Here is a 1,122,225-nt window from a genome sequence, read left to right as displayed (position 1 = left end):
GTAATGTTATTCAAATTCCTATTGTTCAAGGTATGGGTTTTACTACTGCTATTTACTATGGTACTTTAGTTCCTCAATTAAATACACTTATTGGTTTCCAAACTTTAGTTGAAGAAACTTCATCGGAATTAGGGGCTAATTTATCAAAGTATCGTGTAACTTTGTATAACGGTGTTGAATGGCTTATTTATGTTACCACTCCAGTTGCTACTGATTATCAACTTAATGTTGTAACTAATTTCGTCATCGAAGGTCTTAATATGGATGGTCTCGTTATCCAAGTAGCCATTGCACCTACAGATCCCGCCGCAGAGGCACTTCTTGATCTGTCAGCTGGTACTTATACTACTGACGCAACTGTTGGAGGTTCTGTCGATTGTGAACAAAATGCTACCTATCTGTTCGACTACGCTACTGCTGGCTCTTCTAAAGCTAATGTTCCAATCGTCTATGCTTTGCCACATCATATCCTGTCCTTATCTCCACAGACAGCAGGTAATGCTATGAATATGTACCTTTCATCATCTTCAGAAGGTCAAATGCAAGCTTTTTTTACTAATCAATTAATTTTACAAGAATCATTAGAAGTAGTCTCTACTATAGGATGGTTTCCATGGTCAACATATGGTATTCAATATGGTTTAACCCCTGAGAGACTTCAATTGATTGCTTCAGTTGCCAACCATGAATTATCAGTTGATATTGCTGGCACTGTTGCTGGTGCTGATTCAAATTATTATTCTGGAAAGATCCTTGATAAATATGCTTATATATTATTAGTTGTAAGCGAAGTTCTTCAAGATGCTAATGTTACTGCTCAACTTTTAGATGATTTGAAAACAGCTTTTCAACCATTCCTCGAAAATACTCAATTTGATCCATTGATGTACGATACAAGATATCTTGGAGTTACTGCCACTGCTAATAATGAGGGTGATACTGGTGCTGATTTTGGATCTGGTTACTATAATGATCATCATTTCCATTATGGTTACTTTGTACATGCAGCTGCTGTTGTTGGTTACATTGACCAACAAAACGGAGGTACATGGGCAGAAGATAATAAAGATTGGGTTAATTCATTAATCAGAGATGTTGCCAATCCATCCGCTGAAGATACTTATTTCCCGATTTCGAGAATGTTTGAATGGTATGGTGGTCATTCTTGGGCTGCGGGTTTATTCGAAAGTGGTGATGGTAAAAATGAAGAATCAAGTTCTGAAGATTTTAACTTTTCTTATGGTATGAAAATGTGGGCCAATGTCGTAGGTGATGAATCTATGGAAGCAAGAGCCAATTTAATGTTAGCTATCACTTCTAGAGCCATGAATGACTATTATTATTATCAAGATGATAACACTGTCGAACCTATTGAAATCATTCCAAATAAGGTTTCAGGTATTATCTTTGAAAATAAAATTGATTATACCACTTATTTCGGAAGTCCAGATACAAATCCAGAATATGTTCACGGTATTCATATGTTACCTATTACTCCAGTTTCATCATTTGTTAGACTACCAGTATTTGTTCAACAAGAATGGGAAGAACAAATTTCGACCTTCATTGATAATGTTGACAGTGGATGGACTGGAATCCTATATCTCAACCAAGGTCTATATGATCCCAACTCATCTTGGGGTTTCTTTTCTTCTGATAACTGGTCTGATACTTACTTAGACGATGGACAAAGTAGAACATGGAGTTTGACTTTTACTGGAGCCTTTGCTACTGTCATCCACAAGTAAAAGATCCTGTAATATATGTATATTAGATTTCTCTTTTTATCCCCTTATATACTAAAATAAAAATAGACGAATATTAGTTGATCCGATTTCAACTGTAAAATTAATCTTGCCTTATAGAGACTTGTCTGTCTCTTGCGATAGTAATTCAATTTTGGCTGCTATATTTTTAAGATTTTAACATCCGCGAATTTTCAACAAACAAAAAAATCATGATAGTTTGAAAATGGAGACGTTACCAAACTTTCAAATCAGATATACGACTTCTTCTTATTGTTCAAAGTTTATATAATGTTTTCATTTGCAAAGAAGTTGGTGGATAGATTAGATGGTTCAGCATCAGATTCTAAGGCTGCTGATTCATATTTTAAAAGTGCACTTCAATTGAATAATAATGGTTATGGTTTGAGAGTAGTTCAAGTTGTTCCACATTCAGTTGCCCATCAACATGGATTTGAAGCTTGGTTCGATTATATTGTTCGTATAAACAATCATGAGTTGCCTATGCTTAATCCATCCTTATCTACTTATAGTTATAATATCAATGAAGATGGTAGTATAAGTTATGGTGGTGGTGCAACTCAAGGTCAAGTTGGAGCCATCAATTATGATTTATTATTACAAGAAATCAAAACTATCTTCAATACTGAAAAACAACTTGTATTAGACGTGTGGAGTGCTAAAGGTGGTATTATAAGGCAAATTGTTTTACCACTTACAGATTTCAAAGAATCAACCAATGTTTATGATGAAAATACCATCAAATTATTCGATAATAATTTTTCAGCTTTAGGATTAACTCTCGAATCCCAACATTTAACTACATCAACATATGTATGGAGGATATTAACTACTCATCAAGGATCACCTGCTTTTTCATCTCAATTGATACCTCATTCTGATTATATTATTGGTTGTGATTCAGCATTTCCAAATGATACTGATGGAAAGGGTCTACTTGCTCAAGGTGGTGAAGCTTTACTTTCTAGAACTGTTGTCAATTATTACAATCAGCATTATTCATCAGCTCAAGAGGATAATGTTCCAATTACTTTATATGTTTATAATCATGATTATGATATATTAAGGCCAGTTACAGTTAATCTTACCAGATCTTGGGGTACTGGACAAAATAAAGGTATATTAGGATGTGATGTAGGATATGGTTTACTTCATAGAATCCCTGAAGTTATTGGTAAATTTGATAAAGTTTCCATAGTTGATGATTTATTATTTGAATCAAGTCAAACTTTTGGTTATGAAATACCTTCTTCAACCCCAACTCCTAATCCAATTGATTCAGAAAAAGTAGTAAATCCAATTGCTCCTCCTCCAATTTCAGCTTCCATACCACATCGTCCAGCTGCTGCTCCTAAGAAAAAGAAGCATGTTGTTGCTGCTGCTGATGCTCTTGGTGGTCTTAATGATTACATGAATGAGGAACTTGCTAAATCAAAAGAATTAGATACAAGTCTTCCAGCTTCTCTGGGTCATGGAACACCTCCACCACCACCACCACCTACAGCTTCAAAATAAGTAACGTAAATAGTATTATATATCAATAAAGACATTTTATATTATAAATCATAAAAGAAATTGAAAACTTATAACAATATTAAAAATAGTAAAAATATAAGCAGCCCACTGCCGGAATCGAACCGGCGATCGCTCCATTACGAGTGGAGCGCCTTACCACTTGGCCAAGCGGGCACTAAAATCACAAAATTTTGAAAAACTGCTTTTTTGTATTGATTTTATCACGTGTGTTAAATATCACGTGGTCGTTTTTCAAATTCAATCATAAATTGTCTGAAATTAGACTGTTTTGATGAAAGTTAAGATTAAACGGTAGACATAATATCATAATAACCTCCGAAAGACTTTTTAAATGATTCACTAAAAATTGAGCTACATAATTGAACAATTGTAAAGGTATCAATTTTGACATAAATTTGCTTAATTTCTTGGATATTTAAGAATTGATAAAGTATCGACCACTGTAATTGAATATTACAATTTAAAAATTTGATAATGTTATTATATGAAAGTTATTTATATACTTCAATTGCAATATTACACTATTAGAAACTTTTCTTTATATATCATTCATGGTTGTTAATTCAAAGTTGTTACAAGTGGTAGCGCACATTGTTGCAAACTTGACGATCTTGTTCCGTGATTAAGAATTAAGGTACAAACACGCCTTTTACATTTTTAGTTTTTACTGTGGATCAAAAATATTTACCATTTTTAAAATTAGTCAGAGTTTAAACAAAGATAACAATTTTAATTTACTTAGCATTTACGAATTTAGTTATTCATTTCTTGGACTTTATATATGTCTAAATCATTGCAAATTATTCCTATATCATGTCTGAACCAGTAAAGAAGCTCACGTTTAGAGAGCAGATGAAAGGATTTCCTGCTTGGCAAATATTTGTTATCAGTATTATTAGATTTGCTGAACCTGTTGCATTTACATCATTATTTCCTTATGTTTATTTCATGATTCGAGATTTTGGTATTGCCAAAAACAAGGCTGATATCGCTACTTATTCAGGGTATTTATCAGCTTCATTTGCATTTTTTCAATTTTTATGTTGTGTTCAATGGGGGAGAGCTTCTGATAGAGTAGGTAGAAAGAAGATTTTATTATTGGGGTTATTAGGTACTGCATCATCCATGGTTCTTTTTGGATTTTCTGCTAATTTTTATATAGCCATGCTTGCAAGATCAAGTATGGGAGTATTAAATGGGAATATTGCAGTGTTAAGAACTGCCATTGGAGAAATTGCAACTGAAAGAAGGCATCAAGCTATGGCATTTTCAACTTTACCATTACTTTGGAATATAGGTGCTGTGGTTGGACCTATGATTGGTGGTTCTAAATACTTAACCAGACCTAAGAATTCAGTTAGTTCAGATGCCATTTTCACTGGTGATGATAGTTCTTATGAAAAATTTATTACTAAATTTCCATACGCGTTATCAAATATAGTGGTTGCTTTATTCTTATTATTTAGTTTCCTGGTGGGAATCTTATTCTTAGAAGAATCACATCCAAGATTTAAAAATAAAAGAGATAGAGGACTTGAAATCGGTGATTCTATTAGAAGATTCTTTGGTTTTGATATACCACCAAGACCTTGGCAAAAGGCCAGTATCAAGAGTAGTAGTAAGAAATCAGTGGTTAGAAAGCCAAAGACTCCAAGTCCAGAAGCTCAACCTGAAGATCTTGCTATTGATAGTGATGATGAAATTACTCCATTTAATCAACCCCAACAATTATATGCATCTACCAATCAAGATAATGAAGAAGGAGTTGGAAGTGATACTGATTCGATTGAATCAATTAATGGTATTATGTCAAGACGTATGTCAGCTGCATTAGTTAGAAGATACTCTTCTAATCAACTTGGACCTGTTATCTCATCTAATTTCGAAACTGAATCCATCATAACAACTAATATCGAACAAGGATTCAATAAAGAAATATTCACCGCTCCTGTGGTTCAAACTATTATTGCCAATTTCTTAACTTCATTTCATAATATTGTTTATTCTGAATTCTTACCTGTTTTATTAGCTGGTGACTTATTAGTCGATGAAATTAAATTCCCTTTCACTTTGAAAGGTGGATTTGGGTTTGAATCAAGTACCATCGGTATGTTATTATCTACTACAGGATTAATAGGTGGATTGGGAATCTTGTTTATTTTCCCTATTATTGATAGAAATTTCAAGACTATTAATGCTTATAGAGCTTCTGCATTAATTTTCCCCTTCAGTTATGCAGTTTTACCGTATTTAGTATTCACATTACATGAATATAATCCAAATTTCCCTAAGGGATTAACCAAGAAATTGTTATATGTTTTATGTTGTTGTAATTCATTTTCAGGTTCTGTGGGATTTCCTAACATTTTAATCTTAATCCATAGATCATCTCCTGCCAAACATCGTGCTTTTATAAATGGTCTGGCTTTAAGTTTATCATCATTAGCAAGATTTATTGGACCAATTCTTTTTGGATATATTATGTCTACCACAGATAAGTATTCCATTGGTGAAGTTGCATGGTTTCTGCTTTCATTCTTATCAATATGTTGTGTTATCCAAGCTTTCTTTATGAAAGATTATGAAGAAGATTTAAAAGATGATGAGAATGATGCATGAATGAAATCTTTCTTTCTTTCCTCACTATATACTATTTTTTTGCATTAAGACAATATTTTTTGTTTTTTCTCTTTCATATAAATCGTAATCTCTCTTTTATTTTAAGTTAGCACATTATTTTAATATACTAATATCATACCCTATTTACCATATCAAACATAACATCTGAATGACATCAGACGACGTAGAGGTAGAGTCCGTACTAACATCGATGGGGATGTTCATCATTGATGAGAATTTATATCCCGTCTCTTGGAATCGACCATCAGAATATGATATCTTAGGAGGTGGAGGACCATATGCCATAGTTGGTGGTAGAATTGCAGCAGGTGAAAAGGAAGGAAAGAGAATAACTGGGATCATTGATAAAGGGAGAGACTTCCCTCAATCAGTAGGTGATCAATTGGATGCATGGGATACAGGCATAATCTACCGTGAAGATAACAATCGATTAACTACTCGAGGTCAAAATATTTATGATGAGAATGATATTCGAGATTTCAAATATAAGAATGATAAGAAACGAATTGAAGTGGATGATATTTTGAATTATGATAAATTGAAATCATCCAGAAGTTTCCATTTGATTTGTTCAATTGATAGATGTCATACTATTATTGATAAATTGAATCAACATTTAAATCATCAGCCAATATATATTTATGAACCATTACCTGATGATTGTAAACATGAAAACTTGATGAAATTAACTCAATTACTTCCAAAGATAGACATATTCACTCCTAATCTTGATGAAGCTTGTGAATTAGTGGGGATCAACAAGAAGGCCAATGAACTTATTGATAATCTGTATCTCAAAGACATAACTCAAAAGTTTAATCAGTACCTTAGATTAGCCAACTCAGGTACAGTGTTACGATGTGGTCCATTAGGATGTTTTATTGAAACCATAGATAAACAAACTTACAACCTCCCAGCATACCATCTTGATCAAACCAAAGTTATAGACGTGACAGGTGGTGGGAATTCATTCTGTGGAGGATTCGTAACTTCATATATTTTAACTCACGGTGATTGGTTGATGTCGGGGATTTTAGGAAATCTTGTGAGCGGATGTGTGATTGAAAGATTAGGTGCTCCTATTAAGGCCACTGATAAAGAAGAATGGAATGGGGTTAGTTTGAAAACTAGATTTGATAATTACGTTAATCAGAATCAAAAGTTACTTACACATTATAAGTTAGACAAGTCCAAACTTAATTGGATATGATAGAGTATAGGTAGAAAGTAATAAATATCTATTAATATGTAATCTTAATTAAAAGAGAACTAAATTTATATAGACTATGCAAAAATTAGGGGGGTATAAAATTAAAATTATGGTTTTTCTTCATTATTTGAAATGAATGTAGTGGCAGCCGAATCACCGGGAGATGTTCCCTCCTCAGAGCCGCTACTAATTTTGTTGGCATTATTGTTTTTATTGTCATTATGGTCATTAGTTGTGATTTGAGCTGTTATATCAGAAAGATCAACATTCTTCTCATTATCATTTTCATCGTCAATGTCTTCCGTCTTGTTGGTAGCGGTGATTTCCCCTTCCTCTTCTTGTTCTTCCACTTCATCATTTATAGCAATGATAGGACGACTATTTTGACTTGTATTAGGGGCATTATCTTCATGATATAATTTCCGTAAGATTTCTTTATCATCAGTCCAACTTCTAAGTCGTTTACCATAAATATATAAAGGTATAGCAAATAAACTTAAGAATAGTTGGACTGATCCATAAGTTAAGAATGCAGTTCTTTCCCCTCTTGAATGAATGAAATCATTATTAAATAACGAGAATATAAACCCCATTAAATTCTTTAAGAAATTGAATGAAACTAATGATTCTGCAGCAAACATTTTGTAAGAATCCACCGTGAAAGTAATGGCGGTAGTACTAGCCATCGAAGAACCAAATCCAACACATCCAAAGAATATGACAGGAGCAATCCATGCATCTTTATTTTGAGATGACCATCCGAATCCCATAAGACCGAAGGATATGAAAAATGTTGATGGGATAATCATTAATAATCTGAATTCAGGTTCATAAACTCCATGATTCTTCGATACTAAATATCTACTCAATCTATCACTTATCAAACCAGCTGACAATGATCCAAGAATCCCACCTACGAAAGGTGATACATAGAATAAACCAACTGTTTGTTGATCATAATCATACCCTGAACCCATGAAAATATCAGAAATAGTTTCAGAAATGACAATTAACCATACCACCGCAAAACAATATACGAATGATCCGAATAATACTGATGGATAGGTATATAAGAAGAATGGACGAAGACATACCATCCACCAACTATCAAGAGTATGTCTACCTGAATAAAGAGCCATATCTTTAATGAATGATCTACGAGGAGTATCTGAATTAATATGATTTGGGATGGTTTCATCGGGATTGTCTATTCCTACTGGATTGTGTTGATTAGTGATATTGGTGGTATTATAAATTGATGATGAAAGACTTTCAATATCCACCACATCAAATTGTGATGGCCTATGTAAGGCAAAAGCATTTGGACGTTCTTCAGGGGGATGATAAGTTTTAACTTTTCTAGCTGCTTCTGATTCTTCTTGAGATCTTTTATTAGGGGTTGGATTTCTATCCCAGAAAGTATCTGGGACAAATAAAAAGGTTAAGATTAGATTTATCCCTAAGAAAATACTTAAGATCCAAAATAACCAATGTCTATTTAAATTTTGAAAGATTAAACCTGATAATAATGGAATGATATTCTTACCACCTAATAATAACATGGTATAAATCCCAACTCTATAAGCTCTTTCATGAGCGAAATAAATTTCAGCAATAGTTGAACTTGGTAAACATTCAGTTGGAGATGCACCTAAACCGATTATAACTCTTGCACCCATTAAACTTCCGAATGAATTAGCATTTGCTGCCCATATTGATCCAACTAAAAATAAAGTAATTCCACCTAAATAAACTAAACGTTTACCATAAAGAACGGCAGTTGGAGATGCAAACACCGATCCAAATCCTAATGATAACATGAATCCACCAACCAAATAAGAAATTGTAGCCAAAGGACGATTAAACTCAACCACTAATGAATTCATACCTGCGGCTAAGATTGGAGTTTGACCACCTCCAATGAATGATTGGAAACCAATTAATAATAAACATAAATCTCTTTTCAAGATGGGCCAATTCAATGGATCATTCGGACTATCATGAGGCTGAGGATTTAAAATAATACCATTGATAGATCGTTTGATAGATAAGGATGAGTGTACAGATGATATTCCATCATCATTATCACTGACGTTGCCACTATTTATATTTTCTTCAGGATTAGCATCATCCATCATAATGATGGTACCAGTTACTTCACGTACATTAGGTTGTTGAATACCTAAATGAGACGGGAGCTTTGCCATGATACAAGTAGTATATGATGATATGATATGAGATGACTTCACAGATAAGTGATTTGATTGTATATGTTGTGATTTGAGAATGATCTACTGATATATATAAAGAAATTTAAGGTTGATTTTATATTACGTATTCACATCGCTTTGTTTTTGATTTCGGATTATCTTTTTTTTTTTGTTAGGCTTAGCTTTTGTGGTAAGTTGTCTTAATTAGGAAAGAGATGAACAGTTTAAATTTAGAATGATAATTGTATAGTAAACAAATAAATAAATAAACAATAACCAAGACAATTTCATGTTACAATGACATCGAAGACGATGACCATTACCCATGACCACCACGATCCATTTGTTATTTGTTTATGTATTTTTACTAGTCTTATGCTATCTTTTTACGCTGTTGCATAGTACTTCGTTACAAACCACGAAATGTTTTAGTCTGAGCAAGTTTTATATGTGGGGTAAGGTAAGACAAATGTATTATGACAATATTTAATGATTCAACTCCTTCGTACAGATTTTGTAACTTTGTCATTACACAGCATTATGCTTATCTCTACAAGTTGAGATATCTTACGTCATACTTGCTTGTTGTTGTTATTGTAGATTTGACACACTTCTGATCGTCGTGATTTACCGCGTCGGTAAAGGTTTGGTCGATTGAAATTTGTGTGTGGTGAAGGATTTATTTCATGTATAGTGGTTTAAATATAATTGATTATCACTTGTTTTTCTTATTTACAATTATAATTGTACTTAACACAACATAAATAGTACGATTATATTCATCGCTTATAGAAGAGTCAGCTCATACTATATATATAGTTTAGTTACCATACTAAACTTACGTCTACCCAATTCAGTAATTGTACGCGAAAGTTCACCGCCTGCCTAAATAAAGAATTACCAATTGATGCAAAAAAATAGGGAGTACTCTAACTTAAACTATCACCAGTTTAGGTAAGAAACGACATAGCAATGTCAATGAAGTAGCAACTATGGGGGGTCGCATCCATTAATCAAATCGCATCCATCCAACCTCACCCATCGCATAATTTCAAACCCCTCTGAAGTTCCAACCATAATAATGGATAATTAGCGGACCGCCCCACTAATTTAAGATAAACGCGACATGCGCTTAAAATCGTTGAAAAATTTCCTTATCAGTTTATCGGCTCACAGCATAATTTAGGGGGAGAGGCAAGTACATTATGATATAAACGACAGGGTAAGGCGGTATCAGGTAGCCGCTAACTATTAAAGTATATATTCATATAAATATGCAGACTCATCCCATTTTTTTCTAATTTATCGTTTGTTGAGTCAATTGAGTCATTTTGAATAACTAATATATATATTTGAACATGACTGTTGAAGATCAAAAATCATATGTTTTCCAAGCTAAAATCGATGAACAATTACCTAATGTGTTGAGTGGTAATGGGATTAAAATCCAAGTCGAGAAAGATGGTAAAGTAACTGAATTAATTGATGCCATGACTGGTGCTGCTGTTGGTGCTTTAGGATGGGGAGATCCTGAAGTTCATAAAATTATGAGTGAAGCTGCTACTGTTACCAGTTATTCCTATCCTGCTTATATTGGTAATAAACATGCTGAAGCTTTAGCTAAATTTTATATTGATAATTCTCCAAAAGGAGCCTTTGCTGGTGCTTTATGGTGTGGATCTGGATCTGAATCAAATGAAAATGCTTTAAAACTTGTTAGACAATATCATTTAGAAAAGGGTAATATTAAGAAAACTAAATTTATTTCAAGAACTACCTCATATCATGGATTTACAATTGGTGCTTTATCAATTTCTTCTAATACAAGAGCTAAGAATTTTAAAGATATTTTATTACCTGAATCTCAATGTTTAAAAATGCCAGTTTGTTATGAATATAGAAATAAAAAGAAAACTGAATCAACTGCTGAATATGTCCAAAGATTATTAGATAATTTAGAAGAAATGATTTTGGCTGAAGATCCAGATACTATTGCTGCTGTTATTGTTGAAACTTTACCTGGTTCATCATTAGGTACAGCTCCACCTCCAGCAGGATATTTACCAGGGATTAGAGCTTTATGTAATAAATATGATGTTTTATTCATGTTAGATGAAGTTATGTGTGGTACTGGTAGATGTAATCCAAATGGAGGATTAAATTGTTGGGAAAATTTCTTAACTGTTGAACAAGGTCCAGATATTCAAACTGTTGGAAAGACTTTAGGTTCAGGATATGTTTCAATTGCTGGGATTTTAATCTCACCAAAAGTTAGAAATACATTTTTAAAGGGTTCAGGTAAAGTGTTTGGAGCTCATACTTATTCCGGTCATGCTTTTAACTGTTTAGTAGCATTAAAAGTTCAAGAAAGAATTAAAGAATTAAAATTAACTTCAAATATTTTTAAAATGGGTAATCTTTTAGGTGAAAAATTAACTGAATCATTAAAGGATTCTCCATTAGTCGGTGATGTTAGAGGTATTGGTGGATTTTGGTCAGTTGAATTAGTTAAGAATAAAGATACCAAAGAATCATTCCCCTTACCATTAGATGTTTGTCATCATTTACAAGATATCTGTTTTGATAATGGATTAACTGTTATGGGTAATCAATGTTGTAATGTTGATTCAGGTGATCATGTATCATTAGCTCCATCCTTCATTATAACCGAAGAGAATGTCGAACAAATTGTTCAAATCTTTACTAAATCAGTTAATGATTTACAAAAGGAATTAATTGCTTCTGGAGATTTTTAGATACTTATCTCTTTATCTTACCCTTTTGTTACCTTATTTATATGTTTTTTTGTAGACCAATTATTAATGAATGAAATAGAATATTGAATATTTATTACAATACCAATGTAGTCTATACATACCACTAGTTATATCATACGGTCCCTTGACTGTAACGTTGTAAAGTAAAGATATCTAATCAAATCAAATCAGATATTTATAAATTTTTCACTTCAAACCATTTTTTCCTCTTTTAACAATTTATAAATTAGACGCGTTAAAAATTAAATCAATTTTTTTTTTTTGGTTGAGAAGTTGACCACACAGAAAATGAAATCTCCAAAAAGCAAAAAAATCTAAAGGAAGAAGGTTCTTTTTTATAGTTAATATATCATCAATCCTTTCCCCTATCATTGACTTCTTTGGTGTTCATCATGACTACAACTGAGCCAAGAGTCTATAGGGCGACCTATTCAAGCGTATGTTTTTTTAATCATTTGATGGGATATTGGATGAGATAGTGGCGGAAGTTCAAAGTTGGACCAATCCAATTAAAGGTGAGATCTCACTCCCCCCCTCCCTCACTAATCCCTTTCATTCTTGATCTCAACTGGTCCAATGGCCAGATCTGGATCTATTCAGAGTTAAACATCAATGTTATGACGCGTCATATGATACTAACTATCTTAATTATGATTATAGACTGAGGTATTTGAATGTAATATGAATGATTCCCCTATTATGAGGAGATGTAAAGATAATTGGGTTAATGCCACTCAAATTTTAAAATGTTGTAATTTCCCTAAAGCTAAAAGAACTAAGATTTTAGAAAAGGGCGTACAACAGGGTCAACATGAAAAAGTTCAAGGTGGATTTGGTAGATTTCAAGGAACTTGGATTCCATTGGAAGATGCTCAAAAATTAGCCCGAAATTATGGCGTAACTCAAGATGCTGCTCCAGTTTTATTTCTTGATTTTTCAGATCCAAACTTACATATTCCTGAAAAGGCAAAACCTTTACCTAAAGAGCCATCTCTGATTAAAAGGAAATATACTAAAAGACCAAAGAATCCTGATGAAGATCAATCTCCAAAGAAATATAAAACGGGTAAAAAAGCAGCTGCTCAGGCAGCAGCTGCTGCTGCCGCAGCAGTAACACCATCCATCAATGGAGGTATTCCATCTTCTCAAGGTTCTTTACCTCCTAATTCTCAAGATTCTTATGGTCTGATTTCAAGATCTAATTCTTATATTCCTTCAAGTCAATCTCAAAATGGTAATGGTATTCAATTACCACCAACATTTTCTCAAGCATCTCAACAACCACCAGTGTCAATGCCTATTAATGGATCTATGCCAATCAATTATAATACCTATAATACTCAGAATGAATATCAAAATCATCAATTACAATTACAACGTATACAGCAACAACAACAATATCAAATCCAACAACAACAGCAACAACAACAACAACAACTTCAATTACAACTACAACAACAGCAACAGCAACAACAACAAAAGTTTTATCAAACTGGAGTTCATCAACAAATGGTACGAACTTTCCAACAAAGTAAATCATTATCACAATCTACTAATGATACAAATTGGTCACAGGATGACAATTTGAATAATCATAATCATAAAGATAGTGATACATCAGTTACATCTAATGAAGATTCTAAAATTAATGATATTACTCAAAGTCCAAAATCATTATCAGAAGATAGTTATTCATCATTATTATTAAAATTCTTTAGTGAAGATAATTCGGAAATCCCTTATTTCCTTCATAATCCTCCCTTTGATTTTAATATTAATGAACCTATAGATGACGAAGGTCATACTCCCTTACATTGGGCTGCATCGATTGGGAATTATCAAATGATTCATTTATTACTTTCAAAAGGGGCAAGTCCACTTGTTGTAAATAATTTTGGTTTAAATCCATTATCTAAATTAATCTCATTTAATAATTGTTATGAATTAAAAAATTTCCCCAAAGTTTTAGATGATCTCGATTTATGTTTGATTAATACTGATATAAATGGTAGAACTCCCTTACATTATTTATGTCAATTTGTTAAAGTTAAAACCAAATATGAAAGTTTAAGATATTATTTAAACATTATTTTGAATAAATTATCCGATTTATCCAATCAAAGTTTAAATAAACAAGTTAATCTATTAAGAAATGTATTAGATCATCAAGATGTTAATGGTGATACTTGTTGTCATTTAGCTGCTAAATCAAATTCTCCTAAGATTTTAAAAACTTTATTACAATATGGTGCAAGAGATGATCTTGAAAATATTCATAAAGAAACTACAAGAACTTTAATAATGCAACATAATATAATTCCAAATTATGTTAGTATACCTCATAATCCACTTGCATTTAATTATTCTCCGCCATCAGGACCACCACCTCCTGTTCCTGTTCCAATTACTCATATTCAACAAAAACCTCAGCCTATACCTCAAACTCAACCAGCTCAACCACAACAGCCATATTTGGTGATGGCTACCCCAGTTCAACCACTGGTATCTACTTCTGAAACTCCTGATACCCAAAGAACCACCATTCAAGAATTAGATGAAGATGATGATGATCGTTCTGATAGAGTTGATAGAAGTCATCTTGATGCCTTAATTAAATCTGAAGATAATAAAGAAAATATATTCATGGAACATAATACCAATTCCAATTTCCATAAGAATATGTCAACTCCAAGAGCTCATGCTATGTCACCTCATTTACATCAACCATTAGCTGTTATATCCGAAAGAACAGTTGAAAGTACCCCTATAAGTAATGATACTAAGAAAAGTGCTTTCAATAGTAATATTAACAATAATCAATTCCATCATGCTCATCAACCAAACCCACCTAAATTAAATGATGATGGGGAAATCATTGAAAATGATGAAGATTCACAAGTTAAAGATGATAAATTACTGATGATTGATTTATCAACTATGATTTCTGGAATGATTAATGCTCTTTCTACATCTTATAAATCAGAAATAACGAAATTAGATACTGAAAAAGAACAATTACAAAAGAGTCTTAACGATAAAGAACATACCAATGAGCATACCTTTAATGTATTTGTTCAAATGTTATCTAAATCAGGAGTTGAACAATTTAATACTATTGAAGAGGGTGAAAAGCTTTTACTTAATGAAATAGCGAATTCAACTTCAAAAGTTGAAAAGCAACAAAGTGTTTTATTGAGACGATTAGAACGTGATCAAGCTTTTCATTTAGCCAGTTTAGTTGAAGAACAAGAATTGAAATATATGGATAAGGAAGGTAACAAGGATAATAATAGTACGGCTGATTCTGAGGATGTTGATTTAATAAATGAAGATAAAATCGATTATGCCTTAGAGCTTAGTCAATTACAAACTGAACGAGTTAAATTAATTCAAAAATTAGCTATTAATGTAACGAATTATGGGATCGATGAAAAAATGTATAAATATAGAAAATTAATTAGTCTGAGTTGTGGATTAAAAGTTGAAGATATCGATAGTTTGATCGATGGCATAGAGGAATCTTTAGTTGAAAATCTTTAGCTAAATTGATTTCTAGTATTTTTTATTTAGTTATAAAAATGTATAAATTTCATTGATAATGCACTTTTAAGTATGTAAAAATGTAGAAAATTGGTATCGCGACTTGGTACGAGCAAAAATCATTTTTTTGTGGTGATTTTTAAAATTTCAATTTACTGTAAACATCTTGAAGTAATATAATAAACATCAACCATTAAATCATGTCAAAGGCTTCATTCAAAAGACAAAAGGTAGTGGCCAACAAACCTTACGAGCCATTAATACCACCTACCAAATATGATCCTTCCCCTGCAACGTTGAAGAATTTCCCATCATCAATTGTCAATGGTGTAACTAGTGAGGGTGGATTGTTTTCATTAACTTTCAAAGCTGTTACAGCTGCTTCATACATAGAGAATGCCGATCTTATACGTAAATCCTTGTTTGATTCCAGTGATTTGGATCTTTCTCAAATAACAGATAAGGAATTTGAAGGTGAGAAGAAATTACAAACATTAAAGGAAGAAGTTTCTCAATTGAAGTCAGAGTCAACTTTAAAATCAAAGATAACGGAAGAATCCCCATTGAAAGATAAATTACAACAAGACTTAGAATCAGGAGAAAATCTTACAGCTATAGGGAAACAATTAATAGAAGATTATCATATTGCAAATCCAAATAAATCTCTTGTATTCAGTGTTAAGGCATATAATGATGTTTATGATTTGAAAATACCTGATTTAAAAGTTGATAAATTCGAAGATGTTAAAGATGTTGATCTTAAACCATATCAAAAGGAATCAACAGCAGTTGTTGAGACTGTCAGTGAACCAGTTGTTGAACCAGTAGTTGAGCCATCTGTCGAACAAGTTGCCGAACCAGTCATTGAAGCAGTTCATGCACCAGTTGCTGCATCTATTAGTGAGCCAACCGTCGAGCCAGTAGTTGAACCAATTGCCGAAACAGTTGTTGAAACAGTTGTTGAAACAATCATAGAGCCAGTTGTCGAACCAGTAGTGGTGCCAGTCGCAGCGCCATTTAATGAGCCAGTCGCTGAACCAGACACTCAAACATCAACCATACATCCAACTACAGAGCAGGAGACAACCATCACAGAAGCTACTGAATCTCAAGATATAGTCACTGAAGCACTTGCCGTTTCTCAAACTTTTAACGAATCATAAATAGAATGTATATTGTTTATAAATCTGTATTTTTATATATAAGAAAAAAAGTTACTCATAACATTGTAATATTTTCATGCATTGCCTCCAATAACAACACTTTTAATAGTCATATATTCATCCATACCATATTTTGAACCTTCTCTACCGAAACCGGATTCCTTGATTCCTCCAAATGGTAAAGCAGCTTCCGAAATAAGACCAGTATTAACACCCAACATACCAACGTTTATTTCTTCAGCGAATTTAAATAAGTTACTAATATCTTTGGTATAGAAATATCCTGCTAAACCAACAGAAGTATCATTGACAAATTGAATGAGTTCATCGTCATTCTTGTATTTGATCAATCCTGCAACTGGACCAAAGGTTTCCTCATTTGCAATATGCATATCTTGAGTCACTCCTCCAAGAACAGTTAATTCATGGAAATATTGTCCAATATCAGGACGAGCTTCACCACCAGTTAAAACAGTTGCCCCTTTAGAAACAGCATCCTTAACATGATCTTGTACCTTTTTTAAGGATCTTCCGTGAATTAATGGACCATGAGTAGTTTCTGGGTCTAAACCATTACCTAATTTAACTACTTTCTTAACTTTTGCAACAAAATTTTCCACAAATTCATCATAAACTGATTCATGAATATAAAATCTATTAGCACAAACACAAGTTTGACCACTTGATCTGAATTTAGCAGCAAATGCCCCTTCAACAGCTTTATCAATATCAGCATCTGCAAACACGATAAATGGTGCGTTCCCACCTAATTCAAAACTTAATTTTTTAAGAGTTGAAGAAGATTGATTCATCAATAATTTACCAACTCCAGTTGAACCAGTGAATGAAATTTTATTAATAAGTGGATGTTCACACATTAATTTCCCAATTTCAGGGGTACGGTCTGTAGGTAAGATATTAACTACACCTGGTGGGAAGCCTGCTTCTTGAATCAAATGAGCCAATGCTAATGATGCTAATGGAGTTTCAGGGGGTGGTTTAATAACAGCCGTACAACCAGCAGCAATGGCAGCTGCTAACTTTCTAGTGATCATAGCAAGGGGAAAATTCCATGGAGTTAAAATTCCACATACTCCGACAGGTTGTTTTATAGATAAGATTCTACTTCCTGGAATACCGGAAGGAATGATATCTCCATGAATTCTTGGAGCTTCTTCAGCAAACCATTGACAGAAAGATGCCCCATATTTAACTTCTCCTAAAGCATCAGCTAAAGGCTTACCATTTTCAAGTACAATTATCTTAGCTAAATCTTGTTGATTTTCAATAAGTAAATCATATAATTTACGGAGTAAATCTGATCTATATCTGGGAGTGGTCTTTTTAAAGTCCTTAAAAGCAGTAGTAGCAATTGTAACTGCATTATTGAAATCTTCACTAGTGGCAGATATCACTTCAGCTATCAATTCCCCATCATTACCTGCCAATGCTGGATTTTTCACTGTAAAAGTTTTGTTATCCCCACTTTTTTCCCATTTACCATTGACATATGATTTAGTCTGGAGTAAATCTTTATTATTGAATTGGGAAAGAATTGATTTTGACGAAACCATAGTGAATCGACGTATATTGGTTATAGAACCACGTAGAAGCATTTTGAATGAAAATTTGCTGTGGTTTAGTATATATATATGATTCAAGATAGTATTATGTATTTACCATTTGCTTTTTTTTCAGTACTGAGAACAATAACTATCACGGAATTCTGTGAGCAAGATAGAGAATGGGGGTACAAGGCGTATATATATACAATATAAATCGGATTCTATTGGACCATTTGTATTGGAAGTATCTATAGCTATATAAATCGTGATTGAACAATGAAACCGGCTTACACGGCAATTGATAGTTACGGTTTATGACTAAGGTGAAGTAGTTAGTTTCTTTATCTTTCTCTCTATAACTTTGTCAGGACTCAAAGCAGATTTACATCTTTTATCAATTTCTTTACTTTCTTCAGAAGTTGGCTTCTCTTGTTTGGAAATCCTTATACATTTTCTAATGGTTCTTACCAATATTTCATACTGGTTTCTTTCTGATTTTATTTGATCATCAATTTCATTATTATCATCATTAGTAGGTTCTTCATTTTCGTCTCCTATTTCTTCATGGTCATTATGAACTGCTGAAGTTGTTAAGAACTTCTTTTTTAAATATCTATCTGTTACTCTTCTATTAACATCATACATTGCTGCAAGTGCAATCTGAGGAGGTGTAAATAAGAAGGCTACATCACTTAGTATAGCATTTTCATTTAACCATATTTTTGCTTTATCATATAATGCACCTAAAGTATCGACTGACACATCATACATTAATGGAGATGGATGTAATAGAACAGCTTGAAAATCAAGAAAGAATCCATATAAGGGACGGAATGCATGATGAACTAATAAAGTGAATTTCAAACTTTGTAAGATTTTAAATTCTAAATCAAGAATATCAGATGGCTTTACATCTTTTAATCTCTGTACAAATGATTCAATGGATATAAAATAATTTTCCAGTTTAGCAGCTAAAAACACACTAGTATACATGATATTCTTAGGATGATATTCCATCATGGAATTGATAAGATAAAACTTTTTAAATAATGAAATGGCAGTTAATTTAACTTGAGTTGGCATTCTGAAATAATCAGTGGTTTGTACTATATTTTGACAATAGAATTGAATGAATTTTGATTCTTCTTCATAAGTTAATAGCGTTATTAAAGTTTGAGGATTCAATTCATCATCTTTATATCTTTCAAACAATTCTGGATTTTCACTTTTACTCTTATTAAATGCTTGATTAAATCTTTCTTGAGCAAGTAATTGACCTGTTTTATTTGCCTTTTGTTTAGCTTTGTCTAATGATTCTTGAGTAAATGACCATAATTCAAATTGAGTAGATCGCCTATAAAGATCATCATTGGATATAGTGACTCTCTTAGGAACTGGTTCCTCAACTTCCTTCTCTTGTTCCGTCATAGAGATAATAATGATGTTGTATCTGAAATAATATTCAAATTTGATTCAAGCATATCTGAAAACACGAAAAAAAAAGTTCACTTTAAAATTTGTATGTGACTGCATATAAAAGAGATGTAACGTAACAGAGTCCATTATTCTATAAGATCAGAAGGCATAACAACTATTACTATAGCTCTTATAACTGTAAGATAAAATAGATAACTGGAGGTTCTAATAGGATATAATACTACCCATTTTGGAATTACAAAGTCATTACTAATGTCACACGACTAGAATCGTAATTGACAGACATCTAAACTGAATGAAGAGGGGTTTTTACCGTTGATTATGTAAATTTAAATATAGAAATTAACATGAAGTAATCAAACAAATCAATTACGGCAATTGACAGATTTGAACTAACGTAATTGAAAATAGTATAACAATAGGGGTGTCATATTTTCAATTTAAGTCAAATTGAATCCATTTTAGGTAATGTTTATCGCAGCACGTAATTAGTTTTCCGTTTTTGCGATAAGGTACAATTATTGATAATGAAAAATTATCTTAGCCGCCCATTATTCGTAAGTTTCAAAGGAGCCATTGTCCTTTTTATCCCCCGAGGAATTTTTCACTATGGCATCCAATGGCATCTATGTCTATTGATATCCCTGATCTACCTATAAATAGTCTCTGATTTTCCCTTAATAGTTTGTAATCTACCTCTTGCTTGTAATCACTAACCCCATTTTCGCAGTACCTTTATCATAATGAAGTATTTATCATTATTTTATTTTACAACTTTAGCTGCTTCCCTTCGGATCAGTCCTGAAATCAAAAGATCTGTTCTGGAAGTATTAGCTGATGAACAAAATCTTAATGATACCACTTATAATTTCGTTCAAATTGATTCAGGTGAACTTTTCCCTATGTCATTATGTAAAGGTATAACCTTAGAAGAGGCTACTATTGATCAATTACAAGATTATTTATCGCAAGGTATTTTAACCAGTGTTGATTTATTACAATGTTATCTTGATAGATATTTCCAAATCAATGATTTCGTCAATGGAGTCCTTCAATTAAATCCGGATATGTTCGCTATTGCTACTCAATTGGATCAAGAAAGAAGTCAAGGTATAGTTCGTAGTCCCTTACATGGTATTCCATTTATGGTGAAAGATAATTATGGAACCAAAGATAAAATGCAAACCACTTGTGGTTCAAATGCTTTATTAGGATCAGTTGTCCCTCGTGATGCTCATGTGGTTCATAAATTAAGAGAAGCGGGTGCTTTATTATATGGCCATGCCACCCTTTCTGAATGGGCAGATATGAGATCAAATGATTATAGTGAGGGTTATTCTGCTACTGGGGGTCAAGCAAGATGTCCTTACAATTTAACTCTTAATGGTGGTGGTAGTTCAACTGGTTCAGCAGGTTCAGTAGCTTCAAATTTAATCATGTTTGCTATGGGTACTGAAACTGATGGTAGTATTATTAATCCAGCTGGAAATAATGCTTTAGTGGGATTAAAACCTACTATTGGATTAACTTCCAGAAATGGTGTTATTCCAGAATCAGAACATCAAGATACGACCGGTCCATTAGCTAGAACCGTCAGAGATGCTACTTATGTTTTACAACAAATTTACGGAGTTGATCCATTAGATAATTATACCTATGCTCAAATTGGTAATACACCAGAAGATGGAGATTATGTTAAATATGTATCTAATAAGACCGCTTTAAAAGGGGCGAGATTTGGTTTACCATGGGCTAAATTATGGTCTTTGGCTGATCCAGAACAAATTGATGGTTTGTTGACCACCATTAAAGCTATCGAAGATGCTGGAGCTACAGTTTATAATAATACTAATTTTCTTAATTTGGATGTTATTTCATCTGACGGTTGGAATTGGGATTTTGGACCTGTAAATGAATCAGAATATACTATCGTTAAAGTTGACTTTTATAATAACATTGCTACTTATCTTGAAGGATTAGAAAATACTAATATTAGAAGTTTACAAGATTTAGTTGATTATAATTATGCCAATGATGGTACTGAAGGTGGTAGTCCTGATGTGGTTCCTGCTTTTGCTTCAGGTCAAGATGGATTTTTAGCATCTTTAGAATGGGGTGGAGTTATGAATGAAACTTATTATCAAGCTATTGAATTCGTTCATAAAAGTTCAAGGGAAGAAGGTATTGATTATGCTTTAAATTATACTGATCCTACCACTGGTGAAAATTTCCAATTAGATGGTTTATTAGTTCCATCAGGACATAGTATAACTTATCAACAAGCTGCTAGAGCTGCATACCCGATGATCACTATTCCAGTGAATGAAACATCTGTAGGATTACCATACGGTATTGGTATTATGAATACAGCATGGTCTGAACCTCAATTAATTAAATATGGTTCAGCTATTGAAGATCTTATAAAGGGTAGAACCACCCCTACATTCAAAGATTATTTAGCTAAGAATATTCCTGTTATTTAAATATGCTATGTAGGAGGAGTAGTTGCGTTATTAACTACTTTGATTTAAAAAATATATATATATAATATTTATATAATTTGACGTTAATAAAAATTGGTAAATTGAAATTTAAAAATAACCAGTATCTTTTTTACCTTATAAGGGGGTAGATGACGAGGGGGGAAGTATTGAGGGGATTAAACTATAAGTCAAGGTTACCAACTGGTTGATCTTCATCTTCATCATCACTTGATAAACTACCTACATCACTAAGTTCATCGTCTTGATCATCTTCATCGTCTAATTCTTCATCTTGATCATCTTCCAATCTGACATTGGTGGCATACTGCCTTACAAATTGTTTAACCATTTCATTATATTTATTTTCATCCTTTTGCATAAGATTTGAAGCTTCAGTATTTAATGGATCACCCGGGTTGGCATATCTTAATAAATGAGGAAGGAAATTTTCAAAGATATTTAATAACCCAAACATAGGAGACCAAGTTTGATTAATCACATCAAGACATACTGAACCTGAGCCTTCATCGATATTAGGATGATAGATTTTATTACTGAATCCAATAGATGGAGATTTTATAGGGTATTGATCAGGTAATTCGACTCTTACTATCCAAGTACCCCCTTCATAAGGAGTATCAACAGGACCATGGAAAAGCACTTCAAACTTCTGGATAGAATCGTTTACCAACGTCACGTCATGGTCACTCATCATGAGTTCCATTACATCCTTCTCGATTCTTCTTTTTGGAGAACTCATCCTTTCTTACTAATAGGGGGGGCAGGGTGAGGGGTGAGAATGAGATAATGATTAGTAGTTACGCTTGCTTTTTAAATATGATAATAATAGGAATAACTTTTCTTAATGCAAATATAAGCTAATCAAATTGGTGATAATGGTAGCTATGTCTATAATTGTAGTATAATGGTAGAAAATAAGGTAAAAATCTGAATGGTTAAAATGAAATTGAAAATAGATCATAACTTCAACTCTTATCATCAAGTGACACTAAAAATAAATTTTGTAAGGTGATTGACTGACCCTCACTCACACTTTTTTTGTGTTATCCCAAAATTCGGATATCATCGTCATTACGGAGGTCGTCTCCACACTATTATTTATTATTAACATATATTAAAATTGATTAAGACTATATAGATGGTTTGGATGGATACATTTAATCATATCCTCCCATGGTTGGTTTATTCCCCTTTTTAATAATTTCAAAAATGAAATCTTGGTTCCAAATCACTTCATCATCTTCATAAATAAAGCTTTGACCTGAATATTGACCTCGAACTAAAAATCCACTGGGGACTTGATCATGAGGTAAAATTGCTTCATGAACATAATCTTCATCGATATTAACATCAGCATCGTCATGCATTGGTACTTTTCTATCTCTAACTGTGAATCCTCTTTTCTTAACGATCTGATGAAATGATGTCTTCTTCAATGGTCTCTTTTTCACTTTATATTTGATAGTGATATTATAATTGGCTCCTTCAGGAATAAGAAAATGAACTCGATTAGGTAATTGCTCGTCATCCCTACGATAAACTAATGGTGATTCTTCATGACCGTCAACATTAACTATGAATTGTTCTATATCAAGTAAGTCGCACGAAAATTCAGCTTGTCTTTCTTCAATTGATCTTTCTGACATGTTTGTGATTATTAAATATTGTTGGTTGGTACGACACCTTTATTCACATTCATCAGACAACAACACCACTATTTATATTATTCCATAAAAGAATAGCATAAATATCTATAAATAGGTAGATCAGACTTGATCTCCACCAAAATTTGACCATAGTACTAGTAGCCTTATTGTTTGTTGTGTCTATTTAGCAACTAAAATATTTCCCATCTTTTTGCATGTGAGAGTTAATTATAATATACTGTCGTATACTTTATACACGTAAATCATAAAAACAGATGATGCCTTATTGCGACTCATAAATGAATTTAATATATTGTAAACATTCATTTTGTTGGACTTATGGAATAATCTTTGATATTCTATTCGTTTAATTATACTATTTGTCCATATGTTCCATTTTCAATTTCATGTCTAACCTTTTCAACTATTTCTCGTTTATTATCATCCAATGATTTAATTTCATCTTCAGTTAAATGACTGACATCTTTTAAAAGTTGAACATGAGCAGGTGAAAGTTCATTTAAATCGGGTTGTCTTTTATTAAGAGTTAATTCAATTAATTCATTATTTGAAGTATTTGAAAGTAAAGTTAATTCAACTAATGCATGAGCTAATTGAGGAAATTTCTCTAATAATAATCGAGTTAAATTTGGATTCTCTTTACTCATCTTTTGAATTTCTCTTAATAATTGCATCCCTGATATTTGATCAATATTTGCCACTAAATTAGCAATTGTAGTTTGAACATTTTCATTGGGATGAATTTGAACTCCTAATGGTAAAATTGGTAATCGATCATTAGTAGCTTCTCCATCAGTTATAAATGAACATTTTAAAAATCTACCATTAGGCAAAGTCATATAATTCAAATTCCTTACTGCTGATGCTGCAGTTTCATTGTCTCCATAATTGATTATAGCGTACCCTTTTGATTTACCGGTCAATTCATCAAAGAGTAATTTCAAATCCAATACTGGTCCCACTGATTTGGCGATTTCCAACACCTGATCTTCAGTATAATCAAATGGAAACTTACCAATACTCACACTAGTGCTCTTACTATCCATTATATGACTTGATTAACTTATATTGATGATATTATACCCTTGTTGTCGATAAATGAAAATTATATACTTCAAGTTTGGCAGCACAACGAAAATTTGCTTAACATTTTTTTTTAACCAGTCCTGAGACCAAACTAAAAATAAAAAAAAAACAGCAAAAAAAAAAATTGTAATCAGAAGACCTTATCAATTTTTTAGTTATCTATCACATCTTTGAAAATGGACACCAAGGAGATCAAATCCGCCATCTCTAATCTTGAGAAGTCATCAGATGACGTGACAGTGTTGAAATTATTGAATATTTTGAATGATGGGGTAAAACCTTCTGAAAAGCTCTTGAGAGAGACTAAAGTTGGTGTCGCCGTTAATAAATTTAGATCACATAGTAATTCTGAAATAACGTCTCTTGTAAAGAAAATGATTAAGAACTGGAGAGAGTCAGTTCAAAATGAAAAGAATAGCAAGAAGAAACCAACTCCAACCACCGATGCAACCGTTAAAAGCTCATCTATTCCTTCTACCACCGATAAACCTAATAATGCTGCTGGTTCAACTGAAAGTAAATTTCATAAAGGTCCAAGAGATCCAAAGACTGATGGTGTTAAAACTTCCTTATATGAAAATCCTACTAGAAATGCATCTGTTAGTGCCTTATATACTGCATTGGCTATTGAACGTGATGATTCATCTTCTCATATATTAACAGTTGCAACTGAAATAGAGAGTGAAGTATTTAAGAGTCAATATCTGCAAGTTAATGATACTTATAGAAACAAATTAAGATCATTTACAATGAATCTTAGAAATAAGAAGAATCCAGAATTAAGAGATAGATTATTAACTAGAGCTATTTTGCCAAATCATTTTATTAAAATGAGTCCAAATGAAATGGCCCCTGAAGGTTTAAAGAAAGAAATTGAAAAAATGCATAAACAAAATTTATTTGATGCTCAAGGTGCTACAGAAAAGAGAGCTGTTACTGATAGATTTACATGTGGGAAATGTAAACATAAGAAAGTTAGTTATTATCAAATGCAAACTAGATCAGCAGATGAACCTTTAACTACTTTCTGTACTTGTGAAAATTGTGGTAATAGATGGAAATTCTCTTGAAGTTATTGTTGTTTTGTTGTTTATAGAATTTATACACTTTTACATATCTTTACTTCTATACTCATTCTACTCACCCCTTTCCAATGCTGTATTATATATCATATTATTATAATTATTTTTGTTATTGTAATTTACATATTTATTTTTATTGTACTTATATGTTCTATATATATAAAAAAAAAGCTTAAAGACTCTTGGTTAAAAATGAGATTAAATCAACTTTAGTAACGATTTGAACTGGTTTTAATTCTGCATCTGTAATAATGGCATTTGAATGAGTTTCAAAGAATTTATTTAATAAACTTAAAGTGGTATTTAAAGTTATTGGTTCATATTGTTTTTTAGCAAAACCTGATTCTTTAGTAATGGTGAATGATTTTTCAAAATCAGCTAATCTTCTAAAATCAATGATAATAGAACTAATTGAATTGGTTAATTGAACTTTCTTAGTTGATAATGATTTTAAAATCTTTGATAAAGTAATTATACCAATTAATTTTCCAGAATTGTTTAATACTGGTAATTGATCAAATGCATTGGCTTGTAATAATTCAAAAGTTTTTCCAACAGTATCAGAAGTAGTAACAGTAACAACTGGAGCCTTACCAGCAACTAAATCTTTAACAGTCTTAGTTTGTAAGATATCATCGGTCTTAGTAGCACTTGAAGATTCTTCAACTTCAAATCCATTAGTTTTCATCCATTCATCATCAGCGAATTTAGATAAATAAGATCTAATGGAATCAGGGAAAACAACAACGACAACGTCATCTTCAGTTAAATCTTTGGCAACTTGTAAAGCAGCTTGTAAAGCAGAACCGGATGATCCACCAACTAAGATACCTTCTTCTCTAATAATTCTTCTAGCTAATTTAAAAGAATCAGAATCATCAGTTTTAATCCAATCATCAACATATTTTCTATTTAAAACATCAGGAATGAAATCATAACCAATACCTTCAACTAAATAACCTTCAGTACTGGTATTTAAAGCTTCAGGTTGAGCTAAGATGGAACCTTTTGGATCAGCACCAGTAACTTTAATATGAGGATTTTTTTCTTTTAAATATCTTGAAATACCAGAAATAGTACCACCAGTACCAGCACCAGCAATAAGATGAGTAACTTTACCATTAGTTTGTTCCCAAATTTCAAACCCAGTACCATAATAATGAGCATTTGGATTAGCTTCATTTGAATATTGATCTAAAATAACTGAATTTGGAATTTCCTTTTCTAATTTCTTAGCAACTCCAATATGAGATTCAGGAGCATCCCAAGCAGCTTCAGTAGGAGTTCTAATAATTTCAGCTCCTAAAGCCTTTAATACAGACACTTTTTCATTAGACATCTTTTCTGGTAAAGTAATAATAGTTCTATAACCTCTAACAGCACCCACAAGAGCTAAACCAATACCAGTATTACCTGAAGTTGGTTCAATTAAAGTATAACCAGGTTTAATTCTACCTGTTTTTTCAGCTTCCAATACCATATTCTTAGCGATTCTATCTTTAATAGAACCCCCAGCATTGAATAATTCAACTTTAGCATAAACCTTGGCTTTGATGCCGTATGATTGAGGAATCTTATTTAATTTAATTAATGGCGTGTTACCAATGAGATCAAGAACATCATTGTATAAAGGAGGAGGAACAGCACTAGACATCTTTGATACTATCAGATTATAATCAATCGAAGCAAACAGCTACAGAACTAGAAAAGAACTGGAGATGATAATTCAAGAAATTTTTAAATTTAAATTTAACTTTTGAAATCGTTTTGGTGCAAAAGTTTTTTGTGGTTTCATAGTGAGAGAAGAGGTTATACGCCGTTTAAAAAAAAGGACACTGAAAATGTGTGGCTCTGAATGGGATGAGTTATATACAGTCCATGTCTAATTAATTATATAATTACTATTAAATATTAAGTATTTTACATTTAACCACATCAAGATCATCACCAGGTACACCCTTAGTGAAATCAAATACAGATAGGATTCCTTTCCTATCGACAGCAAAGATTTTCCCTCCATCAGGAGAAAATTTGATCGATGCAGCTTCGGTGAATCGTTCAGCATTGGAAACTTCACCTAATAATACAACCACATTCTTATTAGTGGCTAAACTTGTAGTAGAATTGAATCGTAATCCGGGGGTAGATACCAAGAATAATCGTCCTGATTTATCAAGGAAGACGATTCCATCACCTCTTGGAGACATGGCAAAACTATAGATTGATGATCCTATTTCAGGAAATTTAGTGACAGTTTCTGATGATTTAATTTCATCATCTTCACCTCCTACACTAGTTATACTAGTTTGACTATCTGATACAGATCGATTTCGATTGGAATCTATTAAGGCTCCATCCAATCTTACTATCATTGGAGGTCTACTCTTTAATGAACAGGACGATAAAATGATAGTATTAGAATGTAAACTACCAAATTGTACATCAGTTACTCCTTCATTAGTCATCATTAAATCATTGTCATTTTCTCTTTGTTCTTCATCTTCACCATCATTCTCACCTCCACGATGTCTTCGATTTGATTTATAACTTTGATCAGACCAAATTAATCTTGGCTTTCTATAATTTTCCGAAGAATCATTAGGTCCTCCTGTCATATTTCTCAATCTTATAATTAAATATCTTGATTCCCAAGCTGTACAACATAATAAATGAGTTGATGTAGCATTGAAATTTAATAATTTAATTGGATCACGATAAGGAATGGTAATGGTTATAGGCTCAACTGAATGTAAATATCCATCATCAGATGCATGCAATCGATGTAAAACGATAAAAGGTTGTTCTTTACTTGAAAGTCTTTCCTTAGCAGTTATAGCACACGCCAAAAGTTTATCATTAGGGGAGATTGATACACAACGTATAGGGAAATTAGTAACATATGTATAAATAGGTTGACCAAATGTATAAGGTGACATTCTATTAAGATTAAATAATCTCATTACACCTTTTGTACCGGAGATGAATAAATAATTTTTTGATAATTTACAATAAAGATGATCCCATTGTTGTAATCTCTTTTTTAAATCTGAATCATTAGAAGATTCAGAATTAAAATCATTTTTAATAACAATTTCTTTAATGGCAGAACTCGTCGATGGGAAAGTATTTAAATTATTAATATTTTCACCATATTCTCCTGTCAGTTTCCCACAACATATCATTTGCGGTTTGATTGATGCAGTATCAGTCTCACTCAAAGGGACAATATATTCATATAATTCCCATCTCTTCTCTGATATCAATACAAACCGGGTCACTTCATTACCCAATGCGAAATCGAAATAAGTATATATATCACTCCCTATAAATCGAGCTGATTTCTTCATGATTGAATTTGATTTAAATGATAAATTACTCATAGAAAACTTAAGTTGTTGAGTTGGGAATGTAGATGATTTACGATAGAATGGGAAGCATTTACTGAAGTTATATTCTTTTTCTTCACTTAAACCCTTTAATAAATTCTTTTCAAATTCTAAACTTTGATTCTTTAAACTATCTGTAGGATCAACTTTTAAATGAGGAGCATTATGACTAGGCAGGATTGAGGTGGAGTTTTGATACAGATTCAATGATGATGAACCTATTTCATGTTTTTCAGGATTGGTTGTACCATTACCTTTATTTCGAATACTTATAGGTTGAACTTTAGAATTATTTGGTGATGTAGATGGTGGTGGTTCAATATGAACATATTCTTCTTCTTTAGCAAACTTATAAAATAAACTTATTAAATCCATGGAATCTTGGGATTGGAATTGTGAGCCTTCATTAAAAGTATCGAGTGTACCAGCCTTAATACTCTTTTTAGAAGATGATCTCCTCCTTCTACTATTTGCCATAAGCAGAGGAGGAGCGGTGATGTTATTGTTTGAAGTTGTAGGTGTAGGAATTGACACAGCAGCCAATTGAGTATTCAACTGTTGGATAATCTTATATAGATCTCTTAAAGGTTTGATTTCAGAAAGGATTGATACATTTTCTTTACCACAATTTGGACAACTTGATCCTGTTCCAAACCAAGATTCAGATATTAAACAACCGCATGTTAACATAGATGTATCTGACACTATCACCAGTTGACCAGCAGGATCTCCTGGTAGCCTTAGCAACAGCTCCAAACTGGAGATCTTTATCTTATCCATGTGATTGTTATGTTGTCTATTATGTTCAAAGCTAAACAAGGAGTAAAAAGATCGGTTATCGGTATGATAAATTTGTTATCAATGGGAACGGCAAGTTAGACAGACAGACAGAAAAAAATAAATTTGTGTCAATTTTTTTTATTTAACCATAAGCGCAATTTTTATGTAAAAACAATTTAAAAACACTTTATATATGTATATATACATTACATATCCTAGATATATAGTATTGGAGAGGGGAGGTAAGGTCATCTATTTATCATCATCATTAGAAGTAAGATTGATGGAATTACCATTGTAAGTATCATCTTTCTTATCTCTTGAATCAGATGTTGTATGTTGTTCATCATGGATGGTTTGTACTCTACTAATGGTATGTAAACTTCCCAACTGAACAGGCGATGATGCTCTACTAGGGTAATTTGAAGGATTGGTAGATTCAATAGTACCAACTGTAGGTGATTCAAGCATAGGAGAGTGAGCTGGTGGGGGATCATGAAAATTTATTAATGAAGCAGATGAAGCTCTATTATCATCAATTGAAACAATATTAGGCCTGGAACCACTATTAATATCATTGGAATACCCAGAAGTATTACTTCTACTTCTTGAAGAACCATCTGGATTTTCAAAACTATTTTCATGAGAAAGTTCATGTTGATTATCAACACCATAATCGAAAAATGAATATAAAGCATGTCCAACTCTACCTATGGTTCCACCTATTCTACTTATTACACTATTGGAAGTCTTAGAATCAGGATAAGCCTTTGAATACTTATCATCATAAACAGGCTTTAAAATAAGGGCCGATCTTGGACAAAGTTCTAAATCTAATAATGATATAAATTCTTGTTCATCAGTATAAGTAATTCTTGGTAATACAGGACGATGGAAGACATAATTTGTTGGTTGAGGATATGATGAAGTGGCAAATGATGGCATTGAGTTTGAAGGAGGTATAATTTCGATTTCTTGATCTAACCAATTTCTCACATCATTTAAAGTTTGAGTATGTTTAAAATCATGCCTTATAGAATTACCATCAAATAATTTAATTGATAAAGTACATTCATCAGAATGAGTATGTTGAGTAGTTTGTGTACCGTTAGTAGTAGGTGATGAACTTTGATCTTTATATGAAGCCTGTTCTGCCGCTTTTTTGATTTCACGTTCTTTTTGATCAGCTTTTAAAAGAGCTCTTAAACGGCTTCTTTCTTCATTTTGTTTCTTTTTGGCCAAGGCCACTTTCTTTTTATGTTCTCTTAAACTCTCTTCTCTTTTAGGATCGAGTTTATGTTCTTGAGTTGTCAGTACGGGATGTTCTTCAGTTTCAACGCGTGTATTGGTGGCTTGACTATCAACTTGTTCAAGGGGGACGGGAGTCGAGGAAGATGATGGTTGATTATCAACCACGGGTGGGGAATTGGTTGATGGTGGTAAACTAGTATCATTTGGGGTGGTATTAACGATCTTATTTATTCTTTCATCAAAAGTATCGAGTTCCGCCTCAAAAGTTATCACATCTAATAATTTGCCCTTATCAACGATATAAAAGCTAGGAAGAATCAAATCAGAAAAGATTTGTTTGAAATATCCAAACTCAACTGTATCATCAATCAATTTAAGTAAGATGAAATGTGATTTTAATTGGTGTATATTCGATTCATTAATGAATTTATTTTCAAATTCAATCGATTCATTATCAGATTCGCCTTTAGATAACAACACAAATAAGGGTTTATTCTGGGAAGCAGTGGCCTGCACTGCCTGTTGTACCGAAGTGCCAAAGTTACTCTCTACCAATAGTGACATCTACTTTCCAGCCTTTGTCTAAACTAACACTTAACTTGATAAAATGATTAACTTATGGTCTAAAAAAGAACTTATTCATAATTATAGCAATTTTAGAAATTATAATTAAATTCCAAAAACAGACTAAAAAAATAAAAAAATGTGTGCTGTTTAATTTATTTTTCGTTTCTGTACTTTTCCACAGTGCGGGATTTCAAATGTTAAGCTTTTTGCCAGCTAGATCAAATAATCTTATCTACAAGAAGAAGAAGAAGAAGAAGGATAGTATGAGGCGGTTGTTTATTTAAAGGTTAGAACGTATTCTTAGGATCATATATATCAAGCATCGATTCAAGTTGTTGTAATCCAGTATGGGAATGGTCCTGTAATCTCTTCATATCATGTTCAAATTGATATTGTTGCAATGATTGATATTTGCCATGTAACGAATCATATTCAGTAGTAACGAATTCAGCATATTTATTAATCTCATTGATTTGTTGGGTTTGCTTATGGGATTGCAATTTCAAATATTTATTTTCAAATCGAAGTTGATTAAGTTCTCTCTCTAAGAAATTGATTGTATTCGAATACTTACCCATTTCTTTTTGTAATGAATTAGACGTTTCTGACTCAAACTCAAACTGTTGTAATCGAGCCGTCAATGATTCAACTTCGAGTTTTAATAAATCAATCGCATCTTGATCTAATTTCTTCATCTCTTCCCAATCAATTGGTATACTAGCTAATTTAATCTTATTAGCTCTGGCAGCTGTCTTGATTGATTTAACTTGATTGGCATAGTTTAGGGTTTGATAAGTTTCTTCAAAATCAATTGGTGAAACACAGAAGATCATATAACTTTTGGAATTACCCGCAAGATTCTCCTTTAATATATATGTCAATACTGAATCTCTATAAGGAACAACTCCATGATTGGTCTCTGATGAAAGGATGTTAATACAACGACCTAATACAGTTAAGGATTTATTGATTTGGGACCCTTCTTTTATTCTATCTTGTTGTCCGAAAACTTTAGTCTTGGATAATCTTTCTGATCCCGCAAGATCAACAAGTTTAATATTGGAAATCATTTCTTCTTCAGCTTCTCCAATCTCAGATTCAGAATCTTCAGATGATCCAAATTTAGTTTGTTTTAAAGTTATAGTAATAATAGCATGCGATCTCGAACTCTTATCATTCATAGAAGTAGCAGCTGTAGATCTAGCAAGATTACCATTCTCTAAATGTCTTGTAAAATCATCATAATTATGTAAAGTAGATTCCACTACATTTTCAATATAAGGACCCAGAACAGGATGTTCTCTAACTCTTAATTTCGGTTTATTACTGTTGCTCTTTCCAATATTATCCACATCAAGTAAATCCTTCACTTGTTCATTATATATTTCCACATATGACATTTTAACTTCACAATTAATCTTTTCCGATACCAATACTTCACGTTGACGCATAATATCTCTAACTATTCTAGGCACCAATCCTAATTCTTCAAGTTCAGGTTCTCCCATCATAGTATAAGTCTTACCTGAACTAGTTTGACCATAAGCTAACAAACAAACATTATATCCTTGAAATACATGATCAACCAATTGAGGACCAGTCTTTTGATAGAATTGTTTATTATCACAATAATGATCATCATGTCTATTATATGACCAGATGGTTTCATCAAAATAATACAGTTTATATTCTTCTCCTGGGGAATTTGATCGATTGAGAGTCTTATTCTTTTGTGAATGATAAGTGGAATCTTCTGGAATCCGTAGTATAACTCGTTTTGATTCTTCTGGTGGCATAGTAATTAAACTATCAATCACAGCTTGATCTTGATTGGCTTCCAATTCTCTTCGTAAAAGTGGCCTCACTCTCACCAATACCTTAATATTATTACCAGCCCCTGAATCAGAGCCATCATCACTTTCAATGCCCATGGTTGTTATCCGTTTAAGAAGTTGTTTCTATTGAAGTTGATTTGTTTTGATCTAAATCTGAAAATGTAAACAAACAAAATATATTTTTGCGGTGCTGCTGCAGCTATCGCTCCTCTTCTCACAAAATAAATTTTTGGTACTGAAAGATGTAGTGAAGAGGTTAGAGGTTTAAGCAGTGAAGAGACAACATGGAATCAAAGTCTAAGTTCCTAGTATTAAACCCATCACCAGAAGGGTTGGACAAAGTATTGGGAAAAGCAAATCTTCAGCAGAGTAAGAATGGTCCATTTGAAGCGGTGTTTTTACTTGGAGATGTGCTTAGTGAACTGATTGAAAAATTACCAACTACTAAATTATCTGTTCAAACATACTTTTCAGAAGGAGTAAATGGAAGAAGTAATGCTTTAGAACCATTTAATGGCGATTCAGTATTAAATGACGTTGATCAAAATTTAACTTTCTTGAATTCAAAAGTCAATATCTTCAAAATATCATCAGGATTCAATATCATGGTAGTATCTGGTAAGGCAGAACAAGACGAAGAAGAGGAAATCATGAATATAATCAGAGAGAATAAACTTCCTATAGATATACTATTAACTAATCATTGGCCATTATCTATAGCGAACCAACAGAAATTACATCTCGTGGGTAATAAGATCATAGATGTGATAGTTAAGGCTGTGAAGCCGAGATATCTTTTTGCAGTAGGTCACGATAAGGGCAAATTCTTCGAAAATAAGCCATTTGCATGGAGTTCTGGGGAAATTACGAGATTTATCAGCTTGGGAGAAGAAGGTTCAGGTGAGAGATGGTTTTACGCATTCTCAATTTCAAACAAGATTACTCCTGAAGATATACCATTACAAGAAAATCCATTTGAAGTAGTAGAAACACATCTTGTAACCAGCAAAAGACCAATTGAAGAGACAGACAAAGTAGTAGAAGTCAAGAAACCAAAGATTGTATCCCCAGATGAATGTTTCTTTTGTTTATCCAATCCTAAAACGGAAACTCATATGATCATATCCATTGGTACTCAAACATATTTAACAACCGCCAAGGGCCCATTAACAAGACCGAATCGATACTTACCCTTCTCAGGTCATATCATCATCATACCTATAGAACATATACCGACTATCAGACTGAAATATCCTAACGTGATCGAATCACCTATTTACCAAGAAGTAGAACAATATTATACAACTTTAGTGAAAACTTTTAGTAAACAAAATGACTTTTATAAATTGATTTCATTTGAAGTTAATAGACTTGCTAATGTTCATCAAGGTATTCAATTAATTCCAGTTCCAGGAAATTTACTTGAAAAATTCCCCAGGTCTCTTGAATCAAGAGTTACTATTAATAATGAAAAGCACGAGGGCCGTCAACCGCTTGAATTCAAGAAATTTACCGATAGTAAAGATCCTGCCTTAGTTGAAATTATAAATACTCTGGATCATATAATATTCACATTATTCATTAGTGAGAGCGAAAGAGAGATTTATATATGTGCATTGTCCGGCGGGGATAAATCAGTTGATTTTCAATTCCCAAGAAGAGTTATGGCTCATCTATTAAATTTACCAAGAAGAGTTTATTGGGATCAATGTAAACAATCAAAAGTTGAGGAATCAAAAGATTGTGAAGAATTCAAAAAATACTATCATGATTATGATTTTACTTTATAAATAGTCTATTAATACATAATTTTATATATACAGAATAATATTAAATTTTAAGGTTTTCCAAGTCTATATTACATTTTTCACACCCACAATCAAAGAACCACTCCTTTAATTCTTTTCTTCTAGCTTCGACATCTTCATCTAGAAACCTTCCATAATCAATACAGATTTCTTCTCCAGGGAGGATGTCTCGCTTAGTAACAAATTCCAACGTATTCTTTATTCTCTTTTTGATCAAGTTTGGATCACATGAATGATTGAAGTATGAAGCAGAGGGATAAACTCCAAAACCAAAGAACTCACGATCTTCAGTCGTTGATGATGTCTCGGACCATATTCCAAATGCATTAGTTAAATTCCGTCCAATGATTTCTCTTACTGCCTGAGGATTTATAAATGGTTGTAATTCAGGTAATGAGGTTGCTTTGATGAATTTATAAATATTGATATATGAATATATAAGATAAGGGAATTTAAGAACTTTTTCAAGTTCACTTGATTGTAATATATCAAATAATTCTATTTCACGTTGCTTTAATTCATTAGAAGAGTTCACTTCATGTAGGAAAGTATTGGTAGATTGAATATTTTCAGTTTGTACCTTATACATTTGAAATAAGACTCCCACTACGTACTTAATTTCCAAGTACTCACTATCATCGATTCTCGGTATCATGTTAGCTCTTTTTGAAGGTTTCATTGATTGCAAACTTTTCTCCCATTTTAACACGTCCTCCCATTCTTGGGATATTAATAAGCTGAGATCTTCATCTTTTAAAGGTTCTCTCTTCTCTACTTCTGGTTTATTCGATCCTGTCAACGCATGCTTTTCAATTAATAATAAACTCTCTTGATATACTTCATTTGTATCTTCCTCTATAAATTTTTGCTGACATATTTCTGAACAAAAGAATATTGAACATAAATCCTTTCCAAATTTTTTTGAAATCTTGAATTTTAAAATCTTTCCATCAAAATAATCATAACAATAATGACAACACTCCTTTTTGAAGGGCCGAACAATAGTCGAACTTATGGATTGATTGCAAGCTAGTATTAAGGTATCCTTTGGAATCGTTGTATATGCATAACATCCTCTACCTCCATATTTCGTTTTTTCAACTTTAAAAAATGGAGAAATTTTATTTAGTATGACTTCAGGATCTTGCTGATCCGGCTTTTGTATCGGGTTTGAATCAACTGAATCTTCTGATTCTGATACCAGACTCAGTTGTTCACTAGTTGTCATGTTGTTCTGATATGATTCTTTATCAGCCTTTGGTACCCGTGCCCTGTGCTAGTACATAATTTTATCTCTTCACACAAATCCATCTCGCGCAACTTGCAACAAAAACGGAAAAAAGAAATCATTTAAAGTTTTTACAGCCAATTTTAACAATGACAGGTATATAACCAACGATAGGATGTCCAATTCATTCAGAACAACTACAATAACAATATCGGTGATTCATTAAAAATTATCCGTAATATTAAAACTATACAAGAATAGATATACAATTTGTTTTGATTAGAATAACCAACCAATACATTTATCATAGAACCAAGCTTTATCGAATGTCTTACCTTCAGCTTGTTTAATGGCTTGCTTTTCAGCATCTTCAGCGGCATATCTTTCAGCTTCTTCGTCAATGACATCTTTGAAAGTTACTAAATCAACTTCCGAAGATGGGATAATTGAAGTTTTGAAATAAAATTTATAACCAAAATACATGATGAGGAATACTGGTAAAACAATATAACCAGTAATGAATGATTTATAAGTGAATGGTTTTCCAAGGAATACAGTAAAGTTCTTAAGGAAGATAACTAACACACAAACAGTCAAAGCGAAATATGAACCATAAGGTTGTAAAGGAGATTTATAGGCTAAATCTCTAGTTCTATCAATACCTTGAGCTTTACAAGCAGCCATAAATCTAATATGAATGACTAAAATACATGACCAAGCAATTAAACCAGTTAAACTGACCACGTTAACAAAATAAGTGAAGACTTGAGCGGCACTACTTGAAACTGTCATATATGCTAATAAAGTGAAAGCAAAATTTAAAGCAATACCGTAATATGGAACACCTCTTTTACTAGTCTTAGTGAAAATCTTTGGTGCGTAACCAGCAACGGCTAAAGAATAGACAGTTCTTGAACAAACGTACATATCAGAATTAGCAGCTGAAAGAACGAATAATAAGATACAGCCATTAATGACGTGATCTAAACCATTAATTCTAGCGTTTTTGATAGCAATAACGAAAGGAGATGCACTTGCTGAATTACCTGAGGCAGTTAATAATAATGGATCAGTAGCAGAAACACACATACCAAGGAATAAAATAGATAAGATGTAAAACACAAGAATACGGTAGAAAGTTAATTTAATAGCTTTTGGAATGGATCTTCTTGGATTTCTGGTTTCAGAAAATGTAATACCAACTAATTCAGTACCTAAATAAGCGAAAACAGCAGTAATTAAGACTGAAATGAATGACACAAATTTACCTAATGAACCTTCAATTAATAAATCTTTGGAAGAATCTTTATATTCTAAGAAAGCACCTGGATCTTTCCAGAATCTAAAACCTAATCTTTCATGAGTTGGACCACCACCTAAAGCAATAATAAACATAAGAATAATAACCCCTAAACATGTTATCACTTTTAAAGCAGATAAATAAAATTCAATTTCCCCGAAAAACCTAATACCTAAAAGATTAATAGCTAAGATAATAGCTAAAAAGATTGTAATCCAGACCCCTGGATTTAAAGTTTCTTTACTCACCCAATATTGCACTGTTAATGAACCTGCAACCAATTGATTAGCTGGTAAAATTAAATATTTAAATAAATAGACGTAACCACAAGCAAAGCCAAGAGCATCATCGACATATCTTTGAGCGTAATTAGCGAACCCATTCAATGGGACGAAAGTAGCAACTTCACCTAACCCACTCATAACCATAAAAACTACCATACCAATGAAGGCATAAGCTATAAAAATAGCCCCAGGCCCAGCTTGTTTTAAAGCAGACCCAGTACCAATAAGTAAACCAGTACCCAAAGCACCACCAATGGCAATCATAGTAGTATGACGGGAATCAAGACCTTTTCTAAGTTGATGACCTTCCTTTTGATTTATGCATGATGGATTTGATTTAGCCACGTAAAGATCATAATCTTCCGTATGTCTACTGATGACAGAAGCTAAATCATTTTCTGAAGAATTGCTTTTGCTATTACTGCTTTTTTCTAAGTCTATTCCAAATACCATGTTGAATTGTATGATTATAGGAAAGATATATTATGAAATATGATATATAAAGCCGTAAGAAGAAAATTCAATCAAAACTATAAAATTGTAAAACTAAGGGGAATGAAGAGGTATTTAAATAATAAATAAATAAATATAGATAACCCTTTTATTGATGGGGAAAATCGCAAAACTTTGGGATTTGAATCTAAACCATGATACGAAGGGAAAGAATAATAACAAGTCAAGCTAGTAAAAAAAATTAAGTACAAAATAAAATTATTTAGGTTAAGGTTGGGTATAACAATAACATTAATCAAAGAAGGGTAATCTACTCCGGTGAGAGAGAAACACGAGAGACAAGAAACACCATACATGATAAAAATATCTTGTGTAATTAAAAAAGTGAGATATCCGTATGACAATTCTATATGGCTTATTGTTTATATCAATGTCATCTCACATATAAATCAAAATTTCTTATTATTGCAAAAATTTTGGTATGGTCGCTTTTTTTGGTCTCAGCAGATAAAAATGAATTTGGGGCCAAGAAATTTTAGCTGCTTTTTTACCTCTTTAAAGTTTTGTGACCTTATAGCAATTGCCTATTAGAAATCTCGACCAAATCGCCGTAACATATAACAGTAAATAACGACGATAAGTGAAATTTTGATTCGACTTAAACTAATGATCAGCCATTAAACGAGTTATCAATATAAATTGGTAGAGATTTTAAGAAGTTAATAGGTGTCTTTCTTCTTTTTTTTTTTTTGGCTAGGGAGAGAACATGTTAAGTTTTATTTTATTTAGCGTAATTGTGTTCATTTTATTTTTTTGGGTATCAGCCGCCTGCTTGTTACCACAATTTTTTAAGCAACATCAGTGCAAGGAACTATTCCATACTTCCAACCCTGGCAATTGTGGCTATACCAGGACAAGAGCCTAGTGTTATTATCAATTTTACTTTACTTTCGCTATTCGTTATCATTATCACTTAAATAATTCTTATCTCTATTACCAAATGTCTCCAATGAATGATCACTAAAAACTCTTGGAACTGGTTAAAATAATAAAATTTGTAAGTCCTCATGAGCATTTTTTTCTTGTCAAATTTTAGTGAGCAAGTGATCATCTGGCGGGTTATTCGAGTTTTACAGACCCCCGGGAAGGTACTGCACAAATATTTATTATTACCATTTCTTCATTGTATTGCCTGCATTCATCGCCTTTCAAACTTGTTCCAAAATAGGCTGAATTTTCCCCTTAGTATAAGTCCTAAACCCCACCACTGCAAAGAAAACACCTTTCACAATTTTGTTTCACTATATTGCCTTATTATTAAAGCTATTGTTTCATATTTAATGTTTGATATAATTATTATATCTAAGGCAAATCCATGGTCTAAATAATATAATCATTAAGCGTTAAAGTTCATTCACTATATAAATCGCTGATCTTCTGTTGTTTTCTACATTAAAGTTATAACTTCAAGATAAAAAAATATAATTTGCTCTTAAGCTTGTCAGACAAAATCGTTTTATTTCATTCTTTATTTCATCATAGCAGAACCCTTATCTTTTACGATGTTATCTTTGACTAAAACCACCACCACAATCTCCTTATCAGTACTATCTCTATTTTAAAAATGCACTTATCCATTCATTGTTTAGAATAGATCAAGTGGTGTGGTGGTATAAAAACTCATATCTCATCTTTTCCTCCCTGTGTATCAAAGTTCCTGTCTGGAACAATTATTTTTATTTTTTTAGCGACAAACAAATTCTTTTTTTTTGAATTTCTTTTTCTTTTAAAAAATTATTTTTTTTTGCAATTTTTTGGGGTTACATTTTTCCATGCGGCGAAAACTTAATAAATGATTTGATTTTACAATTAGCAGGTTTAATAGACAACAAACTAACCCTTAACCATTACACAAGAGGTTACAAGACCATATGCCAATCATTTAGACTATTGGTATGCTTATTTTTATACTTTTCACTTATAATTATTATTCGTTTATTTAGAATTATGTGGGGTAAAAAATCAGTCAATCTATCTATATTTTGATTTAACTTTCGAACTCATCAGTAAAACTATAAATATTTTTCAATCTAATTGAAACAAAAATCTGCTATGGCATACCATATCTTAAATACTATACCGGTCTTTCTGACATGATTACTTTCGTATTCAAGTTCTATCACTTCTTCGTCATCAATTTCTTGTTTCCCAGTAGTTAAATCAACTTCGTCATCAGTTCTAATTTTAGTTCGTTTAAGCACTTTCCAGAACACATATAAACATATAAAGAACACAGGTGCAAAATAGGATGTGAAAAGATTTGCCACATTAAATTGACCTGGGAAAAAGATCCAGAACCCATTGAAGATCAATACAATCACATTAATAAAAAATCCAAAATAAGCTAATGGCATGATAAACTTGGTTGCTCTAAAATAAGGATATGAATCACTGTTAATATCAATGCCTTGAGCTTTTAACCCTCTTCTAAATTTAAAATATGACAACCACATACATATATAAGCACATAATAAACCAGTAGTTGCCAAATTAATAAACCAATTGAATACGACGGCCGTTGAATTTGAGATACTTAAAAAGGCTAAACATGAAATTAGTGAAGTTAGAACGACACAATAAATAGGACAACCATTTTTTAAACATCTTGAAAAAACTCTTGGTAAATAGCCTGCTAAGGCAGCACTATAGGCTGTTCTAGTGGAACCATAAAAAAATGCATTACCACATGAAAATACTGAACTCATAATTAATGCATTAACTAAGGAATCTAATCCATGTACACCAACTTCTTTAATACCAATAACCCAAGGAGATGCAGCGGCACCAACTGAACCATTAACTGCAGCAGCCAATAAAGTTGGATTTATAGATGAACATAAAGTATTCATAAAGAAAATACCACCAAAATAAAATAAATAAATTCTAATATAAGCTCTTCTAGATGCAAGGGCCACATTTTTACGAGGATTTCTCATTTCACCAGACACTAAAGCTAACAAATCCGGTCCACCACATGAAAAAGCAGCATAAATTAAAACATTCCACCATCCAAGAAATTTCCCAGTAGAACCTTTTACTAAATAAGCTCTAGCTAATCCTCCTTCTTTCCAATGTTGAAATCCATAAGCGTTATGTTGAGGATTACCTCCACACATTGATATTAATGCAAAAAGCATTAAACCAACAATTAATAATACTTTTAACATGGAACTGAAAAATTCAATTTCACCATACCAATTCACACCATAAATATTAAAAAAGAAGTAACAAACCAAGCATACCGTTATAAAAATCCCGGGATTATATTTATCACCAGTCCAAAATTTAACTGTGGATGAAAAAGCAGTAGCTTCTAAACAAATAAACATACATGATGCATATAAATAAATCAAAGTAACAGCAAATCCAAGAGCTGGATCGACAAATCTAGCTGAAAAATGTAGAAAGCTACCTTTAATAGGTAAATAAGAGCACATTTCTCCAATACATTGCATTAAAACCCAGATTACCAATACAGCCCAAAATATAAATCCAGTTAAAAGTGATAATGATCCTGAAGTCATTAATGGAGACGAAAGACCAATGAATAAACCAGATCCGATCGATTGTCCAATAATCATTAATGAAACATGTCTTGACGATAATTTTCTCTTGGTTTCTCCATATTTGGCTATATCTAATTTATCATTGAAATCCTTATATCCAGATGCTATAACATGATCTTCAATTGAACCTACTTGAGCAACATCTATAATTGATGAATCATATTTCTTATCTAACGACATGGTTAGTTATTATTGTGAATTGTAGATATTATTGTGTAAGTTTTGATAATGTGGTTTTATTGAAATAAATTGTCGTCTTTATATAAACTTTTCAAATTCTTATCAAGTAATTGATTACAATCAATGGTATAAAGAAATAAGCGGTCTACCCCAAAGGAGAATAAGTAAAGGATAAAAAGACCAAGAAGTGTCAATTCAACTCAAAATAATGAAAACGAAGATTTCTTCTTTGCGGGCCATAAATCGACCTAAACTATAAATGAGATCAGCTATCTATAATGAGCAAATATTAAACCTTATCGAAAACAATGAAAAAGCATTTTGACATAGGACAAATAATGAAAAATTGGATTTGAAAAACCTATTTCTTTTGAAAGTGAAATACTGCAAGTCCGGAATCCGCTTCCAGAATAGGGAAGTATTTTCTTATCGCTGAGAAAAATAAACTAAAAACAATAATAAGAAAAAAAAATATTTTTATGATAAAAGCCTTAACGGCTTGGAATGTTTGATAGAGTAAATCATTTAGTTGGATCAAAAGTGACACCTTTAAAGAGGAAAGTGCTCAATGTGTCACATCCGCTAAGATAGTGAATAGGTTGAATAGAAGGATATATCGTCACTAATTAGAATATTGGCGATGACTGTACTAAATGAACCTATGGGATTTCAGGAATTTAGTGTTAATATGTCGGCATTTGCCTCTTTTTGACTTTAAATTTTAGATTTGCAAGTAATAGAGGAGAAATGACAAGGAGTTTGTCAATTCGTGAGCTAACAAAAACAATTTACTTTAGTTATATGTCTACTATAGTTTGCTGTCCCCTGAATTTGTTGGTTTCGCTACACATACTAATTAATGTGTTATAAATAATTATAGGAATGTGTCTGTCTATCTATCTTAGTCAATTTTTATTTTTTGCGCATGCCATAAAAAAAAGTTATCTACGTAAATCGTTTTTAAGACCTCAATGATGTATGAACACACGACGTATAACTCATTGGTTAAACTGTCTAAGTTTTATCAGTTCTGAGGCTATTAATTAATGTGCTTTATAAAGCAGTGTGTAGTTTCCCTTTGTATATAAAAGTTGAACGTTCGTTTTAAGTTTCGCAACTTTACCATTTTGCGCTTATAAAACCATAATGACTAGATAGATTGCTGAAGGTTGTTAAAGCATATGAATCACTTTCAATGCTAATGCCTGAACTAATGACCTGAGCAGTATAATGTCAGCTCGAGACGAAACTTTTGGACAAGAATTATTATTATTGAATCTTAATTAAGGAATTGAGATAGATAATATTTACGATTGTCAAAATTGAAAAGATTTTTCCGTCCTCATATTGGAAGTGAATTCCGCGTTCATATAATTATCTTACTAAAAATCCGTTTAAGTATACATATTTATTCCACTAATTGAAATATTGAATTCCGCCTCCAATGGTTTTAGTACTATTTTTGGTTCAATGGCGGAATTACATCTTAGCAAAGATAAATTACAATTTCAGTGTTTATATTTGTGGGGATTGTTAATTTAATCTAAGAAAGTTAACTTAATTTTAAAAACTATATATCAATTCAACTTTAATTACCATTTTTCTTAATAGATTCAATACTTACACCAGCCATCAATTCACCTAAATCAGTTGAATATTCTAAGATTTTAAGTGGATCTTCAAAATTGGTAGTTGCATTAACAATGGCTTTAGCTAATTTTTCAGGATTTTTAGATTTAAAAATACCAGAACCAACAAATACACCATCACAACCTAATTGCATTAATAAAGCTGCATCAGCTGGAGTTGCAACACCACCAGCTGCGAAATTGACAACGGGTAATTTTTTCAATTCAATAACTTGTTTTAATAATGAAACAGGGATTCTTAATTCTTTAGCAAATGATTCAAGTTGAGCATCGGTTTTTAAATCATTAATGGCATATTGAATTTGAGATTTTATCTTTTTAATATGTTTAACAGCTTCTGAAACATCACCAGTACCAGCTTCACCTTTAGTTCTAATCATAGCAGCACCTTCATGAATTCTTCTTAAGGCTTCACCTAAATCTTTAGCACCACATACAAATGGGACTTTGAAATCAGTTTTGGTAATATGATCAGACCAATCAGCAGGAGTTAACACTTCACTTTCATCAATATAATCAATTTCTAAAGCTTCTAAAATTTGAGCTTCAACAGTATGACCAATTCTAACTTTTGCCATAACTGGGATTGAAACAGCTGCCATGATTTCTTTAATCATTTTTGGATCTGACATTCTACAAACATTACCAGAAGCTCTCATATCAGCAGGAATCTTTTCTAATGCCATTACAGCACAAGCTCCAGCTCTTTCAGCTATAATGGCTTGTTCAGCAGTAACGACATCCATTATAACCCCACCCTTTAACATTTGGGCTAACCCAGTTTTGATTTTGAAGTCTGACATGATAATATATATGTGTTTGTTGTATATTGATAATGTCTATTTCAAACAATTGAATATAAAGAATAAATATTATTACTTTTCAATTTGAAAAATTTCCAAATCGTATTTTTAAATCAGTATATAAAGGAACAAAAGAAAATTAGTGGTTAGTCATAAGCATAGGCTGAAAGTAGAAAGAAACGACGACGACGACGACGACATTATGAGAAACATATAAAAGATATATTTTATCCGGATGACGAATTCCTTGTTTTACTGGTAACTCTAATCCAAAATAATAATCAAAGCCTACAATTGTGATAATTCATTTTTGACTTCGAATGGGAATAGAAAATAAAAATATGGGGCAGACAGAAAAGAAAAGAGTCGCAGTTAAACTGTTATAGACGCCGACAATAATTGTTTTTTCTACTGGGCAAAAATTTGGTAGTGAGTGGTTGTAATAGGTGACGACTAGTTTAATTTAAAAAGTCTTGGAACTGTTGCTTATTTTTCATCAGTTTATTTAAGATTAACTATTTTTCACTGTATACGTATTAGATCCTCGATTAAAGTATATGGTTAAGTATTTATGAGTTAACTACGTTAATTATAATTAACGAGGACATTTAACTTGAATTATACAATTAGACCATGATTATGTCATAAAGAAAGAAAAAAACAGTGCACTAAAATGAATCATCATTGTCCCTTGTTATCCGCTAAGAACCGTAGTTTAATTTTTTTTAGTGGGGAATGTTTTATTGCTCACTGGGAACCAGTCCTGCTTTTACTGAGATCAACCAGAGTCAAAAACCAAACCAAAGAAAAAAGACAGTTACCACATAAAAGTGTCGGACACTTTACATCAGACATTTTTTATTTTTCAAATGACAATTCATCATGAGTAATATTAAGCGCTTATCTATTTACAAAAAAAGCATCGTCGTTTGAGTATTTAAAACTCCACAATTTCTTTTTCTTTCATTATATTCATTTATAAACCATTCATAATGACAATAACTAAGGAGATCGTAGTGGGAGCTCTTGCTTTACAAGGAGCATTCAAGGAACATTTAGATTATTTTCAAAAAGTAATCGAATTGCATCCTCAACAGTATAACCATTATAGCTTTAAATTCGTCGAAGTTAGAACAGAATCAGAATTAAATAATTGTCATGCATTAGTTATCCCAGGTGGAGAAAGTACGGCAATTTCTCTTATTGCTGAAAGAACTCATATGTTACAACCATTATTGGATTTTATAAAGGATGAATCTAAATCAGTATGGGGTACTTGTGCTGGATTAATCTTTTTAGCTAAACAATTGAAAAATGGGAAAGTAAATCAAAAATTATTAGGTGGTTTAAATGTTCAAGTTGTAAGAAATGCATTTGGTAGACAAGTTAATTCATTTGAATCAAAATTGGATTTTAGTTCTTTTATTAAAGATTGTAATGATTTCCCAGCTGTTTTCATTAGAGCTCCCGTCATAGATAAATTATTAACCGGCGATGTAAATGAAAAAGATGAAGAAGAAGATCCAAATATAATCAAATCATTAAATAACTATAATAATAAAGCATCACTTGAAGTATTATATACTTTAGATAATTTCGACAATAATAATAATCATTTAATCGTGGCAGTAAGACAAGGTAATAAATTAGGTACATCGTTTCATCCTGAATTAGCCACTGAAGATTATAGATTTCATAAATGGTTTATAGATGAATTTGTATTATCAAAGTAAATGTTAAATATGTATATATAAGTTTATAGATGCAAATAAATAAAATTGATCTCATATTTTTTGCGTACTTTTCTTATTTAGGAAAATCTTCCTTCTCAAAAATTTAATTTTTGTTAACAAAAGCGGTTTATCAAAAAATGATGATAAAAATTGAAAAAGGCAGCCAAAGGGTTTTATCAACTATAAATCAATCAATTGTATCATATACACCAATCAATACCATCAATATATCAAGCCAATCATCACAGGAATTGGTCAAATAAAAACTTCACCTTCTTCAATTGTAGATGACACAACCCATATAGACTTTAATATTAACAATCACATAAATCATGCAACATCCCCGAATATTCAATTCACAGTCGAATCCACGATCGAAGAACCAACCATCAACCAATCTAACCAATACGCAACAAGGATCACCCTCGATTCTGTCACCACCTGCTTCAATCATGAATCCACCTTTAAGTAGAGCTCAACAAATGAGTGCCAATCAAGCAAGCTTAACTATTGGATCATCTGCTTCAATCATTTCTGGAACTGGTTCAACTACTATTTCTTCACCTTCAAACTTTATGAATCGAAATATTGGAAGCACAATAACTATAGGAAGGAAGGATAATTCAAATCAACATGATATTCATAGAACTCCAAATCTTAGTATGCGAACAAGTTTACCTTTGAACCATTCAATATCAGCTTTAAATATAAATAGTGGAAATAATTCGGTAAAGGATGAACCAATAGTTGCCCAGAATAGAGATCCAATACAATTAACTGTATGGTTTCATGAACTTAGATCATCAGAAGAAGATGTTATCATCGACTCAAATGCTCTCCCTGGTGGAGTTAGAAATGGTCAACTTTATGAATTACAACTGTTGGAATCTGAAAGTTCAAAGAAATTATTATTCATCATTAATAATAGAAATTTAAGAGATAGACCTGAAGAAAGTACATCTACCAATAGCAATAATAACACTGGATCATCATTACTCAATCAACTTGATTCTCCCCAATTAGAACCAGTCAATTTAAAATCAAAATTACAGATCTCATTGATATCATCTTTACAAAGATTAATGGATTTACCTCCTAGAAGTTTAGTTCAAATCAAACAAATATTAGACCCTAAATTAGCTGAAGTCGATTCAGTTGAAATATTCATTAAAGATGTAAACTTATCTCGTGATTCAATGTGGAATTTCTCATCAACTTTAGTTAATACTTGTACATATGTTGATAAACGATTAATCTTTTTACAAAATCGTTGTGGGACAGTTAAAGCCATATATAAACGCGGTAAACGAATATTCTCAGGATATATCACTGAATCAACCAAGATTATATTCCGTTCAGAAAGTGCTAAATTAACTTTATTAGTTCAATTATCACGAGAAATGTGGGATTTTGAAGAGAATGGTGAAATCATCTTTCATAAACTTGTTAATAATTTATTTCCCAAGATTTTCAAACGTTGGAGAGATAAACAAACACATCATTCCATTACCATTGTATTATTTACAAGTGTTGATTTAACTGATATACCGTGGATGACATTAAATCAAGGTGAAAGACCGAACAACAGAAGAGATTATTATAGAGTAGTGGTTGATCAAGTTAATCTCACCCAATGGGATAAAATCATGGCTAATTTAAGATTAGAGTTTGCTAATTTTAAACGAGATATAATGTTAGAACAATCAGATAATCTGGGTTATATCTTAGAAGGTGAACCATTGCCTTCCGTCAAGGGGAATTTACTTGAAGCTATAAATTTAGCAACTTCCATGAGTTGTAGTAGGTTTGTTAATACTGATTTAAAACATTCTTTGAACCATTTAATGGTAGTTACACCGGGTACAGGATTATTTGATGTTGATTATCAACTCTTGGTTGAAACTTCTAAAAAGCTCTCAAGCATAGATAGTGGATTGGATATTATTTGTTTAAGTCAACCACCATTACATATTGTTCCATTATTTAGATATAATAAAAATGGAGCAATTGGTCATTGTGTACCAACCTGGTGTGATATTTCATTCTTTAAAGATTCAAATCGAATTTCAAATCAATGGATGCCAAGATGTAAGATTTATGAATTACAAATGATGGGAGTTATGGAAAATAATAGAAATGATGTTAGAATAGAAAGATTTCAAACTTCAACCACTGCTTCAAAGACATTATTAGAAATTATGGATGATTATGATAACAATGCATTCCAAAAGATAAATCGACAAAGGTTATTAGATAGTGATAATCTTTCCAATTTTGAAATTAAAAATAAATCAAAGATTGATAAGGTTAAAAAGCCACGAATCACTCCCTTAAAGAATGCTCAGGCAACATTATCGTTGATCTTTAATGCTAGGACCACGTTGTTGCCCACCACACAAGCTTCTTCTTCGACCATATCTTCAGCATTGGGTACAGTAACTCATACCAGTAATGAAACATCGGCTCTTTCTAAATTGTATACTATAAATAAGAACGTGGATGATAGAACTATAGCACCACCTTCAAGAAGTATTACCCCTATATCAGCTACAATTAGAAGCTTTGATAGTTTTGGTGGTTCCAAAGAATCAAAAGCCAGACCGATTATGATAGAGAAAGATAGTCATAGACATTCAACCACATCCTCCATTAAAAACAAACATCATAAACAACCGAAGAGACGTAGTCAAAGTAAAGGCTCAAATGGTAATTTAAGCTCTTCTCAAGAGTTAGAAAAGGCAACTGATTTATTCTGGACAGAAATTTCTAATCCATCAAAGGATTTAAATGCTGAAACTATTATTCATGCTAAAGTTAGTAGATGGTCCAATGTATTTCCAACTCAAGTTAAACGGAAAATCATTAAATGGAAATCATTTGGATCTCCAGCTGCTTTACCAATCACTACTCTTTTATTCCCTACTGCTAATCAGTTAGAAACGGAATATACTTTCCAAATTTACTCCGTCATGTTGAATGATGAGAATTATTTGGAATTAAGAACAACCCATGAATTAATGAGAGAAATGATTCAATTACGTTTATTACTTGGATTCCAGATTTGTTTTGGTGATGTGGTAAAGAAAGTTGAAGCAGAAAGAAAAACTGGGGGTAGTGCTGAAAGTTTAATCAAATACTTCCCTGCTCACGGTGATAGTCTTGGAGCTCGAATCTATATGAGTTTAGAGAATGAAATTCATCGAATTCATTGTGATTATAATGGAAATCTAAATGTTCAACTTTATAGACGTACTGAAAATACAGAAGAGAACAATAAAATCCATTTAGGTCCTAATAGAGTCACTCCATACTTCCCATTAATCAGAACAAGATACGTGGATGAGTATTCAAATGCTAGGATGGATTGTATCAATCTGAAACCACAAACTTATAATTGGAATCAATTTGATCAATTCTTGGCAGGATTTGAAGATGCCATGCCGGAATCAAATAAAGAATTCTTCAAGATGAAGTTCGTTATCATGCCCGCTCCTATTTCCAAGAATTCATTTTTTATAAGTAATGAAAGCCTTAGTGATGAAGAAATTCGGGTGGAAGGACTTCGTAAATTGATTGCTTTAATTGAAAAGGGTAGATATATTAAACGGGAAGACCAGATCAAGAAAAAGAAACAACAAGAACCGATACCGGAGGTTGTTTTCTATACCGGTAACTTATATGATTTCCTTAATGAAGAAGCTGAGAATCATGATATAACTGGAAATCAACCACCGTTAATGATTCCTGAAAATATGAGATTTAATAAGAGTATTAAGCTTTCTGATTTAGCCCAAGAATTACAAAGTCCAACTGGTTTGAAATTAGTAGATAGAACTTGGCATTTCAAACAACATTTGCATTGTTTCTTAGGAACTGAAATTGTATCTTGGTTATTAGAATGTTTTGAAGATATCGATACTAGAGAAGAAGCAACTGCTTATGGACAAAGTTTGATGAATAAGAAATTATTCAAGCATGTTGAACTGAGACATGGACTTTTAGATGGTTATTACTTTTATGAATTTGAAGATGAATTCATTGATAAAACTTATAAAGAATCTCAAACAGCAGGTTCAGGTTGGTTTGCTAAGAAAGTAATACCTACCCCTGCTGCTGTTCCAGAAAGAAACAATAGTGGTTCAAACACTCCAATACCAGGTACTCCAACCTATACTAGGAACAATTCCGATGCAGAATCTACTTCATCACCTAATGTTCCGGAAAATCTTGATTTAAGAGTTGTGACTTCTAGTAATTTGGTAGCGAATGAATCTTCTGAAGTTTCCTCTATGAGTGGATCTTTAACTCATGGTAAAAAGAGAAAGAAGTTTATTTTAAGTAAGTCTATCAAATTTAATGTTGATCCTTTGAATAAATCATATAGACCTGAAATTATTACGGTCCATTATGATAGGGTTCATAATCCTGAACATTGTTATCATATAAGATTACAATGGTTAAATGCATCTAGTAAATTTATTGATGAGACTATTACTACATGGTCAAGATTATGTGATAGACATGGTCTAAAATTGGTTGAAACTCCATGGAAGGAACTTTGTACCATTCCTCAAATAAATCCATTCCATTCATTTGTAGAAATGAAATTTGTGATAAATCCATGGTTAGATGATGAATTCATTGATCCAAGAATCATTAAGATTAATAAATTTTATTATCATTTCTATTTCTTAAAGAAATGTGAATTTTTATTAGATAATAGAGCTTCATTATTTTTCCAAAGAGAAAATATTGATATTTCATATAGTTGGGGTAAACCAACTTTCCAATATGCTCAATATATTCATAAAACAGGTAGTTATATTGTCGAATTAAGAGATAATGGAGATTTCTTTGTGGCTCCTAATAATATTCATGTGATTAGAAACAATACTAATTTAAGTAATTTACCAGATAATGATAAATCAAACAATTTAGATTCTCAAACCATCATGTTGAATTTCAGATCAGCGTGTCAAGATGTTGAGTTCTTAAAGTCTTTGTTTAGAGAAGCAAAAGAAGTTTGGAGAGAAGAATTCCTGGCCGAAGTATTACCAGCCGATCTTAATGAAATTTAAATAAACAGGGTCTTTATGTATTATTATATAAATATAAAAGTTGTATAAGTTATAGACGTTTTTTCTAATGATATAATTAATTGGCGATTCTCTCAGCAATCTTAATAGTATCGGCAAGAACACCATGAGCAGTAATTTCAGCACCGGCACCAGCACCTTGAATAATTAATGGATTAACGTATCTTTCAGTTTTAATGGAGACAACATTATCACTACCTTTTAAAGAAGCAAAAGGATGATCGAAAGCATACTTACCAATACCAACTGATACTTTATTAGATTTTAAATCAACTTGACCAACAAATCTTAAAACTTTACCTTCAGCAAAGGCTTCATCTTTAACTTTTTGAATATCATCATCATATAAAGGTAATTTTTCTAAGAATTCAGCTGCACTTTGAATACCTTCTAATTGTTTTGGAATTAAAGAATCAACTGGGAAAGAAGTTGGAGATTGAACTTCAAGACCTGAGATTCTAGCTAAGATAGTAACTTTTCTAGCTACATCTAACCCATTTAAATCATCTCTTGGATCAGGTTCAGTATAACCGAGTTTTTTAGCAACTTTAACCACATCTGAAAATTTAACATCTGATTTTTCAGTAGTGGAGAATTCATTAAAGATATAAGATAAAGTACCAGAAAAGATTCCTTCAATTTTTTCAACTTTATCACCAGTAGTGATTAAATCTCTTAATGGACCTATAAGAGGTAAAGCAGCACCCACAGTAGCTTCATGATAAACTAACCCAGCGTGAGGTAATTCAGCATTAGAGAAGATTTCCTTCCAAACTGATAAATCTGAGGAAAAGGCCTTTTTATTTGGAGTTGCAATCGAAATACCTTCTTTAATAAAAGTTGGATAATAATCAGCTATGGCAACACTTGAGGTATTATCAACTAAAATGGATGGTTTAGAACCAGCTTTTAAGAATTTAACTAATTCATCAAGGGATAATGTGGCTTGAGTAGCAGCAGTACTCCAATTCGATAAATCAACTGGTTCATATGATTTGGAATATAATGCTTCAGTTGAAGTCTTGGCTAAATATACCACATTGTATTTAATGGATGATTTTAAATTCTTCAATTGTCCAAGGAATGCACCTCCAACAACACCAGATCCAATGATGGCGACGTTAACTGACTTGGTCATCTTATATACTAGTTAATCTATGATTGATTTCATAAAATGTTGAAAAGTTTTGACTCATAAATCGCTGTCTTTTTTTTTTCAGTTGTGGAGTTTGCTTCTACACATTTTTTTGGTGATACCTGTACCGGAGAGATCAAAAAATTTTAAGTGCTGCAAATTAACATTAGCAAACTCTTTTTGCATTATCTATTTAAATCTATAAAATTAAAGATAATCCTATAATGAATGCCATGATGGTTATTATAAATGATATACTACCAGTCGTGGATACTGCGATACTAGCGGAAGGATCTGTATCAGTTCCATTGACTATATAAGTAAAATTATCCAATGGTTGGGGCATAAGATCAAATTCAACTAATCTTTGAAAATCCCATTCTATGGTAGTTTCTGTTTTAAAACACCAAAATATCCATCCATTACTATATCTATTATATTGATCGATTTGCATTTCTATAAATTTCCTCGTATTAACTTTTTGACGATCAGTCCATTTTGCATAATTATTAATTTGAGCACAACTACCAATTTTAGTCATATTATAAGGAGGTTGACCCGCATATCTTGAACCTAATCCAACCCCATTTAACCATGGTGTACAATCTGTTAAAGCTGCTGACCATTCACCAACTACTGCAGGATGACTGGTTAATTCATTATCTATGGATTGAGCATAATTTTTAATATTTTCTAAATGAACAGTTATATTTGAATCAACCACTGAACCAAAAACTTCATAATGATGATGATCAATAAGAATATTATAAAGTTCAATTCCAGTTTGATTACTTGCTTTAGTTTGATTTTGAAATTGACTTGAGTTGGTATATATTGATCCACTATCCATAAAATAATCATAATAACCAATTGGTTGAAATCCATCTTGAAATACAATGGTATTATTTAAAGTTTGAATTTCTCTTGCATCAACATAAGTTTGTTTATAAAATTGAAGTAATTTCGTCATATTTAATGAAGGAGTATAAGGTTCATTTACAACTTCAATACCAAGAATAGTATCATTATATTCAAGAGCATAATCACCGGTACCATATTTATCATAAATTTCATTTAAAACTTGATAAGTAACATTAAGATATTCTGTTTTATTAAACCAACCAGGATATCCAATATCTCTAAAGCCTGAATTATCAAACCCATTTTGAGATCCTGGTGTACCATGTAAATCAATCCAAACTTTTAAATCATTATTTTTTGCCCATTCTAAAGCTTTATCTAAATAATCTTGAGCTCCCATAACATAAGGATCATCATCTAATTTTTGAAATGCCCAATATCCAATTGGGATTCTTACCATATTTAATCCATATTGTTTAATCAATTCGAAATCAGTTTCATTATAAAATGTATCCCAATGTTGAGTTAATCTAATTAAAGCTTCATCTTCTCCAAGATATTGACAATAATGATATTCATCCACAGGTATATCAGCTGCCGTAGTATTTGAAGTTGAATTAAACGCTAAGAATAACGAAGGTGTGATATAAGGTTCCAATACTAACCATCCTCCCAAAGCTATACCTTTATATTGAAAATTATTTGAATTATATTGGGATTGAATAATCAGATTGTTGCTGTATATAGCCGCCCTTATACAATTGATATAAAACGATAATATAACCACTAAACGAAAGAATAGAAAGACCAAGTTCATATTATCTTCATCAATTATATCTGTTCAATTGATTTTAGAACATACAACTTCTAATAGCATCCAATAAACAAGTTGGTTGATTGATAGAATTAAGGTGTGTTGTCAAAAAATTGTTTTGATTTTGAGGTTGGTTAAAATTTTTTGGTACCTTAAAATTATTTATGCGAGCAATTTATATATAGTTAATAGTTATTTATATACTGAAAGTGGACGAATTGGATTCTAATTATATAGAAAGAAAGTGTATTAAATATTATGTACAATAAAAAGGGTTAAAAGGGCTTTTTTCAAATGATTTCAAAACGTGGAATGGTGATATTAATAGTAACAGTAGATATCATTAAACGTAACATGAGTGACAAATCTAATCTAAATCAGCTTCAGATGGTTTAGATTCTGGAACAGCAGAAGCAGAATCAGAGCCTAAGATATTGGCCACAGATGCTGGAGGATTAATAGAAATCATCATTACCACAAGTTCATAAACATCTTCTGGAACTGATCTTTGATAAATACCTAATATATCAGTAGGATTTGGATAAACAGCTAAAGCTTTATAGAAACAAAGAGCAGCTTCAATCTTGGTGGCTTCTTTAATGGCCAATTGTTCACCTAAAGCAACTTGTTGCATGAAGAAAGATTCCTTTTCTTCAATTTCAGTTGGTAATGGATTTGATGCTAAATCTTCTTCAAGAGCCTTTTTAACAGCATCAACTTTTAATTGTTTACCTTGTTCAGCTAATTGTTCTGATTTTTTCTTTTGAGCATTAGCCTTCTTCCTTAATGATTTTCTAAATTCAGCTGAATTTCTTCTTTGATAATCAAAATATACAGCATATCCGACAACTGCTGTAGCAATGACGGCGGTGATGGTGAAGGCTCTACTACTCATGACAACTTTTTTTTATAATTTCTTCTATGAATTCTATACTTGTGAATAAATGGATACAATCTTTTTGAATAGTTATACCACCACTTTAATTAAAAGAACCTTATTGAATTATAAAATGAATTATACTAGTTAATTATATAGCTATAGCTTTCAATAAGTTGTAACTCTCTTTTGATCCCGGTGAAAAAATTTCAACCCAAAAAAAAAATAGCAAAATAACATCATGTGATATTTGATCACATGAGAAGTCATGTTACTTTAATCATGTGATATATTATTCTCAATTAATTTGATTGGGCAAAAAGCCCAAAGCAAAAGAAAAATTATTATGTTTGTAAAAACCTACTATAGTGAAGGTTTTCAAGTTGATTTCAATACAAAGATAGATATTCATTGAGTAAAGATCATGTCTGAGCCAGTTGAAGTGACTGAGTCAGCAGTTTCATATCCTGATTCAACCCATAAATGGCCAACTCCATTCGTTAACTTAGCCAATGCCAGTGCTTATCCTCCTTGGAAACCAATAGATACAAAGAAAGAAACTCTTCAAATATTTAAATTTGGTTTCTATTCCACGGTTGGTGCTTATGCTTGGTTATATTTATGGAAAAGAACCACCTTCAAAATCGAATTACCTTTAACGGTAGTGGGTTTTTTCACTGTTACAACTGCTGCAAGAGGTATAGTTACAAATTTAAGAGAAACCAATGATGGTTGGAATACTTTCTGGGCTATTGGTGCAGGTAACTTGGCTTGTTTAACCGTTGGTTTCAAATCAATGCCACCTAAACATAAGATTCTATCTGGTTTCGGTGGAGCTGCTTTAGCTGCTTTACTTGATCATGCTCGTTGGGCTCAATCTCCAAGTTCTGCAGGTCAAGATTTTAAATTCTTAGAAGCTAATACTGATACTGAAGTTGAAAAACAACAATTTTGGGATGTTTGGAAGAGAAGACCTTTGTCACAAACTGTGGAAAGTTTAGGAGTTGGTCGTGGTATCTTTAAACCATGAGATCAATTACAAAATCATACCATACCATACATAAATTTATCATTCCTTCATCATCATCATAATGTTGTCCATGTCACCCATGTCCAATTTATTCATTCATACATTATTACTTTCTTCATTTTTACATTATTATACATATATAGCATTGAGTATTCTTTTTTTTTATTTGTTTATTATTAACATTATTTATATAAACTTCTACAAATAAATAAAAAATTTTAACAAATTACAATGAAACAGGATAAAACAAACAAAATCAAAATCTATGTACAGAAAAAACAGAATAAATGAATTGAATTGAATTGAAAATGAAACAGAACAGAATGAACTACTTTTAAACCATTTTATAAGGATAATCTAAAGCTTTATTTTTCTTTAATTTCCATAATTTCTTCTTTCTCTTTGTAACAATATGTTCAGCAAATACATCATCACAATATTTCTTTTTAAATTCTCTAATAAAAGTTGGATCCCATAATTCACTTGCAATACCTAAATCTTTACAACATCTCATTAAGGCATTACTCTTACATCCTTCCAAGGCAGTGGTGATTTTCTCTTCTCCTCCAAAATAATCTTGTTCACCTCTGGCCACACTAACTAATCTACCATGACAAATTAAAGCATATTCTCGACTGATTTGTTTTGGAGTCACAAGAGTTTCAGTACGTGGAGCTAAACCCCAACCTCCTGGTCCAAATGCTCGATTCAAAACTCGTCTATATTTAATTTCCGGTAAATAAATTAATCCATCAGGAGTAATTTCAACATCTTCAACAGGTAAGGGAGCTAATAACACATCGGCCACATCACGAGGGAATGGATTGGAACCTAATCCAAAGAATGAATCAGACCAATCGATAGGTCCATCGTTTGGATTAGCATTTGAAATTACGGTAGGACCATCATGTAAGGAAAGTGGAGATGAACTTGGTTCATCAATAGCATCAAATCCTTCATCTTCCATTAAACCAACATCTTCACTACCACTTGACTCTTTAGCTACTGATGTAGTTGATTTTGAATAGGATGGTCTGGATGTAGCTGTGGTAGTTCTAGGTTTGGCAGTAGTAGTGGCACCAACCTTAACGTATTTTGGAGACGCGACAGAAGCATAATAACGAGGTGATATCCTTAAAGAATTAATCACTTCAAACCTCTGTCTCGCTAATATATTGTTCATATATCTCAATGACATCCTGATTAATGTATTGTATGTATATGAGTTGTAGATATTCAAAGTTGTTACTGGTAATTCAAATTTAACTTATCACTTTATAATTTTTGCTTGTCCCTCCCCCTCGCGGCTGGTTTAAATTTTCGTTAAACATCGCTACCAGATATCTATATGAAAGAAGAGAGCAAGTTATCTACAAGCCAAAAGATAATTAAATGATATATATAATTACAATGCAACTAGGATAACAAGTGGGTGGGCCTATTAATATACATAATTTTGGGGGCTGGAGGCTGGGGGTATTAACTTTTTGATTTTCATGGCATTGCTTCTATAATTCCTGCAAGTTTTACTTTATCTGATTCTCCTAATTCTTCTTGCGGTTCTCCATCAGATTCTTCACCTTCGCTTTGCTGTTGGGTTTCTTCAATAGGTTGAGCTTGTTTTTGAGAATCAACTTCTTCAACAGACTCTGGTTCAGCTGGTTGTGCTTGGGGTGGAGGTGGTGAAACATGGATAACATCAATATCTTCATCCACATGTTCAGCTTTATATTTGGTTGATAAAAGTTCCTTATGTTTAAATCTATCAAAATATTCAAAATCATATAATGATTTTCTTAACGGCTTCCCCATTTTAAATTTTGATGTTAAATCATGATAAGCTTTATTATTAGTGAAATCTTGCAAGGAATATCTTAAACTATAATCTAACATTAATTGTTTTTCAATCTCATGGAAATTAGTTAATTTATGAGTTAAATAATATTCAATTAAAATTTGATCATTCCTTTCTAATAACTTTAACTTATCTTTAAGTTTTAATCTTCTGATTAATTTCGAAAATTCTTGAACTTTAACTTTACCCTTTTTATCAAGAATAACTTCTTGTTTTGTCTTTTTACTAAATAATGGTAACAAATATTTTTCATGAATCCATAATCTTAATATGGGGACATAATAATAACCTTGGTAATGGAAGGCAGTGGTACCATGAGAATATTCGTGATTCAACATAGCCATGATATCATTAGGAACATAAACTGGAACTCCACCAATCATAGAATATCTTAATGGATTTATTTTTTCGAATGTTGACCAATGTTTTCTTCTATCCATATATAATTCCACTGATTCACCTTTTAAATTCTTATGTCTTATATAACTATCATATTCAGGAGGGGGGATTTCATTGTTCTTACCAATACCTGTTATATCGATATAAGTACCAGTATCAATGTCAATAAATCGGGCATCAATATGATTATCTTTAACAGCTTGATCACGATGATGAATAAAACTTGAACAATCAATGAAAAATTTCCCAAATCCTTCATTGACATCTTCAATGACTAAAGTTTGATTATAGTTCTTCGATAATCGATTTAATTCACTCGTTGGCATTTGAATATCAATATCAACATCAAAAGGAAACATTAATCCATCCCAATACCAACTTAATAAAGGACCATGAGCAATCCAACTTATGATCGCTTTTTCAGCAGCAAACTTAAACCAATTTCTTAATAACCGATCTAATATAATTTGTTCTCTGATTTCCAATTGATTAGCAGTCCAACTTTCATCTTTGATGTATCTTAAAGCCCCATTGAAAAATCTCCATTCATAATGCCAACCTGCATCTTGATTATTTTTATTCTTCAATAATGTACTTAATTTATAATAGGTTGGTTCTTCGTCATTTGGAATCAGATTGGCATATTTCAACCCTTGATAATGATTTAATTCATGTCTAGTCAAGGAGTTTTCTTTCAAAATTTGATGATCGAATTTTAATTCATTGGTATAACTTAATTGTAATTTTTCTAATCTATCTTCGTATTCATCGATTTGTTGATCTATTTGTTCTTGTTTATAATTGAATGATTCATGATTTAAAAAGATCTCTCGACTTGAATTTGATGATGATTCATCTTTAATATATTTTCTCATACCATATATATCATCATTAGAATCTAATGGTCTTGGAGGGATGTTGTTGATCAATGAATTGAATTCATCTAAAGGATTTAAATGAATTTGATTTATATTCTCGATGTTATTGAAATCAATCTTCTTTCTTTTTAAATATTCTTTAAGCATATCAGTATGATGAATTCTCTTTGAATCGGGTAATATTTGTGCTTCATAAGTTCCTGATTTAGATAAGAATATAATATTTAAAGGATTATGTTGGAACACTAATAAATGAGCTTTACCTTGCATCATAACTTGTTCATGAGGTGCTTTATTCATAGGACTTGTCTTGACTAAGAATCCTGGTAACATTTCTTTAGGTAATGGTAATTTTGAAATTTCTTCATCACTAGCATCCATCAAGTTTTGACAGAAATGAGGATATTTGGTTGGTTTATTGATTTTGGATTGTAACCACGTACAATCTAATCTTTCATCATATGGCTTGGCTAATTCTGAATTTAACATGGTTAAGTCTACCCAATCTGACCAGCTGAAAGGTAATTGAACCAAATTATCATTTGATTTTAAATTTTGAGGGTTTTTAATTGATATTTGTGATCTTAAACTTTCTAAATATAATGATAAAGTAAATCTTGGATCATAAAATAATTGAGGACTATTTACCCAAGTGGTAGGATGATTTTCGGTAGGGGGCAAGAAATGATTTGGATCTATGATTACTTCATGATGGGTGTGAAGAGTATCAGCTAACCAGTAAGGATGGTTTGAGTCATTAATATCGTTATTGTCTATAGTTTTTGATATATTATTTAATAAGTAACTTATCTTTTGTAGTGGTGATGATAATTTATTATAATCGACATTATCAGGATAACTGACTTGATCATCAGTTTTATAGTTTATAGATGATGAATGGATGAGAGCTTTTATCCTCAACCTAGTTTCTTGGACTGAATAGACCCGTATAAAGTATAATACATTTATGATTAAAGCAAAAGCAAAAGCATATCTTATCAATCTATGATACCTTACCTTTTCTATCATGATAAATACAGGGTGTATATGTGAACAGTCGTCTTAAGTTATGCTTATCCTTAGATAGAAGATAACTTAATCGTCAAGATGAGATGCTTCAATGTTTATATGACTTTGATCTGCTCGGAAAGAATGGTAAAACTGGTTGTCAATGAACCAAATAATGAAAAAAAGTAAACTACCTATAACAACCCCCTTTAAAACTACCGGCAGTGTAACAAATGATATGATCTATGGAAGAATGGTTTAAATGCCTACCAACTTGACACTAGATCTCAGGTACGTTCAGATCTGTGCCTCTATACCAGTTTTGTACACAGAACTATAAAATTAGTGGTGGTTATAAAAATTTTATTATGGTTATTATATACCGGATTTGAAGTACAATTTCCGAACCGGTTACCGACTGTCGCTAATTTCATTATCTATGACATCACACATAGTGAAAATTTTTACTGCTAACAATGGCCAATCAATGGGAGCATATATGTAAGGACATTTGATTTTATTGAACTGATATGTATTCATATAAGTTAAGTAATACTTGTCATTATATATTCAGCATTAGAAGAGATGGTTAAAAAGTAAATGGTAATGGTAGTTGCAACTCCAAAGAGATTTGACAAAGTTTATATTATGCTTCCACAGTGACTTCATATCATTAGAAACTAATTAATTTGCATAAACACCCATATAATTACACTTTGTTCTTTTTGTACGGCTCGGTTCTGCGTTGCTCCGCCCGTTACGCCGTTCGCCCATTTATTATAACTTGGTTATATATTAACTATATGTATACTTACCCCTCCTTACAAGTATGTTAAACCGTATCGAACGTTCAGCTGATGCTGCTATGGAACTTGGTATATATAATGATATCCCCTGTCTCTTTAAATTTTTGTATGTAAAATGGTTTGTAGCCACAAAAGAGCAACACAGCAGAGCCGCAAAAAAATCAGATTGCAAACTGTAATCAACTTTTAATATGATGATGCCTTGGTCTATCAATATTCTCATAATTAAACAAAGCACGTCTTAATGGTGTTTGGAACTTGAAGTTCGATGTGAAGCGATGATATTCTTCATTGTTTGTTATCTCACTATTAGATTTTTGATCTTTAATTTGATCTATTCTGAAATTATCAGTATTAAAAGTAACCACATTAAATAAATAACTTAATTCTTGATGATGTAATTCTGTAACTTGTTTGGTTAAATAATATTCCAATAAGACGTTCTCGTCACTTTCTAATAACTTCAAGATCTTTTCATCATCAAAGTTATTCTTAAGATATTTGATAAACTTTTCAATATTAACATCTCCTTTATGATTTATTTGTTTGGCTAATGCTTTGGTCTTATACGTCTTATCTCCTTTTACTTTCTTAACTTTCTCATCCTTTTGATAAGTGAACTTTTTAGTTTCTTCTTTAGTAAATAATGGTAAAAGTTTATCCTTATGAATCCATAAATGTAAAGCATCAATATAGAAATATCCATCATATTCATAACTATCCATACCAACTTGATATTCATCTTCAAGGATATCAATTACTTTATTGGGGATATAAGTTGGTACACCACTAATCATAGAAAGTCTTAAGGGTATTAATTCATCATAAGAGTAGAAATGTAAATTACGACAATTATAAATCGGTAATTTATTCAATTCTTGTTTGGATAATTCTGGAGATTTTCCATCATTATTTTCGGGTTCAGGTTGAGGTTGAACTTGCTTCTGTTTAAATGCTTCTATTATATCATTATATTTTTTGGGTTTCTTTTCTTCACTGGTACTTACACCAGTAATATCTATGAAAGAACCTGTATCAATATCAATGAATCTGGCATCAATATGATTCTCCTTATATGATTTACCACGATGATGAATGAAATGAGAACAATCAATTAAATATTTCCCAAATCCTTCTGTAACATCTTCTACTATTAAAGTTTGATTATAATTTTTGGAAAATCGGATTAATTCTTGCATTGGCATTTGAATATCAATATCTTCATCAAAGGGGAACATTAATCCATCCCAATACCAACTTAATAATGGACCATGAGCAATCCAACTTACAATTCCCTTTTCATTAGCAAATCTAAACCAATTTCTTAGCATTCGATCAAGCAAAACTGTTTCACGGATAAGTAATTCTTGTTGATTCCAATCTTGTTTAAGATATCTTAAGGCACCATTAAAGAACTTCCATTCATAATGCCATCCTGCATCATGATCATTTTCTTCATTCCCAAAGTTTAGTCTTGCCATTCTGAAATAAGTTTCTTCTTTCTTAGGGACGAAATTAGTTGAATATTTTAATCCATCATAATAGATCTTTTCTTTCCGGGATAATTTTAATTTTTCAATTTCTTCAAGATCAAAGATTAATTCATTACTGGTTAAATCAAATAATTTATTTAATCTCTTTTCGTAAGCTTCAATTTGTTGGTTAACATCTTCAAAACCATATTGGAAAGCAGTTTCTGGAATATGTAGTTCTCGAGATACGGATGGATTAGTAGGATTCATTGCAGTTAACATTCCATATATATCCTCTTCGTGAACAATAACCTTAGGCTTAACCAGTTTCAATAAATCATTAAATTCTTCCACTGGATCCAAAGTTAATTTCGATTGTTGTTCAACATTATGAGATTGCAAAAAGTTATTATACATTTCACCATCAACTATTCTTTGTTTAGTTTCAGAAAGTTTAACTTCATAAACTCCTCCATTTTTATTTAAAAATATAAGATTTAAAGGATTTGCAGCATAAGTTAATAAATGAGATTTCCCTTCTAACATTCGAACTTCGTTTGAAGCTTTATTAGCAGGGGATTTCTTTATAGAAAATCCAGGTATGAATTTAGTAGATGGTAATTGCATTTCAGCAAGATCTTGTTGAGTAATGTCTTCATTATTAAGACAATAATTTGGGTCTCTAGCTGGTATATGATGGACTGCTTTCATATATTGACAATTCTTTCGATGTGATTCATCAGATTTAGTTAATTCTTCATTCAACATGGTTAAATCAACCCAATCACTCCAATGGAATGGTAATACTATCGAGTGTTGATCTTCTTGTGGTTGTTGATTCTGTACTTGAGATTGTCTTTTTATTTCATCAATGTAAACTGATAGAGTGAATCTTGGATCATAGAATAATGCAGGATTATCAATCCATTTATTTTGTAAGAAATCGTCAGGACTAATTTCTAATTGATAATCAGTTAATTGAGTATGAGCTAACCAATATTTTTCATTATTGGTGGCCACTTCATTAAGTTTGAATTTGATTTTATTCTCGGTATTTAAATCGGTATATTCCATACCAGTTGGTACATCATATAGTTTATGAGAAGCACCTATATCCTCGAGAAGATGGTTGTCATTCTTACCGGTAGTTTTGGGTATAAAATTAGAATTACTACTGGAAGTTTTTGATTTTGGTAAATATGCAGATGATGATGATGATGGTGGTTTATAAGGAGTATGATGAAAGAAAGATTTCCTTCGAACTTGATCTCTTTTAGACAATAGCATAGTGAAGACGAACACATTCATCAACGCTATGACTAGTATCGACACTTTTATATACCTTGAAGTGAAAGGGCGCGTGAATCGGAATCCCATAGTTGATGATTATATGTTTGAAATTAGGGGGTAATATAACACAAATGAATCAATAAATAACGATTAAATCAGATTCAATGTTTAATGGTAGTTGGAACTGATTCCAATAATGAAACGAAAAGGGTAGTTACTGTTGTTGATGAAATTTATTTACAACTTTGATGTCTTAGATAAAAAAAATAAAGCCTTGTCTTGGAAAGGACTGATCGGTTTTTTTTCTTCTGAACCCGTTAACGAATGTAGCGATATAACTGCAACCAGTTACACCTTATTATCTAATTGGTATCAACCTATAAGTTAACTATCAACAAATTGAATAAACCAAGTTTAGAATTTACAGTCGATCCAGGGGGAAAAGAGGAGGGAAAACCTAAAAAAACATCAAAAGTTAAGAAACAGAGTTTTGTGGTCGTGAGATCTAGAGACATAAATAAGAGTTTCGGTCGTGGAGTTGAGTTCCGGTCCCTGAAACGAAATTAAATATGCTTAATTAGGAAAGTTATCTCACGACTCTCGTACAAAATGCCCTACCATTTTTCGCTTTCTTTATTATCAGATAACAACCATCTAATTTAAGATTGATTGTTAATTATTAGGGTTATTTTAATATATCCTTTACTTCTTATCTTTTGATTTACGAATTTGTTGATAATTATTATTTTTATTTTATTCATTTTAACCGGTGATATATTACTTTACTCCACCTTCTCATTATTTTAGTATCTGATAAAGATGAACAAACTCCATGTGTAAATAAGGTCAAGCAAGGCTATGTTTTAGAGGCTTTTAAAAAATCAAAACAAGGCTAATTTTAACAACCAGAAAATATTTTTAGAAGTATACTTGATAACAAAATCAAATAAATATCACTATAAATAGACCAAAGAATGTAACTAATATTGACTAAAGAATGAAATTTGTTCAACCAAGGCTCTTTCTTTAGCATATTTAACTATCGGATCTGAAACATCGCCTCGATTAGCAAAACTATGACTTACCCCAGAGTATAAATTAATTTGAAATCGAGCTCCTAATTTAATTAATTCAGCTTCAGTTTGATGTCTTAATTCGACTGTAAAGATCGGATCAATTTCAGCGGCAGATATGATAATCGGTTTAGCAATGGCTTTAACTTCTTCAATTGATACAAATGATGGATGAGCTATAGCTCCCGCATCTAATGGACCATCTTTTGTTAAATTTTGAACAAGATATTTTGCTCCAAAACAATACCCAATAGCACCAAAGAATTTGGGTTTCAAATCCTTTTTAATCGAACTTAAGAATGGATCAACTATAGGAGCTGTAACTTCTGCACTATGTTTACTTAACCATTCTGATAAATCCCCCTTAATAGGATCATTTAAAATAATATCAGGAATTAAAACTTGATATTTATAATTAGATAATTCATCAGCAATTAATTTCCCATTAATATTATTATGACCCATAATATCAGTTAAAATGACAATAATACGATCATTACCATGCTCTTGTCCAACTTGATAAGTATCTAATCCAAATATAGTTTGATTTTTTCCTTTTGGTGTACCCTCGTGTAATGAACCCTTAGTACAACATTCACCTGGAGGATTTGAAGCCATTGTTTATGAATAGTTTGAATTATGATTTATTTACTTAATCAATTAACTTAACGTTCTATTGATATAAATTGAAAGTTACATACTTTTTATATAAATTTGCAATAAATTGAAGGGCAAATGAAGACCGTTCTCCTCATTGTCTGTGAAAAAATATATTCCATTTGTGGCTAAAAAGAACTTCGTAAATATTTGCACTATAAAAATCAAAAATCACGTGCATACAATCATGTGATACTGACAGTCTTGCACCGAGCGAGCATATTTTTTAAAATGTAAAGAAGCCTGGCTAGCTCAATGGCTAGAGCGTTTGACTTTTAAGAAGATCCTCGCATCAATACTTAAGAGGCATCAAAAGGCTGCGGGTTCGAGTCCCGCGTCGGGCTTTCTTTTCTTTTTTTTTCCATTTCCAATTTTTCATTAAATGACAACAATCATAATGATGTGTCCTAATTTTTGCATTAATTGAACTTATGATACAGAGTTAAACTACAATTGGATGATTGATTAAAGTAAATGTACATTTGATTTATAATAAAAACATATAATTAAAAACAATTGATATAATATAATAAGCTTCAACGTATTATCAAAATCTTTCAAACAAAACTGGTTTATCAAAAACCGTGTCATTATTAAAAGATATGAAATTTTTCCATCAATTGGGAATGAATTAAGCTATTGGTTGATATTTTAAAACATTAAACATCCCGAATGATGTAATAAAGGTTAAGTTTATCTCGTTAAAATGATATATAAAGCATGAATTATACCTGGAATATAACCTAAAATCGTTAAAATGATATTAAGGAAGAAAGCACCTGAACATCCAACTTTAAAGAAAACACCTAAAGGTGGTAAAATCACAGCAATTATAATTTCAATAATATCAGCACAAACAGCCATTGTAGTAGTAGTAATAAAGTAATTCGAATAAGTGAAATAAGATTTCTAAAGAGCTCTATAAGATTTTGTATGAAGCAACTGAAGTTTAAAAGAAAACTAAAACTAAGAAAAAACAGAAGAGATATATTTTAAACTAAAACAATTGTTTGAGGATAATGGTAACCTTTTATAGTAATCTGTGTAATTACTATTGTTGTTGTTTATTGTATGATTTACTAATGCTTAGATGAAATGAAATTTTAGCAATATATAAAAAAAAATAAATGACATCTCCTCCTCCTCCTCTCACCTCACTTCACATTCTCAATGTGTCACTAAGTGTCTGCCTTGCGACTATATTTTTCAAACGTTCCAGGTACATCTAATTAATGATGTAATTTCTTAATATAGAAGTAATTGGACCTGGCCCCCTTCTTTTCATATAATAGAATAATATATATGTTTCGAACAGCTTTGTTATGTATAAAACTACATAACTAAAATGTATCTACTTAAAGGAATAAACGGAGTTCGGTAAACCTCATCGCTCCCTCTCTCTCTCTCAGTGTGCACCTCCACACCCACTCCACACAGAGAGCAGAGCAACTTTTCTTTTTTTGCTTTTTTAATCTTATCAAAATTTCAAAATAAGCATCATCTGTTGATAGATTCAATCGTAAACTCTAAACCCTTTTAAGAGTTACATGTTATATATTATTAAACAAAGCAGTTTAATTCATGGTAGTAGAACTGATCATCTAAAAATCATTTGCCATAATGAATTATTATTAGTACTTAACATGGCGATATTCGGTTTTGTAAATAGTTATGAGGGGGTCTTAAAACAGACATGTGCTAACCTTCCTAATATGGTAAAAACGTAAAGTTTATATAGCAATCGTTGATCTACTATCATTCATTTTACATTCTCTTACGATAATAATTATTAAAAATAATTTGATTAAACTGACAGTTGCATATTATAATTCTTCATTATATACTTCATCAAATCAATTGAAGAGGTTGTCCCACTTCAAAATTGATTTCTTTTTAAAATCTATGTCGCATGAGTTTGTCGCATTAATTAGTTTTGTCGAAAATACATTTTCGACATACCCACATATACCCGTACTCTTAGTAAATTAAAGTACTAAATGAAAATTTTCCAGTTTTTTTTTTTTTTATCTATGATTCATCAAAAGTGAGAGAGAACACAATTTATGACAGTCAAAGGGTAGTAACCAATTAGTCCATTCTATAAACCCATCAATAACATCACAACATGTCTGATATCCAATTAGATATATTAAAGGCAGTTGATCTCAGTAATGGTGTTGTCGCCAATACTTTGAATGATTCCATCTTATCAAAATATGATGCTGCAACTTTACATTCAAATTTAACTTCATTATGGTCTAAAGATATGATTGTTTTCTCTAAGATTGAACTTGATCATTGGATTTTAACTGATGAAGCTAAAAGTTATATCACAAATGGTGCCACTCCAGAAATTCAAGTGGTTGATTTAGTCTTAAAATCATTAAGTAATTTAAGTATTTCTGATTTAAATTCAAATTTAGGTCCATCAATTGGTCCAGTTGGTCAAGGTAAAGCATTTAAAAATAAATGGTTAGGTAAAGATGGTGATAAATTAGTTGCCAAAGTTGATCAATTACCTCAAGATACTGTTTTAGATGAATTAAAACTTATTGAATCAACTGGTTCATTAGATGATAAAAAGGAATTAACTGAATTAAAAAAGAGAAAATTAATTAATTTAACTAAAATTATTGGTTATAAAATTGAAAAGGGAGTAAAATTCAGTTTAGAAATAGCTACTTTAGAAACTGATATAACTTCAGATATGATAACAAAAGATACTTGGAAAGATGCTCAATTTAAACCATATAATTTTAATTCTGAAGGGGTTTATCCATCATCAGGTGCTTTACATCCGTTAAATAAAGTTAGAGAAGAATTTAGACAAATTTTCTTCTCCATGGGTTTTACTGAAATGCCATCAAATCAATATGTTGAAACTGGTTTCTGGAATTTCGATACTTTATTCGTTCCTCAACAACATCCTGCTAGAGATTTACAAGATACTTTTTATTTAAAAGATCCAAAAGTAGCTAAAAAACCAGAAGATGAACAATATTGGAATAATATTAAACAAGTTCATCAAGATGGTAAATTTGGTTCTATTGGTTATAGATATCCTTGGAAAGCTGATGAATCATTAAGAATGGTTTTAAGAACTCATACTACTGCCATTTCTTCAAATATGTTATTTCAATTAGCCAAAGATCCAAAACCAACCAGATTATTTTCTATTGATAGAGTCTTTAGAAATGAAGCAGTCGATGCTACTCATTTAGCTGAATTCCATCAAATTGAAGGGGTTATTGCTGGTTATGATATCACTTTAGGTGATTTAATTGGTTTCATGGATGATTTCTTTGGTAAAATGGGAGTTGATAATTTAAGATTTAAATCAGCTTATAATCCATATACTGAACCATCTTTAGAAATCTTTGCTTATCATAAAGGGTTAGGTAAATGGGTTGAAATTGGTAATTCTGGTATGTTTAGACCAGAAATGTTGGAATCAATGGGTTTACCAAAGAATTTAAGAGTTTTAGGTTGGGGTCTTTCCTTAGAAAGACCAACTATGATCAAATATGGTGTTTCTAATATTAGAGAATTATTAGGTCATAAAGTTTCATTAGATTTTATTGAATCAAATCCTGCTGCTAGATTAGATGAAGATTTAGTTGGTTAATCAAATGAAAGATAAACCATAGAATGATATAGATATATCCCGCATATAGATACGTAACCCATAATATACAATGTAATAATGAAAATGTGTTGTTAAAATGTATTGTTAAGTAATTTGGTGATACCGCACCAGAAGCGTAGGGGAAGAAAAATTCAAAATCACGAAAATGGTAATCTCAACAGAAACGAAAAATTTCAGTGTTCGATAATTATCATAAGCAGTACACATTCAATTGTATACTACAATCGTTATTAAAACCATACAACGAATACCATGTCGGAGACAAAGGTAAAACAAGAAACTTCACCTGATATACCGGCTGATAAATCGAAGGATGATTCATCAAAGGCTACAGAATCACAATCAACGACAAAAACAACAACCACAAGTACAAATGATACATCAGCAACAGAATCAGAACCTAAATTCGAATGTAAGTGGTCAGAATGCACTTCTGAACCCTTCTTATCTTTATCCAGTTTGGTATCACATTTAAATTCAAATCATTTGAATGCTACTCATGTCACAAACTCAGCACCAGCAGTACGACACACTTGTCTTTGGGAATCCTGTCCAAGATATGGAATGGATCAACCTTCAAGGTTTGCCCTTATATCACATTGTAGAACTCACACAGGTGAAAAACCATATTTCTGTCCTGTTCCTGAATGTGAGAAACATTTTACCAGATCAGATGCATTAGCCAAGCATGTTAAAGCAGTTCATGATTTACATTCATTAAAGGATTCATTAAAGGAGTTCAATGAAAAGATTAGATCGAAAGAAATACTGCATTTGACTCATCCAATCAACGAAGAAGAGTTTCTTAAGTTGATTGAAGAAGATTATGATTTAAAAAATCCATGGTGGTTTTCAAATAGCTTTTTAAGTACTTTAAGGGGAATTTCTACACCAAGTAATGGTGAATCATTAGATGAACATATACATAAACGATTGAAATTGAAAACATTATATGATTTGCCATATGATTTCAAACAGCATAAAGTTGCTGTATTAAGATATAAGAAACATTTACAAGAAGCAAATAAGAAAGGTTCAAACGATGTATTGATAAACGATAAGGATGAAAATAATCAAGAATTGAATTTAATAGAAAAACTGCAAAAGCATGATAAGCTGAAAACTGAATTTGAAAATGCCGATCCTATTCATAATTCATTATCTACGGCTTCTAAAGAATTGAAAGGGACATATGAAAAAACCATTGGAGATGTGAATATAGATAACGTCAAAAAATTAGATGATTTAAAACAATTATACGAGAAATTAGCTAACAAGTTGCATACAGCCAATAAAATTAATGAAATTTTAAGTAAGAATTTATCACAAGAAATCAAACAAAAAAGAAAGTTATGGTTAATTAATCAGCATTTAATCGATTCAAACTTAGAAATCGGATTACCACCTGAAAGAACAGATGTACCCCAAAGAGTTATGAAAGATGAGATTGATGATGAGTTGTTACGTGAACCATAGGAAAAAGAATTGGTGGTGAAGTAGATCAAAAAGCAATTACATGAAATTTCTATAAAAGATTGAACTTGTCATCGTTACATTGAGACTGTATAGTTAAGGACCCACAATCTAATAAATAAAAACTTAATTCACTACCATAAATATATTGTATCAGTATTTGTAGAATGCTCCTTGGCGATAAATGTCATTAGCACGTCATAATCTTTGATTTTAACAATGTAACCTGTAACCACGATCCTCACTCGCTCGATTTCGATAATGAACTTCAAAAACGGAGGGTGGATGAGTCGATGTCCACGTATATGTATAGAGATAATGTCTATTTTTATACATAAAGAATTGCGCTGCTTAAATGCCGGTGATTATACACTATAGCTATTTTTTTCTATCGCAGTAATTTCCCAATTGGGAATAATTCAATCATTTTGTAACCCAATCTCTTCTTTACAATTGATATTGTTATGATCTTCATGGAAACAGATTGCTCATCGACGTTTGAAATGAAATGGATGATCACCCTTAACTATGTGCGTGGATGGCTGAAGTTAAGATAGTTGAGAAGTAAGTACATGGGTTGGAATCAAAACAGTTTATGTGGAGATGACGATAACCAAAATAAAGAAAATCCCACCGAGATTATTCCCTAATTTTTTGGAACTATACTTTGAAATTAGATTTATACTTTTAAGCAAGTGAATAAATCACTAACAGATACAATAGAACAAGGAAGGTTACACAACCGTCCATTAGTCTAACATTATTATGGTTAATTTCAATTTCAAGGGCCCATGATCGTGATAATATGGATTCGTTTAATCTCCACTTTTAAAATTAACTCTCAAAAGAGCTAACTGAAAAAAAAATATATGAGGGGAGAAAGGTTATTACAAAGTTTTTAGAAAGTAATTAAATAAGTTAAATTAACCATAATTCATATGATTATGACCATTATTGATATGAATTGGTCTGTTCAGGATTATTTTTTATATCGTAGTTGTTCTAGGTAACAAAAATTTTCAAAGTTTTCAAATTTAACTTTCATTGCTTTCAATTTTTTCTTCGATTTTAATGAAATGGAAATATGATCCTATACATCTGAAAAATGGAGATATGGCTTTTCGTAAGGCACCAATAGATTCATATCGAATAATTTAATGTAAACTGTAAAAATAATCAGTCGATAAGTCAAACGGAAGGAAGTGAGTTCAAGTACTCACAAGTAAGATTTTGTACGATATTTTTCAACCGTTAGCTTAAAATAGGGAGATTGAGAAACATAACAGGTGGGGGAACAGATAAAGAGGAGGATAGATGAGGAGCAGCACTAATCATAAATTGACGATTTACCGTTATAAATGTTTGAAAAGTTTGATCCACAGATATTAAATCCTAAAAAATAATTCTTATAATCCTTGAATTTTATGGCCACTTATGTAAAAGAAAAAGGAGTAAATGAAATTTCGGTAAAGAAAGCACAGTATAGTGTTAGTTAGTATCAAAAAACCTAGTACTCCTTTTTTTATTGTGGTGAAAAATTTCTGCACAGTAATAATTCTTTAATCATAATTTAACCCTTTTAAGAAAAAAACCACTAGCTAGAACATAGGATTAGTTATTGATTAATGGGACCTAGAAACACAGCTGTTTAATTATGGAATATATTTTTATAGTAATTATTATAATTATTCGTAATATCATTATTCTCGTCAATTGTAATTATCATTGCTAACCATATTGTAATTCTTAATGATAATTGTATTTTGACTTTCTTTTATTAACTAACCAAGAAGGTTTTGCGGTGGTATCCGAAATGGGGATGGAGTTGATATGTGACAATGAAATAGTACCATTACTATCCTCGTCAAATTCATATCCTTAGGGGGGTTTAACTGAAAAGGTCTTGACAATGTATTTTGTACCACTTTGAAAAAAAAAAATAAACCAAAAAAAAGAAAGACTTCGTTAACTTTTAACTTTTCACACTTTACCTCCCCAATTAGATACTATTATCCACATTAATTTTATATGTAATTTAGAATTTATTTAATTTTTTGCTAATTAAGCTAAATTGTAAATTTCTGTTAAAAAGGAAATCAAAATTTTGTAATCAGGTAATTATAAATAAGTCAATTTATCCCTAATTCAATTGTAATTGTATGATTCTTAACCTATTTTGTTAATTGTCTCTTAAGTTTCCTTTTTAACAATCCAATTGAGATACATATTAATCTGAGACATTCATTCATTTGACTGTCAATTATATGTATTTCTTATTAATTAAAAGTAGAAAGATACAACAGACATCATTAAACAAGAATATTACCACCTTACTGATTGAAGTGATAATCGGGATTTGAAAGAAATATCTTTGTTTTAGAATTATTTTTGCAATTGGTACATTCTAAGCTGTTTCTGTAATTCAGAGTTATTAATATGAATCTAGAAGAACTGTTGGCTTATATTGAATCATTTAATAAATTCAATGAAAATATTAGATTCCTTCATATTAATGATAACGATAATGATAATAATGACTATAACACAAAACTGTTGAATCCAAGAATGAAGCATTCTTTGAAGAAGCAAATGACATTAGCATCTCCATTGCAAGAATGTGAGGATTCATTTCCAGTTTTAGATGCTCAAATTGATCCCATTCAACAAGATCAACAACAGCAACAACATTCCCAAATTCTTATATTTAATGATGTTGAAGGTGGTGTTAACTACTTTTATGAAGATGAAGATAATGAACAACAAGAAAATCCTGAAATTGAAGATATTTCCCCTATTTCAATCGCTAGCTTAGATGGAAAGATTAGAAGGAAACGTCTGAATAGTGTACAACATTCGATCAATCATTCCAGAAATAATACCATAGAAAAATATAGAATAAGTAAATCATCCAATACATCCCCTACCATTAAGTTACCTCTTAAACCAGAAATCAAAATAGCAACAATTGAAAACTACGCTCAACATTTGGTCCATGAGAAAGGATCATCTTCTTCGAATAACGTTGGCAATCCGTTTTATAAACCAAAGTATAAGTCTACTACTTCCATTCCAAACATGGTGAACTACTCTCAATTGGCTGCCAACAATGAAGTGGCTGATTCTGAATCCTTGTCAAACACTAAGCGAGCTGACTCCTTAGTCGATCAATCATTCAAATTCAACTTCTAACTTGTCTACGGTTATGATCCATTGTGTTGTGTGTTGCCTTTTGATTATGTTGCAATTTTTATTTTTTCGTTTTTTTGGTTGTCTTATTTTGGTGATACTTTTTTTTTCTTTGCTGTGAGTTTTCTTCTTAACTATTTAAACTACTTATTTATTCTTTCCAACTATTCCATTATCATGCTTGATATTTCAGTTCTACATTAATGACACTTACGATAACTTTTTATGACACATTACCTTGTGTATATGATTGTGTATTTATATAGAAATTGTTTATTTTTCTTAAATAATGCATATATTTTCATACGTCTCCTATCAATGGTTTTAATGCCAAAGGTAATAACTCAGCAGCATCTCCTTTAAAACCCCAAGTATCTGCCACTTTACCTTGGAGAATATCATCTTCTATATCAGTATTGAATATGGCAACTTTACCTCCTTTTAATTTGATTCTATCTACATAACTATTGGCAGGATAAACGGTACCACTTGTTCCTATAACTAAGATTAAATCAACTGAATTTCCAGATTCAATAAAATTATCAATCTTAGTTAATAATTGTAATGGTAATGATTCACCAAACCATACGACACCAGGTCGTAACAATGTACCATCATCACATACTGGACATTGAGGTAATTCCTTCTCTGATAATTGTTTAACAGGTAAAAATTGAGGTGAAACATTTACATTTTCATCTATACCATCTATAGGTCGTTTTCGATTTTGTTTATCATATTCATATTCTGTATCTTGTAATGCTTTTGTTAAGGGATTTTTGAAATTATCATAATCAATGAAATTGCAGATGAATCCTGTACATTTTAGATTAAATAATGATCCATGTATTTCAAGTAATGTCTCTCGTTTATGATTACTTCGTGTCAGTAAGCCATCCACATTTTGTGTTATAGTGATATATTCAACTCCTTCTAATTGTGATAGTTTACTTAAGGCATAATGACCACGATTTGGTTTTGCTTTCAAAGCTCCATATCGTCTCCATGAATAAAACTGCCATACTAATCCAGGATCAATATAAAATGCATCCGGTGTAGCTAAATCAATCATATTAAAATTCTTCCATAAACCTTGTGATCCTTGATAGGTAGGTAATCCTGACGATACTGATAATCCAGCACCCACCAATGCAACTATCTTCTTAGACTTAACAAGATGCTCCTGAAACTCTAGCAATTGTTTACTCATATCCCCACCATTGACTTGACTTGATTTACGAAGATAATAATAATTAATATAAAAATGGTTTGTTGCTCTTTTTCACATTTGGGATTATTTTTTTTTTGTCTTTACTCCAGATTTATTTTGATCGTATAAAAAAAAAGAACATATACATTTTTTATAATACAAAACTACTATACAAAAAGAAAACATAAATCTATAGCTATAAATAGTTGTTTAGTCTTGGAAGTTCTAACTGGACTTTGCTTTTGCTGCTTGTTGTTTTAATTTGAACGCAGCATATTTGGCAGAATGGCCAAACTCTATAGCAGAGTTAGTTATGATTCTATTTCCACCAAGTGCAATTGGTGGAGCTCTGTAAAATACAACACCTGTGCTAACATTACCGTCTTTATCAACTTTTCTTCTCTTGTTTACAGTATCACTGATATCATTTAATTTGATATCATCTGATGAATATGAAAGCACACCACCTGCTAAAAGAGTGGAATATGTTGATGTAGAGGTATGATACGTAACACCAGCTGGTGCAGCCAAGGTGACAGCGGTTGGAGTTGGAACTCTTCCATATATCTGTTGATGTTGTTGTTGTTGCAATTGTTGTAATTGTTGTTCTTGTAATTGTTTGGCTTGCGATTCTTGGATTTGAACTTGTAACAGTTTATAAGTACCTGGAAGTTGTTGAGTTAAAATTACTGCTGGCTTTTCTTCAAAATGTGATACTGGTGGATCAGTTAATGAACTAGTATAAACAGTATGAGTAATACCACCTCCACCTTTTAATTGTGAGATTGGTGTGAATAAGAATGCTCTACGACCACTATTAATGTCATTTTGTTCAACAACAGGTACAACATTAGGACTGGTAGTATATTGACCTAAATCATCATCTTTAATAGGAGCTGTTATATAAACCAGACCTACCAATGGAGGAGAATTAGCTTGGCCTGGAGTAGCATCAGGTATAGCCATGCCTAAATAAGCATCCTTAGGTAATAATGCTCGAATAGGTGATTCATATTTGATTAATTTACGATTTTCATTCAATGGTATTATAGGTTGTTCTGGATTGTCTCTAACTTCATCTGGTAAACATGCTTTCCAAGTTCTGATACGATTAAAAACATGAGTAGATTCATTGTATCTAAATTCACAAATAAACCATGGGGCGGATTCAGGTATAACACCAGCAGGTAAATCACCCTTTTGATATCTAGTTAAAAATATAACGTAACATGGTCCAACAATTTCACTAACGATATGATCACGATATTGACCAGTTTTACATACTTCATTCATAAAGAATAATCTATCCACACCATGACAAGTTTGTTCTGGACGATAATACCAACAAGCATTAAAGTATCTTGTACCATCTTTAGTAGACCACATACGGAATACTTGACCAACAGTTGGTTTATCCGGATCAGCCGGATTGGAAATTAATACCCAATCACCAATCTTATAAGAATAACCATTTACTTCAATAGAATCTAATGGGAATCTAACTATACCGTCATTACCAGATGTACTTGATATAATTAAATCTTGATCACTCTTACTAATTTCTTGTTGAATAATAGTTTGAGCTTCTTTATTAAAGTTTTGAAAATCAATGAATTCTTCACTATAAGGATCCTGTTGATAATATAATTGAGCATTGGAAAACATGATATCTAAATCATGAATGAATTGTTCAACATTAGTATATTTTCTTGTTCTAACTTTAATTCTAATTTCATTCAAACTAATTGGGTTTGGAACTCGTTCATAATAATCAGAATTAGATTTCATATCAGGTAATCTTTCAAAATGTTGAGTTAATGATCTACCTTCATTATTTGGATCTCTTAATTTTTTAAAACTCTTTAAAATCAACTTTATTCTAGTTTCAAATGGTTTATCAATGATTGGTGGACGACCTCTTCTAATACCACTTTCGGCATTCTTAGGAGGTGGCGGAGACACAGCATGGCTTATATGAGATACTGGCATTGGTGGAGGAGGGGCATAGATTGGAGTACTTATATTTTGATGATTATTAATGGGGAAATATGGTTCGGATTGTGGTGTAAGACTTGTTTCCACCGTAAATTCTCGTTCAGGAGCCGATTCACTATACGTAATCTCATCCACAATGGCTTCATCTTTTCCATCTGGTAAATCACCTAAATGGGGATATGTTAAGTTTCTACTATTTGGGATAGCCTTATCTGATTTCAATTTAGGAAGTACCATTGTTAAGATATATTGCTTTAAAATTAATGCATGTTTGTAAACCTTTGATTCTCTCACATTATACAATCTAGCATTCCATGAAATGACAGCCAAATCATCAATAAACTGTTGAGCATTGTCATATTTAGCGTTCTTGATCTTTCTTCCCACTGCATGTAATGAAAGTGGATTCTTCACCACCTTATAATAATCAGTTCCAGTACGAAGTGGCAAGGTATGGAAAGTCACTGATATCAGCAGTCCATTATCATTGATGGTATAAAGCTTATCGTATAACGAGGTTAGCCTGGTTCCTAACTTCTTCTTTTCCCTATCTGACATCCTTCCGTTTGTCGTTTGACGATGATTGATTGCAAAACAACTTTCAAGTTTGATCACTTCCACGAAATTGTTTATGTTTTTTTTTCTTCCCTTCAATTCCCTCCAATTCAAAATTTTGATACTTTGAAATTTTTGAACGCGCAAGATTGCCAGACACGACTATTCTACTACAACTTTTTGAAGTAACAGGTAAACCAAATTGTGAATTCATTAATTTTTAGCATAGTAATAAGGTATAGAATTATATATGTTTATATATAGGGAAATAAATAGAAAACGGGTAACGTGAAGAAGAATGAAAAGTAAAAATGATACATTGGAAATGAAAATCTAAAGATTTTTATAGCTTTTGTTTTTGATGAATTTGTATGAGTTTGTGTATGAGTGAAATTGACTAACTTACTTAGGCAGCTGGGTTACCATAAATACCCCAATGTTGTTCAACATTTTGTGGACCAGGTTCTTTCCAATAATCATTATATAAGGTAAATGCAATAACTTGACTTGATAACACACTCATAATACTTTGAAGGGCAGATGTTTGATTTGGAATTGAAGGAACACCATCAGTACCAAAAGTATCACCTTGTGTGGGCCAACCAGTTTCAGTGATTAAAACTGATTTTCCATTATTACAAACACTTTCTAAATTAGCAATTTGGGCTTGTAACCAAGGACCAGAATTTCCTGGTTCAACCCCTCCATCCCAATATGGATGACAATTTACGGCAAGATAATCTGAATATTGACATAATGATGGATTGCTTACAACTGCAACTAATGTATCAACCGAAACGACATATCCAGTATATTGAGAAGCATTGGCTTGAAGCCAACTTCTAGCTGCAGCAACAGCAACTTGAATTTGAGCTGGAGTAGCTGTACCCGAGTTAACTTGTTCATTACCAATGGAAATTGTATGAACAATACTCCAACCTCTTGAAGTGGTACCAACAGATTGTTGAATAACCTCTAAACCACTAGTAACTGAAGCATCATCAATATCCCAAATACCTAAGAAAAGTTGTTGATGAGATTGTAATGCAGCTATAACATTTTGAATACCTGAACAATCAGTAGCATATAATCTAATAAGATCAAAATTACTTAATTGATCAATATCATAAGCAACTTGGGCAGCAGTTTTACAAGCATTAGCTTCAGTATATGGTGAATAAGTAATTCCTTTTGCTGATTGAGCTGCTTTGATACTAGGTGCATAAGCAGCATTACTACCAGTACCAGATGAAACAAGTGGATTTGAAGCAGAAACTGAAGATGTAACAGGTAAACTTGATTGGACACTTGAACCTGCAAGGCCTGCCGAGACACTTGGTGCAACCAATGGAGCTGCTGCTGCTGCTACAGAACTTGAACCAGAACCTGAAGAATCACCAAATAAGAAATCAAAAAGATTTTCACTACTGTAAGTTGATGTTGTTAATGTTGTTGGTGCATAAGTTGGAGATACTGCTGCAACTGGAGTTGAGACAACTGGAACAGCTGCTGCAGCTGGAGTGGAAACAGGAGTTGTAACAGCAGTTGTTGAGGTAGTATCATCATCGTCCAAAGTACCAAAGAATGCACTAAATGCTGATGAAATTGCTTTACCAACACTACTTAATAATCCACCAGAACTTGAAGTTGTCGTAGCAGGTGCTGCTGCTGCTGCTGTGGTTACGGCTGCTGGTGCCACTGCTGCTGGTGATACTACTGGTGCAGCTACTGCAGCGGCGACTGATATTGTTGGAACTGCGGCAGCAACTGGTGCTTGGGTAGTTGTTGGTACTGCTGCTGCTGCAGGGACGACTGGAGTGATTGCAACTGCTGCTGCTGTGGTTGCAGGACCTATTGCTGCAGGAGCTGGTGGTGGAACTGGAATTGCAGTTGTTGTTGGTAATGCTGCTGCGGTTGCTGGAGCTTGAACATTAATAGTTGAATATAAGGTGACGTAACCTCTCTTCTTTATCGGTGCTGGAGCTCCTGATACTATAATTCCAGTGAATATGAAAAGAAGTAAATAGTTCAAGATGTACATTTTAATAATGTTGAAGTATGATTTTAATTATTATTGATTTCAAGGAATGATGATATACTATTTTTTTTTAATTTTGAAAGATCCTGGGATGATGATGAACTTTTAAAAGACAAGTAGAAAGGAATGGAATGATTTTAGTGATATTTTCACACTTATATTGATAAACCGACAGCAGATAATTGATATTTATAATGGACAAGATAGAAAAAAAAGTGGTCGATATGGGTTTGAAGTAGTTTTCATGATATATATATGAGGACAGCTCGATATATCATAACTTTTGGAAGGTAAACCTCTAAGTATTTCAAAAATTTGTCTGGAGTTCATAAGAAATTCAATTAGATTTCCTAATTAGGCCACATTTTAGATTTGCAACTCTTGTGCTTGTGCACGACCGCAAAAATACTTTCCTAATCGGGTAATTATCTTTTTGTCATACAGTGAGATTTCTATGGAGTTAGATTAATGTATGTAAACCTGTTATTCTTATTTTGGAATAAACCAATGAAGCTTAACCGAAGCTCAGGTGGGGTTTCGATAGTTTAAAATACCAATTTAGTATATAATAGTTTGATATTCTGGGCTTAGATGAATTTCTTGCTATTAAATTGAAGAGCAAAAACTTAGTTTTACCACTTTAAGTGATTGGAACGAGGTTTCACTTGGTAGTTGGGAGGTAGAGTCTCAACCAAGATATAAGGCTTATAGTAAAATTGCTCTTATTCTTAGTAGGGCTATGTTGGTTTTGAATTTGCTTTTGACATATGTGGGAACTTCAATAAATATTGGGGTATGCATTTAGCTTAAAAAAGAAATTGTGATATGAACCTAAAAATTGACACTTAGTAAAGACCAATCATCGTCATCGTCATATGCGAGGTAGATCTAACTACTGCATGTGTCTAGTTGGAGTTCATATCCACATTATCTAACATACGGGTACTTGATCCATACAAAAACCCTTAAGCGGACTCAACAAAAAGTTTTTACGATAATATGTTACATATATTTTTTGCTTTTATAAATAGTTGATGTCTATGTATCGGGAACTAATATACAATAGATGAAACTTCCGAAATCATTCATCATTTGATTTTTTAACCGAAAAACTTATAGATCAAATAAAATATTCCTATCATAAATATTAAACTGAACCAAAACAACCATTTATCTTGTCTTGCTCTCTTTTCTATGCTTCTTATAGTTCCTTGACTGACACCCAAAGTAATCAAACTTTCTTCAAACTTGGCTTGCACTTTTCTTAAAGTTTCGTTTTGTTCAACTATATCTTCAAATGCTTGTTGACCCATTTCCAAAATATGATCCAATTGTTGAGTCCCTCTACCCAAGGATAAACGTTCATTGTATAATCCTTCTTGATATGATAATGTCTGTTGTTGTTGTTGTTGTTGGTTATTTGAATCATATGGATTTTCAGAATTATGATTACTATCACTGATATGAGTATGTCTTCTCCCTAATAATTCTTGTTTATTGTTTTCTTGAACAATTGAATCTCTTTGCAGCTTCAAACTATCAAACTTAGTAACAAACTCCAGTAAGTCTTGACTGAATTTCTCTATTCTACTTTCATGTTTGGCATTCGTGGTAGAATTTGGATCCTTGTCTATTAATTCTTTATATTCCTTGATAGTTTTTCTAAATGCAGTGATAGATGTGGTGATTGCTCCTTGTAAAGACAATGGAGAAGTGGATAAATTCTTCTCAAACTCTAATAAGTCTCTTGAGATCGTTTGAGTTTGTTTCAAACCATGATTATATATCGAATTCATTACCTTTGCTCTATGGTCTATAATCAACACGTCACCTTAATGATCAAAAAAGATTTTGTTTACGCTTAATGCTATACATTTTTTTTTCCCTTGACGTGTTAGGAGATTTGTTAATTTCACAATATACGCGGCAATGCATAGAAATTCGTATAATATAATATAACAAAGCTAAGCAGAGTAAATCAATGACCATTGAATGGTTATACTAGAACTACATAACTAAGGTTGCAATAAGGCTATTTAATTGTTTTCATAACACATGACATATATATAAATATTAAACATAAATGGTTGATTGTTTAACCAAAAAATCTAATGAATGCTAATAATAAAGCAAATGTACCAGATGAAACCCCAATTAACCATTGCATAACTTGAGTCTTTACTGATTTAATTTGCATTTGCATATTAGCAATCTCTTCATCAATTCTAGTATAAGTATCTTCGATTTTCAGTTCATGAATAGAACTTTCTTCTCTTATTCTTCCCTTTTCTAAATTCAAATCCAATCTTACACCTGCTTGATTCTTTGTAATTTCTTCTTTTAATCGATTCCTTAAATTAGTTAAATCAGTTCTTAATTTCTCTTGTTCTTTCTTTAAATCAGTTAATTCAGATTTATCCATAGTTTGAAGTTCTCCCTTTAATTTAGCAAAATCAACTTTTTGTTGATATGCAGTTGACGATAAAACTTCCTTAGTAACTAAATTCCTAGTTATAGAATATATCCCATCATTTATAGCTTTATTGACAATATTAACTGCAGTCTCTGCCTCTTGTTTAGTAAATCCTCCCTTTTGTTCTAATGATTGAACAAACTTTTTAGTATCGAATTTGGTTATGGACGTTAGACTTCTAATATGATTGTTATTATGTGATACAATACATTGATTTATCAATCTAGCTCTACCACTAGGTATTATAATACTTTTGAACATAGTGGTTTGGTAATTATGATGATGTGATTGGTTTGATAGTGATATTCAAAACTGTTTTGAACTTTTTTTGATTGCATTTACAACCAACCACAAAAAAAAAAAGTTTTTTGGAGGTCATTTCTACAAATCATTTACAATCCTATATCAATAGGTTGTTATCAACTAATCATTATCCATCATGATGTTGAATCGATTGATCATCAGATCAAATGGTATACTAAGAACAAATGCCGTTTGTTCATTAAGAGGTGGATTAATTGGGTATCGATCCTATTCCAACATAGAAGACTTCAATAAGAAGAAGACTCATTACACATATGGTGCTAATTTTGAAAGTCTAGAAGATTTAGAAAAGGAAATAAATCCTCAAGATCAATCGACCCAAAAGATACATCAAAAGATTCAAGATCAAATGGAACAAGAACAACAAGCCAAAATGACTTCATTTGTGAATAATCATCCAAAGTTAATTAACTTAGAACCAGGAAGTCCTCAATATAAAGAACAATTATATTTTGTTCAACTTGAATATGAAAAGTCTCAAAGGAAGCAACGTAAGAGATTTGAGTTCTATGAACGTTTGAGAGCCATGGGAGTTGGTATTCTTGCCCTTGTGGCTATAATTGGTACTCATTATGTGTATATGCATTATCCATATTTAAAAACGAAGGCTCTTGCTAATATTAATTATAAAATTGATGAAGATAAGGCTCCTGATTTAAGTGATCCAAATAAGAATACCAAAAATAATGAATATCTCATTAATAAATTAAATGAAGAATTAACTTCATTTACAGATTTAAAGAATTCAGAAGAAGTGGCAGGTTTATACGTATTTGGGCAATCAAATAATCAAAAATTACCTATGAGATTTGACTTTTTCAATCAAATGCTTATTAAAGATGTCAAACTCTTGAATGATTATTTAGTGGTGGTTAATGAAAAGGGACAAGTTTATGAATATTATAAGGGATTAAAAGTTCCAAAATTAATAAATTTACCATATAAAATCGATAAAGTTGAAGTGTCAAACAACGTGCTATACTTTAAAACCAATAAAGGTGAAATAATTTATATACCAAGAAGAGGAAGTAAACCAGATTCTGATTTCCAAGGTACTACAAGAAGAAATTGGATAGGAATATCTCAAGATCAAACATATGCTAAATTAAATATTGGTGAGTCAATTGATCAATTTTCAACTGGTGAAAATCATATTTTATTATTAGGTAAATCTGGTAAACTTTATATTGCCAATACATCTCAAAATCCTATTAATAAAGGACAATATGGTATACCTGATTATTCACCCTTTTCAAAAGATGTTAAAATACCCACAAATGAACCATTTGAAATGACTTTATTAAATAATGAAATCTATCAAGATAACCAAGGAAACAAATCATTAATATCAAGAAGATTTAAAACCATTGCTAGTGGTAAATATCATAATATTGTGGTTGATACATCAGGTAATGTTTGGACATGGGGGAAGAATAATTATGGAGAATGTGGTATTAATATGAATTATAATACAGACCTTCAACCTATTCCAAAGAAGATTTTACAACTTGATGATTATAAGAGAATTTGTCGTAATGCGTTACCAAGTATTGCTGGTGGATTAACAAGTGCTGATTTCAATGTTAAGAAAGTATTTGCATCTGATGATTCATCATATGTTCAACTTGAATATAATAATGACCAAGATATTTTATTAAGTTTTGGTAATGGATTAAAAGGTCAATTAGGTAATAATCGTTATTTACACGTTTGTTCATCACCACAGATTATTAAATCATTAATAAATTTAACTGAATTTAATGAGAGTTTAAATAAAGTTGAAACCATTGGGATTAAAGATGTGAATGTGGGGAATAATCATTTATTTATTACTTTGAATAACTCAGGTAAATTTAAAGATGTTTTAGTAGTTGGTGATAATGAATCTGGACAATTTGGTAATGGTAAAGTAGTTAGAAGTTCAAAACCAGTTCAAATTCCAAAATTAATTGAACCAAAAGATTTACTTGATAGTAAAAGTTCAAAAAATTCATCATCTAAATTATCCAAGAAAATAAATGATGCTAATAATAGTAGATTACAATTATTAGATGATCATAAATTAATTAATAATTCAATTATTGAACAAGTTATAGTTGCAGGAGAGAATGGTTCAGCTATATTTTATAAACGTAAATAGAGGACTTTTTATATATATAAATGGTTAAAAATGTACATATTTAATATTTTTTTAATTTAAAAACCGTTTTGTCGTATGTTAATTTCTTTAAAATTCTATAATTTATATCCCTAAGAAAGAAACCTAAGTCTTTATTAAAAAAGAGACAAATTTTAAATAAGATAAAATAACCTATAAAGTAAATTATTTATAAAAAAAACCTAATAAGTTTCTGGAGCGTCTAATTTAAAGATTTCAGTTAAGATTTTAATGGTATCAGCTGGAGAGTTAACGGCATGACCGATAGTTCTTGGATCAGAATAAATTTCATAATCATTACCACCTTTATAAGATTTATCACCAAAGAAATGAATATGTTCGAATTTTTCTTCTTCAACATGTTGTAAACAATAAGTTTTATCCCAACCGGTTGGGAAAACATCAAAAGAGATTTGACCACCAATTGAGTAAGTTAAACCATAATCAGCAAAGTTTTCTCTTAAAGCATTAACTAAAGTTTCTCTAATTTTATGAATTTTATCATAAGCTTCAAAATCATTTCTTTCTTGAGTTGAAGCATTTCTACCAACTGGTGAAACATTAATCATACCATTTCTGAATTCAATAAAAGTACCTCTTCTAATTGGAATATCAATTTCAGATAAATGTTTTAAAATAAATTTAACTAGTTTATTATATCTTTCATCACCAATATAATTAATGAATGATTGACTAGCTAATTCTTTACCTTTTTTATAAGCAGTTAAACCATTTTCAGAAAAACAATAATCAAAATCTTCTAAAACATTTGGACCTAATTGTTCAACTTGTTTACTTAAATCAGAACCACCAACGAAACCAACCACAACTTTTCTTCTTAATTTTTCTAAAGTTTGTTTCATTTCTTCAGAAATAGCTAATCTAGCTGGAGTTAAAGTACCATCAACATCGAATAAGACTAAAGTCTTTGGATCTTCTTTTTCAGGGAATGAAGTCATGTTTGAATTTGAAATTGTTTGAAACTATATATACTTTAAATCAATTGACTTAAGGTCAAAGAAGAAGAAACCAGAAGAAAGGAATTGAAACTGGAATTGAAATTGAATATATATATTAAAAAAAAGTTGGAAAAAGTTGGACAACACATTAAAATAACACGTACTGTATATAGGCGTACTCATTGTTATGGGCTATACGCGTGGCTGGATTTTTGATGTTTTAGTTTAACATTGGCATCACCCACACTGTCATTTCAGTATTATTAATTAGATCTGTAGTTGATGTATGTGTAGGTATAGGTGGATATAACATGTGTTATTTAACTTCATAGTGTTTTTGTTTTGCTGAAAAAAGGAATGATAATTCTCGAGGAGTCGTGATTATTATTTTGAACTATTAGCCTTGCTTATGAGGTACCTGTATCACTTGCATTTACGATGATTAAGTTATATCAAAGTTGTTCAACTGATAGGATCTGACATATCAGTGTTGAAATAACTGTAGAATTCAATCATATATAATACATAATCACTTTCATTTTAACGATGTTAAATTCACAGAAAAGTTGCAAAAAAACATCGCCAAAATGAGGCAAAAAAAAGTATTTAGGAAACAATCTGATGATAACCTTAAAACTATGATTTCATGACAATGTAGTAAAATTATTCCATTGTAAGCCATATTCCTTACAATACAGATAGTCTACACTAATCAACTACATTCTACAATTTTAATAAAAACTTTAAAGATGGGATTTCTCCATTAACTTATATAAAGGGATATATATATAATTATATATAGTATTCAAACTATTATTGAAACAAAACTTAATTAATAATTAAACATTAAATCAGATTGATTTAAGCTTCATATTGAAAGTTTGGGAATTGTTTCAAGTTTTCTTCTAAATTACCTTTTTTAGTTAAGAATTTAACATAAGCACCATCATCTTTAACTTCACCATTGTTCTTTTTGATAACATAATCGGCTCTATCTAATGGAGTGAAACCCCATTTTTTAGAAATAATGATTCTTTGTTGACCAGGGAACTTATATCTAGCTCTTCTTAAACCTTCAATAACAACATCTTTGTTGGAATCTTTAGTTCTAGCAGACATAATAATTTGACCAATAGAAACTCTGGCAGCTAAACCATGAGGTTTACCCCAAGCACCTCTCATACCTTGTTGTAATCTATCGGCACCGGCACATGACAACATCTTGTTAATACGTAAAACGTGGAAAGGATGAACTCTAACTCTTAAATGGAAAGAATCTCTACCAGAAACTTTGGTAATATATTTATTGGCACAAATACGAGCAGCTTCTAAAGCTTCAGATGATAATTGTTCTAATTCATTAGAAACTAAATGAATACATAATGGGAATTCATCAACAGGAGCCTTCTTTCTACCTAAATCATAGATTCTAATTTTAGCATCTGGAACAGCTCTATTATATCTGGATTTTGGATATGGCTTGTTCTTACAGTATCTGTAACATCTAGCTGGTCTTCTAGCCATTTTGTCTAAAGAATTAAGTTAGTAATTATGGTCTTGGATGAATAAAGAACAAAGTTTATGATTTTATTATGGAGATTGTTTTTTTTTTTTGATTATTAATAGATTTCCTCGAGATTTGAATATGGATGGAACTTATGGAATATTCAACTTATGATGATACTTGATTCGATTGATCGATAGGAATGGGTCACTCTCTTGACTATTTATATAATTTCTTACTTGCAGTTCTTTGGCCACCCAGTTTTTTAACAAATGATATAATGATTACAAATCAAAATTTCAATACAATAATTGATGATGATACAGTTTCACTTGGAACAATTCTCAAAAGATGATGATGAATGATACTAACAATCTGTCTCTATAATCGACTTCAACACTTGTTTCTCTAATACCAATATTAGTACATACCTAAGTTATCAGTTAGTTGATAGTAATTAAAAGAACTTATAGTTAAAATCTATGAGTCAAATTTTTTTTTTACCATTTTTTTCCCTTTGGTTCCTTCCTGAGGAAAAGTACTGCATATAGATAGTTAACTATGAAGCTTTACTTTAATTAGTAATATCCAAAACTTTCGTTACCCGCACAACAGAAAAAATGGGAATGGAAAATTTAAAAGATCCATACTGCAATACTCAAGTTGAATCACCTGATCAAATGTGACTGGTTTTTGAGAAGTCATGTGCCGATGGGCAGCTGACCAACGCAGCTGACAAATGTCAGGTGACTTACATTTTTGTTAGTACCATGCTTGAACTATTGCAGTAAGGATGTTATTGCTAGATCAAAAGAAGGGAAAGTAGAAGGAGGAAAAAAAAATTCTTAAAACTCATCTCTGAAATATATATATAGTTATAATATAGTTTATACAGTTTATAAAACAACAACAACCACACAACATGGGTAGATATAGTGTTAAAAGATATAAGACCAAGAGAAGAACTAGAGATATCGACTTAATCTATGATGATCTTTCATCCAAAGAAAGTATCGTTAAATTAAAGAATCAACCTATTGATGAAGATAAAACTGGGTTAGCCCAATATTATTGTATACCATGTGCTAAATACTTTGAAAATCAAATCACATTAGATAAACATACTAAAGCCAAGAAACATAAGAGAAGATTAAAGGACTTGAGTGTCAAACCATATACTAATTTAGAAGCTGAAGCTGCATCTGGAGTTAATATGAATAAATTTTTACAATCAGTTGAACAATATAAACAATTGGAACAATTAAAAAAGGAAAATAATAATGAATTCGATCAATTAATTAATCAAAAGAAAGATAATTTGGATGCCATAATAACAGGGGTACCATCTGAAGAATTCCAAAAGCAACAAGAAGAACAAGCTCATCAAAAAGTGATTGTTCAAGATTCTGAAATGGCTTAGTTCGGTTGATTTCTGCATTTAATTATTGTATATTAGCTTTTATTTTATTTCATTTCATTTTATTTCCTTCATTCGTTCCTTATTTATTTTACTTTACGTTATCCATATATATTTCATGATATGCATTAAGATCTCTATTTTTTTTTTGATTTGGCTTTTTATTTTTTATATTTTTTTCTTTTTGATAGATATAATAACTGACAATATAGTTTAATATGTCATGATGAATTAATAAATGTTAGTTTTACTTTTCAAAAGTTTATCTGTAGTTCGTATTAGATTGATAAATTTGCAATCACTAATTGAGGTTAATCTTAGATTTGTATTGATTTCCCGTTATGGCAACATTTCGCATTTTTATCTCTCTCTCTCTCCACTAAATAAAAATAAACACTGTCAATTCATCATCATCATCATCAGTAAGATATCAAATCATAACTAATCATAGTCTAGACATAGAGAGTGATACCAACAATGAGACTAAGGTTAAAATCAAAGACAGGGATTAAGACTATAGTGGTCGATGACCACTTATCATTTAAACAATTTATAAATGATGGTGAATACTTTAATGATTTGAAATCATCATCATCAGATGAGATTGTGGCGATTAAACGAGGATTCCCCCCTGTTTCCATATCTTTACATGATATAGCTGATAATGAAACCATCACTGATAAGGGAATTAAAGCTGGTGATCAACTTATTATAGAATTTGGTCGAGGTGTTACTGGTGGAAGTGATGGTGATGTTGTTAACAGTGAGAAATTGCCACAGACTGTTTCACCGCAACCATCCCTGATATCATCCATCCCAACTTCAGACAAAGCTAGTACCGCTAAAGAAGATGACATACCATCAGTATACATCCCTGATTTAAAGAAATACCTCATTTTAAGAAACATACCGGATGATAATTCATGTTTATTCAATTCGATATCATATGCATTAAGTGGATATGACTCTTATGAAACGATAAGTCCACCACTGGAATTAAGAAAAGTAATAGTTCAATATATTCAGAATGATCCTCTTTTATATAATGAAGTTATATTAGGACGACCAGTGGAAGAATATTGTCAATGGATATTAAAGAAGGATTCATGGGGTGGAGCTATTGAATTAGGGATATTGGCTAATTGGTTTAATATTAGAATTGATTGTTTAGATATCGAACTGGGGAAATTCATTCAATTCAAGAATGAAGATAGTGATATTCCGATTGATAAATTCATTATATTGATTTATAGTGGGATCCATTATGATTTATTAGCATTAAATCCAATAAAGAGTACTCTAAGTAAGGATAAAGCTGATGATATAACTCAATTTGAAATCAATCCTACTACTGAATCAATCATACTTGAACAAAGTTGTCAAACTTTATGTCATCTTTTACAAACTGAAAATTATGCTACAAATACTACCACATTTAGAGTTAGATGTCTTGATTGTTATAAGATATTAGTAGGAGAAATGGGAGCCACAAAACATGCCAATACTTATGGACATTTCCGATTTGGGGAAGTCAAATAAACTAGTTAGACCTTAAGCAGAATAAAATTGTAATATATGTTAACAGTAGTAGTTATGTTACACCTAATTGTAGTTATTTAGACTGCAAACAGTGGACGTGTACCATTCCCAAAAAACTGGACGTGCCAAAAAAAAAAAAAAGCAGAAAAAAAAGAAAAAGAAATTTGTCGTTGGAAAGCGCTGGTTAACTATGAGAGAGAGAGCGTAGTGAGTGACATAGCGGCGGTTTACGTCTTGATGTAAAAAAAGTCGATTTGGAAGAAACTATCAGAAGAAGAAGAAGAACAAGGACAATTAACCCTGACAATCTATTCAACACATTCCAATTATTAACTTAGATTGGAACTCATTGCTGTTCATCCCACCTGCTAGATTGTTAATTCATCCATCACATCACATCTCATCTCATCATCACTACTTTCTCAATCCATCATACTGATTTGTTGAGTTGTAAAAAAGGTTAAAGACAGTTCCAGATCAATTTATTTACAACCAGATCTTTCACCATATCCTAGTTTTTCTATTTTATATTCAGTTATAAAGTATCATCTTATCAAGAGCTCATTTGTCTACTTGAATCCTTCATCCACTTAGTTTGTTACCTAAACTAACTTTATTTATTCTAAAATGTCGAAAACTACCGAATTTTTTTGTATGTATCAAATATTTATATGCTTTTTGTATTAACGAAATGTGCCATTATTTACTAACTATCATTTATAGGCCGTTTACCCAAATCTATTGATTTAACTCAAGATTTAGACGATATCACTCCATTACCAAAAGCTAATGAAGAATGTCGTGCTGCATTATATTCTTCCAATGGGAAATATTTTGCTTATACTCAACCAAATGATGTTATAATATTAAATACCGAATCCAAAGCCAACGTTTTCTTTAAAATCGATTTAAAAGAAGTATTTGATATTTATTTTTCACCTCAAGGATCTTTCTTATGTTTATGGTGTAAACCAATTTTAACTGATAAAGAAAGTGGAATTTGGAATAATAATTTAAAGATTTTTAGTTTAAAAACAAAATCAATTATAATTGAATGGTCTCAAAAGAATCAAAGTGGTTGGAAACCTCAATTCACTGCTGATGAAAAAATCATTGCTAAAAGCTTTTCAAATAATAAAGAAATTCATTTTTATGCTATTGGTGAAGGTGATGCTACTATTAATGTTAATCAACCAACTTTTAAATATAAAGTTGAAGATTCCAAGATTCCTTATCAAAGTTTTCAAATTTCTCCTGGTTTAAATCCATCCGTAGCTATTTTTATTCCGGAAAAGAATGGTAAACCAGCTAATGTATTAATTTATAATATTCCAAATTTTCAACAACCAATTTGTTCTAAGAATTTCTTTAAAGCTGAAAGATGTCAATTAAAATGGAATTCATTAGGAACAGCTTTGTTAGCTTTAGCTTCAACTGATCATGATTCAACTAATAAATCTTATTATGGTGAAACTAATTTATATCTTTTAGGTATAGCTGGATCATATGATTCAAGAATTGATTTAAAACGTGAAGGTCCAATTCATGATATAACTTGGTCACCATCAGCTCGTGAATTTGCCGTTAGTTATGGTTATATGCCATCTGAAACTACATTTTTTGATTCAAGAGGTAATGCTATTCATTCTTTACCAACTGCTCCAAGAAATACTATTTTATATTCACCTCATGCCAGATTTGTATTAGTGGCAGGATTTGGAAATTTACAAGGTACAGTTGATGTTTATGATCGTCAAAATAAATTTTCAAAAGTTGTTACATTTGAAGCTGCTAATACATCAGTTTGTGAATGGTCACCATGTGGGAGATTTATTTTAACTGCTACAACAGCTCCAAGATTAAGAGTTGATAATGGATGTAAGATTTGGCATGCCAGTGGGAAATTAATTTATTTAAAAGAATATCAAGAATTATATCTGATTGGTTGGAAACCTCAAGATATAACTCAATTCCCTGCTTTAAAACAATTAGAACCTTGTCCACCAGCTCATGAATCAACTAATGAATATTTAGCTAAACGTGCTTTGGCAACTGCTACTGCTGCCACTAAACCAGCAGGTGCTTATCGTCCTCCACATGCTAGAAATTCAGCTGCATCTTCATCATCAACTTCATTATATCAAAAGGAATTATTACAAAAGGGTATATCACCAGTAAGTTCAACTGTTCCTATCCCACAACCTCAAAAGAATGGTATTAATCCTTCAAGTGGTAGAAGTAGAGTTGTACCTGGAGCTGCTCCAATTGAAGTTAAAGAAAGTAAAAGTGCTATTAAGAATAGAAAAAAGAGAGAAGCTAAGAAATTATCATCATCAACTTCAGGATCATCAATTGCATCTCAACTTGATGAATCCAATTCTCAAACTTCAACTGCCCCAACTACTCCAACTCCATCAACTCCAGTTGTTATTGAAGTTGCTAGTGTTGTTGGAGGAGTTATTTCATTAGAAGAAAAGAAAATTAGATCTTTATTAAAGAAATTAAGAGCGATTGAACAATTAAAAATGAAACAAGCTACTGGTGAAGCCTTAGAAGATACTCAAGTGAGTAAAATTAAGAAAGAAGATGATATTAGAAAAGAATTGAATGCATTAGGATGGAATGAATAGATAATTTGTTGTTTCGCTTTGTATTCTTAGTATTCTTTCTTTCTTTCTTTATTTCTAATTGGGTTTTGATCTTGTAATTCTAGTTTTCCCCCATTTTTTAGTTTAGTTTACTTATATATATATAGTTATACATTATGCATACTTTCATTTTTTTAGTATAGTTCTTTGACAGATATAGATTACATTTTTTTTTCTCACGGTACAATATAATAAACAAAAAGTATATAATCATATTAATAATTTCTATTTATTTGTAACGTTGTAGTAGTAGTGATTGTTATAAATCGGTATGATTATCAGTATGAAAGGATGTGTGGATGAGTAAAAGGGTACAAAATGTATCAAAACAGAATTACCTAATTAGGAACTGTAATTAATGAAACACACAAAGAGATGAAAAAAAAAAAAGAAATTTTAACCTTCTTGATCTATTCGATGAGTGTGTCAGTGTGTGTGAGTGAGTGAATGGATGGATGGAACAAACAAACAAACAGATACTTGCTGTTCCTTACTTATTAATTTCATGACAAGAAGTGTAGAGAATAGAAAAGAGGCAAATGATATGTTAAGACACCTCAAATTAGGATATACTATATATAATAATGTAAGGAGAGACATTTGGTATCCAAGTAGAGATTAGATACACCTGCACTGTGTGCAGGAAATAAACAATGAATAGGAAAAAAATGATATCGCGTTTTTAATGGTGGATAATATTCGGATCATCTGGGAAGGAAGACATTGATTGATTGTAATGGTTAGATTGATTGATTAATTAAGGTAGATTGATCCTATTACAGCAATTAACCATAAGATAGAGAAACAATTTAAAATAATAGAATGTGATGGAATAAAGTCATAGCAAACAAAAGCCTATAAACTTAAAAAACGTAAGCCAACAGTCAAGACCCTTATAATCAAATTGAGAAAGGTAAAGTATACGTAAGATTAGGTTGTCAAGTAATAAATTGTACTATACATATAATACGAATGTGATATTTATAGGAGAAGTAGAAGTAGAAGTAGAAGTAGAAGTAGAAGTAGAAGTAAATACACTATTTCATTTCATATCAATTTCAGATTCATATTGTAGAGTTCAATTAATTAATTAATTAATTACTATAAATAAACTTCACCAAATTTAATTTAATTTCTTTTTTTGGTTTGTTCATTTTCGCGTCAATTGTTTTTTTTTTTTTTTTTTTCGTGTTTTTTTTTTAGTGTTGTTCGACTAACAAATTTTATTGAGTTTGAACACGACTAAGTAAACTGATTTTTATATAGTACAAATCTAATAGTGACAATTTTATATATTCAAAACTTTTCCCTTCCATTAAATTTGATTTTCAATATTCTTTTATCCTTTTCCTTCCTTCCTTATCATTGATTTGTATCATTAATCATTCGTTTTTTTATATCTATAAATCTTATTCTTATCATTAGAAGACATCATTAATCAAGGTATGTATACTTTATCCATCAATCAATCCCAATTTAAAATGAATATCAATCAAAGTAGATAACGATTTAGAATCAGAGTAAAAAGGCAGCCAATGAATTTTTAAAGCGTGGGATCAAATCAAATCAAATCAAATCAATCAATCAATCAATCAGTTTAGTTTTTTCAATCAATCAATTAGAGAAATCATTACATTGTAATCTGTATCATGACCATCAAGATCAATCAAATATCATATACCACTACATATACACTATGATGTTGACGATGTTGTTGTTGTTGTTTGTATCAATGAGAGAGTCAGATGTGAAATACCGGTGTGCATATAATTTCCCACTCACTAAAATTTCTCCCAAAAATTTAAGGGGGCACAGAATTTTTGTCCCTATTGTTTGATCCGATCAAATCCTCCCTCCCTCTCTCCCACCACACACTTACACATCTTCTCATCCCATTCTATCCCGATAACTTACACATCATAAGTGTCATCATCATCAATATCATTATCATTATCAAGTTACTCATCATATATATAATAATACAATAGTTTTAAAATTCATCTCCCTACAAATTACCCTATAATCCCAACTAAGTAAATCAAAATCCATTTTAAGATTACATCAAAATTTTAATTCCCAGGCGATTATTGCTTCTTCGTTTTTCCCTTTAAGATTTATTTATTTTTGTGTGTCCAATTTTAGAAAACAACAACAAAAAAAAAAGAAATTTTGAATCCCACTTTGTCGCTCCTTAAAAATTCTGGCTGTGCTCTCTGTCTCTCTGTCTGTGTCGCACACTACTGATCTCACTAAAATCTCATCTATTGCTCCCTATCATATCAAATCATATCATCACAATCATAATAATCGTACAATCAATTATAGTCTTGGAGTATCCACTCACTTTAGTCAAACAATTAAGGTTCCCATCACTATCATCATCGATACCATAAGCAATAACTTATAATCTTCTTTTCTTTTCTTTTCTTTTCTTTTCTTTTTATTCTAATTCTATCTCCTATACCTTCTGATTCTACAACCTCCCTAATTTCACACTTTCTTTCTTTTTTTAGAACTGCTCCAATTTTATTTTTTATTACCCTTCCCAAATCGAATTATTCATTACTGAAATAGTCCAAAAAGTCAAATTTTTTTTCAGCTCGAGTTTTTTTAGTCCTGAAATATCACAAAATCAACCCAATTTTTTTTTTTTTTACAAAAGTCGGTGGGTGGTGGTGTTTTATAACAATCATACTCATTCCCTTTCCATTCATTAAAAAAGTTTCAGAAGTTATAATATATCATAAAATTTTGGTGAAACCTTTTTTTTTATTTCTTTCTTTCCTTTGTTCCTTCTTTGTTTCTTACTAACCAAACAGCTTTCTATTCTAACTCTTGAATCTTCCCTTTAAGAAAGAATAAGAACCTTGCTACATTGGATCAAAGTACAACAAAAAATATCCCTGATTTCCCTTACATTCGTTTAATAAAAAATAAAAATACTAAAAAAAATAAATAAAACCAAGACAAGACATTAACAATCGTTTAACGCTTATAGACTGATATTCATTTTATTTCATCTTATCTCATTTTCCAGTTTTACTAACTTTTAATTAAGATGTCGTATAACGATAACAATAATTATTATGATCCTAATCAACAAGCTGGAGGAGTTCCTCAAGGTCCTCCAGCTGATGGTTATTATCAACAACAACCTTATGATGATCCAAATCAACCTCAACAAGAGTATTATAATCCAAATGCTCAATACTATCAACAACCTTATGATATGGATGGTTATCAAGAAGGAGGACAATATGAAGTTCCAAATCAACAAATTCCTCAACAAGGTTATAATGATCAATTTTCTGAATTTAGTCAAACTCCAGGTACTCCAGGTTATGATCAATATGGTACTCAATATACTCCATCACAAATTAGTTATGGAGGTGATCCAAGATCTTCAGGTGCTTCAACTCCAATTTATGGAGGTCAAGGTCAAGGTTATGAATCTGCTCAATTTCAAATGGCTTCAAATTTACCTTATCCTGCTTGGTCTGCTGATCCTCAAGCTCCTGTTAAAGTTGAACATATTGAAGATATATTTATTGATTTAACTAATAAATTTGGGTTTCAAAGAGATTCCATGAGAAATATGTTTGATTATTTCATGACTCTTTTAGATTCAAGATCTTCTCGTATGACTCCTGCTCATGCTTTATTAAGTTTACATGCTGATTATATTGGTGGTGATAATGCTAATTATAGAAAATGGTTTTTCGCTTCTCAACAAGATTTAGATGATTCTATTGGGTTTGCTAATATGAAAATGGGTAAAGTTGGTAGAAAAGCTAGAAAAGCTTCTAAAAAATCTAAAAAAGTTAAAAAGGCTGTGGCTGAACTTGGTGATGATATTGATCCAGAAGCTTTAGCTAATGAATTAGAAGGTGATTTTTCTTTAGAAGCTGCTGAAATTAGATGGAAAGCTAAAATGAATGCTTTATCACCTGAAGAAAGAGTTCGTGATATTGCTCTTTATTTATTATTATGGGGTGAAGCTAATCAAGTTCGTTTTACTCCAGAAACTTTATGTTATATTTATAAAACTGCTTTTGATTATTTACAATCTCCAGCTTGTCAACAAAGAACTGAAGCTGTACCAGAAGGAGATTATTTACAAAGAGTTATTACTCCTTTATATAGATTCCTTAGATCTCAAGTTTATGAAATTTATGAAGGTAAATTCGTTAAACGTGAAAAAGATCATAATAATATCATTGGTTATGATGATGTTAATCAATTATTTTGGTATCCTGAAGGTATTTCAAGAATTATCTTTAATGATGGTTCAAGATTAGTTGATATTCCCAAAGAAGAACGTTATTTAAAATTAGGTGAAGTTGAATGGACGAATGTTTTCTTTAAAACTTATAAAGAAATTAGAACTTGGTTACATTTTGTTACTAATTTTAATAGAATTTGGATTATTCATGGTACTGTTTACTGGATGTATGTGTCTTATAATGCTCCAACTTTATATACTTTACATTATGAACAAACTGTTAATCAACAACCAACTGCTTCTTCAAGATGGGCTGCCGCTTCTATTGGTGGATCTTTAGCTACTTTAATTCAAATCTTTGCTACTTTATTCGAATGGATGTTCGTTCCAAGAGAATGGGCTGGTGCTCAACATTTATCTCGTCGTTTAGTATTTTTACTCCTTATCTTTCTCCTTAATGCCGCTCCTCCTGTCTATACCTTTTATTGGGCTGGTTTAGCTGCTGTTTCAAAATCAGCTTATATCGTTTCAATTGTTGGTTTCTTTATTGCTATTGCTACTTTGTTCTTCTTTGCTATTATGCCGTTAGGTGGTTTATTCACTTCTTACATGAATAAAAGATCAAGAAGATATTTAGCATCTCAAGCTTTTACCGCTAATTTTGTTAAATTAAAGGGTTTAGATATGTGGATGTCATATTTATTATGGCTTTGTGTTTTCATTGCTAAATTATCCGAATCTTATTTCTTTTTGATTTTATCCATTAGAGATCCAATTAGAATTTTATCAACTACTACCATGAGATGTGTTGGTGAAGTTTGGTTTGGAGTTAGATTATGTCAACATCAAGCTCAAATCGTTTTAGGTTTAATGTTCCTTGTTGATTTATTATTATTCTTCTTGGATACGTATATGTGGTATATTCTTTGTAACTGTATTTTCTCCATTGGTAGATCATTCTACTTGGGTATTTCTATTTTAACTCCATGGAGAAATATTTTTACCAGATTACCAAAGAGAATTTATTCTAAGATTTTAGCCACTACTGAAATGGAAGTTAAATATAAACCAAAGGTTTTAATTTCTCAAATTTGGAATGCTATTGTTATTTCCATGTACAGAGAACATTTATTAGCCATTGATCACGTTCAAAAATTATTATATCATCAAGTTCCATCTGAAGTTGAAGGTAAGAGAACTTTAAGAGCTCCAACTTTCTTCATTAGTCAAGATGATAATAATTTTGAAACTGAATTTTTCCCAAGTAACTCTGAAGCCGAAAGAAGAATCTCTTTCTTTGCTCAATCTTTAGCTACTCCAATCCCAGAACCATTACCTGTTGATAACATGCCAACTTTCACTGTTTTCACTCCTCATTATTCCGAAAAGATTTTATTATCCTTGAAAGAAATTATTAGAGAAGATGATGAACATTCCAAGGTTACTTTATTAGAATACTTGAAACAATTACATCCTGTTGAATGGGATTGTTTTGTTAAGGATACTAAGATTTTAGCTGAAGAAACTGCTGCTTATGAAAATGGTGGGGATTCTGAAAAGTTATCTGAAGATGGATTAAAATCTAAAATTGATGATTTACCATTCTACTGTGTTGGTTTCAAATCTTCTGCTCCAGAATATACTTTAAGAACTAGAATTTGGGCTTCTTTAAGATCCCAAACTTTATACCGTACTGTTTCCGGTTTTATGAATTACGCCAGAGCTATTAAATTATTATACAGAGTTGAAAACCCTGAATTAGTTCAATATTTTGGTGGTGACCCAGAAGGTTTAGAATTAGCTTTAGAAAAGATGGCAAGAAGAAAGTTCAGATTCTTAGTTTCTATGCAAAGAAAAACTAAATTTAAGGAAGATGAAAAGGAAAATGCTGAATTCTTATTACGTGCTTACCCAGATTTACAAATTGCTTATTTAGATGAAGAAGCTGCCTTAAATGAAGGTGAAGATGCTAGAATTTATTCTGCTGTTGTTGATGGTCATTGTGAAATGTTAGAAAATGGTGAACGTAAACCAAAATTCAGAGTTCAATTATCAGGTAATCCAATCTTAGGTGATGGTAAATCTGATAATCAAAATCATGCTGTTATTTTCCATAGAGGTGAATATATTCAATTAATTGATGCTAATCAAGATAATTATTTGGAAGAATGTTTAAAGATTAGATCTGTTTTAGCTGAATTTGAAGAATTAAACCTTGATTTCGTTAATCCTTATGAACCAGACTTGAAGAACAACCATAATAAAGATAAGAGGGACCCTGTTGCCTTCTTAGGTGCTAGAGAATATATTTTCTCTGAAAACTCTGGTGTTTTAGGTGATGTCGCTGCTGGTAAAGAACAAACTTTCGGTACTTTATTCGCCAGAACTTTAGCTCAAGTTGGTGGTAAGTTACATTATGGTCATCCTGATTTCTTAAATGCTACTTTTATGTTAACTAGAGGTGGTGTTTCCAAAGCTCAAAAAGGGTTACATTTGAATGAAGATATTTATGCTGGTATGACTGCTATGTTAAGAGGTGGTAAGATTAAGCATTGTGAATATTATCAATGTGGTAAAGGTAGAGATATGGGTTTTGGATCTATTTTAAATTTCACTACTAAGATTGGTGCCGGTATGGGAGAACAAATGTTATCAAGAGAATATTATTATTTATCTACTCAATTACCATTAGATCGTTTCTTGTCATTCTACTATGGTCATCCAGGTTTCCATATTAATAATTTATTCATTCAATTTTCTTTACAAGTTTTCATTTTAGTCTTGGCCAATTTAACGTCATTAGCTCATGAATCTATTATCTGTTTTTATAACAAGAATTCTCCAATTACTGATGTTTTATTCCCATTCGGTTGTTACAATTTAAGTCCAGCTGTTGATTGGGTTAGACGTTATACATTATCTATTTTCATTGTTTTCTTTATTTCTTTCATTCCATTAGTGGTTCAAGAATTAATTGAAAGAGGGGTTTGGAAAGCATTCCAAAGATTTATTCGTCATTTTGCTTCCATGTCTCCAATGTTTGAAGTTTTCGTTGCCCAAATTTATGCTTCATCAATTTATACTGATTTAACTGTTGGTGGTGCTAGATATATTTCAACTGGTAGAGGTTTTGCTACTTCAAGAATTCCATTCTCCATTTTATATTCCAGATTTGCTGATTCATCTATTTATATGGGTGCAAGATTAATGTTGATTTTATTATTTGGATCAGTTGCTAAATGGCAAGCTCCATTATTATGGTTCTGGGCTTCATTATCTTCATTAATGTTCTCACCATTTATTTTCAACCCTCATCAATTTGCTTGGGATGATTTCTTTGTTGATTATCGTGATTTCATAATCTGGTTATCCAGAGGTAATACTAAATGGTACAGAAATTCATGGATTGGTTATATCAGATTATCAAGATCTAGAATTACAGGTTTCAAACGTAAGTTGATTGGTAATAACGAAGCTGAACAAAACGCTGGTGATGCTTCAAGGGCTCACAGATCAAATGTTTTCTTTGCTGATTTCCTTCCATGTCTTTTCTATACTGCTGGTCTTTTTGTCGCCTTTACTTTTATTAATGCTCAAACTGGTGTTACTCAATATAGTTATGAAATCAATGGTTCATCTGATCCAATTGAAGTTAATTCTACCTTAAGAGTTGTTATTTGTGCCTTGGCTCCTGTTGTTATCAATATGGGTGTCTTAGGTTTCTGTTTCGCCTTGGGTTGTTGTGCAGGTCCAATGTTAGGATTATGTTGTAAGAAGACTGGTTCAGTTCTTGCTGGTGTTGCTCATGGTGTTTCTGTTATTATCAATTTAGTTTTCTTTATTGTTATGTGGGTCTTAGAAGGTTTTGTCTTTGCTAGAATGTTATTAGGTATTGCCACTATGATTTATATTCAAAGATTATTATTTAAATTCTTGACTTTAGCTTTCTTAACTAGAGAATTTAAGAATGATAGAGCCAATTCTGCTTTCTGGAATGGTAAATGGTATGGTACTGGTATGGGTTATATGGCTCTTACGCAACCAGCTCGTGAATTCTGTGCTAAGATTATTGAAATGTCACATTTTGCTGGTGATTTCGTATTGGCTCATATTATTTTATTCTGTCAATTACCAATTTTATGTATTCCATTAGTTGATAGATGGCATACAACCATGTTATTCTGGTTAAAACCATCCAGATTAATTAGACAACCAATTTTCACTGTTAAGAAGACCAAATTAAGAAAGAGAATTGTGAGAAGATATTGTACTTTATACTTTTTCATTTTAGTTGTCTTTGTTATTCTTATTGCTGCTCCAGCTGTTGCATCATCTCATGTTCCAAGTGATTTAGGTATGTCATTAGGTGCTCCATTCCAAGGATTATTCCAACCAAGACATGTTAGTAACAATGATACTGGTCCAAATAGACCATCTCATTACACTTGGTCATTCCAATCTACTCGTGGTGGATCTACCAAAGCTTACACCACCAAAGCATTTTAAGGATAATCAATTATTATTTTTGATTAGAAACTTTTGATACTTTTTTTTAAAAACTCACTCCACACACTCATTTTCATTGTTTGTATTTTGTACATTATTATATATACATCTATATCTTTTTTTATTATTATGTCTCTCACTTGTTTTTTCTACTATTATTATTATTAAAGATTAGTTTTTATTACAGTTATTCTTGAAATAAAGGTTTATTATATATCTATCTATCTATCTATCTATCTAACTAACCACTTGTATGACGAGTAGATTAAACATAATGATCGTCCCATACAAATGTTTAAAACACGGCGTGTTTTTGCGTTCAAATTTCTTTTTCTGTGAAGAACAACAAATCACACCGAAAAAAAAAAAATAAATTACGAGAGAGAGAGATACAAAAAACACGTACCCTCAAATTGAAATTGAGATTATCACCAGGAACTAGAATAGAACTCTTTCAATCGAAGTCACTGATAGTATACATCAAGAGACAATGGCAGTATTTATAAAGACACTGAATGTTCCTACATCCACTAGAGCTCTAGTTGGACTTTTATTGGCAGTTTCAGCCATTATTTTTGCCTTGAAATTCCAACAATTACGAGTCGCTATTCAACAAGGTATAAGTATTTCATTTGGAGAACTTTACGTACCATATCTACAATTGATTCCAAGATCTACTGTCTATTACCCTTGGGTTATTGTTACATCCATCTTTGCTGAAGTATCTATTCTTTCGTTTGGATTTTCCATCTTGGTTCTTTCTATTTCCACTAGATATGTAGAAAAGTTTTGGGGTTGGAAAGAAGTGGTTAAATTTGTTTTAATCATTGGATTTATTACTAATTTCATTACTGTTATCTTTGCTATCATTAGTAATATTGCTAGAAATGATGTGGAAGGAATGGATTTACCATTAGGAGGAGGTATTTCCTATTATTTTGGATTTTTAGTTGTTTTTAAGCAATTAATTCCTGAACATAATATTGTATTATTTCAAGGTTTAGTTAACGTTAGAGTTAAACATTTACCATTTGCATTATTATCATTGGTTATTGTTTGGTCACTTTTAATTTCTCGTTCATTATATCCTGCTATTCCATCATTAGGAAGTTTCATTACATCTTATACTTATTTAAGATTCTTCCAATCATTTTTAACTGATCCTTTATTACCAATTACCACTGCCAATGGAGATAATTCAAATTCTTCCTTAATAACTGGTGATGCTTCCGATACTTTCCAATTAGTTGAATTCTTCCCATCCATTACTAAACCTTATTTATCCATTGTATTTGATAGAATTTATGAAATTAGTGTATTATTAGGATTAATTACTCCTTTTAATGATGAATCAGTGGAACAAAGTAATCTCAGAGCTCAAAAGAGACAAGAACAAGCCAATCAATCACAAAAGAGTGTGGCCAACTCTGTAGCTGAAAGAAGAAGACAAGTAGCGTTACAAGTGATTGAAGATAGAATCAATAAGGAATCAACTGCTTAAGCTTTAAGGTGTTAAGGTTTTCCTGAAAATATCTTATTGTTTAGTTTCCATTCCATCCCATTCCATTCAATTCAAGATTGTACTTTATAGCCTATATTTATATGTATAAAACATCCCATTTCTTTATAAATATTTATTGTAGTTTTGATTGTTATGTTTAAGGACCATTCTTACACAAAATAAAAAATGTGTTGATACCAATTTTTTAGTGAGAGGAAAAAAAATGGAAAGCCAAAAATCTGGAACTGACCAGATGAACACATCCAGGAGTAATTACATAGTTAGATCCCATATCTTATTCAATTCATTCTACGGAAACATTATATACCCTTTATAGACATACTGGGCTAGTCATTCACCAAGATCAATTGTTACTTTGAAGTCAAGAGTAGGAGTTTGACCGTTAGACTGGCAGTATACACAAATCGATCGAATCAACTTAAATCACACACATATCATATCATTTTGAAACAGTATAATGTTTGGAGTATCAGGTGGACCTGAATTCAAACCTCGATATAACAAATCAAAGAATGGGTTCTTACCTCTTCCTGCCACTTTTAATAGAATTCGAACCTTTCCTCGAAAGAATTTCCTTGGATTAATAGTGGTTATAATATTCTTTTGGTTCTTTCTTAATCCATTTCATTTCATAGGTAGTTTGTTCACTGGAGGTGAATTCACTCATTATCCACCTCCATATCCATTAACAAGTACTCAAACCATAGTTACCAATTCAAAATATATATATCCTCCCATTGAACAAGCACCTTTATTAAGAGAATTAACGGTTCATAAATTAGTTAAAGAATCTAGAATTAGAGATGCAAATTTCCCTGAAATTGAAAAAAATGTTATCACTTCATTAAATGCTTTTGATGATCCTGATCCAATTGTTCAAAAACAAAAAGAAGCTGAAGAAAATGCTATTTCAAATTTATCAGTTGCTAAAAATACATTTAAAAATCATGATAAAGTTGTATTTAAACCAGGTAAAAATCAAAATTATCCTGATATTATTGTGGTCACTGCCGTTGATTTTGAAAAATATACTCTTGATGGTTTAACTAAAATCGTTCAAAATAGAGTTGATTATGCTCATAATCAAGGTTATGGTGTTTATATTAGATGGTATCAAGAATTTTTACCAATCTTAAATTCTCTTACTTATTTACAATTAAAAGAAAAAGCTAAATGGGTTAGAATTTATTGTTTACGTGCTGCTATGTTTTCATTTCCTGAAGCTAAATGGTTTTGGTATATTGATCAAGATGGTTTAATTATGGATTTATCAGTTGATTTAGAAGAATATATTTTAAATCGTGATTCTTTAGAACCTTTAATGTTAAGAGAACAAGCAATAATTCCTCCAAATGGGGCTATAAGAACTTATAAAAATGCCAAAGCTGAGAATATGAGATTAATTATAACTCAATCAGATTCAAAAGTTGAAACTCAATCTTTAATTGTAAAAAGTGATCCTATTGGTAAATCAATTTTAGAAATTTGGGGTAATCCTTTATTCCTTAATTATCCAAATTTCCCATATGGACCAGATTCTGCATTAACTCATATTTTACAATGGCATCCTTATGTATTAAGTAAAACTACTATTATAAAATCAAGACTTCTATCATCACGTCATGCGGAAAAGAATACTCCAGATAATGCAAAAACCAATACTCAAAATTACTTCGATGGTGATTTTATAGTTACTTGGGCTGATTGTGAATCTCCTGGTAGATGTGAAAAAGTCTTGGATAAATATCATCAAAAACTTAAAGATTCTCTGACTAAAGCAACTTAAATAGACAATTTTCTCTTTTCAAACATTCATTCATTAATTTCATATAGGTCTATATATATATAACATGTTTATTACTATTACATATGTAACACGATCATTGTATCCTATTAAAAGTCATTCAATGATAGATTCCCAAATGATTCAAGTAATCTAGAATCATCAATAATTGGCTCACCAACTTCCTTATCTTGTAATTTTATCTTTCTAGCCGATTCCCAGATTTTAAATATATTCTCCATTAATTTAATCGATTCATTACTATGAACATTCACAGTGGGGATAAGCTTATCAATATTAAAGAATATTGAAAAATAGGCCAATTCACGATATGATGAATGTTCACTATATGGTACTGAATAAATTCGATATAATGATTCATCAGGTTTACCCTTTTTAATCAGATTTGAAACTTGAGGTAATATATCATCTAAATATGAAAATGAAGGACAAGTTTGCATAACTTCCATTAATTGGGATAAGTTATTACAATTAGGATCGATATCGATTACTCCATCTTCGGGAACTTCTTCTTCTAAATTATCATATAATGAAAGATTATTCGAAGTATACATTGACAGGAAACTCCAACCCGTAGGTCTTAATCCAACACATCGTTCAAATGATTCAAAATAATGATTATGATTGAAATAATTGGTTAATTCACTTATAGATCCCACAATTCTCATAGGAACTAAATGAATCATACATTCGGACTCATTATCGATGGAACCTAAATCATGATCCAGTAATACCAGATTTAAATAATCATCCTCGTATGTTCTCAACACGGCTGATTTATTCTCTCGACTATTGATATTCAGAGCATATATTTGACAATTCAATCGTTTCAGAATGGCAATAGCTAATTTCTCCTTCCCTATCACATATGTTCCTACTAAAATCAAATATTTCTTCTTCTTAGTCTTAATACTGGCCTTTAAAAAATCAGTAATTCGAGATTGTTTAAGCGTTCCAAACCATGATGAATCATCTTGATGAATTAAACTATGAAATAAATCGGCCACTGTTTCACATACTAATTCTTGCTTAGGGAAATTATACTTTGGTGACATATAAGTGGTGTCAAGATAAACTCTATCTAAGGTGAGATCACCATTAATACTATATGGTTTCAAAATAGGATGATCTAGAATATCCATATTTACACGGAAATCCCCACAATGTAAAATTCTATAATATTTATCCGTTAGTGATATAGATTCAAATAGGAATATGGCAGCTCCTGGACAATGGTTGGCTGTTATGGGAGTAACGTAGATACCAGGACTAACATCATTAGATTCATAACCTCCCACATGAATATCTTTAACGAATGAATGGATTAAATATCGTTTATCTATTTCTAGTTCTTGAATAAATCTTTGATCTATACTAAAATACAATGTCAATAATTTTGATGTTATAGGAGTACAATAAATGATTTTTCTGTATTTGGAATCATCATCATAATCAGTATTATCTTTAAATACTCTTTCATAACTCCATTTTTTTGATATACCACCATAATGATCAGAATGGAAATGGGTTAAGAAGTATTTATCTATGATATCATCAGGAGAAAAGTTGAATGCATCAACTGAAACTTCATAGAATTTGTTATCATTGTCAATAGGGAATCTCATCCTCTTTAGTATAGGAATAGTTTTCTTTGCTTTTGAAGTTGGTATGGTAGTTGGTGGTTTTATGACTTTTTCTTGACCTGGTTCAAGTTTGGGTTTCGATATTGAATTGACATAACGTGTTTTTTCTTTATCTATTATCAGTTCTTCCTTTTTAACTTTTCTTTTCTTATTATTGTTAACCTTGATAGTTTCAATTTGAGATGGTGATGGATCTATAATCGTATCTACGCGTGTAAGACATGATTCAACATGTACTGATCTCGCGTCTATAGTGAATATGGATAGATTTGCAGAACATATGGGACATAGCACAGTTTCATCAACATATTCTTCAAACTTTAGACGTATCTTCTCATCTTTTATGACTATGTCTTCACCTTCAGATGTGAGATCAACTATAGTATCGATTCTTTCTATCAGAGTACTGGAAGCTTTAGTATATTCTAAGATTGATCGTTGTTTCTTAATAGGGGTATTTACCTCCACCGACTTTTGAGATGACCTAGACATTACCTCCTTTCAATACCACCTCCCAGACAAGTTATATGTAGCTCATCAGTTCAGACGTGATGATGATGATCTTGTACTTAGATATTGCCTCTACAGAGAGATTATTATTTTTGCGACCTGAAGCAAAAACAAAAAAAAAATAATTAGGCAGCCAAAAAATTGAAAGAAATTGGCAGCACTTGGTAATACAAACCATCATTATCACATTACAACACTAGAAATCCAATGGGACTACTATCAATCATCAAGAAACAGAAGATCAAAGACAATGAGATTAGAGTATTGATACTAGGGCTTGATAATTCTGGTAAAACCACCATTATTAAGAATATGTTACAAGAAGATATCAATACTATATCTCCTACTATGGGATTTCAAATCAATACATTAGTATATGGTGATCATACCTTGAATATATGGGATATTGGAGGTCAAACCACACTTCGAAGTTTCTGGGGGAACTATTTTGATAAGACCAATGTAGTGGTTTGGGTTGTGGATTGTGTTAGTTTAGAAAGATTGAATGAATCATATAATGAATTACGAGAAAAAGTGATATTACAAGATCGATTGACGGGAATTTATTTAACTATAGTTATTAATAAGATTGATCTTATTAGTAACAAGGAAGAATTATCCCATATCAAACAGACTGTAATAGAATTACTTGATTTAGAATCTCAAATACCTCAATCAGACAAATGGCATGTACAATTAGTTAGTGGTAAATCTGGTGAAGGATTAGACGAAGTCTTAGAATGGATAACGTCTCGAAGTTATTAGCATAAATTACATACATACATACATACAACCCTCTCTCATCGACTAATGTCTTAACGAATACGACGTTTAAATATATATATTCTTTCTAATTGTAACATCTTCAGACACACGATATATATTTAAGCTTAGCTATTTAACCAGCAATTTCTATATAAATTAATCTTTCTTAACCGGATATCCTAGAAATATATCTGATATGAAGGGTGTTTTACAATTTTACAGTTTACGCGCTTTTTTTTAATTTAAAACATTTAAGACGCGCTTTTAATTGAGAGCCATTTCCTAATTGAGCAAAATTGGTGCATATATGGACTCCTTTTTGCAGATCTAGTTCATCAATGGTCAATAAAGAAGATTTATAAATTATTTGCATCTTAGAAGTCAGGTTAACTTAAGCTTTGGTTTGTGTTAATGTGGTGGTTAGGTATATTTTGAATTTTTAATAGTCTGTCTTCCTACCTTCCTTTTCTCCTCATCTTTACTGTTCTTTTTCATTAATACCATTACATCTCTCCTTCCTCCTTTATTTCTGAATTCATTCATTCATAGTTGGTTCAGATGACGGTTGATATTCACCACCAACAACAGTATCCTCAACAGTATCATCATCCTTCAATGACTCCATCTGTGACAGTTTCAACTTCAGCTCCAAATATCGTGGCCGAAAGTATTCTTCTAGAATTACAATCAAGTGAAAATGAAGCTAATGAACATTTAATTGAAATATTGGGTCTTATTAAACCATCAAGATCTTCAGCTTCACTGATATCATCTATCGTTAGAGGTTTATTCACTAAGAATTCAAAATTATTAGCTTTGTTATTTGCCAAGTTACAAGGGATTAAGAATAGAGAAACCGATGTTAAGGAAGCTTATAAGTCATTTGTCAATGACTTTGTTCTTTGGATGGATAATGATGGAATAATCTTATTTGAAAAATATTCTAATCTCATTTCCATTGGGGATGAAAATATTAATCTTAATAAGAATGCATTCTCAAGACCAATCATAAATCTTAAGAATTACATAAATTTCATCGATAAAAGTGTTGGTATCTTAAGAAATCCATTCGTATTGGAAAAACTTCATAATGTGAAAGTTAGATTAGTAGACATTGTCAATTCCTTTGATAATACCAATAATACTAAAGAATTAAATGAATTCAGTTTTGATAATATTCAAATCTTTGGTTCTAACGTGAACAATGGCAAACAAAGAAAATCTTCCAAACATCAAGATAAAGTATCAAGTTTTTTTCATATTGATCAAATCGTTGATCGTACTTTCAATGAAGATATCTTTCTTTCAGGAGAAAACATTCCGGTGGAATTGGTGCTCTTAAACGTGACAAACAACCCATCTAATAGATTCAATGCTTTGGCTATAATATCAATCGATTGTAAAGTTAGATCACTTATGTATCCTCCTTTCAGAGTTAATGAACTTTCCATGTATTCCAAAGGTGATACAATCATCTTAAAATCAATTGACTTTTTAGTATCAGGTACTAATGATGCTAAGATAACATTAAAGTTCAAGAATAATGAAGTACTTGAAAGATGGACTCAACATTTATTAACTATATTCCCATTCCAAGAAGAAAATTCACCAGTATCAGATACATTCTTAATCTCATCAGAAGTAGAACCACCAAAAATGAGTGGTCTTGGTATTGATTATTTCTCCGATTCAGAAAGAAAGCAATCAATCGATTCTTCAAATAATGTTCATATGCCAAAACCTCAATTTAAGGAAGTTTATTCCCCTGATTCCATTTCAAGTGATGAATCACCAATTTCACAGTTAATTAAAAACTCAAAATCATCTGCCGTTGATGATTTTAAAGATATGGCTCCACCTCAATTTATAAATACCAGAAGAAAGTTCTCCAATTCATCCATTGGTTCATCTGTATCCATCGAATCATGTGGTTCACAACATAATGAAAGATCGTTACAAGTCATTAATAAAGCTTTATCCAATGGTTCTTCCAAATTCAAAGCCATTGAAGTAGAAGATGGTAACCATGTGAAAGAAATTAAAAGATCAACCCTCTCTCTTTCTTCTTCCGAAAGTGACTTTCAACAAAGACCAATATCATCTCATGCTGAAATTCAAGGTCTTGGTGCACCAAACTCATTCAAACTTGATCATAACATAAATGAAAGTAAGACATCAATTGTAGAGTATGCTCCAATGGTTGATAATAGATTTGCATCGGTTCCAAATTTATCAGAATCAAAACAAGACAACAAAATGTATCAATTATCGACTGGATCAGCAATTGATATTTCCAATTTTGGTAAAAATCATCAACCAAGCTTCTTATCGGATGATACATTGGTAAATAATGGGTCTTCAAATGGAAAAAAGAAATCTTTATTCAGCATTTTCAAAAAATCATCAAAACCAAAGGATAAATCAGTAGATGGTTTCCAAATGGTTGAACGACCAGCTCTTAATCTTTCTGATCATCAAATTAAAACTGTGGAAGAAAGTGTCGAACCAGTTCAACAGCCAAAGAAGAATGATATCAATAAAAAGAAGTTAGAAATCAACACTAATATAAAACCTGAAACAATCGAAGATGGTCCATATTCAGCCATGTCAGAAAACAACGACGAGTCAGTTGCAAAACCATCAACCATCCCAGCTGCCTTTGCATTGCCATCATCCACTTCAATGTATTTCTTCAAACCATTTGCCAATGCTTCAACCGCCAGTTTGACTCAATCCAATAATGATTCACAAACTAATCTCAATATTCCTGAAGAAGATTTGAAGATCCCACAAGATTTGAAAGATATTATTAATAATGATGAATCTATTGATTTCTACCTTAGTAATAATTCACCAAAGACCATGATTATTTCCAAATGGAAAGAAAAATATGGAAAATGGGAAATGATTACAACTAGTGAAAAGATCTTTGCTAAGATTGTGGTTAATTATATTCTTAATAAAAGTTGGTTGATATTTTTTAAAGAAGAGTATGATCAAACTTATGATGAAGAAATTGATAAACCAATACTTTTGTTAGATATTGTCAATAATCAAACTACCGCTAGACAATCAGCTTTAGATTTACAAATAAGTGCCATTAACTCTATTACATCAGAAAAGATGAATATAATGGTTAGATGTAAAAGTGGATCTTTAGCAGGTAGCATAAAGGAAAGTGTTGAAAATGTATTGGGTGTCTTAAATGGTAAAGGAAATGAATCATTAAGAAATTCAAAACAGACTTATTCCGATTCTACTATCACCTCGTCTATTATGGATAGTAGAGATAAACCAAGTAATTCTTCTACCTTGACAAGTTTAAATACTATCTCAAACTCACCTTATAATTCTAAGTCAGCAAAGGAAGTTAATGAACAAAAGTCAACTTCTTTAAGTTCAGAAAGGTTGACATCTCATACAGTTTTAAACAATCCTGAAAATTCAAGATTGATAGTGTTATATCTGATGACAGTAAGATTACAAAAGCAATTAGAGGCATATGAAAAGAAAAACATCCCATCATCTTGGAAGATCCTTTCTATGTACTCTTTAAGTATCTTTGTGATATCAGATAATTTCACCAATAAAAACTACTACAACTTGGTTCTTGAAAGTCATGAAAATCAAGGTTCAGATGAAGCATTCAATTGGCTCATTTCTGAAGATGATAAATATACCAAATTAGAGAGAATCGGAAGAGCTGGTTTATTAGTGAAAATGAGTGATTCTGATATCTTTATGATTGAATGTAGAGGAAAGAAGGAATTAAAGCAATTGTTTGAGAAATTTGCTTTATAGTTGGTATTGTTAGGAGGTTTGTTTGTCGTTATTTTGCTGTTTTTTCTTATTTGTACTTTTGTTAATTATCGTTTCTTGTAATATTATAGTGTATCCAAATTAATATAAAATTAATATAAAATTTTAAAACTAAAGTTCTTAGCGCTACCAAAACTTTTGCAGCACTGAAAAAAAATCAAAATAAATTGTTTAGAAAAATGATTATCAAAAAGTTATAACACTATTATTCATATAAACCACATAACAAAATGGGTAAAATCAACATCCATAGGATTTCATATATCTTTATATGGATAAGTTTTATATGTCCTATTTACTCAAAGCCAATTCCAGACTTAAATTCAAAATATCAAAGTTTGGCAGTCAACACGCCCAGTATTGAAGTAGTGGGAAATAAATTATTCAATTCAGCTTCAGGTCAACAGTTCTTTATAAAGGGGATTGCATATCAAAGAACTCCTCAACCAGGTGACACTTACAATGGTCCATTGGAACCATACATGGACCCGTTGGCTGATCCATTAAGTTGTATGAGAGATATTCAGTATTTCAAAGCATTAGGAGTTAATGCAGTTAGAGTTTATCAAATCAATCCAATACTTAACCATGATGAGTGTATGAATTCTCTTTCAGATGCTGGTATTTATGTGATTGCTGATTTATCGGAACCTCAAAACTCAATTATTAGAAATTATCCATCTTGGGATACTACACTTTATGATAGATATTCAAGTGTGATTGATTCATTAGTAAAGTATCCAAATACTTTAGCATTTATTGCTGGTAATGAAGTTGCAAATAGTTTAGAAACTTCTAATACAGCTCCTTTTATTAAAGCATCTATAAGAGATATGAAATCATATATTTCGAGTAAAAATTATAGAAAAATTCCTGTGGGTTATGCTTCAAATGATGATGCTGGAATTAGACAAGATTTATCTTATTATCTTACCTGTCATAACTCACCTTCCGATACTTCAAATGCAGAATTCATTGGTTTAAATATTTATGAATGGTGTGGATATTCTACTTATGCAACATCTGGTTATAGAGAATTAACTTACGAATTTATGAATTATTCAGTACCAGTGGTGATGACTGAGTATGGTTGTAATGCAGTTAGACCAAGACCATTTACTGAAGTTGAAGCTATATATGGTAGTACAATGACCCAGGTTTGGTCAGGTGGTGTTGCTTATGAATATTTTGAAGAAGTTAATAATTATGGAGTTGTTCAAGAAAATACTGATGGTTCTATTTCCCAATTAGAAGATTTCAGCTTTTTAGCAAACAGATTAAATTCAGTGAATCCAATTGGAGTAACAAAAGATAGTGTTAAAAATGATCCAATGACTTATTTTGAATGTAAACATCCTTCACCAGCCTTTATGGCATCCAAAACTCTTCCACCTACTCCTGATAAAGGTAAATGTGCTTGTATGCAAGAATCGCTTACCTGTATTGTTAATCCATATGTTACTGTTAATGAAGGAGCTTTATTCCTGCAAGTTTGTGGTCAAGTAGATTGTACTGAAATAATTAATGATGGATATACAGGAGTTTATGGTAAATTTTCAGATTGTACATCAACTCAAAAGTTGTCATATGTTATTAATAAGTATTATGATAATAATAATAGAAATCCTGAATCATGTAATTTTGCTGGTAATGCCTTATTACTCAAAAATAGTACTGGTAATGTGGAAAACTTAACTACTTCAGATGGAAGAAGATGTCAAGATTTAATTTATGGAACTCTGCTCAATATGACATTTGGAGGAATAGTGGTTAAAGAACCAATCTTTAAGAATAAAACGCATTTTCCTGAAAGTACCACTTTAGAAGAAGAAGATCAACAACATCACAATAATCGTAACCCCAGTGGAAGAAGAAATTATACCTATGGTGGATATGACACACTGGCAGCTGCAACAATTGTTGATCAGTTATCTCAATTTGTAGTTGGGGTTATGGCTTCTATTGCAGGAGCAGTATTAGTTCTATAGATTACAACCTACAATACAGTTTTAAAAATTTAAATAAATATTAAACGTAATCATTAAAATCGTTAGATATATTTAACTGCTTTTGTATGTTTAGATGTTTTGTTTTGTTTAAAACTTTGATATTTTAAAATATTGTAAGATTTTTTGGCTTTTTTGAATTGATTTGGAATAGAATGGATCAATTATCCTTTTTTGGACCCCATTTAAGACCTAAGAAACCTGAATTATTACTTATTGGAGGAACATAATTTTTATGTTGGAATTTAGGTTCAATAATATATATTCTTTTACCACCTTGAACTTCTAAAGCAATATAAGCGAATTCAGAACTCCAAAATGAAGTATCAATTTGTTCTAAAGTAACTCTACCATGTTTACCACTATCTGATTCGACATGGAAATGCATGACAAGACGATCTTTACCATCTTGACCTTTAGTTCTTATACTTTGAACCGGTCTATTTCTAACCCATCTATCACCTGCCACTTCACCATAAGCTTTTAATCTTTGACCCTTTTTGAAATTTAACATGGTTTGAGCTAATTCATTCTTTTCAACTAATTTCACGGCTTTATTGAAAGTTCGAGTATCACCTGAAGGTAAGAATAATTCAGATAATATTAAATAAACCACCAATAAAGCTATACAAGTGCCTCCTAAGACTATTAACGATGATAATGAAAATGTGAATGCTCTTGAGGCCTTATTAAGAATGACTTTACCCTTGGCGTTTTTATCATGGTTTGGTTTACCATCTTGTTTAGGTGGTGGAGGAGGAGGAGCTGTCTTGGTGGAGTATCTGTGGTTTATGGTAAGGGATGAATATGGTTTGAATTGAGGCTGGAGATTATTAGATTGGTATGCATTGATAAACCGGATTGATGATCTAGGAGAAAGGGTGGTTATAGATCTTAAGGCTAATATAGATTGAATGGGTAATTTGGAATGTAAAGGAGTATAAAAGGTTAACTTTGAAGTCAACCCAACTAACTTAACCAAACTCATAATGGTTGATGTTTGTGGAATGAATGTAAATTGATATTTATTATGTTCAAGTAAGTTGGTTATCTGTATTTTTAAACATTCGATGATTTTTTTCCATTTAGTATTTTTTTTATTTGTGGGTCAGTGAGGCACAAAAATTTTGCGGAGTTCAAAAATAATTTGCAATCGATTTTATTTGAAGATGGTTTAATTAGTTTTATTTGAAACTGATATTTTATCAAAGTAATCAAGTAAATAATGTAGAGTTTGAAGAATTATTGACTGGAGTATGAATTATGGATTCTATTTAAATTATACACTTGTTAGTTGACTGTCAACGGTAAATAGTAGTAATTTTAATCATGGTAAGGAATGTTACTCTATAGTTAATTCATACCACTTTTAAAGGTCAATTAGTCTTTCAACATCTCTAAATTCAACTTCAAGTTACTGACTTCAACCTTACTTAATAATTCACCCTAATAATTCATTTTCTTACATTGAACTGTAACTTATATAACAACTCCACCTTCATATTTTTACCACTCTTAGACAAATTTAAAGCAAAGGTATTTAAGATAAACGATATTACCCATATTTAATTAAATTAAAAAGTTATGCATTGATAAAATCAACCAACTTCACATGGTAGCGCCCCAAAAATTAACTATGAGAGTTTGCCTGTACACGACAAAGCTACGAAATTTTCGGTTTATGAACAAGCCCTTGTGGCCTAATTGGTTAAGGTGTTATCCTCCGGAGATAATGATTGCGGGTTCGAGTCCCGCCTCGGGCTTACTGTTCATTTTCTTAACATGTTTTTGCGATTATTGAATGAAATGATGAATTTTGTTTTTGCAATTCTTGTTAATCCTAATTTTTTTTTAGTTATAGTGTTGTTAATGAGTGGAGTGATCAGTTCAGTAGATAGTATCATCTTGCAATATATTTATAATAACATTATCTTGCTTTTTATTTTTGGTAAATGTATAGTATATCCAATTAGTTGACCTCATTTAGATATTACAACTGTTTGATTTACTATGATAAGAATAGATCACATGACTTCCTCTGCGGTTAGGGTTTCTGACCTGGTTTTAGTAACTAGTACACGACCACATACAAAATTTTTTTAAGTGAGAGAGGAATTTTTTTTTTCGTTGTTAAAGCTCAGTTGACAATACGCAGGCAGAGAGGGATTCTGAGTGGAACCAAACAATTTTCACTTTACAAAAAATTTTAATATTATAATATTTAACCAAATTCAAGTTATAGATTTTAATCTTTTTGTGATTTTGAATACTAGCATCGTTAAAAATGGCCAAAATCAGTCAAGGTAAATATCATATTCGTATCAGTTGAGTTATAAACTTGTTGAAAAGAATGAATGGAATAAATGGGAAATGTGGTTGAACTAGTGAAATGAAATTTTTATGAAATAGAAGAGAAGACATCAAAGACTAAGTCATTATTAGAGTCTATCAAGATTGAATTGTAGAATAATCATCATATTTGAAAAGACCGACCTTTAAAGTCATAGTTGAAGTGAAATACTCAACAGAATCATTCAAGTTAAAGTCATCACCAAAGAAAAGTCATACAGACATTGTTCCAACCACCACCAACAACCATAAGAAAAATCACATCCACTGCATCTAACCAATCATCATAATGGCATATCCCATAACTATCCCCAAACACTATTGAACTAACGAACCACCTGTTTTATTTCCAAATTCTATTAACATATATAATTCAACTAAACTAACTCATAAAAAGAATCTTTTTTATACTAACATAATACATCTTTCTAGACGTTTCATCTTCCCGTTCAAAAGCTAGAAAAGCTTACTTCACTGCTTCTTCTGCTGAAAGAAGACCTTTATTATCAGCTCCTTTATCCAAGGAATTAAGAGCTCAATATAACATTAAATCTTTACCAATTAGAAAAGAAGATCAAGTTACCGTTGTTAGAGGTTCTAAAAAAGGTTCTGAAGGTAAAATTAGTTCAGTTTATAGATTAAAATTTGCTGTTCAAGTTGAAAAATTACAAAAGGAAAAATCAAATGGTGCTTCTGTTCCAATTAATCTTCATCCATCTAAAGTTGTTATCACTAAATTACATTTAGATAAAGATAGAAAGGCTTTAATTGAAAGAAAAGGTGGTAAACTCGAATAAATCAATTAAATCAAAAAAATTCATTCCATTCACACTTCATTACAATATAAACCTAATCAATCAACCAACAACTAACTTCATAATTTTAATTATATACATATATATATATATTTAGGATAATAAACATATCCAAAACATTATTATACTCGATTTTAAGATGTACAAGAGATGAAACATGTTGCTAACCATGTGAATCTCCATCAGTCTCTATACTATATACGTTTACTATATAAAATGACCAAATTAAGTAGAGATTAGTACTGAAATTGTAGTAGTTAAAGTTTCCAGTAGTTAAGAAAAAAACGCTGTTAAGGGAGAGAGCGGGTGAGATTTGTATTTCCGGGGTATAGAACAAAAAATGTTAATTAAAATTGAACAACACAAATAGATTACACTATTGGTGATAACTCATTTGGTAGAACCACAACAACATATAAGGATTGACAAGGTAGTATCAAATCAAATCAAATCAATCATGTCAACCACATCAGCCATTGATTCAGACGATGAAGGAGGCGAACTCTTTAATGGTTTTGGTTCTGCTCCTATGTCAAGAAGTACATCTCAAAAACGTACTTCTAAACGATGGTCATTTCATAATAATACCAGACCAAACTTACAAGATATGCCATCAGCTGCATCCATAGCTCGAAGATTAAGTGATATAACTGGTGAAGATGGGGTTCATGAAGAAATGTCAGTATCAGTCTTGGGTGGAGGTCAACTTTATTCTACTGAATCAGGTCGGTTATTTCATGCTGGGAAAATCATCATTTCATTAGCTGGATTACCAGGGAGAGGTAAAACTCATTTATCAGTATCATTAACAAGATATTTAAGATGGTTAGGAGTTAAAACTCATCTGTTTCATCTTGGTAATTATAGAAGAGCAAGTGCTGAAGATGATATTACTCATGATTTATTTGTTCCATCTCCAAATAGTAAAAAAGCTAATGATATTCGAAATAAAATTGTTAATGAATGTTTAAGTGATATTTTAAATTTCTTTAAAAATGATAAAGGTCAAGTAGCAATTTATGATGCTGTAAATGCTTTACCAGAATATAGACTTGAATTACATCAAAGATTTAAAGAATTAAATATTCAAGTATTATTTATTGAAAGTTTGGTTACTGATGATTCAATTATTATGAAAAATATGGAAGAAGCTGCAAGATCATCCCCTGATTATTTATCTTGGGATTATCAAAAAGCATATAAAGATTATAGTGAAAGAATTAAAACTTTAACTCCTTATTATAAAGAAATGGGTGCAGAAAAAGAATCTGAATTATCATATATTAAATTCATAAATTTTGGAGAAAGAATTGAATTACATAATTCAAATTATGGTTATTTAATTAATAAAGTTGTATTTTATTTAATGAATTCTAGAATTAAACTGGGATCAGTATTTTTTGCTAGATGTTATAAAAATTCATTAGAATATACTCAAGATCCACCTTTAGATGAAGAAGGTTTAAAATATTCTCGAGATTTAGCCGCTACATTATTTGATCATTTAAAATCTCAAGGTAAACATTATATTAAAGAATTAGATGAAATAAAAGAACGATTAAGACCTTTAGCTCCTGCAAGAACTCTTTCAGTTGAAGAAAGACATCCTGCTGCTGGAGTTGATGGAGTTGATATTAATTCATTAGTAGTTTGGACATCAGTTAAACAAAGAACAGTTGAAACTACCAAATTCTTTGCTGAAAGAAATGTTAAAATAAGACATCGAATTCAATTATCTCAAAAAAATCCTGGTATAGTTGGAGGATTATCGGAAGAAGAAATTGAACAAAAATTCCCTAATGAATATGATCATTATCAAAGAGATCCTTATCATTATCGATTCTCGAGATCAGAATCTTATCATGATTTAGCCATAAAGATCGAACCTCTAATCTTAGAAATGGAAAGAATGAGTGGAGATATATTAATCATTGCTGATGATACGATTTTAAAAGTATTTTATGGCTATTTAATGTCTTGTTCATGTTATGATATTCCATATTTAAATTTCCTGACTGATGAAATCATAGAAGTTAAATTTAATGCATATTCAAATAGTGCCACTAGAATCCCAATCACTTCTCATGAAAAGTAGTAGTTGATTTGGGGTTAATTACTTTATTATCTATTTATTGACTATTATATATATATTATTATTACTTAAATTATCGAAAATTGTAGCACGTGACTTTTTTTTGCTTCCCTTCAAAAGATTGATTTGATGGGATCTTTCATCAGATATGGACCATCCATGAACTTACTTCAACAAACAATAAACGAGTTAAAGGGATTATAAAATAATGAGTTCACTTATACCGAAAGCTACATATTCAGCTCCTGATTTAGATGAATCAAAAATATTCACTCCTGGAGATGGAATTCATACTACTGATGGTCAAACTACTCAAATTTCAGATATAGTGATCAATGCTGGGGGTGAAGATAGAGATAAACCAACTGAAGCTAAGGATACTCCATTAGGTCATTTAAGAGCTGAATTGACTACTTTACAAGATCAAATCAATATCTTTCTTACCGAACGTATGAAACAAGAAAAGAATAAACAAAGTGAACAAGAAGAAGCTGATATTGAAAGACGTATATTGGATGATGGGGTTGATGAAGATGATAGTGATTGATTTTGGTAAAAAAGGGTGAATCATAGGAAGTAGCAATCTTACTACTACAGATATAGAAATAGAAATCATTACTGTTTATTTTATGAGTTATGATATTATGCATTATATATAAATATTAATCTAACAAAAGGATATTGTACATAAGTTTTGACATGAAAAGGTGAGTTCTATTGTATTTACTTACCTCTTATTACCTACTATTTGATTCATACTTTGAGCAGTTTTCTCTAACGTAGTCTCCAAGTAATTTCTCTTAATATTTAAACTCTTTTTAGATTCATTGAATTCTTTTTCATCATCAGCAAGACCACCTAAATAATCCTTAGCATCAATGGCCAAGAATGCCTTTCCAACTCCTTGCCATACGGTTTCATCATCACTACATTGTTTCTTTAATGATGCTCTGGTCTTTGATATTAAATGTAAATTGGTATCAACTCGATCTAATTGAAGATAACACATTTGTAATTCGGCTCTGGATTTATTTAATTGATTGTCCATCTCAATCAATAGCTTCTGTAACGCCTGTTGATCCATGGTTGTAGTATGTGTATATGTAGTACGTTTATGAGTATTGGATGTATAGAATTGATAGTAATTAGATTGATTGATTGATTGATCTTTTAAATTCTCAAGATTTTTGTCGATACCACAAAAAATGAAAAATTATAATTTTTCAAAATCATGTAAATAACCTATCAAATTGATCAAACAGATACACTACAACTTAATATGCTTAGGGTGGCTACTAGAAACTCTTCTAGAGTGATATTTCAACGTTCAGTGAATATAACCATCAGATTACAATCTAACTTTTTCAGCACTAGTATTATAAAATCAGCTAGAGAAGGTACTCTTAATTCATTTATTCCTGATGTTAAACCTTTAGGTCAAGATAATACTATAGAATCCAATGTTCCAAGTGAAACTAATCGATTATCTAGAACCTTAACTAAATTCTGGGAAAAAGTTCATGTTAAATATGATGATAAATTACATCAATATGATGTTCAATTAGATGGTAAGACTTTAAAAACTCCATTAGGATTTCCATTATCGTTACCGGAATCAAAGAGACATTTGGCTAATTTAATAGCTCATGAATGGGCCAATTTACCTGATTTGAAAGTTAAGACTCACTCCTTACCATTAACATCTATTGCTGCTCGTTCGATTGATTTAACCATGATAAATAATCAAGATTCAGTTAATAATGAAATGATTGCAAAAGTTGGAAATTTAGAGGATATAAAACTTAATTTATTAAGATATTTTGATACTGATACTTGTCTTATTTTCACTACTCATGATGAATATAAAGGTACCTTAAGAAAAAAGCAAGATGAATTATATTTACCATTAATTAAAGAATATGAAGATTTCTTTACCGTTTATGCTAAAAGAGAAGGTAATTTATTACCTTCTGATGATAGTAAGATTGAATTGGAATATTTGGATTGTATAACCGATGGATTAAGAGGTAATAAACAATCAATAACTACTCAAAATGTGGTATTACATTGGTTAAATAACTTACCAATCTATGATTTAATTGCATTGGAAAGAGCTATTTTAACTTCAAAATCATTTTTATGTGGTATAACTTTATTAAGGTCAAATGTAACGGATAAACATAATTTACAACACTTATATCAAGTCAATAGATCTAATCCTGATGATTATTATCATAAATCAATCGATGAAATCATAGAATTAGGTAATTTAGAAACCATTTATCAAACTGCTGAATGGGGTGAAGTTGAAGATACCCATGATGTTGATAAGGTGGATTGGATTAGAAATTTAACCAGTGCAGCCATCCTCTGTCATTAGATCTTATACATCCTCTTACTCTCTACACTCTACACTCTTGTACATATCATAATATACACTTACCATTTGATAGATAGATAGTATCACATACCATAGACGCGTTTGGATCTAAATTTCCTCTAACTAAAATCGATTGTGGGAGGAGGAAAAGGGAAAAAAATGTGAGAATTAAAAATGGCAGCAATTTGATGATAGTTTAACTTTACAACCCATATCTATTCCATCAATTCATCACTGTTATCATCCTCATCATATCCTTTTAAAGGAGCAGACGTTCGTCCCAAACAAACTATTCATCGCCCTTTCGGTTCATATATTCCCCTTTTTCTTTTTTCTTCTTGTATTATTATTGTTTCATTTGGTTTAATATTGTTGGTTACAATCTTGTGAGTTTTATCGTTTACAACTATCTATCTATCCATCTATATATATGTATCTACAATGGAATCACCACCCCTCACGTCAAGTCAGAATAATACCATTGACGAGAGTTCAGATCAAATCTTGGTTCCAGTGGTAGGACTCACTCCTAGGCGGGTCAAAGTTTATTTATTACAAGGTGAAGATTGGTTAGATAATGGAACAGGATATTGTGTTGGAGAAATCGATGAAACTTCTAAATCACCTTATTTCTTAGTACGGAATGAAAAGGATCCTCAAGATATCATCTTAAAATCATTCTTGGAAGGTTCAATTCAATATCAGCGACAACAAGAGACTTTAATTGTTTGGACTGATCTTAATGGTAAAGATCTTGCCTTATCATTTCAAGAAATTGAAGGATGTGCTGATCTATGTGAATTCATTATTAAAGTACAACAAGAACTGTATAGTCCTGATATATCATTATATTATGTCATACCGAGCCTTACTGAAGGTGAAGATATAACTGAATTAATCACAGGTCCAGTAATATATCCTATTGAACCAACTACTACAAATCTTGAATCAATATTAGAAAATCTAAATCAAAGTTCAAGTTATCAATTCAAACGATTTAAAATCCTGAAATATATCATTGATAATGATTATTTTTCAAAATTAGTTACAGCATTTGAAGAATCAGAATTATCAAAAAATCTAATTAATCTATATACATTAAGTGAAATCATTAAAACTTTAATCTTATATAATGAAACTACATTGATTGAAGATTTATTATCATCAGATGAAAAAATATTTGCCTTATCAGGTATACTTGAATATGATCCAGAATATCCCAATTTTAAAGCTTGTCATCGAGAGTTTTTAAAGAATAAATCATTTAAAACCATTATACCAGTTGATAAATTAAAAATATTCAAAAAGGATTTCCATCTAAACTATTTAAAAGATGTGGTATTAGCTCGATTTCTTGATGATCAAACATTTAACTTATTATCGTCTTTGATTTATATAAATCAAGTTGAAGTTATCAATTATCTTAAGGATGCCAGTATCTTGGAAACCTTATTTAAAATATATAATGAAGATGATGAAATAAATCTAAAACGTGATGGTGTGAGAATGTTACATCAATATGTCCTTATTGCAAAGGGCTTACAAACTTTCCAACGACTGGAGTTCTTTTCTATGTTAGTTAAAAGTGGACTATTCAAAATGATTAGTTTTGCTTTGAAAGATCTGGAAAATAGTATCAGAGTTCTAGGTACGGAATTGATTGTCATTATTATAGAACAAGATGTTTCGTTAGTGAATTCAGTTGATAATGAAGAAAATATTGATAATTCAGATCCACCAGCTGGAAATCATATCATTAATGAAGAAGAGAAATCAATTGTTGCTACAAATGATACAAAACGACTTAAATTAAAATTATCAGATGATATGACTTTAATTACTATATTAACTAAGTTATTAGTAGAAGATAAAAATCCCGGATTAAAAGTTCAAGCCTTTGAAGCATTAAGAATTTTATTAGATGCTAATATTGCAAGTAATAATGAACTTGATATCAATGATCCATCAAAATTACAACCCATTCCTTCATCATTACCACCACCAGCATCAACTAATCCCATTCACAATAATAATAATAATAATAATCACATACCAACTGACAACGATGATGAAGAAGAAAATACTAACGGAATCATTGAACCCGATGATTTTAAAGATATTAATATTAAGAATTATTTCAAAGCATTTTATTCTGAGGTTGCACCTAAATTATTTCATAATTTAATTGAATTAGCTTCAATGTCAGACGATGCTATTGATTCCAATGTTATAGAAAGTATCAGAAGTAATCAATTATTATATCAACATTTATGTGAATTAATTTCTTTCTGTACTAAAGAACATGAAAGCCATATATCACGACCATTTTTCCTTGAAAGTAATATTTTATTAGGACTTGGGAAATTAATAAAAATCAATGTTAAAACGATTTTAAAATTAAGTGCTATAAGATGTTTAAAAAGTTTAATCTTATTGAATGATAATTTTTATACTCGATATATTATTAATAATCAAATTTTACATTATTTTTTTGATTATTTTGAAAAGATTGCTGATCAAAATAATTTAGCTAATTCAACATGTTTAGATTTCATTGAATTAATTCTTAAAAATTGTGATGAATCAATAACTATTAAGAGACAAAATTATAAATTATTAGCCAGTTATATTTATAATGATTTTAAAGAATTTTGTGGAACAAAAATCAATCATGTTAGTACTGGAAGAGAATTAATTGATTTAGTTGAAAATGGATTTTATGATGATTGTAATTCATCAAGTATGGTTAATGGTACTGAAAATACTACTAAAAATGATGATATGAGTTTTGGATCTGATGAAGAATTTTTAAATAGTCATAATGCTTCAACTCCAATTAATGAAGAAGATAATGATATGATTGATCTGGAAGAAAGTGTGCTTGATAAACATACTCCAACTGATATATTTGAGCATACTGTTGTTAATGGAGAAAAGCGACCTCGAGAAGATGAAGAAGAGGATGATGAATCAGATTCTGAAGTTGAAGTAGATCAAGATCAAGAACAAGTTATCGGGAATGGCAAGTTCAAATCTGAAACTGAAGAGGTTATAACATCATCAGATGAAAGTTCAGACATTAATTCCCATAAAGGAAAGAATGGAGTAACGATCTTGACTACCACTCATAAAAATCATGATAATAATAATAATAATAACACTAGTAATGGTGGTGATGAAGTAGAAGTAAAGAAATCAAAGTCTAATGGAGTTCAAAAGAGATTTTCTTCAGCTAGTAAAAAGATTGCTTTAAGCTTAAGAAATAAAAACAATTGAATACGATAATAATAATATATAGTGTTTTTTTCAAATAGTTAGTATATAATAAAGACTTGATGAATATGAAGTAAATGAAAAATGATGTTTTCTTATGTTAAATTTAAGAAAGTTAATGTAAAGTAGTTTGCAACCGTCATGTCAAAATAAAAAAGAACGCCATACTCCGGAAATCGAAATCCTCGGTAATATACAAAATTGTCTGGAGAGACAGGGAAAAAAAATTGTGGGGTTTTATCAGCAGCCAAAGTTTTATGAATGAAGAATAATTAAATCATTCTTTCATTCAAATCAATTGCTTCTTCTGTATTATAAACAACAACAAGTATGAGTTTAGATCAAACATTCATAACGAATTCAAGTTGGAAACCAGATTTATTTAAGGGGAAAGTTGTGTTTGTTACTGGGGGAGCAGGAACCATTTGTCGAGTTCAAACAGAAGCATTAGTATTATTAGGAGCTAATGCTGCTATTGTAGGTAGAAATAAAGAAAAGACAGATGCTGCTGCTATAGAGATTTCTAAACTTAGAAAAGATGCTAAAGTGATATCATGTCCCAATACCGACGTAAGAAAAGTTCAATCTATAGTTGAAGCAGTTAATAAAACTATTAAAGAATTAGGTAGAATTGATTTTGTTATAGCAGGAGCAGCAGGGAATTTTTTGGCTGATTTCAATCATTTATCATCCAATGCATTTAAATCAGTTGTTGATATTGATTTATTAGGATCTTTTAATACTGTTAAAGCCACATTTGTTGAATTAAGAAAAAATAAAGGTGCTATATTATTTGTTAGTGCTACATTACATTATTATGGAGTTCCATTTCAAATCCATGTGGGAGCAGCTAAAGCTGGGGTTGATGCGTTATCCAATGCATTAGCGGTTGAATTGGGTCCTATTGGAATTAGAAGTAATGTGATTGCCCCTGGATTAGTAGATGGTACTGAAGGGATGGATCGATTACTTACCACCAGTAAATCAAATGCCCAAACTAAGATACCATTGCAAAGATTAGCTACTACAAGAGATATAGCAGAAGCCACTGTGTTTTTGTTTTCTCCTGCTGCATCATATATAACAGGTACCGTTCAAGTGGTTGATGGAGCAGCCTGGCATTTAGGGAGTACTAAAAAGGATGAATATCCAGTATTAATCAAACAAAAGAATGAAGAAACCGTTACCAAGTTATAGTCCAGATAGTATTACTTACTGATTGATTGATTGATCAGTCTTCTTACTCCATACATCTTGTAATGAATAGACATGAATCGTAATCATAATTTGTAGTTCAGTTCAGTTCAGTTCATTTTGGCTGTAAATAAATAAATAAAATTTAAAAAATGACGCGTTGTTCTTTCTTTCTGTTTGGAGTGTCACCCAAAATTAAAGTGAGATTTTTTTTCATGATGAAGCAGAACAGAAGAAAAAAAATGAGATCTTATCAGCACTACGACGAAAGCCTTTTACCAACCAAGATAAAGTTATCTTTTCAACCAATAGTATCAGGGCTGAATCGAATCTCTATTGGAAGTTAGCAAGACAGACAGATAGCAGCACCAACACCAACACCAACATTTGATTTCATCCTTACATTCCTTTGTTAAAAAGTTATAGATAGATATCCTCATTCATTTCATTTCATTCATTCATTCATTATGTCACTTGATCCAGAAACTCGTAGGAAACTTTTATTATTACAAAAGACAGGCGAAAATAAGAAATGTGCTGATTGCTCAGCTCCTAATCCTCAATGGGCTTCTCCAAAGTTTGGGATTTTCATTTGTTTGGAATGTGCTGGGATTCATAGAGGTTTAGGTGTTCATATTTCATTTGTAAGATCAATTACAATGGATCAATTTAAACCTGAAGAAACTTTAAGAATGGAAAAAGGGGGTAATCAAAAGATTAAAGAATATTTCATTAAAAATGGTGTTGATATAACTTTACCTGCTAAATTAAAATATGATAATTATGTTGCTGAAGATTATAAAGAATTATTAACGGCTGAAATTGAAGGTAAAGAATTTATTGCAAAAGATCATACTGGAAAGACTTTACCAACAGCTGCATCAATCCTTTCCAATCAATCATCTCATAACAATTCAACTTCAAATATAAATCAAGATCCAATTCAATCTCGTAGAAATACTCCAACTTTATCCAATGATCGATTAAAAAATGAAGCTTATTTCGCTGATTTAGGGAATAAAAATGAAACAAGATCAGAAAATTTACCTCCATCTCAAGGAGGGAAATATACCGGATTTGGTAATACTCCAGCTCCAACTACTGCCAATGGTAATTCTTCATTAAGTGGATTTACTTTAGATAAATTACAAACTGATCCATTAGGAACTTTTACTAAAGGTTGGGGATTATTTTCTTCATCAGTTGCCAAATCAGTTAATGAAGTTAATGAAAGTGTAATTAAACCAGGTATTTCTCAATTACAACAAAGTGAATTTGGTAATGAAGCCAAAAGAGCCATGGCTCAATTTGGCCAAAAAATGCAAGAAACTGGTAAATATGGTCAAGAAACGTTTACTACATTCACTGGTGATGTTCAAGATAAAGGTCTTAATAAAACTTTAGATCAAAATTTTGGAAAATTATTTGGAAATTTAAATATTGTTGGATCATCTCAACAAGATGAAGTTCCATCTGCATTTGGCCTTTCAAGACCTCAAGAAAAGACTAGTTTAGGTGGTTTCAGTGGTGGATCTACTGCTACTGCTGCTTCTAAAAAGCATGATGAGGAAGAAGATAAATGGGATGACTTTTAGATTGCTGAGTCTGATTCTCTTGTATAGTTACTTTTAATCTTTGTTTTTTTTTACTTTGTTTCTTTTACTTTTTATGTTTGTTATATTTAAATATTTTTGGTTTTGATGCATTCAAATTTTCTATATAAATATTTACTTCTACCTCCTTACTTCTTTCATACCTTCCTTGCAATTTTCTTTATTAATAATAAATATACACTTATAAATCTATGTTGTTTTTTTAATCATTTTTAATTCCTTTAACTTGATTTGATAATTTTACATATGTATTATATTCATCTTCAAAACTTTGATAACAATGAAAATAACTATCCTTGACATAGAAATAATGAACTATAGGCCAATTCAATACCCAATCCACTAATCCAATATCTCTTGCCATTGATGTCGCTATGAAATAAAATAATCCTAATGTAGATCCAAGAGTTACTCCCACAATAACTTGAGGAATAGTATGATATAAAAGATAAACTCTTGAAAATGGCACTAACAAACATCCCACAAATAAAACCACGGCCCCAACCCCCTTTTGAAATTTCGATAAATGTTTGATTTTAAATAAGATAATACAAATGAAATAAGCGGTAAAGAATCCCATGAATTGAGAATGAGCAGATGGCATACCATAAGTTAAACTATAAGATCCCGATGCAAAATCCTTATGAAACTCAGGTCGTGGTTGTTTCATAATCCGTTTCACAATCTTATTCAAGATCTCACCAATTAAATGACCTCCAACCACTATAACTGGTTCAATTTCTCGAGTTATTAAAAACCAGGCGGTATAAAATACCATCACATAAATAGGTAATAATGATAGATGAACTGATATATATGATATTATATCATTGGGATCGTATAACACATAGGTGTGATCGAACGGTATAGGGTCATACTCTGCACCACTAGGAATGAATGCTGACATATCTCTTCAATGACCTTAACGTTAGATCAATCGACTGTTCTATCTGCCTGGTCTGAGGTGGTCTTTCAAATTTAACCGCTAATTTGTTCAAACAGAAGATGAAAAAAAAAAAAAAGATTGAACGCGAAAAATTTCACGCTACAGATATTTAAAACTTTTGCAATCTAAATGATAATGATATGTGTATATTGACTTAAAATAGTAATAATAATATAGAGGATTATGGGGATGAATATGAGAGTGAGAAAGGGAGGATGAGAGGACATTATAGAGGACGTGAAAATAGAGACATGAGAGTTTTATGTATGTAAAAAGGATTCTAGAGATGTAGTAATGTATATACAGATATAGTATATATGAGAGTTATATATAAGAGATGAAATGATGAAGGGTGGGGGGAGGGAAATGACTTAGAGTATTAAAAATTAGAGTTAAGGGAGTTAGAGGAAAGTGGAATTCCAATACTAAAAAATATCAAACAACAACCATGGAATAAAAGTGGAAAATCAAACTAATAATAATAAATAAATAAAAATATGTGTGAGAGAATGAAATATAATAAGATATGAAAAACAAAAAAAAAACAGAGAGAAGAGAAGAGAAAAGATGCTGATTTGTATGTATGGAGATGAAGTTGATCATGGAAATTGATATAGTGTGATTAACCTTGAAGAGAGATTTGTCTCTTTTGTTGATCTCTAGCCCATCTGGCTGCTTCCTTGGTTTTATGATCAAAATTAGGATTAGATCTGGTCTTTTTAATAAGATCAGTCACCCAAGGTTGAGTATAAACATCTTTGAATTCACCATTTGGAAACATAGCAGCAATATCACCTAATAATCCAGTAGCTGATCGACAAACTGATTCAATGGTTAATAAAGTATAATCAACACTAATTCTTTGAATAAAGGAAAATATAGATCCAATATGAGGATATATGAATTGAGGTTCACCATTTAACCCTCCAACTATACCAACATAACAATCCAATACTGCTTCTTTAACACTAACCACATATTCTAAAGCTTCAATTGATCCATTTTCAGGTTCAAGTTGAGAAGCTAATTCACAAATTTGAATAACTAAACTGGTATAAACATTGAAATTATTTCCAATAGCAGCAGCAACATCTCCAAAACATGATAAGATTAATGGACGTAATTCTTTTCTAACTTCAGCATTATTTAAATTAGATCCTAAAATAGTCATTAATCCTTCTAAATATGGTACAATTTGAACTCCTAATGATTGAGCTAAATCTGCCACAATACCAATAGCAGCATTACAAATAGTTGAATCAGTATTTTGTAAAGCTTTACTTAAATATGGTAAAAATGCATCCATATATTTAACAAATTCACCTCCAATTGATCCTGCCACAGTAGCAATAGCAAATAAAATATCTTCTTCAATTAATGAATTTGCTTCTTGAGCAGCTAATAATTTTAAAAACATTGATAATAAACTATCAGAAACAGAAGTAACATCTTGACCTAATCTACCTATTATTTTAGTTAATAAGTTTAAGATATTACTTTGTAATTCTTCAAGATTACCTCTATCTTCATTAGAAGAAATTTGTGATTGCATAGATATAGTAGCTTCAAGTCTGGTTAAAGCATCATTAGCAATACTTTGAACAATAGGAATAGTATCATTGGCACTATAAGAAACAATAGTTGAAAGAGTTTCAAAAGCTGAAGTTCTTGAACTAAATTCATTATCTTCTCTATTAGTTAATTGCATTAATATTGGAACAATATTTGGATAATATTGAGACATAAAACTAGTTGCACTTTTATCAGAATCAACACATAATTGTTCCCAAATATTAATTAAAGTCCAACAACAATTAGTTGAAACTTTTGGATGATCTTGTAATCCACTAACTAATGCTTCTAAAAGTGTAGGTAATTGAGTATTAACATCAATTGAATCAATTAATAAATCAGTAATTCTACCTAAACACCAAGCCACAGTTTCTTTAACTTGTAAGGATGAATCACCAATTAATAATAAGATAGGTTCTAAAGCTTGAGCTACAACCGTTCTTAATTGATCATGTTCTGGGCCATCTAAAATAGAACCAAAAGCCATAACAGCAGCTTCTCTTTCTCTCCAATTTTCAGAACCAATATTGGCCGATACAAATTGTAAAGTTGGATCAGTAACATAATTTTGAACATTATTAGCAAATAAGGCTAAACAAGAACCAGCAGCCATAGCTACTGACCAATCATCATCTTCTGGATCTTCATGTTGTCTAGTTAATAAGGTTAATAAAGTTGGTAAAACATCTTGAAGAGCAACCAAAGCAAAATTAAAAGTAATTAAATCAGCTGAATTTGCGGCTTCAACTGAATCAAGACCAGCATCCTGTCTTGCCATTGCTGATTCAATTTCATCTTCACAAACAGTTGACCAAAATTCAACCGCCATACATGCTACTCTTTCATCATTACTTTGCATACCTGATACAGTCAAGCCATATAAAGCTTTTTCCATATAAAGAGACATATATCGATAATAAGTTGCCATTATTCTTGAAAGACAACCAAAAGCACTTGCTTGTAATTCGGGATCATCAGCTTGAGTAGCTTCACAAACCACTTGCATAATATAATTTCTTTCACCTTCATTTTCAAAATTATTTTTAATAAAAGCTAAAGAATTAACTAAAGCATTTAAAGCAGTTAATCTAACCACTTTAGGTTCTGAACTTTGAACCCCTTGAACAATAGCAATTAAAATCCCACTTGCTTGAGCAATGATAGCAGGATTAAGAGGATCAGCACTTTCACAAATATAACCAATAGCCAAATGACTTGCCTTTTTAACATTAGTTTTATTTTCAGCTTTAGTATTGTTTATTATAGTTGGAATTAATTCTGACCATTCATTTCTAGGTAATTCAATATCAGCAATAGCAGCTACTAATTGAGCAGCTGATGATGCTACTTTTTCATCTTCAGTTTCTAAAGCTTGAATGGCTTTTGATTTAATCCCTGATTTATAATCAACTGATAAATTAATCCAACGAGCTTGTTGAGCTAATTTTGTTTTGGTATCTTTAGAAGTTAATTGATTCTTTAAAAAAAGACCAGCTAACATTCTAACTTCAGTTTTAGCCTCTTCATTGATTAAAGCATCGATTAAAAGGGTGACAAAGTCTTCGAAATAGTTATTGGCAGCTTCATTTAATTGTAATTCTGCTTCTGTTCTTTTATTAGGATCACGATTGAACAAAGCATGTTCTAAAACTTCAAGAATATTCATTATGGATAGGAGAGGGGGTATGATGATATATGATTGTCTTGATACGATGAGGTAATGATCGATGAAGGGATATAAATAAATGAAATTAACAAATAAATAAAATAAAATAATATAAAAATCACTTTAATTAAGCAAGGAAAACGGACTCTTTTTTTAGAATTATACGTGATTAATCAATCAACAACTGAATAGATAAACGTGAGATAGATGTCTTGAGTGGATGGAGGAGTAGGTGTAATGATCGATATAGCAAAACGACGATATGATTCCTCCTTGTCTTGATGGATTTGTATCAGTTGGCTAGTAGTTAATCTAATATGGTCTATGATTCCCACAAAAGTTTGGTTGACAAGATGATATGGACTGGATCAGTTGAGTAAAACACTAAAACACGATTGGGATGTACGTGATGATTGGTGTGATCGTCGTGGGTGGTGTACGTCGTTGATGTTGCTGTCTTCGTCGTCGCCGTCGTAAGGTCTTCTTGTCCTGTTGTTCAAAAGTCTGTGAGAGAGAGATGAAATCAGATTTTGAGATTTTAATTTTAATTTTTTTTTCTTCTTTTGATTTCTGAGAAAAGAAAAAATTTAGCTGTTGACTTTGGGAGAGTGTGTATTTATCAAATTGATAATAATAGTCTATAAATTCCTATTTAGTAGCTGGATGGATGGGATAGATGGAAGTTTACCAATAGTAGGTATGAACATTATGGGTTATGTATGTCATTGAATGGGTTACTCTATACTGTCATATGTTAGTACCTTCATTCAATGGTCAATTACTTACGTTTAACTACAAGTTATCACCAATATGGATCACTGTTATCCTACATCAATATCTATAAAACTAATAAATCATCTCTTTTTAATAATATGATAGATTATATATTTACACATAGATATATAAAAGTCTTTCTTTCTTTCTTGATCAACTTCTTTGTTCCACATATGAATGAAGATCAGTCAATGTCTCATCTTTAGTAATGGTTGAATGTCTTGTAGTATCACCATCATTTTCACCATCATCATCATTGGTAGTTTCATTATTAGATTTCGGTTTTTCAACTGATTCTAGTCTTTTCATTAATGCTCTTTCTTTAAGTTTTAATTCAGCGGCTTTCTTTTCTAATAATGCTGCTCTATGAGCTAATTCTTTGGCACTAGCCATTTCCATTTCTTCAAGTTTTTGTTGTCTTTCTAAAATTCTTTCATGTCTTATAACATAAGGTACAGTTTCTGAAATTTGACGTAATTGATTACGTTGAGGGGCAATTGAAAGTCTTTTGAATTGTCCATTGGTTGGAATAAGATTTCTGGGTGGTGGTATATTATCTTTTCCATGATCAAATGATATGGTTGAAGTTGATGATGTAAAGGATCCATTATCTTTAGTTTTAGAAGTTCCATTAAAATCTTCATCATCATCATCATCATCTAATAATAAAGTATTTTTCTTTCTTGAAATTGAACTATTAGATGCAAGTGATTCATCATCGCCATTATGACTAGTACTATTGGTAATTGAACTTCCAAGAGTAGTATTAAGATTTGTAAGTTGAGCTAAATTAGATAATGATGGAACACTATTAGCTCCAAATTCATTATGATGTTCAACTGTATCATGGAATTCACTATCATCATATTCATCATCATTATGATTATTTGAACCACCATTATTATTACCTCCAGTAACTTTAGTTAATCTTTCAGTTCTATAAGTTTCATATAAGAAATCATGAGTTAAATCTTTAAAATCTTGTAAATGAGATCCTAATAATACTGATTTTAAAATAGGGAAATCACTATATTGAGTATCATTTATATCAATTAAACCCCAAGGTAATTGTCTACCTCTAATTAAATTAGTTTGACCATTGGTTGGATCTTTAACTTCAAATTCTTCTTCAGAAGTTATAATGGCAAATGGTTGTAAAGCAGCTAAATATTTACATTCTTGAATTAATTCATAATCTTCATCTTCATCAAATTCATGTAATATACTATCAAATTGAAAAATTGGCACATTGAATTTTTCAATATCAATTTTAATTTGAGTTTTAAAATGTTTTAATTCAGTTTCAGTGAATGTATCAGCTCTACCTATAACAGGGATAATATTAACATATTTTGATAATCTTTTCATACATTGAATATCAATCTCTCTTAATCCATGACCAGTTGGTGTTATGAAATATAATAAAGCATGAACTCTGGTATCTATGAATCTTGGATTTCTTTTAATTCTAGTTTCTTCAGCTAAAACCAAATCAAATTGTTGTTTTAAATAATTTTCAATTTCAAGAAAACATAATTCATTATTTAAATTTTCTCCAAACCCTGGAGTATCAATAATTGATAATAATAATTTTAAATTTTCATCATCAATTAATTCAACTTTTGTTTCAGTTAATGCAATACCAGGTTCTTCATTGGAAGTTCTAGCATTGAATTCTTGTCTAGTTAATATAGAAGTATTTGGTAAGGCAACTGATTTAGCAGATGTGAAAGTTAAAGTTTTAGTATCAGTATCACTAGCATTTTCAAAACGATGACTCAAGACTTTTTTATTTAAAAGACTATTAATAAAAGTAGTTTTACCATTACCCAGTTCACCAACCACCATAAAAGTGAATTTTACCCCTTTTTTGGCATCTTTTCTATAGTTGATCATAGGAGAGTTACTGATCATCGAAGGACTCTCGTAAGTATACAGTTGATCCATGATAAGTTATGATTTTTTGTAAATGTGTGTGTAATATATGATATATGATATATGATTATGAATTTTAATGCTCGTCAAAACTGTTAACGTGTAATGAAAGGTAATGAATGAGATGAAAGCCAACGGATGGATATGTATTTATATGAATCTACCTTCACAGCTGCAAGTTCAATCTATGGTTATATATCTGTTTCAATTCTAATTGATAACACCCTGTTTGCTAAACCTCCTTATTGTTTTCTTCTTTCAACGTTTGGGTTTCAGTGTTGATTCAGAATTGATTTTTGGGTTTATACTCATTTACAGAACAAGAAAAAATAAATCCTGAGTTGTATGCAGGATGACACGTTACAAGTCAGAATTGAGAGTAAAATGTCGGATAAGGAGAAAAGAAAGAGACATTACAGTTGATACGACATTGTCTGATAAATTGTTAAATAAAGGTAATCAGGCTATTTTCACTATAGGTAACTTTAGTGATACATGTTAAGGTGAAACTTTATCTTATAAGAAGACTTTGAAAGATTCAATTGATGGGATAGTTCAAGGTATACTTTATTAGATAACTCAAAAATGATTCGATCCACTTTTAAAACTCTATCAGCTAAAGCTGCTTCTCAATTAGATCAAGAATTAATGTCAACTGGAGCATTTTCTATAGATCAATTAATGGAATTGGCCGGTTTGGCTGTGGCTCAAGCTGTTTATAAACAATATCCTCCAACTTCAACTTCATCATCATCATCATCTCAAAAAGTATTGGTTTTAGTGGGTCCAGGTAATAATGGTGGGGATGGTCTTGTTGCTGCAAGACATTTAAAATTATGGGGTGGATATGATCCTATATTATATTATCCTAAAAAATCATCTAAAAATCAATTATATACTAATTTATTAACTCAATTAGTTGATTTAGAAGTTCCTGAAATATCAACCGTAGATGAAGTCAAACATCTACTTTCTGTATCAAATAATGTAAAATTAATCATTGATGCTTTATTTGGTTTCTCATTTAAACCTCCTATTAGAGAACCATTCCTTGAATTAATCACTTATTTGTCAGAAAATCATACTACTATCGTTCCAATAGTATCCATTGATATACCTTCTGGTTGGGATGTTGATAATGGTCCAGGTGAAATAGATATTAATCCGACAATGCTTATAAGTCTTACCGCTCCAAAACCGTGTGCTGCAAAATTCATCGAATCTTCTTCTCCTGATAAATCTCATTATCTTGGTGGAAGATTTATAAATCAAAAGATTGCTAAAAAATATGATATTGAAGATTTAATTCAAAAGTACAAAGACGATCAATTGATTGTAAAGTTATGATTTCTATTTATGACCTACCCATATATATCTATATCTATATCTATTTATATATATAATTTAATTTAATGTAATTTCATGCCCTATTTATTATCTAATCTAATAATGTCCTCCCCGTTTACCAAATCTATTCTCTCTTTCACTTGGAACTCGGGGTAAATTCTTACCATTAACGATTTCCTTCCTTTTTTCATTCATTACGAATTGATGAATATGACTCTTTATAACATCTTGTTTGCTGGAAACATTTCGAGGTTTAGGTTTAATCTCTAATTGACTGGTTTGATATCTTGCATTAGGAATAATTTGTTCACTCATGATTCTTCTTGGTTGAAAATCATCTTTTGGAAGTGGAGTAGGTATAGATGTTGATCCTGATGCTAATCGATGAACTTTCTTATGACCCATGGATGGAAATCGGGATAATTTATATTGCTTTGGTCCATCTAAACTATAACTGAATGGCCTTTGTCTAACATAAGCTTTGATTTCTGCTTTAGGATCGTCTTTGAATGAGACACTACTATGAATTGTAGGTTGAGAATTACTTATAGCTGGAGTCATGGTAGTTCCATACTTCTGTGGTCTTGATTTAGGAATTCGTAATTGGGGGGTATATATTGGTTTCTTAGGTAATTCCTTTTGTGGCATTGGAGGTGGAAATGAATCTATAATTGGAGTAGGAGGTGTATATGGAGTAGTGGAAGTATTATATGATATAGTTGGAGTAATGATAGGAACTGTATGAGGTGGTGGTGGAGGTGGGATTTCAAAATCTCCATTTCTAATATGAGATAAATCTGAAAATAAACTATCAACGAAACTCCCTATTTCATCATGACTTGAAAGACCAATATCAGATATTGGACTTGAATAAATATTGTCTAAATCAAAATTACGAGATAATATAGATGATTTATCAGATGTAACAGTTGGGGAAGAATATCCATGAACCACATCTAAAATACTCTTTGCTATGATACTTTCCGAATTTGATCCATGAGATAAATTTGAAGAATGGGATGAATAAATACTGCTTGCAGGATTGGAAAACACACTTGATTCATCACCTTCATCGTTTGTTCTCATAAATCTAGGTGGCTGTTTAAATTGAATAGAGTTTTCTTCTTCGATCTCACCTTCTTCAGATTCAGACTCAGAACCAGAGTCGTATGATTGTAATATCGAATTATAATTGTAATTTGGATATTCTTGTGCATATGGATTACTCATTGAAATAGATCTTCTTTCTTCTCTTCCAATTGGTTTAGGGGGAACTTGGGGTAATTCTTTAACTACATCAACGTGATTGGTTTGATTAACATTGATAATAGGCATACTGGTAACTCTTTTCTTATGTAATGATCTTGATCTCTTCTTTAAAAATTGTTTGATCTTCCCCGTTTGTCTATTAAACACAGGGATTTCTTCAGGAATATCACTTATATTATGATTTCCAGGTCTATAACTTTCCACAATATGAGCTAAATCGGATGCAAAAGTGATAGCTGGGATATCTGGAGGTAAGTCTGACGATTTCAACGTCTGTTTTGACGAATTATCATGTCTCATATTGATCTGTTAAACTAATTCCTTCTATGACTATAGCAATTTCTTCTATGTTCTTGTTTCGTTTATAATTTGTGGTATTTTCCATACATTATATAATTATCAATTATTGTTCTCTGCCATATTAAAAGCTAATTTTTTACAGTAATTGTGTTTTTTGCGGAGGTGCTGCTTTAGGAAAAAAAAATGGCTGGTAAATTAAAAAAAGGAATACGACGCTGGTAACAACCAAATCAGTTAAGGACAGGTTCACAACTCACCAGGAATATTACTTTTGCAATTTCAGAGGTGATGGAGTTGCATGGAGAGGATCATGGTTTGTTTTATGAAGTTAGGGAAAAGCTTTGGAATGGGTCGATTAATATAACGATTAGATTACACGTTGATGATACGGTAAAGGAATTTCTTCTATCAATTCATCGAAATTCATATTTTGCGTTATATTTCGAATCAATTGTGAGTTATTTCAAACTATTCATACCGTCGATATATAATAAGCCTGTATGGTTGGAATATGATGGTCAACCTATAAAATGGAATGTACCTGTGGGTGTACTCTATGATTACTTGTATCTACCATCAGTAATTATCGCACGAGCTAATGACACCACAACCACCCAAATTAAGAATTCATGGGTACTTGAGTTGAAATATGATAAATATCCCTCTGGAGAGATTATTCCTTTCATTTATCAAAACGATGACTTGTCTATAAATTATAAACGAATGCTTAATGAAGTGATTGTTAATCAATTAAAACAATCATGTTACGTTTTGAATTCAAGCTCAAAACCAATCATGGGATTAAGTGAATCAGATTCAAATCATTTATGGTATGGGATTGAAACTCATAATTGGATGACTTTCAATGCTATCAATTCAAAAATCATACCAACTTTCGATGCGTTTAGAATCCCTATCCGAATATATGTTTCTGGAGAAGTTACCGTAATTCAAAATCCTATTTCTCCAACTAAAGGTGATTCACCTACCACTCTTAATGATGTTCTTGACCATAATGTACCTCACCTTCAAGTTTCAACTAATTCCAATACTGTATACATCCATGGCATTGATGCCACGCCATTATTAAACGAATCTATTCTACAGGTTTGGAATACTTTCAAGCATTTAGATAACTTCTTGTATATTATAATAATAAAAGTTTAACTCAAGCTTGGAATACAGCTTGCAACCAATTTCTATACATCTTTAATTGTTTCTTTCTATTTACTAATAATCTTCTATCTGTAGCAATCTTTTCTTCTTTAAATCTTTCACCAAAAATTTCTCTTAATTCTTCTTCTGTAAAGAAATAAACTCTGGTACCATCACCTCTTATATAAAAGTTATCTTCTAGAAGTCTTTCTTTTTTGAATCTGACTTGAGCTAAATCATATCTTCCATAATCTCTGAATAATATCTTACCTCCTGGTTTCAAAACTTTTGCCAAATTATTTACAGCATGTTTCCACTCATCTGGATGTAACGCCAGGAAAACGAAAATCATAATGACGATATCTACACTATTTTCTTCTAAATCTTCCGGTATTATACCATCTGGATTAGCTAAATCCCATACGGATGAATATGCAACTCCCTTTTCATGATTTATGGTGAATTCTTCATTGGAACGAACTAAATCAACTGCAACTTTCAGATAATCACATCCAAAAATTTTAAGATTTGGATTCTTATTTTGACTTAAAACTGGGAAAAATGTATTACCTGCTCCACATCCTATTTCTAAAATAGTTGCCTTTTCACTATAATCTTCACTTGTAACTTCATATAACAGTGGGAACTCTATCTTCAACCAATTTCTATCTTTAAAAAAGTTTTCTTGATTATGTTTGTAGAATATATCCCAGTATTTAGCAGGGTTAGAATTATATAATTTTTTATCAAAATCTTTAACTGGATTATCATATTGTTTTGAAATCTTTTCTTGAGCATCTAATATCTGTTCTTCACCCCATTCTACACGGTCCCATGCATTGTGACTGAAGACATCATCATCCTTTTCTAACAATCTCTGCCCGAATGTGAACGGAGTATCTTTCCATACTCTACTATCTAAAGGTGGTTTTGATTCCTTGGTTGATACACTATCCTCTGACACACTTAAGTTCGCCACTGCAATCTCTATTGATTCTTCTATTGTCATTTTAGTTGATGTCTATACTCTGTTTTACCTCTACTCTAAATTACTGTAAAAAAAATTTTAGCAAAAAAAAAAAAGAAACGAAATGAGATCAAAAGAAATCTTAATGTACAGGAACATACAATTAACAGATAAGGCTGCTAAAAACTCCCATCGAGGTTTATTTTGGGTTGTTTTTAATATTATTATACATTATTAATCTAATTCCTAATTAAATCAAATAAAAATCATTATTTACGTACTTCTATATGTATTTATTCCATAAAATGTTTATCTCCATTTAACTCTATTAATCTTGCAGCAGCTTGTTCACTGGTTAAATCTCTTTGTGGTTCTCCTAACATTTCAAAACCAACACAGAATTTCTTAACCGTAGCTGATCTTAATAAAGGTGGATAGAAATGCATGTGGAACCATGAAGCGTTCTTTTCTTCTTCGGAACATTTTAATGGAGCTTGATGAATACCCATCGAATATGGGAATGAGGTATTGAAAAGATTATCATACTTGGTAGTTAATTTCTTTAAAATCGAGGCTAAATCAGTCTTGTGCTTTTCATTAAAATCAGCAGTGGATGTTAAATGCTCTTTGGACATCACTAAAGTTTCAAAGGGCCATAAAGCCCAATATGGAACCACAACAATGAAGGAATCATTTTCAAGAACAACTCTTTCTTTTTCTTCTAATTCAAGTTTAATATAATCACCAAGTAAATGAGAATGATACTTTCTATGATAGTTTCCCATGTTTTCTAATTCATGATCAACTTCAGTAGGCACGACATCCAAACACCAAGCTTGACCATGAGGATGGGGATTTGAACAACCCATAGCAAAACCTTTATTTTCAAAAATTTGTAAATATTTATATGGAGCATCACCACTTAAGGCTTCTGTTTGTAAATCATTATACAACTTTTGCCAAGTGTTAACTACCTTTACTAACTCTTTTATAGTCATTATAGGTATAGTTAAGTTATGGTTTGGACTGAAACATATAACGAAACATTTACCCTTAACACCTTCAGTTTTAAGTAATCTTCCCTTTAATGTATCACTTTCTTCTTCTTCAGTATAATCAGGTTGGTCTAACTTCACAGCTGGATAATCATTAGTGAATATAAAAGTAGAATCAAATTTAGGATTAACATCACCAGTAGCTCTGATATTTCCTGGACATAAATAACATTTAGGATCATAGTCTGGTAAATTCGTCTTCTTGACTTCTTCACGAGCACCTTGCCAAGGTCTTTTTGCTCGATGAGGAGAGCATAAGACGTAAGTATTGGTTAATGGGTTGTGACGACGATGTGAATGATTAGTAAAATCAAATTGTTGTGTCATTCTTATATATGTCGGAGACGATGTTATGGGATTTAGCAAATGTTCCATACCATTCATTTTGGAGTTTGTAACTGGGATTATGACTTCTTTTTATAGTAAATTATGGTATAAATTCAAAAATTCAAAAACTGACCGAACTTCTTTGGTTTTATCTGTTTTCATCAAAACTTCGAAATATTTTCTGTAACGTTGTAATATTTAAAGGTCGTGTGGAGTCGCATTTCGAATTTTTGTCCGATCTGCACCCCATAACTTCAAAAAATGTCTGAAATTTGGTATGAATTAACCCGACACTATGATCAGACAATGAAATGGTTTAACTTATTACATCCGTTTCAAACATGCTTTGGGGATGAGGTTATTCCGAATCTTAACTATTGACACATAACATCGATAACTAATTTGATTATGTATGGGGAAACGTATGTAACGTTGTAGTTTTTTTCGTCACGCAAATTAATTATAATCATCATCATAATCTTTTTGAAAGCATCTTATTTAAATACTTATTGATTCCGAAATTTTGTTTTCTTTAAGACAGTTTCCAGTATATTTATAATTTAACACAAACAAAAATCTTGAGTATGACAAAAGTTTATACTAAGTGTATCCTAGTTACCGGAGGTGCTGGTTTCATCGGTTCAAACTTTTTGAATCACTTTGTTAAGAACTATCCAAACTACTACTTCATTTGTATAGACAAGTTAAGTTATTCAAGTGATAACTCAACCAAGAATATTATTGATATCACAGATGCAGAGAATTTTAAATTCATAAAACTTGACTTGGCGGAATCGTATCTCGACTTATTTCAATTGTTGGTCACTGACTATGAAATCTATCAGATAACTGATATAATCAACTTTGCAGCCGAATCTTGTGTGGATAAATCATTCGAGTCACCATTGTATTTTACTAAGAACAATATTTTAAGTACCCAAAATTTATTGGAATGCTATAGATTGCTAAAGAAATCTCGGCCTGAAGTTAATATAAACTTTTTACATATATCGACTGATGAAGTATATGGAGATTCTGACATTGATGTCAATGAACAAGGCATTTTAAATCCTACAAATCCTTATTCTGCAAGTAAAGCTGCAGTCGACCTCATCATTAACTCGTATAGATATTCATACAAACTTCCAATTTGCATTATCAGACCGAACAATATTTACGGTCCATATCAATATCCTGAGAAAATTATATCGAGAACTTTGCACTGTTTAAAACATGGCAAAAAGATACCAATACATGGGAGTGGCTCGAACAAGAGGAGATATCTCCATGTAAAGGACTTCTTAAATGGGTTACAATTAATTTGGGAAAACGGTAATCTAGATGATTCATATAATATTGGAAATGATTTTGAAATCAGCAACTACGCTGTGATTAAATTGATTGGAGAATTATTTTTTGGGAATAAATCTGAAATTGATGATAAAGTGGTATTTGTGAATGATAGGGAATATAATGATTTACAATACTCCATCAACGATGACAAGATTAAACAGTTGGGCTGGAAGCCAGAAATAGACTTTAGAAGTGGGATAAAGGACTTAATAGATAATTATTATCCCTATTTATAATGTGTATATATTAAATGTATTATATAATTTCCTTAACTTTCATATCAAATAAACTACTCTTAATCGGCATATCCAATGAATAAAATGGATCTTTCATCACGTAATCAGAATAAACAATATATAAATGCTTGAAGACTTCATTGGCTTGATCATATTGCTTGCTAAGTTCTCCTCTATTTGTCAACTCTCGATTTATTTGTTGTAGATTGTGTACCACTGGATTTGGTGAAGTTACTAGGATAAACTTGATACCAGTTAATGTTTGAAATATGTAAAGGTTGAAAAGATCAGTCTCTATACTCTGTAAACCTGACTTGTTACTATTAGCATCTTGTACTTTACCTGTAGATAGTATCGCTGCATTTTTATTGCTATGGGATTCTGTTGGATTTGTTGTATCTCGTCCATTTAAAGCTGGTGTCAATCTTGAAGCAATAGCATGAACACCATGAAGCGTACCAGCTAGCACTAAATAATCATTAGCCGTCAATCGATTAAGACCAGGATTGACGTCATTTTGATATATGAGACCACCAGCCTTATTTAAAATATAAATTGAATAAACCTTCATCGTTATGCTGTGGTAAAAACAAAGATAATGCAATTGATATCATTAAATATTTTGATTTAGTTTTGATTTCTAAACTCTCAAAAATAATAAAAAAAAAAGTGCTTCCCCACCAGGAGTCGAACCTGGAATCTTCTGGTTCCAGAAGTGGATACTAAATCGTAGCCAGACGCCTTGACCATTGGGCCATGAGGAACGAAGCAACAACCGAAAAAGTTGTTGTGAAAACTATAAAGTGTCTATATCACATGACAATTAGCACGTTTATTTGCGGATTTTAACCTAATTTGGAAGTCATTCCGTGGAAAAAATGAAAAATTAGACTAAATTGGGAAACATATCTTCATCGATGGTGTTAATCTAGTCAAAAATTTACTAGTATTTGCCTATTTACTTATGAGGTAAACCTTGGAGTGAACTAATTGTTAACTCAGACAGTTATAATTTAGTCTCGCTGTACATAAACTCTTGGTTAATTCAATTAAACAAAGCATATATTACAAATTTCGCAAATATTTGCAGCAATTATTCTATTACTCTACTTAAATTATCAAATCATAAAGTATCTTTTATTATTAGCTATATAAATGTCTTTAAATTTTTTAAACCTTAGATAAGTCATATTGGATTATACTTCCGTATACTTCACCTTTCTTTAAAATAACTTGAGGAGCCCATTTTTCATTATGGATAGCATCGACAAATCTACCTGGTTCAACACAGAAACCACTTCTAGCAACGAATCCTTTAGTGTCGACACCAACACCGGTATAGAATTGATAAGTTGGTTCAGTAGTTGAGACAACAAACTTAGTATGAGATCTTGGATGAGTAGCTTCAAAGACTTTCTTTAATTCAAATTTTCTAGTATCAATGGCATCAGCATCATTATCAATCACAAAACAATAATCATAGAAAGTTGCTTCACTTAAAGTAATTGGTTTGTTGGCATCAACTCTATCATGCTTGACGACATTACCAGTTGGTAATAAAGTCTTGGCATCAACTTCTAAGTAATTATCGTAACTTAACTTAACAACAGTATCATCAGTAGTAGCATCACCTGAAAGATTGAAGTAAGAATGGTTGGTGATATTAATAATAGTAGCATCAACTTTATCATTGATTAATTGAGCTTCATATTCAATCTTAATAGATTTATTATCAATATAGTATCTAACAATGTTTTCAACATCACCTGGGAAGTTATTTTTTCCATCTGGATCAATTAATTTGTATTCAACAATAAAAACATCTTTTTCTTTCTTAACAATTGGACCTAAGAAATTTTCTTTATCATAACCAACAAGACCACCATGTAAAGTGTTGTTATTTTCATTCTTTGGTAAATGATAAGTCTTACCGTTTAATTCAAATTCAGCGTTGGCAATTCTATTAGCAACACGACCAACGGTTGTTCCAAAGAATGGATTTGATTTTAATAAGTAGTCATCACCATTATCATAAGCATTAACAATGTGATCACCATCAAAGTTAATATCTTGAATCAAAGCACCACGGTTAGCTAAGGAGACAGATAATTCACCATTAACAAATGTTTGTAATCTATTACCGTAGTTACCATCACTTTCGAAAGTCTTTGATGAATAACCTTCAACATTGAAACCATGAGGATTAGCAGTAGTCCATTTCCATAAATCTTCACAAGCTTGTTCAATGCCTAATTCGGCTTTCCAGCCTAATTCCTTATTGGCTCTAGCTGGGTTAGCAGTTAAATCAAGAACATCACCAGCTCTTCTACCGACAACTTCATAAGGTAATTTCTTACCAACAGCTTTACTGAACGCATTATAAACATCGAAGACAGTAGAACCTTTACCAGTACCTAAGTTCCATTCTCTATATAAACCACCTTCGTTAATTTTATGTAAATAGTCTAAGGCAGCAATATGACCCTTAGCTAAATCAACAACATGGATATAATCTCTAATCGGAGTTCCATCATGACTCTTGTAATCACTACCAAAGATTGATAATTTTTCTCTTCTACCAATAGCAACTTGAGCTAAGTAAGGTAATAAGTTATTTGGGATTCCAGAAGGATCTTCACCAATTAAACCTGATGGATGTGCCCCGATTGGATTGAAATATCTTAAAACTGCGACTTTCCATTTTTCGGATTCACTGGAATGAACATCTTTTAGGATGTTTTCGATAACAAATTTAGTATTACCATATGGATTAGTTGGATCCATTGGACATTCTTCTGGAATTGGAATATATCTATCATCACCAAATCTAGTAACATCACCATAAACAGTTGCAGAAGAACTGAAAACAATTGAGTTAACATCGTTTTCCTTTAAAACTTTTAATAAGTTGACAGTACCAGTAACATTATTGTCATAATAATCTAATGGGATCTTAGTTGATTCACCAACGGCCTTTAAAGCAGCGAAATGAATAACACCTTTGATCTTGTAAGCTTTGAACACTTTAGATAACTTTTCATAGTCTCTGATATCAACATTGAAGAAAGGAATTGATTGTTTGACGATAAATTCAACTCTGGCAATTGCTTCATAACTGGAGTTGACTAAATTGTCAACTACAACAACTTTATGACCATTGTTGATTAATTCGATAACGGTATGGGAACCAATATAACCAGCACCACCAGTGACGAGGATATATTCAGACATGATTATTTGATAGTAAGTTTATTTGAATCAGAAAGAAAGAAACAAGTTATGAATAATTTTTTTTTCAAATTTGGCCTGGGGTTAATTCAACACATATATAAATTACCTCCACTCCTATTTACGCTTCGAGCTGCTCTCCGGACTTGGCTTGGAAATTTATATGTAACGTTACAGAAAAAAATTGACATTTAGATTGGGGGACGACCCCAGATCGTGAGATACCGGGGAAACGTGTTTGCAGCTTCGTTTATTTCATCATCTCTAAAAAAATGTCTGATTATCAAAACATTGACAGAAGAGCTTTTAATCGTAATTATGTGTTCTTTGAAACGGAATAAAAGGTACATCAGGAGAGCCACCTTGGAAGAAAGGAAGAGAATAGTCTAACGATATTGTTAACGCTTGAAACTCTTTTTCAAGCTTGAAGTAACTTCGAAGTAGCTTCCTATTGAGCAGATTGCTTACAAACAACCACCAGATCTGTAGCAGAAGTAACGCCATTTTAACCTATATCATTTAATAATATCGAGTAACTATTGTAAATACCTCAAACATTGCTCATGATTGCTTGAATTATCCCTTAATGACTAACCAGCTTGCTCCAAAAGTCATTCAAAATGAATACCGATGAAATACCAGACATTTCGTTATACCGTTTGGGGAAATACCATAAGAAAGCCCTCAAACCATTACACTTTATAATGTTCGGTAAAACCAAAACTAAAAAGTTTATCCATCGAATTACACCCCATGTTTATATCTTATCATGCAGACATTTTTTAAAATTTTTTAAAAATGTTTAATTTTAATTTTTCCGGCGAAAAAAGAGTGTAACGTTACAGTATTTTGCAAGACTTCAAATTGACCGAACGAAAATTTAAAAATCTCCACATATATATATGAAAGAAAATAACAAACTACATTTCCATCCATTATTCTTTTCATATTTTGTTAGAAAAAGAGTCTTTTTGAAAGCTTGCTGTCTTCCGTTTATTCACTTATATATTTTTTCGAAAAGATGACGTCGTTAGTCCCCACGTTTAAGGATCTTTCATTTTCATCTAATCCTCAACTTCATGAATCTAGAATTATCAATTTAGTTAAAACGTTTAAATCGAATTTCAATGATGACCCTGAATTCATAAGCAGATCTCCCGGTAGAGTTAATTTAATGGGTGATCATATTGATTATAATTTTTTCCCGGTATTACCTATGGCTATTGATGTTGATGTTATTGGTGTTGGAAAATCATATTCTGATTCTCGTGATATTAAATTAATCAATACTGATGATTCATTTGAACCTGAAACATTTGAATTACCTGCCGATGGAAGTGTCATTGCTATCAATTCCGGTGATTCATTCTCTTGGGCTAGTTATTTCAAATGTGCTGTTATTGTCGCTCATAATTATATCTTAGATAATCATCCTGAATTATTGGACCATGGTAAGAAACCATTGAAAGGGTTGAAAGTTGCATTTAACGGTACAGTTCCAACTGGAGGTGGGTTAAGTTCATCAGCTGCATTCTGTGTAGCTTCAACATTAGCTGTTTTGGCTGCTAATGATGTTCCTCATATTTCCAAAAGTGATTTAACTAAAATCACAGTAGTTAGTGAACATTATGTTGGTGTTAATACTGGTGGTATGGATCAATGTGCTTCAATTTATGGTGAAGCCTCTAAAGCATTATTAGTTAAATTCAAACCTAAATTAATGGGAGTTCCATTTAAATTCCCATCTATTTCCAAGGATGAAGAATTAGCATTCTTAATCACTAATAGTTTACAAAAGAGTAATAAACATGAAACTGCTCCCATTCATTATAATTTAAGAGTGGTTGAAATGGGAATTGGAGCTGATTTATTAGCTCATAAATTTGGCCTTGACTTACCTAAGGATTCTAATATTAAAAGTGGAAGTTTAAGAGGATTTTTAGATTCTTATTATACTCAAATTTTACATGAACAACCATGGGATGGAAATGATGTTGAAGTTGGTATTGAAAGATTACAATATTTATTGACCTTGATTGAAAAAGATGATATATTTAATGATGAAGAAAAAATTGGATTTTCAGTTAAACATGCTAGTGAAAGATTAGAAATTTCAGAATCAAAATTTGAAGAAACTTATTTAACTAAAGTACCAGTTAGATTTGATAATTTAAAATTATATCAAAGAGTTAAACATGTTTATGCTGAAAGTTTAAAAGTTTTACAATGTTTAAAATTATTAGAAGAAACCAATTCATCGAATGATGGATTAAAATTCTTAAAAGGATTTGGAGAAATCATGAATGAATCTCAAATATCATTAGATTTATTAAACAATTCTTCAAATGCCAAATTAAATGAAATTTGTTCAATTGCTTTAGCTCATGGATCATATGGTTCTAGAATCACTGGTGCAGGTTGGGGAGGATCTATAGTTCATTTAACTACTACGAAAAAGTTACCTGGATTGGTTAAAGCTTTAACTGATAAGTATTATAAGGTTGAATTTCCTGAAATTACATCGGAGGAGTTAAGAGAAGCCATAGTTGATAGTAAACCTGCTTCTGGAAGTTGCTATATTGAAATCAATAAAGAATGGTTGTAATGAATTAATGAATGACATTGCATTTTATGAATTGCACATGAAAAGTTAGTTTTAATAAGAAAGTAAAGTAAAGTAAATAAAGAATGTTTGTACATTTATTATGTAAATAATTAAACGATAAATATACCTAAAGTAGAAGTGAAATGTAAACCATGAATGAAATTGACTAACTACTGCAATCGCCAACCAAAGGTGGTATATCGGGGATCACCAGTCGTTAGAATTATACGACGATAGTAAACTATAATTGAAGAGAAGAGGATAGACAGAAAGAAAGAGGTAGCTATGTCGGACTTGCATGTGAAAATGAATCAGTAAGTAAAGGTGTTAGAGTTTTTGAGTGGCTAGTTATGAATCAGGAGTTTATTCACGAATAGGACTTAGGAGATTGTTTTCGTACCTAAACCTTTTCACAACACAATGGAATGAATAAATGGTTTATAGATGTGCCTGGACTAGCCTGTCTCTTTCCCCCTCTTTTAGTGCCCCTCGTTATGTTGCGAAAATAAAAAATACAAACTAAAAATAAATTAAAATTAATTAAACATTAAATATTTAGGGTGACAAGTGTCACTAAGTAGTCTATGCCTAAACTGAAATTTAGGGAGAAAAATATTTGGGTGCATACCGAGAAAATACGCTAAGAAATGATGGCAAATTTTATTTTGATAGTGAGTGCGTGTCACTAAGAAAGGAAAACACCAAGTGTAGTAAGTTATTGCAAAAAATAGTTAACAAGAAGATTAAGAGAGGCCAAGATAAGAACAAAGGTGGGAAATATATGGGTAATCCAATGAGGAGAGAGTAATGGTGAATGTATTTAGTTTACTTAGCTTGTATATGACTTGAATTCAGTAGCATCTTAGATCATTTAAGGTGAAATCCCATATTCATTATCAGGTTTTAGCTAGCGGTATTTTTGTTGTTGTTAAATTTTACTGAGGTTCACTTGCATGTGAAAAGAAAGAAATGAATTTACTGAGACAGCAGCATCAGCAGCAGCGCAGCGTAAAAAAAAAAGGTTTCGAAAAAAAAACTTTTTTTTGGTTTTTGCCCTGATGGGAAGAGCTAAAGATAAAGTTTATGAAAAGAGAAAGTTAGCAACCAAAAAAAAAGTCAAAGTTAGGAATAAACTGTATAGATTAGTTACCTCCTTCTCTTGCATATCTGAGTGGGTTAGAATATCTGGATGAGGAAGGTAAAGTAAACTAAGGTAAAGAGAGGCGAAGGCTGAAATGAGTAACCATAATGATAATGATTAATTATTTCTTAATTAATAATAGTCATAATAATAAATTTTCAGTAAATGTAAAAATACATCATAAGGGACAATCTCTAATAATAAAGCAGGAGAAAAACCAGAAAAATATCGATGAGATCAACAATGGTATATATATTATTGACCATATACTATGGTACCAGCCTTGTTTAATGAATGATTAGGAATTATAATTACTTATTGAACTGAAATAGAGCCAAGAAGTTAAGCATTATCTCTGAAAGAAGGTCAGCTGACTGGAAAATTAATGATAAAACCAAAAAAAAGAAGGCGCGTAAATTGTCGATCTTTGTGAAAGAGGTCATGGAGATTAAAGTCCTTTCCGGATTCTAGCGAAAGCTTGACAAAACAAAAGGGTCGTGTAGATCTCTCATTATACCCAAAACCAAAAACAAAAATAAAAAAAATAAAAAAAAAAAAAGATTTTTATGAACTGATCTCAATTCAATTTTATCACACCATATGACTGACACATAAGTGTTTTAAGCTGGTGGGGGTTTTGATTAAAATATTTGTTGTTTATTTGTTTTTAATCATAATCATTTGATTGACTCGTCTTAATGCATAATATGAGACATCTTTAAAAAGAAGCCGAACTGTGTGCAGGAAGGGCGGTCGATATAGTTACACAATCATTATTACTATGAATAGTAACCTTCACTAATCACTTACGAGGTTAACTCTCTCCTCAATCGATTACTTCACTATTGATGTCACTATTAACCAGGCTATACCAACCGTATGATTTGAAACCTATTTGCGTTTCAAATATGATGTTTCAATTACTACGTATAATAATAATAATAATCAAAAGGATTGACGATGGTGTCAATCAAATAGTAATCAAAAGGTAGAAGTACAAGCACTGTGATTTCATCTATTCACCCTCATGACTTTATAAGATGGTTGATGATATTTTTTATGAACGAGTGAGATGGATTTATGTGCCATGTCATTTTTTTTTGTCTCTCCTAAGCTGTTTCTTCCCTAAAACTTCCATATTGCGCAGCCGCTTCCTCACTAAAAAAAAAAAAAAAAAAAAGAATTAATAAAAAATTAATAAAAATAAAATAAAAAAATAAAAAAAAAATAAAAAAAATAAAAAAAATAAAAAAAATAAAAAATAAAATCGTTTAATCATCATTACGTGCTTTTTTTTCTGGGTATGGCTATAATGTTTTTTACCACCAGGCTATTTCAGGAATCAGACCTTAAACAAATTATAAAAGCATGTGTATTTCCTACTTTGATTTCGATAATGTTTTATCTATATTCAATTCCTTATTTACTCCATCAGCATTCACAAAGCATTTATACTTGTATTACCAATCATACAATTACCAATTACGATAAACTACTACTATTATTATCACAACGACTACTACTATTTTAACTACTATACCTAGCATACTGCATATTATCATATCCTCACAAAAATGACATTAAATATTTTACCTTTACTAGACGCCACTACTACATCTATACCTCAATCATATGTATCTCCCAAACCAATACCTACCAATCCAAATCTGATTCTCTTAAATGGATTCATGATGAATGGAAACTTAAAATTTGTTAAGAAAATCGGTGCCGGTACTTATGGATTAATTTATCTTGTTCAAGATATAACTACTGGAAAACAATTTGCTGCAAAAATGTTATTAAAAGATCCTCCCTTAAAGCATGCCTCACCTAAAGATGCTGGCGAAAATAAAAAGTATATTCAAAGAAAGATCTTTGAATATTTTGCATCTCATCCAAGAGCTGTTGCTAATGAAATTGATTTAAATTTAATTAAAAATGATGGTTTACATTGTCCATTCTTAAGAGAAATCGCTTTACATTTAAAAGTTCATCAACATCCAAATATCATTACTATTCATAAAGTTTTAAATCTTGATAATTTAGCCATTATTATTCTTATGGATTATTTCGAACAAGGAGATTTATTTAATAATATCATTGATAATGAAATCTTTCAAAGACATCAACCTGAACATTTAAAACAATTATTAATGAAAAATGTTATGTTACAATTAATTGAAGCCATTGAATATTGTGATCAAAATGGTATTTATCATTGTGATTTAAAACCAGAAAATATCATGATTAATTATAATCCAAATTATAAAAGAAAATCTCTTAATTCCATTGTTGATTATAATGAAATTCATATTGTTTTAATTGATTTTGGTTTAGCTATGGATTCAAATTTAATTTGTTGTAATGCTTGTCGTGGTTCATCATTTTATATGGCTCCTGAAAGAACTACCAATTATAATACCAACAATGTCATCAGATCCTTAGTTGATATGAAACAATATCATTCTATTGAAATTAATAATACAACTGTTACTCCATCAAATTCAAAATTCTTCCCAACATTAGCAGGAGATATTTGGTCATTAGGAGTATTATTTATAAATATTTCATGTTCAAGAAATCCATGGCCAATTGCATCATTTAAAGATCAACAAAGTAATAATGATGTTTTCAAAAGTTATATTTTAAACAATAATAAAAACATTTTAAGTTCAATCTTACCAATCTCATCATCATATAATAGATTATTAGATAAAATTTTCCAATTAAATCCAAATGATAGAATTGCATTACCAAGTTTATATAAAGAAATCATCAAATGTGATTTCTTCAAAGATCATCATCAATCAAAATCAAAGAAAGAAGAACAAGTTAGTTCCAATCCTCAACTTAATACTCCTCCAGATACTCATACCACCAATTCATTCATCGATGTTGAAGAAGAAGAAGAAGAAGACGAAGATGAAGATGAAAGTGATTACAGTGACGAGGACATGGAAGATGAAGTCAAAGAATATCATTCCGCTCGTGAAGAATATACTTATGAGAAAAATAATAAAACCAACAATAACAATAACAATACTAAATCAAGTCCAAAACAAGTGTTTGCTATGGAAACTCCAGCAAATAGCGTGGAAGATTATGATAAAAAGAATTTCATTGTTACTTATCATTAGATGATTACGATTACGATTACGATTACGAATTACTACTACACTTTATGACACACATTACGACTATTACTTTTTGGGTATATTATTATTTTTCAATTCTTCATTCATTTGGTTTCAATAAAAATTAAAAGCAAAACTAAAAGCAAAAGCAAAAAGAACCAACAAGGTTTATGATCCTCTTTTTACTCCTATGATTTATGATTATCATGATTTATTTATTTTATGTCCTTTATTTCTTTCTCCTTTATACACATTCCGTTACTTTTTACATACATTATAGTTTCGAATTTTTCTTAGTAATGAACATTCACGAATTAGATATAGAACAAACTAATAACTCGTAATAAGAATCACTACTTCTTTATTACGTGCATGTAGATTGTAGTTAATGACGTCTTGTAATATTTGATAATCAGACATAATAGATGATGATATCAAGTCAAACTAAGATAATAAAGTGACGATATCAGCAGGGTCATCATGCTAATTTCCCAATTGGGAATTTTCGCGCTTTTTCAAAAAATAAAAAAAATAAAAAAAAAAGATTTTTAATTTTTTTTATTTTTTTTTTGTTTCAGTTCCGGAAAGCTCCTCGTAATCGTGTGATTTCCTGCTAACAACTTCCGAAACTATAACATGATGTCTCTTTTATTTTTATTATGACAATGATCCATCGAATGGTGTGTGATTCATCGAATGGTGTGTGGGAGGGAGAGAGTCATGGCGAGAAGGGTTGAGCCCATTAAAATGGATGCAAAAATCTATTTTGAACTTTATTTCAGATCCTTCACTTCCCTTTGACTCCCCCCCACCCATCTGTTATATTCTATTCCATCCTAGTCCCGAAATAATATTCTCTAATGGGTTTGTATATATTATTATTATTAATAATATATTAATCATAATATGTCAATAAGATGAATCATACATTTCAATAATGACTAAACTATTTATCCTATTTATCCTAGGTGTTCATTACGAACTAATTGATACTTTTCTTTTCTGCATTACACCTCGATCTTGAAACTTTTGAAGCGATGGATATATGTATCATATCTGGTTATTTCTATTATTAGCTTAACTATGGAAAAGCTTATCAATGACTTTATTTGATATGTAAGGAGTAAAGTACTTGTTGTCTCATAATCTTTGATATGATTATTATTAATTTATTATTAGAAGTCTTTTCTTTTTTTGGTTTTGGATAAAGTCTATTTTTTAAACAGTGATACACTAGTTGTTTATTTGTGCCAAGTATTGATGATGCTTATTTCTTTGTTGTCTATGTCCCCAGATCTACAGTTTTGGTTTCAAATCTAGTTCGTAGTTTAGTGCTACCATTATATTATTAATGAACATTAATTAATCGATGCTATTACTTGCAGAACGGGGTTATCATTGATACATTACCTAAACAGAAGAAAAGAAAAGATATATGCTCTTGTGTAGCATTATTATCTGTCATCTACCTTCTACTTTCCTTATTACATCCCGCATTTCATATTTCCCATCTACAACTATGTTATTATCTATAATCTAATCCCTATACTAGGTATCTACTAGTTAATTATAAAAGCTTCTATACGATTCCATGGATTATCATTTTTTTGAGGGGTCGTGTCCCATGACTGAAAAGTTGTTGATTTCCAAAAAAAAAAAATGTTAAGCAGGCCAAATTTAGAGATAATCGTAAATCAAATATATTTGTTAAAGGAAATTACAGCTTTTTTTCAATTTCTTTCAATTCAAGCTAGTCTTTCAATATATTAGATACCTAATTGATATAACAATCTATTGTTAGCATCATGTCTGATATAGTAGATAACCCGCTTATTCAAGGAGCCGAATTATTGGTTCCAAAATCTTGGTTTCTAAGACCATACGTGTGGCCATTTGCCATTATTTATCCAATATGTTTTCAAATCTATACTCAACATTATGATACTTATGTGGTGGGTCCAGAATGGACATTTGTATATCTGATTGCCATTCTTTCCCTTAATATGTTGTTCTGGTTAATGCCTCATTGGAATATTGAAATTGATTCAAAATTCAATTATAGTAAGGTTAATACTATCGATGAAGCAAGTTATATTAAAATTACTCCTGCTCCAAATTCAGGAGTTGGTGAAACTTGTAAAATCGTTCGTGAAACTTTCCATGATGGTGAAAAACAAACTAGTTTCTTATATCAAAAGAGAAGACATATTTATCATGATTCAATTGCAAAATTCTCTCCACCTCAATTTAAATTTGATGAATTACCAGAATTATCGTATTTTCAAAATTCAAAAGGTTTAAAAGGTGATTTGGAAAAATATTCAAGAAATTATGGTGATAATAAATTCGATATTCCAATCCCAACTTTCTTAGAATTATTTAAAGAACATGCCGTGGCTCCATTTTTCGTTTTTCAAATCTTTTGTGTTGCTCTTTGGTGTATGGATGAACAATGGTATTATTCATTATTCTCCTTATTCATGTTAGTATCATTTGAAATGACTACCGTGTTCCAAAGAAGAACTACTATGGCTGAATTCCAAACTATGGGTATTAAACCTTATGAAATTTATGTTTATAGAGATTTAAAATGGAAACAATTACAAACTACTGAATTATTACCAGGAGATTTAGTATCTGTTACTAGAACTCTGGAAGATAGTGCTTTACCATGTGATTTATTATTAATTGATGGTACTGCTATTGTTAACGAAGCTATGTTATCTGGTGAATCAACTCCATTATTAAAAGAATCTATCAAATTAAGACCTGCTGAAGAAAATTTACAACCAGAAGGATTTGATAAAAACTCAATTTTACATGGTGGTACTATGGCTTTACAAGTTAGTAAACCAGAAAATCCAATCATTGCTAATGCTCCAGATGGTGGTGCTTTAGCTTATGTTATTAAAACTGGGTTTGAAACTTCTCAAGGTTCATTGGTTCGTATGATGATTTTCTCAAGTGAAAGAGTTTCTGTTGGTAACAAAGAAGCTTTCTTATTTATCTTGTTCTTATTACAATTCGCTATTGCTGCTTCTTGGTACGTTTGGGTTGAAGGTACTAAAATGGGTAGAGTTCAAGCTAAATTAATCTTGGATTGTATTCTTATTATTACTTCTGTGGTTCCACCTGAATTACCAATGGAATTAACTATGGCTGTTAATTCATCGTTAACTGCTTTACAAAAATTCTATATTTATTGTACTGAACCATTTAGAATTCCATTGGCTGGTAGAATTGATGTTTGTTGTTTTGATAAAACTGGTACTTTAACTGCTGAAGATTTAGTATTTGAAGGTTTAGCTGGTTTCAAACTTGATGAAGTTCATCATTTATTTAAATGTGAAGAAGCTCCTGCTACTACTTCTTATATTTTAGGTTCTGCTCATGCTTTAGTTCAATTAGATGATGGTGAAGTTGTAGGTGATCCAATGGAACAAGCTACTTTAAGTGCTGCTCATTGGAAAGTTGGTAAAAATGATACTGTTGAAAGAGAAGTTGAAAATGGTAAAGTTGAAAAGATTAAAATCTTACGTCGTTTCCAATTTTCTTCAGCTTTAAAAAGATCCGCTGCTATTACTTCCCTTAATGTCCTTCCTGGTAAGAATTTTGTCGCTGTTAAAGGTGCTCCAGAAACTATTCGTACCATGGTTATTGATGCTCCTGAAAATTATGAAGAAATTTATAAATCATTTACTAGAGCTGGTTCTCGTGTTTTAGCTTTGGCTTATAAATATTTAGATGCTAATGTTGTTGTTAATAAAGTTAAAAGAGAAGAAGTTGAATCAAAATTACATTTTGGTGGGTTTATTGTTTTCCATTGTCCTTTGAAATCTGATGCTGTTGAAACTATTAAAATGTTAAATGAATCTTCTCATAGAAGTGTTATGATTACTGGTGATAATCCTTTAACTGCTTGTCATGTCGCTAAAGAAGTTGCTATTACTACTAAAGATGTTTTAATTTTAGATGCTCCTGAAGAACATCATCAAATTGGTGAAGAAGATAATTTAGTATGGAGAAATGTTGATGAAACCATTATTATTCCATATAAATCATCTGATGATATTGATCTTGGCTTATTTAAAAAATTCGATGTTTGTATTACTGGTTATGCTTTGAATTATTTAGCTGATCATCATCAAATTTTAGATTTATTAAAACATACTTGGGTTTATGCTAGAGTTTCTCCAAATCAAAAGGAATTCATTTTAACTTCCTTAAAAGAAGCTGGTTATAGTACTTTAATGTGTGGTGATGGTACCAATGATGTTGGTGCTTTGAAACAAGCTCATATTGGTATTGCTTTATTAAATGGTACTGAAGATGGTTTAAAGAAAATTGCTGAAAATAGAAGAAATGAACTTCTTCAAAAGACTTATAGTAAACAAGTTGAACTTATGGCTAAATGGGGTCAACCTCCTCCACCTGTTCCTATTACGATTGCTCATTTATATCCTCCTGGTCGTTCAAATCCAAAATATTTAGAAGCTTTACAAAAGAAAGGTACTACTATTACTCCAGAAATTAGAAAAGCTGTTCATGCCGCTAATCAAATCGACATTCCAATTAAAACTAAGTCTGGCTCTGGTAAAGGTGGTCCTGGTCTTGCTGATGCTTTATTAGGTGCTTTAGATGGTGAAATTGGTGAAGATGAAGCTCCAGTGTTAAAATTAGGTGATGCTTCAGTGGCTGCTCCATTTACTTCTAAATTAGCTAATGTTTCTGCTGTTACTAATATTATTCGTCAAGGTCGTTGTGCTTTAGTTTCAACTATTCAAATGTATAAGATTTTAGCTTTGAATTGTTTGATTTCTGCTTATTCTCTTTCTGTGTTATATTTAGCTGGTATTAAATTTGGTGATGCTCAAGCTACTGTTTCAGGTATTTTATTATCTGTTTGTTTCTTATCTATTTCAAGAGGTAAACCAATTGAAAAATTATCTAAGGAAAGACCTCAAGATGGTATTTTTAATAAATATATTATGGGATCAATTCTTGGACAATTTTTCATTCATATTGTTACTTTGATTTATATTACTCGTGAAATTTATATTTTAGAACCAAGAGAACCAAAAGTTGATTTAGAAAAGGAATTTTCTCCATCTTTATTAAACACTGCTATGTTCTTATTACAATTAGCTCAACAAGTTTCTACCTTTGCTGTTAATTATACTGGATTACCATTCAAGGAAAGTATTACTTCCAATAAAGGTATGTATTATGGTTTATTAGGTGTTGCTGGTTTAGCTCTTTCCGGATCTACTGAATTCATGCCAGAAATCAATGAAGCTATGCAATTCGTTCCAATGAGTTATGATTTCAAATTTAAATTAACCGGAAGTATTTTGGTTGATTTAAGTTTTACTTGGATTATCGAAGTTGTATTGAAATATTTCTTCATGAATTCTGCCCCTGCTGATATTGCCATCAGAGATGATGAAGAAGAAACAATTGAAGAAAAATCAACTTAAACAGTAAGCACACTTTTCCCATTTTGACTTTTAATAGAAGGGTATATTTATATATATATATTCTACACAATCTAATATATCGAAAGATTAAAACTTATATACATTAATAAACGAGTTCGTTATAAAATAATACATTATTGATTTATCAATTGTAAATCACTATTTCTATTTAAATTGGAAACTTTTAATACCGAAAGACCATTACGGTTGACGATAGAGAATTTATTCTTTGATAATTTTTGTTCCATAACGCGAAGAATATCCAATATTTCATCGATATCAAGAGGATAATCGGAACTGTCCTTGACCGTTTGACAAAGCTTGGAAACTGAGAATAATTTAAATGGTTCTGATTCTAGTTTCTCAGTAAATAATTGGAATATGACTTCATATATTGAAGCTGATTTCTGAGTCAAATAATTGTCATAATTTGATTGAGCATCTTCAAATGGATTCTTGATTTCATTACGAAGTTTTTCTTTTAATCTTATTCTTTCAATCAAGGTTAAACCATTATTGTTGAGTTGTTCTTTCAATGCATCCTTTTGTTTGAATTGGAACTTTGCTGCCTCATTCTTTAGTTCCTTTAATAAGTTTCTTTTAACGGGTGAGTTCGAATTTGATCGTGGAAGTTTAGACACTTTAGTAGGCAGTGGAGAACTGGTTGACGATGACCTTGTTGTCTTATCGTCAAGTTTATCATTGAAGTCTAAGATCTCTTTCATCGAAGTAATGGTCAACTCCTTCACTTCTTGGTTATTTTGTATCCATGAACCAATACTTTCATTAAATTGAATCTTCCTCTTATCCATCAAAGAATTTTTTGAACCTAATGGAAACGAAATATAAATGTTTGAACTGTCGAAAGGATTATTCCCAGCATCATAAATATGATAAAAACACGGATTAATCAGATATATCACTTGAATGTCTAGTATTTTAATCTTCATCTGAGCTAAACTTGAAGCTGAATCGAGGATCTCAGTAATTAATGGATCGGTAGAATGTGATGCATAATGAAGAGACAAAGCATTATCAATAGTGCTTGCTTTCTTCTGCAAGTCTGCAAATATGCCTCGTCGTATCACGGGATGTACTGGAAATGTTCTATGATTATTATTAACCATCTCTATCTATACTCCTCGAAGATACTTTTACTTCAAAATAGTTTAAACTTGATCTGGTTTATAAAATGACATTTTAAAAATTGACGCGTTTATACGATTTAAAAAAAAATTAGTTTGCATCCTTTTATGTGCAGTCTCGGACATATTTATGCGCTTATTGATCAGGGAGAGAGAGAGCAGAGATATCAATTTAGAGTTATAAAGAGAATTATAACTTCTTTCCCTTTTTACTATATTTATTGAATGAATGGAATCTAGCAAGAGAGAAGATCATCTAAAGAAGGGGTCTAATGTTTCCCCCTATGAATCTTTACTAGCTGGTTCCATTTCTGGAGCAGTAGCAAGGTACGTTTAATTTGTTTTTTGTATTGATCTGTTTTAAGAGCAATTTTACTGACAGAGATATAATTTAGAGGTGTAACAGCCCCATTAGATACCATAAAGATACGGCTTCAATTACAGAGGAAAACATATAAGGAAAGCATGGGAGTATTCACAGTAACTAAGAACCTTCTTAGGAATGAAGGCGTGGTGGCTCTTTGGAAAGGTAATGTACCAGCAGAGATTTTATATATATTGTATGGAGGAGTTCAATTTACTTCATATTCAATGTTGTCTACGGCTTTGAATGATTTCACTTCTAGTAAAAAAATAAGTCTAAGCTCTTCTAGTCATTCATTGGTGGTTGGATTTGGTGCTGGTATAGTGAGTACATTTTTCACATATCCTTTTGATTTACTAAGAACTCGTTTAGCAGCAAATTCAGATAAAAAGCTTTTATCAATGACATCAACATTCAAACAAATATTGAAAACCGATGGAATAATGGGTTGCTTTACAGGTATCAAACCTGCTACTTTGTCTGTAGCATCAACTACTGCAGTCATGTTTTGGTCATATGAGTTAGCTCGAGATTTTGCAAACAATTATCAAGGTATTCCCTTTGTAGAAGGAATTTGTGGTTTAGTTGCAGGAGCTACTTCAAAAGGTGTTACCTTTCCTTTAGACACGTTACGTAAGAGAACCCAAATGTATACTGTTATGTATGGTTCAAAACCGGTGAGTGCTGTTAAATTATTTGTATCTATATTAAGGAATGAAGGGTTATATGGTCTTTATAAAGGATTTGGTATTAGTTTACTAAAGACGGCGCCAACAAGTGCTGTTACATTATTCATGTATGAATACTCCCTTAACTATATAACATCATTCAATAAGAAATTTTCATAGAACTAATGTATGTATATATATTCTAGACACTTTTATACCTTTAATAAGTAGTCATCATCTTCTTCTTCACTACTATGAGCAGACATAGCATCATCTCTAAGACCCAGCAAATTATCAAAACTAAGTACCAATTTAACTAATGGATCATCTTCACCTTCAATGCCTCTAAATATTTCATCCTGATCATCGTTATAGTTTTTCGTGATCAGATCAGGCAGAATATACTCTCTATCATTATCATCTACATCAGAATCATAATGTCTATCTGTATTTTCCGATTCATTGGTGTGAGTTTGACTACCATTCGGGAATTTTATACTTGATATATCCCTTGAATGAGCATATAAAGATTGTGAATTTGCCAATAAATTCTGTACTCTAGACGGTACTTTGATTATAGGACTATTGACACGTTTGGCTTTTATTTCATTCTTTTTAGGTTCGGGAGGTATGACAATCGGCACAGGAACACTTTCTTCTTCAACTTCTTTCCTTAATTGGTTCTTTATATACATGGGAAGATTTTCTCCAAATAAAGAACCCCTTCGTAATTTCTTATCATTAGGCAAAGTTTGTTTGATTCGGTTTTGTTTATCAACATCATCATTTGAAGGTTGATCTATTATCACTTTAGGTGCTGAAGATGTACGAGAAGGCTTTCCATTTTGTCCCAGAAATCCAAATCCAAGCTTTTTCAGAACATTCCTAAGTCTATTGTTAATCAATGGATGTTGTATACCAGTCTCTTTTACTCCAATTTCTGCCTTGGTTACCGCGTTGACATATGTTGTACTTATCACAGCTGGCTTTATAAGATTTGAGTCTCTATTATTTCCTTCGAAAGTGTGTAGTAATGAATTCGGACCTGGATGCATTAAATCTAATGACATCCTTCTTTGAGTTTTAGTCATTTTCGGCATCTCTGATCTAACCTTTAAATCAATGGAGTTATTTACTACTACCACTGGCTTCGTATTCTTATTGACTTTTTCGACTTGATTATCAGGTATTGGGGGTGAAATTTCTAATTTGAAGGATTCCAAGTCGAGAGATGATATTATCCCCGCTACCTCTTTATAAAGGGGATTCTTTTTATCTTTCCAATCACTTGTTACTTGCCTTATATCGAATTCATTATTATGGAAGTAGTCATATCTTTGATCGTATAATTCATCAACTTTTAACTTAAGGAAATCAATATCTGGAAATTCGAGGATCCTCAGGAGATAAGTCCAATCTATTTTCTGATAGAATTGAGTCACGTCTATAACTGCATTGCTATACTCTTCGACGTATTTCGCTAGTCGTATATCTTTAGCTTTGGTCCACTCCAACTTTAAAGCCAGTTAGTATATATTGTTCTAGAAAATGAATAACAATCAAGACCTAAAAATAAATATTAACATACATTATGAACATCATCTTTATGTTCTAATTCATTCATCAACCTATCGGTTCCAATGATTGACATTACTTTGGATAAGATTAACATATACTTCACTTTAGGTTACTCTTACTGTTATCGTATTTTATCGCAAGACCATAGAAATAATATGCAGGACGCAAAAATTGAGAATTCATTTTTTTTACCAATTGCACCTTTAATTTACAATTATAGTTGAATTTAAACCATTAAATTGATTCAATTTATATCTATTATTTAAGGTTATATTGAAATTAAAAAAAGAATGGACGAGTCAGGAGTCGAACCCGAGACCTTTCGCATGCTAAGCGAACGCGCTACCAACTACGCCACACGCCCTGAGAAATTTACAGAGAAAATGGTCCCTAGCAGGATCGAACTGCTGATCTTGGCGTTATTAGCACCACGCCTTAACCAACTGGGCCAAGGGACCATTTCTTGACAAAAAATTCGCCCGGTTTGTGGTAGAGAAATCATGTCACATGATCGATCCGGCATATAAAAATTTTCTGATTATATGAAAAACTCATCTCGTTAAGTAGAAGTTGATTTAAAGAAGGTAGATGTATTATTGAATTCTAAGTTAACCAATAATGAAGCTTTTGGTATCGTCCGATGATAATGGACAAGTGAAAGAAGTCATATTCAATAGAGGAACTGATACTTCGAAGAAAGATGGTCAACAACCTATATCAATTAAGAATTTCTGTACCGAACCAAAGGTTATTTCTAAATCTCGTTTAATAAATTTTTCAGATAAATATCTTGTAGCTGCCAAATTAGGAGGTAGTTTGAATATTTATGAATTACCTGATGAAGAAATTGAAATGGAAGATGAAGAAAAGTACAAATTGTTACATCTGTATAATCTTGAAGTAGAGAAAGGTGATGTTCCAATTGCTTTAATTGCTAACGATGAGTTAGAAAGTATAATAGTTGCATATGAATCAAGTAAAGTGTTTATAATAAACTTAAGTAATGAAGACTTTAATGTTGATCCAATCTTAATAAATCTTGATATAAACAAACCAATAGCTGCCTTTGTTGAAAATCCTTATGAGCATGGTACTTTTGCATATGGTGGGAAAGAAGTTGATGTTAAAATCATTCGTTTGTTTGAAAAAAATGTTAATCATGAAATATTTTCCAAGAAAGATTATAAGAAAAGCTTCATTCCAAAAGAATTATTCAAAGCTAAGAATGCTAAAAATGATCATTTAGATTTAAGACCACAAATTTGGATAAGTCAAATATTATTTTTCAAAGATCAACCTACAAATGGCTACAAATTCATTACTGCTACCAGATACGGACAAATACGTTTATATGATACAACACATGGAAGAAGACCAATCAAAGATTTTAAATTATGCGACAAACCAATAATCACCTTATCATTTGTGAATGAAAACGAATCAGAAATAATAGTCACCGATACTCATAACTTAATTGCCAAACATTCCTTAACTTTGGTAGATGAAAACGCACATAAAACTATATCTGCATCTGCTGGTGTGATCATTAAGCCAGTTGCTAAACTTTTAGGTAAATTCTCTGAAGGAGGAAATACAGGTGCTACTTTTGGAGTTGCATCAAATGGAGAAATTTTAGTTACCGGTGGTTTAGACAGATATGTGAGAGTTTTCGATATTGAGTCTAGAGAACTCTTAGGAAAAGTATATCTTGGAGTAGAAATCTCATCCATCCTTATTGTAGATGATGAAGATGAAATTGAGGAAGCCGATATTGTCAATGAAGCACCAATAATTCAAAAGAGAAAGAGAAGAGATATTGCTACTGAAGCAAAAGAAGAAAGTGATGAAGAGGACTTATGGAATGAGTTAGAGATAAACGAGAAGAAGTCTACCAAAAAGCAAAAAACTGTATAATTATTTATAGATTATAATACATAACGAATTACTAATTGTTATTACTTACCTGAAGCATTTTGTGCAACGTTTTCTTCTTCGATTACTCTGTTGCCGGATCTGTTACTTGTATTTATCACACTCATGCATTTCCACTCATTTAGATAATTACATTTCCAAAGTCTGATATTACCATCATCTCCAGCTGATGATAGAATTGTACCCGTCAAATTCCAATTCACCTTCCATACTTCCAGCTTATGATCATTCAACTTAGCTAATGTCTCTATCTTCAACTCTCCACTTTGCAGCTCAGTTGCCTTGAAAATTCGTACATAACCATCTTTACAACCAGTCGCTATGAGATGATAATTTCTTCCCATAGATGGAGCCCAACTAACAGCTCTGATTAAACCATTATGTTCTGGAAGATTACATAATTTGATATATTTGCTTTTGGAGTTTGAATCTGTATCCATTTCTTCTTTGATGTCATTTGATTGATTATTTGATGGAGATGTACCATATATAAAACCCTGGTCCAAAGCAACCACTATAAACTTTTCCGTTTTTGAAAATTTTGCAGGACACCATTCAATACAGAAACTACTCTGTAAACTTTTAGCTGGCAATTGCATACTTAATATAGGTAATTCTGTAGTTAGTGCCCAATTCGTTAAATCGCTAGGTTCTAATGACTCATATATTCTGAATATACCATCCGATCCTACACATCCCAACTTTAAACCCATATGATTGGGAGCAAATGCAACGTCGTAAATTGGACCATATGATTCTATGGCCAAAGTAGCTAGTTTAATCCAACGTCTACCTGATCCATGTAATTCATCTGATTGTTCTTGCCATACCTTTACGGTACGATCATATGAGCAAGAAGCTAATATTTTAGAACTTGAGAATTCAGGATGAGCCCATGAAAGTTTGACTATCAGTGAATCATGGCCTTTCCACAGGTCATTCAATACCCAAGATGAATTGGAGGAGTCTAAGTCAAATACTTTAATATGTTGATCAGAAGAAGCTGTTGCTATATGTTTCCCATAAAAGTCATACTTAACATCATGTATCAATTCTTCGTGGCCAGTGACAAATGGCTTCATTTCAATTATATCTCAAATATATTCCTACCAACTGTTTGTATATAAGTTTGCAGCAAAAGCAATGGCCAGATTAGAAATTGACTTCGTCTTCTTAATTGTTTTTCCCAATTGATAGTCAAATAAAGAGAATTGTTATATGCAGTCATTTGGTGATACTTTCAATTAGCGGATTTTTTGTTTATCTAAATTTTTCAGCGCATTCTATTTATTTGCAACGTGTAGGTCACCACTACAGTACAAGATGTATCTGAGAATAATCAGGTTAAGTGTGTTGGTGGTTTCATTGTCACTAATAACAGTGAACAATCCACTTCAAACACTGATAGCGTTTGCTGGGATTGGATATGTCGTGACTTATACTTTAATACCTAGGTTGACTAAAAGCTTCATTAGAGTTGGTCTTAAAGGTAAGGATCTTTCTAAACCTCCACCAGTTTATGAAATTGCCGAATCAATGGGAGCAGTATCTGCAATCACATATTTGTTTTTGATGTTTGGACTTATCCCATTTATTTTCTTCAAGTATTTGGTATCTTTCACATCATTATCAAATGATGAAAGCATTTCAGATAATTATGCAACACAATATCAATCATTAGCTAATAATCGTTTATTTCCTCATAATAAGTTAGCTGAATACTTGAGTGCTGTTTTGTCTTTACAAAGTACTACCATGCTTGGTTTCCTTGATGATTTGTTTGATATTAAGTGGCGTCATAAGTTTTTCCTTCCAGCAGTGGCGTCCTTACCATTGTTAATTGTTTATTATGTTGATTTTAGTGTGACATCCGTTGTTGTACCAAAATTCATCACAAACATAGCTGGAGGAGAGGAATTATTGCAATTATTAAATCAATTGATCATAGTAGGGAATTACATTGTTAGCAAAGTATCCGGTTTAAGTTTTGGTACGCTTAACGACTATGTAGTAACAGAAGATTCTCCAAAACTTCTTGATTTAGGAGTATTTTACTATGGCTACTTAGCTTCTGTGTCTATTTTCACTCCAAACTCGATCAATATTTTGGCTGGTGTTAATGGTTTAGAAGTTGGTCAATCGGTCGTTCTTGGAATTATTTTCCTTGCTAACGATTTCTGTTATCTCTTCTCTTCAAATGTACCACAAGCTGCTTATGATTCACATTTGTTTTCAGTAATATTCATAATTCCATTCATGGGTGTTTCTTTAGCTTTATTACAATACAATTGGTTTCCTGCAAAAGTCTTTGTTGGTGATACTTATTGTTACTTTAGTGGTATGTTATTTGCTATTGTCGGTATTCTTGGACATTTTTCAAAAACACTTCTTTTGTTTCTTTTACCACAAATAGTTAACTTCATTTACTCGGTCCCACAGTTATTTGGAATAGTTCCATGTCCTCGTCATAGACTTCCGAAATTTAACATAAAAGATGGTTTAATGTATCCTAGTTATGGTCAATTACAAGAGTCAAATTCAGTTGGTAAGAATCTAGTAAAGTTTCTTGCTACTTTTGGTTTAATAAGTACTAGAAGAGATGAAAAAACTAATGAAATAACCGAATTTTCAAACATGACTATCATAAATTTAGTTTTGGTTTGGTTTGGTCCACTCCGTGAGGATACTTTATGTACTGTATTATTAGCTATTCAACTATTCGTTGGATTGTTTATGATAGGAATAAGGCATACAGTGGGACCTTGGTTATTTGGATACGATAATCTTAGTTGGGGAGTAAGTTGAATAGTTTATAGATCATAAATGTATTATATAACTATTTTCCTGCACATAAATATACAGCCTATTTTGGGACTTGTTGAAATTACCTAAAAGTAGGAACGAGATCATTTGAACAGTTGTAAATTATATCTCTTTAATATTAAATCAATTGATCTAATATCAAGCAAACAAATATGCCACCGCCACCCCCTCCTCCTCCACCGCCACCACCTCCAGTACTTGGTGGTAATTTACCTCCTGGTCCACCAGCGGTGATGCCAATGGGTAGAGACGCATTATTAGGAGACATCAGAAAAGGAGCTAGATTAAAGAAAGCTGTCACTGTTGATAAATCAAAACCCATGCTTGAAAGTAAACCTGGAGCTATTTCAGCTGGTCCACTGCATAATTCATCTTCAAGCAGCAGTTCTGCCCCTCCAATTCCTACAGGTGCTCCACAATTAGGTGATATATTTGCCGGAGGAATTCCAAAACTAAAGCACAGGGACAACAGATCTTCAATTGTCCCTCCTTCAGCTCCAAAGATTCCCATGCAAACAAATCCAAGCAGTAGTCGAGATAATGGAATACCTAATATCCCCAACTCTAGGCCCGCAAAAAGAAATAGTTTAACTTCAGCACCTCCACAACCTCCTGCTCCTTCAATCCCACCACCATTGCCATTTTCTGCACCACCTATTCCAGGATCATTACCACAATCTATACCAAAGCTACCACCAAGTAGACCAAGAAAATCTTCACATATGAAATCCAGTTCCATAAATTCTACAAATTCATTTGAAGCACCAGCAGCACCATCTGCTCCTCCTCCTCCTCCTTTACCAGCAGGACCACCACCAATACCAACTGGATTTCCTCCAAGCTTGCCAAATGCATCTGTTCCACCGCCTCCACCACCTCCACCAGCATTATTTGCTCCTCCTGCTCCATCGGCTCCTCCACCACCACCGATGCCACCAATTTTGTCCGGTGGTCCATCAATACCTAAGCCTTCATCTTCTAATCAGTCGCAGAACTCTTTACCTGCTGCACCTCTAGGGCAACTTCCATTCTTGGCTGAAATAAATGCCAAAAGAGATAATAAAAATGTGGTAGATTCTATTCCACAATCCAAGACCCCAAGTCACTCAGCTCCCCTGGTACCTTCGTCATTCCCACCGCCTCCACCACTGATTCCTAGAAGCTTGCCACCATCTATTCCAACTATACCTCCACCAAAAGATTCTACGAGTCTTCCACCAGCTCCTCCACCAGCTCCCCCTCCACCACCAGCATTTGCACCATCAGCGCCTGCTCCTCCTCCTCCTGCACCTCCACCACCGTCTTTTGCTCCACCTGCTCCAGCAGCTCCTCCACCTCCACCCTCATTTGCTTCTACAGCCCCTTCAAAGAGTACTTCATCTCCAAGTCCTGCAGCTGGAGGTTTACCTTTCCTTGCGCAGATAAATGCTAAAAGAAGTGATAGTTTCGTTGTTGAAGGATCTAATGGTCATTCTACAAGTGGTTCTAGTACGAAGACTAATTCAGCACCACAAGTACCGCATATCCTTCCACCTAAAAGAGAAACTTCGTTTAATCCACCAATTCCATCAGCCCCACCACCTATTCCGGCAATTTCCAATTCATATTCCAGTCAACCACCACCTCCACCAAGTGTCTTATCTCTTCCACCGCCTCCTCCTCCAGCACCGCCTTCTTCGCTTCCACCGCCTCCAACTGCCACTGCTCCTCACATCCCAAGCTCTCCAGCACCACCGCCTCCCCCACCACCACCATCTTCTTCATCTTCTATAAAGAGGCCACCACCCCCACCAGCTCCTCCTTCAAGTTCCTCTTCAGGAAGTCGTGTTTCTAGTTTAGATCACCAGCAAAATGCAGGACAATCATTAAGAAAAATTTCAGCAAGTGCATATACTATATCATCCTCTCAACAGAGAAATGGAAATCAAAATGGTGAAACTAGTAAAAAGATCGTCATCGAAGACTCAAGATTCAAGTTTGTGAATGCTGATGCCTTACCTAACCCAAGAAAATTTGGTGAAAAAGGAAACGCCTCCAAGTTATATCCAAGTGGAAGAGGTTCATCTGTGCCGTTAGATTTAAGTGCTTTCAGCTAAAATGTTGGGATATTAAAATGTCGTTTATATTACTAAAAAATCTATATGTACAAAATATTACGTTTTAAAATAAGATTCTATTGAATCACTCTATTTCGTTAGGTGACCATACTTGTAGAATATTATCGTAGAAAGAACAGGTCGCTATGGTATTTGTTTTCTCTGCCCAATCACCCCCATAACACATACTAGAGTGGTCTCCTTTGAAGTATCTTGAAACTTCAAATCCATTATCAGCAAGGGGATTTATTACTCTAGCACCGTCATACATGCAACACGCTAGTACTCGCTCATCGCCTTCAATTGGACTTGGGATCAATCTCCATACACCACCACCCAAATTTTCTTGCTTGAGTATTTTCGGTATGTATCCAGGTATTAATGATGGATTTGATTTGTCCATCAAACGAAGATCAAATATCCTAAGGTTATCATCATATGAACCAGACCATAATTGATGAGGATTAGCATTGTTCCATGAGGTTCCTGATGGTAAAATAGATACTACACCAGCATCATGATGACGAGAAGTGGTAGACCAAATCTTATCCATTGTTCTCAAATCATGGGCTATTAATTTCGCATCATCACCTCCAGTGTATACAACATTTGATAATTCTCCTAGTTCACCAAAATTACCTGTCCAACATTCTAATTCATGGGTAGTAAATAAAGTCTCGTTGGTCTTTGAGTATAAATCCACGATTGACAGTTCACCAGAAGTTGAAGTTGCTAATAGGATGTTTGGACTAGTAATTGAAAATACTATGGAAGTAACCAAATACTCACGTTCAAATATTTGCATTATTTCTTTTATTTCTAATGACTTATTTTCTTGGTCGTACTTCCAAACCATTATTTCACCAGTTGAATGTGCTGAAATAAGCATTGAATCATCTTGAGGGTTGAATTTAATGTCTAAAATGGCACTAGCGGTAGGTTCTTTGGAAATAAATGATAATTGACCATCGTCATTTTTATATATATCAAGAGATCCATGACGACTGCCATCATCTTCCAACTTGTAAGTACCCAAAATTAAGATTGTATTATCATTAGGCACATATCTCAAACAACATGGTGGCAATTCAGTCTTTGTAACACCTAGTCTTTTACTAATCAAAGTCTCTGACATATCATACCAACTACTTCATAAAGACATAGAGCATAATATCTCTTCTTCTCGATATTATCACAGTGAATAATTTTATATACAGGCGATGGAAAATATCGAGCAATTGATTTTCTGGAGATATTATTGAAAATCGTATATAATTGAGTCAACCTTCTTCTTAAACTACTTTATAAGTGTATTAGCAATATGGGTCTTTGGGCCAGATGGAATGCATTGCCAGTGACAGCTAGGTACTATGTTGGATTTTCATTTTTGATTTTCGCTGGTATTGGTGAATATGTTACATCCAGAGTTGATCAAGAAGTTGACAATAGAAAGAAGATATTGAAAGAACTTCAACAAGAATCAGAACAACAAAAGTAGAATACGGAAGTGTGTTGAGTCAAGACAAATATATCACCCAATAATACTCAAATTGAAGTCAGGGACTTCTACTCAATTAGAGTTGAGATCAATTTTAGAACTTGTACATAGCGGAATACATAATTAAATAAATTTCATTACTTTAAAATACAATTTATTAAAATCAAACAAACATAACTATAATTATTAAATAGAGAATCTAGCAATACAAAAACATAAAAAGCAGACTATGATTTTCTTCTAAATTGGAAAGCGCTCTTGACAAAATTAAGTCAAGAATCACTTAAGTAAACCTTTCTTAACATATTCTTTTCTAATAGAAGAAATGAATTCTAAGAATTTGGCAGGGTTGGAATCAATACCTCTAGTGTAAACGAATCTTGAAGCTAAATGAGTAGCAAATAAGGCTCTTAAATAAGCTTCTGGAACTCTGGTTAAAACACTATCAATACCAATAACACTTAATAATAATGGTGGTAAGGAATCAAGTAAAACGGCATTTCTGAAATCAATATCATCATTCCATAATTCCTTGGAATTGGCTAATTCATCACCTAATCTATTAATACTAACTGATAAGTTATCTGATAATTCGGTGAAGGAAGTACCAGTTTCTTCGTGTAATTTCCATAAAGCTTCGAATTCATCTTCAGCGTTAGCAACAACGACTCTTTGGACTTCTTTGACGTAATCTTGGTAGAATTTTGGTTTTTCATGAGTGGTGGAATCAACACACATGTTAGCTAAGAAACCATGATCATCGAAAGCTAAAGCGGCCAATACTTCTAATGAAGAAGAAGTAACACCACCTTTATTAGTTGAAGCATCTTTGAAAATAACAATACCAGCCTTTTCTAAAATAAGTTTGGCAGATTGAGTGATGAATAAATTAGCACCTTCAACGAAATATGGAACCACTGATTTACCAGTCTTTTCATCAATTAATTCTTGAACATTATGAGTATCAATAGCAGCTGGTCTACCACCACATGGGACAAACAAATCAACACCATCTGGGAATTGTTCCTTTAATTTCAAATGGAAAGTATTTCTGAAAGCAACCCCATTGTCAACAATTTGACCGTGAGGTAATTTAATATCAGCATCATCGACCAATACAACATAACCATCTTTAGATAATTTAGATTTATCGAAATGATCAATCATCTTTCTAGCCTTGGCTAATCTGATTAATTCATCTTTATCAAGACCATTTGGATCAGCAATAACACCGGAACCATCAACGATACCAACATAGTTTTCACCTCTTGATAATAAGATTTCATTACTACCAAGATCACCATCTGGACCACCAGTTTGGAATTTTCTGATTTTAGAATCATCAAGACCTAATTTTTCATAAATCTTATTAACATAAGCTCTAACTGATAAAGTGGTCATACCATATTCATCATGAGGAATACCACCGATTTGAGGACTTTTACCAGTTAAGAAAGATCTCCACCATGGAGCACCTCTATCTCTAGCATGTAAAGTAGCCCAATCAGTATAACCAGCAGTACCTTCGTCAGGACCAAGGAATAAAATTTCTGGTTTATTATATAAATCAACATAAGAATCCTTAACACCTGGAATATGTTGTTTTAATAATAAATCAATTAAAGAATCAACATATTTTTCAAAACAAGCTTGAGGTCTTTCTTGAGCAGCACCATGATCTAATAAAATGACACCTTTAGAACCACCTTCTGGAATATCTTTATTTTTTCTTTGTTGAGTATTGGCTAAATTATAATTTTCATCGAATAAGTTTCTTAAATTAACATTATAGGCATCTTCATTTCTTGATCTAACAATTCTAATACCACCTCTGGCAATATCTCTGAATCTGATATGGAAACCTCTGAAATCATTACCGACGACAAAGAACATACCGAATGGCTTTTCAGGATATTCTGAACTTGGTAAGAAAGATGGATCTAATCTGAAAGAAAGAGCAACTTTAGTTGAAGTATAAAAGTTAGTCTTTAAGATAGATTTATTGAACACGTATAAAGCTCTTAAAACAATGGCATGATGTTCGTTTTGAGAACATTCACGATTTAATAAATGTTCAAATTCTTCTTCAGTACCAACTGGGGTAATTTGAGAAAGTCTTTGATAAGATAAAGTCTTTTCCATTGATGAACGGATATAATGAACATCAGCAAATTGACGATATAATTTTCTAACAATATCAGATCTTGAATCGAAAACTTCTTGAATATAATTTTGAGTATAAGTTTCAGCTCTTAATCTTCTCTTTAAACTTCCTAAAACTTCAGCATGTTGAATTGATTTTGAAGGATCTAATAAAGAAGCTAATTTATTATATTCTGGACCTAATCTGTTTAAGAAATGAGTTACAAAGATAACCCCTGATTGAGCATAAACCGATTCTTGTAAGGATAATTCACCTTTAACAAATCTATGATGGAAGAAATTATGAGGAATACAATATAATAATGAAGCTTCCTTAATAACTTGATAAATGGATAAATCAACTGGAGATTTCTTTTGTTTTGAAGTAACATACATGGAAATGATAGTAATACCATTAGCAAATTGTTCAATATATTTACGAGTAGTTTGTAATTTATAATAATTGGCTAAATCACTTAAAGCAGAACTATATCTTGCTGAAGTTTTTTGTCTGAAACCAATAACCACTCTATATTCTTCGGAATCTTCAATTGGGAAATGTCTAATGACTGGACCAGTAGTAGTAATAACATTTTTAACGATATCAGAATATAATTGTTTAGTATTTGGAGAAGCAATTTTTAAAAAGGTACTATCACCAATTTTATTTAAATCAGTTTCATCTTTTGAAATATTTTCAAATTCATATTGATTTTTATAAACGAAATAACAGTTAAACCATTGATTTGAGATTTTATTATTCTTTTGATAAACCCCAGCTAATATTGGATCAGTTTTATAACTTAAAGGAGCACTGAAGAATTCAGCTCTATAACTGGAGGAAAGATTTGATGGATCAATATATTTATCATCGATTCTTTCTTCAAATCTATTTCTTGATTTGGTTGAAGCAGATGAACTAATGGCATTTGAAGTTTCAAAGAAAACAGCATGATCTTCAGCTTCTCTTTTATATTGAATCAAAGCATCATCTTTAGTTTCATCAAATTCATTGGAAAAAGCTTGAACTTTACAAGAATATAAAGAATGAATATGATTGGCGATACCATTGGCGGATTCTCTGGCAAAGAAAACATCATCAATTCCTAATGATTCATAAAACCATCTTGCTTCTGATTCAATTAATGATTCTGGAATAAACCCAGTACTATCCAATATATCCAAGACTTGTTCATATTGATCTTTTTTACCTGAGAATGGACTATTGATATAACCTGGTTTAACACTGACGACAGAAGAAGAATTAGAAACAGTTCTTTCTAATGACAAGTTTTGAATTTCTGGTTCAGACATGATTGTTGATGTTATCGATTCGATTATGATGATTCAATTGAATAACACGACTGATCGATGAAAGAAGTAACCGTTGATTAAAAATTGTTATCTGGTTGGATTTCAATTTTATATATGAATTTTGCCGTGTCTTTTCTGAATTAGCAGCAGCAGCAGCTCAGCTCCTATTTCTAAAAAAAAAAACAATAACAAAAACAACAAAAAATATTTGTTAGCAGTAATTAGCAGCAAGAAGTTGGGAGTGGAGTTGTAGTAATGACACCAATTTTTAAAATAGTAGCAATACCAAAACCAAAAATATGTTATTCACGTTGTAGGATGAATTCAATTCAATTAGAAAAGTATCTACAAATTCCCAATTATGGAGACAAGAATAGTTATATTTATAGTAATTTACAAGTGTTTTAATTCAGGCGGAGAGGTTATGACGGAGTTTTACGTACCAGACAATTTTTGTTGAATTATGGAGAATTAATAAATTTAAACCGCCATACAGTTCATTCATGACACATATACATCGATTGCCTTTTGGGGAACATATTTACAATTTTTAATGGTTATTAACGATGTTAATATGATGACCCCAATAGTGTTATATATTTCAGTTTAAAATAGCTCAATTCGTCCCCTCCTCCACAACTCGTTGATGGGTTAAGTGCCGTGTGGTCATCGCTCGCACATCCGACTCGGTATTGTACGTGTTCACGTGCACGATCTCCCGTATCTCGTATGTTCTATGCAGAATTTATTTTAATGGTTCTGTTCTCACTGCAAATTTTAGCGAGCACTTTTCAATTGCCATCACTCCCTTCGATAGCCGTCATTCATTTGATTTTTGACATGACATTTAAATTTTTAGTAACAGAATCCACAACATCCACTAAATAAATCACCAAGTTTTTGAAACGGCCCCAAACTGACTCGGGATAATCTATCACTAATTACATTGAAATTTATAGTATCCAAATTTTCACCTATTCTTATTCCATCTTTATTATCTTGTTTTCATTTACGGTTTCGATTGATCAACTATCCCATCCGACTTACGGGTTCCTACCATCCAAAAAAGAAATTTAAAAATTGTCCATTTATTTTTTTCTTCGCAAAAGTTAGGACCAGACAAAAATAAACTTAAAAAAATAAGACAAAAATAAAAATGCCGCTAAGGTTTACTGTAAAACTGAAAATTTTTGCCTCATCTAACTACAAGACGCCAGCCAGTTTTTGACATTTTTTTTTTCAACATTTTCTATTAAACTGTGGGGCTTTGCCCTTGTGTTTACTCCTATTTATTCCATGTTGGCGTTTACCATGCTAAGGTCTGTTATGTTATGCTATTTAAAGAAGTATTTCTTATTCTCCATTTGTCCATTGCATTTGATCATTTGATCATCTGCCCCTCACCTCCTGGTTAAATTTTTTCACTAAATTTCTTTTTTTACGGTACTTTTTTTTTTCAATGACTTTTTCCCCAGATTTTCTTTCCCATTTTGTCTGAAGAAATTTTTCAGTTTTGTAATTTTTACCAAACCTGGGCTAACTTGTATATTTGTGTAAATAGTAGTTGTAAGAGAGGGTTTAAACCTTATTTTGAGTAAACGTCCTTCATTTCGTTCACTTTCAAAAAGTGGGGTGTGGGTGGGACTCAGTTGGGGTTTGTCAATAAAATGTCAGATCTTCATCCCCCTCCGTATTGGGCCGTCAACTTTCTGATCTAGACCTCAACAGTTTATCTACTTGGACTAATATGGATTTTGTTTATTTTTGCAATTTGAAAAAATATTCATTATTCTATTGCCTTGAGGTTTTTAAAATGGAGGTGTAGACTCCACAACCAAAGCTAAAACTGAAACTAAAACTAAAACTAAAACCACCACCACCACCGCTTGCATAAACGGAAAGGTTGCAACTTTTATTAAATTTCTTTTTTTTTTTGTTTTCGATTATTTTTTTTCTTCTTACCTCGCATAGTCTAGACCATTTTTATAATTCTATAGTTGCAAATGTATTTTTTTTTGGTTTAATACTAAGTAAATGCTACAATATAAATTTGTTTTAAAGAAATAGTCTATATCATTAAAGTATAAATAAATAAATAATTAAAAGAATTTTAAACACAAGAGACGAAGTGAAGAAATAAAAGAAAAAACCATAATAAAATAAAAAGAATAACGAAGTGAAGAAATTGTAGTTTTAGATTAATATCCCTTAGAACATTAAAATTAAGAAAGTAATTAAAACGACAACAAAAGTTGGTGTAGATTTAATAGATGCAGAACCTTCATAAGTGAAGATTGGAGAGTTTGAAGCACTAGCTTCAGAAGAAGTAGATGCAGATGTAAATGATGATGTTGGATCAGAATCGACAATAGAAGCAGCTAATGATGAAGATGAACCTTGAGCAACAGTAGATAAGGTGGTTGAGGAGAATGTTGATGAAGAAACATTAGATGGATCTTCATTGTCACTGTTGGAACTCTTTGAACCATTGTTGGTTGAAGAAGTTTCAGTGGCAATGGATGAAGTGGTAGCTGAAATAGTTGATTCAGAAACAGATGGATCTAAAGAAACTGATGGATCTGAGGATTCACTTGAAGTAGTTGAATCATTGTTAGAAACACCAGCAGCAGAAGTAGAACTGTAAGTAACAGTAGATAAAGTTGTTGCAGATGAATATTCATTGGAACTGGTAGTTGGATCAACTAATGAAGTTGTAACATCAATCAATGAAGATGATGAAGTAGAAGTTGAATCAGCAACTGAACTAGAACTTGAATCTTCAACTGAGCTTGAACTAGATGAAGCTTCAGAAGATGAAGAACCTGAGGTGCTAGCAACAACGACTGAAGTTGATTCAGTAGAACTGGAAGATTCAATGACTGAACTGGTAGAAGATTCAAAGATACTGTAAGTATCACCGAGGGAAGTTGAAAATGATAAAGATGATGAACTACTTGGGACAGTGGCAAGTAAGGTGGAAACTGGATCAGAACTGGTTAAGGTTGAAGATTCATATGATCTGGATGAGTTAGAATAGTATGAATACACAATAGCACTGTGTGACAGACTTGAACTAGAAGCGACATAAGCAGAAATTAAACTTGATTCAGATGAAGTAACACTAGAACTAGATTCAATTGATGAAGTAATAGCGGAACTAGATTCGATTGAAGAAGCAACAGATGAACTGGATTCAGACGAAGAAGTAACAACAGATGAACTGGATTCAGATGAAGAAGCAACAGTAGAACTAGATTCAGATGAAGAGGCAACAGTAGAACTAGACTCAGTTGAAGAAGCAACAGATGAACTGGATTCAGATGAAGAAGTAACAACAGATGAACTAGATTCAGATGAAGAGGCAACAGTAGAACTGGACTCAGTTGAAGAAGCAACAGATGAACTGGATTCAGATGAAGAAGTAACAACAGATGAACTAGATTCAGTTGAAGAACTTGAACTGATTACTTCGCTGGATGATAAGACTGAAGAATCACTTGAAGAAGCGGTGGAAGCAGTTTCGGGATAAACTGAATCAGAAGCAGCCAATGAATAACTCGATGAAGAAGCAGATGATGTTTGATCACTAGAAGATCTAGTGTTGGAGACTGTTGAAGTTGAAACAGCGAAAGAAGATTGACTTGAAGTAACATCTGATTCAACACTCGAAGTAGCTGAAGTGGATGAACTATTAGATGAAATACTTGGTTCGTCAGCATAACTAATAATGGAAGTAGTGGTGTATAAACTACCTTCTGAATTAGTAGTAACAATAACCACACCGACATCGGTTGGATCAACACCATCAATAGTAGTTGGAATATAAACAGTGTAAGTAGTGTATGGATCAAATGAAGAACTTGAAACAGATGAAGAACTTTCTGGATTCTCGACAACTACAGTATTATTACCATATACTGAATCACTTTCGGTTACAGTGGTAGTAAAAGAACCAGTCCAAGATGTAGTAATCATTGTGGTTGGATTAACTGGAGTTTGAACAATAACAGTGTTGTCACCGTAAACTGAGTCAGTGACAGTAGTACTGGTAGTATAAGTACCGGTCCATGGAGTAGTGATAGTAGTAGTTGGGTTAACTGGAGTTTGAACAATAACAGTGTTGTCACCATATACTGGATCAGTGACAGTAGTACTGGTAGTATAAGTACCGGTCCATGGAGTAGTGATAGTAGTAGTTGGGTTAACTGGAGTTTGAACAATAACAGTGTTGTCACCGTAAACTGAGTCAGTGACAGTAGTACTGGTAGTATAAGTACCGGTCCATGGAGTAGTGATAGTAGTAGTTGGATTAACTGGAGTTTGAACAATAACAGTATTGTCACCATAAACGGAATCAGTAACAGTAGTGGTGGTGATGAATGATCCATCCCATGATGTGGTGATAGTAGTAGTTGGATTAACTGGAGTTTGAACAATAACAGTGTTGTCACCATATACTGGATCAGTGACAGTAGTACTGGTAGTATAAGTACCGGTCCATGGAGTAGTGATAGTAGTAGTTGGGTTAACTGGAGTTTGAACAATAACAGTGTTGTCACCGTAAACTGAGTCAGTGACAGTAGTACTGGTAATATAAGTACCGGTCCATGGAGTAGTGATAGTAGTAGTTGGATTAACTGGAGTTTGAACAATAACAGTATTGTCACCATAAACGGAATCAGTAACAGTAGTGGTGGTGATGAATGATCCATCCCATGATGTGGTGATAGTAGTAGTTGGATTAACTGGAGTTTGAACAATAACAGTGTTGTCACCATAAACGGAATCAGTAACAGTAGTGGTGGTGGTGAATGATCCATCCCATGATGTGGTGATAGTAGTAGTTGGATTAACTGGAGTTTGAACAATAACAGTATTGTCACCATAAACGGAATCAGTGACAGTAGTACTGGTAGTATAAGTACCGGTCCATGGAGTAGTGATAGTAGTAGTTGGGTTAACTGGAGTTTGAACAATAACAGTATTGTCACCATAAACTGAGTCAGTAACAGTAGTGGTGGTGGTGAATGATCCATCCCATGATGTGGTGATAGTAGTAGTTGGATTAACTGGAGTTTGAACAATAACAGTGTTGTCACCGTAAACTGAGTCAGTGACAGTAGTACTGGTAATATAAGTACCGGTCCATGGAGTAGTGATAGTAGTAGTTGGGTTAACTGGAGTTTGAACAATAACAGTGTTGTCACCGTAAACTGAGTCAGTGACAGTAGTACTGGTAGTATAAGTACCGGTCCATGGAGTAGTGATAGTAGTAGTTGGGTTAACTGGAGTTTGAACAATAACAGTATTGTCACCATAAACTGAGTCAGTAACAGTAGTGGTGGTGGTGAATGATCCATCCCATGATGTGGTGATAGTAGTAGTTGGATTAACTGGAGTTTGAACAATAACAGTGTTGTCACCGTAAACTGAGTCAGTGACAGTAGTACTGGTAGTATAAGTACCGGTCCATGGAGTAGTGATAGTAGTAGTTGGATTAACTGGAGTTTGAACAATAACAGTGTTGTCACCATAAACGGAATCAGTAACAGTAGTGGTGGTGGTGAATGATCCATCCCATGATGTGGTGATAGTAGTAGTTGGATTAACTGGAGTTTGAACAATAACAGTGTTGTCACCGTAAACTGAGTCAGTGACAGTAGTACTGGTAGTATAAGTACCGGTCCATGGAGTAGTGATAGTAGTAGTTGGGTTAACTGGAGTTTGAACAATAACAGTGTTGTCACCGTAAACTGAGTCAGTGACAGTAGTACTGGTAGTATAAGTACCGGTCCATGGAGTAGTGATAGTAGTAGTTGGGTTAACTGGAGTTTGAACAATAACAGTGTTGTCACCATAAACGGAATCAGTAACAGTAGTGGTGGTGGTGAATGATCCATCCCATGATGTGGTGATAGTAGTAGTTGGATTAACTGGAGTTTGAACAATAACAGTGTTGTCACCATAAACGGAATCAGTAACAGTAGTGGTGGTGGTGAATGATCCATCCCATGATGTGGTGATAGTAGTAGTTGGATTAACTGGAGTTTGAACAATAACAGTGTTGTCACCATATACTGGATCAGTGACAGTAGTACTGGTAGTATAAGTACCGGTCCATGGAGTAGTGATAGTAGTAGTTGGGTTAACTGGAGTTTGAACAATAACAGTGTTGTCACCGTAAACTGAGTCAGTGACAGTAGTACTGGTAGTATAAGTACCGGTCCATGGAGTAGTGATAGTAGTAGTTGGATTAACTGGAGTTTGAACAATAACAGTGTTGTCACCATAAACGGAATCAGTAACAGTAGTGGTGGTGGTGAATGATCCATCCCATGATGTGGTGATAGTAGTAGTTGGATTAACTGGAGTTTGAACAATAACAGTGTTGTCACCGTAAACTGAGTCAGTGACAGTAGTACTGGTAGTATAAGTACCGGTCCATGGAGTAGTGATAGTAGTAGTTGGGTTAACTGGAGTTTGAACAATAACAGTGTTGTCACCGTAAACTGAGTCAGTGACAGTAGTACTGGTAGTATAAGTACCGGTCCATGGAGTAGTGATAGTAGTAGTTGGGTTAACTGGAGTTTGAACAATAACAGTGTTGTCACCATAAACGGAATCAGTAACAGTAGTGGTGGTGGTGAATGATCCATCCCATGATGTGGTGATAGTAGTAGTTGGATTAACTGGAGTTTGAACAATAACAGTGTTGTCACCATAAACTGAGTCAGTAACAGTAGTGGTGGTGGTGAATGATCCATCCCATGATGTGGTGATAGTAGTAGTTGGGTTAACTGGAGTTTGAACAATAACAGTATTGTCACCATAAACGGAATCAGTAACAGTAGTGGTGGTGATGAATGATCCATCCCATGATGTGGTGATAGTAGTAGTTGGATTAACTGGAGTTTGAACAATAACAGTGTTGTCACCATAAACGGAATCAGTAACAGTAGTGGTGGTGGTGAATGATCCATCCCATGATGTGGTGATAGTAGTAGTTGGATTAACTGGAGTTTGAACAATAACAGTGTTGTCACCGTAAACTGAGTCAGTGACAGTAGTACTGGTAGTATAAGTACCGGTCCATGGAGTAGTGATAGTAGTAGTTGGATTAACTGGAGTTTGAACAATAACAGTGTTGTCACCGTAAACTGAGTCAGTGACAGTAGTACTGGTAGTATAAGTACCGGTCCATGGAGTAGTGATAGTAGTAGTTGGGTTAACTGGAGTTTGAACAATAACAGTGTTGTCACCATAAACGGAATCAGTAATAGTAGTGGTGGTGGTGAATGATCCATCCCATGATGTGGTGATAGTAGTAGTTGGGTTAACTGGAGTTTGAACAATAACAGTATTGTCACCATAAACGGAATCAGTAACAGTAGTGGTGGTGATGAATGATCCATCCCATGATGTGGTGATAGTAGTAGTTGGGTTAACTGGAGTTTGAACAATAACAGTATTGTCACCATAAACGGAATCAGTAACAGTAGTGGTGGTGATGAATGATCCATCCCATGATGTGGTGATAGTAGTAGTTGGATTAACTGGAGTTTGAACAATAACAGTGTTGTCACCGTAAACTGGATCAGTAACAGTAGTGGTGGTAGTATAAGTACCGGTCCATGGAGTAGTGATAGTAGTAGTTGGATTAACTGGAGTTTCAATGAGAACAATATCAATTTGATTTGGACCGTTGTAAATAGTCACTGTTTCATCAAATGTACCAGTCCATTGTGTGGTTTCGGTAGTAGTTGGGTTTGGTGGCATAAAAACAACAACACTATCAGTCAGAAAAGGACCATTTGTTATTGTGGTTGTTGATACCGCGGTGACACTTCCAAATTCGGTAGTCGTAATGGTCGGATTAAAAGGAATTTCTACAATGACTGTAGCAGTATTTCCTTCAGCAGCAGAAATAGTAGAAGTAGCTAATTCGGATCCAGTAGTGATAGTTGTAGTTATAGTTGGAATTGGAACTTGAACTTCAATGGTTATAGTATTACCAGCAGCAGTATTAAAAGGTAAAGTGGTAACTTGAGTAGTGGCACCAGCGTAAGTTGAAGTGGTGATAATAACCACATTACCGTTACCACTTACACCAGAATCTTCATAATTACCCCAAGAGATCGTGAGACCATTATTAGTAGAAGATCTGGATCCGACACAAGTGTAGGTATTTGTATAGGTTGCATCAACATCACCACCAGTTGGATTAAGTAAAGCATCAATATAAGGTCTGTAGCCTGCAGGAATATTTTTATAAGTAACAGTTAAACTACTAGTACTACAAGAAGTAGTAAATGATGGCATAGCATCAGCAGTTTCTGGCAAGTACCAAGCATTAAATGAATTACTCATGTAATTATGAAAGGAAGTACAATCAATTGCAGCGTTAGAAACTTCAATACCTAACGTACCTGAAGTATAACCAGTGGAACATTCACCAGCTTCAACAAAATGTAATTGTCTGCTAATTGAAGGAACAAGTCTATTTAAGAAAACAATGTCACTTGCAGAATATTGTGGAATTGGAGGACCAGCATCAAAAGTAGCGGTTGTATCAAGGTAGTTTTCACCATCCAAAAATGAGACAGTATTAACACCACTGGTGAAACATTGTGAATCTTGTAAATCGGATGCATAAGCTGAACCACCGACATTAAAAGTAAATGGAAAAGAAATTGTTCCAGTAGCATAAGTACTGGAAACAACATTGCTAGCTACAGTACATTGCAATTCTGAATAAGAAAGAATAATGTCACCTTCATTAAAGGTACAGGTAGCAAAGACTTCAGAGTTAACTTGAAGACTAATAGTGGTATCATCAGTAGTAAATTTGAATACACAAGGCATTGTTAAGGTGAAAGTATCACCGGCATTTACTAAGGAACCATCAATGATCCAAGACATAGTTGCGTCCCAACTTGGGTTTAAAGGATATGTTGCAGTATAATCGGCAGCATTTTCATATGTAAGTGAATTGAACTCAGTAAAAATACCAGACACCTGAGCACTTGAAGATAATTTAGCTAAAGCTAAGACAAATATAAATAGTATAAACATTGTTAGTGTTGTATGAAATTGATATGCAGATAATTAAACTAGAAAAGAATTTTATAAAAATTCATAAGCTAAGTGGGTACTTCGAATTATTTATATAAAATTAAAGGACTATACCTAGAAAGGTACCTTTTTGCCAATTGCAAAAGGTAATTCAAAAAAAAATTTCATCTAATTTATCACGATAATTATAAGTTTAATTAGGTTGAAAATATTACCAAATTAGCTTTGAAACAGGCAATCACTGCAAAATTTGTGATCCTAAACCAAAATATTTTTTTTGCTGCACTAATAAAACTTTTCACTTAACAAAATTTATGTAATGTATCAGCGCGGTCTCTATCCTCGCGATCTAATTACGTTCATGATCTGCGCGATGCTGCATGGATTGGCAAAATGGTAACTTTTCATTCTGGGGATGCAGTGAAAAATTAATCATCACTTTTCTCCTTCAACCACTAATTAAAGAGATCTACACATTAACTAACTAGAAAATATAAAGTAATTTTTAGTAACTATTTCCTCCGTGAATTACCAGGGGGGAATCGGAGGATAGTATTCGTTGTAATAATGTAGGCTGCTAACATTATACTTATTATCATGCAATCCATGTGAATAAAGTATCAACCGCAGCATCAAACATCATACAGTTATGGATGCAACAATATCTCCGATCATACGAAGTGTCAGAATAAAATTATTCTTAACTAAGATAAAAGATAGATTTATTGATTGGTAGACTTTTTAGTAATTAAAAGAAGCCAAAGGTTACTTCTCGATTAGGGCGGCGTAGAATTAGCGACTGCAAACTTGATGCCACAAAATAAATTATTTTTTGAAAATGAAAAGCTTTACGCTCTTTGGGTCGTATTTGTGAAACTTAAAACGCAAGAGAATTGGATCAAATAGGAAATTGACATACATAAGAGTGAAAAATAATATGCACCAACCTCCCCGAGTAGGTTTAGTATTGTAGACGAAGCTTCGTTTGCAAGAGATTTATAGTGGTTAAAATTGGTTTACTGTACTGAAAAATTCGCCTGGCCCCATCTAATGCAGACATGTTCTACTTCTATGCACTTGTTTATTAATGGTCATAGATAAGGAGATTAGAAACATTACTAATTTGACAAAATAAATAACCTTGCTAGGCCATATGTCAGAAAACAAAAGAAATAAATCAGACCATTTAGTCAACCGTTATTTTACTTTCGATGTCATCTTGACTTGAAACGAGCCGGTAGAGTAGCTAGCGAAAAAAATAACGTTTAAAAGGAAAGGTATCCATAACTATTATGAAATTGGGAGCCATATATATATTGGGCTTGCATTTACGCCCCACCGTAAAATCCGTACTCACAAAAAAAATTGAGTATATGTGCCTAACTTTTTATGTTAACAGATTACGCTATGACCCCACTTTTAACTAATTGAGGGTGAGGGGTTACTGATTTTAGCTCTCTCTTGTTAATAGTGCGACAGATTATACTGTTTATAATTATTCACTAAAAGTTAGTAGAGGTTAATTATATTTTCTAATTAGACTTAGTTATAGGCTGTTGCAGGACCAAACAATCTCTTAAAAAGAAGACAAATCCTAACCAAGCAAAGTCGTGGTTATGAAAATGAAAAGGAAATCAGAACAATGGTCGGCCCCTTAACTGTTACTAGAAACCTGAATAGAAGTTTCTAGGAATCGTAACCTCTACTCCTTGTTGTACCCTTTGTTGATGAAAAAAAGGTTCAGACTCCTGTTTCTGATTTTGGCGAGCGAAAGAGAAAGATGGAAAAGAAAAAATTTTCTCATTTACGATTTTGTGTACCTTCACTACGAGAGAACAGTAAAAGAGAATGCTTTTACGTATTTTCTTATATGCAAGCTAGCGATGGATTCTGGTCATGGAACGAACTTTTTAGATTCATATATATATATATATTTCAAAATACCAATTACAGAGAAGGCACTATAAACATAATTTCAATTCAAGGCTTTTTGCTATGGTTACGATACTATAATTCAAAAATTTTAAAGTTATTTTTGAATCTTATTTAAGCTTTTTAGTCAGATTAATTTTTTAAGGCGATGGTTAGCTTGTTTGACCTTTCATCTCTGCATGCGAAACAAACGTTAATTCTCATAATCATTTTTTTTGATTCAGTTAAGAACCTTACTTTCTGTTTGGTTTATTTAGTCTATATTCATATGCTTATCTCCAGTTCAAATTACAAAGTACTTTAGCTTGCTTCGCGTTTTGGAACTACTTTACGCTCTCCATACCGTAGAAGGACAGATTCGAAGTTTACTTGCATTTATTATGTCAATCAGTAGCACGAATATGCATGGAAACGCTAAGCAATGTACTTTCACGCTCGCCGATCCTTTTTGTGGTCATCCTAGGCTAAATTGAAAAGGAGGCATTTGGGCATATTTCCCTAATTGTTTCGGTTTCTCACTTTTTAGCCTAAATTATATTCTGATGCAATGGCTGTAGGCGGTTAACCTAGGTTATTCAAACTTTACGTAGAGCAAAAGCCTTCATGTTCGGATATGCAAATGTTTGCATCACATAATTTCATTGTAGGGCTCTTCCCGAAGGTTTTCCTTAAAGTCTCTTGCATGAAAGCTCATTTGTAGTAATAGTAGTAGTCATCTATTTATAAAACTATTAATAACTATAATTACTACAGTACACATTATCATTATGATTATTAGCAATAAGTCGTGATCACTTTTCATGCAGTAACTATTATTATAATAAAAAGTCTAATTATTGACAATCATATCAAATTAAACCATTATATTTGCCTAATGCTTGCATATGAGATCTCTCCCGGGCCAGGTTTTCCTAGTTATACCTTTTCAAACCTAATTTCATCTTTACAGAAACACATCTTTTTACAATTCTAGTCAATATCAGACCATTTTGAGTAATATGGATTTAACTTTGTTTGACCTTCTTGTACAATTATACTTTCTTAACCGTTATCCTACAGATGAAATATTCATAGCTCATATAATTACAGCAAGAAATTTCTAATTACCAAAATAAATTTAATTAACTCGTCAACCAACCAAATTACTATGATGAGATGAAAATAAATTATTTTATTAGCTTTAGCGAATAAATTTAATTTTAACGATTAGAATTGTTTTCTGTCACTTCAAATCAATATCCCGGCTAAATCCCCGTGTTAAACAGTTAAAAAATGTTACATCCTTGGGTATTTGAATAGAAATTTATTTGACAAATGGAAATGTGAACTTGTTTTAGCGAATAGAATTTTACTAGCGAACAAAACAGTTCTGTTCCGGTTAAGGATAAAAAGTCCCGGTAATTTCAAAAGATTCACTATGTAGACTCCTTTAAGTTAAATTGGTAAAAAATAATAATAATATTCTAATCTGGAAGCTCAATGGAAACGCAGAGATCTAATAAAAGAGTTTGGGGTATGCATTGATTTGTTTCCTTAAAGGAATATAATTGGCTGAAAGAGAAAAGATCTACCAATAAACTTAGGCTAGAATCAAATACATGCATCCCCTTGAAAACAACCAAATTGACTCCGATAAATAGCCAATAAAAGTATCAATAACAATCGACTCTTATTAAAAAATATTTATATTAAATTGATTATGTTACAATATAAGTTTATGTACCACAAACCCATGCATATCACACCAAATTAGTAATACTCTCTAAATAGCATTGAACATTTAGCCTACGATTGAAACGAGATGTAGGATACCAGCCTAAGGCGGAGTACAGCTTCCAAACTGTTCACGAATAGCCATATTAGTTAATTAATAAATTCAAACCCACATTCATAAGCAAAAGAAATTATTATTTAATTGATATTTTAAACCAAATTGGTAGTGATACTGGTTGCATCTGCAGTCAAACCAACGACAATCCAATAAGATTGGTTAGACGTTATGTAGTATACATAACAACAAATGTAACCATTGAGCATTAATCATAATAACCTATTCACTAGCACGATTAGCAACCAATTGATATTGTTAAATTAAACCAAATTGGTATTGACTCCGATTATATCTGCAGTTCTACCAACAATGATCGAATAGGATTAATAAAGATTCACTATTATGTATTCCAAACAAAATCGGGATGAATGTAACCAGGAGGTATTACTCGAATTCACCCCCTTGACAACACGATTATTCTTGAATTGATATTTTTATCTTTAACAAATTGGGAATGAAAATGATTGCATCTGCAGTTCTACCGACCATGGTGAAACGTTCCTAAAATAGTTTCACCATTATTTATTTCACAAAATAGGAGTATAAATGTATCAGATGATTATTAGTCATATCCACGAACTTCATAACCATGTAGTTCATATTTTTAAGGCAATCCAAATTGGTTATGAGATTGGATTGAATGCATCTGCAGCGGGTTTACCAACCATGATCAAACAACATTGATACAGATTCCCCATTATGGATTCTCCTAATTGCCTCAGCCAAAATTCTGGAAATATCCAAAACTTCAAAATTATCGGGACCTATAATCGATACATGTTCCAGTTGTGGGACAGAATTAGTTGTAATAACTTTGTCAATATCAGATTTTAAAACTCTATTAATTGCATCCCCACTGAAAACCGCATGTGTGACCAAAGCATAAACATATTTTGCTCCTTGATCCTTTAATAATTTAGCTGCTCTTGTAATAGTGTAGGAAGTATCCACTAAGTCATCAATTAAAACACATACTTTATCTTTAACATCTCCAACCAACATTGTTGTAGCCACCATATTAGTGGTGTTCATGCTAATAGAGTTCAAGAGATTGACTGAACTAGAAGAACTTGAAGCTGCCGTTGAAGGAGGATTCTTGGCGACTTTAGCTCTTCTCTCTTTATGAATTAAAGCGAATGAACAACCTAAAGAATCCGCGATTGAAGTTGCTCTTTTAGCACCACCACTATCAGGAGAAACAATGACACAATCTTGATAGTTTGGAATATAATCTTTGATATAATGCTTTAATAATGGTCTTGAATATAAATTATCAACTGGTATGTTGAAGAAACCTTGAAATTGAGGATCATGTAAATCCATAGTTATTAATCTATCAGCACCAGCCGTTGTCAACAAATTAGCAATTAATGTACCATTTTGAGCAACCCATTGCTTATATCCATTATCACTCTTACTAGAAACATCAACAGAAGTGATATTTGTGGAGGCTGAATTAGTCACCAACGATTTTGCAGTATAAGGTACTGGATGTCTTAAACTATTGTGAGTTGCCTTTTCTAATAATCCTTCACGAGATGAATTAGCACCTGTAGCGAATGAATCATTGAAGTAGCTACTACCTCTTGATAATGGTCTTGGGGTGCTTGGTGCACTTTCAAATGTATACAGCTCCTTTTTGGTTGATATAGAGGGAGCACCAGTTAAATTAGCAGCGTGGGGTGCGTCTGGTTGACGAGAATAAGGGAATAATGGTAACACAGCTGTAACTCTGGTTGCACTAGCAATCTTACAAGCAGATATCATGATCAATAATTCAATAAAGTTATCATTAACTTCACCGCAACCAGATTGAACAATGTACACATCTTTCTCTCTGACTGAATCTATGACTTCGATACTCGTTTCTCCATTAGAAAACTTCTTTGAAGAGACCCTTCCTTGATCTATAGTTAAGTTTCTGCAAATTTGTTTAGTAAGATGAGGGTGTGAAGAACCACCTAAAACGATCAAATCTCTCATTGTGCTTCAATTGACTTGTTGATCTATATGTATGAGCCTTTGAATCTCTGAATTGAATGATTGAATTATGGTTTAAATCGCATCGCTGAATTTTTTAATACCAAAAAAAAAATGAACTTTTTACACGTTTTTTTACTATAGAAAAATTTTGTTAGACACGATTGGTGGAGTAATAGGCGATTACAAGTGGTTAGATAAAGCATGTTTATCGATAATATACAATAGAATATGGTAATCTCTATAACGTAATATATAGTATAATTAAAAACGAACTTCATAAGATCCAGCTTGAGTACAGTATTTAACCCATTTGACCGTTTTATAATTTGCTTTCTCTTGAACTTTTAAGAATTTGACAGTTAAGCCTGAACTTGAAAACATTTCAATCTTAAAGTCAAGGGTTATTGGTGGCTTGACCCAATTGAATAAAGATGAAGATGAGCTTGGTAATTCTATTTCAGCTGTTAAGATATGTTCTTGTTCTCCAAAATATTTATTGAATTTCCAGATTATCAAATTATCTTCAAGACTTAACTTTGATTTTCCAGAAGAATTGGTAATATTCGAATTTATAACTCCACTTGGCACTGGGATCTTCAATACTAAATTGGTTGCTGGTAACTTTGATGAATATAATGATTTAACTCTGATTTTATAGTTTAATTTCAGATTTCCAATCTCTGTTATTTGAGGATACACTTGAAAAGGTAAGTTTATATTCAGACGACAGTGATAATTCATCAATTGGAATTCTCCATCCGGTGGTATAAAGTGAATGGATCTATCTTGATCGAATTTAGTTAATTCCACACATTGATGAAATTTACTATCTTCTAAAATAACACTATTACCATTGCTATCTTCATCGTATTTATCTTCATTAAAGGAATTCAATAATATACTGTTATCACCAAATCCGAATTTACAATTTGGCATACCTGTTAAATGAGTTTTCATATTGATTGTACCATCGATGTATGCCCTCAAGATTTGACCATCGGTGTTCATCAATATATTTAACTTCTCATCAACATTTAGGAATATTTCATTTCTTCTATATTTAATAGTGTCATCTCTCCAAGTCACTTTCAGTCTAGTTGAAACAGTAGGAATACTCAATGCTGATGATTTTCTTTTTGTAAGTGATGGTAATTTTAAATTGAATGTACTTTCAGGACTTGTGGTCACATTTTGTTTTAAATTGGCTAGATCTAAACTAGTTGGATATCCGAATTCAATCACTTCATCTAACAATTCATTGACCGTTACGAAATTATTGATTAATGCCTCGTCATTAAGCTTAAATGATGAATTTCCAAATAAGACCACTTTCAATAAACTTTCAAGTTTATAAAGAAATTCAAACACAACAGAACAATCTTGATTGGATCTAGTAACAGCACAAATCCACAATTTATTAGATTTGATATAAATGAACGAAGTTGAACCCAATGTCAACACTGGTGATTTGTTATAATTATTCGAAGTTGATGCTGATGATTTCGATTGGGAGTTGGTTAACGTAATAACTTGAATACGGAACACATCGGAAATATTCCTTTTCACTCCTTCTTTGTACAACTTCGACACTAGTATGTCTCCCTTGTTATCATATATGAACAATGCTGAGATCATGGTGTCTAACTCAATTGATAAACAACAATGGTTAGTCCGGCCCTTTATTTCCAACGATCAAAAAAAAAAAAGTATCGCGAAATTTTATGACGTGGATTGTTAAGAGATACTAAATATAGGTGTAATTTCATGTATAGACTAAATTGCGAAATAAGTACCCTATATAAAAGCTAATTTTGTAGGCCTTTTAATTCAATGGCTGTCTTTTTATTATGCTGGTTTTTTCTACGATGATTTGCTCTTGAAGCTTTATTTTGTTCATTTCTAGCATTCGTACGTTTGGAAGGAGTTGCATTACCAGGTTCTGGTGTTTGATTATTCTGTTGATTATTATTGTTATCATTATTGATATTGACCTTGATATTAGCGACTGGTTTATTTGGATTCTCAAAGAAGAATATATCATCCAAAATCTTGAATCGATGTGGAGATCTTAATAATACTTTATACCAACCTTCAATTTGTTCATCTGTCCATTTTGTACGTGTTTTAAGCTCTTGTCTCTCAGGTTTCCCTCTAGTTGCTTTATTGAACAATTGTTCTCCTTTTGCTTTAAGCTTACCGAATAAGAACAATTCATTACCATCAACTTTCAGTTGAGGTGCTGGAGTATTAGACCTGGATTCAATTCCAGTAGTGATCTCTTGATCATCATAAGTATCATCTGGTTCATCTTCATCTTCATCATACAACAATTTCAAAGAAGATATTAATAAATTATTCTTATCTAATTTCACCAGCTTACGTTGTTTCTTACCTACAATAACAGTCGTATCTGAAAAATCGAGTTTTGAAATTTTATCATCATCATATTTTGAACGATGAGTAATCGTATCAGTCGAAGGTTGCTTAGATGGTTTCTTTTTGATTGGTTCCTCTTTTTTATCAATAATCGATGGATCTTCCAACAATAAATTAGTCAATGCTTCCACATTCTGATCATGATCGATTAATAATGACTTAGCTCTTACTTGACTTAACTTTGGGAATAAATCAATAAGTGTGAAAATATCATCTTCATTGACATCAACATCAGCATTTGGATCTTCACTCTTGAACCTAATATTATTTAATAAGGGTAACTTTTGAGATAAGTTTGGGAAATAGTCTAAAATTTGATCGGAGATTAATATGGAACCAAACAATGGATTATTCTTTAAACTCTGTATGGAATTGATGGATAATTGATCTTTAACTAAAGTTGTTAATTGATTTATATTGATTGATAATATCGAAATAATCATTAAATCCTTCGATATATCTTTATAAATAGTTGAGAATAAATTTTCCAATAGCTTAATCCAATAAGAATTAACAAATGATGCAGTGAATGAATTGACATTATTTTTAGGTTTCACTCTTGATGACTTTATACCTTCAGTACTATCAATACTGAACTTTGTAACTTTAGTTAATTGAGGATCTAATAACATGATGAAAATTTCTTGATCAAGGTTTGAAAATTCATTATTTAAAATTTTAAAATGAAGATAATTTTGTAACTTTGAAATGATTGAATCATAATTTAATAAAGTTTTAACAACAGATCCATTGTTCTTGATGTATATCGATACGAAATTCCAAATCATTTCTCCATCATCATCTTTATCTTCAATAAATCTTAATATTCCAAATGACTTTAAAAATTGAAATATATAAGTTCTTAAAATTGAAGTATTTGTCTTAATATCAGGGTTAATAGCACCAAGGGAAAAGATTCGTGATGACTCTAATGAAGTCTCATGAAGATATACTTTCAAAAACCTAATCAATTGTTGAAATGATTTAAAGGTTAATATCTTAACATCATTCTGTAAAAGGTACTTGATTAACTTAATATATGCTTCCAAAAGATGAACCCAAATCACAGGATCTTTATCAATGAGCGACGATCGTAACTTGAACGGTGGATAATGTGGTATAGGTATGTATACCTGACTATTGATTGGCAGCTCCATTGAAGTATAACTGATCTAGTCTAATGATATAACTAAACTAAGCGTATAATTATGATTCATAATACAATTTAGTTTGTGCTACCAAAGAAAGAGATTTTTTTTCATTTTCCTGCACATTGCTTTTTACACAATCAGAGTTACAACTTGATATTTATATCTATTATAATATTCCCATCGTTATGCATTTATAATATATAATAGTAATAATAAAAACAATCAAAGTAAAAGATAAAACTAGAAATTAAAAAACTATCAAACATTAAAATGAGTTAAAGTTACACTGTGTCTATTTAAGACTCTCTTTCAAGTAATCCATCATTACTTGTACTTTGAAGCAATTGATCATTACTTGAACTTTGGAATAAGTGACCATCACTCTTACCTTGCTTTAATTCAATATCTTCAATGAATTCTTGATTTACTTTGGAAATGTCAACGTTATAATGAACGTGATCGACATAAGTATTACCTCTTGAATCAGTATGACTGATTTTATTAATTTCAGAGTAATCAGGACATAATTCAGGACCTTTTCTACCAATAACATACCATGGTAAATTAAAGATTTCTTCCATTGATTCCAAAGATCTACCAGCAACTTCTGGAAGGAAAAACCAACACCAAAATAATCCAATAACCATTATACCAACAAAGAAATAAAATACTCCATAATTAGTCATAGCAAGAATCATAACTGGTAAAGCTTTCGAATTACCATATTGATTAGCAAAATGTAAGACCATAACTAAAGATTGAGCGAAAGATCTGATTTTTAAGGGGAATAATTCTGAACCTAATAAATATTGAATATTATTCCAACCAAAAGTCCAACCAGTACCAGAAAGGAAAATAGCAGCAAGAGCACCTTTAGCAGCAGCCTTTTGAGATGAAGTTAAAACAGCTGTTGCATTTGAAGCTTCTGGAACAATGGTCATGAAAATTGCAAAATATAAAATAGTGAATAATTGTAAAGTAAGACCAATATAAAGAGCTTTTCTTCTACCGAGGAAATCAATAAAGAAGAAAGCTGAAATATAAGCTGAAACGAATTTGACAACTCCTAAAATAGCCGACATTTTTAATTGATCAGTTCCAACCACACCTGCAAAACTAAATAATTGAGATGCATAAATAGTAACAGCATTAGCACCAGACCATTGACCTAAGATTTGAGCCATGGCACAAAGAACAAAGAATCTATATCTTAAAGATTTAACCATGATAATATCTTTCAATTTACGGAAAACATTATAACCATGAGTAGCTTCTCTTTCAGCTAAGACTTGTTCATTAATATCACTAATTTCAGCCACAATATAAGGATGATCAGGAGGTAAATGTCTTAATTTTGATAATTTTTCCACTGCTTCCTCAGCTCTATTAACTTTTAATAACCATCTTGGAGATTCAATAAGAAATAAAAAGGAAAGAATAAATATTAAACCAGCTAATATAATCTTTAAACTTATAGTGATTCTCCATTGTCTATCTGAATCATTTGGAACAGTAAGAACACAACCATAATTAACAAAATAACCCAACATAATACCGAAATAAACGGCACCGGAAAAGATTGAAACACAAAGACCTCTAATTCTACTTGGAGCAATTTCTGACATACTTGGACCAATAGTTGTAGTTTGACCGATAGCTAACCCTTCAAGTAATCTACCAGCATATAATTGACCCACTGAAGATGAAGAGATTTGAATAGCAGCAGCCACAACCCATAAAATACAAACTGCTTGTAAAGCTCTAACTCTACCTAATTTATCAACGGTATACATAGCAAGAATACTTCCCCCGATAGAACCTAATTGAACCATAGAAGTGATATTTGATTTTAAATCAGCAAGTTGATTTGGAGTTTTTGTAGGATCATTAAGACCAAACCTAGTTTGAAATGAAGGTAAACTAATATTTCCTGAAATATTACCTTCATCGAACCCTCTTGCAGCACCACATAACCCATAAACAAATACGGCTAAATAAAGTGTCATATTATAAATTTCAGGAGGAGAATCATCATGACCAATTTGCCATTTAAATTTCTTCTTTTGTTGAGGTTGATGATAATTTTCTTGAATTTGAACAACCTTTTCTGGATCAGATACAATCGATTGATTATCCTTTTCCTTTTCTTTCTTTTCTAACATATTGATCGGTTACCGTTGATTAGATTTATCTGATAAGGGGGGAGTTTTTTAACCAAGAAAAAATAAAAAAAATGTTAGCGAAACAGCAAATGTGAATATGTCAAAAAAAAGGGTAGATGATATTCCTTTTGATAATAAGATAAGAAAAAAATAAAACAAGAATTGTATAAACCAAATCAAGAAAAATTTTAATTGGAAACTATAATTATATTTATATATGAAAAAATGATATAGAGATGGGATAAGATTTGAGATAAAAAGTTACTGCAAAAGATACTAACAACTACGTTTGTCATAAAACCACTTTTTAAAATCGTCATTAATGAATGTGGGGAACAAGGGAAAAGGACCGGTATAACTACAGTTTTTGAGACATAAAACTAACCTACCTCTGTCTATAATATACTATACTATGCTATACTATAGTGGATTATTCTTTCATTAGGGTTTAATTCCATTCCATGTTGTTTCTTTTTTTTTTTTTATGGCAACAGTTCCACAAACTCATTCACTCCGGGGACAAATACAAAATAAATTTTTTAACTGTAATAGGGAACAATTCAAAAGTGGGGGAAACTTTATTTGTTAATAGAGGCAAGAAAAAATTTGTTGAACTATTTTTTTTAAGCTTTTTGGAGTAAGATTTGAAAGGTTTGATATTTGAAGTGGAATGTGTTAAGCATGAAGGCGGAGAGTCAAGTCAAGTACATTGTCTGGTATTACACAGTTAATTGTAGTTGATTTCTGAGTTGTGGATAAACTACGGGCTTCTCCATCGGTTTTTCTTTTGCATATTCTGTTATACTTCCCCTAGTTATTGTAATAATTATAGTTTCAAATTTAGGTTGGGGTTAATTTGCACCAACCTTAAACCTGGAGGTGACTATATGAGATAGGTCATTTGTTAATTGTAATGATTTACTTCAGATCGATCAAACAGTAACAACCCTAATGAGTTGGTGCGATATAATAGAAGCTTACAAGTGGGGTAATTATAAGGTGAGGCTTTACACTAAAAATTTAATTCCTATTTTATCCTGAATTGCGCATGTCTTCATTTCAAGTGTTAACTATAGCCCTAATCATTTATCTCGTTTAGAATTCAAACAAACAATTTTGTAAATCAAATTTGATTAACAGTAGATGGATGGATAGATCACTAGTATAAGGGTTCTTACCCTCATCTGTTTATCGTTATGTTACAACGACTTTAAATGAAATTAATATAATAAGGTTCTCTAACGAAGTTTAAAGATGTTCGTTCTTTCAGATTATTTTATTAGAAATTAAATTAAAACAAAGTAGACTTTTCCTTGGCATATTCCATATAACTTTCTTGCTATAATTATCTATTGTCTCCTTTAAATTTTGAATAGTAATTCGACAATTGTTACTGGGTTAAATTCTGTCTCCCTAGCTTTTTTTTTTTTCTGTTGTCATTAGAGAGAAAGCTGCATCCCCCACCGGAGTGTATGTAGTACACAAAAGAAACAAAAAAAAAGCAATAAGTTTTTGCGTCCAATTTTGCGTTATAATTAAGTGATTGAAGAGGGCTTTTTAAAAAAAGTAAAACTTTATTTACTATTGATTTAGGTTAGGAACTTTGATTATAGTTTACCCATTTTAATATATATATATATGAATATATATACCCCACTTATATGCCCCACTAGTTCCGATTTAATCCCAATGGTTTATTCTTCCCCACTCTGCAGAACCCGGAACATTATATTTTGCAATAATGTTTTCTAAAAAGTGAAGTTTGGTCCAATAAGATAATGATATGGTTCGTTATATGACCTGCTTCAATGACCGTAAAAAGTCCGATATTATTTTTTTATATCTATGGAACGATAATATTTATGTAATTGTAATTTAAACTATTCAGAAGGGACGAACAAGAGTAATCAATTTAACGATAAGGTGGAACCTTTTACTCTATCTCATACTCTCTATCAGGTGAAAAAAATTCAACAAAAAAAAAGCAGTAGAAAACTTGTAAAGTGGAGATGAGGCAGTGTAGTACTCTACTTAATCGTTGCTTGAACTTTAAAGTTAGGGGTAAAACTGGAGTAAATATTCATATTTACTCGACTTCATCGAAATCATAATTGGATTTATCATATAATTAACCTTTGCCTTTTGATTAGCATTCCACTTACAGAAATCACAGTAGATTAGAATTCTTGTTTGATATGGAACCCCTCAAGATAACTACTCTACGTTTTCATTCATTTCTACATCGGTCAACAGATTAGATTTTACCCCACGTACGTATGTAGGTACTTACATCCATTGTTCTAAAAACTTCTCCCGATATTAACTCTCTCAAACTTTAGTTTTGAGGTTTTTTTAAATCGGGTTGGGAAATCAGTATAAAAGTTGCAAATAATACATATGTTTGTAGTAGATTTAAAAGAAAGTCCGAGACATGATGAGTTAAAATTAAAATTGCAGCCACCCCCCCTATCCCATATTAATTTGGTAATTGCTGGTTGTTTTTATTTCTTGTTGCTTCTCCTCTTTTCTATTTCAACTTGTAATATGAAAATATAACATTAACAAGTTGTAATAGGTCATAGTGATATCCTCTCTATTTGTAATTTTTATGATTTTACTCGTTTATGTCTTCATATCATATAATGGTTATGTCAAGATTCTGGTCATGTGATTAAACATGTGATATGTTTTTGGACAAAATAAAACTTCACGACAAAAGAGTTGTTCCTCCGTTCTTTCATTCCCCACGTGTGAAACTGTGTGAGTTTATTTATCTCACACGCGTATTAAATCAATTACTGCAATCAATTATCAAAAGTTGAAATTCAGTTTATACGAACCAGAGACGAAGAATAATTCTCGATGGATAAATGTATAAATAAAAAGGATCTAACTGTACACTTGCTTACTTAGTTAACACACGTTAGATATGTATGTATGTATTGTTTATAGTATTGAAAACGAATGTTTATTTATCGCGTTAAATTTTAAATTTGGCGATTTTATACAGTACATCTGCAATTAATTAACCCTTATAAATATCATCAAATACCATCACTATAAAGATGCTACTTATCATCACTTACAGTATCAAACATTAGTATAGTATAACTTTAATTAAACCAAGCAATGAAATAATGCAATGTTATGTTACGTACTGTGATTTTGCACCTGTTCCTCTTCGTTCCTCCCCCTCCTGTCAACATAAACAAAGATTTACTACTATAATTAGAAATCATATACATGAAATGATAACTAACTTTTTCTTGGTTATGTTAGTTAATATTATACTGTTAGCACATATTAACATAGTAAACTTAACCGATTTCATTGTCGTCTGTTTGTCTGTCTGTTTGTTTGTTTGTTTATTATGAAAAAAAACCTTATCATTGCTAATAAGGGGCTTGTAAATCTTAAAATATTCACCTCCATAAATTGATTCTATTTTAACCTTGTTTAAGCGATATTGATTTGACGTGTTGATCATTCCTCACTAATCATTCTAACTACTACTACCACTGCAAAATAATTAAGATATTAGTGGACAGATTTTATAAACTTAACGTTAATTTGCAGTTTTGTGTAGGCCATTAAAAAATAATTATCTCGCAAGGAGTGTGTGCAATCATAAATTTATCACCACCTCCCTCCCACCACCAACCCAACCCTATCTTAAAAACTGACGGTCAACCACCACATTCCTTTTGTAATCAATCTTCATATTCGTTTCAAGCATTCGTTCATCCTTATAGATTATCCTCATCCTTGCCATTGTTCTAACCATCCATCCATCTACAATGTTCCGGTTTGGTAGATCACCTTCTATATCAAAAAGACCCATCTTTACCACACGATATTTCTCAAGTTTCCCCTTATTAATATGTATTGTTATTATCATTATTTTAGTAATCAATTTGTTTATTACTAAACTTGACAATCAAAAAAGTCTAGGTTATCATGTCATAGGTAATAAAGACTATAAGAAAGAAATTGATAAGATGGAATCAATGGAATATACTCAAAGATTACTTTCTGAAATTAAATCTACCAAAGAAGAAGAATTAATTAAATCTTTAAAAGAAGATTTAGAAACTAAACATAAAGATCAATTATTAGTTGATATTAAAACTGAATTGAATAAGAAGTATAAAAATAAATTATTATCATCTTTAAAACAACAAATGAATGAACAATTTACTCAAGAATTCACTGATCAAGCTGAATTCACTTATTCAATCTTTGAATCATTACAAAAGAAATTTTATCGAGAAAATTATAAAACTTTAAAAGAATTCACGGTATTAACTTTATTCAAAGATTTAAATTTACCTGAAATTGAATTACCAGAGAATTTTAATGCCAAATTAAATGAAAAAATGTCTTCCATGTTAAATAAAAATTCATTTTATAAATATCTTATTCAAGATGTTTTATTAAAAAATATTAAATTTGATGATTTAGAAGCATTTAAAAAATCAACTTCATCAACTTTAAAACCTCAATTAATAAATTCAGGTGAAAGTTATACTAAACAAGATTTAAATGTGGTGAAAATCTCTGATAAGAATTTAGTGGCTTTTAAAACTTCATTTGAAAAAGTTTTAAAATCAATTAAACGATTAGCTAATCCTCCCTTACAATTTATAAATGATTCAGGAATTGTAATATTTTTTGATGATTATGATTCAAATACTTTAAATCAAAAAGTTTCGATGCTTTTATTACAAATTTTACAATTAAAAAATCTTGGAAGTTCATTACCAATTGAAATCATCTTTACGAAAAATTATTCATTTTTAAAACCATTAATTTCATTCTTTAATATTCATTTTAAAACTTCAATTTCAACGATTGTTATTGATGAAATTATAAATTTAAAAGATTTGGAATTACCAACTAATTTCCCTCATAAATTATTAAGTTTATTAGTATCATCATTTAATAATATTATATTTTTGGATATTGGTGTAGTACCAATAAAAAATGTCGATGCTTTATTATATAGTGAACCATATTTTTCTCATAAATTTTTAATTTGGCCTCATGAAAAATATCAAAGACAAATTTCACCTATATTTTGGGAAGATTTATTAGAAATTATCCCAGGTGAACAAATTAGAAGAGATGGAATAACCAATAAACAACAAAGTTTAAATGATCAAGATGAATCAAGTTATTATGATTTATCAAATTTACCTGATCAATTAAGTACTGATTCTTCATTTATGGTATTTTCAAAACAAGAACATTTTAAATCATTATTATTATCAATTTATTTCAATTTACTTGGAAATGATGTGGTTTATCCTTTACTTTATCAAGGTATATCCGGAGGTGATCGTGAAACGTTTATCCCTGCTTTGCATGTCTTAAATGAACGTTATTATCAAGTTAAACAAGAATCATTAATTCTACATAAATTTGATAGTGAAGAATTACCAATGGCAAATTTACAAACTGATCCAAGAGATGTAATTAATTATATGAAAAGTTGGAAACATTTCTTAATTCATAAAGCAAAATTAGATACAAGATTAAATCCATTTGAACAATCTGAATTTACCGAGAAATTAATTGAAGAATTTCATGAATATAAAAAGAAATTAATTGGTGAAGAATTTGAAGATAGTGATGGTGAAAAGAAAACTTTTTATGCAGAAACTCAATTCCCAAAACCTTCAGTATTAACTTTCAATTTCAGAAGTAATTATCAACCGTTATTAACTGAAGAACCTAAAAAATTATCAAGAGTAATTCAAGTCCCCGATGCTGAACTTCGTGCTCGTTTATTAGGTGGTGTAGGTGGAGCTGGTGGTAAAACATTAATCACATCTACATCAGGTTCAAAAATCGATTATGAATTAAGATTTCAATTCTTATTAACTTGGTTATATTGTGAAAGTAAATTACTGACCATAACGGCATTTTGGAATGATGAATCAATAAATCTTTCTCAAGAATCAATTTGTAAACATCATCTGTCCTTAGTTGAATTCTTAAAGGAAGATACAAAAGATCTTGATTATAATATTTTAAATTTCTTAAAGAAAGATTATGATAAAGTTGGTGGATTCAATGATAATGAAGAAACCATAGATAAAGTGATTGGAGATCTTGAAGAAGAAGCAGAAATGAAAAAGGAAGTTGTTGGAAAGGGAATTAAAGCTGAATTTGATATTAATGAAAAATCAATTCCAAAGAAGAAAGTTGCTAATGCTAATGCTAATGCTAATAAATTAGTAAAGAATGAAGCTGAGTTTATTGCAGCTCCAGCCAATCCATTAATAAAAAATAATCCATAATAATCCATAATTAGACTCATATATATATATACAACAATTTCTTTTCTTTTCTGGTTATATTCATATCTAACCCCCTCATACATAGTTCATGCTTTCATAATTTGTGTTTTATAATGTACATTAATAAACGAAATTGCAAAATTGCTGCAATTTTTCCTTGTAGGCAAAGAAAAAGAAAATACGAGCACTAAAAGTGAGCGTACAAAATTACTTGTCAAGTTTTCTTTTCTTGGAGATTTACCGCCTCGATTTTATCCTAGATGATCAAAAGTTATAAAGCAGGGATTTGTAAGAATTGATAGTATTTGAAATTTGTAACTATATTGATCAATTTATTATACTAGTTCTAAAAACGTTCATTTAATGAATTTATTGTGAAATATATTTTAGAAATTGTCAAGGAAGTTCACCAAATTTGACTGAACCTAAATTTATGAAAAATCATCAAAATTCAAAGATTTAACTAGATAAGTATATATTTTCATCTATTATAAATCAGATTCAAGAAGTTAAACTTCACTATAATAATAATTGATTAAGTTATAATCATTTTAAAAATTTTAAACGTGAAATTTATCACGTGAGTGTATGAGTTTATGGGAAATATCTCATATATTTTTTCAAGAAAACAAGCGCCGTGGCGCAGTGGAAGCGCGCAGGGCTCATAACTCTGATGTCCCTCGATCGAAACGAGGCGGCGCTAATTTCTTGTTTTCATTTTTTTTGAATTTCTTGATTTTTTTTGCAATTATAATTAAAACTTTCATTAACTACTTCTAATAATATATATATATCTATTTTCTGTATCAATTGTATATATAATAATGTTTTTGTGTTTAACGTTCATCCCAAAACTTTCTCAATAATTCACCGGCTGATCTATAATCAAGAATATCTTGTACGGTTAATACAGGATATTGTCTACCCTGATTTAATTTCTCTTGATTAATTTCACCCAATTTAACTAAACCAGAAAGATATTCTTGAGCATCAACGACACCAATAGTATGATAGGCTCTTGTTATTCCCTTTTCATTCAATCTATTCGTTATCCATTGTTTTTGGTCTGTTCTTGATGGTAAGGCAATCTTTCCTGAAAGATATCTTGAAACAGTAATAGCTTGATATTCAAATACCCTGAATGAAATCCCATCAATAGGAACTCCGACAAATGTGATCAAAGGTTCATTGATTAAAAACGTATGTTGATAGGCATGAGGGATGATTCTACCATCTTCGACAATTTGATTATTGGTTAATCGATTTAAAAATGGGAATGAAAATTCATATCCTGTAGCATAAATTATATGATCAGGATTGATTAATTCACTATCATCATCAAATAAAACTTTAAATCCAGAATTATCAGGTAAGATTACATATTCTTTAATGATTGGCTTGGTAATGATATTGGCCTTTTTGGATAATTTTTTGGTATTTTCAAGATTTCGAATCGATTGATATACTTCAATAGCTTCATCAGCAATAAATTTAGATAAATCAGCTCCTGAAGCTCTTGAACCAATAATTAATACTTTCTCATCTTTATATGGTTTTGGATCAAGATAAAATTTAGCATGTTGAATTACTTTTGGAAATTGTTCTTGTAAAATATTTAACCCCTTGACATATGGTATAAATGGAACATGATAATGACCGGTAGCGATAATAACAGAATCAAATTCTTCTTGATACCAAATATCTTGATCTTGATTTAAATTTGATCTAATGGTTAATCTAAATTTATAAGGGATTTGTTTATGTTCACTTGGAATACGTTCAACATCTTCAATAGTTGAATTTGTAAATAATTGAACTTTATCATTTGATAAATTTCTTGAAATATATTTATCAATATATTTTTGAACAATTAAACCATCAACATATTTTCTTTGTTCGGGATCTTCAACTCCAGGAACTTCCCAACGATTGGTATCACTATAAGTCATCATTTTTTCAATAATATTGGTTTTAATATTTGCATAACTTGGAGTTTCTTCAAATCTTTCTTGAGTAGTTTTATTGGTAATGATGAATTTTTCTGATTTTGATGAAGAAGATTTTGAATGGAAGGGATTAACTAATTGAGGATCAGTTACAATACTAGTTAAACCTGATTTTATAATTTGATTTGGAGTTTCAATAGTTTTTTCATCTAATGCCCAAACTCCACCTAAAACTTTTCTTCTTTCAAATAACGTGATTTTTGAAAAATTAGATGGTTTCTCTTTTAATAAACTATCCAAAGCTATAGCACCAGAAGCACCACCTCCAATAATAGCTATGGTTGATATTTGATCTGATGATAATTGAATAGGATCATCATAATTATCAAGATGTTCTAATGCAATAGATGGCATGGTTTTGATAAGATTAGTTTTTATGAAAAGAGAAGTTTTGATAATGAAGGGAAATAAAATTAATTATTCAAACTAATTAACTAACTTTTCATTATATATTTATAGTGGTTGAGGGTTGAATCATATTGTATTAATAATTGATAATCCCTTTTACACCACACAAAATTTCGCAATGGTTGGAGAAATAAAATTTAAAAGCGGAATCAAAAAAAAAGAAGAATTATTGCAGCCACAGTTTATTTTATTTTGCGAATGAACCGATCGTATCCAGTACTGATCTCGTTAACAAAGGGAGGATATAAATAGATAACTAGTAGGTTAAATTATAATTGAATGAACTGAGGGTTATGACTAATATAGTATATGAACTTATGCAATCAAGGGGGTGTTGTATGTATAGTACACAGTCTAGGTTAAACTTGATAAAATCAAATCGAAAGATAAGGTTGTTTGTCGCTAATACCACTTTTTCACTGTCCCCCAAATTAAGTAATTAAGTAATTGTGGTGGTTGCAGAATATAACTTAGTTTAAATAATAGTGGATGAAAGATCAGGAATAATAGGAATTAAATCCGAAATTGATAGTTTAAGGAAGTCAAAAGTCATATGACTTGATGGGTTTACATAACCATTTACAGGTTAACAAGCGCATACATTGTTAACAGAGTGAAATAAATTAATGTTAAATTAGATCAATGAATATTAATTTTAAGAATATATATTACTAACAAATATTACTCAGAATAGAAAGTTAGTATAGTTTATAATGATATAAATAAATTAATAATATAAAAATTTAATTGGGATAGTTTATTCAAATTGATGACATTTTTTGAACCGTTTACATGATGAAAAAAATAAGCAGCAAACCACCAAGTTTTCAGAGTGGAAACTTATTTTTCAGTTTAGATTGTACAGATGATTAACAGTTGCAGACAATATTGATAAAAACATATGGATATAGCTTAACTGTATCTATTCTTGCCAAGAGATTAGATGTCGTTGTTGTTGTTGTGTAAGTGAATGTGTGTAGATAAGCTTATTGTGTATGACTTTGTTGTAGATAAGAATGGTAGCTCTCTCTCATCTGTCAAAGTATGACAAAATACTGTCAATAATACCATAGTAAATCTTCTTTTAATAATGAACAGGATATGATACAACGTGTATTCTTCTTCTTAGTTCTACTTATATTTTGCAACCAACTCACAACAAACGTTAAATAACTAGTACTAGTAAATAGGAATAAACGTCCATACCTCAATAATAAATCTAATTTAAGTTAACTCCCACGTGCATACTAAATTAAATATACGACAGACAGTAAAAAGAAATAAATAGAAATAAATAGAAATAAATAGAAATTAACATGCAGTACCCAGCACCAGTAGTTAAAAATTAACTATGGCAAGGACTTTGACAGAAGTAAGATGATCATCATCAACATTGGAAAATTTAATTATTCAATTCTTATACTTTCTTCTTCCTCTTGTTCTTGTTCTTCATTGTATTGATAGATTCATAGATCATAGACAATCATTTACTAAGATACTCAATCATGGTTCAACAAAGAAAACTCGATCTTAATACTCCATTGGATAGTAATACTAACCCAACTTTAGAAAAAGTTCCTTTAACACCTGATTTAATCGAAGCTGCTTTGGTATTACATGGTGATTACTATAGTCAATCTCAAACCAATTTGAATAAATATATATTTTGGCATCCAATTCCATTATCCATCTATTCCATTGTGTTTCCTATTGTTATTTGTTATCAATTATGGGATTTTATCATTATTTCTGATTCAGTATTTGAATTTCTTAGTTTCTTTGGTAGAACTAAAGATATCTATTTTGGATTAATTGCAGTTTCCCCAGCTATTATTATTGTATTTGGTGTAATTGGTTTGATTGCTTATTTACTTTCCGATGATATTAAAACTGTTTGTGATAATTTACCAAGACAACAATATGCTAAACAAATCTTTGGCTTTGATATTAAATTATTTTCATGGTTAGATCCAACCGTAAATAAAGCTGAAGATGATATTGAATTATTAGAAAAGGGGAACAATACTCAATTTATAATTTATCGTGAATCCCCAATTGCAGTATGTTCATTAAATCCTGATTATGAACATTCCACCAAGGAACAATTTATCATAAATCTTACTGGATTACAAGTTAGAAGAGTTTTTCAAAAAGTTGATTTTGAAGATTTATTATTAGATTGGGCTATTACAAGATCAAGAGAATTATTTCAAATTTACGCTAGAGATCAAAAACTTAAAAATTATGAAGAAAATGTTAAAATCATTATAAATACAAAAGCATATGTGTTTAATAATAATCAATTAGAAATCTTATCTAAAAAGGGATTTGTGGAAACTTCTCAATCCATTGAATTAAATCCTTTTGTCCCAAGTAAATATAATACCATTACCACTTTTCTTCATACTAAGTTAAATATTGGAATTAAAACTTTATCATTAACCATTGTTCCAACTAAAGAAGATGAAGAATTAATCAAAGATTCAATTAAACCAGTTACAACTACCACTACTACTGGTAGAGCAAGCACTAGAAAGAGAAAGTAAACGAATTAAACATATTCTTTTGGATAATATTATAATACATTAAAAAAACATCATATATATAAGGGTGCATAATAAGAAAAAAAAAAAGTCAATCAATACTATATAGGTAAATTAATAATAAAAATGTAATAATTTATTCTTTTTGTAAAACTTCAATCTAATAAACCAGTAACTTTTGCTTTCTTTTTTTGTTTTTGAACTCTATAAATTATAAACACACACCATGACAATAATATAAAAAGGATTAAATAAACTCCATATTTAATCAGAGTTAATATATTATTAATGGAACGTTTTATAAAAGTTGCATCTTCATCACCATATTTTTCTAATCTTAATTTCCGTTCTCTTTCTTTAATTCTCTTTTCAGCATTTCTTAATCTTTGTAATGATCTTCTCTTTTGATTTATACTTGGACGATTCTTTCGATTATTATGTCTTGAACCATCATCTTTATCATCTAAACCTTTGGCATTTTTAACATCTTCTTGAATTTGTTTAACTTCATTTTCAAATTCATTTTGTTCTGATAATAAATTAGATAATTCTTCAATTGATCCCACAAATGATCCATCAGGTTTATATAAAGCAAAGATTTTATTTTCAAGTATATCAACATTTTCATATAATTGACCTGTTTCAGCGGTTAATCCAAGATATTTTACTGGGGGTAAAATAACATCAGTTAAGGTAACACAATTAGTCCAATCTTCATGAATACCATTATAATTAACATCAATAGATAAATAACCATCTTTAATATAAATAATTCTCATTTTAGTTTCTTTACCAGGAGGATTATAAATATTTTTGGTAGTACATCCTGCTAATCTTGTATCATATCCATCACTACCTTTATCATATTTTGTTTTACCATCACCTAACATAAGATTTATAAAGGGGAAATTACCTCGTTTACCATTTTTATAAGTATCAATCATAATACCTAAACCATTAAAGAAATTCTTAGCTCCAAATACTTCCCCAATTTCAGATTTTTGATCTAAAAACCAAATAGCTAAACCATCACCAATTAATCCAATTGCTTTTTCACCATGAATATGGAAAGTTAATTCCATTTCAAATGATTCCGCTTGAATAGGTAAATCAGCAAACATATTACCTGATTGATGAGGATTGGCACTAGTTAATCTAATATATTCATTATTTTTAACCATAGTATTACCATTTAAATCCCAATTTTTAATATGAAAACTTGAAGGTTCTAAATATGGAGTTGATAAACTTTGAGCGGTTAATTCTACTTTCTTTAATAAAGTGATTTCTTCATCTTTATTTTGTAAGATTGAATTCAATTCTTCAGGGGAATAAGAATCAGTTTCATCATTTGAAAATGTGATATAGGATGGAAATATATAAAATATCAATCCTAATCCTAATAAAAGAAGGATAAGTTGGAGAGGACGAGACCTTTTGATAGAGGTCAAGAGTCCCATGATACACAGACAGACACGATATTATCCTTTTAAGCCAAACGAATGGATATTATAGAAAAGAACAAGGTGAAACTATATTTATAAAGTTAATATTTAAAATCACAGAACTGAAAATTTCGACCACGTATATTATTTGATGCGAAAAAAGACGAAGGACAAAATCATGGAGAGAGACACTGATGAGAGAACAAACAATAGTTAAGGAAACCTTAGATCGGCATTTAAAGAATTTTACTGTAACAATATGACGTTTTATTTAATATAGGATGAAATTATGATCTACTAACTATTATTGGTCTTCGATGGCTGTGTTCAGTTCATTTCATTTCTCTACAACGTAACCATTCTGTTTTGTCATTAAAAAATTAAAATTCATTATTTCGAATAAATACCTATGTACATGTATCCACCTTCTATATATTACTCTAGAAAGGAAAAGTACTTGTTTACCTACCTTCCAAATACAACAGTTCTAGCAGCTTCCCAAAGAGTTTCCTTTCTCTCTCCCTTAATACTACTCAATAAACGATCATAATATATAGGATTACCCTTTGGCTTCAATAATTTATCATCTAATTTATAATAATTCTTATACTTATCATTAACCAAATCTCTTAATGAATCATATTGTAATCTTAAATCTTTTTCACTTATATCTATCACATTATTATGATCAAGATCTTTACTATTAAGATTTTGAAATCGTTGTAATTGAACTTCTTTAAATGACGAATAATAATTCAATCTATCCTTAGGCAACGTTCTTAATAATGATATTATCTTATCCGTCAATTCCTTCTTACTAGACATTATACCTGATTTCTATTGATTATATGTTTACTGTTTAAACCCTTTAATTCTAAATGGTCTATCTGTCTTCCGTTAAAATCGATGTTTAAAATTTTCGAATACAATTTTTTTTTTCTTTGACCAATACGACACTGTATACAGGAACAAATGCCATCACGTGCAAACGCATACAAGAACTCCGATACCCAAATTTTTATTTAAACCCAAATTTTACTAATATTTAAGTAAAGTGAAATCTCCTCTATTTCATCTTAATTTCTTTGTATTTACTAGTTGATAGGGTTAGAATTAATATCAATTGCATAGAAATCAGGATACTTTAAAAAAATATGACAACAGCTAAAGTTTGTACTCCAAGAGTTATATTTGTTCGTCATGGACAAACTGAATGGTCGAAATCAGGTCAACATACTTCAACTACTGATTTAGAATTAACTCCCTTTGGAGTTAAACAAATGAGAAATACCGGGAAACATTTGATTGGGAAATCTTCTTTCCAATTGATTAAACCAGGTGATATCACTCATATTATCGTTAGTCCAAGAACTAGAGCTCAACAAACAGTTCAATTATTAACTGAAGATTTAGATGATATTCAAAAAGCAAGAATACCCATTATAATAGATGAAGATATTAGAGAATGGGAATATGGAGATTATGAAGGTATGAAAACTAAAGAAATTAGAGATTTAAGAAAAAAAAGAGGGGTTGATGGTCCTGATCATGATTGGGATATTTGGGGTGATGGTTGTGAAAATGGTGAAGATTATAAACAAGTTACAGAAAGAGTTGATAGAGTTATTGAAAAAATTAAAGTTATCCATCGTAAATCAATTCGTGAAAATACTACAAGTGATATCTTAGTAGTTGCTCATGGTCATATTTTAAGATGTTTTGCAGCAAGATGGGTAAATAGAGAAATTAATTGTAATCCATCATTTATGGTGGATGCAGGTGGGGTTGGTGTATTAAGTTATCAACATCATAATTGTAATGAACCTGCTTTATTCTTAGCTGGTGCCTTTGTGGTACCGGTTGAAGAAGAAGGTGCCGACTTATAAGTCAATACAAAGACAGTGATTAATTATTTACCCTTTTTATATTACCTAATTAATGCTTTTATATAATTGTTTTATTTTTCTTTTCTATAAATGATTTAGTAAAAAGTGGTGGATGCAAAAGTTGGATTTAAATCAGCTTTTAATGATAATTTATTATATTTTTCAGCAATATCAATACATTGTAATAATTCATTCCAAAATTTATTCACATTAATATTCTGACCAATATAAATTCCATCTTCTGTATCTGATGATTCATCTTCATCAATTATAGATTCACCTTGATGGTCACCATCTGTTATCACTCTTAATTTCTTTCTAATGTATTGATAATTATAATCTTCATTCTCATTCTCCGTATCTAAGAATGGTAATATCGAAAATAATGCTACTGGATCATGAATTGGTGGTCCTTCAGTTATACCATACTTAATCTTATAAGATTCACTAAAGAAATTCAATATATTGTAAAAGATTTTCCTAAATTTTGAATTCTTAGAAGTTAAACTTTTATTAAAGATTTTATTTCGAATTTCCTTAGTAGCTATCACTTTATGAGTTAAATTCAATGGTGCTAAATTAATCTTTACCCCGGTTAAACTCAACACATTATCAGCAGCATCAGGATCAGCAAAAAAATTGAATTCAGCATATGGTGTCACATTCCCAATATTTAACCCTCCTCCCATGATTGATATTAAATTGACCTTTGAAGTTAATTCAGGGTATGTAGTGAATAATTTCGATACATTAGTTAAAGGACCTGTACAGATCAAACATAATTTATGGTTATAATTCAATATAGCTTGTTTCATAGCTTGTAAATAATTAACATCATAACATAATTGATTGATAGTATCTTTAGGGAATTTAACACCCCCGATCCCATTAGATCCATGTATTTGAGGAGCGAAATGTGATGGTTTAATCAATGGTGTTTCTGAACCTTGATATACTTTAATATGATAAACATTTAAAATATCTAATAATGCAAGTGTATTATGAGTTGTCATTGATAATGGGGCATTACCATGAACGGTTGATATTCCTATTAAATTGAAATTTTGATTGAAGGTAGATAAAAGTATAGCAAACACATCATCATTACCTGGATCACAATCTAGCCAAATTGGTATTTTCTCAGTAACTGTCATGGTTAGGAAATGGTTTAGTTGTATTTGCGCTTTGTTTGATTTTGATTTTGATTTTGCGTTTTGGCGGCTAAAGTTTTCTATAAGCGATATGAATAGTTATGTGATGGTTGAAAGTGGTAAAACCTTGTTAGATGCTAAAGCGAAAGTATCTATAACTTGAAAGTTATCGTCAGTTCAAATCCCAACAAACTTATATCATGGAATTATAATTCTTATTTATAATAGTTAATTATGCTTTTGTAATTCAATTTCTCGGGGAAATAAAATATTCTTGCAAAATTTGCCGTTTAGGGAAACACCCATACATCACCCTCCCCCACCACTACCACCACCACAGTCACTAAAAACAAATTATTTTTAGCGTCACTCACTAAAAGATTCCGCTAAAAAGAGTTATTTTTAGTGGAGACAGCATGCCCCTCATGCCCCACTAAAAATGTGTCATGACCATGATTTAGTGAGATAGACTGGTGATTTGATCATTTATTATTATTATTATTATTATTATTATAAGATTCATAATTTATATTAATACAGATAAATAATAATTAGACATACTGTACGGGACGGTAATAGACGGATAAAAATACATACATATATAACAGAGTTTCATAAATAAAAATTAAAGTTCTAGTATTGTGCTTTTGTTTTCTATGACTCCACTTTAACTACTTGAGGTTCAGTTATAGGAATCATAGCTTCAGGAGGAATGATTGATGATGGTTGTGGTGGTACGGGATTTACTGTTTCATTTAACGGTACTTTTTCTTCAACTTGTTCTGTAGTTTCACCTAATGATTCATTCTTTTGACCTTGGAAATTATCGATCACTTTTGAAGCTTCCATTCCAATTTTATCAATAACATCAACTGCCCAAATCACATCTAAATGAGAATAATCGGCGATTTTAAATATGAATAAATTCTCTCCTTCTTTTAAATTAGGTTCATAATGTCTTAAATGGGCAATTAATCTATCACCATCTACCATATCATCAGTTTCACCTGTAAATAATATCATGGGTGGGATTGTACAATTTTCATCGAACCAAGTTTCACAAAATGGTAAATAAGAATTCTCTTTTTTAGGTTCATTATTGATTTTGTAGTTATCTCCATTTTTATATGCTTTTTTCGATAATAATTGATTTGAAAAACTGGGTCCTATAAAGGAAGATAAGTACCATGCCATTAAATCTGACGAAATATAAACCACATTAAATAACATTAAACATTGCCAAACTTTTTTATCTTTATCCCAATGTTTTGAATTCCATCCAAATAAATAATTAAAGACATAATATGATAATAGGTAATAAATTTTATAAGTTGATAATATTGATCTTAAAGCATTTAAATATCGTATGAATGAACATGATCCAAAGATTAATAAATATGATACATGACTTAAAGAATATATGAATTTTAAGAACCCAGCTTTAAGAAAGATTTCACCAGGGAAACATGCTGGAGCGATAGGAATAAAGAATTCAATTAAATGATGATATTTATTTAAATTACCATTTTTTAATAATAAGAATGATTGACAACCACCTTGCAGATGCCCCACTAAGATTAATTTGGAATGATTTGGTTTATGAATCAATACATTTTCAATAGTAGATGGTAAATCATAATAAGCTAATGATCTTATATCCCAATTCCAAAATTGTTCATTATTGAATAAATTTTTAAAATATTTATGTTTTGGTTCAAAATATGATCGATTATTACCTAACCAAACATCATAACCCAATTCAACAAAATGAAAAGGTAAGGAGTTATAACCTGATGTGAAGAATGCTCCTGATGATGACATTAATCCATGTTGGAATAGTATAGGTTTTTTAAGATCTCTTTGAGCATTGGTTTCCTTTGGATTAATCAATCGATGTAAAGTTAATACATACCCATCTTCAGTCGTGATGGTATATTCTTCTAAATCAAGATTCAATTGTAAAGCATAATATCTTACATCATTAACAATTTTCATTGATTTTATATCAGGGTAAGCTTTTCTAGGTATATAACCATTTTTTGAATTAGCATTATAATCAACTACTTCATGTTTATAATGACCACGTAATTTTTCAAAAAAATGATGAAAGATTGAACCTGTAACCAAGATATTAACAAACAACATCGATCCAAAGAAGGATATGATGATAATGATATATTTTAGAACTGCATTATGTTTTTTAATTTTTTCATTGGGGGTTAATTCTTCATACATTTGATGAGAAGAAGATGATGAATGAATAGGTGGGGGAGGGTGATAAGAGAAAGTATATGAGTGGTAAAGAACGAGATCTAATGGAATTCACAGTGTCTAATGCATTGAACCAACACAATTGATGATGATTGAAGGTCGATGAAGATGGTTGTTGATTGTTGTTGCTATTTTTTAGTATTATTTTTTATGTTATTTTTAGTATGTGTGTTATTTTTTTTTCTTTTCTTCCTTTTACAGTATAGAAATAATTTACGAGACAGATCTTTACAGTTTTTAAAAATTGTCTGTTATCCGTTCCGTTTAAATTTTTTAGTTTCTTCTTGGCTTAATAATGTGAAGATGACGATCAACTATGATCCGATTAAGTTACCTTTATAGTTGTCGTATGGATTATATGAACCCATTAGGAATAAATTAAGTATTTACAATTCATATATCCAGTTTCTCCGATAAATTATGTCACAATAACATTAAACAATAACATTAATTCAGCATTCATTTTCTCTGTATTGTTTAATTGCTTTGAAAGAAGAAGAACATTTTTTGTGTACAGGACCACAAAACTAAAATCAAATCACATGACTTAAATTTTAGTAGTACTGTATGAGTTAATGCTATTTTGCAGCAATATACATTGTCTCTATTTGTAGGTCAATCAGGATAGAGTGGATAAAACTAGAACTAATATACAAGTCATAATTATGATGGTTAGTAGAATTTGCTTTTAATTGCATATCATTGCAAATTCAAAAGAATAATTAATATTTAGTATACCTTCTTCATCTTAAACCTAGGGTATTCTATTGAGACTATTGAAAATATCTAACATCAGCCTAACCAATGGTCAAGCAAGAGACTAATATGGATTGTCTAGAGAAAACTAATTCAAACAAGAATCAGGTGTACCATGATATCAACTTACAACCTAGAGATGGGATCATTGGAAGTAAAGATTACTTTTGTGATGAATGTACTCATAGTGTAATTAGTCAATTTATTATATTGATAACTTTATTTATATTGATTTCAAATATTTTCATCACTTTTATCGTCTTGTTATTTTATATCCTTATAAAAGCATGGGATTCCGTCCATATAAATTGAATTTATAGGTTAATTTAAACAGAGTTAAATATAAGTAGTCTTTTAAATATATTATAGTTTTGTAGATAAAATTCACAAGACCTCAAATGCTCTTATATGCATCTTCCTTAAGCTTCAATTCAAGTTTAATATATAATTGACTTTGAATTTCTTTATTCCAATCTAGAATTGTATAGCTTTAAACACAACACTATGCTTACAATGTGTTCTGATTCTACTAGAGATAGAAATCTTGGCTCTGAATTCATTATGTTGGATGTACAGAAAGCCGATGAAGAAAAATCTAACCAGGATTCATCTTCGATACAATCCAAATCAGAAAGTAAATCAACAATAAATGATTTAATCAAATTACTAAAAGCACTTCAAAACATTAAACTTGACATGTCATTAATTAAAACAAAGCTTAAGGTTTCTTCAAGGAATAAAAATAACTCAATTGATCATATTATTTGTCAAAATTGTCAAGTTAGAAATGATTCATTACTAGACATCCTTGCTGGTCTAATTTTGCTAGTTTTAATGAATATTGTCTTATTATTTCTTCAAAAGGTAGTTGTCGAATATATTTTTAAAAACAAGTAGGACTAGAGTTAAGAACTTGTCATAGTGACAGAACTTTATGGCGAATGGATGGGTTAATGAATTTTACTCGCACAAGCATGATATTACATATTAGTACCTCCTTTTCATATTACACTTAGTTGAATTTATTATAGTTTATCAAATAAATATGAATTCTTTTTCTTTCCTTGTAATCATTTTCTAATAGTTTTTATAAATTTACTTCATCTTAATGGAAAATGGGTAAAAACAACACATCAAATAGTTCAAAACTACCAATTGATTCTAAAATTAATATTGAGGAAGATCAAATCAAAATGACAATATCCAAACTCCAAGAAGAAATTCTTAACATAAGTAATGATCTTGATATGGTTAAAGATGAACTTAATAGTCATGATAATCCTATTATTAACTATAGTGCTTTTATTCCAAGATTTTGGGATCCATGGAACTTAATTGCATTAATGGCATTAATAATAGCATTGTTCTTCTTATATCCTACAGCTTTATTCAACCGTATTATTGTATTAGAAATTATTCTGGAATTGCATCGTTTGAATTGTCAGTATTTCATCCAGTGTAATTAGTTTGAGTGGTAGCGTTCACGAAAGTAAATGATTATTGAAAACACGATAAAGAATACAGAACACATTGAATGAATCACCAATATATGCATTGTTGCAAATAAGAAAGTGCTGAAATGCAAGTTTCAATGATGACGATAATGAATGCTAAATCAAATAACATACGCTTCACTGTAAATCTAAAGCTAATGAAGTGTCCAAACTTTATTACATTAATTTCTCATTATCACCTAAATCAACTAAATTGGTTTATTTTATATCTATCTTATATAGATCCAATGATTTGTAAACAAAATATAAAATTTATACTATTTATCAATGCCAGAAGATACTCAATACTGCTAACAGAATTTTTAAACAACTCTTCATTTATTTTGAGAATGAATTCATCTCTCTAACAAGGGAACTGAATTCCTGACATCCAAGAGGAAATTCTCTGAACAAGCAATAATTGAACCTATGATGTTCTTAAACATCATCTATAACCAAATTCTACTCTGTTGTTCCAATATTCCATAATATCATCAATACTAATACAGTGACGTCGGATGTGATGTTTGAACATCAACTAACTCGTGAGTGAAATAGAAAGATAAATAATGGTCACAAGAGTACATAATAAAACGATTCAGGAGTATTCGACGAACAGCAAATCTACTAGATATTAAAGCTGTGAATCATACAAAGAATCAAACTTCTTTGTAATAGTCACAACTAAATATCAGTGAAACCTCTTATAAATAATCAAAATAAACATAACTAAAAATGGTACAACCTTTAAAACCAAGTCTTTAATCTTTGAAGGGTCAGAAATTCTCTAAAGCATCTGTCAATAAGTAACAAGAAAGTTTGCGCCAGATACCTTCACCAGTAAAACCCAAAATTAATATAATACTAATTCATTTTCTCTTCAAACGTTCTTCTTCATTCAAAAAAGAATATGAAAAATCATAATAGGAATCTAAATAAATAGACTCAACCATCATAATTTCTCTCTCTTTCAAACAAATACAAAACAAAAGGGAAGGGAATTGTCGTGGTAAAACGCGAGACTTCATCATATTAGTATAAAAACTATGGAAGGTCATACAAAGATTTTAAAAAGAATCTTAAACTAAAATTAAAAATTTTCTTTAATCAATGGGTTGGTTAATTTTATAGTACTCTAAGAAAAAAAAAAAAATCCAAAAATCCGGGTAAATTAAAAAAGAGGAAAATCCTGCATATTATAGATAATATTTTGCCCTACCTCATCTAAAGAAATTTTTATTTAGCTGAATGGAATCAATTTGCAATCTATAATTTAACATCAATAATAGAAGGATTACAAACATGGCAGTGGTAAAAAGGAAGGCTGACAGTAAACTGCCAAAGGGTAAAAAGGTGACAAAACGTCAAGACACTTCAAAAGAGTCAAATGATAAATTGTTAACCATAGATTCAATCCAAAAGTATGGAAATGAAGTTATAGATTCATCAAAATATAATAATCTTGTCATATTATTAGAACAATATCAATTCCTTAATGATAAATTAGTTAATTCTAAAGATGTTGAAATTGAAAAATTAGGTCGTCAACTTTCATTAACCTTGTTCAAGAGTTTCCAACATTTATTAAAGAATGATAAATTAATCTTAAAGAAACATTTCGAAGATAATCTGAAGTTAATTATCAAATGGTTATTAAACAAGTATGATTCCTTTAAGGATATAATATTCAACTTGATTGAAATTAAGTTATCTTCTCATTTCCAATCTATTCAATTAGATTTATTAGAGATCAGTCTTAATTTAATCAAATTAGAAAGCAAATACTTAAAATCATCTTCTAATGACTTATATTTTCCAATCACAACTTATTCAAAGTTAATAAATAGTTTATTGTTGACTCAAAGTGGTGAAATCTTAACTGATGGATCAAATAATAGTTTCATAGTGTTAGAATTCTTAAAGTTCTTCACTACAAATTGGGATTTACAATTTTATTTCTTTAATAATTTATCAGAAACTTTACAAGAGTGGAAATCATCTAAGGATACTAATGAATTAAGATTAGTCTTTTCCAATTTCTTTACTATCATAAGGAACCCATTATTATATACCAATGATTTTACCCCTGAAGATTTATCAACTTGGATTGAATCAAAATTACCTTCCATAGCATATAAACCATCAACTTTCAAATCTCAATATCAAAAATCAATCTTATTAATCTTATCATATCCTTTATTAACATCACAATACAAATCTATATTATTAATCTTACATAAGAGAATCATTCCAAATATGGCTCAACCTCAAAATATAATGGATTTCTTAACTGATTGTTATAATATTAATGATGATTTAATTATCCCTATCTTAACTTTAAATTCATTATATGAGTTAATCAAAAAATATAATCTTGAATATCCTGAATTTTATACTAAATTATATTCATTATTAACTCCAGAATTATTATATACTCATTATAGATCCAGATTCTTTAGATTATGTGATCTTTTCCTTTCATCTACACATTTATCAGCTAATTTAGTTGCATCATTCATTAAAAAATTAGCCAGATTATCTATGGCTTCAACTGCATCTGGTAATGTTATCGTCATACCTTTCACATATAATTTATTAAAGAGACATCCTACATGTATGATCATGTTGCATAATACTGAAGTTGCTAATAGTGATAAAGAATATAAAGATCCTTTCAATAATAATGAGAAGGATCCTTTAAAGACTAATGCTATTGAATCATCACTTTGGGAATTAGAAGTTTTAATGTCCCATTATCATCCAAATATTGCCACTTTAGCCAAAATCTTTGGTGAACCATTCAGAAAACATTCTTATAATTTAGAAGATTTCTTAGATTGGAGTTATATCAGTTTATTAGATAATGAAAAGACAAGAAGATACAAGACTACAGTTGCATTAGAATTTGAAGAATTTTCCAACCTTTTCGAAATCGGTAAACAAGATGATTCTTCAAATGATGAAATAACAAACGTTTACGCTAAAGGTTGGACTTTATAAAACATAGAACTATTTATAAATAGATATAGCTTAATGAATTACATACATTTATCATTCTTTGTAGATTGCAACCATATATAGTTTACCTCTTTTCTAATTAAGCTCGGTCGTGTCCTCATTCCAAAAACATCAAAATTAATCCCAATTGGGAAAATTAATTGAACGCGTCTTTTTTCAATATCTTTTTTTTTGCCAACTCCTTCTTGTTGTAAAAATAAAAAAAAAGACGAATTGAAAACTTTCATTAAACCATAGTTTCCTTTACTTGAATTCAACAATTGATCAGATCAAAACAGTCATATACAACTATCAAGATGGATGAGTCACAATTCATTGATCAACCTGTTGATGCTATCTTTGGGGATAGAGTGAGAAGATTCCAAGAGTTCTTGGATAGAGTTGATTCTGATGGTTCAACTTATAGAACTGTCATTAAAGAAATGTTAAAGAAAAGCAAATATCGTTTAAGTGTAACCATTGATGACGTTAGAGACTTTGATAAAGAATTCTGGTTAGGATTATTAAACTCTCCTGCTGAATATTTACCAGCTTGTGAAAGAGCTTTAAGAGATACTGTTCTTACGATTTATGATCCTTCCGATCCAGAAATTGAAGAATACGACCCAAATCAACAATTTTATTTATCATTTAAAGGTTCATTTGGTGATCATCATGTCAGTGCAAGATCAATCAATTCCAATCATCTTTCTAAATTGATTTCTATTGAAGGTATTGTAACTAGAGCTTCCTTAGTTCGTCCAAAGATTATTAGATCTGTTCACTATGCTGAAGAAACAAGTAGATTCCATGCCAGAGAATATAGAGATCAAACCACATCTTTCGATCCAATTTCAACTCCAGCAGTATATCCAACTGAAGATGCTGATGGTCATAAATTATCCACCGAATATGGTTATTCAACTTATAGAGATCATCAAAAAATTTCAGTTCAAGAAATGCCAGAAACTGCTCCAGCAGGTCAATTACCAAGATCTGTAGATGTTATCTTAGATGATGATTTAGTCGATTTAACCAAACCTGGTGATCGTATTCAAATTGTTGGTGTTTATCGTGCCCTTGGTGGTGGTGCCAACAACAACTCCTCATTCAGAACTGTTATCTTAGCTAATTCTGTATATCCATTACATGCCAGATCTACTGGGGTTGCAGCTAATGAAAAATTAACTGATCAAGATATTAGAAATATTAATAAATTATCCAAGGAAAAGAAAATTTTTGAAATTTTAGCTACTTCATTAGCTCCTTCAATTTATGGTTTTGATTATATTAAAAAAGCAGTCTTATTAATGTTGTTAGGTGGGGTTGAAAAGAATTTAGATAATGGTACTCATTTAAGAGGGGATATTAATATTTTAATGGTTGGGGATCCATCTACTGCTAAATCTCAAATGTTAAGATTTGTTTTAAATACTGCTTCATTAGCCATTGCAACCACTGGTAGAGGTTCTTCAGGTGTTGGTTTAACTGCAGCTGTTACCACTGATAAAGAAACTGGTGAAAGAAGATTAGAAGCCGGTGCTATGGTTTTAGCTGATAGAGGGATTGTGTGTATTGATGAATTCGATAAAATGTCCGATATCGATCGTGTGGCTATTCATGAAGTTATGGAACAACAAACTGTTACTATTGCTAAAGCTGGTATTCACACTTCATTAAATGCTCGTTGTTCAGTTATTGCAGCTGCCAATCCAGTGTTTGGTCAATATGATGTTCATAAAGATCCTCATAAGAATATTGCCTTACCAGATTCATTATTATCACGTTTCGATTTATTATTCGTGGTTACTGATGATGTTCAACCAACAAGAGATAGAATTATTTCAGAACATGTTTTAAGAATGCATAGATTTATACCACCAGGTTTATTAGAAGGTGAACCAATTCGTGAAAAGTCAACCTTATCATTAGCAGTTGGTGATGAATTAGCTCTTGAACAAGAAGAAAAAGAACAACCGATTTTTGAAAAATTCAATTCATTATTACATACTGGTGTCAATGTATCAAGATCATCAAAGAAATCTCCAACTATTTTATCAATCCCATTCTTAAAGAAATATATCCAATATTCAAAGCAAAGAATAAAGCCAGTCTTAACTCAACGTGCTTCAGACTATATTGTATCTACTTACTCATCATTAAGAAATGATTTAATCGATAATAATCAAAGACATACTGCTCCAATCACTGCTAGAACTTTAGAAACTTTAATTCGTTTGTCTACTGCTCATGCCAAAGTTAGACTTTCCAAGACTATTGATATTAAGGATGCTAAAATTGCTGAAGAATTATTAAGATTCGCTTTATTCAAAGAAATTACAAGAAAATCAAAAGCTAAGAAACAAAAGACTGTTCTTGATTCAGAATCAGAACCAGAATCATCAGAAGATGAATCAGAGGATGAAGCACCAGTAAGACCAAGTACCACAAGAACCAGATTGAGAGCACAAGCTAGAGCTTCTGTCCAAGAAAGAACTCCATCACTTACCCCACCACCAACAGAAGATTACACAGGAAACGAAAACCAAGAAAATGAAGAAAATGTCGAACATGATCTTGATAACTTACGTATTTCTAATGATATTCAACCATTAGCTGAAACTACTGCTCATGGAAACGCTGGTTCTGATAGTGGTATAAACTCCGGTAGATATGCTGCGTTTGTTACTACTATGTCAAGAATTATCAGATCTCCATTATTTGATAATGAAGATAGTGCAGCTCCAGTCGAAAGTGTAGTTGAAGCTATTAATTCCGAATTACCACAAGAAGAAGTCTTCTCTGAAGCTGAAATCAGTGCTGCTTTAGAGCAAATGGTTCAAGAAAACAAGATTTTCTCTGGTGAAGGTAAGATTTACAAAATTTAAGTTTGATTTTGGGTTCGATAATGTTTCATGTAATATTAATATTGTATATTTTTTTTTAGTTCTTCCTAATATGTATACTTTTCTCTTCATAATTTGATATTTTAGATTGTTTATGTTAATAATAAATCAATGATTAATACAAGGTTGCAAATCTTTTTTGGAATCAAAGAATCTGATTTCTCGTATTGTTTTGTGCTCATTTTTGTGTGTATTTATTTTTTCAGTTTAGTTTTATAAATGTTTCAAAGATGCTTTGGATAAGTTAATTGACACAGATATGAATTGATTATGAGTAGGGAAGAAAATAATAAGAATAATAAGAGAGATCGAATAAAAGGAGAAGAAGATAACGAAAATGTGGAGATAAGTGATAATGATGAAATTGAAGGAGAAGATTCGACCCCCAGAGGTATAAAGCGTGAAATGAGTGATGATGATCTAAATGATTCAAAGAGAAGGCGAAGTGAATACGAAGAGAAAGGTTCACATACTGCTGTGATAGAGTCAATAGGTGAATATGTGCTGGATGATTCAAGAACCGAAGAAATAGTGGATGGAGAAAGAACAGATATAAAGGAGGAGTCAGAATCAATAAAAGATGACGAGAATGAAGTTGTACTGGATAATTCACAAACTGCAGAAGTTAGCCAAGTTAAACTGGAATCAGATCAAGAGTCAGAGTCAGATTCAGATTCAGATTCAGATTCATCTTCAGGTGAAGATGATGACAATATACTGGATAATTTAAAAACTGAGGAAGTTGCTGGGAATGAAACTAATGGAGATGAAGAAATAGTACCAGTAAAGGTCGAAGAGGAAGAAGGATGGAGTACAAACAAACGTAAAAAGAATAAGAAGTCACGAAATAGAAAAAACAAAAACGAAGCTGTTGATGGGGAAGAATTATTAATGCATACTTATCATACTTTACCAAGAAATTGTAAGAAATTCTGGGGTAGAAGGTATAAGTTATTTAGTAGATTTGATGATGGTATTTATATGACATCAGAATTATGGTATTCAGTTACTCCAGAATCAATTGCACAATTCAGTGCCAGTCTTATCAAATATCTTTTACCAGACTGTAACAATATACTAGATGTTTGTTGTGGTGGGGGTGGTAATACAATTCAATTCGCATATTTATTTGATAATGTTGGAGGTATAGATATCAAAGACATAAATGTTCAATGTACGGTTCATAATGCAGAAGTTTATGAGGTTGCAGATAGAATATGGACTCATGTTGGTGATTGGAATGAAATGAGTGCAGAGGGAGATGATGAATCAGTTTCAACGTCCTGGATTCCTGAACATTTAAGAAAACTGGAAGATATCGATACAACATTTGATATGATATTCTGCTCACCTCCATGGGGTGGTACATCATATAATAGAGGATCAAATGAATTCGACTTATATCAAATGGAACCATTTGCCATAGATAAACTTCTTGAACTGATGTTACAATATACTCAAAATATAGCATTATTTTTACCAAAGAGTCTGAATTTAGATCAATTGCGGGAAGTGACGAAGAGGTACTTTGGTACAGAAGCTTGTTGTCGAATCATATATATAAAGTCTTCAGGTTATAGAGTGGGGATATTAGCTATGTTTGGAAAGGATTTACCAACCAACTATATTGATTATGACGAATTTTTCAGAACTGAAATGGGATATGAGCCTGAAGTAGAAGGTAATAATAACGATGATTATAATGGTGCATATAGATATTCAGATTATGATGAGAATGAAAGACGATATTCGTCTGATTCATATGATTCATATAATGATGAAAATCCACAGTATGAAGGTAATAAAAGACAAGATGAAAGAGAAGAAGATCATTCGGATGCTTATTATTCAGATAATGGTGAATATCGCTCTCCATATCCAGAAGATATGGATCAACAACAAGGCGAACAAGGAGAATATTATTCTGATGAAGCGGGTACATATTATTCTGATGATAGAAGGTCATATGATTCGAATGAATATGATGATTATCCACAAAGTGGCGATGAGAAGGGTTCTTACCATGAAGGAGACGACAATCAACGGTATGATGAACAACATGATTATTATTCCGAAAGAGAAGGACAAGAGGAGACCAATGAGAATCAATGGGATTCAAGATCAAGATCTGGATCATATTCCTCAGGATATTATTCTGATAATAATGATAGAGTACAATCTGAAGGTGTAGAATATGCATCTCAGGAGAATAATCCTCCACAATCACAAGAATACGAACAGTATGACGATGAAGGGGAAATAGGATACGATCATCAACATTCTAGTGAGGACCTTAATCATAGTACTTATTCAAACGCCAATGCCAAACCAGACCCCGAACAAATACAACAAGAAGAAAATTATTCCGAGGAACAACAAAGTCCGTATCTGGATGACATAGATCAAGAACAACCACAATCTGATGAAATGGGAAATGATTCCGATCTTCAAGATCAATCTGATCAAGAACAAGGTTACTCTGATCAACCCAGTCCACAAAGTGTTCAATACGACTCATCTGTAGCTGATGATGACGATGGTGATGGTAATAATTCTGATTGATAATAGTTAATTGTATATATAATATATAATAATGATACCATAATATTATATACAGGAATCAAGAATTTGTCTGTTACTCCTCCTTCTCCCTCTAAAAAAAGTCTCCTTTTTAAAAAAATGTTTCGTTGTTTACATTTTGATGGTTCCTATCCGACATTTTGCAATCAAAGTGATGGATACATTAAGTGATAAGCATCATACATCATCAAAACTATCCACTTTAGCTTCCCGTACAATGTTATCAGGCTCACATCAATCCTCAAATAGAAATACCGACGATGGTAGTTTTGGTCATCATGCTGTTGAACGATTGGAGGATGCTCTACTGAAATTAGAAAATGAAAAAGTGAATGCTTTATCAGATGAAGTTGCTTATTTAAGACAATTGATAGAGTTTCAAAACAATAAGATCGAGAGATTGACTACTATTATCACTGATTATTTTGGTAATAAGAATCAAGAGTCTATTCTTAACTCATTACTGAATGTTCAAGATAATGTATTGGACCATGATCATGATCAAGTTAATGAAGTTCAAGAACAAGTTCGTAATCAAGTCGATCAACAAGTGTTATCATCCCATCAAGATATTGGTCAACTGGCTTTAGATGGTAATATGGATCCTCAATTACAACAAGTTGCCGCTGCTGCCGCAGCAGTACAAGCTCATGAACAAGCACAACAACAAGCGCATGTTGAACATCAAGAAAAGACTAAGAAACAACATAAACGTAAACATGATATAACATCTGATCAAGCTGGGAATAATTCTGATATTTCGAGATCATCAAGTAAGAGACCTAATATAGTGGTTGATTTCTTACAAAATCCCGCATCAGTTAAAGAAATATATGAAGAATTTACTAAAGGATTCCGAGGTCAACCACCATTGAAAGATATGGATGTAAAGTATGGAAAACATGAATGGAGAGGAGATTCAAGATCGAAAGAATCAAAGAGATTTCAAAGAAGAAAGAAGTTATGTGATGCCATTGATCGTGGAAGTATTAAATACGGTAAACAATCTGATGAAATCATCAGTTATATTGAAGAATTCAGAGGTGAAAAGTCTTTGACATGGGTTATGAATGGTAACTTACCTAGTGATTTACTTTCATGAAGAGTCAGACTTCAATTCTATCTGTTTACGTATTGTTGTTGCGTTTTTTTTTTAATAATTTTGATTTAGTGTTATAACTTTTTTGTATATTAGCTTACCGAGCCGGCTCCTATGACTGAACTAATTCGATCAATTCACCTGTTTTTTTCTTCATTACTTTTTCTAAAATCTATTCCACTATGTATAACTATGAATTACTTCAATCAAATACCATTATAATGTTTTAAAATTCATAATTGTTTGTAGTATACTGCTCGCACGTGAACTCATCACCATACTCCTTATGAATTACCTCATACTAAAATTTGTGAATGACCGCAAAACATGAGTGAGTGAGAGAAGAAAAAATTCTCGAATATTCGGCGGTTGCGATTTCCGGGTAAATTTAATTCAATGACAAAAAAAATTTCTCATATTAACCAAAAAAAAAAAGAAGTTAAACTGGCGACGAATTCGATTTTTCAACTTTCAACTTTCAATTACTTTGAATTAGATTTATATAGATTAAAACTTTCATTGTTAAGTCATTGATAGGAAAATGTTGTCTGCTAGAAATTCAGTTAAAAACGTCACTCGTGGTTTCCCAGCCTTTGCTCGTGCCAACTCAACTGCTGCCCCAGGTGGTCCAGTTATTGGTATTGATTTAGGTACCACTAATTCAGCTGTTGCCATCATGGAAGGTAAAGTTCCAAAAATTATTGAAAACTCTGAAGGTGGTAGAACTACTCCATCCATTGTTGCCTTCACCAAAGAAGGTGAAAGATTAGTTGGTATTCCAGCTAAACGTCAAGCTGTTGTCAATCCTGAAAATACTTTATTTGCTACCAAGAGATTAATCGGTCGTCGTTACGAAGATAAAGAAGTTCAAAGAGATATTAAACAAGTTCCTTACCACATTGTTAAACATGAAAATGGTGATGCTTGGATTGAAGCCAGAGGTGAAAAATACTCTCCACAACAAATTGGTGGTTTCATTTTAAATAAAATGAAAGAAACTGCTGAAGCCAATCTTGGTAAAACCGTTAAAAATGCCGTTGTTACTTGTCCAGCTTATTTCAATGATGCTCAAAGACAAGCTACCAAAGATGCCGGTAAGATTGTTGGGTTAAACGTTTTAAGAGTTGTTAACGAACCAACTGCTGCTGCTTTAGCTTATGGTTTAGAAAAGAATGATGGTGAAGTCGTTGCTGTCTTCGATTTAGGTGGTGGTACTTTCGATATCTCTATCTTAGATATCGGTGCCGGTGTTTTCGAAGTTAAATCTACCAATGGTGATACCCATTTAGGTGGTGAAGATTTCGATATTGCCGTCGTTAGAAACATTGTTGAAACTTTCAAAAAAGAATCTGGTATTGATTTAGAAAAAGATAGAATGGCCATTCAAAGAATCAGAGAAGCCGCTGAAAAAGCCAAGATTGAATTATCATCTACCGTTTCCACTGAAATTAACTTACCTTTCATCACTGCTGATGCTTCAGGTCCAAAACATATCAACCAAAAGATTTCAAGATCTCAATTTGAAAACTTAGTTGATCCATTAATCAAGAGAACCGTTGATCCATGTAAGAAAGCCTTAAAGGATGCCGGTTTAGCCACTTCTGATATCTCTGAAGTTATCTTAGTTGGTGGTATGTCAAGAATGCCAAAGGTTATTGAAACCGTTAAATCTATTTTCGGTAAAGAACCATCTAAAGCTGTTAACCCAGATGAAGCTGTTGCTATGGGTGCTGCCATTCAAGGTGGTATCTTAGCCGGTGAAGTTACTGATGTTGTCTTATTAGATGTTACTCCATTATCTTTAGGTATTGAAACTATGGGTGGTGTTTTTGCTAGATTAATCTCAAGAAATACTACTATTCCAGCCAAGAAATCTCAAATTTTCTCCACTGCTTCTGCTGGTCAAACTTCTGTTGAAATCAGAGTTTTCCAAGGTGAAAGAGAATTAACTAGAGATAACAAATTAATTGGTAACTTTACCTTATCTGGTATTCCACCAGCTCCAAAGGGTGTTCCACAAATTAAAGTTACCTTTGATATTGATACCGATGGTATTATCAAGGTTTCTGCCCGTGATAAGGCTTCTAACAAGGATGCTTCTATTACCGTTGCTGGTTCATCTGGTTTATCTGACGCTGAAATTGAAAAGATGGTCAATGATGCTGAAAAATTCGCTGAATCTGATAAAGCTAGAAGAGAAGCTATTGAAAACGCCAACAGAGCTGATCAATTATGTAATGATACTGAAAACTCATTAAACGAATTCAAAGATAAAGTTGAAACCGCCGATGCTGATAAAGTCAGAGAACAAATTGCTTCCTTAAGAGAAATTGTTCTTAAAGCTCAAGCTGGTGAAGAAGTTGACCCAGCTGAATTAAAGACCAAGACTGAAGAATTACAAAACGAATCCTTAAAAGTTTTTGAAAAATTATACAAGAACAACGAAGGAAGTAGTGAATCTTCATCTGAAGAACCAAAGAACTAAGTATGATTAAAATCATTTAAACTTTTTCTTATTTTTCATTTTAACTATGTCTTCAAAAAAGAAGATGAACATATCAAGGACAAAATTTTAACTTTTGTTCTTCACTAATATTGATTGAAGCTTACTTTTTCATATTGTATTTATTTGTTGTATATAATGGAGCTTCATTTTAGTTTAGTCCGTATACTTATCTTTATTTTTTTTACTTGTATATATAAATTTCTCATAATGAATGTTCCCCTTTTATTAATTATATCATTATAAATAGTCTATGTAGTTCTATAATCATTTAAATCATTTAGATTGTGTTGAAAGCCACTAGATCTCTTGATGGCTAATTGTGGTTGCATAGTTGGTTGCGTATGTATTCTTCTTTGATCAAGAACGTTAAGATTACCCTTTGTATTTCTCTTAGTTTGTGTTCCATATCTTTGAACAAGAACTTCAGATCTAACACTATCGATAACAGATGGTGGTTGATTAGTATTGGTTGATCCAGAATATACTGAATTGGATTGATACAGATCACTATCAGAATCATATTCTAACATATCACCTAAGATTGATCTTCTATTCAAGTAATGGTTCTTGAAATTTTCTTCTTCAGTTGTATTCATGTCTTCTTCAGATGCAATAGATTGTAATTCACTTGGTGTGTCCAGGATTGTAGAAGCTTTGACACTAGAGTATACTCCATATTCACTTTGAATAACTTCACTGACCGAACCTCGTTGAGTAGTTGCTTTTTCATCAGTGATTTCTTGTGGAAGATGTTGTTGCTGTTGTTCATTATCAGCCACATAATTATGATACAAACTTATCTCTTGTCTCAATAATATTCTCTTACTTATTACATTTCTTAAGTAGGTTCTCCATAAGTTAGGTACATCCATACCTTGGAATTTTGAATAATCCAAACTTTGTTCATTACTTAAATGTGGAGGTGGAAGTGGTGCAACACTTTCACTTTCACTTGCAGCATCTTCACCATCACCAACGTTTCTCATAAGCTGATTATCAATTTCATTTTGGAATTCAGGTAATTGAATCTTATCATCAGGAGGCAGGTACTCTGCTAATGGATTTCTTTGATATTGAATGGTTTGTGATCTAGGTAATAAATCATCTACGTACTGAGCCTGTTGTTCATCGATATATGCTGATAAATGACTTAATTTCCCATCTTGTGGATTTGGTTGTGGTTGATTTGAAATATAAACATTTTCAGATGGAGCTCCTGCTAAAAACTTCAATTTATCATCTAATGATTGTACTCTTTCAGCTTCATTACCATCACCTAAGTTTGGATTATTCAATGGTGCAGAGATTGATTTGATTCTATTGTTTGCAGTGATATTTCTAATACTAACGTTTCTTGGATTTTCTCTAAATTTTCTCTTTAAAGTCTTTGTCTTTTGTCTCTTCATTGAACTTGATCTACCGAATCTCTTTGTCGAAGCTTTGAAATTTTTGAACTTTATGAAATTTAACTTCTTTATTAACTTTGCAAATCTAAGCTTAAGTCTATAAAGTAGCCCACCTTCTTTTCTTTTTATTGCATTGTGTCTTGTTAATGTTGATGTGTTGGATAATGCTGCATAAAGTGCATCATCATCGAGATTGGTATTTGCTCTATTAAATCTTAATTTTGATTTTGGTTTAGACTTGGACTTGGATTTTCTTTTATGTAATTGTATATCACTTTGTTCAGGTCTGGTTGAGAAAATCGTGGCCTGTGATCCGTTATAGTGAGACTGTGAATCAGTGAAGTCCTTGGATAAGCTCACTGAAGTGATCGGTTTTAACTTGGAATTATTATTAAATGATTTTTGATATCCCACATCATCACTATTCACAGAAGGAGTTCCATCACTTAAGTTATCCAACCTTTGGGCAATATATGGAACTTGTTGATCTATGATAAATTGAGAAAATCTTTTTGGAACTTGATTAAATAAAGAATCATCATTTGATGGATACTTTTTGATATGCATATTATTTTCAGGTTCATTTTTAATAATGGTTGGTGCTCGACTTGAATTAGGTAACTTGTCTACTGAGTTGTCAGGTTGTTGTTTCTTAGGTGTTGATATATGTTGAGTATTGGGATATTTAGGACCTTCATCACTATTGAACCTGTTCAATAAACTGAATGTGTCCATGGAATTATTATTATGATTAGTGTTGTCAAATATCAAAGCATATGGAAATGAAATGGGATTCGAGGTGGTTGAGACAGATTCAACTTCTAGATTATGTAAAGTTTCAGAATTTGAACCTTGAGGAGGTTTGTCAATGGTTGTTTTACTCATGTTTAAACTCATGACTAAGCTTGAATCAGTATCAGATCCAGTGGTTGATCCTAGCAAGTGTTGTGAGGAATGTGAAGTATTATGAGGATACAACTGTGAGGCAATCGTAGATCGAGGAGGACTTGGTTTAAAAGGTGGAAGTGGAGGAGGTTGTGGTTTCACTGTCAACATACTTCGATGCTGATTTGGATATTTATTTATTAACATTTGTGGAATTAGATATGATCAATAGTTCGTTTCAGGAGTAGAGTTGTGTAAGGTAAAGTAACTTTTCAGAAGAATGTGAAATATAGATTTAAACAAATTCCAACTTGAAATCATGATATGAGGCTATATAATCTATTGCACAAAGTAATCGTGTTTGGATACCAAGCCTGATCCATTGATCTCAGGAGTATACACTGGGCTGGCTAGAAAAATCGCATTGTTCAAGATATTTTTTTGCAGCTTTTAACCAGCCATTTATTTTTGTTTTTCACGTTGCACCCTCAAATTTCTGCACTGAACCCTGTGAGAAATATATATCGAATTGACTACATATTATTACTACCATACTACAGTTTAATAAAGTTAAGATTTTATTTTTAGTATATTAAATGGAATTCAAATGATGATATAATGGTATATAAGCAATTTTTATAGCAATAAATGACACACTTACCTTTCATAGAATCGTTCGGATTCTAAAATAGTAAAAGGATTACGAAAGCGAAAAGCAAGTATATATAAAAAAAAACGATGAAAATGAATAAAAAACGTAAGGATAAAGCAATTTTTTTGATTTTTTGATTGTTAAAAAAGAAGTGAAACCGAATTATTGATAAAATTATACCTATTTAGCAGCAGCTAAACCAACAGCATCTTTCTTTAAATCGTAAATGGAATAATATCTTCTTAAGAAAGCATCACCAACAATAGCTAAATCACCAATTGGTTTTGGGAAATCCATTGGGGTGAAAACTGAAATACATGAACCACCAACTTCTAAGATATAGTCACTAGCAGCTAAAGTAAAGTTATAACCGGCAAAGTTTAAGGTTAAATCTGGTAAAGTTTCCTTCTTTTCACATTCAATTTGGTATTGACCAGACCAAGATTTAGTAGCACCAATCTTAGCATTAATGATTTCGGCTAATGAAGATGGTAAAGTAATTAATGAAGTACCAGTATCAATAGCAGCACCAGTGTTCTTTAATTCAGCAAATTCATCACCTAAACCAATACCTTCGAATGAAACTTCCCAATAAGCCTTTCTTCTAACTGGTAACCAAGTGATTTTACCAGTAAAAGCACTGGCATCATAACCACCAAAGGTGGCTAAACCACCATCATTTTCATCTTTTTCAGTATCACCTAAGTAGAAAGCAAATTGAGGGTAATCTAATAAACCTTGATTAATGGCATTATAAATTGGTGGAATAATCTTATTAACTGAAATAGTATCATAAGCTAAACCTAAAATACCATCGAATTTACCAAATGCAAATGCTAAACCTGGTTCAGAAGTAGCTTCAGCAAAATCTTGTTTTGGAATAACTAAATCACCAATCTTTAAAGTATCTTGAGAAACATAACCTTCCATAGAACCACTACCATATTGAATGGAGAATTCAGAACCATTAGCTTTATAAGTTGAAGATGAGTCATGATCATATTTAGCATGTAAGAAACAAGCCAAAGAGGAACAATCTTGAGATGGAACCCATAAGTTAGAAGAACCAGTATCTAAGATAACTTTAAAAGGTTGAGGAGGAGAACCTAATTCAATTTCAGTGAAATATTGAGCATTTAAATAATTGGTTAAAGGAACATCATGACCACTTTTTTGAACAAATGGAACTTGAGCTTCATTTGCAGGATTAGAACCACCTAAGATAACTTGATTGGTTGGATTACCGTTAGCAGCATTAAATAAATTCAAATACTTGTTGGATAAAGCATTAGTATATTCACTAAAAGTGTTTGCATCTAAAGTATCTTCTAGTGGAACTCTCTTTAATGAAGCTGAATGTTTACCGGCGTCAACTGGTAATGCAAGTAAAGCAGTGGCAATGGTAGTTAAAAGTGATAAGGAGAACTTCATGACTAATTAGGAATGATGTAAAGTATAAGTATGAGTAATGATTATATTATCGGTCTATCTAAGCTTTATCGTCTGAGAAGGCGGGGGGGGCAAGGGCGGATAAAGGATGGAGTAAAAGGAAATGAATAAAAAGGATATTCGATGAATTGATGCAATGATGGATTGTTTGGATAGAGGATAGTATTTATATGATTGACTCAAGTAACTAACTAGAGAAGAAGTAGAAATGAAGAAGAAGAAGATGGAAATAGTTGTAATTACAAAAGAGCAATTTGTGGTAACAAAGATTGTTCAGCCTTTTTTTTCACCTACACACTATCCTGATGAAGTCACCATAGTTAAAGGATACTCCTAAAATAGTGGCAATTTAATGAGATTTCTTGTATACAGGTCGAGGTTCTCAAAATGGATGACTTGTTTACTAATTAGGAAGTGAGTTTACAGGTTATCACTTTCCAGACAAAAAATATTTGATTTACTACTAGCAAGTTTTGCATGTTACCCAAGAATTCTTGAGCTGGGGATGTTCCAAATGTAGTAGATGAAATATGAATATGGTGGTGAGTTCAACTATGGCGATAAAAAACTGCAAAATTATGATATCAACAAATTATCGAGATATTTATGTATGAAGTCGAGTATTAGTTGCATAGAAACATATTGTAATGGTGCTTTATTTCAATAGCTTGTGATGTAATATAAGGTGAATGTTGTCTTGTGATGAGAATCTGGTCACGAGGACAAAATGTCGCACCTCTTCAATCAGTATGTCGCTAGTTGGATACAAAAATAAGCTTGTCGGGATTTCAACTTTATCGCTAAAGTTGCAATGATTGTCAATGGCGAGCTTCACTGCAACAATTCTTATTTTAGTAAAGATTAGAATCATTCAATCAATGTCACAATAACTGTTTCTAGTTTCTCATAAAATAAAACTGCAATATCCCGTGGAATTTATCGGTATATATAAATAGGTTGTGAATTGCGCTTCAATATAATTACCCGCTCTTTACTACTTCAACTACTCCACTTTTCTCTTTTAATACCATGCCTTCAAAATTAAGGCTTTCATCGTGACTTGATTCTCGGGAAATGCTGAATTTTCCACGATTATGATTTCATTTTTGAAAATACTCTGAGGGAACGGCTCCCCGAATATGTATCGTAAAATGCATTATGCACTTGGATGCCAAAGGGCCTTTGTCTAAGAATTTTGAAGTTGTGCAAATTGCGAAGATATTTACTGATTCTATCTTAACTGAGGATTTTGTGATATTTTTCAAACTCTAAACTTAGACCCCACTCAATTATTAGCTAACAAGATAAGTGAGATTTATACTATGTTCATGTATAATATTGTTATATATCGTAAGAGGAATCAAAACTTATGGTATGATAAATAAATTAACGATTAAATAAAAATTAACGGCTATATGATATTCATACATTAAAGTAAAATAAATATAGAAATTAACTATAGAAAAATTTTTGCAGCAAAAAGGCAAAGATAAACACAATAAAGAATTGAACTAGATGATCAACATCCAGTGGAATAATTGAAATTAAAAGTAAAACAACAAGAAGATCATGGGAAGTGACCAATTCTTGGACCAAAGTAACCATCTGGAGCAGTAGCTGGATCAACAACAAATTGACGACCATATCCAGCATCAATACCCGAAAATGAAACGATATTACCCCACCAGTTTATATCAACCTCCTTATACTGAACAGCAAAGAATTGGATAAGTCCAGAGAAAGCAATACCTGCATGAACACCAGAAATCAAAATATAATTATACTTCTGCCACCAAGCTGGATACCTATTCTTAGCATACCACATAAAACCAATGGATAAGTAAAGACTACCCCAATAATATGTTAAATTATAAGGAGCATAAATAAGGAATCCACCAATAACAAGTGTTGGTTCGAAGTACTTCGTAAGCTTTTTTGGCCCGAATTTTTTGAAAATAAGACATGGAATTGCTAACAAGAAACCAATTAGGAAACAATATTGCAAAATTGGATATAATCCGTTGAAGACTCTCTTTGGTCCAATGACACCCCACAAGATCGAAGCACTGTAAAATGTTCTTGCCCCTGGGCAAGTAAATTTTTGCGTGTTATGAGGATCACAATAATTCTTGATACTTGAAATAGCAAAATTAAGAACTCCTAATTGTACAAAAGATGTTATGAAAACCGAAATAATCTGTGCTCTGAATAAAGCTCTTGGAGGAATCTTAACATAATGAGCCATCTTTTGATCAGTAATATAATTTTGAGCTTGCCCATCAATATTATAACCAAATGCTTTGATGAAGTTCAAAGCTAAACCATTACCTGGAAGAGCGTAACCAACAATTAATTCGACTAAAACATTAAGACCAAAAGAGAAACCAGTTCTGGCATAGACAGCAGTGATTGGAATTAAAAATATGAAATTAATACCAAGGGCGAAGAAGAGACCCCAGACAGGTGTTTCAGCAGGATAGATCTCAACACAAATAATAGCTAAAACAAGTGAAATAATTAAAATAACTATGAATGCCCAATCAGGAACTTCTGGATAGGCTGTCATCATAGTGGTATGAGGATCAGTAAAGCCTTCAAAAGTAGACTTTCTGTAATTCACAATTCCAGAATATACACCTTTAAGGGCTTTCACAGTAGCTTTATAGTTTTTTCCAAGTTCATACACCACAGCGAAAGGGTAAATAGCAAAAAAAAGCACCATAAAGTACCAAATTGGCTGCACTATAGAATGGTGGACCAATTTGTTGATACTTTGCTTCGTCAAGTAATCCATTTTCATTCAAAATGGCTGTAACAGAATATGGCTCACCAGTATTGGTAAATAAACCATTTGAATTAAGTGGTAAATATCCAGTCCATTTATAATTTGACCAGTAAACAGCAACAATACAGAAAAACGCAATTCCGGCACCAACAAAGAAGTTGATTTGATTGTATAATGGCACTATCATACCAGAGTTATTATCAAATACATTCCAATCAAATGATGCAATTGGATTTAAACCCAAACCACTAATACTACCTGTAATCATAGCAAGATTGAAATTATCTGGGGCGATCCAGGTCATCCAATTAAAATATGAAATTGCTTGGAAAAGGTAGTTTGGAATCCAGAAATATATAAACATAGCTGCAAAACTGATAAAGAAAAAATAATATTTGGAAATAGTCCAACCGTTAATATTCTCTCTCTTTTCTGGTTGCATCAAAGCTTTGTTTAAAGCAATGGTAGGTAATAATGTAGGCCAAATGGCTTCTACTGGATATACTGCAAATTTTCTCATAACACCAGCTAAACCAAAACCTAAGAAATTGTTGGATAAAATTAATAATGTTTCATAACCAAAATCAACCCATGTATTATCATAAAATACAGACATTTTTTGAACATGGATATTATATGATACGTAACTAACACCCCCAGACACAGAATAAAACAAAGTAGCTAAAAACTGTTCCTTATGGGACCATGGGCCAGGATTTAAATCAACAGTATATTTCCAGACGGTAAATTTCCATTTTGGCAAGATCTTGGCTAATAAAATACCAGTTGGATAAAGAAGGATTTGAACAACAGAAGCAGGAAGAGAGATACTTGGTTGTCTTTCTGAAAAGAATTGATTTATAAAAGCACCAGCACAAGTCCAAATAATACCTGCAATATAGACTCTAACAGTTTCAACTGGAATAGAAGGATCATCGTATGGATCAGTAACAGATCTAACTTCAGGATAAGGGGAATGATAGGCAATCAAAGCTGCTTCTAATCTAGTTTGCAAATCCAAATCAACTATTTCATGATAATCACCATCATATTTTGTTTCTTGAATTGGGCTGTCAAATGAAGAAGTAGAAGCATCCTTTTTCTCTTCCTTAATCGAATAAGACAACTTTTCTTTAATATCAGTAGAAGGTAAACTTGAAGTACTTGCTAAAGAAACCAAATTCTCTAACAAATCCAAATCAGGTGTTGGAATGTTAATATCATCTTCATGTTCAATGAGTGCTTCTTTCAAGATTTGGATTGCTTCTTCAAAATTTAAAGCCTCAATTTTTTCAATCATAAACGTTGCTTGAATTGGCAAGTTTTCTAAAGATAACAAGTGATTGAAATGTAAACGTCTTAAAATAAACCATTTTTGGTCACTAGTCAAAGTCGTTCCCACATCTCCTATTGAAATAGGATTAGAGGCAATAGCTCTCAAATCAATTTCATGATCTTCAAGGGCCAAGTGACTTCCAACACTTGTAATACTAGTTATGGCATTAACTTTTTCCGAGTCAGTCATCTTGATATAACTTTTGAATGAACCAGTTTTGTTGTATTACTACAATAATAAAGTATGATCAACTAAAAGATGTGAAATTTTGTCCGTATTTAAATATTTTGACAATTGCAGCCACTTCTTCCATCCGACATGACAAAACTAAAGTTAGAGCCATTCAATGACAACATTCAATTATAATTTAAATTATTTTCTATGGAAAAGATAGCGATAGACAAGTTACATGATTTTAGATAAGGAGGTCCATAAATTGATTTACCACAGTAACCATACAGTTTGTATGATAATTTTTAAATTTTTAGCTGCAAGACAATAAAACGGAAGAGCGCCTTAAGAAAATAAAAAATAAAACTTTATTTTATTACGTCACATGTAATAGAAAAAGCCGACTGGTAACGAATTGCGTTTTTTTAAAGCCAGTTCCACACATACCAAAGTAATCCAAATTTATTATTTGGCTTAGGGTTCGAATTATTCTAACGCCTACCTGTCAGGGCATGATCTAAATTAGTCTGTTAATTTTCTTAGTCAATAGAATGTTTCGACGGTCAATGATAAATACCAAGTCTCAAGATAAATTGAAATTGACAGGAATGGACCTGACATTGAAATCGATAAATTATTCTTGTTTATGTTCATTAGCTTTTGTCAAATTTCTTGTCAGTCTATCTTTGAAAAATAAAAAAGTGTAATATTTTGTCAAAGAATTTGCCAAGCTTCAAAAATCTTTACCAAAACTCTTTCACTGTATCGGGGAAAAAGCTTTATGCATTAAATATACAATCGTTCCGTTCATAAATATAAAAATTCGGTTAAGGCCCCAAAATGTTTAATTAAATTAAATGGCAAATCCTATCCTCTTTCATATCAAATTTAAAGTTTCGCAATAATTTTATTTAGAGTAAATTTCGCCAAGAGTGAAACTTGGGTGTATAAATTCATTCCTGCCTAAGTGCCATACGGCTCAAATTTATGATTATATTCAATTGTGGTGTTTATGGTTATATACTTATCATCTTTTTAGGTTATGTGATATATCTTGAATGTAATCGTATCTTTATCTTCATCCACTGAAGTAAGAAATTATTTGCCAATTTAAGTAAGGGTGGAACACAAAACAGCAGCCGCGACCACAACTAAAAATGAATTGGTTCTTCAATTTTTATTTTGATAACCCCAAACTGGCTGAATGTAGAACCCCCAAATTTTTATCCAACTGATAACCGCCTCTTGCAAATTAAACGAGTGGAGCCATAATCAAAAAAGTTAAATCACCAGCTAATGGAAAGGCTCTTAACACTTTGCGGTTTGAGACTCTGCTGCGATAGTTGGTCTCTTATCTAACTACTTGATAACTCAAATCAATTTTGGGGTAGGAGAAGTCATAACTGGGTCAGAGTCAGAAAACTGATAAGTGTTCTTAACGTATCACAGTATCAATACCTAACATTTAACCATTCAAACCATTGTAGAACTGTAACACAAGTTCAATAATGGATGGTACGGATTCGAGAGGTTTACGACATAATTTTAGCTACAAGATCCATACCTCAATTACATCGTAATTTTCATCAAGTTCCCGAGGAACAATACCAAATGCAGAATGCTGTGAAAATATTCATTTTAATCAAATCTTAAGAGCTGAGTTCTGTTGTTTGCAAGCGCATACGTTGGTGTTTATATTTCAAATTCACTTCAGAGATGATCGGATTAGGATGGATAAGGTCTACAGTGGATAATTATTATCCTAACAAACCTATTAAATTCATTTCTAGACTGAAAAATCAAGATCAAACAGCGAATACATCCACCTTACCAGAAATTTTACAATCAGCGGTACCAGAATTATATCAAGATAACTACTTTTACATTAATCCATTATTATCAACTGGTCATTTTCAAACTGCATATACTGCCATCAATAATTTTGAGCATATAGATCATGTCCATTATAAGCGTCGAATCTTGCCCATTGAAAATAAAACTTACAGAGTTGAAGAAGATGATATCAAATATGATCGTTGGGAAGGAAGTTCAACTGTTGCCCTTGATTATGTTGTTCCAGAGTCATTAACAGATCCTGATCATTTGAATTTCAGACCTTCATCACAAACCCATGATTTACCTCCCAGAACAGAATATCTTGATCCAGCAAAAGAATTGGATTTGATTAAGGATGATTCGAAACCATTATTAATTGCTCTTCATGGATTATCAGGGGGATCCTACGAAGCTTACATCAGAGCAGTATTATATAAGATCACTTCTGCTCCATATGACTTTGATGCTGTTGTGTTGAATTCTCGAGGCTGTGCTAATCATACTATTACATCCCCTCAATTATATAATGGTTTATGGACAAATGATTTAAGATATCTTATAAACGAGCATATAAAACCAAAATTCCCAAATAAGAGAATCTATTTAATTGGATTTTCATTAGGAGGAGCTATTTTAGCTAACTACTTAGGCCAAGAAGGTTCAAATGTTTATCCTATGATCAAAGGTAGTTGTATAGTTGGTACCCCATGGGATTTCCCTGATAGTGCTATACACTTGAGAGAAAGTTTAATCGGTCATAATGTTTATTCACCTACCATGTGTCAGAATTTATTAAAGTTATTGAATACTCATTATGAAAATGAAGGATTCTTAAAACATGATAAATTCATTAATGATTATAAGATGGATCCAAGTAAGTTCAAAGCTGTTAAATACTTGAAAGATTTTGATGATTTATTTACTTCAAAATTATTTGGATTTAACAGTGCTGATGAATATTATCGTCATGCTTCTCCTGTACAACGATTATTAAAAGTTAGAGTCCCAACTGTTATTTTATCCTCAAAGGATGATCCAATCACAGGATTCAGAACTTTACCCATCAATGAAGTTAAATTAAATCCTTATACCACCTTAGTCACAACTACTACTGGTGGTCATCTTGGTTGGTTTACTGTATCTGGTAAAAGATGGTATCCGGAACCGATTGCGAAATTGTTACTGGAATTAGATCAAAACTGGCAAGTTGGAGAAGTTGAAGATGAATTAGATTTACCTGTTGATATAGATAAGTCTTGGAAACATGATAGATTGGTCTATGGCATGTTGTAAATAAAATTTATAGTTGTATTTAATAATATATTAATCATTTAATTCAAAAAAGGAATAGTTGTGGTATTGAAAAAAATGTACAGTGCAATCGCTCACTTAAATTTTGTGTACCACAAACGCAATCATAAAATACAAACCACTAGGGAGACCATAAAACCTTCTCCAAGCAACACAGCTAGTATCAGAATGACACAACAGATACGGCAAACAGATCAATCGAATGGTCCACAGACACAGGGAGTAGCAACCAATGGCGCACATAACCACAACCACAGCCACAACTCCAATGTCAATGCTAGAAAGAATCCAGTCTATACCCCATCATTGAAATGGGTTCAACAAATTAGAGCCTTACCATCCAAACCCAATGATAGTTTACAATTAGAGTTTGTCATCGATAATCTTGATAATTCAAGGAAGTTGATTGGGCATATTAATGATTTTACGAATAATGTGGAAGAGTTTACCGATATTGTGGATGAGAGAATTAATGGTGGATTATTGCAATTGAATCAGGTTAAGTTTGAATTGGATTGGTTACAATGAGTTTTGTTATATAGATGTATAATATGTATTAATAAATGTATAGGAATAAATATACCTAGTTTCTATCACCCAGAACTAAATATAGAAGAAAAACCCAAAAATTGTCATTAAAAGAACAAATCATAAGTGAAATAAAATATAGTAATAAAATGCAAAAAATGTATTGATTAATTATGAGGTTTTTGATAAGTCTTCATTATCATTGATTTTACCTTCATAATCATCATCATCAGTGATGATGAATTCTTGAAGTGAGATTGATTCTGAGCTATCAAGATTTTGGTATTTACCTGATTCAAGATCATTATTGTTATGTTTAGCTTCTGAATGATCATCTTTATCATCTGGTTTATATCTAATGATGATAAAAGCATTGGTAATGATTAATATTATACCCAATAAACTTAATACACCGGGTAAATGACCCCAAATGGTTAAATCCCAAATTAATGCGAAACACATATTTGTATAACTCATTAAAGAAGCCTTAGCAGCTTTAACTCTTTGAACACCAGCAGTTAAAGAGAATTGCATAAAGAAACCCGAAAATCCAATCAAACAGAATAAAAGCCATTGATAACCATTAGAAGGTAATACAAATTGTAAACCTGGAATGATTAAAATAGCAACAAATGAAATGATACAACAAGTTAATGCGAAATAACTTACTGATAATAATGGATGAGCTTGCTTACCAATTTTTCTAAGAACAATGTATACGGAAGAGGCACCACAAACACCGATTAAACCAACTGCAGTAGCTAATAATCTTTTTTCTGTTGATGATGATTCAATCGATTCATCGATAGAAGTTTCTGTATCTGATTCACTTCCAAAGATGAAATGTGGTTTAGCAATTAAAATAACTCCGCCTAATGAAACTATTGAACATATAGCTTCTAAAAGTGAATATTTTTCATGTAACATTGCCCATGCTAAGAATGCAGTAACCATTGGAATTAAGAATGTGATGGCAACTGCATCACTTAATGATAAATATTGTAATGAGAAATAAAGTCCAAACACTCCGAAGAATCCAACAAATCCTCTAAGAGCTAATAATTTTCTTAAATTTCTTGGACCAAATGGAGCATCAGGAACTGATTTGGTAATGTACATATATAACAAACAACAGATATAAGTGATGAACATTCTTACTAATAAGATCTGCAAAGGATGGATAGGAACATTGAAATCTTTATCGGTGACCAATAATTTACAAGTGGTTACCATAATGGAGTTGAAAAATTGAGATAAGATAAGTAAAGATATACCCACGTTTGGTGCGATATAACTGGTATAGATAGTATCTACAAAGATAAATCTAAGTTTACCTATGATGCTATTACCATTACTGGCATTATTGTTGGTGTTGTTGATGTTGGTATTATCATGAGGAAGATCAAAATCTAACGAATCGACTGAAGTTCGATTATCCGTCGGTGAAGATCGCAGAGGGGTAGTGGTAGTATTAGGATTTGACATCAAGTTTTAGTTTGGTTAGTTGATTAGAAAGTGAGTACTGTACTAGATCAATGATATCAATTAATGGACCAAATGAATAAAAGTGAATATATAAATAGTTAATTGTAATTATCAAATTGTGGAAAGAAATGATCAAATCAGGAATAATTTTTATGCTCCAGAGATTACTTCAAAATGTATGATGGCAGCAACAGCAGCAGCAGAACCCAAGAAAAAAGAAAAAAAGAAATTTCGAAACGGATAAGAAAAAAAAATTATATTACGCTTTGCCTCCTTTTCTATTATGGTAAAATTGATAGTCAATAACTATCTGAGTGAATTATGATTAGAGGGATAACAAAGTTTATAAAACACGTCTACATTGACAAGAACGTGTATTACTCCACTTCACGAAAAATATCTCTTAGTATCATAATAGACTTATGTTATCGTTATCAATATTCAAAAGTGGTATGAGGAGAGATAGAGGCTTATATACCGTAATTCGTAACGAAGTAGAAATTAACCAATAAATCTGCAACCCACCAAGTAGTTATATCACTAATTTATTGATATGGATGGTTGACGTAAAGCCTAAGTTTTTAGCTTAATATTTAGCGTAGTAGAAGAATCGGTGTATGGGGAAAAATATTTAGTTGCAAATCCCCCTGGAAAAAATGACGCAGAATTGAAAACATCGGTACTAAGTTATCACCAACTATCATTTATCACAATAGCCTCTATGTAGATCTTTTTTTTCATGTAGATAAACACATTTGAATGGTATTTGATATTAAGAATTGCGTTTAAGTGAATGTACATATTATAATCCATCAATTAAGAAATTGGCCGAACCTGCAGCCTAATGGAGTGCTTAATAACATGACAGAACAGAATGAAGTATTTGAGCGGGGGTAAACATTACACAATGAGCTATAAAAAGTATAAATGTGTTCTGACCAGAGTATTTTACCATATCCTTCATTCTTTTTAGTGCCGTGCGATTCACCTTCATAGATTCAAGCTTTTAACTATATGCAATGTAACTTTAAAAATACGATTCACATCCTTGTTGGATTAATCCATTGAGTGGTTCATTTTGTTCAGTTGTTCATGGTATAAACTTACTCTTCCTGAAAAGACATGTTACGATCCTCACAGACTTTAGAGAGAACCAATGCAACCAAGTATATCATTGATAAGAGATAATGAGTTTTAGTAATACTAGTATTTTAGTTGATCTGATTTCTTGGCAACTAGTTATTTGATTTCTGAACTATGCCGACCAACTTTTATTCAGGAGTTCATTTATCAGTGGTTGTCATCATAGGGACATTAATCACTATTACTTTTACTCAGAATAACTACAACTCAAACAAAACTATTATAAGCTAAACATGGAGAATTGAAATTAAAATGTTAACTATAAAACAATAATAAATTAATAAATAGAAGTAAAAGTAAAGTACATGAATGTCAGAAAGGGGAAAGGCGATCATTATCATAATATGACACAGCATGAATTTTTGGGTTTAGTTTGAACTAATAGACTAGTTCTAATAGCATATTCAAAGATATCATCCACCCCTTCACCTGTCAAAGCACTGCTTTCTAAATAAGTTTTAGCCCCAATCTGTTGAGCAACTTGAGCTCCTCTTTCAGTTTGAACGAAATTAATTTGATCTTTTAAATTTAATCTTAAATCTTTCTTTAACCCAATTAAAATATATGGAGTATTAGGACAATATTTTTTAACTTCTTCAATCCATTTTGTTCGAGCAGTTTCTAATGAATCTGGGGTATCTAAAGCAAATCCAATCAATACCACATGACTATTTCTATAACTTAAAGGTCGCAATCTTTCATATTCTTCTTGACCAGCTGTATCCCATAATGCAACTTGAACCATTTTACTATCGATTCGACAATCTGTGACATAATTTTCAAATACAGTAGGATGATATTCAGTGGGGAATTCTCCTAATGTAAATACATATAATAAGGATGTTTTACCAATGGCACCATCACCCACGATGATTAATTTTCGACTTACTACTGGTGATTCAGCAGTCATGGTTTTGTTGTGGCTGGGTTGCACTTGATGGTGATGCTGATTAGATGATGAGTTTTATTATATACAAAAATTGTTTTGGATGTGAACCTTTATTAATATGATGATGAGCTAGTTCTATTATATAAACAACTCAACGAACCATTGAACGATTCGTTATGTGTAAACTGTAATAATCTGAAAATATTATTGGTGACTCAATATATAAACATACGACTCAAACACACACACACAGCAATAGAAGTATTATATTCAGATCTTGCTGATTTGAATCTCTATATCTATTTCTTCAAATCCAAGATACACACATATAACCAAATATTTATACCGCAGTCGTATCTATCGTACATATAGATACTTCCACACAGACACACTTTCTTTTAATATCTCCTGTTTCACCAAGTTACCACTGCCTGCCCAAAATCTAAAAAAAATAGGCCAAAAAATAAATGTCTGAGTCAACCCAGCAAAAAAAAAAAAGTCATTAGTTTTTAAGCAGGGCTCAGCTAAAAATAAACTTTATTTACACTAAAAAGATGTTATGAGTTATGAGTTATTTTTGCTATTGTTTGAAATTGTTAGCAATAAATTTTATAAATCCTTTAATCTTAATAGTTGGATTCAGGTTTGATACGATTCAACACCATCACCATAAGAGCAAAATAGACATTTTGGAATGTTTTATAGTGCTTTTTCCTTCTTTTTTTGACACATTTTTCATCTCTGACCTGTATGGTTACGTTTTTGTCTGTCTGATTTATTTTTATTGTTCTCGGCTTAAAAATGTCTGTCAGATGGAATCTAGATTTAGCTTTCAATTAACTATGTATGTGTGAACATATATTATTATAACTTAGATATATAAGCAAGGATTAAATACAATATAAAAAAGAGATGTAATAGCAAAGAAGAAGAGAATTCATTAGTTCCAGAAACCACGACTAGTCTGAGTCTGAGAATTAACACCATTAAGATTACCAGTATTATTGGTAGGATTGATATTTCCATTTCCTGTTCCATTACCAGTACCCCAATCAGAACCATATGGATTCATGGTCATGTTAGTTGGATTATTAATTTGATTGAAACCGGGCAATTGAAAACTATTTCTAACACCATTTGTTAATCCTGGCGGTGGACTAGTAGTTGACATTTGATTCAATGGTGGAGATGGCAACGGTTTCACTTGAACATGAGTTACATTTCCAAAATCATCTCGAACAAAATCAAATTGATAATTTCTATTAACAATATTATTCGCATGTAAAGCATTCAAAAATTGACTAATAGATAAAGTTGTACTATTAATCAACAAACTTTTAACATTCAAATAAATATCATTAATGGAAGCAAATCCAAATTCTAATTTATTGGTAGTTTTTAATAGTTGAAAGTTTTCAAATGCCAACTTCTGAATCAATTCATTATCAAAAATAGTATTTGTAGCAGGAATAGAAGTAGTAGGTATAGTCGTAGCTCCATTATTACTCAACATTGAAGGAGTATTACCCCAAAAGCCATTCGTAGTAGTAGTAGTGGTGTTTGTAGGACCATTGACACTATTATTTAATGGATTCCAAATCGAATTATTTCTGGAAGTAGCTGAACTACTGTTATTGCTTGGAATCGAAACCCCAACATTTGTTGGTATAGAACCAGATAAATGACCAGTTAATAAACTATTAGTGGTAGTAGGACTAACCCAATTCTTATTAACTGCTGCTGTATTTGTAGCAGTATTAACTGAATTATTAATCACCTGAGGACCATTTATATTAAGATTCTCTACGCCTGCAGGGATAGCAAAATCATTGAACGGACTAAAAGTGTTAGCAGCACCAAACTGATTTGTATTTGAAAATTGTTGTCCAACAATACTACCACCAACATTACCTATATTACTGATGTTAGTGGTTGAATTGAGTCTAGATTTACTTCCCCAAGGAGATGGAGCACTAGATCCAAGACCAGAGCCATTATTACCATTCAAATTAATGTTATTTACATTACCAATTTGAGGCTGCGTAGCAAGTGGACCACCGACAGTTGTTGCAGATGAATATAAGAAACTATTACGAGTGATAGGTGATGTATTAGGATTCATTAATAAATTGGAGGTGGTGTTAGGTAATAAACTAACTGGAGAAGGTGACTGTGTTTTAAGAAAGGTAGAAGGATCTATTCCATTAGCATGGTATAATTGCTCTAATAATGGATTTCGAATTGGTGAAGTAGTTGCTGTTGTTGCAGTAATGAGATTAGCTTGTCTTACTCTTTCTTCTTCCTCTGACATTAATCTTTGTTGCTCTTCTTCTTGCTGTTTGATCAATAATTCTTGTTGTTCCTTTTCCCGAGATTCTTGTTCTATTCTTTCTTGTTCTTCCTTCCGTTTCAAAAGTATTTCCTCCTTTTTCTTATCCTCCTTCTGTTTCTTTTCTAGTTCTCTCATGATACGTTCTTCTTCCATTTTCTTCTTTCTTTCCTCTTTCAATTTCTTAGCCTCTTCTTCTTTCTTCTGCTGGGCCTCTACCTTTTTCCTATGTTCTTCTTCCTTTCTCAATTTTTCTTCAGCTTTCTTTCGTTTTTCTTCTTCACGTTTAAGTTTCAATTCTTCCTTTTTCTTCATCTGTTCAGCCTTTAATTTATCCTTTTTCTCTTTTAATTCTTCTTCCTTTGCCTTTTCTTCTTCTTCTTTCTTCTTACGCTCTTCTTCTTTAGCCAATTGCTGTTGCTTCTTCTTTTCTTTAGCCTTTTCCTTTTGCTTTAACTTCTTAAGGATACGTTCTTTCTTTAAATTTTCTTCCTCCTCTAATTCTTCGATCAATTTCTGGGTACGATCTTCAGATAATTTTTCCTTGTAAGCAGTCTTTAACCTCTCTTGAAATAACTTAATGACTTGAATCAAGAACAAACGACGAGCTTCTTGCATTTTTTCTTCTTCTGAAATTTCACTTTCAGTATCACTTGCACTTTCATCAAGTTCGTCACCATCTTCATCGTCGTATTCTTCATCATCTTCGTCATCTTCTTCTTCATCGTCATCTTCATCTTCAAGGTCAAACTCATCATCATAATCTTCGTCATCGACGTCGTTCCAAGCGGTGTTATCCTTATGGCTATGACTATGGCTATGACTATGACTATGACTATGACTATGAATACTATTTGGAGCAGGTTTAATATCATCTTTCAATAAATCTTCTCTGATAGCTTTGGATTCAGAAAGTGATTCCATCATATCAATAAATGAATGGCCATCGTTTTTCAACAAATCTTCCGCAAAATTAGATAAACCTTCAGTTAATTGATCGCTAAACTTATTAGCCAATAACTTTTGAGTTCCAGAATCGAGTGAGCCATTAGGTGATGAAATAGCAGTAATTGCTGTATTAGAAAATAATTTTCCCATATTTTGCAAAAATGCCATACCCTTTTCTAACTGAGCTTGATCAGTCTTATGTAAGTCTCGAATAATTTCTCTCAACGATCCTGCTTTTTCTAACAACTGTATTTGATTTAGATTGTTACCATTGTTGTTATTGCTATTATTCTCGATTATTGAATTTGAAGCTTGTTTCATTTTATCAAAATCAAGACTTTCTAAAGCTTCGAATAATTTTGGATCTAGAAGCTTATGAAATATTTGTTGTTCACTAGTTAATTCAGCTTGATTCTTCTTAGCATCTTCAATAAATTTCTCAATTTCGTGTCTTATATGCTCAGGAGTTTGAGTTTGAAGCTTTTGCTTGTCAACTATAGGTTCTATCTTTGGACGGGGTATTTCTTCAACCTTTTCATGAATTATTTGCTGTTGTTGAAGTTGAGGTTCAACTTTAGGTTGTACTTTAACATTAGATTCTTGTATGGTGTTATGTTGATGTTGATGTTCTTGTTGAAGTTGGTGGTTTTGGGTTTGTTTCATTCGATGTTGTCGTTTCTGTAGCTTATGCTCTTCTTCAAGCATATGGAAACCACCAAACAAAAGACCTGGTAATGCATTCAAATCATTAATATCTTTGATTTCATGGATGAAAGATATGATATCATCGAAGTGGGTGTCATAGATAGTTTCCAATTCATCTTCAATAATATTATTTCGTCTACCACAATATTTACAAGGACAATTATTTATATTATTATTGGAGTTAGATAAACCGGTTGACAATGAATTAGTAGGATTGTTAGATGATTGGGTATTATTACCATGAGTTGATTGATTTGCCAATGATCTTGCTTCACTCTTAAAAGTAGCTAGGATAGATTCTTTATCAATCTTAACCAACTTCTTCTTTTGATCTTCATCTAATGTTTCCCAAAACAATTTCAAACTCTCCTGTTCTTCAATACTTGAACTGTTCCATATATTGGCTGATGCAGGCTGATGATTATGATAATGCTGATTGTTAGCACCATGTGTAGATGAGGTTTCTGAATATTCATCGTCTAAACTTTCAACTATTACATCACCATTGGGACCCTGTTTAATCACTCTTGATTTTGGGTATTCTTCATTCGGATCATTAATGGTGGCCTGTACATTAGCTGTAGATAACTTAGATTTACTCTTACTCTTCTTCTTCTTCTTCTTCTTATTACCGTTATTTACAACTTCATTGGGAGGTGTATTTGTTGCGTTTGATTCAGATGATTTCTCATAATCAAAATGAATATCATTACCCAGTATATATCGTGATGCCGGTTCCATAATAACTATGTACTGCTGATGATGATGCCGATGATGTTTGAATCAATTTGTTATGTATCAGATAGATGGTGTTAATTTGGTTTTGTATTTGCGGTTCTTGTTGCTTTCTTCAAAAGTATAATTCAAGATATATGGTTAGAAATTCCTCACTTGATCCTAAATTATATGATATTATCCATCCAAATAACGTTTAACTTGATCTGTACAATGATTTTATTATTAATGGCAGCCTTTTTAACTGAATACTCTATATTGAGTTTACAGCAAAAAACAAAAAATTTTTTTTGTATGGTAGTAGTTAGACGTTTGGTTTTTGCACACACTTGGTTAAAATTATCACCATTTTCTTGGACTATATGTTGGTTATAGGTTCACGCTATTTATCCATTAGAATACACGTAAACATAGATGATACTTGCTCAATGGACTGCATGAACCAGTAATAAGACGGTTAGATGGTTCCTAACAGTGTTTGTTCCAAGTCCGACACCCCATCTTGCTTGACGAACTGCATATAACTCTATTTCCCGATTTGCCGACTAAAGCAGAAGATTAAAATGTATATTAATCAAGAGAGTCTTAGATAACTATATAAAAAAAAGGTATAATCGATGTCAGAAATCGATGTCAGTAGATATAGATCTACTCCATCATGATTTGTTTCAAAAGCTTACTTTTCAGCAAGTTTCTTTTTTAATTCTTGATTTTCAGTAACAACCGCTTCGACTAAAGTGGTCAATTTATCAATCTTTGAATATAATTCATAGAATTCCCATTTTATACCTAAACGACTAGCTTCTTCAACAGGTTTGATTGCTTTATTAATATCATCATCAAACTTTTTGTAATCAATTCTAAATTCTGGATCTTGATCTTCACCTTCTCTTTGAATTCTTAAATCTTGACTAACTTCTTGATTTCTTTCTTGGATAGTATCAAATTCAGTCGAGAATCCATCAGTTAAGTCCCATTCAGCATCATATTCATTAGCATCATCAGCTAATCCTTTATATCTGTTATATTCAATTCTGTTGGCATTAGCTAATTCATCCAGAGTAATATAAGCTAATAATGGAGCATAGATAATCAACATTATAAAATAATTTAAGGTCTTGAATGTGCTTCTTGGTAATATCCAACCTAAGGGAGTAATCAAAAACTCGATTAAATTAAAAGGTGGAACATAAAGATTTGCATCTGGAGCTCTGATATATCTTAATGTCTTTTGAGCAACTAAAGCAAAATATTCATCAGTTGCATTTTCAACAATAGCAGCATATGCAGTTGAATATAAAGCAATCAAAATATTCATCAAGATAACTGTTAAAACAAATGAGTATACGTAATAAAGAACAGATGCATACGGAGGAACTAATTTTTCAACATCTTCAAAGCTTGATTCACCAATAATAGCTTTGACTAATGAAATTAAAATACGAAGAGTTGCTTCACTTTTACCATCAGAAGCATCTAAACCAAGGAAACCTTGTAAAAATCCAATAATAACCACGAATAACAACACAAAGAAATAGATTGATTCTTTCATCATAGTTTTAATAACAACAATCATAGCCCCAACAAATTGTTGAGCATCTAAGAATAATAATAATCTTGACCACATGAATGGAGCAGCACAGGAAAGGATTCTAAATGCGATTTCATCATATCTTTCTTTACTTGGTGCTGTAGTGTTTACACTGGCAATTCTGAACCCAATGGAAGTGAAAATAATGGTATACATGACATCATTGAAGGCATTCCAAAAGCCTAAATAGTAATATCCAACATGATAGAATTTAACAAGTTCATCTAAAACTGAACCTAAAGTTACCAAAAAGAACAATACTTCTGGAATATCGAAATGATCAGTTGTATTTTGATGGCCATTTAAAATTATAGTAAATAAAATTAAATAACCGATACTAACAAGGATTTCTAAAATATTTTGGTATAAAGGAGTTTTAACTCTTTCTGGATCAAAATGAGTTCTAATTAAATGTGATGCAGCACCTTTATACATGACATAAGCATGTGGGTCGGTAGATGATTGAATAATCCAACCTCTCCAAAGCCATTTAATACAACGTTGATAACCAGCTGCACCAATGACAGTGGTACTGTGCATGTCAACAGCTAATTCTAAAGCACTAACTGGAGTAGCATCAATACCATTTAAATTGATGGAATATCTATGAGTTAATAATCCAAGAAAGAGATATTCATCATTATCACAGGAGTCAATCACTTTAGCGGCTAAAATCTCAGAAGTCTTGGCTCTGAGTAAGAACAATGCATTATCACTTAATTCAAATTCAGCTAATTGCCAATACCAGCCGCAGACTCGAAGTAAACAAAACACGAGGGTAGCACGATATTTATGTGACGTGGTACCTGTTTTACCATTACCTTTCCCACCAGCAGCTTCATATACTAAATCAATGATGTTGGCATTAAGAATAGGCGAGTTAGATGAAGTGATATCTTCTTCATCAAATACAATTGGAACAACTTTATCAATTAACTTCTTTAAATTCAAACAAATTCTTAAAGTTTGTCTTGGATTAGGACAAAAAGTGTCAAAGATAGGGGATTCACTATCATTAGTGCCCTCTGCTAACAATGGAGCACTTTGTTCCAAATCAAGAGTAGCGTCTGTCATGATATACCAGCAATTGAGTAGTCTAGATAAACAGTTTCGTTAATAAAGTTGTTATTTTAGGAGTGGATCTTGGTTGGAATTTCATAAATTTGACATATCATCTCCTTTTTTCCCTACGCGTAAATACGTCAGTGAGAATGTAATTTCATCTCCATTGTTTATTCCTTATTGGATATATTAACCATACAGGATTGGACACCTACATCTCCTTGTATCGTCAAAGATTAATAAGAAAATAATGGAAATGATATTTCTCTAAAGTTTGCGATGTAGACGTTTGAACTTGTCAATTGCTTGTTATATTGCTATTTAGCCTCTCGCTGAAGCCAAATTAGAAACGAACACAAAAATATTGTGTACCTTAAAAATGATAGGGCCCTCGAGACTCTTTTAGTTCGCCATCTTCCATCGACAAATGCTGAACTACAAGAGTTCATTTCCCATACGGCCAATTAAAAAAGAAGAAAGACAAATTGGAAAGAATATCTAAAATTTCTGTTAATGAATTAACGTTTAAGAATATGATAATTTTGGGCCATAAGCACATAATTAGGGTATATATTAAAAGGGAATCTCATTTTAGGTTATTAGTTGGTTGAACGTTATAACTATGTTGATTTTTAAAACCCACCAATTACAAGGGAGCTACGTTTAGCCGTAGCATATTTCTAGGTATAATTTCTTATCTTCTCTCCACACTAACCTTAAATATTTTAAAGTTTTGTGTAACAGTAGGCAAATAACACCACTGCAAAAATTCAAAAATTGCGCTTTTTTACAGTCAGGTTTGGAGATATATAACAACTAATGTTTCCATTTTATTAGTTCTATTCTTAAATTAATTTACCAGTCATAAAATGTTGAATGTAAGTAATATATTGCCAATACAGTTACAAACAATCTTTTACTAACATCCTAGTTTTTTAATCTTTTCCAGCCTGATTGGAAATCAGTTTCTATTGCTTTCCTCTCTGCAAAATTTATGTTTGAGTCGTATTTGAAATTGAGACAACATAATATATTATCCCGTACAGTGGCACCCAGTTCATCCAATGAAGAATTAGATCAAGAGAGCTTCGAAAAGAGACAAGAATATTCTCGTGTTAAGTCTAAATATAAGTTAATTGCAGATACTTTGAAGTATTTTAGAGATTTATTTATCATTCAATCAAACTTAAATTCCATTATTTGGACAGTTAGTGGTGGTATATTAACAAATTCAAATTTCTTACCACAAACTGAGCTAAGTCAGTCTTTAATATTTTGCACTGTTTCCAAAATATTATTATTTACCTGGAAGTTACCATTTGATCTCTATTACAACTTTGTTATCGAAGAAGAATTTAACTTCAATAAGAGCACAGTTCCTGATTTACTAATAAGTTCTTTTATTCAAGAATTTGTTCAATGGGTCATTGATTTAACTATTATTTCATCTTTTATTAAACTTATTCAATATTTTGGTAGAATTCCAATCTTTCATTTAACAGCAGTCGTATGGTTGGTTTTTACTATGGGCTTTGCTATATACCCAAGGATTATTTTGCCTCTATTGTTAAAGGTTAATCCATTACCAGAAGGCGAATTGAGAAGTAAAATTGAAAAATTGGCGGAAGATAAATCTTTTCGTCTTAACAAAATTTCAGCTATCGATGGTTCATCATCAACTGCTCATACTAATGCATTAGCAGCAGGCTCACCTTGGAGTGGAACCATTGCTATATATGATAATTTTTCAGATCATCTTTCAATCGATGAAGTTGTCTCCGTGGCAGCTCATGAATTAGGACATTTGAAATTATTCCACCTTGAACAACAAAGTATATACCTCAGTATTATAGTCGGTTCTAAGCTATTGTTCATCTCGAAATTCATTGAAAATAAAAGTTTATATGAACAATTCGGATTACCAGGAGGCACAACTCCTTTTTTAATTGGATACTTGATAGCTCAAGATATATATATTCCATTAGAAGTGCTTGGAACTTTTATTGATAATTATTTAAAAAGAAAAATTGAAACTGATGCTGATTATTATTCTGCAATTGATTGCGGATTCAAAGAAACAACAGCATCAGCATTATCCAAACATCTTAAAATGAACTTATCAACTGTTTCTCTGGATTGGCTTTATTCACTTTATTTCGAGACACATCCAAGTGCTATAACAAGATTAGAAGCACTTAATGTGGCCATAAGAAAGCATTCTTAGAATCGGCAACATAAGTAAATTATTTCTGTTAGAAACATTAACAGAAGTTTATAGAAATATTTAGAAATCCATAGTCTCAATCGAAAATAGCTAATCTTTATCAACAAAAGTTGACCATCGAAATATACTTGTAATACTAAAATATTTGAATGTTAAGTAGGAATGCGCTTTTGGAAATTGTGTCAACCTCTGTGGATGTCAATTCAATTGCCACATATATGTTATAATTCGAAAGCGATCATAGAAACAGTTCAGAATTGACTTATGGAGTAAAATTCCAGAGCCATGTTTTTGAAAGGCAATTGGATGTGATGTAACTAAGTAAAAGTATTTAAGGTTTATTTTAAATATCTTGGCAAGCTATAGTACAGTAATGGGAGTAAGATTCCACGCGCAAATTTGGTTCAGGTACGTAAGCCACTTCTCTCCTTGGCTCTATGGTGTATAGAAGAAGTTCTTATTTATTGTAAGTTTTCTATTACTTTATTAATTGTGATTTATCTACATTCAGTATTGAAATCAGTAGAATAGTTACCTTATCTATCGCTTCTTATTCTGGTTCTTGGGACTACTGTAGTTGCATTAAACTGATCACTTATTGCGAAGTGTATTGAAAACAACAGTTTATACGAACAATTTGGATTTGCAGAAGGGCTAACTCCTTTATTGATGGGGTATTTTATATCTCAGGATATCCTAATTCCAATTCTGTCGTTAACAACATTTCTTCATAATTACGTGAAAAGAAAACTAGAAACTGATGCAGATTATTATTCTGCAATTGAATGTGGAGTCAAAGAAACAACCAAATCAGGATTAAGTGCTCTCTTCAAAGAGAATTCTTCACCAGTAGCTAACTGATTGGCTTTAATCACTTTATTACAATATACATCCACCCTCGCAAGAAAGATTAGAAGCTATCCAAATAGCCATTGAAAAAAATACATAGAATTTATATTAGAAAATGTAAAATGTTTTGTATAAGTTTATTTATGTCGAAAATTAAGTCGAAAATCAAATCAGAATAAATGACAAAATAGGATGTACTTTGTGACATAACTTTAAAATTTCCAAAAACGACAGGCCAAAAAAATAATAAAAGTAAAAAGAAAAAAATAATTGAGATTTCTTGACTGACTTGTTGCATAGCTGGCTTTTACAATCAAATTAGGTTGTTTGATATACGATCATATAGTATGAGGATAGATAACTGAAATTTACTATTTCAAATGAGAGCAAGTGGTGATAGATGTTGTGGATAACTAGCTAAGTCTATTATTTATTTATTTACATAGAAATGGTAGATAACGTAGATGCTGAATAAGATGAAGACAAATTGCGCTTTAATGAATGATAAGAATTTGAAAATAAGCTACCGAAACAATTTACTGAAACATAAAACGTCATTTAATCAATAGAATTAGTTTATTGTAAATTTCTAACGAAAACAATTTACGTTCTAGCCTTTGCAGAAATAGGACATCCCTTACCATTGTTAAAAATTAACTCTTCATTGTTTGTGCGGGAAACAAGAGAGGGGACCCTAGCGACTATTACTATACAAATTTTCTTTTTCCCTCCTCTCTACCCTGTAGTTAATTTTGTGTCTTTTGCAAAAAAAATATTTGGAAACAGCGCTATCAAATAACTAAAAAGCATATGAAGAATTAATTAGTCAAAATTATTTTTTTGATAATTTTACTGGCTTTTTTTAATAACTAACTCCACTTATTTGAGATTATTTAGTTGATGTAAATAATACCAAATTTAACAACTCATAAAAACTATTAAATTTTTGATACGTTACTAAAACCTTTCATTTTTGAAAACGCTAAATATTAGCTGTGTGAATCCAACTTTAAAGAATCATACCACAAAATGAGTAGCAGGAGACGACAACAATCTTTCGTCAAAGAAACTAATAGTCATTTTAGTCAACCACATAATGAACTATTAGGATCTCCGTTCCATTCTCATTCAGATCGTTCGTCAAATTATTCTTCTAGTCCAAATCCTAATGATGTCAAATTAAACCATCTGCCTCGATTATCACTTCATAGTCCTAGAGTATCTAGATTCCCCTTATACAGAGAAGAACAAAAAGTTGAAAGATTACCAAGTCCGACGTTGGACTTTGTGGATACTGTAACTGATATCAATAATAACTTATCTAATGAAAATTTAAGCTTGGAAGATAAAGAATCTCAAGAAACTCAATATTCATTATTTCTTTCTCAACCATCCTCATTATCCATCCCACCTATTCGAAATGTAGATCAAGCATCACAACTATCGTCTCCATCATATATCTCAAATTCAACGAACAACTCATATAAATCTTCTGGTCAAACATATAATGGGAAAATTAGGACTCCACCAACAACATATCCAAAAACATTTTCATCTCCTAATAGCTCTGAAAGAAGTATATCTGATGAAAGTTATCATTCCATTCAGGAAAGTTTTAAAGTAACCAACGAAAGAATTGTCGCTGTTTCTCCAACCCAACCGCCTCGTATGATTGAAACTCCGTTAAAAGCTGTAGAATTTAGTCCAGCTGATACTATAGTTCCTAAAGCAACTCCAGAACTTAGTCCAGGCTTTAATTTAGCTACTATACAAGTTCCAAAACTTAGATCAGCTGCTCAAATATCTCATAATCAAAGTCCCCAACTTAGTTCAACTGTTAGTATAACTCCCAAACAAGTTCCACAACTTAGTCCAGCTATTAGTTACAGTCCTAGTCTTTCGGTAACACCATCTTCAAACACTTCCATAACTACACCAAAGTTTCTTCAAGAATTGCATCTAAGGAGAGTATCAAAAATAGATTTAGAAGACTCTCAGTATATCTTTCAAATTCAAATTCAAATGAAACTAGTCCAGTTGCAAGCAATGATGATTATTCTCCTTCAGTTAAAACATTATCTAGAAGAAATTCCCTTACATCATTAATAAGAAAGAAATCAATTACTTCATCAATAAAAAGTCCCGTCGTTGATGACATTCCCAAGACTTCGTATTATGAGACTGCAGCATTTGATATCGATAGTTATAATAATAATACTTATTCACTTTCATCACCATCCCCTGATAGTGACATCAGTTCCTCGCCTAAATTTTGGAAGTACCATGTTTTCCAGCAAGGTAAAGAGTTTTATGTGACAACTAATCCAACCATGAAACATGCCTATTGTTTACAAGGACCCAGTTATTTTATCGAAATCACCTATCCTGAAAAATATAAGAAACCTACAGCAAGTGGGGGATTCACATTAACTTTCAAATCACTTGAAGATATTGGAACTAATAAAGCACCAAGGATGGTAATTACTAAACGTGATGATCTTGAAGGTGGACATTATACTATTTCAATCCCCCTTCTTAATAAAGCTATAGTATCTCCTAATAAGAAATCGCCATTTGGACCAAGTATTTTCAATGGATTAGCATTACCTAAGCAAGTTGATAGTCAATTGTCTGATCAAGATCCTAATTTTATAAACTATGAATTAAAAGATATAATGAATGATAGATGGAATATAGGATCAATTCCAAAAATTGATAAATATAATTCTCATGCCCATAAATTTATCTATTTCCATCAGAACTATATTGAGAAATCAAATCATAATACTTATAACTTTGGCAATTCACCATCATCAGGATCTAAGATCCCACCAGTGATAGCTGTATTCAGACCTAACAGAAGAAGAGTCAACATCATAAATACCGTAAGTAGGGCCAAATTGAAATCAAAGATTGATAGTTTAATTAAACAACAACAAAATGTCCAAGCTCTTATTAGAGATCAAAATTCAAATGTTCATACTACCAATTATTATTCATGTGAAGACGGATTATACAATCGTAAGAATCCAACGGATGATCAACCAGACGATTCTAAATTAGGTTGGATTACAATATATGAAGATAATGAGTTATTGAGAGGAGGAAAGCAGAGAAAGGATTCGTTTGATTTAGTTCTAGGATTGTTATTAGCTGTAGCTTATGAGAATAGCTTGTCGTAGATTAGATTTAGATGCAATTAGACGCAATTATACAATAGACTGTGATTATCCTCTTTTTTGTTTGTGAGATTTGTTTTTCTGTAGTAAAAATTATGGCAGCCAAAGGTATATATGGTGACAACAACAGTAATCAATCAAATAATGATATCAAAACTATTGTTGATCATCTATTGCTTAGCAGTATTTGTTAATGCAGCCCCCAATCAATCAAGAATTTGCAATAGAGATATTCATATTCCATTTACAGGGTATAAGATTGAGAATCAGATTGATTTGAAGGGATTCTCAAATAATTACCATCTCATTTATTGTAATGATAATGTTTTAATATATGATTTAAATTTGAATAGTTCAATTCCATGGGCTCAATCTTTGAATTTCACTAATACTGTCAATAGTGGAAAGATGAATCGACTTGCATTGGCAAGAAGGAAATCGTTTGCATTGAGAAAAGTCCCTGTTTTCTTGCCTAATACATTAGTTGGAGGTTTGTTTTATGAAGATGATAAAGTTGCCAGAATCTCTAATACAGATGTCAATATATCAATCTTTCAACAACCTCTTAAATCGATTCCATTGGTGGCTGATAATTTATTAGATTATTGGCTAGAAGTGGATGTTAAACTTGATACCATTCTCCATATACCTGTTTTAAGTACACCAGGAATCGGGAGTAGAAGATATAATGCCGAGTTCATGAACTACAAGTATGATGAATGGTCAAAATATATATCTGCAAGTGAAAGTTATTCATTCGATTATGATTCAAGATTATGGGTTAGAAAATCTTTAGATAAAGCTTTGAAACTGATTGGCGCTTATTCCATACTTTTACCAAGATATTTACAAACAAAGTTTAATAATAGTTCAGAAGGTGGGGATGACAATGGAAGTTATATCCTTTGTAAATTAATATTCATTTCTAAACTTATTCCAAAATTTCTGTTTAGTCGTTTACTAGTTAAAGTTGATAAAATTTTAGGTAATAGTTAAAAAGAAGAGAAAAAAATATGGTAGCGTGTATTGTAAAGTATATAAACTTAATAGTTGGGCGCAAAAATATTTTTAAATTTAGATCTTCTTTCTTTTACTTTTTTACATCTCTACATTCATAACTACATTTACATTTGCAACCCATAATCGTTATGACTGCTGCTACTTCTAAAACTTACGGCAATGTTACTGCCACTGAAGAATATACTGAATTACCTGCTCAGGCATTACTCGCCCGTTTATCAAATCGTCCTGCCTTAGCCGCTTTCAATGGTTTATTATCATCTTTTCCAATGATTAAGGTCTTCTCTGGTAATGCTGTTCCTATTATGGTTCATAGAAATAAACAGAGACAAGAATTGTTAGAGAGCCAATTACTGAAGCTTTGAGCTGAAGCTCATCTATTCTTTTATTTTATTATTATCATTTTTATATTTCCCTTTTTCTTGATTATTATCTTTGATAATTTAATTCATTCTTCTTTTTAACGGTTTTTTTTTGTTATGACTTATGGTCTTATTTTATTATCTGTTTTCTTTTCTTGGTTTGGTTTATTAAATGCTGGTGTTATTTTGTTGTTTATGATACAAAGATAAGTTGAGTTATTTCCTTTCTTTATCTTACTTTTGTTTTTTTGGTGCTATCACCAATATCTTTTTATTGTTTTGTTTTAATTTATTCTCTAATATAAAATTTTTCTATTGTAAAGAATAATTCGTAGTAAATTCATAACAGTCATAATATTATATACATTAATTGAAATCGTCATTATATTTCGACTTGTTTTCTTCTTGTTGTTCTTGTTCCTCTCTTATCTTAGCTAACATTTCGTGAAATTTATCATCCTCTTCCAAGTCAGATAAATCATAAATTATATCGGCATCATCAACAGACTTGTTTGATACGATCGTTGTTTCCTTTTTAATAATAACAGGTGCTGGATCATTATTTTCGATCTGAATTATTTCTCTATCACTTACATTTTCCTCTCCACTGTTTGGTTCATCTGCACTGGACTCATTAAAGCTATGGTGTAAATATTGGAAGAATTTATTACTCAACGTAGCAATTCTAGGTAAAACTCTAAACTCAATTAGTTTACTCTCATTTGATTTCAATGCTGTTATTAATTTATCTTCTTTAACCTTAGGTTTGACAACTTTTGCAACATTCAAGTGCTTGATTGGAGTAGATACCTTCGCTAAATTACTATCTATAGGTGTAAGTGAACGTTTCATGCTCATATCAGGATTGGTTTTTCTTGTTAATCCCACTTTACGTCGTCTTGTAGTAGTGTTTAACATATTTGGATCTAGTTTCAATAAAGCAATCGGTATATTTTCATTTATCTTGATTGCATTAGGTTTAGTTTGAGCCTTTTTAGGAAATGATTTGGAAACATCTCTCTCTGATACGGACAATTTCTCCACGACTTCAACCAAGAGACGTTTAGTAGGGAGTTGGAACTGGTTTTTGACGCGTAAATACTTTTCATGTATTATAGAATTTGATTTGGATGGTATGAAATCGTTTGCAATTATATTATCATCTGAATTTGAAACTTCTAGTTTTCCATTTAATTCATAAAATCGTAGAACTCCATCGTTCCACTTTTTATCTTTTTGATTGATCCTATCGGAAAATAAGACCGAGTATTCATGTACTATAGAATGCTCTAGTGGATTAAATGACATGGTTAGCCATCTGAAGATCTATAATTGTTCGTGTTTACCACATTTGCATCTTTTTGTTTTTAATTTTTCCTCTAATTGAGATCTACACTAACTTCATTTTTCAACGTTAATAAAAATATCTATTCCTATGTGCGATAGTGTTATTTAAATATATATATACAGATAATTACAAGATTGTTATTTATGCTTTATAGAATGGGAAACCAACTGAACTTAAAAGTGTTCTTGCTTGATCATCAGTTCTGGCAGTGGTCTTAAAAGTAATATGGAGACCAGTTAAGTTAGGAAATAATTCTTGGAAAGCTTCAATTTCTGGAAAGTTTTTCACATCTTCTGGATCTAAACCAAATGTTATATTACCACTTCTATCACCTGAACTAAGTTTTATACCTTTGAAAGTTCTGATTCTTGGTAATACTAATTCTGATAAAGTGGTAATGAATTGGGACATATCAACACCAGTTAATTCAACTTTGGCACCACATGGTTTACCAGCTCTCATCTTCCATGGCAATATATTTGCTTTAGCGTAGATTTGCTTAGCCTTAACGTTGGTTATTTGTGAAAGAAGTAATCTACTTGAAATGTTTAAGTATGAATCTTCTAATGCATGTTTGTTGAATATTTGAACTACCACCAGTTCTAATTGAGGGATGTTCTTAAAATTGATTGGATTTATATCTCTAGTTTGACGAGTTGTTCCCACTGGTTTCTTTTGAGGACGATACATCTTATATGGAGAATCTTCACCCCAACTTCTCTTTTTATTACCGGAGATTTTTTGTGCATCATGTTTATAGAAATGTAACATCAAGTCTGATTGAATAGTATTGTGATAATGATCGAGTAATCTATCTTGATCTATTTCAGTTGGCTTGTAACCAACTGCTAGTATATCATCTTTTGGAACCAATAAACTTTGGTAATTGGGCTTTAAAGCTGCCTTTTCAATCTTAACCAAATGATGGACTGGTTTAACTGTTGAATATCCTGCTCTACTCAAACTCGAAGAGTTAGAGAAAGCACGAGTAAATGTCCTAGATACACTCATCTTTCCTCAATATTGTTAAGCCTATAGTATAGTGTATAGATTTAGTTCATGATATTTGAAGTCTGAAAAATTTAAAATTTTTAATTTGTGAGATCAGAATTAAATTTACCCGCACATATGTGTATAACTGAGTATCTCAAACTATAGTGTAAAAAAATCATATAGAGATAGTTAGACAGAAGATCTAGTAAACAGTAACCTTCTAAAGAATAAATTGGAGATAAGTAATGAGGTTCGGACTTCCAGCTGATTATGAGTTGGTGGTAGACACTCAACTTGCTCAATTGCCAGATAGCGTTGACAGAAATGACAATTTAGCACCACAGAGTTTAATAAATATTATAGACTCTATCCCTGTTCGAAATAAAGTACCTGACAAATTTAGAGATATGATTTCGTCAATAGACAGATATTCAAGAGAGAGTAGACTGAGGAAACTCAATGAGGTTAGTGAAAAAGTACTGGCATTCAACAATGACCTCCATAGTCATACCGCTTTAATACAAAATGTCATATCAGATCTTACTACTGAGTTCAACAATAAATTACAACTTCAAAATTCTGAAGTTCAAAAGATCATACATGAGGAAAAGGAGAGAATAAGACTATTGAAAGAGTTAGAAATCAAGAAGGAACAGGAGAGACTACGTAAAATTGAAGAAGAAAGGTTACGAAAACTTGAAGAAGAAAGAATAAGACAAGAAAAGGAAAGGCTACGAAAGGAAGAAGAAGAACGAGCCAGAAAACTAGCTGAAGAAAAGAAGAAAGCTTTGGAAGAAGAGAAACAAAAAGCACTAGAACTCGAGAAGAAGCAAAAAGAAGAACAGGCTAAACGAGTAAAGTTAGCTAAAGAAGAAGAGGAAAAGAAGAAATTACAGGCTGCTACCCTTGCAGATGCATCAAAAGTTGAAAATCAGTTCTTGAAGTATAAAGCAGATATCGCAAGTATCAAGAAAGATGTTGTAGGTAAGCTTGATGAAAACAAAGATTTAAAGAAGAGTGTCAATCAAATCAAGAGAAAAATAAATCCTAAATTCGGTCAATTATCTAATTCCAGAAGACAATTACAAAAGATCAGTCAAGAAGTCATTGAATTAGTAAAGTTAACTCAGCAATCACCATTGGCATACAAGTTTATATTAAATTTTATTGCAAAAGCTGTAGTAGATCAAGCAGAAACAGAAGTCATTGTCAAACCAACAGCTGCTTTGCCTTTAGCACACTTATCAAGAGCCTTGTTGCAAGCTTATCCAGAATTCGAATACTTTTTGAATGCCAGATTTGTTAAAAAATGTCCCTTTATTATAGGTTACTCGTGTTCAATTGATTCTGAACAAGGAAGAACGAGGATGGGTTGGAAAAGAAGAGACGGTAAGTGGGAAGATGAAGTGAAGTACGATGAAAGAGTATCGGGTATTTGTACTGTGTGGGCAGCTATGGCTAGATTGGATGGGTATGCTCCAGTCCAATTATACAGTGTTGAAGCATCCTGGACCTTTTTGGCTCGCTCCATTAACCTCAAACCCGAGTTAATAACTAATACTCAATTCTCCGTGGTAAGTAACTGGTGGGAAGCAGCTGCAAAACAATTCTTACCTAAGTTTGGGAAGCAAGGAGTCAAGATTATGACTGTTTTGGTGAGAGAATGGCCGTTGTCTGTGGCTAATAGAAAATATCCGGCAGCTGCCAGGCTTTTAATCTTCGGTGAAGATTGGATGGTTAATAATAAAATCGATGCATTAAAAGAAATGGAGCCATAATTTTTGTATAGTAGGTATTTAGTTATTTACATATATTATAAATATAAATTTAATTCTTACATTAACTATATAATTACACTTGTTTATTCATCATCACTATCTGAGTCTCCCGAGTCAGCATAATTTACTTCTTTCTTTTCACGATTACTCTTCCTTGATGGGGCTAAGCTCTCTAACTTTTCCTTTCTTTCCTTTCTAACTGTTTGATTGGATCTCTTAGTAACCTTAGCAATTTTGGTTCTCAGCTTGGAGTCTTTGCCTTCTTTTGACTTTGAGTCGTTGTCAATAAGCTTTCTCTTTCCACTGGATCCAAATAATTTCTTCTTTATAGGTCCACGTAATGCAACTTGAACCCTTTCTGAAATAAACACCCTAGTTATAACCTTTTGAACTTCAACAACACTTGACATTGGAGCATAAATATCAGTAGGAAGTTTGAGTTTCCCTGGCCATGTTTGAGTTGGCCAATTCTTTTGATCAGCGTATTCTTTGATTATGAACTGAGCTAATTCGGCAACACGATAGAGATTTATTGCTTCTTTTGGGATATCATCTCCATCATACGCATTGTAATCTATTGTTGCATCCCTGTGTTGTTTGGCACGACTAGCAAAATAATAAAGCAATGATATATTTTCTGATTTTGCAACCAACGATACGAAAAAAGTTATAAATTTTGTAGCATATGTGAAAGCTGCAATTTCCTTTTCTTCGTTTGTTGGGAGATCACTCGCTAACAACGAAAGGAATTGTTCATGATGAGCTAATATATGTATGATTCTCACAAGACATTTCTCAAACTTAATAGAACCTTTCGATTCTTGTCTTTTAAGCAATGAAAGTACCCACATAGTAGCACTGTTCTTAAGCTCGTTAGTTGGCTCTAATGCTGAAAAGAATATCACAGCAAGGAACTTTTCTGAAATTAATTCACTAGCAAGTTTCTTTTGTAAACTACTCATAAATCGAGATCTGACCTCTAAATTGGAGTCTGTAAGCAAAAATGTTAATCTTCTGATAGTATTAGAAGAAATCATTTCACTATAAATAGGATGTTGAGCCAACTTTAAGAGATATAAACTTGCAACCAAACGCAACTTCAGCTTGTAAAGCTCTGGTGTTGGATAGTTTTCTGAATTCTTGTTGACAATTTCTCCACCATTTCCTATAAATGACATCAATAATTTAAGGACTGGTTGTGCTGTGGTTAGAATCTCTTCCTTCTGTGAATCAATATCAATATCTTTATCCAAGCCTCGTAATCTGTTAACAAACAATCTCAAGGCAAGCAACTTTTCATACAAGGTAGAGTGTGATTTGTGCTTTGTGTCTAACACATCGTCAGCTAACCATGAGCCTTCATTCTTAATTGCATCTTCTTCAAGCACTCTATTTTTTAAGAATACTTCTTGAATAATCAAAGTCGTCAACTCACCTGCCTTGTCTTGGACTAGTATTGGCTCCACGAGGAACAATTCGGCCAACGCAGATAAATGAGTTGCGAAATTTTCATGCTTCAAATCTAATGGATACACCTTATCAAGAACCAGCGAGCAGTACAACTCCTTATCCTTACTTAAGCCCAAAATTTCTATACTATATTTGGCTTCTAGAGGAGTACCAGTACTTGCCAAGTTCTTCAATGTGTCAATAAAGCTTTCCTCTTGTGGGTAAATGTCAGGGAACTTTTTAATGAAGTGATATAAAGTTCGCAAACTATAAGCTTTACCACTTTCACCATCGTTATTTGTAATCAATTGAATTAAAGCGTTAAAATGATTTTTGAATACTTCGGGAACAGTTGTTGAAATTTCTTCAAGCAATTTGTTAGCTGTCACATTTAATGGATGATTTATATCTTTAGAATAATTAATTAATTCAACAATGTTGGATTTATTGTATAACAAAATCGACGATCTCATTAATAGTAATTTTATATTTGTCACCATATCACTAGTAGTAATATTATTTCTATCCCCATCTATTCTAATATTCTTAGAATCACTTAACTTTGAAAGAAGTTCTTTTATTGAGTTCCTTACTGTTTGGATATCGGAGTTTGGTGATATACAGACTTTTAATAAATGAAAAAATCTACCCTTATTCAATTTGTAAAATCTTTCAAGAACGGCGTAAGTATTTAAGCCTTCAGGGAATGAAACACAAATCCACTTTATGATCTTATCCAATTTACCCATAAGTACTGTTTTATCGTTATTCTTATCTTCACCTAAGTTTTCTTTGTCTTCTAAGGTACTAGATAATTGGTTGTATTTTTGACTCGTTTCGATAAAAGTCTCAATAACCTTGGAAACTTGCTGTTGTCTTCTATTCATAGCTAAGAAAGATTGCTTACCCTTATCATCCAAACTCTTATAAAGCAGAACAATTCTGTCAACTAATTTAACTGTATTGGTTTCATTAATAGGAATAAGTTTCTCAAACAAAATTAAATCCACAGAAGCCGTTATGTTCACATCATTAATGTAAACAAGGGATAATATCTGATTAGGTATACCTTCTGATATCAATAATTGCAATTCATTACTTTCATCTTCTTGGTGATTTCCAAAGTTAACGATCTTTCCAGAGTTAGTAGCACCGAGATATTTATCGTATAAGGAAGCCAATATTCTAATAGAAAGATTTCTGGTTTTCAATTGCTTTTCTCTGGTTAATTGGAATAAGGTTTGTAAAATGGTTTTATTACAAACTCTGTTGGTAAAATTCTCAAATGAGACTTTATCAATACATGCACAAGCAGATTCACGTACTTTTTCATCAGTATCTAATAAACATTTGTGCAAGCAACTTGTTAAAGCCGTATTCACTTCTGTAGTGAATGTTCCCGTAGAATTGAGAATGGCTGGAAGTTGACTGACCCACTTGTCTCTTACAGAAGGTGAAACATCAGTAGTTCTTTTTAACCAATTTGTCCAAGTTTCTCTATGTGTTATAACAAAATTCACGAATGAACTTGATTCTTTGGTATCGCTACCTAACATTTGACCAATAGTTTCAGTAGCCAACGATCTTATATTTTCATCATCTGTCTTCAACTCATCATCTATTAAACCCATGGCTGAACTTAAGAGACTGGGTATATGTTTCCATATTTGAACTGAAAGCTTATGGATCTTATTTAACTTTTCAGTAGAACTACTTATCAAGTCCGTCACACTTTCTGATTGTTTTGCATTATCATATAAGATTTCTGAGAAATATTGTGCAACTTGTCTCGATAATCTATCTATATTATTTTCACATATTTGAATTGAAAAATTTAATCCACTATTAGTAGTAATTGATTTTATACCACTTGATTCAACATCAGCAAAGAACTTATTTAAAATCATGACAAGGACCTTGGTTGGAATGGTTTCCGATTCAGCGATAACCTCTGAAAGTATATCACAAGCTAATGGTTCAAGCCTTGATGGTATATCTTTGGTTGATAAAGTATAAAAGGTTTCAAAAACTGATTCAATCAAGTCTTCTGAATTAGGCAAATCAGTAATTAATATAACTGATCTCACTTCAGCCAATCTCTTTAATATATAAGCCTGTTGTTGGAAATAAGGGTTTTCTTGTTCAGATAATCTTTTGAATTGTTTGAAAAATGATTTAAAAATATCAGTCAATTGAGCTGCAGTGAATGGGGCATTAGGAGCATTTATTCTTAAGATATCAGCTATGGCACAGCAAGTGAATGCTTGAACTCCAACATTAGTATGATATAAAAGTTTCTTATTTGTTAAGTCAGCCAGTAACTGTTGGAAACTTGATACATCTTTATCTTGATCAATTCCTGATAATTCATCACTTAAAACTTGTAATCTATTCAACAATTCCTTAGTTGCGATGGGATCTTTGGCTGTTGATATGATTGGCTTGTTGAATTGAAGGTCTGTCTTGGACAGCCTGCTGCTGGAACGAGCCATGTTTATTCACGGTTAAAATATGATATCTATATCAGTAATAAACCGTATTTATGTTTACAGACCGTTATATATTTTTGTTTAAGACGCGTTATTACTGAGTCTGCAAAACTGCAAATCTGAAATTGAAAAATGCAAAATTTCTGATTTACAGTTTTCAAATTGTTTACAGGTTTGTTTAACCATACAGTTCCATACTTTAATTTTTCAGCAAAGGATTTTAGAGCCATACGATACAAGCAAAGGTAGTTAACAAGGACAATGTCGACTACAACAGATTTAAAATATGAAGTAATTGATCACTTCAAAGTTAAAGAGATCATAAATACAAGACTCTTATTCAAATTACCATTATCATATGCCGATCCAAGCAATGAAACCAAGATATCAGTGGTTGTAAATGTGACCCAAAAGTTTGATGAAACCATTCATAAGGATACCGAATTGCTTAACACAAAGCTTGTCCTTCCGGAAACACCTAAGTTAATATCATATATTCAAGGTGGACCTGGTTTCCCATGTGGTGTTCCATTAACTAATTCTGGTTATACTAAAGTTTTAATTGATAAGGGGTATCAAATAGTGTATCTTGATCAAAGAGGTACTGGGTTAAGTACAGCTTTAGAAAGAAGAACATTTGAGCATTTGGTTCCTAAAAAGGATGGAGAAGATGAAGCTACCCATGTTCAAAGACAATTGGACTTTATCCTTAATTTCAGAGCCGATTCCATTGTGGAAGATTATGAAAGAGTTAGACGTAGTTTAATTGGTGATGAAAAATGGACCCTTCTAGGCCAATCGTATGGAGGTTTTACTAGTTTCACTTATGTGTCCAAATATCCAAATTCATTAAAGGAAGTGTTGGTTACTGGTGGAGTTCCTCCAATTAACTTTAACCCTGATGATGTATACCATGCTACTTATGAAAGAACTAAAGAAAGAAATATTCATTACTTTAACAAGTATCCTCAAGATAAGCAAAGAATGCAAAACATTTTAGGTTATTTACAAAATAATGATGTCAAATTACCTAATGGAGGTACATTATCCGTTGAAAGATTCCAACAATTAGGTTTATCGTTTGGAGGTACAGGAGGTACAGATAATGTTCATCAATTAGTTGTTAAATTTGACTATGATTTAAAATTATTCGGATTTCCTACTTTCCAAATTCTTAACACTATTCAAAATGAATATAGTTTCGACACCAATATCATCTATGCTTTATTCCAAGAATCGATTTATTGTGATGCAAACAATGTGAATTTGAAATCAAGTGATTGGAGTGCCGACAGATTAAGATACTTACCAGCCAATGATATTTTTGTTTACAATAGTAATAAGGAAGTGACTTATTTCACCGGTGAGATGGTTTACAAATCAATGTTTGAGGATTACGTTGAGCTTCAACCATTTAAGAAATTAGGCTATGCTTTACATGCTAATAAAAAATGGTCCAAGTTATACGATACTAAAGTCTTGCACGAAACAAAAGTCCCTATTGTAGCTGCAACGTATGTATATGATCAGTATGTTGACTTTGATCTTACTAGAAAAGTGAAAGAAAATGTATTTAAAGGTAATGGAAATCTTAAACAATTCATTACTAGTGAATTCTTCCATAATGGTGTCAGAGCAGGAGCTGAAAAAGTTCTTGGATCATTATTTGATCTTTTAGATTGTGAAATTGATTAGAAGAATACTTTATACATTATAAAGTATATATGTGTATATATGTATGTTATCTATGAAATTAAGAGAAATAATTACTTGGAATGAACCCTATTCTTTGATTAGTCTTGGAGATTGTAGATCCAATCAACCAATTGGTATTGGATTCATTATATAATGTATCGATTTGTTGGAAATCAAACACAACTTCAACTTGATCACCCTTTTTAAATGATAAGTCACCTGGCTCAACTCCATCATAATCATATAAGGCAGTTACTAACCGACGATCCTTTTGAGGTGTATTAGTGAGCTTTGTAAAGAATTCATTAATTTGTAATAATTTATAACTGACAGATGATGTTTTATTAAACACGACTGAATTGATGGCAGAAGTTGAATTATTAATGAAATCATTCTTGAGTGAACTGGTGATGGGAGCAAACTTGATATCATTCTTTGATGAATTATAAGCCTTACGTAAATTCTTATTAACTAAATCAGGAGCCAGATTATGTAATATGAAATCACTAGAAACAGACTCTACTGAAATATCTGATTTTATAGAAGACATATCATCAGCATCACCTTCATCATCATCGATTGATTCTTCGGAATAAGAGTTATTATAACTCACAGGGGTATATGGTGGAGGAACTGGGGCAGATGGTTTAATAGATTGGTGTAAGATTGGAGTAGGAGGAAGGATCTTTAAAGTTTCAGCTGTATTACTTCTTGGTGGTAAAGGAGGTAAATTAGGATTAACTATTGGTTTAGGAACTTTAACATCTACAGATGACACCAATTTTGATGGGAAATAAGTTTCTGATCTATACATATTTGAATCTTCAAATTTGATATAAGAAGTTAAAGGATCAGCTTCAAGAGTGTCATTAAAAGTACCATTGACATGATCTTTCAGTTTATGTTCATGTTTTCTTTCAGTCACTGTTTTTGACATTTTATTCCATATTTTATTTGACATTGTAGTTTTATCTTTATCTTCAATTTCAGTATCTAATAATTCTGGTTTCTTTTCGAATATAACCGTGATGAAAGATTCAATTTGAAGTCTAGTTGGAGTGATAGCTTTTTCCCATTCATCCTCTATAGTTTCAAAACTTTGAATATGATCTTCTTCACCTTCTCCTGCTTCAGATGATAAATAACCATGGAACATAGCAAAATATTTGATGGAATTTTTTATCTCTTCATAAGTAGTAATTTGTTGATGTAAGATAATCTGAGTGATAGTTTCAATGAATTCATCTAAAAAGGATATAACATGAGGCAAGATTGATTTCAATTTCTCATTCAACTTGTTGTACTCTGCATTTAAATCCTTTATATCTTTTTCATACTTCTTTAACTTTTCAGTTTCTTTATCGTCTAAAGGAGTATTCTTTTTGGATAATTTATTGATTTTCTTATCAGTTTCATGATATGCACGTTGTTTCTTATTTCTTTTTCTAATAAGTTTCAAAGTCTCAGTTAAGTACCCATTCATTTCACTAACTCTTAAATGAATCGATTCTGTATGTAATTCCCATGATCTTGATACTTTCCATTTAAGTCGTTCAATGGTTGATAAATAGTTAAATAATTCATGATTAACACTTTCTATAACAATATCCTTTTCTTTAGGATGAACCATAGGTATTACTTGAGTTGCTTGGAACTTATCAAAGTCATTATAATAATCTTCAATACCTTTAAAATGTAATGAATCCTTACCGATTAATGAAATAAACCGATGAACAATGGCTATATTCAACTTGAACAACCTGGAATAATGAGTTTTGAATTGACGACTAGTTTGATGATCAATATATTTAAGTCCTCCAATAGCCTTTTCAATATCATATTTATAATGTTTGATTAAATCGTCATCCACGTCATAATCCTTATGTTGGAATGTCAAAGTATCCTTCAAATTTGTACTATGATCCACTATAGATGTCCCGAATGAGACTATACCAGTTTTCAATTTGTTAACTGACATCTTGACATCAATCTACTGAATCAATTGACAATATAAAATGAGTTATAAATGGAATAAAAGTTCAAATATGATACTATTCGTTTAAATTGAAATGTGTCAAATTAGCTCATAGGTTTTAGTTTTTTTAGTGGTGGTCCCCTACCTTCCCTCCTCTCTCCGTCTTTTAAGGAAAGTACGGGAAAAAAATCACTTCGGTCAGCAGCCATGTATGGGGGCTAAGCAAAAATATCACTTTAAGTTTATGTTGTTTCTATAGTTGATATCGGAGTTCAGTGTACAATACCAGAGACTAACCTGTTTTGCTTCAGATATTATAATGGTAATTAGATATAGTACACAATGGTTTATAACAATCAGGTACCTGTTAATTGTTATCGGTTAACTTTCCCTGTAAGTTCGTATTACCGACTGACACCACTTTTGTGAGACAGATTTTAAGTCACGGGGAAGGTCACGGGGCTCGTTATATACAGAAATACACCATTCATAATTACTATCTTATTAGGTCAAATTTCAAAGTATATCAATATATATAGGGTATGATAAGATTCTTCTCTATGGCACATGTACATAAGTACTTTTATTAGAAATTCGCCTATAATAACTTTGCGCTTACACTCTATTTCAGAGGATCTCATAACCCCCTTAAAAATTCGGAGTGACATAATTTAATATCAATTATAAATAGTATGGTAAGTTAATTAACTAAAGATCTACTAATTCGATCTCACGACTTTATAGATAAAGTATAATGCCGATATAAAATAAAGGCTGAGATTAAGGAAAGGTTGTTGATTTAGTTTTACCGAATAACCATTATTACAATACCCTTGCTCTACTAAGAAAATATGTCTAGTTACCACTAAAAGAATAACAATGATGACCTATAATGATTGCTGCTCATTTCAAGTTAATCCTATTTTTAAATGTCCTATTCTTAAATTGCTGCAATTTTAGTCCGATGACTTAACTAAACATAAAGTGTGTGTATATAAAGCATGCCACTTTTTTTAATTTATGTTTAGGGGGAAGAGAGGAAGGAAGGTATATAAACTACGTTATATTTCTCCACTTTTCAAAAGTGTCGATTAATTCTTTTATTAAAAATAACTTATTAATAATAACCTTTTTCAATTATTTATAGATAAAGGATATATTATATCAAAAATTTTCAAAAGGAACTAAACTCAATTATGCCAAATCGTCAACCTCATAAATTGTTTTATAAAGGTAAAGACACTGATTTCGTAATTTTTGTTGAAGATCCTGACTTGCTTGCAAAATATAGGAAAAATGATACTACCATTCCTTTAATTGATCTCGTATCAATTTTTAAAATCTTTACCAATAGACTGGCTGGTGCCAATGGAGTATTGGATGAAGCTTCCAAATCAGAATTATCCAATGAATTTGGGTCTTCTCAAGTTGATTCAGCTATAAAGGCTATTTTATTACATGGATCTGATAAACAAGGAGCTGGTATGGCTAAAGCATTCAATAGTAAAAATGATTCAATGGGTGGTGGTGCTTCAGGTAATTGAAATCTTACAATTGATTTTATATATTTTACATAAAAATTAAATACTATTTAATCCTCTTTTGAGTAGATGATTTCCAAAATTCATATAAGTTACTTGACAGTTTAAAATTCAGTTTAATTGAATGTTTAAATCTTGTAGATGATTGACTAAAACTCTTCTTAAGTGAATGTGTCAATATAATTACATTTTCAACCACCTCTTCACTAATAGTTAATAATGGAATCTCTCTTGTACTCCAAAATGATTTGAATGTCTTCTCAATATAATTCCTCTTATTAAAATCATCGTGTGACATTAAATTAACATAACCATATTCATTATCATTCTTTTTATTTTGATACATTGGAAGTTCAAAAACTTTGGATTCATTAAAATAACATAAATTTGATGATTTGGATGACATATAATTCAATGATACATTATATGGTATAATTAAATTTGGAAATTTACATAAGCTTGTAATTTCAATATTTGAAAAATCCATTCTATAGGGACCATTTATCACATTTATATGGGTATCAAGATAATTATTCCATACATAAAATTCTTGTTCAGTATTCATTGCAAATAATAATTCATATTGACAATAATTATCTTCAAATAATATTTTAATACAATATGGATGATTAAAATAAAGACCACCATCACTATCTCTAATATTTTTTATTAATTGACTCTTACTTAATGGAATTATGAACTTAATATCACATTTGAGTTTGGAATTTTCAACTGCTTCAACTAACAATAAATGACTTTTATAAAGTATAGTAGCAAAGATACCTTGTTTTATTGATTTGGTTTCAATCCAAATACAGTTAGTACAACCAATTAAAAATGGGTTGCCAAAATACTCCAGATTTAAATTATTCTCTGTTATTACATTCCGAAAATCTATAACATCATTTAATGAAGTGACCAGTGAATCTATTTGGCAGTTTTTGCAGTTATTATTTATCCAATTTAAGTTATAATTAAGTATATTAATATATTTCACTAATTTGAATGATTGACTCTTATTAATTGCCTCTAAAATCAATTTATATTTCCCCATTCTGGCAGTTGGTCTTTGAATTAATGATGGAAATGATAAGTCCAAATGTCTGGATCTTGGTTGACTTGCTTCAAGATATAATTCCCATCCTTTTAACCATTTAAAGTTCCATGGTAATCTACTCATATTCTTAGGTTTATTTTTAGTTTCAAGACATGGATGAGGTTGACCAAGTAATTGCAAAACATTTTCATAAACGTTACAATACTCCTGATAAATATATATCAGATATTCCAGTTTTGTAAGATCATAAGCAATCTTTTCCACTAACGTTTCAATCTGATGTTGTTGATTTAATTGAGAATAGTCATTGATGATATCATATAATATTTGAGTATGTATTTGAATTAATTCTCTTAAAAATAGATTCATTAATGATAAAGGGACGGGTATTTCTGAATTATTATTAAATAAATATGGTTCGATATAATAGTTGATAAGTATTTTTAGACAATTGATATAATACTCTTCTGTTTCCACAAGCTCCTCTATGTTCTTCTTAACTGTAAAATTTGATTTAGTCATGATCTTTGATATTGGAGAAAAAGTAATTCTAGGAAAGGGAGACTTTAGTTCTAGTATTCCACTACCACTACTCATACTTAAGATATTGGCAGATAAAGTTGAACTAGTTAAAGCCGTATTTAATTGTTGTTGTAATGATGAGGGGGAATTATTAAGGGTATTTGCACTATTCGCCTTGAATGATTCTGTTGCCACTACTTCGTCACTTCTGTTCTCCATAAGCAATGATAGGTCCAATTCAAACCTTTTGGGTTGTCGTAAAGTGTTTGACCTATTAAGTTTTGTCTCAAATAATCCATGTAGAAAACTGTCAAAGCTCTCTTCAGTTTCACATTTTGTTAATACCTCAGGACTAAAATCGTTATCAACATCATTTATTATCTTTCCATCATTGAACTGAAACGTTTCTATACTATCTTGAAGACTATCCATTTGTTAATAGTAGGGCGGCATCGTCTTAAGTTAAAATAGTAATGAGGATTTTGCATCCACAAGTGGCATAAATAACCAACGCTGATCTTTTTTCAGTATGTATCGCGCTAACAAAAATAAAAATCTCTTCCCAAAAATAGATAGACCTATGACTCTTTGACTTCTTTCACAGGCAATTAATAGATGAGTTCAAGAGCTTTAAAGAGATTAGAAAAGCAGAAGCAGGAAGCTTTGTTGAAAGAAGAACCAGTAGAGGAAGAAGAAGAGGAGGCAGTTGTCCCTGTTGCAAAGCCAAAATTCAATGCATTTGCTCTTCTAAATGATCTGGATTCAGAAGATGAACAAGAAGAGACTGAGACAGTTGAAAGGGTTGAGGTTAAACAAACAATCCCTGAGGATGACGTTGAAGACAGTATAGAAGAAGCGACTCCTCCTCCGCCAGTTATAAGTTCAACTAAGAAGAAATCTAAATCTAAGAAGAAGAAAAATAAGAAGAAGACTCCAGTGCCAAGTGAAGAACCAGAACAAGAGAATCATGACGATATAGATCAAATCCTTGCTGAGTTAAAGCTACAGGATAAGTTACAAACACCTGATGAGAGTGTTAATGAAACTTTGGGTGAAGACGTTTATGATTTTGAAATTGAATTGGATGAGCATTCAGACTCGACACCAATACTTCATTATGACTCAAACTTCAAATATTTTACTACATCTAAATTAAAGTCATCATTACGTTTATTATCAATCAAGAACATCAAGAATCTCGATTCTGATCAGGAATTCAAAACATTATTTGGTAATTTATCACTGGAGACGATTGATGATGCCAATAGTACAACTGCATTGGCCATTTCGCCGGAGGTTTTACAACAATTCAAGAAGATAGCAAGATTAACAAGAGGTTGGGGTGGTAATGATCGTCGTGGTATTCCGGGTACAACTCGTAAGCTTTTAATCTCCAAGATTAGAGATGATTATTTACCCACTAGTCAGAAACCAATGCTGATGGAAGAAATTAATGAAACGGATATTTATGATTATTTTGAGTACAAAGAAGACACAGCTGAACCAGCAGAGTTGGAATTAAAAATCAAAAGAGAGTTGGATCTTGGAATACGATACTTTAAATTTAGTAAAGTTTCTACAATCAATGAAAGAGTTGCTAATACAAGGTTCTATGCATCGGTAGTTATAACCCCAGATCATGAATCTTTGATGCAGTTATTGCAGCAATATCCTTATCATGCAGAAACCCTTCTTCAAGTGGCGATGGTTTTATTACGTCAAGGTGAACATAAATCGACAAGTAATGCATTGATTGAAAAAGCTCTTTTTGTGTTTGACAGATCATTCCAAAAGAGATTCCATGAATTATTATCGGCCGGGAATTCAGAGCTTATAAGATTACCGTATGAATGCTTTTTAAATCGTCAATTTTATTTATGTATCTTCAGATATATTTCTGCATTGGGTGAAAGATCAGCATTTTTCACAGCTTTATCATTCTGTAAGTTATTGTTATCATTATCTCCAGCAGAAGATCCTTTGGGAGTAAGATATTTCATCGATCACTACGCAATTTTAAGTCAAGAATATAAATATTTGATATCATTGTCAATATCGCCATTAGCAACCACCTATAATCAATGGATGACTCCAGGTATTGCATTTTCAACGGCGTTAGCTTATTTATATTTGGAAGATGAAGCTGGAGCTAAGGAACAATTGAAACTAGCATATAAGAGACATCCACTTACTGCATTCAAATTAATAGAAATTATCGGTTTAAGCGATCCATTACCAATCAAAGAAAGTGACATATCTGTTACTCCTCAAGATTTACTTAGTTCCGAGACTTATTTGGTAAGAGCACCATTATTATGGAGTGACCCTCATAAGAAATTATTTTTGCAACAAGAGCTTGTTAAATTATTTCAAACAGTACCTATTAAAAAGACCGAATCAAAAGGTATTGCTGATTCTATATACTCCATATTGGGATTTAAAAAGCATGAAGAAACTAAAGATATTCCTTTCAATTTAATAAGATTTGCTATTCTTTCAGGAGAAAGTAAGCTTATGGGTAAGTTACCAGAAGCTGTATGGTCCAGAGAAGATACCTTTGAATATGATGCTTTACCACCTAAGAAGAATACTATTGATTATGATGTTCATAGAGGAATTGTTGAAAATCAAAGACCCATAATAGATTCATTATTGGATTATGTGGACCAAGGTCTTTTAGGAACAATAATCCAGAACAGAACTTCAGAGAATGATTTTGACGATTTGTTAAGACAATTGCAAAATGAAGCAGATGATGAAGCTAATAATGATAATTAGAGAATATAATTAGCGCATATCGTATAGTTTTAAAACCATAATCACAAACAACGCGAAATAAATTTTTTTTATTCTAAAAAAAGGGTACGACCATTTTGGTTACACGTAGAATTATCCAATAACGGTATAATCCATTCAATTGGAAGCAACAAGACATCATGATAGCTATAGACTTCAGTTTCCAGGAGTGGCAATGGCAGTATCAGATCTCTACTACATTTTTCATCTGTGTGATAGTTCCAGCTGTCTATTATGTTCATGCAAAGTATATTTCCAATAGTCCCAATAACTACAACAAACTAGAAGAACCACTTAAATTGGACATTCCTATTCCTCAAGAAGCTAAAGCTCATTGGAAAGGAAAGAGATTATATCCTCCAAATTTAAGTATCAGAGTCCCCAATGAACCAAACAAAATCCAAAGTTATTGTCCTGCTACTGGACAATCTTTGGGAACATTCTTGACAACTTCCAAAGAAGAAATGAATCAACAAGTTTTGAAAGCTAAAAAGGCGCAACAACTCTGGAAGAAGTCACCATTTACCTTGAGAAGAAAGTTTTTAAAGACATTATCTCGTTATATCCTTGAGAATCAAGAAGATATTGCAAGAATTGCTTGTAGAGATAGTGGTAAAACCAAGTTAGATGCTCTGATGGGTGAGATCATGGTTACTCTTGAAAAGTTAAACTGGATTATAGCTCATGGTGAAAGAGCATTAAGACCATCTCAACGTCCTGGGCCTTCTAATTTATTGATAGGTTTAATGAAAAACGGTGAAGTTAGATATGAACCATTAGGTGTGGTTGCTGCATTGGTGTCTTGGAATTACCCATTCCATAATCTTATGGGTCCTATAATTGCTTCTATTTTTACTGGTAACGCTATCATTGTGAAATGTTCTGAACAAGTCATCTGGTCTTCAAAATGGTTTGTGGATTTGATAAGATTAGTGTTGAAATCATTAGAAATTGATGAAGATTTAGTTCAACTATGTTGTTGTTTTCCTGAAGATGCTGATTATTTTACTTCACATCCAGGTATATCACATATAACATTCATTGGTTCTAAACCAGTTGCTCATAAAGTGGTGGAAAGTGCTGCCAAGGAGTTGACTCCATGCGTAGTTGAATTAGGAGGTAAAGATTCTGTCTTGGTTTTGGAGGATGTTAAAGATTTCCAAGCATTGTCATCTGTCATATTAAGAGGAACCTTTCAAAGTGCAGGTCAAAACTGTATCGGTATAGAAAGGGTTATCTGTTTACCTAAAGCATATGAAAAGTTGGTTGAAATATTTACCGATAGAATTGAAGATTTCAGAATAGGATCTGATATTGATCAATTAGATGAAATAGATATGGGAGCCATGATATCTGATAACAGGTTCCAAAGCTTTGAAGAATTGATTGAAGATGCAGTCTCAAAGGGAGCCAAGTTAATACATGGTGGTAAACCATTCCAGCATCCAAATTATCCTCAAGGTCATTATTTCGAACCAACATTATTGATTGATGTTGAACCACATATGAGAATATTCCAAGAAGAAGTCTTCGGACCTATATTGACCATGATCAAGGCAACTGATGTTGATAATGCTATTGCATTGGCCAATTCTACCGAATATGGTTTAGGAAATTCAGTGTTTGGTTCTAAATTTAATCAATTGAACGATATTGCTAATAGGTTAGAAAGTGGTAATGTTGCAATTAACGATTTCGCTACATTTTACGTTGCGCAATTGCCTTTTGGTGGGGTCAAGAAATCAGGATATGGTAAATTTGGTGGTGAAGAAGGGCTTACTGGGTTATGTATGGCTAAATCAGTGGTGATGGATAAACCATTATTGAGATTATTAGGTATAGCTACTGCAATTCCTCCACCTATAGATTACCCAATTAAAGATGATAAAAAAGCCTGGAGATTCATAAAGAGCTTGAATACTGCAGGTTATGATAACAGAATCTGGGAAGTTATCAAAGCATTTGAGAAATTGGCAAAATCATAAATAATAATCATATTACATCTGTACTATAGCTTAATTATACCCAAAACTACATCAATACTAACCACAAAACTCTTAAAAAATGTTGTATATAAAAATATAAAAAATTAAATATAGAAGTAACATGCAAATGCATCGATAATCTAACTATATCTTCGAAGTGAATACCTCATCAATTCTTGTAATGAGCTATGATTGACAAATGAAATTAACGTTAAAAGTTCAAACAAATTATGCAGCGTTGATATGTAACTCTGGAGTTGGCTTCACAGTAGCATCGACCAATAAGGTGACGACTGAAGTTTTCTTTTCAGTGTACTTGGCTCTAATATCATTCAATTCATTTTCAACTTGAGCATCGGCTTCTTTATCAATGGATTCGTTCAAACCAGCATGTTTCTTTTCGTAATCTTGTAATTCGGTTTCCTTTTGCTTTTTGTATTCATCAATTTCAGATTGAGCATCAGCCTTGGCAGTCTTTAAACGGTTAGTTCTATATTTTCTGGCTTCATTGACAATTTCAGCTGCCTCCTTTTCAGTTCTTAACAACGATTGAATTCCTGACGACATCTTTAAATTAGTTATGGTCTTTAAATATATCTTCCACTATCAATCTCAACCATTAAATCTTTAATTAATTCAACCCGTTTTTCTATCTCAAAATTATTGTGTTGAGTGCACGACTTTTGATGGGCGGCGGGCTACGACAAAACTACAAATGAATGCTTAAAAAAATAAAATGCTATTCTATTAAAATTAATACTAATTATACAACTTTTCCAAGTGACCATTATTTAGTTTTCGTAATAACCATCTGAGATGAATCTTAACATATACTCGTCTATGTGACCAATACCATCCTCGTAATCAAGATCTATAACTTCACCAGCAGTACCATTTGGAGCTGGTGTTTGTGCTGGAGTACCAGTTGCAGTAGCAGTTTTACTGTCTTCTGCGAAATCTTCTTCATCAACCGCAACTTCTTTCATAGCTTCATTTGCAGCAGCACGATCATCTTCATCTTCTGCTTGGGCAAAAGCATTACCCATATTTGCATCTCCTGTAAAATCAACTGTTCTGTCAGGGATAATATCTGCAATATTTGCATCTTCCACTAAGTCTCTAACTGAGAACTTACCAAAATAATCAGTCGTGAACTCCCCTTCTTGAATAACAACATTATCTAATTGTCTCTTTTGATTAGCTTTTTTCAATATATTGGATTCAATAGTATATTCTGATACGAAACGGTATATATGAACATCTCTAATTTGTCCAATACGATGACAACGATCTTGACATTGTTTATCCATAGCTGGATTCCAATCAGAATCGTAAAAGATAACCGTATCTGCTCCAGTCAAATTGATACCCAAACCACCTGATCTGGTAGATAAAATGAATACCGGGATTTTAGGATCACGATTAAATCTTTCCGTTAAAAGTTGACGATCTTCAATCTTCGTAGCACCATCTAATCTCATATATCTATAACCATGAATATTTAAAAATTGTTCCAAGATATCCAACACTTTCGTCATTTGGGTGAAAATTAAAGCTCTATGTCCTTGAGATGTAAGCTCTTGTAAAAGAGTGGCAAGCTTTTGTAACTTACCACAATCATATTGTAACAATGATTTATCAGGGAATGCAATCGACAATTTAACTTGGGATTTATGGAATGGATTATCTATCTTGTTGACTGCGACTTCATTCATAACTCTTCTCTGAGTTGAAATAGGTATCAAGTAATCTTTCATATCCAACGTAACAACTGGTGGAGTCAAGACTGAATATTTCTCTATTACATCATTCATACTTTCAACCCTTCTATCAATTGTATAAAGGAAGTCATTATACATATCTGAATTTTCAGTTTTCTTCTCTGTACAACTCTTCAACATTTTTAGTAATGAGTTACCATACATTGGCTTCCTACTACATCTGAGATCATTCAAATATTTAGCATGTTGAATCCTATCAAAGAAACTATTTTGTGTTTCCGATTTCAAGTATTGATAATATTCCAAATAATCAGTTAAATCTGGGTTTGTGTGACTCGTTCCATTCGATCCTTCGGGAATCTTATTCCCAAGAACTTGTTTAGATCTTAAATTGTAAGCACTTTGGGAGACAAAGTAATTCAAATCATCACAACTTGTAATATCAAGATTCAAAACTTGAAAGTTAACTTTATTTTCTTCATTCACTATCGATAACTCTTTCCTTATAGTGCTTTCTGTTGTAACATACGTGTTACAAATTGATTTAGGCATACTGAATGAAGTCACTATAGGACGTACCTCGAATAAATCAGGATGATTACAAACTTTCCTTAGTTGCATTAAACAATTAATAATGGATAAGAAATTACCAGATGCCAAAGTTTCTTTGGTCTTTGCCCTAGACATGAAATCATCATATAAATATCTTTGTCTTTTGGATAAACGACAATATACAATATGCTCATACTTTCCAGGCATTTGCTTTTCAACATCCTTCTTTAAACGACGTAATAAATATGGACGTAAAACTTGATGTAATCTTGCCACGGTATTTTTGGTTTCTTCATCCATACCTTTAGTAGTGCTTTCATTCTCATCAATTAAATCAGAGTTATTAGCGGCTGAAGTTTGTTCCATGATTCTATCCACTGGCTTTCCGAACCACTGTTGGAAATCCTCTAGGTTTGCAAACCCATCCGGCATAGCTTGATTAACTTTTGAAGAAGGCATCAAGAAATATAACAATGACCATAACTCCATAAGATTATTTTGTAAGGGAGTACCAGTTAATAATAATCTATTTTCTGTATTAAAATTCAAAAGTGCTTTCCAACGAGTGGATCTGAAATTTTTGATATTATGTGCTTCATCCAATATCATATATCTCCATCTACGTCTTTTAAACGATTGTTGATCTTGAACAACTAATTGATATGATGTAATACAAACATGGAAAGCATCAGGTAAATTCCACCCTTTTCTCTTTTGTGCTCTTTGTTGAGGTGATCCATAATATGTCATGACTTTAAACCCAGGAGCAAACTTCTTAAATTCCATTTCCCAATTAAGCATAACTGAAGTAGGTACAATAATTAAATGTGGTCCCCATATTTGATGTTCACATGCTAAATAAGCAAGCAATGAAATGGTTTGAATTGTTTTACCTAAACCCATTTCATCGGCTAAGATACCATTAGTATCATTGTTATACAAACTGGCTAACCAATTTAAACCTTGTTTTTGATATGGTCTTAAAGTTCCTCTTAACAAAGAAGGTATACGAACATTCTTAACTGTTGTATCGTTGACAATTTCATCTTCTAGTTCATCATCTTTTGCTTTTTTAGCATGACCGTTAGTGTGTAATTCGCCATCTGAAGAAGTCATCAGATCATCAGCATCAGAATTACTAGCTTCACTATAAGGATTTTCATCTTCTTCTGATGATGAATCGTCGCCACCTCCATATAAAGCAGACAATCCAGAATTACCATTGAGTTTAAGAGGAGCTGTTTCAACTTCACTTTCCATCTCTTCGTCAGAATCTTCATTATCAGAACTTTCCATTTCAGAATCTGAATCAATACTTGACACGGAAGCAGTATCAATAATTGACTCTGGCTCTTCTTCTTGTAATTTTGAAATTAATGCTTTTTGTTCATCGGTGTAATCTTCACTTTGAGGAGTGGCAGTACCATTTACTTCCACATTACCGTATAATGATGCAAGACCTTTGGAAACATCAATATCTTCATCTTCTTCCTCATCCTCGTCTTTAGATACTTCAGATTCAGATACCAAATCCACTGATTCAGCAGAAGGTTCAACAGAAGTCTCTAATGTAGAGTACTTTCTTCTGAGTTCGTCAACTGATAAATTCAAATCACCATCTTCTGGATTCTCGACCTTATTGTCTTCAGCACCGCTAGCAGCTTCATCATCTGAACTTGAAAGAAAATTGTCTGAATCATCTTCATCTTTATTATTAACATCAATATCACTTTCAACATCTTCTGTTGCTTCTCGTGAAGATTTATTTAATTGTGCTTCAAGTAATTGAGTTGAATGTTCCAACATTTGACTTAAATGTTCTCTACCTTTAATCTTTTTAAGTTCTTCTTCTTGTTCACGTTGAAGATAAGCATATACTTTATAAGCTTGAGTCCATCTTCTTTTAACTGCTTGAATAGCCAATCTACTTATTCTTCTCAAATTTTGGTCTCTTTCACGAGCGAGTCTTTCCTTCTCACCTGCCTTTTTCTTGAAATGTTGTTCAATCATTTGTGCAACTCTTCTCGTTCTTAATTGATGTTGTTTTCTCATTTGATGATGTACTTTGGAGAAAGCAAGTCCTTGATTTAAGAAATGATCTTGATGAGTAAGATTATTACTTGTACCTTGAATCTTTGGTGTCACCATAGCATTATTTCTGAATGGGTCTGAAGTTTGACGAATTGATACTTGCGGTAATACAACTTTCCTTCTTTCTATTTTATCTCCATTCAATTCCAATGTTTTATCTAGGGTTACTTTCTTATATATAGATCTGAACAAAGCTTGTTGTTGACTCATTATATTGTTATATTCTTCTTCGGTATAGTTATAATCAAGAGTCACAGACTCATCAATGATAGCATTCATATAGTTCTTATTTAAGAATGTTCGTAATTGTAAGGTTATATCATCACCTGAAGTTAATTGATTATTTTCGATACTGATTTTAAAAGGTTTTGGATTTGCTTCCATATCCACTACACCTTCATGATTTCCTTCTTGCATTCCATCGCTACTGGGTCTCCAAGATGTGACATGAGATGGATGAGTGATTAAACGAGGAGGTAATGAAAATTTAATTGCTTTAAGTTTATATTTTGAATTGGATTGATCATCTTCCGATTCACTATCTTGATCATGTTTAATATGTTGTGATGATTTAGAAGTCTGTTTATATTTTTCTTCAACTTTCGGACTTTTACTAGTGGATGCTTTTTCAGATTGATTCTTACCTTTAGCATGAACGTCTGGTTTTAAGGTGGCAAATGATATCAATTCCTTTTCTAATTCCTCACTCCGTTTAAGAACTGAATTTCGAAATGGAAATTTCTTTAATAACTTTTCATCACGTTCGGCAATGACTTTTCTTTGTAATCGTAAAGGTAAACTATTTAATTTCTCATTGGTTTCGATTTCCTTATCCCAGATAAGGTTATATTTATCATCTTTTAAGAAATTTTCAAATGGTTCTGATAAATGATTATTTTGGAAAGGTTTAGAAAACTCTCTTGGATCCCAATATGCAATCGATTTATACTCTTCCAATTGAAACAATTCATTAACTGCTAGATTAAACTTCATGATGATGTTCGCTAGTTTTTCTTCCTTAGTGTCGACAGTTTCTTTACGCGATGATGATGGTATTGGTGGTTCCGTTATTGTATTTGTGGTTGTAACTTTTCGTTTCTTATGTTCCACTATAGTTGGAGTTGGTTGTTGTTCTTGTTTCCTTTTATGATTTTGGTCGGATGACTGCTGACTTATTCTCAGCAGTGTCCGCCTTCTACCTCCATTATATGACATTATGATACTATATACAAGGCCATATGATCGTAGTAGATCTATAAAGTTTGATTGATTGTTATTTGATTTACGTGAATTCTAACTATGTATTTATCAGTTAGAAAAACCTTTTTTTTTTTAACGCTCTTGCTCGCTCTCTTTGACGTGAAGAATTTCTCCTCAGTAAATTTACGGTATCGCTAAATATTACAATGATTATGATAATTAACGTTAAAATATATGTATAATTAGTAATGTACTTAAGGTTTATATAAATAAAGAATGAAGATAAAATGAATATAAATATTGAATTGAGTTTTGGTTCTTTAATCATGAAAGAAATTCCCTCATAATCAATTCACTTTATTTATTGTTATAATACTTTTAAATGATGAAATAAAATATGTTTATGCTTTGATAAAATCAGAATTTTCTTCTACGTAAGTCTTCTTATTAGCAGCAGTATCATTATCATTTGGTAAGAACCCTAATTCTTCTTCTGCAGTTTTATCAGCATTGACACGATAAAAGAAATCATCTTCTTCACCACCAGAACCTAAACTTGCAGCTAAACCATTGGATGGGAATGATCTTGGCATGGCTGGTTTTGGAGGATTTAATTCAAAATACCAAACAGCAGTTCCTAAACCAAAAATAAGGGAAAAGAAAATGAAATTATGTTTTAATGCAGTTTTATCAGATACGAAATCATAGACATCAGGGGACCACATATCATATAAATCATCATCGATATTCAATGGTTCACCTTTGTTTCTTCTATTCTGTTGATCGTCATATTTGATATATGGATCTCTATTTTGAGCAAATTCTGGTTTAGGATTAGGATAATCACCTATTTCAGGTTGTTGTGGATCGGTTAAGGTAATAACTCTACCGTTGGTATGGTCTGTGATGGTGGTTTTAGTTGTTAAACTTCTGTGTATGTTTCTGGAAAGGGCACTAGTCCTCTTTAATGCCAACCTTGATAACATGATCTTCTATAATTCAATTCTTATAAGGTGTTGAATGAATGATATCAATACATATATATATCTACAGTTCAACTATTTTTTTTTTCGCTTTGTATAGTCAGTTTGTTTGTGAACCAATAAAATTTAATGAGAAAAAAATCAGATCTTTTGGACTGCATATAATCGATTAACAAACAAGGTGGAAGACCTTTTACATACCGATTAATAACTACATTGATATCTAATTAAAACTAGTTTATTATAAATATATAAAATGTACATATAGACGTGTAGAGTAATCATCCTTTTGTAAAAGGAACCAATCTCTTCTTTTAAAAATAAAGTGTATGCGTGGGAGTGAAGAAGGAAGGTAGGAAGGAAGGGAATGAGTGAAAGGAAATTGAAAATGAATCATGTAAGCTATTTTGTATACAGTTGATTTCCAATGACCTCCTTATATATGAAATATGAATAGTAGGATGAATATATCATATGAAACTATGATATCTGGTTAATTGATGCAATGAATAATTCTCTAAAGTTACTTATTTTGATTTGGTTTGGGGTTCACCGAATTTCAAATCCTTTAATGGTGATTTTTCACTATCAGCAAACTCTACTAAACCACCAAAGGCTTCAGTATTATCACTCAAGTATCTAGTAACATATCCAACTCCAAAATATATAGGCACAAATGCAATCAATACACTGGCATTACGATAATTCCAATATTCATGAACTGGTGGAGGATTTATATTGAAGTTATATTTGTTATTGAAAGCTTTAGGAGCAGTGGTTTCTGCTGCAGTATGTTGCAATCTTTTGAAAGCTATTCTACTAACACCTCTGGATAACATGACTAATGACTGATAGATATATAATGATGATAATTTGATCAATATAAACATACTGATTTAAGTTAAGTGAGGAAATTTTTGTATATGTTTAGTGAAAAAGAAAAATAGATTTTTGCACGACCTTTCTCAGGCTAACTAAAATTCATACACTATAAATTAGATTCAATTTTGGCAGCCAATTTTATATTGTTTGAATTATATCACAATCAGGTAATGACAGTTAAGAATAAGTCATATTTAGCGGTCTCCTACTGTAGGGATCAAGGATTCAAGAATAATTTGATTTCAGAAAGACCAGATATGAATAGTTTTGATGAAATTTCGTCATTTAATAACAACTTATTTACACAAACAAATATAATTATTCCAATCCATTTAAACAAACTTGTTAAAATTGGAAGAGATCAATCGCAATGCAATCTAATTCTTAGTGATAGTCTAGTATCACTGGTTCATGGATTGATCTGGTCAATTAAATTCGATTCTGACACCCCTTCAAATGTGTACCTTTTAGATAAGTCTAGAAATGGAATTTTTGTTAATGATATATTGGTTGGAAAGGGTAAAACAATCATGCTTATGAATAATGATTTCATTGAAATCAAGTTTGTATTAGGATTCAAATATATTACCGATAAGAAATCAATGATTAATCAAAAGGAACTTCTTAGAGAATGGTCAATTTCAGATAATTTACTTGGATTTGGATCGTTTGGTAAGGTTTATACTGCTTTCAATAAGTCATCTAACAAGTACTATGCAGTTAAATTGATTAATAAAGATTGTGAGTTTTATAAAAAGGAAGCTCAAATTTTATTGAAGATTAATCATGTAAGTAATACCAACGCAACGAAAGTTTCATAGCATCAACAACAACTAACAATGTGACAGAATCACATTATTCAAGTCCATGAAGCTCTTATGTCAAATAACTCACTCTACATATTTCAAGATTTGATTTGTGGTGGTGATTTATTCTCCTATTTAGTTCAAGGAGATATAATGAAAGGAGTACCAGAAGTAGAAGCTATCCTTATTATATTCCAAATCCTTAAAGCTTTAGATTATCTCCACAACACATTGAATATCATTCATCGTGATTTAAAATTAGATAATATCTTATTAGAAGCTCCAATACCTTACACTCGTATCTATGTATGTGATTTTGGTATTGCTAAGAAATTAAACCATATTAGTCAAAGATCAACCACCGTAGTAGGTACTGTCGAATATAGTGCTCCTGAAGTCTTCCCTAGCATATTTAGGAGAGATGGTTACACATACAAGTGTGATATGTGGTCGTTAGGTGTGATGTGTCATATTTTATTATCAGGAGTATCACCATTTTATTCCGATACTGGTAGCAAAAAAATGATCGAAAAAGCTAGAATTGGATTAATTAATTATGAGATTGATCAGTTTAAACTGGTATCTGCAAGAGCTAAGAATTTCATCTCAGGATTGATTCAATTAGATGCCAATCAAAGATTAAGTGTTAATGATTGTTTCAATCATAAATGGATCTTGTTAAATAAAGATTTATTAGATCGTGCGTATGAAGAAAAAGTGTTAGGAAATAAATAGTTGTAAAATGCGATTTGTGAATAATTTTTATAAATAATATATATCACCACTTAACCTTTGCAACATATAAATATATACCCCACCATAACGTCATGTCATCCAGTTATAGACCAAGAGGAGGGTTCAGCCAAAGAGGTAGGCCGAGACAATTAGGTCTGCCTGGTCCCAGTTATAGAAATAATCAAACCAGTACATATAAACCATCTTCATCATCACCATCACCACAATCACAACTGAGTACTTACAGACCTCAAGGTAATAGGAATGGATACCATCAACAATATAATAATAGATCGAATAATAATTATAGTAATTATAATAGCTCAAACAATAATAACAGTTCAAATAACAATCAAGAGCCACAACATCTGTTATGGATGGGAGATCTTGATCCTCAATGGGATGAAACAACCATATTGGAGATATGGAAAGCTGTGGATGAACAACCAACATCGGTTAAGATAAAACAAGATAAACTCAGTCAGAAGCCAATGTATTGTTTTGTTTCCTTCGCTACTCAACAAGAAGTTGAAAAAGCAATTAATAGAAATGGACTTCCAATCCCAGGTACAACAAAATCATTCAAATTGAATCGTGCAAGTGGATCCACCAATGTCCAAAGTAACAGTCTGGTGATTAAGAGAACCGGTACTGTTGTTACTCCAAGAAATGAATTTTCCATATTTATTGGTGATATAGATCAAAGTGTTACGGAAAAGGATTTATTTGACATATTTAATGATAAATATCCTAAACAGATTATACAAGTTAGAATCATGGTTGATCTTGTTACTAGAATATCAAAAGGATTTGGATTTGCAAGGTTTATCAATCTGGAAGTTATGGAAAAAGCATTATCAGAATTGAATGGTACAGTTGTTGGAGGTAGGGCCTTGAGACTAGGTCAAGCTGCTAACTCAACTATTTCTGCTACACCTACAGCTGAAATTAAAACAGCTCCTGGTATAAAAATAAATCATCATCCACAGTCTCAACCCCCATTAAATCAATTCACTGATCCTGATAATACTACAGTTATCGTGAAAGGTTTAGATTCAAAATTCACTGAAAATGAAGTTGTACAATATTTTATTTCTTATGGAGATATCATCAGTTTCAAAATGTCTGATGATCTTGCGAGTGCTACAATAGAATACTATTTACGTTCTTCAGCTGAATCGGCATTGCTATTATTAAATGGCTTACTTATAAAAAACCGCAGATTAACTGTGAATTGGGGTAATAAGGAAAAATCATACAAGAAGCGTAAATTTGCTCCACTTGTTTATAACTCATTCGGTGCCACTCCAATTAGATTTGATAAGACTAAGAAGGAAAAAGTCGAAGCATCCATGTCCAGATCTTCAAAATCCACAGTTAATGATTTGAATAGTATATATACAACAAAGAAACTAGCACGGGATGCCATACTTAATGAATAGAAGTCTATGCATGATCAGTTTCTAGTGATCCTGGGCAGAAATCATCAAGATCTTTGTCATCTTTATAACTACAACCACAATACCAGCAATAGTTATGATTAGTCCTCAAGTAATGAATTAATTTTAATAATTTATCATCATAATCATCGTAGTCTTCGATTTTCTCTTTTAAGATGAATTTCTGAACGTATTCTCTCCAAAGTAGGTTAACATTATCAATGATGTGATCTTGATGAAATTTATCAGCTTCTCCACTCAATTCAAAACATAGTTTCATAATACTATTCACTTGCTTTTTATTCTTATTAGTCAATCGATTATCAATTCTATCCTTTGTATATATGGAGTAATCCTTATCTGTTAATATGATCTTCTTGGGAGCTCCTAGACCCATGTTATCAGTTTTAACTTCAATACTAATTGGCTCTAATAAGGCTGTAGAATTTTCTTTCCCAAGAGAAGTTCCTATAGTATACCCCATTTTTTCCATAATTGAAAGTCCAATTGATTTAGAACTAGACTTATTCTGGTTTATGATTGATGTTTTTAGCGAAGGTTGAACTATTTCTTCTTTGATTAAGGAATCATCATCAAATGGATATTTCATATAATCATCGTTAGAACGACTCTGTACATTTTCCAACTCTAATTTACTTTCATCAGGTGGTTTGAATGATCGTTTCGGGATAGGTTTTAGAATTGGTTCCAGTTCAGACTCTGACGAACTCTCAAATACATTGTTTCTCTGTCTTTTCATGAATCTATCCCCTATATAGAGTTTAAATATACGCTTGTTGAAACCAGAAAAATGCAACTTAAAAAAATAAATAAAATGGTTTTGCGAATTCGAATATCAACACTGTTTATCTACCATATCAGTACAACAATGATACCACAACGAAAGGTAGATTCTTCTTTAAAGTCTCCAGTATCTAGAATCAGTTCTGGTACTAGATTAAACCAATTGAATCATAATCATGGATCGTACAGTCCACTTGCATCAACGCCAAATCCACATATTTCATCATTAAATCCAGCTAGAAACCTTCCGGTTGATTCATCCAATTATAAAAGTAAGATAAAGACCAAAGCAGAGCTTGATAGGTTTGAAAAACTACCTATAGTACAGTTAGTATCAACGTTTGAACAGACATTAAATGCTATTTCTAATGATATTTCCTTGTTTAAAGAAACTGAATTACCCATTGATGTCGAGAAAATCATTAAGATAAACGACGACTTACATAATAAGATAGAGGAGTTAGCATCTCATCGGGATCTTGGAAAACAAGTACTGAAGTTAACTCTGGAGAATCAGAGTTTGGATTCAAAAGCAAAATATATCCTTAAAGAGTTGATAGCATATAGAAGTGAATTAAAAAGTTTACCAAGATTACCAAGTAAGAGAAGTAAAGAAGTAGCTCCAACCATTCAAGTCGAGGAGATATTGAAATATGGAATGAAATTAGCCAAATTCACAAAGGCTCCAGCTACTATGTCCAATGCTCCGTATCAAATACATCCGAATAATTATGTGTGGCCAGCGGAAGATGCATTAAGAAGAGGAATGTTGGCAGCAAGTTCATTACAACCAGAAGCTATAATACGAAATGAACTAGGATTAGACGATGAAGAAGTGAAAGTGACAGCAACAAATACAGAAAAAGTTCAAACTTCAGTGGAAGAAACTAGAAGAGGATCATTTGGAGATTATGGCAGTGGTCAAGATAAGAAAAGGAAAACTGGTGGAGCTGTACAAAGTTCAGATCTCAATTTGGATCTCTTTGATTCAGATGAAGAATTCTCTGATTAATTTAGGAATAAATACTATGTACATTTTATATATATATATTCTATTAAGGTTTTTCTTTTTATATATACGATTATTCTGAATGATTACCAAATAATTCGCTTGGATGTTTAAAAGTTCCCTTAGCTGATTCACCTCCTAATACACAATCCAATTCTAATTGATGAGAATATAACTCGCCACTTTCAAGGTGATCTTTAACTAAACCAGCTAAACCATTGATAAATACTTCATTACCATTTAACGATTCAATTCTTTTTATTTTTTGAGGATTCTTACATTCGTCAATCAATTCTATATCAAGTTCATGTAAAGTTTCAATATGATCAGATGTGAATGCTACTGGAACAAGGATGATTCCTTTAATATCATCATTAGTATCCAACTTTTTGACGATTGTACTGGTTTGACCACCTAACCAAGGTTTTGGACCAACTTGAGATTGCCATACTAAACGATATGGATGCTTGAAGTTTAATTTCTCCATTACAGCATAGACAGTACTTGCCACTTCTGCAGGATATGAATCACCTTTATTAACAATATCCATAGGTAAAGAATGGGCTGAAAATAAGATGGTAACTTTATTTCTATCTTCTTGAGGGAATTCATGAAGTTTTTCTTGGATCAACTCACTGAATGCTTGAATTAATCCATTATTCTTTGGCCATCTATCTATAAAAGACCAATTGATGGAACGATTTGGATCTAATTCCAATGTTTTTCTATATAATTCATTCATGGAAGAACCAGTGGTGGAGTATGAAAATTGAGGGTATTGAGAAAAAGCCACTGCTCTTTTAATCTTATCATCTAACATTTGCTTCAAAGTGGTTTCAGTTAATGGATTAGCATATCTGAATGCCACATATGGTTTATGAGGTGCTGTGTCAGGACTTGTTTTATCAAGAATTTCACATACTTTTTTACATTGATATTCAGACCAATATTTGATAGGTGAACCTCCTCCTATTTCTTGATAATGTTTTTCAATCTTAGGAGTTCTTCGCTTTGCTATGAACTTAGCTAAGATATTTTGAAATCTTCCAAAGGGTATAAGATCACCATCTGAAAATAATCTGAAAAGGAAATCATAGGTTTCCTTGACGGTGGATGGTCCACCCATATTCATGAAAACCACACCAGTAGGACTGCGTGTGGTTTGGGAGTATAATCGCCTGGTCCAAAACATGTTGATACCACTAATCCTTTTCTATATAACCCACCTGTTAAAACCAAAATTTAAAGCAATCTATTTCAAATTTATAACATCTGATTTGTTCAGATGCATTTTTGTTCAATTCGCAGTTTTTTTCCATATTAAGTATTTTAATGGTAGCGGTGATTACATGGAGTGAGGTGGGGGGAATACGTCATGAAAAATTCTAGACTTTATAAATTATGAATAATCCGACACTCCTGATAAGTCACAATTAAACTGTATTTTTATATCAAATTATATAATAATATATGTATGTATGTATATAAAACTTAATCACTTAAATGTAGTCTTCTCCATTACCACGCAATCTTAATCTTTCTTGGCTGTTGGCTTAGTCAGCCTTGTGTTTATAAACTCTTGTTTACGAGAGGTTAAAATTTGATTGATTTCAGTCGTAAAATTATTATAAGCATCTTTTAATCCTTCGAAATCATCTTCTTTAATAGATCCTCTACGACCTCTGAATGATGTCCAGGCTTGTCTAAGATCGTTTATATCTTGATTAACTTCCTTCTTATCTACTGTTTGTAAATAATCAATGGGTGGTAAACCAAGAGTTGGAATATTATCAGCTGATTCCTTTTCTAATAATGTTTCAACGGCATTATTAACAATCTCAGCTTCTTCTGGTGCAAGCTTATTCTTGTATTTTTCACTATCTTGGAATGATTTACAATAACCAACCACTTGTTTTTTATAAGGTCCATTAAACAAAAAGATCACTATTAAGGAAATTATTGGAACATAGAAATAACATGTGCTCCAAATTTGAATTGATTTAGGGAATTCTAATAAAACAAATGGTTGAGCAAGAAATCCAAATGTTAATTGAGTGACAAAGTAACATACAATATCATAATAAATCTTATTTGATTTTGGTGTCTTACCATCTGCTTTTAAGAATATTGGTCTTAAATTACGTCTGAAAATTTTTCCGACAGTTTGAAGAATAGCTCCTAATACAAAAGTTATATAATAACCTGGTCTAGTACCATGCCAGAATGCACTGGTGACAAATGTGAATAAAGTACTTTTAAATCCTGGTTTCTTTCCCTTTCTAGCCACTCTCAAATAAACATAATTTTTTAACCATTTATTGGTATTCATATTCCAAGCTTCTAAAGAAGTATGCATATTTTGACTGGTTTCAAAAATAAATGGATCAATATTTTGAACACGATCCCATTTGAAACTATCAGTGACTGGATCATATCCATTATATCCCAATCCACATAAGATACACGCACCTTCAGCAATCAACCAAATGGTGTAATATCTCAATCTTTGAGTAAAACTTAGAATCCACAAATAAAAAATACGATATATAAAGTTATGTTCATTCACAAATGCAGGTGATAAAGCATATTGAATTGTAATATACTTAGGAGCATGAACAAGTAAGGTTGCACAGAATGCCCCTTGAAGAGTCTTTGATAATGCTTGTCTACCACTTCTTGGAATTTTTCTCTTTCTTTTACCTGGTCTTTTATCTTCTGGTACATCATCAAAAAGAGTGGAGTGAAGAAATCTATCATAAGCAGCATAATCAAATGAAGGTCCAGTCAATAACGAAGCATAAAAGAATACATATCCAATGTATGGTAATATATTTGGATGCTTCTTGATGGCCCTCGATTTATTATATGCATTCAATTCTCCAACAGGTTGACGTCCATCATAAACACTCCATCCAAAAGCTGTAAGTTTCAAGACCAACACCATTTGAGCTCCAGACATATCAATCTTAGTTTTATCATAAACACTGAAGAATTGAGTCATAAGATGATTGTAAGCTAAATGTGACATCAAAAATAAAAAGTTGATCCAAGGCATTGCAGGAGTTCTAACATATCTAGTAATGAAATAACATCCCGCAGCAGAGAACAGCAATGTCATGATACCATGGTATATCCCAAGCACACCAAACACATAGAAGGCAGATACACCAACATTATATAGATTCTTCAATGTATAGTTTTCATCAGGTAACCTCTTAAAGATGAAACTAAATGGGAACGACAAAAGCGTACAAAACAACACTTTCAAACTGGCATCGTCCACCCCCAACAATACCAGTACTCTATCTATAAACGCCTGAACAATTGCTAATGTCATCTGTATATTGAATGGTTGATGGTAACTTTTGTAATTGGGTATTCACGTGTGGTAAATTATTGTATTGTAAAATTTTTGTTCTTCCACTTGTTTAAATTTGTTTTGGGTCCCCCGCGTCTCACGTAAAAGCTATGACGAAATGAAATTCTTTAAACTTTATTAATAATCAAGTCGTATAAATTTTTGATCTACTCTATCTAAGATTAGGTTTGTATACGTAAATATGTTTCTATATATTCTAGGTTCTTGCCAGAACCAATTTGAAACCTTCATCCAATGCAGCAGTAATGGCTTCATTTTTGTAAGGTATCGTAGATAATACAAATGCAACATCATTCCATTGTGTTTCAGTTTGACATTTAGTAAGTCTCACTAATAATTTATCTGATAATTGTTTCTGTTGTTTTTCTTTATCAATAAATGAAAGTAAGAATTTTAAGATTCTCTTCATTGAATCCTTGGTTAAAGTATCATCATTCGACAATCCACTGAAAATATCAATAAATCCATTATAAATAGCATTATCTTTAGTTGCTAACTCAGCAAAAAATAATTTACACATATCACTAATACCTTGATCTGGATTTTCAAGACATTTTGCCATAGATGATAATTGACCTTTAACTTTAACTTGACCAGCTAAAATCAAGAATGTAATAGTCATAAGACACGTCCTTTGAACCATCATACTTTCGTCAGTAAGACGACGATAAATGAAATCAGTACTTTCATCAACAATATTATTGAAACAAACAGCCATATCACCTAAGGCTAATACACAGTTACATCTTATAATTGGATCTTCAGACTTTTCCATGATCGTTATTAACAAAGGCAAGTTTTGTTCACAGTATACAGATGAAACACACATGAACTTGGCCATACATAAAACGGCTGAACGCTGTAGTATACTATTGTTATAATTATGATTATTGGCACAAATTTCTTTTACAAGTGGACCAAATCTAGCAAGTAGAGATCCTTCTCCATAGAGTAATTCCCTTTCTTTAACATGACTTACAGCATCAGTAAAGTCGTCTTCAGAAGTACCACCAATCATCTCCAACTCATCCGCATTATCTTCATCATCTTTGGAGTTCGATTTCTTGGTTTCAGCATCGTGCTTTTTCTTTTTAAACTTACCTTCAAGTTTTTCAAGATGAACGATAGTTTTAATGGCAATATGACCAACTATAAATAATAATTGAGATAATGATGTAGCTTGGTTTTCATTTTCCAAAGAATTATTAAAGACCGCAATAGCTTTTTCTTTTATAAGTTCTGAACAAATTGTTTCTGGCTTAGATGACACTTGATATAAAGCCGCTATACCTTGTTCAGCAACAGCAAACCATTCAGGTACTTCGCTATACCTTAAGAGAACAGATATCAATTTGTCATGAAATTCATCTTCTCTTGATATCAGTTTCAGTTGATCGGAAGGTACTAATCTTTGAAGAGCAATACACGTGTATTTAGCTAAGGTAAGGTCATTCTTACCCTCATCCCCAAGACCAATGCTAAGCAATGAATCAAGACCCTTAAGAGCAACTGAATGGTCAGCCGCAGCAAGCATTCCCAATATTATAATGGAACCTAATCTTTGCTTAGTCTGAGATTCATCAACAAGTGATTCAGTATTATACACTTGCCATAAGACTTTAACAACATCTTGGTTAATTAAATCTTGTTCATACATCATACCCAAAAGCTTCTCCAAGGAAGCTAAATCAGCTAATGAAGCCTTTAGAGTTAATCCAATTAAATTCTTAGAAATAATTATAGTTTGCTCCAAACGAGAAATATCCTTAGGGGCTGTTAAAAATAAATTGGTATAACAATCAATTAAATGAGATGGAACAGATTTACCTTCATCTGACGACCCTTTCAGCCAAACTAAATGAAGCATCCTTCTTATACCTTCTTCAGATGTTTCTACACCATACGCATCCGCAAGTACCAAAAAATCCATGGAATCAATTGCTTCATTTCTGTTTTTGGAGAATAAAAGTTTAGAAACAATCTGAGTACCTATTTGGACTGCTTCAATGAAATCAACTGCGTCTTTGAAATAATTGGCTTTAAGTTTAGCACGAAATAAAACTGTAGTATCTGGGAGGTTATGTTCTTGTTCTTCCATAGCAGCTTGTAATTCCTCTTCATCGACATCATCGTAATCATTAACATCATCATCATCTTCTTCATCTTCTCCTTCATCTACATTCTCTTTGTCAACGTTACCATCTTCAAGCTCCTCATCATTATCATTAACCTCTTTAGAACTATTTTCATTATCATTATCTTCTTCTTCTAGTTCCATTGCATCCTCGTTTTCATTTTCAACACCCTGAACTATAGGCTTTCTTTTCTTTTTCTTTGGAGACAATGGTAAATATTTCAACAATTCTGCTTCTGATTCATCTAAACTTTTCTTCCACAATGAATATGATAATCTAGAACCATTTGCTGCAGTAAATTGATGGGTTAAGATCAATTTGGACATAAACTTAATGGTATTACGACGAACCAAGGTACTTCTATCATCTAAAGATCTAACAGCAATAGCAATCATTTTTTGTCTTCTAGCTGACATCCTTATGTTTAATGCTAATACCTTAGTCAAAGCTTGAAAAGCTTTGGTTCTAACATATGGATTTTGATCTAAAACTCTTGCTTGTAATAAATCCAACAAACCTTCAACACCATTGTTAGCATGTTCATCGATTTCTTCATCTGCTTTATTTTTAAGTATATCAACTACGATATTACCACAAGTTTCAACAACAGAACATCTAAGCGATTGATTACTATTATCCAAAAGTTGAGCAATGTAAGACATCTGTTTCAATATTAATCTTGGACTAAGTTCAGAAAGTCTAATAAGAAATTCTGAAACTGTTTTAGGACCATTTGTGTCATTTGAGTTAAACAGGGTTTGGGATATTTCTCTTAATACTTCCTCAGTTAAGAGTAAGTAGTCGTATTCTGTTGCCACTATATGAAGCAATTCTGCCATATATATTGGTAAATGGATATAATATGTCAAACATTGGATAATATTATGTTGTATGATGGTAGCATGACCATGATTTCTTACTGCGATGGCAATAGTTTTAAATATAAGTAATTTAATTGAAGTAACTTTCATTCTATCTGGACTTTCCATTAAATTCATGATTGGACGAGTGAATAATTCAACAAACAGATCACGTTCAGGAGACGTTATAAATATCTTAGAGAGATCTATCTTTAATACTGACACTATGGATGTTAAACAATCTTCAACTTGAACACAATTTGATTTCCATCTTAAGGCCATTTCAGGATTTCTGAACTTTCCATTAGATTTTGTAAATTCCTCTTTACCTAGATGTTTAGCCAATACAAATACAAGATATCCATATCTTTCAAGAGTGCCTTTGTAAAATTCCAAGTTATCAACATAATCTCCACTCTCTATTATACCACTATAAAGATGCCCAATAGAGTTGAATGAAGACGTCAATAAGTAGGCCAACTGCTTTTGATGATTTCCTTCTAGATGTTTGAATCCATGAACTAATTCAACCAAGTCTTCGAATAACTCAGGATTAAGGTTGATTGAATCAGGGTTATCTGCCAACAAGTTAGTCACACCTTCCAACTTGGAATCTATATCGGACACATCTAATTCGTAGTCTTTATCAATGTCAAACGCATTGAAATACGTCGATAAGTTGAAATCCATGATAATAATGTTTCTATACAATTAACATCGATTGATATGCTGTTGCCAATGTTTATTTACATTTCATTTGATCTGTTTTGATTTTTTTTTGTTTTGATTTTTTGCAGTGGGAGTATAGCGCGTACAAATTAAATTTTGTATGTAAGTAAATATGTATGTATGTGAAATTTTACTATATAATTATACAATTAATCCTTTAGTTTAGCATACGCTTTCACTATGGCTTTATCGGTACCCATTCTTTCATCTTCAATGGCACCTAATAAATCTTTCATGGTGACTGAGTTACCTGATCTGATTTCTCTAAATCTTAAACCGTTTTCTCCTCTGATGGCTATTATTGAACTTTTCTTACTCTTTTCATCAGTACCTTTGGCAGCTTCTGCTCCGGCTCCATTGGCAGATGTCATCCATGAATACTTTTTTCTACCTGTGTTAGACATCATTGCAGCAGTAGCATTGGCAGCTCTATGTAAAGTTTCTTCTGCTCCTGCCTTACCATCACCACCTAATCCATCATTTGATGGATCACTCTTTTCAAGACCTAACATTATACGTTTTTGGACTCTTCTCTCTTCGAGCTCTTTTTGCCCCACTGCTATATTTCTTAATTCTTTTGATAATTCAGATCTAGAATTGGCATTGGCAGTCGATCCTTTTTTGTTAGCCTTTACATTTAAATTGGGTATACCTCGTCTACGATGACGAGATAATATAATTGTCTTTTGAATTATGTTTGACATCCATGATTCACATGCTGCAGATACTAACTCTAATAAATCAGCCTCTTGAAGGAAATTCTGTTGGATACCGTTGTTTGTGGCAACTTTATTAATAAAAGCAGCAAGATGATAATTATTAAGAAATGGTGGTGGTTTGGAAGCCTTTATAATTTGTTTCAAATCTTTAGATATATCTTCTTTTCTATTTTGTTGTTGTTGTAATAATAATTCTTCTTCTTGTTGAATATTAATACCTGCTGCTGCAAGCGCATCATTTAATCTAGCAGGATCATTTTGAAGTTTATTTGGCTGATTTGGACCTTGGTTTGGTGGTGCTTGGGCAGGTATTTGTAATTCTGATTGAGTAGTAACAGGAGCTAGATCTTGTGATTGTGATGGAGTTATGCTTTGTGATGGTTGTGGTTGTTGTTGTTGAACTGTTGAATTCAAAGTTGAAGGTGTAGCTTGAGTGACTGTTTGTAACTGTTGCGCTATTGATGATTCTGCACCTCCACCTAATACGTTACTTTGAAGTATCTTCTCAGGCAAATCTGAAAACTCCTCATTTACCTTATTAGCATCGTTGATTGCAGTAAGGTTTGATATGACACTTTTGTCTTCAGAAGTAGCCATGAAACCAGGTTCAGAAAAGATATCATCCAATTCATCCTCTAGCTTCAACTTTTTGGGCTCTGAATCCACTGACGTACCAGCATCAGGTCCTCTCTTTAGAGGATTAATTGGTTCTGTAGACATCCCTACTATACAATTGATTAATAATGTATTCAATGTTACCTATTTCTATATCTCTGTTTCTTTTCTGTAATTAAAGCGACGAAAAAATGGTCATGTGACCAAAATAAATTCAATTTTTTTTTCAGAAGAGGGAAGAGCTTTAATGCAAAATTATAGATTTAAGAATAAAAAATTATGCAAACCATCTTACAATTATAGAAAGACTTCATACCGCAAGAAAATGTCAAGTAAAGGAGGTATAGTTACCTTTGAAGGTCATAGAAACTTCAGATTACGTTTAATAATATCTACTTTAGCAGGAAAACCTATTAAAATCAATAAAATCAGATCCAATGATGTTAATCCAGGTTTAAAAGATCACGAAGTATCATTCTTAAGATTACTTGAATCTGTCACTAATGGTTCTCACATTGAAATTTCATATACTGGTACTACTATTATATTTAGACCAGGTATAATAATAGGTGGTGAAATTACCCACAACTGTCCAAACACCAAGACAGTTGGTTACTTTATTGAACCAATGTTATACTTGGCTCCATTTTCCAAGAACAAGTTTTCCATAATATTTAAAGGAATAACTACAAGTGAAAGATCCAAAGATGCAACTCCAGAATCTATCAAATGGGGTTTAATACCACTTATGGAAAAATTCGGAGTAAGAGAAGTTTCACTTTATATATTGAAAAGAGGTTCTGCCCCAATTGGTGGTGGTGAAGTTCATTTATTATGTAACTCACTTATTCCTCAACCTTTAACCATCCATGCATTAGATGTTCCTAAGTTTTCAGCTATCAGAGGGGTTTCTTACAGTACAAGAGTATCCCCATCAATGGTAAATAGAATGATAGATGGTGCAAGAAATGTTTTAAGACCAACTGGTGTTGAAGTTAATATAACAGCAGATGTATGGAGAGGTGAAAATTCAGGTAAATCACCTGGATTTGGTATATGTTTGGTGGCTGAACTGAAAAAAGGCTGGAGAATAGTTGCTGAAGGTGTTGGTGCTGCAGGTGGATTACCAGAAGATATTGGTGAAACCGTTGCTTATCAACTTCTTGAAGAAATAAGCAGAAGTGGTATTGTGGGTATGAGTCAATTACAATTGGTCTTAATCTACATGACTATTGGAAAGGAAGATGTAGGTAGATTTAAAATTGCCAATTCACAAATTGATGAAGAATTTATATGGCTCCTTAGAGATATTAAAGAATTATTTGGTACAGAAGTATTTATAAAAGAAGAAGATGAAAATTATTCACTTCTTTCAGTTAAGGGTATTGGATTTACTAGTGTATCCAAAAAGATAGCATAATTAGAATAGCGTTATATTAATATACATTAAAAAAGCATTATATAATAGTGTATTGTATGTTTACCAGAACGAACACCAACCTATATAATGTTGACAAAGATTTTCAACACTAGTAGCTTGTTGAATCAACTTATCTACTTGTGTAGGGACATCTAATCCTCTCAATCTCTTAATATCATTACCTGTTAATTTATCAGTAATTCTCTTTAACACCAAAGCAGCACGAGCATTTCTGATTTCTAACTCGTTCTGTTTGGTTAATCTTGCAGCTTCTTGTTCGTCAATTTGACCTCTTCTTAATAATTCAACTGTATTAACTTGTGGAACCTTTATACCAGTAGCTTCGGCAACAGCTTTGGTAGGGAATTCGAAACCCCAATTAATCAAAGGATCATAAGCAAATGCTTCTAAAATAGCCATCAAAGATTCTTTATTGTCTCTTAATACTCTCATAACATGCTCACATGTGATTCTAAATGATCCTTCGATACCACTAACTTCCATGGCATAATTTAACATACGTGTTAATCTGAATGGAACTTTTTCTGGATACTTTTCTCTAAGAATAGCAGCTTCAAAACAATCGCCAAAATCAATATGAACAACTTTACCTGTGATTCTATCTAACATTAAATTCGAAGGATGTCTATCACCTAATCCTAGGATATAACCAACCATAGACATTACAGCCAATGAACGAGTATAAGTTGTACGACGATCTAACCAAGCTTCAGAAGATTTAGATTTCAACCATAAAACTTTATATAAATCTTGACCTCTTGTGTTGTCTAAAGCACCAGTGAAAACTTCAACTTTTTGTAATAATGTTAAACTATCATAATCAGGTGCCATTTGTAACATGATGCGATGTTCAATATTCAAAAGAATTTTTCTTGATTCCCTATATTCTCTAATTAAAACGTGGAAAGTATCACTATTTGGTACCCAACTCAATAAACCAACTTTTGGTGATAAGGGAATAGCCTGATATTGTTGTATATCTAAATGTCTTTTGAAACATTCGGGATCATTGACTAACAATGTATTGACTAATCCAAACAACTGCATGACTAAATTATCTTGTCTTATATCTTCATGTCCTTTCAAGGCATATTGATAGTCTTTACCATCACTGCCTTTACAAGAAAGCTTTCTGGGTCTTTGTTTGGATGAAATGACTGAAAAGGTTGGATCAAATCTCTTAATACGAATAATAGGCTTTCCTGCATGGTAAGTACCAGGAACTGCTAATTCCATATCCTTAGCCTCCTCCAACTTTGGTGAAACAAATTGTAATTCCAAGCTCTGTAACTGTGGTAACTGTCTACTGATTCTTCGGAAAACGTTATAATAGATATCCCAAGCTTGATTCAAATTGGTTATATCTTTTGTTCGACGGAAATTCAACACCCATTCGTAAGCATCTGCTAATTCTCTACCAAACGCGGTTGCAAATGCTGATTCTCTCATAGTTTCTGGCCCTTTAGTAAGCATTTGATGTAATGGCTCTAACACTTCAAACATCTTTTCAGTGTTATGTTCACCAAAGAAAAGACGTGAAGCATCCTCCAAACCTTCATACCATTGTTCATGCCATAAGACAGCAACACGGATAAGTTCATGACTAACTAATTCAGCTTGGTCAACTAAACTAGATGAATGAACTCTCATTTTTTCAATGATTGATTCAGCTGCTCTCTTTCTGTTTACAGATTCAGATGTTACAGCAACTGCCAATGGATAAACAAGAGCTTGAGGATGTGCTCTACCAAGATCAGTTAATAAACCGAACAATGACCTACTAACAATTTGATTAGGTTGATGAATTCTGGAAATTAATTGCGGAATTACCTCTAACCAATTATCTATCTTCACCATATTGAAACCTTCAGTCATGGCCTGTGCTGCTTCTGGAATACCACCGAATTTAAACCAGAGGGTAAGTAATCTCAACATATCTTGAAGTGAATTTGAATTCGATAATGCTATTGAGTGGAAGAAACCTTTAATTGATGGAATTACATGCCTTTGAACGGCTTCTAATGGAATCATATTAGAATCAGCCTTGTTAGCTCCCGCAGCTTCATTATTAGTATAAAAGGATATAACTTCAAAATTAGTTAAGGCCCAATTATGCCATGCTTTATACCATTTATTGTCAAAGTGGGTTGCCAATAAGTAAGCCCCTAAGATTATTTCTGAAGTTTCAGTACGCCAATTTGGATTCAAAGCGATTTGCCATTCACCTTGTTTAAGGAAACATCTGGCCAATAATTTAGTATATTCTTCAACATGCTTTGGACCTTCCGATGGTAATGGTTGAGTTATTAAATCATTAGGATTCAATCCTAAGTCTTGTGACATTCTTGTAGTGAAATCAACTAAATGTCTCAAAGCCTCTTTTTCTTCCCCTTTAGCCCACATATATTTCAATTGAGCATATACCACTTGTGGTGGAGCACGAGAAGGATTGTCATGAGACCCTCCTTCAAGAAGAGAGTTCAACGATTTTTCAGCTAAGTTTAATCTTCCAGATTTACGACACAAGTTAGCGAATTTAATCCACATGTCCATATCTTGTTTTGGTTTAATGACCAATGCTCTAACTTTCAACATTCTCTGCCAAATATCAACATTTCTTTGACAACCTAATAAACGTGTATTCCAGGTCTTTCTCATAATACTTCTCTTTTCTGAACCTTGAGGTAACATCTTATATTTGATTATTTCTTCTAATTCAGCCAACATTTGAACTCTAACCACCACACCATAAGCTCTGGTATAACTTTCACTGACTAAGGCTGTGATTTCTGTAACTAATAAATCTCTTGCTTTCAAAATATGACTTGAAGCATCATCAAAATTATTACGATGTAAACTTAAAATGGCGTTAAAGAATGCTTTATCGGGAGATTCGGATTTCATAACTTTAATACAAGAATCCATTCTATCCCATTGACCCAAACCCCACGAAGCAGCAGCAGCTAATGGAGCAACACTTCTTTTAATTTCACTCGAAGAAGTGTCCCATTTACTTCTAGCTAACTCTGATAATTGCTCCCATTCACCTAGGGCGTGTAAACATCTCATTTTACCCATTGTTATTTCCATATTATTAGGTTCATGTTTTTCACGATCGTTATATGCTTTCAAAGCATCATCCCATCTTTGTAATTTTTCATACCATGTTTCCTTAAGCTGAAGATCATGATGTAACTGAGCATGCTTTAAAATACCAATTGCAGCATCTGATTGTTGTAATTGGTTGTTGATACTAATTAATGATTCAATAGTTGGGGTATTTGGTTCTTCATAGAATTCCAATTCCTTGTAATGTAATGCTTTGGCAAAAGCGTGACAACGTTGAGCATATTGTCCTAAAGTTGTGATTGCTATTGGAAGGGGCTTATCATCATGCTCCATGAACTCAACCAAGTTCAACAAAATCTGATGAATTTCAGGTGGATTATTAGGTGATGATAAAGCCACGCAGAATGATTGAACTAACTCCTCTTGATGTTGAGAGTAAAGCTCACTCCAACAACTGGCGAAACTGGCATTGAACAAATCTTTAGCAAGAGCATAATAATCGGAAGCTAAACCAGCACAAGCCCTTATAGCATGAGATGGACTCTGTTTAAGTAATTCTTTACTTAACCTATTAATCCATTCTTGCCAATCTTCCTTCGTACGACATTGGCTACAATCCCAAGCTATCTTTAAAGCACCCTGGTTCACAGGAAGCTTCTTTGATGGTACATCTACTATTCCGTTATGAGTTTGAGTATCATATTCTTTATAAATGTCCAAATGTGTTGGAAGTGGATCTCCGCTGATTAATTTGCTGATCAACTGTTCAAACCTAGGAGCATGTATTTTTTGAGCAATTATGATTTTCTTAATAGGTGGGATGAAGACGCTGAATTCTGTACCTAATTGAACCAAAAGACAACTTAAAGTGTTAATGGCGGCTATTTTCAATTCATCATTACCTTGTCTCAACACCCTTAATAATGGATGTATGATACGCGAGGCCATATCATTTAAAACCACATTTCTTGATAATCTACCAATGGTTTCAATAGCAGCTTTTCTTAGCAGTAAAGGACCAAATTCAAACATTTTAACTATGCTAGGCACAATAATGTGAACATATTCTTCTATATTACTACCAAACACCACAAAACTTTTAAGAACATGTAATGTAGGTTCTCTTTTTGGTGACTTATCTTCCTCAAAAACGTCTAACAATAAAGTTAAAATATCTGACAAATGCATTTTAAATTCACCTTCTAATGCTCTTGAAATTGCTTCTATCAAATTAATAATGATGACTTGCATATTACTGAAAAACTTTGCAATTACATCAAATATATCCGAAAGGAATGGTCTTATATGTTGTTTTACAATAAGAATTAACTGAGCAAGTTGTTGAAAATAAAACTTAAGCATTGATTGTTGGCAGTTATTGTTCATGACGTGAATGATACCAGGTATAATTTGAGGAAGAAATGAAACACATCTTAAACCTAAAGTTTGGAACATGTACATTATAGCCTGTATGACTTTTGAATGATGGGAATTCAAAGACGGATCTTTAAGAATTCTCATAAGATGTGTAATAGCAACAGTTGGATAATACTCTTCATTTGAAGGGGACATACCTTGCATTAACAAAGCAACATCAATTGGAGGAGCATTTTGTTCAACTGGACCCTGTTCAACCTCACGATGTTTGTAAGGATCTAAAGCACCTAAAATACCTAATAATCTTACAGTCTCACGTCTAATTTGAGGAGAGGATTCCAGTTTTAAAATACCAACCAACATTCCCAATAAATGTGGATAATCCAACAATGGTTGGATAACATAACCAGATGAACTTGCTAATTGTCCAAGAGTCTTAAGAGCAGCATCTCTTTTATAAAATGACGATTGATCTTGAAATGTATCCAAGATAAGTGGCATAAGATCAGGAATGAAAGGCTTTAAATCTTCACCTCCAACAACAGCTAGTTCACCGAGACAATTTATAGCACTGGATGCAACAGAAGAAGAACTGAGATCTTTTGCTTTTGGTAACAACACCTCAACAATTGGCTTGACATATGGTCTTGTTAACTCTTTTGAATTACTAATTAACAATGATAATAAAATTGCACTCTCTTCCTTCTTCCTCGTAGTAGTAGAATACTCCAATCTAGTTAATAATTGAATCAAGGTCTTCCTTAAGGATGGGACAATATATGCTGGATTAATAGATGATAATCTACCCAAAATTCTGATAGCTGTCTTTCTAACTGCGAAAACTTCATCATTAAGAGCAATGAATAATAAACGAACATTATCAGCTTGGGAAAGTTGAGGATCAAAGTTCCCGGCATTAGCAAGGCATAAAAGACCTTCAAGTCTAATTTCTGGATTAGGATCAGTGATTGAGATTGAAAGTAATTTGTCTAATACTTCGTTAACAGCATTCAAGGCATTAACACTTGTTTGTTGACATATTGGATCTTTGATAAATATTTGACAGGATGTGATCGTTGCTGTTTGACGAACCTTGGCATTAGAGTGTTCCAAATATGAAATTGTGCAATATCTTACAAATTCATTTAACTGATAATTTTCAAATTTAAAGAATGCAAGCATTTCCAATGCTTGAATCAAAATTGCACTATCATAATTTTCGTAAGTCTCTGTATTCAGAAGAACATGACTTGGTGTGTGACCCGTTTCACGAGATATTATGCCCAATCTATGATCACGAGCTAAGTCTTCGTTCATTTTTATAGTACCATATGGAGATCCAGGTGGTTGAAATGGTTTTCCTGATAACACCAAACTTAATAAATTTAAAAGCTTCATATTGATTAAACCAGTTAAACTAGGAATATTGATGATCAAGATTTGTAAAACATCTTGCATAGGCTTTGATAAAGAACAGTTTGTGAACATCATATCCAAAATATCACGTTGTAAATGCTTTGTAAGCGCCGGGCCCACTGCTATAGATAACTTACCAATACAATCAAAGATAGCTGATTCTGTTCTTGTGGCGGCATCATTGACAGAAAGACCTTCTCTAATATTATCCAAAATAGCATCCAAATATGTGGCGATTTGTTGACCTATTTCCAAGGCAATTAAACCTATACTTCTAAAGATGGCACTTTTATCAGCTGGATTCTTATATTTCTTTAATTGGGGTAAGAAGTAAAATAATGTTTTATGCAAATACTTTTCGACAAACAATTCTGGATTCACCTTACATAACAATGGAAATATATTGGTTAATTCTTGTCTTATGATTGAAAGTTTATGATTCTTAAATGCATAAGCATTTTCATAGATTTGTTCAAATTTGGAGATTATGTAAGGATCTTTTGAATACCTAATAAGTTCTCTGTATACTAATAAAGAACCATGAATGCTTTCTGGTGGTCCATTTTCATCTTCGGAGAGAATCTTCGATACCAGGTCTATCATTTTTTTGATCCAATAATTACGGGCATTAGTATCTCTATGATATATTATTTCCATACATTTATGAAGCGCTATTGCTGCATCTTCTCTGATGATTAACTTGTGATCTCTAAGGGGAGTCCATAAATGTTCTAAGATTTGATTGATGAAATTATATAAAAGTGCTGGAGCGTTTTCAGCTAATGAGGTAATGATTAATATTGATGCATGTCTTCTGTTTTCATTTTTATTATCATTTTCTAACCATTCAATGGCTCGACTGGCTTCATGATCAACAAATTCAACAGTTAAAGTACCACCAGGAGTGGCTAATTTACCTAAAGCTTTAGTGGCTTGTCTCATGACAACTGGATCGTTTGAGACTATAATGGACCCTAAATAATTTGAAAATCTAGCTGTCTTCGTAGCATTTTCTTCACCAACACCAGAATCAAAATCAATTAACTCGCTAAGGGCGGCAATACCACCTAATTTCTCAGATGTTTCCTTCCCATTGATTAATTCAAAAATTGTCTTATTTATTTCATTGTTATATCTGTTGAATTGTTCTGGCGATAAATCTCTGGCTATGGTCTCGAGATAGTTCCTAAGCTCTTGAGCATACCGATTTCTCTCATCTTCTTTATTTGACTTCAAGCCATTGAATATCTGAGTTAGAGCAAACCCGTCTACCACCTGAAGTTGTGATGTCGACATTGTTTGGCTCTTTAGATAATTACCAATGATCCTATCAAAAATTGGAAAATATAAGCCTATAAATGATATACTGATATACTTTGAGTATGTTTTGAAAAATTGGTCAATGTGCACTACTCCTTATAATTTCCCTATTTTTAACAAATCGTATAATATAGTATATATTTTTTAATTATCTTTTAACTATCCTAATCTATATAATTATGGTACAGAGAATAAGGAGAAATTTCTAACAATGCTTGGACCATATTCATCATAGTCACTTTTAGTGTAACAGTAACTTTTGAATTCAGCTGTTTGAGCTAATAAAGATCCACCAAACCAAACTGCGTATCTTTGTTTCTTATGGGAAATGACTTGAACATCTACACCAGTACTTTGGGCACCACTTGATCTTTCACTTCTTTGAATTCTTTCGTTAACAAGACCTTTCAAATCTCTTTGTAATCTCTTTCCGAAATCTTTGAACATAGTAGAACCTCCAGATAAGACAATGTTTTTATATAACTTCTTACGAACATCAATTGGAGAAGCTTGAATCACTAAATCAACTACAGTTGGTAATGGAGTCAAGTAATCTGAAGAACAGATTTCTGGATTGAAGAAAATTTCAGGTGCTAAAAATCTTTCATAACCAACATCAACAGTTGCCTTTCTTTCAGCATATTCCACTATATATTGAGCAAATTTCTCTTGAGGATATTGATCGAATTTGTTGAATTCTTGTACTATGTCAGGACAAACATAACAGAATTGTTGTTTGATTTTTTCAGCAGTTTGTAAACTAGTATCAGCTTCACCACGATCTCTTAACAATTGTTGAATGAATAAAGTAATATCTCTACCAGCTAATGGTATATTTTTAATAGCAGTACCTATAACATAACCTTCAGCAACAGGAATAACATGGGTTACCCCATCACCTGAATCAATAACTGTACCACTCAATGATCTATCTTGAACTTTTGGAGAAGTCCATGAGGCAGCTAATGCTAAAACAGCTTGAACAGCAATATATAAACCTGCACAATTGAACGATTCAAACATAATTTCGGCAGTACTTTCTCTATTTTCAGGAGGATTTAAAGGAGGTTCAGTTAATAAGAAATAATGATCTTCTGGTTCACATCTTAAATATTTAAAGATTGAACTTTCCCAGAATCTTTCCATATGATCCCAATCTTCAATTTGACCATGTTTTATAGGATAAGATAATCCATAACTTGGACCATTAGCAGCTTCGAGTGCTTCATCACCTATGAAGAAATCCAAATCTTCAAGACCTCTTTTGGATGATAAAGCAGTACTTCTTCCCCCTCTAGTAGCTTTTGAGGCAGTGGAAGTTGCAATTGCAGTTGGAAACACATAGGAAGGAGAATCATTACCTGCGAAACCCAATTTAGTTAAACCAGTACCATTGTCCATGACAACGGCAGGTGTACCCATACTAGCCATGATGAATGATGATTGATGATGATTAGTGTTAATTGATAACGGCAATTGATAATTGAATTCGGCAACAAAGGTTCACTCAGTCTCCTTTTTGATAAATTCACTCCTTTACTTTCTCGCTCTCTCAAAGGGAAATCGATCTCTACATAATGAACTATTTTTGTGATTGGTACACGACTCAAGTCAACTTCTATTAAACTTATAAATATATATACAAACTTATCCTAATATTCATCTTTACCACTAATAATAACATCATTAATCTTTAAGATCATCCTGGTTAATTGAGTGGCTAATAATAATTGTTGTTTTTTACCAATTAATGGATCTATAACAAAAAGTTCTTTCATATCATTGGTACCTTTTCCAAGACAATCAACTCCAAGGTGAGAAGAGTTTTCATTGACTTGTTTAGCTTTTAATGCTGATAAGGTTTCAATTGGATCTAAACCCGAGTTTTCAGCTAAAGTCATTGGAATGGTATCTAAGGCAGCAGCGAAAGCTCTGAATGCATATTGATCAATCCCCTTTTGTTTGTCAGCAGCATCTGTCACAGCTAATGAACAAGTTAATTCAGCTGCACCACCACCATAAACAACTCTACTATCTCTGATTAAATTACGTACCACACAAATAGAATCATGTAAAGCTCTAATACCTTCAGCAGCAATCATTTCATTGGAACCTCTTATGAAACACGTAACAGCTTTAGTGTTTGAACAATCTTCTATGACTAACATACGATCTCTAGTAGTACCGAATTCTAATTCTCTTATAACACCAGCAGTACCTAATTTATCAGCAGTTAAATCTTCGAATCTTGGAACAATACGACCATTAGTAGCAATGGCTAATAATTCTAATTCAGAACCACCAATCCATCTGATAGCATTTAAACCATTTGCTAAAAGTAAATGATTGGCTTCATCATCAAAACCCCATTGACAAGCAACAACATTAGCTCCTGAAGCTTTTACTAAATCTATCATTTCTTGAAACTTCTTTTGTTCATATTCTTGTAATACTTTGAATTCTTCAACAGTTGAAATATCTAATTTATGTTTAGTTTTTGGCTTTGGAGGTTCAAATGGACAAGTTAATATAGCTATTTTACAATCTTTAACAATTTTTGGCATTTGAGGATGGGAGAAATCTTTATCTAATAACACACCTCTGATTAAAGAAGAATCTTCAATTGGACCACCAACTTTCTTTTCCATTTTGATTAATTCAAAATCAACATCTTTTCTTTCAAAATCTGCTACAGCTAATACTGCATCAACAGCCATTTGAGCAAAATGATCATGAGCTTTAGAAACCACTTTTGAACCTAATGAAGTCTTGGCAGCTTTTAAAAGATTGGTATCTTTTGATTCACTACTTATACTAATAGTATCAGCAATTGAATCTAAATGTTCAACAGCAATTTTACAAGCTTCATCAAAACCATTAGCAATTTTAATAGGATGAATCCCTTTCTCTATAAGTTCCAAGGCTTGATCTAATAAAGCACCTGCAATAACAACAACACCAGTAGTACCATCACCAATTTCATCATCTTGAGATCTTGATAATTCAACTAATAATTTAGCAATTTCATTATCTAAATCCATTTGAGTTAAAATAGTAGCACCATCATTAGTAATGGTGATATCACCATCTTGACTAATCAATATCTTATCCAACCCTCTTGGACCCAATGATGTCTTTACAATTGATGCTACTGATCTAGCAGCTAAAATATGAGATTTGGTGGCTTCTATACCATGTTTTCTTTGCTTTTTACCTTGATCTCTGACGATAATAAACGGTCTACCCATTTCATCCTGGGCCACAATGGCATTCGATAAATCAGGAACTTGTTGTGCCATTCTGATATATGTATAGTATTAATAAATCACAAATCACACACGTCTTTGCATTCCTATGTCGATTATATTTTCAGTATTTTTTTCCTTCCTTCGTTAGAAATCAAAAAATCAACACGGTCAAAAATTTTTTACTGTTCAAGTTTGTCATTTTTTTGCTTGATCTTTTGTCGCAAAATTTTGAATTTCATGAATTTTATGACATAGTTATGTCATAAAACTAGCAATTGAATTTACATCAGTTTAAATCACTAAAAGTTGGTAATAACTTGAAGAAAGACATTTATGAGCAACTGATGGTAACCTATTGGATCAGCTAAGAATCTAAAGTTACATATTTATAATGTTCAAGTGTAACATTAATAAGCCGTACGTGGACTAGACTAGATTTAATGGCATCATTATCAGATGATGCATACGAAGCCTAAAAAAAAAAAAAAAAAATTTTTAGATGTTAAAAAGCCGATAGTTGTAAAATTTTATTTTCAACCTTTATTACTTCTTTACTTTTTGGAAGAGCAACTACTATATAATACTTAAGATGACTGAAGAAATCAATATCGATACTGCCACTTTAGAAGAATTAAGAGATATCTTAATAAATAAAACTGGTGATGTTAAATTAGCTAACAGATTCAGAGCTTTATTCAATTTAAAGAGTATTGGTGGGGAATTAGATGAAAAATCAAAAGCTGATACTGCTGTTGATTATATATCTGAAGCCTTTGGTGACAGTTCTGAATTATTAAAACATGAAGTTGCTTATGTTTTAGGTCAAACTAAAAACTTGCATGCTGTTACTTCTTTAAGAGATGTCTTGATATCTCAATCTCAACAATGTATGGTAAGACACGAGGCTGCTGAAGCTTTAGGTGCTTTAGGTGATGTTGATTCTTTACCATTATTAGAAGAATATTTCAAAAATGATCCTCAAATCGAAATCAGACAAACATGTGAATTAGCCATTGAAAGAATAAAATGGGAAAATTCAGAAAAGGCAAAATCAGAAACTTTAGAAAAATCTGCCTTTTCTTCAATCGATCCAGCTCCTCCTTTGGCCACTGATGTTGAATCCAAAATAGATAAATTACAAACCATCTTAAATGATCAAGATAAACCATTATTCGAAAGATATAGAGCTATGTTCAGATTAAGAGATTTAGGAACTGATGAAGCTTGTTTAGCTTTAGCTAGTGGATTTGCTGATCCATCAGCTTTATTCAAACATGAAATCGCTTATGTTTTCGGTCAATTATGTAACCCAGTTACTGTTCCATCTTTAATCAAAGTATTAAAGGATGAATCTGAAGCTGGTATGGTTAGACATGAGGCTGCTGAAGCTTTAGGTTCAATTGCAACTGATGAAGTCTTGCCAGTTTTACAACAATACCTGACTGATAAAGAACAAGTGGTTAGAGAATCCGCTATTGTTGCTTTAGACATGTATGAATATGAAAACTCCAATGAAATGGAATACGCTGCCATTAAAACTAATTAGATTTGACTATTTTATTTTTCATCTATTGTATATTACTACTTCTTTTACCCTACATTTTAAATCAAAAACTAAAGTGTCAATTTTACTCTATTATTCGTTATTTATTATATATATACAATATATGCAAAAGGCTAATATACATGGTTTTTTGATTTTGCTGGATTTGATAATTTGAATGTAGATGAGATCAATTATTGGTTCTAAAACGGTATCCACATGAAGTACAAGTATAAAATACTGTAGCACCTTCATCGGCGGATCTTAATTGTAAAGTATGATATTGCATTTCTTCATTACCACATTTTGGACATTTTTCTTTAATAGTAGCACCATCGTCTAATTCATCTTTCTTCAATGAAGTCTTCACTACTGATCTTTTTAATTTTAAACTTGAAGGAAAAGCATCTTCAGCTGATGTAGTGACGACTTCTAAATTTGCAAAGTCTGCTTTATTATATGATGCAGAACATAATCCACATTTGAATTCTGCACTTGAAGTAGCAGCATCCAATAGATTACCACAGTATGTGCAGAATATCAAGGACCCAACGACGGACATTATGGTTTTGTTGTATTATTGTATGTCGATGTGATGTAGAGATGAAGTAGGTTTAAATTTCAATAATTTTTTTTTCAGTTTTACAGAAAATAAAAAAAAAAATTACAGTGATGATGAAGAAAGAAGATGCGAAAAATAAATTTTATTTGTCGGGGAAGAATCTATTTAATTAAGTTGTTTACAATTTCACTGATTTCACCAGAAAGGACCGTTCCTACACCTGACTCTACAAATTTCATAGGCATAGTTGAAGATGGGCCATTACCACCTCTGATTAACTTGAAATTATTCGGATATTGGGCTATTAACTCTTCATTTGGCCATCTTAAAACCCCTGGTGTATTCAAACCAACTCCTAATTCAAGAATAACAGCTTTAGCATCTTCCTCTTGAATTTTATTAAGGAATTCATAGTATCCGCATTTACCTTTTTGAAAAGGTTTATCATTGAAGTAATCACCCCCTCTCAAGCAAAGGATCATTTCAGCCCCACAATTATCACAATGTGGGATGTATGATTCATCTGGTAATAAGTTAGTGACGGGATTAATGAATGGTAAAGTCCTTTCAACAATAGGTCCGAATCTAGTATACGAATCTGGAGTACACTTCTTCAGACATTGAATCCAATCATAAGAACCTTGAGGGTTGAAGATTCTATGAGGATAAAAATCATTCTTAAAGAAAAATCCATCAGCATTACTTGTGGCAATGAAATATCCTTTGAAATTGGTAGTTAAATTAAGTAATTGTTGGTATGTTTTAGTCTTGGGGAATTTCATAAGGAATACATAATGATGGAAATAATAACTCCATGATATTAAGTGATTAGGCCAAGTATGACCAATCGTACCATAAATAGTTGAAAGATCATATTTTTTGAAATTTGAGTAATAATGGTCAAATAATTCTTGTGATGTATAGTCTAAACCTACACTAGCTGATAATCCTGCTCCTGCGCTTATAATAAGGTATTGAGATTCATTTAACCATTTCTTTGCAACTTGATAGTTTAAACTGGAGGTGATAACTTTGGGTTGGATTGGAATTAGTTGGGGTAATTTTAAACTATCAATTTTATCAGTATATAATTGTAAATCATCATCTGTGAAAACATTGAATATGACCTCTGAAATGGAGCTATAATGACCTTTGAAATATTCCTTAATACTATCTACTGCAATACCACAAGCTATATCGGGTGGGAAAGAAAATAATCCAGTTGAGATACAACACAAGGCAATTGTTTTATTTTGATTATCAGTGTCAACTTTCTCTAACTCCTTCAAACAAGAGACATAACAACTTTTTAATTCATTTCTTTCATATCCAGTTGGCTTAGAACCAGGTTGAAGCTGTGGACCTACAGTATGAATGACATAAGGAGCATACAAATTAAACCCTGGCGTAATCTTGGCCCTACCAACTGGTTCATCAACATAATTTTGCTTTCCCATAAGTTGATTACATGCATCTCTTAAATCGGGACCAGCTACTGAATGAATCACATTATCGATACATCTGTGAGATGGTTGGAAACAACCTAGCATTTGAGCATTTGCCGCATTGACAATGGCAGTGACGTTTGTAAGAGTGGTGATATCTCCTTTCCTAACTGAGATCTTCTTATCTTTATAAAGTTCAAATTTGGGAGTGATGGAAGTTATATCAGTTGAAGATTTTGAATTTAATTGGAATTTAAGAATTTTATAAATCTCATCATGTATATCAGTTGGTAATTTAGTTATAGGATCTCTTATACATAATAAAGCTCGGAATAATTCAAATTGATAACTTACTTCGGTATCCTTCAACCAACTTGCGGTATACTTTTTAAATTGTTTATTATTTGATTCTTTAATTAAGTACACTATAACATTGATTAATGAAGTCATTTTGATAAATAGTATTTCATAAATTCACTCTTCAAAGTTATATTTCGACAAGACATTTGAAATTATAAATACTGCAAAAACAAAAGTTTAGGTTAAACCTCAATTACAGATCGCTTACGCAAAACATCGCTACCATAAAATTTAAAAATTAGTAATATTAGTAAATCCTGTATATAACGATCGTAAATGCTACCTAAATCTAATCTACTATTTAAAGGAATTCTTTAGCAGCATCATTATTAACTACATCTTTTTCATAATCAGGTCTTAAAGCTTCATAACCTGAAATAGTTCTACCAAAGGTAATACCACCTAATCTTGATACTGGCTTGAGTTTAGCAATATCAACAATATTTAATTGATCATTAACAACATCATCTCTAACATGGAAATTTATACCTTCAACTAATACTAAAGTACCACTAGCTTTGCCTGGAACTGCTTTTGATTGAAATTCTTCAATTTTATATAATTTAGCTTCTATAGAAAATGCAGATTCACCCACATGAGGAGGTTTGACTTTTTCAGATGGTAATGGAGTTAAACCTGATAATTTAAATTCATCAATTCCAAATGGAGAATTTGTAGAACAAAAATTAGCAGCTTCAATAAACCATTCACTTATAATATTAATTACCACTTCTTCAGTTTCAAGAATATTACGTAAACTATCTTTTGGATTTGCTTTATTACATGAGAAACCAATAGCAAAGATTGGAGGATCATGATTAACTAAATTAAAAAATGAAAATGGAGCTAAATTAGTTACACCATCTTTACTTATAGTTGAAAGAAATCCAATTGGTCTTGGAGTAATGGCACCAATTAATAATTTATAATTATCGACTGGATTTCTATTTTCACCATAAGGATCAATGGTGATTTTTTTATGTTCAGACCAAGTTGGATCATTTGCACCAGATCCAATTTTCCAATCTTTATTTGGGATTTGAGTATATTTCCAATTTAAATCATCATCAAATGGAGGTCTTGAATTTTCAACTTTTTTAAAATCAGGATGAGGATTTCTTTTAACTTGAGATTCTAAACCAAATCTTTTTGGTGGTTCTTCTATAGTTGAATTGGCTGTCATTTTGGTAAGATTTGATAAACGACGAATGGTGGTTACGACGAACAACGACGAACGATAAGGATGAAAGATATGATTAATTGACAATGTGTACAAGAATAAAACAAATCAATGAATTGAAATGAAATCAGTATACGTGAAGTGTAGAAAGAACTAAAAGAGATTGATGATGATTTATATATGATTTATCAATTATGGAAAAGCCATAGTGAATTTTTAGCTTAATAATATTTAGTAAATTAATTAAAGATTACCCACTCGCACATACGCGCACTTAACAAAGGGTTAAAGAGAGATATTGTTAGTTAGATTTACTTAGAGACTGCACTCAGTTCAAATGGCAAGTTAAGATATGATTTACCGAATTATAGCGATGGATGGGTAAACCCGCAATAGATTATCGATGAGGATTTGAAGGTATTACTAAACTATTTAACCGATTGATAAACGTTCTAGAGACCGGCAAAGTTAATTGCCCCAACCCTCAAAATTATTGTAGTGAGATTATATGCAGTAAATGTTAGAAAAGTAACTGTGGGTAGCAATGGGAAGTGTTTAGCAATTCGAAATCCATCAATTAATCTAGGCCCCCCTCCCCCACCATCACCATTATTATAACTACTACACTATAAATATAATAGCAAGTTTAACGTCTTTAGCCTAAACGATCATTTCTTTTAGTTAGTTAAATAGATATATGTCAATTATGTCAATTGAACAGCTCTTACTTTTTACTATAAATATAAGTACAACTATGTCTCCTATATCATTCTGGTTAATCACAAGGCGGATTCTCTCTACTTCTCTCCCTCATTCTTACTGGTGCTTACTCCTCCCTCACTAAATTCACAAAATTTCTTTTGTTTTTTTTTCTGTTGAGCAGTTTGAATTTTTTTGTCAATTTCTGAACTACCTCCACCAAAAATTTGAGTCATAAGAGACTAAGTCAAAAAAAGAAATTAATCGCTATAGTTTCAAATAGTGTCAACTTCAATCGTTTTACCCCCATCCCCATCTTATACTATATTCATAACAGTATTACTTATTCCTCCATATCACCTTTACATATATAATATATCCCCAACCCCATCATGGTTAAGAAAATATTGTTGATTAATGGTCCAAATTTAAATTTATTAGGTACCAGAGAACCTGAAAAGTATGGAACTACTTCATTAAAAGATATTGAACAAGCAGGTATAAATCAAGCTGAAGCCAAAGAAGATGGCTCCGAATTATTAGCATTCCAAAGCAATACTGAAGGGTTTATCATTGATCGAATCCATCAAGCAAGACAAGAAGGTGTAGGATTCATAGTTATAAATGCTGGTGCTTATACTCATACTTCGGTGGGTATAAGAGATGCCTTATTAGGTACTGCAATTCCTTATATCGAAGTTCACATAACAAACGTTCATCAAAGAGAACCTTTCAGACATCAATCTTATTTAAGTGATAAAGCAGTGGCTGTGATTTGTGGTTTAGGTGTTTATGGTTATACCTCAGCTATAGAATATGCTTTAAATTATTAATCCTCCATCAAAAATGAAGAAGAAGAAAATAGTTCAACCATTGTTCAATATAACCCTGTTATGATTTTCATAATTTCTAAAATGTTTTTTTATGTTTTAGTATATTAAACTTATTTAGTTTGTTTTATGTGTATAGAAATGCTATTCATCACTCGTAAACTAAAACTGTGCTACCATTTTATTTTTTAGTACGCCGCAGAGACAATTAAAAAAAAAACCAGTAATAATAAAAATATTAAAATATTAATAATTTTAGTGAAAGCATTAATAATAAGGAAGCACCGGTGGTAGATCTATAATAGATATGTCTACATGTATATAATCTTAGTAAAATAAAAGTAAGACCATATTAATGGATATACTAATCATTCACCTTAGACCAATTAACTAACAACCTAGAACTAAACTACAATATGGAGTACCCCACAAGTCAAACTCTGTTGTTATCGGAAAACCATTTTGGTGCGGAAAAATATTTAACCTCTCCCTCTGAAATATCAATGGTTTTAGAATAAGACCACCTATTTTTATAAGAAATATATAAATACAGTATCATGGTTCTTCAAGTTGATCTAATTTGAATGATTTTTTTACTGTAACCAACCCTATTTTATAATTAAAGTCATAATATCATCATGCCTTCTAAATCTAATGGACCAAAATTCGTTAATGGTCAGTTGCAAATTCTTGATATGAGTGATGAAACCATCACTGAAAACACCATTGCCGTTAATTCTCAACATAAAGATCAAAGACTCTTGTATGTAATGGAACGATTAGTTCAACATTTACATGATTTTGCTCGTGAAGTAAGATTAAGTACCGAAGAATGGGAAGCTGCCATTCAATTCCTTACCGAAACTGGTAAAATGTGTTCTGATATAAGACAAGAATTTGTTTTACTTTCTGATACTATGGGATTTTCTGTTTTGGTTGATGGTATTTCTCATCCCAAACCTGATACTGCTACCATTGGTACATTATTAGGACCATTCCATACTCATGATGCCGAAGAACATGAACATGGTACTTCGATAAGTTCAGAAGGTAAAGGTGAACCATTATTAATTGAAGGGTTAATCACGGATACAAATGGAAATCCCTTAGCTGATACTAAAATTGATTTATGGCATTGTGATGAAAATGGATTTTATGATACTCAATATGCTGATCGTGATGGAGCTGATATGAGAGGAGTTGTTCATTCAAAATCAGATGGTTCATTTGTTATAAAGGCTACAAGACCCGTCGCTTATCCTATTCCTCATGATGGTCCCGTAGGTAAATTATTACAAAAGCTTAATAGACATCCATATAGACCTGCTCATATTCATTTTATTATTGAGAAACCAGGTTATGATAAATTAATTACTGCATTATATCATAAGGGGGATAAATATGAAACTTCAGATGCCGTATTTGGAGTTAAATCTCCCTTATTATTTGAATTAGATAAATTAGGAGAAGAGAAGGCTAAGAAATATGGTATGAAAGCTGATGATTGGTATTTACATTGGCATTTTAAAATTGTTACTGATGAAGAATCAAAAGAATTAAAAATTTCGAGAAATAAAGAAGCTTTGAAAAAACTCGGTAGATCTGAATTAACTCTTAATGAAGATGGTCTTCCTGTTGCTGCTCTTGATTAGAATGAACCCCTAATAGTTTGTATATGATGTAAATTTGCTTAGTAAATACATGAATGTTTATAATTACTAAATTCATTACTGTACGTAAACCAAATTTGTAAATAAGTTACTAATTTTGATCTAAACTAGTCGGGACGATTTCCCGGTAAGATCAGATTGTCCTGATTACAAAAACTTATTTTGTGGAGTACGTACAGGGAGAACGGAATGGAGGGGGAGAGAAAATAAATTAAGGACCAAAAAAAAAAGGTCCATTACTGAGGAAAGCATTTTACCGCGTAAGTTTTAGTAAGTTCGCATAATCCATTATCCGTGTGAAATATTACCGATATAATGATTTATATAAAAGATCAAGGTAAGGCTGGGTATATGTTTGAATTGACGGGTATTATGAATTAGTTCTATATATTCGTAAACGATGATAGTTCTTAGAAGACTTCAATTGGCATCAAATGCTTTCAAAGTATCAGTTCGATACAGTTCAAAAGTAGTTCAAAGTACGGATGAGGCATTGGAAGGTATCACTGGAAATATCACATTATTATCGGGGGGATTTGGATTAAGTGGTGTACCAGATACTATCATAAATGCTATGAAAGAAAAACCAGAGATCAATAATATCACTGCCGTTTCCAATAATGCCGGATTAGATGGTCGAGGATTATCTCAATTATTAGTTACAGGACAAATTACCAAGATGATTTCTTCATATATTGGAGGTAATAGAACATTTGAAAAAATGTATTTAACAGGTCAGATTGATTTAGAATTAACTCCTCAAGGTAATCTTGCTGAACGTGTTAGAGCTGGTGCAGCTGGTATACCTGCATTTTATACTCCAACTGGGGTTGGTACTTGGTTAGAAGAAGGGAAATTACCCGTTAGATATAATGAAACTGGTGATAAAGTTTTAAAAACGAGTATTCCTCGAGAAGTTAGGGAATTTAATGGTAAGAAATATTTATTAGAACCTGCTATTTTTGGAGATGTGGCTATTGTTAAAGCTTTTAAAGCTGATACATTAGGAAATTGTTGGTTTAGAGGGGCATCAAGAAATTTTAATTCTGCCTTTGGTAGAAATGCGAAATTAACTATTGTTGAAGCTGAACATATTGTTCAACCAGGAGAAATTCAACCTGAAGATGTTCATTTACCTTCACTTTATGTTCATAGAATTATTCAATCTACTACACCAAAAGATATTGAAATTTTCAAATATTCTGAAGAAAAACTGGATCAAAATACAACCCAATCTGATGCTGATAAAAAGAGAGAAAAAATAGTTAGAAGAGCAGCTCAAGAATTTAAAGATGGATCTATTGCAAATTTAGGAATTGGTATTCCAACTTTAGTACCTAATTATTTACCTGAATCGATAAATGTTACATTACAATCTGAAAATGGGATTTTAGGATTAGGGCCATATCCAAAAAAGGGGGAAGAAGATGCTGATTTAATCAATGCAGGAAAGGAAACAGTAACTCTTAAACCAGGTGCATCATTATTTGGATCTGATGAATCGTTTGCTATGATTCGTGGGGGTAAGATTGATCTTACTATCTTAGGTGGATTACAAGTTTCAAATAAAGGAGATTTAGCTAATTGGGGATTACCTGGTAGAGTTAAAGGAATGGGAGGAGCTATGGATTTAGTAAGTAATCCAAAGAATACTCGAGTGGTGGTTATTATGGAACATGTTGATAAAAAGGGTAGATCTAAAATCTTGGAAGAATGTGTATTCCCATTAACTGGTCAAAGATGTGTATCCCGAATCATTACTGATTTAGCTGTATTTGATATTATTGATGAGAAATTGATCCTTATTGAATTTGATCCATCCACCACTTTACAAGAAATCAAAGAAAAAACAGATGCAAAATTCGAAGTATCTGATAATTTAAAGCCTATATCGATTTAGATTTTTAATTACCCAACAATCAATTACTCATAAAAGAAGCAAACCTTTTTATATTCACACTTATTAATCTTAGTAATTGTATTTTATAGTTAAATATCAATTTTGCATGCATATAACCTTTACTGACAAATTTTGCGACAATTTAAAAAATTCCCGCTAAAGGGGTACCCCACATAAAAAAAAAAAATTAATTAGTGAGAATTAAATTTTTCTTTGACAGTGACTTTTCTGACAAGGAAACCGCAAGGGGGGGATAATTATTTACCCGCCTGGTATACCGTAAATTACACATACATATAGATCTTTTCTTAACTATGATAGACACAATCAAAATACTGTTGGGAAGGTTTAATCACAAAATTTTACCGTTATTATTTGAGCGGGTTAAAACTATTATATAGTTGGGCTTAAGTACTTTCCCGCACCTTTCATGATACTTCTTCCTACCACTTTCTTTGCTTTGACTCAATATTGTTCCTAATTATAATTATCATAAACCTTTTGGTCTAACTGTCAACTATAGCAACAAGCAAGTATATTCATAGAGGAAAACACTAGTAATAGTCATCATGAGTGATTCATCGACTCCTGCCATAAAGAAAAGAAGAATCAAACAAGCTTGTGACTTCTGTCGATCCAAGAAAGCAAAATGTGATGGTCAAACTCCTGCTTGTTCTACTTGTGTGAGCAATCACGAGACTTGTACATATACTCAATCATCAAAGAGACGTGGCTTACCCACTGGTTATACTCATGATCTTGAAAAGAAAGTAATACTATTCCAAGGGTTAATCACTAGTCTTATCACTGATTTACCTGAAGTTGGGAAAGTGATTGAAACAAAATTAATTAATACCTTGACAGAATCAATGGAATCAGTGAAATTTATAGAAAATATCAATAATTTACAAGTGTTATGGGATAGTCATACTATATCATCCCTATTGGATCAATTCATTATTGAAAATAATTCAGTCGTTCATGATGCAAAACGTTCAACTTCAGGATTAATGTCATTATCAAATATGCAACAACTGATATCACAAGTTCTGGAAACTGGTACGATTGAAGTACAACAACCTTTGACAAGAATGGTTCATAATCTGCATTTATTCCCTGGTTCAAATGGTGAAAGAGTGGAAGATTATAATTTAATCAATGATCCTGCATTCTTCTTAAATGATGACATATTCCAATTCATATCGGATGAATTAGAAGGTAATTCGGAAAATTGGGAACCTGTCGCTTTACAATATCATGGTTTATCATCTATAATATCAGGTTTCACTACAAAAGCAATCCTGCAATATAATAATCGATTATTAATTGATCAAAAGAATCCATTCCGAGTAGGGTCTATATTTAATGTATCATCATCAGCTATAAATGCATCAATTTCAAATACCATCAAATTACCAATGGAGATTTTTCAATTTCCCGAAAGTTTAAGAAGTATAGTGGATTGTTATTTTCAAATTTATCATCCTTGGTTGCCTATGTTAGATAGAATTTCAATTATACGACAAATTCATCATCTTCAATCATTTCATGGTACGGCTGATAAATCAAAATTACAAGCTTCAGATTGTAATTTAATTGCCTTGGTGTGGGCTATCTTAGCCTTAGGAAAATTAAGTTCATCAAGTTCAGCTTCAAATACTATAAATAATAATAAATTAACTGCATCATATGCTAAGAATGCTATAATGGCATTAGAAAATTCATTCACTACAACCATAGAAACTATCCAAGCCATGGTTTTATTAGGATTATATTATTATCAACTTGGACAATGGGATTATTCATGGGTTTTGATTTCATCAGGTTCACGTATGGCCATTGATGTTAGATTAATGACACCAGCTTCTGAAACTGGTGATTCTAAAAAGAGTAGTAAACCTACTTCAACTCTAGATAAAATTAATCGGGAAAGAACTTGGGCATCGGTTTATATCATTAATACTATGTTAGCATCAAGAATGGGAAGATCTCCGGTGGTTAGATCGATGGATTGGCCTGTACCTCAAATAAATAGTGATGGTTGGGAAGAATGGGAATCTTGGAAATGTTATCATTCACCAGAAAGTATTCATTTGGATAGTGGAAGATTCCTCCTGACATTTAATGAAGCCATTAAAGTGGTTTCTTTTTTAAATACTGCTTTAACTTGTACCATAGATACTAGTAAGGGGATGCTTGCTGAAGATAGTGAAATTAAAGAAGAAGAACATTGTGACGAAGAACTTCGTGAAGATAGTAAACGCACATTATCATATTTCAAACATAAATTGGATTCATGGGCATCGGATCTTCCATCATATTGTCAACTTGATAAATATGAAAATCCAAGTTCTGTTCCTCCCACAGTGGCATTTTTACATCTTATTCGAGATTTAACGTGGTGTGTTTTGGCAGCTAGATTAAGTGGATTGAAAAGTTCTTCGGAGGGTGATACAGTTAAAGATCGTATTATACGCTCACGTAATAGACAATATACTAAAGCTATTTTATCAATTAAAAAGCTCATCAATGTTAATTCATTAAAGAATTTAAAATATTATCCTTTTATTGATTATTGTATACTCATGGCATTCAATTTCCCTAATATGATGATGTTTGAAGGTGAAAATCCTAATGATATTAAGAGTAGTCATTGTGAAGATTTTAGAAGCTTTTTAGTCAATGCTGCTTTAACTTCAGTTCCATGTAGAATATCATGGGAAATCTATAAAGTTATGCATAATATTGTGGATGATTTATTAACCACTATGACTAATGAAGCTATCAAGAGAAAAGATCCTGAGAATGGTAAACTGGGATCATTCCGATATCTTATGAATGTTAGCAGTAGTAATAATGATGCAACATCTCCATTTTCAGGCATGTTCCCTCATATTAAGCAATCACCAAGTTCAAATCATACCCTTGTTAATTTATTAAATACTCCTTCCACAGTTGAGAACAAAGATACTGTGAGCAGTGATACATCTAAATTATCAGATTTACAAACCTCTAAAGGTTGGGGCGAAGGGAATGGATCTTCAACAAGTCATGATTTCGGACCATTATTTGGGAGTTATACAGGTTTAAATACTTTGGATGATTCAACTAGTGCAGCTGGATCTTCAACTAAACTTGTGACGACGGCAAATCAAAATCAAAATCCACCACGGGAAGAATTAGATCTTTTCATGTTAGATACTGATTTTGCTAGAAATGATAGTAGATTAGATAAATTCATGAAGAATTTAGGATATATTCATAATGACGCTCAAGATAAGAATAAAATTGGGGATAAGAATAAGGTTATAAACCGTCATCCTTCAGCTCATCAACAAGATGTGGAAATTAAAGTTCATAATGGTAATGATGATATTGATAATATTGGATTACATGAATACTTACAAAAGATGGCGGGTAAAAACAATCAAAAGACATAGAATCAGAAAATAGTTAGATAGTTAATTAATTAATTTCTTATAGATTTATTGTAATAATATTAATAATATCTAAACATAAAAGCACACACATATTGATGAATATATACAGAATAGAAATAGAGAAACAAATAGACAAATTAACCGAATAATCCATCTTCCATGGCATTTGGAACTGGTTTATCACCATAAGCACCTAACCAACTTATTGGACGTGTCCATTCGGTTATAGGAGGTAAATCTAATACATCAAGAGTTTTAGCAGCGAGAGTTTCACCATCATGGAAATTATCTCCTTCATAAACAAAACTAACCAATACACTTGTATCTACTTTTGGAGAGGATGTTGACAGTTGAAGAGCTCCTAATAACGAACGGACGTAAGATGAATGTTCATAAATAATATTTTGTAAGGATATCTGCTTTGGTTGATCTAAATTCAATGATTCTAAAGATTGACTTAATAAATCATCACTCGTATACACCACAATTGACTTGTCGATGGCATTTTCAACTAATCCAGCATCTGATGAATCCAATACTATCACTTTGGAGAAATTTGATTCTATTATAAAAGGTAAAATGATATCATTGACATAAGTATTAATATAACTTGGTATAATAGGTGATCTTTGCTGTATGACAGTTAAATGATACTTTTCATTATAGTACACTTCAATTGCGTTTGATACACCCACTACTGGTTCATTAACAGGATGATCGATCGGTGAAGCAAAGGGATAAAGATAACTATCTTCCAAACTAGCAATCTTTTTAAAATCTAGGCTATGAATCAATAAATCCACCGAGAATTGAGGAATATTCCCAATTGAAATGGAAGGGATGATGAATTTTGAACCAGTCAAATCAGGTGTAGGCACACCGTATATTCTATTGAAAGTACTCTTAGCAAGTACCATTATCAATTCTAGTGTTAAAGTTGCTGAAGTAAGTATCTAAATAAGGGAGGCAATTGAAATAGTTGTAATTTTCAGTTTGCCGCATTTTTTGGCTTGTTCTATTTTTCAAATGCGGATCCCACTGCCATCGTAAACATCGCAAAGCTTATCTAAATAATATTTATTTATGTACTGAAATAAACGTCTATTAAAATTACTCTATAAATTGAATTAAAAACTAGGATAAGTAAAGCAAACAAAGTAGAATTGAAAAAAGTAGCAAATAATTATAAAACACACTAAAATGAAGAATTGAAAGAAAAAAAGAAAAAAAGTATTGAAATTGAAGATATCAGGGATATTTACCAACCTGAATCATTGAAGTTATTGAGTAAACCATTAGCACCAACATTGGCATTTGAATTTGAATTTGAATTTGAATCGCGTGATTGCGGATTTGTAGATGGTAAGGTATTGAAAGTTGAACTAGTAAGGAAATTAGACGTATCTTTTAAAACATTAGCTGGGATAATATTAGGACCACCATTAAGTAATGATTGACCTGAAAATATATTAGTACCAAGGTTGTTCATAGGTCCCCCGATTTTGAAATCACTCAATGCAGCAGAGGCTGAAGAGGAACTTAAATTGAAGAGGTTCTTGTTAGAACTCTCTAAGATATGAGCAGGAGTTAATGTAGCAGGAGTATTCCCAATGGGAGGCATTAATGAAGAAGTGGTGGTAGCAATATTAGTAGTTGAATTGTTCATAAATGATGAATTTCCCGACGGTGATAATGGAAGTTTATTCTGAATCGAATTAAACGAGGGTAATTGTTGATTTTGATTTTGAATTTGCAGCAGAACTTGACTTGGGAATACAAAATTAACAGGATGAGAATTATTAAAGTTATTTCCAATATTTATAACTGGTAAATGTAGATTATCAATTGATGTAGCTCCATTGCTAGTATTGGCTGTAGAGTACTCATTATCAGAATCGTTCAACAATGGTGATAATGGAATCAAATTAGGATTATTGGTATTGGAAGTATTAAGCCAACTACTTAAGATTGATTTCTTTTGTTGTTGTTGCTTTTGACGAGGTGATTGTACATTTCTCTTTCTGGTTGGTTTCTCTACTTTAGTTGGTTTAGGTAAAATGGTTAAATTACCACTGGAATTGAATAATTCTTTATTGCTTAATAGTAATAAATCTTTATGATCAAGAAGTAATTGTTGAGTGAATGTATCCAATACAGATGATTTGTCTTCTTCTTTAATCAAGTTATTCTTGTAAATATTCTTGGAAATCAATTGATTAACTTCATTTCGTAAATATTGAACCACTTGTTCTGGATTAAACTTTGATGATTCATTATTATTATTACTATTATTATTCCCATGATATGATCTTTGTTGCTTTGGCAGAGATTGAGGCCTGGTATGAAATGTGGAATTCGATGAATCCACAGGAGAATGATTACTAGATAAAACCACTGAACTTACACTTGAAGTTGTACTTTCCATTAAATTTCCAAATACATCAGCTGTAGACCCTGATTTACTTGAATCATGAGATGATGCTAATATAGCGGTTTCTTCAGTAAAGGAACCATCCATATTAGTTGAATGACTATTACTACCATCAATTATACTATTGATATTAATATTGTTGTTATGAGTATGATTATTATGATTGCCCTTGTTTGATTTATGATTTGATTTAATAGTATGATTTTTAGAATTAACATTAGTATTGGATCCAGGATTTGAAATCTCCGCTGGAATATAAACATCATGATTATGATAATCATTCATGATAACCAAACTCCAGAATTTATTTTTGAATGAATAATTGGCTCTAATTTTGAATGGACAAGTAGTTTGACGTCTTGGAGGTACTCGTGGGTCTCCATTTTTAGATCCAACCACTTCTCTTGACCCATTTCGACATTTGAACACAACTTTCAAAGAATCAGATCGATAGATCACGACCTCTATCCCCTTTTTATCCAACAAGGTCTTATGTAGCCAAGGTTTTATTTCACTTTTATCAGTAAATTTTTCGTCTTCAAGTCTTAAATCATGCAACGAACATCGTTGAAGTTGATTTGAACCAGACATATTAAAGAAGACGGGTTAAGGAATAATGGATATTCTATTCCGCTCTAATGCGAGCTCCTCTTTTGACAACAGATCAGCAAGTGAAATGAATAGATGAAATGTGGTTTATAATTAACTCTTGATAGTATAAATTCTATATCAAAATTATCAAAAAATTTGTATTATTGTCATTTTAAGATGCTGCTGCTACAGTGGGCCGGTTAACAAAAAAAATCCCCCACGCGAACAACACATAGTTAAAATGCTTAACTACAAATAGTTATCATAACCTTATAGTGACAATAGATGGGTTGGATATCAGATTATAACCTAGGTAGGACGCAACTACTACTACTACTACAACTACAATATGATACTAAAGTTTATCTTCTTTTATATGTGATATTAAAAAGGAAACGTATATATACAGGAGGTTAACATGAATGAATATTAACTATAATAACAATGAATGAATTATGATTAATATCAAAAGTCAATATGATAATGAAATGGAGATGATATGTAATTAAATGGGAAAATTGAAATTGAAATTGAAATTGAATTTGAATCTAACATCTATTCTAAAGAAACTTTACCACCTAAACCTTCTAAGGTAGCTTTAATTTTATCAGCATCTTCTTTAGCAACATTTTCTTTTAATACTTTTGGAGCAGATTCTACAAATTTCTTAGCATCAACTAAGGATAATCCTAATAAACCTTTAACTTCTTTAATGATCTTTGGTTTTGATTTTGGATCGAATGATTCTAATTTAATTGAAAATATGGTTTTTTCTTCCACAACTTCTTTAACTTCTTCTTCAACTGGAGCAGCTGGAGCAGCTGGAGCAGCTCCTCCAGATGGTAAGGAGATATCTGGGATATTCAATCTTTCCTTTAATTCAGTCACTAAAGCTGAAGTTTCCAATAAAGTTAATTTTGAAATTTGATCAACAATAGTTGAAATCTTTGGATCAACTGGGGCAGCAGCTTCACTACTAGCACTAGAATTATAACGAACAGCCACGGTTGGGACAATTCTTCTGGTGGACAACCTTAATGCTGGTCTGATTGCTTGACGTAACACTGACATTATGACTATTATTATTATATCTCAAACTAATACGAATATATAAAAGATCCTTATACGATATCGTTCATAATTGAAAAAAGAGAAAAATTTCTATTCGAAAAAATTTCTTTGGTACAACTAACTTTTTTGAACAGTGGCACACGACTCTGAAAAACTGAAAATGAATGAAAAAAAAATGGCGACCAAATATCAAATATGTATAATCTAGATAGTGTTAGTAAGCTCTCCAACGAACTCATCCTCCCCATCACATAACATCACTTAATATATCATCATGGCTTCATTTAGGTTCTGTGCTGAATGCAATAATATGTTGTATCCTAAGGAAGACAAGGATGGACAAAGACTTCTTTATTCATGTCGTAATTGTGGGTATACTGAATTAGCTGAGAATCCAAAAGTGTATAGACATGAATTAATTACTAATATTGGGGAAACTGCTGGTGTGGTACAAGATATTGGAAGTGATCCTACTTTACCTCGTTCTAATAAGGAATGTCCAAAATGTAACGATAAAGATTGTGTGTTTTTCCAATCCCAACAAAGAAGAAAAGATACTTCTATGATTTTGTTTTATGTTTGTTTGAATTGTAAGAATGTATTCCGAGCTTAAAAGATCAAAATGGTTAAATCAGTGGTTGTTGTATGTTGTTAAGGAAAGTTCCCATAGAGTGAGGTAGACTTTAGTGTCATCCTAGTTGTCATAATTTTGTATTATAGTGTTTATTATCCCCCCCTCCCCCCTCATAAGTTTACGTTTCCTATTCGTCATTATTTTTGTTTATAAAGTTTTTCATTTCTTGGTTTTATACATTTTTGACAAATATAGTCAAATGTATATCTATTAGTTATTCAAAATAAAAAGTTTTAATAATATACATTTTATATTTTATATTTTGAAGGTATTGATATGGGGCAGTAAATCGTATTTATATTTAAAAAATGTAAAAAGTAAAAGTAAAAGTATAAAGCATTTAAAAGAAAACGTTAAAAGTAAATTGAAAAAATTGGCAAGTACAAAACTAATATATAATAATAATAGGGAGGGAGGGAGATAACATTAATAAAAAAAAGAATAATAAAGAACTGGAACCATAGACTCCTTTAATGTTTAATAAATGGGATGGAGGAAGAATCAAAGTAAAAATCAAAATCAAAATCAAGATAAAAACGTTAAAAATAATAAAAATAAAAATGAAAAGACAATTCGATTGATCTAGAAATCTCCGAAAAATTCAGCATAAGGATCTTCACCAGTAGATCCATAATCCAATTGTTCTTCAGGATAATGATCGAAAAGCGAACTATCACCCACCCCAGCCGTAATAGGAGGTTCATAAGGAGTTTCGATATCTTTAGCAAGTAATTTTTCCCATACCACTTCCAGGAACCATGGATGATTTCTAATATCAGCAGGACCATTCATTAAATTACCTAATCTACGAGTTAAATCTGCCGTTATTAATTTTGATAATAAATCAATTACATCTTGACTGAAAAAACTTGGATAATGGATTTTACCCGATAAGATTTTTTCATAAGTTTTCATAGGAGTTGAATCATAAAATGGAGTATAACCAGCTAACATTTCAAAAATCAATACACCAAGGGACCACCAATCAACTGATTTATTATAAGGTTTTGTAGTAATAACTTCAGGAGCAATATAATCAGGAGTACCACATAAAGTCCAAGTAACTGTATTAACTTCTTTAGCAAATCCAAAATCAGTGATTTTAATATGACCATTTCTATCTAATAAGATATTTTCTGGTTTTAAATCACGATAAATAATATCATGACTATGTAAATATTCTAATGCTAAAGTAACTTCAGCAGCATAAAATTTAGCTACTGGATTTGGGAATCTTTGCGATTTTCTTAAAAGTGAAAATAATTCACCTCCTTCAATATAATCCATAACCATAAAAAGATTTTTTGTATCTTGAGATGTACCCCACATTCTAATTAAAAATGGATGTTCAACCAATTTTAACATTCGACGTTCATCATTAGTATGTTCAACTTGTTTCATTTTAACCACTTGATGTTTCTTTAATACTTTTATAGCATAATATCTTCCATTATGAACTGAACGAACTAAATGAACTCTACCAAATGATCCTGTACCTAAAGTTCTCATAATACTAAAATCAGTTAAAGAATACTTCCCTTTTGAAACGGTTGAACGTTGAGGTAAAAGTGATCTTCGAATGGCTTCCGAAGTTCCAACTGATGAAGTATTATGCGAGCTATGATGAGAAGAGTCAGTGGTGGTGGTTGCTGGTTGGGTTGTATGAGATGAAGTAAAGAAATCCATATTTGATTTATTGGTAGATGATGATGAAGATGCAATGGTTGTTGAAGTTAAATCTTGAATACTATTATTTTCACTATTATTATTACTACTGTTATTCAGTCTTGTTATATGAAGTTTTTTAAAAATATTGGTAGAAGGCATCAAAATATCATATAAAGTAAAATAATCAAGAACAACAACGAATATAAATCAAAACAAGATAAAAAAATGATGTAAAGAGGTATATTCTTAATAAAGTAAAGAAGGAAGGAAGGAAGGAAGGAAGGAAGGTCAGTGTTTGGGAATCAATTGACTATGATGGGAAGGATGTGGAGTCAATTGGTTAGTGATGAAGGACTTGATTGGTAATCTTCTGCTTCGATGCTTTAGGGGTTGATTGATTGCTTAATTAATCGATTGAATGATTGATGAAAGTGAGATGTCTACTTTTTTTTATATGATCAATTGAAATGATGAATGGGATACCGTCAATTAGAGTTTAATGAATGAAGGTAGAATTGAATTGAATTGAATTGAACTAAAGGTTGAATATGAATCAACGATAAAATAATGAATGAATAGAAGGAAAAATTGTCAATTTGAAATTGAGAAATTGAGCTTTTAGTCTGTTTCACGTTTTGATTATTTGTTCGTTGAGGATGCGATTTCCCCAAATGTAGAATGGATTAGGGAGAGTGACAGATGGATGGATGAATTGAATAGTGCTAGACTATTAAGAATGATGTCAATGATATAATTGAAAGTCAATTGAATTGAACGGCCTAAGAATGGATATCTAGAATTCAAAGAGATATCAATTCTTATGAACTTTTACTATTTAATTCTAAGGGGGTGGGTGGGAGACACTCAGCGAACAAAGAGAGACACTACTAACAAATAGTGAGAGAATTGATGATGGATGAGGACATTTTTTGAGGTCCTGCATAGACTATGGACAGTGACAGAGAGAGAAGATGATCATAGAAGGAGAACAAATTATTACATAGAATGTAGTACAATCATAATGATATATAAAAAGGAATTACAAAGAAGAATTGGAAAGGCTTGAAGAGAATAGAATAGAATATATCATCACATCCCATCAATTGATAATTGATATTAGATGGTTTATCTCTATGGTTAATAGTTGCTAATACATACAAATTGGACAATTTTTATGGAAAAAGGGAGTGTGTGAAGGATCAAAAATAGATAAACCAAAAGAGAACAAACATTCATCCATCTAGGGGTGGAGGGGAGGAAATGTCCATTTATATCATACACTAGTTCATGATAACCAGTACTTGTTAAATAATCACTTGTTAATTGATCAAAGGATGTATATGTTATTCTCTTTGTGATACTTCTGTTAATCAACATCAGTATCATTATTACCATATCTCTCATACTATGTGTCTAATCTGTGTCTGTTTCTCTATATGGAAGAGTTCCCTGTTTTGTAACATTAAAACTGTAAAATATGAAATATTTTACAGTTTGGATATGTCAAATATAATTTACAGTTTTCTTGTTTTTCATATTTACAGGTTATGTTTTTTTCCTATTAAAAATAATTACAGCACACATACCTTCATTACTTGTAAGTTGAAAGTATCAATCAAACAGGATAATTTTAAACAAATTGATCATAATCAGGAGGATTATAAAGATAAGATAACGTAATCATCCAAAGGTTATATTAACAGAGATTTCATAGTTTAAGAATAAGCTTCTTTTCTTTTAATATCAGTATAAAAAGAGAGAAGAGTCTTAATTGTAGAGGTATAGTATTGCAAAAAAAGCTAAAATGGACCCTAAGACAAAACGATTAATAAATTTGATAAAATAATTAAAAGTGATTAGACATTAATTGATGGATATTAACTTATAATAGAATTAAACTAACATATAGTATCTACATGGTGATGAGAGATTGATTAAAAATAACTATTCAATTGATGGACTAACCAAAAAGTTTACCGAGTTTACCGATCTCTCATAGTTAAAAAAGTCCTCAATTTTTTTATTTTGTGTAATTTTGTAGGGGCGGGACGGAAATGGTAAATAAACAATAAAGAACCTTTTTTAAGCCTATTTATTTAATAGATAAAATAATAACAAAACGATGTTGATCATCTCGGTCAAGACAAGTCAAGTCATGGCATGGCATGGCATGGCATGGCTATGTCGTATGTAAGCATGTATATGATATACTATGAACCAACGATGAAGGCTATGATACCATGAAACAACATACTTAACTTAATTAGAAGTATAGTCTAGTTAAATGATGATCGTAATTTACTGTGCATTGTCTTTCTTTTTTTCTTTTTTTTTAGAGCCTAAATGCGAATCAAAAGTCGGATTTTATTCCTTAAATGAAAAAATGTGAAAAAAAATGTCTCTCTTTAAATTTCTCTCTCTCTTTCCTTAGCGCTGCCTGGCTGTCTGTCTGTAAGCTGTGCTGTGTGCTGTGCTGTGCTACTGTGTCATAGTGTACTGTACTGTGTTCCGTTAATTACTAAAAATTATTATTATCGTAATTTAATTTAACTATATTTTTACAACACATTCTTTCTTCTTGTTTAAACCTATCTAATCAATCCATTAATCATACCATCCATCCCTCATCCCATCCTAGATAGATAGTACTGGTACTACTATAACTAACTAACTAACTACTGTTACTAATTTACTGCTATAAAATCATCTCATCCATACATAGTAGTAGTCAATTTATTCATCCCTCTAGATTGTGTTCATCCATCCATTGACAACAGATCTTAAATCATCATCATCATCAGTCCAATCCATTACCATTCCATCTACACTCATTGCCTAACTCATTTCATTTCACTTCATCTTTTAACTTTGCTTATTTCCTTCTATCTAGTCATTACTAATAGTTACAGTATCTCCCACTTGACTTTTTTTATCATTCCCCCATAGATTATAGACACATCCCATTTTTTGCATCATCAATCCAACATATTCATCATCCATATCAAAATAATAACTCCTTTAATCATGTCAAATTCAGATTCAATAACTCCTCCTGCAAGAGATGAATTAAAAGTTGATAATTTATCAAATTCTTCTTATAAATTAGATAATGATGGTTCAAGTCCAATTAGAGTAAATGAAAATGATCAAATTTCTTCTTCAAATGCAAATCTGTCAACTACAAAACAAGATGATTCTAATAAAAAATATACTTATCAAGATTTAATCTCAAGTCATCCTCCTGATTTAAAATCAAGATTTCAATTATTCTTCTATAATAAAGGTCTTGGGAAAAGACCTCCTTATTTACAAGAAATTTATGATAATACTCCTCGTAATATTTATGTAAATTATGATTTACCTCCCAATATGCAAACTCATAATGGTATACCCATTGTTACATATCCAAGAAATAAAATTAGAACAACAAAATATACTCCCCTTTCATTCTTACCCAAAAATATCTTATTTCAATTTACAAATATTGCTAATTTTTATTTCTTAGTCATTGCTATTTTAGGAGCTTTTCAAATCTTTGGAGTTCCATCTCCTGGTTTAGCTGCTACACCTTTGATTGTTATTGTTTGTATAACTGCAGTTAAAGATGCCTTTGAAGATAGTAGTAGAGGAAGTAGTGATATGGAATTAAATAATTCTCCCATTCATTTATTAACTGGTTTACATAATCCAAATGTGTTAACTGATTATGTGGGTCCATGGAGAAGATTTAAGAAATTTTGTAGTCGAATTTTATTAAAATTTTATCGTGGTTTAAAAACAGTTATGATTATGATATTTGCTTCAAGAAAGAAGAAACAAGAAATCATTCGTCAAAATAAACAAATTGAACAAAATGAATTACATCGAGTTTCAACCATTGTTAGTGAATTTTCCCTTAATTCAAATGTTGAAAGTCTCCCACCTGATGAACCAATTCAAAATAGAAAATCAACTTCATCTCGTAAAGCTAGAAAATCTCATACTGGTGCTCATAGACAAACTGTGGCTGGAGCAAATACCCTTTTAAATCCTGTATTACAAACCTCAAATGAATCTAATTCTTCAACTTGTTTTAAAAATAGAAGATGGAAAGATGTTAGTGTTGGTAATATGATTAGAGTTCGTGCTAATGAAGAAATCCCTGCTGATATTATCATCCTTTCAACATCTGATACTGAAGGTAATTGTTATATTGAAACTAAAAATTTAGATGGTGAAACCAATTTAAAATTAAAAACTTCAATTCATGCTGGTGGTTCTCATAATTTAAAACATGCTGATGATTTAGGTAATACGAAATTTTGGGTTGAATGTGATGCTCCAAATAGTAATCTTTATGCTTTTAGAGGTACCATTCATTATGAAAATTATGATGAAAATCATACTTTAATTAATCCTGATGAAAAGGAAGCTCTTTCAAATGATAATGTATTATTAAGAGGTTGTACTTTAAGAAATACAAAATGGGTTATTGGTTTGGTTATTTATACTGGTTCAGAAACTAAAATCATGCTTAATTCAGGTATAACTCCAACTAAATCATCAAAAATTGCTCATGAATTGAATTTATCAGTTATTATTAATTTCATCGTGTTATTTGTCCTTTGTTTTGTTTCAGGTTTAATCAATGGTTTATTCTATACTAAAACCAATGTATCAAGATTATATTTCGAATTCCAAGCTTATGGTTCAACTCCTGCTATCAATGGGGTTATTGGTTTTGTTGTGTCCCTTATCATTTATCAAGCTTTAGTTCCTATTTCATTATATATCTCGGTGGAAATTATTAAAACTTTACAAGCATTCTTTATCTTTTCAGATCGAAAAATGTATTATGAAAAATTGGATTTCCCATGTACGCCAAAAACTTGGAATATTTCGGATGATTTAGGACAAATTGAATATATCTTTAGTGATAAAACTGGTACTTTGACTCAAAACGTTATGGAATTTAAAAAATGTACCATTAATGGTAAATCTTATGGTTTAGCTTATACTGAAGCTAAACAAGGATTAGATAAACGTGCCGGTTTGGATGTGATTACTGAAACTGAGAAATGGAAACGTATCATTGGTAATGATAAACAATCTATGATTGAAGAATTAACTAAATTTTCCATTAATGATCAATTAAGAGAAGAAAATGTTACTTTTGTATCAAGTGATTATGTTAAAGATACCATGTCAAATATTGATCGTAAACAAAAGAATGCTAATGAAGAATTTATGTTGGCTTTAGCTTTATGTCATACTGTGGTTACTGAAGAAAATGAAGAAGATCCAGAATTAAGAGATTTTAAAGCTGAATCCCCCGATGAAGCGGCCTTAGTATCTGTGGCTCGTGATTTAGGTATTGTGTTTAAAGAAAGATTAAGAAAAAGATTGATTTTGAAAATTTATGGTGATTCTCAAGAATATGAATTATTAGATATTATCCCTTTCACATCTGCAAGGAAGAGAATGTCATGTGTGATTAAAACTCCTCAAGGTAAAATCTTATTAATCACAAAGGGGGCCGATAATGTTATTTTCCAAAGATTAGATCCAAAATCTAATTCCAATGATGTTATTTCAAAAACTGCTTTACATTTAGAAGATTTCGCTAAAGAAGGGTTAAGAACCTTATGTATTGCTCAAAAGGAATTAGATCCAAGTTTTTATAATAGTTGGACTCAACGTTATAAAGATGCTTGTGCCTCGATTGATGATTCTCGTGATGAACTTATCGATAAATTAGATGATGAAATCGAAGGTGATTTGATTTTATTAGGTGGTACTGCCATTGAAGATCGTTTACAAGCTGGTGTTCCTGATTCCATTGCTATTTTGGCTCAAGCTGGTATTAAATTATGGGTTTTAACTGGTGATAGAATTGAAACTGCTATTAATATTGGATTTTCTTGTAATTTATTAGAAAATGAAATGAAATTATTAGTAGTTAGACCTGAAACTGAAGAACAACAAAATGATGTTGAATATGTTGATCAATTAATTACTAATTACTTACAAGAATATTTCGGATTATTAAAAGAAAAGAATGATGTGGCTGAAATTGATCGTTTAATTAAAGAGGCTAAATTAGATCATAGTGCTCCCTCACCTAATTTTGCCCTTATTATTGATGGAGCTGCTTTAAGTTTGGTTTTCCAAGATTTAACTAGTCACGCCAATCCATCGGTTACTAAATTAAGACAAAAATTCCTTTTATTAGGTAAACAATGTAAATCTGTTATTTGTTGTCGTGTTTCTCCATCTCAAAAGGCTGAAGTGGTTAAGACTGTTAAAACAAATCTTGGAGTTATGACCTTAGCCATTGGTGATGGTGCTAATGATGTGGCCATGATTCAAGCTGCCAATGTTGGTGTTGGTATTGCCGGTGAAGAAGGTAGACAAGCTGTTATGTCTTCTGATTATGCCATTGGCCAATTTAGATTCTTGGCTCGTCTTTTATTAGTTCATGGTAGATGGTCTTATAAAAGATTAGCTGAAATGATTCCATGTTTCTTTTATAAAAATGTGGTTTTCACGATTACACTTTTCTGGTTTGGTATCTATAATAATTTCGATGGATCTTATCTTTTCGAATATACCTATTTAATGTTTTATAATTTAGCCTTCACATCATTATCAGTCATTGTGTTGGCCGTGTTGGATCAAGATGTTTCAGATACTGTTTCCTTATTGGTTCCTCAATTATACAGATCTGGTATATTAGGAGTTGAATGGTCTCAATATAAATTCATTTGGTACATGGTTGATGGTCTTTATCAATCTGTCATATCATTCTATTTCCCATATTTGTTGTATTATATTGGATTCCAAAATCCTCAAGGTATGACCATTGATCATAGATTCTGGATTGGTGTGGTTTCAGTATGTCTTTCTGTGACAGCTTGTAACTTCTATATTCTTTTACAACAGAAGAGATGGGATTGGTTATCACTTTTAATCTATGCTATTTCGATTTTATTAGTTTATTTCTGGACTGGAGCTTGGAGTGCCGTTTTATTTTCAGCTCAAGAATTCTATAGAGCTGGAGCTCAAGTTTTCGGTACTTTAGGTTGTTGGTGTTGTATTTTCATTGGAGTTCTTTTATGTGTACTTCCAAGATTTATATTTGATTTCTTAAAGAGAAACTTTCACCCTCGTGATATTGATATTATTAGAGAAAGAGTAAGAATGGGTGAATATGATGATTATCCTCAAGGTTACGATCCAACTGATTATGAAGACGTGGAAAGACATAGACTTTTATCTGAAATTATGGATAAAGATCCTGAATTACTTGTTGAATTAGAAAAGGAAGCTCATCCCGAAGTTCCAAGACTCGATTCATTTAATATGAATAATAGTAATAATAATGAACATCATATTAATTTCAGTTCGGAAGCTGATCAAGTACCAAGTAGTCCAACTGATTCACCAAATAATAATCCAATTGCAAAGACTTTCAATACTATCAAGAGAAGAGCTACATTGAAGAGAAAGAACACTATTGGTTCGGGTTCAAGATCAAGAAGTCAAACTATCAATGAACAATTCAGACATCCAATTGATATTAATCAATTAAGATTACAAATGATTCAAAGAGGTGAATATAAAACATCCAGAAATTCATTAGAAAGAGTTGATACCACTCATGAAGTTCCTGGATTAAGTCAAGCTGAAAGTTTGATAAGATTGCATACTAGAAATAGTATAAATTTAAGTTAAATAAACTACAAAAAACCATATAAAAAACATACATCATCATCATCAAACTATGATACGTTACATTCATAGTATTATTTCTGCGTTACGATGAGACTTTGGCTCTCATCATTTTTTCTTATTCCTGTTATAGATACCTTAAAGTATCTCCCATGTGTATATTTATAAAATTATATTTGTTATCAAAAAAAATTATTGTACTTTTAATATAAAAACATTATAATAAATTTAAAGCTTGTAAAAAAAATTTGTATTATCTCTGTCACGTGATCTATTTTGCCGTTTTTTTTTGTTATTTCTAAATTGAACTTTTTTTTCAGAATCATATTGGGTCAATATCTATAGTTAACCCTAAATAGAAACTGATTAAGTTCGTGTATTGATAATTGTTATTTGGTGAATAATGTTTACATTTTCATTGATAACGCCACCAGATGGTGAACTATCTTTCAGAGCTGGGATTTTATCATTCGACAATGAATTCAAAATCTTAGCAGATCCATCTTGGAATGGTAAAGATCCTAATGCAGTGTTATTCATTGAACAAACATTAGGTGATATCAATGCTATCATATTATCTCATTCAACTCCAGAATTCATCAGTGGTTACGTGTTGTTATGTATCAAATTCCCTAATTTAATGGCCACCATTCCTGTATATTCAACTTTACCAGTTAATCAATTAGGGCGAATATCAACAGTAGAATATTATAGAGCAAATGGTATATTAGGTCCTTTAAAAGATGCCTTATTAGAAATTCAAGATGTGGATGAATTGTTCGATAAGGTTAATGTGTTGAAATATTTACAATCAACTACATTATTCGATGGGAAGATAGTATTGACAGCTTATAATGCTGGTCATACATTAGGAGGAACATTTTGGCTTATAACTAAACGAATTGATAAAATCATATACGCTCCAGCTTGGAATCATTCTAAGGATTCATTTTTAAATAGTGCTGCATTCTTATCAGCTTCTAATGGTAGTCCCGTGTCACTGTTGTTACGTCCAACAGCATTCATTACAGGTACTGATATAGGTTCAACCATGTCCCACAAAAGGCGAACAGATAAATTCTTAGAATTAGTTGATGCTACGTTAGCTAATGGTGGTGCTGTGGTTATACCTACTTCGCTTTCTGGTAGATTCTTGGAAGTATTTCATTTAATCGATGAGCATTTACAAGGGGCCCCTATTCCAGTTTATTTCTTGTCATATTCAGGCACTAAGATCTTATCATATGCATCTAATTTGGTAGATTGGATGGTGCCAGCTATATCAAAAGATTGGGATGATGGAGAAAAGTCCCAGCATTCGAGTAATATGCCATTTGATCCTTCTAAAGTAGATTTATTAATAGACCCTCAAGAGTTAATTCAATTAGTTGGTCCAAAGATTGTCTTCTGTTCTGGTATTGATCTTAGAAATGGTGATTTATCATCTGAAGCTTTCCAATATTTGTGTCAGGATGAAAAGAATACTATATTACTTACTGAAAAATCCCTGTTTGCTTCTGACAAGACATTGAATTCACTGTTATATAAAGAGTGGTATGCCTTAACCAAAAATAAATTAGGTGGAAGAGTAGAAGATGGTGTTGCTGTACCTTTAGAGACTGTATTTTCAATTGATGACTGGACCAAGGAAGAACCCATGATTGGAGGAGACTTGACTGAATTTCAAGAAAAGATTAATGAACATAGAAAGGAAAAATTACTTGCAAAAGTAAGAGATAAAAAGAATCAAAATTTATTAAATTCTGATCTCGTTGATGCTGAAGATTCATCTGACGATGAAGAAGATGAAGTAGAAGCAGCCAATTCCTCAGATGAAGAAAAAGATTTAGACTCTGAAGAAAAATCACTTGCATCTGCATCAAATGGTACTGTCGTTGGTGTTAAAACTATAGATGAATTAGCAGCACATGAAGCATTTTTAACAGACTATATAAAAGAAAGCTTAGAAGATAATAAACCAATAGATTTAAGAATCACTCATAGATTGAAGCCTCGTCAAGCAATGTTTCCATACTTTCCAAATTCACATAAACAAAAATTTGATGATTATGGTGAAATAATTGATATCAAAGACTTTCAAAAGCTGGATGAGATCTCCAATACAAAGATTATCATGGAAGGTAAAAAGAAATTTGAACAGAACGAGAAACGTGATAGAGGTAAGAATAATGATAGGAATGGAAATAAACAAAAGAAAGATAAAGTCAATAAATTAACTCCTCAAGAACAATTGAATAATGAAATTTTCCAAAAGTATTTAGATACATTGCATGGTCCAAAGAAGAGAGTTAAGTTGGGTGCTAGTGCTTCAGCATATGCTGCTCAAGTACAACAGTTAAGAGTAAGGTGTGTATTATCTTTTATTGATTTATCAGGTTTAGTTGATCTTCGTTCATTAGGTATAATCGTTTCTTCATTAAAGCCATATAATTTATTATTAATTCCTGATTTCACAAATAATAACCCAGATGATAATGAATCTAATGGATTACAACTTGCACAATCATACTTCATTAATCAACAGACAGAACAGAAATTAGAAGAGAACAAGAAAAGCTTATTTTCTTCATCAAGATATCTTTCCTTGGCCAGTATAAGAAGTGGTCTCTCAAGTGTATCAAGTTATGGATCTAACAATAAAATGCAAGTATCACCTGCATTGATTAACCAAACAGCCAAAATAGGTGGTGATGCAGACGCAGGAAGTATTGGTTTAAGTAATTTTGAAATTAATCTTGATGATAGTATTATTGAAGGATTGAATTGGCAATCAATTGGAGGCAGTTATAAGGTGGCCCAAGTATATGGTGAGTTAGAAATCCATAATCAAGAACTGGAAGAAGTTGAAAACAAGAAGAGAACAGTCAGTGACGTTATAAATTCATCTACTCAATTTACTTTGAAAAAGGTTAAACAAGAAGATTTTATTAAACAACAACTCTTGTTGGCTGATAAAGTTGAGGATACTACATTAAATTCAGTTAGTTCAAATGGTCCAAGTTTGGCTATTGGTAATATTAGACTTCCTGATTTAAAGAAAAAATTGCAGGGACTTAATCTTAATGCTGAATTTAAGAGTGAGGGTACATTAGTAGTAAATGATTCTATAGCCATTAGAAAAGTGGCATACGGTTCTATCGACGGAGATGACACAGGAGATATCATAATAGACGGTAATATTGGTCCATTGTATTATAAAGTAAAGAATTCTATTAAAGAAATGTTAGCATATGTATAGAATGGTTATATCTGTATATAATATATATATATTTATTAAATTAACAATTTTTTAATATTTTGAACGGCAGTCACTTATTTTATAACGTTTAATAACTAGCTAGATTAATTTGGTTCTTACGGGTCTAGTTTTCGTGGCTTTTATACCTTTGGCATTGTTTAAATTCTTTCTCTGTTCAAATCTAGTAAAGCTAATTTCAATGTCAGTTGAGCCTCTGCAGTAATTTCACCAGCATATTTTAAAATAATCATCATCATAAACATTGGAATAGAGATATTTTCCTTGAGGGAATCGCAGCATATTATTTGACAGCTGATTCCTGTCATCGGCCTCGATATATTGGCATTTTCCAAGGGTATGTTGTCAAGGACAACACCAACACAAAATTCTGAATCTGCTAGAATAAAACAACCACTATTGCAAGCCAATGCCAGCAAGAATCCTCGCAGAAATAATTCCACAAATGACCAACTGTCAACATTACTTTCGTCTTCTGAATAGAGAAAGCTTTCAAATTGTTCTCTCACATGATGACATTGTAGTTCTATTGGAACTTTTATTTCGTTTCTAAGTAAGACTGTAATATCAGGCAGGACTTTTGCATACCTATCACCTGCTTTAAGTATCTCGGTTGTTAGTTTGATTTCAATATCAATGTCTAAGTTGAAAAATAATGCTTTTACGGCATCTAAAATCAGAGACATATAATAATCCAAAAATGATTTACGGGTATCGTATTTCAATTCGGGTGTTGGGTTCTGGTATCTTCCCGAAGGGACAACTTCGGGAATGAAATTAAACATTGTCAAGTTCTCTTGAACAATATTCATCTTATTTCTAAAAGGATTAGGATAGTAATATCCAAAAAAACCAAAAAACCTATTGAAGTCATTGAACTCTTGTGGCTCTTCGTCTTGTACTACTGTCGAACTTTCAAATCTTACGGGAGAACGATAAGCTTTCATTGTCAAACTGTAATTCTTAAATCCTACAATATCACTTTCCTCTATACCATTTTCTAAGCATCCGTCGGATAAAAGTATTCTAAGCTCTCCCTCATAACGATGGGCAATTATTAGATCTTGAATTGAAAAGTCATCTATGAAATGTGAATTAAGAGCTTTGTAGGCTATAATTAGTATTTGTTTGCAATTCTCTCTATCTTTTTCAAACAAGAACTTTTCCACATCATCTCCTGGAATGATTCCCAGTTCATAATATTCAATAAAGGACTCTAATTTCTGCATCCTTTGAAAATATTCTTTCCCTACTTCTTTATCTTCGACCACGGTAAATAAATTTATGGTTTTACTTCTGTTTTCTTTAAAGAACTTAAGAAACTGATTGCTATTAAGCACATCACTAAGTAGATTCATGGTACTGATTAGCTTTAAGATACTTTTTGGTTAGTCCATCAATTGAATAGTTATTTTTAATCAATCTCTCATCACCATGTAAGATATATTAATCATAGAATTTTTGCACTTAGTAAAAACAATCAAATTAAGAAATTATAAATGGTAGCATCGAAAAGCTTTTTCAAACTTGGTAGCATTGGTCGTGTACAATTCAAATATTGTTTCTCTCTGGTTCAAAAAGCTGTAACCAATAAGCGCGACGAAATAATTAATACAAAAAAATTTAAGTTCCATTCAGATATTGAAGTTAAAGATACTGTTAGAGTCAATTATCATCTAATATAATAAACAGAAGATGCAACCATACTCAAGATCTGGTGGTACTAGAAAATGTTTTTATGAATTCCAAACTTTAGTAGCTTGTTATACCTCCGCAGACACTACTACCAAGAAGGAATGTACTCCAGTGTTCGATGATTACTTTGAATGCTTACATGGTTATAAAGAAAGAGAAAGAACTAGAATAATGGCACAACAATTGAAAGATAACGAAATATCTGGAAAAGGTGTTGTTGCTAAGGATTTATATAAATCTGCTGGTGCAGTTTACGAAAGCTTAGACTTAGTTAAGAAATAATTCATTATATCAAAGCAAACTAAACATCATTCTTTCTATCTTCAACAATCCATAGAATATTAACATACTTATATTCAATTAAAACAACCTAGTCATATTCAAACTTACTTCACATCATGGCCTTCAGTGATACATAAATCATTGTCTGGTCTTCCTTTTTTCATTGTAAAATAGTCCTTATTTTTTGAAATGGTTATTTATTCCCTTAAATTTAAGTCATTTCCTATTAGTTTATATTCCAATAAATGCATAATTCATATTAGATCTTTATTCATGTTGTAAAATAGATCTAAAGGTGTCAGTCTTAGCTGCTGAAAACAATTTTGATCATATCTCTCAAAATTTATACCCACTCTTCCTCAATCCTGGCCAATGAATACTTTATGTAGTCAAGTATCTTTCATTAAGGTCATTATCTAACAATATTGGTTAATGGAGTCTACATCGTTGTCGGTATTTTTTTGAAACGTGAGTTTTGGCACGTGAGATGACCATTTTGTGGATAAGTGGAAAAATTTAAAATTTATAAAATCGCCTTTATGGCCAAGTTGGTAAGGCACCTCACTAGTAATGAGGAGATCGTCAGTTCGACTCTGGCTGAAGGCATTATTTTTTTTGAATTTGTTATAATCGATATCGACTTAACTATTCAATGCCATTAATTCTTAATTTTTTAGAATCATTGTTGAATAAGTTGGTAAAGTGAACAGGAAGTAATTATCTGTTTTTGGTAGCGCCTAAATTTTTTGCGATACTCTAATGAGATAGCGAAATATAAAAACAAATTTATTTCAAGAGGAGTTTTTCAAAACTGTTTCTTTAGATAATAACTTAGCTTTCAAAGTCAGCAATGGAAGACCCTGAAGTTGCTCAAGTCACCAGTGAGCAGATTCTAAAGGGTGCTTTTGAAATCAGAGAGAAAAAACTAGAAGTTCCTCAGCAGACTATACAAGATCTCGATGAATTAAGATCATTTCAATTAAAGAAAAGAAAAGAATATGAACAACAATTAAATAAGAATAGACTTAACTTCGGGCAGTGGTTGAGATATGCCCGATGGGAGATAAATCATAATCATGATTTCCCTCGAGCAAGATCGATCTTTGAAAGAGCTCTTGATGTGAATGTTCAACATATACCATTTTGGATTCAATATATTCAAATGGAACTATCACATAAAAATATTAATCATGCCAGAAATTTACTTGATAGAGCTACAACTACATTACCAAGAGTCAATAAGTTTTGGTTTTTATATGTTCAAACTGAAGAAACCTTAAAGAATTATAAAATGGTACGAATTGTATTTGAGAGATGGTTACAATGGCATCCCGACTCATCGGCTTGGGATACCTATATTTCATTTGAAAGAAGATATGATGAGTACGACAACGTACGAAGCATTTTTTCAAGATACGTTTATGAACATGCATCAGGTGATACATGGTTGAAATGGATTGAATTTGAATTGTATGAGACTAGTGATAATGCTAAAGTGAATAATATACGGCGAGCTTTTGAGATTGCAGCGGACACAATGTTAGCCAGTAAGACACTTAAAAATGATGACAAACTTCCCCTTATCATATCACAATGGGCAGAATGGGAAATATCAGTCAAAGAATATGAAAGAGCAAGAGCCATATATAGTACATTACTTGATGCATCAAAAATTGACTTGTCTGAAATACAACGTAATAAGATTTATAGTAATTTCTCAGACTTTGAAAAAAATTATGGAAATAAAGATACTATCGAATCTAGTATAATACGAAAACGAATGGCTGGATATGAACAAGATTTAAAAGACGATCCTTCTGATAGTGATACCTGGTGGACTTATTTAAACTTGCTAAGTGAGAATAATGTCAATAATTCTGTCTTAAAGGACAATTTTGAGAAATCAATTTCAACTCCTCCATCCGAAAAGGTAAAGTCTATTCATTGGCGAAGATATATCTATTTGTGGATAAGATATGCATTATGGGAAGAATTCAATTGCAATAATGTTGACGAAGCAAGACTAATTTGGAATCGTTGTCTCAAAATCATACCTCATACCGAGTTTACCTTTGGAAAAATATGGAAATACTATGCTGAATTTGAATTGAGGAATGATGAAAAGGAAGGTTTATCGAAAGCAAGAAAGATTCTTGGTAGAGCAATTGGCCAAAGTAGTTCAAAAAAAGCAAAGAAGAGTCTCTTTGTTTATTATATTGCCTTGGAAACGAAGTTAGGGGAATGGGACCGTGTAAGGAAATTATATGAAAAGTGGCTTGAGACTACAACCTTGAGCAAAGATAAATCTAATTCAATTCCTGTCTTGTTAAAATATGTTGAGTTCGAAACTGGTTTGAACGAAAGTGATCGATTGATATCTATTTATAATGCTGCTTTGAAATTATCAGAAAATGAAAATATTGCTAGTAAGTTCCTTCCTACAGAAACATTATGGATTTCATTTATACAATATTATCAAGATGAAATGAAGTATGATGAAGCTAGACAATTATATCGTAAATTGATAGACAAAACTAGTAATCCAAGAGTATGGATATCACTTGCTATATTTGAATCATCTATTCCAACCGATTCACAATTCAAAGAATTCAATGAAAGTAATGAAGAAGAATTTGAATTTAGTATCACTGATTCACATAGAGAAAATACTAGATCAGTTTTCAAAGAAGCTGATAAATTCTATAAAGGCACTGATTCAAGTGAAGATAGGTTGGTCATATTGGAAGCGTGGAAAGAATATGAAATTGAGCATGGTTCAAAAGAAAGTCAATCTGAGGTTGAATCTAAATTTCCAACCCTTGTTAAAAGAAGAAGAAAAGTTGATAATTTTGAAGAAGAGTATATTGAATATATCTTTCCTCAAGATAAAGAAGGTATATCTACAAAGCCCGGAATTAATAAGTTTTTGGAAAGTGCAAAGAAATGGTCAGCTTTGGGCAAATAGTAAATGTAACGATATGTATGTATTAATATTAATATATCTGTATATTATAGGATTTGACTGTAAATGATGAATCTTTTAAAAAGCAACACTCCTGTAATCAATCAATTGAATTTGTAACAGACCAATTCATGGACCAATTACCATAATCTAACAACCACCTCTTAAAGTTAACACCAAATGCAAAGATGAACCAGCTTGAATACCAGATTCCGCCACTGTCTTTTCATCATCTAATTGTGTACCATTGAAAATGAAACGCTGTTGTGCTGGTGGTATACCTTCTTTTTCTTCCATCATTTCTTTAATACGAATGATCTTATCAGTTGGTTCAATATCAACCAAGATATCTCTACCTGTTAATGTTTTGACTTTGACTTGCATTGTATAATGTGATGATCAATAATAAGAAAGTATCAATGATTTGGAATCAAATTTATTTTGTCAGTATAAAATTAAATCTCAATCGAAAATTTATATTTTTTTTTTTGATAAAGTCACTAGAGCTCTAGAAGTAGATGTTAACGATAAATGTTGCCTACACCAAATGTTAAGAATGTGGATTATGAAAGGGTGTATGAACCAGCAGAAGATTCCTTTCTATTATTAGATTGTTTAGAGGAGGAATGTGAATTTATTCAATCAAGATTTAAGGATATTATACCGATGGTTACTGAAATAGGTGGTGGATCAGGAATTGTAACTACATTTCTTTATAAAAATATATTACCTAAAGCCATATTCATAGCGACTGATATCAATCCTCATGCATGTGAAGCAATTGTTAATACTGTCAAATTGAATAAAGGTGACAATAATACCCTAAAAATACCGAATTTGGTAGATAGTTGTCAAATGAATTTAACTAGTGCTATAAAGTCTGAAACCATTGATTTATTAGTGTTTAATCCACCTTATGTTCCAGCTACTGAAGTTCCAGACATACCAAATGATCCAGAAGATGATACATGGTTGGATTTGGCATTATTAGGAGGAGAAGATGGAATGGTTACTACATGGAAATTATTAGATGATTTGGATACTATTTTAAGTCCCACTAAAGGTGTTGCCTATATTCTTTTCTGTGCCAGAAACAATCCAGATAAAGTGGCAGAAATCATGAGATCAAGAGGTTGGAATGTTGAAACGGTCATCTTAAGGAAAGCAGGTTGGGAAGTTTTAAGTATCTTAAAGTTCACTAGAGTATAGATATTGTAAATAGATAGTATTTAATAGAATTGGTGTACACTATAATTAGTTAGTTAGCGGGAGGGTGTGCGTATAAATTTGTCGCAAAATTTTTTTTTGTAACGAGTAACCAAAAGATAACTTTGAAACAAAAGGGATTTTTACCACATTTTGATAATTCATATCTATCACTTTTCATCATTGAAACCTAACCAGATAATTCAATCAATCAGTAACGATGGTAGAAGGTATCCCTAAAGGTAGAAAAGCACTTGCCAAAAGTATCTCGAGTCAGAAATTGACTACAACGAAATGGGCGGATGCTCCTGATAAAACCAAGACTCTTGGTAACAATACTTTAAGTACCATTATTTCTGGTCATTTAACACCAGAACAGATTGATGCTTATCAAGAATATTTCAGAATTGAAGAGATTTCAGATATACTTAGAAAGGCACATGAATCTCATGAACCAATTCTTAGTTTCTTAAGTTCTAATGATGAAACTAAAAATCCAACTTATGAAAGAGAGCCATCACCACCACCAAAGTTTGATAAAGAAGGTAAAAGAATAAATACAAGAGAACAAAGAACAAAACTTCAACTTGAGAAGGAAAGACATTTCTTAGTAGAAGTTGCTGCTGGTAGTATTAAGAATTATGTTGCTCCTCCAGGTTATGTCAAACCAGTTAAAACCTTTGAAAAATTATATATTCCAGTTAAAGATTATCCCGAAATTAATTTCGTTGGTCTTTTATTAGGTCCAAGAGGTAAAACCTTAAAAACATTACAAGAAGATAGTGGTGCTAGATTACAAATTAGAGGTAAAGGATCTGTGAAATCAGGTAGATCAGCTAATCCTGGTGAAGATGATGATCAAGCAGATGATGACTTACATGTTCTTATAACTTCTGATACTCAACTGAAAATTGCCAAGGCTATTAAATTAACTAATGAAGTTCTTGATAAAGCTATTTCATCTCCAATTGGTCAAAATGATTTAAAGAGAGATCAATTAAGAGAATTGGCTGTTTTAAATGGTACATTAAGAGAAACAAAGCCATTCAATCCTGATAACAACAGTCAAGGAAGACCAAGAAGAAATGATAGTCAACAAATTGTTTGTAAGATTTGTCAAAGACCAGGTCATCTTTCTAAGGATTGCAAACAAGGTCAAGGTCAAAGTCAAACCAGAGAACCAATTCAACGTAAACGTCCAACTGAATCTCGTGCTCATCAAGAAGTCATTCCTCCTTTCAAAAGAGGTAGAGCACCTACTAAAGGACCAGCTCCAATGGCTCCACCACCACCTCCTCCTGCTGCTCAAGCTCTGGCTCCTCCTCCACCACCACCACCAATTTCCACAAGGCCATCTTATGCTCGTGGTCCACCACCACCTCCTCCTCCTCCAATTTGAGTTTGAGTTTGAGTGGAGTGTATTATCTATAGGTTATGATAAATATGTAGCTTAGTTCTTATCTTATGTGTATATTTAGAGCAAATAAAATGCAATTATAATGTCAATTCTTGTTAAATCTTGAAATAAGTTGCGAATTTGTATCGAATTTTTGCCAATTTTAATTCTTCAAAATGATACCACAATTTTAACGAAAATGAAATAACTTCTTCATAAAATCAAGAATTAATCATTAGACAATGCTGTAACAAAGTTTGAAAGGTTTTGATAAACAATAAAGGGTGTTTTGATCAATTTGAAAAATTTGAAACGTGAATTTTATCATGTGATAAAGACCGCGGAACAATTGTTGGCAAATTTGGAAATCACGAATAAGCTCGTATGGCGCAGTGGTAGCGCAGCAGATTGCAAATCTGTTGGTCCTTAGTTCGATCCTGAGTGCGAGCTTATTTCTTTTTTTCCATTTTTTTTTGTTGCAAATAATGGATAATTCTCTTTTACATGGCTTCGAGAACTTATAAACCAAATGAATATATTATTAAAAGCTATATGAAAATATATAAATTAAAGAAAATGAAATAAACTTATACATAAGTAAAGAAAAAGTTTAATGGCTAGCAGCACCTCCAGCACCATAAATCAATTCAAGATCCATGGAATATTTGGACATCTTTCTTAAACGAGCACCATATTTATAGAATAAGAAGGGAACTGGAAGCATTGCAGCTGAAAGACAACCAATTAAAGTTGCAGCCCATTTAATTTTCATATTATCAAACATTTGTTTAGCGAATAATGGGAAAGCAGCACCGAAAGCAGATCTTAAAAATGTATTACCAGCAATGGCAGAAGCAGCGTAGATCAAGTAACAATCAATGATATAATTAAGACATGGTAAAAAGATTAAAATCAAACCCATTCCAACTGGAAAAGCACCAAGAGTTGGAACAATCCAATGAACTTTAGTGCCAAAACCTCCACTCCAACCTAACCAAAAGATACCAACCACAAAAAGTACAGCACCAGCCATCATTGATACAAGTCTTTCTTCTGGTACTGGAATTCCTCTATTTTTATCCATAATTTTATTAAATCTAACTTCAAAAGCAATTGAAACTAAACCACCAACTAAAGTACCAAGAAACATAGAAAGATAAGGTAATTCAGCATTACCTGGTTTCCAAAGATAAGTTCCTTCAAAGATTAAAGGAATGGCAGTCAAGAATAAATATAACATACCATAAATAAAAGCATTATAAAGAGTAACCAAGAAAAGAATTGGTTCAGTGAATAACATAATGATAGGTCTTGTTAAATTCTTTTCACAAATTTCTTTAAGTGATAATTTGAATTCATCATGAGGAGCATAAATACCCCAATTACCAGTTCTTCTTCTTAATTTTTCAGCTTTTTCAGATAAAATTAATGCATGATAAGTTTCTTTCAAAAAGAAAACAGTTAATACAAGAGATGCAGATGCAATTATGGCAATAAAATAACCTGTCCATCTCCATCCAAGACTTGTATTTCTAACGGTATAACCACCTAAGATTGGTGCAATCATTGGACCACCAAAAAGAGCCATAGCAAAAATAGAAATTGCAGGACCTCTTTGTTTAGTATTGAAGATATCAGCAAGAATAGCTGGTGCCACCACTAAAGGTGCAGCTCCCACAAATCCAGCAAAGAAACGACAAAGCATAATAGTTTGAATATCTTTAGCAGTAGCAACCCCAAAACAAAAACAAACATAACCAATAGATGAAATTATAAGAGGAAGTCTTCTACCATATAATTCGGATAAAGGACCCCAAATAATTGGACCTGATGCAAAACCAAACACAAAAAGGGAAGTAGTTAAACTTGCAACTGTCCATCCAATATGATAAATTTCCATCAAGTCTAATTGAGCTTGAGAGAAAAGGGCAGAACCAACAGCAATTGAGAATGCTGAAAAACAAGCAATACAACAAATTATGAATTTCTCTGCAGAAGACCAATTTTGAGGATGAGTTGGATCATCAGGACCATCAAACTGAACTTGGTATGCAGTCCTATCAGCTATTAAAGGAGGAGGATAATCTCTACCCCCACCCATTTTAGGCATTGGTTCATTACTTTTTTGAGCATCAGAATAAAACAGTTCACTACCAGTTATTCTTCTACTTAAAGTTCTGGAAATTTGAGCATTTGATTCCAAACGGGACAATTCATCACCCATATCTTCACTTGAATCATTTAATTTGGCACCGCTATAAGCGTTAGCTTCGAAATCATCTTGATATGTTTCATTGTTACTGTTTATGTCTGTACTTTCATTTTTATCAGAAAGTTTTTCAGCTATTGGTTTATCATAATCAGAAGATTTAAGTTCAGTAATTGGATTTGCATCAACTGGTAAATCTGATTCTACCTCTGGATTTGGTGTTGACATTACAATTGAGATGGTAGTTCACTAGGACCAACTATAAAAAGAAGTCTGCTGTAATTGAAGTATATCCTGAAACCTTAGAAGAGATTAAAAGAGGACATTCAACCTTTTTATAGTTGGGAATAAAGTTTCATAACGGGCTTCATAATGGCGTTAAAGAAACTTGTAACACCCGAAGTGATTCTTATTTCCAGTTATATCATCTGAAATGTTATACCGATCCACAAAAATAAAAATAAACTCTAAATTAAAGTTAAAGGAACAACAAAATAAAAAATAAAAAATATTAATCAAAAGGAGTATGAAACTTTTCGATTGAAGTGATCAGCCATAATATTGAATCGAAGAGTATTGAAGTAACGAAGAATGGCATGACGTGGGGGGTAATGAAAACATGTTTGTAATGAATTATTATTTAAGGGTTTCGTGAGAGAGATTATAACATTCTAACTTGAACTAGACTCAATGTAATTCATAGTATTGACAACACATCAAACTACGTGAATCTACCTAACAGTCTTAAGCTGTTGAAGTCAAATTAAAATAATCTAATCTATGTCAGATAAAAATAGCTTAAATCATACAAATTTGCAAAAAAAAATGAGAGCAGATTGCACTTCATAAGGAGATTTTTGAATTGCGAAAAAAATATCATAATTACAGCAACAAACCGTGAGAGTGGTAGTGTACGGTTAGTGATTGCTCGGTTAATTCATTCCCTTTTCATGGCCGACAATGAATCAAACACTCATACCACTTTAAAATTTATTTTCAGATAGTGGTCATCCGGCTATAACAATGATATATTTTCACACACTCACAGTTACGAGTCCTTACACCTGGAAATGTGTCATTTCTATGTTACTTAATTTAGTTAAACATTAAAATTAAAAAGAAATGATCTTTCTATTTGGGGGGAATATTATCCTCGGCACTGATACTTTTCTTTCATTAATCTTCGTTGTTCTTTCTTCTTAGTTATATTTTTTAACAAATTTTCTTAGCTGAACGACAATAATCCGGTTTAATGTTTTATTATTATTATATGTTTCGGGGATTAATATGTATTCATTCAAACCCCCCTACTCCGAACCCAACATATTTTTCGTATTACAGATGGCTTTTTGTTTATGCTTAAATTATTCTTTAAACGGCTAACGCATAATCAATATAGTTCCATGCCGCTACAGCGGCTACTCAAACACGTGATCAAATTTGATATTTTTTGAGGTATGGATGTGATTATGCCAAAAACAAAAGTATCTACCAGATAATATGAATAAAGGCTAGATAATAATAGGATAGATAGTTAAGCTAAGCTTTCAAATACCAACAACTGAATATAAGCATATAATAATATGGAAACTTCAGATGGATTCATACCCATTGTTTCCATTTTCTATGCTGTATTCCATCCTACAGAAGGTACGAAGATAGTACATCAAGTTCCTGAACATTCCATATCTTCAATCCATAGAAAATCTCCCAAGAGTTATACTGGTAATAAAGATGCCCATAATGCATTGGGGAATGGCATCAACAATCAGCGTAATGATAATGATGATAATAAAGACGATGACGATAAGGATGGACAAGATGATGACATTAATCATATGACAGATGAAGATCAATCGATATCATTATTCAATTTTGATACAGTTAAGAATTACGTTATACCTAAACCTCAACTATGCAACAAGCTAATCAGTTTTAAAATCAATAAATTCAAAGTAGTAGGATATCCTGTCAATATTGAAAATCCAGAATACTCCCGTAATTCATTCAATTTTAACTTTTGTTTTGTATTTCCTTATGATTTAGGTGATGTAACACCTTATGAATCTGCTATTCAAAGAATGGGTAAAATGTTTAAAGTTTTAGAAGAACAAAGTTTCATATTAAGTAAATTAGATAAAGATAATTCATTTTTTAAGAAGAATAACGTTAACAATGGTACTAATATTAGCGCTAGTGTAAGTGCTAGTAATAATAATAAAATCAATATTGGAATAGATTTGAATTCCTATCATACTTCATCAACATCAAATCAAAACCCAACAACCACTCCACCAGTCTCACAGCATCCTAATTCAGTTATAAATACACCAGGACATTCAAGAGCTAAAAAGATTTCCCTTTCATCGATTGAATCATTGATTAATCAATTATATCAAGATTTGAATAATTATTCTGAATGTTGTATACCTTTGGATAGTTCAAATTCAGTTGACATTAAATTATTCCCTATCTTACCACCACCAGTGAATATAAAAGCCTATCAAGTCCCGATTGCCACCGTGAAGTTAAATTCTTTAGTTGATGTTAATTGGGATCCAACCATGATTAAAATCTTACCTTATATAAATGGAATCAATTCAGTTAAAAAGATAAGTGAATTGGCTAATGCAAATTATATGTTAACTAAACAATGTATTCAACATCTTATGCATTATAAATGTATTGATATTATTGATATTTTCCAATTTAGTAATATTTATGCTCCCACTAATCATATTGGGAATTTCTTACGATATGGAGGTAAAATGGCAGAAGATTGTCAATCATATGTGATAACAAGTGATGTTGATATTGATTCACCAAATTATACTCCCATTAATAATAATTCTCCTTATAATACATTGACTCCTAACAATGCATCATCAGTTTTGAATAGACCCACACCAATCTTGACTAATAATGGTTCCATATCACCATTTTCAAGACATCTGCCATTATTATCTCGATCTCCTCGTTCTTTAGCAATGTTGAATGGAATCAGTGGAGAAGAAAGTTCGAGTAGTGGTGGTGCAGCAACTGCAGGATCCGCGGTGGGAGGCATCAATGGTTCAGCCACGAGAATAACAGTTGATATAAAAGTACCTTCTAAGGCTAAGTTATTTTATCTTTATCGTTCATTGAATCAAGGACAAACGGTTAAAGAATGGTATGTTCAACATCGAAAATTATTAGTTAATATTGATGTACGAAGATTTATAAATTTCGGAGTAATAAGAGGAATCATATATCGAGTTCATTCATTTCCTATTATGAATTCATTCACGAGATTACTTGAATCGAATGAATATGAGAAGTATTCGAAGTTTGTTGATTTAGTTAAGAAAAAGAATGAAGGTGATAGGAAAGGAAATGGTAATAATAGCAGTAGTAATACTCGAACTCCAAAGATTATAAATGATAAGGATTCAAGATTGCTTAAAACCAGAGTTAATGAACAGACTTTGAAAACCACTAAATCAGGTAGAAAAGTAAGTTTTAATAGATCAGTGGGGAGACGACCTCATTCTTTACTTCCTGATATTATAAGTGAAAGTGATAAAGATGATGATAATTATTCCGATACTGAGAAATCGAGAAGACGGAAGAAGACGAATGGAGATAGAAGAAGAAGATCAACTTCATCATTAAAGAAGAATCAATTAGATATGAGAGAAGATGATAATGAGAATGCCTTAGATATATCAGACGACGAAGAAGAATATGAAGGTAGTAATGGACAAATATCAGAACAGGGCACGACTATAGATGGATTAGATGATTCTATCCTGGATCGAAATTCTGGTTCAGATCGAGATGAAGAGGAAGGAAATGATGATGATGATGATGATGATGATGAATATGATGATAATGATTCTGATGAAGAGGAAGAATTAGATTCTGATGAACTTGAAGAAGAGAAGAATATGATTAATCTTATTAAGTTATTAAAGGGATATCAAAACTTTGATTCTATCAATACTGAATTACAAACCTCCCGACAAGATATTGAAAGTTTAATTGATAGTTTAGGATCATATAGTGTTGTAAATAGTTAATATATGGTACCGTCCTTCAGATCCGGGTAACACACCCAATATAGCATAATAATTCGCGTCATGGATGTTCTGTTAGTTTTGTGTATTTGTTTATGTTCCTTTACGTTTTTTGTTGTTTTGATTTTTATTTTAGTTTTATTTTTTCTCTCTTTTTTACAGTTTTTTCTTTCACAAGTATAAACAAATAAATTTTACAATTTGCAAATTTATAAACAACTATCAATTTCCTTTTGGTTAAGTTTATTTATTTTTGGTGTAAAATATCTTCAATTGAATAAATAAAACATCGTCTATTATCATGTCAGGTAAAGGAAAAGTTCATGGTGGTAAAGGTAAATCATCTGAAGCCTCAAAATCAACCACTTCTCATTCTGCTAGAGCTGGATTACAATTCCCAGTTGGTAGAGTTAAAAGATATTTAAAGAAACAAGCTCAAAATAAAATCAGAGTTGGTTCAAAATCTGCCATTTATTTAACTGCCGTATTGGAATATTTAACTGCTGAAGTTTTAGAATTAGCTGGTAATGCTGCCAAAGATTTAAAAGTTAAAAGAATCACTCCAAGACATTTACAATTAGCCATCAGAGGGGATGAAGAATTAGATAATTTAATTAAAGCAACCATCGCTTATGGTGGTGTCTTACCTCATATTAATAAAGCTTTATTATTGAAAGTTGAAAAGAAGAAACAAAAATAATCTCATCCATCCTTCATTGATTTAATCCCAAATATTAAGCATACAATTTTGTTGTCTTCATTATAATTGTATCATATTAGTCATTTTTTTGTTGTTGTTGTTGATTTGCATTCAATTGGCATTACTTAAAACTTAATTAATCAATTGATTGATTGATGATTGTATTTCAAATTGCTTGTGTTTGAGTTCTTTTAAACTTAATCTTTGTTGTTTTCTATTTTGTATTCTTTTGTTTATTTTTACTATTATTATTATTCTTTTCCATTCTTGTTGTCTTTATTTGTACTATATTTTTATTTTGTTAATTTAGTTATCTTTCTAAATATAAGAGTTTTATAATCCATATATTAAATGATGTGGTTTTGTAATGATGTAATGTGTATGTGTGTATTTTATGTACATGATGATTCGATATTATAATTTATATATACAAGTTAATAATGAATGCGAATAAATGATTAATAGGGAATGTGAAGTAAACTGTTCTCTAATTGGTCACCACAGTGGTTGAACTTGTTATGGTGCTCTGATTTGTCTTTAAACTTGATGAATCTGTTTTCTCAGGTGTTTCTGTTGATGATTTTGATCCTATTTTGATGTATTTTGGTTTATACTCTTCTGGCATTTTATAATCATCTAATTTAATATTAATTTCTCCTAATTTAGACTTAAGATATTCAATCTCACTCTGTAAGACATTAATATCATCAGCAATGGCATCTCTTTCATCACTGGCTTTCTTTCTACTTCTATAACTCTCATAAAATATAAGAGATCCTGCCACACTAAATATAAAGAATTCAGATAAGAAATTAGCTCCATTTTCAACAGCTTTTGTATCATTCAAAGGTCTAATCTTAATTCTCTTTTCCCCTAACAATGACATTCTTAAGGTTAAATCTGTAGTATGAACAGTTTGAGCTATACCAATACATGCTCTTTTAAAAAATTCATGTTCTTTGGCTTGAGTTTTTAATGCGGTGGCAATTGGTTTGGCAACTGTTCGAACTAATAATGACGTTAATTTTAATGCAATACCACTCATATTATAACTGATATCATGGGACTAATAAGGTAAGATGATATGTGATACTGTGACTTTGAATGGATTTAATAGAGTGAATAGTTGATGATTTGTTGTGATTTTTACTATTTCTAAGGGATACACTATTGATGATATTAATGAAGTTGTAATCAGTTAGATTTTATAACAAATTTCAAATTAAATTAACAAAAATTAATGAATGGAATCAGTAGTATATGATTATAGTGTTTAAATGTAAATTATTGATTGAATAATGATGTATTGAGCCAGTTCAAATTAAGCTATATATTTTACAATCATTCAAATTGATTTTGGATTGACTGAATTTTTGATTTTTCCTCCTTTCAATTTTGGTGACAATCCATTTTCTTTCACTATTAAAACTCTCCCCCCCCCACTAAAAAATCTTAAATATCAGTACTTTAAAGTTAGTAAAATTGTATAAGTTACCATGTCTTAGAAGAAACTTCTACAGAATCAAAAATTGTACTTTGATGGTCATTTGGAATGGATAAGCTAAATCTAATGAATTTGTAAATAAGTTCCAATAGCAACTGTCATAGAATAACGATCTCTTCTTTCTCAGCCACTTGAAAATTTAATCGCCCCTACGGCAATTGCCTATGTGGATACAATATCTAGAAGCTATTGTCACACTACAATATTCTTCATTCCCTTAACAGCTTTCCTAAGCATCGTATCTGGTAACTAATAACGCAAATAATTAATAAGAATTGATATTTAAAAGTAGTAATTTGTCATGGTGATTACACAAAGTAATCTCTACCATCAACTGCAACGGCTCTAAAGTGAAAAACTTTACCGCCTAATATTCCTCGATACGCAGTAATTTAAGAATGACAAGAAATTTTTAACTTCTTGATTATACATTGTACTTAATTATCCTATCCTATCATTATTGGATTTTCCGATATCATTGATCGAGAGTATTTGTAAGCATTGATAACGTTAATTACGACGATTTGAAGAAAAATAGATAGTCGAGGTTATAGAATAGGAAGATCTATTGGGGATTAAAAGATTTACGCAGCAATGAATGAAATCTCTAATGAGAAAAATATTTTTTTTTTGACTCTTTCCCCATTAATTAAAAATTTCAGTTCGCTGCGTAATATAGCGGATTCTACGCCCAAGTTCCGTATACTTTTTTAGCTGACAAGGGGCTAGAAAATGAGAGGCCGACGACCTAGCATGATTGGTGAAATTCTAGAAGACTTATTATACCATATACACTATAAGGAGTTCTCTAACAGTTTAGCGAATGATATTCAGTATTGATAGATAGAAACGCAGGAGCTCCGCGGAGTAAACATTCCAGCTAAGAAATATTTCAGTAAATGCAATTTTAATCGTAAATTGAAAATGCTATCTATTACGACTTATAGTTACTTTAAGTAGATTTTGCGGTTATCATTTTTGAAGGGAAAATATTTGTGGTGGCGGGGAGAATAGGTGCAGGTGCCCACGGTGTCTAGCATTCTTTGAGAAAAATACCGTAAGGATGAACTAAATAATTACCTAGTTTCTAATTACATCTATAGCCCTACTGATAAGAAAACTAAAAATGGATGAATTTTAGTTACTGTTTCATCAAAAATAGTAAGTGGGGCCTTCCAAAAATAAAAAAAGCGACTCTGAATTAGGAAACCTAATTATCTAAAGGGGCTTAATGCGTTATTAATGGCGGATAGGATATCTTTGTGTTATTTGATATCTAACAATGCTCATACGAGAAATGATGAGATGGGCTTGTTTGAATATACTATCTATTTTTTGATTCATATTGTTATAATTATTGCCTCACCATCGGCTGCATTAGATACTTTAGGTTTTTGAAGTTAGTCTTCTCTTAAATTTTTCAAAAATTCCCCCAATTCCCGTTCGTTTAAATAGAGTTGGATTCCTCGAAACTTTTCAAATATACCCTTAATTGTAATTGTTATTTCTTTTTTTTTGTTCTTGTATCTGAACTAGTTTAATCATTAATACTTTCGTTTCAATAACATAATGGTTAGTTTAAAATTATCAGTCTTAGCAACTGCTTTATTAAGTAGTGTCGCAAATGCTAAAAAAGTCTTCATTGATAATGATGGTATCACTCCACCAAATATTCTTTTCCCATTAATGGGAGGTTGGGAAATTGTCGGTGTTTCAACTTCTTTTGGTTCTTCATCAAATGTTGATTCTGCCGGTACTGGTTACGAAACCTTACAACAATATAATTTATCATCATGTATTCCACATTATCTTGGTGCTCAAGGTCCATTATTAAGAACTCAAGATACTTTCAACATTTGGCAATCATTATTTGGTGAATTAGTTTGGCAAGGTGCTTTTGCTCCAGATTATGTCAATGAATTTTCTTGGAGTAACATAACTTATAATGAAACTTTACCAGGTGCCGTAGCCTTAATTAATGCCGTTCAACAATATAAAGATACTGATCCAGTTGTTATTTATGCTGCTGGTATGATGACCACTGTTGCTCAAGCTCTTTCTCTTTACCCAACTTTAGCTGAAGATGCTGGTGGTTTATATATTATGGGTGGTTACTTCGATACTCAATATACCGCTGGTACTGGTACTTCAATTGTTAACGATATCAACACTGATATTAATTTAATTCAAGATCCAGAAGCTGCTCAAATGGTTTTAACTGCTAACTGGTCCTCTATTGTTATTGGTTCCAATGTCACTAACTATTTAGTCCCATCCCAAGACTTATACGATCAAATCATTGAAAGAGCTGGTGGTTTAGATGTCATTCAAAACACCACTTATTTAGCACCATTATTAGATATTCTTTACACTGGTAATTTCACTGAAAATGAAATTATTTCACAAGATCAAGATACTTTACCATTCTGGGATCAAGTTGTTTCTGGTTACTTAGCATTCCCAGACTTAGTTACCAGTACCACTAATTTCTCAGTTGCTGTTGATACTCAATTTTATTCTCCATTCTATGGTGCTTTAAGAATCTGGGGTGCTCAATTTGCTCCAACCGGTCAAATTACTGGTAATGCTACCGTCGTTAATACCATTGATGATGAAGCATTCTATAATTATTTAATTGAAGCTTACTTCTACGATTGGAGACAATATTGTGAAACTGGTGGTCCAGTTGAATTAGAAGGTTTCAGTTAAATTAATTGAATCTGTCTAAAACTCTAAATTTTCATTCTTTTACGTTACACACTCTTTTTGATACCATAAAAAAGTATTTTTTCGGTTAGACGCTTTTCATTTTTTTTGCAGTCAAAATAAATATATAGAAGTAATATTTTTAACTTATTCCAAGACGTAGAAATTACCTGCCAATGTTTGTACTGAAATGTCTTGCATTCGAAAGCCATCTAAAATAGGTTAAACCAAATGCCTAATTATGTTTATTCTGTTTTATTCGATACCATTTGAATTTGTGATATGAGACTAACAAGGTTTAAAGCGATTGCCAAGAAATGATTTTTATAATTCCCACCAATTACAGACTATTTATGTAAATAGATGAATTAGATAAACTTATGACGTACATATGTATAACAATTTTTATTTAACTTAGAGCTAAGCCATATTTTTAGAAGCGAACTATACACGTTAGAGTGAAACTTGTTTAAATACTTTATACTTGTAAACGAAAGAGCGAAACCCGCACATCTTATTTTTATTTAAACCCTATAGAATTTCTTTCCATTAGATTTATTAAATGTATATACCAATACAAAGACCATGTTATTCATATTACATTTAATATTATTTTACAATATTTTAGTAGAAGCTACTTCTACAAGCCATTGCGATCCGTTTCGAAAATTGGATTCAGGAGCATTCGTAAATGGAACTTGTTATAATCAATTATTTCAAGGAAATCCAGACGATTATTCATTCGAACTTTATTTGTATCACGGTACTATTGTGAACGATTTCCGTGACTTTGTATTGTTGGTGGGTAAGAAGACAGCTGGCGAAGCTCTTGATATTAGACCTGATTATTATGAAAGATTATATGATTTAGTGTTTGATAATAGTACTAGACTTCCAGAAGAATATCTATTTAAACAGAATGAGAATGATGATATAAATTTAGTCAGTTGGGTGAAACATCTGAAAGATCAATATGAAGGAACTCTCAATGAGCATGAAAACAAAATTCATGCCCTGAGTTATGGTATTAAGACTGATGCACCAGAATGGGCCGACAACATGTGGGAAATTATGGGAAGTGGTTCTTTTATTTCTACACAGGTTTCTTCAATAGCAGCAAACTATTTTAAATCAATTGAAGCTCAATGGCATTGTCGAGCAGCTTTCATTATCACAAATGAAAAATTTAATGCAATAAATAATTTACAAACTAAAACTACCCCTAGACTTTTGTTAACTATTTTACCAAATAGTAAGATTGGTGATTGTAAAACAGCTACTAGTGAAAGTACAATATTAAGTGCTTTGATAGATTTATTTAAAATTGTTTCTACTAAAGCTATAAATACATTTTGTTTAAGTATCACTGGTGATGATGGTTGGTTTGGTTCAAATAATTGGTTTGGTCAGTTAAAGTTCTTTAATTTAGATAGACAATTGAGTTATTCAAGCATAAAGTGTTAGATTTATAAATGAGATAATGACTTAAAATTTATAGTGTTAAGAAAAATACAAAAGATTTATCAACAAATTTATCATAAAATTGATATGAAAAGCAGCAAATATCGTTATTATCGACTAATTTCAAGTATTTCAGTAGATGTACAGTTCATTTTTTTAAATATTTACCATATAAATAGTACAAAGAAAGTATAACAACAACGATTTGGTATAGAAAAAGAGACTGGTATTACCTTTGGCCACTTAGAAATATGGGTATACCAACTATTTGGTTGCAATTATTTCACAAATTAGAGGAAAAAAAAGGTGTTGTATGCAGGAAAACGTAATAAATTTCACGTGAAATATACAGATTATCACTGACCAGCGAAATTTCTTGTTTATAAAATAGTCCGATATAGTGTAACGGCTAGCACGGTTCGCTTTCACCGAGCAGACCCGGGTTCGACTCCCGGTATCGGAATATTATTTTTTTTTCATTTTTTATCTTTGACAATTTTATAATATGTTTTTATAATCAAAATTTAGAGGATTTAAGTGATTTTGATCTGTTTACCTTAGATCTGTAAACAACTCTGTTGTTAAAGTCCGAAAGAATGGGTGTCTGCGAAAATGTCAACTCTAACTTACCCAATTAGCAGCTAGTTAAATATTTAAATACTTCACTATAACATCCTATAAACATTGATATACAATTATCAAATATCAAGCCATTAATTTATAACAAACTGTATTAACTACCATCACCACCACCACCACCACTTCCTCCTCCTTTCAACCTTTCCAAGATTGTCTGAAGTAAAAGCAAAGAAAATAAAAAAATAGGCTGATCTCATAAATCTCGGAGTTTTTTTTTCTCTGTCTGTCTCAACAAATAATCGACCCCACATTTTTTTTAATTAGGGGAAAATACAAGCAGCTCTAATCTCAATTGTATAAATTATCAACTTCAACAACAGGTGTTCTTTTCTTTTTCTAGGTTGAATGTATCACAGATAGTAATTATGACTTACCGTACGTTTGAGAATGAAGAGAAATTACCTCGTTTGCCAGTTCCATCGTTAGCTTCTACGATTCAACAATTGTTAACTGCTCTTAAACCTTTATCGAGTCAAGATGAATTTAGTGAAATCTTAGAGGAATCATCAGATTTCATATCAAATGATACTATCAATCTTATTCAAGCTCATTTAGTTGCAGCTTCAGAAGATCCATCTCAGAACTGTTACCTTTCTACTGTCAATGATGAAACTGCTCCTGCTATTTATGGTGAATTAAGAGGTGATATTTTACCTAGGAATCCGTATTTGATTCTTGAAGAAGATCCATATTCAAAGACTTTAACTCCTCCTAATCAATCCGAAAGAGCCGCTAATTTAATCAATTCATCATTGAAATTCATTGTCAGTCTTCGTAATGAAACTTTAAAACCAGATGTAACTCCAAAAAATCATACTCCATTAACTATGTCTGGTTATAAGAATTTATTTGGTTCTACTAGAGTTCCAGCTACTTCAAGAGATTCAAACCATCATAACATCGGTATTAAGAAATGTGTCGATATTAATGATTCAAGACATATCATTGTTATTAGTAATAATCAATTCTATTCATTAGAAGTGATTACTCCATATAGTGAAGAAGATTATGAAAAACATCAAACAAAACATAGAATTTGGTTTAGTGATCATGAATTATCCCTTATTTTACAGCAAATCATCGATTCACTGAGTAAAATTGATCAAATTGAATCTATTAATAACTCAATTGGTTCAGTTACCACTCAAACTTTAAAACATTGGAGACATGCAAGATTAGAATTAATTAAATCTAATAAGGAAAATTTAGATTTAATCGATAATGCTTTATTCGTAGTGGTATTAGATTCCAAGAATTCTCCTGTCACTGATCAAGAAAAGACTCAAGTTATTTCTCATGGTACATCTGTCTTATCTGAAAGTAATGTTCAAATTGGTTCTTGTACTTCAAGATGGTATGATAAACTTCAATTAATCATTACAAAAAATTCAGTGGCAGGTATTGTATGGGAATCATTTTCAATGGATAGTACTGCTATTCTTAGATTCATTTCTGATATTTATACTGATTCCGTTTTAAAATTAGCTAAGAATATTAATGGTCAAGAATATACTTTATTTGATAATAAAGTCTCATTTATTTCTTCAGATGGTAATATTTCAAAACCTGATACAACAAAATTAATCTTTAATAAGACTCATGAATTACAAAATTTCATTCATTTATCAGAAACGAGATTAGCAGATTTGATAAATCAACATGAATACAAGACTTTAAATATTAAATTAGATGCTCATCTTATCAAAAAGTTTACTATTTCGATTGATTCAATCTTACAAATTTCTTTACAAATCACAAATTATTCCTTATATGGTAGAATGGTTAATACTTTAGAACCAATCACCACTAGAAAATTCAGAGATTCAAGAACAGAATTAATCCCAATTCAAAATGAATCGATTGCAAGTTTAGTTAAATTATTTATCACTAATGCCAGTCCTCTGGATAAATGGGATCAATTCAAAAAATGTTGTGAAATGCATACCAAACAATATCATGATGCTATGATTGGGAAAGGGTTCGAAAGACATTTCATGTCATTAGTGCAAGTTATTAAGAGACAACTGGCGGTTGATTATTTGAATAAGTTAAATAAACATTTAAAACCATTACCCGATTTCAGCAAAACTAATTTTGATATTCCTTTATTATCAAATCCTATGATTGAGAAATTGATTGTACCAGAATTATTAATTTCCAATTGTGGTAATCCTGCATTACTGTTGTTTGGTATTCCACCTGCTAGTGATAGAGGGTTTGGTGTGGGGTATATCATTCATTCAGATAAAGTTAGTATTACAATTTGTTCGAAATTCAGACAAACTGAAAGATTCTTAGATACTTTCCATCGTGTAATCACTGATTTAAAGAATATGTTAAAGGCAAGATCCAATTTCTTAGTTAATATAAGTGATTCAGAAAATAGAAAGTTAGAATTACAAAGATTAAGAATTGAACAAGAATTGAAGAATATCGAACATGACTTACCATCCAAGAGACATCCAATTGAATTAACAATTGATAAAGACTTTGAACCAATTCCTTTTGAAAGTGTCAAAGTTACTAGTGAAGTTATGACCAAAGAAAAACGTTCTAATTCATCAGAAAGTGATGAATCTGATGATTTTGAATTATTAGGTGGATATGGATACTTTGATTATGGTGATTTAGATTTGAGATCTGATGAATTATCGAGAAATGAATCATTATTGAATAGTCATTCTAATTTGAGTTCAGCTTTAACTTCAAGACATCATTCTCATACTAATTTACATAAATTAACAGTATTAGCAGAAGCAAACGATATTAAAGACAAACAAACTCTTTCAGAAAGAATTAGAGATAAATTATCTCACAGTAACGATACCTTACCTTCTGTTACTGTGAATTCAGACAAAGAAGATGTGATTGAAGAATCAAGTGCTTCTTCACCTACGGCTAAAACTAAAAGTAATGTTGGAAGACAAGTTGATATTTCGAAATTCAGCTGAATTCGCTATCTGTCTCTTACTCAACTATTTATTTATTATCTATTTATTACCTATTTATTTATATATATCTTTGTATTGATTTATATACTTCATTCTTTTTATTTTATAAATGGTTGGTTGCAAATTGTAGTGTACTATTGTCAAATATCAACAAGTGCATTTTTTTTTCGGAACCGATTAGTGATAATACAAAATTTGTTAGTAATTGCTAATCAAGTCTTAATAGAACAAGCAAAATGATACCAGGTCATGGCTTAAGTCTATTGTCGAAGACTATCATCAAGGTCGGTGGGAGAGATGCTTCCAAGTTTTTAAATGGTCTAGTGACATCAAGGTTTTTACCTAATGTGGTGAAGAAGAAACAACATACCATAAGTGAAAATGAGAATAGACATGAAGAGCTTACTAAAATCATTAATCCAGAGCAGAATTGGGGGCTTATGCATGAAGATATATACGATCCAGATAATCATATCTCGATTGGTAGAGATGGGATCAATTCGATGTTTCTTAACTCAAAGGGAAGAGTAGTGACAGATTGTTTTATTTATGCATATCCATTTCACAACCATAATGATCTTAATCCAAAAGAATTTGAAAAGCCGAGATACTTGATTGAAACAGATTCAAAGAATATAGATGAATTAAAAAGTTTATTGAAGATACATAAGTTGAGTGCCAAAGTGAAGATACGAAAAGAGGAACCAACCTATTCTTATTATTACTATCATGATAGTTATGAATTCGATACATTCTTGGAAGTGTTACAAAATGAATATTTACAAGCTCCAGATCCTGTAAATGCATTGAACAATTCTAATTCATTTATTAAAAGCGAATTGTTATTCAACAGTAAGATTGCTGATCGGATTCTTGGGTTTTCCATAGATAATAGGATTCCAAACTTTGGGATAAAGTTTGTGACTGACAAACCAATATCTGACAAAGAAGTTGACGATGATGCTGCTATTCCTTTAAGTGAAGTCTTTTCTCCTAGCTTCAAACAACAATTTCCTATTAATATAACTACTGAGGATGCCATCACTCGAAGAAGATTTGCTAATGGATTATTTGAGACAAACGATGCTACATCAGGAACATCATTATTGCCATTCGAAATCAACTTAGATTTCACTAATGGGTTATCTTTGGATAAAGGTTGTTATGTGGGTCAAGAATTAACTATCAGAACCTACAATAATGGGGTCATCAGAAAAAGAGTAGTACCAGTTCAATTTTCCAAATCAGATCCAGAAAGCGTTGAACGATTAAACAGTTCAGAAACGATTAATTTTGACGCTAAAGATCCTGTTATCGAAGATATCAAATTTATAAGTCAATCGAATGCCTTTAAGATCGATGTAACACCTTTGGAAGAAGAAAAACCCGAAATAACCCAAGAAGAAACAACAACAACAGATTCACCTTTTGCCAAATCGAGTAACATAACTCGTAGAAGAAAGAGTTCAAGTGGTAAGATTCTATCCATAAAAGACAATGTAGGATTCATCTTAATCAACTTATCAGATCTTGAGAAAACTAATATGTTCAAGTTACAATTACCATGCTTACAACATGGTGAAAAAGTCATAGCCTTGAAAGCCTTCGTACCAGATTGGTGGATGTAATTACGATATTTCCTTATATAAAAATCTTGTAAATATACGAAAAATATAATTAAATGCGTTGCGCGACACATAAATGAAAATAAATTTTCAAAAGCAGAGTTACGAACCCCACATAGTTATTCTTTAGTATCAACGAACCAACAGTTACAGAATTAAAAATGGCAGAAAACATACCAGTTGCAGACTATCTTGACATATTAAGTAAGGCAACTTTTACTTTAAAATCCTTCTTATCCCATCATCCGGCTCTTGCTCAACCTAGAGTATTGATCATTTGTGGATCAGGTTTAGGAGGTATAGCTGATATTTTAGAATCTACAGCTTCAATCAGTTACACTGACATTCCAGGGTTTAAAACCTCAACTGTACCTGGACATGCTGGTAAACTTCTTTTCGGACTTATTGGTAAGAATAAGGTTCCAGTGATGTGTATGGTGGGTCGTTTACATTTTTATGAAGGATATTCATTCCAAGAGACAACGTTTCCAGTGCGTTTGGCTAAGAAATTAGATGTTTCAACTGTTATTGTAACAAATGCTGCAGGAGGTGTCAACCCTGAGTATAAGCCTGGAGATTTAATGCTTATTAGTGATCATATCAATTTCCCAGGATTAGCTGGTTATCATCCATTAAGAGGTCCTAATATTGAAGAATTTGGTCCAAGATTTCAACCACTTTCCGATGCTTATGATTTTGAATTAAGAAAGTTATTTTATACTGCCGCCAAAAAAGACCTTAAGATCAGTCGTAACATCTTTGAAGGAACTTATTTCTTTGCTGCAGGTCCTACTTTTGAAAGTAGAGCAGAAGTTCGTATGATAAGAACTTTAGGTGGTGATGCTGTTGGAATGTCAACAGTTCCAGAAGTTATTATTGCTCGTCATTCAGGTCTTAAAGTATTAGCCTTATCTTTAATTACAAATGCAGGTGTTGGAGACAAACCACCATATGCAACTGAAGTTGATGTCAAACCATTAGATGAAGGTATGGCAAGTCATGATGAGGTTTTACAAGCTGCAGATGAAGCATCTAAAGATGTCCAAAGAATTATAGAAGCTACAGTAAACGAATTATAATAAAAAGCGATTTTAGATTTTAGACTTCGAATTAGAATACAAATAACGTTACATAAATTATTGATCTACTTCTCCAGCAGATTCCCATTTTCCTTGTAAATTTTCTTTCCATAAACTTACTTTGTTATCACCACCGGAAACAGCTAATATGTTTCCTGATAATGACCATGAACATCTCCAACATACATCAGGGAATTTTTCGTCTGTCAAAAGTTGCTTTTTCCATTGACCACTTTTATCTTGAGTCCAGATTAAAACAGTACCATCTTGAGAAGCAGTAGCAATATATGAACGAACTAAAATAGATGGAGACCAAGCTACATCACGGACCCAATCAGTATGACCTTCTAATCTTGCTTCTTCAACATAAGTATTATGAGTTGGATCGTATTTCCAAATCTTAGCTAAGTTATCGGAACCACAAGTAACAAATCTACGTTGTTGCTTTAATGAAGCAGCATCTTTACTGCTGGTAGAAGTGGTAGTTATAGGGGCCCAAGAAGCTGAATTCACACCTATGACATGTGCATCAAAAATAACATGTGAAGTAGTACCATCATCATTGAAATCAACAACTGATACTTTACCATCTGAAGAAGTACATAATAAAATTGCCCCTAATTCATGTGGAGCCCATGATACTGAATTTACACTTGCCTGATGAACACTATGTTCAGCAATTATAGACCATTGTTGAGTTTCTGGTTGTTCTTTCCAAATGAGAGCTTTACCATCAAATGAACAAGAAGCTAAGATCGAACCGAATTTTGGATGAGCCCAAGCTACTTGCCATACTGGACCTTCATGACCAGTTAAAGTTGTTGATAATTTATAGTTTTCTGTGCCTTCAATTTCAAATATCTTTATAGTTTTATCGGATGAACTTGTGGCCAATCTTTTACCGTAGTAATCTAAAACGGCATCATGAATTATATCATCATGAGCATTACCAATTGTCACCATTGTTGTTCTATTCTATTAGGATTGTACAATGGTTGTTGATAGATATGAGATCGTTCATAAACAACAAAATGTGAAAATTAAACATTTGTGAGCGATAGACGTGTTAAAAGAACAACGAAAAAATTTACCCGGAACGATCATACTATTTATTGATCCACAGTAACACCACCACCAATAATAGATTCATATCAATCGAATTGCAACCAATATGGATAGATCGATAGATGAAGTGCTGGCCATTTCATCATTAGTGCGGTCTCTCGTCCAACAATTAGCTGAATCGAACGATAATATTGCTAAATTAGAGAGCATAGCTAAGGCATTTGTACCCCAGGATGAATACGAGCAGTTGATACAGCCACCATTATCTGATTCAAAGACAGATTCAAAGAATAAAGAGACAAAGAAGGTTCCAATAGAGGAGGAAGAAGCTTATGTGATACAGAAGTTGGAACAGGAAAGAATGGAACTTGTGTTGGAATTACAAAAGGAAGACTTCTTAAAAGAGAAGTTAGTAGAGGTGTTGACTCAAAATGAAGATTTAGTGGAAACAGTGAAGGAATATCTTGAATCTAAAGATTCAATTCAGAAAGAAGAAGAAGATTATGTGAAGAATCGATTTGAAAACTATTCTGAAAGGGTTCTTCAACCTACCATTGATCGTTTAGATTCACAATTATTTGATTTGCATAGAGGAGTTCATAAAATACAGGGAATACTAACGAAGCTAAGTGAAGATAGTTCACAAAATAATCAATTGCTACATTCAAAGGAATATCAAGATCAATTAAATACATTAGTGGAATCTATAAACCATATATACGATAACACTTAATAAACGATCCTTAATTAATAGATCCATTAGATGAACCAGTCAGACCTGATCGTATGGTATCCATAGACGCAACACTGTCTCGAGATGGTTCTTGTCCTATATAATTATAGGCTTGCTTAATAAGACTTCTGTTTGGATCAAGTTTTACCCATTGTTCTCTTATTCTATTAAGATTCATCTTACCTCTATCAAATTTAAAGAATTGTGAGACATAAATCATCAAATCGAATAAGAACATAACTATTAACCGGAATAATCTTTGATGCATAGGTAAATTGGAGATACTTTCAACATCTTCTACTTCAACCTCACCTCCTAGCTTTATGATGATGTTGTTTCTTTCTTCAATATTTGGAAAAGCCAATTTGAATCTATTCAGATGAATTACATTTTCAACCATATTAGATAATTTTGATCGGCACTCTTCATTTAGTTTAATTTCAAATAATGTACAATTTTCTTCCAATTCATTGATTCTTCTAACCACTATTCTAGTTTCATAACGTAATCTATCAATCGAACTGGTTAAATCTTTGACACTATATCTAAGATGACCAACTAAATCTTCATCTATAATTTTAGTCTTACTATTATTCATTTGACTTTGAATGTTATTTAATTTAAGTAACTCTAAATTCAATACATTGTATGCTCTGTCAATAGAATCCTTGGAATATAAAAATGAAAGCTCTGGTGGACATGTATCTTCAGTGTAAAGTTTCTTAAGATTATCATATTTAACCAATTTATCAAGATTGCTTAAGTATTTGTCACTAAATGTAAGCGGACTAGTAACATTTACATCTGGAACCGGTATTTCTATAGCAGAAAGACTAAGACTTCTTTGTCTGCTGTATGAACTCTCAATTGTTAATGCACTATAAGCATTCTCCGGCTTAGTGTATTCAACCTTTTTGATATCATTTAAATCATTTGGATTTAATGGATACGAACTTCTTCTGAAAAGAATACGACGAACTCTTTCAGATTTTTCATCCTTGACAACTTTACAAGTCTCATCATTCTTAGTATATCCATTCTTCCCAAGATTACCATTAAGACTACTTTCGACATCAAAACTTGAAGAAGTGTCGTTCGAAATTTGCAATAAGGAATCAACAATTGAATTGGACACATTATGGAATCCATCACTATTAGGTTTATCACTATGATTATTTGAATCAAGATAATTATAAGCTTGGACTTGATCTCTTTTATTGTATGGTAATAATATTCCTCTAGTATTTTGTAAACCCATTCTCATTCTATTTAAACCACGAGAGTATCTTGAAATATCGGTTATTGAACCATTATTAGTCCCTTCCGCAGAATGGATATGAAGGACCTTATCTTTAAGACTTATAAATTGATATTGCCTACTCGTTATGCTGTCTGTTAGATTACTCTTAATGTTATGGCTATGATGATGATGATGACTGTGATGGTGATGACGCATACCATTTTCAGATATGGAGTTAGTTGAGTCATGACTATTAGACGATCCAGTTGATTGAGAACCCATGATATTGGTAGATGTATTTCCATAACCATGAAATAAACGAACTAAGGTTTTTCCTGATATGTAATTAGTGACAAGTTCATTCAAGTCTAAAGTTTCAACTTCTGATGGAGTAATATCTGCTAATTTTCTAATTCTACTATTTCCTGCTGCTTCATCAAAATCTCTACCTCCTGCTATTCTATCTTGTACTGTATTTTTAACCACATTGGTTAATTTCTTTAATTCCATACCATAATGACTTTTATTCTTACGAGGTTGTTGACTTGGACTTGAAAGCATAGTTGATTGAGATGTGGCAATGCTGTATCTTGGATTTATGGGGGTTGAGGCTGAAATTGTGGTAGTTAAAGTATGACCATCTTCATCATCGTCTTCATCATCATCACCAAAGTAATAAAATTTATTACTTTTTTCAGTGGAGTATTTTGAAGTTGTAACTGAAAATAAACGATGTAAAGTTTCTGGATCCAATTTACGTTTTTTATCTAATCTATATTGTCTTTGAAATTGTCCTATTGATAACATGAAATTTTCAAAATCAAAGAAATCCTTTGGAACATCACAACCTCCAACCAATTGTAGTCTTAATTTAACACTTAAAGTTAAACTTATAATGGCTGCTGCTGTAGATGATGGTAATATACCACGTTTTGAGAAATTAGGTTTGGTATTAAAGTGAGGTAAACCTATTATATTCCACCAACTCTTGATGGCTTCTTCTGTTCTGTTACATAATAAACCATCACAATATTTTGCATCTAATAGATCGAAATAAAATAAACTTATTTGAATGATATTGACGAATTCTCGAATGGCAAACTTAATGGGTATATTACCATTATAAATCTTATACATATGTCTAAATTTATCTTCATTTGCATCAGAAACTTTTGGGGTAATTAAAGATAAAGATCTACCAGTACATCTTAATTTTTTTAAATTTGAATTGATGGTAAAGTCATCAAATATAGTTTTGGTAAAACCAAGGGGTAGTGGGATTAAATTAAGATGGGAAGGTAATGATGATAAATCAGTTACGAAACAGACTTCATTAACGGGGAAATCAGTTAAACTTGATGTTAAAGTTGCTGTATCATTTACAACTTGAGTAGTATTACCATTATTATCTTCATCCATACGTTTAATTTTGGCATGATTAAGCATAAGTTCATTTAAATATTCTTGGAAACGTAACGGATAAAACTTTGATTGTTTCTTTAGTATAGTGAATCGAATAACAGGGATTTTAGATGATAAATTCCCGGTAAATGTAGCTATTAAAGTACCTATTTTTCGATCGTTGACCCATTGTTCTACCAAGTAAGTATCAAACCCACCTATTGTTGATTCTTCAATGATATGGAATTCACCTGATGAATCGAAATCCTTTTGAAAATATTCCACTGCCTTAATATCCGATATAATATAAGTAATAAATTCTTGTGGTTTTGCTATACTAACAGATTTTTTAGTGGAAGTTGAGGATATGGTACTCGACCTTCTAGTCGAGTTTGAATTAGGAACATCAGGATTCAATAGATGGGCACCAGGAGCTAGCAGTATAGATAAAGCTGCCATGTATGTACACGATTAGTAGTAAGGTGCGGTTTCCGTCAACTAATTAAAGACACGAGTGACTCACACAAATAAACTGATTAACCTTAACACAACTAAAGTTTGATTCGATTTTGAAAAGATTCCAGATTGCAAATTAGGATTCTGATTTGACTATGAAGATAGATAACTTGGTTTGGTTTGCAATAACTAATGATCTATTATTAATTGATTTTTTTGACATATTTCAGGTTTGTTACTCCGCCATTGCGTGGTAGAAATTTATTTACAGGTAAAAGTTCGTTAACTAGGGGACCCACACCACTGCATGCAGGAGAACACATATAATTGTGAGCTATAACCAAATAAGTAATAGCACCGAATAGTTGCAAAAATTAATGGTAATTTAATCATTTAATAAAACAAGATAAAGCATAATGATAAGAAATCACCGATTATGGACGAGTTTATTAATTATTGACAGATTAGAGAACAAACCCTAAAGTAATCGATGCCTAAATACAATCTCCACCTACTATATCAAATAAATAATATCCCCAATCAATCAGGTTGTTCTTTTTGATTAAACGATATCTTGCATAATGAGAAGAACTAATTGGAACAACGTTGGAAACTATTGGACTGGGCCATAAAGTCGGCCCGCCGATCAGCTACTTCCTCGGCTCAGATATAAGGATCAAGTAATTAATCAATCAGCTTATGAGAAAAAAAATAACTCTTCTTATCAATTAAATTATTTGCTTGAGGAGAAAATGTGGTAAATTTAGAACTGTTAGTTTGATCTTTTAATAGAAATATTTAACAGATAGAATAGAGGAGTCAGAATCTAAAAATATCCAAAAAATAATTTGAAATAGAAATTATAAAAAAAAATACAATATCAAATCGAAGAAAGCTTCTCGTAAAACGGCTTGCCTCCTTAACTTAACTAGACCTTAAACATCATAAATTATTTGACTCGAAGTCAGATCGTGATGGAGAATAAAGTTATAGCGCCGTAAACTATGTTTAATTTGGCACATTTTTGATTGTGATAGGTGATTTCGGTGAACCGGGCCTGATTGTCAATCCATTAATAACAGGTTTATGATTTTTGACGCGCAAAATTGTCTTTGGGGTGTGTAAGTTTTGATAAGAAAAATGGTGCATAATTAAAATTGAGCTTTCACAATATTTTTTTCAAACCTGTAATATCAGGATTCGGGGACTTTTTTCATTCCCATTAGCCCTTTCATGTTTAAATCGTTATAGATTCGATTGCCGTAATTGAATTCCTTTTAAGATTAACCAGTTGTAATTATATTTCTTTAATTTAACTTAAATTAGATATGCGTTGCAGATACAATTCCGTTGTAATAGACAGTCCTATTGAGGATAAGATAATCAATATGTGACTAGTGTTTTGTCAACCAACTTAAAACTTAAACGGCACAAGTGGTTAAAATTACTGTTGTCAGTTTAAATAAAATGGTGAATCCTTAGCTAAAGCCGTACAGATTAAGAGTCAAAAGATATTTTCTCTTCCCCCTTTTTCCTGACATGGTTATAATATTCACCTTACTTTAATCAGAACTGCATCCTTGTATTCATTTACTTTCTTATCTAAATAATATCCATAAGTCAACCTGTTAAGATCTTAATAATTCTCTCGATAGTCTCATAACTATAGCTCAATTTGATGTTTATGCTGATTTCTTTAATGCAAAGTAATTTTAAAGCGGAATTTTGCTCTTATCTTTTCTTTTTTTGAATTATTATTTTTTATCAGGAAAAGTTTTGCGTTATGAGCCTTACCTCACGACAGTTACAAAAAACTTCTCACAGTTACCGTTTTGCATTGCTTGATTGTTCGCTTGATTATGGGGGATTGATAAATTGCTAACACGACTTCGACTGCAAGATCTTTGATGCTTAATTTCTATTGAAGTAATAAATAATGATGTAAAAATTGTATTTAAATAACTTGCGATATCCCTACTTCTTCTTCTTCTTATTGTTCGTTTATTAATCAAAGTTTATTAGTTTCCCTATTAAGTAGAATTCAAGTTAAGGATGAGTGAAGTAGAAACTAAGAAGCAACAAGGTATTATTCTTGAAGAAGAAGAAATTAACCAAGATTCTTCAAGTTCTCTTGAAAATAACCAAGGTGGAGAGGTATCATTATGGAGAAGATTCCTTAATATTGTCGAACTTGAAGAACCAAAAGGTTTAACTGCCTCACAAATGTTTTTATATAATTATGATTTAAGGCCAGTTGAAACTGCAAGAAGACAATGGTCATGGTATAATTATGTTTTCTTTTGGGTTGCTGATTCTTTTAATATTAATACTTGGCAAATTGCAGCCACTGGTATTCAACAAGGTGGTATGAATTGGTGGCAAACTTGGCTTTCAGTTTGGGTCGGTTATGCATTATGTGGTATATTTGTTAGTATCGGTGCTAGAACTGGTATAATGTATCATATTTCTTTCCCTATTGTTACAAGATCCTCATTTGGATTATTTGGTTCTCTTTGGCCCATTTTTAATCGTGTGTTTATGTCAGCAGTATGGTATGGGGTTCAAACTTCAGTAGCTGCTCCTTGTGTGTCAGTAATGTTAAGAAGTATTTTCGGAAAGAATTTAGATGTAACTATGCCAAATCATATTTCTGATCCTACTATTACAACCTTTGGATTCTTAAGTTTATTCTTATTTTGGTTGTTTTCATTACCATTCCTTTGGTTCCCACCTCATAAAATCAGACATTTATTCACCTTTAAAGCTTATGTTACTCCTGTAGCTGGTATTGGATTTTTAGTTTGGGCTTTAGTTAAGGCTGGTGGTGTTGGCCCTGTGATCCATCAAAAGTCTACGGTAGAAGGAAATGAATTAGCTTGGGCATTTATTGAATCAACCATGAATTCTTTAGCTAATTTTGCTACTTTAATTGTTAATGCTCCAGATTATGCTCGTTTCTCAAACACTGGTTCATTCGGAATGAAATATTTAGTTTATACTCTCTCCATTCCATTTTGTTTTTCATTAACTTCATTAATTGGTATTTTAGTGACTTCTGCTGCTCAAGTCATCTACGATGAAGCTTATTGGTCACCATTAGATGTGTTAGGTAGATTCTTAGATGATTATACTTCAGGTAATAGAGCCGGTGTATTCTTTATCGGTTTAGCATTTGCTATTGCTCAATTAGGTACAAATATTTCTGCTAATTCTTTGTCATTCGGTACTGATGTTTCAGCTTTATTACCAAGATTCTTAAATATTAGAAGAGGTTCTTATATTTGTGCTGCTTTAGCATTATGTATTTGTCCTTGGAGATTAACTACATCATCATCAAAATTCACTACTTATTTATCGGCTTATTCAGTTTTCCTTTCTTCAATTGCTGGTGTTATTGCTTGCGATTACTTCTATATTAGAAGAGGTTATCTTAAATTGACTCACTTATATTCATTATTCAGACCAGAAGACCCTTCACAAGATTCACTTTACAGATACAATAAATTGGGAATTAATTGGAGAGCATATGTGGCTTACATTGCTGGTATTTTACCTAACATTGTCGGATTTGTGGGTGCCACAGGAACTCATAATGTTTCATTAGGAGCTACTGAAATTTATAGATTAAATTTCTTTATGGGATTCTTTTCAGCGTGGATTGTTTACGCAGTTTTGAATTATATAAGTCCTGTTGAAACAGGTATGCCAGCTTTGAAACCATTTGAAAAAGGATGGTATGAAGAATTGCAAGACGTTGATGATTTTGAAGCTGAATTACAAGGTCAAGTGGTGCATGGTATTGACAGTGATAATTATGAAGCTCATTCAACTGGATTTGAAGATAAGAAATCATTCGTATGAGTTTAAATTGAGATTAAGTTTGTTTTTCTGTTTGTTTGTTATGCTTGTTTTTAGTTTATTTTAATTCGACCTTTACTTCTTTTATAGTTATATTGTTTTCAAATTCCTTTCCATTTTATCTGGTTACAAATATATATTGGTTTATTCTTATAAGTGATAAAATTTGTAAATTCCTCAGTATTAAATTTCTCTCTCCACAGTTTTTTTTGCAGCACTTTAGGGAGAAGACGGAAAAAGAAAAATTTAAACGGTTCTTCACTGGACCGTTAGAACAAATAAAAAAAGAAAGAAAAAAAAATAGCAATAACAGAAGAGTAGAGTAGAATCAATCGAAATCGATGATATGATTTTGACAAAGATAAAGATACGAAATGTATCACATATCCCACTTTATCAGATCAGATTGTTAAGTCAATCATCAATATTATTTCAATACCAATTACCATCAGATTATAAACCCCAGAAGAAACAAATCAAATCAATTTCATTAAAGCGAGGATGGAGAATTTGGAAACAATCATTGAAAGCTGATAGATTGCAACAATTACAAGATGAATTGGTGGATTTGATGATCAATAAGAATGATCCTTTGAATGCCAATATTAAACGAGAAAATGCTGTCGTGAAACTCAACAATGAAGGTCAAGATCATATTAATGAGATTAATTTTGAAATCATTAATCATGAATCATACCCTATGAAACATATTGTATTCATTCATGGATATGGAGCATCACTTGGATGTTTTGCTCGGAATTTCCAATTGATTAATAAATTCCAAAACAAGTCCAAATATAATTATAAAGTTCATTTCTTAGATAATATAACGTTTGGATTATCATCAAATCCTCAGATAAAATCAACTAAAGTCAAAGGTATCAATAATTGGATAATTCCAAAATGTCCTGACATAAAGGTAAAACAAGGAGAGGATGAGAAATTGTATCACAAGTATTATAAGTTGGTTGAACAATATAAAATCAATGGTCCTGAGTTTGAAAATTATCAAACCACATTTAAACCCATTTTATCAGAATTAGAAGATTTCTATACTTCAGCCATTGATAATTGGAGAATTAGTCAAGGGATCGATCAAATTGATTATCTTGTGGGTCATTCATTTGGAGGATATTGGTCTGGATCATATTCCTTAAGATATCCGACTAAATTAAAGAATTTGATATTGTTATCCCCAGTCGGAGTTGAAAGACATGTTCATGCCGTTACTAATGATTTGATTGATTCAAATCAACCTGAACAAACTTTCAAACCTACTATTAATCCTGTATCATATAATTTCTTAACTCGATTACCGATTTTATCAGCTAAACATACATTTGAATGGTATTATAAAACGCCATTTTTACCAAGAGTATTAAAATATTTGGGACCAATTGGAGTTCAAATTTATTTTCAAATGTGGTTAAGTAAATTATTTAAGATTAATAAAATTATTAATAAATTTGGTGGACCTGAAAAATTATTTTCCAATAATAATGATTTAGTATATGGACGTAAGAAAGAATGTTTTTTAATTATAGAATATCTTTATAATTCAATTACTAGAGGGTCAAATAGTGATATTTATATTAAGAATCTTTTAACTCCAGCAACGGTTAGTAAGTATCCATTATATGATAAGTTTGAAAATTTCCTTATTAAAGATGGTAAACAATTTGATTTTAATGTTAGTATTGTATATGGCCAATATGATTTTATGAATAGTGAAGCAGGTCAGAAATTAGTGGAGATGATAAGATATGAGAATGGAGAGAAAAGTGATGTCAAATTCTTTAAGATTGCCGAAGGAGGTCATAATTTATATATAGATAATCCGTTTGACACCAATCAGTTGATCCATGATATAGTAGAAGGAGAAACGGAAATCCATGAAAGGGTGTCCGAAGTGTATAGACGCTAGGATTTTTGGTAATTATTTATTTTATTTTATTTTATTTATTTTAGAGACTGAATATAGAACACGTATAGAATACCGATAACAATAAGATTGTGTAGTACTGGTTTCATAGAATACGAAAAGATAAGTACTACCTTCCAAAAATCTCGTACGTAATTTGCAGCCTTAAGGCGCCGTCGCCCAAAATTATTTTCTTAAATTTGTTGGCGCTTGACGCCTCGAGACAAAAAAAAAATACTGAAGAAAAAAAAAATCAAGATAACCATTTTTTATAAAAAGTCTTACCATCCCAAGATTGACTTTATGTAAAGTATAAATAAGAGAGATTTGCACAGGCTGAAAGAGAACAGGGTGGAAGGAAGGCGAACAATAACGAGATCAATGTAGAATCTTTCCCACAATAAACAAACATCATAAAATTTGATGTCTATCCGTTGTATAGAAGAAAAAAAGACATAACAGCAAACATTACGCCTTGAAATATCTTATGAACAGAAATGAAATAAGCAAGCTATCATTGTCATAATAATAATATTAATAATAATAACTAAAACACACGCTTAAAGGGCCCAATCCAAAACATTGCATTGCTGAAATGTAAGTAATATAGTGAAAAATAATAATGAATTTTGCCTAATTGAGTTAAATTGACAAACAGGTTAATTAATTAATTAGTGGGGCCGCTCTAACCAACAATGAGAATTGAAAAATTAATATTACCACATATCTTTATACAAACAAACAAACTCAAACCCTTGTAGAATATTGATCGAAAGGTTTACATACCACATAGCATACAGGTATAGCTAAAATAAAAGGAGGTAATTTTTAACCTATTAATCAAGATTTTCCATTGTTTTAATGAAATGGCTCGTTGATTTACAAGACTATGACACTTACACAAAATAAACCTTAACACAATGGAGGCATAAGATTACAGGGGAATAACTTGAATTTTTACTAAATTAGTTAAAATTATTTTAAATATTCAAAGTAACATATACTAACCTTGACACATAAAACCAAAGAAATAAACTTTTATTATGGTTGGAATTTTAGGGACACAAGAAAACATATACCGGTATTTTGGGGGGTTGAGGAGCATTGTAGTGGGTTGAATCTTAGAAATGGGTTGATATCATTTGCTTGGAAACGATTCCTAATCCTCCATAAGCACTGATAAGCCTGCATTCAAGAAAAAGGTTTGTACCCTTAAATTGTACATAAATCAAATTAATTAATCCAACTAACAATAAGATGCAATTCATGTCAATGTCTACAATAATATATATATATATAGGTTCAGATCAACAAATTGTTTGAAATTGAAATTCAATATAACATTCCATACTTCTTCTTCTTCTTGTTGTTGTTGTTCTTATTCGTCAACTACTTCTACACAACAACATATTTGATTCTTCCTATTATATCAATTGACAATCGATCCGTTAGCCGTTAAGAAAATTTTCAATAAGGCTCTTTTCAATTTATCGTCAAATTAATTTCACAAAAGAAATTTTTTATTTTTTGAAATTAAAAATTTTTTTTTTTTTGATTTAATTTTTTTAATTATTTTCTTTTAGCCAAACTGGTGAAGAACGTATTTATTTATTTATTTATAATAAGACTTGTTTCTTCTTCCTGTTTTTGTTCATTCCAGTGGTGTTTAGTTCAATCAGTTCATTCATTCATCATCTCAGAACCAATCATCGTCCAATCGAGTTCATCGTTGACGTGAGACCCCTTTATCTCCCCTATCATCTTCATTTCCTAATCAGTGACAAGAAAAAATCGCTAGCATTGCATTCTTACTACACAAAATTAATATACGCAAACCAACAGAAAGTATAAATAGTTTGACAACATACACATAGTCCGTATCTCAAACCTAATCAAGTCATAGCATCATCTCCACAGTATGACCATGAGTTCTGATAAAGTGCCATCCACTTCATCTCATGATTTGGAAGATGGTACCCTGCTGATCCATCCATCAATTGGTACCGGGATCAGTTCTCAAAGATCTGGATCTGGGTCCGAATCAGGTTCAGAATATTCAGTTTATTCTGATGAAGAATCAGTAAGAGATTATCGTCCATCTACTTTAATTCATAATTTCGTGGAATCTTTCAAACCATTTGATTATTCCATCTTACCTCCTATTTATAATATCGAATCTCAACAACAAGAAGAATCTAATAATTTAGTCAATACATCTAGTTTTGTATCTCATAAATCAACCAATTTACATCCTTATAATCCTCAATTTGATTTCTCCCATTTCACAGAATTAGAAAGAGCCGCTTTAGTCACAGCCACTAGTCCTTTATCAAAACATCTTAAAACAAGACATTTAAGTTTGATTTCTTTAGGGGCCGCCATTGGGTCCGGGTTATTCATTGCTTCAGCTCAATCATTAAGTCATGCTGGTCCATTGGGTTTATTATTAATCTGGTTTATAGTGGGTGGTATCACTTTCATGACCATGTCAAGTTTATCGGAATTAGCCACCGCATTCCCAGTATCAGGAGCATTTGTTACTTTCACCACTTTATTCGTTGATTCATCTTTAGGTTTCGCCATTGCTTGGAATTATGCCTTACAATGGTTAGTCACCTTACCATTAGAATTAGTTGCAGCATCAATGTGTATTCAATATTGGGATGATTCTATAAATCCTTGTGTTTGGGTTACTATTTTCTATTTTGTTATTGTTGTGATTAATCTTTTCGGTGTAAGAGGTTATGGTGAAGCAGAATCATTTTTCAGTCTTGTTAAAATCGTGGCTGTTATTGGATTTAATATCTTATCTATCATCATTGTCGCTGGTGGTGTTCCAGGTCAACCATATATTGGAGGAAAATATTGGCATAAACCAGAAGGTGGATTATTCAATACTGTTGAACCATTCAAACAATGTTGTTATATCATTGCCAATGCATCATTTGCTTATGCTGGTACTGAAATTTTTGCTCTTGCTGCTGTAGAATCAAAATCTCCTAGAAAATCAATTAATAGAGCAAGATTACAAATTTTCTATCGTATTCTTATCTTTTATTTTGTATCGATTGTTATGATTGGTTTATTAGTTCCATATACTTCGGCAGCATTAATTGGAGACAATTCCAAAGCTAATAATATTGGGGTTGATATTAATACTTCTCCATTTGTGATTGCTATTAGAAATGCTGAAATTAAAGTGTTGCCATCAATTATGAATGCTGTTATTATTATTACTGTATTTTCAGTTGGTAATGCTTCAGTTTATGGATCATCAAGAACCATGTGTGCCTTAGGTGCTTTAAGACAAGGACCTCCAATGTTAAATTATATTGATAGAATGGGTAGACCGATTGTCGCCTTAGGAGTTCAATTTTTATTTGGATTATTGGCTTATCTTGTTGCTTTACCAGGTGCAAGCGCCACTATGGATGTTTTCACTTGGTTATTATCATTAAGTGGATTAAGTGTTCTTTTCACTTATTTAGCTATTAATATTTGTCATTTAAGATTCAGAGCTGCTTTAAATTATCAAGCTCGTATTCCTCAAGATGAATTAGTTTATACTTCAAGTCCTATATTTTCTTGGATTTCAATTGTGGGAATCATAACTTTATTAGGATTACAATTTTGGGCTGCCCTTTTCCCACCAGGTGAACATGGAGCTGATGCAAAGACATTTTTCACGTTTTATTTGAATTTACCAATGTTGGTATTCTGTTATATCCTGCATAAGCTTTATAATTGGTGGTTTAAAGGTATCCCATTAACTAAATTTTATTTAACTGCCAAAGAAATTGATATTGATACAGGTAGAAGAGATATTAATTTAGAGATTTTAAAACAAGAAATCGCTGAAGAAAGATTCAACATGAAATCTAAACCATTATATTATAGAATCTATAAAATCTTCTGTTAGTACCAAAAACCACCTTTTCATTCATTAATTCATTTATTCTTTTCATATTACTTTCTTTCTTTATTTCTAGACGTTATTTTCATTCTTTTCTTTTTTATAATTCATTTTGGGGAAGTTTAACTTTTATTTTATAGGCATTTGTATTAATAAAACAATCTATTCTACATAATCAAGATTAAATCAGTCCGTAGTAGTAAAGAAGATATAAAATGTGGAGTTCAAAAGTTAATCTCTAGCGCAAAACTTGACACAAAATCAGCGAGATCTGGGAAAAACTGTCAAAAATGTCCTCGACTTAAAAAAAAAGTGGGTTGATGTTTTTTATGATCATTGAAATTGAATAATTCGTACAACTACACGATACATGACATGATAACTGTTGAATATTTCCGATATTGCTAATATATGAGTCACATTCCCTCATCTATAAACTACCATCATATAGAAATGTATCTTATATGAAAGATCAGTACAACAGAGAGTATTTAATGATGAAAGACGATAGATATTACTAATAGAAAAGATCTAAATGATTGACAGTGATTAAAGTTTCGGAATTGGGCATTTATAGAGCGAAGATAGTCTCCACTCCGAATGTTTTGAACCGATATTTTGGATTCGGAAATGTATACCTAATTTAGATCTATTTAAAAATATGAAGTGGTATTTATTTATTTTTAGTCACAAAGATAGACGAGAGAGAGATAAACAGAGCCATTCGCTTTAAAATATTTATCATATAGGAGCCTCCCCTCAATATTTTGTTTCAGAATAGATTCACAACTGAGATATTTATTTTATCATAGATAAGGAAATACTATTGTATACATGCTTTATAGTACGTTGGTTTAGTTGCTAGCAAAGCAAATGAAATATTCAATATAAACAAATATAGCGCTATTGAGCGTTTAAAATAACTCAATTACCAAATTAGGCCAACTTGCGCGTTTTAGCTGGCTTGAATCCACCACACATTTTTTTCACAGCCAACTTGAGTGAATTTTTTTTTGAGTAGAACCATATCTACATATTTGAAATCATACGTCAACAGGCTCAGGTTAGAGTTAAACAGTTAATTGTTAGATAGTTTGATATGATATCATAAGTTTTCAAAGTTTTGGGCTTAGTTGAGTTATTATTCAAACTACACTATTATTACAACTTGAGGTATTTTGTAATCTATGAAATATGCATTTCTTTTTAAAATTTATAATAATCTATATAGTAAAACAGAAAAAGTTATAGCAAAGTAAAGTATAAAACTTGAACATCCGAAAAAAAGCAACCCTAAACACCTGAAGAAAACCCTCCACCCAATAATAAATAAATAATAATGATCATTAACTTGAACCGTAATTCGATTCTTTGTTAAAAGTCCTGCTTTTAACATGGTATAATTTTTATAGCAGTTACAGTAATCTTTAATTTGGGGAGATACTGAATAACCATTTTCTATAATTTGATTGAATTAATTCATTATTATAATTTATGGAATCTTCTTGTTGAGGATAATTGGATGATTCATTAGTAGCTTCGACGCATTTATGATGCACTTCAGATGTTTTCATCTTGCAGATACAACATTCATATAACCAACCGCTTTGACCACTAGTTCTAATAGTTGAATTAAATTCTTCATCAGAATCTTCTTCAGCGTAATAATTATAATACTGTGGTTGATGATGATAATTGCTATTAATGTATTTATATGGGGCTAATAATGGAGAGTCTGGAATTGAAGTCAGTATACTACTGATATCTTCATCTTCATCGTTTATATTGAATTCAAAGATATCATTATCATTGTAGGTTGAATCGTCGTAACTTTCATTACCTGAAAATACGGAATCATAAACTGTGGTTCCACTAGTAAAAGTTGACATTTTTGTATGTGTATGTATATATATGTATTTATTTCTTGTATAGTTTTATTGTTGTTTGTGGTATTATTGTATAACTTATGACTTAAGTTAGATAAGTAAAACTTGTTTAGTATGAGTTGATAGGATCTAAAAGGAAATCAAATAAAATGAAAAATGATAAAATCTGAAATAACCACCTTTATTTATATATTTAAAATTTTGCAATTGTGTAACTTAGTCATAACCATAAAAAAAAGTGACTCTAACAGTTGTGGTGGATGCATTTTTTTCTTTTTTTCCATTCTGTGGTGGTGGTGGTGGTGGTGCGTCGTAGCGGTGTAGCGGTGGTGGTGGTTCCTTCCTTTCCTCCCAGTGGTTACAGTCGCAGTATGTCGCTATTTCAAAAAAGTATTATTTTCTCGGTAGATGTGGCAACTCTACAATAAAAAAATGACAACAGAAAATTACTCGAACGCACGTGACTTCTCCATACTTCGGAATTTGAAGTTTATGTCATGTCATATTTCTACCATATACAAGGCTTTAGTCTAGTCATCGCCATTTAACACAGTTTGAAGCTTCCATCATAAGCGATTTGTTGATTTCAAAGTCCTGTAGTGCATTTTAAAAAAATATGTGGAGAACGATTGAATTATTTAAACCCGGTAACCCATTTTCCAAATCCAATTCCCATCTCGATCTTGCCTTTTCACGTTTTTTTTAGATTTTACAACCAATGTATATCTATTTACTACATTTATCTTTTCCGTTTCGTCTTCTACATTTTTGTTCATTATTGCTTGCTTTCATCATTTTACTCTTTTTACTTTTATAATCCACAGTCGTATTTGCAACAATCATTTACCTGACTTTTGTTGGTCTGCTAATGGTCATTTTATTGTTACATTCTGACTCATAGTAATAATATGCTCATTATTACATCTTTTAAGTGCATATCATTTATATTAGTAGTTATTACTATAATATGTTAGGGTTTATCTTTGTAACACGGTATCTGACTCATTATAGTAGTTACGTAACTACTATAGTATTTCGGAATTGCATGACCGAGAAAAGTGGTTACACGTGATCAAAATTCATTGAATCTAAATGTTACCACTATCGTTTAAATAATGGTTGCTGGGGATTTTGCAAAAATCTTGAATAAGAAGTAACGACTGCAACAAGCTCATCTTAACTTAATTACAAATCAAACCTTTATTTCATTGTCAAAACTCAAATGGTTATTAATGTTTACTTTTCGAAAATAATTGGAGACAATATAAGTTTAGAAATTAGAGAGTTTCGACTGAGTAGTTATCTGTTTTCGTTTTGGTGATCATACTTCTTCATTCGGACACTTTTTGAAGCACTCATTTAGATGTTGAGTTAATTGTCTTAACTACATTTGATTAAAGTTCTTCTAGTTTTAATTTACAACTTTGAATTGTGAGCGCAATATCGTTTATTTTTTTTTTGAGTGTGAACATTTGATCTGTCAAAACCACAATTACAGACAAGAAATATATATGTGTCATAGATTTAGAATCATCCATCTTTGTCACAATCTTATAAGATCACATACACATATACTATACATTCATATCTCTCATGACAATATATTCGTTCCACATCTTTGATAGACATTGCAATTGTATTTACAATCGAGAGTATTCTCATTCATCATCAGATAACAACAACAATAGTACCACGGTAGGAATAGTGAATAAGAACAATGATTCAAATGGATCCAAGTTATTATTCGGTATCTTATACTCACTTAAATCAATGTCATCCAAATTAATCGATGAAGAAACATCTCCTATTCCAAATGCATTGAAATCATTCACATTAGGAAAATTCAGAATTCATTATTTCGAGTCTCTCACAAATCTAAAATTTATCCTTATCACAGATATCAATATAGATAATTTACAGCATATACTTTGGGAATTATATTCCAATTATTACATTAAGAATTGTATTCAAAACTCTTTAAGTCCTATTGAATTCAAAATCCTGGATGATTTAAAAGAAAATGAATTGACGGGTAAAATCAATAATCATAATTTCATACATCAAACAGATCAATTCCTACAATCTTTAAGTGTATTTAATTAGGATAGCATAGAAAAGCATAGCCGCATACACAGTCACCCATCGTCATATAGTTATAATTGTCATAGTCATTTGTAATATACATTATTTTTAGATATAGTATCACATTTGTAAACGATACAAAGAGAAAAGCTAACCGGAGCACCGGTTTCAATAACGGAAGTATGGATGTTTCTAGAATGCGTGGATTTTTACCCTTTCAGTTAACGGGACGCCGTGTCAGAACCGCAAAAAGCAAAACATCCAAACATTTTTTGGCCGAACCATTATCAAAATTTGCAATAAGATTGTGATGATATAAACCTTATATAAATAACAGCAAAGTACCTAATGTAAATTGTTGTTATATTTTTTATTTGTTATTTACTTTCATTTAATCTCTATTTATTTCCATTTCATACTTATTTTAATTTAAATTTTCACATATTCACAAACAAAATGGATCCACGTCCCAAAATTTTCAAATCATTACTTCATGAAATTTCACTAGTACTGCTTGTATGTCTTGCTCAATTTTTAACCCAGGGTGGTATAACCATGTGTTTAAGTACCATGAATATAATCATAGATACATTCGAAACAGATGAACCTTCACTAAAGGTTTGGTTCATGAGTTCATTTGCATTAACTATAGGTACTTTTATATTGATCAGTGGGAAATTAGGTGATTTGATAGGATTCAAAACCATGTTCATAACAGGATGGATATGGACATGTATTTGGTCTTTAATTACTGGATTATCTATATTCACCAAGTCAATAGTTTTCTTCATTGTATGTCGTGCTTTCCAAGGTATTGGGTTTGCCATGTTATTACCTTGTGGTATTGGTATCTTGGGAAATATTTATCCTCAAAATAATTCAAGAAAGAATTTAATGTTTGGTTTAGTTGGTGCTAATGGTCCTAGTGGTGCCATGATAGGTGCTTTAATTGGAGCTGCTATAGCTCAAACTTGGTGGTGGCCTTGGTTATTCTGGTTATTGAGCATCTTCTGTGCCATATTGGGAGTTTGTCTGATCTTTGTTATCCCAAACAATATTAATTCAGAAACGTATACTGTTAAACAAATTATTGAGAAATTTGATTTCTTAGGCTCTTTCATTGGTATAACTGGATTAATCTTATTAAATTTTGTTTTAATCCAAGGTCCAATAACTGGCTGGTCATCAATTTATATTATTGTTTTACTAGTCTTGAGTATTTTTTTAATAATAGCCTTTTTCATTCTTGAATTGAACTTCATAAAATATCCATTATTACCAAGATCAATATTTACTATCAAAATTGGGTTAATCTTATCATGCATTTCATTCGGTTGGGGTTCATTTGGGGTCTGGCAATACTATTACTGGAGTATAATTCTTAATTTCAGAAATTATACTCCAATAGAAGGAAGTTTAACTTATACTCCATTCTTAGTATTTGGAATATTAGCTTCAATGATAGTATCCATTATAATTTCAAGAATCAGACCCTCATTAATCATATCATTCGCTTCAATTTGTTTTATGGTAGGTTGTGCAATGTTATCAATCATGCCAATCCATCAATCATACTTTGGAATTGCCATGGGTCAAATGTTTATTTTATGTTGGGCCATGGATATGAGTTTCCCTGCTGCTTCTATTATTTTATCAGATTATTTACCTATAAAACATCAAGGTATGGCAGGGTCATTAGTAACAACTGTGATAAATTATTCCGTTTCATTATACTTGGGATTTTCCAATACGGTTCAAATAGAAGTATTGAATAAAAATGGTAATGATGTGATTGATAGTTATAGAAAAGCTATATATTTCGGTATTGGAGTTGCTGGATTAGGTGTATTACTGTCATTTGTTTTGGTTTATTTACAGAAAAATGATGATGTTGGAACTCTTACACAGAAAGATGTCGAATTAGAGATATATAGTACTGTTTCAAATGAAAAAGATAAAGAGTAATCAAACACATAGCATAATTTATAGATTTTAATAGACACTTCATTTTTTAATTTTGCAATCTCTTTATATTTTGTGTGCAGGTCTGATGTTTTGATAATTTTCAAATTTGATTTGTTTACAAAACCAACTTAACAAAAATTACCAGCAGTAACATCAATCAATTGGTGTCCATACAAGTATCTAGTTGAGATATTATATCACGAAGAGGTCATTCAGATTGTCAGAATTAAGGAAAGATTGCTATAAGGATTTCAAATTTTGTTGTTTTCATTTTTTTTGCTCAAGTTTCAACATTGTTTCACCATCATGAATAGTCCTCGTCATGAAGATGATTCCTTATTTATACCCAAAAAAAGAATATTGGGAGCTTCCCAGATAAACAATCGAATAAAGAAATTAAAGCCTTCTGAATCATTAGAATTCGATATGGTAAGAATACCTAGTGGTAATGAATCCATGTCTCATCCTCCAAGTAGAATACCATCTCTAAATGGTTCTAACAACGATGATCAAAATATTCAACTAGACCATAGGTTAAGCAATATTCCAAAACCTAAGCTTCCTATAAAAGCAATCACCAGTGAAGTTAGATCATCACCATCATACAACTTAGGTTCCATACAGACTCTTCTAAATAAAAGAGGACCAGTTTTAAAACCAACATCATATCATAGTAATAAATCTAATAATCATACCAATCTTATCCTTAATCCAATTTTCAACATTGAATATTATAATGATCAAGAACATCAGTTAGAACAACAACTTAATTCGAAGCTTGAAGAATTTAGAAGAATAGATAATGAAGTTAGTGAATTAAGACGAGAAAATCATAAATTTAAAAAGAGATTTGAAGAATTGACTACTAAATTAATGGAAAAGAGTAGGCGGTTGATCAATTTGGAAGAGAGTATTACATCCAATGTTTCTAATCAAGAGAAATTGGTCAATATTGATATTCAAGGATTTCAAAGTAAATTAAACAATGAATTGAATGAAATTGAGTTTAGTTTAAAGAATGAATTGAAACAAAGTTATTTATTTAAAGATGAAGAGATTGAACAGAAAATTCTTGAGTTAGAAGAGCAAGTAGAAGAAGGAGAGAAAGAATTGGGCGATTTGAAATCATCCAAGTTGAATTTAATTACTCAAGAGTCTGAGCAATTAGAAAATGAATTATCTTTAACTCTTACAACAAAGCAAACAGAATTGGATGAATTATTAAAAAAAGTCACATCGATCAATGAAGAAGTAGCTGTCTTAGATGAACAACTATCAAATATCAAACAACGTATAATATTAAGTAATGATGAGAATATCAAACTTGAACAAAACATAGTGAAGATAGAATCAAATATGAATAATTTCAATGATACAAAACGAGAACTATTAAGACAGATCAGTACATTAGATCAAGAACTTTCAGAAATCAAACAACAAGATGCAACTTGGGAATCTACTTTAAAGAATTCCTCTAAAGAATTTGAAATGTATAATCAAAAATTTATTAAATTTGAAAACCAAAGAAGAATCATGGAAAATTCAATCATGAATTATGAGAATAAACTCAGAGTGTATATCAAGACATCCATACCGGCTCAATCTGATAACAGTTTAAGCTTTAATAACAAACAATACCAATTCAATAAGTTATTTACCGCAAATGAATCTACTAAAAGCATAATGGATGAATGTGCTTTATTCATACAATCCAGCTTAAAACCATCCACCATCAATCTCTGCACAATATTAAGTGGGAATAACGATGAACAATTTGTATCTGCAGCTATTTCACATTCATATCAAAATTTATTAAGCACATTCAAAATGCAACCACCATCTTCTCACGTCAGTTTCAGTTTTAAAAGCATAGGGATTAAACATCATCAGATATTTGATTTACTAAACTCTGATGTTGAACTCAGCCAAGAAGATATTGATACTTCCTCATGGGGATTCCCCTTAGTTCCTTCTCAACCAATGATACTCGATCCTAACGATGAAGATTCCAAGAGACAATTTGATCAAATCATGAATCTGATAATCCATACTGCAGAAGAAATGATTCAAGTTCATGTCATAACTATCAATACCAATCATGCGAATTTAATAATCGAGAATAATTTAATCTTTGTTGATATAACGAAATTAAATGATGATGAACAATTCAAACTGATGAATAAATTCACAATACTGAATTTCACTAGTAATTTCCATGATAAAGTGTTTCAATATGTTCGTAATCAATGTACTAGTCTATGCATCTCCAATCTAGTTGAGAATGATGATGAACAATTATCGCAATGGTTGAATACTTTACAAACTTTGAATAAACTTGATCAACCTAAGAAATAGAAATTTAAAATTTATGTCATCATTTATATTTGTACGGGGATGGGGTATATGTAATATATATATAAAATTATGTAAGATAATACAGCATTAAAATAATAAATAGAGAGACCTATTTATGATCAGTAAAGATGGCATTGTAGTAGTACTGATAACGAAGACGAAAACGCAAGCGTGAACGAAACCTTGAAAATTGAAAAAATAGCAGTAATAAAAACAAAAAAAATAGATTTTTTTTAAAGAATTGAATAATATTATTACATTGATGTAATAAGATCATGTAAAACCCATTTTAATTCATCGGAAGTACCGATATGAGCATCGAATCTAGGTAAAGTAGAAGCAACAGCTTGAACAGGTGGTGAGTTTGCATTGACATTATTATTAGTGTTTGGACTTGTTGCACTTGTAGTTGTGTTACTAGCATTACTCTTTATAGATGGATCTGATGCGTCTTCCTTTTTAACATCATCATTTTCTTTAGTTGAATCATCTTTAGCTTTATCACCACCAGTTGAAGGTACCGAATTTGAATTTTCAGTTTTGATTCCATCAGGTTTAGAAGTTCCATTAGCGATATTTACTGACGATGAAGCAGCGGCGGCGGCGGCGGCAGCGGCAGCAGCCTTAGCAGCAGTACTTGATGCCACTGGTACTGTATCAAGGAATGAACGAGGAGGTAATTCATAATCCAAAGAATTGGCATTAACCATATCATCATTTTCAAGCATTACATTTGATAAACGAAGTTTTGGACCATTTGGTTCTATCAAATGAGGAAACATTTCAAGGGTATCATATAAATTCTCAATATTTAACGTAATATCCTTTGATGAAGATGATTTAGTTGAAGAACTGGAAGCAACAACAGATGAGGATGATAAAGATGATGCAGTTGGACCATCTAATTCGTCGATTTTTCTCTTTTTCGATTCCAAACCTTCTTTTGCTTCATTAAGAGAATTATTAATCTCAATAATATAATCATTACTAGTATATTTTGTTTTTCTATATTTTGCCACATCAATGGCACTTTCAAGAATATTTTTAAGATGAGAATTTAATCCTAACATTAAAACTTCCAAAACTTGAGGATTAATCCCACCGGTTAAACCATATTCTCTCATAGTCATAAGAATTCTCTTTGATAAATTATCTAAATCAGGTAATTCATAATTTTCCAGAGCAATGGGAGTATTTATTCCATTTACCACATCTTGTTGCCATTGAACTAAATTATTCACTTGTAATTGTTGTTCATCTTTATCTTGAATCATAGGGATTTTAGGTAATAAGGAATGTCTGGTTAAAGTTATACCGGCAGTAATTTTCCCCTTTTTACCACCATCTCTAGTTATACTTTTAATTCTTCTTCTTTCTCGAATTGGTAAACTCATAATATTTGATTTTACTTTTTCATATTGAGATGATTTTACTTTTGATGATTTTGCTGATTTTTTATTCCAGAATGAAGCAAATTCATTATGAAAATCCAATTGACCATCTTTTAAAGAATTTGCAAAATTTAATAATAATAATTTATTATGATATTTAATTAATCCACCATCTTTTAATAAAGGAGTTATAATGGTTACTAATTCAACTCTGGATAGTTTCCCAATTAAGAAAAGAGCCAAAGTTTCATGATATTTTTCCCAATCATTACCTAATTTATTTTGGAATTCTCGAATCAATTTTTCTAATTCCAGTCGTTTATTAGTTCTTAAACTTCTTGATTGTGGAGGTGGAGGTGGTTGAAGGGATGCATTGTTATTGTTGGTAGTTGGGGATGCTATATGAGATGGATCATTATGATCATTATGATTATGATTAATATTATTATTATTATTAGAATTAAGATTATTTAACTTTTTAAGATTAGTAGTGGAAGCAGTTTCATTCAAAGGAGATGAAGTGAGGGGTTGAGAAGTTGGATACGACGTCGTCGTCTGAGATGTCATAAGTGTCAGATTTGAAAGAATTCTCTCTATAAGTATAAGGATGAACCAGAAATTAGCAGTCTAATTTTGCAATTGTTTTGAAAATGAGAAAATGGTTGGGGACAGAAAAAGTCAGTGAGCAGTAAAAGGCTATCAAGGGTAGCTGAATTTAGCAGGGAGAAAACAGGGGGAAAAACAGGCAATCACGTTGTAATTGCACGATATATGGGTATTTTGATGGTCTATGAATCTATAGGGATGATCTGATTGATTGATCGATGATTATTGAGATGGATGGAATCAATTGAAATTGAATTAATTTAAGTATAATATTTTAACCCTGAACTTTTTGTTTTCTGTTTCCATTTATTTTTTTTTCGTTGTCAGATTTTTAATAGTAAGTCAGGAGTGCATATAGTATGATTAGAAGAGACATTTAATTTGGTGATTCTCCAAAATGTCTCATTCCCGATCAACGACATTACATGACAAATGATTAGACATCAAAACGGCAGTTATAAGTTGAGTTAAACAAGAGTTAAGTTGATTAAAATGGTCATGAAAGGAAGGAGATAAATGACATTCATCCTTACGTCCATTAATTTATTTTATTTTATTTTATGTTATGTTATGACAAATTGAATAAAAGTCGACTTAAGATATGGCTCAGATATCCATGACAGTCCGACAAGTGGCGATTATTTTTAATCATATCTAACAAAGTATTTCTATTATTCTATTATAATTGAACTCTATAAAAAAGAAATTATTCAACTTGGAGAGGGATGATTAATTCGGATATGGCTGGGAGACAGCCGTATCTCCACCCCAATCCAAATTCGTAAACAAAAGGAAAAGTCAAAATAGCAAAGTGATCATAATCAATCGTAACGAGACTCCGCTTTTTTAGATAGAATTTGTCAATGGATGTATAACTATTGAAGCGTAAAGGGTTACCATTATAGAACAGAGTATATGAAATGGAAAATACTTCGGCCTTAACCCGATAAAAAAAAAAACAATTTGAGAAATTAAACCCGCGCCAGGGTTATATACAGGAGATCACATATATTAATAAACACAAACTATGGGAATAGGATTTGGCCGGTGGTTTGTACCCAAAGGGGAAGACATCGCCGAGCGGTTACCAAATTAAGTAACGGTCAAATTGAATTGCTTTTTGATGAAGGGCTTTAACCAAATTGATCTCATAATAATTCACTCACCACTGTTAAACTCTATTTATTTTATAGGGAAGAGTCATTTAGGAAAAAGGTGGGTTAATAAGCAAGTTGTTCGGTAACTCATTTTTGCTAACTCCATCTCATTACTTTCCTTCCATTAATTCATATATAAACAGTAAACATTTCCCCACTAATATATTTTATTTATTCATTTTTCATTATTCATTTTTTAAATTTATCATCATCAACAATCAACAACAATCAACATCAACAATCATAATGTCAGACGGTACTAGAGATATCTCAGATAAACAATCTCTCGCAGATGATGAATTCAATGATAGAGATTCAACCTCTCATCAAAATATTAGTGATGAAGATGAATTACATGTTCGTGAATTCAACGGACAACAAGATACCGCTGCTGAACCAGAAACCCATAATCAATCATTATCAAGAACTAATAGTATACTTCAAAGAGTTCAAACTGGTTATTCATTCTTTAATGAAAAATTACAATCTCAACGTAAATCAGTAGCTGTTAAAATTGCTATTATTTATTTAGTTATGTCAATTGGGGTATTAGGGATTTTTTCCATCTATTGGGGTTCAATGTATGGTAGATTTGATAGAATTAAAAATTTAACTATGTTGGTAGTTATAGAAGATACTGAAGTTAATGATATCCCACCTATTTTTGGTCAACAAATGGAAGCAATCTTAGCAACCGGTGAAGCTAAATATTTTGGTGATTGGCATATTTATAATACTAGTACTTTTACAGAAAAATTCGGTACTGAAAGAAGTGTTGAAGCTGAAATTCAAAGACAAATTCATCATCAAAATTATTGGTCTTCAATCTATGTTAAACCAAATGCAACTTATAATTTCTATCAATCTTTAATTAATGGTGATACTAGTTATAATGCTACCAATAATACCATTGTTTCAATTTATGAAACAGGTAGAGATTTCATTAATATGAATTCTTGGGTATTACCTTCAGTAGAAGGAATTGAATTTTATTGGTTGGATTTACAATCAAATGCAACTTTACCATTAATTGATATCATTCAAGCTGGTGAACATGCCAATGTTTTTAATAATCCTTCAACTTTAGCTGTATTAGGTCAATCCATTGGATTTGGTTATTTCGATCAAAGACCTTGGACTGATCCTGTCTTAGTGGCTCCATCTCAAGTTGGGTTAATTTATATGATCATTGTTACATTTTTCCAATTCAATTTCTTTGTCGATGTTCATAAAGAAGTAGCTCAAGCTGGTTTAAAGAAAACTCATTTCATGGCTTATAGAATCCTTGCATCCATCATTTCATTCTTTGTTATAAGTTTAGTTTATTCATTAGTCACATTAGCCATGCAAGTTGATTTCACAAAAGCATTTGGTAGAGCTGGTTTCATGGTTTATTGGATGGTTTCATTCTTAACTATGTGGGCCGTGGGTACTGCTAATGAAATCGCCGGTATGCTTTTAATTATTTATTATCCCCCATTATTAGGGTTCTGGATGTTATTCTGGGTTATTATTAATATTTCTCCAACTTTTACTCCATTAGCTTTATCACCAAAATTCTTTAGATATGGTTATGCCTTACCAATTCATAATTCTTATGAAGCTACCAAAGTTATTTTCTTTGATACTTGGAGAGGTCAATTAGGTAGAAATATTGGTATTTTGGTGATTTGGGGAGTAGTTTTAACAGCAATTTTACCATTTGTGGTTAAATTCTTTGGTAAAAAAATGGGTGAAAAGGCAAGAGCTGCAGCTCAAGAACAAATGAAATTAATGGCTGCTAAAAAGGCTCAAGAAGAAGAAATTCAATTTGAAAAGAATAAAACTGAAGCTTAGATATTATCCTTTTTCATCATCATCATTTTGGTTTGTTTTATTTTATTTTTTGGGGGGGCGTAGTAGCATTGTTTTAATCGTTTGTGTATATAATAAGGATCCTGTTTATACAGATTTTATTTAAATATTTTAATAAAATAGACTTAATTTTTTATTTTGAAGTAATGAAATTGATTGTAAAGAAGTAAAAAATATAAAATTATGGCATAATAAAATACAAAAAATAAAATATATAGAAAAAAGAATGAAAAAGACTTTTTTTTATTTTATTACTGTTTATATCTAGTTTCAAATTCATCACCAGATACATCTTCTTCTTCATTAGCATGACTTTTAAATGCACTTCTAATTTGACTTATAATAAATCCATCATCTTTAGATTCAGTAGATGCTCTAGATGCAACTGGAGTTATAATATCTAATTCATCTTTAACATTTAAGGCGAAATTTGTCGTCAGTTTATCTCTTAATCTATTATGATTACCTTGATCATCTTCACTAATATCAAGGGATCCAACCGTAAGATTTAAAAGAGATTTACCCGATCTCTTTCTAAATAATGCCCCCGGGAATGGTCCCGCTTTAGGTAAGTATCTCGAAACATCATCATCATCGCCAATACTACGAACATCTTGAGTATCATGTAATAGAACTGATGAACGACCTGCAAATGGTGAACGAGGTGATTTTGGAGTTTTAGGAATTCTACATGAAAGACCATTATCATGAATCCATTTAGCAACCACAGCAGTCCAACCACATTGATGAGATGCACCTAAACCTCTACCAGTATCAGCATCGAAATATTCATAAAATGGAACATAATCTTTAAATAATGGATCTTTATTTAATAAATCATTATCACCATTACAAGCTCTATTACCTTCATCATCAGGAATGAATAAATGCATTAAACGGTGTTGAATTTCTTGAGCACATTGAGCTAAATTTAAGAAATCTCCTGAACCTTTAGGACATTCAACTTTAACATCAGGTCCATAATATAAATAAAATCGTTGTAAAGCTTCCACTAACAAGAAATTAGTTGGGAACCAAATTGGACCTCTCCAATTTGAATTACCTCCAAACATACCTGAATCAGATTCACCTGGTAAATATTCAACCACAAATTTCTCACCATTAACATCCATTTCAAAAGGATGATCCTTATGATATTTTGATAAGGATCTAATACCATATGGTGATAAAAATTCATCTTCATTAAGCATTCTATCAAGAATAGCTAATAATCTATCTTTATCAACCAATGCTAATAATAAACGTTCACCAACCCCTCTAGTTTCCATAGATGCAATGTTTCTTTCTGCTACTGATTTTCTCAGATTAATAAACCAATCCAATCTCTTTTTAAAAGCAGGGAATTTTTCTAAAGCTTCAGGTTCTAAAGTTAAAGAAGCATATAAAGGAATTAAACCCACTAATGATCTAACTGGTAAAGATTGAGTATTATGATCACCATATCTAATAGCATCATAATAAAATTTATCTTTTTCATCCCATAACGTAGCTTGAGGTTGATCTGAATCAGGATCTTTATGAGACATAGCATCAGCAATTAAAATAAAATGTTCAAAGAATTTAGATGCAATATTTTGATAAACTGGTCTTGTCTTTGATAATTCCAAAGCAATATTTAACATTTGTAATGAAAAAAATGCCATCCAACCTGTTGAATCAGCTTGTTCTAAATTACCTCCAGTTGGTAAACTTTCTGATCTATTAAAAACACCAATATTATCTAAACCAAGGAACCCACCCGAGAAAACATTATTACCATCAGCATCTTTTCTATTAACCCACCAAGCAAAATTTAAAGTTAATTTATGGAACACACGTTCTAAGAAATCAATATCTTCAACTCCATACATTTTTCTTTCAATTTTAAAGATTCTATAAGCTGACCATGCATGAACTGGAGGATTCACATCACCGAAATTCCATTCATAAGCAGGAATTTGACCATTTGGATGCATATACCATTCTCTAGTTAATAGATCAATTTGATTTTTAGCAAATTCAGGATCAATCATAGCAAATGGTATACAATGGAAAGCAGTATCCCAAGCAGCGAAAAATGGATATTCCCATTTATCAGGTAAAGATAAGACATCATCAATATACATATGCTGCCAATCTTTATTTCTACCATTAGCACGATTAATCGGAGGTTTTGGTGTATTTGGATCACCTCTTGACCAATAATTATGAACAAAATGATAAAATTGTTTAGTCCATAATAAACCAGCAAAAGCTTGTCTTTGAACTTGTCTTAATTCATCAGACATTGGAATTGGAGATACTTTCCAATAAAATGCATCAGCTTCATCTTGTCTTCTAACGAAAATTTCATCCAATTCACGTTCATCAATCTCATCTCTTGTTTTACTTAATCTATATCTGATAGTAACATAATCACCAGGTGGAACTCCACCTTGTTGATCAAAAATAAATTCAGCACAAGCTTTTGTACCTGTTCCTTCTGGATTAACGGCTGTTTTATCACCATCAACCACATAATCATGGAAAGCATCTTTGACATGTTTATGCTTATTTGGTTGACCATATAATCTTTCAGTATTAGTTTCATTTTCAGTAAATAATAAGATTGGTTCTACATCAGGTGAATCATCATCAATCCCAGGAGCAGGAGCAAATGTAAGATAACGTTTACCAAATTTTTCATGTTCAATTTCAATAGTATAATCATCAACTTTAGTTAATTTTGGTTTTACTTGTTCTGATTCCTCTGTACCCCAAGCCCAAGTATTTCTTAATAATAAATGAGGTAAAATATGTAAAGGAGCAACTTCTTCACCTCTATTATAAGCCGTAATTCTAAAATTCAATTCTTCCATTTCTTCATCTCCTTTAGCCATTTCAAATACGACATCGAAATATTTATTATCATCAAATAAACCAGTTTCATAAATTTCATATTCATCTTCTAATCTTGAACGTTTACTATTTACATCAACCAATTCTTTATAAGGAAACTTACCTTGAGGATATTTATATAAATATTTCATATAAGAATGAGATGGAGTATTATCAAGATACCAATATAATTCTTTAACATCTTCACCATGATTACCTTGAGAATTAGTGACCCCAAATAATTTTTCTTTCAAGATATCATCATTACCATTCCAAAGGGCCATTGATAAACAAATCAATTGACGACGATCTGATACTCCTGCTAAACCATCTTCACCCCAACGATAAGTTCTTGATCTTGAATGTTCAAAGGGAAAGTCGGACCACGCATCTCCATCAGGACTATAATCTTCACGAACAGTAGCCCATTGACGTTCACCAAGATAAGGACCCCAAGTTCTAACTCTTTTAACCTTTAATCTGGCTTCTTCCTTAGTTGTCTTACCAATCATAGAAGTGAATGTTAACGAGAACGATAGATTTATGAATCAATTGAATCTGTCAAGAATAAAAAGAAGAAGTAAATAGTTAATTTTAATTTTGATTTACAGTGTGAAATTGATATTATTTTTGCCCAGGAATAATTTTCGTTTACGCCGCGAAGGGGAGAGCTGATTCTTCTGAACATAGCACAGAAATCGGGGCAGAGGGTTATTTATTTATAATTAACTGGTTAGAACTAAACACAATTGTGGATGTTTAAACACGAACAGAATCTCGCTACAACCGGGTAGTAAATAAATCATTATAATTGCTGACCCTATCCTATCCTATCCTATCCATCGTGTCTTTTAATTAATTTGATCTAGGGAGGGAATAGCCAAGATTTTAAAAAATCCCTTTTGATTTTGTTTGATTGCTATCAGAATTTTTAGATACCACAAAATAAGGAGAGAAAATGGTACAAAACACACGACCTTCACTTGCAGCATCAATCATATGGAGAACAGTGGTTAATTTGCAGTTATATATATATATATTATATATTTGCTATTGTTATTATCTATAAACAAATTAACGACCAAAATATTTCTTCTCAAATGGACGTACTAAATTATAACCTATAAATGCAAACACAATATTTAATTCAAAGGAAATATCTCCTCCGTAATCACCTAATTTTCTGGCAATTATCCCCACATACCATGTTTGATCCATACATAATACAGTTGAAACAACTCCAAAACAAAAGGCCACAACTCCTGCAATTCCAATTGGTAACGTTTGTCTATCATTGAAATTACTAACATCATACCCTTTAAATCCTTTTCTGTATATGAAATGTTCAGTTAATGAGATACCAAGATAAATTGAAACATTATAACTTATAATAGATAAGAAATTTGACATAGCAGCTGCAAATACATAATAGGCAGGAATTGATAATCCTAAACTTAAGAAATTTCCTAAAATACACCATACTAATCTTGGTATTTTAGCTAATTTAGACCACATACATTGAATTGAAACTGATAATGAATAAGATCCAGGTAAATTATTAGCTATACCAGATAACGCCAATAAAACCACTACAACTCTATAACCTTGATTTGTATTATTCCCACATAATATTTCATATACTAATCCCCCAACTGAACCAGATTCAAATGCTTCATTATAAGCATCATTAGTAAAAGTACCCATGGCAACTGCTGCCCCTAAAATAGCAGCAAAAATAGTGGGAGTTGAAACTCCAATAACCATAGCAGTACCAACTTTCCAAGCTGGAGTATTATGAGGCATATAAACAGTATAATCAGCAGCAGAAGGAGCCCAACCGGCAGCGAAACCAAAAATAGTTGAAATAAAAGTTAATACATTCCCTGCTTTGGTAGCTGATGAACCTTCCATTGTACCCCAAGTAAATGAATGAGATTGAGCAAATTTAACAATTAAAATAATATAAATAGCAAAATTTGGAATCCAACTATATCTTTCATAAAGATGAACGGTTTTATAACCAAACACAGCTAATATACAAGTAATAATGACAAATATAAGACATCCAGCCCAAGCTGGTAATGGACCTATTGCCGTTAAAAGTTGAACACAAGGAATCACATTAATTGCATTCCAACCAATACATGAAATAACATTAAATAAAGCAAATATTCTTCCCATAATATTCCCCGTGAAATATCTTGACATAATTTGTTGTCTTAATCCAAATCTCATTCCAAATGCGCAATAGAATCCCACTGGTAAAGCACCAATTATAGACCATATAACAATGACTATAACTGAAGTTTTGAAATCAAGGCCAAATACAGTGGGACCTAATGCACCAGTTGATAAGGCTGATATAGCTAAATTTGGAGATAAGAACATAAATAAAGGTGATAATAAACTATTATCTACTCTTTTAGTTTCGGGAACTCTTTGAACACCTCTAATTTCAGCATTAAATCTAAGACCTATTTTATCAATGAAATTATTAGGTTCTTCATCATTAAATTCATCTTCATCTTCATAGAATAATTCTGATTCATTAGTGGAGTTCACTTGATCTGAGTTGATGACTTTTTCATCCTCATGTTGAGTTTTCGACATCTTGATTCAGTGGTTATTAGTTGAATAATAGTAGTTATTGAATCGAAATTATAAAGAGAAAGAGAAAGAGAAAAAGAGAGGATCAAATATATTTTACAAAAGAGAAAAGTTTTTCAAAATTGGTTCATTCAAGGGATCAATGAAAAATCTTAACAATCAGTTGGGGATATCTCCATTCAATAACTGATAAGAATCAGGACAATAGACAATTTTTTTTAATGTATAATTGAACCTCGAACGGCTCTTAAACTTTTGCAGTGAAAGATAGTTTTTTGCCTTAGCGGAATGAATTTTTAGGAAATTTTGTGCGGCCCCAAAAAGGAACAGCGCAAATCTGTAGTAACGTGAAGTATTATTGTTAACTAGAAATTTGTATTATATCAAATATTTATAAGTTATTATTTACCAGGGTTAATATAAGTAAAGTAGGAAATGTCTACTATCAATGAAGAGCCAATGAAAGTAGTATTTCATCTAATAGTCGTAAAGTTAATAAGTAAATCTAGATAAACAATCAAGTGATTTGGGAAGGTAGTATATTGATGATAAATAACCCGCTCTTGTCCGATAACTTTGTGTAATTAGCATTAATTAATTTCAAATTGAATGTTTAATGTTCAAATAGAGGTTTATACAATTCTGATGTCCCTTAAATACGTCAGGTAAGCCTCGATTATAGTAGGATTAAAGGGTTATATCATACGAAAGGATCAGCGCTATCATCTTTACATTTAAAGGGTAACTTAAGGTACTTACTATAATATTGCAGTCAATATGACAGAAAGTTATAGGGTTACAATAATAATGATTACTGTTTTGGGTGCACACGATACTTGCCCATACAAAGCGGCACACTATTTGACCAAAGGAGTATCAGAATTGCCTAGTAAGAGATATAACTATCAGACATTGAAGCAAGTGATGGACCACGTAATCTGCTACTAATGATGATCGGCCACATAAAGGGCAGAAAGATACTTCCAACATTTCAGATTTAGGGAAGGTATAATAAATTGTCTTTGTGGTGGGCACCCACAAAAAAGACGATGTCTGAACTCAAAATCAGACATGTCTGATGTGATTTTTGGATTAATTATGAAATGTTTAATTATAATTAAACTAAATTAATCAGATTAATATTCAGCTAATTCTGAGTATAATTTATATGGATAGTTTATTCATAATTGGTATAAATAATAGTATTTTATAGCTCTTTTAACAATTTGTGTTGCGGCGTGGATCACCCTCTTTTTTTGACCCTTTTTTTCTTTCTAAAACGACAAAAAAAAAGTGTGACAATTTACAACTCACAAAGACTGAGCTTTAACAAGCTATATGTGCTACACACTAATACTACATCATCATCAACTATATATAATACATTAATCAATATGGCAGATTTATTCGCTAATTACGAATCAGACTTCCAATTTGCATTACAAGAAGCCAAGTCTAAGTTAGATCAGGTTTCTACGGTTCAAGGAGGTATGTATAAAGTTCAACCTAACCCCAGTGGCACAAAGGATTATATCAACTACTAACACTTTTTATAGATGAAAGAAAGATATACTTAAAGGCAGTTGAAAATGCCATAGATGAAGGTATGGAAATGTTAGATCAAATGAGTATTGAAGTACAGAATTTACCAAACAATCAACGATCATCATTTAATGCTAAAATACGTCAATATAAAACTCAAGTTGATGATAGTAAATCGAGATTGAATTTGATTTTAGATGATGAAGATAAACGTCAATTGTTTGGATCAAGATATTCTGATAATGGAGATGGAGAATTTGGTGATTCAGTTCATGATCAACAACGTAAACAATTACTTAATAATAATTCATCATTAGATAGATCAAGTCAAAGATTAAAAGATAGTCAAAGAATCGCTTTAGAAACTGAAGGAATTGGTGGTAATATTCTTAATGATTTAAGAGCTCAACGTGAACAAATCGAAGGTTCAAGATCAACTCTTCTGACTGCTGATAGTTATGTTGATAAATCAATTCGAACTTTAAAATCAATGAGTCGAAGATTGGTAGCTAATAAATTTATAAGTTATGCTATCATTGGAGTATTGATTGTATTGATTTTCTTAGTTCTTGCCAGTAAATTCTGGTAAGGTCTTCCTCCTTCTTATTCTCCCTGTCATATTAAAGTTTACTACATCATCATTGTTTCAATTCTCTCTATAAAAGGTACAGTCTGACAGTCAATTCATCCTATCACTCACCCACACCCTCAACTTTATTCTCTCTTCTATATATAATCTATATATGCTACTAGAATGAGAAGTAATGTCTATCAGACTTGTCTAATAAATGTACGGTTTTTATCTTAATTAACTCCATATAACAAATAGTTCGGTCCGACGGTTTCATATCCCGCCGTCTTTTTTAAGCTCTATATCCATTCCTGTATATAACCTTGATGATGAATAGAGTCAAAACTCTGTCTGAAAAAAAAAAAAAAAGAAAAGAGAAACATGGTCGGAATTGGAATGGCAATTGATAACTTAAATTATTATCATTTATCAATATCACTTTTGTTGTATATAGATCCTTATTATTCCAATTTAGTATAGGGTTGGCATATACTAATTCATTATAGACTTCTTTATCATCATAGCCAACCTTTATTTATTCAACCACTAGGCTTTATCTTTCATTTCCTATCATTTTTTCTTCAATTGTCATTTATATCATAACTTTTTACTTTCAAAACATGTTTTCGAGGTTTATCGCTAGATCATCTATGATCAAGACTATCATACCTTATGGTTCATCTATATCGAATACTATTAAACCATCATTGATCAGATTCACTCCTCCTCATCAATCTTTATCAACCATAAGATCATTCCATCAATCATTAACCAATCATCATGGTCATCTTCATAAACCAAATCCAGGAGAAGAGCTTCATATAACATTCATAACCAAAGACGGCCAGCAGATCACTTATGAAGTTGCCGAAGGTGATAATGTCTTGGATATAGCCCAAGCTCATAATTTAGATATGGAAGGAGCATGTGGAGGTTCATGTGCATGTTCAACTTGTCATATTATTGTTGATCCTGAATTTTATGATGAAATTCCTGAACCTGATGATGATGAAAATGATATGTTGGATTTAGCATTTGGATTAACTGAAACTTCAAGATTAGGATGTCAAGTTAAAATGAGAAAGGAATTAGATGGTATAAGAGTTGCTTTACCAGCTATGACTCGTAATTTACAATCCAAAGATTTTAATAATTGAATTAATAATTGACTTGTATGTATATAAATATGTCCTGTAAATATAAAAAATTATCCCTTTATATATCATCATCATCGTCGTCATCATCGAGGTATAAATTAGACAGTTTCCAATTATCATCAATTCTCTTTTCAACCCCAATAGCATTAGGTAAGATATTTAACGAATACTTTGACCCAAATCGATCTTCGGAACCTGGCTTAGCAAATAATGATGATAAGCTACCTGAAAATCCTTCATTGATATATGATAATGATTTCAGATTATTTTTAAGAAGGGGATTATCGAAAATATCTAATTCTTCAAGTTGAGAAGATACACCTTTTTGACCTGAGAATCCTAAATTAGATGCTGAAATTGATTTAAGTGAATTATGATTTATTGATATTCTTCGTATTTTGGGCTGAGAACCAGCTGGAAATGTGATTTTAAATGATATAAGACTATTTGAATTGATGATTAATGTTTGTAAATTCTCATTAAATTTTCCATCAAACTGACACATATTATTATGAGATATATCGATATATTTCAAGTGAGGAAAACTTGTAAATGATTTCAATGAAATCGATCCAATATCATTATCCTTTAATTTTAAGATTTGTAGAGTTGTTGGAATGACTGAATTGTCAAATTCTTGAATATAATTTGATGAAAGATCTAATACTTTTAATTTTGACTCCTTCGCAAAACGAATTTCAAAATCTCTTAAATCATTCCCAGCAATACTTAATTCTTGAATACTAGCTTGAAATTTACATTGAATACTCCGAAGTTGGTTCCTGTCTAAATTCAAGATTCGAAGTTTAGTCGGGAAATCCATATAATCAATCCCTTTAATCTGATTACTATCAAGATACAACACTTGTAACTCCATCAAGTCATACCTATCATTAGTCAGAAGATGAATATTGGATCTAAGACGATTCTCTGTTAAATGTAATGTGTGTAATCCCTTTGGAAGAAGATGAGACGGCGTGATCCTCCGTATTGAATTACACCCTAATCCTAAATCTTTTAAATTTAAAGGGAATTCAACATCTTCAATACTGGTGATTTTATTAACTTCTAATGAAAGAGTTTCAATTGAATCAGGGAAATCCATATATTCTAATTCTTTGTGAATCCCAGTATTTGACATTTTCAAATATAATAATTGATTAAATCGTTTGAAATAGGGTATACATCTACGCCAATGAATATTATTATCTGCAAGGTTTAATTTACGTAAAGTGGATGGAATCTGAGTGATGGAATTTATGAATGTAAGATCAGTTAGACTATTATTTGCGATATTTAATTCAAGTAAAGTCTTAGGGTAAACCATGGTTGATATGATATTGGGATCGAATTTAGTTAATTTGATAACTTTTAATTGAGTCAGTCCAAGATTAAGGGGATTCATTATATCATAATGATTTCCTGTTAATGATAAAGTATGTAGATTAGGTGATTTATCAAGTAAATCCTGAGTAAATTTGAATGAGTTATATACAAGATCTTCCATATAAAGACTTTGTAAATTTTGAATCAGTTTATAATTGAATAACGTGGCCACATTTGAAAGTTGTAAAGTTTTTAAAATGTTTGAAAGGTCAGATGTAGTGGCTGAAGACATTTCAATTCCATTTCCGGCAAGACTTAAATGATCAATGAAAGTAAATGATTGAAGGTTCAATTTAATTCCTTTGAATTTTTCCTTTGAATTAATATCAATTTTCAAATCAAAACCGGTTGAATGGAAGTAGGATTCAGATTGAGTGACACTTAATTGACAATTATCTAGCCATAGTCTTATTAAATGAGGGAATTTTGAAATATCAATAGTGAACTTTTGTTTATAGTTATAAATCAATAATGAGATTAAACTTGGTAATGATTGTAATTGTTGGATTAATTTAGATGAATTGAATATATATTCTATATCGGGATCGAATTCTAATTCTAGATTATACTTAAATTCAGATGATAAGTTCGGTAAAAGATCTAATAATTCGATTAAATCGGTTAATTGCCAAATATAGTAACTTATAGTAATTGATTCTGTAGTGGGTATGAATGATTCAAATCGATGTAAGACTTTAACAGCTGTTTCAACATTATCAGCGATGTATTGATAGTTTGATTTATCTTCATAAGTAGGAGTTAATTTATACATATGTTGAAATGAAAAATAATTCAATCGATTATTAAAGCTTAATTTTGATTGAGATATGAAATGTCCTATAGCTTGATATATACTTTTATTAATGGTGAGGATATCTTCATCTTCGATGAATCCAGACAATCCATCAAGATTGAGATAATTGATGATTTTGAAGATCAATTCATTTGGTAAAGTGTCTAGTTTAAATCGATGTTGATGAAGGATATTCGCGTTTGATACTGCGCCATTATGACTCGTATTAGAAGTAGTAGATGAAGATGAAGATGATATGGTTGACAGTTCACTCAGAAAAGAAGACTCCAGACTCATTGATTTCAATTTCACGTTGACTAGCTAGCCCGTGGTGATGATGATGGTGGTGGTGCTGCTGTTGCCAAGTAATTGCTTAAACAACTGAATAAACAAAAGTGGAACTATTGATCAAATTGATAAAAAAAAACTTTAAACAGTTTGAAAAAAAATGGTGTCATGTATATAACTCGGTCTTTGAATTATATGCAGGTGGACCATCTATGAATGTCGTAGTAAAATCTTAACGGATACAAATGTCGTTCTAATCCCCTCCTCAGAGTTAAAGTCAGATTAGATAAGAACAGTAAGTTCTGACAGAAAAAATATTATTTTTAGGGAGACTGATAGGGAGAAGGTGGAAGGAGAAGGTTTAAAGATGGGCAGAAAGTTATAAAGGGAATGTTAATGTTGATGATAATAATGATAGGTAACACTATGAATATTACCATCAACCAATTATATTGGATAATTACCGACGATTTACATAAATAAACTCTCCCTAATCTCACACTAATCTCCTCCATGTGTGGTCCTTTTAGCTCCCTAAAAATTGCAATTATTTTAAAGTCGCGTCTCGCAAAACCCACAGGGCCCTCCCTCTCCCTCTACATTAATTTGGTTATATATAGATGATATTATTAGAGTTGATCAGCTTATAGTATCATATTAAGTAGGTATAGAATGAAGTAGTTAACCCAGTGCTACCTAACAATAGTAATAATAATAAATAAACTAATGGATATACACCATAAAACTTCAATTTACACAACCTTACGTGGATATCAATCAATCAAATACACACACAATTATTTTAAAATCTACTCAACATTTAACTATGTTGAGTTATCTGATTTCCTTTTTAATTATTATTTCTACTTCCCTCTTCCTTCATCTTCTTCCTTTATTCATTCTTCTTAATTCATTCCTTAACTTCATACCGTCAACCTATTCCCAAGTTGTAATAGCTTATCTGTTCCTGCTCCCCCCTCATACCGTTGTTATCTCTCATAAAAATATTTATTTGTGACTCAAATTTCTGGTAATACGCAGTACATCCGCTCCCCACCTCACCCCCCCAAAAGAAATAAATAAATAAACAGGGAAAGTAAAGTAAAGTAAACCAAAACAACTTATTTATTTTGGCAGCATCCATCCATAACAACTTGTTCAAACCATATCAATCAATCAATCTATTACAACTTCAATAAGACCTTAACTAAATCAATCAATCATCCATTGTCATATTATCTGATATGATAATGCCTGAATCCAATATCAATCCAACTAATACCACCACGTCTACTAACACCACAACTACAAATGATCAAATTAAATTAACTAAACTTCATACTAATCCTAAAAAGGGATACAAGTTAGGTAGTGCCTCAGCTACTTGGAAAAAGATAAAATCAGCTACATCAACCAGCAGTACCAATTCTATCCCTGTTAGTTCAAGTGCAAGTAGTGGTGATGATGCAGTTGAAGAGGGTTTAGAAGATTTATCATTAGGTGGAGGCGTATCAACCTTGATTGAATATGGATCTCATGGTCAAATCCTTATGGTTTATCCTGAATCTTCAGTATTAGAAATATGGGATTGGAAATCAATTGATCATCAAAATGGTCAAAATACTTCAAAAATTGTTGATACTGATACGTTACATTTGAATTATCAACTTAAAATCGCCAAGCAATATGAAAGTTCTAATGAATCAATTAAGTTCTTTAATATCATTAATGAACAATCTACTTTTTATAATCTTATCGTTGTTAAGAAACAAGGTGATAAATCAAATTTAGAATTACATAAAGTAACCCTTGAATATGGATCCACTACAATAATTCAATCCATCACTTTACCATTTATATTTGGAAATCCAACTCATATCAAAACTTCCAATAAATTCATCATTATAGGGGATAATGAAGGATTATTATTGATTTATAAATTTGATCTTGATCATAGTGAAATCTTATTTGGTAATGTGAATGCTTCATTATATTCAATTAAGAAATCTTCATGTCAACCGATCTTAAGTAAATTTAATATCATTAATAAGTTCCCTAATGATGACATCTTATTACAAACAAGTTTAAGTTCTGATGGTATACCGATCTTTGATATTATTGATAATTGGTTGGTTTATTCTCCATCAACGTTTGAATATAAACATTTATTAGCTATGGGAAGTAATAATAATAATTCAGCAGCTACTAGCACTGCCACCAATACCACTCCAAATAATGTTATGAATGATACGTTTATAATTAATGATGCATCGTATGATGAATTAGATCCGATCATAACTAATTTCAATACCCCGAATAATACAAATTTGAATTTAAGTTTAAATTTACAAGATTCAACAGGGTTTACCCCCGTGAAATTACCAGCTTCAGGTCCATTATTAAACAAGGTATTATCAAGTTTATCAAATAGTGCTCTTGATGGATTATTTAAATTATCTGAATTATCATCAATGAAAGTGAAATCATTAATAAGTACCGACTCACCAACCAATCCCACCAGTAATAATACCCCATCTACTACTACCGCTACCATGATGGAAACTCCCACTTTAAATTCGATTGGGAAATCAATTGGGAAATTATTATATTCCACGGCATCAACCACAGCTCATACACTTTCAAGCACAATGAAGAAAACATGGGAAGATGGATATAATAATCGAATCATTAAAATCCTTGATTTATCAAATGATAAAGTATTAGGTATTTTCAAACCACCAGGAGGAGTATCGAAATTATCCCTCTCTCCCTATGATTTACAATTGATCTCAGTCAATATGAGAGGAGATTCACTTTATATGTGGGATTTATATCGATTATCATATGAGATATCCTTAATTGGGAAATTCCAACGGGGTAAAACCTCTGCAATCATTTCCGAAATCTTTTGGTTTATGAATAATAATTATAATCATAAGGATGATTTAGTGTATGGGAATAATTCAGGATTTGGATGTATTAATAAAGATTCAGGACTGATTCATTGGTTTAATATAAATTATTTAAGTGGGACATTGAATAATAATCATAATTATCCTAATAGTTTAAAAATGAAAAAGAAAAAGAAGAAGAGAGTGAGTTCAGGAAGTAGTACTAGTTCCAATATTAAAGTGAAAGGAGGAAATGGTGGTGAGATTAGTCTGGTTAATGGTGGTAATGGTGGTGGAGGAGGAGGTCAATTTCTTGATTCATGGATTTTATCATCATTCAAAGCTAAACGATTCATTCCATTACCTAATATTTCCAATGATGAATCAGGAGAATATATCAATCAATTGGCCATTTTATCCAAGGATAATGAATTAAAATTAATCTCTCCTTTGAATGGAAATCATGTATTTAAATATGAATTACCCACTCAACCCGTGAATGCCAATGTGATACCGAGTTTGATCCCCCAAGATGCTCAAGATGAAGATATTATATCTAATGTGAGATTAATTAATCCTCTTTCACAAGCTGAGATTGAAACTTGTGCGCCATTTTTGAATTTAATAAATAATAAAAACATTGAATTTGCAATTTATGATTTCCCCACCAATGAACACGAACAAGACGAACATGATCAAGGAGATCAATTTTATGATTATTTTAAAGAATTTGGAAATGAAATTCCTCAAAGAGTGATCCCCATCAAGAGAAATTACGGTTATAGTTCAAAAATCAAATTGAATCCTCAGAGTAGCAGTAGTGTTTCATCAACTGGTACCACTAGTCCCATCACTACTGCTTCGGGAAGTAATGGAGATGAAGGATTATTGAATTTACTGATTGATACTGGATTAATCGAGAGATGAAATTTATGATAAGATTATTTTATTTATTTATATTATTTATTTATATATTTTTTATTTATTTTTGTATGATTTTTTTTTTATTATTTTATTTATATGGGATTTGATATTTAGTTTGATTATTTTTTAGAAATAAAGGTTTTATAATATATATACACAAATACGATTGACAACTACTCAATACTAATAAATATGTGTATATTAAAAGGTATGTAAAGGGAGCAGTTAAAGGTTTTGTATGTATGTATGGATGTATAAAATACAAGATCAATAAATGATGTAATGTAATGAGATTATCGTGTGTTGTCATGAGTGAGAGAGTGAGAGTATGAGTTTATAAGGTGGGATACTCCACAAGGGAATTAACGGCGGAGTGATGATGAGTGATGATGACTAGGTACCTGTGGGATAACCTAGTGTTTATGAATAGTAATTATAAAAGCAGGAATTGAGATTGTGATAACAAAAGTAATAATAATAATAATAACCTAATAATAAGTCAAGAACTGAAAGTAGAGACGAGGAGGGATGGAGGGAGGGACGGACGGATGGACAAGTAGGAAAGGTATTGCAAGAAGGTGAAGATGAAGGTAAGTGATGTACAAAATGGGATGGATTTGATGTTGGACTAGCACTACTGATGGAAATTTGATGGATCTGTTATGACCAAATTGTGGGTATGACTTCGTTGTTAACTTTCACTGATAACGCTGATTACTCCGTTATCACGAGATTAAACAACTCTTATCAAAGGGGTTCAACCTTCTTCTTCGATTTAACGTCATGTCATAAATTAAAAGAATAATCTAATTAATTCTAAAACCCCACCTCCAATAACTAAAAATAATAAAATAATTAACCAAGTTCTACTAACTGGTATTTCAGATTTTTGATTTTTTGATTTCAAGACAGATTGAGGTTTACCTTGTTTATTAACATTCTTCTTAGCAAACTTTGAATTAGCAGCTTTTTGTTGTTGAGTTTGTAATGCCTAGAGCCCATAGCAGTTAGTATATAAGTTAAAATCAAATGTGATGGTGGTGCTGTCAAAAAGTGAAAGCCCGAGAAAAAAGGGTACTTACCATTTTAGTTGTTGTTGTATAATAATTATAAGGAGGATGAAAAGGGATATGAAGTTAAGGAGAAATGAAATGAAGTAGTGAATGAAGGTCTAGTGACTATGATATGGGAAATGAATCGAAGATACTATAAGTAAGTAGAATGATCTAAAAGAGAATGGTGGTGGATGTATTTCTTGGAAACAAAGTGAGAGAGAGTTTTAGTGATTTTTATTTACGCTTTTTTTTTTTTCATTTCATTTCATTTACGTGTCTACAAACTTTCTGATCAACAACAAAGAAGAGACGTAATAAAAAAATATTAATGACAAAATAAAAAATGAAAAATAAGAGTCACATGACGTGAAGTCATGTGAGTAATTCCAGTGGCATGGATGGTATAATATGGTGAATCACACAGTTAATATGCAGGAAATTATCTCATAATAAGAATTAACCATAAAGTATGTAAATGATTATCTTATTTTTTAAACGTTTAATTATACATGAATAATAGGAGATGACAACAGAAGAGGAGACATCATAAGATAAATATTTATAATTATTTACTAACTGATCCTCCTCATTGGAGGAGTTATCTTCTTTATTTTGCTTTTTAAAATCGGTTAGTTTAGCGTGGGGTAAAATAAAAAATAAATACTGAAATGTCATCCTGCACATAACCAATCGGTCAAAGACACAATCCCTCGGGAAGGAATGGTATATATCTACTATTCTAGGTATATCTCCAGTCAACCGATCCATTCTAACACCGATTATGATTGTTTGGATAAGTTAGAATAGTATAGATAAGTTTATAATTATCATGAATTGTTAAACAGATTGTCCTTTCTTTTCTTTTCATTTCTTTTTCTTATATCAATGAAAAAAAAGAAACCATAAAAAAAAGCGGATTTCTCCTTAATCGACCTCAGCGAAGTAACGGATTAGTATACACTGTAGAATTCAACTTTATAGTTAACTCTAAAACCAACAAGATTATGTCAAATAAGATATAAACAATCAAAGGTATGATTAGATCAAATTAATTAACCCGTTCCCATTCATCAACTTTAATCCAAATCATAATGTCTGATGAACGAATTATTTATTTTAATAATTCCCCTCCCCCACCATACCCACACCGACCAAATTTCCGTTAAAATAAATATATTTTTCGTCCACTAAACCACCACCCACCACCACTAAAAACAGGGAAACCCCACTAAAATTTTACAACCGAATTTACGAACCTCGGTATTTCTAAGCAAAACTTATAAATAACTGATTAAATTTCTTTCAAATTTGATTCAGCTTTTTCATACTACTTTTCTCAGATTGATTTTAAAACTGTGTCTTAACTATTATCAGGTAAGGTTGAAAGAATATTGATTTGGATTACGGTTACGGTTATCGCATTTAGTAAATAATTTTTCCATTTTTCACCAACTCCGTTCTCCTTATCTTCAATTATCATCATCATCATCAATCATGGCTACTCAACATTCACTTTTTAATGAAAGTCCAGACCATATCAATGCTTTACTTGAACTGAATACTCCAATTGCTCCATCTGCTTTATCTAATGCAGTAGCTGTTCCAAATTCTAAACAAGATGGTTATTCTGCCATTTATAGAAATGCTTATAGTCCTGATAAATTATTAACTATACCTCATCCTTCCTTAGATACATTATATCGCTTATTCGATCATACTTCCACTATCAATGCTCAATTTGATTGTTATGGTACAAGATATAAAATCCCATCCACTGGGAAATTTGGTCCTTATACTTGGCAATCATATCAAACTATAAATCAAAGAAGAACAAATTTTGGTTCAGGATTATTTTTCGTCTTACAAAATAATCAATTCAAATCAACCATTGATGATAATTTGGATTTATCTTATAATCCTCATCAAAATCAACCTCAATCTTCATTCATTGTATCATTATTCTCTTCTAATAGAGCTGAATGGGGAATTGCTGATTTAGCATGTATAACTTATTCCTTAACTAATACTGCTCTTTATGATAGTTTAGGTCCTGAAACTTCAAAATATATTTTGAATTTAACTAAATCTCCTATTGTGATTGCTTCCAAAGATAAAATTGAAAATTTAGTTAAATTAAAATCAACTTATGGTGAAGAATTAAATAATTTAATTGTTTTAGTATCAATGGATCCATTAGATCGGGAAAATACTAATGATTTAAATTTAATTGAATTTGCTAAATCTCATCAAATTTCATTATATGATTTTAATCAAATTGAAAAATTAGGTGAAATTAATCCATTAGAACATATCCCTCCAACTGCTGATTCAATCTATACTATCTCTTTCACATCAGGTACTACTGGTGCTAATCCAAAGGGGGTAGTTTTAGAACATAGACAAGGGGTTTCAGCTGTAACTTTTTGTGTGGCCAATGTTAAACCTATAAAACGAGCTGTTACATATGCATTTTTACCATTGGCTCATATTTATGAAAGAATGAATTTACAATATGCCATGTTTCAAGGTGCTTCAATTGGATTTCCTCAATCTCCTTCTGCATTAACTTTATTAGATGATGTTAAAGTATTAAGACCTCATTATTTATCCTTGGTTCCTCGTGTTTATACTAAATTAGAAGCCGCTTTGAAATCTCAAACCATTAATAATTATGATAAACCAGTATTACAAAAGATTTTCTCGGGTATTATCGCTAAGAAAATCGAATGGCAATCAGCTCATGATGGAGCTGAAGGGAAACATATTGTTTATGATCAATTCTTACAAATACTTCGTAAGAAATTAGGATTTGATAGAGTGGTATCTTTCAATTGTGGTTCTGCTCCAATTTCTCCTGAAACCATCAAATTCTTAAAGGCAACTTTAAATACTGGTATGTCTCAAGGTTATGGATTAACTGAATCATTTGCTGGTGTTTGTGTAGCTCAAAAATTCGAAAAAGATCCGGGTTCATGTGGGGCTATTGCTATAACTTGTGAAATGAGATTACGTGAATTACCCACCATGAATTATTTATCAACTGATGAAGGAGGTCCAAGAGGTGAATTATTATTAAGAGGTCCACAAATATTCACTGAATATTATAAAAATCCAGAAGAAACCGCAAAGGCTCTTGATAAAGATGGTTGGTTTGCTACTGGTGATGTGGCTAGAGTCGACGCTAATAATGGTAATCGATTATATATTATTGATAGAGTGAAGAATTTCTTTAAATTGGCTCAAGGAGAATATATCACTCCTGAAAAAATTGAAAATACTTATTTATCTAAATTCCCTGTCATTTCTCAATTATATATTCATGGTGATTCCTTAAAGACTTATTTAGTCGGTATTGTCGGATTAGATCCAATGACGGTTAATCAATATATTTGGAAAAGATTTAGAGATAAATTATCATCTCAAGAAGAAATCATTGAATTCTTTAAAAATCCTGACCATAAATTAGCTTTAATTGAAGACATGAATAAAGCTGTGGATCAAGAAGGGTTATTATTAGGATTTGAAAAAGTTCATAATATTTATGTTACTTTTGAACCATTGAAATTAGAAGATAATGTCATAACTCCAACTTTAAAGATTAAAAGACCCATGGCTTCTAAATTCTTCAAATCTATTCATGATGAATTATACGAAGAAGGGTCATTAATTAGAAAAGTTGATACTAAATTATAACCCCATAGTTTAGTCATAAATAGGATTTATTTAATTTATAAACTTATATATAATACCTTATACACTTTTTTTTAGTCAAATGGTTTTTTTTTTCTTTAAATGTACTTGTAAGGATTTAAAATTCCATTTGGATCGTAATGTTTCTTAATATCTTTAAATAATTTAATTTCAATATCAGATTTGGAATAACTTATATAATTCTTCTTTTGGAATCCTAACCCATGTTCAGCAGAGATAGATCCTTTTTTAGATGATACCCATTCATAAACAAATGGTTCTAATACTTTTTCAACTGCTTTAGAATATTGTCTTACAGCCACATTTAAATGTAAATTCCCATCTCCAATATGTCCATATCCAACCGCTTTCACAACTGGTTTAGAAGCATCTTCAAAATCAACTATACCAGCTGCTTCTAATCTTTCATTAGCAGCTTCAACTAATCCATAAAGATCCTTTAATGGAATGGAAACATCATATTTATACACTCCACCATTCATTTGTGAAGCTTCAGGGATATTTTCACGCCAATTCCATAAATTCTTTAATTGAGTTTCATCTTGGGCGATGATACCATCTTCAACTAATCCATTTTCCATAGCGGTTCCTAAGAAAGTTTCTAATTTTTCATCATCATGATCTTTATTAGATCCTGAAGTTTCAATTAAGACATAAAATGGATATTCAGCACTTTCAATTGGATGATCTGATTTTAAATATTGTCCTACTAATCTTTGAGAATTTAAATCCATGAATTCAAAAGCAGATAAAATCTCACTTAATTCTTTTCTAGCATCATTAAAGACTTGTTGAACAGCTTCATAGGAGGATACACCTAAGAAAGCCACATTAAAAGCTTGTGGTCTAGCAGGACATAAAATTGATACCCCAGTAATAACTCCAATTGAACCTTCACTTCCAATAAATAAATGTTTTAAATCGTAACCAGTATTATCTTTTCTTAAAGAATCCATCGAATTATAAATAGTACCATCTGGTAAAACAGCTTCTAATCCTAATACTGATCCATGTAATGAACCATATCTTAATAATCTTAAACCACCAGCATTAGTAGCCACCACACCACCTACATGACAAGAACCTTTGGCACCTAAATCAAGAGGGAATATATATCCTTGATCAGCTAAATATTGATCAGCAGTTTCTAAAATGACACCGGCATCACATTTTAAAATCCCACTTACTGAATCAAACGATCTGATTTTATTTATGGATGATAATGATAAGATGATTTCATCAAATACTGGAATAGAACCTCCTACTAAACCAGTATTACCACCTTGAGGTACAACAGCTAATTTCTTATCATTACAATATTTCAAAATTTGACTTACTTGTTCAGTAGTTTTGGGTTTTAATAATAATTTCGATTGACCACGATATTTTCTCATCCAATCTTCATTATAAAATAAAAGATCATCTTCATTTTCAATAATAGAATCATTTAAAATTGATTTGAAATATTGAATATCTTCAGCATCTAAGGCTTTGAATCTTTCATCACGTTGAACTTTATCAGCATAAGTTTCAGCCGTTAATGGAACAGTACTACTACTTGAATAAGATCTGATATATTGATTTTTGACTCGTATTTTAGATTCATTATGGTTGTTTAAAGTGGTAGATAAGTATCTTACCGAGGAAGATAATATAGGTTTAGAACATTTAGCAATTGTTCTTCTACCAACAGAACTTATAACTGATCTAGATGCTCCAATCATCTTGTAATAGTCAGTATTAGCGATATAACCTTTGAATCTAGATTAGATGATTAATTTTAATTTTTCATCTCTCCATATTTTTTTTTTTGACTCACCTTACACGTGATTTGGGGTAATAAGCAAATTAAGTGAATCAGATTTGCAATAGGAAAGGAATGTTTAATGAACATCATTTGATTGAGGTTGACAGGGGATTGATCTGAATAATCGTTCTTAGTCCATTGATGTAAAGTTTTTAGGTTTAGGTTCATTCCATCAATGTTTGGGTAGATCAATTTTTTGAGGGATCGGAAGATGGCTTTACTTTTCCAATTAGAGATGGATAAGGTTATAGATATCTGTCTAAAACACACAAGTGACGATCAAGGAGATGAGATTATTGAAATCTAGAGTAATAAGCTCTATATACATTCTACAATGATTTTTAAATCAATCAATTAATAAATATAATAAATGTAATATTAAACAAATGATGTTAAAAATATATGATCCAGTATACGCCCCTAACAGTGTCCTAGTTAGTATTAAAAAGACTAAATTGAATTGATTATATAGTTAGTAGTTTTCTCTTCCTCGTTTTATATAACAAGCTTTGTAATCAACAGTGCTAAGGAAATTGATGAAAAGAAGCAGGAATAGCGAAGTACGTTTAGTCTGATATTTATAGTTTTTGACCCAACCCCCTAACTCTCACACACACACAAATTAAGAAATGGTTCAGATTTTGCGATTGGGGGAGTGATCTCACACATTTTACAAAAAGACTTCATTGTATATAACTATATGAGAAACAATGTCATTTAGGTTTGTAGATGGTCCTATTATTCATGATAGCACAAGAAGCACTTAAGATCAAACAGGCTGGTTCAAATCATGGTTTGAACATTCGTGAAGATAAGCGCTTAATCATTACAATTCTACAAATTATTTTAATTATAAAATATAACATGGGTATAATATAGCAACAAACCAATTAATACGTTTCACTAACCAGCCTATAATTTCTGTTATTATCTAAAGCTAAATAATTAAAGCAGTAAGTAGAGCAATCATCTGTCGATACAGGTTGAACCAAAAGATTCGACATAGAAAAAGAGAGAAGAAGTTGTAATTAAAGATTTAAAAATTTAATTTGTAATATAGATTTTGTCATATTTATCACCAATTTAATATTTTTACAAATCTACAAGAAGAATCAAGAAGATCCTTTAAACAACTGATAAATAAATATATAATGTATATTGTTTAATTAGTGCTAAATTAGATAAAAGATTTCATAGTTATGGTTAGTATCCTGTAAGCCTAAATAGATTAATTAAAATGTTAACAATAAAAGTAGAAAAGGAATTACCCTTACTTTTGAAAAATTGTATACAACTATTCTTTGATTTTCTAAATCAAAATTGAATAAAGGAATGTGGTAGTTTATCCTAGTATTTATAGTTTTTGGAACTCACTGACCATGCCACAGGAAAAAAGCTCCAACGTTAAATATTGAAACATATAACATTTATCAATAAAGTCTTTATTAGTACAGGATATTCATAAGGTTGCAATGTATAGAACTAGTAGAAGTAAGAAAATGAATTGATTACTCTACATTGAAATTGAATTAATAAAATATAATAAATATATATTGTTGTTGTTGAACATACGGTATTTTAAGTGTTGCTAGATATAACACAACTAGTGTTCTTAGTCTAAATAGTTAAATAGTTGACCTAAATAAATTTCATGAAAGGTTAGTACTTTATTATTATAGTAGATTTAAATTAAGAGACCTCTAAAAAGGATATGAAGAATTGAGTGGGAATTTATAGTTTTTTGAAATTAAATTAACCATATTAAAAAATAACACACATTTATGGTCCTTGTTTCAGATTTCGTTTTATCAAAGAAATGATACATAACCAAAATTGAAAATATTGACTTATGATCAATCAATTCTATAAACCCAAGTAGAATTACATGTCTACAATAGGTTAATGAAATAATTAAATATAAAAACCATGTATATTATAGTTGCAGGAACTTAGACATTTACTTATGTTCCAATCCAACGGAGGTGTTTGCACTATAATAGAGTAAGTAGGTTTTCTAAATAGTTATTAAGACGAATCTTAATTGGTTAGAAATAGATGTCATTCGTATAAAAACAACATATCATATGATAAGTGGACAAAAACCCATTTAGAAATAACAATGCTGAAGATTTAAACTAATTAAGAATGTAATGGAATAAAAATAATAATCAGACTTTTCGTGTGGTATTTATAGTTTTTAAAAATATTTGCAGCATCCCCTCACCAATAAAATTTTATTAGTGAGAAAAGGGGTGAACTCTGATAAATTACCAATCAACACAATATAATGAACCAACATCATGATACAAGTAGTTAATCACAATTTGTAAGTTATATGTATTGTGAATCAGTCAATAGATAATGTAAATATTCATTGAGCATAATGTTAGATATTCAAGGAAATCTTGCATATCATGATGAACAATATTAAACGTTAATAGAGTTGATTAAAATTTACAAGTCTACAATGAGGTTTGAATTAATAAATATAATATAAATTTAATACGAACTATAGATTTCAACTATCCATGTATTTAAACGAGATACCTGCTTACCTGCTGTTGTTAGTATGTGACCTATGGAATTAAATTATTGTTGTAGAAACTCCTATACGTATTATGTCAATCTTTAAGTTGCATAGTCTTGAAAGGAAAAGTAATAGAAAGAATTAATCAAAATATTTTATTAGGATTTTATATATTATTTATAGTAAATGTCCACACAAGTAGAAGTAGCTTATATAAATTTAAGATCAAAATTCAAATATTTTGAAAGATGGATGGATGGTTTATTAGAGATTCTACAATTCTACATTGGGTTTAAAGCAGTTAAGAATATAAATAATTATAAATTCGAATATCAATATTAACTTCATTTATTCCTCCAAAATTATCAAAGATATCTTTATCTTTATCTTTTAAGTTAGTATTATATAAATATGTATCCTAAATAGATTGAATTGTTTGTATTACTCGGCATAATTATCTTCTTCGTAACCGTATCAGGACTACTGAAAGAAATGACTTTAGTGAATACAAACAAACTATTCACAAGCAATTAGACATTCTCTATTTATAGTTTTTTAAATTAATTGCAGCACGCACCCACACACAATTAAATTGGTATAGAAATGAGATCCTATGGACTTTTATTCTATGATTATACCTAAGCTATTGATGCTTGAGTTGGCCAAAGTAATATTGAGCTTTGAATTATGATGGAGGTTATGTCTATATTAAAAGTTAACCACGATAATGATCTATCGTTAGCTAGCCTACAAATCTACAATGAATTTTTTAAATTAATAAATATAATAAATATATATTAAACTCCTAGGACATCATACTATTCTCATTCGGAATGTACATCAATGAAATAAGGGCGTACAAAACTTCTTTTATGTTAGTAATTTATCTAAATAAAAACTAAAATCGTAAGTATATATAGCTATTTATATATAGTTAAACTAATATTGTGAACATAGATTTTAAAAAGGGTTTGGAAATGTGGTTCCATGATATATTTATAGTCTTTTTTGATAAGTATTTATTTACATTCTCGTCATTAAGGGATATTTTCAGTTATTGTAAAGTATTGTATAACCATTGTCTGTACATAAAAATTTATCTAGTTTAACTTGATTAAAGCGATATAACTACAATTCTACATAATAGATAAAAAGATAATCATATAATCATATATTAAGTATATATATCCGACACAGAACCATCCGCTTTGCGGCTATCTTCATATTGATGTTCACAATAAGTTTTGCCTAGCTAATTAGTATTAATTAAAAACCCTAGATATTAATAATGTTAGATTATTGAAGGAATAAAACAAAAATTGGATGTTTAAAAATTATGCGTACTTTCTCAAACTATTTATAGTTTTTTAAATTATTTGCAGCACAAAAAAAATAATGGGAAAAGAGGAGGGAGTAATTAGTCTTGAAAGAAATACTAAATAGGTTCTATCTATTGATTATTCTACAATAAAAAGACATTGTTATTAATCTAAACGTTGAGAAGTATATAATATATATCAATCATTTAAATTTCATTATAACTATAATTGTTAGTATTTATATCCTAGATAACAAGTTTTATGTCGATAAGTGTAATTTAACCTTGATTAAATTCACTTATTATCAGCGACATTGAATCAGTTGGTCTATTAAAGTAATTGTAAGATAGTAGATCATATTTTCACCGTTATTTTCAGAGTAATAAACTCTACACAAAGTATAAAATAGTAAAATAAATAAACAAAATTAAATGTATTTAACAGATAGTGTATGTAATCTGTAACTGTACTAGAGGAGGTAGATTATTCTTATTCACTTTTTTTGGTGAGTACGTCATATGATACCTAAATAGACTTATTATTGTAAGTTGAAAATGCATTATGAGCTTCGAGTTTGTTCAAAAGAGACACCCAAGTAAAAGAAAGTATTGGACTGAAAGAATTTTTCAAGCAATTTACCATATTTATATACTTTGAAATTTTGTCAGATCTTAAAATATATAATTGGTATCTATTACGAAACGTTTTCATTGATTATGGGCTTATTATGAGACCAACCAAGTCAAGAGTAAACCATCAATATCAAGTTATATATAGTATAAGCATCAAGAGTTCCTCTCTACATTCTACAGTTAGTATCAAATATATATATAAAACTTTTTATTAAATTATAAAATGTGTGAAGGAATCAATAAACTCCATATCATGCTCTAGCTAAAGGAATGATTGATAACCAAATAGTAACTTATTTCATTTGAACAGAACTTACAAAATGCTTAGGATCCCTATTCTCAGACGAATAAACACTTGACCTAAATCTGTTAGTAGTTGAACTATAAGAAAAACTGTTAAGTAAAAATTATTCTGTATTCAACTATTAAAACATTTCATAGTTAATTGATCATTTCATAAAATGTTATAAAACAAAATGCGTATTTGACTTCATATTTATAGTTTTTTAAATTATTTGCAGCACGTACAACTAAGAAATAATTGTTCATATTACAATTTGGTCACCAGAACCAGAGTGTTTAGTGGTAATAATGTGCTTAAATTTATAATTATACAATATGTAACACTAATTAAATATATATAATTCGTCTATTCAATAAAATATCCAAAAAAGAATGAAATACTTAACTATAATATGCATGCCTAACTCACCTAAAAATTAGTGAAGAATGTGTGCTAGATAAAGAGTCGAATTAGTCAGTAATGTAAATATGCTTTAAACAAGCACAATCTAAATAGAATAGGAGTTATCTCAACACGAAATAGTCAGTTAGATAAAGAATGTTTCTTAAAATTTTAATTTATTCAAATATTTTTGAGACAAATTTATAACATCCCTCTTTTATAAGAAACATAATTTTTTTTACACAGCTTTTACCATAATAACTACAATATTGAAATAATCAGATAAATAAACAAGTAAACATATACATTTCTATCCTACACAACCACCCTATGCCATGGCTTTCCAATCATTGTAAATATTCTTGGATTCACGATATTTAATATCTAAAAGTTGTTATTATTGAACCTAAATAGAAAATATAAGTAAGTAAATTCGAATACAGCAACAAAGTAATCATATTATTCTCATTCTTTTTATCAATAAGGATATAGTTCAAAAACATATGGTATTAATTTGAATATTGACAATTTGGCTCATATTTATAGTCTTTTTTGATTTGTGGTTTTCAATATTTGCAACAAATTTTTGGCTGTTTCAGATTATGCGGATTTGTTGATGATGTATCTAATACAATACATTATGAATTAACTTGAAACCAGTCTATATAGCAAGATGAGTATATAGTAAGAGATATGAATGAACTGTTTGTTTTATCTTAACTTTGGTAGAAATTTATCCTGTTGATGAGTTTTTATTACTCTATCGAGATTAGTCTTAATAAACCATATAAAGTATTAAGCTTACAACTTACACAGTTAGAAACTTTACATAAAGAAAACAAGAGATACACTAAGAAATATCACAACATATAAAAGAACATAGTAATAATAATGTGTTTAAAATTATAAATCTACAATACGTCCATGTAATAATATATATAATATGTTTATTAATAAATGTTGAGTATCTTCATGGATAATTATAAGAAAGTTTTAACTGAGGTAAAATCATGCTGCCGTTTCCTATTAACAAAAGATACATCCTTTTTATCTATAAGTTAGTAAAGCAATTGTCCGAAATAAATGGTAATAATCCTTAAAGCTGGATAGCTATAGGATAACTAACTGAAATCAAAGTGGTGTTTTCAAAACTTAATGCTTGGATTGATAATTTTTATTTAAGGAAATCCAAATGTGTAAAACTTTACTTTTTTGATCGCTTTGTGGAGATCAAGGGATATTTTTATGAATTTGTGTAAATTTAATACCTATCATATTAGTGATAGATTTAAGTACTATATGGTTAAACTATCATCGATCATCATAGAATCTAATTAATAGTTAATAAATTCACAAATTTACAATTCTACAAAACTAAAATAAATAACTAATAATTAAAATTATATATTAATTGCATTTGTACGCTGTCATAGGAAACTGATAAAAGAAAGTTTTGCCCAAAACCAGTAACAAACATTAGCAAACTATAAATATATTCTAAATCCTAAATAAATTCAATAATGTTAGTATGGTAAAAATAACCTAATTAGTAAAGACTTCAATCCTAAATAGATCATACAAAGAAGAGTCAAGATAAACTACCAAGTTAACTTTTCGATCTTTATTTCTTGATTTGAAAGGCAATAGAATTTCTATACGCTTTTCAAATGCCTTATACCATTTATCTTATTTCGTTTATAAAAATTAATTACCGCAAATACAAGAAAAAAATGCAAAAAAAAGTGTAAAGAAAAAACTGCGCCTGAATTGATATATATAAACTCTTACTATACTACTATTATCCCTTTTTTAACATTGTTACAACGATTGATTCTGATAATTTAGAATAAGGATCAAGAACATGAGATATTTTATTGTAAATAAACTATAAGCTTCCGTGTGTCACATTGAAGAAACAAGGAGGAATTATTCGAGGGCATAGAGATAAAGTTGCAGCCATAGCCTGAGCCAAGAAAACAAAAATATAAAAAAAACCATTGTGGAGATCAAGTTGTAATGAAGAATTTAATTAACTACATGAAAAGAGTTTTTGCCTTGTTGTCGTACCCTTGCTACTCAGCCAAATAATCAAATTAAACATGGAAAAGAAGAAATAGAATTAATTGACGGAAACGCGCTCTAAACGCATTTCCAGATTAGGCAAATTGCGAGATCACAAAATTTTGACTTCAAAGATGATGAGCATTAAAAGCCACCAAGTAATTTAACCTTAATGTGTGGTATCTAATTGATGAGAGAATATACAATAGGATAAAATAATTTTACTTGACTGTTAGATCATATAATCTCTATAATAATTAAACTCATGATGGTAATATATTATGATCATTTGATGATGATAAAAAAAATTTCTTTTTTAAAATTAAATTAAATTAAAAAAAAAAGAAACGGAATAACGCAAAAAAAGGTACGCCTTAAGGACGAGACATTTCACGACGCGCGACATTTATGATAAGTTGATTGGCGTGGTTACTACTGGACAAAACGGATCATACAAGGTCAGGGAAGAATAATGATAAATAATGACCCAAACTTTATCTGAATTAAGTAATCGTCATGTGAATAAGTAAATAAATCAAAACGTATATATCGTAATATAAATATAAGCAAAATAAATGGAGAATAAAGCTTTTTTGAAACTAAGGAATCATACGGAATATAATTGGGGGAGAGAAATAGAGAGAGCAAACTTAATACTAGTAATAAGGAATGAACTAACTAAATAAGAGTACAAAATAGAAATTGATAAAACGCGGAATTACTGTATCTAATATAACTTAGTGGTAGTATCTATCTATCTATCTATCTATTCATCCATTCTAATGAACGGCTCATAATGGTACAAAAGGTTAACCCATCCACAGTAACTCTCTGTTGTCTGCCATGAAAGATGGGATATATGGCCTGCATATAAAAGATTAGCATAGCCCTGATTTTAATTCTTTTTTTTTTTTTTCTTTTCTTCATTTTTTTTGTGGTTATTTTTGAGGTGAGTTTTAGATTTTATTATATATATATTAATGGAGCCTGAGCCTGATAATTGTATAGTTACAAATTGAAAAGAGTGACTTAGCAATCTGAATTTTTTAGTTAGCATAGCTCAGCTTAGTTCAGGTCAGCTTAATTGTTTAGTTTTATTCAGGGTGTAATCATTCATCTTTTGTGTATTAACTGTATTGTTGGCTTAATCATTTTTTTTTAACAGCCAAAGCCTTCAATTCACGAGATATTCATTCAAGTTTAATCTATAAACGATAATATACCAATAGTTGGTTATACTTTTATACTTCCGGCATTTATCCGTTATTAGAGAATAAACCAATAATACCACCATCATTCTTCATAGTAACCATCATATATATATATATGAAATCAGTATTTGTTCTGACCTTGTCCTTCCAAATTTAGAGCCGTTCTAATTTCATTTCATTTCAGTTGAATATTTTACACTAAATAAATATTAACTACTATCATCATCATCATCATCTTTATTTGCATTTGATAACTTTATCGCCTCCTTCTTCCTTTTTCATTCCATTATAAATTTTATCATCTTTCCTCATTTCAATTTTCATTCCATCTTTTGAACACATATACTATATCATGGCTCCATTAACACCTGCTGATAAAATTGGCAACTCAAACTTTTTATCTCCTAATAGTATCCTCAATAGTCGAGTGAATGACGATGATGAAGATCCAGGATCTATTTCAGATGCTGCTAGTGTAAATTCAACTACACCTTTAAATAACGAAGACATTACTGAAGATGCCATCCAATTATCAACTTCAAATGATCCATCATCTCCCATTCATAAATTAACTACCAGATTAACCATCTCATCCAAATACGATACACCATTAATAACCCCAGAAGAGTTAACCACTTTACATGATCCAAAATCTTTAAAGACTTTATATGAGTTAGGTGGATTCGATAAATTAACTCATCTTTTACATACCGATATACGACACGGTTTAAATGATCATGATCATCAAGATTTCCAATCCAGAATCCATAATTTTGGTGCCAATAGATTACCTGTGAAAGCTCAACGTTCATTTCTTCGATTATGTTTCGAAGCTTTAAAAGATAAAGTTTTGATTTTATTATCCATCGCTGCCGTGGTTTCATTGGCTTTAGGGCTTTATGAAACTTTTGGTGAAGGAACAGAATACGACGATGAAGGTAAGGCTTTACCTAAAGTTGATTGGGTTGAAGGGGTTGCTATTTTAGTAGCTGTTTTCATTGTGGTTGTTGTAGGTGCTGGGAATGATTATCAAAAGGAACGTCAATTTGCTCGTTTAAATGCTAAAAAGGAAGATCGTGAATTAATCGTGCTTAGAGATGGTCAACAAAAATTAATCTCAATTTATGATTTATTAGTAGGAGATATTATTAATTTACAAACTGGGGATGTTGTTCCTGGTGATGCTATTTTATTCCAAGGTGAAGTTGAATGTGATGAATCAGCTTTAACTGGTGAATCAGAATCCATTAATAAAGTCCCCGTCAATGATGCTATGAACATTTATGAAAATTATTTACCTACCAATGAAGATTTAGGTTCCTCCACTATTAAATTCCGTGATCCATATTTAATTTCTGGTGCTAAGGTATTAAGTGGATTAGGTAATGCCGTTGTTACTGCCGTTGGGGTTAATTCCATTCATGGTAGAACCATGTTAAGTTTAAGACATGAGGCTGAAACTACTCCTTTACAAGAAAGATTAGATAATTTAGCTGAAGGTATTTCCAAATATGGGTTCTTAGCTGCCTTATTATTATTCGTCATTTTATTCATTAGATTCTGTATTAATATTACTGGTGATCATAAAAATAGTAACTTAATCCCTACTGAAAAAGCCAAAAACTTCATTAATATTTTAATTACCGCCGTTACTATCGTCGTGGTGGCTGTACCTGAAGGTTTACCATTAGCTGTTACTTTAGCCTTAGCTTTTGCCACTACTAGAATGGCTCAAAATGGTAATTTAGTCAGAGTGTTAAAATCTTGTGAAACTATGGGTGGAGCTACTGCTATTTGTTCTGATAAAACTGGTACTTTAACTGAAAATAAAATGAGAATCGTAAAAGGGTTTTTCGGATTAGATTCTGAATCAAATACTCCTTTTGAATTCGATGATTCTTCTAATGGAGATGGGCCAAAATCAACTCAAATCATTAATCAATTATCTGATGATTTAAAAGTATTTGTGTGTACTAATATTTCTTTAAATTCAACTGCGTTTGAAAATGGGGATTATGATCCAAAACAAGCTGAATTAGCTAAACAAAGACCTCCAAAAAAGACATTCTTTCAAACTTTATTCACATCAAGTAAATCTCATGAAGATCAAATTAAAATGGGTCAAGTATCTGAACCTTATTTAGGTAATAAGACTGAATCAGCATTATTAATATTAGCCGCTGACAAATTCAATCTTTTTAATAAAATGAATTTAGAACAACATCGTCAACAATCTCAACCTGATATAGTTCAAGTCATTCCCTTTGAAAGTTCAAGAAAATGGGCTGGTGTTGTAATGAAAATCAATAACGGATATAGATTATATGTTAAAGGTGCTGCTGAAATCGTATTTAAAAATTGTGGATTTGAATATAACAATACTGGTGAATTAATCAAATTAGATAGAAAATTACGTGATCTTTCCTTACATAAAATTGATGAATATGCCAATGATGCCTTAAGAGCTATTGCTTTAGGTCATCGTGATTTCGTTAATATTTCACAGTGGCCACCTGCTGAATTCATTGATCCAAATCATGATAATGAAGCTGATGCAAACCTTTTAGTTAATGTTAGTGCTACTGCTTCTTCTACCAAACCATTAACTCTTGATGCTTTAGTTGGTATTCAAGATCCATTAAAGGATGGCGTGGCCGAAGCTGTGTTAAAATGTAAATTAGCTGGTGTTACGGTTAGAATGGTTACTGGTGATAATTTAATCACTGCTAAAGCTATTTCTAAAGGATGTAATATTTTAACTTCTGAAGATTTATCAAATGAATATGCTTTTATGGAAGGTCCTGAATTCAGAAAATTATCTCCAGCAGAGAGAACTAGAATCGTACCTGAATTAAAAGTCCTTGCAAGATCATCTCCAGAAGATAAACGTATTTTAGTTGATACTTTACGTAAAGCCGGTGAAGTCGTTGCTGTTACTGGTGATGGTACTAATGATGCTCCAGCTTTGAAATTAGCCGATGTTGGTTTCTCTATGGGTATTGCTGGTACTGAAGTTGCCAGAGAAGCATCTGATATTATTTTAATGACAGATGATTTTACTGATATTGTTCAAGCCATCAAATGGGGTAGAACTGTAGCTACTTCAATTAAGAAATTCATTCAATTTCAATTAACTGTTAATATCACTGCCTGTGTTCTTACTTTCGTATCAGCTGTGGCCTCCTCAAACAATCAATCCGTCTTAACAGCTGTTCAATTGTTATGGGTTAATTTAATTATGGATACTTTAGCTGCATTAGCTTTAGCTACTGATAAACCAGATGAATCATTATTAAACAGAAGACCAGCAGGTAGAACAGCTCCTTTGATTTCCACATCGATGTGGAAAATGATTATGGGTCAGGCTCTTACTCAATTAATTATTACTTTCACCTTACATTTTGCTGGTCGTCAAATCTTTTATGGAGCAGGTGCCGTCCTTGATAGTCATGCCAATAAACAATTAGATGCTATGACATTTAACACTTTTGTGTGGTTACAATTTTGGAAATTATTCGTTACTAGAAAATTAGATGAAGCTGATGAAGTCACTACTGTTAGAGGTAGAATGACACGTGAAAATTTAGATTTCTTCCAACATTTGTTCAGAAATTGGTATTTTGTTGTCATTGCCGCTATCATTGGTGGTTGTCAAATCTTGATTATGTTTGTTGGTGGTGCTTCGTTCAGTATTGTTAGACAAACTGGTCCACAATGGGCAACTGCAATGATTTGTGGATTTATTAGTATTCCAGCTGGTCTTCTTATTAGATTGATTCCAAATTGGTGGGTTGAAAAGATTTTCCCTACCAAGGCGTTCTTTACATTTTTATATTATGTCGGATTTGGATGGTTAAGTGCTAAAAAGAGAGCTGCTCGTAGAGGAGATTTAGAAAAACATAGTGATGACGAAGAAGAAGTTGAAGAACATAGCTTAAAACAAATCAATTAGATTCCTTTTATATATTATTTATTGTATTATATTTATTTGTATTTAGACAAAACAAAAGTATTGATGAATTCAATCCACTTTGTAGAATCATACTAACCTTTACAAAAGAGAACAAATTATGGGTTGGATCTCTAGATCTGTATGGGGCTCACCTCTAATTTTGTCGTTTTTTTGCAGTTTATTAAGAGTTCCAAACCACACTTTCCTAATTGGGACTGGTGACAAATTAAACCAAAGAAAAAAAGTAGAACCAGAAAATAAAAAGGCAAATCAAACAGGAAAATTTTTCAATTACGACAACTTCATATCACACCATATCAAAGGCACAAGTTAGTAGTATGGGTATCACATCCGAGTTAGAGGCTAATAGAGTCCAAGAATTAGACGAACTTCTTACTATTTTGAAACCTCGATTATTAGAATATATCTCGAAATCCGATCCCAACTCATCTAATTATCAACTGGATTCATTAGGGAATTATCAAGAACCCCAATTTTTAAAAACTCAGTTTTTTAAATATACTGAAGATGAATTGACCAAACCGGTGGCTAATACCGATGAATTGTTTGCTGTTATTGATAAAGTATTGCAATATTCCGTTAATACTTGGAATCCGGGGTTTATGGATAAATTATATGCGTCAAATAATCCTATTGGGGTGATATCTGATATTTTATTATCAGTTCTTAATACTAATAGTCATGTTTATACTGTATCACCTGTTTTATCAGTGATTGAGAATTATATCGGTAGAAAATATGCATCTTTATTTTTCACTAATAATAAAACTACATGTGGTGGATTAACCTTTTCAGGAGGTTCATGGTCAAATATTACTTCATTACAAATGGCTAGAAGTTTGAAATTCCCTGATACTAAATTAAAAGGAAATGGTAATTATAAATTCGCCATTTATACTTCTAAGCATTGCCATTATTCAGTAGAAAAGGCTGCAATCTTGTTAGGAATTGGAGCTAATTCCGTATTTAAAGTTGATATTTCAGATGATGGATCAATGAATATTGATTCCTTACAAGAAACCATCAATAGAACCATTAAAGAAGGGTATACTCCGCTTTATATCAATGCTACTGCTGGTACAACTGTTTTTGGATCATATGATCCATTTGAAGCCATTTCCAAGATTGCTCACAAACATAATATTTATTTCCATATTGATGGATCATGGGGTGGAAATGTGATATTCTCTGACGAACATAAATATAAATTAAAAGGATGTGAACATGCTGATTCTATAACCGTTAATCCTCATAAGATGTTAGGTATACCCAATACCTGTTCATTTTTATTGATTCCTCATGTGGGTAATTTCCAAACTGCTATGAGTTTACAAGCTCCATATTTATTCCATGGACGTGAAGATGATGACGATGAGAATTATGATTTAGCAGATGGAACCATGGGATGTGGACGTCGTGCTGATTCATTCAAGTTTTATATGGCTTGGTTATATTATGGATATGAAGGATTTCAAAAAAGAATCAATCATGCTTTTAAGATTGTAGAATATTTCGTTACTCAAATTAAACAAGATTCAAGATTTAAATTGATTATTGATGATCCTCAATGTTTCCAAGTTTGTTTCTATTATAAACCTAAATCATATAAAAGTCATGATAATACTGATATTACTAGATTTATATCGAGAGAATTACATAAATTAGGAAAATATTTAGTTGATTTTTCACCAAATCCAACTGCTAAGCCTAAAGAAAATGAAGAAAGAGGTGAATTTTTCCGAGTTGTGTTTAATTCCCCAATTTTAACCGATAAAATCATTGATGATTTAATTTCAAGTATTATTAAAGTCGGTAAACAATTCGAATTTGAAAATTAAGTTCTGAATTTTTAGTCATGCCAGCCGTTATGAATGAAATCAGTCAAGCGTAGTCGTCGTATCTCATCACCTTATTAGGTATAGAATATTTATTAGACCATAGATAGATAGTACAAAACATTAGATTACAATTAGCCGTTAAATTAATTGATTATTTATTTACAATACATTACATACATTATAATCCATACGACCTAACAATGATGCATTAATCCTATCGAATCGAAATAAACGTAACATAACAATTCAATTCGGATTCCTTCATTATCGACAAAAGATTAAGGACATTCAATTTTCATTGTTTGTGAAATTTGGGAATAATAAGAATATTTTTTAATTGAGGAATCAGAGATAAGAGATAAGCCCGGTTTTATTCATATCGTTCAACCAAAATTACATGATAAAAAATTATGTTTAATGCTGGTCGTTAACTGGCTGCTAAATCGAATCATTAAACCCTCCTTGACCCACCCCTTGATCCAAAGAAATTACTCATCTAAAGCATATTCACTTACATTAGTGATTGAACTTATGATTCAATTATTAGAGTATACGATTATATAGGACAGAGTTTCCATATCGAGTTCAATAAAGGACCATCTCGTAAATTTCCCTATCGTAACCAACCAACCAACCAAATCAAACGAAAATTAGATCTAATTTGGGTTTATTGTAATTAAGTAATTCCCTACTCCTTCCCTCTAACCATAATCCCTCCTGACCGCTCGCTGGTATTGTCGATGTTTTCGCCTATTCAGGTCAATGGACAAAGGACCAAACATTGTATAATTAAGAATAGGTTTTGTGATATTAGAGGGTAATCTATAAAATTATAAAAGGTAAATGAAATGATACCGAATTTAATGTAACATGAAACAGGTTACATTTTTTTCAGTGACATTTTTTTTTTCTGTTTTGACTTACTTAGTACCAATTTTAAATTTTGCAATAATAAATTAAAAGATTGGATCTGTGTTAGCGGTTCATGAAAGATATACCAAGATTGAAAGGTGGAAGGAGTAGGTTATGGATATAACATGGTTTACTTAAAAATTTTTGAATGGAGACGTTGTATTTGAATAAGCGAATTACTAAAAACCGCGTTATTTACGTAGATTAAAGTAGAATATGCAACCATGAATGAGGAAATCTAAGTAGGTTTATAAATGGTCAGTCAGTGAGTAACGAGATAAACGAAATAAGAAACAATGAAAGAGAGGTAGAATCAAAAAGGCTAATGAATGAATCAATGAATGAGGATATTTTTTTGTGGGGAACTGAGCATTAATATAAAAGTTAAAACTTGAGAGTACGAAGAATAAGCTTTTAATAATTGGGGTTTAGTTCATGGTGATTTTTCTTAATTTGTGGAGAGGTGTAGAGTAGAGTAGATGGAACCAGGTTATTAAACATGAGATAATCGATGTTAGTTTGTTTGTTTGTTTATACATTCAATTATGGGGAAGATCATAATTGAGGATAAAGTTACAACGGTACAAAAGATGGAGTGAGCAGACAAAGTTTAAAAATATACGGGTGAGATGATGAGTTTTGGTTAGGAAATAGAACATATATGTAGATCATATGAGATGGTTTTTTATTTTGTTTATTGTCCATAGTGATTAGGTTTGACATGGTAACACTGGAGTAAATAGGATACGTGGACAAGTAATTTGATAGCTGATTTACTATACATAAACTAAAACTATCGTCTAACTAAGACATATGAAAATCTGGAGTGGGAGAGAGTAAATCAATTAATTATAGTTGGGGAATATATTTTAAGATTGAATTTAAATGTATTCAAATAAAATCAAACTCCATTGTAACATTTCAGGACACTTGGAGAAAGATCTGCTAGGTATATACAACTTTAACTATTAGATGTAATTAATATAGTTTAATCCTATATTCACACGATCAGATCTAGTAAAATTATTGAAATAGGGTTCCCGTATAAAACCATTTATTTTTAACAACCCTTTCAAAAAAGTGTAACCTCAATTTTGGTTACATTTAAATTTGGTGAGCTAATTAGAATTAGTAGTGGGGAGTTGTATGCAGGATATTGATTTCTATAGCGGTAGTTTGTTGTTGTAAAGTGGTTAGCGGCGTTTTTTTAGTGATTCCTTTGTTTAATAGGAATTTTAACCCGCAAGCCAATGTACCAACAATTTATTACGATGTAATTTTAATTAATTGAAAATTCTTGAATGAATGATGGTAATGTGGGGTTATGGATGGGGGAATGAATTGGATGAGAAAGGATTGGCTTACAGTATGTAATTATAGAAATAAGATGAGTAAATCAAAATATTGACAGAGGTAACAAAATAAAAATAAAAAATTACCGAAACTAAGAAAGAAGCCGTTTACTAAAGTAAAGAAAATAATAATATAATATAACCAGTAGTTTGTTGATACCGGAGTTTAATTGAATTTAGATAGTTACAGCGAGAATATGATGATTTAAGGGATGAATAGGATAGGATAACAGAGTAAAATAAGGATAATAAGTAGGGATAATATATAACCATATAAAATAAAATGAGTGAGTGAGTTCTTATCTTATCATAAGTTTGAATCCAGTAATTTAACTGGGTACATAATGTGAAGTAACTCTTTACAACAAGCGAAGACGACGACGACGACGACGACGACCACTAGAACTCTACACTGTAAAACTGAAAGACGGCCACAAACCTAAAAAAAGAAATGTTTTTATCATCTCATACAGTATGCAGGATAATTAACTATTAGTTTTTTGTAAATAAATGACCTGCATATATTATAGTTCACAATCTCACATTTGACAACAATGCCAATGCTTAATGAATGATGTCTCTATCATACCATACAACATGGAGGTTTAGACAAGACATAGTATGATTCTGGTGGGTGAGGATGATGATCTGTTGTTGTTTCTAGTAACTACTACTACTGGTAATCCTGGGGTATGGATTGAATGATAGATAGATAGATTGATTTGATTGAATGATTGAATGTTGATTAACTAATGAGGGTTTAGCCTTACGTTGGTTGTAAAAAAAAATATGTTACATTTAACCATTTAAAAATGTAACATTTAAAAATAATGAGGGTTACATTTTTTTAAAAAATTATAACGTCTTGTTAACATTTACTTGATTTAGATTTTCACTTTAGAGGGCTTCTGCTGCTTAATTTGATTGATTATCTCTCAATGTATGATATCAAGATTTAACTTTATTAGTGGGATAACTCATAATTTTGACAGTACATACAACTAACTAAGAGGTTGCTTTTACTCCATACTCTCCATATTTTTATTAAAAAAGCTTACCTCTCTTTTTAAAAAAAATTATTTACTTTATCAATCTTGATATAAATAATCAGTTATCTTCCCAAACTTTTACCAATTCTTTATTTTTGTTTTAATTCCTTTTTATTATCATCACAACTCATCATTACAACTACTAGTATAACTACTACTACAACTACAACTACTACAACTTCTCATTCATCCATCCTTCTTTGCATATCTACTATTACTACTACTTATATTTATCGCATTTAATAATCTCCCTTCAATTCTTTATCTTTCCCATTATTTATTTTAACAAAATCAATTACTATTAATTATTACAACTACAATGTCAAGTACTGATGAAAAGAAATTGGAAATTCATTCCTCCACCGGTGAATCTTCGGGTCTCGAAGAACATATCGCCTTAAAAAGACATACTGAAGAAGAAATTGAATCTTCTGGTTTATGGTATGATAAGAAAAGATCTATTGGTCTTTTCTCCTTCAGATACTCAAGTGCCATGACTCAAATCGTCATGTTAGCCTTTGTTTTATTTATGACTTCTGGTATGTTCAACTCTCTTTCTGGTATTGGAGCTTCTATTTCAGATGTCGCTACTTCAGATAATGCTAATGTTGCCTTATATTCAACTTTTGCTTCGATTGGTTTCTTCGGTGGTACTATTTGTAACACCATTGGTGTTAAACCATCTTTAATCTTTGGTGGTTTCGGTTATGCTTTATATGCTGCTTCTTTATTCGTTTTCAATAGAGTTGAAAATAAAGGGTTCGTTATCTTTGCTGGTGCTTTCTTAGGTCTTTGTGCTGCTGTCTTATGGGCTGCTCAAGGTACCATCATTATGTCTTATCCAACTGAAGATAAAAAAGGTAGAGCCATTATGATTTTCTGGATTATCTTTAATTTAGGTGCTGTTATTGGTGCCATTGTTCCATTAGCTAATAATATTGAAAATCAAAATACTGGTGCTGTTTCAAATGGTACTTTCGTTGCTTTCATTATTTTAATGTGTTTAGGTTCAGTTATTGCTTCATTCATGTTACCAATGGAAAAAGTTTGGAAAACTGATGGTACAAGAGTTATGACTCAAAAACATCCAAATTGGAAAACTGAATTAATTGGTTTATGGAAATTATTAATTAGTGAACCAAAAATCTTATTATTATTCCCAATGTTCTTTGCTTCTAATTGGTTCTATACTTATCAATTTAATGATTTCAATGCTGGTAGATTCAATGTTAGAACCAGATCATTAAACTCTTTATTATATTGGGCTTCTCAAATGGGTGGTTCCGTCGTTATTGGTACTATTTTAGATTTAAAAAGATTTAAAAGATCCACTAGAGCTAGAATTGGTTGGGTTATTGTTTTCGTCTTAGGTATGGGTATCTGGGGTGGAGGTTTAAAATTCGCTTTACAATTCGATAGATGGGATGTTAATGCTGCAAACCCAGATGCTTTAGTTCCAATTGATTATACTCATGGTAATTATATCGGTCCAATGTTCCTTTATATGTTCTATGGTGCCTTTGATGCTATTTTCCAATCTTTTATTTTCTGGACTTTAGGTGCTTTATCAAACAATCCAAAAAAGACTGCTTTATACGCTGGTTTCTATAAAGGTATTCAATCTGCTGGTGCCGCTATCGCTTGGAGATTAGATGCCATTGCTATCCCATACATGGATTTATTCGGTTCAGCTTGGGGTTTAACCAATGGTTCTTTATTAATTGCTGCTCCATTGATTTTATTCAGAATTACTGATACTACTGAAGCTGAAGCTGATGGTATTACTCAAATCATGGAAGATTCAGAATTAACCGTGGTTAAATCTACCACTGATCATGTTGAAGAAGCTTAAGCATCATTATCATTATTATTATTATTATTTTCTTGTTGAAATACTTTGTGATGACTTGTTTTTGATGACTTGTTTTTTGGGTATATCTTTTAATCAATCTTTTTTAAAGCTTTTTCCATGTTTCATGAATGATAGTTTAATTCCAAATCTTTTATCATTATCTACTACTACTACTTACTACTTCCCCGTTTAATATTATTTTTTATTTTGTTATTTTTTTTAGAAGCAAGTTTTCATATTAGAAATATAATCGATACAAATTTAGACATAAACAAAGATCTTGTGTTTTAATCCATATATGTGTTGATGCTTAAAAAAGGGTATAAAAATTGATCAATTCCTAAATTATATACTTCTTTACTTATCTTTTCCTTCTTTCTTTCTTATCTTGTTTAGTTTATCTTATCTTAGTTTGTTGTAACTGTCTCTATTACAATACATTTTTATTATTATCTTTGAACAATTCACTTCAATCTTGTAGTTTAAAAAATCTAAATCATTTCTTACAACTGAAACTGCTACCATGTCAAAATATTAAAGTAATATATAAGCATGTAACCCCACCAAGTTACCCCACTCGAAACCACACAACCCCAGATGACATACGCATAACACCTCTACCTATGCTTAATTAAACTATAACCATGCATATATCCCCATCCAATATTGCATTTATGAGGCATGTGGTGACGTTGTATTTTATGAAACCTAGATTGCTTACCCTTTAGACCGATTTTAAGAAATTTTGACGGCGTATTCTAATTTCTGTAACGTCGCACAAATTGAGGGTCATAAGGCGATTTTACTTACTATATAGGTGGGTGAATTTCTTTTGTTTATATATGTCAGTGTTGTTCCACTCTTATGTGGGGGTTTGGTCTTGTGAGCTATGAATTTTGCCTTTTAGTTACACTCGTACTTTGTTTAAAATGTTCTTTTTTATTTATTCATGTAGGTGTTTGCAATTGGTGTAAGGCTGGAGTTGTGGCATCAAACTCGTTAACGTAATCTTTAATGTCAGATCTTGTTCGTTTAAGGGGAATCTTAATACTTGACATGTGTAATGCGTTTGAAGTCTGTTCATAACCTTATAGATAGACTCCAATTGATAACTGCCATGTCTACGGGGTCCTATATTATATCGTTCTATATATATTCATTTGCAACTGTATGTTAAGTTAGTGGTGATTTATGTGCAGGATCCAAGATGGGTTCTCTATTTGAAAAATAAAAATAACCAAAGCTTTAACCAAATATCAGTAATTACAATCAAATTACAACGAATTACAGAGGGAATAAACAATAATGGTGATAGATAATGATTCCTTATACTTGTATAATCTCACTTTGAAGCATTCTCTGTCGTTTAATCTTTCACTTTTGGGACAATTCTTAGGAGATAAGAAATCACAGGAGATTGTCGTTATATCATCTACTATTCAATTATTGAAACCAGATGTTAATACGGGAAAGATTGAGATTATTAGTACTCAGAATGCTTTAGGTGTGGTTAATTGTATCGATAAATTGAGAATCATAGGGACTCAGAGAGATTTGTTGGTTTTAACTAGTGATTCTGGAAATTTGTCAATCTTGGAATATAAAGATAATAAATTCATATCAAATTATCAAATTGGCATTACCAAATCAGGATTTTCAAGAATTAATCCTGGTGAATATTTACTAGTGGATCCTCAAAATAGATGTATCTTAGTAGGAGCCATTGAAAAGAATAAATTGATCTATAGGATTCAATCCAATGAAGATGGGAAACTTGAATTATCATCTCCATTAGAAGTCAATACCAAACATTTATTAACCGTCAATATGACTGCTCTTGACAGTGAGTACGATAACCCTATATTCGCTGCTATAGAGTGTGATTATGGTGTGTATCAAGATGATGAAGAACTATATGATCCTCAGAGTACACCACTTCAATTAAATTATTATGAATTTGATCAAGGTTTAAATCATATCATAAAACGAAAATCAAAATCATCCATCCCGGCATCGGCATCTCATTTAATCCCACTTCCAGGTCATATAGGTGGTGTTCTCATCTGCTGTGAGAATTACCTCATTTACGATTCACCCAATAAGAATATCGAACGTATATATTTACCCATCCCAATACGACAAACATCAACTACATCCATTATAATCAATCATGTTTTACATCGGTTGAAGAAGAATAATTTCTTTATCTTATTGCAAAGTTCTAATGATGATTTATTCAAATTAACAATGGATTATAATAATGATACCGAAGTGATTGAGAAATTCAATATTTTTTATTTCGATACTATTCCAGCTTCAACATCATTAAATATTCTTAAGAGTGGATTCTTATTCGCTAATGTTCTTAATAATGATAAATTATTTTATCAATTTGAAAAATTAGGTGATGATTCAACCGAAACTATCATATCATCGATAGATTATCCTGATTTAGAATCGATCAACAATATAGATACCGCAAATGTAAGTTTTGAATTGAGAGGGTTGGATAATCTAGCATTGGTGGATGTGATCGACACTTTAAGTCCTATTACTGACAGTTCATTTGTTGAGGTTCATTCTGATACATCTCCTGATCCTATAAAACAATTATTAACTTTATCATCACATTCATATTTAAAGAGTTTGATTCATGGTGTGCCTGTTTCAACCCTTGTTACATCTCCCTTACCAATCATACCTACAGATGTATTCACCACTAAATTGTTTTCAAAATCAACCAATGATGAGTATCTAGTAATAACATCCTCATTATCTTCCAAAACATTGGTATTATCTATTGGAGAAGTGGTTGAAGAAGTTGAAGAATCAGAATTTGTCCTGGATCAAATCACGATCGGAATACAACAGGTTGGTACGTCATCAATAGTACAAATATATTCCAATGGTATTAAACATATCAAACATATCAAAAATGATGATGGGGAAACTATCGACAGGAAAACTACTGACTGGTTCCCACCTGCCGGTATTACAATCTTAAAAGCAAGTAGTAATAATAATCAAGTCATTATTGGACTTTCGAATTCAGAAATAAGATACTTTGAAATAGATCAATCCGATGATCAATTGATTGAATATCAAGATAAAATCGAATTATCAAGTCCTATAACAGCATTAACCATTGCTGATTCAAGAAACGTCAAGAAAAGTTTATTCGCCATTGTAGGTTGTTCAGATGAAACTATTCAAGTCTTATCCTTACAGCCTCATAATTGTCTTGAAATCCTTTCCTTGCAAGCATTATCATCACATAGTACATCACTATTATTAATTCTGGATAAAGATGGTAAATCAACCGTTCATATCGGAATGGATAACGGTTTATACGTCAGAACTGCCCTTGATGAGATTAATGGAGGTTTGTCAGATACCAGAATTAAATATTTGGGTTCCAAACCTGTAAGTTTATCATCAGTTTCATTAGCTACCATCCCGCAAGCGGTATTGGCAGTCTCTTCCAAACCTTGGATATGTTATAATCTTAATGAGAGTTATAAGGTGACGCCATTGTTAGGTACGAAATTATCGAAGGGGGTTTCATTCATTTCAGAAGATATTGGTGGTGAAGGTATCGTTGCTATTGATGGTAATGATTTGATTATTTTCACCATTGGAGAGGAGGATACTGTATTTGATCAAAATCAAGATTTCAATATCAAAAAGTTGAAATTGAGATACACTCCTCGAAAATTAGTGGTTGATAATAGTTCTCTGACTGCCACTAATAAAGTTGTGTACATTGCAGAATCTGATTTTGGAGTTAAGGGTCCATATCCATCATTTCAGTCTACTGAATCAACTAAACAAGAGATTGATGAAGAGTATTTTGATGCATTTGGATATGCTAAAAAGCTAAATTCTTGGGCTACTTGTATTCAAGTTGTAAATATCGTTAATGAAGAAGCTAACGAAATCATCCAATCACTCGAATTTCTTAATGATGAAACAATCTTATCTATGACTAAGATTAAATTTGAATCAACAGGTAGCCATGAACATTTAATTGTGGGAACATCAACCAACCAGAAATTCTTACCCAATTCATGTGATGCAAGTCATTTATACACTTTTAAGATAAACCCCAAGAAACAACTGACTTTAGAATTTATTCATAAGACAGAATTAGATGAACAACCAGTAGCCATAATATCCTTCAAAGGAAAGTTATTAGTCGGAATGGGTAAATATTTACGATTATACGATCTTGGTCAAAAACAATTATTAAGAAAATCTTCTACAAATATATCATACCTCACCAATATCACTAAGTTGGTTTATCAGGGAGGATATAGAATCGTTATTGGGGATGCTCGTAACTCGATCGTGTTTGCCAAATTCGATGATGAAGAAAATATCTTTATTCCATTTGCAGATGATATCGTCAAGAGACAAATCACTTCATTGTCAAAATTAGATTATAATACTGTGATTGGAAGTGATAAATTCGGTAATGTATTCGTATCACGAGTTCCACCTCTTATATCTCAACAATCTGATGAAGATTGGAGTTTAGTCAAACATCAAGATTCCTATTTAAATGGATCAGGATCGAGACTTGATAATATTTGTGAGATTTATTTACATGATATAATTACTTCTTTCCATAAAGGAAGTATCAATATGGGAGGTCAAGAAAGTATTATATATAGTGGATTACAAGGTACTATTGGATTATTATTACCATTAGCTAGTAAACAAGAAGTTGAATTCTTGAATAAGTTGGAATTAACCCTTCGAAAGTATTTTAATGAAGATGATGATAATTTAGGGATTAATTTATTAGGAAGGGATCATTTGAAATTCAGAAGTTATTATAATCCGGTGAAGAACATCATTGATGGAGATTTAATTGAGAAATTCTTTGCTTTACCTCAATCTACTAGGATCAAGCTTTCTCGAGAAGTAGATAGAACTCCAAAGGATATTGAAAAGAAAATCAGTGAATTAAGAAATAGATCAGCATTTTAATCTGTTTATCTCTCTCTCTTACATAGTTTAAATTTTTCAGTTCGGTTTTATATAGAAAATGTATTATTTTTAAAGGTTATAATTAATTGTATATATTTACTTCCATAAAAGGAAAGTTTTGTCATAGAAAAATAGAAATTATCTATCAATACAGTTTTTTAAAAGTTGCTTTAAGAATATGACATATCTTAGAAACCAACAATAACAATCTAACCGTAAAGATAACATTAATGAAATGTACATATGGATGATTCGAATGGAAATAAAAGAATAACAAAAAAAAGGGAGGGATAATATTATACACGATAAAGACGATATAAACAACGATGAATTTTACAACAACAATGTAACAGGCGATTATCAATCAGATGGGATAACAATAATAATACGTGAATGGAATGAAGAATTAAAAAAATAAAATCAAAATCAACTGAAAGCAAGCAACAGCAGCAATATTTATTTTAAATTAATTGATGTTTATGAATTTTCCCTTTTATCACCACCATCATTACTAATTTTATTCTTTAATGGAGAAACTTTATCATTTTCTTCTTTAACCCCATTAGAATTAGAGCTACTATTATTAATACTACTGTTAAGATTAGCATTTGAGTTAGTATGGGCAAGGATTTTTCTATTCAAAGTTGGACTACCTTGATTATTCAGTTCATCACTATTTTTACGTAATGGAGTTTGACCACTTGGAGTACTAAATTGAACAAAATTCCAAAATGCAGGTGATGATTGATTAGTATTTAATCCACCACCATTATTATTACCATTATTGGTATTTCCCATTTTTCCAACTACATTTTGACCACCGACTCCACCACTTTTAGATCCTCTTTCAGGTGTGAAAGCTTCTAGAGGAGTGACTTTCTTAGGACTAGTGAAATTCAAAGCTAAATCATTAGAAGTAGGAGCAGTAGAATTAAGATTACTACCAGTGTTATTTGAACTATCATCTTGGATTGAACTGTTGGTGTAAGAAGTCAAATGGGCAGCCTCAGCTAATTGATATGAATTCAGACGTGAATGCAGCATATGTTGTTGAAGACCGCCTGTGGCAATAGGTTGGTTGGTGGATGCTGGAGGTGGAGGTGGTGGTAAATTATACAAATGAGTTCCAGAAACTTTTGGTAATTTTGGAGTTATATTATTAAGTTCAGAAAGTTGTTTTATAGGGGATGAAAGATCACCTTTAAGTTGGTTATTACCAGGATTAGTGACATTATTTCCTGCGGTAGCTCCATACATTAGTTGAGTTCCATGATTTTGGAATCCATAATTAGTATTTTGTAATTGTTGTTGTTGTTGCTGTTGTTGTTGCGGTATATAAGAATTGGCGGTCGTTAAATATGCTAACGGATTGGATTGCATTGGGTTTGAAGGAATTGAAGGATATGCATGCTGTTGTTGTTGCTGTTGTTGGAGGAGATTTTGTTGAGGTTTAAATTGTTGTTGTTGAAGATGTTGTTGTTGTTGCTGCTGCTGTTGTTGTTGTTGTTGCTGCTGCTGTTGTTGTTGTTGCTGCATTTGTTTTAATTGATTATGATGAAGTTGTTGTTCAATAGAGTTAGTATCATGTTGATAATAAGTTTGAGTTTCAGGTAAGTTCTTATGAGTTGCTAAATGTAAATGTAATTGTCTTGAAACTGAAGAACCTCTTCTATTTTTCAGCATGGAACCATTAGAGAATTTATTTAAAAATTCCTTTTTATAAGATTCACTAATTTGCCATTTCATCCCTTTACCAGGTTCATTTGGTCTTCTTGGGACTTTTTCAAATGCTTTATTTAATGATAAATTATGTCTAATTGAATTTTGCCAACCAGTTTTTGAATATTTATAATAAGCATATCTTGCACTAATCCAATTATAAATTTCGGATAATGACATTACACCATCAAGATTAGATAAAATAGCTTGAGTAATCATGGTGGCATAAGAATAAGGAGGCTTAATATCTTTTGATTCTTCCTTTGATAAATCTTGATCTAAATTACTTTGTAAAGAAGTAGCTGATAAAGAAGATGGAGATTGAGGTAATTGAGCTTTATCAAAGATTTGGAAACTTTTAACTTGATTATTACTAGTAAAGTTAGTAGTTGAAGAAGGTTTTCTTGAATGTTTTAAAGATTGTTCTTTATATTTTAATAAACATTTGGTTAAAATTTTTTGCAGTATATTTGGAGGAGAATCAGGTAAAATAAACATCATTTGAGTTCCACCAATATCTAAAATAGCACCTGAATGTAAAGGATGAGGGTTATTTTCTCCAACGGATAATTTCACACCATCCATTCTTGCCCCATTTCTACCTTTAATGATTAATTCCCAACATCTTGTTTCTAAATTATATACAATATTAGCATGTTGTCTTGAAACCACTTTTGCAGGACCTAAATCAATATCGATTAAACCAAGATTATTTTGATTTTGATTTTGAGTGAGACTTTGAGGTGGAGGATTAGTATCGGTATTTCTACCAATAGAAACATTTAAAGATTTGACATAATAAGTCCAATCTTTCCCAGCTATTTTAGCATAAGCTTGAACTTCAGTAGCCAAGTTTTTATCGTTGGCATAATAAGCTGCCACATTGGTGGCTTCATCAGGAGTTTGTAGAGTTGAAATCACGGCATTTATTAAATCTTGAGCATCATCAAATATTGGAAGTTCATTATCATCTACTTCAGAAATGAGACGTTTCCGCGGAGTTGAAGTAGTTGACATTGTGAAGATGAGATTGAAGTATCTGTGATAGATTTTATGTGATGAATGAGTAGATACTTACTAAATTGTCAAAAAAAATTTCAGCAAAGCAAAATGATTGGATAATATGAAAGATGCTGACTTAGTACGTATAAGAAATGCGACGAATGAATGAAATAAATAAATGAGGTGGATGATGATGATGAGTAGTAGATGGAAGTGATTGATTGATTGATCTGATTGATTGATTGATGGATTGATTAATCTGATTAGGTGATTCTATTGATGTTGATGCTGTAAAAACAGAGTTTGGAACGACGAATTGAGGGTGGGTTAGGATTGAATTGGTTACAAATGCAAGAACGAAATATGGACAGTTTCGTCTGATGGGATGACTGGATGGAATGAGCTACTGGCAGTTGATACTAGCACACGAAGCCCTCTAAACACACGGTATAGATAGTCAGATGGATTGGATTAAACGTATCTGTTGATGGAATTAAATTGACCGCTTTTTTTGTTTACAATTATTTTGTAAATAAATTTTTTTGTGTTTTGTTCAGAGGATGAAAATCAAAACAAAAACAAAAAAAAAAAAAAATTTGTCAGATCACGAACTTTTGAATTTTATTCCTTCTACTTAGTTTAAATTGTATATAGTTAAGATCAGATTTCTACTTTATTCAATCAGGAGTAATGGATGCTTTTTCAGTTTGAACATGTTAGATCTCATACACTCACTTTGATTGATTGATCACAGTTTTTATTACTAATTACTATGATTTCTTAATTGAAATTTGTGTCCTTACACACCACCACAAAAATGTAAACATCAAAAAATGACACTACTAAAAATAGTTATATATATTAAGTATCTACGGCGTTATATACAGGAGATAGTGATCGTTATATAAATAAATCATTATCATAATAATTAATTGGAATTACAAATGATGATTGAGTTATATCAAACCCTCTAGCATCATCTTTCTCTTTTGTAATCACATCTACTAAAAGATCTTCTTCTTCTTCTCTTTTTTTCTTTAATGTATCTTCATTTATAATATCAAATTCATCTTCCTTTTCTTCATATTCAATATTTTCTTCAATTTCCACAAAATCAGGAGCTAATGAACTCCATTTTTGAGGAAATTGAATCGACCAGATATAAATAGCTCCACTATCTAATCCAGTAGATCCAATTGAACATCGACTATAATTCCATTTCACATCCACTAATTCTTCATTACTACCTTCTAATATCTTAATTAATGATCCCATTGACGTTTCCCATACATATAAATCATGCAGAGATTGACCATAAGTTGATGCTACTAAAAATTCAGCATTATGATTAAAAGTAACTGAATTCCATTGTAATTTATTAATCATATCTTGATATTTATGATCTATTTCAAATTCCCATTCATCAGGATCTTCATCATTAATTAAATCAGGTAAATTAATTTGTCGAATAATTCTATCTGATGCATTTATAGCTAATTTTCTTCCATTTGGAGATATAATTAAATTCTTAATATTGGAATTAGTTACTTTTATAGAATGAATTAATTTTAAATTGGAAGTTTTAATAATATTTAACCATCCTTTACTTGTACCAGTAAAGATATATCCTCCATCATTAGGTGTGAAAGTGGTAACTAAAGTCATATGTTTATCATTTTTCTTTCTTCGTTTGATATCTTCTTCATCAGCTTCATTATCTCCTCCTTCAGCTGCCTCTATTTCTTGTTGTTCTGGTAATGGAGTAGTTTGTAATCTTGTTATTTTAATATCATCTTTATCTGTCATATCCACAAATACAGGTGAATCATCAAATAATGAAGCTGTGAATTTAAAATAATCAGTAGGATGGATACTTGTCATCCAAATTGGACCATCAAACTTAACTGATCTTATAACTGGCAGTCCCTCATCATCATCATCATCCACTTCATTATCATCTCTTTCATCATCATCATTTCTATTAATTCTATTTAAATCCCATAATTTGACATACCAATCTTGAGATGATGTAAGAAGATATCGACCACATTTGGACCAATTTATCGATGTAATAGGTCGTATATGACAATCATCATTTAAATGTGCTATAACTCCTCCATTACTAATTAAATCATAAATTATAATTGATCCATCACTTAATCCGGATGCTAAATAATCCCCTTTATGACTGAATTGAATAATTACAGAATGACCATATTGTAAAGTATTAACTAAAGTTTCAGGATATTCCTTCGCCACCGCAAATGGATCTTGTAATGATAAATTCATTGAATCCTTGTTAGATCTTATCTAGAGTCAACTGATAGTTTAAATCTGAAAAACTTCAAATTCAACGCGATAACTTTTTTTTTTTGGGTATTTTTCTGTTAAGGTTATTTTTATACAAAATGTCTTGACTCTAAATTACAACCAGAACTAACACACACACACACACACACAGTAGTAGTAGATGTGGGGGATGGTAAATAGGGTTAATTATTGATTTATAGTGTATGATCTTCAATGAGTGAGAAGTTTGTAAAAGTATCATCAATTTTGTTATATTTTACATCACCATATATTTGGTAGTAGCAAGCAATTCGTTTTGTACCTTTATTTATTTATTTATTTATTTTTATTTACGTGATAATTTTCTAAAACCGATTTCGTTAATTAATTACTTCTTTGTTTCTTTCTTTCCCATTCCATTCCATTTGGTCATATTCATACCATATCTCATTACAATAGAAGTATATCACTATACATTACACTCATTGATAAATCATCTCATACAACTCATAGATCAAACAACCGCTCATTTCATTTCATCCACGTCACACGCTATAGATATATTATCACAAATATTATGCAATTTCTACGATTTCTAATAATCACTTATTTGTTAATCTTATTCAATCCATGTCATGGTTTAATCCACTTCTATTCAGAAGTGGGTAATCGGAAATGCTTCTATAAAGAATTATCTAAAGGTTCATTATTAATTGGAAAATATAAATTAGATATCTTAGATCCCGATACAAATATTTATTATAGTCCAAGAGATAAAGTTAATATTGGCGTTATCATTGATGTAGAAGAAACTTTTGATTCAAACCATAGAGTTGTTCATCAAAGAGGTTCATCAAATGGTCAATTTACTTTTAGTTCTTTAGATTCAGGTGAACATCGAATTTGTATAACTCCAAAAAGTTTTTATGCTAAATCTTGGTATGGCGGTACAAATAAAAAATTACTTCAAAATGAATATACTGAAAAAGATCTGAATTTTAAATCAAGTCGAATTTTAATTGATTTTATAATTGGTGATTCAAATTCAATTGATTCAAGTCATAATAATAAAGTTCAATCATTATCAGATAATGTTAATAAATTAAATGATAAATTATCTGATATAAGAAGAGAACAAAAATTTATAAGAGAAAAGGAAGCTAATTTTAGAGATTTATCAGAAAGAACTTGTGAAACTGTTGTTAGATGGATGGTTATTCAAGTTATATCATTATTAATTACTTGTATATATCAAATGATTTCTTTACTGAAATTCTTTATAAAGCAAAAAGTTGCTTAATCAATTATATAAACCATAGATTTATCATATCATATAGAAGAATTTGTATTATTATTATTTATCTAATATATTTATTATTATTTTATATTATATTATATTATATTATCACTCGTGATAACTTGTTTGTTATTTAAGTTATCTTTGTTGGTTAAAGTTGTCTTCGCCACCTTATATGAGCTAATCTTAAACATTGTCCCATTATGTCATTTTACAGCTTTAAAAACCTTCGCCAAAATTTATTTCTCCACATTATATACACTACTTTTGGAACATACCTAAAAATAGACTTAACTTGTAAAAAGTTCATTTTAATCTGTAAATTGATAGATTTACAGTTTGATTGGGTTTTTACTTTAACCTGTAATTTCTAGTTAATTTTGAAAAGGCAGCCAAAACCTATTTACAGTCAGTCAAATCTTAATTCTGATACTATCGATCAATTTAGATCAAATTATAATAATCAATCGGATCATTAGTGATTGATTGTGGGTAGAAAAGGTTCCATCACTACCATCCCGATGGCTGTAAGTCATGAAATAACCACACCGAATGGTAAAGTTGGTGATGGTAATGGTAGTAGTCTATTTGATCTACCGACTAAAAGCATTAAATCTCCATCATCATCAAGTTTTGAAAATAGTAGTGTGTCATCGATTCAATTGCTGACTCCCATTAAGAGACTACGGTTTGATGATCGATCTCAAACTAAAACTAGTGTGGCTTTAAGACATCATAATCATAATAGTAATCACCCTCAATCCCCAAATCATAATCAATCATATAATTCTTTAGACAGTAGTCTGGTATTACAAAATCAATCGAATATTCATCTAGATGAATCATTAGAAACATCTATCACATCAAATTCATGGTCATCAAACTTCATCACTAAGGACATATTCAAATGGAAAGAAACGTTGACCATTAGTTCCATTATCAATGCTCCAGACTTCATAAATATCAATGGGTCTGTGGTTTGTATTGAACCATCATCGATTTATATCGCGTTGGGAACAAATAAAGGTTGTATTATCATCTTCAATTATCATCAAGGTGTTGAATTCATACTATCTTTCAAAGATGAAAATCAATCATCTAATCAAAATACTGCTGCTACAACGGTTGATCCTATAGTTAGTACCATGGCATTCTCCGCTGATTCAACATTCATAGCGGCAGGTTATACCAATGGACAAATTAAATTATGGGATTTATCATCCAAATCTTCAGAATCACTTCCTGGAAGTATAGAACCTTATTTCACTATTAATCCTATCACATTACAAGAACGATTCACACAAATATCAGAAGGACATTTAAAAAATACTCCTATTACACATATTTCATTCATTGGCGATAAATATTATCAATTGATTTCCAGTGATCTTTCTGGTTTAGTATTCTATCATAATGGGATTAAAAAATTCTTACAAAAATATTTCATATCTCAAAAACTTCTAGGCAATAATGATGCAAATATAAGTGATAATAGTACGTTAATCAATGATTGTCAAGTATTACCCTTGGGAGATTCTAATCAATTGACCGATCAATTGGGTCTTATGGCTGTCATCACGAATAATATCTTAACCATTGTTTCAATATTATCCTTAAATAATCCTCATAATGTTAATCTTATACAACATTTTAAAATCGGGAAATCAAAATATGTCAATAATCTTGATAATGTGATAGGAAGTTTGGATTGGTTCCCCTGTATGAAAGCTGGAGAAGAAGATGGTGATGAGAATAATAATACCATTTTAAATGCTAAACTTGCTTATGCTTGGAATAACGTACTAACGATCTTAGAATTGGATAATCAATCAATCTCAGGAAATATGATAAATGTATTAAAGGAATTGAAAGATAAAGATAAGGGATTACCCAAATTTCATATTTATAAAACAGTGAGATGGTTAACTCCAGATTCCAATGATTCAATCGTATCAGTTAAATGGTTATCATCAAGTATTTTAAACGTATTCGTTAAAAATCATGATCTCGAAACCATCACTATGACTTCGCTTTACTATTCTCCTAATAAAGAACTTATAATCGCTGGTCAAGATAGTATCGCAAATTTAAGTATTACCAATAATTTATTATTTGGTACTACTCATGAAAGAGGTACTACGAGAATTACGAAAACAGCGTTTGAATCATATAACTATTCGATAAAAGTGGTTAAACATAGGATATTGGCTATTTCAGATGATAAAAAAGTCTTCATTGGTAGACTGTCAAATTGGGCAGATACCTTATATGAATTATTATCTCAAAAACAATATTTTCAAGCTTTATCTACTGCTAATGATTATTATCTTTCAACTAATTCTGGTAAATTGGTACTTGTGGGATTACCGGCTGATCCTAATGAAAGAGCCAAAATTATGACAGTTTATTTATTAAAAATTATGCAAGAATCAATTCCTCATATCTTTACGAATCATGATTCTTATGGACAATTGAATACATGTCTTAATATTCTTTCTTACCTTTCAACAAGTGGAAGTAAAGAGGAATCTTCATCATCTTTATCACAAGATTTGATGGATTTAATGGAATCAATATATGAAAATTTTCAAAAGGATGGATTATTCTTTGAAACTTTAAAATCATTTATTTTATTAGGAAGCATTACAACCATCCCTCCTATTGTATTACAGAAGTTAGTGGAGTATTTTGTGGAGAATGATCAAGGTGAATTATTAACTGAAATGCTTTGCTTACTAGATATTCAACTATTGGATATTGATTTAACCATTCAGTTATGTGAAAAGTATAACTTACGTGAATGTCTAATTTATATTTGGAATTTCTTATTAAATGATTATTCAACTCCTTTAATTGATTTTGTTAATGATTTTAATAAAAATCCACAGTTCATAAGGTCAGATGATTATCTTCAAGCTTATACTTATATGTCATATATTCTTACTGGTAGACAATATCCTACTGATAGATTCATAGATTTTAACAAAGAATTGGCAGCTAAAGAAAGTATAACCAATGTTTTATTTTCCATGACTCCTATTGTCATCAATGGCAAGTCTATTCAAACAAAGAATGATAAAACGATATTTCCATATTTGTATTGTTTCTTACGGGCTAATTCATTTGAAATGTTGACGACATTAAATGAATTCTTTGAAGATCGATATTTGAATGATGATGAAAATCGAAAGTTAAATCGTCAATACATTACAGAGGCTTTATTGGATGTATATGAAATTAATCAATTACAATTCACTGATTTTGATCGTTGTCAATTAGCCATATTCATTGGGAGAAATTATCCCAAATATTCTCAATTTATAAGATTATCAGAATCTACTTTGAATCGAATTATCAATGATTTATGCAATAATACTGATCAAGAACTTGTGATTGATTGTGAATTGGCATTACAAAGTTTATTGCCTCATTATGAACCAGAAGATGATGATTATTTATTAGAAAAGTTACATATTGCAAAGTATTATAATGTGTTGTTGAATATTTATAAATCACAAGGTAAATACTCTAAAGTATTAGAGATTTGGCTTGAAAAATTAAGTGATAGAAATGAATTACTTAACGATATTGATAACAATGAGACAGATAATGAATCAATTAATAATATCTTGGAGAATTCGTTCATGCTATCTAAATCAATTACTGATAAATTAAGTTTAGTTCGAGTGATTAGGAATAATTTTGAAACTTTTGCATCCTTAGATTTGCATAGTTTTATCAACCTTTTATCACGATACAATCCCCAATTACATGAAGAAATCTTACTTGTATGTGAGAATGATATATTTGTGTTTAAATATTTGGAAGTTTTATTTCAAACTCTGAATATTATGGAAATATCGCATAATATTAGTAACTTCAATAAATTAATCATTAAATATCTTGAATTGTTATATACCTTCAAAAGATCAACTCAAATCTTTGATTTCTTAGAAGAATGGAAATACGAATTGTTTAAAAACAAATCAGAATTTTATACCATCTTTGAATTAGTCAAGGAGAAAGATTTGATTGAATGTGTGGCAAGTTTAATGTTATTGGAAGACAAGTATCGTGAGTCATTGGACGAATTGTTACGATTCATGAAAACTATGGTTGCAAAGATTGCGAACGAAGATGTGAATGGTCAACAAAAAGAATTGACTAGATTCAGGATAATTTTAAACCATGGTATAAGTATATGTCAAAAACCTCAAACATTTGATATTGAATACGATAATGAATTGAAATTAAATGAAAAAATGTGGTTAGAGCTTATTGAAAATTTAGTGGAATTGGCTAATCTTTCCATGGCTAATCAACTAGTTCATGAGTTTCTTAATAAGTGTATTCATGATGTATTTAGAACCATCAGTGATACTAAATTGAAACAACAAGAGAGATCATTTTTGGTTATATTTAATAAGTTCTTAGCTAATTCATCTGATAAATCAACTTTATCAAATATTAGAGGTATATTACAGGAAGTTTTTATCTCATATTCTTATGAGAGTGAAATGTTAAAGATTTCCTTGTCCATGTTGAATGAAAACATTTATAAAAGTATGAAGCTTATTAAATTGGAGAATTTGAAAGGTTGGGTAATCAAATCGAAGATTTGTTCATCCTGTAGCAAAGTAATGTGGGGGAATAGTTTAAATAATGATATTTTATCAGAACATTATAATGCTTGGGAAGATAAACAACGATCAATATTAATGTTAAGTTCTTCCACCAATGATGATAACCAATATTTCAAGGCGCCTTATGATAAGGAGAAATATCATAATTGTGAGTTGATATTCTTTAAATGTAACCATGGATATCATTCAAAGTGTTTAGATAATCTTGGTGGTAAAGACATTAAGACTTGTGTAATATGTTATACAGATTAGGATAGGATAGGATAGGATAGGAGAATAATAGAAATAATAATAATAATAATAATAAATATGTATATATACAGAGATAGTTGGGTGATTATTTTTCAATTACCGAAATAAGATACGGCTATCAAACCTTGGCGATTGAAATGATTTTCAATTGCATAAAATCGTTCTACCACAGACTACGTAAAAAAAATAAACACTTCTTAAAGGCGTGCGTAATAAGTATCATGTACCAACTTGAAGTTAAAGTTTGAGGCATCTTGTTATTTTAAGGCACCAAGACATGTCATTTCATTAATTGACAACCTTATCACCTTCCAATGTATAAATGTAATACCATGCTCAATGGATTTAACCAATGGATAAATGCAATCAATCCACCTCAAAATACAACGGAGTTCAGTACAATGTCTACTAACGTAGAACAATTCTCATATTATGTCAATCACTGCAGATTTGAAATGAGTCGAATCGATAACGATAAGAATCTAGATTAAACACATATTGCACCGATTGGGAAATGTCAATACCATATTCGGCGACTCTCATAAACAAAGTTACACAAATCAGGAATTAGTTCCGAGCCACACACAAAAATTAAAAAATCAAAAAAAAAAAGTGAGAAGGGGAAAAAACAAACCAAAAATTACCCCTATAACCCACACACCTTAAATACAATTGCAATTATGTTAGGGTTTAGATTTTTAACATTATTCAGGGGATTCAGTGCCGTATCGATACCACATAGACAATGCAATGAAGCATTAATTGTGTTCTCCTTAAATTTTAATTATGATTTTTTACCTTTTTGAACAATTGCTGTTGAAGGAATGGTTGTGGGACCCGGATCCCTCATCAGGACTAAACCGCCTCTCCTCGGTTATTGAATAACGTTATGACAAAGAGGAGTAGATATTACTAGACTTTAATTAAGTCGGCATACTGCAGAAGAAATTATTTGCTCATAGAAAAGATGCAAAGTTAATTATTGCTATCCAATATTAGGCTACTGGCTGATTTCCCTTTACTACATTGAAAATGTTTAGTTAATGTAATATAATGTACCACCCCTTCTAGGAATGGAGGAACTAGAACCTGAACTGGAACTGGAACTAGATCTGTTTCTTTATTGTAAAATAGAAGTGTCTAGAAACGGTAAAAATAATATTCTAAAAGGAATTGAATAATAGAGAATTGAAAAAGCAGTAATAATAGAAGGCATTGTCTAAACAAAAATAATAAAAATAATATTTCTATTAACCCAAAAATAAAAGAATTTAAAACAGATTTCGTAATAATAAAATACAAGAAATAATAGCATTATTTTTATGTAAGTATAGTATAGTAGTCCAGCTACTGTACTAAGCACTTTCTATTCCATATCCCCACTCTCCCTTCTATTCTATATTGGGAGTCATTGTTGTATGTAGTGTATTGTTCTATGTCTAAGTTTGTTATTCTATAATAGGGGGTTGGCGTGTTGTGTATCCATTCGTTTTATTTTTTTTTTTTGCGCAAAAAAAAATTTAAATTAGCTGTATCGAACAGCCTGTAAAACAATATTTATCTTGTAACGGTGTTTGTCGGTATCATCCCCGTTCAAATTCCCCATTCAATTTGTTTATCTTCATTATTATTAATCTTCACTACTTTCAAGATTGAGTTGGCAAGTTTATCAACATTATCTTCTTCAATTGTCTTCTGTACCAATGAATAATTTGCCTTAAGTAATGGAGTGGTAGCAGTAGAATTATTGGTAGTGGATGTAGCTGTAGTAGTTGTAGTAATCACATTAGTTGTAGAAATGGTTGTAAAACTGGTTTCAATATTGGTAGATGTTGGAGTTACTAAATCTGAAGTACCATAAGTATATTCTTGATGATGACGATCTAAGGGGGTTATAGGTTCTGTAGATGATAAAGATGGTCTATTTGAAGATGAGTTAACAATGGGTAAAGGTGGTATCATGATTAATTCATCATCTTGATAATTTGAAATACTTGAAGCTCTTGTTGAAGTTGAAAGTTGATGATGTTGATGATTAATTCTGTTAAGATAAGGTTTGACATTATTATCATTATTATTATTATTATTATTATTGTTATTATTGTTATTTATATTTGTGTTTAAAGAATTGAAATAATCAACTGAAGTTGGAGGTGAGTTTAAAAAGTCGTAAAATTCATTAGTGTGTTCATAATCATAAATCAAGTCATCTTCTTCATCATCGTCATCATTATTGTGGTCGTTAATATCATTAGAGTCATTATTTATATGGTCATTACCATTACCATTGTTAACAAAAAGGAATTCATCTCCTCCATGGGGATCCTCTTCATCCAGATTATAATAATATTTAGAAGAATCACCATTTGAAAATGAAGCGAATTTCGAACCATTAGGAAGGTTTTGTAATTGCTGACTATGAAGATGTTGACTATTTTGACGATGTTGATGGAAATGATTCATAGATTGTAATTTCGAATTATTATTATTAAGTTTATTCAAATTTTGTTTCTTATTATACTTAGATAATAAATTCTGATGTTTATATTTTGACTTAGTAGTAGTGAAGTTGGGTAATGAATTCGATCTTATTCTTAAAGCACTTGAAGATGATTGAATGGTTAATGGAGGTGTGATGGGGAAATATGGATTGGTATTAACTGATAAAGTATTTGCGGTGGTATTATCATATGAAATAGAACTAAAAGTTGCGGTTGACGAAGCCATTGGACTTGAATTGGTGGATTTGGAAAGTGGTGGTTGAGATGGTGATTGGTAATGATTATTGAACTTCATACTGGTTAACAGAGTTGGACTTGAAGGACTAGTATTTGTGTAACTGTCATAAGAATCGAACTTATTTGAAGATGAAGATGTATTAGACAATGGGGTTGAGAATATTTTCAATTTGGATAATAATTTATGAGATCTAATTGAAGTTGAATTATCTTGCTGTTGTTGTTGTTGTTGCTGCTGCTGATGTTGTTGATGTTGTTGTTGGGAATGGTTTGGTAGAAGGGGTAGAAAATGAATACTGCAAATTCATATGATAGTAGGCTTTTTTTTTGCTCTCACCAGACTTTTTTTTTTTTGGTTCTCTGATTTTTTTGGGGGGTGGTAGTGCCAATTGTTATTGTTTATGGTGTGTTGTTGTGAAATTTGTAAATCCCAAACTAAACTCGAAAAGAAAGGTTTTGAACAACGAAACAAATAAAAAAACCAAAACTAATGCCCCAGATATATGAACACCTTTATATGTGGTAAGGTTCTACCTAGTGAATTGTTGTGACAGGTAGAATATGTGATTGGTGATATTTAAAGAATATTTATATGATATATAAATAGCCACCGGTAAACTGTCTTAGAGGGGGAAATAAAATAAAAATAAAATGTACACAAAAGAAAAAAAAGTCTGAAAAAACTGAAAAAAAAAATAAAAATAATAAAAAAAAAAGACAATGACAAAAATCAAAAATTAGAAATTAAAAAAAGACAAAAATTTAAGTTTGACTTTCTTATTTTAAAGAGGTTTTATTTTTTCCTAGTTGTGAAAAATAATAACCTGGTCCTAGGGGTATATGATGTGTATGATGATACCAATGGATGTGAAAACGAAAAGGAAATGAAGGAGGAGTTCACTATGTGTAGTTAAACCAAGTGATAACTAACTTTTTGATTTAATTGAATAGTTTAATTAAGTAAGAAAGAAAGTAAAATCAAATACTATACCAAATATATAAACAAACAAGTAAGTAAATAAATAAATGAATAAACCATATGGAGGATATGTGGTGGTTCATATATAGTTCCATAAGATGGAACCTAACCAAGAAAACTTAATTCAGTTATGTCTAATTCAGTAAATAATTATAATGATTATTATTATTTATCTAGGCAGGCATATGTAGCTGTTGTAAATGTAGAAAATGTTACTAGTAATTGATACGAATGAGTGGTGGTGGGAGGTGGGAAGTGGTTATGGTGCAGGATTTTATTTTTTTGTCTGTCAGTTATCTGTCCTGTCTGTCTGTCTGCTTTTTTTTTGTTGTTCAAATTTTATTTTTTGTCTCATTTTATTTTTTAGCTTTTAGGTTTAATTTTTATTTTTCGAATTATTGTCTTTTTTTTCTTTTCTGTCTGCCTGCTCCCGGTGAGGTGAGGTGAGTGAAATCTCAGGGCTGGCCTCCCCCCCTCCTCTTTTTTCCCCCAGTCTGGAAGAGTCGCCTAAACCAAGCAGACAGGCAGGCAGATGGAAATCCAATTCTCAAGATTTACTTAAATTTACTTTAGTGAGGGATTATGGTACTGTAACAACGATTTAACTAATGCATGGTGAAAGTGGAACGAGTTTGGAGTACCACTTACACTTTTAGTTAGTATTGGCATCTTTTTGTCTAAGCATTTAACTAACTTATTCATGCTCATAGAAGGAAATTAGCGTCTGATTAATAATTTATCATGAGCTCTGATCTCTAAAATTTTATGTCAAACCGTACTCAGTAGGATTTGTTTGCTAGTTTATTGGTTGGTTTAATTTGGTTTGGGTTAGGGTAATAGGGGAAGAAGAATATTCCCTATTTCTACAAACCCACTTCAAATAAATATATATTGCATACATACATATGAATCTAGTATGAAGTCTAATCTGATTTTCACTTACATACATGAAGTACACCAATTCATAATTGGTTGCCTCTTATTCATCCATGCATTGTTCTTATATGTACACACAAATGTATGTATGAACAGAGGTGCATGGAGGCTAAATTCAAGTCGTATTGATACGTTGATTCGGAATGACAATCGCATCAATTCCATCGCATTCCATTCATGTTATATCGTGTCCGATACTGTACTATCGTTGAGCCATACATTTTCATGTCCCCCATATTGATATTCATTTGCAGAAAATGTTATATGTCTCGTTTCAGTAAATGGCACCAAAAATTGCTCTACAAAATAAAATTAAACAAAAAGAAACATTTTAGCGGCCGCCCCAATTTACTCCTATTCTCATAGGATCTTATCACTAAAAAGTGAAAAATTTAATTGAATTGCAATTGGCGGTATGAGGTGATTGATTTTCCCATTCAATGTTCCACTACAATCCTCATATTCATTATCTCTAGTACACAATCGACTCCACTTTCTGTCAAAAACTTACTTCCAGACTGATTTTAACTTCTACTTTTGAGCCCATAACTGCTCATAATCAAGAAATCGTAAAATGTTCTTCTTTTTTTTTATTGTCCTCTTTTTTTTTGTCATTTTTCAATTCTTATAATTTCAAATTTAAACTTTAGAACAATTCATTTCAATCAATTACAATGAGAGAAAAAGCCCATAATTGTTTAAACAATAGGAATCAAGTAAAGAGACGATAACATCTCCATACAACAAAACGGACAAAAGAATCAAATTTAGAAATAATCCCAAATAATATTTATTTCTTCTATAACTGGTGAAGACAATAAAAAGTTTCGTATGCACATAACTGAACTGTCTTCCCCTTTTAAGTAGCAATATAAGTTTACCTTTTCATAAAGTTTAGGGTTAATGGATTTAACAAATTTGTTAAAACACGAATTGCTTGTGATGTTAAAAAATGTTTACCCCTAGATTGATTTATTTCGTTATTTTAAGTTCTTAATCTGGAAATCATTATTTTACACATTCCACATCAGGGTGAAAATATTTTGAACTATTATTAGTACAGTTGGAAGACCTCCAACCATTGGTTAATAATAATAATAAGAATTGCTCTTTTCTATTTAATTTTAATAATTTTAACTTTATTTTATGATACCAACCCATCATACGCTGATATTGTCGGGATATGTAATCAAAAGAGTTGATCTAGACAATTCAAGTGTGTAATCGGCATTCGGTATCATAAGATAGCAAAAATTAGTGTCTGATAATGAATTTTTTTTCTTAGCTATATCAATTACGAAGAAGTACAATTACCAAAAGATCTAATCAATTTTAAGCATAATTAATATTAATTAATTGTATAATATACCTACTTTGTAGCTAATAATCAACCCCTTTTTCCCTTTCTTGTCCCTAAGAAGGGAAAAGAAAAAAAAGAATTCCCCAAAAAATGTCTTTTGTGCTTTGCTCCTGTCCTAATTAGGAAAGTGCCAATTTAAAGGTGTAGATCTTAATTGTCACCCTCCCACCATCATAATCAATAAGCAATGTATAACATCAAAAAATAATTTATCAAAAACCAAACCACTTTTATTAATTTGTGTAATTATTACCTGTGTATACTTCATTGTTATAGATAATATTATTAGATTAACCTTATATCAAACTTATAAAATATTGATATTTGATGAAGAAATCACTATTAAATCCTATTCTAGATCATGTACGTTACTGTTTGAAAATAACTTTGCATGTCGCCAATGTTATTAATTGCCACCAAATAATATCGCATTTATAATATATGAATTAGTAATAATACTCAATGATAACAATGTAACAGTGGTTATTATTATCATCGTTATTGTAATGGTAATGCATGGTATCTCGCCGTAAAGTGAATGTAAGGTCCTCAAGATAGTGTTAAGGTTTATCAATAAAGTTTAATTTTAAAAAGGGTAATATCAAATCCCAGATTGTAATGTTTATTCACCTCCCCCGGATCAATATGCTGTTATGTGGGAGGGAGAGTACTTCTCTATTTTTCAAGTTTTCACAACCAAAATCCTTTTTTCCTTACTGCTGATCATAGTCCCTTAATCTGTTGATAATTAACTTAGCTAATTACACAACGTCAATGCAAACCTAATTCGTATTGACAACTAATGAAATAAGGATCCAAGCATATGAATTACACATTGACAAGTACATTCGCCCTAATTCGTATTGACAACTGAGTTGAGGTTGACGAACAGACAAATATATTTCATGAATTTGACTTTAATGCATTAATAATATTTAACACGAATTGAATTCATAGTATTTGATATTATCAAGCCTACTTTCGTACATGTTTATTACACATTTATTTTCGAATTAAAGAGGTAGTAGAGTAGGATATGTTCGTAAACTTTTGGTGGTCCAAAATTGTAAGAATTAAATCATCCGTCAAAACGGTCAGGTTATTCTTACCAAAACATTCTTTGAAGCCAATTACGAGAATTTTTTCAATCGGTCAAATGAAAACTTGTCCTCTGATGTGTATTTTGACCATCAATGAACACATTGTAAAGAAGGGATGGGTATTAATATACTAATAACTGTGGTATTAACCCGTGTTTGCTTCAATTTAAAATCTAAGATAATTCTTTTATGTTAGATTAACGTAAATTTTGATTCTACACATTAATTTTTGGTTAAAAATTGTCCAAAAAATTACATAAATTTTAAAAATTATCTTATATTTAAGGCAACTATTGATATTCAACCTATATAAAGCATAATTACACGTTTAAGCTTGTTTACCATCACCATACTTTGGAGGGAATTCTCCAATATCAGTACCAGAAGTACTAACACAAGTACACCATTCTTCCTTTGGAGCTTGACTCATGGCATAAGCGATATGTTGACCACATCCGTACCAAGTTTTTCCACCTATAAGATTGTTAGTATTTTATTCATTTAACTGATAACATCAACCAACGTCATTGACACTTGGTCATTTGGATCATCATGATGTTTATTGATAATGAATTCCCAGAAATTTGAATTTGTGTCTTTGTTCGTAGCGTGTGGCCGATCTTCCAATCTCAACTGAGATCTTAGGTTGTATATACATACTGCAAACTTTACAAGTAGCTGATTTACACATGATTTGAAGTTAAATGAACTGATTAATTGACTGATCTATCGATTGAACTAATTGAACTCTGATCAATTGGTAAAAAGGAATTGGAATTTGTAATTTCAAGTTGCCTTTCTCCTCCCTATTTAAGCTTTTTTCTAAACTGATGGAAATTGTGGGATTTGATGGAGAATGAATGAACAAAGATTGTGCTTATATTATATGCAGGAGCATACATTGTTTTTTTGGTCTGTGATCTAAAATGTCTATATACAAAAATATAAATAAATAAATACTGGTTGAATAATATGGTTGAATCAACTTAGTTTGATGATGATTGTTGTTTTGCTTCTTCTTGTGCTTTGGCTTGGGCTGCGGAGTACTTTTCATCTTCTTTTAATTGTTCATCCATATCTAAATTCTCTTGAATATTCCATAATTGAGCATATAACGTATTTGGATTGGCTAATAATTCATAATGACTACCTTCTTCTTGAACAACTCCTTTGTTCAAGACAATGATTTTATCAGCATCAGCAATAGTTCTCAATCTATGAGCAATAGAAACATTGGTAGATCCATGTTGTCTAAATACATTTCTTATGGTTCTTAATAATGCTTGTTCAGTATGAGTATCTAAAGCTGAAGTAGCTTCATCGAAAAACGTAATTGGTGCTTTCTTTAATAATAATCTGGCTATAGCTAATCTCTGCTTTTCACCACCAGAAATCATCATCCCTCTTTCACCAACAATCGTATTCATTCCATCAGGTAAATCTTTGATTAATTTATTCAATTGAACTTGTTTAATCATGGTATCAATTTCATCGTCTTTGGCATCCAATCTTCCATATCTTACATTTTCTCTAATGGTATCATTGAATAAAGGAGTTTCTTGAGGTACAACTCCAATTTGTTTACGTAAGCTTTCTAACCCAACTTTACTAATATCTTGTCCATCAATTAAAATTCTCCCTTTATCAACATCATAAAATCTAAATACTAATCTTAAAATAGTTGATTTCCCACTTCCTGATGGTCCAACAATAGCTACTTTTTGACCGGCCGGAATGGTGAAACTAGCATTTTTCAAAATTGGTCGATCAGGATGATATCCAAATGTGACATTTTCAAATTTAATTTCACCTGGAATTCCAATTGGATTTAATAATAACGGTCTTGCATTAGGAGAATCTTTAATTTTAATCTCATGATTTTGTAATTGAAATAAATTCTCCATATCTAATAATGATTGTTTTAATTCACGATAAACTGAACCTAAGAAATTCAAAGGTACACTCAATTGAAAGACCAATTGATTAATTAAAACCAAATCTCCGACAGATAAGGTCCCACTGGCTACACCTTGACATCCCATATACATCATAGCAGTCAATGCACTGGTGAAGATTAAATTCTGACCCGCATTTAAAAATGCCAATGAAGTAGCAACTTTAATAGATGCATTTTGATATTTAACTAAAGATTCATCATACTTTGACGCTTGATATAATTCATTATTAAAGTATTTCACACTTTCATAATTAATCAATGAATCCAATGCTACTGATGCAGCTTGATTATCAGCATTATTAGCTTGTCTTCTGAATCCAGTTCTCCAACTTGTAGTTCTAATTGTGAATATAGAATATCCAACCATAGTTGCAATGGTAACTGCAGCAAATGATAAACCATAATTATAAGTTAAAATCCCACAAACCACACTAATTTCAAATGTAATAGGAATGATATGAAACACCATAGCACTTAAAACATAACTTATACCTTTTGTACCACGATCAATGGCACGAGTTAACCCCCCAGTTTGAGTAGATAAATGAAATTGTAAATCCATTTTTAAAAGATGTAAAAAGGTATTATATGCTATTCTCTTGATAGCACTTTGTGATACAGATGCAAATACTGCATTTCTTAATTCCCCAAATAATACAGCACCAAATCTTGCACCTCCATAGGCTACAATCAAACTCCCTATCACTGTCCCTACTGTTCCTAAATGATCTGTCCATTCTATGTTCATCTCATCTATAATACTTTTAAAAAAAAATGGTACTTGAACATTTAATAATTTGGACCCTATTAATAAGGATAAAGCTATGACAACTCTAGCTTTGAAACTTGGTTTATCTTTGGGCCAAATCGTCGATAATAACGATGTTAGCATATTCAATTGTGAGGTTGAGATATCTCGACCAAATAATTGGGATGATTTTGGTTTCGTTTCTGGTTCAGTTGGGGGTGTCTCCACTTTTGATGTCACTTGTGGTTTAGATTCATCCCTTTTGGGAGAACTTGTTGTACTAGTGGGGAACTTCAACGAAGTCGTGGTATGGAATGATTTACTAGATGGTGTCTTATCATAGTTTATCAATCTATGGATCTTAGGTATGGTGACAAATGATCTATGGGGTAGAATTGACGTCGTATTATAAATTTCTGGGGAAACTCTCGTGAGTTTATATACCCTTATGATTGTACCTCCACTATTTCTAAACATCAGTGCCTAAGGGCTAAATCATATATCGATGGTACTAATTCTATCAATGGCAGAAACGTATTTCTTTAGGTAAATTGTAAATCAAGTTATCGAGCCAGAAAAGTGAGTGAAGAAAATTGAAAACTGTGGTGTCTCTCTCAACTCGGACTCCGATATCGCCTACACCGTATAATCGATGTCTATACCAATTGAAAAATGAATCCTAGACGAACAACAGAAGTTATTATATCAATTGTTGCATCATATAAACTGGTTTTTAATATATAGAAACAGAATGTTGAGAAAATTTATAATCATTTCCTTCCACAGTGATGTTTAAATATGTTGAATCAGGATAACCAATTATTGAGGACCTTGATGGTTATACTATTATCTACAAGACTTTATAAACAACATAATCCTCTTTCTAGCTTATTTTGTATTTTAATCTAAAAAAAAGTAACGCAATTATTTAAAAAAAACAAACAAACAACAATAAATACAATTTTAACATTAAATTTCAATCAAAGTTTCGGTTGAGGAACAATTTCAAGTTACTGCTTAAGTTCAGAGATTGATTCTCCAATAGCTTTCGAAAGTAAATCGATATGACCAGCTGGAATGGAATATCCCATATGACCAACTCTAAAATATTTACCAGCTAAAGCTTTATGGATACCACCGGCAATGGTAAATCCTTTTTTAGCTAATGATCCAATGAATTCACCTCCATTAACTCCTTCTGGGAAGTAAACTGCAGATAAACCATGAGCAGCAACTTTACGATTGACGGGTAAGATCTTTAAACCTAATTTTTCAAGTTCATCTTTGAATTTAGTTGATGCTTTTTCATGTTGAGCAAATCTTTCGTTTATTCCTTGAGCGAGAATTTGATCAAGAGAAACTTTTAAAGCAGTAATGGTTTGAATAGCTGGAGTAGCGAAATATGCACCACTACCACTTTCATAAGCTTTCATAATTGGAGTCCACCTTTTTAAAGATGCGAAATAAACTGATTCTTTTCTGGCAGTTGCCTTTTCAATGGCTCTGGCTGAAGCAAAAGAAACTGATAAACCAGCTGGAACACCAAGTGCCTTTTGTGATGCAGTTAAAGCATAATCTATACCCCATTTATCAAATTCTAAATCTTCAACAGCAATTGAACAAACACCATCAACCACAATTAAAGTTTCTGGAGAAGCCTTTTTAACCACGGCTGAAACAGCTTCAACATCACTAACAACTGAAGTTGAAGTATCAACATGAGTTATAGTTATAGCGGTATATTTTTCTTTCTTTAATTGTTCTTCAATTTCAGGTAATGGTACAACATCACCAACTTCAGCAGTTAATACATCGACATCAGCACCATAGATTTTTAAAGCATCAGCAAAACCATCTGAAAAAAAACCAGTGGATAAAACTAAAACTTTATCACCTGGGCTAACAAGATTGGCACCAGTGATATCCCAACCTAAAGTACCTGAACCAGCTAAGACATAAGCTTGAGCCTTTGGGTCTTCAGATTTGAAAACTGTTCTTAAATTCTTTAAAACTGATTGAAAAGTACTAACGAATTCAGGAGAAGTATGACCTTGAGAAGGAGTTGACATAGCTTCTAAAACTTCATCTGAGAATTCAATTGGACCTGGAATCAAGGTCAATTTGTGAGCTGATTGCTTTGAAGGAATTTGTAAAGTGGACATTGTTGTAATTGAAGTTGTGAATAATCTAGTGATGGTAAAATGAGGAACTGATGAAAGGACAGAATAGTGTGGTTTTATAAGGATTTGTTTTATAGGATTTAATCTAATCATAAACAAATGCTAAAGTATTATGAATTGGGGGCAGTACAAACGTTCCAACAACAGCAAGGGATATGGTCAGTCAGTTATTCTTCTATGATATAGTTGAAAAGAAGTCAAAAATTCAGTTTTAAAGGTTTTCTGAAAAGTGGGCAACTTTCACATTGCAATTAATTCGTGGGGGAAATTTTGATTAGTTGATTTCCGCGTAACCGAGTTCAAAGTAGAAAAATTTTGCGGTAACGGATTATTCCGCAGTCATTTCTAGTTTGTAACTTCATAACTGCAAATCTTTCATGTTTAAGTATGAACGCTTTGCTACCATATTCTTAATTCATGGTGTAAGATGATATATGTGAATAGACCTGAGTCTATGTGAGTAAATAGTATGTGGAAATGACTGGTTGTAGTATGATTAATCAGTTAACGTAGCAATTCTAATCAAAATCTAATCAAAACTGAGATAAAATTTTTGAATTTTTGTTACAACTATCTTTTTTTTTACAGCCCAATTTTAAAATCATCAAAATCTATTCATAAAACTGGCAACATCAATCCATTGTTCTACATAAATATCGTTAAATGAAGCCAGTCATCAAATGAATCCAATCCTTAGCATCTTATTTATTGATGGTTTACTTCTATCCAAGTATAAATTACTATTTTGGTGTTTATCTGACAGATTGTGGAAATTGGATGTCATGATAAAAGGTAAATCGATTCACAAACAGAATGCCATCAAAAACTATCCATCAAACTTAAGAATTGTTCCAATCAACTACATTTTATCACCCACTATGTTTGCTAAGTCAGATCCAATTACCGCCGGTCGAAGCATCAGTCAATATGATTTTATTATAACTAGTGATCAAAGATTTAAAGCAGTATCTAATTCATATCCAACCATTATATATATCGATAAAGTGAATCTCGACATAGAAACAATATCTCATGGAATATTAACAAACAATCGTTTACATCATCTAAGATTAGTACAATATACTTTAAAACTTTCTTTACAATATTCACAGCCGTTAGTCCTAATGGTATCGACAAAGAAAAAAGATATTCAACAAGATGAAGACGATGATGAGGTTGAAGAAATCGATGATACTCTAAAAGAGTTAATGATAGGTAGAGAACATTTAACTTACGGAGATGAAGAAGTGTTTTTTGATGCTGATACCCCACCACCAAGAGAAGCTATGTCAGCCACGGTTTCTGAATTACAAAATTCAACTTCACAAAATATGTTTGTTGAATCACCTCAAATCAATTCATCATCAAGTTTATCATTAAATTATGCTCAATATCCTCCTATGATGAATTTTCCTAATTCAGCTCCTGTACAAGTTAAAACTCTTCATGACGAACAAGGAAATACTTATGTACTACAATCCAATGGATTTGTAATTCCAGTCTCCAGACCATCACTGATGCAACTTAATCTTACCAATCCTATACTTAAGAAGAAGAAATCAATTAAAAAGAATATGTTTTATCATATGCCCATACCAACTAATAGATATACTCCTACTGAAAAATTAGTTGAATCTCATAATAGAGTATTACAATTAGTTCAATTTGATGAATTTTTAGACCAAACTTCAACTAGTAGATATCGAGATCTAGATACATCTTCATTTATATTACATAGTGCCGGTAATAGTTCTAAAGATACTAGTTCCAAAGGAAGTAGTTCAAAAAATGGTAGTTTTAAAACATATGATACAGCACCCGAAGTGGATAAAGAGAGTAAATCAGATCCATAGTTGGTAGCGTGCGATTTTTTTTTTTTTTTTTCCTTTTAGGTGATGAATCAAAAATTTATTTGCATTTAAAGAAAGGAAGTGTATATATAGAATAGCAACCAAATTTAATATAATATATCATATCATATAATGTCAAGTCAAATACCGTCTCTGATAGGGACAGATGATAGTCCTAGTCAAGAGTTACTTCGACAACAAGATAAATTATCCTTTAATAATGAGATTCAAGAGATTGAACAATCGATAATAAATAGTTCACAAGTTCCAAAGATTGGTAAATCGATCAAAGTTACTAAGAATGATTCGATTAAGAATCGTATTACTCAAATCACAACTGAATTAGAGCAAGGTAATTCTGTATTAGTTACCAGTATGTCCAATAGTATAAATAAAGCCATCAGTATAATAGAGATTGTTAAACAGAAATTAGCTGAGAAACATGAGAATAAAATACAGATTACTCAATTTAATAAGATAACGAGCCATTCCAGTACTATTAATCCTAATTATAAGTATACTGAAAACCCGAAGAATCAAAGAATGATAGCGAATCCATTATTGCAAGAGAGATTAGCTGATAATAAAGATAATAATAATCATGAAATATTAATTCATGAACGTGAAGAGCAAAAGATTATAAAGAGTATCAGAGGATATAAAGTATATCAATTACCAGTGTTGCATAATTTGTTAGTAGTTGGCGATGGTAATCAATACGATTTAACTAATTGGACCATCCAACGAAGTTAGCCTAGTAAATTGTATATATAACTAAAGTCAAAATAAATAAATAAAATAAAACTAATCACGTGCTGTCACACGTGACTTAAAAATTAACCAATTAAAAAACTAATAACCAAAACTGAGTAAGAAGAGACCTCAGACAACAGACAGACCAAAGAGAGAGAAAAAAAAATCGTAAGATTGAAAAAGAAAACTTTTGACTGTAAATATATATTTATAGTTGATATATCTGTAATTTTATTGTTTTCTTTTAAACTAAATTCATATCATATCATATCATATTATATAATTGACTAAACTTCACAATGGCCATTGATCCAGAAACCTTTAAATTCGATACTCCACAATTCGACCCAAGATTCCCATACCAAAACCAAACCAAACATTGTGCTCAATCTTACGTTGATTATCATAAATGTGTTAATGTTAAAGGTGAAGAATTTGAACCATGTCAAATCTTCTTTAAGACTTTCACTTCATTATGTCCACTTGATTGGGTTGAAAAATGGGATGATCAAAGAGCTGCTGGTAAATTCCCAGTTAAGATGGATTAAACAATTCATAAACATTGTAAATTAATTATTCATCATTTTAACTCATCTACTACACACCTATTCATCAATCCATCCATTTATCATCATCACCATCCTCCATTTCATTTTTTATTTCATCCATTCCATTATTCATCAGTAGTAATGGCAATCATATCATTTAACGAGAGAAATGTTTAAATCTAATGATGAATTTGTCCTTTTTGCCAATTCATTCAATTAGTTTATCATTTCTGAAGAATATATCTTTTTATCATTTTCATCTTTATATATATTCACTTAAAGTAAAGAATGATGTTGTTTTTGATTTAATAGCACCATTTCTTATCAAAAAAAAATTTATAACGAATAACAGAATAATCTCCCAAAGAAAGAGCTATACATATAATCTATATGAACAAATACGTTAAATATATATAAATTGTGTTTCTTTTGTTTTATTGTATATACAAGTTGTAATCTAGTAGATGTAAGATGTTACATGAAATCATCTTCAGCCCAATTTTCATTTCTATATTCGTTACTACTTTGATTAACATTATCTTCAGTAAATAAATCAGCATAAGGATCTAATTTATCCTTACGATTCTTTTCATATATTTTATTCAATTGTTCTTGTTCCTTTTCCAATCTTCTTCTTTCATTCTCAATATCCTTTTCAAATGTCACTTGTTGTTGTTTAAACTCATCAATTGATATTTCATATTTGGTTTTATTTAATTTATTTATAATGGCATTTTCTCGTTTAGTGATTTTAAGACGTTTGACTTGTTTAGCGTTCTTGAATGTAACTGTCCCTATATCCATTGAACCATCGGTATGTAAATTATCTACTGGAGTATAAATGACAGTTACATTATTTAATTTATTTCCTTTAATTGAATTGGCTTTAGTTAATTGACAAACTTGTTGTAAGATAGATGGATTGATAACGAATTTATCAAATGATTTGAAATTGATATGTTCATCCTTTGTGATTTGTAAATATAAATGAGCTGATGAATGATTATCTACATGAAACCAGATATTCTTCTTATTTGAATGTTTAATTAATGGATCATTTTCAATTTTATCTTTACCCATATATATGATATATTCTCTAGAGTCAGCATCATCTTCGTCAGCTATATCGGCACCAAAGTCGTTATATTCTTGATTTTCATCATTTTCTTCTGCTTTAGCCTTGAAATAGTATACCATGATTGAAGTTTAGTGTCCTTTGGTTGCCATGCCATTGCAAATACTCTTCTGACAGTCAATTTTTTACAGCATCTATAAAAATGTTAGCATAATTCGATTTACGACCATTATTTTCGAGGGCAGTTTCACCTGATAATGATTACCTATCTTAGTGTCAATCACATGATTTCATACTTAATAATGCCCTCGGAATGGACGCAACTCTCTGGTTGTCAGTTACTCTCACTGACAACATCAACGCCTCAATAGTTAACACCTCCTTTTCAAGCTCCTTTCTCATGTTTTGGTTTACAGTTACGCGATAAAAAAATTTTTGATCGTGAAATTTTGGCTGTAAACAAAAATTACTGTTTTGAGTATAAAAGTGTTTTAGAATCACCAATCAAGTAATTTTTCATACCAACAATATCTATATGCCAACTACTATTCATTCCTTATCTTAGATACTAACTCATCAGTTGGTAGTATCAGTTCTCATTCATTAGCATTTCCAGTCATTCCTTTAAGATTTCCTTGTTCCATTTCCTTTTAAAGTTTTATATATATTAACTACAGCCGTTCCTTTTGTCTTTTACGTTTAATCAATCTATCTACGCAACCACCATCCATATTTATTCATATTATAACTAGTTACAATGATCGATTATGAATCATTGATTGAATTTGAAGAATCTTTAAGTTCATGTTCAGATTATGGAACTACTATCTTACAAAATAACATTGAATTAAAAATTGAATGTTTAAGATACAGTAGTGGATCCTTAACTGATTCTGATTCTGATGGAGATGAAGATTCAGAATCTAATTTTGAATCTGATGAGAAGTTGGAAGATGTCAATGAAGCCCAACAAATCGAAATTAGTGAAGATAAATTCAATCAAATATTCAAAAATTATCATTTTAAAAATGATGAGTTTTCAACTTGTAATAAATGTGGTAGATCTTTAGCTAATGAAGATGATTATCAAAAATGTTGTTTATCCTATATTGAAATAAAACAACAAATAAATTCAAATTTAGAAAAGTCATATTGGATTTCTTTATTGAATAATCCAACTAGAACTATCAATACTTTACCATATTATACTCAATTATTATTTTTACAACAAGGTGGTATACCTAATCAAATTCGATCATTAATTTGGAAGAAATTGTTTTTATTATCCAATAAAAAGATCCCTCAATCGATTAAATATGTATATCAAAACTTTCAACATTCATATAACGTTGAAATTTCCAAACAAATCTCCAAAGATTTAAATCGTACTTTTCCTACTATAAGTTTCTTTAAACAAGAAAAAGTGATTCAAAACTTATCTACTATTTTAAATGTTTATGCCAATTATGATGTTGAATTAGGTTATTGTCAAGGTTTATTATTCTTAGTAGGGGTATTATATCATAATTTTAATCAAAATTCATTATTAACATTCTATTCATTAATTAATATAATGGAAAATGAACCTCAATTGCATAATATATTTTCAACTTTCACTATGGCATCTACGTTAAATAATTGGTATTTGGAATTTCTTAACCTTTTAAAATCAGTTGATTCACAGTTATTCAATCATCTTATTGAATTTGTGGAATTTAAACCATTTCTTTATCAATGGTGGTTATCCTTTATTTCATCCCATTCCCCTGATTCATCCATTATAAATCGTATTATTGATTTCTGTTTAATTCAAGGTTGGAAAATTGGGTTATTCAAAATATCACTTGGATTAATCATAAGTAATAAACCAATCTTAATGAGTTTATCAAAGGGAGAAGAAGAAATCATTTATCAACATTTATTAAATGAAAGTAAATGGAGTAATGTCATAAATAATTTAGATCTATTCTTTGGACAATTATTATTATCTTGGGATGAAGCTTTATTCCTTAATTTTGAAAAACTTGATGATAAACTTCTTGATGATGATGGCTATCATGATGAACATTTCAATCCAATTATTGATAAGTTTAAGAAATTATCATTAAATTTAAGATCATTATCGAACCAAGGGGTTACTTCATTACGTAATCGTTCTAATAGTTCTTCAATCAATACTTTAAATCAATCAACCACTTCAGTGTTTTCTACAACTCACAATCAGAACTCCAATAATTCATCTTCCAAACATGAATTAGAATCAATCTATTCCGATGTAAGTGATGTAAGTAGTAATGAAAATAAATCATTCACAGATTATTTGAAATTGCCCACATTTAAGAAATCACCAACGGCAGATAATGAATCCACTGTATCAGCTGCATCTTCAGCATTGATAGTGGAAAACAATACTTTGAAAGTATTGTTAAAGAAAGCCATGGAATTGATTGATGAGAATCAAGTTGACGGTGCTGATGCCTTAAAGCTGGATATTATGAAAGTTATGTAACGTTGGTTGATTGATTTATTATTTATTTACTTCTCTATTTATTTATTTATTTATTATTTATACTTCTAGTTAGTTAGTTCAAGGATACCAACAATATTAAGTTTAAAAAATACAATTTGCAACCCAACACTTGGTAGCGACCGTCACCACATATAAAAATCCGGGTAACACTTTTGATACTTTTTTTTCTTCTTCCTCCTCCTAACAACTCTCAACAGTGGCCAAAAATACTGAGCTTAAAAAAATTTACAACCAAAATTATCAAGGGCTAGATCAAACTTGCAAGGAATCAATCCAAATCATCCATCATTACAGCATTCTTATACATAGACAGATATATCTAGACTACTGATTAGATCTGATATATCACCCCCACCATTTATATACTTGCATTTAACATTCTATTTCATACTATATCCAGCCCTCTATAACAAGATCCCGCTGGCAGCCAAAAAGGTAGAAATAGTTAATCAATCCATCCATCAATCAATCAATCAATTGAAGTAGCGACTCACGTTCAATAAACCATTCATTTGTTGAAGTAGTAGAAGTGTATTTCCAACCCCACCAAGTAGAAACTTAGTCATAGATCTTTTCCTGGTTATAGGTTGGTTATATAGCTATCAAACACACGATCGTGTCAGACATCAACCTTTCACGCCCAAAGGGCCAACAAGAGTCACAAGAAGTTCAACAACAACAACAGCAACAACAACAGCAACAACAACAAGCGCAAAACAAATCATCATCATTAGTGAAAGCAGAACAAGAATTGACTTATAAAATTGAAGATCCAGAATTAACTAAAGTAATTATAAATCAAATTTCAATTTTATTAACTACTTTAGATAAAGATAACTTATCCAGTCATTTCAATCAAATTAGATACATTTTATCAACTCAAACATCTAATCCAATCGTTATAAATAACTATTTTGAAAAGTTATTTGTTTTCCTTAAATTAGTTAATAAAAATACTGAACCAGAATTAGTACCTATCGAACAATTATTTGCTAAAGAATTAGAATTCATTGCTAAAGATTTAAACTATTTAGAATTATTATTCATTCATTTAACTAAATTATTCCAAGAAACTTCCACTTTCAATCTTTCATTAATTGAATTTATTACCAGATATAACTGTGATTTAATCTTTTCATTTATTCTAATTGTTAAACTTGAATCAAAAGAAGACTCAACTAAAACAAAAACCTTTTTAATAGAAAATCGCTTCAAATTATTAAGTGCTATTAAATCAAAAGATTATCCTGCTAACTTTAATTGGAATTTATTTTTGGACTGCATTTTAAATACTCCTTATTTTCCATTTACGCATAAATTAATTGCTTTAAATTCTTTTAAATTTTTAAAATTAAATATCGAACCAATCGATAAGTTTTATAATAATATCTTAAAAATGTCATTCAAAGACTTATTAGTTGAAATCGGACCTGATAATTTATTAACTGATAAGTTATTACCTTTATTGTTACAATTAAAGCCAAATGACGTCGATCAAAGTATTGCTTTGATTGTATCAGAGATTTTATTTCCTAATTCTCAAGGTGCTGGTTTCTTAAGTCCAAAGAGTGCTCCTGAAGCTGATGCCGATGGTGCTCTCTTACAAACTTGCTTTAAAACTTTAGATCAACAAGCTAATTTTAGAATTAACTGGTATGAAGTCTTTTCAGAAGTTCATAAGAATTTATTTCCTTCGTCTCAAAGAAATATTGCTCCTTTACCTTTAAGTATTCATCAATTATTATCATCATTAGATTTTAAGGAAGGTCCTCTTGATATATTCTTAAATTATGATTGGTGGTTTAATAAAACTTTATTATCTGTATTACAAGCCATGCCCAATCAACAAAATCCTGGTGCTTATGATATCACTTTGTCAAACAACTTGGCTCTTTGTTTACCATTTGAGCAACCCCAACAACCACCAAAGGCAAAAACTATTTTGAAATTTATAAATATTACCAAATTAGAATTACAAGTTATAAAGCAAATCCAACAACAACAGCAACAACAAATATCAGATGGTGAACGCCAATTGAATGCTTTCATAACTCAACGTTTCGAACTTGATTACAGAACGTACCCAGAATATCTTATTGTTGCCGGAATTAGTTTAGCAGAACAAACTCCATTTATCACCGATTTGATTGATAATTCATTTGGAATCCTTATAGAATCTGATAATCCAGCAATCAATGATGTCTTGAATACTGTAAAGGATCAAGGTCCTGATTTTATAATTCAAAGATTTATTAAATTTTATCAAACCAGAAATACCGTTGAAACAGTTGACAAATTGCTTTCTATAGCAGGTAAACTTGGTATTGTTGATCAATTATTAATTACTGTTGGTCAAATTGATCCTAAAATGTCAGCCAAATTCATAGTTGAAAGTTCATTGTATGGAATTGATTTTAAATCATTGATTGAATCTAAAACCAAAGATCCTCAATTGAAACATGAATTTTATCCTGCTTTATTACAAGCGGTCGACGAAAGAGCTCAAAGAGATTATAACGTAATTCAACAAATTCCTCAAGGTTCAGTTTTACTTGGTGATGATCCTATAAACGTTTTAAGATTGCCAGTGGCTAATTATCTTTTAGATAAATTAAAGTCGTCGAATGGATTAGTGGATAGTGATAAATTGAAAAATTTACAATTGTTAGTTTTAACAACTTATCCGAGATTAATCAATTTTGGTAATGGTCACGACGAAGCAATTTTGTCCAATGCCGAAAATTCAATTTGTTTCTTACCAGCAGTTGAACAAGAAATGAAATCATCTTATAAAAAGATGTATAATAAAGAAGTCGAAATTAAAGTCATTGTCGATATGTTAATTGCCATGAAAAATAGTGATGACCCTCATCAACAAGATGTTTTTGCTTGTATGATTCATTCTTTATTGGATGAATATAAATTCTTTGCTGGTTATCCGTTAGCTGCATTAGCATCCACTTCACTTTTATTTGGGGCTTTATTAGAAAAGGAATTAATTCAAGGTACTACTTTGACTGTTGCATTGAATTTTATTTGGGAGTCTTGTAATCAACCGCCTGATTCTCATTTATTCAAATTTGCCGTACAATCATTGTATAATTTCAAATCCAAATTGCATGAATATCCAATTTATTGTAAACATTTATTAGAATGTCGTTCATTAAATCAACATGCTAGAATGTTTCAAATAGTTAAGGATGCTGCAAATGGAATTCCATGTAGTAATCAAAATGCTACTCCAACTCCTGAAGCTACTGGTCCAAAGTATCAATCAATTACTGTTTCAGAAAAATTGGTTGGAACTGTTGAACAAGAAGAACCACCAGCAAATATTTCAGATAGATTATTATTTAGTGTCAACAATATGACTGAAGATAATTTAAGATTAGGTGAAGTCAATGAATTATTAAGAGAGAGTCATTATGCTTGGTTCTCTAACTATATTGTTGTCGACAGAGCGAAAGCTGAACCAAATAATCATGGATTATATGCCAGATTAGTTAAAGCTATTGACGATCCAATTTTTTATGGTTACATTTTAAGTATCACTTTAAGTGAAATTGACCATATAATCAGAAATTTTAGAGATTCAAGACCAGAAAGAAATCAATTGAAGAATTTAGGTGCTTGGTTAGGAAAAATTACTTTAGGTGAAGACAAACCATTAAGAAGAGATCAAATTGCTTTGAAATTCTTATTAGTTGAAGCTTATGATTTTAAAACCTTATCTTTAATTATTCCATTTGTGGCTAAGATTTTAGATCAAGCTCAGTATTCAAAAGTCTTCAGACCTCCTAATCCTTGGGTTTTGGGTATAATTAAGGTGTTGGCTGAACTTTATGAGTATGCCGAGTTAAGTCTTAACTTGAAGTTTGAGATCGAAGTTTTATTGAATTCATTTGATTTAAAAGTTAAAGATATTACACCTTCAACAATCATTAAGGACCATAATCCTGATCCAACTGCTTTAGCTGCTATGTTTGGTATCCATCCTGAAACTGTCAGTTTGACTAATGAAATTACCAGATTAAGTTTGGAACAACAACAACCTGAACTTCAGCCACAATACTTGGGAGGACCACAAAAACTTCCAGGTGTCGGACCTGAACTTGGTCCAGTTGGTCCTAATTTGGGTCAACCACAACTCCAACAACCGCTCCAAGCTCAAGTACAACCTCAACAACCTCAAGAAGGTTTAGACACAAGCTTCAGTAATTTGATTGGTACATCTATATTCATTCAGAATCCAAATTGGAGAAGAGCGTTCCAAGCTTCTTTAACTAGAGCTGTTCGTGAATGTGCAGTTCCTATTTTAACTAGAGTTTCTGAAGCAGTTCTCACTACAACTGAAGCACTTGTTAGAAAAGATTTTGCTATTGAAAAAGATACCATTAAGTTCCGTAATAGTTATCAAAATTTAGCCCAACAATTAGCTCATAGTATGGTGTTATGTAGTGGTAAAAAGGTTTTGTCTGAAAGTATTGAAAGTGCCATGATCCAGCTTTTAGGATCAGTTGAAGAAATTCCATTAGGTGAATTAAATACTGCTATTTTAGAGAATGTTGGTTTATGTGTTGACATCGTTGATAAAATTGCACAAGATAATATTAGTGAATTAATCGATGAAAGAATGAAAATCCATGTTTTATTACGTGAACAACATAACCCTGCTCAACCATTCATTGACGAAGGTGCTTCCGAATATGCTATGAGATTGCCAGATCCATTAGGTTTAAAACCAGAAGGTCTTTCAGCTGCGCAATTACGTATCTATGAAACATTTGGTAACAACCCTAACGTTACTGATGACAATATCATTGCTCCACCAATTGAAACTCAAGTTGTGGCTCCAAGACAACCAATACAACAACAACAACAACCAGAAATTTATGCATCAGACCAGTTATACAACATAATTCAACAACATTCTCAAAAGGCAATTCAATTGGCTACTGAAGCTCAAGAAACTACGATAAGCGAACTTAATCCAAACCATCCAATCATGGTGGCTTTAAGTCAAGTTTTATCACTTGCTCAAAATAATGCTATTAAATACCCTGAATTGTTATTAAAGGTTGCTCAACATGCAGTAAATTATTTATTTACTCAAGGTCACGAGAATCCGTTAGGCACTGAAATTTATGTAGTTATTTTGGATAAATTATGTGAATATTCTCCTTCAACCGCTAAAGATGTTACTTGGTGGTTAGTTCATTCCGAAGATCAACGTAAGTTTAATATGCCAGTTATGCTTTCATTATTAAAGGTTCAATTAGTACTGCCATTAAAATTGGATTCTTCTTTAGGGAAGCTTATTGCAGAATCTGGTAATCCAATTGTGGTTAAATTTGCTGCTAATTTGTTGCTGAGTGTATTTAGTGCATCTGAACCACAACCAATTGCATTAAGATCTGAATTTGCCTATACTTTAGATAGTCTTAGTAAATTTGTATCTGATGATTCAACTGAGGAACTTAGACAAGCTAAGATTGCTAGAGATAATTTATTTGAAGTTTTAGGTAATTTAGCATCTCCAGCCTCTAATCAATTATATTCTCAATTAGGTTACGTCTTTTCAGAGTGGGTTAAACTTTTAACTCATCCAGAGCAATCTGATGATTTACAAGATCAATTTATAGAAGGTTTATTAGCCAATGAGATTTTAACTGATCCTGAATATTTCCAAACTTTCTTCAAATCTGCTGTTGAACTTTCAATTACAGTTTTTGCAACTGAACATGAGATTAGAACCAAGACATTACATGAATCCTATTTAGCTGTAGATTGTTTAGCTATGTTGATTATTAAAATCATTTTAAGATTTGAATCTTCAACTGAAGCAATTAGTTATTTGAAGAAGATTATTCCTATTATATTATCTGCATTAGCTAATGATCATGAAACCGAAGGTTCTAATTGGAATGAAAGAGCTTATTTCAGATTATTTTCATCCATCTTATCATTTTGGAGTGATTCTACTATTGTCGATATTGAATCAGCCAAATTATTGGATGCCACATTTTTAAATTATATGGCAGAAGTTTTAACTTTGGTACAACCTATTATCTTCCCAGCATTTATATTTGCATGGATTACATTAATTAGTCATAGAATGTTATTACCAAGATTATTAGAATTACCTGATAAAGCTGGTTATAATTCAGTGGTTAAATTATTAAGTGCCTTATTGAAATTCCAATCTATTTATTCTAGAGAGGGTAATAATGACGTATTTAATGTGATCTTTAAAGCTATTAATAGAATTTTCATTGGTATTCTACATGATTATCCTGAATTTTTAGTGGAATGTCATTATCAATTGATTACTGCTTTACCAGTTGGATTTATTCAATTAAGAAATATCATATTATCGGCCACTCCATCTCATGTTTCGGTACCGGATCCATTTACTCAAGGATTAAAAGTTGAAAGATTACCCGAAATCAATGAAGCTCCACTTGTATTTTATTCACCATGTGATGATTTAGTCAAAGTACAATTAAAGAAACCAGTGGAAAACTTTTTAAGAATCCCGGCTCCTGCATTAATGAGAACCATTTATAGCGGATTAAAATTAAATCATCCTAAAGAATTGAATGAATTTGGTAAGGATGTTATTCTGTATAATGTTAAATTGATTAATGCTTTAGTTTTACATGTTGGTATTTCAGCTGTTGCTGATAGATTACCTAATAATGTAAGAGGATTCAATGTTAGATCATCTCAAGTAGCATTATTAGTGGATTTAATGAATCAAGGATCACTGGAATTCAAATTCCATCTTATTAATGCCATTGCTAATCAATTACGTTATCCAAATAGTCATACTCATTGGTTTATTGGAATTATTTTACATTTTTTTAGTTCTAATTCGATTTGGGGTTCATCTCAAGCCAAATTAACTGTTCAAGAATTAATTACCAGAGTATTAGTTGAAAGAAGAGTGGTTAATAAACCACATCCATGGGGATTAACCATTGTTTTCACTGAATTGATTAAGAATGGAGATTATGGATTTTTTGATTTACCATTTGTTAAGGATGCATCATCAGAAGTTCAAAATATGTTTGAAGTATTATCTGTTCATGTAAAAGGATCAACTCCAAGTGGAGACAATTAATGATGATCCAATCGCTATGTCATTATTTACGAAACGATACAAAACAAAACAAAACATTTTATAATGTGTGTATATTAGCTTTATAATAGTAATAGTATTAATAATAATAATAAATTGTATATTAGATTAGATCAGATCAGAGTTTTGATTTTGTATACTGTTTTCAATTCTGTCATTACGCACGACTTTTTTAGATTTTTTTTTTTTTCGATTTGTTCGGTGTGGGAGGATTATTTGTAGGTGTTAACAAAATTGGAGACAGAGGGTTATCTAATATTAGACCATCGAACTAGACACTTAATTGTTGATCAATTGGGGAGATAGTATCATATAATCATCCATAGCAAGATCGTAGAGTCGACTTGTGTTATTATTATTGTTCATAGAGATTGATTGATTGATTATTATTACATTTGATCATGTCCCGTATTAAGAGGATCTCCAAAGAATTAGAAGAGTGTCGTCAAGATGTTCAATCAGGGGTAACGTTAGAATTGAATAGTGAAAGTGATTTAACCAACCTAACTGGGTATTTCAAGGGTCCTCCCGGTACTCCCTATCAAGGAGGTGTGTTTCAAGTTGATATTGTTATACCAAAGGAATATCCATTTAAACCTCCACAAATGAAGTTTGCCACAAAGATTTATCATCCCAATATTAGTTCAGTTACAGGAGCCATTTGTTTGGATATTTTAAAGGATGCATGGACTCCTATTTTAACCTTGAAGAGTTCATTAATATCTTTACAATCATTATTACAATCTCCAGAGCCAAATAATCCTCAAGATGCTGAAGTTGCTAAACATTATTTAGCCAATCATAAGGGGTTTGAAGAGACGGCTGCTTATTGGACTAAGCTTTATGCTAGTGATGGTGATAAGTTTGGTTCCGGAGCTAAGAATGATGCTGCATTATATGGAATTGATGAATCAATTGTGGCCCAATTTGAAAATATGGGATTTCCAAGAGATAAAATTATTGAAGTTTTAAGAAGATTAGGAGTAAAGAGTTATAATGGAGTTAGTAATAAAGCTGAATTGGAAAATAAGATCTTGGAAGAATTATTAAAAGAATGTTCTTAGATGATTCCATGAAAGAGATCAGAATATAATAGTTAAATTGGTGCTTGTTGATGCTTATTAGTAAAGTAGCAACATTATCAAATTGTATAGTACATAATCTTTTTGAAATCATATAGTATTAGTTTTCTCCATAGCATATTCTTCTTATATATCATTTATATCTTCCTATCATATTTACCTTATCAACTTATACTGTTATCATCTGTAGTTACTCTATATCTATTTATGGTAATTATAATAAACTTCATTTCCTGCACACAACGGATCAACAAAATTTTCCAAAAATTGGAAAAATTTTTGATTGAGATTAAATTTAGCCAAAAGGTCTCCACATCCATTCAATTAAGCTTGGTATATATCTTTGGTCTAGGGTTAATCTGTCCATTAACTTATAATCATCTTTGATTATGACTACCTCTCCTCCACCTCCACCAGCTGTTGCTGCTGCTTCCACAAAAACCCAAGAGATTGCTGCTGTTTCTACTTTACTGGAAGAACGCGCTTCTACTATCGGTTGGTTCTTCATTTCATCTTATTATAAGTTTTATAATTCTAATATTGAAAACATTTATAAAATATATCACGCTAATGCTTCATTGACTCATGCTAGTTTCCCAACTACTGAAAAAGATGAAGAAAATTCAAATACAGTTCATAAAGCTCAAGGTATTGAATCAATTAAAGGTAGATTTAAGAATGATGCTAAATTAACTTCTCTTAATAATAGAATTGTTATTACTAGTGCTGTATTTGAAATTTCTTTAAATAAGAATATCTTGATTGTTGTATTTGGTGAATGGGCTAGAGATGATTCTCCTTATCATCAATTCACTCAAACTTTTGTTTTAACTCCTGGTAAGACTGAAAATACTTTTGATGTTGCTAATGATATTTTAAAATTTATTGATTTTAATGAATTTAAATATGATGATTCTACTTCTTCAGGTCCAAATTCTGCTTCAACTCTTGTTGAATCATCGATTGAAGAATCTAAAGAAGTTACTGAAGTTAAGAAGGATGAGGTTGAAGCTTCTGAAGAAACTACTGCTGTCACTACTCCAGAAGTTAAGCAAGAAGTTGAAGAACCAGAAGAGGAACAACAAGAAGAAGAACAATCAGCTGTACCAACTCAAGAAGTTGAAGTTGAATCAAAGGATGAAGAAGTTGTTGCTGTTGAAGCAACTGAAGCTGAAGTTCAAGCTGAAGTTGAAACTGAAGAAAAACCACCGGTTTCAAATGAACCTTTATCATGGGCTGCATTAGCTTCTCAATCTGCTCCAAAACCAAAAGCTGTTACTCCAACCACTAAAGCATCTACTGCTACTTCTACTATTTCCTCCACCGCTACTGCTACTGCTGCTGCTTCCACCACTACTGCTAAAAAGACCGTTGTTACTCCAGTTGCTCAAGCAAATGGTAAATTTAAAAAGGAAGAATGGTTCCCAATATATATCCGTGGAGTTTTAGATATTGACGAAAGAAAGTTAAGAGAACATATTTCTCAAACTTTTGGAGAACTTAAATTCTTTAGATTAAGTTCTAATATTGCTCTTTGTGATTTTGTTACAATTGAAGCCCAACAAAAGGCATTAGAAGCTAAAGAAACTGTGATTGAAGGAGTTAAGATTCTGTTAGAACCAAGAGAATCTAAAACAGGAAACAATTTCCATAATGGTAAGAAAGCTAAGGATCAAAAGGATAAGACTGGTTCTTCACCAACTGGTGGTGATTCTAAAAAGAAAAATGATAAGAAAAATAGTAGTAGTAGCACCAACGGTACCAATAATGCTAATAACAACAACAATAACAAGAAAAAAAATGGTAAACCAACTGCCAGAACTGATTAGGGTTAGTTCTATCAGTTAGTTAATTAGTTAGTTAGTTGTCTAGTTTGTATATATGTGTTGCATAACCTTATTTTAATAGATTTAATGAATAATAAATAAATAAATATCAAAGAATGTAAAAAAAAACTGGTACACACACGTCACTCTTTTTTCATAGAAAATTTAAATCAAAAACTAAAGACGTATAGAGATCAAAAAGGTCCATCTAATCAAACAGATCAATTGCAGTGATTAATAGACATCTTGTATAAAACCATGAACTTTCTTCGTAGAAGGAGAAACTCAGAAGATGAAGATGATGAGGATGATAATATCGCTTTAGGAAATACCAATTCGAATATACATAAATCAAGAAAACCTCCAAACACAGCCTTCAGACAACAACGATTGAAAGCATGGCAACCAATCTTAACTCCCAAATCAGTCATACCATTATTATTCATCATAGCTATCATATTCACTCCATTGGGGATTAGTATATTGTATACCACCTATAATGTTGAACTTGTTTCGGTGGACTATTCTAAATGTAATGAATTAGCTACCGATACATTTGCATCGATTCCTTCAAGTTATACTAATTATCATTTCAGAAGTAAGAATACTGATCCTGAATTCCAATGGAAAATCACTAATTCAACTGATTCATTTGGAGATTTGGCTCAAACTTGTCAAATTCAATTCTCATTACCAGTAGATTTGAATCCTCCAATTTTCTTATACTATAAATTAACTAATTTTTATCAAAATCATCGTAAATATGTTAGTTCATATGATATCCAACAATTAAGAGGAAATGCGGTTCCAGCGGGATCCATTACAGATTATTGTAAACCATTATTACATCTTGGTGAAGGAGATGATCAAAAATTGATTTATCCATGTGGATTAATTGCTAATTCTTATTTTAATGATACATTTTCAAGTCCAGTATTATTAAATGCTAAAAATGGAGATAATAATGAAACTTATGAATTAACCAATGTGGGGATTTCTTGGGCTTCTGATATTCAACATAAATTCGCTACTACTAAATATACTCCTGATCAAGTGGTTCCACCTCCAAATTGGTATAAAATGTTTCCGGAAGGTTATAATGAAACCAATATGCCTGATTTACATACTTGGGAACTTTTACAGAATTGGATGAGAACAGCTGGTTTACCTACATTTTATAAACTTTATGGTAAGAATCAAACTGAAGTTTTAACTTCAGGTACTTATGAAATCTCAATTGGTTTAAATTATCCAGTAAGTATATTTGGAGGGACTAAAAGTGTCGTTATCACTACTAATTCTATATTTGGAGGTCGTAATTTAAGTTTAGGAATCATCTATATCATAATTGCCATAATAGCCTTGGTATTAGGAGTTGCATTCCTTATTCAACATTTAATTAAACCAAGAAGAATAGGTGATCATAACTTCCTTCAAGGTAATAATAATGCCTTTGCTGGATCATCTGGAGTCACTAACTTCAGAGATCAATTGTAATTATAAAGAAAATACACCTAACCAGCCAACACATCAAACAACAACAACAACAACAACCAAAAATGTATATTAATCTATAGTTGTATATATCTTTCTAATATAAAACAATTGTATAACCAAATATATCCTGTATATAAAATCATGAGTGGTTGAAGGAAAAAAAAATCTTCCATTGAACAAATTGTAGAAAGATCAAATTTGTATGCTTAAATAATTTATAATTACCCTTTAAAAGATCAAAAATTGGTATAAAGAGATTAGCTAACTAGAAGTGGAGAGTAGAGAATTTGTTTGTGGAGATATTAAGAGGATACATTGTAATAGAACGAAGCTTTTGAATCGTAACTTGATGAATAAAACTATCAGCATAATCCCATAATCCAACCCTCATAAATGAACGTCAATCCACATATTCAGTATTTACAACTGCATCAAATACCACAACAAGGTCAACAGCCAATCAATAACAATGGCCAATCTCCACAGATATCGCAATTGCAATTACAACAACACCAGTTACAGAGACAACAGTTGTTGAATCATCATATACAACAACAACAACAACAACAACAGCAACAGCAGCAACAACAACAACCTCAATCCCAACAACAGCAACAGCTTAGTACTCCTAGTGCTCAACATGTAACTACTAATCCTTTATTAGCTGCCTTGAATGGAGGTAACTCAAATAATCAAAACAATGGTATGGGTCCAAATTCCAATTTAGCTAATAACAATGTAAATCCTGTGTTACAAATGCAATTACACCAACAACAGCAACAGCAGCAACAACTTCAACAACAACAGCAACAACAACAAAGTCTTCAATTCCAACAACAGCTTCAACAACAACAACAGCAACAACAGCAGCAGCAGCAGCAACAACAACAACAATTACAATCCCATCAATTACCACCTCAACATGTCCAAGAACAAACTCCAAAAGTAAGAGAAGTATGGTTTGCCAATTTGGAGATTGAATTTCACGCTTTACGAACTTTCATCAACGATAAATCATCATCTTTATATATTGCTATTCATCAAGAAATCCCAGGGATAGTTGCCAGACCAGTAGGTTCTTTCAAATCTGCCTCTGATTACCATTTTCAAACTTTAAGAACTAATGCTGATTTATTAAATTTAATTCAATTATCATTATGTATAACTAAAATAAGAAATAATGAAGTGTTTGCTACTGTAGTTTGGCAATTCAATTTCTTATATGAACCACAAGAAGAAATGTTTAATGAAGAACATTTAAATATGTTACAACAAACTGCTCAAATTAATTTCCTATTGCATCAAAATAGAGGTATTCCTCATTTTGTATTTTCAGAAATGTTTTACGATAGTGGTTTACTTTTAGATTCAAGTATAAATTGGATAAGTTATCATGCTGGTTACGATTTAGGTTTCTTTGTAAGTTTACTTGCAAATAATAGTCTTCCAATGGATGAACAAGAATTTTATTGGTGGATTTCTAAATTTTTCCCTAATTTTTATGATTTGAAATATATTGGTAGTCAAGTATTAAATAAACCTGCTAATGATGATGCCACCAAAAATAATAATAAACCTTCCATAGAATATTTAGCGGAAGAATTACATTTATTACCAATTTCTCCTGCCGTTCGTCAAAGTTTTGCATGTTCCAATACTCCAACCGTTCATCAACAACAAATGACTTCTACTTTAAATGCATATTTATCTATGGAATGTTTTAAAGAATTGTTAAGACAATCATCTTTCGATCCTGCATTCCTTGCCAGATATAAAGGTTATATTTGGGGTTTGGGCCATTTAAAGGGAAATGATAATGGTAATGCCATTGGTGAAGAGCTTCTTTTAACAAATGGAGGTACTCCTCAACCTTCTACTCCAGGTGGAAGTAATAAAGGTGGCACAGTTCATTTTGGAAGACCACTTTAAGCTTTCTATATATTATTACGACTTCTTTTGTATTTTAATTATTTTTTATTTCCTTTTTAATTATACAGATCTATCCTAAACTACTTTGTAATACAATTTCAATTTAAACAATAAAAAATAAAATCGTTTATAAAATGCTAAATAATATGCCTTATGAAATAAAATGGTTTACCCCTAATATACAAATCATGAATTGAAAAGTAAGAAAAAAGCTATGAGAATGAAATTTAATCTTGAATTCCTTTCCATTCACCTTCTTCAGCTTTAGCTTCATCTTGGACTTTTTTAGTTTCAGATTCAGCATCTTTTTGATATTCAGCTTCGGCAGCTTCAACTTCAGCAGCTTCAGTCTTAGCTCTCTTATTTTCTTTTTCTTCTTCTCTTTCAGCTCTCTTTCTCTTATATCCAGCCTTCTTATCTTCACCTTCTCTTTCTTCTTCATCCTTTGGTGGTGGAACGAACCATGGGATTTTACCTCTATTGAAATCATTCAATACAAGTTTAGAAACACCACTTTCATCAGGTTCACCACCTTTAAGTAATCTACCATGTTTTCTAGCGATTAATTCAATAAATTCTATACTTGCTTGTTCTACTAATTCTGGATTTTCTTCAAAGTTACTCCATCCTTTAATTTCATAAGTTCTTTCTAAATGTTTTCTTTCACATTTTTTTAACATATCAGGAATATATTGTTCAGGATTAGAAACATGTTCAACTCTTACAACCCCTCTGAATAAAATATCTGATTCAGTATCTTTCAGGGATGGTGGCACAATACCTGGACAATCAATCAAAAAGATTCTCTTCATTAAAGTAATATATTGCCAAACTTTAGTTTCACCGGGTATTGGAGCAACAGTACAAACCTTCTTTCTTCTTAATGTATTAATGATTGATGATTTACCAGTATTTGGATAACCAATAAACCCTACTGATATTTGTTTACGATCAGAATGTAATGATGAAAATTGTCTTAATAATTGAATCAATGAACCTTTACCAAATGAATTGGTGATTGAGGCATGAAATGCTAAAGTTGGGAAAGATTTAGATAAATGTTTAACCCATGCAGCCTATTGAGAAATAAAAAGTTAGTATAAAATTGTTGATAAAAACTATGATTGAATTTCATAGGTTGAACAAAAGTTTATGAGTCTAAAATAGCAGCTTAAAGTAAAAAAGTAGAAATAAAACTAAAAAGATGTCGGCTTCTATACTACGAAACAAATCACTAATAAGTGAAGATAATCCTCGATAAGTTTCAACTCAACAAGATTCCGATACTTTTCTAAAGTAGCCAATAAAAACTATCAGCAAAAGTGTGAACGAATCTCTAATCAAAACGATTAGAGAACCATAATCAAAGATTATGGGAACACGGGCGAAAAGTATTAATCTTCCAAAGACGTAACAGGCAACATTGTGAGTATGATTGATATGAATATCAGTCAAGATTGTTCCCCTGACAAAGGTCTTTGGGACCATTAGAAATGAAATGAAAAGAATAAAAAATTTAGAAAAAAGTAATAGACTCCTAAAATTGTTTCAACCTGTTAGAAATATCACAAATAAAAAAATGTGCTAATACGTACTGCTACCCAAGTTGGGACCAAATCACATTTGTTCAACACGTAAATCAAATGTTTATGAGGACATTCATCACGGATATAATTTTCAACTGATTCACATCTTGTTCCTAATGGATCTCTGGCATCCAACACATGAATCACCACATCAGATGAATCAATGACTTTATATAATTCATTCCAAATTCTCTTGGATTGACCTTTATGGAAAATAGCTTCTTTTGCTTCTTGGGTATAATCTTCTTTATCAAGGAAAGAACCACCCATTAAACCTAAAGTGGCATCTAACTCTTGTTTTTCTTCATAAGCAACTCCATCAGTTTCAGTACCTTGAATCAAATCTTCTAAACTTGATGCAGCAGCTCTTGGTTTCTTTCTTTGTTGTTTTGGACCAAAAGTTTGAGAGAATGGTTCAGTTTCAACTATTTTAGCAGTTGGAGATTCAGTTTGATCCTTTTCATCCAATAATGACATTGGAAGTTTATTTCTTCTTAATAAAACTTGATAAGTATCATTTTTTTTATCCCCCATAGCTTCTCTGAAATGAGTTAAAGCATCTTGAGCTATCACTCTAGTATTTCCAAACCATTTTCTATTAGGATCAACACGAGCAGTAGGAGCATCAGTACTTTGTAAATCAGCAGCTCTGATAATCTCACCTTTAGCATTACGAGTAGCTCTACCACTTTTATACATATTCAAATGCTTCACCTTTTTAGCATCTCTATAAAAATTTTCACCCTTGACACGAAGGTTACCATCTCTGGTGTCATTCTCCCTGACTCTTCTTTGTCTTTCCTTCTTTTGAGTACCCATATCTATCTATTATAATATACAATTCACAATTGAAACTGGTGATATCAAAGTAAATAGTGTTGACTGTAAATATTTATATATATATTATTTCTAATATAAGTAAAATTTTATTTGAGAAGACCATCAAGAAAAAAAAAATTATGTCGTGATTTAGGCAATGTCGCAAGAGATCAAAAAGAAAGATAAATGTCGTGCTAATATGCAAACTTCCTCCTCTCCACAATCTTGAAATAGATTTTCAGGGAATCTATAAGAAGGTTAAGGAATATATTATCAGTTATCATCACCATCTTCAACAACAATAGATCATGGGACAATTGGTAAAGGATCAAGGTGAGTTCCTTGACGGATTATCACCTACTCAAGAACATTTCTTAAAGAAATACCTTCTTGAACATCGATTATATGATGAATTACATTCGCTTTCCAAGCCTGAAGCTTGTGAGATGTTAGGTCCACCGTTTAAATTGAAATCATCATCAGAAAAGCTTGATGAATTGCCACTACTTAGCTTCTTCTATAGAGAATTTGGATCCACATTCCCCTTTATTGCTACCAATTCACCAAAGGATCAATTAAGCTTTTGGCAAGATACTGTTCAACCATTTATGGAAAAGTTTAATCAAGAAAACATTAGTAATTCAGATGAAAGATCAAACAGCACTACCAAAAGAAGACAAATCAATCGAAAGATGTTATCTGGTTTATTATTGTTTTATAATTCGACCTTCATTACTAATAAAGATTTGAAATATCAAAGTGATACTCATTTAAAGGCATCTGATACCGGTAAGTTGGATAAATTCCAGAAATCTTCTAATGAAATAGCGATTTCTGTGGCTGGTTTAGACGATTATGAAGACTTCAAATATAATAATGATACTTCGATTAATGTAGTGGCAGTTAGAGATGTTTCTGCTACGGCTGCCCCTGCTTATTCTGCTTGGAATCCATTATCTTATATGTCTTCCACTGAAGTTCAAAGACATAATTTCGAGTTTATTTTACAAGTAACAACTAGAACCTTACATGGTTGTAATTATCAGTATGGGTCTCATTTCATTGTTAGACATTATCATGAATTCAAAATTTTATCAAATGCTTTGAAAAAAGCTTATCCTGGTTTAATGGCCAAACGGTCATTTGAAGTACCTTTAAAGAATAAAGCTGAAGCTGAAGATTATTTTGGAGGTGAATATGAAGCATCAATAGTTTCAAAATCATCATCCATTGCTGAGACCAAAGAAAGTGGAAGTGGTAGTGGAATGAAGGGTGGAACCTTACCTCGTGAAAAATTAAGATTAGCCTTAAGGGGGTATTTAAGGACATTAATTATGATACCTGAGATCATTCATTCCAAAGCTTTTCAAAAATTCATTAGTGATTCATCATTAATTTTCAATGAATTAACCCCAGACGATATAATAGACTTTAATAGAAGAATTGAACATGAAAAGAAATCATTTTCAACTCAATTAGAATTTCAAAAGCAAACTTCAAAGGTTATGATTCAACTTACTCAAGATTTTGATGATTTTAAGAAGAAACTAATCTTAGATCCTGAAACTATCTCTACCATATTTCATGATATAAAGGATTCAGGAAGTATCAAAGATCAATCTCAAGTTATAAAGACATTTAATGAATGGTGTAAATTAGAAGTGGCTGCTACCCTTTACCATACATTCTTGAGTCAAGACAATTCAGCAGAATGGCTAAATAAATGTCGAAGATTTCATCGATTATTTCCTTATAATTTCGTATATGGTATCTTAAGGTATACCAATCCAGTGAAAGTGGTAGGAAAACTTCTTGATTTATTATTAATGAATATTCCCAGTATAAGTTTTGGATGGGGTAATGATTCTGATAAACCGAAAGGTGGTAGTAATTTATTATCGATAATATTCACTATGTTGTTAGATGAAGATTTAAGTGATTTTGAAAAAGAGCTTACATCATTAAGAGAAGAGAAATTAGATTCTGATTATGATATATTTTTGGAAAGGATTGAAGCATATTGTGAGTTAGATAATGATACGACAGAAGAAATCAAACAAGAATCGGAATTGAAATCAGATGATTTATTATTAACTGTACTTTCAACTGATCTTATTTCTCCTAAACTTTCTACTTCAATCGATCATTTCAAATTCAGTCAAATCAAGAGCTCATTCCAATCATATCAATTAATCCTGATTGAGAAAAGTGTGACTAAATCTGAATTATTTTTGAATTTGAAACAATATTGGCAAATCCAAATCCGTAAGAAAGATACTAAAGTTTTAAAACAATTATGGAAAGAGCCTGAATTGACCAATCTTCTTAGAGAAACCATCACGATATTTTATCAACCTTTAATCCAAGTATTTGCCAAGGCTCAAATGCATGTGGTATTCAAATCATTCCAAACTTTTATGAATGACTTAATGAGAGAGTTACATTTATTAAGTAACAAGGAAGTTTATTATTTAAATCCATTTCAAATTTTTAATCGTCTTAAAGCGTTACTCGATAAACATGAAGATGTGCTCTGGAGATTTCTTCATAATGTATACATCAATGATGAACAATCATTATTTGAGAATGTTATAAAATGGACTGAGAAATATTTATTCATGTTAAGGATAAAATTTGTGGAAGAAGATAAAGTGAAATTAAGATTCTCATCTAAAGGGTTAGATTTGGATCGTGAATTATTTATGGTGCAGCTTAATGCTAGAACAGACAGTGTGGTTAAAAAGAGAAAACTTTTCAAACAATATCTTGAAAAGAAATCATTAACGCCAAAGGATACATCACTTCAAAGTAAGCTTGATCAAGAATGGGAAGTTGTGAATGGGCAAATGTTTGCCGATTCTCAACCAGCAGACTTTGGAGTTAGTGAAGAAGATTTTGAAGAGTTCAATCATGCTAATTTAGAAGAAGAACTTACAGGACTTGGACAATTGGAAAGTAATTTAAAGAAGGATCTTTTTGAATTAGAAGAAGAAGCAAGAAAAGTGGGTACAAGTGAATTAGATAAACTTGATGTTGGGGTTAAACAACAATTATTGGTTATGTTAAGGGGTATTCGTTTATAGATGTTTTTAATTAATATTATTTAATATATAATTTTGTTATAACTTAATTACTGCAAAAATATAAGAAGATAGGATTTATAAAAAATTGCAAAAAGAAAAGAATGGACGAGACAGGAATCGAACCAGTGACCTCTTGCTTGCAAGGCAAGCGCGCTACCAACTACGCCACACGCCCTTTTCTACAATCAAAAAAATTATCCGGTCTGTGCGAGATATATCGTGTCATGTGAAATGTTGCACGTGATACAATTTTCTTCCTGAAAGCTCTATGATTTCGTGCAGTTATTTTGCATTCTATAAATAGATATTTTACTTTAAGTTTCTCTATTCCTCTTCATTTATACTTCTAGTTATATAGAATATTATTAAATGTATAGTTCGAAAAAAAGTGGTGGATCGATGCACAAAACCAAACTCACTCCAAAACCTTAATGAACTTTGACTTAAAGCGCATTCCGCTGTTAATCCAAAGTTAATTCTAAATATAGAATATTGCGTTCATACAATTTAGTATGATTTGGAGCTCTTAGCCAACAGGTACAGTATTTAAGAACGGTATTCCCTCATAAATTAGTTCTAGTTCGTGAGTTTTTTATACGTTAGGTAGTTATTAATAAAATTACAGTTAATAAATAGATATCAGAAGGTATTTAAGAAAGTACGATATAATAATAACAAGATCGGTTAACTTTAAGAAATGAAATCAATTGAGACAAGATTTAAGCTGATGATGATGTTGGTGTTGGTGTTATACATTTTTGGAATGGCGCTAGCTTCGACAGGGGATCTGATCAGCTACATCACACGTTTAGGTGGTACTAGATTAACTGTTCAATATTTAAGATTTCAGTTTAATGTGACTGAGTTCGTTGAATGCGTTGGTTTGAATTTTACGGATGTTAATTTATGGCAAACTGAAAACAACGACTACTTAATAGCTCCATTAAATTTAACTGGGTATGATGAAGACTTATGGTTGGATTGTACGGACAGTCAAGGTGTAGGAGATATTTTAGCAGTTACTGATGGTACCTACGTGGAGGATATGTCATACGTGAGGCAATTAACATTAGGTGATGTACATATATGGAATGGTAATAGGTATACAGTTCCGACTAATGAATTACTTGCCAAACAATGCTCAAACACATAGTGGAGGCGAAATAAAAATAATAATATGAAAAGTTCAATAAATTAACTTAATTATGATCTTCTTCTTTCTAATTAGGCTTTTGGGCTTTTTGAATAATATTTAATGATGTATCATATTATTTTGCAAAATATCTTTTATAAGGATTTCAGCTTTGTCGTACTAGAATTCTGAGTTATTGACTTAGTTACCTATAGATTTAAATCATTTCTAGACTATAAATTACTAACTAATTTTCAGGTAACATGTGTTACTAACATTTATAAAATTATAGTGAAAAATATTTACTAACTATTTATAGACTGATAAAATTGATAAATATCTTTACTATATGAGTTTACAAACTTAAGTGGGATTGGCAAGAATCATAGGTCGTGTTTCTTCAGTTTTAGCTATATATGGGATTCACCATATATGTGGGCTAAAATCTTGGTATCTTCCTTTTAATATAAATTTAAATTAATCATTATAAAAAGTCAAATTATTCATTGTAAGATTTTAAATTGTAATTAAGTATAAATATCTTCTAACTTTATCTCTTTATCTGTTATATTCAAATGTGTTAATTTGTGTGGTTTCTTCATATTAATTAAGATAGTAGTGTATATAAGATATGTGTAAGAAGCATAACCAAAGTATATAAATAGGTGATTGATCACTTTTTTTTTAAACAACTTCTTTTTGGTTTTGATTTACTTAAATGTGGTATGAAATAAAATTCTCGTAGAGTGTTGATGTTCCCGGATCGAATTATTGTCGTAATAAAATTAATCATTTCTAGGATATAACTTACTAACTAATAGCGATTATGTTTTTGTTTAGATTTCTAAAGTCACTCTGGTTCTACAAATTTACAAATCTTAAAAATTGTGTTTACTAACATTTAAAAAGATATAGGTATATCTACTAACTTTAATCAAGAAGCAAGCGATTTGAGGTGAATTAATCTCTTTTTTTATTTTATCGAAATATTCACTGTTAATAGCTATTTGTTGTTTTATAATTTTCTCATTGATTACTTTTAAGTCATAGTCACTACTTTGGAATTGAATGGTTTCCATTATAACGAAAATACTTTTCAAAATTCAGCTCATGGTTGGTTTGGAAAACATTAATCTTTTCTAGGGTATAAATACTAACTAATTTTAGATGTTGATGCTAAACTAAAATGATTACTAGTTATAGGGTGAATTAGTGGTCCTACGGTTCCATTGATTCACAAAGCGGTGATTGAACCAGAACCAGAATGTGTTTAATTTTGGATGCATTTAGAGGTAGTATATGTAAAACAGTAAGTAATACTTTTATTAACTAAATATACATTTATTTTATATTATTATGCAAAATCAAATTGTTGTTTGTAAGATTTTAAATAGTAATTAACTATTATTAACCACTCAGATATTAGTTTTATTAATCTAATTGTCTATTATAACCACTTTATGACTTGTCATGGAAGTATAACCAGTTTGAAGTAAGTTTATGACCTGTAATGTAAGTTGCTTGTCAGTATACAGCGATGTGCGGAGATCTATATCCTTTGTCAGATTTGAATTAATTCAATTTATTACTATAAAATATGTCAAACTAGGGGTATTAAAGTCATAGTGCTAATATCAAATACTTGAATAAATCTTTAAATTACCAATTTACGTGCTATAGTTATGATACCTGATGATATATGTCAAATAAGAATAGTTTGCAACCTCATTTGGTTCTATACGACATGTCGTATAAAAAAAGTCGTATGGTGAAAGCCATGTGCGATATTATTATTAATTAATCGGATCAAATAAGAAAAAAGAAATTTTGAAATAGGGGTATTTTTTTAAAGGGAAATTGAAGTATTATACAACTGTTTCATCTGGTTAAGAAGAGCAGGTTAAGTTCCAATAGTACTGTTAGTATCACCATCCACCATGTCTACTGATACTCAAGTCATAAACATAAATGATAACAATGAGAATGTGTTGCTGGCTGATGATTTCCAACATCAATATAACGAGAATGCATCTTCGTTAAGGCATAGACTTAGACGATCATCTTTTGTGAAAGCCTCTATAACCACTGAAGAATTACTTGTGGAGAAGTTGGATTCCTTCCTTTCGTCTATTGAATCAAGATTAGAAAATTTCGACTACTTCTTCAAATTCAAAAAGGAAGAATCATTAGGTGGTGGTAATAGATTAGGTGATAGTTTAATACCTAATAATGATTATTATTTAACCACTGGAGGGGATAAAGACTTGGACCCTTATCTTGGAGCTACTCAAACTCCAACTCATAAAAGAAGAGGTAGTTCATCAAGTTTCAATTCATTAAAGAGTTATTCTGTATCCAATTTAAATTTAGTTCATCAAAGATTAGCTCTTATAAAAGATTCAGTCTTAAGAAATTCATTCACTAATTTAGAGTTTTTATATAAAACTTTAGATGATCAATATAACTATTTATTTAATCCAGGAGATGAAAATGATGATGATCTTGATAATAGAATGTTAAGTCCTGTTACAACCGCTACCACAAACAAAAAAGAATTATTGGCTCGTAAAGTGATTAAAACCATTCAATATTTTGATGAAAAATTACTTCAAATCGATGATTTCATTAAAGATAGTCAACCTGAAGCCACAGCAAACTATCGTAGTTCATCATTAATGCCATTAAGAATTTATAATTTCAATAAAGCAGTTAAAAGTGGTAAAAATGGTTATGTTCATTATTATGAATTACCTTTAAGTTGGAGAGAAAATAAATATATCATTTATGGTTATCGATTCTCCTTAGACCATAAATACCTTTTATCATCAATTTTCCATTTCCATAATGAAACCATGAATATTTGGTCTCATTTAATCGGTCTTTTTGTTATGTTATATTTTGTATTTATTCATTTCCCTCAATCAGATGTATTCCAAACCAATAGTTTCCAAGACAATGTCATTGTGTATTTATTCTTAGCGGCTGCCGTTAAATGTTTAGTAAGTTCAGTCATTTGGCATACATATACCGGTTGTGCTCATTTAGATACAAGATCAACTTGTGCATGTGTGGATTATTCCGGTATTACAGTATTAATCACTTGTTCAATCATTGCGGTTGAATATTGTGCGTTATATAATTATCCTAAATTATTAGTCACTTATATGACTTTTTCATGTATAAGTGGGGTAGGAGGATTACTTTTCAATTGGTCACCATATTTTGATAGACCTGAATGTCGTTCCGTTAGAATTGCATTTTTCGTCGGTTTAGCCATTTTAGGAGCTTCATCAATGTTATGTAAATGGTTTTATGATGGAGTATTAAGTGTATTTTATTTCTTTTCTCCTGTCTTTTATAAGAGTTTGGTATGGTATTGGTTTGGAGTTATCTTTTATGGAGGATTAATTCCAGAAAGATGGAGATATGATGTTATTATTGAAGAAAATTTAGCCATGAGTGGATGTGAACACACTTATGATTCAATTGATGTTTTAATGGATAATATTGAAAGAAGTGGTGAAGAAGAAATTGAAGAAATTGAAGAAGAAATTGAAGATATCATTGATAAAAATGAAGCTACTCAAGATAAATTAAAAAAAATTATCAAAAAGCATTTTCCTGAATCTCCAAAGAAATCTCCATATCATAAAGAATTCTTTTCATTATGGTGGGTTGACTATTTCTTAGCTAGTCATAATATTTGGCATGTATGTGTGGTATTAGGGGTAGTAGGCCATTACTTTTGTGTATTGGAGATGTTTAGACAATTAGCTAAAGTTTAGAACATAAAATTTGAAAGATGAAAGATGATGAATTGGGAAGGAATGAGATTTACGATCAAATGGTGGGAAATAACAACAACGACAATAATAATAATAATAATTAATTTATTTAATGGAAATATGGTGAAGACTAAACTGAGCCAAAACTCAATTTTAATAACCTTTTTAACAAAAACAATAAAACCCAAATATTAGAACTATAAATTAGATGATTATACAGTGTTTTCACCCTTGTTTTTTTATAAAGTTATATATTTTAATGAAGCATAATCATATTAACAATAATGTAAATATGCTATTTATAGCAAACAGTGTTGAGTTGCGCTTTTTAAACTGTCTGAGACCGTATATGGACACATGTAGGTTACGTTACCCCAAGTCAAGTCAAGGGGGAGGTGGAGAGGTGGTTCGTAGATATGGTGTTATTTGCGGGGAGTTGAGTGATTTCGAAAAGGTACGCATAATAATAGACATAGTTCGTATACTATACAATATCGTAATAGGAAAGGAGTGAAAGGTCCCCCCATAAGGGTTACTAATTTCAAATATTTGCAGTCTAAATTAACGTAAAATTAACGTAAAATTAAACTAAATTAAATTAAAGTAAAGTAAAATTTCACTCAAAGGGCAACCCCACTTTTATCTATCTGCAATAATTGTTTAAACTTTGTAACCGCATATATATAATTATAAATTGCAAAAATTCATTAATTATGGAGGCGGGAAGATACTCGTCAAACGCTCTTACACCCAAACAAATAAATTGAGGTAAAATATGGTTAGTGAATCATACCATAAATTATTCTATGTGGGGACCCAATTGGAAAGGTTTATTTTTAGTTAATAGCCCGGGGGGTCGAGATTCGAAGCCTGGAGATTATTTAATTGGCTGAACGGTGATCAATAAGATTTGGTAAGAAATCGTTTAATCAGTAAGTGAACGACGAGGAAACCGTAGGTCGAACCAAAAATTCACTCGGCATAAGGCTGATACTCTACAACAAGCCGAGAGATGTGGCAGTTGATAGTGGATTGGTGGGGTACGTGCGTTATTATTTTGAAGTATTTTACTCCTTGTTAGAACCACCCACATACATATCAAACCATGCAAAATATCAAGTTTTAAAAAATAATATTATTCAAAGGGAAAAGTTTAATACTAACAATGAAAGAGTTGAATGAAAGTTGTTTTTGACACTTATGGAAAGAGGCGGCAAGATAGATTTCAAATTACCAATTTTTAGAGAAATAAAAATTTTCAAATTTGGTTCCATTTTATATTTTATAAATATTTTACTGCATTTTGCATATCTGATATCTGATCATATTTCTACTACTAGTAAAGATATTGTAACGTCGTTTCTATTGTTTTGATATGACTTAACTGTACCTACGATGATAGTTAACGATGAATCATAGAACATAGATATGAAATGCAAGATTATCTCATAATTGTTGTGGTCGTCCCCTTAAACAATCAATTACTAATAATACCAATATAGACAAAATTCCTATTTAGGATTAAATATTAAGCTTTCCGTCCTGCAGGTAACAGAAACAAGAAAAAAAAATTAAAATTAAATAAAAAATAAAAAAAGATGTTCCGAACGCTCCCAAATGAATTTTGAATTATGAGCTTAACTAAAAGAAAGGCTGAAGTAAAAATTATCGGAATAATCATTATGTAAGCGCCATATGTATAGTAAACTTCTACAACGTCTAACTTAAACAGTGTCTATTTTTAAAGGAAGGATGACCTTATCATATGAGGTTTTTTGGGAAATCAGCAGGACTCAACTCAACACCAAGACGGTTTACTTTGATGAACAGTGTGAATATAGATGAGATGTTAACACCGAACGATAATAAATCAGGTGGAGTAAAATTATGGGGGATTGGTGAAAATAATAAAAGGCTAATTAACTAAAGATTGGAGGGTAAATCTATGTATGGATGAATACAAAAGTGGCTATTATGTACTAATTAGACAAAAAGACGTGTTGTCTACATGGATTATTTCTGTCACAAAGCAACCGATCTTAATTGTTTTTATTCTTTTCTTTTTTTGATAGTTAATGTGCCTTACTGTTATTGTTTGTTTGCTACTTGAGTTGACTCATGAAAAGCTTTTTCTTTGTTTGATGCAACGATGACAACAATACGTAATAAGTGAATGTGGGAATTGTGGTTGTTTTCTTCTTCTTTCTTCTACTTGTAATATCTATTTACACAAGACATTGCTTTCAACCAAGAATAAGATTCTACACGATGGATTTGATTCACTGGTAAACACAAAGTATGTAAATCCTCAATATAACTATCTATGTTTAGAGTAACAAATCCCAAACAAACGGCGATATTGTAAAGGGTTTTGTCCTCTCTGTATACTCTATTTAATTGAACAAACGCGAACCAAATTTATTTTTTAGGTACTAATTACGCTTGTTAATCACAAACTTCTTCTACTACATCTACATCTTCGTTCTATTTCCTTTTATCCATGGACTCCTCAGATTTGACCAGATCAATTAAGTAAGATTAACTTTTTCATCCTTTGTTATATGAATCGATAGTGGTGTGAAAAGTAACTGGAATGGTCAGCGCAAACTAAAAAATAAAGAGCAATTTGAAACAAAAAATAAATAATTTTTTGAAACTTAAAAAAATTTTATGAACATCCTCGGAATTTCCTTTTTAGGAGCAAGATGCGCAAAGGCTCCTAACAAACAATTTATTCTATGTTTATATAGTGGGACACGTCATTTTGCACATCTAACTGTATTAGCTGCTAATTGTTGCCTAAAAACTCAAAAGTAACGCAAAGATGTAACTTAACTACTTTAAAATAGCAAAGCATTAATTATGATTAATCATCCCGTTGTAAAACCTTATTCTATTAAATTCTTGAAAAAAATAAAATGGTGGGGGAAGACAATCAATCGATGGATGTATAAAGAATGCAAAACTTTTTTACACATATAACTTATCATTATAAATAAGTTGTATGTTCCACGTATATTTACAAATTTCGGTTGTTTCTTTTTTAGATTGTTTTTGAAATTCAAGACTAGATATCGTTACTTTCTTTCTTTCTTTCTTTCATTTAATTTATTCATTTTCCCCATATACTTCAATCTTTGATAGAAACAGATTTCATATTTAAATACTATTTATTCTTATACAACAAAATCATTTATCATGGGTAGATTAGACTGGCTTACAGAAAAAACCAACACTCATGGTTTGGCTGGTAAAAAATTAAGAGTCGCCATTACTATTGTTGCTGTTACTGGGTTTTCATTATTCGGTTACGATCAAGGTTTAATGTCCGGTTTAATTACCGCTGAACAATTTAATAAGGAATTCCCTGCAACTTATAATAATGGTACTATTCAAGGTGCAGTCACTTCATGTTATGAATTAGGTTGTTTCTTTGGTGCTTTATTCGCTTTAATAAGAGGTGAAAAAATCGGTAGAAGACCTTTAATTATTTGTGGTTCATTAATTATTATTCTTGGTACTACTATTTCCACAACTCCATTCCATCCTCATTGGCCTTTAGGTCAATTCGTTGTCGGTAGAGTTATAACTGGTATTGGTAATGGTTTAAATACCGCTACCATTCCAGTTTGGCAATCAGAAATGTCTCGTGCTGAAAATAGAGGTTTATTAGTTACTATGGAAGGTGCTGTTATTGCCGTTGGTACTTTAATTGCTTATTGGTTAGATTTCGGTTTATCTTATGTTAATACTTCAGTTCAATGGAGATTCCCTGTTGCTTTCCAAATTGTTTTCGCTGCCTTTTTATTCTTTGGTATTTTAAGATTACCAGAATCCCCTAGATGGTTGATTGCAAATGATAGAAGAGAGGATGCTCTTTATGTCTTAGGTAAATTACAAGACTTACCTCCAACTGATGATGAAATCATTGCTCAAGCTACTGTTATTACTGATGCTGTTAATAGATTTGCTAAAACTCAAGTTGGTTATAAAGAAGTTTTCACAGGAGGTAAATCTCAACACTTCCAAAGAATGGTTCTTGGTTCATCTACTCAATTCTTCCAACAATTCACTGGTTGTAATGCTGCTATCTATTATTCAACTGTGTTATTCGAAAACACTATTGGCTTAGAAAGAAGATTATCTTTAATTTTAGGTGGTGTTTTCGCTACTGTTTATGCTCTTTCAACCATTCCAAGTTTCTTCTTAATTGAATCTTTCGGTAGAAGAAATCTTTTCTTAATTGGTGCTATGGGTCAAGGTATTTCTTTCACTATTACTTTTGCTTGTTTAATTGATAATACTACCGCTAATGCCAAGGGTGCCGCTGTTGGTTTATTCTTATTCATTATGTTCTTCGCCTTTACTATTCTTCCATTACCATGGGTTTACCCACCTGAAATTAATCCATTAAGAACAAGAACTATTGCTTCTGGTTTCTCCACTTGTACTAATTGGATTTGTAATTTCGCTGTGGTTATGTTCACTCCAGTCTTTATTGATCATGCCAGATGGGGAGCTTATTTATTCTTTGCTATTATGAATTTCTTATTCGTTCCAATTATCTTCTTTTTCTATCCTGAAACTGCCGGAAGATCCTTAGAAGAAATCGATATTATCTTTGCCAAATCTTATATTGACAAGAGATTACCATACAGAGTTGCTGCAACCATGCCAAAATTATCATTACAAGATATTGAAGATGAAGGTAATGCTTTAGGATTATACGATGGTGATTTCGCTAAAGAGCAAGCTGAAATGAGAGAAGATATCAGTTCAAACTCTTCAGCTCAAAAGGAAGATGGAGCCAATGATGAAGGTTTATTATCATCCAAAGCTAAAGACGGATCTATTGTTTAAATGGGATTAAATTAAAATAAAAAAAAATATATATTCAAGATATATAGATGCAAGTTTTTCTATATACGTTTGGTTTAATTTTATTAGTTTTGTAGATGAAGTATGTACCAACTAATAATCACACACAGTACATTAATATACAAAATTATGTTTTATACTTGATTTGATTGTAGTGTCTTCAAATGATGGCAAAAAAAAATTGTAACAATTTGGTCTGTCCTGTATATAACGCAATGCCACAATTTTCTTATTTTGCATTTATGATCGTTGAAATTTATAATTCAAACCATTAATAATACTCTCTTCTTTCTTTGTCTACTTCATCATATTTGTTAATACTTAAAGGACATAATTCATCATCATCATGGCATCTAAAGCATATCTCGAAAGAGCTCAAACTATAATCAATGAAAACCCTTACTTAATGTTATCCAAATCATGGTGTCCTGATTGTCATTATACTTATAAAGTATGGGATGAATATAAAGTTCGTGATAAAGTTCATATCATTGAATTAGATAAATTAGCCGATCAAGAAGATGCCGTTAAGTTAGAACAAGCATTTACTGAAATTGCTGGTAGAAAGTGGGTTCCAACTATTTTCTTTAACGGTAAAAGGTTAGGTACTGAAGCTGACTTAAAAGTTTGGAAAAAGGAAGGTAAGTTAGATCAAATCTTCAAAGATGCAAAGTTAATCTAAGTAAGATCGAAAGATTTTATATGATATAATGGAAAGTGTATTTTTTGAGTTTTTTCTAATTTACCGAACGAAACTAGCTATATACGTAGATATATATAAGAGTGAAATAAAAATAAAACATTAAGCTTAAAAACATAAAATCAAATCAATATTAGACTTAGACAGATAATGGGAAAGCACCAGCCCATTCAGAGATTTCAGCTTTAACGGCAGCTAATCTTGGATCATCAGAACCTAAGACTTTAGTTTTAAAATCTTTTAATTTATTACCGTCTTTTGGTAATGAAGCTTGTAATTCTTTAGCGTAATTAACAGCGAAATCAATATAGTAAACAATCTTTTTGAAATCTTCTTCACCTAAACCTCTGGTAGACATAGCTGGGGCACCAATTCTAACACCACCTGGAACTAAAGCAGATTTATCACCTGGAATAGAATTTTTGTTTAATGCGATATTAATTTTTTCACAAACAGTTTCAACTCTAGCACCATCAATTTGTTTATCTTTTAATGAAACTAAAACCATATGAGAATCAGTACCATTTGAAACTAATTTATAACCTTTATTAATGAATTCAGTTTCTAAAACTTTAGCATTCTTTAAAACTTGAATTTGATATTCTTTAAATTCAGGAGTAGCAGCTTGTTTTAAAGCAGTAGCTAAAGCAGTAATAGTATGATTATGTGGACCACCCTGATGACCTGGGAAAACAGAGAAATTGATTGGATTTTCTAAATCATAAAGAATTTCTTGACCAGATTTTGGATTAATTGATCTAACACCTCTTCTGAAGAAAATCATAGCACCTCTTGGACCTCTTAAAGATTTATGAGTAGTGGTGGTAACAATATCAGCATATTCAAATGGAGATGGAATAACACCAGCAGCAATTAAACCAGAAATATGAGCCATATCAACCACTAAATAAGCACCAACTTTATCAGCGATTTCTCTCATTCTAGCATAATCAATTAATCTACAATAAGCAGAAGTACCAGCAACTAAGACTTTTGGTCTATATAAAATAGCGGTTTTTTCTAACATATCATAATCAATTAAACCAGTTTCTAAATCAACTCTATAAGGCATAGTTTCAAAATAAGTTGAAACGGCTGAAATTTTTCTGGAATCAGTTTGATAACCATGAGATAAATGACCACCATGAGGTAAATCTAAACCCATTAATCTTTCATGAGGTTTCATTATAGCTTGATAAACTTGTAAATTGGCTGGAGATCCACTTAAAGTTTGGACATTGACACCCCATTTATCAGCAGTTAAATTGAAAGCTTTTAAAGCTCTATCTTGACATAATAATTCGATTCTATCAATATGTTCATTACCACCGTAATATCTGGCACCTGGGTAACCTTCAGAATATTTGTTACACATTGGCGTACCTAAAGCATCGAAAACAGCAGTAGTAGTGAAATTTTCAGAAGCAATCAACACAATAGAGTGTTTTTGTCTATCAATTTCATCTTGAATGATTTGATAAACTTCAGAATCACTGTCTTTTAAATGAGCTGATACTAATTGTTTATGAGATTCAGATAATGCGTAAACCATGATTGACGATAGTTGATTGAGTAAAGTGATTAAACTTAGATTCTAATAAACTAAGAAGAAGGAATTGACTTAAATGGTGAAAGAAACAAAGAAAATTCTAAATGAACAAAGTAAAAAGAAAGATGATCAGGTTTAAATATTTCTCCATATATTTTTTCAATGCAACTTCTTGAGTCAAAAGTCAATACCTCATCAATTATAATTTTACAGGTTAATAAAACTTTATTTAGAGGGGAATTAACCAAATCAGAGTCAAAAATTAAATTTTAGCATTCCACGTGATCAAAGGTCATGTGGTTCGGGATTTGAAAAAAGAAATTTGAAATCTTGCACCCACATGGTAGCTCTGAGTTCCATGCAGGACGAGATCTCGAAATTTTGGTGACAATCCATTTATTTTAAGAAAGAATTTCGGTGTTAATTATTTACATAGTTAAGACTTTCTTTTGATTACATAATCTTATGCTATATTACTATGATTATAAATCATTTACTAAATTTAGTTTACTTTCGATAGTTTACCCCTTAATTATATCTATTATGGTCTCCGAGTTTAACATTTAACTAGTAGTTTGGTAGCACCGAATCCTTTCCATCTAATCTAATCAATTATATTACATAATAATTTTGCTAGTAAAATATGGCCACAATTTATTTTTTGAGGGGAAAGTAACTAATAGTGGTTGCAAACTATATTGGTAGCCTTCATGATTTTCAAGATCATCACGCAATTGACTCTATATATAAATACATAGTCAAAATCCCTATCCATGACTTCTAATATGTCTTTTTGATTTCATTGAAGTTATTAACTAAAGCTAATAAATCTCCTAACTATCACTTCACTATGTCAATTGAATCAACTCAAATCATTGTTAAAACTCCTCCCCAATATGCTCTTAATTATGAATGGAATCAACCTGATTCAACTTTTGAAATAAGAAAGGTTATATTTACTCCCGAAACAGACTTAAAAGAAGGTCAAGTATTTGTCAAGACACTTTATCTCTCCAATGATCCATTCACAAGAGGGGTCATTCAAAAAGTTGAAAATCAAACTTTACCAAAAGGTAGACCTGTGGCCTCGGTTGCATTAGGTGAAGTTTTAGAATCTAAAAATACACTTTATAAAAAGGGTGATGTCGTTACTGGGATTTGGAATTGGTCAGAATATGCTATTCCAAGTGTGATTTATTACGCTATTGATAAAGCTTCGAAATTACCCTTTACTTATTATATTTCAGTAATTGGTATTGCTCCTCTTACAGCTTATTTTGGATTAACTAAAATTTTGAAATTTAATTCTGATGTTACAAGTGAAACTTATAAAGCCAAGAATTTAATTATTATTTCAGCTGCTACAGGTGCAGTTGGAGCTGCTGCTGTTCAATTATCCAAGCATAACTTTGGAATCTCAACTGTAGTAGGTATTACTGGAACTGATTCAAAAGCAAAATGGGTTGAAAGTATTGGTGCTGATAAAGCTTTCAATTATAATGATCCTGATTTTGAATCTCAATTATCAGCATATGTGACTTCTACAGGTGGTGCTGATTATTATTTTGATAATGTCGGTGGACCAGTATTAAATTCCGTGCTTCCTCAGTTAAATACTTATGGTAAGGTTGCTGCTTGTGGAAATATTTCAAACTTTAAGAATGCTAATAATGCTTTACTTCCAAATTGGGTATCAATCATTAGTAAAAGACTTAATATCACAGGACTTACCGTTCATGATTATATCCCTGAATTTCCAAAGGCACTTTCAGTATTGGAAAAAGCTATTGAAGAAAAGAAATTAGCTACTGAAAATGCTTATTCCGTCGAAGATATTTCTGATAAACTGAATAAATTTGAATTGGTACCTTTAGTTTGGAAGAGAATTTTTGATGGTTCTAAACCTCATGGTAAGATTATCACCAAGATAGTCAGAAATATTCCAAAGTAGTTAATTAGTTAGTTATGCTCGTAATGAATAAATTGGTTCTGTTACTGCAAAGAATTATCGCTACCATACGACATCAAGTAAAAATGTTTGAAGTTCCCCATGACATTTCAAACAATGGCGTAAGTATCAACTCAATTGAGCGAATTAAGAAAATTCAAGTATTTGAATAGATTAAGACTTCAAGGAGCGTTAGAGTTGTAATGTCGAAATTGCTATATACAACAGTTCCTGGAATGTTCCTGTACGTAAACAACAATGAAAATCATGTGACTCTATACGACACAAATTAGTAAACATTACGAAAAGGTACAGTACATAATGTATGATAAGATAAGTATAAATTAAGGTGTGTGTATATATATAAGTATATAAGAGATTCAAATAAGAAGGTGTAGAATATAATCAGAATAATAGATAGATAGATATTTGTTTGTTTGTTTGTTTGTTTGTTTGTTTGTTATAAAAATAAGTAGTAGCAATAGTAATGGTAATAAGTTAAAATAGTAAAAAGAAATAACGGCAAAACAATTATAAAAATAATAATAATAATAATAATAATAAATACTAGGAAAAAACAACATCTAGTAATTAAAATATAAAACAAACTAACACTCTGAATCACAATTTAATGAAGCCTTTTGAAAAGGTTCAATAATAATCTTTTTTTGTTTTATAAAATAGGTTTTAAATATAGGTAGTAGTTATATCATATCAATTAGTTTGACTTTAATCACTGTAATCTTTGTTTCTCTTTGTTTCTTTCTCTCTCTCATTCAATTTAATTATTCAGTTTAAATCAACATTCTTATTTAGGTTTTTTATTAGGTAATCTCTGTGTGATGATGGTTGCATAAGTTATTGGTGTGATGGATGGATGAATCATTGGTTGTTGATGGGATTCAATTTGATTAGAATAAAGTAACTCTTAATCTATGAGCTATAGCCAATTTTGGCACAACCACACAAAGACAACAAATACCATTTAATATAAATAAATTTAAATTATAATTTGAATAATGAGTACTAATTAAAAATAATGCAATTGGAACTGACATTAAGAATTTCTTGGTTGGAGTATATTGATCACCATTATCAATTTGTTCCCACATTGTTAAATTATCATAAGCACCTGAATTAAATTCAAATGGAGTACCTTTAACTTGATGAAACATAATATAAGAACCAACATTATAAACCACATTGGTTAAAGTCCATCTCCAATCATTATCTAAGATACTTACTAAATTAAAGATTAATTTCAATAATACAATTAAAACCACATGAATCACCCAAGCACCTTTTGAATGAACCCAATTTGCATTAACATTTGGATTTAAAGTTTGATCAATTTTTGTATCTAAAGTATCAGGTTCTAAATGTTGAATAATGGATGATGATCTTCTTTGTCTTGTATTAAGAGTAGCTTGATGATGAGGTGGAGGAGGAGTAGTGATTATTGGAGTTATGACTGTATTCGAATTACTTCTGGTACGACCAGGACTTCCAATACTATGAGTACTATTTGAATGAGGTCTACCACCTTGTTTTGGACTAACATCCAATCCTAATAAGTCAGGTTTATAGTTATATGAAGCTTTTGGACTAGCAGTTGACATAGTTTGATGCAATGAATAAATGATGATATGTGTAGGTGTGGGAGTTTATAGATGTATTAAAAAGTAATAATAAATTATTGTTCTAAAGGGTTGAAGTTCTATCCTTTTGTCGTTAATAATATAAATAGTTCGTTATGGGTGATAGGATGGGTTGGGATGGGTTGAAATGATTGAGTAGTTGTGATATGATGTATTAAGTTATGGTTAGTTGATGTGATGATTTGCTTTGAAATGACTTATATAATATGTCTATCTATGTAGGCGTATGCTGATGCTAAGACTTGATGAACTGATGGATCGATATTGGATTTGATTAATCAATTAGTAATTCAATATATTTTGATTGATTGATTGATTGATTGATTGATCAATGGTTAAACAGTTGGAAGTGTGTGTTGATGATTGTTGTTGTTGTTGTTGTTGTTGTAAATGAATTTGGCTGCCTTCTCCTGTTTCTCTCGTTTCTATTTCTTTCTCTCTGTTCCTCTCTCACTGTTTATAAAAAAAGAAAATTTTTGATTTCAAACAAATCCAAAAAAAAAAAAAAAAAAAAAAAAAAGTTTCGTGACGCCATCCAAAAAAAAAGAACTAACAAAAATGTATGACTCTAAATTTAGCATAGTTACAGTAAAGGGGTGGTAGCGTTAAAGTGGGGGAAACGTAACGATGGCAAATTAATTAAATAAACTGTTTTATCATTGTTATGACTATATACGATAGATTACGATAGAATGTAATAGAAAACTAGTATTCTTATTAGGAGGTAAATTAACTTGATTACGTGTTTAAATCTTCAATAGGTACGTAAATCCCTCCTGAATGCCATCCACTTGCCGCTATCAGAACCCATTTACCTGGAAATGGTGGATTCTTAACTAATAAAGGTTTAGGGGCTGTGAATCCATCTCTTGCATGATCAATTATTTCATTATTAGTTTCAGGTCTTTGTTCTAATAATATCTCTTTTGAACCTAATCCTAAACTTCCACAATTCTTCAGTTCATTTCCCCAACTTAATATATTCCCATCTGTAGTTAACGCTAAATAATGAAAATCTCCAATTTCAATCGATTTAATATTTTGATGTTGTAATTCGTCAATGATTTTAACTTTCGAATCTTCATCATCTTTATTACCTAATAATATAGAATCATAATTCGTAAACACCACAAAATTCCTAAAACAACAATTCAATTTCAGAAATGTAGATTGAATCCCGTTATCGTAATTATATTGTTTTAACCATTGATTAAATCCATCTAAACTTTCTTCACTAGGAATATAATTAGGGACATTTTGATGAGCATTATTCGACATTTCTTGAGCATTGAATTTAACACTGTATAATTTCTTAGGATCGGATTTCTTGATAACTAAAACTACATCTTCACCTAACGCAAAATCAACAATATTATGTTTTGAATTAGGGACGATGAAATAATTAGCATTACTAGTGAAATCCTCTTGTTCAAATTGTCTTTTGGTGAATGGAACTCTGCTATACCATATAATCAATCCAATTGTAGCAATATAACACCCTGAAATATTCCATCCTGCAAAGATTTTTTCAATAATATGTTTATCTTCAGTTATATCTAATCCTGGAAATTTTAATCGAATCCCAGTATTAGTCTTAGTACCGGTATCCCAAGTATATAAATTATTTTGATTATCTAAAGCTAATATTTGTCTTCTACCACAATTTATACTTATGATTTTCCTTTTATATTTTGATTCTTTCAAGGGTGGTAAATGCAATTTAGTTATAAATTCTGATTCTTTAACTTCAGGACGGATATCATCAATTCCTTCAATAGGAGGTAATTGTTCAGGCGGTAATCTTAATGATCTAGATGGTAATCGTCTTCTACCTTGAGGAACATCTACTTCAGTTTCAGGATCAATATCTCGATCATAACGATTCGTACCATTGGGTAAATGAGTTAATAACGTCCGCCTTGGACCTAAATCATTCTGATCCCTGGTGATATACATAGTTGAAGGAGGTTCATAAAAATCATATCCATCATGAGGACCAGGAGTAGAGGCTCCAAATGCACTTATTGAACTTCCTGTATGATATAATTGACCATTATTTGTCAATACAATAAAACAAAATCCATTAGCAATGATATCAATGATAATCCGATCATTGAAATTAACCACATTAGTAGGAGTATGGACACCGAAAGCACGAAGGAAATGGAAATTCCCAGGCGGTATAGATTGATGATCTTGAGGAATCGATTTTAATAAATATCCCAATCTTCCACCATCATTGGATCCCCAAGTATATACTTTTTGATCATGACGAATTCTTAATTTAAAGTATCGTTCCCAATTGAAATCTTGTAATAATTTAATATGATGATTCTCATTATCGTTATTACTGAATATCTTCCCGTATAAGATCTTATAAATGATGGATGAATAAGGTGATTCAAAATATAAATTATAGATGTCTTGACAAGTGATTGAAAAATTAAATATATCTTGATATGATAAGAATGGTGCTATACCATCAGTAAGGATATCATCTCCTAAATCAAGAATTGAAACCATTATCTGTAAGTTCTTGATCTGATGCAATCTGACTTTGTTCTTGAATCAATTAATTATAAAAGTGGCAAAAACATAAAGTGAAATTTTTAAACCTCATATCTCTTGTTACTTTAATGTTACTCCAGGAAATAGACTGATTATGATCAAAATAGCGGTATGGATGATTAGTATGGCATGGCTGAGTTTAATTTCCAAATTAAGTAAGATGTCCGCTCTAGAGTTGTATACAGGAATATTGCTATAATGAATAATTAATGTTGCAAAAATAATAATTACAACACATGATGTATATTTATATAATTCTACAATCTATATACAGACTGAGTGAGTGAATGACGATGACAGCAATCGGATGTAGTTGAATGGGATTAGATATCACTTATCCATTTCCAAACTTTAATGATTTCACCATTATCTTCAATTAAATCAATACTTACATTACTATTAATCTCAATTTTACGTTGAATTACATTCCAAAGATTTAATTTGGTAGTAAGATTCTTTTCATTAATTAAAATCAAATCTCGTAATTGATTGGAACCAATATATGGATTCACATTGTCTAATAAGTTGGATGATCTCTTTTGATATTGTAATTTCTTTAATACTTCTTGATAAATTATATCAATTTTAATTAAATTTAATTTATATTGTTGATATTGAAATTGACTAAATTTAATTAATGAGAAAATCAACACAAGGATTAATATTTCATATTTATAATGAAATATAGTTAATGTTAATGTATTTTGTAATTGACATTTTAAACTAAGGTTTGATAAGGACGTTGATCGAAAAATTTTGTCCTGATTGGTCTCCAAGGTCTGATTTGTTTGGTTAGTTGAGGTAAATTCATTTGATGTTGGTAAAGTTGAATATCCAGTCTATAATAATCGAAAGTTAGTATAAAGTTTTTCTAATAATAGATAATAATAACAAGATTGCAAAAAAAGAGGAGTGAGTTTATACTTTCTCCTCTTTTTCAAATCAAGTTAATTATATTTAAAACACTTGCCTTACAATTATTTCAGAATCTTTCTCTAATTCAACTTTAGCTCTTGACCATAATTCTTCAAATTCTTCATTAGTAATATATGGAGCTTTCATACTTAATAATAAATCATGTAAATCATCAGTTTTAATCCCTGATTCAAAAATATTTTCATTTTGACCACATTTGGTATTAATATTTTTAGATCTTAATAAATCTATAGCCACTTCAATCATAATTTCTAATTTTTCTGCTTTTTTAGAATCAGGAACACATACTTTATTATATGGTTTTAAAAAATTATCCCATGGTTGAAATTCAATAAAATCTTCATAACATCCTATTTCTAAAAGAGGGAAACAACGAGCATGTAAAGGACATGGTTTACAAGTTGGTTTTAAATTTGAATCTAAATAATCTCCTAAAATTTGGATGAAATAATTGTCATGATTGGGGAATGTTTGTTGTTGAATTTCTTGTCCACAATATCCAATGAGGAATAATTGTTGATAATACCAATAGGCGAAAAGTCCTGAACTAATAAGAATTATCCATAATGAAAATGAAATAATTAATGATTTTAAGGATTTAATGATTCTTGTTTTCTTTGATGGTTTTGGGATAAACTCTTCTTCTTGTTCAATTGATGCTTCTAATTTCTTAATAAGTTCATCTTCTTTTTCAACTTCATCAATTTCAACTTCTTCTTCATCTTCATCTTCATCTTCATTATCTTTCTTTTCTAATGAAAACTCAGGTAAGAGACGAGGTTTAGGAGTTAATGCACTTTTTGATAAACCTGGAATCGATGATTTCTTAGGAGATGGAGATGCAATATCACTAAAATGAGCTGAAATATCAGCATTACTTGAAGGTAATCCTTCAATGGTTATACCTAATGATTTAGCCAATTCCAAATCATTATCATTAAGAATGGCAGGCTGAAGAGGAGAAGTTCTATTTTTAATTGATTTCAATTGTTTATCGAAATCTTCTAATTCTTCCTCCACAGTTTGAAAAGATTTTGAAAGATCTATAGATGGGGTGGTGGTATTCACTGGAGGTGGAATTAAAGGAGATGATGATAATTTCTTTGACTGTTTCTTAGTTGAAGCTGGTTTGGTAACTTTTGGAGTTGAAGATTTTGAAGCTGATTTAATTTTTGGAGTTGAAGATGCAGTTGTGGTAGGAGTTTTTGATTTTGGAGTTTTAACTTTTGGAGCTGTTGGTGGTGTATCAATTTTAGGAGATGATGGTAATTTAGTATCAATACCTAATACAATATCATCTTCTGCATCATCAAAGATTGATTTTGGTAATTTTGATTTTGGTTTTGGAGTTGCTGATTTTGCCTTTGGAGTTGTTGATTTAACTTTTGGAGAAGATAATGGAGTAGCAGATGATGATGAAGCATCAACTATTGATTCTTTATTCTTCTTCACTTTTTTTGTCTTCTTAGTGGTGACTTTTTCTTGTGGACTTGATTCAATTTGATCACTATCTTCATTTTTTCTCTTTTTAGATTTTTTAGTGACACTACTACTAGTATTTATACTTTGTTCGAATGTTGAATTTGGAGATTGGAAGACATTATCATTTGTAAATGGACTCTTTTCATCATCTCCCTCTGGTACAATCGGATTAGGTGATCCAATCAATGGCGTTTTAACATCCACTACTTCTTTCTTTACTTTTTTTTTAGTACCTCCATTAACGTCAATGAAACCAATATCATTTTTATTCAAAATAGCATTTTGATAATCCTGTAACAAACGATCGGAATGAGCAGCGATCTCAACATTGAACACATCTATTAATTGAGGTTTTTTCATATTAGATGGATAGATGACATTATATTGATTTAAAATCCCTCTTAATTGAGATACTTTTAAAGATTTTGGATCAAATCCAGGTTGAAGATAATATTTATCATCTTCCATATTGACTGTCTTGGGACTAGGGTGATAATGGTACTGAATAGATCTATAAGGATGAAATACAACGAATGATGATAAATGAAAAAGAAGTTGCTATTCTTTTGAATTGTTTATTGTTTACATTTCAAGGATGACTTTCATTTTGTGGATTTGTATTTGTGAAAGATTTTTGGTGTTGTCGTGTTTTTTTGTTAGAAGAAAATGGGTCACATGGCGGATCACATGAGTTGAGTCATGTGATCAATAATTTTAGAAAATAAATATATCACAAATTAAATTATACTTAACTAAACTTACAGCTAATTTTAAAGTTTTAATAATAAAATGGAATTGATTTAAAATTAAACTAATTCTGGTTGGCTTTTATTAATAAATTACGGGCTACGGTGTTATTAATTAATGATTCAATTTAAACTAGATTTCAAAATATTCATAAACCGATTTCGTTTAATCCTTAACTGAGTCTAGTTGTATAAATCGTAAATCATAACTAATTAAGTTGGTTACTGTAAATCTTTTTAGAGAGAGAAGGTTTTTTTTTTATATACATAATCTAGCTTTCATAGAAATCAATTCATAGAATATAAATATCTTGTGATGAATTACTTTTATTGTTATAAATTAACCGTTGAAAGCCCGTAGTTAAGAAAAAGTGTGAATTAAAAGGGTAAGGTGGAATCGCGTTAAATTTTACTCAATTTGGAATATATGTATGCATTAATTTGCCTTGGACAAAATATTTATTAATTTTTAATTTAATTTTAATTAATTTTAATTTTAATTTTAATATTAAATGGAATGGAAAAGGTGGATACAAAAGGAAAAAGACTGGAGTAGATGGAGTAAATGGAAGTATGGTTACAACGATGATGTTATATGATATCAGAAGATGGTGAGTGGACCGATGAGAGAGAGAGATGTGTCATCTAATGTGGATTAGATGACGGAGTTGGTTGTTGTCGTATTAAAATTGTCAGGACAAAAACAGAAGCTGATGTCAAAAAAATAAACAAGACAAAAAAGCAAAAAGGGACAATCAATTTGAACTTTTAGACAAAAAGAAGCACGTAAAAGAAGACAAAAAATAGAAATAAAAATGGAAGTATGACATGACATGATACGAGACAAACAGACAGACAGACAAATTTATATTTAAAGCCATTAAGTTGAATGGGGTTATGATAAAGCAATAGAAGATTGTTTATGGTTGTTATCCTATCCTTTCTTATAAGGCACCAATTTAATTTAGAGTTGGATTGTATCAATTGGTTTATCTAATTGATGAATTAACCATTAATAGTAATAATCTAACAAAATGCCTTTTACACAAACATAGTAATAATAATAATAAGAATTACTATTATTGGAGTTTGATTAAATTGACAAAAATAAATAAATAATTGAAAAAGTGACAAGACAAAAAAATTACTTGCTTTGTGTATGTATGGGATGACACACGTGGTATAAGAAAGACGTAAAAAAATCAGACAGACAGACAAAAAAAAATGACAAATTGACAGACAGACAATACACGTGTAAACAGAGAGAGAGAGAGAGAGAGAGAGAGGGAAAAATGTAAATAGTTAAAAGAAGTTTACCCCATAATCAAAATGTACTATAAAAAACCCACAACTACAACTTTAACCATAAATAAATTACTATTAAAGAGACATTGAGACATTATCAGTAGATGGTAAAGTAAAAGTAGAAGTTGCCCTTTCCTCTTCCTTTGTTTTACTCATTTTAAATTTATCTTAACCATTTCTTCTTTCTTCTTATTACTACTGTTACTTCTTACTATTAAGTTATAAGTTATTCCTTTTAATAGAAGAATAGTATACAACAATACTAAATAATCAATCCATCAAATAACTAAACTTTGAACGGGAAGAATCCAAGAATTATCCTACTTCTAATTATTACTATAAATAACCATCTATTCCTTTGCTATTCATCTTCATCACCCACAGCCACAACCATAATCCATCCATCCACTCTCAACCAACATATTCATTCCAATTCAACTTGCTTATACTCGAATGTGTTAAACATATACTCCAAACCTACCACATCTTCAACATCTATATCATAACCCATAGTTAAGATAAAATAATCATTTTCTTTATTACAGGGAAAAAAAATCGATTTTCAGTTTTACAACAAAAAAAAGACAGAGCCAGACAGAGTAAAAAAAAGAAAAAAGAAAAAAAAAATTATCATCAAATTCTTTTTTTAAATTACAAGTCATATCTATTTAGCAATCCTCATAATCCTTAGCTAGCTACCACCTTAGCATTCAGTTTCAACTTAGAAAAATATACCGAACTAGTTGATACAGTCTGTTATTGAGTGAGTAAGTCTAACAATATCAACAAGATCCGGTAAATGAGTGTACTTCATACCGTAAAATCTCCTTTTCCCTCTCCGAATGATACAGTATTTAATAATATATCTCCAAAAATGTCAACCACAACTTCAACAACAAATTCAACCACTCCAAAACCAAGCCCTACAAGTATAATACCTTCTCCTTCTTTACAATCTCAAGCATCATTTCAACGACTGTCAAATCGTTTAACTCCTCCTCCTCCATCAAATAATACTAGTACCAATATGTCACCAACTAATTCAAATTCATCATCTCAATCAATGACTGATTCACCAACTCTTGACCCTTATTTATCTCAATATATCAAATCTCCAAGTATAAATTCTTCCTTACATAATCATAAATTATACTTTGATTCTATAAATAAACAACGAAAAGTTCGACTGTTTGAAATTTATCAAAAATATCTTAATAATCAAAATCAACAAAATCAACAAAATCAAAATCAACAGAATCATAATCATAAAAATCATTATAATCAAATCAAAAAGTATCAATTCCAAAAACATCAACAATATAAAATCAATGATTATCAACAATATATTCAAAAATATAGAGATGAATCTCAAAGAAAACAACCAGCTCCTTCTTCACCTTTAATCAATGAAAATAAATTGAATCAAAAGGAAGTCATAGAACCTGTACCAGTAACTAAGATTCCAAGTCAACAAATCCCTCAAATACCAGTCAGTCATATCACTAAATCTTTACCATTGGAATTCATGGATTGTCCCATGGATGATCTTATCAATTTAATCTCAAGAATGTTACAATCATTAATTCTTTTAAATGATAAAAGTGTTCCTAATTCAATTTCAAAACCTCAACCTTCATCAACCACATCTACGAATAATTTACTTACAAGATATCATTCCAGATCACCGCCACAAATCTCAACTCATACTTATCTTACTCGTCTTACTAAATTTAATAATTTCAATCCCGCTACTCTATTAACGACGATTTATTATATTGATTTATTAAGTCATCAATATCAACCATTCTTTACGTTGAATTCATGGACAGTTCATAGATTTTTATTAGTAGCCACCATGTTAGCTCAAAAATCAATGGAAGATTTCTTTTATACCAATGATCATTATGCCAAAGTTGGTGGGGTTGCCATTGGTGAATTGAATTGTTTAGAATTGGATTTCTTAAAGAGAGTCGAATGGAGATGTGTTCCATGTAAACCTACTGGTAGCAATGAAGTTAAAAGTAATGGTAATTATAGTGCTATAAGGTATTGTAAGGATGTTTTGAATTTATATTATCAACAATTAATTGAATTAATGGGAAAGAATCATCATATGGACAATGGAACTTTCTATGTTAAACATGGTAAAAAGAATGATAGTGTTATTGAAGATAAGTCTGATGTTAAGACTTTGAAAGATGATGAAAAGATGGATAGTCCTGTCGATGAAGATGATGAGGAAGATGATGAAGAGGAAGATTATGATGAAGAGGAAGACTATGATGATGATGAAGAAGACGAAGGAGAGTATGACGATGAAGAAGACGATGAAGATGAAGAGGGAGACGATGAAGAAGAAGACAATGATGATGATGATAGTGAACATACTGAAAAGGAGGAAACTCCAAAATCATATCAACCAACTGTCTCAACCAAAACAAAATTTGATGCTAATGGATTTAGTGTCGATGGATCATCATCACCACATTTAAAAAGAAGATATTCCGAGCATAATATCGAAGAAATATAATCTTACCATACACATATATGTATAAGTTCATTCATTTCATTTCAATTAAATTAAATTTAATCAATGCAACCATAAAGACTCACATTGATTCAGTTTTATTATTTTTATTATTATTTTTATTATTAGTATTACATTTTAGTATTATGTTATTTTGGGGGACCCAGAGGTTAATAAAGTATCACTATCACTATACATATTCATATCAATTAAATTTATGATTGGTGATTAGTTTTAAATAAAAAGTTTCTTCATTTCTGAAATTTAATATACAATTTATTATTTGTTATTTATTTTTTATGTTTATTGTTTTAACTCTCGTAATAGATCAGTTTGATCTTGTAAATTCCGATAAATCATGATAAGCTTTATATGGTATACTACAATGTAATAATTTTCGTATTTATTTTTAATTAAAAAAATTGCTTTTTAAAATATTAAGATATTATAAAGTTTTAAAAATAAATAGCGTTAAAATAAGAAAAAAAGGAAACGAAAAAGTAAAAAAGTGTAATGATGCTACTCAATTGGGGAAAAAAAAAAGATAAAATTTGCAACCATTTCAAATTATTGTATTTCATCTATCAAAACCATCTCCACGATAGTCTTCTTCAGTATTCTAATAAATAACTGTGTATACTTTGTGAATAATGAATTTTCCAAGGAACTTCATACTCTTTAATATGATTGATTTTAGATCTGGTTTTAATCTTATTTCTCAATTGCATCGCTTCCTCTGAACTCATATCAGAATATGATATTTGATCTTCTGGGAATATTCCTGATTTAAACTATGTATAACATGGGGGTTATCTAAGAGCTGTTCATGACTTAACTTCTGATTAACAAGTTTAAAATATTCTCTGTCTACCAGTAAATGTCTACCAGTAAATAATTAGTATCAAATCTGAATCCAATACAATTTAAAGGTTTGAATAATTTATCATCAGGTAATTTGAATTCATTAGGTTTATCTCCAACTATTTTAAAGATATAAATTTTGAATTTTAAACATCCCAAGGGAGTGATAGTATTGGCTAATTTTAATAAATCGTTCATTGAAGAACCATCTTCGTCAATACCAAACTTGAATTGTAATGTGATAGTGATGGATTCTGTCTTATCAAACTTATCAACATTATCAAAGAACAACTTCAGTGATTGTTCATAAGGTAATGAAGGAATCATGATGATGAAGTATGTTACCTTGGACTGGGATGTCAGGAATTAAATAATCATCAAGATTGGTATTGCCTAGTTTGTTCACCAAGAGCACAATATCGGAGATCTGTTGTAATGCATCAGGCAAAGCTCCCATATCTTTAAAATCAAGTAAACCCAAGTACCTAGTATAAGTTTGATGATTAATTATGGATGAGATAAACGAATTTGTTTTTCAGTTAACTACTTTAGTTGCAGCAAAAGTGTTTTCCAAGTTGAAGAGTAATACTCAAGCATAATAAAACTAATTTATTTATTATGCTGCTGCTGCTGCAGCTGCTTAAATTTTCTATAAATCAGTCATATAATATAACTCTTCAGTAAACATGAAATATATATTATCGATTAAAGTTTCAGATTATTTAAGAAATTATTATACAAATTTGATATACGCTTAAAAAGTAACGAACAAAAAATATTAATTTCCAATTTGCAGCCAATTTAAAATATAATATCTAGTAACATCGGTCAGCATAATATGCTTGTGCATCTCCGCATATTCTATAGAGTGTGCTTATACCAGGTGCATAATGTTCTTTCCAAGGAACTTCAAATCCTCTAATTTGTCCAAACTTCGGTTTCAATTTCAAATTGATTTTAAATTGTCTTGTCCTCTCTGAGGGAGTATGAGGAGGGAATCAGATAATATATTAGTCTCTTCTTAATATCTGTGTTTCTAAGAAAAGAGACTCCAGGAAAACTACCGTAGAAATGAATTTCTTTGATATGATCATACGTTGGAGTATCAACCAATACAGAAGTACGACCAATCATAACTAGTTTTTCTAATTTCTTGAATCCATAAAGAGAACCTAATGGAAAATCTCTTAAAGTTAACATCTTAATCAGTAAACAATGGTTTTGTATAAACTCTTCAAATCTTGATTTTGTATAAGTTTCATAACATTCAATACTAACAGTTTTTAAATTTGGAAAACTATTATTATGCTTATTATAAAAGAACCAACCACTTATGAACACCTGTTGACCCAAGTGTAATTCCTCAAGGTCATTTGATAACCAATCAGGACAAATTGGGATATGATATTTAATCTTGTTGTTATAATCATCATATATCCTCTTCATGAATAGAGGGTCGTAGCTTTCTTCAGGACCTAACTTCTTCTTCACAAGATTAAAGAAATCTTTATCCACCCTTAAGTAGTTCGTATCAAATCTGAATCCTATGCAATTCAATGGTTTAAGTAATTCATTAGCAGGTAATTTGAACTCATTAGGTTTATCTCCTACTATTTTAAAGATATAAATTTTGAAATTGAAACAACCAATTGGAGCGATATTATTAGCCAAATTAATCAAATCAGTCATAGAAGAACCGTCTTCATCGATACCAAACTTGAATTGTAAAGTGATGGTATAATTTGTTTTATAAAACTTGGCAATATTATCAAAGAACAACTTCAGTGATTTTTCGTAAGGAACGGAAGGATCATTATGATGAAGTATTTTACCTTGAACCGGGATGTCAGGAAGTAAGTAAGTATCAAGATTGGTATTGGTTATTTTATCCACTAAGAGGACAATATTGGAGATTTGTTGTAATGGTTGAGGTAATGACCCGGAGGTTTCAAAATCGAATAAGGCCATATTAGAGAGTTGACCTTGGATGATATGATTAAAGGTTAACATTAGAGAGTCCCTATTTCAAACTTTTTATAGTTATTTTGAATGAAGCATAGTTTGTGGTGCTTGAATTTACATATTGTAACTTCCTTCCCAATTGGAAAACTTAAACCTAGTTCATTATCGTTCAACTATAATTTTCAATGTTAACAACTCTACAAATTGAATCATAAAAGTTGAAAAGTGGGAAATCAATCTGTATATCGTTAAATAAAGGTAGTTTTTAATTTTATGCTATTAAAAAGAATAAAGTAGGTTACAAAACCGGAGATGGACTAAAATAGTTGAATACGGACCAAATGGCGATTTAATCAATGATTTGAGGATATAAACAAATTTTAGGTTGATTACCTAAACAGGCAATGCTAAACAGGCAATGCCATTAGTTTCATGGATAGAAATAATTGGATATTAGTGATGGAGAATTGGGTACCTTAAAAGCGTAAGGTAAATCAATTGATCATGGCAAAGATAAAACATAACTAAAACCGTAAACAGTCATATGGGGTTATTACATATATAAAGTTATATTTGCTTGATTGATATGAAACGATGATAATCAGATGGAAATAGAAGCCATTAGAACCTGATCGAACACGGTTAAAGGAGATAAAATGTGCTAAGGAGATAGAAATTAAAGATTGATAAAATAAAATAAAATAAAATATTAATCTCCGTCGAGAGGGAAATGGTTACAGCCACTCCTTCCTCTTCATAGCAAAACTATAATACAATAGATGATAGAGTTTAAATTGAAATAGTTAAATACACAGTAAAAGTTATAAGGTAGGCGTGATTACGTAATTTGTTATGTCAGCGGATCGAGACCAGAGGGGGAGGGGCAAAAAATGATATTAGTAAAGTGAATCACCATATACGAAAAAAAATAATAAAGAGAAATTCAATTTACTCTATTTTTATGTATACAGAGTGTACAGAGAGATGAAATAATTTAAGTTACACTAAATAATAATGTAAACAAACTAAACAATAATAATTAATTAATTATTATTATTATTATTATTATTATTTCATATTGACAGACAGATTAAGTTGACTTGCAGCTATCCATTAGCGCTGATAAATAGTTAATTCTAGTAATTAGTTAGTGTAGGAGTTAAATATTTATAGGAATTAATGGATATGGATATGGATATGAATGGAACGGAATGTGAAGTGGAAAGCTTAAAGTAGTGGTGGCTGATAGTATGCTTACTATTGATACCGGTATGGGTATGATACGGGTGAGTCAAATCCTAACTAACTTAATAACATGTTAGTAATAATAGTTAGTAAGTCTAGGCTTAGAATTGAGAGAGAGAGAGAGATGAGTGAAGGGCTATAGTCATTAACGTTAAAGTATTACAGTATAACAATATCGTACAATATCGTATGGAAATAACAAACGCAAATAACATACAAAAATAGTTATTACCACCGTTTTAATAAGCGATTATTAATTATGAGAAAGAAAGAAAAAATGTTGCAAATTACACAAAGACCAACGAAAAAAGAAATTACCAAAAAAAGAAAGAACAAAAAAAAAGGAACAAAATGGGCTGCCAAAATAAATAAAATTAACTATGAATACCATTACAGTACGATTGCTTTGTACAATATGAATTAAGAATATGATATAAGAAACTTATTAAATATAAATAGTAATTATCCTTCTTCGTTTTTTTTTTTTATATCCTTATTTTTTATATCTTTATTTTTTATTTATTTATTTACTTTAGCTCCACTTTTCATTCATTCATTCCTTTCTTCCATCCTTTAACTCATAAGTAACTATTCATATGTCTTCAAAGGATATGGAATTGGATACTGCTCATCCAAGTAGCGAAGAGGATAACTCTGTCAATGATTTCCAAGGTCAATATGAACCTAAACTCAATCCTCAACAAGATGACGAACAACGTTTACAATTGGTTAGATCAGTCACTAATAATAATGAAAATCATGTCTTGGATAGATTAGAATCATTATCAAGACAATTATCAAGACATACCACTAGAGATGGTGAATTACATATCAATCCTGAAGATTTTGATCTTTATAAAATCTTAAATACTTTTATAAATTTATCAAATAATCAAGGTATTAAAGCTCGTAAATCAGGAGTATCATTTCAAGATATATCAATGTATGGTATTGATCAATCATTTGATATTGCTCAAACTATTCCTGATTTATTCTTAGGTCCTTTCAAAGGTATCAAAAGTTTAATTTCGAATCGTAAAACTCCCACCAAAAAAATCATTCATAATATTAATGGTTTAGCTAAAAGTGGTGAAATGGTTTTAGTATTAGGTAGACCTGGTTCTGGTTGTTCAACTTTATTAAAATCTTTAAGTGGAACTGATTTCGATTTATATACTGGTTTCGAAGGTGATGTTCAATATGATGGAATTCCTCAACCTGAAATGTTAAAAAATTTCAAATCTGATATCATTTATAATCCAGAATTAGATGTTCATTTCCCTCATTTAACTGTTGAAGAAACTTTGAAATTTGCTATTGCTTGTAAAACTCCAAATTTAAGAATAAAAGATGTCACTAGAGATCAATATATTAATGCTTTAATGGAAATCCTTGGTACCGTGTTTGGTTTAAGACATACTTATAAAACTAAAGTTGGTAATGATTTCATTAGAGGTGTTTCTGGTGGGGAACGTAAAAGAGTTTCTATTGCTGAAGCTTTAGCTTGTAGAGGGTCTATCTATTGTTGGGATAATGCTACTAGAGGGTTAGATGCTTCAACTGCTTTAGAATATACTAGAGCTATTAGAACCTCCACTAATCTTTTAAAAACTACTGCTTTTGTTACAATTTATCAAGCTGGAGAAAATATTTATGAAACTTTTGATAAAGTTACTGTGTTATATAAAGGTCGTCAAATTTATTTTGGTCCTGTTTTAGAAGCTAAAGCTTATTTTGAAAATATGGGTTTTGAATGTCCTGCTCGTCAAAGTACAGCTGAATTCTTAACGGCTGTTACTGATCCAAATGGTAGATATCCTAGAAAAGGTTGGGAAAATAGAGTTCCAAAAACTCCAAAACAATTTGAAGAATATTGGTTAAACTCAAATGAATATAAAGCTTTAAGACAAGAAATTAATGATTATAATCAATGTATTGCTTCTGATAAAACTCATGAATTATATTATGAATCAATCAAACAAGAAAAAATGAAATATACTAGAATGGAATCAAAATATACCATTAATTATTATGAACAATTGAAATTATGTACCAGAAGAGGGTTCCAAAGACTTTGGAATGATAAACCTTATACTGCCACTTTAATCTTTGCTGGTGTTTCTCAAGGTTTGGTTTCAGGTTCTCTTTATTATGGAACTCCAAATACTGTAAGTGGAGCATTCTCAAGAGGAGGGTCTATTTTCTTTGGGGTATTATATGTGTCATTAATGTCATTGGCTGAAATCTCTGCTACTTTTGCTGCCAGACCAATCTTGATGAAACATAAGAATTATTCCTTATATCATCCTTCCGCTGAAGCTATTGGTAATTATGCCACTTCAATTCCAATCAATTTTCTCGTTGTTGTCTTTTTCTTAATTCCTTTATACTTTCTTTCCAATCTTAAAATGGAAGCTGGTGCCTTTTTCATTGCGTTGTTATTCATTTATTTATCATCATTAACTATGACAGCTTTATTCCAAGCCGTGGCTTCTTTAAATAAAACCGTATCTTCAGCCAATGCTTTTGCTGGTACGTTGATTTTAGCCGTCTTGATGTATTCATCATTCACTTTACAAAGACCTTCCATGCATGATTATTTCAAATGGATTTCATATATTAATCCAATTTTATATGCTTTCGAAGCTTTTATTTCATCTGAATTCCATGGTAGAAAAATGGAATGTGATGGTAGTTATTTGACTCCAGGTGGACCAGGATATGAGAATTTAGCCAACGGAACTCAAGTATGTGCCTTCAAAGGATCAGTTTTAGGTCAAACATGGGTTTCTGGTGATGAATATTTAAAGATTGCTTTTACTTATTCATTCTCTCATGTTTGGAGAAATCTTGGTATTGTGATTGGATTTTTAATCTTTTTCATTTTTATTAATGCTTTAGGAACAGAATATATTAGACCTATTAGTGGTGGAGGTGATAGATTATTATATCTTAGAGGTAAAGTACCTGAACAACAATTATTAGATTCCAATGATGATTTAGAAAATAATTTATCTGATGATACTAAAAATAATGAAAAATCAAATAATTTCGGTACTGATGAAGATTTGAAATCAAAGGATATCTTTGTTTGGAAGGATGTTACTTATGTCATTCCTTATGATGGTCAACAACGTACTTTATTAGATAATGTTTCCGGTTATACTGAAGCTGGTACTATCATTGCTCTTATGGGTGAATCTGGTGCCGGTAAAACTACCCTTTTAAATACTTTAGCTCAAAGAATTGATATGGGGGTTATTACTGGTGATATGTTGGTTAATGGTAAACCATTAGATACTTCTTTCAGTCGTCGTACCGGTTATGTTCAACAACAAGATATTCATGTTTCTCAAACTACTGTTCGTGAATCTTTACAATTTGCTGCCAGATTAAGAAGATCAAATGATGTAAGTGATGAAGAAAAATTAGCTTATGTTGAAAAAATCATTAAAGTGTTAGATATGGAAGAATATTCTAATGCTGTGGTAGGTGAAAGTGGTTCCGGTTTAAATGTTGAACAACGTAAAAAATTATCCATTGGGGTTGAATTAGTTGCTAAACCTTCATTATTATTATTCTTGGATGAACCCACTTCTGGTTTAGATTCTCAATCTGCTTGGGCCATTGTTCAATTATTAAGATCTATTGCTGATGCAGGTCAATCTATCGTTTGTACAATCCATCAACCTTCAGCTACTTTATTTGAACAATTTGATCGTTTATTATTATTAAGAAAGGGAGGTCAAACTGTTTATTTTGGTGATATTGGTAATCATTCAACAACAGTATTGGATTATTTTGAAAGAAATGGAGCTAGACATTGTGAAGATGGTGAAAATCCAGCCGAATATATCTTAGAAGCTATTGGAGCTGGTGCTACTGCTTCTACCAGTTATGACTGGTTTGATATTTGGACTAATTCTGAAGAAAAGAAAGTCACTGATAAAAGAAGAGACGAATTAATTATTGAATCGGCTGCCAATGCTAATAATGAACATTATTCAGCTCAAGAATTAAAATCAATGCACTCAAAATATGCTACTCCATTCTTTTATCAATTCTATTATGTCTTAAAGAGAACTCACATTATTTTCTGGAGAGATCCTGCTTATTTCGCAGCCAAATTAGCTTTAGTTACCATGTGTGGTTTATTTATTGGATTTTCATTCTTTGGACTTAAACATTCTTTAACTGGTGCTCAAAATGGTATGTTCGTTTCATTCTTAGCTGTGGTTGTTTCTGCTCCAATCATTAATCAAGTTCAAGATAAAGCCATTAAAGGTCGTGATTTATTCGAAGGTAGAGAAAAATTATCAAATACTTATACTTGGTCATTAATGATTATAACTCAAGTTATTTTAGAAATTCCTTATTTAATCTTTGGTGCTACCATTATGTTCGTAGCACTTTATTTCCCAACTCAAGCTGATACAAGTGGACCTCATGCTGGTATATTTTATTTATCTCAAGGTATTTTCTTACAAACTTTCATTGTTACATTCGCCTTATTAATTCTTTATGTTGCTCCTGATTTAGAAACTGCTGCTGTAATTGTTTCATTCTTATATACTTTTATCGTGGCATTTTCAGGGGTGGTTCAACCAGTAAGTCTTATGCCAGGATTTTGGACTTTTATGCATAAAGCAAGTCCATATACTTATTTCATTCAGAATTTAGTGAGTTCCATCTTACATGGTAGAAAAATTACCTGTTCCGATGTTGAATTAGCTTTTTTCAACCCTCCACCAAATCAAACTTGTGGTCAATATATGTCTGATTTCATAACTAATAGAGGAGGTTATTTAACTAATCCAAGTGCTACCAGTCAATGTGGATATTGTCAATTTGATAATGCTGATGATTACTTATGGGTTAATCTCGGTATTAAATACGCTTATAGATGGAGAAATGTGGGATTTTTCTGTGTTTACTTTATTTTCAATGTTTCCTTAGTTTTATTCTTATATTACTTTTTCAGATATAGAAAATTTTCTCTTACTGGTTTATTTAAGAGAAAGTGAATAGATGAATAAGTGAACAAACTCTTTATTTATGTTTGATTTCTTTTTATATCGTGAGAGATTCGTTTCTTTTAATTTAATATCTTAATATCTTGTACATATGGCTATTAAAGACCAATTCTTAATTTTAATAATATACAATATAATATTTAATAATCTACAAGTTGTAAGTCTTTTTCACAAAGCATAATATATGATTAGATATATTTAGAACTATAAATAAAGTAAAGTGAGCCACAAAAGTTGTAAAAAGATAAATGTAATCAGTAAAAGTTAAATGAATTACAAATATAATAAAAAGATTCTAGAAAGGTTAAAAAAAGATATAAAAGCAAAACCCAAAAACACACGTAAAAAGAGAAAAGGGGGGGAGTAGGGCATTCATCTCGTTAAACAAAGATAAAAATGACCGTATGCTATATCAAAACAAAAATAATAGGAATAAGTATAAAAAAAATAATAACAAAAGTTGTAATAATATAATATGACAGGATTAAAGCAACATTGATGACGAATGGGATTAGTTTAATTTGGTTTTAATAATTCAAAAGAACAGTATAAACTTTTATCAACCTTCATGATTGCTCCAAAATTGTTGAATTCACCACAATAGTTTGGAGCTGAAAAGATTGTAACCAATTTACGTTTATTGAAAAATTCATAACCATCTTCAACCACCATATGACCTCTTACAATCAAATCCATTTTAAAATTGGATAAAAAGTAATCGACATGTTTACGACCGAAACAATATGAGACACCTCTATCATTTTTAGGCCAGTTATTAGCGGAAAAATTCTTTATAGATGGATCAGGATCGGACCATAATAAATCCGCCAAAAGACCTTTATCAGGGATATCAGTTGGACGTTTAATTTGTTCAATTTGTTTCAAATCAGTTAAATCAGGAGATAAACCACCATGGATACAAAAGATTTTATCATTGATGGTAGCAGCAATAGGTAAAGTATTGAATACATCAATGAAATCTTTCCAAATTTTTGCACATGATAATCTTCTTTTACATTCATCATAAAATCCATAAATCTTAGTGATGTTCGCAGATTCATGATTACCTCTTAACATAAAGAAATTCTCAGGGTATTTGATTTTATAACATAAAAGTAATAAAATAGTTTCTAAGGATTTATACCCTCTATCGACATAATCACCTAAGAAAAGATAATTTGAATAAGGAGGGTATCCACAACTATTAAAGATACGAATCAAATCATAAAATTGACCATGAATATCACCGACAACTTTAACAGGTGGAGATAATCTTAATAATGAAGGTTGTTCCATAAAGATTGATCTTGCTTTGGTTAAAATATATTTAATTTCTTCATTAGAAACAGGTAATTTACTTTTAGATAAAGTTGATTTCTTTTTCATTCCAATCGCCACTAATTTATTAATGACATGATCGACATCAACTGGAGTTGATTTAGATGAATTGGATAATCCATAGATTGAATTTGGAGAACTTGATAATGAACTATTTGAAGAGTTTACTATTTTGATTGATTTATGATGATTAGAAGATCTTCTTGAAGATGATGAAGAAGATTTACTCTTTTCCTTTGATTTTGGTTCTGGAGTTGATTCCACTGATAATTCAGGAATACTATCTAATTCCTTTTCTTTAACACTCATATTATAAAGAGTTTTATGATTAGGAGGAGAGTTTGAAGATGGAGAGTTGGAACCTAAAGACAGAACCAGCAGACTTCCATCATCACCACCATCTTTAGAAGAATCCAAACCAGCGGTCGTGAAGATAGGTGAGACATTTGATGAAGTGACACTATCAAATGACGATCCATATTCAGTAGTTGAAACAGCGGTGGTGGCAGTTGAAGATTTTAATAATTTAGCCATAGAAACTCCAATTTCAAGATCCAAATTGAATTGTTCTTGTTGAATTTCATTAACTAATCTTCTAGCTGAACGTTTAGGAGATTCACTTTTAGATGATTCATCATATTTCTTAGTATTACTTTTGATAACGTCTTTATCGTTATTACTAATATTGTTATTATTATTATTATTATTGTTATTACTATTATTAAGTTTGATATTGATAGCAGCAGATCTTTTACTTTGTATTAAATCATTAGTATCGTTAATTTGAAGTTGAGATAGCGCAGAGCTAGACTCATCAGGATCCAAATCGCCAGTTAAAGACGTGGAAGTTGTGGTTGTTGAATGTTGAGTTGAGTTATTCGGCAGAGGATCATCATCTTTAGACGGGCTATTTCCCATTCTTTGTTAAACAAATATATGTATTCAAAGGATCTAACTATTCAGAAGGAGCGAGGGATTACTTTGTTAAAGTAAGTTATATTGACGTGGTTGGTAACAATATATTCTTGTGATCGTTTACCAGAGAAAAAATGAAACTTAGGGGATGATTGATTATATATATGAAAACTAAGGGCAAAGAAAAAAAGTTTTAATGAGTAGCGTATTTTTGAGTATGATTGATGGATGGGAAACGACTTTTTTTTTATTTTTCAAGTTTTGTCTGTCTGTTTTTTTAACTCTTGTGACTTTTTTTCCTCTTTAGTTCAGACAATCGCACGTTTATCTCTATTACGTAAGGCCTGATTAAGCAGGCTTTTATAGTTAATTAGTTACTGCTCTCGTATAAATTTGTACCTTCTTTGATCAACTCAATTATTTCAAAGATAACAGAATACTATCTCTATCTTACTTGATTTATTTATTTAGTTATCAAGTTGTTACCTATCCCCTAAATGACATCCTGTACTTTATCAAACTAAAATACCGCAAAATGATGTGCACGATTAACCAAAAAGGTTAAGAAAATTTTTAATCCATAGCAATCTACATTAACTTAGAGCTAAGTAAAATTTATTTTCTCTTCTCTTACAATCCGATATTTTCCCGTAATCGGTTTATACATATTCTATAGTGTAAGAAAAACTGGGGGTGTTAATAAAAATTTCTCGTTTTTCTTGTGGTTTACTGTGGTGGCTATGACCGAATCTAGCCATTCTTTTTTCTTGCTCGATTCTGAGCTTTTTTTGTGGTTTGTAGAAGTTTTGGGATATTTTGCGTTTTTGATTTATAGTTTTATACATAAACTCATGTTGGACGGGTACGCAGACCCATCCTTCAAAGATAAGATAACACTAAGATACAATTGAATCTAGTCTGTATCTAATTATATTAAATTGAATCTGTAAATAGAGTGTTGGTATTTACATGTGAAAATGGTAGCGCGGAACTTAAATTTCTAAGTAAAGTAAGTCCTACCCTCAGGTAAAGGCATAGAATGATAAACTGATCACTTATATTAACAGTTATGATACTTTCTAATGGTTAAAACTTTGTAAACTTGACGGTTTGAGTACAATTGAAGTTTTAACCTTTAACAATTTTTGTTGCTAATTTAGTTGAAAATATATATCTAAAGTCAAAACTCACAGTCTAATTTTCTCTTTTATATCAATTAGCAGTCCCATCTCATTCAATAATCAGTCTTTGACTACATCAAATCATTGGAATCATTTAGACTAATCAAATCACCAATTAAATCATCAAAGATGCATAAATATCTAAATTTATTTTGACATCAAAACATCCTTACCGCAATAACAACGTCACTATCAATAAAATCTCCACAAAAACTATTCAAAACTAAGTCAACTGACGATACTCAAAACCTGATTGATATATTCCATATATCTTTAATGCTAACAAGAATATTCAGAAGGTCAATTAGTAGATATCCTATAATGTCTAACACTCCATTGATAAATTCACTTCCACTGATCAATTCTGCCGGATGTTTGATTATTGGTGATGAAGTTCTTAATGGTAAAATATTAGATACAAATTCATTTCAATTTGCTAAATTTTGTTTTCATAATTTATCTATACCATTAAAGAGAACGATTGTTTGTGGGGATGAAAAACAAGATATTTTCAAATCGTTAAAGTTTTTACTTGAAAATGATGAAGTTGATTTTATAGTTTCAAGTGGTGGATTAGGTTCAACTCATGATGATATTACTTATCAAGTCTTGAGTGAATATTTCAATTTGGATTATGAACTTGATGATGAAGTAGTTAAACGAATGAATAATATTAGAGGTGAATATCTCAAAACATTGTCTAAAGATCAATTGCATGCATTCTATAAAATGGCAACTTTACCAAAATCTTCCAATAATATCAATGTTGAGAAAATCTTCATTGATGATTCTTTATGGTTTCCTATTGTCGTTATTGATTATAAATTATATGTCTTACCAGGTATTCCTCAACTTTTTGAACGCTTAATAAGTTCATTAGAACCAATCATCAAATCAAGAATCTTGAATCCTATATCTGTATCAAGATATTTCATTAAAACTAAAACTTCAGAAAGTCAATTAGCTCCTTATTTAACTAAACTACAATTAACTTTAGATACTAAATATGGCCAAGGAACTATAAAATTAGGTTCATATCCTCATATGGCATGGAAAATAAATACAATAAGTATAATTACAAATAATCTAGCATTAGAACAGGATGAATTAAATACAGAAATTCTAAATGATATAATTAACAATATAGGAGGTGATGCAACTTTAATCAATCAACAAGAAGAAGATAAATTAACTAATGAAAGTCCTCCTCTATAATTTAGATGAAAATAATTCAGTTAATTTATGAACAGCATCTTCAATACCTTCAGGTTTATCACCCATACCTTGAATAGTATTACCTTTACCACCAGATTTACCTCCAATAGCTCCTGAAACAATATTACCCAATTCAGTAACATTGATACCTTTAGCAAGAGCTTCATCAGAAATATAACATCCATGGGCAACTTTTTCCTTCAATCCAGTAATTAAATAAATTGATTTTTCTTTATATTGTTTTTTAATTAAATTAATGGCATCAGCAATAGCCTTTGCATTGGCATTGATTGGAATATGACCAATAAAATATTCTCCAGCTGGAGTTTCTTTATTGTCTAACCATCCATTAACCACATCTAATGTCTTTTTAGATTCTTCCTTTTGTATAGCTTTTAATTCATCTTTAATAGATTTATCTAATTTTTCAAATTGTTTGTTTAATCTTAATTTATCTAAGACGGAAATTGATAATTTCTTTAATGAAACACCTAATTCTTTAGCTTTGGTTTCCTTTATTGATCCAAATGGTAAATTTTCAGTATGAGTTAATTCTTGTTCAAATTCTTTAGCAAGCTTTTGAACAGCATGAGCGTCATGACCAGTAACAGCAACAATTCTTCTAATACCCTTAGCAATACCAGATTCTTCAACAATGACTAAATCTTTAATATCACCAGTTTTAGCAACATGAGTACCACCACAAAATTCAATGGAAAGTTTATGCCAATCAGCCTTTTTAGGATCAGCAAGTAAATCTTCAACTGGAACACCAATGGAAACAACTCTAACTGGATCTGGATAAGTTTCACCGAAAACAGCTCTAACACCAGTGATTTCTTTAGCAAGACTAAGTTCAACATCCTTAGCATAAACAACTTTATTAGATTTAATATATTCATTAGAAATAACTTCAACTTTTTCTAATTCAGTTGGATTTAAACCTTGTTTATGACTGAAATCAAATCTTAATTTTTCTGGAGCAACTAAAGAACCCTTTTGATCAATAGAATCACCTAAAACTTCTCTTAAAGCACAATTCAAAACATGAGTACCAGTGTGATTGTTTCTAATTGGCCATCTTCTTAATTCTTCATAAGAAGCAATAACTTCATCTTTAACCGATAAACTACCTTCAACAATTATACCAGTATGGAAAACAAATCCAGCATATGATTGAACATTAGTAACATTAAATTCGGATTTACCATCAATGATTAATTTACCAGTATCATATTCTTGACCCCCTTGTTCGGCGTAGAATGGGGATTTGTCTAGTATTATACCACATTCTTCACCTTCATTAATGGTATCAACGAATTCTTTACCATTATAAATAGCTAAGATATTAGCTTTAATATCTTCTAAACCATATTTATAAGAATCATTAGTTTTTGGAATTGATTCTAATTCAGAAAGAGCATGAACATCTAATTTAATTAAGTTGGCATTATTTTTACCACCATGGGATTTGGAAGCTTCTCTTGATTCTTCTTTAGCTTTTTCAAATCCAACCTCATCAATCTTTAAACCAGCTTCTTCAGCCATTAATCTAGTTAAATCAACTGGGAAACCATAAGTATCATATAATCTCCAAACATCTTTACCTGATAAAGTTTGTTCAGGAGTCTTTGAAGCGATAATAGCATTCTTTTCGAATAATTTTTCACCTCTATCTAAAGTCTTTGCAAATGAAAGCTCTTCTTCATTTAAGATTTCTTTTAAATCTTGAGCACCATCAACAATTTCAGGGAAGATTTCTTTGTTTTGTTCAATGACAACATCAACTAATTGTTGGAAGAAAGATCCAATTGGATAATTCATATATTTACGAACATAACGAGCTCCTCTTCTTAAAATTCTTCTTAAAACGTAACCTCTACCTTCATTGTTTGGAACACCACCATCACAAATAGCAAAAGTTAAAGTTCTAACATGATCGGCAATGACTCTATAAGCGGTATCAATACCATCTTTATCTTCATCGCCGAATCTACCAGCATAAGGTCTAACACCAGTGATTTCACTGATTTTTTCAAAAATTGGAGTAAAGACATCAGTATCATAATTTGAAGATTTATCTTGTAAGATAGAAACCAATCTTTCAAACCCCATACCAGTATCGATATGTTTACTTGGTAAAGATCTTAAACTCGAATCAGGTTCTCTATTGAATTGCATAAAGACATTATTCCAAATTTCTAACACATTTGGATCATCCATATTAACTAAATGAGAAGCATTTCTACCACCAATTCTATCATAATGAATTTCAGAACATGGACCACATGGACCTTGATCACCCATTTCCCAGAAATTATCATGAACATCACCAGGTAAAATATGATCTTCATCAACTCCAACATCTAACCAAAATTGTTTGGCTTCAAGATCGGCTGCTAAACCTTGCTTTTCATCACCACCAAAATAAGTGACATATAATCTATCTTTATTTAAGCCATAAACTTTGGTTAATAATTCCCAAGACCATTCAATAGCTTCCTTTTTGAAATAATCTCCAAATGACCAATTACCTAACATTTCAAAGAAAGTATGATGATAAGAATCTCTACCAACATCTTCTAAATCATTATGTTTACCACCAGCTCTAATACATTTTTGAGAATTGACAGCTCTTTTCATAGTGGCGATATCAGAAGCTGGATCAACAGTACCCAAGAAGATTGGTTTATATTGATTCATACCAGCATTGGCGAACAATAAAGTTGGATCATTATGAGGGATAACGGATGATGATGGAACAAAGGTATGATTCTTTTGTTTAATGAAGTAATCCAAGAAAGTGGTTCTGACTTTGGAAGCAGTCCATTCAGTGGCAGGCGATGAAGTACTAGTAGACATGATTCTTCTGTGAATTAATGTCTTTAACATACAATAATCGAATTGACTGACGTTTTAATAAAGGGACGATATGGTTCTATTTGAGGTTGAAGATGTTCATCAATTTTTTTTCTTCCTGTTGGATAACCCGTCGCATTTTTTTGGTAAACACTAAAACAAAAAAAATGAGTCGTGTGGGTTTTTAAATAAATGGTTTGAGTCATAAGGGTGAAGAGATAGACTTACAACTATAGTAGTTAAATAGTCAAGTTAATATATAATAATAATAATAATATATAAATATAATAATGATAACAATAATATCCTATAAAAAGTTAAACAAAAGAAAATAATAGGAAAACAAACAGACAAACAAAACAAAAAATAATAAAACTAAATATCAAATAACAAGATAAGACAAACAATACATAATAATCAAACAGTGATAACTAAATATACAATTGAAGGATAGAGGGTTAATCAAAAACCTCATCTTCTTTTTTTTTTTTCAATTCCCAGTTTTTGAGATTCATCTTCTAAGATTTTGTAAAGGAGCAGAACCTCTAATACCATGAGCATGATCATGAGCTTGAACACTTGGATCCACATTTGGATCTATATTTGGATCGACATTTGGATTTTGAGAATGTAAAGCAGCAGCAGCAGCCACGGCAGCAGCATTAGAAGGAGTTGCTTCAATGGCAGCTATAACAGCTGGATCTTGGACTGAAGGAGTATGATGATCATGTAAATGACCTTGTAAATGAGCCGAATGATGACCTAAACCATTATGAGGATGTAAATGAGTAAGAACATCATTTGATACATAAGGATTACCACCTTTATTAAGAGGTTTTTCCACTAAAGTTCTAGCATTTTTATTATCTTTCTTTTTACTTCCAGTTGGAGGATCTGGAGCATGATTATGAGCAGGATTAATCATTCTTAAAATCCACATTTCATCTTGATTAGTTGAAGAATAATCATTTAATTTATCATCTAAATTATTATCCTTTTTAACTTTCTTCTTATCTTTTTCAGGAGGATATAAATTAGCAACTAATCTATAACCACATTTATTTCTTTTAGTATAAGCAATTCTTTGTCTTTTGGTTGAATCTTTAACGGTAGTTCTAAATGAACCTGATCTTTCACATTGGAAATAAACTGCTTTTGGTTTAGAAGAATTAATAACAATTTTACAACGTTCTTCATCACTTAAAGTATATTTAACAAATTTGACAAGATCTTGTTTACTGGAAAAAGTTTTAATGATTTCATTTTCAATATATCTTGATTGAAGAATAGCACCTTCATATTCTTCATTAAGTTGAGTATCATGAAGATGAAGTTGTTGTTGTTGCTGTTGTTGTTGTAAATGTTGCTGTTGCAATTGCTGTTGCTGTTGTTGTTGTTGTTGCAATTGTTGTTGATGTTGTTGTTGCTGTTGTTGTTGCTGTTGATATTGTTGTATCTGTTGTTGTTGTAATTCTTGCTGTTGTATTTGTTGTTGTCTTCTTTGAAGTTCTTGACGATGTTGAATTTCAGCAGCTGCTGCAGCAGCAGAAGCAGTATGATATTGATGAGAAGCATGGAATTGATTAGCTTCATCAGCAGTAAGACCCGTAGCATAACCAGCAGAAGCAGACACAGCAGCAGCAGCAGTAGCTGTAGCAGTCTCATAATCGTGTCTACCACCAGCTCCAGGAGCACCACCATCTGAATGATGTAATTGTTGTTGTTGTTGTTGTTGTTGCTGTTGATCATTCAAATGACCATTGACATTCATAGTCGATCTTTCACTTGAAGTAGAGGGACCCAGCATCGTTGTTGTATCTGATAGTTGATAGCTAGTTGTTGTTATAAGATCTATGACTATAGGTATAAACAACAATCCTGCACACTTCAAAAAAGGTGTTATATGCCTTTCCAAAAAATTTGTTTTGATTTTTCTTTTGACTGACTGACAGTGAAGGGAGGAGGAGGAAGGAGGGAAGGGAGGAGGGGAGTAGTGTAATTTGGTTAAAAACTTTTCTTCTTCTGCTTAATTTGGAGATTTTGTCAAAAGTACACGTCATTTACATGTTAGGACGATTGACTTACAGGTTAGATATATTTACAGGTTATTTTTTATTTTACAGGTTAATCAGGGGCTAATTTGAATTTGAATCATTTAATTCTCTTTATATATCAATCAGTATAGTAGTATACCCTTTGATATCAACGATTAACTACCATCATCAATGCTTAAAACTCAACAGTTCAAAGATCTCGTGGATAATGTTCAAAACACTAAAACAGATAAAGAACTCCATTGGTTATCCACTTCAATTATAACTCCTGAATTTCCTCAAATCATTGAAGCTTTACATATATGTTCTAATTTATTACTCTATAATTCACCTCAACATCCCGATGCTAAGAATAGAATTGAAAGAGGTCCCACTATTAAATTACCCGTTTCTTCTAATAAACTGGAAGTATTAAAAGGAATTGTGGTTAGAGATGGAGCTTATTTAACTCATCTAACGGTCACTTTAAAAGAACCTCATTTTAATAAAGTAATTAATCGATTAAATTTAAAGAAACCAATGCTATTACCTCAAATTATAACATCTAAGAAATGTATAGATCAAGCCATTGCCACCATTGAAGAATTATCTTCCATTGCTGATGATTGTTCTATAATAAATCATGACAAATTAATTAAATCATTTAAATTATTATTAAATTATATTCAAACCGCAAAGAATTCCTTACAATTACCCACTGATCCTAATTTAGTATTTCCGGTTAATATCACTCCTATAAATTCATTTGAACCAGAATTAATTCCTACCATTACAGTAGATGCTTATATAAGTCAAGCTGAAATTTGTCTTGATTTAAAATCTCTTCATAAAGTTACTGAAAAACCATGGGGTGAAATAGAATCATCAACAGGGAAATCATATATTGATAAAATCAGAGATGAAATGAAATTACCTGGTAAAAATTCATCAAGTTCATCTTCACCATTAAGTGTACAAGATATAGAGAAACGATTGAATGAAATGACAGGTTCAGATCAACTACAACATACACAAGAACAACAAATTGGTTCATCACAAGCACAAGTACAACCTCAAGCAACCTTATTTAGTAGTGTCATGAGTCATTTACTGTTACGTCCAAGACATGATCCTTTGGATTATATCACTAAATGTATCACATACAACAATATGGTTGTGATGGTGAATAAAAAAATAGAAGTATCATCACCTGATCCAGTATTAGTCAGTGCATTCACTAAACTAGATAGTATAGAATACTTAATCAGTAGTTTCCTTAACAATCTTGATTGTCTTCTTGATTCTATATAAGTCATCATCACCACCTCTTCTAGATTAAATTCAATATATAACACATGTAATTACACAAAGTGCTTCCCCACCAAAAAGTCAAAAGTGAGGCAGACAGCATAGAAAAAGTATCAGAGAGAGCAAAAAATATATTGCCAAAAATCTAAAAAGGTATAACCTCGACGGTTGATGAAGTATTTCTTTTTAAAGTTCTTTATATGGCTGGTATTGTTGATGTTAGGATTCAGAACAGCATATAAAGCAATAATAGATCAACCATTTTACTCAAAACTTCGTTTCATTTCCAATTCATCTGCATTTCAATCAGCATCTTCTTCATCTTCATCAATTGCAATGACGGCAAATTCATCTCAATATACGATATTATCTGATAATGCCAGTATAGAAAAACCAGTGACTGATGATCGTTCTTATAGACTCTTTAAGATCAATTCCAATGACTTACATGTATTAGTTATCAATGATCCAACTGCAGATAAAGCTGCTGCCTCTTTGGATGTTAATGTTGGGGCTTTTGCGGATAAAGAATATGATGTACCTGGTTTAGCTCATTTCTGTGAACATTTATTATTCATGGGGACTGAAAAGTATCCTAAGGAGAATGATTATGCTGATTATTTAGCTAAACACTCTGGTCATTCAAATGCTTATACTGCTGCTGAACATACTAATTATTATTTTCAAATTAGTTCAGAATATCTTGAAGGCGCCTTAGATAGATTTGCTCAATTTTTCATATCTCCCTTATTCAGTATCAGTTGTAAAGATCGTGAAATCAATGCTGTAGATTCAGAAAATAAAAAGAATTTACAAAGTGATAATTGGAGATTATATCAATTAGATAAACTGAATAGTAATCCAAATCATCCATATAATGGATTTTCAACTGGTAATTTCCAAACTTTACATGTGGATCCAACAGCAAAAGGGTTAAATGTTAGAGATGTCTTAATTGATTTCCATAAGAACCATTATTCATCAAATTTAATGAGTTTAGTAATATTAGGTAAAGAAGATTTAAATACTTTAACTGATTGGGCACTTGAAAAATTCACTGATGTTTCAAATAAAAATTTATCAAGACCAACTCATGAAGAAGTGATCTTAACTGAAAATCATTTAAAAACTTTGATTAAAGCTAAACCAATCATGGATAAAAATGAATTAGAAATAACTTTTATGATTCCCGATGATTTAGAACTGCAATGGGATACCAAACCAAATAGTTATTTCTCTCATTTATTAGGTCATGAAAGTGATGGTTCAGTATTACATTATCTAAAACATAAACAATGGGTCACGGAACTTTCAGCTGGAAATGTTAAAGTTTGTCAAGGTAATTCATTCTTTGTATTAAATTTCGAATTAACTCCTGAAGGATTAAATAATTGGAAAACAGTTGTCGTAACTGTATTTGAATATTTAAAAGCCATCACTAAAGATGAACCTAAAAAGTGGATTTGGGAAGAAATTAGTAATATGTCAAATGTTAATTTCAAATTCAGACAAAAAGCTGAAGCTTCCGGTACAGTATCTAAAATGAGTGGTAATTTATATAAATTCGTGGATCATATTCCAAGTCAATATATCTTAAGTTCAACCATTCTTAGATCATTTGATAGTGATGCTATTAAGAAGTATGCTAGTTATTTGAATCCGGATAATTTTAGACTTTCATTAATATCTCAATCATTAGATGGTTTAACTAATACAGAAAAATGGTATGGTACTGAATATTCTTATGAACCAATTCCTCAAGATTTAATGGATTCTGTGAGATCAGCCACCTTAAATCAAAGTTTGCATTATCCAAAACCAAATGATTTTATCCCTACCAATTTCGATGTATCACCAAAACTCGAGAAACCTCTACTTCATCCTTATTTAATTGAAGATAATAATCGTTTACAAGTTTGGTTCAAGCAAGATGATCAATTCGAAGTTCCAAAGGGAACGATTGAAATTGTTTTCCATTTACCTAGCTCCAATACTGATGTGAAAACAGCCACATTATCAACCTTATTAGGTGAATTATTAGAAGATGATTTAAATCAAATTACTTATTATGCATCATTAGTGGGATTAAAGGCTCATATCAGTTGTTGGAGAGATGGTTTTAATATTAAAGTAACTGGTTACAATGATAAATTACCTGTATTATTAGAACAAGTATTGAATAAATTCTTTAATTTTAAACCTGATCCAGAAAGATTTGAAGTTATTAAATACAAGATATCACAACAATTCAAAAACTTTGGTTTTAATCAACCATACGGTCAAATTGGTACTCATTTGTTATTATTGGTTAATGATAAAACTTATCAATATGCTGATAAATTGACTGCTTTGAATGAAATTACGTTTCAAGATCTTTATGAATTTAATGCTAAAACAGTGTGGGAGTCTGGGATTTTCAGTGAAGCTTTAATTCATGGAAATTTTGATTTTGAAAAGGCTCAAACAGTGACAAAGTTGATTAACAGTTCTACTAAGCATATTAAATCAATAGCTGAAAGTTATGATGAACTTGAAAAAGTAATCAAACTTCAGAATTATGTTTTACCAAAGGATGAACAAGTTAGATTTGAAATCCCATTGGAAGATCCTAAGAATATTAATTCATGTATTGAATATTATTTCCAAATTGCTGAATCCACTACTCCAGATAATGCCAGATTAAGAGTTCTTAGTGATTTATTAGCTACTACACTCAAAGAACCATGTTTTAACCAATTAAGAACCAAAGAACAATTAGGTTATGTTGTCTTTTCAGGTGTCAGATTAGGTAGAACTTCATTAGGATTCAGAGTCTTAGTTCAATCTGAAAGAACATCTGATTATTTGGAATATAGAATTGAAGAATTTTTAGATAGATTTGGAAGAATTGTCAATAAATTGGATGATGTTGAGTTCCAAAAGTATAAGCAAGCACTTAAGGATAGTAAATTAACTAAATTAAAACAATTAAGTGAAGAAACTTCAAGATTTTGGAATTATATCGTGGATGGAAAGTATGATTTTGAAGCTAAGTTTAATCATGTTAAAGTATTAGAAACTATAACACTTGAAGAATTCAGACAATTTTATAAAGAATTTGTGTTGGACAACAAGTCCAGATTAATTCTTCATTTAAAATCGCAAAATCCAAATACTCCATCTGAATTAAAGTTGATCCAAAGTTCATTAATAAATTTCATATATAGAAATGATTTAGAAATTTCATCAGATAAATTAGAGGCTATCATCCAAAAGAATTTAGATAATCATAAGGAATTAGTCACCGAAACCATTCAAGAACTTGAAAAATCAAATACTGAACGAGTTCCATCATTCGAAACCTTATTAAAAGTATTACAAGATGATACAGCTAATCCAATTCCAGCAAAATATCAAGGTACAGCATTAACTAGTGTAGACAAACTTAGATCTCAAATGACATTAGGTGGTTTACCAGTACCATTTAATAGTTTCAGTAAATTCTATTATCCTCATGATATCTCCCATTTATAGATAGTTTAGAAAAAATATATCGATTATTTATTGTTTAAATCTTTTACACAGATCCGTATACTTTCATTATGTGCAGTACGTGGCACCCCAAAATTGTAACAGCCAAGTCTACAAAACTATTTAGGCAGCCAAACCCATTTAGAACAACCATATACCCAATCATCACCACACATCAATCATGACATTGAATCTATCAAAGATAAGTGAGGCATACTTCAAGAAATTGTTTCTTCCAAAGAGTTTGGATTCATCAGTTTCCCCAGAATCAAAATCGAGTGTTTTGGTGTTAGATCAATTCACCACTTCGATCATATCAATGTGTTATACCCAAACCCAATTGCTTCAGAATAATGTTATATTGGTTGAATTACTTGATAATTACAGATCCTTTAACAAGATGAAGCATTTGAATTGTATTGTTTATATTAAACCTACCAAAGAATCCATACAAGCATTCATTAATGAATTGAGCAATCCTCATTTTAAGAGCTATCAATTGTTTTTGAACAATACGATCAATAAGACCCAACTAGAACGATTGGCAGAAGCTGATGAATTCGAAGTGATTAATCAAGTTGTGGAAGTGTTTCAAGATTATTTGATTATCAATAGTAATCTTTTTACGATTAATTTACCTTCAAATTCACCAACGCCATCAAGTTCAAATTCTTCAATTGTTGAAGAATCTAATAGTTTAATCAGTTTATTATTATCATTAAAGAAATGTCCTATAATTAAATACGAACCGAGTTCAATTGACTTGAAACGTCTAAGTTCTGAAATCTTGTATAACATAAATTCCAATTCCAATAATAACTTATTTGATGATTTAAATAAAGGTAGTGATAGGCCCCCTATTTTATTACTTTTGGATAGAAAGACTGATCCAATAACTCCTTTGATTTCTCCTTGGACCTATCAATCTATGATTCATGAATATATTGGTGTAAAGAAGAATATAGCTGAGGTTGCCAATGAACAATTAATATTGGATGAAACCCAAGATACATTCTTTAAGGAATCGATGTATTTAAATTATGGTGATTTAACTGATAAATTTCAAAACTATGTTGAATACTATAAAAAGGAAACTAAGCAGACATCAATTGAAAACTTACAAACTCAAAACTTGAATGAATTAAAGAAAATGTTAACTAAATTTCCTGAATTTAAGAAATTATCATCGAATATATTGAAACATTTGAATATCATAAGTGAAATTGATAAAGAGGTTAATAATCAAAATATGTGGGAAATCGGTGAATTACAACAAACCATAATTTGTGAATTGGATAATCATCAAAATATTAAATCAAGATTAATTGAAATATTAGATAATTCTAAAATTACTACCATTAACAAAATTAAATTAGTATTGTTGTTTTCCATAAGGTTTCACAACACCAACGATTTATCATTGTTTACTGCTAAATTAAATGATATAACCAAAACCAATCCTTCTCCAACTGTTTCTCAAAATGCATTACTCAAGAAGTTTAATGCATTATTTAGTTCTAAAATTTCAACAACATCAGTTGCAAATACAAATGCTAATAATCTCGGTAATATTTTTGCCAACAAGACAATCAATATACCAGGCTTATTCAATAACAATAGAAATAACAGAAATCAAAGTAAAAATGATAATATCTATTTACAGTATGTTCCTAAGCTTAATGAAATCCTAGCTGATTTAATAACTCCAAATCAAGAAACCAATAGTGGTACAACCTTATCTACACTTGTACCTGATGTTGTGGCCAATCAATATGGTAGAAGTATTCAATATGAACCAGTTCAAGATATAATCATATATATTAAAGGAGGTGTAACTTATGAAGAAGCTAGATTGATTCGTGAGTTAAGCGCTAGTAATAAGAAAATCAATTTAATAATTGGTGGAGATTCCATATTGAATAGTTCAAACTGGTTGAATTATTTATATGACTTGGTGAATGACTCAAGTACTACTGATGTCATCAGTGATCCTACAGAAGAACGAAGAAAACAATTACGTGATTTATTATAAGAATAAATGCTATACTTTTATATATATATATAAATAGGGGAGTTCACTTGTCTTTATGGAGCATATTTACCGTATTTTTGTTCCCATGATAAGATTTTCTCAGTTAGATCTTCCATTAATTTAAGATTTTCATTAAAAGTACTAATTAACTTTTTATTATCTTCTTCATGAGTATTGGTTGTAGATGTTGTACCCACAATGGTTCTAACATGATCATGATCATCACTTTCAATGATACTTATACCAGTCTGAGTAGCATTACCATTGATGTCGATTTCTTCCTTATAACTGAATAATTCAATTTTATTTGATTTTTCTTCTTCCAATTCTATTTGTGAACGTCCTAACCACTCTAAAATTGCTCCTGTTCTTTTTCTTAATTCATAAACAGTTGATTTTTCACTAACATATCTTGGTTTAGAAGGTTGATTGATTAATTCCTCCTTGGTCATAGCTGATATTCCACTTCCTTCATTTCCATTATTATTAGTTGATTTTGGACCTGGTGTAGATCCTCTTGGTTTCTTAGTCTTGGCTGTTCTACCTCTTGGTTTACCACGTTTAAACAGTTTAGCTGTTCCTGATTCGGTATCATCTTCTATATTGGAAGGATCTTGATCTGATTCAACTTCGGATTTGGAAATTATATTTTGTTTTGCTTCGTCTGAATCATCAGATTTTGCTCCACGTCTTTTACCAACTGAATTTGAAGATGATAATGCCGCAGAACTAGTGGCATTTTCAGATGCTGCTCGTTTGGAGTCCACTGGAATTCCTGATTCCTTAGCACTCTCACGTAAAGCTTTCTGTAATTGTTCATCATAACTATCATCATAATGTCTTCTTTCCTTGCGAGATGCTTTTGAAGGTTGAGGAGATTGTTCATTTGATGAACGTTTATTTTTGGATCTAGTCTTACCTGATTCATTATTACTATCATCGAGATCATTAGTAGTGACTGCTGGTGGTGGTAGTTGACTGTGTTGATGATTATGATGATGATGACGGGCTTGTACTTTATGGCCTTCCATGGCTAATAATTTCTTTCTCTTTTCATTAGTTGGTTTATATAAAGTACGGATTAATTCATTACTGGTGGCATTAATGTAAATGAAGATATGTAAATCTGGTTTACATAACTCACACCAGTATTTATCAGGGACATCTTCATTTATAAATAATCCCACACAATAACCATGTTGCCATACTGAACATTTATCACATTGAATAAACAAACCTTGATCAATTTTAGTTATATTATATTCTTTATCGAGTAGATCTGCCACTTGAGGACTTATGGAAGTTAATTCATCTTGTCCGCAAATACATCTTGTTATTTCTTGTTCTTCATCCTCATCAACTTCATCTTCCTCCTCATCTCCTTCAGCAGCAACAGCCGTAGATGCGGCAGCTGTTCCTCGACCTCGATTACTTTGACCTTTAGTACTTTTTAATTTATTCCCTTGGACGGGTATTTCTTCTTCTTCGTCTTCTTCCTCATCATCTTCTCCCTCTGCTTCATAATTATCAGGATACTCTGATGGTTGCTCAGAATACCTTGATCTACCTGAACGACGTGACATTTGCTATGATGAATATTACTGTTTTGATTCTATTTTTTTGTGTTCAGTAATTCTTATGAATACCACGATACAAGTTATAGCAGTAGTTATGTAATTGATACAAGATACACCACTAGAAGGGTTATCGTTTTAATAGTTAATATTGATAATGATATCAAATAAGCGTTTCTGGTTGTAGTTTAATTCGGAATTTTTAAAACATATGAAAAATAAATTACACAAACAAAAATCAACACATCCATACCGCAAAGTACATGCAGGAAGAAAAAAAATAGTAAACTAAAAATAGAAAACACAAATTACTGCAAAAGGAAGAAGAAGATTTTTTATAGTTATAAATAAATATATGTATAATAATAATATAAATGACAACTTACGTACAAAGTAAACTAAACTGAATGAGGAAGAACGATTAAGAACGAGAAAGTAATATAATATAATATAGTATATAGAAAAGTCTGAATTTTTTTTTTAGAGAGTTTATAACGATTTTCTTTTTTGGAGAGCGCCTGAAATGTAATGAAATGAATTGTACCTAATTACTTGGATGTAAAGTACCATCTCTATCATAAATACCTTGACATCTAATATAAGGATCTAAATTAAGATAGTTATCGGATAAAGCAATGTTCAATTTGATTTTATCTTTTAAATATTGATCACTAATGGATGGATTAGTTGATTCTACCCATCTTTTAGTAGTTTCTAAGAATTTCAAATATAAATCATCTCTTTCTTTAATTAATTTCTTATAAGTAGCATCTTTTCTCTTTGGTGGATACATATCTTGTTCTTCTGGAATTGGATAGAATGGTTTAGTATCATCTTCACCACCTAAATAATCAGGAATATAAATTGGATCAACAAATTTAGATAATTCCTTTGCATCTTTAGTAAAATGAATCTTGGAAGCAACTACTGGATCTAACCAATTTTTAATAATATTCCAAACTGTTGAGAAAATCCAAGGAGCATTATGAATTAAAATAACTCCTAAAGTTTCAGGATAATGAGCTTCAAAAACATCAGCCAAGAATTTAATAGTAGCATAATCAGCATTCTTTAATGAGAAACCAGTTAAATCAAAAACAATAGAACATTGATCAACAGAATCAGTAACTTCTCTTAAGAATAATCTACACCATTCAATAGTAACCACAGCATATCTTTGAGATTCATTTAATGGAGAATCACTACCAAAATGTTTTTTAGCTTGGAACATAAAGATTGGATTACGATTATTATCATGACCTTTAATGTAAGATTTTTCACAACTGAAATTTTTAATAAAACCTTTATTAGTACCAGTCAAATAAGATTTACCATCAGCTTCATAAACCCAATTATCAGGATCAAAATCACCACTTGTTCTCCAAGCTAATGATTTAAACATCATTTGTAAAGCATTATCATATTTCCATTTTCTAGCTCTAACAAATCTTAATATGAAATTATCCGGTAAATCATTTCTTAAAGCAGTATAAAGACCATTATGTAAATTTTTAGCTTTATATTGAGCCATGAAAGGTAATAAACTAGTATTTGGTTTAATATTAGCAATCAGATAAGAATTATGACCAGAATTACCACCATAACCATTATTTTGATGAGAAGAAGATTTTGATTTATTATAAGTTGGAATTATACCATCAAAATCAGTAATAGTAGTAGAAGCAGTAACAAAAGTTTCTAATGATAAATCTGAAGTATAACCATCATCTTCATCTTCATAATAATCATCTGATTCTTGATCTTTTACAACCATACCAGCTTTATAATAACCTCTAAATACAGCTTCAAATTTAGGGTTCACTTCAGTCACGGGACGATATTTTTCAAATGAGGATTGAGTTTGAATTTGATGCATTCTTTTTGAATCAACTGGAGCACTAAGAATCGTTTCTTTAGTTTCCTTTTTACCACCAAATAAACCTCTACTTGATCTTGAAGTCTTTTTTGAACTGGAAGAATTAACTGAATTTCTAGTGGTAGTTCTAGTTAATTCATGAAATGATGATTTATCTTCAAATCCAACGGTTGAAGTGGATGGTATAAAACATTCACCATATTGTAAATCTTCATTTGAAATATCAATGGGATAATCGTAATATTTCAACATATTAGCCCAAACTTGCTTTAAAATAATTTCTTGCTCGGCATTAATGGTTTGGATTCTAGCTGGTCTATAAACCACTGGTTTTTTGAATTGTTGAGTATTATGTTGTTGTTTATGACCATGATGGCCATGGTGATTATGATGAGAATGAGTCATTCTGGTGATGATAGCTACTCAATTGGATCTAATTAAACAGGGGACGTTAAAATTTTTTTTAAATCAAATTAGGTATAGACTCTCGAGAGTGGAAAATTAATTGAATTGAATTGAATCGGTTACAAATATAAATGTCTGATTTGAAACAATACAAAAATATTTTGGTTTTGTCTGTTTTGTCTGTTTTGTGGGCTATAATTTTAAATTCCGATCCGTCTAGCGGGAACTTTGGGGATTGCTGTTGCTGTCGCTGATTGATGGGGGGAAACTCTCAGTAAAGTTTCTAGTGACGAAAAATAAAATGTAGCGAGATTTGGCTTAAATTGTACTGTGAAAAATTCTGATTTCAGTACAAATTAAGGAGTAAAAGTGGGATAGGTGTTGGTTGGATTGGGTGGATTGAAAATAAATTTGTAAATGTAGTTGTCGTAGGAGCAATACTTATTCAAATCAATTGAACAATAATATTACTATCTTAATAACTTAAAAGATAAGGGGCTATTTGGTAACAGTATGTAAAACTGGAAAAAGACAGGAGAAGACAAGACAAGACAGAGTTGAATTGAAAATATCAAATTTTACAAAATAAATAAAACAAGAGAAATTGTCAATATATATATCTACATCTAAGATAAAGCTCATGACTATGATTATGATTTATCACAATTAGTTATCTTGAACAAGGATTATCCTTAAATCTATATAAATTTGTACTATGAAAAATTGCCAATGTAAAATTACCAGATTTAGCAAAAGTTACAAAAAATTTTAAAATTTTAAATTCTTTTTTTGGTTTCTTTTTTTATTTTTATTTTATTGAATTTTGAATTTTCGTATGGATGGAAGAAACAGTGATAATTTTAAGTTAGATTGAAATATATAAAGTATGTGTAGTTGTAGTTGTGAACAATGGTTATGTCAATTGGGCTTTACAAACACAGTGTTCCTATCTTTATTTGTCAAATTCATACAATAGCCTCTGATACAGATCTTACTAAAGTGGAGACAAATCCTATTTAACAATCATAATTGACTATTTCATTATGAAACAATGTCATTTAACAGCAACATATTAGAGAGGGGGAGTGGGGAGGAGGGAGCAGTAACACATCGACGTAATCTAAAATGACCAAAAGTTTATGATCCATATAGTTAACTAAAACTGTCAATTTTACCTTTACTGCACCAACCCACAATATTTTATAGAAAAAATTTCCTATTTAGGTAGTGCCTCTAACCTGTGATATTTCATTTTAATGCAATTATTTTTAAGGACACACATTTGTATAATTTGCGTTTTCTAATTGTAGTTTCATATAGCCGTTGTTCTTGGATAACGTAAGTGATGTACTAAGGGTGATCAACAACAACTTGAAGTTGAAGTTGAAGTTGAAGTTGTTGTTGGAAGCGGATCCCTTCCTCAAATAGTACCCCTTTTTCCATCAAAACACATTAAACAGTTAACAAGTCACAAGGAGTTTGCAAACCAAAACACCCACCTTGTCATTCGTAATAAATTATACTTTTTATTCACTAAAAAATAGAATCTATACTTGAAAACTTTACTTTCACTATCCATATTTTCATCATCATCGGTTCTTAAATTTAAAATTTGCCCAAAATTTATCATTTGTATGGGGAATGATAATGTGTGAAAAATAAAAAGATGGGGTAAAAATACGCTCGCTCTCTAACCCCATTATGTAATGGCTCACATGCATAATCCATCCTTAACTGACTTTCGTTTACGCTTATTTTATACCTTATCAATATCAATATCATATTTCATCATATATTTATTTAACTAATATATCTACAGCTGGTTTTGCAATTATAAAGTTTTTACTTATTATTTATTTATACATAATTACTCGATAAATGAGATGGATTGAAACTATGTTTTATTCTATAATCTCTCTGTTTCTCATATTTATCGCAAAAATATTTACCTACCCAATATTATCTATCTATCTTCTTCTTTGTCTCATTTGAGCGATCTTACGACCTGTGAGTATTGGTGGAGTAGGCGTTGATTGTATTCCTGTTGCAGCTCCTATCACTGCACCACCAACATTCCCATTACCATTATTCATCATCATTGAACCTCCAAATGGATTAGTACCTCCTCCATTCGATGGTGTACCAAATTGAGCATTAGGCATAGAAAGACCATTCAAATTATTACTACTAGCACCATTATTAGCACTACCACCAAATGAAAATGGAGTAGGTTCTCTACTACCATTGCCTCCAAATACAGCTGCTGGATCAGGTGTACTACCTCTTGTTGTAGCAGCAGCTCCACCTCCAAATTGAAATGTTGGTGCCGTAGTTTGTCCAAACATATTACCTGCTGATCCAGATCCTGCTGCAGTTGCAGCTCCTCCAAATACGCTAGCTGGATTGATATTGGTAGTTGAGGATCCAAATGAAAAACCTCCCACACCGGGATTAGCATTGTTACCCACAGGAGTAGTGGATCTTGAAATACTATTATTACTACTATTATTAGACCCAAATTGTACAATTGGATTGGCATTAGCAGTAGGAGCAGATAATGTTTTTTGTGAAGTAGCTGATCCAAAATTTAATACTGGTTTTGAATTTGGAGTGATTCCAGCTGCAAATTTAAAACTAGGGTTGGCATTAGGTATAGTTGAAGTAGGAGCTGATGTGGTAGTTGTAGCTGAACTGCCATTTAAAGCTGATGTATTACCAAATGAAAATATTGGTTTGGATGGTGGGGTGCTGACTGTAGCGGCATCGGATGATGCTGATGATGTTGGTTGATCTATTTTACCTCCAAACGAAAATGCCGGTCTCTTTTTTGATGGTTCTAAAGCATCCAGAGCATTATTTTCTCCAAATTTTATACTTGGTTTAGAACTCTCTGAATCAAATATATTTCTCTTGTTGGAAGCAGCAGCGGTGTTACCACCAAATAATGAATCGGATGGTGCTGTAGTTTTAGTTGAATCACCGAATTGGAAAGTACTTGATTTTTCATCAGTTGATTTACCTAACACCGGAGTACTGAAACTGAATTTTGGCACAGTAGTTGGTGGTTCAGATTCAGCTTTATCACCATTTTCGGAAGGTTTACCAAACGAAAATGGAGTTGTTTCTTTCTTATTCTCTTCTGGTTTAGCATCTGTTAATGAAAATGATGGTATTGGTGTACTACTACTACTAGTGCTCTTAGTTTCTCCAAAACTGAATTTAGGAACCGTTTTGGTTTCATCTTTCTTTTCAGTTCCAAAACTGAATAATGGTTTTGGTGTGGAATCAGATGTGGCATCTGATTTATTACCAATATTGAATGATAATTTCGGTGCTTCTTTCTTTTCGGTAGTTGAAGGAATTGAGAATAAAGGTTTAGAAACTTCATCTTTCTTTTCTCCAAACAATGAAGCAGCTGTGGTTGTAGTGGTTGATTCGTCTTTCTTTCCAAAACTGAATAATGATGAGGATGGTTTGGCAGTTTCTTCTGGCTTATCTTTGCTTACAGAACCAAAACTTATACTTGGCTTTACATAAGAATCAGTTTTAGTTTCAGATCCCCCAAAACCAAATGAAAGCTTTGGTGCTTCTGCTTTCTCTTCACCAAAGCCGAATTTAGGAGCATCTTCATTGAGCACTTTACTCTCTTTCTTATTATCACCAAAGGAAAACAAAGATTTAGCTGGAACTTCCTCTTTCTTTTGTGATGTACTACCACCTAATTTGAATGGTTCATGTTGTGATAAAGTGGCCTTTTCTACCAACTCCTCATTTTCATTTCTTCTTTCAATTATTGAATTAATAGCCTCATTATTGATCTTAAATTGAAATCCAGAACTTGGACCCAATGACTTTTCGTTCTTTTTCTTAGCATCCGCAGAATTAATAGTATTGCTGCTGCCACCATTGAGATTCTTATCAGTACTTAATGATTCTGTATCTTTCAATTTAATGATATTAGATACTTTCTTTGATTTCTCGAGATAATCAGCATCTAACTTTAAATCAATCTTGGTATTGTTCAATAATGAATCATTCAAACCAATCCTTTGATTGGTCGATTTCAAATTCTTATTTCCATATCTGTTAAATGCAGAATCTTCATCAATCGATAATCGTTTGTTATTATTAATAGTTGGTTCTTTCATAAATGTTGGCTTTGTGACTGATCCAAGATAACCACTGAACTTTTTATTATCATTAACTGATTTGGGAAGATCATCGATTATATCTTTGGATTGCTTCTTATCATCAAGTTTAACATCATAGAAGAATTCACCACTGAATAATTTATTACTCGTCTTGGCTCTCTTTATACGATTATCATTAGATCCTAAGCTTGTAATTCTTCTTCCTCTCTTTTTCGTCTTAAATACTAATGAATCACTCAAGTAACTTATATCATGAGTTTGAGTTGATGTTTCAACTTTCTTAGTTTCGGGATTAATACTTGACATCGTTTCATTTGGATCAACCATATACTTGATCTTTCTCTTGATTGATTCTGATTCTTGAACAGAACGTTTTAATTGTAATAAATGATATCTTTCTCTTGGATCCAAGTTAATAAATGGAGGTCTGACTAAATTACCTTCATCATCTTGATATAATGGAGCGTATTCATGTTCTATCATCATTGGTGTTCCATCATTTACACTTTCAGTTCTGGATGTGACAGTTTGTAATGACATTGGGGTATCTAGTCTAGGTAATATTCCTAATGGCGAAGCATCTCTTGAAAACTCTTGTTCTACAATTGGATTCAAGGTAGAGTTAACAACGCCATCTTTGACAACACCATTACTATAAGCTGTACTCAATCGTCTTTCCAAATCATTACTGACTTCTTCATTTGAAGTATGGAATGAATTATAATATGTTTTGTAAGTTCCTAAACTATTATTCAAAGTTGATGATCGAGGTATAGAATCGGTACTTGGCATAGCTTGAATTGATAATCTTTTCTTCTTAATCGAAGTGAAATCATCATTCAAAGGTTCATCTTCTATTATCATTCTATCAACATCATTTAAATGTCCTGGGAATTTGATAGTTGAAGATTCTTGATTAGTTTGCCCTTGAGGTGGAGCTTGAAATATTCGAGCAATTGGAGCTTTAAAATATGATACAAGTGATGATAATCGAGACACCGGCTTCTTTATCTTCCTTCCTGTAACCGGATCGTACTCAACATTACTCTCAGTAACAGTCTGAGGACTCACAGACCTCCTCGAATTAGGCATTTACGTCTGTGATATTGATTGATACTGAGTTATAATAGTTGTTGTTGTATGGCGATGAAGAACTTAATTTTTTTTTTTGATCAGTCTTCTTCGTTACCAGATCGAGCGCAAATAAAAAAAATATAATTAAACTGAATAAATTTTATATTGTAATAAATTAAATTAAATTAAAGTAAAAATCGTAATTAGAAACTCGTTATTAGTTATGCTATATAGCAGAGGGTGTTGAATCAGCAGAAGCAGTACTGGCACTATAATTAGAAAATGTAAACTCTGCTCTTCTCTCCATATCGTAAAAGTCTTGATTTAAGGTTAACCCTTGATGATCTTCATCAAAAATATCGCCTTCATCGATAGAATCATATGGTAAGGCTGGATTCTTTAATCCAATTACAGGATCATCCTTCGCATCTTCACTGATTTCTTTGATCAATTTCAACATCACATTCTCACCATAGTTAACACCGTACGATGCTACAATAGGAATGAAGCCTTTGGCCCAAGCATCCACAATTCTTGCTCTTTGTTTGGTTCTTAATCTTGAAATAGGGAATTGTCCTCTTTTGATAAAGGCCACAATATCAACTATAAGATGATGTTTACTCAACACTGTATTAACAATTATAGGAACCAAAGATGCGTAATATTTCACCGGTTGTGTTTGACATACAACAATGGTATAATCGGCACATTTAAAAATACAAACACCATTTTTATTTATAGATGGATGACTTGACTCGATTGTATTCTCAACATCAATTGGGAAATGATGCAATCCCATGATTTCAAATGTATCAGCAATCTTACCAAGTAAGAATAATGGTTGAAATGTAGTCAGTTCTGCTAGTGCGGATTGTTGATTGGAGTTATGACTATTATTCTTGGTGATTGATATATTATGCAAGAATCCTAAATCTCCAGTTCTTAAATATCTAGTACTTGAATCATCACCAGTAATATTACAATTGAATTGTAATTTGCTAAACTTATCTTCAGGACCCTTTGGACCGTTCGAGAATGATGCCAAATTAGCTTCTGATGATACCCAAATTTCACCATATTCACCTTCTTTACAAACCCGACATGTCTCTGGGTTGACAATAGCGATTTGAGTACAGACTGGAACAACCCCGGAATCTTGGATATGAAGAGCATTTGGAACTTCTTGTTGATTAACCACTGAAATATAACCTTGTCTTAAAGCGATAGGATCCAAGTACAAGTCAACAGGAGCGATGGTCATATAAGATCTAGTTGAAATCATTGGATTAAAAAAATGATCGTAAACTGCAGATAATGAAGCAGCACTTAAGTTAGCTGGTCTAAATATCTTAGCAATATCTTTCAATAACTCAATCTCAACTCTTGAATCAGTACTGATCATCATATTCTTCAAATGGTTTAAAGTGAATCCTTTTGGTGTAAATTTCGCAGCTGCATATTTAAGTTGTTGTTCTGTAACAAATACATCTTTAACCTTAAAACGAGATAAAGTAACGAAAAAGGTTAATGGATTTTCAGCATATCTGACTGGTGATAACAAAATTGTGGTTACACCTAAGAAGACACCCAATAAAGCGGATTGAATAAACCCAATACCAGATGCATGACGTACGCAACCAACTATACCGGACTTTGAATCAAAGTCACATGTTTCTTTGAACACTTTACAAATTCCCAATATGTTCTTATGTGTCAAGGTGGCACCTATTCTATAATGATCTGAAGTGAAATTTAACCAAATTAACGCAGTGGTATTTGGATCTCTATATTTCACAGCAGCTTGATATTTAGCAATTTTTGAATTTAAAGTAGCCACATTGGAAACCTTAGTTAATTTAGCAGTGTTTTTTATTCTTAATGAAACAGATGCCTTATGATAATATTTCTTAATGGAATCTGAAACCAGCCCACTCTTTAAGAAACTCTCAATTTCCTCATTTACAAGAATCTCAGCAACATCAAAATCCATTAACACTCCAACAAACGCAGGCAAATCTTCTCCAATTCTGTTGGAATCAAATGGTAGAACAGGGATTGGGATAATACCACAAATTAAACATGCATATAATGCAATAACAAACTCTTCCGATAAAGAGTACATCAAAATAACATATCTACCTGGTCTTACAGCAGCCTTTTCGATAAGGTAACTGCAAACTGCATAAACACGATGTTCAAATTTTTTCCAAGTCAAAGGTTTCTGACTCTTTCCACCATTATCGACTGTCAGGAATGCAACAGAATCACCCATACTAGCAACTCTCATCTTCAAAATATCAACTATACTTTTGAAATCAGTAAGCGGAATCTTAGTTCTATCATCCAAAGAATTAGCACGATAATCAATAGTAGAAAATTGGTCTGGAAAACTAGCAAGAGCAGCACTTCTAAGCTGGGAAGAATAAGGAGACCAAATACCACCAATAGGATCTTCACCATGTGGTATCACACTTAAGGATTTATTAGCAAAGAATTTCACAAATTGAGCTTCTAATCTTCCCTCTATGAACCATTTTCTACATAATAAATTAGCAATTTCTCTACCGCCACTTCTCATGATTCTTGGAAGGGTATCACAATCAACCACTAAGACACAATAAAGTCTTAAATTATGCTTAAGATACAATTTGTTGAAACATTTTTCTGCTATGATGTTTAAAAGACCTTCGTTGACCGGAACAGGCTGACTCTCGGCGTCAGAAAATTTAGTTGAAGGCGACGAATCTATGCTATTACTATCATCTGTTGTCTTCCTCTTTATCATAGTTTCAATAATTGCAACTGGTAAATGTTCATTAGCAATAAATATATCAAATATTGTACAATCATGAACTTCTCTGACTTCATTGGCCAATGTTGCTAACAAATGTGAGGAATAATGATATGTAGTTCCATTTCCCACAACAAAATCTTTCTTAAGTTTTTGAGATATTCTTTGATCAATCCAACAAACTCTTTGTCTGATTCTATCTTCATAAAGACCTAAAACATAAACTTTCCCTCTGAAAGTGAACCCTAAAAGTCCCGTTCTAAGGAAATCCATTTTTAAGACACCTTCAGCGTCACGACATTTTGCATGGAATATTTGTTTAGACTCATTTCTAAGCTTGTAGAATCCTCCCGATAAACAAGGACTATCGATCCAAATTTCTCCTAGCTCACCTTTTGATACCAATATAGACAGTTCAGGATTAACAACTGCTAAAGTTGAATCTGGTAAAGGATAACCAAATGAATCAACTCTTAAAGTATTTTTGGGTATATCATCAGATGGAGAAGGATTGACCTCTACTATTTTCACAATATTTCTGGTTAAGGATTCCTTATCAATTAATACAGAAGATAAATCACTTTCGTTACCATAATCATCTATTGCCTTATTCAAGCCTGTTTTAGAATCAACCCAATCTCGAAGGGAAATCACCATACCCCCAAAACCAGTCAATGTAAGCATTGGAATTACCGCATTATCAGGATGTTTGCAACCCAATGGACGTAAGAATCTCTGGGATAATACATCTGCAAATTCACCATCAACCATAGAAGCGTTCACTAAAACCCATCTAACTTGGGAGAAGTCCACCTTTTGCGTCTTGGAAAAATATCTTGTAGAGTTTGGTGATCTTTGATACTCATAAGTAACTTGTTTCAATCCTATATTATCACCAAGTAACATCGAAGCTCTGTATTTGGTCACTATGTGAGCGTATAAACCTGGAATTTCCATGACAACCTGTGGGGCCCATATAAGCACATTACCAGTATAAACATTGAATAGTATTCCCAAAATAAGACCGATCGAAATTCTTATATCTAAAGTCGATAAAACCACTTTTTTGTTTGCTTTATATTCCTTATAACTTCTTTGAATTGGACCACCAGAATCTGGCTTACTCAGAAGCGTTACTTCTAGAGAATTCATTTGATGTAATATTGTTCTATGACTCAATGCAACACCTCTCAATTCACCGACGGATGATCTGGAAAATTCGACATAGGCCAAATTTGCTTTAGTATCTATAGACAACTTTTGCATCACTCTTTTAAAATCATGTTGTTCAGCTGGCTTGGCAGATCCAAGATCATTGGTTTTCCATCTTACTAATTTTGAAGGCCATTTAATTGCTAAATTCTGAGCTTCTAGTCTTTTGGCGACGGCATCTGAATAAAGCAATAACTCTGAAGAAGTGGTCCTTACTATATCTAGTACTTCATCTAATGATATATCTTGATAGATAGGTATAGCAGTTACTCCTATCATAAAACATGCGAATAATGCCACGGCAAACTCACACACTTCTCCATCTCTATACAATAATAATACACAAGCACCAGAACGAATTGGAAGTTTATGATGCATATCATGAGCTAATTTCATTGCTTTTAAATATAATTTAGTCCATGTTATCGAATTGACTCTCTTACCCTTTGAATCAAGAGCTATAAATGCTTCTTCATCTTGTCGATGAATTCTAGCACGATTGGATAAAATATAAATAAGCAGATGTGATGTGAATTCATCTTCTTCTGCTGGTTCAACAATCTTTCTGGGATATAATGGAGCCTCCAACATGTCTGGATCTAGTTGAATTTCTTGTTGCTGTTGCTGCTGTTGTCGTAATCTATCAATGGATTGAAGAACATTCTCTCTCCTGTTAATATAAGTGTATTGATCAATGGTTTTGTTGACATGGAAGTCAACCTCCAAGGTTTGAAGTAATAATCGTAAGTCTGGAGGAGCATCATGTGGTATATTGTCTGTCATTGGTAAAGTACTGGGTGGAACCTTAGACTGAGGTCCTGTTCTTGCTGATATATGTGAATCAGTGACAGAAGTCAATGCAATCCCATTGTGTACTGATGATGTTCTTGGAGTCCTGGGTCGAGTCGAACCACCATTCGATGTAGGAATAGTTGACATTGTGTGATTGTATAGTCTTGGGTTTCTATAATAAGAACCATTAATAAACTAACTCTATTTGATTTTGTAATTAGTTTAATTATTCTCGCTTGACATCGTACTCTTCTGACTAAAAAAAAATAAAAATAAAAAAAAAAAATTGCAAATATTTTTCACTATTGGTTAAGATCAGTTGTTGCAAGAATAGTTAGGGAAGGTATGCTACGATATAGCATTTGTTCTTCTAGAAGTCGTTGGGGAATTACTATAGCGAATAGTTTGCAAAGTCAAAGATCGTTATTTGTTGTTAGTTCTGAGAAGAGAAATACTGCTAAGAAAGCTACAAAATATAAGAAACCAAATGTATATCAAATATTAGATGACCATACAGATAGAATACGGAAAGAGGATGATGTATTATATAAAAAGAGATTAGCAGAGCTTAGACTGTTGACTAGATCATTATCATCAGGCATACGGAAAGAAATGGAGTCAAAAAAGGAAATGGAAAAGCTCGATAATATACCTTTACCATCTGAAATTCAAAGGGAATCAACCAATTTATATAATAAGATAGATCCAGAATCGTCAAAGGCTATATCAAGTCATTTATTAATAGTTCCTTCGACAAAAATCCCCGATGAAATAGCGGAAAGGTTAGGATTAGCATTAAAGTACTTGGTCAATGGTAAAAATCAAAACTGGAGACTTGTGTTACAAGAGTTAAGTAATGGAGATGGTTTCAAAGACTTAAAGAGGGGCATTATAACTAAATTTATAGCAAGTATACCCCAAAAAGATTTGGCATATTTAATTCCTGAAATTGAAAATCTTTTACTTCAAGCTAAGGTTAAGCCGCATCCTGCTATGATTCATATTTTTATGAAAAGTATAGTTCATGGAACAGATTTGAAGGATAGTTCTATACTTGAAGCCTATTGTGAACTTCTTAAAGAGTTTGGACCATTATCAAGCCATACTTTTGAACTTATGATTACCGCTTATGGTAAGTGTAACCAAATGAAAGAGATTAATAAAACTCTTGCAGAGATGAAGAAAGTCGGTTTACTTCCAAATAAGAAAATCTTATCAAATCTTTTAGCCACATGTGTATATAAGGCAAACAATCACAATCAAGCAGTTCAAATCTTCGATTCTATGAAGTTCTTTTCAGAAACTACTAAGCCTGGTACTAAGGAATACCTGGATATTATTGTATCATATGTGAATAATGATGCCATAGAGAAAGCGTTAGACTTATATCAAGAAATGATAAAAGAAGGCATTGAAGTTAACCAAAATATTATGGTTGCTCTCTCTAAAGGATGTGCTTCTAGAGAACTATTCCGTTATAAAGCATGGGATTTCATGTTTGAAATCCAAAAGCATGGTTGGAAACCAACATTACAAACTTACGAATACATTCTTTATTTGTCATCTAAAGATGGAGATTTGACATTTTCACGAGCATTATATTCCAAGCTCGCAGAGTTAGGAAGTACTACAGCTAGATCATTTTCATTCTTACTTTTGGCTTATTCAAAAGTATCATTGGCAAGCTCATCTGGCTATCGTCCACCATTGATCACATTTAACGAACAAGGGAGAATATTCAGACGTAATTTTCTTTCCGAATCTACAGTGTTAGATTCCAAAGTGCTACCATTCTTACCCATTGAAGAGTTAACTTCAAAAGAACAAGTTTTGGCCGAATCATCAGCAATGTGGGGTTATGCCATATTGCAAACCCCAACCTTTATTAATGAGAAAAGTACCACCACATATTTGAATATAGCTGCTGAAGTAGGGAACCTTGAAGATTTTAAAGATAGGTATAATGTTTCTACGTACCTCAATGAAGAGGGAATGACGAAGACAAGAACCATTGAAGTAGAGGAAGACGAAACCGAAATCCGTGAAGAATCCTGTGAGCCTGAATTAAAGAAGACATTAATAAAGTCACCATTGCTACAAGAATTGGAAAACAGAAATTCCATACCGAAGGTTGCTAGAGTATCATTGACATATGATGTCGCTCTTAAAGCAGCTGCCAAGTTCAAAGATTATACATTCGCTCATCAGATATGGACAGAACGTGGAAGTTTCCGTAAAACCAAAAATTTCAGAGATTTACCACGTAGTGAAAGAGACAAGTTGGATTTTCAATTTGCAGCTTCAATGGTTCTTGCATTGACTAGAATGAATTTATTGCTGGATGCATTAGCTATTGTCTTAAGTACCGAATACCAATTCAGATGGAGTTGGAAAGAATTGAAACATTTAAATTTGGCGGCTATTGAGCTTGGTGAAGAAACCATGGTTAAGACTATTAGGGGAATTGTAAACAGAGCTCAAATAAAGTTTGAGGGTAAATTAAGAAGAAAAGATTATAAAAAATATGTTCTTCAAAGAGGATATTAATAGATTAACGTTTGTACATAAATAATGATAGTTAATACTTGTATATACATTAGAACTAGTGTTCTTTCTAATAAATTATTTACATGATTTATATCGTTTCTATTTAGCAAGCACCAAGCTAATCATACCTGGCTTTATAATTATTCTTTTGATCTCTTTATTCTTGATCAATTCTTTTATATTCCCATAATTTTTTATCTCCTTAAGAATATCTGATTCCGATAAGCTTATGAAATCTTTACTTTGCTCAAAGCTGGCTCTTGCTCTACCATTGATGAAAATATTATATACCGCAAATTGCGATTCAATTGTCTTTATATTTGGAAATTTTTCATTGAGGATTGAGCTCCACTCCTTATTTTCTAACTTTGACAATAATTCCCAGCATTCTTCAGAAGTACATGGAGTTACTGGTGACATTGAAATCAATAATTTCTTATAAGCATCGATTAAGATATCTTGAGAATAGGCATCTTCTGATTTGACGGCAGCAATAATACGGTTTGTGAATTTCATCAAATCTGAGATTACCGTATTGAGAGATAAATCGATTTCAATGGCCTCTGATATATCCTTCAAGTGAGATTGAACATCTTTGAATAATTCAAATTCAGCTTTAGTGAAGCTGTATGACTCTTTCACTTGGCCCTGCACTTCAACATTATGTAACTCAATTTCTTTGTTTCCAACATTAACTGTAGCTGATAACTTATCTGCAATTTGAGATTGTAAGTTGGTTACCTTTTTTAACCATCTGTCTACACCAACTATCTGCTCTTCGTTCCAATTTAAAATATCTGAGACAGGAGCTTGAAATAACATATGTGCTCTCACGGTATCAGCTCCGTACTTGCTAATACATTCACCAGGATCAACACCATTATACTTAGATTTAGACATCTTTTCATAAGAAGAGTTGGCTATTTTTCCTGTAGCTTTTACTCTTGGATTCTTAGAATCAGATAAATCAATTTCTTCTGGTTTCAAGAAACGATCATTATCTGGGTCTTTATAAGTCTTCCCTTGTACCATTCCTTGAGTCACCAATTTTTTAATTGGCTCGTTGTTAACTTGTTCGCCGTTCCACAAACCTATATCACCTAAGAATTTAGAGATAAATCTAGTATAAAGTAAATGAAGAATAGCATGTTCCACACCACCAATATACATATCTACTGGCATAGATTTTGATACAACCTTTGAATCGAATGGAACATTGTCGTTTTTTGAGTCAAGATAACGGAAGAAATACCACGATGAATCCATAAAAGTATCCATAGTATCAGTGTCCCTTTTTGCGTGTTCTCCACAAGAAGGACACTCGACATTTAAGAAACTCTCGGCTTTCTCTAATGGATTACCTTTACCAAACTCAAACCCTTCAGTTGATGGTAATAAAACTGGGAGATCTTTATCTGGGACAGGAACAATACCACAATCATGACAATGAATCATTGGGATTGGAGCACCCCAATATCTTTGTCTACTTATTAACCAATCTCTGATCTTGTATTGCGTAGATTTACCACCGAGACCAATACTTTGAAGATTATGCACGATCGAAGAACCAGCTTGTTTAACTGTTTTTCCTTCATATTCACCAATATCTTCTACTCCAGTAGCCTTCAAAACTGATCTGTTATATAAGATTCCATCTTTCTTTGTGAAAGGTAAGTCAACGATATCATTAACATCCTTTGAACCAACAACTTGAATAATTGGTTTCGTTGGATTATGCTTTGTCCAGAAATCATAATCTCTTTCGTCATGACCAGGACAACCCATAACAGCACCATGACCATATGTTCCTAAAACGTAGGGAGCAACATACACCGGAACATTATATTTGGAGGATTTGTTATTCTTCTGATCCATAGGAATACTAACTTGCACCCCTGGCAACAAATATCCTTCTTTTGAATCTGATTCTGCATCTTTGACTTTATCTAAAAATTCTCTCAAATGAGCATCTTTGGTTATATATTCGGTTACAAGTGGATGACTGACTGATATAGCAAGGAATTGAACACTGAATAAAGTATCTGGTCTTGAAGTAAAAACAGTTAATTCAGGTATGTTTTGATTTGTAGTAGGGAATATAATTTCTGCACCTGTAGACTCTCCTATCCAATTCTTTTGCATTGTTTTGACTTTATCTGGCCATTCGTTTAATAATTTTAGATCCTTATTTAAGTCGTGTGCATATTTAGTAATTCCAATAAACCATTGTTCGAGATTTTTCTTTTCAACTATAGCTCCACTTCTCCATGATCTTCCTTCGGCATCAACTTGTTCGTTAGCCAATACAGTTTTATCCACTGGATCCCAGTTGATTTCAGCATTTTTTCTATACGCAAGTCCATGCTCATGTAATAATAAGAAGATTTTCTGAGTCCATTTATAATAATCTGGAGAACATGTAGACAATTCACGATCCCAATCAAAATCAGCCAACATGAGACCCATTTGTTCTTTCATCTTTTCGATATTAGTGTCCGTCCATACCGCTGGATCAATTCCACGTTCCACTGCAGCATTTTCAGCTGGTAACCCAAATGCATCCCAACCCATAGGGTGGATAACATTAAAGCCCTTAAGACGTTTATATCTCGCTACCACATCACTGATAGTATATACTCTAAGATGACCCAAGTGTAATAATCCTGACGGATATGGAAACATTGTAAGACCATAGTATTTTGGTGAGTTTTCTTCTGATAAGTGTTTAGTTGGATGTAACGAATTTGTTGGGGAAAGATCTCTCCATATCTTTGTCCATTTTTTCTCGAGATCTTTAGGACTGGGTTGGGAAGACTGAGATCTGGTGTGTATTAGTAGGTATTTGGAACCACTTCTGAGTCCAAAATGGCGACCATTTAGACAAAGCATTGTCATCTACTGTAACATCTACAATTTATATGTACTCTATTATAATTTTTCATATTGGGCCATGAAATGTTTATTCTGAAAATTTTTATATACAGGAAATTGTTAATTTTGTTGCGAAATTTGTCTGTGTTGCATTAGTGTCTTTAATGAATTAAAGAGTAAATCACATACCCCAGTGAATCCTAAGTTATCGAATTCATTTAATGTTTTTAGCTTTAATTCATCATATCCAAAAGGAAGCCAGTTTAAATCATTATCTTCGACTAAGTTGGCAACACTTTCTGGCCTAACTGGGCCCTCATGTCTTGTTGTGACTCTCGAATCTGAATCTTCAAACTTCCATACAATTTGGGCTGATATATAAGACCATGCCGAGTTAAAATAAATTCCTCCAATGGAGTTAATATTGAATGAGGCAAACAATGGTAAAGAGCTAAAACCATCAATCAATTTGGCATTTAATAAAAGTGCCTTATTCGGTGATGTCGCCGAAACATCGTAACTAAATGCTTTATCTCTCCAAACAAGATTGACTAGATCCATTATATAACAGTTCTGCAATAGTTTATACAGATCATTTTTGAATTCATAATTTTTTGTAAAAGCAATATAACCGCAAATTTCTGAAAATATATAAGGATCGCCGTATAGTATCATCAGATATACTAATTTTGGTGGTAATATTATACAACTATCTTCGAAGAATTCGTTTAATATATCCATCGGTATAGCTTTTATACACAGTATAATATAATTAACAGCGAATAAACTAGTGAGAGTCAATGGTAACTCGTGCAAATATTCTATCATATAGATAATGCTAATATTGAAGTTTGTGTAAAATCGCCTTTGGACATCATTTGATTCTTTGTTTACTTTGCGACTTGTATATTTCAAAAGTTGAACAACATAAAAGGTAACCTCAAGGACATCTTTCATTTGACATGAGTCAAATAGTGGTACAATAATATCTTCCTTGACACTCGTACTGCCATCAACACTAACAAATGACAAAAGCTCTGTTGGAATAGTATAGCTGTTACCTAAGCCTTTCATAATAACTTGTTTAACAGCAGGAAGTGAAATTAAACTTGGACAAAAATCTATGAATTCTCTAATACCAGCAATGACTTTCTGAATTTCGATTTTGGGTGAATTGTTGTTCGAGAGATTTAAACTGGTCGAATAATCGAGTTTTTTCAACGGCATGGAGTCTGAATCCAATAGAGAATGCAACAAAATAAAAAGTCTTCCATAAGATGCATTGTCTGATTCAAGAATCTGTGTGTCAATATCAATGTACTTTATATTATGCAAATTCTCAATCAAATTATCAACCGATTTAATATCCTCTATTCGGTTGTTTGATAGGAAATCACCAGAATAAATGTCTATATCGCTTCCATTTATTTTACGACGTTTGTTGGAATGAACTGTGATACCAGGATTGGCTTCAATTGAATAGACGAACGAAGAATTACTCAAATTGTTTATGTCTCTGGAGATATTACTGTCGTAATCACTATAATCAAGACTTCTGTCTACTTGCTTAAAAACTGACAATAGTCCCTTTATGTATTCGTCAGTTGGAAACCTATAGTATAAGTCAATCACTGTATCAATATACCAACGTTTTATTGGAGTAGACTTTCGATATATCGTCTTATTGTAATATGTCTTTGTTGAGCTTGAATACTTTATCAAAGTCATACAAATCAAGCTTGCAATATATGGTCTTAGATATTCATACGATAGGTAGTTAAATATTATCGGTAACATTCTGTTCAATTCATGATATACATCTTTTCCAAAATTATTTATAAATTTGATTATCCACTGCAATAGTTGTAATTGTAAGCTCTGTGGGAGTTGTGTCTGTTTCTTCGAAGATGTCTTAGAAACACCTAGATTAGCAAGAGCTTTGTAGATAATACTTGATGGTAAGAGACAGGTCTTGCTTGGGATGAGTAAATAGTCAAAAACATATCGTTTTTGCGATGATAGTAACCCTTTGTCATTATTGGTATTCATTAGTATATCTACTAATTCTATTACATCTTTGTCTTCAATTCCTGGAGATTGATCAACCAATAGCCGTATATGATTTAATAAATCATCCACATCTTCTTTGGAAAGGGACTTGATTGACTTTCGTATTTTCAGTATATCAGTTGATATCCTTCTATTCAAATCCAATCTATGTGGTTCTGGATCTAATTGAGTCATGTCTTGGATGCAATTGTCCTTGATTCTAGTTCCCAATATTTGTTTACATATTTAAAATTTAAAAGTTTGATATTTAAGTACGCGCTTCGTATATTTTTCATAGTATTTAATTTTATACTCCTCCAGCTTCTCTATACCATCTAATTCCTCTATCAAAACTAATTACACACAACCCTTCATTTTTATCACCACCAGCTCCACCTCTGATTCCTTTTTTAATAAACGAAACTCCACTTGCTACACTTTTGTCATATTGCTCATTATGTTCAGTATCTTCTAAATCAGTTATGGAAATCGTTATAGTAGCTTCTCTTTCTCTGGTTTCTAAATTCCAAACACGTATACATTTATCAAATCCACAACTAACTAAGTTTTCACCTGCTTCGTCGAAACTTAATCCCATGATCCATCCACTATGAGCAAAACCACCCACAGCAGCTTTTGAAGAATGAGATGGAGTAGTTAGAGTTCCAACATTTTCTCCAAATTTGACATCATACAAAGTTATAGAACCAGATGATTGATTATCACGAGCAACAGCAAGTAAAGTTCCACCTGGCGAGAACTCTATAACTCTTGGAATTGAAGCTGACGTAGTTGAAGCTCCAGACACTTGTAAGTCTGATGAATGAAATGTGTAAATTGGTTTCAACAGCTCCAAGTCATAAATATAAACCTCACCATTGGTATATCCTACTGCTACCTTTTTATCTGATGTAGGACTTATTGCTAAAGCATTGGGGAAAGCTGACTTATTAGCATTTAATTCCCCAACCTTTTCAAGTGATATACTAATGTCAGACTTCAGATTATCTTTAATATTCAAATTGAAAACATCACTTGCTCCATTAGACTTGGTAATCACAAAATAGTCCTGTTTTGATTCTGGATCTTTATAAAATCCTGGTGCCCAATATTGTTTCTTTAAATCGGCATCTTCAAATTCTTTCCAGGTAGTAATATCATCATTTAAGTAGTAATTCAAAGTAATTGAACCATCAAATGAAGCAAATGCTATCAATACAACTTTTATAGTAGAATCTGGTAATACATTTTCATAAGTAGCTATATGATGCAATCCTACTTTATTTATAAACTTCTTTATTACAAAGTCGGTTGGATTATGTGCTTCTTTTTGTTGATTATCCCAGAAATGTGCTGTTCCATCACTGGACACTGAAATTGTGAACTTATCAGTCACTGATAATCCCACTATATCCAGCTTGTGTGCTTGAGCGGCATTGACTGTCGATATATATTGTTTACCCATGATAATTTCTTTTTAACTAATGGTTGTCTAAATTGTTATAGTTATGGTTGACAGAATACTGAAAAAAAATGTGCTGAACAAACTGAGCAAAAAAAAAGTTGATCCTCTAAAACTAGGATCTAACTAAGGGATCAACCCTATTCTACATAAAACCCCAATTGAATCAATTGACGATGTCGAAGGTGGGCCATGCCGACACATTTGTGTCACTGATAGTACAACAACAGTTATTCAAAGTATTCTTACAAACAAACTTGTCTAAGACGTCTGTGCCAGCTCTTGGATTTGATAAATTGGTATGCAGAGGAAATTCTGATGTATTCTTAGCCAATAGAAATATGGTAAGATGTTGTACAATTAACGGAAAGAAGTTCAACTATCGTTTATTAGATAATAATTCAAGTGACAACTTTGATATCAATAGTTTGGAGATGAATTCTCTGGGCACTTTGATGGCTTTAGTAGGAAAATCAGATGTTGTAATCATATCATTACCTAACAACGTTGGGGGTAATGCAGCAACTATCATTCCAACAAAGTTATATCGTCTTCAAGGAATTGGAGGAGACATAAAGAAAGTTATATGGCATTCCGCTGTCGGTAATGATTGTTCATTGGTAATTTTAAATTCAAGAAATGAAGTGAAATGCTATGATATATCTATTTCTTTGGATGTTCCACAAATTAATGTGAATCTTCTGAAGTTTGATAACTTTGACGATGAACATGCTACATCTATAGCATTCGGGACCGATTCTAGTTTACTTTCGTCATTGACACTTTACATCACAACGACTAAGTCACACGTTTATTCCATTTATCCATTTACATATCGTAATGCCAACTTAGTATCAACAAAGGAAAAAGTTGAAGAAGCGGTAGCTGAATCTATTGCTACAGTTAAAGCAGTAGAAAAACGTTTTCCGTCTTCTAGTGTTATGGATAGTTTTGAGAGTCCTTTGAAGGAAGCGTCTTTAAGACAATATAAATATGTTAAGGATCTAGTCAATCAAATCAATAGTGGTATACCATTGAAGCATGAAACAAGAGGATTATATACTAGTACACCACATGAGTTTCTCGTTCTAGAACAAAACCTTCCAGTCACTTTCGAACCATTACTTCAAGGACCTTTATATACTTCATTGGGTTCTGGAATAAGTGACATTCTTAGTGTGAAGAATTCGAAGGGTTTAACTGTCTTAATAACTATTGGAAACAAAGATGCTGATAATGTATATGTGACATATTTAACTCAACTCAGGCCATTAATTATGAAATGGAAACAATTTGGTGATATTTTAAAATCATTACCTCAAATTCCTGCAAAATCAAAGCATCAAAAATCCTTATATGAGAGACCTAAGAAAGGTTTTGGTTTTGTTCTAACTCCTGAAGAAGATGAAGAAACGGAGTCAGAGACTAATAGTGACTCTGAATTAAAGTTCTGGGGTGATGAATATACCATGTTGAATCTTATAAATGTTGATGAATTAAGTTTGACATCTGGTAGTGGTGTCATGAGCCTTAAGTCTTTTACAAATGATAGGGAAAATTTTGGTATTATCATCAATAATAAAGTCATATTTGCAGAACTAGGCGTATGGTACAACACCTTATTTGATATAGCTAGTGGAAATTCAGGTTCTAGCCTTCCTAATTTTTCTGTAAATTATACAGCTTTATCATCTTCCGTGGATACATTAGTAGGTACTGATATTATCAATGATGTTGGTGGACAATCTGGAGAGTATTTAATAATATTTAGAGGAGGCGATTCAAATAATCTAGAAATTGTTAGTATAACAGAGAATGGAGTTGAAGAAGAAGAGGCAGAAGAAGAATCTGTTGATGATGAAGAACTGACGAATTTAATCGCTGATAATATATTAAAATCACGTCCGTTTGAAGAATTGGTTCGTGATGTTGATTCATTAAAAAGATTTGAGTTCAATACTCTTGCTAAATATGTGGATCCTAGTTTATCGGCCAAAACTATACAACCAACCACAGAGATTCTTGACGCTATAAATAAAGTTTCTTCTAAAGTTGTGGATGAAGTCTCAAAGTCTACATCATATACGGTTAAATTGAATTCCAGACTTTTAATACAGTTAGAACAATTAAGAACGCAAATTGCATCTATGAGAAACTTACCTGATGTTGACATTGCTAAACTCGAAGAATATAAAAAGAAATTAGTGACATTAACTGAAAACCAAGTCAAATTGGAAGAGAAGAGTATAAAACTCAAAGGGAAGTTGGAAGATTCGGTTGATAATCTTAAGAATAAGAAATCATTACCATTAGCTGATAGTGAAATACAATGGTTTAAAGAGATAAATGTTATTAATGGCCAAATCAGTCATGATTCTAGTTCAGGACCAAGTTTGCAATCGGTAGTAAAGTCTTTGAAGGACCAAACACAATCACTCTTGGAGGAAATGAAAAGTATAGATACTAAGGAAGGCTCGGACTTTAAATTAAAGAGATTAGAGACAGATCAAAAACTATTTAAATTAAAATGTTATCTTGAAGAGAATAGCCAATTAATTAATGTGATCAAGTCTAAGTTAGAGAGTAAATAGTTTAATAGTTTAATTATACATTGTTTCATTATATAGTTTAAAGTGTAATTACTAACTCTAAGAATCTATCAGAGCACTAAATTTATCTAATCTTTCACCTTCTTCTTCAATCTCATTATGAGTCTTTTCGAACTTTTGACCACTGAAAATACTAGCTTTCAATTTAAGACCATCAAAGAACCTACCATCAAGCAGCTTTATACATATATCGCTCAGATTTGGTTTCTTAAATTTTATAGTTATAGTCCCACTGACATCATACACTTGAATCTGTGAAATATCTTCTCCAATTCCTAACTTATTACATTCGTCTTGAATATCTTCTTTCAAATCTAATTCAATAACAGGATCAGCTTTTAATTCATCAACCCGAAACATATTCTCCACCACCACTATTCTTGAGAAAAGTTTCAGTTTAGATTTGTCAACCTTTGCATCACTTGAATCGAATTCGTCCCAATCGGTAAGCTTTTTATTTAATGATTCTTTCGATTTAATAAACTTTTGTTGTTCTTTTGATGGTCTTTCCGTTATTTTTGATTTCTTTGAGCCTGAATCAGTAAATTTAGCAGGTTCAACTTTGATGGTTATACGAGTATCAGATCTTACAGATGTTCCATCCAACATATCAATTGCTAATGGGACACTTTTCTTATTGTGATAAAATATTAAAGCTTCACCTTTAAATTTGTTACTTTCATCATTATACATTTTGATTCTTTTCTCCCCAGTGTTATAGTCTTCTGATATTAAACCGTATTTACCAAAAATTTCATCCAACTCAGATAAAGTGATATCAGTTGGAAGATTATATACGAATATAGCATTGGTGGTTGTGGCTTCTTCAGAACTTGATTGCTTCATTTCTTGTTTAAGTTTTGATATTTCATCTTTAACCTTTTGCATTTTTTGCTTCTTGAACTCTTTTATGTGAAGTTTATTTTCCAATTCATCATCATCAACATCTTCTTCTTTTTCATCGTCGTGGTCATCTCTCTTTCTCTTAGTTATGCTGATATTATCCTGTCGTATGTCCCACTTTTTAGTATTATAATTATATTCATATTCTATGTTATCATCGCTTTCAAAAATCCAAGAATTCGCCTTTTGATCAAGAGATACTCTTTCATCCACTTTCGAAAGTAATTTGGGATCACTTAATACATCTTCTGGCTTTGGTGGAGCCTTTGGAAATTTGGTCGTCATGAATATGATTTTAAAATTAGGTTAAATATATATATTAATATAGTAGTTTAGAAATGACTGTAAAAACTCTTAACTGGTAATGTCGCACTTTTTGTTAGTGCTGGATGCTTCGGAGACATTTTTATCCCCACGCCGACAATTTGTTGTCAAAAATGACCAGAATTTGAGATTGAAGGTTGGTTAAAGAAATCATAATATCTATCATCAATCAAGTGTTAATACAGAATTTTATTTAATTTATATCCAATATGGCTGAAGTATCCAAGACAGTTCCATCTTCAGCTGCTCCTAATGACTTTATATTGAGTTTATCCGATGAACAGATTGAACATGATCAAAAAATCGGTATAAAAGCAATCAGATTATTCTTACAAAGTAAAACTTCATATGATGTTTTACCAGTCAGTTATAGATTAATAGTATTAGATACATCGTTATTAGTCAAGAAATCATTAAATATCTTATTACAAAACAATATTGTTAGTGCACCATTATGGAATAATCAAAATTCAAGATTTGCTGGATTATTAACATCATCAGATTTCATTAATGTTATTCAATATTATTTCCAATTTCCAGAGAAGTTTGAATTTGTGGATCAATTGACTTTAGATGGATTAAGAGATATTGAAAAAGCAATTGGAGTTCAACAAATTGAAACAGTATCGATTCATCCATTTAAATCTCTTTACGAAGCATGTGTTAAAATGTTAGAATCAAGAGCTAGAAGAATCCCATTAATTGATGAAGATGAAAAGACTCATCGTGAAATTGTGGTATCAGTGTTAACTCAATATAGAATTTTAAAATTCGTGGCCTTAAATTGTAAAGAAACTAAGATGTTATTAAAACCAATTAGAAATATTCAAGGTTTAGGTACGATTAAAGATATTTCTACATGTACTATGAATACACCAGTTATTGAAGTGATACATTTATTAGCTCATAAATCAGTGTCATCGGTTCCTATTGTTGATGAACAAGGTAAATTGATTAATGTTTATGAAGCGGTTGATATTTTAGCTTTAGTTAAAGGTGGAATGTATACTGATTTAGATTTAAGTGTGGGAGATGCTTTATTAAGAAGAGCTGAAGATTTTGAAGGGGTGCATACATGTACGTTAAACGATAGATTAAGTACTATTATGGATACTATAAGGAAATCAAGATTACATAGATTATTTGTGGTTGATGATGAAGGGAAATTAGTATCTGTTATAACGTTAAGTGACGTTTTAAATTATATTTTATTTGGAGAAGATTAAGATCTATAGCATTTTAGTAATAGTTGACTTTATAGAAATATGTATTTAGACTCAGTCTGCAAAAGATTGTAAGTTGACGATGTTACGATAAATCGTTAGATATGAGAAGGCAGAGTAGTAAAGGTTTAAAATTAAGTTAATGCTACTGAGTTAGAGACTATTTTATAATAGTATATAGGTTTAGTAAGTAAGATTATTAGAAAGTAAAGTATATTCAGTGTTTAACTGATTTAAGATACCATAATCAGTGGGCCCAGTACAGCACGCGATCGTGATGGGTTTACTGAGTTGGGGGAGGGGGCAAAGAAGGAAAGACAGACAGACAGACAGTAATTTACTGAACTACACTGATGAATTTAGCTACCTAAAGTTAAACTCTTCCTAGCTGATAATCCCAATAAGGGTATATAATCCCCAGTATGAGCGACAGATATTAAATAATCGTGTACAGCCATTCATTCTATCGTATAGTATACTTTTTTATTTGATTGACTCTTCTGATGAAAAATGTCTAAAGAGACATAATTTTTTGACTTCAAAAGTCGTGCGACATACAAACAAACAAACTGCAATTTCCTCACTTGTAAAAACAGATTTTAGCAGCTATTCATCTTTATAAGCATAACTCTAATTCAAAGTTTACTTCAGTGTCAATACACATAATAAAATGGATTCCACGAATTTCAACATGGAAGATTATGTTGATTTTGAATTATTATATTCATCAATTGACTTCATCATTGATAAAACAAAAAATGGCGCTCGTTACAACGTTTTTGTGGATTATGATGATTGTGAAGAAGAATGGAATAAAAGAATTATTGCATTTCCAAATCATGATTCTATTACATTACAAAGGTTGAAATTATCATTCAGATTAACGAAATTCCATATAATTCCAGTAAATAGACATTCCTGTTTAGAATTAGATGACTCTTATTTATCTTCCGAAAATTATATTAATGATTATGATGAAATCTGTAATTTGATTGATGCAGAATTAACTGGAAATTTACATAACAAATATTCATCTTACCCAGGTACTTTACTTGTGAGATTATGGCATTTGCATATTCTGTATTCCTTACACATCCCAATTCCAGTTAAAAAGTTCACCCCAAAAAATAACTATACTGGAAGAAACCCTTCAATTTTGAATGTATTACATTTAGTAAAACCATATTATCCCAAAATTCTGACGGTATTTTCAACTGGTGATTATAAAACCTTTGAATTAGATACAAATTCAATTAAAAAATGTCTCTTTTCAAGAAGTAAGTTGATTGGGGTTGATAAAGAGGTAGAAGTGAGTCATAATGCTTATCGAATATGTTTTGAACCAATTCATTTACTACTTAAAGCCAAGTTTCAAAATGTTACTTTTAAAAATCAAGATAATGAGACCAGCAATGTTATTCCAGATCATTCGTACTCAATTTTGAAAGATTATAAGACTTACAAGGTACCCATTGAAGTAAAGACTTCTGGGTTATATGATGCTTTCAAAAATGATGAGGAGGATTTTAAACAATTTGTCTTACAATCAACATATCAAATGATACTGACGAGAAGTGGATTAGGAATTTTACTTGATCCACAAACTATTGTGATTCTAAGGATTTCAAATCAAAATTTTGATGAAAACCAAAACTGCAAGTTAACAAATAATGAAGTTGGATTTGACGTTGAATGTTATAATCATAGTTCAACACAGAGTCTCACCGCTATATTAGGAATCATTTTAAATGATTACTTCACTGAAGTTGATGAAATAATTACTCAAAGAATGGAAGATTTGAACTCAAATCTTAAGAAAACACAGGCGCAAATACAGAAGGAGGATGATGAAAGATATGCAACTGTTGAACAGATTTGGTCAGATATAAACGATATCTTTGTATGGAACGACGACACGAAATCTTATGCTGCAGATAAAACAAAGTTAACCAAATATTTCTCAAAGGATGATAAAACTAAGTCTTATATTCATAAAAAGATAAACTTACAAATCCCTGACAAGTATTTTAACTATTTATTATCTATGTCTTCGCCGGGTGGATCAATTGATTTTAAAGATTTCAACATTACAAGAATAATCCAGGGTGGAACCAACCTTCAAAAATATAAATATCATGCCCAAGTTTTTATTGTTGACTATATGGGTGAAGCAGATAAAGAAAAGTCCCAAATTATCTTAAAGATCTATAATCCAGTGTTTGCTGCAAGAGATGGTATTGACTCACAAAAGGCAACATTTCTTCAAACTTTATCTTTCTCACTTTCGATGTTTGCTACAGAAGTGCATGCATATGAATTATTAAGAGATAGAGGACCAGAAGGTATCAAGGTCGCAAAGTTAGAGAGCGCTGGTGCTAAGAATAAAAATGGGCATATAAATTTCGTACCACATGTTTACGAATATGGCTTTCTTAACTGGGAATCTCCAAAGGTGGGATTCTATATCCTTGAGGAATATATTAAACCTGATAATGTAAAATCAAAAGAAGAGGCTCTCAAATTAGCAAGAACTGCATTGGAATATATCCATAGTAAGGGTGTCCTCCATGGGGATATCAGACGTTCGAATTTAATATTTGGAAATGGTAGGTGCTATATAATCGATTTTGGATTCTCCAGATTCAAAAAGTTCTTCAAGGATGAAAGAGATAAAAAAGTTCAATATGAAATGAATCAGGAAATGGATAGGTTGGTAAAGGTAATTGAAAAGAGTGTCTTTCCGTAGATTAATCTATTTGAATAGTAAATGTTACAACGGAAAATTTTCAATGATGCAAAATATCTTAATAATACATACAAATGAGAGGATGACGATTTTTCATCAGGTGAAATGTACGTAGCAGAATCAATACCTTTATCCCAATACAATTGTGAAGTACGATCAATCTTATCGAACTCAGCCTTGACTCTTAAAGTTGCAACAATCAGTGGTTGACTTCATGGCTTCGAAGTGTCATGTTCTTCATTAGTCTATCTTCTTAATATACGTAGCAACATAATATTTTCCTCTTGTCATACATTTATATAAAAGAGTCTCAATCCATTGTCTTTTATCTTCATCTTGAAGTTGAAGTATCAATTCTAAAAACCAAGATGTTTCCAGTAACATCCTCCTCCCTAATTGTGTCAAGTTGTCAACGCTATCGCAAATTAATTCCTAAAACGACATTATCTCCCTCACGATGAAAAAAAAGTTTTATCTGTGAGAGAGGGAGAGATTTGGGGGAAAAGCTTACTAATTAAGTAATCAAATTGCTAATCGAAAAATTCATCTGTTTTGTACGGCATCTACATACAAAACCATATAATTTGAATCTAAATCATCAACCATATCTTACTTCTTTTGATTTTTCATTATTTATTTATTTCAGTAGTTTTTCACGTGTCATAGTACAGTTAGAGAAAGAGTTACTAAGTGGTATGGTCTGGGATAGTACAACCATCATCAATATACTAATATAATATGTCAAACGATAGTTTGCCTATACGGAGAGATGAAGGAGGAGGAAGTGGTGTTGACGGTTTAGAATCTGAAGCTTTCACTATAAGAGCAACTGCTTCAAGAGTTCTGCAAAAACAACCATTGTCATATAGTGAAAAACTTGCATTACCTCAAATCACGCTAAGAGCAACCATAGTTGGATTATTCATAGGTTCAATTGTATTGGTATCAAATTTTCAATTTGGTTTACAAACTGGTTGGGTATCTATGATGTCTTTACCAGCTGCTCTTTTAGGATTTGCCATTTTTAAAGTCTCACCTTATTCAAATTCATTCACTGATGTCGAAAATGTTTATGTTCAAAGTGTGGCTGTAGCTGTTGGTACTGGACCTTTATGTTATGGTTTAATTGGTATAGTACCTGCTATTGAAAAATTCTTAACAGCTGAAGAATCAGGATTAGGTCGTACCCTTAATTTCAGTTTAATCGATTTAATGGTATGGTCTCTTGGTCTTGGATTATTCGGGGTCTTCTTTGCTGTACCATTAAGAAATCAAGTCATTATTAAAGAAAAATTACCATTTCCATCCGGAAGTGCAACAGCAACTTTAATTTCAGTTATGCATGGTACTGAAATTTATTCAGATGAAGATGAAAAACATGTTGTTAAAAACAACACTAATATTAATTCAAAACCTAATTTATCCCAAGATATAGAGCAATATCTCGTTCAGGATGAGCCAGAACAACCATCATCATTACCAGCTTCAAAAATCAACTCATATTCATCAAACCTTCATTCATTAGTGATAACATTCTTAGTATCTGCAGCATACACCTTGTTATCGTTCTTTTTCCCTGTTCTTAAAAACATCCCCATCTTTGGTTCATACTTATCCAACCAATATAAATGGAATTTCCAACCTTCTCCAGCATACATTGGTCAAGGTATAATCATGGGTTTACCTACCGTATCATATATGTTATTTGGTGCCATCTTAGGATGGGGGATCTTAGCTCCATTATCCAAATATAAAGGATGGGCACCTGGTGAAATCGATGATTGGATTCATGGTGGTCAAGGATGGATCTTATGGATCAGTTTAAGTGTTATGATTAGTGATTCTATTATTTCATTCGTGATTGTCGCTTTTAAGTCCATTAGAAATGGGATTAAATTCCTTACCGACCCAAGAAATAGTGATTATGATTCGGTTCAAACCGTGGAGATGGAACAATCATTATTAACTGATGATGATAGAGATTCAAATGAAGATCCTTCAAATAGTACTTATTCACCAAAGGATCAAGCTGCTACTGTAATTGTCACTCCAACAAGATTAGAACTTCAAAAGGATTACTTGGTCAGTAATAAAATTACATTCTTTGGTATAATCTTATCATCTGTACTTTGTATCATATCTATCAAAATCGTTTTCGGTAATATTGTTCCAATTTATGCAGCTGTGGTAGCTATTATCTTGGCATTATTTTTCTCAGTGTTAGGAGTAAGAGCTTTAGGTGAAACTGATTTAAATCCCGTTAGTGGAATTGGAAAATTATCTCAATTAATCTTTGCCATGGTTGTTCCTCGTGATCATCCATCTAAGATTTTAATCAATTTAGTTGCTGGTGGTGTTGCTGAAGCCGGTGCCCAACAAGCAGGAGATTTAATGCAAGATTTGAAAACGGGTCATTTAATCGGTGCATCTCCAAAAGCTCAATTCGTAGCTCAAATCATCGGAACCTTATATTCAGTCGTTCTCAGTTCAGTCATGTATAAAGTTTACAATTCAGTATACACTATCCCTAACGATATGTTTAGGATACCGACTGCCATCATTTGGATTGATTGTTCAAGATTAGTCACCGGACAAGGATTACCTCCTAAAGCATTTGAATTCTGCATGGTATTCGGAGTAATCTTTGGTATAATCTCATTATTAAAAAACACCATCCCACCCACTTCAAAATATCATAAATATTTAATATACCTCCCAAGTGGAGTTGCAGTTGGGATTGGGATTTATAATTCTCCAAATTTCACATTGGCAAGATTCATCGGAGGTGTGATTGCTTATTGGTGGATCCATCATAAATCTCAAAATAAAGATAGAATCGGTATGATTATCTTTAGTAGTGGTTTAGTGCTTGGTGAAGGTTTATTAAGTGTTTTCACTATGCTTTTAACTAGTATGGGAGTTAGACACTTTTAAAAGAAAGAAAGATAGATAGAGGGACTCATATAGATTGTCATTTATTTTTTTTTCATTCATTCGTTAGATAGTTATTTAATTTATAGACACTTACTTAGGTAATATATTTACATTTATCGATAATTCTTGTATCTTTGGTAGATATTGTCTTTGTGTTGTGTTATTGTCTTTGTTGTTGGCCTGTTAGGGTTGCTCCTGTAGTTATATTTTGTATGTTGTCTGTATCTGTCGATGAAGGATGCAAAAAGAACTGGAGAGTATTCAGATTCTAGAGTGTGGATTAGAATACAAAATAGAATAAAAAGATCGTTAGAAATAAAATAAAATAAATTTAAGAATAAAAAAAAAAGTTTATTACATATATATCAACAAAATATCATTCTATAATGTAATAATATTATCACATCAAAAATTGAAAAGAAAACTATAGAAGTACAATTTCAGAAATTTAAGAAAATCAAAGAAGATTTTTGAATCTGAAAATATCGTCAAAACAAAATAAAGATAAAAATAAAAATAAGGTAAGATAAAAACAAATAAAAATTAAACGTTAATTCAATGAGGAGCATTCCTTTCCTTATCAGCAGCAATTCTTTGATTGATTAAATACATTGCGGTTTGAATCGCTTGAATTGATCCAGTTAATGTCAATTTTCTAATATTAGTGAATCCTTTTCCACCACCAAGCATGATTGATTGACCCTTATCAGGTTCAATTTTAACATATGAACATTGACTTGTTTCTCTAATATGTTTTATATTATTACCACGTTTACCAATGACTGAACCAATACTTGAATTGGCCACAAAAATATCTTGATTGAATTTATCAGTATTTGGTCCTACTTGAACAGGTGGATTGGTTATAATTTCACCCACAATGGTATTACCATGTTCATCAGTATATGGGTTTTGAGGAGGGATTTGCATAGGTGGAGCAGCCGCTGGTGGAGGTTGCATACCATAATGTTGTTGAGGTGGGATTGATGGTTGGAATACCATTTGGAAATTATAAGGTTGTTGTTGTTGTTGTTGTTGTTTCATTTGACCATAAGGATCTTGAGGTTTAGGTTGTTGTTGTTGTTGATAAGGATGTGGTTCTTTCAAGGTTTGTAAGGTTAATGGATTAGTATTGGCCCCCATTAACATCATATTTGGTAATGGACCTTGAATATTCATCATAGTGGTATTGACGTTTGAATGATGATAATTAGATGGATTATATAATAAGATTTTATTCTTTTTTAAACAATCCTTATGTTCTATCACGATTTGAGAAATATAGTATATAGCAATATGAATGGCATCAGCAACTCCGGTGATTGATAAAACTCTATCAGTTGAATATGGTAATGCTTGCTCAGCTGCTTTTAATTTAGCAGCTGAATTTTCTTCAATTTCTCTGAATTTAACGCCTTGTTTACCAATAATATAACCAATCATAGGATGAGGGACTAAAATCTTTAAATTGAATTGTTGACTGTTTGGGGATGAAACTTCATCTTCTGGTTCTTCCAAGATAGTTCTAGTTATAAGACCAAAAGCTCTAGCTACATTTTCAGCAGCACCTCTAACGGTTACTATTCTTTCTGGAACTCCCTTTAAATTGTCACTAACATTTATTCTAACATTAGATTTTTCTCTTATATGATTAATGGTTTCACCTTTCTTACCCACAATGGCACCAGCTTCTTTAACAGGACAATACATTCTGAATTGAACATAAGTTGGATCACTTTCAGTATGATTTGATACTGGCTTAGAAACTTGTAATTCTTCGCCTTCTTTCTTTGGTTCAGCTGATTCAATGTTATTGTCATGATCTTCACCATCAATTAAAGGTTCTTCTTCATGGATACCATTGTTAATAGCAGGAGCCGTTTGTAATTTAGTTTCCTTGTTATCGTTTAAATCAAGTTGCTCACTGTCCAATGCCACTCTTTTATTGATTTGATCGGGAGAAGAAGATTCCAAATCTTCATTCTTACGCTTCAATATGTTGCTATTGCTCGTTGATGAAGACATGGTCCTGGTATATAATCTTTATAGCAAATTGATAGAATTGATTGATAATGAATGAAAATTTTCCTATATAATTTCTATTTGTGAATTACATTTTTTACGTTTATATTATTTTTTTTTCGTTCTGCCTTTCTTCCCTTTTCAGAAAAAATTGATCAATGGTCGTGTGAAAAAGTTCAAATATGATTGTATAGTATACTATACTATAGTTTATTACTGTTTATTAAATACTTTGTATATTTGTTTATTATAAAATCATTAAATCGTTACTTACCTTGGGCAGCATTGAGGATAAATTGTCGTTGTCTATCATCATCTCTGGCTTTAACATATTGTTCATCACGTCTAGTGTCAACTCTATGTAAGAAATCTTGAGTATCAAGAAACCCAGCTTTATTATGTATTTTCAATTCATCACCAATCTTACGTTTATCAACAAAACTAGCCCAATCTAATCGAGATTTTTCAAGGGTTGAAAGTTTTTGTTTCTTACCTAAATTGGTCATGAAATTATCTATTAATGATGGTCTCTTTAATTTGATCCGGAGTTCCTTTTCTTCATCTGTTTTGGCAACTTTCCTTATGACAGTTACAAATGAACTATTTCTCTTACTTTCTTTCGAATTATCAAGGGTTATGGATGCAGTTGAATTTAAATATGCTTTAGCTTCTGCTGAATTCTCATCAACATACTTTGTTTCTGTAACAAGTTTCCCAGCAAATGCATATGATGTTTCTATCTTAATCTTCCTAGTACCTAATGAATCGTTACTCGATTTGTCTTGGTCTGTTAAGGTACTCTTTTCAGTCAATTGATCATTGGATGAATAACCATCTGGTCTCCAATCTGCTTTACCACTCTTTAAATCATCAAACAATGATTCAACATCAATGGATGATCTGACTTCCTTAACTAATCCTCTTTCATCAGTTTCAAAAGAGCCTATATGAGTTGCTCTTGCCTTATTATGTGAAGATTGTTTTTGACTTCTTGTTCTCACTTGACTTATAGTTGATTCTATTACTGAATAATCAGGAACTTTTTCATCATTTGCATTATCATCATCGTCATCATCATCCACAGCATCTAAATCATTACCTTCTTCATCCACATTTTTCTTGCTTGGATCGTAGTCATCATCATCCTCATCCTCCTCATCATCTTCGTCGTCATCATCTTCATCTTGTTGAACTACAACTTGTTCTTCTTCCTCTATTTCTTCCACCTCAACAGACTCTTCAACCACTGATTCAGACTCTATAACATCTTCTTCTTTGACCAATTTCAGCCTATTAGCTTTGGAATGTTTTGCCTTTGCCATTCTTCAAACCAAGCCTTTTTAACACTTAATCAAACTTAAATTATTACTTGTTGGTTATATACGGCAAAATCAATTTGGTGTAACATTCATACATATGCCTTGTATAAAGACGGCTTCTAACGGTTTAAGTTTGTGTATGCTCAGAAAAAATTAATTGGTGAAAAAATGGCATATTTCCTGTATATAAAAAACATTTGGAACTTTTGAATTTATACCCCAACAAATGTTGCCACATTTAAACCACTATAAATAGATCAAGCCCTTTCCCTTTTTCATACTAGAATTTCAAGTCTGATATAGTAGTTAACAGGTTCAATTGATATCAAATCAACAATGTCGTCCAATACTTTTTATGCTGATTCAGAAGCACCAATTGTTAATTTATCTGCTAAGAAACACTTTGAAGAATTAACTACTAATGATGCTAAATTATATGCTCATTACCTTTCAAGAGCAAGTCATTGGGGTACAAGAGCTGTATTAAGATCAGTTTCTCCTGAAAGTGAAAACATTTATGATTTGATTTTAAGAATTCATAAGGTTTTAAGTGAACCTTCCAGTAATGAAGTTTATGAAGAAATCATTGGAAAGAAATTACCAGATTCAAAAGTATTGGTTACTCAATATCTTGAATATGCTTCTCAATTCTTATCTAATGTAGGTAATTATAAATCATTTGGGGATAAGAAATTCATTCCCGTTGCTTCTGCAGAAAGTTTTGATAAATTAATCGAAGCTATAAATGATGATGAAGCTTCTAAATTATATAAATCTGTTCGTGAAGCTATTTTTAGCACTAAACAAGGTTTATTAGGATGGCCTGAAAATGGACATATCTCCGGTTATTATCCTGGTGTTATTGATATTTCTAAAGCTGAAGCAACTGATGTTAATGAAGCTTTAGCTGATAAAGGTATAATGCCAGAAAATACTAGAGTTGAAAAGAAGGGTGATAAAGAATTCATTGTTCATGTTGCTAGTGCTGAAACCGTTAATACTACTGATTACTATCCAAAAGAAGTTATCACTACTAAAGGTGGAAATCAAGTTACTATTCAATTTGGTGATCATTCTAAAGAGTTCAAACATATTGTTGAAAATTTAGAAGAAGCTGCAAAATATGTCGCCAATGATACTCAAGCTACTTTTGTGAAGTATTATGCCGAATCTTTTAATACTGGTTCCATGAATGCTCATAAGAAATCCCAAATTGCTTGGGTTAAGGATTTAAAACCAGAAGTTGAATCCAATATTGGTTTCATCGAAACTTATAGAGATCCATTAGGAGTTAGAGGTGAATGGGAAGGTTTAGTTGCTATGGTTAATCACGATAGAACTGCTAAATTCTCTACTTTAGTTAACAATGCTTCTGAATTGATTGCTTATTTACCATGGGATAAAACTTATGAAAAAGATAAATTCACCCCTCCAGATTTCACCTCTTTAGAAGTTCTTACCTTTGCTGGTTCAGGTGTTCCAGCCGGTATCAATATTCCAAATTATGATGATGTTAGATTAAACTATGGTTTCAAGAATGTCTCATTAGGTAATGTTCTTTCTGCTAATCCAAAGAAACCAAAGAAGGAAGAAGTTATTACTTTCCTTAGAGAAGATCTTCAAGAAAAATTCCGTAAATGGAGAGATGATTCATTTGAAGTTCAAGTTGGTTTACATGAATTATTAGGTCATGGTACTGGTAAATTATTACAAGAAACTGCTCCAGGAGTTTTCAATTTCGATAAAGAAACTATTCCAACTAAGACTTGGTATAAACCAACTGACACTTGGGCATCTCTTTTCGGTACCACTTCAGGATCTTTCGAAGAATGTCGTGCTGAATTAGTGGCTTTATACCTTATTCTTAAGAAACCATTAGAAGTATTACCAATCTTTGGTATCACAGATGCTGCCGATCAAAAGGATGTTAAATTAATTGCTACTATCTTAATGGCTAGAGCTGGTTTATTAGGTTTAGAATTCTGGGATCCAAAAGCTAAGAAATGGGGTCAACCTCATATGCAAGCTAGATTTGCTATTTCTAAAGTATTACATCAAGCTGGTGTAGTTAATTTCAAATACACTGATGCTAAGAAATTTGATGATTTAGAAGTTGAAATTGATGAATCTAAATTAGATAAAGAAGCAGTTCAAGCCTTAGGTGATTTCTTAGGTCACTTACATGTATACAAGAGTACTGCCAATGTCACTGATGGTATTGCATACTATCTCGATAAAACTGATGTTACTGAAGAATACGCTAGATTCAGAGATGTTGTCCTCGAAAAGAAGAGACCTCGTAAACAATTGATTCAAGCTAACACCTTCATAGTGAATGGTGATAAAGTTGAAGTTAAAGAGTATGAAGAATCAGAAGTCGGTATGATTCAAAGTTTTGCTGAAAGATTAGTATAGATATTCTATAGGGAACTTTTCATAAAATAGAAATAAATTAAAAACAGAGAGAGATAACAAATTATTTTTGCAGTAAAAAATTGATTGTAATTTAAGTCATGTGACTTCACCGTAATTTTTCCGAAATCTTTTTTAGTCCAAAGCAATTTGAAAGACTGTCAAAAGGTTAAATCAAATCTGTTAAAGTTAGTCAATTACGAGACCAAAAAGACCAATATGTTGCCTAACCTGCTTACTTGCAGGACTGGTACTAGTCTATTAAGATGGCAGTTGGGTCATATAGGAAATAATTCATTGGCATCGATAGTGAGGCCGACGAGGTTCTTGAGTCATCAAGTACCTCGCATATATAGTATTAGATCAATTGGTCAACCTATAATACAGTCTACTCAACTAAGAAGTTTCAGTCATACCATTGTGAGACTCAATACTACTCCTGATCATCATACCTCTAAGAAAGATGAAGTCTTATCCTTAAAAGTTTCTGATTCACTTAAATCTCACTTGGAGATAACAAAATTGAAAAAGAAAGAGATCATTAAAGAAGAAAAAGTTCATCAAGCCATAAATAAGAAGTCCTTTAAGGATAATATGAAGACTATAGGCCGTATAATACGGTTGGGTAAACCTGACTTGAGGCTCTTTTTATATGCTCTTGGGTTTATTTTATTTGCAGTGCTATATCCTACCACCGCTGTAAAATTGGTTGGGGCATCGATTGATGCTTACAATTCAGGTTTGAAAGATGAAGATGGTGATTTAATAATTTGGGGCTATAAATATTCAACCCTTTTTGCATGTATGGTGCCGTTTATGTTTGTCAGTGCTGCTTGTTTTTGGGCCAGAATTTGGGTCTTAAAATTATTAGGAGAAAGATTAGTAGCAAGATTAAGATTCAGAGTTATGAAACATTTACTTAGACATGATTCTGCCTTTTATGATAATGAAAAACATAAAGTGGGTGATTTAATCTCAAGATTATCAAGTGACGCTTATGTTGTATCCAAATCTATTACTAGTAACTTACCAGATGGTTTAAAAAATTTATTGTTTGGATTCATTAGTGCTTATATGATGTATGCTATCAATCCATTATTATTCTGTGTTATGTTGATGATTTCACCTCCTATTACATTCGGATCTGTTTGGTATGGAGAAAAGATTCGTGAATTATCTACTAAGTTACAAAATGCATCTGCAGGATTAACTAAAGTAAGTGAAGAAACTTTAAATGCTGTTAAAGTAGTTAAAGCATTTACTGGTGAACAACGAGAATTATCAAAATATTCTGAACAATTAAGAAGAGTGGTTAGAGTGGCTAAACAAGAAGCATTAGCTCAATCCAATTATCTGGTTTCCATCTATGGTTTGTATCATACTGGTTATTTGTCATGTATTGCCTTAGGTGTTTACCTTATATTAAATGGTCAAATGACCACTGGTGATGTGGTTGCATTTACCATGTACCTGGAGTTATTCAATCTGTCATTATATAGTCTTACAACTACTTATATGGAATTGATGAAAGGTGCAGGAGCTGGAGTTAAATTATTCAACTTGATAGATTATGATAATGAAATCCCAGCCATTAAAGGAGAAAAAGCTCCAAAGAACATAAATAATAGTGTTGAATTTAAAGATGTTGTATTCAGTTATCCTACCAGACCAAACGGTAAGATTTTCAAAGGTTGTACTTTCAGTGTTGAATCATCATCAAGTACTTGTATAGTAGCTCCTTCTGGATGTGGTAAATCCACAATTGCATCACTTTTATTAAGATCTTATAATATTCAAGAGGGTGAGATATTAATCGGAGGTAAGAATATCAATGATATTCAAGTAAGAGAATTAAGAAGAAAAATCGTTGGTATAGTTCAACAAGAACCAGTTTTACTTTCAGGTAGTATTCTTGAAAATATAGTTTATGGTTTAACACCAGAAGAGATTAGTAAAATGTCCATGGATGATGTTTTAGAAGTTTCTAAGCAAGCCAATTGTCATGACTTTATTGTTAATTTTCCTGATGGATATGATACCCTTATTGGTTCCAGAGGTGCATCATTATCTGGAGGTCAAAAGCAAAGAATCGCCATTGCTAGAGCTTTAATTAAGAAGCCAAAAGTGTTAATATTAGATGAAGCAACATCAGCTCTTGATTCTAAGCTGGAAAGTTTGATTAATGAAACCTTAAAAGAATTGACATCACAAGGTAAGATGACAATAATATCAATTGCTCATAGATTATCTACTATTTCTAAATCAGAGAATGTAGTGGTATTAGGTAAGAATGGTAAAGTTGTGGAACAAGGAAAATTCATTTCACTTTTTAGTGATCCAAATTCTGAATTATCTAAATTATTAGATGAATCAAGTTCAACACACGAAGAGGAAGATGAAAAATTATCGGATACAGAGATTGATGAACAAGAGCATATAGATCATGAAGCTGAAGTGATTGAGTTAAATCAAAAATTGAGTAAATTGGATGCAGTTAAATCAATGATTGATGACTTACCTTATGATATTAAGAAAAAACTTCTTGAAGAAGTATCGGTTCAAAAACAACCTGGTTCAAAGGATGAGGAGGACATAGCTTATACTGGACCCAAGCTCTCTTCTGATGAATTGAAATCTAGAAATACAATGCAATAGTAATATAGACATGTAAATAGTACACTAATCACTCTTTTGACACAAATAATATTTATTCTAACTTATTTATAGAAAAATCATGCTTTTCGTTATGTATGTAAACTGTATGGAATGCCGTTGAAAATTCGGGAATGATGACAATACAATATCTCTAGGATATCATTTCTCTAATTACCTAAAACTTTTGGTTCAGCTTGGACACCGTTTTCGATCTTGATAGCTTTAACTTCGGTGAAACCTCTTCTTTCACTGGCAGCCTTGGCTTCTGGCTTTAAAGCAGCTCTGACGGTTCTGGCAGCAATGGATAAGGCCTTGTTTAATGATATACCAGCTTGTTTGTATGCAGACATTATGATTGTTAATTGATGGATCTATAAACTAGTAATAATATATCGTCTTCTATATAACTTTTTCAATGGTCGGTCTGAAAAAAAGTTTGGTTCGCAATTTTAATTGGATATTTGTATTGTCCGGTATACAATTTACTCGTACTGTATATAGTGCAGTTTCCTGTATATAATATTGTATATAAAAGATCTATATTGCAAAATATATATATATAAATAATTATTTTACCTCTTAGAGTTCAACCAATTGATGAAATCAAAGAATAAGGATGGTTGAATGTTACTCTTAGGGTTTAAAGCCCAGTTTTTTAATGATGATGAATAAATTTCAATGATATTTTCTAAATATGAGGTATCAATAGCAACTAAATTTTTTGAAATTATAATACAAGCTTGATTACAAGCTAATGAATGACCTTGACTAGTTGATTTCTTTGAGTTTAATTCGGTTTGTAAGTCGATTATGAGGGTTAATAAAGATTCCTTATAATCTTTTAATTCTTTCTTTGAAGGATAATACTTTTGAACATCTTCATCGGTGATTTTAGTACGGTTGATTTTGGTTTTAAGTAACTTGTGTGCTTTGACACCGAGTTCCTTATTTAAAGTTAAATTGATCATGGTGATTATAGGTTTAATGGCAGTTAAATTTAATAATGAATTAGGTTGAACTCTATTGAAAATCTCAAGTAAGTCTAAGATTCTATTCTTGAAAAATATCATATGTTCCTTAGCTTCCATAACTTCGGCTTTTCTTTTATTACCTGTACTAATGTTAGAAAGAATATCTTGTCTTTCTTTGAAGATTTTGGAAAGTTGATCATCCATAGCCATCATTTGTTCATCATCCATCGAATCAGATTCATATTCTTCATCATCTGAAGAATCTAAATCTTCAAATTTGACCTCTCCAGATTCAGCAGTTGGAATTCCTAAAGCTTTAGCAAGTTTTAAATTAGTTTCTTTATCTATTTCTGATAATTTATCTTTATCGGTTGCTACTTCTTCTTCGTCTTCTTCTTCTGATTCTTCTGATTCTTCATCGTCTGAATCTGAATTATCTTCGTCCTCGTCTTCATCATCTTTGTCTTCTTCATCTTCATCTTTTTCGTTATCTTTTTCTTCATCTTCATCGTCGTCAGCAACCATTTCATCCTCACCCTCAAATAATTTTTGTTGACCTTCTTTGTTTTCTTTCAGGTATAAGACATCATATAGCAATTGTAAACTAGCTTCATTCAATCTTATCTTTCCAGATTGATCATTACCACAAACAAAGAATTCCCATACTGTGAATGCCAATTTCTTTAACAAATTAGATTTTCTTGAAATGAAGGATAAGATAATCTCAGTCAATACCACTGAAGTATCAACTCCATCATCTGTCTCGTCAGAGAAAGTATTTTCATAACACAAGTTTAATTCCCCAATGACTTGAACAGCTTCATCATCACCCATGTACATTTGAATAAGAACCATAGAGTAAAGAAGTTCGAAACAATGTAATTGATCTTTCTTACTTTCCAGTTTAGTAATGGTCATTAATTCGGAGATGGATTTAAGAATGACAGAAGTTTCTTGCTTTATGACGAGAAGTTCTTCATCGAAATCAATCAAGTTTTTGAATTTTGATGATTCTTCCAATTTGAAAATATATTTCAAACAATAATATGCCCATGAGATATTATCCAGTCTTTTAAGATTAATTATATCAGCCAATATTGAGTTCAAACGTTCTTGACATGCTGATTTGACATTTTCAGAAACTTGAGGTTGATCAGATGAATGGAAGAAAGTTTGTCTGATGAGTAATTTGGTAATATCTTCAATATCCTTTGCATTTATAATGGTTAAATTTCTTCTAATGAGTAATAAAAGTTTATCCAAACTCCATTTAATCTTATTATCGTTTGACTTCTTATTAGTATTTTGATTATCAATATCTTCTTGAGTATCAAGGGCAGTATTGAATGATTGGATTAATATATTCTTTAAATCAGCAATTATTTTATCATCGCCTTTGACCGTAAGTAAACTATCGACAGTCTTCGATTTAGTAATCAAATCGAAATTCCAACTTCCACCATTAGTCTCATCAATCAAACGATTGAAGATTATAGGAACCTTCTCTGGATTAGATTGGGCTTCTTCGGTAATGACTTTAAGCGCTTTGGTTGAGATCTTATGTAACATTCTATTGGCTTGAGAAGTTTGATTAACTAAACATCTCATAAAGTTCAGAGTGAATAAGTATTGAATGGATTCAATGGAGGTTAATTCCTTTAAGAATTTGATGAAGATTTCAAATCCCCAGAATTTTCTTTCATGAGAAGATTTCTCAGCATAAAAGGAATCATCGATCACTACTTTCCAAAACTCTTGAACTGTTACATCAGTAGGTTCTGAACTTGATGATGATGAATGTTTCTTTTTCTTAGAATCATTATTTGATGACTTCTTTCTCTTTTTCAGGTTTTCATTGGATACTTCTTCACTTTCATTTGAAGTATTGAATTCTTGAATAATCAAATCCCAAACGAATGGGATTCTTGGACTCCAACTTCCCTTTTGTTTTGGATTCTTATTACCTTTTTGTTTATTTTCACCTGCTTCTGGATCAGCTACTTCAACATCCTTCAATGCTTTTGCTAACAAAGGTAAATTTCCCTTTGTAAATGGATCACCGTTCTTCCAATTTGCTTTTTCATTAACGATATGAGAAGCTAATTTTGATCTATTTTCCTTTGGAATTGATAAATAAATAGCAACTCCTTCACTTGATAAATTTAAACCTTGATCATTGGTAACTTGTAAAATAGCGATGATGACTTTATCTTTCAAATCTTTACTATGATCACTTGCAGGACTTAAAAAGGCTCTAATAAACTGATGTAAAGTGAAAATAGTTGTTTCTCTTAACCATGATTTTAAATTTGATAATTCTATAATACAATTAATGAATTTAAATAAAGATTCATCTTTACAAGCTTCAGCATTGAATAAAAGTTTAGTATTGATCAAAACTTGTAATCCAAACAATCTTCCAAACAACACTGATCTTTCTTCCTTACCTTTCATACTTGAAGCCAATTGGGTGGTCTTTAATAATAAATCAAGATAATAATCAATAGTAATTTCTTCATAGCCCTCAGAATTTTTATTGATCAATTCCAATAATACTTCAGTAAGAGCCATCAGGAAACCAAAACGAGCACTTTGTCTGGAAGTGATGAGTCCCTTAAGAAGTCTGTTCAAAGCATATTCCCAATCCTCCTTAGAGTTGGCTTCAATAAGGTCTGATAAGAGAGAAGTTGCAGCTTCAATTCTTTCCTTAGGGACTTCAGATGCAAGTCTATAGTAATGATCTTTCAGAACTGCCATTAGAAATACCTGCTTTTTTCTATACTTCTATGTTTTATAATGTTGGTTTCCCCACCTATTGAAACCAGACGATCTGAAAGTTTCGTAACCTAAAGATTGGATGAACAATTATTGAAATTTAAGTTGTTGCAAATGATAAAATAAATTTAAATTTCTCTCATCTCGACATCTTTTTTTTTGAGGTGTTCGATGGAACAAGTCTGGAGAGAGAGAAATAGAGAAACACGCTTATTACATTAATTAACCAATTTAAAGTTTGAAGAATTTATGGCAAAATGTTGAATGTTTGCATTTAGTTCTAAGTATGTTATATAAGTATGTATGTTACATATGTGTGTGTAAGTGTGACATATGTATAATGTGTCAAGTTGGACAGCTCCCATGAATCCCGTCTAGTTACCCAAAGTATAATTAATAGTGATAAAAATGTGTAAATAAAGAAGAAATATAGATTCATTAAGAATGAAATCAAAATTCTAAGAAGATAATAATTTTAAAAACCCATGTTGAATGAAGTAAAAAAAGAACAATTGTGATAAAAAAAAATAGTTATAATGAATAATATAAAAAAGGAATGATATGTGTAACTACAGTCTTTTCAGGGAATAGATAATCCCATTTAAGCACTGTAAGTTTGCTTTGGGAATGGGAAGGATGGACCAACTTCTTGGATGGATAAAGCAGCAGCCCATTGACCAACATCAACAGCTTTAGCAGTGGATTTACCTTCGACTAAAGCAGCAACGAAACCAGCAGCAAAAGCATCACCAGCACCATTAGTATCAACTACTTTTTCAGAAGCTAATTCTCTAACGTTGAAAGCTTGAACTTCATAATCTTCAGTTTCTGGATTATAAGTAACAGTAACAGTTGGTTGAGTACCTTGAGTGAAAACAACAGTTCTTGGTCTCTTGGTGTTAATCTTTGGTAATTTGGCCACTTCTTTAGCAATAGCAACCACATCCTTTGGATCAACATCTAATTTATGAGATTCAGCATAAGCTTCAGCTTCAGATTCATTAGCAATAACAAAATCAACATAAGGTAAAGCAGCATCTAAAGGATCTTTAAAGAATTGAGCAATGAATGGAGCAGAGAAATTTAAAGCGAAAACTTTATTATTTTCAGCAGCATGTTTACCTAATTTAACAATAGCTTCTGGAGAAACAGTTAAATGGAAACCACCAATATAATAATGAGAAGCATTTTCAACAAATTTCCAATTTTCTGGTTTATCGAAATGAGAAGCAGTAAAATGATTAGCAGCCCCTAAATCAGTAACTAAACATCTATGAGCACCATTAATTAAAGCAGCACATTTACCAGTTGGAATATCATCTTGAATTTGATATTCAGTTCTTAAACCATATTTCTTATTAGCTTCAACTAATTTTTCAGCGTAAACATCTTTACCAACAGAACCGAAATAGACAACGGAATCAGCAGGTAAGATATATTGAGCACCTCTAGCAGTGTTTTGAGCAGCACCACCAGCAAGTAAGTGTAAATCTTGTTTACCTAAAACTTCTTGATAAATTGGAGCATGTTTGTCTTCAGCTAAGATGGCATCATTATCTTTTAAGTCGTACTTTTTCAAGTATTCAGCGTCGACGTTGGTTTGTAAATCCAATAATGGGTTACCTAAGGCTACTAATTTGTAAGACATGTTTCTAATTGAGGTGGAGATTGATCTGGTAGATTGTTTTAACATATGAAAGTTGAAGATAATTTTTCAACTTTTCAACTTTTCCACTGGCCTCACCTCACTTCACCACAGTACTATTTAAACTGTTGGACAAAATTTGAGTGGTGGTGCCCTCCCTCGTTTAATTTTTTTTTCTCAGCCACACACGAACAGTTTAATTTGTATTACTTAGTTATTAATAGCTTTAGTTGGTTAGGATAACTGATAACATTAGAATAGAATAGAATAGAATAGGATAAGATAGGATAGGATATATATAGTATATCATCATGACAGCAAGTACAACTATGTCCAATACTAAAACAGTTAGTTTACGAGATCCTACCAATACATTAATCCTTACTAAAATAGATCAAGCTTTATTACATGATCCTCAACCTTTAGTTACCTTCTTAGCTCAAGATAATAACTTCATCATAGAATTAATATCATTACCTAAATTCCATAGAATACTTATTCTTTGTGAAGATAGTAACATAGCAACCAAGATATCTCAACTTCTTCAAGATTCACCGGCTTGGAATACAATATCAATATCCTATAGTCTCAGAGATAATGAAATAAGTATCCTTAATCATAAATCAATCTTACCTTCAACTTTATCACAGTTTAATGGATATGGTCCTTATCATATAGATAGTGCTAATAGTATGGATTATTTGGAATTGCCCCTGGAATTAGGAAGTAGACGATTTCTTATCTCCCCTCCCATATCACCTCATGCTGACTGGAATGATTATGATAAAGTTGAAGATCCTCCTAATAATAAATCGATTTATTCTCCTGGTGACTTATCTAATTTACTTTGGGAAAGATTAGGTGGATTTGATAGTACCATGGTTAGAAAATATCAACATGAAGACGATGATGATGAAGACATAGAAGGTGATGACAATAACAACAAAGGATCGGGCATAGGTGCAACTGGTGTGTCTCAATCAAACACAGTCGAATCAACCACGCATTATGATATCAGTAAGAACCCAGAAATATTATTTGATGATAATAGTGGCACAGTACCTGTTATAATTCTTGATAGTATTAAAAACTCTGGTCCCATTGATCCATCATCACAATTGTTCGAACCTACTCAAAGAATTCCAAAAACAGTTATGCCCCCATTTTGAACTCCCTTTAGATTGACTCTAATATGTATTTATTTATTTATATCTTCACAATGTACAAACTAGTTTGACTTTGATAGTCAACTCTTCATTCATTTGCAACAAATTTAACCCATTTGATCTGGTCCACTTGTATGCAGGATTTTGATTTTAGAGGAATTTTTTTTTTTTTTGGTGAGCAGAGAGAGAGATGAGAAGTATAATTTTTTTAAAGCTGTTTAAAGAATCAAAATATTTCAGTTTAATTGATTTAACCATACTTAACTTTATACACATACATATATACCATGGCTAAAACTAGATCTAAAGGGCCTGTCACTCCAAAGACTCCAACCCCTGTCAAAGCTAGAAAAGGTGCTGCCATTTCCAAAGTTTCTGCTGGTTCTGCTGTATCATCTCCATTAGTTGAAAAATCCAAAAAAATTGATGTAAAGGCTAAGAAAGGTCAAGCATCTAAAGTCAAAGCTAAATTAGAAAAGGAAGAACCAAGTTCTATAGTAGCTTCCAAAGTTGCTGTTAAAGCCATTTCAGAATTAAGTAAATTCTTAGAAAGAGAAAGTGCCAATACTAAAGAATCTAAAACTGATTTATTTGCTGATGAAGATGATGATGAATCTAAAAACTTATACTTACAAATAAACACCAAGAAGTTTGTTTCATCTAAACCTCAATTCAAACCAAAGTTGATAAAATTAACTCATTCCATATATAATCAAGAACAATTGAAAACTTGTCTTATTATCAGAGATCAATTAGTTACAACTTCTCAACAATTAGAAGCTCTTGAAAATGAAAGCTTACCAACCGTATCTCAAATCTTACCTTTAAAATCATTAAAAACTGAATATAAACATTATGAAAAACGTCGTGAATTATATGCTAAATATGATTTATTTTTAGTTGATGATGCTTTATTAAATTTAATGCCAACTTTATTAGGTAAAGTCTTTTATGGTAATGGTAATAATAAACTTCCATTACCAATCAGAGTTACAACTTCTTCCAATACTAAAGAACTTTCCCTTGTTACTCTTAAAAATCAATTAGAAAAATGTTTAACTAGTACTGCTTTCTTACCACCAATGGGGGTTAATATATCAATTAAAATTGGATCTATAACTGAAAGCTTTAAACAAGATGATTTGGTTCAAAATTTACAAGATACTCTTGTTGCATTTGATAAAGATAGTTTAAGAAGTGTCATGCTTAAAACCAATAGCTCTCCATCTTTACCATTATTCTATGCTGAAAAGTTATATGATGAAGAAACTGATGTGATAGAGAATGTTAAAGCTAACGAAGCTAAGGAACAAACTGATGGTCCTAAATTATCTGCATTTGAAAAAGGTTTATTGGAATTGGGTAATGCTGATGAAGTTGCTAAAATCATTGGTAAGAAATTAAACGGTAAATCTAAAAAGCCAAAGACTGCCGCTAACAAAGTCGTCAAACCAACAAAGGTTTCTAAAAAGTAAGTAACTAGATAGATAGAGAAACTATCTCCATTAAAATTTTATATATTATTAGCTATATTCTATAGAAGTTAAAGTTGATAATTTTTGTATCATAAATATATTTCGCAATAACAAAATTTAAATTTACTAGCGCGTATCGAATCAGTAATTTTTCACGTTAAATCAAGTAGGTTATCTCTTTATTACCACCATTGCTCCCCACCAACATCAATGTGGATTGTAACACGTAAGGGTGATCTGGAAGACATAATTAATCTAGAACCTGATCAAGATTATATACTAGGAAGAGTGGAAAATGCCGATTTCTTATTCAATAATAGTTCAGTTTCACGACAACAATTACAATTGGTAGTGGGATCAATCGATGAAGATAAAATCAATGACACAGAATATAAAACTTCACTCCTGATAAAAGTGCTTTCAAGGGCCAAATCAACTATAAATGGTACTATGTATAGATTATCCAAGGGAGAGACTGGACCAATGGTTGTGGATGTTACCAATGAAGATAAAGTTGAGTTAGTACTAGGATCAGATACCGATAATATCATCACTATCGAATGGGTTGCTTTCAATGTGATGACATTCATCAAGACTGTGGTGGAGACTGAGGGTAAACAATCTAATAATCATCATCTTGATGATCTTGTTCAATTACGGTCCATTGGCATTGATTTAAGAATCACAAATGATGTATATAAAGCTACTCATTATTATAGTAGAGGTGAACCAACTAATAAGTCCTTTAAAATAGCAGTCCTGAGAGGAGTACCCATTTTAAATGAAAAGTGGTTAGATACCATACGACGGAATAAAAATAATGTTGAGAAATGGTTTCTTCATATTGATTATGAGAAGTATTTACCTGGAGGTGAATACTTATTACCAAACCCTGAACGAAGTAGTTTGTTAAAGGGTATAACCGTGTTTATTCTTTCGAAAGGAAATGAAAAATTCAGTTACTTTATTAATTCATTACAGGGAAATATAATACAATTACAACTTGATACATACTACCAAAATAATAAACTAAATGAAGAGTTATTAATTCAAGATATGAAAGAAAAATCACCACCAAATTCGAAATGTGTCCTTATGAAATTCAATGGTCATGGAGATGCAGTGTTGGCAGATCAGGTGAATAATTCATTGGAGGGTATAGCAACTAAGTTTAATACAAGTACGGCTAGTGAAGATAGTATATGGACTTCTACAAAAGTTTGCAGTTTAGATAATCTTAGATTATTTGAAGTAGAAAGCTTGAAACGTCCTAATGAAGCAATAGTTTCACAATCTGAACCTCTGTTGCGAAAGAGGAGGAAATATGAGAAAGTAAGTAAGACTCATTTCTTCGACTTTGGAGCTTGTACTCAATCCCAATCCAATAATGAAATACTCATTGCATCTTCCCAAGTGGTGCCTGAAAGTAATGACGATGTTGCAGAATCAAACAATCCAATTATTGAAGGATCTGTAGCGCCTATTGTTGAACCTATTATTGAAGAGCCTGAAGAAGTTATCGAATCTCCAAAGGAAGTAGAAAAGTCTGTTGATGAAGGAAGTAACGGATCATCTGTTGATATAAACAAGTCTAAAAAGCGTTCCACAGAAGAAGAATTAAAACCACTGAAACCCAATAAAATTGGGAAATTTATGCCAAAGGTGTCACTTGTAGATGCTATTAAATCTGCCAAAGAACAAGCCAATGAATTGATCAAACAGGAATTAGGTATTGTGGATGAATTGGAGCAAGATTCATTTGCAGATAATCTTTCTAATCTCGCCATAATAGAGACTATTGAAATTAAATTAAGAACTAAAGAACCAAAAGAGTACAATTCAACCATAAATAAAGACTACAATGGCCGTAAGAATTTCAAAACGTTTAAAAAGAATCAACAATTGAAAAATAAAGTTACTAGATCATTTGTGGAAATGGATACAATCCCAGTAAATGCAGAAATAAGCTTTGTAAGTTTCAAGAAGTCTGATTATGAAGCAGCTGAACAAAGGTTAACTGAAGATTTTGGTAAGGTAATGCAAAGTGTTAAAAATATCGATCCTGTTAAGAATACACTCTTTATTGATGACGATGATGATGATGAAACTGGTTCCTTTTCATTTAAACCCAATAACAATAATAAGGAAAAGAGTGGTAGTTCAGCTAATTCGCTATTTGTAGATGAAGAATCCCAGAGTACTGCTCAACCAGTTCCCAATAGAACAACAACTAGATCAACTACTTATCGAAACTATTATGATGATGATGATGACGACGATGATGACGATGACCAACCTAGATTTGGATTCTCGAGAGCAAATTAAAATGTTATAAAATATGTTATATATTAATTATTTATTTATTTACTTTATTTTCATTCCACACATTCCTAGTCGCCTGAAATATGTATTATGACTTCTGAAATAATCTTTACTCATGTAGTCTATTAGTCTTATCCCTTGAAAATCTCTTTTAATACATTTTGAATTATCTCCAAATACACAATCCACCACTTGTTTTGGTGAAGGCATTGAAGTTGATGATGAACAATTCAAATATATTTGATTGTCAAATTGTGAATATTGATTTAATAAACCATCACTATTAGGAATGGTAGCTACAATATCATCTTTATGTACCACTCTAAAATATTTTCTTGAAAATGAATTATGAATGGGGGGATTATAACTTCCCATAACCAAATCAACCCAATTAACAAATTCCTTATTCCCCACTAATGGTTGTCCCATAGTTATTACTGTTAATTTATCAAATCCTAAATCAAGATAATGTAATGCCAATAACAAGGCAACACTTCCACCCATTGAATGACCAACTATTAATAATTCATAATCTTCTGATGCATCAACCAATTCTTTATCTAGAATTCTATGGATATTGAGTAAAGTATGTAAATAGTAATCATAGAAACCTTGATGAACTTTACAATGAGTTCCACATTTGGGTAAATGAATGTTTAAGTTGCTATAACTTGTCATGTCAACTTTAATATCAGTATAACTATCAAAAATAGATCTAGTACCTCTTAAAGACACGATAATCGTTTTCTTTTTCTTTTCACTACCACCGGCTGAGTTTGTATCATTATAATTAAAGATATTTGAATAAGTCGTTGCTATGTATCCAGTTACCGAGTCATCATAATACCATTGATAAACAAGCGTTACATTTGGAAATCTTGATTCACACGCCAAGTCACATTCAAACGGTTCTTTGATCCCAGATATACTAGAAATGCAATATGAAATGTCTATGAGATGAGCATAGGTGAAAAGGTTGGAATAAATGTCAGAATCGATTAATTTCGGAGTTGGTGAATGATCAAACCCCACATTGTTTGACTTTCCAATAAGGAATAGTTGGGATATCAGATAAAAGAAGGTAGTTATCAATTCCAATAATTGATCTAATTGCATTGATGGTTTAGTTTCAAATCATACTTAAGCGCCAAATACCATAAATGAAATGGTTACAATTAGGGATTAGCAAACATATCATCGAAAGTTTTTAATCTCAGTCGGTATGAATTTGTGCGCGATTCTTTTTTCCCCATAAAAGCTTTTACGGGGAGTTCCGCCGTATCCCTTAAGTGAAATTTATTGATCTATATGCTGTCTATATATTGTACTATTCTATACATTATTATAGAGAATAGTATTATTAAAAGCAATAATGTGAATATCAAGATGTAATTGAATATCTTTATTGGTATCTTTGTATTTAAAACTTGGGGAACAATTAACAACTTTCTAGAATTTTTGACACAAAATAAAGTTAAAGTTAACAATGAAGGAATAATTGTATTCCATGAAAATAAGTAATCGTTGATAATTGACCAAATTAAAGGATTATTAAGAAAGTTTAAACAACCCAAACGACTGTAATACAATGGAAATATAGTTGGAATAGTCTTTATGAAGGATAAACTATCTGATATTGAACCAGTAACAATCTTTGCCGTTGCTACCATATCCTCAAACTTACTAGTAATACCATTTAAGATCTCTTCTGTTCTATTCAACTTCATATCAAAGTTTTTCATAGTGTTATTCATGAAATCAGCTAATTTGGAATCAGTTACATTAAGTTGTTCTTCTAAAGTTTGGTTAAACTTGTTTGATAACTCAAGGAACAATCTTGTGAATTCTGAAAGTAATAAATCATTATGAATTAATAGTTCATGATCGATTTGATAAAGCTGAGATTGTAATTCATTCTCAAGGACTTGATTTTTCTTTAAAGTTAAAGATAATTTGTTTCCTAACTTCTGGTTCTCATTACTACTTTCCCATATTTGTTCAAAATTCAGAAGAATCTTTTCCGTATATTCTTGTGACTCCAAAGATGTATTCTCCAAATTTTCAACTATTTCAGAGCTAAATCGTTCTAAATCTGATACAACTTTAGAAAAATCTTCTTTTACATCTCTAATTTGGGTGGTGAAAAATAAAACATAAGTTTCCATTTCGCTAAAGTCGGTATAGATTCCATCATACGTATCCTTAATGACTACCAACGTATTATTCAAACTATTTTCAATATCTTCCTTGTATTCATTGAAATTATTCTTTACCTCCTGTTGATTCAGTTTATATTCTTCTACCAATTCATTCATGGCAGTTAATAGAGAATCAAACTTTATTTTGAGCTCTATTTGCATTTCTTCATTATATTCATTAGATTCTTTGAAATCATGAAATACTTTATCGATCACTTCAGTAATATTGGCATACAATGAAAGTATTTGATCTTTTTCATATGGGAGAGATTCCTGATAACAAACATTGGCAATTTCTTTGTAATTCAAACTATATGTTGTCCAGAATTGTGGAGAAGCTTTCATTTCAAATATACATGCATCATAATCAATATTTGTTCCATGACATGAGTGAGGATAATCTATACCTGATGTTTTGAATTCACAAATGGATAACTTCACCGACAGAATCTTTCTTGAAACAGGATCTAATGAATCAACACCTTCTTCCACACAACCAGCAATTATATTAGAAATAGCTTGTTTAATACATTCATTTTTAGTAGTTTTCCCAAGACCATTTCCAACCAAGTCTGGTAAGTCGCAAACCACCTTAACGATAAAACTGAATAATACTATGGTTATAAGCTGAATTTTCATTTCACTAAGCACCTGCTTCACCTCTTGATCATATAACCAACACGAGGAAAAGAGTAATGGGTTTCTATATTTATTGGATCTAATCAAGATAAGTTGAAACAGCTGTGAAACTAAAACTGTTGCAACAAATTTACGATTGGTAATAAATTACGTAATCATATAAAAATGAAAAAAAATTTAGAGAGAGACTGTTAAAAGTTATTAACCGTCTGAAGACAATATACTGTACCTTTCATTTACTTCAATAACCAATGATTTCAAGGCATATATGTTCAGCAGCTAGGATTAGTCGAAGGACATATCTGAGCAATCCACTTCTGTTCATACCAAACGAAGATAGACATATTTTTGATGGTGAAAAATTGACTGCAGAACAGAATGAAGCTGCTATACCAGATAGACCAATATTTGAAGATGTTGAAAGAATTAATTTTAACATAGCTAATCCAGAAGAGATTGCAGATATCATATCATATCCTGATGAAAATGATTTTCTAATCACAGTTCTTGCCAAAGAAGGGTCTTTCTTGGGAAATCCAAACAAGAAATTTGTCGTGAAAGATTCTACTCAAGGTCTGGTTGATCTCAAGTTTCGTTTTGCAAACATAGCTTCAAGTTGGATTGAAGTATTTAATAATACCATAATACCTTTAACCGACCTTCCAGAATCAAGTAGCTTACAGAGTTTTGGTAAACGAGATACTTTCACCAATATTGCAGCAAAGAAAGAGAATTTTGTGAAGATCTATCCAGACTTGTACACTGAATCCAAACTAAGAGAATTCTTCAAATATTTAAGAGCATTTGAGAATAGTGAGAAGACTTTACAAGGGCTATTCTCTCCAGCTGAGCTTTTGAATACTATTACTTTTGAGGATACATGTGTTTATTTGCTTCATGAAGAAGAGGTATTAAACAATGATGAGAAATTCTCAATTGTTTTAAAATTCTTCGAAGATCATAGTGAATTCTCATCCATTAGTAACTTCAAATCAATCTTATCTTATTTGGTGAACTATTTTGATAAATCAGACATAATTGAAAAGCAGAATCAAATATCAGCATTTGCATCATTCCTCAGAGCCACTTTCCCAAACTTTGATGTTATTAAAGATTTAGATGTCGTAGTTTTAGATAAATTAGCCTTAATATTATCTAGAGCTAATGAATTACAATATGCAAATCAAATACTTTCAGTCATAGTACAGTCCAAACAATGCTGTCCATCACAAGATACCCTTGATCTGTACTTATCATCATACGAAAGATCTATACCTCAAGATAAGGAACAATTTCTTAAAGATATCACATCTTTGAAACCAGCATTTTTTCATAAATCATTGAGTGATATTTCATTTAAAGTTTTATTAAATAATGCAGTTGGTGATGCTAAAGATCTTCATCAATTCTTAAACCTTGTGGATAATGCTGAAAATGCAAGTACCTTGTATTCTAAATGTCATTATGATTTATTTTCTAAATTAAAGTCAATTCATGTCAATTCCGAACACACATCAAATATAATCAAAGGGCTCAACTACAGTTTATTGTTTAAGAGATTACAAGAAAAGGAGAGTGTCAATATTGATGATCAAACTAAGATATTACTTTCAAACGAATATAAAATCCTAGGAATGGATGAAAACGCAAATGCGTTAGACATTATATGATAATATTATACAAACACATATAGTATATTTTGTAAATAGGGCGTAATACATGACATATAGAACTGAAAACAAACTTTTATAAACCACCTTTAAAATTAAAATAAATGAAAAAATCCCAAAATAACCGTTTAACGTTACCAATCACTATAACTTACACATCTGTCAGATGAACGTTATCTGAACCACGACGATGACTCGAATTGACCGACACAGCATCACCGATAATATCATCAACCTGGTATGAATGATGAACCCAATCATTCGTTTGGCTGTTATCATTTTGATTGAACGATAAACCGCTTCTCAAAGCAATATCGTTTCTTTCTCGATTATTATTTTGAGCTGTATAGAACCCATTCGTATAAACATAAAATCCATCATCACTTGCATCATCACTCCATCTATTACCAACAACCTTTTTTCTAGTTCTCATATCATCATTCTCATATTTTTGATCATCCTCAAGGAATTTCCTAGATGATATAGCTCTCTTTATAAAACACGACAAAGTGATTATTAATGCTAGGCAAATTATAGGTAATAATTGTAGCCAACCCAAGTAGGTTAAATTTGGAATAAACAATAGGATATCAGCAAGGAATCCTAGCAAGTTACATAAGAATGACATTATGGCAATAGTAAGCATCACATTTAAGTAAGGAGTAATATCTCGTAAAGGCTTCTTTCTTACTGGATCTTCATTATTTTCCGATCCCTTTATAATTGGACGACCTTTACCTTTCTGTTTAACATAAAATTCAACTCTATCTTTGAATGGGACTGTATCATCGATGCATTGTAATATGGTTAATCCTATGACCACTAGAAGTAACAAACAAGTTAAGCAAAAGGCCACCACATGCATGATTAAAAGTTTTGAGATCGTATATGTTGCACTTGAAGGTAACTCAACTCCACCAAGTTCAAAATCGCTATCATCAGCAAGCATATAAAAAGTACTATTGACAGAAGGATAACCTATCCTAGGACTTGAACATATTCCTGAGTTTAAATCACATATCCCTAGTACTCCAAATGTATAGTTTCTGAAATTGGAAAAGTAAAGATTACTGGCGGGAGACGTTAGTGGAACCGATATAACGGGTAGAAGTTGAACCACGACACAAATAACGATACAAAACGTCAATGCTGACAAAGTTTTATACATTGTTGTATCTCGATTAGTTGATGTGAAATTAAGGACAATGATTATACAGCATTAACCAAACATGCTCCGCATTTGTATTTTTCAAATCAAAGGGAAAAGTTCCTCACCGCAATATTTAATTATCTGATCAGACTCTTCCGAAAGCAGTAGCATGAATAACACCATTTAATGCCATTTAAATCTAATAATTCTATACCAGTGTATACAAAGGCAACATTAAGATACCTAATTCTTATCTAGCAAACTATATTTATCTAGTTAAATAGGATAAGTCTATTATTTGCCATTTGCAATATCACGTGATGGGAATCTTTCCTAATTAGGCAATCCAATTGGCAAAGTTTTTTCAGATATTTTTAATTTATGATTTTTGAGTTCTGAAAAGGTTGTTATAAAGAGGAGGAAGTATAGCCTATGAAATATATTTCAAGGAGGGGTTTAATTCTGATAATAGTCGTTTTGATTTCATTCGTATTATATAATTGTGTTAAAGTCAATTCATTCCGTTCGTTACTTTCTAAATCTAGTATATCTTCAAGTTCTCAACTATTCCAGATAACAAGATTTGCTACCATGTCTACTACTGCTAATACGATTCCTTTGAATCATCCATATCAGAAGGAATTGGAGATCGCTACGTTAGCAGTGAAGAGAGCCTCAGTGTTAACTAAGAAATTGAGTGATTCAATTGCAATTACCCAAAAGACTGGAACTCAAATTAAAGATGATAAATCTCCAGTTACTGTAGGTGATTATGCTGCTCAAGCAATTATCAACCATGCTATTAAGATAAACTTCCCTGAAGATGAAATTGTAGGAGAAGAAGATGCCGATACTTTAAGAGAAGACACTGAAGAATCTAAAAAGCTCAATTGGAAGATTTCAGAAATCATTAATGAAGTTCAAGTAGAAACTGAATCATACAATAAGAAGATTGGAAATTTGGATGATTTAAACGAAATTTTCGATAGCATTGATTTAGGAACTTCACAAGGTGGTTCAAAAGGTAGATATTGGGCCTTGGATCCAATTGATGGTACTAAAGGTTTCTTAAGAGGTGATCAATTTGCTGTTTGTTTAGCACTTATAGAAGATGGTAAAGTTGTATTAGGGGTAATCGGATGTCCAAACTTACCGGAAATAATTCTTTCCAATGAAGATATGACTGGTGAGGTTGGTGGATTATATTCAGCCGTCAAGGGAGTCGGATCATATTATGTCTCATTAGCCACTGATGGATTTATTCCATTGGCTGAACAAGAAAAGATTCATATGACTAAAACCACATCTCCACATGAACTTAAAGTTGTCGAAGGGGTTGAAAAAGGTCATTCATCTCATTCAACTCAATCTAAAATCAAAAGAATATTGGGATTCAATAGCAATACTGTTGGTAGACAAACTGTCAATTTAGATTCACAAGTAAAATACTGTGTTCTTGCTAAGGGACAAGCTGATATATATTTACGTTTACCTGTCAGTAGTACTTATCGTGAAAAGATTTGGGATCATGCTGCTGGTAATATTTTGATATACGAAAGTGGTGGTAAAGTTGGAGACATAAACGGAACTCCATTAGATTTCGGAAAGGGTCGTTATTTACAATCTCAAGGTGTACTTGCTGGTAATGCAGAAATTTTCCCAGCTGTAGTTAAAGCAGTTAGTGATGTTTTAAATGAAACACAGGATGAATAAATATAATGCAAAAAATTTAAATTTATAGGTAAATAATTAGAGTAGGTTATATATATATCTATATATAAATAAATTTAGCTAATGTCATCAATCTTTAATATTGATTTTGGCAGCTCCTAACATATGAGGTGCCACTTCTTGAAGCCAGCTTAACTCAATAGCTGAACAAGTTCTACCATATCCTTTAGAAGTATATACATACTCAATATAAGTAATAGCATCAAGATTTGACTTTCCAAAAAGATTTGATGAAGGATGGACACTAATTAATTGACCCGAAGTAAATGTTCTATATGATCTATCTGGCATTCCAATTGCCGTGTTTGTAATATATCCTTTTAAAAAAGCTTTTAAAATAGTTGGAATATCCAATGAAGACTTAACCCCCTCATCTTCATTGTCACTATCGAGAGAGCTCGACTCGTCAAATTGAGCTTTTAAGATTCTTAATTGTTTATCCTTTTCCAGTTGAGTGATATTGCCATCTTGTTTAATTGTAGCAAACATATATTCCTTTAATTGGTTCCTTACTTTCAACACATTCTTGAATCCTTTGAAACTAAGATGTAAATCTTTACACCAGTCTTTAACTTCTTGATTATGACCAGAAGTTGATAATTCTTGATAATAATTGAAATATTCTTTAAATGCAATCAAATCACCATATTTAGTACCCAATGGGCAAAATTCTCTTCTTTTGAAATTTATATCATCCCTTAATTCTCCATTTCCACCAATATTCAATATTAAATTATCTACTGATAAACAAGATACAATATCTATTACAGGGCCTAAAACTCCCTTTTCAAATGCAGTGATTAATGCGACAGATAACTGTGGTGGCAAAGGTAATACAGACATCTTAAAACCCAAAGAAGTAATCTTCCCATTATTATCCAAGGCGCCAAGAGCGTATAATGTATTTAAGGCACTTAAAATAGCGTCTTTACCAGGATGTTCTAACCATGACCAATTCAACAAGTCATCAACGTTTAATTTCTTTAACGTTAATACTGGTAATATAATATCATTTCTCATTATTTCAGATTCTTGCTGTGAGGGTAATTTAGTTTGAAACACCTTTTCCAGATAAAGTCTGAAAACTTTACCTTCAGATTCTCTACCAGCTCTACCAGCTCTTTGTTTGGCTGATGCTTGAGATATTGGGGCTGTTAATAAGGTAGATAATCCTAATTGATGTTTCCAAACTTTAACTTTTCTTAATCCAGAATCTATAACATATTTGACACCACTAACGGTAATAGAAGTTTCGGCAATATTAGTCGCCAAAATGACTTTTCTTCTTCTGGCTGGTAGCTTATTAAATATATTTGCTTGTTGAGATGGAGATAATGCTGCATATAATGGCAATGGTACAATTATTGGAGCGGTTTTAGGTAATTGTGGAGCAATTTGATTTAAGGCAGCAACACAATTATCAATTTCTTCTTGACCAGGTAAGAAACATAACACATCACCTTCTTGTTCTGACATATTAACTTGAATAACAGTTCTAATCATACTATCAACGATATCTTCTGAACTGTCGAGTAAATAATATGGAGTGACTGGATACATTTTACCCTCAATGAATAAAATTGGAGCATGACCGAAGAAATTACTAAATAATTCAGCATTCAATGTAGCCGACATAATAATCACCTTTAAATCTGGTCTTACTTGGTTAACAATTAATTGTTTTAAGAAACCCATTATTAAATCAGTCAAGATCGTTCTTTCATGGGCTTCATCTAGAATGATAGTGGAATATTTGGATAACTTCCCATCTAACATAATTTCTCTTAAAAGCATACCATCAGTCAAATATTTTAATTTTGTCTTTTGAGAAGTGATATTGGAGAATCTTACTTGATAACCAACTTCTTCGCCTAATTGACATCCATATTCTTCACTCACTCTCTGAGCCAAAGAAGCAGCTGCAACTCTACGAGGTTGTGTAACTGCTATTTGTTGCTTATTTATAGGTAATAAAAATTGTGGAATTTGAGTAGATTTACCAGAACCAGTTTCCCCAATGACAATGGTGATTTGATTGACTTTAATATATTCTATTATATCATCTTTATGTTGATAAACTGGTAATTGTTTTCTCACTTCGTACAATTCGTTTGACTTTTTAATTGGGCTTTGGTTAAAGATGAATGAGTGAATCGATTAGTATAGTCATCTTCATCCTCTTCATCTTCACTGTCTTTACTTGACTTGTACGCCACTGTTTTAGCCTTCTTCTTGATCTTCTTATCATTATTTGCGATATTTTGTTTAGGTTTATCAATTTTGGCAGATAGTTTAGTCTCTATTTCAACTGATGGAGATTTTTCAATATCAGATGAGTACCCTTCTGAATGATCAGGATCTTGATCTTCTATGACTTCTTCTCCTAATTCTTCTATATCATTCACCTTTCCATTAGGTACTTCTTCAACTTCTTCCTCATCAAACTTTATCTTCTTATTACTTCTATGTATATGAAATTCATTATCTTTAACCCCATTCACGTCTGGCTTTGATTCAGGTTTATCATCCTTAACGGTATTAGTATTATTGTTGTTGTTATTATTATTATTATTATTTCTCTTTCTCTTTCTTTTCCTCTTTGATCCGTTCTCTGATGTAGCCACATCAGCAGGGTTATTCGACATGGTTTGAACTCAAGTTATTCTATGCTAAATCTATAATTGCAAAATTCAATCTCTTCTGATATTTAAAGATCCTGTTAATAAAAAACGAAAAAAAAAAATAAACGTAAATAGATGAGATTTATATGCCGGAATTTATTTTTCAAATATCGAGCAATCTGTGATTGATGATTTTTCAACTTACTTTGATGAATCATTCGATCAGGGTTGATTCAAGAACATTCCAAATTATACATCATAGATAGGGTTGATTATGTTGGCCAGTAGAGCATCCATAAGTAGGAGTGTGCTAAGACATAATTCCGTAAGATTGGCCACTATTGCCACCCCAATTCATGCTAATATATTTTTGAAAAACAGAATCAGATTCAATTCAACTTCAACTACGGAAAATGTTCCAGAAACTATCAGTATAGTCCCAACGATTACGAAGCTTACTCCTCTAGAAAGCTTTCAATCAGATTTAGAAGCTTCCTTAGTGGGTCATTTAGAATCAAGACATTTAATTGAACAAAAGAGTAGTGATGAATTATATGAATTACCACAAACCAAGAAATTCACCTTATATTGTGGAGCTGACCCTTCAGCCCAATCCTTACATTTAGGAAATCTTTTACCATTGATGGTATTACTTCATTTCAATTTACGTGGTCATGATGTGGTAGGATTAGTTGGAGGTGCAACTGGAGCAGTTGGAGATCCAAGTGGTAGAACTACTGAACGTACCCAACTTGAAGAAAAGGAAAGATTGAAGAATGTGGAAAAGATCCAAGATCAATTACGTGACTTTTTAAAGAACGGTATTGCATATGCCAAATCAAGAAATTTCCCAATTAAAGAGCAAGGTAAGATTATCATTGAGAATAATATTAATTGGTGGGAATCGGTTAAGATGTTAGATTTCTTAAGTACATTCGGTAGATTCATTAGAATCAGTGCTATATTGAATCGTGATTCAGTTCAATCAAGATTAAACTCTGAATCTGGATTAGGTTTCAATGAATTCACCTATCAAATCTTACAAGCTTATGATTTCTGGCATTTATTCAAAACTTATAATGTTAATTTACAAATTGGTGGTAATGATCAATGGGGGAATATTACTGCGGGAACAGATTTGATATCACGTTTACAACGTAATCAAATTGAAACTGATGGGAATGAAAAAATTGAAACTCAAAATGTTTATGGTATGACAGTTCCATTATTAACTACCCCAACTGGAGAAAAATTCGGTAAATCAGCTGGAAATGCTGTATTCATTGATAAATATTTAACTTCCCCTTATCAACTATATCAATATTTCATCAATACTCCAGATGAGATGGTTGCTAAACTCTTAAAGATCTTCACGTTATTACCAATTCAAATCATTGATCAAGAAATCATGATAAATCATGAACAAGATCCAGGTTTAAGAATCGCTCAAAGAATTTTAGCTAGAGAAGTAGTTGATTTAATTCATGGAAATGGATCAGGAGAAAGTATGGCCTATATCACAAGTTTTTTATTCCCCACTCCAGATCAACCATTTGATGATCAAATCAGTGCTGACAAATTAATTGAACAATTTGATAAATCAGGTATATTGGTTAGATTCAAATCACCGGCACGGGAAGAGGAAATTAAATTAAGTACCATATTAGCTACATTGACCGGGAAATCTAGACGTGAAATCAAAACCTTGATTAAGTCAGGCGGAGTCTATCTTGGATTAGAGAGAGATCAATTTGAAGATCCTGATGATGTGGTATTATTTGATAGAGACAATCATTTGATAGATGACAAATTGTTACTTATTAGAATTGGAAAACAAACGTATTACGTGGTCGAATTCTATTAAGAGGAACAACCTACTGTACATAATGAACTTTATAAAACACACTGTAAATAGACACTTATGCATAACTTATAATGTTAATTTACTAATTTGTAGTAATGATCATTGAGGGATTATTATTGTGGGAATAGATTTGATATCATGTAATCAAATTGAAACTGAGTTAATGAAAAATTAGAATCTCAAATGGAATGACAGTTCCGTTCCATCTGAGGCAAATTCGGAAAACCAGCTGTGAATGCCGTATTGATTGATATATTTTTAACTTTATTTTATCAATTATATCAGTATTTCATTATTAATTCTGATGCGATGGTTGCGAAACCTTTTAAGATCTTCACTTTATTAACAATATAAAAAATCATGATAAATCATGAACTGGATCCTGGCATAATTATTGCACATAGAATCTAAGCCAGACAAATGGTTGGCTTAATTCACGCAAATGGACCTGGAGAAAGCATGGCTTACATTTCCAGCTACTTATTCCCCACTCCAAGGCAGCTGTTGGATGATCAAATTAACACCAATAAATTAATTGATCAAATTGATAAACGTTTAAATCATCGGCTCGGGAAGAGGAAATCAAACTAACTACAAACAAAGCTATATTAACCGTTGCGAAAGACGTTAATATAGAACATTTTGACTAAATAAGGCGGAGTATATCATGGATCAATTTGAAGATCGAGATGACGTGGTCTTGTTTAATTAGATGACATATTCTTTTACGAAACAAACTCTTAACCTACTGTAAATAAGGCACTTCATAATGTACTGTAGAGAGACCTCGGATGTGTGAAAATATATTATACAAATACATTTTATACATTATACATTATATATATTACACAATCGTATATGGTAGCATTAGTAAATCGTAAAACCCGATTTCTCAACCCAGCCTCGTTTGTAACTCTCGGTTTTAACGAAAGAACAAAACAACCAAAAAAAAAAGCTGCTCACAAAAAAAACGGTTTGTAATTATAAATAGAGACTTAACAACTACTACTTTTCTCTCTTTTGTGAATGTCAATTGTTAGAACTACAGTCAAACGATCATTAAGTACTATAAGTAAGATGAGTAAATTTTATGAATTAAAACCATTAGATGCCAAGGGACAAGTTTATCCTTTTGCTGAATTGAAAGGTAAAGTTGTGTTAATTGTTAATGTTGCTTCCAAATGTGGATTCACCCCACAATATAAAGAATTAGAAGAATTAAATAAGAAATATGCTGGTAAGGATGTTCAAATTTTAGGATTCCCATGTAATCAATTCGGAGGTCAAGAACCTGGTAATGCTGAAGAAATTGCTAGTTTCTGTAGTTTGAATTATGGAGTTACCTTCCCAGTTTTAAATAAAATTGATGTTAATGGTGATAAAGCTGATCCTGTTTATCAATATTTAAAATCTCAAAAATCAGGGGTTTTAGGATTAACTAGAATAAAATGGAATTTTGAAAAATTCTTAATTGATAAAAAGGGTAATGTGGTTGAAAGATATTCTTCAATTTCTAAACCAAAAGATATTGGAACTAAAATTGATGAATTATTAAAATAAGTTTTGTTTTGTTTTATCATTGCCTTTAATTGTCTTTATATGTATTAACTGTCTTTTTTAATATTTCTATTTACTAGGAAATTATTTATTATGTTTTTAAGTTTTATAATGTATTGATTCTTTTAATTGATAAGGAATCATTAATAATTAATGGTATTAATATGTAGAATAGTATCAAGGAGGTGATGCATTAACTTAATAATTGCTGCAAAGATTATCAGAAGACAATGAATATTGCGCTTTTAGAATTACAGGGGGCAGAGATAGAGTATTGCCAACGGATTGTTAATGGCGTGTAATCGATGAGTCTAGCCTTGCCTTGCCTTATTATGAGCTAGAACGAATCATAAGATAAGATAAGGATGCCATTCTGAATGGGTAGATCTAGGTTACATTATTGTGCGAAGTACGCAAAAGTGAGTTTGATAAAGATCTATTTATAAAATAAGGGATGAGACAGATGAGATAGATGGCATGATTTGAACTAAGTGATGAATTCACCATAAGTTATTGTTATGGCATCATTTTTACATTCAGTTCGTTTAATAGGTAATAAACTTGTTTGAAACGTTTTAAACAAGTATTAAAAATAAGGGATAAAGGGGTGAACTATTATATGGTTGGTGATAAAATTGCTCTTTGTTAATAATAATAATAAAAAGTATAATTTAGCCTGTAGTTGATATGGCAACTATTTACAATAGGTTATGGCTATAAATGTAGATAGTTTTGAAAAGACGAAGAGGGTACAATTTTGAGCTGTTCATTGTAATGTGGTATATTGAGCCGTATGAGTTTATCATAATCAATTCCAACTAGTTAGTTTATTGATAACGATAATTAATTAAGTTATCTATAGTTAAGAACTAATAGTTGAGAGCTGTTGCCTAATTTGGAAAATAAGCAAATAGAACTTTATGGAATAAGTCGTGTCCATTTACCATTGGAATCGAAGGAAGAAAAAAGAGAGACAGATCATAATGCCGAAACCGGCAAAATGGAAGACTGTAAGTTACCCAGACCCAGACCGATTTTAGTGAGGAGTGACAGTAGTGGAAAAGAAAAAAAAGAAAAAAGAAACTCTTGTGACTAAATTTACTGACTGACTCCTCACTACTACGAGCCTTTCATTCCCCTTTTTAATCTATGCGTTGTCTTGTTCCGTTTATTGTTTATTTATTTATATGAAGTGGAACCAACCATAAATTACCATTTATAGAATTCTTATATATAAGAAAGAAAAGCATAATGACATATGTATACTATTGTAACTGTAGTTATAGAGATAAAGATCGCCCCCCTTCCTTCGTTCCTTGGTCCTACATAGCCTTATCAATACTTGTACAAAGACATACAAAAGACGTTAATCCTTACGGAGTATTCAACAGTAAAGGTTGACCAGTTGATGAAAGATGAAATAAAGTCTTAGCGGGAACAAAAGGTAAAACTACGTAATGCGCGCTCACCACAGTAAATTACAAATTAGTCACTAAATAAAACAAAAAAAGAAAAAAAAAAAAGCCCACCACAAATTCAAAATCTCTCTCACTAAAATTTTAAAATAATTTTAAAGAATTGCCAACAAATTCAAAAAAAAATAAAAAGTGGTGAGTTTTTTTTAGCGTAGAAGTGACTAATTATAATTATTCGTAGTGTGCAGTTTTTCTTTATTTTATTGATTCTCTCCCTCCCCTATTTTTTCTTCAGAGTTCTTTACAATTCTTTCAAATTTATATTTATATTTATAACTTTATCCGTCCTATTTTATAAATTATAAATAATTCTTGATATATCCAATTTCATATCTATCCATTCTTCAATCTTGTCAATATAAAACAATATACGTATATATCTTCCATATATATTGTTAGTGAGTTACATCATTCTATTAGAGCCAGTCTCATCAGAAAGTAGTAACGAGAAAAAGAAAAAGAATTTAGTGTGGAAACAAGATAAGAACAGACAGAATTTCTCCCTCTCCCCACAAAAAAATTTATTAGAACTGAATTGTGAGAGAGTAATTACTTGAACGACCATCAACTATTACACCAAAAACAACAACCATATAGACTACCCATTCCATTGAACATCTAAAGCAACGTACCATTAGATCTTCACCTCATTCATTCATTCATTCGATTTTTAAGTCATTCCTTCATTATTACATATAGTATAAGTTAATATAGACGGACGCCACATATTTCCAACTTCCAGTCTCATCTTTTCCTATCTACTATTTGTATAACCATTATTATCAAGGTATTTTAAACGTTTAATTATCCACTTCCATCCTGATTTCTACCAGCTTTCACTCGATTTAAACGTTTTTCATTTACTTACCCACCTTTGCATTTTAAAACCTTTTTTTTTATATATCATATCTACTATAACTACAACTATCATTCTTTACTTCATTCTTTAACATTTTTAATATTTTTGGTTATCTTTTTTTACTTTTAGGGGTTATTTTAGGTGTGTGTTCAACAGAGGTTTTCTGGATTATTACTACATTATATCAACAATTACATTTACTACTATTAATTATTAACTCATTAGTATTCCATACTACAACTACTATCATCATTCAAACTTATACATATTACAAAAAAACTTTAGATTGATTTAATTCTTCCTATCTTTTTATAACCTTTTTCAACTACTACTTTTTTACATTCTTTTATTTTGTTTTGCATTTTTTAAAATAAAAAAAATTAAACCTCCAATAATTAATTTAATCCTTCATGACTGTTTCTCCTCACGAATTACCAGAAACTCAATCATCAACTACCATTGTTGATCCCATTAATGATGAATATCATCAATATGAAACTAACGTCACTCCATTAAACAACCGTTATCAATTCATCAAACATTTACAAAATGGTTCCTTTGGTAAAGTCTCCCTCGCATTAGATTTAATCACTAATGAAAAGGTTAGTATTAAATCAGTATCAAAATTAAATAATAATGATTCAACTATGGGTCCTTGTGTTGAAACTGCCATGAATGAAATCAAAATTTTAACTATGATCAATGAAAAAATCCCTACCATTAATGTATGTAAATTATTAACTTCATTTGAAATTGATAATTATATCATTATCGTATTGGAATATTGTTCTCAAGGTGATTTATATGATTTAATTCATCATCGTTCTTTACAATTAATCGAAATTGTCAAATTAGCTAATCAAATCGGTAATGCTATTTTACAATGTCATTCCATTGGAATTTATCATCGTGATATTAAACCAGAAAATATCTTAATTGATTCTAATTCAAATTTTAAATTATGTGATTGGGGATTAGCCACAACCACAAGAATTAATAATGAATTCAATGTCGGTACAGAGAAATATATGGCTCCTGAATGTTTTATGAAAAATACCGTCAATAATCATTACTACATTAAGAATTATGATTGTAAATATAGTGATTATTGGTCCATTGGGATCACTTTATTAACTTCAATGTTTGGTACTTGTCCATTTAAATCAACTTCAACTCATGCATCGATTCAATTTGATTATAATTTCAAGAATTTCGTTAATTATAATAATCCTTATATCTTGTATGATATTTATTCATTAATGAATTCAAATTGTTTTGAAATCTTTATGAATCTTTTAAAAATCGGAAATGATGAAGATGATTTATCAACTTTCGAATCAAAATATAGAATGAGAGATTTATCTAAATTCTTACAAGATTTAAATGTGAAATATATTTATGGATTCACAGTCGATGATGTTGATGCTGATATTGAAACTTTAAATGGTCAAGAAATTGATGATCAAGACGATGATCGTGGTGATGCTGCTAGTTTATTTGAAATGGATCATGATGATTTACAATTCATGACTAATTCAGCCAAATCAACCATCACTTCTGTCGATGTTGATACTGATGATCAACGTAATGATGAAGATAGTGATGAATATTTATTATTAGATTATAATAAGAATAATATCCCTATCACTAACAATGGATCTTCATCTCATATTAATACCATCAAATCTACTTCTGATGATACTCATTCCAAATTACCACCTTCATTGATTGAATCATCAGTTAAATCAACTAAATCATGGTGTGATTTCGATGATGATGATGAATTGGATATGTTCAATTATGATGATTTCAATTATGAATTGATTAATACTATCTCAAACAATGAGAATAACAATAATAATTCAACTACAAGAAATTCATTGGTTTCAGTCACAGCCAACTCATCAACCCCATCATTAGTAAGTGCTAATGGTACTATCCTTGGTGTAACTACTACAACTGCTGGCTGTAGTAATTCTGAAATTACAACTGAGGATTCAAACCCCACTAATACTACTACTACCACTACAAATTCTACAACTTCTCCTATGAAGGGGAAGAATCAATCGATTAGAATTGTCGAATTGGAATTATATTCCGAACCATGTAAGAACTGGTATGAATAGGTAAACGTCGCTTATGATCTTGGCGTTTTGGATTTCATATAATCCAGTGTTCTTTACATGTTTATGTCCCTCTTACTTTTTGCTTAATGTCTTTCATGTGATGCCTTTTTTATATAGTTAATGTTCAATTATTTATTTATTTTGATGTCATTCTTTTTTTATTGTTAATGAGACCCTTTTTTTCCTATATACATAGTTCAACGATGAATCAATCCTTATGGTCCAAGAGATCATGATACGATTATTCTTAGATTAGTCTAAATATATGAAAGTTAAATAACGACTACAACTGATAGCGAGAAAATGTAGCAAAAAATACCAGTGTTGCGAAACCAACTTTAAAATTGTCCACTAAATCAATACCGGGCCTTTTTCTATCTCACCAATTTCGCAGCTGTACCGGAACTTTCACAAAATGTTTCATCATTGATTCATGATTAGAGATGGGTTGATTGTGATTCATTATAATCTTAGGTGTTGATGATAATAGAAGCGGGCTTCTACTACCTATCTCGCATCTAAATTATACCTTCGATTTTGACTCTATTTTTCACCCACTCATTGTTAATAAAACTTTCAAATCAGAAACTGCCTCGAAACAACAACTGATGAAGAAGAAGATAATTTTTCACTAATACACTGTTGACGTAGTTGGTGATACTCTTGACGTAAAGATCATAATTACTGCAAAATAGGTAACTCTAATTAAACCAAGAAATAAACTGATTAAAAAATGCCTTACCAAATTCGATTACTTTGATTTACTTCATTATTGGATAATTTCCGCTAGCCCGTCTCATCATATGACTCTTCCTTCCCCCCCTCTCTGCGCTCCCCCAGGAAAAAAAAGACTTCGATTCCAATGAGTCCTGAAATCGGTCCTGTGACCGGTTTAATATGAACACCTAGTTGTCCACGACACGACCATTACTCATGGATGTCGTCGATTTTTCAATTTTTTTTTCATCGCAGGTTGCGTATATAAGTTTTTGATTTTAACCCACTTTTCAGTAATTTTTCATTTCATATTTCCTTCTTGTTATTTCATCAATTCATACAATCAATACTAGATATTCATTAAAAATGTCTTTCAGAAACGCTTCTCTCCGTATGGCAAGAATTGCCTCCTCCCGTGCTGCTAAACAAGTTGCTGCTAAAAGAACTCTTTCTGCTTTAGCTACTCAAGCTTCCAGACCAATGATGTCTAAACAATCCATGACTCCAATTGCTATTCGTGGTGTTAAGACCATTAACTTTGGTGGTACTGAAGAAGTTGTCCATGAACGTTCCGACTGGCCAAGAGAAAGATTATTAGAATACTTTAAAAATGATACTTTAGCTTTAATCGGTTACGGTTCTCAAGGTTATGGTCAAGGTTTAAACTTAAGAGATAATGGTTTAAACGTTATCATTGGTGTTAGAAAGAATGGTACTTCTTGGAAAGCTGCTATTGAAGATGGTTGGGTTCCAGGTGAAAACTTATTCGATGTTACTGAAGCTATTGAAAAAGGTACCTACGTTATGAACTTATTATCTGATGCTGCTCAATCAGAAACTTGGAGTACTATTAAACCATTAATTACTGAAGGTAAAACTTTATACTTTTCCCATGGTTTCTCTCCAGTTTTCAAGGAATTAACTCACGTTGAACCACCAAAGAATGTTGATGTTATCTTAGCTGCTCCAAAAGGTTCAGGTAGAACTGTTAGATCATTATTCAAAGAAGGTAGAGGTATTAACTCATCTTATGCCGTCTGGAATGATGTCACTGGTAAAGCTGAAGAAAAAGCTATTGCTTTAGCTGTTGCCATTGGTTCTGGTTACGTTTACCAAACCACTTTTGAAAGAGAAGTTAACTCTGATTTATATGGTGAAAGAGGTTGTTTAATGGGTGGTATCCATGGTATGTTCTTAGCTCAATACGAAGTTTTAAGAGAAAATGGTCACACTCCATCAGAAGCTTTCAATGAAACTGTTGAAGAAGCTACTCAATCTTTATACCCATTAGTTGGTAAATACGGTATGGATTACATGTATGATGCTTGTTCCACTACTGCTAGAAGAGGTGCTTTAGATTGGTACCCAAGATTCAAAGATGCTTTGAAACCAGTCTTCACTGACTTATATGAATCCGTTAAGAACGGTTCTGAAACTCAAAGATCTTTAGATTTCAACTCTCAAGCTGATTACCGTGAAAGATTAGAAGAAGAATTAGAAGTTATCAGAAATATGGAAATCTGGAGAGTTGGTAAAGAAGTCAGAAAATTACGTCCAGAAAACCAATAATTGTTTTAGCGCTTCAACTAAATCAAATATAAAAAAAACACAAATCAAACAATCAATCTCATAATGGTCTTTCGTGAATGACTTAATGATATAATTTAATTTTTCAATTCTTTGTTATTTTTTTACTTATATATCCTTTTTATGTGTTTTTTTTTATGGGTCTGCTTTTACTTGGTTAATTTAAAAACTATAAAACTACTTTTTATTTATAAATATATTGCATTTAGGAACTTACTGTTTGTTGAATAAACATTGTTCTATCTTAAAATCTGTTTGAATCTGCTTGTAGTGCATTGAAAATCGCTATTTTTTCTAAATTTCCCTAACAAATCCTAATTAGGAAGTGCTGTAAAAAAAAATGCAGTAGGGAGAAGGGGCACTCTTCTTCTAATTTATCCATCAACTCTAGTAATCGTATCATTAATAATGGCCATTGGAAAGAATCAAAAGGCAAAGTGGAAAGTTTCCAAGAATGTTCAAAAGGCTTTACGTGATGCTAAAAAGATTACTGCATTTTCTAAAAAGGATTGGGTTACCGTCAGAGCTCCAAGATATTTTAAAAATACCCATATTGGAAAAACTCCTTTCAATAGAGGATTTCATTCAGAAAAGCATTTAAAGGGAAGAGTTTTTGAAGTTAATTTAGCTGATTTAGAAGGAAGAGAAGATCTTAGTGGTAAAGTTTTCAAATTTGATATTTCTGAAATTAGAAATAATATTGCTTTAACATCTTTCAAAGGTATGAGATTTACAGCTCAAGTTCTTTCTGCCATGATTAAGAAGAAAATAGAATTAGTTGAAGGTCTGGTTACTGTCAAAACTGCTGATGGATTTAGTTTAAGAGTTTTTGTACTTGGAATTCCAAGATGGCGTAAACTGAAGGGAAATGCTCATGCAAAATCAGCTCTTATTAAGAAAAGTAGAATGAGAATCTTAGAAATTATCAAAGATAATGTAATGAATGCAACCATTGAACAATTAATTCTCAAATTGATTCCTTTCCCTGATGTCATTTCTAGTGAAATCTTAAAGACGACTAAATCAATCTTACCCTTAAGTATGGTGCACATTACTAAGATCAAAGTAGTTAAATCACCACCTCTTAGTATTGAAGGCCTTCTTACAACCCATCGTGGTTATGATGCCAAAGATTTGGGTAAGGAACTTGCATTCAAGGATGTGATTTTGGATTCAGTTTGATCTCGTCTGTTATCAGTTGATCTCATCATTTATCTCTAATTTTGTGCTATCCTAACCTTTTTGCTGCAATTTTTATCAAACATGGTATACAAATCCACCATTTTTCAATATTAATTAATATTTATTACTTCATACTTAATTTTAAACCCAACTATATAGATTATAGGCTTAATATATACTTCATAACTAGATATTTACTGGTAGATCCTACGGTAAGTTGTACACCGCCTAGTTTTTCAGTATAGCCCTTTTTTGTCGTTTACATTATCACATTTGTCTGTGTCACTCTCCATTTTTTTTCTGTTGGCTTCTCCGATATACGAGAGAAAACTAAGCAAAACTGATTTAAGTGATGTCAAACAGCAAATTTATAATTGATTTCATCAATTGCAATTGTTTCAAGTTATTACCATATCTCATGGTTTATAGTGTATAGCAAGTCATACATTCACCTATTCAACAACTATGAGTACAATAGACGATGAAGATGACGCTTGGTCATATTCATTCCCTCCATCATTGGATTCGCTACCATTGAAGAAAGCCGAAGAAGGAGGGCAAGAAAGTAATGATAATAAAAAGGAAGAAAGTAATGGAAGACCATCGCTTCTGATATCTACTAATAATGGAAATTCAGCGTTCAATCAAGATGAGAAGAAACCATTGAATGGTGAAAATGGTGCTGATGTTGAATCACAAATTTCATCTTCCTCATCTACTGAACGACAAGTTAATGCTTTAAGAAATAGAAATCTAAAGATTGTTACCCCCATCATCTAAGGCTTCTCGATCTTCATTATCATTACAATCTCCTTTCACGCAGAAATCAACACCAGCAGATCCAAAGACAACCAAACATGATGCCAATTCCATAATATCAAAAGATTCTTCAGGAAATGGTTTATTCCAAGATTCTATTAATAAAGAAGATACAGAAAGTTCCATCAAAACCAGTTTCTTTCTGAATCTTAGTAATTCGGTAGGATTTCAAGTTCAAAGTATAGAGGGATCAGATCAACGAGAATTATTAGGATCTCCAAGAAGTGCAGATGGGAATGTTTTTGGTTCACCAAAATCTCCAAAAATAATCACTTATAGAAAATCAAATCGAACTATCAGTGAAGGTGATTTCAGTCCAATACTTGATGCTCCAGAAAATGTCCCCTCTGAGAAATATGATCCTAGATTATATTCCGATGAATTCTTTTCTTCTACTAGTTATAGATATGCTTCTATGAAAAGAAATGTTGAATTTCATCAACTCTTTAGATCAATTGATTTAACGGATAGACTATTAGATGACTTCGCATGTGCTTTAAGTAGAGAAATATTATTACAAGGAAGAATTTATATAAGTGAGACTTACGTTTGCTTTAATTCAAATTTATTAGGTTGGGTAACAAATTTGATAATACCTATTCAAGATATAATAGGATTTGAGAAGAAACATACCGCAGGACTTTTCCCTAATGGAATAGCCATAGAAACCAAAGATACGAAGCATACATTTGCCAGTTTTATTTCACGGGATTTTACCTATGATTTTATAACCACAGTTTGGGAAGAGAGTACAGGATTGAAATTAGATGATCCAGATGAAACAAACAACAGCTCAGTCAACAATGAAGGTACGCCCAGATTAAGTGTAGATGATGATAAAGTTCAAGATGCATATTCACCAAGAATAACGAATTATATTATGTCAATTGATGAAACAGAAGCTGAGAATTATACTGAAGGCGATGCAAGTGAAGAAGAAGACGAGGAGGAGGATGGCGACGATGAAGATGAAGATGAAGATGAAGGGTATGAAGAGTATATGGGTGGTGAAGTAATAAATGGTACTACTTCAAATAGGTCTTCTCTCGATCAACAAAAAATTACAATCAATAAGCTTTTAAGGTTTACACCAAATTCAAATTATAAAAGCATTGGACCTGATTCCCATTCTCCGACCGAAGTAGGCGATTCGTTCACTCCAGAAACCAATGAAATTGAGCTTTGTGATGAGATTATTGATGCTCCCTTAGGTGTAGTGTTTGCTGTTGCATTCAGTGATTCAAATACTTCGTACCATAGAAGATTCATTGAAACTCATGATGGATCGGAGCTTTCCGAGTACAATGTTTTCCACCCTATGGAAGATGATCCCACGAGATCAGAAAGGAAGTATACTTACAGACGAGCATTGGGTTACTCGATCGGTCCCAAGTCTACCAAATGTGAAGTAAGTGAAGTTATAGAACATTTGAACTTTGCCGATTACATCAACGTTGTGACAACTACAGCCACTCCAGATGTTCCTCTGGGTAATTCATTCACGGTAAAGACTCGATATATATTCACATGGGCCGAAAATAATAAAACCAATTTAAAAATGTCATTTTTCATCAAATGGACAGGTACATCATGGATTAAAGGAGTAATAGAAAAGCAATCCTTAGCGGGTCAAAAAGCTGTGGTAAGTGATTATATCGAAGGATTGAAGAAGGAAATAGATGAGAACACATCATATGTTGAAGGCTTGTCTCTTTCAGAACCTATCTTGGAAGAGGTTCCTCAACCAGTCACTGTTACACCTGTTAAGATTAAGAAACCGAAAGAAGTCAAAAAGCCTTCTCCAGCCAGTGCTTTCTTCAAGAACAATCTTGTTTACCTTGGTTATTTGAACTTGTCATTCTTTGTATTATTGTTAGTCATTCTTTTGAGACTATTCACGGTTGTCAGTGAATCGAATGAACTTATAAAGAGTCAAGTTTTAATCAATAGTCATTTAATATATGCAATTCAAGGCATATCTACGAATCAAATAGATGATGTAATCGCCGGTGATAATGAAAAGAATGAATTATGGAAATGGGTAGATCAAACATATGGAAAGAAATTAAGTCCTGTTGAGAAAGTTAAATTCTTAACTTATCAATTACAGAATATATATCAAGATGATTTTGACAAAGAAAAGAAGAAAAAGAAAAAGTCAACTTTCAACGATATCAAACAACTGGTTAAAGAGTTCAAATACCAAGATTATCTTAAGGTAGATAACATTCCCAAAGCTATTAAGGAGCAATTGATATAGATAAAAGTACGGTGATAAAAACAACAAAATTAACGAATTTATGATATGAAATAAAAAAATTGGAGAGATTAATACAGTATTTATGATATGTACATAAGTTTTATTTTGCTATTTACAGAAAAATATATAATTAATGATAGTAACTATTTTTATTAGCTTTTGTATAATATTTGGGGACTTCATATACATCTTAACAAACCCTTAATTGACCATCAACATCTTCTGTTTCAGTTCTTTCAATAATATCCACGTTTTCAACTGTATGAACTATAATTTCATCATTTGTCTCATTCAATTCAAATATAAATATCCCTGAAATAACTCTTTCTAATTTATTATTGACTTTAGTTAACCCAATCAAAGCAGCCGGCAATTGAGATAAAGCTTTCGTTATTGATGGTAAGTTTTTCGATAAGCTTCCAGAGCCACCACCATTACTTTCTTGACTTTTATTTGAATCATTCAATATCCTCATAGTATCTAACTTTGACCATTTATGAGAACCCAACTTAGCATCTGATGTGGAATGGAACAAGTCGTTTTTTAAATTATTAGTTCCACTTTGTTCTTCAGAGGATAAATGATCACAACCTTCAGCGCAAGTTGTCCATCTGACATAAATTTTAGTCGATTCATTAAATACAGCCAATGCATCTGCTCCCTCGTGAACCCTTATGGACTGTACGTGTAACTTAACCTTAGGACTGAGGACAAATGAAGTCAAAATCAATTGTAATGCTTTGCAGGTTGCATAATATGTAGTATGTCCTTTTAGAGCTGGCAAATATGGTTCATTGAAATGGGTTGGACAAACTCTTAATAATATATCTTTGGATAACACATGAGTGGGTAAGGAAGTGTTTAAGATGTTTGGAATTAATACTTTTAATTCATCAATTATAGAGCCCAAGTTGGCTTTCTTTAATTGTTCCTTTTGATTAATTTCATTTTTGGAATCATCTACATCATTATTAATAACCCCTGAAGATCTAAACTTAACGTGACTTATTTGGGCGTTACTTAAACAATCAACTTTATTATATCGCCTTACTATAAATTGTTGATTATGTTCACTTATAGTACTGATGGCACTAAAGTTGTATGCATTTTGTGAAGGAGGAGAAACGGAAGGTGGGATAATAGGGGGAGGAGGTGAATGATTTATCCTAATTGAACCACTGGCTTGACTTGTTAGTTTGATATATCGAGGCGAAAGTAGATTACTTTCACGAAACACCACTGACATGGATATACCTCTTACAATTGATACAACTATTGTTGTTGTAAAACTAAAAGCTTTTGATAAAAGGAAGAGTATATTTGAAGCGTTTTTGTAAATCTTCCTGAAAGCGTGGTTGAAAAAAAAGTCCACAATAACGGCAAAATTAAAGATACATGAAAAATTACTATGTTTATAAAACAGCATTACTTTATATTTATAGATGTATAGAAATAGCTAATATGAAAGAGAAAGAGACAACATCATTTTGTTATGATTATAAAGTTTCATAAAGAAGTTCTCTAAGTTTATACTCTTCGTTTGCATCATTAATTTCATCCCAATTGCCAATAAAATCATCACCTCTAACAACACCTGGTAAAGTTTTACCATTAGCTTGTCTCTTCCAAATCTTTTTGGCTTCTTCATCAGTTCCTAAATCACGGTATTCAAATTTAATACCATTAGCTTGTAGTATGGTTGCTAATCTGTTGGTTCTTGGCATGATTTGCATACCACCAGCTAATGAAGTAAAAAGATAAATCGGTTGAGATTCTAAATGTTTACGGATTTCTTCAGGGGAGATATCTAAATCATCAAGATCATCAGTGGCAGTTGTGGTTGCTGGTTCTTTGACTGCTGAAGCAACAGTTTCTTCTTTAGGTTCGTCGATACTGAGATCTTTAGTACTAGTAGTAACTTCTTTCTCTACTGGTTCGACTTCTTTAGATTCTTCAACTGGTTCATCTTCCTTGGTTTCCTCTACCTTGGTTTCTTCGACTGGTTCTTCTTCTTTAGGTTCCGCTTCAATAGATTCTTCAACAGGTTCTATTTCTTTGGATTCCTCAACGGGTTCTACTTCCTTTGATTCATCAACTGGTTCTTCTCCCTTCGATTCTTCAATTGGCTCTTCTACTTCTTTTTCTTTTGGTGCTTCTGAAACGACTGGTTCTTTAGTTTCAGTTGGAGTGACAGGTTTCTTAGGATGTAAAACATTTTCAACGATACTATCTAAATCATCAATGGTTGAATAAGGATCATCGTTAACTAAAGCACCTTCTCTAGCTAAAGCATCTGGATTAGAATCATTCTTTTCATTTTCCCCTATAGGAGCAGGTCTAGTTCTTGATCTTGAAATTGATCTTAAATAATTTGTAGATGAAATTGATCTTGATGCTAATAAACTTGCAGCTGATGGTAATTCTGATTCAGGAGTATCAACATTGAAATTGGTATAATCACCAGTAGTAACTAAGGAAGGATCAGAAGGTAATTGAGGTAAGTTTTCAGCTTTAGCTTCAGCTTTTGCAACTGCTTCACCCATGGTTGGTTTTGAAGCTCTACCTCTTCTATCATCTTCTTCTTGTTCTTCTTGTTCTTCTTCAGCTTGTTCTTCTTGTTCTTGTGGAACATCTTCGGAAGTAGCAAAATCAGGTGGTAATTCATATTTGGAAGGTTCTTCTAAATGAGTACTTTTATAAGAATCCCCTCTTGCTAAATGAGGTCTATTTGAATTTCTCGATATTGATCTTTCAGGCACGGCTGATCTTGATCTTGATCTTGATCTATCAGATCTTGCATCGGTATGGAAAAAAGGAGTATGAATACCACCTTCTCTAGCAAAGCTTTCATTGTGATTACTGTGATCTATCAAAGAAGCTCTGATAGGTGAAGCTGCTGCTTTTCTTGGTGATTCTGGTCTTTTGAACAGTTCCTTTCCACTACCTATTACTACCTTTGGAAGTCTTTGAGGATCATAAGATTTGACACTATCTAATAAAGTTGAATGATCTTTGATTTCGTTATCTAATTGGTATTCTGATAAATTTGGAGTTGAATAATCACCTTGTTGTTGATAAAAGGATGAAGTTGAAGTTAGTTTATCATCATCATCAGCAGCGATATGCTTTGCAGATGGTTTTTCACCAATTGGACCTTCATTTTCTTCAACTTCAGAATCTACATCTTCTTCAATTATTTGATTGGAAACTGGTTCAGTAATAGTGGTCGATTTTTCAGCCTCAACTTCTTTTTCAGCAGTAACAGGATTTTCTTCCTCTTCGTCTTCATTTTCATTAGCTTCTTCAGCTACAGTTTCTTCAACTGGTTCATATTTAGCATCGCCTTTAACAGTACCATCTTGATCTAAAAACTTATCAAAATCAGCTTCAGAACCTAATAAAGCACCTTCGTTAATTAAATCATCTAAAGAGGCAGTGATATTTTGATTTAATAATGATTTCTTGGTACTGGAACTAGTAGCATTAGGATGAGTGGTTGATCTTTCTGGATGAATATAATTATGATGAGGTGAATCATCAGCTGATCTGATTGATGAACCAACTAAAGCTGGAGATTCTAATTTATCTAACTTTTCTAATTGTTCTTCAAAATCCATAGTGAATCAAAGGGGGGTAGTTATAATTGAATGGTTTTTTTATGATGTTTTATGGCTTTTAAGTTGAACTTTTTTTTCAAATTGATCCTATTAAGAATAGGCAATTGGGGTGGGCACAATCAGTGATTGATATATAAATATAACCTGATACTATCGTGTGAAGCAAGCAAATTTAAAAAAGGTGATTAAGATCAATTCGTTGTTCAACTTTTGTGAGTAATTTAGTTTGTGACAAAAAAATAAAAATTACCGCCCAAAAAAAAGTAAAATTAGACCAAAAAAAAAATGTGATTAAAAATATTAGTGAAATTTTTATAAATTACCTGACGAAAGATTTATGAGCTTAAAAGTTTTAGAAAATATATGGCTTAATTTTTTATTAAGCTTATGTGTGTTCTTATTGTCTATTAATATGTATATAAAATATATTGTTACTGTTTATGTCAATGTCAAACACTATTGAATTTGTTTGTTGAGTTAATCTGGGGAAGCTAAAACTAATTTCAGCGACGAGAAATTATCACTAATTACTGATAGAGATAAGCTCACCACAAAAACAAAAATTTCACAGCGCACAAAATTAAACTTTAGTGACCTCTAGGCGGTAGAAGCTAGGGAGGTAGCGTGTGGATTATGGCAATGAAACGTCTACAACCATCATAATAATTTTGACAATATCAATCAGTAATGGATCATAATTAAGTTAGGTTAAGAAGGATTTGGGCTTATAAGTTGTAAATGATAACTACTATATAACAATAATAATTAATTAAACGATGTGCATAAGCTTTCCCTTAAGCTCAGTAGATCAATTTATTACTAAATCTCATAAATTGATTGGTTGATCTAGAAAATTTTAAAAATTAAATTAATTCACGTGATTGAAATTTTATATAGGAGGGGAGGATGAATGGATATGACTTCAGTAGCCACCATGTAATAAATGGATTAATAGTGCCTATAAGTAGTTTACATTATGGTGCTAAGTAAGTATTATGTCCAAAACTACTAGAAATAATTCAATGACTGGAAAATAATGTACAGAATTGCCACCTTTAATGACTATTGTAGAAAGAGATGGCTACCAAAATAAATGACTAAAGAGTCATTCACTAAAATAGTGAGAGATGGCGGTAGAAGAGAAATTTTCTCACTAAAATTCACCGAGAAATTACCGGGACGGACAGTAAAATTTTGAATCATAAATTTGTTTTCTCCCTAAGAATACCAACATCCTGCATATACTGTGGTAAGTATTCTATCAATTTCTAGCACGTTCGCCACTGTTAGAAAAAAAAATATGGAAAAACCTATAAAAGGAATTGTAATTGTCATTTTTAACTATATATATACTGTTTTGAGTTAATATCCTAATTACACTTTATAACAAAACAAATACACACATTCATAATGGCTAGACAAAGAAGATCCGCTCCAGCTCCAAGAACTCAAACCAGATCAGCTCACACTGCTTCTGCTCCATCTTATTCTGCTCCACCCCAAAACAGATATCCATCTGCTCATCCAACCCAAGCTGCTCAACCACAACAACAAGCTAGACAACCAGGTATGTTTGCTCAAATGGCTTCTACTGCTGCTGGTGTTGCTGTTGGTTCTACCATTGGTCATACTCTTGGTGCCGGTATTACTAGTATGTTTGGTGGTTCAAGTAGTCAACCAGTTGATCAAGCTGCTCAACAAGATCTTTCTCAAGTTCAACAATCAAATCAATATCAAGAACAAGCTAGACATTGTGATGCCGATGCTAGAAACTTCACTAGATGTTTAGAAGATAACGGTGGTAATATGCAAACTTGTGAATATTATTTACAACAATTAAAAGCATGTCAAGAAGCTTCTCGTCAATATTAGATTTGATTTGATTGATCTTCAACTTTCCCACCTGTAAATATATAAATTATTTCCATATCATTTGGAATCTTCAAACCCAAAAAAAAGCTGAGTTGTCATTTCAAAAATCTATAGACATAATAAAACATAATATGAGTTATATATAAATACCTATATATATATGAGATATTGTTTATTTTTTATTTATTAATATAAAAAAGTTATTCAATTTGAATCTATCAAGAATAGTTCAGAAATTATTTTCAATGGCTATTTGTAGTTTGTAAAAAAAGTAGTCGTATATCAAGATAATATATAAGTAAATAAATATAAATGCATCAAAAGTAAAATAAAAGAAGTAGGTTAAAAGATATATATGTATTTTATGGCATGTAATGTAATCGGAACGAATGGAATAGATGAGCTTGCTAAGAGAGTCTATAATACTACATCTGAATCAATCAAGAGTTAGTCAAATAACTTATTCCTTCTTTGAAGATGAAGTTGAACTATAATAATAGTAACCGGCACCACCTAAACCTACTAATGCTAAAGGAATAGTATATGAAGATGAAGATGAAGATGAAGAAGATTCAGAACTTTCTGATTGAGCTGAACCAGTAGTTGGAGCAGCTTTGGTTGCAATTGGAGCTGCAGCAGGTTCTTCATGAGTTAAATGGTGTTCTAAATTATCATGTTCAATATCTTCAACCACAACTTCTTGTTTATCAATTGAAGTGGTTTTATGATCAACTTCATTTTCACTTAAATTAACCACATCAGGAGTATTAATTTCTGGATTAATTGAAGTTTGAATATATTTATCACTATTGGCTGGTTTTTTATTATCATGATCTGCATTAGCAACGGTTCTTTTAGAAGAAGCAATGATTGGTTTACTACCTCTATCCTGTAAATATTCAGGTTCAACCTTGACAGATTCCCCACCATGAACCACATCAGCATCATTGGCTTCTACTTTGATTGATGAATTACCTTCTTTAGCAAATGATTCTCTTTCAAACGCTTTTAATTTCTCAAGAGCAATATCTTGTTTAACAGCTTCTTGAGTGACAGGAGGGACTTTTGGAGAAGCCATCTTTGGAATGAAATCATATTTATATTCCCATTCATTGATTGAAGTTTGAGATGGTAATTTAAATGAATCAATGGTTGAGGTATCACCTTTTGCTCCGACTCGGAATGATTGAGAAATAAATCTGGAATTGACAATCTTACCAGAACGACAAGTGGTCTTTATAATGGATTGTCTGATCATGATGGATACTTATGATAGTCAATGGCTTATGAGATCAAAATAGAAGATAATTGATATGATATGATAACTTGATACCTGACCAAAATAATTTTGATGAAATTGATTTATTAATTTTAAGATGTTGAAACTTTGATAGGTGTCGGTTTAAAGGGGGGGGCACATATTTTGAGGTGATGATGCTCAATTTATGGGTGAGTGAATTATTATTGCAAATGATTTTTGTTGTCTGGGGAGGAGGGCGTGGAAATTGTTCAATTAGTGGAGTAATAACTACAAAGAGACATTATTTTGTGATAAGAGAGACATCTTTTGTTTTTAAGACCGCGACATTTATGGCCCTCTTTTTGCAATTTTGTTTATGTATATATATATATATATTTTCTATAAAGTGTTACATATGAATAGGGTTTCGCAATTGCTACTATGAATTCATTCATCATCTAATAAAGCATCAAGATAAACACTAGGAGGCCTCAGTTTAGTAGTAGTAGTAGTAGTAGTAGTAGTGCCTGAATTAGTATTATTAGTATTGGTTGCTAAATTTATTTGTGATTGAGAATGGGAATGACTATGTGAATGTTGATTATTCAATAATTGAGCATAATAATGAGACTCTGAACGATATGGATGATTTGCTTGCGGTGATGGTTGTTGATCTTGACTTTCAATATCACTATTGTTGTTATTCATTAATAATCTCTCTGCTTCCAAATAATCAAAATCATTCAATGGAATTGAATCACTACTTTCAACTGGTTTGATAGTATATGGAGATAGTATATTGGAGTTATTATCACTTCCAGCTCCTCCAACTGTCAAAGCATGCATTTGGTCAAGTTGTTCTTGAGATGGTTGTTGTTGATTATATAATGGTAATTCCAATTGTGATAAACTTCTTCTACCACTAATGGTTTCTAAAATTGGACTTATAAACATTGATCCTCTATTATTAGCCAATTTACTATTACTTAAATTAAGACCACTACCATTATTATAAATACTTCCCAGAACAGTATCTCTATAAGCTCTACCTGGATTACTAGAAGTAGTGATCATTTCATCTAATTGAGCTAATGAATTAGTTCTTGATAATTGATAAAATGATGAATTTGAAACAAATGATGAATTCTTTTCAAACATTGATGAATTACTGGAGGATGATAATCCATTACTACCATTACTACCAAAGATACTATTTGAATTATTGAAATTATGATAATAATGTTCTTTTTCATGTTTTGCTTTTCTATTAGATATAATCCAAGCAATGATTCTATAACTTATAAACAGAATGAATATAAGTCCAATAATACCTCCCACGATTATAAATACAATTCCATCTGGTAAGTTTGATGAAGTGATATAAGGATTTTTAACAGTTGGAACTTCAACCACGGCATTATATTGTGTGGTAGTAGTTAAGGTTGGCATGGCTGACACAGTAGGTAAGTCAGTCTCGTCATCTCTTTTAGCCATTTCAGTTATATAAGGTTGTTCTTGAATGACACCAGTTGGCTCTATATGATGTTTATGATGTAAGTGATGATGATGATGTGGAGGGGTAGCTAAAGATGTAGCCAACGGTATTTGCTGGGACATAGCGAGTATGGCAAATGATTGAATGAATAATATACTGGAGAACTTCATGTTTAGGTATGTTTTGAATTCGATATGACAATGACTTTTTTAAAAAGGAGTGATGACGTGAAATAGATATATAACAAAAAGTGAAGGAATAACTGAAAACAAGCAATTTTACTGTTAAGTATTTTAAAGGAATGGACGGTGCGAAAGAATGGTTAGTACTTTGAACCAGAATAAGAGTAGTATGTCGTTGTTGGTGGTGGTAAGAGTTGACTCAGGGACACAAGTGAAGAAAGAAAGTATTAACAACTATTGAAATCTGATTATTCTCCTCGATATATAAATATGTTTACCAATTTAACACTCACGGGAACGGATTTCTGAATATTTTAAAATTTTAAATTTTATTTTATTTTTTTACCATGCATTGATCCCACATATGGCGATAACTGAAATTCCCTTACTTTCTTGGATATATATCCATAGCTACGTGGATTTGTTTCTGCAGGGAGTAACAGTCTCGAGTGTATGTTATTTAAGGTGTGTTTCTCGAGGGTATACTATCGTACCTCCACAAGATACAATACAAATGCTAACTTACACCTCTATAATTACAATACCTAAACTACTATAAACTAAAAACTGAAGTTACTTGGTTTCAGAGATGTGCTAGTAATGGCCTAACATTTTCCACACCATGCCATGCTAATCCTTCTCTTCTCTGCCATTCATCAATCTGTAAGGAGTTATTGTTTTGAATGCAAAAAATAAAAATAAAATAAAACAAAACATTTCGCGTTGTTGTTTATGATTTGAACTTTACAATATATAGAGCGCTACCAGATCCAGATCTCATCTCTTTCCTAATTAAATCAAAAATAAACGCGTCGCGTCAAATCTGTATTTACCTTTAGCACTATTAAAGATGAAACAATGCTCGAGTCGTAAATATATATATAATAAGTCTATTGTGTATTGGAGGAGCTACTTAAGATAATATTGTACACGATCTAATCTATACCCGTACTTGATCACCTCTGTTTCATATATACATACATATAACTAAAATCTCCAATCTTTATCAGTAGATTCAATGGCCCAAGTGAATTTCTCTCTCAAGGTCTTAGTGAATAATTTCTCTATTGGTACATCGTATTTCTTTGAGAACATCACTGTTAATCTTGGATCAATATAATTCATCTTGGAAGTACCTAATGAAACTTCAGAATTATCTTCTTTATCCTTTAATTGTAAGGAAGTATTTACGATTCTAGTTTCAATGGTTTCAATTTGTTGTTTCAATTTCTCAACTGTTAATTGTTTCTTGACTTCTGGCTTCCCTGATTTCAATTCGGCTTTATACTCTTTTTCTAATTCTTTGATTTTATCTAATTTTTCTTTAATTGATTCTGATTTTTCAGTTAATAAAGGTTCCTTTTCAGCTTTCAATTTCTCATTATCACGAGCCATTTTCTTTAACACTTGTTCTCTTTGTCTTTGAATAACAATTTCATGAATGTATTGTTCATCTTCTTTGATTAAATCATTAATTTCTTCAAAATAAGCCTTATCCTTTTTCTTTAAATTAGGTTCAATTTGTAAAATCATCTTCTTTAATCGAATCTTTTGCCATAAAAGTTCCTTTAATTTATCATTAATCTTTTGAACAACGCTTCCATGACTTTTGGAAACGGTCCTTTGATGGTTACATAATATAGCAACGGTTCTATTAGCAGCATTAAACTTGACAATCTTTTCCGCCACAGTACCTTCATTAGTAATTAAATCCAATTGATCTTGCATGGTTTTTGATGCATTATAAGTACGGAACACTTTAGCAGTTAACCCCTTCATATAATTCTGTAATTGTTTATTTAAAAGTGATGGATTGATTCTATCGAATAAATCATCACCAGGTCCCTTCGGACTCTTTTTAAAAATTCTTAAATTTTTAAATACTTGTTTATCAACTTCAACTTCTTGATAATATCTAATCGAATCTTTACCAAGGAAATCAAATACCACAATATTAGGTGGTTTTAAGGTAATATGTTCAAATCTTAATGAACAACATCCAACTGTATCAGCTTCATCGTCACCTTTTTCACCACCAGCTCTTAAAGCAAATTTATCAATTAAATAAGTAGCTGATGCTAATTGACGATCTTGCATTAATTCACTCTTTAAATTCTTAGTATAATCTTTTCTAATTGATTCAACATGATGTTTCAATTGTCTTGCAGTTTCAAACTTTTTGAAATCAGATTGACCTTTAATAGATGATGAAGCAGCAAATCTAACATATTTTAAACTATCAGCAATATTTTCTTTCCACATAGCTAACCATGCCACGGTATTATCATGTCTAATTTCTCCCCATTCATGACCAGCAGGTGGTTCAGGGATTTTAGCATTCTTACCTAAATTTAAAGTAACATTTTCAGGAAATACTCTTCTTTTTAATTTACCAGTTTTAGGATGAGCACCTCTACCTCTGAATAAACCAGGAGGTTCAACTCTAAAATTCCCCACCATTTCAGGTCTACCATTTAAATAACAAGTTTTAAAAGGTTCTTCTAATTTTTCCTTTTCTTCTTTTATCCTTTTCTTTTCATCTTTACTAAGAGATTTTTTTTCTTCTCTTAATTGTTCAAAATAAGTATACATTTTTGAAAAATCACATTTGTTAAAATCCTTAATAGTGGCTCTTAACTGTTCATTTTTGGTTTCTTTAATGATTTGAACAAGATCTTCAAAGAAATTATTTTGAAATACAGGATTCTTAGCATGATCAGTTTCCAACATAGCAGCATAAAAACCAACAACTTCTTCCACAACTGGTGGTAAATCAATTGGTTTACCATCGTAAAATAATTTAATATGAGAAGGCAATGGTTCATATTCAGGTGGGAATAAAACCCCATTATGTTCCAACGTGTCCCATTTCACTTCTCCATCTAAATCTTCAGCTTCCCACCATTTATAAGAATCATCATCTTCATCTTCAGCTTGTTGAGATTGTGATGGTGAATCTTCTTTTACTTCTTCAGCTTTGACTTTGGTTTTGGAATCTTTCTTGGTTTCTTTTTCCTTTTTAGCACTCTTTGTTACGTTATTAGGTGTTACGGTACTGGAAGAACTCTTTTTAACTGAATTTTTAGGAGTGGAAGGGTTAGATTCAACTTTTATTCTCTTCTTGGTTGAAGAAGAACTTTTTGAAGTACCATTTGATTTGGAAGATGATCCATTTGAATCAAGCTTTCTCTTTTTGACGGGTGATGCACTAGGAGTTGCAGTTTCAGCCCGTTTACTTAAAGGTAGATCATCTTCATCTTCCGAAGATGGAGGGTGTAATTTCTTCCTTTTAGTTGAACTACCATTTTTAGACTTATGACTTCTTTTTGATAATGCTATATTATCTTCTTCCGATGAACTACTCATTTCTTTGATTAGATCAATCGGGGTAAACGAAGGTGGAGTCGATTTTGAAGGTGTAATGTTTGATTGTTGATAATTATTCTTCAATCCAACTCTTGTTGAGAAATAAAACCTTGACGTAATTGATGGATAGTTAGGTAAGCCACGACTTTTAAAACTTGAATTGCAGATTGCAGTAACTGATCTCCTCCACAAAGGAAATACAAATGGATATAATCTCGAAATGATTAAGATGGGGTGGATGGAAACTGTCAAGTGATTGTTTTTGGTTGGATAATTATAGCTGTCTATTTTCTTTTCTACTCAATTCTGGTATTTTTTCCAGGTAAGCCTTCTCAAAAATAGAACGCGCAACGAAAAATTAAAAATTAATTTTTTGAATTTTAATATACCCAAATTATTTGATAATGATAATGATAATGATAATGATGATGTTTCTGTTAGGTTGATAGTTATACAGTTGAATGAGGTTGTGATGGTAAGTGGATGGAAGGTGGATGTTATAATCAATCTGATTATATTTCTTATAGTCATGTTTTACGTCAACATTTACCTCTTCGCTGCTCATTAATTCCACGTAATCACTTTGTGTTTGTGGTTGAATTAAGAAGGGAAGGAATGAATTTTGGCAATTTGATACGTACCACCATTCATTTATAAAGCAATTGACCTAAACAACATCTTATGGTAACTATAATAACAGTCAAATCGTTGATCCATCATCACTAATTGTCCTTGAATGACATCTTTCCAGCTAGATTCTTTAGAGTTGCACGCGATAAATATTTAGTATGAGTATGACGGGCTGTAATATGCAGGTATGTCCCCAATCACACGAATTATATAATTACGTAAAGGTAGAGATGGAATGAACTATCCAAATATTTTCTTGAATATCTTGTTCATGATTCGATTGAGTAATTGCCGTCGGCGGTATATAGATACTAGATAAGATCAGTAACTAATTGTGGGCTATAAACTGTGGTAGCAAAATGAAAAGGTTGTAACTTTCCCTTAAAAGTGGGGTGGGACAACGCGCGCAGCACAAGAAAAAATAAAAATGCCAAATTTGGTGCTTCACTCGTTTTCTCTTGTACTTAGAGGACAAGGAATCAAAATGCCCTTCTATCGTTTGTTAGTTTCCATTTTAATGTTTAAGTTACTGTTTTATCTTACTCCACATTTCGGCTATTTATGGTTTAAGGTTTAGTTGGAGATAGGAAAAGTATAACGTTTCCCCTAATGGAAAGTAACCACATATTTATGATCTATAAAATTCCGCTTTTTGTATTAATGGTTATAATAATCTCTTTGCAACCAAACCATTTTTTGAATTCTGGTTTTTTTTTTATTTTTATTTTTATTTTAGAAGACAAGCATTTATGAATACATAAATGGACATAAAAGAGGAGTTCGGTTAAATACGAATCACAGAGGGTCGCCATGGATTACGTAGAATATATATATCGCTAAGATTTACTACGGTATGAAAGTACCCTAACTTTTTCTAGGTTGAAGCGGTTAAATATCAGAATGATTTAATTGATTTAGGGAAAGATGAGAAGGCAGTGAATCGGATGATAAAAGCGGGTTGCTTCATCCATGAATCTAAATTAAACATTGATCGTCATATAATAATACCATAAAATAAGTTGAGAGGAAAGTTACTTACGCTAATCTGAAAAACGACTAACGACTTTCAAGTATGATAATACCATAGTATGATGCTATTATTATTATTATTAGAAAATCAAAAAGAAATAAGAATTCGACATGGGAAAAAAGAAATTTTGTCATAATTAATAGATAAGACGAGACGAGACAAGACAAGACAAGACCAACTAAGAGAATATAAGGGATAATTGACCCAAATATGAACTAAGTTAGTTAAATTGCTATCAGACCTCATCGCCAGATAGAACCACCCCACCTATCGTAATTCACTTCGCATATACTGCTGTAAGGAATAAAACATTCTTAATAATATTATTATTATTTAAAGTTCTTTGTCTTGTCGTGGATTATTTTATTTTCTTTGTCATTTCTTTCTTTCTTTCTTTTTCTTGTCAAGTCGAAACTATCTAAACAGCAATCTTGACAAATGTAAACTGTATGAGCCTCTTCGTCTTTAAAAATAATTATTCATCAGACAAGGTTAATAAAACTTAAAGTAGATGTCTGGTGCCATGGGATGGTAGGCGTCGATCTCTACCTACCTTTCTAATTGAAAGGTAGATCAAATTCAACGTAATTAGTTGTCATGGGCAGTTTTATTCGTAAAAGACGCCCTTTAATAACGGTATTTTTGAAACGAGGCATTTTGAATCTAATTGAAAGTGGTTAGTGTACATTTTTTTTTGGCTCACTAAGGAGAAGGACAGAAAATTATCTAGGGGGTAGCGCTTTTATGACAAAACAATGAAGGGTGACCCATTTAAGGATTAAGGCTGATATTTACCTTAATAAAGATTTTCATTTCATCATATATATATAGATAAGAAATTTATTAGACACAATTACCAAAACAGAAGGAGAAACAGAATTAGATTTAGTTTAAAACTTTAATAGAGTAGTAGTAAAGAAAGAAAGAATGATCTCGTGTGATGTGTTCAAATGGTGATTTCATCAACGCTGTAGTAATACTAATATAAGATTGACATACATAAAAAATATGATAAAGCATATTGAAAGAGGTTAATTAATACATTAAATAAGTCACTCAGGTAAAAAGAAATCATATTGAAAAATTGTTGTCCCTAGTGAACTATGCCATACAATTAATTAAGTTTAGGGCAATTTCATACTTCCTACGCGGCATTTACAAAATTTCCGTTTCAAATTTGTTAATGGAATCTCATCGCGAAAATTTCTTTTTCTTTTACATCAACTGCATAAGAAAAATAAAAGGCCCCATCCATTTTGAGAATTGCTTGTAACCATAAAATGCCTTAACAAAATTTATTAACTAGGGCATTTTAATATGGTTGATGTCAAGACAGTTAATGGCAATTTACTCCCTTTTGTATGCCAATGCAACATGTGTACCCCAATTGATCTCTTGGTTGGATAAGATAACCCCCTATCGGACTGACAGGTTGTGAGGACCGACAAATTAAAGATAGAATGCCAAAAAAGCGGAATCTTTTTGCTGCTGCTAAGAGTCACTGTGAACCTTTTTTTGCCGCTGCTTATGACAATTATAGTTTCCCTAGAAAAAAATTTTAATATGCAATGCTTAATTACTTCCACTCACCTCCTTCGTCCCTCCTCCTCTGCCTCCTCGTCCTTCTCTCTCTCTCTCCCCTCGACCTAACTAATTAAAAAGATAAGGATTTATTATTTTCCCTTAATAAAAATTCTTGACATTATTTTTGAATTTCTTTTTTTTATGTTTTATTTTTTAATATACCCTCTTTTGCATATACTAGGAAAAAATTGCATCTATTTTTTTTTATTGTCATTGTTTGTTAACGATCCAAACAATATATAAGTATTAAACTATTTCTCCTTCAATTGATAAAGTTGATTTGGAGAAAACTTCCTTTTGTTATTCTTTTTCTTGTTTACTATTCAATTCAATTCATATCAATAATAATAATATATCATGTCTGATAGTGATAAAGTTGGAAGCTCCACTACTGGAGATGAACAATTAACTCAATATAGTTCAAGACTCAACAATAATGAAAAGAAAGCTGACTATGTCAATGCTGATACTTTTGACGATGAAAAATCTTCTAATGTCGAACCTGAATATGTCGAAGTTAAAAGATCTCTTAATGCTAGAATGATTTCAATGATTGCCATTGGTGGTACTATTGGTACTGGTCTTTTCATTTCAACTGGTGGTACTTTAGCTGATGCCGGTCCAGTTTTCTGCTTTAATTTCTTTCTTATGGATGACTACCTTGGCTTTCTCCGTTACTCAATCCATTGGGGAAATGGCTACTTTAATTCCTTGTACTGGTTCTTTTAATCAATTCGTTGCTAGATGGTGTTCTCCAGCTTTAGGTGCTGCTAATGGTTGGAATTATTGGTTTTCTTGGGCAATTACTTTTGCTTTAGAATTATCTGTCGTTGGTCAAGTTATTCAATTATGGACTGATGCTGTTCCTTTAGCTGCTTGGATTACCATCTTTTTCGTTATCTTAACCGTTTTCAATCTTTTCCCAGTTAAATATTATGGTGAAGTTGAATTTTGGATTGCCTTTTTAAAAGTTATCGCCGTTGTCGGTTGGTTACTTTATGCTTTTATTATCGTTTGTGGTGCCGGTAAAACTGGTCCAGTTGGTTTCAGATACTGGAGAAACCCAGGTCCATGGGGTCCAGGTATTTTGGTTGAAAATGTTAACACTGGTAGATTCTTAGGTTGGTTAGCTTCTTTGATTAATGCTGCTTTCACTTTCCAAGGTACTGAATTAGTTGGTATCTCTGCTGGTGAATCTGCTAACCCAAGAAAAACCGTTCCATCTGCTATAAGAAAAGTTTTATTCAGAATTTTAGTGTTTTACGTTTTATGTATGCTTTTCATTGGTTTATTAGTTCCTTATGATGATCCAAAATTAGCTGCTAACGGTTACTATACTGCTTCTTCTCCTTTCATTGTTGCTATGCAAAATGCCGGTACTAAAATCTTACCAGATATCTTTAATGCTGTTGTTTTAGTTACTATTATTTCTGCTGGTAACTCTAACATTTACTGTGGTTCTAGAATTCTTTATGGTTTAGCTGAAGCTGGTGTTGCACCAAAATTCTTTAAAAGAACTACTAAACATGGTGTTCCATATGTTGCTGTTTTATTCACTGCTTCCTTTGGTTCATTGGGTTATTTAGCTTGTTCCGATCAAGGTAACAATGCCTTTAACTGGTTATTAAACATTACCGCTACTTCAGGTTTAATTGCTTGGGGTTGGATTAGTTTCACTCACATTAGATTTATGCAAATCTTAAAACAAAGAGGTATTGAAAGAGATTCATTACCATTCAAAGCTAAATTCATGCCATATGGTGCTTATTATGCTGCTATTGCCATTTTCATTCTTGTTTTTGTTCAAGGTTTCCAAGCTTTCTTTGGCTTTACTGCTACTGCTTTCTTTACTGCTTACGTTTCAATTATCCTTTTCGTTGTTTGTTGGATTGTTTTCCACTTTTACTTCAACGGTTTCGGTGCTAAAGCTTGGAAATGGTCATCTGTCTTTATTCCAATTGAAGAATGTGATATCGATTCTGGTGTCAGAGAAATTGATGATTTAGTTTGGGAAGAAGAACCACCAAAGAATATTTGGGAAAAATTCTGGAATTGGGTTGCATAAGCATCATTATATCATTTTAACGTTTTACATTTCACAAGCATTTTCTTTTTATATTTCATTTCTATTCGTTCGTCTGTTTTAATTTTTAATTTGCATTTACCTTTCTTTTTCAACATTTCATACTTCTAATTCATATTAGATCTAATACATAAAATATCATTTAAAATTGAAAACTCGTATTGTAAACGCTCAACAATAAACTCTTTTTATACCTATAATAAAACATTTATTTAAGTTGGAAGTAATATACACAAAATAAAAGTGGGGGAGGGGAAGAAAGTAAAATAAATAAGAATTTTTGGGATTGATTTTAAAATGTATGTGATGAAGTTGTGTTTGATATTTTGACCTTAGGTTTTATCTTAAAAAGCATAATCTAATTTAGTTTCGCTATATCTGAAAAAAAAAATCTTAAAAATTTCAAAAACTGGAAGAAGAATGGAAAGGAGAGTTCTAATTGTATAAAACATAGTTGGCACTACCAGAAGTAACACCGACAGTACAACCATCAGTACCATCACCGTTATATTGACCATTGGAGTAAACACATTGACCACTGACAGTTGAAGAGGAATCGGCAGCAACAATCTTAACATTGAAATTTAATGAATCGTAATTGTTTGGGTTTGGAATTAATGATAAATAAGCAATACCATTAGCATAACCGGCACCAAAATTTAATGGAGCCCAGTTACCAATACCAGATCCTGCAGTACCCCAGATACAACCATCAGTATAACTAACACCAGCATTATTAACATAATATTGAGCAGAAGTTGCACCTCCTCTCCAAGTATAGTAAGTGGCTTGGTCAACAACAGTAAGTGGAGAACTACCACCAGCGTTAACAACAGTTGGGATAACCATGTTTTCAGTTCCTGGGTAATCAGTTCTACAAATAGCAACTGATTGAGATAATTCTGAAATAACAGTGGCTTTATCAACACCCCATTCACATAAGTAACTGTTGGATGGGTTTGATTTATATAAGAAACCACCTTTACATAATAAACCACCAATAGAAACACCATTAGCTGGTTGAGCTGAAGGCCATTGAGTCTTGGACATACCACTTTGACAAGCATAAGAACAGTATGAACCTTCACCACATGGACCACCGGTTGAACCATCTGAGTTTTCAATACCAGACCAACCACCAAAGCCTAAGTTGTTTAAGGCAATAACACCTTGACCGGATGGGAATGAGCTACAAGAAATGACACCATCTTGGAATTCTTCAGTTGGGTTTTGATATAAGCCTAAATCACCATTAATACCACCAGAACCACCACTTGAAGATCCTGTGGTTTCTTGACTTTGTTGAGTAGATGAAGAAGTGGTAGCAACTGAGGTAGAACTACTGGTGGTACTGGTTGAGGTGGTTTGAATAGTTTCAGTAGTTTGAGATGAAGTAGTTGGATCAACACTGGTACTTGAACTGGTTGCTGGTAAACCGATGGTGTTACCATTTATGTCAACAGTGACGGTAACATAAGCATAATCATAAACAATTTCTCTTTTATGTTTATGATGACCATGGAAGGCAGTAGTTGTGCAATCGTCATCGACGGCAGCTGCTGGAGCAGCAATTGCAAGAGCACTAAGGGCTAAGATTGAAGCTGATGAGAATTTCATTGAGAATATATATAAAAGGAGTGACTGGTTTCAATTGATTGAAGGGTTTTTAAAAGGAATGACTAGAATATCAATGTTAGCAAAACTATTTCTGTAAACGAAATAACAAATATATACACGAGGCTATCAATGATGAGACGAATGGACAAGCAGAAACAAATTGAAGTGATAAAGGGAAATTAGATTCTTATTAAGGAATGGAAGTGGAATGAAATGAAATATTTGATACAGATGTTGTAAAGAAGAAAATGAAAATAACACTATTATTTTTAAATTCAATTGCCAACTCCATACCAAAGGAGGATAAAACCATTTCAAGGGGTACGTTAAGAATAATAATACCAATGCAAGGTGTTTCACTTATGTTTTGGGAATAATTAGGTATGTGTGTAAGGTTGTTGTCGTTTTTGCTGTAAAATTTTAATTGTTTACATTGAGATTGAAATCTACCGTGACTTTGTGATACTTTATCCGGATCGGTAATTTTGTGCAACATTTTTATCTGTCAAATTTGCAAGAGTCAAATTTCAACACGCGAAAACAAAGTTGCGTTTTGTGCATTTGTTGTCCTCGGAATTCATTTTCTCAGTCTAATTAGATTTTACTGGGCAATTAAACGGCACTAATTTTGTAAACAAATAATGTCTGTTCAATCCAGCCCACCTCTAAAATTTTAAATGGGACGGTATCATTTATCTTTTAGTATCATGAAGTATACTCAATTCAATTTCTTCATCCCCTATTTGAAATTATCTAGTGAATTTGATTATATGGTATTAGTTAATGACTTATAAATGTTTCAAAGTTGTTTCATGCTTTTACTTCCTTCTCATATTGAGCCTGCGAAATTGTTAGTAGTTAAGATAAGGGAAAAAAAGACATACCTTTTTGTTAAGGAACGACAAATACTAAGCAGTTAAAAAACCGTTAAAACTTTGGAATTTAAAGGAGTGACTAAGTTTGTAGATTTTTAATGAGTGATCTTTACGATTCTTCTTGTTTGTTGAAGTATTCAAATTTCCTTGACTTGGGTATACACTGATGTATTAGTAAATTCGATTGAATAAAAATCAATTGATATATTATCGTGACAGTAATGAAAGTATATATATGGTAAAAGAAGAAAAATATATATAGATTTTTTTAATAAAAATTTATTGGAGAAGATTATGTCTATATATTTTCTAAATTCAATAAATTGACCAAGGAAATAGTAGGCTTACCTTATAATATAGCCTAGTCTTTAATAATATGACTAAGTAAAAACCAGCACAGGATGTTGTGCTGTAAAAATTAGGCCAGAAAACTCAATTCCGGGGGTACGAAATGCTGAACAATTTGTTTATTTTTTTACATGTTGTAGAATTTATATTTGACAAAAGTTGCCTAATTGGTAGTTTTACAGTTTGTGCTGGTTGGTATTATTTCCTGCACACAGAATTCTTGTTTATTGCAGCAAGCTCGTCAAATATTCAAAAATGCAAGACTCTTACATGAAGCTGCAGTCCAGTAGTAGTCGAACTGACAAAGATAATAGTCGAATCAGATTTTGAATATTTGAATCTGTTACATGGCTTTTATATATTAACTAACAAACATTCCACATAATTCTCAATACGCAAAGCGATTTAAAGTAGCTTGATGTATAAACTCGTTTTGAGATAAAACGCTCCTTTGTGGTGTAACTGGTTACCAAGTATTTGAGATGAACCAAAAAGTAGAAATCAAAACCAATACCAAAATCAAAATCAAATCAAGCTAATCTGGATGAATATGCCAGAAGAAGGTCATGGAATTGATCTGGCTATTGTTCAAATGTGTACGGAAGTGATTCAGAAGCAACAAAATCAAATCTTAGCCAGCCCTCTATTATTCCACAAAACTTGGTAGTGTGCGACACAAAACATAATCGTTTAAAACCGATTGAAAGGTCAAACAAATAGCTCTACTTCATTTACTATTTAATTCATCGTTAAAGTATTGTAATCAATAGTGTTAAACAAGAATTTTGTAATTAGTTTACTCTATAGGTAAGCATTTACGAATTATGTAATGTAAGTAGAGATTGTCTATTTTCAATTAGCTCAGTTTCATAATTTGCATTAAAATTCGATTTTATTTTATCGAAACTAAATTCATCTAAAATTGACTAAGAAGAAATTCAAGCTCAATTTTATAATTTCAAAATTTTTTTTAACGCTTGATCTTTTAATCCCGTTCCTATTACGTTGATTAACTTCATCACATTTCCGTGTCAGAACAACCTTGAGCGGATATCAAATTGTCTATAATCCCGCTCTACATAAGGTTTTTAAACTCATTAACAGCAAGATAGCAACCTTTCGTAATTGAAATTTTCATAGACTAAGTGCTGCTTAAAAAAAGGTTTAGTAATGTACGTAACTGTTATGTGACGAATGACATCTTTTGACTTTTTTTTTTCTACTAACCCTTTGTGCTACCGTAAAATTAATGTAAATCTGTAAACTATAGTAGATATTTGCAATATAAACTGGTAGAAAATATAATGAAATCTACAGACCTAAAATTCTCTAAAGAATAAATTCGTCTATAATACCAAATATAAAAAATCCTGTAGTGACCCAACAGTTTGATCCACTATATTCTTGCTTTTGGTTCACAACTAATAAAGATCAGGCACACAAAGATTAGTCTTTCATCAAAATAACAAAACTATAGTTGCTCTTACAGATGAATCTGGATTATTTTACCGCAACAAGCTAAAATAATGGAACATACTCTCAAAGTCACCTTATATCTCGATCAAATAAGCAAAACACTACCTTAAGGGTCGACGTATCAGCGTAAGAAGCATATCACATCAATGAATAAATTCCACAATCAGTAACATGCCACAGCCAAGATGAAGAGTCAATAATTCTCAGTAAAGTCAGATTTACATTTAATGCTGACGGCCGTCCTTTTTCAAATTTAACACCTCATTTAATAAAAGTTATAACGCTAATCCTTAATATAACATACGCAGGGCGAAAGAGAACGGATGATTTTCGCGTGAAAATTTCAAATAATTTTTTTTTTATTTTTTTATTTTTCATTCCTGTTTTATTTCTCGCTAGAAGCAACTTTTGTATTTTATTTTTAAATAATAAAAAATGTACAAAAATAGCGGATTACCCAACTCGCTAAGTGTTAAGTTTTGTATGGTCAATACAGATCACTAACCTTACCCTAAAAATATTAATTGAAATATGGGATCAAAAAGAAAATTACCTATTGAAGGATATTTTCCGTTAGTTCGCTTGTGTTTTCTAATGGTTAGTAACTTTTTGAATTTCTTACCCATAAAATATTTTTCAAAATGGGGAAAGTAGAAAACCTTAAACTAATTCACAGAATTGAAAAAAGTCTTCCTGTAAAATAGAAAAGATGCGGCTACGAAGAAGAGATACAGTCTGCATCCATTATAGGTCTTGGGAATTATTCAAAGACCGATTAATCCCTTTGGTATGAAGAATAGCTCACCACTAGTTTTCCATACATACACAACACATTACTTACGGACATATCCTGTAAGAGAAGTACTTCCCTATTGTAAGCTTTATGTAGCCTATGTATAGCGACGTAGACTATGCTTTACTTTCACTTAAAAAATATTTCATTTTCTTCTTTTTTTTTTTGTTATGAATTTCAGTATACTGTAAACAACAATCAATGGAGTTTGTCCGAAGGAAGCATTCTAGCGTTCCTCTAACCGGTTTGTGCTAGGACTTCAGGAATTACTCCATCACTAATAAAATTGGAATATTGAGTGTTAAGAGGTAGGTTCAATGGTAAGCTGGATCATACTATCAATACAAGAGGAAGCTACATCCTTTAGTTGTAAATTTTATTTTGAAAAATGGTCAAATCAAATTGGGAAATAGACTAACATCTTAGCGTCTTAGCCAACTCTAAAAAGTTTAAGCTACAACTCTTATCTTACTAACTAGATGCACTACATCTTGGTGAAATCTTACAATCAACAATAAACTTCAATCTACCGAAATATGTACCGAATAATCAATCCAGACAAGAATGTGGTCTCTTCATTGGGACATATTTATTGATAGCGATGGAATTAGGAACCAATTGCGGAAGACAGGATTGGCAATGAGCTACATCTTGATTTTTGGAAGAAAGATTCTGATACTTCTTTAAAATACAACTGCATAAAAATTTTAATCAAGAAAAAATTGTGCTTTGATTTGAACCCTTAATCGGTTTTTTGAAGACGTATAAAATAACAAAATATTTGAGGCATATCATTCTAAACAATTGAAATAGATGCAGATGAGGTAGGTAGGTAGTCGAAATAGTGTAAACTGCATAACAGAGTTACTGCATACAAATATTATTTTAAAAAAATATATTTTTTGCGATGGTGTGCATAATATTAACCGAAAGCTTCTAGAATTCCAGAAACTAGCATTATTCATGTTTCTCATGCATATGTGAATTATAAATGAACAATAGAACAATAAATCCATTTATTTTTTTTAAATTAATTTTGTTTTATTTTTCTTGTTGTAATGCCATATCTTAGTCAATTAAAAACCTTCTAGCGTAGCTAGACAATAAGTTCTTAAACAATCCCTCCTTGCTTTTGAAATGACATAACATATAACGTATTTTTTATTTAATACCCCATTCTGCTAACATTACGATTTTTATACTGGTAGAATTGAAAGATATTTTTATAGACTTTGTTCCATACGAAACTAAAAAAAAGCTTATGCATTGTATTATTATTCGCTGTTATAATATGAGGAAATCAATTTGCGCTTATTTAATAATACTAGTTCCCCCTCCCTCTAATTCTAAACTTCGCTGCAGTCACTAATTTTATTCTCCAGGGAAATATTACCCCCAGTAAATCAGGCAGTAAAGTCAATTAGTTATAAGAAACTAATTTCGGGTGATTTTCTGTCTATTAGAATTATTTAAGGTTCTATGAAATCTTTTTTCCTGTTTAACTCTACCCTTGATTCACATCGGTTTTTAATTTGCTGTATGATTTCATGCGCCTTTTTGTTTAACCGTTATAACTTGTCAGAGAGGTAACTTTATATCTCGCCAACTTACTCCACTTACTCATTCATTCGTCAAAGACTAATCTTTAGGGTCATATGCTCATGAGTTTGATTGGAGGCTACTAAATCTGTTATGAGTAGCATTGTTTCTTGTAACAGGTTAAAGCTACTAGAATTTATCTAGTCCCTGAAATACTTTTCTTAAGACGCCTTCAATATTTGCCTCACTTTTATATTCATAACTTCTTTCGGTTTTCTCCTCAAAACTTGCTTACGTTTTGCCCTATTTATTTTGGCTTGTCTTTATCGCCAGTGCCAATTACGAAACTAGAAGTGGTATGTTTTACATGTGAGTTTAGAATGAATTTTTTTCCCTCTCGAAGAACGCGAAACGACACAAAAGCACGACTTAAAAAATAAATTATTTTTTAAAATCGAAGGAAAAAAAATAATTAAAATTAAAATTAAAAAAAAAAAAAAAATATGTATGAATTTTCACAAATTCTAAATAGCTAATTTCCTTTACATATTTCCTTTAAGTTTAAATCTGACCCTTTAAAGATGTAAATCGTTTGATAGTATATGAAATATGTATCTCTTTCTGATTATTGGTATATATATATCAACAAATGCACAAATATATATAAGCATTAATTACTACCCTTTTTTAATTTTTAGTTTTTTTCTTTATTGAATTTTGCAAAGATTCAAAAGCTTCTTTTTGTTTAAGTTAATCTTAGTCAATCATTACAAAACGGTATTTTTGGATCAATCATAATACTTACCATTAAGTTTAACACATTCGTTTGTTTGTTTGCTGTTCTTTGTTAATATTAAATCATCTTTTTATTTTGCAATCATTTTGTTTCTTATTTGAAATCAGAAGAGTCACCAAAGAATATATTACCTAAACTATATTCAATAACATTAAGGACCCTTTCCTAATTATAATACAAACTAATTTTTGAAATTATTTGTATGAAACATAAACCAAACTTTTTATTATTAAAAGCTATTGAAGATTAGTATAAATGGAATTACTTAATTACCCATCACAGACTCCGAGAATAAATCCCTTGCATATGTCAGAAGTCGATAGCCAAGTTATGAAAAAAGTAAACTACAGCTCCAACCCTGCTTCTAATAATCAACCTCATTTGCATCAATTTCCTTCCGAAAGTGATCATAGTTCTGGTCAACATCATCCAGCAACTGCCAACGAATACGACTACAAAGAGTCTTATAGCTATATGATTAATCCTACCGGTGATTTTTCACCTGCAAATACTCCTTACGGATTATTACGACAACCACACCTTCCACAACAACCTCAAACTCATCCACACATGCCACATCAACAACATATACAACCATCCGGATTATCACAAGAGTATTTTGCTGCTCCATATCCACCACCACTTTTACATAGTAGCTCTGTTCAAAATACATTGCATGCTACCCCAATGAATTCACAACAGAGTCAATATTCAAGTCAACAATCAAGAGAAGATCCAAGACAAATTAAAAGTCAATCACTTCCAGAATTAAGATCTTCTGGTTATACTATGCTTGAATCTTCTTCAAGTGTTGCTTCTGAAGAAATGAAATCTAGAACTGGTAATTATCCAGTACCAATTTATCAACATCAACCTCAACAAATGCCTGATCAACATTTCACTTATCATCAACAAGATCATCCCCATCATCATCCAATATCAGGCATACAAATACCGATGAATATTGAATTAAATCAATATCCTGATATGACTTCATTGGTAAATTCTAATTCAAATATTGTTGTTCCATTAGTGGAGAGTCAATTTGTTGATCATTCAGTCTGTACAGTATGTGGTAAAAGAATTACAAGAGATATGACAAGACATATGAGAACTCATCAAAGTGAATCAAGATTCAAATGTCATTTCCCAAAGAATCAATGTCGTCATAAACTGGGAAAATTCAATAGACCATACGATTTCAAAAAGCATTTATTAAATCGACATTTTAAATTTGATGAAGTTGCTATAAGACGTCTTCATAATTTAAGTGATAAATTAGATCATTGGGGGACTTGTCCCTGTGGGATAAGATTTATGGGTAAGGATTGGCTTTATGAGCATATCCTTACTGATGATGCTTCAAAGAAGTGCCCTTGTATAACATGATAGAACTAGATTTTTCCAACAACTTACATCCTTATTTACCTATTTACATTACTTTATTTTCCATTTCCATTTCCATTCTTGCTAATAGTTTTACGTTTTAATTTGTTATTTTTGTTTTACACTTCCAAAAGCTTTTTATATTTAATTTTACTATCCATTTTTTTCTCTGTACAATATAGTCGACGGTAATTTTGTATTTAGGAGTATCGCTAATATTCATTTCTAAGTATATAGAAAATAAACAAAACATGAAATCTTATATTTAATACTTATAATAAAAATAATAGTAACAGTTAGAAGTACTTGGGAAAACAAACATAAACATTGGATATATACAATAACTATTCAAAAATATTCGTTAATGATCTTAACTATAATTTCTTTGCTAACGCAGTTATTTCACCACCACTAACAATTTTAACTTCTGGTTCACCACTTTTGCTCAATGGTTCCAGAGCAAGATTAACAGCAATTTGACCTAATTCGTGACCAAAAATTGGATAACCAACAAATGACAATGCTCCACCATGGAAGAATTTAAAAACAGTAGCGGTAACATTATTAAGAAGATCTTTTGGTTTATCTCTTTCACCTAATAAAGCCCCTGGTCTTAAAATAATAGTTCTTGGGAACTTCAAATCAATGATATCATCTTCTAATTTCCCTTTAGTTTGGAAATAAAGTAAAGAAGATTGAGCATTGGCTCCCATAGTGGAGATTAAAACCACAGTTTCAACACCAGCTTCTTTAGCCGCTTTTGCAGCAGCATAATTAATACCATAATCAATCTCTTTAAACTTCTCAGCAGAACCAGCGGCAGCTCTAGTAGTACCAAACCCACTATAAAAGGTTTTTCCTTTAGGAACTTCTTTCTTAATTATGTCACTCCATTTACTAGAGTCACCTTCAATGATTGAATTTACCTTATCGCTTTGAACAGAAGGAGCGCGACGAGAGACAGTAACTACCTTTTCATATAAAGGAGACTTTTCAGCATATTTAAGGATTTGAAGACCAACTAACCCAGTTGAACCAAGAACGAAAGCACTCATTATCAATAGTTTAATTGATTGATTGAAATAATTGATGGTGGCTGTTAAACAACTTGTTGGTGGCAAATGTTAATAAATTTCTGTTTTATCTGGCTTAAGTCTACAAAAAAGAAAAGATTGGGTTTATATGCAGAACTATTTTTTCATTCATTTAAAGTTACGGAACAAATATTTTTCTTATTCTTCGATCGATTAAATATTTTACGCTCATTCCAGGGGTAAATAAATTTTTACTGAGGAAAACAGTACTGCTAAAAAGAAATTACTGACTTTTGAAATTGCCAATCGATGATGAGTTATAATAATATCTTCTGGAATTCCTTAATGGGAATGATGCATGCTATTGTACTTTATACAAAACACCAATTCCAGATTAACGGAATAGTAGAGAATGTGCAACAAGTTCTAGTCCATTGGTTAGACTTATAGAGGGTTTATACGGTAAATCAGAAATTTGTGATGGCATTTGTATTTCTACCGATATAACAAATTTATTTTTTAAGGGTACGCTAAGGCGCTAAAAAAAACTGGGTTTGATTTCAGGGCTGAATACCGGTGCCGCTGTCAAAGTTTGAAAGGCATTTTGAATTATTTTTTATAGTGAGCCTTTACGATGCACGGTAAACCGATTTCTGTTAACGTAAAGAAGAAGGTTACATAGTAGCAATTCCAGTTATAGTGCTGAATAAAGAAGTTTATCCCGTCACAAACATCTCTCATTGAAGATTAGTGATCGAAAAAAAAAATTAGTTGCAAATATCATCTCTTTCGTTTCTACATTTCAGGCGGTATATGTCACTATCAATGAAATTAGTTACACAAGTTGCTATCTAAGTTACATTTAACATTGTTACAGTCAATCGAATTGTCTCACATTCATCTGCCTTGTCCCATAGTCTTAGCCACACCATATTTTTATAAAAGAAATAATAAAAAAAAACATCATCTAATTGAAAAAGTACCACCAGATCATACCTTGAAGTTTTAATAAAATAGGTACATTGAAATCTTACTAGAACAAACTGTAAAAGGATTTTTTATCCCACATTAAAGCCTAAGCTTATGCATAAAATCAATTTTGTAACTTAAGTAAAGCATTTAAAATAACACAAGTTTAAATGTAAATTATTGTCCGGGATGAGGGCCTTATACATTCTGTAAGTAAACATAAAATATAATATGCTTTGCTTAACAATAACAATAACAATATGTAGAATAAATTAATGCTTCTTTTAGACCTAGGCACAAAACTATAAATTCTATTTTTAATGAACCATTCAATATACATATTTCCATTTTTTTTTCTGGAAAGATTAAAGATTTGATAACTTGTTGAGTTATTTTTTACTTATATCTTTTTTAGGTGCAAAATCAAAGATTAAGGAGGATATCATTAGCATTGATCTTCTGTGCAAGTGTATTTCCACATCACCAGGTAAAACCTTCTCCCAATTATTTTTTAATAACATAGGGGCAGAGCACGTACTGTAGACGACGTTAAATTACTCCTCCGTCCTTATTGAAACAGGAACGAATGGAACATAATATAAAAATAAAAAAAGAAGCACAAATTGTTCATCAGGAAAATTAAGAAATCCATGCATATGCTCGTTGCAGCCTAAGAAAAAAAAAACTACAAATAAATTAAAATAAAAAAATTGTTCTGTATTATGCATAAATTTGAGGTGTTCATAAGCATTTGGTTGGGTTATAAAAGAAATTAAAACAAACCCACTGTTCTACACATCATGCTAAAGAATATTTAGTACCCAGTTTTGATATACATAATTTATGTGATATTATTTTAAAACTTTTGACGAAGTTTACGACCACTACTACTATTGGTGCTGCTGCTGCTTCCGCTTACAAGTTTTGTAGGATCTACCAGGAAAAAAATCAGCTAATAAATTTAAGTAGGCTGAAATTATAATCAATTATCACCTACGTGGCTTGAAAAAAATTGACCTTTCCAAGTAAAATATCGGAACCTCCTTACAATCAAGATTAAAAAACAGACAATTGATTAGAGATAACAATATCCCTGGAAAAACAATTTATAAGTAGATTGTGAGATAAATTAACTTAAGAAGGAAAAGATCTGTTTCTGCAAATTGTAAGGTGAGAAAAAGTGTCTTTTTTTTGCGCTTTATCTACTGATTTTTGTCGCAAATCCAAATTCAAATCCTATTCGACATTAGCATATGTTAGCAGCTTAAAGGGTTTAGACTATACTGTTTTAATACCGTATTATAGTGGTTTGCCGATGGTTGCATGAATCTGTCATGAACGTTGCATGAGCTTTAAAAAGCTTGAAGTTTAACTACTAGGTAGAACCTTCTACATTCTCCAGTAAAGATACCAAACTATTTTAATGTCGCATGAAAAACCAAAAAAAAAGAGTTTACAAAGCCGGAAAGGGAACGAATCGAAAGGGGGAATGTAAAGTAATTTTAGTTTTTAAATAATGCTTTTGATAATTGTTGAATTGTTTTTTTACTCCACCATTCGATAACCACAGAGCGATAATATTATGTTATCACGGTGGTGCTTAATGCCTTCTGTTGGGAGGTGTTACAGTCACAGGATCGTCTTGCGGTGTTATGCCACTGCTGCTTCTCCTCCTCCTCCTCCTCCTCCTCCTCCCTCACATAATAATAATAATCAAGATGTGGATCATCATAAAAGATTAGATTTACACTCATGGCCAAAAAAGAAGAATCCGACCCCTTATGAAATCTTTAATATCGAATCAAAAGATGTCAATATATCAACTCATGAATTGAATAAAATATTAAAGAAAACTTATATTAAATTTGTTAAGATTTATCATCCGGACACCAGTCAAGTTGTATATGACAAAGGTAAGGAGTTAACTTCATTACAAATGAGACATAGATTTGATCAAATACAAAATGCATATGACATTTTGAAAAATCCTAGACGAAGAGTAGCATATAATCGATATTCAACCACGAATTGGGATCAGCAAGGGCAATATACTCAAGATTCGTCCTCTGCTTTCAATAAAGATAATTTTGAGGCTTATAGACGTGCCCATGCTCATAGGACTAATTATAGTTTTGAAAATGATGAAAGCTTTTGGCAAGCTGGTACTTGGGAGGATTATTATAAAATGAAATACGGTAGGAAACCACCTACAAAAGAGGAACTTGATAAAAATAAATATAAAATATTATTTGGAGTAGTTGCAGTTGGGGTTCTATCATTTGGTATTCAAGTTATGTTAGCAATTGATTCAAGTAATGAATATTATGCACAAACCAGACTTATGAATTTAAAATCAGTCCAAGATTTACAAAATAGTGTTGACAATTATGGCGAAGGCTCGAACCAAATCGAACGATTAAGGCGATTCTTATTATCTAGAAGATCTTCGTTAGCTGTTAAGGAGGTCAATGAACCACTGGACTCAACAAAAACTTTTCAGGACGAAGAGGACGAAATATTGGTTAAATATGCCCAGAAACGGGTTAGTAAATGGGATTAATGATTTTAGAAATGAAGTTTTATGTATGGTATGTATATTTTTTTAACTATAATGAAAAATAGGAGGCTAAAACAATCAAATTTCTCTTAATTTGTAAAGTAATATTTTATTCAGGCGAATTTAGTAAGTAATTTACCATTTGGTTTGGCACTACTGAACAATTGTTTCCAAATTCCAGGAACTAATTTGATTTTATCTTCTTCATTACTAATATCTTCAATATGTAATCCAGAAGAAGTTTGAACTTTTCCTGTTTGAATAGCTTGACTAATAGTTCCAATAGCTTCAGGAAATTTAGCTGCATAATCACTAACAATAAAACCGGATAAAGTAATACGTTGAGCAATAACTTCACCCCAATTGGTAACTTTTATTTTCTCATAATCATTATAACCAGAAATACTACCACATGCAGCAACCTTACCATATTTGTTTATCTTAGTTAAAATAAAACTTAATATTTCACCACCAACATTATCAAAATAAAGATCAATGCCTTCATCTCCAACTGCTTTAGTTAATTGTTCATGGAAATCTGGCTTTGTGTAGTTAACGCAAATATCAGCACCAAGGGATTCAACCCATTTACATTTTTCATCAGTACCAGAAATACCAATAACTTTAACAGATCCAAAGACATGCTTAGCTAATTGAACAGCAACACATCCTACACCACCTGAAGCAGCTGAAATTGCAATGACAGGGGCTTCACCACCAACTTTCAAACCAAAAATTTCAGTTAACCCAAAATATGCAGTTAAACCCGTAATACCAACATAAGAAATGAAATATGGAATTGGAACACCAAGAGATTGATCAATCTTGGTAAAGATCTCATTTTCATTAGCAATGGCATAATCAGCCCAAAATAATCTACCAATAGCAAGATCTCCAACTTTAAATTTTCCGGATTTAGATTCAAGAATTTCGACAATAGTAACTGACCTAACGGTTTCACCATCAACTGTTGGCTTGACGTAGGATCTTTTTGGATCTAACCCTTTTTGCATCCATGGTCTTTGAGCTGGATCATTGGAAATATATAAAGTTTTAATTAAAACTTGACCATCTTCTAAATCTGGTAATTCAATATGTTTAATTTCAAATGTGGAAGTTGGTTGATCCCATTCCAAATTAATATCCTTGATAGGAGCATTCTTTAAAATGATTTGAGTAGATGAATGAGTCATTATGAGTTATTGGGTAATAGTTGATGTTATAATTATAGTAATTGACCAGTAATTGTTGTGAAATGTGGAGTTGGATCCTTAATTTATATTGTTCATTATTCAGTTGTTTGCAACAAAATAAATTTCGGACACGATACCCCGCGGCATTCTTTTTTTTTAAACCCGTTAACTCCATCTCGGATAGCCAACTCTAAATTGAAAATGACGTAGCTTTAGCGATAGAAACTAGAAAGTTCTATACTTTAAAATGTAATTATACCCTGTTGAATGCTAAATGTTTCATCAACTGACACAATTGTGTAACATAAGGGGAACCAGAACCTTGCTGAGGAACGTTATTGGTATTATCCGCTCACTATTTCTTCCGGTTAAAAACCCTTCATTTCCTATCACCTGTTTCCGTTGATAACTTCGATATAGCAGAATAAGATCGTTACTTGGATAAAGAAGTGGAAGGGTAAGGCTTATATGGTCAAATTTAAGCGATTGACACATATTCACTTTCTATTTTATAAATATGGAAAGTAGTGAAGAGGCTCAAATACTACTAAATTTTCTTAAAAATAGAAGTGTTCCTCATTAATAAAACAAAATGATTCTAATTATGTCTTATAAAAGTCCAACCATCTCTTAAAGTATTGAGATATTGGCTACACTATAGGTTGCAAAATTATTATTAAAATGTCTATTGGTAGCGCAATAACCGGTTAGCTCACAAAATTAAAACCCGTGGTAAATTAATATTTTTATTTGGAACTACTAAACAACTAAAGACATATATATCAATCAATACTTAATCGGAAATCTTAGTAAGAATTTTTCCATTAGCTTTAGCTGAATCGAAAATTTGTTTCCATACTAAAGGAATTAATTCGAATTTGTTAGCTTTTTCAGAAATATCTTCTACAGTATAAGCATTTTCAGTAACTAATTTTTTTTCTTCGATTGCTTTTTCCAATACTTTAATAGCTTCAGGATATTCAGGAATATGATCATGAACAGTAAATCCAATAATATGAAGTCTACTACCAGTGATCACATTCCAATTTGGAAGGGAAGTACTTGCACGATCATTATATTGTGATACACTTCCACAAGAGGCAACTTTACCATAAGGATTCAATTGAGTAAGGACAAAATTTAAAATTTTCCCACCTACGTTATCGAAATAATAATCAGCCCCACCGTTTGAAGATACATAAGCAGATAATTGAGATTCAAAATCAGGATCATTATAATTGAATGCTTTATCAGCCCCAATACTTTCAACCCATTTGGTTTTAGAATCAGTACCAGTAATACCTACTACGGTTGAGATCCCAAACACATGTTTTGCTAATTGAACAGCTGTAGCACCAACTGCCCCTGTAGCAGCCGAAATGATAATTAAATTTTTGTTTGTGAAATTTTCACTATTTTTATCCGAACTAAATCCGAAAGTTTTCGTTAATCCAAAGTAAGCAGTAAGAGGAGCAATACCTAAGATTGAAGAATAATAAGTTAAAGGATATTTTGAAGCTTTATCAATTGGGAAATAAATCATAACTGGTATAGCATAATCTGACCAACTCCAAACTCCAGATACGATATCACCCTTTTTATATTTAGGATCTTTTGAATGTACGATTTCACCTAAACCACCAGCAACAACAGGAGATCCTGCAGGATAAGTTTGATTTTCAACTTTTTGAATAAGAAGTCTAGTATATGGATCATTTGAAAGATAAAGAGTTTTCACTAAGACTTGACCATCCTTTAAATCTTCTGGGTTAATGGTTGACTTTTTGATTTCAAAAGTTGAATCTGATTGATTCCACTCATAATTTGGTTCAGAGACTGGAGCAGTCTTGACAATGATTTCAGTTGATGCAATTGACATGATATGTTGAAGTTATAGGGTTCTAACAGAAGCCAATGAAGATAGATCGAATAAAATCATGTTGGTTATTGCTAGTGAGGGGGAAATTTGTCAGATATTTATAATAATTAGGCTTTTATAACTCGGGGATAACTTAGTCCGAAAATGGACACTATTTTTTTGTCTCTCATTTCTCACTTTGACAGTTAAAGTTTGCAGCCACCGTTTTTTTAATTTCCTATTACCTTCTCTTATTTAGTCATTAAGGTTAATGTTATTGTTGCTAAGACAAGCATGTGTTGGACGGTTCAAAGTTATAACCATAGTTCTAGGAATATACTGATAAATTTTGGTTCATTGATTTGTTTCGTTGGTTTAAAAATTTTATCTGACCTGAGCCACACTTTAATTGAACTTAATATAATGCTATATAAATGCTCGGTGATAAAACGAGAGAACAACGGGAAGTTCGATTGAAACTACAACAACAGAACCTTTACTGATATACCGTTGTGTTTACCTAATTTACATTAAACAGGGATATTTTTTTGAAACATTTATGATTGATTTAATATATTTGCTGATTTCCTGTTATCAGAGGGGATAGAAAGAAATTCAAAAAAAATCAAAAATTTTTTTTTTTTTTTTTCTCTCCTCTCTTTCTAGGATTCATCGCGAAATTTTAAATATTATGGGGACATTTGGAACCAATTTTTATATTTAATGTATATATTCACAATTCATCTTTTGAACTGTTCATAACTTCATAACTTCATAATTTCATTACTCATGATGCACAAGATACAAGAAATAATCAGTTAGATGCACGTTACACGTCATAAAATAATAAAATAATGGCAAATATGTCAAAATTTTTTTTCATACATGGTTCCGCCTCTCACATAAAAAAAAGAAAAAACTAGAAATATCAAAAAAACGTGACCGTCATCACACGACCACAAATGAGTCAAAAATTAAAGTCAAATTAAGCGCCCGTCAACGCATTGACAGAAAACTTGAAAATGAGACTTCAAAACTTCAAATCAGAAAGATAAGTGAAGAGATCAATCTATAGAAGAAAGTACATACTAAGATGGATTTTATGAAACCTGAGACTGTTCTCAATTTAGATAACATTCGACAAGCGTTGATTCGAATGGAAGATACGATTGTATTTGATTTAATTGAACGATCCCAATTTTATCTGTCACCATCGGTTTATGAGATTAATAAATTTAATATTGAAGGATTTAAAGGATCAAGTTTTTTAGATTGGTCATTAATTCAAATGGAAAAGGCTCATTCACAAATTAGAAGATATGAAGCACCTGATGAAAGTCCATTTTTTCCTGATCAAATTTTAAAACCAATTTTACCTCCTATAAAGTATCCCAAGATATTAGCTAAATATACGGATGAGATTAATGTTAATGAAGAGATTAAACAATTTTATGTGAATGAGATTGTTCCACAAGTTAGTTGTAAGATTGGAGAACAAGAAGAAAATTTAGGATCAGTTTCAACTTGTGATATTGAATGTTTACAAGCTATTTCAAGACGAATACATTTTGGGAAATTTGTAGCTGAAGTTAAATATCAAAGTGATAAATTAAATTATATTCGATTAATTAAATTAAAGGATGTTAAAGGAATTGAAGATTCTATAACTAATAGTGTGGTTGAAAATAAAATTTTAGAACGATTAATTATTAAGGGACAAAATTATGGGGTTGATCCATCATTAAAATATAGTCAAAATCCTCAAAGTAAAGTTAAACCAGAAGTAATTGCTAAATTATATAAGGATTATATTATACCATTAACTAAGAAGGTTGAGGTTGATTATTTATTGAGAAGATTAGAAGATGAAGATGAAGAATTGGTTAAATCTGTAGAAGTATAAGGTTACATAGAAACTAATATAATAATATAGACTAGTATTTTGAATAATTGTAGTGAGTAGTTGTGGTAGTAATTAATGGTGGTGGTCATGTATACCCACGAGAGTAAAGCTAATAATAATTAATGTGTGTAAGAATTAACAATTAAATTGACCCAATTGAGTAAATGGCAGTACTAAATAAGACTGAAAATTGAAATTAAAATTGACATATCATAAATGGATATGATATAGTTTGAATTAATGGAATATTACTTAATTGAGCCTAAATTTGCAATTCCATCCATAATCAGATATTAAACTATACAGAATTATCACATGCAAATTTGGGAATTTTTCACTCAACATTATTTTTATATTTGTTTACATTAACTTTTTCTTATCATAAAATGAAATAAAATAAATTTTACCCCATGTGGTTTTTATAATCAGTACGCGCACACTAAAACACACAACACAGTGGATCCTCCACTAGATAGTGAGAAATGACAATGATAATGATTTCTGTTTAGGGGCACAATGTTTTTTCTGACCCAGAGTTTTAGCCGTCGGCACACGAATTTCCCCCTAAATAGTTGTAGTAATAATAAATATTATTATTATTTTTAACAGCCACTCCCTCACTATTTGTTATCCATCAATCCATCGATTAGATTAATTATCACTACAAACATAAATTATTACAATATTACAAGTGACAATTACGTAGATGTAGCAATGTAAACAAACAATCGAACAAATGAATGATGGGTTAGAGGTGAAGTTCCATTTATAGAATCACAACATTACTACCCTTTTTTCTCCAAACTAAGCTGAATCAAATCAAATCAAGCCAAATCAAATAAACATTGTTTTAGGAAAAACGTTTTTATGGGTTGTAAAGAGGTTATGATGGTTTATAAACAGACAGACAGATCACTAAAATATAATATAATATAATTTACTATGCTATTTGCATCCTATTTCCCAGTTTAAAATGGATCCCACGTTTAACTTCTTGTTTCGTTATTTTTTCTTTTTTTGGATTATATTATCTTTTTTTTTTTGGTTTTTTTTTGCACTCGTGGGGGTGTAAAAATATGAATTGGTTAAAGCATTGGTGTATATTTTTACTGTCGTACTATTACAAAACACATAGTTAATTCAATTTTGTTGAATTATAGTTTGATTAAAACTATAAAGTGTGTGACCATGTAAAATATGTAGCTGTATTAAGCCATTCGTCCCACACTAAATATAAATTGTGATTTTATTTCAAGACGTGTCTTCTCTCTTGAGCCTTTTCGTCAAAGCTTAATTAAATCTCTGTTTAAATGTCAATGAAATTTTTCAACAATTTCTATTTATATAAATCAATATTTCTTTAGTTTTACCTCAATTCAATTTTATTTCAATTTCTCTTATTCTTCTTTTTACTTCTTCTTCTTCTTCTTCTTATTTCTTATACTTTCATTTTTCATTCTTTAAATCATCAACCTTCTAGTTTAGTCTTTCATTTCAATTCCCCCAAGAATTGAAATATCTACAAAGCTAACTTTCAACAAAAGAATTACCTCAGATTAGGTGTTTGAGATTCATCTCTCTTCATTACTATCTATCTGTTGTCTTTGTGTGTAATATTCAAGTCTACAACTACAAACCCATCTTCTATCCCTTTTCATTCAAGAGATTGCCCCCTGCCTCCCCACATTTAATTTCTGTTAGACCAAAAAATTCAAATTTTTGTGTGTAAGAGATCTTTGTCAATTTTTCAAATTAGCGTCAAGTACAGCCCAAAAAAAGACAGCACCAGACAGCTTTTTTTTTTTTACCCCCTGTGAGTGAATTTCCCTGTTCTTAAATTGTTATATTTTTTTTACAGCCAATTTTCATTTCCTAATTCCAAATCCCTTACACTTGTTCAATCAATCCAATTGAATCATGTCTGACTTATTAGTGGACTTGTTCCCAACTGATGTATCCAAAATCTACATTTTTACCTCCATTTCCGTGGTGTGTGGTATAATTTTTGTATCTGCTAAATTAAATCAAACCATTCACTCATTATTAGTATTTGCTTGGGCATGTTTTATTCAACCTTTAATTCAAAAGAAATCATCTGGTTTTGTTAAATCTAAAAATCAACAACAAAATTTAGAACAATTTTATAAAAATCAAGCTCATATTTATGATTCAACTAGAGAATTTCTTTTAAAAGGTAGAAAAGAATGTCTTAGATTAGCTTATTCTCATTTATCTAAAAAGAAAGATTTAGTTTGGATCGATGTTGGTGGTGGTACTGGTTCAAATATTGAATATATGAATGAAATCGCCTCTATTTCCAAGAATTTTAAAGCAGTTTATTTAGTTGATTTATCTCCTTCTTTATGTGAAGTAGCTCAAAAAAGAGTTGAAGCTCATGAATGGGATAATGTTCATGTTTTAGTAGCTGATGCTTGTGATTTTGAAATTGATTATAAATTTGCTGATTTAATTACTTTTAGTTATAGTTTATCCATGATTCCAACTTTTAATGCTGCCATTGATAATGCTGTTTCAAAATTAGATAAACAAGGTATTGTTGCTGCCGTTGATTTTGGTATTCAATCTGTTGATACTTCAATTGGTAGAATTAATACTTTAGGTGGTTTAATTGATAGAAATATTCCTTGGGTTTTAAGAAATTTTTGGAGAATTTGGTTTGAAGCTGATAAAGTTTATTTAGATTCTTCAAGAAGAAATTATTTAGAATATAAATTTGGTACCGTCAAATCTTTAAATACTTATAATAAGAGATTAGGTAGAATTCCTTATTATATTTGGATTGGTTGTGATAAATCAAAATCTTCCACTATTTTACATAGATTAAATTGTTTAGCTACTGAATCACCATATTTAGCTCCATCATCAACTCCAATTTCAAATTCTAAAAAAATTGCTATTTCAAAAGGTCATGAAGCTGCTTTATCAAATTTACAAAAAAATTTACCATTCCCATCAATTTATTATCAAAAAGAAATTTGGAGAGTTTATTATGATGATTTAAATCATCAATTTGAACAATTTAAAAATCAATATATTTATGCTTTTACTTGGGAAGATCCTCGTGAAGATAATAATATTTTGAAATTTAGTCCAAATGATACTGTTTTAGCCATTACTTCTGCTGGGGATAATATTTTAAGTTATGCTACTTTACCAGATCCACCAAAAAGAATTCATGCTGTTGATTTAAATCCTTGTCAAAATCATTTATTAGAATTAAAATTAGCTTCATTTAGATGTCTTTCTCATGAACAAATTTGGAAAATGTTTGGTGAAGGTAAAATTGATAATTTTAAAGATCTTTTAATTGATAAATTAAGTCCTCATATGTCTTCTAATGCTTTCCAATATTGGATGCAAAGAGGTGAAAAAACTTTTAAATTAGATGGTAAAGGTCTTTATGATACTGGTTCAACAAGATGGGCTTTAAGATTAGCTAAATATGTTTTCAAAATTTCCGGTGTTACTAAATATGTTAAAGATCTTTGTCATGCTCCAAATATGGATCAACAATTAAAAATTTGGAATGATAGTATTAAACCAGCTATTTTTAATCCAATTGTTGCTACTTTATTAGTGGGTAATCCATTATTCCTTTGGAAAGCTTTAGGTGTTCCAGCTAATCAAGCTGCTATGATGGGTAATTCAGTTATCAAATATGTTATTGATACTTTAGATCCATTATTAAAAAGATCATTAATCTCTAAGGATAATTATTTCTATTACTTATGTCTTATGGGTTATTATGCTTATGACAATTGTCCAGATTATTTAACTGTTAAAGGTTATAAGAGATTAACTACTCAAACCACCACTTTAAATAATGAAAGTCCAATTGATAATATTAGATTACATACTGATACTTTAAATGATGTGTTTGCCAGATTATCTAAAAAATCCATTACTATTGCTATTATTATGGATCATATGGATTGGTTTGATCCTCATGGAACTGATGAAATTAATGAAATCACTGCTTTAAAGAAATGTTTAGTTAATGGTGGTAGAGTTATGTTAAGATCTGCTTCAACTAATCCATGGTATATTAAATCATTTGAAAAATTAGGATTCAAATGTGAAGCTGCTGCTGTTAGAGTTAGTGGTGAATCAATTGATAGAATTAATATGTATGCTTCAACTTGGGTTTGTACTAAAGTTGATACCATTACTGAAGAAGATGAAGATGATGAAGAGGAAGAAACTGTTGATGCAAAAGCTCTTCCAATGCGTAGAAGAATGAGTAGTTTACACATTTAGGTTGAAACAAAGAAAGAAAAAGGTCATTCCATATCATATACAAATCAATAAAAGTTCCTTTCCCTTTTCACAAACCAACCAAGTTATAGAAATCCATTGATTGGATTTAAATCATGATGCCATTTTAATTTTTTTTTATTTTTATTTTTATTTTTTACACAATCAATCAAATCAAATCACATCCATCCATTCTATTTTTTTAAAAAGATTATTGCTACTACTACAACTACTAGCATTACAACTGTTATGTTATAAAAACAACTTAAAATTGCCCAAAAACAAAATTTGAACATATATTCCCTCCCCAATAAAATGAATTATTGTACTGTTATATATATATAAATAAAAATTTAGCTATTCAGTTGTCTATATTTACAATCCGTTCCCTTATATTTTTTTTTTTCTCCTTTTGTTTATTCAATTCTCATGATTAGAAACATATATATGATTAAACTTAGTATATATATTATATCGTACATACATAGATAACAACTACCTACTTATAATAAAAGTAAGAGTCTTATACGAAATTTAAGGAATAATCGATAATTGTCGTAAAGGTGGTTTTAACAACCAAGAGCACAAAGTTAAATTTGTGGTGAGTCGCAAAAATTCGATCTGACCAGAAAATTTGTAATTCGATTAGTAATTTTAAAAGTTGATATTTATAACAGCAACTAAGTTTTATCTTTCTTCTTTTTAAGTCAATTGTTATTGATTATCACTTATCAATTGTATATCCATCATCATGACTAAATCATTTGAGATTGTGTTTGCTGTTCCAATGGAATGTGAAGCTTGTGTGGAATCTGTTGGTAAAGCTTTAACCAATTTATCAGGGATTAATAAATATGATATTTCTCTTAAAGATAATACTGTTATAACTGATGGGATAATACCACCTAGTGAAATTGTTAGAGCCATTCAAGCTACTGGTAGAGATGCTATTATAAGAGGTACCGGTAGTGCCAATTCTGCTGCTGTTTGTATTTTAGAATCATTTGATGCTAAAGATATTAAACAACCAGTTAAAGGGTTAGCTCGTATAGTTAGTGTATCACCTCAAGATTTATTTATTGATTTGACTGTCAATGGCTTACCCAAAGGTGAATATTATCCTTCGATTCGTAGTTCAGGTAATTTATCAGAGGGAGCTTTATCAACTGGATCATTATATTATCAATTACAACCAGTTGAAATTGATCAACCATCAAATATTTATACTACCATCAATGCAATTGGCGCATCTATCACTATTGATGAAGAGAAGGAATCTAAATTATTTTCAGGTCAATCATTCCTTCATGCTAATTTAAGTATTGATGATTTAATTGGTAGATCCATTATTTTATCAAGATTAAAGGATAAAGTTACGTCTGATTCTTTATGTGGAGTTATTGCTAGATCAGCTGGTATTTGGGAAAATGATAAACAAGTATGTAGTTGTAGTGGTAAGACAGTTTGGCAAGAAAGATCTGATGCTCTTGCCAAGGGTATTTCTGTTTAATAGGATTAGTTTTAGACCAATAGTTTTGAATGTATGAAAGATTTTTATGTCATGTATTGTGCCCCATATTCCGATTATTGTCCAGGGCTCACTTTCAATTCAATCTTTCTATACTTACCCCTATATCTCTTGGTAAAAGTGAACAGACTGTGGCTAAGGCGGTAGTAGATTCCAAAGACTTTTCTATGAATACTGCCCAATACCCCCTTATATCTTATCAACATATCCGTATCTATCATACCGTCATAAATATAATTGACATTTGTTATGTCTTAAAATTTAAGACAAGACAAGACAAAAAAAATAATTAGCGAACTTTAACACAATTAAAAAAAAAAAAAATAAGATCAGTAATTTGTTTTGTTTGATCTTTACAACCAATCGAAAGTATTGATCTGAACTGGCCCATAAAGGAATATGTCACTGTCTCTAAAGTCATATATCTTTTCCTTATTGGACGATCAGATTGATTCCATCAGTCAAACCAAAACCATCAAGCTAAACAACATCCTAAACCATACAGGGAATGGTAACGATAACACAACAGGTTCTAGTGATAATAATAATGGTAAGGTTTCATTTTCATTTCTTGAAGTGATAGAAATCGTATATGAATTCTTATATTCTTTCAATCCGCCCTTTGAATGTGAAAGATTAAGTCTTCAGAATAATCATTTAACTGAACTCGCCTTGATTAATAGTACATCAGCTTCATTTTCATTCACATCTTCATTCACATCATTTTTATCCACCATTCGATATTTAGATTTACATAATAATCAAATCAGTCAGATCTCAGATGAGATCTATCATGAATTATCTCGACTTGAAATCTTTGATTTATCCAATAATAAATTAAATCATTTATCAAATTCAATCATTAATCTTCGAAATTTAAGAATTTTATCCATAAAAGATAATAAATTTAAAATCTTACCATCATGGCTAAGTGATATGAATAGTCTTAATTTGATTGAAATATTAGGAAATCCATTGGTTATACCTCCTACTGATTTAATTAAAAGTTTGAATTCAAATGCAAATGATTTGAAATTGTTTTTATCAACAAATAGAGAAACTATAGATTCAAAAGTTTATGAACAATTTTATAATACCTTATCAAGAACACGAAGTATATCAGATACCAAATCAAAAGCTTCAAGAGCTGCCAGAAGAATGGGGTTAATCATTAAGAAACCTCAAGATATAAATAATGAAGATGATGATGAAAATGGTGGCGTAACTACTACTTCAAATAATATAACTCCAATAGCATCCCATAATACTAGCACAGTCATTCCTGAAATTGAAACCAATGGTCATAGCAATAATGATATATCAAATATAACTTCAAGTTTAAATGATTTGATAGTACCGATGACTTCAACTTCTACATCTGTAATAGATTCAACCTTTTCGGCTGGAACTCCACCTTTCCTCACAGTTTCAACTACTACGGCCACCACAGTTCCAAACTCTCCCACTGTATCAACTTCAAAATCATCAGGTGGAGTTTCATCTAATCCAAATTCAAATACATCAACATTAAGTCGACCATCAAGTAGAAATCGATCAAGATCAAATACTCTCAAAGAAATTGATAAAATCTTGGAAAAAAATGAAAATGTTGATACTGAACATAAATCAGGAGCTTACTTTAGAAGATTATCTACTTTACAAGAAAACCCTGGATTGGAAGTTAAAGAAAATTCATCCCTTTCAACATCTCCAACTCAAAAAGTTATCACCAATAATAATAAAATTCATCATTTTAATAAAACAGATGAAATAAAACAAACTGCCATTCCTATTAGATTAGGATCGAATAACAATAGCTCACAAGAATCTTCCATAGCTACCGCTTCCCCTACTAAAGTTTCATTCACGTCTCCAAAAAGACATTCATCATCAGTTATAGTTAAAGTATCAAGAAAGATTTTGTTTTCATTTAGTGAGTTGCATTCATCAGTTAGAAGATTTACAGGATTCTGTAGTGATAAGAAAATAACTATGAAAATGGTATCTTATCTATACGCTACTAAATCAAATATCGATTCATTGGTGGAGAATCTTGAATTGATGGAAGAAAATAGTAATAATTTAGATCAAATTATAACTTGTTTACAAACTTGTATTGGGTCTTTCAAATTAATCATGAATTTGTTAAATGAGAATTTCGTTACTTTTGTAAATAAAATTGACGTTTGCTTTATTAGAATGCTTTATTTGACATTATATGGTTCATTGAATGAATTACTAAATGCTTATAAGATCTTAGTTCCTGAATTTAGTATTACATCTGAAGTGCAACCTATTAATGACGAAGAATATCAACAATATGAAAAGGAAAGATCTCAAATCCAAGATCACGAATATCACGAGTATCAAAAACAACAAGAAGAACAGTATCATGAAAGAGTTCTTTATCATCAAAGACAACTTGAACAAGAACAACAAGAATGGGAACGTCAACAACAAGAACAAGCATTTTATCAATCTAATGACCAAGAACAACACTATCAAGATCAGCCTGATAATGATCAACAAGAACAACCTCAAGATCAATTTCCAAGAGAACAAAATCAACACGATTCACAGGAACAAAGTCAAAGTCAACCACAGCCAGAAGAAGAAAAGGAGACTCCACCACAAGTTCCTCAGAAATTAACTATTAATACCAACTTCAGTCATGATGATGTGGATGAAAAATTGTATAGTACTGTTGAAATTGCAACCACAACAGCTCAAACTATTTTCAGTGAATTAAATAGAGCTATCAGTAAAAGTGCAATGGCTACTGCTACATCATCTAATCCAACCGTTAATCAAACTGTTGCTGCTAAAGTTAAAGAATTGACTAATGTTTGTTTATCCTCATTGGATGTTACTAAAAGATTAAGGACTAAATTAGTCAGTATTCGAAATAGTCCTTCCCAGAATACAAAGAAGTTATTTGGTGAAGATATTAATTCATTCATTAAAGCTATGATTCAAACTTTAGCTACAGTGAAGGGTATTGCTAAAGATTTACCTATCTTAGATGATATTCGTGATCTGATGTCCCATCTTACTAGAACTTGTAAGGAAGTTACTTATATGTTAGAATTATCTTCTTACAAAGGTTTGACAAACTCCAACGGAGACTATGCTGGTCCTCCACCATTATCAGCCATGCCAAGTGTATCCAATATCTTCACACCAGTATCACATACTGCTAGTCAAACTAATTCACTAAGTAACAATACTAATTCCCTGTCAGTTGTAAATCTAGCTCAATTGAGTAATAATTCATTGTTAGTGAATAGTGGTGGTCCAGCTCCAGTAAGAACCCCATTGGTTGCAACTTTGGGTCCTGCTGCACAAGCTATTATGCCTAGCAACACAATCAGTCATAATACCAACAGTCTTGAAAATGGTCCTGCATCAGCCGTCCATCAAACTAGCGGATTTAATAGCAGTCCCCTTGCTAGTCCAAATATTGGCGGTAATGGTCCAGTTACAGCTCCTCCGCAATCTAGTGGACAATTCTATGCTAGTCATGGAATGAATCCATTCGATGGTTTAATTATGGCTCAACGACAATCACAAGATGACCATAATGGTAATGATCATTAGCCATTAGATTAAATGTCAATATACATGTTTATATTGTTCCACTTTTTCACTGTAGAAATTTACATAACCCCACTGAGCTCGGAGGTGAATATCTCTTGGTTCGGTGTTTCCTTCAATTTACGTACATATTGGGCTATTGGCGGCTAAAATTCTTAAAAGAGTCTTCTCGTTTTTGTGCAGGAATCTTTAATTTTTTTTTGCTATTTTTTTTTATTAGAGATATGATTCATAGAGATTTTGACATCTTTGAAAGATTTGAATCTGTAGTTTGATTGACTTGTTAGAATGACGATAGAATTAGAAGAGCCACCACTCACTCACGATAACAATCAAGTCTTCAAAGACTTGTTTGCTGGTACCATGGGTGGTATTGCCCAAGTGTTAGTTGGACAACCATTTGATACTGTTAAAGTTAGATTACAATCAGCTCCAGAAGGTACTTATAATGGTGCTTTAGATGTTATAAAACAATTACTTAAAAATGAAGGACCAAGAGGTTTTTACAAAGGTACATTGACTCCATTGGTCGGTGTTGGTGCCTGTGTATCTGTTCAATTTTCAGTCAACGAATTCATGAAGAGATATTATGATAAGAAACTTGGAGGACAACCATTATCATTATTACAATTCTTCAATTGTGGTGCTGTTGCAGGTTTTGCCAATGGTTTCTTAGCTTCGCCAATTGAACATATTCGTATTCGTTTACAAACCCAAACCAGTACAAAAGCTTTTAATGGCCCAATAGATTGTTTCAGTAAGATTTATCAACAACAAGGTCTTTTCGGAGGTATTTATAAAGGTCTCATCCCCACGTTGTTCAGAGAAAGTGTTGGCTTAGGTATTTACTTTGCCACTTACGAAGCTTTAATCGCTAGAGATTTGGCTAAAGATAGATCATTAACTAGAGCTGATATTTCAAGTTTGAAATTATGTTTATATGGTGGTTTATCTGGTTATACTTTATGGATTGGTATTTATCCAGTTGATGTGATTAAATCCAAATTACAAACTGATTCTTTATCTAAACCTACATTTAAAGGATCACTCGATGTTATAAGATCTGTTTATGGTAGTTCTGGAATCAAAGGATTCTATAGAGGTTTCATTCCAACCATTTTAAGAGCTGCTCCTGCTAATGGAGCAACATTCGCAGTATTTGAAATAACTATGAGAATGTTAGGTTAATCCATTTTAATTCTCGTTGTAATCATTTGTACATATTCGAAATAGACTAATTTATATACTACATTTATAAAACTTCCTTCTAATATAATTTTCGTTATCATTAAAAATTCATTACTACCTCACAGAAAAAGTGAAATTGTTATATACATCATTATTCTCGTTTAACTAAATGCTGGTTATCTGGAGAGTGAAGCTCAAAATCATGACCATAACCATGAATATTGTTATCAATAGCATTATAGTTTTTAAATTGATCATCACCTTCTTCTTCTCCTTCATAATCTTGGGGTCGTATTATTTTAATGAATTCAATAAAATCCATCAAATATTCACCATTAAATTCATAAGAATCTGTACCAGATAATTCAACCTTCTCCAAATAACTCATTTCACTAGTAGAGTCAACTCTAGTAGCATCTTGTGGTGAAAGTTGTGATTCCAATTCATTATTGTTGCCCTGTTGCTTTTCTCTTTCAGCTTGCTCTCTAATCCTTTTATTAAAATCTTTATCAATTCTTAAATGTAAGCCTGGAATAAGGTCAATTATGTATAAGAAAACACAACTCATAATGAATGTGTACGATGATACCACCACACAACCAAGGGCTTGATACCCTAATTGAATCCAATGACCTTTGACCCAACCTCCACGGGAACTATAAAGATCATTGGCAAATATTCCAGTCATTAATGAACCAACTATACCAGCAACTCCATGAATAGCAAAGATATCAAGGGCATCATCAATTCTAAAAAAGTACTTTAATCTTGTTGAGAAATTACCAATAATAGCACCCACAAATCCAAAAACAATACTCTTCCACAACTCAGTTGGCGATGACACAAATCCACCTGCTGGAGTAATCACTACTAAACCAGCCATGACACCAGAAGAAAATGAAATCATCGAAACTTTTCTTCTCATTACAAAGTTAGACTTTGATTCATGTAAATGTTGATTAAGCAATACACCTGTTTGTGATATTTGAGGTGCTAAAGATGTGTGCGATGCAATAGCAGAAAGTTTTGCCTCATTAAGAGAATCATCCAATTCGGTGCCTTCAAGAGGTATCAACGAGAAATAATAATCAATGGCAGTCCAAACAATTCCACTAACACAAGCACATAATATAGTATTAACAAAGATATAAATCGAGTATTCGGAAAACTTGTAGTCACAACCTCCAATAAATCCAATCCATCCACAGGCTACCAAAAAGGTACCAATTACAATGTAACCAGTATTGATATTTCTATAGTTGTATAATAGTTTTGGATTTCTGGGTCCCAAGATATAAGAATAAGCTAAGCAAGTAAAACCGCTTACAACATGAATACAGTTACCACCTGCAAAATCAAGAACTGGTAATCTGTCTAAATTGACTGAAAGCCAACCATTTGCGTTCCAAAACCAATACGTAACAGGATTATAGATCATGCAAGACCAGAAAAAAAGAAATACCAACATTGGAAGAATTCTACCTCTTTCTGCAATACAACCTGGAAATGTTAATCCAACACAAATAATCTTAAACAAACTATTGAACAAAAAGTGATTTATGACCAATATATCACCTCTTGAAGTATTATACATTAATAAGGCATTGTCTCTCACGTTTCGCAATACAGTAAAGTCCAAATTCCCTATAAATCTATTAGAAGAACTTGAATAACATAATGAATAACTCCATATGAAATAATCAAGAAACACAAACGGAACCAACCACACTGGGAGTGCAAACATAGTCAAAGAAGATCTTCTTTGGGTTAAACCTGCGTAAAAATAAGCTATCCCAATGACACATAAGGGTAATAGCGCAGTGCAATATAGCATGTAAAGAGCATTTAAGCCAGTCTTGACGTCTATCAAGTCTATAATATCCTGAGCCATATTAATACCTCACCTTGTAATATAGTCTTATCTCATAAAAAGGTAATGTGGATGTTGTTGGTAAACAAGGAATTCAATTATTATAGATGAGATAGAAACAAGATTTAGCCAGATTTATTTCAATTGTTCCTACATCATTTAAAGATTTTTTTGAAAATCTTGCACAATCGGTTTTATCGAAATGCGTCTAACGGTGCCAGCAAAATTCTCTAAAGCACGTGCGGCAGACACTCGGAATTGAAAAATTTGCACCTAAATAGTTTTGATTTAGATTTAACTCAATTCTATCAAATTCTCGTTTTAATATGGCACAGTTAATGCAGACGTTATAATAAGTAGAATTCATGAAGGTTGCAAGATTGTAGCCATTGTCAATCATTTTATTAACTTCGTCGAATTCATAACTTAATTGAAAAGTTGAAGTATTGGATTGGTATGTATATGGAGCATTTGAAGTATGTACTATCAACGGTGGAAGAAAGTCATCATTGGTTGAAGAAAGATAATGATCAGCTGATACCACGCTTAAGGATATGTTTGAATTTAGGTTTAGATTAGGATAATCATTTCTAAGATCACATCCTAGAAATATTGGTCTTTGATTTAAACCATTTGCAATCACAACATCTGGTGTTGGGAAATATGGTAAAACTGATTTCACAACTTTTGTTGAATTATAACTTTTTGTGAAATTATTTAAATCAACACTTTCAGTAAGTGTAAAATAAGGTAGCAATATTTGTGAATTATTATTATGATACCTCTCAACCGTTGCTTGGATTGTAGTTCCATTTGGATAATTGTCCTTGTCAGCAGTCATGTCAAAGGATAAAATTAAATCAACTTCTCTAGAACGTCTAAGAAATGGATGCAATGGAATATTCTGTCCATCATCACCACCATCGACTAAGTAAATATCAGTACTTTCAGTCAATCTCATTCCTTTTGAAGTTCTACTTTTCAAACCGTAAAATGGATTCGGTGAGTATAAGGCATAATCAGGGTGAACTCTTGGATTATTCAAATCTTTGTATTGTGCACTTAATCCAAAAACTTTAAGAATTGCTTCTAAAGCTACTGTTGCATCCAGTTTCATATCGATCAAGAACTTGTAAAGATATACAAAAACATGATTAAACAACGAAGAACTAGTGCCTGTCACAAATGAAACACTATCAAACCCCGATATACATATTGAAATATTTTCATTTTCAGTTTTATGAATCGAGTAGCCCGCATTTAAACTTGAACCGAGATATTTAATAGGTATAAAAGCATTAAGATATGAATCCCAAGACCCGAACTCGTAAGGTGTAAATTCAAAAAGGTGGGAATCTTTACTGGATTCTGTAGTATGGGGACTTCTTTCTACTGAACAGATTATAGGAAACGGCTGTTGCCATTTTTGAAATGATGGCAATAATGTACCAGCGGATAAAGTAGCTCCTGGTGTTCGAGCAGTTGATGAAAATATTCTTCTAGCTAGGGCCCGACCCCAATAATCAGTTAACGAGATATGGAAACCAGCTTTTCTTTTATCCCGAACTTCTATCTGAAGTTCTTTGTAGTATGAAAATATTTCCTTTAAAGAGATATTTTTCACTACTTTAACTCCTTTAGTTGTGGTGTTATTCTTAGAGAATAGTGACTTAATTAGTGTGACGAAGTATGCTTCAATATTAGTAGAATTTCCCTTACTTTTAGATAACTCTTGAACTTCGTCTTCAGAATTCTGCGGCTTATCGCCTTTAACTGAATTTGTTTTAATTCCAAACCAGCCTAGAAATCCACTGATAAAATTTCCTTTAAAATCCTTTTCAATTTTAGGTTCGTTGGATGCATCAGTTACCTGCATGACAGGAGTGGTTTCTAAAGGTGGATCTATCACAATGTTGTTTTGAAAAGTTCCAGGATCAAAACTTGGAATACCCTCAAGTAATTGTTTATCCAAACTCCATCCTTTATTATCATCTTTAACCTTATAAATTGGTTGAAAATCCCCAATGAAATTACTCATAACCAACCACGACCCACCTGATATACCTCCTATATATGATGTGGCTTGTAATAGGCCACCCAAATTATCAGTTGCATTTGGTGTTCTCAAATCATATGCAGACAAAACACCAGCACTTAAGAGCATAGATCTGAATCCTCCTCCTGATACAGCAATTGCAATCTTGGTAGATTTATATTTCTTGCCTAAGAAAGTTTCAAAGTCAAATGATGGGATTCTATGACGTGAAAGTAAATCTCTAAGCTCTAATTCTGTTATTTGTGTTCGATTACTCATGTATAATCTTTCATCCTCTCCTAGTTGCTAAGAAAACACATGTTAGTATTTATGCCTTTTTTTTTATCTTTGCAGGGGTAACTCTTACATCATTTGCAATTCTAACTAAATTGCTGGATGGACAAAGTACAGTGTAAGGAGCATATGATAGATTCCAGAAATGTTGACCTCTGGTGGAGATAAAGTTCCCATTAGATCTAACTAAACTAGTTGTTGCAACAAAATATTTGAGCGGATCTTTTGGATTCGAAATATTCAAAGGGGTTTTTGAATCCATGCTTCTATCCATTCCTAAGCATTGCTCTAGCAAAAGCATGAAGCAGAGAGATAACCAATACATTGGAAATGATTGATTGATTAGATTAAAGGAAGATGGCTTCCACAAACTTCAAAATTGCAGTCAAAATTTAAAGAGAAACAGATTCATTTTTTAGTGAGAGAAAAATTTACAGTAACAATGAAAAGCAGTTATATAAAGTTAAAAGTGTGATCCATTTATTTTTTTATAAAACAATCTATAATATTAAACATAGAATAAACATTCAACTATGAAAACACTAATTAATAAGAATAATAATGAAAATAAAAAAAAGAGAGATTATGATATGTAAAAAAAGAGATATACAAGTGTGCTTTTTAGAAATCTAAATAACTAGATTTAGAAATCATCGTCATCTTCGGAGACGTAAGCATCACCTAATTCCTTCTTCTTCTTCATTCTTTCCTTCTTCTTTTTTCTTAATTCGGCAGAAGATAACTTCTTCTTCTTCTTAACAGCAGCAAGCTTGTTACCCATAGCATCGAATTTATCTTCTTCATCATCTTCTTTGTTTTCAATTCTTGGACCAGCACCTTGACCTTGGACCCAATTGTGACCAGATGGAGTCATTCTACCGTCAACGACAGCCCAAACTTCTTCAGTGATATCTTTGGTGAATTCGGCAGAGTGAGTAATAATAACAATACCACCAGCAAAAGCCTTCAAGGCCTTTGATAAAGCACCTAAGGAGTCACGATCTAAATAATTGGTTGGTTCATCTAAGACGATTAAATGAGGTCTTTGCCAAGTACAAGCAGCTAAGACTAATTTAACTTTTTGACCACCAGATAAACCTCTAATTCTAGAGTGGGAAACTAATTCAGCATCTAAACCTAACATAGCACAATGTTCTTCAATTTCCTTTCTGGTTAATGGTCTGAATTGACCTGAAGCTAAAGCTTCTTTCATATCAACTTCAGCAACTAATTTGGCGTGAGTTTCCATTAATTCACCTCTTGGTAACCAAGCGTTATCAACAGACATCATTGGAACCCATCTTTCATTCTTCATACCAATGTTTTCACCTAAAGACCAAGAACATTCATATTCGTAAGAGTTCTTGAACTTTCTTCTAGCGTGAATACCGACAACTCTTCTTGGAGTACCTTCAATCTTGAAGATCTTGTTCATATTTTGTTCATCTTCTTCATTGATTTGTCTAGAAGCTCTATCCATAGTTTCTCTATCTTCACCGGTTTGGAATCTCCATTGGATATATTCAGATGGAGTTTTGTCTAAATGGTTATCAATATGAGCGAAAGCATGTTGTTTAATGTAAGCAATACGAGCGTTTTCGTGAACGTAAACTTCACCAGTGGTTGGTAATAATTCACCGGTTAAAACATTAATTAAAGTAGATTTACCAGCACCATTTGGACCAATAACGGCAATTCTTGAGGATAAAGAACATTGGAAATTAATATCGGTAATTTGTGGTTTAGTAGTACCTGGATATTGGAAAGACATACCAGAAACCTTAACAATGGCTTTTTGTTTAGTCTTAACACCTTCTAAGAAACCTGGTTCTGGGAAACTGAATTCTAAATCAGAAGCACCTAATTCGTAATAAGATTGAGCAGATGGACATTTCTTAACGAATTCAGATAAGTTACCTTTATATTTTCTTAATTTGAAACCTTCATAATGGATAATATATTGGGTAACTTTATCTAAGAAACCGGAATCATGGGAAACAATAATGGAAGTAATACCACAAGTGTTTAAGTAGTTAACTAACCAAGCAACATTAACAGTATCTAAATGATTAGTTGGTTCATCTAATAATAAGATATCAGCGTTCTTTAAGACAGCTCTGGCTAAAGCTAATTTCATTTTCCAACCACCAGATAAAGATTGAATTGGCATACGGATCATGTCATCGGAGAAATTGAATTCGGTTAATTTAGCAACAACAGCTTCTTCGGTTAAACCAACTTCACCATCTTCAAGGACGAATTGAGCAACGGTGGTATCAGCATGAGTACCATCAATATCATGTTCAACATAAACAGTCTTACATTCTTTTTGAGTTGGGAAACCTTCAACTTGTCCATTAGCAATAGCTCTCATCAAGGTAGATTTACCAGCACCATTTGGACCACATAAACCATATCTTCTATTTCTCTTTAATCTAAATTGAGTCTTGTTTAATAAGATTTTAGCACCATAAGCTAATGAGAACTCACAGTTACATAAATCTTCACCTTCATCTTCTTCATCTTCAAAAGCTGGAGGTTCTGGAATGTTATCAATAGCTCTCTTTCTGAATTCTTCAATAAGTTCTTCAGCTTCTTTTTCATGTAAGAAAATAGTAGCGAATGGTAAAAGGTTTTGAATCCAAGAACCTGGGTGAATGTTTCTTTCATCAATTAAATCACCGGCAATAGCAGCAATATAAGTTAAAACAACATCAAATCTCTTGGCAATACTCTTACCTTCAAGTAAATTGGTGAATTCTTTTAAGGTAACTGGAATATCACCAGCAGTAGAGATTTCTGGGATAACATCACCAGCACCAATGTTACCAACTCTTCTTAAAGTAGTTAAAGCTCTGTTAGTAACTTCACGAGCTTCTGGATCAGCAATGTTAGCAAAGTTAACTTTTAAGGATGGTAATAATTTGTCTAAGAAAGGAGCAACAACTTGAGGATCATCGACTAACTTACACATGTTATCAACAATAACAGCAGCTTTACGTTTAACAGCAGTATCACGTTCAGCTAAACCTCTTGATAATAATGGAACCATAATAGATAAAGTAGCCATGGTAACTTCAGAAACAAAAGTAGTAGCACCTAATAAGTGAACGGTTTCAGAAACTTCAGTTGGTTTAGCAATACAAGCAATTAATTTTGGAATAAATTTTTCAATATCTTTGTTATCAATGGTATCAGTAGATTTAGTCATAGTAGCAGTGGCAGCATCTTTAACTTCTTTTTTGGTATCCCACATAGTTTCAGATAAAACTGGGATTAATTCCGGCATTCTTAAAGCAATTTGATCTTTAGCAGTATCAACTAATTGAGAAACAGCTTTTAAAACAGCAATTTTTTCAGTCCATTTGTTGGTGGTAGTTAAACTATCTAATAATTTTGGTAAGATAACTTTAACAGAGGTTGGAGTGATGGCAGAAGCAATGGCAATTAAAGCAGCAGAAGCAGCATCTTGAACTTCTTTTGTTTTATCACCAGCTTTAGCAGCAACATCTTGAACTAATTCAACAACATAAGGTTCAACTGATGGAGATAAAGCATTAGAAGAAGAAATATGAGCATAAGCATTTAAACCAGCAATGACAGCAGCAGTGTCTTTCTTGTTGTTAATTTCCTTCTTTAAATCTTCAAAGAATTCAACTGGAGCATCATGTTCAACAATTGATGAGTTTAAAAATGATGAAACATTAGCAGCAGCTTCATCCTTGTTATCAGCAACTTTTAATTTGCTCAATAACTCGGAAAGCACTTCAGTAGAGTATTTTGATTCACTGGCGGCAGACATTTTCCAATGTTAATTGACAAGGAAAAGAAAGGGAAAGAGAAATCAAAAGCAACAAGAAGAAGAAGATCTTAAAAGGAAAAAGTTTCGTTGTAAATATGTAAAATTTTTTTTGTAGGTGTTGGTTGGGTGGGCCACCTGTAATACAGCAGACAAAAAAATTTTTTTAAGCGTAATATTTTTTTTTAGGCACAAATTTTTTTTTTTTTCAATGATATCTCTTCTCAGGAAAAATGGCTGAAAAGGGTATGTGCGGCTCAAATATATTAATAACAGGAGTTAATAATAATAATAAAAAAAAGAAATTTTTCGTTGATGGTCATAATTATAGTTTCCGGGTAAATATGAGGATGGGTTAAGTATGAGCGTTGGGTATCAAAATTACTTAACAGATCAAGGGTTACCCGGAATTTCATCAATGGATAATAGACAATCATCCCATCATATATTTACGTGGTAACAATAATCAATTACTATGTTGATTGCTACATGGAACTGTAATATACTGGTGACCCACCTAAGATAGTTGGATATATGAATTGGGAATAAACAAAGTGTCAGATATAATATTTAACCTTGACTTTCAAGCACGTTTGACTATTAATCCTTTTTTGGCTTAATTAGGTTAAAATTAGACTCACCAAAGTACGGTATATAAAATGAGTTGGTCTGCATATAATGCCGCGGTATGGATGTCACATCTTAGTATTGAAATTTACAGCCAATTCATAATTAATCTACCCTATGGGTAATGGAATAACCTCAACTTGATTCATTCAATTGATCAGTTGTTTCAGTTGTATGGTGAATTGTAGATTGATCTAACCACCAATTGATCTTTTTGATTCCATGAATAGTAATGAAATCTTGTAAGCTATAGTATGGTATTTACCGTTACGTGTAACTATGTATCCCTCATACGAATTACTGGCCACTTCATCTGTTATGGATACAATTCCACTTATCTGACTTTCAATAACCATCTCATATGATTTGAATCATTTACATATGTTGGTATAATACATTCAACCCCTTTACATATTCCAACAATGTATTATCAGAATCATGTTTTATATACACTCTTGAACTGCTTACTCCAGAAATTAAACTCAAAAATTATTAATACTGAGTTGACAAATATCGAATTCATTTGCAATTCATCATCCTACACCATAAATTATCTAGATTCAAGTATCAATGTTGATAGATAAAGAAACTAAATATGATAGACAACTACGATTATGGGCATCAACTGGACAATCAAAGCTTGAAAACTCTCATATATGTTTAATAAATGCAACTGCAACTGGTTGTGAAATCATAAAGAATTTGGTTTTACCAGGTATAGGAGCTTTCACAATTATAGATGATAAGAAAGTAACCATCCTGGATTTATCAGGAAATTTCTTTTTAACTGATAGTGATATTGGTAAAGATCTAGCCACGGCTGCTAAAGAGAATCTTAACGAAATGAATTATGAAGTTAAAGGTTATGATATAATCAAATCAATTGATTCCATATTAAATAGTGAGGAAGACGACGATGTATCTCTTTGGGATACTTTCAATGTGGTGATTGTAAGTGATTACTGTTGTCAATTGGATAAATTGAAGCAATTATTATGGAATAAGAAAATCCCTTTATTGATAGTAAATACAATTGGATTCTATGGTTCATTGAATTTGATATCTCATGAAACAACCGTAATTGAAACTCATCAATCGAATAAATTATACGATTTAAGAATTGATAAACCGTGGCATGAATTAGCACAATTAGTCGAAAATACAGATTTAGATTCCTTCAATGATATAGATCATGCTCATGTCCCTTCAATAGTGATTCATATCAAAGCATTAAATGCTTGGAAGCGTGATCATGATAATAAACCTCCAAAGACAAGAGATGAGAGACTTGATTTCAAAAAGCATTATATAACGACTTTATCAAGAAATATTAACTTGGAAGGAAATTTCATAGAAGCACTTGATTCATTCCATAGAGCTTTAAGACCTACTGAAATTCCTTATTCCTTACAAGAATTATTCAACAATAATCAAATATTTGATGAAAATCTTAATTTATCCACTCCAATTTTCTGGATTTATATAAAAGCATTGAAAAACTTTGTTGATCAGAATGATGGTTTACTACCATTACCAGGTTCATTGCCTGATATGGAATCAGATACAGAAAGTTTCATTTCATTGAAATCAATTTATAGAGAAAAAGCCATTCAAGACCAAACTTTGTTTTATGAAGAAGTCATTAAAATGTTAAGATCTTTAGGAAGATACGATGATGAAATAAGTAAGGATTCAATCACAACATTCTGTAAAAATGCTCAATCATTACATGTGTCTTATGGATCTGACAAATTATATGATTCAAGTCTTCTCCAAGAATTATTATCGCCTAGTCCCGATCAGACTTTAGTGAATGTTTATTTCTCCATCCTTGCATTTAACACCTTTATAACGGAGTTTGGTAAACTGCCATCTGCAACAAATATCGAAGATTTCACAAAGATTTTTAAGAATTCATTTGGCATTAAAGAAGATGCACTTTCTTCTTCTCTAAAGGAAACTATTCAGGAGTTATTGGCTCATAGTAGTCGTAGTTATCATAACTTGAGTAGTTTGATGGGTGGGATCGCCAGTCAAGAGGTTCTTAAATTAACTACAGCTCAATATATTCCTCTTGATAATGTATTTGTATTTGATGGAATTCATTCCCTGAGTAATAAATGGAAAATAAATTCATGAATATAGATCTATATATGCTTCAATATAATTATTTTCTTACAAATCGTCAAAAGAACCTTGCACAGCGGAGACCTTTTTCTTTTTATTAGTCTTGACCACTTCTTTCCAATCTTCTTGTGCTTGTTCATCACCAGAAGATTCTTCATTGATTTGTTTTTCGATAGCTTCTCTCTTTCTTTTCATCTTTTCTCTTCTTTCTTGTTTAGATTCTTTGGTTTCAGTTTTACTCGACCATGCTTCATTTTTAATCTTAAATTCTTTTCTCTTTTTAGCATCTTGAATCTTCTTTAACTTTTCAGCTTCTAAATTCTCAAGACGTGCTTTTTCTTTAAGTGGATCAGCATAAGCAAACTTATCCATATCAATAACTTCCCCCAACCAAGCATCTTCAGGCATTTCTTCATTCGGTATGAATTTGGATTCTGGCATCTTAGGTAATCTTAATAATCCATACATCTTGGCTAATGGTATATATGGTAAGTTTTGATATCTGAATATAGAAGATGCAATGTGCTTGGTATAATATCTCACAAATCCAACATATGATTTGATAGCTAATTCATGACGAGATCTATCTTGTAATACATACTGTCTGAATCGTTTTTGAAAGTCTTCATGATATTTAGTTGAAATAGGAGGTAAGGACATTTCCTTCATCATTATACCTTTAACTTCCATGAATCCTGCGTATTCTTCTTCTCTGGAATCTATATTTAACATGACAATAGCTTGTCCCACTTTGTTGGCTCTTCCTGTTCTACCACATCTATGTAAGAACACATCTGGATCAGTTGGGGGATCAATCTGTATAACTAAATCAACATCAGGAATATCTATACCTCTAGCAGCCACATCGGTAGTCATTAAGACAAATTTCTTTAATGAAGCATCTCCATCTGAAAAACTTTGAATTGCTCTTAATCTAGCTTTGGTCGACAATTGTCCATGCAAGGATACAAATTTAACATGATCATCATCTCCTCCTTTACTCACTAATCTCTCAAACATATTATAAAAGTATTTAACTCCTGTACAAGTTGGGAAATAAACAATACATTTCTTAAATTTGTAATCATCTAATAATTTAATCAAAGTTGTAAGTTTATGTTCTGGATTTATAGGTAAGTAAGATATAGTTAATGAGCTTGGAGCTGAATTATGGGCTGATTTTGATTTAACAGCTACTCTGACTGGATTATTCATACCGGTTCTGAAAATAGTATCACCTGCTGATGATATAGTGGCCGAAAATAAACCAGTACGACGTTGTTTAGGTAATCTCTTCAAGATATTGGTGATATCCTTTTCAAATGAAAAATCTAATAATTTATCAGCTTCATCTAAAATCGCTATTTCCACTGAAGTCGTCTTCACATAATTTGATGATAAGAAATCTAACATTCTACCGGGAGTCGCTATCAAAATCTGAGGTCTATTGTTTAAAAAGTTATCAATATCTTCTCTCACTCCAGATAATGAACCAACTAAGAGCTGGGTCTTGATAGGTTCTTTGTCTTCTGGTAAATATTCCAAGACTGAATTGAATACAGATTGAATTTGACTAGCTAATTCTCTGGTTGGTGACAATATTATAGCTAACATATGACCTCGTTTAACTTTCTCTGGAGTTCCTTCTTCTTCATTCACCGAATATAAACGTTCTGATACCTTTTGTAATACCGGCATAGCAAATGCTAAAGTCTTTCCTGAACCTGTCACGGCTTCTACTACCACATCTTTATTCCCACTAAGTAACGGTATAGTAGATGCTTGAACTGGAGTCATGGTTGGATATCCCATAGACCGTATAGCTTCTTGTAACCAAGGATTTAATTCATATTTCAAGTTGTCCCATGATAAGGAACCTTTCTTAGTCTCCATTTCTATCAAGATGTTCTTTTGGGTAGTTATAGAAAGTAGATCACTAAGTCTATATGAATTTGTATTTGGCTCCAAATTTTTTTCTGATATGCGTTACAAAAAAAAAATCTGGGATGAGTATCGATACACAAAATTTTGTACTGTAAATACTTCTATGCTAAGTCTACGGTATCCACTTGGTAGGATAGTCTTTCAAAGAGCTTTTAGTTGTATCGGTGGCCTTAGGATGAGTGAATCCAATTTACCTGTTGAATATGAAAAATGGACCAAGAAAAAGTTAATTGATAAAATACGACAATTAGAGTCAAAATCAACTATAAATGGAGATTCTCCAACTCCAGAAGTTGGAGCTCCACTAGCTAAGAAAGCAAAGAAAAGAGTGTTTGATATCAATAAGCATCCAAAGAGATTTGTCGCTTTGAAATTTGCTTATTTGGGATGGAACTATAATGGGTTGGCTTATCAATATGAAGAGACTCCATTACCTACCGTTGAAGAAACTATACTTCAAGCTTTAGCAACAGCAAAGTTAATAGCAGGACCTAATCCAGAATCCTGTAAATTCAGTAGATGTGGAAGAACTGATAAAGGTGTTAGTGCTATGAATCAAGTCATTTCAATTGATCTTAGATCAGCATTAACTGAAGAAGAACAAAAATTAAAGGAAAATGATCATAAAGAAATCAAATATCTTTCAATAATAAATTCTATATTACCAGCTGATATCCGAGTTAACGCTATTTGTTTAAGACCTCCAGAAAACTTTGATGCCAGATTCAGTTGTTCTTATAGACATTATCGTTATCTTTTTAAGAAGATGGATTTAGATATCGATTTAATGAATGAAGCAGCCAACAAGTATGAAGGTGTTCATGATTTCCGTAATTTCTGCAAGCTTGATGGATCCAAACAGATCACCAATTTTACCAGATTAATTCATAGTGCTAAGATTATTCATTTACAAGATGATATTTACGCATTCGACTTAAAAGGGTCAGCATTTCTTTGGCATCAAGTCCGTTGCATGGTGGCTATTTTATTCTTGGTTGCTCAAAAGTTAGAGAAACCTGCTATAATTGATGATTTAATGAACGTTGAAATGTTTCCAACTAAACCAGTTTACGAAATGGCCCATGACGTTCCATTGATATTGTATGATTGTGCATATCCTGAAATGGAATGGTCAACTCCAAATGAAATAGAAGATATTCAAAAGTTTTTCAAACATTTTAGTATGTTTAAGGGAATTCTTACTGATTATCAGTTAAAAACTCATATTACTGGTATAATGAGTGGATTAGTATTGAAAGACTCTGATAAAATTGTTAATAAAACTGGAGGTAATATCAATCTTGGTAATGGTACTGGAAGAAATTATAACAAGTACGTTCCTCTTCATGATAGAGATGTTGGAGAATCATTTGAGATTGTTAATGCCAGACATAAAGAAAAGAAAAAGCGTAGAATAGAGGCTAGAGAAGAAGATTGTAAATAGAAAAAAACCTGTATTAATATGTATAAAATATAAATCTATCTATAAGTCATTATCATTATTCATTAGTTATTTAATTAGAAATCCATGATGGTTCCCAGAATTGATATTCACCATTATCACCTTGAGTATCTACCCACACCAACCCATTCATAATCATTTCTTCCACCACAGTTTTACATCTTATTTTATCCCAATCGTAGTTATCTCTTAATAATCTATAAGTAACAAACCCTCCCATGAAACTACAAAGCTCATAAACTTTCTTTTGATCATTGGAAATACCACTACCTGTCGCACTGGTAAATTTCAACCATTTTTTATCATTGATATTTAAAATCGTATAACCCTTACCTAATGTATTAAGATGGATTAAGGATCTTTCAATGTCACTCTGTGATATATTTATTTGTAATGAGTCACTATCTTTTAAAATCGATATTAGTTCTTTTAAGGCAATCAAACCTCCATTTAAATCTCTTGTCTTTTGACATACTTCTGTTATTCTCACAGCAAGAGCAATATAAAAATTATCACCTCTGGATTTGTTAGATGTTGTTGACGACGAATTAGTATAAAGAATCAAATCCAATGGATCAATACCTACCAGATTACAAATCTGAGTGAATTTGCTTCTAAACTCCAAATTCTGTTTAATCTCATCTCCATGTTCGCTTGCAAAATTGACTAATGCTGATTGAAATACTGATAGCTGTGTAGATAACTGATCGGTATGTCTTTCATTTATGGATCTACCCAATTGAGAATATGCATCTCTATCCTGCTGCCAACTATAATTCATCTCGCTAAGCAACTTAAAAACACTAACTATCTTAGATTGCTGTCCTATTTTTACCCAACAAGGTTTGCAAAATTGAAATCCAGAAATCTTCACATGGCGTAATCAATATTTGTAAATTTTGTAGATGGTATACTTTTTTTTTTATCTCCCTTTACGAAGCGCTCCACAACTTATTTATTTTTTTGCACCTTTTAGTGTGCACATGTTCAAATGTACAAGCTCGGTACTTTAGTTTATATCGCCAAAATTACATAAACCCGATACTTGAACTTCTTGATTTTATTTTTATTTGTTTATAACATTGTCAATTGGTTACTTTGATTGGAAGTGATAAGTAAACCGATATTTAAATCATGTCCTCGACCAAATACTCCGTTAAGGCTCCACGAGAGATAGAAGTTACCTTAGGAAAAGGTGTTAAAGGAACTATAGCCATACCCCACTCTGCAGATGCAGAAAATCCATATGAAGAAGGTTTAGCTCCTGCTACTCATAAGGCTGCATTGATCTTACATGGTCAAGGGGGACATAGAGACTATTGCTATCAAAAGTACTTGGCTCACAAGTTAGCAGCAGAGTTGGGAGTCTATTCTTTAAGAATCGATTTTAGAGGTTGTGGATCATCTGCGGATAATGAAGATCCCGTTAAAGGAAGAGTATTGGAACAAGATATCGCAGATATTCAAGCTGCTGCTGAGTTTTTAATCGATGGTAATGTTAATGGATTAGGAATCAATTTAACATTGTCTTCCATAGTGGGTCATTCAAGAGGTGGTGTTGCCATGTTTCTATGGGCTTTACTTCAAGATGATCATCTGAAGCGTGGGGACCCAAAAGCTATTATTGTACCTAATTTAGTTAATTGTTCATCCAGATTCAGTCTGCCAACTGTGGCAGATAGATATCCAATCTTTGATGATACGTTTGAATCCATTCCTCAAACTTCTCTTAGATATGGAAAACTCGCTCAAACTCCTATAACTAGACAAGAATTAGTTTCTTTAGCTAAACCAAATCTTAGAGAGCTTCGTCATTTGACTTTAGATTGGTCCGTATTAAGTGTCTATGGTTTGAAAGATACAATCATACCTATTAGTGATAGTGCTTTGTATTCAAATACTTTAAATCGTGGTCATCTTTCTCATAGATTAGAGTTGATTCCTTTAGCTGATCATAATTTCTATGGTACTCGTCCACAAGAAAAAGATGAAGATGATGAGACCTTTAATAAATATCAATTGCCAGTCAATAATAAGGGTTTAGTCAGCTATAACTACCAAGCTACTGAAATTATACTTGATTACTTGAAACCAGAAAATGAATTACAAAGATTTTTACAATCAAGTCGTGATATTGGAAGATTATCAAGATGGAAAAATATCGAAGGTGTAAGTAATTTCAGAGATATTGGAGGTTGGAAGATCCATAATCCAACTTTTGAATTAACACCCAAAGATCCAACTGATGGTGCATCGTTACAATACTATGTTAAGCCTCATACTGCTTTCCGTTGCGCTAATATTGCTGGTATTACAGTGAATGGTGCAAAGACCTTGCAAAGTTTAGGAATTAAAGCTGTATTTGACCTCCGTTCCGACGGTGAATGCGAACAAGATGGTTTACCTAAATATTTAGAAGATTATGGAATTAAAAGAATTCATGCTCCTGTTTTCTCGAAGGATGATCATTCACCAATGGCTATTGCTCTCAGATATACCAATTTGTTGACCAGTTGGGATACTTATGTCAATGTCTATGAAAACATGCTTGAATTCGGGCAAGATTCTTATAGAACAGTGTTCCAATATATCCTTGAGGAAAACAAGCCGTTCGTATTCCATTGTACCGCTGGTAAGGATCGTACAGGAGTCTTAGGGATGTTGATATTGTTATTGTTAGGAGTTGATAAAAACACCATTGCGAGAGAGTATGAATTAACCACATTTGGTTTAATACCTGATCATCCTAATATTAGATTGAAATTTGCTGATACAATCAAAAAGTTGAGAGAAAAAATGGGAGAAGGAAGTGATATGGAACAAATGGTCACCAAGGGTAGAAAGAATTGGACACTTGAAGAAGATGGGTTCTATAATTTGATTAGTTCAAGATATGAAGCCATGTTAGCTACCATCGAATTATTCAATGATAAATATGGTAGCATAATAAATTATCTCAAAGAAGAATTGGGTTTTAGCCAAGAAGATATTATTAAGATATATGAAAATTTAGTTGTTCTTGATCCTCAAAGTATTGGATTTGAAGTTGCTTCAAGTCTTAATTGGGATCATCGTGATGCAGGAAGAGTGAAGTTATAGGTATGCTCTAGCTAGTTTATAGGGAAATTTAATATAAATTATCGTCAATCATGACTCTCTATCTATTTCTCTATTTATCTATTTACATAATAGGTAATGGTCTTTGCTTGAAGATCATTTTCTTTTTAATAATATCAAGGATTTTAATGTTTTCATTTGTGTCGTCTGAACTGTCTTTTTTTATGGGTATGCGCAAAATAGCTAACGGTGTATCTAAATCAACCAATGAACCAAGCAAACGTTGAGACTTTCCTATAAATAAGGTCACTTTCTTTGGATCTTTGACATCATATTCTATCTGCCCGAACTTAACAGCATCGTATAAGTCATCAACTTTAATGAAATTTTGAAAATATTCTTTGTGTTCTTCACTATAATTTTCTTTTAATGGGACTTGATTTGGTAAAGTTAATTCACCTTGAATCTCTATTATACTCAATCCATATGGTGTCGATACGAATCTATCCTCTTCCACTAATCCACTACCTGATTCGTTCTCACCTAGTATTTTATGAGCAGTGGAATAGTCTATATGAGCTGTTGGCATTATGCTTTTCGTATAGCACCAGACGCGTTCTTTAAAATGTTGGGTATTAATAAAGTATAAATTCTGGGCAAATTGGATTGCTTTTATAGTCAACTAAAATTGAGTTTCGATGTTTTATTATCAATATGACGAGCAAAGTAGTAGTTAAACCACAACCCTAAATGTATACGTTTATGTCTACTATAAAGAAAGGTAGAAAACATTCCACTCATTGGAGATTTAAACATTCAAACTTTCGAGGGAGTGCATATAATTTTCATTGGTGTTAGTCAATACGGACCCTTTCGTTTAAGCTTCAAATGTAAAATAAGAAACAACTATCGTTTGATTTCTTAGTTTCAGTGTTCATAAGCATTTTGACTTACAACTTTTATAACCAATTCTGTAATTATATTCATATGAAGTTCATCTAATCGTTCATTTGGCAGTATTAACTTAACTATAAGAGTCTAATCTTCAAATATAAGGTTGACACATCGATGAACGATCAATTACTAACAATTACACTTCAGCTTTAAATAGTTTTAGTAAGGAACTATTGCAAAGCAAAGAGAGTTTAAGCGACTAGTTGAAACAGCTTTGCAAATTGACTCCACTCCCTTCCTAAATAGGAAATTCAAGATTAATTCTGTACGTATATGCAGGCCATTTGGACTAATTAGGAAGTTTTTCTCAACAAAGATGATTAAGTTAAAAACTAGGCAATTCGGATACAAACCTTGATCCTTTTTGCATAGATTAACATAATGATGACAAAAATGCAAAATGGCACCATCATTCCATCCAGAAATGTCTTTGTCACAAGCCAATTATATATATATTTCACTTATCTATTCTTTTCTCTTTCATAATATATAAAAACGTCCAAAGACCATAGTTGAAAAGTTATCATTCCAATCGCTCAATTAAAGAGGTTGCAGAATCAAAAATGTCTTATAATACTACTGCCCTTCAGGGTATTATGCAATTATTGCGGTATCAAAATAATTATCCCGCTCTTGGAACAGGAAGTAATATTCTTGCAAGTCAAGCCAAAAATCTTATTGGAGGTATTCCACCCCTGATGCAAGCATATACAACAGCTTATCAAATCAATCTCTTTGGAGATTATCCTAATAAAACTGATGTTGCTCCATCGATACTTTTCACAGTTGTCTTTTTTATCATTTTATTGGCACACTCATTAATATTTGCTATAAATTATTCAAGAGGTCATTACTTTTGGTTACAATTAGGATGGGTGTTCTATTGTATGTGTCGTGTTGTGGGTTTTGCCATGAGAGCTGTTTGCGCTCAAGACTTGAGTCAAACTCTTATTGGTATTTCTGGTGAAGTGTTTTTAATCCTTCCATCTATTCTTTTGGTATCATTTAATTTAATTTTGGCTCAAAGAATCTTCACTTGGAGACATCCAGTTGGTGGTTCAAGACCATTATTTTGGAATCTTATGTTCACGTTATATGCAGTGGTGACAGCAATTGTGGTGATGACCATTGTTGCTTCTGCTGTCCCAAATTTATACTTTTTGTCTCAAACAGTTTATATTAGATATCAAAAAGTGGTTATGGTTTCTTCTATCTTTGTCATTCTTTATTCCTTGACATCTATTTCTTTACTTTTCTTAGCATTCTTTTTCAAGCCTACTGCAAAGGATGAAAGTTTCTATACCTACCAACCATTTTGGATTGAATCATTTTCACCAACTTATTTCGTCAGAAAAGGTGCTTGTATGGAAGCAGCAGAAACATTTATGAAAAGAAATCGTAATCATCGACATGCAGTCAGAGTGATTGCAGCTACCCACCATCATTACAATCTTGTTGAAGGTTTAACTAATCAAAGGGGTGACTTGAAACATAATACCTCTATGGTCATTATTGTTATTACAACCGTTCTTATATTTATCGGAGCTATTGCTCGTTCTGTGGTCATTTTCCAAGGAAGATATAAGATGGATACAGGACCAGCTGGAAAACCAATTGTGATGTATATCTGTTGGGGTGCATTTGAAGCTATTATTAACATTTTATATTTGGTTGGTAGAGTTGATTTAAGATTCTACAGACCAGACAAATTGCCAAAGAAGGTTAGAGATATCGTTACTGAAGATCAAACTGCTAATGTTTCTGATGCTGAGAAGGACGATGAAGATGACGATGGTCATTCCAGTGGTAATTTCGGTTTCACATCCGATTCTGAAGCTGGTTTTGGATTCCAAGATCGTGATGTCATGATCCCAGTTCCTGAAAGAAGCGACAGAGAGTCAGGTCGTCCACCCTATCCTATAAGTGAAAAGCATGCTAAATCTGAAGAATTTCACTTTTAAGTTCTTTATTGGGCACATGTTCCTAGAGCGTATAACTCTATACCTTCCTAATATATCAATTAACTTCTACTTCTTTCTCTATTTTTTGATATCCCCTCTTTTATAGACTTTTGAATAATTTGTATTTTAACATATAATAAATAAATAACGATTGCAAAATTAACTCTGTAAAATCAAAAAAAAATTGTTCACGTGACTCCATCTCCAGTAATTTTTTTTATTTTTATTTATGATTTTTTTGATTTCATAAGAAACTATAATATCAAAGAACAGTTCAATAAAGTATCATTAGTCAAATACTGTTTATAGCAGCAAGATGTCGAGACCTGAACAGATTGCACCACCAGAGGTGTTCTATAATGATACGGAATCATACAAATATACGTCATCTACTCGTGTACAACATATTCAAGCTAAGATGACTTTAAGAGCATTAGAATTATTAAACTTGGATAAAGATGCACCACATTTCTTATTGGATTTAGGTTGTGGATCTGGATTATCAGGAGAAATCTTAACCGAAGAAGGATATAACTGGATAGGGATGGATATTTCAGCAAATATGTTAGCTACTGCATTAGATCGTGAAGTTGATGGAGATTTATTTTTAAGTGATTTAGGAAATGGTGTTCCATTTAGAGCAGGTACTTTCGATGCCGCTATTTCAATTTCAGCTATCCAATGGTTATGTAATGCTGATACTGCCAATGTTGATCCTAAAAAGAGATTGTTAACTTTCTTCAATACATTATATTCTTCATTAAGAAGAGGAGGTAAATTTGTAGCTCAATTTTATCCTATGAATGATAGTCAAACTGAATCTATATTAGGAGCAGCTAAAATTGCTGGATTTGGGGGTGGTTTAATCATCGATGATCCAGAATCCAAGAGACATAAGAAATATTATTTAGTGTTGACTGCCGGTATGTCTGAAAGAAATATTAACTTAGAAGGTGCTGAAATGGATGCTCCTGAAATCAAGAAGAAGATTAATAAAAAATTAAGAAGAAAGCTTGAAACTAGTAAAGAGTTTGTTAATAGAAAGAAAGAAACTATGAGAAGAAGAGGTAAGAATGTTGCCAATGATTCAAAATTTTCAGCCAGAAAGAGACGTCCTCGTTTTTAGGAGCCTTACTTATCTTTTTTATCCTCTCATTCATCCCCATGCATTTCCTTCACTTTTGTATATTAGTAACTAAATAGGTTTTTATTTCCTTTGCATATAGCGTCTCTTTTAATTGTATTAATCATAGTTAAAAACTTGATACCAAATTTTGATTCCGCGTAAATAATTATTCTACGGTGTAAACTTGAGCACTAATTAAATTTGAAAAATTGAGAACAAGACTGAAAAAAAAAATTATACACCAAATGAAAGTGTATGATTTTAAATCGATATTATATAGACTGAAATATCAGCTTGAAATAGAACCATAATGTTAGGTATAATATCCACTGGGAGACTCTTGGTCAGACCAAGAATAGTGCCTACTATACAATCCATAACAAGATCATTTAAAACTTTAAGAACTGGTATGTAATGAATCAATTTTATAATGTCATTTTTTTTTTCAAGACGATTAAATACTAACGAATAATATCTAGAATTACCAACTGTTTATAATCCATTACCAAAGAAAAGAAATGGAGCACCAGTGTTACCATTTTTACAAAGTCAATTATTGGATAAATATGATCCATCTGGTAAAAGACGTGAATTACAAAACACCTTAAGAGCAGGAGATATCATAAAAGTAACATATCTTGATAGAACAGATGTAGTGGGAAGAATTATTGCCATTAAAAGGGGTAATTTCAACGTTGGTACCAATATATTAATCAGAAATAAGATCAATAAAGTCGGTTGTGAAGTTCGTGTTCCATTATACAGTCCAAAACTTCGTAATGTTGAAGTGTTACATAAACCTAAAACATACTTACCAAGAGGTAAACAATATTATATCAGAAACACCAGATTGGATGTTGATGATGTTGAAGCCTTTGTCAAACGTCATGAAGTTAAGGTTACTAAAGCTTTGAAGAGAAGAGCTGATGTTAAAGCTGAAAAGAAGGCTTCTAGAGCAGCAAAGAGAGCAGCATTAGAAGCTAAAAAGGAAAATTAGATTAATTGCATTCACTTAATTACAATCCCATCATCATGTACATAACTTTCGTAATATTATAAATATACACACCTATAAATAGGACATTTTTAAATCATTGTGATTGTTGTAATTGAAAAAGATCGTTCAATTTATTGGATAATTCATTACCAAATTTCAATTGAAAATTAGGTGATAGATTATTCATTAATGCTTCGAATGTTTCGTAATAAGTAGATTGTAACTCACCAGTAGTCACATCATTTAAACTATGCCAACCTTTTATATCGACGGATATGATCAATGATTTACCTTCTTGGGTTTCAAGTAGGATATGATTATCAACTCCAGTATTTGAACTTTTCTTTTTGTTGATTATTTTGGCATAAATATCTTCATCGTTTCCTAATTGAACTGTGTTGGTGCTAGTAGACACAGCTTTGGAAATGATTAATTCACACTTGGGAAAGAATGATTTGTATTCATTATAGATGGTGGTTAATTCCAACCTCTGAGTTTCAAAATCCATCAATGATGAACATTAGATACTTAAGAAACTGTATTGCGCACACAAATATTTTCCATTAAAAATATTACTCGTAGAATCAATCCATTACCAGTTTGATCTATAGAACCATGTTGATAAAACCAATCAAGATCTATACCAAACGTATCCAGAACTTACAGTTTCAATTAGAGTCAGCTTAAATGAAATCAAGTAATAAACTTACAGAATTAAAGAAGAAAATATAGTCACAACTGATTCCCAGTATTCCATTATATATGTCAATACCAGGCGCCCAGAAACGTGCTCCAACTTAATGGTAACTCTACGCTTATGCTTCACTGAAATATACCTTCTATTAACATAGCTACGGAGGAGAAAATTACATTAACTTTAATGAAGGGTGAATCATGCGATTGATGTTAAAGAAGAAACAAGTGTTAAACTTCAATAAATATTTTTATGAGCAAACTTTTCTTTTAGGATGGAGAAAAATTTCCCTGCCAGGCAAGTAGGGTAACACTGATAAATATCTGGGATTGATTTTTTTCACCTAAATCGAGGATTTATAGTATGGTATAAGTATAAAATAAATCGTATAAGTAAAGATGTCTACAACCAAAGATAGTATAATTCCTCCTCAAAACTACATAGGTCATAGTTTAAAAATCAATTTAAAAGATTCAAGAAGTTTAACTGGGATTTTAACTGTTATTGATCCTTTTGGAAATTTATTATTATCAAATACTTATGAAACTTCAATTGATAAATTAAATCCAAATAATTTACATTCAAGAGAAATTGGGTTGGTTAGCATACCGAAAGATACTATGAAATCTATTACAGTTGATAAAGATACATATAAAAAGATTTTTAAACAATAATTAACAGAAAAAGAAGCTAAACTAATTTAAATTAATAACTATTAATAGTTATTAGATTTTTGATGACGATTTCTATATCTTGGATATACTGGTAATTGTTGATTTCTATTGAAATTTTGATTCTTTGCATTAGGAGCAATCTTTTCAGTTGAAAATATTGGATTTTGTCTTCTAAATCCATTATCAGAATTCATTAATTTAGTTTCAGGAACTGAACCAAGTTTGGGATTTTTTAATTTCCTAATCTTTCTAAATGAAGAATTATGATTCTTTTTATTGGCAATATTATTATAATTTGGTTCAACTGGTTTAATGTACTTTTTACCATTTGATTTTTTAATTATAACTCTTCTGGTAATACCATTATTATTTGGATCAAGATACTTTTGAGGAACATTAATAGGTCTTCTAATAATAATAATTTGACCATTTTCATCAAATGTTTGAGTTTCTTCCCATTCACAATCATCAACTTCATTGTCATATTGATCATCATCATCACCATAATCATTATCAAAATCTTCATCATATTTGTTATCACAATCTTCATCTCCTTCATCATCATAACCATTATTTTCGTCGTTATCCTTATCACCACAATCATCGTCGTCATTACCTGTTTCTGTTGGTTGAGTAGTAGACGTAGGTGAAGGTGGGAATTTGGTAGTATATGTGAATGATTCAACTGGTAAGGAAAAAGTGGGATTAGAAGTTACAATAGTGGTAACTGTTGTTGGTGTAGTAATAATTGGAGGTGGAACTATAATAGTTGTCTTTGTACTAGTCACTGGGGTAGTTGTTGGAGCAGGTGGTAGAGGTGCATATGTTGGCGGTTGTGAAGGTGGAACTATAGCTGATGGCGTTGAAGCAGTAGTTATAAATGACAGAATAGTGGAAGTAATTAAAGATGATGGAATTGGAGTAGTTGATGTCCAAGTTGAAATTATTGTGGCAGGTGAAGTTGATAAAGATGGTGGAGGAGGAAAAATTGCAGGAGGAGGATTTGGATTTGATTTAGTTGGTTTCCCATGTTCCATACATGTACCAAGATAATGATCTCTTGCACTTAAGAAGTTTCCATAGGGACAAATATCCACCAAACATCCAACCACTGAATCTTCCTTAATACAAAGACAACTCATATCAATTTTACCATTGGCACAAGAGTGAGCTACTTCAGCAACACAACTAATCAAACAAGCGGGAGGAGTTGCTAACACAAGGATGGGAAGTAAAAGTAAGATGATTAATCCTTTCATGGTTTGAATAAGAGATTGATTGATATAATTAATGACTTGGTTACTAAAGAGACCCTTGTATAAGATGATTCAAAAAGGAAAATAAATGATTTACAATTAAATTTTTAGCCGCCAAATTGCAAAATTTTGAGAAATCTTTTTTTTTTGTTCCCTTTTGATTTAAGCTTTGGTGTAAAGTTTATGCGGTAGAAGATTTTAGTTAGTATGCAGTAATAAATTACGAGTCTTTTGATTTGCGTTGTTCAGTTTCGCAGTATATGTAATTATAATTAGTTTAAAAAGGCCATCTATGATGTATTAGTGTTTGTGTAATGGGTAATGGGTTCTATGTATGTTTACCTCTGTATTAAGAGAAGATAGAAACGTAGACCATATAAGATATAGTTAAAATAATGTAGTTAACAAAATAAACATGATTTAAATGACAATTATGTGATATTACTGATAAATAAGATTAAATTAATACATCAATTATGAAAAGTCATCTCTTCTACGGAACATTAGTTTAACATTGATCCACCATAAGGAATTATCTTTTCAAGGTCATATGTGAGGTGAGTTGATGCTATTTTACCTATAGATAGATGCGGTGATTTGTATCCACTGGAATATCCATTTGAAGAATTGGTGAATAATTTATACAAGTAGTTTTTGTGATTGTCCCCTCTCTTCGGCCACCCCCTTTCCCCTCGTCCCCCCTGTTGAAACGATAATTAGCCTACAACTAAATTTAAGTCAACGTTTATAGCATTAGTCTAGTTTTGAATGAACTATAATTTAAAGATATATTGCTTTTAATTTAAGAATATATCACCAATATATCTCTTAAAGCTCGTGAGACATACTTATAGTTCATATGATTAATTTCAATTTTAACAATTTTTCTCCCTAAAGAAAAATATGATAAATCTTTTCTGTCCCCCCTAGCGGTTTAGATAAAAAACAGATGAAACTGACTATCTAATCTACGATTAGACCACGTTCATTACCTATTCAACCATTATTAAACATAAATTATCGATTCAGAATATGATTGAAGAATTTTTTTTAATTCCAATACTATATAAATTAATGCCTAATTAGGGTAGGCACCACCAGATAATAAATCTGGCTTATTGTTCCACTGTAAGATTGTTTGTTCCTCCCTAAAAATTAAGGAAAAAAAAGAAAAAAAGAATCGACCACAAAAAGAATTGAACACCTAAGAAAAATAAAGAAAAAAACGACAGATACTTCAAATTCAAAATACCAAAACTTTACTTTCTTGGTTTGATATTTTTACCTACCATATTTTCATATTTTCATCTATTTTCTTTCTTCTTTTATCAATTGGAAGGCGTTATGCAAGGGTCATATAAGAATAATGGGTTACCAAGACCTTATTATATGAAACCATCAAAGAAGAGAATTGGTGGAGGGGTCGGATCCAATTCTCCATATGATAACTTTAAACAACCGATTGTATTCTTTACATCATCACCAAGAAAATTGTTGGGATATGTTGTGATGTTAATTTTATTTGGGACTTGTATATACTGGATCAGTCAAGATATAAAAACTCAACCCGAACCAAGCTATGAGATTGTTAAAACTTCAAAAGATATAAATAATCCAAACTCACCACCAGTTTTAAATGATAATACTTATTCTGAGGATGATGAAGATACCATCGAAATAGTAAACCCCAATCAAAATAATAAAAACATACAACAAAATAGTCATAATAACAATAATAATAATAGAAAAGTTACTGAAAAGAATAACATAGCGGTCAATAAGAATAATGGTGTCAAAATAGACAGTACCAATATTGATTTGGCTGGTAACTTAGCCCAAGGTTCAAAAGGTCAAAAGGGTGTTGGTGTAGTGGAAGCACCTAAAGGAGGAATTGCCAATGAAGCTGCTGTAGTTGGTACTGATGAAGAAGAAATCATTGGTGGTAAAAATTCTCGTAATAAACAAGCAGGTGCAAATGCGGCAGCTGCTGGTGCCGGTAGTAATCAAAAAGTGGTTTATAATGGTGCTGGAGGTCCACCAGATGGGAAACCAATTGCATTAGCTGGTACTGGACCAGGACTTACCAGAGGTTATAAAGCTTCCAAAGAACTTGATAATAATAACAACGATGCTCCAATTAAAGCTGATCCAAATGTTAACTTAAGGGCAAAGCAAATAATAGAAGAAACAGAATAAATTAATCGACTCTTCACCTAACACGCTATGAACAAATTAAAGTTCTCTTCTATGTTATTATAATTATCATCATCATCATCATCATCACCAAATCTTAACATATCATTATTTATTTTTGTACATTTAATTATATACATACACATATATAGTCACACGTACTCAACACTTATCTACTATGAAGAATATATATTCATTCAAGTCGTAATCATCAAAAAATGTAGATAGACAACTAATAAAAAAATAAATTCAAACAATTTTGAATAGAAAAAACATATTAGACCCCATCGGGATTCGAACCCGAGTTGCCAGCATGTTCCAAATTTAATGTACAACGCACATTACGTTCTTCAGAAACCGGAGTGATAACCACTACACTATGGGATCGAAATTTCAAAACAATTTTGAAAAACTAGGGGGTATAATTTGTAAAGATCTCATAGTTAAAAATGGATCGCGCTACCAAATTTAGAAACATTATTTCTAAAATAAGAGCTTTTAGTGAATATAGTTCTTTGATTAAAATAGTCACTATATACTATTTCTATCTGTTCTAAAAAATCCTTAGTAAGGGTGCATGAGGTTATTAGAACTAACTATATTATTTCCATGAAATCTTTCGAATAAAATATCAATTAAAGCAACCAATACGAGTACGGTTAGTATAACTAGTAATGCCAACACTAATAAAACAGCTATCAGAAGTGCAGCGGTTATGAAATTATCACTAAGGATACTATTGATACTGACTGTTTGAGTGGTTTGGGTTATGACATCATCAACGATGGTTGGAAGAACTGTTGTATTTGGTACACCAGTCGTTAACTTTTCAATGTTTAAACTATCACCATAACCATTATAATAGATCTTACCGTTAGTCAAGTCTTTTCTTGTCTCTGGATCAAAATATCCAAAATAAGTTTTAGGTTCCAATTTATCCTCAGATATGGGCCAATTGTATGATACCCAACTATATGGACCCTTCACTGGAAGATAATAATTATTCTTATCAAAGTCAAGAACAATTTTTAATAATGTAGTAATTTCAATATGTTGCTGTCCAATCACAGTGTGATTATGCAATTCAGATTGGAATATTATAAGTGGGAAACGGCAAATATCTCCTGAAGCTAATAATTTAAGTCCTTTATTTCTAAAGTATATGGCAATACCTGGCATTTCAGGGTTACTACAAAATTGAAATTGTAACCCACCATATGGGAACGAACCACCAAACATAGGTGAATATCCATTGTTGGTTCTGGTTCCTCTTGTAAAGACTGTCGATTCTGAGGATGATCTATTATTACCAAAAGATACTGATGAAAGTAGACTTGATTTTGAATTAAGGTTGGTTGCTATTTGATCTTTATCAACTACCAATTCTGCAGCGGTCACCGCGGCACGGATAAGGTAAGCGTCTTCTGCTAGTATCATATTGATATTAGTGATACGAAAAGAAGGGAATGAATAATGAAGTTTACCTTTGAAGTTCAAAGGAAACAGAGGAACTTTTTATATTTAACTAATTTAGGTAAGTGACACAAAACTCCAAATTTAGATGCTAAAAATGGATTTTCGACTAGGAGTTGGACAGATCATATATGATCGTTACCAACAGTAAATTTAATCAATACTTTTTTCAAAACAAATTTTAGACATATTATTTAAACCGTAAATTAAAGTGTCTGATTTTATGTAGTATTATTTAAAGTTATTTTAACAACTGCAGAGACTCTTTTAATTTAGCAATATACAGATTCAAATATTAGAGAACGTCGTATATTAATATAGCTATATATAGAGAAGACAAGTATAAAGATATAAAGTTGAGATTCTAACATAGTTAAATCCATTAACTACCAAAAACCAAAGTCCCAAAGGAAAGCTCAATATAAAAAAAATTGTTTGAAACCAATAGTAATTAAAACAAAAAAGCTTGGAGGTTTCTATAAACCAGCTACTCCAAACAAAACCTAAAACCCAATACGTAAATAACCCATTCTAAATTTATTACATCTAATCGTTAAAATATATGATGGAAGCAGTCTTAATGGCCAAATCTTATATATCTTGAAATATCGTGCACCAGCATGGCGTACACAGCTGTATGATACCTTGTAATACATACCAAAAGTAACATTAGCCCAAACCCCGTAATTTGATAAAATATTGCCAAAATAGCTGACCCTGAGAGTATTAAAATATAGCATAGACTTTTGTATCTTAAACTATAACGATGGATTGGTAATTGGTTTTCTGAATCAAATTCAGTTTGATTGATTTCAAAGAAAACGCAAACGATTGATTCTTTCAATCGAGAAAGAAGAGTGATTCTGGATATGTTGGAATTACCAACAAGTTCATTGGATTGTGGTTGCATTTTCCTAAAGATGTGCTATATTAGATTGAGTTTAATTAAACAAAGATTCATTACAATAAAACCAAGAAAGACTGGAAGGCAAAACTCATTAGCATTTTTATTTATCAATAAGTTATTTATTTTTTAAGATTATTATTTTCTAAGCTAGCTTGATTTGTTAGAAAACAAGCGACACTCCCCACTTTCTAGTTTGTTGGGTTTGAATCATGGTAAAAGCTTCGAATGAATGACCACTAACAATTATTATATCATTTAACATCTATTACAAAGTAGAATAAGATTATTCGTAAAAGCAAAAACAAAGGTTTATTTTAAGTGAGTTCAAACCGTTGATGTAATTTATTTTTTATGTTTAGCCGCTTGTGGCCTTTCCTAGCCACACATTGTTTGGTGCATGTTGATATACGCAGGAACCTATTCCGTTTACAGTATTATTAAATGAATAAACTATTGACTTTATACACACATTATTTAATTACTCTAATTCTTTCTTTCTTTATTCACATTATTACACATTTATCATCTCTACCGCCATGTTTATTAGTTGGATTTTCCGTTAAAGCATTTTGTTTATATTGTTGAAACTTTTCTTTATTACGTTCTTTTAATTTCTCTTTAACTTCAACGGGGAAATAAACTCTCATCATTTTTTCTAATCCTAAATCTAAATTCATGGAATCGGCTAATAAAATAGCATTTTCATATCGACAAATTGGACAATTGACTTTCTTTTGTTGTTTTAATTTAACCAAACATCTTACACAGAATAAATGTCCACAATCTAATTTGATGGGTTTATAAGCAATCGACATACAGATTGGACAAGTATAATCATCTAATTGGGGAATCAAAGTTATGATTTTATTTTGGATTATGAAACAGATGGTTTGGGCGATGGATTTCCCATTCATGAATATATGATCGTTAGTGATTAAATTGGGAAGTTTATAAGATACGCCCAATGCAGTTTGTTTATCGAATTTTTTAAGAATCTTTTTAAGAGCTAATGAATTTAAAGATTGGAATTGTAAGATTTTTAAAAGATGATAATTCATAGTTAAAAATTCATTAAAAACTTGTAAGGAATTCTTTTTCGTGAATTTAGTTAATATACCTGATTTTTCCACATTAACTAAAAATGAATCTAAATTCTTTTTGATTTGAAGTGATGATCTTTCGGATGATTTTATTGATGCTTCATTATATTTGAAATAAACTTCGGAATCAAGATAAATTCGGAATAATTCTCTCCAATTATATAATTCATTAGTATTATTCCTTTTTGATGGATCTGATAAAGTAGCAATTAATTCACTTATTTTTTGAACTTCAGTAATGATTTTTTCTTCTTCTTTAATTCTTAATTTGTCTAATAATTCTAATTCATCATTTAACATTTTAAAGAATTTTGAATCTGAATTTAAAGTAATGAATATTTCTGATTTTTTAGATGATTCCGGTTGAGGTGATACTGAAGATTTTCTTATACTATTACTACCACTGTCTAAAGTTCTGTCTATACCTTTTGGATCATCGATTTCAGGAGATGCTTCTCTACTACCATGATGAGAACCAGGAGGGGATAATACAATTAAATGATGATCATTTTCATCTTCTTTTAATTCAATGATTTTTTCTTCACTATTTGAAGTTATAGGAGTTAAAGGTAATAACCCATCATCTTCATCTTCATCTGATAATGGATTCATAGATGGGGATGGAGGAGGAATAGTTGAATTAAGATCATTATCATGATTTGGTAAATGACTTTCTAAATCATCTTCATTAAGTAAACTTTCAATTTTATGTTTAATTTGTTGACCAATTTCATAGATATGGGCATCAGTATAATCTTTATGAGAGAAATCCAACGTTATTTTTAACATTGGTTTTATAATTTTTGATTTTGTTGAATCATCACCGGTTTTTGATAAAGTATATTCTGCAATGATTGGATTAGATGGGATAGTTTCATTTTCATTTAATTCAATGATTTTTGTAGAATCATCAGATTTATGATTATTAGTTTCTTCAAATAACAATTTAAGGGTATTCTTTTCTAAACCTAAGAATTTCAATTCATTAACCACTTTATTAATACATTTCTTTAAAGTTTTATATTGAATAGCGGCTTCATACCATTCTTCAGGTATTTCTTCTTCAATTAAAGTTTGTTCCAAGACTTTAGCAAACTTCATATTGATGATCTTGTGTTATAGTGATAAGAAAAATGCTTGGTATAGTTATAGATAAACTTGTTATGGTAGGGGGTTGATGACGTAAGATTCGAGGGAGGGATGAGATATGATATGATAATCACTGAAATGGGAGGGATATCTAATTATTGAAAAAAGGTGGAGATGTCTGGGCTATATAGCCATATTATGAGTTAATGTAGATGAATAAGGGATAGGATGGGATGGACTGAAAGATAATGATGATCTTGATAAGTTAGAAGTGAATGACCAGATAACAGTATTAAACAAATAAATAAATAAAAATTTGGTTAACAAGTCGAGAAATATGGAGTAAGTAAGCAAATGAAGTACGTAAGCAAGCAAGCAAGCTGAAGACTGTATACAAGTAAAGTAAAGTAAAGTAAAGTATAAGCCTTATGTATAATTAAAACTCAAACCGTTTAAACTAAACGCTTTATGATTTTGCAGTCTACTATAATTAGACAAATGACAAGCAGAGAGAGAGACAAGGAGAGATTAACTATATAGTGATAAATTAAAAAAAAAGACATATCACACGTGGGACTTCTTTGTCATTTTATTTATAGTTTTTTATTTATAGCTCAGTTAGCTTTATAGTGAAAATGAAAATTTTTTTTCTGTGATCAAAATTTTTAAATTTCTTTTTTTTTTTTGAGTCAGCCTCTCATTTGTCTGTCTGTCTTCTTTGCAGTCAAATCTAAAATCACTCAATTATCTCTATACACATATTATGTTTCATCTACATCACAGATATCCGAATAATATAATATTATTGCTTGCCACCTACAGCAGAGATCTTCGCTACTGGCTATGGTCCACTCATCCCTACCTTATCGTACATTTGTCCTTTCCCATTTCCCATTTCCCATCATCGCTAATTCATCGCTTAATACCTCTTTGTAAAAATACTTCACTTTTTGATCATTATTATTTCTTTCATATACCCTCTTTCCCGTACATCTCTTCCCTGTCAACTCTCTTCCTCCCGTAATATGTCTAATCTAAATCTAAATCTAAATCTAAATCAAAATTTCATCCATCCTATTTTTATTAGCTTATTCTTTATGTACATATTCTATTCTATCAAACCACTTCTACTCACTTTTTCTTGTCTAATCATTACTTGCTGGTCTGAAGCTGTCAAAATATTATTTTTGAAACCTGTCCTCTTTATTATTAAAACAATACCCTTCGTATTAAAAAAAAAAAAGAAATACAACCTATCTAATCATAAACTTTAACTTAATCCCATATCTAATCAAAACATCTGGTAAAAACTTACACTCACTCAAAACCAAAAAATAAAAGAATTTTCCGATACCGGGAGTCGAACCCGGGTCTGCTCGGTGAAAGCGAACCGTGCTAGCCGTTACACTATATCGGATAATTTTCTGAAAATTTATTTTTCCGGATGTCGCGGATCTGTGCACATCACGTGATTTCAATTTTTTTTATTTTTTCGAAAAAGTTGATATGGTAGCGATGGTAGCTTTCATAAGTAATTTAAATAATTAATTAAGCATGACAATCATAATTTTAGAGTTTGTTCCTTGAATAAATCTAATATAACAGTATGAGTGTTATGCATCCTAAACATTTCTTAATCCATTTGCTAAACCAGCTATAATCTATTCTGCAATACGTCTTTTATAACAGACAGATTTTTCTCGAACATTCTGTACGACATTTTATTTTTCGAGTTAGTTTGTTGGCAGAAGAAAAAAAATCAGACACCGTTTACTTTAAAACTGTTAGAGCACCTGGAATCAATCAGTATTTAAAGTCTTATTCTATAAATCATCCATATCCATATACATATATAACACCCACACTTACAATGGATTTAGAATTGGAACCAACGTTAGAATCAATCATTGAACAAGATAGTTTGAAATGGATCTTTGTTGGAGGTAAAGGTGGTGTAGGTAAAACCACCACATCATCATCAATTGCCGTTCAATTAGCATTAACTCATCCTCAAGATCAATTTTTATTAATTTCAACTGATCCAGCTCATAATTTATCCGATGCCTTTTGTCAAAAATTTGGTAAGGATGCTAGAAAAGTTGAAGGATTGGAAAATTTATCATGTATGGAAATTGATCCTGATGCTGCTATGAATGATTTACAACAACAAGCTCAACAATATAATAATGATCCTAATGATCCTTTAAAGAATATGATGCAAGATTTCACAGGTTCCATACCGGGGATCGATGAAGCTTTATCATTTATGGAAGTTTTAAAACATATTAAAAATCAAAAACTTAATGAAAGTGATGACAATATTGATGAATCAGAAAAGAATGGTGGATTAGCTAAAATCACTTATAAAACAATTATTTTTGATACTGCTCCAACTGGTCATACTTTACGTTTCTTACAATTACCTGCTACTTTACTGAAATTATTAGGTAAATTCCAAAGTTTATCAGGTAAGTTAGGTCCAATGATGAATATGCTTGGAGGTGCCGGTGGGAATCCTCAAGATATGTTTGGAAAATTAAATGAATTAGAAAAACAAGTTCAAGAAGTTAATGAACAATTCACAAATCCAGATTTAACTACCTTTGTATGTGTTTGTATATCGGAATTTTTATCCCTTTATGAAACCGAAAGAATGATTCAAGAATTAATGAGTTATAAAATGGATGTCAATTCCATTGTCGTCAATCAATTATTATTCGCTGAAGATGAAGTTAAACCTTGTCAAAGATGTGTAAGTAGATGGAAAATGCAAAAGAAATATTTAGATCAAATGAGTGAATTATATGAAGATTATCATTTAGTTAAAATGCCTCTTTTAGGTACTGAAATTAGAGGAATTAATAATTTAAAGAAATTTTCTAAATTCTTATTAAAACCTTATGATCCAAAACTTGATAGTGCTATAATTACTGATTTAGAAGATAAATAGAGTTTGTTGTACCTTAATATATATACATATAAATAAGCGCTAAAAAATATGAATTATAAAATTACGAACAAAATGTCGTAAACGACTTCTAAGACATTAACGAGACCTTCCGTAGATCGTGAAAAATCGACCATGGACATTAATCATTCAGCCCTTCACTTTAATTATTCAGTCATTGGTGACGCAAATCATACCATCACTAGAAGGATTAGTTTCCCAAAAGTAGACTTATCAACAGAAGAAGCACAAGATTCAAAAAAAAAAATGGCCAGAGGAAATCAAAGAGACTTGGCTAGAGCTAAGAATTTAAAAAAACAGGAAGCATCCAAGGGTCAAAAACAAGGTGATAAAACTAAAAGAATGGAAAGTGATGCTGATAAAATGAGAGCTAAACAAGCTGCTGGTATGTATTATTGATATTAGATCAATCTCATTTAAAGAATTGTTTTACTAACTTTCATTTATAGCAGATGCAAAGAAAGCTGAAGAAGCTCAACAACCAAAGAAATGAACTTTATAGACATCATGTTCAATACTTATTAGAATCTTGTATTTAGAATTTATTGGGTTGTTGAATTAGTTCAATATCCCCCACTATAGGTATAGTTTCTACCCCCCACCCGTTAGCACCCGCCACCCCCACACCATTCAATATAAGTTCTTTACGGATTGGGTATACACGCCCCAAATGTAGAAATTAATCGGAACCAACGAAAAATTGGGAACTATAAATACATCCCCTATTTACTTCTTTATTTCATTTTTTGCAATTGAGTTAAAACTAACTAACTAAACCATTACTAACCATGTTAATTGACGAATATCATTATGATGTTAAAACATCCTACGGAACAACTATGAGATTATTTGTATTTCATCCAAAGATTGCAAATTATCCAAAAGCTAAATTCCCGGGTGTAATTGTTTATTCTGAAATTTATCAAGTGACAGGTCCTGTATCAAGATTTGCTAAGGATATTGCTGGTCAAGGATTCGTTGTGGTTTGTCCTTCAATTTATCATAATTTTGTTAATTCAGATGCTTTGGCTTATGATGACGAAGGTACTGATAATGGAAATCTTTACAAAATTGAAAAAGAATTAAAATCTTATGATGAAGACAATTCCCTTGCCATTGAGTACTTATTATCTTTACCAACTTGTAATGGTAAGATTGGTGCTACTGGTATGTGTCTTGGTGGTCATTTAGCTTTCAGATCTTCCTTAGATCCAAGAGTTAGTGCAGCCGTTTGTTTCTTCGCTACTGATATTCACATCCATGCTTTAGGTAAGGGTAAAAATGATGATTCTTTAATCAGATCTAAAGAAATCCAAGGTGAAATCGTTATGATCTTTGGTTGTAAGGATAATCATGTTCCATTAGAAGGAAGAGATTTAATTAGATCTACATTAAGAAAAAACAATGTGGCAATGACCTTCATTGAAATCAATGATGCTCAACATGCTTTTGTTAGAGATGAATTAAGTAAAGGTAGATACGATCCAGCCATTACTAAGAACTGTACTGAATGGTTATTTGAATTATTCAACCGTAAATTAAAAATAGAATACGGTGACCATGACGGTAAAGCTGTTACTATTGAAAATATTTGTTAATTTCAATAGTTTTTTTCTTTTTTTCTTTTTCTTTTTTTGGATCTATACTAATACTATCCATGTTCGAAAGACCTGCTTATGTCAACCCAGGTCTCATAGTGTTTAAAGTCATTTATTATAAATTAGTTACGTTTCGTATTCTTTTAATATAAGTCTGTCTTACCATGATATGAAGTTGTGTACTTGCCATTACCGTTTTTATGTTGGCATATGATTGCGAAAATTATTGAATGAAATTATATCAATTCCTCACCTAGTTGGACTAAATATTGACAGCTTGGAGATGATGCTTTGGAGGACAAATTATCAGTTTATCTACCTTACTTAACCATCTTCTTTATAAAACATCGACTTCTTTCTAATGATAATGTTTATAATTAACTTATATACATACTGAAACATATTTTACCTCTTGCACACGACCATTGTTTTATATGCAGTCAATTTTGATTTTTAATGTTGTTGAAAAAAAAGTATCCCATCCTGAAAAAAAATTTAACGGGTTTGAAATCGATTTAGATATAATAGATCAATCAGTTAACTTATAACCAAATATATATACAAGATGAGACCAATCAAGTTGATGGGTCACGAGCGTTCGTTGACTCAAGTTAAATATAATAGAGAAGGAGATTTATTGTTTTCCGTTGCAAAGGATAACGCTGCATCCATTTGGTATTCATCAAATGGTGAAAGATTAGGAACTTTAGAAGGACATCAGGGGGTAATTTGGTCTATTGATGTGGATCCAGAAAGTTATTTATGTGCCACCGGTGGGGGTGATTTAGCCATTAAATTATGGAAAGTTGAAAATGGTCAGTGTTTATTTACTTGGGAATCACCATCTCCAGTTAGAAGAGTTGCATTTTCTCCAGATGGTACTAAATTATTAGCTATAGCTGATCAAGTTATGGGTCACATAGGTACTATTGTGGTATACGATTTAAATCTCGATGATTTATCTAATCAAAATTTACAACCTTCAGTTATCATTGAAACTCATCCAGATAGTTCAAAGGCAAATGTAGCTGGATGGTCCGCTGATGGTGCTTTTATAATCGCTGGTCTTGATAATGGTTTCGTTGCCAAATATGATTCAAGTAATGGTGAATTATTAGATACTGCCCAAGCCCATGGTATCCATAATGAAGAAAAAATCTTTTCTATTACTGATATTCAATTTGCTCCAGAAGATGGATCTTATTTCATTACTTCTTCAAAAGATAAATGTGCTACTTTAATAGATGTTGAAACCTTTGAAATCTTAAAAGTTTACAAAGCTGATGCTCCAATGAATACTGCTGCTATAACCTCAGTTAAAGATTTCGTTATCTTAGGTGGTGGTCAAGAAGCTAGAAATGTTACAACTACTGCTGAATCTCAAGGTAAATTCGAAGCTAGATTCTATCATAAGATTTTTGAAGAAGAAATTGGTCGTGTTAAAGGTCATTTCGGTCCATTAAATACTATTGCTGTTCATCCTGATGGTTTAGGATATAGTAGTGGTGGAGAAGATGGTTTTATTAGAGTTCATACATTTGATAAATCATACTTTGATTTCCTTTTCGATGCTGAAAGAACCGAAAAGGCTGCTGCTTCTGGTAATATCTAAGTATATTACATCCATTTTGCATGTTTATTTTTCTTTATGTTGATTGATGTATAATCCTAGATGATGATATGTTATAAATTAATTCCTTGTATATTAACACACAAATAAATATTGACTTAGAATTCAAGTACACTGGTTTGTAAGCCTAAACCATAATTTAATAATTCTTACTTGCGTAATAGATGTATCATCTTATAGTAATTCAAATAATTTTGATAGTTCTTTGAACTACAGTTGCCGAAAAATACTAGTGTTTTTGAAACGCTACCATAAACATAGTACATTTTTTATTCTTCCAATAACAGCATTCAGCTTGAAAACAACGATTTGACTGTTAGTGGTGGAGAAACTAAGATTGAAGGTGATTGTTGTTGTTGGGATTAACAATAGAGGAAGAAAGAAAGTTAAAGTTAAAATAACAATTGCAATTGGATTATGTCCCAAGGCGAAGAGAGCTTTGACGAAGAGATACAACACTAATTTCAGAGGAAGTCTTGGGAGGCTTTCCTTTGGGTCCTTAAAATTCTATTAATCATATAATTAAATTAATATATAACCACATTGGTGTTAAGACCTGTAAAAGAGTAAATACTAGAGATTGTGTTAAAAGGGTATTTCTAGTCACATGACCAATTTGTTTAAGTTTGTAATCAAGAGAGATATCTAACGACATTTCGTTTTTGCAATGAAAAATAATTTTTTTGATCTATAGCATATTTCAGATTGAATTTGACAGTGCCATAGACGTGTTGAACACGGAAAGATTGATTGGTTTGTTGTTTCCTGAGATAGGATATCATATAAGAATATTCTATTAATAATATTACATGCCACCAATAAGGTCAGTGGAAGAAGATATGGATTCTGATGCGTCTTCTTCAGATATTGAAGCAGGTGGATTTATAGTCAATGATAAAACTAGAAGATCAACCAGATCAAAAGGAAAGAAAAATGTGTCATATGTTGAGTCCGATGATGAACCTGAGAATGATGAAGACTTTATAGAAGTGAAGACTACAACGAAGCGTAGGAAGACGCGTACAAACTCCAAAACTAAAAAGCCAAAGGCAAAAGTAGAAGAACCAGAAAATGAAGATGCAGAATTCGTGCTAAATATCTTAGGTGATGATGATGATGTTGATGACGAAGATTTCGAAATATTGGGAAGTCAGAAGGTTGATAAGAATGGTTCATCTGCTAATTTAGCCATTGATTTATCGGAAGATGATCTTGAAGTTGTGAAAGGTGAGAGTGACGAGGATGACGAGCCATTAGCAAGCAAAGCTACGCGTAAGACTGTCACTAAACGTAAACCTAAGAAGAAAAAGGAACCCAAAGTGAAAATTCCATATTTTACCAGGATCACTGAAAGGTTATATGAATTTCATCCTGAATTAAAAGACGTGTTTCCCAACTTAGAAACTTGCGAAAAGATTAAAGTCGAAAGAGCAGAGCAACCTCCTGGCATGAATATCAAATTATTACCGTTTCAACTTGAAGGTCTTAACTGGTTAAGAAAACAAGAAGATGGTCCTTTCCAAGGTGGTATATTAGCTGATGAAATGGGTATGGGTAAGACCATTCAAACGATTGCGCTTTTTATGGGTGATCTTAAGAAAAGGCCCAATTTAGTGGTAGGACCCACAGTTGCTTTAATGCAATGGAAGAATGAAATTGAAAAACATACAGCAGAAGGTAGTTTGAAAGTTTTATTATTTCATGGTGCTAATAGACCTACTGATGTCAAAGAATTAAAAAAGTATGATGTGATTTTGACCTCATATTCGGTCTTAGAATCATCATACAGAAAACAACATCATGGATTTAAACGTAAAAATGGGGTAGTGAAAGAAAAATCTGCCATTCATTCAGTCAAGTTTTATAGAGTGATATTGGATGAAGCTCATAATATTAAAGATAGAAGTTCAGGAACAGCAAAAGCAGCTAATAATTTGATTACGGAGAAAAAATGGTGTTTAAGTGGTACTCCACTTCAAAATAGAATCGGTGAGATGTATTCATTAATCAGATTTATGAAGATTGATCCATTTTATGAATATTTCTGTACAAAATGTGAATGTAAGAGTCCTGAATGGAGTTTTTCAGATTGGAGACATTGTGATCATTGTGGTCATTCTCCTATGGTTCATACTAATTTCTTTAATCATTTTATGTTAAAGAATATTCAAAAATTTGGTATTGCAGGTGATGGTTTAATTAGTTTTAATAATATTCGTCTATTATTACAAAATATTATGTTAAGAAGAACGAAATTAGAAAGAGCTGATGATTTAGGGTTACCTCCTAGAATCGTTGAAATCAGAAAGGATCGATTCAATGAAGAAGAAAAAGATTTATATACATCATTGTATAGTGATTCAAAGAGAAAATTCAATGATTATGTGGCTGAAGGTGTGGTGTTAAACAATTATGCTAATATTTTCACATTAATTACTAGAATGAGACAATTAGCTGATCATCCTGATTTAGTATTGAAGAAAGCGGGAAACAATTCACTTTCTGCTGAAATCGAAGGAGTTATTATGTGTCAATTATGTGATGATGAAGCTGAAGAGCCGATAGAATCCAAATGTCATCATAGATTCTGTAGAATGTGTATTCAAGAATATGTTGATTCATATATGGGTGAAGGTAAAGATTTACAATGTCCTGTTTGTCACATTGGTTTATCTATTGATCTTGAACAACCCGCACTTGAGGTTGATGAAGAGTTATTCAATAAGGCATCTATTGTTAACCGTATTAAACAAGGATCTCATGGGGGAGAATGGAGATCATCTACTAAGATCGAGGCTTTGGTGGAAGAGTTGTATAAATTAAAATCAGATCGTCATACTATTAAATCCATTGTATTTTCTCAATTCACCTCCATGTTGGATTTAATAGAATGGAGATTGAAGAGAGCTGGATTCAAGACTGTGAAATTACAAGGTTCAATGTCTCCTCAACAAAGAGATAATACCATTAAATATTTCATGGACAATATTGAAGTTGAAGTATTTTTAGTATCTTTGAAAGCGGGTGGGGTTGCGTTGAATTTATGTGAAGCATCTCAAGTGTTTTTAATGGATCCATGGTGGAATCCAAGTGTGGAATGGCAATCAATGGATCGTGTGCATAGAATCGGTCAAAAGAGACCCATCAGAATCACCAGATTCTGTATTGAGGATAGTATTGAACTGAAGATTATTGAATTACAAGAGAAGAAAGCCAACATGATCCATGCCACTATTAATCAAGATGATGCTGCAGTAAGTAGATTAACTCCAGATGATTTACAATTTTTATTCATGAACTAGGGTAAGGACTATTACTGTTGTTTGTTTTATTTTGGTGTTTTTTTTTTTGGTATATAGGTCTATGTTATATTAACTTTTTTTTAATTTTTACTTTTTATTTTCTAATCGTTACACTCATTCTTTCTGTTTATAATGGATATATCGTTATATCTATCTAATAATATATGTTTTAAAGTTTTTTGCAATCATAAAATAGGTGTACCTCCTGCATAGATATTCCATAGTTTATCAGTAACACAAAATTCTCTGTTCTGTCTGAGTCATTATGAATCAGAGCGAGCGATACGGCAAATAAAAATAAATTTATGACAAAATTTAAAATCTGACTTGACACAAAAAAAGATGTTGAAAGTTGGGGATGATTGAAAAATTTTAAATACTATATATAAACAGTATTAAGTCATTATATCTAGTTTACTACCAATTGAATAGTTCATAAGTGTGTTGACATCGTCAGAATCTAAGGACAATGTCAGACTTTTGGTTAAATTATTTGGATAATCCAACGTTATCTGTTTTACCGCATGATTTTTTAAAGCCTGCCAATAACCAATCGGTTGAAGCAACTCATTCCTTTGAATTGGACTCCGAGATTGACTTCAATCACGGTTTAGCTACGTTTGGTGCTTTGATTTACAGATTGACAGGGGATGAAGATATTGTGATTGCTACGGATGTGGAAGAATCTAATCCTGCTTTCATTATAAGATTGAATTTAACTCCTGAATTAACCTTTTCAGATTTAATTGCAAAAGTATCTCAAGAATTTGAAGTCAATTCAAAACATGTTAATTATAATTCTTTATCAGAAATATCTCAAAGTATCAAATCAGCTAAGAAATTAGATGAAAACCCTCCATTATTTAGATTATCTTATCAACATGCTCATGCAAATCAACAATTATCTACTACTGTGGAAGGTTCCATTAGAGATTTAGCTATTTTCACTGATGGTAAGAAATTCTCCATATATTACAATGCATTATTATATACTCATGAAAGAATTGTGATATTAGGTGAACAATTCACTAGTTTTATCAATGCTACTGCTAAAGATTTAAAATCAACCATAACTAAAGTTAATTTAATCACTAAATTCCAAAAGGGTCACTTACCAGATCCAACTCTTGATTTGGATTGGTCAGGATTTAGAGGTGCTATTCAAGATATATTCCAAAAGAATGCTGAAGATCATCCTGAAAGACCATGTGTAGTTGAAACTAAATCCTTTTTAGATCCATCAACTAAGACTCGTACTTTTACTTACAAACAAATCAATCAAGCTTCTAATATTGTAGGAAATTATTTAAAGGAAACAGGTATCAAGAAAGGAGATATCGTCATGATTTACGCTTATCGTGGTGTTGATTTAATGATTGCCGTAATGGGTGTTTTAAAAGCTGGTGCTACCTTTTCTGTCATCGATCCAGCTTATCCACCTGCTAGACAAAACATTTATCTTTCCGTTGCTAAACCAGCTGGTTTAATCGGTTTAGAAAAAGCTGGTACTTTAGATTCATTAGTGGTCGACTATATCAAAGACGAATTAAATGTCATTACAACCATTCCTCAATTAAAAGTTAATGATGATGGTTCTTTAGTTGGTGGTTCATTAGAAGGTCAACTTGAAGATTGTTTAACCACTTATCAATCATTTGCCGATAAACCAACTGGTGTCATCGTTGGTCCTGATTCTAATCCAACTTTATCATTCACTTCAGGTTCTGAAGGTATTCCAAAGGGTGTATTAGGTCGTCATTATTCCTTAGCCTACTACTTCCCATGGATGTCCCAAAGATTTGGATTATCTAATAAAGATAAATTCACTATGCTTTCTGGTATTGCCCATGATCCAATTCAAAGGGATATGTTCACTCCATTATTCTTAGGTGCCCAATTATTAGTTCCTACTGCTGATGATATTGGTACTCCAGGTAAATTAGCTGATTGGATGGCTGAATATGGAGCTACTGTGACCCATTTAACTCCAGCTATGGGTCAATTATTAAGTGCCCAAGCTTCCACTCCAATTCCAACCTTGCATCATGCTTTCTTCGTGGGTGATATTTTAACCAAAAGAGATTGTTTAAGATTACAAACCTTGGCTGAAAATGTATTCATTGTGAATATGTATGGTACTACTGAAACCCAAAGATCAGTATCATACTTTGAAATTAAAAGTCGTAAGTCAGATGCAACTTATTTAAAGAACTTGAAGGATGTCATGCCAGCAGGTACAGGTATGTATAATGTTCAATTATTAGTTGTGAATAGAAATGATAGATCTCAAACTTGTGGTGTTGGTGAAGTTGGTGAAATTTATGTTAGAGCTGCTGGTTTGGCTGAAGGATATAGAGGATTACCAGAATTAAATAAAGCCAAATTCGTTACTAATTGGTATGTTGATCCTAAAGAATGGATTAAACAAGATGAAGCTAACTCCAAAAATGAAAACTGGAGATCTGAAGGTTGGTTAGGTCCAAGGGATAGATTATACAGAACTGGAGATTTAGGTCGTTATTTACCTGATGGTAATGTGGAATGTTGTGGTAGAGCCGATGATCAAGTTAAAATCAGAGGGTTTAGAATTGAACTAGGTGAAATTGATACTCATTTATCTCAACATCCATTAGTTCGTGAAAATGTGACTTTAGTTAGAAGAGATAAGAATGAAGAACCAACTTTGATTTCTTATATTGTTCCAAAGGATTCACCAGAATTAAAAAATTTCAAATCTGAAACCCAAGACAATGATGAAGAAGATCACGATCCTATTGTTGAAGGGTTGGTTGCCTATCGTGAATTAATCAAAGACATTAAGAGTCATTTAAAGAAAAGATTAGCTTCATATGCTGTTCCAACTATCATTGTTCCATTAGTTAAATTACCATTAAATCCAAATGGTAAAGTTGACAAACCAAAATTACCTTTCCCAGATACTGCTCAATTAGAAGCTGTGGCAAAATTAATCAGTAAAAACAAGGTAGCCGGGGGATCTGAATCTACTGAACAAGAACAATTGAATCAATTAGAATCTCAAATTGTCGACTTATGGTTAGAAGTCTTGCCTAACAGACCAGCATCAATCGCCAAGGATGATTCCTTCTTTGATTTAGGTGGGCATTCGATCTTGGGTACCCGTATGATTTTCGAACTAAGAAAAAAGCTTAATATAGAAGTACCATTAGGTGTTATATTCAAGAACCCAACTGTTGAAAGTTTCGCCAAGGAGGTTGAAAAAATAATAAAAGGTGAAGAAGTGCAATTAGCCGATGGTGGTAACACTGGTGAAGAAGAACAGTCTACTGAGGTTATTGATTACGCTAAGGACGCAGCAGACTTAACCGCATCTGCGTTGTTGCTGTCATATGAATCCTTGAAAAAATTGGATACTTCTAAGGCGATAAATGTGTTTCTTACCGGTGCAACTGGTTTCTTGGGTTCGTTTATTCTTCACAATATTTTAACTTCTAGACCTGATTTAAAATTCAAAGTATTTGCCCACGTAAGAGCATCTAGTGTCGAGGCTGGTTTAGATAGATTACGCCAAACTGGTAAAACTTATGGAATTTGGGATGAAAAATGGGTTTCCCTGATTGAAGTAGTTTTAGGTGATTTGTCAAAATCCAAATTTGGTTTAAGTGATGAAAAATGGTCAACTTTAGCACAAACTATTGATGTTATAATTCATAATGGTGCTTTTGTCCATTGGGTTTATCCTTATTCTCAATTAAGAGATGCTAATGTGATTGGTACTATCAATGTATTAAATTTATGCGGTGAAGGCAAAGCAAAATATTTTTCATTTGTGTCCTCAACCTCATCATTGGATACCGATTTTTTCGTCCATTTATCAGATGAATTATTAGCTCAAGGTAAAGATGGTTTATCTGAATCTGATGATTTATCAGGATCAGCTAAAGGGTTAGGTAATGGTTATGGTCAATCCAAATGGGCGGCTGAATATATCATCAGACAAGCTGGTAAGAGAGGTTTAAGAGGTTGTATTACTAGACCTGGTTATGTTACTGGTTATGGTAAGACTGGTGCTTCTAACACTGATGATTTCTTATTAAGAATGTTAAAGGGTAGTGCTGAATTAGGCTTATATCCAGATATTAACAATAATGTTAATATGGTTCCAGTTGAACAAGTGGCTAGAGTTGTAGTTGCGACTGCTTTCCATCCACCACAAGATGATGAATTAGCAGTAGCTCATGTTACAGGACATCCAAGAATCAAGTTTAATGATTTCTTAGGCACGTTAAAGAGTTATGGTTATGCTGTTGAAAAGGCCGATTATCCAACGTGGAGAAGTGCATTAGAAAAGTTTGTTATTGAAGAAAGTAAAGAATCAGCTTTATTCCCATTATTACATTTCGTGTTAGATAACTTACCTCAAGATACCAAAGCTCCTGAATTAGATGATTCCAACGCTGCTAAATCGTTAAAATTAGATGCACAATGGACTGGTCAAGATTATAGTTCTGGTAAGGGTATTGATGAAGAACAAATGGGTATTTATATTAGTTATTTAATCAAGACTAAATTCTTACCTGCCCCGACTGAAGCTGGTAAATCCAAATTACCAATAGTGGAAGTTAGTCAAGAATCATTAGATTTGATTGAAGGTGGTGCTGGTGCTCGTTCATCTGCTGCCAAGTAGACTTACTCACATGCATAGACTATCCAGTCCTCCTACTTAATTATATAGTTTGTACATTAAAAATTAGTAAATATAGAAATCATTATTGCAAGACCTTGTTGTTGCTAAATAACGTCTAACAGAAATATTGTAAATTGCGCATGGCCTCTCCCCCAAACAAAAATTTAATTTGTGGTGACTGACTGACTAAGGTACAAAAATTACAAAAGACAAATATTTAAGGTTTGGTTACCAAGAACTTTCTAAAACTATAGTTTAATATGAAAACGACAAACTTATAAAATACGATGATTGGGAAAAGGTCTGAAGGGTTGAAACAATCGACATCATCGACATCAATTGACAATTCATCATCAACGTCGCCTAATTATATACATACTCAAAACATTAATGGTATAAATCAACCTCAAACTCATATCAATAGTCCTACTCATAGTCATAATCAAAGTCATTCTGCACCTCATAGTCGAAGCAGTAGTAGTGGTATAAGTGGTAATCTATCTCTGTCTGTTGCTGACGGTAGATCAAGTGCTGGCCATTCAAGTGGTAGTGGTAATACTAATAGTTTATTATCTACTGCTATTTCAAATTTACAACATCAATATTTAGAATCGCCAGTTCAAGTTAATAGTAATCTGGGAGGAGGAAGTCATAATCTCCAACAATCTGCATTTGACTTATTCGGTCATTCACCAACTACAACTTCACCTGAATTAATTAATCGAAATTCATCCTTAACCAATTTAAGTACCAGCAATACTTCCCAACCTTCATCAGCTAGTAATAATCTATTTATGAGGAAACCAAGTGATAGAAGATATTCATTAGGTTCACCCTTTAATAGTACTAGTTATAATCATTCCTCCCATCCTTCCACAGAATTGAATTCATCTTCAGTATTACCCTCAACATCCACCCCACCTATATCCGCATCAAGTTCAAATCGAAATTTATATACATTACAATCCCAAGCTCGAAATCCTCAATCTACCATTAATAGTATTACACCTCGTAAATATGGAGGTGGTAGTGCAGTTGGTATATCCTTATTGAGTAATACGTTGAATAGTAGTTCAACTGATAAGAAACGATTAGTGGATCAATTTTATAATGCTGCTACTAATGAATCTAATCCTGTTAGTCGGGCTGGAAGTGTATTAGATATTAAGAGTTTAACTAGTAGTGGTCAAGTTACAAGTAATAATAATAATGGGATTAAAGGGAAAAGTGATGGAAATAATAATAACAATAATAATGTAAATGGGAGTAATAGTGCAATTGGAAATGGAATTGGAGGAATTAGTGGAAGTGGTAGTACAGGTAATTTAAACAATCTTCTTCTTAATGGAGGAAGTAGTATCAACGGAGGTAATAATACTAGTAATTTAAGTAGTTTGAATCCATCCCCCAGTTTAGAAATGAGTATGAGGAAGGATAATATTAATGATAGTCTTGACGATGGACAATATGATCATAGTAATAATCGAATACCTATCAATGGGATTGATGATGAGATATTTAATGAGATAGTTAAGAATGGAGGGTTTAAATATGATTCAAGGAATTCTAATTTATTTGAAGATGGAGAATTAATCAATTATTTAAAACTTCATGATTTAATCATTGGAGAAGAGATGATGATGAATGATGAAGAAGATAATGGAATAGGTAGATTTCGTAAAGAGATTAAATTGATTTCCCAAGATTTAGTTGATATGAATAAGAAATTGATAAGTAATAGAAGAGATGGAGGTACTGATGATGAGATTCATACCAATTTAAATGATTTAAATGCATTAGAAGATTATTTAGATTTATTAAATTATCAAACTAAAGAATTAATGAATCGATTAATTGAAGATAAAGAAGAATTAAAGAATAAATATCAAAAGGATATTAATGATAGTCTTAATCGATTACAAGATTTAAGTCAAGAATTATCTCATTTAGAAACTAAATTAACGATATTAAGAAATAAAATCAATAATGATAAATCATTTATGACAGAAGAATTAATGGAAAAGTTAAAAATATTAGAATATGTTGATGAGAAATTGAAGGACTATACTGTGATATCTCGAATTAGAAGATTTAAACAATTTAATATATCCATATCTGTTATCATATTAGTATTTGGTTTATATATGTATTATGGTTAGATAAAAAGACAAATAAGTATTTAATATAGAATAAAACAAAAGATATAAAAATAAGTTGTGTTATGATTGATAGTGAGTTATGAAACATATTACCCAATTAGGCAGTCGAGCCATTTTTGCGCACAAGACCTCTCTTTTCCAAACGAAAAAAAGGGGAGACACCAAAAAAAAAAGAAAGAAAGAAAAAAAAAAAAAACGGTCATCGCACGTGACCACGTGCGTATCGGTTAAAGTTTCCGAAACTAGTTAGTGGAAGTTTATTCCCGTTCAGTATAATATTTATTTGAGCCAGGGTCACTAAACCCGAGAAGATCTGCAACGGTTTTTTTTTTTTTTTTTTTTTAATATTTTAATATAATTAAATTTTTATTTTGGATTGTGTTGCGAAGGAAGAAACGAAGAAAGGAAAGAAGAATTAGATATGACATGATTTATAGAAGGACCAGATTAATATCATTGTGAAGTGAAACTTGAATGTTATGTATAATTATAATTAATTTATTTGAAAAGTTTAAAAATTTGCCTGAAGTTTTATCACCTGAGAAGAAGGAGGAAGTAAGTACTTATCAAGGCGTCTCAAGTCATTGAGAATGAATGATTAGAGTAGCAATATTCAAAAAAAAAAATTTATTTATATATTGACAAGGTTGTATAGTGGAATGAGTAACAACGGTTATCTCTGTCTTTATTATTAACGAATAAATAATAATAATAATAACGAGAAAAGAATGGGGGAGTCAGAGTAAGAATATCCTTATTTAGTTGTCCTTCTGTTACTTGTCTGCAATGTCTAAGTAATGGATTTGTGTAGCGAACGAACGAACGAATGAGGAGTAAGAGCAGCAGTATATTTTTAGTTAAATTACTGTGAAACTTTCCTATTATTATTTTACAACGCTTTAAACTACTTGATACGACCGTTAGTGCTGGTAAAGAATGAATAAGTTGTAAGAAGTTGCCTATTGAACTTGATATCACAAAATTGAACAGAACAGAACATATAAAAAAAAAAGAAATTTAAAAATATCACAAAATTAAATCACATTTTTTTTTTTTTTTTTTTTTTTTTATTTTTTAATTTTGTCGTTCTGTTCAATTTAAAGTAGAAGTTTTGGAGTTATCCCTTTTTGGAGGTTAAAGATTGTAATCACATAAATCAATTTTAATCTGACCTCATCCAAACTTGTTTCTTCTCTCTTCTTCTTCTTCTTCTTTCTTCTACTTCCTACTGGATCTTATCTTCAGCTACTCATCCATCTAAGAAAGGTAAGACCATATACTCATACTTCCTCATTAGTATCCTCCCCCTTTCCCCATATTGAGTATTTACCATTGTCCTTCTCCGACACTCATTACCAATCCATCCCCGCCTGCTGTCACCATCTCAATAGATCACTTCCAAACAAAGTTTAACAAATATATTGTGTGTTCCCCCATCCATCCATTCATCAATATTACCACCCACACTTTACACTTCAGTGACCTAAGACTTTTTCAAGAAAAAGGTACACTAAATTGATCTACAGTAAGCTTTTTTTTTTTCACACCATTAATCAAACCATTCACTTTTCATCTTCCTTGGATTCATCGTATATAATCAGATCCATCGATCCCATCCCATCCCATCCCAACTCATCCCTTTCCATTCCATCCCAGATTTTCCTACTTCATAACCTTTTGATCAAATAATCTATTTTATCAAACTTGTATAAAACCAATCTGATCCTCCTTCACCTCCGTTGTATCCTTAATTATTATCTAATCCTTATTAGTTAACCTCTATTCTTGTTCATTGCTTTCTTTCACTCATTATTTGTGGTTAATCTTCATTTATTTCCTTATTTATTTTGTTTTATTCATTCCTTCATTTATATCCAAATTGGCGTTGATTGGTTCTTAACTTGGTCTTGGAGTTCAAATAGTATTATTATCTAACTATTGTCATTATAATTTTGTATTTTATCATTCATTCATATTCATTCACTAACTCACTCACTTTGCATCTCATATAATATCCTCATCACATCATGGCTGAAGTTTTATCATTAATACCTTCATCTCCAAAACTTGATCAAATCAATCATGAATCATTAGTTCATTTCACCTTATTTAAGGATTTATTACTGTATCTCTTTAAAAAGGGTAATAGTGAAACCGATTCAAATCATCCTATTGTTATAATATTAGCCAATATTAAATCAAACGATGATGAAGATACTTTACTGTCTTTACAAACCTTATCGGATCATCATAAACAATTATTATTGAAATATTTCTTTAATCATTTAAATATCATTATTATCTTTGAATCAGATTTAACTCCATCAACTATCACTCATTTAAATGATCTTATCCATAATATCAAATTAATCATAACCAATCGTATTTCAAGAATCCAAACTTGGACAGGAACAGGGAATATTGAATTAGTAGGTGATAATTATATTGAAGAAAAACAAGAAATCAATGGCATAATCTCTACTATGTCATTAATCTTGACCAATAATATTAATAAATCATTCGTAACTAGTGAATTAATCATTAAATTGAATCATTTAATCATGAAAGAAATCAATTTTAAAAACTTATTAATCAATAATGATCCTCAACATTTAATTAAATTATCTGAATCAGTTCGTAATTGGTCATTCCCAGCTCATGAATTATCCAATGATGATTTGATTTATTGTGTTTTCATCATGCTTAAATATGCTTTAATTCAAGTGGGAAAGAATCATAGTCAAAGTTCATTATATATTTTAAATAATAATGAATTATTGGGATTTGTATTTATGGTTAGAGATACTTATAAAAATGGTAATCCATTTCATAATTTCCGTCATGCCGTTGATGTTTTACAAGCTTGTTTTCACTTTTTAATTAGATTAGATTGTTTACCTCAATTTTCTTCTCAAACTTATCAAGATGAATTAATTCCCATCATACCCAAGAATCCCACCTCCACAAGTACTGTCAGTTCCAATGATAAAGAACCTTCACCATTACATTCTCCTAATCATCTTAATCATTTACAAACTCTTGGATTGTTGATTGCTGCCTTAGGTCATGATGTTGGACATCCAGGGGTTACTAATGCATTTATGATTAAAAGTTTAGCTCCAACATCATTATTATATAATGAAAGATCAGTATTAGAATCATTCCATTCATCCGTGTTTATAAATAAGATTCTTAGTATTAATTGGCCATCATTATTGAATGTATTTACGGAATCTGAAAAACAAGAATTAACCTTGAGAGAGATTATCATTTCAAGTATATTGGCTACTGATATGGCAGAACATTTTGAATATATTGAAAGATTAAAGAATTTAAAATATAATGATTTCATCAAACATAATAATCGAGTGAAATTGATTTGTTCATTATTAATCAAATGTGCAGATATTTCAAATGTGACTCGTCCGTTAAGAGTTTCATCCCAATGGGCCATGGTATTAGCAAGAGAATTCGATGAAGTGAATATCTTGGAAAAGAAAATTCATCATGATGAAAGTTTAAACCTTGATCTTTCTCAGGATTTAACCTATACCAAAGTTCCCATTGATTTACAAGATATTTTAGTACAAAATCCTCAATTACATAAAGGTCAAATCTTTTTTATAAATACGTTTGCGGAGAATTTATTTAATAATATTTCGGAATTATTACCTGAATTGAAATATACTTGTGATATAATTAAAGAGAATAAAGAGTTTTGGTTAAATAGAAATACATAGGTTGTTGTTGTTTTAAGTATGGCGTTGTTGGTTTTCATTCATTCATTCGTTCATTCGATTCATTCATTGGTGGGTTACGTTAAATATTTGTGGTTTTTCCTTTATATATGTATATATATATATTTATACATATTTATTTCTTCTACACTACTATATCTTATATTTTGTTGTATAGATTATATCCTTTCTTTAGCATATTTTATGAATTATTAATAAGAGTAATATAAGTATTTTACTTCATTTATAAATTCTACACTTGGATTGATATTTGTAATATAAACATGTATAACTTATATTGATTTGAAAAAAACCAGTTCATCTATGTATAAATGGTCTAAAAAAGTTCCTAAAATTGTTAGTACATAGGTATCCTAAATAGTTAATAAAAATAAATATCATATATGAAAAAATTAACAATATATGGGATCCAACATAAGGAATGGCTTGAAGGATCCATACAGATAATGGAGGATTTATGTGTTGTCATCGTTGTAATATAGGTGACTTTGTTTATAATGATAAGCTAAAAAGACTTATGTGGTGAGGACAGTTTACAGTTTATATATCTTATTTTACATGTTTTAATCTGAGTTTACAGTTTAATGTATTTTACAAGTTACGTAAGATTAAAATCCATCGATGTTCAACTTTAAAAAAAAATTTTACTGGTCCTGTATATAACCATGGTTTAAACAACGTTTTATTTTTACAGTACTGAAGTTGACAGAGAGAGAGAGTGAGTGAGAGTGAGGGCACAGAGAAAGTGAACCAGAACGAGCTGCAACTTGAACTCAAATTTGAAAACCATCATACTTTGAAATCTAAATTTAGTTCAATCACTTCATCCAACCAATCAATCTAGTTTGGAAGTTCATATATCTATAGACAGTATATACAGTTCTTCATTGCCTTCTTAAAAGAGTTGTTCTGATTGTTTATTTCATAGTTATTTCTTGGTTTATCTCAGTGTTTGTCTGTCTGTCTGTCTATTCCATCTTGATTGACTTGTCATCTCCATCTCATCTAAAGTTGTTTACTTCCAGTGGTGATATTTCTCTCATTGATCATAGTAACAAGTAAGTATACTCAATCATAGTTAAACCTTACTTCATTCTATCTTACGAATGCATTAGAGCTAGTCTCCATCCAATTCATCTCATTCCATTTCACTAAAAGCTCATCTAAAATTGTCGGTCAAATTCTCACCCACTAAAATAAATCGAGATCCATATCCATATTCACAACCCCATCAATATGACTACCAATCATCTTAATAGTCCTAATCCTTACTCCTTCGAAAGACCAATCATCTTATCCCCTCCTCCTTTGGAACAACAATCCTCAGTTTCATCCACTAATCTTCCTCCATTAACAAATTGTACTTCTTCAACCACAAATAATCCAACTCCTCCAACCGTTGTTGGTCATACTGAAAGACAACAAAGTGTAGGTTATAACTTACAACATGAGTTTGAAACTTTAACTAATGATTTGGATTTGGATTTAAGAAATGCTAGAAATCCTTCTTTATCAAATCAAGCGGTAACTAATTTAACTTCAAAATATGGGTTTGGAACTGATTTAGTTGCCAGTGGTACTACTACTCCTTTATCAAATCCAACTCATCATCAATTGTTAAGAGGAGCAGGAAGTACGGGTGCTGATCAACATATATCTACTATAATATCTCCCAATCCTACCTCTTCAAGTCAACATATTTTAGCTAATTTCTTAAATAGTACTAATAATGGTAGTGGTAATTCAACTACTGGTTCTGGTTTCTTACCTCCTCCATTGGCTTCTATTCCAAATAGACCTCAATCGGTTAATGACTTTTCTAACTTTTTTACTTCAACAAGTACAAATACTACCAATATGAATACTACTAGTACTACAAGTACCACCAATGCTACCACCAATGGTCAATCTCAAACCAGTACTATTAATAGTTATTATCAAGATTTATTAACTTTTACCAATTGGATTGAGAATTTAAATCCTCAAGAAACTTTAACTATGATTGATTATTTATGTAATAATTTACCCGTTGATATATTATTATCATTCAAATCAAAATTAGATAGTCATTTGTCATCTCATGCTTCTGGTTTAGGTCTTTCTCAATCTCAATCTCAATCTCAACAACAACAACAACAATATATGATGTCTCCATATGCTTATGGTCAACCAAGTCAAGAATTATATACTGACATTGAAAATTTAAATATTGGAGATAATAGAGGTATATTGAATTCTCCACCTCAATCTCAATCTCATTTACATCAATTGCATCAAGTTTCAAGTGGTCAACAACATCAAATCCATCAACCAAAACCAAAAACTAGAGGTACTCAATATTTATATCTTGATCAAAAGAATCAAAGACCAAAATCAGCTGATCCATTAAGATATCAACAACAAATCCAACAACATCAACAATATAATCAACAACAACAACAACAGCAGCAGCAGCAGCAACAACAACACCATAATCATCACCAACTTCAACAACAGCAACATCAACTCCAACAACAACAAGATAGAGCTAAATCTCCTACGTCTCATTTATATGAAAAGACAAATTTCTTACAATTAGCCGCTGCCAATTCAAATTCTCCCATGATTTATGATCATCAACCTCAAGGTGGTGTCATTCCAAATTTCCAATTAAACAATAGTAACAACAACAATAATAACAACAATAATAATAATACTAGTATTGTAAGTAATAATAGTACTAGTTCTACTAATCTGAATAATAATCAAAATAATTCATCGGAAGATTTGGATATTTCAGCTAGTACAGCTATGAAATTAGGTGCATTGACTACGATTAATTCAAGAGTTGCTCTTGATTCAAATAGGAAACATGGTCATCATTTACAAGGTCAATCCCAACAACAGCAACAGCAACAGTCTCAACAATCTCAACAACAACAAGCTGCCAAACATCAATCAGCCATGAGTCATGCGATGGCTTATGAGGATTCCATTAATAGAAATCTTAATTCATCTTCGGTTCCTGTAAGTATTCATAGAGGTCCAAGTATGGCCAGTACCAATAGTATTAAATCCCCCAAACATAAGAAGAATTCCAACACTAATAATGTTGGTCCACTTTCATTAGATAGTAAGAATAATGATAGTTTATCAGGCATAAATTATCATGGAATAGGAGGAGGAGCATCAACTCCATTATCAGCTTCGAATTCATCTATGCCGACTGAAGTTTCTAATCAAGAATTATTAAATAATATCCCGGCCTGGTTGAAATTATTACGATTACATAAATATACTGATTGTTTGAAAGATGTTCCTTGGAAAGAATTGATTGAGTATGATAGTGATCAATTAGAAGCCAAGGGTGTGGCTGCGTTAGGTGCCAGACGAAAATTAGCTAAAGCTTTTGATGTGGTTAAGAATGATTTAGATATTAAGTAAGGTTTTTGTTAAGTTATTGAATAAGTTAACAAAGCTGAAAAATGCCCAAAGAAAAGAAAAAAAAAAAGAATTAAACCATACAAACAAACAACGATTTAAAAAATACATTTCCCTTTTACGTATATACATATATGACAATAATAAAAATAAGCTTTATAGACTTTTAAAAAGTGATGTCTTGTAGATAATATATTTATAGATTGAATGAATTTTATATTAAAGATTTAATAAGAATTAAAAAATAAACAAGGTTGAATTGTAGAATAAATAGATCAAAAGAATAATAACCAAGTAAACTAATAGGATAATAAAAGAAAAACGTAACAAATTTACATGATACTTATAAAACAATTAACTAATGTGGATGGGAATCATTTGACCTGAATTAAGACCAGTGAAGATGGATTCACTTTAACCAAATAATAACAAAAAATAAAAATAATAATAATAATAATAAGTTCTATCTGCTGAATATACACCTAATGTAATAAGTATAATATATTACCCCTAATAAAAATCATGAGAAAAGAAATAATATGAATGAATGAATGAAGTGATGAAGGAATGACGATGGAAAAGACTTTAGCGGTCGTTAATGAGAACTCATTTATCTACATGATAACACAACAAGAGTTAGTCTTCTTGGCTTGTTTATAAAACATTCTTGAACTTGAAGATAATGCTTCTGATTTATCAACTAATGAATCTAATTTCTCACCTCTTTGTAAAACACCTTCAATGGTTTTATGTAATACAATTTTAGTTTCATCTAATTCAGCTTGAACTCTCATTATAGCATCAGCTTGAGTTGGATCTTGATATTTCTTTAAATATTGTTCTAATGCATCATAAGTCAAATTTGGATTGGTACTAATTATATTTGACCATTCTTGAGATGGATGTAATGATAAATATTCTTCTAAAACTTTATTAATTAAGGTATAAGCAGGTCTAACAGGATATTCTTTATCAGTAATGATGACACAAGCTAACCCTTCCAGTCTAACATAACTATGACCCACGTAATTACCTTCTTCAACACTTTGTCTTTGACCAGCTTGAGTTCTTTGAGAAACCGTTTCTGAAAAGAAAGTCATAAACTGGGATACTCCTGTCCTTTCAAAGAATGAAAATTGACTTAAATCTCTGGCGGAAGTTAATTCCAAGGACTTATCTGATGTGGTTCTTAAAACCCCAATGTAATAGATCTTCATTGTATGGTGATGGTCTGTGTGGTTGTAGGTATTTACTATTGTGGTTGTGGTTGTAAATGCTTAAGTTGCCGTTCAACAGATTGGGTATTTTTGTTTTGTCTGGGTTGCCTAAATTTGAACGAAAACAATTTTGATGATGGATTGAACTCAGACAGACAAAAATTAAAAACAGACAGACAGACAGACAAAAATAATAACAAGAAAAAAATACGAGTGTCTGATCAGACAGACGAAAAGTGTAACCCAAATTGTTTAAAACTTAAACGAGACGAAACTGAAACTGAAACTAAAATCATAATAGTGAAAACACATACAGGATAAGTTATAGAAAGATAGGAATAGTCCCCGTTCATTGATTGCATAATAGGTCGTATCATAAGTGGTACAAGGGGTTTAATTCATGAAGAAAGTTCTTAATTCATTATATCATAAATTTAAAGTTGCGTTTAAACCTTTTGGTCTCGTTTAACTGAAATTTCGAATTATCATCAACTTTTTCTAATAATACTTTCATTGATCACTAATATATGCTGAAGAGCAGCTCACAGATAGATGTCATACCGTCATCTAATCTGAAATCAGCAGCTTCTTTATCGACTTCAGCCTCAACTACAACTCCAACTACAGCCACAGCTACTGTCGATAAGCCAACTCCCTTGTTAAAAGTTTTATTACTTGGAGATTCAGGGGTTGGTAAAACTTGTTTAAGATCACAATTTGTTCATCATGTATTCACAAATTCTTATCGAGCTACCATAGGAGGAGATTATTTAACTACTTCTATAGAAGTACCTCCTGATTCATCATCATCTTCATCATTATCAAAATCAAATACTACATATGATTCAGACCAAGACCCTGAATTAACTTCAAATACTATAATACCATCAGATATAAAATCAACTAAGGTCAATTTACAAATATGGGATACAGCTGGTCAAGAACGTTTCAATTCAATATCTCAAGCATTTTATAGAGGAACAGATGTGGTGGTTCTTGTGTATGATATCACCAATTATGAATCAGTCTTAAGTTTAAGAGATTGGTTTAAACGATTTTTAGAACATTGTCATGTCGAAAGACCAGGAGTGGTTATTGTGGGGAATAAAAGTGATAAAGTCAACGATAGATGTGTTGATTTAGAAGAAATTAGAGAAATCGTAACCGCAAATACTACAGTTAATCTTGATGATTTTGTAATTGATTGGAATATGGATTTACGAGAAGTTTCATCTAAAAGATTAGATGTGGTAAATGAGTTATTTATTCAAGTAGCGAAAGTTGGTCTTGAAGCAATGTCTGGTAACCCATCCCAACGAAGTTATTTCCATGGCTTTGATAATATCATACTTCATGATCCACCCATCAATGTACAACCTTCATCTTCCAAATGTGCATGTTAATGATAAACCAATTAAAAAAAAACCTTAATGACCTCTCTAATTCTTCACAAATGTATCACAATTTGCAACCCTTAGATTATTCCCTTTATAGATTTAATGAATATAATAATTATAATAATAATAATAATGCTTTTATTAATAACGCTATGTACAAATTTTTTAAATATTAGTATATACTACTCTAATGCAATTAGTGTCCCAAATATCTATTCTTGATTGATTGCTTATTTAGCTTCTTCAATAGCAACAGGTTGTTCTTCAACGGTTTCATCTATTGGAGCAGATGGAGTAGCTTCTTCTCCATCATCATATAATTCTTCTTTATAATGTTCAGGATATCTCTTGAAACAAGATCTCATGGCTTCAAACTTTTTAATACAATCAATACCCTTTGGTTCAGTTTCGGAATAAACAAAACAAGCAAAGGCTTCTTTGAATTCTTCACCACATGGACCATGAGCCATTCCTCCTAAACATGGACAATCCCAGTTGATTTCCCCAGTTTCCGGATTATAAGCAGCCCCTTCATGATTTGGAACTTCTTCTTGTTCTTCACCTCCTTCTTCGCCACCTTCAACAATGACAGTTTCTTCAGTTACAACGACAGTTTCAGGTTGAGCTTCCAATTCGGTCTTGGTGATAGCTTCTTGTAACTCTTGTTCTATCTTTTCCACATCAGTATCATTGTTGATGGTGTTATTAAGATAACTATAGGCAAAGTAAGTGGCAGTTAAACCCGAGATCAACTTAACCTTTCTATTGAAGTTAACTTGAGGTCTAACAGTGGCATTGGAATATAATCTTTGAGAAAATCTGGCTGCTGATTGACGAACAACAGGTGATCTAGTGAAGTATCTATACATGTTGTCGTTGTTGTTCTTCTTCTTAATTCTTTAAGACACAGAGTCTAATCAATCTATAATTACTAAATTCCATAAAGTTCTGAATTTTTCAAAAGCTATCGAGTCCAGATGACTAAGATTTTTTACTCTATATAATTTTGAAAGAAGGGTATATGCAGGAAATTAGACATAATTCGGTTTTAACATGGATCACTTAGGTTAACTATTATTGAAGTGATATGGTTTCATCTAGGATGGTATTGAGGTTTAGTTGATGCCTAGTATGGTTTACAGGACAATTGTAAATTCTGGTGTAACTAAAAATGATGGAAAACTATGTTCCTTTTATTAAATGTATATACAAGTTAAGCAATACTTATGCTATTACATATGTATACTATGTACAATTGGGATATGTTCCCTTAGCATATGATAGTTCTAAGCGATCTAATAGTCAACTATTGTTCTTACCTATCTCTAACATCTTTCCTCAAATCAAGTATGACTGGCTCTTCTTCAACCACTGGTTCACTTAGGGTACTGGCATACAATATTGATCCGAATACAACAATTACTGAAACTACCCCTAACCTTCTAAGGAAAGTAAGTACTTTCACTGACTCTGTAGAATCTTCTGTTAATACTTTCTTGAATACCACATTGGCATTGTCAAGCTTTGCTTTTACTTGTTCTGGTATTATTGGATTGGGTTTATTTTCAGTAGCATAAAATCGGATTAACCTGGAACTTGGAATTGTATATCGGGAGGGTATCATCAATCTTGAACGAGATATTTGTGATATCACCGACATTGTAGACATGAATTATGATAATGGTAAAATCAATCTACATATAGATCGTATTATCAGTAGTACCACTTTGTGAAAAATGGAGCCAGTAAATATTTTGTCTGTGCACGTACTTTTTCTATACATTTCCTATTTATATATACAGTTGCAAATTATCTAGACTAATGGGTTTATAATTAGCCAGTTCAACACCTTGACTTGCATCAGTTATCCATAACACATCATCATGGATGTATGCCCATATTTTCTTTGCTGAAGTTCCCATAATGGTATATAATGGATGTCCCAATACTGAATGAAATCTATTTCTTTCAGAATTGATTAATAAATCTCGTTCAACACAGTATTCCATAACCACATCTTTAAAGGATGTCATTAGCTTATATGATGGAATACCTTGAATATCAACGGGTGCAATATTATCTTCACTTTCTTCATTATTAGTTCCAAATTCTGCAATAAGCTTTAAAATCTCTGGTACGGAAGGATAACATGAACCAAACGCCTTTGGTAAACTTGATTCTAGACTATTTAATTGATGATGGTCTATACAACTTAAACCTGTATTTATATACCATTCGAATAATGAATCGTATTGACCTATGACTTCCGAATTGTCTTTAAAAAAGTTTATCCAGATTGAAAAATCTCTAGTCAATGTTTCAGGAGACAAATTTAAAATTGATTTAAGCCATGGATTCATTAAGCCAAACAGAAGTAGTTCTTCCACTTGCTCCAGCAAGAGTATCTCAACACTATTGAAGATTTGTAAGACAAACCTAACTTTCGTAAAATCTTGTGTTGAAGATTTTGTGAATCTAATCCCAGACAACACTTGAACACATGATTTGATTAATTCTTGCTTTAGGAGTGAAATATTAGCACTATCAGAAAATTGAGTTAATGACCTTGTCCAAAAATTAAACATCGTACCTAGCTCTTGAACTATATACTCATTGTAACTTTTATCTTCTGCTTGTAGTTTATTCCAGTATGAATCATCATTATTACTATCCACAAATTCAAGATACTTGATTGTAACATCATCCAACACCAGATCAAATGGGCCAGCATCATCGGGAGTTAATGAAATAATATAGTCTATGATAAATGTAGGTGATGCACTGCCAATATTTGCAGGAATCCAACTTTGAACGTATTGTTCAATTTTAGGTAGTATTATTTCTCTCAAGACTTTAACTTCAATCACTAAATCTGATCGTATGAAGATTGGATAAGATATCCAAGCATTTATGTAGTTCAATGCCACCGAATGTGAATTTAATGAGTTGTCTATATCTATAATGGCTTTCAATTGCAGTGAGAATAACTCATAAAGTAAAGAATCAAAACTATTGAGACTATTGAAGTCTTTCTCCTCTATTTCACGATAGATCAATGACCACTCTGATAAGTATGTAATCAATATATTTTCAGCATCCAATGATTCCTTGAAATGAGTATCAAATAGATGAGTAACTGTGACTCGAATGGAACTAACGAATATTGATGGAGTATGTGAAAATTTGAACGTTACGAGTTTCTTTAAGCTTTGTGTCAAATAATCCAACTCTATATTATCTCCTTTTTCTTCAATATCTTCCAATATCTTAAGTGACTCTATACTTGAATCGAGATCTTTTTTGAATTCTGTTAATTGAACTTCGGTGCTTTTCTTTTCATATTCTTTAAATTGTGCTTGCTTAACATTAGAATCATATTGCAGAAGTGTAGTAGTTAAAAATACATGAATTCTCTTCAGCTCGTCATCATTTATTTGTTGATCATTATTAGATATACCGTTAGACAAAGATATTATCCTCTCAGGAACTTTCATCCCGATATTAGTCAATTTTTCAACTATCTCAAATAACGATATAGAAATCTTGATATCCTTTGCATCACTATCATCGTCACTTGAATCTTGGTGTTTACTTTTGCCTTTACTTTTAGGTGTAGTTGATATATTTGCACCAATACCCACTCCTTTAGGTCTTAGTTCTGTCTCTATGGGGTTCACTATACCTTCTTGATTAGCACCTAAACCTTTCCCTTCTTGATATCCCATCTTCTTTAACAATTGAGCACCAATTCCATATTTATTTACATGGGTCGACTGTTGATTGTTTTGACTACCATTTAGCCATGAGTTGTAATTGAATGATGCTGTTTTCATAGTAGGTTCTTCGACTTCCTCTTTATCCATTGGTTCGTCTTCATCATCTTCATAATCGGAATAATCATCTCTAACTGATGCTGTCATCATTCCCATTGAAGGGTACGGCTGCTTCGCTATATCATCACTTTTTGACTGTGAACCTTTACTAAATACAAGTCCTTTGAAAGACATGAATCTCTTGGTTCTTTCCTTTAGCTGGTTTAATTTGCTCTTGTATAGGTTTTACATATTTACATATTTTATAGTTGATATTTAGATTATACTATATTTTTGAGTGTCCTGCACATAAAAAACTATATGATAATTATAATTGTACTACTTAAGTTGACCTCTTTCTTCGGGATGGATTTTGAGATTTAAGCTTATTGATGTAGTCGACTAACATTCTCTCTTCTAATTCTATTTCTGTTGCATCTCTTTGCACATCTTCTAGACCTTCTGTGATAACTTGAACAATCGCTGGTTGATTTTTTTCACCTGGGATTTTAAATTCTTTTGGTATAAAACTACCATACTTCGCTAACCATTCTTTTCTTCTTATTTTCTCTTGAACTTGAAGTTTGTACATGTTTTCATTTAAAAATTCTGTCAACGAACTCAAGAAAAGCTTTGGATATTTAAACTGTTCACGGTGTAATTCTTCCAAGTATTGAGTTCTTATAACGTATAAACATTGAGTGTAGTGATATGTTAATTCGTTTAACGTCTCTGCATATCTTTCTATAGGACTTTGATTTGAATCTAAATCTTCTGGAAGTGAAGATTTCGAAATTATTTCTTCAAACTTGTTTACTAATAACAGAAATTGTGGTAAATTCTTTGACTTAAACTCTCGGTATTGATCCAATTGATCTCTTGTGGAAGATATTATTAGTTCTATTTTAGGAGAATTGGCATCTAGAAATCTTTGAGCTCGAGTTTCATTATTGACTATCATATCACATACTGAATTTAAATCCCTTAACACGTCTGGTAGCTCTAGAGTATCATTTTTCAAAATCTCTAAATTATTTGGTAGAGTTGAATTATTACTAACAAACTCTACTGCTTTTGTACATTGATCATAATGATTAGTTAACATTTTCAATAGTTTAACAAGTTCATGTTCAAGTGACATATTTTCTTTAAGAATGGTTGCAATTAACGTGTTTGATTCTAATGGTGACTTTCCTGTGGTTGAATTCTTAACATCTATTTGTAGAGGTTTGATTTCATCGTATAATTTAACTATCTTAGCATACTTTTTCGATAAATTATTATGCATAACATCAGTAATTTGTTCCTTTAATTGCGTTTCCGCAACCTTTCTTATCTTGAGCCAATTATTTCTGTATATCTCGATATTAACTTTTAGAAGAGTGATTGAGTCTGTTGAAATGAAATCATCTAATGGCCTCTCTGGACCATCCATCGGTGCTTCAGATATTAAGAATGAAGGTATGCTGGTATGATGTAATTGTTGAACTATGGCCTCTAAATTGCTTAAAGCAGGATTTAGTAAAGTATTGAATTGCATCTGTGGAATTTCAATTAATGATCGACAAGCTAACAGTGTAAGTGGTTCGACTATTTTCATTATGAGTTCATGTTGTCTCTTTAAAGCATCAAATAACGTAGCTGCTTCGTCTATTATATCTGGTAAATGAGTAGTCAATTGGAACGCAGTTGAGTTAAGCAGATCTTCAGCATTTGTACACAATTTTTCAGCCCTTTGAAGGGTTGAATGGGCTTTATCTGCCCACTCCTTTACTTGATTTGTTGTTATTGTTGCATGCATATAAGTGATAGATGAATTATGATGTATACCAAAGGGTTATCTCTTTGAAGTTACCATATTATTTACGATTATTTGTAGATACAAAATATTATATGCAGGCAAACATGGTGGAAATTTATGAAAAATATATCAACTTTTTTTGAACTGAAAGATTCCAGTCAACAGTGTAAAAGCAGAAGTAATCATCCCAATATGAGTGACATATCACCGTTAAAGGCATTACATAATGCTACCACCAAGGGAGAACCTATTACCTTTGTTATAATAGATGGAGAAAAATCCGATGTCACGGAGTCAATAAAGGATGCTACTCATGTTAAATTTGGTGAATCTCAGTTTGACTTGAATACTATCACTAACTTTTATAATGATGATAAGGCACAAGGTCTTCGAGCTGTTGTATTCTGTTGGTTACATGATAAATCCTCCATTGTTGATTATAGAAATGAATGTACTGAGTTGAAGATTCCTGATTTTAAGTTTTTAGTGAAAACAGAGTTAACAACTTGGTTAAATGGAAATTCAGATACATGTAAATTCGTCAAAGATGAGGATGTGAGTGATACCAAATCATCTAAATCTAAATCTTCAACTTCTAAAACATCTACTGAAACTTCAGGTAAAAAACATAAGTTAGAAGATCCTCAAATAGAAAGAATCTCCCATTTTGAAAGAGAATCAATAGATCATAATGCCGCTTTAAGAGGTTCCAAGAATATTGATTTTGGTTACTTAATATCAGATGCAAAGAAATTTATAAGTCAATTGAAGCGTTCTAAACCAGCCAATGATTCAAAATCTAAGTCTACTGGCCCAAAGAAACAACCACTTATCATTGTCTCTCCTGCTACTACTGCATTATTATCATTATCTAATGTAAAAGAATTCCTAGAAGAAGGTACTTTTGTCGAACCTAATCCAAGTGAAAGACCTGCAGGAGGTCTTGTAACTGTTACTCATAAATCTGAAAACTTAATATCTTCAGCACAACAAATAATGGTGGTTGATAACGTTGAAATGTTTAATAAACCTGAATATTGGGATAGAGTGGTTGCTATTTTCACAACTGGTCAAACTTGGCAATTTGCTAAATACAAATATTCTAAACCTGAAGAATTATTTCAAAAGTATGCTGGTTACTATTTCGCTTATCAAGCTGAACCAACTCCTCAACAGATAAAGGAATGGAATGTAACTGAAATTAAAGTTGATAGAGATAAGAGGTTTAGAGATAAGATGATTGTAAGGGATTTCTGGGCCGACGTTGAGAAGATCCTTATTGCTAAGGGCTACGGTAAAGATTAAACAGATATATCTGCTTGAAGCATGATATAAGCTTTGTAACAATACTTCATAAATATAAATTACATTAAACTATTTACATGATAACTATTTACATGATAACTATTTGTAAGCTTTTTCTGATTCTATAAACATTTTGTATACCTCATCGGCAGACAAATTGGAAACTTTTCTATTGTCTCTATGTCTAATTGCAACTGTGCCATTTTCAATATCTTTATCACCTATCATTATAATATATGAATAACCTTTTTGAATAGCTTCCTTGATTCTTGCTCCTGTGGTTTCCTTTCTGGAATCAACATCAACATAAAAGTTATATCCAGTTATAGGTGACATGGTATCACTATCAGTATTTAAAATATCCCCAGACAACTTCTTTTGTAAAGCTTCTGCTGCTGATATATGGTTGTCGTTAATTGGTATGATTATTGCTTGTCTTGGATTGATCCAGAATGGCCATTTACCTTGGTAATGATCAAGAAGAATAGCAAAAAATCTTTCTAATGACCCAAATACAGCTCTGTGTATAAGAATTGGTTGGTTATCACGAGAACCATCTTTGGACACATATGATAATTCGAATCTGGATGGAAGCTGGAAATCTAATTGAATTGTACCAACTTGATGTTTCTTTTTGAAAGCATCAGTTAAAAGAACATCGATCTTTGGACCATAAAACGCACCATCTCCTTCCCTGATGTTCCACTTACCTTCGCCAACAACGCTGTCTAGCACAGTCTTAAGTTGTAACTCAGCATTGTTCCAAGTTTCAAGATCTCCAAGATATTTATCTTCGGGTCTAGTTGATAAATAAAACTCAATATCACCTTCTTCCATATCAAACACTTTATATGTATCTTTAATAAGATTGATGGTATTTTTGATTTCCTGATCAATTTGGTTAAGTTCACAAAATATATGACCATCATCTTGGTGGAATCTTCTTACTCTTGTAAGACCAGTAAGAGAACCACTAGCTTCGTTTCTATGTAAGGATGAAAAATCTGAATATCTAATAGGTAATTCATTATAAGAACGATCGAATTTACTATAAATTAAACAATGACCGGGACAGTTCATTGGCTTTAATCCATAGTCGTGTAAACCATCATCTTCTTCACTTATAGTTTCTTCTTTCGAAGCATCGTTTCCTATAACTTTGAACATATCATCTTGATAATTTTGCCAATGTCCGGATGTTTCCCAAAGTTTAGATTTATAAATCAATGGTGTGATTACTTCTTGGAATCCATATTTAGTTTGTTGATTCTTCATAAATTGAACTAATTTATTGAATATTCTAGTTCCATGTGGCAAGAAGAATATAGAACCTGGTGATAATGGATCAGTGGTGTATAACAATTGTTTATTGGAAATAGTTTGATTGGCTTGTGTCGATGATTCACCATCAGGACTGGTGGAATGATACCGCAAATATGATATATTCAGCACTCGTGGTACCCTGATATATGACCGTACGGCCAGAGTTCTTGCTATATACATATAGACTTCAATGAATCACTTAATAAAGCATTCACTTTTATATCATAGTGTCTCTCATTTTGCTGAAAAAAAAATGGTTACCGCATTATTGTTGTGGTCAAATTAAATATGATTATAGCTAAAATTTTACATTAATGACTAGTATACACAAGAACTATATAACAAATCGACCTATAAATATGTAATTATATATGTGAACATCTATGGTCGTTTCGAGCTCTTTCTTTCCGTTGGCATAACATATTATATTTATGCTTCAGAACGAATATCAGGAGTAGCTGAAGCTGAAACTATTGGAGAAGCTGAACCATCTTCAACTATCGCTTCAATGACAGTCTTTTTATCATGCTTCAATTCATCTTTGTGCTCCCAGGAGACATGCTTTACTTTAAACCCACTGAATGTTTTGAACTGTCTTGGTTTCTTAATCCATTTTTTACTTGGTTTACCTGATTTATCAAGTGCATATAAACCTTGACTTATACTGTTCATTGTTAAGCCTGAAGTGGATGACTCTTTCAATCCAGAATTAATCTTGAAATTGCTTATTACGGCTGGATTATTATTTGGGTTATTAAGGTTTGTAGTTGGAGTAGATTCATTACCAGTTGGAGCTGGTGATCCAACTTTTGAACCACTTGCTGAAATACTTGTACTACCAGCTTTCCTTTCTTCTGCAGCTATTTTCTTTAATCTTGACTTTGATATGGGAGTAGGGAACTCAGGAAGAGTCGATAAAAAGGATTGTGGTAGCTTTAGTCTGACCCAGTAACGTCTTGGTGGTGCCATGATGAATTAGTTTTATGAATGGATATATGAATTATGAATACAATAATGACACTAATAGTTAATTTGTAACTATGTGATATCAGCGTCAGTCGGTGATGAATGAATTTGATTTCAATTTGTTTTATAATATTATGTATATATGTATATTAATACTATTCTGAACTGTTGATTGATGTGAAAATAATACGCTGTTGCTATATGCAGTACAGCCTACTAAGTAATTAGAATTCTACTAGAGATAACTTATGGTAAATGACTTACTTCAGTGAAAACACAATAGTGAACTTAACTTATATTGACATTCAGTAAATCCTGAAAGAGTGCTATACATTTCAAAAAGAAAGGGGCGTTTATATAAATGCAGTTAGATAGAAATAAGAAGTTTGTAAAAATTTAATAAATAAATCATGACCAATGTCATATAATAGATGGTGAATGACTGAATGGATAATACGTACCATACTGCTACCTTTATACTAATCAAAGCTTGATATATTTTCCAAGCTTTTACTGTATTGTCTTTATACTGTTAAAGGACCATAGATTATGTCAAAGCCTTCCTCATAATCTCAATTCTTATCTTATCATCATTGCAAAAAAATCATTGCTATTGGACAATAGTGAAATTGGTGCAGTCCTAACTAAGTAACTCTTACTTCGGTTAAATTGAATGGAAGAGAGTTGTTATCAATGAAAGCTTGAAAGATTAAAAACATCAAATTATTTCAAATATATCATGCCCTATTTTAGTCTTCAGTTATATTATTGAATTGATCTTCATATCATATGCACACAACATATAATCACACAATTCCAAAGCAGAAGTTTCCAAATCTTTGAAGATTCAAAACGGCTCTACTTTTATTCAGTGTTAGTATTTATAGTAATCCAATTTTCATTAGACTAGGTTCTGTTCCAATTCAAAATAAAGTAAATGAGAAAACCCATTTTTTCCAGCTGGTAAGACAGTTAGGAAAGGGCGCTACCCAACTGATTTATTTAGAATATTTATCTCAGCGGTTAATTAATTTATAATTTCTTTTCTTTTAACAAGTTTATTAATAACTGATCAAATTACTTTAACACAATCAAGTGTCGTTAAGTATTATCTACTGATCAATTTCATATCTGAATCAAGTTTCATAAAGTGGTCTCTACTGATCAATTTCATATCATATTCAAGTTTCATAAAGTGATATCTACTGATTCAAGACTAATTACTTATCATATTCAAGTGTCATAAAGTGATATCTACTGATTCAAGACTAATTACTTATCATATTCAAGTGTAATAAAGTGATATCTACTGATTCAAGACTAATTATTTATCATATTCAAGTGTCATAAAGTGATATCTACTGATTCAAGACTAATTATTTATCATATTCAAGTGTCATAAAGTGATATCTACTGATTCAAGACTAATTACTTATCATAATCAAGTCTCATTTAATCTCAAATAAGTGTTAATCTGTTAAATATGACTACCGAACCATGCCCACATGATAATCAGGTTACCGAAGGTGGATCTCATTACTGCAAGAACTGTTTTAAGGAAATAGCAATGGACTTTGTTCCTGAAGTCTACCAAGTTGAACAAATTAATGAACAAAAACAGGAAGATCAAGAAGCCGAACAAGGTGCTATCGAGCTCCAACGCTTGTTAGAAAATAATAATTTTCCAAAAACGAATGAAGATAATGAAAATAAAGATAAAGCAGAAGCTGATTCTGATATAAGCTCTCCTGCTTCAACTTATGAAGAATATCGAGAATATGAAGATGTACAATCTTCAGAAAACAAGGAAGATGAGGATTTAATTAAGGATAATTAAATGCCTATTTGTGATTGGTATAAAATTGATACACCCGTTTGAATAAATAAGTCGAAAAGAATGTATAAAATTTTGAAAATAATGTTTATAATGGATTTACTAATTTGTAGAATTTTTGCAATAAAAATTTAAAAATTGTCTGGCTCAGGTTCAAAAAAATCAGACAAAAATGTTTCAGACATAAATAGTCCAATTTAAGAATTTAGTTGGCTCTTGTGTAGAAAAGCAAAATTTAGCATCATTTTTATGGAAAAAATAAAAGCTTTGGTATGCTACCAAAAGCTTTTCTTTGAACAAAAATTATTTTGATAAACTAAATCATTTGAATTAGTTGTAATTACAGCATATAAAAATGAATCTACAAGACTTACCTTTAGATATTTTAGTGGAAATACTTGATAACCTCAATACAAGGGAGTTATTGATTTTTGCATGTGCTTCTAAAGATCTGCATGACTTGCTATTTGTGTTAAATCAAATTCAAATAAAACCCATAGTATTGAGAGTTGAGTCTACTGAAAGCAGTGTTAAATATCTAGGACCAAAAGAAGAGTTTGATAATTTAACATTAATTCATTCTTCTTCTAGATTTAACAGCATCCCTTATGAAAATTCACTGAACCTTTTCTTTGACACAATAAAGTACTTCAATAATGCAAAACAAAGAACAATAACTCTACAATTTGAATTAGACTTAAGTGATGACATGAGTTGTATGCGTCAATTGTTAGTCAAATGTGAAACATTGGCTAAACAGAATTTCAAGTTTCAATTATCATTATTCAAGTTCCTTAGAAGAACTGAACTTTCAAAGTTTTCTCTTCCGAGTACGGATCTAGAGAAGTTCAATTGGTCAAGAGTTACGATTGACACTAATTGTATTATGAGTAACGAGCCAATATTTGAAGAATTTTTAGATTTTTTACCTAATCTTTCAATTTCATGGCTAAAACATAGTGCTGCTTTGAGTTATATTCATATAGGAGAAAGATTCAAATTGCAAGAAGACTTGAATGATTTATATTTTCCTAACTTGAAGCAGGTGAAATTCGAAATCTGCCATAGACAATCATGCGAAAATTGGTTTCATTTTATAGTTAGACATAATATGATGATAGAGGACTTTAGTTTAAAACACTTTCATGATTTGTATAATTATTCGGGGATGGAAAATTTAAAAAGATTAGAATTGGTTAATTTTAAATATTCTGCCTTCCCTCAGTTTATCGATTTAATTACAAGAAAAGTTGAACTCATTGTCAAGGGATTGGTTGGTTTCTGTTATATTTTGTATTTAGTACGCCATGAAGGTTTAGAAATTTCTTATCCTAAAGTGACAGTAGCAATACACAAACCAAACCCCTGGTCTATTTCACATCACCGAATAAAAGATAATGTTAAGATTATTCCACTTGAAAAGTGGGAATACAATCCATTTATAATTCTGTGAAAGTTTCTATACATACTTTGTTCAATAAACATTTAGTAGTTTCCATTGCTTAATTGCGCTTTGAAAACTCCGAAATTCGCCTCTTACAAAAGTTGCCAAATTATGCGAAGACGCTACCACAACTTGATAATATTTATGCTTACATTCAAATCACCCAATAATTAAATTATTTACGAACACTTCAACATGGCTTTGTTAGATTTACCATCAGATACCCTAGTCAAGGTGCTTGGAGTTTTAGATACCCGTGATTTATTAATAATTGCGTCCTTCGCCAAACACCTGGCCAAATTGCAAGAGACTCTATTTCACCTTACTCCTCTGCCAGTTATCTTAAAAGTTGAAACAATACCACCCAATATTTTTACTTCTCAAGGAGCAGAATCCACAAAGGATATAACATTAGTGCATTCTTCTATCCATCCCCAGGCTATTCCTTACGAAGAATCGCTGAATATTTTCTTTGATACCATCAAATACTTTAACAATACAAGAGAACGGAAAGTAACCTTACAATTCAGACTAAATATAAATGATGACATGAGTTGCATAGAAGAGTTATTAATCAGAACTGAAATGTTGATTCAATATAATTTTAAATTTCTGTTTTCGATGTTTAGATTCATTCACTATAGAGAAACATCAATATTTTCACTTCCTAACCAAGAATTAGAAAAATTCAATTGGTCAGAAGTAACTTTTACAACTACAGGATTTGATTACCGTCACAAATACGAACCCTCATTCTATAAAACTAATGTAGAAAATATTCCACCCATTTCAATTTCTTGGTTAAAGAATAGTACTGATTTAGAATATTTACATATAGGAGAAAGATATAAGATAGAAGGTGATTTAGAGAGCTTGTCCTTCAAAAAATTAAAGAAAGTAAAATTTGAGAGCTTGGATAGAATGACTTGCCAATCTTTCACTCAGTTTCTTAGTAATAATAGCGAGGTAATTGAAGACTTACATGTGAAACATTATTTTAAGTCTTACAATTATTATGCGATGCATAATTTAAAACGATTAGAATTGATAGCATTTAAGTATTATGAATTTGAACCCTTTGCGTATTTATTTGATCGCCAAATCGAAATTGTTGTTAAGGGTAGAGGTATGGCATGTGTTTTAAAAGAATGTAAGAGAAGAAAATCTGAAAGGAAATATCCCAATATAACTGTTGCAGAATTCAAACCAAATCAATCACTAGTTGAACAAGCCAAGAAAGAATTTGGAATTAACTTTGTCCCTTGTCCAAAACTGGATCACTTTCCTTGGGTAATTTTATAATTAGTGTTATCATAAATTTTTTGAATGTAAATTTGTACCATTAATATTGTATTTTACAAGTACGTAAGTTCAACACCACTGTAGTACAAAGTGGTTCCATACTACATTTGTCTGCAAGTGTATTATTAGTAACCGTTAACCAAACTCACATTGTTATTGTAAGAATGTAAGGTAAAACTATTAGGCAGGAAAAACTACAACGCTACCATAAATAAACTTCAATTTTTCAATTTTTGATATAAATAATATTCCAGAAACAAAGTCAAAGATGAATTTGCTTGACTTACCATATGATGCTTTAGAGCAAGTACTAAATAACCTTGAAACGAGAGAGTTGTTGATAGTGGCCTCATTCGCTAGATATCTGGAAGATTTACATTTTGTTTTATCACAAATCAATCCAAGACCAATAGTATTGAGAGTTGAGACAACACAAGATGATCCAGATTATTTAGGTGAAAAAGAGACTTTCAACGAATTAACTTTACTTCATACATCTTGTAGAGTTGATAATATTCCTTATGAAAATTCACTGAGTATTTAATTCGATACATTAAAGTATTTTAAAAAGGATGTAACGAGAACTGTCACCTTCCAATTTGAATTAAAAGAAGAAGATGATATGAGTTGCATAAGTGAGTTATTAAATAAGTTTAATAATTTCAGTCAATATGAATTCAATTTTCAATTATCAATATTCAGGTACGTGTCAAGGGATGAAAGAGAGATAACTCTTCCAAGTCAAGAGCTTGAAAAGTTTAACTGGTCCAGAGTAACAATAGAGACACCCAAGTTCCAACGAGTTTCACCAGCTGTTGTAAGTGGAATTGGAAAAATGCCCATTTTACCAATACTATGGTTAAAGAAAAGTCAAGATTGTTTGGAATATATTAGTATTGGACTGAGATTGAAGATTAAGGATTCCCTTGAAAGTCTTAATTTCTGCAAGTTGAAGACAGTTAAATTTGAATGTTGGGACGTACGATCAGCTCATATTTGGAGGCCATTTCTTATAAGACATAGAAAAGTAATAGAAGACTTGACATTGGCTCATTGTTTATTGTTATATGATTATACTGTGATGAAGGTGCTAAAGAGATTAGAATTCAATGTATTTACTTATGTTAAGTTTCCACCATTAGCTTATTTATTGACGCAAAATATTGAATTAATCTTAAAAGGTGATGCTTATGAATGTGTACTCATAGAATGTACAGCACTTGGAGAAAACAGAACTTATCCCAATGTGACCATAGCTCAAATTAGACCAAGACGTAATATACTTGTAGTTCTAATGACACGTTTCAAAATTAAGTTTATTCCTCTTCAAACTTGGGAAAACTTCATATTGTTAAATAGATAAACAAGATATTATACTCTTATATATATCGATCAAAATTTAGTAGTATATAGTTAAGTAATATTTAATAAATTTATTTGTATGTTTTATACCCCTAAGTTCCAACGAGTTTCACCAGCTGTTGTAAGTGGAATTGGAAAAATGCCCACATTACCAATGCTATGGTTAAAGAATAGTCAAGAAAATTTGGAATCTATTAACATTGGAGAGAGGTTAAAGATTGAGGATTCATTTGAAAATCTTTATTTCAGTAAGTTAAAGAAAGTTCAATATGAGTGTTGGGATATGCCATCGGGAAAAATTTGGAGTTCATTTGTTGTTAGACACAGAGAAATAATTGAAGACTTGGTATTATCACATTGTATATTGTTATATGATTTTTCTGTGATGGATAGTCTAATACGATTAGAATTACGTGCGTTTAATTATTTTAGATGTCCAATTTTATCTAATTTATTGATTCGAGATTTTGAATTAATTATTAAAGGGGATGGATATGAACGTATTCTTGTTGAATGCATGGCACTTGGTAGGAACATAATGCATCCTAATATAACTATTGCCCAATTCCGACCAAGACGGAATATAGTTTCATATTTACAGAGGAGATTCAAGATCAATTTTATTCCTCTTCATGACTGGGAACATTTTGTGGCAACATTCAAATGAAGTTACTGTAATCCTATATATATCAATAACATTTTCAATAGCATATAGTTAAATAGTATTTAATAAATGGTTTTTGCAGTATTTTAAAATCAATCTGTTTGCACAGCCAACTTTAAAAAAGCAATGATCCAAAAATAGACTTGATCATTTCACACGACCACAAATCATTTATTTTTTTGATCTGTAACAAACAAAGTGTACACTAAACTTCTAAAAATGAACAATTATCAAAACAAATATCATATCGAAGCAATTGCTACTTTTATCAAGTATCTTCATTTAGATTAATCATTAATATGGTATGTAACACGTCATTGTAAGCTCGGGGAGCATTCGTATTGTGAAATTGATTGATGTGTGATTTCAAATCATATGTTGAAATCATCCATTCAATGTCAATGACACGTCCATAAAACATATACTAACCTAAAGAATTCTAGTCTGAAAAATTATCAGAACAGCAAATTGCTGAATTCAAAGAAGCATTTTCTTTATTCGATAAAGATAGTGATGGAAAAATCACCACCAAAGAATTAGGTTCAGTCATGAGATCTTTAGGTCTTAACCCATCCGAAAGTGAATTAACTGATATGATAAACGAAGTTGATGTAAATAGTGATGGATCTATAGATTTCCCAGAATTCTTAACCATGATGGCTAGAAAGATGAAAGATACCGATAGTGAAGCTGAAATATTAGAAGCTTTCAAAGTGTTTGATAAAAATGGTGATGGTAAAATTAGTGCTGCTGAATTAAAACATGTTTTAACTACCATTGGGGAAAAATTAAGTGATAATGATGTTGAATTAATGATCAGAGAAGCTGATATTAACAATGATGGTGAAATTGATATCGTTGAATTCTCTCAATTGTTATCTAATAAATAAGTGATTTAGCTTAGGGTTTACTCTACTTTTTTTTATAATAGTATCAACAATAGATAGATCAACGATCTTACAATTGATCTTACTCTATTTTCGTTTAATCATCTTCTTGTTATTTATCTATCAATATATTTATACCCATTTATAATTACCGTATGTAGAGATATCCCTATCCCAAACAAAATTAGCGGCGGCCTAAAAGAGCCAAAAAAAATCATAGTGCTCCACAAAGATTAAAATTTACAGCCAAGATCTCTTCCTTGTGAATACCATCTTCCATTGAAGTATCACACTACTATGGATAAGACTACTTCCTATAAGTCATCATCGACATCATCCAGAAGATATAAACATCCTAATAGCGGTGTCCCAAGTTCCAATCGAGCCGATGAGATACTGACAAATGATGCCCCATCTTCCTCAGATTCAATCACTAATTCAGAAGTTTTAAATGATTATTTCATAACTAGTGCCAAGAGTCAGAACAAGTCCATTAATGCATCTAAGTACTCCAGGGGCAGTTACTCTAATAAGGTTTCCGATAACTCTTTCAGAAATAAGAACAATTACAACTATAACAATAATCATAGTAGTTATAATAATGGTAATGGTAATCGAGATAAGAGTAACACCACAATTGAATCAAAACATAATCAACCAGATAATAATCCCAGAAGCAAAGAAGAAGAATTAAAAGCTATTCAACGAGCTAAGAGATTTTCCAATCAAAGTGCCCCGGTCAATGCTAATTCATATGGTTTTGTGAGTAGAGGGGAAGATAATCGATTACAAAAGTCTCATCGTGATAGACAAAAATTCTTTAATATGATTCTATTAACATTTATCGAATATTGTAATTTAAATTCAACTCATTCATTAAGTAAGAATTTTAGTAAGTTGGTTAATAAGAATGATGTGCTTGAGGATGATGCTGATGAAGAAAAAGATCATAAAAAGAAGAATGAGATCAGTTTAGATTCCATATTAAGTTCATTAAGAAAGTTAAGAGAAGCATTATTATATATTGATCATTCTAAGAATGGTGGTTCCACTAGTATAAAGACCAAAGAAATTGAACAATTTACAGCAAAAGTTTATTTATTTTCAATCCGATTAAGTGCTAATATTGGTCATTATCAAACTTATATTCCAAGTATTAATCATTTAATTCTTCATAAATCACTTTTAAATGATGATGAATTTGAAGAAATCAGTATATTATTAATCCTTCATCTATTACATTTCAATAATCTTCAATCAAAAGCGATTAAGATTTATTATGATAATGAACTTCATAAACGGAAAACCAGTGGTACAATAAAACTTTGGCAAGTATTACAAAGTTGGATTCATCAAGATTATGTTCAATGGTTGAAATTATTTAATTCGGAAAAGGATACTTGTAAACTAACCATTATGAAATTTGGATATGATAAGATCATGAAACATATGATCAATGTGATAAATCAATCTTATTTTACTATATTAGAACGAGATTTATACAATGATTTATTACAGCAAGAATTTCTCAAAACCAAGTGTGATATTAATGATATTATTGTGAAGTATAAGTTGAACTGGAAGGTTGAAGAGGGTAAGGATTCTAATAGATTGGTTATAATAAAAGAAAGACGGACAGTTAAAAGTTCTTAAGAGTATATATATATATATCTACATAGTAATGGATAATCGGAAAACCAAATAGTTAATAGACATATGAACGAACTGTGTTATTTGGAAACCCCATACTAAAAATATTGTAAATCCAAATGCGGTTATTTTTTTTTCTGGAAGCGTAAATTTAAAATATCATGTTAAACTCGAAATCAACTTTTAAATCAAGTCTAATCATACCAAACATCATCATAGATATAACAAGACAACATGGCTACTGCTAAGTTCAATCCCAATAAGTTACCCGACTTCATCAAGATTGATGATATAATGTCGGGAAGGATAGATCCTCAGTTAATATATCAAGAATTAAATCGATTGAAGGTAGAGTTAAACATTCTTCGAAATGATATGAATAACTTTCTTAAGGTGTTGATTGATATACCAACAAATGCTAATGGAGATATAAATGAACATGAATATTTTAAGATAATTTCATCCCGATTAAAGACATTGAAAGAGACGATAAATGAATATTGTTTGGAATATAATCGATTATTACCAATCATAAATCTTGCTCAGATTAAATTAGGTCATGAGGTAGAGATCTTGCCTCTTCCCAATAACAACAAAGCTAATTCAAACACTGCTAATGGGAATACTGGATCTACCACTACTAATGGTATGGTAAATAACAATAATATTAATAGCAAGAGAAATTCAGTAGTTAAGAACGCTGGATCTAATGCCACAATCCCCACCACATCTACAGCAAACGGAGGTAAAGCAGGTGCTAATGTAAACCAACCCATTGTTCTATAAAATAATAATGTATATATATGTCTTATCTTACTATATAATAATAATGATAATAGCTTATTGCTTCGTATAATGTATGAGTTGTAGTAGAGATATAGGGTTACCCTGAACTGACTCATTTTTGACATTTTTTCGATTGATAAAACATGTCTGAAAAATTATCAGAATATTTGCAATTAATATATAAATCACATCAATTGCCCCATATTTATCTTTATTATTCAACTTCATTTTTATTTCCCTTGTGTATAGATCTGATCATATAAGATGTCTGCTTTATTAAAACAAACTTTTGAAAATGCTAAAAAGCAAGATAGAAAAGTGTTAGTTAACTTTATAACTGCTGGTTATCCAACCATCGAAGATACCTTACCTATCTTAAAGAATATGCAACTGGCTGGTGTTGATATCATTGAATTAGGTATTCCTTTCTCCGACCCTATTGCTGATGGTCCAACCATTCAATTAGCTAACAACATTGCTTTAGATAATGGTATCACTGTACCAAAATGTATTGACTTAGTGAAACAAGCTAGAGCTGAAGGTGTTTCAGTGCCTATTATATTGATGGGTTACTATAATCCAATCTTAAAATATGATGAAGTTAAATTTGTGCAAGATTGTGCCGCTGCTGGTGTCAATGGTTTCATCATTGTTGATTTACCACCTGAAGAAGCTATCAAATTCAGATCTTTATGTCTTAGAAATGAATTAAGTTATGTTCCATTAGTTGCTCCTGCTACTACCAATGAAAGATTAAAGGTTTTAGGTGAAATTGCTGATTCATTTATTTATGTTGTTTCTAAAATGGGTACTACTGGTGCTTCAAAGACTGTTTCATCTGGGATTGAAGAATTATGTGCTAGAGTTTCAAGTGTAGTAGGTAAAGATATTCCATTAGCTGTTGGTTTTGGGGTTTCTACAAGAGAACATTTCTTAGCCGTTGGTAAAGTTGCTGATGGTGTTGTTATCGGATCTAAAATTGTTAATTTGATTGGAGAATCTCAACCTGGTCAAAGAGGTAAAGTCACCTATGATTATGTTAAATCCATTTTAGGTGAAGATTATAAAGTTCAAGTTTCTCCTGTTGTTGCTGCAGGTAAAGCTTCTACTTCAACCGAAGATGCTAAGCCAATAATTGAAGAGACTCATAAATATAATCCAAGATTTGGTGACTTTGGTGGTCAATACGTCCCTGAAGCCTTACATTCTTGTTTAGCCGAATTAGAAAGAGGTTTTGAAAGTGCTGTTGCTGATCCAAAATTCTGGGAAGAATTTAAAGCTCTATACTCATATATTGGTAGACCATCTTCGTTCCATAAAGCGGAAAGATTAACTGAATACGCTGGTGGTGCTCAAATCTGGTTAAAGAGAGAAGATTTAAATCATACTGGTTCTCATAAAATTAATAATGCTTTAGCTCAAGTTTTGATTGCTAGAAGGTTAGGTAAGAAAAAGATTATTGCCGAAACTGGTGCTGGTCAACATGGTGTTGCCACTGCTACCGCTTGTGCTAAGTTCGGTTTAGAATGTACTGTCTTTATGGGTGCTGAAGATGTTAGAAGACAAGCTCTTAATGTGTTTAGAATGAGAATCTTAGGTGCTAAAGTTGTAGCTGTTAAGAATGGTACTCAAACTTTAAGAGATGCTACTAGTGAAGCTTTCAGATTCTGGGTTTCTAATTTAGAAACTACCCATTATGTTGTTGGATCTGCTATTGGTCCTCATCCTTATCCAACTTTAGTTAGAACTTTCCAAAGTGTAATTGGTCAAGAAACTAAAGAACAATTCAAAGCCTTGAACAATGGTAAATTACCAAATGCTGTTGTTGCTTGTGTTGGTGGTGGTTCTAACTCAACTGGTATGTTTTCTCCATTTGAAAAAGATTTGGAAGTTAAAATGTTAGGTGTTGAAGCTGGTGGTGATGGTTTAGATACCGATAGACATTCAGCTACTTTAACTGCTGGTCTTCCAGGTGTCTTCCATGGTGTTAAGACTTATGTTTTACAAGATGATGATGGTCAAGTGCATGACACTCACTCTGTCTCTGCTGGGTTAGATTATCCAGGTGTGGGTCCAGAATTAGCTTTCTGGAAAAGTACTGGTCGTGCTGAATTCATTGCTGCTACTGATGCTCAAGCTTTACATGGATTTAAATTATTATCTCAATTAGAAGGTATTATTCCAGCCTTAGAATCTTCCCATGCTATCTATGGTGGTGTCGAATTAGCCAAGACTTTACCTAAAGAACAACATATTGTTATTAATGTTAGTGGAAGAGGTGATAAAGATGTTCAAAGTGTTGCTGAAGTTTTACCAAAATTAGGTCCACAAATCGATTGGGATTTAAGATTTGAAGCTGATCCTTCTAAATCAAGTTAGACTTACATAGATGTTTAACCCAAACTAAATAAATTACGAGTGTATAATGCTTTATTATTTTGTATACTAAATAAATAAAAATCAAACTATTTTCTATAAATTTTCAGGCATAGACATCATGATTAATACTGTAGATGTCCATCCTAAAAAGTTTTTAGCACCTTTTTGTTTACCTGTCTTATCATCGTATTGTTCCCAGACGTATCCTGTTTCTTTCCATCTATTAATAATGTTGTTCACTAAATTGATACGTAAATCGTGATATGTACTTTCAAGATCTTTCTTCAACTCTGGAGTTAAATATTGTGCTGATACATCGTGATAATGCTTTAAGGCATCTAAGATTAAATAATTGATATTTATCCAAATTGGGGATCTCCAGTAGTTTTCATCAGTTCCGTAAAATTCATTAGATTTAGATAATGATCTAATACCATAGTCGGTCCATATTTCTTCTGGATCTCTGATAAGTTTTAAAATATGACCAAGTTTTGTAGTTTCATCTGCTGGTAGCAATTTAGTTATGAAAGGGAATAAAGAAATATATCCTTTGTGACAGACATGAATATTAACGTCATCTTCATCGACACTTACATCACAGTAGGTATTTTCTTCAGATGACCAATGAATGTCATCTATATTCTTAAGGACTTTTTGTTCAATTTCTTCATAGGCCTTATAATCGGACTTATAATCTAATAATTCTGCAATTAACTTCATGGATCTTGTCATAACTCCAATCCATGATATCAAATCAATGTTTAATTCGGCAATATCAGCAGGAACAGCACGAGGATAATCATCAAGACCACTAGATAACACATGTCTTATGGTTCTTGATTTCCATCTATAAACTTCTCCATCAGATCCTCTTCCTTCAAATTCTTCAAATAATCCTCTTTGGGTTTTTCTGAAGTATTCATAATGCTTTTGAAGTTTTGGGTATATTTCTTTTGTGTAATCTATCAATAATTCATGATTGCTTAAAACCAACAGTCCTAAATTTTTACTTGTCAATAATTCACTATCATCAACATCTTCAGGAGTATTAATACCTAACATGGCAGCGTCTCTAATTTTGTCTAACAAGTAAGTGAATGTAAGCATTAATGTTGGAGGACTTACATCAGGAGTTTGAACTTGGAATCTATCTGGAACTCTTGATAATTGTTCTGGACCTAACATTTGTTCTCTAGCAATCCATCCATCATCATCCATTCTGTTAAACCACGACTTGATAACTTCCAAGGCTAAATCAGAATCAAAGTTAAGAATTGGTAATAAATGAAACCCTTCATCCCAGTAAAACCCACGAGGGAAAAATGCTCTAGATGGAACAAAACTAAATAATTCAAATGGACCTTCCAGTTTTCCATGTAATACAGGAGGTTCAAATGACTCTTCGTCCGGGACTGTCACTCTATCGACTAAATTCAGTCCATAAGCATAATTCAAACCACCCAATAATCCGGATATGATTTCTTTTCCAAACGTATGATGTTCTGGTTTATTAAATGGAGGTTGTAAATCATAATGTTTATCGAATTTTTCATCGAATAACTTCTTTGTATTTTCTATTTTGGAATTAATGTTTTCAACAGTGATTTTTTCAGTTGGTCTTGTTAAAGCATTATTGTAAATGACATCAAATTCAAAATTCCCTTCGAATGATTTCTGAATCAAATGTAAATTACCATGAAAGTTATTTAAGTCCCTTAAAACAGTAGCTTGTTCTAAAGGAAGGCCATCAAATCTACCTTGCCTTTCCAATTTATCAATAGAATCTTCTAATAAAGCCATGAAAATATTCTTTACTCTCCATACATTATCATCAGGAACATTCAAACTTAAATGATGAGTTCTTCCTGGATCCAAATCTGGGTTTCTATCATCAGATTTTGGATATCTATTTGAATTTGGACCTTGGGTAACTTCAAGGTCAAAGAAACCAAGCTCTTCTGACATACCGGTAAGTTTCACATTTTCTTTATAACCAAGTTTATTGATATCATTTGTAATATCTAAGAATCCATTTCTAACATCACTATCGAATTCATCTTTGGCTTCACCTTCTAAACCAGAATACCATAAAAGGGACAATTTGTTATATTCATAACCTTGATGAAAAACACCTCTAATTTTAGCACCCCAAGACAACCCATCTTCACTTTTGACAAAGTCAATGACAATTTGAACATGAATATCATCATCATCAATGATTTGTCTCCCTCCAAATCTAGGATCATACCAAATCCAAGTAGCTTTCTTGATATTATCACTATGTTCATTGGAATGTCTCATTGTCCTGATGGATTCGGGATTTTCAAGTCCAAACCACATTAAACCTGATAATAACGATCTAGGCAATCGTGGTCTAACCCCAAAATATAAGTTCGAACTATATGGACCCCATAACAATGATTCGTTGGAAAACTTTGAATAACGTTGACTTATATCGTGTTCATCAATGTTGAACAGATCCTGCTGTTGAGTCTGATCATAAATATTAAATTTATGACCTTCACTTCTGACAATTGATACCAAAAGTAGCAATTGCTGGAATAGAACTAGCACAGACACCTTCATATCAGTTTTCAGTAATATTATCAAGCTTAAACTATCCAAATTGAAATAGATAGATAAATATTCTGCGGCTACCTGAAAAATACAAAACACCTTTTGTATGCAAAAAAAAAAATAGAGGTTTAAAATATTTTGAGAAGCATCAAAAACGATTTTGCGATTTGTTTGGAAAGAATACTGAGTTCCATAAACAGATTACAGAATATATGAATGTGGCCCTCTAAGAAGGGGTTAGGTGCTCGACTAAGTTACGGAGTGAAAGGTAATGGTGTATCTGCCCTTGATCTAGGAGATTTCCTGTCCAATATTGATTTTGCTAGACGTGATGATATCAAAGATCTTCATGAAATAGATCAACCATTTACAAACATAGTAGAGGGTCAACTACCTTTATATGCTAACCCTGAACTACGAGAAAGTCTTACTATGGGTTCATCGATATCAAACATAGAGGGATTTATACCGAGTAATATGGTGTCTTCACTACATAAAGAGTCAGATATATTTACTTCATCAATAGCTCATGATCCAAATTTTCGTAACCTTTTTAAATTAATTCAAATCAAGAATATTAATGGAATGACTCCTATTCCATCCGTGTGTTACGTTGGAGGACCTTCAGGTAATGTTCTAAATATATCCTACCTTGATTACCGAACTTTGGAGGCAGTTAAAGAAAATGATCATCATATTTATACTAGATTGTTATTTCCTGAATTCTCCAAACCATTCCAAATAACATTGACAGAGCAAATAAAGCAAATAGAAACTCCTCAAATCCTTTTTGATTCACTTGCATCATTCATGATAATCCGTACCAATACTGGAATTTACGTTCTCAGTTGTACAAAATCCATTCATAGTAATCCTGAAGTTATCACAGACATAGAGGTAGAGACTCTAGGAACAATCGAAGTATCACAGCTTGCTGGGTTTGAGTTTGCTGATGTCTCTTTCAATCCCCATGATTTCACTCAATTTGGTATCGTAGATGTGAAAGGAAATTTCTGTATTTGGAGAATAACACGGACAAAGCGTATAACCAAGTTGACTGTTGGTATACATTCGGTTACAAACATAGCTGATTTATCGAACTGGAAAAGAATATGTTGGACAAAAGATTTAAAAAGAGTCTTGATATTAACAAGATCATCAATGGATCAATTTAATGTTGAATCTAAAGAATTAACTAGAATCATTACTTCACAGACTTGGTCTAAGATCCGTGATTTCCAACAACTGGAAGTTGAAGATCATGCATTTTTATTAACTTCAAAGGAGTTAGTTTGGATTAGTCTCTCAGGAACTATTGAAAGATTGATGTCATGGAAACATTTTTTAGATGATTCAGATCCTTCATTAAAACTTTCATTAAATAAAACTGGAGACAATCAGTTTACTTGCATAATTCATTCAGAAGTAAATCCTTTATTATTTGTTTACACTTTTGAATTATTTAATAATAAACCATATAGTATAAAAGATCCATATTATATTAACAGAGGAGAATATCCAGGGGCCTTGAAACAGGCATTATTATTGAAACTAGATCTTGAAATGTTTACCAACGACAAAGGAATGGTGACAGATCTAACTTTAGATGAACAAGAAATTGATGGTTATATTGAATGTAACAAATATTGCTTGTTAGAAATAAGCTCATGTCTAGGTGTATCTATTCGTATTTTCAGTCCAGAAGCAGAATTGATCATAAAACCCGATAATGATGAAGAGGATGTAAGTACCAAAGTGGAAGGTTCATCAAATGCCAAGTTACAACAATTGCAATATTTTGATTTCATCTCAAATATTCATATGGGTGCTGTGTTTGAATCCTTAAAGGAAAATATCCCTGAAAGAAGTAATAGCGACGACGAAGCCAAATCTATTCAAGAATACGCCTACTCTTTAGGAGAAGGTATTAATCTGGGTCTGTCAACATTGAATTACTATCTGAGTTTACTTGATGTTTCAAATAAATTATTCAACTCTGTTGTCGATGTAGCTGAGTTCGATACTATGCTTGAACAGTTGTCAGAATTCTTTAAATCTAAAGAAGTTCCAGTTAGAAGTTTAGTTTACACGACTATGGTTAAAAGGAACCAGTTATTTAAAGAGTTTGGGGGTTCCAATATTTCAAGTGCATCTACTACCAAAGATATTTACAGATTATTGAAGAAGATTTATTTAAAAGATGACACATTGAAAAAGATAAACAAAAAGAGACATGTATATAGAGCTGCAATCATATTAGCAACATCATTAATCAAATCAGCTTCAGACAAATTAACTAACCAATTACAAAAAGAATATTCCCTGAAATTAGAATCGAGTTCTATTCAAGCCAAGCTGTTACTCGAAGGTTGGGATACATCTATCGAATCGACAGACACTTCTATTCCTGAATCTCAAGCTACTGTAGCTGATATTCAGTCTTCAGTTCCAACTATTGTATTATCATCAACCCAAAGTCAACGTCGTACCGAAGAACGAGACTCTTCTAGACACAGATCAAGATTAGCACCACAATCACAAGCGTTTGCTCAAACACAGGGATATACTCCATCACCATTATCACAACCAGCATTTGGCAGAACTGACACTTATATACCAGCAAGCCAAGCAAGTCATGCAAGACAAGCAAGACAATCAAGTCAAGCAACCCAATCAACCTATCCATATTCTTCTCAAAGATATTCCTCACAATCGTATTCGTCACAAAGTCGACACATACCATCTCATTCATATTCGTCACAATCATATCCATCACAAACTCGACACATACCATCTCAAATGTATAGAGATAGTTCCCAAAGACGAAAAAGAAGAAGGGGTGGATTTTCCTAAGTAGAATTTCTTGTACTGTACTGTACTGTATTATATTGTATTATTATCATTCTTCTTCACTGTATATTCACACTTAATTAACACATTTAGAACGCAGACTTAGTTTCTTTGTTGATCTCTAGGATACTTGTAGCTAATAATTTTGGGTCAACACCTTCATCTAATAATTTAATACAAAGCTGTAAAGTTGACTCATTTATCTCTTTGACATTTAGCACTTTGGCTAAATCGTTAATTAGACTATTTGAATTGGTAGTCATTATTCTCTTGCTATATATATATACATAGTTGATTAATTATGTTGATAGTTTTGTTTTGATTTTATTTTCACATCGCGTAAAGAAATCTGATGGAATCAAATTGTCTGATTATGTTGCAAAATTGAATCAACAATGATACTATCAAGGGCAAAGATCAATATATTATTCATATCTGCTACGTGGAAGAGATCGTATTCGAATTCGAATCCACTCAAGGAGCCATTACGTATAGCCTATTTCGGAAGTGATGATTTCAGTGTTAAATCATTAGATTCTTTGATGAATTATAAACGAAATCACCCATCCAAAATCGAATCAGTCCATGTTATTACTAGAGATATGAAACCAACAGGAAGAAACTTAAAGAAACTATCTAAATTGCCGATTGCTGAATACTGTTCTGATCATGGTATTCCTCTCTTAAGGGTTGATCAGAAAGCTCAGATTGAAGACTTGATCACAACTCAAACATTTTCATTAGCAATAGCTGTATCATTTGGACTTCTAATACCAGGTTCTTTCATCAACAGTTGCTCAAAAGGTGGAATTAACATTCATCCTTCATTATTGCCTAGATATGCTGGAGCTTCTCCTTTACAATACGCTTTAATGAACGATGATCCTTATACTGGATGTACCATTCAAACTTTACATCCTAAGCATTTCGACAAGGGTGAAATCATATTACAATCAGAAGAAGTCCCCATACTAGATAATGATAATTACGTTTCTTTACAAAAAAAAATGGGGAAAGTAGGGAGTGAAATGTTAATAAAGGTGATTGATGAAGATTTATTATCGAACGGTTCAAGACTTCCATCTAAATATTTGCCGTCCAAGGCACCAAAGATTGTTAGATCAGCTAATGAAATAAACTGGGAAAGCTACACATCTAGAAATATTAAACGATTAGAAGATGCTTTGGGTTCATTATTCACCTACATGTTTGTTGATATAACCAGAAATAAGAAGCATATAAAAGAATTTCAGAGAGTTATACTTCTAGATATTAGACAGATCAGTGATCACCCCGAGTACGAAGATTTAGAAAACAATGGTCAGTTTAAACTTGACGATGCATCTTCATCAACATCGAGACTTATTGCTAAGACTTGTTCCGGTTTTATATCAGTTGGAAAGTTAAAGTTCCAAGCTTGTAACGAAGAATCACCATATGTGTTCTTATCTCATTTAATAAAGAGAACAGGTCTGAATGACTTTCAATTCACATCTAAAGTGTAAATATTCATACAGATTCAAAATAATATACATAATCATGACTTAATTTATTAAATTCTATAAACTTCCTAAAGGAAAACTTGACAATGCTTGTTAAATTCCCCTACTGCAATAACAATCTTTTCATACAAGAAATTTCTATTAGCTTTTTCAGGTATTGGAATGAATGGCCCTTCTCTCCTCTTCAAGCCAATACTGATACCTGTTCCTTCCTTGGAGATAGCTTTAATTTGATCATATTTAACAGTCCATTTGGTAGTAAGATTATTAACACCAAACAAGATTATCATCTTATATGTTACTATTACAGCCATTTCTTCTCCCGTAAGCAATAAATGTGCCAAGTAAATTTCATCCAAGTATATACCGCCATCAATGCTTTTCAACCAGAACTGACCTTGAGCTTCACGTTGAGAATATGGGCGCATAATACCATCGTGTGAAATATATCTTGACAATCTCACTTTATCTAAAGCATCAGTATCAAATACGGTAGTAGTATTTTTGATACCTTCAGTAACGTTTGAAGCCAAATCAAAGAACCCGATGGCTGTCTTGGTCGGAAGCCCTATAACACCCTTACCTAATCCTTTGAAGAATCCTTCAACTCCTCCCGACACAGCTCCTTCAATTGGTGCTGTAGCTATACCAGTAATTCCTGAAGATATAGATTCAACGAATGAATTTGCTCCAGCGGCAACTCCATATAAAGCATGCTTTGGCTTATTCTTTCTTAAGTTACGACGTCTTTCCTGGAACTTTTTATCCATAGTGACGACCGTAAGTCCTTTTGCTATCGATCCAGTAAATTTAGATATGGAGTCTGAGAAACCAAACACAGATTTCTTCAAGAAACTAGCACCACCTTTAGCAAATTCTATACCCAATTCTTGTGGTCTATCTGTCATAGACCAACCATGGAAAGGTTCATAGAATGCATCAAATGCTCCAGATGACAAATTTTTGAATAAACCCACTGGATTACCCAAAATATCAGCAGATCCTAAAATGTTATGCACTTTGTAGAAAAACTCTTGTCCATAATGTGTTTGGATCGATTCAACCAAGACTGGGAAGGGGGCTCTAAGGTTTTCAATGAAAAGTGAATTAAGTTGAATTGGTGCTTCATTTATATTTCCGATGGCCATAGTTAAGACATTAAAAAAGAACATCAATGTATTTTCCGAGGATCCTCTATCTTCAGCATTGACTCTTTCAGTACGAACAAATGAAATATTTGTAACGGTTGGTTGTAAATGCAAGGCTTCAAAATAAATATCTTCACCACTTGAGAAGCTCTTGGGTTCTGGAATTTTCAAATCGTCATCACATAATTTATCAACCTTCAACTTATTCCAACTGGCTCCTGGGAACTTGGCAAACTCCAATAAGGCAAATAAGAAATCTTCATCTATTTCAATAGACATCTCTTGCAAAAGCACTGTTGCATATTTTATAAACAATACACCATGTGAGTCATCCTTAACCTTACATATAGAAGCAGACAAAGAAGGATGATTAGTTAATTCTTTTCCGGATTTTGGTATAACACTTGGGTACACAACTATTGGAAATATTCCGCCGTACAATTGATTATCTACTTGAATCCACTTCAATTTTAAGGAAAGATTTTGATACAAGTCTGATTCGTTATATCGAATTTCCAAGCCTCTTAAGGTAATGTAGCATAACTCTTGCGATCTTGTATTAATTAAAGAAATACCTATTCCTTCAAATTTCGTTACTATCTTTCTGAAGTAATTGTCATCTTTTTCTATTGTCTCAAAGTTTTGAGACACATTCATACTCGAACCTGACTTTTCACCTGGTAATTTATAGATACTAACCGAGGCATCATAGTTTGAGATTATAAGTGACTGAGTAGGACCATCAGCAACAACATTTAAATCGACTATACATTGTTCAGCATTATCAACAGGTGGTAGTCTGAACGGCTTCAAATTACCAATCTCGGCTAAGTTAACTACTCTTTCTCTTCCGTGAGCTCTCAAAATTAATTCTTTTATGATCGCATTGGGATAATCGTAGGCATATGGCATAACACTTCTGCTAGGAATTTTATAATAAATTGGTTTGTATGGGGTATCGCTTTTCACTGTTTCACCCTTTTCATTCACATTTGGATCACTTTGGTATATATAAAAGTCTGCATCACTTGAGTTACGTATTGAAAATGGCCAGCTATTGTTTCCATTCTCAATTTGAATGAATATGGTAGCATTCTCCATAAAGATATATACTTTAAGAAGAATTTGACCAATACCTTCTTTAAAAACCTTCACGAATAATTGTCCAACATCGTTTATGCAAAAAGCGGAAGACCATGTCTTGGATCCATGAGCAAATTTCAATAATATATTTTTATGATCCAATCTTCTCAATGCATAAAGTGGAACCAATTCATTAGGCTCTATCTGAAGCTGAGTTGTGGATCCACTTTCAACAACCTGAAGTGGTTCATCTAACATATTTCTAAGAACATACCTAGGTGAAAGTGTAACAATCTTAGATAAGTTATATTTCCCTTCTCCTTCAGCTATAGAAATACCGATATTCATTTCCAATTGTCTATCCACTATCTGTGCTCTAGCTTCAGATGATTGACCAATAGCGTCAAAACTTATTGGCTGAGTCCACGTAGAATCTCCTGCTTTTATTTGGACTCTATTTCTTCGGTTATCATTTTTGTCAAAAGAAAACATTGTTGGGATTATTGGTAGTCTGGCTGATCTTCCATTGGAATGGGTTAAATTACCATAAACATTAAGTATGACGTTTTGTCCAGTACGGTTGAGAATAACATAAGGTGAATATACTACCACCTTTAAACTAGAACTCCCTGATCCTTTTCTAGGATAATAAATTTTAAGTTTTAATTCTTGTCCATCATTTCTCTTCAAACCTATTGTATCTTCTCTGCCAAAAACACCATCTTTCTCAGCATTAATAATCGCAAATTCAGATTTTCCAAATCCACACTCGACTGGTTCAACACTAAGTAATAATAAGCTGTCCAAACTAGCAACATGAACATAACGCTTTACACCCTTCTTGATATGTCCACTCCAATCCTTTTTATACTTTTTATCATATAATCGGTAGTTGAAATCAAATGGCAATAAATTTTCAATTTCGATCGGAGCTGAAATAATCAAGTGCATATGAGGATATATCTTTGCAAGAGGTTCATCATTATCGTATACTGCTTCTGCTTGAAAATAATAAGATGATCTATCATGTGCACTCATCGCGGCACATCTTAGAGATACACCCTGCAGTAATAAGTCCTTCCAAAAGAGCGAGCCGTCGGACCATTCATACGATGTAACAATCGCTGGACGAACTTTTAAGGCACTAGCATACACACATTCGATTGGAATAGACTGTGACTTTTTAGATTCAATTGTAAGCTCTCTTTCAGCACCAGATGCTTGGTCGATCATTCTGACGGCAATTGCAACATCAGAATCATTCTCAATTTTGACGGTTGATCTAATAAATATAGACTTCACATTGTCGTTTCCTAAGACTATTTCACATGATATTCTGTTATGAACACCATTAACTGGAGGATATAAAATTATTAAATATTCTCCTTCTTCAGTTGCTGAAATATTTCTCACATCTTTATACTTCGATCCTAATAATCTGAATCCTAAAACTCCAATATTATTATTTGTATCTAAATTTTCTCTAACTATTCTCCAATCCTCAAAAGCCCACGGTAACTTTTCATAAGATTTGATTATGCTCTTTGCCTTTCTGCTTTCTTCATCATGATCTGGCCAAACCTCTATATCGTAACCGGTTTCATTAATAATAATGTATGGATTATCTTGACCTCTTGGTTTAAGAGTCTCTTCAGAAGAAATTAAACTCATAATCTGAGATAATAATGCAACTGATCGAGAAGTCACTGTAACCTCTGCAATCTCTCTGGAAACTATTTCTATCAGCAAACTTTCCTTAGGAAGTAATTTCTTTGTAGCATAAATAGCAATCGGCCACGGCTCAATGAGTGGTTCCCAAGCAGAACATGAGTAGTTATAGATATTAACAAATTGCTCTATGTAAGCTTCAGCACTTAAGTCTGTAGACCAATTAATGGCTCTTACTTCAAAAGGCTTAATATTCATGTCTAAGACTGGCAATTCGTGGACATCCCCGATTAAGACAAATCTCATTCCACCGATGCTGACATTTAACTCTTCCCCTTTCACTACAGCTACTGGTTTATTGGATTCCAAATCCTTTTGGGTTACCTCAGCTGAAACTATTGATGTTATACTTGGTACGTATTGAGATAATTTCTTTTGGAATTCATCAGATAATGTCAATCCATTGCTTTCCTCCCCGTCTTCAACTGAGTCTGATTGCGCAGAACTATAAAGTTCGGTAGCTTTATTGAAAATGGCAAGAGCCAATCTAATATCTCTTAATGAAACTCTGACCAACATGGGATCTATTGAAGCTTGAATACTTGTCAAAAATGCTGTCGCAGTAGAACCTCGAGAATCATGAGCAAATGAAATTGAAAAATCATCAATGATTCTATATTTTGCATTATCAAAATCATTCATGACAGTTAAATACAGTCCGATCTTGTTTGCTGCTAAGGATAAGACATTTTGACTTGTTATTAATATCTGCTCCACTTTAAACACAATTGCCTCAGTAGCTTCATTTGTACCGTCGGCCAATAAAATTACGGAAGGATTTTTAACATTTATCGAGTACCCGATATTTGGCTGATGAACTTCGGGTGCAATTTTTGCATCTAAGTCATTTCTTATTTCATGAGATTTGTTATCAACTTCTAAATTTTTATCTACTCCATTAACAACTGGTTCCTCTGTTTGGAAAGCATCACTGAAGAAAGCCAGTAACTCAAAAAGGTAATCAAGCACCAAAATTGTCTTTGGACTATCTATTGTTAACATAACTGTTATATTCTTCTTATCTGGAGGTCCATAAGATGAAGCACCTAGGTAGAATTGATCTTCCCCGTTATCAATCATTGGAACCAATTCTGGGAATTTACTCTTCGTACCATTTCTGATATCTCTTATAGTAAAGGATTCCACTTTAAGATCTGATGAGAAATGTGTGTTCTGCATCAAATCAAAGTAGAATCTAATTTTCTTTAAACTGAAAGCACCAAGACGACCAACAGCTATGTTTTCAAGCTTGGCTGTCTTGTTATATATATTTAATGAAAAGCTTGGAGCTTGAAATAATAATTGGACTTGTTTATGCTCATCCGGTATTTCTATAGTTTCTGGATTCTTTGTCAAACTAAGAGATGCTTGTCTTCCTCGAAGAAGTATGGTATCATGTTTAACTACTGCATTTGCATTCTCGGCATCTTCTTCAATTTCTTCTAAACCGTCGGGTTCATCAACAATACTAAAAGCATTGGTAATTGAGCTGGATATCTTTAACAAGTAACTAAGCTGAAGTTCTGTGACATTCAATTCTATCTCTGGCATTTTACCTAAAATTTTGAATGTTGGCACACCTGGTACATACTCTTCAGAATAATCAATTTTGAATGAAATGTCCAAGTTATTAACTATTTCTGCAACTTGACAAATATCATCTTCAAAGTAAAACTCCGAAGAAAGACAGACTTTTTGAATACCAGCAGATACAAGGTTTTTAATTAATGTCCCATCCTGTTTAAATTGGTTAGAGATATAAATTTCACCCAAGTTTGAAATAATCTTGTTAAATTTATATTCTGGAGTTTCAATCAAGGTTGGGAAAATAATCGTTGGTGCATTGATAAGAAGATCAAACTTTATTTTATTGGCATCATCAATTTGATTTGCTTGGTTAATAGCCGCATCTCTGGCTCTATCATAAATCGCTTTCATTTTAAGGAATTGACTTAAAAATGATAAAACTCTATTAAATGAATGTTCAACAAATGTAATGGAAAGGGCACCAGTTTTGAATTCAACTAGTGAATTATATACATTAATGTTTGTTTCACGGTCAAATGTTTTATAAGTAAATTCAGCTAAATTATCACCATCCATACTGATTAGATTTCTTAAAGATTCATCACCTGTTCCATGATTCAGTTCATCGCGTAAAGTAAGAGCACCTAATTTACCAGTGACTTCCATTGATTCAGGAACAAGAAATACGTTGATGTTAGCGGTACTTAACTGAATTGTAGCAAGCTTTATACCATCTTCATTTAATACCATAATAATACGATCCAAATTTATATCAACGTTAATCTTCTGAGGAGCAACTTCATCATCTGTAGAATCATTGTGCTTTAACTCATCAGCTGGGGTTGCTAACGCATTTGGATCTGTAAAAGTATTCAACACGAAATTTAAAATACTTAATAATGACTTTCTCGTTATTACCAATTTCACAGTAGCAATATCCATCTTTATATCTTGATCGAATACTTCAATTTCTTTACCGTTAAATTCAACTATTCTAAGATTTCTCAGATAATCAAGTTTGAACAATTCCTTATCTGTTGTATCTGGCGATGAATCACCAAGATCATTAGACGATATTAATTTCTCAAATTCTGGAATTCCAGATTTTTCAATATGATCAATTAAATTAATATCAGCCAAGGTTAAATCAAGATGCATATCGTTAACAGTACGATAAAAGTTCAAATTTAAATTCTCCCCCACAAGATCAATTAATGCTTCAGCACGTAATGTATGAGCATCGATACATCTTGACAAGGAAATGTGAACTATACCAACATTGAAATCAAATTCAAACATATGTTGATTCTTAATTAATTCTAATTGTTTTGTATCTTTTACTTCCTCTACTTTTTTAAGACTCAGATCAGATGCGTTGACAATAGTATCATCAGAGCTTGAATTGTTATCAAGTTCTTCAATTTGATCATTCACAGCGGCTTCTCCAAATGCATTAAATAAACTGGATACCTCAGAATCAGCAGGTTCAAAATTAGGAATAGCAATTTCGATAATTTTCATTATCGTTTTATATTGGAAATCGTTAATAGCAAGATTAATTTGGGGTACTTCCCCACCAATTTTAATCTTAGCTAAATTATATGCATCAGGTAAGATTGAAATTCCTAATAACAACTTAATATTCAATTTATCTAACATTAAGGCTGCTCTCTCTGATTCTTCATTATGTAATTGCTCCATGGTATTCTTTATATTCGACCCAACCAAGAATTGAGCATCTTGTAAATGAAGACTAAATTTATCATACATCAAAGTATTTAATTGTTCCCAATCTTCATCAGTATAAGTTTCTTTAGCTTTGATTTCTTCAATCTTGGATTTATCAACTAAATCACTTACCACACTTATATGACCCGCATCTAAAATTGCCACTGGGGATTTAAAATTAGATGGTTCTAAAGGTAAGATAATTAAGGGAGCTTGTAAATCCAATTTAACATTTACAGTTTTATGTTCTTCCAAGGCATATTGTAAACCAATTCTAGTTCTACTAGTTAATCCTTCCATAGTTGCCTCTGCGGCATTCATAATGGCACCAACAGTATCAAGATGAGCCTTTGGTGGTGTGAAAAAACGAGCAATCTCTTCAATAAATATAGCATTATAGAAAATCGTCATTGACTTTAATTTACCTAATAAGATTGAATCAGCTGAACCATCCAATGGATTATTTTCAAATGAGATTTGAAAGAATGGATCATCTTTCTCATCATGTTCACCATGAGTGGTCGTATTTTCATGTAAGTGGGAATGCAATTGTTTAACACTAACAATGTGTTTATATAAAGTAGTACCGGTACCATCTTCAACTCTGAATTCTTGTAATTGGAAACAAGAAAGAAAAGAATCAGGACGTTGATAGACTTGAGCTGTACAACCTTCGAATATAACTTCAGCTAAATTACCTGATTCCTTGGAGTTTTTAATGGTTATACCACCTTTTTCTAATGATGCTAAAATTTCTAATTTAACTCTATCACGAGGTACATCTATGGCATCGGCAACTTCTTGATTTTCATCATATCCAATGGCATCATACAATGCCTTCTTTTGTTCCTCCGATAATGATAAATCCAATTGTTCAGGATCTTTCTCAGATGCATCTTCAGCTAAGGCCTTAGGATCAGGTTGCGTTGCAGTTGCTGATGATCCACTCCACCAATTTGAAACCCATCCCACATAAGTAGCATCGGTTGCAGCTGGTTGTTGACTGGTACTACTGGCGAGTATGGTAGGTAAGAAACTCTTTTCCTTTCTTATTTCTTGTTTCGTTAATGATCTATAAAATTTAATATCTTCGAAAGGTAATTCCACTTCCAAGTCATGCAATTCAGTTTTTTGATCATCTTTGATGGTATTAAGAAGTTTCAATTTATATAATTTGATATAAGCTTTTCTTTGATCTCTTCTTTTAGCGAATGATTCCCAAGTCCATTTATAATTCCGATCATGAATCTCATTTAATACGGATTCAGCAGCGAATTTAAACCATTGACGAGGATTTTCTTGTATACTTATTTTTGGTCTTAATTTTCTAAATTTATAAGTCTTTATAAACCAATGGAATTTAGATGCCGTCCATAATAAATCACGATATTGTTGAGAATCCAATTCCAATCCAAATTCTTTAAAGAATAATTCAGCTTTAATATGAGGGAAATTTTCAGTAGTACCTGCTTTATGAATCGTTATCTTCCCATTTCCAGATACTGGTTTTAATAAGTATTGTAAATGTAAGGCTTGACTTGCATTATCATCAAGGGATAATTTGAATTTATTTAATAAATCATCATAATCTTCAGTATATATGGTGGTTGAATCTGTATTCATATAACAACTTAAATTTTGTAATGTTAAAAGTTTTCTGGTTAAGGCTTGAGTTATGGATATAAAACTAGGTACCCAGGATTCATCAGTTGATACAGCTGATAATTCATTAAGAGTTAAACCAATCGAATATGGTACTTCAGTTAAGATTGAATCATCTTCATAACGAATATGAATATTTTTAATGGTGATTTGTAAATTATCGATAATTTTCGTTATTAAAGATTCTGTAAAAGTTTCATTAGCAGCGGTATCATTGGCAATGGATTGATTTTGTTTGGTTGCTTGATCGATAGTTTCTAAATTATCTAATTTATCAAATTTTAAATTCAATTCTCTCTTTTTATCTTCTTCTTCATCATAATCTTGTAATATAATAGGAGAAGCTAATAAGTATACATCTTCAATTATGATTCTAACAGGTTTCCCTTTAAGATTAGACCAAGGGATTTGTAACGTTAATTCACCAAGATGACCAAATTTAACATCAATAGGTAATTTAAATTTATCTAAAGATTCTTTCTTCAATCTTAAATTCTTAAGTTTAACATCTCCACTCCAAATCCCAATGTTTAATTGTTTAGGATCGAAATTTTCAATATAAGATCCAAGGAATCGATTTAAGAGGTTAGCAACTAATGATTCAAACATATTATGAGACAACTCTTTAAATCAATCAATGGTTCTGGTTTTCTTTCTCTTTTGTTTATTTTCTTATGATAAAGGGGGGGGGGGATGATAAGTCTAGATATATCTATGCATATATAGCGTTTGATTAAATTGATTTAATTGAGGAAAGAGAAAGCAATGATAACTAATTGATCACACCTTAAATGGTTGAAATGGCAGCAATTTTCACCCTTTTTAGGAGATCTAGTTTTGTTTTAGTTTACTCCTATTAAATGGCTATGTGCAGGTATGTCGCGACATAACTCAAGTTGACATGATATTTTCGACATACAAAAATGACAAACTGAAAACGATAATTGTAAGCGAGTGGAGCATACGAATCAGGTATTTCGAATCGGTATTATTATCATTATTATTATATTATTTATTTTATAATACTAGAAAGAGAGTTTAACTTATGATTATAGTTTGTTTTGGGTAGGGTTGTCAATTAAATCTAAGTAAGACTCGTGGCATATAGAATATTTAAATAGTATATTAACCCCTTAAGGAAGATTAATTAATATGAGTTGGTTATTAGTTAAACTTAACAATGTAATAAGTTTAAGGCTATGTAGTTAAAAGCTTGGGATTAATCAGAGATATTCCTTATTGTCAAACAAATATTTATTGCTTTATTTTTATTTGGTTGTTCCATTTGTCCGTTTGGTCCATCATTCTTTCGATGATTGTTTCTCCTGTTGATTTAATTTTAATAATAATAATAATAATAATAATAATTATAATAATTCTATCATTCAGTGATGATGATATAGGTGGAATCACTGATGGGTTAATTTTAGTTTAAAGGAAAGGTCATTTAAATGGTATAATAACTTATAAATAACCTAATTAGGCACCGCGGCTCCGGTGATTGTTTATAAAATCGTTACCGCAACTAATTTCTAATTTTGTGTTACATTTTACTTTTCTCTTATCGCCAACTATCAGTAGAGATCAGTTAAGACTAGTTAGTTGTGACTCAGCAATTAGTTAGATCAATCTGTTTATACTTAAAGAAAGGAGTTGTATAATATATAGATAGAATAATGATGTTGGGTAGTTTAGACTCAGTAAGGGGGATTCAGAGTGTAGTATAGACAACTTCTGAAACAAGCTTCGATTTAAACGAGTGTGTAAGTGTGTAGTGGTTATTGTTATTGTTATCAAGTTAAACTATAAAATAGGTTACAAAATCAGTAGTATTAATAGTAGTAGTTATTATGAAGATCAAAGACGAGGGGTATCACCACAAAAAACACAATCATAAACAGATCAACAAATCGATTAAAGGAGTAGTAGTTAACCATATGATAAACTAACTGTATAGTTAATTTAATCGAAATAACAACATATGATTTAAAAATGACAACATTACAACAATTCATAGTCAAAAATTATGAATCATCATTTAAGACTTTCACGTCTTAAAATATATAAAGTAAAAAAAATGTATTTTTGCCTTATTGAGAGTGTGAGCCAGTGCTAATTCCATTTGCCTTTACGTAAATTTGATTTTATTTATTTTTTTTGGGGAGTGTGTCTTCTTTTTCTTTTTATCTTCTTCTTCTTCTTCTTCTTTCTTCTGTATTACTCAATCAATCAATCAATCAATCCATCTACATCGGCATCTATTCATCTATCATCAGTAGGTATAGTGCATGTCTGATTGTTCATTTATAGAGGAATATCCATAACTTGCAATCCACTATTCAAGTGTGGTCTAACACTGCTGCCATTTTCTCTCTTATCTTATCACAAATCCCCCTCCTCCCTCCCCAAAAAAAAAATAAAAATCTATAGTGAGTGTAAAAAGACACGCTCCTCCCTACAAAGAAATCATACTATTCATCCATCAATATATCATTTAAAGTGATTCTTATAATCTAATAGAAGGATTAACCTAATCATATATCGATCTTTTAGTTATATTGAGACCAAACGGAATCGTATAACGTTGTTGTCATAGTGTTGTTTGTTACTGATTATTAATTGCACCATAAAAATCCTCACTAAAAATTTCTTAACTACTAGTCACACTACAACATTTCTTTTTTTTTTTCTTACTTACTGGGTTGACTCATAGTAAATTATATAAATACCGTCATCAATCTAATCACTATTACAAAGCATATAACTACGAATCAATCACTGTCTATACATCATCATCATTTGAAACATCTATAGTTTCAATATTATAAATCATTTGCTTTATTGTAAATTATTATAGTTTAAGTTAAGTTAAGTTAAGTTAAGCTGAGCTGAGCTGAGTTGAGCTGAGTTGAGTTGAGCTGAGGTAAATCATAAATTTTACCGCTTATCCATTCCACTAAATCCCCCCCAAGTCCACACAACAAAAAAAAAAAAGCTTTTTTACCCCCCGCAATCACAACATCCACACATCATCTTAACAAACTGTGTATACTGATTATATACAGGCCCTTGACATCATCAATAAATTTTACTTTGTTTGTTTGTTTGTTTGTTTGATACGGTACATATTCCTTTTTTATTTTTCTTTTGCTTATCAAATTAGTCATTTAATATCTTTGTTAAAGTCAATTCAATGTCAAATCCTCCAGATATACCTACATCTGGTCCAACTCGGCACCAAGTCGATACTCCATATCCAAATTCAAATATGATCAATACTAATAGTCATCGTCATACTAATGATATCTCCACCACTTCCACTACTAATACTATAGGCATTTATTCTGTTGGTCCTGAGATCGGTAAAGGCTCGTTTGCCACAGTTTATAAATGTTACAATAAAAATACTCATACAGCAGTGGCTATCAAATCAGTAGTAAGATCTAAATTGAAATCAAAGAAGTTGGTGGAGAATTTAGAAATTGAAATCTCCATTTTAAAATCAATGAAACATCCTCATATTGTAGGTTTATTGGATTATATTCAAACTGCATCTCATTTCCATTTAGTTATGGATTATTGTTCCATGGGTGATTTATCTTATTTCATTCGTAAAAGACCTCAACTTATAAAGACTCATCCTGTAATATCATCTTTATTAGAAAGATATCCATCTCCTGAAGGTCTGTATGGTTTAAATGAAAATTTAGTAATTCATTTCTTAAAACAATTATCTTCAGCATTACAATTCTTAAGAGATAAAAGTTTGGTTCATAGAGATATTAAACCTCAAAATTTATTATTATGTCCTCCTTTACATTCAAAACAACAATTTCAAGATGATCATTATGTTGGATTATGGGAATTACCTATATTAAAAATTGCTGATTTTGGATTTGCAAGATTTTTACCTTCAACTTCAATGGCTGAAACTCTTTGTGGTTCACCTCTTTATATGGCTCCTGAAATATTAAGATATGAAAAATATAATGCTAAAGCTGATTTATGGTCGGTTGGTGCTGTCTTATATGAAATGACAGTTGGTAAACCTCCTTTTAAAGCTGGTAATCATATTGAATTATTAAGAAATATTGAAAAAGCTCAAGATCGAATTAAATTCCCAAGTGGTAATCAAATCTCAGAAGAATTAAAGAGTTTAATTAGATCATTATTAAAATATAATCCTACGGAAAGAATCTCATTTAATGAATTCTTTCATGATCCTTTGATTGTTAATGAATTACCAAGTAATGATGTCCCATTAGAAACATCAACCAATATAGATGAAAACTTATTCATTAGTGAATATATTAGTCCTATTAAACCAAGTGAAAGATCTCAATATATTCAACCAATAACTACTTTGACTCCTTACAAGGAAGAATCAAAACCATCAACATCCTCTGATGCCAAACATTCACAACATTCAGATAAAATCCCATCATCAGCAAGTTCTTCAGTTCGAGATGAAGAAATTAAACAAATTATAAATAAAAATAGTCCTGCTCCTGAAAGTTCAATTCACCATAAATCAGTTCATAAATCAGTCATTAGAAATAAAGATGATATAATATTAGAAAAAGATTATGTCGTGGTTGAAAAGAGAGCTGTTGAAGTGAATGCTATTGCTGATGAATTAGCTCATGCTGGAAGTGGAGCTGTTGCCATTAATCATACAAACAGTGGCACCACTCCTGGTTCAAGAAAATCTCTGGCGGGATCTATCGGAAGTGTTAATGATTATACTAGTGCAGTACGTTATAGAAGATCATCACTGGGTAGTCAAAGAAGACCTAGTTTTGCTGATAGAAGAATATCTATATCAATAAGTCCTAGTAATGCCTTAAGTAAAGCCATTGGATTAGCATCGAATAAATTATTTGGATCTCCTACATCAGCTAATATTCCAGAAGAAGCATTATTGAATAAAATTAATGGTGACATTAATAATTATTCATTTTCAACTATTTATTCAAGTCCAAATTTTGCTGATCATTTATTACTACAAAAATTAAATTTACCTACTTTGGCTAGTCTTAATTTAAGTAATGGTAGTGATAAATTAATAATCAATGGAAATGAACTTGAACAACAACATCAACAACAACTTTCTAAATCAAAACAATTAACTGATGATGAAATTGTTTTACAAAAATTAGAAACTTTGGCTACCAAATCACATGCCATTAAATTATTTGCTGATGTTAAATTCAGTCAATTAATTCCAAGTCCACCATCCAGTGATGGATTTGATGATGATTTATTACATCCAAATGATATGTTGCCACCTACTATGATTAAAGCTATTAGTGAAGAAGGTGTAGCCTTGTATGTTAAGACCTTATCGATCTTGAATAGAGGTATGTCAATTGCTAGTGATTGGTGGTATAGTAGTCAAGCGGAACAACAACAACAACAATCCCAAAGTGATCTCAGAAATATGAGAAGTGATGCTTCTAAAGCTCAAATTAGAATTAATGATTTAGTACAATGGATTCGTGAAAAGTTTAATGAAAGTTTAGAAAAGGCTGAATTCATTAAACAAAGATTAGAAGAAGCTAAACGTTTAATCGCCGAAGATCAAATTAGTAGATCTTCTGGAACACAATCCAAAACTAATAATTCAGTATCTTCCAGATCAATTTCTCCTGGATTTGACGATGAAGATGATAAAGTTATGGCTGAGAAATTAATTTTTGATCGTGCGTTGGAAATATCTCGTAATGCCGCCGTGAATGAGTTAGTTCAAGAAGATTTGAAAGGATGTGAATTAGCTTATGGAACTGCGATTTGGATGTTGGAAGCATTAATCGATGAGAGTGATTCTTATGGAGATGATAAAGAGAGTAAAGAACAAAAATTAGATATTCAAGATAAAGCTATGGTTGAGAAGTTTATCGTCAGTATTGGTAATAGATTATCTGTTTTAAAGAAGAAATTGGAATTAATCTAATTAAATCAATCATCACCACTCATTTTTTTAAAGGTATTTTTTTTTATCATTATTATTATTATATTATTATTATTATTATTCAGGTTTCATTTTATTTTTACTGTGTTTTTTATTTACATTATTATACTTTTTTTTACAATTTTAGGTTTGGTTCATCCGTGATTGAAAGAGTGTCACAAGATATATGAGAGTTTTATGTTTTATTTATTTATTTATTTATTTCACAACTACTATTTATCATATTTTTATATCATTATTATTATTATTATTATTATTTTTATTGGATTTAGAGAATTATTTACGGAATGCAGAATTGCAAATACATGCAAGATTGTTGTATATGATACAACAATATGGAATTCATTCAACAGGTTTGTGGCTGGTAGGTTGGAGATATTATTATAGTTATATTCATTATTTATCGGAAGAATATATATTTATAAATTATTAATTATATTATTACATAAATAAATAAACAAACAAAAAGAAAAAAAAAGAATCAATATATATATTTATTATTATTATTACTATACAAACTTATACTAAGTAGAACTATTCTTATTATGATTTACCCTTTGTTGGAAGGGGAGTAGTCTTTGCTGGTTGTTTAGCAAGTTCAACTTCTGAATTTGAAAATAACCAATTAACAGTATTATTAATATAATTACAAGTTTTATTAACCGTAGAAGCGTCATCATTATCATTTAAAGCTTTGAAACTAATCTTATCAATACAAAGAGCCTTTTGAATCAATTCCCAACGTTTTAATTCAAAATCGACATCTTCATTATCGATCTTGAATCTATATTGAGAATACATTCTTTGTTTCATACGATTTTCATCAAAATTACTAATGGATTCATCATTAGTATAATCTTTTGGATTAACTTTTTTAATATTACAATGTAAAGCAAATAATGGGATTTCTGATGAACCACCGAAATAATGAGTTTGCATTTCATCAATTAATTCAACTTGATCATATCTATCATCAATTTCATCATCGAAATTATCAATGAATTCATTATGAGTACCAGCAATCTTTTTCTTCTTTTTATTCTTAGATTTAGGTTTCCTAGCACTGATTAACTTGGAAAATTTAGCATAATTCTCATTTAAGAGTTCATAATCTATAATAGGATCCTTTTGACCCATGGCCATTCCATGATATCCATTTTCATCAAAATATCCAAGAGTTTGAATATAGGAATGAACTTGATAATATTTTGTATTGGTTACAAATGCTCCCGTTATAAATGTATCTTTATCACCTTCACCTAATTCTCCAAGACTAAATAATCGATAATAAATTTGTGGACCATAAAGATTATAATAAAGTGTCATTAATAAAGATTTACCATGAGTACCTTTATTATAAACAATTTGACCTGATTCAGTTGATAAATCTGGTATAGTACCTAAATATTCATGATAATTATAATTTTCAAATTGTTCAATATTAGTTTCTGTTTTAAATTCAGCATTAATTAAAGGATATCTATTCCATCTAACTCTTACATCTTCATTAACTGGTTTTTGAGCAATTTCATAATAAATAGGACTTAAAGATCTTTGCCAATAATCAGGCCAAAGAATTAATCCATTTTTCTTATAAACTTTGGAATCAAATACAGAATCAGGATTAGTTACCGCAATATTATCTGAATCTAAAAATAAGACATGTTCAAATGTACTTATAGCAATAGCAATTGATTTTAATTGATAACTTCCAATACTAATTCTTGAAACCACATGATGACCTAAAACATCGGGTATAACCACACATCTGGCATTTAATTTAGGTAAGATTTCATTACACATTTTATATTCATTATTATAATCTTGCCATTGGGGTAAGATCAATTCAATAGGTAATTTAGATCCATTATCTCTTAAATGTAAGATTGATAAATATGATAACCAACTGAAGAATCCTCCTCCAATTAAAACTATCCCTTTTGAATCCTTTTTAAATGTTACAGGATCCAAATTAGTAGGTAATTGACGTAAAACATTAGCATGATTAACTTTAATTTGTTGAATATTATAATCTGTTATATTGGCTTTCCCTAATAAAGATTTTTTGGAATAAGGATTGTTCTTTTTAACATTATTACTTTTCGAACTAGGAGAATGATCACCTTCAGGTTCATAACTACTTTCATCATCCTTTTTATCATCATCTTCTGATTCTTCCCTTTTAGTATATACAATCAATTCTTCACCTTCAGTAATATTGAATTTATTATCAGTAAAGATAGTAAAGACATGATTCCAAAAATCATGAACTTCATTTGATTTAACAAATCCAATATTTGGTTCATTAAGGATTGATTTATGATTAGTAGTGATTGAATCTTTTAATAAACGATCATTTAGTACTTGTTGTTGTTTACTATATACATAGGTGATATAATGCTTACCGATCATAGGTATACGGCTTAAGATGGATTTGGTAGGATCTGTAAATTCTGGTTCTTGGTTCGTTTGGGATTGTTGTTTTTGAGATTGAACAGGTAAGCCGTTCAATGAAGAAGAAGATGATTTTGAATTTATACTAGGTTTGGTCGGATTCAATGCAGAAATATCTGGAGCTGAAGGGGTATTAACTAATTTTGGTTTATTTTGATATGATTGATGGTTTGATAAAGTATATTTGGCAAAATCTTCTACAAAGTCGGCTTCATTATGAGTTAAGATATATGGTAGAATAAATATGACGAATAATGCCGATGACACGATGGCTGTTATTCGATAAGTGCGTCTTGGTAATGACATTGTGGGTATTAAAAGTTGGTAAAGGTGGCAGTGGATCTGACAAGGGAAGATTGATTTTAAATCTGATTGGGGACAAGATCTGACTAGATTGAATAGATCATAAAACAAAGGGTCTGAAGTAGCGATGAATGGAAATCTATAATAGGAACCTGTTTCTATTTATAAATTTGCAGTTGAAGTAATGGTTGATACAGAACGCTCTATATTAAACCAATATGATTTGGTATGATTTGATAAAGGATGAATTGAAAACGAAGTTGGTTAAACGATTGAAAGAGGAGAAAGATGACAACAGACAAACAAATAAAGAATTGAAATCATAATCAACACATTTCGATTTAATCACTATAAATTCAGACAGTCAGACAGACACTGTATAAACTGTAAAAATAAAAATTAAAAATAAAAATTAAAAAAAAAAATTAAAAAAATAAAAAAAAATTAAAAAAATAAAAAAAATAAAGAAATTAAAAAAAATAAAACTTTAATTAATTAATGGGCTTGTTCATTTTTTTAAGCATCATCACTATGGCTACAGCTCAGTGTACGATCAAAGCTTAACTTCAAAATAACCAGGTATATGTATTTGGGTAATAGATCTAAGGACAAACTCCTTCTAGTTTACAGATCTTATAGTCTTAAATTTTGTAGCCCATACTATAAATGCAAAATAAATAAATTTCTAAGCTTAAAATTCATTGGACATACATCAATCGTTTCAGGTTCATTTCAATTCAATAATGTTGTTCTTTATAAATCGGAATTTTATTGTAGCGTGAGGTCAAAAAAATTAATACGAACAGTGTAGAACAACAGAACAACAGAACCACACAGAAGTGTACATGAGAAATACGTGTCTATCTTTGTTATTGTCATTGCTACCACTATTGTTCAAATATTGACAGATTTACATTTATAGTGATAACTATACCTCGTTAAAATCTTATCAAGGAATATGTTAAAGGACGCCTATAATTTTGCACTATCTTTTGAATATTTCCTTTCATCATTCTGCGTTAATATCTATCCTCTCTCCCTAATGCTTCTTAATCTTCCTCCTCCCCTCCTTCATCACCCCCCTACGCATCCAGTCCCAAAAACTTTTGTGTACAAAATTTTAGCATGAGTGAGCGCACTTGCATTGTAACCCGTAAGATTATTTATCCAGGAAATTATTTTTTACGGCATCCCCCAATTTGATAGTAAGAATTATGATGTACTATGCACGTGTAGACCGAAGGTTGATTTTAATTCGGTCATCCTTCAGGTGTTTGAATATATATTTATGACATAACTGCACCCTTTGAAGAAATAAGACATTCTTGAGAGCCGGTCTGTCTGAAAGACGGTCTGTCTGAAAAGTAGTGCTGTTGAGGTTTATGGTATACATAATTTGTTAATTGAACCACCCAATTTCATTCTATTAAATTATGGCTTAAGATAACCTATTTCGTATCAAACAATACATCATTGTTACTATTTTAAATCTTACATCTATTGAAGCTAAGCAAAATCAAAACAAACAAACAACATTAATATATAAAACACGAATTTCGTAATGTAAATAAAGTATAAACAATAAAGCACTATTTTTAGAATGTGTGTAAATTGTTCATTATCTAACTTGTAAATTAAAAATTAAAAAAATCTCTGACAAAAAAAAAAATTAAAAATTAAAAGTCGTATAAAGAAAACAGAATTTTGTTAGTGACATAATTTTTGCAATCTCTTTGTCGCGTACATTTGTTTTTTTTTAGTTTGGTCTCGTATAATAAACCTACACTGTTAATCTTATCAATGGTCCATTGTCTTAGTACCTATATATACACATTGTTTATATTACGATACTAAAAACCATATATTAAGCGAAACATCGTAATATGTTATATGTTATCTATCATCATGATCAACACCTTCCTTAGTTCAATATTTATCTTATGCCCAATATACGATTCAACCACAAATAAATACTTGCCAAGGCATGAATGAAAGTATCAACTCATTTGAAACTCCCCCTTGATCTTACGAATGCTTATCTTATCAAAACCTTCTATTTCTTATTATCAATAATATCTTTACTCCTGGTCTAACCACAGAATTATTATTTAACTAAACCTAAAATATAGTAGAAAAAAATATTGATATTTTTGATGTATGTTTGTTTTAAATAAATATATATGTGAATCGACGTGTTTTTTATTTTTGGAAAGTGGTTCCCCTTTGGGAATAGAACATATATTAAATCGTACATAAACATACGTAACCACGTTATAAAGTCAATTTTATATTTAACTTTAGAATATATGACGTAAGTATAATCATATTTAGATATGAACTAACGTTATTATCGGTTTTGAGGTTTAGGGGCAATTGAGGTTACAACTTACATCATCGATCCCCTGGTCGATACAATCTTAAAACAAATCTTTTCGCGTACGACTTTGTCGAAAATAGAAAAATATGACAAAATTTAATTTGCGACAAATGGGATTGAGAAAAAATGACAAATCGAAAACTAAAAATTCAAATGACATAATGAAAAATAAAAGAATGATTTGCATTTTGAAAGTTTAAACAGAATCATTCAATTATTAATTGATCCATCAATTATCAATTCAATCCCATCAATCAACAGTTTATATAAATCATGTCGTGTGAAGACGAGCATTACCATCCCCATAGTCATTCTCATAGTCATTCTCATGGTGATGAAGATGAAGATGATCATTCCCATGGTCATAGTCATAGCCATTCTCATGGTCATTCTCATATAGCACCAATTGCAACCAATGCATCACAATCATTATTACCTCGTATTGATTTATCTAAAGTAACTGGTTTGAATTTATCTAATCCTCCATGTGAATTGAGTCAGATTTTTCGAACTCAAGATTTAAAATATCATTTAAAACCAATTATAAAATCAGATGATAATCATGAATTAATTATTCATATTCCCTTTTTAGATGGATCAACCAAATTATTCTCCATAATTCTAAGAACTAATGGGGATTTATATTGTCCTAAGATGATTAAATTATATAAGAATGATAAAACAATTGATTTTAGTGAAATTGAAAATAAAAAACCAACATTTGTCATTAATCATCCTCATCTTGGGGTAATGTATAATGATGATGAAACTTCTCAGGATATTATGCCTGAGAAATTAGAATCGGATGATGATTTTGTTGAACACCTTTTACCTCGACATTTATTCACTGGTGTTCATCATTTAACCATTTATATTGCTAGTAAATATAAACAAAATGATGAACAAGAAGAAGAAGAAGAAGACGATAGTGAACCTGATAGTGATGATGAAGATGGAGCTAGTCATTTACATTATATTGAATTAAGAGGAGAATTCACCTCATTGAATAAAAATCCAGTTGTAACTTTATATGAACTGGCTGCAAATCCAAATGATCATAAATTAAAATCAGATAATTTACTTACTAATAATTTCACCATTGGTTGAAGATTAATTCTGGAAATTAACTTCATCCAACTCACAGATAAAATAAATAAAAGCTCATTGCTATTTAGATACCATTATTATTACATCCTAGCTTATTTTTGAATGTTTTACGTATAGTTTTTATATTTAAATAAATGTTTTCAAGAATGTTTTAGTATCATATTGGCGTGTAATAGAATTCAGCATAGTTATCTTACGATCTGTGAACTGGTTATAGTTGAAGTAATTAACATTTTAATAAACTAAAAAGTATATTTCAATTATTAAAGAAATCTATTACAACTTAAACATTTTGGTCAGATTTGGCTTATAAGTTAATTATAATTTTTAAGTTTTACGTTAAATTTGAAAATTTACTATATATTAGACTACACCCTTGCCGCAATAGATAAATTCTTTTATCATGACTATATTTATTAGTAAAATAATCCGTTATAACCCAAAATGAACTCATATTTTACAATCACTAATACTGTTCGTTAAATTAATATAATATGATGTTTTTATCTAATAGAATATTTTTGTCTGTCTGTCTGCTAATTTTACCTGTCTGGTCAACTGAAGTCCGAAATTTAAATTAGATTTTTCGGTGCAACCCTGTCAAAATCAGACCAAATAAAAATCAGACAGACAAAAATAAAATTAACCTGGTGATGTTCTATGTCGTAATACCCGACATTTTCTCATTAATGAATAATTATAAATTATGTCGGCTAATCATCATTCAACGACACTTCTCTCAGACAACTCCCTCCACCCACCACCACCACCACCACACTTTTTTTCTGTCTCCTTTGTAACCACCATCGATCGATCGACATTAATTTATATTATATATATTTCACTTTCTTTTCTTTTCTTTTCAATTGCTTTTTTAACTCTTTAGTACAACTCAATTGCTATTCAAGTATTATCTACCAAGTTATCCACCCCTATCATCATTTATAATGCCAAAATTAGTTTTAGTTAGACACGGTCAATCCGAATGGAATGAAAAAAATTTATTCACCGGTTGGGTTGATGTTAGATTATCTGCTGTTGGTGAAAAGGAAGCCCACAGAGCTGGTGAATTAATTAAAGAAGCTGGTATCCAAGCCGATATCTTATATACTTCCAAATTATCAAGAGCCATCCAAACTGCCAACATTGCTTTAAGTTCTGCTGATCAATTATATATCCCAGTTAAAAGATCTTGGAGATTAAATGAAAGACATTATGGTGCTTTACAAGGTAAAGATAAAGCTCAAACTTTAGAAGAATATGGTAAAGAACAATTCCAAACCTGGAGAAGATCTTTTGATGTCCCACCTCCAGTTTTAGATGATGCTTCGGAATTCTCTCAAACTGGTGATATTAGATATGGTGATATTGATCCTGCTGTTATTCCAAAAACTGAATCTTTAGCTTTAGTTATCGATAGATTATTACCATACTGGCAAGATGAAATCGCCGCTGATTTATTAGAAGGTAAAACTGTTTTAGTTGCTGCTCATGGTAACTCTTTAAGAGCTTTAGTTAAACATTTAGATAAAATTTCTGATGATGATATTGCTGGTTTAAACATCCCAACTGGTATCCCATTAGTCTATGAATTAGATGCTGCTTTAAAACCAATCAAACCAGCTTACTACTTAGATCCAGAAGCTGCTGCTGCCGGTGCTGCTGCTGTTGCTGCTCAAGGTTCAAAGAAATAGATGCTTTCATCTGTTTATGATCTTTGAATCCTTCTTAATAATTAAAACGTAAATTGATTTTATATTTATATATCTCTGATTATAATATATACTACTGATATTATCCCTCCATTATCATCCGAATCAATTGACCTCCCAAAACCAATTGATAATTGTAAATTAATTGTAGTTAGTACTGTAAAAACTGAAAATTACACAAAAAGTCTCATTTTTTCCAAACTGAAAAGAAAGAAAAAAAAAAAGTTGAAGAGAGAGTATCAACAAAGCGATTTCAAATATTCAAATATTCAACTTACCTTTCAAACTGTGTTTGATTCAATTCATAAATCAATCGATCTGATAACTATCGCGTTGTCAATTCATCTTGATATCAACCAGTGATCAATCATCCTATCTTAATAAACTCATTCAACTCATCAACCCATCTCAAATCAAAATCATCTTGAATCATATACCACTTACATATATTTAATCATGTCAGCTTTCGGTCAACCGAATCAAAATAATAATAGTGGTAATCCAACACCAACTTTCCTGTTTGGACAACCTGCTTCAAACACAGCCAATGAAAATAAGCCATCTGCATTTGGAGGATTCTCAGCTCTGAATAGTGCCAATAATAGTGGAAGAAGTACACCTGCTCCAGCTTTTTCATTTGGTGGTGCTGCCACTGCATCTACTAATGCTCCAACTTCAAATACAGCCAATACAACGACAGGAGGGGGATTCTCATTTGGTGCATCTCAACCTTCTGGTGGATCAATATTTGGGGCTAAACCAGCCACAGCTTCAGGAACAGCTTCACCATTCGGAGCACCAACTCCTGCTCCTGCTGCATCTACTTCAGGAGGATTATTCGGTAATAAACCAACTTTAAATGCTCCTTCAGCGTTTGGAGCTCCAAAGGCCGATCTGCCCGCTCCAACTGGTGGATCATTATTCGGAAGTGCTAATAATTCAACAGGTGGATTATTCGGTGCAAAATCGAATGAAATTGGAAAACCAGCTAGTCCATTTGGTGCTCCAGCTCCAACCACAACTTCTAATACAACAACTGGTGGTGGATTTTCATTTGGTGGCAATGCTGCTTCAACCGCTGACAAACCTGCTGGTGGTTTATTTAGTTCTGGTTCAACTACTCCAGCTCCAGCAGCTCCTACAACTGGTTTTGGTTTTGGTGGCGCTGCAACTTTAAGCACAACAGACAAACCTGCAGGTGGATTATTTGGTTCCGCTGCTCCATCTACTAATGCTTCAACTTCAGGATTCTCATTCGGTGGTGCTAAACCAGCCGAACCTGCTACCTCAACTACTACCGATAAACCAGCTCCTCCTGCCCTTTCATTTGGAAGTACTAATAACTCTTCAACCTCAGGATTATTCGGTAAGAAGGATGGAACTTCTACCCCAACTACTCTTTCATTCGGTGCTGCTAAACCAGAAGAACCAAAGAAAGATGGTGGATTATTTGGAAGTTCTTCAGCAACGACCGCAGTTCCTAGTGGATTTTCATTAGGTGGTGCTGCCAAAACTGATTCTATTACACCACCTCCTAGTTCAGGTGGATTATTTGGAAGTTCAACTGCTAAAAAGGACGATCCAGCTCCAACTTCTGGACTTTCATTTGGTGCTCCTAAACCAGCTACTAGTGGTGGATTTTCATTTGGTGCTCCTAAAGAAGCTGAAAAACCTGCATCAACTGGTTTTTCATTTGGGGCCAAGAAAGATGATGCTCCAGCAGCTACTACTAAACCAACTTTAGGTGGTTCATTCTCTCTTGGAGGAAATAAAGATGAAACTTCAGCTCCAAAGCCAACTTTGGGTGGAGGATTTTCTCTCGGTGGAAGTACTAAAAAGGATGAACCTACCAAACCAAGTTTAGGATTTTCACTTGGTGGAACTAGTAAAGAAGAACCAGCCAAATTAGGAGGATTTTCTCTTGGTGGATCTACTACAACTGATGACAAACCAGCAGCTGCTGCTACCAGTGGTGGTTTCTCATTCGGAGCCAAAAAAGATGATAAACCAGCCACACCAGCTACAGGTGGATTTTCATTTGGTGGTGCTAATAAAGAAGAAGAAAAGAAAGATGCCACTACACCTGCAACCACTGCTGCTCCAACTAGTTGTGGACCCACATCAGCTTCAACTACTTCCACAACTACAACTGCAACCACTACAGTTGCTCAACCTAATTTAAAACCAACTAAAATAGAACCAATAGCCGTTTCGATAGATAACAAGACCTTGGATGATTTAATAATTAAATGGTCTAAACAATTGACTAGTACATCTAAAGTGTTTGATAGTTATACATCCAAAGTTAAAGAATGGGATGAACAATTGGTTAGTAGTGGAGATAATATATTACAATTAAATCAAGATACTTTAGAAGCTGAATCATTACAAAATAAAATTGATCAACATTTATTGTTTGTGGAAAATCAACAAGATGAATTAGAAAAATTATTACATAATTATGAACAACAAGCTGATATTTTATTGAATAATATTGAACTAAACAATAGTAGTCTGTTAAATGCTGGACTTATAACTGATGGTTCTAGTAGTGGAAATGCAGGAGATAATGGTAATGCCAATTCTAACTCTAATAATAATACAACTGGTGGTAATACTAACAGTAGTAATACTACTATTCAAGCTGCTGCTAGTACTTTAAGTGTTACTGATAAATTAAGAGAAAAAGCATATCATGCGGCTGAATTATTAGATGAAAGAATTGATAATTTAACTGATAATTTAAGTACTTTGATTAATGAAGTTAATTCTGTTAGTGATGTATTTACTAAGAATTCGATTAATGATTTTGCTAATACTTCAAATGATCAAAATGGTCAATCCAATAGCATAATCAAATCAAATTCAAATAATAGTACTGTTGCCAGTACTAATAATGGTAATCCAATTGAAGAGATTGTTCAATTGTTAAACTTGCATTTAGAAAACTTGAAATATATTGAGAAGGGAGAAGAAGAATTAAAGGAAAAGCTTGCTAAAGTCAATCGTACTAAGAAATTGTCATATTAGATAGATTAATTTTATTTTATAGTGTATAGTCAAACCATATTAAAAAATGTATAATATATAATTTTTATTTTTATTTAAAGCCTTGCACATCTTACGATTTGACATATAGAGAATCAAAGCTGATCATACTGTCGGAATTATAAGGTTGCATCCAGAATGAATTAAACCGAATTACATCCCTGGGATATATCATATGCGCACATGATTTAAAATTTCAGTGTTTATTTTATTTTGACCCCACCATTTCTCAATCTCACCGTAAATATATAAATATGAACCAATTATTTCAACTTTATTATTATATAACCAAGTTTAACCATATACCATTTGTAGGTAAGCTTATCAACTAGGAATATATATACATATCAACAACCAAGATGCCACCAAATTATTTCGCCCTTATCAAATTATTATTCAACGAAGATGTGTCTAAGAAAATAGTGTTGCAAATGGCTTATAAGCAAATCAGTAAGATTGGATTTGCCAAAGTGTTAGCCGTATTATTAAGTGCTTGTACAGTTGGAGTATCATCATTCATTCGTATTCCTCAGATTAGAAAAATCATTGATCCCAAACTTTTAGATGACAGAATTAAAGTGGCCAATGGGTTATCATTAGAGAGTTATAGTATAGAATCGTTCAATTATTTGATTCATGTTGTATTCAATTCTCAAAATAAGAACCCATTCCTTGATTATGGTGAAAGTTTATTAATGGGGATACAAAATGTGATTATTATCTTATTAATTAAATTCTATCGATTAAGAGAAACTAATGAAATACCTGATTTATCAAACAAATCTTGGACTGATAGTATTAAAGTAGTTGGGGAGAAATTAGCTCAACCAGTTGGTATTATTGTTGGGACTATCATTTTCTTAACTCAAGTAGCTCCACATCAATTGATTTCATTATTACAAGTGTTAAACATTCCAATTAATATTATTTCAAAATTACCTCAAATCAAACAAAATCATGATTTAAGAACTGCCAGACATTTATCTACCATCACTCTTCGTGCTAATGTATTAGGTTCAATTATTAGAGTTTTCACTTCTGCTCAAGATTTATCCACAAAGAGAAAGAAGAATAAATCATCTTACAATGATTGGATCTTATTAGCCGGTTATATCACTTCCTTAAGTTTGAATTCAGTTTTAATTGGTCAAAGCATCATTTATGATAGTAAGTTAGTTGAATCAAAAGATGATGATGATGAAGAAAAGAAGAAAGTTTAGGTAATATATCCCGACTTAATCCTTAGCTTTCCTCGACATTACTACTATTACTTATTATTTTGTATATTTTTTTTCTTATTGCTAGCAATATAGTTGTTATTTGTACTTATTTATAGTTAATACTAAATTATCACCGTTAAACTTTGTATTCTTATTACTTCAAGTTGTAAATCTTGCCATATATGATTCATATTACTGTTAAAAGTTGAATCTTTATATTTGTATATCTTAGCGCTATTCAATCTATTTTTCCGCTTACGGCAAATTTATCCCGCTCACTAAAGAGAAATCAGTCAGCAGAAAATCTCAACTATAAAATGGATGGTTGAAAAATTCAAACCCCAATAATCTTCCTTTGATAGACTCTATAGACCCTTATACAACTTACAACAAGCTATGGTTCATACTGCAGAATATTTGCCAGCCACTGGAACCAACATTGGTTCAGTGTTACAAGGGGGATACAATCATCCATTATCAAGAGAATGGCAAAATGAAAGACAATTAACTAAAAATATGTTCATATTTCCATTATTCATTAGTGATGATCCTGAAGAAGAAAGTATTATCCCAGCATTACCTAATATTAAAAGATACGGTACCAAGACATTAATCCCTTATGTGAAAACCTTAGTTGAAAAAGGATTAAGATCAGTTATATTATTTGGAGTTCCTTTAAAGGATGGGGTTAAAGATGAAGTAGGCACTGCAGCCGATGATCCAGAAGGTCCAGTTATAACCAGTATTAAATTACTTCGTCAACATTTCCCTGATTTATTCATCATGTGTGATGTCTGTTTATGTGAATATACAAGTCATGGACATTGTGGGATTTTATATGAAGATGGATCCCTTAATCGTGAAATCTCCGCGTTAAGAATTGGACAAGTTGCCGTGAATTATGCTAAAGCAGGGGCTAATTCAGTTGCTCCATCCGATATGATTGATGGTCGTATTAAAGATATTAAAGTAGGATTAATTAATGCTGGTTTAGCTCATAAATGTTTAGTTATGTCTTATGCTGCTAAATTTAGTGGAGGATTATATGGACCATTTAGAGATGCTGCTGGTAGTGCTCCAAGTCATGGAGATCGTAAAGCATATCAATTACCTCCTGGTGGGGCTGGATTAGCTCGTCGTGCTTTATTAAGAGATATGGAAGAAGGTGCTGATGCTGTTATTGTTAAACCTTCTACATTTTATTTGGATATTATTAGTGATGCTAGTAAATTATGTAAAGATTATCCAATTTGTGCTTATCATGTTAGTGGAGAATATGCTATGTTACATGCAGCTGCTGAAAAAAATATTGTTGATTTAAAAACAATTGCATTTGAAAGTCATCAAGGATTTTTAAGAGCTGGAGCAAGATTAATTATTAGTTATTTCACTCCAGAATTCTTAGAATGGTTAGATAATTAAATATGTAAATAATTTTAAATTAATGATAAAAAGAGATTAAATGTAAATAGTATATTAATAACATAATTCTATTAAATATGTATGTTTATTATGTATATGATGTATAACGATGTATTAAATAATGATTTAAATGGCAATGGGTTCATTAGGTTTAGAAGTAACTTGTTCTTCTTGTTCTTCTTCTGGGGCTTCTAATTCATTAGTAGGAGCTTCAGGCATGATTTTATTATCCGGAACTTGAGGTAATTCAACTTTAGGTTCATCAACCTTGGTTTCTGGTATGATTTTATCACCATTAACTTCTAATTCCAACCGTTCAAATTCTTCATCAACTTCCAATTCTTCTTGATTGGTTAAACCTGAACCCATTCCTAATGCATCACTAATTTCATCAACTTTAACTCTTTCATCTTGTAAATCATCTAAAACTTTATCAATTTTATCTATACTTAATTCATTATTTAATTTCTTTAAAACATCATTACCTTGTTGTAATCCATATAATACATCTTTTTCAATCAATTTGAATTCAATGGTTCCAATCAATCCTTCTAAATTATCCAATTGATTATAAGTTTTCGATATGATTGATTCTTGTTGTTTTTTAGCTCGTAAATAGAATTTAGCTCGATCCAATTGTTTATGTTGAATGGCAACTTTGGCTAAATTCGATTGTTTATCAATGATGATGGATATTTTCTTTTGATATTGTTTTAATTTATCTCTTTGTTGTTTTAATTGAAAGATAGCCTTATCTTGAGCCGTTATCTTTGGAGGTGCTGAAGTTTGCTGACCCATGGTTATTGTTAGTTATGTAGGATGGTGATGTCAAGGCACAAGATGGAATGAGAATGATGAATTTCAACTAATCAATAGTAAGTTGGATTCAGTAATGGTATGGACTTTGATTATATGAAACTAAATTGGTATGATTGATTCCAATGATTCATCCATTGATTCCATCCACACTTTTGCCTAAATTTGATTTCTCATTTTTTTGTGGTGATGGATTTTTTGGACTTTCTTTCTTATCACAAGAGGCTTCTAAATTTAAGTCTGGGGGAGAATTTACGAAACTATTTCTGATTATTCAAATTATCAAAAACTCAAACTGAGAACTAAGAGTTGTAAAATAATCATTCAACATAACCCCATTCAAACACATAACTTTATATCTTGTTGTGGGTATGGCTTTAAATCAGATTGGGTAGGAGTTGTGGTGGTGGTTGGGCGACTTCCTAATTAGGAAGTTGACATCTCATTCCGAAGGTTCCTTTCCACAACAACGATTAAGTGAAAGATAATGATTAGATTATATAGAAAGAGATAAGAAACAGATAATGATGAGGCTATGTGATATGATAAAGTTTAATATGTGTTTCTACACTTGTTGTTTCTTTGTCTATTTGGGCGAAGTTTAGCTTAAATTTGAAGTCGCTATTTTTTAGCAGCCCATATTTTATTTTACTGACTGCCTCAGGCGGGAACGAACGGGGCACCAGTTGTAAAGTCAAAATTTAACCGTTACACATAGAGATATATAAATTGACAGATTCTTTTTAAGGTTTTAAACCACGTTATATCAGTAGTAGATTCATATATATATAATTATATAATTGAATGGTTAAATGGTGATTTTTAACGATTGATACTATTTATAACTTTTTATATTGTGGTTGTTTGTGGTATGTGGGATATTTTTATAGAGTGTGTGGTGAAAGTTTAAGGTTAATTGTTATTCCTGTAATAAGTAAGCCATATTTATTAACTATTAGTACATATACGTAAATATTATCATAAGCAAAGAAGGTGATTTGACCTTTACTTCATTAGTTGCTTTTAAACATTTGTAAATATTTTCCATAATTGAACACACCATTTTATTTCTACGTAAACCGATTAACCTATATAATTATTCATCTCTTTGTAGTATCGATTCAGATTATCACAGTCATCTCTTCCAACTAATCATCTTCAATTGTTAGTTTTCGATCAAATCAATTGTTTGGTTATACCGTACCTTATTTTTAGTTACTTGCTTCCTTTTCCATTTTGTACCATTTGATTTTAAATAAAGGCGGTGAATACCCTTACTAATGTCAAATTAGACATAATAGTAGTAATCTTAGCCCTATAATTGAATTGTTTATCACCGATTGACACTTGATGTTAAGAAAAGGATTGACGGTTGATCTTTACTGAGATATTATATATTACTATACTAAAACGTGAGTTTCTTAATTAGGAATTTTGACATATAAATAAATAAATAAATAAATAAATAATGAATTAAATAATATTCCTAAAAGAGAGGGGTTCATCCGTTTAAATAGGGATAAGTTACGGATTTAGTTAGGGAGGACCACGATACTTTAGTTTACGTTGCCTAACTTAACTTAACTTCGTTACTGTTAGTTTATCACTGCTAATAACATTGATTATTGTACTATACAGTTGTAATGGATATTCACGATTATATAATTGATTTTTCAATTTCCAGTTTTCTTAATTCCATCTACCATTTACCACTACTACCACTTACACACAATCAATTATAATCGATTTAAACTTCTATTACCATTATAATATTATCTTGAGTCCCATTGTTGACAGTGACTCGAACTACAAATAATAAATCCTTTCACTCAAGAAAAATAAAACAAAAAAAAAAAGAAACGACAAAAAAAAGTTTAACTATTAGTGAGAGTGAGTGAGAGGGAAAAAACCTTTTTGGGCTAGTTTCAGTTCAGTTCAGTTCAGTTCATAAATTTTAATTATTAAACACAGTTAAGACACAGATCGATATATCAATCATTTTAGCATTCTAATCTTGCAATTGTAGAAAGCTTAGTGATCATGTCATCATCAAACTATCCCAATAGTAATCATAATGGCCATGACGCAAATCCTCCTCCTCCTCCTAATCTGAATGATTACCGTCCCGCTGCATCATTGAACATACCAGAACATTTGATACCCAAAGGATTCTATGATCAACGGTTTCAACAACAACAACCTCCTCCACCACCACAACAGCAGCAACAACAACAGCATCAACCATCTCATAACAATCAACATCAACAACAACAACAACAACAACACTCTCAACTACAGCAACAAGCACCTCAACAGGCACCTACTCCTCCTCAACACCACAACCACCACCACCATCATCAACAACAACCTTATCCTCAACAACCTTATCCAAATCAATCAAATCAACAGATCCCTCCCCAATTAAAACAGCCACACCAACAAATGCCTCCCGTAAATAATTATCAAAGAAAAGCTCCTCCTGCATTACAATTGAATCAAATCCCTCCTAATAATATTCCTCCTCAGAAGCAGCAATCTCCTCAATCATATCATTATCCATCATTAGCTCCTCCCCCTGTTCAACAACAACAGCCTCTACCACCACCACAACAACAACAACAACAACAACATCGTTCTCATCCTTATCGTGAGAAAGCCTCAGCTTCACCAACTACTCAACAAGCATATCCTCCATATCCTGTTGATTCACCAAAACTTCAATCTCAACCCGTTCTGGTCAATAATAGTATCAATTCAACTAATAGTGGTCCTCATAGATTTCATAATACAAATTATTCAATCCCTGAAAGTCCAGATTCAGAACCAATGCAAGTGAATTCTACTGTAGGTTCAGTTTCAAGTACTCATTATCCATTCCCTCATGGTAATAGAATTGCATCTCAAGAAAGTGTAAATAGAAATTTCCATATTCAACATAATAACACCAGTAATGATTCTCATAATCAACCTCCTTATCCAATTTCTTATAATAATCCTCAAGTTGTTCCTCCCGTTCCATTCCTGTCGGTTCAATCTTCATCTCAACAACCATTAATTCATAGACCTATTCGTCATCAAAATCTGGGAAATCAAGCACCAATCACTCCAACTAATGCTAATCAACCATCTTCATTACAACAACAACTGACTCCAGTTAATGCTTCAAGAAGAATCGCATCTTCTCCAAATATTCCTCAATATACGGGTAATAATACTCCTGGAACCCCTACATATAGTGGCGCGACTTCTAATAACAGGCAAGTATCAAATGAAGCAAGAACTAGATCTTTAAATTCATCATCCATGACTTATAATAATCAATCTAGAATGCAACAACTGCAACTGTTACAATTTCAACCTACCAATCAAAGAGTTAATAGTAATTCCTCAACGGCATTAACTACAAGTCCTTTACAACATTCTGGAACTCCAAAATCAAAATCAACTACTTCTATTAGTAGATTAGCATCATCTGGGTCAAGAAGACATAATTCATCATCATCATTAGTAAGTTCTGGTGCGAAATTGGATAGAACTACTTCGAATAGTTCCCAGTTTAAATCTATGACTGGAAATGGTAAATCGATTCCATTATCACAACCATCAGTTTATCCTGCTATTTTATCAAAAGTTGCTAAAGCATTTAAAGATAATATTACATTATCAATTAATAGTAAAAATGGTTTGGTTTGTCATGATTCATTTACAGGTAAAAGTGCAGTTGATATAATTTGTCGTGTTATTAGAACTGGTGATAGAAATTTAGCATTATTATTAGGTAGATCCTTAGATGCTCAACAATTCTTTCATGATGTAACGTATGTGCATAGATTAAGAGATTCAATTCATGAAGTTTATGTATTTAATCCAACTTTTAGTTATATTGATCTTTATGCTGATGAAACTCCTATTCCAGAAGGAGTTGAAGAATCAAATGATGTTTCCTTACATGATTATAAGTATGAACAATCATCACCAGTTCAACCTCCAGTACCACAATTACCTCACTTACAACATTCATTATTGGATAATGGAGATTCTAGTACATCGTTAAGTAATATGAGTGCGACTAATGGAGGTGGTCAAGAATTAACTGAATCTCAAGAAACTGGGGTTAATGGTGTTTTCACAATTTTGACTGATTGTTATTCTCCAACTTGTACAAAATATAGATTATGTTATAGTATTGCTTGTCCAAGAAGATTAGAACAACAAAGACGTCTTAATTTGAAACCTCAAGGTGGATTAAAGAGAGCTGAATCAAGATTATCCTTACATGAACCTGATGAAAATAAACAAACATGGCATGATACTGTTCCTGAATCGGTATTGGCTAAATTAGATTCTGATGAAAAGACAAGACAAGAAGTTATATTTGAATTTATATATACTGAACGTGATTATGTGAAGGATTTAGAATTTGTTACTGATTTTTATATTGTTCCATTAAGAGCACCTACTAGAAATATTATTCCTGCTCATTATAGGGAGAACTTTATCTTATTAGTGTTTGGAGGTATTGGTGAATTATTAAAAGTTGCTAAAACATTTAGTGAAGCATTAACTAGAAGACAACAACAACAAAAACCGGTGGTTGAAGTTATTTGTGATATCTTTTTAGAAAATGTGAGTAGATTTGATCCATTTATTGCTTATGCTGGTAATCACGTTTTTGCTACTCATGAACATGAAAGACAACAAAGAGTTAATGAAAGATATTCTAAGTTTATTGAGGAGACTAAAAGTAGACCTGAATCTAGAAAACAAGATTTAACTTCATTCTTAATTAAAGCTGTTCAAAGACCAGCTAGATATATTTTATTCTTGGAAAAATTACAAAAATATACTAAGGAGGATTCCCCAGATTATAAATATATCATTAAAGTTATTGATCCATTAAAGAAATTATTAGAAAGAATCAATATTCAAACTGGTATTTGTACTGATCGTCAAAAAGTTTTAGAATTACATAAATCATTAGGTGAAAAGATGTTAAAGGAAAGATATAATTTCAAATTATCATTTACTAATAGAATTATTCATCAAGCTAGTTTAACTAGAAAGAGAGATAATGAAAAGATTGAACTTTATTTATTTGAACATGCTCTTTTATTAGTGAAATCCAAAATTCAAAATAAGAGAACCATTAAGAAAGTTTATGAAAAACCAATTTATTTACCATTATTATTCATAAATAGTGGATTTGATATCCCTAATCAAAGATTGATTATGAATCATAGGTATAACAGTTCAATAGTGACTGATAGTGGAATGAAAGCTAAATTTGATAGAGCTGATGCTCTTAATACTAATAATGCCAAATTACAATTGAATTTCCTTGGTATGGGAACCAATGCTGCTCATTTCAGTTTATTTGCATCTGATATTGCGGTTCAAAATCAAATTTTACATCAAGTTTCAAGTCAACAAAAGAAATTGATTGATAAACATGATTTATTTTCAATTTGTAAATTTGAAACTAGAAGATTTCATGGTAATAATAAAATCAATTGTGCTGTACCTTGTTATGGGGGTAAGAAATTACTTTATGGTACTGATACTGGGGTTTGGGTATCAACCGTTAGATCTATCAGTGCCACTTCTAATGAAAAGATTTGTTCTGATCCAACTTTGGTTATTAGTAAAGTTAATGTTACTCAAATTGAAGTTGTGGTTGAATATTCTAAATTATTTATTTTGAGTGATAAAGCATTATTTGAATTTGATTTATCATGCACTGATTCATTAGATCATGTTAAGAATACAAAATCAGGACGTCAAGTTTTAGATCACGTTTCATTCTTTAAGACTGGTATTCATAATTTTAAGATTTTAGTGGCAGCTGCAAAAACCGGAAGTACTCATTCAATTAGTGTATTTGAAGTTACAAGTAATAAACAAAATAAAGGTAAGAGACACGAAAATCCTGATATTAAAGAGATCTCTTTCAATTCAGATCCAATTTCAATTTCATTTTTAAAGACTCAATTATGTATTGGATGTACCAAAGGATTTGAAATCATTTCATTAGAACATAATAAAAAGGAACCAATTTTAGATGAAGCTGATCCATCATTAGATTTTGCTACTCAAAAGGAATCAGTTACTCCATTGGCTATTCATAGATTAGGAAAAGAATTCTTATTATGTTATACTGAATTTGTATTTTTAATTAATAAGAATGGATGGAGATCATATCATGAATGGGGATTCAAATGGGAAGGTATACCTCAGAATGTGGCATTATTTTTCCCATATTTATTATCATTTGAACCAAATTTCATTGAAATTCGTGATTTACATTCTACAAGTTTATTAAGAGCTTTAGTAGGAGAGAATATTCGATTTTTACATTCGAATGAGCATGAAGCATTATATGCTTGTGAAGAGAATGGATATGATATTATTGTATCTATTGATTTCTTGAATTTAAAGCAAAAACCAATTAATTCAAGTGGTACATCAAGTACTAATTCATCCGCTCCATCAACTCCAACTTTAGGCGTTGCTACTAATAATAGTAATAATGCTAATCGATTATCCTCGGCACAAGTATCAGAAAGAAGTGGATCAACTAGTAATTCTGTGAATACTCTAGTTGGTACTATGACACCATCTAATAATAATTTACCTATAAGAAACCTGATTACATCACCACCAACTGTTCAATATTAGAAAACACGATAAGACACGATAAGACACGTCAAGACCATAATTAATTACAAAGTATATATATATGTATGTATATACTGCATTACGTTTAGCTTAGGTTAACTCTAGCATTCTTAAATAATATAAATATCTATTCTTAAATACGATAATTACTGAATTATACTAGACATATCATCATTGTAATTGCTACATTATCGTAGTTGACGGTGGTTGGTTGCAGTTCAGTTCACATGCCTTGAAAGTCGGTACGAACCAGAAAAAAAAGAAAAAAGAAATTCTGAGAAAGAGCAACGAAAAAAAAAAAAATTGATGTTGATGTTGATGTTGTTGATTTTGAATATTTTGGTGTTTTATTGTTTACAATTTCTTCTTTCATTACTTAGTTGAAGTCAGGATACCACGGAACACACGACGAAAGATGAGTTCAATCATTGACATTAGTACTCCTAGTTTTGAAAGACCATTTGGGTTACATCTTTGGCCAATTTTCAGTGCCTTATTTGAAACAGTAGTAGGGTACCCTGCTGATCAATTTGAATTTATATATCATGAAACTTTCTTAGCTAATGGTTTACATTCGATCCTGATTATTATCGTGTATTATATCATTATCTTCGGTGGTAGATACTTGATGAATGAATTCAAAGTGGCTCCATTCAAATTGAATTTCTTATTTCAATTACATAATCTTGTGTTGACTTTGATTTCAGGTAGTTTATTATTATTATGTATTGAACAATTAAGTCCAATTCTTTATAATCATGGATTATTCTTTGCTATTTGTAATGAAAAATCATTCACTCAAAAGTTAGTCACCTTATACTATTTGAATTATTTAACTAAATACTTGGAATTGATTGATACTGTGTTCTTAGTATTAAAAAAGAAGAAGTTATTATTCTTACATACTTATCATCATGGTGCTACTGCTTTATTATGCTATACTCAATTAACCGGCTCTACATCAGTTGAATGGGTTCCAATCACTTTGAATTTAGGTGTTCATGTTGTTATGTATTGGTATTACTTTTTAAGTGCCAGAGGAATTAGAGTCTGGTGGAAAGAATGGGTTACTAGATTTCAAATCATTCAATTTTTAATTGATTTAGTATTTGTTTATTTCGCAACTTATACTCATTATGCCTTTAGATATTTCCAATGGTTGCCTCATGTTGGTGATTGTTATGGTAGTGAATTGGCTGCCTTTTATGGTTATTTGATTTTAACTAGTTATTTGTTATTATTCATTTCATTTTACATCAAGGTTTATAAGACCAAAGGTGATAAGAAACCAGCTGCTGCTACTACTACTACTACTACTGCTCCAACTGAAACCAAGTCTGAAGCTGTTTCTACTGGAGTTAAGAGTCCAAGTAAAGTTTCGAAGAGAAAAGCTTAGATTGATTTATTACTCTATTTATTAGATGAGAGATGAGCTGAACTGATATGATATGATTTGATTTGATGTGATGATTCTCTTTCCTTTCCTTTCCCTACCATTCCATGCTATATATGGAGTTATGACTTGTTGAGTCAGTTTATGCCATATATACGTTAATTTTATACATAGATATTATTTATAGGGTTTATTAGTATTACACTTACCCTGTAAATAGTTTTAATTTTACACCCACAAAATAATAATAATAAATAATATGATCTGTTAATATTACTATTACAACTATAAAATGGGAACAGCTGCGACCGATCACCGACCATGGATTTAAACGGAGGTTAATTTATATATGTTCCTGTATATAACTGGAGGGCAAAGACAACTCTCACAATAAGATTGATCTTCTTTTTTTTGCATCTAAAAAGAGACATTTTTAAACTGCACGACATTCAACGACAACAATTAAAAAAATGACATAAGACCGACCAACGAAAAAAAGGATAATTTTTGGGTTTAAAAATTTGTTGCTAGCCGTTCCGTTACAGAATTTGTCAGTAAAATTGAAATTTAGTGACAGGAGGAAGATATGAAATAGTATGACAGTTGGTTAATGGAATGAAATAGGAGAAAGACAAGGTGTTTCAGTTGATAATGGGCTCACTTGTTATCTGGAATGTGTACCATTGATACTGAACTTTAATGTAGATAAATATATCAAATTAAATTTAATGTGGAAATTGATGATTATATCGTGATGAATTTAATTTTTAAACATTTGCAGTTTGCTCATAAAATCTCGGCGAAATTAAATTTTATTTCCTGTCTCTACCACTAAGACGATTATCAAGAAAACAAACCATTATTTAAATGCTTAAATACGTAATGGAAATAGCAATTTGATTTAGAAAATAAACTTAAACTTACCAAACCATAAACAAGGGAGTAAGCTAAACAAGGAGAAAATAATGTAAACATTACAAATCGGTTTTAGGTTATTAATAGTTGGTGACATGACATCTCCTTTTAAATCCCAAATATTTCTTCCTCCTCCTTCTTTCATCTTCTCTCGTTCCCCCAATTATACTTTTTACTGATTTACAGCCTCTTCCTCGATGATGGCATTTTTAAGTTGACTTTTAACATTTATTCCCATTCCATCCTTTAAGCTCAGACATACTATTTGTTTAAATTTATATTATTCATATTAGTCGGCAATTGATAATATCTATATAATAACTATCATTCTACTGGTTATACCTGAAATACAGTAATTAAAAATAAACAAAGGCACAAGAGGGTTTCCCCACCGTGGGGCTGATTTCAGTATAATTCGCTGTCAGTTCAAGCTATTTTTTTTTTTAACGTAAACCTTACCAGGATTGAATGGATAGGGTACTGTTGAAAATAATTACTAAGAATTTTGTAATTTTGAGCTTTCTTTGCTCATTTTCACAAATTTTAATTCTTTTTTTTAAAATAAAAAATTGATGGAGTTACCGCTCATTAATCGGAGATTATTTTCTCTAAGCAAAAACCGAACTGTACCGAGTCCTATTCGTTGATAAATTTAACTGAGAATCTCAAGTTCATATACCTGATATATAACATCATCATTGATCATAGATATTCCATTACTATTCTCCGAGCAGTATATAGATAATGTACTCCATATAAATTATCTTATTAATTTCGACCTCCCTCCAGACTGAAAACTACCCGCTGAGCTTTTTTTCTCACCGAAACATTTAAAAATTAAAATTATTTCTTACGCTTAGGTAAGTACCCCTATTCCTGATATCAAGGGTTAAAGTATGAGATCTTTTTTTTTTTAAATACTGCGACTGTTGACACCTGTCTTAAACCAATGTTTATCAATTATTAATTAATTTAAAATTAGTACTGCCCTTCTTCTTCTTCTTCTAATTTCATATTAGAGATTAATAAAATTAGTCTTATTAGAGAGATCGTCCACTAATTTAATCTATCAGCAACCCAAGATACATGGTTGGCATTATTACATCACCATAGATAAATAGGATAGCCTATCAGGTGTATTATATATCATATAATACTGAACAGATGTATATTCTCTTTTGCCGATATTACTAATAATCACCGAACTTTATTATGATATAATTAAAAAAAACTCGAATATAATATAATTCTGATACAATTTTTATCTCGTAGCACCAAACGGCTGATACGGACGCTAATTAACCCCCCAAGTGTCGCGCCGTGAGGTCCGTAAGCAAAAGAGAAATAGAAAAATTCAGCGACATTTTCTGCACGACGACATCTTCTTTATTATTCACCAAAAGCGCGATTATTGATACTACTTATGATTATGACCGAACCGATTACGACATTTTGCGGCTGTAATATTTCTTTTTTTCACTATTTAGGAGGAATAAAAATTAATTTCTCGTTTAGACATCCGGATCCGTTCTCTAAAGCATAAAAGACTATTGCTGCACACCCATTTTATCAGGATCTTATTTACGATAATTTTGTTGAAGCACCAAATTCCAAATTAAGAAACGCAGACAGACAGACAGACAAAAAAGAAAAATCGGTTTGACATAATTTGGGCTGATTTTATATATAAGCTAATTTTTCTCCATAATTTATAAATTTGAATTTATAATATTTTGCAAAAGTCATTCTATTATTATCGATAATTATATAAGTTCATCTCATATCCATCTTCAATACCCTTATGTCAAGATGAACTCATTATTATCCTATCATTACCCTCTTCCACAACAACAATCATCACAACCTAATAATGGATCTGATCCTAGTGGAAATGCTTCCGCAAACTTAAGCGGCGGTGCTTACAATTCCACTTCGACCTCAAATTCACCATTTATTAATAATACTAATAATACTAAATTACCTTCGATTCATTCATTAGCTTTACCAACTAATGTCCCAACTATACCTACCAATCATCATATTCAACAATCATCAGCAGTTATGTTACCTCCTTTATTAGCAGCAGGTAGAACCGGTACTTCTCCTATAAATTCTTCATTATCATATTCGCCATCATACACGACCAGCAATAATTCTAATAATAGTACGACCACTACAACTGCAAATGGTATTAATACAAGTTCTATTAGTCCAATAAGTTCACCAAATTATTATCAAGAAAGTTATAGATCTTCATTTGTTGATCAAATCCAAACTCAACATCCTCAACCACAGTCTCACCCTCAACTACAAAGATCATCTATTCTGGTTATTCCACCTAACCAAGTTGCAAGTCCATTATCTTCAAGTAATTCTACTATTTCATCCAATGATGAATCAGATAGTAATACTGAATCAGTCACATCATCATCCACAACTTCGTCGATTAATGGAGGAGTTAATAAAAAATGGAAACCAAGAAAGAAGAGACAATGCCCTGAATGTAAATTATACTTTTCAAATTTAGCCACTCATAAATCAACTCATTTAAAACCGACTTCGAGACCTCATATTTGTAAATATTGTAATCGAGGATTTGCTAGATCAAATGATCTTTTCCGTCATGTTAAATGTCATTGGAAAGAAATTGGTAGTGATAAAGGTCAATTCAAATGTCCATTTAAACAAATGGAAGATCCATCTACATCAGAAGTTAAGGTCGAGCATGAACATTCTCATCATGAAGAAATCGAAGATAGAGGTGTCAGTGTTGATGATAATTGTTGTCATCAAACTGGTATTTTCTCAAGATGTGATACTTTTAAGAATCATTTAAAGGCCATTCATTTCCAATATCCTAATGGAACTAAAAAGGATCAAAGAACTAAAGTGGCAGGGAAATGTAGAATGTGTCAAATTGAATTCAAGAATGTTGATGATTGGTTATCGAATCATATTGAAAAGAATCAATGTCCTTATGCTGTTAATGTATTATCAAAAGAGTAAAGAAAAATTAAAAAGGTTTTAATTCGTTCATATTGTTGAGAAGTTTGTGATGAAGGTTTGTTATTTATTGGGTGTTTAGATTATTGTTATATCCCTTATGGTTTGAGGTTTTATCAACTTGTTTATATTATTGTTGCTGTTTTTATATTTATTGTTTGTGCTTTTGGTCTTTTAAAATTCTTGACTTTCAACAATTATGAACCTTTTTTTATCGTTATTATTATTATTATTATTATTGTATAGATTTTTGTTATTATTATTATTTTATTTAGAATGACTTATTCATTTTAATGGGGTACGAATTAAAGTAGTTATGGATATAATGTATATTACTTTATCAAATTAATCATTAATTTTTATTTACGATTCGAGTATTAAAGACTGTTCCCAGATAAGAAGTCTTAATCAATATTTTTTAATCAATGTTAACAACATGAAGTCAATGAGTGGGAACTGAAACATGGTTCAAAGACCGAACACCACAATCACATCATATGGTTCCATTGACATGACTGTTAACCATGAAACTGGACCCCAGATAAGCGCTTAGTAAGTTGATAATCAATTTCGGTATTGATAAATCCTTTACGGGAGAGAGAGAGAGAGAGTGAGACAAAGCTTCCCTACGTTAAAAAAAAGTTAACGGATAACTGCCAAAATAATTTTTCTATTTAGGCGGAATTTATGACTTATAGGGATAAAATAATTCTAAATTATTCATCAATTAGCGCTTACATAATGATGTGAAATCCTCAGTAAAAATAGTTTTCTAATGGCAAATTAATTTAGAGAGTGAGAAAGGGACGAGAAATTGTAAGCTCAGTAGCGAGAATTATTTCCGCCGCCCGTTTTAAAATGAAGGGGAATTAAGAAAATCTCGGTACTGAGTTGCAATAAATTAATTAGTTGTTAGTTGATGTCGCAGTAGCAGCGGTTGATGCGGCGTAGCAAGACAACTTTTGTTCGATCGTTCGTTCATTCTCAACTAAAAATTACCAAAAGAAAAAAACAAATTAAAGTTCTGATATTTACGCAAAATTCTAGCAAGAAGTCTTTCATATCAGGATCTTCAAATTTTAGTGAGATAAAAATGTGAATCTGAGTGTGATGCGGTGATGAGCGGTGTGGACAAATTTATCCGAGAAACTAGCTGGATTAAAAGAAATACTATAAAGTAATTAGACCTGGAATTGAAACTTTGGTCGATCATCTTGCCTTAGTTTGCTTAATAAAAATGATTTCTATAATAACAACTCCTATTTTAGTATGTATATAAAACTAAAGTTTTAGTTTTACATAGATAAATAATTAAGTTCAGGAATATGGGTCGTAGTTATGCATTCTTGGTCCCACTAACTGAACCTTAAATACCGACATCTCTTGACATTTTTTAACATGCTGCGGTAAGTCACATGGTTTTATCTTGCCTGAGGCAGCGCAGTTCAGCGGGTTTAAACGCGCTAAAATATTTTAAATTTCTTATAACCATTGGTTACCTCCCTATTTAGTACCACATAACACTTTTTCAACTTTTAAAGTAACGATTTTGAAGTTGGAAGTTGCTATATGGTTTGTATAAACTTTACCCGAGCTATCTCAGACTTATAAAATTTGTTGGTTCTTTTTTTGGATTTACTATAGACTAATTTTTGCATCTGAATTCATTCTTTATCATTCCATAAAACCAGACAATTATTCCTTTAAATCAGACATTTTCAATTGATCTGTCCCTCCATCATACCCTCCACCAAAACACCAATATGATTAAAACTGTTGCGAAATATCTATTCATTGCATTCCTTATATCTACCCACAAGACTTTACCGTTTGCTTATTGTGTTCGATTCTACTATCAAGTATTCAGACAATGGTACTTGACAAGATCATCATACATATCAAATGGGAAAAAGAATACTAATCATTTACCAAAGGGTATATTCTCATGGGTAACTCTTGATACTAGAGTTTCACCTTTGGAATTGGATATGTATTTACATAAATCAAATTCAACTTACTTTTTAGATTTAGATATAGCTAGAACTAAATTACTTACAAAAGTATTCCAAAATACTTGGTGGAATCATTATGATAATATTTATAATGAATATAAATCGGTCAGTTTTGGTAATATCCCTTATGCCCCAATTGCAACTGTTAAATGTTTCTTTAAAAAGGAATTGAAATTATATCAACCTTTCCAAATCAAATCAAGAGTTTTCGCTTGGGATTCAAAATGGTTATTTGTCATTTCAAAGTTCATTACTACTTATAAAGGGGAAGAAAAGATTCATGCTATTGCCTTGACTAAGTATGTATTCAAAAAGAATGGTAGAATTACCATAAAACCTACAGAAATGATCAAAGAAGGTGGTTTCCTTAATGATGATGTGTTAAAGCAAAACAATATAAATTATCAATTGGTAACCCACTTAGTATCAACTGAAAACTTAGAAGAATTATTATAGACCTATTATTTCTTACGAAATCATACATAGAGTAATTTTCATTTATATATATATAACTTAATTTATTATTTAATAATATAACTTATTTTTAATCTAATATACAATAATACTTAACTATTCTAAGCTAAACCAAATCCTTCATGACCTTCAGTAATAGCTAATAATAATGAACCTCTTAAAGTTTCATAACTTTCATAAGCAGGTAAATCAATTTGATTGAAACATGTATGGGAAGAAGGTAATCTTTCAATCGAACCATAATCTCTATGAATACTGAATTTACATGTACCATCGGCTCCACTTAATTCTTTAAATCCATTTAAGGGAACTTTAGATGTACCGGTTGCAAATTGTAATAGTTTGGCTCGTTCTTCATTATCAAACGATTTAACTGCTCTCCAGAACCATTGAATTTGAAGTGATGAGGCGGAATAATTGTTATACATGGTATGTTGTTGCCAATCAATCACATTAATATCAGGTAATCCTGATATCAATAATTCCAATTCTTGTTCATCAAAAATTGAAATTAAATCCTTAGGAATGATTTCATGGAAACCAATTAAGAAATTATTCATTTGTTCAATGACTGAAGTTTGCAATCTATATTCAACCACTTTTTTAACATACTCATGTTTGTTTAATTCAGTAACTGGGATATTTCTACCATCAGGAATTAAATCAATAATCTTATGTTCACCATAATCATCAGTTTCAACAGAAAAATCTTCAGTAATAACATCAGTAATATCATTTTCTAACATCCACATTAACGATTTGAAATATTCTAGATCCAATGTTTCCATATCTTTAAGACTAACAGGTCTTCCTAAGATTCTCTTATAAACTGCTCTTGAAAAATGACAATCTAAATAACTACCATCAAATATAGCCTTACCAATGATTCTACCAATAAATTTGAAGAATGATAAATGCTCAGGATTAATATACGAAGTTCTATTCGGATGGAAAGTAGTTTCATCAGATGCAACCGGAGTAAATAAAGCATAATCAGGATTAAACATTTGTCTCGATAATACTTGATACCATTCTCTAGTAACCCCACCAGCATCAACTCCTGCTTCTCCCTTGAAATTGATTTCTAATTTGGATTTTTTGAATTCTTCACTTGATTTAAAGAATAATGATCTATAACTATCTAAAAAGACTTGTTCTCTTCTGATATTAATCGATAATTTAGAAACTTCATTCTTAGAAATATGTAATTTCCTATCAAAGTAATTCTTCTTATTATCAAATTCTAATACTCGAGGATTCTTAACCAACATTCCGAAAGGTCCACTCATTAAATTAGGATTAATTCTAACCATTTGATTTAAAATCTTCTTATGTTCATCTGTAAATGAAAAAAATAAACTTTCAATTGGTTCTTTACTAAAATCAATTCTTCTAGCTTCATATTTCATAACCACATCTTTACTTAAATCTTTAACCTTACTATGTTTACATACCACCATCAATGCTTCGATTAATGGTAATAATGCAGTGGCAACATTACTAGATTCAGTCTTTTCTTGTAAGATCCTTAAACAATCACTTAAAGCATCCCATAAGTTACCCAATGCTAATTTCTTGTATAACCCAGTCAATTCTTCAATTTCATCAACATCACTGACATTATCTTTAGGCGAAAGCACTTGTTCTTCTTCCTTTTCTTTTGATTCATACATATAATCTAATGCTGTTAAAATCCTTAATAGTTTCGATTGATCAGACAGAGCAGCACTAAATTTAGATATCGATGTATTATTTTCAAGCACAGCCGGATCTTGTTCACTCTTCAATTCTTTTGATAATAATTGTAAATCTTCAATGATGGAATGACCTAAGGTTGTAGCTTGTTCTGATAATTCTAATGAAAATATAGTTTGAGCATTCGGCAATACTGATAAGTTTTGCATGGCACTGATGGTTCTTCTAAATGTAGCATTAGAACATTCATTAGCTGTCAATATTTGAATCAATTGACGATAATTATTATTAGGAATTATAGGAGCCACAAAAGATTTACCTTGACGTTTACTTAAAACTGGTAATAATTTGGTAGAAATTTCCATGACTCGAGCTAAGATATCCATAAACGTTTGATCATTTTTAAGTAAGTTATTTTCAAGTAATTTTAATAAATAATTGATTGGAAATTTACTGTCTCTAGAACTTGAACCCTTAGCCTTTTTGGAAATAATAGGATTATCATGTTCACTTAAAAGTAAATATCTTAAATGAATATTTCTTTCCAATATAAAATCCAAAGCTTCAATGATTTGTATGCTAACAAAAAGGGTGGTACATCCTAAAGGTAATTTGAATGACTTCTTAGAATCCTTTTGATCGTTGCCAACATTTCCTAATGCTTTGAAACATATAACAGAATAAATCTTTTCGATCGATTTTTGATTACTTAAACCTTCGTGAACTATAGCAATAATTAAATTCAAAAATTCCATTCTACTTTGCTTGTTACGACAAATACATTCTAATGTAGAATAAACAGATTGACGATGACTAGCAGTCAAAGGAGCAAATAGAAGTCTGACAAGAGAGTAAACACCATGTTTTTCCAACAAAGGTGTAAAAAGAACTTTCTTTGGTCTGACATCCTTTGGTTTTTCTTTTTCAACTCCGTCACTTTCTTCTTCCGGTTGTTCGTCAAGATCTTCATCAAACAGACCATCATCAAATGCAATCTCTCCAAAAGTTTCTTGTTGCAAGATTTCTTCTCTTATCTGATCTGGTAATGCAGCTAAGAAATCAGGATCAATTTCACGAGTATCAGCACCAGTACGAGCAGCGTTTGCTCTTCTTTCACGAACATGCTGGGTGAACACTTCTTCTCTCATATCATCTGGTAATGCTTCAAAAAATTCTGGATCGATATCCGTGCCACTGATATCGACTTCTCGTTCACCTATACGTACCATGACTGGTTCGCGATCTTCAGCAGGCTCTCCGAAACTTTCTTCCGCTTCTCTTTCTTTGGCTTCTTGTTCTCTCTTTAACCTTTCTTCTTCCTTCTTCTTTTGTAAACGTTCTTCCTTTTCCTGTCTAGCCCTGTCGGCGTCATGCTTCTTTTTCTTATATAATTCAAAACTATCTTCTTCGATTCTATTCACAATAGCCAGTACTACTCTTAAAGCTAGTTCATCCTTTTCATATGGATAAAAGAGTCTCATAGTTTCTATCCATCTCTCTCTAGTTGATTGAAGTTTATATATATTATTTGTAGAACCAGGAAATCTGTGAATATCATGACGATTCAAAATACTTTCGAAGACTCTTCCAAGTGAATTTCTTCCATTTAAAGCGTGTTCATTACCATTTATTTCAATGGAAGCACGTATACCTCCCAAACTATCCAACAAGACAGCTAAGGCTGGAGTGGCTCTTCTTAAACTAGAAGAACCGAAAAGACTGTTGGATCTTTCTCTGTTAGAAGTTACATTACTAAAATCCAAAGAGATTTCAGAATTGAGATCTTCATCTGAGTCTTCATTTGATTCTAAAAATGAGGTAGCAGTATCTCTCCTAGTTCTATTATTTCTATGATTGATTTCATTATCCACATCTTCTTGATCCATTTCTTCATAATCATGCATTGATCGTATAGCTCCCAAAAAGGCTTCATCGTCACCATGTGCATCATAAAATTCTCCAGATGTACCGTAACGTAATTCTTCAGGATCTAAATCAAGTTCATCTATAATTTCTATATCGTCGGCGCTGTCTGAATCATCGTGAGAATCTGAATCTTCTGAATCATCAATATCTATGGTAAAACCTTCAATATCATCTTCATCGTCGTCTTCATCTCTATCATCTTCGTTATCTTCATCGATTATTCGACGATCATCAGCATAATTATCCTCATCCACGTTTTCGTCGTCAAGTTCATCAACTTCTTCTAACATTTCATCATCGTCTTCATCATCTTCATCATCTAAATCTTCTAAGTCTGAAAGTCCAGAGGAACCGTCATCTGAGATGTCTTCTTCTGAAAGTAAAACCTCTAATGGACCATCATCTTGATAGAAATCCAGTTCCTCTTCTTCACTATCAAATTCTGCATCATACATTCCTAAAGTGGAATTTCTAAATAAATCTGGAGTTTCGTCACGAATATCTTCATCTTCATCTTCAGGCACTATATCTTCTTCTTCTTTATCTCCTTGATGCTCTTCTCCAAACTGTTCTTGGAAACGTGTCTTGATTCTACCTAGGATAGTAATTGGTTTTAATGCGGATTTCACTATCTTTTCAATTTCAGGGAAGTTCAAATCAAGTCCAGCAAGAATATTTGCCAAAAGTGATGGAACACCTCTGTCTGAAAATGCCTTTCCAATATAAAATTGATCAAACTTTACTGCAGTTTTATTGGTTAACAGTATACTTTGCAAGAAGTCGGATGATAAAACGACTCCACACAATTCAAAAATGTCAAATAATTTAGAATATCTATGAATAACCAAAGACTGTTGGGTTATAGTATCCTTCAAAATTCTGTTAACAATATCAACGAAATACCTTCTTATGAAAGCCATGTCAATGTCTTCTTTCTTTGGATCTGGAATCTCTTCATCGGATAGAGGAGTTGCAAGGAGACAGAAAATAGCAAGCTTTGCAAGTTGAGAAACTTGGTTACGTCTTTCATATTCAGCACCACTAGCATTCTCTAACAGTTTAGTTTGGATAAGTTGATAAATGAAAAAATTCAAAGCTGTAGGTTTTAATCTTGCATCTGGCAGCTTTTTCTTGGAAAATGTTATGAACTCGAGCTTACACTGTTTATACGAAGCAAGAAGCTCAATTATTGCGCTAAGGATAAAAATAGCATACGAATAAGACTGATCTTCGAATACTTTGGATTTATCTTTTTTGTCTGACAAAGCAATCTCATTTTGCTCCTCCGTAAATTGTAACCACAAACCTGACTTGATAATAGACATCAATTCGCTTATAAGTGTATGCATAATGCCACTCGAATCTATCCTCTTTGATTGAGCGTTATCTTCATTCGTTATACTTTCTGCTTCAGTCATTATAACATCAGCCAGTTCATTCTTAGACTTAACCCTTTCAACTTGCATTCTTCCAAAAACAGTCTGTCCACCATTATAATCCTCGAGCCTTACGTCTTTTGAGAACAGATCTACGTAAACTTGAGAATCTCTAAAAATTAACGGAACATGCTCCTTTAAACATGATTTTAAGTCTCGAGATCTTGTTGGTTGGAATTGATTCGCAATTTCAGCTGTAAAATAAGTATGTAAGACATTGGTTGATTCAAAACATCTTCTAAGTAATATAATCATTATTGAATTAAAATTTGGAAATGTCTCATAAAACAGTTCATGATCTCTTCCATAAACAAGTATCGATTGGAATAACTGTGAAGAACCTATAGCTGAAGCTCTACTCGAATCGCTAGAAAATAATAGAAGCACTCTAGCAGCATGATAATGAACTGTTCCATTAGAGAATAATTTTCTGTTCAAATCTATTGTGTTCAATACTGTATCAAAAAGTTGTTCTTTGTTCTCTTCTGACATGATATAAGGTAAGTTAGGACCATGGAATTGTATGTCTTCGTGATCTGTAACTTCTGGTTGTGGGATTTCGCAATACACTAACATCTGCTCTATAATTGAAAGCGAATGTCCAAGGAATTCGTCTTCAAATTTCTCAAGTCTGCTGATTTTCTCAACGAATAATATTCTGAACTTATCAAACACTGAAGCATTAGCCCTAGCACATCTTTCATTTTTTAGAAGTTGTCCCAAAATGGAAATTGTTGCTTTTCTAGTTCTAGTCAGAGCTCGATCATCAAGTGCTCCTACCAATTTGTCAAACACCGACTTTACTATATCTTTCGAATCAACATAAATTAATAGAAACATTTCCGTTATAACAGATATAGCCTTTGGGTAAATTGTAGCAAAATCGATCCATTCGGATACGAATACTTCTTTTTCGGAAAGTCTAAAATATCTAAGCTCACCAGATGATCTATAATGTACTGATCTAGCAGTCCACAAATAATCAATGTCTGAAGATGCAATTTCTCTAGCATATCCCTCCCATTCTTCAGAAGTTATATTCATTTGAGCACAAACATTCCAATTATTTTTTGAAATATTTCTAATATCATCCTCATGTCTAAAATAATGTTCAGCCTGCGACAGTGTCATACCTAACAGTGTCAACAAATTCACTTGATTTATTGGAGGTGAAACATTTTCGGCTGTTAAAGGAACAAACTCAGCATCAGCATATTCCTTCTTACCCAAATACACATTCAACCCAATCTTCACAATTTGCTCGATAATTGGAGTCGGCATGGTCATATAGATATCAGTAAATGGTTCCTCTTTAAGAGATGAATATGACCCTATGATATATTTAATAAGATCAGCTGAAACCAATCTTATCTGTATTAATAATGCTGAGGTAATCTTATTTTCAGCATCCTTTTCAAACGATTTATGAAAGAAAAGTTTGGTGTTGGGTATGTTCGCAAAGCTATCACTATTAACAGCTTTTGTAAAAATAGACAAGACTTGGCTCAAAGCGTTTTTCAGTATACTTCCATCGCTTGAACTAATATATTTCATACCCTCTCCTGAATTGGCTATACCCACGGGTAATGTTAAAAAGTGTTTCCAAATTTGTTCTGCAAAAGTCTTCAACTTATGGAAAAAATCTTCTTGGAAAAGAGCAAGAGTCAATGGAGTATGAAGGTATGATTTACCTCTTTCGGAATGAGACATTACGTACACAGAAATGTTTGAAAATGCAAGAATATAACATCTTAAAAGGTAAGCATCAACAAACTTTCTATCTAAAGCTTGAGAAAGTGCCTTTCCAATTTCAAGAGTTATACTTACTGCACCTCGTCTCCAAGTTATTTGACCATAATCATGTCTCTTATGCATGCATAATCTTGATGATGCTGAAAATATTTTGGAAATACTAGTTTGTAAATGAGTACTGAGAAATCTTAATTGTAAGGTATTCTTAAACTTGGATCCGAATTCTAAATTAGGATAAATTCTGGAAGTGTCTTCGTCGTCACTGTTTCTAGGTCCAAGAACTTGTAAAGGGGGATGGTTACTGTTTATATCCAACTGTGGACGGGATTCTTTTTCAACAACTGGTGGACCTCTAGAACGTAAGATAGATCCTTCCACGATACTTCTTTCCAATAAAAGGCATAATGATGTAAATATTCCTTTATCAACAAATAATGGAACCATTTGTTGAACTCTTTCATGAAACATCATACCTGAATTAATATAAGTCAGTGATAAAACTTTTAATAATGTATTGAGGACATTTAACTCACTCAAGAACTTTGTACCAGCTACATCATCATCAGAAAATTTCATAAAGAATGAACTATCATTATCATTGAACTTCAAATATTCTTGAATTGTGGTACTTTGAAGTCTAGTTGATATTGCATTGACTATGAGGGGTAAACCATATACTCTATTTTCATCATCGAAAAATTTTAATATGCCAGTAAGTTGATCAAATCCATTTGACATAATGTAATCGAAAGGAGCATCTTCCAATTCAAGGAATGATAACCATACTTCGAAATCAACTATTTCAATAACGGCTGATCCCCATTGACTATCTTGAATCAAACCACCAAGAAAAAAGTATAAATTATCGTATGAAAATGCAATGTCGGAAAGTTCCCAGCTATCAATTGGTTCACCTTCATCATCTTCTATATCCTCCAAGTATTCTTCGTAAAATGCTTTTCCTGTGGTGCTTTTATAGAATTTTAATGCATTTAAAGGTGACTCTTTTATAAATCTTGATAAAAGTGTTTTCATGGCAGAGAGCACAACCGGTTTCAAAGATGTATGATGTCTACCTAATTCATCAAACGAACTTCCAAGACTAGTTGACATATCAGATTTAACCAATTGTTTGGCAAATTTTGGATTAATTAAGGATAACATATATGTTTCTATAGTTTTCTTTTCTAATACTTTTTTCATACCATCTTTGTTTAAACAAATTGCACCGATAACTTCTGGAAGTGACATAAGCAAATTGGCTGATGGTAAGAATAAATCATCATAATTATTCAAGATAGTATCTATTACACCAGCTTCGTTCAAGATGGAAAATGCAGTTGGTTCATTATGAATGATGTAAAACACACAATCTAAGGTGAGGGACAAGATTGATGCTCCGAATGTATGAGGATTAAGAATAATTTTATTGAAACTTGACAATAATGGTGAATCAAATAAGTTTCTTAATCTATCTCCAAAATCACTTTGAATTAAATCAGAAACCAATTTAACTAAATCTTTAATATAGGTAGATTGTTTATGAGTGATATTATAATAAACTGTAATTTCAGTAGGTGGTCCACCTTCAAAGTCAATATTCTCTAATGCAAAATCAACTTCATACTTAATCGTTTCTATTAATAAATTAAACCCATTTTTATCCGCAAATTCATCAAACTGTTGGGGAACAGTACCAAGATAAGAAGCAGTAGTATGAACTGCTATCGAACAGGTACTTCTATAATTAGTCCTCAAGTTAAAGAAAGACAATAAATCACCTAAAATACCACCTGCAGTTAATCTAGGTGTTAATGCTCTTGTACTTATTAAGGTTCCAATCATTGAGAAAAAGCTTCTTGCGGCTAATTCTGAAAATTCGGGATCATTATCTTTCACTTGTCTGTTTATATGTCTTAAGATTTGGTATAATAATCCATGACTTACATTACCATTCAAACACCTTATGATATCACTTCCCCATGACTTTTTAAGAGCAATATACTCTAATGATTTAGTAGCAGCGATTAAGGTTTGTTCATTCATTCTGGGATAATTTTCAGGATTAATCATATCAACCAAGAATGTGAAAATATAAGGTTCTGCTTCAAATAATCTTGTAGATGTGAAATGAGCTTGACACATACAACTAACAAAACCAACAGCATAACATTTCATTTGTAAGAGCCTTATTCTTTCATTCATGGCTGCTTCAGATTTGGAATTGAACGCCTTAGCGATATGAGCTACTAATGCAAATTCGAACCATGATTCCTTAGGAATGGTTTCACCACCTTTATCGAGAATTTGTTGTAATGATAATTTCTTCACTACATCTTCAGTTAATGAAAAAGTATGGAGTCCTTCACTTTGGATTTGTTTTTCACCTTTCTTTGGAGATTTGGATTTTGAATCTTCTTTTGGTAATGATCTGAAATATGAAAAGTTTATTTGTTTCCATTTGGAAGGATACTTCTTATTTGAAGTGATGGTATCTATCCAACTGAAATGATCCCCTATTACAACTGGTTTATCTGCATCTGGACCATCGTCATCTTGGATATGTTTGGAAAAATTAGGTGGCACAGTGGGAGGATATGATTTTGCCATGGTTAATACATGATTCTTAGCTGATTTTGGAGCAGCATATTTCTTGGATTCAGTTTCACAATACTTTTCAGCAAGTAAGTTAGCTACTTTCAAAGCAGCTAATTTAACTTCAAAACTAGTCGCTTTCAATAATGCATAAACTCGATCTGAACTTGAATATAATTTCTTATCGGTAGAATGTTCAAGTAAATTAACGGTGAAATTAAGACAACTGATAGTGAATGAAGCATGTTCATCATCGAATACTATTAACTTGGGATATTCATCATCTAAACCATATTCATATATATAGAAGGCTAAAATTTGATCAATTCGATTCAAAACCGGAACCCAATGGATTAAATCACCTTTTGGTTCATCGGCATTACATCGTTGATCAAGCATAGCTATGAATTCATCCTGTTCAACCTTCATCATCTCATCAATTGCCACCTTCAACGCAGGCGGAATATCCGAACTATATCTATTACTCATGATTCAATCCACGTTATTTCATAAATATGACTGAAAAGCTAAAAAAAGAACAGGAACCCTAGTTGGTCGTCAATGATTGATACTTTGAGATGGAAAAATGTATGTAAATTACGATAAGCAAATGATGGATCAGATTCAAGGACAATTGAAGATTATAAGAATGATTCAAATGATCTTCAACAGCGTTTGAATTGATTGCTATATTGATATAATTGAAGATTGGTTATACCTGTATTGTCATTTGTAAGATGGCAGTTTTTTTTTGCTTTAATTAGATCCTAAAATCCACACCAGAAAATATATGCAGGAAGGAGGTCTTTTTAAAAAGGTACAAATTTTTTACATAGATGAAATATTTACAACAAAGGGTTTCAAAACAGTAATAAGGTCTGATGTCAAATGGGAAGAGGAGTCTAACTAATGAGACTGGTGATTCAAAGAGACCGAAATTAAGTGGAATACCCCAAGCTACGTTAGAAAGAGCGAAAGCTAGATTGGAACAACGAAGATTAAAGGAACAAGAACAAGAAGATCATAAAAATGGCACCAAATTAGAAGCAGCCAAAGGAGGGTTGAATACTGAAATACATCCATTATTAAGGAGTGGTATAGCGAATACTCCTGTCATACCGAAGAATTTCAACCCTCTTAAACAAAATGCCAGGAAAATATTTGATTCATCTGCTATGAATCCATATTTAGATCAATCAGCTGCTGTTTCCCAATTCAAACCAAGATCATTAACCTTCAATCCTAAGGGTAAATATATTGAACAAGCTAATCGATTACGAGAAAAGATCAAACAAGAAGAAGAAGAGAAACGGAAAATTGAAGAAAAGAAATCAAAAGGGCTAACGGCTGATGAGAATTTAGGTGAACATTTATATAAATCTCAATTCCCTCCCCCGGTTGAATGGTGGGATCAACCATATCTTCGAGATAGAAGTTATGAGTTCATTGATAATCTTGATCGTGTAAACATGGAGAATGAGAATCAAATGGTTTCAATCTATATCCAGCATCCGATTTTAATTCCTGCTCCATGGTTGAAACATGGGGCTGAACAGAAAGCGATGATGTTAACTAAGAAAGAAATGAAAAGAATAAGAAAAAACGATAGACAAGACAAGTTAAAAGATAAACAAGATAGAATCAAATTAGGATTAGATCCGGCACCTGCTCCTAAAGTGAAATTATCCAATTTAATGAATGTATTGACCAATGAAGCTATTAAAGATCCAACTAGTATTGAAATGAGAGTTAAACAAGAAATGGAAGAGAGACTTCAAAAACATTTACAACAGAATGAAGAACGACAATTAACTAAAGAAGAAAGACATGAAAAGATTCAACGACAACATGAAAAAGATGTTCAAAAGGGATATTTTACCTTAGTGTTCAAAATCAAAAAGTTGATTAATCCTCAACATAAATATAAAATTGATATTAATGCCAAACAGAATGATTTAGTTGGTATTTGTCTTGAGAATCCTCGTTTTAATTTGGTCGTAGTAGAAGGAGGAGAAAAGAGTATTAAACTATATAAGAAATTAATGATGAATCGAATCAATTGGCAAGAAAATGTCCGAGCTAAAGATGATACATCTGATGAACCATTAGCTGATCTTTCCGATAATAGTTGTGAAATAGTATGGGAAGGTCAATTAAAACAGTTTAATTTTCAAAAATGGAGTTTAATGTATTCATCAAATGATGATGAAGCAATTGATGTACTTCAAAGATTTAAGCTCGAGAATTATTGGAGACAGACTATTGCTTTAGATAAGTAGAATAGTAATGTAATGTAATATAATGTAATATAGTATAAAGTGAACTTTTTATATATAAATATGTCGCGCACAAAAATATGAAAATGTCTTAATTTGCTTCAACCCCATTCGCAGACAACCAAATAAATTGAAAATTGATGATGTTGGTTGGCAAATACTGTTTATAAGGTACTAACTATCCCCATTGAATAATTAATAAGGATGGCTGCCGCTTATACTATTTTTGGTAGACAAGTACCAGCTCATATAGTATGTTCTTAACTTATTTTTATTTCATTGCATTTTGTCAAGTTTAGGGGAGCGTATTTTTACTAACCATTTTTCAGCTTTCAATCGCAACTTTAGGTTCTGTTGCAGCTATTGTAGCATGGCCAAGAGCTCCAAAGGCCCCAGTTGTTACTCCAGCTGTTTCTACTACTACTGCTCCAGCTGTCAAAGAAGATGACTTTGATTTAGAAAAGTTCATCAAGTAAGTATATTTTTTCATTTTAATAATCGCTCGTTTGCCGATTTCCATGTCCGATCCCGGGTACTAACAAATATATTGTAGTGATCTTTCTAAAGAAGAATCTAAATAATTTGAAGTTAGAGATCTATAGATAGACTTGACCATAAGGTCAATTGCACGTTATATAATGATATATCTGATATATTCAATACATATTTAAAAAAGTTTTAGTTATACTGAGTTTTAATGTGGGAGGGAGGGGGAGAGTGGCGTACCCTTAATGTGTAGTTTATGGTTTAATGGCATCAATTATTATGTGATGCCAGTTTTAAAAGTAGATTTACTAATAACCAACAAACTTCTTCTTACGATAGGAAATATCGGGGTTAATTATATTGTAATTTATTTCTGGTCTATCGCAGTTATTATGATATAGTAAGAAACTAAGTTGTTTATATCATACTCGTTTAGGTCAATGGATCTACATTCCATAAACAATAATTGATTACATATTCAAGTCTGATGATGGCATTAGTTATAGATTTATAGTGTGGATGTATAAAATGAATGTCACCAAGGGTTATCATCATATCGATGACAAATTGCAAAATGAGGTAAAACATAAATATAAATAAACCAGAAGTAGATATTTAATAAGATTGAAGATATCATACCAAATTAGGTAATAGCAACATAAATCCTGTATGGATATATAATTTATGTTTTCAAGTTTCCATTTAGAGAGATAGTTGCAGTAATTACTAAATTCAGTCGCGTATAATAACAAATCAAAATTTCATTTCATCACTACACGTCTAAATAGAATAAGGGAAAGACGTGGACGTGTATAACCTATAGTTTATACAGTATAATGATATATCTAAACAGCAAATGGTACTAATGGATACATAATGAACACCGATACGGGATTAGAATGGACTTCTCCAAGACTATTTAGTATAGATCTGGTGTTCTATTTTTATTGAAAGTTGTTCGATAATGCAACACATTAAATGATCTTGATTAGTTATAGTAAATGGGTGTTGTTGTTGTTGTTGTTTAACTTTTGAACACGATACACGTCTTTAATAAATAAATAACGCGTGTCGTGTTTGATGGTCAAAACGTAAACAAACACCATAAACTATAAACAAATGGATGGATGGACGATTACTAAACACGCGTATGATGATCATAATGATGATAATGATGATTATGGGTGAAGATCACAATAGTTAAAGTATATAATAACCATTACTAACACAAAGTGTCTCCTCTTTCTGGCGTTGGCTTTGTTGATGTTTTCCATTTTTTATGTAATTTGATCTCAACCTCTTCTTCCACCATAATAAAATTTTCTCTCTCTCTGTCACAACAATCGCGTGAACGCGTATACAATATAAAATAAAACTGATTTCCACCATAATTAATTTCATCATTCACTTTTATTCCTCCTTTCCTTTCTTTTCCTTTCTTCTTTCAAATACTTCATATCATCCTTATCATCATCACTCACAATGTATGTCTTCAAAAGAGATGGTCGTAAAGAACCAGTTCGTTTCGATAAAATCACCGCCAGAGTTCAAAGATTATGTTATGGTTTAGATCCAAATCATGTTGATGCTGTTTCCATCACTCAAAGAGTTATTTCAGGGGTCTATCATGGTGTAACTACTATCGAATTAGATAACTTGGCTGCTGAAACCGCCGCTTATATGACCACTATTCATCCTGATTATGCTATCTTGGCTGCTAGAATTGCCGTTTCAAATTTACATAAACAAACTACAAAACTTTATTCTCAAGTTAGTAAAGAATTATATGATTATGTTAATCCAAAAACCGATTTACATTCTCCAATGATCTCAAGAGAAACTTATGATATCATTCAAAAACATTCTGATGAATTAAATTCCGCCATTGTTTATGATAGAGATTTCAATTATAATTATTTCGGTTTCAAAACTTTAGAAAGATCTTATTTATTAAGAATTAATGGTAAAGTAGCAGAAAGACCTCAACATTTAATCATGAGAGTCGCTATTGGTATTCATGGTGATGATATTGAAAGAGTCATTGAATCTTATAATTTAATGTCTCAAAGATTCTTTACTCATGGTTCTCCAACTTTATTTAATGCTGGTACTCCAAATCCTCAAATGTCTTCATGTTTCTTAGTAGCTATGAAAGATGATTCTATTGATGGTATCTATGATACTTTAAAAACTTGTGCTTTAATCTCAAAAAGTGCTGGTGGTATTGGTTTACATATTCATAATATTCGTGGTACTGGGGCTTATATTGCTGGTACTAATGGTACTTCCAATGGTATTATTCCAATGGTTCGTGTCTTCAATAATACTGCTCGTTATGTTGATCAAGGGGGTAATAAAAGACCAGGGGCTTTTGCTTTATATATTGAACCATGGCATTCAGATATTTTCGATTTTATCGATATTAGAAAAAATCATGGTAAAGAAGAAATTAGAGCAAGAGATTTATTCCCGGCTTTATGGATTCCAGATTTATTCATGAAAAGAGTTGAAGCTGCCGGTGAATGGACTTTATTCTCTCCAAATGAAGCTCCTGGTTTATCTGACGTTTATGGTGATGAATTCGAACAATTATATGAAAAATATGAAAGAGAAGGTAGAGGTAGAAAAACTATTAAAGCTCAAAAATTATGGTATGCTATTTTAGAAGCTCAAACTGAAACTGGTACTCCATTCATGTTATATAAAGATGCTTGTAATGAAAAAACTAATCAAAAGAATTTAGGTATTATTAAATCATCTAATTTATGTTGTGAAATTGTGGAATATTCATCTCCTGAAGAAGTTGCTGTTTGTAACTTGGCTTCTATTGCTTTACCATCATTTGTTGAAAAAGATGATACTTCATTATGGTATAATTTTGAAAAATTACATGATGTTGCTAAAGTTGTAACTAGAAATTTAAATAGAATTATTGATAGAAATTTCTATCCAGTTCCAGAAGCTAGAAATTCAAATATGAGAAATAGACCAATTGCTTTAGGGGTTCAAGGTTTAGCTGATACTTTTATGGCATTAAGATTACCATTTGATTCTCAAGAAGCTAGAGAATTAAACATTCAAATCTTTGAAACCATGTATCATGGTGCTGTTGAAGCTTCTATTGAATTAGCTCAAGAAGAAGGTGCTTATGCTTCTTATGAAGGATCTCCAGCTTCTAAAGGGTTATTACAATTTGATTTATGGAAGAGAAAACCAACTGAATTATGGGATTGGGATACTTTAAAACAAAATTTAGCTAAACATGGTATAAGAAATTCTTTATTAGTTGCACCAATGCCAACTGCTTCAACTTCTCAAATCTTAGGTAATAATGAATGTTTCGAACCATATACTTCCAATATTTATTCTAGAAGAGTGTTGGCTGGTGAATTCCAAATTGTTAATCCATATTTATTACGTGATTTAGTTGATTTAGGTATTTGGAATGATTCTATGAAGAATAATATTATTTCTAATAATGGTTCTATTCAAACATTAGCTAATGTTCCAGATGCCTTAAAAGCTTTATATAAAACTGTTTGGGAAATTTCTCAAAAACATATTATTGATATGGCTGCTGATAGAGCTGCTTATATTGATCAATCTCAATCATTAAATATTCATATTAAAGATCCAACAATGGGTAAATTAACCTCTATGCATTTCTATGGTTGGAAGAAAGGATTAAAGACTGGTATGTATTATTTAAGAACTCAAGCTGCTGCTGCTGCTATTCAATTCACTGTTGATAAAGAATCTGCTTCTATTGCTGGTGATACTATTGCTGCTTTAGGTAAATTGAATAAGAGAAAATATCTTGCCAGAGGTGGTAGTTCTTCCATTACTGCTGTAAGTGATAGTGATTCAGTTGCTACTAGATCTCCATCCACTGAACCAAGTTCAGTTGAAAATTCGATTGCTGAATTAAAAATCTCTGATGATAAACCATCACCAGTTCCAGTTGCAGCTGTTGAACCAGTTGTTGAACAACCAGAAGAAGAGTCCACTGAAGCTACTGAATTAACTCCAGAAGAAGAACAAGATATCTTCAGTTCCAAAGTGATTGCTTGTGCCATTAACAATCCAGAATCATGTACCATGTGTTCTGGTTAAGCTTTAACTTTAACTCTACATTTTGGATATCATTTATTTCTCGTATTTTTCTATCAGTTTTTGTCTTGTTTTGTTTTGTCATTATTGATTTTCCTTTCATTTATTAATTAAACTTTGTATTGTATACTATATAACTTGCTTGCTTGCTTTGGTTAACGTCTCTTTTATTAATATACCTCCCATATTCATATAATCTATTAGTATTGTAAATCACCGTTGTTATCAAAACGATCGCAGTGCATTGCAACGTCAGAGAAAAAAAAGTTTAAAGAGGTCATTTTTAAATTTGATTGTTGTATTGACAAATATAGGAGAGAGGATTCCTACACATGATATGGCTATACAAACAAGGTTAAATGATCATCACCATCAATCTGATTCAACATATAGTGACAATATTCCATTAGAGACTATACCAGATACTACTAAACCAGATTCTGATCAGTTTAACCATAGTTCTAATATGGCAGATAGTGCTTTATTAGGGGAAGTCGATTCCAATTCCGATTATGAAATTGATGATTTACTTGGAGATGATTCAGTGATTAATCGATATTATAATGGTAAGTTTGATAGATTGAAACGAATCTTAAGTCTCATATGGAATGGTCCTGATCAACCTCGAGATGATCCACCTGCTAAAATTGAATGGTTGAGTAGATTCGAAGATGTACCAACTAGGTTCAGACGGTCAATCCCCCACGGGTTCAAAGTCACCGGTTTATTCTTGTATTATATATTCTGGTTTGCTTTATGTTATTCTATAATCCAACCTTACTTATCATATCCTCCAATCTTAACGTCAGATCCCGACGTTTCCGTCATATCATTATCATGTTCAAGTCAATATGGATTCTGGAGAGGGAAAAATGCCAATTGTGGATTAGATGCAGAAGATTGTCAACTAGATCCAAATAAAGATATAATATTCAGATGTCCTGCTTTATGCGATAGAAATAGTTGGACTTATTCATTATTACCTGTCGGTGATCAAAGAATTAAATATAGAGGCTATTTCATCGGTGGTGGTGATAAAGTAACACAAAGATTACACAAAGATCAATTAACTGATCCATATAGAGCTGATTCATATCCATGTGGAGCTGGAGTTCATTCTGGTTTAATATCTCCATTCTACGGTGGGTGTGCAAGAGTATCGTTCAGTAGTGGAAGTCAAAATCAATTTAGTTCTACTAAGGGTCATTATGGAGTTAGTGATTCTATTGAATTTTTATCATTCTTTAAATCATCATATTTCTTTAAAAGTTTAACTGGTCAACATGATGATGGTCATTTCACTCATTGTTATGATCCTAGATTAACTATATTATTCATAAACATACTATTGGGATTTCCTATTGTTTATTTAGCAACGGGAACTGTCATTTTCTGGACAGTTAATATCGTGGGATTTTGGACTATCACGTTAGCAACAGATCCTCCTATTGTGGTTGATGCAGCTGATCCAGAAGGATTTGCCAGTTTAATATCATTAGGTCTTGAACGATTCTTACCCACTTGTTGTATTTTATATGTATTATGGCATACTTCGACAAAAAGAACCCTTACCATACCTAATGATTTAGAATATGAAACATCTCCACTTAGTAGAGTCTTCTACTTTTATCCATTATTTTGGCTTGGGATTTTAAATAATGTGACATTTGACAGATTACCAGTTGATAGATTAACTTTAAGTGATTTAAAAGAACAAAGTGGTGCACTTATAGCAGTATCATCTATAATATTGGTAATTGGTACTTGTGCTGTGATCCAAGCTTATAAAATTTGGCTCTCGGGAAGATTCAAGAAATATTTAATAACATATTCATCATTTGTATTGGGTTTGGTTCTTGTGGCTCAATTACCTGGTTTAAGTTTACGTATACATCATTATATATTGGCCATGCTTTTAGTTCCGGGATGTGCAACAAGAGGGAGAACCGCATTATTATTCCAAGGAATTTTACTTGGATTATTTCTTTCAGGAGTAGCAAGATGGGGATTTGCTTCAATAGCAGAAACTATCACCTCATTGAAACGTAATGATCCTGTTGGAAAACTTTTACCACCTGATTTTGTTTCTTATAATATCACCAGTGGTGAAATCTTCTGGCAAGGAATCACCGATGATTTACTTTCTCCAATCGATAGAGTGTTATATGAGAAGTATTCATCAATATCGATATTAATCAATGATATCGAAAGATTTGTGGGAAATCAATCGGAATCCATGAATTTACGAGAATTGTTTCAAACTTCAGCTGATTTAAGTCAAGAAATAACTCAAAGTTTAAAAGATGGATTTAAAGATGCAGCAGGAAACATTCTCATATATCTTAGAATTGGTAGAAAAATACCAGGAGCTCAAGTTTATAGTGATTTCTCCAATGCAGCTATCTTAAAATGGCCAAGTGGAGATCTTGACCTTGCAGTTCCAGGACTTACATAGAGATTTATTTAGATGCAATAAAAATAATTATATATTTGGGACTTGTTTATACGTATGTGGAATTTCCTGCACATAAAATGCTTATGACCGCCGCCCCTCCGCAATTGTGAAAAGTACATAACCGTAGCAAGCTAAGTCAATTTGTTGATATCTGTCGATAATCGAAAGAGAAAGTCTAGACAAGCATTGGTGTATATTATAATGATTCTAATACGAAATTTTTGCTTTAGAAATTCGAGATTGTGGAGTATTGGTTCCACTTTTAAGGTCAATCGATGGAATTACACTCGAAGTTTTGCTTCAAGTGGAATAATTGCAAAATCAAATGATACCCCTCCAAATGCCAGAGTGAAATGGTATTACGCCACTGACGTTCCCATTAGCAAACCTGAATATTTCAATTACAAACAGGAGAAGGATCCTGAGAAATTCATTCCATTTTCAGATTATGATTCCTCAAAATTAGAAAATCAATATCAGAAATTATTGAAAACAAAGCTGGAACAACTGGAATCAGTTGCAGTGAATGAAGACAAGTTGTTTGAAGTGGATCTAAAGGGATTCACATTACAGCCAGTATATTGGGAAGGTCCTGTCTTTGAAGTCCGTAGAGGGACATGGTTTGGAACTAATGGAATTCCCCTTCCTATGAAAGTATCAATGCTTATTGAACAGGCATATCGAGATATAAAACCATATAATTTTGAAAAACATGAGACTGAAAAACCAACCAAGGATATTATTAATGAATTCAACAAGTTGAAAGATGGAATATCAGAAGATTTCGGTACAACAGTAAATGTATCACAAGAAAAAGATATGGTGGATTTGGAAAATGGTCAGTGGGCTCTCTTTTATGATGAAAGGGAAGCAGTTATGTTTCCTTCAGAAATCAATTCAAAATATCAAATTGAGATTCTTCGAAAATTTGGACCAGGTCCAATATCATTAATGCAAGTAAATCCAATTAAAAGAGGATATACTGATGAATTAGGTGAAAATATATTTGACAAATTATCATCAAACGTGCCAAGTTTATCTGATTCATTCCAAAGTGATTTCCTGGCAATATTTCAAAAATCAGAAACAACAGTTGAGAAGAAAGAAAAGAAAGAACGTAAGGGACAATTAGAAACTGATTATGAACATGATACTTCCCAAATTTCATCTAATAGAGAAATCGATCATTTAATACTTTGCATACATGGGATTGGTCAAGTATTAGGAGCAAAATATGAATCAGTTAACTTCACTCATGGTGTCAATGTGTTCCGAAATACCATGAAATCAGTATTTCAATCCGATAAATCTTATCAAGAGTTAGCCTACCCCAATGATGCTAAAATTGACGAATCAAATACAAGAATTCAAGTATTACCTATTTCTTGGAGACATAAGATTGATTTTCATCCTGAAAAGCCATTCAAAGCCTATGCTGATGAAGGAGAGCAAAGATTACCGACATTATCACAACTTAATGTTGATGGTGTGAAGTCATTAAGAAATATGATTGGTGATGTAGCTATTGATATCTTATTATATTATGAACCCCATTATGTTAAACAAATATTTGAAGTTGTCACTTCTGAGCTTAATCGGGTTTATAAACTTTACAAAGAAAAGAATCCTAAATTCAATGGGAAAATACATGTCTTGGCTCATTCTTTAGGGTCTGCTATAGCATTTGATTTGGTTTCACAACAATCAGCTACTCTTGATGGAGACATTGATCTTTCTCATGAATTAGACTTTGAAATAGAAAACTTATTCTGTGTGGGGTGTCCAGCAGGGATGTTTAAATTATTAGAACAAAAGAATATAGTGGCCAGATCATCATTTAATGGTGATGATAAAAGGTATAGTTCGCCAAAATGTGCTAATTTATATAATATTTTCCATCCTTGTGATCCAGTGGGATATAGATTGGAACCATTAGTATCTCCCAAATATGCCAATTTTAAACCTGAACAAGTTCCATTTGCTGTGAAAGGGTTAAATTCACAAATTAAAGAATTAGCAAACATTAGTGATGGGATCACAGAAAAGATATCAAAAGCATCTAGTTGGTTTACATCAAAATCTAGTCAGAAAGGAAACCCCCAATCGGTAGAAGAGAAAATAGCAAAAGAAAATGCTCTTATGGATATTATGACATCTGTATCCTTTGGAGATAAGAAAAGTAGTAATGATCCCAATAAGCAAAAACCCCAAAAGGTTGAATTAAGCGGTGAAAGTTTGAAACCATTAGTAGAACTTAATCGTAGTGGAAGGATTGATTATAGTTTACCTATGGGAGTATTCGATTTTTCCTTGGTTTCAGCAGTTAGTGCTCATATATCTTATTTTGAAGATCAAGACACTGCAGGGTTCATACTAAAGGAAGTCTTGGCTACGGATAAGAAACCAATTGAATCAAAAGTATTCACAACAGTAACTTAACGAATAAAATGATTAAGATAATTTATTATGTCTTTTTTTTTACATCTAATATACAAAAGTAAATATATATACATCTATTCAAGTAACAAATCATCAATAGATTGATCGGCATCGTTCTTGATTAAATCCAACATACCAACAGGCAAGATTGGTTCACCATTTTTATCAATCACATATCTGAATGGCATCTCCGTAGCTTCATATTTGTTATATCTAATTTCAGGATAATCAATGAATTTGATATCTTCGAATTTAACTTGATCTTGGATAATTATTTGAGTGGTTCTTATAGCAGTATCAGTTGTCATTTGTAATGCTCCTAATCTTCTACCTTCAAGACCATACTTTTCTCTTAAAAGTCCAGTTCTATCAATTCTTGGATGAGATCCTAAAATACCTCCAAACACAAAATATTCAAACTTGGTGGAATCAGATGGGGTCAACTCGACAGTAGCAGCTGGATCCAATAAACAAACATTTGATTTATTAACTTTCCCATCATCAACATCGATACATTCCTTAGTAGTCCATTGTAAACCTAAATCAAGTAATCTCTGGGGTATATCCTTCTCAGTGGTATTTTCAGGTAAGGAACTAAGGATCAAATTTTCCTTTCCGACTTCTTTAATGATTTGGGTATATTCTAAAATGACCCATTCAGAGAATCCCTCTTCCATATGCTCTATAATATACTTCATGATGGTTGTTTTCGTATGAATACGTTTGGTTGTGAAATCTTATTATATGAAAAATTTTAAATCTTAAATCTTGCTATGTCAAAAAAAAATCAGTGAGAGACATCGCAAGGTATTTCAGTGCGACATATATCGATACGGATCACAACTTTTAGTTGCAAAATCAAAGTTCTTATTATAAACACATTGTATTAACAAACCTATGAAACATATAGAATAAATGATAAAAAGAGAAGACTGAAATAAAGAAGGAAAATAACATATACAGAGAATAATACTATTTATTTACTTATTTCTTAGAACAACAAGATGAAGTAGTTTCAGCAGAAGTACCGTTGAAAGCTAATCTTGAAGTAGTATCAACATTTAATGAACAAGTGTCAACACCCTTGTTACCAGTTCTAACTTCAGAAGTAGTCTTGGAATAAGATGGTTTAACATCTAAGACTGGATTTTCAGTAAAGAAATGTCTTGGTCTTAACATTAAATCGAAAATTTCAGTTGGCATAACTGGGAAATCTTCTGGAGCTGGGAAATGAGTAATACCAAAAGTATGGAATAATAAAATATCAGTATTTTCAATATTATCATCACCATTACCAATCCAATGTCTCATACCTCTTGGACCATCACCACTCCATTGAGCAACATGGTCACCAGATGGATATAATCTACCATAACCAAAATCTTCATCTTGATATGGAACAACTTCAACTGAATTAACAGCCCATGGAGCTCTCTTACGAATTAATGACCCTTCTTGAGCTAATACTGGAGCACAGAAAGTAGAAACCAATTTATAAGATGCTGGTTTACCTGAATGTTTATTGATTGATGATGGATTAAAGATATCCCAAGTTCTAGTAGTAGTAGATTGATAGTCAGTTAAAGAATCTTTAACAGTCTTGAAAGTAGTTTTATCAGCAAAGAAAGCATTACCATACATGTTTTCTTTGGAACCGAATGGGAATGGAGATGGTTTAGCATCACTTGTAGCAGCAGAATTATTATCACCATCAATTCTTGGATCTAATCTAAGAGAGAATAAATGTTGATGATTATGAGCATTAACTTGAGGATAAACAACAGTACCCCATGGACCGGCACTTTCACCTTCAGCAGCAATATAAGTGTTTAATATACCAGTTAATCTAACTTCTAATTTAATAGTACCATCTTGTCTAAAGATCCAATATAAACAATATTCATAATTGGCAGCAGTGAAAATTTGAGAAACAATTAATTTCTTACCTCTAGTAACAATGGTAGTTTGGAAATCATCTCTGAAATCAGAATGTTTAAATAATAAACCATCATCTTCTTCATGAATACAAACAGCATTCTTAACAGTGGTTGGTTCACCATCTTTATTTGGAAAATGAGCATCTAAATAATGAATAACACCTTTACAATCACAACCTAAAGATAATGGATTTGTACAATTACCAGCACCATATTCACCAATATCTAAAGCATGTTTTCTTTGATGAGGGAAATCAGGACTACCATAAGGAACAATCATTTCAGAAAGGGAAATTCTATGGAAAATTGGTCTAACTTTACCATGATCATTATAAGTTAAATCACTTAAAACAAGACCTTCTCTATAATTGAAACCAATATGGAATTGGAAATTAGACCAATTCATAACATGACCATCCATATTGAATGAAACACCTTTTGGTTGAGTAACATTATAAGGAGTATCATCAACTCTAAAACCAGATGGATTTTCAGCAGTAGCAAATCTTTCAGCTACAGATTGAGGATGGAAATTATTATGTTTATGTTTAGAAACTTTTCTTCTTCTATTTGGAATATCAATAAAGATAACTTTCTTTGCATTCATATCAACAATAGGACAGAAATCTAAAGGATGAGAATAATGAGAATCATCTTCATGAGATCTCCAATACATTAAAGCTTGTTGTAATCTTCTTGAAGCACCCCATCTTTCATCATAACCAATGGTCCAAGCATCACAATAAACATTTTTCATTTCAGATCTTGGAATACCACTAATTTCACATTGTCTAATAACTTCAGGATCATTTCTAACGATATCTTCAGTATCTTGTAAATCACCAGGAGTTAAGATTGGTTGAACCCCTTCAGTTTGTTTCAATTGAATTAAAACTTGAGATCCAATATCAACCACACCTTCTTGAATAGCAGTAACACCTTCTTGAACCACAACAAAATAAGCTAAACGAGGTGGAAGAGGACCAGCACGTTCTTTCCAATCATAATAAGCACGTTTGATTGGTTCTCTTAAAGTAACAGTGTTGAAATAAATCTTTTTACCCACATACTTTTGCTTAACAATGGCTGAAACAGCAGCAATTTCTTGAGGACTTAAAGGATCTAAAGGATGACTTGGAGGTTGAGGAGGAGCAACAGCTGCTGTAGTTTGAATAGCAAGTTGAGATAATCTTTCCATTATTGAATAATTACTTGATAGATGATTTAGACTAATGAAGAAAAGACTTTAAATTAATCTTTTTCAAACGAGCTAAGGGGAGAGATGCAATATATATATATACTTTATCAAACTGGTTCTTTGTTCAATTTAATTTATTTTAAATCATATCTCATCAACAGACACTGTTTGATACCACTACAGCTTGGAAAATAATTTTATTTTTGACCCGCTCTCTAAAAATTTGTTGTCTTATCAATTGCCTAATCGGGACAATATTTCCAGTGCTCATCCGCTTACCTATTTGGGAAGGAGATGCCCAGTTCATTAAGAGCAGCTGTTAAATGATTCCGCCATACCTAAATAGTTTTGATACTCATCACCACCCAATGAAACCCCATATTCAAGGGGATTGTCTCAATTAGGTATTTCTATGACATGTCAAAACTAATTTTGCAGATGAGATTCATTAGTAGGGTAATCAAACTAGTAATTTAAGTTTTAATCTTAAATTAGGGTCACGACCTTCGTGGTATTTGCAGCTTAAGTTTAATTTTTAATTGGTCTCTTTCAAGCTTAGTTTAATTTAACTTAATCTGATCATATCCATGGATAATTATATTTCTTTATTAACCGCATCAGAATCTCATAATCATATTCATATTCATATTCATATTCATTCATTCATTAACTATATACATGTAAATAATTTCTACCTAAAATACATTGACAAGAAATCACATCATTCATTACCTCTATTTAAGCCTTAATAGTAAATTTCAACCGAATCTCAAATATTAACCAAATTAAGAATGGTCCTATAACAAAACATACCAAATTTAATATAGTCCAACAATCAATAAGAGTATAATATATCGCATTAAACAATTCAAGATATGATACTATGATTTGTTGTTGTATACAATGTATTGAATTAGCCGCTGTTTGACATACAGTAGATGTATATTGTGATGATGATGATGATAAGGGGAAAAATCCACTATGAAATAAATAATTGGTTAATATCGATGTAAAAAATTGAATCGACATAGTAGATGATTTTGGTAACGTTGAAGATACTGCCAGATTAACTTCAAAAGTATCATTGATTAAAAGATTTATGATATTTATTAATACATCATTTCCAATTATAATCATTGAAATAGTAAAATTGATAATGAAACAATCATATAACCATATGAATCTAGTGAATATACTTATGAATTTATTCTTAACATTGAAAGTAGCATAAGTATCAATGAAATTTAATACTTCAAAGAATTTTATAAATATATCAATGGTGAAAGTAACTAATAATGCTAAGAATAAATGATCAAATTTAATTTGGAAACTTTGATTAGAGTTGAATGATGAAGTTGTGAATAAGATTGATGATGAATTCAATTTAAACGTTTGGGGTAATAATATCACTGAAGTTATTAACACAATGAAAAATATTCCTGAAAGCTTTTTGAAATATGATTTATGATAAAACTGAGGTAATAATGATGGAGCATAAACTTGATCAAAAGTTAAAGTAGATGAAGAAGATGATGATGATGAATGATCTTCTGGAGAATATTCAAATGTTACCGATACTTCATCTTTATTATTTGCTGCAGAATCATCATAATTTTCAATTTCTCTTATAAATTGTTGTTCATGATCAACTGCATAGATTGATGCAAAATATTCAATACATCTAGCCATCCCCATTGAAAATAAATGTATCAAAACCATAGAACCAATACTTAGTATGAAAATTTTCAAATCTTTGCCAAGATAAATAAAGTTTAAATCACTATAAAAGGATTCATTGATAAGAATATCAATGTTATTATTGGTCGAACCTGTTCTTGATGGTGATGAAACTTGTTTATGGTTCAAAAGATACGTCGATATCTGAAATAAATTGGGTATAATATGATTTATGACTATTACTGTGAGTAAATTCCAGATTACTAATATATTTAAACATTTTAACCCAAATTTAACATCTTCATTATCAGATTGAACATGTAGTTGATGATTTGAAGGACTTCGATTGATGAATGTTATGTATCGATAACAATAATAACCTATCACTAGCAAACTTGTTATTATCAGAAAATAATAATAAAATGGATCGGAGGAACTGGTTGAAGTGGTAGCATAAGCGCCAATAAATTTGATTATTTCGTCGTTATTAAGGTAATGACTGCCACTGTCCTTTATATGATCCGACATGACTTAACTTGACCTATGATGATGAATATATGATACTATGAAATGCTGAAACCCCAAATGGAAATGTTGTAAACTATGCCGAAAATGAAACCAAAGAACTTAAAAAACCTAGACTGGGTACGATTTAAACGACCACCTATACACTAAATCAGAACAACAAAGACCCTAATGGAAGAGAACTATTTAGTGGGAAAACAACTCTTATTTGAATAATTGAATTAATTATGAATAATAGTCCGATATCGACTAACTCTTACCCATTCAAACAATAGTTAAGAAGAAGAAGAAGAAGGGGTAATTCCATATTACTATAGTTTTACAAATTGTCACTAGTTTTAAATAATTTTTCAGCCGTTTATACCGTACCCCTCCTGCACACACTATTATCTGATTAAAAATTACTAATTGATATAATCTGCAAGTAATTAACCCTGAATATGACAGTATAATAATTAGTTACAATTAATGGGATCATGTAAAATAGATCATGATAATCAACCTGGATAAGTCTTGGCTACATCCGACTTTGTTTTATAGTTGAGTTATTATTTATACATCTCACTACACATTGTAACCAAACGGATCAAACGGTTTAATCGGCAAAACAGACATTTAAATTAAATGTTCCCCCATTCTATTTGAACCTTATTTTATCTCATCATATTTGCTGTCAATTATAACTGACATATCCGGATTACTCATAAGTATATAGTCATTCCATCAAAACTTATACTTTTGGTTAGTAGATGTTCATGACCTAACCTGTCATACTAGGATTTTTGCACCCCGAAACTTGACATGACACGACATTAATTTTCTATCACACGATGCTTCTCATAGACAACAACTACAACTTACAAGATATATAGTACGATCACCATATCTAACTGATGATAATTATAATAATAATAATAATAAGGGGTTATATATATTCTTTATATAATCGATTTCTAAACGCTTAAATCAAACACCATCATTTTAAATAAACAATAATAAATCATATTTAATAAGACTGATTTAGAGATTCGACATCAAAAGATTTTAGACAAAGGTGTTAAATGGTTAAAATAAAAAGAACGAGATTTATATATATATATATAAAAGACTATAAACAAAATAAAGTTTAAAAAATGTAAAAATATTATAAGGTTCTTTTGTTTAAATTGTATTTATGTTTTTTCAGTTTCAAAATTTTATTTTTCAATCAATAATAACAAATTACTTAACAAATTAATGGAATTAACTTGCTTATAATTTATCATAATATTCAGTATAATCTGGAACTTCAGCCTTTAAACCTGATCTTTCTCTCTTTTCCTTAACAACGGCACCTGGTTTAGTGGCTGGGTCAGTGACATCACCACTTAAGATTTGCCAATGATCAAAGATCATTTGTGGGAAAGCTTGACCACCAGTAGCTTGTCTTAATTCACCACTGAAACCAAAAGATTCATTAACTGGTAAGTAAGCTTTAACAGTGAATAATGGAGTACCTGGTCTTTGTTCTTCAGAAATAACTTGACCTCTCTTTTTATTTAAAACAGAGTAAATACCACCAATAGCATTTTCTGGACATTGAATTTCAACTAAGAAAATTGGTTCTTGGATAGCTGGTTTAGCTAATAACATAGAAGCATAGGTAACTCTTCTCATGGTTGGAATAATTTGACCCCCACCTCTGTGAATAGCATCAGCATGTAAGGTAACATCTAAAATGTTAACTCTTAAAGCTCTAACATTTTCACCTAAAACTGGACCTTCTTTGGTAGCCCATTGGAAAGCAGCAACAACAGAATCTTTAATTTCGGATAAATATTGAACAGCTTTAGTTTGATCAACAACAACATTTGGACCGGTACCATCTGGACCGAAACACCAAATCTTTCTAGCATCAACAACATCCCATCCGTAATCATCAGCTAATTTTCTAGCTCTGGTCTTAACATCTTCTTTGATATCAATCTTACCAGATTCAATACCTAAAGCAACTTCTTCAGATAATGGTTCAGCTTTAACATAAATTCTGTTATGCTTGTTTGGAGATTTAGATAAAGCAACCATGGAAGATTCTTCTTCAACAGTTTCTCTATAAGCAACAATTGGTGGAGAAATTCTTAATGGAACACCAGCATGATCATTTTCTAAATCTTGTAAACAAATTTCTAAATGTAATTCACCAGTACCAGCAACAATATGTTCACCAGATTCAGACATAGAACAAACAACACATGGATCAGATTTAGATAATCTCTTTAAACCTTCAACTAATTTTGGTAAATCATTAGCATTCTTAACTTCAACAGCAACTTGCACAACTGGAGAAACAGAGAATTTCATAACTTTCATGTTAGCAGAGTTTTCATTAGTAGTAATAGTACCAGATTTTAATAAAAATTGATCAATACCAACTAAACCAACAATGTTACCAGCTGGACAATCATCAATTTGTTCAACAAATCTTCCCATCATTAAAACGGTTCTTTGAATAGATTTAAGGAATAAATCTTCTTTTCTACCAACAACATAGTTTGGACCTTGAATTCTAACCTTTTGACCGGATTTAACAGTACCAGCGAAAACACGACCAAAAGCGTAGAATCTACCTTTATCAGAGGTTGGGACCATCTTGGAAATATACAACATTAAGTCAGCCTTAGGGTCACAGTTCTTAATGGCAATAGCTGAAGCATCATCAGCTGGACCTTCATATAAAGTATCAGCTCTGTAAAATTGAGCAGTAACTGGAGATGGTAAATGAATAATAATCATTTCTAATAAAGCATCAGCAGCTGGTAAGAATTTTCTCATAACAACCTTTAATAAAGCTTTACCTTCTAAATCTTTTTCATCACCCTTTAAGTTAATTTCTAATTTTTCTAATAAGGTTGGAATTTCATCTTTTTTGAAGTTCATAACAGCAGCAAAGATTCTAAAGATTGGATCTAAAACGAACATATTGAAAGCTCTTTCTAAAGTTTTACCATCAGCATCTTTATCTTTGTTAGACCATTTTTTAGTTTTTGGATTGAAATAAGAATCTCCCCATAATCTTTCCATCATCTTAATTCTATCAACACCGAATTTTTTAGAATATCTGGTAGCAAATTGTCTAACAGTAAAAGCCCAACCATGTAAACCGGAACCGAAAGCAACGGTACCTTTTTCTGGGTAAACTTGAGCATCACCTAAAACTTCATCAACATAAGTGGCAATGATAACATTAACAGATTCCACAGTTCTAGCAAAAGATTGATATAAATCTTCTTTAGTAACTTGTAATTCTAATAAAGCTCTATCAACCTTGTTAACAATAACAACTGGTTTAATTCTTTCAGCTAAAGCTTGTCTTAAGACGGTTTCAGTTTGGACACAGACACCTTCAACACAATCAACAACAACTAAAGCACCATCAGTAACTCTTAAAGCAGCAGTAACTTCGGAAGAGAAATCAACGTGACCTGGGGAATCAATTAAATTGATTAAAAATTCATTACCAACAGTTTTTTGTTTAATTTCCTTGACATCATCATCAGCCATGGCAGCATATAAAGAAATAGCGGTAGATTTAATAGTAATACCTCTTTCTTGTTCATCTTTTCTGGTATCAGTGAATCTAGCTTCACCAGCTTTGGCAGCAGAAATAATACCAGCTCTTTGAACTAAAGAATCGGTTAAAGTAGATTTACCATGATCGACGTGAGCAATGACGGACATGTTACGAACATTAGTAACGACATCCATCAAGGCACGGATTTGTTCAATAGTGAAAGCAACTAAAAAGATTAAAAGTTAGTATTTTAACATTCACATTGAAATTTGATTTCACAAAATAGTAATCCATCATTGACAAACCATAGTCTCCAATCAATTATATGATCCCATATGATGAATCCAATCCATTCTGATCTGATGGTTTTCAAATCTTGTTAATTGCCATCCTGTCAACTGATTGCCTTTGTCAGCCAAAGGGCCCACCCACCCAGCAAAAAAAAAAAAAAAAAATTTTTTGTTTGTCCGCTGTCTCACTAATGTCATGAAATTTTTATATATTACAATTGGGGGAACATGGAATAAAAGGACAACGAATGGGGATAAAAGACTATGATGACAATGTAGATACTAGGTGATTGATACCATATCAGTACATACCCATTTTGAATTAATTTAATTGGTGTTGAACGTAATCTTGCTAAAAAAAGAAGAAGAGGAAAAAGGAGCAAAAAGAAAGAGTAAAATTTTTTTTTTATTTCAATTTTATCCATTCAGAAAATTTGAGACACTCTCACTCTCACTGTCACTGAGACTTTAGTTAGTTAGTGACAGTAGTAGTTAGTGGAAACACTTTTTTTTTGTGTACTTTGTTCAGCACGAGGGGATGAGTTAAAGGTCAAACTACTATAACTACATCTAAATGCTACCAATGGACAAGGTTAACTTATAGTAAATGCTATATCGATTGATCTCAATAGAGTATAGTCGTACTATGACATCTTTTCATCATTATGATATGGAGTTTATTCAGTTCCAATCCACTTTGGTATAATGAAGTATCATCATCACTATGACAAAAAGGTGACGACGACATTTCTTTCGGTATACGTAACAATTTTAAAGGGTAATTTTGAGCCTGGTCCTTAAATTACAGTGCGATGCAGTTACCCGGAATCTCTTGATGTTTAAATTTTGAATCAGCTGTTACTAATTTTACCTTCTCCCTCCACCTACAATTATTCTGATTATATAATATATATTTAAAATCAAATGACCATGAATTATATAGATCGCTCCTCTCATTCATTTTTCATTGAAGAGAGAGATATAATTTGATTTATACTATGATTCACCAAACTGTATAGATATATATATCTTGGTTCATAGACATTGGAAATGCTCATCAGATCAAAACAATAAAATGACGTACTGCATATAAATACGATCTTAAAAGTACGACATTTCTTTATTATTACGTCGTCGTTCATTCAAATCTTCTTCATCTTCTTAAAACAGTTACAGTTTTAATTCTCCACTTTTAAAAGATGATATAGTTTGTGGGGGGGACACCCATATTTAACTATCATTTTATATAATGAATATTATGATTATATGAATTATTTGACTTATGTGATTCATTGTATTTTATTAATACTAGAATACATCTTACTATATAAAGTAAATTTTAGTGTACATCTCTATACATCTTTTGGATAGACTTTACCAAATAGGAAATATTTATCAGTGAATCACGTGAACCATATCTCCTGACTTCGCACGTGACTTTTCCGGAGTCAAAATTTATATGACAAAATAATTATCAAACAGGAAGAAGAAGAAGAATAAGAAGAGGAAATAAAAAAATGTTTTTTTTCAATATTGCAACTAAATATCTATCAATCATAATCATACATATATACTTCAAATGTCATTGAATATAACGGTATTGATCTCAGGATCAGGAACTAACTTACAAGCTTTAATTGATGCTGAAAAATCCCACCTTTTAAAAGGTACCATAACTCAAGTAATATCATCCAATGAATCAGCCTTTGGAATAACTAGAGCTCAAAATGCTCATATAAAGTTAATTAAAAGTCATACTTTAAAATCTTATTATAAAGGTATACCTAAAGATCAAACTGAACAACGTCAAGCTAAACGTGAACAATTCAATTTGGATTTAGCTAATTTATTAATCTATGGTAATATTAATGGTACGAAATCAAATGATGATGATTATAAAAAACCAGATTTAATCGTATGTGCTGGTTGGATGTTGATTTTATCCCCTACTGTATTGATACCCTTAGAAAAGGAAGGAATAACCATTATTAATTTACATCCCGCTTTACCTGGTGCATTTGAAGGTACTCATGCCATTGATCGTGCTTGGAAAGCAGGTCAAGATGGAGAAATTTCAAAAGGTGGAGTTATGATTCATCGAGTTATAACTGAAGTTGATAAAGGTGATCCGGTATTAGTTAAAGAAATTGATCTTATTAAATCAGATACTTTGGAACAATATGAAGATAAAGTTCATAAAGTTGAACATGTAGCTATTGTTGAAGGAACTAATATAATCTTACAAGAATTATTAAATAAGAAGAATTAGATAGTAGTAAATAGCTTAATATACACAATTGCATTACAAATTGATTATAATCATTTCTAAAATTTAAAGTTAATGTTTATAAAATTTAAATATTTAAAGAATCAAGATATATTGGAAATATAGAAAAATAGTATCAATGATTATACTAAAATTATAAGTTTGAGATAACTTTTTCAGTGAAATGAGAAGTTGAAGCGGTACCCTTTAAATCACCAGTTCTGTTTTCTGGACCAGAAGCAATAGTCTTTAAAACAGCTTTTTCAATTCTATCAGCATCTTCATTTAAGGACATATGTCTTAACATCATACATGAAGATAATAATAAAGCAGTTGGATTAGCTAACCCTTTACCAGCAATATCTGGAGCAGAACCATGAACAGCTTCGAAAATAGAAACTTTGTTACCCATATTACCAGATGGAGTTAAACCTAAACCACCAATTAAACCGGATGATAAATCAGACATAATATCACCATATAAATTTGGCATAACCATAACCACATCTTTATAATCATTTGGATCAAGAGTTAATTTTAATGAAGTATTATCTAATAATTCAAAAGATAATTTAACATCAGGATATTCTTTAGCGATTTCTTTAGCAGTATTAACGAATAATCCATCAGATAATTTCATAATTGAAGCTTTATGAACCACTAAAATATGAGGTTTATTAATGGATTTAGCATATTCAAAACCATATCTAATAACTTTTTCAGAAGCTGGTCTAGTAATTAATTTAATAGATTGAACCACACCTGGAACAATAGTATGTTCAATACCAGAATATTCCCCTTCAGTATTTTCTCTAATTAAAACAGTATCAACATTTTCATAAGGAGTATCATAACCAACAATTGATTTACATGGACGAACATTGGCAAATAAGTTGAAGGCTCTTCTTAAAGTTAAATTCATAGAAGTATGACCTTTACCAACTGGGGTAGCTAATGGACCTTTTAAAGCTACTAAATTCTTATTAACGGAATCAACAGCTTGTTGAGGTAAAGTAGTTTTACCATCAATTAATAAAGGAGTAACATCAACTGGTTCCCATTCAATTGGAACTTTGGCAGCAGCGTAGATATCTTTAACGGCTTGAGAGATTTCAACACCAATACCATCACCTTCAATTAAAGTGACAGTATATTTACCATTGGCATTTTTTTTACCGGTGAATTGACCAGCGATATAACTTCTAGTGAATCTTGGAACAATTGGAGATGATCTGTGAGCTAATTGTCTATACATTGTGGATGGGATGGAATGGGATATATATGCTAGATGATTGATTATATATATAGATGATGATAATAAAATATATATAAAACAAGAACAATTGAATGAAGAAGATCAATTAATTTATTGAAATTTTTTTGAGTTTCTTTTTTCCCTTTCCCATTTCCCAAGTTTAATTAATGGAAGTGATGGTGGTTGATCAGAAAACTTAAGGAGTGAAAACGAGACACACAGTGAGAGCTAAGGAGACAGAGACACTAATAGATCAGAAATTTTAGTGAGAGATGTCGTTAAACATCACTTACCGAGATAAAAATGTCGTCTGTCATATATATTGATCGGTGGTAGTTATACGTAATAATCGGTTTACATTGAATGAAGTCGATTTGGGCCAATTAAATGTCTGGAAATTGATGTCGGTTCCGACTGTTTTTGTCTGATAAATTTTGATTGATGAGAAATGTCGTTTTTATTCCATCCTTTTTAAAAAATACCTCATCAATCAATGACGGACTTTTTTTGTATTTGATGGTATCGAATTAATTTTGGTTAAATACACTCCGAATACCGACATTATCCACAAAATCATACTTATATTTAGATCATGTGATTTGTCATGTGATTTATAGTAGTTAAAATAATTAATGAAATTGGTTCCATATATGAAGCCCATATTATTAAGTTTACTTGGTTAAAATGTATTGATATAGCATTAGTATCTACGAAATTATACTCATTAAGTATTTTAAGCGATTTGAAGTTAACTTTATTTAGTTGAAAGTTGAAGATGATTTTTGCAAAAATACTTAAAGTAATTATATTATCGAGGATGACTTCAATCATTTATTAATCTTTCATTATTACTAATGCTAAATGTTCCAACTTAATGTACGAGAAATATTCATACTCCCTCCAAATGAACTTTATAGTCCCTCTGTCTATGATATTTACTGGTGGAAAGTGAAAAATCGCAGCCAAATTTTTTTACTTGGGCAAAATCGCGTATGATCTATCATGAAAAATTTCTAAATCAAACCTGTTTTTAACAACTTCAAAGTTAATCTAAATAATCCAAATTCCATCAACAACATCATAGTGATGATAACTATACCGTCTCTCAATTGGAGAGCCTTATTCTTCATTTCAATAGGATTACGATTCTTCTTCGCTTTATCGAACTCATATATTCATCCTGATGAACATTTCCAATCATTAGAAGTCTTAACTAATAAAATCTTAGGCTTCTCCACCACCATTCCATGGGAATTCACATCAGATTCTCCAGCAAGAAGTCTTGGTCCATTATATTTGTTCTATGGCCCTTTACTATACTTTATCAAATTAACTTCATTACAATTCACTCCATTACAGATCTGGTATTTGATCAGACTTCAGAATGTTATAATTGGTTGGCTTATAACTGATTTTTGTTTACATCGTTTATTACCTACTAAACCAGAAAGAGTTAAGGCAATATTCTTTACACTGACGTCTTATATTACTTTAGTTTATCAATCTCATTTATTTTCAAATAGTCTTGAGACTTACTTGTTATTAATAAGTATCTTAATCATTGATAATTTACGATCAACAATTGAATCAAATCCTCAATCTGATCAAGAAAAAGCAGAGAATGCAAAGATAAAAGTAAATCAATTATTCTGGTTAGGTGTGATTATATCAATTGGAATATTCAATAGGGTCACATTTCCTGCATTTTTGATCTTACCATCATTGTTCATCTTACAATATATATGGATTCATAAACTTTCAATCATTATCCTCGCTATTGGGTTTATCATCCCAACCATATTATTTATTATCATCGATACTTTATCATTTAATACCAGCCTTGAAATAACTGATTTAACTTCATTAGACCCATCTCAATACGTCATAACGCCAATTAATAATTTACTCTATAATGCAAACTATGATAATTTATCCCAACATGGAATTCATCCCTTGTATAATCATATAATCATCAATTTACCTCAGATATTAGGACCATCAGGATTGTTATTCTTATTTTTCAACCGCCAATACTGGAAAACAACACCTTTTTTAAGTATCATTAGTGGAATCATTACCCTTTCATTAATACCTCATCAAGAATTAAGATTTTTAATCCCTATTATTCCATTAGCTTGTTCATGTTTTAATCTTTATGCCTTCAGTAATGAGACAACTACTAAACCAAATTGGAAATCATCATTATTGATTAATTCTTGGTATCTTTTCAATATCATCATGGCTATAATTATGGGTGTGTATCATCAAGGTGGGATTGTGCCAGCATTAGATTACTTCCACACATCTAGCATCGCTACACCATCAACTGTTAATGACCAATACATCCAAATTTGGTGGAGAACATATTCACCACCAACTTGGTTCTTAGGTGATACCAATGAAGATTTACAAACTATAACTTTAAACGATGAGAATTTCAAACAAGGTTATAATCTTGATGAAAATAAATCAAAAGTGGTATTCGATACTATGGGAATTGAATATGAATACTTACTTGAATTGATTAATCAATTGAAATCCAACGACATACCAAAATCAATCTATTTAATCACCCCAACTGCTACATTCAATTATAAGCATTTATCATCGGATAATGAATATAAATTAGTGTGGGATTATCATTATCATTTGGATATGGATCATTTAGATTTCAATGATTTAAATAGTTTAGTCCCAGGATTAGGTATATATGAATTAGTTTAGTTTAGTTTAGTTCTACAAATGATTTTTTGATAATATCAAAAAAAAATTAATGTACATTATAATAATTATAAATCTCTTTATTCACTTATAGAAATCGAATTTATCATGTTCAGTACCAGTCTTAACTTGAGAAGTATAAGCTTCTTCCAAATCACTTTGTAAAATCATATATCTATTTTTTCTAACTGCTCTTAACCCAGCTTCTTGCATAATGGCGGCGATGACAGCTCCTGATAATGGATCATTTCTAAGGATTAAAGAATCTAAATCAGCTTCTGGAGCTAAAGACATTTTAGATGCAATAGTGGAAAAGATTAATCTTCTTTCTCTTCTATCTTTCAAATTTGGAAATTCAATTTTTCTATCCAATCTACCTGGTCTTAATAAAGCTGGATCTAAAGTATCAGCTCTATTAGTAGCCATTATAACTTTAACAGTTGAATTTTGATCAAACCCATCCATTTGATTTAATAATTCTAATAAAATTCTTTGAACTTCTCTATCAGCCCCAGTTTGAGCATCAAATCTTTTAGTTGCAATAGCATCAATTTCATCTATAAAAATAATAGCAGGACTATTTTCTCTAGCTAATCTGAAAACATCTCTAACCATTCTTGGACCTTCACCTAAATATTTTTGAACAAATTCTGAACCATTTATTCTTATAAATGAAGCAGTAGTGGAATTGGCTACAGCTTTAACTAACATAGTCTTTCCGGTACCTGGTGGACCATATAATAAAACCCCTCTTGGTGGATCAATACCAATTTGAGAATATAAATCACCTTGAGTTAATGGTAATTCAACAGCTTCTCTTATTTCTTGTTTTTGCATATCTAAACCACCGACATCAGCATATGTCACATCGGGTTTTTGATCATCACCAACGATGGAAATAGATGAATCAGCTTCAGGTGGTAATATATCCACTAAAGCATTGGAATGACGATGTAATGCAACAGATGAAGAAGGTTTTAATAATTCTCGATCTAAAGTGGATAATATTCTAACCACATAATTTGAACCAGTAGTGGATGAAACAATCCCAGTATTTTCATCAATAGGTTCTAAGAATTGTCCAATCACTAATGGAACTGATTTAATTCTTTTAACTTCTTCTTGAGCCCTTACTAATTCACGTTTTAAATGACGTTGTTCATCTTTAATATAATCTTCTTGTAATAATAATAATTCTAATTCCTTTTCTAATTTCTTTAATTTTAAATATACATCACCATTTTCATCTGATTGATTTGATTTATTAGCTTTGGAATTGTTGAATGCTGATATACTTGCATCATAAACAACAGGATCTTCCAACATGATTGATTAATTGGTTGATATTGGCGGGTATGATTGATGGGATTTTGTTATGAGGACAAACTGTAAGTATTCAAATATGGGATGACTCTGGTATATGTATGATTGATAGAATAGGGATTACGAATCGACTATTTGATATGTGTGGTTGATACTTGCTAACTAAACTTTATCGATAGTTACCAAATTGAGTGGCAATTGAAAAAATCGACTTTTGAACAACCGCACACGACCATATCTTATGTGCAGGAAAATGTAATGCTACCATATAAAAGTTATAAGATTCTAAATGTCTATTTATAAATAATCTATTTAAAATATAAAGTAATTAAACTTCCAATCCCACAACCAATTAAGATAGCTATGGTTGAGAATATTTCAAATTCTAACTTGTTGATTGATAAGGTTTGGATTTGAGGAGAAATGAATGTATCATAATTTTGTTTAATTTTATCAATGATGGTATTCCAAGTAGTACCAAGGAATACTAATGACGTATGATTATGCTTCGGTTGTTGTTCTTGTTCCTGTTGTTGTTGAGTTTTAGTTTCATCTATAGTTGTTACGACTCCTTGATCAACTTTATCTGTAATATCCAGCTTTATATTCTCAACCAATGGAATTAACACTTGTTGTTCCTTCTCAGGAACAGCTTCTAATAATTGAATAACTTTAGCTTCAAATGCCGCTACTAATCTTTTCCGTTTCCAAGGTTCAACGAAAAACGTTGCGATTATAAAAAGCAATAAATTGATTCCCATTAAAATCCATGTTCCCCAAGTTGATGCTCGTCTAATTTTATCAGACCAAATTTGTTCTTCATGATATCTAGTTAAGATCAGTTGAGTTAATTTCAATTGGATAGAATCAACTTTCTTTTCCACTTCATTTAATTTAGCTTCTGTTTCAGATTCATATTGTTCATTAACATGATCATTTCGATATAATTCAGTAAATCGTTCTAAATCATTTGAAGACCAATTATGTTTCCTAGTTAATAATTCATTCACTTCTCTCTGCAGAGTTGATCGACGTTGAATAGCTTCAGTATAAGCCACCTTCTTATGTCTAACATCATCTCTTGCTTCTTTTAATTCTGCTTCTAAATCATCAATCGATTTTTTTAAGGTATCAATAGATGAATAACCAGTAACATCATTTAAAGCTTTTGTAGCAGTAAAGATCGTTTCTTGAATTGAATCTAAATATTTCTCTAACTGCTTAGATAAATGACTTCTTCTTCCTTCTTTATCAGATGGCAAGTTTCGGATTTCTCGATGAATTGATTCATTTATCGATTTAACAATATTATTCTCATTATCACTATCATTATTTTGCATAGCTTGTGCTAGTATGGATGATTGGAAATGACTATTGTTAGGAAGGACATTACTTTCAACGTTATCAGATGACTTGTTTACATCAACTGTAGTCTCTATAACAACGGCACCATCTTTTGATTGGTTTACAGATTCCTTTTCTTTCTTTGCTTTTGCTGCTGCTTCTTCTTCTTCTTCTCGTTGTTGTTTCTCCTGCTCTCGTTTCTTCTTAGCCACAGCTTCTGTTCCAAAATTGGTAGATTCAATGATTTCTCTTAACTTTGGATCATCAATCTTGATATTATTGTTAGTACTATTCGCTGTTGATGTTGTTTTGGTGCTAGGTGATTTTGAAGATGATGATTGAAACCGAGGTCGAGGCCGAACTATAATGGATGATATTGATTGATAGTATATATTTGAGTTATACGTGCGGGATAACGTCAACCTTATCGGTATTCTCTTATACATTGTCGTTCCCCACAACTATTACCCCGTATTATCTTGTTGAAATGTTGTTATATATATGAACATAGTAAATTTTGTTGGAGTGATATTTGTGAGTGTGGGAAAAAAAGAGATCGGAATTTTAAACAGCCCGACAGTCGGGAAATTTCACTACAGTTGCAAAATACTATAAATTATAACCACAGAACGATACTACTGATCATATGATTGAAGTATCATTCTATATATTTAATTGATAGAATTCGAAATACGCTAAATAACAAAAACAGACTGACATCAAAAGAAAACAAATCGTTAACTAACAAAACAAACATTTATTTATTAGAAGTTTGTGTCAACCAATTTCTTAGATAATTTGAAATCATCAGCTTCAACATAATCCAAAACAATAATACCAACCCCTTTAGTAAAGGTTTCTTCGATATTACCTTTAATCATGGCACTTGAAATTTGTTGTGGCCAACATGCATGATCAAAGAAATTTGAAGCCGAGGTGAAATTGACGAATAACTTATTATCATTGCCAGAAGTATAATCTTTAGCTTTTGAAGCTAAATCCTTAACATATTGGATCTTGGTAGGGATATCATCTTCTTTATTAACTTCACAAAAATCTTGAACTACAAATGCTCCACGATCATCATCAGTAGTATTATACGTCCAACTTGAAGCTTCAAATCCAAATTCATTTCTTCTATCTTGATTATTAACTCCAAATCTTCTAAAGAGACATACTTTACCTCTAGCTTCTCCTACGCTTGGAATATCAGTACCTAAATACCATTTATCTTTATTTGGATTGACATAATGATCCCAAATGAAATTTGGAAATTCATCATTGGGATTATCCCAATCATTAGACCCTTCTTGCTTCAAGGATACAATAACGGTTTCAGATGGATTATTTTGCACAAATTTATAAACTTCATCCAATGCATCAGCCAATTGTAATGGGAAAGGAATTCTAACTGGGAATTGACCATGAATAACCTGTAATAAAGCGTTTTTCTTATCACCTATCAATTGTCTACCAGCTCTGATATCTAAGAAACGAACCCCATTTTCTAATTGTTTCGTGATGGAGGCACCTTGACATTGAACGGATGGTAAAGCAGTATGAGATGCGGCAGCGTTATGGGTTCCTGGAATGGATAATTTAGATAATTTTGTATCGTCACTGACGTCTTTTAACCAAGTTTTATAATCGACCATAATTGAAAATTTGAATAGATAATGAATAAGAAGGAAGAAAAGAAAGCAATTGATTTATAAATAGGTTTTTCAAACTTGAAATTTTAAATAGTGGAGTTGGGTGGTGGTGGTAGTGGGTAGTTGCAGATGAGTCGTCGCAAATATTGTTCTAAGCCATTATACAGGAACCCTTCCTAATTCGGAATAATCGTTTAAAATTAATGTTCCTGAAAATTTCACTTCCATTGCTACCCTCCGATTCCACTTCCTATTGGATTATTTACACGATAATGTGCTATTACGTTTGCTTGGTTTATTGTTAATAAATAAGTTTATTTTTACGTTCTATATAATCTATATAAAATATTTTCTCTACTTTTGTCTACATAAACTTCTATATTTCTTAAGTGAAATTATCCCATACATCTTGAACAGAATTATATCCTTTAGTTTCAGGTACGTAATACCAAATAGCAAATAAGTATCCGATACTATTAACCAAGAAAATAAAGAAAACGGATCCACCAATTGAATTTTGTAATATGGGGAATCCAAATGCAATTAAAATATTAGCTAACCAATTTGTACTTGTACCTACTGATTGAGCGATTGAAACTACTTCATGACCTGATAATTCTGAGATCATAAGGAATGGAATTGGACCTAATCCGATTGAAAATCCAATGATGAATCCAAAACAAGCAGTGATGACAGCTACATCATATTGATTTATAATCCCTACTCCAATCACCAATGAACAAATACTACATATAAAGATTGATAATAAGATCAAGGGTCTTCTTCCTAATCTATCAATCAAGGGAGAAATAGCAATGGCACTGAGAACATTAACGAATGAGAATGAACATGATAAGATTAATACTTGATCACCATCTGTTTCATGATGATTTCCAAATAAATCATTAAGGATTTTAACTCCATAATAGGTGATGGCATTCATACCCACTAATTGTTGAGCTGTCATTAATAAAATAACAGCGACGAATTGATTTCTATATTTTTTTGAAAACATGAATTCTCTAGTGGTGACGGTTGATGGATCAATTGAACCTTTTCTAGCCATGGCGGTTGATCTTGAATTATTATTATTTCTTTGGTTAACTAAGGGTAAAATTAATGAATCATAACTATCACTTTCTGATAATAAAGCAGAAGTATCATCAACCGATTCTGATTTTCTATTCTGTTCATTGATGGATAATTGTCTCCAATGATTGATTTCATAATGGACAGTTGATTTATCTGATCTTAAACCATGTAAGATATTAGTAGCTGATTTCACATCATGACCTTGCATAATCATCCATTTTGGAGATTCTGATACCGTGAATAAAGTTAAGAATTGAATTAATCCTAATCCTGTGGCACATAAAAATATAAATCTCCATTGTTGATCATTGGAAAAGAAATAACTTATAATTTGAGATAAGAAAATCCCAATAGTAACAGCTAATTGTAATAAAGAACCTAATAAACCACGATGATTGATAGGAGTTAATTCATTGATTAATATTGGGGACATGATTAATGATGAACCAGCAGCAAATCCATTGATGAATCTACCTACATTAACCAGAATTTGATTATTTGCTAAAGTCATAATTAATGATCCTAAAATATACCCTAATGAGCTTACTAAACACATATATTTTCTACCAAATTTTTGACTAATGGAAGTGGCACCAAGGATTATGGAAGATATTAAACCACCAATAGTGAACATAGTAGTGATTAAAGCTACACCTTCTTGAGTCATGGGTATACATTGTTTATAACCATGATGAGACCAGAAAGTATCATTATAATCAGGATAAGGACCTGGTTTATGGAAATTACAAGCAAGGATATCTTCAGGAGCATTTAATTCCGCTAAATGGAATCCAAATTGTAAAGTACTTAAACAAATGATGGTAGTTGACCAACCTAATTGGAAAGTTACCAGATGATGTTTATCTAAAAAGTTATGTATAGAAGTTGGTGTATGCATGATGAAATTTTTCACTGATAAAGTGAGTTTGATCTGGTGATGATATGGATAAGTTGGGTGATGATATGAAAGGAAATAGTTATTTGATGTAATTTATAACAAGGTTAAGCTTTAAGAATATGAACTATATATATAATAACTTAACAAATCAAGGGATAAACTCGGTTGTTGTTGTGTTGTTGTATACTTGCTGTAACAAGGTGTAAAAAATCTGATCTGAAAAAATAATTTCTTTTTGATTTCTTCTGATAAGAAGAACAATCTGTTCTATACACGCAAAAGAAAAAGAAGAACGCGATAAAAATTTCCATTTCCATTTCCATTTCCATTTAGTTATAATTATACTTAAGTATATATAGTTATGAATAATTATACTTATGATAATACTATTACTGACCAGTTCAAATTGATACACAAGAATGGAATCTAATAGCAATAAAGTTTAAGATTGACATAAGATAAGATAAGACATTGCTTCTATCTTGTAAAACCGGCCCTCCTTAGATCAAAATAGGACCCCTTCTATGCTTCGTTGCAGATTGGTGACGTGGAGACAATAGCCAATCGAAATAACAATAAAGTGTAAGGTACTATCAATTACAAAAAGGAGTAATCAAACCGGGTTCCCGGTAGGTTATAATTGCTGCAAAATAATTGTTTTCTATTAATTCTCGGAATTCACCGACATGGTTCTATTTTATTCCATTGGAACCTCTTTCTTTGTTTAATTTTAGCCCTAAAACCAATCACATGACACGGCACATGATCATATTTTAAGCAATAGACCTATTCCCATTATATAATTATACATTATAAAGATAACACTACTTGATGGCTTAGGATTAATACTAATTAATAGAACAATAGTTATACTTATTTACAAAATTGCGCTTATTTCTTAACTTCAACTCTAGCTTATTATAATTATATATAGTTTTACTTATGATATCATTAAAGTGCATGTTTTCTCCTCTATGCATTGTAACTATGTCTATATTATATCTGTACCTGTTCAAGTTAAAGTATATAGAGTAACAACCTCTCTTGGCCAAACTAATTAATGACGCGGTCTCTATTTATTGTTAATGGTTTACTCTGATCTGTTCAATTGAATATGTAACTAAGTAATTTACATATATAATTAGGGTAGTTTCAACCGTTTCTCCATCTGTTGTTTTTCAATTTCAATTCACCAAATATCTAGTCATAATGGCACTTTCTTTACAACTGGGTTCACTATATAGAGCTGGTTACAAATATCTCTCAAATTACAGTTGTGGCACTACCATTGGTGTATTCCCCGATGTAAATTATGATACAATGGTTGATATTTATCTCTGTGGAATCTTAGAAGGAAGATATTGGGCCCAGAATTTATTTACGGGTAAAACATCAAAACAGAAATCAACTATGATACCTACTTTACTTCCATCAGGGGAATCTTCATCTCCACCACAAGAATCAACAACAACCACCCTAACTGATTTACAAGTTGCTACATTAACCTCTTTAGCACAGTATCCTGTCCTAACATTAGCTCCCGATAAAATTTACGCATTAAGAGTAAACTGTGGTGATGTGATGGCTTATCTTGGTAATTCAGTGGAAAATGCTATCCTTAATGCATATTATTGTGGGATTAAAGAGGGACAGTATGAAGTATTAAGTTATTTCCCCAATTATGTTTCCAATGCTACTACTAATTATTCAAATATAACTAAATTTGCATGGGTTTTAATTTTCGCAACTATTTTATATCTGATAATTTCCATCCCTATTTAATTTACATTACTCCCATTGCTATACATTCATTGGTGTTCACATATCTTTTCTGTACATTTACTTATTCTATTACTCAATTTCTGCATTATTACTATTACTAACAATATAACATTTAAACTTATTATATAAGAAATACATCGGAACCAAACTATCAACTCCGCTAAATTCAACATAAATATCAGCCTATACACATAATTATAAAAGCATTTAAATAAATATCCCACTTATCCACATTTTCACATATAGCTTAAATTTTGAAGTTATTAAAAAAGCGTTATCATTGTTAATCAAGACAAACTAATCTTAACCACTTAATTAATAGGATTATCATTCAAGGTATATCGTCGCCCTCTAATTTTTTTGTGCTTATAATCGCTCGTGCAAATTTAATTGGGGGCAGACAGTTTAATTTTGGCACGGCATCATAATTGATAAAGACGCTAACCATAATAGTTTAGACTTACATATGTATATAATTAAGTAACTACTTCTATGTAAGTAATTATATATATATATAAAGGTTAAATCCTACTTCTTCGCTTAATTTTATTTCTTCAATTGGCTTATCAGTCATTCCACTTTCAACTTTCAATTTAATACCGATCAACTCATAATGAATTCTTATCAACTGGGTTCAGTAATCTTGGCCGGTAACATCAACTTTCCAGACTACAGTTGCGGAGCTACAGTTGGGGTATTCCCAGATGTAACTTATGATGCCATGGTAGACGTTTACCTTTGTGGGATATTAGAAGGAAGATATTGGGCAGAAAATTATTATACTGGAAAAACATCAAAACAGAAATCAACTGCTACCCAAACATCAGGTCAATCTTCAACTACAACTCAAATATCACAATTTGAATCTGATTCAGATGGATTATTAACGTCGACAGCAGAATCTCCTGTAATTACATTAGCTCCTGGTCAAATTGAAGGATTCAAATTCGGGGATCTATATGTTGGGAGTTCAGTAGACAATAGCAGCATTGGTACAGCTTATTTAGCAGGGATTACTCAAGGTCAATATGAAGTATTAGGTTATATTCCAAATTTTGTTACCAATAATGCTACTAGTAATCATTCAAACATCAGTAAATTTGGGTGGTTATTAGTTATCGCAACAATTTTATACCTGATTATTTCTATTCCAATTTAATCTGTATCATTTATAGTTATAATTTGTATATTATTTTATTTCAACTTAGTTGATGTATTCACTCATCTAGAAACAATTAACCAATTCTATAAATACAGATATCAATGTAAGATAATTAATCAATTATAATTAAATGTAAGGATAACTCCAAATTATGGCTTAGTGAAATAATATTTATACGAAATTGCGCTTTTACTGGGTTAATTAAATTTATTTCATTTAATGAATGATATCATTCACATTCTATGGTCATCGAAGTGTTAAGGCCTTCAACCTAACATGATAGGAAAACTTGAACCAACTCCTTAATTTTTGAATTATTAATTAATTTAATTTAATTTAATTTAATTTAGCATCATATGGAAAACGTTTTCGTGAAATGCCAAGATAATTTGATCGTCTTTTTTATTTAATTATGCAACTCTTATCCACTTTCTATCAAAACTTAATTCTGAGAGGGATTTTAACTGCTAAATTTAAAATGTATCGAAGTTTACTCTTTCTTCTATATATAAAATTTGGCATGCCTTTAAAAGGTACAAACCTAGTTGAGGCTGAACTTTGCCTGTATGTCTGTAATTAGACTAAGTTAAATATGATGATAATTTAAATATATATAACTAGGTCCCTTCCTCGAGGTAATATACAACTATTTCAATTCACCAACTATCTACTCGCAATGGCCCTGCCTTTACAACTGGGTTCAGCTTATGTGGCTGGTAACGCAGATTATCCAAATTTCAGCTGCGGAGCAACAATGGGAGAATTCCCCGATGTGGACTATGATACTATGGTGAATGTCTACCTTTGTGGGATATTAGAAGGAAGATATTGGGCTCAAGATTTATTCACTGGAAAAACATCAAAACAGAAATCAACTGCTACCCAAACTTCAGGTCAATCTTCATTGGGATCTTCAACTACAACTGAAATATTAGAAACGAATTCACAAGGTACATTAACTTCAACTGCTCAATTTCCTGAATATACATTAGCTCCAGGTCAATTTGAAGCATTAAACTTCAGATGTGGTCCCAATTTTGGTTATGGTGGTATGTCTGTGGATAATACTACCATCAGTAACACTTATTATTGTGGAATTCTGGAAGGTCAATACGAAATATTAGGTTATGTTCCAAATCATGTTTCAAATGCTACTAAAAACATGTCAAATATAAGTAAATTTGCATGGGTATTGATATTCGCAAGTATTTTATATCTGATTGTTTCTATCCCAATTTAATCTTCATTACTAACATTATTATATATTTTCTTTTTATATATATTTATAATCATCAGCGTCAACAATGACGTTTCGTTCAATACATACTTCAATGAATTTCTTCGTTACGATATTTGGAATCTTTGATATTTTTGAACCTTCATCAAATTTAACATTCTCACTTATCGATTTTGAAATATCATTAATCGTAGATTTAATCCTGTCATCGGAGCCATCATCTTCATCTTGATAAGCTATGATGAATGAACTTTGTAAATAATCTTCACTTATCTCACCTCCATATTTCTCGATTCTGTTGCGTAATTTCTCAACCCCTTTGCCATTACCTACAACACAACATTTAATATCATTAAATAAGAAACATTTCGGAATCTCGATTCCCAACTCTGTTAAATCCAATTTAAAGTCTAATTTCGCCATTCTCAACTCTTGATCACTCAATAATCCAAATAACTTTGAACTCAAATCAATCTCCTTATGAATGATAAAACTATCACCGAATTGATCTTGCTTAGACATGAACTTGGCCAAATTCTTCGATTTAAAGATAAACATCGGTTCAAGAGGGATGATTTGTTGATGATTGATGCATTCAAATAACCAATTGGGTCTGGTTAAATCATACCCTTTTTCAAAATATACTTGACATGAAGGTAAATCCTTCTCGGTGATGATTATTATGGGTAATCTGGGATAAGTAGGATTATCAATTGATGTAAGGATAGTTCCACCATATTTCTTAACGAGGATGATTAATTCATCACGAGTTATACGATCTCCATTGGGGTTTAGTTTATCACTTACGATTATGAATTGGAATGATTTGAATAAATCTGATTCAACTTTAATTCGTTTGGTTTCAACTCCATTAAATGAATCTTGTTGAAGTTGTTTTCGACGCTTTTTATTAGCAAATTGAGATTTCTCAATATCTTTCCCATAATATGCTTTAATCTTTTGATATTCTTCAAGGGTACAACAATCATGAATCGATTTATCATCTCTTATACTTCGACAATATAAATTATGCAAGGTTGATCCCGCCGCATAAGTATATTCACTCGTATTATCAATTGATCTGGCTTTGATTTCAAGAACGAGAGAATCCCGAGGGTGAATCCATTCAATCGGTTTTTTGGATCCGAATTTAATTATATTAGGAGGTGGTTGTGATGTTTTTGAAAATTTGATCCATTTCCCATGGGTGATTCTTTCAATCTTATCATATTCTTCATTAGTGAATCCATTCCCAACCGTACAAAAGGAATAAAATGATTGATCGGATGTATTCTTCAATCCACACATAAATGCATCTTTTATACCCGGGATTCTTCCTATAATAGTCAAATCTAAATTCTCTCCAAACTTTTCCAAATATTCCGGCTTGATTTTAATCCAATGAGGATTCCTCTCTCCAGGGAAATATTTCGACTGAACATGTTTAATCATGATCCCTTCACTTCGAACACTTATAACTTGTTTAATTGAATTTTGTATCTCTTCGGGAGTATACCCTATTTTGAATGGTAAAACTTCAAATCTATGGGGGACAGGGTTTATGATTTGCGTTAAGATATTTTTCCGAAAGAATAATGGATGATTCGTTAGATTCATCCCATTAATATGTAACACGTCGAATATTAAAAAGAATGGATAACTTGATTGTTGTTCATATTGATCAATAGTAGTGTATTGTCTTACTGATTCTTGAATAGCAGAAGATTTAAGCGTTCCAAAGGGTAAGATTGCATTTCGTTTAAAATCCCATGCTACCATTTCACCATCTAAAATTATAGAATCAATCTTAGAGGGGAATGCTTGATTTAAATATTTCGTTAATGATCCAAATTCAAAATTCTCACCATAAAGAAAGGAATAATCTTTTAATCTTCTCGAATAAAATTTAAAATATTTACCTTGTTTATGTAACACCATTCTATCACCATCCATTTTCTCTTCCATATAAAACTCCCCTTTTTTAAGTTCCAACTTATCAAATAATGATTGGAATTTATCATCCATGGGGATATTCATCGACATATCATTGATTAATTTTGAATAATCCTGAAGTAATTTGAATGATAATTGAGGTCGGAATTTATACATTGGTTGAACATTCAATTGAGGAGGAGTCAAGACGATATTCTCATCAGTAAGGTAATTGAACGTTTTTTGAAGATTATTACAAATCCGGAATAATTCCCAGGCTTGAGGATGCCAACTTTCGAATAGTACATGTTCAAATCGAGTCAAAATTGATTTCTTTAATAAAATATGAAGGAACCATCTCACTTCCGGGATGGAAAGTTTATCCAATAAAGGTTTCATGATTTCGATTTGTTCATGAGATTTCTTTGCTACATTTAATAAATCTAATTTATCATTAATATCACTAATGGAGAACTTATCATCATCCAGATTGAATTCTAGTTGTCTACGATTAGCTATAATTCTTGAAATTCTCAAGGGTAAATCACGTAAATTATTAACATCAGTAGTGAATCTCTTTGTGGTATGGAACGCGTGTTTCCAATGGAATAAAACTTGATAATCTTCGGATTCCTTAGGGATATTATACATTTTAATAATCAATCTGGCTAATGTTATATCCTTAATGAAATATAATCGACCTGATTTATCGGGAAAGATTAATTTTGAAATAGGGAAGAAATCATGACCGATATGAAGTTTGAAATTAGTGATGAATTGAGTTATGATATGGATTTTCTTTTCGGTCATATTCAGAAACAGTCCTAAATTCTGTTTGAAGTTAGCTCCTTCTAATTTAATGAATAATTCATCAACTAAGAATTTATAAGTTGGTTCTTGGTAATTAGTTGGAGTGGAGACATTATCCAAATAGGAGTTAATGGGTGTAGAAGTATTAGTCATGATTCAATCATCTTCTATCCATCCTCTTTTACCAATTTGATTGATTGATTGATCCAATTCGATTCAATTGATGATATTGTTGCAAATGGATTGTAAGTGAAAACTGGAGTTGTAAATAGATTTGTAAAACGAAGTTAACGCGATTTGATCTAATTTGAGCCAATATACACGACCTTGCTAAATTTGAAACACTGATACTTTCTTGAATAATTAAAGACTGAAACATAACGATTAGAAAGAGGCTATGACAATCAATGAATACGATAAGTTAGATTACGTCAATCCATTATTTACAATATAACTAATGTTTGAAAGGGGGTGAGGTGAGATTGGGAAGTGGAATTGGAATTGGGCTATGACAAGGTATAAGGCTAAGAAAATGAGAAATTAGAAATAAGACTGTAAGAAAGTATAAACTTCTTATAAACTAATTAAAAATGGTTTAATATATTCAATTAATATGAAGTAATCAATCACACTACATTAATGAGACTTATATATTGACTTAAGTTGAATCAAACTCGTTTAAGATATGTCAAGAAATCTATTTTTGGTATACAATAAGGAAGTTTGTCCCTTACTATTTTTAAACGAGGGTGTGGGAGCGTAGAAACTGTACTGTGTATAGTTAAGAGATATGACGTAATTTGCGATTAGAAGAGGGGACTTCCTAATTGGGATTCAACAGCTTCTTTGCTTTTTTTTTTTTTTTAATAGGGGTTGGGCAGACATACATACATACATACATAGTTTATGTTAAATTTTCACTCAAATGAAAACAACAAGATTAAATTCCAAAATAGTAAACAATGGAATACCTAATATGCAACTTAAATTTAGAAACTTTAATATTTTGATCTATAGAGATGAAAATGTTTAAACCAGTTTGATTTGTTGTATTATACGATTAATAAATATAAAGATTATATAAAAAGTGGAGGGGTAGAGGAAGGGAAGAGAAGTAATAATGTTTAAAGATAGACAGTTATCCGATCGTATAGTTAAAAAATGACGAATAAAGTACATAAAATGTAAATAAATAAATAAAATTTAATTTGAGCCGTTCATTCCATCATCATCATCATCATTATTATTAACCCCATCTCAGAAAATATATAAATTGATAAAATATTTTTAGCAGATGAGGAGGAGGAGATAGTGGTAGTAGTAGATAGAACTGAGTAGAAAACATATAAGTTGCTTAATGGAAAGATTATACAATGAGGATATGATAACGACCATCAAAGATCTATAGCAATCTAAATCAATTATTAACCTTGTAAGATAATACAAAGTTGTGGTCAAGACATTATACCCAAAAAAAAAAAAAAATGCCCCAAATTATCTGTCTGTCTGTCTCAGTAAAATAAACATAATTTTTTAGTAATAAATTATTTGCTCGCTGGAAAATTTCTTAGCCAGTAAAGTGGTAGGAGGATTTGTCTATATATATATATATGTAGAGATATAACCTTTAAGCTTTGAATTCTATAAACATTCCACATATCCATCCAGTTATCCACTTGTCCTACAAGAAATTTACTATACATTTATAACAAAACAAAACAAGACAAGACAATACTAAATTGTGTCTGTCTGTCAGGGTAGGAAACTTTTAATTTTGTATTTATCATTACCACAAAAGAAATAATTATTATTATTATAAGTAGTTCGTTCCATTCCCACATCATCTTAGTTAATTCTTGTTTAAATAATATTAGAAGAAGAGTATCATAGAATTACTTAACTACTATCATCTAACAACCATCACCTCATCATCATTAACGATCTCATCAACTCATTCATTTCATTCCATTCGTTTATCATTCCCCCCCTAGTGATTAGAATTTATTACACAATCTCAACGGGGAGCCAAAATTTCTTTTTTGTGCCTCACTAAAGTAAATAAAATAAACAGTGAACAAAGAAAGAAAGACCAGTGCTGTGTTCATCATCCTCCTTTTTTTTCGTTTCCCTTTTTTTTACGGCCAAAATTTCATTACAGACCAACTTTCTACCATTCCATCAATCAACAGTTTCTTTCATCAATTATCATATCCCAGTGTTGATCACGTTCTTTCGCTTAGTACCAACTGTGTGATCTAATTTCTTCAATCGTTTTCGTTTTCGTTTTCGTTTTCATTTTCATTTCCTTTTCTTCATTTCCTATCTCATATCTACAACTATTTCCCGATCTTCCCATGGCTATATCTTTACTATCTCCAAAGAAAATCTTAACTAGAAAGGAGAGAAACACTCCATCCCCATCTCCATCTTCAAATGCAACAGTAGCTGCCGCAGCAGCTGCTACTTCTAAATCATCATCAACTACAACCACCACCACCACCACCACCACTCTCCCCAATAATAAACCTCATTATATCCTTTCGCCTCCTAAAGCCAGAAATCCAACTGCGACTCCTAATCCTCAACCAAAATATACTTCATTATTACCAAAATTAGACGTAAGATCTCCAACCCCTCCTCCTGCTCCTCCTCAAAAACCTCCTCAAATCATTCATAATTCAGCTCCTAACTCGGAAGATTCTTCTCTTTATGATTCATCTCCTTCAAGTCCTAAAATCCCAAATCAATCAATTCCAATATCTCCCTTGAAGGCTCCTCGTTTAAATTATAGTAATGATAGTTATTCCATCTCAAGTTCAACCAGTCAACATAGAAGAAACTTATCTGATAAGATTAAAACTACTCCATCTTCATTTGTTCGTCAACTGAGAATTTATTCAAATCTCGATTTTGATATAAATTCAAATCCTTCTTTAACTTCATTAACTGGTAAATCTCTCCTTTTACAAAATAAATTAGAAACTGATAATTTACCTCCAGAATTAATCCCTATCGTTAATTTAATTAATGCTCATAAATTACGTACTTATGCCCTTGGTACTTTCCAAATCCCGGCTATTTTAAATGATGGGGAAAAAGCATGGTTAGAAGTTGAAGCTAAATTATCTGGAAATGAATTGGCTATATGGAGACCAAATGTGGATGAAGAAGATGATGATGATGATATATATATCGTGGGAGAAAATGATGAATTTAAACCAAGATATATCAATCTTATTGATTCAAGAGTTGAAATCGGTCATGATTTACAAATTCAAATTGTTCATGATTTTCAAATTGATAATAAATTATTAATTAAATTTAATCAAGAATCAGATTTTATAAAATGGATTTCAGCTATTAATTTATCAAAATTCGAATATATCAGTCTTAATGAATCTTTCACTGCTTCAATCTTATCTTACAAAGGTACTAAATTAAGTGATTTACATGTGTTGTTAAGTTCGAAAAAGAGATTCCCAAAATATGAATGGTGTAATATTCGTTTTCCACAAATTAGTGCTAAATATTTAAAAGTTTATGTGGGAATCTTACCTTCTGATGCTAAAAATTCATTAGGTAGAATTGAAATTTATAGTTCTGATAAAGTTCAAAAGAAGAATTTAATTGCTTATATAAATCAATTGGATAGTGTATTTAATGTTTATCCTGAACATTCATCAATGATAGATTTCAACCCCATTATGAAATTAAATGGGGAGATTTATATTAATAAGTCATTTGAATATTTATTTTATAATGAACCATTATTAAGTAAAACCACATCTTCATCTCCACCTCCTCCACCCCTGAAATTACCAACAAGAGTTGATTCCACTCATTCATTATCATCAGTGACGTTTGCATCTCCATCTTCTCCAGCTCCTCACTCCAGAAATGTATCAGTTAATTCCACTACATCTTCATTCTTCAATTATGCTCCTTCACCAAAAGTTGATGATGTAAGTATTAGTCCAAAGAAGAATTCCAATAATAATAGAAATAGAAGTGTTTCATCTCCTGCTAAGATTCTTTCTGGGTCAGGTTATTTCACTACAAATTCGAATTCAACTCCAATGACAAATACCACAACTTCCACCTCATTAAATTCATCAAAATCATCTACATCATCATTTTTCAAAAAACATATTAATAATTTCGTATTGGCCGATTTCGTCTATATCATCCCTATATCTCATCCTGGTGTATCACCTATCGAAACCATGATCAGAAATTTCATCCCTATCATTGATGCGTTTAAATTATATGGTCGTCCTCAACATTTAATCAGTGATAAAACAAATGAACAATCATTATTATTCGCGTTACCTTCTTTACCAAGGTATCAATATATCAATGATGTTGATTCCCAATCTATTATTGATAAGAATTTGGAATTGATTAATGAAGATTGGAATGATGTTACTTGGAGACAAATTTATAAGAATTTCATTACGCAGAAATACTTGAATAATACAAGTCAGAAATATGCTGGGTTTGGAAATATTCATGATTTATATAATGATTTAGATTTAAATTTACAAGAGATTTCAAGTCCCAGAATCTTATTACCAAAAGTTGGGAGTAATGAATCAGATAATTTTAGTGATATTTTAATTGGATTTAATGGTACTGCCAATAATACTCCATCAAGAACCACTTCTCCATTACCTGCTACCCCACAACAACCTGTTCAACAACAAACATCTACTTCGATGGTTAATTCAAATCTCCTTGGTGATCCAATTCAATTACCTCCAAGACACGTTTCATCTCCATTATCATCAGTATATACTAATAATGATAATGTGGTACCAACTCTCGCTCCACCATCAACTTCGGCACCTACATCGATTAATCATAATATTAATAATTTAAAATTAAATGAGGAAGATTTACATAATTATAGTTATCCAAACAATTATTCCACTTCAAATGATAGATCCCTTGATCCAATTGCTGATATGCCAACTCCATTAGATGAGATTCATGCTTATCCAAACTTGGTTGATTTAAAATTAGGTGAGAATTGATTAATTAGTCATCCTCTTCTTGTGATAACCATTATACGTTTTCTTTTTATTGCATAGTTTTTAAAGATTTCCATTATTTGCCTGCGCTGCCTCGTTCCTTCCCTTTCAGTCATATCCTGATTCTCATGGTTAACGAAGACATCGTTTGATATGATTTGTCATGCTGTATTTTCTTGTAAGTGTCATTCATGTATGTTATTTTTTTATAGATATATGGTTTTATAGGAATCTTATAAATAAAGTAAGCTTTTAGTAAATAATCAAATAGCCTCGTATTTTGAAAAAGATCTGATTTAGTCTAATGAGAGAGATGAGGTGAGACGATCATTTGGTATCCTATTACTAATGATGATCCATATGAAGAAGTGGGATCAATACCGTAGGGGAATAAAAAGTAGGATGGTTTCCGCTGGTTTTACATGGGGTTTGGAAATGAGGTGATGGTTAAACAGTTGCAAAAAAATAACCATACCAACCCAAACAATGAAAAGAGAGGAAATATACCCTAGATTAAAAAATAATTACTTATCACATCGCCTCACTTTACTCACCCGATGATCGGAATAATCGATATAAAAAATAAAACATAGCAACAATGAACTGAGAGAAAGAAAGAACGATTGAGATGATAAAGATAATTACCTGAAATTGGTAAGCAATGACGTCGTATAAAATAAAATACATTTCTCATAAGACAATCTCGCCATACAAAAAATCTAGAGCAATGGATGAAATTACTAACCCTCTTGTCATTATGCGGGATAAGCTTTATGGAAGGAAGCGTAAATATTTTGAAATTTCCATAGTTGGAATGGACGTGAGACGTGAGACGTGGACGGAAGACGTGTATGTAAAAAAGTAAATACAGAAAGAAAACACCCTACACGTCTTGGAATTAATGGGCCAGGCGTTGTTTACAAAAGCTACTAATCCAGTAAGTTTATAAGGAAACAGAGAACACAAACAACTGATTTGAAAACAAAACCACAAATTGAACTTATGATGATGGAGGGGATACGCGCATAAAGGACGTGTATGACTATCGTTGTAACGTATAGAGGAGGTCAATTGAACTTGAGTAAAACAGGTCTATACACATCTAGATAGGTCATAATGGGATTTGACTGATAGCTCCTGAAGACTACCTTTCAAACCAATCTAATAAATCATAGTCATCACTCTCACCATCAATTATTATTCTGTAACTTTAAGATCAGACGCGATAATCTCTGTCTCTCTACACGTCTGCAAAATAAGCCAAAAAAAAAAAACACGCGCTCAAAATTTTTTAACTTTTTCTTTCTGAGATGAACAAAAGACGAAATTTGCTAACCACTGTTTTGATTTTACTATAAACAATCCTTACCCTAAACAATATAATCAAATCCCATAACAACCACCATCTTATACCGGACACGGATTATTCATATTAGATATTAATTATAAAAGTAAACGAATTTCCTCATTTACATTTGCATTTCCATTTCTGTCTTTTTTTCATTTTCTATTATCCATCATCAATCAATCTTTAAGATATATATTTTGACAACACGCTTCTACTACTTGCTGGTTTAAGAATATAGAATCGATCAATCAAATTATTATCATCTCCCTTATATATAGTAATCATCATATAATGTCTGTTCAACAAACTCCAACCAACGGTTTAACTGGAAAGATCTCATCTTTAGACGTGTCTACTTTAAAAGGTAGTTCATTAACTGATAAATTAGCTGCTGAAGCTGAACAAAAAGACCTGGCTAAGAATTTAAACATCACTAAAGCTAATTTAGTTGAATCTACCACCATGACTAAAAAAGGTTCCAAGAGTGTCGAAGAACTTATAGTTGAAGAACATGAAAGTTTCTTAGCTAAACATAAAGTTCATCGTCATAATTTAAAATCAATGGAAAAGGAAGAACCAATATTAAAGGAAAATAAACGTAGATTTGTTTTATTCCCAATCAAATATCATGAAGTTTGGCAAATGTATAAAAAAGCTGAAGCTTCCTTTTGGACTGCTGAAGAAATTGATTTATCAAAAGATACTAATGATTGGAATAATAGATTAAATGATAATGAAAGATATTTCATTTCAAGAATCTTAGCTTTCTTTGCTGCTTCTGATGGTATTGTTAATGAAAATTTAGTTGAAAATTTCTCTGCTGAAGTTCAAATTCCTGAAGCTAAATGTTTCTATGGTTTCCAAATTATGATGGAAAATATTCATTCTGAAACTTATTCTTTATTAATTGATTCTTATATTAAAGATCCAAAGGAAGCTGACTTTTTATTAAATGCCATTGATACTATCCCATGTATTAGAAAGAAGGCTGATTGGGCTTTAAGATGGATTAGTGATGATGAAGCTTTATTCGGTGAAAGATTAGTTGCCTTTGCTGCTGTTGAAGGTATTTTCTTTAGTGGTTCATTTGCTTCTATTTTCTGGTTAAAGAAAAGAGGTTTAATGCCAGGTTTAACTTTCTCCAATGAATTAATTTGTAGAGATGAAGGTTTACATACTGATTTTGCTTGTTTATTATTCTCCCATTTAAAGAATAGACCAGATGCTGAAATTGTTGAAAAAATTATTACTGAAGCTGTTGCCATCGAACAAGAATTCTTCACTGATGCTTTACCAATCTCATTATTAGGTATGAATTGTAAATTAATGTGTCAATACGTTGAATTCGTCGCTGATAGATTATTAGTTGCCTTAGGTAATAAGAAAGTTTACAATGTTAATAATCCATTTGATTTTATGGAAAATATTTCCTTAGCTGGTAAAACCAATTTCTTTGAAAAGAGAGTTAGTGATTATCAAAAAGCTGGTGTCATGGCTAAAGCCAATGATGTTAATACTGCTAGTACTAACTTTTCATTCGATGAAGATTTCTAAACTAATCGTCATCCGTCTGATTTTTGTTTATGAATACATCATGTTGTTTTTTTGGTTTTTCTATATTTTTTGTGGCTTACGTTTTATCATTATCGTTTTTTAATTAACTTGTTTTCTTTAATTCTTTTATCATCATCATTTAGGTTTTTGCAAATCTAATAAAAATACTGTACTTATATATATATCTTAATAAATTGTTAAAAAAAGTTTATATTAAAACTATGTTGTAGATACTTGTTTGTTATTTCGCAGACATCGATGCAAAATAAAAAAAATTACAAAATAAAAAAAAATTTATAATCTTCAAAATTGAAATCATCATTCTCCATACAACTACCGTTCATTCATATAGCTAACACATCACATATACCACCATGGCCAAGGGTAAGAACAAATTTTCAGAAGATAGAAATGGTGGAAGCAAATCCCGTACTTCAAACGGTCATAAATCAAAACAACATCATATACGAAAGGGAAGACAAGAAGTCGGTGCTTCCTCATCACCATCATTACCAAGTACAGGCACCGATTCAAATACAGAAACTAGTAAGTTCCCTGCTAAATTAGCCATGTGGGATTTCGATCATTGTGATCCTAAACGATGCAGTGGGAAGAAACTTGAAAGATTAGGATTGATCAAGAATCTTCGAGTGGGTCAGAAATTTCAAGGTGTAGTCGTATCCCCCAATGGGAAAGGAGTGGTTTGTCCTGACGATTTACAAATCGTGGAAGAGAATGGAGCAGCTGTTGTGGAATGTTCATGGGCTAGATTAGATGAAGTTCCTTTCAATAAAATCGGAGGTAAACATGAACGTTTGTTACCTTATTTAGTAGCTGCTAATCCGGTGAATTATGGTAGACCATGGAGATTGAATTGTGTTGAAGCTTTAGCTGCTTGTTTTGCTATTGTGGGTCATTTAGATTGGGCTGAATTGTTATTACAGAACTTTTCGTGGGGTTTGACCTTTTTAAAGATTAATAAGGAATTGATTGAACTTTATCAAACTTGTACTGATAGTGAATCCATTACAAAGGCTCAAGATGAATGGTTGGAGAAGATTGAATTGGAAGCTAAAGAAAGAAAAGAAAAGGCTCATACCGGTGATGTGTGGATGATGGGTAATGTTAATAGAAAGGGTGAAGAAGAAGATGATGATGATGAAGAAGAAAATGATTATGAGTATAGTGAAGAAGAAGAGGATGATGAAGAGGTTGAATATGATAACTTAGGTAATATAATATCGAAGTCTAAGTTAAGTGAGGATGATGATGATGACGAAGAGGATGATGATGAAAGTTTCTACGGCAATTTATCTAAGAAATTGACCACATCAGGACCACAATACGATTCATTAGGAAACGTTATAGAAGATGAAAATGAAGATGAATATGAAGATAGTGAAGAAGAAGTTCAATATGATAAACTTGGTAATATAATACCCAGACCTGTCCTCCATGATAAATTTGATAAACTTTCTCTTTCTACATAATTTGCATTAATTTTTATATAGACAATTTAAGATTTCGCATAATTCTCATACAAAAATAAATTTTTATATTTGCAACAATTTAATTCTGAGCGGTTAACTCTTTTTATTGTCATCAAACACCTTTTATTGATTGACAAGTGATACTCAAACATGTCATATTCAAATACGTTAGGAAGTGAATCTTCCAGTTCTACATCAAGAACTTTGACTCAACAATTGGATGATATAGCCAATGAAGCTTCATTTTATACTCCTTTAGAAGAACCAATTTCTGATTCCCCAATTAATTCATACGATGGAACTAATTCAACTGATTTAAATCCAATTAATAACATCGTTAATAACGACGGTGCCGATAATGAAGAAGAAGGTTCAAGTTATTTTGTTCCTCATATTATTAAGAAGTTTCTTCCTGGTACAAGTTCTAATTCATCTAATTGTGAAAGACAACCATTATTACCCATTTCAAGACAAGATTGTCAGCCTACAAGAAAAGATACTCCACAATGTCCCACCCCACCACCACCACCACCTGCTGCTAGTTTATTAACTTCGATTCTTGCCTTTATTTGGAATAATGTCTTTACTGAACCGATTAGACAATTTTTAATTAATCATAGAACATGGGTATTATTAATCGGTTTATTAGTATTAATTGCCGTCGGGTTAATCCTTTATTTAACCGGGAATTTAGCAATTTTAATTGTTTATATCAGAATCTTACTTTGTTATGTATTTGGTGGATCTTCTCCTACTTATTGTAATAATTGATGTACAAAAAAAGAAGGTAAAAAGTGGTGTTTTATCCGAAGATCATAGAGAAAGTTATATTCCCTCATGAGTAACTCCAATTATTAGTATATAGTTTCGTTTTGGTTTAAAGTAATGTAAATTTAGTGTATAGTATAACGCCTCTGGTCCAATAATTTGTAGATTTGCAGTAATTTCCGCTCCACAAATTCTGATCGGTATTTTTACACAAGAATACCGCTGTCAAAAATTTTTGTGCGATTACATATATATGGAGTTGATTTCCCTATCAATTGATGTGAAATAATTTAATTCTATCAACTATCAAACTCATTCAACATTGTCTAAGTATGTCTGGAATTCAAATTGCCATCGATAGAGGTGGAACCTTTTGTGATGTTATTGCTAAAATCCCTAATCAACCAGATTATGTATTCAAATTGCTTTCAGTAGATACCCTTAACTATAAAGATGCTCCAACTGAAGGTATTCGTCGAGTATTAGAGAAAGTTGAAGGTAGATCAATACCTAAGAGTGAAAAATTGAAATTGGATTTAATTGAAAGTATTAGAATGGGTACTACAGTTGCTACCAATGCGTTATTGGAAAGAAAAGGTGCCAAAGTTTTATTAGTTACTACTAAAGGGTTTAAAGATGTATTGGTTATTGGTAATCAAACGAGACCTATTATTTTTGATTTAACAGCTAGGAAATTAGGTCATTTATACCAGCTGGTATTGGAAGTTGATGAAAGAGTCACCATTGAGAACTTCTCTGAAGGTGGTGGTGATAAATTAAAAGTTGATGTCAATTCTGATCCTAGTTTTACAGTTGGTATCACTGGTGATATCATTAGAGTTATGAAAAAACCTGATTACGAAGTTATAAAGAGTGATTTACAATCAATTTATAATAAAGGAGAAATCAAATCCGTTGCATTATCATTATTACATTCATATACTTATCCTGAACATGAAGCTAAGATTGCCAAAATTGCTAAAGATATTGGATTTAAAGTATCTGTATCTCATGAATTACAACCTATGATCGGTATAGTGAATAGAACTTCTTCAACTGTGGCCGATGCATACTTATCTCCTATTATTCAAGACTATATCCAAAACTTCGGTGCTGGATTTGAAGGTGGTCTTGATGCTTTCGGTAATAAATTATTATTCATGCAATCAAATGGTGGTTTATGTCCATGGTATAAGTTCACTGGTTTAAAAGCCATCCTTTCTGGTCCCGCTGGTGGTATGGTTGGATTCGGTGAAACTTGTTTTGATTCAGTTTCAGGAAAAGCCACTATTGGTTTTGATGCTGGTGGTACTTCCACTGATGTTTCAAGATATTCAGGTAATTTAGAACATATTTATGAAACTGTCGTGAGTCAAGTTAGTTTACAAACTCCACAATTAGATATCTCCACTGTTGCTGCTGGTGGTGGTTCTATTTTATTTTGGAGAAATGGAATGTTTGTCGTTGGTCCAGAATCAGCTGGTTCAGATCCTGGTCCTGCTTGTTACCGTAAAGGTGGTCCATTAACTGTTACTGATGCTAATTTATTTCTAGGTAGATTATTACCTGACTATTTCCCAAAGATATTTGGTCCAAATCATGATTTACCATTAGATTATGAACTCGCAGCTAAGAAATTTGCAGAATTGACTGAGGAAATCAATAAAGATAAAGAAGTCGAAGGTATTAAATTAACTCCTGAAGAAGTAGCTTGTGGTTTCTTAAAAGTTGCAGTTGAAGCCATGGCCAGACCAATCAGAAATTTAACTGAAGCAAAAGGTTTCAATACTTCTGATCATAATTTAGCTTGTTTCGGTGGATCTGGTGGTCAATTCTCAGTCTCATTATCTAAGAATTTAGGTATTTCTCATGTCGCCATTCATAAATATTCTTCATTACTTTCAGCTTATGGTATTCAATTAGCTGATATTGTAATTGAAAAACAATTGCCTGCCTCATTTGCTTATTCTAATGAAACTTTCAAACAAATTGATGCCAAAGTTGAAATATTAGTGGCTGCTGCCAATGAAGAACTTAAAGCTACTGCTCTTTCTGAGTTTCATACTAGATTGGAAGTATATTTAAATATGAGATATGTTGGTTCAGATACTCATTTATTGATACCTAGAATCGAAGGTGAATATGATGCAGATGAAAAGTTTATTCAAAGACATAAAAGTGAATTTGGATTTACTTTAGATAGAAAAGTGTTAGTTGATGATGTACAAGTATTATTGTATGTTGAAAGTACTCACAAGGAACCTCAAAATCCATTTGAAGAATTAAATAAATTAACTACAACTACTGTTGTAACTGATGCTGATGATAATAAACTAGTATATTTTGAAGATAATGGTTGGTTGAAATCTTCAATTCAACAATTACCAAACTTAAAGAAAGGAACTACTATTAATGGTCCATCTATTATTATCGATAATACTCAAACTATTTTAGTTGAACCAAAATCGAAAGCAGTCATTTTACCAGATCATATTCTTGTTCTAGTAGATCTTGAAAATGATAAGAAAGTATCTCATGAAGTGGTTGATCCAATTCAATTATCTGTCTTCGGTCATCGTTTTATGTCCGTTGCTGAACAAATGGGTAGAACTTTACAACAAACTGCTATTTCTACAAACATCAAAGAAAGATTAGATTTCTCATGTGCAATTTTCGACGCCAATGGTGATTTAGTTGCTAATGCTCCACATGTTCCAATTCATTTAGGTGCTATGTCATTTGCCGTTAAAGCTCAAAAAGATATTTGGGAAGGCAAACTTGAACAAGGTGATGTTCTTGTTTCAAATCATCCTCTGGCTGGTGGATCCCATTTACCTGATATAACTGTCATCACACCAGTCTTGGATAAAGACAATAAACCAATCTTTTGGACGGCTTCAAGAGGTCATCATGCTGATATCGGTTCTATTTCCGCTGGTTCTATGCCACCTAATTCTAAAACTATTTTTGATGAAGGTGCTGCTATCGTTACACATAAATTATGTGCAAGAGGTGTGTTTGATGAAGAAGGTATGACTCGTATATTACTTGAAGAGCCAGCCAAACATCCTGGTGGTTCAGGTACTAGAACATTAGGTGATAATATTTCTGATTTGAAAGCTCAAGTTTCAGCTAACTATAAAGGTATTACTCTTTTGAAAAAGTTAGTGGATGAATTTAGTTTAAATGTGATCAACTTATATATGGGTGCCATTCAAAGTACAGCTGAAGTAGCAGTTAGAAATTTATTAAGATTAGCATTTGAGAAATTTGGTGGTCATGATTTGAAAGCTATAGATTATTTAGACGATGGAACTGCCATTGCCTTACAAGTCACGATTGATCCTGAATCTGGAGATGCTGTATTTGATTTCACAGAATCGGGAGATGAAATTTATGGTAATTTGAATGCTCCAAGAGCCATTTTATATTCAGCTGTTTTATATGTATTAAGATCATTAATCAGTAGTGATATTCCATTGAATAATGGTTGTTTGAAACCGATTAAATTCCTCACCAGAGAAGGTTCAGTGGTTCATCCATCGTTTGAAGCTGCTGTGGTTGGAGGTAATGTTGAAACCACTCAAAGAATAGTTGATGTGATGTTAAAAGCGTTTGAAGCTGCCGCTGCATCTCAAGGTACTTGTAACAACTTCACATTTGGTATTACAGATAAAGAAAATGGAATATCATTTGGATATTATGAAACTATCTGTGGTGGTGCTGGTGCTGGTCCAACTTGGGATGGACAATCAGTAGTTCAATGTCATACTACCAATACTAGAATCACAGATACTGAATTATTTGAAAAGAGATATCCTATTATTGTCCATGAATACTCTGTTAGAACTGGATCTGGAGGTGATGGTTTACATAAGGGAGGTGATGGTGTGGTAAGAGATATTGAATTCACTTATCCAAATTTACAAGTTTCTTGTTTAATGGAAAGAAGATCTTTACCACCTTTTGGTTTACTTGGTGGTGGCAATGCTTTAAGAGGTAAAAACTATTGGTTTAGACATTCTAAAACCAATCCTAAAGAATTTAGAAGAATCTCCCTTGGTGGTAAATGTACTGTTAAAGTGGATAAAGGAGATAGAGTTGTAATTTTAACTCCTGGTGGAGGTGGATTTGGAGCTCCAGTCACAAAGAACACCAAACCAAAACAAAATGGGGGTTCAACTGTAAATTACCCCATTGAAAGCTCTACCCCAACCATTCTTACAGGATCTGTTGGTCTTAGATCCATAACCCAAGATACTAATTAGATAGTAACCATTCCATAGATATATATATAATGTGTATAAAAATAGAAACTTTTAATATTGTCGCAAATTATGTCATAAAATTCAGCCTGTCCCACAAAAAAATAATTGTCACCTTTTTAACGATTATCTACAGATCTATTTTAGTTACTGCTTATTCTTGATAGTTTAACCATGGCGAAGTAATGTCTCCACCTATGAAAGCAAAGTATCTACCATTGCTATGGAATCCATTCATCAATTGCTTATTCAACAACGCTCATCCTGATCGTTCTCCATTCAAACAAACCATAGACGAATTAGCTAGGAACCATAATGATTATACGATACTTGTCCCACCATCACATATACAACATGATTGTTATGATCCTGCTACGTCAAAGTCAGCATCTCCAACTCGTCTAAGGGAATTGTTTTATAATGATGAAGATTTCATACGATCGCATATTATACGAACGGGAACGTCTCATTCATCAACCATAACACCAATATCAAAAGTTCAACTGGTTATCTATAATACTATAAATGGCAAACAAATCTTAATCAAAAATGGCATGATATTTACTGGGAAGGGGTTCAAAACGAGTTTGAAAGTGAAGATTTTGCATTATCAATATTTCGACCTGTTCAGTGATTATTTTCCAAAGGCAAGTAAGTTCATGATAATATATATTGATAATTCTTTATTTGGTAGTTATGATCCAAGAGCCAATAATATAATTACAAGTAAAGAACCAACTCCTGCACAAGATGTAACAAGCACTCCATCTACTGATGGAGTTACTTTTGAAAAATTACTACGAAATTATCCCATATTATCAAAAGCCGTTTCTGAAAAGTTCTATAGATTATTTCACAATAACAATAATGAATTACGAACAGTAGGTCAGAAAGATCTTGCCGATATCACAGAGGATTTTTATAAAATACGAAAGGCTGCCTTTGAAATACTACAACAGAGTGTAGCCGATCCTAATGGACAACAAACTTACGAAATCATAGAACATATTCAAAAGACATATCCTAGAGTAGAACATTTAATTCATGAATATGTTGAGTTAAATTTATACGACAAATTATGGTCCAAAATCATTTATCAATTCAATTTTCCAAATGATAATAAATCTGATGAACATTCGATAAAGATAATGACAACAGATAAATATGATAGTTTATCTTGTTTAGCATTGAATCAACTAGATGCTGAAATAGATAAACCTTGGCATTATAACGAGTTTCAAAGAAGAATTGTTACTGCAATTGAAGTATTTTCCAAGTTGTCTGATTCATCCATTGTTAATCTGAGATTAAAAACAGAGATAATCAGTAACACATACGAAATTTTAGCTCAAATCGACAAAGACTTAAAGATTGATGGAGATGCTGATATATTATTACCATTATTAATTATGGTCGTGGTCCATTCCAAAGTAGATAATGTCGAAGCACATGTTCATTATATTGAAAGTTTCAGTTCAGGTCCTTTAGAAGATGTTAAAGGTTTGAAATTTATGATAACCAATCTTAAGATTGTATTTGCATTTTTAAATATGGATATGGATTATGCTAAAGTTGTTGAAAGTTCCCAACACAATTTCGATTTGTGGTCCTCAATTCAACATGGTGATATCACTGCATTCAGATCTATCATTGACCAGGTTAAGCATGAATATAGCAATCAACCAGTACCATGTGATCATTTTTTAAAGAGTAAGAACATTAATGGTGAAAGTTGTATTATGTTTGCCATTAGATCAAGAAACTTTGAAATCTATAATATCTTAGTGAATGAAAATCCTGAATGGTTTTCCATTGATGAATTATTATTTGATGTTAATATCAGTACAAATCAGACTTTATTAATGGTGTCCCTTATTGAAGAAGCTAATGAAATTTCTAATGATTTGGTGAATGTAATCTTAAGCAATGCAACTACTGAAGAGCAACATCTTTATTTCAATATGCCTGATGTATTAGGAAGATCTGTCGGTCATTATATCTTCCATAATTATGAATTAATTGATACCATTGGTAATTTAATAGATTGGGAAATAAAGGATATGAACTCCTACACTCCACTTTATACGATATGCCGTTGTTACGATCATCTTGAATATGAGAAATTACTTTCAAAATGTTTTAAATGTGTTTATGAGAAATATGGAAGAGGGAACATTGATTTTGAAAAGCATATTGATAAGCTAGGTAATACTTTGTTACATATTATACGAAGAAATCTAGGCTCAACTTGTTTATTGACAGATAAATCCAATTTAGTCAATGTTAATCAATTTAATAATAAATTTCTTAATCCACTAAATCTTTATATCAAGAGTAATCGTTTGGAGAATATACGAGACTTGATTTCTGATGACAGACTTAACTTTCTTCAAGAAGATTCCAAGAATTGTTATAATGTCTTAGATTATATTGGATTTGCATCATCCAAACCAACTGGTTCAAGTTCCGACTTTAAGATTATTGAAAATTTAGTATTTGATTTCTTAGTGGATAATTTTTTCCCCAAGAAAGATGGTGATAAACTAGTTGCCTTAAATGCCAAATATGATCCTAATCGAAATGATTGGATAGTTTTCTTTCGAAGTGTTCCTAACGATGAAAGAACAAGCAAATCACTTGAAGCCATTAAACTGATTGTTTCATTAAAGAAATTGGAAAATCCATTATCAATATATCCTGATGTATCAAGTTTATGGCATAATTTCGGTAATGGATCCACCACGATTTACTTTCATAAGTTACGAGTTAATAGATTAATTGATCAACTTAATTTATTTTTCAAAACTTTGATGATTCAGGGTGATACTGAATTATTTCAACGATTTTTTAATCGTGATAAGAATAACGGTAATGGCATGAACGGGAATGGAAGTAATGGTAATGGGAAAGATCAACTGACTCTTGAAATGTTTCAAGAAATTAATGAAATTCAAGAACAGAAAAGGAAAAGTTTAGGTGAAGTAACTATGACTACTAGTTCGATTAGAGATATTGAATTTTTTATAAAATATACCAAGGATGATTTAGTACAATATAAGATTCAATTAGGTATATTAAGGAAGTTATTAGTTGTTGGTGAAGTTAAACAAGCAGATATTCGATATATGTATGATAGGATATTAGAAAAGACTTCCAGATCAGGATTTGTATCTAATATCAATTCAAAAGTGATTTATGAATACACAGCTGAAGATCGTGGATATTTTAAATTATTAAGTTACGTTCAGTGGTTAGAGTTTGCATTTGATGAGTTATTGAAACATATGAAACATGTGTTGGACACCATTCAAGCGTGGAAGCAAATTTATCATGATATTACAGAATTAAACTCGGAGCTTCATAAAATAGAAACCAAATCGCAAGTTCCAGCTGATCAACAACATCAAGAATCTGAGAATCAAACTGATTCTAGTCCTAGTCTACCAAGACGTAATACCTTTACTATTGACCCAATACTGGAACATGAATTTGATGATCCAACTAGTTCACTTTTCAATTTCGGAAATATCATGGAAAGTAAAAAAGTAAGATATAAAAAGTTAGTATTAAGTAAATCGGATAAAGTTAAACAAATCATGAAATTAAATGTTCAATTAAAATGGGATCATGAATTAGTGGCGTTAGAAATCACCAACTTTTTGAAACTTAGATCGGAGTTATTAGCGTTTGGTATAAAGGATTTTACCAAGCAAGAGATCTTAAGACTTAAAAACAGACATCTTGAGTTATCGACCATGTTGTTCAATATAAAAAATAAGAGACAAAATTAAGATGAATTTCATATATAGAATAATAACAAAAGTAGTGTGAATATATAAAATAGGGTATAGTTGAAAAAATATTAATATAGATGTCTGATTGTACTGCCCCTCCATTCGTTGACTTTTCCAAGAGATTAAACCTTGTATAGGGATCCTGAAAGGCTTAACAGATATAAGAGCCTTAACTTTGACGTCGATCATGATTATAGTGCTTAATGTTCGTATTTTTAATTACCCCTTAAAATTGACTGCTATTATGAGCCTTTTTTTTTTTCTGTGTGATCCGTAAATTTAAAGTCTTTTTATTTTTTAGCAACTGCGGATATCTATTTATATCCATCTAACTTAAATTCATTTGTACATCGTATAAATTGTGTATGGATCCTAGGAGTAGTATCGTTGGTGACTCTTATAACACAGAATCGTACAAGTTAAACTTTTAAAACATTCAATTCATTAATTGTTTCCAATGTCAAGCTTTGAACCTTCCAATATGGAGGCCAGTAGTAGTCTGAACCCTGGTGGAGTAAATCAGAATACAAGTGTTGACGATTTTTCTATCAATTCCGTCACATTGCATGATAAGTTCACGAGTACCAAACTTGAAAGTATTCAGATTGCGAATGGTCCTTCTATTGATACGCAAGATGAAGATTTAGAAGATAAAGAAGTGACTGTATCTAGCTCTGAAGACTCAATTAAATCAAATAAAAATGAAAATAATCATGATCCAAAGAAACAAACCTGGAAAAAAGTGTTTATTCTTTCATTTTCATCATTAGGTGCAATTTATGGTGATCTTGGTACTTCTCCATTGTATGTCCTTAATTCAATTAAATATAAACATACACCCCCCAATAAGGAAGATTTGTATGGTGGAATTTCCCTTATTTTCTATTTATTCACTATAATTGTGATTATCAAATACATTTGTATTGTTTTATTTATTGGTCCTATTAATGGTGAAGGCGGTCAGGTTGCAATTTATGCTAAAATTGCCAGATATATTAAAATTGGACCAAAGGGAGTTCATATTCCTGGTGAACCTGAAGTTTCTGATATGGAATTGATTAAAAGACAAGATTCTATTTCTCCTTTCATGGCAACTTCAACTGGTCTTAGTTCTAGATTAAAACAAATCAGAGATAGTCCGCTAGTAACCAAAATCATTCAAGTATTTATTTTACTCAATTGTTTTATTGGTTGTTCATTAGTATTTTCCGATGGATTGTTGACACCAACAACTTCAGTATTAAGTGCTATTGGGGGTATTAAAATCGCTGATCCAACCTTTGATAATGTATTAGCAGTTTCTGAAATTATCTTAGTGGCATTATTTGTCATTCAACAATTTGGGTCTAACAGAATCTCATTTTTATTTGCACCCATAATTTTCATTTGGATAATTGGGTTAATCATATGTGGGATTTATAATATCGCCAAACATGATCCTGGTATATTTAAAGCATTATCACCTTACTATGCTATAAAGCTATTGCAAAATGAAGGTATAAATGTTTTAGGTGGGGCCATGTTATCAATCACTGGTACAGAGGCTATGTTTGCTGATATTGGTCATTTTGGTAGATTACCAATTCAAATAACATTAACTTTCTTTGTGTATCCTGCTTTAATTATTTGTTATTTAGGTCAAGGTGCTTATGTTGTAAAGAATCCTGAAGCTTATGTTAATCCTTTTTTCTTTTCAATTCCAAGTGGGACTAGTGGTGTTCCATTTTGGATAATGTTTGTATTAGCAACTTTATCAACTATTATTGCCAGTCAAGCGTTGATTTTATCAGTATTTTCCATTGTAACTCAATTGATTGCCTTAGATTGTTTTCCAAAATTAAGAGTGGTTCATACTTCAATGCATCATGAAGGTAATGTTTATATTCCAACTATAAATTGGCTATTAATGATCGGAGTGTGTTTGACCACAGCAGGTTTTCAAACTTCAGCTAATGTAACTTCGGCATTTGGTTTAGGTATTACATTAGATTTTCTTGTTACATCCTTGTTAATTGCCCTTTGTATGTTTTATGTATACAGTTGGAATATCATATGGCCGATTATATACTTATTATTCTTTTTACCATTGGAATTTTGTTTGATTATTGCTAATATGAGTAAAGTTATTCATGGAGCTTGGTTCCCATTAATGATGACAGCTTTGAATACGATATTCTTATCAGTTTGGAGGTACGGTAGATCAAGGAAAGTTAATCAAGAATTCGCCACTAGAGTTAAAATTAAAGATTTATATCCAAATTATGTTGTATCACTAGATTTAGGTCATAGAAATAATAGTCAAAGTGATATAACTCAAGTGGTTCAACCTAGAGCTATGGATAAGATTAAAACCAGAAATGGAGAGACGACTTTAAATAGAGGGGAAGGAATTGCCATTATGTATAATGATTCATCAATGCAAAACATGAATTCTCCTAACACGGTGCCATTAATTTATGCCAAATTAATTCAAAATTTTTCATGTATACCAGCATATTTTATATTTTGCTCAATGAGAGTATTATCAATACCTCATGTGGAAGAAGATGAGAGGGTGATGATCTCATCTATGAAAATCCCAGGTCATTATAGATGTATTTTAAGATTTGGATTTATGGAACTTGAGAAAATCGATCAAGCTTTGATTGAAAGAATTGTAAGTTCAATACCTGAATCAACACAATTAGCCAGAAAGTATACTATATCGGTGAATTCTGTAAATGCTCCACCTCATCCTGAAGTGAAGAATATTCCCATATTGCATGTGTTCGAAAGCAATCTTATCAGAAGTCGTATATATGGTGTTGAAGATAAGACCAAGAATCCATTTAAATGGATATGGAGAATAATAAGACAAGTGATAATAAATTATATTTTTGGTCCAATAAGTTCAGTTACACAAGGAAATGGCCAATTTGTTAATTTAGAAACACAAGAAGATGAATCCACCAAGAAGATCTTCATTGGTGGAGTTTCAAGAATATAGTTAAATTATAGGGGTGTATAGATTGAATTTAACATTTTTTTGCAATAATTGATAGAGCTCTGTATATTAAAATTTAAAATCGACGGTCGTGGACTCTCAAAGAATATTCGAGAACAAAAAAAAAGTTTGGGGCATGAAAACGTATAGCTCTGATTTAAATAGAGTTCGATATATCTATATACCTCTTACTTGTTCATATCGTTTGTTCAATTATCATATAGATCTAATATATACCACACACCAACACCAACGATGTCAAGTGTATCAAATAAGGATATTGCCTTATCCATTGTTCAATTCTTAAAACAAGCCGTGGCTGATAAACAAGTTGCAGAAGATTATGCTGAATCATTAGATGTTGCCATTGATTGTATTGCTGATGCTTTTGAAGTCAATCAAGATGATGAATCTAAAGTATTAGGTGGTAAATCATTATCTCAATTAATCGAAGCTGGTTTAGCATCTAAATCAAGTGCTTCTGCTACTGCCACTGCTTCTGCTTCTACCACTACTGCTGCTTCTACTGAAGTTGATGCTGAAACAAAGGCAAAAGCTGATACTTTAAAAGTTGAAGGTAATAGAGCCATGGCTACTAAAGATTTCCCTACTGCTATTGCTAAATATACTGCTGCTATTGAATTAGATGGATCTAATGTCGTCTATTTATCAAATAGAGCTGCTGCTTATAGTTCATCCCAACAACATGAAAAAGCAGTTGTTGATGCTGAAAAAGCCATTGAATTAAATCCAAGTTTCTCTAAAGCTTATTCAAGGTTAGGATTAGCGAAATATGCTTTAGGTGATCCAAAATCTGCTATGGATGCTTATAAAAGAGGTCTTGATGTCGAAGGTGATAATAAATCTGATGCTATGACTAAAGGTTATGAAACTGCTAAAAGTAGAGTTGAAGAGGAATTAGAAAAATCCATAAGTAAATCCGAACCAGAAACTCCAAGTGAATCATCATCAACTGGTTCAAGTACTGGTGCAGGTGCCGGTGGATTACCTGATTTAAGTAGTTTTGCTAATATGTTTGGTGGTGCTGGTGGAGCAGGTGGTATGCCACCATTATCTGAATTAATGAATAATCCAGATATTATGCAAGCTGCCAATAGAATGATGCAAGATCCTCAAGCCTTATCTAATTTAATGAGTAACCCAGCTGTTCGTCAAATGGCTCAAAACTTTGGATTAGGTGGAGGAGCTGGTGGTGCCCCAGATTTAAGTAATTTAGCTAATATGTTTGGTGGTGGAGCTGGTGGTGCCGGTTCTGGATCACATGAAGAATAAATTGGTTTGATCTAGTTTAGAAAATGGGGTAAGTGTAATTAAAAAAAATCAAAATAAATATCAAAACATAATACTACTTTATATATACATATATATACGAATTTAATTCTTCTTTTATAGTTAATTTAATGAAGTGCCTTTTATGAGTTAATTAATTAATGGTGTAGAAAAAGATTTAGTGAGAGCTATTCGAAAAATTTCGAATTGTAACGGTCAAGAATAGATTAACTTTGTCTTTCCCTTTCACTGATAATGATAAATATTGGGAAGCATCGTATATCTTCCCTATCATATACGTTTCGAGGGACTATCCAACATGTACGATCATATTCTAAAATTGATTTAAATGAATTGCATACCAAACAAATCCCAAGCCATAAACGAATAAGACGAGATCCAATCATTGATTTACCAAAACATGATACGGTAGAGTTATCATGTCGACAATATAAACCATCGAAATCATTTGAAGCAGATCCAAATTTGGAGCCGATAGTAATGTTACATGGATTTCTTGGATCGAAACAGAATTTCGGTACCGTTGGTAATAAAATCACTAAATTAACTCATCATCCTGCCTTTGGAGTTGATTTACGAAATCATGGTGATACGCCTCATGCGTCACCTCATGATTATGGTCATTTGGCTCAGGATGTGATTCGATTCTTATCGGAGAAGAATTGGAAAGATGTGATTTTGATGGGTCATTCAATGGGAGCTAAAACTGCTATGATGGTTGCATTATTACGACCTGATTTAGTATCGAAATTGATTGTGATTGATAATAGTCCTGTTTCAAGTGAATTGGATGATAGTTTCCGTCAACATTTATATGGAATGTGTGAAGTTGAACATGAATTCCCTGAGTTTAAGGATTATAAACCTGCTTTACAAACTCTGGTAATTGATAATATCTTGAATCAATATACTGAAAAAGATCAAAAGATTAATTTCTTTTTAAAATCGAATATAGATAAGAAACATAGTAATACGAGAGGTAGTTTGTTTAGAGTTCCTGTATTGAATTTGATTAAAGAAAATGTGATTGAAAAGATGGGTCAATGGCCATTAGAACAAGTATCAGGATTAAAGTTTACTAAACCAGTATTGGTAATGGCCGCTAAACATTCAAATTTCGTACAACCCCAGTATAAACCATTATTTGAGGAGTATTTCACAGATTTGACATATCATGAGTTTGATTGTGGCCATTGGATAGTGACTGATAAGCCTGATGAATTCATAAAAGAAACTGTTAACTTTATAGATCATTAATTACAAGGTGTAGTTATAGATATAATTAGGAGTAATTAATTATGTGCAGTACACACTTCCATCATCTCAGAAAATTAAGAAAACTATAAAAGGAAGTCAAAATAACTGAGAAAAACAAAATTTCAATACTGTAAATATATAAAGCTATGATATCAATTATAGATTCAATCATAGTATATTAATATAAATAAGCAAGAAAGAAAGAAAGAAAGAAACAATGTCAGAATACGGTGCATCAGGTTCATCATCTGATGATTTATCCCTTCCCAAAGCTACCGTACAGAAAATCATTAGTGAGATACTTCCGAAAGATATCGCTATATCAAAAGAAGCTAGAGAAGCTATAACGGAATGTAGTATTGAATTCATTATGATGTTATCATCCCAACTGAATGAGATTGCTGAAAAAGAAGCTAAAAAGACCATTGCATCAGATCATGTTGTTAAAGCATTAGAAGAACTTGATTTTCAAAATTATCTTGAGATTATAAATAAAGTTTTAAGTGAACATAAAGAGTTATTAAAGGGTAAAGAAAAGAAGAATAATAAATTCCAAAGTTCAGGATTATCAGAAGAAGAATTACTTCGACAACAAGAGGAATTATTTAAGAAATCAAGAGATCGTTTACATAATACTGCTGCACCATCATCAGCTGATGATGTAGTAAAGTCTGAGGTTAAATCAGAGTATTCTTAGTCATACGATTATCTTTAATGACATTTCATGACAACTATCACACACATATGTATAATATCTACCCCCCCACAACATCTTTCAATTCAATCTAATAAAAATTGTAGTTGTTATTTAGTAATGATCTGTATAGTATCCACTAATATATTACAAATTTAATCCATCAATCAAATGGTTGGTTAACTTATTTAAAAAAGAATTTTATATATTCATCACTATGTAAACTTTAAAGGACAATGGTATGACATTGTATTGTACTTTCTTCCCCCTAACCAAATACTATTTCATATGCTATAACTGCTATATTGACCGCTATTAAAGGTATTCTTAATAATGTTCGAATGGCTCCAATTAAATTAACAATCTTGGTCTTGACAGATGTACCATCATTATTATCGAATCCCGTATTGAATTGTTGATATTGATTAGCAGCATTTGTATTACCATTATTTAATGATGATCCCCAACCAATACGATTTAAAAATCGATCTTCACTAAGAACTGCTATACCATTGATGGTTAAAATCACTATATATAACAATTTCCCCAATCCAAACATCTGATATTCTCTGATCTTATAGTTCTATATATACACGTCTAATCCTATGGATTGATTGAATCACTAAACAGATGGATAAACACGATTCTAATTGCCATTCGTAGTTTGGTTTGGTGTGTGTGCTGCCTTTTTTTTTGGTTTGGAAAAATGAGTCGTGTAAAGTGTAAAATGAACATAAACTGTAAACCCCATTTAAACTGTAAACGAGATAACTTAACCTGTAAAACTGGGTTGTTTTTGTTTACATTTTTAATTTTTTAAGCTGATCTGTTTAGTATGGAGTTGATCTATATCAATATCGATTTATAATGACAGATATGCTCCAGACCATGCATTCGTCACCTCTAAAACAACAGCAACAACAACACCAGGTAAGAGGGAGGAAGAAAGATTCCATCGAACAATTCATCAGTAGTCCTCAATTATTTCTTGAAAATGGTTTATCACAATTACGTTATATGATATTGATAGAAGGTATTACCACTCCTTCAGGATATGATCAATGTCCTTATAGATCCTATGTATGGTCAATATTATTACGAGTACCCAATTTCGAAAGTCAACAATACGTTTCCCTACTACAATCTATCCCTCATAATTTAAAATCAGAAATATATCGTAAAATAAAAAATGATACATTTCGAACTTTAAAGAATGATAATAATTTTAAATCAAAAGTTACCGAAGATACCTTAATAAGGATCTTATCATGTATTGCTATAACTATAGATGATGAAGTGGGGTATGTACAAGGTTTGAATGTGTTATTGGCCCCCATTGCCTATGTATGTCATAAAAGTGAACCATTAGCATTTGCAATCTTACATAACTTGGTGATTAACCATATTCCCCTTTATATAACACCCAATTTAGATGGTGTTCATACTGCTTTACACTTGATGGAGATTGTCTTGAAAATCATTGATCCAGTATTAAATGAATATCTTGATTCAAAATTCTTAAAACCTGAAATTTATGCATTCCCATCCATATTAACCTTAAGTGCATGTACACCACCATTAAAATCAGTATTAAAATTATGGGATTTCTTATTTGCTTATGGAACTCATATGAATATCTTATTCGTGGTGGCTCAATTAATCATCAATCGATCAAATTTATTAAATTCAGAACAACCGATGAAAATTTTAAGAAATTTCCCTCCATTAAATGAAAATGAAATTATAAAATTAAGTCTTAGTTTTATCCCAGAATTACCAAAAGGTTTATATGATTTAATTGCTCGCCATGGTTATGATAAGAATGTTCCAAATCAATTGAAAGCATTCGTGTTTGAACATAACTTATAAATATTTAAATTATACTATAATAATTAATACAAATTAATAAAAGATTTAATATTCTTTTGTTTTTATCCTAAATAATTCTTTGTAAATAATAATAATAAAAATTAACAATATTAATGATGATAAAACAGGTATCACAGAAAATCAACACTGTGATTCATATCATCATCATTATAATAATAATAATAATTCTGCAAAACATAATTTGCAAAAATAAAAAGCGATAAATAGCAAATATTTCGTAGCAAACATATATTTTTTTCTTACCCTTTAGAAATAGAAATCTATCATGTGTTGAACTATAATAAACCCTTTTGATAATCTTCATAACTGAAATAACCAGCAAGAACAATTCTATCATTATAAGATCTACCAGCCAATTGAATGATAGCTTGTAAAGCAATGGTTTCATCGTCAAATTCAACAAAGACTTTACCGAAACCAGGTTCTCTGAATTGACTAAGACCAGGAGTGAAATCAGATGCAGGTCTTGGAATCTTCATGGATTTAACATCACCGAATCTAATGACTTCTTGATATATATCTTGTTTGAAGAATTGGAATTTGGCATCGTCAGCTAAATCTCTTGGATTGAAAAGATTTAATAATTGAATAACTCTCAGTTTTGGTGTGGCTCTCACATATTCATTCGATACTAATTTCTTTAAAGTATCCATTTCAACCACACAATCTTGAATACTAGTTTCATTTGGAATAATACAGGAGAAAAATGCGTCTTCAATAATTTCAACCGCTTTAACCTTATTGATATATTCTTGAATTTCAGAAGTGATAATTTCATTGGTTTTTTCAACAGTTGGATCAATATAAAATTCAATAAAGGCGATACCAATGGATTCCTTGGTACCTTTCTCTCTTAATAATTGGAAAGCTTTAATAGGAGCGATATTTTTTAAGTCTTGAATAATAGAAGCTTCAGTTGCATTAGGTGATACTTTAAGAGTAACTTTTCTTGGACCATCTTTAACGATTTCTTCAATATCTTGATCTGCCACAGATGCTTCATAAGCAGGAGAATTTTGAATAATATATTCTTTTGGTCTTTCAAAATTTATCGTGAAAGTTAATTCTTCATCTCTATATGGTTCACTATCTTCTTTAAATTTATTGAATGAAAGTGCTAATCCACTATAAGCTAAGATTATAGTAGCAGCTAAATGATATGTGAATTCAATAATTAAATTATTATTATCCTTAGTAAATCTTCTTTTTTCAATTTTTAATTCAGGGGTATTTTCAAGATCAATACTTTTTAAAATAGTATTAAAATAATCCATAAGTTTTAAATAATTAATTTTTTCAAAATCAATATTTGTTAATACTAATATTTTAGCATTCTTAGAATCAAGAGCATCAATTTTAGACGTTTCAAGTAAAAGATTATCCGATTCAGCTAATCTATCAGTCACAACCCCTTCTAATTTAGTATAATCAACAGGACGTGGATAACCAGGGAGAGGGAATAAACCCGATAATTTAGCCTTTTGAGCACTAACATTTTCAAACCCTTTAGCTTTAATACCCCAACCTGAATCAATTACTTTAATATCTTCTAAAGCAGGGAAACTTTCAACTTTTTCTAATCTGGTCTTTAATCCTTCAACAGAATCAGCTTTATCAATGGAATCTATATCAGTTAAGAAGGCATCAACTTTAGATTGATTACCATCATGTCTTCTGTCAGTTTTGAATCCACTATCTCTTTCTCTTGGTCTACCATTTCTATCACTGAATCTTTTCTCACCACCTCTTCTATCATCATCAGCTCTTCTCTTATCTCCAATTCTACTATCTCTTCCATTATCTCTTCCACCTCTTGGAGGTCCTCCTCCTCTTCTATCGCCACCACCACCTCTTCTGTCATTATCTCTTGGAGGTCCTCTTCTATCGTTATCTCTTGGTGGTCTGTCACCACCACGATCACCACCAATAGGTACTTGCTTCAATCTATCAGGATGAACCTTTAAACCACCACTATTACCTGGAGCCAGGCCGGAATCACGTTGAGGAGCAGCTGATCTACGGGGAGCTTCATCTCTACCTCCTGATCTACGAGGTGGACCATTATCTCTATTACCACCTGAAGGTCTACCACTTGAACGACCTCCACCACCACCTCCACCATCACGTCTACCACCAGCAGGTTTGAACATCTCACTTTGAGGAAGTAACGATGAGCCTCTGTCTGATCTGATTGAACTATAACTGGTTGAAGAGGATGATTGTTGAGAAGGTCTTGAATCTCTATCCCACAGAGATTGAGAGGGAGAACCTGACCCAGAGCCAGAAAACCCACCACCTCTTGAATTTTTGGGTGGACCACTTGGTCTTGAGTTTGATCCTCTTCTTCCTCCACCTCTGGATTGATCTGATCGCCTTTGCATTATGATTGATTGAATTGGCGTTGGAATTATCTAGAACTGGTGAAGTATAATAAAAATAGTTTTTAAAGATTTTGTTGCCTGCAAATTTTAAAACAAATTTCCAGTTTCAGAATTTTTTTTTTTCACCCTCAAATATCAGAATTTACACATTTTACAATCAATTTGCGATCTATCACAAATGATGAATTTATTATTCTATTTGTATATTTATTTAAAAAATATATAGGGATGTGTATGTGTGTGTGTGTGTGTGTATATTGTATTAATCGGTTACAGTTACATTATGATGATGATTAATTTAGTGATCATAATTCATCATGGTCTAAATCTTCATCAATAGGGGCAGACGATTCCTCCTTTGTTTCAGAATCTTCATAATCCTCTTCAAAATCATTTTCAACAATTTGTTGTTGTTCTTGTTCTTGTTCATCTTCTTCATCATCGTCATCTTCTTCAAATTCCACTACTGGCTCTTCTTCTTCTTCTTCTTCCTCTTGTTTAACCTTGGCTTCCTTCACTTTAGGTTCTTTCAGTTCTTTAGCTTGTTCTCTTAATTTCTTCCTTATTTCTTGTTGAACTTTTCTTTGAGCTAAGACTTCAAACTTATCAGTAAACAATTTCATTCTTGATTTATGACTTTGTTCAATCTCTTCCACATCACTCGTCATCGATTCAACTGCATTAGAATATTTCTCATATAATTCAAATAATTCTCGTTTACTAAATTTTTCAAATTCACGTTCAGATAATTCCACTAATTCTCCTAAAGAAGTAACATCATCCTTATAAGTATCCAAATCCTTATCAAAAGTAATCATTTTAGATTGACCCTTTAATAATAATTGATTTTTAATCCGTTCATTCTCTTTATTAAAGTCAAATCCCAGTTCATCAAACTTATGTCTGATTTCACTGATTTCACTACCAAGATCCAACATTAATGATTGAATCTTCATAATGATTTCAGAACCTTGTTCGTGTAAACTCTTGAATCCAGTCAAGGATAAATCTGTAGTTCTGATTTTAAGAATTAAATCCAACGAATGTTTAATATGATTGATTTCAGATATCTTATCTTTAACATCTTGGACAGAAGCATCATCAGAATCATATTCTAACCATTCAATAATATCCCCCACTGTACTTCTATGAACTTCAATATCATCACTGGAAAGTTCTTCAAGGAGGGATTCTTCATGGGATTCGATATAGTTTCTTAATTCGTAACATTGACCTTCTAATAAATTACGGACATGATCTAATTGAATGGCGATTTCATCTTGATTATTAAGATAAGCTAATTTGGCAAAGAGTTTTTCCTTAGCTGGTCTTGATAATGGTTTGACATGAGGATAAATGGCAGTAGGCAAATTGACAATGATTGGTCTGATGATTCTTGGCGCTTTTTTGATCGTGGTTGAATTAGTTGAATTGGTAGAGTTATCCAAGTTAAGAATAACTACTTCTTCCTCTTCTTCTTCTTCAATTTCTTCTTCAACTTCAGTAGTAGTTGTATCCTTTTTATTTAATAAATTCTTAAAGAATCCACCATTAGAAGTAGTAGTCTTAGCATCTTCCACATTATTAACACATTCTAATTCTAACTTAGTAATATCGAAAATCTTATTATTATTAATATTAAATGTACCAAACACATTAATAGATTGTTTCGATTTACATTTCAATTTCTTACCTTTAGTCAATAAATCAGTCACATCATAAGATTTAAATAATTTATCATCTTCATATAAGCCGATATTAAGAGTATCATCAACTAATTTACCTAAATTAACTCTTTGAGGGTGATCTATAGTAGACCCCTTTTCAAACACCACGATTTCATTGGCAGAATCATTAATGTTGATTTCATAATTATGATAATTCTTCTCAATCAATTGGATTTCCTTATTATTTTTAGAGAATCTAGTTTTTAATCTTAATCCTCTTAAAGTAGTTCCTAAAGCACAACTTTCATCAGCATTAATTGATTTGGAAATTTTATCTTCCCCAATTAAAGTTGATAAATGTTTTTGCACAAATGGTACTCTGGTAGATCCACCATGTAAGATTATCGAATTAACATTTTCAAGAGAAATTGAACTATCTTGGATGGCAGATAATATTGGATTTGTGATTCTATCCATTAAATCCGCATTAATATCTTCAAATTCTTCACGAGAAATGGTAGTTTTGAAATCTTTATCATCATAAATTGATTCTAAAGCGATATAATAATCATTATTGGCAGATAAGATAATCTTAGCTTTTTCAGATGCTTCAAATATACGAGCATGGATCTTAGGAGTTAAATCTTGATGAGTTAATTTAAATAACGTTAAGAACTTCTCTACTAATACATTATAAATTGAATAAGTTAATTGTTTTCCACCAAAAGTTTCATCATAACCCATACTTTCTAATTCAATTATGATTGAACCATTTTTAAATGGAGTGAATGAAAATAAAGTAGCTCTAGTTGAACCGGCACCCATATCATAAATTAAATGATATTCTTTGATATTGGTATAATCTTCTTTACTGAATTTACGATTTGATAAATAATTAACAGCAATAGCAGATCCATCATCGATCAATCCTAAAACATTCGAAAATCCGGCTAAATATAACGAATCTAAATAAGCTTGTCTTGTACTTGGAGATGAAAAAGCGGGAATTGAAATGGTAACATCATCAACGATAGGCATAGCAGTAGGATTATGTTCTAAATCAGTAATGGCTCTAGTTCTAATATCATTTAAAGTCATAGCTAAGATTTCTTCTACTGTGAAAATATAAGAATCATTATTATAGCCTAAATCGAATTTAATTGAGTTTGATCTTGATTCATCAGGGACTAATTTCAAACCAGGATGTAAATTATTATATTCTTGAACAAGAGGATCATCAATTGATTTCCCTAATAAAGATTTAATATCAATTAAACAAGTTTGAGGAAATCTCGTACATAAAGATCCAGTTTGAGAACCATAAACTCGTTCTAATTTTTGATTATGACTTGATCCAGTTGATCTAATAGAAAGGCCAGAAAGATCTTTTCTTTTCCCTTCATCGGTTAAAACTATTTCGAACGGTATACCAGGAGCTAATAATACAGCTTTAGTGAATTTTTCACCATAATCTAAACCTAATATGGCACCTGATACTAAGGATAAAAAAGACGATATTAAAAAGATAATAAAACTTGATTTCATTGTGGAGGTAGGTGGGTGGGAGGGATTAGAGAGATACTGAGTAACTCAATGATAGTAGTAAGACAAGATAAACAATAGTGTGTAATATGAAAAGTTGGTGTAGAGTATGACTAGAATTAGATCCAATTTAAAGGTTGAAAAACTTTGGAAAATAGGACCCGTCATACAAAACAAATTAAACTGAACAAAACAGTAAAAAAAACTGATCACGTGGGAGGTCACGATACTCACAGCATGTGATCAAAGAATATTCTAGAGAGAACAGAAAAAAGAGCAACTTAAATAAAATTCACGGCTAAATTATGGAAGGAAGGGCAATAAACAGCGAATGGAATTAAAGAAATATAAATTGCCTTAGAATGGGTGAGATGAGTTGTTTGGTATAGTATATTATCCTTTGATATACACCAATCAAGTAGTATGTAGTATACATAGTAATTTGGATGGGGTGGGGTGGTAACTAATTCTAATTCTAATTCTAATTTTCCGTTGGGATAAACTGTTTTTAGAACTCCAGTAGTTAACAGTTAATTTTTGAGTTTGTTCCATCGGAAACTTTAAAATTTTTGAAAAGATGAATTCCGGTATATAAAGGGAACATAACGGGATTTGTATCTAATTATGACATTAACTATTGCAGTTTGGATGTTCATATCCTGCCTGATGTCATATAAGTAAGGAGTTTATTAGTTATAACCAACGAACATCAACAACTTTTAAAGTTTTTTTTCAACGTTTTATTTAAAACCCTCTTCTTCTTTCTTCTTTCTTCTTTCTTCTTTTTCTTCTTTCCATTTACTTGGTTATCTTTCTTGGGTTATCACCTAGATCTACCCCTTCTACTCATCGTACTCACCCAACAAATCAAATCATTTACAAATCTCATTCATTATGACTTCTTCAGGTGAACCAGAAAAGATGTATATATCTTATAACAATATTCATCAATTATGTCAAGAAATCGCTCCTAAAATTAAAGCTTTCCAACCTGATTTAATAATCGCCATTGGTGGTGGTGGTTTCATTCCTGCTAGAATGTTACGTTCATTCTTAAAAGAACCAGGTCATCCAAATGTAAGAATTATGGCTATTATTTTATCCCTTTATGAAGATATTGGAACCATTGGTGATCAAATTGAACAAGTGGGAACTCAAGTGGTTAGAACTCAATGGATTGATTATAATCAATCCAAAATCGATTTAGTTGGTAAAAATGTCTTAATCATTGATGAAGTTGACGATACCAGAACAACTTTACATTATGCGGTATCTGAATTAAAAAAAGATGTTGAACAACAAGCTAAATCTCAAGGTAAAAATCCCAATGATACAAAATTTGGAGTGTTTGTCTTACATGATAAGCAAAAACCAAAAAGAGCTGATTTACCTGATGAAATTATGAAAACGGGTAATTATTTCGCAGCAAGAACTGTACCTGATGTTTGGATTGCTTATCCTTGGGAATCAACCGATATTGTTTATCATACTAAAAAGGCTCTTGAACAAGATAATGATGTTTTCTTACCATCTACCACTCAAGAGGATTAGAATTATTTAATTATTCTCCCGTGTTTTACACTTTTCTGCTTTTAATTTTTTTTTTTCATTTATTAGAGGTTCATATAAAAATCAAATATACACTTAATACAACATTCATACAATCAATCAAATAATGATATATTACTAAACTAACTAACTAAACACCACACCACACCATACTATAATAATATCTTCTATCAAAATTTTTTATTTTATTGTTCTAATCTACATAAATATTATAAAATCTATAACCACCCAACATTAGTTAATTTTAATGAATTTCTTAAAATTCGAGATACTTTGGGTCTTAAACTAAAATATTCTTTATCAGTTAAACCAGGAGTTTGAATTTCTTTAACTGAGATTAAAAATCCTCTTAAGATAATTAAATCTACTAAAGCTGCAAAATAAGCTGCTCCCACAAAAGCGGAACAATAAACATATTGAGTTGGACTTGGAAGACTCTTTTGTAAGGATAATCCAATGATAGGAGATACTACTGCTGATGCCCCTAATACAATGGCTCCCATACTGAATGTAACATTCATTTTATTCATTCTGAAATCAATCACTAAAATATTTATACTCGTCATACAAACAAATATAACTCCACTAAAAGCACCAAGGAAAACACCTAATGCAAGAGCACTAGCATAATTTCGAGATGGAATCCACATGGCAAGGACAAATATAATGGTTAGGAATGTCAGAAATATAGCAATTAAAATAGCTCCAAATCTATCAGCCGCAATTCCAAGAGCAGGACGACCAATGATTATCCCTAATGAGATCATCCCTGCTACAACTGAACCTTGATATTCAGTATATCCAAGAGAAATAGTCCAATCTGCAAGACTATATAATGTAACCACATATCCAAACATAGTGAACATCACAAAGAATACATTTCCCCAAAAGGCAGGAAAGAAGAAAACATCTTTGTCAAACATGGTGAATTCAACTTTAACTTTCTTAGATTTATCCTTTAAGAAAAAAATGGAGATACTAACACAGAATAATGTGATGAATGATTGAGTACGTAAAGCCCATCTTAATCCATATACTTGAATAACTTTTTGCATTCCTAAATTAAATAAAAGTCCACCTCCACCTGTTCCAGCTGCCATAATACTTTGAGAGAAAGTTAACATTCTTCGTTTAAGACTATAATCTTCTTTATTTCCTTTATTTTGAAACCAAAGGGGTAAGATTGTGAAGGAAGGCATTCCTAAAAATGCTAATCCAAAAGATTGTAATACACCTTGAGTTAAATATAATTGCCATAATTGATTATGAGAATCAAAACTAGTAATGAATAAAGCAAGGAATTGACAAATATTACCAATGATTAAACTTCCCTTGGGAGTAATCTTCCCACTAATATAATTGATAACAGGAGCACAAAAAATCCCAACTCCAAAAGTTATCCCTCCAATAGCAGCAAAATCAATTACAGTAGCAGTAGGATATAAATTATGAGTTTCGTAATAAGCAAAGTATACGGCAAAACTTGAATTCCCACCCCATGAACAACAAGAGATGGTGAATATACATGCTAAAATAACCCAAGCGTACCCTCCGTTAATGTTGGGATCATCATCTGGGTCAATCGGAGTGGTGGTTGTAGCGGTTTGAGATGAAGAAGAAAGAGGAGGCTGATGGTTGATTTTTTCTTCTTCATCAATGATTGAAGGTCGTGGAATTTCATTGGAATATGTGGTATTGGAAGTCAGGGAGTCTTGCAGAGAATCCTTTTTCATCTCCAAGCTCTCAATTGGAATCGATTTACTCATTGAAAGATGCTATTGTTATTGTATGAATGATTGTATTAATGCAAATTGATGTTGATAATGAGGGGACAGCAGTATATCCGATATTTATACTTTGAGAGATTGATGGAAACTAAACCTACTTGATTATTAATAACGTTGCTGACAGATAACTAGAAAACAAAAGAAACAACATGATATCTTGAAAAGATATATATTAATGGCAAATGGATGACACTTATATATATATATATGATTTACAGATATGCATTAATAATCAGCCTTGATTATTGCAAAAACTTTTTTAGTGAGAGAGAACCCCCATTGAGAAAAATAATGTATTGTTAGTGCTATGGTGGTGGGCGATTTTTATCTGTTTGTGATAATTGTGCATAATAGAAATAGAGGAATAAAGAGGGTGAAAAATTTAAAATTTAAAATTAGAGATGGAGATCACGATAAATTGGTAATCAACTTTAAGGCTGAATCGTATTCAGTTACTTGTTTGAAGCAGAATATTCCCAATTAATAATAGAACAAGACTCACAAAAGTAAACAAAACAAAAAAACACTCACTAAAAATTTGGGAAGTGGCTTTAACATCACCCATCCTCCAATCCAATTCTGCCGTTTCATTTCATGGCAGCATAACCCTTCGTCAAGTAAGTCATCGGTAAGTATAGGGTTAGGGTTAAGTATATTATATAGAGAAGGTAAGTTATACTAATGTAAGCTAAACTGAATCTAATCACCACCTACCCATAGTTGGTAGCATATTATACCATTAAACCCGCTAGCAATCACAAAAAAATATTTACCACCATCCATCCACCATCGTAATGCACATTTCTTTTTTTTTTTAGCGGTAAATTTGAGTCCATCAAAGTCATGAATTATTGTCCGTAACGTAACGTTTAGGGTAATGCCGGTAATTATTTACTGAGATATGTTGGTGAGTAAGCAGCATATATACTGATACGACGCATCGCCTATTTGGTTGTTGACTTGCCTGTAGCAAATGTTGTGGATGAACGGAGTAAATTCAACCACTCCACTCCACTCCATTAAATTAAAGTCTATCGTGCCGAGCGGCTGTAAACAACTTTAAATTTTAAAATTGTGTGTTATAACCGCTGGTGGGTTAAATCCATTATAATTAAAACTGTATATATTTTATTTACCCATTAATTAATCTATAAAATCAACTTGTATATATACGTAATCCCTTTATTTAGTTTGAAATGATGTTTTTATAATACGATTACTAATTTGTGCTATTATATTATTATTACAACGATTATAACCATCCTTCACCCCTGAATTTAACACTATTCTTAAATATATCTACTATATTAGGTCTTGTCTTAAAATATTCTGTATCAGACATTTTTAATGATGTCATATTTCGAGTAGATATAACATATCCTCTTAAAATTATAAGAGTTATGAAATTTAATGTAAAGGATACTCCCACAAATACAGCACAATAACGATATTGATCTGCTCCTGATAATCCAGGATCATTTCTCTTTAATGAAATACCTATAATAGGGGAAAATATAGCTGAAATACCTAAAAATACCCACAGCATATAAAACGTAACATTTAATTTCCCTAATCTAAATCCTAATACATTTAAACATATAGTAGTGAAAGTTGGGAAAAATGTTCCACTAATAGCTCCCATAAAAAATGCAAATGTCATAGCAGTAGCTAAATCTTTTCCAATCATCCATAATGTTAATACAAATACTGCACTTATGAAATAAATAATAGTGGCCACGGTGAATGCTCCAAATCTATCGGCTAATAATCCAATCGTTGGTCTTCCAACAATCATCCCAATTGATATCATAGATGAAGTAATTGATCCTTGATATGCAGTATATCCTAATGAAATAGTCCAATCTGATAAACTATATAACGTAACCACATATCCAAGCATAGAAAATACTACATAACAAACAATCCCCCAAAATCCTGCAAATTTAAGAATTTCACTATTATAAATCGTGAATGCAATTTTAACATTTTTAGCATGACGTTCTTTTAAGAATATAATAGGAACAGTAACTAATACAATGGATATGAATGATTGAACCCGTAAAGCCCATCTTTCACCATGAACTTCCAAAACTTTTTGCATCCCTAAATTAAATAAGATCCCTCCTGCCCCACATCCTGCCGTTGAAATACCTTGAGATAAAGTTAACATTCGATCTGAAATTCGATAATGTTCTTTACTTCCTCGATTGGTGAACCAATGAGGTAAGATTGTGAAAGCTGGTAATCCTAAAAATGCTAATCCAATAGATTGTAAAACACCTTGAGTGATATAAGGTTGCCATAATTGATGATGAGAATCAAAACTTGTTAAGAATAATGAAATAAATTGAAAAAAATTCCCAATCATTAAAGCTTTTCGAACTCCAATTTTACCCGTTAAGGAATTAATTAATGGAGCAAACGTTATAGCAGTACCAAATAAAATTCCTCCAATAGCAGCATAATCTAACGTACTTGCTCCTTGATATACATGATTATTACTATAATAGGAAAAATAAATCCCATAACCAGAATTATTCCCCCAAGATGCTGCTGTTAATGAAAATGTACAACAAAGAATCACCCATGAATAACCACCATTCATTCGATGTTCTTCATGTTCTTCATGTTCTTCTTCTATAGTGGACTCTCCATCGTCACCTATTTCTTCATCTAGCTTGGTGAGATATTCAATATTGTCCTCCTTACGAATAATACCGATATCTTGTTCTTCTTGATTCATGTTGGTCGATAATATCGGAGTTGCTATTAAAACTTTTCGGAGTTTGAGATATGATTTCCTCCCTTGTTATCACAGCCGTATGGTAAGGTAATACTCAATGAGATAGAATAATAACACTTATTCTATAATTAGATCTTGATTACAACGACATATATGTTGTCTGAATATAAAACTTGATAAAATGGCTATTCAATTATGGAAGCAACCAATTATATATATATATGTCAACCACAAAAAAATCATTGCAAAATTGAATTTTGATAATGGATGAATGGGTAGAACTTTTGTCAGCATAAGTCAGAGGAGTTTAGTGAGAAAAAGTTCGGTGAGGGTCAGTAAAAAATTTACTTCTTCCAGCGGGGTTGTCTCAGAGCGGTGCTTAACGTTTTATTTTGTTCCACTAATCGATGTTTATTTTCTGGTTACTGAATTTGTGATTATAGTTATCAGTTACCTTATCTTGATAGTTCAGGATATCATTCAATTATATATGGTCCAATTCTCTTCTTGAATTACATTAAAACCATCTGATCTGACTTTAAAAGACGTTTTAAAATCTGGTTGGATGTAATTTAGGCCTTTCACAGAGCGGAAAAATTTTCCGTGGATAATTTGCGGCTATCAGGATAATTACTGAATTGACGTGCTAGCCGCTTTTGTAAAATTGTGTGGATATAATCGACGGGCTTTGACTAGTTTATTGAAAGTCCTGCCATTTTTGCAACATCTACACATCTGATTAGTAATTAATATGTATTTGTACTCTATTCTATAATAAGTTATGCGGCCGTATGGTATATAATAAATAAGTTAATGCTAATGAGTGTGAATCATATGGCTCTTATACGTGACTCAAAGTCATAATGGATATATGACTAGTTGGAAATATGTCTAATTGGTGACATAACAAAAATTTCAGCTATTATATTATCATATACCTTCAACACCTTTAAATCTGAAAGTATTAGTAATGATTCTTGACATACTAGGTCTAATACCGAAATATTCTTCATCAGTCATTTCCTTGGTAGCGATTTCTCTAGTTGAAATGATGAATCCTCTTAATATCATTAATTCAATGAATATACAAATGAATGATATACCAACAAATATGGAACAATGAGCATATTGCGTTGGTCCTAATTCTGATTTCTTTAATGCAATCCCAATCACTGGTGAAACTATAGCAGCTGCTCCTAAAAATACCCATTCCATGTAAAATGTGACATTAAATTTACTAAATCTAAAATTAACAATGTTTAAAGTTATAGTGGCCACAGTTGGGAATACAGTACCACTAACAGCTCCAGTTAATATACCTAATGCAATAGCAGTAGCATAATTTCTAGCTGGGATCCACATTGCTAATGACAAAATTGCACATATTAAATACAGATAAGCAGCAGTAGATATAGCACCAAATCTATCGGATAATAATCCCACAATGGGTCTACCAATCATAATCCCCAACGATATCAATGCAGCCACGATTGATCCTTGATATTCACTATATCCAAGTGAAAGTGTCCAATCTGCAAGACTATATAAAAGGACAACATACCCAAACATGGCAAATACCAAATATAACACTCCACCCCAGAAACCAGGGAAGAAGAATACATCTTTATTAAAGAATGTGAATGCAATTTTAACATTTGGATTTTTACGAACTCTTAAAAAGAATATCGACAATGAAACCACAAATATTGATATGAATGATTGAACTCTTAATGCCCATCTAACATCATACACTTGTAAAACCTTTTGCATACCTAAATTGAAAAGTATCCCACCTGCTCCTGACCCAGCAGATGCTAACCCTTGTGATAAAGTTAACATTCTATCGGATATGATATATTTTTCCCCAATAGGTTTATTGTTAAACCATTGAGGTAAGATTGTGAAACATGGTATACCTAAAAATGCCAATCCAAAAGATTGTAAAAGTCCTTGAGTTAAATATAATTGCCAAAGTTGATTATGAGAATCAAAACTAGTTAAGAATAATGCCACAAATTGAATTACATTCCCAATTGATAAGGCTCCTCGTGATCCGATTTTACCAGTTATAAAGTTAATTAAAGGAGCAAATAAAAGTCCAACTCCAAATGTTATACCTCCAATAGCAGCAAAATCAACTCCAGTTGCTCCTTTATAAAGGGTATCATTATGACTACTATAATATGCAAAATAAACTGCAAATGCTGAATTATTCCCCCATGCACAGAAGTTGATGAAGAAGGCACATGTTAATACTACCCATGAATAACCACTATTCATTGGTAAGACTGGTGCTGGATCTTTTACTTCTATTATGTCTTCCTCTTCTTCTTCGCTGCCAAGTTGTGCTTCTTCGTCATCTGGTTTTGATGAAGTTGGTCTAGTTATGGATTGTGGGATGGTATCCAAGGTGGATAGATGGACATTTCCCTGTGATTGTGGTAGTGGTGATGACATTGAATTCGAATCCTGGGATATAACCAGACTACTCTTTTGAATTGATATACTCTCTTTTGATATAGAATCAGACATGTTATTGTGCAAAACTAGATGATTTAACAACTGCAAATTTTCTTGTATCTTCTATCAACTTGAATATATATCGTCTATTTAAACAGCCGTCAAATCAATAAGTCGTCTCATCCTTCGAGGACAAACATGAAACAGGTATTTCAATTTATATTTAAACAGCCATAATATCTCAAAGCAAAATCGGGCTATATAGTATTTCAAAATAATGATGTCAAAATAATTCGGGAAGCCTCGATACGCATTTTTTCCGATTCCCTTATTTTTTTTTTGTGCTTATGTCCCTCCACCGCTAAGCTCAGCCAGTCGTGGGGGATCCCCTCCTCCTACTCTAGTTGTTAGAACTACACAATACAAATATTTCACTATACATGTTTAAACCGGTATGTGCGTTGTAATTACAAATCAATAACTACTGATAAAATGATTATGTATGTAAAGAGAGATGCAGTTAACTAAGTGGTTCTGAGACACGCGTCGTTTCTTTTGATATTCACAGTAACTATGATAATTAATCATATTCAATCGATTTCAATATAATCGGGACTTCTGGAATAATTCTTTAACGATGGATATGATGAATTCTTATCTTTTCTTTTCTTACTTTGTCTTAATGATTGACCAGCTCCACTAAATGCAGATTCCGCATCGGTATTAGATGCTGTGTCATCAGGATTATTATCAGTATCATTTTCTACATCTTCGGCACTTGGTAGCACCACGGGGAATCCAAAGAATAATTGATTATCAGGTAAATTTAATGGAGCAGGTGGAGCTTCTGGATCTAAATCATCAATTTTATAATTTGTCTGTATTTCTTCGGTTGGTTTACCGGATAATTTTTGTCCACTGCCATGAAATGAATCAGATCCAGGTTTAGAAGCTTCTGCTACTATTTGAGCATAATTGATGGATTTGGCCATAGTAGCTGCTCCGGCTCCTCTATTAACACTAGCTGGATCTATGGGAGTTGATGGTTTTTTAGGAACTGGTTTATATTCTGGTTCAACATAACCTACTGGAGGAGCAAAATCTGTTTCTAAATCTGTTTCCACCACACATATACCCTTAGTATTACTATCAGGTTTGGTTTCAAGAACCTTTATACCATAAATAGAATCATTATAATTAATTTCAATAATATCATTGACAGTTAATGTAGAAAATTTCCTTAATACATTTTCCAATACCGCTTTAGGATCAGATATATCTAAGAAATCAACCGATTGAGGTTCAATCTTAACAAAACTACCTAATGGTAAATCACAATTACTTACTTTTAACAATTGACCTGGACTGACCTTCAAAGTAGTCATCATCCATTGTGGTATATAAACCCTACCTTCTTCCGCCACAAATTCCAATACCCCACTATGAGTCTTTACTTCTTTAGCTTCATTTGATAATTCAAATAACATGGGATATCTGATATGTAACATGGTTAATTTATTCAAGGCAGATGGTGGTAAAAAGATCTTACCCCCAAAATTGGCATCATCTTTCCTTATATGATCTGGCATCATAGCAACAGGATAACATCGGAAAAAGTCTTCGAATTTATTACTCATGGGAGAGGAAAATCCTCCACCAAACACAGTGGCACCAAATCCTGAAAACATCTGGTTATATATATATGACAATGATCCCTGACTTTGTCTAGTTAATGACTGGTTGGTTGTAATCAGAGTTGGTTAAAGGATTCAATTTGCCGTTATTAATTTTTAATCTGCTTCCAGAGGGCAAACCTAAAAAACAAAAAGGGTGTGCATATAACAAATGTTCAATTAATGCAAAAAAAAATTGGTTTATAATAAATCTATATACTTTCATATTGTTTTTTTAAGAATAATTAATTATACAAGATTAAACTGTTATTGTTGTTGTTGTTGTTGTTGTTGACTTTGAACAACTTTGAAAACAGAATCAACTAATTCTTTTTTACTTTCGTCAAGTTCTCCGAAAAGGACATGATATTTAGCAGCATCAGCATGTTGAAGGGAGATTAATTGTTTATAAAATACTTCAAATACATTAACGTCATCAATGGGGGTTACTTTCATAGCTTCGAATTCAGCTTCATCAGCTTCGAAATCATCATCATAAAGTGCGTCTTCTCCTTCTTCTCCTTCTTCATCTTCATCATTAAGATTGAAATCAGGTCTAAGATTTTCTTCTCTATTAAGAATTTCATTTCTTGCTTTGATGGCATTTGGTAAAGCTCCAATATTACCTAATAAGATATCAGTGTTTTCACCAACTAAATCTTCTGGTAATAAAGTAATATCAGGACTTCCAATGATTGAAAGACAGGCCAAGATTTGTAATTTACATCCATAAACACTTTGGAAATCTTCAGAATGTTTCATCCATAAATTAAATAAACTTGGAATAAATTGTTTACCATTTAAAAATCTTAAAGTTGAACTGGTATCAATATATAAAGCAGCAAAAAATACTCTTAAAATCGATAAATGATGTAACATATATCCATCGAATGCCTTTTCTGATTCTAATTGAACGAAAATATCATATAATTCAGTGAAAAGAGTATTTAAAATTGGTACCACTTTTTGACCTAATGCTAGTATTAATAATTCAATTAATTCAAAACTTATATGAGCAAATACTGGATCAACTTCTTCTTCTTTCAAAATCTTGAAACAAACATTAAGTAAAGATTGAACTTGAGGGGTTTCAACAGTTACAGTTGGTTGACCAAATCCATAATTGATCACAGTTTCAAAGAAACTATTAAAATTATTGAAATATTCCAAAGCATAAGTATCAAATGAATCAATACAAACATCATATAAATTCCAAATCGTTGGAGAAACAGATTTAGTACTAAATACTAAAGTTTCTAAAATTTCCATAGCTTCAGATAAAAATGAAATCATAGCATTTTCAAGAATGAATTTAAGCATTTCTTGAATGATGGGTTCTAATGAAACACAAACTTCAGGAGATGAATTCATAGAAACGATAAGAGTGGTGATGGTATTTAAAACATTGGCAGCTTGATATTCTCTATCTTCATTATAACTGAGTGGATCAGGACCTGATTCTAATAATTCATAAGCAATAGAAAGGAATTGAGTACACAAACTAGCAGTTAATTCTTTGGCATAAGGTTCTAAATTCTTTGCAAATCTTTCCACGAATTCTTCCATAGCAACAGCAATAATTTCATTTTCTGATCGTTTTGACATTTCTAATAATTTATTCATTAAATGTGGAGCTTGAGCTGCAACTGTTTCAGCAACAGAATCTTGTTTAACTAAGGTAGTTAAAGCATCAACTGCAGTTAATTGAACTGGGAAATGACCTTCAGTTTGGAAACATTTAACCACACTTTGGAAAATAGATTCTAAAGCTTGAGGATCTTGATATTGATATTGGAAACGAGCAATAGTATCACAAGCTCTTGCTACTAACCATGGAGTAGTAGCTAAAACATCATCGCCAAATTCAGGATAAACAAAAGTTAATAAAACTTTATCAATTTGACCATGAACTGGAGAAGCTTTAGTATTTAATTTAAATACAATACTTGATAACATTCTTAAAGCACCTTCAGTTTCCTTAGCAATGGTTAAATCATTACGATTAGCAGCTCTTTTATTAAATACTTCATTAAGGATACCTAAGATTAAATTAGCAGTTGATTTAAATTTCTTTGAGGCTAATTTATAAAGATAATTGAAAGATGCAACATCGGCCGTAGTTGATTCTCTATTAATATCAAAGAATCTTCTAATATATTCTTCAGAATCATCTTCATATAATTCAACTGTTTCATCGGTGGCTATTAAAGTTGGTAAAAGAACATGTTTTATAATAGCATCTTGTTTATCACTAATTAAATTCCAAGAAGGAGTATCAATCAATTGTTCCAAGAATGAAATTAAATGATATAATGAAGGTTCACTTAACCAAGTCTTTTTTGAAGACCAATTTTCAATAATTTCAAAATATGATGATAAAATTTCAGGAACGAAATTATTTAAAAACATAACCACAAATTGACTTTCTTTCTTTTCTCTAGTACTCATACCACCACCATGACGACTTAATAATCTATGTAAGTTGGCAAAACACCATTTAATGGTTTTAACTCTTGTATGTTTGGTTCTTTGATCGACATCATCTTCCTGCAATACTTGAGGTGGCAAAGGTTTTTTAATGATTAAAATATGATATTGACACCATTTTCCTAAATGATCAGGATTTTGAATATAAGTTGGTAACACTGAGAAAGTAGTAAATTTAAAGATTTTAAGTATACGATATAACATTTCATCAGTAATTGGGGATGAATCAGATGAATTAATTAAATTTTCAGTTAATGATTCTAATAATGGGAAAATTTCATTACAAACTTCTTCCAAAGCTGGATTTCCCGAACTTAAACCTGACCATCTATAATTTCTAGTATATTCATATAAACAAATCAACCCAGTCATAATTGACGATTCATCACCTTGTTGAATTAAGTTTTTAATAATAGTTACCATATCATCCCATTTATCTAAATCCAAGATATTATGTAATGCGGTGGATAATTGAAGACAAATAACTTGATGTTGATAAGTCTTCATGATGGTATGAACCAATTTTTCTTTAATTCCTGGTTTTTCATTATCAGCAATAGTCTTTGAAGTATCTTTACTATTTTCTGGGGCAAGCCAATGATTTACCACTCTATTTTTAAAGAACACTGATACAGAAAGTTGAACTCCACTTGAAATACCAGGTTCAGAAATCAAATCCAACAAATACTCAGTGAAACCAGGTTGTCTTTCATACACGTGAAGTTCTTGTTCACTATGTTTTCTAATGTTATTGTCGGCATCTAAAGTACCTTGAACAATTTTGATTAAATTGTCTTTATTCATCTTTATTTTTAACCAATTTTGATCCAATAAAAAACGTTCAGTGGAATATTAACTTATTCTACTTTAAATATGATCTAGACACTGGTACTAAAGTCCAAAATCGAATGGTTAACCCTGTTTTGAAGATGATTTGATATCAAAAACAACATGGTTCAATCGTATTATTACCAGAAGAGTTGAAAAAAAAATTTTAGTATGTTAAATGTTATATGCAGGTTATTTAACTATGTAATGCTAATTATATAACACGTTTTATATTGAATTTGATAGGTAGGTGTGATATAAGTAGATATGTATCATATCAAGATCCATTACATAGATGCTAAATTGATATCAATTGAATTGTACTAATTTTGGAGGGTTAAAATGGTATGCTTATAATGGTTATAGATTGTATTGGTTACCTTAACTATGTGGGTATGGATGTTTCCGTTTATGACCTGTATATAAGGTCAGAAACCAGAAGCAGAAAAAAATTGGATGTGATGAAGAGATAAATTTATGACTATAAGCAGAAGGTATCAGATTGATATCATCATTTCATTTCATTTCATATATATACATATTCCTAATAACACCTGGTTGAAACATGGTCATAGCGTCTGAAATAAAAGGCTTTTATGTGTTGCCAGTAGAGTTCCCAGAGTCCAGTTCTCCTCATTACATATACTTCAAGAAACATGAAGTTAAAGGATCTCCATCATCTGGTACATCATTATTTGTATTTAATTTACCTATAAATACTAGTACCGCCACTTTAAAGAAACTTTTCCAAGATGTTTCCATCGGAGCCATCATGTCATCATATACCAGTAGTAAATTAACTGATTATCCCGAAGATACTTGGCTTAATTTGACTGAATTAACCTCTGATTTGGATTTAAAAAATGGAAATGGTAATAGTATCGCTGATGATGAAAGCTATAGATTACCTAAAAATTGTGGTATTATTACCTTTATTGATAAAGCATCATTCCAACTAGCATTTAATTCTCTTAAGAAATTATCCAACCAATTAAAAGTTACTAAATGGCCATTTGAAATCATAGATTCTACTTATTATTTAAAGAAATATCAATCCCAAATCTATAATCCTAATGAATTATCAGAAGCCGTAAGTCAAGCTTTGATTGAGTTTGATCGTGCTGAACAAGAATCTAAAGATCAAATCCATTCTAATTTGGTTGATGAAGATGGGTTCACTATGGTGGTTGGATCTCATAGAAAGACTAAAGCAGGTATAATGGGTAAACAAAGATTAGCTGCTACTGTTGGATTAGCCAAAGCTCAATCTAAATTAAAGAAACAAGAACGTGAAGATTTTTATAGATTCCAATTAAGAGAACGTAAAAAGGATGAAATGAATCAATTATTATACAAGTTTAAACAAGATCAAGAAAAAGTTAGATTAATGAGAGAAAAGAAAAGATTTAGACCATATTGATTCATTCAAGTTATCATCCCTGATTTTTATTTATTTGTAAATATAGTTAATGTAAAATAGAGATTATAGAAAGTTTTAATATAAAATTTTAGAATTTAGAGATACCAATATTTTTTTTTTGCGTGTAAGAAATTACATCAGATATGTGAATTTTACGAGTAGTTTAACCAGATCTTTCACCATTGTCGTTTGCAACAATAATCATTGAGTCAATACAGACAATCATAAACCATCATAGACGGTTAATAGAAATCACAATATGGCAACGGTAGAAACGTCATCTAAAAAGGCCAAAGCGTCACCTAAAAAGACATCAAAATCAAAACGGAATGAACCAAAACCTCCACCAACTCCAGAAGTCATACGAATGGCTGAAAAAGTTACGAAAATATACCCTGATATTCATTTCCCCCCTCAATTACCTGATGATTTTGAATTACTTTCCACCATCAGGTACGATCCGAAATTAACCATGCTTCAACCAATGGCATATTCTGAGATTGTGATTGATAATTTCTTCCTTTTACAAGATCATATTGATAGATTGAAATATACCATTGAATTTTTCCAACACATATATGATGACTTACCAGACAAGGAATTTGAAATCACAGGTGAATTCCTTTGTCAACAATTAATCACTGCTATACAATTACTGGAAAAACCGGTATTCCTCGCTTTAAAAATACGATTATTAATGAAATTAACAGGTGAAGTCCGTATTGAAGTTCATGATACTCCATATAGAGGGAATCTATTGGATGGGATTGGGGTGCAGATCTTAGAGGGGAATCTTGACTTACCTTCATTAGAAGATAATGTGGTATGGGATGTTTATATTGATAAAACTTTCACTTTAATATCTGCATTCACTTCATTCAAAACTACTACTCGTCAAGTATATACTGAAGCTCGACAACGAACCTTACCTGGTTTAAGATCTACGGAAGAAGTTTTAATGTATAATCCTCAAAGTAATTTAACGGAAGGGTCTATTACCAATATTGCGATCAAAGATTTAAAAACAGGTCATTGGGTTACACCTTTATTATCATCAGGTTGTTTATGTGGAGTAATGAGAAGTTTTCTATTACGGAAAGGGTTCATACGAGAAAGATTAATTAAACTTAATGAAATAACTATAGGTCAAGAGATTTTATTATTTAATGGTATAATGGGAGTTGTTAAAGGTAAGATAGTTGGGTAAATTGAATTAAATTAAAGTAAATACTCTATATAAGGTTAGTTATTTCTTGTTCTGTATATCCCATAATGTATAAAACATCTAATAATGATTTGGTATTAAGACAAGCAGGAGCTAATTGTTGAACTTTTGGTTTAGCATTCCAAGCAATTCCAAATCCTGCTACAGACATCATTTTAAGATCATTCGCACCATCACCTACTGCTACAGCATCTTTAGGATTGATATTATGTTTAGAAGCAATCTCTAATAATAATTCTGCTTTCTTATCACCATTAACAATAGGACCTATAGTAGTACCATTTAACTTTTTAGATTCATCAATACCTAAAGTATTAGCAAAGGCATAATCTAAACCTAATTCTTGTTTAACATGTTCAGCCAACGGTATGAATCCACCACTACATACACCCATGACGACATTTAATGATTTCAAAGCTTTACATAAAGGTTTAACTCCATTGGTCAATTCAATCTTTAATTTCAATTCATCCCATAAAGTAGTGGAATCTATTCCTTTTAATAATAATACACGTTCAGCTAACGATTGATTGAAATCCAATTCTCCATTCATGGCTCTTTCAGTGATTTCCGCCACTTTATCTTCAATATCAGCATAAGCTGCAATTAATTCTATAACTTCTTGATAAATTAAAGTAGAATCCATATCAAAGATGAATAATTTCTTTGCTTGACGGGTTGATTGTTTTTGAAAGATTATATCATATTCAGGAGAGGTATTATTCAATTGAATTTGCTTTAAAGTGGATTGTAAATGATGAGATGATTCTTGATTGGTTATGAAGTGATAATCAATGGCTCTTGATGATAATGATTTGGTGGTAAATTCTTTAATGTTTAATTTTTCACTTAATAATGATGATTCAATCGATTTTATTTGAGCAGAAGTTAATTCTGAAGTGTGAGATATCACTGTTATAACATATGATTCAGTCATGATCCTGCTATATCTTGTCTAATATATATTCACTTTCCCACTATGATTCAAAATCATCGATAGACTCAAAATTGAGTCAAACCGTGAAAAATTGAAAAATGGGGGTCGTGTCTGCACTGATAATTATTTCTAACCACTTTAAATTAGAGATCTGTTTACACCATGTGTTATTACCCATTATCATTAGAACCAAGAATGGTTCAACTTGATTGAAGTGTATACAGTTTTGAAGGTGATACGGAACCCACACGGCGTTATCATATTTACAATATCTTTAGTAATGGTCTGACTGTATTGAGCTATTCCTGTATAGATAACGATCGATCGAGCCCTCCTCCACATGATGGATGGTTGACCTGAACTATATAAACTCCGTTTTTTAAACCCTTCCAGTAAGTTGTATACTTTAGTAATCTATTTATAATCGAGGAAATGGCTGTAAATCTACTTGAAAATGGTCAAGTTATCATGAACTGTGGTATTTTGTGGTTTTAAATGCGTTTAACTCCGTTGGGAACTATATCCGACATAATATCGATTTTTCAACCATGAAGCAATCTTACTAATACATAATTGATTTATTTCAAAACATATTTAAACAGGTGATTATTCATTTTAAATAGTTGCAAAAATTCATTATTTAAGTGTATGAAACTGCTGATTGTCATCTCATTAATAATCTTATTATTCTCCATCTACATCCTGACATCCAATTCACCTTCAAAAATGACGATTCCAAGTTTAAAATCAACCAATTTATTCAAACCTCTTCAAATTGGTAATATCTCTTTGAAACATAGAGTAACCCATTTACCAACTACTAGATTCAGAGCCACGGCTGAACATGTCCCAACTGATTTACAATTGAAATATTATACTGATAGATCGATTGCTCCAGGTACTTTATTAATTACTGAAGCCACATTTGTGTCTGAAAAATTAGGATTATATCGTAATGTTCCTGGTATTTGGAATGAAGAACAAACCAAAGCTTGGAAAACGATTGTTGATTCTGTTCATGAAGCTAACAGTTTCATTTCTATTCAATTATGGTCATTAGGTAGAACTGGTGATCCCAAATTTTTAAAAGAAAGAGGATTAGATTTCATTGCTCCATCTGCTATTTATTTCGATGAAGCTTCTCAAAAAGCTGCTGAAGAAGCAGGTAATCCAATTCGTGCTTTAACTGAAGATGAAATCCATGATATTATCTATAATCAATTCCCTAATGCCGTTAAAAACTCTATCAAAGCTGGTTTTGATATTGTTGAATTACATAGTGCTAATGGTTATTTATTAGAACAATTCCTTCAACCTACTTCTAATCAAAGAACTGATAAATATGGTGGATCCATTGAAAACAGAACCAGAATCGTGTTAGAAATCGTTGATAATTTAATTAATAATGAAGGTATTGATCCAAAACAATTGGCTATCAGATTATCTCCATTTAACACTTATCAAGGATCATTAGCTGAAAAGGAACCAACCCATCCTATTGCAACCTATGGTTACTTGGTTTCTGAATTACAACAACGTGCCTTGAAAGGTCAAGAATTAGCTTACTTATCCGTAGTTCAAAATGCAGGTTCAAATGTTGATTTCATTAATCAAATCTGGACTGGAAAAATCGTCAAATGTGGATTCTATTCCACCCAAGATGATTACACAAATGTTATTAAAGATGTGGAAGCTGATGATCGTACTGCCATTGGATTTGGTAAAAAATTCATTGCTAATCCTGATTTAGTCGAAAGATTAAGTAATGATCAAGAATTAAATGCTTTCGATGCAAGTACTTTCTATGGTTATACTAACTATGGTTATAACACTTATCCGACCTTAAATGAAATTGGTAAACTTGAAATTGATGAAGAAGCTGAAAAGAATCATTTTGGTAAAGCTTTAGCTTAGTTTAATTTATATATATAGTTTTTTAAGTTTTGAGTTTTGCGCTACCATAATAGACGGTTCCTTTATAAAGAAAAAAATTGTATTGGAATTTATGTATATCTATGTACGAAATGAATATGTGTTTATAATAAATAATAAATAATGGGGGGTATAAAGTGTTGATTAAACCTGGACCGCGATTGGGGTTTGAGTTTGAGGTTCAAGTTCTGTTTCAGTTTCTGTTTCAATTCCAACTTCTGATCTTAAATCATATTCACTTAACCCGATTTTACCATTTAATTTTCTGAAATTGTTTAAATAAATTTGATATTTCTTTTCAGCGATCAAGTTCATTTCAGGCCAATACACATCATGAACATATTCAAATTCCAAATTCCCATTAAATTCCTTATCTAATTGATCTTTAGGAACGAAATTTTCAAAAGGCTGATCATAAATAGTTTTCAGTCTCGTATATGGATCAATGAATGGACCCACCACTTTGAAAAACGTATACCCTATCCAAGGAATATTGGTAAAGAGACCTCTACCTAATCTTTCAGGGTAATGATTTTGAAGAATATGCAATACTTGTTTTGAAATTGATAAGGATGGGAATTTTGAAGATAAATTCATATGTTCAGGGGCAGCTTTAAAATCTATTAATAATGCAAGGGTATCTTGGCCCGGAGGCATGAATTGGATAACTTTCTCCAACATGAATACTAAATGTTGAACTTGTTTAATGGAAGGAGCAGTGTTTTGATAACCATTTCTTAAATAAAGGCAAGGACGATTATCATTATCATAACCTACGATGATATTTTTACCAGTTTCATTTTCATGTTTGACTAAATCAGAAGTTAATAATTTTTCTGAATCTGTATGATCTGGAATATGGACAACTCCAAAAGTACGTCTCCAAACTATAGTTTCTTCTAATCGTTTTATAGCAGCATCAACTTTCCATTTGGTAGCTCGTAAATATCTTAAAAAGCATTCTTTGGTTAACCATGCTAATTCTTCTTCTACTAATGGATGAGTGGCAGCATTTATAGAATCATTAACCGGAATATCTTGTCTTTTTATATATTCCTCGAAATGATGTAAAATTTGGTCATATTTATCTTGTTGTTCTTCTGTTAAATCAAAAATAGGTGGTTTAGGAGGATTGAGAGGCTCCTCAAATGGTTTTTGACACTTGATATAAGTCTTTTTATTCTTTTTAAGGATCCCACTGATATTAGAATTAGAAGTACTTGAACTTGAAGCACTTGTTTTGGAAGATATCGATGCTGTATCTGATTGTAAAGTGGTTGAAGAACTATTTGCCGTTGGTTCCTTTTTCTGTCTAAAGAAGTTCATCTTGAAGTGAGTCTATGTAATGTATAAGGTGAATATGTATATGTGTATCTGTCTATATTGGATGAGTTAACAACGAAAGGAAAGGGAATGGTAACCAACACGGTAAACTAGTTATCTAATCCTTAAATAATTTATAAGCTCTAAACTCAAGAAAATTTTATTTTAAATTACGCGTGGAACGAAAAGGTTCAAATTTGAGTCTTCGAAATTCAAATTCGTATCCGTGATCCGAATATCACCAATCACTTACAGCTAACCAACCACATACAATCAACCCCTAGCCATGCCATTGGATTTCACTATCACCACCAGTTCAGACTCCATATCGAAGGAATCGCCTATAATATTGAATGATCTTGTTGAATTGTTAACTAATCATTTAGAACCATTGGATGTGGATACTATCGATACCAATCAATTAAACACCTTCATATTAAAACAATGTCAATTGAAATCATCAAAGTATAAATTCTTAGTACAATCAACCAAATTATCAAGTCCTAATACGGTGGATTCAGATTTAGATATTTCATCTACATTTGGGGCAGTATGGGATGATAATAAAGATGGATATATAAGTTTAAAACTTGATGTATTATCGCTTGATGAAAATAACCAATCAATTATAAATACGATATTGATAACGGTGTTCTGGATATTTATCATATAGAGATCCTATAACATATCTAATATATTATATAAGGTTTCTAATTTCTCATTTAACGTTTTCAATCCTTTAGTATTGGTTGTCATATTAGTTAAATGTTTATTCAAAGTAGTTAATAATTCCTTGGTATCTTCATCTGTATTGGGATTGAAATGGTTTTTCCCTGATGAAGAAGTTTCTTTCTGTAAGTTAAGATCATTAATTGCATTCACATCGGTTTCAATCTCATCTGCTAAGGGTATATTATTTCCTCGTCTTTTATCATTCAATTCTCGTTGCATATTATTTATATTTAATAAAGTTGTCTTTTTAAAATCTTGTAAATATTTTGAATCCAATTGATAATTGATATTTAATTCATTATATGTCTTCTCCAATTGTTGTAATTGTTTCAATTCTGCTCCTAAATAAGTCTCTAAAAACTTCTTTCTTCTTAATAACTGATCAAAACTTAATATATTATTATCATCCTGATTTGATTTGAATTCCTTTGATACACTATCATTAGTAGGGACTTTAGTTACACTCAATCTACTCAATAATGATTTTGAATCTTGAGAATTGATCCATGTTTTGGTGATGATTCGTTGAGCCTCCACTGTCTTTTTAGTTAATTTACCATTCTTTCGATTAACAAGGTTATCACCATACCTTTCTAAAGTTCGAGTCAAAGCAATGTTTAGAATACTTTCAAATGATGATAATGATGATTTATTTAATGGTTCCCAGAATTCATCTATAATTCGAGCTGGGATTTTCTTTTTATTGGTATCAATGGTGAAGGCAGTATTTGGATCAATGATTTTAAACTCATCTAATTGATTTAGCTTTCTCTTATGAGGTCGTATACTAGGTGGTGGTATTATTTCTGTTGATTGTGGTTGATCATTAGAATCTTCCTGTACTGTCTCTTTATCAGTTGATTGTTTGTTAACATCCGATACTTCATTTTCTTCTTCTTCGTTTTCTTCTTCTTCTTCTTCTCCTTCTTCTGGTTGATCTTCAGTTACTGGTTCATTCGGTATTTCTTGATTCAATGTACTTGACTCTTCAGTATTCGGTAGAGAACCAGTTTCACTGTCTGGTATATGATTGTTGTTTGTAGTTTGATCTTCAGTACTATGAGTTGAAGCTGATATAGTTTCTACTAGTTCTTGTACTTCGGTATGCTCCTGAGTCTCATCAGTACCTCCAACAGTCAGGTCCAACTCTGAAGTAGAAGACATCTTGAATCATATATGGTTTGATAAGTTGGTATATTGATGTTTTGATTTGTGTATTTAATATTTTCTGTGTTACGCGGAATGCAAAATTATGAATTTGATAATAAAAAGTGGTCTTAGAGACAATGTTACACCTATAGTATGCTACAAAATCAGGTTAATCCTATATGAATTGATGTATGTATCCATTTATTGGTATAAATTAGGAAATCCTAGTATATAGCTATGAATTTAGAAAATTTATCATTTTTAATTAATTATAAATTTGGCTCCAAAATAGCGTTAAATAATTAGTATAAAATCAATTATTGATATAGTTTAACAAGTTTCAAAATACTTTTTAAACTTTCCACACCTTACCAATTCAAGCATACAGTATGTTCCTCTTCTATTGATATCGTATACCTTTCTATATCCTACTTTTTGAAATAGGTTACCATTCTAAATGAATGTATATCCACTTTAAGTACTGGTTCTTCATTTCCTGTATACAACTGGGTATACACAAAATCAATTATTTTTTTTAAGATGGGAAATATCTTTCTATCTTATTTATCCTAACAACCAGAACGATATATGATTCAATAGATGGCACCGGCTGCTGCATGGAATAGAGGACCAGTATGTGGTGTCGATAACTGTCGATCCCGACTATATCGTCATAGTGATGGGTTAACCATCTGTCAATTTGGTCATGTTATGGAAGGAGGAATTGAAATTAATGATGATCAAGATCAAACTCAAATTACAACTAGAAGATTGAATGTATTGCATGTCGATGATCGTGGATCATTCACTAGTACTAATATGTCTCAATCCCAAAGTTCTTTGGCAAGTTCTAATGGTAAGGGTAATCGATTATATGGTAAAGAAGGGAAAAAGTTATTATATCAATGTTTTCAAATATTATTAAAAAAACAATTTGAAACTTGTGTGGAAGTATTTCTTTCTGAATCTATAAAAGAAGATTTAGAACTTGTGATCAAGACTAATTGGATTAAGATCATGAATCAAGAACTTGGAGATGAAGATGACGTATCTCATAATTATAAAGCAATGTATCATTTAGATTTAATAGCGTTAATTTATTTATCAATTTTACAATTAAGATTCCAACCATTATATACGATTGAAATAATCGATAAGATTAAGACAAATGAAATTCCATATATAAAGTGTTTACATTTGATTCCTACATCATTATTAACTAAATTACCTAATGAGTATCTTTTAAGATTACAAGCTTCATCATTACCTATCAAGAATGAATTTTATTATAGTATTGAAACCATGGCTCATAGGTTATATTCTGAACAACTGGAGAATCCCGTTCAATCTATAGATATCCCGATTAATTATTATTATCCTTATATTTTCAAAATATTAACTCAAGATTTATTATTACCTAATGCGATTGATTTATTTAATACATATATTGTATTAGTGAATAAATTATATAAAAAGGATAATATCACGGAACAACAACACAATGGAATCATCCCCTTAACAACTAAATACAATAGGGTCAATCGGTTCTATCAAATCATAAAATTTCCTGAGATTAAATTAATCAGTATTTTAATATTCTTAATTAAATTAAGTTCAATAACAACCAAACATACATCACTATTCACTTATCAGATTAATTTTAAACATTGGTATAACAATCTTACGAAATTTGAATCAAATAATGAATATAAGAATTATGTTGAAACTTCTAATGTTAATGATTTAATTAATTGGTCTGATGATAAAATTGATAAATATTGTGATTGGGTTTATGATCAATTAATCCCGAAAAAGAATAAGACCTATATAACCGAACAAGATAATAATGGAGAAAAGGATACTAATGAAGAAGAATTAACTATAATGGAGAAGAGATTATTTCAAATCTTTAATATTGATATGACTAGTTCCGGATCCGAATCAGAAACGTCATCACCTGAACCATCCACAGCGGCTCAAAAACGGAGAAAAAGAAATGACGGGTCTAACACAATCGTTACAATGAAAGATGTGTTGAGAAGTGGAGTCCCTAGTCATATAAATACTAATGGTGACATTAGTAATCATCAAAAGAAGAAATCCAAGTCGGAAGATATGATTGATTTAAATAATAAATTGGTTAATAAATTCACCATCTTATTAGGAATAACTAATGAAACTTTAACGAAATCAATATTAGATGCTGAATCTGATATTCAAAAAGCTTTAATGAATTAATGAGTAGTAATATAATTTGTACATTATAAATACCCTATAGATTAATAATAACAACAATAATAATTAGACAATTTTGCAACAATGTAGTAAAAGTAATTTCTAGCTTAATCCAATCCGTAAAATCCAAAAACGTATATACGACAAAGGCTTCATCGCCGCCATTAAGCAAAAATTAAATTTCCAGATTTTTAGCGCTCAGTTTCACAAAGTCAAAATCTTGAAAGCCCTGAAATTTAAGAAAAGTGACGTGTATATGTATGTGTATTTAAAGCAGTTATGACCCCTATTGAAGAGGAATTAAGAACAGTACAGATCATACCATACCATAAATGGATTTTAAACGATACTAATCAAATTAGTTTTAAATCGGAAAAAATACACATATCTAGAAAAGGAAATATGATAAATTGATTGGAAATGTAAAATTTATTAACGCTTAATTGACACATTATCAACCGGTGATAGGACATGATTAGACATTATTAATTTTAAAGTAATATTTTCTATTATTGATAATCTTAGATGTAATCGAAGTCAATACGAAGATATGACGGTTGATTATTGTTAGTTTCTATCTTCCTTCAGTCCTCGCTTTTCATGGGGCCGTCCTTATAGACCCTAGTTTTCTCTATATCTCTCAGTTTCTCTCTCCTCCACTGTTGATTACAACAATGGACAGCACACTGTCAATCTTTGTGATGACGAACGTCAGTCTAATGTCAGGTTATACTACGTAATGGTGATTCAATCAGTTGTATTTTACGAATGATACCAAGTAAAAATTTCAAAAACATTTTTGGTGACGACAACGGAGTTCGAGAGAGAGACAAACAAATGGACTTTAGAACCATTTAAGGTTAACGGCGGCAGAAAAACATTAATCACCGACCCCGGGTTTGCATATAAGCCTATTCACATTCAATTTTGCGCACTATAAAGGAATAATAAAAATAAAAAATTATTTTATTTTCTTGGGCTCATCTTTTTTTTTTTTGTTTTTACACTTTATGGCTAACCCCCTTTTGAAGAGGTTAAATTTTTCTTTTAAACGCCAATTATCATCTCTGACTCTGTGGAATTGGAATGGACAATGTTTTTTTTATTAGAGTTTTCCAACAATTTGTAATAGGATACTTCAACAAAAATAAGTTAAGCAATATATCCAATTATGTGGGATTAAGAACTGTAATTACCAATGATTTGTATATCACTGTCTCTACATACTCAATTCGATCAGTGTAATTATGATCCCATTTTTTAGTTACGACACGCTAATCACCCATTTTATAATAATAATAATGATACATTAAACTTTTACAAGGATGATTTGTCAGTTATTTCACTGTTATGTGATTCTCTGTTACAATTCTTTTTTATTTTTGGTTTGGCTATTTATTTTAATAGTTATACCCCACAATTTTACCCCCACCTACAATTTATTTCCCAACTATTTTTAATATACCCTAATTATTCAATGTCTCTCACCCCCCATTATAGCTGGATTTAAGTAACTACTATAATTGAAATCTATAAATATAATCCAATTCCCCTTTTATAAATTTACTAATTCAAATTGTTATTTTTCTTTTCTTTAATCCATCTGTACTTTGTTTCAATCTTAAAACAACAGACAACATCAAATAAATCCCTAAATTATCTCAATCATCATGCTGAAAGCTTTACCTTTAAGTGTTCCAATCACTTTACCAAACGGTATTATTTATGAACAACCAACTGGTTTATTCATTAATAATGAATTTGTCTATCCAAAACAACACAAAACCTTTGCTGTGTTATCTCCATCCACTGAAGAAGAAATCACTCAAGTTTATGAAGCCTTTAAAGAAGATGTCGATACTGCTGTTGATGCTGCCAATGCTGCTTTCCATTCAAAATGGTCAACTTCAGATCCATCCACCAGAACCAGAGTGTTATATAAATTGGCTGATTTAGTGGAAGAAAATGCCGAAACTTTAGCTTATATTGAAGCTCTTGATAATGGTAAATCATTACAATGTTCAAGAGGAGATGTTGCTTTAACTGCTGCTTATTTCAGATCTTGTGCTGGTTGGGCTGATAAAATTAAAGGTTCTGTGATTGAAACTGGTGATACTCATTTCAATTATACTAGAAGAGAACCAATTGGAGTTTGTGGACAAATTATTCCATGGAATTTCCCTCTTTTAATGGCTTCTTGGAAATTAGGTCCTGTTTTAGCCACTGGTTGTACTACGGTTTTAAAAACTGCTGAATCAACTCCATTATCAGCTTTATTTTTAGCTACTTTAATTAAAAAAGCTGGTGTTCCAGCTGGTGTGGTTAATGTTATATCTGGTTTTGGTCCAACTGCCGGTGCTGCAGTTGCATCTCATCCAAAGATTAAAAAGGTTGCCTTTACTGGTTCAACCAATATTGGTAGAGTTATTATGAAAGCTGCTGCTGATTCAAATTTAAAGAAAGTTACATTAGAATTAGGAGGTAAATCTCCCAATATTGTTTTTAATGATGCTGATGTTAAATCAACCATTCAACATTTAGTTACTGGTATTTTTTATAATACCGGTGAAGTTTGTTGTGCTGGTTCAAGAATTTATGTTCAATCTGGTATTTATAATGATATTGTAGCTGAATTTAAAAGAGCTGCTGAAACTTTAAAGATTGGTAATCCATTTGATGAAGAAACTTTTATGGGAGCTCAAGCATCTCAACAACAATTGGATAAGATTTTAAGATATATTGATTTAGGTAAAAAGGAAGGAGCTACTGTTATTACTGGAGGTGAAAGATTAGGATCAAAAGGTTATTTTGTTAAACCAACTATTTTTGGTGATGTTAGAGAAGATCATCAAATTGTTAGAGATGAAATTTTTGGACCAGTTGTTACAATTACAAAATTTGAAACTATTGAAGAAGTTATTGCATTAGCTAATAATTCTGATTATGGTTTAGCAGCTGGTGTTCATACTGATGATCTTAATAAAGCTATTACCGTGGCTAATAAGATTAATTCCGGTACTATTTGGGTTAATACTTATAATGATTTCCATCCAATGGTTCCATTTGGAGGATACTCTCAATCTGGTATTGGTAGAGAAATGGGTGAAGAAGCTTTAGATAATTATACTCAAGTTAAAGCTGTTAGAATTGGTCTTAAACAATAAGTTTAATAGGATCTTTCTAATTATGATTGATATGAATATTATTATTATTTAGTTTTAGTTTAAGTTTTAGTTTATGAAAGCAAATAAAAAAAAATACAAATCTTTATGAAAATGAGTTTAAAGACCGTAGCGGTTAATAAAAGGGTAAATATGGTTTGAATTTAGTTTTCGCAGTCAAAAATAAAATCTAAGCCAAATAAGTAGAGTGGAGAACAATTAATGATAGATGAGGAGTAACCCCCTATTTTTACAAACATAGAGTTAAAGATGAAGGCAACAGAGTTAAAAATAAACGAAAGAGATTTGATGAAGTGGGTCAAAGGGATAATTAACGGGTGGGAGGCGGTTATGATAGACAGTTTAATTAATAAGCCTATTAACCGAACAAAGCGATTATTAAAAAGAAAAGAAATGGGGTAAAGTAAAAATAAATGGGGGACCACTTAATGTAATAGTAATAGCAAAACAGTAACTAGATATCATTTAATTTAATAATAAATCAAAAATTTGAATGATCTAATCATTGTAATAAGGTAGAGTAAGTTAAAGGGATGGAAACAAGGAACCTTATAAGTTGTAGTTTATTATGTAGAGGTAGCTGCAACTATATAAGGTAAAAACATCCATACCTCCACACATCCATTACGCCAAAACATCTTTACCTCTGCTTTTGGGGGAAATTAGATCACCTCCTGTATATAACTTCACAGTTCCCATTTTGGAAATGGAGAGAGAAGACTGAGAACACTCCACGTGACGTGTGACTGTTTTTCCCTCTAGGGCAAAATTAAACTGCGAACTGAGCTTAACTATGTGGAAGTTACATACAGGACAAAAAGATGGTCTTTGCTAACAAAAATTTTCACATAGTAAAGCTTTAGTGAGGAGGAACAAACACCAAACAGTCGTCCTTTGAGGAAACAGAGAAAAAAAAAAATTTATTGAAATTTTGAAAGTTTTAATTATTGTTAACTAGTCATAACTAAATAATAGGAAATATCATCAATATGGTATGTAATAATCGATAATCGATAATAGATAATTAGAGGAGAGGATATAACCAATATGTTAATATGGTCAATAATCATTTCAAATGAGTAAATGTTCAATCTTGAACGAGTAAAGTTATCCAGTCCATCCATCCATCAATGAAAAATTAAACATCAATCAATCAATCAAGTAATCCCAAGGTAGGATCCATATTCGACTTAAAAGTTAAACAATCAATCTAGTTCCATGTCATGTCATGAGAATGTATTAAGAAGATCTATTTCAATCCATCCATCGAAGTCCATCAGTATAATAATATTTGTAGTTTTTCAATCATATGATGAGAGAATATCCAATCACCAATTATATGTAACAACTATCATCATTCATTAGAATCAGAACAGAGTCATCCATCTACAGTATTAATCAAATGAATGCATCCCAGTACTAAGATCACATCCCATCCATCCATCCATCCATCCATTCATTCATCATAAACAAGGATTCTCCTATAATCAACAATATCATCTCATTAAGTCAACTCATATCAAATCAAACCACCATTCATTCCCAGACTATTATTAAACAAGGTTATACCCTCCGCCATAAACACTTGAACCATTACTAACTTTAATTCCTTATAGAGTGACGCTGTTACTATCAGAACTAGAAAGGTTATCTCTAACCCATTATTAGCAAGAAGACAATTTGTTATTGATGTTTTACATCCAAACAAAGCTAATGTTTCTAAAGATGAATTAAGAGAAAAATTAGCTGAAATTTATAAAGCTGAAAAAGATGCTGTTTCAGTTTTCGGTTTCAGAACTCAATTTGGTGGAGGTAAATCAACTGGTTTCGGTCTTATTTATCAATCTGTTGCTGATGCTAAAAAATTCGAACCAGCTTATAGATTAGTTAGATATGGTTTAGCTACTAAAGTTGAAAAAGCTTCAAGACAACAAAGAAAACAAAAGAAGAATAGAGATAAGAAAATCTTTGGTACTGCTGCTAAATTCGCTAAGAAAGCTGCTAAAAGAAATGCTGATAACTAGGTTCTTTAGTACCATCCTAATGTATACTTCATCCCATCTTTCATCCATCCCACCCCATCCAAAACTACATACAATATATATAATTCTTGTTACATAGAGAATAAAAACAATGGTATAAAACGTTATTATTATATTTTATTATTGTTCATATTTTGCATTAACATCTACTATGTTTTTAATCTCATTATGGTTTCATTAGTTATATATATTTTAAGTATTATAATCATCCCAAATCTATATAATAAAATAAATAAAAATTCGTTTATCAATATTAGTTAATTGTAGTTTATTATAGGTAAGTCAATATCCTGTATATAATTCTCCAAATATCCAAAACAAAATTGCAACTCCTACAATGAAAGTAATATATAGTTAATAAGGACAAAGTACCACCACCACCACCATGTCAGAAAGGAAAGCGATTAATAAATACTATCCCCCTGACTATGATCCCTCCAAGATCAAACCAAAGAAGAAATCAAAAACAAATGGAGGTCATGAAATCATAAAGATCAGAATGATGGCACCTTATTCGATGCGATGTTTGAAATGTAATGAATATATTGCTGAACGTCGTTCATTCAATGCTAGGAAAGAGACTACTGATGAGAAGTATCTCAATACTAAGATCATACGATTCCATATCACTTGTCCTCGATGTAATAATCATATTAGTTTTAAGACAAATCCTCAAATTGCAGGGTATACACCTGAAGAAGGTGCCGTTAGGAATTATGAATCTAAAAAGGTGAAACTGAATGAAACTGAAGATGAACTCTTGACAAGGTTGGAGAAGGAAGATATTGAAGATGAAAAGTTTAAATTATTACAAGAAAAGAGGAAAAAGAATCCCTTTTATAATCCTAATGATGATAGTAATGGAGATACGATGGAGAATTTTGAAAAGAGATTGATTGAACAAAAGAAACAACAAGAGATTGATCAACATTTGGAAGAATTACAATTTAAAAATGATCAATTACAAGCTTTAGGAGGTGAAAGTGAGTTATTATCAGAAGCTAGTGAGAATTTATCGAATCGGATTAATCAATTTAAACAAATTCAACACCAATTGAATGAAGAAGAAGATGAAAAGTTGATTCAACAAGCGTTTAATAAAAGTAATGATCTAAAGAGGAAAATTGAACATGATCAATCTCTGGAAGTGACTCCAATAGAGTCAGTACCACTATCAAATCCACCTGTGAAGAAAATATTGGTGGCTTCGAAAATAACCCTTAAGAAGAAAGTTAAACCAACAGAAGAACCTAAACCTATTGACAATTTAGCTTCAGCCATCGGAGGCTATTCATCATCTGATGATGATGAAGATTAACGAATTTTATGAAAACTAATATGTATTAATACTTATAGAATATACACAAAACTACTAATCCTTAAATGTAAAATCATTCAACGTAGCAATCGGCATGGATGGAGGTTCAACTTTAGATTGGTAATCCTTTTGAATAATTTCCAATTGTTCACATAATTGATTAACTTGACGTTTATCCATATCCTTACGACATAAACATAACCCTCTCACATATTCAATCGGACAATAATAAAATAATGGTAAAATATCATGTTCCCAAATTTGTGGTATGATAGTCATAGGTTCATCACACATCCCTAAATCACCCAACAATTCAATTGCTTGTAAACTCATTAAATAGGCCGTATCTTTTCTGGTAAATAATGGTTGTAATTTACCATAGATAAGAGTGACATCTCTATTAATTCCTTCTGAAAATGATTTATATTTCTTAACTGCCTTAGGATCAATCTTTTTCCCATCACCATGTAAGATATTTTCATATCCAATTCGAATATAATCTGATATAAATGAATCCAATAAAATATTAAACGTTAAAGAATAAATATCATAGGTGGTATAACTTCTTAATTCTCCCATATATTCCGCAATAGTTTCCGCAATTCTAGCTGCTCCAGTAGTTTGATCCAGAGTAAGGTTTTGTCCATCTTCATACCATGATTTTGTAAATAATTTCGATAATTCAGGATATAAATCATTAACAATAATATCAACTATAGCTCGTAAAATTTGGGCATTTAATTCTGTACTTGGATTATTAGTTTCTTCAATAGCTTGAATTAATCGATTTTGATAGGCACTATGAACTTTTTCTTGATATTCAGGTAAGAATTTATCTGATAATCGATCTGTATTAATCTCAAATGTATTCCCTAAGGCAGCAAGATATTCAATAAGGGCCGGTTGCGAAATTTGGGCTAATTCTTCAGGTGTCATATTTTCGAAATCTTGAGGTGTCTTAGATGTATTTGATTTCCCCGATCTGAATAATCTCTTAGCTTTACTTTCTTTAATTAAACATCCTTCATTACTATAGATCGACATATATTTTTCAATTTCATCTTCAATTAATTTTTGAAAATTTATAATTCGTTTAATATAACATTTGGAAAAATTTTCTAATACCCCAGCTAAAATCTTAGAATATCCTGAATCAGCCGCCACATCAGCTTGACCCTTTAACATTGTCAAGGCAGAATTGAAATCAGGTAATACATAGACATCACTTGTAATATCCACGGTGATTAATTGATCATTAACATCTTCATCCTCAATTTGTTGACTATAATGATAAGTGTCAGGAGGAATCAGTCTTTGAACGAAATTCTCCGATTCCATTTTAATTAAATTATCGGTCCATTCATCCAGTTTACTAGTAATGACTTTCAAATAATCTTCTAATACACTATTCTTTAATTCTTCTCCAATAATCGATTTTTGCTCTTTCTTTATAACTGATTTTCTCTTTGATTTATCATCATCAGTATCAAGGTTTTGTAAAGCAACAAGGAATTTACCATAATAAGTATCATAATTCAAAATCTTCATTAAATCTTCTGCTGGTGGATCAGTATTAATTACATCCATAGTATATTTATGTAATCTATTATAATAAACATTTTGAAAAAACGAATCAACATCCCAATTAGAAGGTAACATTGGATTTAATCGTTGAAATACAAATCTTAATTCATCTTCTAACCAATCTAACCCCCCTTCATAAACTTGCATGGGATCACTGGAATAATGTTTAATACAATCATTAAATGTATCATCAAGACATTCTTCTAATTTAATATAAAAGAATTTCTTATAATTCCGTTTTGAACCTCTGAAATTAACATAATCAATGGTTTTGAAATCACCATTACCTTGATTAATTCCAAGATTTTCCATTAAGGTGAATTTTAAATCTTCATTAGCTTCAAATTCAATAATCTTCACTAATTTATAAACCAATTGAACATTATCATCCTTAACTGCTTCTGTCAAACTAATAATCATTTCTTTCAACAATTCATCGAATAATCGGATCGTAGTCTTAGTCATCTTAATAACTTTATTCACAAAGGCCTTTAAATCATCAGATAATTGGTTTGAAAAAGTTTCTAAATAATCCAGAAAATTCCGAACTCGATTATATTCAAAATGTATAGATATGATATTAGGTAAAGGATATGAAAGATCTTCATTCAATTGTTGATATTCCGCTTCAATCTTCTTATTCAATTTAGCCAATATATTCGAATATGATCTAATATCTTGATATAAATTCTCCACTTGATTCAAATATTGATTAACACTTGACATCTTCTTAATGGTGGCATAATCCTTGATATTGGTGATTGATTCATCATAAATCTGATTGATTCGAGTGATGTTCCCCTTGATGGAATTGATCCTACTTGAAGCATCATTCAATTTCGATATATTCGTCATTAATGAATCGATTTGTTGTTGTGTTGTTGAACTTAATTTAACATCAATCGATGCCTTTTCTCGAATGAATTGTTGTCGTAATTCAGGAATCTTCACGAGATCATCCTCCACTTTAAGCAAATGTGCTATCCTAGAGAGGGCTATATCACTCATGTTACTTAATTGATGATAGTTTGTTGCTGATGTTGGTGTTGGTGTTGTTCTTTTATCGTGTAGCATATAAATTATTCACATTTTGTTTGATCTCGATATTTTGCGCACTATGCCTAACTTTTTAAAAACTACTATATGCAACTATAATTAATATTTACTGCTGGGAAAAAGTATTTACATTTCACTATCTACAAGAGATAATAATATAAAAGTTAATTTAAATACTAATTAAAACGTCATCACATCTTCTTCTTCGTCTTCCGCTTTATTAATGCTTTCTTAACCCTTTTCACCCATCGATCTTCGTACTATATACTCTTTATTATTATGATTATCATTTATTGCCATTTATGTATTATCCATTATAATCATTCATTATATTAGACTAATTATTATGACCACCTCTCTTGGAATATCTTCTCCCACTGGAATGATGATGATTATTATAATGACCACCACCATTATTATTATTTGGATTATAGTTAGGATTCAATATAAGATTCCCATTAACTGGACTACCACCCGAAACATATCCTCCAGGAGGAGGCATGAAACTACCAGGAGGTAAGAATGTTGGATCAGCACCAGGATATAACATCGGCATTTGTCCTGGTGCCATGTATGGTTGTTGATACATCAAATATTGTTGTTGTTGTTGTTGAAGTTGTTGTTGTTGGATTTGTTGTTGGAATTGAGCCATAGCAACTTGTTGCTGTTGTTGTTGTTGTTGTTGAGCAGATAATGGATACTTTGAATTAACCGGACTTGGATAACCTGTCGGTATTATACCAGGATTACCCATCATTGGACTTGGCATGAATTGTGATCCAGCATTAGATGGCACACCCATATTTGGAGGTAATGAGCTTTTATTAAATGCATTTGGAGGAGGGAATAATTTATCATAAGTATCATCCACAGTCGAATCCCAAGTTGGAGGAGTTTGAAAAGCCTTTTCATAAAAGATTGGAGGTTGCGGTTTACCTGATGATGATTCATCAGATTCTTCAGAAGCTTTCTTTTCTTCATACTTCTTTTTAGTTGTTACAAATAAATTAAAGTAAACTTGGAAATTCTTTTCTTTAGTTTGTTGACTTTCTTTAGTTGGAATCTTATTAACCCCTCCGAAAAAATCAGCTGGTGATATTTGATGATATCTTTTAAGACCAGGTATACCACCACTACTACCATTAGATGTAGAATAAGCTCTTGAATTGACCATTCTTGGGGATGGACCATTAGGTGATCTGTGATAAACAACCTTTTGAGGTGGAGGTGATATTTGAGTGTTATGCTTAGCAGATGGAGTGAACACAGCAGCTTTTGGATTTAATTTAAATGGTGGTTTAGTTGGATCCATCTTCTTCTTTGGAGCAGCATCTGCAACAGGAGCTGGAGTAGTAGTTGTTGTAGAATTAGTACTAGCTTGAACTTGTTGTTCTTCCTTTTCTTTCTTTTGATTTTGAGCTACTTCAGCTTGTTTTTGTAAGATTTCATCTTGTTTAGCTTTATCCTTAGCTAAAATAGGTAATAAATCAGTAGGCATCTTATGACGAACTTTGAAATTAGCACTAAAATCTTTTAAGGAATTGATTTCACTTTGAGCATTTAATCTAAATGCTTCATTTGGATGTTGAGGAGTTGGAACTTGAGGTTTTGGAGGAATAGAGACTGGTTTAGCAGTAGATTTAGCAGATGATTTAGCTTGTTCATGTGATTGATCAACAGTGGTGGATGGTGGTGGAGTTTGAATTGGATTATTTTCAATACCAGGTACAGGTGAACCAATTGGACCTGGACTTGCACCTTTGACAACTTTATTAGTAGCAGAACTTGAGATAATAGCAGGATCATTATGATAATGAGCAGCTCTTTGTCTTGGAGGAAGATATTTATCTGGCCCTGAAATAGATGAAGATGATTTATTAAACAAGGAAGCAGTAGTAGCGGCTGAAGTATTAACACTTTCATTGGAAATACTGGTATTTCTTAAAGCAGCCATTAATTCATCACCTCTTCTATCAACACCAGAATATTTATCTTCTTCATCAACGCCACTATCATCAACTTGAATACCTCTTTCTTCTAATATATGACTATTAGTAGTTGATTGACCTTCGATTTCACGAGCAATTTGTTCAGCTTTTTTAACTTTTTCATGATAATCATGGGCAGATTTATCAATTCTAGTAGTATATAAATGTTCATCATAAGTTGATTCAACTCCGAATTTTTCTTCATTAACTTTGAATTGATCCCAACTTCCTGATTTATGATTGATATCATCGGAAGTTAATGATAAACTTGGATTATGAGAGATATCTTCATCAGGAACCCATCTTTCTAATTCACGTTCTCTTAAATTTAACCGACCTGAAATATCGGCATCAGTTCTGAATTTTGATGATGATGATAATTCATCTGAATTAGTAGTATTGTTATTAGTTGGGGTTGAAGTTGAAGTTGAAGTTGGAGTTGGGGTTGGGGTTGGGGTTGCCGTTGGGGTTGGAGTTGATTTTTTATGGAATGATTGATTATCATTAAGATCCTTAATTTCAATATCAATTAAATCGCCTGATTTTATAATCAACTTATCGGGAATATCATTAATATTATCGATATTGCTCTTTTCATCAATTAAACTTTTAGATATAAGTACTGGTTTATTTAAAACAACAGATAAAGCAGATTCACCATTAGCAGATAAATCACCATTAAGTAATAAACCTTGATAACGAGATCCATTAGTTAAAGTGGCTATAACTTTCTTACCGATAGATTTTGATATCAAGTATAAAAGGCGATCATTTCCTGCTTGATCATCGACATTAAGGGATTGATTTGAATTCAGTTGAGGAATTGAATTACCATTTCCATTTCCGTTACCATTGGTAGCAGAAGCAGTTATACCAGAACCATTAGTTGAACTAGGACTAATACTACTATTGCTTACGCGTGAATTCGACCTACGATGGCCATTCTTTTGAGAATTGGAACGATTTGGATTCTGACCTTTCATAATGGGGAGTGATTGATTAGGATATGTTTTTGTTGTTTTTTAAGCTTTTGAAACCAAAAAAAAAAAGGCTGATATAAAAATAAAAATAAAGGGTAAAAAGACAAGCAACAACCAACGAAATCGGATGAAATATTATGTTATCAACGATAAAAGTTCAAGACGTGATGGATGGATTGAATTTCTGAGATATTAAACCAATGGGAATATGGAAAAGGTCAAAGATAAGGGTGAATTTTCCAAATATTGTGTGGTTGGGGAGGATCAGTTGTCGTGAGTGGGAGTGAGTGTAGTGGAGGAGGGGAACGATTGCGTACTTTGTTCTGCTCAGACGATACAAGACGAATCAATTACTGATGGGTATGATGAAGGATGATTTTGATGGGAATACTATCCTTATGAAACTAGGAATGTATAAGTTGTAAGATTAAGCAGAAGAATTGTTTATACCAATAAGGAAACTGGTCGATTTGGGTGTTTTTTTTTTTGGTTTTGGTTTGAGTTTGGTGTGAGTTTTGTTTTTGTCTGTCTGAATTGTCTGTTTTAAGCTTTTTTTTATGGCTCTGTTTTTTTTGTCTGTCTGTCTGATTATTTTTATTTCGTTAGACGTTATTTATATCTACATCTTGTGATTCAATTGAAGTAGTAGTATGAATATGATATAGTACTGGTTCATAGGTATACATAGTTACTATATAAGTTATATCTAATAATAAGGGTTATTACCTAATGGTAACATACTAATACCAGACATAAAATTACCATAACATAAAAACTCGGTCGGTGGCTCGGTGTTGTTGCTGTTAGTAGTGGCGACGGTGGGGGGGGGGGACAGTTAACTATCAGTTAGACCATCAAATTATCAGATTGAAGTCGGGGTTTCATTCCGAATACGATCTCTATACTTCTTCAATATGACCCAATCATATTATCCACCATTAACAGTTAATGGGTCATCCTACTTAAACAGTTAAAGTCCGTCTCTTTTCTCATTTAGTGTACTATTTATTATTATTTTATTATGACGAGTGGCTTGCTCGTGAGGAGATTCAATTCTGAATGCAAATTATTTTGCCTAATTGGGAACTACACTATAAAAAAACACTACTACAACACATATTATTAACTTTTTAAAACCTAATGTCATAACAAATAAACAAATAAACCTATTCTATATAGAAATATACTCTCGCTCTCTCTAACAACAAATACTGGTAATACCAATACCAATATCAACTCTTTCAACTTTAGATCCCCAATATAATAATACAAAATCTTTAACAAATTGTAAATCATTCTCAGAATATGGATCTAATTCCATTTCTACAATATCTTGATATGTCAATTCAATCACTATTTTCACATCATCATTATTATTATTCCCATCCAATAATGGATCTTCACTATCATTTGCACTAGGTTCTTGATCAATGATATTAAGATGCGATTCAGCAGTATGATTAAAATCTTTCAATTGTTCAAATTGATCCATCACAATCTCATCCACTAAATAAAACCATTTCTTGGTCAATTTATGGAAATAACCAATGATTTGAATCAATTTCATTAAATCAATATGATCGGGTTTAATTACCACTTTTTTATTTTTATTTCCCCCAGTTTTATCCACATCTTGACCTTGTTTTAAATTATCTTCACTATCATTAACTTGACCCGCAGTAGCAAACCATGAAAATGCCGACCAAATCGATTCTCGCCATGATATGGATTCTGTCCCATATTTTAACCACCATTCTGGTTCAATATCTAATTTCAAATCATTATAATTATGTAATTCAATATTAGCAGTAATATCTCCTATAATAACGTCATCATCGGTGGTTTTGGGAGTGATGGCTGTATGAGGACCCGATGTGGTTGAATTATTAGTCATGATGGAATTTAAATCATCAGTAGACATATTGGTAAGATTAGTGAATATTTTATTCTTGGGGAATAATTTAGATGATGTTGAATGACTTCTATGAGTATGATTAATAGGTTCAACAATATCATGATTTACTTCTTCATCTTCATGTTCTGGTACGTCACTCTTCTTAACATTGAATAATTCTCGATATATAAGTTTAAATCGTTGATAATCTTTTAATGTAGCTTTAATTCTCTTATTAGTATTTGAACTATCACCACCATTAATATCATCATATTTGAAAACCCAAACATTATCATCAATATTACGATTTATAATGATCCCAATATCATATAAATTCTTTTGATATAATAAAATATCATCATTAGTTGAGGCTACGATTGCTTTTAAATCAAGTAAATGTTTTTCTTTATCGTTATCTTTTGATGATTTCGAACGATTTAAATCATTCAATCCAATATTATAAATCGGTTGTGAATAATAATTATCCTTATCTCCCTTTGAAATCGGTTTAATGTCTTGCGGTATGATCGATAATAATGAAATTAAATAATTGAATGAGTTTATAATATAATTTTGATCATCTTCATCCTCGTGATCTTCTTCATCGTCATCTTCTTCATAACCTGCTTGTTTATGTAATTGATTAAATACCACAATTCTCTTTCTTAATAATGCTTGTTTATAAATAATGAAAATTAAGGGTCCTAAAGTTTGAAATAAATCAGGTAATTTAGTTAATAAATGATGATTGATATTAGGGACAATTAAAGAATTGGATGAAGATGAAGATGGATGATTGACACTATTTGATGATATTAAACTTGAATTACTGAATAAGGAAGTAGAATGAATCACCAATTTGTCATATAATTTATCAAATATATCAAAATCATCATCACCACTTTGATTATGTAAATAATTCAATAACGTTGAATCTAAAATATCAATATATTCCCATCCATTATTAATGAATTCATTAGGTTTCCAAGATCCATTAGACTTCACTTTAGGATCACATAATATCCCAAGAGAATACATTTGAACATCATTCCGATCAATACTATGACCATTGCCACTTGATTGATTGGAGGATTGATTTAGTATAATTTGACGATAACATCCTAATCCATAATATAACTCCCCCCCTGAGTAATGACTGATAAGAATATTTGATTTGTCAAGATTTTGAATGGAACTAGGTAAGATCTTATAATCTAATCCATCAAAATTGAATGATGATTGATTTGATTTATGCCATACTAATTTATACCCTTCTTTAACATCAAATTTGGTTAAGAATATCGATACGATATTCGATGGCTTATAAGTATGACTATTCTCCATGATGTATGATACGTTGTAGTATAAATTATCACTATCGATTGAAATGCTAAACTTTATGATGGTTTATAATAATCAATGCTGTTTATAACCCCATATGGTTTAAGCTTTAAATTTAGACCTCTCAAAAAAAAGAAAGACAAAGTTGATCATGTGACCAATTTGTGTATTTCATAGTTACACCTGACTTAAATTATTTAAATTAATAGTATGTCCTTTCTTTTTCCACCTATTAGTTTTGCAACTACAGGGCAACTATGGTATGGCTACCAACTCCCGTAAGAAAAGATGAAAATTAGTTTATTTAACATGATGAAAGAAATCAGTTATATTGAAGAAGTATATATGATGATTCTTATCGTGATATTAATACCAAAAGATTTAGCATAACAGTTCTATCTAGGATGATATAAATACTACTAACATTTACATTATATTTGTAGAAATATATGTAATACATGATATATGATTAATATATTTAATCAGATCTTACTTATTCTTCTAGGTTACTTTACTAACTGTTTATAGGTAATTGAATGTCCTAGGAAATCGATTTCTTTACGAAAAAATTCACATTTCGGTTTTTTTGCTATTAAACTATATTCTAAATATACATTATTATAATAATATTAAATCTTTCATATTGTAACCCATGTATCTACTCTAAATCTGGTTTACTATTATCTTATCTGAAAATGTTAAATTCGATCACATGACCACATTTCTGGAGATTATTTTATCTTTAGTTTTAATATTAATATTTTGATTTTAGTATTATAACTTCTTCTTTAGAGTGTGTTATGGAACAGTTCTATTAGATTATTAGTAATATCTCATGATATTTGTGTTTTAACCAAACCAATAACGCTTAAATTCTATTTAGTACAATATTAACAATTTATAGAGCATCTATTTCTATTTCGATTTCTATGTCACTAGTAAGTTTCCAAGTTAATAAAGCTTAAACGATTGATTAATATTGGATATATCACTTACAGCAATGTCCTGTGATCAAACAAATATAGTTATAACTAAAAAATATTAACTATTTGATTTCAATATAGGATAGTATAACTGAATAGGTTTGAAAAAGTATACTATTATTACAATGGTCTTTAAGAGAACGTATTATGCCCGCATATCAAGGTCATTGCTTTACTTTGATAATGCATTACTTACTTGATTATATTATATTTAGGTGAATTACTAACAACAAGGAAGTTGGTAATTTTCTATTGCTGAATTTTAATTCGAATTTGTTAAGGAATGGATCTTTGTTTAGTTCAAACCTCCAAAACGTTATACTTTATTTCTATTGGAATTCTTATTTTTAATAAACAATTTATATTAATGTTGTTGATTTTGTAGTAAATAACTGAATTGTCGATTTGTATTTCATCAAATGAGAAACTTTTACGTAGTAGTAATAACGATCATTAAACTTTATCATCAACCATCAATATCAAAGCATATAGTAATCTTAAATAATTGATTTACTCCACACTGAAAAAAATAAAAAAAATTGAATCTAAAAATCATCAAATGATCTTTTTATGCCATAACTCCTTTATGGTTTTCAATAAGTGCAGTTATGTTTTGAGGAAGAATATCAATTGAAAGAATGATTTTTCTGTGAAGAATGGTAATATTTAATCTTCTATATCCTAACTGTTTATAATTATCTTCTAGGTTCTTTACTAACTATAAATAGGGCGCCATAGAGAAGCCTACCGAATACGACAGCATGAAAGTTGCGTCGTGTGAGTAACAACTAACACATTTCATTTAGGTTTAATACTAACAATATAGCATAACGATTCTCCTAGAGAATTGATAATTTTGATAGGGCAAACACAATTCTCCTTGACGATAAGGACATATGAAACGACTTAGATGAAGTTAAAGACTAGTCTTACAACATCTGGTATTGTTAATTCAATTGGTGAAATAAATGTACATATATTTTATTATTCATTCTGTAATTATTGTAAGATCTCTTTAATATTCTCTTTAAGTTGATTAAACATCTTCTATCCTTTGATAGAGATATCTCTAATCTAATCTGATTTAGAAAATCAATCATGTGATCGATTTTAGCCCCCTTTTTCTTATCAAAAGATCTATTAATTGAACCCCTGAAGTTTTTATTATAATGTTAATAACCTTTGCTTTTCAACAATGTCCATTACCGATCGACTCAAAGGCGTGGAGAATCTTTCGATTTTGTAAAGGTTGTTTTCTGAGATCATTTGTGTACGAGATTATTACTACTAACTATTCTATATCCATATTTATAGGATCTATCCTAACTATAGCGAATTGCCTAATAAATTATGTGATCACGTGACTTATTTTAGCCCCAACAAATCTCTTTCCATTTAATAAACAATTATCATTTATATCTTTTAAAGTCTTTTATCGACGTTCAAGCACTGATGATCGGTATAGGCGATTACTTTATTTCCTAATAGGTAGTGTCTGAATTTGGTCAAGGCATGACTACACTTATTACTAACCTGATTTATAGGATATGATTTAATAACAATACTTTTAGGGAATTAATTTCTTTATGTATTAAGTTCATTTGCAGTCCACTGTCTATCTGGCTTGATAACATGAATGCTATAGGAATCCTTTACCCGTTGTGTGGTTTTTAACTATCATGGAGTTACTTACATTAAATATTTATAGGTTGAATCGATACTAATATTATAAGAAATATTGTGGTTGATATGTCATGAGATATTATTAATTGCGGATATTTTGATGATATTTTTTTCATTTCCATTTCCATTTAATATATATTTATTATTTTTAAATTTATTAAGTTATATTGTAAAGATTTCTCTGTTTAAACTTAAGATTGAATTGATCAAGATATTATTCAATGTAATGGGAATCACCGAAATGAATGCGTAAATTACAACTATACGGTAGTATCCAATTGACTAACTCTTTTATCCAATTGACATAACTTCTTTATGAAAAGAGTTAGTCAATTCATTCTACAACTACATCGATTAATCAATTCAATATTTGTTTATTAGATAGGGCTATAAAAAAGAACATATGAACAACCATTTCGGTTTGTAATCCATACTAATAATGGTAAATTTTTTTATGTATAGAAGTATGTGATGAATGATGACAATGAGATAGAATCTACAAGTAGATTAAGAACATATTCGTTGGATGATATATTAAAAAGGATAAAAAGGTGTGTTTTAACGTCTAAAAAATGGTTTATTTTATGATAGCTGATAGGAAGGGGGGAGATTAAGATCTTATTCTTAAGACGAAATTGATAACAACAGCAATCAATAAGAAGAAACATAACATGGTTGGACCGAATCTATCATCATAAGGACCAGAACCTCTTAATCTAATAGCTTTAGCTCTCCAATGATAAGTAATTAAAGCATAAATCATAGTTAACATAGCGATAAAAGTGAATAAACCAGCAGAAATTCTACCTACTGAATCACCAAAATTTAATAATCCAACTCCTAAAGAACCTAAGATAACGGTGAAGTTTAACCATGAAAGGAAGGTTCTTTCATTGGCAAAGAAGACTTTTGGTTCAACTCTAGCTGGTAAGGCAATTCTTTTATTAGTGGAAGACATTATGATTAGAATATATTATGACAATTGATGGGATGAGGTAGTAAGTGGAGGGGTGAGGTAGATTAATGTGATGGGATGGGATGGAATGGAATGAAACAATTGAGATGATATGAAGATTAACCAACAATTGAATTCAAAGAATGAAAGAAACAAGATGATGATGATGATGAGATGATGGATGGAAATTTTGAATTCCCAATAAGCTTCTTCTGTTTCTGTCTATGCTTAAACAGGGAAGAGAGAAATAAAATTAGTTAGCAGATAGGACCTGTATATAAATAACATATAACTTTAATTTTTTATACTGAGTCAACACACGTGGGGCGTAGTACTACAAAGAATTTATCTATTGCGGTGATGATGTTTTCAGTTTTGCGGTATAAATTTCTCTATAGTAACACATTTATTACTACTAATTAACCTAGCCTATAGAAAGAAACACGATGAGAAGAGAGAGGGTGAAGAGCTAAGTAATTGTATATATACTAATTGTATAAATTTAGTTCATCTCGTATAAATTATGATGTCAAACTTGTACATATAGCTAAGTAGTATGAGTGTTATAATTTCTACCACATCATCATCATCTATGAGTGAATGAATGAACTAGTTAAGCATATATTGACTTCAGAATATACTACAAGTATGATTCAATGAATACCTTCATTCATGACTGTTACTTCCAGCGATGAACTAACAATTGCATAAACGATACTCGAACTACTTGTATTGTCTCGTATATTTAATACAAGAAATATAACTTATGTCACAAAAAATTCATAACATTTTATGACATAACTATTTTTGGACATAAACATTTCTAAATTTACGACATTTGTTTTTCTTTTCTCCGAGGATGTAAATAACGGAAATTTCAATAGACATTAAATTGTAATTAGAACTATCTGAAATAGAACCTGAAATTGTAACGTAATGTTTATTGTTTTGGTGGTTCTATAATATAACGTTCAATCGTATTTAATACCTAGTTGATCATTAGTTTATCAACTTTACATTTAGAATGTATAATCAATAGGATAATCTCACTTGTTAATGGGCATAATCATATGTAATTATAAGTTGCAAAAAGAGAAATAGTATAGAACATCAACAAATGTAATGAATACTGTGAACAAGATAGATATAACAATTAATGATTTCAAATTACGTAGTTTAACAGTGGCTGTCTCACTTTACATAATCAAAATCCTTATTGTAGTTTAACGGTATAGTTATAATTAAACAGTTAATATAAATATTCCTTACAAGCGAGGGGAAAACTTAAAATATTTTATTTTACATTTGTAGTTACACTAAAAGTCATAAGAAGAAAGATTTTCAAGCCATAAATAAATAAATAAAAGATAACAAACCACAAATTATAACTCATCCAATTAGAATTTGATATACTTTCTTCCTTCTTAACTGATATCATCATCATCATCATCATATAAAACACGTAATGATATATCAAGCATATTCATTTGATTCTATACAATCAAATCATACTCCTATATCAAATCCCCGCAATTCATCATCATATCCCACAATTGCAACCCTTTCTGACCAATCAAATTCAGGCCAACATAATCAATCTCAATCATCATATCAATCCCATTTCCATCCTCAAGTCCCTTCTCAACCTCAGAATCAAAACCAATCTCCTTCCATACAGAATCAACGTCCTCCCTTACCAACCACTTTACCTCCATGTTATAGACCTCAATATGTTCCGAGGTATTACCCTTATCCACCTCCTCAAAATATGCCTCCTAGATATAAATTATAGAATTGATTAATTCAATACTGCTTATTTATTACTGTTATTTATTAAAATGATTATTTATTACATCGATTAGTTTCATCAAATCATACAGCATATACATCCATATCATTACTATTTATTTACTTATTTATTTTTCACTCAAAAGGAGGTTAGAGTGTAAAAAGGGTTTTCTATTCATGCTTTTTATTGGTTTTCATTTTGTTATATCCTGCTTTTTTTATTCAATCAATCCCACTTCCACTTCCACTTCCATTATATATACATATAGTTATCTAGTCATATATATGTTTTAATATAGTTTCATTTCATACCCCGTATAAAATTTTAGTGCTGCCAAAAAAAACATTTTTCTTTTTCTGGCTCACTCAAATCTTGGCTCTAAAATTAATTTACCCATGGGAATATCAGAATGACCTTTACCAAAGGCAAATACTGAATTACCTAATACTAAAGTTTCCATAACTCGACCTTTAAACTTCATACCATTATAAGCCGTCAATTTATTTTTAAAATAAGTTTCGTGATTCTTAATCTCATATTCATCATTAGGATCAAAAATTAATAAATCAGCATCATACCCAATCGAGATCTTTCCCTTACAATGACTTAATCCAACTTGTTTAGCAGTATTTATCGAACACCATTTATTAATCTCAGTCATAGTGATGGGTGGGGATAATTTTAATCCTTCAGTATATAAAATCGGTAATCCAAATCCAACAGATGAAATCCCACCCCAAGCTTCAAAGAAATCCCCTTTTTCTAATCCTTTTAATTCAGGCGTACATGGTGAATGATCTGATACAACCGTAGTTATAATATCATTTCGTAATGCTCTCCATAATAATTTCTTATTCTCTTCTGTACGGATTGGTGGACAACATTTAAAATGAGTTGAACAATTACTGATTTTTTCAGCATATAATGATAAATAATGAAAACAAGTTTCTGCCGTGATAGGTAATCCTTTAGCTTTAGCAGCTCTGATTAAAGGTACAGCTTCATGAGTAGCTAAATGAACAATATGTAACGGGACAGTAGGGATTTTAGTTGAACAATTGATTATTTCAGCAATAGCAGTAGTTTCAAAATTATCGGGTCTTGAAGCTAAAAATGATGCATAAGAAGTAGCATCAATATGAGCCAATGGTTCATCTGATTCTTCTTCCATAGCTTGAATAAACGGAGATTCATGTTCATAAACATCATCTAATTCCTTATGATAATGATGATTGGCCATTTTGGCATATTTACCAAAGGTAGGTTCGACGGTAGCTAATAAAGGAGATTTGGCTAATGCTAAAGCTTGTTCATCAGATAATACTGAATGATCAATTGATCCAGCATGATTATGAGGTAAATGACAATTCTCATGTTCTTCATGATGAGATGCGAAATCAGATGATAATAATTGAACTACTGGTTTAGGAGCTCGATTTATAAATGATGCTGACATACCTAAATTAAAATCTTCAATATCCTTCGATAATTTAATTAACCCATTTTGACTATTATTCTTTGAGATTGGTTGAGAATTAGTAGGAGTTGGATCATCATCTTCATCATCTTCTTCTTGTAAATAAAATTTCTTATCTTCAGCTAATTTTTGATGATTTTCATGAGGTTGCATCTCAGCATGAAACATCAAGATCGTTTTTTTATCTTTAACTTGATTCATAGCTTTTAAAATATATGTTGGATCAATAGCAGGGAATTCATCAACTCCACTTTCAATCATAAATCCTTTAAAACCACGTACTCCCATTGAAATCAATGGATTTAAATGTAATAAATTATCAGGCACTAATCCACCCCAAAATCCGACATTAACCCAAGTTTGACCCTTAGCAGCATCAATCTTTAAATTAAAATTGGCAATAGTAGTAGTAGGGGGTATAGCATTTAACGGCATATCAATCACCGTAGTGACTCCACCAGCGGCAGCAGCTTGAGTACCAGTTGCAAATCCTTCCCATTCAGTTCTACCGGGTTCATTAAGATGAACATGAGCATCAACTAATCCCGGCATAATAATTAAAGGACTTACATCTCTATAATCATTAGGTAAGACGTTATATAATTTTAGTATGGGATCATCATGGGGTATGATTTTATGTGACTCGAGATAAAGAATCTTACCTGATTCAATGGAGAATATTATGGTGGCAGGGATTAAATCTTCATTGATCAATACGTGTGTTGATGATAAGGCACGAGACATATTGTACGTATATGTGTGATTATTTGATAATGGATCAATGAAAGAATGAAACACAGGAATGAACCAATGAGATATAAGACCAGAAGAAGAAGAAGAAGAGTTATGAATCTTCAAATCAGAAATTGAAAAATCCCAGTAGTGGTGACAGTCAGAGAAGTTTTAAAATGGTTGGCGATTCCGGCGGGAAATTTACAGCGGGCCTTCACAGACTTATCTTATCAGAAAAATTAGAGACAATGGAGATTCAATTTTTAGCAGCCTACGAAATCTTATTACTGTGAAATTTATAAACACTTAATATATGAATCCTGTAACACATAACTACCACTATTGTTATATGGGGTAGATAAGATCAGATTAGTAGATACCATTATTCGATTCACATTGATAATTTGTATATAGAAGTTGGTGTAAATTAAGGTCCTTTATAATTCGGACAAATCCGAATTAAATTCTTGGTTTTGAGCGCGAATTTGACTGGTTGTAAATTGGATCAGATTCATCTTAGAGTACACAAAGATTATAACTAGAGTTATTAACAACGGTCAAGCGTTTTACGGTTGTTATGACATTGAGTTGATGTGTAGAATGAATGTTTAATTGTTTGTTGCCCGATATACTGCCAGTTAAAAAATTTACAGTATAAGTATGTAGGGCTGCAAAAAAATTGCTTAAATATTTTTATTTATTACGTTTATGTATAACTTATTTTCTTATTTAAAAAGTTATCAATTGTTTACCTTGCTTTGAATTAATCACTGCTTCTTGATATAACTCATGTAAAGGTTTATCACCATTTGGATCGAATTTAGTTTGTAAAGAAGGAGCATCAATTAATTTTTCATCTTCATACCATTCCACAATTTGATTTAAAGTTTCCACTTTTAATTCTGGATTTTGTTTTAATAATTGGGTAACCCAAAATCCTGCACTAGTAATATTTTTAAAAATATGTAATGAAGTTGGTAAAATCACTGGTTGAAATGACATTCCACCGTAGGTTAACATTAATCCATTATTAGCTAATTTTCTAGCTACACCAGTTGAATTTTTCCCTCCTACACAATTAAGGGCTAATTTAATTTCACCTCCAGTTTCTTTAGTCCATCCTTTAATAGTTGGACCAAATTCTTTTGAACCATTTTCTTCTTCAGTTATAACTTTTGTGGCTCCTAATGAAGTTAATTCATCTTTTAATTCTTGTAAATTGGGTCTATCTCTGATCACTGAAAGAGAATTAAATCCTAATAATTTTGAAATTTGAATAGCATATTTCCCCACGGCGGAATTTCCCCCATTTTGAATAAACCAATCTTTACCTGGGATTAATTTAACATAATGAGTTAACATAAGTAAAGCAGTTGGAGGATTGACGGAAATAGTAGCCCCTTGATTAATAGTTAATCCAGTAGATTTCCCATTTGCTTTTGATTGAGATGGATTTGGAATTTTAAGAAATTCAGAATCATTAGCTAAAGCATGAGTTCTCCAAGTACCGAAATTAACTTGAGCTGGAATAGCCCAATCTCCAATGGAAAAATCAGTAACTTTAGATCCAACTTTAATAATTTCAAATAATCCTTCATTACCACATGGAGCACTTGCTTCAACAGTACCGAAATTAGTAGTTTTCTCAGGTTTAGAAGGATAAACTCCTTGGATTTGATTTATATCAGATGGATTCACTGGTGCAGCTAAAGTCTTGACGATTATTTCATTATCCCCAATATGAGAATCATCAATTTCATAACTATGAGTAGACAATACATCTGCTGGTTCTCCATGTTGAGAATATACGACGATTTGAGATGTAAGCATTCTTTTATTAATTAATAATGATCTCCGGGTATTATTGTGAATTGAGTGTTTAAGTAAAGTAGAAAACATTGACTAATGAATTGATATATGAGTTTTAAAGATCTGACTTGATTATAAAAGTTTCTTCACTATCAATTGAATAATGTGGGGGTGGGGGGGTTGTAAATTCGGAGTGTCTAGAAATTGTTTGTTTGAAAATTAATTGGTTAAAGCAATTTTGGTTTTTGAGGCACGACAATTGTTTTTAGTTAGTCAAGTTTAGTGCTTGGTATTTATCAGGATTGTTTTCTATGTTTCCAATGGTATCTATGATGGTCTATATATATGTAAATGATGTTCAATTTAACTTGATACTTCAATGGATGACAAATGAACGATGAATGTTAACTTTTCATTAACCGGTTTGGTTATGATTTGTAAGTGGGGAGTGGTAGTACACACTATTTTTTTTTCCATGGGTAATAATTTATTTATACCGGCTATCAACGACAACGATATGTCCAGATTACAATGAATAGAGGTTGCAAATTCCTAAATACCAGTTTCGGACTATTACTAAACGAGACAGTTAACATTAAAGCCTAATAATGAGATAGTTTACTTACAATTACAGTTTATGAATCGAAAACTTCATCTCGCGTATACTATATGTATAAAATAATATCTAATCTAGTAATATAATCTAATCTGATTTTTCTTTAGTTTCACTTGATTCTTCTTCTTTAGATTCAGTCTTCTCTTGTTCTAATCTTTGTTTCTTTTGTAATAATTTCAATTTAGTATTTTGATAAGTACCTAAGATAAAATAAATTACATTAAAGAATACCACCCATAATTCAGGAGGAACGAATTTTTGAGCCACGATTAATGAAAAGAATGAAGTTACTAATGAAGATTTTAACACAGTTGGATATCCTTTCTTTAATCCTAACTTAACAATATATAAAATCTTACTTAATTCTTTTGAAATTGAAGTATCTTTACATGATGATGGGAATTGATAATTATTAATAAGGGAAATCCATGAAGTATAACAAGCAGCTAATAACGGAGTAACAGTTGATAATGAAGTTAAAATCTTTAAAATTGATTGAATTCCCGATAATTTACCAACGAATAATTTTTTATTAATGATTTCATATAAATAATGAGCAATTGGTGTAGCAATAAAACTACCATAAATAATCATTGTGATTAATTTTGGAGTAAAGAAATGTTTAACTTTATAATCTTTAAAGATCACTTGTTCTTGTAATTCATCAGTTATAATCGATGAAAGGATTTCATTTAAAGCAGCAAAACTTCCAGCTGTAACTGCTTTAGTGAATAAAGGATATTTTGATAATGAAATTAAGTATTGAGTATTTAAACTCTTTAAGGTACTAACCGATGGCATTGGATTAGTTTGAATGACAAATTAAATATGATATGAAGAATACTAACAACCACTTGAATCAACAACAATTTATCAACCCAGTTAAATCAAACTTTCAATGTTACACTATATATATATATATATATATATATTTAAGATATATTTAGGATATACAAATTGGAGTTAATCGAAAGCGCGACACAAAAGTGAGGGGGTAAATTTCTTCGGATATATTAGACTAATTAGGATATTTCAATAATCACATTTAACTCTCAGTGTTTAATTTATGAAAGTACCATGTTTGACTGGTTAGATAGAATTATGACAAGATGCTATAAACATGGTCTGATACAATAAACTAAAATGAACCAATGAAAAACAAACTACGTACCATAGTTTAAACGCGTCTTTTACAATCTATATCCATAAAAAGACAGATATGTACGAAGCATCCCACAGGAACAAACAAAGAAATATAATAGCAACTCTCCCAAACTATGTGTAAGGCCGTGAATTGGGGTAGAGGATAAAGATTTTATGAAAAGTTTTAAATTCTACAGCTGTGGAGATTGCCGAGCGATGATTTCCAAAAAAAGTTATCGGAAATACTAATTTACTAACCCAAAAAATCATTGATCTAGATCTACATTAAATTTAGTTTAGGATTGGTTCCTTTTGGCTAGGAAATGATCTGTCCATAATGATGATAACTTTTATTTAAATCTATCAGGTTATAATTATATACAATATTACATCTTGGGTTACCTCAGTATCTAGCGCTTATCCAAATTAGGTATGTCTTGCCGTTTTGAATTGAATTTCGAGTCACGTGCATATTGGTGCGTGACTCACCTTTCAGTTTAGAATGTTTTGCAATCATAACTGCAAATTATATATATGTAACTCTACTCATGACATGTTTAGTGTAAATGTTTAAGTATATGTATAATGTCAATCAAAGTATCTCGACTAGTCTAAAAAATGTCATTGTACGGAAAAAAAAACAATAGGGACTCAAATTAAGCAACTATAACAGCATAACTTATTTCTGCACTTTTCTATTATACAGACTGAAACCAGATAAAGAAAAACTTTCAGAACGCTATTTTATCTAACTTGTAGATATTCTTATTTCATTTTCTTAGGCTATCTGCTAACTATGTTAGAAGATTTAATCAGGCTTAAATACGTTGAAAATTTTATAAATGATTTGATCAATGGATATAGTTTCGATATTTCAAAACAGGATGATGTGGTTAGGAAATATTATGCCTCAGAGGAATTAATATTAATTTATATAAGACAAGATACTGATGAAGTGAGGAATCGTATAGACTCCATCAATAAACTTTTGAATCCTAGAAAACGCATCAAAGATCGTACCAAAGTTGTACTTATGTTTAATAGATTGATCAGATTTGATGTCTTTGAACCACTTAATTTCAATGCAAGACACTTGAATATCGTAATGCCTAAATTTGAAATATATTTAGAAACAAGGTCTCGGCACTTCCCAAAAGTTTATAGAAAACTAGTACTTTCAGCCTTCTTTGCCATGGTTAATCTCTCTCTCAGTCCAAAGAATTTATGGAGATCAAGTAAAGCACTTCAAGCAACACATATTTTACAGAAAATTACTCATTTAAAAGATTCAGAATCGAGAGTCGTTAGTTACGAAAGTAGTGTTTTTCAAAATTACTTAAACCCACCAAACTATGATTTCTGGATGTCATGCAACTCGGATATTGTTTTAGGAATTGACTCTGAATGGAAATCAGGCAGAAATCATATTTATGAAACTTTTGGCCTTTTTCAACCCAAAATTTATGATATGAAAGAACTTTCTCTTTCTATAATCTTCACCTTACAAAAGTATAAATTTGTTACTGATGAGTTTTGGTTCAAGAATGTTGTTGGAAAAGGATCAAGTTTAAAATGTTTATATGATAATATTTGGTCAAGATGTGAAACGTATTTAAAAGAATTCATAGGTTGCAAATTGAAGGAGAAATCTCCTATATTTAAGTTTAATATTGGATCAGAAGAAATTTGGTTAATGACAAATTATACTATAACTTCAAAAAACGGTAAATACATTCCCCTAAAATTGAATAGAGATTTAAAGAATATGTATGAAGCCTTCAAATTATCAAGTTCGAATAATCCCCTGTGTGAATTCCAAAGACTACCGTTTATACATTTATTCACACAAATTTTCATCGAAAGTTTGGGATGTAATAGTCTGACTGCATTTATCACCGATGGTAGAACAATTATATACATAAAGTTCATCCCTAAAATTTGTGTTAAAAATGTAAGGTCAGACTATTGGGAAAATAGAATCATTCCTTGTGAAATATTTGAAGTACAACTGAACAAAGATTTTATTAATTGTGTAATAGATGGTATGTACAATTCAACAGAAGGGGCATCATTTCAAAAGTCAGCATTAGACCTTTGTACTCAAAAATCGTTAATAGATTATTATTATAGGATTTTGCAACAGGTTTTAATAAGTTTATCTTTCGAGCTCTCCAAATCAAAAAATGACGATGAAAAATTTGAAATGAAACTTGCAATGGATATCAGAGATGTTATTAGTAAACAATATTTAACGACAATTCTGATGATCAAACTTTGTTACGGTGACCGATTCATTAATCGATCAATAGAAAATATTCTTGAAACATTCACAGTAGTAGAAATATTTGGAAATGGTTTAAGGTATCATGATAATGGGACTGTCTTACGAGTAAAGTCGAAAGATGGAGATCACTATATTTTCAAAATATATGATCCAGTCTTCTCTAGATCCATCATTCGACACAATTTTCGATTCCATGAATCAGTACAAGATAGTATGACATCTTTTATAAACGAGTGTTGTGCATATTATCATTTGGAAGAACTAAACTTTGTCCCTAAAGTATTTCAAGTTGGTGTTTTGACTAGCAAGTCGGATTTTGTAATGAAAGAGTTAAATATTGATAAGATGAATTCAAAGGGATTTTATATACTTATGGAATATATTCCAGCCAAAAGACTCCTGATGCAATTATACCGAGATGTATATTCTCAACTTCTTAAACTGAAATTGGAACTCGTTCATGGCTTGGGAATTAGTCATGGTGATATTCTTTGGAAGAACATTTTAATTAAAGATGAAGATAACAGCGAGGAACCTGAAATCTTTTTTATTGATTTTGGAAATTGTAGAATATCTGATTCAAAGCTACAATTTTCAAGATTTACTTCGAAACCAAAGTTATTTAAATCAAGTGTTGTGGAAGATTCGAATTTACTTAAAAGATTGATAACTGCTTTAGGAGGTGTAATTTCTTAGTCAACATTTTCTCAATTTGCGATCATGTTGCTCCTACTGCAATTGTCATCATCGGTGTCCTAGTTTTCGCTTGGAAAGGTGAAACTGAGGATGAATATCTTTTTCAGGATACGCAGGGTTAAATTTAATCTTCTATGATAATGGTGTAGATTTACCATAAGAGATATTCTATAATGCTTAATTAATGAAATTACCATTGGCATTGATCTTGAAATTTAAAGGGATGTACGTTATAAATTACAATCTCCATAGTTGATGGTTCTGTTTTTAAAAAGTTATGGAAAATGTATGATATTAAAGTAGCTACTGATAATATATTTCATGGTAAAGCGGAAGTCTCAGATAAATAATGCGCTAAGGCTCTTCGAGAATTGGCTATTAAAGTCATTAGAGTCTGTCTATTAATTATTCAAAACTTGGATACCCAGATTGCCGAATTGATCCATTGAAAGAAGTTTCTATTACCTAACTTTTCGTCACTACTATTAGTCGTAGAGATGTTACTAGTATTCATTTTGACCAAATACTTGAAGAAACTATTGCTTTTGAAATTGGTTATCCTGTTATTGAAATTGTTATTGAGTGGACAAAATCCAATACTTTCTTCTGTAGTTAATATTAAATCCCAATTGATAGATATTTGACATGAATATGATCTTCACCTTATCTGATAAAGAGATTTAAAATGCGATGTTGTGATTTAACACTTGTTTTACAGTGATTATTCTCCAATCAATTTGTATACGCTTTATTTAAAGCTACTAAAGAAATACTACTTACTTGGTTAAATTAGCTACAATCGTCCATTTTATTAATTTTTTACCAAAACTTTTAGAGAAAACTGTGGTGAATTATCTTTTGGGTCGGTCAAATGTAAGATCAATCACTTCAATTAAAGATCAGACTGAATTCATTTATTGTGAAAGATCCTTTCATAGTTTACTAATACCAATGTTGTTCAAGACTCCTCCTTTATTATCAACATCTTTTTCTAGATATTTTTTAATATTTTGTCTGATTATGTGCTTCATTTTCTGTTTTATTCTTGTTTCAAGTTTTATAAAAAGAAATATTTTGTAGATATTTTTTTGCAGAGTTTGTATACGCACTCAAAACATAAAGCTTTAATATATTATTTCGCAACATATTGCCTTCAACAGAATGTGCTAACCTAAATATTGAGATAATAATATAGGCATACCAATTCTAAAGATAATGAAAAACCTGAAATTAAAACTGCAAATCCTCTAATATTTCTATATTGAACATATTGCCTTTATACATTTAGTTTAACCTACTATATACCGACAACTTTATTTGGTTTCAATTTAACATTGAAATACTATTGCAAGTATGATAATGAGCAATCTATTGGAATTCTTTTGTAGACAATATCGCAAATGTTATTGAGCTCCAGAAAAATTGAAAAATTATAGATCACGTGTAAATTTATATGTGATTTTCTTTCGCTTTAAGTGTTTACAAAATATCATGATGATTCATTAGTCATTATGATTCAACCAGACGTTAAAGGTTAAATCGATGACCTAAGCGGTATTCTAATGTTTGCGTTGTTTGTATTGTATTTTGTTTATCCTTACTTTCTGAGTATACCATAGGATTGAAAGTACGAAGTCAGAATTTGTATAATGCACACTACAGTTTCTAATTCTTGGGGGTATTGGTTCATACTTGAAAATTATAAGTAGACATAGATGAACTTGAATTTTGATCTTTCTCCCTTTACCACATCCATATTGATGTCTTGAATCCAATATTGATATCTAACACATTAAGCTATTAGGCAAGATTCGGAAGAAAAGTAGAAAACGATGAGTATACACACAGGCACAAGGTTTAAGACAAAGAGGTTGATAATAATAATTACGAACGAAATGTTGAGCAAAATTATAAATTAAACCTAGTAGATCTCGATCGATCCAGGTGGTTACTAATAAAAGTTTAAAATATTGTAATTTATTATTAATTGATTGATTGGTGAAGATACAAAAATAATACGAGAAGAGGAGTCCAAGTTGGAGTTAGAGACAATTAATTGAATCCCCCTTAAGTTTACCACCAAAAAGTATAATGAATCAATAGCTTAAAATAATAATCAATCGTAACAATTAAAAGAGAACATTACCCCAAACACTCCACATCCACGCATACAAAGTAATTATTAATGTAGATGTACCCCAATCAGACTTAAATGATTTGGGTTCCATTTTGCACCATAGTTCAACCGGCTCGAAATAAAAAAGGCAAACGGAAAGACATGCGCACTATAAAAATTTATCCGGAGAAATTAATGGTAAAACAGTATAAATAAATTTAAAACTATATTATTCCTGATTATATAAACTTTATAAATTTTATAACTATATCGGTGAAACAGTACATTAGTTTTTAATTAAGTGTGATTTAGTGTTGCCCATATTTTTTTCAAACTTACTGGTTTGATTTGTTCCTTTTGAGTTGTTTCTTTTTACTCCAGTTTTCTCCGTAATTAAGGGAAATTAAATCGGGGTACAGATTGTTGATTGACTTCTATGACAGACAATTCAGGTAAGTTTTGACGTGGAGGTGGATTAATTAATTCGAAGATTGATTATTATTTTTATTTTTGGTGTAGAAGAAGAAGAATTCGACCTGACATTAAATTATTTTTTTGTCTGATCTGAAAGGCTTGTATCAATATTTTTGTTTTTTGTCTGATTTCTTTATTTTCAATTCATCAATTACAGTTTGTATTGTCATAGTCTATACCGCCTTTGACTTGTATCGTTCGACACATATGGTTGTATATAGTTGTAACGACAAGATCCAACAAATTTGAATCTACATGTTTAATCGCAAAAAGAGGAGTAAACCAAGAATTTTTAGTTGCAATAAAAATTAAATCTTTTGGAATGGGTCTTTTTCACAACTAGATTTGATGTCTTCATAGTCGGGTTTATTTTGTATCAAAAATTTTCCAGAATACCTAGAAAATCATAGAATACTGGTTAATACCACTATCCGACTTGTATCTACATCTTAAATACTTCGTGTCACGTAAATGTTGTGTTCTATTTCTACCATTTTACCCGCCGCCCTTTAATATGTTATCTTTTTCTTTTTCAAAAGAGAGCGCAAAAACAAAAAAATGTCTGACAAAAATTGATTCAAAAAAATAAAAGTACAGTTCTACCGACAAAATTTTATTAGGGCTCACACGAAAGTTAGGGTTATTTGATTAACAAGTTCAGAAAGATTATCACAGTAGATTGGAACCATGGCTTGATAATTTCTTACTCTGCATAAAGTTAAATTTTACAAGAAACGCTTTCTAATGATGGGGTCAAATCTTTATTAATTGGAGTGATTCACCAATAGTATTGGAGAAAGATAGCGCCATGTATTCTGTTATCTCCAATTGACAACATAAAAACTATTAAAGTAAATCTCAAGTTGTTTAGGTTAAGGTACAATACATAAAAGTCCACGCTAATCGTTTAATACTGCGTCGGATAACATTAGTTGATGTTTACTTACAACGTCATTGCATTAATTATCATTTACAGTTGACGATTGCAAGTCACACTTTTTATTCAACTTTTATGACCTTGAAAGATTACCACCTTAGCCTTATAGCAAACTTCCAAAACAGTGCAAGAGTAAGGGTAAAATTTGTAGAAAGTGTTAAAAAAGAGCGAGGAATATATTACGTCATATTGCGCTCCTAAAAAAAAAAAAAGTTAAAGAGGCAAACTTAATTACTAATTAAATAATGTATACTTATAACTGGTCATTTTGTATAAGAATTACTGGATTGTTATACTGACTGGTGGATCTTATCGTAAACAAATCTATTTGTTCAATGACGTTGCCGTAGTTTCAATTAATCAATGAATGAAATCGAATGAATTGAGAATGGAAAAATATTACAAGTACCAAATGCGTGAGCGCGTTTATAATGGTTAATTATTGTTGCTATTTGCCATATTAAACAATAAAAAATAGGTAAGGATTAACAAAGGTTTTAAGAAACTATTATTAAATAAGCTTTATTACTGAGGACGATAAATATACCTTTATGGAAATGTAACTTTGGTACCTTAATTTTGCATTATAATGTCTGTCTTTTCTTTCTTTTGTAAGACAATTGTTGTTGTATTTTACTCCATATACTTTGATAAGGAAATAGTCATTCAAATGTTGACCCATACTTTTTTGAAGGAGGAGAATTTTAACATATACTCTTTGATACCTATTTGTTACATTACACTTTAACTAAATGTGGGATAAGATAACCATTAAACTTCCCAATCTTTCATGTGTTCTTTCCTACTTTGAACATTAAATTATTAGTTCGGAGAGAGGGGAATCATATACATATTCAAGTTGTTGAACCATTCCAATCCCATCAAAAAGTATAGTATTTCCATTTGATCAAAAACAAACCTCTTCACTACCACATCACGAAAGCCTTTGTTATACATCACATCTCCATCTTTTGGTATAGTTTTCCCGGAACCTAAAGCCATTATTGTCTTAATTATCAAAGGTGGGGTATCTCCAACCAATTTTTGTCTGACAGAACATAATTTTTGTATGGAAGAAATGGACGAACGCTGCATAACCTTGCCTACATACAGGACCAGACACTTTTTTATTTTTTAATTTCTTTTTTTATTTATTTATTCCATAATTCTAAAAGTATGGGGGAAAGATTACATTGTATGTGTGGAGGAAGGGTATTTCAAAACCTTTTGGAATAAAAAGAAACGTCTATAAAAGCAACCTAATTCCCTCTTGTAAACATGAAGAATTAGTTTAAGATCCTTATATATATATTAACTCAATCATTTATTGAATATAACTTTAATTATAAGCCAAATTTTTCATTCGTTTGAAAGATTTATAAAGACACATTCATTTTTTAAATAACTGAAAAATATATTCAAGAGATAGACGTTTACATTATGAGTATTGATAACGAAAAGGCAGATATCGTTGCCGATGAAGGATTATTTGAACATAGTTCATCCTCGAGCATTGGTGATAGAAAACATAAAAATCAATCTGATTTAGAATCATTACATTCCAAAGTTGCTGAACCAGGTAATGGTGAAAAAGGTAATATTTTATCTCAATATTCCGAAAAGCAAGTTATGCAAATGGGTAGAAATTATGCTTCTAAACATGACTTAGATGTTGAATTATTTGCTAAAGCTGCTGCTGTTGCAAGAGCTCCAACTGAATTTAATTCAATGCCATTTTTAACTGAAGAAGAAAAAGTTGGTTTAAATATGGAAGCTACTCATAAATGGCATATTCCAAGTAAATTAATTGCAGTTATTGCTTTAGGTTCTATGGCTGCTGCTGTCCAAGGTATGGATGAATCTGTTATTAATGGAGCTACTTTATTTTATCCAAAAGCTTTTGGTGTTACAGAAATGAAGAATTCTGATTTGATTGAAGGGTTAGTTAATAGTGCTCCTTATCTTTGTTGTGGGGTTATTTCTTGTTGGTTATCTGATTTTTTTAATAGCAGACTTGGTAGAAAATGGACTATTTTCTGGACTTGTTGTATTTCAGCTGTGACTTGTATTTGGCAAGGGTTTACTAATACTTGGTACCATTTATTCATTGCCAGATTTATGTTAGGTTTTGGTATTGGTATTAAATCTGCTACTGTTCCAGCTTATGCTGCTGAATGTACTCCAAAACATATTAGAGGTTCTTTAGTCATGTTATGGCAATTTTTCACTGCCGTTGGTATTATGTTTGGTTATGTTTTTACTTTAGCTTTCTATTATGTTCCTAAGTATTCATTTGGAACTGGATTGAATTGGAGATTAATGCTTGGTTCTGCTTGTATTCCTGCTATTTTTGTTTTAGCTCAAATTCCATTTGTTCCAGAATCTCCAAGATGGTTAATGGGTAAAGAAAGACACGTTGATGCCTTTGAGTCTTTGAAACAATTACGTAAAGAAGAAATTGCTGCTGCTAGAGATTGCTTCTATCAATACGTTTTATTACAAGAAGAAGGTTCTTATAAAATCCCAACTTGGAAAAGAGCTATTGAATTATTCAGTATTAGAAGAAATAGAAATGGTGCTCTTGGTGCTTGGATTGTTATGTTCATGCAACAATTCTGTGGTATTAACGTTATTGCTTATTATTCATCATCAATCTTTATTCAATCTGGTTTCTCTGAAGTCTCATCTTTAATTGCATCATGGGGTTTTGGTATGATCAATTTCACTTTTGCTATTCCTGCCTTCTTAACTATTGATAAATATGGTAGAAGAACTTTATTATTAATTACATTTCCATTAATGGCTATTTTCTTATTAGTGGCAGGTTTTGGTTTCCTTATTGATGAAGATTCTAATCCAAAAGGTAGATTAGGTATGATTATCATGGGTATTTATTTATTTTCATGTGTTTATTCATCAGGTGAAGGTCCAGTTCCATTCACTTATTCAGCAGAAGCTTTCCCATTATATATCAGAGATATTGGTATGAGTTGGGCTACTGCCACTTGTTGGTTCTTTAATTTCATCTTAGCTTTCACTTGGCCAAGATTAGTGAATGCTTTCAGTTCTACTGGTGCTTTTGGTTTCTATGCCGCTTGGAATATTGTTGGTTTCTTCTTAGTTCTTTGGTTCTTACCAGAAACTAAAGGTTTAACTTTAGAAGAATTAGATGAAGTGTTTGCTGTATCTGCCATGAAACATGCAAAATATCAAACTCAAAGTCTTTGGAATTCTATTCAAAGATATGTTTTACGTCGTAATATTCCAGAATTACCACCATTATATGATCATCAAAGATTAGCCATTACTAATCCAGAATGGAATGAAAAGACTGAAGTCTCTCACATTGAATAGGCTTGATTGTTTTTAAAAATAAAAAAATAAAATAATGAAGACCACATATATATATTCAGGAATATGTTATCATGATCTCTATTAATAATAACGCTAATAATAATACTTAATTTTCGATTCACTTCTAATTTGATTCAATTACATAAAAATAATATACAATTTATTTAAATAATGAAAATAATAAAATAAAAATATATTGTTGTTTATATATATATACGTATTATACAATTAGGATCTTTTTTTACATAAACAGAAAATAAAAAAAACAACAAACTAAATAATACTAAAGAATTGAAAACATCACGATCAAAAGAACCAGTGGTTGGCACTGATTATCGTAAGAAATCTCTCAAGTATGAACCTAATTTAGTAGCTCCATCTTCTAAAGCATCTTTCAATACGTCCAAATCTTGATTTGCATTCCCACTAAATCTAGAGGCAAATTCTCTAGCTGAAGCTTCAAGTTCACCCAATTGACCACTCATAGAAGCACTTCTTTGACCACGGGGACCCGAACCACCAGCACCACCTTGTTGCTCATCTTCTCCGAAATATGATGATGAAGAAATAGATTGAGCACCACTAAAAGATTGTAATTTAGCTTTAGCTTCATTGTTGGCTTGTTCATCAAATCTTGGTCCTCTACCAAAGTATTCATCAGATGAAATCCCCTTTTGACTACCATATTTATTAGTAACTTCTCCAGTATATTTAACTTCTTTATATTTCTTATTTGGTCCATTTGAAGCAATAACATTTTCACCTTGAGTCATACCAAACCCTAATTTCTGAAATTGAACAGTGGTTTCTTGAATTGGTTGTGGAGTGAAATTGTTTTCTTTTTTGATTGATGATGATGATGCTAATGATAAAGAAGTTTTTCTTGATCCACCAGTTGAAGTGGCAGCTTTTGAAGTTGTGGTTGAATCTTCAGTATTTGGATTATAACCTAATCTTTTAGCTTCTTCAGCTTCTTCTTTAGCTTTTCTTTCAATTTCATCAAAATCAATTTCTTCCCCTTCAGGTTTATTAACTTTTCTGGCAGCTCTTGTAGTTCTTGGTCCATTACCTTTTGATGATAAAATGGATTTTTTAGCGGCAGTACCATTATTCTTTAGTCTTGATGAAGCAATAGCTGAAGATGAAGTTCTAGTAGTGACAGCTTTCTTTTTGATAGTTAAATCATCAGTAGAAGCAGTTGGGGTAATATTTCTTGATGATAAAGGAGATGGAGTTGAATTGATTGGTTTATTCCAATTTGAAAAGAAATCATCAGTAGATGATTCACCATTAGAATCATTTAACGATAAATTATCGGTAATGTCATCTAATGTCACCACATCAGGATGTTTTTCAGCATCTTTAACTGCTCTTTGTTTTAACTTTTCTTTATATTTACTAGCTACTGGAGATGAATATTTAGCAGTAGCATCGATATGATTTTTATTATTAACATATTGAGATCCACCATTTTTAAGAAAGAATTCTTTAGCTTGTTGATTTCCACCAAACTTGAAGTTTCTTAATTGTATTCTTTGCCATGAATCCAAATTAGATGATTTAACAAATGAAATATGAACTCCTAAATTTCTATGAACAGCTGAACATTCCAAACATAAAAAGATCCCGAATGGAATCGATGTCCAAGTTGGATTCTTATTAGGACAATCAAAACATACTTGATTGGCTGGATCCTTCTTCAACCTGTCGAAGATCTTGGCAGCTTCCTCTTTCGTGGCAAAAGTATCAGACATTGTTGAATGATGATGGTATTGAAGTAGTTAAATAATAATGATTATCATCAGAAATCAAAAAATCTGTTTTCACTTTTCAAACAGCCAAAAAAATCAAAATTGAACTGACGTGTACGGATCAGATTATATACAGGATACAAATTAATAATTAGTATAATTACTATAGATTAGTATTAGATTAAATTATGTACAGATATGATATATATATAGAATGTAATATACTTGATTGATTGTTCTTAGGGTTATGGAAGACTAATGGAAAGGTCTGGAACCACCACGAGCAAATTCAATGATTTTCCATCCATCAGTAGTAGTGTTATCAAATTCTTCTGGAATTCGAGTAAATACCATAGCATAAGTACTTAATTGAATATGATCTTCAGTACCAGCAGCAATATCTCCAGTTTTGGCTTTTCTATATAAATGAACTTCTTGAGCTCTACAACTGACCACAATAACAGGAGTATCATTTGGTTGTAATTGTTTACAAGTAACCACTTCAACTCCTCTAATATCTAAGATTCTACCATCAGAAAACAATCCTTGTTGAGTGAATTGTTTATTATTGGCTTGCCAAACATTATATGGAGCTTCACTAAACCAATCTTTTAATACTTTATCATCATTCTTGATATAAGCATCTAAAACTTCAGGAACAATATAATTTGTTAAAGTCTTTTGAAATGTAGTAATACGGAAGGATGGATCCATTAATCTAAATTGTTTAACCACTTTAGCTTGTTCAGTTTCAGCGAAAAATCCGGTAATCTTTTCCACAATGGTTCTAATTACTGAAATTAATCCATTTTCAGATTCTTCCCATTTTTCTTGTAAATAACTAATACCACGACCAACTGGAGTTTTTAATTTATAATCTTCCCATTTTTCTCCCATTGATGGACCAGTAGATTTATGTTCAGTAGCAATTAAGGCACTTCCAGCATCTTCATTTTCTCTAACTGGACCTTTGGTACCATTTCTTAATTTTTCTTCAATTTCCTTTTGTCTTAATTGTTGTCTTTGTTCTTTAGTTAAAAACCCACCATAAGCAGTTGATGATCCATCATCAATAACATTAGAAACATCCTTATAAACTTGAGTTTGTCTAACAGGTTCAAAAGCTTTATCAGCAACTTCAGCACTAACTCTAACGGTAGTTCTAACCCCTTTACCAACAGGTGAATCCCAAGCTTTAACAGCTACATCTCCTACAGCTTCAGCTGATTTTTGAATCACTTTACCTGCAGCAGTAGTTCCCAATTGGGCTTTTTCATAAGCTTCTTTGGCTTTTTTAAATGCTTCAGATTCTGCAACTCTACCTGATTCATCTTGTAATGCTTTTATATTATCTTTTAATTCATTTGATTTTTTAACTTCATTCTTGAATGTATCAAAGAAAACCTTTAATGGTGATTGAGGAGGACTATTGAAATTACTTGATGATATATGGAATGAACGTATAAGACTTGCTTGAAGTAAATATGAAGTTGGTGAAGAGGTTGTCTTCACTATTTGGGAAGCTAAAGACGTACTTTTTATTCCAGTATTTCTCAACATGATGAAGTATGATTTATATATGATATTGATGATTATAATTAACTATTTAACAAGAATGCAAAATGGGCTTTTTTTATATTTTTATATATGTACACAGATGAGATGATGATCAGTTGTTGCAACACCTACCACTTTTTTTTAATGATTGAAATGGATATGAAATAAATAAGAAGACCTTCAAAGTATCCTTCAGAACACGGCCAACTATACTATGTACAATTAATCAAATTTAGAACAAATGATAAATAAATAAATCAAATTCTCCAGACCCATAAATTGAAGTCAAAAAAAAAAAATTTAAACAGTGATGAAAAATTTACATTTTTGCCACACACACACGACTACAATTTTTAGTATGACCAAATTATTATAAAAGTGCGCTACCGGTAAAACACTATAAAACATTAAACTTTATGTTATATTCATTATAATTATGTATGTACAGAGTCTTAATGACTTCATTAATGGTTTCTAGCATAGTAGTTGTGCCAGTAAGTAGCAGCTTTAACAGCAGCAAAAATACCAATAGCACCAATCGTACCATATTCAATTCTATTTAAAATACGAGCTTGTCTCTTTTCTATAGCAATGGCTTTTGCATAAGGAATATCATCTCTAAATGATATCATAGTATACAATGGAAGCCATTGAATTAAACGACCATTGAGATATCTTCCTAACGTATAATCCAACTTCTTTCTTAATAAGTACCAAACATTAGTTACTTTGGAAGACATTTCATAGTAATTATCTAAGGCTAATTTACAAATAGCATCTAAATCTTTCTTTCTAACATCAGAATATTGTTGGAATGTAGTGGTGACATTATTTTCATTCTTTTCTAATAATTCCATTAACACTCTAACATCTTCAAATCCACAATTCATTCCTTGACCATAGAATGGAACCATAGAATGAGCTGCATCACCAATTAAAAGTGATTTACCTAATGGATCACTATATGGATAAACATCAACTTGCATTAATGAACCACGAGGATTATTTTCAAAAACGGACTTCAATTGTTCTTCCCCAATTAATTTAAATGCATCAGGGAAATTCGAGGCAAAGAATGTAACAAATTCATCGGATGATTTAATTGATTCAATAACTGACCAAGGACTGAAAAAAGTTGACGTAAATGATCCATCCTTATTAGCTAAAGCAATCAACATGAAATTATGTCTAGGCCAAATATGAAGATGATTTGCATCAATGGAGAATTTAGATTGAGCTTCAGGGTCTTCATTAGGAGGGATATAAAGTTCTAAATATTGCATATCAATATATTTTTGAGAGAAATTCATTCTCATAGATGGTTGCATTTGATATCTAACTTGAGAATGAGCACCATCTGCTCCAATTAAATAATCAAACTTAGCAGTAATGAATTCATGATTATCATTTACAAATGATAATGTAATCAATTCATCTTGTCTACCTAATCCTGAAACTTTAGTTAATTTATGATTGAAATGAATATTAACCTTAGCTTCTTTCAATTCCTTAATAAGACATTCATTCAAGAATGATCTATCAATTGAATTAATACTTTCACCGAATAATCCATATAATTGAGATTCTTGTTTCGTACCCGTCTTATCATGAATCATTCTCCCTTTCATAGGAATGATATGTTGTAAGATTCTCTGTGCCATATCTTCATCAACATATTGTAAAGCTCGAATACCTCGATTACTAACAGCCAAATTAATCGACCGAAGATTCTTTCTTGATCTATCAGTGATAAGAGTTGGATCGGGTCTTAAATCATATAACGTAACATTATACCCTTTGGTTTGAAATGCAAGAGCTGCAAGACATCCAACTAACCCACCACCCACAATGGCAACGGTTTTTGGTTGTGGTATTGATCCTCTTCTTTCACTGTCAGTCATCCTATGTTATTTAACTAATTATAAAGAAGCAAAGTGGAGTGAAATAATATTTAGATATTTATTACAAATTATGACTATGACTATTTTGTAATTTTATGGTCTCACTCTTTTTTACGTTTTTTTTTTTACAGTAAGTTAAGCGAATTTAGCAATTTTTTTATTTATTTATGATCTGATTTTATTTTATTCATTCATTTTGCAATTATACGATTATAAACAGGGGTAAAGGCGGAAATGTGAGAGTGAGAGTAATGTATGGGTCTATTTACTTTATTTCACTATCTGACTGCAATAAATGTACTTCTGCATCAGCTTCTATATCAGTTTCCTTATCAACCGATACTGACTCTACATGAGTGTTAATAATGGGACCATCTCCAGAATTATCATGGGTGATTGGAGATGCAACAACACCAGGGACGGTGGTTGCACCGCCCAATTTAGCAAGTTTGAGTTTCTTTTTCTCTATGTCATTCTTTACTTGTTCTATTTGAGCTTCTAATTCATTATTTCTTTCTTCAAAATCTTTATTGGCTTGAATGGTATTATTTAAATTATCTTCCATGGTTAATTCTTTTATTTGAGTTTGTAAACCATTCATTTTCAGGGTTAATTCACTATTTATCCCTTTGGCTTCATCTAATTGAACATTGTATTCATCACTTTGTTGAGTGATTTCAGTATGGGTGGTTCGAAGATTTTCCAATTGACGATTCAATTCATTAATTTTAATTAAAAGATCATCATTGACTTCTTGTAGGTTAGTTAATTCATTTTGATTGTTATTTAATGAATTGGCATGGATTAAATGATACTCATTTTCATATTTAATGATTTGAGGTTGAGATTTAAGTATACTTGATAAGTTTAATTCATGATTTTCGAATAATTTTGAAGAATTTAAAAATTGACTTAATTCATCTCCTTCTAATTTCAATATATTGTCTTTATGTTGAATGAAAACTGATAAAATCAATCTTAATACGAAATCAAACCCTTCAAATATTATAAAATCTAAAATGACAAGTAATTGTTGTGGATCTGTAATCTTATGTTCGAAATAATTAAACAATATATCCTTGTAAAGATCATTAAGATATATTCCTTGGACACTGATATGTAAAAATACTTTATGAACCAAATCCTCTAATGATCTATTGATCTTATAATAGAATTCTTCTTTGATCAAACTATGGAAAAGCTTATCCACCTTCAATAAGACATAAAAGATTTCTTCAGGTTCCAAATGGGGAATCTTGGAAACAACTTTAGTTACAGATAGTATGAATGAACTAGGGGCGTTATATGATACAATCACATCAGGATTTAAATTCGTCTTGGAACTCACTTCATTGATATAATAATTATAAACTTCGACAATATCTTGGGTACTTGATTCAAGATTCAAACTCTTTATAAAACTTTCATGATCTTGATTATAAGTGGAATATTTCGCTTTCTTAATCAAACTATCAAATGATTCCTTATGATTAAGTTTATACCTTATCTGTAATGTCTTTAAATATACCAAAGCTCTTAAATCAGTAGGAATCCCTTTAATTAAATGAGTTTCAAACTCTTCAATCTTATCATTCGTCCTAATGAATTGATTACTATAATCTTGAATTATACTTATCCAATAATTAACATTATCATCTTCAATATCAACTTTATTCTTTATATCATCTAATCTTAATCTTAAATTATCATTACCAGTACTACTAGCATTGGTATTTTGATTGACAATTAAATCAGAAGTTTCATTTAATTGAGGTGATGAATATAATTCAATCTGTCTAATCACAGAGATAACACTTAAACTATCAGAAAATCCATAATGAATATGATTATCTGTTATAGTAGAAGTATCCGAATTGTTCCGTGGGGGTAAAGTTGGTATGGAAGGTTTATCTGTATCGTCTCTAAGTGGTAAAACTGGTGGTGTAGAGTCTGGCATGATGTGTGATGGTCTGTCTGAGTCGATCGAAGTAGTTGTGATCTGTTGATCTAGATAATCTAACTACAATTGATTAACTTATGATAACCAAATAGGTGTTGTTGTCTATTTTGGATTAGACATTTATATTTTTTTTTTTTGGGGTGGTGTGGTTTTGTATCACTTTTGAGGCTTTGCAATTATTATTTTGCCGACTACAATTGTTGCAACAACAACTATTTATATACTACAATATATATTAAAATATCGTTAATGTCAAAATGTACTTGATATAATCTAATCTTCAAAACTTGCCCAATCAAGATTTTCTCCATCTAATCTTTCCAACATTGCTCTCATGGCTGCATCTTCTTTCTTCTCCTTTTCTTCTTGTAATCGTTTAGCTTCAGCTTTCTTATTGGCTTGTGATTTCTTAGCTTCAGCTTCTTGTTCATGTTTCTGTCTTAACCATTCAATTCTACTTGGTTTCTTGGTAGTAGCAGGAGGAGTAGTAGGAGGCGTAGCTTTAGTTGCAGGTTTAGTATTCTTTTGAGTTTTCAAATTTGATGTTGGTTTATTAGATGTTGCCTTTTTAACGGTCTTCTTCGGTATTTGTTCAATCTCTTCATCCGTAGTAACAAATCCATCATCCTCATCTTCAGCTTCATCTTGTTTTCTTTGTTTATTAGATACTGGTCCTAATCTAGCAGCAAATGCCCTAGCAGCGGCTGACATAGGAGGTAATTCATCTTCTTCTTCGTCATCTTGTTCTTCTTCGTTGTCGTCTTCCCATTCATCTTCCTGTTCCTTGTGAACTGGTTGTGATTTAGTATTAACTTTATGGGAAGGTTTCTTATGATCAATTTTATCCTTTTTTACAGGTTGAGATTTTGATGATATACCAGCACCACCAGATAATCTAGCCGCAAAAGCTTTAGCTGCATCTGACATAGGAGGTAATGATTCATCCTCTTCATCATCCTCATCATCATCTACTTCTTGGACTTGCTCTTTATGATCTTCTTTTTCATATTTCAAATGTCTGTAATTAGCTTGATCTCGCGGTTGTTGTTGAGTTTTATATCTGTTATTATTATTATTGTTGTTGTTGTTGTTGTTGTTATATTTATGAGATTTATAATTATTATCATGAGCATCTCTAGAATGATTAGAATCTTGTGAATGATTATCTCTATATGCTCGAGGTCCTTTAGGAGGTGATTTAGCCGGTGACTTTTCGTGTTTAGAAATACTAGGTTTAGGAGTCTCTGAGGTTTGACTTGGAGCTTGAGCCCATTTACTTGCCAATTCTTCCTTTTTAGTAACAATTATTGGCTTTGCCCATTTACTTTCTAAATTCTTAGTCGAAGTAGTTGTAGTAGTAGTTGTGGTTGTTTTGGTAGGTGATTTTGGTTTAGGATGAGGATGATCATCTTGACGTTTGGCTTCAACCACCAATTTATCATCAGTAGCCCATTTAGATGCTAAGCCTGACATGATTTTGCAGTAATTGATATTTTAACAGGCAATGTTTGTGAGATTGTGGTTGTTGTTTAGATATGATAACACTAAGAGAAATATAGATATAAATGAATAGATAGATAATAGTAGTGAAAGAAGCTAATGTATAGATCAAGTAAGCAACAATGGTCTTTCTCTTAGCTAGAATAAGTTAAATACAGATATTGAATTGAATAAAACGGTTTTATAAATAGATGTATATATTTACCATGTTTAAAATGATATTTAATATTTTACGCTCTTTTTTTGATGTGTTTTTGTCTGTCTGTCTGCTTAAATTTTTATCTTATTTTTGTCTGTGTTTTGTGGTTCCATTTTTAAAACTGTCTGTCTGACTGCGAAATCAATTATAAACTGATTTTAGCAGAACATAAAATTTAATACAGGTCTTTTAATTGAATATTGTTAAATTTTCTTGGTATAGCTAACTTGTCATTATCAATATTAGGATTTCATAGCTGCTTGATTAAAATGAACTCTACACATATTAATCAAAGAGATCAGCAAATTGATTGCCGTTAAAACTCTAGTAGCAAGTATAAGTCTAGGATATGGGCTTTTGGAAGTTCTTTCTTTAGCAAAACAATGATTAATTGCAATGTTGATTATTATAGATATTAATAAATGACCAATGGTCCAGCATAATTCATCAATAAAAATTGTAGCCCTTTCTGGACGATATATAATTCTTGATGTGTTCAGAACAATAATATATACTTGAATTAGGAATTGAATAATCGCATCAACTTTTCTAACTCTTGTTATAAATAAACGTCTTTTTGCATAGGAAGTTTGTTCCTCATTGTATAGTGGTAGGATGGGTTTTTCATCTGTAGGTTCAGACATTTTTGAAAGAACAGTTTCAGTCATTCTTGGAAAATGATGTTGGTGATAAACAATGTTTAATAAAAAGGTTATTAAAATAAATTAGAGCTTAGTGGTATTTTAAAGTTATTCGTATTGGTTTTCTGCTAATTGCAAAGCAGTGTGCTCTTTTTAGGGAAGAATACTATTCTATCCCTAAAATGGTTTACATCGCATTTTATTTTAGAGAAAGATAGGACTATTCAAAATATACTTATTCTTATCATCACAGTTCTTACCAGCACAAAGGTTATCTTTCCTTTGGTTAACACAAATTAGCAACGAATAAATTAATATACAAATTAAAATCCAAAGAATATCTACATTTTGAGTCAAAAAAGGTACAAAATTAAGCATTCCCATTTCCTCTACTTAAATCTACATGATCAACGCATAAGCCTATTATTAATCAATTCAGTTGTTCAACTGGTTATCTCTTATAGATTGCAAAATTTCACAAATATCATCATTGACCGATAAAATTAGGGAATTTAATGATCCAGTATTTAGTAATAACTTAGGCTCTATTAATAATTTTCCGGTAAGAATGGCTGACCGATGTCGTTTTTATTGCAACATTGCATAATCAGGGAAAAAAGTAAGACATTTTTACCCTAACAGTATGACAAAGTATAGTAAATCTAGACTACATACCTTAATTATACCATTTGTTACTATCAAATACCTTCAATTCACTGCTTTTGATGTGTTCATTTCATTCCTACTTCATTATGAACAGCTAAATATTAAATGGCGTGAGAAATTTCTTATACTGAATAAGCATTAACCATCACCAGGTATGCCCTCCTCTCCCAGTAAGTACCAGGTGTAGTGAAGAAAAATGTCGCATAATTTCTCCTTAACCTTCTGGATCAGAATCGACCGCTCCCCCACCCCTCCTCTCTCTCTGTTAATGCAACTAACCACAAAAAATGTCGCACGTCATTAAATTTTTCATTCACCACGAAACCACCACCCACCATCCTCAGTGTGACCCGGCATGATAATTTAATTTTAATATATAAATTAATGATTTAACCATTTCAAAATATTTCATCAATTGTTTCAATTCTTGATTGTATCGATTAGTCAATTAAGTCAATTGAGTGTTAATTTCAACTTCTACTCCTCCCACAAACACGTACTACTACATCATGGCCTCATCATACTCTGATTTCAAATTAGCTTCTGATTTATCAGCTTGGAAAAAATTAGAACAAACTTATAAATCTGAAGGTTCTGAATTTAAAGTTAAAGAAGCCTTTGAAAAAGATCCAAAGAGATTTGAAAAGTTTTCTAAAACTTTTAAAAATTTCGATAATAGTCCAATTTTATTTGATTTCTCCAAGAATTTAATCAATGATGAAATTTTAGCTCAATTAATCGCTTTAGCTAAAGAAGCTAAGGTTGAAAGTTTAAGAGATGCAATGTTTAAAGGTTCAAGAATCAATTCCACCGAAGATAGAGCTGTTTATCATGTTGCTTTAAGAAACAGAGCTTTAAAAACTATGGAAGTTGATGGTAAAGATACTTCTAAGGAAGTTGATGATGTATTACAACATATGAAAGAATTCTCAGAAGAAATCAGATCTGGTAAATGGACTGGTTATACCGGTAAAGCCATTACTGATGTGGTTAACATTGGTATTGGTGGTTCTGATTTAGGTCCAGTTATGGTTACTGAAGCTTTAAAAGCTTATTCTAAACCAGGTTTAAATGTTCATTTTGTTTCTAATATTGATGGTACTCATTTAGCTGAAACTTTAAAAGGTTTAAATCAAGAAACTACTTTATTTTTAATTGCTTCTAAAACTTTCACTACTGCTGAAACCACTACTAATGCCAATTCTGCTAAGAAATGGTTCTTAGAAGGGGCTAAAGAAAATAAACATATTGCTAAACATTTTGCTGCTTTATCAACCAATGCTGAAGAAGTTTCTAAATTTGGTATTGATACTAAAAATATGTTTGGATTTGAAAATTGGGTTGGTGGTAGATATTCAGTTTGGTCTGCTATTGGATTATCTGTTGCTATTTTTATTGGATTTGAAAATTTTAATGATTTCTTAAAAGGTGCTGAAGCTTTTGATGCTCATTTTGTTGAAACTCCATTAGAAGATAATATTCCAGTTTTAGGTGGGTTATTAAGTGTTTGGTATAATAATTTCTTTGGAGCTCAAACTCATTTAGTAGCTCCATTTGATCAATATTTACATAGATTCCCAGCTTATTTACAACAATTATCAATGGAATCAAATGGTAAATCGGTTACTAGAGGTAATGTTTTCACTAATTATCAAACTGGTGTTATCTTATTTGGTGAACCAGCTACCAATGCTCAACATTCTTTCTTTCAATTAGTTCATCAAGGTACTAAATTAATTCCAACTGATTTTATTTTAGCTGCTCAATCTCATAATCCAATTGAAAATAATTTACATCAAAGAATGTTAGCATCTAATTTCTTTGCTCAATCTGAAGCTTTAATGGTTGGTAAAGATGAAGAAAAAGTTAAAGCTGAAGGTGCCACTGGTTCATTAGTTCCTCATAAAGTATTTGCTGGTAATAGACCAACCACTTCAATTTTAGCTCAAAAGATTACTCCAGCCACTTTAGGTGCTTTAATTGCTTATTATGAACATTTAACTTTTGTTGAAGGTGCTATTTGGAATATTAATTCTTTTGATCAATGGGGTGTTGAATTAGGTAAAGTTTTAGCTAAAGTTATTGGTAAAGAATTAGATAATTCCAATGAAATTGAATCTCATGATGGTTCAACTAATGGTTTAATTAATCAATTCAAAGCTTGGTCAAAATAACTATCCATAAACACTGATCATAATTCTAAATTATAATCTTTTATTAATCTTATCTCTTTGTGTGTTTTTATCATATATAAAGTAAATAAAGTTACCCTTTTAATTTTAACGTTGTTTTATCATCATATTGGTATGTATTTTTATATGCCGGAAATACGAAGAGCTCTCCAAATTTTTTTATTTTATTTTTTTTTCAAATATGTGTAGAAGCAATTAGTTAAGGTGAAGCTTTCATTAAAACGATAGAACTACAACAGTAGTGATTAACAGTGGATGGCACTGAGTCATTGAAGATAATAGAAAAAAGAACTAGACACAATATTCAAAAAAGAATACTTCTTTAGCAAACAAAACAACAATAATCATAGCAATAATAATAATAATTACCATATAATGTCAGATCAAGATGATTTCCCATCCTATTTGGATGAACAACAACAACAACAAGAAGATGGAGACTTAGATAATCCGTTAAGAGTGTTGGTAGTGATAAATGTACCTGAAGGAAGTGAGAAGGAAACTAGCAATAGTTCAATTCATGGAGAAATGGAAGAACGATTATTAGATAATGTTCAAAGTTTCAAAGCTATGAATGAATTCTTTGATGATTTCGATGATAAAATAGCGTATCCTAATGAAGGACATATTAAATATGAAGTTGGAAGTGATGGATTGGTGGTTATTGTGGTTGATAATATAGAATTAAGAAATAAGGTCTTACTGTTTATGGATAAATTTACCACCATTAAGCTGGAAGGTGATGATGAAGATGAGGAAGAAGAGGATAACAAGAGGAATAAGAAATCAAAGAAGAATGTTAAAGCTTAGACATCTTTGGTTGAATATGGAAGGATGATTCCATAATGTACATTAGAAATATATATACACACATAAATTAATACATACATTCATTAGTAATAGTTGATTGTTATATCGATCTGTAAGTTGTTGACTCCTATACTTTCTACATACTCCCTAAGATAGTAAAAGTAGAAGAAATGGTACAGTTTCTTAGCTAGTAGTTATATTGATAACTGATACTGGCGACACAAAATTAGTCTCACACTAAAAAAATGTCAGTGTCTCCTAAAACCACCAGCCCAAAAATCAAATTTACAACAATCAATCTTTATCAAATCAATCAGAGCTTAATCAACTTAATAAGAGCACACCTTCAATCAATCAATCAATCAACAGACATACATACAACAGACACATCACATAAACAATGGAAGACTGGAGAAGAATTGATATCGATGCATATGAACCTGAAAATCATTTATCCAAAGAAGAATTATTACCTAATTTACCTGCCACCAGTTTATCAGAGATTCAAACTGTTTCTAAACAAGTTAGAACCTTATTATCCCAGGGGAAATTCCTTGATGCTTTGAAATTGGGATTACAATATCCTCCATATATCGCTAGTGAAGATATTAAAAGTTTACATACTGAAACTATATTTGAAATCTTATGTCTGATTAAAAATAATCATAATTTAACTGAATTAAGTTCATTCATTAAACAATTAAGTTCAGATGAACAAGATATCTTGGTTAAATATTTATACAAGACTATGAATACTAGTTATGGACAAAAACAAGGAGGGTTAATATTAAGTTGGTATGAAAAAACAGTAGAAATCACTGGTTTAGGTCCTATAGTTAGATTCTTAAGTGATAGAAGAACTGTATAGGAAGGAATAACATAGTATATATGTCATTCATTACGTATTATTATTATAAAAGTTTTAGTATAAAAAAGAAACATTAATATATTGTAGGGATATATAAAAAGAAAAGGGGTATATATATATAAAAAGAGGGTATAATAATACAAAAATAATACAATGTAATCCTTAATTCATTTAGAATTGGGATTGAACTAAAGTTCCAAAGTTGTTGGTACTAACTTTAGGTGATTTGGTTGGAGAAGATTTCTTATGAGGTGAATTATTTGAAGTTGATGATTTCTTCTTAAATTGTTTACCAACGAGTGATTTATAATTACTTGAATTATGTAACACATTTCCATGATTATGATTCTTTTTCTTATGGGAAGCAGATTTGGTTGGTGAACTATTTAATCTTGGTGATGGTGTTAAATCTTCTAAACTACTTGCAACATCAGGAGTATTTTCTTTATCTTGAAACATTTCAGTAGTTGGATCAAAAGTAGTATTTGATTTCAAACTTGGGAATACAGACATCATAAGATTGTCGGAGTTGATTAATGGCACATCATATGAAGGAACTTGTTGAGCTTGTTCTTGTTGTTCCTTTTGTTGATGTTGTTCAACTTGTTGTTGTAATTTCAAAATCTCACCATCCTTAGATTCAATAACTTGTTTTAATTCTCTAATCTTTCCATCTTTATCATTAGTTAATGACGAAACTTGAGAATTCAATTGATTAATCAATTCATCTTTAAGAGTGACTTGAGCATTCAATTGATTAATCAAATCATCCTTGTTCCCATTCTCCCCATTCAATTGTTGATTCTTGTTGATTTGTTCATTAATGATAGATTGTTTATTCAACACATCTTGATTCAAAATGATATTTTGATGAGTCAATTGATCTATTTCAAGTTGTTTATCTAAATTGATTTGATTCAATTGATCAACTTGACTTGAATTATGATTCGAATCAGTTTCAAATTGAGTTATGATTGATTGTTTAGCTTTCAATTCTTGATTTAATTGATTGATGGAGTCTTGTTTCGATGAAAGGTCGGATTTCAATTGATTTATTAAATTACGTTTTTCATTCAATTTAACGGTTAATTGATCAATCTGAGTTTGTTTATCGGTATTGTCTTTGTTTAATTGTTCAATCTGGGTTTGTTTTACAGTAGTTTCTTGGTTCAATTGTTGAATCTTAATTTGATGTTGATTTGTTTCTGAGGTTAATTTCTCGATGCTTGTTTGTTTATCAATCACATCTTGATTCAATTGATTAATAACTTTTTGAGAATCATTATTTTCTAACTTCAATTGATCAATCATCTTAACCTTGTCCTCAGATTCTTCCTTCAATTGTTCAATCAGTTGTTGTTTCTCATCCACTTCACTTTTTAAACCATTAATCAGATTTAATTTATCATTCACATCACTTTTCAAAACATCAATTTGATGTTCATTCTCAGTAATAGATTGAGCTAAATCCTTCATACTTAATTCATAATCATTAATTTTCAATTGATGAGATTCAGAATCTTGATTATATTGAGCCATCAACTCTTCATAATGGATAGATTGAGAATTATTCAATTCAATTAAATGAGATACATTCCCCTTTAACAACTCAATACCATTACCATTCTGATCTTGTTCACCGAGTTGAACTAATTGATTCACAGCATGAACTTGAGTAGTTAAATTCTGATATTCATGTTTCAAAGATTGGAATGATTTCTTTAAATCTTCATAAGTCATAGCTTTAGCGAATTTAACTGGTGATTGACCGGGAAGTGCTTTACTTAATGCACGCTTTTTACGAATTGGACTTTGAGAACTCATGGTTGGTTGAGCATAATGAGGTAATTTTCTCTTCTTAACCATGGTGGTTTGTCCATCCTGTTGTTGTAATGGTTCTTCTTCTTTTATGGTATTGAATTTTTGAATCATTTGGAACATATTGTTCAAAGTTGATTTGATTAATTTTTCATTACCGTATAAATCTAAATGTAAGATAATATTCAAATTATGAGATTGTTTTTCATTATTATGATTGTGATGATGTTTCTTAAAGATAAAGTTAGTGATAAAATTAGATGATCTTCCAATAATAGATTTATTATTCCCACTTAAAATCAATTGACTTATAGAACTTATATTTGAATTTGCAAATACATTTGAATTAGTCAGAAACTCTTCATTTCCCATAAAATCAATAAAAGTATGTCTAACATTATTATAATACAAGGTAATGATCAACACTGATCTTGAAGAATTAACATTAAACGCAGTTCTCTTCGTCAACCTATTCTTAAAGACATTTTTCAATTGTAATTTCGTATCAAATCGATCTTTAATCAATTGATTTTCGAAATTAATTTGATTCGATCGAACTTTATTATGATCTCCCGCCATAAGATCAATGATATATTTTTTATTATTATCGATGATTTCAAACGCAGTCATAAAACAAACTGATTTAGTATCATTTATAATCCGTAATTTATCAATTAAAACATTATATAAATTAGTAGTTTTCCCACTATTGGTTGGACCCATGAATAACCAACATTGAGAAGTGGTATCTTCTTGATTGATTAATGATTTCAATTGATGATGAGTTTCAGATGTGAAGATTTGGTCGAATTCGTAAGTTTTATCATTTATATCGAGATTGGTATCCGATATGATATTAAATTTTGGATCTTGATCAGAAGATGGTTCTGATGAAGTGGACTTTCCCTTGATTTGAACATATAATGGTATAGTCATGGTTGATGCTAATATTATTAGTTAGAAGAAGAGAAGTAAACCCAATTTAATAAGATGAGATAAATGTATACGTTTTGTTTTGGTTACAATTAGAGAGTTGTAGATATGTTTAGTTTAGGGTATTTTGGTAAGGCTATTATTTGTTTTTATATATTCCCAATTAGGTAATTCATCTTTGTTGCGAAAATGATAGTGCGTGAGTTCGTCAAAAGAGTTATGTCGCGACAGAAGAAGTTGTCGAAAACGAAAGAAAATATGACAAAATGAAAAAGAAATTCGACATAAATCATGTGAACTGGATCACATGACCACTACATTCAAAAGCGATACAAAAATGGGGACAGAATAAGGATAATGACAAAGTTTAATAAAGATGATACATTAAGGGGGGGGGGGAGAGGACGTATGATATGATATGAATTGATAAAAGGCGGATCCAATAATCATCATCATTATCATTATACTGAAAATTTTTCATGATTAATTAATGTGAAATTGGAGTTGTTTGGTTGAATCGGTTATCAAAGGGAGGAAGGTGCAAAGGGTCAACCAAAATTAAAAAAAGAAAAAAAAAAAAATTAATTAAATTAAAATAAAAATAAAAAAAAAAGAAAAGGGAGAAATTGAATGTGTATAATTGATTAACACAAATAAGATGAAATGATCAATTTAACAGTTTAAAAAACGGGGGATATCTTTAATTGATGATGATGATCAAGTCATGATAATAATAATAATAATAACAATATGACTTATTAGTAAATTTAATGATCATTAAAATTGGAGTGTTGTGTTAATCCCAGTCTATCCTTAAAGGAAGAAAAAGACCTGGACCATACCAGTGATTATATACAGGTCATTAATTCCCACACACCCCTTTTAAATAAAAAAAGAAATTTAAATTTAAATAATTTTTGATCAATTGAACACGACCTTTTTTTTTTTGCTGCTGCTGCTGCTGCTGCTCCTTCTGCTCCTCTTTTCTTTTTTTTATAATATCTGTATACTGCATATAAAGTCATATCACACAAAATTAAAATATTTTTGTTGAACATATTTTGCTACCACATAGTTAAGCGCTTTAATTAAAATAAATGTTTATTTCTTGACAATGATATAAATCAGCACCAGTTTTAGTAATTAGTTGATTGCTTGAATGATATGTCATCATCATTCATTCATTCATCAGTTAAGTTTATAGAAAATAACTACTTGTTGAGCAATGATACAATTCAATGAATGAAACATCAGATTTTATAACACACCGTAAATGTAAATAAAACAACAACAACAACAACAACAACAACAACAAGTATGTTGTTAGTGATTTTTATGTTATTTTATTTTTATTTTAAACGTCAGTTGATTTGTCTTAATTGATATAACTAAAATTTAATTAACTTTGTGTTAAATTTGACTTAATTCGTCTATTAGACTTTTAAAGATTTAATTTTAATTTTGAAATGATGACAATTATTAACTATGGGGGTAGTAAAGAGAAATAAAGAGTCACAGACACATATCTAAGTAACATAAACTAATGTAATATAAGCATGTGGCTATGATAAGTCTCATGAGAGTTGGAGTCAGTTCATAGCAAGAAACATGTTATTGTTATTGTTATTATCATTTGCTATTATGAATATTTTATAAAAACTACTTAACCTGACTACACGATAATAAGTTATCGTCACCTTATAAACTATTTCTTGTTATGAATAAGTGGTAAGCAATAAGTAGTAATGGTTGTTATTATGGTTTGTCATAAATTACCAGTAAATTGTTTATTATTTTCTAAATGAGTAAGAAAAGAAAATTTTTTTTTGTGATTGTTTTTTTTTTTTTTTTTTTTTAATTTGACTTTTCGACACGACTTTTAAAAATTAAAAATTTTTATTTTTTTTTTTCTAATTTTGGTGAAAGGGAAAAATACGAACATAACAAATAACTAAAAGTGAATATCCATATTTAATGCAAACTTTTCCCATTTACTTCTTCTTCTTTCTTGTTTAGACAGAAAACTCATCCCTTCCCTTCCCTATTCCTTAGTTAGAACATTCTTCATTGATAGAATATTCGTATAAGGAAGAAGAAACCTCCTCCAACTCACTCACTCACTCATTCTAAATTTAATATTAGAATCTTCCCCCTTCTCCTAATTTTAGTTAGTCAGAAGAGAAAAGAAAGTGAAGAAAGAAAGAAAGAAATAGATTATAAGTCCTTATTTATATCATCATTAGTGGTTCGAATCAAAAGCATATCATAAGGTAATACCCAAGTATTATCAACTGTATCCAACTTTCATTCATTCCATCAACTGTTTTCTTCATAATTTTATGGGAAAGTATAAATAATAATAATAATATAATATTCCTCAATCATTAATTTCTTTTGTGGATATTTTTATCAACGTATCATATCATCTAAGTCTAGACTACTTCTATCAAGCAAGCAGCCTTGATTATTACGATTATTACTACCACTACGAGCTTTTAATTAAGTTTTCGTTTCTGTCTATTAATAACAAATTACCTTTTTTTGGTGAGAAAAATTCAACCAATATAAAAATAATATATAACATAACAAGAATGTATCAAATACAGCCTCCTCCTCCACCACCACCACAACAACAACAACAACAATTCTACCATCATCATCAATCAGGATCCATCTCCATGGTTGCCCCACCTCCTTATCATAGACCAAGTTCTTCATTTGGTATCAATGGAAATACATCAAATCAACCACCACAACCACAAACTCATTATTCAACTCCTCCTCCCCCTCCTCCAAATGCGTATTACCCTCAACCTTTAAGACATTCAAGATCATTCTATAATACAAACACCAATACAAATCCAATTCCTCATCCTTTCAATTCCGGTTTTATTCCCCCTCCTCCTCAACAACAACAACCTTTACATCAACATCATCAATCAATCATAGCGTCTATGGCTTCGGCTCCTCCTTATATGTCATCTCCCCCTCTCATGCTTAAAATGCAAGATGTTCCTGCTCCTGCTGCTGTACAAGTACCCGCACCAGTTCAAGATGAACAAGTTAATGGTGGAATCAATTCTGTATTAGAATATGATTTAAATACTATGGCTGCATTTTTAAGTTGGTGTTCATTTGGAATGTTAAAACAAGATAAAAACCCTACTAAGGATTTTGAAAGTTTGATTGTATCTGTTTTATTCGCTACTAGATTACCTAAATCAACCATTATTATCGCTTTGGAATATATGAATCAACGATTCTCAAATGTGAATAATAACAATAGCAATGTTAGTTCTTCTGTGGGTGATTTAACTGAACATCAGATTTTCATTCAATTGATTGTTAGTTTAATCTTGGCTAATAAATTTAATGATGATAATACTTTCACTAACAAATCATGGCATGGAGCTACTGGTTTAAAATTGGAATTATTAAATAAAGAAGAAAAAGATTGGTTGGATGAATGTAAATGGAGTTTAAATGTGGTTAATTTCGAATCTAATATCGTTACATTACAAGAATGTTGGATTACATGGTTGGATAAATATGGTGATAAACATAAAATTAAAGATTTAATTACATCTTCTCCACCACCAATATCTCAAATTCAACAAGTTCAAGTTCAACATCATCAACATTTTAATTCTTTATCCTCGAAAAATTCTTTTTCAAGTATACCGTCTTCACCTATCTATTCAGATCATCCAAATCATTATTATTACCCTTCATCATCTTCTCCTCTGATTACTCCTCCTACAAAGTATAGTGATGGTAATTCATTATGGTTTGATCAACAACAAGGTGTCCAACCTCAACCACAACAACAAATTAATAATCAATCAATTTGGAATAATTTCAATAATACAACTCCAAGTATCGCCTTTCAACCAAATGTTCAAATGCAACCTCCATCTCAACAACATCAACATTCTCAAAGTGGTCATTTCCAACCTCCTCCATTAATGGCATTACCATTACCTTCCAATCCATCTACTTCAAATTCATCCTATCCATTCCATCATAATCCGATTTTAAATCATGGTGGGTTTGTGGGATATGCTAATCCTTATTACATGGCATCATGTTAAATCAATCAATCAAATCATACACAGTGTACATTAGTCCCCTTCCGTTATAGAATTGTTCTTCAATCCGTTATTTTACATTTTTTTTTCTTTTTTTTCTTTTTTTTTCATCTTTTCTTATATTACTTTGGTTTTTATTTGGGTTTTTTTAAAAAATTTATATTATATTGACAATTCATAACGATAACTATTATTATTACAACAATGACAATTCAACAGGTTATTACTACTTGTTCAAAACTTTTTAAAAAAAGATAAAAACTATATATATATAAACAAAACCAAAAAAAAAAAATCTCACACAATTAATAATAATACATTCATTCAGTCGTCTTATTCGTTCTATCCTTTTTTACGTTTTTTTTTTTGATTCATAATAGCTTTTATATTTATAATAATAATAATAATATACAATCTTTATAATAATCGTTTAACTATTGTTTACTATAATTGTAGTAGTGAATGGAGGCAGGTATCAGACGCGTTTAACTTTCTTCAAAATCAGCTTCTTCTTCTTCTTCTTCACCTTCTTCATCATCTTCATTGATCACTCCTTGTTCTTTATCTAATTCCGCAGCAGCTTTAGCGAAATCAATCACTTTACCTCTGGTTCTTCTCCCGGTAGTTATGATATTTGAGGCATCAATTTCATCAAATTCATTATCTTCTTCATCATCATCATCTTCATCTTCATCACCCTTGAAATCATCCCCTTCTTCATCATCATCTTCGTCGTCTTCATCAAGGACAGACTTCTTGGTATCAACTTCTTCTTCTTCTTCTTCCTTTGGTAAATCATCATCATATTGTCTTCTTCTTTTCTTTTTATGTTTCTTATCATCAGATTTGGAACTTCTCTTCTTGGTTTCTTCAACTTCTTCTTCTTCGTCCTTTTCAACGTCTTTGACGTCTTCTTCCTTAGACTCAATTGTCTTCTTATCTTCTTCAGACATGTCTGTTTTGTATGTGTGGATGTATGGTGGGTATGATTATGATTATGATTGTGATGGTAGTGGGGATTTGTTTATGATTGTTGAAATATTTCTAAAATAACCCACAATTTTTCGTCTCTCTCTCGCTCAAATTTTTACGATAAAAATCACACACGTGACTTACTTGAGATTTTAAATTACGGTTAATGATGTGTGTTTGTATGACTTAATAGAATGGCTATAGTTGAATAATTAACGTGTTTTAAACTTGTACTTCGGGTAGATGACTGTGGATAACTCGTTATATTATTGGTTACGGCAATTGCCTACATAATGAGGTGTTTACTCTAAGTCGAAAGTATATAAAGGTGTAAGTACATACAAGAACAAATATATTCAACAGCTTAAATTGACATAGACGTGTCATGAATTATATCAAAGCTATTTAAAATTAATTAATATCAAAGGTGTAACTAACTTTATTCGAATTTGTAATAATTATTATTTTTAAAATAGAATGTTTAAATTTGCGCTGCGCATTATGTGCAATTAACCACCTTAAACCTGAACTATAACCACTATGAGAATTATAAATTGATTCTTTGAGCCGTGCATTTGGTGGCAGTTCCCAGGTCGAGTAACTTAAGCTATATTCTGTTGATAAGGTTTTATTAACCTTTTTTTGCATGACTTTGTTTACATTTATGACCTTGAAGCATTATTTAAACATGCTATGACACGTATCATGTACCATGTGATAAGGGCTATGATAAGACATCATGTAAATTGTAATATATATGGTTAGATATCTTTTGGTTTGGCTTGTTGTAGTAGTATGAGTATAAGTTATACAGTAATCAACTATGAGTAGTAGAAGAAGAGCTTATCCTCAACCTCAAAATGGTACAGATATTTTATCTCGATTACTTGCTCCTCCACTTCCAGGAAATCAATTCCATGATCAGACGACATCATTAGATATTGATAGCACTACTGAAAAACTTCAACATACCAATCTTGATGCTGTAAATCAATTCCGGCTGTATCAATCGACGGACAATTCACCGTATGTATCAGTAAATCAACTGCTTCCTTTGAATCAATTATATACCACTGATCTTGCAAGAGAATTACCCCCAGCTATTTCTGATTTATCATTACCACAACCACCTATAGTTTTACCACAACGTACCACATTGATTCCAAATGTCGCGACTGCAAATGCTTCCCCTGATTATTTTCGATCAACTTTGAACGTTATTCCTAATAGTTCATCTTTATTAAAGAAATCAAAATTACCATTAGCTTTAATTGTTAATCCTTATAATGCTTTAAAGTATGAAGATGAAAATGTCCCTATTACATCAGATTCAACAGTGAGTAGATGTCGCCGATGTAAAGGGTATATTAATCCATTCATAACCTTGGTTGAAAATGGAAGAAGATGGAGATGTAATTTTTGTAATTTATTAAATGATATACCTCATGCTTTCGAATATGATGAAATTAATGGACAGAGGAAGAATAAATTTGAAAGAGTTGAATTGAATCATGCCGTGGTTGAATTTAATGCTCCTAGAGAATATATGCTGAAACCTCCTCAACCTATTGTTTACACATTTATAATTGATGTTTCTGTTAATGCTATCAGATCAGGTTTGACAAGGACTATTACCAGAACAATTTTGGAAAGTTTAGATCGAATTCCAAATGTGCATCAAACTGTAAGAGTGGCGTTCATTGGAGTCGATTCAAGTTTACATTTTTTTAAATTGAATCATGATTTAGATCATCCGTTTGAAACTTTGGTGATTTCTGATATCGAAGACCCATTCTTACCGTCACCTTAAGGATTACTTACATGAATATAGACAAGCAATTGAAAAATTATTAATTGATTTCCCATCTTTATTCCAAAAAACAGCTATACAAGAATTCGGTTTGGGACCCGCTTTAAAATCAGGACATAAGTTAATCAATCATATTGGTGGAAAATTAATTTGTTTCGCAGCCAGTTTGCCTAATATTGGAGAAGGGAAATTAACCAACAGGGATGAAATTGGTAAGACATTACTTTCATGTGCTGATAATTTTTATAAATCATTTGTAGCTGAATGTAATTCTTGTCAAATAACAGTGGACTTGTTCCTTTCTTCTTCTGGTTATCAAGATGTAGCAACGTTGTCGAATTTACCTCGTTATACCGCCGGACAAACTCATTATTATCCGGCTTGGACTAGTGCTGAATTTGAAGATGTGACTAAATTATCTGAAGAAGTTAGTGATCATTTAAGTCAAGATATTGGATTAGAAGCTGTGTTAAGAGTTAGAGGTTCAACTGGATTTAGAATGAATTCATTCTATGGGAATTTTTTCAATCGATCTTCTGATTTATGTTCTTTTCCAACATTCCCAAGAGATCAAAGTTATACCATTGAAATATCAATTGAAGACAATATTACCAAACCAGTCGTTTACTTCCAAGCTGCCATTCTTCATTCAACATCGACTGGAGAAAGAAGAATCAGAGTATTGAATTTAGCCCTTCCAAGTTCAAATAAGTTGAATGATATCTATCCTTCTGCAGATCAATTGGCTATCACTAATTTCTTCACTCATAAAGCATTTGAAAAGGCACTATCAAATTCATTACAAGATGCAACCGATTTCTTGAAAGCCAAAGTAGTTGAAATTTTGAACGTTTATAAGAAGGAATTGGTACGTGGTGGTTCATCTGGATTACAATTATCCACCAATTTAAGAATGCTACCATTGTTATTATTCTCGTTAACTAAAACTTTAGTATTCCGATCTGAGAGAGTTCCATCTGATCATCGTGCTTCAGCACTTAATAGTCTTGGATCTGTTCCTGTTGATCTATTAGTGAAGTCTATTTACCCCACGGTATACTCATTACATGATATGCCAGATGAATGTGGATTACCACAACAAAATGAAAAAACCATCTTATTACCAGAGCCCCTAAATACTTCTAAATCATCATGGGAAAATTATGGATTATATTTGATTGATAACTCAAATGAATTATTCTTATGGGTATCAGGTAATGTAGTTCCAAGTTTAGTTGAAGATTTATTCGCTACAGGTAATTTATATACCATTCCAACAGGTAAGACTGAATTACCTGAATTAAGAGATAATGCGACTGATTTCAATTATAGAGTTCGACAAATCATAGCTAAATTAAGATACCAAAAAGATTCTATCATTTGGAAGAATTTATATGTGGTTTTAGGAGGTTCAATCAATGAACCAATTGAAATATCCCAACAACGAGAATTAATGGCTTTAAGAATGTGGGCTAATTCATGTTTGGTTGAAGATAAGACTGGAAGCGAGCCTTCATATCGAGATTTTTTAACATCTTTAAAATCCAAAGTTAGTCAATAGAGTGTGTAGTAGTACTAAATATACTAGTAAAATGTAAAAAGATATGATCCTTTTATGTAGTTACTGATATTTTAGATGCAAATATGAATTTAAGTAATAGTTGTAAAGTTATGTCGCAAATTTTAAGACACAAAAAATATGACAAACCAAAATATCAATTTTGAAAAAGACGAAAAAAAAATACTTACAGCCATCAGAAAGTTATGATAGATATCACATAGATACATAGATATAACAAGAACAACAACAACAACAACGATGCTGAGTATAGCTACACCTATAACGAAATCAACTAAGCTTTCCAATCTCATAAATTATAGACTTCGAATCATATCTAAGGATTCCCGAAATAATCGAAATTATATTGGAACCTTGTTAGCATTTGATAATCATTTAAATCTTGTTTTAAGTGATGTTGAAGAAATTAGAATCACCAATAAATCATTACAACAATTAAGATCAGCCAATCCTAGTGGGGACAGTGATGGTAAGAGTAATGTGACATATGATAAACGATCACTTGGATTGATCATCTTAAGAGGTGAACAAATTGTAAGTTTAAGTATTGAAAGTCCACCATCCACTGATTTAAAATCAAGATTAGGTTTAAATAGAGGGGCAAAGTTAAAGAAAGGTAAGGGTGTTATCAAACCATTGAAGACTCCTGTTAGTGTCAAATCAAAAGTGGCAGCTTCGACTACTACGAACAAAGGTACTATTCTGAAATAGATATCTTTATGTATTATAAGTTATATTTATATATATATTTGTATGTATTATGGTAATATAAGCTAATTATTATTATGTTTAACAACAATTGGAGTTATTCTTTGATGGTTTATCTTTTGGTTTAGGAGTTAAACTAATGGTTGGACCACCTGTAGAAGGTTTATTATTATTATTTGAACCATCACCACCATCTAATTGATGTTTACTAATCATTTCATAAATATTTTTTAATAATTGTAAGAAAGATAAATCAACATTATCTGAATTTAAAGCTGAAGCTTCAGTAAATAATAAATTATTTTCATTAGCAAAATTTCTTGCTTCATCAGTTGGTACAGCTCTTAAATGATCTAAATCAGATTTATTCCCTACTAATTCAATAACAATATTTGCATCAGCATATTCTTTTAATTCTTTTAACCATCTTGATACACTTTCATAACTTTCAGTCTTAGCAATATCATATACAATTAAAGCACCAACAGCACCACGATAATAAGCACTTGTAATAGCACGATATCTTTCTTGACCTGCCGTATCCCAAATTTGAGCTTTAATTCTTTTACCATCGATATCTAAAGTACGAGTAGCAAATTCAACTCCAATAGTGGATCTTAATTCTAAATTGAATTGATCTCTGGTGAATCGAGATAACAAGTTTGATTTACCAACACCTGAATCTCCAATAAGAACGATTTTATATAAATATTCATAATCGTATGAATAATCATCAGTATTTGTGGACATGATGTGTATTTAGTTATATGTATATGTGTGGGGGTATGAGACTATTATATTATAATTCTATGGTATGATATGATACGATCAACGCGTTTGATTGATTGATTCTATGTTGTTGATGTGATAATTCTATGAATGTAACCAGATTGATTGATTGACTTGATTGTTGTCGTTTATTGATACGATATGGGCTGTGAATAATACGATAAAAAATAGTATGATACAAATTGTGATTTATCGATGTTTTGTCGTAGTGGTTACAGTACTTGAATGAGTTGGTTAGATGAGTTGTGATGTGATTGATTGATTGATTGATGTGATTGGTTGCTTATGGTCAATTATGGTTTGGCTGTCTTTTCTTTTTGTTCTGTTACGAAATTGTTTCGTTCAACTTTCTTCCTCTAAAAAAAAGAAATGTTTATTTTTAGACAGCCCTTCCTAATTGGGTCTTTGTGTCACCTTGTACAGAATGTATATGGGTGCAATTATAGTTACAAATTACAACTACAATAGTCAAGATATAAAGATAATGAATTTATAAACTATTTATAAAGAAACGAAATGATTAGAAAGTACTAGATACCAAAAGCCTACTGACAAAATGCATTGAAAAGCATGAAAAATATGAAAACTATATGAATAGGAAATGAAAAGAATTAAAAATTAAGGAAACAGTGTCTGTCAAAGATAACATTAGAACTAAAAGGAAAGGAAAGGAAAGGATTAAGTTGATTAACAAAACTGAAACGAAACCGAAAAATACATTAAACAAAATCAAACAACAACAACAACAACAATAGCAACAATCATGCAACTTTCATAATATTAAAATCACGATTTAAAAATCCTGATTCTTGTAAACTACTCAAATCAACTTCAACCTCAATTGATATATCATCATCATTAATCGTACTACTTGGCATTGGAGTATTCATCATAGAAGGCAACGTTAATGGGGTTTGAGCAGAAATACCATCAATGGCTATACCATCATCTTTTCTAATGAATGACTTTTCATTAGGATTTATAACACGAGGATAATTCTCTAATTTAATATAATGTTTTAAAAATGATTTAATTGGTACTTCATGTAATCCAATAAAATCATTAAATTTAATTCGAGTTTCTTCAATATTAGTAATAGAATCCCTCCATACTTTAACATCATCAATTGGGAATTCCTTCTTAGCAATTTCTTCATATACAGTTGAACGATATAGTAAATTAAATCGAACTTGTAAAAATGTAATGATTCGAATTAAATAGGATGAAATTGATTTTAATTCATGTGTCAATGGAGCATAATCTTCTTCATCTAAACAATTATTAATCGGATTATCTAATTGATATAAGAAAATATCAACATCACGATTAATCACAAATAAATCTAAGATTAATGGACTATCAAAATCTCTTAAGAAGAAATATTTAGTTTGAGGAAATAGAGCAATCAATGATTTTTTCCAAACCTTATAAAACAAATATAAGATCTTTTCTAATGGATCTGATGACTCAGTTATAACTAATAATCTTGAAGGGTAAAATCTAACCCAACTATAAAGCATATCATATAAGACTTGTTGTTGAATCTTAATATCGGTTAAATTATTTAATAAAATCGGAAAATATTTCTCAATCGAATCATCAACAATATTGATTAAATTATTATATTTTGAATCAATGAATTCTAAAGTTGATGGATTATTGGAAGTATGTTTCAATTTAATGATTGGCTTTAATATTTGTCCAAATTGTAATAATATAGTTCTGAATTCATATATAAAACTTGGATCATAACCCGGTAAATAAATTGATCTCATAATATTCTTCATAAATTTTAAATGAACCCAAATCATAATTGGAACATGGCCTGTCCTTTTCATTAAAAGATTAAAATTATAATTTAAAATACTAAATAATCCATCTCTGAAACAATTGGTTGAATTTAATGTAGATTCAGGATCGTAAATCGACATTAATGAAAGTAAATATGATGCTTGGGCACAAAGATCAGGATCATCATTGTTATTAAGATATGTTCTTAAATCTTTAATAACTTTAGCATAATGTTTAATTGATTTAACTAAAGCGAAATTTCTTAATTTAGTCTTATCAATTAATTTTTCAATTTCAATCTTCTTAGTTTGACTACCAATCTTTAAATTATCACTAAATTCTTTATAACTTTCATAATTATTAAAAATAGTTGAAATTACAAAATTAGTAGTTAAATTAACCAAACAACTAAACATTAATTCAGTTCGGAATGATCGAGAAATAAATGATTTCAACCATACATGATAAACATTTCTAATCTCAGGTAAGGGACAAGTACCATTATCAATCGATGGACCTAATAATTTTAATAAGTCCACTAAGGCTTTTTCATAATCGATATCATCATGCTTCTTATAAGAAAAGACATTATTAATCAAACTATCTTCATTATTGATTAGAATTGCCCCTGGTAAACTTGAGGTAGTCGATTTGCCGTTATGGTGGTAAAATATGGATCCTCTTGAACCTGGTGTGGCTTGTTGTTGTTGTTGATAAGATTGGGGTTCTGATGATGGTTGACCACCTGGTGAAAATATTGAGCCTGGCTGGGAATGTAATTGTTGATGTTGTTGAAATTGAAATGATTGCTGTTGTTGAGGTGATGATTGGTCATGAGATTGTTTATGTTGGAATAATTGTTGTGATGGTTGCTGCTGTTGATGAAATTGAGGTTGTTGTTGAGGTTGACGTTGTAATAAGGATTGATGGGGAAATTGGGATTGGGATGGTTGATGTTGGAATACTGATAATGGAGTGCCGGCTCCACTTGGGGCGCCGGAGGTAAAGGGTTGAAATACTCTAGGGGAGCTGATATTAAAGGGGGCGGTACGATTACTCGCATTGTGAGTTGAGCCACTAGTATTAGCAGCAAAAAATTGACCTCCTTCAGCACCACTATTACTATTCCAATCCATATCATCACCCGATTGAGGTTGAGTTGATGCTGGTTGTGAAATATCATATAAATCTATACTTTCAAACGTATCATAATTAATGGTTGATTCCAAAGTATTATCCAAACTTTGATGATGATGATGAGGTTGAGATTCCGCAATTTGAGAATTATTATCATGATAGGTTTGAGAATCAGATTGAAAACTAGTATGACTTTGATGATTGAATTGATGAAGTTGAGGAGCAGAAGAAGATATTATATGCAGCAGATCTTGTTGTAACTGTTGATGAACATTCAAATCTTGTTCACTCAGTTGTTGTTGTTGTTGTTGTTGTTGTTGATTTCCACTAAGGGCATAAATTGGATAAATAATCTGTTGATGATGTTCGGAATCCGATCCATCAGATGTATTTAAAATATTATTGAAACCTTGAGTAACGACATTAGTTTGGAAATCCATTAGTTGATGAAAAGTTGAATCATTAAGATTAAAATTATTACCCCCACTATTATCTGAGTCATCTAATATACCTAAATCTTCATCTTCAAATTCTTCTTCTTCGTCATCATCTTCTTCCTCTTCTTCATCGTCGTCTCTTAAGTAAGTAGTTGAAGCTGTAGAATTCGTATCCGATACATTTGACGATATAGAATGTTGTTTAATCAGGGATGGAGGATTAGCCGAAAAGGATGTTCTAGCCGATGATGTCATAGTATTAGTTGAAGTTGATGATATCGATGTTGAGGAAGTTTTCTTTCTTGAACTTGCTAATTCATGACCATCACTTATACTAGCACTCTTACCTTTCTTAGTAGAAGTATTAGTGGTACTGATATTGGTGGTTAATTCATCAAATTGATCGGTTAATTTAGCTTGTCTTAATTCATTCAATTGTTCTTCACTATAATCAAGATAACCACATTTTACTTTATGTTTTACACAATTCAAACATTGAGGTAAATCTTCCGTACATTTAACTCTTCTCTTTTTACAATTTGAGCAACCTAATTTTGAATTCTTATGCTTTTTTCTCTTTTTAATTTGTTGAAGTTTAAGTTGATCAATATTTGGTTGTAATGAAGATGATGATGATAATATATAACTTGATTGAGATGGTAACTGTATACCTTGAGTTGAATTAAATGAATTATTTGATTGATTATTGATATTACCACTACTTTCATTGTTTTCGTCATTACCAGTTCTTGAATTAGTGGGATCACTCAAAATACTATTAGGACTATCAGATGCGGCGGAACTCATTGGTGACATAATAGAATATGGAAAGTTAAGGTAAGGAGATGTGAAATAAAGTTAAATGATGATTCTTGGTATGATTTGATAGTTGATGATTATGGGAATAGTATATAGAAACACTAAGCTTAGATGGCAATGATAATGGACCCACACAGTTTTTGTAATTGAGAATCACAATGAAATCTAAAACTTGGTTGTAAAAAGCACAAAAATAAAATAAAATAAAAAAAAATAAAAAAAAATAAAAAAGCCGATTTTTGATTTTGTCGTTTTACAAAAATAAATTTAGACTTTTTTCAAAATTTATGTCTGTCTGTTTTACTGACTGATTTTCTGTCACTGTCTGTCTGTGTGTCTGAAAAAAAAAGATTTTTTTTTAGGTTGTCAAAAGTAAAGGGATGGAATGTACCAGAAATTAGCGATTGGAAGGTATGAATCAAATAATACTTGCTAAAGTAAAATGATTTGATTTGGTTGTTTGTTGTGGAGATGTATATCTATTTATATATCTTTAATTGAAATATGGTTCTCTATAATAAAAAGTGTTAGTAAGTTAAATCAGTAAAACCAAAATTAAAATAAACTCAAAAATAAATTTCTTTTTTTTTTTTTGTTCAAGGCTTTTTTTTTTATTCTTTTTTTAGATAGAGATTGCACTTTTATTATCCCCTCTCTCCCCACTGTCCACCACAATAAACAGACAGACACTAAAAATAAAAATAGTTAAGCAAATCAAAATAAATCAAATGATCATAAAATTCTGAAAAGGGTAAAAGCAAAAAGGCAAAAGTGAATAAAAATAAAAAAATTAGAAAATAAAATAGAATAGAATTGATTTAACCTGTGTCAGTGTTAGAAACTGTCAGAATGTGGATGTTCTGTAAGTGTCAATGTCTGTCTCTAATTAAGAAATAAACTCACCTCAATTCAAGTCATAATTTTATTATTATTTGTGGAGTAACGCTAAAATACTGTAAGTAAAGGGAATAAAAAATATTATTATTAGCCCAGAAAAAATTGCTTTACCATTGTTCCTAGCGACATGATATAGCCATGAATTAAACCCAGCCCAGTCTAAATGATCACCTATGGACTGATAAAATGAAATTTATTTATGTTTTTATTGTTAATTATAATGATGATGTAATTTGGAATATACGTACCTTGTGCCGTACCTTTTTGTTTTTTGGCCTTTCAAATATTTATCAGATATAGATATTTTTGGATATAAGTTATTTATAGATAGTCTAGATTTATCAAATCTTGAATCATTAAAGATTGTTATTCTTTATTTCTTTAAGTATCTGGATTAAAATATTCCGAAAATTATCAAATTAAGTAACCACCACTGATTAAAAATACTTTGATCACCCACTTTTTCTTTTTGTTCTCTGTGTGGTCCCCGTAAATCAAAACTTATAAAATAAAATAAAATTTTACTTTATTTTTATTCTAATTAGATCAATTTGATTTGTTTGATTAGAAAACTATGGAGGTGATAGATATACTTATAGTAGTAATAGTAGTAGTAATAAAACAACCGTACCTTACTTTATATGAAACTTGCTTGCTTGTACTGGAATTTACGTAATTTAGTAACTATGTCTATTTTGTGTTTTGTTACCGTACCTGTAATTTACCTGTAAAAAATTAAATGCTTGCACCCTCCCCAGAATTTAAATTTTTAGTCACTAAAAACGAAACCGAAGAAGATTCAAAATCTTTCACTATTTTTCGTTTCTCTCACCAAACCAAAATAAATTTTTACTGAGCTAAATAAAATTAGATGAACTCCGTTAAAATATTTATGATGATGATTCGCTTTGGTCTTAGCCTAGCCTCCACTAAAATTTTTATATTTTTTTGTCACTATTATCAAATAGTGGAGATGATACTTAACTATTAATAGTTGGTATCAATATTACTCAATGATTGATGCTTGAATATATATAATCAATTGACTTGATAGATTTGATTAATTATCAAGATTGAACATGGAAGGAGGGGGGGGAGGGAAATCATATTTGGGATAATTTAAGTTATATTTATATATTTCGAAATCAAATGGTGATAAAGAGATTGGAGATACCCATAATCATAATCACATACGTGAAAAATAAAAATAAAAATAAATAGTGTTAAAATGTGAAGAAGATTATTTTTTTTTTTTTGATTTTTGGTTTGTGATATCAAATCCGTTAAAGGAGAAAAAAAAATAACAAAAAAAAGATAAAAAAAAAGATAATAATTAATTTTTTTTTTAATTTTTTTTTTTTTTTTTATTTATTTTAATCAAACCAAAACAAACGAGTATCACTAAATGCAAATAGAAATAGATTGCACTTACGTTAAACTAAAAACAATGGGAATTCAATCGTACCCTGATGCATTCCTTACTTTTTGGAATTAAGTTAAATTAACGAATAGATTTCAATTGTCCCCTCTCTCTTTTTAACTAGTTCGTAATTCTATCATTATCTTTGATGATGATTATGAAATTACGATTCAAATTGAAATTGAGTTTTTAAAATCCAAATTGCTTTAATTATTCTATTTTGTTAAAGTTGCAACTTCCTTGAATGACAACATCAAAGTTTAAACCAAAATGCCTTATAGAATCAAACAAAAAATAAATATGTGATTGTTGTTTTATCCATAATCGAATGTCATACAACTCAATACAGTAAATCAAAAATTATTATTATTATTATGATTATTATTTCAAATTTAGCTTCTTTTACATCGTAGTAATGTATAATAATAATTTATTATTAATCGATTTCAATCGTATACACCTCAATATCGGACCACCTATCATTGACTCCATATCCTATCATACCCTCCTTCCATCTATCTCCTCTTCTATAACCATAGTGTAGTGTTTAAAAATAAAATTGCCCTACTTTTGTGACCAATTTTTTAATTATTATTTTTAAGGGTTATGATATGGTAGGTATGATGGTTTTTAAACCGTTTTTGTATCCCAATGAAGAAACTTATATACTGCTTTTACGTTATTCGTTTTAACGATGATAATTTCCGAAATTGGTTGATTCACTCCAATTGTGCGGTATCCTTTCTAATCTTTACTTATCATATGTAATACTTGTAGCATTTAAATTTACGAGTATTGGTTAATACTTGCTCAATTGAAATTAAATTAAATCATTAAACGTTAAACTGTTGGCTTATTGATGATAACGGTAGAATAAACCAATTAATCAAACCTAAAATGAGATCAGACAGACATAATAGACAAAACACAGAACTGAAAAAAACATTTAAAAAAAAAAGATTAAAAATAAAAAAAAAGATTTAAAAAATAAAAAATCGAAAGGCATTTTTCACTTTTTTCAGATTTTGATCAATTGTGTCTTTTTTTTTCCACTATCAATCCACATCAAGACCAAAATCTATAACCTCATAAAATCCAACCAATTCTATGTCTCTAAGCCTGAATAATATCTACGTTTTGACACTTACATCGTAACACATTGCAACGGATAAGTGGAGATGATAATTAGGAGTAAATTGTATTTACTTGACCTCATACAGGGTACTTTTTAGAGTAAGTTAATTATTATTTTGTGGGTTGAGGTTATTCCGATATATGGTTAAAAGTTGACAATTTTTGATTGGAATAAATGGTTAGATAAATAGGAGTTAACGTAAATTTATAAATTATTTTTTTGAAATTTGATACAATTGATAGGATTCCAGAAGCATCTTGGTAAAAGGTTATTAATGTGAAAGAATTCCCAACTATGATTATGTGATTATTTTTTAATCTTGAACAATGAACATCATCGTGTTTTTTTATTTATTAGAATAGTTTTTGTTCTATGAATGTTGTTCTATTTCATAAAATTCGTTCGATCCTTTTTAAGGTAAACCTCCTTTTTGTTATGATTGTTTTACTTGTACGATTGTTATTGTTTATATTCTCCATGCTTTTATTTAAACTATAATATCGTATCGTTTCGTAAATTATCAATCATTATAAAACCAAAACAAAAAACATCAGGCTGGTTAATGCATTACCCTTTTATTTTAGCTTGTGATGGTATGTTAATATCAAACAATGTAGAACAATGTGTATCTAGGTAAGTCTGTCTGTATCTCTGTATCTATCGTGATGGTTAAAATTTCAAAAAGGAGAAAAATCGTTTAAACGAATGTTAATGTGGTAATAATTCTAAGCCATCATGAGTCTACTATCTTTACTATAAACAACTTCAGCTACACATTTGAATGCTAAGAAGCACACCGCAACTGGATGGCTCAAAATACAGTAATCGTACACAATAGAACCAAGTTTTTTAAACGTTTTTTTAAAAATAAATAAAAAAAAAATTAAAGTTAAAAATTAAAATTAAAATTAATTTAATCTAAATTTAAAAAAAAAAAAAAAAAAATGAGTCTTTTGCTCTAAAAAAGAAGTTGGCTTTTTATTTTTTATCACTACCACATTTAAAAATTGCATAAATGAAAAATTTTTCCTCTCTGGCTGATTGTATAGCACCAATTGATTGAAGATGATTTATCATGAACACAATTGATTTTATGTTATAGTGTGATGTGTATGTATCGAGAGGTCTGGATTGTGTTGATCTGATCTCTTTCAATTGAGCATAATTGAGTGAAATTCAACTTTATATCATCATTTGTAGTTGTATAATTTAGTGTGGTTTTAATCACTTTACCCCAATTTTTTTACCTGAAAAGATAAAATCAGAAAAAAAATAAAAAATAATAAAAAAAAAAAAAAGAATTAAAAATTAAATAAATAAAAAAAAAAAAAAAACCGTTACCGGTTTGAAAAGTTTTTTTTTTCTCTGTCTTTCTTTATCTTCTCCTCCTCCACATTTCAAAAATAAATTTTTCACACATACATAAACAAAAAGTGAAAAATTTTTCACTTTATCTGAAAAACTAATTTAAAACGTTTTGATAGATAATCATGTACATACTTCTTATCAACCGGGGTGGATTGATTGGTTGGAAACCGTACCATATCACCACCACACCTTCTAACCCTTGCTATCTGGCCAATCATTTCGACGTTCGTAATTCGAATATGATTTGTAATTATAATTGGGTTAATTGAATTTGTCTACTTTAATTTTATTGTCTGTCTGTCTGTCTGTCTGTCTGATTTTCGCTTTTGTTTTATTTAATTTCGTTTCTTAATCGAGTATGCGTTTTTGCGTTTGCGGTTTTTTGTCTATTTTCGTTTTTCTTGACGGTCAGGTATCCTGTGCTCCACGATTCAATTTAATCATGGATTGCTATCTTATCTCTTTACCAATTCCACCGAAAGATGACATATTAGTCATAGCTAAATAATGCTTTGTTTTGTCTTGCCGTCCCCCTATAAATTCAATTAGCTCAACTTTGGTTACATATTTCTTATTGCATGAATTTTTTATACACTTTATTTAAACGCATACTATTTATTGTATACTAAATTTTTGCAGTTATTTTTAAACTACAACTATAAATCCCAACGAGTTAATGCTTTTCCTCCCATTAATATAATAACAACTGATGATTGCTTCCCAGAATGTATGTTCATGTAGGTAATATAGCTATATACATTCATCGTTATACTTATGACAATCTTAACCTGCTTTCCACCGCCTCATATTAATCATTTCTCCCCTAACTATTTTTAATAACGACTTAATGCATTATCAATCAAGTCTAGGCCTTAATACTTTATGCAATCAGATTTTAATCCTTAAAAATATATGAAAATGCATTTATATTAACCAATAGGGATGAATGGTAAATAGATGACTCGTCTTTCATTATCTTGATTAAAAGGAATTATTTAAAAATGCCTTTCGGCTGGATATATTTCTAATATAATGATGGCTATTTTTAGGTTTTTTATCCTATTTTTATCATTTTTAATAGTGAATTTATTTCGTTTGGTTCAATTGATTTATTTTCTAATCTTTCAGCCATACTGTTGTTCTTTTTATCTATTCTCTAATCTTTCATTTTGTTCTTTCGCCGTATGTCAAACATGTGGGGTGGGGAGGGGACTTGGCATTTGGTATCCCCTTGACAATCATTATTTTATTCCATTTTATTTTAATTTATTTTATTCCACTTTAATTATTTTAATTTATTTTATTTTAAGAACGTTTTAATCTTGGAAATAATATCTATATTATTTAAACCAACTGGTCATGATTATTATTTATCAAAGTTTAGATTGGGTACGTGCTATTTTGTGAACAGTGTATAGAAAAGTTCTGTACATACTTAAATTTTGTTCCTTAACTCTAAAATATTTACGATGAGGGAGTCAGTGATTTGTTCTTTGTTCTCTTCCTGTACGCTGATATCATTGCGCTTTTTATCAATCGACACGCAAATTTTAGAGAGGTCAAAACTTTTCTCATGAGGGGAGGAAACATAACAACAACTCATGTCATATTTTCTGTCTAATTCGTTTGGAATAGCTTGGCAAAAGTGATTGTTGTGTAAAGTACTTTATCTTATGCGTTTCTCCTCCTCCTCCTACTCTAGCCGAAATTATTCAAACATTTTGAACCGTATTTTACCTCGTTTATTTCTAAATATACATAACTGTGCCTTGTTCTTCTTATGATTATTTCTTGTCCTTCGATCCCGTATATTTAGATTTTTGATCATTTGAAGTATAAGTTTTGATTATTTTATTTGCAGTTTGTTCATTCTTAAAAAATTCTTGACAATTGGTCTAAGTTTTAATTTACGTATTTATTCTAGATAATATTCTTATTTAAGTATTTTCTACAAACGATCATTACATCATTTGATCCAGATCTCCTTAGAATTACTCTAGGACATCTAAATTTAGACATGTTACTCAATAAATCTAGATCTTGTCTCACACCCCTCAACTCATGACGTAATTGTTGAAATTGTTATTCCTCGCATATACCAAATTTTTGCGCTCCCATATACGAAGAGTCTATTTTTTTTCTTGTACTCTCTCATACTAACAAATTTCATAAATCTATTTTTATTCTTATATTTAATATATCTAATGTAATCTCGTAATCAAGATAAACCAAGTAGAATAGAACAATCTATAGAAAACAAAAAAAAAAAAATCTAAAAAAAAACTAAAAAAGTCCAAAAAACGAAAAGTTGTGGGAGTGAATTCGAAAATAGAATAATGCAAGAAAATGGGGAAGAAGAAAACCGGGAAAAGAACATGGGAAGAAGAAAACAGTAAGCTAAGAAAACAATATATTGACAAAATGACATTCAAGGTCGTTCATAAATTGAAGTAACCTTGATTTAAATCATCATAAAATTCGTCATCTTCACTTTCATTATTAATTAATTCTGTCAAACGTTTATTCCTAAGATTATAAAATTCCATTATGATATCATATATCTCTTGATTATGTTGAGATAAGTTTTGTAATTTCCGGGTATAGATTTGAACATGACTTGAAGCTGTAGTGGAAGGGGAAGATGAAGATGTGCTGGAAGAAATGGAATTAGAAGTTACAGTAGATGGAGTTGATGATGTGGTGGTTGGTGTTTTGAAATCAGATTTAATATCAGATGTGTCGGATCCAGTTCCAGTTCCAGATCCAGATCCATTTTCAGTACCTGTTGATTCATTCGATGAACGAAGTTCTTCTTCTTTAGCTAGATCAAGAATGAAATGTAAGGGTTCTTTATCATTAACCAATAACCCTGTTTTATAATCCATATTGAAATTAATATATTCCAAAGGTTGATCATCATCTAAACTTTGAGGAAGAGATGAATCATCTTGCTTTTTGATTAATTTCAATAATAAAGTTTCATAATCCTTAGTTAAAGCTGATGCGAAAATATGACTGAAATGAGGGGCAATAAAATGATCATAATTAAACCAATCATCACCATTTTCATTAAGATTCTTATGGAATAAATCTTCATCATTATCATCATCATCTTCATGACTATGATTACTATTACTACTACTACTGATGGATTGATTTCGTTGCTGTTGCTGTTGTACGTATGTATGATGAAGGAATTCATCTTCAGTATCAATTGATGGATGATCATATTCTAAAGTAGTATGAGATAATAATCGGTAATCAAACTCATCATTAGGAGATCTGTTCTGTCTTGGAGTGGTTATTGAAGAAGATGATGATGGTGAGGATTGAGGAGCTAACATTGGTGTAGCATTTGAAATGGTAGAGTTGGTATTGTTGGAAGTTATAAGATTACTCATATGGAATCGAATTATGGGATCCATGGTATTTGTTTTCAATTTTTTAATTCGAGTATGAGAATTTATCTTAAAATGATTTAAATGATGGGGATTATAATAATAAAGTGAAGCTAATGGATCAATCAACATTCGATTTGATTTCTTTTTTAATAAATTGATTAATCTTTGATTTGATAAATTAATCACATTAGGTAAATGCATATAATTATAATATTGGATTGGATTCAGATTCCAGAATTTATGAATCATAACTTCATTAAGATTTGATCTTACTCTTTCGGGACTTATGATATTTGATTTTTGTTGATCACCAAAAAATATCGAAAGGATATTATAACGTTTCTTTAAAAATGTAATGATTCTAATACAATATTTATTAATTTCATTCAATTCGAAATGATTATTAGATTTATTATGAATGAAATTGACTAAATCGATATTATAATGAAATGGTTCATACCATAATTTAATTCCATTCCCACTGAAATTTTGTAAAAAGAAGAAATTAACTTGAGGGAATATATTATCTAAAATATGAGTTAAAGTCTTGAATAAGTACATGAGACATATCTCAAATTGATTAATTAAATTCTCCACGATGAATATTTTAGATGGTAAGATGATTAACCAATGTCTTAATAATTTATATAAGATTATAGGACTTATATCTGTGGTGGAAGGAGTTGTAGCTAGAATCTGTAATAATTGATTCAAATAATTATACAAATGATTAAAATTGAATATGATCAATGTCCATGATTCTAATGGGATAACTCCATGTGATGATAACATGTTTTGAGTTAAGATTTGTTTAAATTTATCCAACACTTGTTTAAACTCTAATAACAATTTAGGATTATAAGGGGGGAAATATATTGTTTTTGAAGCAAAGATTAAAAAATTAACAATCCAAGTAAGATTATTATTATTATCTATAGCCATATTTTGTTCAGCATTATCATCATTAGAAGATAATAAATCATTGAATATACTTATAAACCCCTTTGAAAACGTTATCAGATGATTTAAATTTGAATATTGATAAATGGAGGTTTTATTTAATAATGAAGAACAAATTAATCCAATAGTGATATTATGAGTATAATAATAATAATGATGATTCTTTAAAGTTAATAATTTCCGTAGTTTATTAATTGCCAATCCATAATATTTCGAAGCTAAATTAAATAATTCATTTCTAAATTGCATTATATCATTAGTTTGATGAGGTTGAAAAATAGAAAAATTCTTAATACAATTAGCTCGTAAATAATAAGTTATCAAAGCTAGGATAGTATTAATGATAAGGGATGTGGTTAATTCTTCATTTTTTCGATTTAAAGCGTTCTTCTTTAGAAGTATCTTTGATTTATGACTTCCATTAAGATGAGTAGTTTTTGAAGTTTTATAGATTAATTGATAAAATAATTCTTGTTCAATGATGTCTAAGGAATTAGCATATTCATCATTAATGATCATTTTTGAACCTTCAATGTCATCATGATTGGATCGATTTCGATTTCGTTTATGATGTTTACTATTAGCTTCAAGAATGCTTTCATAAGGTAATAATGAAAATTTAATGGCATGATTTAATCGAATACAATTGACAAGGGGTTTACCCTGTCGTGAAGACGATCGTGATTTCTGGTGAGGATTATTCATCATTTTCATACTTGATATTAAGGTTGAGATTGAATCAAATTACAACATCCAATGTGGGGAGAAGGCGACTAGATACTAGGAAGGATGTGAGGGAGGGGGGACAAGAAGGCAAGTAACTAAAGGGATGTGGAGAAGCAATGACGAGGATCGGCTTTGGAATGATACAATCTGATTAGGGTGAGTGAGTGAGGGTGACTTTAGCTGTATATACAGAAGTCTTAGTTGGATAGTATGAGATAGATGATAGATGGTTTGATGAAATGGTTCAAAGTAGAAATTTACGGTCAAAGGAAGTTAAAAATTTATCGCTCATAATCGTCCTTTGTTTTGTCAGGTCTATAGTTAACTTTTTGTCTGTCTGACTGACTGACCGATTGTCTGCTTATTTTGTCTGGGTCATCTCACTGTCTGGTTTTTTTAAACTGTAAATTTTTAATGTGTTTTTTTTGACTTCCGGATATTATAAGCCGAGTCAGGCGCCTGATAATCACCGAAAATCGTAAATCTTTGAGTGAGAATGTCTTGTTCCCGTATTTATTTATCTCACAACTCCTTTATTCGATAGTTACACCGTAATTAAACCATATCATACATAAAAGAAATAACTCCACTATAGAAAAGATAATATATAGTGTGATTCATATGTACGTACATAAACTCGATCGTTCCTGCACTAATATATACCCAGTTTTGTTTTAGTTCCATTAGTACGCTATCGACTTGCGTTTTGGTCGACAGTTTAAGATCTAGGTCCCGATGTTAATTATTTTTAATTCAAATTTTAATTAAATTCACCCTCTCGTACCGTGAAAATTTTTCTCTCTCTCTCTTTCTCTTTCTGTTTAGATCGGTTGGTCGGTCGATAATGTTTAGTTATACCCCATTTTTAACTGGTTGGAATTACATGTACGTTTTTCATCTCTAATTGGGATTAAACTAAATTTCATGTTTTATGATGAATATCATCTGACGTTTATGTGTAGATTAGGACTGAAATTAATCGTCCTTACTCATCTATTACAATTAGCTGTTTTTAAATTTGATAATTTATTCGATTTCCATTTTGCGCTTTTAAAAATAATTCCAAACTTTAAATATACGACAAACCGATAAAACAAAGCTTATATAAACTATTATTATTTATTGAAGTTAAGTTAATGTACAAAATATAAAAACCTTATATACACACAAACGCCATACCATGCCATATCCCACTTTATTTGGCCCATTTTAAAACTTCCAAACTAGTAACCACTATAAAAATAGTAGTTGGGAAAGTTAATATCACATATCCCCAGAATAAGACCCCTGCCATTTCCTTTTGATAAATATTATTCAATTGACTAATTTGAGATAATTGAATGGCAGGAGGTGAAATCGTCAATATGAATGCTACAATTAAGAAAATTGGATCATCCAAGATTGAAATCTTTAAGAATTTGACACAAGTTGCAATGATAGGTAATAAAATAATCGAAGGTAAGATCATTCTTGATAATAATGATCCAAATACAATTCGTTTATAATGTTTGGATGCAGGGGGGATATCTCTTTGAGGATATAAGTTTGATCCTAATACAATTAAAATAAGAGGGATTGAAACTGAACCTAATTGAGTTATGGAATTTGTGATGGTATTATGAACGAATGAATCTTGATCTACAAAGAATATATTTTGTAAAAATGGTATTGATGCAACAATGATTGAAATTATCATGGCATATAAGGGAGGATTCATGAATTTTAAAAAGTTTTGAACAATGGATGATTGATAAATGGATTTAAAGAATTGAATTATAATGAATTGTTTTGGTTCAGTAGGAGTACTTGTTGGATGAGGATTTGATGAATTTGATGAATTAATAGTTAATGGTTGAGAATCATCATCTTCCGATTCGTCACTAACAGTTATAATTGGAGTAGTTGATGAAGATTGATTTTCCACATCATCAGTATATCTAGTAACCACATCACCTTCTAATAACATAGCTGATCTTTCATCATCATCATCTTGAGATGAATTACTACTATTACTACTTTGTAATCTTGTAGTTATAATTTGTAAAGTTCCATCTTTATTATAATAAGTATTTAATTCTTCCATTGATCTTTTTCTTAATAATTTATTGAAACCCCAAGACCATCTTAAAATTTGTCCCAATTGTTGAAAAATTAATAAATAAAGAATACCTCTTGAAGCCACTTGATCATTATTATCATTATCAATATCTTCCCATAATAAATCTGGTAAAGTAAAAGCTAATGATAAAGTTAAACTTACGGGTAAACTATTTGAATTACCAAATACTGCCATGGCAGTTACGAAATCAGATTCAGGTTCATTTAATTGAAAATATTTTGAAACTAATTTTGAACAAATAAAACTAATACCGGTACTTATAGCATAAAAGATGGGAATAATGATGATATCAATCATTTTTTGGAAATTTAATGAAGGAGCTAATTTAATAAATACTAAACATGGAGTAAAGAGATCAACATTTAATTGACTTAAAACTTTTTGACCTGAAGAATTTAATAACCCAGTTTTAGCAGAGATGAAACCAGCAAAACATATTATAACCACTTCTAACACGGCTTCAAAGGTGAGTAAAGCGATGGCTTGGAAAGAAAGATCGGGATTGGTTGATGATAAGTCTGAAAGAGTGGTGATGGTTGGATTTGAAGTGATTGAAGAAAGTAAAGATAGAATCATTAATTAGTAATTGAGAGGAGGAGGAGGAGGAGGAGGTAGGGGTGAGGGGTGAGCAGATCTATAAGTTTGAGATTGGAAGGGTTAGAACCAATGAACAAAGGGTAGTAGAAGGTAGAAGTAGAAGAACTTGAAGGGAGAAAGGAGAAGAAAGCAAGAGAAATTGAAAAGTTTTTAAATGATGATGATGATTATTGTTTATTTGAAGTTTCGTTTGTGTTTTGGTGTAAAAAAAAAGATTCTCCGCCACAAATTGAATCATTCAAAATCTTTATTAGTACTGTTAACTATGACAGAATGAATGCGCTTTATACTACTAAATTTGACTACTAAAGATGACTACTACTAACTAACTAACTAAAAGCTACCACATGCTGTTATTACTTACTCTGACCATTTTACAGTGGTTAATTACCAGTTAATTAAACAGTTAATTAAACAGTTAAATTAATTAATTAGAGATAAGAGAATTGTCAGTCTTTGTGTAAATGTCTCCCCTCTCTTTGTTAGTTAGTTAATTCTTTGGTCTGTTTGATCTATTAGCAATCTCCACCTCTAATCTAATTTAACTAATTAAATTAAATTAGCTCATCTCTCTCCCATCTCCTCCTCTTCCCCTGTTCTTCATTTGATCCCTGTCATAAATTGTTTTGTCAATTTGACATACCGGGTCTAATCCCCTAATTCGTTTTAACTAATTAATAGTAGTGTGATGCTTAAAAAAATGTACTGATAAGCCACGTGGATAAGAATATTTTAATCAATTAAAATTTATGAGAGGCGTGGGGGTAAAAGATGAGTTATGGATGTTTTGTGTTTATCATTAAATCATATGACCCAAGTCATATGATTCATCATGTGATCAATTCATTTAACACAAAATCAGTAGCACACAAATAGAGTGACAACCAAAACAAACCTAAAAAGAATCACATTAAAATGTAAACAATCCACATATGATACTTATTCAACATTATTTACCATATAACTATAGACAATCATAATAATCAATATGGAAACTAATCGACAGAGTAACAATCTACTATCTTCATCAACTGTACCCAATCTACAACCTCCGCCACCACCACCACCCATTCAATCATCATCATCTGCATCTACATCTGCATCTACATCTAATTGGTTTAATAGTCATCATCATATGAATTCATCTTTCGATCAGAATACAGATAGTGATAATGATCATACCGATCATCATCATCATCATCATCATCAGTATACTCCATCTCCTAAACGAAGAGTCATTCATCAAGGTTTCAATGATGTTTCTACTCCTTTAAATTATGGTAATCATCATCCATCTTCATCCAATACCAATAATATTTCATTCTCTTCTCCTATGAATAAATTAAATGACTTACATTTGAATGATTCAGATATACTATTAAGTGATGAACAAATTCATAAACCTATCAATAATGATAATATCATTCTTGAAGAAGATGAAATTGAAGATGATGATTTCAATCTTGGTAATAAAACTATCATGAATGATAGTGATTACGATGATGATGAGGAAGATGATGATGAAAATTACGATAGTTACGATAATAATCATGATAATAACGACCATATAGATGATATCCAACCAAATCTGGATATTTCATTAATACCAGCTGCTGCTCCGAAATATATTAATATTCGAAAACGTCATCATGTTGAAACACCAATTTCAAATTCTTCATCATTATCATCCATTCCTAATCATAATCATACTGCCATGTCAATCTGTACTGATGATACATCTATGGAAAATCATAATAATTTACATTCTCAATCGAATCAAAATTCAAAATTAAGTTTTATAACTAGTGATTCAACTCCATGTCCACCTCAACCTAAACGAAAGAAATTAAAATTTAAATCAAGTAGTAGTACTAATACTAATGAAAAGAAATCAATTTTAAATTTATCTAATTCAAGAAAGACATCGATAAATAATCACCCTCAAATACAGATTAATAATCAAGATATAGATGATGATGAAGATGATGAAAATGATAGTGAGATTGAAGATTTAAAATCGGCAGCTATACCGATTTCCCAATCTACTCCTTCAAATTCACGAGCTTCAACTCCTCCTTTACAACAATCACAATCACAATCACAATCACAACCACAATTACAACCACAACCACAACCACAGCAGCAGAATTCGATCAAATCAAAGGATCAGATGTTTGAAGAGTATGGTGATTCCATTAATGGATTTAAGTTTGTAAAATCTACAAAATCTACCACCACAACTACCACCACACAGACGAAATATAAATATAATTATGAAACTCCAATCAATAACAATCGATATTATTATAATTATCAACCTCCATCCACCGAACTCAAACCTCAACCTCAACCAAAGGGGAAATATCAAATCGTGGGTGAATTCCCTACCACATCAGCAGGAATGATGAATGAAAGTGATGAAGACGTTCATATTGGAGATAAACGAATCAATGACCCCTATTTGAAACCCATCATGTCCATCACTACAACTCCCTATAATGATCAATGGCATAAAATAAAACAATGTTACGTTGGAGAAGATGAAAATAAACGATATTTACCATTATCTTTACCTTATTTCTATACTCAATTCACCATGACGACATCAGAATTATTAACCATCATCAATGATTCTCACACCGTTGAGAATTTCTATAAATCATTATTAGAGTATGATGATGAAGGTGGATTAATAGCATTATTAAGGAGAGAACGTATAAAATGGCATCCTGATAAATGGATGAGTTCCCACCATATGAAGTATCATTTCGATGGGGATGTTTTGAATGGGTTGTCGAAAGTTATAAATAGTTTAATTAACGGATTAGAATAGAATAGACATTAATATAGATTACGGCTTTTTTTAAAAAAAATTTATGTATGAAGATAATTTTAGTTTATTATAATATAATGTACAGGGGTCGGGTGGGTAAATTCTATAAAGGGAAGAGAGATTATTAGGTTACGTGCTTTGAACTTTATCAATGGGGGTTTCACTACCATTGAGTTTTTCAGTTCCATCTTCTTGATCATCATCTTGTTGTTCATCTTCTTCAAGATCTTTAAGATCTTCTTCTCCTTCTTCTTCGCCAAGATCTTCTTCTATATCTTCTTCTTCTTCGATATCTATTTCTTCTTCATCTTCGTCGTCCTCAAGTTTTCTTTTCTTTTTATTTATCGTAGTTGATGATGATGATGATGCTTCTTCTTCTTCTTCTTCCTCCTCTTCTTCCTCGTCTTCTTCCTCTTTCTTTTCGTTTCCTTCTTGTTCTTCCTCTTCCTCCTCTTCATTCTCCTCCTCCTCTTCATCTTCTTCGTCTTCCTCTTCTTCCTCTACTTGTTGTTCAGGAGGATATTCATCAGCATTACCATCTTCATTATCCCACACAATATTAAATCTGGTAACTCTAGGTTTCTCCGCCAAGATATTTCTAATCACATGCTCAACTTGAACTTTAGCAGGAGGATTCTCTCGTAATTCTTCAGAATCATATTCATTATTAACATAATATCCCACTCTAACGAATTCTCGATCATTATAAGAACAACTTAATAATATAACAGTAACACTGACTAATTCATTAGCAGGGATCAATTCCGCACTTGGAGGATCAGCTTGGAATAAGAATTTATTAATCCCCACAGGGACAGGACCCACTAAGATCGAATCTAATTCTTGATCATGATCTAATGATCGTGATGATCCTACATAAGTTAATTTCCATTCTAAATCTTCCTTTAATGGTTCTAAACATTCAAAAGTGATTTCAAATTCATAGGGATCGTTGAACTTGGCTGGATTGTTTAATACCTCTATACCTAGTAATGATACAATTGACATTGTTGAATGTAGTTATGTATGTTGCTTTCGAATGGAGTTGTCTTGATGGAAACTGTATCTAACTATATAGTAAATACAACGATGATTAAGGAAAGTGGCTCAGGATATACTCTGGTGGGTAGTTGATCGACTTGGTTAATGACGATAATTGAGTTCAATTCAATGATAACTTAAGGAATGATGATGATGTTGTTGTTGTTGATGTTGATGACGGTTTGGCTTAAAATTTCAAATTTGAAAAAAATGTAAAAGACGCGTTTGGTATAAAGAAGAACTTGGTATGAAAACGACATTACCAAATTATAGTTGAAATCCAAAGAGAGACATTTCACATGAAGTGCGACATGCCATATCATTTTTGGTCGATCAAATATCAAATGGTGAAATGTTATGCTATGTACAACAAGAAGTTGACATTGGCCAATAGTAACAACAACAAAGATCATGTCAGTAGATGATAAACCTATAAAAGTAGAAGAATCTACTGAAAATGAAGATGATAAAGTGATAGAAGAAGAAGAAGTACCACCAACAGCCACAGAAGAAACCAGGACGACAGAAGTACGAGAGGAAGATGATGATCAGAAGGAGGCATCTGAACCAGTGGAAGAAACCACCGCAAATGAATCAATCATAACCAAAGACTCAACTTCAACTTCAAACTCATCCACATCTAAGAATTACCCTAAATTATATCAAAAATATCTTGAAAAATTCAAAAAAGTATATACGATATCCCAACATTTATATGAAATGGAACGAGATCAACGACAAGCTTTACATTATTATAAAAGAAGAAATAATATCTTGTTGGATATGCTTCAAGAATTCGAATCAGCTGGTGAGCATAAACCTATACCTTCTTCTGAAGAGATACTCTCAGGAAAGGATCTTGGGAAACTTGATAATATCATTAAGATATCGCCTAAATTAGGTGCAAACATACAAGCTATTCAAGACTTATTACAAAATGATGAAGAAACAGAAGAGAACGTTGAAGTAGATCGTAATAGTCTCCTTAATTTATATCTTACAGAACAAATTCCTGATTTAATCCAAGATGATTTAATCAGTTTAGAATCAAATCCTCAGCAAAGTGAAAATTGGTCAAAACGTCATTATCCTCATTTACAATCAAATAAATTCAAACCTTTGGATATCCCTGCTAAAGGTATAATTGATGAATATGTCGGTATCAATTATAAATTTGGGGCTGATGATATTTCTAATAATGATAAAACTGATAAGAAAAGTTTAATGTTATCCTTTAATGCTTCTACTGGTAGTTCTGGAAAGAGGAAGAAAGGTGAAACTTCCCATTCTACAAATAAAAGAGGGAAAAGATAAAATAATGATGTACTATCTATATATCTATATACAAGACTATACTTTCATAGAGTTCTTCCGTTCACGTTTAAGTAAAGTTTCTAATACTTTTGTATCAAGAAATAAATCAAATATAAATTTCCTCTTTTCAAATTTATAAATATCTTTATCAATAAGTTTTATAACTTCAAGGAATAATTGTAAATTATCAAATATTTCCGGTGATGTTCTCTTTAATTTAATTAATTCTTTAGTGGCTTTCCTTTCGAGTTTACCAATCACAGCATTCAATCGTTGCAATAAGTAAATAATTCTATTATTAATGATTTCATTCGTATCAAAAAGGATAATATTTTCTCTTGATGCATTAGGTGAACCAGGTTCATTATTATTATCGTCATTATTGTTGACAGATGATGTAGCTAATGCATTGCCAGTGACTGATCCATTACCATTCACACTACTAGCAATAGCATTTTCATTCAATAATACATCCACTGAAACAGATCCATTTCGACTTGAAATCCATAGATCATTAGCATTAATCCCAGCAAATGTACTATTATTGATGGCATAATATGCATTAGTTCGATAAGGATTTGATATTTCAATGTTAAATACACTTAAAATATCATCCTTTGGATAACATAAACTTTTACTCTGAGAATATTGATCAAATACGGTAATCCAATTCAATTCATCTAAAATTTCAATTCCTTCTTCTGTAGATGATATCATTCCTAATACATAAAAACTAATACTTCTAATTTGCCAAATAGGACAAAATTTAAATAAGTTTAAGATAGTAGTAATGATTGAAGTATCGATTTCACCAGTATACATGGCATTATTTAATAATAATTGAATCCCAAATGTTCCACTAGCTATATTTCCAATGATCCATAAATTCTGCTTTAAAGTATTTAATAATACTAGATTTTTATCTTGGTCTTGTTTATCATTGAAATTGTTTTCAAAATTATCGACGAATTCATCATCATCAATTAATTTATGAGCGATGAATTCAGTTTCTTGAATTAATTGATTGATGAAATTCTTATGATTAAAACTAGTGAAATAATTCAATCCCTCTTCGGTAGATAATAAGTACTTAAAGAAATTAATCGAATAATAATCATCATCTTGAGTTGTTATCGACACATAAGGGAATAAATTACCATAGATTAACATTTCAATCTTATAAAGATATTTAAAATCATCCATCTTAATCCATTTTAAAAATTCATTATCAATAAACCCAAATTCTTCTAAATATCTAAATCCACTTGATGTCTTTAAACAATTCGATAATAATCGTTTCCCACTAACATATGAATTCAATATTAAGATCGAAGGTCTTAATCGAATGAAATAATTTAAATTATCTAAATTTTCTAAATCATTGAAATAATTATTTAAAAGATTGATCGATTCAAATATAATTGATTCATTCTCTTCATAAATTTCATTATCGTCATATAAATTATTCACTAATAACTTCAACACAAATAAATGACATTCTTTAATCTTTAATAAATTAGGGATTAAATGAGATAAATAATAATGTTTGATTTTAAAATTTGATACTTTAAAACTTTGTAAAAGTAAGATTCTAAATTGATTATCCTTGGAGAAATCGATATATTTAAATAATGTCACAATAAGATTATTATTTTGTTCTGAATGTGATGAAGTTTCAATGATATTCAAGATTAAATTGAAAAACTGCCATTGTTCTAATAATTTAACTCCAATTGGCTTCGAACTTAACATTCCAATGAATTTAAGATATCCTAAACTACAAGTAGTTTCCAATCGAGTTTTAGATAAAATAGGATCTTTACTTTCAATTCCACTATAGGGATCGATTTGAGCAAAGATTTCTGATAATTGAGGTAAGATTTTTGAACTGGATAAATATTTGATCCCACTATCCAAACTTAATAATAATTCAAATAACTGGACTCCAACATTAATATATATTGAACTTTGTTTTCCTCCAATAGGGATATTACAAAACCGGAACTTAAATGGTCGATAAAATGAAATCAATCTCTTTAAAAACTTAGGATTCTTTTCAAGAATTTCATCAAATCTTTTGGGATTTAATAATGGTCCTTGCATTAAATTCGATAAGATTTTCCAATTCCATTCTTCAAATTCTTTGATATTCAACACTTTAGTATTATTAATTAAAGTTTTGAATTCAGAATCATCAATATTATATCGAGATTTAAGATTGATCGATTTAATATAACTCTTTAACCCCTGATTATATTTAGTAGAAGGTTGGAATTTAATTCTAGTATACTTTTCAAATTCAAATGATGATGATAAACTGGAGAATTTAGGTAACATTAAATCTTTATTGATTAATTCAGAAGGTAATAAATTATTGGCCATAGCATAGATATTGGTTAATAATATAGCAGCTTTTGATGAATTATTGGCGTCTAAGTTTTGTTCAATGATTTCAATTAAATATTGGAATATATTAGTTTTAATTAAAATTAAAGTTAATAATCCTCGATAATGATTAATTAAATTATATTCAAATTCATTAACTGATTTATTCAATTCTTGATATTGGAAACTAGTTTCTTTACTTTCATTCGTGATAGGATTAATATAACTATTAAATCGTTTAATATTTTCTCCTATACTTGTAGAAGCTAACCAAGGTAAACTCTTGATTCTTAAAACATCAAATAAAATATCTAAAATATAACCTCTTACTTTTGAATCTTTCTTTCGAAGATTTATAATTAAATCATGTAAAGCTTCGAAATCATTTATTGAAAATGCCATTAATCCATTGAAATTCTTTAATAACAACGTTATTAAAAATGAAATCTTTTGTAATTTAGAATTATTCAATTTCTTCTGCTTTATCGCTGATGCCAAATTTGCATTATTCCCTGAATTAACCGGAGCCTCGCCCGCTAATTCATTTGAAAATATTGATATCATGGAATTCAAATCAAATCCATTTCTTAAAAACTTTCGATTATTCTTATAATCCAACGTCTTGAACAATATAATAAGACATGCGGTTGACATTTCAAAATTCCCTTCGATAATAGTATGTAATATGATTTTAAATCCACCACTATGAAACACCAATTCAGGATTCAATAAAGTTATTTCACAAATAGTTTCAATACAAACGTTTTTAAACCCATCTGGGATGAATTGAGGTGATTGATAATAATCATTAGTTTCTAAACTTATGCCTGGGCCATTATTGTTGTTGTTGTTGGCGTTATTATTATCATTCGCCATGAAATTTACTTCATTCTTATCAGGATTGGTCAATTGATTCAAATGTTCATTATTACATTCAATAATCCCAATCAAAGCTTTAATAACTCCAATTGATAATAATTCGCTTCCTCTTTCTATAGCTAAGAATTCACGAATTAATTTTAAAGCTTGTTCTTTTTCAATTATGGATGATCTAGTAGTTGATAAAGTCACAATAATAAAGATTAATATTTTAGATTGAACTAAAGTTAATAAACTTTCAAAATTAGTGATTACATATCGAAGGATTTTATATCCAATACTTCTAATCTCACTTACTTTATGATAAAACATGAATTGAATCTTATTAATTAAATTCTTAAGCAATACATCATTCTTTAAGTTGGGGTATGTTTTTAATAATAAGATAAGATCATTCCCTTGAGATACAATATGATACTCATCTCTATCTCTATTTGAACCCAATCCTATTAAAAGTTCACTGAAATTCCAAGTTGGACTTTCAGGATTATGATGATCAAACTCATGATCATCATAGTCATTGTCATCATCATCATCAGTTGTTCGATTATTCCCCTTTGTGGATCGGAAAATATCATTCCTACCATTTGAATTTGTATTAGTTGAAGATGTCGACGATAATGGTGGTCGTTTAGGTGAATTGACAGCACTATGTTTAGGATCTTCATCATGATCTTCATTTGTCCTTCTCCTTGATAATTGGAAAACAGACATCGGTATATAATGTTGATCAGGTACCATTGATGTAGTGGCACTTCTATGACGTTTTAAATCTTGATTTATTAAAGCTTGATCAACAGCTGGAGGTACCAATATAGGAGAAAAATCAAGTGGGAAATTTGAACTTGTATTTGAACTTAATCCATCTGGATAATCAAAATGATGATGATGATCATCATCTCCTATAATGATATCATTCGAAGTATTATAAGTTCGATGATGATCTGATGATTTATGTTCATGTTCATTATCATGTTCTTGAATATCATTATTATCATCACTATCCAGAGATGAAAATAAATTAGTATTATTCCTTATACTTTCGAAATTCAATGAATCAATCGATGTGAAAGTGGAGCTCCTATCTCTTGAATCAGGACTTAAAACAGGTTTGATTGATTTAAATCGGGGCGGAGCCAATGTTTGAGGTAATGGAGGTTGTAATACCTGTTGTGATTGTTGTTGTGGTGGTAATGAAGGTTGAATCAGTTGCTGTCGTTTTTGAAGCAATTTTTGATTCAAATCTTCGAGATTTGAATACGATTTACTATTGGATGCAGCTGTCATATTCGATCATTCATTTGTCTTGATTGATTAAGTAGAAATGGGTATATACCTTTAATTTTAAGAATTGGCAGTCAATTCGATTTGTTAAACTAAGAAAGTGTAAAGGGAAATAATGGAGTAGAAAGAATGTGTTTGTATACAGGATATAGTTTTGTAAAACAATTTTGATCACATGATTGATCACATGATATTATATCCTGCATGTAGTGTTGACAGGAACAAATATCATATGTCCTTCATAATCTGAAGTCATAGATAAGGTATACTCCTTCAACATAGTTCAATCAATGTAAATGACTAAGTTTATGGTCCGCTTCTTAACGAATGACGTATTGATGAACTAATTGTTCACGAAACATTATTATAATAAATTAAGGTTAAGTTCTATAAACTGAATAGTCGTAATAATTTCGTCACAATGCGCAGAAACATTACCTTCTTCAAACCAAAAACCTTAAAATTTATGATAATGACGATAAATGAATTCAGTTGAACTATAGGTTTAGAGTTGATTAGAACTAAAAGCAAGAGTGATACTTTTTTAAAGTGTACGATTACGAATAAAGAATAACGAATAATAATATGGAATTTCGGATTTTACTGCCATTTTATGCATAAACTCTACAATAATTCACCTAAATAGGATAAGAAAATCGATCGAAGTGATAATTCGATTTGGTTACATTATTTAAAGCTTAAAGGATAAACTGTCACTTGAATGAATTAAATTAAATTGAGCGGAATTAATGAGGAGAGAAAGGCGGAATGATTATAATATATGGAAGAATTCAATTCAAATTTTACAGGGATAAATTGTGAAAAAATGGGTGGATATATGTAAAGTATAATGCAGCCTTAATTCAACATATACGACATTTATCCATTGGATGTAATGGTAGTAGTTTAGATTTTGTAAAGGGCAGTTCTATACATTTATAGCTTAATGAATTGTCTGAATGGAAAACTTACATATATACATACATACATAATATGCAAAGTTACTTAATTATTGGATGATTTTAAAGTCATAATACTCCTCCTTTGATTAAATGTTCTTATCAATAGAAGAGAGAGAGGGGTTTATTGTAGATTTAAACGTAATTAACTAAAATTTTTCAATTTATCGATTAAAGGTAATTGATGATGGATAATAATGATCCTTGTGAATAATTCCGATATTAACAAACAGTTTTAGAGAAGAAAAGTTTAAAATTATTACAGGTAAAGGTCATTCAATTAATATAACAATTTTGCTATGAAAGGATAAGGATAAACTACGAATTAATTGATTAATTGATTATGAGCACTAAAAAGAGATGAGCATTTCCTATTAAAGGTAATTGGAACAGTTTTAAAGAAGAAGTGGAGAGGAGATTTAAAGGATTTAGCCAAAAATAAAAACTGTTGGATTGAATAGAAATAGAACAAAAGAATCAGACAGACACACATTAAAAATAAGACATAAAACTGAAAAAGAATAAAAAAAAATGACTGCATAAATAAAGAAGACAAACGACATTTTACATGACAAAAATAATAAACTATTTTGACTGACTCCAAGTGGAGAAAAGTGGGGGTGTGGGAAAACAAAAAGATAAAACAAAAAAATGTCTGTAAAAATTTATAACGGAAAAGGAAAAGGAAAAGGTCGTGTCTGTGGCTCCGTCAAGGGGAACAACCAAAAATAAATGAATTACTATTATTTATCAATTAATTAATGATTATGAAAGACTTCTAATGAATCAATTAGATGAATGAATGAAAGATATGGATAGTTAGATGAAGAGGTAGATTACATCATACCAACGAATAAGAATGAAGATAATACAAGAAGCGAATCAAAGTATGATGTAACCTACTCCTTTAATGTGTAGTGTGAAAAATAAGACATTATATAGATACACCCAATCAAGAAAAAAAACTGATTAACCGATAATAATTGAGTTTGAAAAATGGATTGGTCCAAGAAATTTTTTATCCCATATAGTATCATATCTTAATTGTGATAATAACCACACACATTAGACAAGTTATGTGTGAAGATGTGGATGTGTTTGTTTATATTTTGGTTATATAATATGAGCCAGCCTTTAATAATATTTTGAACAATGGGAAAGAAAACTGTTAAAGTTACTGTTAAACTGAACTGTGTATGGGTTATAAGCGAAATCCAGATAATCCCGATTGACAACCAACGACATTGAATCGAATTTTGAACGACATTGACGACATGTCCCCCCCCCTCCCTCTCTTCTGTGATCAAGGGAGGGAGAGCCAATCAATTAAATGGTTACACAAATTACATCCTCGTGGTTATATACAGGACAAAGGTCTAAAATTAAACTTAAAACCCATTAATCTTGTCATCATTACATCAGTTTACTTTATCTAGGTTAACAACATCAGGGTCATGGTCATTCATCCATCTCTTCAATAGTAATAGTATGACTACCTACTTGATGACCACTGCGGATAAGTGAGAGTTTCATCAATCATTAACTAATTAATTAATTAACATGTTTATGTTTACATGTCTTTAAAATTATTTCTAATAATAAATGTCTAATCTATAAATATTTCAGACAAAATTTTATTTATTTGATAGATAGATAGAAATAATTTTTACAAATTTTGAAAAATGAGTGATCAAAAAAAAACCTCCCAAAGAGGGGGTGTAAATGTCGCATTATCACCCTCTACCGATAATCCTCACTCACTAAAAAATATATAGTGTAAATTTAATTTTTTATTTTTTATTAACTAAGGGAAGGGTGGCTTACCCCAATTGGTAATAGCTTCCTGCTTTTTATTTTACATACCCTATAACCGCTATGAAAATTAAAAACAAAATGTCGCGGAAGATAAAACTTAGTAAGTGCTGGTAAGTTTTTGTGTAATTATTTTCAGACATTTTATTTTTATGCATTAAAGATAAATATTTGTAAGGCATTTTTTACTTTGGCTCTATCTTAGTTTACACGATTAGTTAGTTAGTTAGTAGTAATCAGTGACAGACATTTTTTATTATTATGCATTTAAATTCCCTTTTTTGTCAATATCTTTTTATGTCTGATTGTCTCCCTCCTCGTTTTATTTTTTTTTTTTTTTGTCTCTTTTTTTAAAATAAAATGTCCTCCTCAAAACTGTCAGTGTCTGTCTGCCTTTTGTTCACTCCTGATTACAATTTATTTATATATATAAAATTTAAAATAATCAACAATTTTTTTAATCAATTTTACTTAGCTCTTTGAAGTTAATCAATTTAATCATTTCATCCTATAATTTATCTCAGATTCAACTCATCACCAATCACCAATCAATCTTATCTAATCCATACTATACATAGCCATTTAGTAAACTCACTCGTCCATTACTAAATCTAAATAATAATTACTATCAAAAAAAAAGAAATTTTTGATCATAATAAATTATTAATCCCATTTTATACTTTCCTCATTTTGTTTCATCTCATATATCTATCTACCTTGACTACTTTGATCATTCGAATCATCCCAGTCACTCTCGATCCATCCCACCATTTAATATAATACTAGTTACATTTCCATCTATACATTATTAATCATTTATGAAATAAATCCCCCTGTTCTAATCTAAATCCTATATACTTACAGCTCTTTCTCGTTGCCCCCATTTCCTCCCTACCTTTATATGACTGCTACTTCTGTTAAAACATCCACTAGCTCATCTAGTTCAAACTCAAACCAAGGTGTCGTCACCTCTAATGGTGCTGGTACCAAGAAACGTTTATCGTTATTTTCATTTGGTTCATCAAGTTCAACTGATTCAAAGGATATTCAACCAAAAGATTCAACTCCTCATTTAAGTACTTCTCCAACTGATAAATCTGATAGCACTAATACTGTGGTTTCAAGTTCATTTGATAATTTCCCAACTCTTGATGAAGAACATGAATTACACCCTGATTTAATTGATAATCCTGAATGTTCAATTTTTGAAAGATCAGTTCAAGATTCTTGTTGTGTGTTTGAACCTCAAGCTTTAAATCGTCAACATTCTAATTCTATCATTTCCACCAACTCTATCAGATCAAAAAGAAGTCAACAACAAGGTCCAGTAAGATCTTATAATTCTTCGATTTCGTTAAATCATTTCAAATCGGAAGATTTTATCCCCCCAGCTTTGGATGCTACTACTTCTCTTTTAAGTGATAAGAATACTGATTTAGATGATGTCGAATTGATTTATACTAATCGTCGTAATTCATCTGTGATTGGATTAAATATGGCTTTAGGTAGACCATTAAGTCCATCTCGTAAGAATTCAGTCTATTCTTTAAATCAACTGAATCAATTACCAAATTTACAAACTGATTTCACTTCGGGAAGTAATCAAACTAGTCCAAGTCAAATTCAATCTCCAATCTCCCCACCAAAATTAACTCCTTCTAAATCTTCAGTTAATTTCTATAGTTATGCTGATATGCTTAATAATGATGAATTTGCTAGAAGACCATCTATAAAAACATCTTTAAGTCAAGGTGTGGTACCAACAACTAATTTCACTAGAAATTCTTCCTTTATAAAACATAGAAATCCATCCACTTCTTCTCAATTATCATCTCAATTACATAAAGAAAAGAAACATATGGTTCATAATAGAAGTCCAAGCATTAAACCTGCCAGTTCAAATTCAATGAATAACACTAATTCAATCACAACTTCATTGAATAAATTTTTAATCTCCCCTGAATCATCAGATGAAGAAAATGAATATACCAAGGATAAACTTTCCAATGCGGTGGTGAATCAACCTCCAAAGATTTCTAATAAAAGAAAATCAATTTCTTCAACCACAAGTTCAAATCATAGTTTTAATCCTGCTTTCAATGATAATGAAAGTTTAATCTCAACTTCAATTGGAGATTGTATAAGACAATCAACTACTGAAATCAATGGTCATTAAAAAAGAACTAAATAAATTGTAAAAAGGACATACCTTCCCCTTTCAGTTCATCACCTAAAATAAAAAAAGAAAGTATGTTAGAGTTTTTTTATTTTATTTAATTTATCAATCAAGTCATGTTCTTGTGTTTGTTTGTCGTTTTAAGACTGTGTTTATTTTTATGTTGTTGTTGTTTGTTTGCTTCTTTTCAATTCCAGGATAGTTTGTGGCTCTGTGATGTATGTCGTGGGTATTAAAGTATATAATAGTATCCTCCTCATTCATCTTACTTCCTTTTTGTTTCTTGGCTTATCTTGTTATTTGTTTGCCTTTTACTTTATCTCAAAATTATCTTTATCTTAGCAAATTGTTTGGTCTTTTCTTTTTTAACTTTTTCCTAAATCTTTTCCCCTTTCCTTCACCCTGCTTATTATTAGTCGTATTACTTTTATATCTTAATATCAATAATCTTTTATAAATCTGTATCAGCGAATCATCATCATCATTATCATTGTCATTGTCAAATCAATAAATGATTAGATGTTCGCTTTCAAACCAATGAAACCCTTACTTGTTTCAATATTTATTTATATTGCAAGTATATAGTTTTACTGATAACGAAAATGACAGATAAATTTTTGTGTTATATATTTGTTAAGTTAACCCTCGGGATATGAGGTCAAGCACTAGCACCATTCCCCCATACGCTCATTCATTGAAGAATAAGGTACCCTTTTGACCTGATCTACGACTGTACCGTGACCTTACATAAAGGTAATAATATAATACTGTTTTATTAATCATAGTATAGGTTATCATATCTGTAATATATATGATCCCTTAACTAATGATAATTCTATACTATGATTAATAAGACTATGAAGAAAAAAAAACAGTGATTCACCAATAACGACATTCATCAAAATTATAAATGTCTCGATGCGACATCTCCATCTTGTCTAAAGAAAAAAAAAATTTAGACAGATGAGATATCGCTAACCCATAAAAATTATAAGCAATATAACCTAATTCTAACTTATCACATAAAACATATACCTACATCACAATATGATTAGGAAACAAGCTAGAGAAAGAAGAGAATATCTATATAGAAAGTCATTAGAACTTCAAGAGTCTACCCTTTCTGAAAAAAGACAACAATTAAAAGCAGCTCTTGCATCAGGTAAACCATTATCCAAAGAAATAGCAGAAGATGAAGCTTTACAACGAGATTTCATCTATGATGAAAGTGAACAAACTGAAATTGATGATGAATACTCTGCTTTAAGTGGGATAGCTGATCCTAAATTAGTCATTACAACTTCCAGAGATCCAAGTGTTAAATTATTACAATTCTCCAAGGAAATCAAATTAATGTTTCCAAATAGTTTAAAATTAAATCGTGGTAATTACGTTATACCAGATTTAATTCAAACTTGTAATAGAGTCAATATCACTGATTTAGTTATCTTACATGAACATAGAGGGGTTCCAACTTCCATCACCATAAGTCATTTCCCTCATGGTCCCACTGCCATCTTCACTTTACATAATGTTAAATTAAGACATGATTTGCCAAATTTAGGAAATATTTCTGAATCTTATCCTCATTTAATCTTTGAAAATTTTAATTCAAAATTAGGTAAGAGAGTTGAACAAATCTTAAAACATCTTTTCCCACCCGGTGTAAAGAAAGATCAAGGTAATAGAGCTATCACCTTTATAAATAATGATGATTTCATAAGTGTTAGACATCATGTATTTGTCAAGACTAAAGATGGAGTTGAATTAAGTGAAATCGGTCCAAGATTCGAAATGAGATTGTTTGAATTAAGATTAGGTTTACCTGATAATAAAGATGCTGATGTAGAATGGCAATTAAGAAGATTTATAAGAACTGCAAATAGAAAAAATTACTTATAAATATAATAAATATTTTGTATATTAGATTAATTAAATATTAATGGCATTTATAACTAAATAACAATGAAATGCATCTTTTGTAATGAACTAACTAGTAGTGATTGGCTTTAAATTATCCAATTCATGTTCAGATTCTATGACATAACTTGGGACATGAGTATGAATGACTTCTGAATTAACATGAATATGAGGTACCACCGGTGGTGATGATTGAGCTGAAAGTGATTGATTACGACGAATATGAGTATGAGAATTACGTCTTGAAGAATGAGCACTATTTAAAGAAGTTCTTCTTCTAAATATATTCTCAGTACCAGTAACTACTCTTCTTAAAAGATTATCATTCATACTTCCACCCATCAGATTAAATGTTCCCAATGTATTTGCATGTTCCATGGTAGCATGTCTTCTTAATGCATGGTGTTCTTGAACTCGATCTCTTAATTTCATATTTTGATCAGGTAACATAATAGCTCTATCTAATGAATATGGTAAACCTCTATGTCTACCTCTAATCATCATAGCAATAATAACTAATTTTGAAATGGTTGAAAATTCAGCTGATAATGATGCATTTATACCAGGATAACCTAATGATAATCCAACTGTACCATAAGCACTTATAATTTCAAATAAAATCGTAAACACAGTGAAACTAATATTACCCTCATTTAATTTCCCCCCTTCAGCAATACAAATAATAAAAAGTCCTAAAAAGATAAACCATAAATCAAATGATAATTGATTTCTTAAATGAGTACCGACAAATGTAGTTGGAGTCTTTTCTAAATCTTCTTGAGCATTGTTCTTTTCATCTTTTAAATAAACACCCAAGGATTGTTCTTCATAAACATTAGTTCTTCTAATCGAAATGGCTAACGGTAACACTGAAATATACATCATAATCATATAACTGACTTGAACGGCTGGATGTAATTGAGCAAGATTAACCACGGAAAACCCTGCAGTTCTGGTACTGAATGCTTGGAATAATCCATCCAAAACTCTGTAACCAACAGGGATTTCTTCTAAGTAAGGATTATTCAAATCAAGAACGATGAATAACACTAAATCGACCGAATTTAATACCACAAGAATAACGAATAACCACCATGTAGGGACCGAGGGGAACAAAAGAGTAAAACATCTTCGAGGATGATCCAATAAGAAACCCAAGGATTCCTTATATGTGGATAAAGGTTTTGCGAATTTAAATAGAATCCAGATTAAAAATCTTAAAAATACAGGGAAACCAGTATTACCAATGACAATGAAAAAACAAGATATAATCATGACATAAGTTGATTGACTGAAATTTGACATTGAATTATTGGTTAATGTTATACCTAAATCATTGAAGGTGGATTGAGCTGTAAAAAATGCCCACCAGGTAGGTGAAATACCTTGTTCTCGAAGTCCTGCCAGATATCCTGGTCGATTTAATATAAATGGCAAGAAACATACTATAGCAATGATATGGAAACCAACATAATAATAAATTAAAATCTTAATTAATAATTTAACAGCACGATATTCAACCCCACCTAATTCTTCCTTTTGTTGTTCACTTAATTTCACAAATGTAGAATTTCTACCCACAGTTGGAGTCCAGGATAAATAATTTGTACTCATAACTTTTCTTAAGCTATTATCGTTATCACCATCATATTCACCCGGATAATATGAAGCTTCTTCATCTTCATCACCATCTTCATTTGAAGTATTATCATCATCGAAGGAAGTATGAGTGAATGTATTATTTGCCGTAGTGGAATCACCACCAAAAAGACTTGAATTCCGTCTATAAGGAGTTTTAACTCGATTTAATCTCTTTTTACGCCTAGTTTCTTTAGCATGTTTCATTTTCATCATTCTTTCGAATGTAGGTGATTTCACAAATGATGATTTATTTTTTCCAGATATATCTAACGTGTTAAGTGTTTTCAGATGTTTCTTACCTGATTTATGTTCCTCATTTTCTTCGTCATCATCATCATCACCATCATCATCATCATCCATGACTGCTTCATCTCCTTCATCATCGTCATTAACATCAGTAGTCATGGCTTCTTCTTCATTTTCAGAATCAATCGATCCTTCTTCATCTTCATCTTCTTCATCCTCGTCATCATCATTGTCATCATCACCCTCATCATTATCGTCCCCATCTTCATCATCTATAAATCGTTTTCGATTCGGATTAGGACTAGCTAAGGGTGTATTTGAAAATGTCTTTCTTAATCTTGATTTCAATCCCCATTTGGAAGATGATGATCTTCTTCGTATAGGACCTCCTGGTCTTAATAAATGTTTAGATTTGATTTTCTTTATGAAAATTGGAATCGACGTATCACTATTTTCAATCTCGGTAGGAGATTTAATAATCAATTCACTATCATCATCATCATCATCTCCATGATGAGGACTATTATTATTACCTCTATGACGCTGAGGACTTTCAAGATCAACAAATTGGATGTTGGTAGGAGCACTGTTGTAATTATTGGTATTATTGATGTTGTCATTATTAATTGAATTTTGAGATTGTTGTTGTTGCTTTTCTTGTAACATGGCAATAGACATGTACATTTGAGAAGGATCTATATCTCTATTACGTCTCTTTGTAGGTGGCTCAGGTAAATTACCAAACTTAACATCATTAGTTTGAGAACTTAGGATTGGAATTGGAGTTGGAGATGGAGAATGATCACGAGGATGAGGTACATGTTCATCAGGTTCTGAATCGGATGGTTCACTCATATGAGTGACATCTCCATTTGCATTTTTTGGCATTGAAGTTGAAGATGGTGGTGATGAATTAGTATCAACTTCTTTATCATTTACATCCACATGATTTGATTTATTCTTATGATGATCATCATGCTCAAGATCTTGATCATGAGTATGTTGTTGTTGTTCTTGACCTTGTTGAGTTGCAGTATTATATCCTAATCCTTGATTATTATAAGTATTCCTTTGAGTTGGATCCAATGCTAAAGAATGAGTTCTCAGATGAGCTATACTTGCTAAAGTCATTGATCTTCTCATTTTTGAATTTTGTTTAGATATTTCCTTTATGTTATCAAAATGTCTTTCAAAATAATATAATCTAATAAATAATAATGAACCATGAATGAAGATTGGAGTAGCAAAAAAGGTTAAGCAATAGATAGTGATTTGTTGATATAATTTTAAAAGATTGGTATCAACTGTATTCAACCCCGCTTGAGTAGCTGCTCCACTGGAGAAAAATAAAATGTCAATATAATGGAGGTTTCTTTCAGGGAACATTATGAAAGTTCCTAAGAACGTTAAGAATATGATATAGACATAATGTGCGATTCTGAAGTTGGGGATGAGTGTTGATACATATGGATAAAGAAAATTAGTTAATTTATGAATTTTATTTCGTATTCTTAATCCTATTTGTAATTCCAAACGTCTTTCTTCGATACTTCTAAGTATTCGACGGACAGGATTGGTATTGGTAGATGTAGTAGATGGAGGCATGGTTGTTAAAGCATTACTAGATGTTATGTATGTGATGATGCAGATGATATATTATATGAGATGAAAATTAATGGTGGAACCGTACGGCCAAGAATGAGATGTGGCTGGTGATAAAATAAAGGGAGTAGAACTGAAGAATGGAATATGAATGAATGCAATGGATAGTAAATATGAATTGAAAGGCGATATATATTGTAACTTGTAATGGTTAAACAGTATAGATGTAATTACAGCCTCTATCTGCTGCTTATACAGTTTTAGCCAAGCAATTCAAATAATCATCAAAAAATCGTATTTTTTTTTTTAATTTTCTTTTTTTTTTTTTGGATGTCAAAAAACTTTTTTTAACGACAAATTATATATGCAGGAATGAATCTCTCTCATGAGGAGTAAGGGAGTAAGATGAAGAACCCTTTTATTTAGGTTTAGCCGCTAAGAGCTAAGATATAATGATGTTAATTAAATTAAGCGGATAGTTCAGTCATATACATATATTCATAGAGGATTTAATTGGTCTTACTATACTATAATTTGATACTTTACCATGATTACATAGTTGAAATTATTGATTTTTGGTTAAATTTCACTATTAACTTTGGCAATTATATTTTGCATCATCAATTTTTTTTCTAATTGAGTAGCATTTATTAAGTATCTAAAAAGTAGATGAAGTATGTAAAGAAAAGATTTGTAAGAAATGAGTGTGATAGAGAATAGATTGGTTTCATTACAAACTATGATAGACAATAAATGATTTTAATATCTAAATAGTTTCCATTTATTTATACAAATGGAAGAATTAAGTTCATAATTTAACTTATTAACTACAATCTGATAAGTGGAAGCTATATTTGAAACTTTAAATTGTAAATATTCAGCAAATTATTCAAGACGGAAGATAATAATATTAGTTAAGTTCTGCTTATAGATCTTTTATACACATCCATGCCTCTTTATATTTTCTCTTACACACACGACCTAAATTGTCGTAGAATGCACATCTATACAGGAGTGCACTATACAACTTATGTCGTACTTATGATATAAGAGCTACTTTGACATGTTAGTGTAAATATATGTGATAATTAACTTACGTATTCTTCCGTTCTTTATAAAAGAGTCTCACAGATTTATAAAATGAGAAAGTAGATATATATATAGTAAGGTAACTAATGTAAAGTAGCATAGAAATGCATACAAGCAACGTTATGTAGGTCATATGACGGAAAATGGGTACATTATCCGATAAAATTTATCATCAGAACAAAATTATAATTTCCCCTTCTTTTTCCACCTTTTTTCCTCGACCATGTTAAAAATCAAATCACCAGCACATCCCTACTAAAAAGACCCTTCTACATCGGGACACTAGAGTAGTATCATCCGTTGCTAATATCCCAAGTTAAAGCTATTCCCTAATGTCGGTGTTAATTCTGGCTATTGGTTAATTCCCCAGACTATGCTTATGTTTCAATGTTAAAGTTGCTTTTATTTAATTTTATGTGGTCATAATGTACTCGATAATATGCTATATTGCAGTTAACAGCCTAAGTTTTTGTTATAAATTATTCGAGGTTACAAAAAACACTACAGAAAGTCAGGCGCCTATTTATGGTATCTCAACCCTTGGTTTAATGATAGGAAAATTCTTTCAAAATTTAAACAATTTATTTGAAGGTATAGAGATTTTTATTTTCTTATTGTTAGAGAAGTTACTTGGTAATCTTCTCATTTGGGACTAGGTTATTAATGGAAGTAGAGATGAATTATTATATTCCAGTTGTTGTTCTACTTTTGGTGGATGATTTGTTTTACTGATATCCATCTTAGATTTCTTTGCTGAAATGTTAGGCTTATTTTTAAATTCCCATTCAACTACCTTTCATCATCATTTTAGTCCAAAAATCCTTATACTATAGTTGTGACATTATAACAAGAATAATTTTTTTTTATTTTCTATTTACTTAATCTTATTGATTGCTATATGAAGAAGGAAAAAAATTAGTAGCTATTTTCTATTTACTTAATCAAGAATTATTGGTTATAATTACCATCATTACCATCATTATCATCAGTTTCACTATAAGTATCATTATCGAAATTTTGATCCTTTCTTACAGTATAATTACCATCATTATCATCAGTTTCACTATAAGTATCATTATCGAAATTTTGATCCTTTCTTATAGGACTGTAATTACCATCATAATCATCAGTTTCACTATAAGTATCATTATCGAAATTTTGTTCCTTTCTTACAGTATAATTACCCTTACCATAATCATCAATAGAAACTAACGTGATTATTGATTTATCAAACTTTGTTTTATTAAAATAATCATCTAGAGAAAAGGTTGTATTGATTTCAGGTGTAGAATCCTTACCAGGTTCAACATGAAGTGGACTTGTGGCCAAATCCTGTAATTGTGAATTGCTAAACCTCCAAATAATAATTGCCCCCGTTAAAAAGAAAAGCAGAGCTATGAAAGCTCTTAAGCAACGATGAATACCTGAAAACCTTCCATTTATATAATTGCCTCCATCAGCTTTTAAAGTAAGCAAAACGGTTGTAAAAGAAATCAAAAAACCAATAATGTTTAGGATAATTGTAGTTATCCATAACCCTGGTGCTTTATTCTGGCGACGATTGATGTAGCTGAATACATCCAATAGAGTGAATATAGTAGCAGCAGCGAAGTAGCCTACTCCCCATCTTGTAACTTTCATTAAATTAGGTCCATCAGGCCCATCACCTATTTTGATAGTGTAATTCCAAATACTCATTAAATGACTAGCGCAAGTTCTTTGGTTATTAACTGTCGACATTGACAGTATCATTACCAGGTGATGCTGTTACGAATGAATCATCGTTCGGTGTATGATCCATTGATCCTAATTCAATGGGCAATTCACTCATGATTGAATTGTTGATAGACTTATAGTAGAAGAATTATAGTAGAAGAGTATATATTGTTGTGCTGCCAAAAGTTCTCATTAAAAAAAAAAGAGACAACAAAATGAACTCTAACTCTAACTCTAAAATCTTAAATCTAATCAAAATCAAAAGAGCACTTCCTGCTAGTTGATTAACAGTTTTATATTAATTTGATAATGATCTGTAAACTTGAATAAATTTGATTATGAAATATATTTTAGCATTAGTTTATCATTTATTTGAACCAATTAAAGTTGGCAATAGTCTGTTCTCAGTTATTGAAACTTGTCTTATGCACCAAATTACTTACTTTCAACACATTGTATCATTAAATCATTGCATGATACACTTTGCATTTACAATTAGCTATCTCATTCACCTAAGATCTCAGTCGGTCCCAAAAGATTCATATGTGAAAATAAATTCATTGATTCCGAATTTGTGAAACTAATCGATGAATACAACTTTCAAGCCCAAATCATCAAGAATCAATCACGGCACTAAATAACAGTTTGAAAAGCAATTATAGTTCAAATATAACCATTGACAGAATCAATCTTTGTCATTAGTTAAAGTTTTCCTTGTTCATTGATCTACTTCAATAAACAATTCTAATTTAAAGCTTATAACACCAATTCAAAAAATAAAATGAATATAAAAAGTCATTTATTCAAGTCAAATATATAGTTAAATAAATAGATGAAAATATAAATCACTAAAATATTCTTTCTTTTCTAATAATCACTGAAATATACAGCTAATAGAAAAGACAGGAACAGAAATAAACAACCTACTGCAACGAATAACATTAAAAAGGTTATCATCTCACATTCTCTGCAATGAGTAACCACTCCTTTTAAATCTTTTAAATCTCTTTTCTTAATATGATGTTTTAACATTCTAAGAGTTGTTTGAATATGTTTAATCCTTTGACGTAATTCTGATAATTTGTGTTGTTGATTAATAAAAGCAGATGTAGTTTTATTTGAATCCATTGATTTCATTTCAATTTCAATTGATTTCATCATATTACCAAAAGTCCTAGTTGCATTGTAGATTATACTGAATTTTCATTATCGAATTAGTAGCCTGGTTAGGGCAATTTAAATATAAATTGTAATTTCATAAACAGGTCATTTATTGCAAAAGCAAGTTACTTGATTTTACCTCTTTTTGCAGTTGAATTTTTATTATAAAAGAAGCATTGCTTCATGAATTTTTTTATTTCAATCTAATTATAGAAATCACATTAGTATGGATGATCCTGAAGTTAAACCAAGTTCCAATTCCAATACTGGAATTGATGATGCTGAAATAATTGATATAAATGATATCACCAAAAGAATAGAACACATTACCAAAGACTTTGAATTTGTAAAAGACAATCTCAAAAGACAAAAAAATAGAAAGAACCCTAACTTTTCTTGTGACTGTAATTACAAATATTTATTCTTGTCATTGTCCATATTACCTTTAATTCAACTATCCCTCCTTTTATATTTATGGCGGGAATCATATGACAGTGTTCAATAGTAAGGATGATTTTATTATTTACATTTCATAGTTATACATAGAAATAAAAGCGTATCCTTTGAGATAAATAAAGATTGTAGTCTAGAATTTGATGTTTCTATGATTATTTTGATTAAAGTAAGGAAAGGTACATATATGCACCAGTTGGCAACGAGTGAATCAAGAATTGAAACAATAAGGTTTTACTTGCTTAAGAGTGAATGACTTCTTTTTCTGTCAAAATATAATAAAAGTGGTTGATTTATAGACACGAGAGTTGAAAAGTTTCCAGTTAACTCAGGTACAGGTTCATGTTTCAGTATAAAGAAGCTATTTTACTTATTAAAAGACTTAAATTTAACTCAGATACACCACCTTCTAGTCCGATGAATCAGACAGATTACATATCACGATTAGACCATAAATTGAGTATAATAGATAAAAAGCTTGAACACATAAAGTTTAAACTTGGATATCGAAGTTGGTCCCAATTCTTTGCCCATATTTATATTCAGTATGCAATTTTAAATTTGTTGATTCTGGTGGTTGGTACTGTATATTTTTGGATATGGGTATTTTAGTTGTTTCAAATGGTAGTAGTTTGATATATTTATTCTTATATAGAATTGATGAATACATGACTTAATCAGAGGAAAAGTTTATACTACAAAATGTGAGGCAAAATATATTAAAAAGCTAAGAATTGAATAATCATCTTGAGTACCTAACTAAAGGTAATAATGCTAATCCAGGCCTTCTTATAACTAAATATATATCAAATTGATTTATACTATCCATAACCAAAGAAAACCAAAAAGACAAAACTTCTGAGCCCTTGCTGTGTACCAGAGTAATCAGAATTCAGAAACTTAATAAAATCAGTACCTATCATTAACAAGAAGAAACCTAATGAAAACACAAATCCTATGAAATTTAAAATTACAGTAATTGCTGTTAATAATGAGTTGTTACTGTAAAAGTTAAGTCTATTCAACAGATGCATAAAAATGAAAACCAAAACATAGAAAGCAGCCCAACGAATCACTTTCATGCGTTCAGGGCCACCGTGAATTGATTCTGTATAATCACACTAGGGAATTTCATTTTCAATTACATTAACACCCAATCCATCTCTAGTGAGGCTCATTGTCTCGTTGTGATTGATGTTATTTGATGTATCAAACATGTTTAATTTAGTTATGACCTTTGATTTAAATAAAAGCGTAAGGTTGCCATATTTTCTATCCCTTTAACAAAAACTTATATCTTCAAAAGCAGAAAAGGAGTGTGTATAGTGTACCAAAAATAGGGAAAGAATAAGGGTTTACATACATAAGAGTGAATATTTCAGACCAAATTCAAAAGCCAAGTTCATTCTACTATTTAATGATACTAATTTGCTCTTATAATCAAATAAGTTCATTCCATTAGTATGCAAGATGAGTCAATATCAAGTGATTCAGGTTCTGCTTCAAGCTCCAACACACGCTCGAGTCGTGGTTCACGTTCCTATTCACGTCAGAGCCAACGTTCAAGTTCAAGTCCAAGATTACAACCAAGTTCTGGTTCTGGTTCAATTTTCAGCATGACGAGGTTTACTTTAGGTATTAGAAGACGTTTAGTTATTTCAGGTTCTCCATCATCACCACCACCACCACCTCCTCCATATACTCCATTAAATCAGACAGATCGCATAGCTGTATTAGAATCTAGATTGAAGAACATGGAGAAAGAACTTAAAGAATTAAAAACTAAAGTTGAAAATAATCGAAGTTGGTCTACATTTTTTTCTCAATTTGGTATTACTTTATAGTTGAATGGGGGTATAAAACTTATAAAAGAGGCTATATTTCATCTTATATAGATAATTAATATATGCGATTTTTTTTGCATCAATTGCTTTCATTGTAAATAAAGCCACATAATTTCCCATAAAGCATTAAAAGAGAGGAAGTTAGCGAGATGAGAGATGAGAGATGAGATTTGTAATAGAGTTACAAAAAGGATGTATTAATTAATAGGATATTACCCTAGAACTATTATAAGGTCTTGTGCTAATAAAACAATTTGATGTGAAATGCCGAATCAAAAAAATTTTCATGTTAAATAGTACAAAATGGGTATATTCCGAGGGCGTAATTATCTCTATATACAGGTCTCAAGTGTGTTAACTATGTATGCACCAAACATGACATAATGCTGAATCATGTGTGTCACATAGTTAACCCATCCGGAAGTGACCCTCGTAACTCATTTAGATGATCTTCTCACTAAAAAAATTTTTTTATTCTAAACTGTTGTCAGTAAAATATAAATAAAGTCAGAATTAACTACAATTTTTAAATTTATAGTTATAACTTATTCTTTTATTCATTATTTTATTTTATTTCTTTCTTCCTTCTTCTCTCTTCTCTTCTTCTTTCTTTCAACAGTTGATCAATTGCTCATCCATTCCATACCACCATACCATCCCCTTCCCCCAACAACCAGCTTGATTTGCTAATCTTTGGTTTTTGATTTGTTGCAATAAAAAAGCATAAAAGTAAGTATTTACCATAAGATCTAGCTTTGTCGTGAAAGGGGTTTGTCTGTTGTTTAATTGTTGAAAGAAAGTTAACGTATCCCTCCTGTAAATGATTGATTGATATTTCAGAGTCTTGATTGATTGATTGATGTCTAACAACATCAATCATCTTAATCTTAATCGTCATCATCATCTTGAATTTATCCATTTTTGGCTGCCATTTTTTTTTTTTCACTCATCCCACTCATCAACTTTTTTTCTTTTAAGAAAAATCGAAACGGTGAACTCATCTGAAAATTTACTGTACTCCAGATCCTTTATTTCAATTGACATTCAAATCAAAAACCCTTTTCCTCTAAAGCTTTAATCTCACCATCCGCTTAAGTCGATTGGCTCGATTTACTAACTTTTAATTTAGCTATCTCATATTATATTTACATATTCTTATATTTAAAGTATACCCTTATTGTTTAACCTTCCCCCAGTTAACAAGCTTTTAAATACTTAAAAAAACACGTCTATATTCATTTCATAGATTCAATTAAGAACATATAAATTATAAAATTACTTACTTCAAAATGGCTAAATTATCTGCTCCAATTACTCCACCAATGAAATCAACCGGTGATGTCTTAATGACTTTAGAAACTCATGATGGTATTGCTTTACAAGGTTATTCATTTGGTGCTGAAGTCCCAGCTGCTGGTGAAGTCGTATTCCAAACTGGTATGGTTGGATACCCAGAATCAATTACTGATCCATCTTATGAAGGTCAAATCTTAGTTATTACTTATCCTTTAGTTGGTAATTATGGGGTTCCAGATCGTAAATTATTAGATGATGATTATTTCCCTGCTTTACCAAAATATTTTGAATCAAACAAAATTCATATTGCTGGTTTAGTTGTCGCTCATTATACTGAAGAATATTCTCATTTCTTAGCTAAATCATCTTTAAGTCAATGGTTAAAAGAACAAGGTATTCCTGCTATTTATGGGGTTGACACTAGATCTTTAACTAAAAGATTAAGAGAAGAAGGATCAACTTTAGGTAGATTAGCTCTTCAAAAATCATCATTCTCATCTGAATCTATCTTAGCTGATACATCATCAAATTGGGAAAATTATTTTGAAATTCCTGAATGGGATGATCCAAATGTTAAAAATTTAGTTGCTAAAGTTTCTATTAAAGAACCAACTGTTTTCACTCCAAAGGATTCCCTTAAATTAGGTAAAAATGTTAAACCAATTAGAATCATTGCCGTTGATGTTGGTATGAAATATAACCAAATCCGTTGTTTCGTTAGACGTGGTGTTGAATTAAAAGTAGTTCCATGGGATTATGATTATACTACTGAAGAATATGATGGTTTATTCATTTCAAATGGTCCTGGTGATCCATCAGTTATGACTGATGCTGTCCAAAGATTAAAAACTGTTATTGATGAGGCTAAAACTCCAGTCTTTGGTATTTGTTTAGGTCATCAATTAATGGCAAGAGCAACTGGTGCTTCAACTTTAAAATTGAAATTCGGTAATAGAGGTCACAATATTCCTTGTACTTCCACTATTTCTGGTAGATGTTATATTACATCTCAAAATCATGGTTATGCCGTTGATACTACTACTTTAACTCCAGGTTGGAAAGAATTATTTGTTAATTCAAATGATGGTTCTAATGAAGGTATTTATCATGAATCAAAACCTTTCTTCTCAGTTCAATTCCATCCTGAATCAACCCCAGGTCCAAGAGATACTGAATTCTTATTTGATGTTTTCATTCAATCTGTTATTGATTACAATCAAACTGGTATCTATAAACAAGTTGCCTTCCCAGGTGGTAAAATTGAAGAAAACAGAGCTGCTCATCCAAGAGTTGAAGTTAAAAAAGTTTTGGTCTTGGGTTCCGGTGGTTTATCCATTGGTCAAGCTGGTGAATTCGATTATTCCGGTTCTCAAGCTATTAAAGCTTTAAAAGAAGAAGGTATTTATACTATTTTAATTAATCCAAATATCGCCACTATTCAAACTTCTAAAGGTTTAGCTGATAAAGTTTATTTCTTACCAGTTAATCCTGAATTCGTTAGAAAAGTTATTGAACACGAACGTCCTGATGGTATTTACTGTACTTTTGGTGGTCAAACTGCCTTAAGTGTTGGTATCAGCTTAAAGGATGAATTCGAAGGTTTAGGTGTTAAAGTTTTAGGTACTCAAATTGAATCTGTTATTACTACTGAAGATAGAGAATTATTCGCTAATGCCATGTCTGAAATTGGTGAAAAATGTGCTCGTTCCGAAGCTGTTAATACCGTCGAAGAAGCTGTTGATGCTGCCAATGCTATTGGTTATCCATTAATTATCAGAGCTGCTTATGCCTTAGGTGGTTTAGGTTCTGGTTTTGCTGATAACGAAGAAGAATTAGTTGAATTATGTTCAAAAGCTTTTGCTATTTCTCCTCAAGTTTTAGTTGAGAGATCCATGAAAGGTTGGAAAGAAGTTGAATATGAAGTTGTTCGTGATGCTTTTGATAACTGTATTACTGTTTGTAATATGGAAAATTTCGATCCATTAGGTATTCATACTGGTGATTCCATTGTGGTGGCTCCATCTCAAACTTTATCTGATGAAGATTATAATATGTTAAGAACTACTGCTGTTAATGTTATTAGACATTTAGGTGTTGTTGGTGAATGTAACATTCAATATGCTTTAAATCCATTCTCCAAAGAATATTGTATTATCGAAGTTAATGCCAGATTATCTCGTTCTTCAGCTTTAGCTTCTAAAGCTACTGGTTATCCATTAGCTTATACTGCTGCTAAATTAGGTTTAAACATCCCATTAAATGAAATTAAAAACTCAGTTACTAAATCTACTTGTGCCTGTTTCGAACCATCATTAGATTATGTTGTTGTTAAGATTCCAAGATGGGATTTAAAGAAATTCACCAGAGTTTCATCTTTATTATCATCATCTATGAAATCCGTTGGTGAAGTTATGTCTATTGGTAGAACTTTCGAAGAAGCTATTCAAAAAGCTATTAGATCTACTGATTATCACAACTTAGGTTTCAACGATACGGCTGCTTTAATGTCTATTGATATCGACAGTGAATTACAAACTCCTTCTGATCAACGTTTATTCGCTATTGCTAACGCTTTAGCTGATGGTTATACTGTTGAAAGAGTTTGGGAATTAACTAATATTGATAAATGGTTCTTAAACAAATTAGATGGTTTAATTAAATTCGGTAGTAAGATTGCTTCATTCGGTACTAAAGAAGAATTACCTGCTTCTGTTTTAAGACAAGCCAAACAATTAGGTTTCGAAGATAGACAAATTGCTAAATTCTTAAACTCTAATGAAGTTGCTATCAGAAGATTAAGAAAAGAAGCTGGTATCATTCCATTTGTTAAACAAATCGATACTGTTGCCGCTGAATTCCCAGCTTTCACCAATTATTTATATATTACTTATAATGCTGATTCTAATGATGTTACCTTCGATGAACATGGTGTTATTGTCTTAGGTTCCGGTGTTTATAGAATTGGTTCTTCAGTTGAATTCGATTGGTGTGCAGTTAGAGCTATTAGAACCTTAAGAGAAGGTAAGATCAAAACCATTATGATCAATTATAATCCAGAAACTGTTTCTACCGATTATGATGAAGCTGATAGATTATATTTCGAAACTATTAATTTAGAAAGAGTTTTAGATATTTATGAATTAGAACAATCATCAGGGGTTATTATTTCTATGGGTGGTCAAACTTCAAATAATATTGCTTTACCATTACATCGTCAAAATGTTAAGATTTTAGGTACTTCGCCAGAAATGATTGATTCCGCTGAAAATAGATATAAATTCTCCAGAATGTTAGATAAAATTGGTGTTGATCAACCAGCTTGGAAAGAATTAACTTCTTTTGCCGAAGCTGAAGAGTTCGCTGATAAGGTTACTTATCCAGTTTTAGTTCGTCCATCTTATGTGTTATCTGGTGCTGCTATGAATACTGTTTACTCTAGAGATGATTTAGAATCTTACTTAAGTCAAGCTGTTGATGTTTCTCCAGATTATCCAGTTGTTATCACCAAATATATTGAAAACGCTAAGGAAATTGAAATGGATGCCGTTGCTAAAGATGGTAAAATGATCATGCATGTTGTTTCTGAACATGTTGAAAATGCCGGGGTTCATTCTGGTGATGCCACTTTAATAGTCCCACCACAAGATTTAGATCCAAAGACTGTTGAAAGAATTGTTGAAGCTACCGCTAAAATTGGTAAAGCTTTAGATATTACTGGTCCTTATAATATTCAATTCATTGCTAAGGATAATGATATTAAGGTTATTGAATGTAATGTTCGTGCTTCTCGTTCTTTCCCATTCATTTCCAAAGTTGTTGGTACTGATTTAATTGAATTAGCCACTAAAGCTATTATGGATTTACCAGTTGTTCCTTACCCAGGTGAAAAATTACCAGAAGATTATTGTGCTGTTAAAGTTCCACAATTCTCATTCTCTCGTTTAGCTGGTGCTGATCCAGTGTTAGGTGTTGAAATGGCTTCTACTGGTGAAGTTGCTACTTTTGGTAGAAATAAATATGAAGCTTACTTGAAATCCTTAATTTCAACTGGTTTCAAATTACCAAAAAAGAATATCTTATTCTCCATTGGTTCTTATAAAGAAAAATTAGAATTATTACCTTCAATTGCCAAATTACATGAATTAAACTATAAAATCTTTGCTACTGCAGGTACTGCTGATTTCATTAAGGAACATAATATTCCAGTTCAATACTTAGAAGTCTTAAGTAAAGATGAGGATCAAAAATCTGAATATAATTTAACTCAACATTTAGCCAACAATTTAATTGATTTATATATTAATTTACCATCTGCTAATAGATTCAGACGTCCAGCTTCTTATATGTCTAAAGGTTACGAATCTCGTCGTTTAGCTGTTGATTATTCCGTTCCATTAGTTACCAATGTTAAATGTGCTAAGTTATTAGTTGAAGCTATTTCTAGAAACATTTCTTTAGATGTTACCAACAGAGATTTCCAAACTTCTCACAACACTGCTGTCTTGCCAGGTTTAATTAATATTACCTCATTCGTTACTTCATTTGATGATTTTGAAGCTACCACCAAAGCTTCATTAGCTGCTGGTTTCACTTTCAATACTTTCTTACCACAAACCTTAGATGGTTCATCAGTATCTGATTTCGATTCATTATTAGAGGCTATTGATGTTGCTGGTGCTTCTGCTTATACTGATTACTCAGTATCCATTGCTGCTAATGCTTCCAATGCTGCTGATGTTTCAGAAGCTTCTCAAAACAGTGGTTCATTATTCTTACCATTCAATGAATTTGCTAATTCTAAGGTGTCTGCTATTTCATCTCATTTTGCTTCATGGCCTGAAAACAAACCAATCATTACTGATGCCAAAACTACTGATTTAGCTTCCGTTTTATTATTAGCATCATTATATAATAGATCTATTCACATTACTGGTGTTTCATCCAAAGAAGATTTAGATTTAATTAAAATGGCTAAAGATAAAGAATTAAGAGTTACTTGTGATGTTGCTGTCTTTTCATTATTCTTATCAAAGGATGAATTAAATGTTCCATTCTTACCAACTAAAGAAGATCAAACTTACTTATGGGAAAATATTGCTAATGTTGACTGTTTCTCAGTTGGTGTTTTACCATACTTAGTTGCTAAAGCCACTGGTCAAGCCATTGTTCCAGGTTTAGGTATTAACGAAACTATTCCATTATTATTAACTGCTGTTAAAGATGGTCGTATTACTGTTGATGATATCATTAAACGTTTCCATGATGAACCAGTTAGAATCTTCAACATTCCAAAACAAGATGCTGCTGTTGAAATCGATTTAGATAGATTCATCTTAGCCACCAACAGGACTTCAATCTTTGCCAATAAGAAATTACTTGGTTCAGTTGATAGAGTTTCTTTCCATAGTGAAACTGTTGTTTTAGATGGTTCTGTTGTTGCTTCATCGGCTGTTGGTAAGAATGAAGTTGAACCAAGAAATAGATTCAGTTCTATTACTTCTATTCCACAATCCCCATCTGTCGGTAGAAAACAAAGAATTTCTTTCACTAGTGATCTCCGTCGTCCATCTCTTGCTAGAGAACTTGCACAACCATTACCAACTGAATTTGAAAGATTTGGTTCAGAATTAGTTTCTCAACCACCTGGTGCTTTAAGTGAAGGTAATGCTTTAGCCAACTATATCAGACATAATAACACTTTCTTAAGAAACTCAGTCTTATCAGTTAAACATGTTAGTAGAGCCGATTTACATTCATTATTTACTGTTGCTCAAGAAATGAGATTAGCTGTTGAAAGACAAGGTGTATTAGATATCTTAAAGGGTAGAGTCTTAGCTACTATGTTCTATGAACCATCAACTAGAACCTCATCATCATTCGATGCTGCTATGCAAAGATTAGGTGGTAGAGTTGTTGCTGTGGCCGCTGGTTCTTCATCAGTTAAGAAAGGTGAAACTTTACAAGATACCATTAGATCATTAGCTTGTTATGCTGATGCTGTTGTCTTAAGACATCCATCTGAAGAATCTGCTGATATTGCTGCTAAATATTCTCCAGTTCCAATTATCAATGGTGGTAATGGTACTAAAGAACATCCAACTCAAGCTTTCTTAGATTTATTCACTATTAGAGAAGAATTAGGTACTGTGAATGGTATTACTGTTACCTTTATGGGAGATTTAAAATTCGGTAGACCAGTTCATTCATTAGTTCATTTATTACGTCATTATCAAGTTAGAGTTCAATTAGTTGCTCCAAAGGAATTAGCTATGCCAGAAGAAATTAGAAAGATCTTAATTGAAAACAAAATGTTAGCCGTTGAATCTGAAGTCTTAACTAAAGAAATCATTGCTAGATCTGATATTTTATATTGTACTAGAGTTCAAGAAGAAAGATTTGAAGATAAAGAACAATACTTAAGATTGAAAGATACTTATATTGTTGATAACAAGATCTTATCCTATGCTAAACAACATATGGCTGTTATGCATCCATTACCAAGAACCAATGAAATTCGTGAAGAAGTTGATTTCGATCAAAGAGCTGCTTATTTCAGACAAATGAGATATGGATTATTTGTTAGAATGGCTTTATTGGCTATGGTTATTGGTGTTGATTTTTAATCAAATCAAATCAACTCAAATCGGGGAATTTAAAAAATATATAAAAAGGATTTTTGGTTATTAAACCTTTTTATTAGACGATATATATTAATTATTGTTTTTGGCTTTATTTTCTATTGTTTTATTATTTTTATATCATAGAAAGTTACAAGTTTTAAAGAAAAGAAAACAAAAAAAAAATTAGATAGGAGGAGTTGTCATCTATTTATACACTTTAGATAGTTAGGAAAAGTTTATTATTATTCGGGGGAATCAATGTTAAACATCATTTCTAATTTATTTTTTGTCTCTATTTATATTTTACATCCCTCTCATCTCTGTACATTTACATATTATAAATAAAATTCATATTCATTCATATACATATTATACATATATTATTAACAAGCTAGTCTTACTGTACATTACTAATTTACAATTTATTCTTCACGTTCTTTAATGAACATGTTTGCTTCATCTTCATTCTGGGCTCTATGTTCATGTTGTCGATGATTATTATCATCTTGAACATCTTCATTGGCTTGAATTAAAGCTCGAGCAATTTCAATCTCATCTCCTCCTGTTTGATGATCATAAGATTCCACATCGGGATCAACTGGGATATCATTACTATTTCTTCTTCCTTTTGAGTCTTGATAATCATCATCGTCATTTTGATAATCATTATCATAGTCATCATAATGACCTGAATTCCCACTTACAGCTGAAGCAGCGGCCGCAGCATATGATTGATGTTGACTATGAGAATGAGGTTGTCTTCTTTGGGGCTGTTGTTGGTGATGTTGCTGCTGTTGCTGTTGTTGTTGGTTTCTTTGTGCTTCCTCTACCACCGCAATAAGATTATCATCTAATCCTGCTAATTCATGACTTAATAATGCATCGGCATCATGTCTTGTGCTTGGAAGATTATGTAATTGAGCAGCGGCAACAATGGCCTCTACATCATCAGCAGTAGTTGGACCTTGTCTACTTCTAATTAAATTACGAGAATTTGGATTATTAGGTTGAGATTGATAAATTTTTGTTCTTGGTCTAGCAAGATTTTGATTAATTGATGATGATTTCTTTTGATTAATAACACCAATTCCACCAGCAACACCGGCAACTCTTTTCAAATTTGATTCATCCCGAGTTGGATCTCTACATTCAGGACAATTCTTTATAGCTTGTGCTACTGTATCTTTAATTCTTGTCCAATGATATTTTTCAGTGACGATTGATGTGGTTTTATTTATACCACCATGATTTTGTAAATGAACTTCAGTACAAATTTGTAATTGTCTAGCAGGATCACTTACAACTTCTCTACCTTTTAATAATAATTTTCCATCGATTAATCTATAATGAGATGCTGAAGATCTTAATCGAGATTTTTCTTGTCTATCAGCCATAGCAGGATATCTTCCAGTTTCCAAATAGAATTTAATCTTATCGAATCTATAAGCCCCAACAGCCGGATCACTTGAATTAACTAATTCTCTTCCGTACATTATAGCATCAACAGCTTGATCATGACCTTTTAAAATCCCAGCTGATTTAACTCTACCAACCCTTTTGAAATTTAATGATTCCCAAATCCTACGAGCAGCCACATTACTTTCAAATACTAAATTAAACATCGAATAAGTATATCCTAATCTTGGAGCCCATTGTAAATAACAATCAGTTAAAGTTCTTCCAATCCCTTTACCTCTAATCCCAGCATTAACTAAGAAATTAGCCGTACAAATATGAGAACAACGACCAGGATAATTTGGTTTAATACAGAATGTTCCTAAACATTCCTTTTCCCATTGTCTTGCTCCTTCCAATACAGGTGAATCTCCTAATACCATTACTGCTGCAAATGATCCAAACCAATAATTTTGAAATTGTTCAATATGTAAGGTATCAAAAAATGATGAAGTTTCACCTCTTTCAATTTCCATATTGAATTCATCACATAAGAAAGCTAAAAGACCAGGGGGTAATTCATTAGGAGAATGAATAGGATAAATGGTTGCAGTGGTTTCACCATCTTTTAATAACACTGTATATCGATGAATAACATTAACAGGATCATAATCTAATTGAGGTCTGAAGTGAGGAGGTTGGATAACATCCTCAAACTCCGGCATTGTTTTGGCTAATTCTATTCTGGTTTAGTGAAGTTTCCTCCTTAGTATTCAATTATTGCAAAAATATATATCACTAATCTTAAAGTGTGTAGATATTGTACTGCTATGGGTATATTTTGGAATGTAAACATCTTCTGGTTCGATTACAAAAAAAAATAAGATGGGAAAAAGTCGCGTGTTTGGGTAAATGTCGTATATCTAAAAGTATATCTATCTATCTAAAGATCTTTACCAAACATTATAGCTCCAACTAATTTATCTTCACCTTTTAAAACAGCTACGTTTTTAACATAACCGATTCTTTCAAAGCCAAGATTATCCCATATTTTAAGACTAGCCACATTGGTTTCAAATACTAAATTGAATACGGAATATACATAACCTAATTTGGGAGCCCATAAAAGATATTTCTTACCTAATTCTTTACCTAACCCTAATCCTCTCTTTTGATGATTGACAATGAATCCAGCATTACAAACATGGGAACATCTTCCAATGTAATTTGGTTTAACGTAGAAATTACCTAAGAATAGCTTTTCCCAATCTTCAACTGATGTATGTTTGTGTTGGTCATTTAATTGGTCAATTGATGTATATTCTCCTTCCACTAATACAGCCACAAAGGCATGGAACCAATATTTAATGAATTCCTCGTCAATCATGACATTATGATGAGGATAAGTTCTCCCTTCTTCCACCACGAAATTGAATTCATTTTGAATTACCTTTATAAGATTGGATGGTAAAGTCTTATAATCATGAATAGGGAAAATAGTGACTTTGAGAGATGAATCCTTATCTAATGTGAATGTTATAGGATCATGGATCTTACCTGTAGTTTCGAATGTTCCATCAGCAAATGGTAAACTTTTCAAACTTTCAAATTTTGTTGCTTCAACTGTCATACTGGTGATTGTGTTTTCTATGTCAACTTTTTATAATACAAATTTCAAATTTCAAACGAATGCAAATGCAAATGTCAATAATCACTATTTAGTGCCTCTATATAGATACAACACCTCCTACCTCTTCAAATCAAAATCAAAATGAGTCAAATCTAATCGAAGTAATAGAAAGTTTACAATATTCTCGTCTTAACTGACTGAACCGGGATAATCCTCCCGCTTTTCGGTGAGAGATGCAAAATTTAAATTTTTATTACATGCAGTACACTGTATTTATATACAGGTGATTAAATTTACCCGGATTTTAAAAATGAGAAGGAGGAGGAGGAGGAGGAGGAGGAGACACCAATCAGAGTTTATTTCATATTTATGATTGATTGGATAACAACCATATCAAGTTCAAAAGTAGTAGTTTTACAAGTTATATCATTCATTCATAGACATAACTGGTCTATCATATCATTAGAATATCAACAGCATCATTAGTTTAGTGGAAAAAGGACAAATAATAACAATGGAAGAACAACGAAGGGCTGGTGTGATTTCAGAGTGTATGTATATACCTTGTTATATTATATATAAATCCAACTTACTTAGAACAATACTAACTTATAATTTCTAGCCGTTAGTAAACGAGACAAGAAACGTCAACTAATAGGAACCAGATTAACTCGATTAGATTCGATGTTTAAGAATGATCGAGATAATTTTTATCGAAATCTGTTACATGAATTACAAGGTAAATTATCAACTTTACAACAAGGTGTAAATGAAGAATTTTTAAATAAGAAGAATCAATTTGAAGAAATTAGAGATTATGAATTAACTAAATTACGATTATGGGAAGAATATCAAGTTAAACGAATTGAAACTGAATATAAGGAAGATTTATTTAAAGCTAAAGAAAATCATGATAAAATGATTACTTTAATTAAAGAGAAATTATATGATAAATTACAAAATCAAATCAAACAACTTAAAGAAGATAAATTATTATTAAATTTGGTTAATGGAAATCTGTGGAGTCAAGCTCCTACTAATGATAAGAGTTCCAGTACTAGTTCAAATACTGCTGCTTTAAATGCAGTTGCTTCATCATTAAATTTAACTGATAGAAGATCATTAAGAAAAAGAGAATTAAGTTCAAGATTCACTACTGGTGAAGCTGATGATTTATCAGATGGTGGCTTATCCACTACCAACGCATCCTCCATAGCGAACAATACTAATAATAATGGATATACATCAGCCACGGGGAAAAGACGAAGATTATATTCCACTCGATATTCTTCAAATGATGAAATGTCAAGTGGTATTACTAGTGGAGTCAATAACGTCAATGGAAATCATAATGATCATACCAATGGATCCACCTCCAATAATAATCAAAATGGAAGTTCCAATAACTTTCTTAAACCAAATTCAAATAATAATAATCATCAGCATGGAGCAAATGGTACCAGTGGGATCAGTAGTGGTAATGATTCGAATCTAAGTGATAAAGATTATGATGCTTTGAATTCATTAATTATGGAAAATGATGATGGAGGTGCATCCCTTGTGTTATTAGATAAATCAAATTCAAATAAACCCAATACAAGAGGTTCTCATAAACAATTTACCGGTCTTCAAGGATTAAAAGTTGAAGAATTAAATGAAGATTTGAATTTATTAAGAAATGCCATCATTAAAAAGGATTAACGAATAGTTTGTATAGGTCATTGTTGTATAGTAGTTATTGTATAGTAGTTAGAGTTTAGTTCATTTGTAATATTAGAATTCATCTGTCTTTTTTGAAATTAGCCTTAAGTAAAATACTGCAAACACAAAAATGGATTAACCGCTGAAAAAAATAAAAAAAAATAATTAATCGCAGCCAACAGATAGTGAAAGTTACCAGAATCATCTTGATAGGATAGGTTAGATATCAATCAAGAAGTTGGATCAAGAAGTCTAGATCAATTGGATTGCGGAGTCTAGTGGTTGAAGAAGATAGTATCCACAATCTTAATAGACATGTCATATCGTCATCAATCATCGCCTAGGAAATCTAAATCAAATCAGAATCAGAATCACCATCAATTGAATCAAGACCAATTCGCCATACCATATGACGATATAGGACTTCCCTCATCGATTTCACGACAGGTGGATGATGATATATATGAGTATTTAGATGGTGTGGAAGATGAGTTGGAAGAATATGAGTTGGTCCAGTATCCATCATCACGTCGTCATTTAAAGATCAAACCCCAGCAATCATCATCAGGATTACCCATCAGAAGTAGGAAAAATATTAGGAGATGGCTGTTCATCATCATACTATGTGGGATACTACTATTCACTATCTATTCCATCCGATCCTATATCAAGAGTCAACAATTTGATCGATTCTGGGTTGATGAAGTTTCCAATCATGAATATAATTATAATGATGATATTGAATTAATCAATGTTCAAGATTCAAATAAAGATTTAAGAATGAGTGAACGAATCATATCATCAAAGATTGATGCTCCTTTTCAATTAGGATGTAAGGCCCCTGATTCATCTCAATCTAGAGCTAATGCTGGATTTGTGGTGTTAGCTCGAAATTCAGAATTAAATGATGTCATAAAATCAATCAAATCAATGGAAAGACATTTCAATCAATGGTATAATTATCCTTGGATATTTTTAAATGATGAAGAATTTAATGATGATTTTAAAACTACCGTTCAACAATATACCAATGCTAAAGTTGAATTTGGAAAGATCCCGATTGAAGAATGGAATTTTAAATCAAATGTTGATAAACAAGAATTTAATGAATATATTCATGGTCAAGGAGATCGTGGAATAATGTATGGGAATCTAGAATCGTATCATAAGATGTGTCGATTTTATTCTGGTTTTTTTTATAAACATGAATTAGTTTCAAAATTAGATTGGTATTGGAGAGTTGAACCTGATGTTGAATTTTATTGTGATTTAACTTATGATCCATTCATTGAAATGGAAAAAAGAGGAAAGAAATATGGGTTTACAGTATTGATTCATGAATTATATTATACTATTCCCGGATTATTTCGAGAAACCAGATCATTTATCAATAAACATAATATAAAAGTGGGAAGTGCTTGGAATTTATTTATTCATGATTCAAAATATACTAATGGGATTAATCAAAATGATTATGATAATATTAATAATAAATTTGAAATTTTAAAGGAATTAGAAGAGAATATTAATCTTGAAATCTTTTTAAAATTAAAAAAGAAGAAAGAAAAACATCTTAAACGATTTAATCCTGATTTATTAAAGAAATTAACTAGATTAAGTACTAAGAAACCATCTTTATATGAAGATAGAATTGATCGAGAAGAATATAATCTTTGTCATTTTTGGTCAAATTTTGAAATTGCTCGAACTGATTTATTTACATCACCTGAATATCAAAATTTTTTTAATCATCTTGAACAAAGTGGTGGTTTTTATAAGGAAAGATGGGGTGATGCACCAATTCATTCATTAGCAGTAGGGATGATGTTGGATTTAAAAGATATTCATTATTTTAGAGATATTGGCTATAGACATTCTACCATAAAGCATTGTCCTAGTAATTCCAAAATAAATCAATTAAGATATAAATCAAGTGAAAGTTATCCCTCATATAACGAAGATCAATATTGGTTAACACCCGATAAACCTACAGATGTTGGAGTTGGATGTCGATGTCGATGTCCTTCTAATCATCGAGATATTGAAGATAGTTCATCTACATGTATGAATAAATGGAAAGAATTAACTAGTGATACATTTTCACCTTTTGAACCGATTGATTTAGAATATTGGGAGAAAGAGATTACGAAAAGAGTTGAGATATATTTAGCTAATGGAGGAGATTTTGGGTATAGTAATATTGTAGAAACATTATATGAACAAGGAAAGTTATAATAATGATATAGAAAATTTTTACAGTAATAATAATATAATAATATAATAATAATATATTTTGCTAATATACACTTTAAACTAGTAGAATACAATGAGAATGAATGAATAAAACAATTCTTTCAATGGGTTTAACCACCGAAACCATATAAGGTTCTACCTTGTCTCTTTAAGGCATAAACAACATCTAAAGAAGTAACAGTCTTTCTCTTAGCATGTTCAGTATAAGTAACAGCATCTCTAATAACGTTTTCTAAGAAAGATTTCAAGACAACTCTAACTTCTTCATAGATTAAAGCAGAGATACGTTTGACACCCCCTCTTCTGGCTAATCTTCTGATAGCTGGTTTTGTAATACCTTGAATGTTATCTCTCAAGATCTTTCTGTGTCTTTTGGCACCACCTTTTCCTAAACCTTTTCCTCCTTTTCCTCTACCGGACATATTGTATTAATGATATTTATTTAATTGATTAATAGATAAGGAAAGGGAAAAAAAGAAGAAGTAAAAATGGTATAATTATGATTTCAGTTATGGGGATTGATTGATATATTTATAATGTTTTTACAGTAGGGAGAGTTGTTAGTGACGATTTTGGTGATAGTTTGTGTGCAGGTCAACTATTTGTTTTGATTCAATTTTCAGTCACGCGCCTTAAATTGAAATTTGTCTTTTGTTAGTGATTAAATTTACACATTGTAATGTGTAAATTCTAGTATTCAAATCAGATATCTTTTATCGCTACTTGATATAAACAATATAATTAAGGTAAGTAAATATGAGTACGTGTTTTGTGTAATCCACCATAGTTAAGTCATTGTTCTGCATCGGTAATTCTGAGACTGTTTCACTAAATCATATATGAAACGAAGAGGAAGACACGCTTTAACTAGTTTTAGGTGTATCTTTTACACTCTTCTCCCCATCTTCTGTTGATAAAGATACGCTAAGTTGTAAATCAGTTACTGACACAAATATGATGTAAATAAACAAATAGTGATAAACTATAAACAACAACAAATCACCCATGATCCAACCTTCAATATAAATATTTATCTAATTCCCTTTCAATTAAATTATTTTTAATTACAATTCTTTCTTTCTTATTATCATCATCAATAATTAATCATGGCTAGAACTAAACAAACAGCTAGAAAATCTACTGGTGGTAAAGCCCCAAGAAAACAATTAGCTTCTAAAGCTGCTAGAAAATCAGCTCCATCAACTGGTGGTGTTAAAAAGCCTCATAGATATAAGCCAGGTACTGTTGCCTTAAGAGAAATTAGAAGATTTCAAAAATCTACTGAATTATTAATTAGAAAATTACCTTTCCAAAGATTAGTTCGTGAAATTGCTCAAGATTTCAAAACTGATTTAAGATTTCAATCTTCTGCTATTGGTGCTTTACAAGAATCTGTTGAAGCTTATTTAGTTTCTTTATTCGAAGATACTAATTTATGTGCTATTCATGCTAAGAGAGTTACTATTCAAAAGAAAGATATTCAATTAGCTAGAAGATTAAGAGGTGAAAGATCTTAGATCGGTTATCTTCTATCTATCTGTGTATATTAGATTATTATTATTACTATTTTTGAATAAATGAATTAGTTGTATATTAGATTTATTATTTACCCCTAAACCATTGATAATTAGTGAGTGCAAAATATATTACCCTAAACAGACAGATCATTTTGCCCCTAACGGGTCATCAAATTTAAGCGACCTTAGCAGATAAAAATCCAACAAATTTTAAATTTTTAGTGGGGAAAAGATCACTAACTCCTTTTAGTTCCCCCTAAAATCTAAACCATCTGAAATTTTTACCTCACCACCCACTCGGAGTGCAACCTTACACATTTATATATATATAAAACAGAAAACAGCAACCTCTGATTTTATAGACATTATCAACTATCAACAACTAACTACTAACATATTCAACTATGTCAACCGATAACACTGTGGCCAACACCTTCAATCATCCATCCACCAAAACCATCAATGATTCAATCTATGAATTAGGTTCATCACCTTATCCTGCTATCGCATTAGGATCATCATTATTATTTAGAGGTATCACTTATAAACCTCAATTAAAAGCATCAGCCAATACCAATGTCTATAAACAAGTAGCTTTGGCCATGTCAAGACCTACCAAGAAGACATGTTTCACTTTCGGAGCTGTTAATCTCTTAGGGGCTTGGTTAATCTATGATGGTGATGAAGTTAATGGTGCTGAATTTAATGCGGTTTGGTCTTCGATTTATTTACTTATTAATGGTAAATCAAGTATTACCAGTCTTATTCGAGGTCGTCATGTTTCACCCCTTGTGTTAAGTTCATTGGCATTGTTCAATACTACCATTTATGGTCATTATATCATTTCCTCCTGGAGAGGGTTAAATAATAATTCTAGATTTTATGATTAACTTTTGAAGTTATATCGGAGTTTGATTTTTTTCATTTTTGGTGTCTACAGTTTCATTTGAGTTTATTTATCTATATTCGTTTAATTATATTCATTTAATATACATCTCATCTTTATTTAAGTCAATCCCATTTTATCGGTAGTAACCTATTTTGTTCAGCAAAATTTATAATTTCAGTTTCATCATATAATTCAATAAATTGTTGATCCATAGGTCTTTCCTTTGGAGCAGCAAACTTTCTATATTCATCAAATATAATTGTTAATGACCATTTTTGCAATCTTCTTAATACCCCTACCAAACACCCAGTTCTATGTTTCCCTCTATTACAATGGATTAAAATAGGTTGATTATCAGGATTTATAACGATTTTAATCGCTTCGGTAATTAAATCATGATTAATTTTCACAAATGGTTCTTTATTACCTGACATCCCTAATTGAAATAATTTTATATTCTCTTGATGTAAGAATTCTAATTGTAATTGAGGATAATCTTCAGGAATCAAACATAATATAGATTTTAATTTCAACGTTTTTAAAAATGTGAAATTTAAAGGTTGAGGAAATGATGATCGATATATTTGATTAACCACAGTTGAGAAATTCTCGGGTGGAGTCAAAGGTTGATCCTTTTCCTTTTTCTTTAATTCTTCATATTCTAATTTTAATTTATCTTGTAATTTATAATCTAATTTATCATCCAAATCTTCTTCATAGGCATTCTCTTGTTGACTTTCATCTTCAGTAGTGTTTGTACCACCTGTCTCATCCATTTTAAATTGATCCAATTTCAATCGTATCAATTTATTGTCTCCATATATTGAATTTGGTTCTTCATAAGTCTTATGAATATCATTTTCAACCGTGTTGGTGGTGGTGGTGGTAGTAGATGATGAAGGTAAGGGTAAAGATTGACTTGTATTGGTTGAATTGAAATCAGACATGCCGAATTCTTCATCCATTTGAAATGGATCATCGGAATAATCAGTCATACCTTGAAAGTTGATAATATAACTCAAATGAATATAGATCTGATTGATTTGATTAATTGATTGTAATTGTCTTTGTAAAGCTAATAATTTAAGAAAGAAAAGTGGTCTCTGATTATTATATTATCATAGTGGTCGTTATGTGGTTATTTATTCTATTTGAATGATCGTATCTGGTTTAGTTACTCTATAAAGTTACTATAGATTGATATAATTATCCTTCCAGTTTCCTATTTCAATTCGTTGGTTGATACCTCATTTTAAAAAAAAAGCATGATTGATTTCCTGTATATAAGTCCCACCATTTCAATCATACCATTTTTGTGTCGTTATATGATAATTACTATACATTTTGCAACTTATAAACTATCTCACTGATGAATGAAGGATAGTAAAGGTATAAGTCATTTAAAGGGATAGATATTCTTAGAAATGAATTTCATATGAGATAATTACTTTACTGAACTAATGAATTAAATTATTCACACATCCCATTCAACACCATGTAAGATTAAGTAACTTTATTTATGATAACCGTTATAGTTTCCCTCTTTTTAATTATCACAAATAGATATAATTCAGTAGAAGAATACGGTTAGAAAAGGGATAAGTAAAGACGGTAACGTTAAGAAACAAACTCATTTACATAGACAAAATTACCACATTCTAAATCCATTTTTGTGGAGACCATCCCTTTATTATCCGTTTATAAAACTATCTCCTATGGAAATATTTCAATACAATTGAGCCATTTGATTGATTGGATTGAATTGAATTAACCAAAACTATTTGTAACCATCTAAAACTTTAACTAAAAATAATGGAGAGAACTCCAAAAGAAAGAAAAAATCAAAAACCACGTTATATTTTTATTTTTTTATATTTATGATTATACTGCTTCGGTTAGCAACGGTATTCCCATAGTGATAATCGATCGATCGTATACTCCTTAATTCATCATAATACAGGTTGATTATAAATATCAAATGTAGGTGCCTGATCTTCATAGTGAATCACCTATACGAAAATGCCGTTGGTGCCATAGTATATATACCTCAGAGACAAAAGCCTGTAATAAGCTCTTTATAACCGACTGTACGCCTCCCCCAAACTACAATAACCAATCCCTAGAGCCATTTAATTGGCATGTCCGAACCGTGTCTAGGTAAGCATGAGAGTGGAGAGACAAGTTGGTGGTGTAAGCCTTTAAAAATCATCAATTTTTCTTATTTTCTGGGGATTGCCGCCCATAGCCGCTTTTTTTGTTTTGTTTATTAGGCTTAAAACTTTATACACACCACTTTCAACTTTCCTAGTCATACTCAATTTATAGGGTTCAAAGTGTTAGAGTTGTATCCTTTCAGAGGGGAAGTGTTCAATAACCAATTAGTAGGAGTTGTAGTTGTATAAATAAGTCATGGATTTTCCTCTATGGATTTTCTAATTATAATTATATAATTATAGTATAGACAAAAATATAAATAGTTGCTACCAATTACAGCGATACATACACACATACATACAATTTCATTATGGCTCCAGTTAAAGAAGAATTAAGTTCAGGAAGTATTACACCTACTTTACCTGACTCCATTCCATTAGGAGAATATTTATTCCTTAGAATTCTTCAATCAAATCCAAAATTAAAATCAATCTTTGGTATTCCAGGAGATTTTAATGTCGATTTATTAGAACATTTATATACTGATTCCATTACTAACCAAAAGGTTAAATTCATTGGATTATGTAATGAATTGAATTCAGCTTATGTGGTTGACGGATATTCTAGAATCATTCAAGGTTTAACCGTATTGATTACCACATTTGGAGTGGGTGAATTAAGTGCATTAAATGGTATTGCCGGTTCATTTGCAGAATATTCTCCAATTTTACATATTGTGGGTACCACTTCATTAAAACAAAGTTCTCAAGCTCATGATGGAGTTTATGATGTTGATGTTAAGAATCATCATCATTTAATTCAATCTAAAAATTCCTTGAATCATGCTAATCATGATGTTTATAAACAAATGGCAGAACCTGTTTCGGTTATTCAACAATCTTTAGATGAAAATTTATCCACTAATTTAGATAAGATTGATAAAGTTTTAACTACTATTATTCAAGAACGTAGACCAGGTTATTTATATATCCCTTGTGATATAACTAATATGTTGGTCCCTACACAAAGATTATTTGAAACTCCTTTAAAGACAAATTATTCTATGACATCTAAATCTATTGAAGTTATGGATGATGTGGTTGATACTATTCTTGATAAATTATATAAAAGTACCAATCCCTCTATCTTTGGTGATTGTTTGGTTTCAAGATTTGGTTTAGATGATAAATTCAATCAATTCATAACTTCATTACCTTCAAATTTAGTTAAATTATTTTCATCAAATTTAAGTAGAAGTATCGATGAAGATTTACCTAATTATCTTGGATTATATTTCGCTAATGGATCATCCTCAGCTATAATCAAACATGAATTTGAATTAAATACTGATGTGTTATTAAATTTTGGATTCTTCAATTCTGAAACTACAACAGGTGGGTATCATTGGGATTTAACTCATATTCATGATTATATTGAAATCCATCCTGATTATATTAAAATCAATGGGAAATTAATCATGATTAAAGATTTCACCACTAATGATAGATTATTCTCTATGGGTGATTTATTAGATGAATTATTAAAAAGATTAGATACGACAAAATTCATCAATATTAATCGTGATAATATTGGACATAAGAAATTTTATCCAGAAACTCAATGTATCCCTCCCACTGATGATCTTTATATTCCTCAAACTAAATTAATCGATCATTTAAATCAAAATTTACAACCAAATGATGTATTAATAATGGATACCATGTCATTTTCATTTGCATTACCTGATATTAAATTCCCATCGGGAGTTAAAATGGTTACCCAAAATTATTATGGATCAATTGGATATGCTTTACCAAGTACATTTGGAGTAACTATGGCCATTAATGATTTAGAATTATATGATAGAAGAATCATTCTTATTGAAGGGGATGGAGCTGCTCAAATGACTATTCAAGAATTATCCACGTTTGTCAAATATCATGAGTACATTAAGAATTATCCAAAGATTTTCTTAATTAATAATGATGGATACACGATTGAAAGAATGATTAAAGGTCCAACTAGATCTTATAATGATATCAATGGACAATGGGATTGGTCTAATATCTTGAAAGTTTATGGAGATCCTCATGAAAAGTACCATAAAGGTTATAAACTTCATAATTTAAAAGAATTCAATCAATTCTTTAAAGGTCAACAAAATTATGGCACAAGATTTGATAATTCGAAATTGGAATTCTTTGAATTAACCATGGGTAAATTCGATGCTCCTGAAAGATTCAGAAGTTTATTCCTTAATAAGTAGATTATAAGAGTAGTTACATAGATTAGTTAGTGATGATTATGGTATTGAATATATTAGTTATAGTTATACAATTTTTGCAATTAATTGGCAGCCACTGGCTCATATATAATTTCCTGTATATAATATTCAGGTCATAAATTTTTCTGAATCAAAAACAAAAATGGAAAGAGTTCTGTTAACAGCCATCTACTTCAAAGGAACCAAGACATCATCGATAATGGTAAGTATCATCATCCATCTATCAATTCAACTGATCAATTACTAACCCAAACAACATCTAGAGTGCTTTATTCAACTTTCAATCATTATTACAAGTCATTTTATTATTGATTTGTACCTGTACTTATGTTCATGCCACCGCACCTGCTATATTAGATAATAGAAAATCAGGAATATTAAGTGTATTCTGGAAATGTGCTAGAGTTGGGGAAAGAATGAGTCCATATGTTGCTATTGGATGTTTCATAATGGCCTTCAGAACTTTAAGTACTTGATTGTATCCGTAAAGACCACCATGAATCATCGGTATACGCAAACACATACACATACATCATATTTGGGAAACAGGGTTTTGAATTCATATACATGTATATATGACTGTACATTAGAAATTATTAATATATACTTATACATCTAACTTATCTAAATTCATACATTTCATTAGGAGAGTTTGCTAACACTGGAGCTCTATCATTACCAATAACTCTTTCTAATAATTGACCATCCCATTTAGAAAACATAGTCTTAACAAACACTAAATTCAAATCACACACTTCTTTGAAGATAGACTTGGCTAAGAATTTAACTAATTCTTTATAAAATACAGGATTGGAAGGTAATTGATAAATTAAAATCGTTTTAACTCCATTCAATTCATATCTTCTAAAATAATGTAATCTTTCAGTATATAATAAAATCTTTATTTTACCCGATTGGAAATTTTGTCTTATCTTAGTTAATTTAGATTGAGCAGTATATTCATCAATACCATCAAATAAGAACTTTGTATTTGATTTCATATGATTTTTAATTCGAATATAATCGAAATATGAAGGGATATAAATCAAAATCCCATCAGAATATGATGATGATTTAATTAAGGATGGTAATACTGAATTTATAAAGAATTTAAATCTAGCATCAGGATCTTCCATAGGATTTGAACTTTCAAATCGCTGAAAAATTTGTTTGATTTTAATCCCAATCGAATTCATAATACAATTCTGTTGACTTATAATCGGTTTGAATTTTAATTTCCCACTCAAATTTAATGATTTTGTAGTAGTTAAATTATTAATATTGGGAGTTAAATATTCACTAAAGATAAGATTTTGTCTTAATAATTTACTTTGATCATTTATTGACCACATTCTAATTCTTGAAAAATCAGCATCATGAAAATCTTTAGGAATTTTATTTAAATATTTTAAAATGGTAGTGATATGATCCCAATTTTGCATTTCAATTTGATTAGCTTTATCGACAATTAAGACTTCAATAGATGATATGAAATCATATTGTCTTTTCTTTTTATCATCATTTTCTAAAATCATTGATAATCCAATGGGTGATGCTAATATTATATCAGATGAATAAAACGATGAATATAATTTAATGGTTTTTCTAGTGAATTTCAATCCCATACAAAAGAAATCATTATTATTTCCTTTGAAAGTATCAATAAAATCTGCAGGTTTAGATGATGGTGGTTGATCTTTGGAATGGAATTGTCCTGTAAATTTCTTTTTATTTTCTTGTTGTTCAGATCCGGAATATTTAATTAACATTTCAACTATTTCATGACATGCTTGTCTTGTAGGTAATAATATAAGAACTTTTGGTCTGGTAAACCCTTGATCTCTAAATTCAGGTTCTTCATTATCATCATTAGACTTTTCCCCATTCTTTATGGCTTCTCTATATGTATGTAATTTAGTGGTATTTTTAATAATTCTATCTCTGGTTTTAAAAATATGATTTAATGCATGTAAAGTGTATAATTTTCTATAAGATGTGTTTTTAAATGATTGATAAGGGAAATTAATATCTTTATAATTGATCATATTAGATAATAAAATCTCATCTAAATCAGAAAGATTTTCTTTGTAATCAAATGCATCTATTAATCTCTTTTTGATGGATAATTCATTAATATCATTAAATGATTTCTTTTCATTAATTAAGGTGATAGGTTTTCCAGGTGGAATTTGTGTTATTGATGAATAATTATCATATTTATCCTTTCCATCTATTATCCATTTTTGTTTTTCTTTAATGATGATCTTTTCTTGGGATTCCATATATGATTCAGTTACTTGATTGAAATGAACTTCAAATGGATCACTTGCAAGACCTGATGTAACTTCTTCTTCATCATCAGAGTCTACTTCATCATCATCTTCCTCATCAACATCATTCTCATCTATATTGACTCCCACAATTTCATTTTCATCTTCATCTTCATCTTCATCTTCCAATTCATCATCATTAACATCATCAGTGATATCTTTGTCAAACTTTTTTGATTTCGATATTTTTGGTTCCTTATGATCTGATTTTAATAAGGTTAAAAGAGCATCATAAGCCTTTCCACGATCTTCATCAAAATCTTCATCATTACCAGCTTCTTCTTCACTCTCTTCTTCTTCTTCTACTTCTTTCCCTTCTTCATTTTCATTCTGTTCATTATCTTCATTATAACCATAACCTCTTCTCGCAGTTCTAGTTACATTTCTTACTTCATTTCTACCATGTTTTAATTTTGGTCTTTTATGTTCAGAATCATCATTGTTAGAATGGTTAGATGAAGAAGAGGTATGATGAGATTTGGAATGACTCTTCCTTTTCACTTGTCTTGCCATACTCTATAATTTAATTGATATTCAACTATTATTTGCAACAACGAGAGATGCTCTTCTTAAATCACAGATTTTTTTCATATTTAGTTTAAAGAAGAAGAAGAAGAAGTTCTTATGTATGTGACTGCATATAACTTAAGAAGGTCGTGTAGAATTGTTAGTAAAAAATATGTTTATTGTTGCGGTATGGATCTGTTTCCTAATTGGGATAAATTGACAGTCAATTTCTGTTTTTAGCTGCATTTTATCAATTTGGTTTTAGAAGAAGGTATTGATAGGGTTAGTTGATATGACTATCTTGATCAATCAATCAATCAGATTGATTGATGAAATCTGTGTAGCCTCATACAACTTCATGCCTTTTTAAACTACTAAAATTGATATTATATACCCCAAAATATGAATCACCACAGCATAAGTTTTGGTCGTCTGACCTAAAACAGATTTGGTTGTAAATGGCAACAGCAGACCAATTGAATCTAATTAGTATTACACACTTTTTGTCAACCCCACATCTAACCAACCAATCAATCAATCAATCAATCAACATGTTTGTTTGATCTGGTGATACTTTGATTGATTGACCTGCTTCATCCAATCATATCAAACACAACTACTTAACAAGAAGAAGAAGAAGTTAAAAATTGTGGTGGTAAAAAAAAAGTGCTGTAAAAAAAAAGTTAAATTAAAAAAAAAAAATTATTTTGGAATTCTCACTTTAAAAAAAAAAGGGGAATTTTTTTTGTAAAGATGTAAACTATCACCAAACACCAATCCAATCCAATCCAATCCAGCCCATTCCTCCACCAATCGTCTATCAATTCATTTCCATCCATCCTGTCCCTCAGCGTGTTTTCTAGTAAGGTGTCTTTTATATGTACAAGGTCTACTGATATCAACTATCTGTAAACTCCAATCCCCCTCCCTCATCATTGTACTGGTTTATTTTATTATAACCTCCTTTTTCTGTTTGTTTAAAAAGATTTAAAGGAAAGAGTGTTTGTGATAAGAATTATCTAGAACATCCCCAGCAAATCACCTACAACATCAATAGCTTCACTACCAGAATCATCATTCACCGTAAAATCAAAGTTAGAAATTCACCTGGATCATATTCATAGGACTTTTCCTATAGTTATACCTCATCAATTCCTTTGTTTTCAACAACGTATATATATAATAACCATCATAGCTTTGCTTTTTAATAGAACTTATATTTCAACCTATTTATTCTAATCCTATTCCGGCGTGTTTTCTCCCCATTCAATTCTTGTCCCCAAAGTTTTCGTGATTCATTATATACAATTTTTTACCCTGATATCCCATATATTTATTCCTTCATAAAGTATAGAATTTCATAATATCCATCATACCTTATCATATCATATCATATCATCACAATGTCAATAGAGAGAAGAATAATACAGTTCATAAGAGCCCTCCTATCTACCCTATATCTTGTCCTAATGATTTTAACCATTCCATTGGCTTTCGATATAGGGGGAGTAAAATGTGGTTTAGCATATTCTTTAACTACATTCTTAGTATATTTTGTTTTAACAACAATACGATTAACTACCAGAAAATCAAAATATTTGAGATGGGTATCAATCTTATATTATTTACAACATTTCTTTATCCCAAGTTTATTAACTTTCTTTTTATCATATTATAGTACTCCTCATGATCCAATTATGAATTATATTAATCCAGTTGAAATTTGGAGATTAATCTTAATCAATTCAACTCCAGTATTCACCATATTAGAAGGGTTTTGTTCATTATTATTAATTCAAGCCATTGGTCAAACTATAAATTGGTTAACCGTTTATAAATCAGATTCTTGGTTAATTGTTTCATTGGTTGGTAGTGGATCTATTATTACAGCCGCATTATATTTCTTATACAGAATTTATGTGTTCCCATTCACTATTGATATTATAAGTGCATCTTTATTAGGATCATTATTAACTTTAACCCTTGGGTTAGGATTATTTGGAATTGTATCTTCAAAAGGCTCCATCATTGAAAGTTCATTAATGTTTGCTTATATTGTTAGATGTATTTATGAAATTTTCCCAATCTTATCAGAAGGAGCAACAGCCACATTAACTTCATTATTAACTCATGCAACAAATAATTTAAAAAATGAAATTCCAAAATTACCTCCTCAAATTTTAAATCCTATAAGTCAATTATTACCATTCTTAGCATCAAATTTACCAATTTCTATCAAGACCATTTGGGAATTTTTAATTATGGCTATTCAAAGATTAACTTTACCATTATTATTAAATTTAGCTTATAGAATTGGAGTATTTTATGCTGCTACAAAGATTATCCCTTCATTATATAATAATGTATCATATCCTACCACTCCACCACCATCAAGAACTCCACCTCAATTAACCACATCTCGTTCGGCTTCACATACATCAGTATCATCAATACCGTCGAATGATAAATCCAATAATAATACCGATCATATTTCATCTGGTGATATTGGATCAAATGATTCATCCGATAAGAACATCACTCCATCATCATCATCTATATCATCTCAAAGCCTTTTACGAAAGAAATCTTTCCGTCTTAAACCTCCTCATCATCAACCACCTTCAGTAATCATTAAATTAATCTATGCATATTCCCCATGTATTATAATCGCAGTATACACACATTTAATGTTATCATATAATGGAGAATTAGGAACTGAATTAAAATTATGGGGATTTTTCGATAATGCATCCACCTCATTTAAAATTACAGTTCATCCTTGGCAGTTTTGGCATTGGATTAATATGGCTACTACTTTATTATTATATGCTGCTGAATTAATGAGTAATGATAGTCAATCGGGTGCTGCTACTTTAACTTCACATTGGAAAGTTGAATAATAATTTAAGTGTAAATCTAGTAATACTATTATAAATTAATAGGTTTTTTTAATAATAATAAATGTATCATTATTTATATATATATATATATATATTTTAATTCCAATTTCCTCTTATGAATCCTCCTCATTTTCAGGATCAAGTGTAGCTAAATGTTCATAATTAGCTAATTTAAATCCAAATTTACGGACGATAGATAACTCATATAATTTTTCATCGAGTTTAAATTTCCAAGTTTGATTAAAATGCATGAAATTAAACAGTTTAAACCATTCAATATAATCAATCCACATATTTGAATCATTAAACAATTGAAATCGAATCATAAGACATAAATGACTGAAAATATTCATTAATCTTAATGCCATAAGATTCTGTTTATAAATTAATTGATGAAAGAATGGATTGGCCGTGATTAATATCCATCGGAATATAGGTTTAGGAAAGTTGATAAATATACATTTTTTAACTGCTTTATTTAACATTTTTAACGTTTGGGATATAGTCATATATTCTAATGGTTTTAAATCATGATCAGTATGAAATGATTGATCTAGATCACGTTTGAAACTTGCTATGATCGGAACATCGTAATCATGTTGACATGGTGGAGTTGGAGGTTGTTGAAGTTCAGTATCGGCATCATTAAAGATTACAGTAAGGATTTTACAATCATTTTCAATTAAAGTTGGTAAACAATAGATTACGGTTGATTTAATCCCATTACAAATGGATAAGAAATCATTATGACCTCTACTGTGATTACCATTGAAATCTACCAATGGCATTAAATTATGAGGATGAATGGCTAAAAATGTAAATATCAAAATGTTTGAAATGACTAATTCTTTAGCTAGGTTAGGAGGATCAATAAATATGTTATCATGATTTAAACTAGCTAATTGTTGATTGGTTTGATTAATGGCTTGATTAAAATAACCACATGTCTTATTGAATAATTGATGGTTATGAAGAAGATTAGTGTCATATTTCGCTGGTCTTCCAAATCGTTTGAATGGTGAAGCATGATGAATTCGATTTGGATCAGTTCCTTCTTCTTGGATTATGGAAAATAAATTTAATGATGAAAATGAACAAATACTATTTCGAACTATTTCACTTTGAAAGAACATTTGGGGTATTAAACCTGACCAATTTTCAGTTTTAGTGGCTGAATTTCCATAAACATTTCCAAATCCATTTACATTGGCATTATCTCTATGTGATTTCAATCCAAATGTAAATAAGAATAAACAATTCTTCCTAAAAAAATCTAATAATTCCATTTCATAACTTTTAACATTTAAATAATTTATGCTATTAATCAATCGATTGTTAATAGTGATCCCAATAGTGGGAGGTGCCCACAACTTCACCAATCTTGATTCTTCTTCATCGTAATCTTTATCGTTGAATGCCTTAATGGGAGTATTATCATTGATTGGAGTCAACACCGGTGAAGGAGAAATTGGTGATGAAACATAACTACATTGACGATTTGTATCAAGACAATATTCACAACTTGGTTTCTTTTCATCACATTTGATTTTCAATCGTTTACAACTTAAACAACCATTCTTTGATCTTCTTCGACTGCGAGTAGCTTTATTCTTCTTATTCTTATTGACCCCGCTAACTTTAGTTAGACTGGTGATTCTTGTTATAGTTTTGACTGCCATTTTTAATAAAACCTCCAACCAACAGTAAATAAAAAGCAAAAAATGAACGAAAATGTCGCTAATGAACGTACTAGTAACAATGTGTTAAAATATGCTAAGGCTAATAATCCGACTATTCAACCACTATTTACACATTCTGGTCTCATCTCATAAAATATTCGTCTAGAGTTCATAGAATATATATATGCTGATAGGAAGTATGGAGAAAGATATTTACGACACAGCCATTTTTGCTAAATAATTGTTAAAAAAGAGCGCTTATATAAGCGCATAAAAGTTCTGCTTAATTAATGCGGTATGGATGTTTGGTACGAAACTACTATAAACAGATTAAATGAATGATTTAATGATATAAATAATACTATTTTCAATATTATTATTGATCATTCAAGATTTCACAACGATAACAATTTCAAATTCACACGTTAATAGAGATTACCTTATTTAATATTTTATCAGAAATATTTGCAGATCTAATCCTTATAATTGACTTTGTCAAATTACACTCAGAGCTTGACTCTATGTTGCTTGATTGTTTCATCATTAAAATAAAAGGTCTCCTGTGAATTATCATTGATATATTTGAATCCTGATTGATACAATAAATAAGTGGAGAAAATAATATCAAACCTCTCCTGAAGTTGATATATCAATCATCATATCATCAAAGTTTAGAAAAAAACTGAAGCTTGGCATATTTGACTATGCGGTAATATCTTAATCTAAACCAATCAAACCAATCAATCAACTTAGACCAAATAAAACAAGCTTTTGAAAGAGAGTTGTATGGGGTGACGTCCATGAATCAAAAATAAGCTCCATTGGGTTAATCAATGCTGTAAAACATTGATCATTTGTTATGACTATCGTTTAGGAATATAATATTCCCATTGCCGAAAACATTGTCAAAATAAATCGACATACACCAATCATGGAATAAATACCAAATTGGGCCTTGTATGAAATCAAATAAATGACCTGAATTAAATCAATACTTTCAGTTAAAATTTAATGAAAGCTAAATTGATAAAACTCAAATGAATGGATGAGATTCATTACGTTTCCGCATAGATGGCAGGAGACTTTCCCCAAAGCATTTTCTGAATTGAATGACAAGCATTCCTTTTGTAAGCTTCGATAACAAATCTTTGACCATGAACGTAAAGAAGAGAAGAAGAAGGAAGAAGTAGTATGTTTAAACTTATAAATGAAAATTTTTTGTTGGTGACGATGAATTGAGAAAAACTAAAAAATCTGGTGGTCGTGTGCTGGCTACAAAAATCATCATTGCAAATTTTATAATTAGGGTTATTTATTTATTATTATTTGTATTCTCTATTTACACATTATTTTAACTATCGTAAGATCCATTCAATCCAAGATTCAGGTATCAATCCCGATATAATATCGTACGATCTAGCTCCTGTTCCACAATACACTATCGATGGATTCCTACGATTAGGTGGGGTATATATCAAATCAAATAATATATGATATAATTCTCGAAGACTAGTCCCTTTACCACCTCCACTTGATTTTATAGGGTTTGATTTATATTGAGATTTGGAGAAATTATCGGCATATAACGATTTGATATCTTCATTCCAATTTTTAATTTCTGAATTGATTAATGCTGTAGTTCTCTGGGATGTATTTGATCTTTGATTTGATATATTTAAATTCCCTAATTTAACTTGAGTTACAGATAAATTATGTTGAGATACTTCTCGAGTTAAGATCGTGAATAGACTTTTCAATTGAGTTTGGAAAAGTGTTTCTGGTGAATGATAAGGAATCGATAATGAACTTATGATATTAGGATAAATTAAAATAATCTTACTCAGTTGTAATCTTGCTAAATTTATTAATCCGGATGAAAACAATTTTAAATAGATAAACATCTTATCTTGTAATTTTGACCAAGTTGAAATCATAACATTCTCAATAGGACCAATGGGGAAATATAGTTGAGGAGAGAATACAATGGCTTTTAATGTTAAATTATGAGATTCAGCTCCTGGGAACGGTATAACTGCCAATTCTAATAATTGTTGGAATTTAATCAATTGACTTTCAAAACTAACTGATTCATTCAAATTTAAATAATTAATATCATCAGTGATAGGATTTGATTCAACGTATTTAAAATCTTTCTCATCAAGGATAGTTAAATATACGATAAATCCTCTCTTTTCAAAATCCAACGCAATCAATCTCGTTAATGGTTCAGTAGGTGATCCAATAATCAACACCACATCCCCTCTTGCTCCATTCGATAACTTTGGAACCCTCCTCTTTAATTTATTATTGTTGTTATTGGCATTCTCTATCAATAACACTGGTTTATAAACTTGCTGATAAAACACATACGTCCCCACTCCAAGTCCCACAGTAAGGATAGATATATACTTCCATTTATGTTCGACAAAACTCTGAGCAAACTTCTCTTTGATAGGACTTGTGATTTTCCGATTATGATTGGTATTTTGATGAATGGTAATGGTAAGATCATGATTAAACGGATTATACAGCGTTATTTGATCGTACAAATCTGAAATTGAGACGTTTCCATGTTGAGTATTTATGAAGTCATTAGTTTTGTTATATAGATATGACAACGTTTCAATAGTTGCTTGTACTGGTTCAGCTACCATTGAATCGTTTGGTTGTAGATGTGTATTGGTTGTAAAGATAGGATAAAGAAGGATCACAATTTTTATTTTTTGTTTTTGTTTGGGGTGAGAGTTTTTTTTTAGTTAGTGTGTTGATTTTGTGGCATGTAAGAATTATATAGTTGCAAATATTGCCACCATCGCCACTACTAACTATGAGTTATAGATATGAGTTATTACGTATTAAATTGAAAGTACAGATAACATATATTTTAATAATTAAACAAAATTGATACAAACAGAAAAAGAAAGGAAGAGAGAACAGTAAAGGAAAGGAAAGGAGGAACTTTTATAGAGTCTAAACATTAATATTATGTTTTGTAACAGCTCTTAATTCATCATCACTAATATTATTCAAATAATGATCGATATTACTAGTTTGTTCTTCGTGAGTTACACTTGACTCTTGAGAACCTGGAGTATTGATAGTTTGATGTTGATTACTGAAACTGATTTCATCGTCATCATTTTCATTTAAAATTTCAGCTAATTCTGGTGGTAATTGATTTCTAAATGCAGTAGTATGGGAATTTGGAGTCATACCAACTTGAGTTTCAGATGAACCATTAGATGAACCAGAATGATATTTGGATAATTTCTCTGGGAACATGGAATAAACCGTACTTCCGATCATAGTATCATTATCATTATCGGAAGAAGAACTTGAACCATTAGTTGAGAATCTAGCTAAGAAACTTAATGAATCCTTAGGTAATTGTAATGGTAAATTTGATTTATTATTAGCTGAACTGGCCCATAATGAAGTAACAGGTAATGATAAAACCACTAATAATAATCCAATTAATAATAATAATGAACTTGAACTTTCACCTAAACCATAATGAACAAAGACTAAAATAGTTGGAATAATTAAAGTTTGCGATGACATGATTAATAATACATGGAAGGAATCAAATTGTTTTAAACCTAAGTATCTTCTTGTTTTAATAGCCATGACTAATTTAAATACTAAGATTAATGAAGTGACATTTATAACAGTATAAAATAAAATTCGAGGTAAATCATTAACAAGCATACCATTAATAACCGTTTCCAGAGTGATTGAATCAGTAAAGATTTGATGATACATTTGATTATTTCTAATGGTTGAATTCATATATAATCCGATAGTAGCTAAACTTAAACCAGCAGAAATAGCAATGGAGATAAATTTCATGATTTTAACTTCAGGAGATTTGAAAATAATATAAATTTGATAATTAATTGATAATAAAATAAACACCACTAAAATAACTTCAGAAGAATTAGCCACGGTTGAAATTGTATAAGAAGAAGTTTCAGGATTTAATAAACCAGTGAATGAAAAACTAGGTGAATTCAAAGGACTTAAAATAAAGGCGATATTCAATCCAGCTCTAATAATCATCCAAATCAAAGACATTAAATTCATATAAAACATAGGATTATTCTTATGTTTATTAGGAAAGATTAATAATGTAATGATAAGGACCACACATGCACCAATAGAAACACCATGAACGATGGTTTGTTGTAAAATACGATGGAAATAAGCATCAACCAATCCAAATGGTAATTCAAATACTTGTTGACTTGGATCTTGAGGTAATGTGAAATTTAAAAATATTGATTGAGAATCAACATTAGGACTAACAAAGATATTCATAATGAGTGAGTGAATTGTTGTTTGATTGATTAGAGAAGAAGAGAGTTGTTCATTTTTAATTTTACAAAAGGTTGACAATTATAGGTTTATATAGAGTAAATACATTCTAGTTAAATTGGATGTGAAAAAATTGTTTCATAGTTAAGATCAAGTTTTGCAATTTGATTAAATATTTCCTAATTAGGTTGCGACAATGGTAAATTTCGTCACTGGGGGAGTGCACATAAGATAAAAATAAGGGTAAATGAATGATGATGAAAGATTTGTAAAAGGATAATGAATATAGTTTTAATGCGACATCATTAGAGGGTTAGAAGATGAGATTTGACGTAAGAATAAGATTTGTAGATTTGAAGATTTGTAGAAATTATCAAGTTAAGTTAGTTGAGAGATAGTAATTAGAAGTAGACCAAAAAGGATTTATTCAATTACGATGAAGGAGGGGTGGGATTTATATTGAGTTGAAAATATGTGGAGGAACTTGACAGGAAATAAAGTGAGAAAAGTGGAGGGAGGGAGAGAGTGTCTTGGTAAAAATAGAATTAATTTTCATTCCACACGACCTTTTTCAAAATGAGTTATTTTGTGGTGGTTGCAATAGTAACAGTAACACTAAATTAAAGATACAGATATTGGGTAACAAAGTGAAAATGTCACCACCACCGGAGGGGATGGAAAGATTGAAAAATACAATTACAAAAGGTTTGTGTATCTGTAGATGAATGATATTTTTAAATCATTATTGGTCAAAACATGGGGAATGAAAAGACACATTCATTATTTGATTTGTAATGAGGAGAGATGGGGATAGAGGGGGGTAAGGGCAGATATTGATTATGAGTTTAGTTCGAATATATAAAATATATCATTCAAAACAAAGGATATGAAAGAAGGGAAGGGAGGAATGAAAATAAGATAATAAAAATTGCTTTTTAAAATAAGAGTGTGAATTATTTTCTTGGTACTGCGATATGATCAAATGTGTGGATAGAGTGAAGAGAGGAGGCAGATGAGGAGGAGGAGGACGAGGAGGAGTCAAAATTTGATTGAGGGACAATTCATTCATTCATTCAAAATTTTCAGAACAATGGAACTTGATCAATAAAACAATCTAAGTCGGTGTGTCACTATGTCCCCTTTATTTCTTTTTTTTTTTTATAATGGTTCGTTGAACATTACAACCATAATAATAGAATGGTTTTTTGTTATACCGTTGCTCATCTTATGATTTAAATTATTAACCCAGTAAATGGGGTGTACCACCCCTACTCATCATCATCCTTATTAGTTACTCCTACTACTATTACTATCCTGGGATGGTTATAATCATGTCATATTATATAAGCTTTCTTTTCCATAGTAATAGTAGTTGATAAGCTTGTCAATCCGTAAAAATAAACAAAAAAACCATTCAATTTTATTAGAAAAAAACTCTAAAATAATTAATCTTTCTTATCAAAAAAAATTAAATTAATAAGAGAGGTGTGGATTTTATTGGTGGAGGGCTAAACCTGTAAAAAAAAATATAGATCACATAATAAAAAAAAGCAATTTTAAAAAATAAATTACTTAAACCAGTAACAAACAGTATCAGTTACAGTAAAAGTTATAAATAATAATAATTATTATATTGTTAATTTACCGATCGGTCAATCAAAGTTAGTTAGTGTGTAAATAAATCAATCAATCAATGTTTAAAATTGTAACACCACAACTATTCGTATAAATCATTATTTAGTAGATCATCATCTATGATTGATGTATTATGATGTGATAATTTATGTAATGTTTCTAATAGTACGACCTTGCTATAATTAAGTTAATTGAATGATGATTATCCAACCAACCGATTTGAAGATCAAACGACTGAATGATTGAATGAATGAATTAACCCTGAACGCTAATTAATTAATGGGTCTAATCTAAAGTCGGTAAAAGTTGTAACGAAACGAATGCAATCAACGCAATTTGAAACAGTTTAATGTATGTCGTGCGCAAGGGCTAGAAAATAATCCTATTCATTATCTAATTTTTAAGGATGGTTAAGTCTTTTAACTATGGGAAGTTAAACGTGTGGTCGCGCGAGAGTGGTATAAAAGTTACCCACAATCAAATATTTTTTAAAGTTTTGTGTGAATGGTGCATTGTCTATTTTATTTTTAACCTCTCTTAAACAAATAATTCACCTCTGTCACACACATAAATAAATAAAACGGTTTTTTTTTATTTGTTTGTTACTGATTATGAGGGGAGGAGGGGATCCACAGCTTTTTTTCACTATACAATTCATACATTGTCATTATAAAAAATTTGATATATATATAATAAAAGTGGAGGTACATTTTTTAATTTCAATTTTTATATAACTAGTTATTTTTATCAGAATATCAACTTTTAAATGGACTAGAATATTATCTTACTATATCATCATATAATAAAACATATACATAACATATAGATATGACATTATCACCTACTAATACTACTACAGGTCGTGGTAGTGGTAGTGTTACTAATGTCAATATCAAAGATAATGGTATACCCACTAGTCATTTCTTTAATTATAGTTTAGAAAATACATCGACATCATCAGACCAAATCAAATCATTTCATCCTCATCATAAACATACCCATAGTCATAGTCATACTCGAGTCATAATCATTCCAACTCTCGATGATCTTATTCTGGGTGATCGTAATGAAGATGAAAATAATGGTGATGATTATTATAGTGAAGGTGAATTTATCAAATATCTTGAATCGATTCATTGTATTGAGAATTATCAATTTATAATCGATATCAATAAACTCATTGAACAATATCATGAGATGAAATTATTGGAATGGCAGGTTTTCTTTAATCAATTTTTAAATATGAATAGTATTCAAGAGATTAATATTGGATGTAATTTAAAATCGAAATTTAATTATTTTGAAATTCCAACTTTACATTTACTTGTACATATTAAAAAGATAATTATGGATGAAATTTTGATTAATTTATTTAATGAATTTATAAAATTTAAGAATTATCATATTAAATTGATTAATAAGAATGGTGGTGATGAACATGATCAATTAATTATTTATAGAAGAAAATCAGAATTAGTCTCACCAATCGATAAAACTAGTCATATTCCATATCCTGATGAACCAATCTTGGGACAACTTGATGAAGAAGAAAGCTTATCAAATCAAATTGATAATAAATTATTTATTTCAAAATCAACCATTAAACAAATTGAATTAAATGATATTGATGATAATTCGTCATCAAACTCATCCAATGATTCATCATTAGATAATGATAGTTATTTAATATCAAGTCGCAATAATTCATCAGCATCAACCACTACCACCGTATCAAACTCTGGTGTTCCAGGATCAAGAGGTTCATCGATTGGATCTATAATTGATTCAATTGAGAAATTTAAAAAGGTTAAAAAACAATTTAAATTTAGAAGATTTAGTAATGAAGAGTAGATGATATTTCTACCATAATGTTTCAATTCATTTGTATTATTACAACAATTACAGTTACTAGTACTACTACTAGTTCATTTTATTTATTAAGGGGTTCAGGTTAAACATTTATTTTATTATTCATATAACGGTTTTTTTATGATTATAATAGTTTATACTTTATAGATTAATACATTTACAATTATACACAGTAAGTTCATTTTAGATATGTAGGAGATGTGATTATTTGATGATGATAATTTTAGGTTAAACAGAGAAGAGGAGGGGGATGAAAATGTGGAGATGAAAAATAGTTTTGATTGATTGATGGAGATGTTTGAATAGAGGGGATGGATGGGATAAGTGGGGGAAGTTGATGAAAGTTGTTTTGAAGTTGAATGGTTAAAGTTTTAAGGAGGGGGGGGAGGCATGGTTGGTTGTCGTCCAAATTGATTGGTAGTAGTGGCTCATTAAAAAAAGGATGATGGTTTTTAATTCAGTCGTTTCTTTTTTTCAGATTAACGTCTTTTCCCCTCCCACTCCCTTTAATCTCATAGTTAACTCCTAGTTAACTTAGTACTGCTCTGCCTCCAAGGACAATGAAGATAACTCCTCATTTTTTAAACCGTTTATTTATTACTTAAAAAAGTTAATAGTTTAAAACGGTATAGTTTATAATTAGTAATGATCACTAGTTATCATATGTAATTACGGTTTCATAGTTAATTAATTAATTACGTTAACTATGTGTGAGGGGTGGAATAAACGGAGAGTTGTTATCTTTTAGTAAATTTATTACTATACACTACTCCTTTTGTGATCCTAATGGGAAGATCTTTTATCATTCGCATTTATAAAAAAACGTTCTCACCCTCTCGCCCCGCCGTAAATTAGTATTTTTGGTGTTTTATATGCAGGTAAGATGGGTGTACCCCAATTAAAAATTACTGATAACATAACATAACCCATACGTAAAACGTTATATATCTAAATCTCAAAGTTTAACCTTTACGTAAAGTTTGTTTATTTAGTTGTTTGTAGTCGTTTGTTTTTTCTTTCGTTTGAATGTTTATTTACTTGGATGTTTGTTTACTTGGATGTTTTGTTTATTTACTTATTATCCCTATTTATCATTACTATATATTAAAATTTTTTGGTTGCGAAATTTTAATAGTTTTGTGTAATTATACCCATTTATTGACCATAGCTTTTACTTGAATTGTTTCATTTAGAGATCTATAGATCTTAGAGATTCGATAGAACATACCTTTGAAGTCACTCTTTTCTAGTAAAATAAAGATTTGTATCACTGTACTTACCTTAGTTTCATTATCATTGGAGTTACCCTTTTTTTCGCACATCTTTAAAATTACCTATTTTATTACCTATCAAATAAGCATAACATGAATATTTAATCTGGGGTAAAATTTAAAAATATATAGGAAAAACAATCAATCAACTTGTTCATTTCAATTTTTTTTTATCTACTTCTTTTCTCCATCAACTAATCATACCATCATGTCTACATCTATACCAAAAAATATTCAAGAATTATTAGATAGAATCGAATCAAATCAAAAACATATTGATGATTTACAAAAAATGTTAGAATCAGAATGTAAAGCCAATAATGAAAATGATATTTTAATTCAACAATTGGAATTAACCATTGAATCAATTAAATCTAAAGTTGAAACTTTATCAAATAATAGTAAAGTTCATAATCAACAAATTAAATTTATCAAATCTCAACAAAATAAAACAACATCAACATCTTCATCTTCATTCATTACAAGTTCAACAATTCCAAGGCCAGTTAGAGTCCCACCTTTATCCGAATCTATTTCGTTCTTACCTCCTTATACTCCACCTCAACCAGAATCTTAATCAAGGTAGTTTTCATTCTACACTTTAATCTTCTTCAAGTGGAAATAATTACATTTGAAGTGCTTTAAGAAGTTATCTCTGCAGAAAATATCTTAATACCCATAGTGAGTTTAATATGAATCTTTACTACAATGGTATTGAAAGGGCTAATTATTGTACGAATTGGTGGTTGCTATGCTTTTGTTGATTTTGTGAGTAATTGCTTATTTTTCGGTTTGTGGCGCTATTAGTATAACATATAATTAAATAGTATATACACTGTTAAAAGGGTCGCTAATCATACATAAAATTAAATAATATAAATAAACCTTTAAAATATATAAATTTCTAAAGTTTATATTCTATAGATTTTAAAACTCTTCACAATATCGAAGCACGTTATAAATCAAATAAAATATGGACAAAACTACCATAATTAGAGATTCTACTCCAGAAGAATTAAGAAAAATCATAACTTTACAAGATCAACAAATCAAAAATCTTGAACAATGTGAAATAGATCAACATTGTAGAAGTCGTCTTCAATTTTGTTTGTCAGACGTCTGTTGTTTCTAAGAGTTTCAACGTTTTATTATGCAAGTTATATTTTACATAAATTCTAGGCAAAATAAGCTTAACATATAAATTTATCTCTATATTATTTAAATGTAAATAAAATATCAATATTTCAACCATTTATCTTTCAATGTCAATAAACTTCATTCAACATGAGTAGTTAAAATATTCCAGAAGTCACAATTTCTTGGTCTACATGCTCACACCAACAGCGACTTGAACTTCTTCAATGCTCTGTAAAAAGATCTATTAAAGTTTAATCTTATCTTACAAGAAAACTACAAAACATTAATCCTGGACTCTTAAAAATTCAAAATGATTTAAATATTTTAACCACCATCTTCTAAACATCTTACCAAATTATTATATTAAGGTCAACCTCCTCCAATCCAAAATTTGATTAATAAAAGAGGTGGTCATAATTTATAATCAGCAATATATTCACTTCATGATAAATTGATAAATCAATGTCACTACATCAATAAATCATCCAAAAACTTATGAAATAATAATCTTAGTTTAATAATTCCCGTTATTACCATTGCCATTCCCAATATGGTTGCAGATCTGGAGAAGTTACTATATTTGTTTTCTATTGTTATATGCAGTTATTTAATTATTCTTTCCTCCTAGATGAATCTATATAGTTGTTGTATTCTTTTATATACAAATATGCTTCTAACATGAAATGAGCATAACATAAAATAAACTACTGTATGTTAATCCACTTATGAATCTTAAAACTTTTAATTGTTGAATATTAAACTTTTCATCAAATCATTATAATTCAGATTAAATATGACGTCCACAACTATAACTACAACTTCTATTCCAAATGAAGAACAATTAAAAAAGATCTTAGAATCACAACATCAAAAACTTGAAACTCTTCAAAAATCATTAGAGTCTCAAAAACGTATCGTTAGAATTCAGCTGAGTGCATATTCAAGTTTAAAAGATTCCCTTGATTTTATCAAACTGGAGCTTTCTCATATTAAAACGCATAATAAATATGGTTTTACTATTAATAAATTAATATGGAGCAGTAAGCCTCCACCAGAATATACAGAACATCATCTGCCATCTATTCATTTGCTATTCAATATCAAAAAGAATTCATCCAAGAAGGCTGCAAGAAAAATTCGAGGTACTATAAAGTGCAAAAGTGAATCCATGGAAAGAATTCGACTTGAAATGTTCGACGAGCTTTTTCAGTGGCATATAAAATCACCGGATCGTCAAAAAGTTGAATTCATGGATAAAACACTTGCAGAAATTGAAAATGATTTAAATATTTTAACTAAAACTGATTCAAAATATTCTGAAAAGCTTTCAAGATTAATAAATCAAGGTCAACCTCCTCCAAAATATTTTTTGGTTGCAGGAGGAAAACATAATGTTTTAGTTCTGAGATAGAACAAACGTAGATTGTGATCAATAATTGGGTAGGAATGACTTTATATTCTAATAAAGTAGAGTAAAATATACAAGAGGATTTCAGAGTTAATATATAGTAAATTAGAGAAAGGGACATATCCTGAACTGACAAGTCGGATGCAGATTATAGCAGGAATAAGGATCATTATAAGATACCTTATAACACATAAATTAAAATCAGCTATTTTAACTGCATAATAATCTGTTTGCTGTTTCAATAGTGAGTCGTTTGGATGCAAAACTTAAGCCAAATGTAATGTTAAGATAGACTAATAAACACTATATTGATTACTTCTTGATATTGTATATAATTAAAATTAATTTCACTCCTGTTATGTGCAATTTGTGTTTTATTATATTTTCTTCGTTTGATAGATCTCAATAGCTGCCATATTCTGCATTTATCACCAAATTAGCATAACAGATTAAATAGTAGGTGTACGTCACCGAAATGTATGTTAATTTAAAATATTTATAAAGTTTAAAACTTTTAATTGTTGAATATTAAACTTTTCATCAAAGTGATTAAATATGACGACCACAACTATAACTACAACTTCTATTCCAAATGAAGAAGAATTAAAAAAGATCATAGAATCACAACTCCAAAATATTGAAAATCTAGAACAATTGTTAGACGAGCAAGATTGTATCGATAACTTTCAACTGAATGAATATTCAAGTTTACAAGCTTCTCTTGATACTATTATGATGTATATTACTGATTATGGATCCACTATTAATGAGCTAGAATTGGGCACTATACCTCCACCAGAATATATGGAACAATGTTTGCCATTCCAAAATTTAATAAGTAAGTTATCATTCATTGATCACCTTCATAGGAATTAATCGATTGTCTATAATTTTCTTTTCTTAACGGTGTGGAAATTTTATATTGTTTTTTGTATTTTGAAATCTTCAAATTTCCCTTATTGGATTTACTAGATCTTTAAAGTTTCCATTTCTTATATAAGCATAACATAACTATATTTCAATATAATATATAAACTATTTAAATATCCAATCATTTATTCGGTCATTCATTCATTTGTTCATTTGGTCATTTATTCGTTTGCCATTCAACTTCGAAAAGACCTAAAAAATATGGTTACTGAAAATACTCATAAGTGTCATAGTGTTATATTAGAAAACATTCGAATTGGAATGTTCGAGCCGAATTTGGGGTGGAGTTTTCATGAATTGGATTATGAAAAAGTAACCCGCATTGATAAAACACTAGCAGAAATTGAAAATAATTTAAATTTTTTGACTAAAACTGATTCAACTTATTCTGAAAAGCTTTCAAAATTAATAAATCAAGGTCAACTTCCTCCAAAGAGTAATTGGGTTGCTCGAAATGGATACAAATTAAAATCTGCTGTTTCAGCTACGATGTATTCACTTCATAATAAGCTGACTTCAAACTTACTGTTTCAAACAAATGGATTGGATCGTTTAGATGTACAACCTAAGTTGTAAAAATTAATGATAAGATAAAACAATCAACAAAATTCATGAAATCCTTTGTCAAATCTAAGATGATGCAAAGGACACACACGCATTTTGATTTAATTTTCTTGTCTTGAAAGTCCGTTTAGAATCCAGTATCAAAGACTAGTTAACATGAAAAATAATACCACTGAGTTGATTGAGATTATTTAAATTCAACAACAAAAACTTATTAAGATGAACAAACTTTACGGTGTCAAAATAAAGCAATTAAAGTATGATACAGTTAGTATACATGTAATAATATTCTAATCATATAAATTCTTTCTGCAGTTCTCTTTTCACCTAATTATTGGTCATGTGACTGTGCACGTTTTCGCGTTTTCAAAGCACACACTAAAAATAAGGCAAGGGCAAAATTATTTTAGGTCATTTAAATTTAGAGTTATAAATTTAGTTAATTTCAATCAAATCAACTACAAATCTTAATCAGTTGACATCAAAATACATCACATCATGCCATCAAAGGATCCATTAGACGATTATCCACCTACTTCGACAACAGCAGGAGCTCCTCCACCAGCTTATAACTCACCCTTGTTTGAAGAAGAAGAAGGAACAAGCAATCAACCAAGAACTTTTGGTGATAATATCCCTGATGATTTTAAATATTCTGTCAACGTTGCAAGTTGTGAATTACCCATACGTCAAATGTTCATTAGAAAAGTCTACGCATTATTAACAGCTCAAATAACACTTAGTTTAATTGTTGGTACAATCATTCATTATTCATCAGATGGATTTAAAGAATTTATGTTCAATCATTTGTGGATCTTTTATGTTAATTTATTTGCTACATTTGGTTTCCTTGGTGTCTGTTTCTTTAAGGCAAGATCATATCCTATTAATTTGGTATTGTTGGGATTATTCACTGTTTCTGAAGCTTTCTCCGTTGGTATTGCAACTTTATTCATTGATAGTAGTGTGTTATTAAACGCTATTTTATTAACACTTGTTATTTTTATTGGGTTGACAATTTTCACATTCCAAACCAAATATGATTTCACAAGTTGGGAAAGTTACGCTGGAATGTTTATCTGGATATTAATTAGTTGGAGTTTCCTATTAATGTTCTTTCCTGGATTTAATACAAGCTTCACTGAGAACATTTACGGCTTATTTGGTGCTATATTATTTTCGGTTTATATCATAATTGATACCCAAAAGATTATGACTGTTAATCATTTAGATGATGAGGTTATGAGTTGTATTCAATTATATTTAGATATCATCAATCTTTTCCTTTTTATTGTAAGATTATTGAATAATAATCGTAATGATTAGTTGGTGATTTTTTGATTTGTTATTTTTATATATAATAGTTATAAATAAATATATATATATTAGTTAGTTTATTAGCAAATTTATTAAATGTAATTCAATTTTTAACTCAGATATCTCGAAATTTTATATCACTTTTATTGTTATCAAAATCAAGGGTTTATAATAAAAAATAATCGCAAAAATATATTTTCTCCTATTTGGAAGGGGTTGACCCTTTTAGAACAAAATCTAGTAAGAGAGTATATTCTAAATTAGGAAAATTGACAGTTGATTACAATAGTTATAGACATTTAATTTGATAGTCTGTTGTAGTGTGAATATGTTTATATTGGAATTTGAATTTTTTTCATCATAAATATTAAATAATAAACTATAACATAAAAGTTTCATTTGTGTTTTACATTGGACCAAAGTGTTATATACTTTCTTCCCTTAAAAATGAACGCTAACACAACATAGTTTGTGTACATCAATATGAATATGTTGAATTAAAGGTTAAGATTATTTTCAGTCAATTTGATTCAGTACTTTCTCTAAGTTATAAGTTTGCAATTCCATTATTATAACATTCCTACAGCTGAAAATGATAAACTTAATTGAGGAACACCCCTAATAATCAATTGGAGGAGGTTGACCTTGATAGACTAATTTTGTAAGATTTTTGGAAAATGTTGAATCATTGCTAGTTAATAATTTTAAATCATTTGAATTTGGTAGTGTTGAATTACTGATTTGTATACTTCTTCTATTATTATCTGTACGTTTTATAAGTCCCTGTAAAGACAATTCAAGTAATTGAAATCGGAATTCCTGAAAGCTAGCACGATAACAAATCAGGAAGTCTGTAATCTTTCCAGTACTCATCTTGAATCAAGTGTTTATGATATTAAAAAAAAAGAATGAAAAGATAAATTAATTAAATTTAAGGTATTTAGCTTAAATTTGACTTACATCAAGATAAATTTACATGTTTTGCTTGTTTAGTCAAAAAACGAGTTTCTAACATACAAAAAATGAATTATGAAGAGTTAAAGGACATAGAAACTTGGTAAAACCGTACTAACTCACAGACAATCTGATATAAATAATTTTAAGTAATTCACCATTGAAGTTTTGTAATGCGAAATATCGTTATGTATAATCTGGTGGAGGTATACTTGATGACATTAACGTCTTGATTCTTCGTTCATAATCGATATTATTCAGCTTTAAATCAGTAATTTGCAGTTGAATAGGACTAAGAGAAAGTATCAAAATAAAGTATTTATGAGATTGGTTCTTATTTATTTTAGTTCGATCACATATAGACTGTTGAAGATTTTCAATTTGTTGGTTTTGTAACTCCATGATCTGTTTTAATTCTTCATCAGTTGGGATCGAATCTGTAGGTATGGTAGTTATTTGCATATTTAATATGTTTTATAATGTTTTACAAAGTTTTGGATGGGAAGCTGTTATAATTATAGAATAATTGTAGACTAGAAATTTATTAGAAAGTCCGATTGTCCCAATTCGGTCTTTTTGAATAAAGTTAGAGCAGAAAATAAAAAAAGTAAATGCTTTACTATCGGTACATCCCAGAATAGTATATAAATTATAAAGAGAAAAGCATTCTTTTAAACTCAAAACTCTCCTTGAGTAGTACAAGGCAGTTATTTTGTAAGATTTAATTAATAATTTATTAAAAGATATCTATTAAAACTATATAAAAAAAAAGCTATAAAAAACAATTAAGGAGGTTTCTTTCCCAACAAATAACTCTCAATAAAACGATAACAATTGGTTGTTGGCAACAGAATTATGGAGATGATGAGCAGTAATAAGTATTTGGAAATATCTTTCTTGGTTGGTAAAACCATTGACAATGACATGACTATGATTATAAAACTATAACTGTAAGTATTGATATTACGAACCTTGATACCAATTATATTAGCTTTATCCATAAATAAAAAGATTATATTCAAAATGAACAAGGTGAGTAGAAGCATATGTATGATGAGCCATGTATCCTTTTCATTGATAGTGACAATACAATCGGAAAAATAATATAAGTAATCCACAATTGTTTTTAGGTAGTAGACAATTGTTTTTAGGCAGTTGGTTGACTTATTGAACATGAATAAAGTGAAATCGGATAAATGTTTGAAAAAATTGCTCCACATTTCAGCAATCCATCCAAATACAGTTAATTTATCTTTTTTTGGATATGGTGGTGAGATGGGAACTTCAGGTGGAGGTGGATTAACATTTTGTAATTCTATTCCTTCTTGGATAGTAGTTGGATGTGAGTGGATTGATTGATCTTCACTAGGTACGCTTCTCATCGATTCACTAGAAGATCTGTTTTTTAAACGCCTCATATTTCTGGAGGAGGATCTAGACATGATGAATGATATAATTGAAAATATAAAAAATGGGTGCCAGAAAAGTAGTGGATTTTAGCTTATGTATTGTTTATTTATACATTTCCATATTGTCAAAGGATAGTTTTCAACATATCAGTGTACTATCAACCCTGGTCTCTAAGAATTGCTGTTCCTATCTTGACTAAACAAATCCAAAACAATTATAAATAGCTTAACCATATTGAGCTTATGATTTATATAGTTTTCTTGGTGCTTAATATAATTATAGACTACTTTAGAAGTTAGAATCTGTTTGTACTTTGTTTCGTATGTTAAATACTGCCAAACAGGTAATCGTCTGTGTAAATCTATCTTCTTACCTACATTAGTGTCCCTAGTTTCACGAGATCTCTGTAGAGGGCGGTGCAATAGGATTATTTTTGACGCAGAAAAGTCTACACTCGTAAGTGAGATAAAATTAAGTTTCACTTTTGTAACAGAATCTGCAGAGTTTATAGAGGATCAATATAATGCTTTCTACAATTTGAAATATTTTACTTATTTAAAGTTAAAATTAGTGAAATTGTCAATACAAATGTAAGGAAAATATTTGAAATTTATTATTTATTCATCAAGCTGAAACAGAGTTGATACTATAAGGTGTCAATTCTCTACTCGAATGATTTAAATAAATTTTCACTGAACAAATTCGTCTTCAATAGGGGCAATCGCTCAGTATCTTCCTTATTATTCTCTTCTAAAATGTGTAACTGCCCCTTAGCGGTGCTTAACAAGCAAAACCTGTCACAAAATTAACGCAATCTTATCTCGCATACGAGGTTTACCGGATTGTTGTAAGGGCTGCATTATAACCACAACTTTTTTTAGAGTATGCTTAAAAAATAATATTAAGCATATGTGATCTATTAATAGTAAAATTTACTCATTTATGATTAAGTGAAAAGATAAGAAAGGAGTTAATTCTGTATTACAATACTAGAATACTAGTATCTAGTATCTACTTTCGACAGATACATCACTCATTGGAAAAAAATATAGAGTCATTGCGTATCATCGTATAATTGAGCTCAATGAATAGATAAACTTTACTAAGATCTTGATAGAAGGAAATTGATATGCATGCAGATTAAAGAAGTTATACGTAACCACTTTGATTAATCACAGAGATTACCGAATTTATTTTTTAATGATATTTTTTTATTTTATATTAATCTTATTTATTTTCTATTGAATTGTTGGAATGTGTAGTATTCAATGGGGTTACTCCTATTAATACGACCATTGTGGTAAGGCTAGAAGGTAATACAGATCAATTGAATGACTGATTATTGCTTAGAAAATATTGACCAACTTTATTATCATAAAAGCTTACAAATAATAATACAAATGAGCGTTTCACTTTCGGTGATTAATGTTACAAGTTTCCTCCACATTACATCCTCCACAATACAAAGAAAATAAAGGGATAATGTGTTCTGATTATTAGTAATGTAATATATTGGGGAGACTAATTATGTATTATTTTCATGGATATTTGTTGGAAAATGGGTATTATTGTTTTCACAATCGGCGGATATTTTTTAGCAAATGGTCAACTGTAAAAAATAATAAGTTAAGGAAAGTCCTAAATAATATATTTAAACGCAAAGTAAATGAAAATAATGATGGAATTACTTGGCATCATTAGCTGTTCTTATCCCTAGTGAAACAAATCCTAAACAATTCTAAATAGATTACTCATAAAAATTGTATAAATACTAAATTGACTGTGTAAAGGAGGCTATGATTTGTACGAACTTATTGGTAATCAATTTAAGTATTCTAGACTTCTTTGATATCTCCGTAGAAAATAAGCTATTCCAATTAGAGTAAAATTAGTTATTTATTACTTAAAATTTTGATTAAATATTATGTGGCATTGATGAAACAAGTATATAAAACTGTTATCAAGACAATCCGAAATTAATGTTACAAAAAATTATATAGCTTGCCGCAATGTTTTTTTCTTTTTAATTAAAAATAGGAAGACTTTCGGTCTTAGACTGAAAAACCTACTAAATCAGGGACATTGACAGTTGAACAAATAAGAATATTACAATTGTTATAAAGATTTGATTTGATAGTCTGTTGTAGTGTGAATATGTTTATATTGGAATTTGAATTTTTTCATCATAAATAATAAATAATAATCTATAACATAACAGATTCATTTGTCATTCACATGAGACCAAAGTGTAATTTACTTTCTTCCCTTAAAAATGAAAGGTAACACAACATCAATGGTGAATTAAAGGTTATGAGTATCTTTGATCAATATGATCTCGAAGTTATAAGTTTGTGATTTCTTTATTATAATATTCCTACAGCTGAAAATGATAAACTTAATTGAGGAACACCCCTAATAATCAATTGGAGGAGGTTGACCTTGATAGACTAATTTTGTAAGATTTTTGGAAAATGTTGAATCATTCCTAGTTAATAATTTTAAATCATTTTGAATTTCGTCTAGTTGTGAATTACAGATTTGTATACTTCTTCTATTATCATCTGTCCATTTTATAATTCCCTGTAAATACAGTTCAAGATATTGAAGTCGAGATTCCTGAAAGCTAGCACGATAACAAATCAGGATGTCTTTAATCTTTCCATTGCTCATCTTGAATCAAGTGTTTATGATATTAAAAAAAAAGAATGAAAGGATAAATAAATTAAATTTAAGAAGATATTTAGCTTAGATTTGACTTACATCAAGATAAATTTACATGTTATGCTTATTTTATCAAAAAACGATTTAAATTTAACAGGGTAACTTTAAGATTCTAATATACAAAAAAACTAAATATGAAGCGTTAAAGGACCTAGCTTGTCAAAACTGTTCTAACTTACAGATCTGATATAAATAAATTTAAGTAATTCACTATTGAAGTTTTGTAATTGGAAATATCGTTATGTATAATCTGGTGGAGGTATACTTAATGACATTAACGTCTTTATGCTTCGTTCATAATCGATATTATTCAGCTTTAAATCAGTAATTTTCCATTGAATAGAACTAATAGAATGTAGCAAATCAAAGTATTTTTGAGATTGGTTCCTATTTATTCTAGTTCGATCATGTATAGACTGTTGAAGATTTCCAATTTGTTGGTTTTGTAATTCCATGATCTGTTTTAATTCTTCAACAGTTGGAATCGAATCTGTAGGTATGGCAGTTATTTGCATATTTAATCTGTTTTATAATATTTTATAACGTTTTGGATGGGAAGCTGTTATAATTATAGAATAATTGTAGACTAGAAATTTATTTGAAAGTTTTTATTTATGCTATTTAATGTTAGAGCGCTCCCAGATTTATTATTTTTAATCCCCAAAAACGATGAGGCAACTCCAAAGATTCGAAATATTTTAACGGGGTAATTCTTGACATCAATCAACTCTGTAGTTTATCAAGACAATTAATACAGCCATTGACAATGAAGAAATTCATATCGTGAATTGCGTATATTAGAATATATAATGATTAATTTTACAACTTGGATTTTGCATCCAAATGATTCACGTCTTTACTTGTGAGTTTGCTGTTGGCTTATTATGATGTGAATCAATCATATTTGAAACAGCAGATTTTAGTTTGTGTCCACCTTGAGCAACCCAATTATATTTTGGAGGAGGTTGACCTTGTTCTAATAATTTTTTAAGCTGTTGAGAATATATTAAATCAGTCGCAGCTAAGATATTTAAATCATTTTGAATATCTGTTAATCAATTGATTGTGCTCTGAGTTTATTGGTACGAGGCATAAGTACTCTCCACTCTGCAACTTCATCAGGCAGTCCAAGTCGAAGGTGTTGTAAAATACCGTACCAACAATACAGTAATTCTTCGTCACTGCCTGTAATCATCTTGAATCAAGTTTGTATGATATTATTAAACAAAAGAATAAATTGTACAACAAATAAATAAATGAATTAGTAGATAAAACTTTGATATTATAGAGATAGATTTGCATGTTATTGTTGTTTTGATTATAGTCTTTTTTACTGTATTTTAATAAATTATAGTTGCCTTGAGAAACTAGCAAACACAAAATTCAAGATTGAAAAGAAATTTCCCAATCAATTAAATGTAAAAAGTAGGCAACTATTATTTCTTATGGGTGATATCTTATTCATTGATGAGATACAACGTACTGTATAATCTGGTGGAGGTTTACTCTTCGATATGAGCTTATTCATACGGCGTCTATACTTAACATTATTCATCTTGATGCAAGATGCTTCCCGTTTAATAGAATCAATCGAAGCTTCTAAAAATGAATATTTTTCATGTTGAAATTCACATTTATGATCTTGTTCATCTAAAGATTTTCCAAGATTTGCTATTTTTTGACATTGTGATTCTATGATCTTTTTTAATTCTTCTTCAGTGGGAATAGGGTATGTATCTGTAGAAGTTGTTTGCATATTTAATCTTTATTATAATGAGGTTTGATAAGACTGAAAGTTTCTATAACTGCAGAATAAATGTAGACTTCAGAAATCTATTTAATTGCAAGATTTATTCATATTATAATATTTTATGTTATGCTAATCATACAACATACATTTGGACCTAAGAAACCATACAATACCTAACAACCATCCATACCAACCACAAGACTATTACCATTTCCATATAGTTTATACCCCACTATTAATATTAAGGTAGTTTCGGAAACAACCGATAGTTTAATCAGTGTAATTAGTAATTCCTTGATGAAAATCATGTACATTAGACCAAAAGTGTTTCAGGATAATTTATTTTCTTCTCTTAACAATGATTGATGAACACATTTAATGAAATAAAATATAGAGCACAATGATGCTACATACAGCAATTAAAGAATAAATAATATAATCTGATTTCAGAAGTTGATTTTCTTTTAATAAATCAATTTCAAAATATTCTGCTAAACCATTTACCAATCTATCAAAACTAAGCACTAAAAATACTCCACTAACAATAATTGAAAATTCTCTGATGGATTTACCAATTGGAACTTCTTTATACATGATATGAAAGACGATACTTGAGATAGAAAGAATCACAAGAAAAGCTATGATTAAAATTTCTAATGTAGTTATCCATTTAGTTTTAGATTCAGTTTCATTTTCTTGTCTTTCTTCATTTTGAATTTCATGTCTAATTATGGTGGTGTTATGTAATGGTAGTAAACGTTGACGTTCTTCAATTGTAGATTCTTCTGCAAAAAAGTCTGAGATTTTATAATGTTGTAATCTTAAACGTTGATTCATTTTGATGTATATTTGGTATAATTGACTTAAGAAGAATTAGTAAATAAAAATAATTCTATACCAAAGGGGCTCTAAAAATGCTAACAAAATTTTAAAATTGTTATGCTAGCCGCAAAAAAGAACTTTGCGCTTCCTATTTTGGAACATTTTGTGTTAAGCCTACAAAACTTTTCACTATCTAAGATTGATGAAAAAAAACATGTAAAATAAAATACATCCATTTAAAGTTTCCCAATTTAGAAGTATCATATATTTTTGCTGCCATTGTGCAACAAACATAACAAGAAATTATATAAAGTCAAACATAATTATCTCTTTTAACTTTATATACCTTTTTAATAAACAAATAAGCATTACCACTACCAAAATGAATCTAAAAGACCTTTATGATGAAGATATTATTAACAAGTCGACAAGACTTGTGATTGATCATTTGATCAATGATCCAGACTACAATTATTTTAACAATCCTATTCAAAATGAAGAACAAGAAAGGGTTTGGGAGGAATTAAATAAAAGTCCTAAAGTGAATGATGATAATTTTGGCTTTGATTTAACTCTTGAAAGAAGAAAATTAATATTCTTAGTATTCAGCTTTCATAATATTTCTACTTCGAATCATTATCGTTACTTTGATAAGAAATATATTAGTAGTTTTATATTCTTGGATGATATTGAGGAAGTATTTAAAACAGGTTTTCTGATCTGTGAGGAAGTCTTGCTTGATATAAAACAAGAAAGAAATCAAAATGGAAACCCAATTCCAAAATCAATTCTAAGGACTACATCTTACCTTTTTGGAGTATCCTGGTCTTTGAAATTACCCATGTCTTTGAGAATTCCTCTTGAACCTGATCCTAATGACAAATCATACCCTGCATTTTATTACAATTCTATACTGTCATCAGATAATTTGGTTCCTGAAATATTGGAAGATTATTTCCAAGTTGCACCAAAAAATAATGATGAAATATCTGATACTTTCTTTGAAGATTTAATTGATAACTTTAGAATTGACATCGATTTATTACAGCGTATTGGACTTTTAGGCTTTCAAGATTCGCCGGGACCTGTGAGGAATAAAGCAACGGTATCATCTTATATTAAAAATTTTATTTTCTCTCCTACTAAGAACATATTGAATGGGATTTTCAGCAAGTCTGAAAATGAAAATAATACTATACTTCTTTCACAACATGATGGTTTGCATCCAGATGTACCATCAGACTTTCTCTTTATAGATTCTAAAACTAAATCTAAAATAATTCCTGTTGAAATCAGAATTAGAGGAGTATCTGATGCATATGAATCTAGAAATGATCAAAATCAAACCTTTTGTGAAATTTTTAATCAAGTTGCTTATCTGATGATTACCAATAATTCTAAATTTGGATTTGTAATGGATATGGAATGTATATTGATTATTCAATTTGAAGATATCAGAAATTTATCCAGAAGAAAATGTTTTAGGGGTAATCTGTTTTACATAAATTGTCGTATGAGATGTATAAAGTATCTTGATTCAGATTATAGCATAACTCTTCTTTTGACATTATTAACAAGTCATTATTTTGCCAACATACCTAGAAATCAACTTACACATATGATAAATTTATTGCAAACTTTGGAAATGACGGTTGAAGATAAATTGGCTATTAGAGCTAATTATTACGATGAGATTAGATATGGAATTTAATAATGGCTAGCTCGAATTTGAGCACTCTTGTTTTTTCCGCACCACAAAAAATTTTAGTGACATACATCAAATGTTTCCCAATTTGGAAATCTGAAACATGTTGCTACAATTAGGTAACAACTTGAAACATAGCTATGAACTATATAAAATCAACTGAAATCCAACGTAAGTTTATTTATCTTCTCTGATGAACAAAAATATATACCATATTATCACTATAGTCCAAATGAAGCTCGAAGACTATTATTAACAAATCAACAAGATTTGTGATTGATCATTTGATCAATGATCCAGACTACAATTATTTTAACAATCCTATTCAAAATGAAGAACAAGAAAGGGTTTGGAAGGAACTCACGAAATTATATTCTGTGGAATCTGAAGCAAAAAAGTCCAAGACGTTTGATTTGAAAAATCTAACGATTGTAGAAACTATATAAACTATGTAGCCCATGAACTGACCAATTATCAAAACTAAATAAGGGATACAACTTTAAAACTAATCAAATGAGATAAGAAGGTAAGTCTATCAGATCTATATATCCAAGTTGGTTTTCTTGAATAAATGCCAAAGTATTGAGTTAAATGATGAAGTAATCGATCAATAGTGAGCAATAAAATAATATTAGAAACCAGAACTAAATCAGAACTCATCTCTTGAGGTATGTTACTATTTGGATTGACAACAAATACATAAAATACAAGGGAAAAGAAAATTAAATATGAATCGATTATTAAATCAGCAAGGAATTCACAAATACTGATTTTCCCCTGATTTGATTTAATTTCATGATGGGGGATTAATGTATCTGATTTCACTTGTAACTCAGTAGTTCCTTTTGATGTTTCTAATTCAACAGTTTGATCCATGGTTGATAATATAGTAGGAAATGATTTCATGAAGATAATTAAGCATTTTTGAATTAATTCTGAATCAAATCTTTATAAAGTGCAAAAACATTTGTTATGCTTGTACCAAAAACTTTCATGGCGCTTGTAATCAGTTTTGTGGTTTTCCTTATAGATTCCTATTACGATTAACCTGTATCTAATTCAACGTGTGTGTATGTATCTTTCGGTTCACTTCTATGAATTCCGATCCATACTTTGTGAATATTCTCAATATTCAAACTACCATTATAAACCTGAATTTAATCATAATAATGAACTTGAATTTAAAATTTTAACTAGACTTAGAACTTAATAGAGACTATTTACATATGTTCATTCATTTGAAAAATTAAATGAACTAAGAAGGGCTTGGGATAGTAGTATATACATTGAAAGGGCTGTGTTTTTAAAATCATAGTTAAATAACAAGAATGATTTGATAAGGTTTAACCCTGTTTCGGCATTCAAAAGTTTATAACATTATCAACTAAAGATTATGATAAGTTACTAAAAATAAAATTATGACTACTATAGCCTAGCAATCATACTCGGGAAGTAACAAAACTGACAATTTTATCAAAAGAAAAAAAAAGTGTCTGACTGACTGTCTGACCGTGGCTTATGAATAAAACAATTCGGTTACCACACAATAACAAAAAAAAAAGACAAAAAGACAAATTTTTTTTCTCTTTTGTAAAAAAGTCTTGGCAACGCTTTTTTAAATGCTTAGAACACCTTACAGACAAAGCAGCTTTTTAGTTTCTACTCAACGTTAATTCAATTATAGATTCAATCTGTACCACATCGCATTCAATTAGATAAGATCATATTCTATACGAATAAATAGAGAGATGAAATTAAACCTAATGAGCTGATAATAACAGGTTAGAGAGGATGATATTATTCCCGAAAGGGGGTATTTGTGTTACTATTAATAAAAATTGACTTTTTTTGTTTTTTTATTTCTGGTTGTTGTTATTTCAAATTCAACCAATTAAACGATGATAAGCATCAATTGTACTAGAGTATATCACTTTAAACATCATTAATAGTATGGATTTTAATACTATTTATGGGCACTACATGAGCGATTTTATTGTCTCAAGTGGGGAAAGAAATTTTTGAATTTTTAACTTTCTTTTTTTTTTTCTTTTTCTTTCTTTTTTTTATTTTTTGGTATCGATCCGAAATCATAAAATGTCTTTTTTTGAAATTGATTAGTGTTAGGACTTTGATATGATATGAATAAACTTATCATCCAGACTATTCCTGAGATAGTTGTGTGGTATTAATGTCTCGTGTTTGTTGTTGTTCCGTAGTGCAGATACTAAACAACAATCAACCATTTTCATCCATGACCCATCCCATCCATTGCCGCTTGCTATTACCGTATTCAAATAACTATGACAAATTCAGTTTTAATCGTTTCATTTACCATTGTTAATAATTCTTCTTCTTCTTCTTCTTCTTCTTGTTCTTCTTCTTCTTCTTCAATTATACCTAATCAATGTAATATCAAGTACTATCATACACATAAACGTCTGACAAAAAGTGTGTTGTTGTTATTCATTTTAAGCCATTTTTTTGAGATAATTAATTTTTGGATTGTGCTGTCCTTTTTTTTCTTGTCCTTCAAAGTTAAGCCAGAACGAACCCCTGCCAAGAAAACAAAAAAATTTAGATAACTAACGAGAGAAAAAGAATAAAATTATATATCGATATACTTTGGTTTTCGATTATATTCGGAGTTTTATTATCGATTTATTCATCTGGCTTTATATAGATTGGTCATATATATATAAATAAATAAAATTCATTAGTGTCTAAATAGATTGGTAAATGATACGATTATGAGGATAAATTTCATGTGAGAGGGTGTGGGAGGTGCCCACCCACAACGAGGACCAGACAAAAAAAAAAATAATTGAATTAAAAAAAAAAAAAAAATTCATATGTACACCACAATTATGTCTGACTGATTGACTATACATACAGGTTTAGAATATTCTCTATTTGATTCTGTGAATATCCGTATTCTAATATCTATAAGAACAGACCATCTTTTACTTTACTGAAACTATGCTATCTATAACGTTACAATCGGATAAGAAGTACCCCTCCCCCGATTGAGCCGCGTATCTCCAAGCCATAAACTACGTAATTGGCTTATTGTTATACGCTTAACTGAAATTAAGTTCTAGATGTGAGGAGTAAGTAAGCTTAGAAAGTAGGCTAAGCAGTAGTATCATTCAGTTTCTTTTTTTTTTACTTTACTAATCCCGTAGGATGAAAGCCTTGCCGGAATCTCGTATAGTTAACGCTATCCGAATACAAACTAATTATTATCTTCATCATCCTCATCAACACACAAACCTTTGGCGTCTGGTGGTATTAAGTTTTGTGATTCGTCATCATCATTGATTTATGTCTATTTATAGGTCATAAACCTATGATATCATGCTGAAGTGGTTATTACATATTATTTTTATTTTTTATCAAAAAACACGATCGGACCGACTAAAAAATATCTTTTTTTTTTTTTTTAATTTTTAGTTCTTTTTTTTTTTTGTCTGTCTGTCTGTTTTAACTTTTACAATTACAAAAAACAACAAAATTAATTAGAAATTTTATTTGTAAATAATCTTAAAGGATATATATATATATATGGAATTGATAGTTGGGGATAAATTTATATCAATTTAAACTATATCAAACCAGTCTTCTGTTATCCTATATTGAATCTTGACAGATATACATCTCCCTTCAGATCCAACACCGCCTATTTATTGCCCACGAACAGACCAGACACTATCTACAAGAGAAAATTACGAATAAGCAAACCCCCAAAAAAAATATACATCCATAATTCCCATTCGACAACAAAACTATTTTAAAAACCTCCAGTTTGACATTACTTATATATACCAGTTCATTGGTCTAATCCATTCCCATAGACCCTTTCAATCCTCAATTTGTTAGAATCCCTATACCTTCTAGAATAGTTCAATAATTATTATTATTAACTATTTTTAACCTTCAATTGTTTTATTTTTTCTTGGCTAAGATCCCTTAAATTCAACTTTTTGACACTTTGGGGGTATTAAAACAATATCGTCATCAATAGTTATAAAATAAGTTGTATTTCATTCATTATATTTTAAATCAATCAACTAACTAAATAAATCAATAAAACTACTATAAATGTCAATCATAATGTCAACCCAGAATAACTATAATAACCACGATTATTTATCGTCCAATCCAATCTCATCTTCGACTTCAACCACAACGTCCAATCAATCTGGTTCTTCGGCTACCATACCTTCCTTATTACCTATGCCAACTTCATATTCAATGGACCCTTCAAAATCAATCATACAAAATAGTACAAGCCCTCATGCTGGTAATGCTAATACCGTCAACAACCCTTCAAATCAACCTCTTCCTTCAATATATATGATGAATAGTAGTAATACAACCTCGAGTCCAACCACCACAAACAGTTATAATCAAGCAATCCAACCTCCACAACAACAACAACAACAACAACCTCCACAACAGCAACAACAACAACAATATCTTCATTATCCCGCTAGAAATTATTTACAACCTCCAAATCCAAATGATTATTATTATACTTCTTATTATTATCCTGGAACTCCAGCTAATGCTGCTGTCGTAGCTAATCCAAATAGTTCTAATCCAGTTAATAATACTGCTAATAATTCTTCTAATAGATTGGTTTATAATACTTTACAAACATTCTCTACTACTCATCCTCCTCCACCAGTATCAACTTCAGCTCCAACTGCTTCAACCCATTATACAACTGGTTCAAATAGTTATTTACCAATCTTACCTTCTACTACAGCAAAACTTTCTAATGGTACTAATTCATCATATCCTATAAGTCCAATATCAATTCAAGAAATAAATAGAGATCATTCCGCTTCAGCTTCTTCGTCATTATCTTCAGCTTCATTAAATCATCTTCACCATCAACAACAACAGCAACAACATCATCTTCATCATCAAACGTACCTTCAAAGCTATCAACATTCAACCAGTAATTCAAGTTTCACATACCATCCTCCGGAATCTCATCATGATTTACCGATCGATTATTCATCAATCGTTTCATATACAATCTCACCATCTTTAAAGAGAAAGAGAAGAAAGAGAAAGGATGAAAGCCCCAATGGTACCACCACCAATTCTAATTCTGAATCAATAAATTCAGAAATAGTGGAATCATATCCTTGTGAAATATGTTCTAAAGTATTTCAAAAGCCTTATAATTTAAAATCTCATATGAAAACTCATTCAACTGAAAAACCATTCAAATGTTTACATTGTTCTAAGACATTTGCTAGATCTCATGATAAAAAGAGACATGAATTATTACATAATGGGGTAAAGAATTTTAAATGTGAAGGTTATTTACAAGATGGAGTTACCAAATGGGGATGTGGGAAGAAATTTGCTCGTAGTGATGCCTTATCAAGACATTTCAGAACTGAAACTGGATGGTTATGTATTAGACCATTAATGGATGAAGCTAAACGATTAGAAGAATTGAATAAAGGAAATGATAATCATTCAAGTCATGTGGTGATTAATAATGGTCTTCCTCCTAATGTAACTCTTCCTCATCATAGTAATCTTCCTCAACTCCATCAAGCTTTGGCTCCTATAAACTCAAGTAGTACTACATCTTCGTCGTCTCAACAAACCCAACCACCACAACAACAATCTCAATCACAACTGCAATCAAATGAAGATTCTAATGATTTTGATAATTCAAGCTTTGTAAGAAAGTTAATCCAAAGTAAATAAGTCAAGATAGATATAATCTTCTTAGACTTGATTAACTTTCATTTTATTTTGTATATTAGTTCACATTTAGTTCATCGTTCCATTCTTTATACGGTATAATTGGGAACTCAGTTTTTATAATTCTCTATTATTACGTCTTTTGATATATAATATGTATATTAATATTACACTTCAATCTTTGGTATACGCTTAATTAAGTTAATCTTGTAGTCAACACATCTAAAAGTATACTAAGTCGCCAGATATACTTACAATTCAATGGGATTGATATTATACCCTTCAGCACGTGCACTCGTGCACCTGACCCAATTTTTGTTTTTTAATTTGTCTTGGAAGCGCCCCCAGAACTTTCTCGAACAAAAATTTTTTCGTTCAAATTCTCACCGATCACTAATTAATAATTTTTCAGTTAGCTAACCATTCCAAGATCATTTTCAATATCAATTGAAAAACATAGTATAGATATCATCATATTAAGTCATGTTGAGAGCCGGTTCTGTTTCAAGACAATTCGTTCGTCATTTACATAAAGAATTAAAATTCGGTGTTGAAGGTAGAGCAGCTTTATTAAAAGGTGTTAATACTTTAGCTGATGCTGTTAGTGTTACTTTAGGTCCAAAAGGTCGTAATGTTTTAATTGAACAACAATTCGGTAGTCCAAAGATCACCAAGGATGGTGTAACTGTGGCCAGATCAATTGTCTTACAAGATAAATTCGAAGATATGGGTGCTAAATTATTACAAGAAGTTGCTTCTAAAACTAATGAAAGTGCTGGTGATGGTACTACTACCGCTACTGTTTTAGGTAGATCCATCTTCACTGAATCAGTTAAGAACGTTGCTGCCGGTTGTAACCCAATGGATTTAAGAAGAGGTTCTCAAGCTGCTGTTGAAGCTGTTGTTGCCTTTTTACAAGCTAATAAAAAAGATATTACTACTAGTGAAGAAATTGCTCAAGTTGCAACTATCTCTGCTAATGGTGATGCTCATATTGGTAATCTTTTAGCTTCTGCCATGGAAAAAGTTGGTAAGGAAGGTGTTATCACTGTTAAAGAAGGTAAAACTTTAGAAGATGAATTAGAAGTTACTGAAGGTATGAAATTCGATAGAGGTTTTATTTCTCCATATTTCATCACTAATACTAAATCTGGTAAAGTTGAATTTGAAAATCCTTTAATCTTATTAAGTGAAAAGAAAATTAGTTCTATTCAAGATATCTTACCTTCTTTAGAATTATCAAATCAACAAAGAAGACCATTATTAATCATTGCTGAAGACATCGATGGTGAAGCTTTAGCTGCTTGTATTTTAAATAAATTAAGAGGTCAAGTTCAAGTTTGTGCCGTTAAAGCTCCAGGTTTTGGTGATAATAGAAAAAATACTTTAGGCGATATTGCTATCTTATCAGGTGGTACTGTTTTCACTGAAGAATTAGATATTAAACCAGAAAATGCTACTGTTGATTTATTAGGTTCTGCTGGTTCAATAACCATTACTAAAGAAGATACTGTTATCCTTAATGGTGAAGGTCAAAAAGAAAACATCAATTTAAGATGTGAACAAATTAGAACTACTATGGATGATCATTTAACCACTGAATATGAAAAGGAAAAATTACAAGAAAGATTAGCTAAATTAAGTGGTGGTGTTGCCGTTATTAGAGTTGGTGGTTCTTCCGAAGTTGAAGTTGGTGAAAAGAAAGACAGATATGATGATGCTCTTAATGCTACTAGAGCTGCTGTCCAAGAAGGTATCTTACCAGGTGGTGGTACTGCTTTAATCAAAGCTTCAAGAGTTTTAGATGAAGTTAAAGAAAAAGCTGAAAACTTTGATCAAAAATTAGGGGTTGAAATCATTAAATCTGCTATTAGTAAACCAGCCAGAAGAATTATTGAAAATGCTGGTGAAGAAGGTGCTGTTATTGTTGGTAAGATTTATGATAATGCTGAATTCAACCAAGGTTATGATTCAGCCAAGGGTGTCTTCACTGATATGATTGCTGCTGGTATCATTGATCCATTCAAAGTTGTTAAGAATGGTTTAGTTGATGCTAGTGGTGTTGCTTCATTATTAGCCACTACTGAATGTACTGTTGTTGATGCTCCAGAACCAAAGGGTGCTGCTCCAGCTCCTGCTGCTCCAGGTATGGGCGGAATGGGAGGTATGTTCTAAACAACCTAAACCCATTGACCTTGTCCTCTTAAATTGAACATGTTTATAAAGTGATGATCTTGATTATCATCATTCTCTCTATATTTATATATATATAACTATTCCTCCTCCCTCTCTGAACATTATTTCTTTTTCTCTTTTTCTTGATTTAAGTTGTAAATAGTCATTCTCCTCCCATTTCACTTTATTTGCTTTATTTAAAAACTAAATAAATTGTATTAAATCTTGAATAATTATGGTTTCTTTAAATATTGTAGATATCAATCACATCGCGTATATAACACAAAAAAAAAATTCTGAGATCAAAAAAATTTCAAATATCTGATAAACAACAATAACAAGTAACTAGTATAACATACCACACGACAAAGTTAAATGATAAGGATATAGCATCAGGCCGAGGAATTTTGAAGAAGAGACAGGAATAATTATGTTTGAGGAAATCATACAGCGACGAGAGCAAAATAGAGTCGCTAAGAAACGAATCAAACTATTGTTATCCAAATATTTAACCTTAAAGAGATATCAAGAATTACAATTACAAAAGCAACAAGAGAATGGTAAAGTCAAGAAGAGGAAAGGAGGAGAAATAGTCAATGCCAAATTATTAGAATACATCCATACCGAGTTAGAACGTCATTTAAAACCAGATGAGACCTATGAAATATGGCATGAATTAAGCAGTGTAAATGTAAACTTAAAGAAACAACAAGGAGAAGGTAAATTTGACAAAAAACAACCAGTAGACACTGACATTGAAGTATCTACAGATGGGGAAAGTGATATTAAAGTGAATGATCTCATTAAAGATTTATTTCAAACTTTTGATTCATCTAAAAATCATGTTAAAGCAAATATACTTTTAACCATAAATGGATTAGAAGTATTACCATTACCTAAGAAGAATGAAGGTCAAATTCATAATCACATTAATAACTTAAAGACGTTATTGCAATTGAATATCTTAAGGAAAAACTGGAATTTGGCGTATAAGATATATTGTACATTAATCAGATTCCCTATAGTTGATATCAAAGCTATTTGGTCGATTGGGATTGAAATATTGGTCCAACAACGTAAACTTGAAGAAAAAGCTCAAGTTGATGAAGAGAATAAACTCACACAAAAGTCAACACTATTCAAAGATGAAAGATTCTTTGAATGGTTGATAACATTTTTCCCTTTGAATCGATTTGATGCTTCGAAATATGATGGTAAGGGAAGTCTTAGAGTTGAGCTGGCTCCAGTATGGAGAATGGGTACATTAACTAATTCACCATTATATCTTATCACAGCACTTTGGAATTTATTGATTAATAAGAAATATTCGAGTTTGAAATCAAAATTATTAGAATTAATGTTGGAACCACCATATAATGATGATGGAACGATTTATTTCTTAATGTGTTTAACATTAATATTTGAATCGTTTGAATTAGTAAAAGACAATGACGCTAATGGTGGAGATAAACTGTTCTTGATAAGTGACTTGGCAGCTGCAAAAGTACAGATATTAAAGTATTTAGAGAAATGTGATCAATTAAATTTCAAATATCCTTCTGTCGTCAGAGAACAACTCTTTATTCTCTCTCGATATGTTGAAGGAGAGACAGATAGTAAGATTGGAATCTTAACAGATAGTAGTGAAGATTATGACAACGACCAAGATAGTAAAGCTAACGGAGCTAAGAATAATTCAGAAATAGTATTCTTTAATTCAGATCAAGAAGACCTGGATGATGATAATGATGAGGCACAAGCAGCATCTAATAGCTCAGATAACAATAATAGCAATAATGACTACACCCAAAATTATAATGATAATAATGACTTAAACAAATCACCAAAAGCAATTAAAATCCAAAACGATATGGATTTCGACTTTGATTTTGAATAAATAAATAAATAAACAAATTAGCATTAATAGACATTTCATAGATTTATATATATAGAAACTTATTTAATATATACACGGCATATTTAACCTTCATCTTTTCCTGATCGTTAATTTCCCTTGAGCAGTTCTTGAAAATGAAACTATAAATTTATCTTCATCTGCTTTTTCAATAGGCAACACTGTCCAACCTGGAGGGGCTAATGAATCTTTCGGTATTTCAATATGAAATTGATTTGATGGGGAAATTTTTCGATTATGAAGATCGGACTCTCCACTCGATGTACTACCTGTAGTATTATCTTCACTATCAACTTCATGGTTCTCGTTGGTATGGATGTTATTATTATTGTCATTATTAGTATTAGTATTATTAGTATTATTATTATCGTCATCATCATTGAGGGTACCTAACCTTCTATTAATTACCTGGGCGAATTCAGCCAACCTTACCCCGATGTCTTGATTTGGATTATTTACAGGTTCTGCTGCTGCTGCTGCTTGTGGAGCTGGTGCAGCTCCTTGGTCCTGTACTGCAGCTTGTTGTGGTGGCTGTGCTTGTCCTTCCGGTACAGTAGGTGTTGGTGCTGGTATAGGACCATCAAATACATTTTGTCTACATAAAGGACAATTGTCTGATCTTTCTAACCAATCTTTTAAACAACCCATATGTAAAATATGACCACATTTTAATTTCTTAGGGTATCTTCTTGATGGTAAATGATTTTTTGGATGAGATCTATTATATTCATCAACTGAATACATATCATCACGACATATAATACAAACATTTTCTGTCTCTAAATTTTCTTTAGTTGCATCCGGTAATTGAGTTTCTAATCGTTTAGAAGATTGAATGAACTTAATTAATTGAGTGACTTCTTTATAAGTATCTTTAACTGATGCTAAAGTTCCTTGAATCATTGAAAATGGGAAAGCAATACCAGATCCAATAGTTAATAAATAAATGAATCCTAAATGAGCCCCAGCTTGTAAAAGGGATGATATTATATCAATTGATTTACTATAATAAGGTTTTAATTCCCATATATTCTCTGCTTCATCATTATCAATATCATCATCTTCATCTTGTTCAGCGATATAAAAGATAACTTCATAAAGATTGACTAATAATTTACAGAAATAAGTTAAATTCTCCACTCCTTGAATAGCAAATTGAAATCCAAATAATAAACAAACCACCGAATTAATGCCTTGGAATACATCATATACTAAAACTTTAGCAATGGAGAAATCAGTGATGATGAATATAATATTTAACCATACAAAATGATTAAACAAGTATTGTCTTAATACTGCCAATCGGGAAGTGACGGATATGCTATCATTATTAGTGATTTTAAATGTTAAATAATTCAATCTTTCGAATAAAACAATATGAAGGAACTTGTTTAAAGCTGAAAAACAGAATAAGAAACAATTCAAGATTGAATCATCAAACGTAGTTAAATTCAATAATAAATTGAATAAGAACATAGGTAAATAATCAAACAATTTCTCCACTTCAATGACTCGTAACTCACCAAAGATGATCATTTGCGATACCTTTCCTATCACGAGAAACACCACCACGATATAATTCAATAAGATCTTTAAATGGATATCAGAAGTTAGATTCATTAATAATATTTCATTGTTGAAGGACGTTGTATAGTTTTGGAACAATGACCATCCCATACCCATTGTTGAAGCTAGAACATACACCGCCACAGCGATTACATTCTTAGTGAACTTCATCTCAGCACTTCTCCCATATGATGATGATGATGATGATGAACTGGTACAATTGATATGATTGTTATGATGTGTAATTAGAGTGATTTGCTGTTAAATTTCAAAAGGGTGAGTTTATTTTTGCTATGCGTAAATTGTCAGTTTTGTGTCATGTTCGATTTTTTTCTACACAATTCTAAACCCGTAATCTATACCGATCTATTATGTATGTTATGTTATGCTATAATTATCTATATGTATAGAGAAGATAAGGAAAGAAGTTAAATAATACGGGAATAATGGAATTGAAAGTGTAATTGAAGTAATAATAAGATTAATGGTTTATTGGGTGGAGTATTTTCCTCTTTTTCTGGGGAGGAGGTAAATCAGTATTAACTAATTTAGGAATCTTTGATGAAATTAATTTCATATTTTCTTTAGTAGGTGATGATATTGATTTTTGATTATTATTATTACTTGGTTGTGAATTTTTTGGTGATGATTGTTTTGTAATTCTCGCAGGACTTAAACTTGACCGAGCATTCCTTGAAGTGGATGTAGATGTAGATGTGGAGGTATATCCCATTGAAGATTTATCAATATTCTTAATGGTGGTTAAATTCTTATTAACATCAACAATAACATTCTTAAGATTATCATTACTTAATAACATTGAATTGTTAAACTTGGTTAAATTCATAATCTCCTTGGAGATAGAATCATCATGATTCTTATCATCTTTATTAAGTAAATGCATTACTTTATTTAAATCTTGAATATTATGATCTTGTAATTTAATAATACTATTGATCTTAGAATCTTCAATCAATGATCGATGATCAATTTTGGATGATATCAATTTATAATCCTCTTGTAAATGATTGATGGAATTTATTGAATCATTAAACCAATTAGTAGATGTAGTTAATAATTTCTTATTCTCATTCTCAATCACTTGTTGATTAATAGTCTTGATTGAATCATTCAAGAATGAATCATATGATTTATGATGATCATTCATCAAACTGATTAAATTTGTTTTAAAATCATGTTGAAGTTGACTTAATTGACCCGAAACTTTCTCTTTAATCAATTGTTCAATCTGAGTATCAATACCACTACGATCATAAGAACTATCTTTAATATAACTTAATAATTGATGATTGTTTTGTTTCAATTGAGTGATATTCCGTTCGAAATGAGTGGCATACAGCACAAATGTTTCATTCAATGATTTAAATAATTGTTTGAATTCAATTAGTATCAGAGGTAAATCAGTAGTTGATAATTCATTTAAATTTAATTTAATCGTGGTTAATTTCTCAATAAGATTTAATTTAAAATTTTGAAACGATTTTAATAATTGATTAGATGTAGTTGAGTCCTTTCTATCGTTGAAATTAGTTAAGATTGGTTCGATTGAATTAAACGATAATGATAAATTCTCATTTAAAATATTCATGAATTGACTAAACGAATCATTAAATTGATTTAATTTCGAAGTATTACTATGCAATCTAGTTTGTAATTGAGTATTCTCTAATGATAATTGATTATTTGATTTCTTTAATTCATCAATCTCTTGCGATAAGGATTTAATTGATTTTTGATTATTTAAAGTTATAGCATCGAATTTCTTTAATTTTAATTTTAATAAGATATTTTCATCTTTAATTTCTTTAATATTAGCCAGTAAATTATTTGAATTTTCAATTAATTCATGATAATTCTCTTCATTAAGAAAAATCCCATTCTTACTTCGAGTAGATTGAAGATCTAAATTAACTCGGATTAATTCATTAGATAAATTCTTTACTAAAATCTTTTTCATAATTAAATCAGAATCTTGACCATTAATAGGTAAATTCTTAATATTTTTAGCTTTACAAGCATAATCCAAAGTTGATAATGTTTCTTCTAAATTAATCTTAGCCGGTGAGATGGTTGCAATTAATGTAGTTTTAGTTGATCCTCCTATTGAATCTTGTAATAATCGAGTTAATTTCGATTCTCTATACGGTATATGATTGAGATTGTTATTGTTGGTATTAGAATTACCTCCAAATTCACTTAAAATATTAATGACTCTTCCTAAAGTCAATAAACTTTGATTAATAGATCCAGCTTCTTTAGCACGTTGATTTATAGCTCCCGATTTATTGATATTTTCTGACCCAGCTAAATCAACAAGATTCATCTTTGAAATTTTAAATAATTCTCCGTTTACTTTGGATTTTTTAAATAAATTAATAGTGAATATAGTATGAGATCTAGATGAGAAATTATTTAACTTTGTAGATGCTGTTTTCCTTTTCTTTAAACCTCGTTTTAATATTTTAAATCCTTGATTGAAATTATTAATATATTCTTCATTCAAATTTTGAATCATAATACTCTTTTTATTAGTATTACCACTTTCATTATTAACTTCATATATGCGTAATTTCCTTTTAAGATTCTTTAAATTATCTTCTGAATCATCATCTAATAAATCTCGAAGATCTTCATTATATAATTCTAGAAATGAACATTTAACTAAAAAATCATCATCATTATCTTCAAAGTCTTTATTTCGATTTAATTTCTTAAATAATTCCACTAATACTCTAGGTATAATCCCAACATTATCATTAAATTCAAGTCCACCATCTTCAAATTCTTCATTATAATTTTGATTCAATTCTTCAGGATTCCCACACATGGTATAAGTTTTACCAGTCCCAGTTTGACCATAGGCCAATACCGTGACATTATACCCCATTAAGAAATCATTGAATAATGGTGATACTACTTTTTCAAACACAAGATCTTGATCAGCTTGAGGACCATAGATTTGATCTACTTTGAAAGTTTTATAATTATTGAATTCATCTAGTAGAGACGATGAATTGGAAATGCTGGTGTTATGGGGACTATTGGATGGATTGATGGTAATATAGGGATCGATGATGGAATATCTATCATTAGGCAAATCGATGACAATGGGAGATTTGGCAGCTACTTCTTTTTCATTTCTACCTCTACATCGCACTACCACTTGAATATTAGATGATGATGATGAGCCAATTGAATTGGTGGATGATGACGGCGATATAGACCGTGATACGGGTTGTCTCTGTGATGATGACATATGATGGGTGATTGAACAAATAAGAATGCAAAATGATCTGTTCAAATGAATCGGTTGATTTGTTTACAATTTGTTGTTGTTGTTTTTGTTTTACAGATGGTCTGGTTAAAACACAAAAAAAATTACGTGTATTATGCAGGATTTTTAACTATGTAAAAAGTATGAATTATGATTAACAGTTAATCAATCATATTCAAAGATAGATAAAGGATATGAAATGAATGGAGATGAAATGATGAGTTAAATCAAACCAAAGAATGAAATGGAATTAGGAAAATACATATTATACAAAATATTAGTTAGTAGTGTAGCCACACTACTAATCAAAGAAATCATCATCATCATCATCAACATTAGTAGTATTACTCTTTTTAGCACTAGTACTAGTTTTAACATGATCATCTTCACTATCAAGATCATCATCATCTAAATCAAGATCATCTGAATGTTTTCTATTATATACAATCTTAGTAGCTTGCTTTTGATGAGAATCACGACTTAAACCATCTAAGATTTGGACAATATCTTGTTCACCTAATTTTCTAGTGATGGCTCCATTACGATATAATTGGAAAATGTATTGTTCAACTTGTTGAGCTCTATCCGGTCTTACGATTCTAACTCTACTTAATCTTTCTCTAGCACTTGTTTCTAAAATTTGAGAAAGTACACTTTCAAGGGCACTATTAGCATTATTAGTTGATCCACCAGTTGTTGACGATGAAGATGCAGATGGATTGGCCGCATTCTTTTGCAACTCTGCTAATCTAGCTTGTCTGATAGCATTCAACTCTGAATCATCCATGGTAAATTATGATATCGAATCCAAAGATTGTGTGTTAAATATATAGTAATTGTAATATTGAAATTTTCTCTATATTAATTTGTCACACTCTCAATGTTCAAAAAAAAAACGATTACATAAGCGCTTAGTCATCCTTTTTAAAAAAAAGTTTTGATGAAACAAATCAAATGATACCAACCAACAACAACCTCAAAAAAAGGCAACTTAATCTAAAATCACCTTAGATCACACATCGATTAAATCAGAATCATCGATCCATCAATCAATTCATACCTCATCCATAGAGAGTCAATTCGATTGCAATTCGAACAAGACCCATATTAATCCAGAATTATCAAGACACTACCACATTAGGGTCTATTCTATTAGCGAGGCTGTCTTATTTTTTTTTCATATACACATATCACCATTTGGTTAGACTTTCCCTATATCACCTATAGTCATTATTGTCATTATTATTACGCTAACATTGAGAAAACATTATTTCAAACAAAGTTTTTAATCATAAAAAATTATCTATCATTATTCATTCAATTATCATCATATTCAAATTATTAGATATTGCATAATTTAACCAATCCTATCTTAGAAACAATATTACAAATCAATAGAAACAATCCCGTATTATAAACTTATATAAAAATTCACTCCCCCATTACACACACATTAAAATAAAACAGAACAAAACATAATTATATAAATTTTTGCATAATGTCACAAACTAATAATAAAACTAATGGTTCTTCAACCAACACTAATAATACCACCAGCACCACCACCACTAATAATAACAATAATAATAATGATAAAATCAATATATTGAGAAAGTATAAGATTGTATTTTTAGGTGATCAAAGTGTGGGAAAAACTTCATTAATTACAAGATTCATGTATGATACCTTTGATGAGACTTATGCTGCCACGATTGGAATTGATTTCTTAAGTAAAACCATGTATCTTGATGATAATAAAACCACCATTCGATTACAATTATGGGATACTGCCGGACAAGAACGATTCAGATCTTTAATACCATCATATATTAGAGATAGTCATGTGGCTGTTATATGTTATGATATAACCAATAAAAAATCATTTAATAATTTAGATAAATGGATTAAAGATGTTAAATTAGAAAGAGGAGATGATGTTATAATAGTATTGGTGGGTAATAAACTGGATCTTTCCAATGATAAAAGACAAGTTACCATTGATGATGTTGAAAAATTACATCGAACTATTGGATCTAAATTTTATATTGAAACCAGTACTAAAGCAAATCATAATGTTAAATTATTATTTAAAAAGATTGCTCAATCATTACCTGAATTTGAACAACAACAACAAAATCAAGATGGTGAGAATAATCAAAATAACCCGGAAACCATTGATATTAGTATTGATAATAATCCTGCTGTTTCAACCAGTAGTAGTTGTTGTTAGTGATATCGGCAGAAGCAGCAGCAGCATCATCATCATAGATTAAATGTCAATCTCATCGATCAATGGTTGTAAGATAATGATTTATAAAATATTTTATTATTATTATATTTATACATACATATATAAATATTTCAAATTATTATAGTACAAAGTAATAGATTATTATCTTTAATAAAATTTCATAATAATAATAAATAATATATAATAACTTAAATAATATTAATCTAGGAGTTGTAGCTATATTCCATAATATTTTACAATCTAAAATGTTTTATAGGATAGGAATCCGCCCCTCACTTTGATTTCAAACCCCCTAATTAAATATTAAAGATGTGTTAATTGTCGAAATATACGAATTCGAAAAAGGAGTTATCAATTAAGATTAAACCCCCTATTCCCCCCATATGATGAGATTGAAGAGCAAAAGGATCTGACATAACTGGGGGTTGATATAATGAAGCCTTTAAGGTGTACATTTTTTCTTTTGGCTAATGAGGTTTCCTTTCCTTACACAAGATCAAAATTTATGTTTAGGCTAAAATTCTCCCCCATAAACAGTTAACATCCGCATTCCGAAGAATCACCCACCACCACCACCACACTAAATTTTTGATCTAGATTGATTTACAAATTTTATTATGATTAATTACTATTATTATTATTATTAAACTTTTTATTATTATTATTATTATTATTATTATTTGTTGTTAATTAATAACATAATATTACTTCCTTTTCATAATTAAAAATAATTACAAAACTGGCTGGACAGTAGCCGGAAGCAAGCTAAGGCTAAGGCAATCCAAGGCAAGCCAGTCAAAGAATGAAAATAGTGAAGGAATGTGAAATAATATTTTTTACTGAGCAGCATAAAAAAAAAAAGACGTTGCGGCGCATCTTGCCGCTAAGTAATCGAAATCGCGGAAGTTAAATTTTTGAAAGTTATGTAAAAATATCCACAAACAGAAATAGAAAGAGAAAGAGAGAGATCTAAAGGCGGTAGCAACTATAGATAGCTAATAAGAGTTAAAGTGAGGGTAGATGAGTTGTTGTTGGTTTATAGTAAGTAGTACAAAAGTCCTATAACAATGGAGAACATTGAATTACAAGCCTTGATTTGATAGATCTATCAGAGCTGGATGTGAGAAGTGGGGAGCAAAGTGAGTGAGTTGGTTGGTATAGGAAACGAAGGAAGGAGTTCCATAGTTAGATTTAGAATTGCCTGAAGTAGTTTTTGACCACAACAATAAGAACAATGACAACTTGTAATCATTTCTTATTCTTTTTGTGCCCCATACTTCACTTCTCCCTCTCCCCAATGGCATGACCACTTGACGATACGATACGATATGATATGATATGATATGATATATGATTTTTGATATTAATATTTCCCAATCACAATAACAAAATGCAATAGTAAACAAATCATTAATTAAACCTTCATTGTAACCAAAACGATTCTAAATATAATAATTGGATAGGTGCCCGTATTTAACACCTATCAAAATTATTAATTACAAAGTTTAAATTATGAAATTTTTATAATAATAATCATCATCATTGTTATAGTTAATACTGATAAATAGAAAAATAAAAAGGTTAAACTCAACTTAAGTCAAGTCAAGCCAAGCCAAGCCATTTCTCGTATCTAGTTCCAATTGATAGATCTTCGCTGGTTGAATCACTCGCTATTTCGTAATAGTACATAGTTTGTTTGTTTGTTTGTTTGTTTGTTCGTCGTAGGATATGTATAAACTCTAGCCTGCTCCTAATGGGGGAGAAGGGAGGGAGGGGGAGACAGATTGTAGATCTAAGTTTAATGTATCTTGACAATAGAACAGACAATCTCACAAAAGTAAAAAAAACGGATGATTTTTTGCCTTCTTTTTTTGTGTTACACCAAATTGGTTTTTTTTTTTTTCTTTTCTTTTTTGATTATTATAATAATATAATAACAATATAATAATAATACAATAGAAATATGCTCTTAATACGAAATGAAACGGAACAAAATCAAAATTATCTTCAATTAATTGCATAACCAAACTTACAACGGAATGATAAACCATGTTCAAGGCGACACCTTTTATTGTGTGAAGGCGAGTGATCAGTTTATATATATTTCCGTTTTGTATCTCTTGATAGTTAGATATTGTTGCCATAGTATTTTTCACTCAGATCACTATAATAAAAGTTTGGGGTAAAGCAAATTATTTCGATTTGTGGTATTATTTGGTTACGTACAGTATGTACTGTATGTATCTGTATGTAAGTAAATTCTTTTTTTTTTTTTATTTTATTTTTTCGATTTTATTTTTTTCGTGATTTAAATTTAAATTGTCTTTTTTTTTTATTTTCTTTTTCAATCATAAAAATTTCTATTTATTTTTTTTCACCTTCCATTGTTCTCGTTATACGAAGTTTTCGAATTTTGAACCTATAGATGAGAATTATTATCAATTATGGTAATCTTACATTACAACCTTAAATAATATTACTATATGAAAGATTCATAACAATGGCAAGGACGTATTCTTACGTCCCCGTATTCAAATGTCAGAATCCAAAATCTTACCAATAATAGCCTGCAATATAATGTCTATATTGGTTAGATAAACAATGTAAATGAAGGCCAAGCCAAACTTATAGTAGTTAACTTGTTTTTTTTATTTTTGGAGGACTTATTTATTAATGTATGTATGTATAGTTATTGTTGATTTAAACGAACTGACTCTATTATAGAAAATAAATTCTAATTAATCCATACGTTATAACATTTATTATACTGATAAGTTTAACATTTTCTAAAAATACAATCCAATACATAAAACCTTAATAATAATACTTCAATTATTAAAAATTAATAAAATTAGAAATGAAATTTTAACCTCCTTACTTAAGTAAGTAACAGATAGGTACTTCGTACCTGGTGTTAGTTACTGCTGCTATATAACTGACATCGATGTGGAACTGAAAAAAAAAAAGATCTGTGGCCACGTCCCATAAATTTAGGCTGCTTTTGCTTTTTTTTCTCGGTGCTTTTGCTCCTTAGAACGAACCTAAAAAAATATATATGTAAATACATCTATAAAATTTTTAAGGGGATATCTCTAACCAAAAAAAAGACTCGAAAAAAAAAAGCCATAAAAAATAATAAATGAAAACATCAAAAGAGAGGCATAAAAAATATCATAAACAGCCAAAAAAAAAAAGAAATTTAAAATTTTTGGTTGTCGTCCCTATTAGGAAGGATATGAAGATTTCAACGAATTAAAAAAAAAAAAGTTCAAAGTTCGTAGATTTAATGTGTGTGTGTGTGTGTGTGTTAATATGACAACAACAACTCTATTTGATTGATATACGAGACATTCCACAATAGAGATCGAAATCGAAGTCGAAGTAGAAGTAGAACGTATTCGAAAACGTATGAGGGAAAATAATAATAAAAGTTTATCTTAATGTGTCACCACATTCAGTAAATCTAGGTGGGTAATTAATTTAAACTTTGTTTAGTGTTAAGTCAGGCGCTGCTTAGCAACAAGAAAGAAGTAAGGTGGTAAAGATCATATTAAAGCTACATACGTTTTATAAAAAATTAAGCAAGAACATGTAGAACTACCGCAAGGTAATGTAAGACTGAAAAATTAAAGGAGAAGGGGGAATGGGCGAGTGAGGTGAATTGAAGTGAAGGGGAAGGGCATGGCAGGGTAGTGAGAAAAAATTTTTAGTGACTGACAGATATATCAGGACCAGGTCAAGTCAATAGATGATAGAAATCATCGAATATGAACAATGAAAGGCGGGCGGTTCTATAAGTTCGCTTCTATTGAAAAGCCCAATCAATCCTAATTATAGAAAATTACCAAGGGTATTGTTGCTATCCACGGAATTATTCACTTGTGTTTATGATTGATTGTTTAATTATACTATGAAATAGAAAGAAAAATAAAAGAAGAAGAAACGATCGGGGACATAACAAATAGTGCCCTTTATGCAAGAGGATATGTAAATCGTGAACCTAGTGGCATGATTTGTAAAACATAACAAAGAAGTAGAAGTCTATTGTATGTCAAATCCAGACAAAGAAGAAGACTAATTGGAATGGATTTGGCCTAATAAATAATTTAGGGAAGGGAAAGAAAAAAAAAAGACGTTTTATTTTTATTCCCACTATTTTTTAATAGAACGGAAAAGAACAAAGGGAAAAAATTACTGTGCATCCTCTTTGCCTGCTCACTCACATACATTACAATATAAGTTAGTCTATAATATACTCTAATCTATTCTATGTCATTGTATCTTTCTTTATACATCCTTCTTTTTGTTCTACATGACATGACCACGATATCTCATCCCTAGATTTAAGGCGGATAAAGTGATCACTATAATTGATATTTAATTCTCTACGTTGTCATAACCTTTTGCAAGAATTCCATTGTAATTTTTTCTTTTTATGTACGCTAATGATAGAGGTGGATAAACAGAATAATATTCCGCTAAGTGAATATTAATATCCCTCCATTGTTTTCAATTTTCGTAAGCGTATCGGTAAAAAATTAGAAGTGAAAACTGATGTTTAATTATAGATACGCCGTTTCTCTATGTTACTGTCAATTAAAATAAACTATGTTCCTTGTTGCCTAGTTCTATCGCCCTCGATCTCCTCAAAAAAAGTTTAACTTTATCCCCTCATTTCATTATAAATCTGATCATATTAAACCGTAACTAGTAAATCCCTTAATTGAACAATGTCATTAAAACAATAAAAATATTACTACAACCTTATTACGATACGAACGATAGTTAATTATGATCATCTAAATAGTGAATAGGAAACAATAAACCATTCCCAATTTTTGGACCGCCCTGAACTAAAAAAAAGCAAAAAATAAAACAAGGGAGTAAATTTGTTTGTGTAGAGGAGGAACCATGACGATAAACGAAAACGAAAACAAAAGAATGAAAGAAAACCCCACTATTCGAAATGAAATTTGGTTGATCTAGATGGTAAGATATAAATTCTAGTGTATTGGTAGGTAGGTAGGTAAGTGCTAGATGTCGAACCTATACGTTTTTAGTAAATTAATTTTTAGTCTAAATTAATTTTAATTATAATACGAACATTTATTATTAAAAAATAATGATTAAAAAACACAAGGTTTTTTTTATTCAGTTACTAGCTATTGATTAGGCTTTCTGGATAGGATAATTTTAATAATGATCGTTTATTCCTGACAAAATACCCCAATTAAGATATATGAAGTATTTTTATTTTTCATAAAATTGTAACCACATCATACGAAAGTATGTAGGTTTTTAGTAATAAGAAACTTCGTTTCGAAATAGAAATAAAAATAAAAAAAAATAATAATAAAAAAAATAATAATAATAATAATAAACTACTACTAATAAATTGCTCTTTGTTCTGCTTCGAATATCACTTACGAACTTTTACAAAAACTTCTGAATCATGTAAACTGCTATAGAGAATTCATTGTTGTAGTTTGTTATTTTATTTATGTAGTGCATTAAATTATACATTTTGATGGAAGTTATTGTTTAGGCTATAATTGAGGAAAGTTCCGTGCCCCATTGTATACCCGATGTCAAAAATCTTCATTCATGATATATTGATCTGACACGTATATAAACTACTTCTCTTCCCTGTCATTTCAATTCAATCCCATTCAATTTGATCTACTAATTACATATCTTTCTTGCATCTTTTTCCCACCTCCTGCTCCCTACGCTAAAAAATATATTTTTCAAGTCAGAAAAAAAAACACATACATAGAACGTATCTTCCAAATCTTGTGGACAGACACATATACTTACATATCCTATCATACATATCTCATTCCTTTCTTAATTTGTGATATTAATAAGATTTTAGCTTCTCGCTAGATTTAGCCTGCCCTCGTTCAAATTTTACTCATTAATTATAGAAGGTGAGCAAGAAAGAGATTCCCTGGATAACTATCTTTTTTTTTTCTTATTCTATTTGAGGCTTCCAATTCCGCGTCTTTTGTCATATAAGTTCAAAAGCTAATAATAAGAATTATTAAAAGAAAGAAAGCTTTTAATTCAAAAATCAAACTATCGTGTAACATAATTTTAGCTGTACCTTGTCGTCCTCGAGTTGTCAACTTTAAATTTTTGCTGGCACAATTGTACTCACAAAATCTTATTTTTGTGACATTCATAGTTTAGCACACATTAAAAAAAAAAGGTTTGATTTAAAATTTAACATATTATTTTTACTTGGATTCTGGCTTTACATAAATAAATACTGGAAAATAAGATAAACATATCACATACGTACATACCCGGCAGACGTTAACATTTGCTCATCATAAATTTTATCAAATCAAATTAGGTGTTCGTTCGTTCGGTAAACGTTTGATATATCCTCAATTTCAATTCAAATCACTAGACTTTTCATTTCCATATATTTTAATTTTGGTTTGTGTTTGATTTGCTTTGATTCTGATTCCGTTGTCCTAACTTCACTTCACTTCGCTTCACTTCATTTAGTTAAGTCTTTTTCATCGCTAACTTTTAGTACTTTGAAGTATTTCTACATTTCCGCCAAGAGAAACGGTCGAGGTTCTTAATATTATTAAGCACTTTATAATAATAACACTCCCTGTTTTTATTTTCTGGTGCTTTTTTGGCTTCCCCTTTTTGCAAGAGAGACAAGAAGGAATTTTACAAAATTTCTTTTTTTGTTCAATTCAAAAAAATAATTTAAATTTTAATTTATTTTTAATTTTTTAATTATTTTTTTTATTTTATTTTTTTTTTAATTTATTTTTTTTTTTTTGGTTTAAAAAAATAAATTGTTTTTTTTTGTGAGTGGTGGTGCCTTTTTTTTGATTATTTTTTTTTTTGGTAAAACAGGAACCAGAAATTTTTTAATCCAAAATATAAAAAAATAAATATTTCTGTCGTTTTCATTTTCTACCAAAACTTTTGTTTTTTTTCTGGTGTTATTCTTCATTTATACAACATTTGTTTTTAGTTGTTGTTAAGTCAGTCTAATTTCCAGTTTTAAGAAGAAATAATCTCATAAGAAATCATCTAGTGATAGATTGCAGTCCCCTTACGTCAAAATCGAACTAGTCTAAATCGAATCGCTCCCACCAATAGCCCAAAAAAAAGGTTTTGAGGAGATTCTGTCATTCAGGAAAATTTGAAACTGTCAACAAATATTTAACAATATTATAAGAGAAACAACCATATTCCCCACCAATTAATCCAATCATTCACTCATTCATTCATACTTTTACTGTCGTCTATTCATTACCATATATCAAAAATAAAAAAATCCAGTTCAAATGTTTACTATGATTGATCGAACTTCAGATATTTTACAAAATTCGGCATCTAAATTACAAGATTCCCCTCCTCAACAACAATCACTGCCACTTCCAGGTGCACCATTATCATCCAATACCAATCATATTCAGTATCAACGTCTGATTCATCATCAACATCAAGATGAAGAACAACATCAACATCAACAGCAGCAACAAGCCTCAATGAAACCAAAATCAAAACGATCTTCAAAGGGAAGAGTATTCCAATGTACAGGTTACCCTGGATGTAATATGTCCTTTACAAGATCAGAACATTTAGCCAGACATAAAAGAAAACATACTGGTGAAAGACCATTTACTTGTCCTTATTGTTCAAAGAATTTCTCCAGATTGGATAATTTAAGACAACATAAACAAACTGTTCATGCTTATGAATCTTACGTTAAAAAAGATGATGATTTAAATGATAATAATAATAATGGTAATGGTATATCTAACCCAATTACCCCAAATAATCCATTATTTAATCAACCTGGTGGTTCATCTTCACCTCAGCACTTACATCCACATCATCATCTTGCTCATCATCATTTACTCCATTCTCATCATCCTCATCATGTTTCTAATATATCGTCTGCATCTAATTCAACTGGAGCTTCTACTTCATCTTCATCATCATCTCCTTCATCGTTAATATCACCTCCAAATCTGCAATCCCCTCATTATCAATTACAAGGATCCATCCAATCTTATGACATAAATGGTAGTTCAAGTCATAATAGTAGTACTACATCTGGAAATAATAGTTTATTAAAATTACCTACTCATGAATTCAAACCAAAAAGAAGACCAAGACCATTATCTTTACTGCATTCATTTGTCACTAATTCATCAAGTATGAAAGGAATATCATCACCTATTATATTAAGTGGAGATTTAAAATCTGCTCCACCAATCAGTGGGTTAAATCCAAATTCATCAATGTTAAGTGCATCATTATCATCAGCTTCTCCATCTTATTCATATCCAGTACCTCCATTATCGGCTGGAGCTCATATACCAAAATCATCATTAATTTCATTAACTCCAAATTTAGTAAGTCCATTATCACCATTATTCCATCAATCATTTAGTCAAACCACCATAAAGAATAATAGTAGTAGTTCACCTTCTATTCCTCATCATTTACATCCACATCATCCTCATCATCATCATGTATATCATCAAGTTCCACCTCCTCAACCTCAAAATGGTAATGGACCTCATAAAATGTTACCACCAATTGTTCAAATCAGACAACTACTGCAACTGCAACAACAAAATGAATCTACTAAAGTATGGTTAAAGGGAGTTTTAAATGATGAAAATAATGCTAGTAATATAACAACTACAACCTTACCCATAATAAAGAATGAAGGAATTAATTCATCGTCATCTTCATCATCATCAATTTCATCCGCATCATCAGCCTCATCTATACTACATGGAGGAGAAAATGGACATAGTAATGGTGATACTATTATGAATGATTCTACAAATGGTGAAGAAAATGAAGAAGGTAAGACTTCCAAGAAGCCAACTATTAATAGCTTATTATCACCAAATTAATGATAGAGTAAAAGGGTCTGCTCTGCCAAGTAAAGTCCAACTTAAGGAAGAAAAATCAGGGGATTGATAGTGTTGATGGAAAGCTTATTAATATTTGACTTTGTTAAGACCCACCACCTCCTGGTGCTTAATAATTTAGACTACAGCTGAATTTTCGATTGTTTTCTTATTTTTTATGAATTGGAGGTTATTTTGGAGGAGGAAGAAGAAGGAAAAAAAAATAAAAATAAAATTAAAAATAAAGAAATAAAAAAAAGAGAGAGAAAGCACAAGAAAAAAAAAATAAAAATAAAATTTTTTTGTCGTTTGTCGTTAAACAAAAATTAAAAAAAAAAAATAAATAAATTATCATCAAAAATTTATTATTATTACTACTATTACTATTACAAGTTAAAATACTACTTAGTTTGAGTAGGTTCTAGTTTCAAAAAAAGGATTATACAACTAAATAAGTTAATCAAATTGTCATTTTTTATTATTATTTTCATTCTAACTGTCATCATCATTTCATTCAATGATTCATTCATTCATTCATTCATTATTTTCATTCATTCTAGGTTCAATGGATTGAAAGCATTCCATTCTGTTCTGTATAAACTTATCAATTACGTTTAATTATAGGGTATTCTATTTTACTGGTGTTTAAATTCTGTATATATATATATATATATATTTATATCTTATAAGGGGTATTTTTTTTCTTTTCTTGATATAATTTATTTTTATTTTTATTTTTTATATTTTAGCTTTTTAATTCTTTTTTTTTTGTTTTGTTAGAGAGTAATTGAATTTTTATATATTTATTATTATTATTATTATTTTTTATTGGGCAAGATTTTCGTACAGGTCTACGTTTCGTTTGTCTTTCTAATAAATACACCATTTCTTTTATATATCATTGTATTATATATTTTACTATATATTCTGAGTAATTCTTTTGTGTAATGGTGAGAGATAAGTTTGCTATGTTAGATTTGTAGGCATATTTCTCTTTATAAATAAGGCTTAAAATGAGCTTTGGATGAATGATTTAGTATGGAAGCATCTCAAATGTAAAAATAAATTATTTTTATCACCAGTGCATGACGCTGTATACAGTACCAGCATTAAAAAAATGGTCTATTTTTGGAACGTTTTTAAGAACGATAATACGTAAGTGTGTCAGTAATGATGAAAAGGGGGAAGAATAAAAAAAAAAAATAGCTTACGAATAAGCAGAAGAAAAGGGGGACAAGGAAGTGAAAAAGTGAGAGAAAAGGCCCACTAAATCGAGGAGACGACGAGAGGCGAAAAGGGGGAATACGACGGGGAGAAGGCCATTGAATAAATTAGGTTACATTGATATATAAACCCTAATGATGCGATATTCGTTAGATAGGTAATCTTAAAAGGAACCCCTTTTAGATATCACTAACCATGGTGATCTCATGAACATCCACAATAGAAATGATCGAATTAGAATATAAAGAATGTTAAAAAAGAAATGAAATGAAAAAAAAAAACCTAATATAGAACAAATCTAGTCGAACGACCGTCAAAATTTTGGTTCTTTTAATTTTTTCTTTCAGGTTACTTTCATTTTTTTTTTTTACTGAGGTTTTTTTTTTTTTTTTTTTTTTTACTGTAAATCTTTTTTTTTTTGGTTAACGTCAAAAATAAAAAATGAATTTGAAGTTGTTGTAACTGTGCGTTAAAATTGTGTTTTATTTATCTAATCAAAGGTGCATAATTAGACCCAAAAATTATTTGGATAGTTCTACCCAGAAAACTTTCCATAAATCATCAATGTAAATGTAACCCACTCAAACTCTACTTGAAATCGATATATCCATGGAATAAAAAGATTTACAGTTACGTACCCAGTGGAGGATCTCTGTTCTCCCTCACCTTCTTTAAAAATGGTTCTTCTTCCTCCACTTTAAACCTCACAAAAATAAAAATAAAAATAAAATTGAAAAGTCCAAAATCGTGTAAATAAAATTTAAATGATGACGTTATTATACATATGAGCCAAGTTTTTATAAAATATTTCAATTCAATACTTACTTCATTCTCTTTAAAAGTACGGCGCTTAATAGAGGAGGTTCAATACAGTTAAGCCTAGCGTTGAAAGCCTATACATAATAGGAAATAACAGAAATCTTTCACTATATAGCAAGTGTAACCTTCTAGTAATAGAGTGGCTTTTTTTTGTCAATGTAATCAAACCCAAATAAAAAAAAAAAAATGGAAGATTTAATCGCTAATAGATACACTATTTGATAAATCTGTTCCTTATAAGTTTAAACGTTTATTGCCCCCAACGTTTGAAGAGCGGTTATTTCTCTGTTTCTGTTATCAATAACTTAAATTATGAAGATATGGGATATTGGTATCGGGTTTATAGTTCATGATAAATTTAAACTTTAACTATAGGTATCAACTTGCAGATTTTGGAGGTGGACCTATGAATATTTGAAAGCATGGCTTGAATCATTCGATCCTATAATCTAGACGGCACCATTCCCTATCGATCCATCCACCCACACAACACAACACAACAACACGAATTTCGTATTTACTACAGCTTTCAAATAGACCACACCCCTAAATATGTATAATACATATATTTAAACTAATATGTATGTACAAAATTCAAATTCATTTCTGTGTAATGGAATGTATCCGCGAACATCCCGCATCCTCCTTGTTTCAAATTATCATAGCACCCTGGGGAAGATCCTATCCTATTGAAAGGGCTAGATCATTAATTCATCCTTTAAATTTTGAAGTATCTCTAATTGATATATTATATAATGAGATTTATTATCTTGTTGAATTAAAAGATTAATTAAATTGTTTAATAAATTATTAATAGTAACAAATTTAATTATAATAGCATTATATCGTTTATATATCACATCAATTTTGGAAAATTTCTTATTGATCATAGCTTGAATTGAAGTATCATTATCATTATCGTTGTCGTTATTATCATTAGCATTATCATTATGTTTATCATTACTATGTTTGATGGACAATTTATCCAGTCGTAAATTAGGTAAAATCATTTCAATTATAAAAGTTTCATAATCATTGATTATCTTAAATAAATTTTGATTCTGATCCTTTTTAAATTGAACTAATTTTGAAAGATATTGATTATCATTAATTAATTGTTCAATTCTTCTCTTACTCTTATCTATATTTATATTTGAACTATCATCATAATTAGTTGGTAGATCATATTTCTTAATCAATAAGTATCGCAATGAATCAACATCGTCATATTGTGATTTATTAATCTGTTCTCTTCTTAATTTATCTGCTTCTTCATCATCATCTTCTTCTTCTACTTCCTCTGGTGACAGTCTTCTCTCTTCCTTTTCCATTCGTATACCATCTTTAATTTCATCATCATTCATCACGTCTCCAATCTCCTTTACACCTTCATCATATTCATCTAAATGAGGGAGTTTCAATTGATGATCAATCAAATGATTCAATCGACTTAATAATGTTTCATTCTGTTTAATTTGATTATTCAATTGTTGACTTAAATCAATCAATGGTTTGATATTCTCGGTCTTTAATAAGAAGTAATTCGTTTGTAATAACATATTGGAACTACCGCCTCCATTGTTGATGGAAGTAGATCCATTCATCGATATATCTCCCATCTTATAATTGATCCTATCTGACTATCTATCTATCTACTTATGTTGTAAAAGTTTGTTGGCTTGTTGGTCTGTTTTGTTTTGTCTCGTCCGTTTTTTTCTGACGTTTATTTTTGACACAAAATAATTCACGACAAATTGATTTTTTGACAAAACTCTTTTTTCGAAATTTGATTTATATTTAATATAAAAAAAAGTAATAACCATAAAATAAACTGTATAAATAAATACATATATATAAAGTAGAAACGAATATAAGGAAGTAAAGAAAATAATATGCTAAATGAATCGAATCATAAATCTGAATTTGAATATATATATGAAAATGATGTTTGGGGTATAGTTGATATCTATTGTATTACTATGGCTGGGGACTATACACTATTATAAACTAGCATTCTATCTTGATGATTGTTGTTCTTGTTGACGTTGTAATTGAGCAGATTTCCGTTCTTGTTTACCCTTTTTCATAACTTGTTTTAACCCAACACTATCTAATGGATCTAATAATTCAAATGAACATAATAATTCTTCACTAACACTCATAACTGCTCCCCAATTATCAAATTCACCACAATAATTTGGAGCTGAAAATACCGTTACCAATGTACGATCATTAAAGAATTCATAACCATCTTCAACCACCATATGAGCTCGACAAACTAAATCAAATCCAAATTTAGATAGAAATTTATTAATAGCAACTTTTGAAAATACATATGAAACCCCTCTTTCATTATCTTCCCATTCATTAAACGTATCCGCCGGATCTGACCATAATAAATCATTTAATAATCCATAATCAGGTACATCAGTTGGTCTAGCTATATTTCTAATTTCATCCATGGAATGTAATACAGGAGATAAACCACCATGAACACAAAATATCTTTCCCGCTACAATAGCAGCTATAGGTAAAGTATTAAATGTATCAATGAATAATTTCCAAGTTTTAATATTACATCTTCTTTTACATTCATCATAAAATCCATAAACTCTAGTAACATTGGCACATTCATGATTTCCTCTTAAAAGGAAGAAATTTTCCGGATATTTGATTTTATAACATAATAATAATAAGATAGTTTCTAATGATTGTTTACCTCTATCAACATAATCCCCCAAGAATAAATAATTGGTCAGCGGTGGGAATCCACATTTAGTGAAAATACGAATCAAATCTCCATATTGACCATGAACATCACCCACTACTTTCACAGGAGGGGATAATTCTAATAATGAAGGTTGACTTAAGAATATTTCTCTAGCAGTTGAACAAATTAATTGAATCTCATCGTTTTTAAGACATACATTTTTAGTTCTTTTCCCACTATATCCCGCATCTAATAATCGTTGAATTAAATCTTCAATATCAATGGTATTAGTGGTATTCATGGAGAATGATGTGCTTGTGGTGGTTTTGGATAATTTATAACTATTATTGCTGGTACTTATATTTGAATTTGTTCTTGATACGATGGTTGCTCCACCACCATTATTATTATTATTGTTGTTATTGCTGTTTGAATTGCTATGTATGGAAGCTGCGCTATTACTTACTTCTCGGGAAAGTTTTTCATTATCATTACTGTTATTATTATTATTGTTATTATTATTATTATTGTCATTGAGGGAAAGTGATTCGATATTACCATCTAAATCATCAGCATCACTATTGATACTATTGCTTAGACTATGTATACTTTTTGTATCATCTATACCTAAAATACTATTACGAGCAGAAGTATTTTGCGGTGATAATGCTATGGAATGATTGGTTGAAGTTCTTGATAAAGCGTTATTATGAATGGAGATGGGAGTATCGATACTATCATTGGTATTTCTTCTTAATAATATAGGTTCTTTTGGTTCTACTTGTATCATGGATGGAGGCAATGTAATATTTGATGATGATAAGTTTGTATGTTGATTATTAAGTATAGTAGGATTATTATTGTCATTGTCATTATTGGTTATAGTACTATTATTGGTAATACCAGACGGTATATCTTTTAAATCAGCCAGTGAATTTTTTCGGGATAATATTTTAGGAGATTTAGGACCTAATTTGGGTGAATCTGTAATATTATTAGCGGTAGAGTCTTCTCTTTGTAAGGATATTCTTGAACGTACTGATCTTGATGATTTTGTGGAACCCGAAGTGTCCGTCCTTGTTAAGGGAGTACCTGGTCTTGAACTATTATTACCCATGATTTATGTGAATTTTAAAAGTGATGATGATGATAATCAATGTAAGCAATTTTTATAATACTAAGTGTGATAAGATGATTGTACTTGTATATAATCAAATAAATGTATCTAATGTAATCTAATCAAATGGTGATGACGGCTTCTGTCTGTAAGTAATGAAGACAATAAGATATGATATGTAATGCAATGATGAATGGATGGGATGGATTGGGAATGAAAGGCAAATGAATCAATGAATGAATCAATCAATCAATCTATGAAACGATAGGAATGGATGGGATTGGAATAGGTCTAATCAAATGCTAAGCCAGATATGATGATCTATATATGTGTTCTGGTATAGATTGATAGAATACAATGGATTTGTAATTGTAATTGTCACCTCTTCTGCTTGTGCGGGTGAGTGAGTGAGTGAGTGAGTGAGTGATAGGCTATTTGATTTATCTCACAACTTATATACAACAAATGACAATAGATAGAAAGGATATACAAGTTAAGGTGAGACTTAATCCTTCAAACTCTAATTAATGATTAATAATAAATAATTATTTGATTATAATTGACGAACGATATAAAATCTTGTGCTGGCACCTTGGGGTTTAAGTTTTTCTTTTTCAGTTCAAATTTTGTTGAAACTATGATGATAAAATGTCGCACTGGTGGTGATGTCGTCGTTACTATATAATAATTCTAGCCTCCCTTTCTTTTTCTTTCTTTCCCCATAGGAAAGGCGGGAACACCTATTTCTAAATATACGAATCAATCAAATACCAGCACGACATTTTACTCTAATGATGAATAGCAGCCATAACACTAACTTCATCATACATGAACAAGAATAATTATAGAACCCCTATTCAACTTTAAAGTCTAGAATTTAATTGATCTCTCAAATCTGGTTAAACCTAAACTTGGAAATTTAGTTCGATACCATAACTTTATTAAGTTAGTTAAGTTAGTTAGTTGGTTAGTTGGTTATTAACTATCTACATTTACGATTTATTCTAGTACATTATAAGTATTGTACTGACCAATTGATCAATAACTTCAGCCTCCTAAGTCCACTCGCACATATATACAAATGATAAACAAACTAAGATAAACACACTGTATTATAAAAAATTTTTACATTTTGTAACTTATTCTTATCTATTTCTCTAAAAAAGGACCAAGTCTTATGATGGATGAAATTCTGTATGTATTGCGGCATGGGTGTTTATTGAAAGGAGATTGGAAATCATCAAAAGGTAAATCAATCAATCAAACTATAAAGTAGACCATATGCATATACTATTAACTGTAATGGTTAGGTCTAACTAATGGAGTTTGCATTAACGTTGAAAAGGTTATGAACGATTAATAATCATATTACATAATTATCTGTTGTAAGCCATCACTAAAGGGTTATCTTTTAATTTTTCCTTATTAGGATAAATTTACAAATTTTATTCTTTATTACTCCTACTAATTTCTCCTATTTCAATTTCAATTTCAATTTCATACCAATATACACAAAGAAGAAATGATATATAGTTGAAATCTTACTATATTTAATTATTCGTGTTGAGTTCGGAAATATACCCCGAAAACAATGAAGATCCTGTATAAAGCAGTTATTAGATCTATCCAATAACTTCTAAGTTATCAATGATAATGATATCTAGTTAGAATTCAAGTTAAGTTGTTACATTTAAACCCTTTTAGGTTTGATTCTACGGTCCTTCTTTAGTTAGTAAATATCATCATACCCATAAACACTTCGATTAGCTTAACAAAGAACTTATATCACAACTTACAATAGATTTGCCATTCGGTCGTATACAAAGTTACCGACGTAAGATGAGCCCCACCGTAAATGACCTAACAAACAAACAAGAACAAGAAGAATGGATGAAATGGAATTGATTACTATAAACAGATTTGATTGTTGTCGATATTATGCAGGATAGATGGCGGTTACAAATAATTTTATTATTTACCGCTCTCGAAACCATCCTACCTTCCCAATTAGGCAAGGTGTGAGCGCATCTTCATTAACTGATAACTGATCTAACATATAAAGATCAATTCCCACTTTAAATTCTATAAATAATTATCTATAACTGTTTCTTTCTTCCTTTCTTCCTTTCTTTTGATTCCTTTTCTCCCTCTCTAACTTATTAATCCAACTAGTTAATACTGTTAATATAAATTCATTACAGATGAATAATAATGTTTGCCCTCATTTCAGAAGATTACCATGAATCAAACCAAAAGGGTAAACCACGACTGCCTAAGTCTCAGGGGGTTACTTTAAACTCAAATCGTACTATATCATCTCCATCCTTATTATCATCTACTACCAGAGCTTCTAGTTTAAGTTCTAGTTCATCATCATCATCATCATCCACCCCACGATCATTCACTCCACCAACAACATCAACATCAACACATTTGAGTTTAAATTTATCTGATAACTTTGTTATCGCCAATGATAATGACAATCTTACTAATAGTGGTATTAAGGTCACTAGTGGTTCGGGTATTTTACAAAATACTAAACCATTAAGCCTTACTAGTTCTATTGATAATTTTGACATTGTTAATGGTAACCTCCTGAGACTGACAGCTTCAACCATAACCCCTTTGATTCAATCTTCTACTACTCCTCCAAATAATAATAATAATAAAAATAATAATAAAAATAATAATAATATCTTAATTAATAACGATAAAATCTTAGAAAAGAATAATAATGAAGTCAATTCCCATATAATTATTCCTCCTCAAACTGAAATTAGAACCAATGTTACAACTGCTACTGTTACTACTTCTTCATCTGCTGCTTCTACTTATAGTGTTGAAAAGAGAAGAAATACTGAATCAAGTATTACTTCCAGATCAATTGAATCTTCCTTCTCCATTAGGAGTGATTTGAATATCTCTATTGAAAAAGCTTCCGTTAAAGATTATAGAAGAGTTGCTAAAACTTTGGTTATTGCTTTTGAAGATGATCCATTTATGAATTATATCTTAAATACCGCTAATATTACTAAAGAAAATACTAATAAAGCTAGTTATAAAAAGAAAAAATTAGATTTGATGCAAGCTTATTTTGAATATGATTCTTATGAATGTATTTCTTTAGGTGGTACTATCTTTATCATTAAAGATAATAATTTAGAACAATCTTTAGATGATTTAGGGGTTAAAAAGGATAAGTTTCCTTATCTTGGATGTGCCCTTTGGAATCAAATCTATGGATCTAATTTAGATTCATCATCATCAGGAAGTTCGGATGATGATTATGATGATGAAGATTATTTTGATCCTGGTTCTTTAACATTTAGAGATAATTTCCATCCATCATCATTAAAATTTAATTTTAGAACAATTATGGGTCATTGTAGATCCAAAATTTTAAAAGATAAATTACCATTCTTGTATAAGGTTCGTAAAGATGTTTTGATTAAACAATTGATTAAAAAACAATCAGTTAATCAAAATAATTCAATGGATATTTGGTATTTAAATGATATTTCAACTTTACCATCAATGAGAGGTAAAGGATTAGGTAAATTATTAATTGAATATGCTTTAAATAAATTTACTGAACAAAATTCAAATTCATTTGCTTATTTAGAAAGTTCAAATCCAAAAAATCGAAAATTTTATACAAAATTAGGCTTTAAAACAATGACAAGTTTTTCAATCAGACATAATAAGATTGTTGATTCTAATAAAATTAATCAAAATGATCCAACTAATGAAGGTATTAATATGGATTCTATGGTTTTCTTTCCAGAACCAAGAGAATAGTTGATTTTCAATTGTCATTTTTATCTTTTAATAATATCTATCCAAGTTTCAAATTATATGGTTTCTTTTCAAATTTTATCGTTTCGTGTTGATACTTACTCCCGTAAGTAACTACTATTTCCTTTTTTCAATTCTTCAACTTAAATTAATAAAAATCAAAAAAAAAGTACTTATCTTTTACTTTATCTTGCTGTTTGTTTGTTGGTTGCAAGTAATTTAATTGTTCACTTCATTGTTGCAATGATTAAATCAACTAATAAAACACCCCCTTTTTTATACTTCTTTCACCTTAAACCATAGTTTTTTTTGTATAATTTCTGTTATACTTATATAGCTTCCAGAAATATATTCATTTTCTATTAAATTAAAGTTGTAATAGTCTGTTCTGTAGTTAGTATAATTTATACTTGGAGGAAATCAACGAGATTGAAAAACGAGATTGAAAAAAAAAAGTATCATGAAAAATAAAATAAATTTTACAACTTCTTTTGATAGCAACCAAGTCATGTTAAGGAGTCTTATACGATCCAACCGTACACTCATACCGTCCAGTTCGTTGAGGTCTTTTCATTCGGTTCCTTCATTACTCAATAAACAAAAAGAGTTCAATTCCAACCCTGATTCAGCTAATTCACCAACTATAGATGAAAATGGATTATATTATGGAAAATTTACCAAACAAGAATATGAAGATGCAACTAAGGTAGTTAAACAACAAATTGAAAAATTGGAAGGTGATATTAAAGGTGATTTCAATGTTAGAGATAATTTAGGTAAAGTTCTTCAATTTCCTCAAAGAGATATCACTGGATCAACCAAAGTGGAGAATTTAACTGATTTATTCGTACAAACTATTCAAACAACAGGTCCAATCACTTTATCAGCTTACATACGTCAATGCTTAACTCATCCTGATTTTGGATATTATACTACTAGAAACCCTCTTGATTCAAGACTGGGTGATTTTATAACTTCACCCGAAATATCGTTTATGTTTGGAGAAATGATTGGTATTTGGTTATTTACTGTTTGGCAACAACAAAATTATCCTACATCGATTAAATTTATTGAATTTGGTCCTGGAAGAGGTACTTTGATGCATGATGTTTTAAAATCATTCAATTTATTTGCTACAAAAGTTAATAAACCAGTCAATATTGAAATTAATTTAATTGAAGCTTCTAAAATCTTAAGACAAGAACAATGGAAATTGTTATGTGAAGAAGAAGTAGAATTCAAAACTACTGAAGAAGGATTTAATACATCTACTTCAAAATGGGGTAATCAGATCAAATGGTTGGATACAGAAAAAGATATCATTAATGATGAAAATATTGCAAATTATATAATAGCTCATGAATTCTTTGATGCATTACCAGTTAAAAGTTTTCAAAAAACTGAACATGGTTGGAGAGAATTAATGGTTGAACATTCATCTTCGGTAAATAATACTCAACCTAAACTACCTTCAAATTCAAATGAAGAAGAAATTAATATTGAAAATAAAGAATTACTTGATACAGAATTTCATTTAACTTTATCCCAAAAGGAAACTCCATCCTCTATAATTCCATCATTAAGTTCAAGATATAAAGATTTACCCATTGATACCAGAATTGAAATATGTACAGAAGCAGAATTATACTTAATGAAAATGATTCAATTATTGAATAATACAAAAAACTTAGGTACAGCTTTGATTATAGATTATGGGGTAGTCAATACTATTCCAGAAGCTTCATTAAGAGGAATTTATAAACATAAGTTCGTATCTCCATTCATAAAACCAGGTGAAGTAGATTTATCCATCGATGTTGATTTTACAAACTTAACTAATTTAAGTTCAAAGTTTTGTTCGTCATTTGGTCCTATAGATCAAGGTGATTGGTTACATAATTTAGGTATTGGTCATAGAGTAGATCAATTAATTAAAAAGAATACTCATGATGAAGAAAAGCAAGATAAAATTTATAATAGTTATAGAAGGTTAACTGATAAAAATGATAAATCATTAGGAAGTTATAAATTCTTATCCTTATTACCATTAAATGCAAAACCACCAATTGGTTTTGAAACACCAGCACCACCAGCACCACCACTATAGTATCATCCTTGTAAATATATATATAAAAATAGATGTTTCATTATCAATTAAATTATGCTAAATGTAGTACCCTTATTCTATCCATCATATTTGCAACTATTTAAAAAAAATAATTAAACAAAAAAGAAAATTTCCGATACCGGGAGTCGAACCCGGGTCTGCTCGGTGAAAGCGAACCGTGCTAGCCGTTACACTATATCGGACTTTTTATATCAAAAAACTTCTTAGGTTTAACCGGTTTTCTTTCTACCACGTGCAAAATTGCACGTGTAAACTTTTTTAAAAAATCTGTTATCTTGTCTATTCAATTTCCCTTATATTCATCTATATATCTATAAAAGGTTAATTATTTGATAGTCAGGTGAAGATAAATGATTGATTTTATCTTCCATTGACTAAAATAGGAAATCCTAATACAAATTTGTTAAGTATACTTGTTGTTATCCAGATTTGTTTTTCTAAATATCCAGTATATCTATAGTTCAAGCAACAGACTTCTAAATAGTGCTCATCTTTCTTTTAAAGACTGGAATAGAAGTCTCTAATCATCTCCTAGTTCATATATATTAATTCGAGACAAGATTTAGCCTATAATTAAGAATTTTCTTTCATTGCAATTTCTTTTATCATTTTTAACAATTTCGCAACCATACAAACAAAAACTAAGATTTTACTATAGTTAAATATATTTAAAATTACAAAATATATAAGTCAATGACACTTTACTGCTTCCTGATGCTATTCTGACCACACGATATCTATTCATTGTCTTTAAGTTATTCCTACGACGACAAAATCTGGAGGTTAACACTGCTTTAACCCCCGCCCGTTTGAATCACTGGATATCGTACCTAACTTTTGCTTAAATAAATCTTACTGATTTATTAATATAACGGTCTTGTTTGACCTTCTATTCCTTCTAATCTATAAATAGAGTTTTTACATTATGTTTCTCTATTCCACTCCATTTATATTTCTAAATTTATAGAATATTAAATAAATGTATATTTCGAAAAAAAAAAACTTATTCCACAGATTCCAACCAATTCCATCTGTCTATACCTACTAACTTTTTGTTGCTTTCACTATACTCTGCATAACAAAGACAATAATGCTGTAATAGAAGTCTGATCTCTTCAACCTCATCAATTAGCTCAATATGATTTATTCTATAAATTTCTTGAACATCCACCCATGACTCTTTATGATTATTCTTTTTAATACCATAACCAGCAATTTCACTTAAATCTGTAAGACGAACTCTTTGAAATCCACAAGTTTCATGTAAATATTTTGACTTTTCTTGTAAATCTGAATATTCATTAAAGGTTAATAAATTGATTCCTCTATCAGCTAAATTCTTGGCCATAGTAGTACCAAATGCATCATGTAAAGACATAGGCTCATATATGAAAACAGAAACATATTCTTTACAAAAATCTTTCCAGAATTTCAACACGTTGGTATTTTCTGCTGGATTCATATAACATAAAACACATTCACTTAACACCAAAGTTGGTAAATTAACATCAAATCCTTCAAGTTTTTGATTGAATTGAGTTGGATCATCTTTTAGATCTCTTAAATCATACGCAATGAGATGATATTTACTTGTATGTATATTTCCATCCATGAGATCAAATTCTTCTCTATTATTAATGTTGACGCTTAACTTTTCCTTAAAATCAATTATCTTTTTAATTTCATCTGATTGTAGGATAGCCAATTTCTTTATTTTAACAGATTCAGGAAAATCTATCTCATAATAGTTTACCAATTGATGTTTATTTAAGATTCTGTATGCTCTTGTATCAGATCCACCTCCAAGTGATACTATTTGACTTTGAGGAAATTCTTTTATGAATTGTTCAATCACAACATCTATGGCTCTGGTTCTGAAATAAGTTCCTCTATTAATTAAAGGGAATTTCTTATCTCCAAACGATTGTCTTAATGTTCTACCTGAAGAAAGACCAGTATATCCTTGACAGTATTGTAAATATTTTTGATAAGATTGAATTAAAACATCAGTGTAACTATCTGGGGGAACAAAATATGACAATCTATTTGCACTTGAACGACAACTCAACGCATCAATGTCAGTTGATCGTATAACCTTATCCTTCTTCTCTTGTGGTGATAACATTTGGACTAATGATACCTGTATTTGGAGCAGTTGCTACGTTTTGACAACGATAAATTTATATACATATATTTTTTTTAAGCGCTATTGAAAAAAAAAGATTTGATAACGTATATACATTACAGTTAATATTATATCTTCTTAACTATGACCCACCAATTATCCTTTTCATAACCATCTTCCACTATAGTACAGTGGTTTGTTTTAAGAGCATTTTCTATCAATTCCCCCTTTTTATATAGATGATAATATCTATATTTGGTTTGCAGTTGTTTGGCTTCTTCTTCTAATTGTTCTTTAGCTACTACTTCAACTTCAGCAACTTCAGGAGTCGATTCTTCTAGTTCAACTTGTTCATTATTGTTAGTATTTTCTCCTCTTCTTTTCCTTTTTGGTTGCTTTGGTTTCTTTTCTTGCTTCTTAGCAAGCACCCATGGGATCAAAATATCTTGCTCATCTCCTTCTTTATACCCTCTTCTCGAATTTTCTTGTTCAAGAGCCCAACAATAGATCAAAAACTCACCTCCAATTTTTAATTTTGAAAGAACATGTGATATAGCTTCTATTCTTCTTTCTTCTGTAGCAAAATGATGAATAACAGCGATGGAGATAGCAAAATCAAGTGAATCATTTGGATGTGGTAGATTTAAACCATCTGCTACGCCAACATTATAACTATTTTTTGATAACTCTTGGGCACAACTGATTAATCCATCTGATCTATCAGTACCAATCATGAATAACTTGTCATTGATTCCTAAATATTTACCATTCCCACATCCAACATCTATACCTACAGAATAATCTTCTCTTGATTTAAGAAATTTTTCTACTATAGGCCATGGTTTATAACGAGTTTGTGAAAAATGAGGCGCTATTTCATTATAGACATTATGAACAAAATCTTCTTCTTGACTTTTAGGATCCAATCCCTTACTTATAGTTAATGAAGGAACTGACATTGTTAGCAATCTTGTAGATATACTAGATTCTTCTTGTTTAGCGCAAAATAAAAATTTATAAATTTAAGATGCTCTTTTTTTCTCCACTGAATTTTTGGATTGAAACATGTTTATTCATAGTATAATAGTCATGAGTTATGGCATCCGTTGATCAAAAATATACTTCTTACTTGTTTGTACTAGTTGCATTCATAGTGCCTGTCTTAATTAATATATTCAATGGTTCTAATGGGCTCACTGATTTAGAAAAAGTAGCTTACTATCTTGAAAATGAGTTAATAATTACCATTCCTATAGTATTGAGATTTGGAGATGAAGGTTTCAATTTCCCAGATTTGGCAAAGGCGGTACAGATTCAATTAGATGAGGAATTGAACAATACTTATACTAGATTGAAGATAGACCTAATCGACGAATTAGAATATTCTAAAACTGCAAAGAATGAGACTCCTATTGCGGATCAATATACAGTAGAGCTCATTCATTCGGAAGAAGACTTTATCGGAATTGACTCCGAAGAATCAAAATGTTACATATTTTACACTCTAGATGCAGTTCATTCCAATGATTTACCGTATTACATAGTACAAGGTATTGTTCATCATCTATTATTGCCAGAAATATGGACGTTTAAACAGAACAAAGTTCCAAAGAAATTGATACAGTCTAATTCCAGTTATGATATATTGATCATGGCCAACAGTCAAGAAGATGGTGAAGTAATTGAAAAAGAGCTAAATGGCTATTTTAAAGCCGATGGTCTATGGGACATTAATATCTCTTTAGAAAACGATACAAGTTCCAATAGAAGTAATGAATTTAAGGTCGTTTTACAAAGTAATTCTGATAAAGAAGATTCAAGTAATAAGCTAGCTTATTTGAGTATTGAAGATGAAAACAGTTTGTCTAGTGTTAAAAAGGAAATAATCAAATATCTTGGTATATCAGAGCATCCTTCAAATAATTTCAAAATAAAACTACAAACTCTATACAGATTCTTTGCAATAAAGCTTCTAGGGTTGCTGATTGAGAAGCTTACTAACTTAGAAAATACTACTTCACCACACCTTGATAAAGTTGTACACAGCGTTTTTGATTTAGCCGCCGAATTTGAAACTTCAAAATCAGCTTCATGGGTACCATTATTCACTAAATCAAAGCGGATTTTGCAACAGATAGAATCATTTGATAATCAAACTACATGATAGGGATTTTAATCATAAGAAAGTAAAAAAAATCGGGCGCCAATGGGTTATGAATAGTAAGTATAAGGCTATATAGTTGTAAAATAAAAAGTTTCCTGCATATTATAAAATTTATTATTTTTAAATTTGAAGAATTCTATACAAGAGAATCAATGTTTATTCTTATCATGTCAACAGCCATGCAAAGTGAAATACGACCTGAAGATGATGCCAGTTTTTCAGATGATAACCTAAGCGATGTCAGTCTTGATGAAGATGACGAAGAATTGATCGGAAGAGTGTTCTATGGAGATTCAGAGAATGACCTGGGAGCAAGTGACAATGAAGATTATGATTCAGAAGAATCTTCAGATGAGATTGATGGTTTATCAGATATAGATGATGTGGAGCTTGTAAATAAATATAAGACCTTGAAGGCAGATAAAATTGATAAAGATTTGAATGAAGAAGAAAAGAAACGATTGTTAATAAACAATTTCACTGAAGACCAAATGGATAGATTTATTGCCTATAGGCGTATGAGAGTAAATAAACCTGGGGTTAAAAAGGTTTGTAATGGGGTTATTGGTCACCCTATCCCAAATAATATAGCAGTGGTTCTTGCTGGTATCTCAAAGCTGTTTTTGGGTGATATAATTACAAAAGCAATAGAAATACAGGAAAAGGATTATAAATCAAAACTTATCCTTGATATAGAGGATAAGAAGAAGCAAAAGCGAGAAATATTAAAAAGTCTAGAGAAAGGAAAAGAAATTGAAGTTGATGATAGGCGATTGCAATATGAAGGTGATTATGCAAAGCCTTTACAACCTCATCATGTTAGAGAGGCATGGAGAATATATAAACTTGAAAACAGTGGAACGTTTAATCCGCAATGGAGGAGACAAGGTGATGCTGACGGGAAGTTTTTTAGATAGTATTAATCATTATTTTCTACTTGCAATGTATAATTATTGATATCTGTTGATATTTAAAGTGATGTTAAGTCCTGTTTTATTCACTGAGGAGATAAACAAATTTAACACCGCGTATAATCCTTTTCTTCCTTTTATGTCCGTATATAACCAGAAAAACTCAAAAATGAACTAAGCAAGATAGTCCGAAATATCTAATACACACACTTCTTCTTAGAAAGCTATAATTAACCATGTCTGAACAAGCTAAAAAGAGGAAAAGAATCGCATTAAGTTGTGACAATTGTCGAAGAAAGAAGACAAAATGTGATAGAGGTTTACCCTGTTCTAATTGTGTCAAGTTAAGTATCTCACATACTTGCAGCTATAGTTCTCCATCTCATATTAATCATAATAGATCAAATGAAGTACAACCACAAATTAAAGAAGAAAATTTAAGTATCCAACAGGAGTTGGTCTACCTCAAAGGTAGACTCCGTCAATTGGAATCCTCGGTCACTACCAATACCGATGCAATACAACTATCCGTGGAACCGTTCGATGGTACTCAACAGCTCAGGCAAGGTCAAGTACTAGTTGATAGCAACAATGTTATTATGGATAGGAACAAAGACCTATTGATAGGAATTTTACCACATAGAAAGGAAGAAGCCCAAATCAATCTTCATTTTACTGATGAGACATCCAACCGACTCACAAAACCTCCATTACCATTTATGCATTTGCTGAAGAGAGATCCTGGAGTAAAGTTATTTTGGCTGTTCGAGAATCTGCCAAGGTATGCAGAATATACTTTCAAAGATATTTTTTTTAGCAGTAGAAGGAAAGATAAGAGGTTAGATGCATACAAACAAATGGCTAAGGAGAAGTTTGGAAATAAGTACATAAAGGAATTAGAAGATGGATACAGTTTGAGTGAAGTTAAAGCTTCTATTTCAAACCATGGTAAATCAGTTGGAATTGTTTTTCATCCCATTGATATGAAACTCTTTACGTTAAACCAGAAGATTCTAAGCTTAATTCCTAATCAAAAGATCATTTCTAGATTTTTGAATGCTTTTTTCGAATATTTATATCCTTTCTTTCCTGTATTAGATGAACTGTCTTTTCGGAGTGACTTGTCAAGAATAATGGGTGCAGCTGATGAGTTTTCAGGTAGAATTACTGAAATTAAAATGGAGAAGAAGTCCGATTATGCGATTTTGGCCACATTTTTCTATATTATAAGGTTGACATCTCTTATATGGTTTACAAATGACATTGAAACAAATTATCAATTTCTTCTGGATAACTCACCATCGCTGGAGAAAGAAAGAGAGATGATAATGGAACTGCCAATTCCTCTTGATTTAATCGATGTGGCTGAAGAATGTATTAAATTATTCAACTTATTTAAAGTGCAAGATCTTACTGTTTTACAAGCTCTAATATTTGGAAGAGCTTACAACAAGTTTGCACCTGAAATGGGTGATAAATTCACTGGTCCAGAGACTCAAGTATCGGATGGAATCGTGATACAAGTAGCGATTTCTTTAAGGCTCAATAGAGATCCTGATTTCTACCTTGAAGCAAATGTTACGGATAAAGTCAAAAATTTAAAGAGAAAGATTTGGCACTATTTGGTAGGATTGGATGTTGAAGATACTTTGATGTTTGGAACGACGCTAACAATAGATAGCAAGCTGAATTATGATACTAAGTTACCATTTTATAAAGAAGGAGCATCAAACATAGTGGATACCGAACTAGAAAAAGATGTGTTGAAGAGTATAGTTTTATCGCGTCCCATTATCTACACGATGTCGTTATTGGCTACTACCGTCAGTAATATTAAGGCAAAGGTTGATGTTACCCAGTTTTTAGAAGAGTTACAGGACATGGAGTTGCTTTGTTCAAGAATTTTTGGTAGATTAAAGTCTTTGATTAGCGAAGACCTCATGTCTTCAGAATCCTTCAGGATCAAGAGAATTTACTATTATTTGCAACTAAAACTATTCTTGTGTCAAATGTATTTCTTTTGCCATATTTACTATAGTGATTTGGGTGAAAGAGATTTAGAGCAATTTTATCATAAGAAAGTGTTTACCATTCTCTTTAATGAATTGGCAGAACTTGGTCAGATTGATAAAAACGCCCGGAATTTCGGAAGAGCATTTACTGTGATGCTTACACCATTGATAAATTCTTATAATCACATCTTATACATGGTTTGTGCCAGTTTTAGTGTTAGACTATCTGCTACGTTGAGAGAAGATTTAGAAAGTGAATTTGAAGGAAGTCTGAAAGATTTGCTTCAAGAAATTTTAAATATGGCTTTAGCATGTACAAAAACTACTATTAAGAGAATGTCTATAATAGCAAACAGGTACTTTTTTGCATGGAAGATTAATAAAGCACATCTTTATGGAATTAAGCTAATGAATGAAGTTCCTATATACGAGAGTAACACTTCGATGACGTTGAAAGCTAGGCTAAAATATTCAAAGGAACAATTACGTGATTTTGAGAGGCTATTAAGGTATTACACTGTTATGTTTGGTATAAAGGTCGATGGGTCTGTTAGCAGCCCACTCAATGATGTATCTGATTCTCTAAATGTATTGTTACCTGGTTCATTAAATAATATTGTTAAAGACAGTGAAACTGTTGTTAATGATTTACAAACTGACAACTTTTGGTGCCAATTGCGAAAAATATGCCTGGAAGCGGAAATTGAAGATTGCTTAAATCCTGATCCTTCAACTAAACCTGGTAGAATTAATCTAAATTTAGGTCCTACTAATGTTGATGAAACTCAATTCAATTATAATAACATCCAGACTCAGTTTGACTTCTTCAACGACACTGCTTTTTTCGAACTTTTTAAAGTTGCCAAACTAGATTAGAAATTAAAGACAGATTTTCTTAACATATCAACGTTCAAAATTATTGTTTAAGTGTAGATCCCTTTTTTTTTCAAATTTGTTATATATTCTTACTCTAAAACACTATAAAACTATAGAATCTATATAAAGAGAAAGTATATAACTAGTTGAGGGAGAGAAAGGTTAAAAATAAGAATTATTTAAAACTTAAAACTCTCTTGATTAGATGATAAAGTAATGATTTTGTAAGATTTAATTGAAGATCAATCTAATGATTTATTTATAGAAATATATGATTTGAAATCTATCCTAACGTAAATAAGCCACAAGATCCCTATAAATTTGAAGAATTACATAGAGTAGGATACATCAATCTACAGACGAGAAATGAATATATAACTTTTTTTTTGTTATATATTATTTGTCGACAACACTTTAATAATATAATATACATATATTAGAATTTAGATTTTGCTAACTTTTTCAAAGATAACTACGAATCGTTTGATGGAAAAATTAAATACAACAGATTCAAAGAACTTAGAAAAGACTCCATTGCAGGAATTCGTCATTTTATTTGATCGATTATCCATGCTGAAGCTTTTAAATAAAACTCATAGATAGAAGTTAGTGAAATTCAGTCCTAAATATGTATTGTTTCGTTAGTAATACCTAGATTGATTAGTAAGTTGTTATCCTAAATAAACACATTGTTATACCATCTGAGATGGCAGAGTAAGCAAGAAGTATTTCACAATATGTATTCTCTAAAGGCGATCATCGATAGTATCCAACAACATGACCAACTATCAAAGTATGAATCGATTGTAATGATTGATTTTGCTAAAGCTTTTGATTCTTTCAATCATGTTTACCTCGAAAAAGTTCTCGAAAAAATCAAAATAGGACCAAGGATGCGAAGAGCAATTATGCCACTCACCACTAATCAGGAGGCAAAGATGTTTATCAATGATTCCTATAGTGAAAAATTTCCACTAAAAAAAGGTACCCGCCAAGGTAGCGCGATACTGCCTATATTGTTTATCGATAAGATTTACGAATGCTGCACCAAGTAGACGTAACCCTTACGGCTCTGGATAACGTTCCAACCGTCCAACCTAACCACTCTCCTCCGGTTCCAGAACCTGACCCTCCAAATGAGACTCAAACTACGCAATCATCGCAAGGTGGAAATTTTGAAAATTTTCATCAACACCAATCTACAGAAGACAATAATACAGCCTCTGTAGCAGGAAACAGGCTCAATAATGAACATACTGATATTACTCATGCCACTACCTCATCTGATACTAGTATGAATCAAGACCTGCCTCCCCCATTGATTTCCCAACATGCACCACCACCACCTGTCAGTTGGGGAGTTGAACAAATTTTTAGAAATGGTAGAGACACGACCAATAAATCCGCGCCTAGCACTAACAAACCAGCTGCGAAAAATCAGTTGGTTGAAAATGATCCTCCAGATTTATGGGAGATAGAATTAGATCAGCTATTATCCAACTTAAATGAGAGGGAATTAACTAAGGATGAACAAGAAAGATATTGTAAAAATATCCTCTTAAGTAGTTACAAGGAAAGTCTCCCAAAAACTATCTGGCAAAAGGAAAAGACCATGCTCCAGAATGTCCCAAAAGAATTGTTAGATCATTATTACAAGCTTCAAGGTGAACAAGCCTTTTCAGAAGGGAGGTTATTAGTTGAGATATTAGACCCTCCTGATGATTTAGAGATTAATACTATTCACCAATATGTCAACAAATTCTATACACAAGAATTAGTTCATAAAGTGAATGAGGAAATAGAAGATATTATTGATCATTTAGATAGTATCCAGTTAGAAATTGATCTTACCGACGAAGGTCTCTCAGAATTTAATCCAGAAACTGATTTAGAAGATATAAAAAATTTAAAAAACAATAAAAAACAATTAGAAAATGAAAAAAACAATACTGAAAATTTATTAATTAAAAAAAAAACTTATTTGCTGGTTTAAAATGTATTAAAAATCATGTCAATATCAAAACCCTTGGTAAAAATACATTTGTTTTTACTGCCAGTCCATTAATGGATCAAGAATATTATAATCTTCGTAAAGCTGGTAAAGTTGATGATATACTCCTTTATATAGAAGATGTTGTATCTAACTATCCTCTGATTCAGGTTCCTAATTATATAGAACCTCTTCAACTTAGAATAAAAGATTTCTCGAAATCCAAGATTGTCGTATTAGAACATATCGTTCCAAATGATATATCAACTTTTACTACTATCTTGGAAGATTTCTTTATCCAAAACTACCATGATAAATCACAAGCTCTTAAGGACAATATCGATAAAAGATACGATCATTCGTGGAACTTGGTCCAGGAGGCACAAAAACCCAACTATGATAAAACTCAATATTTCAACATTTTGATGGAATCCAATGGTTCTTCAGGCCCAACCTATAAACCAAGCTATCAAATGGATCATAAATTCTATATTGTCGAATTATTAACAGACAAGACACCGGACGGCTCACGGTTCTATTTTAAAGACCAGAGACTCTTAACCAAGTCATATATCAGTGCATGCAGCAATTGCCACACCACAGTACACAACAACTACCGATGTGAAGTCAAATGCAGGACCTGTAGAGTATTAGGCCACTCAGCAGCAAATCACAAACGATGGAAATCGGAACAAAAGGCTGCTGAATTAAGAGAAGCAAATGAATGGATTGAAAACATTAAATCTAAACCTATTAGGAATAGAAAAAATCCCTCTCCAAAAAAGATCAACAACAATACTACTCAAATATTCAACCCAATCTCCAAGAATAAGGATCTTCAAGTCAACCTGTTTAATGTGTTCGATACTTTAAATGAACAAAATGAATCAACTGGGGATGTTGTTTCATCCAATGAATCTTTAATTGAAATTGATGATGAGGAGTCACATTTCACAACTACCAAATCTACCACCAAACCAACTCAACAAACTGTAACCGAACCTACTACTCCAACTGCAAAGAGTTCTAACAAACGTCCAATATCCAAATCTCCGGAAAACTCATCTTCCAGTTCAATTAACGTTGGACGTCCTCAACAAGCTACTCCTTCCAAAACTTTTAAATCTTTCCATAACGAAACACCAAAAAATCCCATCAAATATTCACCCCGAAAAATAGCATCCTTACCAACCACAAGAGCGGGTAGATCTACATCAACAACACCAATTCCTATATTAGGGGCTCTCATGAATCCATTTGCTGCAGTTCTTGCTAAGCGAGATAATCCTCCTACTCCACCAACTAACCAGGGGGTGGAATTGAATAATCAACCTGATGATAAACCTAATCCGCTTATAGATCAGGAACAGAACCAAATGCAACTTGAAAATGTTCAAACAGCCATAACTAATCCAGATTCATCAAATATGGATCCCTCAAACGAGGTTCTGCTACTTCCAATAAATATCCAATCTTCGGTTGACCTTCAAAACATCACTGATGGTTATCATCCAAATAATAATATTAATGAGTAATATAATTAATAATATTCCACATACAAGATCATTAATCCAAATAATAACTAATAACAATAATAATGATCCTAATACATTAAAAATAACTTCAAAAAATATTCAGAAAACCAAAAATATAAAAAAAATATCAACTTTCATACAGCGGTATGATATCAATGGATTACAGGAATTACCCATCGTTAATGAGGTGGACCACATTCATCATCAATCTATTTTCCAAAAATTTAATCACCACCTTAATTTGATAGGCTATCATTTCTATTACGGTAACCACAAATCTAGATCAGGAATAATAATCAAAAAAGATTCCTCAAAATTTACTATAATTTCATCCAATTCTATCACCTCATCCCTCCCGGACGACGATCAACCTTTCCTGTCTGATGTACTTATAAAGCTTAATCAGACAAATGAACACATTGCAATTATTAGCTTGTACCCCCCTACCAATCAATACGTTCAACAAGCGAATTTGTTTCGTAATTTGAATCACTCATTACAGATGAGAGCAGAATCTCACCTTACCACTTTCAAAATTATGATAATCGGGGACTTCAACAACACCTTCATGGATCCATTCTACGATCAAACGTCCCTTACTCCACAATTAGAAAATGCCCTGCTTCAAATGCAAAGTCTAATGGATTCAAATACTCTATTAGATGTGGCCCAGACGCTAAATGAAGAACATTGGATCACTAATCACCATCATAGTGTCAATAACAGACTAGATAAAATCTGGATATCCAATTCCATACTTAATCGGATCATCAACTATAAGCAAATAGAAAATGATGTAATAAAATCCACACACGAGACTATCTCAATCGACATGCTCATATCACATACTCCAAAGATCACGGTTGGACCAAAAAGGTTCATCCTCCAAGATAAATTTATTGACTCCAATGATTTCATTGATCATATCAAAAATTATAATTTTATCGATATTAATCAACTACTATCATTAATGCCAACTTTATCAAGAAGATTAAAAATCAAACATCAACCAATATTGGAAGAATCAAATATATTCTTAGACATGAGGGAAGGGTTTAAACCTATTAAATCATATGATCCTATTATATATCAATTAACTTCACCCAATGATCCAACTATTACAGCAACAACAACTCATGACATACTCAATCTTTCGAAAGATTTCTTTGAAGATGTCTACTCCGAGCCAGATACTGATATTCTAATAATTAATGATTATCTTAATGACTTTCCAAAATATTTTTCAGTTGAAGAAACCCGAGCTATGGAAGAACCAATCACGTTAGATGAAATATCTCTGGTAATTGCCCAATCATCTAATCAAGCAGCTCCGGGGGAAGACGGCATACCATATAGATTTTATAAAACTTGTCATGAAGTATTGGGCCCACTACTAGTTAAACAAGCTGAAAAACTCATGACGGAAGATGCTCTGAATTTGATACCGCATGAAATCCTAATCAAACTCATTCCTAAACAATTTAATTCCAATAATGTTAATGACTTCCGACCAATACTGTTAATAGATACTGTTGATCGTTTGCTTGCTAATGTTTTGAATCATCGGATCTTGAAATTTGCTGATAAAATAATAGGTATGGATCAATCAGGATTTATGCCTAACAGACAAATTGATAATCAAATCCAAAAACTAAAGACGATCATCGATAGTATCCAACAACATGACCAACTATCAAAGTATGAATCGATTGTAATGATTGATTTTGCTAAAGCCTTTGATTCTTTCAATCATGTTTACCTCGAAAAAGTTCTCGAAAAAATCAAAATAGGACCAAGGATGCGAAGAGCAATTATGTCACTCACCACTAATCAGGAGGCAAGGATGTTTATCAATGATTCCTATAGTGAAAAATTTCCACTAAAAAAAGGTACCCGCCAAGGTAGCGCGATACTGCCTATATTGTTTAATTTAGCTTTAGAACCACTATTATCCAAATTAGAAAGATCTTTGGAGGGTATTAGTCTCAAACTAAACAATGGAAGGACCAAACCAATTAAATACTTAGCTTTTGCCGATGATGTCACAGTATTTCTCAAAAAAGAGGAAGATTATGTCATATTAAATCAAGAATTAAAGGATTTTGCAGCAGCTTCAAGTTCACATATCAATACAACTAAATCCAAAATATATTACTTTCAAGAAGACCACATGGATGACATAAAGGATATACTCAATTTTCCACTACACGATGTTAATGAAGCTGATTTAAAATACTTAGGAATCAAAATTCATAATTTCAGTTGGTCAGAATATTTTCAATCACTAAGAATTCAACTTTCCAAGCACACCATAGATCAACTACCTATTCACTTAAAAGCAAGAGGCATTTCACAATATGTATTCTCTAAAATCTACTATAGAGATTATCACTGTCCAATGAATCAAGAGGAAATCGCCCAACTACTGCAATTAGTAAAAAACTATTTCCGATATATATCCTCTGAAAACCTAACCGCCTTGGGAAACCAGGGTGGGTATGGGCTTCAAGATATAGGAGTTCAACTTTCTGGTAGAAGAGCAAAATCCATCTATCTAATGCTAACGGATTCTCATCATTTAATGAATGTGGTCTTAAGAGATAAACTACAAAAATATATCAACGACCTGATAGAAGTACCTCATGTCTCTCATCACCAATCAGGTAAGCGATATATTATTCCATGGTATCGAGTGCTAATAGGTAATAATATTCAACACAAGAATCGAGGTTCACTCAAGAATCACCTCACCAAAGATGAATATTTCAGTCCAGGGGAAAGAGCTAGATTTGCTGCATGGTTTGAAATTACAAAGCCTAAGAATCGGAGACTCCAAGAAAAGCCAATATTGGTAACCGAAGATGAAGAAAGGCAATTAATACATAATCCTCCTCCAATTAATAATTGGTCCGATGCTATGATGAAAATCAATCTAAATACATTCAAAAGTAGAAAAGTAATTTTTTTTTTTCCAAATTTGTTATATATTCTTACTCTAAAATACTATAAAACTATAGAATTTATATAAAGAGAAAGTATATAACTAGTTGAGGGAGAGAAAGGTTAAAAAATAAGAATTATTTTAAACTTAAAACTCTCTTGATTAGATGATAAAGTAGATATTTTGTAAGATTTGATTGAAAATTGAAGATCAATCTAATGATTTATTTAAAGATTATGAATGTAGAACGAGTAAGAATATATAACAAATTTGGAAAAAAAAAAAGAACGATACCCATGATGAAATAAAAGAAGAGTTGAGCGGTAAAGCTGAACCTTCTTTTTGTAGGATGTATCGTCGACGTCCTCGTAATTTATGAACAGCAAAGAGGTATCGATTGAGAGAGATTAATTGGTTTTTATCCAATTCTGGATTGGCTATTATAATTTCCCAGGGCTAATGGAAGTGTGATTCCCATTTTGGTCCATATTTGGCAACTTATGGAACATTCCAAGTATATTCAAAGCTCGATTAGTTGCCAAAGGTTTTTCTCAGGTTATAGATTTATAGTGTTTAGGAGTAAGAATATATAACAAACTTGGAAAAAAAAAAAAATCTCAGGTTGAGAATGTGGACTATTTCCATACCTTTGCTCCAGTTGTTAGATACGAATCAGTGCGTTTGGTATTAGCCATCCTGGCCCAATTAGATTTAATCATCCATCAAATGTTAAAACAGCATTTCTTAATGCTGATTTGGAGGAAGACCTTTATCTCATGCAACCTCCGGGATATGAAAATGATTCCAAACAGGTTCTTAAGCTTAATAAGTCCATCTATGGCCTTAAACAATCTGCTTATCAATGGAATCAAACTTTTAATTGAACATTACAACTGCTTCGATTCAAACGATTAGAATCTGAGTATGGTCTCTATATTCGCCATTCTGTTGCTGGCATTATCATAATTGCATTATATGTTGATGATCTCCTCATCAGTGGAACCAGTATAGATGAAATTGAACAAGTCAAAGCTGTGTTGCTGAGACATTACCAAATGAAGGACTTAGGTGCTTGTTCCAAATTTTTAGGTCTCAATATTACTCAATTTCCAGATGGTTCAAAGGCTCTTGCTGCTACTGACATCCAAGTCTATTTTTGCTTCATATGATCTTGTGCCTGAAAATCTTAATCCAGTGCAAACCCAATTACTTCCTAACCAACATCTTCAAGATATTCCTGATGGTGCTACACCAGCTGATAATCGAGAATATCGTAGTCTCATTGGCAAATTGCTAAATACTGTTCGCGTTGACATTAGTTTTGCTGTTTCCAATTTGTCGCAGTTCCTCAACAATCCTACGAGCTACCATCTCAAAGCTGCGAAAAGACTTCTTAGATATCTTAGTGGATCACTCGAATTTGGCCTATTTTATCGTAAAACACCCAAATTTGATATCCTTGGATATTGTGATGCTGATTGGTGCGGTGACGTTACAAATAGTCGTTCTACTTCAGGACATATTATCAAAATAGCCCAATCTCCTGTCATTTGGAAATCCAAGAAGCAACAAGTTGTTGCAATGTCCACTGCTGAATCTGAATATTACAGTTTGGGTCTTGTTGGTAAACTTTTATGGTTAAAAGAGATGTTCGAGGAATTACAATTAGATTTAGATTCCATTCTTTTTTTTTTTTCCAAATTTGTTATATATTCTTACTCTAAAATACTATAAAACTATAGAATTTATATAAAGAGAAAGTATATAACTAGTTGAGGGAGAGAAAGGTTAAAAATAAGAATTATTTTAAACTTAAAACTCTCTTGATTTGATGATAAAGTAGCTATTTTGTAAGATTTGATTGAAAATTGAAGATCAATCTAGTGATTTATTTAAAGATTATGAATGTAGAACGATACCCATGATGAAATAAAAGAAGAGTTGAGCGGTAAAGCTGAACCTTCTTTTTGTAGGATGTATCGTCGACGTCCTCGTAATTTATGAACAGCAAAGAGGTATCGATTGAGAGAGATTAATTGGTTTTTATCCAATTCTGGATTGGCTATTATAATTTCCCAGGCTAATGGAAGTGTGATTCCCATTTTGGTCCATATTTGGCGACTTATGGAACATTCCAAGTATAGATGATCTGAGTAAGTAATCGATACCGGTTGATCACAAAGTTCACAATTACCTGATGATGGTAGTTGTAGATGTATTCGGTGTCCTAGATTCACTCTATGTATCTCTTCAAACCTGTAGGGGTCTTGTGCTTTAAATGAAGATAGTTTAGACCAAAATTCTACCCATTCTTCTTCATTTATTTGTATCTTTTGTGTCCAGGTAGTTGGTTGTAAGCATTTCCTTTTTGCCAACTGGCTCTTCTTACTTCTACTCTTGAATGTATTTAGATTGATTTTCATCATAGCATCGGACCAATTATTAATTGGAGGAGGATTATGTATTAATTGCCTTTCTTCATCTTCGGTTACCAATATTGGCTTTTCTTGGAGTCTCCGATTCTTAGGCTTTGTAATTTCAAACCATGCAGCAAATCTAGCTCTTTCCCCTGGACTGAAATATTCATCTTTGGTGAGGTGATTCTTGAGTGAACCTCGATTCTTGTGTTGAATATTATTACCTATTAGCACTCGATACCATGGAATAATATATCGCTTACCTGATTGGTGATGAGGGACATGAGGTACTTCTATCAGGTCGTTGATATATTTTTGTAGTTTATCTCTTAAGACCACATTCATTAAATGATGAGAATCCGTTAGCATTAGATAGATGGATTTTGCTCTTCTACCAGAAAGTTGAACTCCTATATCTTGAAGCCCATACCCACCCTGGTTTCCCAAGGCGGTTAGGTTTTCAGAGGATATATATCGGAAATAGTTTTTTACTAATTGCAGTAGTTGGGCGATTTCCTCTTGATTCATTGGACAGTGATAATCTCTATAGTAGATTTTAGAGAATACATATTGTGAAATGCCTCTTGCTTTTAAGTGAATAGGTAGTTGATCTATGGTGTGCTTGGAAAGTTGAATTCTTAGTGATTGAAAATATTCTGACCAACTGAAATTATGAATTTTGATTCCTAAGTATTTTAAATCAGCTTCATTAACATCGTGTAGTGGAAAATTGAGTATATCCTTTATGTCATCCATGTGGTCTTCTTGAAAGTAATATATTTTGGATTTAGTTGTATTGATATGTGAACTTGAAGCTGCTGCAAAATCCTTTAATTCTTGATTTAATATGACATAATCTTCCTCTTTTTTGAGAAATACTGTGACATCATCGGCAAAAGCTAAGTATTTAATTGGTTTGGTCCTTCCATTGTTTAGTTTGAGACTAATACCCTCCAAAGATCTTTCTAATTTGGATAATAGTGGTTCTAAAGCTAAATTAAACAATATAGGCAGTATCGCGCTACCTTGGCGGGTACCTTTTTTTAGTGGAAATTTTTCACTATAGGAATCATTGATAAACATCCTTGCCTCCTGATTAGTTGTGAGTGACATAATTGCTCTTCGCGTAAGCTGTGTTGCTGAATCATTATAAGATGAAAGACCTTGGCTTATGCCAACGGTTTCTTGGTTTAAACATCTTTCAATATCCTGATGGTTCTAAAGCTATTTCTGCCGCTGATTATACCAAATCTATTTTTGCTTCATATTCACTAGACCCTGACGCACACAATCCGTTACAAATCCCATTAGTTGCTCAACAACATTTAGAAGATATTCCTACTACTGCCACTACTACAGACAACCATGAATATCGCTCCATAGTGGGCAAACTCTAGTTTCTTGCTAACACTGTCCGTCTTGATATTAGTTTCGACGTATCTAACTTGTCTCAATTTCTAACAAATTTGGAAAAAAAAAAAATAAACAAGCCAACCACTTACCATCTTCGTGCTGCTAAAAGACTACTCCGCTATCTTAGTGGTAGTCTCGATTTAAGTATCCAATTAATCGCTCTCAATCGATACCTCTTTGCAGTTCATAAATTACGAGGACGTCGACGATACATCTTACAAGAAGAAGGTTCAGCTTTACCGCTCAACTCTTCCATTCCAAGTATAAATGATCTGAGTAAGTAATCGATATCGGTTGATCACAGAGTTCACAATTACCTGATGATGGTAGCTGTAGGTGTATTCGGTGTCCTAGATTCACTCTATGTATCTCTTCAAACCTGTAGGGATCTTGTGCTTTAAATGAAGATAGTTTAGACCAAAATTCTACCCATTCTTCTTCATTTATTTGTATAGTGTTATATATTCTTACTCTAAAACACTCCCTCAACTAGTTATATACTTTCTCTTTATATAAATTCTATAGTTTTATAGTATTTTAGAGTAAGAATATATAACAAATTTGGAAAAAAAAAAAAAAATAGAAATTTGGAAAAAGAAAAAATAGTCGCTGAGATATATATATATTAGAGTGTTTTGAAATCTATCTAAAATAGTTATCTTCTGTATTTAAGGATATAAGCTTCTCGTCGTCAATTCCCAAATACTGAGAATAAATTCTGAGATCTTGAGCATCATGATATTGTAATTGCGAAATATTAACCCCATTATCAAAATTTTCTCCTGTTTGATTAGAGTTGGAGACTAAATTACAATAAAAATTGTAAATGTCGCTATCATTTGAAGTTGGATAAAACGAAAACGCATCAGTGTTAACCTTTTCTTCGTCATAATCATAGCTTATCTTGGGTTGGAAACTTGGCTGAGCTTTGTAAAGTAGATAATCTTCTTCTCTTATCGTAGGCTTGGTTAATTCATTATGGTAATGGTCGCTGAAAGTATAATAGCCATAGGTTGAGTCTTCTTCACGCAGGTCTTGGGAATCAGCACAGGTACTCGAATTGTCATTTATATCACCTCGCAATGAATCATTATTGTATGCAAATCTTTCTATTTTGTTGGCTAAGAACTTTTTGATCTTATTTGGATGGGTCATGTGTAGATAATGCTTATTATTACGCATATCATATCTTTGAACTTCTTCAGAATTCTCGATCCGTTTTCTGCTTGTATCAGTTAATTCTCCCGCAGCACATTTATCTAAATATCTCAAGTTTGATTCACCATTTAAAGCTTCTTTGTTGGCGCTTTCATCACCATTCTTAGGAAGACGAGGTTCAAATGGACTGTAATCGAAAGACTCAAGACTCAAATTTGTAGGGAAATATCTAGCATTCGAATTCATCTTAAATTGCAATACATCAGCAAACGACGTGAATTTTCTTGGTACGTAACATTCATTAAACCAGTTATCATTATAATCTGGGAAAGGTTCAAGCTTCCAACTTTCATCCCAATATATATTTGGAGAAGGATTAGGTGATTCAATATATTTGAACCTTTGGTCAGAAAGATATTTTTTATTGAACCATTGGATATAACTTACCTTTTTCCTTATATTATCAATTGACATATCATTATGTAAATAGAAATCATTTTGTAATTCCCATAATTTGGGCTTATCAGGCGAATAGATATAATTTCCAAGAAAAAGGTTAATAGCCTCTTGTCTTATCAGATCCATAAAAGAGTTTGAATATATTCTCTTAACACTGTTTAAAATATCTCTCGTATGAGATGACCATTGATTGATACGACGATATGAATCCATTGTATTAACCAAATTTGAACCACCATATTGTACAGCGATTGTATCACCATGATCATGAAATATTTCTGTAAGGATATTTATCAAATCTGAATCATATTCTAAAGTTTTATCTTGAGGAATCAAGTCTAAACTCCTTAATTGATATGTAAGCGCCTCTTTACAAGTAATGAATTGAGCGGCATTAGTTCTATCCAAGCAATCAATACAATTTGTCCTTATTATACCTGTCTGAAGTTTAGTTGATTCTAGATCATGCCCGTTATGAAAAAATCCAATAGTTTTGATGGATTCAGCAGCTATTGATTGTAAAGGCGTTATGACATCTAAATTTTTCTTTGAGTTCTTTGACATATCGAAACTATAATAACGAAGTTTGTTTTCGGCAGGTAAAAATTGATTCAAGTATTTGATACAATTAACAAAATGTTGATTTAATTTCAGTTCTCGTGGTTGTTTTTCCTTTTGCTTTATTAAATTCAATATTATAACTGGCAGTCCATATCTTTCAAATAGATTATTAAAATGAATGGCTGAACTTTGATAGAATGGATCTGAAAGATTAATCTCTATAGGTGGTTTTGGTAAACGATTCAAATCTTGAGTCCAGTATAATGGGATAGATCCACGATGTTGTACAAAACTAGAATATCGGGGACTATTATAAAAGCCATATTTTGGATCATGAAATGAAGATAATAACATATCTGATACAATCTGTTCAGTTTCTATTTCGTTGGCCACATTTCCCTTATCATTTACACCTCTTTTTAAAAATCTAGCCCCAGCAAAATGATGTGAACGTCTGGCAATGATTGTTATATAGAAACATTTCCCATAAACTGATATTTTCGCTTGATCAATAAAACCATGAATTATTGGTTGGAACCATTCATATGTGGCTATATCTTGATTTTCAAGGACTGGTTTAAGTAAGACATTATTCCACACAAATCTCTCATTATGATCAAATGTTTTAAAATTTTCATTAATGTTAGAAGCTGGTTGATTTAAATTATACTCTGTTGCTGCTTGTTTATGTCTCATGAAATTGGTTTGTAAAGAATTGGTAACATCATAAGCATAACTGAAATAAAATGTCTTTCCAAGATCTAAGTATTTGAAAATTGAAAGTAATCTTTCTTCATCACTATATTTTGCTGGTCTCTTATAATTAATTTCCAAGGGAATCAATTTAGTTTCATCAATATGGTAGATTAAATGACCTCCTAGTATAGCCACTTGACTACACTTTGTAATTATACTTAAATAGTAATCTTTAGTGAATCTTATAAATCCAAGAAGACCATATCCTTGAGCAATTTTATGAACCCCACCTTCAATTGATTCGTCTAATCCATTTAAAAGTTCCACCATATCTTTCCTTGTATAAAAATAACTCTTATCTTCTAGAATCATTAATTCATCTTCATTTACTGTATCTTTACTGATCTCCAAGATTCTAAACAAAGTTTCTTTAGCATTACTCCCCACAATATACATAGTAGTTAACGAATTGTATACGGTATATCTTTGTAAAATGATTCTCTTGTTATTGAACTCAGGTGTTGATTGGGAATGTTCATCACCTTCATTACTACTGACATCATCACCATGATTTATACTTTTAGGGGGTGAATCAAGGTGTGGATCTTCGTTATCATCATTAGTAAATTGATTTGGTTCATTCTCGTTCAGTGTGTCGTTAGGTTGATGTTCGTTATTTATAGCATTGATGTTGTTGACATTCTGTTGGTTCGTTTCCTCAGAATCTATATCAGGCATTGGTGATATATAGTTAATAGTGTATACCTATTCTTATATCTTTGATTTGATAACAGAGAAATTTGTTTACATTCAAATCAATTTTATATTTTTCTTTAGTGAAAGTATATTTATTGCGAAAAAATGCTAAAAAATTATTTAGAGTTCACCAACTATAGGAATTCTCCATTTTAATCCTTGTTTATCATAACTACATATTCTTTTGAATTTCTTCTTAATTTGATTGGTAGAAGTAGAATCACTCTTCCAATCTATTTCGAAATCTCCAAATCGATTAATGAATTGCCTCTTTTGATATACGGTTTGGAATTTAAAATATAGGTTCCTAAAGTCATTATTGAAATAGAAATCAGCATATTTCATAAGACTAACTTCATCATAGATAAATGATGAATATTCTTTAATCTCCTTCTTTTCATCTTCATCATTATAATCATCTGGGTTTGAGTAGATGGATAAAAATGTTGTATCAAATTGATCACTAATATCATTAGGATCTCCTTCCCCATATGATTGTATAGCCCTTTGAAAACTCCAATTATTCAGTGATCCACCACCATTTTGAACATAATTTAATGCTTTATAAACATTCTTTAAGGGAATATTTATAAAATATCGGTAATCAGATTCCTTAGCGGTATAATACAATAAATCATAATCATTAAAAAGCATAGAAGGCTGAGCAATATCTATGAAGAAAATCCTGAATCCTGATTTTAAATAAAGACCTATTTCTTCCATAACAAAATCCACTTTATATAATTTACTATGAGAACCAGTTTGACTACCTTCTACTCTAACACTTTCCTTTTGAGGTAGATTTATTTCTCCAAGTTTTAAAAGACAAAATTGTTGTTTTGGTAAGATATCATTAATATTTGTTTGAGGATAAAAAGTTTGAATAACAGGATCACTATCTTCACTTTGATATTTGATTTCGAATTTAGTAGTTCCAAGTCCACTTCCATGTTTAACTACTAAACCAATATTTAAATTATAAGTTCCTGGTGCTAACCATAAAGTTTTAGTATATGATAATAAATAAGTACGATTAATTTCAACGAAATGATTATAAATATAATTAGAAGGTTCATCTATTTTGTAATCTGAATATTCAGCAAATAATCTTTTATTTTTTAATATGGAATAGATGTACTTCCATGAATCTTTTATATAAATAGAATGCAATGGATTTGAATCATCATCATTATTTTTATCTTGATCTGATATAGAATGGGATGATGGTCCATCATCTAAATGTAACCTTGATGCAATTATGGTTCTTGAAACTCTTCTAAATGAATCCAAGCTCTTAATATATTCCTTCAACCATGGTAAAATCTTTATAAGAACTCTTAAAATATCATCACCAAAGGTTGCTATAATCTTATCATAATAAAGATTATTATAAAGAATGTAAAAATGAGAATTGATATGTTTAAGAGACGAGCTTGGAGCTAGTCGTAATAGTTCAACTTGTAACTCTAATGGCAACTTATCTATCATGAAAAGCTCTCTATATCTTAAGTTAACAAATTAAAAACAAAATCTGTATTCGAATCATTAATGGTAAATTTTAAGTTATTGTAGTTTTATTAGTTTGCTATGCTTTGCTTTGTTTGTTCTATTTTTACTCCAGTTTTGATAGAGCTATATACAGTACTTTAGTCCCGACCAATTATTCCTGCATGATAACAGAACAATTAACTAACAATTATTATACTATCATTATGCTGCAATCATAACCGGAATCCTCACCTCTTCCCTCGGATATGTCATAATTTTCTCCTTTAGATAACGAAACACACTTTAAGGGGGACACCATTTTAAAACCACAATTTTTATTTCACAATTAATAATTATTTCGGAACCCACTATCAATTGAGTAATTATAATCATGAATTATAACTTAGACTTGAAAGGGATGGATAATTCCACTGCTAAAGGATCTAGAAAACCTCATTTCTTGAGTTTATTCTCGGGTATTAGTATAGTTCTCCTCGTTGTATACTATTATACTCAATTCACAGATAGCCAAATTCAACCATTTTTCAATCATAAGATTTCCCCTGAATTATTAGATAGATGTCCACTGTATGAATATGCTAGACCTAAATCTTACTTACAAGATAATTCTACTGTGGTTAAGATTATTCTGGATGTAACTTTTAGAAATCAATCAGCTGAGAAATTAGCAGGTTCAGTTCGAGTTAAAACTGATGTATTTGATGATAGTCCATTGGTTGAAGATGATCCAAAATTTTGGGAAGATAAATTTAAACCATTCCATGCTTATTTAAAAGAAACTTTCCCTCTTGTATTTAAACATTTTAAAATTGAAACGGCTAATTCTTGGGGTTTAATTATAACTTGGGAAGGGTCAGAAAATCTCAAACCCGTGCTCTTAACTGCTCATCAAGATGTGGTTCCAACTCAAGATAATACCATTAAAGATTGGACTTATCCTCCTTATGATGGTGTATTTGATGGTGATAAAGTTTGGGGTCGTGGAGCTGCTGATTGTAAGAATTTATTAATTGGATTATTAGAAGCAGCTGAAGAACTTTATAAATCAGGATTTAAACCTAAAAGAACTATTATTTATGGGTTTGGATTTGATGAAGAAATTGGAGGTCCACGAGGTGCTGCCGCCATTGCTGATGTTCTTATTGATAGATATGGAAAGGATTCATTTTATTCTGTAGTTGATGAAGGGGGTCAAAGTTTAGCTTATGAAAATGATGTTCTTTTAGCTTTACCTGGTACCGGTGAAAAGGGTTCAACTGATGTAATTATTGGATTAAATACTCCTGGAGGTCATTCATCAGTTCCACCTGATCATACATCAATTGGAATTATTTCTCAACTTATTGAAGAAATTGAAAATAATCCCTTTGAAGCATTTTTCACTCCAATTAATCCTACATTCCATGAATATCAATGTATTGCTGTTCATTCTAAAAGTTTAGATCCCAGAGTTAGAGTGGCTATCTTAAGAGCTGAATTCGATACATTTTCAAAGAATCAAGCTATTAAATATCTTCATGATAAATCATTATTAAGTAGATATCTTATTACCACTACTCAAGCCATTGATATTATTCATGGAGGTGCTAAATCAAATGCTTTACCCGAATATGTTGAGATTGATATTAATCATAGAGTTGCTATTGAAAGTAATACTGATGATGTGGTTCAAAGAGATTTAGATCATGTTAAACTGATTGCAACTAAATTTGATCTTGGAATAGTTTATAATGGAGAAGAAATCAAACCAAAGACT

The 1,122,225-nt window shown here is 31.3% G+C and overlaps 480 protein-coding genes and 14 non-coding genes across 494 annotated transcripts in view; 263 read left to right on the top strand and 231 right to left on the bottom strand. All coding sequences in view use genetic code 12, as the record gives it.

Moving 5' to 3' along the window:
* Positions 1–1,748, top strand: part of ENG1 (endo-1,3(4)-beta-glucanase) — a gene marked incomplete at both ends in the record, with an annotated part of 3,033 nt that extends 1,285 nt beyond the window's left edge. Inside the window, one exon of the mRNA XM_064905916.1 lies at positions 1–1,748. This exon is cut by the window's left edge and continues 1,285 nt beyond it. Within this exon, the coding sequence (XP_064764146.1) occupies positions 1–1,748 (1,748 nt within the window).
* Positions 1,749–1,892: 144 nt separating this feature from the next.
* Positions 1,893–3,698, top strand: DFJ63DRAFT_93851 (uncharacterized protein). The gene has a single exon (XM_064909236.1). The coding sequence runs from the start codon at positions 2,037–2,039 to the stop codon at positions 3,279–3,281; it is 1,245 nt and encodes a 414-aa protein (XP_064764145.1). The 5' UTR covers positions 1,893–2,036; the 3' UTR covers positions 3,282–3,698.
* On the bottom strand, positions 3,384–3,455 carry DFJ63DRAFT_t48. The gene has a single exon. It is a non-coding gene; the product is annotated as a tRNA-Thr (tRNA).
* Positions 3,699–6,006, top strand: DFJ63DRAFT_93909 (uncharacterized protein). The gene has a single exon (XM_064909241.1). It carries the CDS (start codon positions 4,116–4,118, stop codon positions 5,919–5,921), a length of 1,806 nt encoding a protein of 601 aa, XP_064764144.1. The 5' UTR covers positions 3,699–4,115; the 3' UTR covers positions 5,922–6,006.
* MAK32 (Mak32p) lies at positions 6,006–7,262 on the top strand. The gene has a single exon (XM_064909252.1). It carries the CDS (start codon positions 6,091–6,093, stop codon positions 7,150–7,152), a length of 1,062 nt encoding a protein of 353 aa, XP_064764143.1. The 5' UTR covers positions 6,006–6,090; the 3' UTR covers positions 7,153–7,262.
* Positions 7,260–9,359, bottom strand: HOL4 (Hol4p; the record flags this gene model as incomplete). The annotated part of the gene is made up of 1 exon (XM_064904761.1): positions 7,260–9,359. The coding sequence occupies one exon, from the start codon at positions 9,357–9,359 to the stop codon at positions 7,260–7,262; it is 2,100 nt and encodes a 699-aa protein (XP_064764142.1).
* Positions 9,360–10,720: 1,361 nt separating this feature from the next.
* DFJ63DRAFT_285104 (aminotransferase family protein) lies at positions 10,721–12,118 on the top strand (the record flags this gene model as incomplete). The annotated part of the gene is made up of 1 exon (XM_064904870.1): positions 10,721–12,118. One exon carries the CDS (start codon positions 10,721–10,723, stop codon positions 12,116–12,118), a length of 1,398 nt encoding a protein of 465 aa, XP_064764141.1.
* A 702-nt stretch (positions 12,119–12,820) lies between these two features.
* Positions 12,821–15,679, top strand: SWI4 (SBF complex DNA-binding subunit; the record flags this gene model as incomplete). Its single annotated transcript, XM_064905915.1, has 1 exon — positions 12,821–15,679. The coding sequence occupies one exon, from the start codon at positions 12,821–12,823 to the stop codon at positions 15,677–15,679; it is 2,859 nt and encodes a 952-aa protein (XP_064764140.1).
* A 100-nt stretch (positions 15,680–15,779) lies between these two features.
* Positions 15,780–16,879, top strand: DFJ63DRAFT_93914 (uncharacterized protein). The gene has a single exon (XM_064909242.1). The coding sequence runs from the start codon at positions 15,880–15,882 to the stop codon at positions 16,840–16,842; it is 963 nt and encodes a 320-aa protein (XP_064764139.1). The 5' UTR covers positions 15,780–15,879; the 3' UTR covers positions 16,843–16,879.
* On the bottom strand, positions 16,580–18,591 carry UGA2 (Uga2p). Its single transcript, XM_064909235.1, has one exon. The coding sequence runs from the start codon at positions 18,456–18,458 to the stop codon at positions 16,917–16,919; it is 1,542 nt and encodes a 513-aa protein (XP_064764138.1). The 5' UTR covers positions 18,459–18,591; the 3' UTR covers positions 16,580–16,916.
* Positions 18,592–20,211, bottom strand: DFJ63DRAFT_93843 (TFIIH complex kinase subunit). The gene has a single exon (XM_064909234.1). It carries the CDS (start codon positions 19,833–19,835, stop codon positions 18,726–18,728), a length of 1,110 nt encoding a protein of 369 aa, XP_064764137.1. The 5' UTR covers positions 19,836–20,211; the 3' UTR covers positions 18,592–18,725.
* Positions 20,212–20,587: 376 nt separating this feature from the next.
* DFJ63DRAFT_284071 (Glutamyl-tRNA amidotransferase subunit A (Glu-ADT subunit A)) lies at positions 20,588–22,327 on the top strand (the record flags this gene model as incomplete). The annotated part of the gene is made up of 1 exon (XM_064904767.1): positions 20,588–22,327. The coding sequence occupies one exon, from the start codon at positions 20,588–20,590 to the stop codon at positions 22,325–22,327; it is 1,740 nt and encodes a 579-aa protein (XP_064764136.1).
* A 90-nt stretch (positions 22,328–22,417) lies between these two features.
* Positions 22,418–23,296, bottom strand: UBC8 (E2 ubiquitin-conjugating protein). The gene has a single exon (XM_064909233.1). The coding sequence runs from the start codon at positions 23,085–23,087 to the stop codon at positions 22,509–22,511; it is 579 nt and encodes a 192-aa protein (XP_064764135.1). The 5' UTR covers positions 23,088–23,296; the 3' UTR covers positions 22,418–22,508.
* A 209-nt stretch (positions 23,297–23,505) lies between these two features.
* On the bottom strand, positions 23,506–23,994 carry DFJ63DRAFT_312117 (uncharacterized protein; the record flags this gene model as incomplete). Its single annotated transcript, XM_064905914.1, has 1 exon — positions 23,506–23,994. The coding sequence occupies one exon, from the start codon at positions 23,992–23,994 to the stop codon at positions 23,506–23,508; it is 489 nt and encodes a 162-aa protein (XP_064764134.1).
* A 185-nt stretch (positions 23,995–24,179) lies between these two features.
* Positions 24,180–25,169, bottom strand: DFJ63DRAFT_94440 (uncharacterized protein). The gene has a single exon (XM_064909245.1). The coding sequence runs from the start codon at positions 25,059–25,061 to the stop codon at positions 24,366–24,368; it is 696 nt and encodes a 231-aa protein (XP_064764133.1). The 5' UTR covers positions 25,062–25,169; the 3' UTR covers positions 24,180–24,365.
* A 108-nt stretch (positions 25,170–25,277) lies between these two features.
* On the top strand, positions 25,278–26,171 carry DFJ63DRAFT_312115 (transcription elongation factor DST1; the record flags this gene model as incomplete). Its single annotated transcript, XM_064905913.1, has 1 exon — positions 25,278–26,171. One exon carries the CDS (start codon positions 25,278–25,280, stop codon positions 26,169–26,171), a length of 894 nt encoding a protein of 297 aa, XP_064764132.1.
* Positions 26,172–26,263: 92 nt separating this feature from the next.
* Positions 26,264–27,962, bottom strand: CYS4 (cystathionine beta-synthase). The gene has a single exon (XM_064909232.1). The coding sequence runs from the start codon at positions 27,835–27,837 to the stop codon at positions 26,356–26,358; it is 1,482 nt and encodes a 493-aa protein (XP_064764131.1). The 5' UTR covers positions 27,838–27,962; the 3' UTR covers positions 26,264–26,355.
* Positions 27,963–28,087: 125 nt separating this feature from the next.
* Positions 28,088–30,349, bottom strand: PTR3 (Ptr3p; the record flags this gene model as incomplete). The annotated part of the gene is made up of 1 exon (XM_064908023.1): positions 28,088–30,349. The coding sequence occupies one exon, from the start codon at positions 30,347–30,349 to the stop codon at positions 28,088–28,090; it is 2,262 nt and encodes a 753-aa protein (XP_064764130.1).
* A 126-nt stretch (positions 30,350–30,475) lies between these two features.
* On the bottom strand, positions 30,476–32,309 carry DFJ63DRAFT_93836 (uncharacterized protein). Its single transcript, XM_064909231.1, has one exon. The coding sequence runs from the start codon at positions 32,162–32,164 to the stop codon at positions 30,602–30,604; it is 1,563 nt and encodes a 520-aa protein (XP_064764129.1). The 5' UTR covers positions 32,165–32,309; the 3' UTR covers positions 30,476–30,601.
* Positions 32,310–34,192, bottom strand: DFJ63DRAFT_93835 (uncharacterized protein). The gene has a single exon (XM_064909230.1). The coding sequence runs from the start codon at positions 34,096–34,098 to the stop codon at positions 32,455–32,457; it is 1,644 nt and encodes a 547-aa protein (XP_064764128.1). The 5' UTR covers positions 34,099–34,192; the 3' UTR covers positions 32,310–32,454.
* DFJ63DRAFT_93834 (uncharacterized protein) lies at positions 34,193–35,812 on the top strand. Its single transcript, XM_064909229.1, has one exon. The coding sequence runs from the start codon at positions 34,287–34,289 to the stop codon at positions 35,790–35,792; it is 1,506 nt and encodes a 501-aa protein (XP_064764127.1). The 5' UTR covers positions 34,193–34,286; the 3' UTR covers positions 35,793–35,812.
* Positions 35,795–37,253, bottom strand: SET6 (Set6p). Its single transcript, XM_064906898.1, has one exon. It carries the CDS (start codon positions 37,036–37,038, stop codon positions 35,833–35,835), a length of 1,206 nt encoding a protein of 401 aa, XP_064764126.1. The 5' UTR covers positions 37,039–37,253; the 3' UTR covers positions 35,795–35,832.
* Positions 37,254–37,256: 3 nt separating this feature from the next.
* DIP5 (Dip5p) lies at positions 37,257–39,183 on the bottom strand. The gene has a single exon (XM_064906897.1). It carries the CDS (start codon positions 39,073–39,075, stop codon positions 37,318–37,320), a length of 1,758 nt encoding a protein of 585 aa, XP_064764125.1. The 5' UTR covers positions 39,076–39,183; the 3' UTR covers positions 37,257–37,317.
* A 1,982-nt stretch (positions 39,184–41,165) lies between these two features.
* On the bottom strand, positions 41,166–42,881 carry PUT4 (Put4p; the record flags this gene model as incomplete). The annotated part of the gene is made up of 1 exon (XM_064908022.1): positions 41,166–42,881. The coding sequence occupies one exon, from the start codon at positions 42,879–42,881 to the stop codon at positions 41,166–41,168; it is 1,716 nt and encodes a 571-aa protein (XP_064764124.1).
* Positions 42,882–44,469: 1,588 nt separating this feature from the next.
* On the bottom strand, positions 44,470–45,333 carry SNZ1 (pyridoxine biosynthesis protein; the record flags this gene model as incomplete). Its single annotated transcript, XM_064904858.1, has 1 exon — positions 44,470–45,333. One exon carries the CDS (start codon positions 45,331–45,333, stop codon positions 44,470–44,472), a length of 864 nt encoding a protein of 287 aa, XP_064764123.1.
* A 992-nt stretch (positions 45,334–46,325) lies between these two features.
* On the top strand, positions 46,326–47,066 carry SNO1 (putative pyridoxal 5'-phosphate synthase; the record flags this gene model as incomplete). Its single annotated transcript, XM_064904757.1, has 1 exon — positions 46,326–47,066. One exon carries the CDS (start codon positions 46,326–46,328, stop codon positions 47,064–47,066), a length of 741 nt encoding a protein of 246 aa, XP_064764122.1.
* A 332-nt stretch (positions 47,067–47,398) lies between these two features.
* Positions 47,399–52,151, top strand: IML1 (Iml1p; the record flags this gene model as incomplete). Its single annotated transcript, XM_064905471.1, has 4 exons — positions 47,399–47,499; positions 47,539–47,738; positions 47,814–48,020; positions 48,090–52,151. 4 exons carry the CDS (start codon positions 47,399–47,401, stop codon positions 52,142–52,144), a joined length of 4,563 nt encoding a protein of 1,520 aa, XP_064764121.1. The 3' UTR covers positions 52,145–52,151.
* Positions 52,152–52,182: 31 nt separating this feature from the next.
* Positions 52,183–53,398, bottom strand: HOM6 (homoserine dehydrogenase). Its single transcript, XM_064909228.1, has one exon. The coding sequence runs from the start codon at positions 53,298–53,300 to the stop codon at positions 52,221–52,223; it is 1,080 nt and encodes a 359-aa protein (XP_064764120.1). The 5' UTR covers positions 53,301–53,398; the 3' UTR covers positions 52,183–52,220.
* Positions 53,399–53,496: 98 nt separating this feature from the next.
* On the bottom strand, positions 53,497–54,975 carry EXG2 (glucan exo-1,3-beta-glucosidase; the record flags this gene model as incomplete). Its single annotated transcript, XM_064905912.1, has 1 exon — positions 53,497–54,975. The coding sequence occupies one exon, from the start codon at positions 54,973–54,975 to the stop codon at positions 53,497–53,499; it is 1,479 nt and encodes a 492-aa protein (XP_064764119.1).
* Positions 54,976–55,157: 182 nt separating this feature from the next.
* Positions 55,158–56,070, bottom strand: TOM20 (Tom20p). Its single transcript, XM_064909227.1, has one exon. The coding sequence runs from the start codon at positions 55,865–55,867 to the stop codon at positions 55,340–55,342; it is 528 nt and encodes a 175-aa protein (XP_064764118.1). The 5' UTR covers positions 55,868–56,070; the 3' UTR covers positions 55,158–55,339.
* A 203-nt stretch (positions 56,071–56,273) lies between these two features.
* On the top strand, positions 56,274–56,879 carry DFJ63DRAFT_334349 (uncharacterized protein; the record flags this gene model as incomplete). The annotated part of the gene is made up of 1 exon (XM_064908021.1): positions 56,274–56,879. The coding sequence occupies one exon, from the start codon at positions 56,274–56,276 to the stop codon at positions 56,877–56,879; it is 606 nt and encodes a 201-aa protein (XP_064764117.1).
* Positions 56,880–57,213: 334 nt separating this feature from the next.
* On the bottom strand, positions 57,214–58,062 carry MGM101 (Mgm101p; the record flags this gene model as incomplete). Its single annotated transcript, XM_064905911.1, has 1 exon — positions 57,214–58,062. The coding sequence occupies one exon, from the start codon at positions 58,060–58,062 to the stop codon at positions 57,214–57,216; it is 849 nt and encodes a 282-aa protein (XP_064764116.1).
* A 311-nt stretch (positions 58,063–58,373) lies between these two features.
* On the bottom strand, positions 58,374–61,040 carry DFJ63DRAFT_284264 (LicD family-domain-containing protein; the record flags this gene model as incomplete). The annotated part of the gene is made up of 1 exon (XM_064904786.1): positions 58,374–61,040. One exon carries the CDS (start codon positions 61,038–61,040, stop codon positions 58,374–58,376), a length of 2,667 nt encoding a protein of 888 aa, XP_064764115.1.
* Positions 61,041–61,522: 482 nt separating this feature from the next.
* Positions 61,523–65,121, bottom strand: DFJ63DRAFT_93939 (uncharacterized protein). The gene has a single exon (XM_064909243.1). It carries the CDS (start codon positions 64,672–64,674, stop codon positions 62,005–62,007), a length of 2,670 nt encoding a protein of 889 aa, XP_064764114.1. The 5' UTR covers positions 64,675–65,121; the 3' UTR covers positions 61,523–62,004.
* DFJ63DRAFT_93819 (dienelactone hydrolase) lies at positions 65,121–66,414 on the bottom strand. The gene has a single exon (XM_064909226.1). The coding sequence runs from the start codon at positions 66,276–66,278 to the stop codon at positions 65,568–65,570; it is 711 nt and encodes a 236-aa protein (XP_064764113.1). The 5' UTR covers positions 66,279–66,414; the 3' UTR covers positions 65,121–65,567.
* A 144-nt stretch (positions 66,415–66,558) lies between these two features.
* Positions 66,559–66,661, top strand: DFJ63DRAFT_t49. The gene has a single exon. It is a non-coding gene; the product is annotated as a tRNA-Lys (tRNA).
* Positions 66,662–67,010: 349 nt separating this feature from the next.
* Positions 67,011–67,181, bottom strand: DFJ63DRAFT_284220 (uncharacterized protein; the record flags this gene model as incomplete). The annotated part of the gene is made up of 1 exon (XM_064904782.1): positions 67,011–67,181. The coding sequence occupies one exon, from the start codon at positions 67,179–67,181 to the stop codon at positions 67,011–67,013; it is 171 nt and encodes a 56-aa protein (XP_064764112.1).
* A 1,261-nt stretch (positions 67,182–68,442) lies between these two features.
* Positions 68,443–69,942, top strand: FRS2 (phenylalanine--tRNA ligase subunit alpha; the record flags this gene model as incomplete). The annotated part of the gene is made up of 1 exon (XM_064904835.1): positions 68,443–69,942. The coding sequence occupies one exon, from the start codon at positions 68,443–68,445 to the stop codon at positions 69,940–69,942; it is 1,500 nt and encodes a 499-aa protein (XP_064764111.1).
* Positions 69,943–70,215: 273 nt separating this feature from the next.
* DFJ63DRAFT_334344 (uncharacterized protein) lies at positions 70,216–71,439 on the top strand (the record flags this gene model as incomplete). The annotated part of the gene is made up of 1 exon (XM_064908020.1): positions 70,216–71,439. The coding sequence occupies one exon, from the start codon at positions 70,216–70,218 to the stop codon at positions 71,437–71,439; it is 1,224 nt and encodes a 407-aa protein (XP_064764110.1).
* Positions 71,440–73,872: 2,433 nt separating this feature from the next.
* On the top strand, positions 73,873–74,625 carry DFJ63DRAFT_312093 (uncharacterized protein; the record flags this gene model as incomplete). The annotated part of the gene is made up of 1 exon (XM_064905910.1): positions 73,873–74,625. One exon carries the CDS (start codon positions 73,873–73,875, stop codon positions 74,623–74,625), a length of 753 nt encoding a protein of 250 aa, XP_064764109.1.
* A 110-nt stretch (positions 74,626–74,735) lies between these two features.
* Positions 74,736–75,945, bottom strand: DFJ63DRAFT_95894 (uncharacterized protein). Its single transcript, XM_064909247.1, has one exon. The coding sequence runs from the start codon at positions 75,830–75,832 to the stop codon at positions 74,924–74,926; it is 909 nt and encodes a 302-aa protein (XP_064764108.1). The 5' UTR covers positions 75,833–75,945; the 3' UTR covers positions 74,736–74,923.
* DFJ63DRAFT_93813 (uncharacterized protein) lies at positions 75,945–78,593 on the bottom strand. The gene has a single exon (XM_064909225.1). The coding sequence runs from the start codon at positions 78,383–78,385 to the stop codon at positions 76,058–76,060; it is 2,328 nt and encodes a 775-aa protein (XP_064764107.1). The 5' UTR covers positions 78,386–78,593; the 3' UTR covers positions 75,945–76,057.
* Positions 78,594–78,788: 195 nt separating this feature from the next.
* Positions 78,789–80,423, bottom strand: SCW4 (Scw4p; the record flags this gene model as incomplete). Its single annotated transcript, XM_064905909.1, has 1 exon — positions 78,789–80,423. The coding sequence occupies one exon, from the start codon at positions 80,421–80,423 to the stop codon at positions 78,789–78,791; it is 1,635 nt and encodes a 544-aa protein (XP_064764106.1).
* A 1,097-nt stretch (positions 80,424–81,520) lies between these two features.
* On the bottom strand, positions 81,521–82,216 carry DFJ63DRAFT_312089 (uncharacterized protein; the record flags this gene model as incomplete). Its single annotated transcript, XM_064905908.1, has 1 exon — positions 81,521–82,216. The coding sequence occupies one exon, from the start codon at positions 82,214–82,216 to the stop codon at positions 81,521–81,523; it is 696 nt and encodes a 231-aa protein (XP_064764105.1).
* Positions 82,217–82,515: 299 nt separating this feature from the next.
* Positions 82,516–83,154, bottom strand: DFJ63DRAFT_284652 (uncharacterized protein; the record flags this gene model as incomplete). The annotated part of the gene is made up of 1 exon (XM_064904827.1): positions 82,516–83,154. The coding sequence occupies one exon, from the start codon at positions 83,152–83,154 to the stop codon at positions 82,516–82,518; it is 639 nt and encodes a 212-aa protein (XP_064764104.1).
* A 178-nt stretch (positions 83,155–83,332) lies between these two features.
* Positions 83,333–85,357, top strand: DFJ63DRAFT_334339 (uncharacterized protein; the record flags this gene model as incomplete). The annotated part of the gene is made up of 1 exon (XM_064908019.1): positions 83,333–85,357. The coding sequence occupies one exon, from the start codon at positions 83,333–83,335 to the stop codon at positions 85,355–85,357; it is 2,025 nt and encodes a 674-aa protein (XP_064764103.1).
* Positions 85,358–85,557: 200 nt separating this feature from the next.
* PMM1 (phosphomannomutase) lies at positions 85,558–86,334 on the bottom strand (the record flags this gene model as incomplete). Its single annotated transcript, XM_064907422.1, has 1 exon — positions 85,558–86,334. The coding sequence occupies one exon, from the start codon at positions 86,332–86,334 to the stop codon at positions 85,558–85,560; it is 777 nt and encodes a 258-aa protein (XP_064764102.1).
* A 743-nt stretch (positions 86,335–87,077) lies between these two features.
* RPL10 (60S ribosomal protein uL16) lies at positions 87,078–88,353 on the bottom strand. Its single transcript, XM_064906896.1, has 2 exons — positions 88,270–88,353; positions 87,078–87,863 (listed from the first exon to the last, which is right to left on the bottom strand). Exon 2 carries the CDS (start codon positions 87,856–87,858, stop codon positions 87,196–87,198), a length of 663 nt encoding a protein of 220 aa, XP_064764101.1. The 5' UTR covers positions 87,859–87,863; positions 88,270–88,353; the 3' UTR covers positions 87,078–87,195.
* Positions 88,354–88,672: 319 nt separating this feature from the next.
* Positions 88,673–89,515, top strand: DFJ63DRAFT_318033 (uncharacterized protein). The gene has a single exon (XM_064906895.1). The coding sequence runs from the start codon at positions 88,761–88,763 to the stop codon at positions 89,256–89,258; it is 498 nt and encodes a 165-aa protein (XP_064764100.1). The 5' UTR covers positions 88,673–88,760; the 3' UTR covers positions 89,259–89,515.
* Positions 89,516–89,594: 79 nt separating this feature from the next.
* Positions 89,595–90,911, top strand: DFJ63DRAFT_318032 (ubiquitin-specific protease). Its single transcript, XM_064906894.1, has one exon. The coding sequence runs from the start codon at positions 89,733–89,735 to the stop codon at positions 90,792–90,794; it is 1,062 nt and encodes a 353-aa protein (XP_064764099.1). The 5' UTR covers positions 89,595–89,732; the 3' UTR covers positions 90,795–90,911.
* Positions 90,912–90,923: 12 nt separating this feature from the next.
* DFJ63DRAFT_93790 (uncharacterized protein) lies at positions 90,924–93,655 on the top strand. The gene is made up of 2 exons (XM_064909224.1): positions 90,924–91,446; positions 91,518–93,655. The coding sequence occupies exons 1-2, from the start codon at positions 91,422–91,424 to the stop codon at positions 93,422–93,424; spliced, it is 1,932 nt and encodes a 643-aa protein (XP_064764098.1). The 5' UTR covers positions 90,924–91,421; the 3' UTR covers positions 93,425–93,655.
* Positions 93,656–96,500: 2,845 nt separating this feature from the next.
* GSC1 (1,3-beta-glucan synthase) lies at positions 96,501–102,170 on the top strand (the record flags this gene model as incomplete). Its single annotated transcript, XM_064905907.1, has 1 exon — positions 96,501–102,170. One exon carries the CDS (start codon positions 96,501–96,503, stop codon positions 102,168–102,170), a length of 5,670 nt encoding a protein of 1,889 aa, XP_064764097.1.
* Positions 102,171–102,408: 238 nt separating this feature from the next.
* On the top strand, positions 102,409–104,025 carry DFJ63DRAFT_93702 (uncharacterized protein). Its single transcript, XM_064909222.1, has one exon. The coding sequence runs from the start codon at positions 102,661–102,663 to the stop codon at positions 103,669–103,671; it is 1,011 nt and encodes a 336-aa protein (XP_064764096.1). The 5' UTR covers positions 102,409–102,660; the 3' UTR covers positions 103,672–104,025.
* Positions 103,911–105,532, top strand: MNN11 (alpha-1,6-mannosyltransferase). Its single transcript, XM_064909223.1, has one exon. The coding sequence runs from the start codon at positions 104,150–104,152 to the stop codon at positions 105,476–105,478; it is 1,329 nt and encodes a 442-aa protein (XP_064764095.1). The 5' UTR covers positions 103,911–104,149; the 3' UTR covers positions 105,479–105,532.
* A 53-nt stretch (positions 105,533–105,585) lies between these two features.
* DFJ63DRAFT_312079 (DNA cross-link repair protein PSO2) lies at positions 105,586–107,631 on the bottom strand (the record flags this gene model as incomplete). Its single annotated transcript, XM_064905906.1, has 1 exon — positions 105,586–107,631. One exon carries the CDS (start codon positions 107,629–107,631, stop codon positions 105,586–105,588), a length of 2,046 nt encoding a protein of 681 aa, XP_064764094.1.
* Positions 107,632–107,743: 112 nt separating this feature from the next.
* Positions 107,744–108,502, top strand: DFJ63DRAFT_93693 (Arf family GTPase). The gene has a single exon (XM_064909221.1). It carries the CDS (start codon positions 107,857–107,859, stop codon positions 108,412–108,414), a length of 558 nt encoding a protein of 185 aa, XP_064764093.1. The 5' UTR covers positions 107,744–107,856; the 3' UTR covers positions 108,415–108,502.
* A 527-nt stretch (positions 108,503–109,029) lies between these two features.
* DFJ63DRAFT_312077 (uncharacterized protein) lies at positions 109,030–112,215 on the top strand (the record flags this gene model as incomplete). Its single annotated transcript, XM_064905905.1, has 1 exon — positions 109,030–112,215. The coding sequence occupies one exon, from the start codon at positions 109,030–109,032 to the stop codon at positions 112,213–112,215; it is 3,186 nt and encodes a 1,061-aa protein (XP_064764092.1).
* Positions 112,216–112,463: 248 nt separating this feature from the next.
* PGA5 (1,3-beta-glucanosyltransferase) lies at positions 112,464–114,221 on the top strand (the record flags this gene model as incomplete). The annotated part of the gene is made up of 1 exon (XM_064904851.1): positions 112,464–114,221. One exon carries the CDS (start codon positions 112,464–112,466, stop codon positions 114,219–114,221), a length of 1,758 nt encoding a protein of 585 aa, XP_064764091.1.
* A 178-nt stretch (positions 114,222–114,399) lies between these two features.
* Positions 114,400–115,227, bottom strand: TIM21 (Tim21p; the record flags this gene model as incomplete). Its single annotated transcript, XM_064905904.1, has 1 exon — positions 114,400–115,227. One exon carries the CDS (start codon positions 115,225–115,227, stop codon positions 114,400–114,402), a length of 828 nt encoding a protein of 275 aa, XP_064764090.1.
* Positions 115,228–115,928: 701 nt separating this feature from the next.
* DFJ63DRAFT_t50 lies at positions 115,929–116,002 on the top strand. The gene has a single exon. It is a non-coding gene; the product is annotated as a tRNA-Arg (tRNA).
* Positions 116,003–116,523: 521 nt separating this feature from the next.
* DFJ63DRAFT_322331 (60S ribosomal protein uL24) lies at positions 116,524–117,385 on the top strand (the record flags this gene model as incomplete). Its single annotated transcript, XM_064907421.1, has 2 exons — positions 116,524–116,542; positions 117,021–117,385. The coding sequence occupies 2 exons, from the start codon at positions 116,524–116,526 to the stop codon at positions 117,383–117,385; spliced, it is 384 nt and encodes a 127-aa protein (XP_064764089.1).
* A 153-nt stretch (positions 117,386–117,538) lies between these two features.
* DFJ63DRAFT_93552 (bifunctional fructose-2,6-bisphosphate 2-phosphatase/6-phosphofructo-2-kinase) lies at positions 117,539–119,601 on the top strand. The gene has a single exon (XM_064909209.1). The coding sequence runs from the start codon at positions 117,861–117,863 to the stop codon at positions 119,496–119,498; it is 1,638 nt and encodes a 545-aa protein (XP_064764088.1). The 5' UTR covers positions 117,539–117,860; the 3' UTR covers positions 119,499–119,601.
* On the top strand, positions 119,601–120,132 carry DFJ63DRAFT_93641 (chromatin DNA-binding EKC/KEOPS complex subunit). Its single transcript, XM_064909219.1, has one exon. The coding sequence runs from the start codon at positions 119,704–119,706 to the stop codon at positions 120,040–120,042; it is 339 nt and encodes a 112-aa protein (XP_064764087.1). The 5' UTR covers positions 119,601–119,703; the 3' UTR covers positions 120,043–120,132.
* On the bottom strand, positions 120,133–120,677 carry DFJ63DRAFT_93554 (prefolding complex chaperone subunit). Its single transcript, XM_064909210.1, has one exon. The coding sequence runs from the start codon at positions 120,577–120,579 to the stop codon at positions 120,223–120,225; it is 357 nt and encodes a 118-aa protein (XP_064764086.1). The 5' UTR covers positions 120,580–120,677; the 3' UTR covers positions 120,133–120,222.
* A 97-nt stretch (positions 120,678–120,774) lies between these two features.
* DFJ63DRAFT_312070 (ATP synthase complex assembly protein) lies at positions 120,775–121,875 on the top strand (the record flags this gene model as incomplete). The annotated part of the gene is made up of 1 exon (XM_064905903.1): positions 120,775–121,875. One exon carries the CDS (start codon positions 120,775–120,777, stop codon positions 121,873–121,875), a length of 1,101 nt encoding a protein of 366 aa, XP_064764085.1.
* Positions 121,876–122,316: 441 nt separating this feature from the next.
* Positions 122,317–125,151, top strand: PSY2 (Psy2p; the record flags this gene model as incomplete). The annotated part of the gene is made up of 2 exons (XM_064904893.1): positions 122,317–123,811; positions 123,881–125,151. The coding sequence occupies 2 exons, from the start codon at positions 122,317–122,319 to the stop codon at positions 125,149–125,151; spliced, it is 2,766 nt and encodes a 921-aa protein (XP_064764084.1).
* A 163-nt stretch (positions 125,152–125,314) lies between these two features.
* Positions 125,315–126,577, top strand: DFJ63DRAFT_93659 (uncharacterized protein). Its single transcript, XM_064909220.1, has one exon. It carries the CDS (start codon positions 125,479–125,481, stop codon positions 126,343–126,345), a length of 867 nt encoding a protein of 288 aa, XP_064764083.1. The 5' UTR covers positions 125,315–125,478; the 3' UTR covers positions 126,346–126,577.
* AGE3 (Age3p) lies at positions 126,490–128,047 on the top strand. The gene has a single exon (XM_064909218.1). It carries the CDS (start codon positions 126,810–126,812, stop codon positions 127,935–127,937), a length of 1,128 nt encoding a protein of 375 aa, XP_064764082.1. The 5' UTR covers positions 126,490–126,809; the 3' UTR covers positions 127,938–128,047.
* CWH8 (Cwh8p) lies at positions 128,048–129,193 on the bottom strand. The gene has a single exon (XM_064909211.1). It carries the CDS (start codon positions 128,860–128,862, stop codon positions 128,158–128,160), a length of 705 nt encoding a protein of 234 aa, XP_064764081.1. The 5' UTR covers positions 128,863–129,193; the 3' UTR covers positions 128,048–128,157.
* On the bottom strand, positions 129,193–132,602 carry DFJ63DRAFT_93634 (karyopherin beta). The gene has a single exon (XM_064909217.1). It carries the CDS (start codon positions 132,137–132,139, stop codon positions 129,524–129,526), a length of 2,616 nt encoding a protein of 871 aa, XP_064764080.1. The 5' UTR covers positions 132,140–132,602; the 3' UTR covers positions 129,193–129,523.
* On the bottom strand, positions 132,603–135,146 carry SEP7 (septin). The gene has a single exon (XM_064909216.1). The coding sequence runs from the start codon at positions 134,858–134,860 to the stop codon at positions 133,067–133,069; it is 1,794 nt and encodes a 597-aa protein (XP_064764079.1). The 5' UTR covers positions 134,861–135,146; the 3' UTR covers positions 132,603–133,066.
* DFJ63DRAFT_93632 (NADHX epimerase) lies at positions 135,147–136,243 on the top strand. Its single transcript, XM_064909215.1, has one exon. It carries the CDS (start codon positions 135,434–135,436, stop codon positions 136,193–136,195), a length of 762 nt encoding a protein of 253 aa, XP_064764078.1. The 5' UTR covers positions 135,147–135,433; the 3' UTR covers positions 136,196–136,243.
* A 48-nt stretch (positions 136,244–136,291) lies between these two features.
* Positions 136,292–137,764, bottom strand: DFJ63DRAFT_312062 (uncharacterized protein; the record flags this gene model as incomplete). The annotated part of the gene is made up of 1 exon (XM_064905902.1): positions 136,292–137,764. One exon carries the CDS (start codon positions 137,762–137,764, stop codon positions 136,292–136,294), a length of 1,473 nt encoding a protein of 490 aa, XP_064764077.1.
* A 288-nt stretch (positions 137,765–138,052) lies between these two features.
* On the top strand, positions 138,053–138,900 carry DFJ63DRAFT_334315 (uncharacterized protein; the record flags this gene model as incomplete). The annotated part of the gene is made up of 2 exons (XM_064908018.1): positions 138,053–138,740; positions 138,872–138,900. The coding sequence occupies 2 exons, from the start codon at positions 138,053–138,055 to the stop codon at positions 138,898–138,900; spliced, it is 717 nt and encodes a 238-aa protein (XP_064764076.1).
* Positions 138,901–138,932: 32 nt separating this feature from the next.
* ABP140 (Abp140p) lies at positions 138,933–139,928 on the bottom strand (the record flags this gene model as incomplete). Its single annotated transcript, XM_064904810.1, has 1 exon — positions 138,933–139,928. One exon carries the CDS (start codon positions 139,926–139,928, stop codon positions 138,933–138,935), a length of 996 nt encoding a protein of 331 aa, XP_064764075.1.
* Positions 139,929–140,088: 160 nt separating this feature from the next.
* On the bottom strand, positions 140,089–141,589 carry GAL7 (UDP-glucose:hexose-1-phosphate uridylyltransferase). Its single transcript, XM_064909212.1, has one exon. The coding sequence runs from the start codon at positions 141,323–141,325 to the stop codon at positions 140,180–140,182; it is 1,146 nt and encodes a 381-aa protein (XP_064764074.1). The 5' UTR covers positions 141,326–141,589; the 3' UTR covers positions 140,089–140,179.
* GAL102 (Gal102p) lies at positions 141,589–142,866 on the top strand. The gene has a single exon (XM_064909214.1). The coding sequence runs from the start codon at positions 141,853–141,855 to the stop codon at positions 142,855–142,857; it is 1,005 nt and encodes a 334-aa protein (XP_064764073.1). The 5' UTR covers positions 141,589–141,852; the 3' UTR covers positions 142,858–142,866.
* DFJ63DRAFT_93627 (TRAPP subunit) lies at positions 142,867–143,899 on the bottom strand. Its single transcript, XM_064909213.1, has one exon. The coding sequence runs from the start codon at positions 143,426–143,428 to the stop codon at positions 142,877–142,879; it is 552 nt and encodes a 183-aa protein (XP_064764072.1). The 5' UTR covers positions 143,429–143,899; the 3' UTR covers positions 142,867–142,876.
* DFJ63DRAFT_t47 lies at positions 143,530–143,621 on the bottom strand. The gene has a single exon. It is a non-coding gene; the product is annotated as a tRNA-Arg (tRNA).
* GAL10 (bifunctional UDP-glucose 4-epimerase/aldose 1-epimerase) lies at positions 143,898–146,218 on the bottom strand. The gene has a single exon (XM_064906893.1). The coding sequence runs from the start codon at positions 146,086–146,088 to the stop codon at positions 144,028–144,030; it is 2,061 nt and encodes a 686-aa protein (XP_064764071.1). The 5' UTR covers positions 146,089–146,218; the 3' UTR covers positions 143,898–144,027.
* A 683-nt stretch (positions 146,219–146,901) lies between these two features.
* Positions 146,902–148,814, top strand: GAL1 (galactokinase). The gene has a single exon (XM_064906892.1). The coding sequence runs from the start codon at positions 147,107–147,109 to the stop codon at positions 148,688–148,690; it is 1,584 nt and encodes a 527-aa protein (XP_064764070.1). The 5' UTR covers positions 146,902–147,106; the 3' UTR covers positions 148,691–148,814.
* A 2,591-nt stretch (positions 148,815–151,405) lies between these two features.
* SHA3 (putative serine/threonine protein kinase) lies at positions 151,406–152,968 on the top strand (the record flags this gene model as incomplete). Its single annotated transcript, XM_064905901.1, has 1 exon — positions 151,406–152,968. One exon carries the CDS (start codon positions 151,406–151,408, stop codon positions 152,966–152,968), a length of 1,563 nt encoding a protein of 520 aa, XP_064764069.1.
* Positions 152,969–154,770: 1,802 nt separating this feature from the next.
* SPF1 (ion-transporting P-type ATPase) lies at positions 154,771–158,442 on the top strand (the record flags this gene model as incomplete). Its single annotated transcript, XM_064905900.1, has 1 exon — positions 154,771–158,442. One exon carries the CDS (start codon positions 154,771–154,773, stop codon positions 158,440–158,442), a length of 3,672 nt encoding a protein of 1,223 aa, XP_064764068.1.
* A 67-nt stretch (positions 158,443–158,509) lies between these two features.
* Positions 158,510–159,811, bottom strand: DFJ63DRAFT_90112 (uncharacterized protein). Its single transcript, XM_064909199.1, has one exon. It carries the CDS (start codon positions 159,567–159,569, stop codon positions 158,577–158,579), a length of 993 nt encoding a protein of 330 aa, XP_064764067.1. The 5' UTR covers positions 159,570–159,811; the 3' UTR covers positions 158,510–158,576.
* On the top strand, positions 159,694–160,815 carry DFJ63DRAFT_89818 (thiamine transporter). The gene is made up of 2 exons (XM_064909184.1): positions 159,694–159,914; positions 159,983–160,815. Exons 1-2 carry the CDS (start codon positions 159,817–159,819, stop codon positions 160,797–160,799), a joined length of 915 nt encoding a protein of 304 aa, XP_064764066.1. The 5' UTR covers positions 159,694–159,816; the 3' UTR covers positions 160,800–160,815.
* A 16-nt stretch (positions 160,816–160,831) lies between these two features.
* Positions 160,832–162,270, bottom strand: DFJ63DRAFT_334305 (uncharacterized protein; the record flags this gene model as incomplete). Its single annotated transcript, XM_064908017.1, has 2 exons — positions 160,832–162,133; positions 162,208–162,270. 2 exons carry the CDS (start codon positions 162,268–162,270, stop codon positions 160,832–160,834), a joined length of 1,365 nt encoding a protein of 454 aa, XP_064764065.1.
* A 218-nt stretch (positions 162,271–162,488) lies between these two features.
* On the bottom strand, positions 162,489–162,561 carry DFJ63DRAFT_t46. Its single transcript has one exon. It is a non-coding gene; the product is annotated as a tRNA-Ala (tRNA).
* Positions 162,562–162,581: 20 nt separating this feature from the next.
* On the bottom strand, positions 162,582–162,655 carry DFJ63DRAFT_t45. Its single transcript has one exon. It is a non-coding gene; the product is annotated as a tRNA-Ile (tRNA).
* Positions 162,656–162,815: 160 nt separating this feature from the next.
* NSA1 (ribosome biosynthesis protein) lies at positions 162,816–164,111 on the top strand (the record flags this gene model as incomplete). Its single annotated transcript, XM_064908016.1, has 1 exon — positions 162,816–164,111. The coding sequence occupies one exon, from the start codon at positions 162,816–162,818 to the stop codon at positions 164,109–164,111; it is 1,296 nt and encodes a 431-aa protein (XP_064764064.1).
* Positions 164,112–164,152: 41 nt separating this feature from the next.
* SEH1 (Seh1p) lies at positions 164,153–165,211 on the bottom strand (the record flags this gene model as incomplete). The annotated part of the gene is made up of 1 exon (XM_064908015.1): positions 164,153–165,211. The coding sequence occupies one exon, from the start codon at positions 165,209–165,211 to the stop codon at positions 164,153–164,155; it is 1,059 nt and encodes a 352-aa protein (XP_064764063.1).
* A 241-nt stretch (positions 165,212–165,452) lies between these two features.
* ALG7 (UDP-N-acetylglucosamine--dolichyl-phosphate N-acetylglucosaminephosphotransferase) lies at positions 165,453–166,934 on the top strand (the record flags this gene model as incomplete). The annotated part of the gene is made up of 1 exon (XM_064908014.1): positions 165,453–166,934. The coding sequence occupies one exon, from the start codon at positions 165,453–165,455 to the stop codon at positions 166,932–166,934; it is 1,482 nt and encodes a 493-aa protein (XP_064764062.1).
* Positions 166,935–167,104: 170 nt separating this feature from the next.
* Positions 167,105–169,048, top strand: VRP1 (Vrp1p; the record flags this gene model as incomplete). The annotated part of the gene is made up of 1 exon (XM_064905899.1): positions 167,105–169,048. The coding sequence occupies one exon, from the start codon at positions 167,105–167,107 to the stop codon at positions 169,046–169,048; it is 1,944 nt and encodes a 647-aa protein (XP_064764061.1).
* A 56-nt stretch (positions 169,049–169,104) lies between these two features.
* On the bottom strand, positions 169,105–170,677 carry DFJ63DRAFT_318006 (diphthamide synthase). Its single transcript, XM_064906891.1, has one exon. The coding sequence runs from the start codon at positions 170,181–170,183 to the stop codon at positions 169,134–169,136; it is 1,050 nt and encodes a 349-aa protein (XP_064764060.1). The 5' UTR covers positions 170,184–170,677; the 3' UTR covers positions 169,105–169,133.
* On the top strand, positions 170,370–170,779 carry DFJ63DRAFT_334299 (uncharacterized protein; the record flags this gene model as incomplete). The annotated part of the gene is made up of 2 exons (XM_064908013.1): positions 170,370–170,542; positions 170,770–170,779. 2 exons carry the CDS (start codon positions 170,370–170,372, stop codon positions 170,777–170,779), a joined length of 183 nt encoding a protein of 60 aa, XP_064764059.1.
* A 46-nt stretch (positions 170,780–170,825) lies between these two features.
* Positions 170,826–174,002, bottom strand: GDH2 (glutamate dehydrogenase (NAD(+)); the record flags this gene model as incomplete). Its single annotated transcript, XM_064904859.1, has 1 exon — positions 170,826–174,002. One exon carries the CDS (start codon positions 174,000–174,002, stop codon positions 170,826–170,828), a length of 3,177 nt encoding a protein of 1,058 aa, XP_064764058.1.
* Positions 174,003–176,210: 2,208 nt separating this feature from the next.
* Positions 176,211–183,074, bottom strand: DFJ63DRAFT_312047 (cell-wall agglutinin N-terminal ligand-sugar binding-domain-containing protein; the record flags this gene model as incomplete). The annotated part of the gene is made up of 1 exon (XM_064905898.1): positions 176,211–183,074. The coding sequence occupies one exon, from the start codon at positions 183,072–183,074 to the stop codon at positions 176,211–176,213; it is 6,864 nt and encodes a 2,287-aa protein (XP_064764057.1).
* Positions 183,075–187,494: 4,420 nt separating this feature from the next.
* On the bottom strand, positions 187,495–188,820 carry PRS5 (ribose phosphate diphosphokinase subunit; the record flags this gene model as incomplete). Its single annotated transcript, XM_064908012.1, has 1 exon — positions 187,495–188,820. One exon carries the CDS (start codon positions 188,818–188,820, stop codon positions 187,495–187,497), a length of 1,326 nt encoding a protein of 441 aa, XP_064764056.1.
* A 261-nt stretch (positions 188,821–189,081) lies between these two features.
* APM4 (Apm4p) lies at positions 189,082–190,455 on the bottom strand (the record flags this gene model as incomplete). Its single annotated transcript, XM_064904865.1, has 1 exon — positions 189,082–190,455. One exon carries the CDS (start codon positions 190,453–190,455, stop codon positions 189,082–189,084), a length of 1,374 nt encoding a protein of 457 aa, XP_064764055.1.
* A 170-nt stretch (positions 190,456–190,625) lies between these two features.
* On the bottom strand, positions 190,626–192,413 carry DFJ63DRAFT_334294 (uncharacterized protein; the record flags this gene model as incomplete). The annotated part of the gene is made up of 1 exon (XM_064908011.1): positions 190,626–192,413. One exon carries the CDS (start codon positions 192,411–192,413, stop codon positions 190,626–190,628), a length of 1,788 nt encoding a protein of 595 aa, XP_064764054.1.
* A 290-nt stretch (positions 192,414–192,703) lies between these two features.
* On the bottom strand, positions 192,704–194,413 carry DFJ63DRAFT_285387 (quinate permease; the record flags this gene model as incomplete). Its single annotated transcript, XM_064904895.1, has 1 exon — positions 192,704–194,413. The coding sequence occupies one exon, from the start codon at positions 194,411–194,413 to the stop codon at positions 192,704–192,706; it is 1,710 nt and encodes a 569-aa protein (XP_064764053.1).
* Positions 194,414–198,366: 3,953 nt separating this feature from the next.
* On the top strand, positions 198,367–200,871 carry MNN26 (Mnn26p; the record flags this gene model as incomplete). The annotated part of the gene is made up of 1 exon (XM_064905897.1): positions 198,367–200,871. The coding sequence occupies one exon, from the start codon at positions 198,367–198,369 to the stop codon at positions 200,869–200,871; it is 2,505 nt and encodes an 834-aa protein (XP_064764052.1).
* Positions 200,872–201,502: 631 nt separating this feature from the next.
* DFJ63DRAFT_t51 lies at positions 201,503–201,574 on the top strand. Its single transcript has one exon. It is a non-coding gene; the product is annotated as a tRNA-Met (tRNA).
* A 133-nt stretch (positions 201,575–201,707) lies between these two features.
* Positions 201,708–203,231, bottom strand: DFJ63DRAFT_312041 (uncharacterized protein; the record flags this gene model as incomplete). The annotated part of the gene is made up of 1 exon (XM_064905896.1): positions 201,708–203,231. One exon carries the CDS (start codon positions 203,229–203,231, stop codon positions 201,708–201,710), a length of 1,524 nt encoding a protein of 507 aa, XP_064764051.1.
* A 1,559-nt stretch (positions 203,232–204,790) lies between these two features.
* PHO86 (Pho86p) lies at positions 204,791–205,831 on the top strand (the record flags this gene model as incomplete). The annotated part of the gene is made up of 1 exon (XM_064908010.1): positions 204,791–205,831. The coding sequence occupies one exon, from the start codon at positions 204,791–204,793 to the stop codon at positions 205,829–205,831; it is 1,041 nt and encodes a 346-aa protein (XP_064764050.1).
* A 76-nt stretch (positions 205,832–205,907) lies between these two features.
* On the bottom strand, positions 205,908–207,513 carry DFJ63DRAFT_89839 (uncharacterized protein). Its single transcript, XM_064909185.1, has one exon. The coding sequence runs from the start codon at positions 207,286–207,288 to the stop codon at positions 205,984–205,986; it is 1,305 nt and encodes a 434-aa protein (XP_064764049.1). The 5' UTR covers positions 207,289–207,513; the 3' UTR covers positions 205,908–205,983.
* On the bottom strand, positions 207,514–208,309 carry DFJ63DRAFT_89840 (uncharacterized protein). Its single transcript, XM_064909186.1, has one exon. The coding sequence runs from the start codon at positions 208,096–208,098 to the stop codon at positions 207,739–207,741; it is 360 nt and encodes a 119-aa protein (XP_064764048.1). The 5' UTR covers positions 208,099–208,309; the 3' UTR covers positions 207,514–207,738.
* Positions 208,310–208,427: 118 nt separating this feature from the next.
* DFJ63DRAFT_312037 (histidine phosphatase family protein) lies at positions 208,428–209,159 on the top strand (the record flags this gene model as incomplete). Its single annotated transcript, XM_064905895.1, has 1 exon — positions 208,428–209,159. One exon carries the CDS (start codon positions 208,428–208,430, stop codon positions 209,157–209,159), a length of 732 nt encoding a protein of 243 aa, XP_064764047.1.
* A 95-nt stretch (positions 209,160–209,254) lies between these two features.
* Positions 209,255–210,313, bottom strand: DFJ63DRAFT_312036 (trifunctional uridine nucleosidase/nicotinamide riboside hydrolase/nicotinic acid riboside hydrolase; the record flags this gene model as incomplete). Its single annotated transcript, XM_064905894.1, has 1 exon — positions 209,255–210,313. The coding sequence occupies one exon, from the start codon at positions 210,311–210,313 to the stop codon at positions 209,255–209,257; it is 1,059 nt and encodes a 352-aa protein (XP_064764046.1).
* Positions 210,314–210,964: 651 nt separating this feature from the next.
* Positions 210,965–212,545, bottom strand: DFJ63DRAFT_312035 (sterol esterase; the record flags this gene model as incomplete). The annotated part of the gene is made up of 1 exon (XM_064905893.1): positions 210,965–212,545. One exon carries the CDS (start codon positions 212,543–212,545, stop codon positions 210,965–210,967), a length of 1,581 nt encoding a protein of 526 aa, XP_064764045.1.
* Positions 212,546–213,850: 1,305 nt separating this feature from the next.
* Positions 213,851–215,089, top strand: DFJ63DRAFT_334285 (uncharacterized protein; the record flags this gene model as incomplete). Its single annotated transcript, XM_064908009.1, has 3 exons — positions 213,851–214,230; positions 214,479–214,768; positions 214,986–215,089. The coding sequence occupies 3 exons, from the start codon at positions 213,851–213,853 to the stop codon at positions 215,087–215,089; spliced, it is 774 nt and encodes a 257-aa protein (XP_064764044.1).
* Positions 215,090–216,132: 1,043 nt separating this feature from the next.
* Positions 216,133–217,830, top strand: NOC4 (ribosome biosynthesis protein; the record flags this gene model as incomplete). The annotated part of the gene is made up of 1 exon (XM_064905892.1): positions 216,133–217,830. One exon carries the CDS (start codon positions 216,133–216,135, stop codon positions 217,828–217,830), a length of 1,698 nt encoding a protein of 565 aa, XP_064764043.1.
* A 55-nt stretch (positions 217,831–217,885) lies between these two features.
* MCM3 (MCM DNA helicase complex subunit) lies at positions 217,886–220,859 on the top strand. Its single transcript, XM_064909187.1, has one exon. The coding sequence runs from the start codon at positions 218,145–218,147 to the stop codon at positions 220,713–220,715; it is 2,571 nt and encodes an 856-aa protein (XP_064764042.1). The 5' UTR covers positions 217,886–218,144; the 3' UTR covers positions 220,716–220,859.
* A 765-nt stretch (positions 220,860–221,624) lies between these two features.
* On the top strand, positions 221,625–222,245 carry DFJ63DRAFT_284097 (RNA methyltransferase; the record flags this gene model as incomplete). The annotated part of the gene is made up of 1 exon (XM_064904772.1): positions 221,625–222,245. A coding segment is annotated over one exon (621 nt), but the record flags the coding sequence as incomplete, so codon positions are not given.
* Positions 222,246–223,530: 1,285 nt separating this feature from the next.
* On the top strand, positions 223,531–224,415 carry DFJ63DRAFT_334282 (uncharacterized protein; the record flags this gene model as incomplete). Its single annotated transcript, XM_064908008.1, has 1 exon — positions 223,531–224,415. The coding sequence occupies one exon, from the start codon at positions 223,531–223,533 to the stop codon at positions 224,413–224,415; it is 885 nt and encodes a 294-aa protein (XP_064764040.1).
* A 1,192-nt stretch (positions 224,416–225,607) lies between these two features.
* SSC1 (Hsp70 family ATPase) lies at positions 225,608–227,156 on the top strand (the record flags this gene model as incomplete). The annotated part of the gene is made up of 1 exon (XM_064906890.1): positions 225,608–227,156. A coding segment is annotated over one exon (1,290 nt), but the record flags the coding sequence as incomplete, so codon positions are not given.
* Positions 227,157–229,778, bottom strand: DFJ63DRAFT_317993 (uncharacterized protein). Its single transcript, XM_064906889.1, has one exon. It carries the CDS (start codon positions 229,414–229,416, stop codon positions 227,167–227,169), a length of 2,250 nt encoding a protein of 749 aa, XP_064764038.1. The 5' UTR covers positions 229,417–229,778; the 3' UTR covers positions 227,157–227,166.
* Positions 229,779–230,041: 263 nt separating this feature from the next.
* On the bottom strand, positions 230,042–231,292 carry APR1 (proteinase A; the record flags this gene model as incomplete). Its single annotated transcript, XM_064907420.1, has 1 exon — positions 230,042–231,292. The coding sequence occupies one exon, from the start codon at positions 231,290–231,292 to the stop codon at positions 230,042–230,044; it is 1,251 nt and encodes a 416-aa protein (XP_064764037.1).
* A 1,585-nt stretch (positions 231,293–232,877) lies between these two features.
* Positions 232,878–235,620, bottom strand: DFJ63DRAFT_322309 (OPT oligopeptide transporter protein-domain-containing protein; the record flags this gene model as incomplete). The annotated part of the gene is made up of 2 exons (XM_064907419.1): positions 232,878–233,968; positions 234,030–235,620. 2 exons carry the CDS (start codon positions 235,618–235,620, stop codon positions 232,878–232,880), a joined length of 2,682 nt encoding a protein of 893 aa, XP_064764036.1.
* A 1,698-nt stretch (positions 235,621–237,318) lies between these two features.
* On the top strand, positions 237,319–238,731 carry DFJ63DRAFT_284077 (putative carboxylic ester hydrolase; the record flags this gene model as incomplete). Its single annotated transcript, XM_064904769.1, has 1 exon — positions 237,319–238,731. The coding sequence occupies one exon, from the start codon at positions 237,319–237,321 to the stop codon at positions 238,729–238,731; it is 1,413 nt and encodes a 470-aa protein (XP_064764035.1).
* Positions 238,732–238,779: 48 nt separating this feature from the next.
* DFJ63DRAFT_338418 (uncharacterized protein) lies at positions 238,780–239,277 on the top strand (the record flags this gene model as incomplete). Its single annotated transcript, XM_064908669.1, has 1 exon — positions 238,780–239,277. The coding sequence occupies exon 1, from the start codon at positions 238,807–238,809 to the stop codon at positions 239,275–239,277; it is 471 nt and encodes a 156-aa protein (XP_064764034.1). The 5' UTR covers positions 238,780–238,806.
* Positions 239,278–239,448: 171 nt separating this feature from the next.
* Positions 239,449–240,762, bottom strand: DFJ63DRAFT_312022 (uncharacterized protein; the record flags this gene model as incomplete). Its single annotated transcript, XM_064905891.1, has 1 exon — positions 239,449–240,762. The coding sequence occupies one exon, from the start codon at positions 240,760–240,762 to the stop codon at positions 239,449–239,451; it is 1,314 nt and encodes a 437-aa protein (XP_064764033.1).
* A 1,480-nt stretch (positions 240,763–242,242) lies between these two features.
* On the bottom strand, positions 242,243–242,815 carry RHO2 (Rho family GTPase; the record flags this gene model as incomplete). The annotated part of the gene is made up of 1 exon (XM_064907418.1): positions 242,243–242,815. One exon carries the CDS (start codon positions 242,813–242,815, stop codon positions 242,243–242,245), a length of 573 nt encoding a protein of 190 aa, XP_064764032.1.
* Positions 242,816–243,691: 876 nt separating this feature from the next.
* Positions 243,692–247,772, bottom strand: DFJ63DRAFT_89858 (uncharacterized protein). Its single transcript, XM_064909188.1, has one exon. The coding sequence runs from the start codon at positions 247,515–247,517 to the stop codon at positions 243,735–243,737; it is 3,783 nt and encodes a 1,260-aa protein (XP_064764031.1). The 5' UTR covers positions 247,518–247,772; the 3' UTR covers positions 243,692–243,734.
* A 1-nt stretch (position 247,773) lies between these two features.
* YVC1 (Yvc1p) lies at positions 247,774–250,667 on the bottom strand. Its single transcript, XM_064909195.1, has one exon. The coding sequence runs from the start codon at positions 250,174–250,176 to the stop codon at positions 248,188–248,190; it is 1,989 nt and encodes a 662-aa protein (XP_064764030.1). The 5' UTR covers positions 250,177–250,667; the 3' UTR covers positions 247,774–248,187.
* On the top strand, positions 250,606–252,723 carry DFJ63DRAFT_90153 (M48 family metallopeptidase). Its single transcript, XM_064909200.1, has 2 exons — positions 250,606–251,042; positions 251,096–252,723. The coding sequence occupies exons 1-2, from the start codon at positions 251,034–251,036 to the stop codon at positions 252,386–252,388; spliced, it is 1,302 nt and encodes a 433-aa protein (XP_064764029.1). The 5' UTR covers positions 250,606–251,033; the 3' UTR covers positions 252,389–252,723.
* A 1,543-nt stretch (positions 252,724–254,266) lies between these two features.
* On the top strand, positions 254,267–255,343 carry DFJ63DRAFT_312017 (uncharacterized protein; the record flags this gene model as incomplete). The annotated part of the gene is made up of 1 exon (XM_064905890.1): positions 254,267–255,343. The coding sequence occupies one exon, from the start codon at positions 254,267–254,269 to the stop codon at positions 255,341–255,343; it is 1,077 nt and encodes a 358-aa protein (XP_064764028.1).
* A 224-nt stretch (positions 255,344–255,567) lies between these two features.
* On the top strand, positions 255,568–256,419 carry DFJ63DRAFT_312016 (uncharacterized protein; the record flags this gene model as incomplete). Its single annotated transcript, XM_064905889.1, has 1 exon — positions 255,568–256,419. One exon carries the CDS (start codon positions 255,568–255,570, stop codon positions 256,417–256,419), a length of 852 nt encoding a protein of 283 aa, XP_064764027.1.
* A 141-nt stretch (positions 256,420–256,560) lies between these two features.
* On the top strand, positions 256,561–257,412 carry DFJ63DRAFT_312015 (uncharacterized protein; the record flags this gene model as incomplete). The annotated part of the gene is made up of 1 exon (XM_064905888.1): positions 256,561–257,412. One exon carries the CDS (start codon positions 256,561–256,563, stop codon positions 257,410–257,412), a length of 852 nt encoding a protein of 283 aa, XP_064764026.1.
* Positions 257,413–257,904: 492 nt separating this feature from the next.
* On the bottom strand, positions 257,905–259,209 carry DFJ63DRAFT_317987 (uncharacterized protein). The gene has a single exon (XM_064906888.1). The coding sequence runs from the start codon at positions 259,104–259,106 to the stop codon at positions 258,165–258,167; it is 942 nt and encodes a 313-aa protein (XP_064764025.1). The 5' UTR covers positions 259,107–259,209; the 3' UTR covers positions 257,905–258,164.
* Positions 259,210–260,317, bottom strand: DFJ63DRAFT_317986 (mitochondrial 54S ribosomal protein uL5m). Its single transcript, XM_064906887.1, has one exon. It carries the CDS (start codon positions 260,155–260,157, stop codon positions 259,288–259,290), a length of 870 nt encoding a protein of 289 aa, XP_064764024.1. The 5' UTR covers positions 260,158–260,317; the 3' UTR covers positions 259,210–259,287.
* GLE1 (nucleoporin) lies at positions 260,318–261,937 on the top strand. The gene has a single exon (XM_064906886.1). The coding sequence runs from the start codon at positions 260,385–260,387 to the stop codon at positions 261,915–261,917; it is 1,533 nt and encodes a 510-aa protein (XP_064764023.1). The 5' UTR covers positions 260,318–260,384; the 3' UTR covers positions 261,918–261,937.
* Positions 261,938–261,982: 45 nt separating this feature from the next.
* Positions 261,983–265,987, bottom strand: PDS5 (Pds5p). Its single transcript, XM_064909189.1, has one exon. The coding sequence runs from the start codon at positions 265,856–265,858 to the stop codon at positions 262,001–262,003; it is 3,858 nt and encodes a 1,285-aa protein (XP_064764022.1). The 5' UTR covers positions 265,859–265,987; the 3' UTR covers positions 261,983–262,000.
* DFJ63DRAFT_89867 (uncharacterized protein) lies at positions 265,988–267,579 on the top strand. The gene has a single exon (XM_064909190.1). It carries the CDS (start codon positions 266,117–266,119, stop codon positions 267,548–267,550), a length of 1,434 nt encoding a protein of 477 aa, XP_064764021.1. The 5' UTR covers positions 265,988–266,116; the 3' UTR covers positions 267,551–267,579.
* A 29-nt stretch (positions 267,580–267,608) lies between these two features.
* On the bottom strand, positions 267,609–269,528 carry DFJ63DRAFT_312010 (uncharacterized protein; the record flags this gene model as incomplete). The annotated part of the gene is made up of 1 exon (XM_064905887.1): positions 267,609–269,528. The coding sequence occupies one exon, from the start codon at positions 269,526–269,528 to the stop codon at positions 267,609–267,611; it is 1,920 nt and encodes a 639-aa protein (XP_064764020.1).
* A 1,193-nt stretch (positions 269,529–270,721) lies between these two features.
* Positions 270,722–271,069, top strand: DFJ63DRAFT_334264 (uncharacterized protein; the record flags this gene model as incomplete). Its single annotated transcript, XM_064908007.1, has 1 exon — positions 270,722–271,069. The coding sequence occupies one exon, from the start codon at positions 270,722–270,724 to the stop codon at positions 271,067–271,069; it is 348 nt and encodes a 115-aa protein (XP_064764019.1).
* A 43-nt stretch (positions 271,070–271,112) lies between these two features.
* Positions 271,113–272,864, bottom strand: DFJ63DRAFT_334263 (uncharacterized protein; the record flags this gene model as incomplete). The annotated part of the gene is made up of 1 exon (XM_064908006.1): positions 271,113–272,864. The coding sequence occupies one exon, from the start codon at positions 272,862–272,864 to the stop codon at positions 271,113–271,115; it is 1,752 nt and encodes a 583-aa protein (XP_064764018.1).
* Positions 272,865–273,168: 304 nt separating this feature from the next.
* Positions 273,169–275,502, top strand: DFJ63DRAFT_89905 (uncharacterized protein). Its single transcript, XM_064909194.1, has one exon. The coding sequence runs from the start codon at positions 273,261–273,263 to the stop codon at positions 275,421–275,423; it is 2,163 nt and encodes a 720-aa protein (XP_064764017.1). The 5' UTR covers positions 273,169–273,260; the 3' UTR covers positions 275,424–275,502.
* MSC7 (meiotic recombination directing protein) lies at positions 275,503–277,540 on the top strand. Its single transcript, XM_064909193.1, has one exon. It carries the CDS (start codon positions 275,582–275,584, stop codon positions 277,424–277,426), a length of 1,845 nt encoding a protein of 614 aa, XP_064764016.1. The 5' UTR covers positions 275,503–275,581; the 3' UTR covers positions 277,427–277,540.
* Positions 277,541–277,654: 114 nt separating this feature from the next.
* Positions 277,655–277,993, bottom strand: VMA10 (H(+)-transporting V1 sector ATPase subunit G; the record flags this gene model as incomplete). The annotated part of the gene is made up of 1 exon (XM_064905886.1): positions 277,655–277,993. The coding sequence occupies one exon, from the start codon at positions 277,991–277,993 to the stop codon at positions 277,655–277,657; it is 339 nt and encodes a 112-aa protein (XP_064764015.1).
* Positions 277,994–278,155: 162 nt separating this feature from the next.
* Positions 278,156–283,238, bottom strand: SWR1 (chromatin-remodeling protein). Its single transcript, XM_064909208.1, has one exon. The coding sequence runs from the start codon at positions 283,003–283,005 to the stop codon at positions 278,218–278,220; it is 4,788 nt and encodes a 1,595-aa protein (XP_064764014.1). The 5' UTR covers positions 283,006–283,238; the 3' UTR covers positions 278,156–278,217.
* Positions 283,209–284,191, bottom strand: DFJ63DRAFT_317980 (uncharacterized protein). Its single transcript, XM_064906885.1, has one exon. It carries the CDS (start codon positions 283,974–283,976, stop codon positions 283,392–283,394), a length of 585 nt encoding a protein of 194 aa, XP_064764013.1. The 5' UTR covers positions 283,977–284,191; the 3' UTR covers positions 283,209–283,391.
* A 309-nt stretch (positions 284,192–284,500) lies between these two features.
* On the bottom strand, positions 284,501–284,812 carry DFJ63DRAFT_334257 (uncharacterized protein; the record flags this gene model as incomplete). Its single annotated transcript, XM_064908005.1, has 1 exon — positions 284,501–284,812. One exon carries the CDS (start codon positions 284,810–284,812, stop codon positions 284,501–284,503), a length of 312 nt encoding a protein of 103 aa, XP_064764012.1.
* Positions 284,813–285,112: 300 nt separating this feature from the next.
* DFJ63DRAFT_284073 (serine/threonine protein kinase) lies at positions 285,113–286,396 on the top strand (the record flags this gene model as incomplete). Its single annotated transcript, XM_064904768.1, has 2 exons — positions 285,113–285,643; positions 285,704–286,396. 2 exons carry the CDS (start codon positions 285,113–285,115, stop codon positions 286,394–286,396), a joined length of 1,224 nt encoding a protein of 407 aa, XP_064764011.1.
* Positions 286,083–288,242, top strand: DFJ63DRAFT_89876 (uncharacterized protein). Its single transcript, XM_064909191.1, has one exon. The coding sequence runs from the start codon at positions 286,489–286,491 to the stop codon at positions 287,836–287,838; it is 1,350 nt and encodes a 449-aa protein (XP_064764010.1). The 5' UTR covers positions 286,083–286,488; the 3' UTR covers positions 287,839–288,242.
* On the bottom strand, positions 287,843–288,595 carry DFJ63DRAFT_338417 (uncharacterized protein; the record flags this gene model as incomplete). Its single annotated transcript, XM_064908668.1, has 1 exon — positions 287,843–288,595. The coding sequence occupies one exon, from the start codon at positions 288,593–288,595 to the stop codon at positions 287,843–287,845; it is 753 nt and encodes a 250-aa protein (XP_064764009.1).
* A 129-nt stretch (positions 288,596–288,724) lies between these two features.
* MED4 (Med4p) lies at positions 288,725–289,651 on the top strand (the record flags this gene model as incomplete). Its single annotated transcript, XM_064908004.1, has 1 exon — positions 288,725–289,651. The coding sequence occupies one exon, from the start codon at positions 288,725–288,727 to the stop codon at positions 289,649–289,651; it is 927 nt and encodes a 308-aa protein (XP_064764008.1).
* On the bottom strand, positions 289,583–291,010 carry HEM15 (ferrochelatase). Its single transcript, XM_064909207.1, has one exon. The coding sequence runs from the start codon at positions 290,838–290,840 to the stop codon at positions 289,722–289,724; it is 1,119 nt and encodes a 372-aa protein (XP_064764007.1). The 5' UTR covers positions 290,841–291,010; the 3' UTR covers positions 289,583–289,721.
* LPT1 (lysophospholipid acyltransferase) lies at positions 291,010–293,104 on the bottom strand. Its single transcript, XM_064909192.1, has one exon. It carries the CDS (start codon positions 292,983–292,985, stop codon positions 291,180–291,182), a length of 1,806 nt encoding a protein of 601 aa, XP_064764006.1. The 5' UTR covers positions 292,986–293,104; the 3' UTR covers positions 291,010–291,179.
* A 119-nt stretch (positions 293,105–293,223) lies between these two features.
* Positions 293,224–296,712, bottom strand: YCS4 (condensin subunit; the record flags this gene model as incomplete). The annotated part of the gene is made up of 2 exons (XM_064904800.1): positions 293,224–295,236; positions 295,339–296,712. 2 exons carry the CDS (start codon positions 296,710–296,712, stop codon positions 293,224–293,226), a joined length of 3,387 nt encoding a protein of 1,128 aa, XP_064764005.1.
* A 188-nt stretch (positions 296,713–296,900) lies between these two features.
* On the bottom strand, positions 296,901–298,190 carry TAF4 (Taf4p; the record flags this gene model as incomplete). Its single annotated transcript, XM_064908003.1, has 1 exon — positions 296,901–298,190. One exon carries the CDS (start codon positions 298,188–298,190, stop codon positions 296,901–296,903), a length of 1,290 nt encoding a protein of 429 aa, XP_064764004.1.
* Positions 298,191–298,410: 220 nt separating this feature from the next.
* Positions 298,411–299,505, top strand: RCL1 (rRNA-processing endoribonuclease; the record flags this gene model as incomplete). Its single annotated transcript, XM_064908002.1, has 1 exon — positions 298,411–299,505. One exon carries the CDS (start codon positions 298,411–298,413, stop codon positions 299,503–299,505), a length of 1,095 nt encoding a protein of 364 aa, XP_064764003.1.
* A 6-nt stretch (positions 299,506–299,511) lies between these two features.
* On the bottom strand, positions 299,512–306,816 carry TOR1 (phosphatidylinositol kinase-related protein kinase). The gene has a single exon (XM_064906884.1). It carries the CDS (start codon positions 306,682–306,684, stop codon positions 299,566–299,568), a length of 7,119 nt encoding a protein of 2,372 aa, XP_064764002.1. The 5' UTR covers positions 306,685–306,816; the 3' UTR covers positions 299,512–299,565.
* On the bottom strand, positions 306,817–308,304 carry ARP3 (actin-related protein 3). The gene has a single exon (XM_064906883.1). It carries the CDS (start codon positions 308,137–308,139, stop codon positions 306,886–306,888), a length of 1,254 nt encoding a protein of 417 aa, XP_064764001.1. The 5' UTR covers positions 308,140–308,304; the 3' UTR covers positions 306,817–306,885.
* Positions 308,294–310,483, bottom strand: CCT5 (chaperonin-containing T-complex subunit). The gene has a single exon (XM_064906882.1). The coding sequence runs from the start codon at positions 310,005–310,007 to the stop codon at positions 308,361–308,363; it is 1,647 nt and encodes a 548-aa protein (XP_064764000.1). The 5' UTR covers positions 310,008–310,483; the 3' UTR covers positions 308,294–308,360.
* DFJ63DRAFT_88071 (deoxyhypusine monooxygenase) lies at positions 310,474–311,596 on the top strand. The gene has a single exon (XM_064909161.1). It carries the CDS (start codon positions 310,546–310,548, stop codon positions 311,500–311,502), a length of 957 nt encoding a protein of 318 aa, XP_064763999.1. The 5' UTR covers positions 310,474–310,545; the 3' UTR covers positions 311,503–311,596.
* RPA12 (DNA-directed RNA polymerase I core subunit) lies at positions 311,597–312,142 on the bottom strand. The gene has a single exon (XM_064909162.1). It carries the CDS (start codon positions 312,059–312,061, stop codon positions 311,690–311,692), a length of 372 nt encoding a protein of 123 aa, XP_064763998.1. The 5' UTR covers positions 312,062–312,142; the 3' UTR covers positions 311,597–311,689.
* DFJ63DRAFT_88188 (uncharacterized protein) lies at positions 312,142–314,101 on the bottom strand. Its single transcript, XM_064909177.1, has one exon. The coding sequence runs from the start codon at positions 313,954–313,956 to the stop codon at positions 312,223–312,225; it is 1,734 nt and encodes a 577-aa protein (XP_064763997.1). The 5' UTR covers positions 313,957–314,101; the 3' UTR covers positions 312,142–312,222.
* A 66-nt stretch (positions 314,102–314,167) lies between these two features.
* Positions 314,168–315,049, bottom strand: DFJ63DRAFT_311987 (uncharacterized protein; the record flags this gene model as incomplete). The annotated part of the gene is made up of 1 exon (XM_064905885.1): positions 314,168–315,049. One exon carries the CDS (start codon positions 315,047–315,049, stop codon positions 314,168–314,170), a length of 882 nt encoding a protein of 293 aa, XP_064763996.1.
* A 1,088-nt stretch (positions 315,050–316,137) lies between these two features.
* Positions 316,138–316,578, top strand: DQD1 (Dqd1p; the record flags this gene model as incomplete). Its single annotated transcript, XM_064908001.1, has 1 exon — positions 316,138–316,578. One exon carries the CDS (start codon positions 316,138–316,140, stop codon positions 316,576–316,578), a length of 441 nt encoding a protein of 146 aa, XP_064763995.1.
* Positions 316,579–316,895: 317 nt separating this feature from the next.
* Positions 316,896–318,295, top strand: DFJ63DRAFT_88185 (uncharacterized protein). The gene has a single exon (XM_064909176.1). It carries the CDS (start codon positions 317,214–317,216, stop codon positions 318,225–318,227), a length of 1,014 nt encoding a protein of 337 aa, XP_064763994.1. The 5' UTR covers positions 316,896–317,213; the 3' UTR covers positions 318,228–318,295.
* Position 318,296: 1 nt separating this feature from the next.
* DFJ63DRAFT_88077 (uncharacterized protein) lies at positions 318,297–320,430 on the top strand. The gene has a single exon (XM_064909163.1). It carries the CDS (start codon positions 318,646–318,648, stop codon positions 320,143–320,145), a length of 1,500 nt encoding a protein of 499 aa, XP_064763993.1. The 5' UTR covers positions 318,297–318,645; the 3' UTR covers positions 320,146–320,430.
* A 284-nt stretch (positions 320,431–320,714) lies between these two features.
* Positions 320,715–323,844, top strand: ZCF10 (Zcf10p; the record flags this gene model as incomplete). Its single annotated transcript, XM_064907417.1, has 2 exons — positions 320,715–323,450; positions 323,815–323,844. The coding sequence occupies 2 exons, from the start codon at positions 320,715–320,717 to the stop codon at positions 323,842–323,844; spliced, it is 2,766 nt and encodes a 921-aa protein (XP_064763992.1).
* Positions 323,845–324,672: 828 nt separating this feature from the next.
* AFT2 (Aft2p) lies at positions 324,673–326,964 on the bottom strand. Its single transcript, XM_064909175.1, has one exon. It carries the CDS (start codon positions 326,605–326,607, stop codon positions 324,844–324,846), a length of 1,764 nt encoding a protein of 587 aa, XP_064763991.1. The 5' UTR covers positions 326,608–326,964; the 3' UTR covers positions 324,673–324,843.
* Position 326,965: 1 nt separating this feature from the next.
* On the bottom strand, positions 326,966–327,815 carry DFJ63DRAFT_88081 (mitochondrial 54S ribosomal protein bL12m). The gene has a single exon (XM_064909164.1). The coding sequence runs from the start codon at positions 327,676–327,678 to the stop codon at positions 327,163–327,165; it is 516 nt and encodes a 171-aa protein (XP_064763990.1). The 5' UTR covers positions 327,679–327,815; the 3' UTR covers positions 326,966–327,162.
* DFJ63DRAFT_88082 (DNA-directed RNA polymerase II core subunit) lies at positions 327,816–328,593 on the top strand. Its single transcript, XM_064909165.1, has one exon. It carries the CDS (start codon positions 327,953–327,955, stop codon positions 328,289–328,291), a length of 339 nt encoding a protein of 112 aa, XP_064763989.1. The 5' UTR covers positions 327,816–327,952; the 3' UTR covers positions 328,292–328,593.
* A 301-nt stretch (positions 328,594–328,894) lies between these two features.
* TPK2 (cAMP-dependent protein kinase catalytic subunit) lies at positions 328,895–330,139 on the bottom strand (the record flags this gene model as incomplete). Its single annotated transcript, XM_064908000.1, has 1 exon — positions 328,895–330,139. One exon carries the CDS (start codon positions 330,137–330,139, stop codon positions 328,895–328,897), a length of 1,245 nt encoding a protein of 414 aa, XP_064763988.1.
* A 2,865-nt stretch (positions 330,140–333,004) lies between these two features.
* DFJ63DRAFT_322289 (uncharacterized protein) lies at positions 333,005–337,693 on the top strand (the record flags this gene model as incomplete). Its single annotated transcript, XM_064907416.1, has 2 exons — positions 333,005–333,153; positions 333,238–337,693. 2 exons carry the CDS (start codon positions 333,005–333,007, stop codon positions 337,691–337,693), a joined length of 4,605 nt encoding a protein of 1,534 aa, XP_064763987.1.
* Positions 337,694–338,093: 400 nt separating this feature from the next.
* DFJ63DRAFT_283889 (cleavage polyadenylation factor subunit) lies at positions 338,094–342,944 on the top strand (the record flags this gene model as incomplete). Its single annotated transcript, XM_064904748.1, has 2 exons — positions 338,094–340,910; positions 342,660–342,944. The coding sequence occupies 2 exons, from the start codon at positions 338,094–338,096 to the stop codon at positions 342,942–342,944; spliced, it is 3,102 nt and encodes a 1,033-aa protein (XP_064763986.1).
* Positions 342,945–343,369: 425 nt separating this feature from the next.
* Positions 343,370–346,173, top strand: DFJ63DRAFT_88089 (uncharacterized protein). Its single transcript, XM_064909166.1, has one exon. The coding sequence runs from the start codon at positions 343,795–343,797 to the stop codon at positions 345,907–345,909; it is 2,115 nt and encodes a 704-aa protein (XP_064763985.1). The 5' UTR covers positions 343,370–343,794; the 3' UTR covers positions 345,910–346,173.
* Positions 343,478–343,550, top strand: DFJ63DRAFT_t52. Its single transcript has one exon. It is a non-coding gene; the product is annotated as a tRNA-Thr (tRNA).
* RUB1 (NEDD8 family protein) lies at positions 346,057–346,290 on the bottom strand (the record flags this gene model as incomplete). Its single annotated transcript, XM_064904867.1, has 1 exon — positions 346,057–346,290. One exon carries the CDS (start codon positions 346,288–346,290, stop codon positions 346,057–346,059), a length of 234 nt encoding a protein of 77 aa, XP_064763984.1.
* Positions 346,174–347,224, top strand: DFJ63DRAFT_88090 (S-adenosylmethionine-dependent methyltransferase). The gene has a single exon (XM_064909167.1). It carries the CDS (start codon positions 346,438–346,440, stop codon positions 347,113–347,115), a length of 678 nt encoding a protein of 225 aa, XP_064763983.1. The 5' UTR covers positions 346,174–346,437; the 3' UTR covers positions 347,116–347,224.
* Positions 347,225–348,815, top strand: DFJ63DRAFT_88091 (mRNA splicing protein). The gene has a single exon (XM_064909168.1). It carries the CDS (start codon positions 347,333–347,335, stop codon positions 348,509–348,511), a length of 1,179 nt encoding a protein of 392 aa, XP_064763982.1. The 5' UTR covers positions 347,225–347,332; the 3' UTR covers positions 348,512–348,815.
* Positions 348,816–348,886: 71 nt separating this feature from the next.
* On the top strand, positions 348,887–348,958 carry DFJ63DRAFT_t53. The gene has a single exon. It is a non-coding gene; the product is annotated as a tRNA-Cys (tRNA).
* Positions 348,959–349,118: 160 nt separating this feature from the next.
* On the bottom strand, positions 349,119–350,945 carry DFJ63DRAFT_322285 (MFS transporter; the record flags this gene model as incomplete). The annotated part of the gene is made up of 1 exon (XM_064907415.1): positions 349,119–350,945. One exon carries the CDS (start codon positions 350,943–350,945, stop codon positions 349,119–349,121), a length of 1,827 nt encoding a protein of 608 aa, XP_064763981.1.
* A 1,355-nt stretch (positions 350,946–352,300) lies between these two features.
* Positions 352,301–354,775, top strand: NPR2 (nitrogen permease regulating protein; the record flags this gene model as incomplete). The annotated part of the gene is made up of 1 exon (XM_064905884.1): positions 352,301–354,775. One exon carries the CDS (start codon positions 352,301–352,303, stop codon positions 354,773–354,775), a length of 2,475 nt encoding a protein of 824 aa, XP_064763980.1.
* A 149-nt stretch (positions 354,776–354,924) lies between these two features.
* On the top strand, positions 354,925–355,716 carry HTA3 (histone H2AZ). The gene has a single exon (XM_064909169.1). The coding sequence runs from the start codon at positions 355,074–355,076 to the stop codon at positions 355,470–355,472; it is 399 nt and encodes a 132-aa protein (XP_064763979.1). The 5' UTR covers positions 354,925–355,073; the 3' UTR covers positions 355,473–355,716.
* A 435-nt stretch (positions 355,717–356,151) lies between these two features.
* On the bottom strand, positions 356,152–356,517 carry DFJ63DRAFT_272711 (uncharacterized protein; the record flags this gene model as incomplete). The annotated part of the gene is made up of 1 exon (XM_064904580.1): positions 356,152–356,517. A coding segment is annotated over one exon (366 nt), but the record flags the coding sequence as incomplete, so codon positions are not given.
* Positions 356,518–358,545: 2,028 nt separating this feature from the next.
* Positions 358,546–359,685, top strand: DFJ63DRAFT_284823 (Inosine/uridine-preferring nucleoside hydrolase; the record flags this gene model as incomplete). The annotated part of the gene is made up of 1 exon (XM_064904844.1): positions 358,546–359,685. The coding sequence occupies one exon, from the start codon at positions 358,546–358,548 to the stop codon at positions 359,683–359,685; it is 1,140 nt and encodes a 379-aa protein (XP_064763977.1).
* Positions 359,686–360,267: 582 nt separating this feature from the next.
* Positions 360,268–361,146, top strand: DFJ63DRAFT_311966 (uncharacterized protein; the record flags this gene model as incomplete). The annotated part of the gene is made up of 1 exon (XM_064905883.1): positions 360,268–361,146. One exon carries the CDS (start codon positions 360,268–360,270, stop codon positions 361,144–361,146), a length of 879 nt encoding a protein of 292 aa, XP_064763976.1.
* A 388-nt stretch (positions 361,147–361,534) lies between these two features.
* DFJ63DRAFT_t54 lies at positions 361,535–361,606 on the top strand. The gene has a single exon. It is a non-coding gene; the product is annotated as a tRNA-Glu (tRNA).
* A 541-nt stretch (positions 361,607–362,147) lies between these two features.
* On the top strand, positions 362,148–364,733 carry CTN3 (carnitine O-acetyltransferase; the record flags this gene model as incomplete). Its single annotated transcript, XM_064905882.1, has 1 exon — positions 362,148–364,733. The coding sequence occupies one exon, from the start codon at positions 362,148–362,150 to the stop codon at positions 364,731–364,733; it is 2,586 nt and encodes an 861-aa protein (XP_064763975.1).
* Positions 364,734–364,969: 236 nt separating this feature from the next.
* DFJ63DRAFT_311964 (uncharacterized protein) lies at positions 364,970–366,361 on the top strand (the record flags this gene model as incomplete). The annotated part of the gene is made up of 1 exon (XM_064905881.1): positions 364,970–366,361. The coding sequence occupies one exon, from the start codon at positions 364,970–364,972 to the stop codon at positions 366,359–366,361; it is 1,392 nt and encodes a 463-aa protein (XP_064763974.1).
* A 79-nt stretch (positions 366,362–366,440) lies between these two features.
* Positions 366,441–367,465, top strand: PNP1 (purine-nucleoside phosphorylase). The gene has a single exon (XM_064909174.1). The coding sequence runs from the start codon at positions 366,520–366,522 to the stop codon at positions 367,435–367,437; it is 918 nt and encodes a 305-aa protein (XP_064763973.1). The 5' UTR covers positions 366,441–366,519; the 3' UTR covers positions 367,438–367,465.
* Positions 367,466–367,494: 29 nt separating this feature from the next.
* Positions 367,495–368,400, bottom strand: SEC13 (GTPase-activating protein; the record flags this gene model as incomplete). The annotated part of the gene is made up of 1 exon (XM_064905880.1): positions 367,495–368,400. One exon carries the CDS (start codon positions 368,398–368,400, stop codon positions 367,495–367,497), a length of 906 nt encoding a protein of 301 aa, XP_064763972.1.
* Positions 368,401–368,608: 208 nt separating this feature from the next.
* Positions 368,609–369,191, top strand: DFJ63DRAFT_334217 (uncharacterized protein; the record flags this gene model as incomplete). The annotated part of the gene is made up of 2 exons (XM_064907999.1): positions 368,609–369,097; positions 369,183–369,191. The coding sequence occupies 2 exons, from the start codon at positions 368,609–368,611 to the stop codon at positions 369,189–369,191; spliced, it is 498 nt and encodes a 165-aa protein (XP_064763971.1).
* Positions 369,192–369,245: 54 nt separating this feature from the next.
* DFJ63DRAFT_322279 (uncharacterized protein) lies at positions 369,246–372,335 on the bottom strand (the record flags this gene model as incomplete). Its single annotated transcript, XM_064907414.1, has 2 exons — positions 369,246–372,213; positions 372,256–372,335. 2 exons carry the CDS (start codon positions 372,333–372,335, stop codon positions 369,246–369,248), a joined length of 3,048 nt encoding a protein of 1,015 aa, XP_064763970.1.
* Positions 372,336–374,384: 2,049 nt separating this feature from the next.
* Positions 374,385–376,193, top strand: DAL4 (allantoin permease; the record flags this gene model as incomplete). Its single annotated transcript, XM_064907413.1, has 1 exon — positions 374,385–376,193. One exon carries the CDS (start codon positions 374,385–374,387, stop codon positions 376,191–376,193), a length of 1,809 nt encoding a protein of 602 aa, XP_064763969.1.
* Positions 376,194–376,536: 343 nt separating this feature from the next.
* Positions 376,537–378,114, top strand: DFJ63DRAFT_311959 (uncharacterized protein; the record flags this gene model as incomplete). The annotated part of the gene is made up of 1 exon (XM_064905879.1): positions 376,537–378,114. One exon carries the CDS (start codon positions 376,537–376,539, stop codon positions 378,112–378,114), a length of 1,578 nt encoding a protein of 525 aa, XP_064763968.1.
* Positions 378,115–379,154: 1,040 nt separating this feature from the next.
* On the top strand, positions 379,155–382,030 carry AAP1 (Aap1p; the record flags this gene model as incomplete). Its single annotated transcript, XM_064907412.1, has 2 exons — positions 379,155–379,192; positions 380,134–382,030. The coding sequence occupies 2 exons, from the start codon at positions 379,155–379,157 to the stop codon at positions 382,028–382,030; spliced, it is 1,935 nt and encodes a 644-aa protein (XP_064763967.1).
* Positions 382,031–383,451: 1,421 nt separating this feature from the next.
* On the bottom strand, positions 383,452–383,913 carry DFJ63DRAFT_311957 (uncharacterized protein; the record flags this gene model as incomplete). Its single annotated transcript, XM_064905878.1, has 1 exon — positions 383,452–383,913. One exon carries the CDS (start codon positions 383,911–383,913, stop codon positions 383,452–383,454), a length of 462 nt encoding a protein of 153 aa, XP_064763966.1.
* A 1,590-nt stretch (positions 383,914–385,503) lies between these two features.
* Positions 385,504–386,013, top strand: DFJ63DRAFT_334212 (TRAPP subunit; the record flags this gene model as incomplete). Its single annotated transcript, XM_064907998.1, has 1 exon — positions 385,504–386,013. One exon carries the CDS (start codon positions 385,504–385,506, stop codon positions 386,011–386,013), a length of 510 nt encoding a protein of 169 aa, XP_064763965.1.
* A 217-nt stretch (positions 386,014–386,230) lies between these two features.
* Positions 386,231–388,110, top strand: DFJ63DRAFT_88152 (uncharacterized protein). The gene has a single exon (XM_064909173.1). The coding sequence runs from the start codon at positions 386,449–386,451 to the stop codon at positions 387,955–387,957; it is 1,509 nt and encodes a 502-aa protein (XP_064763964.1). The 5' UTR covers positions 386,231–386,448; the 3' UTR covers positions 387,958–388,110.
* Positions 388,111–390,439, top strand: USO5 (Uso5p). Its single transcript, XM_064909170.1, has one exon. It carries the CDS (start codon positions 388,264–388,266, stop codon positions 390,310–390,312), a length of 2,049 nt encoding a protein of 682 aa, XP_064763963.1. The 5' UTR covers positions 388,111–388,263; the 3' UTR covers positions 390,313–390,439.
* A 127-nt stretch (positions 390,440–390,566) lies between these two features.
* Positions 390,567–392,270, bottom strand: DFJ63DRAFT_311953 (uncharacterized protein; the record flags this gene model as incomplete). The annotated part of the gene is made up of 1 exon (XM_064905877.1): positions 390,567–392,270. One exon carries the CDS (start codon positions 392,268–392,270, stop codon positions 390,567–390,569), a length of 1,704 nt encoding a protein of 567 aa, XP_064763962.1.
* Positions 392,271–393,712: 1,442 nt separating this feature from the next.
* On the top strand, positions 393,713–395,302 carry DFJ63DRAFT_311952 (uncharacterized protein; the record flags this gene model as incomplete). Its single annotated transcript, XM_064905876.1, has 1 exon — positions 393,713–395,302. One exon carries the CDS (start codon positions 393,713–393,715, stop codon positions 395,300–395,302), a length of 1,590 nt encoding a protein of 529 aa, XP_064763961.1.
* Positions 395,303–395,436: 134 nt separating this feature from the next.
* On the bottom strand, positions 395,437–398,990 carry DFJ63DRAFT_88148 (uncharacterized protein). The gene has a single exon (XM_064909172.1). It carries the CDS (start codon positions 398,707–398,709, stop codon positions 395,572–395,574), a length of 3,138 nt encoding a protein of 1,045 aa, XP_064763960.1. The 5' UTR covers positions 398,710–398,990; the 3' UTR covers positions 395,437–395,571.
* Positions 398,991–399,271: 281 nt separating this feature from the next.
* Positions 399,272–400,807, bottom strand: FCY2 (Fcy2p; the record flags this gene model as incomplete). Its single annotated transcript, XM_064907997.1, has 1 exon — positions 399,272–400,807. The coding sequence occupies one exon, from the start codon at positions 400,805–400,807 to the stop codon at positions 399,272–399,274; it is 1,536 nt and encodes a 511-aa protein (XP_064763959.1).
* A 1,603-nt stretch (positions 400,808–402,410) lies between these two features.
* Positions 402,411–402,935, top strand: VTI1 (v-SNARE protein; the record flags this gene model as incomplete). Its single annotated transcript, XM_064905875.1, has 1 exon — positions 402,411–402,935. The coding sequence occupies one exon, from the start codon at positions 402,411–402,413 to the stop codon at positions 402,933–402,935; it is 525 nt and encodes a 174-aa protein (XP_064763958.1).
* Positions 402,936–403,567: 632 nt separating this feature from the next.
* YAH1 (adrenodoxin) lies at positions 403,568–404,074 on the top strand (the record flags this gene model as incomplete). The annotated part of the gene is made up of 1 exon (XM_064904793.1): positions 403,568–404,074. The coding sequence occupies one exon, from the start codon at positions 403,568–403,570 to the stop codon at positions 404,072–404,074; it is 507 nt and encodes a 168-aa protein (XP_064763957.1).
* Positions 404,075–404,132: 58 nt separating this feature from the next.
* DFJ63DRAFT_334204 (uncharacterized protein) lies at positions 404,133–406,550 on the bottom strand (the record flags this gene model as incomplete). Its single annotated transcript, XM_064907996.1, has 1 exon — positions 404,133–406,550. The coding sequence occupies one exon, from the start codon at positions 406,548–406,550 to the stop codon at positions 404,133–404,135; it is 2,418 nt and encodes an 805-aa protein (XP_064763956.1).
* Positions 406,551–407,791: 1,241 nt separating this feature from the next.
* Positions 407,792–410,359, top strand: DFJ63DRAFT_334203 (uncharacterized protein; the record flags this gene model as incomplete). Its single annotated transcript, XM_064907995.1, has 1 exon — positions 407,792–410,359. The coding sequence occupies one exon, from the start codon at positions 407,792–407,794 to the stop codon at positions 410,357–410,359; it is 2,568 nt and encodes an 855-aa protein (XP_064763955.1).
* Positions 410,360–411,149: 790 nt separating this feature from the next.
* On the bottom strand, positions 411,150–411,787 carry DFJ63DRAFT_334202 (uncharacterized protein; the record flags this gene model as incomplete). The annotated part of the gene is made up of 2 exons (XM_064907994.1): positions 411,150–411,347; positions 411,773–411,787. 2 exons carry the CDS (start codon positions 411,785–411,787, stop codon positions 411,150–411,152), a joined length of 213 nt encoding a protein of 70 aa, XP_064763954.1.
* A 1,118-nt stretch (positions 411,788–412,905) lies between these two features.
* Positions 412,906–415,104, top strand: FAA21 (medium-chain fatty acid-CoA ligase; the record flags this gene model as incomplete). The annotated part of the gene is made up of 1 exon (XM_064904798.1): positions 412,906–415,104. The coding sequence occupies one exon, from the start codon at positions 412,906–412,908 to the stop codon at positions 415,102–415,104; it is 2,199 nt and encodes a 732-aa protein (XP_064763953.1).
* A 5-nt stretch (positions 415,105–415,109) lies between these two features.
* AIP2 (D-lactate dehydrogenase) lies at positions 415,110–416,933 on the bottom strand. Its single transcript, XM_064906881.1, has one exon. It carries the CDS (start codon positions 416,844–416,846, stop codon positions 415,200–415,202), a length of 1,647 nt encoding a protein of 548 aa, XP_064763952.1. The 5' UTR covers positions 416,847–416,933; the 3' UTR covers positions 415,110–415,199.
* Positions 416,934–425,716: 8,783 nt separating this feature from the next.
* PMC1 (calcium-transporting ATPase) lies at positions 425,717–429,316 on the top strand (the record flags this gene model as incomplete). Its single annotated transcript, XM_064907993.1, has 1 exon — positions 425,717–429,316. One exon carries the CDS (start codon positions 425,717–425,719, stop codon positions 429,314–429,316), a length of 3,600 nt encoding a protein of 1,199 aa, XP_064763951.1.
* Positions 429,317–429,654: 338 nt separating this feature from the next.
* Positions 429,655–431,175, top strand: DFJ63DRAFT_311943 (uncharacterized protein; the record flags this gene model as incomplete). Its single annotated transcript, XM_064905874.1, has 1 exon — positions 429,655–431,175. The coding sequence occupies one exon, from the start codon at positions 429,655–429,657 to the stop codon at positions 431,173–431,175; it is 1,521 nt and encodes a 506-aa protein (XP_064763950.1).
* Positions 431,176–434,807: 3,632 nt separating this feature from the next.
* On the top strand, positions 434,808–436,340 carry NGT1 (Ngt1p; the record flags this gene model as incomplete). Its single annotated transcript, XM_064905873.1, has 1 exon — positions 434,808–436,340. One exon carries the CDS (start codon positions 434,808–434,810, stop codon positions 436,338–436,340), a length of 1,533 nt encoding a protein of 510 aa, XP_064763949.1.
* Positions 436,341–437,645: 1,305 nt separating this feature from the next.
* Positions 437,646–441,332, top strand: DFJ63DRAFT_284692 (U2 snRNP complex subunit; the record flags this gene model as incomplete). The annotated part of the gene is made up of 1 exon (XM_064904833.1): positions 437,646–441,332. The coding sequence occupies one exon, from the start codon at positions 437,646–437,648 to the stop codon at positions 441,330–441,332; it is 3,687 nt and encodes a 1,228-aa protein (XP_064763948.1).
* Positions 441,333–441,809: 477 nt separating this feature from the next.
* On the bottom strand, positions 441,810–444,068 carry FKH2 (forkhead family transcription factor; the record flags this gene model as incomplete). Its single annotated transcript, XM_064905872.1, has 1 exon — positions 441,810–444,068. The coding sequence occupies one exon, from the start codon at positions 444,066–444,068 to the stop codon at positions 441,810–441,812; it is 2,259 nt and encodes a 752-aa protein (XP_064763947.1).
* A 442-nt stretch (positions 444,069–444,510) lies between these two features.
* On the bottom strand, positions 444,511–446,757 carry SWD1 (COMPASS subunit protein). The gene has a single exon (XM_064909171.1). The coding sequence runs from the start codon at positions 446,340–446,342 to the stop codon at positions 444,954–444,956; it is 1,389 nt and encodes a 462-aa protein (XP_064763946.1). The 5' UTR covers positions 446,343–446,757; the 3' UTR covers positions 444,511–444,953.
* A 162-nt stretch (positions 446,758–446,919) lies between these two features.
* On the top strand, positions 446,920–447,642 carry DFJ63DRAFT_334193 (p24 family protein; the record flags this gene model as incomplete). Its single annotated transcript, XM_064907992.1, has 1 exon — positions 446,920–447,642. The coding sequence occupies one exon, from the start codon at positions 446,920–446,922 to the stop codon at positions 447,640–447,642; it is 723 nt and encodes a 240-aa protein (XP_064763945.1).
* A 180-nt stretch (positions 447,643–447,822) lies between these two features.
* Positions 447,823–452,636, top strand: VPS8 (CORVET complex membrane-binding subunit). The gene has a single exon (XM_064906880.1). It carries the CDS (start codon positions 448,161–448,163, stop codon positions 452,532–452,534), a length of 4,374 nt encoding a protein of 1,457 aa, XP_064763944.1. The 5' UTR covers positions 447,823–448,160; the 3' UTR covers positions 452,535–452,636.
* Positions 452,637–459,975: 7,339 nt separating this feature from the next.
* DFJ63DRAFT_334190 (uncharacterized protein) lies at positions 459,976–460,338 on the bottom strand (the record flags this gene model as incomplete). The annotated part of the gene is made up of 3 exons (XM_064907991.1): positions 459,976–460,121; positions 460,154–460,243; positions 460,320–460,338. The coding sequence occupies 3 exons, from the start codon at positions 460,336–460,338 to the stop codon at positions 459,976–459,978; spliced, it is 255 nt and encodes an 84-aa protein (XP_064763943.1).
* A 295-nt stretch (positions 460,339–460,633) lies between these two features.
* Positions 460,634–462,496, bottom strand: ATM1 (ATP-binding cassette Fe/S cluster precursor transporter; the record flags this gene model as incomplete). Its single annotated transcript, XM_064907411.1, has 1 exon — positions 460,634–462,496. One exon carries the CDS (start codon positions 462,494–462,496, stop codon positions 460,634–460,636), a length of 1,863 nt encoding a protein of 620 aa, XP_064763942.1.
* Positions 462,497–463,362: 866 nt separating this feature from the next.
* Positions 463,363–464,514, bottom strand: DFJ63DRAFT_322264 (pyridoxal-phosphate-dependent aminotransferase family protein; the record flags this gene model as incomplete). Its single annotated transcript, XM_064907410.1, has 1 exon — positions 463,363–464,514. The coding sequence occupies one exon, from the start codon at positions 464,512–464,514 to the stop codon at positions 463,363–463,365; it is 1,152 nt and encodes a 383-aa protein (XP_064763941.1).
* Positions 464,515–465,212: 698 nt separating this feature from the next.
* DFJ63DRAFT_311933 (uncharacterized protein) lies at positions 465,213–466,385 on the top strand (the record flags this gene model as incomplete). The annotated part of the gene is made up of 1 exon (XM_064905871.1): positions 465,213–466,385. The coding sequence occupies one exon, from the start codon at positions 465,213–465,215 to the stop codon at positions 466,383–466,385; it is 1,173 nt and encodes a 390-aa protein (XP_064763940.1).
* DFJ63DRAFT_87190 (uncharacterized protein) lies at positions 466,214–467,284 on the top strand. Its single transcript, XM_064909159.1, has one exon. The coding sequence runs from the start codon at positions 466,515–466,517 to the stop codon at positions 467,133–467,135; it is 621 nt and encodes a 206-aa protein (XP_064763939.1). The 5' UTR covers positions 466,214–466,514; the 3' UTR covers positions 467,136–467,284.
* A 106-nt stretch (positions 467,285–467,390) lies between these two features.
* On the top strand, positions 467,391–468,094 carry DFJ63DRAFT_317918 (cytochrome c oxidase subunit VIb). The gene has a single exon (XM_064906879.1). It carries the CDS (start codon positions 467,435–467,437, stop codon positions 467,681–467,683), a length of 249 nt encoding a protein of 82 aa, XP_064763938.1. The 5' UTR covers positions 467,391–467,434; the 3' UTR covers positions 467,684–468,094.
* Positions 468,009–469,197, bottom strand: DFJ63DRAFT_87107 (uncharacterized protein). The gene has a single exon (XM_064909158.1). It carries the CDS (start codon positions 468,878–468,880, stop codon positions 468,158–468,160), a length of 723 nt encoding a protein of 240 aa, XP_064763937.1. The 5' UTR covers positions 468,881–469,197; the 3' UTR covers positions 468,009–468,157.
* On the top strand, positions 469,198–471,384 carry DFJ63DRAFT_87026 (TBC domain-containing protein). Its single transcript, XM_064909154.1, has one exon. The coding sequence runs from the start codon at positions 469,516–469,518 to the stop codon at positions 471,265–471,267; it is 1,752 nt and encodes a 583-aa protein (XP_064763936.1). The 5' UTR covers positions 469,198–469,515; the 3' UTR covers positions 471,268–471,384.
* A 1,300-nt stretch (positions 471,385–472,684) lies between these two features.
* On the top strand, positions 472,685–478,411 carry CDC39 (CCR4-NOT core subunit; the record flags this gene model as incomplete). Its single annotated transcript, XM_064904805.1, has 1 exon — positions 472,685–478,411. The coding sequence occupies one exon, from the start codon at positions 472,685–472,687 to the stop codon at positions 478,409–478,411; it is 5,727 nt and encodes a 1,908-aa protein (XP_064763935.1).
* A 419-nt stretch (positions 478,412–478,830) lies between these two features.
* Positions 478,831–479,493, top strand: DFJ63DRAFT_322262 (E2 ubiquitin-conjugating protein; the record flags this gene model as incomplete). Its single annotated transcript, XM_064907409.1, has 1 exon — positions 478,831–479,493. The coding sequence occupies one exon, from the start codon at positions 478,831–478,833 to the stop codon at positions 479,491–479,493; it is 663 nt and encodes a 220-aa protein (XP_064763934.1).
* Positions 479,494–479,686: 193 nt separating this feature from the next.
* Positions 479,687–481,448, top strand: DFJ63DRAFT_328413 (uncharacterized protein). The gene has a single exon (XM_064907634.1). It carries the CDS (start codon positions 479,901–479,903, stop codon positions 481,338–481,340), a length of 1,440 nt encoding a protein of 479 aa, XP_064763933.1. The 5' UTR covers positions 479,687–479,900; the 3' UTR covers positions 481,341–481,448.
* Positions 481,449–481,450: 2 nt separating this feature from the next.
* CDC50 (aminophospholipid translocase regulatory protein) lies at positions 481,451–482,865 on the top strand. Its single transcript, XM_064906878.1, has one exon. It carries the CDS (start codon positions 481,596–481,598, stop codon positions 482,832–482,834), a length of 1,239 nt encoding a protein of 412 aa, XP_064763932.1. The 5' UTR covers positions 481,451–481,595; the 3' UTR covers positions 482,835–482,865.
* A 92-nt stretch (positions 482,866–482,957) lies between these two features.
* POP2 (CCR4-NOT core DEDD family RNase subunit) lies at positions 482,958–484,877 on the top strand. The gene has a single exon (XM_064909155.1). It carries the CDS (start codon positions 483,228–483,230, stop codon positions 484,761–484,763), a length of 1,536 nt encoding a protein of 511 aa, XP_064763931.1. The 5' UTR covers positions 482,958–483,227; the 3' UTR covers positions 484,764–484,877.
* A 140-nt stretch (positions 484,878–485,017) lies between these two features.
* NOG2 (putative GTPase) lies at positions 485,018–487,295 on the bottom strand (the record flags this gene model as incomplete). The annotated part of the gene is made up of 3 exons (XM_064905421.1): positions 486,359–487,295; positions 485,188–485,839; positions 485,018–485,151 (listed from the first exon to the last, which is right to left on the bottom strand). Coding segments are annotated over exons 1-3 (1,596 nt in total), but the record flags the coding sequence as incomplete, so codon positions are not given.
* DFJ63DRAFT_317911 (uncharacterized protein) lies at positions 487,296–490,312 on the top strand. Its single transcript, XM_064906877.1, has one exon. The coding sequence runs from the start codon at positions 487,477–487,479 to the stop codon at positions 490,249–490,251; it is 2,775 nt and encodes a 924-aa protein (XP_064763929.1). The 5' UTR covers positions 487,296–487,476; the 3' UTR covers positions 490,252–490,312.
* A 41-nt stretch (positions 490,313–490,353) lies between these two features.
* Positions 490,354–490,426, bottom strand: DFJ63DRAFT_t44. Its single transcript has one exon. It is a non-coding gene; the product is annotated as a tRNA-Ala (tRNA).
* A 588-nt stretch (positions 490,427–491,014) lies between these two features.
* On the top strand, positions 491,015–491,404 carry DFJ63DRAFT_334179 (uncharacterized protein; the record flags this gene model as incomplete). The annotated part of the gene is made up of 1 exon (XM_064907990.1): positions 491,015–491,404. One exon carries the CDS (start codon positions 491,015–491,017, stop codon positions 491,402–491,404), a length of 390 nt encoding a protein of 129 aa, XP_064763928.1.
* Positions 491,405–493,230: 1,826 nt separating this feature from the next.
* On the top strand, positions 493,231–495,272 carry DFJ63DRAFT_87016 (uncharacterized protein). The gene has a single exon (XM_064909153.1). The coding sequence runs from the start codon at positions 493,321–493,323 to the stop codon at positions 495,166–495,168; it is 1,848 nt and encodes a 615-aa protein (XP_064763927.1). The 5' UTR covers positions 493,231–493,320; the 3' UTR covers positions 495,169–495,272.
* Positions 495,273–498,144: 2,872 nt separating this feature from the next.
* HGT10 (glucose-inactivated glycerol proton symporter) lies at positions 498,145–500,210 on the top strand. The gene has a single exon (XM_064909152.1). It carries the CDS (start codon positions 498,367–498,369, stop codon positions 500,026–500,028), a length of 1,662 nt encoding a protein of 553 aa, XP_064763926.1. The 5' UTR covers positions 498,145–498,366; the 3' UTR covers positions 500,029–500,210.
* Positions 500,211–500,807, top strand: DFJ63DRAFT_87067 (thioredoxin-like protein). Its single transcript, XM_064909156.1, has one exon. It carries the CDS (start codon positions 500,393–500,395, stop codon positions 500,726–500,728), a length of 336 nt encoding a protein of 111 aa, XP_064763925.1. The 5' UTR covers positions 500,211–500,392; the 3' UTR covers positions 500,729–500,807.
* Positions 500,808–502,722, bottom strand: SHM2 (glycine hydroxymethyltransferase). Its single transcript, XM_064909157.1, has one exon. It carries the CDS (start codon positions 502,296–502,298, stop codon positions 500,886–500,888), a length of 1,413 nt encoding a protein of 470 aa, XP_064763924.1. The 5' UTR covers positions 502,299–502,722; the 3' UTR covers positions 500,808–500,885.
* DFJ63DRAFT_87010 (MDR family NADP-dependent oxidoreductase) lies at positions 502,722–504,572 on the top strand. Its single transcript, XM_064909151.1, has one exon. It carries the CDS (start codon positions 503,146–503,148, stop codon positions 504,244–504,246), a length of 1,101 nt encoding a protein of 366 aa, XP_064763923.1. The 5' UTR covers positions 502,722–503,145; the 3' UTR covers positions 504,247–504,572.
* Positions 504,573–504,718: 146 nt separating this feature from the next.
* On the bottom strand, positions 504,719–506,230 carry ORM1 (sphingolipid homeostasis protein). Its single transcript, XM_064906876.1, has one exon. It carries the CDS (start codon positions 505,860–505,862, stop codon positions 505,155–505,157), a length of 708 nt encoding a protein of 235 aa, XP_064763922.1. The 5' UTR covers positions 505,863–506,230; the 3' UTR covers positions 504,719–505,154.
* Positions 506,231–506,553: 323 nt separating this feature from the next.
* Positions 506,554–508,672, bottom strand: DFJ63DRAFT_87006 (SCF ubiquitin ligase complex subunit). Its single transcript, XM_064909150.1, has one exon. The coding sequence runs from the start codon at positions 508,422–508,424 to the stop codon at positions 506,640–506,642; it is 1,785 nt and encodes a 594-aa protein (XP_064763921.1). The 5' UTR covers positions 508,425–508,672; the 3' UTR covers positions 506,554–506,639.
* Positions 508,673–508,792: 120 nt separating this feature from the next.
* On the bottom strand, positions 508,793–511,355 carry DFJ63DRAFT_334171 (uncharacterized protein; the record flags this gene model as incomplete). The annotated part of the gene is made up of 2 exons (XM_064907989.1): positions 508,793–509,192; positions 509,434–511,355. The coding sequence occupies 2 exons, from the start codon at positions 511,353–511,355 to the stop codon at positions 508,793–508,795; spliced, it is 2,322 nt and encodes a 773-aa protein (XP_064763920.1).
* Positions 511,356–513,812: 2,457 nt separating this feature from the next.
* DFJ63DRAFT_311915 (uncharacterized protein) lies at positions 513,813–515,468 on the top strand (the record flags this gene model as incomplete). The annotated part of the gene is made up of 1 exon (XM_064905870.1): positions 513,813–515,468. The coding sequence occupies one exon, from the start codon at positions 513,813–513,815 to the stop codon at positions 515,466–515,468; it is 1,656 nt and encodes a 551-aa protein (XP_064763919.1).
* A 608-nt stretch (positions 515,469–516,076) lies between these two features.
* Positions 516,077–518,294, bottom strand: DFJ63DRAFT_334169 (uncharacterized protein; the record flags this gene model as incomplete). The annotated part of the gene is made up of 5 exons (XM_064907988.1): positions 516,077–516,256; positions 516,351–516,617; positions 516,679–516,785; positions 517,207–517,302; positions 517,388–518,294. 5 exons carry the CDS (start codon positions 518,292–518,294, stop codon positions 516,077–516,079), a joined length of 1,557 nt encoding a protein of 518 aa, XP_064763918.1.
* Positions 518,295–520,129: 1,835 nt separating this feature from the next.
* SNQ2 (ATP-binding cassette transporter) lies at positions 520,130–524,786 on the top strand (the record flags this gene model as incomplete). The annotated part of the gene is made up of 3 exons (XM_064907594.1): positions 520,130–520,205; positions 520,239–524,231; positions 524,265–524,786. The coding sequence occupies 3 exons, from the start codon at positions 520,130–520,132 to the stop codon at positions 524,555–524,557; spliced, it is 4,362 nt and encodes a 1,453-aa protein (XP_064763917.1). The 3' UTR covers positions 524,558–524,786.
* Positions 524,787–524,811: 25 nt separating this feature from the next.
* Positions 524,812–526,698, bottom strand: SAL6 (Sal6p). The gene has a single exon (XM_064906875.1). The coding sequence runs from the start codon at positions 526,436–526,438 to the stop codon at positions 525,083–525,085; it is 1,356 nt and encodes a 451-aa protein (XP_064763916.1). The 5' UTR covers positions 526,439–526,698; the 3' UTR covers positions 524,812–525,082.
* Positions 526,699–528,321: 1,623 nt separating this feature from the next.
* Positions 528,322–528,964, top strand: DFJ63DRAFT_334166 (uncharacterized protein; the record flags this gene model as incomplete). Its single annotated transcript, XM_064907987.1, has 2 exons — positions 528,322–528,918; positions 528,953–528,964. The coding sequence occupies 2 exons, from the start codon at positions 528,322–528,324 to the stop codon at positions 528,962–528,964; spliced, it is 609 nt and encodes a 202-aa protein (XP_064763915.1).
* Positions 528,965–529,209: 245 nt separating this feature from the next.
* ALA1 (alanine--tRNA ligase) lies at positions 529,210–532,107 on the bottom strand (the record flags this gene model as incomplete). Its single annotated transcript, XM_064904795.1, has 1 exon — positions 529,210–532,107. The coding sequence occupies one exon, from the start codon at positions 532,105–532,107 to the stop codon at positions 529,210–529,212; it is 2,898 nt and encodes a 965-aa protein (XP_064763914.1).
* A 217-nt stretch (positions 532,108–532,324) lies between these two features.
* Positions 532,325–534,245, bottom strand: RBF1 (Rbf1p). Its single transcript, XM_064909135.1, has one exon. It carries the CDS (start codon positions 533,879–533,881, stop codon positions 532,586–532,588), a length of 1,296 nt encoding a protein of 431 aa, XP_064763913.1. The 5' UTR covers positions 533,882–534,245; the 3' UTR covers positions 532,325–532,585.
* A 54-nt stretch (positions 534,246–534,299) lies between these two features.
* On the top strand, positions 534,300–535,418 carry RAV2 (Rav2p; the record flags this gene model as incomplete). Its single annotated transcript, XM_064905869.1, has 1 exon — positions 534,300–535,418. One exon carries the CDS (start codon positions 534,300–534,302, stop codon positions 535,416–535,418), a length of 1,119 nt encoding a protein of 372 aa, XP_064763912.1.
* Positions 535,419–535,751: 333 nt separating this feature from the next.
* STE23 (metalloendopeptidase) lies at positions 535,752–538,928 on the top strand (the record flags this gene model as incomplete). Its single annotated transcript, XM_064907408.1, has 1 exon — positions 535,752–538,928. The coding sequence occupies one exon, from the start codon at positions 535,752–535,754 to the stop codon at positions 538,926–538,928; it is 3,177 nt and encodes a 1,058-aa protein (XP_064763911.1).
* An 89-nt stretch (positions 538,929–539,017) lies between these two features.
* DFJ63DRAFT_84957 (uncharacterized protein) lies at positions 539,018–541,293 on the top strand. The gene has a single exon (XM_064909146.1). The coding sequence runs from the start codon at positions 539,107–539,109 to the stop codon at positions 540,955–540,957; it is 1,851 nt and encodes a 616-aa protein (XP_064763910.1). The 5' UTR covers positions 539,018–539,106; the 3' UTR covers positions 540,958–541,293.
* DFJ63DRAFT_81803 (uncharacterized protein) lies at positions 540,985–542,808 on the bottom strand. The gene has a single exon (XM_064909136.1). It carries the CDS (start codon positions 542,538–542,540, stop codon positions 541,011–541,013), a length of 1,530 nt encoding a protein of 509 aa, XP_064763909.1. The 5' UTR covers positions 542,541–542,808; the 3' UTR covers positions 540,985–541,010.
* Positions 542,809–543,075: 267 nt separating this feature from the next.
* Positions 543,076–544,812, bottom strand: DFJ63DRAFT_311904 (uncharacterized protein; the record flags this gene model as incomplete). Its single annotated transcript, XM_064905868.1, has 1 exon — positions 543,076–544,812. One exon carries the CDS (start codon positions 544,810–544,812, stop codon positions 543,076–543,078), a length of 1,737 nt encoding a protein of 578 aa, XP_064763908.1.
* A 1,771-nt stretch (positions 544,813–546,583) lies between these two features.
* Positions 546,584–550,223, bottom strand: DFJ63DRAFT_317882 (FG-nucleoporin). Its single transcript, XM_064906874.1, has one exon. It carries the CDS (start codon positions 550,053–550,055, stop codon positions 546,780–546,782), a length of 3,276 nt encoding a protein of 1,091 aa, XP_064763907.1. The 5' UTR covers positions 550,056–550,223; the 3' UTR covers positions 546,584–546,779.
* Positions 550,151–555,151, bottom strand: DFJ63DRAFT_317880 (uncharacterized protein). Its single transcript, XM_064906873.1, has one exon. The coding sequence runs from the start codon at positions 554,977–554,979 to the stop codon at positions 550,264–550,266; it is 4,716 nt and encodes a 1,571-aa protein (XP_064763906.1). The 5' UTR covers positions 554,980–555,151; the 3' UTR covers positions 550,151–550,263.
* On the top strand, positions 555,102–557,429 carry DFJ63DRAFT_81807 (uncharacterized protein). Its single transcript, XM_064909137.1, has one exon. It carries the CDS (start codon positions 555,178–555,180, stop codon positions 557,377–557,379), a length of 2,202 nt encoding a protein of 733 aa, XP_064763905.1. The 5' UTR covers positions 555,102–555,177; the 3' UTR covers positions 557,380–557,429.
* Positions 557,430–557,478: 49 nt separating this feature from the next.
* Positions 557,479–560,268, bottom strand: NAM2 (leucine--tRNA ligase; the record flags this gene model as incomplete). The annotated part of the gene is made up of 1 exon (XM_064905867.1): positions 557,479–560,268. The coding sequence occupies one exon, from the start codon at positions 560,266–560,268 to the stop codon at positions 557,479–557,481; it is 2,790 nt and encodes a 929-aa protein (XP_064763904.1).
* Positions 560,269–560,370: 102 nt separating this feature from the next.
* Positions 560,371–562,494, bottom strand: DFJ63DRAFT_311899 (uncharacterized protein; the record flags this gene model as incomplete). Its single annotated transcript, XM_064905866.1, has 1 exon — positions 560,371–562,494. One exon carries the CDS (start codon positions 562,492–562,494, stop codon positions 560,371–560,373), a length of 2,124 nt encoding a protein of 707 aa, XP_064763903.1.
* A 112-nt stretch (positions 562,495–562,606) lies between these two features.
* Positions 562,607–563,764, bottom strand: SKI8 (SKI complex subunit WD repeat protein; the record flags this gene model as incomplete). Its single annotated transcript, XM_064907986.1, has 1 exon — positions 562,607–563,764. One exon carries the CDS (start codon positions 563,762–563,764, stop codon positions 562,607–562,609), a length of 1,158 nt encoding a protein of 385 aa, XP_064763902.1.
* A 173-nt stretch (positions 563,765–563,937) lies between these two features.
* On the top strand, positions 563,938–566,352 carry NUP82 (linker nucleoporin; the record flags this gene model as incomplete). The annotated part of the gene is made up of 1 exon (XM_064905865.1): positions 563,938–566,352. One exon carries the CDS (start codon positions 563,938–563,940, stop codon positions 566,350–566,352), a length of 2,415 nt encoding a protein of 804 aa, XP_064763901.1.
* Positions 566,353–566,409: 57 nt separating this feature from the next.
* On the bottom strand, positions 566,410–567,558 carry DFJ63DRAFT_334153 (U2 snRNP complex subunit; the record flags this gene model as incomplete). The annotated part of the gene is made up of 1 exon (XM_064907985.1): positions 566,410–567,558. The coding sequence occupies one exon, from the start codon at positions 567,556–567,558 to the stop codon at positions 566,410–566,412; it is 1,149 nt and encodes a 382-aa protein (XP_064763900.1).
* A 124-nt stretch (positions 567,559–567,682) lies between these two features.
* Positions 567,683–569,157, top strand: SNF4 (AMP-activated serine/threonine-protein kinase regulatory subunit). The gene has a single exon (XM_064909138.1). The coding sequence runs from the start codon at positions 567,807–567,809 to the stop codon at positions 568,821–568,823; it is 1,017 nt and encodes a 338-aa protein (XP_064763899.1). The 5' UTR covers positions 567,683–567,806; the 3' UTR covers positions 568,824–569,157.
* A 333-nt stretch (positions 569,158–569,490) lies between these two features.
* On the top strand, positions 569,491–571,566 carry DFJ63DRAFT_311894 (uncharacterized protein; the record flags this gene model as incomplete). Its single annotated transcript, XM_064905864.1, has 1 exon — positions 569,491–571,566. One exon carries the CDS (start codon positions 569,491–569,493, stop codon positions 571,564–571,566), a length of 2,076 nt encoding a protein of 691 aa, XP_064763898.1.
* A 369-nt stretch (positions 571,567–571,935) lies between these two features.
* OPT8 (Opt8p) lies at positions 571,936–574,778 on the top strand. Its single transcript, XM_064909139.1, has one exon. The coding sequence runs from the start codon at positions 572,305–572,307 to the stop codon at positions 574,498–574,500; it is 2,196 nt and encodes a 731-aa protein (XP_064763897.1). The 5' UTR covers positions 571,936–572,304; the 3' UTR covers positions 574,501–574,778.
* Positions 574,779–576,657, bottom strand: PBP2 (Pbp2p). The gene has a single exon (XM_064909140.1). The coding sequence runs from the start codon at positions 576,523–576,525 to the stop codon at positions 575,056–575,058; it is 1,470 nt and encodes a 489-aa protein (XP_064763896.1). The 5' UTR covers positions 576,526–576,657; the 3' UTR covers positions 574,779–575,055.
* Positions 576,657–578,078, bottom strand: DFJ63DRAFT_81776 (uncharacterized protein). Its single transcript, XM_064909134.1, has one exon. The coding sequence runs from the start codon at positions 577,842–577,844 to the stop codon at positions 576,789–576,791; it is 1,056 nt and encodes a 351-aa protein (XP_064763895.1). The 5' UTR covers positions 577,845–578,078; the 3' UTR covers positions 576,657–576,788.
* Position 578,079: 1 nt separating this feature from the next.
* Positions 578,080–580,364, top strand: DFJ63DRAFT_81775 (dipeptidyl-peptidase III). Its single transcript, XM_064909133.1, has one exon. The coding sequence runs from the start codon at positions 578,178–578,180 to the stop codon at positions 580,254–580,256; it is 2,079 nt and encodes a 692-aa protein (XP_064763894.1). The 5' UTR covers positions 578,080–578,177; the 3' UTR covers positions 580,257–580,364.
* Positions 580,312–582,948, top strand: MDL2 (Mdl2p). The gene has a single exon (XM_064906872.1). The coding sequence runs from the start codon at positions 580,473–580,475 to the stop codon at positions 582,906–582,908; it is 2,436 nt and encodes an 811-aa protein (XP_064763893.1). The 5' UTR covers positions 580,312–580,472; the 3' UTR covers positions 582,909–582,948.
* Positions 582,949–583,480: 532 nt separating this feature from the next.
* POL5 (DNA-directed DNA polymerase) lies at positions 583,481–586,636 on the bottom strand (the record flags this gene model as incomplete). Its single annotated transcript, XM_064904791.1, has 1 exon — positions 583,481–586,636. The coding sequence occupies one exon, from the start codon at positions 586,634–586,636 to the stop codon at positions 583,481–583,483; it is 3,156 nt and encodes a 1,051-aa protein (XP_064763892.1).
* Positions 586,637–587,255: 619 nt separating this feature from the next.
* On the bottom strand, positions 587,256–588,302 carry ADO1 (adenosine kinase; the record flags this gene model as incomplete). Its single annotated transcript, XM_064904797.1, has 1 exon — positions 587,256–588,302. One exon carries the CDS (start codon positions 588,300–588,302, stop codon positions 587,256–587,258), a length of 1,047 nt encoding a protein of 348 aa, XP_064763891.1.
* Positions 588,303–588,610: 308 nt separating this feature from the next.
* Positions 588,611–589,468, top strand: RCN1 (Rcn1p; the record flags this gene model as incomplete). Its single annotated transcript, XM_064905863.1, has 1 exon — positions 588,611–589,468. The coding sequence occupies one exon, from the start codon at positions 588,611–588,613 to the stop codon at positions 589,466–589,468; it is 858 nt and encodes a 285-aa protein (XP_064763890.1).
* Positions 589,469–589,610: 142 nt separating this feature from the next.
* CIC1 (Cic1p) lies at positions 589,611–591,061 on the top strand. The gene has a single exon (XM_064909132.1). The coding sequence runs from the start codon at positions 589,753–589,755 to the stop codon at positions 590,938–590,940; it is 1,188 nt and encodes a 395-aa protein (XP_064763889.1). The 5' UTR covers positions 589,611–589,752; the 3' UTR covers positions 590,941–591,061.
* Position 591,062: 1 nt separating this feature from the next.
* Positions 591,063–593,285, top strand: DFJ63DRAFT_81822 (uncharacterized protein). The gene has a single exon (XM_064909141.1). It carries the CDS (start codon positions 591,151–591,153, stop codon positions 593,263–593,265), a length of 2,115 nt encoding a protein of 704 aa, XP_064763888.1. The 5' UTR covers positions 591,063–591,150; the 3' UTR covers positions 593,266–593,285.
* On the bottom strand, positions 593,285–594,472 carry DFJ63DRAFT_81767 (uncharacterized protein). The gene has a single exon (XM_064909131.1). It carries the CDS (start codon positions 594,376–594,378, stop codon positions 593,305–593,307), a length of 1,074 nt encoding a protein of 357 aa, XP_064763887.1. The 5' UTR covers positions 594,379–594,472; the 3' UTR covers positions 593,285–593,304.
* KAR5 (Kar5p) lies at positions 594,473–596,225 on the bottom strand. Its single transcript, XM_064909142.1, has one exon. The coding sequence runs from the start codon at positions 596,097–596,099 to the stop codon at positions 594,567–594,569; it is 1,533 nt and encodes a 510-aa protein (XP_064763886.1). The 5' UTR covers positions 596,100–596,225; the 3' UTR covers positions 594,473–594,566.
* Positions 596,226–596,350: 125 nt separating this feature from the next.
* Positions 596,351–597,769, top strand: DFJ63DRAFT_311881 (uncharacterized protein; the record flags this gene model as incomplete). Its single annotated transcript, XM_064905862.1, has 1 exon — positions 596,351–597,769. The coding sequence occupies one exon, from the start codon at positions 596,351–596,353 to the stop codon at positions 597,767–597,769; it is 1,419 nt and encodes a 472-aa protein (XP_064763885.1).
* Positions 597,770–597,920: 151 nt separating this feature from the next.
* On the bottom strand, positions 597,921–598,937 carry RIM9 (Rim9p; the record flags this gene model as incomplete). The annotated part of the gene is made up of 1 exon (XM_064907984.1): positions 597,921–598,937. The coding sequence occupies one exon, from the start codon at positions 598,935–598,937 to the stop codon at positions 597,921–597,923; it is 1,017 nt and encodes a 338-aa protein (XP_064763884.1).
* Positions 598,938–599,510: 573 nt separating this feature from the next.
* DFJ63DRAFT_285304 (3'5'-bisphosphate nucleotidase) lies at positions 599,511–600,632 on the top strand (the record flags this gene model as incomplete). Its single annotated transcript, XM_064904888.1, has 1 exon — positions 599,511–600,632. The coding sequence occupies one exon, from the start codon at positions 599,511–599,513 to the stop codon at positions 600,630–600,632; it is 1,122 nt and encodes a 373-aa protein (XP_064763883.1).
* Positions 600,633–600,719: 87 nt separating this feature from the next.
* Positions 600,720–603,295, bottom strand: DFJ63DRAFT_340522 (RNA helicase; the record flags this gene model as incomplete). Its single annotated transcript, XM_064908722.1, has 2 exons — positions 600,720–602,728; positions 602,767–603,295. The coding sequence occupies 2 exons, from the start codon at positions 603,293–603,295 to the stop codon at positions 600,720–600,722; spliced, it is 2,538 nt and encodes an 845-aa protein (XP_064763882.1).
* Positions 603,296–603,349: 54 nt separating this feature from the next.
* On the top strand, positions 603,350–605,189 carry DFJ63DRAFT_317868 (tyrosine--tRNA ligase). The gene has a single exon (XM_064906871.1). It carries the CDS (start codon positions 603,546–603,548, stop codon positions 605,133–605,135), a length of 1,590 nt encoding a protein of 529 aa, XP_064763881.1. The 5' UTR covers positions 603,350–603,545; the 3' UTR covers positions 605,136–605,189.
* A 1,023-nt stretch (positions 605,190–606,212) lies between these two features.
* DFJ63DRAFT_284216 (glutathione peroxidase) lies at positions 606,213–606,695 on the top strand (the record flags this gene model as incomplete). Its single annotated transcript, XM_064904781.1, has 1 exon — positions 606,213–606,695. The coding sequence occupies one exon, from the start codon at positions 606,213–606,215 to the stop codon at positions 606,693–606,695; it is 483 nt and encodes a 160-aa protein (XP_064763880.1).
* A 2,741-nt stretch (positions 606,696–609,436) lies between these two features.
* DFJ63DRAFT_322241 (serine/threonine protein kinase) lies at positions 609,437–611,589 on the top strand (the record flags this gene model as incomplete). Its single annotated transcript, XM_064907407.1, has 2 exons — positions 609,437–610,785; positions 611,547–611,589. 2 exons carry the CDS (start codon positions 609,437–609,439, stop codon positions 611,587–611,589), a joined length of 1,392 nt encoding a protein of 463 aa, XP_064763879.1.
* Positions 611,590–612,235: 646 nt separating this feature from the next.
* ILV5 (ketol-acid reductoisomerase) lies at positions 612,236–613,438 on the top strand (the record flags this gene model as incomplete). Its single annotated transcript, XM_064904896.1, has 1 exon — positions 612,236–613,438. One exon carries the CDS (start codon positions 612,236–612,238, stop codon positions 613,436–613,438), a length of 1,203 nt encoding a protein of 400 aa, XP_064763878.1.
* A 426-nt stretch (positions 613,439–613,864) lies between these two features.
* On the top strand, positions 613,865–614,638 carry DFJ63DRAFT_284515 (40S ribosomal protein S3aE; the record flags this gene model as incomplete). The annotated part of the gene is made up of 1 exon (XM_064904816.1): positions 613,865–614,638. The coding sequence occupies one exon, from the start codon at positions 613,865–613,867 to the stop codon at positions 614,636–614,638; it is 774 nt and encodes a 257-aa protein (XP_064763877.1).
* A 465-nt stretch (positions 614,639–615,103) lies between these two features.
* Positions 615,104–617,810, top strand: DFJ63DRAFT_340516 (uncharacterized protein; the record flags this gene model as incomplete). The annotated part of the gene is made up of 2 exons (XM_064908721.1): positions 615,104–615,367; positions 615,420–617,810. The coding sequence occupies 2 exons, from the start codon at positions 615,104–615,106 to the stop codon at positions 617,715–617,717; spliced, it is 2,562 nt and encodes an 853-aa protein (XP_064763876.1). The 3' UTR covers positions 617,718–617,810.
* Position 617,811: 1 nt separating this feature from the next.
* On the bottom strand, positions 617,812–619,114 carry DFJ63DRAFT_317862 (uncharacterized protein). The gene has a single exon (XM_064906870.1). It carries the CDS (start codon positions 618,961–618,963, stop codon positions 617,908–617,910), a length of 1,056 nt encoding a protein of 351 aa, XP_064763875.1. The 5' UTR covers positions 618,964–619,114; the 3' UTR covers positions 617,812–617,907.
* A 99-nt stretch (positions 619,115–619,213) lies between these two features.
* DFJ63DRAFT_311869 (uncharacterized protein) lies at positions 619,214–621,334 on the bottom strand (the record flags this gene model as incomplete). The annotated part of the gene is made up of 1 exon (XM_064905861.1): positions 619,214–621,334. One exon carries the CDS (start codon positions 621,332–621,334, stop codon positions 619,214–619,216), a length of 2,121 nt encoding a protein of 706 aa, XP_064763874.1.
* Positions 621,335–622,744: 1,410 nt separating this feature from the next.
* On the top strand, positions 622,745–623,206 carry DFJ63DRAFT_334127 (uncharacterized protein; the record flags this gene model as incomplete). Its single annotated transcript, XM_064907983.1, has 1 exon — positions 622,745–623,206. The coding sequence occupies one exon, from the start codon at positions 622,745–622,747 to the stop codon at positions 623,204–623,206; it is 462 nt and encodes a 153-aa protein (XP_064763873.1).
* Positions 623,207–623,666: 460 nt separating this feature from the next.
* On the bottom strand, positions 623,667–624,464 carry DFJ63DRAFT_334126 (uncharacterized protein; the record flags this gene model as incomplete). Its single annotated transcript, XM_064907982.1, has 1 exon — positions 623,667–624,464. One exon carries the CDS (start codon positions 624,462–624,464, stop codon positions 623,667–623,669), a length of 798 nt encoding a protein of 265 aa, XP_064763872.1.
* Positions 624,465–624,679: 215 nt separating this feature from the next.
* DFJ63DRAFT_81923 (pheromone-regulated protein) lies at positions 624,680–626,611 on the bottom strand. The gene has a single exon (XM_064909144.1). It carries the CDS (start codon positions 626,109–626,111, stop codon positions 624,894–624,896), a length of 1,218 nt encoding a protein of 405 aa, XP_064763871.1. The 5' UTR covers positions 626,112–626,611; the 3' UTR covers positions 624,680–624,893.
* Positions 626,612–627,110: 499 nt separating this feature from the next.
* On the bottom strand, positions 627,111–629,489 carry TOP1 (DNA topoisomerase 1; the record flags this gene model as incomplete). The annotated part of the gene is made up of 1 exon (XM_064907981.1): positions 627,111–629,489. The coding sequence occupies one exon, from the start codon at positions 629,487–629,489 to the stop codon at positions 627,111–627,113; it is 2,379 nt and encodes a 792-aa protein (XP_064763870.1).
* Positions 629,490–633,090: 3,601 nt separating this feature from the next.
* On the top strand, positions 633,091–634,798 carry DFJ63DRAFT_334123 (arginine permease; the record flags this gene model as incomplete). The annotated part of the gene is made up of 2 exons (XM_064907980.1): positions 633,091–633,352; positions 633,492–634,798. 2 exons carry the CDS (start codon positions 633,091–633,093, stop codon positions 634,796–634,798), a joined length of 1,569 nt encoding a protein of 522 aa, XP_064763869.1.
* A 453-nt stretch (positions 634,799–635,251) lies between these two features.
* On the bottom strand, positions 635,252–636,433 carry SUN41 (putative glucosidase; the record flags this gene model as incomplete). The annotated part of the gene is made up of 1 exon (XM_064904843.1): positions 635,252–636,433. The coding sequence occupies one exon, from the start codon at positions 636,431–636,433 to the stop codon at positions 635,252–635,254; it is 1,182 nt and encodes a 393-aa protein (XP_064763868.1).
* A 6,133-nt stretch (positions 636,434–642,566) lies between these two features.
* Positions 642,567–643,649, top strand: DFJ63DRAFT_334121 (uncharacterized protein; the record flags this gene model as incomplete). The annotated part of the gene is made up of 1 exon (XM_064907979.1): positions 642,567–643,649. The coding sequence occupies one exon, from the start codon at positions 642,567–642,569 to the stop codon at positions 643,647–643,649; it is 1,083 nt and encodes a 360-aa protein (XP_064763867.1).
* Positions 643,650–644,020: 371 nt separating this feature from the next.
* Positions 644,021–644,701, bottom strand: DFJ63DRAFT_334120 (uncharacterized protein; the record flags this gene model as incomplete). The annotated part of the gene is made up of 1 exon (XM_064907978.1): positions 644,021–644,701. One exon carries the CDS (start codon positions 644,699–644,701, stop codon positions 644,021–644,023), a length of 681 nt encoding a protein of 226 aa, XP_064763866.1.
* A 2,612-nt stretch (positions 644,702–647,313) lies between these two features.
* On the top strand, positions 647,314–648,277 carry DFJ63DRAFT_317845 (uncharacterized protein). The gene has a single exon (XM_064906869.1). The coding sequence runs from the start codon at positions 647,586–647,588 to the stop codon at positions 648,207–648,209; it is 624 nt and encodes a 207-aa protein (XP_064763865.1). The 5' UTR covers positions 647,314–647,585; the 3' UTR covers positions 648,210–648,277.
* On the bottom strand, positions 648,265–649,796 carry DFJ63DRAFT_81844 (MDR family NADP-dependent oxidoreductase). Its single transcript, XM_064909143.1, has one exon. It carries the CDS (start codon positions 649,397–649,399, stop codon positions 648,320–648,322), a length of 1,080 nt encoding a protein of 359 aa, XP_064763864.1. The 5' UTR covers positions 649,400–649,796; the 3' UTR covers positions 648,265–648,319.
* A 396-nt stretch (positions 649,797–650,192) lies between these two features.
* Positions 650,193–651,278, bottom strand: DFJ63DRAFT_334117 (MDR family NADP-dependent oxidoreductase; the record flags this gene model as incomplete). Its single annotated transcript, XM_064907977.1, has 1 exon — positions 650,193–651,278. The coding sequence occupies one exon, from the start codon at positions 651,276–651,278 to the stop codon at positions 650,193–650,195; it is 1,086 nt and encodes a 361-aa protein (XP_064763863.1).
* A 1,072-nt stretch (positions 651,279–652,350) lies between these two features.
* Positions 652,351–653,160, top strand: ARO7 (chorismate mutase; the record flags this gene model as incomplete). Its single annotated transcript, XM_064905860.1, has 1 exon — positions 652,351–653,160. One exon carries the CDS (start codon positions 652,351–652,353, stop codon positions 653,158–653,160), a length of 810 nt encoding a protein of 269 aa, XP_064763862.1.
* A 1,917-nt stretch (positions 653,161–655,077) lies between these two features.
* Positions 655,078–657,438, top strand: BTA1 (Bta1p; the record flags this gene model as incomplete). Its single annotated transcript, XM_064907406.1, has 1 exon — positions 655,078–657,438. One exon carries the CDS (start codon positions 655,078–655,080, stop codon positions 657,436–657,438), a length of 2,361 nt encoding a protein of 786 aa, XP_064763861.1.
* Positions 657,439–658,186: 748 nt separating this feature from the next.
* CCS1 (copper chaperone) lies at positions 658,187–658,945 on the top strand (the record flags this gene model as incomplete). Its single annotated transcript, XM_064905859.1, has 1 exon — positions 658,187–658,945. The coding sequence occupies one exon, from the start codon at positions 658,187–658,189 to the stop codon at positions 658,943–658,945; it is 759 nt and encodes a 252-aa protein (XP_064763860.1).
* Positions 658,946–659,153: 208 nt separating this feature from the next.
* Positions 659,154–662,702, top strand: SOG2 (Sog2p). The gene has a single exon (XM_064909130.1). The coding sequence runs from the start codon at positions 659,363–659,365 to the stop codon at positions 662,558–662,560; it is 3,198 nt and encodes a 1,065-aa protein (XP_064763859.1). The 5' UTR covers positions 659,154–659,362; the 3' UTR covers positions 662,561–662,702.
* Positions 662,703–662,845: 143 nt separating this feature from the next.
* Positions 662,846–663,745, top strand: YMC1 (organic acid transporter; the record flags this gene model as incomplete). The annotated part of the gene is made up of 1 exon (XM_064905858.1): positions 662,846–663,745. The coding sequence occupies one exon, from the start codon at positions 662,846–662,848 to the stop codon at positions 663,743–663,745; it is 900 nt and encodes a 299-aa protein (XP_064763858.1).
* A 151-nt stretch (positions 663,746–663,896) lies between these two features.
* Positions 663,897–665,636, bottom strand: DFJ63DRAFT_311852 (uncharacterized protein; the record flags this gene model as incomplete). The annotated part of the gene is made up of 1 exon (XM_064905857.1): positions 663,897–665,636. The coding sequence occupies one exon, from the start codon at positions 665,634–665,636 to the stop codon at positions 663,897–663,899; it is 1,740 nt and encodes a 579-aa protein (XP_064763857.1).
* A 187-nt stretch (positions 665,637–665,823) lies between these two features.
* SPO1 (putative carboxylic ester hydrolase) lies at positions 665,824–667,929 on the bottom strand (the record flags this gene model as incomplete). Its single annotated transcript, XM_064907405.1, has 1 exon — positions 665,824–667,929. The coding sequence occupies one exon, from the start codon at positions 667,927–667,929 to the stop codon at positions 665,824–665,826; it is 2,106 nt and encodes a 701-aa protein (XP_064763856.1).
* A 658-nt stretch (positions 667,930–668,587) lies between these two features.
* CEF3 (translation elongation factor EF-3) lies at positions 668,588–671,746 on the bottom strand (the record flags this gene model as incomplete). Its single annotated transcript, XM_064907976.1, has 1 exon — positions 668,588–671,746. One exon carries the CDS (start codon positions 671,744–671,746, stop codon positions 668,588–668,590), a length of 3,159 nt encoding a protein of 1,052 aa, XP_064763855.1.
* A 1,194-nt stretch (positions 671,747–672,940) lies between these two features.
* On the top strand, positions 672,941–674,509 carry DFJ63DRAFT_284307 (uncharacterized protein; the record flags this gene model as incomplete). Its single annotated transcript, XM_064904788.1, has 1 exon — positions 672,941–674,509. The coding sequence occupies one exon, from the start codon at positions 672,941–672,943 to the stop codon at positions 674,507–674,509; it is 1,569 nt and encodes a 522-aa protein (XP_064763854.1).
* A 36-nt stretch (positions 674,510–674,545) lies between these two features.
* SPB4 (putative ATP-dependent RNA helicase) lies at positions 674,546–676,390 on the bottom strand (the record flags this gene model as incomplete). Its single annotated transcript, XM_064904758.1, has 1 exon — positions 674,546–676,390. The coding sequence occupies one exon, from the start codon at positions 676,388–676,390 to the stop codon at positions 674,546–674,548; it is 1,845 nt and encodes a 614-aa protein (XP_064763853.1).
* Positions 676,391–676,544: 154 nt separating this feature from the next.
* On the top strand, positions 676,545–677,885 carry DFJ63DRAFT_311847 (pseudouridine synthase; the record flags this gene model as incomplete). Its single annotated transcript, XM_064905856.1, has 1 exon — positions 676,545–677,885. The coding sequence occupies one exon, from the start codon at positions 676,545–676,547 to the stop codon at positions 677,883–677,885; it is 1,341 nt and encodes a 446-aa protein (XP_064763852.1).
* A 70-nt stretch (positions 677,886–677,955) lies between these two features.
* Positions 677,956–678,684, bottom strand: VPS22 (ESCRT-II subunit protein; the record flags this gene model as incomplete). Its single annotated transcript, XM_064904852.1, has 1 exon — positions 677,956–678,684. One exon carries the CDS (start codon positions 678,682–678,684, stop codon positions 677,956–677,958), a length of 729 nt encoding a protein of 242 aa, XP_064763851.1.
* Positions 678,685–678,955: 271 nt separating this feature from the next.
* Positions 678,956–681,055, top strand: DFJ63DRAFT_317840 (uncharacterized protein). The gene has a single exon (XM_064906868.1). It carries the CDS (start codon positions 679,038–679,040, stop codon positions 681,000–681,002), a length of 1,965 nt encoding a protein of 654 aa, XP_064763850.1. The 5' UTR covers positions 678,956–679,037; the 3' UTR covers positions 681,003–681,055.
* On the bottom strand, positions 680,838–682,013 carry CTF8 (Ctf8p). The gene has a single exon (XM_064909147.1). The coding sequence runs from the start codon at positions 681,547–681,549 to the stop codon at positions 681,085–681,087; it is 465 nt and encodes a 154-aa protein (XP_064763849.1). The 5' UTR covers positions 681,550–682,013; the 3' UTR covers positions 680,838–681,084.
* A 464-nt stretch (positions 682,014–682,477) lies between these two features.
* Positions 682,478–683,875, top strand: DFJ63DRAFT_322229 (uncharacterized protein; the record flags this gene model as incomplete). Its single annotated transcript, XM_064907404.1, has 1 exon — positions 682,478–683,875. The coding sequence occupies one exon, from the start codon at positions 682,478–682,480 to the stop codon at positions 683,873–683,875; it is 1,398 nt and encodes a 465-aa protein (XP_064763848.1).
* A 161-nt stretch (positions 683,876–684,036) lies between these two features.
* Positions 684,037–685,139, top strand: BUD23 (18S rRNA (guanine1575-N7)-methyltransferase). The gene has a single exon (XM_064906867.1). The coding sequence runs from the start codon at positions 684,192–684,194 to the stop codon at positions 684,999–685,001; it is 810 nt and encodes a 269-aa protein (XP_064763847.1). The 5' UTR covers positions 684,037–684,191; the 3' UTR covers positions 685,002–685,139.
* On the top strand, positions 685,140–686,083 carry DFJ63DRAFT_317835 (mitochondrial 54S ribosomal protein bL19m). Its single transcript, XM_064906866.1, has 2 exons — positions 685,140–685,408; positions 685,481–686,083. Exons 1-2 carry the CDS (start codon positions 685,312–685,314, stop codon positions 685,996–685,998), a joined length of 615 nt encoding a protein of 204 aa, XP_064763846.1. The 5' UTR covers positions 685,140–685,311; the 3' UTR covers positions 685,999–686,083.
* A 9-nt stretch (positions 686,084–686,092) lies between these two features.
* Positions 686,093–686,506, bottom strand: DFJ63DRAFT_334101 (uncharacterized protein; the record flags this gene model as incomplete). Its single annotated transcript, XM_064907975.1, has 1 exon — positions 686,093–686,506. The coding sequence occupies one exon, from the start codon at positions 686,504–686,506 to the stop codon at positions 686,093–686,095; it is 414 nt and encodes a 137-aa protein (XP_064763845.1).
* Positions 686,507–687,090: 584 nt separating this feature from the next.
* On the top strand, positions 687,091–687,366 carry DFJ63DRAFT_334100 (uncharacterized protein; the record flags this gene model as incomplete). The annotated part of the gene is made up of 2 exons (XM_064907974.1): positions 687,091–687,109; positions 687,137–687,366. The coding sequence occupies 2 exons, from the start codon at positions 687,091–687,093 to the stop codon at positions 687,364–687,366; spliced, it is 249 nt and encodes an 82-aa protein (XP_064763844.1).
* Positions 687,367–687,407: 41 nt separating this feature from the next.
* On the bottom strand, positions 687,408–688,625 carry CCW14 (Ccw14p; the record flags this gene model as incomplete). Its single annotated transcript, XM_064905855.1, has 1 exon — positions 687,408–688,625. One exon carries the CDS (start codon positions 688,623–688,625, stop codon positions 687,408–687,410), a length of 1,218 nt encoding a protein of 405 aa, XP_064763843.1.
* Positions 688,626–689,966: 1,341 nt separating this feature from the next.
* DFJ63DRAFT_311839 (uncharacterized protein) lies at positions 689,967–690,818 on the top strand (the record flags this gene model as incomplete). The annotated part of the gene is made up of 1 exon (XM_064905854.1): positions 689,967–690,818. The coding sequence occupies one exon, from the start codon at positions 689,967–689,969 to the stop codon at positions 690,816–690,818; it is 852 nt and encodes a 283-aa protein (XP_064763842.1).
* Positions 690,819–691,094: 276 nt separating this feature from the next.
* Positions 691,095–691,202, bottom strand: DFJ63DRAFT_t43. Its single transcript has one exon. It is a non-coding gene; the product is annotated as a tRNA-Gln (tRNA).
* Positions 691,203–691,379: 177 nt separating this feature from the next.
* On the bottom strand, positions 691,380–692,252 carry DFJ63DRAFT_334097 (uncharacterized protein; the record flags this gene model as incomplete). Its single annotated transcript, XM_064907973.1, has 1 exon — positions 691,380–692,252. The coding sequence occupies one exon, from the start codon at positions 692,250–692,252 to the stop codon at positions 691,380–691,382; it is 873 nt and encodes a 290-aa protein (XP_064763841.1).
* A 613-nt stretch (positions 692,253–692,865) lies between these two features.
* On the bottom strand, positions 692,866–693,198 carry DFJ63DRAFT_311837 (uncharacterized protein; the record flags this gene model as incomplete). The annotated part of the gene is made up of 1 exon (XM_064905853.1): positions 692,866–693,198. The coding sequence occupies one exon, from the start codon at positions 693,196–693,198 to the stop codon at positions 692,866–692,868; it is 333 nt and encodes a 110-aa protein (XP_064763840.1).
* Positions 693,199–693,698: 500 nt separating this feature from the next.
* TRY3 (Try3p) lies at positions 693,699–695,396 on the bottom strand (the record flags this gene model as incomplete). The annotated part of the gene is made up of 1 exon (XM_064905852.1): positions 693,699–695,396. The coding sequence occupies one exon, from the start codon at positions 695,394–695,396 to the stop codon at positions 693,699–693,701; it is 1,698 nt and encodes a 565-aa protein (XP_064763839.1).
* A 1,333-nt stretch (positions 695,397–696,729) lies between these two features.
* On the bottom strand, positions 696,730–696,801 carry DFJ63DRAFT_t42. Its single transcript has one exon. It is a non-coding gene; the product is annotated as a tRNA-Glu (tRNA).
* A 453-nt stretch (positions 696,802–697,254) lies between these two features.
* Positions 697,255–698,334, top strand: DFJ63DRAFT_284722 (guanine nucleotide exchange factor; the record flags this gene model as incomplete). The annotated part of the gene is made up of 2 exons (XM_064904837.1): positions 697,255–697,693; positions 697,736–698,334. 2 exons carry the CDS (start codon positions 697,255–697,257, stop codon positions 698,332–698,334), a joined length of 1,038 nt encoding a protein of 345 aa, XP_064763838.1.
* Positions 698,335–698,466: 132 nt separating this feature from the next.
* DFJ63DRAFT_334094 (uncharacterized protein) lies at positions 698,467–698,845 on the top strand (the record flags this gene model as incomplete). Its single annotated transcript, XM_064907972.1, has 2 exons — positions 698,467–698,737; positions 698,802–698,845. 2 exons carry the CDS (start codon positions 698,467–698,469, stop codon positions 698,843–698,845), a joined length of 315 nt encoding a protein of 104 aa, XP_064763837.1.
* Positions 698,705–700,233, top strand: DFJ63DRAFT_81956 (carboxymethylenebutenolidase). Its single transcript, XM_064909145.1, has 2 exons — positions 698,705–698,737; positions 698,805–700,233. Exon 2 carries the CDS (start codon positions 699,141–699,143, stop codon positions 699,948–699,950), a length of 810 nt encoding a protein of 269 aa, XP_064763836.1. The 5' UTR covers positions 698,705–698,737; positions 698,805–699,140; the 3' UTR covers positions 699,951–700,233.
* Positions 700,234–700,515: 282 nt separating this feature from the next.
* Positions 700,516–701,562, top strand: TIF34 (translation initiation factor eIF3 subunit i; the record flags this gene model as incomplete). The annotated part of the gene is made up of 1 exon (XM_064907971.1): positions 700,516–701,562. One exon carries the CDS (start codon positions 700,516–700,518, stop codon positions 701,560–701,562), a length of 1,047 nt encoding a protein of 348 aa, XP_064763835.1.
* Positions 701,563–702,419: 857 nt separating this feature from the next.
* On the top strand, positions 702,420–704,882 carry RAD16 (DNA repair protein; the record flags this gene model as incomplete). Its single annotated transcript, XM_064904881.1, has 1 exon — positions 702,420–704,882. One exon carries the CDS (start codon positions 702,420–702,422, stop codon positions 704,880–704,882), a length of 2,463 nt encoding a protein of 820 aa, XP_064763834.1.
* A 201-nt stretch (positions 704,883–705,083) lies between these two features.
* On the top strand, positions 705,084–709,650 carry LYS2 (L-aminoadipate-semialdehyde dehydrogenase). Its single transcript, XM_064906865.1, has one exon. It carries the CDS (start codon positions 705,352–705,354, stop codon positions 709,546–709,548), a length of 4,197 nt encoding a protein of 1,398 aa, XP_064763833.1. The 5' UTR covers positions 705,084–705,351; the 3' UTR covers positions 709,549–709,650.
* On the top strand, positions 709,651–711,902 carry DFJ63DRAFT_317822 (uncharacterized protein). The gene has a single exon (XM_064906864.1). The coding sequence runs from the start codon at positions 709,836–709,838 to the stop codon at positions 711,705–711,707; it is 1,872 nt and encodes a 623-aa protein (XP_064763832.1). The 5' UTR covers positions 709,651–709,835; the 3' UTR covers positions 711,708–711,902.
* Positions 711,903–713,734: 1,832 nt separating this feature from the next.
* On the top strand, positions 713,735–715,447 carry PDE2 (3',5'-cyclic-nucleotide phosphodiesterase; the record flags this gene model as incomplete). Its single annotated transcript, XM_064907970.1, has 1 exon — positions 713,735–715,447. One exon carries the CDS (start codon positions 713,735–713,737, stop codon positions 715,445–715,447), a length of 1,713 nt encoding a protein of 570 aa, XP_064763831.1.
* A 1,254-nt stretch (positions 715,448–716,701) lies between these two features.
* Positions 716,702–718,888, top strand: DFJ63DRAFT_311828 (uncharacterized protein; the record flags this gene model as incomplete). Its single annotated transcript, XM_064905851.1, has 1 exon — positions 716,702–718,888. The coding sequence occupies one exon, from the start codon at positions 716,702–716,704 to the stop codon at positions 718,886–718,888; it is 2,187 nt and encodes a 728-aa protein (XP_064763830.1).
* A 462-nt stretch (positions 718,889–719,350) lies between these two features.
* YKT6 (palmitoyltransferase) lies at positions 719,351–720,299 on the bottom strand. Its single transcript, XM_064906863.1, has one exon. The coding sequence runs from the start codon at positions 720,100–720,102 to the stop codon at positions 719,500–719,502; it is 603 nt and encodes a 200-aa protein (XP_064763829.1). The 5' UTR covers positions 720,103–720,299; the 3' UTR covers positions 719,351–719,499.
* Positions 720,276–721,643, top strand: YPT7 (Ypt7p). Its single transcript, XM_064908720.1, has one exon. The coding sequence runs from the start codon at positions 720,630–720,632 to the stop codon at positions 721,503–721,505; it is 876 nt and encodes a 291-aa protein (XP_064763828.1). The 5' UTR covers positions 720,276–720,629; the 3' UTR covers positions 721,506–721,643.
* MIA40 (Mia40p) lies at positions 721,599–722,591 on the bottom strand. The gene has a single exon (XM_064909123.1). The coding sequence runs from the start codon at positions 722,366–722,368 to the stop codon at positions 721,730–721,732; it is 639 nt and encodes a 212-aa protein (XP_064763827.1). The 5' UTR covers positions 722,369–722,591; the 3' UTR covers positions 721,599–721,729.
* Positions 722,592–723,289: 698 nt separating this feature from the next.
* Positions 723,290–725,506, bottom strand: DFJ63DRAFT_311824 (mRNA splicing protein; the record flags this gene model as incomplete). Its single annotated transcript, XM_064905850.1, has 1 exon — positions 723,290–725,506. One exon carries the CDS (start codon positions 725,504–725,506, stop codon positions 723,290–723,292), a length of 2,217 nt encoding a protein of 738 aa, XP_064763826.1.
* An 83-nt stretch (positions 725,507–725,589) lies between these two features.
* On the bottom strand, positions 725,590–727,254 carry DFJ63DRAFT_317811 (protein kinase regulatory subunit). Its single transcript, XM_064906862.1, has one exon. The coding sequence runs from the start codon at positions 727,110–727,112 to the stop codon at positions 725,655–725,657; it is 1,458 nt and encodes a 485-aa protein (XP_064763825.1). The 5' UTR covers positions 727,113–727,254; the 3' UTR covers positions 725,590–725,654.
* Positions 727,255–727,304: 50 nt separating this feature from the next.
* Positions 727,305–728,417, top strand: CDC73 (Cdc73p; the record flags this gene model as incomplete). The annotated part of the gene is made up of 1 exon (XM_064907969.1): positions 727,305–728,417. One exon carries the CDS (start codon positions 727,305–727,307, stop codon positions 728,415–728,417), a length of 1,113 nt encoding a protein of 370 aa, XP_064763824.1.
* Positions 728,418–728,516: 99 nt separating this feature from the next.
* Positions 728,517–729,920, bottom strand: MST1 (threonine--tRNA ligase; the record flags this gene model as incomplete). Its single annotated transcript, XM_064904889.1, has 1 exon — positions 728,517–729,920. The coding sequence occupies one exon, from the start codon at positions 729,918–729,920 to the stop codon at positions 728,517–728,519; it is 1,404 nt and encodes a 467-aa protein (XP_064763823.1).
* A 249-nt stretch (positions 729,921–730,169) lies between these two features.
* On the bottom strand, positions 730,170–730,709 carry DFJ63DRAFT_311821 (uncharacterized protein; the record flags this gene model as incomplete). Its single annotated transcript, XM_064905849.1, has 1 exon — positions 730,170–730,709. The coding sequence occupies one exon, from the start codon at positions 730,707–730,709 to the stop codon at positions 730,170–730,172; it is 540 nt and encodes a 179-aa protein (XP_064763822.1).
* A 2,186-nt stretch (positions 730,710–732,895) lies between these two features.
* Positions 732,896–733,993, top strand: DFJ63DRAFT_311819 (F-box protein; the record flags this gene model as incomplete). Its single annotated transcript, XM_064905848.1, has 1 exon — positions 732,896–733,993. The coding sequence occupies one exon, from the start codon at positions 732,896–732,898 to the stop codon at positions 733,991–733,993; it is 1,098 nt and encodes a 365-aa protein (XP_064763821.1).
* A 186-nt stretch (positions 733,994–734,179) lies between these two features.
* On the top strand, positions 734,180–735,286 carry DFJ63DRAFT_311818 (uncharacterized protein; the record flags this gene model as incomplete). The annotated part of the gene is made up of 1 exon (XM_064905847.1): positions 734,180–735,286. The coding sequence occupies one exon, from the start codon at positions 734,180–734,182 to the stop codon at positions 735,284–735,286; it is 1,107 nt and encodes a 368-aa protein (XP_064763820.1).
* Positions 735,287–735,908: 622 nt separating this feature from the next.
* On the top strand, positions 735,909–736,649 carry DFJ63DRAFT_311817 (uncharacterized protein; the record flags this gene model as incomplete). The annotated part of the gene is made up of 1 exon (XM_064905846.1): positions 735,909–736,649. One exon carries the CDS (start codon positions 735,909–735,911, stop codon positions 736,647–736,649), a length of 741 nt encoding a protein of 246 aa, XP_064763819.1.
* A 78-nt stretch (positions 736,650–736,727) lies between these two features.
* On the top strand, positions 736,728–737,315 carry DFJ63DRAFT_311816 (uncharacterized protein; the record flags this gene model as incomplete). Its single annotated transcript, XM_064905845.1, has 1 exon — positions 736,728–737,315. One exon carries the CDS (start codon positions 736,728–736,730, stop codon positions 737,313–737,315), a length of 588 nt encoding a protein of 195 aa, XP_064763818.1.
* Positions 737,316–737,755: 440 nt separating this feature from the next.
* Positions 737,756–738,202, top strand: DFJ63DRAFT_285164 (calmodulin; the record flags this gene model as incomplete). Its single annotated transcript, XM_064904876.1, has 1 exon — positions 737,756–738,202. A coding segment is annotated over one exon (447 nt), but the record flags the coding sequence as incomplete, so codon positions are not given.
* A 147-nt stretch (positions 738,203–738,349) lies between these two features.
* Positions 738,350–739,968, top strand: DFJ63DRAFT_71563 (uncharacterized protein). The gene has a single exon (XM_064909117.1). The coding sequence runs from the start codon at positions 738,497–738,499 to the stop codon at positions 739,850–739,852; it is 1,356 nt and encodes a 451-aa protein (XP_064763816.1). The 5' UTR covers positions 738,350–738,496; the 3' UTR covers positions 739,853–739,968.
* Positions 739,968–740,766, top strand: MED3 (Med3p). The gene has a single exon (XM_064909116.1). It carries the CDS (start codon positions 740,084–740,086, stop codon positions 740,633–740,635), a length of 552 nt encoding a protein of 183 aa, XP_064763815.1. The 5' UTR covers positions 739,968–740,083; the 3' UTR covers positions 740,636–740,766.
* Positions 740,767–740,899: 133 nt separating this feature from the next.
* Positions 740,900–743,014, top strand: TRP5 (tryptophan synthase; the record flags this gene model as incomplete). Its single annotated transcript, XM_064907968.1, has 1 exon — positions 740,900–743,014. The coding sequence occupies one exon, from the start codon at positions 740,900–740,902 to the stop codon at positions 743,012–743,014; it is 2,115 nt and encodes a 704-aa protein (XP_064763814.1).
* A 47-nt stretch (positions 743,015–743,061) lies between these two features.
* Positions 743,062–745,704, bottom strand: CWH41 (Cwh41p). The gene has a single exon (XM_064909118.1). The coding sequence runs from the start codon at positions 745,598–745,600 to the stop codon at positions 743,108–743,110; it is 2,493 nt and encodes an 830-aa protein (XP_064763813.1). The 5' UTR covers positions 745,601–745,704; the 3' UTR covers positions 743,062–743,107.
* Positions 745,705–745,807: 103 nt separating this feature from the next.
* On the top strand, positions 745,808–748,444 carry DFJ63DRAFT_311810 (uncharacterized protein; the record flags this gene model as incomplete). Its single annotated transcript, XM_064905844.1, has 1 exon — positions 745,808–748,444. The coding sequence occupies one exon, from the start codon at positions 745,808–745,810 to the stop codon at positions 748,442–748,444; it is 2,637 nt and encodes an 878-aa protein (XP_064763812.1).
* FMT1 (methionyl-tRNA formyltransferase) lies at positions 748,344–749,978 on the top strand. The gene has a single exon (XM_064909129.1). It carries the CDS (start codon positions 748,837–748,839, stop codon positions 749,944–749,946), a length of 1,110 nt encoding a protein of 369 aa, XP_064763811.1. The 5' UTR covers positions 748,344–748,836; the 3' UTR covers positions 749,947–749,978.
* A 33-nt stretch (positions 749,979–750,011) lies between these two features.
* Positions 750,012–759,428, bottom strand: VPS13 (membrane morphogenesis protein; the record flags this gene model as incomplete). Its single annotated transcript, XM_064904854.1, has 1 exon — positions 750,012–759,428. The coding sequence occupies one exon, from the start codon at positions 759,426–759,428 to the stop codon at positions 750,012–750,014; it is 9,417 nt and encodes a 3,138-aa protein (XP_064763810.1).
* Positions 759,429–760,165: 737 nt separating this feature from the next.
* On the bottom strand, positions 760,166–761,107 carry DFJ63DRAFT_317802 (uncharacterized protein). The gene has a single exon (XM_064906861.1). It carries the CDS (start codon positions 760,832–760,834, stop codon positions 760,652–760,654), a length of 183 nt encoding a protein of 60 aa, XP_064763809.1. The 5' UTR covers positions 760,835–761,107; the 3' UTR covers positions 760,166–760,651.
* Positions 761,108–762,087: 980 nt separating this feature from the next.
* ATG1 (serine/threonine protein kinase) lies at positions 762,088–764,851 on the top strand (the record flags this gene model as incomplete). Its single annotated transcript, XM_064905470.1, has 2 exons — positions 762,088–764,407; positions 764,447–764,851. The coding sequence occupies 2 exons, from the start codon at positions 762,088–762,090 to the stop codon at positions 764,770–764,772; spliced, it is 2,646 nt and encodes an 881-aa protein (XP_064763808.1). The 3' UTR covers positions 764,773–764,851.
* A 482-nt stretch (positions 764,852–765,333) lies between these two features.
* On the bottom strand, positions 765,334–767,550 carry DFJ63DRAFT_311806 (alpha-mannosyltransferase; the record flags this gene model as incomplete). The annotated part of the gene is made up of 1 exon (XM_064905843.1): positions 765,334–767,550. One exon carries the CDS (start codon positions 767,548–767,550, stop codon positions 765,334–765,336), a length of 2,217 nt encoding a protein of 738 aa, XP_064763807.1.
* A 2,647-nt stretch (positions 767,551–770,197) lies between these two features.
* DFJ63DRAFT_334070 (uncharacterized protein) lies at positions 770,198–771,031 on the top strand (the record flags this gene model as incomplete). The annotated part of the gene is made up of 1 exon (XM_064907967.1): positions 770,198–771,031. The coding sequence occupies one exon, from the start codon at positions 770,198–770,200 to the stop codon at positions 771,029–771,031; it is 834 nt and encodes a 277-aa protein (XP_064763806.1).
* A 947-nt stretch (positions 771,032–771,978) lies between these two features.
* GPM1 (phosphoglycerate mutase) lies at positions 771,979–772,725 on the top strand (the record flags this gene model as incomplete). The annotated part of the gene is made up of 1 exon (XM_064907966.1): positions 771,979–772,725. The coding sequence occupies one exon, from the start codon at positions 771,979–771,981 to the stop codon at positions 772,723–772,725; it is 747 nt and encodes a 248-aa protein (XP_064763805.1).
* A 474-nt stretch (positions 772,726–773,199) lies between these two features.
* On the top strand, positions 773,200–775,773 carry NSP1 (FG-nucleoporin; the record flags this gene model as incomplete). The annotated part of the gene is made up of 1 exon (XM_064905842.1): positions 773,200–775,773. The coding sequence occupies one exon, from the start codon at positions 773,200–773,202 to the stop codon at positions 775,771–775,773; it is 2,574 nt and encodes an 857-aa protein (XP_064763804.1).
* A 64-nt stretch (positions 775,774–775,837) lies between these two features.
* On the top strand, positions 775,838–777,163 carry DFJ63DRAFT_71523 (uncharacterized protein). The gene has a single exon (XM_064909115.1). It carries the CDS (start codon positions 776,151–776,153, stop codon positions 777,009–777,011), a length of 861 nt encoding a protein of 286 aa, XP_064763803.1. The 5' UTR covers positions 775,838–776,150; the 3' UTR covers positions 777,012–777,163.
* Position 777,164: 1 nt separating this feature from the next.
* On the top strand, positions 777,165–778,496 carry HEM2 (porphobilinogen synthase). Its single transcript, XM_064909114.1, has one exon. The coding sequence runs from the start codon at positions 777,408–777,410 to the stop codon at positions 778,431–778,433; it is 1,026 nt and encodes a 341-aa protein (XP_064763802.1). The 5' UTR covers positions 777,165–777,407; the 3' UTR covers positions 778,434–778,496.
* Positions 778,497–778,559: 63 nt separating this feature from the next.
* Positions 778,560–779,231, bottom strand: VPS20 (ESCRT-III subunit protein; the record flags this gene model as incomplete). The annotated part of the gene is made up of 1 exon (XM_064907965.1): positions 778,560–779,231. The coding sequence occupies one exon, from the start codon at positions 779,229–779,231 to the stop codon at positions 778,560–778,562; it is 672 nt and encodes a 223-aa protein (XP_064763801.1).
* A 2,058-nt stretch (positions 779,232–781,289) lies between these two features.
* ROM2 (Rho family guanine nucleotide exchange factor) lies at positions 781,290–785,924 on the top strand (the record flags this gene model as incomplete). The annotated part of the gene is made up of 3 exons (XM_064907403.1): positions 781,290–782,454; positions 782,512–785,706; positions 785,752–785,924. 3 exons carry the CDS (start codon positions 781,290–781,292, stop codon positions 785,922–785,924), a joined length of 4,533 nt encoding a protein of 1,510 aa, XP_064763800.1.
* A 415-nt stretch (positions 785,925–786,339) lies between these two features.
* On the top strand, positions 786,340–787,320 carry FEN12 (fatty acid elongase; the record flags this gene model as incomplete). Its single annotated transcript, XM_064904826.1, has 1 exon — positions 786,340–787,320. One exon carries the CDS (start codon positions 786,340–786,342, stop codon positions 787,318–787,320), a length of 981 nt encoding a protein of 326 aa, XP_064763799.1.
* Positions 787,321–790,041: 2,721 nt separating this feature from the next.
* Positions 790,042–791,238, top strand: STP4 (Stp4p; the record flags this gene model as incomplete). The annotated part of the gene is made up of 1 exon (XM_064905841.1): positions 790,042–791,238. The coding sequence occupies one exon, from the start codon at positions 790,042–790,044 to the stop codon at positions 791,236–791,238; it is 1,197 nt and encodes a 398-aa protein (XP_064763798.1).
* Positions 791,239–792,998: 1,760 nt separating this feature from the next.
* Positions 792,999–793,703, top strand: DFJ63DRAFT_334061 (uncharacterized protein; the record flags this gene model as incomplete). Its single annotated transcript, XM_064907964.1, has 1 exon — positions 792,999–793,703. The coding sequence occupies one exon, from the start codon at positions 792,999–793,001 to the stop codon at positions 793,701–793,703; it is 705 nt and encodes a 234-aa protein (XP_064763797.1).
* Positions 793,704–793,822: 119 nt separating this feature from the next.
* Positions 793,823–803,837, bottom strand: TOM1 (E3 ubiquitin-protein ligase; the record flags this gene model as incomplete). Its single annotated transcript, XM_064905469.1, has 2 exons — positions 797,569–803,837; positions 793,823–797,475 (listed from the first exon to the last, which is right to left on the bottom strand). Exons 1-2 carry the CDS (start codon positions 803,612–803,614, stop codon positions 793,823–793,825), a joined length of 9,699 nt encoding a protein of 3,232 aa, XP_064763796.1. The 5' UTR covers positions 803,615–803,837.
* A 169-nt stretch (positions 803,838–804,006) lies between these two features.
* Positions 804,007–805,404, top strand: PRP3 (U4/U6-U5 snRNP complex subunit; the record flags this gene model as incomplete). Its single annotated transcript, XM_064907963.1, has 1 exon — positions 804,007–805,404. One exon carries the CDS (start codon positions 804,007–804,009, stop codon positions 805,402–805,404), a length of 1,398 nt encoding a protein of 465 aa, XP_064763795.1.
* Positions 805,405–805,605: 201 nt separating this feature from the next.
* On the top strand, positions 805,606–805,877 carry DFJ63DRAFT_334058 (uncharacterized protein; the record flags this gene model as incomplete). The annotated part of the gene is made up of 2 exons (XM_064907962.1): positions 805,606–805,638; positions 805,731–805,877. The coding sequence occupies 2 exons, from the start codon at positions 805,606–805,608 to the stop codon at positions 805,875–805,877; spliced, it is 180 nt and encodes a 59-aa protein (XP_064763794.1).
* A 1,492-nt stretch (positions 805,878–807,369) lies between these two features.
* Positions 807,370–810,000, top strand: RNR1 (ribonucleotide-diphosphate reductase subunit; the record flags this gene model as incomplete). Its single annotated transcript, XM_064907402.1, has 1 exon — positions 807,370–810,000. The coding sequence occupies one exon, from the start codon at positions 807,370–807,372 to the stop codon at positions 809,998–810,000; it is 2,631 nt and encodes an 876-aa protein (XP_064763793.1).
* A 75-nt stretch (positions 810,001–810,075) lies between these two features.
* DFJ63DRAFT_79916 (uncharacterized protein) lies at positions 810,076–812,553 on the top strand. Its single transcript, XM_064909128.1, has one exon. It carries the CDS (start codon positions 810,335–810,337, stop codon positions 812,450–812,452), a length of 2,118 nt encoding a protein of 705 aa, XP_064763792.1. The 5' UTR covers positions 810,076–810,334; the 3' UTR covers positions 812,453–812,553.
* Positions 812,553–814,928, top strand: DFJ63DRAFT_71511 (putative carboxylic ester hydrolase). Its single transcript, XM_064909113.1, has one exon. It carries the CDS (start codon positions 812,654–812,656, stop codon positions 814,889–814,891), a length of 2,238 nt encoding a protein of 745 aa, XP_064763791.1. The 5' UTR covers positions 812,553–812,653; the 3' UTR covers positions 814,892–814,928.
* A 37-nt stretch (positions 814,929–814,965) lies between these two features.
* Positions 814,966–815,589, bottom strand: DFJ63DRAFT_334054 (protein-arginine N-methyltransferase; the record flags this gene model as incomplete). Its single annotated transcript, XM_064907961.1, has 1 exon — positions 814,966–815,589. The coding sequence occupies one exon, from the start codon at positions 815,587–815,589 to the stop codon at positions 814,966–814,968; it is 624 nt and encodes a 207-aa protein (XP_064763790.1).
* Positions 815,590–815,732: 143 nt separating this feature from the next.
* On the bottom strand, positions 815,733–818,395 carry AMO1 (Amo1p). The gene has a single exon (XM_064909112.1). The coding sequence runs from the start codon at positions 818,024–818,026 to the stop codon at positions 815,876–815,878; it is 2,151 nt and encodes a 716-aa protein (XP_064763789.1). The 5' UTR covers positions 818,027–818,395; the 3' UTR covers positions 815,733–815,875.
* A 369-nt stretch (positions 818,396–818,764) lies between these two features.
* DFJ63DRAFT_311788 (uncharacterized protein) lies at positions 818,765–820,231 on the bottom strand (the record flags this gene model as incomplete). The annotated part of the gene is made up of 1 exon (XM_064905840.1): positions 818,765–820,231. One exon carries the CDS (start codon positions 820,229–820,231, stop codon positions 818,765–818,767), a length of 1,467 nt encoding a protein of 488 aa, XP_064763788.1.
* A 1,248-nt stretch (positions 820,232–821,479) lies between these two features.
* Positions 821,480–823,972, bottom strand: EFT2 (elongation factor 2; the record flags this gene model as incomplete). The annotated part of the gene is made up of 1 exon (XM_064907401.1): positions 821,480–823,972. One exon carries the CDS (start codon positions 823,970–823,972, stop codon positions 821,480–821,482), a length of 2,493 nt encoding a protein of 830 aa, XP_064763787.1.
* Positions 823,973–825,647: 1,675 nt separating this feature from the next.
* On the top strand, positions 825,648–826,337 carry ADE8 (phosphoribosylglycinamide formyltransferase; the record flags this gene model as incomplete). The annotated part of the gene is made up of 1 exon (XM_064905839.1): positions 825,648–826,337. The coding sequence occupies one exon, from the start codon at positions 825,648–825,650 to the stop codon at positions 826,335–826,337; it is 690 nt and encodes a 229-aa protein (XP_064763786.1).
* A 151-nt stretch (positions 826,338–826,488) lies between these two features.
* On the bottom strand, positions 826,489–827,589 carry IDH2 (isocitrate dehydrogenase (NAD(+)); the record flags this gene model as incomplete). Its single annotated transcript, XM_064904863.1, has 1 exon — positions 826,489–827,589. The coding sequence occupies one exon, from the start codon at positions 827,587–827,589 to the stop codon at positions 826,489–826,491; it is 1,101 nt and encodes a 366-aa protein (XP_064763785.1).
* Positions 827,590–828,675: 1,086 nt separating this feature from the next.
* SMP3 (glycosylphosphatidylinositol-alpha 1,2 mannosyltransferase) lies at positions 828,676–830,313 on the top strand (the record flags this gene model as incomplete). The annotated part of the gene is made up of 1 exon (XM_064904879.1): positions 828,676–830,313. One exon carries the CDS (start codon positions 828,676–828,678, stop codon positions 830,311–830,313), a length of 1,638 nt encoding a protein of 545 aa, XP_064763784.1.
* Positions 830,314–830,394: 81 nt separating this feature from the next.
* PR26 (proteasome regulatory particle base subunit) lies at positions 830,395–831,636 on the bottom strand (the record flags this gene model as incomplete). The annotated part of the gene is made up of 1 exon (XM_064907400.1): positions 830,395–831,636. One exon carries the CDS (start codon positions 831,634–831,636, stop codon positions 830,395–830,397), a length of 1,242 nt encoding a protein of 413 aa, XP_064763783.1.
* Positions 831,637–831,687: 51 nt separating this feature from the next.
* On the bottom strand, positions 831,688–833,599 carry SHE9 (She9p). The gene has a single exon (XM_064909124.1). It carries the CDS (start codon positions 833,421–833,423, stop codon positions 831,942–831,944), a length of 1,482 nt encoding a protein of 493 aa, XP_064763782.1. The 5' UTR covers positions 833,424–833,599; the 3' UTR covers positions 831,688–831,941.
* Position 833,600: 1 nt separating this feature from the next.
* Positions 833,601–834,937, bottom strand: DFJ63DRAFT_71501 (phosphatidylinositol-specific phospholipase C). Its single transcript, XM_064909111.1, has one exon. It carries the CDS (start codon positions 834,630–834,632, stop codon positions 833,742–833,744), a length of 891 nt encoding a protein of 296 aa, XP_064763781.1. The 5' UTR covers positions 834,633–834,937; the 3' UTR covers positions 833,601–833,741.
* On the bottom strand, positions 834,923–836,918 carry HGT20 (Hgt20p). Its single transcript, XM_064906860.1, has one exon. The coding sequence runs from the start codon at positions 836,617–836,619 to the stop codon at positions 835,015–835,017; it is 1,605 nt and encodes a 534-aa protein (XP_064763780.1). The 5' UTR covers positions 836,620–836,918; the 3' UTR covers positions 834,923–835,014.
* Positions 836,919–839,014: 2,096 nt separating this feature from the next.
* On the top strand, positions 839,015–839,560 carry DFJ63DRAFT_311778 (uncharacterized protein; the record flags this gene model as incomplete). Its single annotated transcript, XM_064905838.1, has 1 exon — positions 839,015–839,560. One exon carries the CDS (start codon positions 839,015–839,017, stop codon positions 839,558–839,560), a length of 546 nt encoding a protein of 181 aa, XP_064763779.1.
* Positions 839,561–840,239: 679 nt separating this feature from the next.
* DFJ63DRAFT_334042 (uncharacterized protein) lies at positions 840,240–840,803 on the top strand (the record flags this gene model as incomplete). Its single annotated transcript, XM_064907960.1, has 1 exon — positions 840,240–840,803. The coding sequence occupies one exon, from the start codon at positions 840,240–840,242 to the stop codon at positions 840,801–840,803; it is 564 nt and encodes a 187-aa protein (XP_064763778.1).
* Positions 840,804–840,836: 33 nt separating this feature from the next.
* Positions 840,837–843,695, bottom strand: LIG4 (DNA ligase (ATP); the record flags this gene model as incomplete). Its single annotated transcript, XM_064905837.1, has 1 exon — positions 840,837–843,695. One exon carries the CDS (start codon positions 843,693–843,695, stop codon positions 840,837–840,839), a length of 2,859 nt encoding a protein of 952 aa, XP_064763777.1.
* Positions 843,696–845,896: 2,201 nt separating this feature from the next.
* On the top strand, positions 845,897–848,575 carry DFJ63DRAFT_334040 (uncharacterized protein; the record flags this gene model as incomplete). Its single annotated transcript, XM_064907959.1, has 1 exon — positions 845,897–848,575. One exon carries the CDS (start codon positions 845,897–845,899, stop codon positions 848,573–848,575), a length of 2,679 nt encoding a protein of 892 aa, XP_064763776.1.
* A 1,636-nt stretch (positions 848,576–850,211) lies between these two features.
* Positions 850,212–851,474, top strand: RNR21 (ribonucleotide-diphosphate reductase subunit; the record flags this gene model as incomplete). Its single annotated transcript, XM_064905836.1, has 1 exon — positions 850,212–851,474. One exon carries the CDS (start codon positions 850,212–850,214, stop codon positions 851,472–851,474), a length of 1,263 nt encoding a protein of 420 aa, XP_064763775.1.
* A 228-nt stretch (positions 851,475–851,702) lies between these two features.
* Positions 851,703–853,046, top strand: DFJ63DRAFT_71493 (ribosome biogenesis protein TSR3). Its single transcript, XM_064909110.1, has one exon. The coding sequence runs from the start codon at positions 851,849–851,851 to the stop codon at positions 852,962–852,964; it is 1,116 nt and encodes a 371-aa protein (XP_064763774.1). The 5' UTR covers positions 851,703–851,848; the 3' UTR covers positions 852,965–853,046.
* A 68-nt stretch (positions 853,047–853,114) lies between these two features.
* Positions 853,115–853,735, top strand: DFJ63DRAFT_311772 (uncharacterized protein; the record flags this gene model as incomplete). Its single annotated transcript, XM_064905835.1, has 1 exon — positions 853,115–853,735. The coding sequence occupies one exon, from the start codon at positions 853,115–853,117 to the stop codon at positions 853,733–853,735; it is 621 nt and encodes a 206-aa protein (XP_064763773.1).
* Positions 853,736–853,789: 54 nt separating this feature from the next.
* Positions 853,790–858,091, top strand: HYU1 (5-oxoprolinase). The gene has a single exon (XM_064909109.1). The coding sequence runs from the start codon at positions 854,065–854,067 to the stop codon at positions 857,998–858,000; it is 3,936 nt and encodes a 1,311-aa protein (XP_064763772.1). The 5' UTR covers positions 853,790–854,064; the 3' UTR covers positions 858,001–858,091.
* A 91-nt stretch (positions 858,092–858,182) lies between these two features.
* On the top strand, positions 858,183–861,788 carry DFJ63DRAFT_284234 (uncharacterized protein; the record flags this gene model as incomplete). The annotated part of the gene is made up of 2 exons (XM_064904783.1): positions 858,183–860,865; positions 860,908–861,788. 2 exons carry the CDS (start codon positions 858,183–858,185, stop codon positions 861,786–861,788), a joined length of 3,564 nt encoding a protein of 1,187 aa, XP_064763771.1.
* A 460-nt stretch (positions 861,789–862,248) lies between these two features.
* DFJ63DRAFT_324801 (high affinity potassium transporter) lies at positions 862,249–864,923 on the top strand (the record flags this gene model as incomplete). Its single annotated transcript, XM_064907593.1, has 2 exons — positions 862,249–862,300; positions 862,427–864,923. The coding sequence occupies 2 exons, from the start codon at positions 862,249–862,251 to the stop codon at positions 864,775–864,777; spliced, it is 2,403 nt and encodes an 800-aa protein (XP_064763770.1). The 3' UTR covers positions 864,778–864,923.
* On the top strand, positions 864,924–866,215 carry SGT2 (Sgt2p). The gene has a single exon (XM_064906859.1). The coding sequence runs from the start codon at positions 865,030–865,032 to the stop codon at positions 866,065–866,067; it is 1,038 nt and encodes a 345-aa protein (XP_064763769.1). The 5' UTR covers positions 864,924–865,029; the 3' UTR covers positions 866,068–866,215.
* Positions 866,216–866,319: 104 nt separating this feature from the next.
* Positions 866,320–867,342, top strand: DFJ63DRAFT_284036 (putative hydrolase; the record flags this gene model as incomplete). Its single annotated transcript, XM_064904763.1, has 1 exon — positions 866,320–867,342. The coding sequence occupies one exon, from the start codon at positions 866,320–866,322 to the stop codon at positions 867,340–867,342; it is 1,023 nt and encodes a 340-aa protein (XP_064763768.1).
* Positions 867,343–867,559: 217 nt separating this feature from the next.
* Positions 867,560–868,039, top strand: NCB2 (negative cofactor 2 transcription regulator complex subunit; the record flags this gene model as incomplete). Its single annotated transcript, XM_064904864.1, has 1 exon — positions 867,560–868,039. The coding sequence occupies one exon, from the start codon at positions 867,560–867,562 to the stop codon at positions 868,037–868,039; it is 480 nt and encodes a 159-aa protein (XP_064763767.1).
* Positions 868,040–868,304: 265 nt separating this feature from the next.
* On the bottom strand, positions 868,305–868,595 carry DFJ63DRAFT_284920 (uncharacterized protein; the record flags this gene model as incomplete). The annotated part of the gene is made up of 1 exon (XM_064904856.1): positions 868,305–868,595. One exon carries the CDS (start codon positions 868,593–868,595, stop codon positions 868,305–868,307), a length of 291 nt encoding a protein of 96 aa, XP_064763766.1.
* Positions 868,596–868,924: 329 nt separating this feature from the next.
* BUB2 (Bub2p) lies at positions 868,925–869,905 on the top strand (the record flags this gene model as incomplete). Its single annotated transcript, XM_064904749.1, has 1 exon — positions 868,925–869,905. One exon carries the CDS (start codon positions 868,925–868,927, stop codon positions 869,903–869,905), a length of 981 nt encoding a protein of 326 aa, XP_064763765.1.
* Positions 869,906–870,201: 296 nt separating this feature from the next.
* Positions 870,202–872,307, bottom strand: DFJ63DRAFT_334029 (uncharacterized protein; the record flags this gene model as incomplete). Its single annotated transcript, XM_064907958.1, has 1 exon — positions 870,202–872,307. The coding sequence occupies one exon, from the start codon at positions 872,305–872,307 to the stop codon at positions 870,202–870,204; it is 2,106 nt and encodes a 701-aa protein (XP_064763764.1).
* Positions 872,308–872,495: 188 nt separating this feature from the next.
* Positions 872,496–875,965, bottom strand: LHS1 (Hsp70 family chaperone). Its single transcript, XM_064909119.1, has one exon. The coding sequence runs from the start codon at positions 875,517–875,519 to the stop codon at positions 872,613–872,615; it is 2,907 nt and encodes a 968-aa protein (XP_064763763.1). The 5' UTR covers positions 875,520–875,965; the 3' UTR covers positions 872,496–872,612.
* Positions 875,965–877,185, top strand: HPT1 (hypoxanthine phosphoribosyltransferase). The gene has a single exon (XM_064909108.1). It carries the CDS (start codon positions 876,411–876,413, stop codon positions 877,065–877,067), a length of 657 nt encoding a protein of 218 aa, XP_064763762.1. The 5' UTR covers positions 875,965–876,410; the 3' UTR covers positions 877,068–877,185.
* Positions 877,186–877,303: 118 nt separating this feature from the next.
* DFJ63DRAFT_334026 (monocarboxylate transporter) lies at positions 877,304–878,851 on the bottom strand (the record flags this gene model as incomplete). The annotated part of the gene is made up of 1 exon (XM_064907957.1): positions 877,304–878,851. One exon carries the CDS (start codon positions 878,849–878,851, stop codon positions 877,304–877,306), a length of 1,548 nt encoding a protein of 515 aa, XP_064763761.1.
* Positions 878,852–880,124: 1,273 nt separating this feature from the next.
* On the bottom strand, positions 880,125–881,615 carry DFJ63DRAFT_311760 (monocarboxylate transporter; the record flags this gene model as incomplete). Its single annotated transcript, XM_064905834.1, has 1 exon — positions 880,125–881,615. The coding sequence occupies one exon, from the start codon at positions 881,613–881,615 to the stop codon at positions 880,125–880,127; it is 1,491 nt and encodes a 496-aa protein (XP_064763760.1).
* Positions 881,616–882,080: 465 nt separating this feature from the next.
* On the bottom strand, positions 882,081–884,406 carry DFJ63DRAFT_75360 (monocarboxylate transporter). The gene has a single exon (XM_064909126.1). The coding sequence runs from the start codon at positions 884,145–884,147 to the stop codon at positions 882,546–882,548; it is 1,602 nt and encodes a 533-aa protein (XP_064763759.1). The 5' UTR covers positions 884,148–884,406; the 3' UTR covers positions 882,081–882,545.
* On the bottom strand, positions 884,407–885,889 carry DFJ63DRAFT_71476 (polyubiquitin-binding protein). The gene has a single exon (XM_064909107.1). It carries the CDS (start codon positions 885,761–885,763, stop codon positions 884,666–884,668), a length of 1,098 nt encoding a protein of 365 aa, XP_064763758.1. The 5' UTR covers positions 885,764–885,889; the 3' UTR covers positions 884,407–884,665.
* Positions 885,890–886,015: 126 nt separating this feature from the next.
* On the bottom strand, positions 886,016–889,039 carry DFJ63DRAFT_322194 (uncharacterized protein; the record flags this gene model as incomplete). The annotated part of the gene is made up of 1 exon (XM_064907399.1): positions 886,016–889,039. One exon carries the CDS (start codon positions 889,037–889,039, stop codon positions 886,016–886,018), a length of 3,024 nt encoding a protein of 1,007 aa, XP_064763757.1.
* A 158-nt stretch (positions 889,040–889,197) lies between these two features.
* Positions 889,198–890,613, top strand: DFJ63DRAFT_71624 (uncharacterized protein). The gene has a single exon (XM_064909120.1). It carries the CDS (start codon positions 889,629–889,631, stop codon positions 890,481–890,483), a length of 855 nt encoding a protein of 284 aa, XP_064763756.1. The 5' UTR covers positions 889,198–889,628; the 3' UTR covers positions 890,484–890,613.
* On the top strand, positions 890,614–891,703 carry DFJ63DRAFT_71625 (aminodeoxychorismate lyase). The gene has a single exon (XM_064909121.1). The coding sequence runs from the start codon at positions 890,743–890,745 to the stop codon at positions 891,688–891,690; it is 948 nt and encodes a 315-aa protein (XP_064763755.1). The 5' UTR covers positions 890,614–890,742; the 3' UTR covers positions 891,691–891,703.
* Positions 891,703–892,969, bottom strand: SER2 (phosphoserine phosphatase). Its single transcript, XM_064909106.1, has one exon. It carries the CDS (start codon positions 892,643–892,645, stop codon positions 891,716–891,718), a length of 930 nt encoding a protein of 309 aa, XP_064763754.1. The 5' UTR covers positions 892,646–892,969; the 3' UTR covers positions 891,703–891,715.
* Positions 892,970–893,371: 402 nt separating this feature from the next.
* Positions 893,372–894,559, top strand: DFJ63DRAFT_311754 (alkene reductase; the record flags this gene model as incomplete). Its single annotated transcript, XM_064905833.1, has 1 exon — positions 893,372–894,559. The coding sequence occupies one exon, from the start codon at positions 893,372–893,374 to the stop codon at positions 894,557–894,559; it is 1,188 nt and encodes a 395-aa protein (XP_064763753.1).
* A 162-nt stretch (positions 894,560–894,721) lies between these two features.
* PDR17 (Pdr17p) lies at positions 894,722–895,903 on the bottom strand (the record flags this gene model as incomplete). The annotated part of the gene is made up of 1 exon (XM_064907956.1): positions 894,722–895,903. One exon carries the CDS (start codon positions 895,901–895,903, stop codon positions 894,722–894,724), a length of 1,182 nt encoding a protein of 393 aa, XP_064763752.1.
* Positions 895,904–896,186: 283 nt separating this feature from the next.
* DFJ63DRAFT_334016 (uncharacterized protein) lies at positions 896,187–896,494 on the top strand (the record flags this gene model as incomplete). Its single annotated transcript, XM_064907955.1, has 2 exons — positions 896,187–896,450; positions 896,483–896,494. 2 exons carry the CDS (start codon positions 896,187–896,189, stop codon positions 896,492–896,494), a joined length of 276 nt encoding a protein of 91 aa, XP_064763751.1.
* An 84-nt stretch (positions 896,495–896,578) lies between these two features.
* Positions 896,579–897,796, bottom strand: DFJ63DRAFT_311752 (uncharacterized protein; the record flags this gene model as incomplete). Its single annotated transcript, XM_064905832.1, has 1 exon — positions 896,579–897,796. One exon carries the CDS (start codon positions 897,794–897,796, stop codon positions 896,579–896,581), a length of 1,218 nt encoding a protein of 405 aa, XP_064763750.1.
* Positions 897,797–898,381: 585 nt separating this feature from the next.
* DFJ63DRAFT_311751 (uncharacterized protein) lies at positions 898,382–900,019 on the top strand (the record flags this gene model as incomplete). The annotated part of the gene is made up of 1 exon (XM_064905831.1): positions 898,382–900,019. One exon carries the CDS (start codon positions 898,382–898,384, stop codon positions 900,017–900,019), a length of 1,638 nt encoding a protein of 545 aa, XP_064763749.1.
* A 1,545-nt stretch (positions 900,020–901,564) lies between these two features.
* ALD5 (aldehyde dehydrogenase (NAD(P)(+))) lies at positions 901,565–903,292 on the top strand. The gene has a single exon (XM_064906858.1). The coding sequence runs from the start codon at positions 901,687–901,689 to the stop codon at positions 903,178–903,180; it is 1,494 nt and encodes a 497-aa protein (XP_064763748.1). The 5' UTR covers positions 901,565–901,686; the 3' UTR covers positions 903,181–903,292.
* Positions 903,293–904,253: 961 nt separating this feature from the next.
* On the top strand, positions 904,254–905,222 carry RPS24 (40S ribosomal protein eS24; the record flags this gene model as incomplete). The annotated part of the gene is made up of 2 exons (XM_064907398.1): positions 904,254–904,256; positions 904,815–905,222. 2 exons carry the CDS (start codon positions 904,254–904,256, stop codon positions 905,220–905,222), a joined length of 411 nt encoding a protein of 136 aa, XP_064763747.1.
* Positions 905,223–905,625: 403 nt separating this feature from the next.
* DFJ63DRAFT_340397 (mRNA splicing protein) lies at positions 905,626–906,558 on the top strand (the record flags this gene model as incomplete). The annotated part of the gene is made up of 1 exon (XM_064908719.1): positions 905,626–906,558. The coding sequence occupies one exon, from the start codon at positions 905,626–905,628 to the stop codon at positions 906,556–906,558; it is 933 nt and encodes a 310-aa protein (XP_064763746.1).
* Positions 906,559–906,612: 54 nt separating this feature from the next.
* SEC6 (SNARE-binding exocyst subunit) lies at positions 906,613–909,150 on the bottom strand (the record flags this gene model as incomplete). The annotated part of the gene is made up of 1 exon (XM_064907954.1): positions 906,613–909,150. The coding sequence occupies one exon, from the start codon at positions 909,148–909,150 to the stop codon at positions 906,613–906,615; it is 2,538 nt and encodes an 845-aa protein (XP_064763745.1).
* A 385-nt stretch (positions 909,151–909,535) lies between these two features.
* On the bottom strand, positions 909,536–912,169 carry DFJ63DRAFT_311746 (uncharacterized protein; the record flags this gene model as incomplete). Its single annotated transcript, XM_064905830.1, has 1 exon — positions 909,536–912,169. One exon carries the CDS (start codon positions 912,167–912,169, stop codon positions 909,536–909,538), a length of 2,634 nt encoding a protein of 877 aa, XP_064763744.1.
* A 1,195-nt stretch (positions 912,170–913,364) lies between these two features.
* On the bottom strand, positions 913,365–915,404 carry DFJ63DRAFT_334008 (uncharacterized protein; the record flags this gene model as incomplete). Its single annotated transcript, XM_064907953.1, has 1 exon — positions 913,365–915,404. The coding sequence occupies one exon, from the start codon at positions 915,402–915,404 to the stop codon at positions 913,365–913,367; it is 2,040 nt and encodes a 679-aa protein (XP_064763743.1).
* Positions 915,405–918,677: 3,273 nt separating this feature from the next.
* Positions 918,678–919,025, bottom strand: DFJ63DRAFT_311744 (uncharacterized protein; the record flags this gene model as incomplete). The annotated part of the gene is made up of 1 exon (XM_064905829.1): positions 918,678–919,025. One exon carries the CDS (start codon positions 919,023–919,025, stop codon positions 918,678–918,680), a length of 348 nt encoding a protein of 115 aa, XP_064763742.1.
* Positions 919,026–920,487: 1,462 nt separating this feature from the next.
* DFJ63DRAFT_311743 (uncharacterized protein) lies at positions 920,488–920,814 on the top strand (the record flags this gene model as incomplete). The annotated part of the gene is made up of 1 exon (XM_064905828.1): positions 920,488–920,814. The coding sequence occupies one exon, from the start codon at positions 920,488–920,490 to the stop codon at positions 920,812–920,814; it is 327 nt and encodes a 108-aa protein (XP_064763741.1).
* A 358-nt stretch (positions 920,815–921,172) lies between these two features.
* DAL1 (allantoinase) lies at positions 921,173–923,032 on the bottom strand (the record flags this gene model as incomplete). Its single annotated transcript, XM_064904812.1, has 1 exon — positions 921,173–923,032. The coding sequence occupies one exon, from the start codon at positions 923,030–923,032 to the stop codon at positions 921,173–921,175; it is 1,860 nt and encodes a 619-aa protein (XP_064763740.1).
* Positions 923,033–923,749: 717 nt separating this feature from the next.
* Positions 923,750–924,850, bottom strand: ETR1 (Etr1p; the record flags this gene model as incomplete). Its single annotated transcript, XM_064907397.1, has 1 exon — positions 923,750–924,850. One exon carries the CDS (start codon positions 924,848–924,850, stop codon positions 923,750–923,752), a length of 1,101 nt encoding a protein of 366 aa, XP_064763739.1.
* Positions 924,851–925,532: 682 nt separating this feature from the next.
* Positions 925,533–926,246, bottom strand: DFJ63DRAFT_311740 (uncharacterized protein; the record flags this gene model as incomplete). Its single annotated transcript, XM_064905827.1, has 1 exon — positions 925,533–926,246. The coding sequence occupies one exon, from the start codon at positions 926,244–926,246 to the stop codon at positions 925,533–925,535; it is 714 nt and encodes a 237-aa protein (XP_064763738.1).
* Positions 926,247–927,384: 1,138 nt separating this feature from the next.
* On the top strand, positions 927,385–929,918 carry DFJ63DRAFT_334002 (uncharacterized protein; the record flags this gene model as incomplete). The annotated part of the gene is made up of 2 exons (XM_064907952.1): positions 927,385–929,554; positions 929,821–929,918. 2 exons carry the CDS (start codon positions 927,385–927,387, stop codon positions 929,916–929,918), a joined length of 2,268 nt encoding a protein of 755 aa, XP_064763737.1.
* Positions 929,919–934,535: 4,617 nt separating this feature from the next.
* Positions 934,536–936,449, top strand: HGT19 (Hgt19p; the record flags this gene model as incomplete). Its single annotated transcript, XM_064904875.1, has 1 exon — positions 934,536–936,449. One exon carries the CDS (start codon positions 934,536–934,538, stop codon positions 936,447–936,449), a length of 1,914 nt encoding a protein of 637 aa, XP_064763736.1.
* Positions 936,450–936,612: 163 nt separating this feature from the next.
* GLO3 (ADP-ribosylation factor GTPase-activating protein) lies at positions 936,613–938,461 on the bottom strand. Its single transcript, XM_064909125.1, has one exon. It carries the CDS (start codon positions 938,201–938,203, stop codon positions 936,782–936,784), a length of 1,422 nt encoding a protein of 473 aa, XP_064763735.1. The 5' UTR covers positions 938,204–938,461; the 3' UTR covers positions 936,613–936,781.
* Positions 938,224–940,152, bottom strand: TIM44 (protein translocase subunit). Its single transcript, XM_064909127.1, has one exon. The coding sequence runs from the start codon at positions 939,758–939,760 to the stop codon at positions 938,456–938,458; it is 1,305 nt and encodes a 434-aa protein (XP_064763734.1). The 5' UTR covers positions 939,761–940,152; the 3' UTR covers positions 938,224–938,455.
* Positions 940,153–940,221: 69 nt separating this feature from the next.
* BNA4 (kynurenine 3-monooxygenase) lies at positions 940,222–941,658 on the bottom strand (the record flags this gene model as incomplete). The annotated part of the gene is made up of 1 exon (XM_064904836.1): positions 940,222–941,658. The coding sequence occupies one exon, from the start codon at positions 941,656–941,658 to the stop codon at positions 940,222–940,224; it is 1,437 nt and encodes a 478-aa protein (XP_064763733.1).
* A 265-nt stretch (positions 941,659–941,923) lies between these two features.
* On the bottom strand, positions 941,924–943,615 carry DFJ63DRAFT_311734 (uncharacterized protein; the record flags this gene model as incomplete). Its single annotated transcript, XM_064905826.1, has 1 exon — positions 941,924–943,615. One exon carries the CDS (start codon positions 943,613–943,615, stop codon positions 941,924–941,926), a length of 1,692 nt encoding a protein of 563 aa, XP_064763732.1.
* Positions 943,616–943,840: 225 nt separating this feature from the next.
* Positions 943,841–945,339, bottom strand: FGR50 (Fgr50p). Its single transcript, XM_064909105.1, has one exon. The coding sequence runs from the start codon at positions 945,089–945,091 to the stop codon at positions 943,892–943,894; it is 1,200 nt and encodes a 399-aa protein (XP_064763731.1). The 5' UTR covers positions 945,092–945,339; the 3' UTR covers positions 943,841–943,891.
* Position 945,340: 1 nt separating this feature from the next.
* Positions 945,341–946,317, bottom strand: DFJ63DRAFT_71450 (uncharacterized protein). The gene has a single exon (XM_064909104.1). It carries the CDS (start codon positions 945,983–945,985, stop codon positions 945,560–945,562), a length of 426 nt encoding a protein of 141 aa, XP_064763730.1. The 5' UTR covers positions 945,986–946,317; the 3' UTR covers positions 945,341–945,559.
* Positions 946,318–946,979: 662 nt separating this feature from the next.
* PGI1 (glucose-6-phosphate isomerase) lies at positions 946,980–949,201 on the top strand. Its single transcript, XM_064906857.1, has one exon. It carries the CDS (start codon positions 947,134–947,136, stop codon positions 948,796–948,798), a length of 1,665 nt encoding a protein of 554 aa, XP_064763729.1. The 5' UTR covers positions 946,980–947,133; the 3' UTR covers positions 948,799–949,201.
* On the top strand, positions 948,905–949,723 carry DFJ63DRAFT_71653 (uncharacterized protein). The gene has a single exon (XM_064909122.1). The coding sequence runs from the start codon at positions 949,192–949,194 to the stop codon at positions 949,624–949,626; it is 435 nt and encodes a 144-aa protein (XP_064763728.1). The 5' UTR covers positions 948,905–949,191; the 3' UTR covers positions 949,627–949,723.
* A 303-nt stretch (positions 949,724–950,026) lies between these two features.
* Positions 950,027–950,494, top strand: ARC15 (Arc15p; the record flags this gene model as incomplete). Its single annotated transcript, XM_064907951.1, has 1 exon — positions 950,027–950,494. The coding sequence occupies one exon, from the start codon at positions 950,027–950,029 to the stop codon at positions 950,492–950,494; it is 468 nt and encodes a 155-aa protein (XP_064763727.1).
* Positions 950,495–955,516: 5,022 nt separating this feature from the next.
* Positions 955,517–957,648, top strand: CLG1 (Clg1p). Its single transcript, XM_064909103.1, has one exon. The coding sequence runs from the start codon at positions 955,837–955,839 to the stop codon at positions 957,334–957,336; it is 1,500 nt and encodes a 499-aa protein (XP_064763726.1). The 5' UTR covers positions 955,517–955,836; the 3' UTR covers positions 957,337–957,648.
* A 1,480-nt stretch (positions 957,649–959,128) lies between these two features.
* On the top strand, positions 959,129–961,805 carry DFJ63DRAFT_338401 (protein transport protein SEC24; the record flags this gene model as incomplete). The annotated part of the gene is made up of 2 exons (XM_064908667.1): positions 959,129–960,105; positions 960,137–961,805. 2 exons carry the CDS (start codon positions 959,129–959,131, stop codon positions 961,674–961,676), a joined length of 2,517 nt encoding a protein of 838 aa, XP_064763725.1. The 3' UTR covers positions 961,677–961,805.
* Positions 961,806–961,934: 129 nt separating this feature from the next.
* DFJ63DRAFT_333988 (mRNA splicing protein) lies at positions 961,935–962,405 on the top strand (the record flags this gene model as incomplete). The annotated part of the gene is made up of 1 exon (XM_064907950.1): positions 961,935–962,405. One exon carries the CDS (start codon positions 961,935–961,937, stop codon positions 962,403–962,405), a length of 471 nt encoding a protein of 156 aa, XP_064763724.1.
* Positions 962,406–962,483: 78 nt separating this feature from the next.
* YPT31 (Rab family GTPase) lies at positions 962,484–963,152 on the bottom strand (the record flags this gene model as incomplete). Its single annotated transcript, XM_064904753.1, has 1 exon — positions 962,484–963,152. One exon carries the CDS (start codon positions 963,150–963,152, stop codon positions 962,484–962,486), a length of 669 nt encoding a protein of 222 aa, XP_064763723.1.
* Positions 963,153–963,952: 800 nt separating this feature from the next.
* On the bottom strand, positions 963,953–967,372 carry ECM22 (Ecm22p; the record flags this gene model as incomplete). The annotated part of the gene is made up of 1 exon (XM_064905825.1): positions 963,953–967,372. One exon carries the CDS (start codon positions 967,370–967,372, stop codon positions 963,953–963,955), a length of 3,420 nt encoding a protein of 1,139 aa, XP_064763722.1.
* A 7,261-nt stretch (positions 967,373–974,633) lies between these two features.
* DFJ63DRAFT_333985 (uncharacterized protein) lies at positions 974,634–977,270 on the bottom strand (the record flags this gene model as incomplete). Its single annotated transcript, XM_064907949.1, has 1 exon — positions 974,634–977,270. The coding sequence occupies one exon, from the start codon at positions 977,268–977,270 to the stop codon at positions 974,634–974,636; it is 2,637 nt and encodes an 878-aa protein (XP_064763721.1).
* Positions 977,271–978,477: 1,207 nt separating this feature from the next.
* DFJ63DRAFT_333984 (auxin efflux carrier) lies at positions 978,478–979,977 on the bottom strand (the record flags this gene model as incomplete). The annotated part of the gene is made up of 1 exon (XM_064907948.1): positions 978,478–979,977. One exon carries the CDS (start codon positions 979,975–979,977, stop codon positions 978,478–978,480), a length of 1,500 nt encoding a protein of 499 aa, XP_064763720.1.
* A 939-nt stretch (positions 979,978–980,916) lies between these two features.
* DFJ63DRAFT_71249 (uncharacterized protein) lies at positions 980,917–982,899 on the top strand. The gene is made up of 2 exons (XM_064909102.1): positions 980,917–981,442; positions 981,509–982,899. Exons 1-2 carry the CDS (start codon positions 980,987–980,989, stop codon positions 982,829–982,831), a joined length of 1,779 nt encoding a protein of 592 aa, XP_064763719.1. The 5' UTR covers positions 980,917–980,986; the 3' UTR covers positions 982,832–982,899.
* A 1-nt stretch (position 982,900) lies between these two features.
* ASF1 (nucleosome assembly factor) lies at positions 982,901–984,061 on the bottom strand. Its single transcript, XM_064909100.1, has 2 exons — positions 983,336–984,061; positions 982,901–983,278 (listed from the first exon to the last, which is right to left on the bottom strand). Exons 1-2 carry the CDS (start codon positions 983,837–983,839, stop codon positions 982,961–982,963), a joined length of 822 nt encoding a protein of 273 aa, XP_064763718.1. The 5' UTR covers positions 983,840–984,061; the 3' UTR covers positions 982,901–982,960.
* DFJ63DRAFT_70783 (uncharacterized protein) lies at positions 984,062–985,417 on the top strand. The gene has a single exon (XM_064909101.1). The coding sequence runs from the start codon at positions 984,284–984,286 to the stop codon at positions 985,184–985,186; it is 903 nt and encodes a 300-aa protein (XP_064763717.1). The 5' UTR covers positions 984,062–984,283; the 3' UTR covers positions 985,187–985,417.
* Positions 985,223–989,164, bottom strand: TSC11 (TORC2 complex subunit; the record flags this gene model as incomplete). Its single annotated transcript, XM_064904850.1, has 1 exon — positions 985,223–989,164. The coding sequence occupies one exon, from the start codon at positions 989,162–989,164 to the stop codon at positions 985,223–985,225; it is 3,942 nt and encodes a 1,313-aa protein (XP_064763716.1).
* A 4,242-nt stretch (positions 989,165–993,406) lies between these two features.
* On the top strand, positions 993,407–994,681 carry DFJ63DRAFT_311716 (beta-1,6-N-acetylglucosaminyltransferase; the record flags this gene model as incomplete). Its single annotated transcript, XM_064905824.1, has 1 exon — positions 993,407–994,681. One exon carries the CDS (start codon positions 993,407–993,409, stop codon positions 994,679–994,681), a length of 1,275 nt encoding a protein of 424 aa, XP_064763715.1.
* A 1,047-nt stretch (positions 994,682–995,728) lies between these two features.
* On the top strand, positions 995,729–996,583 carry IMP4 (snoRNA-binding rRNA-processing protein; the record flags this gene model as incomplete). The annotated part of the gene is made up of 1 exon (XM_064905823.1): positions 995,729–996,583. One exon carries the CDS (start codon positions 995,729–995,731, stop codon positions 996,581–996,583), a length of 855 nt encoding a protein of 284 aa, XP_064763714.1.
* Positions 996,584–996,626: 43 nt separating this feature from the next.
* Positions 996,627–1,000,397, bottom strand: TRK1 (Trk1p). Its single transcript, XM_064909096.1, has one exon. The coding sequence runs from the start codon at positions 1,000,091–1,000,093 to the stop codon at positions 996,671–996,673; it is 3,423 nt and encodes a 1,140-aa protein (XP_064763713.1). The 5' UTR covers positions 1,000,094–1,000,397; the 3' UTR covers positions 996,627–996,670.
* A 1,730-nt stretch (positions 1,000,398–1,002,127) lies between these two features.
* On the bottom strand, positions 1,002,128–1,004,056 carry DFJ63DRAFT_333976 (uncharacterized protein; the record flags this gene model as incomplete). Its single annotated transcript, XM_064907947.1, has 4 exons — positions 1,002,128–1,002,846; positions 1,002,911–1,003,005; positions 1,003,123–1,003,171; positions 1,003,858–1,004,056. 4 exons carry the CDS (start codon positions 1,004,054–1,004,056, stop codon positions 1,002,128–1,002,130), a joined length of 1,062 nt encoding a protein of 353 aa, XP_064763712.1.
* A 3,401-nt stretch (positions 1,004,057–1,007,457) lies between these two features.
* Positions 1,007,458–1,014,481, top strand: URA2 (bifunctional carbamoylphosphate synthetase/aspartate transcarbamylase). The gene has a single exon (XM_064909095.1). The coding sequence runs from the start codon at positions 1,007,643–1,007,645 to the stop codon at positions 1,014,270–1,014,272; it is 6,630 nt and encodes a 2,209-aa protein (XP_064763711.1). The 5' UTR covers positions 1,007,458–1,007,642; the 3' UTR covers positions 1,014,273–1,014,481.
* A 1,275-nt stretch (positions 1,014,482–1,015,756) lies between these two features.
* On the bottom strand, positions 1,015,757–1,016,107 carry DFJ63DRAFT_284735 (GNAT family N-acetyltransferase; the record flags this gene model as incomplete). Its single annotated transcript, XM_064904838.1, has 1 exon — positions 1,015,757–1,016,107. A coding segment is annotated over one exon (351 nt), but the record flags the coding sequence as incomplete, so codon positions are not given.
* A 391-nt stretch (positions 1,016,108–1,016,498) lies between these two features.
* DFJ63DRAFT_70176 (GNAT family N-acetyltransferase) lies at positions 1,016,499–1,017,636 on the bottom strand. The gene has a single exon (XM_064909094.1). The coding sequence runs from the start codon at positions 1,017,292–1,017,294 to the stop codon at positions 1,016,608–1,016,610; it is 687 nt and encodes a 228-aa protein (XP_064763709.1). The 5' UTR covers positions 1,017,295–1,017,636; the 3' UTR covers positions 1,016,499–1,016,607.
* On the top strand, positions 1,017,552–1,019,153 carry DFJ63DRAFT_70431 (uncharacterized protein). The gene is made up of 2 exons (XM_064909099.1): positions 1,017,552–1,017,845; positions 1,017,917–1,019,153. The coding sequence occupies exons 1-2, from the start codon at positions 1,017,809–1,017,811 to the stop codon at positions 1,018,993–1,018,995; spliced, it is 1,116 nt and encodes a 371-aa protein (XP_064763708.1). The 5' UTR covers positions 1,017,552–1,017,808; the 3' UTR covers positions 1,018,996–1,019,153.
* A 622-nt stretch (positions 1,019,154–1,019,775) lies between these two features.
* On the top strand, positions 1,019,776–1,021,230 carry DFJ63DRAFT_285128 (glycosyltransferase family 15 protein; the record flags this gene model as incomplete). The annotated part of the gene is made up of 2 exons (XM_064904873.1): positions 1,019,776–1,020,892; positions 1,020,989–1,021,230. 2 exons carry the CDS (start codon positions 1,019,776–1,019,778, stop codon positions 1,021,228–1,021,230), a joined length of 1,359 nt encoding a protein of 452 aa, XP_064763707.1.
* Positions 1,021,231–1,021,291: 61 nt separating this feature from the next.
* HHF22 (histone) lies at positions 1,021,292–1,021,670 on the bottom strand (the record flags this gene model as incomplete). Its single annotated transcript, XM_064905420.1, has 1 exon — positions 1,021,292–1,021,670. One exon carries the CDS (start codon positions 1,021,668–1,021,670, stop codon positions 1,021,359–1,021,361), a length of 312 nt encoding a protein of 103 aa, XP_064763706.1. The 3' UTR covers positions 1,021,292–1,021,358.
* A 342-nt stretch (positions 1,021,671–1,022,012) lies between these two features.
* Positions 1,022,013–1,022,967, top strand: HHT2 (histone). Its single transcript, XM_064909093.1, has one exon. The coding sequence runs from the start codon at positions 1,022,355–1,022,357 to the stop codon at positions 1,022,763–1,022,765; it is 411 nt and encodes a 136-aa protein (XP_064763705.1). The 5' UTR covers positions 1,022,013–1,022,354; the 3' UTR covers positions 1,022,766–1,022,967.
* DFJ63DRAFT_70228 (uncharacterized protein) lies at positions 1,022,968–1,023,716 on the top strand. The gene has a single exon (XM_064909097.1). The coding sequence runs from the start codon at positions 1,023,170–1,023,172 to the stop codon at positions 1,023,653–1,023,655; it is 486 nt and encodes a 161-aa protein (XP_064763704.1). The 5' UTR covers positions 1,022,968–1,023,169; the 3' UTR covers positions 1,023,656–1,023,716.
* A 60-nt stretch (positions 1,023,717–1,023,776) lies between these two features.
* Positions 1,023,777–1,024,649, bottom strand: SIW14 (putative tyrosine protein phosphatase; the record flags this gene model as incomplete). The annotated part of the gene is made up of 1 exon (XM_064905822.1): positions 1,023,777–1,024,649. One exon carries the CDS (start codon positions 1,024,647–1,024,649, stop codon positions 1,023,777–1,023,779), a length of 873 nt encoding a protein of 290 aa, XP_064763703.1.
* Positions 1,024,650–1,026,178: 1,529 nt separating this feature from the next.
* On the top strand, positions 1,026,179–1,028,074 carry ARO10 (phenylpyruvate decarboxylase; the record flags this gene model as incomplete). Its single annotated transcript, XM_064904762.1, has 1 exon — positions 1,026,179–1,028,074. One exon carries the CDS (start codon positions 1,026,179–1,026,181, stop codon positions 1,028,072–1,028,074), a length of 1,896 nt encoding a protein of 631 aa, XP_064763702.1.
* An 80-nt stretch (positions 1,028,075–1,028,154) lies between these two features.
* On the top strand, positions 1,028,155–1,028,640 carry DFJ63DRAFT_70282 (uncharacterized protein). Its single transcript, XM_064909098.1, has 2 exons — positions 1,028,155–1,028,294; positions 1,028,356–1,028,640. The coding sequence occupies exons 1-2, from the start codon at positions 1,028,235–1,028,237 to the stop codon at positions 1,028,566–1,028,568; spliced, it is 273 nt and encodes a 90-aa protein (XP_064763701.1). The 5' UTR covers positions 1,028,155–1,028,234; the 3' UTR covers positions 1,028,569–1,028,640.
* Positions 1,028,641–1,028,712: 72 nt separating this feature from the next.
* DFJ63DRAFT_284197 (rRNA-binding ribosome biosynthesis protein) lies at positions 1,028,713–1,030,935 on the bottom strand (the record flags this gene model as incomplete). Its single annotated transcript, XM_064904779.1, has 1 exon — positions 1,028,713–1,030,935. The coding sequence occupies one exon, from the start codon at positions 1,030,933–1,030,935 to the stop codon at positions 1,028,713–1,028,715; it is 2,223 nt and encodes a 740-aa protein (XP_064763700.1).
* A 1,397-nt stretch (positions 1,030,936–1,032,332) lies between these two features.
* On the top strand, positions 1,032,333–1,033,829 carry DFJ63DRAFT_311700 (uncharacterized protein; the record flags this gene model as incomplete). Its single annotated transcript, XM_064905821.1, has 1 exon — positions 1,032,333–1,033,829. The coding sequence occupies one exon, from the start codon at positions 1,032,333–1,032,335 to the stop codon at positions 1,033,827–1,033,829; it is 1,497 nt and encodes a 498-aa protein (XP_064763699.1).
* A 113-nt stretch (positions 1,033,830–1,033,942) lies between these two features.
* Positions 1,033,943–1,035,508, bottom strand: DFJ63DRAFT_333962 (Zn(II)2Cys6 transcription factor domain-containing protein; the record flags this gene model as incomplete). The annotated part of the gene is made up of 1 exon (XM_064907946.1): positions 1,033,943–1,035,508. One exon carries the CDS (start codon positions 1,035,506–1,035,508, stop codon positions 1,033,943–1,033,945), a length of 1,566 nt encoding a protein of 521 aa, XP_064763698.1.
* A 1,355-nt stretch (positions 1,035,509–1,036,863) lies between these two features.
* Positions 1,036,864–1,038,162, bottom strand: DFJ63DRAFT_311698 (uncharacterized protein; the record flags this gene model as incomplete). The annotated part of the gene is made up of 1 exon (XM_064905820.1): positions 1,036,864–1,038,162. The coding sequence occupies one exon, from the start codon at positions 1,038,160–1,038,162 to the stop codon at positions 1,036,864–1,036,866; it is 1,299 nt and encodes a 432-aa protein (XP_064763697.1).
* Positions 1,038,163–1,038,478: 316 nt separating this feature from the next.
* Positions 1,038,479–1,039,825, bottom strand: STE2 (alpha-factor pheromone receptor; the record flags this gene model as incomplete). The annotated part of the gene is made up of 1 exon (XM_064905819.1): positions 1,038,479–1,039,825. The coding sequence occupies one exon, from the start codon at positions 1,039,823–1,039,825 to the stop codon at positions 1,038,479–1,038,481; it is 1,347 nt and encodes a 448-aa protein (XP_064763696.1).
* A 2,460-nt stretch (positions 1,039,826–1,042,285) lies between these two features.
* On the top strand, positions 1,042,286–1,043,308 carry RGS2 (GTPase-activating protein; the record flags this gene model as incomplete). Its single annotated transcript, XM_064907945.1, has 1 exon — positions 1,042,286–1,043,308. One exon carries the CDS (start codon positions 1,042,286–1,042,288, stop codon positions 1,043,306–1,043,308), a length of 1,023 nt encoding a protein of 340 aa, XP_064763695.1.
* A 3,219-nt stretch (positions 1,043,309–1,046,527) lies between these two features.
* DFJ63DRAFT_311694 (uncharacterized protein) lies at positions 1,046,528–1,047,145 on the top strand (the record flags this gene model as incomplete). Its single annotated transcript, XM_064905818.1, has 1 exon — positions 1,046,528–1,047,145. The coding sequence occupies one exon, from the start codon at positions 1,046,528–1,046,530 to the stop codon at positions 1,047,143–1,047,145; it is 618 nt and encodes a 205-aa protein (XP_064763694.1).
* Positions 1,047,146–1,049,088: 1,943 nt separating this feature from the next.
* On the top strand, positions 1,049,089–1,050,047 carry DFJ63DRAFT_294032 (uncharacterized protein). Its single transcript, XM_064905419.1, has one exon. It carries the CDS (start codon positions 1,049,135–1,049,137, stop codon positions 1,049,960–1,049,962), a length of 828 nt encoding a protein of 275 aa, XP_064763693.1. The 5' UTR covers positions 1,049,089–1,049,134; the 3' UTR covers positions 1,049,963–1,050,047.
* Positions 1,050,048–1,050,571: 524 nt separating this feature from the next.
* DFJ63DRAFT_333954 (uncharacterized protein) lies at positions 1,050,572–1,052,349 on the bottom strand (the record flags this gene model as incomplete). Its single annotated transcript, XM_064907944.1, has 4 exons — positions 1,050,572–1,050,717; positions 1,051,120–1,051,344; positions 1,051,528–1,051,595; positions 1,052,081–1,052,349. 4 exons carry the CDS (start codon positions 1,052,347–1,052,349, stop codon positions 1,050,572–1,050,574), a joined length of 708 nt encoding a protein of 235 aa, XP_064763692.1.
* A 4,097-nt stretch (positions 1,052,350–1,056,446) lies between these two features.
* DFJ63DRAFT_311689 (uncharacterized protein) lies at positions 1,056,447–1,056,794 on the bottom strand (the record flags this gene model as incomplete). Its single annotated transcript, XM_064905817.1, has 1 exon — positions 1,056,447–1,056,794. The coding sequence occupies one exon, from the start codon at positions 1,056,792–1,056,794 to the stop codon at positions 1,056,447–1,056,449; it is 348 nt and encodes a 115-aa protein (XP_064763691.1).
* Positions 1,056,795–1,057,033: 239 nt separating this feature from the next.
* On the bottom strand, positions 1,057,034–1,057,911 carry DFJ63DRAFT_317717 (uncharacterized protein). The gene has a single exon (XM_064906856.1). The coding sequence runs from the start codon at positions 1,057,623–1,057,625 to the stop codon at positions 1,057,164–1,057,166; it is 462 nt and encodes a 153-aa protein (XP_064763690.1). The 5' UTR covers positions 1,057,626–1,057,911; the 3' UTR covers positions 1,057,034–1,057,163.
* Positions 1,057,809–1,059,558, top strand: DFJ63DRAFT_70148 (uncharacterized protein). Its single transcript, XM_064909092.1, has one exon. It carries the CDS (start codon positions 1,057,993–1,057,995, stop codon positions 1,059,319–1,059,321), a length of 1,329 nt encoding a protein of 442 aa, XP_064763689.1. The 5' UTR covers positions 1,057,809–1,057,992; the 3' UTR covers positions 1,059,322–1,059,558.
* Positions 1,059,559–1,059,795: 237 nt separating this feature from the next.
* DFJ63DRAFT_311686 (uncharacterized protein) lies at positions 1,059,796–1,060,221 on the bottom strand (the record flags this gene model as incomplete). The annotated part of the gene is made up of 1 exon (XM_064905816.1): positions 1,059,796–1,060,221. One exon carries the CDS (start codon positions 1,060,219–1,060,221, stop codon positions 1,059,796–1,059,798), a length of 426 nt encoding a protein of 141 aa, XP_064763688.1.
* Positions 1,060,222–1,063,425: 3,204 nt separating this feature from the next.
* On the top strand, positions 1,063,426–1,065,048 carry DFJ63DRAFT_311685 (C2H2-type zinc finger protein; the record flags this gene model as incomplete). The annotated part of the gene is made up of 1 exon (XM_064905815.1): positions 1,063,426–1,065,048. One exon carries the CDS (start codon positions 1,063,426–1,063,428, stop codon positions 1,065,046–1,065,048), a length of 1,623 nt encoding a protein of 540 aa, XP_064763687.1.
* A 387-nt stretch (positions 1,065,049–1,065,435) lies between these two features.
* HSP60 (chaperone ATPase) lies at positions 1,065,436–1,067,454 on the top strand. Its single transcript, XM_064906855.1, has one exon. It carries the CDS (start codon positions 1,065,529–1,065,531, stop codon positions 1,067,218–1,067,220), a length of 1,692 nt encoding a protein of 563 aa, XP_064763686.1. The 5' UTR covers positions 1,065,436–1,065,528; the 3' UTR covers positions 1,067,221–1,067,454.
* Positions 1,067,436–1,069,162, top strand: RRN11 (Rrn11p). The gene has a single exon (XM_064909089.1). The coding sequence runs from the start codon at positions 1,067,651–1,067,653 to the stop codon at positions 1,069,115–1,069,117; it is 1,467 nt and encodes a 488-aa protein (XP_064763685.1). The 5' UTR covers positions 1,067,436–1,067,650; the 3' UTR covers positions 1,069,118–1,069,162.
* Positions 1,069,163–1,071,027, bottom strand: DFJ63DRAFT_70072 (E3 ubiquitin-protein ligase). Its single transcript, XM_064909090.1, has one exon. It carries the CDS (start codon positions 1,070,870–1,070,872, stop codon positions 1,069,208–1,069,210), a length of 1,665 nt encoding a protein of 554 aa, XP_064763684.1. The 5' UTR covers positions 1,070,873–1,071,027; the 3' UTR covers positions 1,069,163–1,069,207.
* KIP1 (Kip1p) lies at positions 1,071,028–1,074,138 on the bottom strand. Its single transcript, XM_064909091.1, has one exon. It carries the CDS (start codon positions 1,073,976–1,073,978, stop codon positions 1,071,183–1,071,185), a length of 2,796 nt encoding a protein of 931 aa, XP_064763683.1. The 5' UTR covers positions 1,073,979–1,074,138; the 3' UTR covers positions 1,071,028–1,071,182.
* A 270-nt stretch (positions 1,074,139–1,074,408) lies between these two features.
* DFJ63DRAFT_273900 (uncharacterized protein) lies at positions 1,074,409–1,074,777 on the bottom strand (the record flags this gene model as incomplete). The annotated part of the gene is made up of 1 exon (XM_064904585.1): positions 1,074,409–1,074,777. A coding segment is annotated over one exon (369 nt), but the record flags the coding sequence as incomplete, so codon positions are not given.
* A 717-nt stretch (positions 1,074,778–1,075,494) lies between these two features.
* On the top strand, positions 1,075,495–1,076,226 carry DFJ63DRAFT_333944 (Rab family GTPase; the record flags this gene model as incomplete). The annotated part of the gene is made up of 1 exon (XM_064907943.1): positions 1,075,495–1,076,226. One exon carries the CDS (start codon positions 1,075,495–1,075,497, stop codon positions 1,076,224–1,076,226), a length of 732 nt encoding a protein of 243 aa, XP_064763681.1.
* Positions 1,076,227–1,083,081: 6,855 nt separating this feature from the next.
* On the top strand, positions 1,083,082–1,085,500 carry BCR1 (transcription factor BCR1). The gene has a single exon (XM_064906854.1). The coding sequence runs from the start codon at positions 1,083,567–1,083,569 to the stop codon at positions 1,085,154–1,085,156; it is 1,590 nt and encodes a 529-aa protein (XP_064763680.1). The 5' UTR covers positions 1,083,082–1,083,566; the 3' UTR covers positions 1,085,157–1,085,500.
* A 2,394-nt stretch (positions 1,085,501–1,087,894) lies between these two features.
* Positions 1,087,895–1,088,815, bottom strand: DFJ63DRAFT_333942 (uncharacterized protein; the record flags this gene model as incomplete). Its single annotated transcript, XM_064907942.1, has 1 exon — positions 1,087,895–1,088,815. The coding sequence occupies one exon, from the start codon at positions 1,088,813–1,088,815 to the stop codon at positions 1,087,895–1,087,897; it is 921 nt and encodes a 306-aa protein (XP_064763679.1).
* Positions 1,088,816–1,089,211: 396 nt separating this feature from the next.
* On the bottom strand, positions 1,089,212–1,091,023 carry PPZ1 (salt homeostasis regulator; the record flags this gene model as incomplete). Its single annotated transcript, XM_064905814.1, has 1 exon — positions 1,089,212–1,091,023. One exon carries the CDS (start codon positions 1,091,021–1,091,023, stop codon positions 1,089,212–1,089,214), a length of 1,812 nt encoding a protein of 603 aa, XP_064763678.1.
* Positions 1,091,024–1,093,234: 2,211 nt separating this feature from the next.
* Positions 1,093,235–1,094,821, top strand: DFJ63DRAFT_311675 (uncharacterized protein; the record flags this gene model as incomplete). The annotated part of the gene is made up of 1 exon (XM_064905813.1): positions 1,093,235–1,094,821. One exon carries the CDS (start codon positions 1,093,235–1,093,237, stop codon positions 1,094,819–1,094,821), a length of 1,587 nt encoding a protein of 528 aa, XP_064763677.1.
* Positions 1,094,822–1,095,217: 396 nt separating this feature from the next.
* Positions 1,095,218–1,097,118, top strand: DFJ63DRAFT_317698 (uncharacterized protein). Its single transcript, XM_064906853.1, has one exon. It carries the CDS (start codon positions 1,095,279–1,095,281, stop codon positions 1,096,923–1,096,925), a length of 1,647 nt encoding a protein of 548 aa, XP_064763676.1. The 5' UTR covers positions 1,095,218–1,095,278; the 3' UTR covers positions 1,096,926–1,097,118.
* DFJ63DRAFT_t41 lies at positions 1,097,057–1,097,128 on the bottom strand. The gene has a single exon. It is a non-coding gene; the product is annotated as a tRNA-Glu (tRNA).
* Positions 1,097,129–1,097,635: 507 nt separating this feature from the next.
* On the bottom strand, positions 1,097,636–1,099,115 carry DFJ63DRAFT_317697 (leucine carboxy methyltransferase). Its single transcript, XM_064906852.1, has one exon. The coding sequence runs from the start codon at positions 1,099,069–1,099,071 to the stop codon at positions 1,097,950–1,097,952; it is 1,122 nt and encodes a 373-aa protein (XP_064763675.1). The 5' UTR covers positions 1,099,072–1,099,115; the 3' UTR covers positions 1,097,636–1,097,949.
* An 84-nt stretch (positions 1,099,116–1,099,199) lies between these two features.
* On the bottom strand, positions 1,099,200–1,100,030 carry TRM9 (tRNA (carboxymethyluridine(34)-5-O)-methyltransferase; the record flags this gene model as incomplete). Its single annotated transcript, XM_064907396.1, has 1 exon — positions 1,099,200–1,100,030. One exon carries the CDS (start codon positions 1,100,028–1,100,030, stop codon positions 1,099,200–1,099,202), a length of 831 nt encoding a protein of 276 aa, XP_064763674.1.
* A 137-nt stretch (positions 1,100,031–1,100,167) lies between these two features.
* On the top strand, positions 1,100,168–1,101,235 carry DFJ63DRAFT_333938 (uncharacterized protein; the record flags this gene model as incomplete). Its single annotated transcript, XM_064907940.1, has 1 exon — positions 1,100,168–1,101,235. The coding sequence occupies one exon, from the start codon at positions 1,100,168–1,100,170 to the stop codon at positions 1,101,233–1,101,235; it is 1,068 nt and encodes a 355-aa protein (XP_064763673.1).
* Positions 1,101,236–1,101,387: 152 nt separating this feature from the next.
* Positions 1,101,388–1,102,152, top strand: DFJ63DRAFT_311670 (uncharacterized protein; the record flags this gene model as incomplete). Its single annotated transcript, XM_064905812.1, has 1 exon — positions 1,101,388–1,102,152. The coding sequence occupies one exon, from the start codon at positions 1,101,388–1,101,390 to the stop codon at positions 1,102,150–1,102,152; it is 765 nt and encodes a 254-aa protein (XP_064763672.1).
* Positions 1,102,153–1,102,382: 230 nt separating this feature from the next.
* DFJ63DRAFT_311669 (CYP1/HAP1-like protein) lies at positions 1,102,383–1,105,034 on the top strand (the record flags this gene model as incomplete). Its single annotated transcript, XM_064905811.1, has 1 exon — positions 1,102,383–1,105,034. One exon carries the CDS (start codon positions 1,102,383–1,102,385, stop codon positions 1,105,032–1,105,034), a length of 2,652 nt encoding a protein of 883 aa, XP_064763671.1.
* A 2,064-nt stretch (positions 1,105,035–1,107,098) lies between these two features.
* Positions 1,107,099–1,108,559, top strand: DFJ63DRAFT_311667 (uncharacterized protein; the record flags this gene model as incomplete). The annotated part of the gene is made up of 1 exon (XM_064905810.1): positions 1,107,099–1,108,559. The coding sequence occupies one exon, from the start codon at positions 1,107,099–1,107,101 to the stop codon at positions 1,108,557–1,108,559; it is 1,461 nt and encodes a 486-aa protein (XP_064763670.1).
* Positions 1,108,560–1,114,839: 6,280 nt separating this feature from the next.
* Positions 1,114,840–1,115,495, top strand: DFJ63DRAFT_317693 (uncharacterized protein). The gene has a single exon (XM_064906851.1). It carries the CDS (start codon positions 1,115,072–1,115,074, stop codon positions 1,115,312–1,115,314), a length of 243 nt encoding a protein of 80 aa, XP_064763669.1. The 5' UTR covers positions 1,114,840–1,115,071; the 3' UTR covers positions 1,115,315–1,115,495.
* Positions 1,115,496–1,115,823: 328 nt separating this feature from the next.
* DFJ63DRAFT_317692 (phosphatidylinositol-3,5-bisphosphate 5-phosphatase) lies at positions 1,115,824–1,119,021 on the bottom strand. The gene has a single exon (XM_064906850.1). The coding sequence runs from the start codon at positions 1,118,940–1,118,942 to the stop codon at positions 1,115,973–1,115,975; it is 2,970 nt and encodes a 989-aa protein (XP_064763668.1). The 5' UTR covers positions 1,118,943–1,119,021; the 3' UTR covers positions 1,115,824–1,115,972.
* Positions 1,119,022–1,119,080: 59 nt separating this feature from the next.
* DFJ63DRAFT_333932 (uncharacterized protein) lies at positions 1,119,081–1,120,448 on the bottom strand (the record flags this gene model as incomplete). Its single annotated transcript, XM_064907939.1, has 1 exon — positions 1,119,081–1,120,448. One exon carries the CDS (start codon positions 1,120,446–1,120,448, stop codon positions 1,119,081–1,119,083), a length of 1,368 nt encoding a protein of 455 aa, XP_064763667.1.
* Positions 1,120,449–1,122,225: the final 1,777 nt, after the last annotated feature.

Source organism: Scheffersomyces coipomensis (genome assembly GCF_036884675.1).
Source record: "Scheffersomyces coipomensis strain NRRL Y-17651 chromosome Unknown DFJ63scaffold_2, whole genome shotgun sequence".
Lineage (NCBI taxonomy): Eukaryota > Fungi > Ascomycota > Pichiomycetes > Serinales > Debaryomycetaceae > Scheffersomyces > Scheffersomyces coipomensis.
The sequence above is the reverse complement of the archived record's forward strand: the minus strand, read 5'-3'. Positions and strand labels throughout refer to the sequence as shown.